The following is an 842,497-nucleotide window of genomic DNA, read 5'->3' on the forward strand; positions in this document are numbered from 1 at the left end:
TTCAAGTAGTCCTTAATAAATCGCCTATAGAAGTTAGTAAACCTAAGGAATAATTATACTTCTTTAATATTCATAGGCCCTATCTACTTAATAATTACTTTAATCTTTTTAAGATCTATAGCTAATCTTATAGTAGTAATTATATAGCTTAGAAAAACAACCTCGTCCATATGAAAGTTACACTTCTCTAGTTTAAGTAATAAGTAGGCGTCCTCTAGCCTCTAGAGAATAGCTATAATATTCTTTATATATTACTCCTCTAATTTAGAGTAAACTAATATATCGTCTAAATAGTATATATATATTACGTCTAAGTAAGGCTGTAAAATATTATTAATTAGACACTGAAATATAGCTAGTGCGTTAATCAAGCTAAAGAGTATAACTATATACTTATAGTAACTAAAATAAGTACGAAATACTATTTTCTCTTCTTCACCCTTAGCTATCCTAATAAGGTTATATACTCCTCTTAAGTTAAGCTAAGTGAAAATCTTAGCTCTAACGAGTCTATCCCGCAGCTCCTTAGCTAATAGTAGTATATAATAATCTTTCTTTATAGTATTATTTAATCGATAGTAGTTGATATATATTCGTTATCTACTATCTTTCTTTTCTACGAATAAGATATTACTCCCCTATAAAGATTTAGACTCTCAGATAAATCCCTTTACTAGGTTTTTATTAATATATTACTTAATTGTTATTAAGTCTATCGCAGAATATTCCCTAAGTAGTTAGAATATTAGTTTAGTACCTAGTTCTAACTTAATCTGATAATTATAGTCCTAGTATTTTAGTAAGGCCTTAATACCTCGTTCCTCCTTAAATAGTACTATAAACTTCTTATATACTAATAGTATATCCTTTATTAGTAGACCCTTATCTTAGTATCCGAGCTCTTCCTTAGAGGTAGCACTAACCTCTCGAATACTTACTACTTCTATTCCTAGTAGATAATAGTAGTCTTAGTAATAACTAAACTTAAGTTTTCCTATCTACTAATTAATAATAAGATTATACTTTTCTATCTATAGTAACCTTAGGAAAATATTATACCTTCTAATCCTAATAATATCGAATTAGATTATTTCAGAGTATCTGGTGATACTTATATAGATTAGAGTAGTCTAGACCTCGATTAGTCTATTAGAGGCAACCTTACTATCTACTAGTACTAGATAGTATCCCTTATCCTTTACTTCAGTTAATAGGTAGTACTTAAGTATAATAGTAGGAGATATAAAGTTCCCTTATACCCTAGAGTCTACTATCGCTTAAAGCTTAACCCCCTTAATTTTTACTTCTAATATGAGATACTTATCTCTAATAGTAGTAAGTTACTATACATAGAAATATTCCTAATATATACTATAGTCGAGGATATTCTCCTATACCTTTCAATTACTATAGCTTAAGCTAACTTTATATATAAATCCTATTCTGAGTTCGGTATAAGTTACTAAGTTATATATCTTGTAATAGTACCGGCTGTTATTATTAATATAAACTTATATCCTATTATATCAGTTCTTAGCTATGATTTCCTATTCCTCACCTACCTCTAGTAGCGCGCTAGTATTAAGAATAACAGTATTCTAGAGTAGTAAGTGCTATATAAAGGTCGTCGGTCCTTCCTAGCTGCCGGCTATTCTCTACCTAATACGTTTATAGTCCTAGTAAACTACTTCGTACCTTGCCCCCTATAGTAGACCCCCTAAGCCGATAAGGCCTAGTTCTTAATAAGTAACCCCGGTAGCTATATTAGTCTAGTAGTAAGTATTATAGCTAACCTAATATAAGCTCTCTTCTCTTTAAGTAACTTCCTAAGTTTTACCTACTCTTAGTCCTAAGAGTTCAAGTTAAGGTAGCCCTAGTTCTAAAGTCTAATCAGGTTCCTAGGCCTCCTCCTCGCTATCACTTAGTATTAGCTCCGTGTTATTATCTAGCCTAGAGCTATTATTATCTTAATATATATAGTCCTTAGGGGGCGTACTAATAACAGTTTACTCGAGCTAATCTATAATACTCACGGAATCTTACTTACTATTATTAGAATCGCCTAACTAGGTATAGATATAATTCTCCTTAAGCTTATCTATAGTTATATATTAATACGTCGCGGCAAGTTATTATATTAGTTTATTATAAGAGCCACGTCCTATTACGTTAGTATATTTCTTATCTATCTACGACTTCTTTTATTAATAAGAGCTAGCTATATAACTAGGGAGGCTATACTCGAAGTATAGCTTCTTTTCTTATCGCTCGCTTATAACTTTCTTAGATAACTCGCTATTACACGGCTTTCCTTAATAACTTAGCTTCCGGAATATCATATCAAGTTTTATTTCCTAAGGGTAAAATAGTTTCTTATTACTACTCCCTCTTCCTTAGTATATATATATTCCGGAGTAGTATTAGCCTTTTTTCTTAAGTGCCCTCTTATAATTTTAGTTATCGATCTTAATAGCTATCTTAATAAGTTCTTATAAGTCGGTAAGCGCGTCTAATCTTACTATCTTATCTTTCACTCTGTCCTTTAACTCCTTATAGTATTATACCCGAAGGGCGTTGTTATTCCAGCTAGTCTAGTTCGCGAATTACTAGAAGGCGGTAGTATATATAGTCGCTGACCTAACCTACTTTAAGTTCTAGATATTCCGTTTAGTAGTACAGTTCTAATTAATATCACTAAAGACGCGATTAATCCTATACTTAAAACCTTTAAAAGTTATAAAGATCTTCTAGGATTCCTTAGTTATTACTATTAAGACTCTCCTATCCTTAGTTCAGTTCTAAATATAATCCGAGAGGAAAGTCTCGATCTAGTTAAAAATAAATCCCCGGAGAAAGAATAAAGCCTAAAGGACTTTATTAGTCTCTGTAGTGAACTAGTAACTATTAAAGCCCGTATAGAGCTTAACTTACGTAAGATATACTCTAAGCTTAGATCAGTTTCTGTTATAAAGATCCGGGGCAGCGATCTTAGGTATATTCTTTAAGTCGAAGACCTTAGCAGGAGCTGAGTAGTTGTTTAACGATCCTTTAACAGAGAATATATTATCTTTATAAGTTAGTACCTCTAACGAGAAGGTACTTAAAGTATAACAGTCCGGTATTTACTTGCTGTAAATACAGAAGGCTATAGTTGATCTCTAATAATTAAGAGGTAAGTATATCATATAGATAAGAAGATAGTTACTAAGTATTAGAATACTATTTAAAGTTAAGCATAAAGCTCTTATCTAATAGCAGACGTGCTAGTCTTATATAGAACCTTTATTCGCCTTAGATCCCTTAGGAGACTAGATCCTTAGATCCTTAGATCTGTTTTCCTATAAGGGGATCCAGGGATCCAGGGATCTATCACGTGACCTATTATCTACCGTGATCTAGGTAACTATTACTACTAAAGCGTGAGTATATAGCAGTACTACTCGATTATCCTGTATTATTCCCTAGCTAGTACTACCCTATCGATAGTACTACTCCCTTGTTAGTACTAATGCCCCTATAGTACCACTGATAGTTTTATTATTATATAAGTGCCAACTGAACCGTAGCGCCAAGGGGTCCGTAACATATATTATCTGAAACTTAGGGAGAGTTTCAGAGCTCGAGAGGCGTGTAGCTTTTAAGGGCTGCAGCTTAAAATAGCAGGAGCCCCTAACACTATCCCCTCCCTTATGCTAGGCCGCCTCGGCTAGCTATATATATGCGAGGGCCTAATGCCTATCTACGGTATCTCTATAAAGGAATCCTGATTAAAGGAGTAGGAAAGAAAAGAAAACAAATAATCGCAATTGTAAAACCTCTATCCTATTAGTGAATCTATTGTTACGGACGCTCCTGGGAGCCCGCTGGGTCCCAGGAGGAAATATCCTCAGAGCAGGCGTACTCCTGGGAGTCGGACGGCTCCTAGGAGTAAAGCTCACAGGAACCAATAAGGTCTAAGGAACATGTATCACATAGCATTACATTATAGTAGTATTGCAGGTCACGGTGATCTGGCAGCGGCCTTCCGCGGTCGGGTCACGTGACGGATCCCAGGGGATCCCAAGGGATCCAGTACGACTATGTCGTGAAGGATCCCAAGGGACCTGTGGGATCCAAGGAGAACGAAGGTTCTATATAAGACTGGCACGTCTGCCATTAGATAGGAGCTTCGTGCTCAACTTCAAATAGTATTCTGATACTTAGTAACTGTCTTCCCGTCTACGTGATACACCTACCTCTCGATCATCAGAGATCAACTGCAGCCTTCTGTATTTACAGCGAGTAAATACCGGACCGTTACACTTTGAGCACCTTCTCGTCAGAGGTACCGACTCACGAAGACAACATGTCCTCCGTCAAAGGATCGTCGAACGACCACTCGGCTCCCGCCAAGGTCTTCGACCCAAAGAACATACCCAAGATCGCCGCCCCGGACCTCTACAACGGAGACCGATCCAAGCTCAGAGCATACCTCACGCAGGTTAAGCTCTATACGGGCTTCAACGGTCACCAGTTCGCCACGGAGACTGACAAAGTCCTTTGGGCTTCGTCCTTCCTCCGGGGATCTGCCTTCAACTGGATCGAGACCTTCCTCTCGGACTACATTCAGAACCGAACCAAGGATGGGAGAGTCTCCACGGCAATGACCAAGGAATCCCAGAAGATCTTTATGACCTTCGAAGGTTTCGAGCATAGGATCAACCGCGTCTTCGGCGACATTGATCAGAACCGTACCGCCGAACGGAACATCCAGAACCTAAAGCAGGTCGGGTCAGCGACCACGTATACTGCCGCCTTCCAGCAATTCGCGAATCAGACCAGCTGGAATGACGACGCCCTTCGGGCACAGTACTACAAAGGGTTGAAAGACGGAGTGAAAGATGAGATAGCAAGATCGGACGCGCCTACCGACTTGCAAGAACTCATCGAAATGGCTGTCAAGATTGACAACCGAAACTACGAGAGGGCACTCGAGAAGAAAGGCCAATACCGCTCCGGAACGCACATGCACCAAGGAAGAGGGGGCAATAACAAGAAACCATTCTACCCTCGGGAAATGGAACTCGATGCGACGTTCCGGAAGCCAAGTCATCAAGGAAAGCCGCGCAACGGCGGGCTATCTAAGAAAGTCATGAGCGAGCGACGAGAAAAGAAGCTGTGCTTCGAGTGTGGCCTCCCTGGTCACATGGCCAGCTCTCATCGACAAAAGAAGTCGTGGACAGACAAGAAACATGCCAACGCAATGGGACGTGGCTCTTACAATGAACCAACACGACAACTCGCCGCGACGTATCGACACATGACTACAGACGAGCTCGAGGAGAATCACATCCACACCCAGTTGGGCGATTCTGACGACAGCGAGCGAGATTCCGCGAGCGTCGTGGATCAGCTCGAGCAAACCGTCGTCAGCACGCCCCCTGAGGACTATGTGTATCGAGACAACGACAGCTCTGGGCCAGACGATGACACAGAGTTAATGCCAAGTGACAGCGAGGAAGAAGCCCAGGAGCCAGAGTGGACTCCAGAACCAGGGCCACCTCAACCTGAACTCTCAGGACCAGGAGTGGGTGAAACTTGGGAAGTTACCCAAAGAGAAGAGAGCCTGTATCAGGTTAGCTGTAACACTCGCCACTGGACCAATGTAGCCACCGGGGTTACTTATCAAGAACCAGGCCTTGTCGGCTTGGGGGGTCCACCGTGGGGGGCAAGGTACGAAGTAGTCTACCGGGACTATAAGCGTATCGGATGGAGAATGGCCGGCAGCTGGGAAGGACCGACGACCTTTATGCAGCACTTGCCACTCCAGAATACCGTCATTCTTAACACCAGCGCGCCACCAGAGGTGGGCGAGGAATGGGAAATCATGGCTGAGAACCGACATAATAGGACATGGGTCCACGTCAATGATAACGGCCGGTACTATTACGAGATGTACAACCCAGTAACATACACCGAACTCGGAATAGGGCTCGTATACAAGGTCAGCCTAAGCTATGGCAATCGAAGGGTATGGGAAAGTGTCCTCGACCATAGCGTGCATTGGGAATATTTCTGTGTGCGGCAACTTGCCGCCATTGGAGATAAACACCTCACGTTGGAGGTTAAAATCAAGGGAGTCAAGCTTCAGGCGATGGTAGACTCTGGGGCACAAGGGAACTTCATGTCTCCTACTGTTGTGCTCGAACACTACCTGTCAACCGAAGTAAAGGACAAGGGATACCATCTGGTACTGGCGGATGGCAAGATCGCCTCCGATGGACTGATCGAGGTCCAGACCGCTCCAGTCCATATGGGCATCGCCGGACACTCCGAAATAATCCAATTCGACGTCGTCAGGATTGGAAGGCACGACATCATCCTGGGGTTGCCATGGATGGAAAAGCATAATCCTGTTGTCGATTGGCAGACAGGAAAACTTGAGTTTAGTCGTTGCCAAGACTGCTGTTATCCACCGGGAACAGAAGCAGTGAGCATTCGAGAGGTTAGCGCCACCTCCAAGGAAGAGCTCGGACACCAAGACAAGGGTCCACTGATGAAGGATATACCATCAGCATACAAGAAGTTTGCGGCACTGTTCAAAGAAGAACGAGGCATCGAGGCCTTGCCGAAACACCAGGACTACGATCATCGGATCGAGTTAGAACCAGGTACCAAACCGATATTCCAACCACTTAGGGAATATTCGGCGACAGACTTGATGACGATCAAGCAATACATCGATGAAAACCTAGCGAAGGGATTCATCCGAGAGTCCAAATCTCCATGGGGGAGTAACGTCTTATTCGCAGAGAAGAAAGACGGTGGACGACGAATGTGCATCGACTACCGTCGATTGAACGATGCCACAAAGAAGGATCGTTATGCACTACCATTGGCCAAGGAGCTGCGGGACAGACTCGTTGGAGCCAAGATCTTCACTCAGCTTGACCTAAGAGGAGCATACAACCTCGTTAGGATGGCTGAGGGTGAAGAAGAGAAAACAGCATTTCGCACCCGTTTCGGTCACTACGAGTACACGGTCATGCCCTTCGGCTTGACTAACGCACCAGCCACATTTCAGCGTCTGATCAACAATGTTTTGCGGCCTTACTTAGACGTAACGTGCATATGCTATTTGGACGACATACTGGTCTACTCCAAATCAGAGGAGCAACATGTGAAGGACGTCACAGCCATTCTCCAGAGGCTGGAGGACGCCTGCCTGTTACTCAAACCAGAGAAGTGCAACTTCCACGTGGACGAGGTTGTCTTTCTAGGCTATGTGGTCACCACCGCAGGATTGGCTATGGATCCCAAAAAGATCAAAGCAATCATCGAGTGGACGGGGCCCACGAATGTCAAGGAAGTACAATCATTCCTCGGGTTTGCCAACTTCTACAGGCGATTCATCAAGGACTACTCGAAAATCGCCGGGCCACTCACGGAGTTGACCCACAAGGACAAGGAATTCCACTGGTCCGACAGCGCACGAAAAGCGTTTGAGGCACTCAAAGCGGCTTTCATCGCGGAACCAGTACTCACTTCCTTCACCCCCGACAAAGAAATACGCATAGAGACAGATTCTTCGGACTACGCTATTGGAGCCGTGCTCAGCCAGCCGGGCGAGGACGGAAGATAGCAACCAGTCGCTTACCATTCGCGGAAACTATCACCAGCAGAACTCAACTACGACATATACGACAAAGAGTTGCTGGCAATTGTGGACGCAGTACGCGAATGGAAGGTCTACCTCGAGGGCGCCGCCCACGAAGTACAGATCCTAACGGACCACAAGAATCTCATTTACTTTACAACGACCAAAGAATTGAACCGACGCCAGGTTCGATGGTATGAAACACTCTCTACCGTTAAACTTCGAATTTCTTATGTCAAGGGAACGGAAAACGCCAGAGCCGACGCTCTGAGCAGGAAACCAGAATATCTCGCAAACAAAACTCACGAATCCCACACCGTACTGCGGAAGGATGGTGATTCGCTAATAGTCAATCACCGACAGCTGGCCTCAACGGGCCAGGTCGCCGAGAAAATCTGGAGGGGCTATGCCAACGACCCGGTCATAGCCGAACAGAAGAAGCAGCTGGGCGAAGGATTCTCCTTCACCTCAGACGGCACGCTTCTGTACCAAGGACGAATCTATATACCCACTGGGGACAGGATTAAATTCGTCACGCACTGGCATGGGCTGCCCGCTCATGGACACCAGGGGGTAGCTAAGACACTGTCTAGGCTATCCAGGGAATACTACTTCCCAGGTATGAGGAAGGTAGTCAAAGACGTGGTAGCGTCGTGCGACACATGCATCCGGAACAAGGCATCACACCATGCTCCGTATGGGCTCATGAAGTCACCAACAACACCACCTCGCCCATGGAAATCAATCGCTTTGGATTTCGTGGTCGAGCTACCACCCTCGAAAGACCCAGTCACAGGAATCGTATACAACTCGATCTGTGTAATAACGGATAGGTTCACAAAGTACGCGTACATGGTACCAGTACTTGGAACACAGGACGCGCCCATGATGGCGCAGGTATTCCTCAGAACAATCTTCGCAAGCCACGGAATACCAGATGAGGTCATCTCAGACAGAGACAAGCTCTTCACCTCGAAGTTCTGGAAAACTCTCATCGCGCTCTTAGGAATGAAGCAGAAAATGTCAACCGCATTCCATCCTCAGACCGATGCACAGACAGAACGAATCAACCAGATAATGGAAACTTATCTTCGGTGTTATGTGAACTACAAGCAGGACGACTGGGTGCAACTACTTCCACTCGCTCAGTTTGCATATAACAGCGCGGACCAAGAGACCATTGGAGTATCGCCGTTCTACGCGAATTATGGGCACAATCCCACGGCATACAACCCACCAATAGCCGGTCAGGGTACCGCGCAAGAAGCCATACTACAGGCAGATGAGCTTAAACAGCTCCATGAAGAATTGTCAGCCGATATTCTCTTCATCGCGCAGAGATCTGCGATCTACTACAACAGAAAGCGTAGCATGGGACCAACGCTCAAGGAGGGGGATAAAGTCTACTTACTCAGAAAGAATATCACAACCAAGCGACCAAGTCACAAATTGGATCACAAGAAGCTAGGACCATTCAGGATTGCAAAAGTCAAGGGACCAGTCAATTTCCAGCTAGCTCTTCCAAGGACAATGAACATCCACCCGGTATTCCATATATCCCTCCTCGAACCAGCACCACCAGGAGCACCACCGGCTCCTGTCACCGAAATACAACCAATCAACCCGAACGCCGAGTACGAAGTAGAGACTATTCTCGACTGTCAGTATTCCCACGGCAAGGCAAAATATTTGATCAAGTGGAAAGGGTACCCACAATCGGAAAACACCTGGGAACCCAAGTCTAACCTCCACTGCTCGGGACTCCTCCAGCGGTACCATCGGGAGCATGGGGGACCGCGGCGGAGGGGGAAGGAAAAGAAAGCCCCAACCAGAAGGAGTCGGGCAACCCGGAAAAGGCTTGGGGATCAAGGGTAGGATCCTCGAGGAAGCGGGAGGCTTCCGCCAGGGAAGAAGCGGCTTCTTCCTGACGAGCGGCCTCCGCGCGTTCGGCAGCTTCAGCAGCGTCGAGTTCGTCGAGCGTCTCGACGCCTCGACGGATCATCTCTTTCTCGCGATCATCCAGGAAGCGCTGTTGCTTGCGAAGGCGGAGGATTTTCGCCATCGCCTCTTCCTCCTCGTCACGAAGTTTTTGGCGCTGGCGATCCAGCGAGGACCAGTCGCTCAAGGACGGGAGTTTCGAGGTGTAATTACAAGAGGAGCGCTTCTTGCGAACGCACTCCGAACAGCGAGTGGATTCCTTGGAATCCACCACACAGCGGCGCTTGTGAAGCCGACAAAAATCACAAGGAGACATTTCTTCTGCGTCTTGGGAACGATCGATTCGAAGGGCCAGGGCGATACGTTCAAGTTTCTTGCGGGTCGCCTCAGAGGTCATGATGGAAGAAGAAGACGGCCGTGGGCAGTCGTCGATATTTCCTTTGGCATACTTAAGCGTGGGGACCACGCTAGGCTAGGGAGGGGATAGTGTTACGGACGCTCCTGGGAGCCCGCTGGGTCCCAGGAGGAAATATCCTCAGAGCAGGCGTACTCCTGGGAGTCGGACGGCTCCTAGGAGTAAAGCTCACAGGAACCAATAAGGTCTAAGGAACATGTATCACATAGCATTACATTATAGTAGTATTGCAGGTCACGGTGATCTGGCAGCGGCCTTCCGCGGTCGGGTCACGTGACGGATCCCAGGGGATCCCAAGGGATCCAGTACGACTATGTCGTGAAGGATCCCAAGGGACCTGTGGGATCCAAGGAGAACGAAGGTTCTATATAAGACTGGCACGTCTGCCATTAGATAGGAGCTTCGTGCTCAACTTCAAATAGTATTCTGATACTTAGTAACTGTCTTCCCGTCTACGTGATACACCTACCTCTCGATCATCAGAGATCAACTGCAGCCTTCTGTATTTACAGCGAGTAAATACCGGACCGTTACATCTATATATATCTCAACTTTGTTCTATTATCTGCAGTAGGGCAAGGCCTTCTCTGTAGAGGTACTATAGAGGTACTATAAGGTGAGTATAAGAGTTATACAGCTTCGTTAATATCTATAGATCATGAAGGGTTATAGTCGCTATTGTTATTATCGTCGCTATTATTATCCTTGTTACTATTAGTATCTCTGATCTTAACGCTACTATCGCTAACCTCCTTATAATATTCGTAAGTAACTACTCGTGCTATTATATCAGATTCCCTAGCGTTTAACTGCACTTCTTAATTCAGCCGGATTCCCTTAATTTTTCTACTCTTGTGAACTCCCCTAGGCGTATCGTAGTGAGCCTCTATTCCTATGCCTCCGAGGATTTTGCTTCCGCTGCCTTACGAGAATCCAAATATTTAAAGCGCTATACGAAGCAGCTTAAAAGGTATAAATAGCTCTTCTTTAAGAATATTATAGTAGATAACTTCTTCGTTCTATTATCTAAGGGCTTAATCCTTATACTATTTGTTAAGACGACTATAAGCTAACTAGATTAGTGTTAATATATTATACTCTTCACAGATTTTAATATCCTTAGTATTATAGTTTTAAAGGGCTGCGAAGTAGTAGCTATAGAAAAGCCGTAGTCCCGCTAGGGTAATATCCTCTTCTGAATAAAATATTTCTCTTAAATAAGTGAAAGATACTTAAGTATTATATATTACTAGTCGAATCTTAAGATGAATAAAGGCGCCTACTTAGCAGTTTCGAGATAGTCTAAGAAAGCTAAGCTTAGTAGTAGTCTTTCCTATCTATAGTATCTTCTTCTTAATAGTGTTACTATAAGTATCCTGCTAGAAATATCCGTAAGGGATACTAGTATTAGTAGCAGCTTAGGCCTTCTAAATAGGCTTCGTAGTTTCTCCGGCAGAAGTATTCTAGCCCTAGTGGAAAATATAAGTAATAAATTTATATTAGGATAGGTTTATATATTCAGCTACTAATAAGATTAGGTTATTAACTCCTATACTCAGATATTAAATATCCTCTATTATAAGGTCTTGTAAGCGGCGAATAACATAGCGTCTGTAGGTATTATTATAGGGTATGTTATCAGCTAGATATACCGCACGGGAAGTGGCAGCTAGGTTAGCTTCGTTATCCCCTAAACTTTCGAATTCTCTTTCCTTATCTTTATCCTTATTAATAAGGTTTTTAAGGTTATCTTAGTTTAGTTAAGATATCTCTATAGCAGAGCTGTGGTGAGTTGTTGGGGTTAGTGATAGTTTAGTTTCTCAGTTGAAAGTATTATCGTTATTAATAGTGTTATATAGAACTTTCTTAGTCTTGATTTTATAGAGGAGGTTAGAGACTTAAGTTCTGATTTTCACTTCCTTTCTCGCTTTCTAGAACTTCTAAGTAAAGGCTAACTTAGAGAATCCCTTTACTAAGCTTATAGATACTAGTGATCTAGCTAGTAGGGTCTTATTCTTCTTACTAATTCGAATAGTCTTTATTATAGAACTACTATTCATAACCCGGCGAGGGGGTAATTTATTACGTAAGGTCGATAGTAATACTATAGAAAGTAGAGTTTATAGTCTAAAGTCTAGCCTTAGGTGAGCCACGGTAGGTCGCTGTAGTAGGGGAGGTTAGCTTATAGTAGGTTATAGAGTAGTAGCTAGTAGGCTTATAGATTAAGGGCGGGGGTTATCATCTTCATCAGTCGATACTTAGTCTATAGCTCTCTCTTTGTAATTAATCTAGTAATCTAAGACTTTAAAATATTTCCTATATATAATATAATATTAAACTAAGCGTCGGATAGCTTATAGTTCGCCTCCTTATATTTTAGGGTCTTTATCTATTCTACTAAAACAACCTATCGCTATGATCTAAGCTAAAGCCTTTCAGTAGTAGGTAAGAAAAGAGTTAAAAGTGAAGTATATTCTATTTTCGTTCTTCTCGATATATAAAGTAAATACGTCCTCTACTATACGAATAGTCCCTTTATTAGTAGGGTTAATATCTACTATATTAAAGTCGGGGTCGATAAGGCTAAATATTCCTGTTATATAAAGGCGAAGTTAGTACTATATATTAGAGCAGTTGAATAAGTCGGATCGGTTGTCGTAGATAATATAGAAGCGAACTCACGGGTGGTTTTCCCTCGCGATATCCTAAACAGGTCTCGAGTTTATAGCTATAGTTGTTTAGCTTATAGCTTATTAAAGAGGTTTATAAGGTTATTATTAGAGTTGAAGGAATATAAAAGGAGTTGCGATTAGAAAGTAGGTGAGGTTATTAATACCTTATTTATATATCAGTCTGTTTTAGGTTAAGCGAGAGCTATTCAGGTTTTTAGGTCATATATACGACGGGCACTAAGTGAACCACGGTCCGGCTGTAGTAGCTGTAGGCTAAATCAGGGTGAATAGAGAATCTTTGAATTACTATAGTAGGCTATGAATATAGCTAAAATAACTATAAACATAAGTGAGAGCGCTTCAGTGGGATAATAGTATAGGGATTATAGCTATAAATATAGGTACTTTAGAGGGCCTGTGAGCTATCGCTAGGTTTAAAAGGGTACTAAGAGTGGAACTTAGTAATAGTCTCCTAGGTATGTTCTAGATCCTCTACTTTATACTAAGAATCGTGATTAGGACCCTAGCCTTTCTAGCGGATTAAGTAATATAGCTTTCTCTAATAGCTAGCGACTTTAGAGTCTAGAACGGATTTAATTTCCTATTCCTCTACTTCTTCCCCCTTATTATTAATAATAAACTCCGGGCCTAGCTTATTAGTATCTATAGAGCAGTTAACCCGGGACACGCTATAGTAGAGCAATAGAAGGTTCACATGGAAAACATTATAGATCCTCTAGGACTTAGGGAGTCGGAGTTTATAAGCCTATATACTTATAGTCTCTAAGACTAAGAAAGGGCCGACTCTCTTAGGGCTAAGCTTCTTATATAGCTAGTTAGTAGATAAGTTCTTTATACTAAGGAACACTAGGTCTCTAACTTTAAAAGAAAGGCGTTTATATTTAGCGTTATAGTACTTCGCTTAAAGGTTCTAAGCGTCTATTAAGTTAGCTTTAAGTTCCTTATATAATTTTACTAAGTGATTAGAGAGTTCTTTAGCTAACTCGGACTTATATTATAAGAGTGACTTGATTTAGAAAGGTTTAATAAATACACTATTTACCTTAAACGGGGAGACTTTTATCACAAGTAAGGAGTAATTACACTATACGTATTTCGCTAGCCCTAGGAAATCCGGCTAATCTTCTTAATTAAACTATATAAATATATGAAGAAATGTTTCAAACACTACGTTTATACGCTCTATCTGTCTATTAGTTTATAGGTAGAATACTATAGAGACGCCATAGTCCGCTTAAAGCGCTTTAGTAATCGTAGCCTAAAATACTAATATAAAAAGCAAGCCTCTATCTAAGATAAAGTCGTTAGGTATACTACGCCTAGAGAACACGCGTTAAATAAATAAATAGGCTAATTAAATAGAATCTATATCCTTGGAAACTAGTAGAAATTCCGGTTCCTTAGTAAATCGGCACACTATAATAAGGATCACGTTATATATTAGTATAAAGCCGTCCTTTTCGTGAGGAAAGTCTACGGAATATTTTACTCGTAGAAGATTAGTAATAAGGTCTATCGATATACTACTCTAAGGTCTTATTAGGACTAGTAATAGCGCGAGCTCACCCGGGGTCGCTCCACAGGGATTCTTTACTTTTTTACACGTAAGATAAGAAGCGTAATAGTCCTCTATATTAGTGTCTATCCCTTGCTAATAGAAAAGTCGTTTTATAGAAATAGTAGTTCAATCCCTTCCGAAGTATCCTACAGTAAGGCTATCATAGAATTCCGTAAGTAGGGACTTCTGGAATTTTCTATTTAGTAGAATATAGAAGCGAGTACTCTTATATACTTATATACCGTTTTCTTAGGAGTACCCCTTACTAATAAGAGTAAGATAAAGTTATTAAACACGCTTAATATTAGAGGCGAGGTTATCGAATAAGACGTTAGAGTCAGTAGGCGTAAGAGTAAGTAGGTCAGGGACACGGATTTTCTCTATTTTAGCGAGGTAGAAATAAAATCCAGCTTTAATAGTTTCTTTTACTATTATAATAATTAGATATAGTATATCTTCGTATCCGTCTAGAGCTAAGAGGGTGTTAACGTCTTATACTACTACGGGAGTAAGCAGCGGCTTGGAGGGAGTTAGTATAGTAGGAGCGTAATTAGGTCTCCTTAACGGAGCGTCCGCGGGATTTCTGGACCTTAGTCAGTAGACGATTTCGAAGTTAATCGTAGAAAAGGTAATAGCCTATCTCGCCTGTTATCTAGTTAGGGTACGAGTTATTATAAAATACTAAAGGTTATTATAGTCTAATAGTATAGTAATTCTATATTAAGAACCTTATAAGTAGTAGCGCTAGTACTTCACAGATTCGATAATCGCTAAAAGTTCCTGATTAAAAGTAGAGTAGTTGATTTCTATAGGAATAAACTTATAAGAATAAAATATAATAGGGTATAAGTGAGTATCTTCCTATCTTTATAAGATAATTCCAGCTAGGGCGAATATAGAGGCGTTGTATTCTAGCTATAGTTTTAGGGTAAGGCGGAAATATACTAGTATCAGTGCTTCCCGGAAGCGTTATTATAAGGCCTTAAAAGAGTCTATCGCTCTATTATTCTATATAAACGCCTGCTTACCTTTAAGTAAGATAGTTATACTTAAAGTAATTTTACTATAATAATAGATAAAACGTTAATAGAAATTGCAGAATCTAAGGAATAATAGGACTTCCCTAGTAGTGCCGGGGACAGGCTACTAGTTAATTGTAGCGAGGCGTCTTTCGTCTATATAAATCCCGCTAGGCGATATAATATACCCTAAGAACTCGACCTCTGTAGTATTAAATTCGTATTTCTCTAACTTATAAAATAGTCCCTATGCTACGAGCTATTCTAGCACGTTACTAACGTGAGTTAAGTGTATACTAGGGTCCTTTGAGAAGACTAGGATATTATTAAGGTAAACAATAATATAAATATCGATAAACTCTTGAAAGCACTAGTTAATATAGGCCTGAAAAGTAGTAGACACGTTATATAGTCCGAAAGGTATAACTAGGTACTTAAAAGAGCTAAAACAAGTGCGAAAAGCTATCTTCTATTTATATCCTAAGGTAATACGAATAAGATTATAAGCGCTAAGTAAATCTAGTTTAATAAATATAGTAGCTTCCCTAAGTCAGTTAAGGATCTCCGAGATTAGAGGGATCGGGTATTAGTTAGGTATAGTGATAGCGTTAAGTGCGTGAAAGTCGACGTAAAGTCTTAGGCCTTTATCCTTTTTCCCTACAAATAATAATAAAGCTATAGCTTCGGACTTCGAAGTACGAATAAATCCCTAAGCTAGTATCTTATCTAGGTATTATCTTAGAACAAGTAGTTTCTCTTAGGATAGATTATAGATAGAGCTAAATAGAGGTTTAGTACTAAGTCGTAAGTAGATTTCATAATCTAGTCCTAAGCGATAAAGTAGAAGTTATTAAGCCTTAATAAAGTCGAATACCTTAGAGAATACCGCGTATTTTAGCAGCAGCTTAATAGGCGGCTTTTCCGCGGTTATACTAAGGTCGTGTCCTAGCAGGCCTAGTAGTTCACTATTATTTAAGTCTAAGTTGTTTAAAAGGAGCGCTAAGTTATACTTATTAGTTACTAATAGTAGGCTATCTGTTTTATTAGCAGAGTCTTTAGTAAGATATAAATAGTCTATTACTATAAGTATACGCTTAAAGCTTTCTTTAAATAGTATATTATTACTACAAGTGAGTTCACTAGTACGGAAATTAACCTTCGGATTATACTTCTTTAACTATAGAAGGCCGAGAATAATATCTACTACCTCTAGTTCTATCTCCTGAAATAGTTCATCGCTTATAAAGTATATTTAAGGTGTTGTTATTAGGAGCTATAAGAGCGCTGTAGTAAATACAGGCGCTAGCACTTATCCTTTAGCGTTCTTAACTATAAGATAATAGGAGTTATCTTATTAATATTAAACTTTAGTAGCTAGAGTTATATTAATAAAGTTTAATAATACACTAGTATCTACAAGTGCGGATATTTTAATATTAGAACTATCTAGAGATAATAATAAAACCGTGACTTTATAGAATTCAGGACGAGTTAAGAGCACGCTAAGTATATTAAGTAAAGGCTGGAATAGTAATAGTATATTAATATGATTTAGCGTGTGTATAACGTGGCTTAGCAGGGCGTATAGTTATTCTTCGGAATTATAAAGTTAGGTCGCGGATAATCGATATTTATTATTAGTAAGTAATAATACGTTATCTATAGTGTTACTATAGATTTCTCCTGAGGACCTATTCACCCTTAATCCCGCTAGTCCTATTAATAGGGAGGGCCTCTATTTCCTTTTAGGTAATCTCTAGTCTAATAACCGGTACTTCGCAGGTGAAATATCACTTCTCTTATTATAGTCTCTTCCTCTTCTCTGCAGGGATATCCGGATACTAGGTTTCCCTTCTTTTCTTATTTCCTAACGCGTCTTATAAAGGCTCCCTTAATATAGTAGGAGTGGCGTTAACACTTATAAGTATTACTACAAAGCTGATATTCTTCCGTAGTTAGGCCGCAGGGCATTTAGCTAAGGCACGAGAGGGCTATCTATTAAAAAGGTAGGAGGTAGTACATAGGTATTCTTTAGCTTAAAGTACTTACTCCTTTATAATAGGGTAAGTTATTAGTAGAATTCCCTTATAAGTATTATAGATACATCAGAAGATAAGTTATATAAGTTTACTACGATAGTTAGATAGTACTACTAAAGGTTTATAGTACTATAACACATCTTAAAGTAGACCTTCAAAGAAATTAGTAAAATCCTAGACTAACTAATTATTAAATATTCGAATCTTTATTATTCTGAGATCTGCTTTAATAGCTAATATTTATATTCTATATTCTAGGAATAGCTATTCCTTTAGTAGGAGCTAGTGTATAAACTTAGTAACTTCTTATAGTGTGCCGTTAAGTCGAGTAAACTGGATACGCTTCTTAATAGTCATATAAACGTAGTCCTTTACTATAGTAGCTTACATAGTAGAGTCGACTATTCCTTCTACTACTATATAGTTTTCTATTTCAAGGATCTAAAAACATAAGTTATCCTTTAGTAGTATAAATATAGAGGGAGTTTTACTTCACGGTTAATCCCTAGAGCGGCCTAAGTATTCAGGAGGTATTACTACTACTAGGTATAGAGGTGCTAATAATTATCCTGAAACTAAGTTAGCCGTGTAGCTAGGCAGGCTAGTTAATTCTAGGAAAACTAGGGGACCTCTTAGACTTAGAGGAAGACCTCTTCTAGCTAGTTGTTCTACTATTATAAAGTAAGGTAAGGCACCGCTTATTATTAAGGTAGCTTCGAAATATCCTTCCTAACCCGGAAAGCCCGCTATTTGTTATTATTCCGTAGCTTATATTTTTATAGATATAGTTTAGTTTAGCTCCTTAAGGCGGTTAATCTCCTAGAGTTATACCTTTATTATAACTTAAGAGTTACGTAAAAAGTGGAAGCGTAGTAAGGAATTATTATAAGTTAATAAGTTACTATAGGTTCTCTATAGAGAGTCTTAGGGGCGTTAGCGGCTTTAGAAGTATTACGATATTAGTAAGTTTTAGTAGTTCTCCTACTCGCTCTCTACTTATACTTAGTAGCTAGCTATTAGAGAGAGGGAGTTTTCGCTAATAAGGTTCGGGTCTTTGTTTTCGACACCGCGGATATATTCTGAATTTATAGATAATAGGTCTAGAGAGTCTAGAGAGTCTAGGTTATTATATACTTAGTAGCCGGAGCCTTCTCCGTTTCTAGAGCTTATAGTTATACTAAGCTCTAGGGCGTTTATCAATAGTTCACTAGGCGGGGAAATCTTAATCTCTTGCTTCTATAATTAAGATAGTCGCTTAGCTATATCTAGATTAATCCTTTCCTTAGAGAGTATCACTTTTCTTATTAATCGTATTAGTAGGTAGTATTAGTAGGTATCTAAACGAGGTCCGACCGTAGCGATGCCACAGTATCTTAGTAGAGGGGCCTTAGGTAGATCTCTCTAATCAGTTGTTCTCTTTACTATGCTACTTAAAGGAAGTTTTAGAATATCATAGGGTACCTAGGAACACAGGGAGCAAAGAGGTAATATTATATTATCTGAAACTTAGGGAGAGTTTCAGAGCTCGAGAGGCGTGTAGCCTTTAAGGGCTATAGCTTAAAATAGCAGGAGCCCCTGATAGTTTATTCTTGATAACGTGTCGAATAATAATACTATACTCTTAGAGCTTTTAAAATCACTTAATTTCAACTTGAAATAACGCCGGCTTTGTTATATAAGCTATATACTTAATCTTATCGCTAAATAATACCTATTTAGTTAAGATACGTTATCTTTTAAGGCTGAATTTAAGAGAGCTAGTCCTGAAGGAAGGAGATAACTTTAGAGGTCTTACGGAGAGTTTAGAAAGCTTTATAACTTAGTAGTATATATTATAGCCTCTGGAAAGCGTAGTGTAGCTTTTAATAGCTTATAAGATAAGTTTAATTAAGGTAAGGCCGCCGGAAAGAGATAGAAAGTTGTTTTAGATAGTAGTATACGCTGGAATTCCTTATATTCGATGATTATATGCGCTCTAGCTCTCTGTGAGGCTCTTAATACTTACGCTATTAAATTAAGAGTTTCTAAAGATACTCTCGATTAAGAGGTGTTTTAAGAAGATTATCTTAATAATAACGAATAAGAGACTCTTCAGCTAATAGTAGAGCACTTAGAACTTCTTTTCTGTCTTACTAAAAACCTTAAAAGTAACCCTGATTAATTCGACTCTATATTATTATCTTATGAAGCTCTCTAGGAGTTATTACCTCTTTTTAAAGCTCTACTCTCTTACTTTAAGGTTCTAGAGGCTAGCGTGAAAGTAGGTCGATTTAATAGCTACTAAGGTATATAAGAGTCGATTATACTTACTTAGAATAAGATAAAGGAGTTCTATAGTAAAACTAATATCTCTCTTACGTAGATAATAGCTTTAGTTCTTTACTCTCGCTGGAAATAGTAGTATTTTAACTAATAATAGACTAGAGATAACGTATAATATATAAGGAAAAGGAAGGCGTCTTTACAGAAGCTTTAGGAGACGGAATATAAAGGAGAAGCTGTTATATAAGTAGAGGAAAGAACTCTAGAGCTAGAGCTTCTAAAGCTATATAAAACTAGTTAATTAGAGAGGCTAGTACCTTCTTTTACTAGTATAACTTTTATAGTAAGAACTCTATGACCTTTAAGCCGGAAAGACTAATTAGCCTTATATCTTAAAGAGCTTCTAATAGATTAGCCTCTTTTAGAGTATTAGTGTTTAAAGCAGGTCTAGTAGCTATAGCTTACTAAGATAGCCTTTGATTTTTTATATATACTTGCTATAAGCTCTGAGTATAAGCGTGTTTTCTCGTCTTATTCTATATAAACTATACTATATAGTTCGAGGTTATCAGGTTAATTGCTATAGTATTAAGAGTGCTTAAAAAACTAGTAAAGAAAGGGGATAGTAGAGCTTATAGTAGTATTTAATATAGTTGATCTTAAGAGGGATTTTTAGTATATATCTATTTTTAGAATCAGCTTTTAAGTAGCTTTTAAGCTCTTCAGTTAAAGCTATTAAGCTGTGATTTATACGTAAGCTAGTCAGCTTAGCAAGTTGCTCAGCTGATGGCTGACTGATTGGCTGATCGGCCACTCTGATACCTATCGAACACAAGTCCCTCAGCGTCGCATCTCTCTCGAAGGCGATTGCAGTCTGTATCGCACCAGAAACTCGGCTTGCGGCACAGAAAATAGCCGAGAAGATGAAGGCAGAGAACGGCGTTCGCGCAGCTGTCCGGTCATTTCATCGAAATGTCCCTGTTCCGGAGCTCAACTGCGATATGGTCCCGAAACATCCTGCGAACTGGTCGTGGAAGAAGGGAAAGCGGACACTCAAACTGTCTCATCGTGCAGCATCGATTTTAGTAGAATATAAGAAGATCAAGGCTTCGTCACTGAAATTGTGAGAATTTCTTTCCTTGATCAACCCCTATTCTTGCTAACGACCTCCATAGACACAAATCCAAACCCATCACAATCGAAAACCGGCGCTGGGAACCCATTACGGCAACCACATCCGCAGGACTTGACAGTGCCCAAAACATCTTCCTTGCAATGAGTAGTGTCATTGAGGAACCAATGCAAGAGTATCGGCGAGTCAAGGCCATCGAGAGAGCCAAAAGTGAAACGGCGAGTGTCTACAGCTCCTCATCTGGTGGAAGCCATGCCGCAGGAGCTGCTGGGAAGGCAATTGGTCGTGGGTTTGGAAGAGTGGGAATGGCACTCACAAAAACAGCTATTGATCTACCGATGGCCATGACGGATGGGATGCATAATATTCCTGCTTTGTATGGTGAAAAGATGAGAGATAGGGGTGAGATCAGCGGGTGGAAGAGTGGCGGAAAGGTTGGCCTGAAGGTAATTCTCCCACAAACTATCCTGATCCATAACTTCAGAGCTAAAGTCCTTCCAGAGTCTCGGATACGGCTTCTACGACGGCTGCGTCGGGTTCTTCACGCAGCCTTATAAAGGTGCCCGAGACGGTGGCACGCTCGGCTTGATAAAAGGCATTGCAAAAGGTTGCGGAGGCTTGCTGACTCAACCTGCCCATGGTATTTTCCCATCCATCCCTTCATAGCTCATGAATTCTTTCAAGGCAAAATCAATAGCTGATCAAATCAGCCATTTTTGGCGTCGTCGCCTATCCAGCTCTGGGGCTTTATCGCAGCATCGACACAACAACAGTGACGGGCGCTCAAGGTGAAATCCTGAAAGCGCAGCAGGGGTATGGGATATTTCTGCCAGGAAACAATGCGATGGAGAAGGACGAGGTTGAAAGAGTGATCACAGAGTTTGAAGAGAAGTGGTTAAAGGTTAGGGAGCCGGATCAATAATCGGCGGGAAGATGTGGAAATAGTGACCAGTTGTCTGTTTGCATGGCTTCATATTCGGTTAGAAGATCGTCTTACTCAATCGGAGTACTTTGGGACTGTATAACAGAAGATTTTGTTAGTATCGAAGACTTTTAGTTCAAGTTGGTCGCTCCTGTGGTCATTAAGATATTTCCTGGTGGGAGCACTGGAAAGATTTCAGTTTCGCTTAGCACAACACTTTGTTGATATGGCTCAAGCGAGAACAGCTATTAGAGAAAGACTGAAAACAGTGGATTAACAGTTTATAGGATATCTTCCTGGACATGATATCTAATTTAACTATACTAAGAGTGAACTATCATGCAAAGGATGACATCTCAAATCATTTCTTCATCCTTTTATCTTGTCTTTCAACTTATTTTCCATCACCAAACTTCTTGATCAACTTCCTCATGATACTCTCAGCGCCACTCTTGTACCCACCCCCAAACATTGCATAGTGGTTAAGATGATGATACCTGCTATATCTTAGCATCTTTTTAATAATTGCTCTGACTGTTCACCAGATGAAAGAAATAATACAGCGTCGAGAAGTTGTGGCGGAAGAGACTCACAGCTCATACAACACCCTCCTGTCCTCCCACTCGCTTACCGGGTCATCCTTCCCCTTCAACGTCCAATACTCTTTATTGAACGACCCCCCAAAGCCACCAAACATTCCCATGATCCCAAATTCATACTCGCTATGAGCATAGCATGCGCTCGGATCAAACACCACTTCTTCGATACCGCCTTCGCATCCAATGGTGCCTTTACCACGATTGCCACTCCAGAGATCACCATGTACGACAACTGGAGCGATAGGTGACCCATCTGGGGAGGTTAGGTGCCCGTCGCGGAGGAGACGAGGGACGATGATGCTAGCTGTAGTTTCGACGAGTTGTGATAGAGTGGTGTCACGACCTTGATTCTTTTCCGCGCCTGCAGAGTGTCAATGAGAGACCAATACTTAATACGAAATGGGAAAAATGCCCACTAAACAAGATCTATAGATCTATAGATCTATTATCGAAATGGTATCCCCTCGTCCGCTGAGACACTGCCCAAGCTAGCAGGGAATAAGGAGTAGGGGTTGCAATTGGTCACATCACTGAATGATAGTTGAGCCTCATCTTCCGGCGAATAAGAAGGCCTTGTTCAGCTTCCCCTGCTAGCGCGGGCAGTGTCTCAGCGGACGAAGGGATAATGGCAGACTTACATCTCAAAATATGCCTCAACCTGTTCTCGGCATAAAATTCCGCCCAACTCCCCTTGTAACTATTATCCTGCACCGTCTCTCCACAACAAGTCGGTACCGGAAATCCAAACATAGCTTTATCGTAGCCATCAGGAATAGGTGCGGGCGTGGAATGCAACTTTGCGAGTTTATGAGCCAAGGGAATGCCAGAACCTGATTTTGAAGAGGAGGATGGTGAGAGATTTAAGAAGTCAGTCGCAAGGAATGCGCCTGGTGATGAGAATAATTGGCCATGTGCGAAGGATTGCGGACATAGGCTCGGCACGATACTGTGGATTGTATTTAAGGAGGTAAGTTCTCCTGTGTGGTATTAGTGGGTTGGATATATGAGCATGTGATCAACATCTCTTTGTCTCCGTTCCTAGGAGCCAACGCCACAATCGTGAACCGGTCGACGCTAGATACTTGAGAGATATTGTAAAGGCTTCTGAGGGCCAATACATACCAGCAAACATAGTCTCACTTCCGTTAGCACCAGTCTTCACAAAATACAGCTTCTCTTCACCATCGCTTGCTCTGCTGCTTAGTTTGTAGGTTGAGGAGAAACCACTGCCGCCATGACAGGCGAGTGTAGTGCTTGCGGGATCAAGTGATAGCGCTTTCAAAATCGCAGTATCAATTTTTGATGCCATGTTGGCCAGTCTAGTTGAAGAAGAATGAGAACAAGGTAAGTTCCGAGGAAATGTTACTTCGAGAGATTGGTGGCGTGACGTAGTTGGTGCACGTGATTTTAAACAAGCAAAGTAAACGTGGTCAAGGCTTTTTGAAATGGAGATGCTCGCAGTGAGCGAGATAGGCAACCCCAACAAGATACAGTCACGTCCATTATCAAGTGCTGATCTGCACTTTCCACTCTATTTACAACTCAGCGCTCGAATGATAGAAAGTCATCATGTCATAGCTACCGTCAACTCCAAAGTGCTGATTACCATCAAAGGCTCTCTGACATATCCAGCCCGCCATGCTCAAAAACAATACAAAAACATCAAAACAAAACTTGCATCCAGACTATTGACTCTCGCCCGCTCCAATGTCCTCAACGACTTCGCAACCTTGCGAGAAGAATATCCTGGCTGGTTTGTCGTAATCGTTCTCAATACTATAAAAGTTCCCTGCAAAAGTCAGTACCTTGGTACCGATTGGCCCAAAGAAGACGCATTCTTACCTCTGGGGACTTGCCACATCCCACCCTTTCCGATACTGAATACATTATCATTCACCGTGACCTGAACCCTGCCGTAGAAAACAAAAAATACCATCTGCATCTTCCTCGAGTTCTTGGATTTCTTCATAGAATGCGCAGGCAGATCGACCATTCCAGACCCGAAAAATGGGAGAGTAAGCGTTTTGGCAAAGCGGAATGAAGCATGCGGTATATCGCGAGTGATGATTGCTGCAGCTGACAGTGCAATTTCCTCTTGAATCTCTTCTTGCTGTGATCCGCTTGGGTCTTCTGGATCCCAGTTCTTGACTTCGCCGAAAATACGTCCAGGCTCCAGTTCCCAAGGCTCCATATCGATATCCTCCTCCTCTGATTCGGATTCTGCGCTTTGCTTCTTCGACTTTGGCGCCTTTGATTTACTTCTCGCGATCTTGCGTGTTGGTTGATGCACCTCATCAGCACGAACGACCTCCTTGATTCTAGGTAGGAGAAATTTGCCTACGCCATCTTCGTTTTCATCTTCGGAGTATTCTATTCTCTCATTCTTCCAATAAGCGACTGGCTTAATGGAGTTCCGACCGGAACGTGTCTGCTGGAAACCTGACCCTTCCATTGGAGTTTCCCTTCGGAGAATGAACAGTCCACGGTTGTTCCTAGGCATAGGCGGACAGCGCTGCACTTGTGGTGAGTGTCCTTCCTCGATAGTTGCTAGCTTTGGCTTCCGAGAGGTGACCTTTGCTTTGGTCTTTGCTGCTTTCACAGGCTCTTCCGTAGAAGCTTTCCCCTTGCCCTTAGTCTCCTTCGTGTTTGCATCCTTTGCTGTCTTCTTTGGTCGACCAGCTGTCTTTACAGCCTCAGCCTGAGGAACGTCAAGAGAACGCCGCGTCCTTTTCTTGGGTCTCTCTTCGGACTCCTCTTCTGGCTGTTGCTCTGGTTCTTCTGGTGCATCTGCCGCTTCTGACACGTCTGGCTCGACAACCTTCTTCGGCCTACCCATCTTGCGCTTTGGTGATTTGGGAGCGTCAAGTGATGGTCGGCCACGCTTCTTGGGCAGTACTGCTTCAGATTCTTCAGTTACTTCTTCGTTGACTGACTCGAGTGCAGCCTTTTTAGGTCTGCCACGTTTCGCGGCAGGTGCAGAAAGTTCAACGGCCTTCTCTTTCCCCTTTGACTTCTTCGCAGGCTGTGGTTCAGGCTCTTGCTCCTCACTATCTTCCTCCTCACCTTCTGGAGCCTCCTCCTCCCCTCCGTTGACCATCTGGAACGAGTCTCCTTCGTTCACGAATCCGATATCCTCCAATCCGGTATCATCTCGATCATCGGCGGCGTGGTCGGACGAGACGTGCCTGAATGGTGCAAGTAGCTTGCCATTGGTAAGTTTTGCTGCACTCCTTGCTGGGAGCTCTGAAGTTGCCCGCTTCTGAGGTGATCCATTCGTCATTGCACTGTCTCCATTACTATCAAAGCTAGTATTTGAGAAGTCCAGTCTTCTGCGAACTGAAGCGGACGTTGTAGCCACCCTAGGTTCCACGATCGAACCTCGAATTGGCGAGGAAAGTGGTCCAAGAGATGGGTTTCTTCGTGCAGGTGATTTGAGATATGTTTTGATAGGCGACTTGGATCGTGGAAGAGGTAGTCGCGCAGCTGCTCGTTTTCGTTCCGTGAGTATATCTGCAGGGTCGGGTACAGTGCCTATCGCAAGGTCAGTATTGGTGGACTGTTGGTCTTCAGGTGAACATACTCTCATCAACATCCATATCTGCCTCACTCGATATTGTCTTATCTGCATTCTTTCGGTTGCCATTCACACGTCGCGCAGATGCTTCTTTGGGCTTCTCAGGAGACGAAAACAAGTGATCCATCGGCTCCAATCCATTTTCATCTCGAACGCCAGTGTCAGGGACTGTGAGACCAGTTTTCCTACATAGTGTTAGATGCATGCACAGGCTGATTTGAGAAGTCCTTACCGTCCTCTCGTTCCCAAATCGAAAAGATACTGATTGTCAGTACCCTTGCGCCGTGCTCCTTCGGGTGCCATTTTCGAATGTGACGCGCCTGGAGTCGCGCGAGAGGTGAGGAATCGCGTATATTCCTGGGGGAGGGTATTCTCTGCTCGGGGACACTGTTAAGTGCATGTAGTACAGCCAAAGTTTGAGCAAGAAGCAAAGCTGGAGAAATGCGAATATGTGATGATGTTGTTGATGTGGGGTGTCCAACAGTACTGTTTCTGGGAAATCTGGTGGTCGCGAAAATGGCAGTGGTCCGTGCACTGACGCGTTTCCTGGCCATGAAGTATTTCGAGGCGCTCCCCTCCCCCATATCCTCTGGTCACAACATGGCCCCATGAGAACCTATAAACAGGCAACGCTTGCTGGCGTACAAGAAAGAGGACAAGTTTTAGGAATAGATCTTCAAGAGATTCCTAGGCAGGACTCAGGCCGCGTACTCATACGCTAGACCATGGTACAACACAATGCCAAATAAGCTTCACCTCATAGGTATACAAGCAGCAACTCAAGCTCTATATTCCTACTTAATTCAAGGGCTTTACTGGGACCACATCCTTCTATCGGCCAGTCACAACGCGGGAGTACGGTACGGTCGAGGAAAACGGCGTTCAAAGCGAGGACTGAGGGCGGGGAGGGCAGATACATGGGTAGAATACCGCAAAGAAAATGGGGAGGTTGAGATCGCAAGAAGACACTAGTTGGAACGTCTTTAAAGAAAGCAATTAATGTACTATAGAATAAGTCGCGCGTTCCATTAGGCTTCCCTAGTATGATTGCATCGTACAGTTTCCCTCTCCCCAGACCATTGTACTTTGAAGAGAAAAAGAATCCTTCCCCACAAAAGAGTTCGCCGCACAATACTAATAACCAAATCTAGCTTCTAAAAACTCGGCTCCCTATTATTTGTAGTCCGTGGAATTTACGAGGCTGATATATTACATTACACAAAAGAACAGCACCGGCTCAGGCTTGATTCTCCTTTAAAAATCGCTCCAGAACCTCTTCCGCAACTTCCTTTTCCCGTTCCATTGTCTTCCTGCTCCTTTGCTTAATAATAACCTCATTGGAAAGCATATCAGGGCAAATCATATCCAGGAGCGTATACAAGCGAGACAAGGGTTCGATTCCTTCGAGCGTACTGGGCCTCTCTGCATCAACATCTGCGAGTTGACTGTCCCACATCTCTGCTATGTCCCATCTAACGCTTCGAGATGAAATAGGTAGGGGAGAGGGGAAACCGTGTAAAAGGGCGTGCCGTAACGAAACACGGTCTGGGTCCTGCTCGTAAGGACCCGGAAACCGAGCGTAGCACTTATGAAAAGACCGCAATATCTCATCTGCTGCCAAGCCAATCTGGGCCCAGTCAAAGTCAAGGATGGCGGTAATTTGACCAGCTTCTTTGTCAAACAAGAAGTTATTCATAGCTGTGAATTAAACGTTCTCGGATTAGTCTATCGGATTTACATGAGAAGGGAGCAGAGGCTGGAAGGTAGCAACTGAACGTACTGAAATCTCCATGAACAAGTCGCTTCTTCTCAGTGTTGATACCTTGCAGCATTCGATCAACATTTTTGGTGATAAACCTCTCCAGCTTGGCCCGAGTGTCTTTGGTTGTCCAACCACGAATAATAGGACTCTTGTCGGCAGCAGCAAGTTGTTCATACAGGACGCCCTTCACCAGCATTGAATATGTCGTGAAAGGTCCGCAGGGAAAGACCGTAAGTGGCCCACTGACGATATTGCCGTCACTGCCAAAATCCAGACCACCGAATCCTTGGATGCTCTCTGGCAGCTCATACTGCTGCATGGCCCTAACAATATCCGCAACTTCCTTCAGAGTTTTGTTTTTGTCATCCGAGCTCATATCTTCGAAATTTGCATCGAGCGGAGTGCCTCTCATGTGTTCCATCAGAATCCAACCCTGATCTTTCGCAGCACTTGCCCAGCCATAGACGGTGGGGACAATCTGTCGAGGGGCGAGGGCTTTGCGGGCGAGAGACATTGCTGCAACCTCATTTTGTACTCGATTCTGATCGTTGAGTCCCGCGGCAGCATTGCTGAGGCGCATGACGACATGCTGAGCAGAATCGGGAATCGCAACGGTACCGGGTTGGGCAGCCGGCGCGTCGAGCACTGTTCTGCGTTGGGACGAGGGGAAAGTAGAACGAGAGAGTTTCACGCGGTAGACGAAATTGTTGTAGGGGAACATGCATTGCGGATCATATTCGATTGGGTCAATGGCAACGGTACTCAATCCATACTGCTGTTGAATTGTAGTTCGAATGAAGTCGAGCCGTTGCTCGAAGTTGGTGTGGTTCATTGATGATCTGCTTTATCCCTACGATAAGGTAGGTAACGGGATGGAATTGGAGGGTGGGGTGATATGATGTAAGTTAAGGCTGTCTTGTGGAGCTTGCAAAAGCCAGTTTGTAAGTGTAGTGAAAGAGTGAAAGCGGAAGAGAGGGAAAAATTATTGATGCGTTCCGAGTAACAGCGCTAAACCTTATTTTCACTCCTTCAAGACTTTCAACACCCTGCGGAGAACAAACAGGGCCTAGTGCGCACCCACTGCTTCTCCTATAAGATTCATCTTTTATCTGCATTCACGGTCGGCCCGTCCTTGCAGGCAACTGCCAAAGAAAAAACCCCACACTCAATTTCAGCATGGCTGAAAGCACCGCCGAGCACAGACAGCGCTTCATCATTAATCTGATGCGAGATGGATTCGGACGTCAGGTATATCACAAGCTTCCTTACCACTTAGGGCTTACATTTGACTTTTGTACTATTGTAGGTGCTAGGCATTAGCAGGCTGGGCCGGGACTCGAACAACTTCGCCCACCTAGTCGAGCTCGCCGATTCAGTCTGCCAGCCCGCAACATCATCACCGACAGGTTTCAAGCCAGGAACATCCAGTCTGCTAGCAGGGACTACCAAAGTGGTCATTCGACTATCCAATCCCCAGGCAATGCTAAACGAGGATGTCCGAGTACAGAACGAGGTAGCTGCGATGTGCTTGATGAGACAGGCCCTCTCCACCTACCAAGACAGACTAATTCCCAACACTTATGCCTGGTGTCCGTCAGTAGAGGGGTACGGATGGATCCTTCAGGAGTATATGGCTGGCACCCAACTCGACAAAGAATTTCACGGCCTAGACAGAGACCATCAGCAGGATATCCTTCATCAGATCGCCGACGTATTCAAGCTGATCCAGAGCTACTCTCTTCCAAAGTCAGTTAAAGGTTACGGAGGGCTTTCTTTCAACGAATCTGGCGAAATTGTCACCGGACCGACGACAATCCCGTGTGGTGGACCATTTTCCGAATTTCACGAGATGTACACGCAGATGCTCCGCCGACAGCTGATCGAGTCTGATACTTCGGAGCGGATCGCAGGGTGGCGCCGGAACCATCTCAGGGACCGTCTGGAGCGCTTTGTAACAAATGGGATTGCAAAGCAAGTCGCGGAGAATTCCATCGCTCGTCAGACATTGGTTCATGGTGATTTTAGTTCGTCTATGTCCGAGTCAAGCAATGAAAATCAACACAGGCTGACCACGCGTTAGATACATTTAATATGTTATTTGATCCGACATCAAATCGTTTGACGGCGCTCCTTGATTTTGATTTATCTCATATCGCTACCCCAGCAGATGAGTACTTCTACTCATTCCGAACGGTGGGCGCTTTGTTAGCTGGTCCTTTCGAAGAAGGCGACGAAGGGCAACTTCGCCGGTGCCTCCTCGATGGGTTCGATGGGAATAATCTTCCTCAGAACGGTAGGAAGGTGGATTTTGAGATCGCTCAGATGATGGACAAGGAATTTGTTCGCGCTGGTGTGCTTAGACCCGTGGATATTCAGGGTGCTGGAGAGCTTGCGGGGCTGAAATGGTTTCTTGAAGACGTCTCGCCTCCATACTTCTTCATGTCGCGGTGGCTGGAACACATGGAACCCCAGAAAGTCGACGAAATAAAGACAAGCATCGAAGAAAATCTTGGAAAGTACCTGGAAAGATGGGGATTCTGAGGGTTCTGAGGCCTGGCTGGTGTATCACGCTTTGGGATACCCGGAAGATCTTCACACAAATGGTTCAGATTGAAAGCTATCTCCGTGCTCATTATAGTTACGTTCAACGTATTAACGAATTTCCTTAGGCCGAACAAGGTGCTTGCAATAGAACACTATTATCTCAAAGAGCGAGGTTCCCAGAAATCTCAAATACAACCATTTCACAAAAGAAGACGTGAGTCCCATCATAAATTCAGGAAAATGAAACTTCCTGTCCTCCTAACGATCGGCAGCCCTCGTCATCCAGTCCTCGCAGTATCACAGATGGAGAAATCGAGCCACGGCACTCATAAACCCACTTCCATGCATCATCTGGGTCCCCGACGCGAGAGTGATGAGGTGCTCATGGTGTATGGGCGAGTAATCGAGCTTGAGGTACTCAGGGCCCAACGGAACCTAATGGGATGCGTTAGCATATTTCTCGACAGTGAATAAGTCTCCTGCCCTACCCAGAAATGGAGCCTCATGTCGACGTCATTCTTGTTGCCAGGCTTGTAGCTCGAAACCCAGTCACTTCGGGTGCTCGTGTCGTCAACATTCTTGTTGCCAGGCTTGTAGCTCGAAACCCAGTCACTTCGGGTGCTCGTGTCGTCAACATTCTTGTTGCCAGGCTTGTAGCTCGAAACCCAGTCACTTCGGGTGCTCGTGTCGTCAACATTCTTGTTGGCAGGCTTGTAGCTCGAAACCCAGTCAGTTCGGGTGCTCGTGTCGTCGACATTCTTGTTGCCAGGCTTGTAGCTCGAAACCCAGTCAGTTCGGGTGCTCGTGTCGTCGACATTCTTGTTGCCAGGCTTGTAGCTCGAAACCCAGTCAGTTCGGGTGCTCGTGTCGTCGACATTCTTGTTTCCGCTGGGCATAGGGGACGCCATGGCGGAAACTCCAAGAGCTAAGATAACGAACTCCTTGAAAAACATCATAGAATTTGGCTGATAGCTAGTAGGATTCGAGTTGGCAATAACCTTGTTGCGGTTTGGGTCTCAACTTCTGATCGCACACCCAACTTAATTATTATACCTGAACATAATGAGAAGCTCTCCACCATACCCCGCGCCTCTCTCTACGCTTTCGAACACGGAAATTTTTGCCGAGAACCTGCACACATCCTCTTTTCCAGCTTCTAGCAAATGATAAGACTGTCCGCTTCTATCGATGATCAATAGATGCAGCCGGGCGTGGGATGGGCTAACAAGAGCGCTTATCGTGCACAACCACTCACCACCCTAGCAAGAAAATGGGGAGGCTCGCCCTTTTTTGCCGTGCATGCGAGTCTCTCTTTGTGTATCAGACAAATTCTATTCTGCACTCTTCTTCCAACAGCACCAACATTGATATGCAATGCAATGCATCGACAGAATTTTCACCCTGTTTTAACATAACCTCGATCTACCACTCAAGCTTCGATCCCGCGACAGCGATCGGCCTTTGAGCCAATTCGTTTTGGTCGAGACACGAGCTTGAGCTCAGCATATGCGCCTTTATGTATATTTTTTATCATGAATAACACTTGCCCTCTTCGGACGATGTTAAAAAAGATTCGCATGCCACAAGCAAACCAGAACAATGTACTTAGCCCACCTGAATGTACGTCTCAATTCCACTATACTATTAGCTGTGTTAGAATACGTCCCGTGCTAATTGGGTGTGCAATTAGTATTACCTCACGATCCAGCACATACAGATTGTGGCCTGATCTATGCCAAGCCGTTGGGAAACAATTGGGAGATGGTGACGGGCGTGGGTGTTCATTGGAGGAGTCTAGGTGCGGCCCTGCATTGTTGAAGTATGCGAGGACGGTAAAGACTTCCATTGTGGTCTTTACCCCGATGCTATCCAAGCTCTCAAATCCTCAACCAGCCTGGAGCAGGGTCATCTGCCACATAACACACGCTGCCACGCAAAAGTCAACGGGACTAGAATCATCAGTTAGTGTCACCGACGACGGGCTCAACTGGGACGATCGCTGCCTGACCATAAGTGTCCAAAAATTAGTGCTCCTATGCATTCGATTTTTGCCTTCGATTTCGAATGTAAGTCTCTGTTGCAACGCTACGATTTATCCAGGGTATCTACACGAAGTAGGAGGGCTAGTATTTTCCATGCTGTTGATCACTGCTGGTCACTACTCCCTTCATTCTTGGGTCTGACAATGGAGTCTCCAAGATAGATCTTCGCCGGGGGGTTCTAACCAGTAGCATCGATACGATTTCTTGCTCAGTATCTCAATTTTTCAAGTCCGACTTTGCAGGAATTAGATTCGTACGATTAGCAGGCTTTATAAGACATATTTTACCTGGATATTTAGGTTACACGAGGGTCTTACAACGTCCGTGAGCTCTCGAATTGTGGATATAAATCGAGCATTGGATTAGAATAAGATTATAAACTATCACTCTTGAGCCTGTTTGCTCTGTTTGCACGCTTTTAATCGTAAAGTCATAGTCAACTCCAGGCCGCACAGAGCTTTTACCCTGCTACTTGGCGGACCCATTGTCAGACCCAAGAATAAAGGGAGTGGTGGCGCTGACGGTTAAAATCTTGAGCTTCAACGATTATGCAGTAATCTCCGCAGATAGCTGCTTGCCTTTACCCCAGAGGAAGCTCTCAATACAGCGGTGCCTCAAGCAAGTGGTTAAGCCTCTCATCTGCTAGTTCCATGCCATGATCCTAGAATCAACATTCGAGTCTCAAGCAGCCTCGCCAACAACAAACCCCCATGGGCACTGCGACGCACGCACGGAGCTGGGAGCCAACATGCGGGTCTTCTACGGCCTGACGGCCTGACCAACAATAAAAACGCATGCGCCCTGCTCTGCGCCGCATGCACATGGCTCTGTTGGTATGTCTTCAACGGCAATTAAACGATCACTGTCACTGCATCGTTGGTGACGAGACAATGAGATGCGCGAATTCAACCGCTTGAAGCTTTGGCATGGGGTGGGCCCCCACAGTGGATCGGATGCAATCGATGGAGTTCCGAGATCGAATAATATCGAAAGTCGAATGGGGCCTGCTAGGCAACAGTGACATAGAGTTGATCGGCATTCGTTTATTCCTCTTCCGCTATCGAGTCACCGCTGGATGAGGTTGAGGGCCGAGTGGAGTGAGGCTACTTGCCCTTCAGTACAGCACATGTGGTGGTTTGGGGTCAACGAGTACATTTCCAAAACGAGCATCGTCGCCGCAAAAGGTCCGTTATTATGGTCATTACAGGCGGAATTACCTGCAGTGGCCCTCCGAACAAGCATATCAAGATAAATGTCTCAATAGAATATCCACTAATTATCCTATTCCAGTCCGTAAGCGATGGGTTGGTGCTCATCACGACTCACCTTTGGTATGGAGGTGGAAATCGCTGTCAACTCTTTCAATTGCTTACGATGGTTCATATGAAGATAATAAGGGAAAACAGCAGCATCTAACCGGTTTGCATTGGCTTTGTCCCACCACGGAGAAGGTAAATCTTGTAAACAATTCATAAACATAGCTAAAGTTATGGAAATCTCGCTCGGTCATCTTGATATCATATAATCGGCATAGCAGCATAATCATGCCCCAGGCGAGTATTGATATGAGCCCCAACCGAGTGGATCATCTGTCACAACAGTATCAAAATCCACTTCCAAAGAGATCTGTCTCTGCAGCGCCCACCTCTGTACGGCGGAGAAGTCACGGCAGCCATGAAGAACCTCGGCTACAGCTTTCGGTTTCTCGTCCATAGATCGACGAGCGAACGTCAATGGGGCAACATCACTAGAGCACTATTGTAATTTATGTAGATAAGTCGTTGGCCTGTTTCTCTTTTCACGTTGGGTTGCTCACCATAATGCTTTGCCTGATATGGTCGACGCAATGATCAAGATGCTCTATCCCCAATGAGTCGTCATTGTTAGACATGTCAACTTCTCCGTACAAGCCGCGTCTTACGAGGTTCTGAAATGTATGAGCAACTCATCAAACAGAGTGGGAGGATGCAAATCTACTTACCAGACAGTGTAAGAGATGAAAAACAGAGAGCTGCACAACATAGCCTCCTTTGTCTCCTGGAATTGGCAAAGTTTTGTTTGGCATTGGACGGGCTTCTTCAGTGCTTATCCTTGTGATTCCAACTTCTAATTGTTAGCAAAATGGAGCCCGTCGGAGCTGCCGCGGCTGAGCAAGGGCCGTACAATTGTAGAGGCTTTCCCATAGCTTGTTGTTAAGCTCATTTGGCTGACCTTGAAATGGAGACTGCTCTATTCCAAATCCACTCGAAAAAACGACTTTATTGTTACGTAATATAGTTGAAGCAGGTGCTGTGAGGATCAGAATGGTTTCCGCAACTGCGGTTAGATTGGATACTTACAGTAAGGCGCATGACTGAATCCATCGTGGGCTGCGAGTGAAAGTAGAAGATTCATGTTCAAAAACATTGAGAGAATCAGCCCTGATGAGACGGCATACATCCTCCGGTATCTAAGCCTTTGAAGGGCTCTCTTGATGTCTTTCGAGTCATCGCTTGAAGAATCAAGCCTCCCCAATGGGATACTCTCCTCTGCTGATGCTACAAGTGCGTATCTTGGATAAGCCATCTTGCTGATGTCGAATCGGTGAGAAATATTTGTTTGAGAAGAAGGGGGACAGTAAGAGGTTGCAAAATTCGCACTGCATTGGAGGGTGGGAGAAAGCGTTAGTTTGTGTCTAAGAAGCAACATTTCCTCATACAAATCTCCGGTTGCGAGCCTCCCGACCATTTACGCTCTCATTACCTGACATCTACAGCTGTTCTTGTTTACTTGTGCTAAGCCCAATCGAGTTATATTAAGGTAAGTATAGTGCCAAGCGTATACTCTTCCTCCCCTGTTAAATGTGAAGTTTTGCGGGTCGGAAGCCTGCAACTGGATTCTTGAATGGCCGAAGGGCCTGGTTGAGCTTAAAGCACGAGCTAAAATCTGGTCTGTAGCAAAGACAAGGGCAGCTTTAGAGGTTTCTAGTGACCTGCCAGGGCTCGGAGCAGCTTGGTTATTAGATAGTCACCCTGGAAAGCTACCCACACTTTCTCCGGATTTCTAGAGATGCTCCAGGGGATGTCATGCAGGCGGTTGCAGGGTGGGTGTCCTTTCGTGATGACGGCTGTTCTTATTTGTGCCACGCACGACATTGTTACATGTGATTTCAGCTGAAGATCGAATCCTTCCAAAGTGCACATATCAATTCGACAGTTCTGCCAGGATTATCTCTCGCTCTTGGAAGTACTTCGAATGACTTTCTAGCATCTACTCCAGCTGCTTCTGCTGCTCAGACAACAACCCAACAATTTCGTGTGGACAGAGATGGCTTTCAGTTACGAAGAGCTCAGTGCTATTGAGCAGCCTGAGCTGCCTGACGATGTCGAAATCGCCAAAAGGCCAAATACAAGATACGATATATTGCACTGGCTCCTTCATGGCATTCTCCTTTCAGCTATTTTGACTCTCCTCATATGGGGTGGCATAAAGGCGGAGCCTGACAGCTCTGCCGGTGCAGGCTTCCAAAGAATATATTGTGAATGTCCCTACTCCATTTATATATATCTCAAATTGACTCTCTATAGCGCCGCTGTGGAACACTGTCGTCTACTCTCCCAAGATTTACGATCACGCGGACTTCGAGAGCAAAGGGTCTTCATCGCCATTCAAAGGCTATCCAATGCCAGAACTCGACCAAGCCTGGGCAGGAATTCTGAATCGTGAGAAACCTTCATTGCACCAAATAGACAGAGAAGACGCACCCTATTTTTCTAATCTCAATTGAAGATAGTCTGGTTTTGATAGATGAAGACGCGATGAACGCCCTAGGCCAGCCTACTCACAACGCCAAGAGATATGGAGACAAATACTTTGCCTACATCGACGTATTCCACCAACTCCATTGCTTAGATCTCGTACGGAAGTATATTTTCCGTGGATACTACCCTAGTTACATCGCTTTTCAAGATACTGAGGAGCGAATCTTATTTCACGTTGGTGAGTATCTGTGTGTCTTCCCATTTACAAGAGACAATGCTAATCTTTCCTGCTATATCAGACCACTGCATGGACATAATTCGACAGAAGATAATGGTGAGAAGCTCTTTGGCACCTCCGGGTATGAGGATCTGATTTTAGGAACAGTGTGATAGTGATATCGATGTGATCGTGTACACCGATCATGGCGATGAAGGAAAACAGCCAAAAGCTCGGTTTGACATTACGCACATGTGTCGTGATTTTGAGGCAATACAGCAGTGGACTTTCGATAATGCTTGGGATTTTTGAGATCAAATACTTGACCATATTTGCCCTGCATTATACCTTCTCTTTCGAAGGTCGCTTTGCCTGAGGCGTGGGCTACCTGTATCTATATGATTTCCAGGTGCTATCTTACCTAACTTGTGTGGATAATAGATGACTTGTGGACCGATTCTCAGTGCTCAATGCCCAAATAGAAACAACAAAGTTTGTGCACGGACCTCTTCCTCGGAACGTGAGGTTGAATCAGTAGGTTTGGAGAATATGTATTTGACAGAATTGCAGTTGCATAAGGAGCTACTACAGAGAGAGAGAATCTCTTATATAAAGGGGTAGCGTACTTAGTAGTACGGCCTATAGTACTGAGTCTACGCTTATAATCCCTATATTTCTAATAGTCCCCTTATTCTTTATATCTGTAGTAAATAGAGCCTTTTAAAGTAGTATAGCGCTAAATATTCCTAAAGTAACACTAGAGTATCGCTAAAGTATTACTAATAACTTATATTATATAAGGAGCCTCGATTATACTTTATTAACTCCTGTAATATACTAGCGTATATATAGTGCTTATATCTTCTGTTTTCCTAGGAGTTTAGTAACTTTATAGTATTAAAGTATATAAAATAATATAAGAGTATACCTAAATCGCTCTCTTATTAATAATCTCTTACTTCTACTACTCTTATTTACTTTTATTTATAGCTACCTTATACTTTCCTTTTATAGCTACTAAGATTTATTCTTTACTAGCTTTCTCTCTAGCCTCTAGGGTATATAAAAGTTATCCTCTTCTAGTTTTATTTCCTTTCCTTCTTCTTTTAACTGCGGAATAAGATTTATCTTAACTATTAGGTATAGTAGTTATATATTATTATTTTACTTAATTTATAAGTATATATTATTATTAAAGAAGGTATTTATTAAAGGACTAGTTTTCCGCGAAGAATATTCTATTTTTATAAGTTCTACTACTAGAAATAGCCTTAATTTATATAGGTTTACTATTAATTAGCTAACTATTATTAATCTTAGAGTTATTATTAGAGAATCAGTTATTATTAGGTAACCTTATATATATCTTATATTGTTTAAACGATTCTAAGAGTAAAGCTTTTATAAGAGTATCTGCTATATTATTATTACTTAGAACGTGTTTTACTACTAACTTATTATATAAAACTATATTATCTCGAATATAGAACTAGCGGATATCGATATACTTTGCTTTTAGATAGAATTTCCGTTCTTTTAAGAGAGATTCGGCTCTAGTGTTATTAAGATATAATATAAGAATTCGGGATAGCTTTATATTAAGGTCTTTCTATAGCTTAAGTAACTAAGCTATTTCTCTAGAGTTACTAGTAGTTATTATCTTAGAATCTAAGCTAGAGAGAGCTATAGACCTTTACCTATTAGTAGCCTAAGAGATTAGACTCCTATAGAACCTTACTATCTATCCTTAGAATAATTTCCTATTATATTCTATCCTTTACGTAATATCAGTCTAAATATCGAATATATCGTTGTTTAGCTTCCCCTTATATTCTATTCCTATTCTAAACGTTATTCTGTTACCTTTAGTACGCTATAAATATCGGAGAAGAGGTTTCATATCTTAGAGGTAAGATTTAAGGGGATTTAATATATACTACGCTAGCTAGCCTATTATATAGGTAATATTAAGTCATATGAAGTTCGAGAGGTATATTAGAGAGCTGATAATCTGCTAAAACAATAAGATCTCTTTAGGGGAGGCTAATATAATACCTTTATCTTTAGCTAACTCCCTAAGTACTATTCTAGCAGTTATAAGTAAGGTATTACCTCTAGCTGCAGCTATTCTAAACCTTTCTAGTAGCTTTTAAGTGTAAGCTATTTAATAAATCCGCAGAGTCTTATTCTTCTTATCCCTCTTAACTTATAGGCTGTTATAGTTATAGCACTAGTACAGTATCATACCAGCACCTTCCCCATTAGGTAGCGACTACCTTAAGTAGTACGCTTATTCCATAGGAATAATACATCCTTTTATAACCTCACTTACTATACTATAATAATAGTAGTAATTCCGAGTTTAATCTATACTATTAAAAACGGACTATAGGACTAGCTTAGGACTATCGCCCCGCGCTATTCACTATACGGAACCGTTGCTAAAAGGCCGCGGTGTTATTAAACGCACTACCCTATTACACTTAATTATTACTCGACTAGTAGTATTACTACTGCTATAAGCTAGTACTTTAATAAATTACAGATAGTAGAGAAAGAGAAACTTAAACTCTTTATAACGTTTATTATACTTACTTATTAACTACGATTTTTCCGGGAAACTAGGTATAAATCTGCTATAAATACTAATATATACTAAGATATAATCTAGAAGATTACTAAGAGGTTCCTACGTCAAATACTATAGGAGTAGGCCTGAAACCGCTCTCGATTAGTTTTAGTATAACTGTAAAACAGAGAAATAGCTCGCGATACTCCTTAGCTAGCGCTAAAATACCCTTAAGATTAAGTAGTAGATAAGCTAGCTCTTAGAGCGATAGTTAAAGACTTTACTAATAACACTAATAGGTTCTTTCTAAATATAGAATAAGAATAGCCGTGTTACTGCTCTATGATATTAATAGAAGATATTATACGTCCAGAAATACCTTTAAACATATAGAGCTAAAGTAGTAATAGAGCTATACTCCTAGTAGTAGGAGAAAGTAATAACTAATATATTCCGGTACTAACCCTAGAGATATAGTAAGAAATATTAGCCTTAATAGCGCGGATAATTATATAAGTATTAGACGAGAGAGACTAGCGCTAATAATAACACTTAAGTACCGCACTAAGCGGAGATAATAACTTTAATAACAACTAAAATCAACCTCCTTTGTAATTTAACCTAGTACCTCCTTAGCTAAATCGCAGTAATAATATAATAATCGACTTCCTCTCCTTAGATAGTATTTCCTAAAGATAGAATCTAGAAGATATCAGCTTCTTTAATCCTAATATACTTAATACTATAGATTATACTAGAAAAGCTATAATATAGTAGAATATCTTTCTTTTTATAAACTCTTTTTACTTTAACGCTATAGTAAGATAAGAGAGTATTATACGAGTAAACTTATAATCTTACTTCTATAGGTTAGTATAGCGCTAGTATACTAAGGAAATTAATAAAACTACGCGGTTAGCGTTCTAGTATACTCCGAATAGCATCGAACTATAGATAATATACTTATTAAAACGATTTAAAGACTCTATAGCTATAGTATTAAAAAAGCTTAATAAGGATAAGTATACTAAGACTAATACTAAAAAAGGTCGGGATATTAGAGGATAGGCTTCTATAGTAATCCGGCACGCTAAGGCGGCAGATATAGATAAAACTTATTAGTAGCTATCTACTATTTATAATAATCTTAACCCTAGGTTCCGTCTAATTATATACCGCCCTACTGAAATAACAATATTACTAAGGTATCTTAAAGACCTTATAGAGAAATAGGAAATATAGACTGAAAAGTTGTGATAAGACTGCCCTTACTTTATTATAAGATAAGACTAGCGACCTAGTAATAATAATTCTTATTTCCAGGACTATTAAAGCTCTTACAGCTTCCGTTCTTATTAGCCCTCCTATGTTTAGAACTAGGCCCGATTAAGTAATACTAATACCTAGAAGCAGACTCAGAGCTAGCTTAACTACCTGCTGCTACTAAAGTAGCGCTTAATATTACTATTATCCTAAGGCGAAAATATTATAGACGCACCTAAGTCCGAGTATAGCTAATTCAGACGATTTCGCTATAATAATAGTGCGAACTATATAATAGATTATATCGATATCACTAAAGAGTATAGTTTAGAGTATAATTAAGAACTAATTAAAGCTAGCTATATCGCTACTAAAACGTTCACTTAGCTAGAGCTATTAGCTAATACGCCGATAGAAAATAAAGATAGTGAAGCTAGCTATTTAGTAATCTTAAAGTAAGAGAAAGTCACTACTTATATTAAGTATACTTCTACCTTCCTATTAAGGAACTAAATATTTAAATATATCTTTAAAAACGACTATATACCTTATACTAACACCGCCGTAGATACGTAAGACTATCGCCCTAGAGTAGTAGAATAGCTATAAGTTATTTATAAGGAACCTTGTACTAAGCTGCTACTAGAACGCTTAGTAGGGTTTATATATATAAAGATAGACGTCTTATTTTAACTTAGCGATTTAGTGAAAACAATATATGTTAATACGAGTTATATACGCCTTTACGTCGCCGCCGTATAGCTCGTAAATTATCCTAACGTCAGATATAATAACACTATATCTACGATATTCTAAGGTATCTCTTAACTAGTAATAGTTATAAGATATACTACCTTCTTATTATACCTTCCTAGCACCTAATAAGGTATAAACGCGCTAGGTAAGATACAGGTTATAGCTTAGGTTATAGATAAATTAAAGCTAAGACTTCTTCTAAGTATCGAGTTTCTTTAGGCTACTAATGTTCTTATTAATATAAAGCTTAATACGATTACGTTGCGTAGCTACTAGGATCTAGTCTATCTAATAATAGTAAAGCCCCGCGGCCTACTAATTCAACGAAAACCGCGTCTAAGCTAATACTAGTCTAGCCATATTCCCGCTCACTGATCCTAATTAAATACGCTAATCTACTAGATAATTATATATACTTTTTCAAAGCTACGCTCTAGGGAGTATAAGATATAGTTATAGATAAAGCTCTTTTCATTATAGTAGTTAATATATTAGACGCTATAATAATTATTAATAAGCGCGCTTACCTTAGGCAGCTCACAGACTATATTAGTAATAAGGCTTTCCTCTCTACTAAAAGCGAGCTATATAATATTAATAACGAAGCCTCGCTAGAACCGCTTAATATTATAAGCTACCGAAAGATAATTATCTCTAAGCCTTATAATATACTAGAAATAGTACTAGATAATAGTATTTATATTTCATAAGATAATAAGGCCTTCGCTAAACAATTACGAGAACTAGCTAAGGAATTCTCTAAATACTAGATAGATCGAGGTCCCCTTAATATCTTAGAAGAAGATTATATACGTGTTAATCTCGTCCCTAGCTAGTAAAATATAAAAGTAGCTACTAAAGTATACCCGCTTAGCTTTAAATATAGAGCTACAGTTAATAAAGTCTTTAACGATCTTTATACTAAAGGCCTAATAGAATGGACTACTAAGCTTATACCTTTTAGTAATATAGTTTCTATATCGAAAGAGTAAGGAAATCCGATTAACTAGTTGTTAACTTATAGCTCCTTAATAAAGCTGCTGTACCTAACGCTTATCTAATGCCGCTCTAGTTAAATATAATCGATATACTCTAAGGTAAAAGCTATATTATAGTTATTAATAGTTCGAGTTTCTTCTATTAATTCCTTATCTATAAAAACAATCGCGATAAGTTTACTATCGTTAGTTATAGGGGTTAAGAATATTCTAATATCGTACTAATAGGTTTCCGAAATTCCGTATAATATATCTAGTAGTATATAGATAAAGTGCTATATTAATATCACGATTATACTAAAGTGTTTATAGATAATATTATTATTTTCTCTGATATAAACGAAATCTACTTAATATACTTATATATAGTCTTAGCTCTATTTCTTAAGCTTAAGCTATGCCTCTTACCTAAGAAGTCCTTTCTTAGTTATAAGTCAGTTGAACTCCTTAGCTATAAAGTTAATATATTTAGTATAGTAACAATAGAATAGTAAGTAGCTACTATATAAAAAATTAAATTTCCCTTAACGCTAAAAGCTCTTAAATAGTATATTAGTATAACTAGCTAGCTTTAGTCGTATTTACTATTATACGTGTAAACTGTTTAGTCGCTATAGGACTATAAGACCTAGCTCCTTAAATAAGAGCGGAGCGAGAGTAGAATAGCTATGAAGTCGAAGCGTAAAGGATTTATTACTTATATAAAATAAGACCTAATAAAAGCTAAATAGGAGTCCTTCTAAAAGCTCTAAGACTAGCTAACTTAAGGCCGCTTCCTTATATACTTCTCTCTAGAGCGACTTCTATTCTTTAACTTAGATACCTTTAATAAAAGAGGTTTTTCTCTTATAGTCTTCTACTTAAAGTATAGTATCGAGCTCCCTATGAATCTAGCTAAGCTAATATCCGGAATAATCGAGCCTATTTTATTTATAAGTAAGTTATATAGTACCTCCGAGAAATATTATAAATCTATAGAACTAGAAGTCGCTTACTTAGTATAAGTATACCGCTGCCTTCGCTTAATAATATAATTAAGCCGCTATAAAGTCCTAGTGCTTACTAACTACGTAGCGACGCGAGGTATATATAATTATACTTTATTAACGATATCCGATGTAAGTAGAGCTAACATAAGACTAGTCCACGCTTCTTAATACTTATCTTAATTTAATCTCGATATTCGCTACTACCCTAGCTGCTTAAATATCGTCCCTGATACCTTATCTTACTTTAACACGGACGAGCCGTAGGATATATCCTTAGATAATAAGCTTAATAATATCTTCCTTATAATAGAAGTTGTTATAAACTCTGAATTTAAGTAAAAGCTTTTAATAACACTCCCTAAAGATATAAAATTCACTAAAGTCTTACGACTCCTTAGCTTTAATACTACTAAGCCTCTTTTATAATTAGTAAAAAAGGATAACTACGCTATTTAAATTAAAAGCGGATTACTCTAATATATTACTAGAATAGAATAGCGCCTATACGTCCTAGAGTCATTAGTATAAGATATACTAGAATAGGCCTATGATAATAAGTACTACTTTAGTATTAGACGAACAGCTTATAAGCTCTAGAAATTCTATATTCCCCGCTTATATAAGTATCTTAAGGAATATATCAGAAATTATCCTATATATCTGCTTAACGCGACTTTATAGTATTATCCTTATAGTAAAATAGAACCTATTCACGTGCCGCTAATACTATTCTATATAATCGTAGTAGACTTTATTCTAGTACTGCCTAGTATTCTCGTAATTAGCTTATAGGGACTACCTAGCTTTAACTAGTTTAACTATATAATAACTTAATATTATAAATTTAGTAATAGACTTCTCTTTATCTTAGGCTATAACACGTATAAGGCCGGAGACTAAGCGGAAATCTACTTTATTATATAGCTATTACTTAACTAAGGCGTTTTAAAAGAAATAATTTCCGATAAGAATAGTAAATTCCTCTTAGCGTTTTAAATAAGAATCTTTAAGTTGCTTAATATAAAGCTTCTTATAATAATAGCGTAGTATTAATAAGCTAATAGAGCGGTCGAGTAGCGTAACTAAGAAGTCGAAATCAGTATTCGTTTTTATATCTTTACTTACCCTAACGTACTATAGTCCGCAATTATTATCCCCTTTTAAGTAAATATAAATAATACCTTCTTAACCTTAATCGATAGCTCCCTAAACGAACTTATACTCGGCTTTAAGCCTACTATAGATTTATTAAGACTTATTAATATTATATTATAACTACTAGTAGTTTTAAGAAAAATCTACTAAAGAGACACGGAAGTAGCGCGAGAATTCGCTTATACTACTACTAAGCTTTACTACGATAGCAAGTATAGCTTAATTACTATAAATATCAGAGATATAGCGTACTTAAAATTATATAATAGCTACTATCTCCTCGGAAAGTTAAATAAGAAACTCTTAGAATAATAAGTAGAACTATTCCGGATTCTTCGCCGCGTAAGAAAGCTTACCTATAAGCTAGAATTCTTGCTTTAATAGAAAATATACCTCGTGATTTTAGTCGCTTATCTTATTCCTACTCTAAAGACACTAGACTTATATAATAGAGTAGTAATACTCAGAAAAGAGCTAATCTAAGATATACTAGGCGATATATTAAAATAGAAAAGTTAGGAACTAGAACGTATTATTAATAAAACGATCACATGCTATAACTAAAAGGATAATATAAAATATCTTATTAAGTATTTAAGCTAGAGGAATAAGTATAATAACTAGCAGCTGATAGAGCTCTTAACTAACGCGATAGAGCTTATATAGGACTACGAAAATAGAGTAAAAGGCGCCCTAACACGTAATAAGGTAACATATAATAAGAAAGCTATTTAACCTTGCTATTATAGTAGGCTATCTAAAAAATAGCAACTAAAGAGGTTTTCTTATCCTTACTACTTTCGTCTTAGCGCTAGAATATCGCCTATAAGTCACGTAAATACTATTGTTTATTTTATCTTTTAGGTTAACACTACCTTTACTTTATAATACTATAGCTCTTTATCTTCTTATAGCTAGTGTTACTATTATATACCGCCTATTATAGTACCTAAGCTAGTAAAGCCTACTATAGTAGTATTAAAGACTCCTCTAAGTAAGAAGATAAGTAACTCTAAAGCGTTTAAATCGATCTTAAACTCCCTTAAGAATAGTAATATTCCGGCGCTATCTAAGCTCTAGGAGTTCTATAATAAAACCTATAAGGACCTCCTTTACTATAAGGCGTTATATAATAAATTTAAAGAGAACCTACTCACGCTAATAGAAATATAAAAGTAGTAAGTCTTAGCTAGCCTTAATACTACTATAATACCTTAACTACTGAGCTACGCTAAAGACACTTAAGATAGTATCTATACTTACTTAAAATCTTTCTCTCTTTAAATCTAGGTATTAGCCTCTCGCGAACTTATACTCTCTAACTAGCGAGCACTTATAAAAGTATATTACACTCGAGACGCCTTACCGGAGTCACCTTTAGTATTAGCTAGTAAGCGTCGTACTACTAGATTAGCTGCTGAAGTATCCTTATCTATACTAAAAGGTAGTACTACTACTAATAATAATAATACTCCTAAGAAATAAGGCCGCTTATATACTAAGCCCTAGGTATTACTAGAGTACTCTAATAAGGAAGCTAGTCTATTAAAGAAAGTAAAAAAGAAAGCGAATAATACGAATATAGAGTTAATCTTATAATTATATAAGCTTATACTAGAGCTAAGCTAAAAGAAACTAGGTAAATAAACGTAGGTAAGAGAAGATAATAAGAATAATATTACGCTAGATAAGTTCCGAGACCTCCTTTATATTATCTCTACTCTAGCTATCCTTAGTATTAATAGTACAGATTATACCCGCCTTATCTAGTTAAACGGCCTCTACGTAGCTAACTTAGTATATACCTTATATAAAGACCTCCTTTATATTATAGTAGTAATCCGAGGTATCTCTCTTCGTAGTACACAGGAAAATATATTCTTAAAGTAAGTTAATACAGCTGATTATCTCGCGTGTCTCCGAGACGTTAAGTACTCCTATATAGTAGTATACCTGCTAGACTACCTCCTATTAGTTATAGTAGTATAGACTAGCGGCGATCAAGATAAGATCTATACTATCGCAGATACTATATAGCACGCTACTAGTATCATATATAACGATATATCATATAATACTAACGCTATCCTAACTTTATTATTATACTATTATAGAATAGCTCATAGTAGCTATCTACTCGACTATAATTATTATAATACCGCTAACTTCATCTCTACTATAAATAGTAATAACACTAAGAGAGCTTACTCTACTTATAATATATACGATAGTAAGGCTAATAAGAATAATAATAAGATAGTAGCTATATCACCTCTACTAGCGGAACTAATTCTAACTAGTAGTAGTATAAAGCCTAAAGAGTAGTCGCTAGAAAGCGAAGCTATTCCTACTATTAAAGCTACTTATATAGTGCCTCCTAATTAAGTCCGTCGCTTAAATAGCTAATAGTACTACACCTTAGATAAGCTAAGAAAGTACTACAATACTCCTTAAGGATATAGTATAAATAACGAAGGACTATATATTTCTAAGTTAGAAGAGGATAAGTAGTTATAGTTATAGTATAGTAGTTATTTAAAGAAGCTACAGCTTATATTTTATTTCCTTAGAGTATTATCACTATATATTTATAATACGCTTTAAAGTGTTATTTTTATTTTCCTTTATTATTAATTTTTTTTTATTTATTCCTTAAGGATAAGGAATATCTTAAGAGAGACTATTATTATAGTTATAGCACTAGTACAGTATTATACTAGCACCTTCCCTATTAGGTAGCGACTACCTTAAGTAGTACGCTTATTCTATAGGAATAATATATCCTTTTATAACCTTATTTACCGTACCATAACATAGGCTTATAAACGTATTAATAGCTCTAAGGTCTTTACTTTTCCAGGTCTTTAAGAGCTGTTTCTTAAGATATTCGCAGTTAGTAGAGTTACTTATAATTAGTATATTATTAACAAAGACTAATACGTACGCTTTATTCTTAAAGATAAAGAGATTAGAGTTAGCCTCTAACGTTTCTAGACTTAGCTTTTCTATCTTATCTTTAATAAGGAGCTACTATTCCCTAAGTGCTTATTTTAAGCTATAAAGAGAGCGTAAGAGCTTCAGATATATATCTTTCCTTCTATTTAGCTCTAAGTAAAGCTTATTCTATATCTCCGGCGTCTTATTATTCGGAATTATTATATATATATCTTCTTTTAGATATATATTTAAGAAGGTAGTATTAATATTAATATACTCGATCTCCAGGTCTCTTTTAGCTGTAATAGTAAGTAGTACTTATAAGGTAAAATAGTATATAACACTTGCGAAGGTATCGAAGTAGTTAAGGCCGTGTTTTTACTTAAAGCCTCTTACTATAAGCTTAGCTTTTCGCTGTACTATAGAGCTATTAGAGTTGATTTTATTATATAAAACTAGTCTTAAAGATATCAGTTTTAAGCTAGAGGAAGGCTTACTAAAGTATACTCTATAGGTTCTAGCGCTTTATATAGCTTGTAATTCCTTGAGAATAGCGGCCTTCTATTCCATTAGATTCTCTTTTAGAGCCTCTATAATAGTTATAACCTTAAGAGGTCGTATAAGTTCTCCTTTAAGCGTAATTAGCGCTATTTAACAGGTTAGTGCCTTATTAAGGATTTACTAAAAGTATAGCTTCGTAGCTATTACTTAAGTAGCTTACTCGAAGTGTTATTTTCTATACTATTTCCTATTATATCTTAATAGTAAAGTATTATTAGACGTATTTACTAGTTAAGTCTATTTAAGGAGATATTAATTAAACGCTCCCTTAGTATCTCCTACTATGTTTTCTATAGCTAACCTCCCCCTTAAAGGATTTTTAGCTTCTATAGCTAGCCTCTCTTTTAGAGGTCTTTTAGCTTCTATAGCTAGCCTTGTTCCTAGAGGTCTTTCTAAGCTTTTAGTACTCTTAGCTAGCCTTTTAGTAAGTACTAGACTAGTAGCCGGTAGTAGAAGTCTTTCTACTACTTTATTACTATCTTTTAGTATAGTTTATTTACTACTAATATATATAGAGTATATTATATATTTATTAAAACTATAATTAGCTGTTTCTAGTTCCTTAAAAGTCTCTATATTTAAGAGCCTATAAGTTAAGGTATTAGCTATACCTACTAATACGAAATACCCCGGAATTATTCTTTACTTTATTTTACTTTAATATAGCTCCGGTAGATATAAAAAATATACTATAGAGCTAAATACTCTTATTTTTAAGAGGTCTATAAGCTATCCTCTATACGCTTCAATTAGAGTAAGTCTAGTAACTATTTTATATAGTAAAGTAGTAGTTAGGCGTCTATTCTTTAGCTTAGCTACCTACTTAATAGCGTAGTACTATATATTCTTAGGTATCTTTATATTATAGAGGATTAAGCGTATAATCTTAGCTAGTTTATATATCTATCACTTTACAACTCTATTTAGAGAGTATTTATATAGAGGGGAGGGCTTAGGAATAATTCTACTCTCTTATAGCTAGTTAATAAACTTAGGACTAAACTCTCCCTTACTATTATTAGTCCTCTAGTAGATAATTATACAGAATTTACTTTACCCTTAAGTTTCAAGCTATAGCTTTAATTTCCGAATAACTAGTTAAATAGTTAATATAGACTTATTAACTAAGAGATCTACTTAATATATCCTTATAGTATTATCTACTACTAAAAGGAAGTATTTATAACTATGAATTAAGCGTAATAAGATACTAGAGATATTAGCGTGTAGTTAGCGAATAAGTACGTTAGTTCTACTATCTGACTTCTTATTAAAGTGCTCTTTTATATAGCTTATAAAGTAAGCCTTATAACACCTCACTCTCTTTAGCTCTAGAACAGAAATTAGTCTTATTTTATAACTGCTATAAGTAACTAGTTTCTTTAAATAAGCGTAATTTATATAGCTTAAGCGCCTATAGAGTAGATCTGCCTTTATTTCCTTTGTACTAAGCTAACTCTCTATTTATTCCTTTAGTAGCTTTAAGTCTAATAGAATTATATTATACGTAACTTAATATTAAGGATTTATATCTAGAATATATAAACCTCTGTTTCTTATACTTATAAAAGCTAGTTTACTATTCCGGTATTTATTTACTAATATCTTAGTTAGTTCTATATTAATTTTTTTATCTAAGAGTTAATATATTAATACTAGCTTTATAGCTTCGAAGTTAGATATATATTATATATCTTTAAGAGTTAACTTATTAATAATAATATCTTTATAACTTTTAGCTATTAAGTATAAATTAGTCGCTGTTTTAATATATTTAGTATTATACTAGCGCTTAAGTTACTTAAACTTAGCTAGAACTCTATTAAAGTAGTAAGTAGCGCTAGAGTCGATTTTCTAGATAGATTCTATAATAGAGATTATTAATAAAGTATATTCTATATCTTTAGTATAGTAACTCTCTTTCGAAAAGAATACAAGATAAGTATTATTATCTTTAATTTCCTCTACTTTATTAGCGCTATCTCTCGCGTAAGTATTCTTAGCTTCCGTATGATCTATATACTAATAGCTATAGCTTTTACACTAAATATACTAATTTCAGCTTAATTTAGAGCGATTTCCTCTCTTTTCTACGTGCTCTCTATATCTCTATTAGCTACTACTTTTACTATTATTATTCCGTCTTTCTTATCCTCTTCTATTCTTATATATATTACCTCTTCTATATAAGTAGCCTCTACCTCTCCGGCTTCTACTATCTCTATTACCTCTCCCTCTATTATAGCCTCTATTCGCGTAGTTTATAGCGTTACTAGTAGCTATAAGTTAAAGCTATTCTCTCTATTAAATTTAATATTTATTAAGCTTTTATATAGTACCTCTAAGATCTAAGTCTTACGATTCTAAGGTAAGTACTATAGTAATCTAAGCTCCGGACGCTAGTAATAACTATAATAGCTTAAGATATATATTTTTATTAGTAAGAGGTTTACTATTACTACTAAGCTTCACTTTAAAGAGTAAGAGCCTTATAATATAGTTCTAAAGTATTTCCTTCCTTAAGATAAACTTTATTTTAAAGAAATCGTCTCTTATATTAATAAAAGTAAGACTCCCTTAAACTACTTTACTTTTATTAGTATAAATAGCTTCCTAGAGAAACTTAGCGTTATTTAATTTAATAATATCTCTATACTTAGGAAAGAGGAGCTTAGAGATTAAGTTAATAACTATTTTAAAGGCTTCCTTCTTTTCCTTAGTATAAGTATTCTACTAATTAATACTATTTAGCACGCTAACTATAGTAAGAACGTAATAAAGAACTCTAGCTCTAGCTAGCTCTTATTTAGTCTTAAGCTCCTATTTAAAGAAGTTATTAAACTCTAGTAGAGTTTTACCTTTTAAGGCTCTAGTGATAATAGGAATTAGTGCTTTTAATTAGGATAATATTATAGTGTAGTAGTAGATATACTAAGAGTTAATAAAGTAGAGATCTTAATAAAAATAAAGTTTTAAGGTCTTTTATAATCGATTCGAATTACTACTATAACAGAATTATAGTTGTATAAGGAGCTACTACAGAGAAAGAGAATCTCCTATATAAAAGGGTAGCGTACTTAGTAGTACGGCCTACAGTACTGAGTCTACGCCTACAATCCCTATATTTCTAACAGTATTTGCCTCAGAATCACCGGGCAAACATGACTATGGGTCTTCCACTTGACTCATCCTCCCCCAATAGAAGGCGATTCCTTTCTTGTTGCCTTGATGGCAATCGTTTTTGCCAAAAATTCATTAATTAAATTCGGTCGTTCTCAGAAGTGCCCAGCAATCGAAGCAGGAATGAGGAGCCAGTATGAGACGAACGAACTTGCATCGATTGCAGAAACAACGGGTCTGACGCCCCCACATTCTCAACCGCATTCAACCCAGTCGGGCTACCGCTAGAAAATAGTGGATGCCGGGGGATAAGACAGTTACATCCGCAGAGAAATTCTTGGAATCATCCTCAAAGAGTGCGTAATGTACCTGTGCATCGGAGAGGCCCCGAATGCGGTATGCATCCCACTGGATCAAACTCCTCGATTTTCCTCGGGCCAAATATATTGTTCTCTGATTGGCTTCTATGGCGAATTATGCGGCGAATTATGATTAATTCCGCCAAAGGCTAACGAAGGCGCTTAGCAGAGAGAGGTCTTGTGCCACGACCAGTCACAAATACAACAAAAACATCCCCATCGTGTCGCGACTAACCAAATTCCGAATCGATTGACTGAGTTTTAAATATGCAGTACCCTGCCCAAAATCCACTTCGGATGATTTCCGCAATCAGCAGCAGTCACAAGCGAAAATCCTCAACATCTCACGGACGCAACAGCAAAGCCAAAACCGTACTACCGTTACTTCCACAGCGATGCGGATGGAAACATTATCTGGGCGGAAGATGAGAGGCAGTCATCCTCAGCGCAGTACGGAGGGTAATAGCGAAGGGTGACTACGTGGCAATCCATCTCCCCTTACAACATCGTGGGGTCATGCGTCCTGCACGAGAAGTGGTCAGCAAATCATCGACTTCCTGGCACTTCAAGTGTACAAGGGACTGCTGAATCCAGTTACAATCATGAAGACGGAGAGGACCCAACCAATCAATCACCCGCGGAGTGCTGGGCTCAGAGCCAGTATGACCCTCCTATGCAAATTCCCGCTGTGGACAATGTATACGCTCCGCTCAGTTACTAGGACACCCATCGGTGTGACTCCTCTGTCCAGATCTCCGCTGAGGACAGTGTGTATGATCCCACGATTTCTAATGTGAATGCAAGCAATGGATCATGACTCCGCCGCAATCGTCGAAAGACACGTCGGTTTCACTTGAGTCGAGTGAAGATACCGATTAGTCTAATATACGTGGTCATAGGAGGACTCGCCGGACCCAACCGCCAGTCATTATTGCCGATACACGAAAGACCCACAGGAAACGTTAGGTAAAAGCTCTTTGCCTGCCGTTCATGATTTGGCAAATTTTGCTGAGTATCAGCTTGCCACCGCCCATTCGTCAGTTGACGAGAGAGGGGAATGGTTATGATATTGTACGTGTCAGCCAGCAGCAGCACGCCCTTAAGGCAGAGTTGGCTTCACAATGGAACAACAGTTCTCCCTCCTTTTCTCTCAGTGCACCATTCCTGCCTTGCAATTTCTGATTCTAAATCTTTCGTTCTGCATCTAGAAGCTACGGTTCGACGAAAAGCTGGAGACGGAGATTATTTCAATTCAAGATACTTCCTTTAATAGCCTCGTCGTTACGTTTAGTCATTTTGACATCCGTTTTAGCATCAATTTGGGGCAGAATTGACTTCAGTGCACTATGTCGTTTATGGTTGCCTTGGAGGACTCTCTTGTATTGATGGCCAACGGGTAGACTGGAAACTAGGCATGGGTTCTGAATTTGAACCTGCCCCTCTGAACACACATGGTTGGGAGCCGAATTTGGATCCCTCAATCCTAAGAATAGACTTCTTGCTGCCAGACTTCCCCCTCATGAGGTGAGTTTCCAGTATCTCTCGTTTTGCACCGTTCGTTCTTTCGATTTATGACTGGGGCCACTGAGGATAGAACGAAAAATGAACATGCTATCGATGATCCGAACTACAACAAGCAACACACTCGATGCAGTTTGCGACTGGTCGGCCATCTATCGGTGCTCTGATAGCAGAAGAGATCACAAAAGGCAAGAATTTGTGTTTGGATGTGGATCGCCAGGTATGAGATAAGACATAGCGAATGCGTGTTCCAAGGCTCAGAAGAAGGTGATGAGATCTAGAGGAGAGATTCAGGAGGTTGCTTTGCACCTTGAAGCTTTTGGGTATTGAGTTGTGATATGTCTCTTTTCATTTATTGTCTCGTATAAGAGTGCAATACGATACGTGGATGACCTTTCAATACGAGCGTGTGCTTCTCAATGTTGACTTTCGTCTGCAGATGGTAGTATCAAAATAAAGGCGCAGCATTAAGCGAGGTGGGTCCAATTAATCACGTCGCGTCTCCCGTACCTGAGCGCGTCAACCTCAAACTTTACAACTTTACATCTTCACTTCACTTACCGAATACCTCACAATTATACCACAACAACACCTCAAAAATGGCAGACTCCCAAATGGAAGATGATATCACGCTGGAGACGCCCGCAGCAGAAGTATTCATCGCTCCATCCATAAATCCATCCCTCCTCTTCGACGGCGCATCCTACACACACTTCTCACCCGTTCCACCGTCTCTCCTCCCACCACCCTCATCCCCCTCAGAACCCACATCAGAAAAAGCAGAGCCCGGCCCTCCCTGCGCTCTCGGCGTCGACGAAGCTGGCCGCGGTCCAGTCCTGGGTCCTATGGTCTATGGACTCTTCTACCTACCCCTCCCACTGTCCGACCCCCTCCTACGCAACACCCACCACTTCGACGACAGCAAAGTTCTCACCCCCAACGTGCGCTCCTCCCTCATGGAGAAACTCTGCACTCCAGACACAGACCTCCACACACAATGCGGCTGGGCCGTCGAAGTCATGTCCGCGCGCGACATCGGCGCAAACATGATGAAGCCCTCGGCGACCTACAATCTCAACGCACAAGCAATGGATGCGACGATTTCATTAATCAAAGGAGTGTATGAGCGTGGCGTTAACGTGAAGGAGATTTATATCGATACGATTGGACAGCCTGCACCGTATCAGAAGAGGTTGGAGAGGGTGTTTCCCACCGCGAAGGTTACGGTTGCGAAGAAGGCGGATAGCTTGTACCCGTGTGTGAGCGCGGCGAGTGTTTGTGCGAAGGTCACGAGGGATGCGTGTTTGGAGGTCTTGTATGAGAGCTATGCTGAGAATGAGGAGGAGGGCGGTGAAGATGAGGAGATGTCGGGGACGAAGTCGGCGAAAGCTGCAGAAGAAGCTTCATGGGGTTCTGGATATCCTTCAGATGCACGCTGTACGTCCTGGCTGAAACGGAATATGGATCCTGTATTTGGGTGGGGCCCAGAGTGTCGATTTAGTTGGGGGACGGCGAAAGATATGTTAGATGCTAAAGGTGCGGCGGCCAAGGTGGATTGGCCGGTTGATGAGGATGATGAGACGAGTCGTTTGACGGATTATTTTAGTGCAGGGAAGGAGAAAGAAGGGGGTGATGAGCTGGGGCATTGGTTTGGAGGGCCGGTCGGAGCGGAAGTCTTCTAAGTGGTTTGCTATGGAAGGGAATAATGCATTGGAACGGAGTATTTGGGTTGGATATGGTTTCAGGATGGCTTTGCACCCACATGTATAGATATGATGATTTCCTCGCGCTATTATAGTCGCTGTACAGGAAGTGTGGATGAACTGGTTATATTTCATCGTTCATAGATCATTACACCGCCAATCGCCCCTACCCTACCCTAAATTACACGCCTGGCTGTGGCCGTTTGGAGAGAGGCCATGCCATCTTATCCCCACTAAGGAACCTATGCCTTCCCGAATCTAAATCTACAGCAAGAAATCCAGAAAGTCAAGTGAGTCCTCGTGACCTAGATGTCATCATCATCGTCCTCGTCGTCGACGGAAGCCTTCTTCTTGCCCCGGCTATCCAGAGTGTTGAGACTGATGGCATCATCGTCGTCATATCTGCCCTTCATAGCTAGCGCCTGACGGCCGGTATCCGAGCTTTCCAAGAACTCGCGGAGTTTCTCCTTACCGATCTCGACTGCTTGGGCGGATGCTGCGTTCGCCATGCGGAGCATGGGACCCCAAAGGTTGAGAGTGTAGGTTACGTAGGCGGCAACACCGAGAAGGATGAGGAAGATAAAGTAGACTGGATTGCGAAGGACTAGGACTTGTTAGTGTGATAGAGCGATGGCATTCCGGGCCATGACTTACCAGCCACGATTTCGTTCCACCCTAGTGCCAAAAGTAGGCCATAGAAATAGAGTGGAACTTGAGCAACGCCACCAATGGCACTGCGCTTGGCTTCCACGTAAACGCCATCGGCAGTCTTTTTGAATCTCACGACGAGATCTTGACGTTTGGCTTCACCAAGTATTGTCATCTCCTCTTCAAGGCTCTTGCCCTCCTCTTCATCCACTCCGCCAATTGGGGTGAGATCTTCTTCATCCTTGGGATCGACGCTCGTGGGTGCATTGCCGATCCACTCTGGGAGATCTGGGGGTCCATACGTCTCCGCTAGTCTAAATCTAGACAACAATGGGATGAGAGTAAGTGTGGACTCCTTTGCTTTCGTGTACATTCCCTCAATATCGTCGGTTGGCCTCCAAATTCTGGGCACGCCAGCCTCGTCATATCGGAACTTGTCTTCGAAATTCTCACGAAGTTTGAGCAAGATATTCCCTTCCATAACTTCTTCGTCGATCCTGGCCCTCAGAACGCCCCAACTCTTACGTCTCAGGCGCCATAACCCAATATCGATCTCATCTTGGTCGGCATCAAAACTCTTGGCTCTTTCTACAAAGCGTGTTTCTGCTTCCCGAACCGTGGCGACAAAGAGGTTCCATATCCGATCCCATAAGTCTTTCTCAGTTGCGGGTTTCTCGCCTGTTTCGGGTGCACCACTCCCGCCACGGCCCGAGCCCAACTTATTGAATTCAAGTCCAACTGAGTCGCCGAGCCTAGAACGGACCCATCTTTCGACTCGCGTTGCAAGCCTTCGCATCTCCTCTTTTCGTAACCGGGAGCTGACTTCGTTCAAGTCTTTTTCATACAAAACATATTGCTGCTTGAAGTTGGTCCACGGCACTCCTTCTATGGCAAGACTTCGTGCCTCAGCTTCAAATTGTGCCAGTGCAACCTTCTTCTCTCGCTCCACAATCTCGGCAAACTCGTAAGATGCTCCTTTCTTCTGGCCAGCCTTGACCGCAGCAGAGACAGCGTCACTGAACGATGCAACACCGGCCTTATTAGCTGCCGAGAGTTGTCCATTATACAGTGCCTTCAGCCTAGTATCAATCTTTCCCTCGAGCTCGACCCGTTTCCTGGCGTACACGCCTTTGTGATATCTGCTCGCCTCCACTTCAAAAGCCTTGATGCTCTTTAGACGGGCCCCGGCTCCAGATGCTCCCAATGCCTTCAGCACAGCCGGCTTCCCAAGTCTAACGCCCTCGGCTTGTTTCTCCTCGAGTGGCTGTATCGCAACGTCGAAAGCCTCCAAGACTTCTCTTGAAATCTCATCGCATCGAAATTGCGCCAGAAGCTCTTGTTGAGTCGGTAAATCCAGGTCCTTGTTGCTAACAATCTGATCCCAAACACCTTGCGCATACACGGAGAACCCATCCGCAGGAATTCGACGGTGATACTCGGGTAAGAAAATACCACCCTCCAGCTCGTGGTTGGCATCAAATCCATGTTCCTTCGACGTTCGGTGGCCTGCTCTAAACCTAGTTCCCAAATTCCCGACCTCAGTCAAGAACTTGTCTGGTTGCAGTATTTTATGTGGTAATGCTGCGAAACCAAAATCAAAGTAGTCTTCTATCCGGGAGTTTTCTAGTCCCTTTGGTTTCGAAAGACTGGTCCAGATGTTTGTCAAATCGGCGATCAGAGTATTGCGAAGGTTTGCAAGAGGGGTCGTGCCAAGATGGTCGCGAATGACGAAGAATAGGAGCGATCGTGGATTGGACCTGCGAGATGTTAGAGCTTGTCGCACACTGAAGGGTAGTCCGCATACTTCTTGTCCTTCAAAAACAGTTGCAAGTTGACTTCAAAGACTGTTTTCAAAAGTCCCATATTGGCACCTTGGTATAGACCAACTTGATGCTCCCAGATATTGACAATGAGAACCTCACTGGTAGCCAGGGCGAACAGGGCGCTCTTCCTTTCGAAATCTTGATCCTCTCCTCGCTCGCGACCATCAGTCCCCTCCACATCCATGACTAGGATATTCTCGGCCATCTTCTTAGAATCCGGACCTTCTGCATGCTCGCGTTTGTTTTTTGACATCCATATCCCTTTAGTGGTCTGCCGCCGCTCAGTCTCAGACATAACCCCGAAATCTGTCCCGAATAAATGGTTGAGTAAAGTCGACTTCCCTGTGGACTGCGAGCCAAAAACGGATATCAGGTGGTAGTTGAAGCCAGATTGTGCAATCTTGGTGAGTTGGAGATACATGTTGAGATGAGGACTAAAGCACCATTAGCATGGAATGACAAGCTGGCAGACAGTCGCATACTTGAACTCCTTTTCTTCATCAATAACCTGGATGCCATGTTCGTACTGCTCCTTTGTCGGCGCATCACCAACTCCTGCAAAATGGCCGTTCATCGTCATGACTGAAGGGGCAGTTGGAAATCTCGCAGCTGCAGATGGCCGTCGTTCACGGCCGTCGGTCTGGGAAGCCATGAGAAATGGCTTTGCACAACGGCGGGCGGGTGTACAAGACAATTCAGGAAGTTAGGCCTTGTGACGTTGGGAAACCAAGGCCAGGCGGTGCAGGTGGTGTGCTTCCCCTTGTCCAAATCCTCGATCGATGGGATACATTTTGGGCACGGGCACTTGGGACCAGGATGACGACGGTCTACCTAAGCCGAGAACAGCTAGAGCCAACGTTAAAATCACATGACTGCACGCAACCAAAGCAATTGTGCCCCTTTTTGGAATTTTGTTTCTTTTCGTTGTTTGTTCTTTACCGAGAAACTCAAGAACAATCCTGGTACTTGTTTACTTCGGGATAGATGGTACGGAGATAACAGTTGCCATTCTTCTAGTCGGGACAACCTGGCCCAGTACAGTTTCCCTCGGCAAGCTGCCTTCTTTGGCCTGACTCAGGAACACATATTTGTTCAGGGGATAGTGGAGCTGTGTTGCGAATTGAGGTAACCGTTGTGGGCTTTATCAAGATTCCGTGCCGTCAAAAGTGCACATTGAGCGCCTCTTACACCACATTATTTGGATTCTGCAAGACTTCCTATCCTCCGTTATCTGAATGCTGCCCTCGGCTGTTCTCCTCTCATTGGTCTCTCGGTCAAGCCGTTGACATATCGGCTTCATGGCGGGCCCAGGCGTGCCAAGTGAAATCGAAGCTTATTACGTAGTAGTCGCATTGGGAATCGCATGGTAACCGCACCCTCTTTTTCGTGAGATCACTTCCCTGAATATTTGACAGGTTGAAGTGACAGCGGACGATTACCTTGCCTTACCTCTTTATCTTAATCTAGATCCCCGAGCCCCTCTCCTGTCCCCCGCGCCGCTGTACTTGCCGATATTTACACGTTACGCGTTATCTCTACTCGGGATTCGAGACCGTTCGGAGCAACCTACTCTCTTAATGTGCCTTGCCCGTATATAACAATCGCCCCATCTCTCAGATAGTCTGGATCTCACTTTTGCTTTGCTCTCGTGCCATCCTGCCCCTTCTGTGTTTTCGGGTACCGAAGGAAACAGGCCAACAACTTCAAAATGCCGGGCTCAATCGCCCGCAATGATGGCTCTATTGCCAATGCCGATACGGCACTGGAGAATATGGGCTACAAGGCCGAACTACCGCGGTATTTGAGCATGATGTCTATCCTTGGACTGTATGTCCCCCTTTCTCACGTGGTCGCTATTCTCTAACTGAATACAGGTCCTTTGCCATTATGGCTGTTCCCTTTGGTCTCAGCACTACCATGGCAATTTCCTTGACTGATGGCCAGTCTGTGACTGTTTTGTACGGGTGGATCTTTGTGTCTATTATCTCTCTTAGTATTGCCGCCTCTCTAGCCGAAATCTGCGCCGTCTATCCTACATCCGGAGGTGTCTATTACTGGTCTGCTATGCTTTCAACGAAGAAATATGCCCCGCTGGTTTCGTGGACCACTGGCTGGTTCACACTCGTCGGAAATTGGACAGTCACACTGAGTATCAACTTCTCAGGCGCTCAACTGATTCTCTCCGCAATCACCATCTTCAATCCGGACTTCGTGGCTACTCAATGGCAGACTGTTCTCATGTTCTGGGGAGTCATGTTGATCGCCTTCCTCGTCAATGTCTTCCTAGCCAAATATCTCGACTTGATCAACAAGATTTGCATTTATTGGACCGCAGCTTCGGTCATTATCATCATTGTCACAGTTCTCGTGATGTCAGATGACCGCCGAAGTGCTGAGTTTGTTTTCTCTCATTTCGATGCTTCCGCGTCTGGCTGGCCATCTGGATGGGCTTGGTTTGTCGGTCTTCTTCAAGCTGCATGTTAGTATTCCGACTATTTATAAACTTAGCTTCGTCATTAACATATGTTTCAGATACCCTCACAGGATACGGTATGGTAGCATCTATGTGCGAAGAAGTCCAGAATCCGCAGCGCGAAGTCCCAAAAGCCATGGTCCTTTCCGTCGCAGCCGCCGGTCTCACCGGTCTCATCTACCTGATCCCAATTCTTTTCATCCTGCCCGACATCCCTCTTCTTCTATCCGTAGCCAACGGACAACCCATTGGTCTAGTTTTCAAAATCGCAACTGGTTCTGCAGGTGGTGGTTTCGCGCTCCGTAAGTAATTCCTTCGTTTCCAATCTTCACGCTTCACGCTTCACTCTTCTATTTCCCGTCTCCACATGTAGCCACTAGAAAAAGAGGAATAAAATTAACATTGCCAGTCTTCCTCATCCTCGGCATCCTCTTCTTCGCTGGAGTAGGTGCCTTGACCGCCGCCTCCCGCTGTACCTACGCCTTCGCTCGAGATGGCGCCATCCCTGGTAGCAGACTCTGGAAGCAAGTCTCTCCACGCTTCGACATTCCCCTTCTCGGCCTCGTCCTCTCCACAATAGTCGACTGCATCCTCGGCTGCATCTACTTCGGTTCCACCTCCGCATTCGGCGCCTTCACTGGCGTCGCCACAATCTGCTTATCTGTCTCGTACGGAATCCCCATCCTGGTCTCCCTCATCCGCGGCCGTCGTGCCGTTCGCCACTCCACTTTCTCGCTGGGCAAGTTCGGATTCTTCATTAATGCTGCGACGATAGCGTGGATTATGCTGGCTATTGTGCTGTTCTGTATGCCGACTGCTATTCCGGTTACGCCTGTGACCATGAACTACGCGAGTGTGGTGTTCAGCGGCTTTGCGTTGATTAGTGTGATTTGGTATATTATTCGCGGGAGAAAAGAATTCACAGGTCCACCTGTGCCGGTTGATGTTGAGCCGGAGCATGATGGGGAGGTAGTTGGGGGGTTAGGTAGAGTTATGACTGAGGGGGATGATACCTTGAATGGGAGTGCTGGCGGTAAGAAGACTAATGAGAAGCGGTAGGTTGATGGAATGTTTACTGCATGGGAGAAAGGTGAGGGTAATGTTTCGATGCTTGTGCAGCAAAGGAGTTGGAGAGGGAAAAAAGAGAGGTCCTGTGTAGACTTTCATCAGTCGAGATATAATTACCCAATGTATTAGATTCTGGATTCAAGGGAAGAGCTTGGGATATTTCCCATCTGTGATCCGAGTCCTGTGCAAAACATGAAGGTTCATAGAGTTGGACCTCTTGCGAAGCTGCAATCTATCAATCTCATCAAATCAGAGGAAAAATCAGGGTGGGTCATGCCATAGGGAGAAGACCCAATGGAATGTATCTGCCTATCGTACACATTAACTCAAGCTTACAAGATAAACTTCAAACCTCTCTGTAAGACATCTTGCAAAAGCATTCTGAAGTCAAGCAAGGAGTGCAAAGAGACCAGACAAGCGAAGCCGATAATAAAGACAAAGAGTAACGACAAATCAAATCAATTTCAAGGAATGCTTGCTATGTATGCGACAGAGAATGCAACCACCACCACTACCTAACCACAAAACCAAGTCATTAAACTATGCACATCTTGAGAGTCTCCTCAACCTCATTACATCAAATCTCATCGTAGATACCACCACCAATCAAGACTGACTGGCAAGGTAATTCGCAGCCTGTTGCAAGCACATGTCAGAGAGTTAGAGTCAATGATTAGCAGGTTCACAACTCACCCTTTCTAAATTGTAGTCGTACTTCTCCAGTGCGGCGAGGGCGTCGTTTCTGGGGTATCCCATTCCAGTCAGGTTCTTCAGGATTGGGTCGTCGTGCACGCCAGCTTCTGTGAGCGCTCTACCGATTTGGGGACGCTCGGGTGGAGGGCTAGTAGAGGTGCCATTACCGAGAGGTTTGACGGTCTCTGCGGATTTGGGAGCTTCAGTGGCTGTCGGAGGAGCATCATCGAGACCAGCAAAAATGGCATCCCAGTCTTGATTGTCATTGACAGGAGCGGCTGTGGTCGAGGTCTGGGTAGTGATTGGAGATTGAGTGAAATCTCCGAAGGCATTGTTACTTCCTCCGAAACCATTACCTTGTTGACTGGAATGTTCTTGGCCCTTTGATTGTGGAGGGCTATCGAACATAGGATTGAAATCATCCAGACCAGATCGATCATGGGCAGAGACATTAGCAAATTCATCATCGGCATCGCCTTCTTTAGCATCTTCAAGGCCATCAAAATCATCGAAGTCGTCGTCAAACGGTATCTTCGGCGGAGCGACTGGTTGAGCGGAAGTGGACGGGGCACCAAACGGTGTCTGTCCGCTTGAAAAAGGCCCTGATATCTGCTCGGGAGAGGCAGAAGTTGGAGTTGGGACATCACGGGAAGGAAGAAGTCCAATGTACTGCTGAGCTTCCGCATGAGCTTGATCAGTCGACGTAACAGACTTATCATATGCGGGAGGTGACGATTGGGCGCCAGGAGTCGGTGGACTGGTTCCAACACTCAATGCAGACGATTGCTGGACAGCGGTTGGTCTTGCAGCGAGCAGATCATTTCCATCGCTTAACGCGGGTGCTTGTGAGCCACTGATCTTTCTCGCATGGCCAGGAGAGGCTGGAGCAAAATCATCATCAAACCCGCCGCCCTCGCTGTTACTGTCGCTGTCTTCGTCATCTGCTAGTTCTGCAATGGGTGGAAACTCCTTGTTAAACCCAGTGGCAGCAGCGGATCCTGACGCTGAAGAGTTCCCCGTGTTCGAGCGTTCTTGCTTTTTGGCAGCGCCCCCGAAGCCTGCAAAGGCAGAATCGAAGTCGTCCTTGGCTGTTCCGGTTCGCTCTGGTGCCTTGACCATTGCGAAGGGATCGGTTGTGGCATCACTCAAAGTACTCCCGCCAGTAGGAGTTGCGGTGATGGTCGAGTTAGAGTCGCCTGGGAAAGCTCCTGGAATGGAGTCTTTATGATCTGGTGCGTTAGGGGAGGCATTAGAATTTCGGTCGATACCTGGGGACACGGCTCTAGCAGTTTCTGTTGGGCCTGCAGCTGACGAGCCTGTCGGTGTCGTTCCCATATAATTCGTAGGTGTATCAGCCCCGGTAGAGCCTTCTCCAGATCGACTATTAGGAGCGGATACCTGTCGGGAGGAGGTTACAGAGTCATCGTGAGAGGGAAAGGGCAGAAAGCTGGAGCTGATCTGCCTAGACTCTGGAGGTGGGGGTGGAATAGTGGTGGTAGGAGGAAGCTCTCGGTTAGCCGTTGGCGGAGGTGACGACGATTGGGATCCAAAACCGCTTCCACCTGTCGTCTGTGACCGAACTGGAAGTGCAGATGCAGACCCAACTGACGGAGAACGGTTGCTCTCCTGCCTAAAGCTTGTTGTTGGAGCATCACTGCCAGCTGCCCCAGCGCCAAAAGATGGACCAAAGACATTCTCAAAAGAACGGTCATTTTGTTGGTTTGCACCAGGCGAAGTCGCGAATGGTGAGTTGGAGATATCCGTTGAGCTACCCTGGCGACGGAAGAACGGGTTGTTGGCACTCATGGTAGAAAGTGCAGGGCTTGCAACTGGAGCGGGACTCTGCACTTGACTTTGAGCCTTGGAAGCAATAGCGAGTGCTTTGGTGTCCTCTTCAATACTCTTGTTCAGCTCCTCTGCTTCGGACTTTAGTTTTTCTCTTTCTCCTTCATTCGTTGCAAGCTGCTTCTTGTTAATTGCTACCAATCCCTTCTGCTGACGAGCATCTGACCTAAGCTTGTCCAAAACAGGCTTCAGCTGGGCGATCTCGGCATTGATAACTCTCATGCGTTCCTTCAAGTTGGCATTCTCTTGTTGATCTGCTTGCAAGGCAGTAACAATTTGTCGATGTTGGTTCTGGAGATCCGCATGAGTCCCTTCAATCATGGCGATCTCAGTTTGCAGCTTCTTGGTCTCATTGCGGGATGCTGTAAGTCGCTCTTCCAGACTTCTGACGTCCTTAACTTCTTGTTCGTACAGAGCGCGAAGTTGTGAGAGGCGTGTTTCAAACTCGCGCTTTTGAGTGTTGGCTTGATTCAGCTCATTTTGAGACGTTGCCCGTTGACCTTGAACATCCTGCATTTGCTTCGATAAAGAGCCAACTTGATTAGACAAATTTGCGAGCTCACTCGTCTCATTCGTGAGTCTCTTGCTGATCTCTGGGTCGTTATCGCCAAGTAAGTCTTCAGCTGCAGAATGCTGCGGCTGGAAGGACCTTGGCTGCGCAGGGCCCGAATTGTTTGAACCTCCAGTGCCTTGATAGTTCAAACTTTGGCCAAAGGAGGACGAAGGTGCAAAAGGCTTGAAAACAGTTTGGTGTTGAGGGGAATTGGCGGTCGGTGAAGTTGGTGTCATGGGTCCGCGTGAGCCAAATGGATCATTGTCTGTTTGACGACTCGCGCCGAATGAGCCTGAGCCACCAGTGGATTGAGGAGCCTGCGTCGGGGCAGGGCCGGGTGATGATAGAGCGTCAAGACCAAACAAGTCTTCCGCAGCTGATTTGGGCATTGACGGGGCCGCATCGAAGGCAGGTGCTGTTGGAAGAGATGCAGGATGAATCTGATTGCGCATCGATGGTGGAATGAGGTTCGGCGGTAGAACATTGGGCAAAGAATCTCTGCCATCCCGCTTCCCTCTCTGTTGCCGTATAAGGTACATCGCTACTGCAAACTCATCCCGGGTCAAGTGACCAGCAGAATTGATATCTGCAAGATCCCAAATTTGAGCCAAAACTTCTTCGGGGAGTTTGGATTCGCTGAAAAAGGGTACTGCCTCATCACCAGTAATGTAGCCCTTGTTAGCTCTGTCGAGATTGTTGTAAATGCCGTCAAACTTCTGTTTATCTGATGGAGTGATGGCCCAGTCTCCAACAGGACCAGAGTTCTGAGGGAATTGTTGGGGTGGTGCAGTGTAAGAAGGTCGACTTAGCGGACTACCGGTTCGGGCTGTTCCAGCACCACTGAATTGCCTAGGGATCGCGGACATAGCTCCAGCACCAGAAGACTGTCTACTGGGTGGTCGACGAGCCGCCGCTTCGTAGAGGCCAGCAGGAAGAAGATTCGGCAGCGCCCGAAGTGCACCAGATTTGAAGGATGCCAATAAATGCATAGCGATCACAAACTCAGTCACCTGGAGTGATCCCTTCTGTTCTGTATCGGCCAGGTTCCATATTCTCCCGAGAACATCATTTGGTAATCCTGCACGTTCAAATATTGACTTCGCCAGCTCTCCAGGAAGCACTCCGTTTTGAGCTCCTGACCTCTCGAATAGCCCAGCATATTGCGCTGCCTTTTCTGGTGTAAGAGGAGGTACTCGAATAGGCCCGGAGCCGCTGCCTTGAGGTTGCAATGCACTTGGCGGGGGCCCAGGAGGTGGTTGTACAACAGGACTTATGCCCGGAGCAGATCCGCCATCGAACTTGGGGAGAGGTCCAGGACGAAGGGCCAGATCGGGTGTTGGGTCTCGTCCTGCTTGATAATGACCGATCAACCTCAGCACGATTCCAAAGCCCGCAGGCGTAAGCAGGCCTCTATTCTCTTTATCCGCTATTTGCCATATCTAAGAACGAGGTGGTAAGTCAGTCTTGCTCGTATTGTGAATGGCCTGGAGGACGGGTAGCTGCTGGACGACAGGAAACATACCTCTCCCAATATGCGTGGTTCGAGCCTAGTCTTTTCGAAGAACTTGACTGCAACCTCTCCTGTGACAACCCCAATATTCTCTGAATCTGCCTCTCGAAACAGTTGGCCAAACACGCGCTTCTCCTCTGGCGTCAGGTTCAGGCTCGGCGCCGCTGTAAAGTCGTCAGCAAATAATACGTTGGATTGAGCTGTCCCTATTCAGTGCAGGTGTCTGCCTTCCAAGGCCGCCCATGACTTTCAATCCTCGGCCTTTCACCATTGGTGGGCTGGTCATCCAAAGCTCGAAAGTAAATAAACTCTTACTTGGATCTTCCGCCATAGCGCCTCCACTTCCGGATCTTGTGGAGTAGGTCCGTCGGCACAGCAGATAAACCGAACTAACTCTTGAACTGAAGCTGCAGATTTAAGCTGCGATAATGATGCGAGGTTCGTAGCAATCAACAAGAGCTTGGGTGACAGGAGCTTGGAGTTGCAAGAGATGGAGACGAGGTTGAAGCTGGCTGGGTCAACCTCCCGAACCTAGCGGGATGCCGCCTAGCGTACCAATTCCCGCCCGTCTCACGATTTACTGGCTCCGAGGATAGCGAATGGTTGGAAAGCAACGCAATTTCTCATCACTTTCACCGCAGCCTGCATTTACATCTGCATATTCTTGCAGGTCACAAGGTTCCTTTGCAGTGTCGGAAATCATCCATTGGCATTTGCATGCATATTAAAAAGTAACCAGTATGAAGTGCAGGCAGAGCTGTGCTTATCGACAGTTTATTTGCCTACTGACTACGGTGTGAATTACAAAGAGGGTTGGTGATCATTCTGGTTGAAGGAAATCCTTCGCAAAGTCCGCAGTAAAAAGAAAAACGTTGGTCCAACAACCCCATACTGAACATGACGAAGCTCCAAACACTCCAAACGAAGCATCATGTTGCTGAATCAAGTTCCAGATCTAAGTCCCAAGTATGATGCGATCCCACAGGAGATAAACATATCACTCAGCAAAGCAATCCGCTTAGTACTCAGCTTCAGCTCCTTCATCACCTTCAAGAGAATCCGTCGCAACCTCCTCGTAATCACGCTCCAGCGCAGCAAGATCTTCACGGGCCTCGGAGAATTCACCCTCCTCCATACCCTCACCGACGTACCAGTGGACGAAAGCACGCTTGGAATACATGAGATCGAACTTGTGAGAGAGAGCGGACCATGCCTCGGCAATGGCGGTAGTGTTGGAAAGCATGCAGCTGTTTGATATTAGCAAAAAGGTTGTAAAGCAAATTCCATGAGTACTTACACAGCACGGTTGACCTTGGCCAAGTCGCCGTTGGGAACCATTTGAGGTGGCTGGTAGCAGATACCGATCTTGAAGCCAGTTGGGCACCAGTCAACGAATTGGATAGTTCGCTTGGTCTTAAGAGTTGCGACGGCGCCGTGAACATCCTTTGTCACAACATCACCACGATACAACAGGCAGGTAGCCATGTACTTTCCGTTGCGGGGATCGCACTTCACCATCTGGTTGTTCGGCTCGAAGCAGGACATGGAGATCTCCTGGACCGAGTTGGCCTCGTGGGAAGCCTTAGCAGCAGAGACGACTGGTGCGTAGGCGACGAGAGGGAAGTGAATACGTGGGTAAGGAACCAAGTTGGTCTGGAACTCGTTCAGATCAACGTTAAGGGATCCATCGAAACGGAGGGAGGCGGTAATGGAAGAGACAACTGATATTATGTTAACACTATTCAAACACCATCCGACAAGCACACGTACCTTGAGCAATGAGGCGGTTCAAGTTCTCGTAGTTAGGACGCTCAAGACCAAGGTTTCTTCGGCAGATGTCGTAGATAGCCTCGTTGTCAACCATGAACGAGCAATCGGAGTGTTCGAGGGTTGTGTGGGTGGTGAGAATGGAGTTGTATGGCTCAACAACGGAAGTGGCGGTTTGTGGAGCTGGGTAGACGCAGAACTCCAGCTTGACCTTCTTGCCGAAGTCGACGGAGAGACGCTCCATGAGTAGAGCGCCGAAACCAGAACCAGTTCCACCACCGAAGGAGTGGAAAACAAGGAAACCCTGAAGACCAGAGCAGTTGTCGGCAACGTGGCGAACCTTGTCCAAAACCTGGTCGATCAGCTCCTTTCCGACAGTGTAGTGACCACGGGCGTAGTTGTTTGAGGCATCCTCCTTTCCAGTGATCATTTGCTCAGGGTGGAACAAGGTGCGGTAGGTACCGGTTCGGACCTCATCAACGACGTTGGGCTCGAGATCGCAGTAGATGGTTCTTGGTACGTATTTTCCTTGACCTGCCGGGCGGAAACGCGTTAGATACGTGCATCAAGGAGGCGTTCATGTTGTGTTTACCAGTTTCAGAGAAGAAGGTGCTGAAACCCTGATCAGGCTCAGCGGCCTTGCGCTCCTCGGTCAAATATCCATCAGGCTGTGGTAGAACGCGTTAGATAAAGCTCCAAGTCTGTAGAATATATCTGCGGGAGAGTGGTGGTTGAGAATATGCTTACCTGGATACCGTGCTCAAGGCAGTAGAGCTATCGTGGAAAAAATCGCGCGTTAGCGACCGCAGATAGGGGCGATGGAGGCTTGGAGGAGCTGAGCACCAATCTTTATAGTGAACTTACCTCCCAGCAAGAGTTTGCGATTTGGCAACCGGCTTGACCGACTATATAGCAGACGTGTCAGTACAAAGGAGGTCTGGACGTTGGGGACGCGGGTAGGTGAGCAGTAGGAGCGGTGTGCAGGCGCGTCGAGGGTCTCCTTACCGTTGATGCTAATAACTTCTCTCATATTTGCGGTTGTGATGAGATTGGGCTGGATGAACGGCGGAAGATGTAGAAGAAATCACAGCAAAAATGCTGGGGAGGTCTTCGAAGTGGTCTGTGAAGAAGATGGATAGTGGGGAAGGAAGAGAAGCGTCAAGGGGTTATTGATTTGAGGTTTGGTGGGTCGTGCTTGCCCATAAACAAAAGAGACGCTAGCCAGAAGAGACATCGCGACTAGACTGTATTTAGAGTAGTGGCCCAAGCTCCTTCCCCGCCAGAAGTCTTCAAGAGCATCGGCAGCCTTCCAATCTGCAGCGTTCCAGTGAGGACATCAGACGACGAAGACGACACAGAAAGCATTCTGCTTCTGAAAAAACAGTCAAATCTAGAATCAGAGCCATTCTTCAAGGAGTATACTCGAGCTGTTACTCTGAAGATAATTTTCCATTCGGAGCCCGGCATCAACGCAGTTTTCAAGGGATTGAGTTATTTATTGTCTGTACAAACAGAATCAATTCCCAATTAGCAGCCATGTTCCTCTTCAGCTCGTTATTGTTGCTGCAAGTTTGTCATGTTCTCGCAAACACCGAGAAAGTTATATTCCTTGGCCCCAGCAGTCTGCAGGTACCAGCAGCCCATCCGACACTCGAAGACCTGCAACTAGACTCCATATCTCCAAAGCGTTGGGCTCTGCGAACGCATATTCCAGCTGAGTTTCCAACCAATGCTTCTCAGTACGGACAAGTATCATGGTATCTGTTGGACAGGTTGCAGGAAGGCCAAAGATATGAAGTTAGGATATGCTGGGCTGCCACAGTAAGGTCCTTGTAAACATCGTCTGGCAACGGCTCACACTAGTTCAGCAACCAACATCTTTCCGTCTTGATACTTTTGATTTGCCTACTATTTTCGAAACTCCTGAGTTGATAACATCACTTGCACAGTATTCAGAAACTCGACAAACAGAGGTTATGGAAGACTTGCAACCTGTAGAGTCGCAAGTGGAGAAGAAATCGAAAGCTCATGACGAAGTCTCCTCGACTCTGTTCCTGAGAGTATACGCAGCAGCAGACTACTATACCACAAACAAGACATTGATGGTGCAAGTTCCTCCAGTATATGTCGACCTTATTTTGGACCCGTTCATATTCAACGTCTTTCCACGATCACTGGTTCCAACAGCAGCATATATCACCCTAATTGCAATTGGAAGCTGGTTCTTGGCAAAGTACATAAGCGGCTGGATAAGTGCCTTGCCGAATGAGCAGAGTTCGCAAAAGAAAACCCTATGATCAAGACACCAGGTACGACCACGCCAAGCTAGCTCAGGGTACACCCTTCCCTTCCCTTGTGGCTTTAGCAAGCTCACTCTGCGCGCTATCGTCTGCATATCGCTTGTATATCGGCACATAGTGCTCTCTCTCACTCGTTGTAGTGATTACACTTTGTCTCTTCTCGACAGCACTCAACCACTTCCCCCATCTGTCCCAAACCTTGTCTTGTGGGATTTGCAAGCCACCCTTGAAATGCTCGAACACCCAATGTCTGACGGCCCATGGTGCGAGGACCAAATCGACCATGCTGACTTGACTCCCAAGAAAATACGGGCCAATTGGATCCATAGCTTCCGTGAACTGCTTGAGGTTGCCCAGAAAATCAGCACGTACTTCGTCGATGCTAGACTTTGAAGATGGCTGATGTTGTAAGAACCGATGAAAAGCTGGAATAATGCGTGAAGTCACAAAGTCTGTCCAAATACGCGTTCGGGCCTTAGTATAAGGATCTGAGGGCATCAGACGCGGCGTTGCAGACGGGTAAGCCTCTTCGAGAAATTCACAGATCACTGTGCTTTCATAGAGTGGCTTTTGTTCATATTCGAGGGTTGGGACCAGTCCTCGAGGGTTGAGTTTGAGAAGAGACTCTGGCTTGTGGTACGGATTGACCTAGTGATATCAGAAGTGTAGTCTTTGAAGCAGCTGTGGAGACAGACTTCGATGTATTGAAAGGGGATATTTTTCTCTAAGAGGACCAATAGAACTCTTTGCACGAAGGGGCAAAACTAGACAAATCAATCACTGCTGTCAATCGGGCTCTTGATAGATTACCCATCCCGAATACAATTTCAAAGACTCCTCCTTCTTCATGCTCCTTTACCATCGTAGCGGCCGCCCCAGTGGCATGCGGGAATAGCTTTGAATCAGGGTGTTCTTTGCCCATATTTGCCGTGTTGCTTGAAGATTACTGTCCTAGAATGTTTTCTTGACGAAGCAACAAAGTATGGAAAAGGGATTTCCTAAAATATATTGAGGGGTCGAAAGATATCACAGAGCATGACGCCATCATACCGAGCGATCTGCGTGGCAACTCAGACTGGTCCATTCAGTCAAACTACAGCCGTAGTCTTCTTGGGAAACTTCAAAATGTCCTTTCCCTGTTCACTCTATTCCACTAGTCAACCTTCTTCAAACTAATCACTTTCGGGGGACCGAACACAAGAGGTGGTAATACATCGGGCTATTAATAGCACATAGCATCAACATTCTGTTCTACAACCCATTAACCTTAACAATAACGCGCAAGACAAAACTACGGAAAAGGCACATAGAAGTAGTAGCCCCGTATTCAAATTTCCATATTGAGAGATTTACTAGTAGTCAGAGTTCAGCTGGACAGAGGAGGCGTAAGTTGTGGCGTTAAGGTTGATTTGCTGTGAATGCGCTGTGTAGCGGGGGCTGTGCTGAAATTCATTCCTGGCCAGCTCGCAACCGCTTCGAGCTTCCCTCCTTCACAGTGCAACAACACCACAAAACCCCTTTGTTTCTGCCACCCCTCCTTTCTTCTTCCTAATCCCCTTTCTCGAATTACACATCTTAAGTATTTGCACACAGGGAAAGATACCATAGCCTGTGGAATATGACAAGCCCTGCTACGTATGTACCCCCGCCGTATCGACCTTGCGCCATTCGCGATGAGACACTCAGCTGACCGTATGTAGTCCTGGGCAGGAAGGCCCCTCGTATGCTCCCCCTTCTCTCCCCGAAGGCTGGATTCCGCAATGGGATGCCAACTCTAAGAAATATTACTTCGTTCAGATCTCAACTGGCGCTTCTCAGTATGTCGAACACTTCTTCATCCGCCGCCCCATGTCCAAGGCTGCATTGTTCCAGGTCCCTTACAGCAAACGGGAACATTGTGGAATTACTTCATAATTGCTTTAATGGTTGGAAACTGTACTAACTTTCTTCGCAGATGGGAAGTCCCCACGCACGCAGCCCCAACGGGTCCTACACCTCAAGCAACGCCCCAAGGGACGGAACACCCATACGGTCAACCAGGTCAGCAACAGGACTTGGACATCGTCACAAACCAAGATGGGAGCCAGTCTATCAGACACCGCGATGGAACTCTCGAGCCATACTCCGGCGATAGAAGCTTGACTGGAAACATTGGAAACTTCGCTATGAATCAGCTTATGGGCGGCAAGAAGAAGCAGAGCGGAGGAAGCAGTGGTCTTGCTGGAATGGCGAGCTCTTTTCTTGGAGGCGGATCCAGCCATGGCGGGCATGGCAGCTCGAGCAGTGGTGCTGGTGGCATTGTGGGCGCTCTTGCAGGAAGCTTGTTGAGTGGAGGAAAGAAGACCCATAACAGCAGCCAGAACACCAACTATTCGGGCTCGAGTGGTCAGCAACATGGCTCTGGCGGTGGATTGATGGGACAAATCGGAGGCATGTTTGGTGGAGGTGGACATCAGGCTTCGGTGTGTTTCCATGATCTTGTGTTTTGATCAAGTAACTAACAGTTGTCTTAGCAGGGAACCAACTACGGATACAGCAATAACAGCTCATCTCAAGGAGGATATAGTGGTCAAGCACCACCAACATCCTACCAGCCAGGTGGTACATCTGGTTCTACCCCCAGCTACGGCCAAAATCAGCCTCAGCATCAGCCTCAGCATCAACAACAAAGCCACGATCAATACGGTCAAAGCCAACCTCAACATCAGTCCCAGCCTCCCCAATCTTATAACTCTCCACAGCCATCCTACGGCCAAGCTCCACCACCCGCTCACCAGCAGTACGGTTCTCCCAACCCACAACAGAACCAACAGCCACCATATGGCGGTCTTCAACACCAAAACTCCTATGGTCAAGGCCACCCTCCACCACAACAACCACCACCACAGCAACAACAACAACAGTATCCTCCCCCACCTCCAGGAGCTTACCCAGGACCCCCATCTTACGGAGGACCTCCCCCACAACAACACACTGGAAATCTCCCTCAACCAGAAGGACACCATCATTTTGGTGGCTCTCACACAGGTGGGCTCTACGGCAACTCAGGCGGCAGCGCTCCCCCTCCACCCATGGGAACACACCCCAATCAAGGCGGCTATGGCGGTGGATATAACGCCAACCCGCGATACTAAGGCATGGAATGGTATTTCTTAATGTGGCGAGGGGAAAACAGGTGGATGGTTTACTTGGAAGCTTTTGCGAGGGATTTCGATATAGGTTGCATGGACTTCTCGCTCGCTTAGATCAGTTCGATATCCGCATTGTGGTTCAGGATAGGCACTGTTTGCTGTAATTCTTATAGAGAATATCTCAAGATATAATTCGTAGGATTTTAGGATGTCCTTTTACTTTCGTGGACGCCATTGTGACAGGTGGCTTCTAACTTGTAATTCGAAAGATGAATATCCCATCCCAACTCAGAGGCATTACTTTGTCTTTACACCCGTCCACTCATATACCGCATCATACAAGTCATTAACCACAGGCCGCGCTCAACTCATCCACCACTACTCCATTAATTCGAGCCTTATTCACTGCTTCTCATCCCTCTCGATGAACCAATTCGCACCCACAACTTGCAAATCTTCCCTCTGAGCCCAATCTCTAACACCGTGCCTCACCTTGCCCGTGCCCCAATGCTGGCGCTCGTCCGGTGCTGTCAGGTTCGTGGTGTCCCCTTCGAGAATCACAAAGACGTAACGATGGTATCCTGTTTTCGGTGGTGGGCCGGGAGGTTTATCTGTTTAGCGTTAGAGGGACGAAGAATTGGAAGTGGATGTGAGGGAGGAAAAGGGAGGGTAAATCACATTCAACCAGGTCCAAATCTGGATCGTCAGAGCTGAGGATAGAGAATTCGAGGGGTTTATGAATTGTGCTGGTGAAACGAGTGGGGATTATGTATATCCACTGATTTGAATTAGTCTAGACATTTCAGAGTAGATATGGCTACAGTCCACAAGATATTGTATAAGTTCACATATGGGTCTGACCATAAGAGAAGGTACTCACATGGCACATCTCAGACCACTTCGGATCTTCTCTACTCTTCGCATCTGGATCGGTGAGTGCCGCCACCAAACCAGGCGTCTCCAGTGTGTCGGGACAATAGATCGACAAGCCTGGTGGTTTCTTTGTCTGCTTCGGCTTGAACTTGTTACCCAGATCGACGGCACCTTTGTGGGTCTTGCCGGAGTTCTTGCTGTAGTAAGCTGTAATGAAACATTTGGGCTTGAAATCATCCAGGACTTCGGGAATGATGGAGGATTTGTTGAGGCTGCATTGTGTAAGCTCAGAGGTAGAGAGTATGGGAGAAATGGGATACGCTTTTCGGACTGTTCCTGTATAGTCCTTTCTGTGGGTTTGGATGAGGGGATTTTGGGAATTTGTTTTGATTAGGCTTGCACTTGTAGCTCCCGATAGGAGTGTAAAAAGCAAGGAAAGATTGAATAGCATTATGATAATCTATTCGGAAACACGATCTTATTTGTCTCTCTTGCTTTTGGAACAGGCCCAATTTCAATTGCTCAAGAAGATCTGAATGAGAGAAAATACGAATTGTACTCGTAGCTTTCGAGGATGTCCACCCCGCGTAAGAAGTGCTTCCATCCAATCAGGAGCTCTGATGTCATACATTTCATCAGTTGATGCCTTCTAGGTGAGGCAACAAATCAACAATTGAGAGAAAAGGAGAATTCCGAGTGAGAGAGAACTACCGCGCGTGGTTGGGTGATAGGGTTACAGAAACTAACGACGAAAATATGAAGGAATAGAAAGTGGATACTGGCCTTTTACATTCCATATGTTCAATCAGGCGTGATGGATGCATTGTACGTATCCTGCAGAAGTAAACTCTTAGAGATCAAGGCAAATGCATGATGGTACTGGCCAAGAAATAGGGAGATGTTCCACTGTCTGGAGGCCAGAAAGGAGAGCTGTAACAGGTGCTAATGCAGAGAAGCAGAACCGCAGAAACTCAAAAACTCGGAAGTGGCGAAATGCATGAAGAAAGGATACAAGGAGCAGAAGTTAGTTGGATATTTCATGAAAGGTAAAGAAAATGACCCGATGGGAAGTCGCTGGAAGAGAAGGGGGTTCGCATGATCTATATTTACTTGTGATACCTAGCAAGGAAGACCTCGTGCACATGCTGTCATCTGCAGAAGTTCAGATTCCCTTGTATTCCTCCAATAGTAAAGAGATATGGGGAATAGTTCGCCTGTAGCTCATAAATAAACTATTCACAGCGTGATAATAAATTATAAACTGAAAGAAGAATGTCTGGAGAGAAGATATTACAAAGAAGTGTTGAGTAGGAGCCAGAGCCAGAATCTAGTCCAGTGACAGGGATGATGAGGCCTTGGCGGACTCTGCACCCGACGCATAACCTTGGAATTTTAGAAGTAAATACACTCTCAAAGGGATCAACAAGTACCCACGACTGTCGCTCTTCACCGGACCAACGATAAAGATTCCCCTCTTAACGGAGCCTCGATATCAACCATCGTGCGCGGCCTTCAATTTCTGAGTAGAGGGCGACTGGGCTCTGACGCGACGCAGCAACGGTGTTTGAGCTCTACCTCTTGCTCCCCATCGTCCTTTTCAACTCGACAAGATGGCATCACTGGGTGAGGACTTGCTTGGGATAGTCAACAAGCTCCAAGATCTTGTTTTCAACACTATCGGCAATGACAGCCTGGATCTCCCACAAATTGTACGAACGCCCCTCGTTCTGTTTTGCCTGGAGTCTGGCTAACTCCCTTTAGGTCGTTGTTGGCTCGCAATCATCTGGCAAATCCTCCGTCCTCGAGAACATAGTCGGCAGAGACTTTCTACCTAGAGGCAGCGGTATTGTGACTCGCAGGCCGCTCATTCTCCAGCTCATCAACATTCCCAGCGATGACGACGCCCCCGAAGCACACACAGCCGCGGCTGTAGCACAACAACCAGAATGGGCAGAGTTTCACCATATCCCCAATAGAAGGTTTACAGAGTTCCAGGACGTCAAGCGGGAAATCGAGAACGAGACTGCGAGGATTGCAGGGAGTAACAAGGGCATCAACAGGTCACCAATAAATCTCAAAATATATTCGCCTCATGTGCTCAGCTTGACCTTGGTGGATTTGCCAGGTCTGACGAAGGTAATTTGTGTATATCGAAGAATCAAAGAATGGGAGTACTAATACAATTCGCAGGTCCCTATTGGAGACCAGCCTACCGATATCGAGAAACAGACTCGAAACCTCATTTCGGAATATATCGCGAAGCCCAACAGCATTATCTTAGCAGTATCTCCGGCGAACGTGGATATTGTGAATTCAGAGGCTCTCAAACTCGCACGTCATGTTGATCCCCTTGGAAGACGGACAATAGGTGTTCTCACCAAGGTGGATCTTATGGACCATGGAACAAATGCTCTCGATATTCTTTCGGGACGGGTATACCCCTTGAAGCTTGGTTTCATCGGTGTTGTGAACCGGTCACAGCAGGACATTCAAGGAAACAAGTCTCTTGCAGAAGCATTGAAATCAGAATCGGACTTCTTCAAGCACCACCCTGCGTACCGGAACATGGCCACAAGATGCGGCACGCAGTTCCTGGCGAAGAGTCTCAATACTACCCTGATGGCACATATCAGAGAGCGACTTCCAGATATCAAGGCTCGCCTGAACACTTTGATGGGACAAACACAGCAAGAGCTTGCGAGCTACGGTGACATGCATTTCAGTGGCAAAGAGCATAGAGGATCTCTGGTTCTTCAACTGATGACTCGATTCGCTTCTTCATTCATATCTTCAATCGACGGTACCTCGACAGAAATATCTACCAAAGAGCTTTGCGGAGGTGCCAGGATATACTACATATTTAACTCAGTATTCGGAAACTCATTGGAGACTATTGACCCCACAACCAACCTCTCTGCTCTGGACATTCGGACAGCAATTCGAAATTCCACTGGACCGCGACCAAGTTTGTTTGTTCCAGAACTTGCATTCGATCTTTTAGTCAAACCTCAAATCAAGCTGCTAGAAATCCCCAGTCAACGGTGTGTTGAGCTTGTGTACGAAGAGCTTATCAAGATATGTCATACCTGTGGGTCCACGGAACTTACGAGATTCCCTCGACTTCAAGCAAAACTCATCGAAGTCGTCTCAGATCTCCTTCGTGAGAGACTTGGGCCGGCATCCAACTATGTGGAGTCACTCATCTCTATCCAAAGAGCATATATCAACACTAACCACCCCAACTTCCTTGGCGCGGCAGCTGCCATGAGCAATGTGGTCACCAACAAACAAGAAAAGGAGAGGAAAAGGCTTCTGCAAGAAGAACGAGAGAGACGAGAAAGAAGGCGCCAAAAGGAGTTGGGTACCAATGGTGCTGACACGCCAGAAGATGATGAAGAAGCTGGGGAGAAAATTGAGAACCTCCCTCAAAGAAAAGCTCTTCAGAAAGGTGCTCGAAGCATGTCACCAGCGATTCGGGAAAATGGTACGAGTGGTATTGCAGCTACAATGAACGGAATGAGAGCTGGTTCACCACCTAGATTCAACGGCCAAGGTGCAGGGGGTGCTCGGGACTCATTCCTGAACTACTTCTTTGGCAAGGACGGGGGAATGCCAGCAGGTGGAGCAGGTGTTGGACAAGTCCCTTCGTCCAATCCAAATCTCGGTCGTCACGTCAGCCAAAGCACGGAACCAAGTTTCAGCCAGAGCATTCGCAGGCAGGAAGAGCGCCAGATCCACAGAACGCCTGCGCAACAATCACGAGAAGATGACTACGAACTGGGCAGAGCACAGAGAGATTATGATTACAATTCGCCTTTTGTAAGCTCACCGAATTCCTTCTCGCTTACAATGTGATAGCTAACCGAGTGATTCAGGGAAACAACAATGAGCCAGCGCTTACAGATCGCGAAGCAATGGAGACCGAGCTCATTCGAGCATTAATCTCTTCCTATTTCAATATTGTACGAGAGTCGATAGCAGATCAGGTTCCCAAAGCAGTCATGCATCTCTTGGTCAACCACTCAAAGGATGCTGTACAAAATCGACTGGTCAGCGAGCTCTACCGAGAGGACATGTTTGAGGAGCTTTTGTACGAGGACGACGCGGTCAAGAAAGAGCGCGAGAAGTGCGAGAAACTGCTCAAGACCTACAGAGAAGCAGCCAAGATCGTTGGTGAGGTTGGAATATAGGGATTCAGGGGCATGGCATTGTTCAATTAAGCTTTCGTGGGAGCGCGCATGATGGTAGGATGAGATGAGATGCGATGAGATGAGCATGAAGGGCAACGACTTTGTAGAATACTGTATTTGTGTTTACCCGTTCTCTTTTGCTGCTGGGATGAAGCCGCCTTGTACTTTTCCCAACTCTTCTACCATGGTCTTGGATTCAACCAGGCCCTGTTCATACAGAATAGAGTTCCACTAACCATCTATCAAAAAGCATTCAGTTTCATTGCTTTGCGCCAAGTGAAGCCGTGGATATTCTCTGAGCTTGAACTTCACAAGCCTTGCGCTACAAGGCTTGGACAAATCACAGTACTATCTCGGCAGGGTAAAAGCCGTGCTGACTTTCACAAGCTTTGGGAATTCAGAACGATCCTCAATCAGTCATCACTTCAACCTCCTCACCATTTGGCATGCTTCAAAATAATCAGGCCCAAAGCATTATTCTGAACCCTAAAAACTCCTCTCGGATTTAAACCAGCAACCTGCATTTTACACGATGCTATTCGCTGCAAGTCAACTTCTATCTCCGCCAGAACGGGTCGATCAATGTGCACGCCAACAAACGCGCCGTCTCGTCCTCTCAACCCCTAGACATTCAGCCACGGCACATGTCGCCTATCAGATCCAAGACCTTCCAAGAATCCATGTAAGCACTATGCATAAGGTTAGTTAACGTCAAATCTAACTCGCAATCGCAGCTTAGGGGCACGGATAGTGAACGCTTTGGGCTAGCTATCTTTGAATTCCTTATGAAGAGCACGGCATCCCTAGCATGGCCAACTCGTACATTTTGGTGTGAACGATACTCGACGTGCTCTTCTTCACGCAGTTTGAGTAGTCAGTCGTGTTTTCTGAATCGCGATATCAGCTGACAGATTCCTCACATTCTCTCATCAAAGACCTACTAGCTAGGTATTGTTCATATCGACTGGCTAGAATATCTAGATATCTTACTTGTAACACGGTCTAAGATGTCTACAACCCCCACCACAACCCTTTCATCAGGAAGCCATGAACATCACCACCACCACCGCGCACGACGGCTCCGCAACTTCGTCCTGCCTGATGGCCGCGAAGTCCACATCGCTCTCTCCCCAGAAGACGCAGAAGTCCTCCGGCAACGCCTCAACGCAATCCGCAAGCCAGACGAGCCGTTCGACCTCGTGATCAACGGCTCGCCAGAACATCTCGACCATCTACGCACTGCTCACACACACCACGAGAGCCGTCGAGAAGCTCTCAAGCAGAAGCATGGTGAGGCTTTCGATGAGTTTGAGAATGTGAGGGCGGAGTTGGAAGCGTTGGGGAGTGATCTGCATATATTGACTGATCATGCGGTTTCGCTGGATGCCAATTTTAACAAGTATGGGTATAGTGCTCATTTGAGGACTTTTGATCACTCAGAGCCCGGGAGTAGTGCGAGTAGTATTAGTGGATTTCATGATCCTGATCATGGGAAGAAGGACTGGGATGCTGAGAAGAGAAATGGGAGGATCATGAAGGTCTATAAGAAGGTGTGTAATCCATATATTTCATGTCATTTGAACTTTGTAAGCGATGGATGAAGTTTGATGGATGGAAGCTAACAAGTCCCATAGCCCACTGTCCGACAGTACTTCCATAAAGGCCTTCTCTGGAGAGCATCTGAGACTACCGAGGTAGCATCGTTTGAACTCTTCGTCGACCTTTTATATGTCGGAATTCTGGCTATCAACGGTGACCACGTAGGAGAAGATCCCACTGGTCATGAACTGCTTCGGTTCAGCATTACTTTCATCATGAGTTGGAAGATCTGGAGCGATTTGGCTCTTGTAATTTCATGGTTCGAGACGGATGATATCCTCCAGCGAATTTCCGTGATCATAATCATGGTTTGTCTCTTTGGGTAAATAATCATTCTTTGGATATTTGATGTCAATGCTGACGAGTATAGACTCACAACGAACATGATAGAAGGCCTGCATGATACCTACACTATGCTAGTATCTTTCTATCTTGCCTCCCGCTTCTTCATGGGCTCCTACTACGTCATGCTCGCAGGTACCGTTCCTATGGTTCGGGGCGTAATGCTCTCTCAAGCCCTCCTAACCCTCATCCCTGGGGTAATCTGGATTGCAAGCATCCACGTCGAATACCCTCAGCGTCTCGGCTTGATCTGGACAGCAATATTCATCGAACTCACAGCAGGCATGTTTCTTGTAATCATTATCCGAGGAGGCAAGTTCGTTTCCAAACGTCTTGGAGAGTGGTCAGATCGTATCTTTGAGTTCTATCCTGCTGTTAATATCGAGCACAAGACCGAACGCACGAATGCTTTCGTGGCGCTCGTATTTGGGTATTCCGTCGTGGCTATCATCTTCCAGAATGCAGCTCATTTCGGAATGAACGCTTTCTTTGGCAAAGCAGCGCTAGGACTTGTGCAGGCATTTTGCTTCAATTGGATTTATTTCGAGTTGGATGGAGCAGATCTGTTCCAGCATGCTATTCGAAGGAACGTTGCTTCCGGTAAGTGGATTACGGTCATGTTGACTTCCGGCTCGCTAATTTGGTTCACAGCTATGCTTTGGGGAGCTGTCCATCTACCATTTATCATGGGTTTCATTCTCGCGGCAGGCTCACTTTCGAAACTGGTTGTTGCTACAGACTGCCATGATGCAGAGCTAGAAGACTTGACAGAATTCTACCAGGAGAAGTCTGAGCATGAGCTTCCAATCGGTCTGCGGTGGTTCTACTGTGCCGGATTAGGAATCGCATTGTTTTGCATGGGTATGTTCTCCTCTTTTACCAAAATTTGTCAATTTCGAAATGTTCAGTCTCACTTCCATGCTAATCCGTTGCACACAGGCCTAATCTCAATCTCCCACGTCCACAAAGACGCCGAAGGGACTCGCATCCCCAAACGCTTCCGGCTCCTCAACCGCTTCGCCGTCTGCATAATCCTCCTCTGTCTTCCCACCGCCCACGCCCTCAATTCCCTCCAACTGATCGCCACAACGACTGGTCTCACGATCTGGGTCCTGATGCTGGAATTATGGGGTATGAGTTGTTGGGGCGAGAGTTTCTTCGGCGAGAAGAGAGCTTGTAAGTATACGGCCCGATGCAAGATCTCGAAGAAAGATTTAGAGAGTGCGGTGAAGGGCGGGCATGTTATCAAGGTGGAGGAGCTGAAGGACAGAGGGGAAAAGGGGATGTATGTTGGTGCTTGAGGTGGAGTTGGCACTGAAGTAGATGGGATCATGGAATCATTTTCGGCCTTGTTAATACTTTGAGCATTGGAGTGTTAGGCGAAAAAAAAAACATAATACAAACGTAGGTGCTCTACCTGCTTGGCCCTGTCTCCTCTAAAGCTTGTCCTCATGGCACTATCCTAGAGCCGCCGCTTTCCTAGACTTGTCTACCAAGTAGCCAGGTTGCTCGTGGAGAAATCTCTTGCAAGGATTGGGGGCCAACGCGTGACCATAAGCACGTACCGACACCACAGGTTCTGCAGCGCATCCATTGATATGGTTGTTATGCCGTCTCCAATCACGACTCTACGAAGTTGTGCAACCTTGGAGTCTTAGCCCGGCCTAATCGGCCATCGGTGCCGAAGACAGACAGATGCATTCAAGAAGCTGATGCGATAGCGCTTATTATATTGATGGCAAGCGCATTTTAATTGTTACCACAGGCCTTCGTTCCACGTTCACAACCCGGATCTTCAGCTATCGGCTCGCGACTTCTTCCAGCAATTTCGTTGATGTGACTTGACTTGACTTGCGTCGACCATCTTGCTCAAGAGCCAAAGCCCAAGCTTGTCAACGTTCAGACACCGCATGCAGCCTCGTTCAGTCGGCAGTCTAAGCACGCAATCCTGCTTCCTAGAGCTGTGTGGGAAAGAGCTCATGCCAATACAAGCGGGATAATATAACATATTATTCATGCTCAGATCGCCATGCTCTGCCAAATCTGCCAGGAGCGCATCTTCCACAATGGATCTCCGACATGGACACAGAATATGGATGAGGATGAGGATGGGGATGAGGATAAGGATGAGGATGGGGATGAGGATGAGGATGAAACAGAGTGGGCACTGCACCACAAAGATTTCGAAACTTTCGACGCTTCTATCAAAGAAGGGTGCTTCATATGCAATCGTGTTTGGGCCTCTCTGCAACCATCAGAACAGCTTTCCATTTCTGACCGCGAAGAAGCTAAGAACGACAACAGCAAGTCAAGTGATACACAGCATCGAATTTCTCCTGACCCGGAACTCAGCACACTTGGAACGAGAGATTGCCTTCTTGAATATCAAATTCTTGAGGACGTAGACCTAGACCAGTCTCCCAACTGGTATCGGTTAAGATTCCGTAGTTCGTTGATTACTTTCACAGAGGCCCCCAAATTGGTTATAAACAAAATTGATGGTAATCATAATTGCACCTCCGTTACAGAAGTATATACTAAGATCTAATTTTTCTTCGATGCAGCGTCTATCATTCTCGAAATCAGCGAAATACCAGCCAATTCCAAATCAGCAGAGTCGTTCTCGCTTGCTAGAGATTGGATTACAGAATGCGACAAGCTTCACAAGTCTTGCCAAGCAGCTGCAGCTGGAACGTATTATCCCACTCGGCTTCTCGACTGTGGCTTGCCAGGAAGTCCTGAAAGCTGCCGTGTCATTGAATCGAAATCTGCTTCTATCACTGGACCGTATGTGAGTAGGATTTGTTCTTCCTTCCTTCCAATTACACAAAAGCTTGGTTATCATATCTGCTTGTGGATCTTATGCTTACTTTTGGTGGACTTGAATTTCTTAATCTAATGGAATAGGCTGATACAGTATAGTTAACTCTGAGCCATTGCTGGGGACACACCGAATGCTTGAAAATCACGACTACCAACTACAACGAGTTGCTGACCGACATTCCGGTATCCTCACTTCCCCTACTGTACCAGGATGCAGTACATGCTACCCGTCAGCTGCAGCACAGATACATGTATGCTACTACCTAATCCTCTCCTATTAGTCCTGCGTCTCCCTGTGAAAGAAATGTCAGCTGCATAGCTCGCACTCTTTCAAACATTTCACCCCCCTCTTTCCCCATTCTTGTCTTTCTTGGGTGCAGAAAGCGTTGGCTTATCTTCTCGTACAGTTGGATCGATTCCCTTTGCATAATTCAAGAAGGTGACAATCACAGAGATTGGCAGCAACAAGTGACCTTGATGAGCGAAGTTTACTCCCATGCGGCTTGCAATATCTCCGCGGCGACCTCGCCAAATGCTGAGCACTCGATGTTCAACTCGCGTGACTCAACGCAAGTCATTATAGAGACATTAGATCTTTCTATCAACAGTCAAGACGTTTCAAAATATGTTATCAGAGATGAGAATATCTGGTCCCATAACCCTTGGCTCTGGATAAACGAAGTTCGAGAGGCTTGTGTGAACGGCCGTGGTTGGGTCCTACAAGAACGCGTACTATCCGTCCGTAATTTGTACTTTGGAAAAAGTCAGTTATACTGGGAGTGCCATGAGAAGGACGCCATGGAGGTTTGGCCCGCTGGTCTACCAAGCTATTTTTATAATTCAAAACCACGGATCAAATCGCTGCTTCAGCACGGTCTTGAAAGCGTAAGTACGATTAACAATGACTTGGAATGGCTGAAAGCATGGAATTGGATTGTGCGGACTTACTCTTTTTGTGGCTTGACTAAGTCTTCGGACAAGTTACCCGCTATCTCATCACTTGTGAAAAGACTTCGTTCCAGCACGAATGACGAATATGTCGTGGGGCTGTGGCGCAGTGTTCTGCCCCAACAGTTGTTTTGGGAAACTTTGTATCAACCGCCTCCGCTGAAAGATTACCGTGCTCCATCTGTATGTCTAGAATACATGCCTTCCCCATCTTGATACCACAAGTAGTACTGTTGTTAGGCACATGAACGAAGCACACTAACTCTCTATTTATAGTGGTCATGGGCAGCAGTTGACGGACTGGTAACATATGATTTGAAGCTAAGCAGGCCACTGGAGGCTCTGGTGACTGTTGAAGGCTTAGAGATAGATTATTTGACGGACGACGATACACAGCAGGTCAATGGCGGATGGTTGGGGCTGCGGGGTAAGTTGAGGACGATCACACTCACTCGCAGCGATAAGTCTATGTGGATAAACAGTCATGAGTGGTATGGAGCAAATATTTGGTTCGACACTATTGGTGAACCTTTTGATGGAGACACTACGGAGCGGAGCGTGTATGGCCTGCCGGTATGTCTGTATACAGCGGATCAGAACGGAGATGAAGGGGAGAAGCCAAAAGACTTGTACGCTTTAATTCTGCATGTCGTTGACAAAGGCAAAGGGATATATCGTCGAATTGGCTACTGGTATGCGTCAATTTCCCAAGAGCACCTTGACGAAATTCTGGGCTTCACAGACGGAGAGGAGGAATTTCCCTGCGAGAAATACGAAGACGGATACCACTACATCCGTATCATCTAGCATCAAAAATCATACTTGCTTTACCTCCAAATCTTCCTACAGATCATCAATGTGAAGAAGTCGGCGACCCTTGTTTCAAGGGCGGGACGAACTCTACTGTAATCTTGTACTGAGGAAGTTAAGCGAAGGTCATATCAACAACAAACGGCTCCAAGCCAATCTCAGATTGACGTCCCAACTGACAGATTATTCCAACAAGAATCCTCCAATTTGTCTCGAGCTTGTCCCGCATCTGTAATGGAGCACTAGCTCTAAGTCTTCACGAAGAATATATCAGACCATTCTTACAAACAGCATTAACAAGATTCGCAACGCACCCGTTCAAATTACACGAAGTACATACACTTTCGACTCGACTGCTGTTCTTTAACAGTGCGCCTTTAAAGTATACCTTGAATAGTATCGTCAAAACACTGGTTTCATATTCAGGACGATTTCATCATTCAATAATCCCGCTCGATCGTCCAACTCAACATATCCTCAGCAAAAACAACCTCACCCTCCACCCCAGTCCTTCATCCCGTTCGCTCTTCCTTTCCTCGTCACCAAGACCCTTCTCTTCCTTCTCCTTCTCTTCTTTCTTCTTCTCCAAGTGTTCTTCTCCAAGTGATTCCAACAAGTCGAATCCCCAGTCGTTGCCCAATTTCCATCCTTACATACTCCCTCACCTTCCCATTAGCTTCAAAACACCAGGAAACGTGGACGGGAGCCAGAGTCGTGTTCTGTATAATTTCAAGTTCATTGATTCGTATGTGTCTCATCTTATGCATCGTAGTCTACATCAAGAAAGGTCGTCTAGTTTTCTATCTCATCGGAGAAAAGCGTGACAAAGAAAGGACGACATGTTGCAACAGGGTAGAACGCTACGCCCTCCTACAAATCAACCCGTCTCGCAAGTTTCCCGTTAGTTCAAGTTCGTCCCTTAATTTCATTCTCAATCCCCGGGATCCCTCAACTTGAAGTATGGTCAGGTCAAAGAAAAAGACTCAATACTGCTCATCCCTTCCTCCCGCCTCCTCCATCTCCCCATCACTATCCTGTTCCTGCTCCCTATCATCATCATCCTCCTCTTCCCTCTCCTCCTCCACCGCCCCATCCAGCCTCCTCACACCCTTCTCTCCCTTCTTGGAGGTCCCCACACTATGTACATCGTCCGTCTCAATCATACTACTCTTGCGTACCAGACTATCTCTCCTCTGCGTGCGGCTCACCACGCCAGGGAAGATGCGGGGCTCGCTAGCTGAGAGGTGTAAGTCGCTGAAGGCTTCGACCGGCCAGGAGGCTTCGCGCGTGAGGGATGACATGTGTGGGGATGTGAGGTTGGAGTTGGGACGGGTAGTGGTGGGGTGTTGGAGTGGACTGCCGTTGGCTTGCGTTTGGTTTTGTTGGAGGAGGTCGAGTTGGGCTTGAGAGTGGGATGTAGGGATGCGGGCTGCTTGGGCGGGAAATTGTTGGTACGATTGGGTGGAGGGGTCTTGTTGCATTGTGGTGGAGGAGAGATTGGTTTTCATGGAGGAGGTTGGGGAGGGTGGTGCTTGTTGCGGAACGTAGGGGATTGACTCGGCTTTGCTTGATACTGCAGTGGTTGGAGTGGCTAGAGATGTGTATCGTGCGATCCTACAATGTATTAGCTATGTTATCTTTTTGAGTCAGAAGCACTTACATGGCTAGCTCCTGCTGCAAAGTCTCGTGTCTGAAGCCTTCACGAATATTCGGCACGTTACTCTTCGCCATAGTATTACCCTTAACCCCAGGCAAGTGGTAGTCTTGACCCAGCCATCTCTGCTTAACGGCATGCTCAAACCCACTCTGCTTGACAGAGTTCTTTGCCAGTTCGCACATATCCACAGCACTAAGCTTGTAGATCTGAGCGGCTACAGAGTATTCCTCAATCAGAGGCTCTTTTGTGAAAGCGAATTGAAGTGGATCGTCGGTAGATAGCGAGACGTTCAGACCTCGCTTGAAGTAACTCAAGAACGGGTTCCGTTCATACGCCAGGAACAAAGCATTATTACTGAGCGGTGACATCGCAACTCCTATCTGCTCGAGATAGAAGATGTATTGCAGGAGAGGTACTTTTCGCAACAGTAAACCATGACTGATACTGTGACAGCAGAGAACAGCGGCCGCCAGGTGATCAGTGTCACCAGCTTCACCGGCATGAGGTCTCAAAACAAAGATATTGAAACCTCGCTGCTTTCGCCACACGTTCAACGAAGCCATATTGGAAAACAGGTAGTAGATCCAGTAGCTGTACGGGGGATTTTGCTTCGAGTCCCAAATCTTCGGCACAGGGAACTTTTTGTATAGACGACGCTCAGGCTTGCTCTCATCATCGACACAGTCGAAGCCAATAACTCTCTGCAAGAAGATGTGAAGCTTTGGATGACTTGAAGGATCCTTCGTGACTTCAAATAGAGGTTGGAAGAGATTCACAATGACTTGTTCGAAATTTTCCATCAAGCCAGTGGACTTGTAAACGTCGAAGAGGCGAGGCACCTGGATCAACCAGCGGACATTATGAGAGAAGAGCTTGTTGTCAATGACCCAAGCCGCGAGCTTATCCCACTCGTCGATTGTTCGACCATAGATAGAGATACGCCATTCCGCCATTTGGTATTTACTGGACTCGAGATCAGAAATAACTTCCTTGGTAATCTCAGCCAAATATCTGCCATTGATGAAGTTGTCGGTCTTCAGGAAAATCGTTCTCAGTCTAGACTCGCCAATTGGGTTGTACTTGAGATTGAACTTGTCAAATCGATGGAAGGAGTCCGTGTGAGCCTACAATGATTAGTGGTGCACAAGCCTTGCTAACCTCATTACTTACATGCATATCAAGCGTATCGATACTCAAATCATACGCTGTCAGGTTGATAGACTGGAAGACTTCCTCCAACGTAAGATGCTTGCCATCTCTGAACATAACAACCTCATCGGGGCACTTCTTCATTTTGCTTTTGATAAAGCGTAGCAAATGCTTCTGATTCATACAAGCCGAATGGTGAACGTGAGTATCGACCTTACGGACATTGTAGAAATCTCTATGAGGTACCCGCTTGCTGTCTGCCATCTCCTGGTACTCGTTGAGTAGGACATACAAGTTAAATTTGCCTTCCAGATACTGTAAACGACGGAACGCGAAACTCTTGCTTGGTCCGTCGGACGAGATGTTAAGGATATCTTCGAGATCCATGTAGTATTCTCGGATATTGGGGATATTGATGACAGGTGTGTCGAGCTCGAGAGCTTCAGAGTTCTCATAGACTTGATAGACACCATTCTCGTCCATGCGGAAAGACATTTCGTCGGATCCTGGGACAGGGAGAACATCTTCCAAATAGAAATCTTCACCAATATCCTGGCCAGGCTTCCGCTTTTTTCGTGGTGTTTTTGGTTGAGACGCAGTGCTAATATTTCTGGAATGGTCGCCAGTTTTGGGTCGATCCTGAGGTGGGAGAACCATGCTATTTGACATGCTGCCACTCTGACTGTTCATGCCATTGGTAGTGGCGTTACCGCGATCTCTATCATCAAAGCCAGCCTCGTACCAAGCGGGCTCTGGTGGAGGTGGATAAATCTTCCAATTGGGCTCGTCCCGAGGGTTACTTCCATCCTGCTGTAATGACAACCGGATGTATTTGTGCCGAATATCCAGGATCTTCTGAATATTGGTGTAGATGGTGCTCAGCTCAGAGGTGATATTATCGTCACTGTTGGCGAAACCACCAACTCCAGTCCCCATACCCACTCCAGCCCCTGCTCCATGCAACCCCTCTGTCTCCAGCAATGGCTTCGGCTCATGTGGTATGTTTGGGTGTACGGAGTGGTCCCTCGCAGCCAGATCTGCGCGCAACAGAGAATCCATTCTGTGAATGCCCACAGGACTCTGAGTAAATGCCGACGAATTCGGTTCTTGTATGATGTTTGCCTCTGGGGATTTGCCCATATCCGCAAGCCCACTGGGAGCAGTGGCTCTGTATTTGCCAGAACTGTGTTTGTCAGTACAAGCTTGCTCCTTGAATACAAGAAGGATTGGCCACAAACCCTTGTGAAACATTGTACCAGCTCTTCATTGAATTCACGCTTCCTGATCTGCGCATGCTCGCCTGCTCAGCTTCGAAGACATTAGAGAAGGACCTCGGCATCAGAACCGGACTGCCTTGAGGTGAATGCTGCGAATTGCCCCAATTGCTTCCTCCGGTCTTCTGTGCCTCCAATTGGCTTCGCTGGTAGAACAATTTCGCATCTGCTTGGCTCATTGACTTCTCTGCTGCATAGTCGTAGTATGCCGTTTTACGCTGAATATCTCGTGGCAGCATACCCTCACCCACATCTGAGGGTGTACTTGTCTCTGGAGTTCCATCTGGTAATAACGCAGCACTGGGCAGTAGTGCGCTCTCTTTGTCTTGTTCCTCGTCCCAGGATCTCTCTGATCCCGCAGTCGCAGATTCTTGTTCCATGTTATGATGCTCAACTTCGTCCTCCGAGAAGTCGTCAGATTGGATTCGTCTCGCTGGGCCAAGCTTAGGGGAATTTGCACCGGAATCGTGGCCTGTGAAGATTCCTGTAGGAGGAATATCAGCTCCGCCTTTGCATTTGCTTTGTTAAAGAGCTATATATCAACAATGCCCAGCTTACCGTGAGTCATACTGGAATCAGTTAGATCTCGATTTGCAGATACATGGATCTACTTTCAATTGGTCTACGCGTTGTATTTAACAGCCGGTGCAGAGGTGAAGACAATGGAACACGGTGTGACGATGTTATTGTCTTTCTCAGCAGCAATGGAATTCGACGAGGCTGTACATTGGCGGTGGAGACAAGCTTCCCGCCGCTCTTGCACAGGCGAATCCCTCGCCTTGCAGATGGGGCTCGCCTATTGTTGCTTCCCCTCAACTTCACATGAAAGTAGCATTTGTAAGTAAACAAGCATAAGGTCTTCCAAGTCCTTGTCACTAAATAATCTATGTAATACGGGATCAGCATCTATCCTACTTTGCCATTCCCGATGCTGGCTCTATGTCTCGCTCTGCCAGACTTGGATCCTTCCAATCCGTACATGCCTCCAGCGAAAAATACAATAAAAGCCCCTATCAAAGTCCCTGGTGATAGTCTATTCCCAAATAGCCAAATACTCAACAGAAGACTAACAAGCTTTCGGACGTTCAGCACAATTGTGACTGTGAGCGCTGACGCTGCTGAAGCGAGGAGATTTACTCCGCGGATGCAAGCGTATTGTGTGAGGACGTTCATGACGAGGTATGCAAGTTGACTTGGAATGTGAATGGTTTTAAGGCCCTTTTGCAAGTCCACGGGAAGGTTCGTGATCTGGTCATAGGCCGGCAGCCCTAAAGGTGGTGATGCCGCAAGTTTCAAGAACTGTCTCCTCATTGAAGGGAGGAAGGGCATGAATAGAGGTAGCGCTAGGAGATGAGAATAGAACAAGTTCTCCTTCCAATGTGGTCCGTACTGTTTGTATGTTTCCTCGGTATACAAGCCCATGATTGCGGACAGAACCTGGGCAAAGAAAAGGATGGCGAGCCCTTTGCTGAACGGAGGAAGGGTTTGCGACTCCACCACTTCTTGCTAAAATCTTGTGAATATAGATCCAATTCCTCAATTCCGTCTTGCATACCTTTGATTGTTGGTCGGACCAAGCGGCAATGACCACACCAACTGTCAAAAGGGTGACTGCAAAGACCTGCATCCTGGAGAACCTTTTGCCCCAGAGATATCCCGCGGCAATAGTTGTAATGCTTCCTCCCGATCGAAGGATGATATGTATAGGCACAGAAATGTTATAACTGAACGCATGGTTGTTCAATACGTTGATCGTGAAGAATAGAAGGATATTTATCAACCAGCGTTTTATGGGAACATGATTCGGCTTGAGGAAGAAGGGAGGTCGGCTTCGGTCGAACTGCGAGAAGTATCCTGTCGTAGCCACGAAGAGGAATTGTACGAATGTCAAGAGGGTTCCTTTTGTACGATCAGCAAGAACTCGGGAGATTATTCAGGGACGAAAAAATACCGCTAGCAGGTTCGACTCTACATGTATAATTAGCAGCTGCGTGATTATATAACGAGCAGGTATAACTCACTTGACAATAGCTTCTAATGCAAATACCTAGCACATATCATAAGCGTCCCGTTCCAAGAGCCTCTACAACCTCCGCTACTTCCGGAATAACTCACATTCGAGCAGCAACCCCCAAAGATCAAGCCTAGCATAGCTCCCACGGCCAGCCATTGTGGAATAGTCTCAATAAAAATGCGCCCAATCAAAGCCATAATCCTCGACGAGGTCGGACGCGGGTCGTCTATGCCATACATCTCCGCCTTCTCCAGGGAAGGGCGCGCGTCAATGATTTTGGGGGTTATGATGTCGCCATCGGCATTCGTTGTGGAAGCTTGGAGGTCTCGTAGAGTCGAACGTCGACGAGGGGTGCTCATGGGCTGCGTACTACTGGAATCAGCCCTTCTTCTTCTCGCCATCTGGTCTCTCTGTCTCTCTGTCTGCTTCAATAGAGCAGCGCGGGTTTCGTCTGGAAATGGCAGAAGGGCAACAAGAGAGAGAAATTTGCTTGTGGAAGAAGTCGCGCGGTTCTGACACGTAGTAGTTGTATCCCAGGGCCCATGCTTACATAGAACAGACGGTAAGGCATGTGGATGTGAATGTGGATTGGCCTACTTACAATACTCTATTCGAGAACAGATGACGCTAGATAAACCTCGAACCAGGGCCAGGAGAGGAGGAGACGAGAGATCCGGAGGGGTGCAAGGAAGAGGGAAGTGCCGAGCAAGGCAGGCAGGCAGGCAGGCAGGCAGGCAGGCAGGCAGGCAAGCAGGGAGTGCAGGCAGGTAAGTCAGACAGAACTGACGCAGTGTTGCGCTGGTGGGCTAAGAGATGGAGATGCCGTCGATGCGTGTCGATGTTTGTGGGCATGCAAGGCCAGCTGGGTAGAGAATGCTAGGCAGGGCAGGGCAGGGCAGGGCAGGGCAGGGCAGGGCAGGGCAGGGCAGGGCAGGGCAGGGCAGGGCAGGGCAAGGCAAGGCAAGAGGCACATGGGACAAATGATCAACAAGCCTGCGGCGAATGAGGGGATTGCGAGCCCTGGTTAAAGCGAAGTTAAAAGGCTTGCCCTGGTGTTGTCGGTCCGTCGTGCTTAACGGTTAGGCCCGAAAAAAGGAGTGCCGGTAATGACACACAGCACAGTCCCGGGTGGCTTTCAGCGCAAGGGGCACAGGAGGCTACTGTATTGTAAAATTCACACCTTCCTCGACTTACCTTATGCTTATGGACAAGCACAAGCAAATTCTCCAAAGATCCCAAATGTTTGATCTTCCGCTCACAACAAATACCTACCTTAAGCATGCCAAGCTCAGAGTCCTGCTTTGTTTCGAAATATGCTTAATCCTTTCAGGCTTCTTCCCTCCTGCCAGGCTGCCAGGCTGCCACTTCACTTCTCACGGCTTCCGGCACTAGACAGCGTGCCGCCATGCCATGCCATGCCATGCCCTGCAAATGCAATGATGCAGCCTGCCTGCAGGAGGAGGGGGTGCTGTACTGTATTAGCCTAATTAGGGGTCGTAATTAGGTGTGGCATCTATCACGATTTCATCAGATCTTCCCGTCTGCATGTGAGGCGGGGTGGGGTGGTTACTTGCTGCATTAGGAAGGACTTGGATGAGCACGAGAACAAGACGAGACGATTGTTTATATCTCGGTAAAGTTCAAAGCTTCTTCGGATTTATTATGACCATTTTGAATTAAGCTAGCCAGGTACGTTACGGTAGCTACGGTAGGTAAAGCCACAAGGAGTCTTCAGTTCCACCACCATCGTCAATTCGCGTTGCTCAAAGCTGTCAAGGTGTCTGTCAATTAAGACATGAGAGCTGTCCAAGTGCGGGGTATGTCCCTCCGTGCTACCCATCACGTTACTGCATACCTATGAACCACGAGCAGGACGTACCGGAAGAAATACATCAGTTCAATTTACTACTCTTATATGCAGTTTTGTTATTTCTCATACGGATAAGACAGCAATGGAGGCTTCAGTAATAAGCAAATCCACCGATCTACCTACCAAAGTTTAAATAAGTTCACTTCTGTACTGAAGTGGATCGTTTTAGTAAGAGGTGGGTATTCTCACTGGAACACGAACTCTCCGCTGTTCATAGTTATGTAAGGAATAGACCGATACGTCCGATTGGACAGCGAGATATTGCTGGCCGTTTTGAGGGAGCTCTACGGTCTCATAGGCGAAAGCTATGTATGCGGCTGCATTTCTGGAGCAGTTTTCAAGATGGAAAATGCCTTGGAAAGGTTCTGGAAGCGATACTCAGACACTCTACACACATCATATCGTGGAAACTCCTACTCGGTCTGGCACTTAGCCATCAGCGAGTCATATGAAAAGTGGACAGAGAATTCTTCCTCAACTCTGAACACTTCATTGACCGCCACGCGACACCACTCTAGCACTCACGCAAAGCCAATTTCTATTTGAAATCTCTTTGCATTATTCATCCGCGAGGTGACTAGCTTTACTTGACTGCTTGAAACGTGCCTCACGTCGGGAAACGTCTGCAAATTCAATCCAGCCCCTAGAAAGACTCCAGGGGCCAGCAAGAAATGCAGTCATGGCCCATTGCCACGACAAGTCAAAACCGCGCTACCACCCCAAGTCATTCATCATAGTCATCCCTCCATATAACCTGTGGCATCTTCTTTACCACTCATGATAAGACGCTCTTTCCTCATGACCATCCGACGACGTCTTGAGAATGAACTGGATTGGGAATTCTGGTGTGGAAAGCTGCTAGTCGTGTACGAACGCCGATAGAATGACCAAGAGACCTCTTCCATGCAGGACAAGTCTACAATGCCGAGAAGACGAAAAGCTGGAATAATGTCAGTGGTGGTCCATAGTTCGCGCTCCATATACTCACGTTATTGGTTGCTGCAATGGCAATGCTATCTTCGAACGGATGCCAACTCATATGCAAGATCTTCTTGTTGAAATCAATTTGATCGGCATCAGTCTCTTTTCTCATTCTACCACCTTGGCCAGTCGCTCCAGCCGCGGGACTGCCAGCTCTTGATCCACCCTTCTTCCCTCCGTTGGTGGCAGTTGGGCTGGTCGAAGAATTGATTGGTGTCGGTACGCCGACCTTCTTCGCCTTGAACGCCGACTTGTCTGCTTGAAGTACTACCTCAACCTCTTTGTCTGGATCCGACGGATAGATCATGAAGTTGTTGTTGTAACTTCCAGTCATTACATTCTTTGCATCTCCGGAGAAGACGACCTCGAACTTGTCGAAAATGCTGTCATTTTCGTAGGTGTCACAAAGTCTCGGTCTGAGGTGCTCGTGAATTGGAATTGTCTTCACTGGCTGCCTCTCCATGTTCACATCCCAGATCTTGACTGTGAGGTAATCACGTGAAAGAATATACCGACCATCGTGTGAGAATCGAACGTCAGAGATGGAGGAAATGATCTCGGAGAAAAACGAGCGAGCTGATGGATCCTCTTCCTGTTCGAACTCTGGAGCAGCGTTAGAGAGAGACGTGAGATCAAGTGAACTAGACGAGACTTACGCTTTGAGTGTTGATCACACAGAGCACTCTCTCTCATATCCGCAAGCTTGATGGTTCCCTTAGAGCTCGCATACATGAACCAGTTACAGCTCTGTGGGTGAAATTCGGCAGCTGTGATCACCTCTGTGAGCTCTTCCATGTTGGCAGGCTTGATATCAACAATGTTGAAGCTCTGGTCTTGAATGTTCAAGTTCCACAAGTTTATCCGCAGATCATCACTGCTGATAAATGTCTCCCCATCACTGTTCACGGAGATGCTATTGATATGATATGCGTGTGCATTGGCGTATGTTCGTCGCGGTACCGCTGCTACCACGGTATCATGATGTGTGAGGCGGGGTAACTTGAGGTCGTGAGAGCTTGTGTAGTGAACATTTGATCGGCGTCGAACAGCACCCCCACCACCAGCTGAATTTCCAGCAGTCAGCTCTTGCGATAAGTTGTTCTCCGCTACGACTTTCAATGACTTCTCGAACACTTTCCATAACTTGATTGTCTTGTCATTTGTGGAGAGTAAGTAGTGAGAAGCATTTTGTCTTTTGCACCACTTGATCTTGTTGATTTTCTCTTCAATTTCGAGGGATTTGAGATAATCGAATTCAGGTTCGTGGGATTGGAATTCTGTGTGAAACTTGTATTCGCAAGTTTTTTTCTGTAGGCCAAAATGTCAGCCTCGCGAGCTAGCATTCCCCATGGCCGCTCCAAATTGACAAGAAGAAAACCTGTACGTACTGTCTCGTTCCTCTCAAATAGTACAACTCGCCCGCCTTTATCTCCTGTGGCAAGGTAATTGCCTGTATGATCAAATTCGACCGTTGATATGATGTCCGCTGGGAGTGTGTATTAGCAAAGTGATCTGGCCATAGACAGGGATGATTCAATGGCAATATCAAATCAATGGTGCTACGATAGGCGCAGTACGAACCTTCTGTAATATCCTCTACATCTCCCTTATCACCGAAGCACCTACACCAGAGTTAGCAGTGAGCTATTTGCAACGCGTATCCGCTGCAAGCGCATCTCTGCCCGGGGATCCAAGATACCAAACACCAAGCAGTGCAGCAAGATTTATGCCTCGCCGGAGGAATATGGGAACACTAACTGGGTGAACTTCCAAGTTGGAGAGTTCGGTTCCCCGTCTACCATCTTTGACAAACTGTTAAGACGAGAAGACTTCCCGCCAACAGGTGTGTGTTCTGATGAGTCCTAGTTGAGGGAGGAGACTGAAGATATGCTCGAGCGCGTCGAGGAGTTGCGAGGCTTGAAGAAGTGTTGATGCACGAGAGGCTGAAGGTGTGGAATACGCAAGGGAAGCGTTTCCGGGAACAGATACTGGAAGGAAGTAACGGTGTGCGCGTCAGTCGGTGGAATTACGAAGCTGGGGATGGATGGCAGATCGAATGAAGTCGCGGAGACGAGGTATTGCCAGGTATAGAGGATTCTGGGAGACGTGCAGTTGTATTGGCGATCAGGTCAAGGCCGGTCGAAGTCGTGGGGTTTGTGGTTCTTGCTTGGCGGGCAGTGACGAGAGCGAGCCTTTTCGCCTCGTCTGCTGACAAAGAAGGGAAGCCGTCAACAAGGAACAACGCCTTTGTTCAGTCGTCCCTATTCACAAAAGTGAACCAGGTTTCTCTTGACTCGCCGCAGAAGTCCACGTAGTCAACAGAAAACATTCTTGTACGTTCAGAATGCCAGGAATCACTCAAAAATAATCTTCTTTCCCATCCCACCAATATTTCTGGCGGATCTATTGAAGTCTTGGCAAGCGCTACCGTAGATACATTGGGAGAGGAGCTGAGCTACCTACCCCTCAATAAAAGACGCGATCTCGTGGCAGGTACATGTTTTTACTGCCTTTCATAGGACTTATTCTCTTACAGAACAGTATTTTTACCAGAAAGTCCTCTTCGTCGTCTGTCTTTAACCTTTAACAACTTTTGAGTGCATATTCAAGTTATCTTGCCAAAGCTGTTGAGCTACTTTCGCCAATTTCTAGAAACCTTGAGAACTCAAGCCGTGGAAGCCCAACAGATACTGCTCTATAGGGCACGCAGAGGAATGATCGATCATGTTATGAAGGTTTTGTCCTTCCCAGCTTGAGGATATGTTTTGGCCAAGCCATCGGGTCCAGTCGAGTCAAGCATGTGTTGAATTAGAGCCTTGTTGGTATGTCTTTGAGGAGCTGGTAGAATTATGAGGCGGCTTACGATACTCACAAGATCGCAATACATAGACCGTATCAGTGTCCGAAAACGTCTTCTTGAAGCAAAAGCTGCTTGTTTTGTTTGGAATGCTTATAATCTGCACCATTTTCCCATAGGTAGGTACACATCACGTGGAGACAAACAAATGGTCTGAGCCTGTCTATCATCACCCACATCTCCATTGGCCAAGTTCATTTCTTATCACAACACTCAACATTAATACCGCACTGTTATCAAATATGTCATCCTCAAAAGGTAAAGGTCGCGCGGAACATTTACAAGACGAACCAGCCCAAGATTCCTCAACGCAAGAATCATCATCTCCATCCCTCCTTTCCCGCGTAGCAGCCTCGGCTACTGGTCTTACACGGGATGCCTTCATAACACCAAATCCAAACGAATTCAACCACCAAGCAGCTTCAGCTCTTTCAAACTCAACCAAATCCCAATCTGTCCCAAACACAGGAGCTTCCAGCAGTACCTGGACAGAAAGCTCCAGAGCATCACAAGTTCCATCAAATACCCAAGCAAGTTCTTCGGGCTTGAGAGCCGGCCACAGTGAACAACATACTCAAATATCAGAAAATGAATTCTCGAACTTCCTCGATGGAATAGATTCATTTGTCCCCTCGGAAGGCTTTGGAGAGATTCCAGAATCGGAAACAAGTAAAGGTTTCGACGAGGCATGGGAGCTATCTCATCACAAGCCAATCAGCAGGACAGTAACAGAGCAAGAACAACGAGATGGCTCCGATGTCCTAGCCATCCTTTCCGATCCCATTGCCTTAGACTCTCAAATGGATGAACCGCCACCTCTGTATGAAGATGACGAAAATTATGACTGGGGACTCACATCTGCTCAAATCACAAAGCTCAGAGAGATCACAAAAGACATCCTGTCAGCTCCTCCACAACACACAAGCCCCTCCGTTGATAACCCACTCAACCTTCTTCCGGATTTCCAAGGCCAGCAAGGTGCAAGAGAGCAATATATCGAAGAATGGGAAGGCGTTCTGAATCGGTACGCAGATGAGGTTTGGGGCGGTCTGGCACCGCTTGTGAGAGAGGCCAGGAAAGAGGTTGAGGAGGCGAAATCAAATCCAGCGGGAAATGAAGAGAAAAGGGAGATGAAAGCGGTCAGGAGACTAGGTGTTATATTGGGACACTTGGCACAAGGTTGAGCAGAAGTATCTGCCTGAACTGATCCATGAGTTGGTTGTGGCGTTGCTGAGGAGCTGAAAGACAATAAATACATTTTGCATGTCCGTTTTTGCCTGTTTCGCACGAGGTGTCAACATAGCTTGGTGCAGATGCTAGTAGAGTCTCACGAGCATGTCTTGAAGACGCATGATATTGGTTCTAGGAAGCCTGTTGGACTTAGTTTGAGACTACCACAGCCATGATTGGGAACTCCTCGCATGAAGAGGCCAAGGAGATCTGTCACTGAGACGCTTAGCAGCAGATACATTGCTTTCACTGTTCAATAATATGCAAACCCGACTGCTCGTGTCTTTCTCTCATCCACAGCGTTGAACATTGTTTTGGACGTCAGTCGGTCTGACAGCATTAAATAGTATTGTCTATCAACGAATGTGGCTGTATTTATTTAATGTTCCTATCATCTAATCCTCCTCCTCATCCTCCTCATCATCACCTGCATCAGGTGTTGCAGCTGGTGTGGCTTTTGGTGCTGGCGTTGGCTTGGGCTGAAGACATGGATGTCAGTATCTGTTCTTGCGGCTTGAAAAGAAACCACATAAATATACTGGGATTCACGGGTTACTAACCTTGGCTCCAGATGCTGCGGCCGCTCCGGCGGCTCCACTATACAATGTCAGCATGGAACTCAGTCTCCACTGTTCCGTTAATGTGAACCATATCTCTTGAAAAAGACTGCTACACTTACGCTGGCTTAGGCTTTGCTCCACTGGCTGCTGCAGCGCCAGCCCTGCATTGCTGTCAGTATAGCTTTTATGTGAGACGTGTTTATACTAACGCTGTAGGCTTTGGTTTTGGCTTTGCTCCACTAGCTGCTGCACCGCCAGCTCTGTATATATGTTAGCATTTGCTTAGCACAAGAGATGGTCTACACGAACGGCCTTGGTTTCGCTCCACTTGCTGCAGCTACGCCGGCACTATAGTATTGTTATTATGTAGTTACTGCGAGGGGTGATTTAAACAAACGGTGTGGGCTTTGGCTTCGCTCCACTTGCTGCTGCACCGCCAGCTCTGTATTTATGTTAGTACTTGCTTAGAATAAGAGATGGGCTATACGAACGGTCTTGGTTTAGCTCCACTTGCTGCTGCACCACCGGCACTATACTTCTGTCAGTATATAGTCGCTGCGAGGATGAATTGAACGAACGCTGTGGGCTTTGGTCTCGCTCCACTTGCTGCCGCTGCACCACCAGGCCTGTATTTGTGTCAATAAATTTTCAACCATGAATTCAGCTGTACGAACGCTGTTGGCTTGGGCTTTGCTCCGCTAGCCGCCGCCGCTCCTCCTCTATACCAATTCGTAAGCACAATTCGACCTCACTTCCAGATCCTCGATCAAACTTACGCTCCAGCAGCTGGTTTCGTGGGCTTGGCTGCACCACCGGCTCCAGAAGCCTTACTGTCTCTTTGTCAGTATCAATCCATGGTATAAGATATGAGGTGTAGTGAACATACGCCTGTCTTCTCTCAAGAAAGTCCCTCTCCTTATCCACAGTGCCGACCTTGGCAGCGAATGCTAAACCAGGGATCTGATATGCCTCTCTCTCCTCAATAGAGTCAATAGCAGCAGGGTGAGCGAGAACGGTAGTGGCGAAAGCGACCAGCGCGTAAGAAAAGACTGTTTGTCCACGCATCTTGAATGTATGGATATGAATAGGCGAAATACTAGAAAGACACTGAAGTTCTAATATTGCTCTTTTGAAGGGAGTGTGTTGATTCAGTTGATGGCTTGACGTCAAGTCTGGTATATTGAATAACGGAATAGAGAGGAAAGGAAAATATCCATGCGTTGCTATGGGGGAGGGTCCTTATACAGGCTAAGAAATGGGAGCGGATCATCGCATGTTGCAAATCTGGATACTGGCCGACTCAAACATTGCCTGTAAGGGTAGAGCGTCTGCAGATCAAATCTTCGCCGAGCCCAGTGACATGCTCGTCCGCGCATCCGCTACCCGTCCAGCATTTTGTCAGTGTTCTCTATGGGAGATAAAAATAGTAATCATGTTTGCAAAGCAGGATAGTCGATGTTTGGGAACTGGCGAATCAGAATGCTGGAAGATGATGTTGGTAGCATAGATTGTAGCAGGCTCCAACAAGTCGCGATTGAGGCTCTCTCGGTGGCATTGAATCCCGAATCAGAGTTCAGCGATTTGTTTCCATGTTTGGGCTTCTAGATCGAACGAATGTTATTGCAAAACGATGGTGAGCCACAGCCGGCGCTAGATAGAGGGTAAAGTGGAAGGAGCTGCAGTATCTGTAAAGGAGATGCCTGTCAAGGTCTGTGCTGGAACAGTCGTTTGTTTAGGGTTACGATCTACCCGGGTGTTTGGAACCTTAAGCGAGTTAAAACATCGTCAATGCACCGATGCTGGGGAAGAAACAAGCTTCGCAAAGTATCAAGGCACTGTCATGATACTGCACATGCAATGAAATCTGAATTTTCAGATCCCACCAGTTGGAAATGAGCCGAGATATTCCCAACAACGACTGCGGCTAAAGTTGCGCAGCGTACAACTCAGAGTTCACGTAAAAAGTGCATCCAAATATATATGCTTCGAGTGTCAATGCCGACAGATCGAACCTTAAAAATGATGTGCTTAAAAAGATTGGATAACACTTAGTCACTTGGTGAAAGGCGTGCTGTGGGTTCGTGAAAGGGTACAAGGTATTAACTTCTCGATAACTTCCGCCGGCCTACTCTACAAAATGAAGTAAACGCTTGTCTGATGCATCCACAAAGTCACCAGCTTAGAATCCAAATGGGTTCTGCGGAGCTGTTCGAAGATTAGTCGATGGTCAATTGAAAAGCCGAAAATTTACTTACTAGCCTGCGACAAGTTGGCTCTGCGCCCCGTCGCTTGGGGCATGAGTTTCTTAGCATCACCCGTGACACCAAATCTGACTGGTGGGGGCGGGCCAGTTTTTTGAGGCACGAGAGGGGCGATGGTATTTTGCTGAGGAATTGGAGGAATTGGAGGAGCGTTGAAAGAATTGAAACCGTTCTGCTGTTGCTGCTGTGGCATGCCAGTTGATTGAGGCTGTAAAGGCGGAGGTAGGAAGGAGTTAATGCCAGTGGGTTGGGGAAATTGTTGCTGAGGAGGGCCAAAGGAGCTCTGGAAGCCTGTCGGTTGCTGCTGAATCGGAGAAAATTGTTGTGGTCGAGGATCAGCGAACGGTCCGCCTCCATTGTTCATGAAATTCTGCTGCTGAGGTATTCCTGGTTGCATCCCGGTCTGCATTGGATACTGGAAACCATTTGGCATACCATTGTTGAATTGGCCAAAGTTTTGAGGCTGGTTCATCATCCCCATATTTGGGTTGGGATTTTGAGGTCCATTGAATCCAGTGTATTGTTGCTGCATTCTGATATCGTTCAGACTTTGGCCAGGAGGAGCGATCTGGTTTTGGAATCCCGACGAGTTCTGTATTCCAGTATTTTGAGCTTGTAGCGGGGGAAGTGAGAAAGCACTTTGCTGGTTTGCCTGTGGCGCCGACAAAGGCCGATTGGGAGGAGCAGGTATCATCAGAGATCCCTGACTTTGGAATTGGGGCGGTGGAGCAGGCCGTTGACGAGCAATGTTCAGCTGATTCATTTGTGGGTTGAATTGCGCGCCTGTCTGCTGTTGTGGGAGCCCAGTCTGCTGTTGTCCAATTCCAGCAAAGAATGACGGTGTAGCTCCCTGGGGTTGGGGTTGGGGTTGGGACTGTTGCTGAGGAGGCTGTTGAGGAGGTTGGGCTATCTGTGGTGGTTGAGCAGGGGGTTGTGCTCTCGTGGGTTCCAGAGGTGCAGAAAGCAGAGATAACTCTTGCATAGATCCAGTCAACGTGGGCTGTGCTGGAGGAGGGGTAGCGACTGGCGCCGGTGAAGGTGTAGTAGCCTGAGCCTGCGTTGTTTGGGGTTGCTGCTTCGATGGCTTCACATCCCAGGCGTCGTCATCGAAGCCAGAGCGTACCTCATCCTTCTTCGTGGGGGTTGGCATCGAGGCGAGGGGTGTTGCAACCCCTTCCTGACGGACAGTCTTCTCATTAGATCCTTGCTTGAATGCATCTGCATCCACAACATCATTCGTCTGCACAGCAGGGGCTGGGCGTCCCTTTCGGGTATTGTTCTTGAGTGTCCCTCCTGGACCGGAGAAAAGCCCTCCCGATTCACCATCAATGACTTCCTCCCCACCAAAGCTGACATTTCGTTTTCCCCCAATACGATTGTATTTCTTGTCCAAATATCTCATAATCTTGATGATATCTCCCTCACGGATACCCAAAGTGCGCAGAACGGTAGCATCGATATCAGGCAAGACACTCTCATCCATAGAATCTCTGTTAAAAGCTTGCCCATACCTCTCGCAAAGCCCAACGGCAACATCGCAAGAGAGGAAAAACTGGAACCAATCATACTCCGGCTTCGTAGACTTGGGCACAACACTGGCGCCGGCAGGGCTAACATTGTTGGCAGCTCGAGCCTTTTGCTGTTTCTTGATATCTGATAATGGCTTGTCTTCGTCAAGGGAGACGCCCGTCATGCGTTCAACATATTCGAGATCTTCAATTGACATCTTGACGACTGGTACTGCGATCTTGACACCATTCATCTTGTGGAGATTTATCTTGCCATCTTTCAAAGCTAAGAATTGAGCTTCAACGCTAAATGATTTCGATCGGTCGGTCCACGTTCGTACTTTAGCAGGATCGGGTTCTACGAGGGTTAGAGAGGTACCCAGAATATTCAGTGTTATGACTTACTTGATTTTGAAGATCTTGATTGCCCATCTCGTCCGGTTTCATGTCTGCTTCTCTGTTTCCCATCATGGTTACTACTGTCTCGTGCCGATAGACTGCTGCCCCTTTCAGGTATTACCTGTGACCCTTTTGATTCTTCTTCCATGCGCGCAGCTCTTAGCGACTCTTTGGCTAGCCGTTCTTCTTCCAGTCTGTTCTGATCGATGGTTGACTTGCCCGCATTTAGCCCAGAACTGCTTGGTGCAGCGACTGTGCCGGTTACTTCCACATAGGAACTTGGTACTACACCCTCCTTTCCGTTTCTCAGCCTTTTAACTTGCCACCACTCTTCGCTCTTCGTGTCGTCCACAATAATAACTTCGTCTCCGACGGCAACGGTCACTTCATCATCACCTTGGGCCATAAAGTCGTATAGAATCTGGCCCTTCTTTTGACTTTGGCCGGTTCCAGCCAAAATTACCTCTCGAAGTCCTTCAGCTCGAACGGCTCCAGCCAGTTCTCCCAAAGCGCTGACGATTTCTAAAGCAGTATCTTTTGCTCCGGCATGAAAATCCACACTTTTGCTCGGTCTGACCAGTTCCAGAAAAACATGTTTTCCTTCAATCGAGTAATGGGTCATCTTTTCAGCGGTCCAAGTCTGCTCTGGGCTATATGAAAAGTTAGCGTATTCTTCTTTGGACAGTATATCTCTCAGAACAACTGAGGACGTTTAAAAATCCACTAACCCATCTCGAGACTTTTCTGGGGCAATCAGAATAACTCCAGTGGCAATATTGACACCTAGAGTGGTTGGCATTTTCTTCCGCTTGCCCATAATCGATACCATCTCGTTGATATTGTACATATGAAATCCACCAGGCGCATGGGAAGCAACCTCGTCATCAATGTTTCGGTTGAAGCTGGCTCTGTTGTAGGGTGGTGACATTCTAGGACCTGGAGACGGCGGCGAGGCTTCTCGTGCATGCACAGGCTCAGGAGCTCTTGATTGAGAGACTGGCCGGGCTGGCATCGAAGGCGGTGGGCCCTCGTCTTCATCAGAAGCCTCTGGGGTATATTGGGCTGGTGGAGCTCGAGTTGCTGGCGTGGAAGCCTTTCGCTGGTTGATGATGCCTGCTAAAGCTGCCGCCGGACTCTGAACTGGACTCTGGGGAGACCCAGGAGATCCAAGGGAGTCGTCATCCTCAACAGCCGCAGGTGGTCTTCTTGGAAGGCTCGGCGGGGGTGCTTGTGCAGTACTTGATAAAGCCTTGCCCTCCTGGATTTCTATGTAGTTGGCGGGGGCAAAACCGTACTCGCCATCAAGTCCAACTAATATCCAATCCGGATCTGATGTATCGAATACTTCAAGTGTCGCATCCTCTGTAAAAGACAGCTCCTCGTCCGTCTGCCTGGTATAATCGTAGAGAGCGCGAGCTTGGTTCGTAGGTTGCGCCTTGGAGATTGTCAGCCAGCTATCCGCCGTTACAGTCCATAGAGGCGCATGAGAACAAGAGATCCCCGGCAATTCCCCAGATACCGTAGCTGGTCTGCAAAGCGCTCGAAAGAACACATTGTTGATAGGGTCAAAGTGCCACATACCTCTTCCACGTAATTGCTAGGGACTAAGCCAGTAGGCTCATCATCATCCTCCCCAGATGCCTTCTTCTTTGCCTTCCACCAGTCGTCCTCTCCACTCTTCTCCAGCACATACAATATGTCCCCTTCGCTGATCGCAAGCTCTGAAGCACCGTTGGGTACGTAGTCGTATATTGCTTTGTAGACACCAAGGAAGCCCATCTTCGCTGCAGCTGCAAGTAGCAGCGGGCAAAGACTCTCCGCGATCGATGTTCGTTTTATTTATTGTCCTGCGAACTGGTCTGAGGTCTGCCCCATGCGACTTCGGTCCGTTCCAAGCTTGAGGCCGCGATTCCGGATTACTACAGACTGACAGCTGTTGGTGGCCGCGGTCGAGAACAAGGGTGGCGTCAGAGGATAACAGGAGTTTGGGTCATCGACGGGACAGTTTGGCAGACACAGCGAGAGGGTAGAGTAAGTCGGACGAGATCGTAGATGGCCGTGAGTAGATTTGTTTAATACTATTGAGTTGTCTCGAAGCGGAAAGGTTGTCAGTTGTCTACCCGTCCACCGTAGAACCTCACGAGCGAGGCTAGCTCGCTTCCTTTTAAATTGCCCCAGGCACAGACGTCACTCATGGGCCAGAGAGGAGTCAACGATGTCTTTCTTGCACCTCTCTGACACCTATCAGATCTCTAAGATTATTGTCGTGCAGTGCAAACGTCAAACGTCCAACTGAGGTGCATTTATTGAACTCGTCGGGTTATCAACAATTTCTCACGACATCGTACTGCATGAAGTTGACATTGTGACAAGTCACTGTTCTGCCCCATTTTGCCTGAACGAGGATCATGCATAAAGTGTATCGAGTTTATCTTGAAGCAACTTCCCTGCAAGTATCCTCGACCTCGGTGTCAAAAAGTATATCTAAAGCCGATCGTCTCCTCCAGTAACTTTCTCCCCTCTCTTTGCTTCCTATTTACATACCAGAAATATATTGAGAACAACGCAACAATGCCAATGATCAGTATATGAGATCCAATACTGATCCATATCGCTGTCATATAACGAGGCGCCTCAGGCTGTCTGACGATAAAACTTCCCGCTATCCCTCCCAGCCCATTGCAAGCTGTAATGGATGCTGCAAAAGTAGCTCTTTTCCACTGCCCTGAAGGATGGGTCAGTACTATCTGCCATATGGAAATCCCAAACAGGTGAGACTTACCAACAATGTTCGAAGCTTGGTAGGCGTTCATAGCCGCCCAATTGCTTACATATGCTCCCGTGGCAAGATAGGTGCCAACATATCTCACAGTAACCTGGTTTGCAAAGCCTAGCATGCTGAACCCCACCACAGTACAAATGCAGTTGAAAGTTATCACCAGACCTCTCAACTGATATCTGTCTCCCACGATCGATGAAATGATCACTGGAATGACAGCATAGAAGTACGGTGGAGCCGACAGCAGGATAGCCTGGTCTGTTGAAAATCCCATTCCGGACTGTAATATAATAGGCAAGAAATACGAGAGAGAAGTCGAGACCAAGTTGAGAAGGAAGAACATCATGCAGAATCCATACAACTTTGGATCAAGGAAGTGAACAAGGCAGCGGCGCCAGGAGAAAGTTTCGGGCTTCACATCTCCTCTGTCCTCCGAAATCCTCGTCTCTGCTAGAAGTTGCTCATTGCGAGTAAGGAAGCGGAAGCTCTTGTGGGAGTTCTCGGGGAAGTCAACGATCCAGAGATAAGTTACGAAACCGATCACTTCTCGGGGTCAGCATTTAATTGTGATTTGAGCTTTAATTCCGACTCACCGATGGCAATCAATCCTTGGACTAGAAACATCCACCTCCAACCGGCAAGACCTCCTTTACCATTGAGATGGTTGAGTCCGAAGTTCAGGAAGCCTCCTAGCCCAACCACAGTGACCTCACCAGACTGCAGAAACGCAAATCGTAGTTGCTGTTCCTTCCTCGTGTACCACGTGCTAATGAGGTAACTGCATTTGTCTCAGTGCTCAGTGTTCGAAAGTCGAGACACATTGGGATAATCAAAGACTCGGATGCTTGGGGGAAGAACTTGAGTCAACTCACCTGAGACCTGGAAAGATAGCACTTTGCATGATACCCAGCAGAATCCTCACCCCAATCATCTGTCGCCATGTTGTAATGAAGGCAGTGCACTGAAATCATCAGCATACTTTCAAATTGGTCTTCCCAGAGCAACCACTGACCAAAGTCACAATCCCAAATCCTACGGTGATGCCAGAGAACACAATTCTCGGACCCAAAAACCTCACAAGAAGCGTAGCAGGCAATTGAAAAGTCACACTAGCAACCGTATACACCAAAATTGATACAGACTATCCATATCGTCAGCTATGTTTCCCTGATAAGTCTATTTAGACATCCACAACAAGAGCAACCTACATATCTATTCCCAACACCCAATCCCAAGTCCTCAAAAATAGTCGTCACGCTCGCGCTACTAATAATCCCCGAATCCAGAAGATTCAACGAGCACAGGATCCCCGCAATAGTGCAAAGTCTCAAATCAACTTTCCTCACCAGCCGCCTCTCAATTTCCCTCTCGCTCTCAGTCGGTTCAACGTCTCCTTGGCGCGTAATCCTGACATCGTCGTCCTCATCAAGACCTGCATCACTGTATCGACTAACTGGGTCAGAGGCGCTGGAATTCTTGGGCTGATTGGTTTCCTGATTCTTCACGACTATTGATTTCGCGGAGCGCGAGGTTGAATCATCTGTGCGAGTGTTGACATCGTGCCCCGCTTCGGGACAAGGAACGGATGACCCCTCCATATCTCTCAAACTTTTTGAAAGGGGAGAATTGTCCAATTCCGTCTCTGATCAGCCATTGGTGACAATACTGGAAATTGTCAAGAAGGAGAAGAGGTAGGTGGAAATTATGTAGTTAGTCTGGCGGAAAAATCTTTAATAAGCAATCACGTCTTATGCTGTTGAGTCATTATCCAACCATGTCGGCTTCTCCAGTAGTTCCGACGATCCTCGGCAGGACCCAATAAATACGCGATTGACAAGCAACTTCTCATCACAACATGTGGATTGCTAAGCTATTCCAATCATTTTTGTTCTTGCTTATCACACTCAATTCTGTGGAACTCTTTTGATGTCATGGGTACATCTATTCATATGTTGTGCGATATACGCAGGACTTCTTCTCGCTACACTACATACTTAAAAAGTGGGAGTGGGGGTTCGTCATGTGTGAAATAGGAAGTTTTAGATCATGATTCCCTCTGCATAAAATGCTAAAGGTGTGATATTTACTTTAAAATACTCGATTTGCTTTCTACCAACAGAACAGAATGCAGGTTCTGCATAGCAGTAAATCAAATTTCTTAATCCAACAGCTACTCATTAATGTTCCACTTGATAATGGGACCTCGAATCGTGGCAGCTGTCAACAGGTCTCCGCACATACTCCACCCTCCCTCTACTTGCTGCATTCCTCAAGCTCTCAATACAAATCACATCGCTCTATTTCTCTTTCCAACAGATTCTACTGTGTGGCAACAAGAAATAGCTCCATATGTAATTGCAGTGGTAGGCGGAGAGATCTGACGATTCTTGCTATGGACGGTGGTATGCAGACATTCGTCTTACTAGGCATTACTCTATGGTCGACATTTTCTGGGACCTATGAATTTACCATTTTGAATACGCCGAGTCGGCGGTTTTTTTATGTATGCTTGAGAGACGATGAAGAATGTTCCTAACGGTATTTTTTACCTTAGAATTCGATTTCATAAACAAAGGCGATTCTCATTAGCAAAATCAATACAGAGATTGAAAGGAGACGCACTGACTAGGGCGATAAAGAAGCGCTGAATTGGCACAAGGCATTGGCTGGGCCTAAGCTATATTTACATTTGACGCAGTTCTGACAATGCTACTTCACTTGCCGAGCAGGAAATTAGAAGAAATGAATTTATAAACAAGACCTCGGCTCAAGGCTACTCGCTACACGCGCGATCACATGTAACCGCATAATAGACTACGCCAAGTAATGTGGGAGAGTAATTAGGAGTTCATCGTGCAATACAGTCAAACCGCCACCACCCACACTTTACGCCTTTGCGCCATGGAACCCCGTGCTATCAACACCCGAGCTATTCAAACGAACCCATTTCCAATTGCATCGATCATGAAATAGCATCGATTGGCTCATCATCAACCACATTTCTTCTTCGCACTTCGGTCTCATCGACATCGATTCTCGACTTCCCATTCGCACCAGTGCTTCTCGTAGCAACAGCCTTCTCCTTACGCTTGGTTTCCTTTGGCGGCTGGAAGCGCTTACGGACTGTCTCGATCATCTTGCCAAACCAGTAGAAGTTCAGAGTGTTAAGAATGACGTTGCTGCCTAGGTATGTAAAGGCAAGCCATAATGGGACAAACTCTTCTCCTGCGAAGCGCATGATACCATCATGGACAGGAGCGGCGCTCTTTCCAGTCGCAGCGGCAGTGCCGTTCAAGGCATCGATGTCAATGCTGGTAGTAGCTGGTTGGTGGTGGAGCGCTTTCCAGACGTCTTGGTAGACGCGGACGGATTGGTAGGTTCCCCACACCAGGCGGCAACTGAAGAATGTGAAAAGGAGCATGATGCCGTTGTATAATTGTGCCTTGGAGCCAGTCATATCCAGTTTGTCGAAGAACCAGTGGAAGTTTAAGAATGGAGATGATAGCTCGTAGAGGATGAAAGTACATCCATAGAAATTAACAAATGGTCTCTGTTGAGAGTCATTAGTCCTGGGACGTGTAAAATGGAGGTAGAGAAACCTACGAATCCAAAAGAGAAGACAATGAGAGCACTGAGAGCATGCGCGAGCATGCCGAGTCCAAAAACCCTAACATTCTGGAGCGTAACCATCAAGTCCCAGAGGAAATATCCAGTCGCCATGCCCTGAATCATTCCCGCGGCACCTGTGTAGCCCCAGATTCTCTGCTGCCAGTCCATGTTCTTGCGCTCCTCATCGTTGAACATCACCCATAGCGCAAGAAAGTTGATAGTTGTGCTCTGAACCAGGGACACCACATGGACATCCCAGTTGATTTTCCGTTCTGGGGAGAGCTTCGCATATTTGACGGGGAATATGCGCTTCGAGAGCTGAGGCGCGAGGACATTATTGATAAATGTGTATCCCAGGAAGGAGATAAGCACCTCATGAACATGCAAAGGGAGTGTTGTGAGGTGGAAATAGTCGGCGAAAGGCTGCACGGCTTTACTGAGCCATGGCAGTGGTGGGATAGGAAACGGGTCGTGCATTGTGACAATTCTGGAGGAGGAAAAGAGCGAAGGGAGGAGGGTCTAGGAAGGGCGAATAATTTATTCCGGTCGGTGATACCGGCGAGGCCCAGGAGAGGCGTCGAAGATCGACTCGTGAGTGAGTCGTGTGGTGGTTTCAAGGAACGATGTGGATGCCCGCCCGAGGTTGGTGATGAGGTCCCCCAACAAATGGAGCGGCCGGCTAAATTCAGGGCTTAAATCAAGGACTCAGAGATCCCTGCGATTCACTGGTAACAGTTGATATTCAGGGTCTCAAAACTTCAGAAAATGGGACAAGTATATGTGGGTGATGAACCCTTTTAACTGGGTTTCTTATTTTGTTTTATACACTAGGAGACTGCTCTCATTACTTATACGTATGCTTCGTAACATCTGAGGCGCATCAAGCCAAGCAACCAGGCAGGCTGACCGCAGCGGTGCCTAGGCCCCCAGGATTCCATTTCTTTGACTGACAAGCACACGTGAGACATTACAATTAATATCTCGTGCCAGCTCGAGACTCCGCCTTTGACGCCACGCCCTCTCTATCTGCTGACTACTTCCCCTTTGAAGACAGTAATTCTGTTTGAAGAGGGATCGTTGACTAAGTCCGAGACCGTTTTCCTCGCCCTGAATGCGCCAGACCTGCTAGCGGATTGATTGCCAAAGACCACGAAGTCAGCTGGGTCTCCGACATCAATGTCAATTTCGCACGAAACCGGCAGATCGATGCCCATAGCCAGCTTTGCCCGATTTGATACACATTGCTGTTTGAGACAGTCAGCAATAAGGATCATGACGAAGTTGGTCTACTCACAAATAGCAGATCGGTGTCCTTCTTAGTAGCGGCCTGGTAAACTCCAACACCAAGACTTGCAAGACTCAACGGATCACAGCTACCATGAGGAGTGAAAGCGTTCCCGACATTGTTGATGCCCAATGACGCGTTCATGCCGTACTTTTTGATGATATCGAGGACTTGCAATGTACCTCTTACTCGTTGACCTCCAGCATCCTCTTTAGTCGGTCTGCCCATCATGAAAAGATCGGACGTAGGAAGTCCTACAAATGCAACAGGAAGTCCTCTAATTTTCTCCCGAAGGTTCAACCAATCTTGTTCACTAAACAGCGTGAGGCGAGTGCAATGTCCAAAAGAGATGCTCCGATGGCTATGGTGGTTCCAGTTTGACGGCCATTTCAAGGCATGGAGTAGCTCTAGGGCATCTGCCATCATGCTTGGAGTATTTGGATCCAGGTTGTAGTCGATGTGGAAATCCAGGTGAAGTCCATACCGGATCGCCGTCCTGATCGCAAATCCCATGTTTGCAATCTGCTTTTCACGATTTCCGTCTTGCTCTACATAAGGAGTGCTCCCAAATGCCTCAACGCCAGGTTTGTTCGCGGCAACATCAAGTAGCTTCATCATTGCTTTTCCCTTGTCTCGATAGCTGACAATTGGATCTTGAGCAAAGACACAAATCTGGACGTAACATCTGTCCTTGAATTCTTGCTTAAGTGCCAGACCGGCTTCGAGACATTTGAACCTGACCGTAAGATCGACTTCGACAAAGGCTCTGAGATGGGTAACTCCAAAGTTGATGCTTTCTTCGATCAGAGCCCGGCCGCGCTCCATCAGATCATTGCGTTCAAATCGGGACTTTGCTTCACCTGAGAAAGCATAAGAGATGGGGACTGGAGTACAAGTAATGAAAAGCACCTACTAGTCAACTTCATCGCCTCAGCAAAGTCACCCTTCTCGATCTCCAAGTCCGCATACTTCGGGTGTGAAAGGAGAAAGCACTTGTCCAGATGGATGTGCGGGTGACAGAGACTTGGGCAGAGGAATTGTACATCATTGCTCGAACCGGAGCTGTCAGGCACATGCTCATCTAGTGATTCGATGATACCCTTCTTGCAGCAGATATCCCAACGGGTATATTCCGGCTTTCCAGCTACATAGACACCTTTGAATGCCAGTTCGGATCCGGCGCCGTTGGAACAGCCGTTAGCTGCGTTGTTGGTTGACATGGTGGGATAGCGTGATACCGAAGCTCGAAGTACGGGTATTAGGTGAAGCAAAGAGCGTCCTACTAACACAGTAGAAATTACAATTATGAAGAGAAGTGAAGGGAAAGTGAAGTGAAGAGAAGAGGGAAAAGGTGGTTGAAGAAGTCGAGAACGATTGTTACGTGGCCATGATTCAGGGGACCAAGAAGTGGTTGAGGAGGGATGACGCGCCTGGGAACTAGAATGAGGGGGAGGGGCGACGAGGGGCGAGCAGGCTCAGGCTCATGCTCAGGCTGGGTAAAATAAACTTTCCGGGACGCTAACCCGCGTCTTCCCGTCGAGCTTCAGCCTTGGCTTAGGTTGGCTTGAGCTTCTTCGGTTCATGAACACCTGTCCCACATCACCACGTTGAATCCTCAGGTCACAAGCATAGGTATCGCAGCAATGGCAGACCCATTGTACGAACTGCTGGTTCCATACTTCAATACGCCCTCCCCACGGCCGGCACCTTCTTCCAAAGACCCGACCACCAATGCATATCTGAGTCGACTTACAACCCTACCCCTCTCGTCCCTCACCAGCAGCGAGCCCCAGTCCCTCTCCCAAACCACCCACTCTCTCCTCCTTTCTCTTCAAGGCCTCTCGAAACGCTCCCACAAATCTATAATTGACTCCTCCACACACCTCTCAACTCTCAGCACGACTCTGCCCTCCCTCGCCCAGTCTACAGCCTCCCTCCGAGACGCCCTCCCGAAACTCGACGATGCAGCTATCCACTTCAGCGAAACCTACAACACACGCTCAGAAAATGCTCTCCTTGATCGCAGGCGTAAAGCCCTCCTCCTCTCCCGCAATATTGACCGTCTCTCCGACATTCTGGACCTCCCAACCCTCCTCTCATCTGCGATATCCACCTCAAATACAGCTTCCACATCTGCAACTACCTCTGCAAATGCTACCCTAAACTACGCCTCAGCTCTCGATTTAAACTCGCATATAAGACGTCTGCATGGCTTGTACCCAGATTCAGCGCTCATTTCGAGCGTGGAAAAGCAGGCAGAGGAAGCTATGCAGGAAATGGCCACGAATCTAATAGCCAGTCTCAAGACCAGCTCCCTGAAGCTCGCCAGCGCAATGCGGACTATCTCATGGCTACGGCGTGTAGCTCCTGAATTGGACCCTGCACCTGTATCCTCAGTCCCAGCGCAGTCAATGCATCATACCAGTGGAGCAGGAGGAGCGTCAAGTCGAGAAGGCAGTCTCGGCTCCCTCTTCCTCGTCTGCCGTCTTGCCAATCTCCAGCAAACCCTCTCAGCCTTGGAACCTCTCCGAGAACTCGCAGACCAGGAAACGCTGCGTCTGCAAGAAACCAAGAGCAACGAGAATGGAGCTGTGAAAGAACGTAGTAAATGGGAAGGTGGACAGCAAACGGAGCGCTACTTAAAACGCTACATAGAGATTTTTCGTGAGCAGAGTTTCGCTATAATCTCTATGTACAGAAGTATATTCCCGGCTGGGAGCTCGGCACACGAAGAAGCCGTATTAAAGGGACTCGGGAGGGAGGTGGATGGCGCGAAGAAGGACGAGGATCCTTTGCAGCCGTTACCGAGTTCGCTAGACACGTTCCCATTGCAGCTTGTGGGTATGCTGGAAGACACGTTGAGGAGGTATCTTCCGAATGTCAGAGACAGGAGTAGTAGGGACAGTCTGTTGACGCAGGTGTTGTATTGTGCCGGGAGTCTGGGTAGATTAGGCGGGGATTTTAGTCTGTTGCTTGCATTTTTGGGAGAGAATGGGAAAAATAATAGTGAAGATGCAGAGGAGGAAAGTGATGAGGACGATGAGTGGGTAGAAGTCATTAGAAAGCATAGAGTGCTAGCTGGCAGGTTAGAATTGATGGTTGGAGCTAGAGATGGATAGACGGTTAAAAACATACATAGATGTCTAGCATCTATATATCTACATTCATCATGCAGATCACGTTGTACTTGAAGAGGCATACCAAATGGAATAGTAGTTGGAAAAATACGAAATCTCGTGATCTCACGGACTCTATATTGCTGGGCTACTCTCCTACTCAAGCATTTGTTGACTCTAGATTAGAACCAAAGTCAACAACAGGTCAACATGATTGCCTCTCCCCAGCCCAAATATGGAACACTCCCCATCACGCACTACAAAATACCAGCCCGACTTTAAAACAGACGTCAGCCCATCTCATCCATAACCCAACAGCATAAATTCTAGGCATCTCGATCGGGAATTCAGGAACCAAATCTCTTTGCGTGCGGCACCAACCCGATCACCAAACTCGCCTCCATCCAGCCAATCAAAACCCACTGATTACCAAACGTCATCTCTCAAACCCTCTCGTTTCAACACAAACTGGACAAAAAAAACTATATAGCAACACAAGATCCCCTTCTATTCATTTTTCCTTTCTCATATCCTGTGATGGCTATGCATTTTACGGGAAAAAAGAGTTTTTCTTCTCTTGGGTCGCAGTATCGCTCGCTGTTCTTCTCTTCCACCAGCCTGGCCTGCTTTTCTCACCAGCCGTTTTCGATGGCGTACGAGCGCTTACCTTGGGAGTTTCTTGGAGTACAGAGCTCCGGGGGTGATGCATAGATAGTGGGCTGATTGCCTGGCTGGCTATCTGGGGAGAGATAGAGTTCACTTGTCTACTTTGCGGTGTCACTTGCGAGCTTGGAGGCCGTTTCGATATCTGTTCTGTTTATTGGTTTTCTCCCAATTCTTTCCTTTCAGTCTATCATCTGGTGTCACATATAATCTTTTTGATGAAGCCATCAAACTTGAGATGAGCGGCCAAGCACACTCACAACAGTTGTCATTACACATACTTCCCCTGCCAAAAAGACCCCGAGGACGTTCAGGTTATCTTTTCCTCTCTTTCAGCACTCCTACTTTCCTTTCCCTACTCAGAGACCGTCCGAGGTACACTCTGTACAGCCGGTGCCGTTTTCTTATCATCAGAGTGGCGTTCACTGCTCATTGGACTCTCGGATCCGCTGCCAATTCTCCCGTCTCTTGGGTGTGCCTTAGCTTTGCCGAATGGAAGATGGCCTTTGACTTCCTTGTAACGCATTAACAAGAAGCCAATGATGACAACGATCCAGTAGACGTTGTATGAGATGACGGAGCCATATGTTGCTGAGTTTTGCCAGCCGAAGATCGCGTTAAAGATACCCCATCCGCCGCCGCCGTTGAGTTCTGGGTTTCCGTACTGGGGGTGGTTAGTCTTGCTGTTGATTAGAAGTTCCAAGTGAACTTACGTTGACGTGCCAGACACTCTGATCAATATCATAGGATCCTGGGCCTGAACCGACTTCTGCTGCATCACCACCCACCGCATCGTTCCACTTCTGAGCTTGGAAGAACCAAACCGCCTTGGAAAATAGACCAGCGGCCACAAGGTAGAGGAAGCAGGTGGAGACGATCAGGAAGAATTGAAGTTTGGAAGTGGCACCACCCCTGGATATATGTCAGAATGATGTTGGGTATGGAAGTCCAGGTACTTACTTATAGATGAGATACCCTACTGCCGCTCCAGCCAAAAGACCCATAACAACTGGGAGAGGTACTGCTTTCGCAGGAGAGGAGAAAGATACGCCAGCAATGAAGATGACCGCCTCCAGACCTTCTCGCAGGACGGTGATGAATGGCAGGATGAACATGGCATACTTCTCGCACCATCGCTTGAGGGACCCCCTTTTGCCATCAGCAGTAATTGGGTTATCTTCCAGAGCTTTCGCAAGCTTGACGCGCCACTTTTCTTGCATCTTGGCGACACGAAGAAGAGCTGCGCCCATGATGGTTATGACAACGGAAGCGATTATGCCAAAAGAACCTTCCCAATAGTACTCGTTCTTCGACCATGCGTTCTTGCCAGCACCATAGAAGGCTCCGATCAAGCCGGCACCAATGATCAGACAGATCAGAACTCCAGCGCCAGTTCCGTACCAGACCTACAACTTGTCAGAATGTCTTCTGGACTTGGATCTTTCGAATTTCTTACCTGCTTCACGAGCTTCTTGTACACCCCAACATCTCGACTCGGGCCATCGAGTGTCTGCTTCAAGAAAGCAAGAAGGACGGAGACAATGATTGCCGTTTCAAGCGTCTCTCGAAAAACGATGAAGAAGACAGGTACAGCGAAAACATTGACCGTCATGGTTGCAAATGTGGGCAATCGAAAGAGGACGATATTGACACGAAAGTCGAGTATTCCGGCCCCAAGGCGACGAAAGCTCTTAAGTCGCAGGGTGCGGTTGTGACTTTGTTGAGGGCCGGCAGTCTGTTCTTCCTGGGAAGATTAGATTATGCAACGGGATCTGATTAGATGGAAGCGGTTCGAGGACTAGGTGTGGAACGATTTCTGGGGATCGTGTCAGATTAGAGTTTGATCCCAGCAAGGGCGCCAGGATCTATGGGAAATGTCTCTCGTTGGCCGAAGATCGGAAGGGAGAGGAGCAGAAGGATTTGGCTCCTGCGCGAGGCGTGAGATATGTGTCGACTGTCGAGGATCAACTGGTCACCCATTCGAAGTTAAATGCCGCAAGTCGGGCTGGAGCTATCAAGTCAAGCTACCGAAGTTTGATTGAGCCGAGGAGGACGGATGCAGATGCCAGTCAATCAATCAGTCGACCTGATCCAGTCGAGCGAGCGGCCAAAGAGTTTGAAAGAAAAGAAAACTGTCTCTCGTGAGGGTGGGGTAACAATCTGTTTCTGAGACTATTATTCGTGAGTCCCAGGAAAAGACTTCCACTAACAGGTGGGCTGCAACACGAGGGACGCAGAGGCTGGATGCAGCGAACCCTGAACTTGCCCGGCAAGAGAAACTAGTGGTCCTTAGCCGTCTCGCTAGGGGTCTTCCTGCCAATGGGGCCCGTGAGGTGACATTCCTCCCCTCGAAGCCACGCCAGAATTTATCAGACAATCTGATTGCCTTTTTACCCGATATCAACTCACATCTGATTAGATCCTCGCCCCTGTTTCTGCGAAGTCACACAGACTACACAACTTCAACGGAAACCTTCTACCAGAAGATCAATAATATCCACCGCATCTTCGACATCTGGGAATTCCCAGACGCAGCGTCCTCTCCGCTTGCCAAGTCAAGTAAGCATTTTAGGTCAATTGCTTGTTCCCGCTTTGCTCCAGCGATCGACTTGGCGGGCTGGCCGGCCAGGATATTAGCTCTCCGCACTCCTGTGCTCTCACTTGCATGCAGCTGAGCATCGACGCATATTTGTGGAGCGCAAATTCCCGCACTGCATTTAACAAGCTCATCAACGTGGACCGTGGACTGACTCGAGCCGTGGAAGCCACACGAAGACATTTCTGTAAGTTGTGTGACCCAGTGTTGACCCCCCATGGAAGAGCAAAAGCAAAAAAAAAAAAAGAACCCCGCAGTCATACTCCAGCAGCCAGACTCCTCAGGAGGACTTGACAACACCCGAACTGTTCGCTGCTCGGTATCCCACTAGCAAAAGGAGATCGGGTGATTTCCTTGAAACACATTCTTCCGCTACTGGCAAACCAACTTCTGGTCTCACGCCATAGAATTTTGCAATGAAGCTGATCTCATTTCAAATCTGATCACAGCTTGTCAACACCATCCAATACGAGGTAGGAAAAGGATTGGTTTTCTCACAACGGCTGCAACTGACTTTAAAAGCCTTCACAAGCAAAGCCAAACCGACGCCTTCAAACTCAAAAAGCAACGTCCGGCCTATCTAATCTGCATCTTCTCCACCACATTGGTTGGGCCATCACTAGATTACAGGGCTACAACTTGTAAAGGCTGCCACCAATCTCCAATCACGCCATAAAAACTCGGATTCTAAGCCACCCATTATCCAGCTCTTCCCGGCCTTCAATCTGATAAGCTTGCTCGTTTCGCAGCACCATTATCAGATCATCTTATCAGTTCTCATCTCAAACGGACTGTAATCCTAGCAAGGGTGCTTGCGTTCTGAAGGGTCACACACCTTGTACACTTCCCGCCTCTGATCCGGCCTCGGCCGTTGCCAGCCCAGCATTGTGGTCCCCTCGATAAGTCGACGACATCTTCGAAGTAATTCTCCAGAAGAGCGCAGGACGACTCCCTGTCAACCTCCTCAAAGTCGCTCAGGACATTGCCACGAGGCACAACGACCAAAAGAGATCCAAAGTCTCCAACAGTCAAAGATGGCGATTTCGTTGTCTTTCTTCCCTATATTATCTCTTCTGTTTGTTATTGTACCAGAGATCGTTCATGCGAAAACTGTCACCTACGATTTCAACATCACATGGGTTACTGCGAATCCAGATGGCATCTTTTCGAGACCCGTCATCGGGATCAACAATGCCTGGCCTCTCCCGGTAATGACGGCTACACTTGGTGACCAAGTTGTCGTCAATGTCAACAACCAGCTCGGAAATCAAAGCACATCTTTGCATTTCCATGGCCTCTTTCAGAATGGAACAAACGCTATGGATGGACCATCTTTTGTGACGCAGTGTCCTATTCCAGCAGGATCTTCCTTTACATACAACTTCACGGTATGTGTGTAAGTACATGTTGACATGGACATCTCTGATCGTCAATAGGCAGCTCAATCTGGTACTTACTGGTATCATTCCCACAACATGGGGCAATATCCCGACGGTCTTCGCGCTCCCTTCATCATCCACGATCCCGAGTTTCCATATCAAGATCGAGTTGATGAGGAAATTGTACTGTCCGTTTCAGATTGGTACCATGAGCAGATGGCGACGTTGAAACCGAAATTCCTCAACAAAGCGAATCCTACTGGCGCAGAACCAGTTCCACAGAATGCCCTCCTGAACGACACGCAGAATCTCACTGTTTCGATCCAGCCTGGAAAGACATACCTATTCCACGTTGTCAACGTCGGTGCATTTGCTGGGCAGTATCTATGGTTCGAAGGTCATAATATCACAATAGTTGAGGTTGACGGGGTTTTCACGGATCCAGCTGAGGCATCTATGATTTATATTTCAGCGGCGCAACGATACAGTTTCTTGCTTACCACCAAGAATGATACCTCCACTAATTATGCCTTCGTTGGCAGCATGGACACCGTAAGTAACTGTAGCTGTACCAATGACTTGCACTGAACATGGCAGGACCTCTTTGACACTCTACCCGAGGATCTTAACTGGAATGCAACGGGATGGTTGGTTTATGATGACTCCAAGCCCATGCCGGAACCTGCAGCCGTAGATTCCCTCGATCCTTTCGACGATTTTGCACTGGTACCAGTCGACAAGAAGCCGCTTCTACGCGATGCTGACCAAACAATCACTTTCGTATGTATACTCTGACGTCTCTGTTACCCATTGAGATAACATTCGGGGAACTTGAGCCGTTCTTTTTCCCGAGATAATCTCAGAACCTTGAATTCAGAACACTAACTTCAGACAGGATGTTATCATGGACAACTTGGGCGATGGGCGGCCATAGTAGGAATATGCTTCCCAGTCTTGTGCTTGGTACTAATAACAAAACAGTGCCTTCTTCAACAACATTACTTGGGTCAAGCCAAAGGTCCCTACACTATACACAGTCATGAGCACTGGCGAAGCAGCTACCAACCCCTTGGTATACGGAGAATTCTCGCACTCTTTTGTGCTTGACAGACATCAAATAGTGGAGATCGTGGTGAATAATCTCGGTCAGCACAACAAAGTCGCGCATCCTAGCAGCAACAGCTAATCATCAGTAGATTCGGGAAAGCATCCATTCCATCTTCACGGGCATAACTTCCAGACGATTGTCCGTTCAGAAGACGGAGCTGGATCATTCGATGCATCCAACTCAAGCCAGACCAACTACCCTGCGATTCCAATGCGAAGAGACGTTGTAGTTCTGCGTCCCGAGGGCCACATGGTTCTTAGATTCGAGGCGAACAATCCTGGAGTTTGGCTATTCCACTGTCACATCGAGTGGCATATGGACCAAGGACTGATTGCAACTATGATTGAAGCTCCTTTGGATATACAAAAATCCCAGAGCATTCCACAAAACCACTTCGACGCATGCACAGCTGGCAAGATTCCTTCTGTTGGCAACGCCGCTGCTAATACGGAAGACTTCCTTGATCTGAAAGGTGCCAGCAGAGCCCCGAACCCCTTGCCATCTGGTTTCACAGCTCGTGGCATTATCGCTATGACTTTCAGCGTTCTGGCAGCTGTTATTGGATGTGCTGTTATTGCATGGTAGGTCATAATCCTAAGCCGACAAGTTTACCTTGCTAATTGATCCAGGTATGGTATGGCGGACATGGGAGCTGCATCGATGGCCAGTGAGGAACGGCGTATCGCAGACATGCACGCGGCAGGTCAAGCGTCTGTCATATCGGACACTCCTGCAAAGTAGAAAGATCTTAGCTTGTATGTTCTGGACTGAATTTCGGGCTTTCAGGCTCCTGGCGTTCTGCATTTTTGAAGAAGATACCACGATAGCACGATGGATCTTGCTGCACCTGTATTGAAATTATTAATTGTGGTATGCATAAAAGTAGAGCTATGCAAATATGATAATGGCTTCTGTAGTAGATGGTCAATTTTTGAGCTGTCCCTTCTGTGGCTGCTATCCAGTGTCGTGCTATTGCTGTTTTAAGTAATGTCGGATCCTAGAATTTGGAAATGGTCACTATTTTGAAATATCTGTGCGATTTTTGAGTAAGCTTTTCAGTCACTGTAGTGATCTGAAATGACCGTTTGAACTGCCTACTATCATTGAGGACCAAGGTTGGCAGACGAATAAATGAAGTTGTTTTGACCATGGTCCTTGTCAAGGCTCGGCCCTGCTTTGCCGAAGTGGAGAACAGAGTCCGCAACCTCAGCGAGGGGTTCATCCATGGAGACTCCAGCAACTCATGATACTTCAAGTACAGTTTCTCCTCGAACACCGTACGCTCTGGATCCTTGCGTTCCATCATCAATTGGATACACGTATCGCCTCAAAGCACCGATTACGTTCCAATATTCACACCTATCTTCTGATCTATCCTTACACCCGGATCTACTCTACGTGCATCACCAGACCGGATTGTTGGGTACAACCTTAACGGACGCGTTACATCAGATGGCACGAAAACCCCTCTATCTGGGAATACTCACTGGCAGCGAGCCATTGAAGTTTATGAAGCAGACGGTGCCAGTTCAGGCTCCACACCTCTGAAATGGCGGGAACGAAAGTTGGACGACGGCCGTGGTCTTTGGGAGACACATATGGTAAGGTCTTCTCTTCCTCAAGAGAGTGCGTCTTGCTAACAACCTTCGCAGATTTCATTGCGACCTATATCCACAAACCTGATGTCCGACCCATCTACCCTTCAGCATCATCTGGATCTAAACGTCAGTATACGACTGCAAATGGCCGGACTGCACACATGAACCGAATCAGCGCACATAGACCTCATATACCAGTATATAGAACTAGACATAACCATTCTACACTGCGAAGAGCACCAGGAACGCGCTACTTCCACGATTATTTTGTCACGAATCTCCCATCCTCTTCTCTTCACCCAGACTCAAAGTCCTCTACTGGACCACACCACAAGTTGCCCCGAGCAGCTTCAACACCACATACACCGGGCAATGGGCCATCTCCGGCCGCAGCACCGCCTATGGTGGGCATTTCCCGAGAGATGACGGTGGTGCGGATCCCGCTGCGCAGTGCAAAGCATCACTTCGGCGTCTCAGTGTCCCGGGGAACCCGACCATACAACGAGGACACATACCAAGCTGGTACATTGGAGATACCCGCTTTTGCAAAAAGAGCGCCCATTAGTCTGAGCAGGGCAGGGAAGACCGCAAGTGCCACATCTGCGGACAGTGCTAGTGGTGACCCTCAAGTATTTTACTTCGGCGTCTTTGATGGGCATGGCGGGAATGTTTGTAGTGATTTCTTGAGAGAGGAACTGCACGGATATCTGGAGAGGACAGCGAATACTTTCGAGCTAGCTTCTAGTTTGAAGACGGGAAAGAAGAAAGAAAGGGATGTGGGAGGGCCCAGTGCTGAGAAAGCAGGGGATAGTGAGCTGGCTTCAAAGGGAAGAGAGAGTTTACAAAAAGTACAGACGAAGAGCGGAAAGGATGTTGAGCAAGAATCGAACATTCCAACGAGAGATAAGAATGGGAAGATTGAGCAGCCGCCAGCCAGCCCTGCTATTGAGAGCGAGAAACCGGTCTCGATTGAGTCGAACAAGCCTAAAGCGATAGACCTGGAGCGATCACTGGTTGCACAATGGAAGGAGACTGTGGGTGGATATTTCAGACGTTTCAGGCCGGAATACTTCAACCTTCAGTCCTCGTCTGGTGAAGAACCAGCAGTTGAGACACCTGTGTCAATCGAGACAGTCCTCATATATGCCTTCCTCAAAGCAGACTTGGACTTCGTTACAGCACAAGCTCAGAAGCCAGACCCAGAGAACAACCACAGCGACAAGCCCCTAAACGCAGACGACATTCTCGGCCGACCAGCCCATCTCTCCTCACAGCACCGCCTTGGTGGACCAACCCGCTTCGTCGGCGGCTCGACAGCATCCATAGTCCTCATCTCTACCCCGACACCCACTCCATTTTGGCACCCTGCCTCCCCATCAACCATCGTCGTCGCCCACGTAGGAGACACACGCATTCTCCTCTGCAACACGGCCACCGGCCTCGCTATTCCCCTCACCACAAACCACCATCCCAGCTCTCCAGTTGAAGGTGCACGTCTACGTCGCTACGCCGCAACATTCGTCACAGACTCCTTCGGCGAGGAGCGCATGTCCGGACTAGCAAACACGCGTGCATTCGGCGACATGCGCTCTAAACGCATCGGCGTGTCGGCCGAGCCTGAAGTCCGACGTGTGGAACTCGCGCCCGCCGAATACAGTTTCCTTGTTCTGGTCAGTGATGGTGTTAGTGGGACGTTGACCGATCAGGAGATCGTGGATGTGGTCAAGGAAGCGAAGACGCCGGAGCAGGGGGCGAGGGATGTGGTGGGGTTTGCGACAGAGGTCAGCAGGGAGGGGGATAATGCTACTTGTCTTGTTGTTAGACTGGGGGGTTGGGAGAGGAGGATTGAAGGCGGGATGGGGAGTATGGGGACTAAGGAGGTGCGGGATTTTAGGAAGGGCGATGCGTTGGATCCGAGGAGGGGGAGGACGTGAGGTGGAAGTTTGGGGTGAGATGGGGAGGGAAGAGCAGGGGTTGAGTTAACGTAGATATTTGCGTTAGGTATTATTTACTTGCTTGCATAGTTGCATAAGCGAGCGAGTGCATTTAGTTGCTGTACATACGATGTATATCAAAATATTTCCTGGGCCTCTGACTTGACAGATACTCGTGACTTGTGCTTCGATATCTTTGTTGATGTCTGGTAGTGGAGTTTAGCGAGATGTCAAAAACTCGCCGATCTACTATTTCTAGCACAGTGAGACGCCGTACCTACCTACTTTGTAGTACCTCACGTCAGCTATGATGATTCTTCGCCTAGTTCTCAAGCTATCACTAACCGGGAAGTAGTCAATGATAATAGTCAATAGTATATGTAAATCATGGGCATAGGGACATCCTTCTTGCCCTCTTAGAACTGCTAAGTGTGATTTCTGAGAATGAGGCTGTAGCTTCCCAGTTGGATTTGGTCAGGCTGGTAGAATGCGAGCACATGAGGTGCTAATGGCGCGATTAAATATTGCGATTGACTCAATTTGGTTCGTAGTCCAGCCCAAGGAAGTAAAATACAATAGAATGTTTAAAACCCCTATTCTTGGAATTGGAGATATGCGCTTCTTAATTTCTTGAATCTCTGATCAACGACGTGGGTATCTATTTCTCTAGTACTCTTGTTTCAGACACAGCGTCAGAGATCTTGGTATATGATCATTCGAAGCATTTACTCCCTAAGAAGTTGTTTTTCAAGCTGTCACTTGTAGCTGAGAGATTGAAATCTACATGGTGTTAAAGGTAGAACCAGACAATGAAGTATCCTAGTACCAATGTGGCGGATTCGACATAGGTTTGCAGTGAAAGCATTTCTGTCCTCGTGCCATGCACTTGAATCAGTGAGGGAACATGCCCGAAGCCCCTGTCTTCCAAAGACAGACTCTATCTTAGGGCATTCTCACGTGCTGCGCAGAACTCAAGCTGAATTGTCAAAGAGAATGCAAGCACTCCTCAACGAGAGGCAAACACTGCGTTTTGTCTTCGAGGTCACAGAATGAAAATTCTTTCGAAGGCTATGTCCTGGCTCTACTGTAGTTAGCTAGGGCTGCTCCTCTTTGAAGTCTTCTACAAGAAGAAGCATGCTTTTCGAAGTTACATCCAGCGATATCTAGCATTCTAGTCTCATCTGATAGAAAACACGACCCGTGAGTCGCTCCCGAATCCTAGGAAGTTCTTGCAATGATTTCCTTGGTCTTTGGTCACTGTACTCAAATCAAAGGACATTCGAATGGCAGATTCCTCAGAGGCTTGTCCCACCTGGAGCTGGCAAGAGCCACCTTTTCCTTTCTCCTTTCTGCCGTTGCGTCAGTGGCAATGTTGGTGGGCTTTCTTTCTGCATCTGGCTATTACTGCCATGCTGTTAACTTCCATTTGTCACTTGGTCAGCAGACTTTCGAGCAGCATCATCAACACGGATGTCCACTAGGCCGCGTGAGCAACATATCAGGTTAGGTCTTTCTAGCGGTGCTTCCTCGGTGCTCCTTCCTCCATCTTCCTCTTTCGCTGCCCGGACTTGCGCTATCAGATACTTTAAAGACTTCGTCAATGCTAGGTTGGACATTCCAATCTTCACTCTTGCTCAGCCCCGCGTTGGAGTAATTCGAAGTCCAACCTGGCTTGGCTTAGCCATCTCTGCGAAAGAAAGCGCTCCTAGAAACATCGTTCTTCATCAGCATATGTAGTGAAGACGCCTTCCTTGGAGCGCTGACCACCATTGAACAGAATGTCCCAAACAGCTGACGATACCCTGACAGACAAAGCCGACAAACACTCCCAAAAAAGGAATGCAAGCAGAAACAGAACCAGTACTCGACAGACATTACAATCATCTCTGGATATTGGCATCGTAGAGGAGCTTCTAGATCTTCACACATTTGAGAAGAGTGCTCTATGTCTGCCCACCCGAGACTGCCTACTATCAAAGACTCCTTTATGGTGACTGTTCTCAATAATGCCGAAGGTAAATCACAGACACCGCTTCAAGCAACGCATTCAACAGACCGAGCCAGCGGCAGTGTTACCAGAGATAGTTCCAATGCCGATGGAGATGGAAAGATAACTCGAACTTTCTATGCCGATTTTGGATCTCCGAAACGCCACCTGGTCCTTTTAAGCAGATATTCCATACAGCCGGTGATCATGGCTTGAGTCGCTGACTAACACCTGGTCCTTTCGAGCAGGTGTCCCATAGATGGCTCACCATAATCGCAGGTAGTACAGCCGATGATCATGGCTTGAGACGCTGACTAATAGTAGCAGGTCACAGCAGAATCTCTAGCTGCTCTTCTACAGACAGCCTGAGGATCCGATGTAACAATGGTGCTAGGATTTCTAGTACAACAACTAATGTACGACAAACCTCCCAAGATCACCAAGTCCCATTGCGACGAAGTATCCACATGACTTGGTGACTCTGGATACCCATCTGCTACATGCAACACAACTTACACAAGTCATTGCGAGCAAGTTTCAGTGGTGGAGAGCTGTCACAGCTTGGCTGAGAACCACAAGGAGCAAACGGAATACAAGGAGCTGAGCCAAGCCAAACACAAGTACAATGGCAAGCAAGACGTGTTCAGAGACATTAAGCTCAATACCCAGGGAGCATACTTGATATCTCGCATGCTACATGTGTCCGGCAGTCGAGCAGATCATCTTGGCTTGCTCGCACGTCCTTATGCCTAAACAGTTGAACAGACTTCCGCTAGGATGTTTGCCAAGGTACGTCTCTTCTATTTTGGCTTTCGTCTGATCGCTGGAGTAGAGTTCAATTGGAGCTTGCACCAAACGATACAGTTTTGTTTCAATATCTGATACATCCAATTAGACCCCGGGTGGGGGTTACTTGGTGGGGGCACAAGACTACCCCAAACAGTTGTGGAATGCTGAATGGAAATTGCATTGTCAAGTAGGGAGAAAGAAAGACAGGAAACAGTAAGTGGATATACATGGTTTTAATATCAACTCTTTGCTATAGAGTATCAAAATGAAAGCAAGGATATATTATATACCGTTCGGCCTTGTCAAGCGACAAAATTCCCCGAGCCAGATGTACAGTTTCCTATGGACAACAGCCTCGTCATTTGCTAAGGTTCAGGGCCAGAGAGATCATGCAAGGCTATTCACATCTGTCCAATCGAGACTTCTGCCAAGAGCCATTTGTGCTTCATGCTTTCTTATCTCTCAACATTTTGGTCCTGCAAGGGCTTTGCGAGTGGCCAGGCCGAGCGGGCGCCCGAGGCCAGTGGCCAAGGGAAGACAAGAATGGATGCTTATCTGAGAATCTTGACTGTGCTTTGTTGCTTGCTGATACTGGCGGTAGTCGTAGCTGTGCAGCTGGCCTGTAAACGGAGTCCTTTTGCCCACGCTGTCGTGTCACTACCCAATAGCAGTGACTGTTCTCACTTCAGGCTGCACTCAACCCTGTGGCGTCTCGGATTCAGCAGGCTTGTATCACTGACGACGACGACGAGGCTCTGGTTGATAGGCGTAAGAGAGACTCGAAATAGAAGACGTGCCAGCCTGGCATATCTGAAAGGACCTCTCTTTATCGCTATCCACTTCCAACTTCACTCTGCTGCGCCTATTCTCGTCGTTCACCAAACAAAGCATCGTCTGAAGTACAGATTCGGGGACAAGCTGTTGCAGCCGGTGATCGAGCCAAGCAGTAACATTATCACAACTGTGTTAGTCAACTTCCAGGCTATTATTGTTATTGTTGGCTACGATGGAACGAGGTCTCTGACCAGTTGCTCATGCTCATGCTCTTTCGTTACAGCTGTGCTGAAGAGTTCGTCTCTGGTTCCTTGGCCCAGCTAGCCTTGTTTGGGGCGAGCCAGCTATCACATTTACACGCAAGTAAGCTCGCTTCCAGAATATTTCCTTCTTGGGACCCCCGGCGTCTCTCGAACATTACAATTCAGACTGAGGACGACATATATCGACCGCATCTTCGCCCCTTGGGGACCACTGCATCAGTGGAAGTTCAATTCATCGCCTCCTCGTCTGAAGTCCTCCGTCTCTTCGGGGTTGACATTCTTTGTGCAACGCCTGGAAAGACGCCGTTGCCACGCTCCAATCTTTCGGTCGGTCACCGACTCACCGTCAAAGCCGACATTTTTAAGAGTCACAACCAATCACTCCGAGGCCCTGTCGATCTCAAGCAGGAATGCCTTCAGCCGTGCTCCAAAACCAAGAGCGCGAAGCTGGTGCTGCCCACAATTCTCCCAGTAAGTTACCCACAAAAGACCCAGAAGTATTTCACCTCGTTGCAGACAAAACCCATCAAAAGATCCACTGTTAACTTACTCATGCGCAGCTAAAACGGCCCAGCACTCAGAAGTTGCAAGGCTTGTCATGGTCAATCGCGTCGCAAGTATGGCGGCGAATCCTCCCCTCGAGAATATAACCAACAACATCACCCTTCCGAGACCAGCTCATACTCCAGAATCCCTCCTCGCTCCTCCTCCAGCCATCACTGCCTTGGGACGCGCACTACAGAATCTCAACATGCAAAGCCCTACTTCGCAGAATGGATCCTCCCCCTCTTTCAATACCCCAGATGGCAGTAACCCCTCCACGGCTCCCGGAAGCCCCAGATTGTAAGTAATCAATTGTTTTGTCCTCATGTAGTTTGACTGCAATCTGCAGGCCTTGTTATGGCTGTACTATAGAGATGTTGGGTTTCGCCTCCAATTCAGCAGCCCACTCTCGAAAGTATCGCGCCAGATATTGCAGTAAAAGTTTAATTGAAGAAAGAGCCTTGCTAATGTATCAACAGACCTCCAGTTCGACAAAACTCGGGCACAGCTACACCAAGAATCAGACCGCCAGCGACAACCTTGAACATTCCTGGCATGACCCGTTCTCGAGTCTCCCCAGATGGAAAGATCGCACAACGAGACGTGGGCGCAAAGCTGGTGGTAGTGATGGTGGGATTGCCTGCCAGAGGAAAATCTTACATTACGAAGAAGATCCAACGGTATCTATCCTGGCAACAACACGAATGCAGGATTTTCAATGTTGGTTCTAGAAGACGAACTGCCGCCGGTAACGGCCCTCAATCACCCCCTCAATCACCTCCTCGTTCACCCAAGGTTACAAGAACTCTACAAACAGGATCTCTTACTGGCATGGTTGATGCTCCAACACAAGCTGCTCACATACTCTTGAATGGTGTCTACTCAAAGGAAGAAGATCAAAACGAATTGGCTAGGCTCCCCAGCGCCGATACAATGGAACAGTCCGCACAATTCTTCGATCCCAAGAATGAGAAGGCATCTCAAATCAGAGAACAAGTCGCTCTGTCAACATTAGATGAGCTACTTGACTTCCTGCTCAATCAGGGCGGGTCCGTTGGCATATTGGATGCCACAAACAGCACCATTGAACGCAGACAAGTCATATTCAAGACTATCAAGGAGAGAGAGCCTAAATTGGGCATTCTTTTCATTGAAAGTGTCTGCGAAGATGAAAAGGTAAGCTTTTGAATATCATCGATCATGATCACAAAGCTAAAGTCTCGCAGCTGCTTGAGGCAAACATGCACCTGAAGCTCAAGGGACCAGACTATAAAGACAAGGATCCAGAAAGCTCACTTGCTGATTTCAGAAAGCGCGTTGCGGCCTACGAGAGCGCGTATGTCCCCCTTGGAAAGTACGAAGAGGACAACAATATGCAGTACATCAAGATGATTGATGTCGGTCGTAAAGTGGTTCATTACCGTCTTCAAGGCTTCCTCGCTGGTGGGATTGCATCCTACCTTTCCACTTTCAATCTTTCACCCAGACAGATCTGGATTACCCGCCACGGTCAGTCTCAAGATAATCTTGCTGGAAAGATCGGTGGAGATTCAGAACTCACCGAAGCCGGTCATAACTACGCCACAGTTCTGTACAACTTCGTTTCAAATAAACGTGCCGAATGGGAGATTGACCAGAAGCAGAGAGCCCTTACTGAAGCTGCTCTTCCAATGCAGGCTGGTGATCAGACACCTCCGTATCCTGATATCTTGGGAGAACTTGACGAGAAGAACTTCTGTGTATGGACTTCCATGCTTCAGCGAAGTATTCAGACGGCAGAGTGCTTCCAAGATGATGACAATTACGATGTCAAGAACTGGGAGATGCTCAAAGAACTCGATGCAGGAACCTTCGAAGGCATGACTTACGAAGATATTGAGAAGAAATTCCCCGAACAGTACGCGAAGCGAAGAGCAGACAAGCTGAGCTACATCTACCCAGGTGTCGGCGGAGAAGGATATCTCCAGGTCATCAGCAGACTTCGGGACATGGTGCGTGAGATTGAGCGGATCAAAGATCACGTCCTCATTATTGGACATCGCTCCGTCTGTAGAGTCCTGATGGCATACTTCATGGACCTTACACGAGATGACATTGCCGACCTGGACGTGCCACTTGGAATGCTGTTCGCCATTGAACCAAAGCCATACGGCATTGAGTTTCACGCGTACAAATACAATTCCGACGAGTACACCTTTGACGAAATTCCCGACTACAAGCCACAAAAGGCTATTGGTCACACGAACTGAACCCTTTTGCTATTTTTCTTTTTCTTTCTTTCTCATCTTCGGTTTTTGGAGTATATTGTTCCTCGGCGTCGAGGATCGGATTGTACGGTCTATATGGCACTGAAGGCGGGAGTTTCGGATATTATTTGCTTCGCACGGCGTCATTACTTACGGAAACATACGAGGAGTCAGGTATGGCAGTTGCACGAGATACGATATGTAAGATTACTGTGAGATGTGGGTCGGGGGATTTGATGGCTTCAAGGACGAACGAAAAGACAGGGTGGGATGGCATAGCTTCGGAGTCGGATTGCTAGATGGAATTGCTTCGATTGTTCGCTTGCGCTTATACCCAGGGCGTGGCGAGCGATCTACTTGCTACTTAGAAAATAGTTGCTGTATATGAACATGGCTGTACTTAATAATCTGGCTGTAGGAGGCCGACATCTCCAATGACAATAAAATAGCTTCAAAATCAGATTAATTGCCTTTATTGACATGTGCCCTGGTCTTCTGGCAGCACTGCATGGCATAGCTGTTCAACACTGCTTCTCTATGGCCATAAGCTTAATGTTACCAAGTTTTGTAGTATTCAGAAATTGTAATGTTTGTTGTGTTTTTGGTGCAAACTATTGATCGATGGACGCCTCTAATGTTCGATCAGCCCTGCACTCGGCGCTTTCGCTTCCCATCCCTGAGCAACGACATCCGAACCTCCATGGATTAAGGTACAACTGGACGAGAACCCCTCTTCAACTTTCAACTTAGTCTGAACAATTCACGTCCCATTCTCAGCCGATGGACCTGCTCGCCAGATCCTTGGGCTCTTTTTCCCAATCAACCTGACTCTCACGACAGTACCCACGTCAATGCCTCGTATTTTCCTTCAGCCTCGTAAGTTTCAGCCCTGCCCACTCGCAGCGTACCAGACGTCTTTACAGTTTTGATTCCAACCCGGCGATCAATTTGCCTAATTTCCTTGATCGCAGCTCGACACAGCTAATTCGTGCCTGCCTCCTCAAAGACTCATTCACCTGGACCCAGTTTCCATAAAGGTTCTTTCTGCGGAGCTTTTCGGCCTCAGCCTCGCAGCCTCTGCACAACCCCCCTCATCCTTGGGACCCCTCTCTACGAATACCGAAAGTACAATAAATTACAAGAGTACGGACTGGAAATTATGTCTTCTGCATCGAAGAAACGTAAGCACGGCGAGGACGTGACCAAGTTCTACGCGGTTCGGACTGGTAGGACGCCAGGTGTGTACATGTCATGGAAAGAATGCCAGGCACACACTACTGGATTTGGAGGCGCTGTTTGTATGCTCACTCCTGGCTATATCTTCTTGGTTGGCTTATTGTGTGCTGATTTTACTGCGAACAGACAAATCGTTCTTTTCGAAGCAAGAAGCCGATGAGTTCGTCGCGGGGAAGAGCAAATCAAAACCTGGACAGGAGAAATTCTATGCCGTCGCCGTGGGTCACAAGCCTGGTGTCTATACAGAATGGTCTGAAGCACAGAAACAGACCCTGGGTGCGGAGAAGCCGAAGTACAAGAAGTTCGAGTCGAGGAAAGAGGCCGAGGAGTTTGTGAAGAGTGGCGGGAAGACTGCTGTTAAGGCGGAAGCTGCGAATGGTACAAAGACTACTAGGGAGAAGAAGACTGAAGATTCCGAGGAGGAGGATGAGCAAGAGGAAGAAGAGGTTGAACCCACTGCGAAGAGATCTAAGACGAGTGCTAGTGCAGCATCGAAGTCTAAGTGGCTGCGGATCTATACAGATGGAAGTGCTTTGGGTAATGGGAAGAAGGGTGCGGTGGCAGGTGTTGGAGTTTTCTTTGCAGCTGGTGACAAACGGTAGGTTTACTTGTATATTCTTTATAACTGCTCCATTTACTGACAATCTCCCAGTAACGTCTCCGAACCTCTCGAAGGTCCAGTACAAACCAATAACCGTGCCGAACTTACCGGCATTCAGCGCGCCCTCGAAATTGCCCCGAGGGAGAGAGCTGTTGAGATCATCACAGACAGCAATTATTCCATTAATTGTGTATCTGTCTGGTTCGCGAACTGGGAGAAGAAGAACTGGGTCACGTCAACAGGCAAGGGAGTTGAAAATCAGGATCTGATCAAGGGCATCAGAGCTCTGATCGAGGAACGAGAAGCGTTAGGGGTTGAGACTAAGTTTACTTGGATCAAGGGCCATAACGACGATCCTGGAAATACCGCAGCTGATAGACTTGCTGTTGCGGGTGCGCAGTCGAGTCGTTAGCTCACCACTTACTAAGTTTCTCAAGGACGGGGCTTGAATCCCTCGTCTCGATTGGATGGTTATGGATGGGATGAGATGTGTTTCTCTACTTCGGCTATTGGACCCAGGGTATGCTATGGGATACTATCATGGTATGGGTCGGTCATGAATGCATGGTACGGAATTGAGCGAAGACTTGTACGAGTAATGTGGAATTTTTGTGGTATGGGATTCTTGCATATGTTTGAGAGGCTTTTAATACCCAGCGTCAGAAGGACGAGTTCTTTTATGCTTTCTCTTCTCATCGCTACACTTACAGCAGGTAGATCTAGATCGAGTCTTGCTGCTTGTTGCTTGTTGCTATGAATTGATGGATTGTATCTCCACTTTGTGTGCTTGATATTACGGAGGGCTAATCGTGGCAGAGAGCCTTGTTTGGCATTGACTTCATATGTACTCATTCTGCACGGCTCCATATCATTACTGTATCAAACCTTTATGTCTATCTAACTTGTACTGTTTACTGCTCGCTTATTACATGGTCAAAATACGGTAGGCAGGCAGCTTCCAACTTGATGTTGATTCCAACATCGAAACTTGAAAGAATATCACTGTCATGATTTTTGAAGCTATGAATATGATATAATAGTAAATAATAATATTTCATTGCTGGATCAAGAACTCGATGGTGTCCTCTGAAGAAGAGCCAGCAGCTTACATGTGAATATGGTTCCAGGATGACGTCCACGCTTTGCACGCGGAAAGTGGGGCACAAGATAACAACCACACCAGGGGCATGATTTCCATTGCTGCACCTCATTCTCATTCTGGACTCGTGCGACATACAAACGGTCACTGTACTCGACCCCTCTTAGCTACACAGCACAGCGTATTGGTATCTATATACCTCCACACCTTCTCCAACCAACAACAGAACACAAAGTGGCGGTTTCCACTTCGCCGAACGACTCAACCTCACCGATTCCCAATGATTCAATAACACTCGTGGAATACCCCCCGTACGCAGATCCGCTGCTAGATCTCAAGAGCAGCGAAGACGATTCGGGAGTTAGTTGACGGAATAAGATCGAGCGAGAAATCAATACACTGGAGTTAGAGACTGAGCTGGACACCGTTGGACCCCAAGGCCTCGGCGAGCGTTGGCATAAATTGGCACCGAAGCTTGAGTTTCCTGGGCATCAATTTAGATTGATAATATTAATTGGAGGAAACATGCCGACTCTTGCGATCACGAACTTCAATGTCGTTTGTTCGGTACTTGGAGGGTTTATCACGCTGTTTGGGCTGGTGAGCTATTTGTTCAAGGAAAAGTTTTACCTTTCCGAGGCATGTAGGTGCTCCTTTTTTCTTAGCATATGGATGAATGGACATTGGATTTTCTTGTCATTGGAAGTGAAATCTGACATTCAAGTGGCATCTACTGGTAGTCAGAATGGAAGTGATAATATGCTAATGCTGTATGAACAGTGATCTCCCTCCTGGCGGGCGTTACATTCTCTCCCCACGCCACGAACTTCGTCAAACCACTCGAGTACGCCGGGTCCGAAGCAAACCTCAATGCTATAACACTGTATTTTAGCCGTTTAGTCCTCGGCGTACAGTTGGTTCTCGCAGGCGTCCAACTTCCCAGCCGCTATCTGCAGAAAGAATGGAAAGCTCTCGCTCTCCTCCTCGGGCCAATCATGACCTGCATGTGGGTTGCCAGCAGCCTTATCATCTGGGCTATGGTTCCTCATCTACCATATGTCCATGCCCTGGCTGTCGCGGCATGTGTAACGCCCACCGACCCAGTGCTGTCGAACTCCATTGTCAAGGGCAAGTTCGCGGACAAGAACATTCCGAAAGATTTGCAGAAAATCATTGTGGCTGAATCAGGCGCCAATGACGGGTTGGGATATCCCTTTTTGTTTGTGGCGCTGTATTTTGTCAAATACACGGGTCATGGGGGAGCAGGACAGGTTTGGTCCCCTGTTTCTGATCAATCTGAGACACTCTGCTGACATTGTAAAGGAAGGGGGAGCTGGCAAGGCTTTGGGAATGTGGTTTGGAGAGACGTGGGGGTACACGATCATTTTGTCTCTGGTGTATGGCGCTACTGTTGGCTGGATCGCTAAAGAACTTTTGCATTGGGCGGAGGAGAAGAAATTCGTGGATCGAGAGAGTTTCTTGGTTTTTGCAATTACCCTTGCTTTGTTCATTGTTGGAACATGTGGTAAGTCAAATTCTGAGAGCGGAATCATCTTTCAAACCCCGAAATTTGCACATTGGGAAATTAACTCCAAATAGGTATGATAGGTTCTGATGATGTTCTGGCATGCTTCATTGCGGGTAACACGTTTACTTGGGACGATTGGTTTCGTCTCGAGACATTGGATGATTCCCTGCAGCCAACTATCGACATGCTGCTCAACTTGTCTATCTTCATATGGTTCGGAGCTATTTGTCCGTGGCATTCATTTGTCAGTAATGATATCATTCCTGTCTATCGATTGATCTTCCTTGGTGTCTTAATCTTGCTTTTACGGTCAGTCCCTGTACCCCACTCGCATGTTGATCTTCGCTTACTCCTAGGGTCTAGACGCCTCCCAATTGTCTTCGCAATGCATAAATTTATCCACCAGATTGAGGAAAAGAGACAAGCGATTTTTGTCGGTTTCTTCGGTCCTATCGGTGTATCCGCTATCTTTTACCTGTATATCAGTCTCGAGTTTCTCGAAACCATCACTGTGGATGGTGAACAAAGGGAAGATGCTAAGCGACTGGGTGATACGATCATGATCGTCGTCTGGTTTCTTACCATCTGCAGTATTGTAAGTTGCCATTTCCTGAAACATGAATGCCTAGATAGGAATGTCAGTATGTCGGAATGATGCTGAGAATCACTCCCAGGTCGTCCACGGTCTATCCATTCCTCTCGGAAAGCTCGGCTTTTTCCTCCCACGCACGCTCTCGCGAGCTTTTTCCACAAACAATGACGAGCCTGGCTCCTTTGCTATAAGCAACTATAGCAGGTCGTCTTCTATAGCTGGTGTCTTGAGACAGCGTCGTAAAAAGCCTTCGGGGGACTCTACACCGAATGAACTCGCTTCGGCGTCGGCTTCGACGCCGACAAGACCAATTTATAAGATCGGTGGAAGCGTCATTGCCCAGAGAGGTGGTGAGATTGGAGGTGGTAACTCTGGGCCATCTGGTAGTGGTGGTTCTGGAGACCCTGAGACGAGGCCTAGTACGCCGCCTGCCATTGCATTGGGGAGGACTATTCGGTTTCCGGATGATGAGGATCAGATTCAGGTTGCAAAGTGAAAGAGTTAAGAGATGGAGAAGGAAATGAGGAAAGGGGATATTTCGGTTCCCAGGTTTTTGCTTCCTATTGTCATGATGTGCCGAAGTGTGGAAGGATCTCGGTGCCATACGGAAATAGCTCCCTCTCGATCAGAGTTCAGAGGGGATGGCTCGAAGCAGGGAGGTACATAGGTACATATATATATACATAGATCTCCTATCACTGTCAGTCTCCGAACTCGCCAAAGTGACGTGACAGGCCCTCTTGTCTGGACAAGTTAGGAAAAAGTCCAACAGAAAGCCCGTATAATCCCTCCTCTTGCATCCCCAACATACGCATCTACCCTGCCATTTCTGCATGCAACTGCATGTAGTAAGTAGCAGTAGCAGTAGCAGTAGCAGTAGCTCGGCCAGGGCAGGGGAGCCAGGGGAGGTAAAGATACCTCCCGTTGTCAGTGAACTTATCGGTGCAGCCTCTGCCATGCCATGACTGCATATGTACTTTACTGTATGTACATCTACGGAGATATGTACGCAGCGTAGTATGCATGCATGGCAGCCGTTGGTTAGCGACAGTGTGTGTGGTGGTATCCCATCTATCTATTTGATCTCATTGGTATATAAATTTACATGACTCTTGGGGTTGACGCCATATTTTGAGTAATACCTGGTCTGCTGTTGCTGCGATTGCTGCGATTGCGGAGGTTTCCGCCTTTCTTTTCTTGAAGGCTGGCTGGGCTGGGCTAGGGTGGGCTGGGGCTGGACGGGGAGGGAGGCAGGCAAGGTAGGTAGGTAGGTAATTTAGGTAGGGACGCTCGCCACACTTGCCTAATGCGGGATAAAACTGATGGATGTTGAGGCGAATTCTTGCCTATTCTTGGTCTTTTGGCTTTCGGATGTGATGGAGTTGGGGCCGGGAGGATGGAGGGGAGGGGAGGGGACGGGACGGGTGAGAGGAGGGCGGGATATTTGTTTTCTTATTACGACGTTGTTTGATGATGACTTGCATGATTGGCGTGGAGGGTGAGAAAGGGAGTCAGTTTTGGGGTTATGGATGTTGATAGCTGATTCAGTAGTTGTTATTGAGGAGACCTCAACATGATAGAATGAAAGGGGTTATTCTCCTATTTGAAACTGTGTACCAGTACGGAGTATTATATTCAATTGATGCTTTTTGCCGTCTGTAGTAACTTCGTCGATTAAGTGTTAGAGGCAGTGGGGCTATGTAACCAGTCTCGGTAAAGTCATTTCCCGAGATGTTGATATGCGCTTGTCAACGGTTACAACTTTCAATAGCCGTTTGAACCTCATACTGAAGTCTGGCAAAGAACCAGATCTAGGCTCCGTCAAACGCCTGCAGGCCACGTGATTAAAATGTAGATAGGATGTGACGAGGAAATTGACAGACTGGCCGGTTCTTCCTCCGTTCAAGATGGCATCAGGAGAAGTAGCCGAACATAAATCCCTAAAGTCTAAATAGAATTTTCATAGATACTCTAGCCACATATCGAGGCTTTTGTTTGTTGCGAAGTTGCGTGCTTTGGCTTCCAGGAGTTTGATCCGCACCTCTCAGGACAGGCTGATACGTAATTAGCTGGTGGTATTGCATGAGGATGGCATGGCGATCCAGCCCTTTTCGTTGAAAATTCTCCGTTTGGTAAGCCTAGCCGTTGCGACCAAGATCTTGTATGCATGTCAGTGTTGGTAGGGCTCTTGAAGGACCGAATGAGAAGGCGAGAATGATATGGACAGATAAGAAATTGAGGACGAGGGGGGATGATGCGGGTTGAGACGGATACGGGGACTCCAAAAACTTTGTAAGGAGGAGGCATGGTGTTGTCAGCTATCTATTGATAATTCAATCGAGTACTGCAACGCAGCTGGACCCATTTACCTATGAAGCGATAGTTGATACGGAGAACTGACGTCTTGAGGAGGACTTCGGAAGAGTTTCTGGAGATAGGTGCATGCAGTAAGTTAGCGGCTCCTCTATCTGCACGTTTGGGGAGCGACGAGGCCACTTCGTAATCCGTGTGGTGGCCACCAAGCCTGCTGTGGCTTGGGTGCAGGCACCTGGTGGGTTCGAGTGTGCTTCGAGGGTGCAAACTACTGCCAGGCAAGAGAAAAGTCAGACGTGAGCCGTCTCTGGAACCGTTCAAGGGGGGTCTGTCTGTCCCTGTGTTGTCCTCGCTTCGCTTGTGGTGTTGCCTGGAGGTGGGCAAAACGGCGAGGATTCCCGCGTGGCTGGATGCTAAGATCTTGAGGGTTCTCGGGCGTGGCCAACCATCTCGATGTCTTGGCGCACAACCACCAGGAACTGGCCAATGTGGAGGGCTATGAGGAGGAGGGGGGGTGAGTGATCGGCACATTCAGGGACGCTGGTGCAGAAATGATATCGATGTCGGAGTTGGAAACGTCAGAAAGTACGGGTAACAGGGAAATCCCATATCAATCTCGATCTGGACGAATAATGCTCGCAGTAATACAGATTGGTGACAGAGCGATGAAGAATGAGAATTAATGACTTGAGGTCTGTGCTTCGGTACTTTTCGTGAAAGTAATGGATATGGAAATACGAGTAGAAGGGTTTGGATAGGCTGATGAGAAGGGGATATCCTTTCTCTGGTCCTGCGTCAATGCTGGCGCGGTGGGAAGAGGCAGCCAGGAGACCTCGATATCCATGTAATCCCCACCCATGCGTCTGCATTACGGCGAGCGAGCGAGGGGGCAGCAGGGGCGGGAATAGAAGGAGAGGAGAGGGGTGGCATCTCATATCGCCCTTCTCATTGACAAGAAGGGTGGGATAGTTGAGGAATTGCAAGCTTCCATTGGTAGGGCGAGTGTGGGTGCACCCAAAAAATCTAGCATAGCTAGACCTACCTATACAGCTCGATGCATATCGCAACCGCAACGTAGAATCATAGAACCTTCTTATATTGTATTTTATTGTTTTGTTTACTCCCCCGCAATAGAGATACTCTAGAACATACGGACGGAAAAGTCGATCATTACATTTCCCCTGTGTCTCAGACAATTTGGACCCCTTCTCATTCCCTCCCTCACTGCCACGACTAATCCCGTCCGCACACTGGAACCAGCCTTGAACCCGCCACCGCGACTAAGCCAATCACAGCCTCGACATTGGAGCACTGGATCCACAACAAATTGCTGGACTCGCACTGTTCTTCCACTGCGCTTGCACCCTCTCAGTCGGGCGACGAGGTGCGAACTCCACACTTCGTGACAGACAAACTTGACCTCGTGAGTACCAGTTGAAGTGCAGCCTCAGGGTCAAGCAGGCCATTGCTGGCAAACACCATCGACAGCAGAGCTATCCTCAACAACTCGACAGGCCAGATCTCTCTCACTTAGTCCTTGTCATCTCGATACCGCATTTTGCGAGACAGCGGTGACGCCTGGAATCCGCGTCCAAACCTTATACCTCCTCGACAGATAGATCAGAGATCCCCAGCATGCGTTCGTGAAGGGAGGAGCACGTACAAGACAAGTGATTACCTGTATATCGCGTCGTTCGATTCAGAAATCCGAGAAGGGGAATCAATTCGGGAATCCAACAAAGGCTACTAGCTTCTGCGGTGTATCTGGAAGGCGAATTCTCCCAGACCTGCCAGGACGACCTCGACCTGCGCATTCAGAAAGGGTCATGCCGACGACGACAGAGCCTGTCTACTCTGCGAGTTCGCCGCCCTTTATTTTCGACTCGGACATGTCTGGACGACTCGAGTCGGACCCCGACTTTGAGTTCTTCGATACCAGCCCCGAGAGTGTTAGCAGTCCTGGCTTTTTCCTAGCGGAGGACGTAGCGACAGACGGTTCACACTTCCTCACGAATTTCGGTACTCCCAATCCTGCGAACCAGAAAAGCCCTCTCCCAAATCACAGCTCTCTGCTGGATACGAGGGTGCAGCAGACGCTCTCTGCGCCTTCGACTGTGTCTCCAGCCGGATCATATCGAGATTCGTCCTCGGAATCATCTGGATACAAGCGCAAATCTAGCTCTGACTCTTCGCGGTCCGCGCTGACTTCAGCCGACATCATGATGGCGGATGCAGATATGGGGGACTGGAAGGTGGAAGACTCTATCCTTGGAAATGATGCATCAAATTATGGCGGATTTGAAGGGACCATCAACCCTGCAGATATGACGAACTTCGAATTCAGCGACAAGACTATGGAGAACGATTTTGATTTTGAGAGTGCTGCGAGCAACCCCAGTCCGTTTGGAATAGGACCGGTAGACTCTCCAGAAATGCCAATTATAAAGCAGGATACGCCGAGGAGACATTCTCCATTGATCAAATCAAAATTTATGCATCATGACAAGAGGAACTCTGTAAGTTTTGGCTGTCATAGACTCAATTGGCATTGCTAATAATTATATAGCAACATTCGGTTACCCAGTCCATGAACGGCCTGACAACTGCAGGCTCCAGGGAAGCTTCCCCGCTTTCAGCGATGGTTACGAGCCAGGAGTCTTCGCCCTCGGCCTTCTTCAACAACTCCCCTTCTCCAGGCAATAATGTGGATTTCATGAATACACAAATGCATGGAGGACCGGTGCAGAATCCGGGCTGGGCACCAGGCTTCGGAGGGTACCAGAATAATGGTCTACCCGCGATACAACAAGGGCTCAATCCACAACCATTGCCAGCACGAATGGCTCCGCAACAACCTTTCGCCCATATGGGCCCCCCATTCAAGCCTGTCATGACCCTTCATCCCACGCCTCTAAAATCTCGCGTAGAGACGCAAATCCCTATAAAGATGACACTGTTTCCAATGCCACCTGGCATCACTAAACTGCATCTACCGACGCACACGATCTCTAAGCCGAAGCTACTTGCGAAACCTACTCCTGCTAGGTCGCCGGATACGCTGGAACTGTACACATCTCTGGTCTGTACTAGTGCAATGCAGAATCCAGAGGCCAGACGGCGCGCATTCGAGCGAGCAGCATCTGGAGAGCTTCCTTCGACGGAGGAAGCTTCTCCAGGCGAGAGCGGATCCGACGAGGATGACGAAAACAAGCCTTTGAATGGCGGAGACGTCAAAATCTGCGTTGGATGTATCACAAGAGAACGGAAGCGTGCTGCACGAAAGAAGGTCAAGAAGGTAGAAGAAGAAGAATCCTGGCACAAAGATGAGGCAAAGCGAGTCATTGTCTTCAACACCCACGAGGTCAAGGAATGGCAAGCACCAACGAGCCAGCCTCCTTCAGAAGCCACTGGCGATCGACCAGAGCCTTTTGTTCCGGATGGTGCCATGCAAGTAGACGCCCCCATGCGCATTGCGTGCTATTGTCGGCATCAGAACGAAAAGCTTGGGTTCCAAGTTATCTTCACCATCAAAGATTACCAAGATCGTCTAATTGCCCAAGAGATGACTTCTTCAATCATGATCACGGACGACCACAAGACACATAACATGCCGGCACTCACTACGCAGACCTCGAATGGCTCTGATGGCCAGCTGTTCTCAGGATCTGGAGCTTTCCAACCCGACCCTACCTTCGACATGGCTTCGGTCCCCCCTGCCAACCTTGGAGCCTTCCGTGTATCTCACTCAACGTCAGATTTACAAGGAATGCAGAATCAAGGCATGCCAAATTTCAATATGCAGTTTTCTCAGCCACCTAGCGCCACCGCATCTACCCTTGTTTCTCAAGCTACCTCCACAACTGCCACGCCCCGTAACATGTCTCGACAGACATCTCCATCAGCTTCTTCAGGGCCAACGTCCAAAAAGAGAAAGGCTAGTGGTTCAAGCAAGGTACCTAGTGGGTTGGCTATGACGAGACTTGAAACTGGAGACATGGCTGTCTCACAAGGACCCCCAACTGGCTCGTTAAGTGCAAACCATTCAACAGCCCCTTCGCCCTTTACACCAAATCTGACTGCCTTCTCTATTCCCGACCCACAATATAACCCGGCAGTCTCGACTGTCCCAAACATTCCCCAGCAATATAACACTGGCCCTCCCACTCCGAACAGCAATGACCAGGTCTTCTTCTCAAATAACAACAGATCTCAATCTATGGAGAACCTGGCCATGCACCAGCTGTATTCCGCTCCTGCTTCAGCGCATCCTAGCAGAGTTCCTAGTCCAAACGGCATGAGAAATAATGTGCAAGCCTACCAGCAACAAGCTCAGATTGCTCAGGCTGTTGCTAACGGTCTTTATGGTCTCCCATTAAACCTCAATCCACACAGACAGCCGACTATTCACAAGATGATTCCCAATGAAGGCCCAAAAGCTGGAGGTATTGAAGTCACCTGTCTGGGTAGCGGCTTTTGTCAAGGTCTGGAAGTGATGTTCGGAGATTCTAAGGCTACTACGACAACGTACTGGGGAGAGACATCTTTGGTTTGCCTGCTTCCACCTTCAGCTTTTGCCGGAACGGTTGCTGTCACATTCAAGCATCAACATCAGCAACAGCAGATGCAATCATATCCTTCGCCTCCAGTACCTAAGAGTCAGACGTTCTTCAAGTACGTGGACGACGACGAGCAACAAATCATTAGGACTGCGCTGTCGGTTCTTGGACACAAAATGACTGGTAAGATGGAAGATGTCCGTGATCTTGCGAGAAGAATCGTGGGAGATGGACCTTCATCATGGGGAGGTTCAGCAGGACCATCGCCAACTGGTGGAAACCACAATCCGAATGTCAATGGTTTCAACATGGCTGCATTCGGTGTTGATGTTGAAGCCACACTCCTAAAGTGCCTGGATCTGATCGATCTCGATGATAGTCCAAGACAAGCCCGTTTGAACATGAGAAGAGCTTCTGGACAGACCATGCTTCACTTGGCTTGCTCCATGGGCTTGCATCGATTTGTTGCGGCTCTACTGGCTCGTGGCGCTAACCCTGAACCACGAGACAAGGGCGGCTTTACCCCAATGCATTTCGCTGCTCTTCACAATTACCCACAAATTGTGAGGAGGTTGATGTTGAGCGGTGCTGATCCTACTATCCGAAGTCTCCAAGGCTACACCCCGTCAGACATGGCAACATCTGAGGAGGTTCTCCGTGCTGCTCGTCGTATTGAGCATCACACAAGAACTCGCAGTGGCTCTTCTTTGAGAAGCAGGACCAGCAGCGCGACATCGCTTCGATCTGTTTGGGAACCTGCATCACCACCTGCACCCGTGGACTTGGGTGAGGATAGCGATGATGATGACAATGAGTATGAGGATGAGGATGCAGATGCGGCGCACGATGGAGCATTCTGGATGAAGTCACGACGTCCAAGTGCCCCACTCACTGCTTTGCACGAAGTACCAACAGTCAACGATCCAGTCATGGAATTACCGGGAGTCATACCAGGAGGACTTGCATCACCTGCCGCAGCAATGTCCGCATTCCGCGATCACATTGCAGCTCAAGTCCAGCAATTCCAACAAACGATGCATCTTAACCTTCCAAACCTGCCTCAGATGCCCCGATTCGACATGATGAATCTTCCTGGTAATGCGTACCTCCAGACCACTCCTATGGTTCGCAGGATAAGCAATCTGGTAGGCACCAACACGAATCGTCCAGACAGTGCGGATGGTCCAAAAGAACAAGATTACCGTTGGTGGGATCTGTTCTCCGGTACTGTTCCAGCTGCGCCGCCTGCTTATGAGGATATCTTCCCTCAAGAAGAGGTTGACAAGAAACATGCGTTGGCGATCCAAGCAGCAGCTGATACAGTAGCCGACAACAAATGCACTGAGATATTCGACCAAGCTGAGAGCTCGACTATGGCACAGAGCCGAAGTGAGAAGCTCGAAATAGTCCGCATTGGCCAGAAGAATGTTGTCACCCGGGAACAACAAGATCAACTACGCGCTAAGCATGCAGAAAAGGTCAAGAGACTTAGCCGGGACAGGAATCTCTTTTTTATCTGGGTAAGTTGCCCTGTTCTATTTTCTTATGAAACAAATATTCTGACACGACACAGATACCAACTCTCGTTCTCATTGTCCTCGCTATGCTTTACAACCGGGTTCCTCAAGCCTGGAGCGGCGCTTCGCAATTCATTGAGTCAATTCGCAACCGTCAGAACGTACCTCGCGGACGAATCGTCGAGGAATTATAATGACATCTGACTTTCACATGCTTTTGTCGTTTTCCGGTGCATGAGCGGAGTTACCTTTTCACAAGAGGTATCCTACTACTACGTACCATACCTACACATTTTAGTGCGCGGAAAAATTTGACGCCTGGTTCTCAGTTGGATAGAGACAGGCAGGAGCTTAATGACGGACCGACCCGGACCTACATCACGAATTTCATTACCTTTGTCTACCTACCTAGCATTGCTTATATTCGCTTCTTCTCTGGCACTCGCTTGCTTGCCCGTCTGCTTGCAAATCATTCCCCATTGCGAGAATGGATACTACTCGGTTGCTCGCCTGCCTCTCGCTTATGTCGCGCTGGTTTTTCATCTACTTGCTTGGGATGGCTTATCTATCTATTTTGCTGGGATTTTGTCTGGAGGGATGGCTGGATGGCTGGCTGGGTGGATCGAGCGAGCACTGCTGGGAACTGACGGAAATTTGTTCGGGATGGACGAAACTTGGGAGGCGCGTGCGGAGCGATAAGAATGGCTTTTTGTTTGCCTGCTTACTGACTGATTTTTACTTCTGTTTTCGAGGTGATGTTTTGATTCGGCGGTGTTTATTTGAGCGTGCTTGTGAGTGAGGAGATTGATTGATGATGGATGATGATGCAGATGGAGATGGAGATTTCGAGATGAAGTTCGATTTCTCGTGTACGGAGAGTTATTATTATAGGGTGGTATATAGCTGAAATGCTAGCTACAGATGAATGATTGGCCTAGATTAAGCAATTTGACTAAAACTGATTGACTGGTTGATATATGTTAAAAGTGCTGTGCTTGTTTATGTAGAATATATCACATCACAGCGCATCACATCCTATTAGACAAGGCTCCCTAGGGACTGTAGGTGAGGTTATAAACGCAACCTCATTATCATTTTCAAATTCAAGTTCAAGTCCATTATCTAGAATCATTCGCTCGCTCGCTCGCTAAAGGTCAAACAAACAAACAAAATGCCGAAATCAAAACAACCAACCACCCACCCAAGCAAGCATCTGACCGTCAGTTATAACCAGATGCCAATCGCAGATGCCAATCGCGGCGTGAATAAGAAGTGAGGAGCGAGAAGTGAAGTATGTACGCGAAAAAGAAGAAGGAAGAAAGAAGAGAGGAAAATCAAATTCTTAAGGAACCATCAGTGCTAGTACTGTATCTTCGTATGGCACTTGGTGTCAATTCTCCAATTCTTCCATTCTTCCATTCTTCCATTCTTCGATTTTGATGGCTGGGCTTTGTGGCTTGTGATAGATAGTCTCTTCCACCTTTCGCTGGAATATAACAGTATACCTTCTTGAAGTATGAAAGTCGCCCATATTCTCGATCCTAAGTTCTCGTGTTCATTTCAGTTGATTCCCATCATGCCTTTGCTTTGTTGACATATCGGGAGATAGCCGAAAATGGGGAAAGTGAGAACCCAGATCGATACCCAACCCGCAATTCGGCTTCCAAAGCAGAGATGATGGAAATAGAGGGGGAGTTGACGAGATGTGATGTTTAATTTTCCATTGTGATGTAGGTGCTAGGCCGTAAAAGGTCGTTTCCATTTTTCGTTCGTTTGGGGTTTAGTTCGTTAATCGTTACATTATCCAATACATTGATACTTGCCTGAGCAAGTATGTATTTCATTTGGCAATTTCGTGTTCATAGGTTCATATGTTCATCTTTCCGTAATATGCCTCCGTGATTCCAATCAATCGAGATTGAGTTGTTCACAGTGCTCAGAAGACATCATCAGGCCACTCAAACGACTGCTTACTACTTGAAGCCGTCATCCCAGCGGCGCGCTCTCTTGTCTCTCTATTCACGACACCACCGTTCGACGAAGCTGTTCCCGAGACATTCTTCACCATACCAGCAGTGCTGACAACCTCTCCACTAGCAAGCCGCACAGCTTTCGGCATGGGTGGCAAGGGAGGAATAGAAGGCGATAGAGCTGGGTCGGCGATGTACGCATCATCTTCTTCATCATCGTCATCATTGTGGCGAGAAGTGGAAGGAGCTTTGGACGGAATGCGGGATTGTCTCTGACTTGGCTTTTTGTAGTTCAGTCCTGGACCGGTGAAAGTCGCTGATGATGGGGGTGGAGAAGCGGATTGTTGGCGGTTGGTTGGTAGGAGGGTAGCTTTGTTCATCTTCATTAAGCGGGCGGAAGGTGGGGGGCTGGTGATGTGGTTGTTCTGGAACTTCTTTTGGCTTGGTGGTGGTGGAGGAGGTGCGGCACGAGTTGGTGGTGGGATTGATGGGCGGTAAGATGATACAGAATTCGGAATCTTTGAAGGAGGAGAGGTCTTGGATACAGTTGTCTTGGCTGTGGCCTTAGGTCCTGGTACAGTCTTTTGCAGCTTGCGAGGGTGTTGGAGGGTGATTGTTGGGCCTTTGCCTCGAGTGGTGGAAGTCTTGGAGGCTTTGGTGGATGTGGAGGTTGACTTGTGCTTTGGCTTGCTGATGGATGAGACGTCAGAGACAACGTCGTCCGCCAGATCGTCACCATCGTCTTCATCTCTAGAAGGAGTATAGTCACCTCCATCATCAGGGACACGCTCGAAGATGCTCTTGCGCTTCTTGGTGTGTTCAGCTGGCTTGGATTGAGACTTGGGCTTTGGTGTGACTTCCTCGTCTTCATCCTTGGCCATCTCGGTATCCTTTGGCTTGGTTGGTGTCACTTCCGCATCTTGTAAATTGTCTTCAATGCTTGCAGGGTTAGGCTCCAAAAGAGCTGGCGAGCCATCCTCCACGCTTTGTATGACAGTATCATCCTGTTGGGCTTCCGGAGTAAACAAAGATCCGGCAATTTGCTCAACCGCCTTCGTCTGCTCACGACCTAAACCTCCAGACATGAAATGAGTATTGCTCATAACATGATCCGTAGACACAGCCTGACCAATTCCATTGCGCATCTCATCATCACTGAATCCCGCCTCAGAACTAACATACCCACTGAGCAAACGCTCAGACGGCAAAGAAGACAGCGCACCCGGAACGAATCTAGATCTGGAAACTCGAGAAGGAACTTGTGAGACGGGCGAGGCAGAAGGAAGTGGTTCATTCAGAGCCTCCGCGAGCTGTTGGCGAGCTTGCTTGAGTCTCTCCTCGAGGTTGCTAACCCGCTTAACAAGCTTCTGCTGCTTCTGTAGATCCTTTCGGGAAGGAATTCTACGTGCTTGATGGTCGTTGACGCTGAGACTGCTATCTCCCGCGAACGCACTCTTGATGTTCGACAATGAAGCCTTCTTCAAATTCGCAAGAGATGGTTTCTTGAAATTGAACTTTGGCTTGTTGGGCGTAGATGTATTGGATTGCGCGACAGAAGCCGAGTAATTCGATCCAGGGCTCTCACCACGCTGCTGCGAGACCTTCGGTAGCTCCAAGAATATGCGTCCCTTTCTCTTCTCCTCAATAGATGTGCTACCTCTTGTACTCGCACCCGACATATCCAGATCACCAAACTCAATGCCAGAATCATGCTTCCCAACCTTTCTCTCCGAAATAGGAGGTGGAGGAGGAAACAATCGAGGCGTAACAGCCGAGTCTCTGAAATGACCAGACTCCTTCAATTCCTGGTAGATCTTCTCCGCCTTCGCCTGTCTCTCATGCAATATCCTAAGCTGAGCCGCCTCCTCATCCTCTTCTTCCTCCTCCTGCTGCTCTTTTGACCAGAATTTCCAATTGGTTGGATTGAACGAAGCTGCGATCGACTTGCCGAAGCGGAAGATACTCGAGGACCGCGAGGCGTCGGACTGGTTTGCTGAGGACTCGGCGACAGACACATTAGGATGGTGCGTGAACATCCGCGAGCGTGTCAACTTCCTACCACGCGCTCCCTCGCCGCATCCAGCAGTGTTGTATTCGGACAAGAACTCATCTTCGGGCTCAAGATATGGAACTGGTGGAACCTGGCTGACGCGATCGTTCATGCTTCCCTCCACGAACTTCGACGGACGGATCAAAGAGCGTGCTCGAGAGCGGTGGCTAGATGAGGGGGAGTTTGGGGTCTTGCGGTTGTGGAGAGGTCGGCGGGCGGCGGAGGAGGAGATGCTGTTGGGACTTGGGTTGGAGAGAGGCCAGTCGCTGCTGCGATGGCGTTTGTCTGAGTGTCGACCTTCTCCTCCTCCTCCTCCATCTGCGGTATCAGGCGTGACTTTGTCGTTGGTCTGTGAGCCGTTGAGTTGTCTGGACTCGCGATTGCTAAACAATCTCTTCGAGCCGGCTTTGGGTGTTGATTCGAGGGACCGGTCGGTGTGTTCGGAGGAACGTCCGCCAGAGCGGTTTCGAGATCTGCCTCGAGGCTGTGAAGAAAGAAGAGGATGATTAGCAACGATCTGCCATGTGGATGTGACGGGGAATTGCATGCGAGTCCACGGTACAATCCTGAATGCAAAGTGGAGAGAGCAATGAGAACCAATCTCAACTTACCTGATGTGAAGAAGCCATGCTGCAAATAGCCTTATAACCCTCCGCTATTCATCTGCAAATCTATGTATCTGGAGGATATGAAGCTGTATGTTTCAAAGCGAGGCCTGATCGCGGCTGGGAGAAGTCGTGGTTGTGGTGTTTTTGTTTGCTGGCTGACAGCCTTTTCCCGGGGTATGTTTGTTTACTTTTCTACGAGTAGCCTTGTCGAAAAATATGACGCTCGTCCCGCACTCCGATCCGATGCTGATCCCTGCTTGTTCGTCTGATCTCTCCCTCAACCTCAAAAAGCAAAAGCAGGCAAGAATGAGAAAATTAAAGAAAGGAAAGAAGATGAAGAGTACAAGAAGATGAATTCAGGTCGAGGCAAATTAGACCTGTGTGTGTGTGGCTTGCCTTTTCATGATATGTTTCGGCGTCCTGTCCTCCTTTTCTTGTGCATGCAGGTGCAGCAGAGAGTAAGACACCGTGACGAATAGGCGTGCAGGTCCCGCGTTGTTTTGACACAACGAACTCGTGGAGTTTGGATGGCTACGGGACGCTAAACTTTATCTGCGCTATTTTTGGCTGGAGGATGGACTTTTGAAGTGATAGAGAAGGCATTCAATTGTTGAATTACTTCAATTATGTATAAGAATGAAGAGTTGTTTATCCATACAAACAGGTTTTTAACTCATTTGAGTGTGTATATTCAATAGTGTCTGATTGCTTTTCGGAGTTCTGATAGTATGTATGCATGGGAAATTGGTTCATGCAGCTCTTCAGCTCTGCATCTTCAACACGAAGAACAAGTGAGCAGTGAACTCTTCATTGGCTACAGAACGGATATTGAAAAGGAAGTTATCAGTAGGGGCAAGCACTTTCTGACATTTGGTACGCATCCGCCATACCGACTTTCAACCTGGTATCTCCATTCCCTTTAGATATCTTCCGCTCACCCTCTATCTTCTCACATCATCACCACCCATCAACACACTCACCTCCATCGAATCTCCTTTTATTCCCTGGCTCTTCCCTCTTCCACCTCTACCACTAAAGTCAATCCTCTAAAAGCCTTTACATTCATCAATTCGAAAGTCAAGACAGGAATAGGAGTGAGCCAACCATCCCCTCATCCTCCTATCCAAAACAGGAAGTACAGCCGCAAGTGTACAGTCAGACTTGCAGCTGACGATCCCCAGGGCCATGTCGTATTATCTCATCTCATCTCACTACTGTACACCGCACAAACAAACGCACAAGCGCGCGAATATGTTAGGTTAAGCTGTGCGTGCATCTCAGGGGTACATGAACGAGAGGAGAAGTGCGTGTTTGGTGGTGTTCCGTCCTTCCGAGGTTGGTAAGACCAAATACCAAACTCTGTCAAAGTTCGACATTTAGGAATGACATACAACATTTCACAAACAAGATTTCGCGGATTTACAAAGGGCCTCAATAGTCACGAATGGAGAGTTGGGTTTTTGTCAAGTTGTCATGTTTCAATTCCAATTCCAAAAGCTGTTCCCATACATCCCATTCATATTCCATCAAACAAACCAAGCTAAACAACAACAATAACAACAGTAACACACGACCTTCCAGACGGTGGATTTGGCTTTTCCCTAGGTGTTTCTCTCCATTCAAGAAAGTCATCCTCCTAAATTACAGAATGGTTAACCCAGCCTAGTCCCACACCCTAGAGTCGAGTCGAACTCCCAACGTCTCCAGTAGATTCGTTCTTGAATCTAACGTGCAAGTGCACAGCCAACTAAGAAACCCCAAGGCAGTAACATAAGAAACGTGCGCGAATAAGTGTGTGGTGAATCAATAAGGTGGAGCGCTATCCACCCGTGTCTAAGTGAATCTTCGAAGGAAAAGAAAAATTCGGTCGTTGATGAGATGATGCGTATGCTTTTACGAAAGAAGTCTGGGCCCGCCGGGTTGCTGATTCGGCCTCCATTCTGACAGGGCGAGTAGGTAAAAAAGAAAGTTGAATGTCATGGTTGTATAGTGTCGTGGCTCAAAGACCTGAGTAATCAGGGGTAATTTCGTGAACATATGCTGGTGCCGCTGGATATTGAGAATGAAAGGCCCGTGAGGGCGCTGAGAGGTGATGGAACTCCGCCCGTAAAACGCCGTTAAGTATAACACAAGTCGCCTGAACCCAAACGCCAGGAAATTTAGCAACGGGCAGGTATTTGCCATGGCGGATGCCTAGTTCATTTGGGGCAGGTGTCTTTGGTTGTCGGTTCCGTCAGCACGTTTGTAGACCATGCCGCCGATAAGCTCTATATCATCCTCGTCCTCATCAATCTTTGTCTTATCACCTTGCGAGCTACCAGGACGCATGCCATTGTGAAGAGGCTCTTCAGTTGCGGATGAACTGAAGACACTGCCGTAAGGTCTCTTGATGCCATTCCTCATGGGCTCTGTTGGGGTTGCTGGAGTGAGCGGTGCCGGTGCAGGTGCAAGTGGTGTTCCAGCATATTGTAGTGGGGCAGGAATAGGACGCTCGTTTCTCTCGTAAGTCGGACTGCGTATCGGAGCAAGGCTACTTGGTTCAATTGCTCCTGGACGAGGAGCAATGCTGTGACGCTTCTCGAGATTCTCTTGCCTCAACGGCGGTAGCTGTGCGGGTATCACTGGGCTTGGAGCATAGCTCTGGTAGGGTTGACGGCCGTAGCTTGAATCTACCGGAGGAGCAGGAACATGCTGATAAGGATGAGGTGGCTGATAGCTGGCAGCAGAAGCTCTTCGGACCTCTGGATGCTCATACATGTCTCGGTCGCGGCGCATTTCCACTGCAGACGAGGGGTAGATCTTCTCTCCATACCCTGGATGTGTTGGCGGAGGCTGCTGTCCATATCCAGAATGCTGAGGCGGTGCTTGTTGATAGTGACTATGAGGAGCGGGAGGATGATATTGCTGCGGAGCAGGTGCTGCAAAATTGCCTGGTACGGCAAATTGAGGCGCATTTTGTTGTCGTTGTGCGTCTACCCAGCCCAGATTGCCTCCCGGTGGAGCGCCAGGAACGGCAGGAGCAATTGGAGAATGGGCTCCAGAACGATATCCCTCTGCACTGTTCGACCTGGAGCGTGCCTGATAAGAATCCTGCTCAATCGGACGACTGGCGCGGTACTCCTCTTCTTGAGCTTCCATCTCTCCATTACTTTTACCTTCTCTACGTCTCATACGGACATCACGTCGAATGCGCACCCGGCATCCTTGCTCAGCAACAGTTCGGCTAAGGCTGGTACTTTCAGCCAAACCAGGGAACTTCTTAGCACTAAAGACAGTGAACAGCTCCGACTTGATCTCCAATCGCCAATCAAATGAAGCATCCGGAGACATTACACCACCCATAGACTTGGAGTCTTTGATGTCCTGCTCGGAATCCGGTCTAGTCTCTTCGTAGAGGTTGAAGCTAAGAATATACATCCCCTCGTGGCGAACAGAAAGATCCGGGAAAATGAAGTAACCTGCTTCCGCTGGACGGTCCAAGTAGGCCATTCCGGACACCGGCATTCCTGTCAAGACGGGAACCTGAGAAGCAGCGGGTTGCTGGACTCTCCCATGAGCCATAGGACGAGCCACTTCCAGAGTAGCAAAGAGAAAGAAGTTGGCACCATATGCAAATGTGATATCATCCCATTTCTCGGCCAGCTTTTCAAAGATGCGAAGCTCAACGACCGGTGGAGGATCAACAGGGCGACGATCCGCAGAAGCTGCAGAAGATTAGTTAGTGCCGCCAGCGATGCATTGGATTTTCACTCACATTTGGCTCCCGAACCACATGCTCTTGCTCGTTCTGGCTGCTGGATTACGGTCAAATCATATCTAATTGTCCTTCCAGTCTTCGTCACTCTCGTCGTCGTCGAGACGGTCAAAGGAGTCGACGGTTTCCTCAATGGTACGGATGCCATCTTGTCTATCGGAATTGATCAATGGATGGAAAAGGATTATAGAACTGTCGATGCCGTTCTGGTGGTCTAAATATTGCGAGGTTGACTGTAATTCCCAATCAGCCCTTGTTCCCAGGCAAATTCCGCGACGGCGGGAAGTCAAAATGAATATTCCCGACAGCCAGAGTGATGGGTTTGCGGAAGCGACGACCAAGCGTCAATGGGTTATGCTCAGGTCAACTAACCTCCACGTTTCGCAATAATGCAACCAGGTCGACTTCAGATAATGACGAGGCAGATGATGTCCCGGAAGTTTGGAGTGCTTGAAGATAATCGTTGTCGACGTCGGGAGGTCGTGTCAATTCTTGGGCTGGGAGCGGCTGCGTCGTTCGGTTGCCAGTGCTCTGGGTTTGGGTCGAGTCGGGGGAAGACGAGTCGGTGGATCGTGTCGAAAGATCAGCAGCAATCCCAGGTCCAGTTATTCCTTCCCGCGGTCTTCGCACAAGTTCACAGCTGAGCTGACGAAGTGTGATGTCGCTGTCGATGTCGATGTCGAGCGTCGACGTCTCGAGTCGGATTGAGATGTTGGAGAGACGACAAGAAAAGAGGGTTTCGGTCGAGTGATACCTGGGAGCGGAGGGGAGGTGAAGGGAAGTGTCACAGGAAGAGGAGAAGGGAAGGGAAGGGAGCTGAGTGGCCTGAGGAGGAATAATGACGGGGGACTGGGACTGGGACTGGGACTGGGACTCTGGAGAGGACCTGGCTGGCCTGGGGAGGACCACAGACGGTTGGGTGGCCAGTGAGAGGCGGGCTGGTGGAGCGGATTCTCGGTGATTGGAAGGACTAGCGGGCTTGGGGCTTGGGCGTTGCTGATGGGATCGCTGACTGGTCGGGTATGTGTGGATACTGTGGATACTGGACGTGCCCAGAACCTAAGCCAGGCTGCACCGGGTGCTGCTGGTCTGGTCTGGCGGGCCCTAAACCCAGGGAAGAAGCAGCGTGCAAGCGAGGTGAACCCTTGACCCTCCGCCCTTCACCCTTGACCCTTCACCCTTGACCCTTCACCCTTGACCCTTCACCCTTGACCCTTCACCCTTGACCCTTCACCCTTGACCCTTTGCTCGCCCGCGCCCGCGCCCGCGCCCGCTCCCAGTCCCAATCCCAGTCCAGTACTGTACGGAGGTAGTGTCCCACCAACCTCAGCCCTCCCAGCTTTGGCTCTGCTTGATCCTTAATCCGCGCGCTTTCCCCATTTCATCCAAGCGCCACTTAGCCAGAGGGCCGATTGCTGGAGGTGAGATTTAAGGTGGATGCTCGGCAGCATTGGAGCCAATAGCCAATCACCGTCTCAGGCCGGAGCCTTCGAGCCCGTCACGTCCGTCTGGTCCGTGGAACCGTGGAACGGTGGAGGCCTCTGGCTGGGTTCAGGTTCAGGTTGACTTCAACCTTCAACAACCCAGCGAGCCCAGGTGTGTGCGGAGTGGAAGAGTACAGTAAATTTACAGTAGGGGGCCTGGGCTTCCTTGCACTACAGTACTTCTCGGCCACATCTCAGAGCAGGGGGCGGCTTAAAGGTCGCAGGGTAACCTTGGGACATCACAGCCTTTGGTGGCAGTCATCTTCCGTCTTAGCCCGCCCAACTTCCAATGACATGACATGCAATATTGTTACCGAGATCCACCTTCTTACTCGATGAAGGAGAAATAAGCGAGTTTTGATACTGACCATTTGATGCCTGTGACCGGTCTCTGTACGGAGTACCGTAGTGCACAGCTTCAATATCAAAATAGATGTCTGTTCAGATGCTCACATCGGGCAGCCTATCAGTGGTATGATTTCGAGTGCTCCAGCTACTCAAAGGCCTCACTTTTGACCGCTCAGTCTGTGATGACAGAGAAACACCATCCTTACCTTGACCGTCCTGCCGTGTTTCTATGAAAAAGACACCATGACCATAGTGAACATTGCAAAGATAGGACGAGGATGAAGAGGACGATGACACCGTGCGATACCACTTTCCTACCGGTACGCTTGGTGTGACGGCTTGTCTCACGCAAATTACCACATTGGGCACGATTCCAGCACCTTATGAGCCGATTAATCGTTTTCGATCACTTCCTGTCCCAGCTGCTCGCAAAATGCGATCAACAGATCCTCAAACCAAGGGAAAGAGGCGCAATCAGGGCCCGTGACGCCCTGATAAATAATACCGACTGAGCTCTGCCGACACGGAGGGATGCAAGCAGACTTTCATGCCGATTTCCAGCGCCCGGGAAAGAAGCTCAGCCCGAAGCATGGGATTTTGTCTCAACGCTGCGAGAGGATGCAACCTCGCGTAGCATTCAGTAAATTGTTTTGCCCTTCTTTGGGCATCCCCATCCGAGCTGCGAGTGGGGTGGCTTGCGCTACATGCTTTTCCCCTGGAAATTTCGATTTTATCAAAGAAGCAGATGGCTCGGATGATGGGCCAGCTTTGGCTGGTACCGAGAGACATCAGAAGAGGAGATCAGACTCCCGAGTGCGCAATGCTGCTACCGGTGCGGAGCCAGGAGGGGAGAATATGAGATCCATATCCTGGTATGATCGGACGACGCTCCACATCCAGCTTCGTGGTCTACCAGGGTCATCTTCTCCTGAGTCTTGATGAGACCAGTTCGCAACACCGGAACAGATGAAAACGTTTCCTTTCCAACATCAAGATCCCAATTTGGGATGATAGAATGCTGAAATACAGCGTCGTGTCCCACAATAGCTTTCATTGTACGCAGTGTACAGATGCAAGAGCCTTACCTACATGCTGCAAGCTGCAGTCATTCAGCACTCTGTACCAAAGCCCGAAGGATCCTTCATGTTGGAAGTCGACTGCACTGCACGACACCCATTCACTGGACACGCCTGGTTCAGAGGTTGAATCCGCATGCGGATGCCGCACCCTCACTTCAAGCCCTGCTGTGTGGGTCAGAACCCTTGCGGTAACAAGAGGGTATCCATGATCACCACGGAGGAGATGTCGAGTTGAGACGAGACGATGCAAGAGGGGCGGTAGGCTATTTTACGATTGCCGTGCAATACGGCGTCGCTGTGCAGTACCATCAGATAAGACGCTGTCCGTTACGGGGAAATTCGTGTACTGTACAGTATATCAGAATGTAAGGGAGACATGTTCAAGAGCTTTCTGCCTCACCGTCATTTCATTCACAGGGACACAATGAGCACATTCTGGCTGGAGTGACACGAAGCCACCAAGCCCCAAACACCAACAAATCTCCAGGAGAAAGGGCGAGAAGGGCGAGAAGGGCGAAGTTTTGTCAGTCAGTTGACGATCCTGTCACTTCTAGCACGTTGTTCCACGAGGCCAAGCGGGAATAACAAACCTCGCGTGGGAGGTCAGCCATTTTGCAAGACACTGATCTTCACCCAAACCTCCACCTCATCGGGAATTGAACTCTATCGTATTCACGATTGCACCTGATAGGCCAACGGCACTCGTTCGAATTTTCTTCTTTTCATAGAATTTCTCAAGCGCTAACCTTTCGCGGCCATGGTGACCACATGCACGTTCTATCAGATCTCGCATGACAAGTCTCTTCTCCTGCTGCAAGTCTGCTCGGCAGCCTGGGGGTTCCCAATCAGCAGCTTTGCGGAACGTTGTTACCAAATCTAGATCTCATTCGTCTCCTATCTTCTCCCACCCTCACCCTCCTTCCACTTCAGTACAGTAAGTAGTCTTCTCCTGACTATGAACAATAATACATCGAGGTTCAGGCTATGTAACTTAACCTAACGATACGGCACTCACTACTGTGAATCAATCCCGCTGAAGAACAGCTCACCAAGGCGATCATCAACACCAACCAGCCGCCCGTCAAGCGGCCATGACAAGCCTGGGTTTCCCAGCAAGCAGTGCTGAAACAGAGGATTCCAACAGACGGGCTTCCTTCAACATGGTTCACGGAGGCCTGGGACGCCTGGGACTGGGGAGTTGCACGCTGGGACGCTCATCACTCGTTACCAGCTCTTCAGGGCAGCAGCACACCACAGGAGCGAGACCAGTCACAGACAGAGAGACATGCGGGCAGCGCTCAGCACTCTGCATTTTGCAGGCCTGACCTGAGCAAGAAAAGTGGGTGTTGGTGTTGGTGTTGGTGTGTGTGTCTCGGGTAAATCTGATGTCCCCTGCCCTGCTCTCACCTTTCCCTACTGCATGCATGCAGCCATCGAAAAAAAAAAGCCGACAGCCAACAGAGCCAAACGGATCAGGGGTTCGAAGGTTCCGCTCTACATATCTCCCGGGGGCTGGGGAATGGTGTGGCTCCATTTTCGAGCAGGGTTAGATGACTTCATGTGTCTGTGCAGGGGCGGGGTTGGATGGAATGTAAAAAGTTACTTGAATCAGCAGTGCTGGGAGCGAAACACCCTCACGAGTCGCGAGGCGGAAATGGAGAGACTTTAGGTTCTGGTAATTGTTGGTGTGGGTCAGCCCCTTCGTACCGCGTATAACGCATTTCCATCTCGCTACCATGGCTCTCTCGCATTGGACAGGATCAAAGTGCCACCTAATAAATGCCGGAGCGCCTTCGGCATGACTCCGAATTGGTGGAAAGGAGATCCTTGGAGTTGGATATTCCCCTGCACCTCACATACAGTTACAAATATCCTCAATCTTATGATATAGACGCGGTGCGGTTGATATGAACCGAAATGAAGCAGGATTCCGTGAGGCAGACTGCCCTTCCATCCATCCATCAATATTCGATAATGGTTCCTGGGACATGGACCCTGTGTGTCAACCCTCGTAGGTGATATAGAGTTTTGCCGGCATTCCAGCATTTCAAGAGATCCAACATCAAGGTCGGCGGGTAGAGTCTAATCAATCGTTTCATTTACCATGATATTATGGTCGTCTCGGAGGCCCTCTCAAATTCTCCGCTACGGGACGGACAGTTTGAAACATTCTTAACAATCGTCGCCTGGTCGATATTAGGAGACTGTAACCTTAGCGAGCGATCCCAAGTCTGGAGTTTGTTGTTCACACCCTCTTGCTCGCTTAGTGCTCCTCTCACTCCCTAGGGTCCCCAATGTTTATCGGTCAGACGACAACCTCTCAGAGTCCCAGGCTGGTTCACTTCAAGGAATGGATCGTACTTGTGACATTTCCATTTGCAGTGGGAATTCTGAAGATCACTCCTGTTACCAGTCTCCCACTCTACTCCCATCTATCCGATCAATCCCATTCCAGCCCCTTTCACCCTATCTGCTACTTCCCACAAACCCACACCCACACCACCACCAAGATCATCCTCGTTGGCTCTCCTTTCCTTCCCCTTCCCTTCCCACCTCGGATTCAAGCGCGGTACTCGCAAGGCGAGCCAAGGCAAGGAAGGAACACGGCATAGGTATACATGCAGCCCAGTCTAGCCGCCCATCCCAACCCAGCCCAGCCCAACTCAACACAGCACCAGACTTACCTACCTACCTACCTACCTGCCTGCCTGCTGTGTGTATGAAGGAGTATGTATGTATGGACGAGTGTCTGTACAACTACAGTACTGTACGGTAACCAACTCTGCCTTACTTCGCTTTGGTACATATACACATCCATAGCTGTAGAGTGACGGTCTTTCTTCTGGTATCACCTGTCAGGAGCTTGGAGTAGGAGGGTGGTTGGTTCGTTCGTTAGTTGTTGGCTGGTTGGTTGGTTGAGCTTGTTTGCTTGCTTGTTTGTTATGTGTCGCGTCTGGTCTTGTTTGGCGGCTGGGACTTGATGAGGTGTTGTGAGGGTTTGGTTTTGCCTTCACTTGTCTTGTGGCACGGATGTTGTGGTGGTTGGAGGAAAGTTTAGGTGGGGGGAGATTGTGCGATGTGTGTTCGTTTGAGCTATACGGTCTACTTTTGATCGGAGCTTGGTTGAGCTTCGATTATTCATGGGCTTTCTTGAGCTGTCACGTCGGAATAGGGCTGAAGGGGTATCTCGGATGTCCTATCAGAATGCTCAGGTGAATATTTGTCGATAGGCTAGTACTTCTTTGCCATTTACGGGATGGCCAAGTCCATATAATCAGTCGGACGAGAATGTCAGTTGCCATACGTCGCAGTCGATTCAAGTCTCTAGACTACTCCCAAGCCCATGATTTGAGGACAACGAATCAGAATCATCAGTAAAGACTTACTCTGTGCATCTTTCTTATTTCCTTCCCTGCTGGCCAGGCTGTCGAGATGCCATCTGTAATTTTTGAGAAACTTTAAGACTGTAGGGTGCGAAGATCTACTTCGTGCAGTTTTTTTTTTTTTCAAATCACGGCATTCTTGTATCGTACTCAACATATCATGTATAGAACTGGATATATTACACTCGGTCTAATATACACAAACCACAAAACCCCAAAATCCGCCAGCACCACATTCCCTTCCACCACATCCCCTCTCAAGCAGCTCAGCCCTGCTGTACCTACCCACTCTCCCCTCGCAGCACAAAATTCTCACAGACAGATAGACAGAGTGTCGATCATGAACAAGCTTTTTTCGCCTGTTGGCTTGCTGTGCTGTCCAACCTGACGATGCAAGAGTGGAGTGATGTTCGTGGCGTGTGTTGCGTGTCGTGTGGATGGGTGGTACTGCATTGCATTGCAATTTTTGTACGTGCGTTCGTGACGTGACGTGACGTACGTGTAGGGAAGTTTACTTAGGTGGAAGAGGGTTGTGTGTGTGTCATGGCAGTGTTTTTGTTACTATGGAGAGTCCTTAGGGGATCGTCTCTTTACGTTTCATTACACATGCTTCTCCCCTCCAAAGGCACAACCTCTCTCACTCTCCAGAGTCCACGTCACTAAGCTATCACGTTATACAAGCATTGACGAGAATGGCATTGTGCTTTTGATAGGGAAGAGGTAAGCTCACCAGGGAGGAGTAAGCTCCAGCCTCCCGTGACAGCCTCCGCGACACAACGTATGCATGTATCCGTCTGTCGGGTTTCTGCGGAGAAGGGGAGGAGGGAAGAGCTTGTTTGCAAGGAGGTGAAGAGAAGATACTGTACCCTAGATTTCGAATTATGCGTGGATATTCAGATGTGTACAGGTGTAAGCAGGAAGTTGTGGGTGCACATCTCGAGGATCAAAGATTCTAGGCTGAGGTGAAGAGAAAGGAACCTGGTTCAAGGCAGATGTGGCTTATATGTTACGCTTTGTATCTCTGGAAGGAGTTTTAGATGTCGGTGGGCTGACTGGGGGTGTACTGGATCAGGTTTGAGGTGAACGTGAACCTGGCTGTTGGGTTTGTGGCTGAAGTCTAGTTTTATTGGGAATTTCGTTCTTCACGAGGCTACTATATAGATAGGCCTACTTCGGAATCAATTTTCTTTACGTGGTTCTATGTGAGGCCTGTTCGTACGACCAGTTGAATCGCTTTTCCTTCGTGGCAAATTCTGACTTGGGCCATTCACTTGACTTCCTGGTAGTTCAGCTGTTAGTTTATTGACTTGATTACCCAGCTAAGCATTCCTTTTCACAACTTCGTCAGACAAAGATACTGACCATCGTTATACTGTATAATATTTCCACATTATGAAATTCTAGACTTTTCACTCTGGTTAGGTTCGCGTAACACCAACAAAAGGGCAAAAAGTCACCCCCAAGAACCCGAAAATTCACGTCTGCTCCGTAGCAAGCACAGCTTCTCGGTAATCCCCCTACACTCGCCCATAAAGATCCATGATTTAAGCAATGTAGCGCGGAGATTCAGATGCCCGATCTTCATTCCATCTTCTCCGCTCCATCGAAAGGGATTTCAGCGACCTCAGACTCCGGAACGAACAATTCCGCCTCGAAAATCAGCTCACTCTTCTCGAGGTCAGCCCATTTCTGTCCTACCTTCTCTCCATATCTCCTCGGCCTCGTCCCTCACGATCGCCACAGCTTTAACAGTGCTTCTCATCTTCAGCCGCATCCCATATGGAACTCCGATACCAGGGCGGTATTGTCTTGTATCGATGTGTCTTGTCGTGTTGTGTCCTGTCTCAACTCTCAAACATGCGGGTTCCTACATGCTGTCTGTTTCAAACTGGACCTGGTCGACGAGGGCAGCACGACATAGCACAGCCGGGCCGTAGCCGTCTCCGAGCATCCCTTCAATTGTCTTTCTCACTCCCGCTCCCGCTCTCGTTTCCGTCATCTTGAATTCTTGTGGGGTTAAAACTCGGAAGGGTACGTGGAGAGATGTCGGTGCCCGCTTGACACTTGGAGGTCTGAGGAAGGACCTTGTCTTTCGGGGTTCTCGTTGTTCGGCGTCCTTCCCTTCTCCTTTATATCAATATTGAGTCGCCGATCTAGAATCGGCTTTTAGAATGCTGTTGCTTTGGAGTACCTACTGGACGAAGTCATCTTGCGATCACTGTCATAGGGTAATGAGTTGCTTTTTTTCTCTCATCACTAAATCTACAAAATTGAATGATTGGATGCTGATCTCAAATTTTGCACATTGGCTCAATTGCATGCTCCGTTTCTGCTTAAAATTCGGATATCGATGTTAAGCAATCAGTGGATGATGAACAAGAGGAGGGAGGGTGGCTGCAGATATTTTCCGTATGAATATAGATGCCGAGCCCGACGGAAGGGAGCGGGAAGCTCTGGCACTTCCACGCGTTGTTGATTTAGCTTGACGTATGCAAACGGGATACAGGAATCAGTTACAGATTTTCGTTATTTGGGATGGTAGAGTCACATAGTTGAGGTAGAAAAATGGGTGAGATGTGATGCACTCAGGAGGATAAAGGTATTCGGTATTGGCAGAAGGTTCTATGTTAGGTGCGGCAGCGTGGCCTTTTTTCCTTGCGCTTCCAATTTTCCGACTTAATCTTGCCTATAATCATTGAGTCGAGGGTAATACATCGAGCCTCAGTGTCGCTGCAAGTATTTATGCAGCATTTGGATTCTTGCCTCCTCGTAAAGTCCCTCTTTCGTTATCTGGATTGTCTACGAGACAATTGATAGGAGAAGGAGGACGGTTCCCACAACAAAATCTCGACCCTTTCCGTAGAGACTTGTCACATTCCCCAAATCTCAGAGTTGTTGAATGTGACAGATTACTGAATACAATTGTAGGAATTCGTTGATATTAAGCGATTGTTTGTTGTTACCCCTGAGAATTCTCGTTTAAGCATCCTGCAACTCCTGGACATGCTTAGCCGGGTTTCATTTCCGGCCTGAATCCACTACAACATAATAACACACAGTTATGTCTGGGGGCAAACCTAGGGTAAAGCTAGATGGACAGTATATCTTTGTACCAGCCGCGGAAATTCACAAAGTGAAAGGGGATTGAAAGCGGGGCTTTCTGGGCTGTGTACTCGTCAATGACTTCTCAACTGGCTACTCATACCTGTCTCAGCATAGGCACATAAGGTCAAGAATATATGCGAGGTATAACCGCAAATCCATGCATCTCCAACATGTTTGTGAGGCTGCTCATCGCACGTTGGCTGCAGGCACGGGTCAAGCAGCACAGGCTCCCTGATTGCAAACCAATTTGGTCGAAACCTCAAAGTCAGCAAGGACATGCATAACTTCCAAAACTTCACCACTACTTTAGAAAGCTTTCGGATTCCAGTATAAAGCCAAATGACAAAAGAAGTAGTCTATGAAATCCTGGCAACAGGGAGACTTGCGAAGCTAATGGATCTTGGGATGTTGACTTGGAACTTGATATCAATTGGAGAACTCGGCCTAGACATATTTACCATATAACTTGTGCTCACCCTTGTCTCTTCCGAATGGTTTCTGTGTACTAGCTAGCTGGCGTTTGTAGCTCTGGGTCCTCATCCTTTTGTGTAAATTGTTTTGTTTCATTTCGTTAGAGATTCTCATTTTTGACAAGCCTTCTTTCATGTAAATTGGCTTATTTGCTATATCCATTTTTGATGGGATCAAAAAGAGAAGATATTGACAGCCGTGATAATGTAAGGCACTGCTAAAGGACGGTTCATTCATAGAAAGATTGGTTTTGGCGATGAGAAACAAAACACGGTTGATGTTAGTGTTGGTGACTGTTTCTGACTGTCGATGGGCATGCTCCTTTGTAACTCAAGCTGATCACAGGTTTTCAAACCAGTATTGCAGTGACTCATGAAGTCAATGAAAAGATGCCGAGTTCGTGCAAACATGAAGTTCGTCATTGCCGGAGCTGAGCCACGAACGATAGCTTGTGGTGGAAGCAGAGCCACGATGGCTTCAACGCTATGATCATTGCGCAATTGTAATCTTGACTTCAGGTTGATGATGAACCAGTCCATTTCTGAACTTGGATTGGATCCCCCAAAAGGAGAGAGCGAATCTTCATGCACTAGCTTAATGTAGGATCCGAGGAGTCCGGGTACGAGCTCAATCCGAGGTATGCGAAGCCAACTATCCAAAACAACTTGGGCGCCTAACCCTGCAAATGGCTTCCATTCACATGTGTATAAAATTGCTTGCCATCTTTTTTCGTGCTTGATTGAAGATGGAATATCTTGAAAAAGGTTGATGCATGTTCTTTGTTCAGAGGTGGTGTTGGAAATGAAAGTCAACAACCCCGTCTCGCTAGCGAATCACTCCGAAGGTACGATTCTAGAAGATTGATTTAGGTTCGGAAAATCATGGCCCCTCTCGCACAATGACTGATTATCCGAGCTCCATTTAGCTCAATTAGACAAATCGCCGTGATCTTCAGGAAATCATAAAGATTGCCTTGTAGTGAAGCCTTTTGCCGTGAGTGGACCCCCACTCTTCGATTCCTGCTCCACTTTGAGGTTTAAAGCTGAATTGAAATATGTGGCTGATGAGGCTGCGTACGTACCACAATAGAGTTCTGTGGCGAAGTTATATGCATACCCACGGAGGATACGAAGCTCGGATTATGAGGCATGTCCATAAGCTAGAAGACATTGTTTTGTTCTTGCAATAACCAGAGTTCGAGAGTGGGTCGGTACGGCAGGCCGTCCTCTCGGCAACAGTGCAACTCTCACCAATTATTGCACGTTTTTGAACCAAGGTTCAAAATAGGTCCTCGGACTGCCCTGGGCATCCATGTCTATCTACTGGACGCAAAACTTTATAGTATTGTAGGTGCTAAACACCCACTATCTCGCCCCTCGAGAGCAGGGTGATAGCAAATTGTCCGCGGCAAGTTGAGTGTCCGCAACCACATCACACTAAAAGCTATGCTTTTCGAAAACAATGATCCACCTTTAAGCATTAATAACTCAACAAAGAATTATTAAACAGTAATAAAAACATATACAAATAATAGTAGGGTGCTTCATAAATCGAAATGTGTGAATTTTTAACGCAAGTCGAGTCACTTTTTCAAGATCGGATCTTTCGGTGATGTATACGAGCACGGACAATTTGCCTTCCGCGGATAATTTACTTTTCCCTACAATTAAACAATCCGTGCCAAGGCCTTCCGCCGCTGTCATGCCTCCTCAGTACAACGAGAGAATCCGATTTAGATCGTCTTTGCGGACGGCAGTTCCATGTCTATATAAAGATGGTATCTCCCCCAGCAAATGAGAGGGATTTCGTCCTTTTAATTCCTGATTCGGACCTATTAGTTCTAATCGGTTCAGAATGTTGTTACTCAAGCTCACTTTCGCCGGCCTCACTACCTCTGTTGTGGCCCAGACGTATCCCACCACAAACTCCAGCACTCCGAACCCAATCACCATTGCTGACCTGGCAACTGGTGCTAATTGTGCTTGTACTCAGCTTGCAGCTAACTTTGGTGATTCCGTGCTCACGGCAAACTCGACGAACTATACCGCCGAGGTTACTGAATATTGGGATGTGAGGTCAGATCTCTTGCCAAAGTGTGTGTTCTTCCCGGCAGTTGCAGACGATGTCGCCACAGCCGTTTCAACATTTACATCCTGTGGGGCTCAATTTGCGATCAGGGGAGGAGGCCACATGAACGTACGTAGTGATCTTCTGTTCCTAGACTAGGATAATTATGTCCTGATATCTGATATAGTTTCCCGGATCTAACAATATCGACGGTGGTGTTCTGCTCGCTCTAAACCACCTCACAGATACCGTCGTTGCAAGTGACAACTCGTCTATTGCAGTTGGGCCTGGAAACAGATGGGTTGATGTTTACGCAGCACTTGCTCCTTATGGATTGTATGCTATTGGTGGTCGTCTGAAGACCATTGGTGTTGCCGGTCTTGAGCTGATCGGTGGTTTCCACTACCTCAGTAACAAATACGGATTTGCTATGGACAATGTCCTCAGCTACGATGTCGTTCTCGGCAACGGTACACAAGTTGTTGCCAATTCAACGACTAACACTGATCTCTTCTGGGCTTTGAAGGGCGGTGCCAATAACTTCGGTATCGTCACCAAATTCGTTATAAAGGCGCTGCCTATCCCTTTGATCAGTGCCACCATTCAGGCATTCGGTGAGTCTTACGTAGAGGATTTCATCGCGGCCACTGTTGATATGACTCAAAACAATGATGCGGAAATCGGAGCAGGGTCAGTAATCACCATCGGGTACAACATTACCACAAAAGTCGTTACTCCGTCGCTTTTGGGCGTTCAAGAGGGAACCGAATCCCCGCCATCTCGATTCGCAGCATACTCGAAGATCCCATCTTTACAAACAATCAATAATGTTTTGCCCCCGATTGAGTGGCACAAAACTCTTGATACACCTAACCAAATGTTCAGAGTACAATTTGCGCATAAGACCATCCTCCCAGACACGGATCAGATAGTCAAGATTTACAGAGCTTGGAAGGATGCAGTGGATACCATTAGCGATGTCGAGGGTCTCTCTCCAACATTTGTCCTGAATATGATCCCGAAGAGTACCATGACCGTGGCTAAGGACAATGGAATTGGTAATACCTGGGGACTGGACGATGACCAAGGTCTCATTGGTAGGCCTTTCAGATTTCTCACTATCTGGTTGAGTTTGATACTAACATAAACCACTAGTCTGGCAACTCTCTACCGGCTGGGCCAACGCAATTGATGACCTCCGCATGACTAACTGGGCTCATGGATTCATCGACTACTGGCACGCAGAGAACCAGGCGGCTGGTCTTGCTTCAGAGTTCCTCTACATGGGTGATGCCGGAGAGTTCCAAAACCCCTTCCTCGGCTTTCCATCGGAAAACGTGCAGAGACTGAGACAAATTCGTGATGATGTGGACCCATTGGGAGTCTTCAGTCGACTAAATTGGGGCGGCTTCAAGCTTGGTGACTGAGTGATGTTATTGGGAGAAAACCGAATAGCTGGAACATAATGTACAGGTCTGGCCTAGAATTCTCTGTATATAGCTCCAATGTCATGTGCTTCCTAACTTTACTGGTTTTGGTTATTTTGCTTGCAAATACATCGTTTTTTCCAAGGTGACTTGAGCTAAGAACGTTCTAGAAACTTAAGTGCCAACTTCGGGGACGCGGCTTGATACTTTTATGCTGCGTCTTCACAAGTGGATGATTGACTGGGCTCTGTAGACATGTACGGCATTGTTTATTTGTGGATGTGGATGCTCATTGTTTGGAACCGAATCGTGCTAAGAAGTTAAGCGAGATTCCTAGGTTGCTCCTTCCCTTTCCCAACCCACCACTAGCGCGGGGCTGCAATACTTCTTTCCCACTACCTTTTTCCAATCTCGCACTCTGACTTGAATTCATCACCTCATTCACGTCGTCGTCCCTTCAACCTCGACACTCTCTCCTCCTCAAACGAGATTCTCTCTCACGGTCCTGGAAGCTTGCTCCAACACCGAACGCGTCTCTTTGTCCTGACCTCGATTCCTATCCCTCCCAATCTTTTCCACAGTTCTTGTACTAGATTGAGCATCAAAATATCCTGTTCCCTGGAGCTTAGAGCTCTCTAACCGCGCAACATGGCGGACACAAACGGTGCAACAGGTACGCACAACAACATCAATTCGTCCGACAACCCAAATCACTTGAACACCACTATCGAGTCCGGCACCTTCGACGAGAAGACCAACCATTCTGACGACCCTACACCTGCAAAGAAGCCAAATGAGGATGAAGAGGAGGATGAGGATATGGATGCTCTGATCGACGAGCTCGAATCACAAGACGGTCATGCCGAGGACGACGAGGAAGAGAACCAGGCCAGCGCTGCTACTGGACGTGTCGTTTCTGAGGACCAACTCCAAACCGACCCTAGTATTGGTCTTACAGAGGCTGAGGTTCAGCACCGCCGCAAGAAATATGGCATGAACCAGATGAAGGAGGAAAAGGAGAACTTGATCCTCAAGTTTCTCGGATACTTCGTCGGCCCTATTCAATTCGTCATGGAGGTATGTTGAGAGTTCATTTCTGAATTTCCGATTGTGATGCCTTTCCTGTGTTGTCTGTTGGTCGCCGGGGCATTTCTCCTCATATCTTACCCCACACGCCGCACACCTGCCTGTTTTGCGAGGTGCAGAGTAGCTTTCTTTGGCGTGTACCGTGCTAACAACATTATGTATGATAGGCTGCTGCTGTACTCGCTGCAGGTCTCGAAGACTGGGTCGATTTTGGAGTCATCTGTGCCCTGCTTCTCCTCAATGCCTCAGTTGGATTCATCCAGGAATTCCAAGCTGGTTCAATTGTCGACGAACTGAAGAAGACCCTCGCTTTAAAGGCTGTTGTTCTGCGTGATGGCCGTCTCTTCGAAATTGAGGCTCCAGAAGTCGTCCCTGGTGACATACTCCAAATTGAAGAAGTAAGCCGACCTCTTATCCATGGGGCAACTTGATACTGACAGAACTTCCAATAGGGCACCATTATCCCTGCAGATGGCCGTATCGTTACACAAGACGCTTTCCTCCAAGTTGACCAATCTGCCATTACTGGTGAATCTCTTGCAGTCGATAAGCACATGAATGATCAATGCTACGCTAGCTCTGGCGTCAAGCGTGGTGAGGCCTTCATGGTGATCACTGCCACTGGTGACAATACTTTCGTCGGTCGTGCTGCTGCTCTAGTCGGTCAAGCTTCTGGTGCAACTGGCCACTTTACTGAGGTCTTGAATGGTATCGGTACGGTTCTCTTAATCCTTGTCATTTTCACCAACTTGATCGTTTGGATTTCATCCTTCTATCGATCCAACCCTATTGTCCTCATTCTTGAGTACACTCTCGCAATCACGATCATCGGTGTCCCAGTTGGTCTTCCAGCTGTTGTTACAACTACCATGGCCGTTGGTGCTGCTTACCTGGCGAAGAAGAAGGCTATTGTACAAAAGCTCTCTGCTATCGAATCCTTGGCTGGTGTGGAGATCCTCTGCTCTGACAAGACCGGCACATTGACGAAGAATAAGCTGTCTCTTGCCGAGCCATTCACAGTTTCTGGTGTCGAGCCTGATGATCTCATGCTTACTGCTTGTCTTGCTGCCTCTCGCAAGAAGAAGGGAATCGATGCCATCGACAAGGCTTTCTTGAAGGCTCTTCGTTACTATCCCCGCGCCAAGTCTGTTCTATCCAAGTACAAGGTCATTGAGTTCCATCCATTTGACCCCGTTTCCAAGAAGGTCACGGCAGTTGTCGAGTCTCCCCAAGGCGAGAGAATTATCTGCGTCAAAGGTGCACCACTTTTCGTGCTCAAGACGGTCGAGGAAGACCATCCCATTCCAGCGGAAATTGACCAAGCCTACAAGAACAAGGTCGCTGAATTTGCTACTCGTGGTTTTCGCTCTTTGGGAGTTGCACGCAAGCGTGGTCAGGGCTCCTGGGAAATCCTTGGAATTATGCCTTGCTCTGATCCTCCTCGCCACGACACAGCCCGCACTATCAATGAAGCCAAAACCCTTGGTCTCTCAATCAAGATGTTGACTGGAGATGCTGTCGGTATTGCTCGTGAAACTTCCCGTCAACTCGGTCTTGGAACAAACATTTACAATGCAGAGCGTCTCGGTCTCGGCGGTGGTGGAGATATGCCGGGCTCTGAGGTCTACGACTTCGTTGAGGCTGCTGATGGATTTGCTGAAGTCTTCCCTCAACACAAGTACAATGTGGTCGAGATTCTCCAACAGCGTGGTTACCTCGTTGCTATGACCGGCGACGGTGTCAATGATGCACCATCTCTGAAGAAGGCTGATACAGGAATTGCCGTCGAAGGTGCTTCCGATGCTGCTCGCTCAGCTGCCGACATCGTCTTCTTGGCTCCAGGTCTCGGTGCTATCATTGATGCTCTCAAGACCTCCCGACAAATCTTTCACCGCATGTACGCTTACGTTGTGTACCGTATCGCCTTGTCCATCCACCTGGAAATTTTCCTCGGTCTCTGGATTGCCATTTTGAACAGATCTCTCAATATCGAGTTGATTGTCTTCATTGCCATCTTCGCTGATGTCGCAACCTTGGCGATTGCATACGATAATGCCCCATTCTCGAAGGTTCCAGTCAAATGGAACTTGCCTAAGCTATGGGGTATGTCGGTACTGCTCGGTGTCGTTCTTGCTGTTGGCACCTGGATCACTCTCACTACCATGATTGCGCGCGGAGAGAATGGAGGCATTGTTCAGAATTTCGGCAATCTCGATGCAGTTGTCTTCCTTGAGATCTCCCTCACTGAGAATTGGCTGATCTTCATCACTCGTGCCAATGGTCCTTTCTGGTCATCGCTCCCTTCATGGCAATTGGCAGGTGCCATCTTTTTAGTTGACATCCTTGCTACGTTGTTCACGCTCTTCGGCTGGTTCCTTGACAGTAATACTTCCATCGTAGCCGTTGTCCGTGTTTGGGTATTTTCTTTCGGCGTCTTCTGCATCCTGGGAGGCGTTTATTATCTCCTCCAAGATAGCACTGGCTTCGACAGCCTCATGCACGGAAAGTCTCCAAAGAAAACCCCCAAGCAGCGCTCACTTGAGGATTTCGGTAAGTTCTTCTCATTCCTCTTCCTTCACTCGTAGCTGACTGTTTAATAGTCGTCTCACTTCAACGTGTATCGACGCAACACGCGCAACATGAGAAGTCCGCCTAGATATGGACAAATCACGAGCTGACGCATAGCGAATTTGATGGTTGGTGTCTGGTAAATGGTGTTTCTTCAATTTTTGTGGTTTGCACACCCTTTCCAGTTCTTGCACTGTGCAGCCTTGGACGGGGCGTCTGGTTTGTGTGACGCTTTTACTACTCCTACTCCCTATGAATGCCTTTGTACTCTTCACTCTAAGGATGAAAGAGGTAGCTGAAGTGTATTACTTGGGGAGGAGTAAGAAGCGGTGGCGGTCATTTTTGTTGTCCGCTTGCATCATACCCGAACTTGCATGTTTCCCTCCCAAAAGTAGATAGAAAATCCAACTCAAGTTAATAAAATGATAATGTGCTTCGCGGATGTAATGTGAGGCGGACTGTTGTGGGGGCGACGAATGAGAAAGTGAAGAGAATCTGGATGAAGTGGAGATGCAGAATCGAACCTAGCCTGGGTTTGGTATTAGCTAATTGCAGCAACAGGAGACGGCTCGGCAATTGGGGATTTATGTCACGTTGGATGCAGAGGGACGTTAGAACGAAATTTGCAGGGGGAATAAGGTGTATTGGTTTTTAAGCGCCTTTTATTTAGCTAGGTCCCACAGAGAGAGAGATGTGATTCTTTCATTCTTTCGTTCGTTCTTGCTGTCCTTGTTACAATTTACACAACATTTCTACCTCCGTCGCAGCACCCACGTATCTCCCTGCCAGGATGAGTCGCAATAGCGAGAATGAATCAATTGTTATATCATGTCAAGTCAAGTCAAGTCATGCCACTTTCTCTTTCCCTCCCTACCTAGTACACATTTTGCGTACTCTCGTACTCTCGATCTCTCCCCTTCTCATGCATCAAAAAGTCACATGTTCGAAGCGGGATACAAGCCAATTCGCATATCAGAACATATTTTTCTATTTGTTTTCTCCTTATCTTATCTTATCTACAACTTGGCTCTGGGCGTCTCCTCAGCCAGAGCTTCCTCGTACATGGAGTCGATTTGTGGGCGGAACTTCTTGGCTGATTGTGGGCGTTTGAGCTTTAATCTGTTGGAGTAACTCATCAGTCAATGTTTCTCAAATTCTCTGTTTTAAATAAGGAGGACAAGGGTAAGTGGGCAGGAGGGAGGGAGGGAGGCAGGATTTCAACTTACGTCGGAGTCAACAACTCATTCTCAATGGTAAACGGCTCAATCTCCAAATGCACAGCCCGCACCTTCTCATAGCTATTAAACTTATTCTTCTTCCCAATCTTATCCAGCTCCTTCACCACCGCCTTGCGAACCTTGTTATCCTTCGCCGCAGCCTTAATCGCATCCAGATCATCCGGCTTGATAGTCTTCTTCAAAATAGCACTAGCGAACGGCGCAAACGCCACGGGGTCAACACCGAATACAGCAACGAGGAACGCTTGCGTCGAGTCGCCGTGCACGAACGCTTGCGCGAGGATGTTGGTGTTGGCGAGGTAGACGTTCTCGATTCGTTCGGGGGATACGTACTCGCCCTGCGCGAGCTTGAGGACGTTCTTCACCCGGTCCACGATCTTGACTCGGCCCATGGAATCGATCTCCGCGATATCGCCTGTGCGGAACCAGCCGTCGTCGATGATGGCCTTGGCAGTCTCCTCGGGATTGCGGTAGTATTCCCTGAATCGGGCGTTGCCTCGCAGAAGGAGCTCTCCGCGGGGATTGGGAGAGTCGGTTACCATGTACTCCATGTCTGGCACGGATTGTAGACAGATTTCCATTCCGACACCGACGGCGCCGCAATTTCCCGCGGAAAAATCTCCTTCCAGTTGGGCGAGGCCGACTGCGTAGGATTCAGTTAGGCCGTAACCTTGGATGAAGTCGTTGCCGAATGCTGCGCGGAGGAACTGATGAAGCGAGGGGTCGATTGGAGCAGATCCAGTGACCATACCGCGGCAGCGCTGGAAACCGAAGACGCTGGCTACCTTTGGAGTGAAGACTCGGTCCCAGAACATATGCTTGTTCGTTGCCTGTCCTGGAGGGAGTTTCATGGAGGCGAGCTTGGTGTTGATGACATGGCGGCCCATCGCACCCTTGAGACCTGGTGCCTCGAGAGTTGCGGCTCGTAGAGCAGCACCAAATCTGTTGTACAGACGTGGAACGGAGTTGAAGCCTGTGGGACGGAGAATCTTCATGTCGTCTACTAGACCAAGAATGTCACCACGGAAATATCCAATGGCGCAGCCGGCGGAGAGGGCGCCATGTTCTGCAACTCGCTGGTAGATGTGTGCTAGAGGTAGGTAAGAGATCAACACATCCCAGTTTTGCGTATCGCTGGTGACTCGAGCAATTGCAGTTGCTGCCGTGGCATTTGCATGTGTGAGAACTACTCCCTTAGGGTTTCCTGTTGTTCCAGATGTGTAGTTGATGGTAATAATATCGTCTGGCCGGGGTGGCTTCATTGGCAGACCAGAAGCAGCTCCCAGAGCCTCAACATCCTTGATATAGTGGATTGAGATTCCTGAATCTGCTGCAAGAGAATTCAAGATGGCGGCTTTTGAGTTCCCTGGCTGTTCTCCTGCATCTAGGGGGTCCAAACAGATAATGAGCTTCAGAGTTGGTATCCGGGGAGCAAGCTTCAATAGCGTTGGGATATGTGGGAGCGTTGTAATAACACACTTGAGTGTTGCGTGGTTGATGATATATTCGGTTGTTTCTGGACCAAGAGTCTCGTAGATAGAAACCGTAAAAAGCGATTGAGACATACATCCCAAATCTGCCATTGTTAGCCCAGAAACATTATTCCTAGCGGAATGTCTGCTCACCAGAAACCTGCCATTCGGGGCGATTCTGACACCAAAGCCCAACACCATACTTCTCCTCCGTAACGCCCGCCTTCTTATGCAGCTCAACGACACCAGCGCCGAAGTTTTTCCTCCGCTCCGCCAGCTCAGAGTAAGTAATCCACTCGAACTTGTTGGCGTGCGTCTTCGTTACAGGATCATATGGCCGGCTCCCCAAACATCTAGCATTCGGGCGCTTCTTGACCGTGGACTCGAAGACGTCGTGCGCGGTGAGGGCCTGCGGATCTAGGGACTCGAGCAGAGGCCTGTCGACGAATCGCCAATGCCGGTAGACTGCTGTGCGGTTCTCCTTCTCGCTCCCGGGGATCGGTAGGGAGTATGGTGTTCCTGGAGGTGGGGGGACGCGGAGGGCCTTGATGAGGGCTTCGTCTTGCAATGCTGCTGGAGCCATGATTGCTTGCGAGTGTGGAATGAGAGGGAACCAAATCTATCTGTCTGTCTCTTGCAAATGTCAGTTTCAGTTGAGGAGAGAGAGGCCGAGAGGAAAAAGTAGGTATCCAAGAAATGGGAAATGAAGCTGACATTTTGCAGCTTCAAGCAGCGACGATTGGGGATCCGCACCTGAGACTTGGAGCCTGACTCGGTATCTTTCTAAAACAAGCAGCAAATCCCTCTTTAAAATTTTCTTTCTTTTACCAGAAACTCAGATCGTAGTCACAGAGCAATGGAAAAGCGAAATAAAGCGAGGAAGCTGAGAGAGAAATGAGAGAGAGAAGTGAGGAGCATGTGCGTTTGAGAAAGAAGGGTCACTCGGCCATGCAAGCTTGGTTGGGGTTGTCGATGGATCGATGGATTGGATGGATGCGGATGCGGGCTCCTCTCAGCCCAGCTGCCCCAGGCCGAGGCAGGCTTGCAGGTTCACACGCCTCGCGCTCATACGGCCGCCGCCGTGGATCTGACTAAGGTGGACACCGCAACCTTGGCGCCGTCGCATTCCAGATTGCGGAGCTGCCGAGAGGGATGGGAAAGCTGCTCCGGGTCTAAGACGCAACACTTACTCTTTGCAGTATCTCAAGTCCGCGTTTCTAACTTCACAGAATACAAAATAATGTTCATCTTGAGTTTTGAGATCATAAGTATTACTACAGTATGTATCATCATCCTCTACCTACCATTGAACCTAGGTAAAATAAAAATAAAAAGATTGTCCCGCACGCAGTCTCGTCCTCCCGCCTTCACATGTCAATAATAACGGAACATTCCCATCCTGACGTCCCCTGATTTGATTTGATTTGCCCTGCCCTTCGCCTCGAGTCTTTCGCCGGGAGGGAGGGACGCTCGACTCGCTCGACTCGACTCGCTAGAGCCTTCATCATGCACCGGCGACTACTCACTCCAAACAGCAATTGGTGCCAAGCGCGTCACATGTCCGCTTTTCCAAGCATCGTCGTCGGTCTTGACTTCTAAATGGAGAACACATGTGGGTTGGGTTGGCGACGATGGAATAACGCGGGGAAGGACTGGATGGGGGAGGATAAGGGGTTGATTGGTAGCCTCGGTTTGAATTTGTGTCTTTCGGGTGTTGTTGATTGGGCGTGGCGTTCCCCAGATTTGAGATTTCATCTGGATGTTGATATTGTCTGTCTGATGCTTGGCTTCCATTCTCGTTAAGACTCTGAGGCTATCTTGATTTTGATATCGAGGATGATGCTTGAAGTCGACGGATCAGGACAATTATGCTCTCTCTTAATGTACAGAATTTGCATTCCATGGCTTGCTCTTAGTACAATGCTCAAAACATGCTGCAAATCGCCCTGTATATCTTCAAAGACATTAGACAAAGTACATACTCATACAACTAACTTCTGCGGTGGCCTGATAACACAAATTACTTGCCCGCCTCATCTTCTCAACCAAAATAATTTTATACAGGTGAAGTGTAAACAGCAGCCAACGCCTTTGCCTCAACCATGCCCCCATCGCTAACCCTGGTACCCGTTCTCCCTCTCTCCGGAACAAACACTACTTACATGAGCCTGACCGTACAGTAATCGGGACAGAACGATGCTAAGTAGCAAATAGGAAAAATTGTGCTGAATTTGTCTAATTTTCAAGTATGATTGATCCAGCTGATGAACAACATGTTTGTTGTAGAAGAATTGGCGTAATAGGTTGGTGCAGAGTTGGTGATTGGGAAGGTCGATGGTTGAAACATCGTAAAAGTGTTGTGGTATTACATGGGAAGCCAGCCTATTTCTTCCAGCGGCCATCGTATCCAAAGTCTGTTGATGCATTAGCCAGTCATTTCACGTGTTCCCAACCAGAAGCAGGCAGTGTGTTGGCAGCTTCCCCAAAAGTAGCGCATCATGGCAAATTGAAGAAAGCCGTATCTTACCGATGCTCTTCATCCAACAAATTCCAAATCTTCGAAATAATATGCGTACTCCACCCCTGCATCCACCAATGTGAATCCAGCCTCTTTAGCACCACACAAAAGTACGAGAAAATCGTCAAACTCTCCTGCGTATGCTCCCTCAACAACTGTAGAAACTCCTCCGTCACTTCAAAGATCCAAATAAACACATCACCCGTCTCATACCCCGGCGGTCCAGGCCTATCATAGAACGCGAACGATTTCCGCAGGGTCTCAATGGCTGCGAGATAGATGTGCTTGTTACGCTCGTCGGTACTGTTCTGCGCTATGAGACCGCTGAGCTCGACGAGGGGGTCGTCTTGTTGTGATTTCTCGGCGAGATATTGCGTGCGGAGGGCGGACTGGCGAGTGCCTGAGATGAACATGGGGCCGAGTAGGCCTTGTCGGAGGGATTCCTCGTAGCTGTTGACTATGAAACTGGTGCCTTTGACGAGGAATAGCCAGTCTGCCATTCCGTTGTCTCCTACTAGGAGGAGATCGCCTGGTTTGCGGGGACTGGCTAGGGTGAAGAAGATGGTGAGGGCGGAGAAGGTGTAGACCTGGAATAGTTGAGTGGTTAGGATTTGAAGCGAAGGAGAAAGTTGAAGATATACTCACACCAGTGCAATTCTCTTCTGTAACACTCGCTAAAACTTCGGTCGCTACACGTAGACCTGTCTGATATGCGTATTAGCACTGATATGCTTGCATGCCTCACGAGCTAATCCTCAGACACAACAACCCAGGATCAGGACATTCCGCAACAGACGGGGTAAATACTAACCTGATGCTGAATCATAGCTTGCGCGATGTAGAATTCTCTCTTATCAGGTTTATAATGAGCCATATGTAAAGCCGACAGAGCCAAAATCCCACGCATGGCATAATCATACGCGAATCCTACTTGAGGGACGTTAATCCTCCACGCAATTTTCATTGCGGGATCGGTGTGTATGGTGAAAGCAGTTGAAGTGACATAGTTGTGAAGTAGTTCCAAGTCCAAAAGATTTAGACCACTGGATGGTCCTCTCCCTGGACTTCCGCCGAGGGCATCGTAATGCGTGAGGCTGCCGCCGTGAGGACTCGTATGGGAAGATTGTGCACCGTTCTATGATAGATTAATGAGAAACTTGAATATTTCTGTGGTCTTCAAAGAGGAACAGCAAGTATATGTGTTTCTAATTATGTGAGTTCCTAGGCACACATATTACCGTGTACATGTCATACAGCACCCTCCATCAAGTATGTATCGAGGTTATTGAAAAGATACTTACATGAGGAAGTCCATTTCCTCCGCCAAAATTCTGGGACGCCAAAAAGTCGCATTGGACCGAGTGTTTGATGCAATTATTACATGACGGCTTTTGTTCGTCACACTAGATACGGGTGAGTGATCAGCTGTGGCTTCGCAACGAGATTAAGCAGCGAGCAAAATGAATGCAGTCCATTTGAAAAGACAAGAAAACGTGTACCCCAATAAGCATTTTGGAGAAATGAAGAAGTTGACAAGACAAAAAAGACAAATTCTGATGGCAGCGGCTTTGAAGACTTGAGGCTGTAGCCAAAATTCGTGTAGACGTGGTAAAGTAAAAGAGTGTAAGATGATTGGACTCCAAGCTAATACCCGGAAGCAGACAAGAGATTAAATCTTATCTAGGCTCTCGTAATGCGGGGATTGAGTTCGGATAATAGCGAGATGTGGATGCACAACCCAGTCTGCGTCTGGCATCCTTGACAAAGTCTCCTTCTGACGCAGGCACAACACCTTGGTCAAATGAGAACTCCCATCTTCCAAAAGCTTGCCAGAGTATGACAAGGTCCGCATTTCTCGAGTCCGAATCCCGAGCTCAGCTCATACTATTCAGCCGTAGAACGAGCAACCGCCATGTCCAACCTCATTACCCAGCTACAACCAGGAGGCGAGAATGTAAACATGCAACTGCATTTGTGTGCAACGTGCTGGCATATGATGATCACGTGTAATTATGGTCATGATCTGGTCCTTGCCGAAGATATCCGGCAGATCCATCGACCCCAGGGAAGCAGCAACAAACAAATAAAAATGCGGGATAGGCGCGGGTGGAACACACCTTTATTTTCCTCTGTTTGCATGTCCTGCATCCAGTCCTCGTTTTGCGATGAGTTTTCCGAGCCGACATTTTCAGCGCAGCAGCATTGCTTGATGTGGGTGGTGAGGGCTCCATGATGGATGTGTGCTGTAATGCGGTGCGTTGCGGTTCCATTACTCTCGTTTCTCTCTAAGGTGCGTGACGAGCGGCTGTCAGCGTGCGAGCATCTGAATGATGATCGATCGGTCCCGGCCCAAGAAAACGAGCAGTATATACGACCGTCCGACAGCACGCCGCGTCAGAGGCTGAGGCTGGAGTGGCCGAGCAGGACCAAAAAAATGACGGGCAGGGCTGAAATGGTGAATAACGTCAATGAGTGAGTGAGTGAGTGAGTGAGTGAGTGAGTGTATTCTTGGAGTTGAAGATGCGAACATTTTGCGGAGAAGTACGAGAAATGCGAACGAGCCCTCTCACTTTCGAATACGGGCTCGGATCCGGCAGCAACAGGTCCGACGAGGGCTGCCAAATGGGCACTGGCCAGCCATAGCCGACTGTTTCAGGAGAAAGCTTTATGGCAGATGAGCATCGCTGAAGGGAAAGGGGCCAATCAACAACAGGCGTCTTTTGCGAGGGCGTACGAGGGACCGAGAAGTTACGACGTACGAAGCAATACGGACATTTACGGCGGAAAAATGGACAATAAAATTTCAATTACTACTGACAGATAGTACACGAAGTCGTTTTTTAGGTTCATCCTTGTGAATTGCTTGTTTTTATGGCATTTCTTATCCATGGAGGGATCCACTTCTATCCCGCCTAGAATGTATATAGGTACAGGTTCCCATAAAGTCACCTTTCTTGCAAGTGATCTTGGTTTTACGCATCCCTTTCATCAACATCAAGCAGCACTGCCCAGGCACCTTGCTTTCTTGTCTGTGACTTCTGTTTGTCTAAGCCTTGCTTGGGTGGCTGTTCGATTACGTCTCCTGGTCACAATACTCAACGAAGCTTCCTTGATAGCATAATCAACATGCTTTCAGCTCGGGATCTACTTATTGGCGAGAAGTATATGCTGTTCCAGTATGAGCCTAAGAAAGTCCCAGCCATCATCTTCATCGTCCTTTTCGGCATCTCGTCAATCCTCCATGTGTTCCAGTTGATCAAAAAGCGAACATGGTATTTCGTACCTTTCGTTATCGGTGGGATACGTGAGTCACTTCTGCACGATATCGTTTCTCGACACCAAGCTGATATTCTGTATGAATAGTTGAGGCGATTGGTTATATTGGGAGATTAATAAGTGCTGGACAAGAATATGGGGAATGGACCACGGGACCCTACATCATGCAGACTTTGTCCATCCTCCTCGCACCAGCCTTCTTCGCAGCTTCAATCTATATGATCCTCGGCCGACTTATCGTCCTTGTTGACGGAGAGAGTCACTCACCTATCCGCGTCAAGTGGCTCACCAAGATCTTTGTTGGAGGAGATGTTCTTTCTTTCCTCGCTCAATCAGCTGGTAAGTACAGTTCACTTACTATCTACACGTACCATACCACTCGACTTAATATGAAGTAACACAACGACAGGTGGTGGAATGCTCGGCAAAGCAAAGAAACAATCAGACGTCAACCTCGGCGAGAACATCATCATCGCCGGCCTCGCCATCCAAGTCCTCTTCTTCGGGCTCTTCGTCATCGTCTCCGCCATCTTCCACTTCCGCATCCGCGCCATGCCCAGCATGCGCTCCAAACAAATGCCTATCCCCTGGGAGAGCTACCTCTTTATCCTGTACATCGCCAGCACACTCATCCTTGTCCGCTCGGTCTTCCGTATCGCCGAGTATGTCATGGGCTCGGATGGTGTGCTGTTGAAGCATGAGTACTTCTTGTATATCTTCGATGCGACATTGATGGCACTGGTTATGATTTTATTTAACTTGAGACATCCGGGGAGTATTATTAATGAGGATAATATGAGGATGGCGCATATGCGGGATCCGGAGTCGGGGGAGAGTGCTCATGAGATGACGAGGGAGACTATGAGGATGCATCATAAGTAGGCCTGGGAAAGGAAGGAAGACTGGTTATCGGGAGCTCTGTGCAGATTTACCGGCCCTGCGATGGCGGAAAGGGCTTCATGGGACGCGGGTTTGGAAATGTGCTCACAAATTGAGCATACTCTTAAACATGGAGTAAGGGCGTCTGGATACACTTGATTTGACAACTTACAGGTAATAAATCTTTAATTTATTAGGTGGATTCATGGACAGAAATTTGAAGTGATAGCCTGCATAGCTCTGGAATTAAGAATGTTTCTCTCATTGTCCAAAAAGGTTGCGGGAGTTTCCTGGCACTCTAAGCTTTTATCATGTCGTTTGAACTTAAGCACGAACTTTCACATTGTGTCAATCTCAATGTCATCTGGTAAGTATAACTTTCTATGTCCCTTTTGTAGGTCGACCATTCACTTACAATATCAGCCTCATAAGGCTCCTTCAATTCTCCAATGTCTTCCTTGGCCCCATTTCTCCTCACCATCTTCATAAGCCCAGTCAATCATTTGCCAACACCAAACCCTTCCCATTCCCAAACACCAAACCAAATACCAAACCAAAATGCCCCCATAAATCTCTCCAACCCCTCTACTTCCCCCCAGCATACTCCTTCCTCATCGCCTCCTTCACCATCTCCCCACACAACTTGGCCGTCGGATTCGCCGCCACCGCCAACGCCTTCGCAATCTCATTCCCAAACCTCCCACCAACCATAAAATCCCTCGACGCATTCTCCTCCCACTCCACCGCCTTCCAGTCCTTCTCCCTCCTTCCCTCTTCAATCCTCAGCTCCGCTCCATTGACAGCGAGTGCTTTTGCTGTAAGGTGGTACAGGGCGCCGCGCTGGGTGTACGCTTGCGAAAGAGTTTTGGCGGTTTGGGGTGAGAGTGGTGAGAAGGGGGTGCGTGGTGTGAGGAGGGTGATGGCTGTGCTGAGGTCGGTGAGGATGGTTGTTGAGGCGGAGAGGAGTGTGGGTTGTGAGGGTGAAGGGACAAGAATATTTTCTTGTGGAGAAGGGGATGTGGGATTTGAGACGAGGAGGCTGTCGCCGTATATCCTTCTCAGAGCTTGGGCTCGGTTGTTCCTCGCGCTGGCGTAGTTGGGATACTCTTCTATGAGATCGTCTAACCGTTTGACACATTCTAAATATTGTGATAATGGCGATTCAGAGTCTGGTGATTCGGGTTTCAGACCGGCTATCTGAAGTTCGATCTGTTGGATCGAGGAGATGATGGAGCGCTCGATTTGGCTGACTTTCAGGTATGTGGATTGATCTGTGATATTGGGATCTTTTGGAAGGGTATCGTCGATTAGGAGAGGTGCTGAAGGTCCAGATTCGGGATCTTTGATTTTCTCAAGAATTGAGAGGTCATGTTGGGTGAGCGAGGCCATTGTTGTCATCGTTGAGTGGGACAATAAGATGAGTTGACGGTGACAACTGATTCTGTCTTCTAACAAGACTTGGCAATAACCGAGAGTGTTGACTTCAAACACTTATAGATGAGATGTCTTCAAACCATTCAACGAGAAAAGAAAGTCAAATAAATGATCGTTCTTGCGCTGAAAAGTGGCGAATTAAATAAGCCAAAGCCGGACAAGAAGGATCAGGCAAACTACGGATCTTGTAAAGGAATTTGAGTGAACACTCGGCTTACAATTATCTACAAACAGTCAGAAACCAAGTCACGTTCCATTCATTGCACTGCGATTTCCAGGCCAAAAAATCCGGGCAAAGTGAAACTACCTACTCTTTGTATGGCAAGAGTTTCCCCACAACAATCAGCTTCATTCCGCTGCGATGGCCGACTCCAGCCGCGCTCAGCCGAGCGCTCATGCAACCACATCCTTCATTCCGTCAACACAAGCAAACCCAGAAGTTAAACTCACCAATAGGATACACGACGTTCAGACGTCCGATGCAATCATGGGCTTCTCTGGTCTGCTCTCAAACGGCTTTCGAGTCAAATAAACGGCAGCTTCCTAGTTAGTCGGGAGGCGGAACGCTGTGGTAAGTAGTGCTTAGGCCCGGATACCTAGGGAATTGTGAGGTAAGAAGGTCTGGATTGACAATCAAACTTTGGGAATCTTCTTTGTTATATATCCATTCTATTCCCCTCAGATTGTGAAAAGAAGGAAGTAAGACATTTCTTCAAGTCGAGAAATATCCCTCCAAGATCATTCCTGCGTTTCTGTCTCGTCTTGTGAACTCACATCGTCTATCAACACTATGGCTCCCTCAAGGCTGTCACCGGAACCGTCCGTCTTGACTCCCACCTCTCTCACTTTCCCAACAGCACAAAATACTTCAGGTGCTGTAGATGGTACGCCGAATTTCCACGGGTACGATCATATCACTGTAAGTATCTATCAGCTTTAGTCATTCAACATGTCTTTTCATGCTTTCGCATCTAATTCAAGCTCACTTACTAACTTGTACAGTGGTATGTGGGTAACGCAAAGCAAGCTGCTTCCTTCTACACCACACGTCTCGGATTCTACACGATAGCATACAAAGGTCTCGAAACTGGAAGTCGATACATTGCCTCTCACGTCGTAGCAAACGGCAATATCAGATTCGTCCTCACATCACCCATCAAATCATATTCCTGCCTCGATGGAGATGAGCCAATATCATCCGAGGAGAGAAGCTTGCTGAAGGAGATATACGCACATCTCGAGAAGCATGGTGATGCAGTAAAGGACGTTGCTTTCGAGGTCGACAATGTAGCAGCAGTATACAATCAAGCCGTGGAACAAGATGCTGTCTCCGTCCAAGCACCAAGGAAGGTCTCAGATGAGAACGGTTCCGTCACAACAGCCATCATCCGCACATACGGCGACACAACACACACTCTAATCTCTCGAGACTCATACAGCGGCGTCTTCCTCCCCAGCTACAAGTCCATCCCCTCCTCCAAGCTCGACCCACTACAACGCCTCCTCCCCTCCGTCCAACTCGAAGCCATCGACCACTGCGTCGGCAACCAAGACTGGGGCGCCATGGAAGCCGCCTGCGACTACTACGAGCGCTGCCTCTCCTTCCACCGCTTCTGGTCCGTCGACGACAGCCAGATTTCCACCGAGTTCTCAGCCCTCAACTCCATCGTCATGGCATCCCCCAACAACGTCGTCAAGATGCCCATCAACGAGCCCGCACCTGGCAAGAAGAAGTCCCAGATCGAGGAGTACGTTGATTTCTATGGTGGCGCTGGCGTGCAACACATTGCGTTGAGGACGAACGATATTATTTCTGCTGTGAGCAACATGCGAGCTCGTGGCGTGGAGTTCATCAATGTTCCTGAAACGTACTACACTACTATGCGCATGAGATTGAAGAGCGATAAGCGGAACTGGAAGTTGCAAGAGGACTTTGATACCATTCAGAGACTGAACATCCTGATAGATTTCGACGAGGGCGGATATCTCCTGCAATTGTTCACGAAGCCCTTGATGGATCGTCCGACGGTGTTTATTGAGATTATTCAGAGGAATGAGTTTGATGGGTTCGGAGCTGGTAATTTCAAGAGTTTGTTTGAGGCTATTGAGCGGGAGCAGGCGGAGAGGGGAAATTTGTGAGGGGTGCTCAGTTCTCGCTTAGTTTGCATTGGGAGAGGGGCTCGGTTGAATTGGAAATGTTTGGTTGAGAGCGACTTCGAGAAGATTGAATCTGAAATTGAACAGCATAGCGTCGGTGGAGTACTCATATATTTGTACTCCCAAGCGGAAGATTATCGTACATTGTCCATGACTAATGATTTGGAATTATACACTTAAGAACTTCTTCAAATCGAAAGTGATTGTTGTTCAGCACTTAAAAATAAACTTGAGTTTGTAAGAGTAACACGGGTCTCACATCTGATGAAAAGTTCCAAACTGGCTATTCACTTCATGCTCTTGGGAAGGAACCGAGGCTTCGACTTTCGGAACACTACTTAATCCCTCAGCCTCCAATATCGGTCACCCGAGCAATCCTAAGTCTAAGGATCCCTAGGCCCAAGGGAGGCTCTCCAGCTATTCCGATATATAAAGCAAGCATGGAATCCCGCACAGAGGTTGGAATTCCCCTACAACTTCTGCTGCGGTGCAGAATGTCATCTTGCTATCAAGGAGTTGAGTCATGAAGCATGGTGTCTGTTGACCACGATTGTCGTTGTCGTTGTCGTTGCCAAATCACCGAAGTCTCAAATGCTATTTCGCTGTCATCTATCTGCATTGAATTTGTGACGAGGTACACTACATCAAAGTGATAGGGCCAAAATGATAATTTGAAGAGTATGAACGTAGCATATCTTTTGAGACTCGGCAGAAAGAAAGTGCGTCTTAAACCCTCTCTGAGAGGACTTCCAGGGGATCAGCCCAACATGAATATCCGTTTCGGCTGCTTGTGGTGAGTTGTCCGACCAGATCTCGACTGCAAAGATCTTTTCATAGACGAGAGACGCTTGGCTTCACCTTCACTTACATCTTCGTGATTTGATAAATGACTATTGTAGCTGTTGGTGGTGGTGAGTATTGGCCCCCAAAAGTCAATAATCGAAGGGAAAAGTAATATTCACCTCAGTGGCTCCAACTTCACTTCTCTCGAGAATTTGCTGGCTGTATGTTGATAAGGATATAAAAGAGTGGTATGGACGTATGGACTTGGCTATCAACGAAGCAATTTTAGGCATCAAGTTATTCAATGTCTGTGTGCAGACTCCAGAGCTGGAGAGAGTCTTGCTGTGACGGCGCAGCGACTCTAAACATATTCCGACTGGTCAGAGTACCAAGATGGAAAAGGTTTCGATAAGTTACCTATACAGTACTGGAGATCTCGAGGCACTTCCCTCCGCCGTGAGACGCGAGCAATGTCAATTAGCCGAGTGCTGTCATGTCCTCATTCCACAGTATTCAATCTCGCTTCATCAAGGGAGCTTAGACAAACAAGAGAAACCGACTCCATATTCGGGCAGAATCTAGATCTCCGAAGCTGAATCAAACAGAGTACTCTCCAGAGAAATCTCAAATGGCTTACCACTCGGACTTGCCTCCCTGCACTGCATCCCGTGCCTTTTCCCAAAGAATGAAGTGTGCCTGTCAATCTAGAAAGCGCTTTTATAGTTGACCTTCGTGTTTTACAACACCTCAATAAGCTAGAATATTGAATCTATTCCAAAAAAACCAAAGTTGGTTCACTTTCCTCTTCAATTCTCAGGAAAGAACACAGTGAATCTCCTCCTTCCCCCAACTTCTGAAATCCCCATCCTCCAAGAATAGTTCATCCCAAAAGTGAAAAAAAGTTGCATAAAACGCTCCACAAACAGGTTTCATTCTTTCAAAGTATAAATCCCTGCAACCTCTTCGCCGATAAATTCGAATCCATTCTAGGGTAAAAGGCCTACACCATCCTGTCCATGTCTTCATAGTCTCCGCTTACTCTTTCTGGGATTATCGTCTTCAAGTACAAGTTAGAGATCTAGTGCTGCAGTTAGTTCCAGGTATTCATTATCTGGAAAATACCCAAGCGTGGATGTTGCAATGCCATGCCTTGCCAAACAAGAAATACTGCTGTCAAAGCTCAGGCCGCTGTCACGTACCAACACAAGTTACCACATAGTCTGCTTTTCCGTGCCTTGAATGAAGGAAAGACGGAGGGAATCTGAAGATGGGATGGCAGCTTGGAGGAATGATCGCTTGATAATGAAGGGGTGTCTGGATGGACGAGAAAGGGGCATGAGGTGACTCTGCTTCCGCTCCATTGTTTTATTCCTATAGTATTTCTAGACATAGTTAGTAAGAAGTGCAAATGGGAACAGAGGGTTTTATACCGTCTAGATTTCCTCCTTACTGTGCCTTGCAGACGTGGGACCAAATGAAGAGGATGAAGACTGGTGAATAGTGACATGACTGTATTTCGTTATTCACTCAAGCCTTGCTGATGTAATGGAAAGTAGACAAGTACACTTTTTACCATGTATCAGACCAAACAGAGTACATGGCATGAAAGTCCAGATGTGGTGGCCGAAGAATTACAACTGTTTGCATTTGCATCGCTGCATCCTACAACAACTCGCAGCTTCTCTCCGTAGCAAAGAGAGCTTTCTAAAAATAGGAATAACAGAAAATGGAACAAGTTCTATCTGCTCTCAATAGTACCGTGCATGACCCATGTCTACCAAAAGAAGTTATTCATGCCTTGAGTGCCAAAACCTGAAAAAGACTTTCCCGAGACAATAGTCATATATGTTATGATCCCAATGAACGCCGTCTAATGCTTAGCCGTGACCTTCTCGCCGGTGAGTTGTTCGACGTAAGTCTTTGCCCTGTTTGGAGAATCCGTCAGTAAATGGACCCATAATAAATCCCCATTACCGCTCTCTCCCATGGGGTCGATTCCCCAGACAATGGGGAATCCAGAAATTGGGGGATGGAAAGGGATACTTACATGTCACCCATAGCAACCATGCAGATTGTCTGCCAAACGCCTAATCCAATACGTGGAACAACGCCACGATACAATCCCTTAAGCCCATTATTCTGGTAAATATACCTCGCCGTGTTTCCCACCGTCATCTTTGCAGGGCGGTTAGGGTCAACGGTCTTGCTCTGCATCTCGACTCGGATGACCTCGATAGGTTGATTCCAAGCACTAAGACCACCACCCAGTCCAGACGCCAAGATCTTCTCCCAGGCGCTGAGCTTGCCTCCCTCCTTCTTGCCAGTCACGCTGCGGATTCCCTGCTCTGCGAGACGGGAGAGACCAAAACGGGAACCCCAGTTGGTCATCTGGCGGATGGCAACTGCGTTGACTCCCTTGTTGATGCCCTTGATACCCTCCTTGCGGTAGATATCCATGAAGGTGGCAAAGGTTCCTGGGGGCTTGACACCCGCAGCAGCAAGCTTCGTCTTGGTGATCTCCACTGTCTTCATGCAGGTGCAGAATCCCATTGTAGCGTATGCCTGTGCGACACCTCCCAAGATACCACCACTGATTCCAGCAGTGAAATCGCCGGCGCCAAAGCTACGGGCGTAGTATTCTCCCTCGGACGCGACAAACAGGAGGACTGCGCCCTTGGTGGAGGCTTCAATCCAGGCCCATGGGATGAGACCTTGGTAGACTGTTCGCAGATGAAAACCCAGTCAGTAATTGCTTCTGCAGACTCGAAAAGCTATGGATGAGGGAATTTCGGAGAACTTACAGCCAAGAACACCACCTCTACCCCAAATTCTGGTCAGAGCAGTAGCGAAGGTATCACCTCTGTTGGCTGCCATGGTGGTCTTGGTGACCTCCAGCGGCTGACCCAAAGTGGTGACCTCGAACCTGCGATCGCATTAGAATAGAGCTCTTTGATGGTCGATGATTGAGGAATTGATTATTAAAGACTTACATGTTGAGCCCAGCCCCAAGCAGCAGATTGCTGAACTTGACGGGCTTCTTCTCGAGCGGCTGGTTGCTGGCTGCGACTGACATCGTGGGTGTATATTGTTTGTGTAGGGGCCCTGACCAAGGGATGAGTTTGCTTCGTCGCGAGTTGTGAGTGAGTGTGCTTGTCGAGAGCGCAGGCGGAGTGACCCCGAGAGGTAACGGTTGGTCCCGAAGGTAGGTGGTACTCTAGGGTCTCAGCTCGGTTATTGGAGCTGTGTAATTCGGTGGCCGAAGACGAGTGATAAGGGCTTGCTTCTCCTGCCCTGTATGAGATCGGCCAAAAATTCTTGGATAGTATTCGGCGAGTTTTTTGAGTCTGGAATTTGTTTGAGGTCGTATTGAAGTGAGATTTGGTAGTAGGCAGCGTTCAGTGTGGTTGGCATTGGGCTCGCTCTTCAACGAGGCTTAGGGGATTGGCATTGGCATTGGCAGCACCATCCCAGAAGAGAGCATGGCGGGATGGCTGTTCTCTTGTTGAGTGGATCTGTTGGATCGCTTGGAATTCAACGCCTCGGATTCCCCAGCCAAAACTTTGTTTTGGATCCACGGGTTGTTCAGGGGCAGCATCTATTAGGAATTTTAGCAGATAGGTAAATTACCATGAATATCGTTGTGGCATTCATGGCGACAGAGGCGTATAATGATAATCATGGCGCTCCTTTTACTCTTAGATATTTATAGCTTGTTGGCAGTTTCTGTAATAGTGGATCACTCCTGGGTAATATGAAGGGCATGCGAGGGGAAGAACGACATGTCATGGAAGGTGATTTACTTTCTCGCGAAAACGTTGTTAAGTTACAGTTCAGCGCAGTTAAGGTTGCTGGCTTTCAACGCTCTGAATGGAATTTGTACATCGATGTAAGCGAATTTTGATATCAAGATCCAAAGTCAGGAGGCCAAAATTTGGACGAGACAGCGTCACAACAATTCCAACTTTCATTGGTATCACCTGAACTCGGACAATGGAATTAACAAGTATTAGGAGTTGCGAATAAAGTGGTATTAGTCAGGAACGGCTGCAAAAAAGCACAAGCACGCTGAAGTATAAAGTTACAGTGAAGTGCATTTAGCCCGGTCCCGTCTATAAATCCAATTTTTCGTACAATCTTACCCCAGGTCGCCAAATCAAATTCGCTCGATCATGACTTACAGCTTGGCTCCAACAATCTCGGCCCACTTCTCGGTTGAGAAAGACTTGGGGCGCTCGATAGGGGCACCAACTGCACGATCGATGATAAGTTGAGGAAGAACACCGATGGCTCTTGAGACACCGAAGAGAACAGTGTAGTAGTTGGCCTCGGTCAAGCCGTAGTATTGGAGAAGGACACCAGAGTGGGCATCGACGTTGGGGTAAGGGTTCTAAATGGTCGTTAGTCAACTTTTTGGATAGAGGCGTGAGCGCAAAACTTACCTTGGTCTTTCCGTGCTCAGTCAAAACGCCTGGAGCGATCTTGTAAACTTGAGAAACAAGTTTATACATGGGATCGGATGGAAGGTGCGACTTTTTAAAAAAATTAATATGGATCATAATGAAGTGGTTCGAGATGGGGACTGGTGGATCTCGGGGGTTTATCAATAACCTACCTCGGCAAATGTACGCTGAGCCATGTAGCGAGGATCAGTCTTGCGGAGAACAGCGTGTCCGTATCCGGGAACAACCTGTCCAGCCTTGAGAGTAGTCCAGAGGTAATCAGTGATGGCCTTGTCGCTAAGATCATCTCCGATGGCAGCCTTCATTTTGGTGAGCCAGTTCAGGACCTCCTGGTTGGCAAGACCGTGGAGTGGGCCAGCAAGACCGTTAAGACCAGCAGCAAGGGAGAGCATAGGAGAGCTGAGAGCACTGCCAACTAAGTGGGTAGTGTGGGCACTGACGTTACCACCCTCATGGTCAGTGTGGATGGTAAGGTACAATCTCATCAGCTCAACGAAGTCGTGGTTGTCTGCGAAACCGAGCTGGTTGGCGAAGTTGAAACTGTAATCCTTATCCTTCTGGACAGCAGCGACCTTTCCTCCCTTGAAGACGTTCTGGTAGATGCGAGCAGCAATGGTTGGGAGCTTGGCAATCAAATCCATAGAATCCTCGAAAGTGTGGCCCCAGTACTCGGTCTTCTTCATTCCCTTGGCGTATGCCTTGGAGAACGCAGATTCGTGCTCGAGAGCGTTAACTGCAATGGAGAATTGTGCCATTGGGTGAAGGGTGTTTGGGCATCGGTCGATGAGCTCCTCAACGAACTTTGGGACCTCGGCGCGCGCAGCCCAGTCGGCGGACAGATCGCGAACTTGTTGCTCGGATGGAACCTCACCGGTCAGAAGAAGCCAGAAAAGACCTTTGGATTGGATTAGCACAATTGCCCAGCTTAGAAGATATCACCTATTACCTTCTGGCAGAGGCTCCTTTCCACCGGGTGCCTTGGGGAGGAGTTCCTGGCATTCTGGGATTGTCTTTCCTCTGAATCGGATACCCTCCTCAGAATCGAGAACTGAACCTTCCCAGACCAGCGACTTGATTCCACGAGCACCACCGTAGACTTGGTCAAGAGTGACTTCGCCGACAACCTTGGATCCGTAGTCCCTGATAACCAGTTAATATGCCGATACTTGTCAATTCGCGCGTTCGTCCAATGCCTACTTTCGGAGCTTCTTGATCTGCTCAATCTTCTCTGGTAATTGCTCGGCGAATCGTTCCTTCAAAGTCTGCAAAATAGCTGTCAGTTTGGATATCGGTGCTTGGAGAACAGAACGTCATACCTGGGTTTTTGAGGAAGAGTAGCATCGCATGCCATTGAAGGCAGCGGTTCTAGCATTGAAAGCAGGAGCTGTGAGTGAAGACCGTAAGGCCGATTGACCAAGACGAAGTGCGGAAGCCATTGTGTGAGTGGTTGTGTGGAGAGAAGTGGGAGGAATGAGGTTTGGAGGTTTAATATGATGGAAGAAAGATTCTCGGCCGGCGAACAACAAGAAAAGAGCTTCCAGCGGCCCGCCCAACAACGCCGACCATCCGCATCCTAGCGAGAACAACCCTTGACGTATTTTCAACGGATCAAGTCGGGTCTCACAACAACAATTCAGATTGAAAGGGCGCCGAATAAGGGGCTAAAAAGAGTTCATTCGATGTTACAAGTTGTAGTAAAAATAACTATTCTTTAGAATTTGTATTCACAAAGGCTATCGTCGCATTGTCTACCTTATGAATGTCCTTCGGGCTCCATAAATCCTTGCCAATCAGAGCTGGTCTTGGCAGAGTCACGTGGAAGAACACTCTTCGAGACGCTAAGCAGTTTTAAGTTTTGGCAGGCGACAACATCTCCTCACCTTCGGGAACCAACCTCCAAGTTTCTTCTTCATCCGCAACATCGCGAGAAGAACTCACAAAGTACATCACAACTAATCCAGTATCTCCTCTGCAGTATCTGCTGCTACGTATACCGTCTGTCGACTTCTGGCAACCTAGACTGGAGCTGTGTTGGGGCGTTAGGCCTTTCCTTCTTCCTTTGCACTGTCGCACGTAGTCGCGGTAGAGATTCACTTTTTGCTTCACAGTAGCCTCGTCTAGTTCTTTGGTGGCTTGGGGAGAAATCAGAGCAGAGCATAAAAGTAGACGTTCGAGCTGTGCTCCCTCTTCCTCCCTCCACAACCAACGTCGACCATCTTCGTTCTGAACTGCACAGTCACACAGTGTCGCGTGTTTCTTAGTTCATCAACATGTCTTCCCCAGTAGCAGATCTGGAGGCAAGTTTGCAAGCTATGCTATCCTTGAAACCTCCTGGAGTATCTGGCACTCGAATAAACAGCATCACTGCGCTCTGCACTGCAAATGTTCAGGTAAGCTCCTACAGCCTTCGACCTTCGCATCTTTAAGAGACAGACTACTAACACTTGCCTCCCCCTACAGTCCGAATCTGTCCTCATTCAGAAGCTCTACACTCACTTTAAGAAAGCCCCCGGAACCCACAAACTTGGCGTGCTGTACGTTGTAGATTCCGTAGTCCGCAAGTGGACAGAGCAAGCCAAGAGCGCCGGACAACCTATAAACAGTTCTGCCCAGGATGGAACGTTCGCTGCTGGTGTGCATAGAGTAAAGGAACTTCTGCCTGTCCTCATGAACGACATAATCCTCTCTGCTCCCGATGATCAAAAGGTACGCACATATATTCGAGCTCAGTAGTTCTCAGGGTTTCGGACCCTCGTGAAATCGCCCACCATGTTCCATATCTACAGTGCATAGTCTATTTCAATATGAACCCCCACTTACTCTGCTTTTGTCTGTAGGAAAAAATTAGAAAGTTGCTTGATATTTGGGAGAAAGGTCAGACTTTCCCCTTGCAAATGATCACTTCCTTCAAGGAGAAGCTGAGTGCACAGAGTAAGACATCCTACCTTCTCCCACCTTTCAACCATACTATTCAGATTCCTAATCATAGCTTCCCTTTCTATAGATTCAACTACAACTCCGCCAGGCAGTCCACCAGCAGATCTCCAGAAATCACTCCTAGGTCAGCAAGCAGCACCAGCTACATCCGCTCCTGACACTTCTTCGATCTTGGCGGCTCTCTCGAATTTAGCACGCCAGAACCAAGCAGCTCCTCCTACGAGCTCCTTGCCACAACCTATGGGTAGTTTGTACAATGTATCAAATGCGCAGAATAATCCTGCCCAACAAGTTCCCGCTATGAATCAGCTCCCAATTCCACCGATGCCTATGCCTGTAAATGTGCCAGCCCCAGCGGCCACTTTTGCACCACAGACTCTGGGATCGAATAATGGTGTTCAGAACTATACCAATAATAATCCGTATGCGGGTGCTCCGCCAGTAATGCCGCCAGCTGCCCTCGATCCGGCTGTTCAGCAGCAATTGATATTGATTAAGGCTTTGTCAGACCAGGGCTTCTCGCCCGACAAGATTGCTGGTATCATTGCGGCCATGAGTAGTCAAGCACCTCCTCCTGTTCCAGGTGCGGGCGGAATTCTTCCACCACCGCCATTTGCGGCACAGAATCAAAATGCAATCGCTCATAATGGCTGGTCTGGCCAGCCTGATGAATCACGTGACCGTAATGGTTATGACAATGAGGCTGTGAGATCTCCCCAAGGTCGTTTTCATCGACGTTCCCGATCCCGCTCTCCAAAGCCGGAATGGAATACTCGTGACTCTCCGGCTTCCCGCCGTCGTGAAGAGCAGCAGTTCGGTTATGATAGAGGCTCTCCAGGCGGAAACCGAGGGAATGATGACCGTGGACGAGGTAGGGGTGGTCGTGGAAATGATTACCGTCAGAGAAGCCCTCCACGCCGTGGTCAAAGTCCAAGTCCTCCTGGATCAAGTAATGGTCCCCCGCAAAAATGGGTTGGGCACGATTCCACTATTCCAAGAGGCAGTATTAAAGGTATGCGTGCACCCAAACCCGTCAACTTGCAAGTCACTCTTACTAACCAATCACAGTGTTGAGCCGTACCCTCTTTGTTGGCGGAGTCACGTAAGTCTGAAATAAGAACTCACATATCAAACCTCACTAACTCTTCCTAGGTCGTCCGAGCAAGAGTTGAGAAATCTCTTCTCCCAATTCGGTCGAGTGCAAACGTGCATAGTCAACAAGGACAAGCGTCACGCGTTCGTCAAAATGATCAGTCGACAGGATGCCATTGCCGCTAAAGATGCAATGGAGAAAAATAGAGCTCCAGATTCTCAATTGCGGGTAAGTTCGGTGGATTTTGTCCAATTGTTAATTGCACAGTTTGCTGATTTTTTGATAGACGAGATGGGGTGTTGGATTTGGCCCACGTGAATGCAGCGATTACCAGACCGGTGTCAGCGTCATTCCAATCAGCAAACTCACTGACGCTGACCGAAAGTGGATGGTCAGTGCCGAGTATGGGGGTAGCGGTGGACAGCCCATGGAGTCTGGTATGGTAGTTGAGGAGCCTGACATTGAGATTGGTCAAGGAGTTTCTTCTAAGGCTATCAGCCGCCGCATGGGAACCGACCAAAGTGGTCACGGTGGTTCAAAGTTTAATCGCAGTCGTGATGACGACGATCACCCCCGCCAACGCCGTGGAGGAGACCGAGATGGTCGACACGACGACCGCAAGGAAAAATACTCCAACATCAGTGGACCTACTCCTATGCCTCCTGTTCCTGCTTTCGGCATGCCAGGCGGCTTTCCATTCCCAATGCCCACACTTGCTAACGGTATGCCGATGTTCCCTCCCGGATTTACCTTCCCTGGACAAACAGCTACGCAAACACCATCTCAGCCTCCTCCACCAGGACATCGTACTTGAAGTGCTGTTGTTCCGAAAGGCGGCTCCTCTACATAACGTTCCACCATGGCGGTCATATCGAGATACATCTTCTCAGGTCCAACACGCTATCTACGCCTGCCCCGAGAAATGAATCTTCGACCTTCTTCTTTTCAAACGCAACTGCATTGCTACGGTGTTATGGTGTTCTCGATACCTCTTTTACGGGTATCTCAAAACGGAAGCCCAGGTCCAGGGCGTGTTCATGGCATAATGGTTTGATCAAAGCATCTGCATATTGTCTATTTCATTTTCTACCTCACCATCCTCGAACATCTCTTTGTTCGAAGACCGCTTCTCTTTCCAAATGAACAGACAGAAGTGGATATTTTCCTCCAGTACCTTATAGTGCAGCGGGTTTGTTTTATACTCCACCTTTATGATTTCCAGCTATCTTGTATAGTTCGGGATCTCGCGCTGAGGTTGGACGGTTTGGACTAGGCTGGCATGTATGTAAAACTTGTGACTACCATCAATCAATTGCACTTTATAACATGATCGTTTCTCCTGTTAAGTTGCCCATCTGTGATGTGACCTGTAAACCTATATGTGATACGACTTATCTTTGTAAGATGATATGATTGAAGTATCTCAGCATACAATAAAGACTTGGACTTGACGAGAGTATGAAGGTTTTAGACCTCCCCAACTCTACGACTAAACCTGCTGGATAAATTTTGAATTAAAACAGCAATCATCTAAAATCTAGTTCACGAGATTCGTTCTATTTTGCATAGTCTGGAGAAAACAAGGACGTTTGGCAACCTCCTCAATCAGACTTACCGTCCTAAAGTCAAGGAAGCAAACTGTAAAGATCACAAGACTTAAATTTTCGATCTTCAAAATTAAATATCACTAATTCTGTGATTATTTACGATTTTCAATAGTACTCTGGTGCCCACTGCTCGTTGATTCCCAGCCACACTCTCCTGAGCATTGAATCCCACTACCTCGGTCTCCTTTCAACCTCACAATGCAGCTAGCTAATTCTCCCCAGAAACCCTCCAAGGCAGCAACACCTTCCCTTTACAGCCTATCCTCCCTCCCCATACCCACACCCATTGCCATCGAAAAATCCGGCAAGCAAATCCACCAAGTTTTATTACACGTAAGCCAAGGTGAAGGACATTCTTGTCTAGCATCGCAATCTGAGATCATCGTACAGTCAGTCTTAGAACCTCCGAAACTTTCACCTGTGAAGCCTCCAGACTCTCCAAATCCAAATCCAAGTCCCAATATGACGAAAATAATTAGAGCGGACAGGTAGGAATCTACAGACGGAAATTGCTGAATACTCACAGAATGGAAAAGCACTCCTCTTCTCTTTCTCATGCTCGCCCAGTTCTCTTAGGTGGAAATGGCAAGTTTTGTCGCTGGGCGAGCACTTCCAGAGGCGGTTGGGACAGTCGGCGTCGGTTCTACATGCTGAGAGAAGTTTGTAATGTCAGTTTTCAATCCGAAGTTGAGTTTGAACAGGACTTCGGCGTTCGTGAGTGAACTTGGCGGGAGAACGGACGTACTTTTCAATTCAGAAGTGGATACAGTGTCGACTTGTTGATGTGGTGCAGCAAGGACGAGGGTGAAGGCTGTGATGAGTGTAACTGTGTGTTTTAGGAGATTCATTTTCAGTTCTTGCAGATGGAAATTGTAGTGAGGTGATTGTCATTGAAGTATCCAAGCTCAAGGACGAAGATGCAGGAGTCTTTTGGTGAAGTCTTGGACAAGACAGGGTCAAAGGGATCCAAAGTACTGCTGCGTTATGAGAAACGTTCAAAGATAGTCTGTGGTCGCCGAGTCCTCAAAGATCTGCAGTCGTGTATCGCTTTGCTCAACATTGTGAGATGGTAGTGTTTCACTGGATCTAGAAATATTTAAGTATGACATGACCTGTTCTACATTGTCCAGACCTTTGAGCTGTTGGTTCCAGTCTACTTGCAGTCAGCAAAGACAGGAGGTGAGACAAGGGAGCCCAACGCCATCTCCCTGAAGTCCTCTGGGTGGAATCTAGACGCCCTAGTAGAAGAATTGAATAGACTACTATCTGTTGCCCTGCTTCGCCTCAATAGAGAAGAATGAGTCTCAAGCAACGTAGCTTAGACAGGTGCGGTGCAAGAAATTGACCTTAGAAGGCCATGAGGTTGTAGGCACAAGTCTAGACCAACCGCAATTCGAAAGTCACACCACGTCGAGTCCGTAGGGCCTTTGAGGCTGCAGGAGGCTCAGACTATCTGGATTTTGTTTATTCTCCTCTTCCTACATCTCAAACTAAACTATGGTAAGTATACAAGCTAGGTAGTAGTAGTGTTTGCAAGTTTATCTAAGGAGCAAGAAGCCGAATTGCATGAATGCACGCAACCCAGTCCATATACCTGTACATGTCCCTTCCAATCGCCGTCCCGTGATCGTAGCGCGAGATCTCTCCTGGGTCTTGATAGCCCGAGATCATGAAAATGCAACATCCGCTGCGCTTGAAAATAACCAGAATACATAGCGCCTTGAATCATTCCCTTAACCTTGCAATGCAATGCTGTAAAAGCCCCCCAGACCGGTATATGCTCGCACCAACGCCCGCAATCCCATCCGTCCGTCCATGCTTTCGTTCATCAAGCGTAGCGACGGCGGGTAATCAAATAAGTAGTGTGAAGTTTTTCGGAATCGGTGGACGACCGATGCGTGTGGTCGAATTATGCATTATCGTATGTAATGAAAGAAGTAAAATCCGCTGATTGATCGGGCACGAATGACTCATCATCATCCACCAAACCTTCATCTTCCTCAACATGCGTCAGTCTACTATTCTCATCTTCACCCTCCCGGATCCACTGCGTATACTTCGGCCAAGCCTTGAACATGCCAAATCGTGGAGTAGGCTCAAATGAGTGCTCGTAGACGACGTCTTCCGCAAGTTCAAGCAGTTTCCCGTTGTCGAGTAAATGCCAGAGCTCAGGACTCATTTCGGATGGGTCCCATGCGAAACCGGTCTTCAGATAGAAGTTTCGCTTGTTCTTCTCGAGATTTTTCTGGTGCTGAGTAATATCTGACGAGGACATAGGAATGGGCAGTTCTGTGTGGATTGGCAACTCTCGCTGACTTTTGATGTTACATTGTTGAACGGCCCAAATTTCGTCAAGGAGCCTCTGATTTGGATCACCGTTAACATGGGCCTCGCTATTGTAGCGACACATCTGTGAGTAGAAGGGTCCTTGGTAGACAAAATTGTACGGCTCCTTAATCCGAACAATTTGGCCACTTTCAAGATATTCCTGAGCGATCTCTGGGCCGGTCTTCTCGACATTTTCAACAACGTATCCTGCTGGAGGATCGGGCTCAGCATGTGGAATGACAACCTTTGGTCGCCTGATAGCACGCGACAGTTGACTGCCAATAGCAAGGCGTGGGGCAGTAGAAAGAGCTGTGGGCTTCGAGTCCTCACGAACGTCGCTATCATCAACGCTCAGTAGGTAAATTTTCCCTGTTGCATCTCCGATGAGTAATTTGGAGCAATCTTCGTTGAAGACGCCAGTCGAGATACCACCAGATATCGTCATGACATCGCGCACGAGGGTATTACCATCAACAGCTCGAATGTCCCATGCTTTGATAACACCGTCCGATCCACCAGTGTAGAATCGATCGGCAGATCTTCCCCAGGCTGCAAACTTGACTCCAGAATCGCCAACGTCAAGTGGAACGTCAGGATCCGGATTGTCGAGACTTTCTGATGTTTCGTTAGCATATATAACTGCTGATGTAGTATGAGATTACTCACCACCGTGGTCAAGAACATGATAAGGCTGGTCACTGCGACCAGTATCCCAGACATAAGTTGATCCATTAGTACAGCTAGCGGTCACGAAGCACTCGACCTGGCTATTTGCCCTTGGAAACAATTAGCCTCTAGCCAGAATTACAAGAGGGCCAGGGACTTACTTGACTGTCAACTCGTTGATATCAATACCAGGACAATCCAGAGTTTTCACGTTTGAAAATGTACCGGTTTCTTGTTGATGAAATATTCGAACCTGTGTTTTCGTCTTGGTCAAATCGCACGGGCCGTGAGGGGAGGTTGCTGCAAGGAAAATTGGCTGCGTTGGATGCCAAATGACTTCGAAGACATTCTGAGTCTTCGCTGCAATAATGAGGATCTGTTCTTTATTGCTGGTATTCCATAGGCAAATTTCGCCACTGTTTCTCTTTAGCTCCGGGACATCATTATCGTTCCCGGTGATACTTCGAGGAGAATAGCCGACGAGCAAAAAGTTCACGACCCCAGAGGCCTTGCCCCATTGCATGGTGGCAGGTTGGTACGACCACTTTGCGTGATTTCCCAACTCGTCAGCAGGCTCTCCAGATCTATCACCACAATATTCGTCGTAAGAAGACTGTGAGATCGCACTACTGTCGAAGCTGTAAACTCGAACAGCGTTACCATTACTTGCACAAGCAGTTGCGATTCGTTCGTGATGAGGCGATGCAGCAACAAAATTGACCTTTTCATCATGTTGCCAAGTGCCATGAAGAGACATGCCAGAGCCAGTTTCAGAAACGGACCAGACCTTGACCGTCTTATCAAAGCTCGCCGTAAAAGAGAATCCGTTCTTCTCGCAGTGCGTAGTCGACACGACAGACTCGTACATCCATGGTGATTGGGTGGTTCGCATTGAATCTAGCGCATTTGCATTCTCCTTTTCTTCTTCATTATCAACGATGGGTCGGACAACCCTATGATCGGAGTATAATTTCACAGTATCGTTTGAAATTGAGCCGACCATAAGGTTTCCAGGTTTGTTGTATTGCATGTTGTGAGAGTCCGAATGAGCTAGTGCACCACAAATGAATGAATCCGGACCAGTCCAAGTAATGGATGATATGTCACCAGAGCAGTCAGTCCACTCGCTTTGCCGAACGAGTGCATCTTCCACGTAGCTATTTGCGACTACCTTGAAGGAACTCCGAGCTCGACGAGACCTGTCAGGAGTCATTCCGTACCCTTCGCGAGCCCTCAAAAGTGAAATGAGGTCTTGTGAGGTAACTCTTCGTTCCCTGTTGTTGGCAGGAAACTCAGAAGGTGTCACGACAGCCTGAGCAGAATTATCTGCTAGAAAATTGGAAATTGCTGCAATGCTCCGAGTGTAAAGTAGCCGACTCTTCCTTCGTCCATAATTGGGTTGCTCGAGCCTTTTTAACATCTTTGGAAGCGAAACTTTGTTGCTCTTCATGAATCTAGCGATCTGATCGGCGGGATCAGGGAAGCGGTGACCCGCACTCATCTTATACTCGTCGATGAGGAATTGGCGAAGCTGAAAGAGTTCTTCTGACGAAAATGGGACATGAAAAGAGTCGGAGTTGATCTCGTCCAGCTCGGACAGAACATCCTCACCTGCTTCCAGCTGAGACAGCGCTCGATTTATGTCCTTTCGAGTTGCGTTTCGCACATAGGGCTTCAAGTCGCTACCCATGGTCGAACCACGAATGGGTACCGAGAAGAAGTTTGGCTGGGTCACCGATTGCTGGGTATGTAGTCGAGTGACATTGCTTTGTGCCAAGGCCGCCTGCTCATCTTGGATTCCAGCATGCGAGCTTAATGCTGCATTCTGATAGAGCCCAGCGATTTGGTCTCTTTGCTTCTTGACAGTCCGTTGATGGCCAGATAATTCCGCTTCTTGGCGCCGAGCTTCTTCCATTTCAGCCTTCGTTCTCCTTTTCCGTCTGGGCTTGATCTCTTGGATCCGTTGAACTGGCGCTGATCGGACAGGTTGTGCCATGGTAGAGGACATAGCGGTGCGGCTGTCGCTCTCAGAGACTTGTAGGCTGCTAGCACGGGCAGCCGCCATCTCTTCCTTCGTTCGACGCTTTCGCCTCTTCTGCTCGTACGCTCCTTTGGGTAATTGTGCAGCGGCTCGTCGGGAACGGCCCATATCCGAATCCTGTGCATTCTGCTTACTGGCCTCGGTATCAGTGTGATCGTTGCTGTAAGATGTTGACGACGAAATCGAAATGGCGCGACGCCGTTTTTGGATCAGGGGGGGTTGCTCAAGTTCTTCGCTCTGGGGCGTCGATCCTTCATCAGAGGTCTCGAGATTTGCAGTCCCGAGATTTGCGAGTTTTGCGAGGTTCTCCTCATTATATTGGCGCCGTCTGGAACCTGTAGGATCTAATTCCTTTATTCTTCGATCCACAATCTTTTCGACTCCCTGGTTCACAAAATGATAAGCGTTCAACTTCATTTGGCTCTCAAAAGCAGGTGTCAAGGTTTTCTTGTTCTTCAAATAATGTGCCATAAACCCGGGGACGGTCACTAGTCGTGAGGCTGCCTATAGAATATGTTAGTATATCGTAACAGGGGAAACAGCGGGCACCTTTGGACTCCATGATACTTACAAACTGTCCAATCTCCGTACGTTCGGCATGGGTGAGGGTATCACGATATGGGCGCACTGCTGTATGGACGTGAGGAAGTATCTGGGTCTCCAACACTCTCTTCATTTCTGGCTCCATCGGCGGCGGCATAACACTTGCTTGTGCCCGGTCAATGCCTGTTATGACTGACCTGCCGCCAATGGCTGGAATGACTGGTTGGGCACCGTTGCTCATCCGAGGACTTGGGGATGCTACTTGATGTTGATGACTATTTGCGAAAGTAGGTGGGAGGATTGGCGCAGAAGAAATACGTCCAGTCTGCAGAGCTGGCTGCGGCAATCCGGTTGCCAACTTTCTTCGCTTTTTGCTGGCGTTCATCGCATTTGGCTCGGGACTTCCACTAGACACGCCAGTACCAGCATTTTCATCCCTATAGCCCTGGGAAGGCTGAAATCCTGGAAGCTGGCCCACACCCATACGTTTATTGACTCCATTGACACGTGGAGTTGGATGCACAAATGTTTGTCGAGACGACCCAGGTGGTATAGATCCGTACTGCGGTACTGAAACCATCATCCCAGCTCCGGCAGCCCTGCTCTGCGCGTTGACTCTGCTTGGGAACTCGGTGGGGTCAGGAAGTCCATTGAAGATAGAGGATTGGGTTACCTCTCTCGGAGCAATCGCGATGGGAGGAGGAAGGAAGTTGTTTCGATCGGCTACTGGCACTAGGTGTGAAATGTCTTCATCATCACTGACAAGGTCGATTACATCGTTCCTATATACACATACTCCGGTCAGTCAAGGTTCTCAAGAAGTCGCGTCGCGCGATCTACTCACGGCATCGCGCCCCCTGGACGAGGCATGATGAGAGGTTAAGAGGCCAGGCCGAGTGTAGATACGCCGCACATCACAATGGCAAATACAGAGCAAAGAGGGAAAGTCGACGCCGCAAACAAAGGGCGTTGTTTCGCAAAGCCAGGAGATGTGAGTTGTTGTGATTGTGTGGGGAGAGATCAAAGGAGCCTTGAAGCGGGATGCGGTTGCGCCAAAGACCCTTGTCACGACAAGGCTGAGAGCACCAGAAGTTCACCTTTACAATGCGATTGTCTCTTGCTTATCAGAACAAAGAGGGACTGCAGTCCATCCAAGAATCATTCATATATTGCAAAATTACTCCTTACTTTTGACGCAACATATAATCGAAGATTTATTCAACTATTAGAGTTTTACTTTTCCATGGGCTGGGCTACCACAAGGCTGAGAACCGACCGAGTTAAACCAGGTAGACTTCTATCAGGATATACGGACAGAAAGAGCCGAAGAAGACATCACACTTGTACACGATTTGATATTCGATCTCACCGTAATGAAAGATACTTGAATTAGTAACCTGCATTTTGAGATGAATTTTCTGTTCCGTGTTCAAGGCATCGCCGTCGTAAATTCATCAACCCTTGCCATATGTCTTGCTCTGGGACAACCAAATGAGTCGAAAAGACAAGCTCAAAACATTTGAAATGGCGAATAGCAAGACAATAAGGACGCGTTCAGAGACAATTCCGTAGAGAGCAATTCCCGCTTCGGCCAAATCCTCATCCCTAAGCTGGGACCACAACATCCTTGCTGGTATCCAATTCCTCATGTCTGCGGAGATCCATCTTCTTGTCCAAGAGCGGAACAACATACGGGTCGAATGTTTGCCAGTACGGATTCTCTAAATGGTATTTCTGGCTCTATATAGACGACAAATTAAGCTATGACCTATAGAGTCGTAATAAAGGAGATGAGATACTTACACCCTCGTTTTCGAAACGCTCAACAATTGTAAAGGCCCTTGGATCATGTACATCTTGCATAACAAGCCAATCGACAGTCTCCTTGTCTTTGCGGTAGATCCGTGCAGCTTCAATGAGCTTAGCCTTGATACGCTCAATTGAATCCGGCTTGTCATTTGCATAGAGATGAACAGTGAGTGTGTAGACCATGATTGCGGTTTTCTGACAATACGGATCGGAAATGGGAGTAGATAACAACAAGAGCAGTGACAGTTGTATTTATTAAGAAGGTTTTAAGTAAGAGGGGTAGTGAGAGTTTAAAGCGAGAGAGGGACCGACGAGGGCTCCATAGAGGGGTAGCTGTTACTCTGCCCGCGTTCTAGCTTCGCGTGCCGGTAGCAAAATGTATCGTGAAAATATACTTCATCCTGTGACCTTGTCTCTTCTCGCTTCATCAAAACACGACTTTGGATTCTTATTCATCACAGAGATTTGTATTCATTGCAGGATAATGTTCATCGCAATTTTTGGACTTCAACAACGCGTTGGACGTGCATACATTCAACGGTGACACTTACACAGCACTCAAACATGCCAGGCTACATCGGGGCAATCCCCGGAATGTATTTTGGTAAGCATCCGTCTTCGTTTCTGTAAGCTGATGGCTTCTAACACACTTTCAGACACGAAAAGCAACAAATACTTCACCATCCAAGCAAACCATGCAGCGCCGGCCAGTTCTGCTTACTCCAGCCAGGATGTCAAACGGCGGAAGCTGCGTGACCAGAAAGAGGCTGAAGCTGTCAAATTGAAAGAGCGTCAAGCACGCCAGGTTCGACAAGCAAGAATCCTTAAAGAACCACTGGCAGGTGGAAGTTTGAGGAGGGAGACTGGTCTTGATGGTTTCGACCCTGCTCAGATCTTTGCTGGAGGCCTTGTACGACAAGGGCATCGCACGATCCTGGCTTCAACTGACCGGGAGGCCGGTTCAGGCATGTTCAGCGTCGGCCACAACCCAGAAGTCAGCTCTTCAAACTTCGAATTGAGACATGGTAAGTGAACAATACTTTGTTGCTTTCTTACGCAAAATGGAATGCTGTATATCGAGTTGGTGGACACAGATCTTAATTGACTAAATAAAGCGGCTCTCTAAGCTTGCTCACTGACACAGTACAGCAATTAACGGCTACGTTGAGATGTGTCGATTTGATCTTGAACAAAACGATCTGTCATCTCAAAACACTTTTGGAGTTGACTACCAATGGTTTCGCAATGATAGAATCGCAGGGCGTCCAAGCACAACGGAGATCTCTTCTATTTGCTCACATGAGACGAGTGGAATACTGGCTACAACGTGGCTAATCCTCGCCGCCAATCTTGGAATAATGCTCAGTTCCACCAACATTGAAGATTCAGATGGTAAGTTGGGTAGACGCTCTTACATATCCAAAATATAATGAGACTCGTGATTTCTTCTCTACTTGCTTGAGTCGCTGTGGCAATAGATTCGAGCTCATTGTGTAGCACCTGGTCATAACTTGCATCTACACAATCGTTCGTCCTACTTTGCACTCACCGAGCATTCTCCATTCTCCCCAGTTTTCTGAAGCGTCTCATGTTGATATGGCGACTAGATCACCCTCATTGGAATCAGAGAATAGTCGTGCTTGGTCCCGGTCTCTCTCGAGGCTCGGACGTGTGCATCTTCTCGTCCACGCCAGCACCACCACAATCCAACCTTCTCTTCGCATTCGGTACCAGCGCCGGCGTCCTAGCTACAGTCAAGAACGCAGCACTCGACACCTCCTTCGTCACCCCAGCCCCGGCAAAAGACCAACCAGACGACACCTTCTCTGTTGAATTCCTATCCGATAATCCTTCCATCCTACTCTCAGGTGGCCGAAGAGGAATACTCAGCATCACAGACCTACGAGTCCCAATGGTCTCTCCCAATCCAGACATCATCACACATCCAAGTTCGATAACACACATCCGACAACTCGACCAACATCGCCTCATAGTCAGCGGTCTCAACTCCACCCTCTGCCAATATGATCTCCGATTCCGCAAAACCCGCGACTTGAATCCCACTCCACAACAAAAGGCAAACACAAAATCAAAACTGAACCTCCATCCCACCTCCCCCATCCTAGTCTACCCAGACTACCAAAACACCGCTAGTCACCAAGCAGGTTTCGACATCGACCTCGAAGCAGGAATAGTGGCTGCAGCACAAGAAGCTGATGAATTCACACCTCCTGTTCAGCTGTTCTCGCTTCATGGAGGGCATAAACTAGAATCGCCTCTAGCGAAAAGGTTTCAGGTTAAGAATGATGTGGATTGGTTGGTTAAGTGTTTGAGGTTTGCGAAGGACTCGGATAGTGGCATGAAGAGTCTGTATGTGGGACAGAGGAAGGTTATTCAGAGGTATGCGTGGAGTGATGTGGATGATGGATAGGCTGGTTAGTGAAAAGAGTGCTGGCTTGGACACATAGATGACAGACCGTAAATAAGACGAAACATGATACCCAATTCGCCTCTATCCAGGTGACCGTGGTAGTATTCTGGTCCGAGAGTATCTCGATTCGTCAGGTGTGAAGGCAGCCTACTCCATCTTCAGGTTACCAGACACAAGAAGCAAGTACAGAGGCGAAAGGCACGCATATCAAAGCAAGTAAGAAAACACCTGGTCCCAGAATTGTACATTGAATAACCAGAATGTCTGTTCAGTCCTTCTAAAATACATGCTTCCCTGCATGCTATCTCATCACAACCAGTAAGCTAAGCAGTAGCTCAAATACGCCCTGCAATGCCGAATCTCTATCCCAGCTGTCTATAATTCATGTAATCCAATCCGTCCCAGTCCAATTCGATCTTTTACCAAAGCCAACCACTCACTAACTCACTCCTCACCCTCTTCATCATCATTCAAAGGCTTATACTTCCCACTCTTAACACTACTCCTACTCGAGCCCTCCCCATTCCTCTTCACCATCCGTGAGATCCAACCCCCCACACCCTCATTCGTCGAATCGTCGTCTGCATACTGCGGTTTCCCGTTCTTGATATTGACGTGTGGAGGGTCGATATCAAGACCTGGGATCGCGTTTGACGGGCCAAGACCAGGCGGACCTGAACCTTGGATACCTCTTCTGAGATCCATTGATGGGACGGGCGAGCTGGCTCCCATCAGGGATCCGGCTTCGGCTCGTGTTTGCGGGGTTGGCATGGCGGTCGTGGCGTCGCCGAAGAGGACGTCCATGTCCTCTAGTCGGATGCCGGCTGTTTCTGGGTAGATGAAATATACTAGGGCATTGGTTAGCGAGCAATTCGGAAGGAAGAAAACAATAGGGATTACTCACCGACAACGAAACTCGTGACACAGAAGAAGGCGTGCACGAGGTATAGACGCCATTTAATGGATTCCTGCAACACTGGCGTGAGTTCTCCCACAAGCCAATTGAAAGCCCAATTGGTTGCAGTCGACAAACTAGTACCCTTGGATCTGATGCTAAGGGGTAAAATCTCTGGTGGGTAGAGCCAGGGAATCGGTCCCCAACTAAATCCAAAGGCGGCATTGTATATCATGACAAAGATAACGACGAGGGTCGGCGTCATCAAAATATCCAGGAAGAGGAAGTAAGATATGAGAGATAATGATAGCGCCATAGCAACCGCACCGCTTAGGAGGATAAAGCGGCGACCCCATCGATCCACCAGGTACCACGGTGGTACTGATGACATAAGATATGTGATTGCGTTGATTCCAGTCATCAGAATTGCCTGGCGACCAATCCATCCAGCTGATTCGAAAACCAATGGTGCGTAGTACGAAATGACGTTGATACCATTGAGTTGCGCAAGGGCTTGGGCGGACATTGCAATGAAGACTCGAGTCCGGTAGCGACGGAACATATCAGAATACGACTTCTCTCCTTCCTGTCTTGAAAGCAGGACATCCATCTTAATTTCTCTGTACTCGTCTCTCGCCTTGGCGTTATGTATATCTCCACCTCCATAGAGGTTGGCAATGACAACAATACCCTCTTCATCATGGTCATTGTCCAGGAGCCATCTAGACTAGTTAGTACTGGGAGGTGTAACTTCTGATTACGGTCCTACCTTGGCGATTCGACAATTACCAGACTTCCCAGGCCAAGCAGAGCACCCATAACGCATTGCATCAACAACGGGATTCTCCACGAGTAATTGCTGTTGATGTAACTGCAGAAGTAGTCCACCCAAACGGAGGTCGCGTATCCAGTAATGTTTCCGGAGAATTCGATACATGCAAGCTTGCCTCGGTTGTGTGGAGGTGAGATCTCGGACTGATAGACTGGCACAATTGTTGAGAGCATACCAACACCAACACCAGCAATAATTCGACCCAGCAGCATCATTGGCATTCCATTGGCAAAGGTTTGCAGGGCACCACCAACGAAAAATATCATAGAACCGTATAGAATTGTCTTCCTTCGCCCAATTATGTCTCCTATTCTGCCAACACACAGGGACGAAAAGAATGCTCCTACTTCAAGGATAGCTACCATAGTACCCACCTCGGCCTTTGTGGGTTGGTTAAAATAGTCTTTGAAGAAAGGGCCGCTATGTATGTGTTAACTGAGACCGTTTGACAGTCAACAAAGCATTGCACTTACGTGATAATGCCCGACATCACACCCTGATCATATCCAAAAAGAAATACACCTAGGGATACAAATATACTTGTAAAGTATCTAGACCATTGTCAGCAAGTATATATGGTATCAAATCGATCCTACATACACTAACGCCTTGCCCGTCAGGCCATGCATCTGCCTTTCTCCTCCCGACATGATGGCGGCGAGGATATGTTCTGCCCTAGTGATATACCGGGGGGCCGGACTGGGGATTTCGATCTCCTCCTTAACGAGTCCAGGATGATATTCTTTTGGTTCGAAGTCTTCGTCCTGATCGTGATATCGGACCTTCTTATGCCGAGAAGCCCGTTTTGAAGAAGCTCCAAAGACCTGCTCGTCAAGGGATGCACGCAACTTTATCTGCAATGGGTCCTCAGCATCTGCCAACTGTTCCGCTAGATCACCAGTATCACTCCAGGAAAATTCAGAGCTGGGCGACGGCGATCTCGAGAGGGAAGACCGGCGGCCCTGCTTTTCGTCTGAATTCCTGCCCAGCAGAGCAGCAGAGTGGGAGTCGGAACGCGAGCCTTGGGTAGATAAGGTCCTCAACGGTATATTGGCAGGACGGCGGAGAGGCTGTGGGGAAGGAATCGTGAAGGTTAGGACTGTTTTGCAGCAGTCCTCCGCGTTGGGGATGGGAAAGCAGAGCGTGCAGTCGACTTTGGACACTTCAGTTGTGGAAAGCAAAGCAAGGCAAGGGTCCTATCGGGAGTTTGTCAAGTAGCTAAAGGAGTGTAGCCATGAAAATCTTCAACGTCAAAAGTGGGACAAATGCATGAATGGTAGGCGCGCGTGGAGCGGATGAATTGGCCAGCAGATACGTATCAGATGCACAAAGATACCGTGGAGAACGAATTGGGCGAAGCGATCAAGGTTGAGCTGGAACTGGAGATCCACGATTGTTGGCACAAGACGACGCTGAATGACGCTGAGCTGCCTGTGCTGTGGAGAGGACCCAGATGACCCCTGGTTGGATCATGTGACTGATCCGCTCTGACGGACGTGGCCCCCTTTTGGTGAGCAGGGGCAGCTGGATGGCCTTTCGCAACTCAAGCCACCAGTAGGCATCCACCTTCACGATCCCCCAGCGGAGCATCACACTTCCTCGACTTCGTAATCGATAACATCCACTATCGATAGGCACTTTCACAAGTCAATACTTTAGCGAGAAGTTGTCGATACCGATTTCGTAGGATTTGTTCATTGATACCACGTCCTCCCTTTGTCATCGTCTTCAGGGAATCTTGTAATTTAACTCTTGACTGATCGAAAAGTGTATCTGATCCAAGCTTTGGGTGAGAGCATCTTTGTAAGACACGCCGAACGCATTCATTGGTTACCTAAGGTATCTGCCAGACAACTCTTTCACGTGTTTACTTCCTATCTCAACTGGCTCCTTCGATGAAGTTCATCGTCAAGATTCTCTACTGGCATTGTTTATCTCTTTTCCTAAGTTCGTCTGAGTGTTGTCATTTTATATTCAAGTGGTCCTGGGAAGAACTATTGAATCACAATCGCCGGGCAAATTATGTATCAAAGCCAAAGCCACATTTGATATATCAACTGTGCCATTGGTATATTCCATCTCTCCTCCGCAATTCCTAGGTCGGAGGATTGCATGCGCTTTCTCAGACCAGCTGTCAAAAAGTACACATCATCACGGCACGAACCGGGCAAGTAATTTGTTTCATTTTAGAACAAACAATCGTTCTACCACATCATGTCCAGAGCACTTACAAGTTCCTGCATCTCCAACTTCTATATCGTATTCGAGCAATTTCAGCTGTCGTCGTCGTCCAAGAGGCGAAATTTAGACGATCACGACTATTTTCAGCAAAAGCCACGAATTGAGGGTAATTCGGCTCGTTCTAGAACAGCATCCGTCCTTCTCACAGCCTCTTTGTATCCTTGTCCAGGCCAAACGAACAACAGAGATTGGATGCAACATGATAATAACCAGCCTATGAGCGTGCTTAGAAGCCATATCACTAAGTGCCCTGGCAATCCTAACAAAACATCAACGGGACCAGCAAGCTCTCTGTTCTTCTGATCAGAACATCTTTCTAAGATCTCCCAATGGAACTGTCATCGAGCATCATGCCTGATCTACGTCTTCTGGGTCGAAAGGATAATAAAGAGCCTCACGTTACCCTCCTGCCCAAAGGTGTGCAAGAATAACCAAATCTCGTCATCGTGTATTGTATTAATTGCTTCTCTGGCGTCCCTTTCCGTTTCCGTCAGAGACGACTACGAGTACGTGCTATCCTTGCCACTGCTCTTCCTGGATCTGCCCCGGTCCATACTGTAGCGGCCCAGAGGAGGGATTCGTCTTGGAGATCGCCTGTATGCAGGCTGCTGGCGAATCTGGAGACGCAAATTGGCGGTTGCATAACTTGAAACTGCAGGCCGCCAGGGCTGTGCAAGAATAGCAAAATTGATGACAACAGGGCATTTCCTGGGCCGACCTCGATAGGTTCGAGAATTATACCTCCCGAGCAACGATATAAGAAGGCCTGAAGGCCTCGCCTCGTCGGCATTGAGCGGTTCATCAAACCTGAGCCTTGCAAAATCGCACGAGCAACAGTAAGGTATCCTATCCCAGAACCCAACGCGGGCTCCCGTGTGGCTGGTTGTGCTGGAGATAATCTCGGAGCAGGACAACCCCCTGGCTCCATAACAGCGAAGCGAGGCCCTCGACCAGCGTGGCATGAAATCACCTTTCACTCTAATTACAATCACTTTCACCACCTTCCCCATCGTACCTTAACCTTATGGTCCTGCAGTTTTTTCTCCCTCACTACCTTAATTCGATCCTTCTTGCGCACCTCCCGTCATCCGTCGCAACCACGCCTCACCTCCTCTGTCACCAACCGTCAAATAATACCTAATAATCAACAACCAGCGATCAGTTAATTCGAGACTCGGAAGTTGTTCTGTTCAGTTCAGTTCAGTTCAGTTCAGGTAGCGCGAGGGGCCGGATTTAAGTGGGTTACAGAAGCGTCCCTGGATACGGAAGCTGGAAAAGGGAAAGGGCCATCGCTCGCGAGCTAAAGCAGCCCCAAACGCGAGAAGGAGGCTGGGCTGTCAGAAGTCAGAAGCAGGGAAGGAGAAGAAAAACACTGAGGCCAGGACAACAACATTCGACCCTCGACTCTTCCCAAGGGATAGAATCATCGCCGTCTGCTGCTGTCGCCATCGGATCGTGCTGCGATCAATTACTTGCATCAATTCGAGTTTGCGACAGCGAGGATTCGACCACAGACAATTGATCTACACTGCAGATCAGCCAACCCGTGCAGCCACTGACTGAAGCACATATAAAACGCCTCAACCTTCCCCACGAAATCGAGAAAACCTTGTCGCAATGGGGTCAACACAGTTTGGAAACTTCCATGTAAGCTGTCATCTATCCGATGCGACTCTTTAATGACTCGACAAATATGGAGAGAGCTCTAGCTGACTACGATTGATCCGCAGGACTTCTGTCGCGACTCAACACTGCCCATCTGCAACGTACGAATCCACATTCCTCACGATACACGAGTACCATTGCTAATCGTATCGATAGATATTTCCTGGGTTCACGTACCACGACCAGTCGGGATTTGAAGGAGGGTGTGTTCTTACAGGCATATCCCTCAGTAAGGGACGACATCTGGGAAATCTAGGTTGGTCAATTGGGGAGACAATCGTCAACATGGGACTAACAATGTGCAGGCGTCATCTTGCTCTGTGGAGTTGCGATTGTGGTATCAGCATTTCTGCTATGGCGATCAGAACGGAAACAAGCAGCCGTCGGACGAAGGTAGGACTAAAATACCTTTGCTCATCGCATTGACTAACTCTCTAACCAGGGAAATGCAACTCTTCCTCCTCGGATATATCATCATCGAAATATGTGAAATATTCACAGTTGGAAAGATCCCTGGCCTGAAGGAATCTGTTCGGATAGGGTTTACTGGTATTCACCTCGGCATGATCATTGCAACGCTTTGGATCCTCATGCTCAACGCTGCTGTTGGTTACCAAATACTCGACGACGGCACAGCTCTCTCAGTCGGACTTATGGTCGGTTCTGCTGCTGCGCTCTTCATCGGAACGGGCTACATCACCCTTGACACGGGTTTCTCATGGACAGGCCACTTTGACCGAAGTCTTAGCGGCAACAACAGGCATATTGCCCTTTATGTTCTGTATCAGCTGGCACCCTTGGTCTTCCTATTCATCTTCTTCGTTCTGGAGACGGTATTGGTCATTCGAGTTCTGGGCGAGAGGAAACCCATGATATACTTGTTTGCGGCAGCTCTCCTGTTCGCCATTGGCCAAATCTTCAACTACGTGGTCAGCATCCATATATGCAACGGGACCGATGGCAAAATCGACGGATCGATGTTTGAGACCCTTTTCACGCTTCTCTCTGTTGTTACGATATGGGTCTTCTGGTCCAGCATCACTGAAGACGACTGGCCAATGCCTGTCAATAACACATACTCGTGATGGCAGCCAAAACATAAAAAGAAGAAGAAAAGATCACGGCATGGAAACTCGGAGTTTGGGGCATCTTTTTAAGGAGCGGCACGTCTCTAATGACGATATTGTTTTGAGTCAATACACAATGCATGTTACTGGACGTTTATGAATCAAACGCGGAGTATCAAGCTACGAATTGAAGTAATCCCGGGAGGGGGATAATATGAGGAGAGGAGAATGGGGAAGTAGGCCTCTGGGGAATGGGGGTTGCATCTTGGATGTTACATTCAGGTGCCTGGCGGTTGTGACGGTTCGCTTTGTATATGATTTCGCATGTTACAGTATACCCAATGGAGCGCTTAATGGCAAGCAAGCAAGAAATAAAATAAAGACATATCATAAATAAGAATTGCTTCTTTTGTTTGTGGCGTGTTTGCTTGAGATGACAAGGCTGCACATCTTCGTAGGGTAGCGGCCAGGACTCGGCAATTGTGACAATTTAATTGTGATAGATCTGATACTCGAGCCAATAATCCATGAACCGAGTCAAATATCTCTAGATTGGGTTCAGCACAATACTCTTGGCAATCTTTCTGGTTGCAAGGCTCCAAAAAGGCTATCAACACCCTTACCTAATCAATCTCAGCCTCGCCTTGAACAATCCATTCTTCATCCAAAACCAGAACCACCGTCTCGGAACGAAGCACAGAAAGTATGTCGGACTCGGATGACGACTATATCGCAGACGCTCCCTCTGACGACGAGAGGCCTCACAATGTCTCTGCGCACGGCACACGTTCCACCGGCCCTGTGAGAGGAAATGCAGGAAACAATCGAGGCGAGACCAACACCAGCAACCGGAGGAGAGCTGCATGGGAGGATATCCAGAGGAGTTGGGATACTGTTGTTGAGGGCGCGGATGGGAGTATCAATTCTGCAGTGGAAGGGCTGAGAGATGCTGGGAAGAGGAAAAGGTGAGGTTCTTTGCGCAAGGCAATGTCTTGATACTGATGTATTATCCAGGCTGTTGCGAGACACCACGCCTTTACAAAGAGGTATAATACGACATCTGATACTCATTCTCGATTTCTCTTTTGCAATGGTAGAAAAAGACTTGCGACCTACAAGATATCTCCTCACCCTACGTTTCGCATCCGAGTTCGTCACCGAGTACTTCGAGCAGAACCCCATATCTCAACTTGGAATACTAGGCATGCGCGATGGAATTGCAATCCGAGTCAGCGACATGAGCGGAAACCCCGCAGAACATATTGAAAATCTAAAAAGATTCCGAGAGCAGCAACCACAAGGAAACCCAAGTTTACAAAATGCCCTCGAAATGGCGCGCGCAGGGTTATACCACTCTCCGTCCCACGGAACCCGTGAGGTACTCATCATATACGGCGCGCTGCTGTCTAGTGATCCGGGTGATATCCACGATACGATAGCATCACTCGTTACAGATCGAATACGAGTATCTGTCATAGGGCTAGCGGCCCAAGTCAAGATCTGTGCAGAGCTATGCTCAGTCACTAATGCAGGCGACCAAGGGAACTATAACGTCGCGCTCAATGAGCAGCATTTCCGGGAACTGGTTATGGGATTAACTACACCTCCCGTGACGAGGACAAAGAAGCAGTCACAGTCGAGTCTGCTTATGATGGGCTTCCCATCGCGGACATCTGGGGCGGGGAAAACGATGAGTTTTTGCGCCTGTCATAGCAAGCTAGTTCGAGGTGGATATCTCTGCTCGAGGTGTGACAGTAAAGTTTGTGCCTTGCCGGCAGAATGTCCAGCTTGTGGTTTGACGCTCATTCTTTCCACGCATCTGGCGCGGTCGTATCATCATCTTTTCCCATTGAGAAACTGGGTGGAGGTTCCTTGGTCGCAGGCGGGGAAGTCGAAAGCGTGCTTTTCTTGCTTGACGCCTTTCCCGGCTGTTCCTAAGGGGAAGGCGAATGGTGAGGAGGGGGTTGTTGACGGGGAGGTTTTGGGGAATAGTGAGAGTGGGAGGTATGCGTGTGAGGTGTGCAAGAATCACTTTTGTGTTGATTGTGATGTTCATGCTCATGAAGGTAAGAATGTCTTAGTCCATATTCATTTTCTTATATGCCTCTGAAAAAGTTTCCATTGAATGGTTCTCTAAAATATTGAATAATATGCTAACTCTTTACTTCATAGTTGTCCACAATTGTCCTGGTAAGCTTGCAATTAATCAACATGTTGATTTTATTACTGACCAGTACTCTCTAGGATGTCAAAGCGATACTCGTGATCACAACATAGGCGTGGCACATGAGATCGAGAACGGCGGCGATCCAATGGTGGAATGAAAGAGCCACAGAAGTGCAAATATAGAGGAATGGCCATCGCAGAAATGATAAGCTGTTTTAACAGAGAACATTACAGGCATTGGGATATCGGAGCGGGGTGGTGCGCGTGGTGATAAAATCCCGATTTAACTTCCTGAGTATTGGAGTTCGGTCCCTCACCAGCTCGACTTCGCTGAATAGTTGGGATGAGGATCCGGAAGGAGTACCAAATAAAATGGTATGGAATTTAGCTCGTCGTCTGGGCTATTGTCCCATGAGACTAGCTCATTAAAGACAAGCCTCTTCGATGCCGGGGATGGTAGTTTTGATCCAGAGATGAGAAAGAGGGGAAATTCAGACATAGAACTTGAAATAAGGCAGCTAGTGCAGACTATATAGAATCAGTGGCCACTTGTTTCTAATACCTCAACTTTTCTGGAATATTATTTTAAATGGCTCACCAGTTGAATGTGTATGCTGCTTTATAGCGTATATAACGCGATGCATGCGACGTGATAAGGTAGAATAATAACAGGAGTAGAAATGAAGCTATTCACACAATTGATACTGTGTTCAGGCTGCTCTTTTAGGTGAACTTCCCTTTGAGTATGACTTGATCTAAGTGTGCCTCTACGAGTGTGTCTCTATTCAAGTAGCCTCTATTCAAGTGGCTTTCCTTCGATTGGCTTCTTTTCGGCTGGCTTCTTTTCGGCTGGCTTCCCTTTGAGTATGCCTCTATTTGAGTGTGCACATACCTCCGTTTGAGTATGCCTCTATTCCTTCCCTCTTAATAGCCCTCCCTTCGTGCCTCTGTTTAAGTATACTTTGGTGTGAACAGGTTTAACATATGCTACATAGAGCGGCATACATATTTAGGTGGTGAGCTATGTAAAATAACGTTTTGGAAAAGTCGAGGCATTGGAAACAATCAGCCGAAATCAGTTTTATGTGCGCTAAACTCATTATGTGGAAATCGAATCTTGAACTTCAAGCTAAGCGAGTAAACAAACAATCTCATCAAATCTCGCCCAGCTTCACTTCCCGCTGCCCTCTTCACGGGACCCACACCCCCAGCACCCTCCTCAAAACAGCCACCTTCTTCATCCTCCGTAATTCCCTCCTCTGTATACCCGCCCACCTTTTGTCATCCCACTTCCCCATCTCCACTGCCCTCGCCAAAATCTCCACCAGCCTCTCTTGCACTTCAATTCCCCTCTCCTGGTGCTCCACCTCCCCAGTTGAAAAAAGTGCCCCACTCAGCCCCCTCATATACAACAACGTTTTCCTGTCCTCAGTCCCAAACTCCTTACACATGTCCTCAAGAACAAAAACACCGTACCCAAACGCCTTTCTCCTCACCCCCGTCCCCCATTTCCCATTCAAGATTGCCCTGACCCTTCTCCTCTCTTTGCCACCGACAGAACCAGCGCCACCACCGCCACTACGACTGCTATCCCAGCACCTGTCCCAAAACGACGCCACAAGCCTCACCACCCACCTCGTAATCCTATGCTCATCTCCCAAATTCTCCCTCAGCAACCCCACCACTTTCTCAAACAAATCCCACGCCCTCTTAAATAACCCACAGCCCTCCAACGCAGTAGCCAGATTTATCATCGCGCATTGAGTACGCGTGTGTTTCTCGCCGTAGATTTTGAGACGCCCTTGGAAAACCCGTTCGGCGCTGAGGAGGCTGGCGGTGTGTTGGCCGAGATTGGTGTCTGCGATGCCGAGTATTTCGTAGAGGGAGAGGAGGGTGCAATCATCGTCTTCGTCGCTGGCGTTGGCGTTTGCGGGGCTGTTGGGGCTGTGAGGAATGGCGAATTTGATGGGAAAGACTGGGATGTCGTATCTTTCTGTTGTGGAAGTCATGTCTAAGTACTTGGTATATATGTCTATAGCAAGCTCCGCTGCGGATTTTGCGTCAGTGTATCGTTCTTGAAATATGTAGTTTCCTGCTAGTCGGCTGGAAACAACGATGAAGAGATTTGTGTCTTTGTTTGTTGTGGCTATTTCGAGGAGGGATTCGAGTATAGCGATGGATTCGTTGTTTCGGCCGACCATGTGGAGATGGGATGCGATGTGGAGGTTGAGATTTATTCTGTGTTGGTCGTCGGGGTAGAGGATTGGTTCGATGAGAGTGAGGTTCTTCAGGGCTAGTGCGAGGGTCTGGGTTTGGGAGATTAGGTCAGTATATATTCGTCAGATATGATTTTATGCAGGTATGGTGGGAAAGTCGTCAATGTCTGGGAGGAGTGGTACTTGTACGTCTTACCTTTTCACTCGAGCTCTCGTCATATGCCATCATGAATTTCTCCACGGCAATTGAACGTGGCATGACGCAAACCATATCACCGGGGGCAAACAAATACCCATTATCATGAAGTAGCAAAGCATCGATATGAGGAAGTGCTTTCCTTCTCTGCTGATACTCAACAAAAGTAAGCTCTGTTCGGGTAATCGACGCAGCTAGGGTCATGGCAGCAGTCTCCCACGCTGCCTTCCTTTCATCCTCTGATAAGCGTTCTCGTGACCAATCGTGAACAAGAGGATGTAGAGATATAGAACCAGATTCGTTGACGGATATTAGCGAGAATGCTATAAGGACGCTGATCGCTCGGCCCCAGAGGATCTGGTCCCATCCCGATGGCATGAACTGGACCAATAGACTGGAAGTAAATATACCCTTGTCGAGGACCTCACAACTATCTATGGCCTGCTGGAAAGTACTAGGCTCGATGCCATCGAAGTGCATGAAGGAGAAGAGGCGTAGCAACTCCAACGCAAGAGCTGGGTGCGTTTGTGGCATCTCTTTGATCTTTTGAAGGGAAATCTCCCAGGTTGTAAACACGGAGTACTGGTACTCTTGCATACCTGGTCTCGACCGACCTAGTTCCAATAGATCTTTCTTGCGCTGGGAATAGACCTCACAGAAGTCGTCGAGGGTACAGATCTGTTGTCTGATTACAGCGCCAGCCTGCTTAATAGCTAGAGCTAAGTGTCCAAGGATCTTGACGATCTCGCCCGCCGACTGCCTTGTTTTAGTGGTCTGAATCTCTGGCTGGGATGAAGAGACGTTTTTGAGCAGCAGTAATACGGCATCTTTGTGCTCCATCTCATCCACAATGTACGATCCAGCGGAAGCAACGCTACGGAGCTCTGGGTTTCGGGTGGTAATGATGATCGTCCCAGTATTACCAGAGGGAAAGTAATACCTTAAGTCCAAGGAAGGGTCGTCTGCGTTGTCAATGATAAGCAGCCAGTTCGAATGTGCTGCGATCCAAGATTTGACTGCCTCGATGGACTCTATTTGTTTGCACTTCCGAGCAATAATCAGAAAGCTGGCTTGGGCGGTTTCATTGGTGCTTGCATCTATCCAGAATACACCCCAGAATCTGCTCTTCAGTTAAACAAATATCCTGTTCAATTGGAGATAAGTCGTTTGTACCTTTTACGATGATCTTCTGCAAACTTCAGACATATTTGCGTTTTCCCAGACCCTCCCATACCATGCAATACAAAGCGTTGCTGCAAGTCCGCGTATTCTCTTGTGACAACCAATTCGCTCAATCTCTCGCAGATCTCTGTCCGTCCGGTGAATTGCGGATTTACCGAATTCGGCACTAGGTAAAACTCGGATTTAATATCGGCACCAGAACCTGTCAGATACAATCTCTTGATGCTTCTGACAGCTGCGACATAGGTCTCGTCTTCTCGAGACGAGAAGCGGCAGATTTCTCGATGTGTTGCATCAACAGGAATTTGCTCTTCGTAGGTCGGAGTCTCGTTCGGAGGCGTCAATAGTGCGGATGTCTTTTCAACGACCTTTTACTCTCTGTCAGCACCTCTTGAACAAAAATGCCGTTCAGTGGACTCACCAACGCCTTCCAACCATCCAGGGTCCTGGTCTCGTAGAAGCTCACTACATTGAAAGAGTTTGTATCTAAAAGCCTCTTGAACTTCTCGGTCAAGGATTTAAGTTCTCCGCTCTCTTTTCGCAGAGCTTCCAAGAGCTGTGGCCGTGGTTTATTGGCTAGTATTGAAGGAACGCGGGCGAGTATGGTGGCATAGTTTGCGATACTGCTTCCTTGGTGGGGGGTCCCGAAGAATATTATGCCACGGACACTCGAATAGATTGAGCGATAAAGTGGTTCGTGTTGGGCAATAACGAGAGCCTGTAGGTGACGGTTGATTGATGAGAATACGATATTGTAGACAGTATGAAGCTCTTACCTGTTTGAGAACTAATCCACCGAGGCTGTGTCCCAGCAATATCAATGGTCGTTTAATCGCCTTGGAATATTAGCAAATTGTTTCCGACCCAGGCTGAGAAACGTGATCTGCCCAAGTCGTAGTAACCATGGACATTGGTAGCAGGTACAGATCCTCAACCTCATCAACACTTGCAGTGTAGAGAGCAGTCACTTGAGTGTTTAGTTCTTCGGAGAAGACAAGCTAGCTTATAGCTCTCAAACTTACAGAATCACACTCCCTCTTCTCCATCAGTGAAATAAGCAACTGCCTTGCATGTTCTCTAATTCCTGCCTTAGAATTCTCAAACGCAGCCGCAGCATTATATCCAAAAGTCATAACTCTAGCCCTTGGCAGCTCATCAGGTAGGAAATCACGAAGCCATAGTTTCTCTGCTGTAGGTTCCGTCCATGTCCGGAATTTGTCTCCATTGAGACCATGAATTGCTACTATACTGGGAAATGCATCAAAGACGTGAGAATACTGATATGATACAGCTTGAATCAAGAAAGGAAGTAAGGAAAAGCTCACTCGAGATTCAAACTCAACCCGATGCTATTAATGCCATTCTCGCTTGCTGGACTCAGAACAGAAATGCCCATGATCAACCAGAAATGAATGAGAACCAAAAAGAACAATACAAAGGTGAAAAGAGGCTGCGGGCATCGCTATATTTGTAACATCCACCCTGTTTGTGCAGCCTGGAGGACAGCGTTTAATCATGCTGGGAATCTACCAGGCAGTGTCAGGAGGCTTTTTGGCAGGAACTGCGCCAGCGCGCCCAGCCGGTTGGTATCGAATGAAATTGATGCGGAAGCGAAAATCCCACATGGCACGGGGCGGAAACGTCGCGAAACATGCAGGGGCAGCGGTTAACAGTGCAATTTTGAACACAGCGCTTAGCACATCGGGCAGTGCATTTGATGTCTACAGTGTGTTAGATTTTCGATCGAGAAGAAGAATTACCAGAGTCTAGTAGCCACATGTACGGATCTTCACCAGAATCTGCGTGGACTATTCAGTCGAGACTTGGAAACAACAAGGCTCGTGAATTGCTATTGACTCCCAATACTTTCGAGATTTTTTTTTGTATTATTCGCACAGAGGGTATTATGTGGTGCTCTCGGCAGTTGCGGTAGCTGTTTGTTGGGGGGAAGCTGCGGGAGCAGCCTTTGACACACTGTATGCCTTGAGGAATTCAGGATCGTTGCCCATTTCTTCCTTGACCTGCGGACTTGAGTTAGCAAGAGAAGCAGGAGGTACTAATTGAAAGGCACTTACAATATCCAAGCCGCCAACCAAATCACCATCAACCCATAATTGAGGAAATGTCGGCCAGTCCGCAAATTCCTTTAATCCTTGCCGAACCTCATCATCTGCCAGAATGTTGAAGAATCCGTACTTGACCGAGTTCTCTCGCAGAAGAGCAACCAATTGTCTCGAGAAGCCACACTGAGGAGCACTTGGTGTGCCCTTCATAAACAGCATTACTGGAGCAGCCTTGACGAGTGAAGAAAGTCTTTTATGCAGTGATTCCTTGTCCTCCTTGACCCCAGCAGTCGATAGTTCCGGGGCGGTGGCAGGATCTTGTGGGGTTGGCGCATAATTGCTGAGGTTCTTTGCTGCGGCTCCACTATTTGCTGGGCTGACTGTTGTGCCATTGACGGCAGTACCGGTGGTTGGAGAGTTTGCATGCTTCTCAATAGCAGCACGAACTTTCATGGCATCACTTCCACTAACAGTCTCCAGAACCTGGCCATTTCGTTGTAGGACAAGGAATGGTACGGCGGTAACGTCGAAGGAATCGCTGACATCGGGGACATCCTCCGCATCCAAGGCAACCCATGATGTAGATAGAGGCTCAGTAATAGGGTAGGAATAGGCAAGGGTTTGAAGTACTGTTGTCATTTGCTTGCACTGAAATCAGTTAGCATGTGCTCGTGCACTGTTTGGGGCTTTGCACAACGAGACAGCAACTTGGCAATCTGCACAAGGTTGACTTACTGGTGCAGCCCATTCGGCTTTGAAATAGATGACCTGAAGAGTGGATGATGGGACAGAAGCCGCATGTTGGTTCCACTCCTCCTCCGTCTTCAGCTCTAAGAGGGTTGACATGCCAGGCTAATCTTGTGACGTTGATACTTCCTCAGATGGCGTAGGCTTCGAATAATTGAAATCGAGAGATGCGTGGATTCGAAAGGAAGGCCAGGCTTTTATGCTGTCTTCTTCCGATTACTTATCGGTTTGTTGATGGCGTGGCGGGGTAGTAATTGAGCGGTGGAGTATCGGCGTCTTGGATCCGGGTTTGGAGAGGAATACCGGTCTGTTAAGGAGCAGATACAGATAGTGATCGAGCTTGGGCGGTAGTTGGATAGTTGTTTTACTGAAGGTGGAGTTAATGGGTTGTTGTCGGAGATGTGGAGGTAAATGTTCTTTTTTGAGGGGACACTGCTTATCAGATCCTCAACCGCGCTAACAAAATCGCGTCATGCACAAAGCACGTGAGCGCCGTTGCAAAAGCTCTCTTCACCTCTAGAGAATCCAAGGTAAAGGGCTTGAAGGGGGTAAATGGATGAGGTAAGCAAGATGGGAGATCAATGAAGAGTATAGGCTTATTTCATGGAAGAGGTCGGGGCGGGAGACTTTGTAGGAGAGCCAATAGCAGATTGATACCTACCTAGGTAAGTAGATAGTCTACACCTTGGACGATGACAGTCTGGAAAGTAAACATGGTTTTTGATTGGAAAGGGGCCTCTCGCGAATCCAGACTTCCACCACAAGAAAGATTGTATGGCTTCTTGTAAATTTAAGTCGATGGAGCGTCAACTACCAATTGCTCGACACTGTGATGTTCACATCACGTCCTTAGAATGAATGGTAATCCTGATTGGACGGGTTGAACACAGTTGCGAGCTGCTCTGATCTCAGATCGTTCTACCCGCCATGGCTTGAAGAGCGGGTGAAAAGCATCCCATTGCTCTGATTCAACAACAAGCCAAGACCGTTGACGGTAGGGCCCGGGAAAGACAAGCTTTTTGCTCGAATTCCCGGGATGAAACCAACGACGCGACTGTGGCTGAGGCGGCAGGGTGAGTGTTTGAGCTGCGTCTAGAAGGCTTTGCGACTTACTTGTGTTCCGATTGCAAAGGAGGCGTTGGTAAGGTATTGGACTGTATTCAGTTGGCATGTGGCCATTGGGGAGCAGTTGCAGTTGCAGTCTTGTCTGTCTGCTGAAACCTGGGAGAAGGAGGATGTGTTAAAATACGAATACTTCATAGGTAAGTACGAAATGAAATGCCGAGGAAAGCCAACGAGAGATGCCCACTAGGTCCAGTCCTGCCTTAGCTCCAACATGCCCTGCCCCTCTGTGGCGCTGCAACGAAGTTTCCAATGGTTGGCTGCCGGGCGTCCATGCTCCCTTCCATTTTCCCGCCTACGAGTATATAAGGGTAGGCTTGGCGTGCGTCGCGGATCCTCACTCAACCTTCCATTCTGCACTTCTCCTCTCCGCCTTCTATCTCCAGACTGCTCCGTACCATACCTACTCTCCATCAACAAAATTTCCACGCTTCCACTTCGCGTCCTACCCTCCACAACTTTTCCCATTAGAAGTTGACCTCGGCGTCCCCACTAACAAGTTTCAAGTACGTCAATAGTTGGAATTGAGTCCCATTTCCTCCTCTCGGGATCGAGTGCTGACTGCTGCCTCCAGATCCTTCAACATGTCGAACGAAGGATATTACAACCAAGGTCAGAACCAAGGGTCCAACCAATGGCCCAACCAAGGACCCAACCAAGGGCCACCTCAGCAATGGGGACCACAGCAGCCATACGCACCACAGCAGCAATGGGGACCGCAGCCCCCACAACCTGTATGTTCTCATCGTAACAGCCCAAGTACATCAGTCTCGTTCACTTCCGGCTGACTTTATCAGGCGTATCCACATCCACAACAAGGTTATGGCCAACAATACTCTCAGCAACCAGTACGCTACTCTGTTCGAACAATTTGTCGCGGTCAAGAACTGATTGGCTTTGTAGCAAATGCAGTACCAAGAAGCACGGCCGGCAAAGCAGAAGAACGGCGCCGCTTCAGGATGTCTCGGTGTCTGTCTGGCCACCTTGTGCTGCTGCTGTGTCTGCGAAGAAGGCTGTGAAGCCTGCGCTGATTGTGCTGGTACGTCTACCGTGAAGTCAATTCCTCCAGAAAGGTCAATTGCTAATAACAAAATAGAGTGCTGCGAAGGATGCTGCTAAATACGAAATCAACAATACCACTCCGACGGGGCTGCGAGCTCGTACATATATACAATTGAAATGCGATGGGTCTTTGTAACAGGAGAACAGCGGTATATGAAAAGGCAGGGAATGGGGAAAGTATGGTGCTCTAGGTTGTCCTTTGTTCACGGCCTTACAATTGCGATTACGCTGATTTGATATCTGTTTTGCACACCTTTGCGCTTCTCAACATCTTGGTGGAATAGCATCCAGTCCATAATTCAACCTTTTCCTAGTATTCAACTTGCGACTTAAAATAATGGTAAAGGCAATTGTTCGTCTCATCTCCATGCAGTCGCAAAGTTAGGTATCCATTGCGGGGAATGGAAAAAGTTCTCGGCGATACGGCACAGACTTCCCTTACGACATACCAAGACTATTCAAGGATCTTGGCATCAATGGTGGTGTTTGTCATTTGACAACCGAAAGTTGCTTCATCGCCATGTTTCTTGTAATGAAAACGCGGAAGACTTCTATACCTGGCAACACATCCGAGAAATGACTGCTTATATCAATATCACCTACGTGAAAGACTCCATAATGACGAAAGTCGTTGGTCAAAATGTCACATTTTCTCCATGTCAGGCATATTCAATGATCTCTCGAAGGTTTTCATTTCCACAGTCTCGCAGCCATCACTCGCTCTTTTAAGATATCACTAGGACAGAGCAAGGCCAGCAGGGGTTTAAAGGTGATCCAAAGGTAACTGTTTTTCACTTCCCAGCGCCAGGCCGCTCCTTCCATAAACAAGCATTTCCATTCAAAGCGCCAACAATCTCATGGCTCTTTCCTGTTCAACGCCCTAGAGATCAACTTTCTACTCATAAAACTACCAATCATGAACCTTGTCTTCACAAACAAACATTTTCTACGATCGTGTATCAATACGAATCCCGCTACGTTGCGTTGCTTTTCGTTCTCTGATGGCTCGGATGCTGAATCTGCATTTATTGGGGACTGAATAGGTATGCCAAATTGGTTAAATCAAGTGAGAAGCTTGACTGGCGCCAAAAGCACATGGACCAAGATGCCCTACTTTCCTGCTTTTCACGGACCTGGCCTTTTGGTCGCCAGCCACCTCTGAGCAAGTCGGTGCCGATTCTACACCCGAAGCGCCTTCGCCTGAACTATCTGGACCTAATGTACCGCCTTCTTCCACCACCTCTCAAGCAGATACCGAAATGGTGGAGTACTTTTACTATGATTAGGGACTCCGTCACGAGACGGGACCTTTGAGTTCTCGGAGGAAGGATAACGAGAGTGCAGAGACTACGCTCAGGATTACAATGTGGAATTTGGAAAAGCTGGTAATCGTTCTGAGGATGCCGTGAGAAACCAAGGTCCAACAATTGAACCTTGCAGATCCTGATTCTCCCCTCGTCTGGCTGGATGTCACCATGAACTTAACCCCAGAAGGTGGATACGGAGTTCTGCGGTCTACAAACGATGATAATAGGCACCCACTGACACACAAAGTATCCAAGGTTCAAGTTCAGACACACCAAGGATGGTCGTGAATGATGCGAACTTGATGCTTTCAAATACCGGTGCGACTCCTAGATGCACATACTATGAAGAAGAGCTGTGGAGGAAATTCTATGATAGACCTTAGCTGGGGATGATGACTGTTATGCCGGGCCAATGGGGCAGGTATCAGCTAAACTGCTTGCTCCGAAAATCGCAGCAGGCAACCAGAATGAAAGCAGAAATCGAAAAACTGATATGAATTATCGCAGTAAGTCGGTATAAGAGGCTCGATTTTTGGTTTAGGATGAAGAGATAGTGGTTGGAAAGGGAGGAGGTGGCTTTTTTGTGTTGATTCGCTTAACACAAGTGGGTTAGTGTGGAGGCTTCGTTCATAGTGGAATGCACTGGCCCATTAAGTTATTGATGGGCTCAGTTTTCATTCATAACATCTTCGGTCTTGAGCATGGGGTATATCTACTTAGTCACCAGCAGAATATAAGAGGTCATTGGCTAGATCAAAGCTGAACGTTTCACAGATCAGCAGGTAAATACTTTTGAGTTTTCATGACATCAGATATCATTCATTTCCTCATACTATGAATTTCGCTTTTTAATTTTTCTCGCTCCGCTTGCTTGCTCTCCCTCCCTCTCTACCTACAAAGTTCCTCGCCAAGAAGTGGGAGAAGAAGGTATGTAAGTAAGTAAATAGACGTGACTTCAAGAATTTTTACATGACATATCTTCATCCATCGATCATGCGACCGACTATTCCTCCGAACGATTTCTTCGCAAAGAATGGTGGGCATCTGATCCCGCCACATCTACTCGTCCAATTGTACATAGTTGGCAGGGAAGAGACCTGACTTTCCGCGGAAATGGCCGAACCACCAATCTTCGTCTGGGAATTCCTGAAGGGTTGTGTTAGTTGATTGCTTTGTTTTCAAAGCTTGTGATTATGATTGTTTTTGGAATCAGAGAGAGAGAGAGAGAGAGGGAAGACTTACAAGTCCAGTAATGGTAGCTCCTTCATCGAAGCTCAATTCATTGTCCTCTGCAGCTTCGTAGTCGTAGATAGCAGTAGCCGTTGGACCAGCAGATCCCGAAGAAGCAGCTGCTGGCTCGGGTTCTGCCACTGGCGCTGGTGCTGGTGGGGGAGGAGCTTGAGATTCCTCCTCTCCGTCGTCTTCGACTAGTTCGACGTAGTTGCTTGGGAAGAGACCACTCTCGCCCTTGCCGTTCGTGCCCATCCACCAGTCGTCATCCACCATCTCAATGTTGGTGACGTACTCGCCTTCGACGAGCTCCAGCTCGTTGTCCTCGGCTTTCTCGTAGTCGTATTGGATGAGGGCTCGCTTGCCGCTCGAGGCGGAGTCTTGGTTGACTGCTACGGCGGCTGCTGCTCCGAAGGTGGCTGCTGCGACGGCGACGCCTGCTGTGCGGGCGGTGTCGTGACCGGCGGGCTCTTTACCGTCTTGGATGTCGGTTTTCACGCCGCGCTCTAAGCTGGCGGGAATGGTTGAAGGAGGGTTGCGTTCGGCGGGGGCTTCGAGTTCGGGTTCCTTGGAGCGGGCGACTGGCATGGCGATGCGGACTGGAGAGGAATCGCGTTCGGGTGTTGGTGGGGTAGGGCTGCGTTGGACGCGGGGTGGTGGTGGGATGTTTGGACCGCTTTGATCTTCTTCTTCATCCTCATCAGGTCGTGATCTGTTGGGTAAGCCGGGCATGGGAACGCCGCCTGTTGGTCGAGTCGAGTTGTTGACGGGAGGTGGTGGTGGGGACTGGTCACGATCTCCTTTTGTTGATCTCGGCATGACTGGTGCTCCCATCGGAGCGCCGCCCTTGAATCGGTCTCGAATCGCACTGATACCACCAGCTGGCGATGCGGGAGCTTCTTGCTCGTGTTCATCTTCGCCAGTTCTTTGTTGACCAATGCTACCAGTGCCAGAACGTCCAGTTGGGTTGGTAGCTACTGGAGCCCAGCTCTTGCCGGAGTATCCGCTCTTCCATTCCCCACCTCCACTTGTCTGGCTTGCAATAGGAGAAGTTACACTTGGTGGAGGAGCATCGCCTGCACCACTGAGACCTCTCTGTCTCGCCTTCTTCTCGGCCCAAATCTGTGCTGGGGTCTTTCCACCTTCATCGGCGAAAGTTCTGCTCGCCGCACCGACTGGAGCGGGAGCAGCATTAGCAGGTGCTGACTGCAGACCGAATACCCCAGGCGTAGGAGCTTTCGTTCCCGTAAAATTAGATGCACTCGATCCAAACCTGTTGGCAACTTTGGGCTTGGGCATAGTGGTGAGTCTTTCGGACTGCGAAAATGCGGCGGATCTGTCAGCCAGAGACTTGGGCTCGTCACTTGTATTGCTCGTAGCTGATGCTCCGGTATAAGCGGGTGATAGCTGTCGTGATCCGTCATCTGAAGGCTTCTGTGCGCGTGCTTTGATAGCAGCGATGTCAACTTTTCCAACTGGCTCGTATGCGCCTTTCACTATCGTAGGTCGATCGTCTCCAGTCTTCTGTGCTTGAGCACGAATAGCAGCAATATCGACTTTCCCAATTGGTTGGTACCCTCCTTTGACCACATCTCCCGAATCATCAGCTCGTCCGCTACTGCTTCGGGAAGCATCAGGATTCTGCTTTGTCAATTCCGCCATGTTAACTTTTGTTGGCTTGTATGCTGGCTGAACCTTCTCGAGCTGGGATCTTGTCACAGGAGGCGCATCTGCACCCCATCCATCACTATCAACGTTGGAGTCATTCTGGCCAGGTCTTGACCTCGAGCCAGCCAATGGGTTGAAACCAGATCCTGCGCCAGACCTTGTGGGATTGAAGACAGGCTTGGAAGCCATCGGTGGTGGAGGACCAGAGGATGGAGGAGGGGCGGCGCTGCCAGCAGAGTACTTTGCCCCGGAAGCATCTGACACTTTTTGGACAATGCTTTCTGGGGTGAGGTCGCGATCGGATCGGGCTGTAATTTGGACATGGTAACCCTAGCATTAGTGAGTATGAATGTCAAAGGTTCAGGTTAGTATATGGACAAACATGTAGGATCTTGGAAACTGCAGCAAGATGGCTTGTGAAATATCCTTTCGTCCTCTCAGGTACTCCTTCTCCACACTAATCATGTCAGCCTCGACTCAGCACCGCAACATCTGCCATTGACTAACCCATCCTATTAAGACATATTTTGGTAGTGTAGTGTTTGGGTCCTTGACTTTCACGAATGCGAACTGAACCCGCCCTTCGGAGAAGTCCTCGATCAAGTCAATAAGCTCCCCCTCTATCCCAGTGTCAGCAAAGGCGGAAGCCTAGGATTTACCAACAGAATATGCTTACCTCCTGTACTCTGAACCTTTAGAATGCTCTCCTTTCCACCACTGTCTTGCTGGAAGGCGTTTACGAGAGGGGCAGAAACGGAGAAGACCGCCCAAAGGCCATAGGTTGGAGAGCTTGCCTGCGGGCCTGAAGGAGCTGCGGAATTGATGACGCCTTGGTAGGAGGATTTAATGGATGGCCCGTTGGTAGAGGTATTGAGAGACGCCATGATGGTAGTGATGCAAAGCAACAGACGGGAATGGTAGCTTGCAGAGTGGTTGTAGTCCTGGACTGGTCCTGGTACAAAGTACTTGGATGGATTCGTGTCGCACTGGACTGGACCTGGGTTGAGATCAGCCCGCCGAGCGCGAAACGAACATGACGTCCAATTGCTCGCTAGACTAGAAATGTATTAGCGGCTGTAACCTTATCCTGAGGCTTTGCGAGGCATCAAAGCTAATCCTCCACACGGAATCCAACTGCTGAGAGCCAATGATCTCTTTTCGCCTCACTTTGACATTCCCATTCACGCGCATGCCCGCCCTATCCTTTCCTTTGCCCTTCTTCCTAGACACGCGTGAGCGAGGTCTACATAAGCCCCGTGAGTTCGCCTTCTCTTCTGTACTCGACACATTTTCTCTCTCTCTCCCATCTCGTCGTCTTCTCCATTCTAGGGTGGCAGCAGCAGCAGCGGATTGTCCATTGTCTCTGCTTGCTCTCAGTACTTCTGCGGTCGCGCGCACTACCTGTCGGTAGCTGCACATGTATTTTCGCATGGACATGACGCAGTATCCTTTCTTTCTACAGCTCCTCGAGGCTGCTCTGCCTGTCTAATCATCACACATATCATCGCAATTGATCTGCTGTATTCTGCCACAGTTCTTTCTACAATTGCCTCGCCTTGCTTTTTCGTTTCATTGTATAATTTTCCTTACGGGCCGAGGCGCTCAGTGCCCACTGACCCTCTACAAACAATACGAAGATATCATCCGAAGTCTTTGGAGACCGCAACATGGATTCATCAACCAGTGATGCATCCCAGGATAGCTCGGACTCCTCATCGGCAGACTCGACTTCTGCTGACTCCCCTATGCAGGCCCTTCCGACCATGAGCGAGACACAGGATCCGACAGAGATGGCTAGCACAATCGATAATGATGAATCCGATTCCGATTCGGACATCTCGATGTCTGCCGAGACAGATGACGAGGAAGATAATGACCGCCTGCGATCCATAATAGTGGTGAATCCAGATCCAGCAGTTGCGACACCGGACCATGCTGAGAATACCTCTAAAAAGCGAAAGTTCTCTGAATCCTCTGGCCATTCAAACAAACAACCCAGAAATGGGATGATTGACGAGGTACGGAAACGTCTTAAGCCAGATGACGCGGTACAGAACCATTGGATAGAAGGAAAATTGCGCAAGGACAAGTCTCTTTTACCGGCTGAGATATGGCACCATATATTCACTTTCTGCCCTGCCATCAGTCTGTGCCGCTTGATGCGAGTCAACAGAACTTTCAATATGTACCTTGATCCTGTCCCGTATCCACCTTTGGTACCATTATCCAAATCCGCTTTATGGCTATTGTCTCCAGACAATATATGGCGTTGTTCTAGGCAATTCATAAACATACATGGCCTGCCAACTCCTCTGTTAGGCAAGTCAGAATTGGAAATGTGGAGGATGGCCTGCGGTTCGCTGTGCCAATTCTGTGGAAAAGCCAGGCAACCGAACTTGGTTGTAGACCAATGGCATCCTGGCCCAGGAGAAAAAGGAGTTGTTCCAGTGTGGGCATTTGGCATTCGTACTTGTGGTCCTTGCCTTTTGAAGTACTCGATAAAAGTAAGACCTTTTTTTGGGGATAATACAACTATTGAGTGCAGCTAATCGATTCTAGGAAATTGATCTCCTCCTCTCATCTACGATTCCGTCGCCTTTGATGGCAGCTTTACCATTCATATTTCTTACCAATGAGCTCCACGTACTCTCCTCGGCTGCCCTTCAAACTGGGCAGCATCCGTCATCCTTACAGATAACCAAGCACTTTTACAACTTCCAGGTGGAAGAAATCAAGAAAGAATTTGAAGACGTCAAAGCGATGGGAACCGCTACAGCGGAGGAGTGGCTCAAGGGCTTGGAAGGTCGAGGAAGAGAACGAAGAAATGATGCAACTCGATGGGAAAAATGGGAGTCAAGCGGTGGAGTTGCACGAATGCTTGCCTTAGGGAAACAGACTCCGAAACCTACAAATACTGTCTCTGCACCGCCTACTTCGACTTTGACGAGACCCACAAACGGCACTCTCCCACCTCATCCAGGCAATAACCCTCTTTTTGCATCTAATCAACCATCTCAGCCACCGGTTCCCACTCAAAATGGATTTGGTGAGTTAACACGTTTTCGGCTGGATCGGCATGTTATTCCTAGAAGCGACTTTACTGATCCTCGAGATTTAGCAACAAATCCACCTCCTCGTTTCGATTCACCGGCACAAAATGGGTTTGCGCAATATGCTCCCCGTCCTCTACTTCCAACTAAGCACGAGAGAACCAAAGAAGAAGTGGCTGAACTGAAAGCAGCACGCAGAGCCGAAATCGAAAGACGATGTCTGTTGCTCGACCCTCCCATTACAGCGGGGGTACTGGCACATATGCCATCTTTTCAAGCTGCAATCCAAATTATCCAACCCTTGGTTGATAGTTCCTGGGAAGTATTGAAGCCGAGACTAATATCCCAAAGGGATGACGCCGAGCAGCGCGAGAATGATCGACTCGCTCAGACCCGAGTGGTTCAAGAGCGTTTTGATGAACGGCGTTTCCAGGATGTGCAATCTAGATCGGTCTCTAAGGACCTTGCTGAGCGAGAATGGGATGACATGCAGGCCCCCTTGCGAGCCCGGATTGGTGGTTATGCCGATGAGATTCTCCGTGATGGCTGGAATGGAGGTGACAAAGTATCCTACGAGACAAGCCCCCTTTTCGCTGCAGAAGTTTTAATTTATGTCCGGAAGAGGTTCTATGCAGAGGTTGCCAAGGACGAAGCTGCGATCCGTGCAACTGGAAGAGAACCAGAACTCGATCCACCAAATGGCCCTTTCACACGGAAGCTCATATTGGAAAATATGAAATGGGTATTTGACACCAAGATCAAACCATACACAGAGCCATACCGTAAGGAACTTTTTCTTTGCAGTGCCTGCGAGTATGCCAACAAGTATTATGGCTTTGAAGGTGTTATCCAACACTTCGCAGCCAAGCATACCAGTGCCCTCAGTGTTGGAAGTGTTGTTGTCCATTGGAAGTCTGAATGGCCTGAATACCCTCCTTTCAATCCGGATCCTGACAATACTGTCAAGCCATACTACCCCGCTGCACAAAGCACCACTGTTCCTTACTCGAATAGTGGCCCTACTACACAGCAGAATTATGGATATGGTGGGTACCCTGTTCCAGTCTCTACACCTATTCCGGGCCCAAATCCACATGTCTACCAAGAGAGTCCAGGACCGTACTATGGCCATCCACAATTTGGTGATCAATATTCAGGCCCTCAAAATGGACCATATGCCCCACCACCTCAGCCATATCAGGATCCGTCTCAGGGCTTTCAACCTCAACAATACTCTGTTGCACCGCATGCGCCCACGATCGCCGGGTACAATGATACTCCTCAAGATTATCCCCAGACTGGGTATGGAGCATCAGGACCACCGTATCAGCCCCCTCAAGATGTTTATGCGAATCAAGGACAGCAATATCCCCCACCAGCCTCGGAGATGTCCGCACAGCAAGCTTCTTACCACCCATCAACACAGTATGGATCAGTATACAACCAAGCTCCGTCATTTCCTCCTAGCAATCTTCCTCCACCTCAGAAGACCGAGCAGTACATCGCACAACTCCAGGATCTTGCACGGAACGCTCGTGACATATGGAATTCCATTGGAAGCATCAAAGAGGTCCCAGGAAGTCTTAAGGTGTATACCATCATCTATCATGTCTTAAAGCGCTTCCGGGAAAATTACCAGGAAGACCCTCCGCTTTCGATGATGGTTGAAGGCTTGTCTAGCAATAAAGATATGCGACCAGTCCGCAATGTCAACGGATTGTTGTGCAAAGCATGCACGTTGGGTATGGCTGGATCCCTGTCAGGTCCGCAAAAAAAGCATTATTCTTTTCCTCAACTCGTGAATCACTTCCATACGACTCATGATCTTGGTCTCTCCCAGAATTACAGCTCACCTCTTGATTGGACCAGAGATATGGTTGATCTACCAGACATGGCTAAACTAGCGGCAGTCGTCAACGCACCAGGCATGGATGATCAGAAGCTCACACTCTTCACGGAAGCAGTCCCTGAAATTATTCCGGCTCCTCAATCCTCTTCCAGTGGCTTCCATCATGAGGCACATCAGCAGTATGGACCATATACTCCTCAATTTGACCATCCAAAGCTTGCGCCGTCTCAGGACAATCATGACAAGTACTATGCTGTTATGGACAATGAAAAGCCTTTGGATTCCACAAGTGCCACTTTCGACAGCGAGGAATATGACCCAAGGCGCCCGAGTGATCTACCAGTAGATCCTCGACCGCTTCCCAAGTCCACTCGAAGGGATCGACGTCCTAGAAAGCAAAGTGGTGCCCAAGACGTTCTACCAGGTTACCAATATGACGAGCGTTATGAAGACCGAGCTCCCGAAGAGCCGTACAATGGTCGGCCTGAGCGATTATACTCTGACAGGCGGACATCTCCTTCTCGAATGATCCCGGCTGCCGAGTATGGCCATGTCGTTGTGCGTGAGGAGCAGCAACTATCCGGTCGACGCATCCAGTACCAAGAAATGCCTGCAAATTTCGAGTACCGAGTCCGACGCAATCCTGTACCTGCGTATAACAATACAGAGACTGTACATTCCGAAAGTCAGCACAGAACTGCCAATTCAAGATCCTACCACCTGAACGGACATGCACAGCCACCAGTGGTCATGTATGAGAGTGAGGCGCGAGATCGCCCACGGTCCATTGACGAAGCTACCGCCCAACAAAGTCGAATCTATGAGGTTGTGGCGCAAATCTCACAACAAGCCCAGCAAGCAAGAGATCAACATTCGGCCAAAGAGGACCTTGCTGACGCTGGATCCGAAGATGGCGAGGTGCAGGCTGAACAGGAACTAAAGGCTCCAGCTCCCTCACTTCTCCCTCTTGACGAAGCGAGCAACGCAGCTCAACGCTTTCTGGACAACTTCCGCCCAGGCGAGACGTTATCCGAGGTTTCAGTCACAAAGGCAAGCGAGCATGATAGTGACGCAAGAATGTACCGGGTACCAGTTGAATCCCAACACCGGCCGCGCGCAGAGTATGAGGGAGACGATCGAAGCTTTGTAAGTACCAGGCGTCCTGTCAACCCTGAACTTGACGATACGCCTCCCCATGGATACATCATTCATGATCGTCTCCCTGTGTCACGACCAACACAAGCATATGCATACGAGGAGAGATACGTTGGTTCTGTTTCCGAGCAAGGCGGGCCAAGAGACAGATCACCTGAATTAGTTGATCGCCGGTACAAGTTGAATAATGTTGTCTACCGAGATGAGAGACAAGACAGCCAGGGAAATTATCGAACACCCAGCAGATATGCTAGGTATGAGAGTGTCAGACTCGAAAACGACCGCGCACGTTCGAGGTCGCCAGTATACGTGAAGGTGGGCACACATGCGGGCCATTATCGAGAATTGAGCCCTGGTCCTCATCCTGCTCACTCCTTACGCCAAGAGCCCATCTACCGCTCACGTACCCCACTACAAGGTGTCGACGAACGCGAACTCAAACGGGCCCCTCGCCAGGAGTACTACCGTGTCTACGCAGATGAGCCTCGACCACGCGAGCCTCAATATGCCGAAGCTTTCGAGTATGTCCGTGTTTCTGATCCAGCAGGCGATTATATGATCCGAAGACCTGTCCGCCGGGAACCAGAGCCGATTTATGCCACCTATGAAGACGACGTCTATGCCCGCCAACCGGTGTATGAGAGTCGTGCACCTGCACCTCGAGCTGCAGAGCCTACGTTTTATGAGGAAGAGTACGATCCTCGTCATCCTGCACCTCCGCCGCCTCCTGCCCGCCAAGTTAGGTACCAGTAGATGGAGCTAGGTTGGGGAATTTATCAAAAACAGTTGTTTTTTCCTTTCATTTCTATACAGTACCTTGCGTGATGGAGTTTTGCCATCACACGTCGTCTTGACATTATTCGCCTCCATTACTTGGCTCCTGACCTATCTTTACGAGGACGCACGAATTTTTTCTGTACAACCACCTTGTACACTGTACTCTTTTCGTAGCGGCGTTTTCTGGGAGATTCCTCATGTTTCTTGTAGATACTATTTGCACGGTTCTCAGCCACCGTCTCGCAGTCATGAGAATATGCGAGACCCAAAAAAGCCCTCCGCATTAGGCGTAGGAGTTCAGATTTTAAGTTGTACTATATTAGTAATATCAACTTTCGAGGTTGGCTTCTGAAGGTCTTTGGACGCGAATCCTATTGGGCCTGATTAAGCTGATATGTGCAAACCATCTACTTCCCGCGTAACTGCTCAATGTCATTGTCAAAATCTTGGCACGTCATTTTAGGATCAAACTTACTTGGTGCGAGAGCTCCAGTAATGTTTGCTCGAGACATTTGCCTCTTATTTCTTCTTCCAATGGCTCCTGAGATTTATATACTCCAGTTTGCACTCCTTTATACTACCCTGCACTCATTTATCCTTGTGGGAATGGTCTCATGGTCTCAGCGTCGACCATTCTATTGCCGCTTCATCTCGCGGACCTGGACGGCAACGCGCATGTTGAGACTGTATGACCGCAGTTCGGCTTTTTTAGGATACGAGATATGTTATAAACATTGCATCGTCATTACTCACATCTTTCAGATTAAATTGTTCGAACTGAGATCAAACTGTGGCATCAATATTCCACCATCGTACAAAGACATTCGTCGTGATGAGGTTCCCAGCCCCTCTCCCAGCCATTTTAAAATTGCCCTGCGATTTTCCGGCTGCCCATCAACATACCTATCGTTTCTGGACTATGACAAAACTGTTGACGGTATGTTGATAGCTGGCTTGCGAGACTGTCCGAAACATGCCGTCATCTAGCTCAAATACTGTATTTGTTGATTCCCTACCATCCCCTGGAAATTTTCCTCCTCACACTCACCACTTTCGACCTCACCAACGAGGGCTCTTCAATTCCATCTCTATACATAGACCTAGAAGGCTCCAAACTTTCTCGGTACGGTACAATCTCCCTCCTCACACTCTTCCTCTTCCCAAACAACTCAACATATCTCATCGACATCACAACCCTCGGCACCCTCGCATTTACCACAGCATCACCAACACATCCTGACACAACATTCAAGTTAATCCTCGAAGATGCATCCATCTCAAAAGTCTTCTTCGATGTCCGCAACGACTCCGACGCTCTTTACTCCCACTTCCAAATCTCCCTCGCCGGCATAATCGACCTCCAACTCCTCGAGCTCGGCTCCCGCACCGACGGTCTCGATCACAAACGCACCGTCAGAGGTCTAGCCCGCTGTATCAAGACACACGCTCAACTGACTCCAGCTGAGAAAGAAAAGCTGGGAAGCAGTGAAGGATAAAGGGGCGCTGATGTTTGCGCCTGAGAAAGGGGGACGCTACGAGGTGTTTGACGAGAGGCCGCTGCCGCTGAGCAGAAAGATACTGGAGTATTGTGTGCAGGACGTGAGGTTCTTACCGGGCTTGTGGGATGTGTATATGAAGAGGTTGGGGGGTGATACTTTGCGGAGGGGTTGATTGTAGAGGCTACTGTGGAGAGGATGAGGGAGTCGCAGGGGAGGGATTATGTGCGGGATTCGAAGATGAAGGTTTTCGGGCCGTGGACTCAGGTGGCAGCTCCTCTGAGGGGGTAAGCGATTAACGTAGATATTTGAAATTTAGTGTCATAGGATGAACTAGATATACATACCTCAAGTATGGATGTTTTCGTTTAGCATTTATTGGGTGTTGTCACTTGCTACTGTTCCACCACATAAGCTAATATTTGCAGCGACTACCATCTGGTAAACCAGGAGACTGATCCGTCCAGCTGGGAAATTCTATATCCTATTCAAAAACTTGCTAATAAATGCTTCAGTACGTGAAATTTCTAATTTTGTATTCAACAAGGCGATCGGATCCCTGAAGTCTGGCGAGGTAGGCAAAGTGGGAAAGGCGACTTACCCGAAAACGTCTCTTCAAGCACCCGTATGCGCAGAGAAGCCTCCGATCTATCAATGGGACGTCCTCGTAAATCGGGAATGCCCGCTCTGAAATTGGTCGATGGTTTGAAAGCCAAAGAAAACAAATCGGACCCTTAAATATGCCAACACCAAACATCCTGCAGCACTCGTCAACTTCTCTTGGCACTTCCCAGACTCGGACTCAAGGTCTTGGCCAACATGCATTCTTTCCCTCACCTGTAAATGACGTTGTTTGAATGACTTCCCTACAGCTCTCTCCTTCCAATTCTAGCGTACAACCTCATCGACGTATCTCGCTCGCTTGACAATCTCATGTTTTGTTTTCCATCCTCGCTTATCGTTCGGTATCCTAGTAAACAACCAACACCGAACTCAAACCCCGCCTTGGCAATCCCTCCATCACCGCTTCACAAACCCCTACGTATCCCGCACCAACACCGCACGACCTCTACTGGCTACCAAAAGCCACACTAATTACATGCAATAGAAATAGAGTAGAATACCAGTTTTAGCTCAAAAGCCACTTCGCTATCCTTCCTTCGGTGACTTTTTGGGCTGTAAACAGCCTCCGTCCGACCAATCCCATAATCTCCACCTTGCAGGAATGAGAACGAAGCCGGGAGGGAAATAAAAAAGGCTGATATAGCAATCACAAACTCGCTTGCCTCTGCATATGCATATGTAGACTTTCCTTCTGGTACCTTGGCAAGACAAGCTTAGCCTCCCTCCTCCTCTCATCCCAGCCCAACTTAACCTATCTCATCTCATCCCATACGTACTATCCCACCAATCATGTAGTAATCTACGAGGAATATCCAATAAGCCTCCATTCAAGTCTTCTCCCATCCCTCTCGCTTCAATTCTGCCCCGAAACCAGTCCGGACCACCTGCACACGCAGCCCCAGATGCAGATACATGCAGCTGCTTCGATCAAGCACTTCGCTTACATGCCTGTATGCATCCATCCCATATCAAAATGCAAAATTCCATTCAGGTAGGCATGTGTGGTTTGGTACCCCTCAACTGGTACCCGAAGTCAAGCCACAACCACTCATTCCACCCATTAATACCTGCTCATGCATACACACACACCCCTACACACCAAAGCCAATTCAAGGCTCAAGAATCAAGCCCAATATGCAATCACATCCCACAAGTCCACTACAGAGGCAAAAATAAAGCCATATCCCACAAACCCACCCACCAACTCACACACAGGCACACAAACATAAGCCACAGTTCCAGTTCTCCCACACACACAAGCCAAGAGTAGATAAGCCTCCCGACAATAGGTAACAAATACGAGTTCCCCCATCAGGAAAATGAGATATCCCCAATCCGTCCGTCCATTTGTCTCCCTCACCCTCACCCTCACCCTCCCCTTAATCTTACCCTCAACCCCGCCACTCAACCCCCCCTTTTCTACGCCCACTACGCCTCACTACGCCTCAAACATGGCTTTTCCTGGTATTTTAGCATGGCAAGTACCGGTTAAAAAGAGAAGATAAAGATTAGATTACCTAGCAGATGGGCTGATGTGTGTGTTGGTGTATGGGAAGGAATGGAAGTAGGGAATCAGAGGAACTACGAATTGCAAAGTCACGAGCACGCATTCGATTAAAAATGAATTGAAATTAGATGAGTTTTCCTTTTCGAGTAATTTATCTGGTATTGTACTTATAAATAAAAGATGTGGAGAGTTTTTGCCCTTGGTAATTTTCCTGTCCCGTCCCATCCTAGACCACTGCATTCCATTCCAGTGCGTTCCCAACCAAACAATGAATCTGTCTGTCCGCCCGCCTGCTTTGCTTTGCATTTCTTTGAATTCCATCATCCCTGACAAGCCATATACATCTCAAGCGAATGCAAACAGCCTACCTATATATCAAAGCTAGATTGAATCAAATCAAGCTAAACCAAGTCACCCATGGTATATATCTTAGAATCTCCTCTTTATTCTCGCATCCGATGACCTGAGTCCCAAACATGTCCCAGAATCGACGAGATACGATTCGTCGATATGTATCCCGTCGACCCAATGGCCTTCAATCGCCTACAACTCACAGACCACTAGAGAGCTCACAAAGGCACTGCAGCCAAGATCTTAACCACAGCACATCTCTCTATCTCTCCCATCGCCTACCGCAATCCCTGCACGCATCACCTACCAGGCGTATTAGCACCCATGAAAATATTGCTGCCGTAACCGGAGGTATCACCGCCCTGGTTCTGTTGCTGCATGTCGGGGTTAAGTGGCTGGTCAAGGTTGGTGGGGTAGAATTGGAAGGACGGGTCGATGGTGCTGCCGTTCTGGATGTAAGAGTCCCATGCATCCTGTCAAACCATTAGCTGCAGTTCCGAATCTACGGCCCGGAACATCTCAAGCCAAGACAAAGTGTACGTACCCAGTCCAAGTTCCCCGGCACGTCCATCATGCCGATACCTGACCCCGTGTTTCCAAAGACGGAGAAGGGTGAGTTGACACTGTTGATGTTGCCGAAAGGATTGGAGGTATCCATCCCATAATTCGGCGTCATACCAGTGCTGTTCGATGAGTCGCCCATGTTAGTATCCATGCCGGAGTACCTCGTACCACCAGGACTCTGAGCCATAGCATTAAACATAGCTGCTGAATTTGGCGTCAAGCCTCCTGAAAGCATACCCAGCGTCATGGCAGCAGAGTGTTCAGGTCTTAGACTGTCCTCGTCGATCTGTGCGAAGACTTCGGAGGTTGTAGGTCTATCCTTCTTCTCTGTCATTCTGAGTTTCTCGAGGATTATACCGAGGATTCCAGAAGCCTTGTAGGCTTCCATTGATGTCTCGGCAGACTCTTTCCAGATACTCTGAGAAGTCTCGAGGGCAGCAAGCATATCCGAGCGCTGAGTGGGAGACCAGAAGTAGGGATCGTAGTTTGGCGGTGGTTCGGGTAATGATTCAGAGATGAAGTCGTAGTTGAGATCCAGGCAAACGATCATCGCTGCGAGAAGGAAGTCGTGTTTGGTAAGCGATGAAATGAACCACTTCATCGTGCGCATCCGACCACCAGGTTGCGATTCTTTGTGCAGCTGTGCTTGGTGCCGTAATATCTCCATTGATGAATCGACACAGGCTCGCCTGGAATGAGCATATCTAGGATTCTGCCTGGCTCGAGCAATGTATTTCCGATGAAGAACACACATTGTTTTTTGCCAGAAGATGTCTAGGTTGAAGCGCTGCATGAGCAGTGTTGCAGGATCATGCGTACACTCCTCAATTGGTCGCAGTTGCAGATGGGCAGCCATGTTCTTCTTCAAGTCTCGCAAGCAGTTGTCCCGCTTCAAGATATCTTCGTAGCTGACATGTTTTCCACTGACTGAGTTCAGCTCTTCCTGAATCTCGCCAAACTCGTAGGATATTTGAGCTTTGGTAATCATGTAGGATATCGGCGTAGGTTCCGACATAGGTCTTGCAGGAGGAAGTATCTTTGAGTCAGGACCAAACTCGTCCTCAAATATGTTTCTGGGTAGAGCTGCGTCGCAGTCTGTGCTTCGAATAATACTAGGGAGCGCCAGTTGGAATGAGAACATAGTATCGATCTGACGAACAAAGCTCCATGCCCGGCGTCTCATCTCTCCCTGGAAAGGTGTGACACCCGAAAACTTGCTCGGGTCTCGATGGTAACCCATTCTCATCGCAAGCCGCACAATCATGCCAATGATGACCCAGATTCCAACCTCAGCATCCCATCGACTGTTGTACTCACCATGTACATAAAGTACGAGTGTCTCGATTGTGTATATTGATGAAACGGTGTAGTCCGAGTTGACAAGGCATTGAACTGTTCGCAATCGATATTCTGCAGCCATTTCGAGTGTACGTCCTTCGTCATGTTAGCATTTTATTCCACGCCCAAGATATCATCAGGCTCTCACCTTTCCACTCTAATGGCTCATCCCCAATCTTGTGATAGGATTGCATCGCAAGACACAGAATCGAATATAAGAGACCCAGCCATACTATAGAAGTTTTCGAAGGATCCTGCCAATGGCTTTGCAGTTGTTTATGGAAGGTAGGTGAATGTAGAATATGAACAGCAGGATCGTATGAATTGAAGTACCGAGTCACGAGCTTATCGACTGCTGACTTGGGTGGAACTTCTGCTCGTAGATCCGAGTCCGAAGCTTCGGTATGGGCGCTGAATAGAAAGGCCGGTCCGTCTCGGGCAGTACTCGGTTTTGATTGTTTGATTCGCTCGTAATTGCTTTCCATTTCCTTCTTGTGAGACGTAAAGTAATTCTTAACTTCGGCAATCTGGCAGGCATGTCAGTATATGTTTCGAGGCAAATCATGCGCTGTAAAGCAATGTGCCAAGAAAACGCATCCAGTTTGATGGAGAATAGAGCAGTTTCAACAATTCCGCAAAAGTCTTGTGCGACCTGCACCTTCGAACTTCGGCTGAAGCCGTGACCGCAGATACGAAGCAACAAAACTATGAGTAATCCCATCTCCTCGGTAAAGGCGAATAGGGGCAAAACAGATGGAATGGACCAAAATATACAGGATATGATGAAATACTCACATCTGCAAGAACCAAATGCCAATGAGAGTCCCCAAAGTACAGAGATTTCCCTTTGTCAGCATCAACCTTCAGCACACCGAGAGAGTTAGTAACGCCATCAACATCACTATCATCACCCTCGTCCTCTTCCTTGATCATGTCGTCGTCGTCGCGATCCAGTTCGGTTGGAAAAGAGGAAGCCGCACTGTCGCTCTGGGAGCGGGAGATGGCGGCAGCAGCCGCTGTCGGCCCAGCAGACTGGGCTCCATTCGTCATCAGAGACAGGACTAGGCCTTCTAAACGGTCAATACGGTTTTGCATATCATCAGGGCTGGTTGCTCCTTGACTTTGGTTCTTCTTGCGAGTTCCCGGCGCTGCATACGAGCACGAGGAGGCGTCACCTCTCCTCACGCAGTTCTCGCATGGGTGCGACCGGTTACATTTCAACCTGCAGTTTTGTCAGTCCTGAAAGCGACCTATAGAGTCCCAGTGACCGGGGAAAATGGAAACGAGGATCTCTAGAATGAGAAGAACACTGACTTCCTATGCCTACACGGCCCGCATGACAGGGGCACTCTGTTTCTCTTCCGTACAACCCGGTATTGGGCGTCGGGAGAGTGACCTCCAGCGCTGGAGGAGGTGGTAGAAGGGGGCGTGGGTGTCATGATGATAAATGATTGCTAAAGGAACGGATTGAAAAGCACGAATAGTAGTTGTAAGGAGGTAAGAATGACCTCAACTACTCAAGGAATGTATCTTTTCAGCGAGCGCCAGGAGTGGGGCGTCTGGCTGAGGGATAGCTATGTCCTTTATCGCTACTTTCACCACTGTTCCAATGAATCTGACAACGGTGTGATCTCCACGTAGCCAATAGTAGACAGCGTAGAGGGGCGAAGCCACTCGTCCTGGAATATCCTCCCGCACACGGCTAGAGGCTTAGGCAGGGTGCTGTCTCGATCAAACAGCCCTACCCTTAGGGTTTAGAATTCACTGGTGGAGATAGGGTCCAATATGCAGATGACTAGCAGCCTTATGTCCACTCAGCAGCTACTAGAAATGCCTAGAGATGTCGTATATAGCCTGCCTGTTCGTCCCCCGAACCCTTCTTTCGCCCCTTCAAGGAGTGCCAATGAAACAGACCGCAATCTTAGGGGACCTTGTCCACGAAAGGGGTTTTTCTACACCGGTGGGTCGACGTCCCCCACAGACGGACTCTCGATGGACCTTGGGGGTGGTTCCAAATCCTTTCCCCGTTGCAGATCAAGCTGCCTGCTAAGTATCTGATTACTCAGATAGCTCTAGGTCGGCACAATGAGAGTGAGACTTGCTTGCTTCCTCGCTCGCTCGCTCTCACACCGACACCACGTTGGGCAGTATCGCCGAAGCACCAATTCGACGATAGCTTCCAGTTCTAGAATGGATCGTGCAGAAGATTGGATGGCCCTCGATGCAGACCAATTCAATTGTATCCTGGTTGCCTGCTGCAGGCCTGGGCTGAGCTGCAGAAACCGAGAAGGAGAGAGGGTGACGTCTGATCAGGAAGGGGATGGTGCGCCACTGGTCTCTCGGTCGAATGCGAGAGGGTCTGCGTCTGGCAGAGGGTGTGACCCGTCACAGGTCGAGGAAGACGATGAGGAGGAGGATATTGACGAGGGGAAAAAATAATACTCGGCGGTCGGTGTAAGAGCGTATGCCCGCGATGCTCCACGGCCTGGTCGTTCGTCGCTCGGCCGATCAATTGATCTGAATACGGTCAGTTCGTGTTCATGCGGCAACTCCCCTCTCATCCTGTCACTATCCGCATTGGGGCATGTAACTTACAGAATTGGGCAGTTTACTCTCGCGTTCCACAACCAAAAGAATGGCTTTCCCAAGCTATCTCCACGATGGGCAGTGTCGTCGGACACCGGGATCTCGACAATGTCCCTCAAATACCGCGGGGCGGAACGAACAAAGACCGGATGGATGGTGTTGATTGAAGCTGGACTGGGCGCAGTCTGCACAGAAGATTCCGGATACCGTCGATATTGGAAATACTGCGAGGCGTTCTGAATGATCACTCATCAAACCTGGGACGGTTCTATTTGGAGAGAGTTGATGCAATCGTCGTCCTTGGGACGGCGGATGAAGTGTGAATTGGGAACTGGAGCTACCTGCCTAGCGGCGCAAGGCTGAAGTGGGGGATGTTATTGGCCAGTCAGTGAGGGGCAAGAGGGCGGGCAGATCATCCATGCCCCAATGCCAGTCAGTGAGTGCCCCAGGCCCAGGCTAGATAGGGTGCAGCGCAGCCTTCTGGACAAAGCCGAAAAGCAACGCACAAGTCTTAGGATGGTCGGTCTCTGAATTAGAAATCCGATTTCTTCGGAAAGCTTGCCAGATGGACAGGACAGGGGATGCGGGATTGATGGATGGAAAGTTGAAGCAACAGCTTGCCAATAATGCACGATGTCGTCTCTACGTCGTAGGGGGGTTTTTGCCACCGATATCAAATCGAATATCCCGCGCGACAGTGGAATTGAAGAGAAAGCGGGCTGCGACGGTGAGTGAGTGAGTGAGCAAGTAGTGATGTCGAGTCGGCGTGGAGGCTGCAGCAGTAATGCGCGTCTTTCCTTTCGTTCGAGCTTGGAGGAAAGCCTGATCTCGATCGACTCTCCAATCTCACTCCCACCAACGCAACCTTAAGGAAATCTGCGTGCTGACAAAGACGGGAACGCCAGCTTGGTGTAGGGTGTGTGTGTCAGCTGCAGAATGACTCAGAGCGTGGGAGTGAGTCTTGGAGGCTTGGAGGTGATTAGATTAATGAGAGAATAATGCGTTCCAAACAGCATCATTTTGGAGAGAGAAGTTCTTGGGCCATGGAGATAATTCCGGTATCTCCGACATCATTATGGAGACTTCGCCGAACTTCTAAAACAAAACTTGGGTTAACTCTGGACTTTCTGAGTGGTGATTCATCTTTGTCTTGGCTTGAAAATAGCTGTTTGTTAAGGATGGTACTGTACGTAGAAGTTGTGCAATTGTACGTACTGTACATTTAATGTAAGCTTTTCTCTTCTTGACTTTGACCTGGTACCTAGCACCTGGCATGCAGTATCAAACCACGGGTGTAGCTTATCTTGTCCTCCGGGGTATTCCCCTGTATACTCTTGATTTGGTTACCTACACTTCTTCTTGCTGGTGTGGAAGCTGCCATTCAATCCATTCATTTTCAAATACAGTATCATAGGTAGGTAAATTACTGTGTGACATTGAGCCTATGCTCCAATAAGCAGTAACAAGAAAGACCCTCCTCCCAAACCCACCATTTCCCTTCCTTAATTCACATCCTAACCCAAACCAAACTTATATCACTACTCTCCCCAGCAGTCTAGCGAGAACAAGAAGTCCATGCGAGGCTACCAGATTGCCTAGCCCTGTCTGCCATACCTGGCCTGGCTCCCCAGCGATCAACTAAAACATGCCGCCAAGAACGTTTGTTACAAATCACCAACCCCAGGCCCCAGGAACGACTTTCTCAACTTTCAAGGTTCCATTAAAAATTCTGTACATATTTCAAGATATCTAACCTCTATGTATTAATCTGGATTAAGTAATACATATTCCATGTGTCCATCTGCCCGAACTACATTGCTACCTATCCATCCATACTGAAACATATCGCCACCACCAAAAAATGTCTCTCTGCATTGAGTGGCTGACTTTGGCTATCCCCCAAGGCTCTGCTGCACAACAATAGCCTATGCACCCTTGTGGCAATGAAGTTTAACTTCTACACATCCCCTGTATGCACGATGCTCACTCGGAGGAATAGATAGACAGGCGCCTCATGTCCAACCCCAAGCCACAACCGGAGGCAAGTTCTCCCTTCCCCATCCATCACATGACTGACTTTGTAGAAAAGCCACCATACACACCTTAGCGATTGCGACTGCATTCGCCACATGTGTGTGGTTCGCTCCTCGGATCAAACAAATGAAGCAGTTGCCTTGGGCCAAAGCTTACCTTCGCTTCGCCCCTCGGCTCCGTTCCGCGTTTTGTGTCCGTTGACAGAAGCATGGGAGTTTTCCATGCACTCGGATCAATCGGTCGAACGATACGAGTAAGCGGACCCGGACTCTCATCATCTGAAATAGTCCGCTTGAAAATTCCCAAATTCGGGCATCCCGAAATATCTTCTCGGAAATTCTCGATTTTTCAACCGCCGATTCCGAAACCAAACCATTTCTCATCTTTGGGCGGTGCACCTTTCTCGAGCTCTTCAATGCTTGCTTCGCACAGCTGACGATTTTCTTCGGGAATCTGCCAGATTGCGAGTTCGTCGACGCGGCTCACGAATTGCATCATCAATCCAGCTTCTGAATGCCATGCCATGTGGCAGTGAAATGCCCATACACCTGGGTTGTCAGTGACGAATCTCAGAGCTAGCCAGCCAAAGCCTTCTGGTGTTGCGACATCTCTGCGGATTATACGATCCAAGGCATTCTCGTGGTTTTCGAGAGTTCCCTTGCCTTCGGGCTTCAATCCGAGACTTTCGTAACCGGGGAACATGCCATGTCCTTGACCGAGAACCCAGAATTTGTGACCATGGAGATGCATAGGGTGACTGCCTTCGTCGAAGTTCTGGATGATCATATCAACCACTTTGATGCCCGAATGCTGAATGGTGAAATCGTTCTTCTTGTCGTAGCATTTGTCGTTGACTCCGTCGATGTTTCGCATGGAGCTGAAAGTCTCATTCTGGCTGGATAATCCCTCGACAGTTCGGCGCAATGTCGGATTCTGAAGATTGGCCCGGAAAGTTGACGTATTGAAGAACCCACGCTGTAATCTCCTGTAAATCATATGGTCAGTAAATGCTGCTTGAAGAATTTAGGACCGATTCAGCTAAATGGTTCACATACCAATCTCCAATTTCCAAATTTGCTCTGATGTAGTACGAATAATCTGCCACTGATGGTGCTGGCTCAAAAGCTGCTGGCTCGTACAAAGTGGTGTTCATATCTCGACACTGCATCTCCATGCCCTGCGTCCAGGTCCTGGATGTCGGCTGAGAAAGTAATCCCTTTTGCGGTTGCTTCGATTTTGTGTATTGGATGATAGCTTTCACCTCATCCGCTCCAGGTCCGGGAAGGTCAGGTTCGGACCAACAATGTGTCACCATCCTTGCCCTCAACCAAAATAAATCAGTATCGGTCTGGTTGGTATTGATGATCATACTGTAACGCTGAGCTGGTGCAATCATCATCCTGCTGTCGTACGTTGGGACAATATCTGTTCCGTCGGCTTCGGTTATGGCGAATTGATGCTCATCAATAGAGACCTGGAACCAAGCGAAAGCTCCGGCATTGATGAATCTCAAGCGATGGTACGCATTTGCAGCCAAGTCGAACGATGGAACCGTTGCTGTTGAGTTATCACACAACCGCTCTGACAGTTGGGAGCAGTCGCGCTTGTTCAAGCCATTGATCAAGGCACCATTGGGTATCGGAGGAGCTTCATTGCCTGGTTCGAGATTCGTTACCAATAGTCCACTGCTAAGATCATGATAGTAGTCTTGTAGCATCACAACTCGGTCAGTTGCGTACGGAATGTGCTGTAACTTTTTCTCGTTCCGAGAGTGTATGACAAGTGGCCCGTAGAGACCATCAGATATTTGGATTGCCTGATGACCATGATAGTAGTAAGTGCCGGATTGTCCAGTGACTGTGAATTTGTACTGGAATTTCCGTCTCGATGCAATGGGACACTGAGTGACACCAGAGGTTCCATCCATATGATTTGTGCCATTCTGATATATTCCATGAAAATGGATTGACGTTGCATTGACGCTCCTATTGTCAACGTCCACAATAATGGTATCCCCTTCATTGCACTCAATCATAGGACCTGGGAATTTCCCGTTGATAGTAATCATTGGCCTGAAGACCCCATCCGGATTCGCAACAATGTCCAACACCGTCCATTTGTACCGCCTGACTGTGGGCGCTGCATTGATGTTCCAAGATGGATCGAGTATGTAGTCGCTGGCTGGTCTTCGGAAGCCTCCAATTCCTACCACTTCCCCTTCCACGTCCAAATCTTCAATAGCCGTCGTCTCTCCCACGATGAAGAGCTTCGTGAACAGGACTAAGCCAACCAAGGCCAATCCTGCTGCGAAAATCGACAGAGCAATGGCCCATCCGGTTCGCAGATGCCATTCCACCTTGTATTCCAGCTCCTCGGCTTCTTGTATGTCTTCGGAGGGAAGTAGCCGGTCCTCTTGCTCGCCCCTTGAGTCGCTCTCCCTTTCCTGCATTTCAACCTCGTCGAGGCTGTCGCTTTCGCGCGGAAACGATTCGTCTTTGTAGGAACTCATTATTGAGGAGAAAGGGGGAGTGGCGACGGCAAGTCGTATGGTTGCGAAGGTTGATCTATTCAGCACCCCATTATTAAATAGGGGTTCGCGACCAGACTGAAAAGTGTCTTGGAACAAGTGACCCTTTTCAGATGACGACAGAGCAAAGAGAGAATCCGAAAGTATCTCTCAGAGCTTGAACGGTGCTGTTGTTGTCGAGAAGTGTACCCAGGTCAGGAGAGCCTGGCGTTGGAAGATGTTCAGAGGTTCGGACCAGCTTGCGCAACTCGGCACAACCGACGCCGAAATAGAACTTTCAAGCCAAGAAGCCTTCTGGAAAGGATTATTTACGCGAAGATCAACCTTCACATCAATGCAACTTTTCTTTTACTCCTGGCGCTATGAAAAGCATCTACTCGACTTGCTCTGCTTAAAATCCAGCCGCGCAGAACTAACTAACGACCCTGATCAACATGTCACTTGCGCCAAAAGCTTCGTATGCTGAACCTTTCAGTAGTAGCTTGAACAGCCACCAATGAGACATTTCTGTTTCCCCACGGGCACCGCATCCTTGGCAGTCCGGCTTGATCTGTCGCTGCCACCTTCCTAGTTGCAGTTACCTAGTTCTGCCGCTCGAGAGCAAAAGCTTCTTTACGCCGCCGCCTGCAGTACGCGAAGCTTGTCTCCTTTACCTCTCACGTCGCCACAATTTGCAGGCATCGCTTATGGGAAGATGCAGGACCAAAGCATTCGGTTGCCAATCAGCAGTTGCACGATGCTAATCAGGCGTGGAAGCCGTCATCCGGTCTTGTAGCCAGCCTAGCAAATCCTAGTATCTGAACCCACAACAGAAGACGGCATGTTGCGCGGGGGACTCAGCAAAATGGGGGGACGGCGATGACCTCGTGCCTCTGTTGTGTGGCCAGGAGCGAAAAGAGAAGGGTAGGGCGGGATGCCAAATGATCAAGAAGAGCAAGTGCTTTTTTATCAACCCCACTTGGAAGCAGGACAATGTTGAATATCATCTTTCATCCACAAATCAAATGACGATCATTACTCTGATTCCGTCTTTTCTACAGCCTTTCCGGCCCTTCCCTTTAAGTTCATGATTTCCATCAGCTAGGGTGGCCAAGTCAAGCCGAGCTGTCATTCTCTTATAGAACTTCAGCTTCTTCTTTCGGACAAGCCCATGCTGGTCCCCTGCCTACTGGCAAGGTACCAGTTTACCGGCACCAGGGTAAAGTACAAGTAGCTTGGCGATCCCCCATCACGAACTTTCCCTTCTTCTTTTTCAGCCTCGCCAAGTCAAGTCAAGCTTTCCCAAGACTTCAATATGCGTTTCTCCTTCTCTTTCACCGCTGCCTCTTTGGCCTCGGTAGCTCTCGCTGCTCCAGCCCCAGCTTCTCCCACTGCTACGGATGTATCCGATGTCTATGCCGCTCAGGCCACTGCTCTTACGCTGAGCCCGACCAGTAAAGTGAAGGGAAAGTCATTTGATCGTTATGTCTCAATTTGGTTTGAGAATACCGATTATGATATGGCAGCTGGTGATCGTACGTGAAGTGACGGGAAATTGTTTAAGGTCTACATCTGACTCAAAGATAGCCAACTTCCAATTCTTTGCCAAGAAAGGAATTACTTTGACCCAGAACTATGCCGTCACGCATCCTTCTGAGCCAAACTACATGGCAGCTGTGGGAGGGTGTGTATTCCTGCCATTGGATTTCAGCAAGATTTCTGACTGAAATTTCCAGTGACTACTTTGGCTTGAACGGTGACCCATTTACTGCAGTTCCTCAAAATGTATCTTCTGTCGTTGACCTGCTCGAGGACAAAGGAATCAGTAAGTACACAATGGCTCTACACAATTTTTATTGTCATGTACTTTCTCGGAGCACTTTTTTTTCCACATCTGGCAATATCAATGCTAAATCCGGATTGAGTCCTTTCGCTTGCCTCATTGACTATCATCAAAGCTAACATGGACAGGCTGGGGACTCTACCAAGAAGACATGCCCTACTCCGGCTTTGAAGGCTTCGGATGGGTAAACCAAAAGAACGGGGCCAACGACTACGTCCGCAAGCACAAGTGAGCCTACCTTCGACCGCCTAAGTCTCAATCACTAATAAAGTGCAGCCCCGAGATCCTCTTCAACTCGGTCGTAACAAAGCCAGAGCGCGCTGCCAAAATCAAGAACACAACCATGTTCGCTACCGACCTCGCGAATGACCAACTCCCTCAATGGATGTTCATAACCCCCAACATGACATCCGACGGTCACGACACCTCCGTCACCGTCGCCGGCGAATGGCTCAAGACCTTCCTCACCCCTCTCCTCGAAGACAAGCGCTTCATGGACAACACCCTCGTCCTCATCACCTTCGACGAAAACGAGACCTACAGCATCCAAAACCGCGTCTTCTCCATCCTCCTCGGCGACTCCGTCCCCAAAGAACTGGTCGGAACCACCGACTCCAACTACTACAACCACTACTCCGAGATCTCCACCGTCGAAGCCAACTGGGGCCTCTACACCCTCGGCCGCTGGGACGTCGGTGCAAATGTCTTCGCCAATGTCGCGAAGTCCACTGGCGACCAGCTTCGTACTTGGTACGCGCCGAACGCGAACGGTGTCCCACTTAAGGACTACTACTTCAACGCTTCGTACCCCGGGATCTTCCATTCGAAGACTTGGGCACCGCAACCAGTTCCTGATTGTCATTCGCGCCGTGAGGGACGTACCACGTTACCAGCTATTAAGGAGCAGTGGATTAGCCAGCAGAGCAAGAATTACTACCATGGCCAGCTGGAGATTCCTGATGCTGCTCATCCACCTGTTTACCCTTACAAGTATTAGATGGGTAAGGAAGCAGGTATCTGACCAAAGGTGTCGTTGTGGGAAGCCAAGGAGCTAAAATTATAATTCATCAATGTAATATATTGGAGTCAGAAGGCAAACATTATCAAAGTACCAAATCTAAAACTGCAACCCGAACATCCTTTCTTCTCTCGAAATCCAAGCAAGTATTACCTAATTAAGAAACTACACAGGAAGAGGAGACTGTGTTTTTATACACATTCACCTGCACACACTCTCCATGTTCATGTCCCTCCTTCCTTACTCCGGTCGCCCCTGCACACATCCCACTACACGCGACATCCCCGCCGTCGCAGCCTTCATGACCCATCTGTATATCATGCTGGCACTGATATCTCTCGCTTGTAGCATCTCTATCATAATCGCCCGAACGACAACACATGCCCTGATGTGAAGAAGCAGAGCCCTCCCCACCGATCTGGCCCCCACTCCCATTCCCACACCCACAATTCCCTCTTTCTTTTCCTCTCTGCTGAAACCCTCGCCCTCGCCCATAGTCTCGCCCTCTCCCTCTCCCTCTCCCTCTCCCTCGGCGCAAGCGTCCCCGCTGGTGATATGCGTATCTCGCCTGAGCCTGCGCAGCACCTCTACTACAATGCACCCTCCGATGCTCCAAGAACGAAGATCTCGACGCGAAGGACGCGAAGGACCTCCCGCAAATATGGCAGTTTATTTTTGGGCGGCGGCGCAGGTTCGGGTTGATGCGTCGTTCTCTCTGGGGGATTTTCCATTCGCCGCGTGTGGGGGTGGGGGTGAGAGGTTTACGCTTGGGTGCTGGTGGTGGTGGTGGTGGTGCTTTGGGGATGGAGAATATTGAGGGGGTGTCGGAGGGGTAGTAAGAGTCTGAATCAGAATCAGAGTCCGAGTCTGAGTCTGAGTTGGAGTTGGAGTTGGAGTTGAATTCGGGTTCGGATTCGAATGGACTCTCTTCTGTGGTGGGTGTGGGTGTGGGTGTGGTGGGTGATGATTCTTTATTTTTTCTCTCTTTGTTCTTACCAGACGCAGCAGCGGGGGGTTTGAGGAGCTGAGTACCGGGCTGTTGTGGTAAGTTGAGCCAACTGGGATTTATGAAGTTGTCGTTGCCATTTGAGAAGTTGTCATTGGAGACTTGGCGACTATTCTCGCTGTTTCTCACCACTGGGTTATGACTTCCGAGTTGGAGGTTTTGGATATCTGGTAGTGCTGGTGATGAGGGGAATTGGAAAGGATGATTGAATTGGTTGTAGTCATTTGAGAAAGTAGTGTCGTGAGATTGATGCCTGTTTACGCCGGCTCCGATTGCATTGTTACTATTGAGTTGAAGATTGGAAATATCTGGCATTGCTGTTGATGGTGGCAATGAATAGAGATCGTCGAAGGAGTTGTTGCCATTTGAGAGGAAGGTGCTATTGAGGTGGTTGGGGGCTTCACTGATGTGGACTGGATTGTTGTTTTCAAGTTGAAGATTTGGAAGTGCTGTTGATGAGGGGAATGACCCAGAATAATTGAAGGGGTTGTTACTATCTGGGAGAAAGGTATTATTGTATTGATAATCTGCGGCGCTGATATCGACCGGATTGTTGCTTTCAAATTGAAGTTGTGGAATATCTGGTAGATTGGAGCGGGGAGCATTGGCATCAGGCGGAACCATTGTCCCGCGGCGAGTGCATCTTTCTCCAGAGTTTATTAGCGGAGCCTCGCTCGTAGGTAAAGAGATTGTCATATCTGGTATATCGTCTGGAATGTAGAGCCCGTAAGAACAGTCGAAGTGGTGGTCTTCGTCCGAGATTACCTCCTGACAGAGGTTACATTTCGCTTGGTCGTCATTGCCTGGAGTACTAGCCTCAGACAGAGTGCTGGGGCTGGCATCAGATGTCGAGTTGTTGGCTGGAGAGTTCATTTCGCAAAGTTGGAAAGAAAAAAAATGGTTCTGTTCTGAGGGTATGTAGAACACTCTACCTTGGCTGTTCGAGCTACTTTATGTAAAGCGATGTTCTTCTGTTCTCGCAAGAACAGGCTATATATTGGTCACAGTGCAGTAAGCGGTTATTTTTATTGCTAGCTGCAAGCTCAAAATACTGCCACTGTGTGACCGATCTCTTTGTTCTCGAGGGCGTAGGCTTCAACCTTGCAGGACCAGCCTCGATAGCACATGGCTCGTGGCAACACTTCGATCTTTTATTGCCAACAAAGTCTTTGTGCGAGCAAGTTTCATTTAATGCCAGTTGACGTTGACAAAGATAGAACCTTGGACTTATTTGTCCAGACGAATGTTCTTTCAGCCTTCAGCTTTCAAGTGGTGTTTGACAGGGGTGCGCAGTCACCACGTGACCGGCAAGTCTTTTGTTTTGAGCGGTAGAAGTCAGACAGTATAGATTTCTCGTCCAAAGGATTGAATAAGAATATAGTCGAAAAATCAACTTCAAAAGTAAAGATATGTCTGGTGGTGGTCGGCAGCTTTTTTTGTGCATGTGGAATGCTGGCGGGGTAATATTGCCACTCGCTTAGATGTTTACAAGAGTCTTGGCAGCAAGTTACGAGAAGCGAAGAAAATCTGTCGGCAAAAATATCCCACGTATTATGCTATCTTATTACGAATATGGCAGTGATTGACTATCACTGTTAGTTAAGAAAGTTCAGGGCAAATATTTTGTTGGGTATTAATAATGTCATTAGCATATATGCTATCTATCGTTATGGTATCATTGCCAAAAAACGCCACCAGTCCGGAAAAGATCGCTCGAAATCAAAAAACCGCTTGCTATCTTACAATGCCAGTTAAATCCCTGCCGTCGGAAATTTCAAGAGAGAGACGGAATGTTTAGTCCTCATCTTCATCCTCCTCGTCATCTTCCTCGTCATCCTCATCCTCATCATCATCCGCATCTTCACTCTCGTCGGGGCTGACTGGTGACTTCTTGGCAGAAGCACCGCGGGCCTTCGCAAGCGTCGGACCATGCGCCGACAACAGATGAGGAACGATATCCTCAGCATAGCTGAAGAAATCTCCGCAGACATTGCATCTGCTATGCCTCTTACGGATGTGCTGGTCTCGCCCGGATGGGTTCAGGTAGACCTGGGGGCAGTATGGACACTTCTGGCTGCCATGTGCCCTTCTCAAGTGGTGTCTCAGCAGCCAACGGCCTCCTCTGAAGGTCTTGTCGCACATGTGGCATTCCCAGATTCTGGAGCAGTCTTCCGAGAGTCCAAGATGCTTGTTGAGATCAGCCATGCGAGTGAATCCCTTTGCACACTTTGAGCATCGGAGAGGGCGGTCGGGGAGTGGAGTTCTCTTCCTGACGGCGACGACTTTTGGTGCTGGCTGGACTGGTGGTATCTCCTGGTTGGGAGATTGGTACACGTGCAGCTGTGCTGCAGGATCTGAGAATGGATTCAGCACCACTCCTTGCTTGACCTGGGAACTGGAGTAAGAATTCTGTTCAACATGATGTTGTTCATGTACATGATATCTTTCGAAACTACCCGATGATGCAGAACCGGTATCAGCGCGTGCCTGGCTGGGAGCACCGAAGATACGAGGGTTCTGGTTGGTCTGATGTGGTATCCAGTTTTCAACCGCCTGTCCGGACATCATATCTGCAGGACGGTGACCCATATTCCAAGCGCCATGTAGTGAGCTGCCTGGGAAATATGGGGTCTGATTAGTTTGCTGGGGTCCATGATGTGCGAGCTCCTCAGGCAAGAAACACTCCTCATGGGCGAAACCTGGTCGATGGAAGAGGAGCCGGGCAGGTGCTAGTACAACAGGTTCTCGGATGGACTGAGCTTCTAGGGCTGGTCTTGTGTTATTGAGGTTCTGACGAGCACGTGGTGGGCTATCCATTATCGTGGCGAAGGCTTGTCCAATGCCATGATCAGCCGGTCGGAGCCGGACCCAGCCAACTGGTCGTCGTTGACTTGTCTGATTGCGGGCTCGTGCGGGTGCTGGGTTAGCTGGATGATAGGGAGCAGAAGGAATGGGGACTGGTGGCTCCCAGATCAGGCCGCGAGGGTCAATACGGTAGTTGGGGATGGGGTTGGGGTTGACAACTGGAATGGAAGCCCCTGATCCATTTTGGCCGAAGTGGATTGGTCCTCCACTCATTTGGCACAAAGTCAGTGCTGCCTCAAACTCTTGTGCAGCTGGTGCTTCCATGACTGTGAGTTGATTTGCCCACGCCTGGGGAGTTTGCGTTGACACGCTTCGCTGGTTGAGAGAGTTTGAGTGATCCATTTTTAAATAGAACAAACTTTGTTGCTGGAAAAAAATATTGAGATTAGGAGTCCTCGAGTTCTTTATAGAAATTTGGGTGTGCTGTTCTGGTACCTGATTGGACCTCAAACAGCGGAGGAACTGTTCAGCAGGAACATGTTGTCGAACAGCCGACAGAGAATGCCGACGAAGGCCAGACGGAACGGCTGGACATTATACTAGAACAACATTGGTAATCTATAGAGAACAACTGAAGTGAACGTTGTGAATTGCAATCATGATGTGGTTTGACATCAATATTTCGACAATACGAGTAAGGAGAGGTAGGAAGGTATACACGTGTTGACTGATAGGCAGGCTCGAACAATCGATTCGCAAGCCTTTGCCAATGACTCAGCTCTTTCTATCGACCGTCATATTTCAGTAGATTTAGGTACGAGAATTTTTCTTTGTCTCTAAGTCTTGCATTTTGACTCGAAATTAATGCTTGGTCAACCGTTAAACCCAGGCGGTTTCCCCCACACAGCTCGAGTATCACTACAGACCAATCTCTCTAAGTTTAAGTCAATTATATGGCAAGCCAATGTAGTATGGCGTCGCTTAATCCCATCACGAGAGTCTGGCAGCGAAGCCTTTTGCGTGCTGTTGTGGTTGAAACCTTGGAGTGAGCTCAGTTTTCATTAAGATATACCCTAAGATCATGTACTATAAAAGCAGCATATTTAACAGGAGTAGAGTAATCTGGGTGAAAAAGTCAACACGAAGCATGATATGCCATAGTAAGGTACGAGAGCTTCTAGATACTATACAGAAGCATGAGCTGAGTTGCAGCTACTGTTTGTAGGAGGGGGTTCCAGTGTAACAGACATGACAAAAGCGCCTCACGTATGGCCTATTGTCGATTTCTTTCTATTAATCGTCCTAACTATAAGAGGTCTAGAAATTATAACTGACCTTTGGCCAACATTCACAGAGGCCTACAGCAGTGCTGCTGATAGTAGCTCCCCCGACCGAGAGGAGAAGACACACTGCAGTCTTCGCTATGAGGAAAGCAGTTCCCATATCTCTTTCCCCACGGCGTAGTGACAACCGTTGGAGACCCTGCAGAGTCACACTCAACATTGACGCCGCCTGATGCCCATCTACCACTGCACCAAGTCCCATCCCAAGACCACATAACATTGTTACAGCCGTTGTAAAAAATGGTGCCAAAGGTTGGCGCAACACCTTCAAGGACGTCTTGCTGACCATACCCTACTGAGACACAATTGTCATCGCAAGTGTCTGGATCTGGCGTGGGAGGCGGTGGTGGCAATTCTAGACCTCCACCTCCTGGTAGACCCGGCAGAGAAGGTGGTCTTGGTGGTAACGCAGGTGGTTGTTTGGCGATGAAGAAACTGTTGATTGAGCCATCGTCGCTCGGCAGGCATTTGCCATCAAAGTTCGAATTCAGTATTGCATAGCCTTGATCTCCCGTACAATCTTTACCGGAAAAGTAGTATAAAGTTCCTCCTTTTGTCCAGGAAGATCCTGGCGCAATTCCAAATCCAAGAATGCCACCTTTAGGTCCATTGGGAGTGTTGTGGCACGTCTCCTCAACTCCAATGACCGTTTGCTTGTTGTAGTCGCAACAACTGCTGTCATCGTACATTTGGATCGTGACCGTGTTGGGATTGCTGTTTACAGGTTTCCTCCAGCCGCAAACTGGCGGGGGTGGACCGACAATGCGGAAACTGATGAATGCTTCATCCGACCCAGAAGCACTGCAACGAGGTTCTGAGTTTGTGAGGTCAAATTCTGCCTTACTTCCTTTACAGTCGGAACTGGTAAAGACTTCCAGGTGAATTTTCCGGCCAAACATGTTGGCGCCAACAGCCTGGGTTACACTGCCAAATCGCTCGCCAGCGTTGTGACAACTTCCTAACTGACCGAGGGTAATGTCTGTCTTCCTTGACACGCAGCACCCTCCATCGCGATAGAACGCCAGCGAGACCGTATTTGAGTTTTTCGTCGCTGGGATGACTCGATTATCACACCTATTTTAGCATTAGTGACGAGCTCTTGACATGATAAATGAGAAGGAAGGACGGCTTGAAGGTTTGAGAGATGATTCAATTCCTTTTTCTTATACGAACTTTTGACTTACTGTCGCTCGATTCGGAAGCTTTTCCACGCTTTCCCATTCTTGTTGCAAGTAGGCTCATTGGTTAGACTGAAAGAATCTTGTTTGCCGTTGCAGCCAGCATCGACGAAGGTCTGGATATGGATATTCCAGCCAAACTTGCCTCTCCCCACTGATTGAGTAAACCCGTGGAAGCCCTGGCTTGCATCATGGCATGTTCCAGTATTTCCCAGTTTGAAAGTCTGGAAAGACTCACAGCAACCAAAGTCGGAGAAGAGAGCCATCGTGACCGTAGTATCGCTTTGTACCCCGGGTCCCGTGGATGCACAAGATGGCGGCTCTGTCACTTCGTAACTCCGGAACCCTGCATCTCCACTGGTTAGAGACTGGCAACCTTGAGAGTTGCTGAGGCTCAACCCTGTTGCTGATCCGCCGGTGCAATCACGTCCTCGGTATGCCACGACTTTTATGCCGCGGTCGAACAGATTCTTACCAACTGCCTGTTGAACCGATGAGAAAGGGCCATTAGAATTGTGACATATCTGGATAGTATCAGCAGAACATTCATGGATATGGAGAGGTTCTGAGGAGCCCGTACATCAAAATTGCCTATCTTGGATGTTTCTACATCGTGGCAGCAGTTGTCTTCATACGATAGTCGAAGGTTAACTGTGCCCAAAGACGCAACCGTTGGGACTCCACCACAGGGGCCGACAGGTGACGGAAATGGAGGAGGTGGGACTATAATTTGATCCAGGACATATATTGTCTGATGAGGCCCAATGCCACCCCGAATCATCGTTGCTAAGGGCCCACCCGTTGCAGAAGTTGGTGCCGTATCGGCATGTGAAACCGAGAAGGAATGGATCTGAACCTCTGAGTACGAGTTTCCTTGATTGTAATTGCCAAACTTGAAATATCCAGGCGGATTGTTCAACTCGCGCCTACGTACTCCATGTTAGTATCTATGAGCTTTAAAACCACACGACCCGGAAAGCTTTGCAGGAATTCAAGACCAAATGTTGATTTGAGGCATTGGAAGTCCTACTTGTTCCCATCGAATTGGTGGTACAATGAGTGGCAACTTACTGGTCAAGATTTCGAAACGGTCCATTATTGATGGCAACCGAGAGTTGGCCTCTCTCAAACCGAATTTCATACGTCCAGGTATTGCCCACAGGAACATCTGCCAAATCAATGAATGCCAACTCACCTCCAGCACGAGTCCTTTGAACTCCTATCGAGATATGTCCATCTGATCTATAGAAGAGCGCCGTTGCAGGTTTACTGCACAGTTTAGCGATCATACAGAATTTGAAGTGGCAGTAGGATAATGTCACACCTCACGTCCTGAGAAATCAAAATCTGGCTTACGACAGTGCCTCGAGCAGAGTCATCTGGGACTGGTACAGATAGGGTGACTTTGAGGCGATTGACAGCTGATCTGGTGTCGAAGCTGCCAGGGCTGATTTCGCGAAACTCAGTCCGACAATGTATACTATTGGGCGTGGTAACACAACCAGTTCCTGCGGGTGAGCCAGGAACGGTCATGACAAGATGTCCATTCTGTTTGTTGGTGTAAAAATTTCCACTGCTGTAACCATCACAGCCACGTAGGCGAGATTGGACGATAGTCTCGGGGCTTCCAGGGCTCCCAGTTGGTAACCTGGAAGGTTATGTTAGCATCAAATTGCTGCTAACTGCTTCTACAGGTAGAAAAGACAGGTCACCAAAAACAGTAAGTAAACCGAATTGGGGAAGGATTTTATAATCACTCACTGCAAGTTCCATTTTGAAAGGTCAAAATTCCCACCAGGACTACATTTTAGATCACGATCTGCAATTTGTGCTGCAGTACAAGCAACGAAGGTGGCAAGCAGAATAGCCCATGTAACCAAGAAATTAGAACTGATTGACAGCATGATTTCTCCGTGTTAAGATAAAATCTATGGGATTATCAAGAACCACATCCGAAGCTGTTATTCAAGTACAGATTCCAAGCAGCTGCACATTTGACCTCGCCTTCAATATAGTATATGCGTATCCGGATAGGCTGTTCATCCAAGATTTTTGTCCCAATTATTGTTTCTCATAGTAAGCGCCAATACTGCTCTTGTCTTGGATATCCAATCAGACTCATTATTTCCTCGTCAGAGAAAACAACTTGCCAGAAAACAAGCTACACGCTCGCTCTGTGGAGAAGTGTTTCGGCTTCAATATCAAGGTGCATAGCCTATGATATCTTGGAAATACGGAAGTGCGTACTTTAGTCTGTGCTTGTCGTCGGCTGACTGTGTAATCTGCAGCTTGGATATCGCGCAGTCAGGGACTTTTGCTTGGTATCCCAAGCGAGTACACAAATGGATATGCCAAGTGCTCGGGTAGGCTCCACCTTCAGCCATTACGGACCTTCAACATGAGCATGGTACCGATCATACGCGGGACTAACTTTGCTAAATTTTGTTTGTTTATCTACAAAGAATCCGCTCAGAACGATTTTCCAGATCACCTTTCATGTCTTTTGTCGTTACCCTTCCATGTGCCATGGCTCGCACGATAATAATTGCGTGCTTCTTCCTGTTCACAGGCTTTGCAATTGGACTTCCCTCTCCCAATTCTCATCAATTGCATAAGCCAATTGGTTCATCATGGAAAACTTATCAGAACCTTAACACCCGCGCCTCTAGAGATTCAGCTTGCCCTGAGGGATATCTCTGTGGCCAAGATAGATGCTCTGCCGATGTTCAATGTCCAGATGGTACTGTGACCTGGAGGGTACAGTAAGTAATGTGAAACATTGAAGTTCAACTTCCTCAGATGGTCATACCTTGAATTAAATGTTTGCTAACTGCAATCAATTTAAGATCGCCTGTGCTCCTCCCGGCCATCAATGGTGTGCTCTAAATCCCAGCAACTTCCAAGCTGTGAGCTGCTCCACCAGCGATTTGTGCTGGTAAGTCATTTATATGTATTGCAGTTCGCGTTTTCAAGGTAGATGATTTCAACTGGCTAATTAAGTCAATTCTCGGTCATGGTAATTTTTATGATGGCAATTCTGTCTGTTGTCCGGATCTGAACTTCAAGTGTACTGTTGGCCAACTTTGTGGCGCATGTAACACGGACAGTATCTGCGGAAACAATGGTGTTTATTTGATCAAGAATACACCTTCGCCTTCTCAACCACCGCAGCCACCGCCTGTCATTAGCTCTTCAAAAAGTACTTCCGTCACATCGAGAACTTCTGTTTCGACGACATCGACCCCACCAACCTCTACTCCTGGACCTACAAAGTCTGCTCCTAAACCAACTGAGCCACAAACTACCAGTCAAAAGCCTACTGAAACCAAATCAATTGATCCTAAACCGACAGAACCTAAACCAAGCGACCCAAATTCCCCCGTCCCTACAATTGTCCCTTTTATTGACCCCTTCACAAATCCACGTTGTCTAACAGACAGCGGCGATTCTCGCGCTCTTGTGAACGGCACCACTGCCTCACACACTGCGGAAGGTATGACTGTAGATAAATGTGCCGAAACGGCTGATGGCTGGCGCCACTTTGGTGTGGAGTTTGGAGGGTATGTTGACCACTCTCTCCCTATCTACATCCTCTTCCACTTTATCCAACATGATCCCCCGATCAGCGGTCTCCTTACTAACCACTCAAAAAAACCCAGCGAGTGTTTCTGGGGAGATGAACTGCAATCCATCCACCCCGCCTCTCCGGAGCAGTGTGACATGCCTTGTAGTGGGGATCCGTCCCAGCTATGTGGAGGCGGGAACCGAATTCTAGTCTACCAGAACAACGACTGGAAGATCTTAGAGAAACCTGACATCGCGACCGCTCTCGAGGCTTATGCGCGTAAGCTGTGGGATTTACGCGAAGCGATCTAGGAGTACGAGGATCTGGTGCAGGCGTATGATATCCAGCAGAATGGGCTGTTGACGGCGGGAAGGTTAGTCCCTCCGGTTGTTGTAACGCTCCCGATGATAGCTCAGGCTTGGGCCAAGATCCCTTTGTTGGTCCGCTCATTTCGTAAGTCCCGTTGTTATTATTTTCTCTTCGTGCATCTTGTCAGTGATGATCATGCCTTCAACTACTTTGATTAACACACCTTTTAGGCTTTGTGGCTAAAGGGTTGCGGACTATTTATAAGACTGCGTATCATCATCTCAAGGTAATTGTTCCTGTCCTCACTTGTTTCTTTTCTCGGACGGTCCATATAAGACATAACCATTCGACATTTTGACACCTCATAGATCAAGAGCAGGCAGAACGGTGACTACATCGAAATGGGTATGTGCATGCAAACCGCACAAATTCCCCTCAAACTCTGATCTGATATAACACCGCAGATGACATGTCTGTAGTCCAGGTTTTTCGAGTCCTGGACACTTTACAGCGGATTGATATTGGAACTATAGCAGGACGGGCACTAGCGCTTGCAACCACGCGTCCGTTTGTGAGTAAGCCATTCTTAAATCATATACATCCGCCCAGTCTCCGTGGGACTCAGTCGGCTGAGCAGCTCTTAGATTTCCGCCATTGGTGGAGCTTTAACTGGTGCAAATATTGAAAGTATCTGTGAGTAACCACCCCTAGCATCCCAAGCCGATAAACAAATAGTGTCTACTCTTTCTGGGACATGTCTGCAGTGTCTGATATATATTTATCTGAGTATAGCTGAAAAAATCGGGAAAATCATCCGTGACCTCTCCGATGATCCAGTGGAGCCTCCCAGCGAGACACCGACAATCTCTATCTCCAAAACAATATCCGCATCGACCACGACGCAATCATCTACATCAAGCAGTTCATCCACCACCGCCGCCGCTACGCCAGTCCCAATTCTGATTATCACCCGCACCGGCACAACTGAAAACCAGTTTAACGCCTTACTCAAAGACCTTCCGTCCGATCCCCGCAACTACGACATATCTCAGTCCAGTGTCAATCTGTTCATGACCGTCGCCTTCTTGAACCTTACCTTCGCTCATGAGCTGCGGACAAATGCAATTGTTCAATCCTTGTCCTTGGAAGTGTTTTCAAATTTTCCCCTCCTGGACGTTGGGTCGACAGAGGCGCCAAGAGCATGGCCAGAAGAGGACCCGAATCTGAAACGAGATCTGAAGGATGATGCAGCAATTCATACGAGAGCTACAGGCTGCCCTGAAGCTACTCCGGGAGCTAGCAATATGATTGAACTATTTCTGCAGAGAGTTGCACCGAACCATCTCCAGTAAGTTCTTCCAGCATGTCAATAGAACCATACCCTTCATCAAATATTCATAAAGCAGACCACGAAACACAAAGACAAATATAAAAACGAAAGAAATTAAATGTGCTATTGCTTACGTGCTGAAGCAAGTATGACAAATGAACAGACAAATGACTGAATATCGAATCATATAGGTGGTTGAGTCGGATACAAAGAAGTCCTCAAACCGCAGCTGCGGCGTACAGGTTCAACAGCTCATACCTGTTCTCGCAACAGCATCCAGTTTCGACCGACAGAAGACCTGAAATTTTCGTGCTGGACAGCGGTATAAACAAGGACCACCAGGTGAATACTTCCAAGACTTTGGCCGAATCATCTTTTGTGAAACTTCAAACTCTTACATTCTCGTCTCTTGACCTTGTCTGCTTTACTTTTCAATTTAGTTCCAATTTATCCCTACTGTGGTGTTCCTCCGTTGCTTCTCATTTCTCCTTCTGTTCCTCAACTATTATTGCAGCACGTTAATACCACTGCCCAACCAGGAATTCGCTACCATCCTGAATAGTCCCTCCTTCATACCTGGCTGGCTTTGGAGATCCTATACCAACGCAGGCGGTAACGCAGGCGGTAGTCTCATTCCGCAAACAGCCTTCACGGAAATCAACGACCTCGCTGGCCACGGGACATGCATGGCATCCGTCGCAGCAGGGAGGTTCTCTGGCACCATCAAGAACGTGCGTTTTAACGCTATCAAAGTCGCAACGGGGACCGTCCCTGTTGACGATATCAGTGGGCCGACAACGCGAGCTGCCCCTATTTCCAGCATAACGATCGCGGAAGCATTTGGTTGGGTCATCGCCCAAGTACGGGAGAAGAATCTCGAGGGAAGGGCAATAATTTCGTTCTCGATGGGTATGTACTGTTACTAGTCACTGCTCCCAATCGTCTCTTTCACATCCTCTGTATGAGATGAGCTATGTGATGTTAGGTATTGATAATGTTCGGTTAGGGTTTGACCCCGAGGCATTTCCTGTTCCTATGCCGGCTGGCACACCGACGCTCCCATCACCTGCTGGCTCGTCGGGAATCGTGGATGATCCTATCTCAGTCTTGCTACAGCGACTCTTTGATGCTGGTATAACGGTTGTCGCATCAGTAAGTATCCATTACCTTGACCTTAGATTGGCTACAACAGAGCCGTAGCGAGCCCCTATTTAAGCGAGAGATACCAAGAGCTCAGCACGTGGCCCTTGCAGTCCAGCGCTGCACCTTGGAAAAGAGCTGCAAGTGGCAGTTCAGGAGATGCACAGTACAAAGGTCGAGACCTTGAACCATCTGCTCTAGTAGCACTCAGAAAAGACCTGGTCTTGATCTCTTGACCCCTTCCATACCTTCTACTTAAAAGACCATGGAACAGTCAACACCTGCTGATTATTTTCTCTACAAACAGGCCGGAAATGATGGCCACAAAGGCACTCGATCCGACTCGCGAGTTCCCGCCGGTTTGAACAGCGCGCAATACCCGCTGATTATCGTCGGTGCTGCAGGCGAGAACAACACACGAATGTATTGGTCAGAAATCGGCACCCGGCCTGGTATAGTCGACCTCTACGGCTTCGGCGATCTACTCTACTGTGCAAAAAAAGGCAGCAATACAGCAGACTACGTCGCCACCTCCCACGCCACAGCACAAGTCGCCGGGCTGGTTGCGAGTTTCCTGACGCTGTTCGCGAACGAGCTACCGGCTGACAATAGCTCGGTGCCACTGTTCATGAAGAACAAACTGAAGGAGATCGCCAGGACCTTCAAGAGTCCCCTGCTGAAAGTCGACGCACTTCTGCTGGATGATAATGCACCACGAGAAGAGAGAGAAAAGCAAAGGGAGAATGATCCGAATGCCATGGCGCCGCTGGCGAGCAATGGCATCTTTGTAGGTTGCGACCCCGCGAGAGTGACGCTGCCGAAAGCCATTGGGAGTCCAAGGATTCCTATTGCAGGGCTCTATGTCGAAATTGATTTTGTGGGGAAACCGACACGACTACGTATCGAGAATGCGTGCCGACCGAGTCGACCGGATTATGCGGTTATTGTTGATTACGTGAGTCTCTTCCTCTTGTTCTTGCTGGGACCCCGACCCAGCAATACGAAGGGAGTGGGTGATGCTGACATCCGCATTCTCCAGGGTATTTGTGGTCCTGATCCGACTACTACTCCGTGGAGCCGGCCAGCGTGGGCAGAGCCAACAGTGATGCCAGAGAAATAGGTACATTGATAGATGGAAGCTTGTTCTTTGCTTGTCATGCTAGAAATCTCAATCAAGAATCACACATTTGAGTATATTTCTATAAATAGAAAAAGAGTTTAGAGAATGGAAAATGACTTGGGTTAAAAAAATATTGCGAGCTTTGAAAACACAAGATTGATTGAGAATGAGTACGGTATCAATGGCTGTTGACTCACTTTTTTGACTGACTCGGAAGCGAAACAGGGCAAATTTGTTTATTGCAAACGAACGAAAGAGGGGATCAGTGACAAAACAAAATAGGTGACTTTACCATGGGTACTTATCACTATGAATGTTCTTTCTGACGCTTGTGCCAAGTAAGTGCTTGCCAGCTCAGAAAGAACTCCCCACAATAGCCACACATAATCTGTCCATTGTGACCTGAAATGTGATTCTTCATCTGTATCTTATCGTTGAACCGGGCATTGCATCCGAAGAAAGGACAGATGTGAGGTTTTGTAGATAGATGAAGTCCTTCATGCGAGTGCAGCTGTTGCCTATTCATGAATTTTAAAATACAGTCTGGGCATTGGATCCGGCAATCGCCGGCAATTTGGCCAGAAAATACTGGCACCGGCTGCTCCTTTTCAGATTGCGATTCTGGCAGCAGTTGCTGCTGAGCAAGTAGCTCTGGTTGCAATCGAAGATTGAAGGTTTGTGGGGGTGGTGTCGAGGCTATGTGGTGACATTGTGATGCAGGAAGACCGCTCAGAGCTTCTCCTCCGGCGCGAGACTGATCCTGACCCAGATTTTGTGGTGCGAAGTTCTGCTGAGTTTGTGAAAGGGGCTGCTGAGGGTCTTGTAAACCTTCATCGCTCACCAAAGGTTCCTGTCTCACAGAACATTGACTAGTAGATCCCCAGAATTGCTCATTCCACCGCTGAATCTCAGCTTCCGAAGGTTTCCATGTCGACATGAGGTCAGTGGACATAGATTCCATTCCTTCAGGAAATGTGTGTTGTGATTCTTCATGCTCACCCTCCAATGGCTGGGGCTCAGGTTGAAGAACCTGGTCGCTCGCTGATATATAGCTGTTAATTATATCCCCTAATCCTTCAGACAAATGGCCATGAGCTTGCTGATACTTCTCTTCCCACTTCTGGAATCGGCGCTGGTATTCGCTTTGCCGATACGGTAGCTCAGATTGCGAAGGCTGAGGGTGTGCTGTGACAGGATCAGATGTCGCAACTCCCATCTCTCCACGGAAATGCCCGAATAGACCACAAGTCTGCTGGTACTCATTATCCCATCGCTGGAGTTGAGCTTGGGAGGGCTGCTGGTATCTCGAGTCAGTATTTGTGATCAGGCTTTCTAGTACAGCTGGAAACTGACCTTGCGAGTGCTGGTACTGCTCCATGTGCTGCTGGGGTTCAGGGTGCAGAGTCGCTGACAGATTCCGCGCAACCATCCTCAAAGACGCTTGTACCGGTTGGTTCAGTAGAGAGTCTTGTAAGTTGCCCTTCCTGGGCCCGAATGGTTCGTAATCTGGAGAGGATGGTCTCTCCCTCACTTCAGACTGGACCCCTGCGCCATGTTGTAGTGGTAAATCAAACTGCTGGCTCCGTGAGTTATAAAGGTCACTGGGAGATACTGTCTGGGCATCATTGTTGCAGGTGCTGCCTAACATCTTGGGAAAGGTGTGAGAGAGGACTGAGACGTTGCGGTGGAGATATCTCATGAACAAGTAGATTCTGACCATTGATCAGTCTTCTATTAAAAATAAAACCCCTGAAGCTGATTTCTTGTTCTCGCTAGGCAAAAACTTCATTGTTGACGTTCAGACGTTTGTACAATACCATTGTTCGAACCATATTTCATTGTTCGAGAAAGACGAGTCGTCGACTGCAAGTAGTTCAAGAAACGGCTCACAACTTGCTTTGTTCGGCGTTGTAATTCTTCTTTCAAAGGAGCCAATGCAATGCTTCAAGGTCTGGACTGGCTGGATGTTTGGTCTGCACGAAGCCTTCAGGGCAGGCTGTGCAGATATAATGAATTAAAAAGCCGAAATGACGTTTAGAAGAACGACGGAATATTATTGCGAATATAGGTTTGCAGTAATAGCGAAGACAGCCTGTAAATAGGGAAAGCGCTCACCGTATTTTCTTGACCAATTTGAACATGATCCATGCAGTGCCAATCAGTTGTGAATGACTAGACCACCACCCGTGGGATAACGATCTATTATCGAGTAGAAATTTAAAACTTTCCACCAGCTTGACAAGTTGTAGGAACTCCAAATATGCAGTCCATAATCCAAATGAAGAGAGCATTCCAACTCCCAACTTAACCCGAACCTGCCTTCATGCATCCATCCTCCATCCCATCATGGTAAAACGCCATCCAGAACGAAGAGAGCCATAATACATAAACTCCTGGTCTCATTCCGTCGTCAACCTGCAGCCTTATATCTCACAGCCTTATGTATACATCCACGCATGGTACTCTCCATTCCCTCCGGCCCAGAAGACTCCTCAACCATTCCACCCCGATACCGGTCCACTCGGTACGCATCGCGAGCCGGCGCTTCGCTTCCTCCAGCGCAGTCCCAGCCAGCGCGGCTGCAGTATTATTGAATGCTCCGACATATATCGAGAGCTGATCCAGGGTGGGATTCGAGAGGGTGGAGTTCGCCAGCTCGGTGGAGTGTGACTGCCTGGGCTCAAACCAGTTGCTGCTGAAGTCGAAGAAGCAGTGATCAGACCAGTGGCAGGAAGAGGCGAAGAGGATGAGCAGGAGGAACGAGCAGTAGACACATGGCCGGTTCAGGAAGTATGTGCAGAGGAAGAAGAGGAAGATGAATATCGGGGAAGCATTCGTGGGTATGAAGAGGAGCGGAAGCCAACTGGAGCACATGTCAGGAAGGCAAATGAACGGGCTACAAGGGATCTGACTTACCTTCTGAGACAAAACATCTTCTCTACCTCTTGCGGACGCACTGGTATGATATTCCAGCTTATGTTGTCATCTGTAGGGAGTGGGACGAAGCGAACGAGGCTCTCGCGCAACAGCTTTCCAGCACAAACGGTTCCGCGCTAACTCCGAGAGCAATGTTCAATGCCGAAACGAGGTGACACGAGCTGTCAAAACCAGGTAATGGGCCGCAGATGAGGTTGGAGGCGACTGATTTGTGATACCGCTGCAGGAGCTCGTGGCAAGGTGGACTTTTGTGATACCGCAATGTCAGCGTCTCCAGATCATGGATGCTGCCCAAGTCGCCAGTCCTGGCTGCTCAAAAGTAACCGGCCAATCAGCGTCGTCGCACGGTCCAATTAGCCTTAGCCTTGCGCTAAAATGGCCTAAGCTCGATATCGATCATGAAGCTCTGCTTCTGCTTCTTGATCTTCAACCTCTCCGCTTCCAACCTCTTCCTCACCCTTCACACTCCACTCAGCATATCTGCTGCAGCATCGACGGCATTCTTGGCTCCTCTGCGAGATCTGTCCATATTCTCAGTGCTGTTCCCAAATATCCTCTTCCATTCACTACCCTATCCCACCGATTTTGATTTGATCTAAATCTTCCATTTGCGCCGCTCCGGTGCGCTCACTTTCGCCATGTCTGGATATCCTGCTGGCGCCAGTGAAGCTCCTGGCTTGGATGCCCTTCTGGCTTCTCTTCGCTCTCAAAATCCACCGAGTCACAGGCCTCTTCAACCTGCCCAGCCTCAATTGGAACCTAGCTACAGCTATTACAGCGGCAATAATAGTAACTATTTTGGCCAGCCTGGTTCTGCTCAACCGCAACAGGGCTATCAACCACCTTCGGTCTCCTCACCTGTTCCAACTCCACCAGTCGGCGGTCCACAACCGCACCATGCTTCCGCAGTTATCAGTCCGGTCGATACCCCTCAGCTGCAACAGCAGCGTGCCCCAGCTCCTGCTGGCGTGTCGTCCAACGCCGACCGCACTTCGAGCCTTCTCAACTTGCTGAAGTTCAGTCAAGCTTCGAGTGGATTTTCAAACCAGCCAGCTCCAATTGGCACACCACTTCCTCCATCTCGCGATGTCTCTGCAACATACACCAGTCCCGATCTCCAAGGTCCAACCAGTGCATCGAGCCATGGTCGTAGTAGTGGTCCCGATCTGCTTGCAGCTTTGATGGGTGCTCCTAAACCAAAACCTACACAGCTGGCTAGCCCTCAATCTACACCCAGTCTGCAGCCACACCAGTCGACCTTCGGCGCTGCTTCTCCACCTTCTGCGGATACCCAAGCATATCTTTTGTCCCTGCTCAACCAGCCCAAGCCTGCACAGTCCGGAAGCACCCCACAAATGAAGCCTGCCAAGGTCATGACACCACCAAGCAAGGCCACTTCTCAAGAGGATGAGGATGGACTTGCTGAGGATTATGAGACCGCAAATTTGGAGAGCAGCATGATGGGCTCAGCCGCTACTGAAGGCTTGCCATCATTCGGAAAGGAAAATACTCGAGAGCCAGCTCCAAAAGCACAGGGTCTGTTCACTTATGTTAATCCTTTCGATCAACTCAGCGCCTCATCTCCACGCAATCGTACACCAAAGATTGAGTCGGCCAGCCCCGCTCCAGCAGCCAGCCCCAAGATACAGATCTTGAAGCGTCAAGAACCTGCGGAGAACAAGCAGAAGACGGATTCACCTCATTCCAAGCGCAAAGCAGTTGGCTCGTCTCAATCGTCGTCTTCACCTCCAACTCCACTTCCAGATGGACGAACCAAAGTCGAAGCCTTGATTGGAATTGGTGCATCCAATAATAAGGAGAGTGTTCATGATGCTCTTAACGAGGTTGGTGATCAGGCAGATAAGCAGGTTCAAGAAGCCATCTCTCGTGCTGAGACTGCGGAGAGCCACGCGGCGATCGAGAGAGATCTGAGAGATCTTCTCGCAGCATCAACTAACAAGGAGTTTGAGGCTTCTGCAAAACACGCCGCAGCCGGACTCAAAGAGGAGCTTGAGAAGCCTGAGAACAGCGGCGCACTCGACAGTCTACCAACCCCATTAGCTGAGGAAGTGAAGGAAATCATTGATGAGACAGCCCATGGACACATTGCTGACAGCTGGGAGAGTGCGGATGCTGAGGATAGCCCGTCCAAGGAGGAGGAAAATATCGTCAAAGTGTTCAATTTCCCAATGAAGCCATGGTCCTCGATCACAATCAAAGAGTCGGAAGAGACACGTCCGACTTTCCGTGACGAGGCCGTTATGGACATTGCTCGTCTCAAGAAAGAGTTTGATCAGATTGACAGAACTCTTGTTACTGCTTCAAACAACTTTATCGTCTACGGCATGTCTAAGAATGGTGGAGTTCGAATTATCCGACAAGACGATGGCAAGGACGCTAGACTCTTCACTGAAACTCACGATCGCATCTTCAGTGTCGTGACTTCCTCTTCCTCAGCCGAACAGAAGGAATCAATCATTGGCACCGGTATCAGTGGCACGGTCTATTGGGCGCTGGTAAAGGATGGCGAGGGTGATCACCTCGAGGAGAGCAACCCTGAAATGTACGGTTTTGCCCTTCCTCCCATTCAGTCATCGGACACCGAATCGCCAGGTGGCGTCCTGAAGACGAGAGCCAGAAAGAGTTCAGGACACCCTGAGTTCTTCGCTGTTGGTCGCGGAAAGTTCATCCATGTCATCTGGCCATCCGTAATTACAAAGCAATCACTCCTGAAAAATGGAAAGGATCGCATTGTGGATACGGACAAGTACCTGAGCAAGCACTCACTGAAGGTCAACACCGGGAAGGCTGGCAAGGACTTTACTTTCAGTGAAGACGATACGATCATTGTGTCTCTTGACAAAGCAGGAAGAGTCAAATTTTGGGACGTACGCAGTCTTACAACCGCCGACATCGCCAGTTACCCCTCTCGTACTCAGCAAATTGAGATCAAGGAGCCCTTGGTCACATTCACTACCACGCCAGCAAGTGAGAAATCATGGCCAACATCGGTTCTGTTTGTTGACAAACTTCGACCATACCAACGAGGCGGTGCATTGAGATATCTTATCGTTGGAATGAAGCAGAACCACACTCTCCAGTTGTGGGATCTTGCTCTTGGAAAGCCTGTTCAGGAAATCCACCTTCCACACAGTAAGGAGTCGGATGCAGTCTGCAGTGTTTTGTATCACGCGGGCACTGGAATGATCGTTGTCGGCCACCCTACCCGAAATTCGATTTATTTCTTACATTTGTCTGCTCCGAAGTACAACCTCCCGAAGAATATCACACAAGCTGAATACATGGAGAAGCTTATCGCTGTAGATTCATCTATTCCCAAGCCAGAGTCTACTGCAGTTATCAGTGGCATGCGCGAGTACTCGTTCGCCAATAAGGGTTCGCTTCGAAGTGTCGACATCTTGCAGACGCCAAATTCGGCCATCAATAGCAATGGCAGCGAGCCTGCAACATTGTTTGAGCTTTATGCCATGCATTCAAAGGGTGTCACCTGCCTCAACATCAAGCAGGCCGACCTTGGATGGACTTCTGACAACAAGGTCATCCACCCGGTGGAAGCATTGCCAACTGGTGCTATCTCGATGGAGACGCTCAAGGACATTGCTCCATCTCCCGCCACGGAATCGAACGAGCCTGCTTCCCAGACATCACTCCCAACTCGAATTGTCTCCCGACCCGCTCCGAAGGAGACTTCAATCAAGGACAGCCCAAAGAAGATGCACCAGGGAGAGTCGTCAGCTTCCGCAGCTAAGCCAGAAGTCAAATCCGATAAGAAGGATCATAGTGCAAATGGTGGTTTGAACCCTGCCAGTGCTCCTGAGAAGGCCGAGAGAAAGAAGAGAAGAAAGGCTACGGCAGAATCCGCTCCATCTGATACTGCTCAAGTTGGTCAGTCTTCCAAGACCGTCGTTCTTGATCCTTCGTCACACACCAGAAATGGTAATTTGTCAAGATCGAGTGCCAGCGCTTCCACCGAGCCAAGTGGTCCTTCATTTGCTCCTCAGGACTTCAGCGAAGCATCTCTCAAGAACATTGAGGCTCGCGTCTCTGCAGAAGTCAAGAAACTCTTCAATGACTCTCTCGGCTCTCTTTACACCGAGCTCAAGGACGACAGACGCACACAGGCTGCTGTGGGAGAAGCAAAGCAGGATGCCATGCTACGTCTCGTCTCTAGCACTCTGGCTGACAACATGGAGACAACACTCGGTCGCAAGGTTAGTGAGGGCCTTCAGCAGTCTGTGATCCCAGCATTAGCAGAGCTTTCCCACAAAGCCGTAAAGGAACAGCTTGGTTCTACTCTCAACACCCATCTATCGCAGAACCTGCCCAAGGAACTCCAGAAGAGCCTTCCGGACGCAGTTGGAAGAGCTCTTCAACAGCCACAACTTTTGAAGCTGATGTCAGAATCTCTCGCAAAGAGTGTCGCATTCCGCGTGGAAGAACATTTCGCCGTCCTCATCCAGACTGTTGTTACGCCATCATTCCACAACCTCGTTGCTCAATCCTCCCAAAAAATCGCCACTGAGATTCATCGCCAGACGGCAGAGCAGCTCAATGCTATCGAGCATCAACGCCGCGCCGACACCATCAAGATTGAGCAGCTTACGCAGCTGGTCACTGGTTTGACTTCTACCATCTCATCAATGGCAGAGGCCCAAACTCATTTCCAAGCTCAATTTTTGAAAGTTCAGGAACAGGCTGCAGATGATCGACGACTGCTCGCTCAGCAAGGATCAAGCCAACAGAGTGCGAGTCAGCAAGGTGCGAGCCAACCAGGTATGAGCCAACAGGTTGCAAGTCAGCAAGGTGCAAGCCAGCGAGGAGAAGGTAGTATTGGCCAAGCATCAATTTCTAGCCCATCCACTGCAATGGGAGCAGTTACTGAAAAGACACAATTGGAAAAAGCTTACGATATCATGCTCGAGAAGATTGAGGCAGCTATGAGTGTTGGTCAATATGAGATTGCTGTCATCCAATGGCTTCAGACCCAACAAGAGCAGAAGTTCTTCACACGATACTTCTCCCGATTCAATCCTGATTTCGTCCAAGATCTGAGCCCCCTCTTACTCCTTTCTCTTGGCGCTACAATCAGCATGCAACTCGACGACGAACTCTTGCCGCTGCGAATCACCTGGTTGGAGACAGTCGTGACAGCCTTCCAGGATTTGGTTTCATCTGGCACTTTGGTGAGCCAAATCATTTTGACTTGTAGATTATGTGCTAATACTTCATAGGATAACCAAGTTCTGGACCTCATACCAAAGATAATGGGAATCTATGTCTCACGCATCGAGCACTCCTTCATGGCCATTAGTCAAAGAATGGGCACCGACCCTATCTTGAAGAGACTCTCAGGCGTTGTTCTTCTCACGAATCGCGTCATGGAGACTAGTGGACACAGCATTTCTGCCCTTCCTGCTGCTTGAAGACCTACCATTAATCATCTTGAACATCATATTCCTTCGGGCTATTACTAGCTCTCTCGTTCCTTTTGTCTATGGAATCTACTGGACTTCTGGTCGAGCATCATCCACTTACAATCGGAGAATAAATGCACGAACGCCAAGATAGCTTTGAGACGCTGGAATGCTCTCTTTTGCTTCAGATTTGTGTCATCATCCCTCTTGGAGGAACTTGTGCAAACAAAACTTTCATTTTGATCTTTTTTTCTTCCTTTTCATTCATTACAACGGAGAAGATACCGTCTATTTGTTTCTCATTGCTGGCGTTAGAGCCTAAAATATGAGCGTTTGATTCAGCCCTTTTTGCTGGAAATTTATGAAAATGGCATTCATGGGGTTACTACTCGGGATGGATGACCGGATGCGTGTATGAAGCAAGGAACGAACGATATATCGCATGCCCTTTCTACGCACGATCTTGCATGAAGCTTCTTTGGCTTTGCGAGCAAGGGCCTGTATTCCTAGAATTCGCTTTAGCAATGCATTGTTGCAAAACTTGTACCGTTTATCGTGACCTTGATAGTGAGGACTTTTGGGAGAGACAAGCCTGAGGTTGTTGCAGCTTGAGCACTTTCTCCTGCAAACTGGCCAACTCAGGCACTGACAATGAAGTTGCATCATTCGGGCCTACTTACTGTCTTGACATTGAGGTCATCCTTCATGGTACAGAAATTCGGAGGCTACGGAATGGTTGCACCCCGCACGCGGGGTGCGCTTCCCGTCCGCCAGTACCGAATAATACAGCTCAAGCCCCATGAGCTTGTTCTGACTTCAATCACAACTTATTCCGAGACTTATGCATACTTATTGAAAAAGGCCCGAATAACATCTTGACTCGTCCTTTTCCTGGGGTGCAGCTACCCCGCGCCGTTCGATGTTTTAAAGGATTGCGCGGCCGAAATGCTGAGTGGAGCTTCTTTTCCCCCTGAAATCTCCCAGTCGATCGTTGACGGACGAGCGATCGTCACTGCGGGTGTTAAAGCAAGCTCGATGTCGTCCAATCTCGTGACCCTTCCATCTGAAGTATCGCCGAGAGCTAACCTGGCTCCTTCCGTTCGCGTCATGGTTGAATGCGTCAAGGTACCTACTGACGGTACAGTGGATTCTGTGGGCTGGAAGACTTGAAAATGGATGACTCCTTTTGACAACGTTATTGTTGATGTGGAGATTACAGCTTTTGGCCGAGCTGGTTGAACCTTTTTATAAGTTGCAACTGCCTGGTTCTTCACGGACTGAAGGTCTTGTTCATTTAATAGCTGTCACTCTGGTAGACCTTTCCTGCCTTCACGTCGCGAATGAGAGTCTGGAGCCCACCGTTCTGTATACTTCAAGATTCATCTATTATGAGGTTTGAATTAACTCTGTGGGTCTTGACCACCCTCACTTGTTCGGTTTCCGCTCTCTCGGCAGCGCAATGGAAATCTCAATCCATCTACCAAGTCCTCACAGACCGATTTGCGCGCGCCGACAACTCCACAACCGCCACATGCAACACTGGTGATGGGATCTACTGTGGAGGATCATGGAGGGGCATCATCAATAAACTGGATTATATCCAGAACATGGGATTCACAGCCGTAAGTCCCAATATCGCCACATACTTACTACGAATACTGAAGAACGTAGATATGGATCTCGCCTATCGTAAAGAATCTTGAGGGCAATAGTGCAGACGGAGAATCATATCATGGGTATTGGGCACAGGATATCAATTCTCTGAATAACCATTTCGGAACTGAACAGGACCTGCTAGATCTTTCCGCTGCACTGCATGGTCGAGGCATGTATCTTATGGTCGACGTCGTCACCAACCATATGGGATATCTAGGATGCGGGACGTGTGTAGACTACAGCGTCTTCAAGCCTTTCAACTCGGTATTCTCACACATCTCAGCTACTTACAGGCCAATTCTCAGCTAACTTTCAGTAGAAATCCTACTACCACGACTTTTGCTTGATCAATTACGACGATGCAAACAGCATCAAGACGTGCTGGGAAGGAGACAATATCGTCTCGCTACCAGATCTGAGGACGGAAGATTCGAATGTGCTTGATGTATGGAAGACGTGGATCTCAAATCTAGTGAAGAAGTATAGCATCGATGGTCTGAGATTAGACAGCACGCAGCAGGTCGATAACGCATTTCTGGAACCATTTGAGACCGCTGGTAAGATTCCCTCCAAGTCAAGATGACGCATGGGCTTGGCTGACAGCACATAGCTGGTGTGTACGTGGTTGGAGAAGTCTTCAATGGTGATCCGAATTATGTCTGTCCATACCAGAACGATGTCAGCGGAGTCATGAACTATCCTGCGTAAGTTTATACTGTTCAATTCGAGTCAAGAATCCAACGATTTACACGAGAGCAGATACTACTGGATCAGACAAGCCTTCGAGTCTACGAGCGGCAGTATCAGCAACCTTGTAAACGGAATCAATACTATGAAATCCACCTGTGCAGACACAACGCTGCTTGGTTCGTTCATGGAAAATCATGACGTGCCTCGATTTGCATCCGTCACATCAGATTTCTCACTAGCGAAAAATGCGATCGCTTTCACGATCTTGGCAGATGGAATTCCGATAAGTAAGTCTTCCTTACACCTGTACCCTTCTCTCTGTCTTCCATCTTCCATCTCGCTCTCTCCTCTTCCTTTTTAAGAACCTCTCAGACCGCATTCTGACTGCACCCATCTACAAAGTCTACGAAGGTCAAGAACAACATTACTCCGGTGGCGATGTTCCATACAACCGCGACGCCGTCTGGTACTCGGGGTACAGCACCACCTCTAGCTTGTACACCTTCATCTCCTCCATCAATCAAATCCGCAACCAAGCAATCTTTAAAGACGCCACCTATCTCACATACAAAGCGTATCCAATCTACTCCGACTCGTCCACCATCGCTATGCGTAAAGGCTTTACTGGATACCAGATTATTGGCGTATTTTCGAATCTTGGGACTGGAGGAGGGACGTATACTCTGACATTGGGGAATGCTGCGACAGGATTTGTGGCAGGCACGCACATTGTGGAAGTGGTGGGGTGTACAGTCTATACTGTTGATGGAAGTGGGAATTTGCAAGTTGGGATGACAGGTGGATTGCCGAGGGTTTTCTATCCGCTGGAGCAGTTGAGGGGGAGTGGAGTTTGCGGTGCTGTGACTGGGTAGAACGTGGAATCAGACGACCACTCTGAGGGATTTAGCACGTCATTCAAGTCTTGCGGTGATGCAGTACTGTGTGGAAAAGACGATCTTTCCATAATATGTCTCACGTGATGATCTGATCTACTAAGCGAGATTTTGTTGTTCTTTAGCAGCTCCCCTGTGCAGTTTCAAAGAGCGCCCCAAATCAAAGACCCAACTATCGCAAGAGTCAGATAAAAGAAAGTAGTAATAATCACTTCTCATTGTCACTGTCGGGTCTTCAACAAACCCAATAACCTACCTTACAAGGACCTCAAAGCACTTTGAAAGCGCAACCTTGTCAACAAAGGGACAAAGACATTGTTTGACACTTCTATGTTGAACAGATGCGTGGTAAAAAGTACAATTGACGTTTTTCTGGAGAGAATACATGCGAATCAATTCATACTCACGAACATATCTTACAATCCCAGTCTCAAATCTCTATCTCCTTTTGGATCAAGAGCATTCGCTTCTCTAAATCCACCAAATTCCAAATAATTTTTCCCCTTTGGTTATTTCTAGACGCAATCATGTCTAGTTCTAAGCCGTCGAGTACTGGGCATGATTTCTCTCAGTTTTATGATCCTAGGTCTATTTCCGAGCCTAATTATTTCGACGAAGCTACTTGGTCTCTCAGTCCAAGCGACGATCCCCACACCATACAAGATCACTCTTACAGCTCGAGTCCAGAAGCTAATCCTGTTCCGGATTCGAACTCCCACACCACTTCAACTCCCGGTCCCATATTTGACGACTCGAACTGGATATTCACATGGAATGAAGATCTAAAACGCGCCCCCATCGACCGCAGCCCCAACGCCCGCACCTGCCCAATCTGCCAGCGAACCTTCTCCCACCAACGCGAGTACAACTCCCACGTAATCAATGCACACATCTCTCACGAATGTTCATCTTGCAACCGCCAGTTCTACACCGCCTGGTACCTGCAAGAACACATTAACAACTCTCTGGATTGCAGTCCTGCGGTGCGGGATAGCTCGGCGTGTCCAGTCTGTGGTGAGAAGTTTAAGAATTGGGCGGAGAAGAATAGACATCATTGGAAGGTGCATGTCAAGCAGGATATTAGACCGGCTGGTACGGAGGGTGGTAGAGAGGCGCCAATGACTGATGATGAGTATAAGCTGTATTTGCATCATTTTGACTTGGAAACTTAAGTCAAAAGGTAGGCTCGTCTTGGATAAATGCTCTAGAAGGGCTACCTTGATTTGACATCTGGGTCTAGAACTTGTATTTATTTCAATATTTCGCAATAATGGCCTTTCTTGAATCTCTCATACATTTATCCCAATATGAATATAAGCTGCTTGAAATGTGAAAAGAAAGTTAGCTGAGTGATTGTCCTGGAGGTCAGATGCACTCTGCCTCAACTTCACAATTTGACTTAACAAAAATCTAGAAGGTTCATAAGGTCCAATTATACTTTTTAGATTAATTATAATCAATAATCAATCACCGATCGATTACACCATCTGCAAATAACCTAGTTCCCGTACTCTCGCGTGCTCAAATGGAGCAACAAATCCAGGGTTGTCACGTGGAGGCTTAAACGTTGTCGGGATGCCCAAAGAAGGAGGATCCTTTTTAAAATCATGTTTGGCGTAGTCGCGTGTCAAGATCTCAAGGGGGCCTTTGTTTCTTCTTCGTTAAAAGCGTTGGAGTGTTTCTCCACAACAAACAAGAAACTATGTCCTCTTGACTAGGTAGGGAATTACTTGGAACAAGACAATTGTTGAAGTCAAAGCAAAGGGATCGGGAATTCAGGACAAAGAAACAGATTAGTTACAAACATGTATACTAATACTCAGATTGATCCGTATTATACGATAAAGCTCTGCGAAAGTAAGTACTCACATCTTGAAATTACTATACGCTCAAAACCGCAAGTGGAGTTGAAGATGCTTCCACTCCAGTGCCAGATGTGCGGTCCTGGCTCTTATATTTACAGGGACACCGACAGCCTAGTAAATCACATTAGGAAGATACATCACTGTGTCGTGAGTGAAAACCAGTGCATACTCTGCTACCCGGATCTTACCATTTACGCCTCGATAGACCACCTGAGAGGCCACATGAGAAAAAAGCATGGTACAAGAGAAAAACTGTATTGTCATCTATGCCTAGGTGGATTCGAATCCAAGAGGAACCATACCAGACATCTCCAAAACGAGGTTTGCAGGAAGCCTGACGGTCGATATCAACGTAATCTGGCGGCACACTCCACTGGTAAGTTGAATAGACGTGGCGATCCTCGGCAATCTCTAAAGCTTCAACAGTGCATAGATCCAAAACCGGCACCCGATTGCTTTGGACAAATGGAAGCTAGTCAGGCTGCAGAATACTCAGAAGATGCTCCCATGACAGATGAAGCTTACGAGGCTTTGCTTCAATTTCACTCACAATTTGATAGCAATGACTCTGAAGGAGAAATAGGCGAGATCCATTCAACAGTGGCTCCCTTGACGGATGAAACTTTTCTAGCTCAAGAGTATTCCAGCGAGCAAATCAATGATGGCTCGGTCTGTTCAAGTGCCTTGAACGAAGACCATTTGCTACCAGATAGCAATGCGTCTGAAATGAATTCAAGTTTGCTGGATCAGAATCTCCAGCCACAGGATTCCGACACATGGGATCAGACGCCATTGACCGAAGCTGACGTTGTATCAACTCCATATATAGTGGAGCAAAGCGAGTCACCAGCATTTTCTTTCCCATTGTCTGAGCCTATCGCTGCTTGCAGCGCGATAGATCAAAGGACTGATGCACAAGTTGCGATATGTACAGCGCAAGATTTTGGTTTTGATTTCGATTTCGATGCCTTGGAAGCACTGGAGGCTAGTGAAAACCAGTCGACAGGATATTCCATGACAACCGAAGAATATCAGACCTACTTACGGTCCATTGGACTCTACTGAGTTGCAGAATGTGTTTGATTTGGTAAGCAGGGCGGTTCCAAGTTCCTAAGTTGATCTTTCACCCAGTACGTGAAAACTCACCTTCTGATACAAAATTCAAGATAGTTGAATGTGGAATGATAGTTTGCTATACAAATGTCTATTCACCTTCCCCTGTAAATTTCTTGCCTCATCTTAGCAGCCTTACGCAGAGGACGAAAATAAAATGCTGGCATTTTTTTAATGTATCACGTGAGCGGGAATGACATTGGAGTGGATAATCCTCAGGTGTCTGAGATGTTCTTTGTCATTTTTGGGTGCTGATACCTTTCATTGCCTGTTTCCACCACAACAGATATGAAGACAACAAAGCTTTGCGCTTAATCCAAGATGACAGATGGGCGACTGTTTCAAGTCTTTCTTCGCCTTGTTAAGGAAGAGTCGAGACTGCGAGAAACATACAAGGCATTGTTTACCTTCAGCTTTGTCAAATAAGAAAAACAGATGTGGTGAATAACTTTATAAGTAACATAGCCTTTTATTCAAGTCGACGGAGTCGATCACTCAGTATTTTACCGCAACATAGTTAGATGCCTCGTACTTCAAGTAGCAAGTTCGGCTCTTACGTATAAACTCTCCCAGTCTGTCCACCAAAAAAAAGGAAACCAAAGGCAAGAAGATGACTCAAGCTACCCTCAACTTCAGGCACCGTGTTACCAAGTCGACCCCGAGGAAAGTCTTCTTCTGCACTGTGTGTTCACATCCGTTCGGTTACAAGAGCCCTAAGGTTCGAGACGATCACATAAGAAGGAAACACACGCAAGAGAGACTCATGGATCTGAGTAACACCCTATTGGAGAGCCAAGATGATCTCGAAGAGCACAATCCGAGACGAGCTACCCCCATCTCCAACAATCATGATTCCAACTCAAGCTCGGAAAAGGGCATCCCCTCTACTTCCTGTTCAGAATCTTCTTCATCTGAGCAAATCTTGCCTCATAACCAGACCCAGAAGAACTGGAAAGGTAAACATATCTGTCTGAATTGCAACGCCCAACAAGAAAGCCAGGATAGTCTTGAACAGCACATTCGCAGTCAGTCATGCTACATGATGAGTGCTTCAATTCTCGATGATGTAGCTTCCCAATTAACAGAACTGGCAGAGGGGACCTGGGATTTTGAACAATACTTGTCCTTCGAGGACCTCACCACTGCGTCTGAGACGTCTACTCAGGATTCGGAAGCGCTAATAGCCGATGAGTACGAGATGTACCTCAAAGACCTTGGACTGTGAGGCAGAATACACTCAACCGTACTAGGAGATAGGATCTATTCGCATATATACAAGCAATCTACTTCATATATTCTACAGCTGGAACTGACTTCCTATGCGTAATTCCATCTTAGACCTGTCGTTAACTATCCAAGTTTCAACCATTCAAGCACAACATTCAAATAGACAAATAAAGAAATGAAAAAAAGTTACTTTTTCCCCCCCGAAACTAAGAAGACTATACCTCATTTTAATACTTAGAATCTCAAATCCTATTCATTTCTATTGACATGCACTACTCGAAAACTGCGGCGTCCTTGTCAAATCGGTCCATACCTACCCACGACTGCTCGCCTAAAGTACAATGTTTCGGCGCCTGGCTTTTGCGAAGGCCACTGGAACTTTAGCGAGGCCCACACTATTTGATTGTTTACTTCCAAGTTCTTGATCATAAATGCGAATCAAAACTTCCCTAATATACAATGATGTGACAAACATATTAAAAGGTTCTCCCAGTAGCGCTTGGAGGGGCAAGAAACAGTCTTGGCTTGCTGCGGTAAGCAAGCTGGCTTGCAGCAACCCATCAAACCCCACATGCACAGCTCAGCCGCACTTCGACTAGAACAGGCTTCCTTTCTTCGACACGGCTGTAAATCACGATTGACCAATGCTTTGGTTCTTACCCCAGAGAAAGTCTGTATATGCCAAGTATGGAATTCCAGTCACAGCTTGATGAAGTCTCTTCCTTATTATTTGCTCACGAGCGCCGGAAACATCGCTTCGCTGCAGGCCACTCCGAACCCCTCAGAGAGATTCATTACCACCCACTTCAGCCTTTCAAGATACGTCTGCCAAGGATGCCTCTGTATTCGCTCAATGATAAGGTAAAATTTACTCTTAATCACTATCCATGCGACTCGGAATATCGGTGTCCCGTATTTTACACAGCTCTGTCTTACTGCGGGGGGGTTCCAATGATGCGATGTCAATACTTGTCAACAATTCCAAACTCGCGATTACCAGGTCTCTGCAAGCTGCTCTCTGTGAACTCAAGCGGCGTCAATATGAGTATATCTGGATTGACGCAATATGCATTAATCAAAACGACAATGAGGAAAGAGGTCACCAGATCTTGAAGATGAGAAACATCTACCACAATGCTCAGGGCAACTGTCGTGTGGCTTGGTGAAGAGGGCGAACATACAAGGACAGCATTTAGCCTTTGCAATATTCTAAAATCTGATGTACCAGAACATTTATCATCGGCGGAAATGGCAGAAAGTCACTTTGCGAAGAGGATCAAGGAGCTCTCGACCAAGCACCCAGAGAAATTGAAAATTCTAGAGGGGTGGGAGTCGTTAGCTGCGCTGATTGCTTTACCTTGTTGGGCAAGAACCTGGATCATCCAAGAGGTGGCTATCTCCTGCTCAGCAACCCTGCTGTGGGTTTCGCAAAAGATGGACATCGAGACTTTAAAATTGTCCCTAGAAACACTACGAAAGTACAGTCCAACGATTTGGCATTACTTCGAAGGCCTTGAGCACATAACTGGCCTGCTGTTACTTCGAACTTCGGTGGATGACGTGAGGAGAAGAGTGCATTCAATTGAAAACTCATCCGCTCAGGATCTCCTGGGAGTTCTCAGCCTGTCGTGTCTGGCAAAAACCAGTGAGCTTGCAGACAAAGTCTTTGGGGGTATTGGAGCTAGCTGTATATAAAATCTATATTCCCGTTACCGATTTTGTCTTGCACATTTTGTTCGTTGTTGCTCTCCTAATGCCGAGTCTGGCAATCTAGCATGACGGTTCCAGTACAATTCCGGATCCCAACTACGAAGAGCCGGTGGACTCTCTTGTTCGTGCAATTACCATCAAGAAGTTGACTACGGTGTGTCCTGAGCAGGTAGTCGATATTATCTGTCTGGACCATGGTAGAGTTCCTAGACGAGAAGATCTCCCGTCGTGGGTCGTTGATTGGATAAGCCTCTGGGAGCAGCCAGATGGTAATATCTTGTCATCAAGGCTCACTCGTTTCTTATCCAGTTCTGATTTCACAAAGTATGAGGCATGTGGGCGGTCGCGTGTAACAGTGCAAATTTCTCGAGACCAGAGAACTCTGACTTGCTACGGCTACCATTTTGATATCATTCGCGGCCTGTCTCTTTTCGATTCACGAGTTGGATTCGTAGAAGCCGCGCCTCACAGTCTATCAACTTTGACCTCATTCGAGAACCAATTGTGGAGACAGCAAAATGTCTACGGGTCCGAACTGGAGCTTCTCAAGGCCATTTGGCTGAGCAGCATCCATAACCCGGTGATAGACGGCACGGGAATGACAACATCATCATCCGTACAATCCTTTCAGAATCTTTTCTCTGACAAGGTTCAAAAACCTGCCTGGGTTGAATCAACCTGGATGGACATCATCAAAGAAGCAGGGGAGTTTAAACTATACGGACGAAAATTAAACGACTGGTTTGCAGCTTCACGAGATCTCAGCTGTCTTGAAACTATGAATATCTTGAAAAGCACGGAGTACATAGACCCAGCCGACCGTGAAAATTCCTTCTGGGACTCCATCCAAATTGGACGGTTTGGCCGACGAATGATGGAGACTGCCATGGGATATGTTGGGACCGCTCATGCGCAGGCGCATGTCGGAGACTCGGTAGTTTTGCTACAAGGTGCTTCGGTACCTATCATTCTGCGGCCATGTGATGGTGGCTATAGAGTCATTGGAGAGGCTTATGTGTACGGAATTATGCAGGGAGAATTTTGCAAAACTCAACATGAATCTGAGATGAAGGCTTTCCATCTTAAATGAAAGTGAAAGTAATTCATGCTTATCTTCTGATGCAAGAAATTGCATATGCTGACGACAATCGACTCTGATTGGGAGTGATCTTTCGAGACTACGTCTTCAGAATGGATGAAATTGCCATCCCAAGATTCAGAAGTTCATCATCCGTATCGTGGGAGAAACTAGATCACATTTTGAATTAAACGCTCATATTGCTATCGACATTCTGTAAAGATCACAGCAGTTTCTTTGACCAAAACGCGGTTGACCACTTTCTTTGAAAGAAACAAAGTGCCTGTATTTCGGCGCGACGCACACATTGGTTTTGGTTCTCCTTCTTTGTACGAAGTGTTTCTCACAACGCACAGTTCTCTGAACGACCCTTTCATTGTCGGGTCTGCAAGCCTTGAAATACGAACAACGTTTCTTTATACGACAGACCTATCCATGAAATATAAATAAGAAAACACTCTCTAAGTCATGTTATAGATAGAAAAAGATAGAAGAATTCATATTATAGCACAAACATGAGTGCACTTGACAGTAAACTCGCGCCTGTAGCAACCAGTGGCCAACGACTCATCTGGAAAGATGTTGTGTTGAACCCTGAGCCACTGGTCTCACCATCTGGAACCCCAAACCGAGACAAGATGATACAGTCCAGCGAAGCAAGCCCTCCCAATAGTCATGATGTGTCTCCACGCAGCGATCCAATCGTTTGGAAGGAAATTGACTGGAAGTCATCTGAAACAGAAAGGTCAACGGAATGCATTACCCCAGGCTTAGATCCCAAGCACTTGCCAAGGAAGCGTACACGTCTGCCATCTTCTGCCCCAACTGACCAATCTAGAGATGCTGGAATAAAAATGGCCCCAGTGGCTGCCACCGCCCCTGTGCAAACCTTCAAGGGCAAGAGAAAGCATTCCTCATCATGCTCAAGGGCCGATAAAAAAAGACGAGGCAGCTCCAAGACTCAGGATACCCCCCATTCTGTGGTCGTACCATGCACAGAATTCAAAGAATCGAATGACGTGAACGTCAAGAAAATGAAGCGAATCCAGTGTGGAAGAAGACCATTCACGTGTCCTACATGCGGGATCCCCCATTCCTCGCCCACACGCCTTGCTATTCATGTCAATACGGGTTGCCCAACACCACACAGATGTCTAAAGTGTAATAAATATTTCGCAACTTCGCCTTGTCTAACCAGACATAAGAGACAAATTTGTGGACCAAACCACAAGGAAATATATGGAAAGTTGATAGGAACTGCAATGCACATGCATTAGCATAGCATACGTAACTAGGCTCTATAAAAGAGTAGCCCAATAGCCGCAGGCTCTTCTCTCCTTAGCAACTAGCTTCTGTTCAATTCAGTGTCACCAGCGAACCTTCAGCTTTTCTCTAGCGACCCCTTCGTGCCTTGAAGTCACCTCAGCGTGCTCGTGATCATTACAGGAACGTTATATTAAAACCTTTACTGTTAGTCAATATTATAAGCAAATGATCTATATATGAAATACTTTTACTAATTGTGTTACTGAACGGGTTCCACATTTCCGGCATTTTGAAACAATGTTTTGAGCTTTCATGCCTAAACTTAACTAACCTAGTAACCCTCGTCCAGTCATAAACGAGTACAGCGGTGCTGCAAATGATTTCGACTAATAGTTTCGCCCGCGTTTGCTACTTCAGAGCCAGCTGATAGATTTCTTCGGTTTCCGTCTCGAAATCTTACAAGAAAAACGGCATTCATCCCCAGTAACCCGTTTTCCATGACTTTTTCTTTCAACAACGTTCCCCTGAGAATCATCTTGTTCCAAAAGTCATCCAATACTCACATCTGTTGATAAACTCATACATTGGCATGGCATTGCCTGTCTACACTTCTTCGATCTAACCCTTCATGAAACCTAGCTTCATCTTCACTCTACTATACTCCAGCATTATTACGCTGTTTATTCTCAACACAGGGTGTCACCATTCAGCTAGAAGCCACCCTTTGTCCTCGTGTTAACATTTGGCTCCGTCAAAGCAGTAAATGACCCGACCGTCTCACACAGATTGTTGATTTGAAGCTTAGAATCAAGCTCAGACAATGAACTCTTTGTCTAGCCAGCTCAAAGCCATTCTTTATCCTTGTGAAAGAACTATGGGGAGTCGCTAACTTTCAGTACTTTCATACTGTCAACATTGCATTGTTCTGATATCAAATCCTGAACATAAACAGACTCCTCAATTGGATATAAGAGCATTTGTACGTCTGAAAGTCGGGGGAGATTCGTGGTAAAATTTATCCGAGTTTTATCATTCACATACCCAAAGTTTTCGACAGAGCTAGCCCCTACTTCCAATTCGATTCCCAGCCCGAACTTTCATCGACATATAGTACCAGGCACTTCGACCCTTGAGCTCACGATGTCTAAGGGTTCCCGCACGAACATAAAGCTTGCTCCAATTAGCGACAAAACATCCAACTCAAAATCTCGTCAGAACATCGTGCTGGAAACTACAGTGCTAGATGCTTTTCGGCCGCATCGGCCGTCAGTCGCTCAGCCGATCCCTCTTACGTGGAGGGCAGTCAATCAAAAGCAGCCTCGAACACTCCGTCAGCCTCGACCGAAGCTGGCTAGAAGTAGTGGCAAGGAGATGGAATTTGCCACTCCAACAGCTCGGACTCTCCACGAGCATGTCAAATCCCCAATACCTCAGCCAGGGCCGGCCACTAAGAGCAGAATAATGTTGGATCTCACTACGCCAAGTCCTCCGCCATCGACCAAGAACACGTCCCCACACTGCCCGCCAACACCACGACCTGCTACGAGACAAACTCTAGCTATGGCTCATCTGAGATCGATAACACCAGAAGAAGTTAGGTTCATCCTCCGAAGGGAAGCTGCATCCTCGCCGGAGCGATGGACTATTCCAAAGGCTAGAGGTACTAGGGCTACCAAGGTCACCAAGGTAACTGCACCTACTCGTGAGCTTCGCCCTCGAAATAGAAAGGGTAAGGCAGTCACCATGGCCACCAACTTTAGATTCACTCGGAATTTGGTTGGAAAGGGTACTCAAGATTCTCCGTTGGTCATTGACTGAGCTTGGGCATCGGCCCTGAACATGATACACATGTGGAGGTGTCCAAATGCGAATAATTACCACTTCTCCAGAGGGGGACAGAAGTATGCGAAGAGTTAGTTCAAAATTCTCTTAGATTAGTATTCCAATCGATCTTTCATGCTGTAATGTCTTGATTCCCATGCACACTTTAACTTCTTGGAGATTAATATGACTTCAAGTGTACTGTGTTTGTGCCTCTCAGCTCAACCTTGCCATACTTTTCTACTAGAGATTAGTAGTTCAACAGTTCCAGAAACGCGAGCCCTCAAAATAATACTACGAGAAGCGATGTCCTCAGACAACTGCCTGAGGTTTCCCTTCTGCGGTACGGAACGCTAGGGAAGACTTCATACATCGCGCTCATTGCCAGCTTATCCTAAGCTTCGCATGTAATGGATTCCTTGATATCAATTCCTGGATACGTCCTTCAGTATCTGTTGCGCAGCGCAACACGGGTGGCACTCAAAGTCAGCTAATGTGATACTGTTTATTCAATAATTAAGCGAGCACCCAGAAGATGGCAAACAACATCTAGAATTTCTTGTCAGCCCCGGAGTAGACATCTTTGTGCATCACCAATTTCGTTGAATTTTCTCAGTCAAGATAACAAAGACTCCTTTGGTTATCTGGCGATCTGGTTTCGATGAATATAAGTACAACCTGCTTCTGTTGTCAATAGATGTACTGCGAGTCAAAGGTAGCCCTTAAGTCAACGCAAGCAGAGCCAGGCTTCCTGCGTATGAATTTACCGTGGGGTTCTTTTTCAATTCCAGTAGAACCCTAGGATGTAACATTAGCGGGTAATGAAAGACTGTACGTTGTCTGGCTGACCGACAAAGAATTCTGCTGTTGCTGGTAGGGTGACTGAAAGCCTTGTTGAGAAGACAACAATGCCCTTATTCTCCTAAGACAAGCATACAAAGACAAGCCAGACCCCAACAAAAGCTCTTCAGTTGATTTTTGAACAACACCCGTCCAGTCCATATATAGCCTTTCGCCTCAACGGAGCCTCGACTGAAATTCAAGCTTTCCAGCAACCGCCACCGGTCTGTCGCCCTCGCCAACGGAGTACCACAAACTACCATGAATTCCCACGTTCAAGCTCTTTTCATCCTCGACAACTCCATCCTGGGATTCATTCCCAACCGGGACTCCTCATCTCACCATTCCAATTTCTCAGAAGCCAAGATCTCGACCCGCAAAGCTGTGTCTCGATTCGCTGTCGAGCTTAGCTCACATCTTATCGAGGGCCTGGATCTGGAATTACAGATAGCCTTGACGACAAGTATCTCTCGCAATGTAGTACAGCCGAGATCCCTATTTTCTCCTTCGGAAATTCCTAGACCTGATGAAGAGGAGATGACAGAAGAGGAAGAAGTGAGAATGATGTTGGATGCTCAAGTGCCGTCGCCACCATCTTCTCCACGGCCCGGATCAACCTTCGCGTTTGGGATTTTGCCTCATGGAAAGGAGATGACGGAAGAGGAAGAAGTGAGAATGATGATGGATGCACAAGTACCCTCACCATCATCTTCTCCTCCGCCCTCTGTACCAGCCATCAGGGTATGGTCTCCACCGCGTTCATCACAGACAGCCACGGCCACAACGGCACGCCATAATACGAACATCTCGGAAACCTCATATTTGAGCCCTGATCAATACTCTAGCAATCATGCGGGAGTTGATACAAGCCGAGAAGTAGATTACGGCAGACCAAGTGACCCTGGAAGCTTTGCACCATTCGCCTTTCATGCACATCCACCTTGTCCCGAATGCGGCCTGGTTCTCCAAAGTCTTCCAGCACTGATAGAACACCGCAGATTTCATTATTGAATTTCAGGACGCCAGGTCAGTTTCCTCTTTCGGTTTTGCTGATGACTTTCACTAGGATTATCTGGTCGGCAGCTAGGAGATTCGATGAATGTAAATATTAATTAATGGATTGATACCAGAAAGGTAGTATAGCACCGTATCCACCATTTCCTCGGCCTCCTAACCCCACCTCACCCCTTTGTGAAGATGTGGATTTTGATGTTGATGACTGTTTCTTAGCTTGATACGAAGCGGATCGAGTACCTCATGGTCCAATTGAAGCCAAAAAATACTAGAAATGAGCAAGACGGACAACAGGTATGTGCCTCGCATTTATTTTTGGCTGACGGAGTACAGGAAAGCGTCACTAAACCCGCTTTCTTCTCGCTTTGAGACGAGGTGTTGAGCCTTTCCACAAAAAGCTGCAACAAGACAAAAGACGAAAAGGTAAGTATCTTCCAATTTTGAATTCAACTGACAAATTGAGTTCCGCAGGTTTCGCTATATGCGGAAACAGGTGCAAGAATTCTTCTCTATGTATATGAACTCTATGAAGATAAATCTGAACAGGTAAGCCCCCTCTAAATCATGGATTCGGCTGACGAATATTGGTGAAGTGGATAAAGAACACGAATAGCAATAAGACAAGAAAAAGAGGTAGGCTTAGCCCTATTTCAACTGACAACAGATTCGAGAAACATCCTGCCTCTGTTCCAACATTTCAAGCCAAAAGATTTAGAGAACATAAAATAAACGAAAATCGTCGTCACCAGGTAAACACCCCCTCTTCTAGGTTTCTGCTAACTTTTTTTCTCTCAATAGGATCACACTACAGAGTTTGGAAAATATTGACAGGTAAGCTCTCCATCCCAGTCAAGTGATAACAGTGCCCAGTACTACAATCCGCCACCCAACTGTGTGACCTATTCAGAGTTACAGGTCAAGAACACTAGGCAAGGTACGTCCTATTCTCCCTCTGCTAAACATTCAGGGAAACGGAAGTCCCATTTCAACCGCTCAACACGATCCTATTGTCCAGGTATTCGAATCCCCAACTTGTTCTGCTAGAGCACGACACCACCAATATTTCCACAAACACAAAACGGTGCGTAATCCCCTTCTCAAGATCCAGCTAACTGTACACCAGACCCAAAATATGTGCCTACTTAGCCACGCCACACAGGACTCGAAATTGGAATGTAAGTTCTTCCCCTCCTCCGAGTAGACTAATTTTGCCTACAGAGAACCATAACTTCTGGCCTGATAGCGTGGCAGCGGGCATTCAGCTTGAGGACCAGGAGAATAACGAGGGAATAGAAGAAAAGTACATTTGATCACAGCCCCAGCGATTGTTTTTCAAGATGACAGCAGCGGTAGGTAGGTAGGATAGTACGCCACGAACTCGAAGCCCTGAGGACCTCTGGGACCTGGGAATCTTGACATACAAGACACGGAAGGATATCCGCCAGCTTACCTCTGACCCCAAATTCCTCTCTCACTGTTTGATACAAAGACAAATCAACAGAAGAAAGGAGAAAAAGATGAGTAAGATAAGTAAACGACCATGTTTGTAAGTATCTCTCCCCAGTCGACCGCCCGCACCTGTCTACAATTAACACGCCAAGGCAAGCACCTCAGAACTACGAAACTAGATGCCCAGAACCTCAAGATCAGATATAGGAGCCAAAGAACCACCAAGGCTGGAGAACAGATAAAGTAAAATACGGTAAGGTGAGTGAGTATCGCTCCTGTTTTAGGATCCAATGCCCAGAAGGAAGAACTGCGCGCGCCAGCCTATGGACAAGAACTAGAGAACCAAGGACGAGGAACGTAAAATACCAGGTAAGTAAGTATCCCAACTTCCTTCGTTCTCCTCCCCTCTCTTCTTCCCTCTCCTCCCTAGGGAAAAGACCGCAGCCCAACCTTAACATCTCTCAACACAGCAACCCGTCCAGGTCCAGGACCAGGACGTTGAGAAGAATAGCATCTAGGACCTCCAGGAATTATAACACACGCGCATGTATACCAAGATTAAAGTTGGCGTGGCTGGGCTAGCACGAGAAGGCAATGCAACTCAAAAAGAAGGGAGCGATGCGGAAGCAAGGGGGTGGTGGGCCATACATTCGACGCTTATGTTTATTGTATGTGTACACCTTATGCAATTCTTCTTCTCTTCGCTTTGAAGTCATTCCTTCTTGGCCTTCTTCCTATCTACGTCTCTCATCGCTGTGCAGACCCGGTCGGGTATATGTACATCTCCAGGCCACATTGGGGCCTTCTTATCCAAATCTTCCTCAGGCATGGTTTACGAAGGGAACAAAAATGCCCAAGACTCCGTCAATGCAGTATTACCCAAAACTCCTGCACTGGAAATACATCACCTGGTCCGGTGTGTGTACGCTCCGGCTGTATGTACCCAATCAACGCCGTGTAGTTCCCTTTTGTCGTCCTCGAGTCCAAGACAAGGACGAGAAACAACTCCTGTAAACGCCCGACGACGACGATGCGTATTTATATATGCGGTATGGTGCATGCTCGCACGCTCGCTCGCTCTCAAAATGCTATTGCGTGAATGGGTATCGCATCGTTCCTCCTCTGCCCTTCCTCCCCTATTCGCTTTCTCTCTTTTCGATATGTCCATGATTTCCTCACTGATTTATACAAGTCCACCAGCACTCATTCTTCATAAAATTCGTAAAAGGTTGCCCAACCCCGCCTTTGGCTTGTCTTCCGCTTGTAGACTGCGCGGGATATGTGGGATGGATCGACCGTGGATATCGGTATTCTGTTGAATGACTTCTTGTTTGATCCATTCTTTTTGTTCGGGGACCCAGAGATGTCTGTGCTTATTGTTAGCTAGGTTCTCTCGTTTTTACTCCTTGATCGAAGATGAAGATCAGATGGACGCTTACCCCTCATGTTTCGTCTTTGTCAATGCTCTGGCAGAGTACTCCTCTGTCAAAATCCTGTCGAAACTATACGGCACCAAAGCCGGCACACCCTCATACACCGTCTCTCTCAATGGGTATAAATCTCTCGTACGGTAACGATGGTAATTCTTGCAACTCCAAACCCCCGGCTGAGCACTCGGGTTCGTCTCACTGAGCCCAGTAATATCAATGAACAACCCATTCCGCACATCAATCCACCTCGCATCAATGACATTCTGCCCATTCCCTCTCACTCGCTCCGCCGAGTACGGATTAACATCCAGCAGATACTCGCGGATAATAGGCGTCCCGTCCGGATCCGGCATGGTAAAGTTATGCATCGTCATATTCATATTCTCGCCCAACCAAGCCAGTGTTGCGCCAGAGACCTGCGTATCGAGATCCCAATCCCACGGCATGATCTTGCCATTCCACCACCAGCCCAGCAGTGTGCCATGCGCGATCCACGTCTCGATGTTTCGCTCGCGAAAGACGGATAGGTAGGAGCGGATAAGGTGGTAGAGGGTCTCGCCGCGCTCTTCGTACGTTACGGGCTTGCCTGTGTAATACCGTATGTCGTAGTGGCCCAGCTCGTTGTCTCCACCTGGCTCATGGAAGTATTTCCCATCCCATTTGGGCTCTTCTTCGTCGTTTCGCCGCTGTATGTCTGCATTGCTGATTCGTACTACATTGTCTGCGTTTGGGGGTGGGGGAGCAGCGAGAGAGGATGTGAGCAGGAGGGAGCTGGCGAGGAGATTTTGTAGCCTCATGATTTTGGGTGTTAGAGATAAGATGGCGAGGCTGAGAAATGGTCCGAACTTCGCAACTAGGTCTCGCTCATAGAAATACAAGACTCGATTGACCTTGGGGATATCGTCCAATAATTGAAATTGTCGTCTGATAGACTCTGGATATGTCCAGAGAGGAGGGCAGGCTCTTCCTTAAGTTGTCGCGTGCTCTCTGCGCCGATTTATCCTTGCCAAGCAGCAGCCAAGAGATGACCTTGGCAGATCTTGTCAATTGAAGCTGGTGAGATGCAATTGACTTGAACGATGTTACACTAAGACTCGTATCGAAAAGGATCTAGAAACACGCAAACCAAAGCGCTATGCTGACAGAGGAAGGACAGAATAGATACAGGATCAGAATGAAGAAAGTAAGAACGGAATAGAAAACGGAGGGCACCAGACTGTTTTGTCTGGTTTATCCTGTTGGCGCGGGCTGGGTAGAAGAAGAAGGACATGATAAACCGGGGGGGACGACCGCGTAGACAGATTTTCGGGCCAGCGAGGCCAGGTCGATTAGATCCCGGGTCTTGGTTGGCCGGGCCCAAGCTGCTGGAGTATAACTAGTACTTACAGTAGTACTGTAGTGGAGCTCATGTTCAGCCTACGCAATGCTCCCGCCAGCATCCAAGGCCTTGTCCAATCTCGGACGTGGAAGACGCGGAAGAAGAGGGACGAGGTGGGCAGAGGTGGGAAGACAGAAAGAGCAGGCCAACTAGGTATGGAGCTGTGTCGTGTGACAAGTGGGATGTGGCGCTGCATAAACAGGGATGCGAAGCATGGGTTTTGTGCAAGTGCACAAATTTACAGTGAGGAAGGCGTTGGCCAAGACCGGCCGGCTCATATCAGTCTCAAGCCACTGCCTTTCTGCATCCGGCAGGTTATAAATAGGGGGGTGCATTCGAGATGAAGACATGACGACATATAAAGTAAATTTAACATGGGCCAAAAAACAGATTCAGGAGATATCCTCACGAAAGGGTTCACATTCAAGAAGATTCAAACTTCTAAAATCTACCTCCCCATTAATCCCAACAACCTGGTCAACCCAACCACAATTGATTCGCGGCCACTTGCGAGTTCAACAACGACAGCTCCAACCATGTGGCTTAACCACCAAAAATCTAATTCTCCGACACCGAGAACAAGCGTCGCGCCCGCTGATGAACTTTCCCAGAAGCAGCCAGTACGAATCTCGGTCCCGAAAATTACCCCTGCATTGGACTTTTGATGGACGTTGTGCATCGGATCAAGACTTCCTGGTGCTAAAGAGACACGCGGCCACTTTCTCTTCGCAGATTATTGCAGAAAATACAGTCCTGAGTTTGAGTCGAGTTGTAAGTGGTGAGCGATAAAGATATTATCTTTATTTAATTGGGGGCCAGACGTGAGATCAGGAACAGATGTAAGTCGCCGCCCTGGCTCGCCTGGGTACTGTCCCACCAGTACTGTACAGCTGCCATGCATTCTCAAGCCACTGACTGAGCACAAGGCTGCACAAGTCTTGAGTGTCCTTTCCATGCCAATTCAATCATCATCATCAAAAGCCAGCCAGCCAGTCTCCTGCTGGGAGATTGAATTGAATGTCAGCACTAGGCAAAGCTGACAATGAATACTGAACACGGCATCATTAAAGTTCACACTTTCATCCGAACTCTTACGCTACGTAGTCTCATCCCGAAGTCTGTGTTCTCTAAATTTACCTACCTACTTATTACCAACCAGATCTTGAGCCTCCCCTCTAGACCTCAATCTCCAGTAAATTACAAGCAATCCTCAGAGGGTAACAATTTCATATGATCGTGTGCTTGCCTGCTGTATGTGTCAATACATTTTCGGCACATCGAGCGGATTAATCCAAGAAATGAGAATGACGGTCCCGATGCTGGTGCCCAGCCGGAACGTCGGAGGACATGCTTGCCATGTTGGAAGGGTGTGGGGATACGAGATATAATGCGAGTGCGAGATATAAGGCAGGACAGGGCAGGATGGAAAGTGGAGTTGAGTTGAGGCTCAAGCTGATGGATTGACAGTCGAATTTCTTGACATCGTGGAAACTGAAGTAGCGGCTGAGGGCGTCAATCCCGAAATTTGCTTGGCAGAAGTCGTACGCTGTACTGTACATCCACACATAATACCTGCCAGGAAGCAAGCAAGGCAGCCACGCAGTCTTAGTCTCAGTATAACTCATAATTTAATGTCCAAATGACCGCAGTCAGTCCTCTCCTCCCCAGATCCGAAAACTATCCAACCATCCATCACTTTCACAGCCGCCATCCCCCCCCCCAAAAGATCGCATCCATCCGCGTGTACCAAGCTTTCCAGCCACAGGAGATCAAACGCTCAATCTCAAACAGCGCATGGATACTCCCCTAACTATCCTGAAAGATGCGCAGTTTATGCGTGTGATATATACCTCCGTATGTTACTCGAGTAAGTTCAAGTTGGAAAAGGATGACGAGGTTGTGGGGTTTATGAGTGAGGCTGACGGGATGGCTGCTGAGTTGCTGAAGTGGATATCGCAGGAAAGTACAGGACCTTGTTGGTGCCTCAACTCTCAGGCTTGAAGTTTTTTGAGATGAGTGAGCCGAGACCGAGGCAGCGGCATTGCGGAAGCGAGGACCGGACTTGAGGCTCCTCGCCGGCATCTAAAGTATCAATCAACCATACACAGTCATTCCAAAACATTGCATCTTATTGATGTCGAAGATGTCAAGATTCTGAATTGGACTTGTGAAGGGTATAGGATTGGAAGGAACCGACATATCAGAGCAAAGGATCTGGCATAATGGCGGAAGATGCGGAGGCATCACGTGCGAAGGCTATGAAGGCTGTGGAGGCTATCTTTGAGCGGTACGTTGGCTGTTTACTGCGTTATATTTTCATTTTTCACTTGTGCAATAGTCTTTTTAACTTGTACTAACAAGATCTGATATCTTTGAATACCTTCTTCGACTTTCCATTCATCCAAACCCTGTCATGACTTCACTCCCTTTCCTCGCTTCCAGACCACCCTATCTCGCTTCTATCCCCTTTGTCAATTCAACATCTCAAAATAGATCCATTTTCTAGCGTCAATATGCATCATCACATCAAAAATGACAGAGTCAACCAGCTAATGCAATTCTAGATACCTCCTCATAGCCAAAGCCACCGATTTCACCGGCTTCGATAGACACATCATGGAGAACGTCAAGCTGATAGACGCTTCCGCCGAGGGAACCGTGACGTTCGAATTTCATATCGATGAGAGGTATTCGAATGTCAATGGTGTCATGCGTGAGTGACTCTTCCCTTTCATTCTCTACCACGGAGGTGTTGTTGTCGTTCGAAGGCCATTTCTCTTCTGGGTGGGGATTTGTCGATGAGGTCTATCTAGAGAGACGTTCAAGATAGCATTTACGGACCTTCTCTGTCCTCAATACACTTCATTTCTCATTGCATCTAAGCAGTTTCAGAAGAGTTTGGTCCTTGAGGCTGACAAACAAGCAGATGGTGGAGCAGCAGGCGTGATCTTTGATATGTGCACGACGACCGCTTTAGGTCCACTTGCTAAACCTGGGTTCTGGGAGTAGGTACCTTCTCTCCTGCTCACTTGCAAAACATGATTGCTTATATTATTGATTTTAGTTTCCTCGGTGGTGTAACAAGAACCTTGAACATCAGCTACTTACGAGCTATTCCAGTCGGTACGTTCGCTACTTCCAATTCTCCCCCACCATTTTCGCCATCCATTCCCCCAACTTCCTCCGTCATCACTTCCTTTCAGCACCTCCCACAGCCCCCTCATCTCCATTCCAACCCCCCTCCCCCCTCCCCACTCCCCCAAGAAACCCAACCCTAACACCCCCACCCTTACAAAACAGACACCACAATCCGCATCCACAGCCGCGTCCTCCAAGTCGGCAAAACCATGGCCATGATCCGCAGCACCATGACCACGCAAGACGGCAAAACAGTCCTCTGTACATGCGAGCACCATAAAGTGGGCTTGCCTAGTCGGCCGGATCATCTGAAGCATCGGATTCCGTGGGATGAGCTTTGGGAGAAGGATGGGGAGGGGGAGGGGAAGGGGAAGGGGGCGAAATTATGATGTTGGTGATTGGGTGGGAGGAGGGGAGGGAGGAGGAGGGGAGTGGGAGAGGTTGCGCGATGTTATTTACGTATTTCTGTTTCTGGCGGACGATGTTCTGGCGAGTTGGATAGAAGTGCTTCCTAGAAATCTGATATCAAGCATAGCTAAAGTGTTTTGAGCTTTCCCGAACTCAAATCAGACAAACAAAAAGTCTCTTGCTTGATGTCTCCCACTCATGGCTTTCGTCAAATAGAAATGGAAGAGGATACACGGGCTTCGATTACTCAAGTAGAGACGCTAGGGAGATCAAATGAGGCCTAAGGGGAGTATTTGACGGAGTCGGAGTCATATTCTGGCTTCATCTTCCCAGCTATTTACATTAAATGTCAAGGTCTCCCCAGCACTTGACGCTGAGTTTCCTCCACTTTTTGCATCCTTCGGCTTGAACCGCTTGATGTTTTGTATCTCTGGATACTTTTCCTGTCGCTGGAGCTGTGACATGTGCCAGCTCAGACTTCCCCGATATCATCATCGAGGTGGTCTCTGAGGGTGTAACTCCTTCATCCCATCAAGTATGACGAGTTTGAACCCATCTTCCTTGGCCCCTTTTCTCCCTCGCACGCCGCGTGCCAACGACTAATCTTTTGACCAAGGCCGAGCGTCGGCGACAATCAATTCCTTGTCAACATCTATTGACCGAAAGACTGATAGTGTCTCACAAAAATAGTGAGCCGTAGTGTTTAAAATCCGATAGTCCGATAGTCGTCCATCCTTTCAAGGATCCCTCCTAAACGAGTTCAATCCACTCTTCAAGTTAAATTTGAAATTGAACCCTCTCGCCCTCTCCATCATCGGTAGACTAGGCGTTACACTCAACGGAATCGATTTCGCCCTATCTCTCGTCCCAACCCCGAACCCAGCCCCAGCCCCAACCCCAACCTCACTATCTCTAAACTCCACCTTCTTCTTCCCCACCCCACCAAGATTCCTCCCCTCCCCTCCCAGATCAAGATATATCGTGATCTCCTCCCCGCTCTTCCTACTCATCGCGGTCATCGTGCTGAACGCTCGCTTCTTTTTAAGCGATTGCTGGCGTCGGCGGAACAGGAAGAGGATGAAGGTGCAGAGAATGACGAAGGAGAGAACGCCGAGGACTATGGCGGCGATTATGGCGGGGGACATGCGTTTTGTGGCCATTTTCTGGGCGGTCGGCGTGGCTTGGTTGGCTTCGGCTTGGTAGGATGTTCCAGATTGTGAGGTGGATGGGAGGAGGCGCGTTGCGCTTTGGGACATGAAAGTTGCTGACGTTGAAGAGGCGAGGAGAGCGGCTTGAACTGATGAGCTTGTTGATATTGATGTGGATGTTGAAGACGACGTTGATTGAATAGTGGAGGCGAGAGATTCTTGTACTGCTGATGATGTGGAAGATCGTGGGATCGTGGATGAGGTGAATGGTATTAGGTTTGATGACGGAGGTGTTGTTGAGGATGTTGAATGTGGTGGAGGTGATGTTGTGGATTGAAGAGTTGTTTGTGGAGGTAGAGTAAATACTGGTACTGGTGTACTTGAAGTCGTCCGGAGAAGACTAGTCGTGCTTTGAATCACAGGCTCTGGAGTAGTCGTACTCGAAGTAAAAACAGGTACTTGCTCAGTTGAAGTTGGATCAGCAGGAGGAGCCGTGAAGTCCACGGTGGGTTCCGGTGGTGGCGCAACGACTGAAGTTGGTGGTGGTATTGTTGTCGTCTCTGGCGGTGCAGCAAGAGGTGGTGCTGCTGCAGGCGTGCTCTCAATAGGAGCTGGTAAAGCGGAAGATGATGGAGTATCCTTGAGAAGTCCACATATCTGCCTAAAGAGTACTTGGGCACCTACAAAAGTCAGATGAGAACAGATCAGATGAGGTTGTCTGAATCATTTAAACTCACTTGCGGCGGTTACAATACCGCAATCAGTCACTAAACATTTGTTCTGCGAAGTGACTGACCCCAGAACACTACTTACAACTCCGAGGATGCTGTCTGGTTTCTGGCATTGACAGGCGAAGTCATCCGCGGCGCAGCCAGCAGCTGTCGCTGCCGAAGCAATGCAATTGTTCGAGCATCCAGGAAGCTTGGCGATCTTTTCTTGTAATCTCTGCGAAGTCACCGAATGAAGTAATAATGTGAAAACAATTAAAACAACATCATTACGAGAAGATAAGAACATATTGACAGCCTGCTGCCCTTGGGATTGACATTGAGGTTGACGATGTTGGGGACGACGTCGAGCCAGACTTGGGATGCAGGTGAAGGAAAGGACCTCGAAGTATCCAGAATGGGCACCAGACGCACATATCCCCAGCACTGATCTCCCGCAAAGGATCCGGTGGATCCACGCCAGGGCAGGGCATCTTTCGGCTGGTGAGCGGTTCCTTGCCCAGCGATCATATCGACGACTTAGGATGGGAGAGGATGAAAACCACAAACCCACACTAGACGACATCTATCAGACGATACAGAGGTCAGACACAAGTCCTCCAATCGCAATGCCGAGAAACATCGAACGGGTCCATGCCACGAAACTAAATCGTTGCGGGAATCGGCTGGTGTTTTGTTGCTCGGGCGCAGAAACATCAGAAACGCGGGTTGAAACATCGTGAACCTCGTCAAAGCCTCCTGGTGCCAATTATCCCACACTCCCGCGATTTCACTAGCGACCGCCAATGAGACCCCGAAACCTGTCACGGATGCTGAAGTGAACTGGTAGGCCAATCCTTTTGAACTTTCTTATTGCTCCAAGATCCTAAATGTCTTGAGAGGCGTCGCTATCTTTTTGGACGGCGACCTATGTTGATGCTTCCTGACGTAACCGTCCATCCTTCTTTCTGTGCTACACTCTGACAATTAAGATGGCATGTTTGGGCGTGTCCATGATTGATGTAGTAGGTAATTTTGAGAATATATTGAAGAACAGAGCGTCTTGATATCGTGCAAACGCAAATGAAGAGGTTGCCCAGACTTGACGACAAACCTACTTTGGGAACAAGAAGCGATGCGGTTGGTGAGTGGGGACAACATGACGATAGGCATAAATCTCCTTTGAACTCTCCGGCAAAAATCTTCCGACGATCTCCTTTGGCCTTGGCTGAACTCGCACTGTAATCCAGCAACCGTGGACAGGAGATCCTGTCGATCACAGCAACCAATCGCTTTCAATGACCACCGCTTCAGATCCACAATTTATTTTTCAAAACAGTATATGCTGACTCTCCCCAACTTTATTTATTACCTTGTATGCCTGATGAACTTTGTCCTTCGCGCCATCACAGTGGTGCATCGAGCCCTACAATACCCTCTCTCGCCTCTTTCCTCGCCGTCACCTCAATCTCGATCCTCATCTCATCCTTCATTAACTCTGCCTGGATCATAGTTGCCGCTGGTCTGACATCACCAAAAGCCTTCTTCAACACCGGCCATATCAAGGGAAACTCTTTCTTGTCCGGTAGAATATATCTCACTCGCACGACATCTTTGAGGGTCGCGTCGGCCTCTTGGAGTGCCGTTTCGATGTTTTTGAGTGTTTGTTCCGTTTGTTCGATGATTGATGAGCCGAGGACTCCTGTGGCGTAGTCATAGCTTCATTTATTATTAGCCTTCCTGACTCTCTGGAATCTAAGTGGTGGGAGGAACAGAGAACAGACCCAGTGGTTCCTGAGACGAGAATCCAAGACCCTGTGACAACGGCGCGGGAATAGCCGATTTCAGCTTCGAAGGCAGAACCGGACGATATGTTCTTTCTTGCCATGGTTCGTGATATCACCACTTGCTTCAGTATATCTTACTGGAATTTTTTTTCAGTGTTCCTGGAAGCTGATGCGAGAATACCTAGTTAAAGTGGTGCTGAAGTGAGTCACGCCTCGATCCGAAAGGTGGGGTCGAGACGATCCGGGGAAGCGAGACCAGCCGAAAATCAAAGTCTACATGCGGCCGGATGTAAACAAAGCCGTAACTCAATTGGATTGTGTATCAAAAGTACCGCACAATGACACGTTCATCGGATGGCCATTGCGACTAGTGTGCAGAAAACCGATCTTAATATAGAGAGAGTAAGCTGATCTAGAAACAGAGTTGAGGATGTCCGTGAAACAAACTGGACAAGGCCGAAAATTAAGCGACACTCACCTAAGTGCCTGTTCGGATGCCTTGCTTGACACGAACACCTTTCTTGCGAAGCTATCCCAAAAAAACTATTATACCTTTCTGGATGGTTAATTTACGCAGATCTAGACCTCACGTGGCTTTATGTATGCCTCTTCTAAACGTTTGAAATAGCACATACCTCAACGGAATCCAAAGTCTTTAGTATTTTACATGGCAGGCGAATTTCAAGTACGCATGTCCATGTATATCAGCTGTTGGCCTTCTAGAGAAAATGAGCACTGTCTGTTACTGCCAAGAGACGATGCCAGTACAAGGTGTCGTTGAAGCTGCCAATCAAGTGCACGCACGGATCGAGTCCCTCGGGCTCTCAGGTAAACGCCTTCAAGCTATTAACATAGCCATATGGTCCACTCTGCTACGCACTGGGCAGTACTAGGTATGTCCGACGTAGCATCACGTGAATACTTGTCAATGAAAAAGAGCAAAGTAAATTTGAAGTGATACCCTTGAAGAATGGACCAATGTTTGAATAAATGAAACTTACTGGATCTAGGGGCTGATTGGGGTTTTCATAGAGCATGGACAAGCAACATGTTATTTGAGAATATACGTGAACCGAGGAGGGAAATGGAAACCCATTGGAGAGTTAATTAAATTGAGGTAACACATGACGCTGGGAATGTTTACGCTGTCTACGTTGTGTTAAACATTGTCTTTGTTGTAGAAGAATTTGCTGGGATTTCAATGCGACATAGCAATGTTGTGAATCACCAGCCATCGCGTGAATCAAGACAATGTTAATGTAGCTATTGCTTGTATTGCTATCTATATGATATCATCGTTCACTGGGACAACGACATTTATGTCGCTGGGAAAGCTCGCCAACCCGCGTGAGTCACAAGAAAGAATTATAAGATTCGTCTCGCACTTGGGACATGGACACTACCATTTTGTAAGCCACATCTCGAGATCCATAACCCTGGGTATCCGTCACCATGATGGCTCCTTCGCGATTGCGCGCCCGCTTCTTGAGAGCTACGAATCCTCAACGATACATCCGACCAGTGGGTATGCGAATCCCAACTATAAGTACTTTTTTCAATCGTGCGACAATCGAAACCCACGGCTTGGAACCAGTCACAAATCGAAATGCAATGATTCTGGATAATATCGTCCAAGCCAAGTGTCCCTCGTCCAACTTTCCTGGGAAGCAGCAAGACGTCAATGCTGAGATCAAAAAACTGCAATACATGTTCAACCGGGAGATAGCTGCTATCGCGAAGCATACGGCCAGTGGAGTCTATATGCGAGCGGCTCACTACCGGGAGGACCTAGATCCAGACTACTACAAATGCGAGGATCAGAGATATAATAGCATTCTGAAAGACCGAAAGGCCATCGCCCATACAATGGACTTCCGTGCATGCCTCCAGCTCGTCGACGAGCAGGAGATTGACCCGGTGTACATGGACATTGTCTTCGGTATCTCCCTAGAAGAGGCGACAATGTTCAGCGTACTCGAAGAACTCAGCGGACAGGTCTACAAAGCACTCGACCCAACATACGTCCTTCAAGCTCGGGCGAAATTGAGTTACGGAACCATACCTAAGTTCGGCAGACCAACAACCCCTTCAATGTTTGCAGACTGGTTGAAGTTTATTCGGGATGTCTGCCATTGTTTCCTTGACCTGGGCGACATCAAAGATGAGAAGTTGTTGCAGGCGATGGTTTCGAAGGGTACCAGATTGAGAGAAGACTTCCTTGAGGCTGCAGCTGAAGAGGAGAGAAGATACGAGCGGGAGAAGAGAATTGTGACAGGACGACTAGAGGAGCAAGTCGAGCGGGATGTTGAGAGACTCAAGAAGTTGTGGTACTGGCCTGAGATGAAGGAGAAGCTGTTTGGTCTGTGGGGCATTGACGTTTATAGTGACAGTGACGATGATACTGACACTGACGATGACTCTGACGATGACTCTGACGATGACTCTGACGATGACTCTGACGATGATTCCGATGATGATTCTGACGATGATACTGACTCTGACGAGGACTCTGACGATGACACTGACTCTGATGATGACGATTGAGTGGAGACATGGTTGTACATTAGATGAGCAAAGCCGCTTTGGGAGTTGGTGTTACTTTGATTTCCTTGATTTTGTTGTTGCTGCTGTTATGGGAATGATATCCACATCGATCGCATGCGGCGGTAAAGAGTCAGGTTGGGATGTATTCTGTCAGGCCACTAAACAGGCACTTTAGGTGCGTGGATATGGTAGATCAATCTGGCATTCCAAACTCTTCTGCATTACCTAGAAGCAGACGAACCTAGTCCATAGGAATGAATGGACTATGAGGTAATGCTGATTTTGCATGCCTTTAGAGGCATCATGAAAGTGCTGTCATAAGTCCTATTACAATTTAGCACTATGAACCTTGGCGAGGTGGGAAATGTCTCTACCACACATGAGAAGACTGACCTGTCTAAACACATTCTCCAAAACGCTACAGCATGGCCTGCATGTTCCATTTCCACTTGTGCGACAGAATCTTTGGGCATGGCACATGTGGATGAAAAATGGTATCGTCCTGTGACTATTCATCGTTCTGGATGCCACGGAAATCATACAAGCCTCCCGTAACCACGCCGAAAATCCAACGCCAGCGCTCAACACACAAAGACCAAATTCGAACGGATCTTTGACAAACCTAAGGACTGCTCCTAGCTCTGCCGTAACCTCACTGACCATCCTGCTGCTCCCTCAACCTCTTCATCCTCTCCTCCGCTGCCTTCGCCAATATTTCCCTCCTACTCATCCCTCCCGCACCTCCATTTCCACTCCCACTCCCAGCGCCAACACTCTCGGCACCACCACCCTTCCCCACACCAAGCACAAACTCTCCCCCAGTCCAACCCCCATGATCATCAACTTCATCCTCCTCCCCATCCCCACCAGGCGCATACGCATCCGGCTCCCCAACCACAAACCCACTCTTCGTATAATCCGCCTTCTCCACCTCTCTCTCAATTTGTTTACACAACTCCCAGAAATTGCGGTCATGAGGTCCATGCACATTGTGTGCGAGTTCATGACACAGCGTCTTACGGATTGTCTTGTAGTCCCTGTACCCATCATACGCATCAGTCCGCAACCTTAATTCAATAACTTCGCCAGCATTCCTATTCAGCCCAAGAATCCGCGTCGTGCCTTCGTGATTCGACTGTGTGTGTTCGATGGGATTCATTTCCGTGAGCAGCGGAACGGTGAATTTATGTTTCCGCATCGCGGCTTTGATCCCGATGTCATCTTTCAGCCGTTGTAGAAACTTGAGTGATTTATCTGGATTTGGGAGGTACGGGAGTGGACGGAGAGTCGTAAATGTGTATTGGTTCTCCTCCTGCTCTTTCTTCCAGTCGTGGGTTTTGTAGGCTTTGACTTTCTGGGCTGGGCGGGCATTCCGTCTATTTACTCGCCGCGAAGCTTCTTCTTGTGCGATGGAGATGGAGGATGCTTCTGCGGCGGTGCTGCCTAGGAGATTTATCTTCTTGTCGGCGATGGTAGAGAGCAGGAGGTTTGGATCTTTGAACGGCGGTTTGAGGAGACCGAGTTTGGAGATCATGAGCTTTTGGTTGGAAGAGGGGATGGAGAGTCTATCGACGATTTCGTCAGAGAGGTCGAGGATCGTGGCATCGGAAGGAAAGGTGTATGTATGAGGAGTGCCATGGTAAGTGAAAGTGATAGAGACTATCTCTTGATTGTCAGTAGAACCAGTCTCGGAATCTTGGTTGTCTGCCATGTTGGAAATACACTTGAGTACTTGGTTATATGGAGACAGGAAGATATTGGCTGTAAAGTCTTGAATTGTTATATTTAAACAAAAACTCGTTCTGTTCCCGGATTACTTGTTGTCCTACTGTAGAAGTTTCCAGCCAGGCTCCTCGGCTTCGTAATCATCACTGTCCCGCCATAACACAGTTCGCCCCGCCACCCCTGTCCCGCCCAATTCGCGGCTATTCCCCCAGCTCCCGCCTGCCAAGAGTCAGATCTCCAAGCGACAAGCGCCCTCCAAAGAAAGGGAAATCGCGTAGTTGCGTGTCCTCATCCAGCTCAATTCAATACATTTGCGCCAACGCACCTTCAACAACCCCATTGCCACGAAACACAACGAAGTAGCTGCCAAAGGCGAGCAGCTATCCACTCCTTCATATCGCGTTGTACGGCGACGAAAGACTTCAACGCTGAGGCGTTACGACAGCCATCATGAATCTTTTCAGAGTGCTGGGTAAGTGTTGAGGTTCGCTCCGGGAGAGGTGGAAGGAGAGATGTTGACAGATTGGTTTAGGGGATCTCTCCCATCTGGTCTCGATTTTGATCTTATTACATAAAATGCACCAGACGAATGTACGTATCTTCCTTTAAAGCATTTCAATTAAATTGCTCGTCTTCCTTCCTCCCTTTTCTTACTTTTCCTCACACTCTTCCATCCTCGCTTCACGAGAACCCCAGAACTCACCGAGCTAATACCAACCCCCCCCAGTCCTGCTCCGGCATATCCTTCAAATCCCAAGCCCTCTACCTCATGGTCTACGTAACCCGCTACATCGACCTCTTCTGGACCTTCGGCGACAGCGCCTACAACACCATCTTCAAGCTCCTCTTCCTCGGCTCCTCAGGCTACACCATCTACCTCATGACCACAGCCTACAAGCCCACGCACGACCCCAACATTGACACCTTCCGCGTGCAGTACCTTCTCGGCGGCTCGCTCGTCCTGGCGATCATCTTCCCATACAAGTACACACCGTCGGAAATCATGTGGGCGTTTAGCATCTGGTTGGAATCTGTCGCAATTCTGCCGCAGCTGTTTTTGCTGCAGAGGACTGGCGAGGCCGAGACGATTACGACGCATTATTTGTTTGCGCTGGGTAGTTATCGCGCGCTGTATATTCCGAATTGGATCTATCGGTACTGGGCGGAGGGACACTGGGATGGTATTTCCGTTATGGCTGGATTAGTCCAGACTGTGCTGTACTCGGACTTCTTCTGGATTTACTACACCAAGGTCCTCAAGGGAAAGAAGTTCGCTCTACCGGTATAAGGGATTACTCTGGTTGAGTTTGCAGAGTGTGGAGGGGAGGAGAGATTCTATACCCGGATTTGCACGGGTGGTGATGTGGATACGAATCGGGATATTCTATGGGCGGTGCTCGAGAGAGCTGTTATTCCTGGGCAGGCGATGAATGCTGTGCATGCATGAATGGCGTTGGGTGGGATGGAATGAAACGATTGGGACCAAATACTGGACCTCGATCCAATGGAAGGACGAAGGAAGGAATTATCATCTCTCTTCGTTTCAGTGATATTGATGTACAGTATGTAACAGGATTAGATTTGATTTCGTCGCGACAGATCAACTATTAATGCAAAAAGTTCATTCAGAACAGACTCGCCCTTACAAACATTAAAGTCAGAAGCGATTTGTTTACTTTCTTGCATTCTTTGTATTTTACTACTTCTTCCCATATATACACAGCCAACACCAATGCAGCGACGAAAGGAAATACAAAATACAAGATTACGACCCGTATGCAACCTGTCCGTTAGGAGATTGACTCGAGTAGCCTGAAGCCATGAAGTTCGTCTCTGGGTTATTCTGCTCCTTCGCTGCTGAACATCTTGCCATTGTTGGCGAACTGTATCTGGATTAGCCTGTAATTTGCTTGCAATGGAACTCGTGGTCACATACCTTCTTGAAATAACATCTGTGAAATAGAAGTTGTCGATAACCTTTTTCAACGGTGCTCCAGTTGCCTTGCTTCCCTTGTTCTGATCCACCAACTGCACCTTGCTCAACTGCTTCAGTGCCACTGGCTCGACAATATCGTAGCTAGCCAGGGCAGGACTGATCTCCACCATGCGGTCACGAAGCTGGGCAACGTCGTCGTATGGAAGAGCTGCGCCCAAGAATTCACTGACTGCTCGGATGATCTTCCAGTCAGTCCGGGCTGCACCAGGTAACGAAGTTGCGGCACGGCTCATCTGGACACGACCCTCAGTGTTGACATAGGTGCCAGACTTCTCTGTGTAGGCGGCACCTGGGAGAACAACATCGGCGACCTGCGCACCACGATCACCGTGATGGCCTTGATAAACAACGAAAGCATCCTTTGGAATATCTGCGGCGTCAAATTCGTCAGCACCGAGAAGCCAGATGAACTTAGGCTTAGTCTCAGCAACGGCTACGGATGGAGTTGTGAATCCAACTTCGTAAGCACCAGCTCTTGATGCAGAACGTTGAAGGACGTTGTAACCGTTCCATTCCTCGGTCAAGAAGTTGGCAGCGTTCTTCTCAACGAAAGCACCCACCATCTCATAGATGGCTTTAGCGTCAGCGTGATCCGTGACACCAGATCCAACGATGATCATTGGTTTCTTGGCAGCTGCCAGCTTCTTGCCAAATGGGCCAGCAAGTGCCTTCTTGAGGGCAGCAGCATCAGCTCCAAGGTGCTCGAACTCGAAAGTTGACTGCCAGGTCTCGCCAACAACGCCAATCTCGAGATCAGATCTCATCCACTGCTTCCGGATGCGTGCATTCAGGCCAGCGGCCTCGTGGCGAGGGTTGCTTCCAACAATAAGAATAGCATCAGCTTCCTCCACACCCCAGATCTTCGAGTTGAAGAGGTAGTTTGAGCGGACATCGACTCCGTGAGCGATTGGCTGACTACCTGATGGCTGATCAAGAGCTAAGTTGTCTGATCCGAGCTTGTTGGCCAGATCCTTCAAAGCAACCAAAGACTCGACTTCAACGAGATCGCCAGCAATTGCCTTGAATTCGTTACCCTTGGGTGCAAAGTCCTTGTACGCAGCTCCAATCTCGACCAATGCTTGTTCCCAGCTGGCTGGGAGGAACTTGTTGTCTTTCCGGATAAGCGGAATTGTAAGTCTCTGAGTTTTCAGTCCATCGCAGGCAAACCGGGACTTGTCGTTGATCCACTCCTCATTCACATCATCGTTGAGTCTGGGCAGAATTCGCATAACCTCTAATCCTCTCGAATCCACTCTGATGTTTGATCCAAGACCATCTAGAACATCTATCGATTCGGTGTGCTTCAATTCCCAAGGGCGAGCTCGGAATGCGTATGGCTTGGATGTGAGAGCTCCAACTGGGCACAAATCGATTACGTTGCCGGACATTTCGGAGTCCAGGTTCTTCTCAAGGTATGTTCCAATCTGCATGTCGTTCCCACGTCCAGTAGATCCCAGTTCTGGTGCACCTGCGATATCGTTGGCGAATCGAATACATCTCGTGCAGTGAATACATCTGTTCATCGAAGTTTTGATTAATGGTCCGATATTCTTGTCTTCTGTAGCACGCTTGCCACCAATCTCGTGAAATCGTCCTCTATCGGCTCCATATCTCATCGATTGATCTTGTAAATCACACTCTCCTCCCTGGTCGCAAATGGGGCAGTCGAGTGGATGATTGGCCAGCAAAAACTCCATAACTCCTTCACGGGCTTTGTGTGTGAGGGGCGAATTGGTCTTTACGACCATTCCGGGTTGTACTGGCCATGCACATGATGCCACAGGCTTTGGTGCTCTTTCGACTTCTACCAGACACATTCGACAATTTCCAGCAATCATGAGTTTTCTAATTTGGGTCAGTGGAGGCTCGGCTCGTAATCGGATTGGGGACTCACTCATGATAGCAGTATCTAATTAAAAGTCAGTAAAGCCAAACAAGTTTTGATACAGTTCCTATGCTCACCTAGGGATTGTAACTCCTGCCTTCTCACATGCTTGAATCAACGCTGAACCAGCTGTGGCAATCGTCAACACAGTTCCCAACCCCGATTCCCATGCCTCAACATACCTTCTATCGAAACCTGCTTGCCGTCTGCAGAACCAATTAGCCATGATTTGCACCACATCATCCGCAGAATCTATGCGCCTTACCAACAGTGAGTGTAACTTCAGCCTGTCTCCTGCTTGTGGTCGCAAATGTCCTGGCCGCGTTGGAGCTCTGCCTGCTCGTCCGCAACGCCGACCGTGCCAGAGAATTCCGCAGCATTGTGTCCTCTCGTCGACTTCACAGCACAAAAAAGGAAAATCGACACCGTAGGAAGGGCGGGGGGCGTGCAATTGGGACCTTGAGCTCTTCTCTCTGCAGTCCTGACGTTCATGAAGCTCTCATTGAGGTTCGCTCGGTTCGTCTGGCCTTAGCGTGTATCTGGCGGTCATTTGCTAAGCTACGACGCTGATTGGCTAGCTCCACTTCGCAAGCACAAAAGGAAAATTTCGGGAAGCCGAGTTTCTTCTCTTCTTCTTCTTTCGATATTTAAATTGTATTGAGCACGTTTTATTGTGGGTGTACTTGGGCAGCATTCGAGCTTCGGTGAGATTGCTGCTACTGTCGAGTCTTCCTCTATCTTGTGTTCTAGAGCACACCTTTTTGGGCGCTGGAATGGATGCAAATGAGAGCTTCAAGCTCAACGAATGCGCAACTTACCGCCGGCTGCTACATATCCTACTTTGACCATGATTTGCTTGTCACAATAAACGAGGATCTATACCTGTCCACCGACCTTTATGTTTGAGCTCCAAGCTTCCTCTGGGCTCAGAAGCTTCGTGAGTTCGATAGCAGCTCCTTAATAGCCGCCTCCATTGGACGTTCTCGCCAGTCTGAGTCGATGATACCGCTGTTTGGTTCCAATCAAGCGTGATTTCTCAGCATGTCACATCTTTGGTGCCGAATAGCACAGAGGAGCGGGCAAGGGCCCTAGTCCAGCTACCGTTTCCCTTTGAGCACATTGAGCCATTACACTTGCGAGACGCTACAAAATTCATCATGATCTACCAAAACCAAAAGAAAGTCTTAACATGCTACTTACTTTAAAGTCGTGACTTTGCTGGAGGTTGACTTGTCATTTCAGAAGTTCCAGAACATGCCATGTTATATTATGGACCTTGGAATCAGCACTCCCGCAAATTGAGCTTCTGACAATTCATCCAATCCATCAACACCTCACCTATCATACCCTCTCTTGATCCAATTAGTATCTCTTACCTTGAACATGGAATCCTTGTGCTAACTGAATATGAGATATTCGATTGTTGTGCTCGCCCAATTCTGTACAATGGATCTGGAACAAGATAAACTCACGGTTTGTAATCAAAACATCACTCTTCCCATCTTCAAACCTTCACTCATCCAGTCCTCTTAGTTACATCTTCGTGAAAGCACCCGTCTCACTCCGTACCACCCAAGGTCGCAACATCCCAACCCCTGTCCAAGCCACCATCGAAAACCAACAAAACAGGGGTACCACCAACATCCTTTCGTCACCTCAAAAATTCCCCACCTCTCAAGCTGGTGCTTTCAACCTCTCACAAGCAGTAGCAGTCGTATAAGCCTTTCACCATGACAAAATGAGCGAGAGCATCCCGAACGAGCGCATCTTCAATCCAACGCAGTACTTCTTGGGGCCTAACCGAGCTCAGGCCCTGGAGCAGGTGAGTCCATCGCATTCTGATCTCATTTCAACATCAAGCACCTCATACCTGAAATACTCCTTCAATATGAAATTTTAGAAAGCCCTTCATTCTCCATATAATCGATTCCAAGAATGACAAATACAATGTCCAAGACTAACACCATCCAGCCATCCGATATAATCCACCACATCCTCCACCGAGACCGGCACACCGGGCTCTCCCGCCTCGCATTCAACAATTTCAAAGCCAAAAAGCGAGCTGATCGGACCTTCAGGATCGATGGATCCTCCCTCGTGATAGCCGTGGACGGTGTCATCCATCCTCCCAGTCGTCCTCAAAATCCGAACCAAAGTCAACCCATCTCGCCAATTTGCCAAAACAGTGTGGTCTCGAGAGCAAGAGCCAGCTATGGGATCTTTTTCGGTCCGTCGTCGCTTCATAATAGGAGTGCGTTCGTGCCGATAGGTAAGACTACTTTGTCGAGGGAAGCTGGTATCTTGAGAGGATGTTATGATGCTCTAGACTGTAAGCCTACGTCCCGCCCGACTCCCTCTTCTCAATTCCTCACTATCCCCTCCCGAAATTCCCCCTTCCTAACCACTGTCTCCCCAGACATTCTCAAGACTATCTTCCCTACCCACAATCCTCGCATTCTCCAGACTATAATCCTAACCGATTCCCCTTACCTCGTACAATGCCTAACCGAGTACGTCTACATCTGGGAGCGCAACGGGTATCGCGATTCGCGGGGCCAATATGTAGAGAACAGTGAGGAATTAGCGAATCTGGCAAGTATGGTTTTGCAATTTGAGAGGGCGGGTGTGAGGGTAGGTTTTTGGCTTGTGGAGGGTGAATGGAGTGAGTTTAACTCTCTTTAATCTTGGTTTGTCTGGATTTCTTGTCAAATGGCGATTCTTAAATTGAGATTGAGATTGAAATTGAGATATTGATGAGATGTGAATGCTGATTCTTAGAGTAGACACAGATGCCAGGCGATTAGCTAGTGAAGCTGTTGACGAAGTAGAAATGGTAGGAGAGAGTGGTCTTAGATGTGCAGAAGTGGAGATTCTGGACGCCAAAGGCCTGGAGGGTGATAGGGAGGCGCTAGTGTTGGAACTGGAGAGAGCTTTTAAGCAATACTTGACATCAGAAGACTTTTCCCTGAAAATACACAAATTCTAAAAGCCACTAAACGGCATACATTATATTCCACCTCAATCTCAATGCCAAAACTCGGAATCTCACATACAATTGTGTTTTGGAGTCATTATCAATAATTGACATTGGGAGATGGAATCATCACACACATGATCTCTAATCTGACGATGCTCCGAGCAAACTCCAAGTAATGATATCCCATCTCCCAAACCACATCCCAAGTTCTTCCCCATCATCAGCATTCATTGCCAATCATCATCCTTATAGGTCCACGTCCAGAACCCTCTAAAATTCTTCTTCTTCCCCTCCTTAGTAATCTCCTCCACCTCTTCCTTCGTCAACTCAAACTCCGTACTCTTCAAATACTGCCTCAATCTCCCCTCATTCGAGCTCGTCGTCACCGCCACAATCCCCTGATCAACCACCCACCTCAACGCAATCTCCCCAGTCGTAACCCCATACTTCTTCGCCAACCTCTCATACACACCATCAACGGGGCCAGGCGCTGCTTTCGTGATAGCCGTCAAAGGCGCATACGCACTGGCCTTGATACCATGCTTCTTCTGGAACTCCAACAGCTCGACGTGCTGCAGGTACGGGTTGAACTCGATCTGGTTGATGACTGGGATGATCTTTGCGGTCTCGAGAATGGCTTCCAGATCAGATTTGCGGAAGTTGGAGACGCCGATGGACTTTGCTTTGCCGGAGGCGTGGATGGCTTCTAGGTCGGCCCATTTGGCTTGGATGTCGGCTGGGGATTTGGCGAAGAAGGGGGCGTGGATGAGGTATTGGTCGACGTAGTCAAGACCGAGCTTCTTGAGGGAGGTCTCGAAGGCTTCTTGGGTGTTTTGAGGTTTGACGCCGTCGATTTTGGTGGTTACGTAGAGTTTCTCTCGTGGAACGCCTGATTCCTTGATGGCGAGGCCTAGCTCGGTCTCATTTCCGTAGACTATAAGATATCAGAATGTCGTTCAGATAGGGGTAGAAGAAGGATTTTGACAGCTCCGGTGAGAAATATGAGGCTATATTGTACCTTGAGCACCATCCAAGTGGTAGTATCCAGTCTTGATAGCCAAGACAACCGTCTTCACCAGCTCCTTGTCAACAGGCGAGTTTGGATCCCGCTTGTAATTAGCGGTGCCTAGACCATATCCAAGCTTGACAATGTTAGCTGCATATCTCACATATCGATTCTGCCAATAACCAGTGACATACGACAGGAATCTCCTTTCCATCATTCAACGTAAAGCTGGGAATATTGGCCATGTTGATAAATCGCGGAGTTGTTGGCGGGGTAAAGGCACGAGAGTAGAATCTTGGGCCTCCAGCTGAAAGTCGAACAGGTTTATACCAGAGTTTGCGCAGACTGCTGATGAGGAGTGTTATAAAGGAATATTCTTATCTCAATCGGACAGAGTTTAAATGTTTAACTTTATGTCGAAACATAGGCCCGAGTTAGTTAAACTCTCTTACCTAGGTACCCATAACACACGCCAATTTGTCTGCATTTTTTGGATAAGTTTGTTGCAGGATTTATCTGAATCCTGTCTGTACTTTACTACTATTAGATATATAGACAAAATACAGACAAATTATAGTCGTTATCTGCATGAAAAATGCCATAGAGTAGGCGAAGTCGTCATGATCTTTTAGCATTGCGAGCATGCGGGACGAGCCGGCAGAATTGAACCACATTTGCCTTTGCAGGGGCAGCTGCAGCTGCAGCTCTCCCCAGACATCGCCACTGAGAATTACAGTATAAGTATCGAGGGGCCGAGGCCGAGGCCGAGATCCTCCACGTCAGTCAGCAAATCAGCTCCTTAAAATTCCGATTCGTCATAGAAACCATTTGGAATTATCTTGTTCATCCCTCTACTTCAATATAAGACTTTGTCTGTCAAGACATATTTTGCAAACATTCTAAATTTACCTCAATTCTCTCCACATTCATTGTTTATGCTTTCAAGACTTCTTTCCAGACCTTTGATACCCCGCATGCGACTCGCGCAAATGGCAGCCCATCTTTCCAATGGATCCTCTCAAGGAGGCAGCTCCCTTGCAGACCTACCCAAGTCATGGACCTTCACATCTTCTCTTCCTCCAGATCCGAAATTCCCAACACCAGAGGTCTCACATAAAACTCCCCGCGAGGACATCGAGCCGAGACAGGTCAAAAGCGCATTATTCACATGGGTACGGCCAGAGGAGACAAAAGAACCAGAGCTATTGGGCGTGAGCCCTGCTGCTATGAGGGATTTGGGAATCAAAGAAGGAGACGAGAAAACCGAAGGGTTTAGACAAACAGTTGCTGGCAATCGGTTACTGGGGTGGGATGCAGAGAAAGGCGAAGGTGGATATCCTTGGGCACAATGTTATGGAGGATGGCAGTTTGGATCCTGGGCTGGACAACTGGGTGACGGAAGAGCCATCTCTTTATTCGAGACAACGAATCCGAGCACGAAGAAACGCTACGAGTTGCAATTGAAAGGAGCTGGGATAACGCCCTATTCGAGATTCGCAGATGGAAAGGCCGTCTTAAGGTCAAGTATTCGAGAATACATTGTGTCGGAAGCACTGAATGCTTTACGGATACCTACAACCAGAGCTTTGTCTCTCACTTTACTACCCCATTCGAAAGTCCGGCGAGAGACAATAGAGCCTGGAGCCATCGTAGCTCGATTCGCAGAATCTTGGCTGCGAATTGGCACATTTGATATACTACGAGCACGAGGAGACCGAGATTTGATTAGACAACTATCTACATACATAGCCGAAAATGTTTTTGAAGGATGGGAGTCATTACCGGCACGGAATCCATCAGAAGATGGAAGTGACGGAAGTACATTGCCAACAGGCATTGCCAAAGATACCATCGAAGGACCAGCTGGTCTAGAAGAAAACCGGTTCACACGTCTATATCGCGAGATAGCCCGCCGAAATGCCAAAACAGTGGCAGCATGGCAAGCATACGCTTTCACCAACGGCGTTCTCAACACAGACAATACATCCATCTTCGGCCTCTCAGTCGATTTTGGCCCATTCGCATTCCTAGATAACTTCGATCCCCACTATACACCCAACCACGACGATCACATGCTCCGCTACTCCTACCGCGCCCAACCTACCATTATCTGGTGGAACCTTGTCCGTCTAGGCGAATCCCTAGGCGAACTAATCGGCATCGGAGGCGGCGTCGACGCAGAAGAATTCATCGAGAAAGGCGTCCGTCAAGAAAATGCCGACGAGCTCGTCTCTCGCGCCGAAGCACTCATCACACGCACAGGCGAAGAATTCAAAGCCGTCTTCCTAGAAGAATACAAGCGACTCATGACCGCTCGGCTGGGCCTAAAAGTCCACAAACAATCCGACTTCGACGATCTCTTCAGCGAGCTTCTCGATACCATGGAAGCACTGGAGCTGGATTTCAACCAGTTCTTCCGCAAACTGAGCAATATCAACGTCGTTGATCTCGAAACGGAGGAGCAGCGGAAAGAGAAAGCTGGTGTTTTCTTCCACCATGAAGGCGTTACCGGATTAGGAAATACAGACGATTCATCGCGAAAACGCATCGCTGAATGGCTTCAGAAGTGGAGCACGCGAGTATATGAAGACTGGGGACCTAATGGTGAAGATGCTGCTAGACAGGTAGAGATGAAGAAAGTCAACCCGAAATTCATTCCTAAATCGTGGATTCTGGATGAGGTTATTAAGAGGGTGGAGAAGCAGGGCGAAAGGGAGATTCTTGATCGTGTGATGCATATGGCGTTGCATCCTTTTGAGGAGAGTTGGGGGTGGGATAAGAAGGAGGAAGAGAGGTTTTGTGGTGATGTGCCGAAGTTTAATAGAGCTATGCAGTGTTCTTGCAGCTCGTAGTTAGAAGAGACGTCTATACGTCCAGTACGATGATCTGTATCAATACACTCTGTAACGTGCCAAATATGATCTCTCAGTAAATACACAACGCAGCCAACTGAGCTGATTCAGCTCTCTCCCCATACTCACAAGCAAACTCCCCACATCTCTTAGTGCTGACACCAAGCAACATCATCCCTACCATAACCAGAACTTTACGCTTCATCATATTCCCCACACCACGCCACGCCCTGGAGAAGACCATGACATGATATGTCTGTCAGTCAAAAATCTCAAACCATACTAAGCCCAACACGAGGTCCCCTCCATGCCCCACTCTCCAACAGGAAACTTCGTATACATGCATACGGCGTGTAATCCTTGAAACCGTACCTGCCTAAAGGAGCTCTTCTGCATTTCAATGGATCTAGAAAGCGATTGGGGAGGAAAGCGATTCGAGGGGACGAGAGATGGCTAGACTGACCTGGCTCCGGGTAGGTTGCATTAGCTGGGAGCTAACTTCAACGTCTTTGAGTTGGGAAAGTATATAAATAAACGATCATCTCATTATTTATTTCAATTGTGTTAGATTTTATCCACACTGTTGCTCACATATAACATATTTTTCTGAGGTTAAATGTAAACACGAAGATACTTGAAGTAAGTCTCACTGTGAAGCCGATCTCAGTCGTAACTGGTCTTGAACTAACTTCAATCAACAGATTTATCATTCAAGCTCATATCTGAATCTCAACTCCAATCTCCAAATGCCGCTGCAGCTCTCCAACGCAACCGAAGCGGATATAGAATCTATATCTCGCTCTCAAATGGCTGCTTGTAAGTAACGTTCACGCACACATTCAAACTCTTCATTACCTACCTATCTACCCATTCATCAGAATGTCTCTCCATCTCATCTCAAAGCACACACACTTGACATCCCCATTCCCTCCCACCACTCCCCAAGAAATCAAATCTCAAAGCTCTTTCCCTCCCTTCCCTGCCTTCCAACCAACCAACCAACCATCCCTCAATTCTCACTAACACCTTCCCCTCCCCCACCGGTCCACCCCATCGACCCAGTCCACTCCTTAATCTACCCCTCTCCGACCCCCATCCCCGAAACAACCATCCAATCCATAGCCCACCGTCAACTCACTACTTGGCGCAAAAACCCCTCTGGAATCCGCTGGGTGAAGATCACTGATCCGGCAAAACCCTTGGATGATCAAGGTCGACCGTTCGTTGTTGCGGCTGCGAAGTGGATTTTCTTTGAGGATGACGAGAAGGAGAGCGAGGAGGAGAGGTGGCCGAGGGAGGGGGAGGTGGTTGTTGATGTAAGTGATTTGGTCTTGAATTCCTGGTGTTGTTTACTTTTTTGTGGGCTTTCAATGATTTGATATAATTTCACGTCACATCGATTAAGCCTCCTCAAATTGTGTCTTTCGTCTAGTCTCAGTCACAGCTTTCTACTCAATCACCACAACTTGAAGTCCAAAGCCAGCCTACATGCCCAATATCAAGATCAAAGCTTTCAAGGTAACTAACAAACCCGACTACGATAGTGGGTTCAACCCAATCCAGCCACACCCAACACCCCCAAAATCGAGTATGAGATCGCCGGCGCAGACGACGCTCCGTATATCAAGTACATTCTCGAAATCTTCTACGCCAACAAACGACGATACATGACGGGACCATGCGCCGTCCTCGACATATGCTTCACGCACCCCCTCTACCAAAAGCTCGGCGCCGGCAAACTCCTCGTCGAATACGGCGTCGCTGAAGCAGATCGTCGAGGCGTGCCAGCATGGGTCGAGGCTAGTATTCTCGGGAAGGGGCTTTATGAGAAATATGGGTTTGGTGTTGGGACTGGTAATGATAATAGTAGTGTGGGTAAAGCGATCAACGAGTATTGGGGACTTGGACCGCTTGGGGTGAGAGTTGCGAGAGAGATGGGTGTGCAAGGTTGGAAGGAAGGGTTTGGAGAGGGATGGAGAGAGGAGTGGACGGAGAAGGGGTATCAGGGGGCGAGTTGGTGGTTTATGGGACGGGCGGCGAGAGGGCAGGGGAAGGAGATGTGAGTAAGGTGTGAAGGGGGGAAACTTCTTCCCTGGCGAGAGACTTGCTCGGAATGAGCAAGGCGCATCACGATAAACAAGAAATTAAAAAAAAAAAAAAAAAAAACAGTGGTTTGAGGGATCTTAAATTTTAGACGAGCACTGCCATATCTAGTTGCTCAACACACCTTAAACCCATCCCCGATTGCCATCCACGCATTTCATTCACGCCTTTTCTTATTCATCAACCATTCCATCCATCCAGCCCGACTTCCTTAGAAGAAAGGCTCCACTCCACAGACATGTACACCTTCGCAGACTACGTTCTCATAAGGAACCAGCCAATCCATTTCAGACCACCCAACTCCAGATAGTCTCCCCGCTAGCACAGGTATCAGGCGATTGCCGTTGCGCTGTTTGCAAAATGAAGCTCAAGAAAAAGAGGAAACCGCAATTTTTGACCCAGTCCGTTCGCATCTCAGAAGATAAGACCAATTTAATCTCCACCCAACCATGAATTGTGTCTGGTCATATTGGTAGCCCGCTTGTCTCGTGTTTGAGTTCGTGATCCTGGTAATACAGTTGTAAAGAAATAAAGCAAAAGAAAAGATACACAAACAAAGCCTACTCCGCATCCAAATTTCTATTACTGACGTAGTAGTGGACTACCTGAATGGTTGGAAATAGGATGCTGTTTTGACCGCGGAACAGAAAAGCAAATTCGTTGAATGGAGTTGTAGTACACCGCATGCAAAATTCGAATTCATCCTGGGGTCCGTTGTCGATCTTTGGGGAGCTTTACACAGATGCCTGTGCATCTCCACGGCCGCGATATCCTCCACGTCCACGGCCTGGTTGACCAGTTCCAATGTAACCTCGACCTCCTCTGAAACCACCACGCCCACGTCCACGGCCACGATATCCACCGCGGTAGCCATTATCAACGCTGCCTTGTCCAAAGGTCTCCACGTTCTTCTTCTGCTCCTCACCTCTCCACTCTCGTCCATGTTGTTTTTTCTCACTGGCTTCCATTCGATCCTTGCTTTCAGATGAGATGTTGTCGAAGAAGGATGTTGACTTGTTGTAGCCACCAACTGGTACTTCGGCCTCAAGTGGGGAGGTATCGGGAGGGTTCTCTCCCAAAGGAGATCCAGCAATTGCCTCCTTGACCAAATCCTGCTTGTTGAATTTGGCATTTGCAGTTTCAAAGTCAAAGTCCGATTCAGGTACTTCAACTTTCTTTTCCACATTTCGAGCACCGCCACGTGCTCCACCTCTTCCTCTATTTGGGGCAAATCCAGCACCAGCGGCTCCTGGATGTCTTGGTGCACGGATTGGGTCATTGATTCTCATGTCATTGACCTTCTTCGTAAGATTATCGGCATTATTACCGTTCATCTGGCCTGGTAGCTTCGCCATTGCTGCAGCGACAGCAGCGGTGGCAGCCTGAGTGGCATCTCTCAATGTTGCCGCGGGGTCTGCAGCCTTAGAAGCTGGTGCTTGAGCATTGTTATTCTGTTGTTGCAGAGGTGCTTTCGCGGCGGCAGGACCTTGCAATGGTAGAGCTGGGGTGACCCGATTGTTATTCTTTGGTCCAGATGGAGCAGCTTTAGCAGCGGCCTTGCCAGCAGCTGTTTGGGCAGTGGATGGGTGATCAATTGCAGCTTGGACCTCCTTTGGAGATGGCTTTGTTGCCGTTGGTGGAGAGGGAGCCTTCTGAACTGCAGCAGCTGCCATTTCAGCGGCAGGCTTTGCCAAGCTCTTTGGTTCGGCTTGCTTCTCCGGAGCGTTCGTAGCTGGAGGTGATGGCTGCTTGTTTGCGCCTGGCCCAATCGGGGCTGGCTTTGGACCTTGGTTTTGAGGAGGCGGTGGCTGGAATTGTCCTGGTGGTCCTGGTGGGTAGCCATAAGGAGGGAATGGGCCTGGGGGAAAACCTTGGGGTCCAGGATACCAGCCAGGGGGTGGTGCGCCATATGGCATAGGAGGGAAACCATTAGGACCAGGTGGGGGAGGACCAGCGCGACCCCATCCTGTGGGAGGGGGATAGAAAGGTGGATATTGTGGATGGTGAGCGAATTGAGGAGGGACACCTTGAGGAGGACCTTGAGCAGGGCCTGGTGGTGGACCTTGTGGCTGTTGACCTTGAGCTGGTGGAGGGGGACCTTGGGAAGATTGACGTTGCGGCTGAGGAGCAGGAGCTGGAGCTTGAGCTTGCGTTGGTGGAGTAGGACGGGATCCGCTCTGTGAGACGATATAATCAGCATGGCCCGCATAGCATCTCGAAACAATCGATATTGTATATAGCTTCTCAAATCAGAAGGAAGGCAACGGAAAATCTCCACACGGTTTTGCGCTCTCGGGGACAATATGATTTAACATCCGAAATTCTTTCATCACTTAAAGTATCCATTGCTGTAGCACCTGTGCTAGACAATGGTTCGGGGAATATGCGCACTTACACCAAGAATGGCAGGGTCGTTTAGCTTTGGCGGGTTGTTCTCCTTCGCAGCAGGCGTCTGCTCGATCCTCAAGTCCTTGACATCGCTACCACGGAATACAATATACTCGTAGACGCTGTCGGAGGGAGGGATATAGTCTTCTTGGTTGACTTTTCGGTTTTCAGTTCCAAAAGAGGAGACGTTTTCGAGTGCTACGGTCGCGTTCTCGGAGTTGATTTCGTGGAGAGTGCCGACATATCTAGTTTCCAGTCAGCTCCAGTGTTGGATTTCATCTAGCGCATCGAGCATACCGAATGTCGCTCTTTGATACCAGAGATATCCTCGCCCTATAACCCAGACACGTATTAGCATTGAGCTGTCTCGAATGTGACCTCAGCCTCAGTGGACTGACCCTAAGAATTCCGCCATTGTGCTGTGAGACTGCGATCAGCTCACAGAAAGCTCGCAATAGATTAGATGCGAAGGGAGGAAGAGGAAGTCGTGAGTGTGTGAGGTGCGCAAAGTGGTGGGTGGTTGTGGTAGAAGAGGAGGGAAAGAAGTTTGCGAGTTGATCGGGAAGTTTGTCGATATTCACAGTAAACGAAGCTAAGGTAAAAGGCGAAAAGGCCGGGCTGGGGGAATGGGTGGCTGCGCTTCTGCAGCGAATCAGGTGCCATCCTTTGCCGCGTCTGGTGGCCGAAAAGTACGGGATAGCAGTTCTTCCAGATAGCGAATGAGTCTCAGCCTTACCAAGCTGCAACCTCCCTCCTCAGCCGACGTGATAGTCCCAAATACAAGCATGGCCACTGAATCAGCAGTCGACGACACTAACATCTATGAGCACTTGGAGAACTATCCTTGGGATAACGACAAAGAATTTCAGGTATGTGACACTGTTTTATTTTATTGCACTCGTCTGCAGCAAATACACTTCAGCCTCGGCTTCTTTTCTAATGTTTATTTACCCCTCCATCTGAATTTATATGCCTGGAGAAGCCAGCCAATTTATGGAAAGTCACGTCCGCATACCTTGTTGTCAGAATTTTCTTTTTACAGTTCCTTTTTCATTTCATAGCATTATCTCAATCCCATCACCTCCAGCGCATGCTCCTGTCATACGCTTTGAAGCAAACACTTACAATATCCTCAGGGAGGACTTACAGCAATCCTCGGTCCCAACCCTTCACCATCCCAACTAGAAGACTTAACTCTCCGCGCTCAATGCTTCTATCTCTCACGCAAAAAGTCCATTCCAATCGACTTCAATGGCTATAAAGCATACCTTGAATCCAAACAATCACCATCCAAAGCAGTAGAAGCATCAATATCACCTTCAGCCTCACCTTCCAACACTCAATCGAACTCCACACCCATAACCCAAGCAACTTCAACCCAGTCGCAAGCCCAAGCTCAACCCGCCACAACCAATACCCCCAATATGGCTTTATCAAACACACCAACCTACCCCACATCTTTCACCTCGCCCTCCACAACCGTCACACCCGGCGCTCAACCAGGCGCACCCTACCCCCGCAGCTTCGCCGAGATCGTAGCGCTGATCCAAAGCGGTGAGCCCATTCCCGGCATCAGAGAGATAGACGACACGCCGATGGGTCTAGCAGCTAGCAGCCCGTCCGTTATGCCGAAGCGTCGGAAGCCTTGGGAGAAGGATGTCCCGGAAGAGATCATACAGGGCCGAGGACCCGGGACGTTTGGAGATCATAGGGATCATCAGATTCAGCAGGAGTATCCGGATGCTTGAGAGTGGGTATTGAAGGCGGCGGGCTTGTCTTTGACATTCTGGTTGGAGAGTGTGGCGAATGGATATTTTGGATGAGATTGTTGAGTTGTTGGAGTATCAGAGAAATTGACGAAATGGATTGTCGACGGGACGACATATTGCTATCATGGACTGGACTGGATGGAGTTACAGCGGCAGAAGGGTGGCACATTGCATATATTACCAGCATGGCACTGGAGGAAAGGATTTGTTTGGCTAAGCAATGTCCGCTTCATGGGATGTCGACCTCACACATGAGCTCGGCTACACCAGACCAGGGACATAAACATCGCTATCACACAAACGGGTGGGTTGCACTCCTGTCTCAGAAAGAGAAGAAGCTGCTCATATGGCTATCATTACCACTCTTGGCACCTCCATATCCCAAAGAGCGTTGGATTTATTTAGCATTCAACTATCAAACATAACGAATACACTTCTCAGACCGAAACCCCTCTGCAAAGAGTTCAAAAATTGATGTACACATTTTTTTTAAAAACGATGGAAATCCCCATTCATCTCTATTAATCTCCCATCCTTCCTCCACTAGATCCAATCGCCACGAAAATAAACCTCCTCTCACTTCCTGCCCCCTCCTCTTCCCCTCCCACTCTCCCCATCAACTTCTCCCCCAAAATCGCAGCACCACCCAACAACAAAATCACCCAAGAGTTTCTACCCTGACCTCAAGAGGCAACGCTACCCACCTACCCATCACACCACCATACCTCCCCTTTGTCTTCCACAAAAACTGATTAGCGAGCGAGAGACAAAATACGACAAAAAAGAAGACAGATTCGGGGAGGTAGAAGTAGAAGTAGAAAGAGAGAGTCTATTCAGGCTAATATCTACTACTTCACAATCATTCAAGACACTCCAGATTTGAAAAGCCAATTGTATTAGTTAATGAGTGACTAAATAACAAAGCTTTTGGTTTTTCGTTTTTAGGTACAAGCGCACGAGCACGAAGAAACATCTCAGCATAATAGCAGTCTTCTTCATCACCGTATCAGTGACTGCAATGAAGCAGAATGATCACAGATTGCCTCATAGTGCTGCACCATCATATCAAGAACAAGAAGCGGCATCAGGTATACCTCCATACAAAGCAACCATGCCTTCAGTCGAAAGAGATAGCAAAGCAGTCCAACAACAGCCATGACTACACCGAGAAGACTTGATGCAGAGCCGAAACCAGGATGTGTCCAAGTCACCGAAGATGAAATCCGCAGTGTAGGATGATCGGTATTGGTCGAATAGGTTGTAGAGGAAGATGTTGATAAAGTACAAGAAGGAAATATCGTAGGTGGACTGTAAGAAAAGCCTCTTCAGGCCAACACTGTTCTAGGCAAGCAATGCTGAAGGTGACTTTCGCTGGATGTTGATAGAGCCAATTGAAGACATCCATAGATATGAAACACCAAAAGCAAACAAAGAGACTAACTCCTATTCGAATATGTTATCGTTACGGTGATTCCATGATATCGTGTGCCATGTAAAGATCGTGAGGTCAACCAAGACACAGGAAGCAATATGATGAAAGCAAGCAAGCAATCGGAGCCAGATGTCGTAGTGATGTTACTTAACGATAAGCACCACCACCATAGCGAGTGTTTGGCTGTGGGACCATGCGAGGAGGAACGCCAACGGCAGTACCGACGCCAGGACGGGTCTGGATGGCAGGATTGGTGCAGAGCATGCCAACACGTGAGCCGAACTTAGATCCTCGAAGAGAAACCATGTGCTTGCGAATGTGGCTAGCAACGAGATCGCGGTGCTGGGTGTTGGAGTGAGTCAGAATGTACTGAATGAGGTAATTGCCATACTGGTCGCTGGCGATATCAATCAGGGGAATACGAGGACGATTGAGATGACCCTCGCAGACCCGATCGAGGTAGCGACTAAGGAAGTCGGGACCACCGATCTTGAGGCACTTCTCAACAACCTTCGAAGCAAATTGATCCATGCTGTACTCGGAGGCATAACGGATGACATGGTCGATGGCACGGCTACGATCAGCTGGGGCACCGTGTTCACAGATGTGTTGAATACACCAATTGCCGAATTGACCATGAGCAACGATGTCAATGCTTCCAAGGACTTCCTCAATGCATGGTCGCTGGGATAATGTTAGCTATGCTCCAAGGAATGAGAGAGAATTTTCTACCTTATCCTCCTCGAGACAGTTTTCAAAGATGTTCTGAACAACCAAGCTACCAGTCTCACCAAGAGCAACCTGGTGCCACTTACCACGAAGATCATCATTGACGTACTTCATGATCTCAGGCGGAGGAGACTCAGTCCACCGGAGCTCAAACAACTTTTGCCAGACATGGCAGGCATAGCGGTGGATGACGGTGTCATAGATACAACGAAGAAGCTCACGAACCATGTCGGCCTTGTATTTCTCAGGAACAGAGTCAAAAGCCTTCTGGACAACGTGGCAACCGAAAGCATCCATGGAGAGGTTCAAGGTGTTTCCTTTGATAGCCTCAGCGATGTTGATGACCTGTTCGGGAGTTCCATGCTCAAAGCATCGCTGAACCAAGAAGTTACCGAATCGGTTCACCATCAATGGGTAGGCCTGAGCGACGATTGCCTCAACAATCTCATACTTCTGAATAGTTGTGCCAACCTTGAGCTTCTGCTGAAGGAAGATGGAGGCTTGTTGATCATTATTGCAGACAATCTTGTCAACGATGTACTTCCAGTTGCAGTTGACAGTTCGATCAAGAAGTCGGCGGTAGTTGAGGGGCTCGGTTGTTGGCAGGTACGTTTGGCCCTCGGCTCCTTGGTTCTATTGAGACATTAGTGAATTGGATGGGTCGAAAGAGGGAGTTTGTAAGCCTACATCATTCTTCCATCCAGCATTGGAGACCGTGAACTCCGGTGCATGTGGGGACAGTGGAGTTCCAATTGGTTGTGGCTGGTACCCGCTGTACATGCCGCTCAGATTGGCAATAGCAGGAACCCCAGCTGGAAGGTTCGCAACAGAGCCGTAAGGAGTTGAGGACGGTGTGAAACCATCAAATGAGCTGTTGCTGCTAGCATAAGGAAAAGAGCTTGCACTGCTCCTATTATTGTATCGTCCTCCACCAGGTTGGCTGCGACGACCCATAGGAGGTGCCATGAGCATATCTGGGTCCTGCATCATACGGTCACCACGGAAGGGTGGAGCAGCACCGTATGGCATCGCATCAACGAATGGTTGACCGTAGCCACGCTGCATCCACTGAGCGGAGGTGGTAGCTTCAGATGGTTGGAAGCCCGGGACAGTCACAGGATAAGGGGCAGCTGAACCAGTGAAGCTTGGCTTGCTACTATTGTTCCAGATTGCACGAGCCCGATTGAAGCCGCTGGCAGACAATGCATCACTGGTGTCCGAACGAGCATCCTCTTGAGTAGCCCAAGAGTTGTCTCGGGTGAATTGAGGACGACCAAGTGGTGGAAGATGGTTGAGACGCTCCTCAGATGAGACGTGCATTGGGTAGTCCGCCTCGGAGGCATTGCCAACAACTTGATCAAGAGTATGCTTGGTGATACGAGTTTGTGCAAGTTCTTGATCCATACGAGCAATCTTGCCTTTGGCAGCCTCAAGTTCAGCCTTGAGAGCAGCAAGCTCACTGGCACTTTGGGCGGGGACATCATTACCAGAATTGCTTGGTGGGCTGGTTGTGGGGGCTGTGCTGAAATTATAGGACTCTGTGGCAGGTGTAATGGGTACAGAACTGTTGGCAGAGACATACTCGACGGTACGGTAGCGAACAATATCCTCGGTGGATTTGAGGGCCTCATTCTGCTTGTTGATGGTGGCTTGCTGTTCGGACAGCTTGGCAAGGAGCTTGTCCACTGGGTTGGGCTCGTTGGACGAGGAGGTATCGTGATTGATCTTTATCTTCTGTAGACATTAGCAATTACTCACAGAGACGTCATGTAGGGAGGAGGGTGTCAGGATCTTAAGTTACCTTGGGACCAGCTTGGTTGCCCAGCTTGTTTGAGGACAAAGCAGTGGCAGACTTCTTCAATGAAGCAGCAGTTGGATCCTGCGATGAAAAGGTCAATAGATGAAGATATGTGTCTCGCGCTATGGGCTTGAATGTCCACGTTCTTGTGCAGAGATACGGCGGAGGAGACAGGGAGGAATGCATGCGCGTGATTGTCAGGGTAGGGCAAGATAGCCACTTGAGTGAGGAGCTTGTTGGAACTAATCGGAGGCAAGGCAGAGGTGAATACGAGAATATTTAGACAAGAACATACCATGCGAGCGGTCAAGTTGGCCAGAGTCTCCTCAGCAGAACTAAAGTTCTCTTGGGAGGATCCGGCTCTGCTCCCCGCCCGACGGAGGGTGGGAGAGCCAGTTGAGGCGGTGGCAGACATCTTGATTGATTGACCTGCTTCGATTCTCAATGAGATAGCTTGTCAGTATGGCAGATAATACTGCGTTTTTGGTCGAAGGAAGATGGTGGGAAGATGTGCTCGTGGCAGAACAGGTGGTGATGTAGATTGTAGGTAAAGGGAACAGAAAGGAAGGAAGGCGAAGATCAAGTAAACAAATAGGAGTCGTAGCTCAAGGCAACTAGATCGAGAAGGGGCACTTGATCGTACTGTCCTCCACGAGATGGGTGTACCAAGTGTCGTTTTGAAGTAAGTCGAAGGAGAGCGTGTTTTTGTGGTGTTTAGGGAGAAAGCGCGGTCTAAGTAGCAAAGCGAGGCTTTATACCTAAGACCACGAGGCGGGCAGTCGACAAAATCGGCTGCTAGCAGAATCACGAGATCTCGCCATGGTGTAACAAGATACGGATTGATTCTTTCAAGTACGAAAAGTGAAATAGTATATGGAGGGAAGAAAGTTTATCAAAATGAATCTTCGAAGAGAAATACATTGTTGGGTAGAGGATGCTCTTGCTTTCCTCGGCCCATGATGGTATTCTCTGGCGCAGTGACTTGAATCTCAGTCGCACTTTCCCAGCAGGATCAGAGCATTTTTCACTTCAAGGGCATTTGTTTAACAGTAAACGGCCATTGATTTGCTTCTTTTGGCAAAACCGCGCTTTGGTGTGACTTAAAATTGTGGCCAATTTTAGATGGAACAAAGAATTTTCCTCCTTCTGTAGCAACAAGGAACGAAAATAGGTCAGAATCGCATGGCAGTGAAAAGAGCTTCCAAAGAACATTCGGGGATGAGAAAAGAAGACTTCTCAAATGCAGACGCACGCCAGATAGAGAACAAAGGGCATACCATATGTCAGATGGCAGTTCCACTCTTCCATTGAAGCTCAACCTCAAGACTTCATAGCAAGCAACTGTAACTCGCGTCCATCCTATTACTCCCAGCACCGCTCACCACCTGAAACGATAAGCGAACCTGTATCCGATCTTTGAGTACCACCCGTGGTAGAGCGTGAGCTGGATTTCTGTTGGTAGAGTGCACCATAGAGCCCCCAGTTGGTTTGGAATACTCTCTTCATTCGTGACAGCCATTTGAGACTCTGGATATCCCAAAGTCTTCCACCAAACGCCAATATTGCTACAAATATGATGTATGTCGTACACGCCTGTCCATCTATACACTCCCGTCCTTCTACCGCTTCTTCCCCTTGAACTTCTTCGATTCTAAAAGCCTGATTAGCATTGCCCACCCGAAACAGTCTTTCGGCCATACCTTCCACCGTCCGCTTCTTCTTGGGAGCACCCTTTCCTCTCTGCTTGGTACTACAAAATATTAGACAGTAATCCTGGTTCCAAATGGGCAAGAACGTACATCTTGATGTGCTCCAGTCTGTCCTCCTCAGCATCGTCCCATGTCTCCCAGTCGGGATACAATCTCTGCAGATCCTTGATCGTGGCTACTTTTCTCGGATAATATGCTGCTAGAGCTGGGCCCTTCAATCTCTGCCGTAGGACCTTATTTCCCAGCCGGAGGCCTTCTGGATTGAATGTCGTGGAAAAGATCTTGCATTGGACCTGAGGCTGTGAGCAAATGTTTAACCAGCGAGTGGTATCCTACGAGAGCATTACCTTCATGAGGTCCAATATCCGTGCTCGAGGGACAGCCATATTGTTTGTCGCTCCGAGTACTTCGCTGCTGGTATTGTCAACTATTCGCGACGTCAAGCTTTCAGTCCAGAATTTGGGACTCGCGCTTCGGGCCGGCAGTTTTTCCGAGCTAGGTAGATTTACGGTGCAACCTTAGAAAATCTACAACTCAAAATATTTCTGAAAATATCAGCAAGGTCTCACATTTTGCAGCATTATTCAAAATGCAGAGTTTGTTTAATCGACATAAGAGGAAGCATGATGAAGGTGCAGGATACGAGGAGCATAGCAAGAAACACAAAAGGCACAGTGTAAGTCCACCCCATATCTCAGTCAGCATTCATAACAAAGTGCACGCACATCCTTACAGATCACAGGACAGCCATCATATAGAGGAATCGCGGATCTCAAAATCTATTGAAAGAACCAGAATCGACCCTAGGCCTAGTATGGGTAGCTCTGTAGCTCCAGCCCAATCGACGAAAGTCGCAAATCTCATCAAAGCACTGGATGAAATTCTGGAAGGAGAAGGCATGGACGAAACTCTTGGCTTGGTCGGAGAGGAGGCTGTAAATCGCTGCTTGGATCTACGAACTTCTCTCAATTCGGCCAAGTCGAAGCTCAACGAAGCAGGTGTTAAACCATCATCCATCGATCGAGAACAACGGTCACATGACTTCTTCAATGTACCCAACACCTTCTCGCCCTACTCTCTCACACCCTGGAAGTCTTCAACCATACCAACGATTCTGCCTCCTCTACCCAAAGTCCTCGATCCTACCCTCGAAAAGTCCGCATTCGTCCACGTTGCCTGTGGTTCTGGCAATGTGACGGATCTGAGCTATGAACGTCTCGAATGGATTGGTGACGCATATATCGAACTCATTTCCACGCTTCTCATCTCACAAACATTTCCATACCTCCTGCCTGGAAAGTCCAGTCAGATTCGCGAAAATCTCGTCAAGAACGTCACCCTGGCCGACTTCTCTCGAAAATATGGCTTCGACAAACGTCTCCAAATCCCTCAAGCAAATTTCGACATAAAGGAGTCTGACAAGATCAAGATATTAGGTGATGTCTTTGAAGCCTACGTCGCAGCAGTCATTCTCTCTGATCCAGCCGAGGGTGTGTCTCGGGTCTCACAGTGGCTGAAGGATATCTGGGGCATGACCTTGGCCAAGGAAATCATCAACGAGGAGAGAAGAGAAGTGAAGCTCGACAGTCCACTCTGGAGGCTTCGGGGGTCTGCACAGCCCGTGCAAGATATTATCTCCAAGACCGAAAAGGCTCCCTTGAACCCGAAAGACGCCCTGCAACAAATGATCGGTTCGAAGGGTGTGAGATTCAACTACAACGACTTGGCACCTCCAAAGAAGGATCCAAATACCAAGCTTCCAGTGTTTACGGTCGGTGTGTTCCTCGATGGATATGGAGAGAAGGACAAGATGTTGGGTGCGGGCAAAGGGCCTGGCAAGAAGGAGGCTGGGTTCAAAGCTGCTGAGATGGCGATGGCGAACAAGAAGGCGATGAAGTTTTATGGTGAGAAGAAAAAGTTGGTGCAGGCTCAATTACAGCTTGAACAGGAGGCTTTGGAGGCTCAACAGAAGTCTTGAATACTGACGGTCAGCTATCTTACTTGCTTTTGCGCAATGCTGAGCTATCTTGACCTATGTTGATTATTTGTTGTACTTGATACCCATTAGCAAATGAAATTGAACTTCTGCTATTCTTCAGCTTCACAAGTAGCCTGCCTCTCAGAATCTCAGCATTCTCAGTAAAAACCGCTGTAAACTATTGTTCATCATGTTTAGCAACAATCCTTCCGGTCCGTAATTCTGTCTGACTCGAAGTGGAGCAGCCCAAATCCTGGCAGGTCGATATCAACCAGCCTCGGAGAACCTCGGTATTATAACCTCGAGTGGCACAGAATAATTATATCACAATCGCCATATACTTTCGAGTTCCGTACTCGAAGCCTAACTTCGATTCAGTCATCCGACCCAATGAATGGCAGAACATCTACCTGGAATAACCGAGCCCTGAATCGAGATACATGAACGGTTGATCCCAATCAACATTCAGAATTACTTTCACATACCATCTAATGAGTAATGAACAGAAGTCTCCCACAAACCCCAATAACAATGCCTCTCGATAAGCTCAAGTCCAAAGTCCAAATTTTTTCATAAGTAGTTTCCAGCTGCCAAAAACAATCACAAGCTCCCCCACCACCCCACTACTTACTCGATTAGTGCATCGCATCCGCCCTCCGGGGAACCAAAGCATCCCTGCAACTCCACCACAAACACCGAGGCACAGTGCAGCCCAGCACAACACAACACACGCGACGGCAATGATGCGCATGATAAGGTAATCTCATCATTCAGCCCCAACCCGGGCAAGAAAAAAGTGTGCACGCCAACAGTCCATTCGCCCATCAATCATTCTCGCTGAGCCTCTCTCTTTTCTTTCTTCACTTTCTCACCAACCCTCGTTCGTCTTCTGGCTTCTGGATAGTCCTCTCCGTACATATGTGGTATTCGCGAGCCGACCCGATAGCGAATTCGTTGCGCCTCGGCATAGAAGTGACAGCACGACCACTTCTCTAATCGATTGTCGTGCTCCGCAAAGGAGTCGCAAAACCTCGCAGAGTAGAGAAGAGAGTAGAGGAACAGAACAATGGCGGATTCAGTGGGTGCGTGTGACTCCGTACATTCCCAGCACAATGCCAATGTTTCGATCTTTCCTCCCATTCTCCCTCCAAAGACTCGGCATTGTCCCACAACAGAAATATAAAAACACAAGACTAACACCCTCTCCCCCACCACACAGACAGAGTATTCGTCCACGCCCTTAATACCGTCAAGAAGATTCCCAAAACAGGCGCCTCGCGGCCTCCACCGGGCGATCGACTCCGCCTCTATGGACTCTACAAGCAAGCCATGGAAGGGGACGTAGACGGGGTGATGGAACGACCAGTGAGTGCGCATGAAGGTGAGGAGGAACCTGAGGATGTGAGGAAGGATAGGGATAAGTACGATGCGTGGGACGCGCAGAAGGGGATTAGCAGGACTGAGGCGAAGAGGAGGTATATCGAGGCGCTGATTGAGACGATGCATAAATATGCTAGCACGACGGCGTGAGTCTTGCTGCGCTTCTTTTTCCTATCAACACAGTTCTGGTTTTGGTTCTGGCTCTATCTGGGAGAAAGAAAGTAAACATGGTATGGGACGCAGAACGTGACAGGGCTGATATTGGAGATACACAGGGACGCAAGGGCTCTAGTCGACGAACTCGAATTCGTCTGGGACCAAATCAAAAACAACAGCGCCTCCTCCTCCGGCTCCTCACCCGGCAGAGGCGTCCCCTCCTACACCACCCAATCGCGCCAATTCCAACGCCCATTATCTGGAAACGATGGACCAATGCGAGTGCTCAGCCCAATGAGCCAAGACGACGAAGCAGAGCGCCGCTCAGGATATAATGACGATTACGAAGAGGACGAAGACGACGACGAATATAATAATGGCGGAAAGAAAGATGCCAAGAGCACGAATAGGTGGAGGAGGTCGGTGGAGCATGCTTTTGAGAAGATGACGGCTGAGATTGCGGCGCTGAGGGAGCAGATTGCTACGGGGAGGGAGTATCAGGGGAAGAAGAGAAGATCGTTTAAATCGTGGTTTGCATGGTTGATTTGGTTGGCTATACGGCATGTTCTGGTGGATGTGGTAATCATGGGCATTGTGTTGCTGTACCTGAGGAAACGGAAGGATAGGAGGATTGAAGACTTGGTGAGAGAGGGATTGAGGATTGGGAGGGAGTATATCAGGAAGATTGTACCGGCACGATGATGTTCGTGGGAAATATTGGAAAGCTCCAACGTTCCTGTTCAGGATGGACAATTCTCAACACCCGGAATCAGCGCCACGACAAACATCACAGAGTACGGCTGCTAGGGACGAGAATCACAAGCAACTCCATCCCCATCACAATTGGCTGAAACTCAAAGGCCGGGATCAACACAACTCAGCTTCAGATCATCGAAACGAAATCACTCAATTCCACGACTATATACAAGCCCTCACCACAATCCTCCACTAGGACATACCACCCTTCTGATCCGCCCCCTCAATAGGAGCAATCCACGAGATCCGCTCACCGCTAAATAGTTCCCCCTTGGGTTTATTCTTACTCGGCCACTCTGGGTCATCCAAAACACCCGCCTTAATGATCACCGAGCCAGGGAACGACGCCGTAATTCTGAACAGCGTGGTTCCGCAGTCAGGGCAGAAGTGCGACGTAATCTTCTTGCCGCTGTCGGCTTGCTTGGAGATCTCTTTGGGCTTGCCTGTACATATGAGAATATGTTAGAGATTGTAAGATATTGGAATGGGAGAGGCTAGCATTTGGGATTGGGGTGACAGGTGATGGGGTCGGGGCAGATGGGGATATATACCTTCGACTTTGAAGGCATCCTCGGAAACAACAATGTTGTTGCTATAGCTTGCGCCACCGATTTTGCGACAGTCGAGACAGTGGCAGAGCAGATGAGCATCAGGTTCTCCGGTGAAGTTCACGCGGATCTAGATGAAGATAGTTAATACCGTCTCACATTTACATAATATCTCAATCCATTGGCAAACAACACATCATCAAAATGAGAGGAACCAAATAGAGAGAATGACATCAACATACATTATTACAAAAACAACCTCCTGCAGGCATATTGATCACTTAAGTATGATATATCGTCTGAATTAGGTTTAGATAAAGTATTTCGCCTTAGCGGATATGCAGAATCGTGATTCTCAGCTTCTGACAGTAACAACAACAATATTTACTCAACACCCTGACGGCTACCCATCCCCTATATACACCTGCTCCCGTCTTCTGTTCTACCTCCCTGTAGCCCCTCCACCAACGTCCATCGTCGTCATACTCACCTAGGATTTGAATCGCACATCCTGGAGCTAAGAAGCGGGGATGGTGGCTCTAAGAAGTCAATCTCGTCGGGATCTGGACTATCGGCTCCTTTGCCCCGATATCGATTTACTAACGGATATGGGACAGGTTCCGAGGGGAAAGGTAATTCTTGGGGGCGATCTGCCGTTGGTTCATGGAGATGTGGTGCGGGTCGAGGATGGGATTTGGAATTGCCCTGTTGACAGAATGGGGTGTGTCCTGCCTCTCACAAACAAACAGCCGAGGCCATGGCGAACCGACAAAAACAGCAGCCCTCGATGTCCCCACGCCATCAAAATAACCAATTCATCCCAAATATATTCCCATCTATCCCATTGACTTCAAGGTCAAAACAAAGACCAACCAACAGACAACCATCCATCCATTCATCCACCATGACGTCCCTCACCCTCACCCTCACCAACACCTCTCTCTCTCTCCACCGCACCCTCCCGATTCGCCAAAATCTCGGTTCCCTCTCCCTCTCCCGTCCCATCTCCAACAAACAAACGGTCCAGGGATCAAAAACCAACAAAGCAATCGCAATGCGATGGCATGGGCACGGAACGATCCCGCCTCATTCTTCAGGGACCCCGCCAATCCAGACACACAAACGCACCAGAATTAAACGAACAAAGAAACGCAGTTTTGACAAAAACGCCGCGGCGCTCCGCCCATAACACCAACACCAAGATCCAACCTATGAAGTACTATTCTTTTAGTCGCCGCTACCAACACTACACGAGGTATCTGACAACCTATTGCGGCCTAGATCCAGAATTTGAGATCTGAGTTTACGGTAGATCGATTGCTCGCTACCGATTCGTGCGCTTACTTTGTTTACTTACTCACTTGTGGGAGAAGCTCAAGATTGGAGACGAGACGAGACGAGGGAGGGAGAAGGTCAGATGATATCGCGTCAATTTGGTTCGTGCTGAGTTGAGTTGGAGAGTGCTGGATTGAGGAAGACGGAAAATCGAAGTTGCAGATTGGGCAGATGGCTGTTACGATGGTGAACTTACAGGAAGTGCCACAACAATCTGGAGTTGTGCGCACCGTCAATGAAACTGTGGAGGCGGACGAGGTCAAGGTAAGCTTGTCAACCCCCTGTTTGTGCTTATTTGGTTCCCGTGTTTACTTTCCTCTTGGATACACGTGATGCTGTGGAGGAAAGTTGTATTGCTGCTTTTGGAAATCCTTCTACTCCTTTCTCACCCTCATTGATCGATGTACCCACGGTTTCAATTCTCTAACAGTCTCGCAGAATCCAACCCCGGTCACCAACCTCACCGAAGCCATCTTCCTCCCCTTCAAAAGCTTCCGCCCCGTCCCACTCAGTTCAGAAGCTCCTCTCACCCCGGCCCAAAAGTTAGCAAAGATAATTGAGAATGTCGAAACTCAACAGGCACTAGTAAAATCCAAAATGGTATACCTGACTGAAAAGCGAGTCAACGAAGTCATCACAAACGCAGAGGCGGAGTTGTCAGATATGGGAGAAGGAACCTTCACCGACGACGAGCCCGGCGAAGTAGAGGCACGGAGGGAGAGGAGAGTGCAAGCCGAATCTCTGATGGAATTTATGGGACGGCCAGCGAAGAAGGGTGCGAAGAAAGGGGATTTTATCCGACGAGGAAGTCCCAGCTTTGCAAAACAAGTAAGTCACACTCTAGAGAGCGGAGTTCTGGTTGCCAAGGGGAATTATGCTAACAGTGACATCAAGATGGATACTCCACAACTCACCTCCCACATACGACACACATACATGGTCCGCAAAGAAGCCAGCTCGAAAATCCGATCTATCATCATGGACAGCACCGCACAACTCGAAGCCTACCACAAACTCACCTCTTCGACTCTCAAGTTCTACAAACAAGCACAATCTCGTCACACCTCGACCTCTGATTCTTCCCCTCTTCCCTCTCCCATTCAAAAAGCATCTGGAAATGTCAATATCTCACCACCACGAGCTTCCACTGTCCAAAATCTAGCTTCCCCTCGCCAGAAGAATGCCGCGACTCTTGCCTCTCCCATCCGAAAAGGATCTGGAAATCTCAATATCTCGCCAGAACAATCTTCCCCCGTCCCAAAACTTGGTTCCCTTGGCAAGAAGAATGCCAAGAAGGCTCTTCCAGCTGCAAAGCAAGGCATTTAACCAACAAGCACGGGTATGCCACTCGTTGGATCTAAGGTTGCTGAACCGGTTAAGAGACTGGAGACGATGGAGGCGGTGGCTAAACGGTGAAGTGAATACGTGTTTGGGGCTTGGGATTGGGGGTTTGGGATTTGGTTTTTTATGGTTATGACTCATGATTCATGAGTTGGGGATTAGGACGTATGCATGAATGGCTAGGCATGGCTATGGCATTGACACGATACCCCGAGATACCCTGGTGTAAATGTTATGTGTGCGTGTTTGTTTGGAAGACTCTGGATTTTGCTGGTGTTCTGAGGTAGAGGTATTGCTTAAGGTCTGCATTTTTCGCGTTTCGGGGTTTGAAAAAGGCGGCTGCTTAGCAGAAGAGAATTAGATCAGTATTAGATCTGGTATCAAGAAAGCATGAATAAAAGAAGGTGCCGTTTTCTTGCCTACCTGACAGGCATTCATGCAAAACTACTTCGAACAATTTAAGTCAATTTTCCATCTGCACGTCTTCTTATCCACTGGTTGCATCGCTGTAATCTTATGCAGAACATGTCAATCTTGCTCTGAATCACGACGATGAAACAAAACTATGAGAGTCTCTAGGCAAACTTCATAACTCCAACTCCCCTTCCCTTCACCTCACAATTCACTAGTACAAAAATTTATCTCATCGCCTCTTCCTCCTCCTCTTCTTCCATCCCATCGATTGAGAATACTTTACCCTACTTTGTTCAAAATGTTGTGCGGGTCGTATCTGTTGTAATGTCTGCAGATGCTGGCGTTGTTGATTTAATTTGGTTAAGCGAGAATTGCCCACGCTGTGGATTTATGTGTGGAGTGGAGCTAGACTTGGGGGGGAAATAGGCATGGGTATTTACTACGTATGTCCCCATCATAACTCAGACAATCTATTCACCTATTAAGGTAGGTCACCGATTATGTAGCTATCAGAAAAACTAGTGTAGAATCTGGGATCCTCGATTCTCGGAGTTAGTGTTCATCCTGATCTAGGGATAGAATGTCTCGGAAGTGAGAAATCTGGAATCATCAGTAGACCAATCTATGCTAAGAGATTAGATTATTTTCATAGTGTATTTACCTCCTGATCGGACAGATGATACTGTGGATTGCTTCTTCGAACCTGAACTTTGATAGGGTCTGGAAGTGGATTGGAGGAATTTGACATGGAAGAGAGTTTTTGGAACGGCCATCCAGATTGCTCAAACTCATGGGGGCAATTAGATGGTGTGATGATGTCGCGAACCAGCTTTGAACATTACAAAGTGTCACAGGTCGTTGCTCAGAGCCGGACAGGTGGGCATTACATGTTGAACCCATTTCACCGAGACTTACTTTAAGATGCAGAATCTCTTTGCAATATTCTCAGTAGACATTGATTTTGTTTGTCTAAGTCATCCCTCTGATCATAATAAGCTAAAGCGTCTCGAGGATGTCAAAAACATCCAGACAGATAACGCAAGACAATGTCACAAAATCTCTTCAGTCACCACCCAAACACTTCCTCAATCAATTCAATCCTCCTGACACCTCTATCCAAGCACCCCTTAACCACAGCCCGCACCTGATCCGCCATACCCGCCGGCCCACAAACAAACACAGCCATCGAGCCTTTGCCCTTCTCCTCTGCCATATTCTCAACCAAACTCTTCAAATCAGGTCGTCCATACGTAACACCCAACGACAAGGCACCGGCAATGAAGGGCTTTTTGTCATCGTCGGAGCTCTTTTCGGTGGGATCGATGGTTTTGTCACCGGTAATGAACGTCTTGACTTGGACATTGGGTGAAGTGGGGAGGGATGATAGTTCGCGGTTGAAGATCTCGTGGACCATGCGTGCTTGTTTTGTAGTCCAGATGAATTGTACGTTTGTTGGGCGTTGGTTGGCATTGAGCTGAAGGAAGAACTTGAGATATGGGAGAGCGGCTGAGATGCCGGTACCACCCGTGATGAGGAGGACTGTGAGGTTGCAAAGTCAGTAGAGCGCTTCTCGCAAAAGTACACAAATTTGTGGAATATGTGGTGAAGGAGGTACTCACCGTTGTCGAAGTGGCTTAATGACTCGTGGCTACCATATGGGCCTTCAAGAAGTAATCTTGTGGACACCGGCTGACTCGAGCCGTTCGTAAGGCATAGTCTTGGAATTTGATTTGTGAAGGAGCCACTTGACGGCGTCGAGCGACGGACGTAAAACGTGAGCTTCACTCGACCTTGAGCCTGACTAGAATCTGAGGATGGGGCTTGAGAGGGACTGGATACCGGTGCAATAGCAATACCATTATTTTCCTTCGCTGATGGAAGAGTGCCAGGAGGACTACTTAGTTGACTGCTATCTGATGCTGAAGACTCGTCCGAGACATGTGACCAGTTGGGTGCCGTGAAAGGATGATTTTCCCACCCACGCCACTTGAATGGCTGATATAAGAAGTAATGTTGGTTTGGCTTTGGCTTCAATAAGAATGATCGTAATGTCACTGATAGAATGAGTAGATTAGCAAAACATTCCCTAATCCAACGCCTCATCCCCCTCCCGCCTCTCCGCCTCCTCATCCCCCTCTCCATATACATCTTCCTCATTTCCCTCAAGAGCAGGGACAAGATCATGGTGGGGATCAGGGGTGGGAGCTGGTGGTTCCTGTTCCCTCATTCGGGCGAGGGCCTTGCAGGCGGCTTTGTAGGCGTTGAGGGCATACAATGCCCGGAGGGCTGCTCTTGTGGAGGCAGCACGGCGGGCCACGCGGGTGGGGGTCTCACGAGGGACGCGGGGGCTAAACTTCTTCGATCTTGTCTTGATCCTATTATGATAAATTAAGATCAGTATAGGATACTTGAGAATCTAGGATATGCATAGAGCTTCTAAAGAAGCCTCTTGCAAAGTTTGAATCGCAAATGACTATGCAAACAGGGGCACATGATAACATACATGGTTGGGATTGGGGTTGGGATTGAGATTGAGATTGAGATTGAGATAGTGGTTGTGGTTGTGGTTGTGGTTGTGGTTGTGGTTGTGGTTGTGGTTGTGGTTGTGGTTATGCCCACATGGCAGAACGATTCTCAAGAGAAACATCTTAATATATTAGAAGTGACACTTGAGAGTTACAGTCGTGCTTGCATTTGTGTATTGTGCAGAAGAGACAGTTTGGATTTGAGAAAAGTTTAATTTGCAAAGTCAGGAGCAACCAGACGAGTAGAGGAACAATGAACTGCGGCTTAGAGGGTAGCGATGCAAGCGACGTGGCGATGGAACAAATTGAAAGTAGAGAACTCCCAACCAGTAGCCCGTAAGAAGACGTTATTACGTTCTGAGAACATCCACATCACAGGCAAGTTTGCATATGACATAATAGCAGTGCGATCTGAGATGTAGCGCCATGTCTGGATTTCTGGAGTGTAGCTAGTTACGGTCAGTCATGTATGCGAGGAATTTTGGCAGTAAATACTTACTAGAGATTTGGCCAGAAGATGCTGTAACTGACCGCACAGATTATGATAGACCATGCTCAGTAAGCTAGCACGACGAAGGTCTGCACCCGAGTCGGGATCGTGAAGCCCCACAGCACGCGCCGATGGTGTGTCCCAATCACTGATGGCAAAAAGAATTTGGCTTGAACCCAACCCCAGAGCTCTTGTACTGTTGTGTAGGTGTTGGGTGAGGAGGAGTGCGATTCTGCAGCTGCTTCGTCATGGGGATGGCTTCGATGAAGACGCGTTTGTGTGAGAAAATTGACGAATGGAATTATAATTCCGATCAAGAGGACCCCGCCCCAGAAAACATAGACACCCCAACTAAGTGCCGGTCAGCTAAGCTCGAGAGAAATAAGAGAGATCTTATCCAAGCGATGTTCCCTTGTTGTTTGAGTAAATAGATGCAAAGGAAAGAAAGTAAAAAGGTGGGAGCCTGAACAAGTAATTTTGAATAAAGCAGGCAAGATAAAGATACCCGTAGCGGGAATCTATAATAAGACACTCGGTGTACACGGCCTGAAGTCTCGAATCAGCTACTATTGTATAATACAGAGACTGGAACAACACGCAGCAACACCATAAGATACACACAAAAGTATCGACACCAGTCTTGTAGAAAGACTCAGACACAAAGACGCACGTATTCCACATTGGGTTGATTCCAGTATCTTCATAGTTGACTACCGGAAGGCTAGGGATGAGAGCGTCAGTGAGCCGAGATTTGAACTCCTCGTAAGGAGACAGCGTGGTAAAGCCATAATCGTTGCACCTCTTGCCGACAGATTCTGATCCGGCTATAATTTCTTCTGGAGCGCAGTACGTCTTTGCGGCGGCGTATACAGACGTCAGAAATAGCTCTTCATGGCAATGGTTGTTGTAATATTCATCCGTAGCTTTAAAGATAAATTGACCTGTTGCTGCCATACTGCCTTTGAGACAGTCGACAGGATTACCAACAGTTGTTAAGGCGAAAAGAGTGCCGATCAAAAATAAGCGTAAAAACACCATCATCAGGTTTGGTGATGGCCCCGGACCAAATTTGCGGAAGAGACATAGACAACGCTGTAGTCTGCAGAGACTTATATCACCCTGCGTCCCCAAACGGAAGTGCAATATTGCCTTGCAAGCAGCTGCGCCAAGTAAACAGCGGAAGCTGGCATCTTTGCGCCATCGACAAAAGAACCGCTTGAAGGCTTCGATGGATACATCGGACCGGGCCATGAGAGCATCCAAGACATTTAGAGATTTAAAAAGTCCAACGACCCCCGCGCCATGCGCCACATCATTGGCTGTTCGGTAGTTTTGAGCAGCAAGCTTCAAGAGCCGTGACTTTAGCGAGATCAAATAACGAAATCGGCTCCACACCGAGACTTTTAGAGCCAACCGAGTACGACCTGATAAAGAACTGATCGAATAGAATTTTTACTAGGGACTGTTTTTGCCAGTGGAGCAAATGCGTTGGATTTGCCCGAACGTAATGAGTGAAAGGATATGACGTTCCTATGTAATGTAGTGCAAACAGCAGAGGACTTTGAAGCACAGAGGAAGAAGTTGAAGTCCCACGAATATTTACGAGCTTAGCACACTTGTGGGTGAAGGCTTTGCGACGTCAAAACATAAGAATATATGCTACTCGACGGGGAGTATCGTCCTGTCCCGTGGTTCCCCCCATCTACTAGTGCTGGAGACCCCTCTGTGCGATAAAGTTGCCACCAGGAATGGTACCATTGAAAGTGGAAGCTGATCGAGGCATAGTGAAGTTTTCTCGCCGATCAAGACAAGTCAAGCCAATCCAACCAGCAGCAAGCTGATCAGCTAAACGAGCAAGCTGACCAATTCTCCATCCTTCGGTTAGGTGAGAACTGTCTCGGCCGAAGATCACAACCCGAAACTGACAAGAAAATTAATGAAATGGGTGTTTTCCGGTGGATACAGTAGCCTCTAGGTTCGCGGTTCCAGAGTCAAAGCAAGATTAAAAGTTCAATTCGACTTGAGATCTGGAATTTTTAGATCGACAAAGGGTAGAAGACTACGTGAATATAAGCTGAAAAGACAACAGTCTCGAGGAGATAAAATTTTAAAATCTGCTTCATAAGTCAGCAGTCAAAGACTGCCTCTTCAAGAGACAAGAAGAGGTACAAGCAACGGCGGGGAAGCCTGGATTAGTTCGGAATATGAACAAGTTTAGATCTAAACACGTTTAAATTTATTAGGTGAGGCTTGCCCTTCCTGTAATTTGTCAATGAAGATTTGATATTGTGCTTGTAAAGGAGGAATCTTGGTAGCGTTAAGCATCAACAGAAAAGTTACTTAGCGATTCTTGTAAACTCGGAAGACACTTATCAGTCTCTCAGCAATAGCCGACCCGTCTAGACTGGCTGATCAGGGTATATCTTCGACTCTTGGATTGCAGGACATGGGTTTGAAGAACAAGATATACGGAGGGAAGCTCATATTCGACAAGGCAATTCATAGTGCCAATTTGGCACACAAATCCGCTCTTGCTCTCATTCCTCGTAAACTCCATTTGTTAGGTCTAGCGACGTAGCACAACCGGGCCATTTGAGGGTCATGCAGAAGCATAAAATCAATGTGATATGTTCACGCCAATAGACACGACACATTAGGAGATCCAATCAGTTAAAGTCTAGGCATGTTCTCACCACCGGCTTATTGACTTCGCTTAGCCATACGCTAGTAGCTAGCTTTCTCGTACTTCCTCCTCTCCAACAGTAACGTCCATCGTAACCTAGAAACTTCTCGACTCTATTTCGAAGCAGTACAAGAATTCCACGATTTTCAAAACACCCCTTTGTTACTCTGCACAGCATAGCAACCTCTCCTGCGACACGACCTGATCTATCACCAGTGCCTACTTTACAGGCTACTACCCAGTAATTGCCGTCATTTCCTACCTCTGAAGGTCAAACGCTGACAGTCTTTAGCAAGATCACACGTGCAAACAATCAAGCCAAATCTCACGGCAATCACCATGGTGACCTCAGACCCCACCGCGTCGAAAGTACCAGATCGAAAGGAAGAGGAGTTCATGTCCATCGGAAGGTGAGCTCCACACCACCTCCCCGCCATTTAAAGGCAGAGAGAAAGACTAACATTTGAATAGCTTGACCGGAGCAGGCAATATGGTCAAGATCTACGTTGGCCCCGAAAAGAAATGTTGGATGATCCACGAGGCCGTCATTTGCAACAAGTCGACCTTCTTCCGCAACGCGTTTCGAGGCAACTTCGCTGAGGGCACCAGCAAGACGATGACGCTTGAAGAAGATGACCCAGCTGTTTTCAGTTTGTTCGTTGATTGGCTCTGCGGGTCAAATGATGGCAAATGGGATAAAGATCTCAAGAACTCTTGTGAGCGCCGCTTGGCTTGGTATGGCTTGGATATCTTCGCGGACAAGATCGGCTCGAAAAAGCTTCGCAAATACGTGGAGGACTTATATGACGATTGTTCATGGTTTGGCGATGATGAATGTGGGCGACATAGTGCGATTGAGGTAGAAATTGTCTTTGAGACGTCACCTACAGACTCCCCATTTCGATCAGACATGATTTTGACAGCTTTAGATCAATTTTTGGGGAATGACTTCAACGATTTCAAGTGGTGGGGAGAGGATCATGTCTTGTAGCCAGACATTCTCGGAGGAGGTTGCAAAGGAGTTGAAGAAACACATGGGGAAGCCTTCGAGATGGTGCTAGTATGAGGATTGCAGCATCCATAAGAAAGCCCCCAAGAAACTCGGCGCTTCATAGGGACGGTATGGGGTACTACCCTTTGGAACGAGCCAGGGTGAATGGATAGGAAGATCAGAGGAACCATGTTTTTCCAGGACTCTGTTAAGGACTAGACTTACAATTCCAGACTCCAGCACATACATTGCAGAAACAGCGTCAGCGGAATCTCAATTTCGGCTTCGTTATCTCCCCTCCTTTGCACCATTGCACACAACGAGAAGCTGACATAGTGTAGCCTTGACGTGAGAAGAACTAGTCCGCTGTGCAGAGTTCAAAGCATCATCAAGCATCTGCTCATCTACAAATATCTCAATTCTGCCTTTCATCTCCTTTTCTACGTTCCCAATTCAACAACTCCCAGACCAAAGTTGAAACCAAACCGCAGAACGCCAACGCACTTTCCCGAGCAAATTTCCCGTCTCCCAACCCAACCACCAAAAACAAAACGACCCCCTTCCCCTTCTCCAGTCTTTCCATCCGGAACAAAAGAGAAATAATCCAACCCTCAACGACGATACGCCTCCTCCCACCTCTCCTCCTTCTTCACCACCGCCCCTCCCCCTCCCATCCTCGAACTCTCACCCTCCAAACACCCACTCCCCTCACCCATGCCCGCACCCCAAAAACCATCATCATAAGCATCAACACCCATCCCGACACCCATCCCAATTGCAAACTCTCCTCCTGCCATGAGTGGACTATACATATCATGACCATGTCCATGACCATGACCGTACTCTGAACCAGGCATCCCGAAACTGTGGAGTAATTCGTCGAGTTCTTGGTCATCATCACCACCAAGAGAAGCGAGGCCGAAGGAATCGTGTGTGTTGGGGCCATGGTGAGGATGACAGGTGTGAGAGTGAGGGCTGTGGTCGCGAGCTGGGTTCTGATTCGGTGAGTATGTATGAGACTGAGATTGCGAGTGCGAGTTGCGGTGATCATAAGCCTGATCATGCTCCTCGATACACATCCTCGGTGTACTAGGATGCGTACTATTCGACACCGTCGACGTCCCATTATGCATCTGCAAGTTAAATTGCAACTGTTCCGAGGAGATCTGCTGAGGAGACTGAGCCTGAGCTTGAGTGAAGAGTCCACCATTCAAAGTCTTTGCACTGGGTTTCCTCTCCCGTTTAACCTGCACCGCGTCCGCGAAACTCATGCTCGAGCTAGCATGGGAGAAGTTCTGGAAGGAAGACATGCCCAGACCACTGCTGTGACTGTGGTGTAAGGCTGAAGAGAGGTCGTGTTGGGCGAGTGACACGGCTGGGGAGGGCATCATGCTGAGTCCGCCTTCGAGCTCGGGAGTATCGCGGTTGAGGGAGCCGGACATGGAAGCTGAGGATGAGAGGAGACTTTCGCCCGTTCCTTCTCGGATACCATATTCTGATTTGACACCTCTCTTATGCTCTCTCTCTTTGCCTTTGCCTTTTCCTTCACTCTTGATCTCCTTCTCGTCATCACGTTCCGTCTTCGGCCCACCAAGAGGCCTCTTGTCTTTCTTGGCACTCTTCGTCTTCTCGACTCGATTCTTCCGAGGTTTGCGAGGTGTTGGAGGCTGTAAGTTGCCCGTTGAGGCGTCCATCTGTTTCTTGAAGCGCGAGTAGCGCATGCGTGCTGCATGGCCGTTGGTGATTTCGTTGTTGAGGATGGGTTCGTTGGCGACTTTGTCCCAGTTGATCTGTTGGAGGGGACATGTTAGCTAATGGTCTGAAGCTCGGAATATGAAATAATGTGAGAAGCTGAGATGAAGTGGATGAGTAGTGGCATAGTATGTGTAGTCTTGGATGCTAATTGGGATGTGGCCTGTGGAGGAGAAGGTAAGCGAGACGAACAACATACATCCCTCAGACTGTTCTGGCTGAGTATCGCATACAGCAATCTCGTAATCGCATTATCATTCGGCATACTGATGTTCTCCGTAGACTCGCCAGTTTGATGAGTGCTCGGTGACTCTGTGTGCTGTTGTGCTTGACCGTTGTTGATGAGGAGGTATCTCCGTACCTTTGGAAGGTACACGGAATTGATGCTGGCGATTGGTCGATGCTTCCTTCTATCCCGAGTGTGTAGAGTTTTTCGACTTCGAGAATTTTGCGAGATCTGAATCGTGAAGTTCGATGTGCGTGAGCGTGCTGTGAATAATACGATCTACCTCAGATTGCTCCAGAAAAAGTGCGAGATTCTCAATATTTCAATGCCCTTCCTCATATCACATCTCAAAGTCCCTCACAAATACTAGAACCGCTTTTCTCTTTCTCACACCTTCAAAGGCCTTTCAAGAGAAAACCCTCACAAACACCTCTCTTGTCGTTGACTTTCAGTTGAGAGGAATCAAAGCTATACTACGCTGCTTTAGAAAATCTACAAATCTAAAATCTCTTTCGTTCACGGTGTTCCCCTCTATTTTGCGGGGAAGGCGTGAATACAAGAGAACTTTACTATTTTCAAAGCACTTGCCCGTTTTAAGACATAAAAACAGGGGATTTGCAGCCAGACAGAGACAAGAGAGGGGAGTGCGCAGATGCTCTGCAGATAAAAGGCGCGAGATAAGAAGAGCAATGGAAATGATAGGAGGAGGACGAGGAGGAGGTAGTACCACTTCCGTACGCTTTGACCCCTTGTCCTGCACAGCTCGCCATCGCCCAGCAAAGCAGCACTGGTTTGCGATGGCATGGCCCGAACCTTTCCATTATGACGTGAGGCTGTTGCCTGAAGACACCGACTGTCGTGCCTTTCCTTATACGAGGTGGTAGAACTGGTGACAATCAGGGCATAGTGACGGGGGAGAGTTTGCTGGGCTGCTGGGTTGATGCAGTTCTATTCGATGTCAGCTGTTCTCGCGGCATTTGTGGCAGGGGAACCGCGTAAAGTGCGTGCAGCCAGCCTCAGCTACAGCGCATGCATGACGCTAAGCTACGCTGTGCTGCAGGGGCTGGATAACAAAAACAATCCTGGGAGCAACAAGCGGTGATGGCCAGCCAACGCAGTACAAAGCGGCGGTGTTGTTTATTCCTCTTTTGAAAATTAATGGATTGAGCAAAAGCAAACCCCTTCTTTGAATTTTCTAATTGGTGCTTGTGCCATTTGGAAAATCGTGGCCAGGGACCAAAGGAGGGACCTGCATGAAGCTCGATTGCCGCTATCTTGGTCTTGGGTGGCGATGAGTCGACCTACCGTCATTGCATGGGGACGAACCGCAAATCCGGGGAACTGGGTGGCTGGGCCCGCGACGTAAATTTACTGCGAGTATCCAGCCTTTTGTGACGACTTTTGGTGGTTAGAAAACTGCATATCAGAGCAGAGTGGAGCGACGTGTCGACTATGCAACGGCGGGGTAACCTTAAGTGCACAAGTGACTCATTGTTTTGAAATGCGAAAGATTTCCAGGTGTGCTGGAAATAATTGGCTGATATTCTTCAAGGTGTATCCGCTAGGCTCTTGATCGATTCTGATATGAAGTATTTGCGCTAAGCCGTTGTACGCGAAACCAAGACATCTGATGTAGCTGGCGAAAGTAGATTTTGCTGTGAATCTGGATGTATGCGACTTGGGTGAATAACACTCCCCGCCTGCGTAGTCGCTGTGAACAAGGCAAACCTCTTGACGCGATCTCCTTCTATCTTCCTCCAATCTGCCATCCCTCGTCATCGAAACACAACTTCCTCGCACAACCGATCTTTGCATAACTCAACCTCTACCTCCACTTCAACTCTACCTCTCCCATGAGACAAACCATTAACCCAAGTCCAAGATGCCTCCATCTCAGTGGGACCAGAAGGCTGACCGAGACTTGCTCCTTGCTATCATTGACGAGGGTGCGCTGAAGGGTATCGTCTGGCCAAAGATTGCTCTTGCTCTGCAAGCCAAGGGCTACACTTTCACTCATGAAGCTTGCCGGTTAGTAGATCTCCTCATATTCTCATCGTCACTATCATTCGATTCGAAGCTTCTCGTCAGCTATTCAAGCGTGTTGCTGCTCACTTCTTGAGGTCGAGGTCACCAACGCCAGCTTCGATCTCCTGGCCCCTTGCACACCAGCCTCTTCAGAGCCCAGCACTTCATCGTCAAGATGAGTGCATCTCCCCTTTCCCGACCACTGATCACAACCTCCTTATACCAAGCCTCGTCCACTTTGTTGTGAAGAGGAGCGTGACCTGGCTTCCTGCCTCTCACTTTCGATCCCAGCCTCATGTCAAACCCCCTTCTATCCCACAAGATCAAGCTCCAGCCCAAATTCATCGTCCCTGCCCCTCAACTTTCCCAATCCCCGTCATTCCCTTCCCCAAGAACGACTTTCATTGCTAAACAACCCCCAGCCAACATTTCCAAAAGATCCGCAAGCAATCCTCCGCCACCAACAACGCCAACGGTAACGGTACCTCGAACTCAACCCCCACCGCATCCCCTAAGAAGAAGGCCACTCCCCGCAAGACCCCCAAGGCCGCCGCCAACTACGGTGCCACCATGAACGACGACGATGACGACGAGGACCTCCCACCACCACCTTCCGCCAAGCGCAAGCGTGTCGTCAAGAAGGAGGAGAATGGTGTTGGTGGTGGTGTCGATGAAAATGAGCGAGGAAGCTACCAGTTCAAGATTGAGCAGTTGGGTGGTGCCGAGCATGCTCATGTCGTTGATCTGGAGCATGATGAGTGAGTTTCTTCTTCCCCTTGTCTCATCCTTTCATTAGCCCTAAATTGAGAGACAAATGACAGCTTCGGAGAACTGGTATGCTGACCATAATAAATTAATAATAGCTTGTATGACGATGAGGCCTGAGTTCCCCAAGGTCCTACTCAAGTCGGCGGATGGATGTGAGAACTCGAGATTGTGTCTCCTTCCGGGATTTTCTCTCAGCTGACGCATCTCACTTCATCGCTTCTCGACGTAACCTCCACTGGATACTTTCCCCATTCATCAGCACACATTGGCATCAGCATTGGTGCTGCTTTTCTGCATCGTTTGCTTTGACTACTGGCGTTTCCTTTCCTCGACACATTGAACTCTCATTATGGTAGTCCTCGATTTCTCTGGCGCGATGGTTTCCTTGATTCTTTGCCAAGATGGTGTGTTGGCATTGCAGCGTTGAGACATATGATTCATGCCTTTTTCTTAACGGATTTTTGGCATGATATGGTAATGACCTCCACCTTTACCTCCTCTTTTCTTCGGTAGCAACTTTGCAAGAAAACTTTCCAAAGCTGGGAGAAAGCGATGCATTTGTACATAGACAGTGGGGTAATGAATCAATGAACGAATGAAGACCGCCGCTTGGGCTTCTATTATGACCTCGGATGTGATGAACAGAAGCATTGGACCTCATGACAGGGTAACACTTTGGCAGATGGACAATATCTGTAGCACTTGCTGGGCTTGAAGTCACAACAAATGCAAGGACTCAACTAAGCATCAAAGTGTACTTTAGCAAGGTAAAATCAAACAATTCAAATCAATAAATAAAGCCAGCTTGGCATAAAATCTGCTGCTACAACATGTCCCGCAGCCTCTCGCTCGGATAAAACAACGCGAAAGACACAAGAACCAAAACTCCACTATTATGCAGCGACAATCTAACTCAAGTCTAAATGGTATCCAAATTGCTCCCAGTATGCTCCCATGTAAATGCCATCTAAATCGTGATGCTCAAAGCACATTCCCTCTATTCTGCTTTGTGTCGACCCGCACATCTCTCCAGAGACCAACCCACACAAATCCCCACATAAGGACAAATGTAGCTGCAATACACATTCTCATCTGTGCAACACTATACGCACCGATGATGGCATCTCTTACTTCCGAGCCACGAGGATAGCTCAGCTGCAACGCGAGATCCTCATAGATAGCAGTTGCATTTCCTTTCGCGTAGTCAGGCAATCGCTCAAGCAGAGCACCTGGGAGGGTGTTGGTCCAGATAGCTCCAGACACTGCACTTCCAAGTGCGCCCCCAACGGAAGCAAAGAGAGTGAGCAGGGCAAGGACCGCAGCGACGTGTTTGTGCTCGACGACAGCCATCACAGCCATCTGCTCGCAAATCACAATTGCGCCACCTGCCGTGGCGATGAAAACCTGTGCCATAACCACGTAGGCTATCGGTTGGTATGGCTGACGGAAGTATGCCAGCGTAATGCCTCCGACGAGTTCAAGAGGAACGGCAATCCAGGCGATCCATTTGAAACGTCCTGTGACACGGATCAATGCTCCTACCACCAAGCACATGATGGTGCCAACGACAGAGAAAATGTTGTTGATATAGCCAGCCTCTGAGATGGAGAGACCATTGACAACCTGAAGGTACGATGTGTAATATCCATCGTAGCAGAAGAATGCGATAAAGCGACTGGAGCAAAGAAGACATCCTCCAATTACGGTACGGTCGAGCAAAAGTCGATAGGGGATGAAGGGCTGGCTGGCATAAAATCGTTCCCAGATGCCAAAGACAATGAGAAGTACCAAGCCAAGTACTATCATCCATATAATTGAAGGGGAGGTCCAGTTATTTGATCCGTAGCCAGTTATCGAAAATGGAAGGAGGAAAAGTACCAGTCCTGCCGACAAGAAGAGGATTCCATGGACTATATTTCTTTCAGCAAAATTCAAGCGGACATGGATGACGGTCTTACCGTCGAATTCTTTGGTGTAGTGCAGCAAGCTCGCTCTCCAGCTGCGTCTGATCGGATCTTTGGCTAGCACACCAATCCGTTTCGCTTTCATCTGATTCATGAACAGCATGCTGCAGAATGGCGTAGCCAACAATGGGGTTAACACGGCGAATAAGGCAAAAGTTCCACGAAATCCAAGATTGTTGTAGGTGACCTCTGCGATGCCTGGACCAGCGAAAGTCGTGATGAGATATGGGGTCGAGGCAAGTGCAACGGCGAGGGCTCGGTTAGATAGCGAAGATATATCAGTAATAACAACTTGGAGAACGTAACTCATACCACCGAACCCGATGGCATGAAAGACCTGGTCTGATTAGTCAACCAGCCCGTATTGGGCCTTCTCGGAGTGCCTACCTGTGCCACAGCATAAGTCTCGACATTTCTGCAGACTGCCATGAGAAGAAGACCGGTCGTGCCAATCAAAGTCATGAAAGCAAATCCTTCGGCACGCCCCCAAATATCCAGCAGCTTCGCGATCGGCAGCGTCAGCACCCCACTCATTATCCCAGAAACTATTCCAATGACCGGTATGAGAGAGTGCGCCGAGAAATCGCTGACGACGTATGCCATAAGATTTTGTGTGACTTGGGTTTGTATCGCGTTGACGGCAATTATAAGTAGAATGCTGTACTTCTATTAGTACTTTGGCGGGGTTGCTCTTGCAGGGGGGCTTACAAGACGTAAGTCAACCTCAATGAACCCTTAGTCCACACGAGAGTGATGGCTTCCACAGTTTGTACACCTTCCTGGGCATCTGGATTTGGTTCATCCTGCAGGTTTTTATCGAAAACACTTCTGCTCTCTTCGTCGCTCAGTAAAGGTGTGTACTCCGATGTTGTGCCAGCCAGAGGTTTGCTGGTAGAGGCCATGTTCGCTGTAGTGAAGGGTTCCAGAACCCCCATGATGAGCAGATGTTGAGGATCAGTCAGCCACCAGCAGTCAAAATGTGCTCGCAGACTTCGAAATGCGGAATCGTGGGGGATGTTGCCGATATATGGGAAAGTGGATAGGAAAATTTGATCTAATCTAATCAGATCTCTGTCGAATCAACTCGTGGCGGGAACAGCCGACGTTCGGCCATCAGTGCACGGGGGTCAAGAGCCCATGTGCTGATGACAGGCCGTCGAGACCCATATTTGCTTGTTGGCTCGGAAGTATTGAAGCACAGAAGGGGATCAGGAAAGGATCAGATAGCAACCAGATAGGCTTTTGAAGTTATCAGATCATCTCGATAACTTTAATCCTGTTTCCGGCTCTTAGCAGATGTGCCACATCGCCCCACTCGGAGATCCGGTGTCGCAGTTGAGTTGTTCTTGTCCAATGGTGTATCTCGAAGGCACCGTCAACTACACCTTTCTTTGATTCTGACTGGACAGACATGATCCATTATAGATTTGCAGAACGTAATCGCGGCAGCGGCGGCGGATCATGCTGGATGGGGCCCGAGATGCTTCCTTTGTTGGGATCCTCGGCCGTGGCTAACCGTCGCTGGCAGGTGCTTAACATGCTGCGAAGGTATTGATGCTCGATAATAGAGCCGCAGTTATCTATTGTAACGTAAGCAATGAAAAGCCCGTGGCCAGTTCGCGGTGCCCATATCTCGAGGCTGATATTCGGAGACGAGCGACGATGCGTTGCTGGGCCCTCGCTCTGATCTTCCTAAGTCGTATGGAAAGTGCTGAACATGTGAACATCAGATGCAGATGCCAGTGGATAATGTCTGCCGTAAAGCGTCAGGACAAATGAATGTTGGATGGTGGAGTGGAGGCTATTTCGAGGTCGGTGTGCAGAGAGCGAAGGGCTCGAAAGATCGCCATGATTTATCCGGGGCCTTTCCAAAAACGGTTTAGACGCTCTCGCCAAAACTAACTCCTTGAACACACATTGTGACTTTTGTCAACAAGCTGGAAGCTTATGATTACAGTCTAAGCAGCAAAGAAGGACATGGGGGATTTCCATCTTGGACCAGCTTTTGAGGCAATTTCAAATAGACTCACCACACAGCAACGCCAACCTTTTTCATTCTGTAGGCAAGTCTAAGAATAGAACCGAAAGAAGAAAGCTACTCGTGGACCACTAGCAACATAAATTCAAGAGAGTTTCAAGAAAGCATGAAAATTGAACAATGAATTCTTTCCAATCCCCAATTACGTGCATATATATAGTTGAAAACCCTTTACTAGGTCGACTCTAATCAACATTTTATGCCCCAGAGGCTGACAGCCCGGTTTCTTGTCCCAGAAGTTGATCTGCAGAGATGCTTCTGTATTCTGCCGTATCTTTGTGCACCTCTGTAGCCGCCGTGGCCGCTTTCTCTTCCATCGAGACACCATCGATTGAGCCATTTGACTCAGCAAGCTCGGGCGTCGCTGACGGTGACCTTTCGAGCATTTCAACATCCGAAGTCGTCCACTGATTGTGCACTAGACAGGCTTGAACACCACAGAAGCCAGATGAGTGGACTTCCATGATCAAGTGCTGTTTGTACGCTCGGAGGATGTCGCAGTTGAAGCTGACGTTGGATGCCGCCAGGGTTGCCAGCTCCCGTATGTCACCCTTACTCCAAGAAGAGAATGTCTCGGCCATGAAGTGGTTGACAATGAAGTTCCTCATATGAATGGACAAAACAGGCAGTCGGTACAGATAGTCAACCTCACTCTCCCGTGGGAGCCAATTACCTTGCCAGAAAGGAGACCGACAGGTCTGATATCGGCTCAAAGTCTCTTCTGCCAAGGCTGGAATGGCAAATCTTCGAGCCAAAACATGTAAGATGCACCATTCGGATACATCTTCATCCCGCTCAAGACCTTCCATGTCCAATGTTCGCAGTTGTTCTCTGTTCAACCATCGAATGAGCTGGGGGAAAACTCGTGCTTCGTAAGCCGGAAGATTGACGAAAAACTCTGTCGTGCTTGTGTTTTCATATGACCACGGTCCTTCATTTCCTGCTTGGAAGGCCCGAAGCGTATCTTGTGACTCGATACTGTTGGTAAGATGATAATCGGCGTGGCTGAAGTGTCTATCCCCGACTAGGATTCGCAGGGTTTCAATTGTGGGAAGTCTTCACAAAAGTCAGCAGATGAACCTCCTACACCAAATTCAATTTTCCAACTCGCTCTTCTGGGAATGTATCCATAATGATAGAGTTGAGGACAGTTGAACTTCTTTGTGTGGATGGCTTCGTGTCTGAAGCGGACTAGTTGTGGGTACAATGACCAGACCCTGTGAAAATTGACGGTGATAAAAGGATATATTTGGGAAGTGGTCTTTAAGATGAAGTGTTTGGATCCAGTACCTGAGCATACAGGAGTATGAGGCTCTCCTGGGCTATGGTGTTGAAGGTCTCGGCGTTCTGTATGAGCGTAGCGGCCAAATTATTACTTGATTTGTCAAGGGCCCTTACAGTTGATGGCAATTTCAGTTACGCTTTAATAACCATCTGCTTTCTCCAGGGTAGTATATGTATTAAGCCGTAGAGATCTAAAATTCTATTTGTGTACGAGGTAACGAGGAAGTATCATAATAGTAAGTGAGGTCAAACTAGTGGTCATTGGCACATTGCCAAGTCTGATGCCTTTGTACCATTCCGGTCGAATCTCACCCTATCGTTTTACATCATAGCAAAGCACTGTTGCATCTGACCAAAAATCCAAGACTGAAACATTATTCTGGCACAGGGTATGTAGTTTATTATCTCCAAAGTGTAAGCAAGCGACGGTGCATAGGAGAATGGGTGTCGGGAACGGGCATGGTGGACTGACTTTTTTTCAAAAGTAGGCACGCATTTGGCCTTCCAATCAAGTCCCATACCTTGTGCTTGAACTTGCTTATAGACTTCTACCACTGCTGTGGAGTTTATTCCTTGAGAAACTATTGGTTATCTTTCTAAGCATCAAATACATGTATTAAGAGATAGATCTATAAAAATATTACCACCTACATCTAGATCTCCAATAACTAGAATTAGAAGATAGTACTTGCAAATCTTATCCCATTTACGTCCACCACACTTTATATGTACCATGAAGTTCTCCTAACTTAACTTGTTGATATTTACCGAGGCGGGCGTGACGGCCCAGGTCTCGTGTGCCTGAGGACAGACCAGGGGACGGAAAAAGCACCTCGGGGGCCATGCAAACTTGATAACTGATTAAAGTCGAAACCGGATTTGATTTATGACCATTTCTCTCCGGGGATCAGTTGACGACCCTTGTGGAAGTTATGCAAGCTAAGCCACTGGCGGAGAGTCTCAAAGCTGTGTAAGGGTCCAAATCACATCCAGGCTCCTCTGGACTCGTAAGTTCCAGAAAACGCTTTTGATTACACGTATAACTGTTCGCTTCCGCCCTTATTCCCACTGAAATTCCTGTAATCTTTGATCTCAGAAGCAACTGAACACCACAAAAGTTCAAGTCAAGCGGACTTGTGATCCTCTACCTCAACGCTTTTGAGTGAAAAAAGACCTTCATTACTTCATATCTACAAAGTTAATGTCAGCTATAGATTTGTACTTCTTAGCTAATACTAATCAGGTCATATATAGCTATCCCAGAACCCTACAACGTCTACAAAATGCCATCTCCATCCAAGCTTGCAGCAGCCACGACAGCAGAAGCGAAACTGTTCCAGACAATTCTAATGAACATCGAACACAAACCAAGTCTAGCTTCTCCATAATCTAGTCCATTTTTGTTAAGCCCTATAAATACTGATATTTGCTATTTACAGGTTGACTGGAACTTCATTGCGCTGGCCTGTGGCTATAAAGATGCTAAATCTGCCCAGGAGCGTTTCCGACAGATCCGTATTCGACTTAATGCCAGAGTTTACGTCGATAGTAAGAAGTCAATTACAACACCGTCCAAGACCGCAGCGAAGAGAAAGGATTCATCGACTAAGATGACCCCATCTCCTTCTCCGAAGATGCCGAAGGTTGACGACGATGAAAAGAAAATGTCTGTCAGAAGACATTCGGCGCTTGCCATCCACACCGCTTGGACACCTACAAATCATCCTGATAGGGAGATTCATTCCAGAAGCAACGCATCAACATCTTCCGCAGCTGGAGACTCCGACGAATGTCTCGCTAAGGACTATCTAAGTCACACTGGGGTGTCGGCTGTTGTCAGGAGAGAGCCTACTCCTAAGGGCTCGGATGATGAGGATGCGTACAAGGAGGAGTGGGAAGATACTAGCTTGGATGATGATGAGTTTGAAGGAGATGACGAAGATTCCCTTGTTCTGTGATTTATTCACCGAATTCGTGCTGGATCACTTGGCAGTATCATTATTTTCTAGAGTGAAGGTGGTTCAGAAAGTTCCAATCAATTATCATCTTTTATCAGTCTTGATTCCGTGCGATCTCTGATGTAATCTAAATCACTGCAATTCTCGTCTTTGAAGAATTTGACATGCATATATCGCGACATTGAACTATGGACAGAGACTGGACCGTGACTTGTTTTCATTTGCTTCCACACACCAATGAACTCCTACTTTGTTCATCCCTACTCTTAATAGATAATATATCTCACACTCGACGAAGCTTCCATTGTTATCAACTCATTTCCTGCGTGTCGCAGCTTTTCGACCTAAAAACAAACTCTGATAAAAGCAGCGAGCAGGTACAGCTACATCGAGGAGAAACTTCCGAGGCTAATCCGCCTTTTAAAGCACGCATCTTCTGCACTAAAAATGACTTGCAACTAAACATTTTAAAATAAGTTACAGATACATAGTATCATTTGGTATAGACTTTATCCGGAGCTGTAACGTGCCGATGCAGATATTCGCGGAATGAGTCACTTGAGATTATCGAGAAGGAATCTTGACTCTCATTAATCTCTAAAGCGTTTACATGCATCCGTTATCCAATCGCATTCATAGACAGCAGGAAGGGGGACCTGGATGACTTGGCCGGAAGCCGTGAAGCTATCCCGAAATGTGCTGCACTGCTCCTGACCGGCTGCACATCGTTCAGCTGCTAATGAAGATATAGGATGACGTTGATTAAAGCAGCATATCATACAAATAGCTTGACTGAAGCTTAGAGAACCCGGAAAAGTGCCTTTGCAGGCGATATGGAGCTGCATGTAATATTTATTAAGCTGTCAATTTTCAGTATGCTTATCGGATACTGACTTTTCACTTGAGGTCTAAGTGGCGAGAGCGATGATATTGTAAGGAAACAATTGCAAACAACGTGAGTGTGCCTTCGCAATGTGTATAGCCGAGATACAGAACGAGGGAGACAAAGACAAGGTAAATAAAAAAAATGAAGATTAGGACTAGTAGCATGGATTCACGTCAACAAGGCATGCCGTCTCGTCGCCACACCTAATAAAGATCACAAAATATTCCATAGATCCCTGGACCGTGCCGTATCAATAACCTGTCGTGATCGTTCCGACTTAGGATTCGGAGTAACCTTGCCCAATCTCACATCTTCAGATGTAGTGAAGGAGGGTCAGCGGGCTGCTTCCGTCTCTTTCAAAAATCCAACAAGTGACAGAGATAAGCAAAAAGCAAACCCGCTTTCCCAGGCTATATCCAAGAAGTTCCCTTCCAAAAATATGTCATCAGGCTGCAAGTATCCAGGCACGATGATCCTTCTCAAAGGAAAATTACCACCCGCAGGGTAGGTGAAAAGTACGAACCGACTTTCTGGTCTCATCGACAAAAATGAGGGGCTCAATCAAGAGGGGTAGGCGGTAACCTGCAGATATGCAGGGTTTGTCATGTAAAAGGGATCACATCGGCTAGGTAACCCGCTACATCAGGCAGACTTGACGCGGCCGTTATCTCGAATGATGCCCCGGCACTACTGCGAAGTGATGTTCACGACGTCAGTGGGTCTAGAACAATACTCGGTCCGTGCTAGCTGAATTTTTCCTTGTACTTCGCGACAAACAGGGAATATTTGCATGCAATCTGCATCTGGATGTTTGTTTTTGCTACAGGCATCCTAAGCGAGGGGTGTCGGGTTGTGCTTAATCCTTGCTTCCGTGTAGCATATCCCAGACAACGACTTCACTAAGTCTTATACCATTCTTAGAATTTGAAAGCTCACATCGGAGCAATCACTGTTGGATACTGCTATCCGCAGAACTGGGCAAACGTGCTGGTCACTGAATGCAGTTTCTGTTGGTTGGTGTACTACGCCTGTATGGATTGTCTTGTCTTGATATCTAGAGCAACATAGCCGAAGATATATAAATATGAAGCTGAGCAAAACTTTCCCGCATTTCCAATATTCAACTATTCAGCCCATATCGTCACACAGATAATCTACATCGCTCATCTCCCAAAGTCACAAAGCAAAATGCCTGAAGTCAATACCAGCACCAAGGCTGGCCCAACCCAGCTATCATTCTTCCAGGCCATTTTCACCAACATGAAGGAAACTCCTGATGTAAGTGAGACCAAGCGACTATGTTATGGAGTTCTAAATTGTGATGATCAGGTGGACTGGGCTGTTGTGGCAGCAACAGCTGGCTACAACTCCCCAAGCACCGCTCGCTTTCGCTTCGGACAGATCCGACGAGAACTCCTCAAGAAAGACGGATCAGCAGAGCCGAAGTCTCCCTCGAAGCCGCGTGTAAAGAAAGAGACTCTCAAGAACGAGATTGGTAGTGGCACAAATCTGTCTCCTTCCAAGGTTGCAAAGTCTATTCCAATGAGGGGAAGGAGCAAGAGCGTGGGAGTCAACTTTGGACGTGGAAACAAGGGTAACGTGGTGATGGAAGAAATTGCTGGGGAAGATGAAGAAACAGAGAGAGCCGACGATGCTGCTGACGAGATGGAATGGTGAGATCATCACGAGTTGATCTTAGTTGGGGGGCAGGGGCAGGCAGGAGGGCCAAGGGGACATCGGAAAACAACTAATTTGGTGCAATACAATAAATGAAAATTAGTCACTGATCAACAAACATATTTCACTCCAAATCAAACCTGATACATGTCGTTGAATTGTGGTCTAGGAAACCCTATGGTTGACGATTTGAAGAGCTTCGGTGTGACATCGCTAAACCTACAGGGCAGTGCGCCCTGAAAATTACCCCGCACTTAACCGAAATCTTGGGAATGCCCTAAACTTCAGCACAAACACCATAACTAGATGCCCCAGAATGACACCTTAAGAGTTGTTGTGCATTCATGTTGCTGTAAGCATAAATTATCTTGTATACATTTGGAACGATTGCTGGAGCTTAGAGAATCTCGGCATTGCTTGAAAAATGCTGGAGTGCTGACACAAAGCCTCTCCTGAAGGAATTCTGAGCTCTTGGCTAGCGATGAGATGTTCAGCAAAAAACTGGTCACCTCTAAGACCTATAAAAAGGAAATCTAGGTTAGAAAAAATAGATTCACTCGAACAACAAGTTTCATGGCTGCCTGAAACATCTTTAGCATACATGAAGCATTTGCAACGAGGTTCGGAGCTAGCTTTGCACAATAGCCGAGCTTTCTCTCTGAACTTTAGCTACTGGTGAATAGTTCTACCTCCATTTCCATCTTGCAACCTGCTTTCTCTACAATTCAACAACTCAAAAACACTTCGGCAGCGATTCTACCACACAGCACTTTCGATCTTGTAGCGCAATCACAAACACCCTCAAACGTAAGTAGATACAACTCATGTCTCCACCCCTCAGCACTGTTTGGAGTATTCGATCTCGATCTCGATCTCGATCTCCTCCTTTGTCATCAGGTGAACTCCAGTTTAACCTTTACATAGATTGAAATTCCAACAAAGTTTCATCATCATTACAAATCTGGCAACGTAGTCTCTCCGTTCTATAAAACCCCATCATCTATGCTAACCACTGTGGTAGAATGGCTGACACCAAGACTCCTCGTGCTCCCACTGATAAGGAGGCTTTCTTCTTTCTCACCATCATGCAATGTATGACCAACAAGCCAGAGGTGAGTAGTGCAATTCTCTTCATCTCGCAGTCACCACCACCGAGACCATCTCGTCTGGAATCATCCAGATCGAAACGTCTCCTATCATCATGCTCAGCTTTCCCCTATGAGTTCAGATTTTATCTCATCTTCAATTTCGTATCATGAATACATTCTCTAACGAGTCCAATAGGTTGACTGGAACATGGTTGCCACCCGTGCCGGTTACTCCAATGCCAACTGCGCCAAAGTTCGTTTCGGACAAATCAAGAAGGCCATCGGCTACAAGGAAGATGGATCCCACCCACCAACCACCACCCCCACCAAAGGCCGTGGCAAGAAGGATACCAACGTCGGTTCCGGAACCAACACAACTCCCACCAAGGTCACCAAGCCTCGTGCTCCTCGCAAGCCCAAGGTAACCAAGGCTAAGGTCAAGGCTGAGCCAGGCACCCAAGCTGAGGTCGAGGAAGAAGATGAGAAGTTCGTCGACGCTGAAGCTGGCGAAGTCGCCGAGGAGGAAGCCGATGCTTACACCTTCGACAACGCTCTTCACGAGCAGCTCTACAACAACTACCAGCAGTACCAGAATGGTCATCATGAAGATGAGGAGGAGATCTGAATGTTTACAATTCTGGAGTCTCCATCTCTTTGAGTAAGCCAACTGCGCAGACAGACTCATTGTAAATACTAATCCACGATCTAGCTTGATCGATTCAATGGCATTGATACGGAACTGGGGTCTCGAAGCAGATATCAATGACTTCTGTTGGTATAAATATGTTTCTAGGGTGGAATCTTTTCTTTCTTTTCTGCTTCCACGGGTGTTTGCGACTGATCTGAGGATCACAGTATGGGAATGATCTGGGCAGGCGTGGTCTGCATTTCTCGAGGCAGCTAATTCTGAAAAAAAATGAACAAATGGTCAGCAGCAACCATCACGTATTTTTCTTGCTTGAAAACCACCCTTTCTATGAGACCATGCTCGTGAATGTGAATATCAAACTCACGATGAAGCTTGGCAGCTTCCGCCAGCCAGTACCAGCGCCACATCATGTGACATTGAGCTAGCCACAGTTAAGCGAATGTAAACAGCAGGTCTGAACTGTATCCAGGTGCGACCAGAAAGACAAAATATCATCACGCGACGGCAGGATTGCGAAAATTGCTCTAGTGATGAGATTAAGCTGGCTGATTGTGCTGTTTTGCAGGATTGTCTGGCCTTGAATGCAAGCGGATGTGGCTGCAGTCTCCAAGGATGCTGCAAACAAACATCGCAGAATTTTTGAGTACTTTAGCCGACGGTCCTTCCAATATTCAGATCGGGATGTGAATACAGCTTGCTTTTTGTGTCAAGAAACTTCATTCATCTTACGGAACCACGGAACTTTTGTACTGATCGCCTGTGGGATGATTTTCGATGGTTGAACATGGTGCAAGAGTTGTGGAAAACATGGAAATACCAACACTTTTCATCTAATTTCCAGGATCAATGTAAAGAACCTGCTGGATCGCCGCAATATCTGCAAGAATTCCCATTCATTGTAGAGTCGGGACGGAATATGGTCATGGAAGGAACAGCGTATCGTTCGTCGGCGCAGAAAGAAAAACAATGAAACGCTTCCCCATGAGCGTTTGGAGGAGGGAGAAATCGCAATGCAGTGTTCTGTTGAGTCCATAGGATGGTACCTGTCCCACATTAAGTGTTGCAGTGGCATTGATGCGTATTGGAGTTAATTTTTCATGCAAGTGCACATGCGATAAATTCATTCAAAGAGAAGGAGTTGATACGAGCTTTGCTGGACATGGATTGAAGCCAAGAGATGACGGATAAGCTCTACTAACTACAATCAACATCAAGACAATGTTAAGCATACTAAGATCAGTGTTTGAGCTTTGGTCTGGGTTTAAAAATCAAATCATTGAGGTAATCAAGCACAGAGGACGCTGATGACGCACGGAATGATGATTCCGGAGTAGTTTCGCGAGCTTAAAAAATCGAAAACTGCAGAATTCAGAATACAGAATGCCAAAGAATGAGGTGGTGCAATGACGTACGATTGATCAATAATGCGCTTCCACAATGTCAGTGAATGTTCTAGCACAGACGTTGCAGCCTAATCAATACCGCATCATGATGTGCGCGTTGCCCAGCCCACCGCACAGTATAAATCCCTCCCAACAATCCCTCATCAACACTCCTCATCGTCGCACAACATCACGACCACAAAAATACATTCACGCTTTCGCACTCGTACTTGATCAAAGCTGCTTTTGGCATCTTGAGTCAAGCACCTTCTTACATACACACACACACACACACACGTAAGCTCTTCCATTCATCGTGTATTACTTATCATCATGGTTTGTTGACATTCTCTCGAGCAGACCCGAAATACTTTATTCAACGAACCACCATCTTCATCATCATGTCAGACACCGAGACTGCCACCGCCAATGGAGGCGCCAAGGAGACCATGAGCCAGCAGGACGTCGAGTTCTTACTCACCTGCCTTAGAAACTCTGTTGCTGGGAGTCTCACTGTAAGTTGACTTCTACGTCTTCGCCCGCATTGGTATTCGCATTCAAGGGTCAACTTCTCCCTCTTCATCGCGGCTCCTCATCTGCATTGCCCTAAATGCGAGTTGAAAATCATCTGGCCTGGTTTGATGCACTGTACTCTTCCCCGGACAAGTCTTCGCCCTTGAGCTGGCTATGCTTGACTAGAGTCAGCCGTCTCGCACAACCATCATGTCGTAAATCAGAAGTTCAACCTCCACCATCCACACCGAAGCATTGCGCCTCCATATTAACACACGCTGACATGTTACTTCTCTCCAGGTTGATGCCACCAAGATCGCAGTGGCCCTCAACTACAGTAACCCTCGCTCGGTCACCAATAAGATTTCCCTCTTCAAGAAGAAGTACAACCTTGCCATCAGCACTGCCGGCGCCAAGGCTGCTGCTGCTGCTGCTTCTGCTTCCGCTGGTGACGGAAATGCTGCCACTCCCACTATCCCCAAGACACCTGCTCCACCCAAGACCCCAAAGGGCAAGATTACCAAGGGTAAGGCTACTCCAAAGGGTTCCGCTACCAAGAAGACCCCAGTCAAGAAGGCTGTCAAATCTGCTGTTAAGGCTGAGGATGATGACGAGGAGGCTGATGCTGATGAGGAAATGGAGGATGCTAAGGACACCACGTAAGCACACCCGGGATGCACCATATTCCTGATAGACAGAAGCTAATTCAAGGATCTTCCAGCGTCAAGCAGGATGATGAGGCTTAGATTGAGTTCCGCTACACCTATACTCAATCAATTCATTGAAGTTTCTGGAGTCTGATACCTGCGTGGCATCGCTCTTCTTTGACTACAACAAAAGCTTTTGCTGGCTGAATATTTATGGTTGTTGAGGGGGCAGGATATCTGGGGTTATTTCCTTTGGGCTGTTCATGGTGGCGTTTAGCGTCTTCGGATATGAGGTCTTTTTCTCTCTGAGTTGGAGGGCCTCATCTGCGTTTTCTTTCGGAACCAGAGGTTCGTGGTTTGGTAAGAAAGAGAAGTTCTGGCTTCGGCTTTCCCCTATTCGCCAGGAGATCCTTACTTTCTTAGCTGGTCTGGATGAATACATAGATCAATGCAATGAAATCATCATGAAAACATTATCTTTGTCTCTTGATTCTTCTTTTCAGCGAATCTCAATTGATGTGGCCGTTATCCTCAACTTAGGTCTTCCAGCATCACTGGCTTATCTATCATGAGTACTATTGCAGATTCCATATCTCCTTCAAAGACCGTAAGACCGGATTCCAACAGGCCAAAGCTCATACTCTCTGTGCAGAATCAGGCAATAATGGAGGTCTCTGGAGTGCATGACACTACTTCCAGAAATCGTATCAGCCAGAGCAGAAGGTGAATGAACATAAACTACCATAGCAGCTTCTCTGCTTTGCTGCAGTCGATCTCTGCACTAGTGTGCTTGCAGCCTGACTCTGCTGGCTGCTCGCCTACAAAAAGGTCGCAGACGCGCTCCTCCAGCTTCCCTCCTGAAAACAACAACAAAATTCCTTTCTTCCACAGACCGACAACTTCATCGCAATAGCAGTGCTCAATTGCAACCTTTCGCTTCATACAGTTATCAAGTCTCTTCGTAGACTTGTCTCCCGATACACAAATTCTCCCAAGAAGGTACGTCGTTGTCGCGTTCAGAAGTCGCTGACTTCTTTCTGCTGCGCGACTTGAAGCTGACCATATCTTGCAGGCCATAACAACATCTTCAAAATGCCACCAAAGGCCGCTAATGGTGCTGATTCCAGCACTGCTCTCACTGCAGGCGAGGCAAGTCATTTCATTCTGTTCAGCTTCTGATGCTCTTCTACAAACCATGAAAGACGCCCCCTCTCCGGCATTCTCAGCCTCAACACCTCGATCGATTCTTGAGCTCTCACTGACATGTATCACAGACCACTATGCTTGCTGCTGTAGTCGCTCAGCTTGGTGATATCCCTAAGGTAAGTTTTGGCTGTTTACCTCTCTGATTCTTCTCAAGCCTTGCTTCCATCACAAAAAACAACCAAATCTATTCTTCAATCCACACCCGCTGCCTTGAATATCTTTTTACTGGATGCTTCCGTCTGAATATCACAGCCTGCTCTGGCTCTTGCTTCGGTGTCCACACCTCCCTTTCCCCCATCATGCCAAATCCTCCCGAACAGCCCCGTCTCACGGCACATTCAAGACAAAACGACTTTCACGAACGAACTGAACGGAGCTAAGATCGCAACTCAGATTGACTTTGAAGTCATTGCACAAATCTGCGGCATAAAGTACTCCCGTAACGCTCGCACTTCCTGCAAGAAGCTCTTTGAAAAGATCAAGGCTGCCCACCCTGAGGTCAATGTCGTTGCCGGTGGTACAGGCAGTACGGTCTCTGAGGCCGCTGCTGCTGATGGCTCGGAGGAAAACGATGGTACCAATGGCCAGTAAGTTCACACTCCAATTGCTTTCCTCCATCATCTCCCAGACTTGGACTCCGATGGTTCGCAAAAGACCTAAAGGTCAGCATCATTTAATATCATGAGGCTAATAGTCCCTCAGAAAGCGTGCTCGTGCTGTTGCTAAGAAGGCTCCGAAGAAGACTGTCGGCAAGACCACAGCTCCAAAGAAGGCCAGTGCTACCTCTAAGAAGGCTACTGCCAAGAAGGGAGATGCAAAGGCTAAGGCTGCTGCCAGCAAGGTAGGTTCAATCCAGAGATTACTGGGGTTTTTTTTCTGAAGCTAACCCAAACCCCAGAGTGACGCCGATGACGCTGATGTTGAGGATGCCGAGGAGGAGTCTGCTGACGCCATGAAGGATGAAGCTGGTAAAGCCCCCAATGCTTCTTGTTTCGTTGTTATCTATTCCCGACCAGATCAAGTAGAGACCGGAGTTACAACTGCCATCGACTTTGTCCCTGAAGTTGGTCAATCGGCTATGGGAACTTCGTCTGTCCATTCTGCCGAAGCCACACATGGGCAGTCTGTCAATGGAAGCTCCACTACCAATGATAGCGTCTCTCCATCTGGTCAGTTGGCTGCTGAACCTTCATCTGCCAATCCTCCCACCCGTCCAACTGAAGAGCCTCTCACCGTCGCTACAAGTGTTGCAGTCGATGCTCTGGCATACTTCGTCAACGAAGTCTTGTACATGAACATCAACGGTTACGATTATCCCTACCGCAACCAAGACATCCTCGACGCCCAGTCTCACGGTATCGCACTCGAGCAGTGGGTCCTCTGGAAGTTCGAGAACGGCGTTGATCGTGCTGCGCTCTGCGGCTGATGAACTTGTTTTTGGTACACTTTATTTTGTACATTATTTGATGGCCACTCGCTTACTTGCATGTTCATACAGATGACGAAGCTTGATTTTCCATTACAATGACCGACACGACAACTTCGAAGTCTCCTCGCTTGCTTGATATGTCTGAACAAAGACGACCTCAGCCCTTGGGTTACAGATCGCTTGGCATGCACGGAGTTTTCAGGGTTGCAGTGATGGATGAACTTAAAGTGGTGGATCTGGTTTCTTTCTAACTCTTTCTTTCTGACCATGGCTTCGGTCTTTAAAGTCATGGACAGCTTCGTTCTTTGCTCTGAGCATTGAATTGGTAATTTTCATGTGAAATGGGATTTTCACCTGCGTTTTTATGAGATTGGCGGATATGCTCTGGTTAGGCAGCTGGCATGGGGATTCTGTTGAATGAATTCTTCATCTCTTTCAAACGACCGTATGGTCCCGTGAAGTCCTTCGCTGTTTGATTAAAATGCAGCGATCCGTGCGATTGATGGTAGTAGGATTGTGACAAGGGGTCCTGACCTTCAAAGAGTTTGAGGGCTTCTTTCATCAATTGACCTTTCCTCCTCCAATAGGTAAACGATGTCAGTTGGCCTCATTGCTGCTCACGCAACATTCACCAGCCTCAAAGACACATCACAGCCACTTGCCACAATCTGCACCAAGGCTCTGCATGACAAGACTGTAGGTTGGATCATGGTCCTGATCCTGCTATCTTTAAATCCAAGACATCTCCTCACTTCCAACTTCATCTCAGTCTGTCATCAGCAATTCTGCAGGAGACTCACTTCATCCTTGAAACACTTCAATCCGTCATCCACAACCAGGTCTCAGACGTCCTTCTCTGTTCTACGGACGACAAGTAAAGGGGGACTCGGAGTCTTGACTCATCAGCATGGCTCCGGCTTCCAATGAAGAGCAATTCAAGTTCCTCATCAGCTGCATTCGATATAGCAACAATGGCAAAGTATGAGCAGGTCCATGGAATGAAGACAATAGTGTGCTGATACATTTCCAGGTGGACTTCAGTCAAGTTGCAAAAGAATGCAAGATCGTCAGCAAAGGCGCAGCGTAAGGCAACATCCATCCTTCAACCCCGCAAATCATCTCAAGCAATCGTCCCAAGCGCGAATTCACATCAGACCAGAAGCTGACCCATCTGAACCGCAGAGCCAAGAGATACGAACGCATGAAGCGCGCCCACGGCATCGCTCCCAATGCAGCAACCGTCAAGCCCGCACCACGAAGTCTTAAGCCAGTGCGCACTGAGCCAACCCAATCTTCATCAACCACTCCCAAAGCCAAGAAACGCAAGACCGATCACTTCCTCGAAGAAAACACAGCCGAAGACGATGATGAGGGCTTCGGCACTGTCAAGACGGAGCCAGTTGTGGCAAAGACAGAGCAACTGGAAGTCAAAGCAGAGGTGGATAAGAAACATCAACCTGGCCAACTCAGTCTCGACGAAACCGCCAATCTGCTGCAATACTACGATACGCCAACTCAATATGCTGCCATCGGAATGGGCATGAATGACGGCTACAATGGGGATTAGTTGGAGTCAACACCTACGGCAGCAATATGTCTGGGCCCGGCATGGGAGCATCAAGCATCGGTACAACGTATGGCATGGAATCAAAACATCCATATGGATTCTCCTCGCCGAACGATTATGGAAGTGCTGGAATGGGATGACTGCTGAGCGGAGAGCCCCAGAGGATATCATATCAGCCGCCGATGCCCTATTCGTCCAACGAGCAAGGTGGGCCAGATAGCCCAGTGATTGTTGAGTAAGGCGGCATACATGTCTCTCTATCTGTTTTGATCTTGAGCTATCCAGGAGGAATATCTTGTCTTCTTGGTTTGTTGATGGTGTCTGGACGAGTTGGAAGAGAAGCTCTTACTAAATCCATCTGTAGAATTCGCTCTCAACAGGGAAGGCGCTGGTCCTGTATTTTCCGATTGACTAACTGGTTCGGAACGGCCCGGAAATCATCCAACTACCTTAGGTGTTTCTCCATAGAAAATGGCGTGATGACTCCAAATGAGACAATTTCCCAGTGGTCTATTGAAGCTCACTTTGAAATAACCGACCACGTGACTAATATTGTTATTGTCAACGAGGACAGGATGAGATCCAATTTTCTTGATCACCACCACCATCTTCTGGAGAAGTGTTCTTTGCCCAAGACACTTTCGAGGTCCCTCTGTAGCCAGGATCCCGTCGACATTTTGTCCCGCTTGCTTCTTTGTGTGCATATCTTCTGGAATTTTCTTGCACCGTGCTGGAGAAGAATTGAAGTCTTTGGAGTCCGTCCTATACCTGCTGCATATTGATTCCATTGCAGCACAGAAGCGGCAGCTCCATACGACGGTAAGAATTGCCATTCCAGAGGGCGTTCGAGCAATTTCCTGACAATGTTGCAGGTAAGGGTCGAAGGATGCCAAACCAGCCCCCGCATCCTCCGTACTCTGACACATATGTTCTACCCAAAACCAAGTATGGAAAGCCAGTAAATCCTGGTATGTTCGTAAGTGAATTCTCACTAGACTCTCGGAGATCAGCCAACTTCATGCTCTCACAAAAAATATATTTCAACTAACTCTCTCCGTGCTCCAGAAAGACAACTCCTTCACATCCGAGGATGAAGACCACAAGACTCGCTGGTGGGAAGAGACCTGGGCCACCGAAGAAGCCAAACAGCGTCGCTTGAGAGAAGAGCGCTTAGATCGCGGCGAGAGACAAGATATCGAGCGCAGCCAACGCTACCGAGCCACCACCGCTGAGGAACTAGAAGCCTATCGTACATGGCAGAGAGAAGCCGAGGAGACCGAGCGTGCGCAGGCTAGAGACAGGAGGTTCAGACAGGCGGCCAAAGAGGCGGAGGAGATGATGTCAGGCGAGAAGATCACAGTCAGGATGCAGGTTGGGATCCGGGAGGTTGAGGAGCGAAAGCAGATTGTGCCTTGGGAGTGGCAGGAGGGTGACGGCGCTACTCAAGGTCAAGGTCAGAGCGAGGATAGCGGGTATGTTGGCGAGGGCTATACCAGTGGTGAGGGATATAGTGATGGCCAGGATAAGAACAAGCTGAAGAAGTGGTTCAAGAAGGTCTTGCCTTGAAATCGATGTTGCTGGAGTCAAGAAGCTGGTATAGAGCATACTCTGGAGTGATGGGTTGACGGCGTTTTAGAGACAGGAGAATGAGCATTGATCAATGGCGCATCATATGGGTTTCTGGGAGACGAGACGCAATATACTTTGTCGATGGGTAGGTAGACATGAAAGTAATGATATCCACGGGTTGCAAGGAATCTGTTGTTCTCGTCTGTCTTGGAATCGTCTGATCTTGTGTGAGATTGGTCTGGATGCTTTCCTGGCTGCTAATTGAAGTCGTTCTTTTACAAAAAATGGAGTATATAGATTTCCACATGCAATTCTGGAGAGGAGCAGTCAACAGAAACCCAATTCTGTCTAAATAAACAGAAAGAAGAATGGAATACGACGTCGAGCCTCTCATTGTATGCTCTCGGATGCCGACTGCTCTTCATCAAAGACGTACTGGATATTAGAAAATGGATACCAGAATGTAAAGTTTTGTGATGCCACCATAAATATCGTTGCTCTCAATCGTCAGTGCTACGCCGGGTTTCTTCCCTGCCTTCCCTGCCTACCGGTGGAGGCTGCTGATGCTGGAACAATCCTTTGGTAGTATATTATTGGTGTCACCATGAAAACATGCTGGAGAAGCACTGCTGTACAACTTCTTGATCCTCACAATGCCTGTGGACGCCATGGGCCAAGGACATACGCCATCAAACAAAACACTCTAGCCAGGACGGAAGACATTGACGCTGTGAACATTCTTGAGCTTCACACGTCCTCCTTTGTTCTCCATGTGTTGCAGGAGACAGAGTAGCCAGCAAGTCTGAACAGTAACGTGCAGTCCAAAACCAACTTCGTACGATATTTGGTGTCCTCACTTGTCAAAGGAATACCTCTTCCATCTCATCGACGGCAGACTGTGGGAGATAGGGACAGTAAAAGAGCGTCGCAACACGCTAACTCCAATTCGAGATGGTCTGAACTTCGAAGTCGTCCCTGACCACAACACGCTCACAATAACCTCTTCTCTTCAACCTTGAATGTGTATACAACCTTGCAATTGCTTTGCACTCATTTCTCTCCAAACCACTCAATCAGACGATTGGCATCTCCCAATTCAAGGTGAGCAATCAGTTTTCCCTTAAATTAACACAAATTTCGCGTCCGCGGCCACTTTCGTGGTCCTCCCATTGTGTCTTGGCGTTCTCTGTTTCCCTAGCACCGACGCAGCCTCTTGCTGGATTCTCTTCCCAAATTCATCTTCCTTCCACCTCAAAGAATTCACTTTCTCCAACCATCCCTTCTACTCTTCTCTGGTGTAATCAGGCTACCATACTCGGTGCCTTAAGCACCGACGCCGACGAGGCTGCGACGGTGTCTCTTCAAAATCAATTTCCTCCCTACAACGTCATCACCTTTCCCTACACAAAAACAACACTACTCCACTCAATCTTCGCAACAGCTTCATCTTGCTTCGCCGCCACTGGGCTTTGGCTATCATCTTTGGTGCCATTGGGGTTCAATTGCTTGCCTTGCTTCTTCAACAACGGCGACTGGCTCCGAAGCTCCGTAGATCCTTCCTGCGGATACAACGCAATCACCTCCTGCATTGAAATACCTATTGCATTGAAATTGGCGTTCTGGTCGATTTCTGCGATCCCTCTAGCTTGTCATTCTCGAGGTTTGCTGAGCGTTGTGGCAACGTCGCTGCACTGCCTGGATCGATCTGCTGCTTGTCGAGATCTCTCTGCCTTTGCATTCTATCCACAAGCCTGCGTGGATCTTCCAAGAAGACCTTTCTTCTTGTCTGCATACAACTTTGTGGCAACGGGAAGAATAAGCTTCAGTATTTCAGTGGTACGTTGGATATCCAGCCAAACCTCGGCCCGAGTTGGCGTTTCCACAGATCGAGTCAGATGTGCCTTCATTAATCCTCCCTACACTCATCTACCCGGTTATCACCGAGTTTTATGCATACCCAATGGTTTGCAAGCCCATGCCAGCCTGGTGGATAGAGCCCTCTCCATCCACGAGCCATGACGTTATCAAAACACCACGTGACCTGATTTGCCGACTCCAATCTGCATTGATGCGACATTGGCAGAAGTTTGCACAACATGGCTAACGCATCTTTCCATAGACCGCATGGGATCTCCGAAATAAATAAAGATGCCTGCCAAGACGCCCACCAACGACGGCCGTCCCGCCAGTTCTCGTCCCTGCCCTTCAACCTTCGATCCGAACGTGCCAGGCCGTGGTCCCGAGACTCCCACCCCAATTAAGAAGAATAGAGGTGTCGCTTCGGTCATCAAGTCGAACAGGGACAAAGTATCGGCAGACAAGGTTACGAAGCCAGCAAGTATGGTGCCCTTCCGACACAAGTGGATGAAGAAAGTCAACTCGAAGGGGATCCCATTCGCAGATCTGCAGGCGGAAGATGACTTCAATGCTAACACTAGTGAAGATGGTCAAAATACTCCCAACAGTGCTAAGAGTAGGTCGAAGACTGTTGACTTCTCTCCTGAGGTCACGGTAAATGGCACCCCAGGTGGTACGCTCGCTGAGGAGCAAGAGGAGATCAATCCATTGAAGCCAATGAAGGAAAATGACGGGGAATACGATTCTGATAGCGGCGAGATGATTGATCAGAAGGGTGTTCGTGAAGAGGCATATATGGATGCTGAGGGAAACATTAGCCAGTTCGTTCCGCGTGCAATGAATAACATGGAGAAGGCTAGAAAGAAGCTGAAGACTGAGAATGGTCTTGTTGATCCAAATGGTCGTCAAGTTGGGCGAAAGTTGGTTCTGTGGCACCGTAAGTTTCGCTTTTTTCTTGCTCGACTTTTCATCTGGCATAAAATCGCCGTTAACGAACTACAACCAGGTCCAAGAATGATTGACAAGCTGGTACTCCACATCCAGTATGAGTGTCACAAGCAGGGCGTACAAATTCCGTGGGATAGCATCGTCCATCGACTCAACCCAGGCTCCAGTGGTCCAAGTGCTACGCAAATGCTCAACAAGCTGCGCGACGTCTTGGTCACAGAAGGCCACATGATTCCCCCAGTCCTTGGCAAGGCTACCAGTCCTGTCGACCCAACTCTACGTGGATATATCCGCGACATGGACTCACCGTATCCAACTAAGACCAAGGCTGTCCGTTGGACCGATGATGTTACCGATAGAAAGGAGAGTTTGGTCGTTCCTGGCTTAGTTCGAGGATCTGGCAAGTACCGTAAGATCCCAAAGAACGAGCTCGTCACTGTCCCCAAGGAGGATCTCAAGCCGGGAGAACGTCGTAATCGAAAGCCTGCTGAGGTTGACGAATGGACTGCTGGACAACGTGCTCTGAAGGAGAGTGCCAAGAAGGCTAGAGCCGAGGAGCGTGAGGCAAAACGAGTTGCCAAGGGCGGTTCTTGTGCCACTGGATCTGGTCGCAGCACTCGCTCTAAGAAGTTGATCAAGGAAGAGTCGGAGTCTGAAGTTGATCCTGCTGATCTCGCATCGGATGAGGATTATAATCCCAACTTGAAGAAGAAGACCACAAGCCGAGGCAAGCGTATCGTTGTTGGTAAAATCTCCAGTCCGGACCCATTCACCAGTCCAACTCCCCGCAGCCGGAAGAGATCTGCCAAGGCTGCTCTAAATTACAGCACTGAAGATGACGACGAGGAGCAAAATGAGGAAGGCAATACTCCAAACTCTCTCATTGTCAAATTGCATGTTCCCTCTGGTGCATTGCAGAAGTTCGAGCCTGGAGAGTCAGGAATGAAACCTAAGAATGCTGCTCACTTCAATCCCGGACCTGCCAAGATCTTGTTCAAGGACGAGCTTTTGAAGGCCCTTCTGCAAACTGAAGTCGCTAGTAGTAATGCCAATCATTCCGTAATCTACCTTGGAACTGAAATGCATGGAACCATGCCGCAATTCATCCAGGCAGTAGCTGATGATACCGATCCTCGACTGAACGGTACGGGTTTTGGAAATAACGTTGAGTTAATGTGGAAGAGATGCAAAGAGAACTCCAGCACTGTTCAACAGCTGCGCCAGGATGAGCTTGATCTTCTGCGCTCGTCTCAAATCCCAGCGATCGTTCGTATGCTTGGAGGTGCACCGAAAGATGTCATGGAAGTCGATGGTCAGGACCAAGAAGAAGATGAGCGAGTAGATTATGGTGATGATTGTGCTGCTGCCGAGGCTGGCGAAGCCTCATTCAATGCCAACGACACAGCGTATACTTTTGATGACTCGGTCCACGGCTCGTCTTCCCAACAATTCTCTCAAGCATTCACCGTAAGTTCTTTTCCACCTGAGTTCATTAACCCGGCTGACCTATTCTGCTAGAATGGTTCTCCAGGCCCTGATTCCAATGAGTTGGGCTCTCACGGCCACAGCCTTGGGAGTTCGATCTGCGGTAGCTTCCATGATCGTTTCGAGAATGATTACCCGATGGGGCTGTTTGATTCGTTCTCTTCCGCTGGTCCAAGCCAAGGTCTTCAAATGAACGGCTCACCATTCATGCAAAACGGAGTCAACATCTTTGACGAGAACAACCGCTCAATGAACAACAGCTTCACCAATGCCTGGGTTCCTGAGAGAAGTGAGTCCCCTGCTCCTTATACTCGTTACGCCACCCACTTGTTCGACAATTATGATGGCAACAACGAGAATATCGAAGACGGTGCTGGTTTCATGAACACCCCCGAAGTCGAAGCCGATCGCGAGAACGAGGATGCTGACAGCTTCCGCCACTTCTAAATTCTCCACACTCATCCCGGCAGGTGCGGCCCTGCCGTAACAAACCCGCCATCCTCTGAACTTTGTCTTTGGAATGAATTCTTCTCTTCTTGATTGCATTAACAAACTTTTTTTGATCTTCCGATCCCTGGTCTTGCTCTCTCTCAACCTCGCATCGCACTAACTTCCGGCGTCGGCTTCATCATCGGCAGCGGTTTTTGGTTGGATGATGTGTCAGACCTTGCATACTTCACTTCTTGACCCCTTTTGCAATAAGTCTACGAATGACATGAAATTTCTCTTCGACGAAAGAGATATGCTTAGGTTTGCGAATTCGCAATTTGTTGTTCTTTTTTCGACTCTCTCTAGATTTCATTTTCCTTTGGATTGGTGTCCTGCAGGATGTGGCGCGGCATCTTAGTCGTTCTCGTCTGACAATGCTTGCTTGGTTGGTAGAACTCCTTAGGTTCCCTTCGATAGTGACCGGGCTTCAGTGCTTGGTGGGTGATGCACTCGTTAGTACTCCTGGATTGTCGCGATCTCGGTCTTTCTGGATGGCTGCTCCTTCGGGTCAGTCTGATGGACAGATGAGGATATGTAAGATCAGACGACAAATGCAAATCACAAAATGAATTTAAGTCCTGTGCAATGTGACAATGCAATGTCTATATCATTCAAAATAGGGTAGCGTCCTAGAAGTCCAAAGCAGGATCTTCAAAGACCTATTCAGTTATGAAGCAACACAGCTTCCAGATGCGAACTTCGCAAACTGGGCTGAGAATTCGTTATACAGGTAAAGTCACTAAAGATTTTTCTAGCTTTAATAAATGGGGTAAGTATCGTGACCCCAAAAATTCAGATATGGGAATACTATTTCTCCTCAAGTGAAATTTGCAAAACGCAGAATCAATCTGGTCGAAAGACATATTGAGTAACGCATGCATCGAAGTAAATAACACCAAGCATACAAAGACAACAGCATTGAGCTCAGTTCTGATTAGTCAAAATGAGATCTACGAAGCTCGAAAACTTGCCACACCACGTTTTACATCAACATCAGCGGGGGGAGTGTATCCTGAACTTCAGCATAGACAATTGGCAGGATTGCTCCATTACTTCAGTGCCTCATGCAATAAGGAGGATTCCTGATGGCAACTCTCTTCCTCATCTGTAGTCAATCCTAGGCTTTTCCCGTAACAGTTTTTGTGCTGAGGTGGGCCCTGATATGTATCAGCACAATGAAACAACATTCTAGTAACGCAAGGCTCAACTCAACCATACTCAACCGAGTTGTTATTTTCCATGTGCTGTATTGTTTGCACGCCTGTGAAGAACCAAACTCATCGCTGATGGCTTCTATCGGGAGCTCTGAATTGTAATGACCAGATGGAAGGGAGCTTGACAATTCTCCGCAATGCTTCTACGAGAGATAGGCGGCCGTGGTGGCTGGTCAACAAACAACGAGAACACAAACCGGAACTTGGACGCTGTTTCACGCGAATTCAATAAAATGGTGATGAGATTCAATAAGGGTGTCAAAACCTTCATGACCTCGAGTCATTGAATGGACACGAACGCGAAAGGGTGATTTTGGACATAACATGATCCAGCCGACAAGGATGCTAACCACAATGAGCCTAGTCATCTTTCTCTTAGAACATTCTATGGAGCCGTGCTCCCCAGTTTTTTTATTCGAGATCTCGAGCAAAACAACAACCCATCTCTCTTCAGCTTTTTCCAAGCACCACCACGAACTCTTCCACATCTTGAATCTCTTGCCTTTCTTTGTACTTGTACCTCTTGTATCAGCATCACTCTTTATAATATTTCCAACATGCAACGTGCATTGACTTCAAAGGCTTCGGTCCTCGGCCGTTCTTCCACCTCGAAGCTCCGTCCTATTTCTTCTATGGGTTTCAATGCTCAGCAGTTGAGATTCGCACACAAGGTATGTCGATGCTCTAGGAATCCCTATGAGTGGAAAGCCTCCTGAATTAGGAGATGAGGATCTGAAGCTAATGAAACTGGGACGATCAGGACCTCAAATTTGGTGTCGAAGCCAGAGCTTCCCTCCTAGCTGGTGTTGAGACTTTGGCAAAGGCAGTGGCAACAACTTTGGGACCCAAGGGACGAAACGTATTGATCGAGTCAAGTTACGGATCTCCAAAGATCACCAAGGGTCAGTTTTTGTCTCGTCTTAGCCAAAGACCTTCACTAACGTTTCTGCAGATGGTGTTACTGTTGCCCGTGCCATTACTTTGAAGGACAAATTCGAGAACCTCGGTGCCCGACTCATCCAAGATGTTGCATCGAAGACAAACGAGACTGCTGGTGATGGAACAACTACCGCCACTGTATTGGCACGCGCCATCTTCTCCGAGACTGTCAAGAACGTTGCTGCCGGATGCAACCCTATGGATCTCCGCCGCGGAACACAAGCAGCCGTCGAGGCCGTTGTCGACTTCCTACAAAAGAACAAGCGTGATATCACAACCAGCGAGGAGATCCAACAAGTTGCGACGATCAGTGCCAATGGAGATATCCACGTTGGTAAGCTGATTGCCAACGCTATGGAGAAGGTTGGAAAGGAGGGTGTCATCACTGTTAAGGAGGGAAAGACCATGGAGGACGAGCTTGAGGTTACTGAGGGCATGCGATTCGACCGTGGCTTCGTTTCACCATACTTCATCACCGATACCAAGTCGCAGAAGGTTGAATTCGAGAAGCCATTGATCCTTCTCTCCGAGAAGAAGATCTCGGCTGTTCAAGATATCATCCCAGCCCTTGAGGCATCCACCCAACTCCGTCGACCATTGGTTATTATTGCCGAGGACATCGATGGTGAGGCTCTCGCAGTCTGCATCTTGAACAAGCTTCGTGGCCAACTCCAAGTCGTTGCTGTCAAGGCTCCTGGCTTTGGTGACAACCGCAAGTCCATTCTCGGAGATCTCGGTATTCTGACAAACGCCACTGTCTTCACTGATGAGCTCGATATCAAGTTGGAGAAGGCTACCCCAGATATGTTCGGAACTACCGGATCTATCACCATCACCAAGGAGGATACAATCATCTTGAACGGTGAGGGAAGCAAGGATGCCATCAGCCAACGCTGTGAGCAGATTAGAGGCGTTATGAACGACCCAACTACCTCCGACTATGAGAAGGAGAAGCTCCAGGAGCGTCTTGCTAAGCTCTCTGGTGGTGTTGCTGTTATCAAGGTTGGTGGATCGTCAGAGGTCGAGGTCGGCGAGAAGAAGGACAGATACGTGGATGCTCTTAACGCAACCAGAGCTGCCGTAGAGGAGGGGATCCTCCCAGGTGGTGGAACTGCTCTCCTCAAGGCAGCCAGCCAAGCTCTTGGCGGACTCAAGCCAGCAAACTTCGATCAACAGCTCGGTGTCAGCATCATTAAGAGCGCCATTACCAAGCCTGCACGTATGATCGTTGAGAACGCTGGAAACGAGGGCTCTGTTGTTGTAGGAAAGCTCATGGATGACTTCGGATCCGACTTCAACAAGGGATACGATAGCTCCAAGGGCGAGTTTGTCGACATGATTTCTGCCGGTATCGTCGATCCATTCAAGGTTGTTCGCACTGCATTGATCGATGCCAGCGGTGTTGCTTCGCTACTTGGTACTACTGAAGTTGCCATTGTTGAGGCACCAGAGGAGAAGGGTCCCCCCGCCGGTGGTATGGGTGGTATGGGTGGTGAGTGGTTCCCCTTCACATCAATCAAACAACACTAACACAGTACCAGGAATGGGTGGTATGGGCGGAATGATGTAAACTAAGAAACGGCGAAGGATGTAAGATACCCGTGACGGTCTCGCTCTGGGGAGGAGCCTCTGATCTGCAACGATTGCATGACTGTTCTCAAAATGTTGTATAACACTTCACCCCACTCAGTCCTCTTCATACCTTGTTTTAGATTTGGCATTGCAGAGCGATAAGGTGTTTTAGGAGGGAGGCTATGTAAAATAATAAGAAAAAACAAGTCAAACATTCCCATTGCGTGGCACTTTGCCACAGAAGGACTTCAAGTGATGCCTGCCTGGCCGTACATACTATGTATAGCAACGCGAGATTTAGGTAGCAATGGAATGTTTTAGGTATCAACAATAGCTCCAGGCACTAAATCTACAGCATTTGCCGAGAAGCATAAAAGCACAAAAGAGTTTCTAAGTGTTGGATTCCACTGTATCAAACTGTCGTCTGATCTGGGTTGCGCCTCGAAAATCCAATTGAAGCTAGGCTTCCACGTGATCCAAACACCCCACCAAATCCATCACTCGCGCAACAACAGAACAAACCACCGATAAACACTACCCCACCACTTTTCGACTTTCAACTTTGATCCGAGAACCGATACCTAGCCCTCGAATCGATCTGTCTCACTTTGCCGTATGTACTCAACCACTCTTGCGACATTTCCTAGCCGTGGCTCTTCACTAGCCCGCCACACCGCCCGCCTGATAAACACTGACAACATTGTTGGCAGACTTGTTGATTTCGCACTGCTTGTCGCACCAAACTCATAGTCATCATGGTAAGTCTTCACAGCTTCAGTGGAAGCTGAAAGACAATCGCTAACACATGGCGTGATGTAGTCTCAATCAGGGTCAGTCCTACGTAACCCCTCCATCCTCTCACACCTGTCGAGGCCCCGGAGATGTCCTCATTCAAGGCCACATTGCCAGACCATCCTTGTGCCCGCCAGCTTTATATAGATAGATCTGCAAACTTCTAGAAGATATGCATGTACTGATTGCCATGATGGGACAGTGTTGAGGTTTCGGCAGAATGCATCAGCGTCTTCAACGACTTGAAGCTCGCTAAAAAGATCAAGTTTATCATCTACAAGCTGTCCGACGACTACAAGAAGATCGTTGTTGAGGAGTCGAGCGAGAATGGTGACTGGGATACCTTCCGCGAGAAGCTCATCAATGCTCAGAGCAAGAACAAGATGGTATGCAGGAAACGATCGAGCCCTGGATGACAGCGGGTACTGATACTTGGCACAGGGAATGGTTGGCAAGGGTCCAAGATACGCCGTCTATGACTTCAACTACGACCTCTCATCTGGCGAGGGTACAAGGTATGCGGTGCGAGTCTCGGAGACATGTCCGGAGTTAATACGGGATATAGAAGCAAGATCACATTTATCGCATGGTCCCCAGATGATGCTGAAGTCCAGGTATGCTATGAAAGACGTGGATCATAATCGTGATTACTGACAAGTTCTTCAGCCCAAGATGATCTACGCCTCTTCCAAGGATGCTCTGAAGCGCGCGCTGAATGGTATTGCTACTGAATTCCAGGCCAACGACGAGGATGATATCGAGTACCAGTCCGTTCTCAACAAGGTCAGCAAGGGATTGGCCTAATCAGTTCTCCGGTACATACAAAGATACATGAAAGGGAAGAGAGGATAAGTGTTTCGTTGGTGCGGGTGCGCTCATTTGCATGCGATGATATGCATAGTAGGGCGATTGATTCTGCTTTTGATACTCAATCAGGCTTTCTCTTCTCTTATTTTGTTTGGAGAAGTCAATAGCCAAGATTGTGCATAGGAAGGGCTACGACAACAGATAGGAAGATATCAAAAGCTACCTCTTGATATTATCTCTCCAAGACCGCATTCTATTCCATATCAACAGGCATGCTCTCCATCTTACGTTTTTCCCATCCTAAACTCCGCGCTTGTTATGCTATCCGTTCCTTTCTATCTCCTGTCCACTCACTTCCCACCATCAACCGCCTTCTTAAAAACACCCCACACCCTCTCCCCCTCCACCTCATCCTTTAACCTCTGCGTCAAGAACCCCTTCAAATCCGCCCAAAACTCCTCCGACTTCAGTACTTCCTTTCCTTCACCCATATGCGCAACCTTCGGCTCCACCTCCTCACTCTCTGTCCTTTTCAGCGCCGCCGCACCACCAATAACCATAACACTGAACTCGGCTTTCGTATCCTCATCCCCCACCAGATCCTTCAGCACCTTACTATCCGGCGCCGGCTTCTTGTTGAACAGCAACCTGATCTTAGCCACAGGGATAGACGTCTGTGCAGATAGTGTTTCCTTCAGAGTCAGGATCGAGGTGCTGAGGGCTTGCGATGGGAGCGTGACGTCTAGTGGGGGGTTGCGGAGGGATTTGAGGGTTACGGAAAGGGAGCGTTCGGCGCCGGGGGTGAGCTTGACTTTCTTTGCTAGGGGTCGGGACATCTTGGGAAGAATATACTGTATTTCATTAGCACGTTGGCATCCAATAGCAGGCAATGAGAGGTATTCGTACGGCGCTGTGAGCAGGATAGTTCTTTGGATCTTCGACATGATCTGCTGTGATCTTTGAAGGCCTCGTATCGAGTGTCGTGAGAAAGGATTTTGCGAATGATAATTCCGTCATCTTGAAGTCTGTCTGCTCGAGAATGGGGAAGAAATTGGAAAGTCCTGGGTTTAGGTTCGAATGACACCCACCAAGCAGATGAGAGAGGCTCAAGCTCACTGTAGTTCGTTCGAAATCTTGGCGCGGAGAGTCGGCGCCCGTATTGATAAAGAACGCTAAAATGTTCACTAGATCTTATCGGCAATTTTCCGTCCAAAAAAGTTTATCCCAGAATTTCGAGAGCTTCATCCCCACACCAAGGAGAAATATCTCTTGACAACTCAATTCTCCCACAAACTCCGGTAATCGATATTCAAGATGGGTGTCGGACGACGTATGAAGAAGCAGGGCATGCCCGACCAGCTTGACGAGGCGCATTTCACCAACCTGAAGCGCAAAGCTGGCATGTCGGTGACAGAATCCAGAGCAGAGAGTTTACAATATGCGAGCACCAAGAAGAGGAGGAAGAGCTCTTCTGCTGGAGGAGATTCCGGGGAGAAATCAGGAAAGAAGACCAAAATTGGAAAGGAATCTGCGAAAGGGAAATCTGCCAATGGAGTTGGACTTCCGTCGCAAAAATCGGCGTTGAAGAAATCGAAGAAGGCGGAGCAGGTGCCGTTACCTGCATCGGACGATGATGAGAATATGGGCGACGACTCTGACGAGGCGGATCTCATGGGTGACGAGTTTGACGATTTGGATATCGAGGGCGGGTTGGGTGACGATTTCTTAGACTCGGGAAGTGATGTTTACGATTCTGCGGATGACCACCAGACGAGAGCAATGTTTTCTGAGGACGAGGATGAGTCGGATGCGGAGGAGAAGTTGACAGCTGCGAATATTGCTGGTCTTACGAGGAAGTTGGACGACCAGATGGCAGAGGAGGCTGCAGATGCGCAGGCTGAGTTGGAAGAAGCGGCCTTGCAGACGAATATTGCTGGAGACCGACCGCACATTTTGGATGATTCCGACTCTGACGAGGAGGGTGTGAAGAAGAACGATTTACTGGCTCCTGATCTCCAACTTCTGCGGACGAGAATTAACGATACCGTGCGAGTGCTTGACGATTTCGCAAACCTATCAGAAGAGGGTCGATCCAGAGCAGAATACACAGCACAATTGATTAAGGACATTTGTGCTTATTATGGATACTCGGAATACCTTGCCGAGAAGCTTTTCAACCTCTTCCCACCTAAAGAAGCATTCGCTTTCTTCGAAGCAAACGAAACCCACCGTCCCGTCGTTATCAGAACCAACACGCTCAGAACCCACAGACGAGACCTCGCTCAAGCACTCATTAACCGCGGTGTTGTTCTTGAGCCAGTTGGAAAATGGTCGAAAATCGGTCTGCAAATCTTCGAGAGTGCTGTTCCTCTCGGAGCGACCCCAGAATACCTCGCAGGCCACTATATTCTCCAAGCTGCTTCCTCTTTCCTCCCAGTCATGGCATTGGCTCCTCAAGAACACGAGCGAGTCCTCGATATGGCCGCTGCACCTGGTGGAAAGACCACCCACATCGCAGCACTGATGAAGAACACTGGCTGTATTTTCGCAAACGATAGCAACAAGTCTCGTGCCAAGGGTTTGATTGGGAACATTCACCGTCTCGGCGCAAAGAACACTATCGTATGCAACTACGACGCTCGCGAATTCCCAAAAGTTATTGGTGGCTTCGACCGTGTGCTTCTCGATGCTCCATGTTCAGGAACAGGAGTTATCGCGAAAGATCCCAGCGTTAAGACCAACAAGACCGAGAAAGATTTCCTCATGCTTCCTCATATTCAAAAACAATTGCTCCTCGCAGCCATCGACTCCGTAGATCACGCCAGTAAGACCGGTGGATATATCGTCTATTCTACATGTTCCGTGACCGTCGAGGAGAACGAGCAGGTTGTGCAATACGCGCTCTCCAAGCGCCCAAACGTCAAGCTTGTCGAAACCAACCTCGCGTTCGGAAAGGAAGGTTTCACAGCTTACATGGGCAAGTCTTTCGACCGATCCATGAAGATGACTCGCCGATACTACCCGCACGCTTACAACGTCGATGGTTTCTTCGTCTCGAAGTTCAAGAAGACGGGTCCATCGCCAAAGAATGGTGACGGTGCAAGCAACGGTGTCAGGATGGATATCGATGACGATCTTATCGATAAGAGACCTGTGCCGGAGACGGAAGAAGAGGCGAAGGAGGATGCATTTGGTGGGTGGGATGATGGTGAGGACGAGGAATACATTGAGCGTGCGAAGAAGAGTAGTCTGAGGAGGAAGGGTGTGGATCCTAAAGCGAATCGAGGGGATATGAGCAAGAAGGGCGAGGCGAAAAAGGTTGTCGCCACGGACGTCACTGAAGTCGCTCAGGATATTTCCGAGTCAGAAACTTCCAAGGTTGTTGAAGTGTCAAATGAGAATGGCGATGCTAAGAAGTCAAAGCAGAAAGAGAAGAAGGACAAGAAAGTCAAGAAGAGCAAGGACGCTTAGCTAACTAGTTTTTTGCGTTTCTGTAATCTCATTCGCGGGATGCATATACTGGTGTTTCTGGAGTTCCGGACTCTTTCTTCCTTGTAATATTCTAGATTCAACTTGGGACATCTAGATAGAGGAGTCTAAAAATGTGCAGATATTGGCGTTCCAGCCTGTTCTATTCTACTCTGCCTCCATTCTCTATTTTTGATCGCCGTCGCCCCAGTTGTGAGCAGGCAAATACACAGAAGAAGGGCGGCCCCATGGGGAAATATAAAGAACACAAGCTCGCTTAGCTCCAACACACAATTCCCTGCTCTGCAGCATCTTACGGCGACATTTATACTTCAACCCTTCATACTTCGCTGCACTCCTTCCTCCAAATTTTTTCAATTTCTCGTACATCTCCACTACGAACACCCCATCCCTAGCCTCTTCTGCTGCTCCGGCATACGCATCTTGGATCGTCTCTCCCTGTGTCGCAAACAAAACATCTACTTTCACACCCCCTTTCTTCAACAGATCAAGCTTACGCTCAATTCGTCTAGCAATTAGATCTGAGGGCCTATTGTTCTTCCCTAGTATATATCCCCGAGCGGTCAGGTTCTGATTCTGAATTTCCTGCTTCACGGCCGGTGGCAGGCAATGCTCATTCTTGTAGCTCCTCACACCAGGCCATAGTCTAGCGATGGCAGCGACAGAATTCGTATGGATCTCGACACAGCTTACCTTGTCGTACGTGGGAGCACTTTCTGTAATGTCCGCCCAGAGGAGGTCCACTGTGAAGGATATGGCTGCCAGTGAGATGGTGAGATCGTTGCGATGCCAGAAGGTAATTTCAGGGTCATAATCATTGGTTATGAGAGTGCTGTAAGACACTATTGGGGAGGAAACGCAATATGCCCAGCGTGAGAATGGAAAGAATTCCCGATGGGCACAGGTACCAATTACGAGTGTCCCAGGGTGCTCTGATCGACGTTGAGATTGAGAGTTTGCTTGGGATATTTGTTGTGAGGCAGGAACCGAGGCGATCTTGTTGCTGGAAGATGACATTGTGCTGTCTGTATTCTGAGCGAATATGTTCGATGAATTGAGATTATCCAGCTGCGGGCTCGAAGTTACAAATGTGAAATTCGACAGTTGCAGTTCTCAGATTTCTCTGGGCAGAGATTGTATTCTGAAAAGGGAATACACTTTGAATATATCATATACTTCGATCAAAGCTTCCGGCACACATTCGGTAACAATGTACTGTTTCGGACAAAGGCTGGCACAATACTATTATTCTCGACCAATATGGGGTCGCAATTTCTTTGTCTCAACCAAATCAAGAACATCGAAAACTCAGATCCGCGATCCTACTGTTTTCCAGCCTTTCGGGAAGAAACAAGGATGGAGCAATGGACCTTTGACAGGCATATAATGCCGCCTTTACGCCCTTAACTCGCTCAATCACTCACCAATTTCATCCTCCGAGAATAACTAAGCCGTGAATATGTCTATCGCCGCTCCAAGCCACTTATTATTCTCGTCGACTTTACCCGTCACAGGCGTGGAAAGTGTCAGACGTCTCCACAACGACAGAACATCCCTAATCATCGACGCAATTTGCATCCGCAAGAGAGCAATGCACCACCGATCCCGAGCATTCGTCGGTGTCTTTTTTGGTTCAAATTACCCGCTTAACACAGCATACGATTTACCTACTCCATATTATCGCACGAAAGATGAGTCTGTCATGGCACTATCCGCCATTTTTGCAGCTCTCAAACAGCTACTTCTTGGACTCGGCGACTCCAGGTTTGCTGATAGGAGGGTCAAGACAGTGATCATTCGCACGAACTGCACATGGACTGTGCACCTAATCTCGAGCAGAGCTATGCAGCGACAGAGCAATTATAGAGGAGGAGGTGCTGGACGGCAATGGCATGATGATCGGGCTCAAACTGCGCTTGCTAGACTTGCGGAAGATTCTATCCGCTCGGTTCAAGCCAAGGGCATACAGATAAAGCTTTGGAACATGGATTCAAACATATTGGCGGAGGCGACGTTGCTGGCGAAAGTTGTTGCGGGGCAGCGGTCGCAGATGAATGTGATGGAATTCAAAATTTGGTTGCAAGGCGTTGGCAAGAAGTGTCGTGGAGCGCTAGGAATCTTGAGGTGACTCAACGCATTCTAAGTTCTCCCGATGACGTGGAGCGAAGGGGGTCAGGGGCTGTCTGCATTTGCTGAATGTGCTTCAAAACATTAAGCGAGACATGTAAACAAAGAACCCGAATCTAAGCCTATGTTCTTCTCTTTTTCATTAACAAAAGAATCATCAACAACCCATTGTTCTAGCCGAAAGAAATAACTTTCATTGTGCCTACATTAAGGTCAAATTTTGAGCTAACTCGATGCCAATCATCGTCCCATCATCGGTGCCAAGATTTCCAATCCTAGTCAGGACCGACCCATAAGCATTTCATACTACAGATAAGCACCCGCGTGGGCTACTAACCACGCTTTTTTGAACATAGCCACTCCAATGTTCTCGAACAATCTCGGCACTTTCATTCAGATGGCGAAGCTTACCTCAGAGAAGGAGAGCGCCAAGGCTCGTCACTGCTGTAAGCGAGCTCCCGTGCCGCGACAGCCGTCATCCCACACCTACAAGCATCGAAGCCTCAACGTTATCTTAACCTCAGGTATTCCTTAATGAACACTTCATATACTATTGAAGAGCATTGAATTTATAGTGGTTTCCAATTCTCTGTCTGGATTGCCATTAAAATGGGTGGGGGCTCAAAATTTCCGGACAACCCCGCGCTTGAAGATGTTCACGCTAAAGTCAGACCAACCACTATTTCAGCATCAGACAATCTCAGGGAATATACCGTCTTAGTCACGGGCATGGGCGTAAGTCCTCACATATTCATACAACACGTATAAATAACTGATACCACTTTCAGGCATATCCAAACGGCCACGGAGGCCACTACTCTGCCTCAGAAAACACATCCCACCTCATCACCCAACGTCTTCCCGACCATATCCCGGCCAATCACCCACTCAACCCTACCGGTTTGCCCATTCGAATTATCAACCCCACATGCGGTCCAAACTCAGCAGTGAAGTCACAATACGCACACATCCGCTCCTACGTCAAGACCCTGCATGCGGATTCGCAAGAGACTAACCAGTTGGATGCGATTGTCCATCTAGGTATGGCTGATGGATGGGATTGGTACACGGTTGAGAAAAGGGCGTTCAAAGAGGGTATGTCCAGTACGTGGTGGGGAGAGAGTGCGAGAGAGGGGTACTATATGGTTCTTGATGATGCGGGGAAGACGGTATTGGATATCAAGGGGAAAGATAAGGGGATCTGGGAGGGAAGTCCGATGGGACTTATGACAGGTGTGAATGTTGAAAAAGTAGCGGGAGATGCGAGCAGGGCTATCAATGCAGATTCTGCTAAAGGGATCCAGGATCTTGGGGGGCAAGAGAAGGAGAAGCTCAAGGTCCAGATAATTCCTCATATTGAGGCGGGGAATTACTGCTGTGGATTCATCTACTACGAGAGTTTGGCGACGTGCTTGAAGTGGAAGTTGGATACTAAAGTGGTGTTTTGCCATGTTCCGGGATGGAGAGATTACGAGAGGCTGAAGAGGGGATCGGATGTAGTTTGTGCGGTTATTGGAGCGATCTGCAATCAGATTCCGAAAGGGAAGCATGGCTGGTCCTCCTCTGTTAGCACCAATTACCCGTAGATTGGATAATAGGCATCTAAATTAAATGTGTAGAACCTTGGCAAATGTCGCCGCCATGACTTTGATCAAAGCAATGGCAAGTGAGCTTGGTCCGAATTTCAATGTCATCGATGACAGCGACTGTCGCTCAAAGCCAGATAAGTCATCGTTCATTTCTCGTCAATCCTTATAGATGTAGATCTAGGGAAAGGGACGGAAAGTCATTGAAAAAATATTGGCTAGCAGGAAAGTACAGACTTCGACTTGCGTATCACTTCTAAGCCGCGTTCCTTGACTCCCCATTTTTAAGTAAGCCGATGCTCCATCGAACCTCTTTCATATCATACATGCCTTTCAAAAGTCAGCATACACGCATGCGAGCAGCACAGAGGTCTTCTTGCCTTAGTGTCCTGCTTTCCTTAAACCCTTTTCAACGCCTCTTGGGCCAAACTAGCAGCCGCTTGATTGAATTCCATGTCCACCTGACAGAAAGACACCCGCATTCCGTACTCTCTTTCCAGTGATAAAACTTCCTCGTGCAGGTACTTGAATGGTCGTCCGTTCGGAAGAGGCTGATAGAGGTATCGCGTTAGCCTCATCCGAATTTAAAATTCCAATCAGCAGGAAGATTGACACGTAAGAGAGTCACAAAGTATTGTACGATTTTCATCACTTGTTGGCCAGAATAGATAGAAGAACAGTACGTACCCGACCGCTAGCATTGGTGTATTCTCTGCTAGCCCAAATCCAGACGAGATCACTGACTCCGTTCACTAAGTACTCAGACGTTGTCTTGATGATGACGTGAGATATGTTTTGACCGATTATCATCAAATTATGGATGACTCTCAGAGCCTCCAAGCACGCAAACAATTCCGCGAAATCAGACGTCTGCTCTGACAAATATGGCACAAGGCCACTGCGATTGAACTGCTCCGCAAATCCAGAGACCCACACCCCAAAGCCAGCTTTAGCAACACCTCGAACGAGACGACATGTGCCATGCACCGCCAAAATGACTGAATCTGGGTCATCCTCGAGTCGCCGCAAGCCCGAGTCGAAGTCATCGTAAGCTCTCATGCCATACATATTGATGTCGTACCTCCTCTCTGTGTCCGGAACGAATCTCGAACTTTTCGACTGCCCTCTACTGCTCCAGGTCCTGACCGTACTCGCATCCCTAGGCCCAGTTGGGATATTTTGAGCTCTTGGGACAGCCTGTCGTCGGGTGATGCGGCCCCTGCCGCCCACACGTGCCGCTAAGTCACCAACTGGATGTTCTTTACGGGCTTTCCGCTTCTTGCCATTCTTGCGATTCAGACTTCGAAGGAGCTGACCAATGTCGCCTTCTGGCAGCTCGGGCTTGATATTCATGATGTTTGAGGTCGTTTTAAGGGGCTGATAAGGTTCTTGTTGAGTGAGGTGGGATTAAACTTCAAACGGAAAGGAGATTTGTGGGGATTTTAGGGTGGCGCTTTGCCGTTTAGGGAAACACTGGCAAACGATATGTTGGATTATTTTCCCGGCAATAATACACAAGAACCGTGAAACCAGTTGGGGGCTATGTAGTTCTCTCTACCGCATTGACTACGCATCGTTCTGAGGACATCCATTATGATCTTCGGGAGCAGAATAGTGATATCACGTGATATTTCTCGTTCTCAGAACTTGCCTGGGTCAGAGAGGAGGATCAAAGATCGTGATGTACTGCATTCAACCCAGCTAAAAAGTTTACTACCGGTTTTGATGTTTATCTAACGCCGTCAAGACGTTGCTCTCGTCACCTAGATATCTAATCTCTCATCCGTTCTGCAAAAGTGGATCCCGCTCGCTAGCCGAGCCATTTGTTGACATTCTCAAAATCCCTATGAAGACCTAAACCAAATATTCCAGACCATTCTACATCATCCAGCGCTCCCAGCTCCGAGACACTATTAAAGAAATCTCTGCAGTAGCATATGAGCCTCATGAAGCACCGGCATCGGAAGCAAACAGAACCTCACTTCCAACCCCTGACTATGCGCCCTTTCAATCCAAGTGTGCAAATCCTGAAGCAACATCTCCCAAATCACCAGTTGCCCGGGAATTATCGGATTCCATCTCATTCTCGTCATCCCCCATACTATAGCACACCAAGTCGAACAGCCCCCTTGACTGCGTGCAAATTACCACCTGAGAAATCCCCCCTCCATGATTTCTCACAGCGAGCGCAGACTGCACAGCAACAATAGCAGCGGTCAGTTCGGCAACTGCGAGACTCTGCTCGTGGTTGGGTGGGATGTAGGCTGCTAGGTTCCACTGCGAGTTTGTGCCGAAGAGGACGGACCAGCAGGCCTGAGGATGGCCTGGGTTGTGAGTGCTTCGGTGCGTGATATCGCCGTCGATGTGGAGGACGAGGGATCGGTAATCTCGAGTGAGGTAACGCCGTTGGTTTGCGAAGTCGACTTCCCAAGTATTGCCGTAGATGACATCGTTGAAGATGCGACGCATGCAGCTGGGGTAGCATTAACTGATGGATCTTTCTGCGTCCATGTTGTGGAGGAGATGGAGAGCTTGAAGCTGTGCTCGCTTTTGGCCAGAGTTGATTCTAATATTCTGATGCTCTATATATACCACGATGTCTTTCAATCTTGAAACAAAGGCATGCAATCATCCGCGAGTTCCAGAATATTCGTGCTGTCACTTGTCAAAGAAATAATGGATTCTTACTCTGTTTGTTATGTTTGCCTTCAAGGGATACCCTCTTTTTGACTCTCTAAGAAAAGCAGTTCTATGTAATCATACACCTTTGAGCCATGCCCGAAGTGTGGCGAAGTCATATTCGGAAGTTGACGACTATGGAATACGTCGTGAAGTGATGCATGCATTTATGTTTTCGCTAACAGATAAGAATCCCATCACTCGCCCTGAGAAATGCATGATGCCGAATTAAGAACTTTCCAGAAGTATTTCATTATCGATCATTTTACCCCGGCAAGGCCCCACCAGGCTCTCTTTCCTTAATACTCCTTCATTAATAGCAAACTCTACCTCGTTCTCCCTACCAAATCGGCGGCAAGAGAAGATTCGACTCCCAAACAGTCATCGCATCCCCCATCGCAAACAAAGTCTCATTTTCAAGCCCTCCAACAGTTCCATCAACTCCATCACATCCGTCAGCAGAAATATCACCCCCCTCGTCCTCGTCCACAGCCATGACGATCGAGACGCCCCAAAACCGATTGCCCCCGAAGCCATAGCAATCAGCTGACTCCTAGAAGTACTTATGACCACTTTCGAGATCGGCAGTGCGAAATCTTGTCTCATGGCGATCTCCAGGATATGTCTCAGTGTGGCGGCAACAGTGAAGAGGTCAGCCATTTCCTGGCTTTGAGTGTATGTCCTGGGTACATAGCTGGAGACGCTGCGGGGATAGCTGGGGCTGAAGAAGACGGAGAATGCGGGTTGCATGCGCCGAAGTCGCGGAGAGAGGTTGATACCGTTGCTGATGGGGATGATGATTGAGTGGGGATCTTGGATTTGGTGTCTGATGTAGAGGGTTGGGTGGTATATGTAGGGAAAAGGGCCGTGAAGTTGGTCCCAGTAGAGGCGGTTGTGATGGCTCATGTTGACTGCGGTACCTTGCGTGAGATTTGAGAGGAGGCCTTACGAATTTGGCGAACTCTCTCCCTGATGTTGCGTCTATCGTCAGAATTAAGTGGGATGTTGAGTTGTGATGAAGTCCTCTGCTGGTAACTTTTCCAGCTCCTGTATTCATGAACTTACGTCTTTGGATGCCGTATGAGGCGGTTTTAAAAGGTCTGCCTTTACAAGAGAAGCTCATTCGTTCAAAGAAATAATATGAAACAAAGAAATAACGAGTACATGCGCGAAAGTCTGGGATACTTCTCAAGGCAATGGCTTTGGGAATTGAGAAACAAGAGCTCGAAATATTGAAAGGAAGGATTCTCATAGAATCCTTGCCTAATTATACATTGAACCGGAATGGGTCTCTAGGAAGCTGTATGTTTGACATAGGAAAAAAATAACAAGTGCGTTGATCTGATAAAGATCCAGCCAGTCGGCTATGGGTGGTAAAAATGCAGCACCATCGTTCCTAGGTCCTAAAGAGATTTGTCCAATTCTTCTTCCCGAACATCACGATTTTGCGCCTCACCCTTCCCATGTGGTACTAATACGGGGACCCATAGAGAAAAACCAAGTTCCATAGGAGGTAGGTGTAAAAGTTCCGCACAGGGTGCATTCGCTTGACCTTTGCTCCAGCACTTGATGGCCCAGAATCGGACCAACCTACTTAAACATCACGTCTCATTGTGCGCGTAAGATGGCCAAGGTGTGGTATCTGGGAGGGTGCTGATTCTGACTAAAATCTTGGGGCTCCGCTTGAATGAGAATACCTCGATGGAAATCTCGTTCTCCGACCGGTCTTGAGTGCAATTTGCATTGCGCTCCCCGAAGTTGTGATACTTATCAGCTTTGATATTCTGCTTAATATATGGCGAGTACTCCATAAGCGGGTCAAGATCTGTAGCTCAGGTAGATGGCTAGAATGCAAGAATCAACTCCCTTCTACCATCTGACAGGAAGTTCCCTCCAGGTGCTGAAATTCATGGCGATGGAAGTGATCGCGGATTGACTGATAGACCCGAACTGGCTCTTCTGAAACTTCGTCTTCTCTATTGTCGAGTTCTTTCGTATATTCTGCCGTTCGTTGACTCAACCACATATAATGACAAATTCAATTTGAATAAGAGAACCTTTCGTGCAAAACAGACAGGCCCTTCGTCATCACAAAGTTCCTCCACACCACGACCGGAGTCTCCAACCAGCACGCCGCATCAGCACCTTAGAAATCACGCATACTACCGAGGCACGTAATCGACACATAATCAATCATTCCGGAGTCATTTGCCGTATCTTCGAGGGTCTAATTAATAATACATTCACTCATGTGCTGCTTTGTCTTGTATTTCTCAACTGTGCTGTACTGGCGGCGCTCATAGGATCCACTTTCCGCCTCTTCGCCGCCAGGGCGCCGCCCCTGCAGGACGGGTGGTGATTGGTCAGAGGGGCCCGAACCCGACATCCATGATTTGAATGTTTCCATTCGCGGAATAACGTTCAAATGGTATATAGGTAGAGCTGTGTCCTGCGATATATGGCGTTTACTCTTTATTCCATTACCATCTCCTTTCACCAAGAAGAACTTCCTCCAAGCCCCATGATACTGTTGATATCTTGACTTGATTCCGCATTCTCGTCGATTTCTCACGTTCCCACTTCCCACCAAAACAAATTAGTTATACAGAGAGCAAGCAAATACATCAACATGTCTCAAGCACCTATCGACGCTCAAGCGCCCAAGAAGATCGGAATCATAATTGGCAGCACACGCCCTAACCGCATCGGCGACCAAGTCGCAGCCCTCATCAAATCCACACTATCAGAAGCATCAACCCCAAACTTAACTCTCTCCCTAGTCGACATCGCAGCCTTCAATCTCCCTCTCTTCAATGAAGCAATCCTTCCCGCTCAAGTCCCTGCCCAAGGAGAATTCGCCCACGAGCACAGCAAAGCGTGGAATGCCGAGATCGCCAAATACGACGGGTACGTCTTCGTGACTGCGGAATGGAATTTCGGACTTCCTGGAGTGACGAAGAATGCGATTGATTACTTGTACCACGCTTGGATCGGGAAGCCAGTGCTGATTGTTAGTTATGGGATTATGGGGGGCATGTCGGCAAGTGAACAGTTGAAGAAGACGCTGGAGGGGATGCATTTGAGGGTTGTGGAGACGAGGGTATCTCTCACATTTCCTGGTGCGGATCCTGCGAATCATAATATGAGTCCTGGTTTGATTGGAGCGATTGGTGGAAAGCTTATAGATGATGTGAAAGAGAAGTGGAGGGTTGATTCGAAGGAGGAGCTGTTAAAGGCTTTTGGGGAGTTGAAGGAGAAGCTTGTTTAGATGTTTTGGGAATTCAGCAGTGTGCATGGCATGCGAGGACTTGGGTTCTTCGCTCTTCGGCGTCTAAGATGGCTTTCAGATAGTTTCCTAGAATCGTTTAGTGGTTTCCATAGAGAATAGACGAGCAACATACCTGCGAGATTGCTTCTAGCCTCAATTGCTCCTAACATTCGCTTCACTGTCTCGATATAGGACATCCACAATTCTAGGTCGTCGTCTACGACACCAAAATCCAAACTCAATACGGCTGCGTACTGAGCTCGATGCAGAGCCCAGATCGGTATAGCCACCAGATTAGCCTCTGCACCCTTTGAAGCACTCATCATGCTATCGAGCATCATCCTGAGGGCTGACTTCAAGCCTAATGCAGCACGGGATTGAAAATTTTCTTTTTCATGAGCTTCACTGGGTTCAGGCTCTACCGTAATTTCAAAGCGATTCAAAACTAGAATTGCGCTGTCTCTTATTAGCTTGATTTGATCTCGAAGATGGAGTTTGACGATACCTCAAGCAGATCGCATACGGCCAACAGAGATGACCGTGACCAGCTGGCTTGAGCAGCTCCATGGCATACGATCGAAGAGTCAAGTCAACATGAGCCGCTGCGCAGGATGAGATGCTGGGCTTGGATGTGCTGACACGGTCGATCACATGGCCGAGGAGATACGCTCCTTGAGCAATGCGTGCACCGATACTTAGCTCCACCGTGCTAGGATCGGCGGGTTTTCCTTGTTGACTTAAGCCAATGGAGACTTGAAATCTAGTACCATCCTCTGAGGGTAGTATATCAGAAGGACTAGGCGACGGGATGGCGAAGGGAAGTTTCTTGTCTATACAGTCAAGCATTGATATCCTAAGTTTTGTCAATTGCAAGTTCAAACCATCGCCAGGATCTGAGCGAAGCCTACCTTTCAAGGGTAATAATGCCCCACCAAACCTGCCTCTGTCTCGCTGCGATACTCTCAGAAATCGGATCAGAAAGTGCGTCCTGAGATAATGTCTTGTCAAGGCCCAGAATATATCCCATCCTGGCACAAGACCCAAGAGTCTGATACGCAGCATCATGCAGTGCCTGGCAGTGTTCATAAAACGCTATCAAAAGCCCCGCCTGTACCATCTCAATTGACGACCTCCCAGTCGACTGAAACAAACCACTGAGGCCCTTAATTGTGTCATAAAGCTGTTGTAAAGTGCTTGTCTCTCGAGGAATCTTCGAATACAGCTGGCTCACCAGATGGATCGCCAGAACCAGGATGGCGACTTCGCCTTTTGGAGAACTACGCTGTTGCAAGATTTGATCGAAAAGCGTTTCTTTGGAAATGATTGGAAACCAGACATGGACGAATTTGAAATATAGAGAGCACGAGGAGAGAATCCCATCTTCAATAGCGTCGCGGTTGATAATAGACCAGAACTGCTCGGTGAGTTGCTCATCTAAGTTCAGGACACTGAGCTCTCCGGGCACTGCTTGGAACGATGCATTTGGAGAGCTAAAATTGTAGGGGTTTAGTAACTCGTGGAAATGATTCCTGGTTTGAGGTTGGGATGTGGCTGCAGCTTGCTCGATGCTGGTACGGATTGGCTCGGACTGAATTGAGGAACCATTAATCTGAAAATGGTAATGGCATGGGACTCGCAGCCTTCGAAAACCTCAGCACGGCTTGTTTGTTGATGAAGAAGGAATCGACTTACTTGGAGCACCGCGTGCAGCCTGGTAGAGTTCTATCGCACTTCTTCTTCCGACGCTTGCAACGAATGCAGACAGTAGATGATAGCAGGGGCTTCTCGAATAACAAGGATTCCATCTCGCTTCTATACAATAGGCGTACTAATGTTGGCCGTGAAATATAATGATGAGTCTCTCTCAGTTCGATGTCGGGGATGAAAGCACATTCGCCGCAATGATGACAAACCTGCCTGGTAATGCCCAGTTTGAGTCACGTGATATGGTGATTGGAAAAGCAAAAGACCTCATTTTCAAGAAGCAGTGATTGCCATTGCCTAGCACTCAAATGAGTTTGCGTCCTGCCCTGTATGGTTATTCAAAGGACAAGCACATGTTTCAAAGTAAGTCCTTATGTTTCTATTTCTCTCTGGAAGCTGTACATGAAAATGGATGATCAAGATATGAATCCTTAAAGGAGAAGGTACTTCCTTGAAATGATAACCTCACAATTGTCAAAGGGTTCTTATTGTTATCTATTGACCCTTCACTGATTTTCCATGAGCTGCTCATGATTTTGTGTGCCCCTCCAGCAATTCCCGAAAGCAGGTGTGTTCAAGGTAGAAATTCGGGAGCGTATGATATCGATCCTGAAGCATTTCTGGAATTTGCTGAAGATCTCAGCAAAGACCACAAGATTGTGCTTAGCAGAGATATCATCGTGGCTCTCCTCCACCCACAAGCCATTCTTAAGTCCCAGCTGGCTCGATATTTGGCTCTGTATCTTCTTTTCTAGGAAGCGGATTTTCACAGACCATCTGACAATGTGACAATTCATGCAAGATGCGCCCCTGTAATTTCAAGCGTTCCATCACAATAGGATAGGACCTACACCAGTCCATCCCCCGAATCTTCTCAAACGTATAAGTAAGGTGATCACCGGAATTATGCCGCGGTAGATTCTCCCAACAGGATCCAACATCGCCTTGCAACATTTCAGACACGATCTTATGAAGCCATATACTATTGCTTGAAAAGGTGATCGTAGGTTTCCGGTCTTTGTACTCGTATCTGAAGACGGCAGCAACCCCTGGCCGGCCTCTTACTGTAGGATCTCCGTCTTTCAGTGTTGCGTTCCATATCTCCAGCACTTCGAGCTTGGGCATGAAAGCGACAGCCCGGCACGAAGTTGTCAAAAGATTCTTCATAACTGTGCGGTTTATACTTGTACGCAGAGACTCCGAGGTCAGAGTGAGGGTGCGAAGATTCTCCCAGGGGACCACGTCAGAAGCCTGGGCCCCCTGAATGTTAGGAACTCGAAGTGGCCAGAACTGGGCAAGAAAATCTTTTGCATCGATAAGGAAAGCCACCGATATGTTTTCGAGCAAACGGCTTCTATCTGAGAGGTTGGAGCCTAGAATCCGTCTAAAATCGCGCTCGGCGTCATGATCCGGCGAGTGTAAGATATTGTTGGACTCCTCGAAGAGATAAAGGTTCCGTAGTGTACTTGGTAAGTCTGATTGATGAAGATGAAAGTCAAAGCCTGTAGTTGCGTTTGACATGTCAGCCAGGAGTTTTCATTTAGGGTTAATTCCTGTGATATATTTGCCCCCTACGTACCTTCGGTAAAGTCTAATTGCTGCTGTGCATCGACATAAAACCATCCCTCGCGACGGAACTCTATGAGGTTCGTAAAGCTCTGACTGAGAAGCTTGCCAATAGAATATCCACAGATCTTCCGATAGAACTGTCTTCGAATAAGCAAATGTGTGACAACCTCGACCTCCGGCAAGCGTTTGACCGAGAGGAATTTTGTGAGTCCCCATTTGATCTCTAGCGTGCCCATTAATCTCTGTTTGGCTTCTAAACATATCGTTCTTTCACTTTCCCTTTTCCCCTCAACCCAGCCATGAAATTGGTCATTGAGGCTTCCCAATTGTTTGAGTTTTTGGTGGTACGCGTCGTCTAGATAATTTTGGACTTCTCGAATTTCTTTGTACGGGTAAATGGGCTCAAGATGAACATCTCGAAATGTATGTCTGCAATCACTTGGAGAATAAGCGCCGAGTTCTAGTTCCAGGCCTCTCATACTGCGACCGTAACGGCCGGAACTTGGCTGAAGGACTGTCCATTGAGATAGAACTTTCAATAATTCCCAGACGGATCTGGTAAAGAGGTAACTATTCCTATTAAATTCGAGTCAGATATTTGACACCGGCCAACAAGAGCAACATGGGATGTATTTATGAATCAAGATATGACCAAACAACAACCGCGAAATCATATTACTTACCTATTCTTTGTGTCTTCGTCCTCTTTTGTTTGACAGACTGAGCAGTCGTACTCATCAAGACGAACACAGAGGAATATATGCTCGAGATAACCTCGTCTCCGATTTTTTGCTGTGAAGTTTTCCAGATTGCGTATTCTATCGTAGTCGAGAACAAGCCGTCGAAAATTCTGTTGTTCAAAAACTGGTTGCCATTCTCGACAGACTGTCGCATAGCCGGCGCGGAGAAATGGCAGAGATGGTTGAAATTCATAATCTTCTATTACCTTGTCGAGGATCATCAAACTGATCTCGGCGGGCAACTTGGACCAGTATTCCGGCAATGATTGTGGTGTGCCGAAATGATCAGAAGCAGGTTCTCGAGGGAGTTCCCAGGGTGAGAGGTGAACGGATGCCATGATCCTGAAACACGAGTTATTCGTCGTTTTGGTGGTGTGAGGAGCGAATAGCCAGCAGCTTGCAGGTGGGATCCAAAGCCCAGGTGAAAGTTCTGGTGTGAAAAGCGCGTGATAGTTTGAAAAAATTACTAGAAATTGTTCGAAAATTGGTGAACTAAGAAAATAATTTAGCGAATAAATCATGAGTCAGGCTGGTGATTATTTCATGGAACGGACAAGGTAAGGTAAAGTCGCGACTAACTAGAATTTAGTACCTCCGGCGTGGGCTAAAATTCCCGATCCTAAGACTAGGCAGAAACATGGATGTATAATGAGCGTAGAGGGCTTAAAAGTTCCTTCCAATGTATGTGAACCGTCTCTCGGGTAAATTTGGAATGGTGAGATATGAAATTGGATGTTTAGACATACGTAGAAGAATTTAATGCAAGTGGAACTGAAGGAACTGGGCTTTAATGTACCCCGAGGATCTGATACGCTAACATGACCTTGCGGAAAGACACATCTTCGGCACTTCTCAGTACTTCTACGAAGATAGGTACGGACAGATATGTACTCAAGCCTATTCCCGATATCAAAGGAGTAGAAGTTGCAGAACAGATACAGAGGCTTTAAGTACCAGGGTGCAGGAAGGACAGTACCTACCGAAATGATCTAGAGTCACGCAATATACCGACTTTTTAGAACCACGCACATCCATCCACTATCTCCTGCCCTTGCTCCTTCCCAATCCTACCAGGCACATCCCACTTCCCCTCAAGTTCTCACACAAATAATGTCAGTCCACTTCTCCCCACCACACCATGTCACCAGAAGGGAAGCAAAATCATAGTCCGATATCAAACCAAATCGAGCCAAATCATAACAGTCATAAATTTCGTGCCAGGTAAGCAAGTACCCTAAGTACCAAACCCTATCACCTGTGTGATATCTAAGTACTCCAAAATATTCAAGCTGTCTTAACACAGACAAGCAAAGCAGCCTCCCAGCCATTCATCCATGCCAAACCAAAAAGCAAAGCAAAGCAAGGTAAGGCAAACCTCGAGCGCTTGCTCGCTCGTTCGCTCTCGCCCCATTTTTGTTGTCTAATATCCCAGTCCCGATTTCCGATCCCGATTCCAATGCATTGCGTTCCAATACAAATGTACAATATCAACCCAAAACTGCTTGTTTTTATGACCAATCGCTCGCCAGCCCAGATTTTAAACCCGACCTCGTACTGTTGTCCAGGAGATGGTCTACTGAGAGTGTATATATATATACTTACTCATTCACCACCTCCCTGATGCTCCACCTCCAGTCATCAGCCCCCCGATCAAGAGTAGCGCCAACCCACTTCTCGCACTTCCTTCTCCATCGTTCCTCCTCTTCCCTCTGCCTTTTTACGAACTCAGGTCCGACATCGAACTCTTCGCCGACAAGCCAGTCGTCCTTCAACGTGCTTGCACCATCGCTCTTCCTCCCGCCGACTTCGTCCGCCTCTTTCGTGGGATTGTCCTCGAGATCTGGGACGTCCTTGAATACATCTTCTTCGTCATCGAAGGCATCGAATCCATCCATGGTGTCACCAGCCTCGCTCTTGCCGTTTTGCGGCTGGCTGGGCATCTTCAGCCAGCACATCCTTTGAGGGTCGAAGACCATGCCACCGACAACTTGAACGTTTTGTGAAGAGGTGATGTTCTGGATGAGAGCGGGTCGCGGGGTGGTGTTTTCTTTCTCACGATAGACTTGGGGGTCCTTCTCGCGGAAGATGTGGGATGGCACCGAAGCAGTTGAGGGTGACGAGGCTGGAGCATCGAAGGGTGTGAGGTCATTCTCGTTACCTTCCCAGCGGTAGGTATAAGGATTGTAATACATTCCCTTGATGGCTAGAAATATGTTAGTGGTGGTTCGGCACGTACGGATGGCGGTACACTTACACTTCGGATTGTTCAGATTCCCCAGCGGCTTGATGAGCTGGGGTTTCTGTGGTGGGCCCCTTATCTTCTTCGGTTTGACAGATTGTGCGTGGATGTTGCTGAGACCTGTAGTAGCAGAGACTTTTGCTTTCCATTGATTCGTCAGAGCAGCCAGAGGAGCACCTTGAGCCGAAGGAGCACGTTGAGCAATAACATGCTCTCGTGCCATTCGACTAGCATTCGTGTCACGAGCAAAGCGTGGCAGTTCATCTCTGGATCTTGCCGGTGAGTACGGTGTGAGAGGAGCTGGTGTGATTGTTCGTAGTGGGGGTGCATCTTGGTGGATCTTATTGCGAAGGTTGGACAATTTAGGAGGTCCACGACCGACAGGTTCCTTCACAAACCTCTGTTCCGTGTCTTTTGAGGTTGGCAGATCATCAAATCCATCCAACTCAAAACCATCACCAAATTGCTTTCGACGAACCGGTTTGGTCATGGTCCGTTTTGGTGCAGCTTCCCGTGCCAAGGCGTCAACCCCTCTAGGCCGTCGCGGACTTGGGGATCTCATAGTTGATCTGGACACCGCGCGAGATGAGGGACGAAGCTCAATACTGGTGGTGGAAGACTCAGAATCGTGCCGACGGAAATGACGGGAGGTTTTGATTGTAACATGATGCGACTGGGCGCTTGAAGTTCCTGCCGGGAGGAAGGGCACTGGATTCTTTCTTGCATGAGACATGCTTGATTCGGCTCCAGTACGGTCTCTTTCAACAGGGGTCTTGGGCCGAGACATCATGTTAGTCCTGCTGCCATCCGTACGGGAAGGAGGTCTCTCATAACGGGAACCAATTGGTTTTGCTGGAGACTGAGGAAATGAACGCATCGTCGGCATCGACCGCTTCAGCTTCAGCAATTGTGCATTAGTCGTTGTAGGCTCGTTGCGAAGAGCGGTGATGGATGGCTTTCCCCCTAGGTCTCGCCGACGAGGCGTTGTAGGAGGTAATGAGTGGACTGAGGATGGTGTCGTGGGTGTTGCAACACTTGTGATGGAAGAGTGTGACGAATGACCTCCCATCCTCGATTGAGATCTGCGACTACTTCTGAGAATGGGTCCACCGCTCTCCGAAACAGGTTCTAGTGATGATGGATGGCGTTCGTGACCACCGAGTGGGCGAGGAAGTCGTGATGTGGTGGATGGGGCTGGCTTTTCTTTTTCTTTCTGCTGGTTACCGAAGACGAGTGCGACGGCAGTCTTAGGACGAGTAGGACTTGTCTGGCGTGTCGTTTTCATCTTTATGTTACGATTAAGTGTGAGCTTGTTAGAATCAAACACATCTCCATCCCCGATCTCGAGACCAGAGAGGAAATCGTCCTTGGCTTCTGTACGCTTTGCAACGTGCTTGTCGGTAGTTTCGTGATCAGGCGAGCGATCTTGCTGCCTCCTCTTGAGGATGTCGTCGAAGTGGAGGGGCCCACTTGGGAGCACAAGTCCGTCTAGACCTTCATCCTCGCTTTCAATGGTCAATGAACTTGATACACTTGGACTGAGTGCAGTCGCGGACGAGCTTCTGTTCGAGTTACGATCTCTCTTCGTGCCCCCATGCCTGGTACCCAAGCTACCACCTTCTCCCCATTCATCTGCATCATCCTGGGTACTGACTGGTGTTTTCGGAATCTCGCGGCGAGTTGACAGTCTAAGTGGCTCATTGCTAGAGGGTAGTTGGAAATCTTGTTCGAAGTCATCATCTCCCTCAGCTTGATTCTCTGCTTTCTGAGGAGTTGGAGGCGTGACGAGAGGTAAAACTTTGGGTGCTTGGCGGCCTTTGGATACTTTAATGGTGTCTCCTCCATCTCCAAAGAAATCATCATCCTCGTCATCACGAAATCGATCAAGCATGACGTTTGTAGATGCTGTTTTCGGTTTCAGATCTGGCCGAGGGCTCAAGTTGAATTTCGGTGCAGGCTGTAGAGTCTTCACTGGACTGGCTTGCGTAGATCCAGCGCTGACTTGTCGCAACGCATCGGGAAATTTCGACGCATCTGGTCTCTTGATAGTCAATCCACCTTCGCCTGGAAATTCGAGGTCCCCATCATCCCAATCATCTTGTATGATCTTCTTGATTTTCCTTCCGCCGAGTCGTTTAATTGTGCCACCCGTCAGTGCCGAAGCAGGTACGTTCTGTGGTATTGGTATTCCGGCTCTTGCTGCCGAAGCTACCGCGTCTATAGTTGACTTCTCATCGTCTCCAGGCAGATGGATGTATTTCTCCTCATCCCCATGATTCGAATCAAAGTCAGAGCGTAAAGATAATCGTGAAGATACGGAATCGCGGTGGTGTGATGTCGCTGTCGTTGCCAATGACGCGCTTCGGAATGTGAAATCATCGCCTCCAATGTCTAGATCATCGTCGTCCCAGCACTCCATGGGTTCCTCCACCACCGCCTTACGCGGTTTCAATGTCAACTTGTCCATTCTCCAGGTATTTGCTGCAAAAATCAAAGACGTGTATCGCGCTCAAGAGGGGAAAGCAGGCAAACTCCAGCCGAGCGATCAATGGAAAGCTCTCGGGATGCAAGGAGCAACAATCGCGCAATTATCGAGGTCGTAATTTCATGTCCATTTGGCTGTGGGATATCGAGACTGGTATATCTGTGTATTCGTTGCTGGTTTGTTGGTGCTGTCGGTGGGGAATGCGCTTGATGTTGTCTTCGTCGCGGTGTGCTGTTCGTGTTCGCTGTTGCTGGGCCCAATTTTCCTTGCCTGCCTTCTGTTCCCACCGCCGGTCGCAATATTCCTCCAATGCCCACCAGGCAGCCTGTCGTGTCGTTTGGCGGCGTGCAGCACTGCGGAGCGCTGAAGCTGTCGATGATGAGTGAGGTCGCAGGTCGTTGTCGTTTGGTGTTGAAGAAATCCGGGTCGTATCGATAGTCGATTGTGATGGGATGGGATGGCTCGGATGGGATGGCTGGGGCTTGCTGCTGTCTTTCACCAGCTGCAGGTGGGCTTGGGCCACCTCCAGACGAGCCACTCACCAAAACCGGGTGTGCTCAGATAATCACGTGATGAAGAAAAACGCGTCGCGTCGATCGCATCGCGACAGCATGGCTGTGCTTGCCTTGCCTTGCCGAGAACGTACAATACACCCTGAAACCACATACCCTCGGAATCATAATATAAGCAGCTCTCTTATTGCTTTTGTACGAGGGTCTTTGGCCTGAACTCTGCGCACCGTCCTTTCATCTCCAATATCAGAATCCTCCAAGAGGCCGTCCCGTGTGCGACCATCCTTCGAACCATGAATCCCAAGCTGATCAAGGTTCCCCGCGTGGACCTCGATGATGACCATGAGTACGTTCTGTTGCACATCGCGCCGACTGGACGGAAGACACTAGATCTCGAATTGATTGGAACCGACAATGAAACAGCGTTTGTCTCTTCTTGTAAGGTCTCCAGATCGGCCGGCGCGGGCCAGCCCTTGGTCTCCCCGCTCCATGCATTAATCCGGAGACTAATCAAATCTCGGTATCTTAGTGAAGCATAGTCAGCTGTCGAAATTGAAGGAGAAGAAGATCAACGCGGAAGAATGGGAGCAAGTGCTGTATGCTCTTCTGCTGGGTACAGATCCGGAAGGGAAGCCCGTCTCCCCCGGAGAAGGTGTAGAAGCCGTGGCATCTATACAGGCGGGGGCGAAATCACTTACAATCATCATACAACGGAATATCGAAGGAATCACGGTACGGATCATGAGTCTCCTGCCGTATTAACAAGACTAATAATACCAATAGCAAAAATTCGGGACGTTAGTCCTTCCAAGAGGACCCGATGACGCTGCTGATTTCTATGATTGGTGTTCCGAGAGTGTCTTGGAGAATACCAAAATTGCGCAGGAGCTACAAGCCTCGAACTTGAAACTGGATGAAAAGGATGCACAGATCAAGAAGTTGGAGGTTGCCTTGGCAGAATTGGTCCAGTTAAAGAATGATAACGACACACAACTGCTCGAGAAATTCTCCCTTCTACTCAACGAAAAGAAGCTAAAGATCAGAGATCAACAAAGGCTTTTACAGAGCTCAAACGTTGACCCTACCCAAGTCGCGGAATTGGAAGAGGCTCGATCAAGATCACGATCTGCCGGCCCGTCACGGAAAGGCAAAAGGAAAGCGGGAGCGGTTGAGGAAGAGTCAGACGATGGTTTCGAGAAGATGGATGTTGATAACAAGCCCACTACAGAGGATTCAGATCAAGAACCAGCGAAGAACCTAGACGATTCTACGGCAGATGAGGAGACAGCGGACGAAGCCTCCGAGGACGATCATGAACCAGCAGCGCCACCTCCAAAGAGAAAGACACCCGCAAAGCAAGAGCAAAATAGTAGTCAAGCATCCAGCTCGAAGACGCTTCAAGAACTGGAACCGCCACCGAAACGAGAGCTACCTTTTGCCAAAAAGCCTCCTGCAAAGGCACCAGCGCCGCCCCCTGCGGCTGGATCGGAGACAGAGTCGGACGATGAACTTTGAGTTGGTTATGAGATATGAGATACGAGTTATGATGTAGGATATTAATGAAGCTACGACTTGACGACCGGAACAGCTCGTTTTCAGGCAGTAGGCATCTCACGTGAGGCTTAATACGTCCCTGTTACCCATGCCTACATACAAGCATCCTCCCACCGTCCACAGAGACCTTCCAATCCTTCCACATAAACTCAATCTAATCCTCAACCTCGAGTGGTTTCCTCCCATACACAACTCGCCTATCCACCATCTGTCAGCACTACCATCCATTTACAATCCCAACATCCAACATGAAACATGAAACAAATTAAAAAGGCATACTCACACTGGAATATACACATGAATCTTATTACTCCTAATATCCTCCCTAACCCGCACCAGCAAAAGCTCCACCTCCTCCCCACTCATCCCCAACGCCCTCGTCAACACCGCCACGGTAAAGCCCTGCAGTCCCGCCAGCAAATCCTCTCTATACCACAACCCCAGAGTCTTCATCTTCTCGCCCCTCGCCCACGTCCCAACCGGCCACTCAAACCTCCTCTCCACCACATCCACAAACCCCACCTCACACATCATGTCCCTATACCTCCTCACACGCGTCCAATCCTTCCCCAGCCTCCTCGTCCCCTCCATGATCAAGCCAACCCAAGTCTCGAGTGCTGTCCCACGAAGAGTATCGTCGATACACCGGAATGGGACGATGCAGTCTTGCAGTTCGAGATAGCCACCCGGTTTGAGGGCTCGGAAGGCGGAGGTGATGACTGGGAGGTGAGATTTGAAACAGGTTGCTAGGGCGCGTCCGTGGATGTAGGAGAAGGGGTCGGGGAAGAGCCAGGGGTCTTCGGCGTCGTCGACTTCGAAGCGGCAGTTTGGTGGGGCGCTGGACGGAGTATTAGCTAGGAGGTCTTTTCGAGGTGTCTTGCGGGATTTTTGGAGATATCGGGGAATAGAAGAGGGGGGCGGGAAGGAGGTAGGTACAAGTCTGGCTGGATGGGACTTAGGTCTGTTCCTAAAACATTTGCTGAGGGGAATTGGTGCGCGAATTCTATGGCCCAGATTCCTGTTCCTGTTGCTATGTCGAGGACGTTGTGGATGCCGCCGGGGATGTCTTTGAGGGGTGCGTTGTATAGTTCTCCGTTGAGTGTTAGGAGGAAGAGGTGGTGTTGGAGATCTGTGTAGGGTATGGTAAGTTAGGCGTTACGGTTTCATCCATGGGGGTGTAATACCTAGTCTGTCTTGCTCCATCTACTTTCTGTAAGTACAGACTTCCACTTTTGTCCAAGGGGAGAAGACTTACTTCGTCATTTGGCAAGTAATATTCTTCCCATTATCAGCATACTGACCAGTTTAAAAGGCTACGGCAAACTCACTTCCCTCCCGATACGCATGATACGTCCTCCCATTCTCTTGTACAAATTGGAAGACACTCGACCGTACCGACGTCGAAGCTGTACTGAATTTCCCATCAACAAACCCTTCTCGACACTTCAAAGATCCATTTTGGACTCACTAAAGACTCGCGTCACCAAGAGCTGAGTCGTTATCTCTCTCGCTTCCTTGTTCACTGGTATCGACCTGCAGGTTTCATTTTCAGCCAGACGTATATGCAGTTGTAATAGCCAGACATACTGATAAGGCGGTGATACTCGGCGTCTCTTGACCAGCTTCTTGGACTTCTTCAGTTTCCAATGATGATAGCTGGTCATGATTATCGCTCTGCGTCGGAGCATTCTGCTCTTCTCCAGAGTCTATCATCTCCTCCTCAGTTTTCTTGGCGACATCGACCAGAGGCTCACGCGACGACGCTTCAATGGAACCTTGTCCCTCCATCCCGGTTGCATTCTCTCGAGCATATGAAGATGAAGTTGGTACAACTTCCTTATCTCCCGAAAGCGTCGTCGACGTATATTTAGACTCAAATTCACGCTCAAGGTGAACAGCAGCGCCTCCCACATGGCTAGGTTGGCTAGGTATTGGCACTCCACAATCTACATGAGTCTCCAGACCCGGATCTAGATCTGGATCTGGACCTAGATCTGCTGCAGTCAGCTCATGCCAATCTCAATCAACGCCTCGCCCGCTTGGAAGGCTCACCATGACCACTTTGTCCCTGTGCTTGTGCCTGAGTATGAGTCAGAGTTTGGGTATCTTCAGAGTGGTCAACACCCTCCATATCATCTCTCGAGCGCTTGAATGCCATAATTTGTATCTCGTGTCAAAGCTCAGACAATCCTCAATAAGTACGTCTTCCGAGGCACACATAATTGACAGTTGAACGGTAAACGTTCTGTAGCCGCAGATCATGCATCACATCGTGGCGCCATCGGTCTGTCGTTCCACAGTTCCACACACTACAGTAACTTGCCAGCCATAGCCGACCACTCACACAAGTCCGCTATCTGGATTCCAACAGTAGGTAGTACAGTGTAGCCAGTCACTGGTGCTTGTGTACCGTAGGTCGGCTCTTTTAGCCATTGATATCAAGAGCGTTTTATTCGCCCATCTGTCGGTAAAAAGCAAATTTGTGTCGGATGCAGCAAATAGGCAAGTCGGGTGTTCAGCCGAGATGGGATGTATGGTAGCGAGCGAATGTTGAATGGAGTTGTATTGGTGTTCAAGTGTTGTGTGACGTCGTACAACAGGAAATCGTGACGATATGAGAAATTTTGGGATTTGGGAAGGCTTCATCTGAATACCATGTGTTTAGCTGTACGGGCATTGAATTATAAATAGGTAGAGAAAGTGGATTTGTTGGATGCTCGGATTGTTTTTGGAAGGGTGAGGGCTCGCTACCCCTTTTTTGATCCTGGTGCACATGGTGCAGGGGTCAACATCGTGGTTAACTGAATAATACGAAAGGATGAACTCTTCAGAGTAATCGAATTTATGAAAATAAGTGATCTGAAGATGGGAAGATCGAAATGAGTCCCCCTAGCGGCACTGACGGTGCGGGATAGACTAGCATTGTGAAGTATGATCCATGTCTGTCTTATGCCCCATACAAGAACTCATTCTTATCATCTGCACCAAGCATGTAGCTCTAGGACTTGACCCCAGTCTCACTCGTCGCATTGCCTCCTTGCAACTGTCCCACAAGGAACATCATATAATCCTATCCGAAAACCCCGCCAACAACCTTCCCACCTCCTCATCTCCTTTCAAACTCCTCGCCTTCTCTTCACTGATCCCAAGCCCCGGAAACCGCCTCGTAGCCATTCCAGGTCTCCACTCCATCCCCAAACACCACTCCTCCTCAACAACCTTGCTTTGCTCCCTCTCACCACCGCCAAGTCTCTCCAGAATTGTGATTTTCCTCTCCCCCTTCCCAAAATCGTTCTTAACGTAAACATGCAGTTCTGGCTTTTCCTTTCTATCTCTGCCGTCTAGATGCATATCGCACAGTTCGGATACCTTGGCGTGTAGCTCATGTGCTGGTGTATTGTCGAGGTCGGTTAGGAGGTCATCACGGCTGAGCGAAGATCCCGCAGCGAAACAGAAAATGCAAATGAATAGGGCGATTTGGCAGAACACGATAAAGGGGCCCCAGGGGAAGTAGGAACAGCTGTTTGAGGGGCAGGATGATGGAGTTGGTTGCTTGATGTTGATAGCAATATCGGAATTGGGTGAAGTGGTGATATTGGTGAGATTGACAGAGATGGAGAGGTCCGCGGCTACTGAGGTGATGTAAGAGGTTATGTTGCTGATGAAGGAGTCGAGGGACGACATTGTGGGTGATAGGTGGCAGAATTTGGCTTGGATCCGTCTTGTGTCGGAAGTATGTTGGAGATGTGTATCTTCTACTGTAATATCTTCGCCTCGATTATATCAACAGATAGAAGTGATAAAACAATATCGCTATCGGGCGTGAAGACCTGTCATAAAGAACGGAAGAAGAAGCATGCCATCTAAATGAAGACATGAGAGAACGGTGGCTCTAGTTTAAGCTCCTAGTCTCGGCGTAACCTTAGACTCTTTCAGAACATAGAAATGGCTCAGGCTCGGTGTGTTAACAATCATCCTCTGGAGACCAGAACACTCACGCAGATTAGTGTTCCACTGCCATCGAGTCGCCATAGGCTTTTAACGTTGGTATACCAGAGGTCCACCAGAACAGACTCACTGGAAAATAGAGAGCTTTCGTAGAGTAGAAGTATTCTAGAACCTTGCCGAAAAGAATACTTGACGTTCATTGTGGGGGAATAAACGTTAGCTCAGTCAGATCCATGGTTGAGAATACTAGCGCCAACACGGTCATGAAGCCGCCCCCATTTCACTTGAAAGTATTTCCTCACTATGTCATAGGAACATGTCGGATATTAAAGTATTCGAGTGTCTATAAGTATAGCATTCAACCCGAAGATTTCCGATTTGTGGCCACACCCAAGGAATCTTGACCCCGTTGAAAAGTTCAAGGGTGTGTGTAAATACGCATTTTTCGCTTGCGACATCGACTGACCCTTTGAAGACTTTCTTCTTTATTTGGAGCCATCCTTTCGCCCAAATTGGGACTGTCTTCATCATTCCGCCCTCCTCAAAATGGCACCGACACCAGCCATCACAACCATAACACCCATCCTAAACACCACCTGCGTCGCCCTCCACACCTTCAATTTCACAATCGCCCCTCCTTCCACCACAAATCTAACAGCAATCTGCTCCCTCCCACCCCTCAAACCCCCAAAACACATCTCTTTCTCCCCACTGCTAGTCATCCCCATAATTTGCGGCGTCGTTGGGCTCGCCAAACTCATCTACCTCCTCCTCTGCTTTCTCTTCCGCTACCCACGCACAAACTAGTCACGGACCTACGAAACACACCATCTTACGAGCTTCACGAGAAAGTCGAGCGCCTCTTCGCATACTATCACGATCTCGAGCATGATGAGAGATTCAATAAAGGACCAGGAGGACGGATTCAAGATGTCAAGACGGAAGTTAATGATGAGGAGATGACGAGGACGATTATTGCGACGGAGGATTTGACGAAGGAGCCCGGCGCAAGAAAGATATCGCGAGGGGAGAGCATGAGGATTGAGAGGTCGAGGTCGAGAGGACGTAGTCAGACTGTGAGGCCGTTGCCGCCGCTGGGGAGGGCTGATCAGATTCCGAGTTTGCCTCTTGCTGCTGATAGGAGTGCATGGCCCGAGGCGCCGAGACCTCCTACGCCACCGTCGCAATCTGTTGGTGCTATTGCACCGCCGACACAGACGATGGTTAGGTTTGAGATGCCGGCGGGGGTTTGTAGTGGTGCTTGTGGTGAGGTTCCGGATATGCCTCCTCCTGCGTATCAGCGGAGGGAGTAGATGGTGGGGAGAAGATGTGCTCGCTTATTGTAATCTTGCCATTAGTGATATATGGTAGCGGAAAACTATCAGCTGGGATGTCATAGACCTTTTTCTGGAAAGGAGAACATCGAACGTTAAAACTAAACAGAATTATAATCGCAGTCTAACGACCTGGTAGAAAGAAGAAATTCTGGAACCCATACCCCGTCTAAATCTATACCGTCTCTAGGCTTGTGCTATCGTCATCTAATCCATTGCGCCGTCTCCAAACTCCTTTCTATTTCCTCATAAGCGAGAGATCAAGGCAAGAGAGAACGATCATAATCTTCCCCAACCTCGCAAATCTCCATGCCCTCACTCTTCCCATCGATGTCATAGCATCCACACCTCGCTTCCTCCATACACTTCCTCTGCAGCGCTTCAAGCATAGACTTCATATCTGGCGTCGTGATAGTCTGACCATGCACGAAAGCAGGTCTCGGCCACTGCTGACCCCTGCCTCCACAAATGGATTTCCCTTGAGCATGGACTTCATCCTCGCAAATTTCGATATCCGGATGAATGAGCGCCAAGCCATGTCGTTGAAATGCCTCGCGACAGTCATTGCAATCCCTTGCTGGGATCATGCGGTGAGAAGTCTCCATGGCCTCGTATAGAACCAAAGATTTTGGAGGCCTTTGCTTGTCTCTGGCGCTTTCCAGCCTATTGGTTTCGATCAATTCGGACTCAGAAACCAGATATACCGTCTTGACGTTCTTGAAATAATAGAGAATGCAAGCGAGGTAGTTCTCATAACTACCCATCGTCTCGGTTAGGAGGTTGCGATTCACAGCTAGGTTTTCAACCTCCGCTAATTCGTCCTGGCACATATATGGTAAAACATCTTGAAGAATCGACTCAGTCGTGGGCGTCTCGGTCTGAACGTCAAGGTACAGAGTATCGGTTTTAAAGTTGAAGTAGGTCTGAGCAATCGAGCCGAGGGCTGAGAAACTCTTAGTGTAAACTTTTGACGCCACCTGGTACGATTCTCGGCAAGCCAGCAGCAGACTCGGAGTTGGAACATCTGTATCAAATCCCATCATATGATGAAGATACGGACGACCTCGAATACGATCCATACGGTCGAACTCCGTTCTGGATTCTTCATGATGACTCTCACATAAGCAGCCCCGGAATTTCTGGTTGGCCTTTCCACTGCATCTATCCGTTACAAGGCGGTTTGATGAGACGCTCTGGACGGCATGATAGCATTCAGAGACATGGCGTTGCCTCAAATGTACAATCTGAGGCTCGATCGTAGCTTCCCATATCAATAGACGTATCTCGAATGGAAGATCGCGAAATCTAGAAAAGGAGAGCTTATCGTCGCTGAAGTTGGAGACCAGCTTGGCTCGTGTGTCTGTCGAGCCTGTGCCGACTGATAACAAGTGAGGCGTTATCATGTTGTATATCTGCAAAAATAATCTGACTGAAAGGGAAAGAAAGAATGGAAGTCTAGAGAGAGCGGCGGTGAAAGTTTCATCTTAGAGGACGTGTTCAGCCGTAATTTGCTGACTGTTTCCAAGACGGGAGTTCTTCTCACTGGACGCCCCCTGCTTCAAGGATTGCACTGACAGTGACACGTGACTCCAAGCACCATTCAACGACTGTCCGCTGTTCGCAATCTGAGGCAATCAGATATTCTTGCCATAAAAAGCAAATAAAAAGGTGCACAAATATCGATGTGATTTGAGTCCAAAAATGTCCGAGAGCCCGCTTTACCGTGTTGATTTCTGTTGAGCTGACGGTCCGCGATTGACGAGTCAGGCAAGACTAGCTTGAATTGGTCAAAGTTCAGCACCGTCCTAAACGCCACGCTCACCTCCAAGAACACATGCTCGCAAACCAGCATGTGGTGCTGCAATTGTGTAGCTCTTGCCTCTGTGATGTTGAGAAAGACAACGAACAATGACGGACTTTCAAACGATTTCGGAGATGCGCTGAAAAGCTGAAAGGTAAAGGCAAAGCAACCTTACCTTTCATGACGGTGTCCATAAAAAAAAATCTCGTTGCTGCAACATCTGTGAATTGCTTGTACCTCGGATTTCTCCTAAGCGGCTTCCAGCTTAGATGTGATTGCTGAGGCTGTTTCGGGTTTATGTCCGATAACTGGCATTAGAGACATCCTTTTCTCCAATCGTCCGACACATTCTCGAATTGCTCCAGCCCGGGCAATTCATGTACCGGATGATCAAGATGAAATTCAGAGTGCTCGAAATATGGAGTCTCCGACGGATATCAGTTGCAATAACAAAGGTCATGTGAGCTGCTCGCTGTTGAAGATCTATCGATGCCGCGCATTCAGGACCCATGTATCTCAGTGGCACGAGAGTGACGCTTTCGACGCTGCGAAATACAGCAAGCATGGCGTTCAGATAAATCTCGAAGAGGGCTTTATTGGGAATCAGTTTGTGACATAGTGCCAGCAAGCTCATCGGGACAAAAGTATGACGGCGGCTGGAGGGCGGCTACATCGTTCCAATGTTCTGGGAGCGACCACCAGTCGAGGTAGAGCGTGTCGGGTTCAAAGGGGAACCATCTTTGGAGTCATGCTTCCAACATCGTGATTTGTGTAGACTTTCGACGCAAACCTAGACGATTCCTGGCAAACGATGAGTATGGCGAGAATGGGCTGGTCTGGAGCTATGCTTGCGAGCGATGGAAGCGTGATCAGGGTCCGAGATTGTGCCAAAGACATTATGTGGGGGAAATTAAAGGAAATCGAGAGATCGCAATGATAAGGCGGCTCATTAATGATGGGTACATTGTTGATTTCCTTGTGATTCGATGAGGGTCACGAAGGAAGAGGGGGAAGAAGTTTGGGAAGAGGGGAAATGCCCGCGAGCGTGCAGAGCGCGACTGCCAAGCGAAACCCAAGCGCGATGTCACGAAAGTCAAGTCGCTCTTCAATCCCAGTCAATGCTCAACCCACTAAAGCACCATTCTGTCTACATATCAATGATCATTGTCTTCATCACTTCTACACATTATCCTGGCCTCATCCAATACCACGTGGACTTCAAGGTCTGAAAGATGCTGGCATATCTAGTTCTTATTCACAAATGACACTACGGTGGCGACCCCCCTCCATTCCAATGGAAATATTCTCCATAAATATGGAGGTATTTTGTGGAAGTTCTTTCTATAGGAATGGAGACTCGTCACCTATAAATATAGAGAGTATTTCCATAATTATGGATTTCATGCCATACAAAATGAAACATAGAAATATCCATAAATCCATAATTATGGAATTTCCTCCATTCTTAAATGTTCAGTTCTATAGATAATATTTATAGTTTTTACTCCTTACTTCCCCACTTCCACACCTTCCCACCTCCTTACCTCTTTACCTACCACAGAGAGACCTACCGTAGAGAGACCTACTGTAGAGAGACCTACCGTAGAGAGGTCAGAGAGACTTACTATCCCCTAAGCTGCCGTTAACACACTTTTACTGGGCGTGGTGCTGAAGCGATCGCTAATGTTCCAGTGACTGCCTGAATTACAGGGCACAGTCGAGAGAGAGAGAGAGAAAGAGAGAGAGAGAGAGAGAGAGAGAGAGAGAGAGAGAAATAGAAAAAAAAGGGAGGAGGGGGATCATATGAAACAATTAAAGTTTGAGTACTCCCACACGAAACATGCTTTAATAAAGAGAAAGTAAGTTCCATAGGTATGAAAAAACTCTCTATTAGTATAGAAAGAATCTCCATGGGGTTAATAAAGAGAAAGTCAGCTCTATAGGTATAGAAAGATTCTCCATAGTTATGGAATAATCTCCATCCCTATGGAGATTCTTTCTATGCCAATGGAGCTGTTGCCACCGTAGTTTGATTGACTAGCTAGAATGCCTATTAGGCCAGTTGTGCCCAATTCCCCTCCAGAGTGCTTCATGTGATGTGCCCTCGTATAGATCATACGACCCCCTTCTACTATGTGATACAAAACAACTATGCCACAGGACTGTGACCACCATCAAGTTCATAGTATAGCAGCCTCAGTAGCTTAATATTCTCCCTGCTCTGCCAGGATTTCCTCGCGACAGTGAACTGTGCAATCGCGCCGAGTACAATCACCCTCAAAGTATGTCAAGTTTCCGCTGCTCTTCATGTGTTCCTTAAGCTCTATGTTGCATTGTTCAGCAAACTTGGCATTGATACCCATCAATTTTGCCCAATATCCGAAATCCTCAAATTCCCAGCTTAGGTAGTCATACACAGCATCTGCAACCATGTATTTTCTGAAAGGAGAAAACTCGGGGCATCTTTCGAATACAAAACGAACCGATTCAGGCTGAGGACGGTATCTCTCTCCTGTCCAGGTGGTCATACAGTAATTGTACTTATCTTCAGCCCATGCCGAGAGGCTTCCCCATCCAATTCTGTCCGCGAACGCTTCAAGCTCGTAATATGCCCTGATGTGATCGCAAGCTTCGGGACTTCCATCGTGTGGTTGATTACAACCGGCTTGTGGACTGTAGAGAAAGTTCACGAAGAGTGTGAAGACCTTGGGATCATCTTCTTCTAGATGCATGGTTTTGGAGGATGATTCTGCGAAGCCGTTCTGGAAAGCGCTCTTGAAGAAACTCGATTCGTTGCAGAGGATTGCTTCATGTAGGACCCATTTCGCCTTGGCAGGACCAACGTAGATTGTGACCATCGTGGGATTCAAACGAATCAATCTAGATTTCTCAATCAGTAATGGACTTGGGCTTGACTTTTGGGTGACATACTCTCCAAATCCTTTCCACTCACGAACGTGTTCGCGATCAGGCACCTTCGATTTCTCCGCGTCGGAATTACCGCTTGTCAAGCTCGATGAATCCATGATACTCGTTGGTATTGCAGATTGAATTTTAGGATCTTGGATCTGCATAATTTTAGCGTCCTCACCTTTCGCGACGTGACAAAAGGAGGGAGGGGCCTACCGGATGAACAGAAGGTGTTCGTTCTTAATTGGATCACAACGTTTTGGTTGTTGCCGGACAAGGTGTTCTGCCGAACCAAGTCGACTTCCAGTGAGAGCGCGTTCGCAGTTGTGACTGTGTCGGTGAAGACCTCAGTCGAAGTTGAGGAAGATGGAGTGGAGGTGAGGTTGCTGAGGAGAGCTTTTGGCGCTAGTCATGCGCTAAGCGAAGTCAACATGCTAACGTAATGCCCCACAACCATGAGAGTATACCTACCAGGCACGTGAGTTAACAAGGCTACTTTTGGTCTCGTACAGGTTCCAGTTTTCTTTGAGAATTTAAGAGCTAGCTCTTCGCAATTCTTGTACGAATATGTACAAAAGGCAGGGAAAGCTTCGAAATCGATCCCTGACAACCTTGAAGATGAACTCGTTCTGAGCTCCATGGACCTCCTTGTGAACATACCACAATCTTCAAAGAAGTGTCAGTTTTAGCTACTAATATTCTGGAAGCCTTGATTCAGCGACTGGAGTCTGGAGAAGGCTAGGATGGGAACGAGGACATTGGGGAGATAAGTGAGATTCACGCTTCAGAAAAGCTGGAGGTGGAAAAGGGCGAGGGAAACGATGATAAATGATATTTGAGATCTCTCCGCATTATAGGGTGGGAATTGATTTTTCTTTTCAGAGTCCTCACAATAACATTTTGTATTGAAACTTTATCCTTGAGTATATCTACTGATTCAAGCGACGGCAATCGACACCTCTCTGTATCGATTGTGAATACATCGCATCCTGTGTTCAAGCAATGTGCAAATTTCGTTTCCTGAGAATGACCCCCTCATGCCATTGTTTAAGACTTGTTCAACATTCCATCAAATCCGCAATTCTTCCAGAGAATTGAGACTGTAAAGGACGAATATAACGTGTTATCAGTGTCCTGAGGCGACAATTCAGTTGACCCGTTGGCGCTTATGTGCGGATGTTTGGTTCGACGCAACAACCACAGGGTGCAAAGAGCAACCATCAATCCAACAGCTCGACGTAGCCTCAAGATCCTGGTGGTTCTTCAGCTCTTTGGCGAAAGTCTCTGCAAAGGAAGGATCGCAGGACAAGACTTGGCCCATGTAGTTGTAGTCTTGGTTCCTTCCGGACATGTAATATCTCAGCACTAGCATTACAGCCGGAAGCCGGAACTTTGACTTCTCTGGGCATTTCTCGAAGATGAGCTTGATTTCTTCAACAAGGAGCTTGATATGGGTGTCTCTAGAGTGGCAATTCTCCCATTCTAAGAGCGCACACTCTGACAACACAGGCAAGAGGTATTTATCTGCGGAGATCTCCAGGTGGATGTAGAGCAGGAAGTGTTCCTTTGGCTGTTTCGTGTGCGATTTCTCTGCGTGTAGACTGCAGTCGATTCTGCCAGTGTAGATCCATTCCACAAAGGATCCGAATGTGACCGAGTCGTCTTCCTCCAAAACGATTGACTTTTGATCGGCCTCGGCGAAATGCCCTTGGAAAGCTTTCTTGAAGTATTCAGAGTAGTGACAAAGAGCATCTTCGTGTAGCACCCAGCAGTGCTTTTCGGCACCGACGTAGATCTTCACCATGCTTCCAGATCTGATTAATCTGTGGATCATCATTAGCGTGCCAAAGTTTTGGAATGCACATGATCACAGACTGGTGTAGAGGTACTTCCTCGACACAATTCTTCTCGTCATGTTCAGATGATGCTTCCTTCATCCCTGGAGTGTCTTGGGTATCTTCGACAGGTCCGAGGGTTGTGTCTGACAATGTAGCAGGTACCAAACTTGTTGTTTGGCTCCGCAAGGGTTGCGAGGGACGTGTTTGTTGTCCGTTCATTTCTGAGTTCGACTGAGCTGGTCTTAAAAATTGTGGTGGAAGAGGACTGACTGGTGTGCCAGGGGCTGTAACAGTACCGACTGTTGCCACGGCAGGAGAAGTGGTGATTGGCAGAGACGCTGTATTCGCAATTCGATGTCTTGAAGCTGTATCCTGAGAAGCTGTTTGACGCTGAGGTGCACTGTGGCGCAATCGTCTTCGTGAGGCTGATTTTCCTTGAACTGCACCAGTTCGAGTACCTCTTTGGAGCTCCTGCTGATTGGAGGTCCCAGGAGTAGCAATGTTTGCAGGGCGTCCTCTGATAATTTCGCTGCTTGACAACACCGGTCGTGGATTTGGAGACATGGGGTTGAAAGCTTGTCAACCAGAACGCTGAGCATGCCGTGTTTGTGTGCTTCCGACGCGAGTGGCTGTCGGCGATGAGGCGCGACCCGTGGCTGGTGCGACGCGGTTGTTCTGTTGGTGAGCAGACATCTGTGAAAGATGAAGGTAGAGAGTCTCAAGATTTCGTGGTTCCGAGGTCAAGGTGAATCGAAGGGACGAGCATCTATTCTGAATGGAATGCTCACAAATAGAAGACACCCTAGTGGAGTTTAAGCGAGGCTAGAACTGCCTTCGCATGCCCTGGGTATCAACAGCACGCCTCTGGAGAAACTATCAGAGCTTATATGACCGTATTGAGCTTTTCATGTTGCCGGAGAGCCATTTCATTGTTGTACTTTGTGGCCGTCGGCCGGACACGGTGATCCTGCTATGTGGCCAGACAGCCAGATTTATGATGAGCTCACAACCAACCAAAATATGTTGCGGACTCAGGAGATAGATTTAAAGTGGCACAAGTCTCTTTCACTTGCTGATTGAAAGACGTTTTGCCTCTCTTCTCTTTTATCCTTCGTGTGTCGTCACGGAAAGGTAGCTCTGCTGTCCACGTATTACTTCAAGGTCAAATCTCGTCGTTCAGGCTTGTAGATCAATATAATTCAATCTCAGTATCCTGCTGCCTTGGAATTTTTTTGATGGTCTGATCAATTTCCTACCCAGTCCTCGATAACAGACCAACGCATCTCTGCGTGCATAAAGGCACCTAGGCATGTTGGCGTTATCAGTACCGGATGGCATCTCATATCTCTCCTATCTACCCTGTCAAGTCATTTCGACTATTCACTAGCATACCACATCTCAAGGGCAGATCTTATATTGCGTGGCACTTGTTCCTTTCAACTTTGAATTTGATTGTTGACGACAGCGTAACGCTGATGTTCCGCCTATAACATCAAGTAATTCTTTTCATGTCTTTGATACCAAGTAAACTACTCCAGATAGTGCCTCAAACCGGTGATCTTTTCCTTATAGTTTCCCTCGATCCTTTCTTTCAATAGTCTTATATTAGCACCTCAGAAACACATACCAGCTCATGAATTCTCGCCATATACCGGTCAATATTCTGGCTTTTCCATCCACTCTGGTAGATCAGGTATTTCATAATACCGAGCAATCTCAAATTGTGTATCTTTTCCTGATCATCGGTCCACCAGCCTGATGCTTGCTATGACTGTTCATGTTCGAAGACTCGTGATTGGATTTAGAGCAGATAGATGGTGGGTCTCGGGGGCTGCAAAGCGTTGGTTTCGCAATTCTGGTTTCAAAATGAAGCTTTTCGGTGTTAGAAACCTCCGTTTGCAACTTTGTCTGGCTCTGAAACCTCCTGGTAACCTCAATGACTTGTGGCACACTTCTTGTTGCTGGTTTCTGTCGATTTACCTCTGCCGTTGTCAAGTAGCCGACTGTCTTGTGTTTCTAGGGTCTTCAGCCTTCGCATGAACTCGACATCCACTCCAAAGTGCGTGCTCCTCTCTAAGAATCATGTTCCTCACCCCCAAGCCCTACAGTACTGCAGCCCTCATCCATCCAACAAGCAAACTCCTCTTCCTGTTCATCGTCTCGGAAGAAGTGTATCACAGGGTCTTCCTGCCAAAAGATTGGTCTCCAAGCTATTGTCATGTTTTTGAATATCTCAGAAAGCTCATCCTCAAAAATCAAAAGATACTGATCTGAGACTTTTCCAGGTTTACATTGAAACTGCCTACAGCTGAAGCTGAGCGGTATCAAAAACGGTCGTGCGGGCAGCTGAACTGTGCATGTTTGACAGCCCAGTCCCCATCTCGTACTAATATCGATCCAATGCTCGCGGCTACAGGAGAAGGGGACGATATCATCCCCGCTCTCATCAAATCCGATAACGGATTGTGATTTTCTCAGTGTGTTATCTCTGTCGCTTATAAAGAGCTTCTCGAGCTGCCGACGCAGAATTGTACTTGCACCTTTCAAGGCTGAGTGGTCCACTTGATTTATCATCTCTGTGTCGCCTGCTCGCTTAGACTTATTCTCAGGCAAGGCCAGATAGATGCGGAGACGCGATGTTTCCATGCTGTGATAGTCTAGCGATTTCAGACGGTAAACATCGACTCCGTCAGCATAGAAGCCTTCCTCCTCCACTTCCTCTTCTGTCACGTCACTTCTGTAGTATCTCCCAACATAGTCCATGTTGCCAGTAGAACATAACCGGGTGAAGTATCGAGTGAAACGTACTGGTACAGTCTCGATCCACCGCGGAATCAGGTATGGATAAAACAATCGGACTTCCAAGTCTCCTCGGTGGAGCGGTAGCATTTCCAGGATCATCAATTGAATCTCGATTGGTAATCTTTTCATGAGATTGAAGATTTTTCTCGTGTACAGATCTGTAGGCTCCTCAGGCGCCATTAGAATTTTCGTGCTTCCTAAATAGCTTGCATAGAATTTGTAAGTTGCTTTAACGAGGTGCGAATTGACGTTTTGCAAGACTTGTTGATTGATCATTTGCAAGCATAAGTTGTGGAGGATGAAGTGTCTAATCCGGCTGACATTCGGTGGAGTTGTCCCACTTAGGGCGTTGGCCAAACGGCCATTTTGCCATTGGCTGTAAGCATCAAGGGCTCTTAGGTATTGATTACTCTTGTAATTCTGATCGCTTTGAGTACCATCCAAGTGCGGTATTAAGATCGTTCTGTCACGTAATCTGACACTGTAATCAGGTATGTTAATATGGAACCAGGTCAAAGAAAGGACATAAACTCACATCTGGTAGAACGCTTGGATAAAAGGGATCCCAATTGATTTCCAACTTTTCTCCAGTTTCTCATCTCTTTGAAGTCGCTCATGCCGGTCTTCGAGGACTTTTTGCTGCTCTTTGGAGTGTACCCAAGCTACATACATCGTGACTTTTTGGTAGTTGGAAAATCCGAATATTCAAAATTAGCTGAGTATGTTCTTGGGCGTCCTTGTTAAGTCTGAGACAGGCATCCAAGGATCCAATTTTTGTTATATGTGAGTTTAGAGGAGCGCAATTTATGGTGGGGGAAAATAGTCGAGCGCCGACGCTACATCAAGTGGCAGTTACTAGTTAGCTTGATTTTGATTAGAGACCATCTGGTTCTGGTTCACTAGGCTTTCGGCTCGCTTCGCCTCTTTGTATTATTTCATGGAAAAATATCAAGTCTGCCATCTTTAAGTGTGACTACTGGGGTGCTAAGACACTGGATCTAAGTCTACTTAGTGGAAGTGGGGCATTTTCTACTTCAAATTGATGTCGTGATTTTGTCCAAAAAGAAGAAAAAGAGAAGCCGGGTCCAAAGTGTTCGGAACGTCTTAACTTCGATTATCCTGTACCCGTGAGATCTCTCATTCGATGCTTGGAGCGTATAATGGCATGTCCTTCTAGGACACACCTGGAGCTTGCAGCCCATCATCCTGGTTTCATTAAGCGAATCACCAGCACAGCTTTGTAAACAAACAAATTTAGAACCTCAGTAGACACAATTTGGGTGATAACAGAAACCAGCGATTAATAAACCAATTGTTATTATAAATAAAATATATGTTCTACTTGAAGCCTGTGATATCAAAGTCTCACTATCGCAGAGTTTGGTTTCATGAAACTTTAGCACGTGACTTTCAGAGGATGACTTGGAGCAGCGTCAATTGTTCTGTTCAAGCATTCATTTGGAGATAGTACCGTCAGCAAATCATATTGGAAGTAAGCTTTCATTGTCGATAGTGCCGTACTTAAGCGAAATGTTGCGACAATGGTGTTCCTTTTCGATTTTCAACGTTGCATTCCACTGCCGCATTCAGTACACCTTGACTGATTGCGGACCCAATTTTCCAAGGCCGATCTCTATGCCAGAACCCCTAAAACTATAATACTCGGTATTAACAGAAATTGATGTTTCATTTTGTTTGTTTCTGAATCTGTTCCTTGCACATTAGCGACATTGTCTGCCTCCATCTCGTTTACAACAGCATCTGGCACTGATTCACACAAATCGGCTTATCTCGTGTAACAAATCGAAGCTATTTCTTTTTCACATTGGAGAGCCTACTATTTCTTTCTAATGAAATGGAAGGGGGCGCACCCATGCAAATGACGACGGCCTTCGCCGACGCATTCGCCAAAGCCATGGAAGCAATGGGCAAATTCCAGCCTCAAACGCAGACACCTGCTCAGTTCCACTCTGCAACTCACTCTGCACCTCCCAAAAATAGAGAAGCAGTTTCTTCTTCTGACAGGGAGTCAGTCAAAACACAAGTGTCAACACGACAATACATCAAGGACACTACCATCCATCCTCCAGCAACTACACTGCAGCCGGGCAACAATATGTCTGATAAACAAAATCGAAGCTTGGCAGATATACCACGAAGCATACATGAAAAGTCTGAGGGGCAGCGTAGTCGTGGTGGAAAAGTAGCAGGCATAAAGAGAGAGCAAAGGAGCAGCATCGCCAAGACCGTACCAGTCGTTATCCTCCCCTCCAGGCTCCCTTGGACTAACTCTATCACCGATGAATCCAAGTCTCCACGACGAAAAGGAGTTATAAGTTCGAAGTCTCACTCCTCAGTGCCTTATTTCTCTGCCTCAGTTAGGAAGCCAAGTTTGAGTGCAAACTCAGAGAAGCGCCGTCATACAGATATTGCCAATCCGGACTCAAGTGATGAGTGGAGACCACATAATTCTCAACAACCGAGAAGAAGGAAACGGAAGGCTCTCATTGAAAGGACCCGTTCCATTCATGCCATAGTGAATAGATCGGGACGTAGAGATCATCTCTCATCAAGGTTAGATGTGGCTGAGGAGATTGACAGTTCCGACAACACATCTGTGGTACACAGGAGACAAGACAAATCTCACCCCAAGCTAAACAAACACTATATTCTCAAGTACACGGCGGATACGATTCCAGCTGTACTGTACGAAGCGGAAGATTTGTATCAGAAAAAGGTGGCAGAGAGGTACAAAGTTACTAGAACTAATCCCGCAGAGAGGGAGGATGATGATACTGGTATCGATGAAGACATTGGTTCTGGCACAATCACAACTGAAGAGCTGAACGGCGCTTTTTGTGGAGCTACGGATGCCGAAATCGAGACGGCTGCGGAAGAGTGTGTCAGATTGATCACTGAAGCTGCAGAGGAGGAGAAGGCTTCAAAAGAGGGGTTATGGAAGGATGTAACAGAATGGGCGAAAGCAGATGGCATGCTTGCCGGCTCCATGGTTCTGGATATGCTGCTGACTGTGATCCAGGCAGAGAAGAAAAGAGCCCGTATGGCTTCTTTCTTCCTCGTGAATGGGCAGAAAAGGAACATATCCGAGAGTACCTCAGCCGGAGATTTTGCTCCATCCCAGTGGAGTACATCAGAGACAGATCAAAAACTCTTAAGGCACTCCTTGCCAACAGAATTATTCCACCGTCTAATCCCGCTGTGCCTGATCGCACCATAAACAGCTCAATCCACCTGAAAGATGCAGTTGGTGAATCGCTCCTAGTCAAAGTAAATTCTGGTATGGAAGAGCCCTTCGGAAACACGCCAGCTCAACAAATCCCTATGCACAAACATATTCAGGAGGCCATGAACCGGCTCGAGAATGCCGGGGTCCACCCCCCAGAGCCATCAATTCTAGATCTTAGGTATCCCCAAGACGAGTTTCGCAGAACGAAAGAATTCTGGACCAGCAAGAATAAACCTTGTGGTGTATTCCACTTCGCATGCTGGCGACAGCCCGCATACCCAGACGAGCCAAAGCCCTGGGAACACAGCCTCTCCAGCGATATCCTCGGTCTGCATCCCGGGAAATTTGGCGCCAGGGTGAAATTTCTCGTCGACATGGCCCCCATACATCAGGCCATGAGTCTATGGTTCGAGGCAATCGACCGACAGCGGTACAAAACCTATCGCGAACAAGTCGATCGCATGACCAGAGCAGATACTGGACTCGAGGCAGTAAAGTTCACCAATAACCATACTTTTCTCGGCATGGCGAGCTTGCGAAATGTGCAAGTACGGAATCACAGAGATAGAGGTGACATTAGAGATGGATGGGTAGGCATGACATGTACAGGAGCATTCACTGGCGGCGAACTCTGTCTGCCAGATCTGGATCTGAAGCTGAGGTTTCTGCCTGGCGATGTGATTTTCTTCCGCGGGTGTGCATTGCAGCATTTCATTAATACTACCGTCGGTGAGAGGAGCAGTTTGGTATTCTTCTCACATAGTGGACCAAACTCAAAGGAGGGTGGGAGCAAGCATGTCACATATGACTACCCGTCTTTCCCGTCTCCAAAAGAGCCGTCAGGCCCCAGATCTTCCGGCAATATAAATGCAGTTGCTCCTCCTATGCTCAGTAGAAGACATACGCAGAGAATCAAGAAACGGGTGTTCTCACATTTGCCGAAATATCCTACTACGAAAGCAGACTTGACAGAGCAGAAGCTTAAGCGAGCCAGGCAAAGGAAGAAAAGATTCGAGGGATATGCCAAAGAGGAGTTTGAGCGAGGCAGTATGACATTGGAAGAATATAAAAAAGTCTCTAGGGTTGGATCACATGAGTTCTATGAGCTGAACCTGATCGAATTGGCGAGACATGCCAAGGGAGAATATCCTTTTGCTCCAATAGAAGCGAGGAGGAAGGCACATCGCATGGCTAATAAATAGAATTTCAGAAGCTGTGTATTGAACACAGGTAACCAAGATTTGGAAATGACATAAGTACGAGTACGTTTTGGCTACTGTACTAAATGAACCTTGTGGGAAGATTGAAAGACTCATGGGGGAGATGGCGGACTAAGTCTACAGCATGCGCTGTAGGCCTTTAATTTGCAAGCACTAGAGCTAAAAAGGCTTGATTGATAATAAACCTATTGGATAATCGTACCTGACAAAGTGCTCTTGCTGTTTGCGTCTCGCCTGCTCAGTATCTTAGCTCCAAAGCTTTGTTCTGACTTGACGGAATTGGATACCATACAAAGCATATTGCCCTGACGAGAATGGCATCAATTATTAATCGTATAGAGTGATCAATCGCGAAAACAGAGTCTGGATTTCCACTTCTCCGCCAATACAGCGAAAAACGAGCCGAGGAGTTGATATACCCCACCCATAGAAAGCAACATCCACGAGAATATGAATGGATAACACGGATGCTATGGAAAGCATCAAGACAGCAATGTCTGAGCTGGAGATCGTCAACCTTCTTTCAAAGTACGAAGGTCCCAAACTTACCTTCGGTCTCGAAATGGAGCTCGACTTTGCGATCGACAGAAAATCGTACTTCGACTGGTTGGACACCAACCCATCAATCAATCCAATGCCCGCTATAGTAGATAGCTACTACAATCAGGAAACCAGGAAAACCGATCACTGGGTCGCCGCAAGGAACCTGTACAACACTCGCGTGGCGACGGGTTTACAACAGCCCTCACCAACATTCAGCGAGACGAGCCGGAATTCGCATTCGACCAGTTCTTACAAATCGGATAATCTCCGCCATAACTTACTACATTATTTTGTTGCATTCCTTAATCGTGAATTACCAAGTTCAAAGCCAGGGAAGCTGTTGATTGGTGACGTGCCTTGGGGCGGAAAGCCGAAGACTGCTGCGGCGAACACCTGGACTTTGGTCGCTGATGATAGTCTCATACCGAGTCGGGAGACATATGGGACGACTTTTGATCCACAACAGTCATACAAAACTATGAGAAAATACTACAGATGCGTAGGTGCAGAGCTGGTGTCCAAAGTGTATGATTATGACAAACTTGATTCGGAAGTTCTTCCAGCATTGAGAGAATTGCACGACGAGCTTCAACCGGACTATGAACACGGGGTGTGGTTCACGGAAGAGGAGCACTTGCATGTACATTTCGCGCTGAAAGACGAGGAAGTCAGCCTGGAGCTGGCTCAGACGTTGTGCGTACTCTACGGTTTGTTCGAGAACCAGATCGAGACATTCGTGCAGAGCCATATGCGAGAGTCATCGTGGTGCGTGCGGCTAAGAGAGGGAATGAGCAAGAGGAGGTTTTGGATTGCAGAAGTACCCAGAACGGGGAACATAGATCTTGGCTTGGCAGCAGAAGGGAGGTACACACCCAGAGGATTCGCCGACGCAATCTATGCGACCAAGTCCTTGGAAGACCTCAGGTCGCAGATCAGCGGCTACTCTGCAGGGGAAGAGATAAATGGAAACATTATCAAACGTTTCATGAACACGGGAGTCCGCAACTGGGTTGCTTTGAACGTCTCGATGTCCAGACTCAACAAACCGACGACTTTTGAGTTTCGTCAACACCATGGCGTAACACAGCCGGTAATTATAAAGTACTGGGTAGAGTTCTGTGGGCATATGGTGACATTCGCACATCTGCTCGTGAAGTCCGGGATCAAACTTCAAGACCCGAAAGAAAAGGGTCCAGATGGCAAAGAGATGAAATTGCCACTACTTGAAGAATATGTCAAGAAAGATATTCTGGATGTTATCGCAATGTCGGACAGGGCAAAAGAGCACTTCCAGTATCAGGCTGACCGTTACCACGATGCTGCAAATACAGCCAAGCGATCTATGGAGGAGTACATGATCAAGAAGAGAATAGAGAGGAGCAAGCTAGGAGACGATGTTGACATATTCATGGATGATATGATCATGTCTAAGCCGGTACGTGCAGAACCTTCTAACTGTGTGATTTCCTCGCACAAAGTACCGAACGATATAATATCTCTCAGAATTGACAGACCTTCACATGTTGCAAGCAAAGGCGCTAAATCAAATACTAGGAGTACACCAAAATGGCAAAAGCCACCCTAGACCACCCACCTTTGAGGCGTGAAGTACAGATGTCTGATAAAGAAAAATGGGGCGTAGAAAGCGTTGGAGGTACGATCAAAGACATGATATACGGTAAGAAACTGTAGAAGCCGAAGACTGCTGCTGAGATTGAAAAATATGCGAAAGACGAGGACGAAAGTGGAGTGCTTCTGGTATTCCTCGCCTTGGAGAAACACATCAAAGCTGAGAATAGGCGGCGCAGGTCAAATCGGCTTCACGCCAATCAGCTCCCCTGCAAACAGATGTAATGCTCCATGGTGGTATGGAACAATTTCTTCCCTAGCAAATTCATATGTGTGTGTGCATACATATGTTATAGCAATAGAAAGTCAACAAAGCTAACGAAGAATAACAATTCCTTGAAGGCTCACATCATGGTGCATCTCAAAGCGACGAGGGAATGAGGCTGCGGCAAAACCCTAGCAACCTGTCCATTAAAGCCAGAAGACTCAGCGGCTGCGCCTTCACTTCTTGGAATGGTGAAAATGTCTAAAACGGTTAAAATGAGACTCAAGCCCTCACACTAGGGAGGTGATGAGGAATCAAAGTATCATTCTTCTGCTCAACTGAGCTATTTATCTGACCCAAGCATAGCATCGGGCACGTAAGTAATAGCAGCCTCTCCAACGCCATCCCTCATGCCCTCCCAAGTCAAAGTCCCAGCCCAGTCTCCAGAATCTAGAAACGCCGTCAAATCACAATCTCAAATATCCTCCGCTAGACATTACCGATTAAGAAGCAAGTCTAGGCTTTTCGTCCATCCAATCTTCGTCCCACACTTGGTTCAGGCTTCTTCGCCTCCTTGATCTCAGGCTTCTCCTCTTTCTCGCGCTTGGCACCACCCTTCAAGGTGTGACCCTGTCCAGAAAAGTGAGGTTGTTGTGCATCGGCATTCTCCTTATCCTTGTCGGCTTGTGTCTTTACCGGCTTGATCTCATACCCGAAGAACAATTTATTGGGTGCTAGCCTAAGAGGTTGCGGTCCGTTCGTTCTGCGGACAGGAGCTACTGCTGCGGGGGGAGGGTTCGTACTCGTTCCTGCAACGGGAGTAGAGGCTTTCGGAGTAGGATTCTTGCTGCTCTTCTTTGCAGAGAGTTTCTGCCCACCAAGGAGGAAGTTCGAGGATACGGCTTTGGCGCCTGCGAGAGCGGAGTTGGATGATGGGGCGATAGCGTCGTAGTTGATGGCTTGTGCCATGGTCCCTTGACTATGTAGCGTTCCTCCTGCGGGCAGACCGACTCCAGATCTGGGTGTGGATGTGCCACATGTTCGGGTGGGCTCGACGTAGCCTATCGGAGGGGCAAAGTCGACTTCTACATCTGTCTCCATTACACAGACTCCCATCTTAGTACTCTCTGGCTTGACCTCCAAGACTGCTACATCGTAAATAGTATCATTGTATTTGAAGGAGAAGATGTCGCCTTTTGTGACGGTAGAGAAGTTTCGGAAAGCTTTCTCGAGCACGGCTTTCGGGTCGGAGATCTCGAGGAAGTTGACATCCTGCGGTTGGAGTTTGACGAGAGAGGCGAGGGCGAGATCAGTAGAGCGGATTTGGATCAGGTCCCCAGTATCAAGAAGGAGGACTTGCATCATCTGTTCATGTTAGGCATTACCCCTCATCGCGGGGTGACAGAACCTACCCAGTTTGGCAGATACACTTTCCCTTCCTCCGCAATGAATTCTAATACACCGCAATGAGTCGTTCTATCCGTCTGGCCGTTTGTGAGCTCGAAGAGCATGGGGTAGGTGATGTGTAGTCTGGTGAGCTTCTCGAGCGCAGAGGGCGGCATAATAATCTTCCCGCCATAGTTCAGATCCTCTCTTTCGGGCCCAGGAAGCATGACTGTTGGGTAGCAGCGGTAGTATTCATCGAAACGCTTGGGAGGACCACGCATGCCGCCTCTTTGCAGCATCTGATACATCGCCATCGGATCGTCTTGCTCGTAATAGTTGCCGAACGACTGGATGGATGTTAGCATTTCCTTACGTTTCTAGTTTGTAAAGTTTTACCATCTTGGAAGTATTTAAGCGGAAGTTGTGGAAAGGTGGAAGAAAGTGAAGAGAATATGTCGAGATGTTGGAGGAAATAGAGGTAGTGGTTCAAAAGAAGCTCGAAGCTCAAGCTGACAAAATGACGTCTCGGGTGTGCCTGGCACACGATCTAGCTAGCTTCGCAGTAGACTCGATTCACTCCACTTCAACAACAAAATACAAACTCCACTTCACAACTCAACCACATATCCAAACAGCCACCAATCTAACCCATGGTTTCCTGAGATACAACCAAAATGTCCTCCCGCTACGCAGCAGCCCGCCCCAAACGCGCCGGCGAGCAATTCGCGCGAACTCACCACGGCGAGACTGAAGACGGCGGTGGCCCCTCTACAAGCAAGAAACCTAAATTCGATATCCGCAACCCCTCAGCTCTTGCGCCCGACGCGCCTGAAGAAGATGCCGTACTCGAAGCCGACGTTATCGGGTCTGGGGCGGGCATGAAGCGTGGGGCTGTCAATATCGACGGTTATGACAGCGACTCCGAGAATGAGGGGTTCGATGCTCGCGCTGAAGAGAGGGCGAGGAGTAAGAAGGGGAAGAAAGGGGAAGTAAATCTCGCAGAGGCGTTTGAGTATGGGAAGGATGGGAGTGGAGGTAATGGGCCTGCCGAGGAAGATGAAGATGAGGATATGTTTGGAGACCTGGAAGAGGATGATGAGAAGGAAGAGGGCGCAGTGAGCTCAAAAGCCAAAGAGAAGGCAGTCAAGTTTCTTGATGTCGATGAGATAGAGGGCCAGGTGGAGAGCAGTCGCAGCGGTGGTCACGTCTCAGGGAATTTCGCACTCGATCCCAAAGGCAAACTCTCCACCCACGCAATGGACGACCAGCTTTCCTCAGACGACGAAGAAGACGCTGCGCTCGCTGCACAGGAAGAAGACATTGACGAGGAAGTCGGCGCTGGTGGTTTGAAGCGTAATGCTCCCAAAGTCGATGCATTCAACATGAAAGCCGAGCAGGAAGAAGGCCGATTTGATGCTGCAGGAAACTTTGTACGGAAAGCAAACGATCCAGATGCAAAGCATGATATGTGGTTAGAAGGCGTCAGCAAGAAGGAGATGAAGAAAGCTGCTGAAGCACATGAGAAGCGCGAGGCGGAACTACGGCAGAAGCGACTAGAGGACGATGCAATGCTGCTCCCTGACATCCTCCGTGTTCTCATCCTACATCTCGAGCGTGGAGAAACAGTCCTAGAAGCTCTCGCTCGTCTCGGCAAAGGTCAGACAAAAACAAAGAAGATCCCGAAATGGAAATTAAAGAAGAAGGGTCAGGATCCAATGGAAGTAGATGCTAAGAAAGAGGATGAGGATCCGGAGCAGGTTAAAATTAGAGATGCTGTCAACAAGATTACTGGTGCGGCGGATCACCTGCTCACAAGAGGACAGACGGAGATTTATGAGCAGGAGAGGGAGATGCTGATTCGGCAGTACAGGCGTGAATCGGGAGAAGATTGGGTAGAACCGCCTAAAGAGGAGATTGCTGAAGAGATGCCGGCCAAGATGTGGGAATATAGGTGGATTGATGGACGAGATGGAGCGGCGAAGCAAGGTCCTTATGATGGTCCTACGATGGTTGCGTGGCAGGATGCAGGATATTTCGGTGAAGGGGTTGAATTTAGGAGACTTGGTGATGATGGACCTTGGGATAGAGTTGTGGATTTTGTATGAATAATGAGACGCCTGAGATTCATGAGCATGAATGATACCCAAAAAGAAATGGAAAGTAAAAGTTCATAATGATGCTACCTATCCTTATTTCACAATATTAGTGTTAGTGTTTGCACTCTTCCAAATCGTGGCATTACACTCAGGTGCTAACGAACTTTTTCTACTTGTACAGTACACTTCGATCTACCATATCATATCATCTCATTTTCCCAGGGCCAAATCCCCGCTCTACCTGCGTAAGTCAGGCCCCCAGGAATGGATCAATCGTACACCCAACGCCTTCCGACCAAGAAAGTCAAATCAAGAAATCTCCATAGCATCACCATGTCCATTCGTGAAGCTCAAATTCACAGCCCCAGCATCACCAATCAACCGCTTCTCAAACTCAGCCACGAACTTGACGCTTCTTCCAGAATCATAAAACAGCTGGAAACTACGCTGCACATCCTCAATCCCGACTTGCTTTGCCCGTCTCTTTGCTGAGATCAGCTGGCTGGTGGTAATCAGATTGCTGGCATAGCGCAGACCGGTCTCTTGTCCAATCTTGGTCAGGAGAGCGAGGGCATCTGGTGTAATGTCGACTTCCTCCTCTTGGGCGCGGATAGATAAGATCTGCTGGATTTCCTCCTTTGCATAGGCGTGTGTGCTGACAATCACTACGCGGTCGAGGAAATCGAGGGGCAGGCCGTGGGGACTGCGGTAGTTTGTGCCGCGGATGCGAGAGTTGCCTCTGTTGCTGGCCATTATGACGATAGGTGCTAATTCGTCTTCGAGAGCTCGGTTGATGAACGAGAAACATTCAATATCGAGCATGTGGACTTCGTCAATGAAGAGCACGCCTGGCACAATTTCTGCCTTGCCTTCTTCCTTCCACTCTGCTACTTTTGTGTTGATCTGGTCCCGAACTTCGCTTCTAATCTCGCCAGTGTCTCCGGAAAACAGTGCTAGGAACCCTTGCGTTCTCGAGTTTATCACGTCAATCTCGTGGAGGCTAACTGTATGCACGACTTCCTTGCGTTTCTGAAGGTCTCCGTCTGGGCACTGGAGGAACTTGGTGTCTACGCCCATAGCATCGTAGTCGCGTGATTTGGCGAATGATCTCCCCAGCTTGCTGATCTTGCCGGAGGACTTGTCAATAGAAATTATGTCTCCTGCCATCACTCGCTCCTTGGTCATGGCATCAATCATCTTGCTGCCCATGTCGTATACCGATTCCATGTCGGTGGTCTTGATTGTGAGCTTGCCCTGTTTCGTGCCTCCTGTTACACTCCGGTCGGTCTGGATCTCGACGACCTCTCCCTCAATCATCTCGCTCTCTTCCTTTATCCGGACGCCGATCGACTTGCGGAATGCTTGCTCCAAAGCTTCGGTCTTGGACATCTCGAGGGAAAATATCTCGGACGAGGCTAACATCGTGAAGGGAACATCGGAACCCAGGGATTGTGCCATACCCATCGCAATAGCTGTCTTTCCCGTACTTTTGCCCTGTCAGCATTTCTATCGTAACCAACTGTTCAATCTTCATACCTAGGAGGCCCGGCAATCAACACAGCCCGTCCAGCAATCTTGCCCTCCTTGACCATCTGCAGAATGACCGCTGCAGCTTTACGCGCTCTTTCCTGTCCCACCAACCCTTGCGATGATGTCCGTGGCTCGAGAGTATCTGGATCTACTCCTAGACCACGAATATGGGAATGCGCCGCGATGAGGTTGAGCCCGCGAAGCTCTTTGCTCTCTGACACGGTTTGAATTACCTGCGTATCTGTTAGAATTATCTGGTAAGCTCCATGGTTAAATAGTGCTTACGGCAGCCATTGTGAGAGAGTTGTATGTTTTCTGAAGCGGTGGATAACAGGACGTGCAAGAAGCTCGTTGCGGTGCCTGTCTTCAAAAGCCAGCCTGGTAGGATTTAATTCTGGCGTGTATGTATGCACCGCCGGGGTGTGTTTACCCATATTCACTGCGCGCTTATCCCAACTTAGCTTCACGCGTCAATGGCGGGGCGGCGGCAATCAACCCAGACTAAACTTTTAGCAATGCCCAAGCTGCAGCAAATCGGAAACGCCTTCTCCTTGCATCCATGCACTTCACTCGCCAGCGCGTACGTGCAGATATAAATTCACGGCACTGAACTTTTCAGACATTTCAGGCTTCTCTTCCTTTTCGAATTTCTCCCACAAGTCAAAGCACGTCTGCGCATTTCCCAACATAGCCCGTCACTTCTTCAACACTATTCTGTAACCACTTGTCGGGGTCAAGTTGTCTGCAACAGGGTTTCTGGTGATTTCTCAAACTCAAACGCCTGCGATCAACCCCCGCTTCAGCACACGACCGTCGAATGTCTTGACCCGCTCCGCAGAACTCGTGTTGTTGACGTAGCTCTCGATAATGCGCATATTACGTCCGCGGACATCTTGTGCTGTAATCGAAGGAAGCACATGTAGCTGGGCATAGAGACGTACGTATAGCTCTTGCCATTACTTCACGCAACTTTGTGTATAGCGCTACTATTGCTCCTGCCATTTTGCGTCTTGCACCAGATTTCTGAGACATTTAGAAACGCACCTTCCTTCAATATATAGTACAAGATACCTCCTCCCCCTCGATTTGATTCCCTTCTGTTCCATCCTTCTCTATTTGTTGCACCTCATCAGCTGCCTCCATCTCTTCTTCTCAACAACGAACCATCGTTCTTATTATCTGCCTTCTAACACCCATCTTCCAGAAGCCGAATGCTTGAGTAGACGACAGTGTCCAAGGACAAGAAAGAAGGAGTTCAAGCCGTTGCAGGTATCGAACTGCGTTCACCATGTCGAATGATCGCCGACATTTAGACAACTTGAGTGCCTACAATTTTAATTCGACGCGCGCTACTCCAAAAGAAAGTCGACCAAGAGCTAGGCAAAACGACCGTTCTAGGTCACCACAACGAGATCGGTTTCCATCGGGCAGATATGATAGAGTTGAAGGTGAGCGGCACGAATTGGACAGAAGTGGCTATGACTCCTACAAGCCTGGTCAATCGCCATCAAGAGATATGATTCCAGCGCCGGTGAAGCCGTCGAGCATGACCTTGCCCTTTTCACCACAAATCCCTGCCCCAGTCAATGATTCGCGGCGTGAGTATTCACTTAGTAGCCCGATTCACGCCTATAATATCCTTTAATTCATCCGTGGCTATAACTTGTTTCCTATTTAGCGTAATTTTAAAGCTATCATTCACAATATAAACTAACTACTAGTAGGAGGAAGTGGTGTTCGGTCACCTTCTGACTCAAGTCCCTATCGACAATCCGACCGGCCAGCAGTAGCGAGAACAAACTCTGCTTCACTAGAGCAGCCTCTGAGAGCTGCAGAGGCGGGAATCAGTATTCTTGGGCGAGCAGCAAAAGCTGAAGAGGAGAGGAAGCAGCGTGAAGAACAAGCAAAATTATACAAAGCTAAAGCAGCCATGCAGAAAGCAGCTGTCTCTGAACAAGGGAGTTCTACTATAGAAGTAGCTGCACCAGCTATGGCTTCAGTCGATAGAGCTGGAGCTACTGATTTAGCCAGGCACGACGAAGCCAAGCGTGCGGAAAGTGCGCTTGTGCAACATACCGCATTATCAACGAAAAATGACGTCTTGCTGGGATCTCAGCCGTTCGTTGACTCCATAGGGGATATTCTCGTTGAGGTGAGCGAGCTCTGCTCGGCGAAATCGCTGGTCGAAAAGTCCAAGGCCAGGCTCAATAAGGCAGTGGCGGAGTTCGACAAGTCTAAAGAAAACCATGAGAGATGGCCTTCCATAAAAGACCCTCAAGTCCAAGCCAAGAAAACTGCCGACAGAGAGCATAAAAAAGCTGTGAAGGAGTCGGAACAGAAAGAAGCTTCGCTTCGTCGAGCAGCTGAGCAGGTTGCGGAGAAGGTACTCCCCAGCATTCTCGGAAGCAGCACTCAAGAGCTTCAGCAAACCAGGGATCGCCTCAATACTGTCGAAGGGAAATGCGAAAGCAGTCATCGAATATTGGATGACCGACTTCAAGAGCAAAAGGCATACTTCGACGCCCAACACCTAAAATCCAACGACCTGAACGAAAAGATCCAGAAGGAACTCAAAGAAGAGATTCGAGTCCTCCGAGCTGAGTTTACTAGAGAGCGGTCTAGAACCGAAAAGCTCTTCTCGATGCAAAGTGAATTCGCTACAACTATTCAAAACCTATCTGAGGACTTAAAACTAGCTAAGGAAACTATTGCTAGATTTTCACAAGCTGTCCCTCCCGATCTCACAGAACAGCTGCGTAAGATCAGTGGCCTAGATCAATTACGATCTGAAGTCAAAGCATACGATGGCCGTTCATCAAGGACAGAGGCAGGAATGACAAACCTGACTGCTACAGTCAACAACCTGACACACTCCGTCGGCGCCCTTGACAGAACCTCCAAAGCCCGAGACAACGTAGCTCAAACTCTAAGCGAAGAGCAAAATGATCTTCGTAGGACTATTACACAAATCGACGATAGGGTCAAGGTAGTGGAAGATAATGCAGCTTTAAAAAAGGTAGAGAATAGAATCTCTAGCCTAGAAAGAACTGCATATCAATCAGCTGCTGCGAATAAGGACCACGATGCGGTCAAGCAGCAACTCGTGGCTCTTGAGGCGACGCTTCGTCCCGTTGTTTCCCGATCGTCAAATATCGAAGAAATTGATGGCCTTAAGATTAAATTGAACGGGCTCGAATCTAGTGTGACCAGTGCTACGGATCGCATAGCCAAGGTCGAGGAGCAGACGAAGGCATGGGAAGGTGTTCAGAAGACCAGCTCTACCCAGAAGAACCGCAATTCTCCTGATCTTACTGCATTGGAAATTCGTTTGGCAGCTATTGAACAGAAGCCACAGTCGGGAACTCCAGATCCATCAATCGGAGATCGCATTTTGGCACTAGAACGCGAGCGGAGACTTCAAGCTCCGTTGGCGCAGTCATCAGTCACTGTCGCAGATTTTAGTCACCTTTCCAATCAAGTCGACCAGCTCAAGAACGATATGGCGGAAGACATTGCTGCACTAGTCGATTCTACCGGCAGTACCGTTGAGACACTTGTCAATCATCACTTGCAGCCTATCATGGAGCGTGTATCTACTGTTGAGTCTTCTCTGCAAAGTTTAGAAGATTCTAACGGCTCGGTACAAGCATCTTTTAAGATATTGGAAGAATCTAATGCGTCGATTCAGTCTTCTGTCAAAACATTGAATGACTCGTACGCCCCGATGCAGTCATATGTCCAAACCTTACAAAAGTCTGTCGATGAACAATTCCAGAGACAGAATAAAGCTATCTCGGATGCGGTCGGTGCCGCCGCAGGACGTGCCATAGAGGTGATTCGGTCACAAAACTTGTACGCTCCAGCAAGCCTGGACGCGAAATTCGCGACTACCATCCAGGAAATTAGCACTCATCTCGATAAGTATATCGAGGCACAGTCTCAGATCACCGACAGTTTGCAGTTTCGAATGGATAATATGAACACCGGCGAACTGCATCGTGCTATGGTCGATAGTATCGGCCAGACATTCCCAAACCTGCGAAATCATGACATGACATTGCAGAGCCTCAATTCACAGATGTCGACTATAGGTATCAAACTCAGGGCAATCCAAACGGAGTTTTCTGAACTCAAAGAATCCAGACAAGCTCCTGCACCGGCACCCGCGCCCGCCCCAGCTGTTTCTCCTGCACCAGCCAGCAGGCAAGATGATGGGATGCTAAAGGCACTTCGCACTGACGTTGATACCCACACTTTGGATCTGCATAGACTAAAGAAGCTGCTCGAGAAGGACGTTGCGACGATGTCCGCAACAACGTCTGCAAGTCTGGCTGGTGCGCACCAGGCAATCAGTGACCTGACCGAGGAACTCGCAAGACGATGCTTCGAGCTTCAAACCTCTGACGAAGATCTCGACGGAAAGATCCATAGTCTCAATGACAAGATCGAAGGAATCGACAAGAAAGTCGATGGTGTGATCCATAAACAGCAACAGCCATCGAGAGCCCCATCAGCGATACCCCGAACAACATTCGCAGGTTCTCGCCAGGCATCGGCACAAACAAATCGCCAGGCCTCTGTATCAAGCGACGCAAGTAGCGTTCTCCGCAAACGCAAGGCCCAGGACCTAAATGGCAACGGCGGTCCGGCAGTCAGTCCCCGTAAACCAACGAATGGATTTAGACACAGCAGTGAAAGTGCCCGTGGTAGTCCAAACGCGAAGCGTCCTCGCCGGAATAAGCTTGACGATGACCCAGAAATGGATCCTGACTACGAGGAAGGTGATCCTCAGCCAGGCATTTCGGCCGATGAAGACGAGGACGAGTGAGTACCTGGATGACTGGACCCTAAACCTCCCACTACCCTGGCTCTCTCCCCCTCATATTGTCTTCGCGCAGTAGACGTGTTTTCAAGAGCATTACTGATCTTGAGAACGAAGGGTGCTCCCATCTGCCCCGAGACGCAGAAAGGGCAAATTTTTCCCTCCCGTCATTGAGATACCGGATTCGGATTAAGCATCTCCATGGGTTGGGATTGTCGGCGACGATTAACGAATGGGTGGCACCCGTCCTACATACTGTACATTATACGTTGGCGTTGCTTTTCTTTCTTTCCTTCGCTCAAGCTGGCTTTCCTTCAAAATCTTTTAGCTTCTTTGCTACGCGACTGAGCTGGAGCTGCTGGCTATTTCGTTACGTTGCATTGGCATGCGTTAGCATTTACATCCATATCCATGGGCCGCGGGGCGTGGCGCGGAAGGAGTCGATGGGCCTGATATACCCTTTCGTTTTTGTTTTTGCTTTTGCTTTGTGCATGGTTGTTTGGAGGACTGCGCGTTAGAGGAAGCGATGTGCTTTTGAGTCCTGCCGCCTTGCCGCCCTTGCGGGAGGAGAAATGTGGCTACCTCCACAAGTAGATATCTAGCCGGATGGATGGAATGGGGGTGAGGGAAGCTAGTTAACCGTTAATCCCGGAACGGCAATGTCTTTCAAGATTTCGCGTTTCACTCATCAAACCCATGAAAGGAGGGAGGCGTGGGATGTATACCATAATGTGCTGTCCGTAGATAATACCACGAAACAACGACATTTACAATCACAATAGACACATTCGCATACAAATGAAGAAGTCAATGGCGTGAAGGTGAGGATAAGGAAAGGAGGAGAAGCCTCCTTATATACACTCCGGTGAAGTGGAGGCAAGGCAAGGCAAGGTAAGGCGAGATGACCGTCTGGCTGTGTTTCAATGCAGTGCGACATCGACGAGGCTATGATCAGCACTTTGCTTGATGCAAGGCTAATGGGGCGGTCCGAGACGCGCCCTAAACTTATCTACTCGTAGAGTACTAGTAGATAATGCAATTGTCGCCTACCTACTCGAGCTACTGTGGGATAAATGACTGTGGGAGTGAGCAAGTGAGACAGCGGGACAGACATCTGATCAACTTGCTTCGTGTGATCATCCCATCAAATCTCATCAATGGCCTCAAATCACTCACTTGTACAACAATCCATCCATCAATCAATCAATCCAAAACTTTGAAGGTTGCTGGGGTTGGTATTCCTAAGGAGAGACAAACTGCTCACTGTAATCAGAAATGGCTCATTTACTCCGTACTCCTTTCAGAAAGAAGCAATACTCCGTACATGGACGGAAGTGGTAGGACAATCATGGAAGGGAACCTGAGACATGTCGCAAATACAAATATAATCGACACACGGGGGAAAGATATCTCACATTCCTCCTCATCCCACAAGCACACACATTTCATGCTGGTAATTAATATGTATTCCTTCTTCTTCTTCTCCACCAGCTTGCTGCTGTTGCTATTAATACACTATCCTAATCTATGCTTGTTCCACAGCCCTATTTGTTGAACGCCAGCCGCTGATTGTCATGGTATCATCACGGGAAACGGAAGAGAAAAACGCCATTTTTGGTTCAGACGTGCCGAAGATGGCGAATGGCCGCCGAACCGCTGCACCCATCCAGGACCAAGCATCCAAATACCTAACGCACGCCCATCCACGTGAGAAATTTTAAAAAGCAGCACCACCAACACCTTCACCCGCCAATTGCCGAACATGTCTCTCGCTCAACTCCGTCCTAAGGCTCATGGCCGCAGACTCTCGGCTGAGTCTATCCCATTGCTTGAGTGACTGTCTGAGGGTTTCCTCTTTAGAGTAAAGTTTTATCCGTAGTATCTCCTCTTCCTCTTCCAGCTTCTTCATATGCGATGTGATTTCAGGTGTCATTCCCGTGGCTGTTGGATCGATGCGACCGCCTGGAATGATTTGAGGCATTCCGTGCAAGGCAGGGTGAGAGCGTGGACCATTGTTGGCAGCTGAGATAGAAGAATTGCGACTATACACGCTAGAAGAATGCTGAAGGATGGGTGGTCTAGAGGAGACACCTGCTCTTGGTCCTGTTGGAATGGCTGCAGGGCCTGTAGGAATAGCGGGTGCTGATGGTGTAGTTGCAGCTACTGGAGATGGTGTCTGTATTGGTCGGGGCTGTGCAACTGGAGCCGTAATTCTTGGTGCAACATCTGGAGTGTTACGATGCGGTGGTGCTGCTCCCCAGTTGGAGGTATCTGGTCTAGTGCTGCGGTCGCTGCCAAATGAACCTCTTCCGCCTCTGTAAGCACCCCGACCAACTGGAGGAACATAGCCTCGAGGTCCAGCAGGTGGCACAATGGGAGTGGACTGATTTGTGTGGTTACCAATGGATGATTGAGTTGGTGCGGTGAAGTTCCGATTTCCACTCGGGCCTGTAGGTGGTCGAAATGCTGCGGGTCCTCGCGGTGGAGATCTTGGTACAGAAGGCCGAGCTGGTGAGCGTTCTCGAGGAGTTGACCTAGCAGAATCTCTTTCTCGGTACGCAAGCTGTGTTGGAGGAGAACGCTCTCGTGTAAGTGGTGAACGTGGTCTCGAGTCTCTAGATGAGGGCTGTGTAAGGTGAAGGCGTTCTGGATGTATTGGAGGAGAAGATCGACGGGACGTATTTCCTGAAGTTCTACCAGAAGGTGGTGACGGTGACCGACGTCTCCAATTTGCAGAACTTGGTCCAGTTGGTACACGATCATCTCTTCGATCATCTCTTCGATCGTCTCTTCTCTCTGGACTTCTAGAGCGCGGCCGGAATCCACCACGAGGACCAGCTGGAGGGGATCTTCGAAATGGTGGTGATCTAGCTCGCTGCAATGGACGATCACGCTCAAATGGAGACCTGGATCGTCTCCTACGTTCAGTCAGCTCATGATGATGAAGTATTTGGGAAAAAAAGCTTACCTCTCATCTCTTCTGGGTGGTGTTCGAGCTCTTCGATCATCTCTGCGTGGAGAGAACCTCCGAGGTGGACTTCTTGCACGCATGGGAGATCTCGTTCGAGGAGGTGACCTATTTCGGGGTGGGGTTCTGGCTCTCATGGGAGAACGAGCACGAGGAGGAGAGCGAGGTCTGGCTCGCCAATTGTCTCTTAAAGGTGATCGATCTCGTCGTGGAGGGGTTCTGGATCTGGATCTCCGTCTTGGGGACCGATCTCGGCCAGGGTGATAACTATCAACGGGCGGTGTTCGCGCTCTTTCTCTTCGCGGAGATCTATCTCTGAATAAATCTGGTCGCTGTGGAGATCGTGGTCGTGTACTTGGTCGGTAAGATTCACCCCTGCCCATCTGCGTCACTTCGCTATCTCGTTCATCTCTGTGGAAACAAGTTAGCATCACATGTTCGCCTCGTTAAATGTGACTTGAGACATAGAAAAAAGAGCCTGGCACGTTCACTGGAATCTCGTTCTGGACTGGGAGGTTGCCGGTGAGCACGTCGGTACACAATCTCCAATATTTCCTTCCAGAACACATAAATCATCAGATTTATAACTCCAGGTGACAATTGTCCAGGATCCATCTCAACCGGTACAAGGTAAGGAATCTCAATAGCTCGAGCTCGAGCTACAGGAGGCGGTGGAGGTATCTGATCTTCTGGGACACCTGCTTCTGTCCAGCGCTGCCGCCATTCGCGCAAGTATAAGAACTTTCCTCTCAAAGTCAAATAGGAACAGAAGTAATCCAAGAAGCCATCTGCCCGTTACCATCCAGATCGTCGCAGCCCATTGGAGCAGCTCCTCGTCGAAAGCATGGATCGTGGTAGAAAGTAGCGGAGTCGGGGTAAAAGGGGGAGGGGTTGTCATCAGGACCGTCTTCCGCTTCGTCCACGTCGGTCATCTCATTCTCGTCCTCCATGTTTCGCGTCCGTTTGCGCAGGATATGTCGTTCTTTATAAGAATACTCCGAGATATCGATGCACGGATTGAAGATGTTCGAGCTTCGGGTCTTCTTCCAAGTCCAGGTCGAGGTGCCATGTCCAACCCAAGGGATAATAATACAACTTGCTCAACTGCACCACAAACACAAAAAGGAAAGAGGCAACAAACCTTCTGTCCCTATCTCGCCCTCGGTCCATCTTGCCTAGTTCGCAGAGTTTCTTCTCGTTAACAACTTCGCTTGTACCAGATATATCGATATTTGGGGAAGGGCGAAGGGGTTGTGCTTGCGTTTTGACGTGGGAAGGTCGTTGGGCTTTGTTTGCTTTCGCCCAAACTTTTTGGAAGTCGCGAAATGCGCTAGCGGCCGCGCCTTTCGCGATAACAATTCACGTGGGGGAGGCAGGGAGGGAATAAGGTTGAGATTGAAATGGAGGCATCTTGAAGTCATGCTTCAAATATCTGGTATTACAGTGATCCAACTACAATAACGGCTGCCCAAGCTGCCCTTAAAGTCCCATGATGCCGGTCTCAAGCACCTAGAATCTATATGATCTCTCGCGCTTCTCGCCTCTCTTCTCATCGTCTCGCTTCTGTTTCTTTCGGCTCTCCTGTGCAATCATGTCGCTGAGATCCTCATCATAAGCCCACGCACCCTTTTCCTCTTTCTTGGATGCCTCAAATCTGCGTCGTACTTCGTCTTTGCTGATGCCATCCTCCGAAAGTAGAGAATCTGGATCTAACGCAACATCAACATCTCCTGGCTTCTTCCGCTTCCTGCTATCGTCTTCTTGACCCAGTACTGGTAGATGTGCATTCTGGGCGCCTCGTACATCATAGGCACGATCGCCGCCAAAGAAACCCTCGGCACGAATTTGTCGCTCTGGGATGACCGTGTACGCTGATCTCGGTGCAGAAGACTCCTCTGTATCTGTGCCTCGTTTTGACTTTCGGACATCAAAGTCACCACCAACACTTATTTCCCCAGCATACTCAGATGGAACTGAAGATTCCAATCCACCTGGGGTCTCCAAGCCGCTTGGTGTTTGAAGGCCAGCACCAATATCTTCCTCGTCACCCTCTTCCTCCTCGTCTTCGCTCTCCTCATCCTCTGATTCGTCTTCTGGTGCCTGTAACTCGCCCCATAATGTCCGCTCAACTGGCTCTCCGGCTTGATTGTTGACCTGAGGCTGTAAAACACCAAAAATGTCTCCACCATAGAGTGGGCGGTTAAACTCATCAACAGGAGGCTTTCCATATCCACCTGGATGGAATCCCCAAGCACCACCAGGCGGTGGAGGCGCGTTCAGTCCAGGAATCTTGAGAGAAGGGTAAGAAGGTGGTGGTCCAAATCGTTGTTGATTGATTAACCATGGTGGTGGAGCTCCCGGAGGTATATTCAGAGCCTCTTTTAAATCTTCACTCAGCTCCCCAGGACGTAGATGTCGTAGGTTGGTCTCGTACTCCTTACCCTCGTAGTAAACCTCACCATAGCGCGTTAGTTCCGGTTTTGTTTGGAACCTGAAGAAGGCTTCATACAACTTTTGGTAATCGATATCCAATTTTCCCATCTTTGGCTGAACTCTTTCTCTCTGCTTCTGCTTTAAGCTGGCTTCGTTCTGCTTCTCCAGCACCGCATCCCGCATCTCAGCAATTCCAGTATCCTGGATGAATTTTGGGAGCGCGAAAGGCGGCTTTTCCACACCACGCTTCGAGGAGAGGTATTCGCGCTTTAGCGACCAATGTGTTGGTACTGGTACGATGTTTCGGTAGGATTTGATTTGGACAAGTAATCGAGGGTCCGATGCGGATGTGTCGGTCCATTCCACGAGCTCTGGCTTCTGCACGAGCGCCTTCAATTCTGCGACCGAGAGCTTGTCTCTCTCCTTCCTCTTCTTCTTCGATAGCTTCGCCTCTTTGTCTGCATCTTCGTCCTCGTCGGGTATCTCATCATCATCGTCGTAGTATACCTCGCCCTTATCACCAGCATCTACCTGCTTTCCAGCTTCATCGTCTTCTGTATTTGCGCGGAACTTCTCCATAATATTCTTGTACATCTCGAAATTAGGGTCATCCTCGCTGATATCCAGTATTGACACATCTGGCTGAAGTATATCTTCGTCGTCATCTTCGGGTTTCGCAGGCGCAGACGTAGCCTCAGGAGCTTCTTCTTGGACCTCATCTGGTGTCGTCTCTTGCTTCTTGTCTGGCTCTGGGGTTGCGGAAACCTATGAGTTTATCAGCAATTGATGAGAAAAGAATTGCAATAATTAGACTCACCTGTGCTTTCTTTTGCTCCTTCTTCTTCATCCGCCGCATCTGATTCTTCGTCAAACCTTTTGGGGCCATCTTGGCAGGTGAAGGCGCGCACGCCCGGGAGGTATAGGTGTGAATTCGCGCGTCCAGTGAAAAGTGTATCTTCTTGACAGGCTTCAATTCCACAGAAGATGTCTTGTTGTTGCGTTGTGTCGTGGTTGTTGGCTAGACTTCAGGGTTCATGAGGCTGATGAGGATCTTCAAATCTCGAAGGTCGTGTTAGCGCGCCGCTAAATATCTTAGTTGCCGCGACCGCGACTATCAGCTTTCGATGACCTCGTAACTAGAGTCCCCAAGTGAACCATCTCCCACAACGGCGGTCTTTCTCAAGAGTTCATCCTATAGCCCTTCACTACTGGACACCATGCGTTAATTACCTACGATCCCGTCATATGGGCCCGACACTCGTTGAAACACTACAATGCCTCACTCGACTCGCTCCATAACCCCAGTACCCAGCTTCAAATTCTCAGGAGACACAAAGGCCACAATGCGCACTTCCATGGAGAAGTTCCCAGATCACATAGAAACCCTAGATGGGCAATCGCAATATTCGACCAGTCCTACAAGAGCGAATGGATTCGCCAATGGCTCAGCATCCGCAGACAGATGGCAACCAAGGAGGGACAGTGGGCTGCGGGGCTCTGCTTGGAATGGACCAGCAAGCACAGGAGGAAGACATAATAGGCAGAAAAGCTTAACAGATGCCTTCAGGACAATACGGACGAGGAAAGCAAGCGTCAGCGCAAATGTACATGAAGTGGCAGATGCGCTAAAAGCCCCAGTTTCGCCCATGTTAGTTGTTAGTAACCTCCGTAAACCAATATATCCAGAGCCAGCGCTGATAATTGTAGGGCCTATGTCTGGTTTGGTACACGTCAAGCGCCTTGACAAATACATCCTCCAAAGCCATCCTCAATGCTTTCCCTAAGCCAGCAACTCTTACCCTCATCCAATTCGGATTCGTCGCCTTCATGTGCCTCTTCTTCTCCTACTTAGCGACCGTTTTTCCCACACTCCAAAACAGAATTCCGGCCTTGCGATATCGAGTCCGGTACCCTACACGAGAGGTCATTTTGACAACAATTCCTTTGGCGGCTTTCCAGATTGGTGGTCATCTCTTGTCATCAAGCGCCACCATGAGAATTCCGGTTTCACTCGTCCACACGATCAAAGGGCTCTCTCCCCTCTTTACGGTGGTTGCTTATCGAGTCATTTTCGATATTCGGTATCCAGTTGCCACATATTTATCTCTTGTACCTCTCACACTAGGTGTGATGTTGGCTTGCTCAGCTGAATTCAAGGGCAACATCTTCGGTATTCTGTACGCCTTCATTGCGGCCCTAATCTTCGTCACGCAAAACATATTCTCCAAGCGGTTGTTTAACGCTGCAAAGGAGGCCGATCCAACTGGAGCACAGAATAAAAAGTTGGATAAATTAAATTTATTGTGCTATTCGTCCGGCTTGGCCTTCATCCTCACAGCCCCCATTTGGTTCTGGTCCGAAGGGTTAGAACTCCTCAGAGACTTCTTTTACGATGGTTCGCTTGACCTCGCGGAAGGAACTGCGAAGCATCCCCCGTTCGATCACGGGCGTCTGGCCTTGGAGTTTGTTTTCAACGGCTTCTTCCACTTCGGACAGAACATAATAGCTTTTGTCCTTCTCTCCATGGTCTCGCCAGTCACCTACTCCGTCGCCTCGCTGATTAAGCGAGTATTCGTCGTCGTCGTAGCGATCATCTGGTTCCAGAATCCGACAAACAAAGTCCAGGCCCTTGGAATAGCCTTGACGTTCTTCGGACTGTACTTGTACGACCGAACAAGCGACAACAGCAAGGCAGATAAGAAGGCTAAGATGATGGACATCAAAGAAGAAAGTCTTCTCCCACTCTCTAATCAACAAGGGCGTAGCACACCCCCTACATATGACACGCCCATCCGTGGCTACACAAACGGCTACGCCATAAACACCTCTTCCGAGCCCAAGAAATCCGATGATTTCGGCAGGACGGGTAGAGCGAGAGGAGCAAGTAGCGCTGCCTGGTTACCGCCCGGAACGAGACAGGAAGAAACGTGGCGGCCGAGAGAGCTGAGCGCGAATGGGAGCGGCCATGGCAATTTCCATGGTACGCATGTAGCTGTTTCTTGATTCTTGGGATAGATAGGGTATATAGAAAGAGCCCGATAGATGGTACTATGGCTCTGGGTGGCGTTTCCTGTGTAGTTATCGCCTTGGATCGGTGTACATAGACCTCCTCAAACTAGAACTTTGTGGTCAGTCCTTCTGTACAGACACTTAATGCCGATCCTTCCATCGTTTACGAGAGGCACGTTTGCTCAAGTAGTCTTGGTAACCCCTGTCGAGTAGTCTTGTCTTCGCTTATTTTGGTATTTTTGACTGTTGACTTGACTTCATGCTCCCTCAATGTCGCTTTTTTATTTCTACATTCGGATCTGCCCCCCATCTGTGGAACCCAGCTGAGAAAGGTAAGCATTACCATTCTCGCCCTTAGCAACTGCATCGGAGTCCAGTCCTTGCATTTCATGTCATACCGTCTGTTATTTTGACTGCAAATTCTCATATTCACCCACTCTAAGACCAGAGGTGATTCAGCAAAGTCAATTGGGATAAACAAGCACCACGTGTTAGCGTCCTATTACGCGACCTATGCTAGCGCCCTTTCACAAAATCGTCTCTCCTTGGAACGCTTTCCCTCCCATCTCTTTACTCTCTACTGCATCTACAGTTCTGAAAGAGTCTGGCAGCGAAGTCGAAGCTACAACACCACCCGTCCAACCTCAGCATCCACACGATGGACATCTCAAAGGACACTACCAAACTCCGAGTCACTCCCAAAAAACCAAAACACCCAAATCCAAACAAACGCCACATCACCTTCAGAGCGAGTAATGAAAAGCTCCAGCACTCTCCTCCAGCCGGTTAATAAGATCATCTTGCGTCCCCCTCCGCTAGAAGCCAGCCCAAAGGAGCCAACACATATTCTCTCGACTTGGCAGCTGAGCTCCCAGACTTGCTTGAGCAACTGTTCTTGCAGATGGGCTTACCCCTCGACGAATTCACGTTCTTCGCTGAGTTACCGATGGAGATTAGGTTGGTGATTTGGTATGTCTTCCTTGTCTTTAGGCGTTTGAAAAGAGCATTAACACTGAGCAGGCGCTTCGCCTTTCCCCGAAGCAGAAATATCAAGCTGGATTTCGACGTCAATGCAGTGAAACACAACTTGAGCGTCGGCGCATTATCAAATACCGAAGTGGAGATTGAAGCTCGCTGTCCACTACCGGTCACTCTCTACGTCAATTCGGAAAGTCGCAAGGAGACACTCAAGCACTACACTATCTTTAAACGTCACCAAGAGTACTCTGCCCCTAAAGTATTTCGACCACTGTGCTATAGCGCTACGAGGGATATCGGACACACATCATATTCTCCGATTTAGGACTCTGGCCCCATTCATTCTTGGGAGTCTGTAATGAATGGCCGCAATTAGCCGCCTCGATTTGCTTCATTGAAGTCCATGGTTGGGGACCAAGGGCTTTTGTTCTAGCCCAGAGACCAGCTTCATTCAGTATGTTGCTTCAGTTGCCAGCTCTTCGCGAGCTCACTCTTGTACTACACAAGCAACACGGTAATAAATTTCTTGAGCAAGCAAAGCCCGTCAGCCCCACGAACCCTCACCCGATTAATAATGGACAGCGGATGGTCGATGCAGTCACAAAGGTTTTGGCGGATCGTAAGGCACAAAGCAACTGGGAACATGGAGTACCAAAGGTGTTCGTCAGATCTTGGAGTAAACTGCGTCCTTAGACGAGTTCATTACGACTGAGAGCGGTTGAGCGGAAGCGTTGCAAGATGTAAGGATTGGATGGGTCACTGACTGTTCCTGATACTTCTACGATACCACGCCGGTACTTTCAATCCATGCTCACAAGACCATGACAGGCATCAGAGACTTAGATCAATTTGTGCGTTGTGGCGGAAATAAAATATATGTTTAACGAGCAATTTGCTATTCTTTCCTAAGTGCACCGCACTCATAGTCTTGCTCAAGATCACTAGAACTCTACCTTCTTTCCTGGTCCCTCCACAAATACTCCGCTCTACCCTCCTCACACTCGTCCCTTCTTCCAGTCCGTCATTCTACATCAGTATACATCCTAGTCCTACCAAATTCCACACTCCCAACTCGCATATTCTACTTGATAATAACTAGCCCTATCAACAAGCTAACTAGAAAATTCGCATGACAATTTTCGTCTCATAGAACTTCGAAACTGACAGTTGCCTGCCACATAACAAATATCCCTCCTATAGTAATCTTCACCAGTGCAGTGAAACCAGGAAAATGCCTTATCTCTTGAGGTCGAGTTAAAAAAAAATCCTGACAAGCAGTAGAAATTCATTTGTAAACAAGCTAGTAACTATGGCTCACTTAATGTCCGCTGACTAGATCTAGACGTGACATAACCTTGGAATGAAATTCTACATTATCACGCTATAGAAGAAATATCATATCAAAATAGAAGTGTCAGTAAAACCATAGAGTACAAGGTCGAAAAACTATCTTACTAAGATACAACATACTATCCTGATATATGAAATTCAGGTATCTGAACCACATATGTGTATCCGATCCAAACGACATTCCACTACATTTGTCTCATCTATAAGACTATAGACAGATGATATGAACATTCGCATGAACATTAAAAACTTCACAACACACGCAGCAATATTATCATTCCGTCTTCAAATCGATTAGGGTGCATTTTTCTAACCCGAAGCAAGAAAAGCATGCATGGTATAATGCCCATCAGTTCAATTCGCATTCACAGCCCGCCAAAGCCCTCACCATAATTCAGGCTATTCCGCCAAATTTGTACAATATTAGCTATACATCAACCGCGCAGTATCAGACAATTCAGCACAGCCACTTCAAGACCTAATCCGTCCTCCGCAGCCCGCCCATCCCTCAAAACTCCTTGCTATGATGCCCTAATTGGACCTTCCGAGAAACTCAAGCTTAGCAAGAGAGGAAGAGACCGCTCAATGTCCATGAAATGGAAATATGCATAAATGCGTGCTAGTGGGTGTTTCTTTAAACGTTCTGTGTGATTTGGTCTGTTTATTCGTAAGGTTGTGTGTAAGGTGTCACGGTGTCGACGCTGTCTTCCTCTCAAGAAGTGCAAATGTCGCATTTCCACTCCCCAGCGATTGGTCGACCGAAACCTTTCGCGCATGGGATGCAGAAGAAGCGTGCTGGGCATGTCTAAGAGGTAATTAGTCAATATGCACTGCTTTTTCACCTCCAAAATGTCGAACATTTTAGGAGTGTGAGTAATCAGGATAGGTGCGGATGAGGAGCATTGACTTACGAGTCCGCGACACACCACCCGATTTGGAGGCATTGTAATTTCACCACATTTGCAAGTATGCAGGCCTCTTTTCAGTGGGGCTGGCTCTTCTTCCACCCTGTTCATATCGACATCTTCATTGTCATCGTCAGCATTACCCGAATTCTGCTTTCTCGACTTCATGGCTTTCTCCTCAGCAATCAAGATCCGGAAGCAGCGGTCCAGCACACCCTTTTCATCCACGTAGCCTTTCAACAGAAAGTTCTCCATCTGCTTCATAAACTCCTGTCTACGTGACACCTTCTCGGCGATCCATGATTTATTAGCTTCTACGAAGCGGACCATTGCGTCAGGGAGATGCCTCATGCTTGTCAGATGTTCGTCGATGATGTACGGATTGAATTTGTTGATGTATTCTTTCTCTTCGGGCGGAATGTCTGTGAAATCATTGATTCCATCTCTCCGCTGCTGGTGCAACCAACTCTCATCGGTTTCATCGTCGCTGTTTGGGAGAGGTTCGCCTGCTTTGAGCTGTCGTTTGGTCACGGGATCGAAGAGAGGCCTGTTGATTTTGGGAACGTAATGAACTTTTCGCTCCTTAGCTGGCCGCCTCGGTTCATATTTGTCCACGTCCATGAAGTCATCCGTATCGTTTGACGTGTTTGGCGAGCTGTAGCGTGATCCACGAGGAGATGATGAGTGGGAAGAATCAACCATTCGCTTCTCTGTAAGATGTTCTGGCCAGCCATTGTGCAAGAGTCCACGGCGGGCCTTTATCCAAGACTCGTCGCCATTCAGATGCTTTTCTAGGTCGAACAAAGTCATAGGCTGACCCAGCTGGATAATTCTCGACCGTTCGGGCATATTCAATAGCCCAGGACGGCTACTCCTAGCTAGCTCAATAAAGAATGTAACTCTTGGCGGATTCGGACGGCGAAGATGGAACTTGTAAGCACTATGGTCGGTGTTGAGATGCAACCGCAGCTGATCGAGTGATCGATTCCGAGATAGGCAGAAAGGACATTTTAAACCAACAACAGTAGTTTCTCGCTTGATGCCAGTCTCTGCAGCTTCGGCTTTTCCGAAGCAGTATGTAACGGTGATTTCACCATTTTCTGGGATGTGCTGCTCAGACCTTGGTCGCTGTGCTCGCGGCGCTCTTGGTGATTTTCCTTGGGCTATGCTACTGAGAGCTTTTAGGTTGTACGTGGGTACATTGGAACGACGTCTTGCAGCACGGCTGTCTCCAGGACTTTCTGGTGGCATAATGATTTCGGCTTTCCGAGGAGATTCTGGAGGTTCTGGAGCAGGTTCTGACCGGAGTTTCGGTGCGGAGACTTGCTTTGTGCTTTCTATGTTAAGCTCATTTAGTTGATTTGGTAGTGCCCATCTTATCATCATTTCCAGACTATAGCTGATTTTCTGACTTGTACCCTTGTGAACGGCGTGCAGGTCAGTTTTGCTGTGTCGTTCCGCGGACAACCAAGGATTGGTGCGGGCATATAAGGAGACATCTTCGTGTACTATGGATCCTTCGGCGATCAGATCTCCAATGGGGTTGATATCTGATGCCGATGTGAGATCCATAGCAGGCCAGGTTACGCTGGATCCCATTGACTCGAGAAACACTTTGATATTGTATTTGTCAGCAAAGCCAAAGCCGTCTGAATGAGTGTCCCATTGGCCATTGGGCTTTCTCGTTCGACGATGCACGTAGAAATGGTCCTTGGTAAAAATGAAGGGCTCTGCAAGAATTTCTCGAGTTATCTCGCCGTCCTTACTGATAGAAATTCGATATTTGCAGGCCTGCGGTATTCGACAGATCTCAAGGAAATCTGAAGGCTTCACATCGCCAGGCTTCTCATCGTTTTTTGCATAGAATATGGCCACAGCACACCGGCATTTGATGTCAGCCACTTGACCCCATTGCGCCTCGTCGGGCACGGTTTCGTCATGTTCTGCATTGATCTGGAGTAAGTCAATGCGCATTGACTCAGCAAAATCGACCGTGGTCCGGGGTAGACATCTGCTGATGCGTTTCTTGCTCATCTTTTCAAGTCTTGCAGGTTGAGCTAGTTTCTGGGCAGCAGACTGAGGGCCTCCGTAGAAGTTGATCGGGTTGATAATATCTGGCTTCGCTGAAGCCCGCCCTGACGTTCTTCTGCTCTCATTCATCACCTGACCAAATGGCCTACGACATTCGAAGGGTTCGTCGTCAGCGGCGAGAGATGTTGAGCGTCTCTCATCAGACTGGTCAATCTTCCTCCGTTTTGCTGGCCGTTGCCGCTCATCTTCCTCGTCATCTGAAGCCATGACTTCCTCCCGAGCCCTGGCTCCAATGGTTGACTTGAGTGAGGATATCGTTGATCCCATAATTAGTGCGCCTAGCACTTCTCGAACATTCCTTCGGAGATAGGGTCGCCTGCTGGTGTGGTGAGAGAGATTATATACAAAAAGTGCGGCGGGTCCTATGTCTTTGTGGTAGGACATCTTCTCAGCTTTGGAAAGCCTGCATATTGTTTATACAGAGCTGACTCTCTGAGATGCGGATAAGGCAGAGCGGGTGAATCGAACCGAGCATGCGAGAATCTTGAAGCACCAGTCATCTAGAACATAGAGACAGCTGGTGAGATTCTGTTCCACAGACAAGGGCTTGAGAGATACGCGTCCAAGGGCGACAGGAATGGGGAATTGTAAGAAAGGGTATTTGAAGAAGGCGTGAATGACGATTTGACACGAGTGAAGTAGGATTTCAACACAATGCCTTTCACGCGTGAATGGAGCCCGGTTAAGAGTCCATATTGACGTTGTCGTCGGCTCAGTCAGGTGGTATATTTATTGACGCCGCGGTCGCAGGGAACGACTGGGGACCATTTTAAGACTGACGGCTAACCAATCCGAGTTAGCGTCAGTCGACTTCCTATTGAAGACTAGCATCGGGCTACTAGGCCGCTAGCTGCAGGACCAAGCCTGCCTACCTGCAGGGCTTCAACATGAAATCATTCAGCCTTGTCTACTTCTTGTGAATTCCACGAAAACAACCATTCACAACTCACAGTACGCCATCTTCTATTCAACAACCTTTTTTTTCTCTCTTTTCAAAAGATCAACGCTCCGCTTTGCCCACAACATATATCCAAACAATAGCAACGGCTGCTCACAGAAATCTGTCGCATCCAATGTTCGCGAGTCTTTCAATGACATAAACCAAACACCAGCTCAAGACCATGGCTTCTTCGGCGGTCTCTCGCCGCCGTGCAATGCGCACACCACCCCGAGAAACACGAACGAAGCCCAGGATCTCGTATGCCGAATCATCGTCTGGTGTCGATCTGGAAAGTGACTCGGAATCCGATCTGTCTGCCTCCGAACCAGAATCTAGTCAACCCACAACTCGATCTCGCGCTTCAAGGTCGCAAGCATCACAACAAACTCGCCCAAGAAGGATAGCCTCCATTAATGACGCGCGATCACACAACTCTGAGCCAGCCCACCTACAACGTACGAAGCAAACACGATCTTCCACTCTATCTCGAAACACACGATCGCATCAAGTACAACAAAAGCGGCCCCGAGCCTCCTCCTCCCACCGAACAAATAATCATGACGAAGGCAACAGTCGAAGCTCCAAGAGGCGTAAGCAGTCGAAACAAAGCTCTGCCATAAAGATTGCTGGCCGCAAAGTGTTGGAAATACAAGGTTCTGGAGTCATTCCAGCATGGCAAAGTCTCCCATACCTTATCTTGGTGCAGATATTCCAGTTTGCAACCTATCCGCTGTACGAAGAACACACATTTCAGCCTCTACCATCTGGTAGATGGCTGTTGAGCGTTGCTCGGATGTGTCGCGACTTTGCAGAGCCCGCCTTCACTGTTCTCTACAAGTCGCCACCTCTCGTCCCAATGGTACAGGCACATAGATTGGTGGACCTGCTAATGGCAGATCCTCTGCCTATGATCTTCAAATACAGGCAAAAGGTTGAGTCACTCCGTATCGACGTTGGTCAAGTTGTCGCATACACCTTGCCAGGCAGCGGCTTGTTGGATCTACATGGGTTGATCAAGGAGCTGCCGCGATTGTCAGACCTGGAGTTCTATCATCAGAAGGACATGTCTCCCTACCGAAACCTTGACGACAATGTTAAGTGGACATACCCAGAATCTATTTTTGAAGCCCTCGAGTATGTTAATCCTTCGGCGGACCCGATGAGAGGAGATAAGACGAGCATTTGCAGACTTAGAAGCTGGCGCTGGTCATCGAGGCTTGGCGGAAAGAAGTACTCGATCGAACAAATACCAGCAATGCACTTGAAGCCATCTTTTGAGTCGCTGCAGAAGGTTGCTTTTGTCAACTACCAAGTCCCCTTCCTCAAGAAAGACGAAGAAGACCCAGAGCATGAAAAGGTCCTTGCCAAGGCTATCAATAACCTTCCGAAGCTGAAGCATCTGATATTTGAGTCATCCACCCTTGTCAACGCGAAGTTGCTGCCTCTTTTACCTACCGGGCTTCGCAACCTTGAGTTGATCAACTGTTGGGAAGTCATTGCATCCGATTTCGCCCCTTTCCTCCTCACACATGGTAGGCAACTACGATGTTTGACTCTCAACCACAACCAATCTCTGAGCTTGGCATTCTTACCAATGCTTGGTCCTGGATGTCCGAATCTGCAGGTGCTCAGGATGAATCTGACCTACTACAACCTTCATATTACCTACCGAGATTCGGAGCCTTTATACGAGAAGCTGTTGGAGCCAGACCAAATTCCCGCATGGCCCTCGACTATTCAAACAATCGAATTGACTCAACTACGCAAATGGGAAAATGAAGCAGCAGAAGTTTTCTTCCAAAGCCTCCTTGATAGCGCCGGAAGTCTTCCAGATCTACGTCGGTTGACCATTCAAGCCATTCTAAATATCGGATGGAGAGATCGAGCTTCATTCCGTGACAAGTGGGTAGGATCTCTCAATCGAGTATTCAAGAGGATTTCCAAACCTCCCAAGGCCATCTTCAGCCTACCCAAGGCTCTTCAAGCTCTGTCTTTGCCAATCGGAGACAAGGAAGAGATGGATTCTGTGCCAATGGAGTCTAGACGAATTTCTTCTGGCTCAAATATATCGCATACTAGTGGAAAGTCTCCTGTTGTTGAAATACCAACCCAAATTCAGTCACACAAGGTCTCGGTAGAAGTACAACCTTCGCCACCAGCTCGCCGCTCAGCACGTTCTGCAACGCGAAATCTCCAATCAGGCAAATATGTCGAGTCATCTGATTCCGAGCCTGAAGTTGAGAAGGAAGCCGAGTACGAAGCCCGCACTCCTGCTTCTCGTGCAGGCAGCCGTGCTTCTAGGCTCGAACGAGAACTGGGCATCCTGAAGGAGACAGCTGGCAGGCACAGTGCGGCGATCACATCCACCGAGAGCTCCGAGGATGACTCTGCGTCGAACAGTCACAACAAGGGCAAGGGTAGAGAGAATGAAGTCATTCAAGGCATGTGTGAAGTTGTTGAAGTTCGGATTGATAATCTACGGCCAACAGAGACGCAAGTCACTGAGGCAGATTTCTTGGATGAGGAGATGAGTGGTGATGATGACTGGAATGGCGAGGATCCTGCTGAGGATGGATATGCGTGGTGATTTTGTCTTCTTCTCTGTATTACTTGCTTTTTGATCGCGTTAGTATTCTCGGTGTTGATGGGAGGGTTTGACAAAAGGGGCAGTGTGATGATACATGGTTGGGACACACGCATATACGACATGGAAATTGGATGAGTACTGTATGATCACGATAACAAAACAAAAGGATGGATGGAATGGAATGGAGTTATAGATGTGGGAGGGCGCTGAACACGAGACAGGAATGGGGCCAATACGATGGGATGCAATGGACGGGTCGGTTGGGATTGCATGTTGTGAGGGCTTTGTCCATGGGCTGTTTTGCCCTACTTTACGAAAAGTCTGCTTGCTCACTTGCTTCGCTGTACATGTTCTCACTTCAAGAAGTACACTGCTGAGCAGTTGTACACAATGCACAATGAAAATCAAAAAGAATTGAATGTCAATTCCAAAAAGCCCTAAAACATGCCTAATCCACCTCATCTGGTAATGATTAGTAGCAGTCTGTTGTCCCCACGAGCAGCATCAAGCTCTCATTTAGGCGCCTCGGATGGAACCTGGCAAGTCTCAAATCGTATGGTCGTCGCATGATTTACTCCGTAGCTTGCTTTCAATTCGCTTGAAGTTATTTTTGTTGCAGATCGCATCTTGTGGTTCCAGTTTCTGGTTTTCTGGGTTTTCTGGGTTTTCTGGGTTTCTGGTTTTCTGCTCATTTTAACTGGTTTTCGTTTTTGCGACATGCAACAAAACTCAGCAGCTTTAGATGTAAGCGAGCTTGGCCACCGGTACTTACAGAAGCAGGCACCATGTTGGTGTTGTAGGAGAAATAAGTAAGCTACCTAGAATCAACAAAGCTCTTCCGCGCCCACCCCATGTCATCAGCAACACAGCCTCTCAGTCAGACCCCCATGATTTCTAATTTGTTCCATTACAAGTTTTCAGATAACTTCAGTTTAAACTTTTTCTTCACGGGTACGTAAATAGGTAGTAGGTAAACACAATTCTGGTTGTTCCTCAATCCATTCCCTCAGTCTCGCTTAGTGCCCACTTCGCTCTCCTCTCATTGGCTGGACAGCTACAGATGGAATTTTTGTTGCATATCGCACTTTTCAGTCAGATAGCCCGGCTAACCTGGCTAACCTGGCTAGAAGGTCTGAGCCAGAAGTTTGACTGAAAGTTGACTAAGTTTTGGCTTGGTCAAGTCAATTACTTGTTTCAACCGAAAGGAAGAATTATATAAGAGGGCTTTAAGTGTATTGCTGCTATCAGAAGGACTGAATGTTTAAAGAGTGTGTAGGTAAATAATACTTCTGGGAGGAGAAACTCGTGGTTATAAGAAGTAGTCCAATGGTATCCAGACTGGAGTCTACATTTTACAAAGGCCGTTATCAATTTTATTCAGTATCTGGTCAGGGTAGATTACGCTGGATGTTACCCTCTTCTCTCAGTTCTGTCTCATCAGATTGAGTCTGACTTGACTGAATCGGCTGCCAGTCAGGACTGAACCCATCTATCACTGACTAGACTAGATCAGCATCCTGATTTAGTCAAGTTTTTACGATATGCAACAAAACTCCAGGAAACCGCACTGTTATGATCGCTTGTTATACCTTTTTAGGGTTTTGTTGCATATCGTAAAACCTTGACTAAATCAGGGTGCTGATTTAGTCTAGTCGAGTCAAAAGACCTCTGGCTGAGCCGAGCCAATTCCTGAGTGGTAGCACAGGCATGGATGGACATCAATACACGGAAAAGAAGACGAGACGTACTCTGGTTTGGATTCGATCAATGCACCATCTCATCATAGTTTGTTTTTGCTTCGATAGTAAGACTTGGAGCCATAGAGATTTAAATTGCATAATGCCCACATTTAGTCACTCGTCTCGCTTAGCTTTGCTTATTGGCATATCCAGAAAGTCAACAATGTCATTCCCATTGGACTGGAATGAATACTCGAGTCCGCGAATGCATTCCCGAACGTAATTTAGCATGGTAGCTTTTCCTCCATCTACTCGAGCTGCTGGAGATCTTGGCAATATCAACAAAATCGACCGTCTTTCCAGAATCCTCATTTGGCTCACTTGATCAAATCTGGCTTTGCTGAGCCGGTTTTTGAGCCAGTATTTGAGCCAGAAAATTGCGATATGCAGCAAAAGTCTACATTTGTTCGCTTGTTTTTGTGTCACTGGTAGTTTTGTTGCATATCGCAATGTCGGACTAAAAATTCACTCCATTCAGTCCATTCAGTCCAGCAGCTTCATATCCCTCATCTGATAGCATCATGAGAATTCTTTGTTACCAAGTTTGTTAAACTTCATGAGAATGAACCAAGGTCTCAAAATCAAAAACGGGGTATAATCGAATCAGACAAGAGCGCTAACACAACAACTGCAGAAACATCCACCGCCCAGTACTGAATCCTTGAGCCCCCCTCGTCTACATTGCCTCGACTTCAGGCAATCGTTGCAGCCTCGTCCAAGACTAGAAGTGTTCTAGACAATCTCACCATGAACTCGTGAGCCGCTCTTCCCACTTGAGCCTCCCTCCTCACACTCCTCACTCTCCTCGGCCTCGGCCTCGCCAAAGTCCAAACTTGTCGCCAGCTTCAGTATACCAGTAACCGGCTTCTCAATCGAGACTACCATAGTAACCAATTCCGGATTTCCAAAATCAGGCACAGATATCAAGAGCAAACCACTACACAAATCTCGTCAGCTAATCACTCTCTCTCACCAATTTCCCGCAGAAAAAAACTCACAATCCCAAAAACCCCAACACAACACCCGCCTCCTCAATCTTACACCCACTCCCACAAACATCCACCCCCTTCGTAACCACCGCCAACGTAACCAACAACCCCACCAACACCACGCCATCCACCCCCGCCGCCACGCTCCTCTTCACCCATTTCTCCCTCGCCTTATCACTCGCAGCCTTCAGCCTCGAATGCACAACCTCAATCCGTATTATCACTATATTCGCGCTGAAATGCGCGATCAGGATGAATAGCTGGCGAGCTAATGCGAAGGAGAGGAAGACGATGACGGGGGAAAAGGCGGGACCGAGGAGTGTGAAGAGGATGAATGAGGGGAGAAGGAGGATGAATGCGGCGGTGCGCAGGTGGAGTGTTGGGTGGAAGGTGCTGGTGAAGGGAAGGGTGGGCGTGAATCGAGAGGTGTTGAAGTTGATGTTGAGGTTTGGACGTTTGAAATTAGGCTTGTAGTTGAATTTCAAGGTTGGGAGGCTGGGGATCTTGGGGATGCGGGAGAGGAGAGAGGTCTGTTCGTCGGGTTCTGTCTGGTATTGACTGCCGTATGAGGAGGATGTTGTTGGTCGGTCGGCCAGGAGGGGACTGTTGGAGGAGGCCATATCTGAATTGGAAGCTTGTGTGATGATTGCGTATTATTGACGGAATGTAAAGCAGCGCCTAATGCTCTCCTATGACGGTAGCATAATCTGTGAGGAGGTATCCTTTGCTTTGGAGGCAGGAGATTTTCTAATCGAAGAGGTGGATTGATGTTGCGACAAGATTATCATTAATTCCGCTATTACCAGGGTATATCTCAGCCTTGTCGGAAAAGGAGACAGCCCTGCAGTAATCTCGTGGACCCCGGAAGATAAGAAAAAGAGGTGTCACGCGAGTGAGATAGAGCCCTGAACGTGACAGCCATCTCGAAAGAAAGAGCGACCTGACTAATCAATTAAGGCCAAAAAATGAATATTTCGTGAAGTGAAATGAGACGAATAAATTGTGACAAGTACGTATCAAGATTCAAAGTAATGAATTAAAACTGTACTCCAGTGCACAGGCTTCCATCCACAACCACATTCGTTCCACTCACAAAACTGGCGCGCTCACTTGTCAGAAACACAACAACATCTGCGACTTCACTTGCCTTCCCCATCCTGCCCATAGGATTCTTCGCCAGCTGATTCTTAAACAGCTCCGGATCACCTTCCTCAATATCACCCCAAACTCCATCTTCGATATAGATATTCCCCGGACTTACAGTATTAGCTCTGATTCCCTTGGATGCAAGCGTGTGAGCCAACTGAGCTGTGTAGTGAATCAAAGCAGCCTTGAATGCGCCATAGGGCGATGGAGCAGTGAAATCGACATCTCGGCCGGACACGGATGAGATAGTGATGATGCTTCCTTTGGTCTTTTCCAGGTATGGAAGACAGGCGTCAATGAGCGAGACTGTGCCGAGCATATCGGTGTTGTAGGCTGTATTCCAATCTTCAGGCGTGTTCGACACGGAGAGACTGGATACGTTGGAAACGACTGCGTCGATTTGCCCCTCTGAGGCCGACACTTGCATTACCCAGTCTTTGACTTGAGTTGCTTGAGTGATGTCTACTGTGGCTCCTGATATAGTGCCAGAGGATTGTAATGCGAGGGTCGCGAGCTCTTTGGCGGCGTCCTCGACATCTGCATTGGTGCGCGAGCAGAAATGGACGAAGGCTCCTTCGGCGAGGCTACAAAATACAATCAGCTTCAGGAGCGCCATATATCGTCAAAAGAGCTTACAAGCCTTCCACGATGGCTCGGCCAATGCCTTTCGTGCCTCCTGTAGTCAAATTCGTTAGTCACCTGTAGAAAATCGTGTCCCAGATCCCACTTACCTGTGACCAGGACGACCTTGCCTTTCAGATTTAGTTGCATTGTACTGACTTCCTTAATTGGAAACGACAGGGTAGGTTCTGAATATAAGGTGGTTGGCAACGCTGGTTCAAGTTTGTGAGATGAATGCTGGCAATAGTGGGGGCAACTGACGTAGGGAAACGTTCCGAATTGGGAAAGAAGTCAACAGCTGAAGATAAAAACACGAGGTAAAATGCCAACATAGAAGGATGACGACGGGTTCTAGAGGCACAATATATTAGGCCTTGATAGAATGCAACAGACGTAAAGAATAAGAATTCCAGACTCGTTGAAAGTAAATTCGGCCCAGTACGAGCAGAACTCAAAGAATCGAAGCCTCTTCAGTACTCCAATATGAAAGAAAAAATATACAACAGGAAGCACTAAACATGAAACGGTTGGACTAATACTAGTGATGGATGATATACGGACAATTCGAGTACCTTCAAGTGCCCAACAGTACCGAGGACGCGAAATGGTCGAAGCATGAAATTCGTCAAAATTGTGAATTATCAAGGTTTGCTGAAACAGTCAATTTTGTGACGAACCGTCAAATCGTCAAATCGTTGCGGACCGTAAGAATCGTTACGGGCCGTTGGGATCGTTACGGACCGCACGACATGCGACGTGCAACAAAGCCAAACTTAATCTTCGTATCATATGACAATAACGTGACAATATGGAAATCTTCCAGCTTCATACAGGTATCCATCGACATGGCAGGGTGAAAGGTGTGACGGCGTGAGTTTGTAGGAAATAGCTGGCTACCTACAAGTTTCCATTCACGGAGTGTTGATTGAGGAATGAAAATCGGCTTCCACCGCTCACAGGATTGCTTTCTGCGAAGAACCTTAAGAAGACGACAGACGAAACCCGATAAGCCATTTCTATTATCATCAATTTATATTATTACACCAGCCTGAAACAAATTTGCCCTCTATTCAACGCCGTCCCACCAATCCCAAAAATTCGCCCAATTTACGAGTCCAAATCAACGACAATCTTTCGTCCTCTACCAGCCATTCCGATCCCCTCAACCTTGAATCCCAAATCCTCCAGATTCTGCGGCTCGATCATATTGCGGCCATCAAACACATACATCGGCTTCTTCATCACGCCCGCAACCCGCTCCCAGTCTACCCTCGTGCCAGTCGCCTTTGCAACAGTCGTCTCCTTCGTCTCGGGGAATTTGCTCGGCAGTGATGGCAGTTTAGCAGCAGAGTCAGTCCTTGGAGTCGCTGGTGGAGTCACAGTAGCCTTCTTCGATGCCACGGGGGTCTTGTTGCCGAATTCATCCCACTCGGTGACAATGACAATTGCATGCGCACCGTCGCAGGCTTCGTATGGAGTGTTGTGGATCTTAACACGGCTTCTGACGAGATCGGGATTGTCGCACGCAGCCTCAAGCTCGAACCAGATGCTCTCCTCTGGAGCCTGAGGATCGTAGATTCCAATGTCAGCACCTTCCGTGATAAGATCGTGCACAATGCTGATTGCTGCACTCTCTCTGACGTCGCCGGTGTCCTTCTTGAACGCAAATCCGAAGATGGCGATCTTCTTCCTCTCGAGAGAGTGGTGAAGGCAAGCCACGATGCGACGAGCGAATCGGTCCTTTTGATACTCGTTAATATCGTTGATCGATCTCCAGTATGCAGCTACCTCGGGGAGGTGTAGCGACTCGGCGATGTATGACAGACTGAGAATGTCCTTCTTCAAACATGAACCACCGAAACCAACTGATGCCGACAACATCTTGGGACCGATTCGAGAGTCCAGACCGCAGGCCTTCGAGACTTCGGCAACATTGGCACCGGTCGATTCGCAGATGGCGCTGAGAGCGTTGATACTGCTGATTCTCTGAGCAAGCAAGCAGTTTGCAGCAAGCTTAGCAAGCTCAGACGACCAAAGACTGGTTGTAATGATCTTCTCTCTTGGAACCCAGGCAGCATAGATGTCGACCAGCGAAGCTGCAGCCCGGATACCGGCCTGTGTGGACAAGGAACCGATGAGGATACGGTCTGGCTGTAAAAGGTTCTTGATGGCTGTTCCTTCAGCCAAAAATTCTGGATTCGAAAGAATCTCAAACTTGACCCCTGGCTTGCAGTTTGCCATGAGAATCTCTCGCATATTTTCGGCAGTTCTGACTGGGACGGTGGACTTCTCGACAATGATCTTGTCGTTTGTTGCTACATCAGCAATCCGGCGAATTGCAGACTCGAAGTACGATAATTCTGACGCTCTTCCCTTGCCACGACCAAGAGACTTTGTAGGTGTGTTAACACTGACGAAAATGCAGTCTGCCTCTCGGATGGCTTTATCGATGTCGGTTGAGAAGAACAAATTTGCCGGACGACCTTCATGGTCATCTCGTGCGGATTGGACGACCTCAAGTAAATTTGGCTCGTGAATTGGGAGATCATTGGATTGCCATGACTCAATTCGTCTCACACTGAGATCAACAATTGTGACGGCAACATCTGGGTTCTTGTTTGCAATGACCGAGCAGGTTGGTCCTCCCTACTTGAGATATCAGTTTCATGTGTGGGAATTCCTTCAGATCGTGGAAGATACATACAACATATCCAGCACCGATACAACAAATCTTCTTTATTTTCTTATGGTCAATCTTTGGGATCTGATCTCTGGCTCTCTTTCCTCCATAAACACCGGCAATGGTTGGGATGTTGTCATCCATGATCTGGGAGGTGCTGACAACCAGTGGCTCCTCGGAGTCGTGCAAGAATGTTGGGAGCGTTGCAGGCATTTTGTTTATATTGATACAATTACAACTCCGAACGGTTTTGGAGATTTCCAACTCACGATTCAGATGGAAAGAACGAAGGAGGGTAGGAGAAAAGGCAATCGAGGTCTACAATTTTTGGAGGGGGACTTTGCTCATGACTTTACTCAACTGTCAACAGCTAACTGTACTTGCCATCGGAGTGTCCTAGTGTTAGGGGTCAAGGACAATCCTTCCAGCTCATCCAATTTTACCGGGCTGCATCTAGACAGCTCTGGTCTAGTTCTAGGGCTCATTTCCACCGTTCGAACCTCTCTGCAAATCCTAACGATCGACCGGAAAGCTGTTCATGCGTGCGTGGACCTCTTAGGGCGATCCCGCGGAACGACTTTCGCAGCTTTCTACCCAAAGCAAAAAAAAATTGGAAAATATGCCCCGGTTAGGGGTTGAAGCAAACAGCCACCCATGCAGATTCTCAGATTACAGACCCGTGGCTTGGATGCGATTGATAACGCCGTCGTCCAACTATGCCTATTTAGACTTTACGCCTAATCACATCAGTTATGGCTTGTCTGACCTGCTGAAGATTGGACGAGATAAGGGTATGCTAGACGCTCTCATGCCCCAGAAGGAGTAAGCTCCGCATTGCAAAGAGAATCATCCCCTGTCTAGCCGAAAGTTAATTCTGAGCTGGCGCGGGGGATGGGTTCTGCCATGCGCGGCTCGGCTGATGGTGGTGGTGATGGTGGAAGTTCAGCTATTTGTTGCTAGTCTGGATGGTCCTCTAGTCCTCATGCTAGGAGTTTTGACCCTCGGTTATTCCCTCTCCTCCCCTTTCACGACTGACGCAGGAACAACGAAGCGCCTGGAGTGCTCTTGGCCAACTGCGCCGCCCACATCGGAAATGTGGATGTTTCCCAAGGTTTGAGCATTTATGGCCCTGTTATGACAAAAACAATTCTCTTTGGATTCAATAGTTGTCATTGCATGGAAATCCCCCAGCTGTCTTGAGACGGAGTCTTGGAAGGAGCCACCCGAGTACCCGGTGTCTTGATCAACACACTCCCTGCAAATCAGGAGCCCCAATCACAATAATTCGGAAGACTCGTGGCGTTACGTAGGTCTCCCGTCCCACGAGAAGATTCAAGCCGTCCAAGCTTTCCCAGATCTGCACTGGGTGCCCAGGCGGAGGCCTTTTAGACTGCAGCCCCAAAGATTTCTTGAGCTGATGGCTTTGGACGACCTGCATCTCGTTCTCAGCATCGCGAAATCTTCGTCCCGTCCTTATCTTTTTCAAGTCGCGCAGTTACTCGAATAATCATGGGTTCAGTTATGAAGAGAGATTCTCAAGAGGAGCCTGTCGTCGAGCTCAAGACGATTTCGCCGCGGGTGTCTGAATCTCTCAACCCAGCCCATGTCAATAATGAGTATGCCGACGACGATGGAGGCCATGATCCCAAGGAGGCTTTGCTTTCTCATGATTCGGATATCGAGGCACAGAAGGGACAGGTGACGGAGAAACCTGCAAGCACAATACCTCTCGAATATGGAGTTCCTCTTCGTACTAAGCTCTTCTACTTGAGCACATATCTACTTCTTAATCTGGCTTTGACGATTCACAGCAAGATGCTGTTTGCACAAGTAAGCTGATCCACGACTTTCTAGAGATCCATACTGACATAGATGCAACAGTTCAAATTTCCATTCTTATTGACGTCTTTCCACACTGGAGCAACGTCTATAGGCTGCTATATGCTTATGCTTTCCGGCTATATCAAACCTTCAAATCTGTCCCTCCGAGATAACATGATCATTGTTGCATTCTCCATGCTGTGCACCATTAACATTGCGATTTCAAACGTATCTTTGTAAGTGCCCAAACATTCGCGACAAGTATCTCACTAACTGTCACATCAGAGCGCTGGTATCGGTCGCATTTCATCAGATCGTTCGCTCCATTGCACCGGTGTTCACAGTCATTGTTTACAAACTTTGGTTCGGACGGGAGTATTCTCGGGCGACCTGGATCTCCTGTATACCCATTACTGTCGGCGTCTCCATGGTTGCTTACGGCGAGCTGGACTTCACCGCCATCGGATTCGCTCTCACTCTACTCGGTGTGGTCTTAGCTGTCACCAAAAGTGTGGTGACGAACAGACTCATGACCGGAAATCTTGCTCTCCCGCCTCTAGAGATCCTACTTCGAATTTCACCATTGGCAGCATTCCAATCTTTGGTTTACGCTATGGTCACTGGAGAGGGGGCTGGCTTCAGAAAGTTCGTCGACGATGGACAACTCACCACAGGATGGGTAATTGCCCTCGTCACCAACAGCAGCATAGCATTTCTTCTCAACATCTCCTCCTTCCAAACCAACAAAGTCACTGGAGCTTTGACGATCACTGTCTGTGGGAACCTGAAGCAGATTCTGACCGTCCTTCTTGGTATTCTTATTTTCAACGTCAAGATCGGTGCTATCAATGGATTGGGCATGATAGTCGCCATTGTTGGCGGCGCATACTATAGCAAGGTGGAACTGAACAACAAACAGGCGAAGAAGACACCTTCACCTGGCTCGTAGCCACCGCGTAGCAATTACTTCATTTTGTCACGATAAGGCGTCACGATCAGGATAATCATAATTGCATCCTCTTTTTCTTTCTGACACTGACAACCCGAGATCGGCAGCAGTGAGTCCGAAATTTGATGTGTTGTCCGGTGGCTAGCTGTCTCCTCGCTAGTTCCCGGCTAATTATCCAAGGGGTGGTCCGGCCTTGGCTACCCCTGTGAGAATCAAGTGCAGACGCTTGACGAACCGCGCCGCACTATCAACAGACCACACTTTTAGAGTTCGCCCAAATGTCGCCCAGCTTGATACCGACTGCCACCGTCGAGACCATCTAGACCAGAACCAGACACACGTCGTGTGCCAAGAACCGGGTCATAGCTAGCTGTCAGCTGAATCCCGGTTCTGGAACCAAATTGCGGCTTCAAGTGCTACCCCTTTTCCGTTGCAGCTCACCACTAATAATCAACTACACGCAAACTCATCAGCATGATTTAAAAGCCCTAAACTCTGATTATCCCCATTTGAGGGGGTCCAGGAATTTCCGCATTGACTTGCCGATCTCCTTTTGTCTTTTCTTTATCGAGCGGCAGCCACCCAGCCAGCCACAAGCTTTCTTAGCTATTAGAGCCGGAGTCATGGATCCTGGACATCTCAACGAGGCTGAAAATCTCTTTGGACTTGCTTGCAATAACGTGGACTTCGTGTGTGCTTGACAGCTCCACAGCAAGCCTCTCTCCCCTCAGTACCTTAGTATCATCCGAGACAACTTCAGCACTGAAGCTCTCCGGATTCTTTCTGTTGCGTCTTCATGAGATCAGAACATTCAACATGAGGCGGAATGTGGTAGTTGTAACTGGAGGGGCTCTCTTCGCCAGCATTCTGGGTTTGTGGGTGTTGCATTCTATATTCAATATACAATCCGTAAGTCCAGCTTGACATCCTACAATAGAACATGTCTCACACAAAGACAGCTCAAAACACCGCAAGCTGAGCTCCACTTCCTCGTTCCTGCAACAAGCAGCAATGAACACCTTTGCAAGCTCATGCTGTCCGCAGCTATCCTTCGATACCCCACACCAGTTATCATAAACTGGGGAGCCCCAGAAGACCCCAAAAATCCAAACGCTGGACATATACAAAAAGTCGGAACCCTCCTAGGATATCTCGACGACCTGGCCAATGCTGGCAAAAAAGATGACTTGGTCCTCATCGTGGACGGCTTCGATATTCACTTCCAGCTCCCAGCAGAAGTGCTCCTGAAACGGTACTTCGAGTCCAATGCCGCAGCACAGAAACGCATCAACTCACAGATTGGGACAATCAACGCCCATGGATACAATATCAAGCAGACCGTCATTTTCGGACAAGATAAAGCATGTTGGCCTTCGTACCCATGGGGTCAGAACTGGCAGGGTTGCTGGCTTGCCCCAGAGTCTACATATCCCAAATTCGCGTTTGGACCTGGAACAGATACCGAGAAGAATCCCTTCGAGGCCTTCAATGTCCGAGCTCGATGGCTGAATTCCGGAACAGTGATGGGTCCAGTGGGAGACATGCGAGATGTCTTTCAAGCGGCGTTGGCAAACATTGCCAAAAACCACACCACAGACTCTGACCAGTATTACTTTGCAAACGTCTGGGCAGAGCAAGAATATTCACGGCGATTGCTGCAATCAGAGCCGTTTACGAAGAAAGAGAGGGAAGACAAAAACCTCCGCTGGCCCAAGATCGCAGAAGATCAAGAACCAGAATTACACATCGGACTCGACTACCAGGGTTTGATGTGGCAGGTACTGGGGTTCTTCCGTCCATCTGTGACATGGATGACATTCGATGGCGAACCGACACATGCGAGATCTAGCTCTACAAGAAAAACGTCATTCGTGCGAGATCCTTACCTCGACCGCACTCTACCAGAGGATCTCGCAACTTCCCGTCCTCCTTTCGCAGCTGTCCTCGAACAGCTAGAATCCCACGGCAAGTCAGGCAAAGCAACAGATCTTCCCACCGATCTCACCTGGCGCGATCTCAAACTCGGCATCAATGCCATCAGCAACAACATCTTTCCCATGCTGCATTACACAGGACCGAAATGGTTTCGCGATGATTGGTGGCCTAGGATGTGGTATTACCCTTATGCAGAGCCTTTGCTAAAGGCTGCAGTGAGTTTGGACAGAGCTCCGATCTCGAAGCAAGCTATTGGGGGCAGGATGTGGTGGCCTGCTGAGATGGGTATCACGACGGGGAAGAAGGGCGATGAGAAGGGTGGTGCGATGAGTGACAAGGGGACGTGGTTGCCGTGGAAGGATATGTGTGGTGCTTATGAGAAATTGCTATGGAAGAAGCCATGATGGGTATCTATCTTTCTCTTTGATTTAAGCGATGATTTATAGATCTAGACATTTTACTACTCTAATGATACCAATATTTGAAATGTATCTTTACCATACCATTCTGGCATTTTCGACCTTCCGAGTAATGAAGCAGCTCAAACCTCATTTCCTCACTATGAGATGCAGGTCTCTGGCCATCAACTCGGATCATCCGAGGGTGCTCAAGCTCGCACACACGGTCCTCCTGATCTTCATCCCATACTTGACTTTTTCTTATATATTTTTCAACATGCTTTCGATATGCATCTCAAGACCCGGAAGTATCTCCCCAGCTCTGAACACAGAACACATCCCCCTCAACCCCTCACCAATAATTAAACACCAACTAAATCTATCTTCCCCTCCACACCCACCTCAAGCGGCACCATCCGGAGTCCGAACGCATGCCCCAAACCACCCCCAACAGATTTACAGATTTACATGATGATCTCCAGCAAACCCAAAAACTTAAACTCAAATAATATCAATGCCGCATCGCACCCTCGCACCCAAACCCAGAAATATTTAAACTTCCATCCCGCCAAAGAGGCTCGAACCGCAAAAGCAGGCACAGGGGGGCGAGGCGGGGATTTAACATTGACCTGGACCTGGACCTTGACCTTGACCTTAGACTTTACCCCTATCCGACAATACAGTACAGATTTCTTAACCATGCATCCAGGCAATCCCAGATCAACAACGCATGCATCCATGCATGGATACAGAATTTCGCAGCCAAACTCTCTTTTCAGCCTTTTTTTCAGCTGTTTACTACGAGTAGTCTCGCCCAAGCAATCGGACGATCTGGAGCGCTTGACGCAAACTCTATTCCGTATCTGCTTTAGCTGGCAGCCAAGCTTGAAAAGAATTACCCTGGCTCGCCTGGTTTCTTTCAGCCGCGCCCAGATAAATTTTATTTTCTTAGTCGCAGGATTGGTGCGTAGACTAATGAATGGATGGACGCGCGACGGCGTGGGAGCGTGGGAGCGTGGGAGGGGAGGCTACCCCTATCTCCTCTTTCGTGGAAATTAAGCGAGTAGTTATCCTCGGTACTTGGACCTTGTGGTGTGGAGTGGACTTTCGAGTTGCTGCCCACCCGCTCCTATCAGTAACTTACTGTATCAACTAACTCGTCACGGCGGCGGCGGTTAGCTGGATTTTCCCGACTCGTTCTGGATCTGATGTGTGCTGGGCCGTTGAAGCTGTGATACCTCTTCTTGGATTTTATTTTTGAAGAGGTGTAATAGTTGCCCTTCTCACGGTTGTTCAATATGAGGGTTTCTCTACCATTATGGTTCCAAAGCCTCACCAAGACCGGGTATCATAGAGTTCATGATGAAGAGGAGAAGGAGAAGGAGAAGATCCCACATGGAGGACGAGGGGTTCTGTCGAGGATACGGAACAGCAGTTCGCGTGTGAAGATATATGCTGGAATGGCAATTGCATTCATTTTTATTCTCAGCTTAAATATGTCCTCGGTACGTCTCTCCCCAAGATATCCCCGCAAATTCCAAGCTTCACATGTATCGCGAAGAGAAATTCAAGTAAATACTGACATGAGAATTCCAAACAGGGAGGACCACACTTACCCATTTCCCAACACAAAGAAGCTGATGCCAAATACCTCCACATCCTCATCCCCGCCAACAAACGCGACGTCAACCTCTGCAAAACCGTCGCCAGCGCCGCCGTCCTCAGATATCCCATCCCCACGCTGGTAAACTGGAAAAAGAACTTTTCCGACCCAGTCTTTGGCAACGTCGGGGACTCTCACATCGGCAAGATCAAAGGCGTGCTCGACTACCTGAACACATTCCCCGCAGACCGAGACGAAGATCTCGTGGTTCTGGTTGACGGATACGATATCTGGTTCCAGCTGCGTCCAGAGACTCTCCTGGAACGGTACTTTGATATCAATCAGAGAGCAGACGAGAGGGTGCAGAAGCGCTTGGGGAAGAACGCTGTGAAGAAGGAGGGCATTAGACAAAGTATTGTTTTCTCGGCGCAGAAGAAGTGCTGGCCTAGAGATAGCGATGATCCGGCTTGCTTCGCTGCTCCCGAGAGCTCCCTGCCAAAGGATATCTATGGTCCATTGACAGACACCAAAGTCGATAATGAAGAGAACGAGTACATCAAGTTCCGGCCGCGATATCTCAACTCTGGAGTCATGATGGGAGAGCTAGGCAGCGTGAAGAAATTCTTCAATCGATCCATTGAAGTCATGGCGCTGGGCCAACACAAAGGAAGCGACCAAAACGTCTTCTCGCAAATTTTCGGCGAGCAGGAATTCCAGCGCGAGGTCATCAGAGAGAGATATCTCACCTCCAGCCAGCGTTTTGCAAGATGGCTCAAATCCGCATTCGGCATGAAAGAACCCAGTGTCTTGGATCCCCACCCAACACACAAACTCATGGCTCCCGCCGACGGCTCCCCCTTCGAATACGGCATCGGACTGGACTACGCCAGCGCGCTCGGCCATCCAACTGTCTTCGCAGAGTACGACTCGGAATGGATCCGCTACGACGACCCCTCATCCATCGAGCAAGCCAGCAAAAAGCTCGGCATCTCCCCGCAACACGTCCACCATCTCCCCGACGACATCGCATCCTCCCTCCCTCCATTCTGGTCCCAGAACCCCATGGACGACATGCTCCCCTTCGACAGGAGCTGGACCAACGTCTCGCTGCACACCAACCTGTGGACGACCAACGTCCCCGCCATGATCCACCACAACGCGCATCTCAACGGGATGAAGAACCTGCGGCAGAAATCCTGGGATAAGGTCTGGTTCCAGCCCGTGCTGAGACAGCTGCTAAATGCGTATGTTAATGAGCCGTATCGCGCGTTCGCGGTCCTGAGGAATGGGGATAGGGAGACGGCGTGGTGGTCCAAGTATCAGAAGAAGTGGGAGACGCATTCGGATAAGGCTACGCATGAGTGGGTGAGTTGGAAGGCGTTGTGTGGTGGGGAGGAGTTTGAGAAGGAGTTGTTTAGGGATAGTTTGGGGCCGTGGGTGCCTCCGAGGTTTGATTACTGATGTGGATTTGCTGGTATCGTTTAGGTTTGGGGGCGTTATTTTAGATCTATATACATAATGATACGCATGTTCAAATCGTTTTTGTGTTCTTCAGATCTAGAATTGTTTCTTCGTGACTATTAGGATATGAACTTCATCGACAGTCAGTCCCTCCCAGCCCCTTTCATTGGGTTCTAATTTTCCTTCCCATTGACAAACGCTAATCTGTACACCTAACATGGTCTTATCTTTTCCGTAATGTTTTGACTGTATCTGAGACCCTACTTATGATGCTTGAGCACGTTTCCAGGAAGGTGGAGTTTGTTGACAAAATCGAAGCGAGATTTCCGATAAGGATCCCACCACATACCAAGCCCAGAGGTCTGTTTGATGTCAAGTATGCTTTTGAGAAAGCTTTGGACTGGATGCAGAGTAAAAATAATCGAGTTCTCGACATGTTGAATCCCAACCCAACCCCCTTGAACGATTTCAAATCTCAAGCTCCATCCAATGTCCCAATAAAGAAATCCAGCCCCATTTGCTATCAGCATAAACTCGGATTCTTAATTTTGACAGCACTCTTGGAAGAAGTCATTAACTTAGACTTATCTCCAACGGTCAGAATATCAAAGCTAGAAAGTCATACATATCATCAGGTCCCGAACTCCTTCCAATAAAGTCGCTGTTTCGCATCGAGGAGCGTCATTCCGTATTCCCGAACCACATGGAATATGAGCCCTCACGATGCCGTCTTATCATAGTCCATTTGGTACTTTCATATTCTTATCTAGATTGTAGAGCACGCTGATTATGTACTCGGTGAGCATACTCTTTCCCCAGCTACGGCAAAATTAAGCGAACTCTCAAGTTTCTCCCCCAGAACCCAAAATCCCATACTGTATCTAATCGACAAACAACCTCCAGTCTTCCAATCCCAAATCCAAAAATCTGATCAGAATACCACTTACCAACCATCTACCTCCCCAACCTCACAATATCTTTACAATCCAGTTTCCCCTCCAAAATCAAGGAACCTTCACGGGCAGCCATCCCGAAGGATTCGCATCCCTCGCGGTCGTGGCTTGAGGCTGACCCCAAACAATTGGCCACGCCAGGGATTCAACATGCACACAGCCTTGCTCATCCCCATCCCCATCCCCATCCACACTGCGCGAGATTAGATTGGAAAATCCAGCGCCCGCCACCAGCAGCCGTTGAGGAGGAGCTTGAGTTCGAGATTCTGCCTCGGGATGGCGCAGCCAGCCATGGGGTACTTTTGTTTGGGTGTGGTTTTCCTCGCGACGACAGCTGCACTTCTTCTTCTCGACTTTTTGGAGATTTTTGTGTGATTGAGATGTGTTTTGGGGATTTGAATTGACGGAATAATACGGTAGGATCAGGATGGAACCGATGGTTACGAATGCGCCCGTGTGGGAGTTTGGCAAGAGGCAGAATGGGAATCGGTTCATTGGATATACGAGTTCAGGGACGGATTGTACGTTTGTCGATTTTCCTACAAATCAACACCTTACCCTTTTCAATTTGGATTGTACGTATATGGTAATAGATGCTGATCATGTTTTCTTGAGCGTAGGGCTACCGATAGCTTGTCCTACTCTGCAGACTGTCACGGAATCTGGGACGTTCTTTGCATGTGCTGTCTCTGCACCTACGAGTAGTAGTTTTGGGATTGCGACGACTTGTACGAGGGGGAGTGAGTTACCGAATCCGGCTGGGATTTTTACTTGGTGAGTAGAATTTTGCTTAGTTACTTCGAACATTCATTGGAGAGTCAATTGGGATATGGAAATGCAATACTTTCGTCAAGCCTGAGATGGATCATGCCGGTTTGCATCTCACAGCCCAGTTGGAGAAATACTATCATGTTCTATCCAAATATAAGGATTTTCAGCCTCCCAATTGAGCAGAGTATCGACTTTTATGTTGCACTCTCGCCACACCTTCATCAAAAGTATATCTCATAGCTAAACTATCAAAATAGCCCCGGGCCTTGCTGCTCAAATACACTCTACGCCAGCCGCGGCGACACAGTACCATATCACGCCTATGCATGCGGAACCTGCGTCTCAACACTATTCAGAGATATCCCAAATGACGAAACAACTTCTTCAACACCAGGTACGTGCAACGTTTGTTCCCAGACGAAAGCACCCACGTGAAAACCAGATACCTAACGAATTCTTTCCTCTCATAGCAGTCGACCCCCTAACAACAACCAGCACCACCTCCACAACCCCCTCATCCTCCAACCCAAACGGAAGTCTCTACTCCAAAGGCGGTCTCGGCTCACCTTCATCCTCCTCCACCTCATCCACCTCGTCACCACCTCTCTCCACCTCCCCCACCTCTCAAACATCCTCCTCATCCAAATCAGCAAGCAAAGCCTGGATAGCAGGCGCTGTAATCGGGCCTCTCGTCGCAGGAGCAATTATTGCCGCTCTAGCGTTTTGGATTTGGAAATTGAAGAGGAGGGGTGTGGTAGAGAGGGAGAGGGTAGTGGTTGTGCCGGGTGATGCGGGTGGGAAGGTGGAGTTGGATAATGATAATGCTTATACGGGAGCTGGAGGTGGAGGAGCGGCTGGAAGAGGTGGGTATGGCGGAGGGATGACCAATGTGGCGGAGGTGGGTGGGCAGGGTGTTGTGGAGGCGGATGGTGGACAGAGATATGGAGAAGGAGCTGTGGAACTCCCTGGGTGGAGGGGTGGTGCAAGATGATTAATGGAATCCAATGAAAAGAAAAGAAATGAAAGGAAGACGTGCCGGGGTGCGGAGGGATGTGATGTGTAAATGAGAGTGTAAGTGCCACAAGTACTTTTCAGTGCTTTCATGAGACGAGGAGTATATATATAATAGCACGCAATATGACTATAAATCTCCAGCAAGCGAATGATTTTGCCTATATTTCCTTGCAAACCAAACATTACTCCTTACTCTGAACCGTTGTTGATTAACAACTCGTTAAGCGAAGCGACGTCAATATTTACACCACTCCCTGCTTGGACTCTCTTCTTGCCACACATCACGATTTCCTCGTTTATGTTCTTAAAACACTTACTAGCATCTTGTATACTAGGAAACCTGCTAGACTAGTCATTCCCTCTGACAGGTCATGCTCGACTCTCACTCAACCCCAACAACATATCCATCCACCGGGCCAGCCAGAAATATACTTCGCGGCCATTTCTCCATACAAGGAATAAGCTACAGATTCCCATGATCCACCCCAGAAGACCGATTGACTTTGCTGTTGAGCTGGCACGAGGTGCGTCAGTGCTTGCGTGGCTAGCAAGTTGATGGATTCTATTTCCATATTCCGAGGATCGTTGAATATTAAGCCTCAGTCATTTGGTTGAGCCCATAAGAGTTTCTTTGAATGCAGATCAACAGGAACAGATTTGGCTAGTGGAAGATGTGAATCTCATAGCTGTATGTAGAATTCCCCTCCTATAGAGAAGCGAACAGGCAAAGCCCAAGATTACATCACACAATTCCAATGCCCCATATCCCTTACCATTCTTATTTCCACCTTACAGTACAGGGCTGTACAGTACACCCATCCAGCTATGAACAAACACGACTCGACCAAAACACTACGCTTCTCCCTCTCCAGCAACACTCTCCCCACCACCAAACATCTTACAAAACCCCTCCCACTCTCCCGTCTCCACACCATCATCCTCAATCTCCTTCATCCCACTGAATACCTCCCTACCCCTAACATCACATATCCCAAACATAACCATCTCATCCACCAAATCACGCTCCAATTCCCCGTCATTTCCATTCCCACCTCCACCTACACCTACACCTCCACCAGGCATCCCCAATCCCATCCCCAAACTAAAACTCGGAAATCCCAAGTGTCCCACCACATCCCTCAGCCTCTCTCCCTCTAACCCCCACCCTACCCTCGCCCTCTCCACACTAACCGTGGACAAAGCATAATTCATCGTCGCCGGCACATCCCCAAAACACGCCTCCTTCGCATACAGAAACTCCATCCTCTCCGCCTTCGTACAAGTATTCTCCACCAGATGCAGTATATCCGCCGGCGACAGCTTCATAATATCCCTCACCAGGCGTCTATACTCGTTGCCCTCTCCCCAAGCTATCTTTGCAAGTGCGCGAGGAGGCAGGGAGTGCGAGTAAGGGTCCTGCGAGCGCACGATGGAGTTGGAGGGGTAGAGGTCGGATTCGACGAGCTGCTCGACGTGGAAGAGGTAGTCGGAGAGTTGGATTTGTTCGGCTGTGCTGTATGTTCTCAGGAGACGATGGCGGGGATCGTCAAGGGAGGCGGGGGAGGGTGGGTATGGTGAGTAGGATGTGTAGGTTCGGGAGTGGAAGAGGGTTGTGTAGGTCCAGTGGTGGTAGATTGCTTTGCGTAGCCTTTCTTTCTCATGAGGATGTAGTAATCGTCTATTGTCGGATCCTACACGCCAGCGTAGCCGTGGATATAGTTCTGTCCAACGCTCAGCGATCTTGCCGTATATCACCATCTTCTTCATTTGTTCGAGGGTGAGTTTTGGGTCGGGTCCGACTTGGGTGATGCGGGAGAGAAGGATGTTGATGCGAATTTCGGTGCCGATTGGTTTGCGTGATTTGTCGGGCTCGTTGCTGAGAACGAGCTTGAGAAGTGATGGAAGAGGGCTGTATGAATTGTGCAAGCCGCAGGTGAGGAGGTACATTCGTCGACCGAGAAAGACACGATAGGCTCTTCGGCAGGATCGAGCTAGGGCAAGGAGGTCTTGTAGCTCTGCATTGTCGTAGATCTTTTGCAAGATCTCTGTAGAAAGGTTGGTGATTGACATTTTGGAAAATAGTCTATTGTATCTTTTTGGTTTTGTATTCTGGTTCTGTTTCTGTTTCGTCTGTTCTATCTGCAGACTGTTAGTATATAGGCATCGACATACAAGCTTGTAGAGCAGATTGATGTAGCTGACTTACTGTTCTATATCAAAATATAGCTCTTGATTCTCCTCTCTTGCCAACAATCCAAGTTGACCCTTCACAGTCAGCCTCACACCTTCCCAGATAGAAACAACAAGAAATCTAATCGATTCGTAATCGATCGATCACACAACACGCCAGACACTCTTCTGTCAGAAAAAGCTTGCGTGCGTGATCCTCAGCAGTTCGCCGTTCCTCTTAAGTAAACAAGCAGCACCACCAAGGTCGTCAGTCCTTCAAGGAACCTAACTCCCAGCCACCCCAGCACTGGGGCTATATCTTGATGTTATGTTGATGTTGTTGTCCATCGAGCGAGAGACATCTTGCGACGTGCTACTGCTGCTGCTCGAAGCGTTGTTGCCGATAATGGCGAGTCGCGTGCGACTGCAGTGTTGTGGTTGAATCATGATGGGTGGTTGTTGTTGGAGAGAGAAGGAAGGAGGAGGAGCTTCCGGGGATGGAGATGAGGATGAGTCGTAGCTCGGTCGCGTAATAATTCTTGCCAAGATTGAATTTCGGGGATAGGATTATCCGGGGTTACTCCCTTGTTGAGGTAAACAGCACGCGATCAATACATTTACTGACCTCAGGTCTAGATACATGTCTATGAGCCGTTTTCTTGATGTCACCAAAGATTCCCAGGTTTTCAGATATAATACTGTGTAGGTAGGTACCTTTATTTGGGCACAGGGATTAAGCTTTCTGGCTGCCAATTTGCTATGCTATCCTGGTCCACCGTCCACCGCGAACAGAAGTTCTGGAACTTCTTAAATTCAGACAGAACTTCAATTGAATTTGACTTGCGTTTCATACCTCCTGTCCCATCCATGCAGAGTCCAGACAAATGCCCGACGGATATAGAAAAGAAATACCGTCGTACACGCAAATACTATGACAAAGCAAAACAAAGCACCTCCACTCCTCCAACCATGCTATGACCGTAAACTCAGTCACTTCCCCAAAGAGAGTCCCTCGTCTATCTTTCTCCTATCCAGCCAGGCTATGACCCAACAGGAACTCGCATACTCTGTACATCCATCCCCAGCCCCGGCACATCACCCATAACCGTATCCCTCCCACTGCCACCCACTTCCTCCCCGACAAACTCCTCATCATCCTCATCCGTCTCCTCCTCCACCCTACTCCTCTCCCAATCCCTAACCTGCCTCTTCAGCCACGCAAAAGAATCGCTCTCATGCCTCCTCAGCATGGCATTCAACGACCCTCCCATCGCATTACGACCACCAGGACCGGTCCCGCCACCACCCATGCCGAATCCTCTCCCAACCTGAATATCGGCCTGGACAACTTTCCCGAAGCGATTTTTGCGGACTTTACGTGCGGCCTCTTCGTTGGACCAGCATGCGTGGTCGGGGGAGACGTAGATGAGTGTGTTTTCTTTGTACCATTTCGACAGATTGGGGTCGGTTTCGGATTTGACGGGACGGAGGGAGCCGGAGACGAAGCAGAGGATGCCGGTGACTTTGGAGGTTGTGGCTGCTATGAGGTTATTGGTACGGTACTGGGGAAAAGCTGTGAATTGTGGGGTAAGTCAGAGTACATACGTCTTGATACGAGGAGCTGTTTGATGCCGAAATAAGCATCACCCACGCCCAACAGCGTCAGACTGGCTTCAGGATTCAGCTCGAAATAGTTGTCCCAAATATAACATAATAAGTCTTTGATCTGCTTAGCTGCAAGAGTTTCATTTGATCTGTCGGTATACGGGTCCGTATCAGAAGGATGGGAGATATGTTCTGGGATGTTGATATCCATGACGCCAAAGCCATGCTTAATTGCCCAACCAATGTAAGGATTAAGTCCATCAGTCTAAACCTAAAATTAGCCATCCTTCCATGAGTGACTATGCAGAGACCATACCACGAATGTATTATGAGCATATACACTATTATCATAAGCGTCTGGCTGTGCAAGAACTTCAGGCCTACATCATTATCAGAACAGTTCCCTCTCGATACACAGCATGGATGACTTACGGATCATGAATAACCATCAGAATCCGCCTCGCTTTATCAATATCCGGGGTAACCAAAACCTGATTCTCAAAAGACCGGCTCAGCTTCGTTCTCTGCACATACAATGGGAACATTCCATGTTTCTCAGCAAGATTACTTTTCTGCGCCGTCCGGATCACGTCGCTGAGACGATCGGTTGCCATCTCTTGGAGAGCTGCGAGAGGAACGACGCCAGGACGCATACATTCCCAGTACGCAGATTGTATCCTCTTGACATTGTCTAAAGTATGTGCCGCCGTTTTGTTGAGTGGTGGGATATCCATTCTCTCTGGTGGTTCGCCCATGAGTGTTTTTGCAACAGCAAGGGCTGATCTTGAAATGGCGTGTAGATTGTATCCACCCTCTAGACAGACAGCTACTTTCCCATTTGCCAGCGACATCAACATATGTGTCATGTGAGAATAACATGCTGGAGTGACATAACATCCCCCAAGCTCATCGCCAGCTGCAGCATCGAAGCCGGCGGAGACAATAACGAGATCTGGGTCAAACTCCTGCGCAATTGGCATGACAATCTTCTGGAAAGCAGCCATGTATTCACCATTGCCGACTCCTTGCTCAGCCCAACCAATGTTGATATTCTTCCCCATACCTCGTCCCACACCGCAGTTCTCAAGACCACCGTCCGGAACTCCCGGATCTTCAGGCTGACCTGGGTAGAACTGTCCATTCTGATAAACGTGAAGCGAGATGTAGAGTACGTTCGGATCCTCATAGAACATATTCTGAATCCCATTTCCATGGTGGACATCCCAATCGAGAATCAAGACTTTCCGGCAGACTTCAGGGTAATCCAACATGCACACTCTGGCTGCAATGGGAACATTGTTGAAGATGCAGAAGCCGAGTGACTCATTATGCTCAGCGTGATGTCCAGGCGGCCGAATGACAGCGATGGCATTCTTCACCTTACCAGCCACGACGTTCTTGCACGTCTCGATAGCACCGCCTGCCGATATTAAAGCAGCCTCGTACGTGAGATTACCAACATAAAGTGACTTTCGTCCATTATCAAAGTCGTTAGTCAGTTGTCGAAGATCCGCCGATGTCATGCTCGACAACGACTTCACCCATTCGTAATGCGAGGCAGTATGCACTGTACATATCTCCTCTCTCGTAGCCTTCCTCGCTCCTATCCTCCACATCCACTGATTTGGGTTCTTCTTAAGTGCATCCGCAAGATCGATTGTCAGGCCGTTCCAAATCAAGTTGTTCGCCTTGAAACAATTCATGATTTCCTGTATCCTACGAGGGTCTTCGGGATGGTGAGGATTTGCAGAGAAATCTGCGTTGGCATGAAGTTTCATTCGGTCATCGTAGCAGCAGCCTGTTGGGAGCGATGCCCTTCGGACCTCGACGACGGCTTTCGTGTCTTGTGATGATGGTTGTGACTCGTCTCGTGATTCAGGTTCTGTTGAGTCAGGGAGGTCGAGATCGTCGAGTTGATTTAGGACTCGAGGATCCATGAAGCCGTTCGATGCGTCACCGTTGCTGGCATGTGCTTGCTCGTTGCTGTCGATGATCATGTCAATCTCATTAGTTTGAAGCATTGATGTTGATCCAGAAGCCTCCATGCCGAGCGTTGAAGAGTGAGTGCTGGTTATTAATCGAGGAAAGCGTGAAGAGTTTAAAAAGTCTTAGCTAGAAATTGAACGTGACTCCAATTATCGTGAGGTCAGGTAGCAATTCACCTTCCCTTCTTGAGATGTACTCGCAGTGAATCGGAGCTGCTTTATCAAGAAGGATTTGTAAAATAAGAGTAAAGAAAAGCCTAAAACAAGTCAGCCCAGTGAATCATCAGCAGCAAGTGAATCTGACGATAGTCTAGTTTAAATAGAAAAAAAGTATGAAAGTATATAAAAATCAACCGAATGTCCACTCTCCGAAGCGACAGCCACTCCTCTCCACCTGGCCATTCAACTCACAGACCGGAACAGCAAAAACAATATGACCACTAACGAACTGTCCCTCCATCAAAACTAGAAATCCAAACAAAACGTTCCATGCAAAAACAAACACTCAAAGCACAAAATCAAGCAGCAAACACCATCCTATCCCAACTCATCTCATCAACATACCCTTCCCTCTCAACCTCCCCTTCCGTTTCCTTCAATCCTATACAAAAACCCATCCATCTCCACACATCCCTCCTACCCTCTTAAAGAAAAGGCACTCGCCAATCAAAAAATCGTCTCGCATAAATAAAAGCCGAAAGCAACGCAAGTAAGACACGGAACCACCGCCTCAACTCAACTCGACTTACCGAGCTCCCTCTCAAATGCAATAAACCTCCTCTCAAGTCGCCGCCCCTTGACCAACCACCCTGCGATCTCAACCACCGGAAATCTCAAGCACAGTGTGATTTAGTTGGGCGATGCGATCTCAAAGTAAGAAATCAGGACAAAAGCCGATATGTTGCGTCGGTGTTATACTTGCGTGTTGCTGGAGAGAGAGAGATGCGATACTTCAAGCGACACGATGCGATGCGATGCTTGACCACCTTCCCTTAGGCGAGGATTTAAGGTTAAGCGCTGACGCCCCAGATTTCAGGCATTTACATACCAAACATAAGGCACCAACTAACAGGAGATCTGGGACTTCATGGAATGAGAAGAATCTTTGTATGGGTGGAAGATTTCGGAAAAGTGATTTCAAAAATACCGAAGATTAACTTATGAGTTAGTGAACTTGTAGATAATGATTTATTAAGTCGTGGGGGTTGTTGTAGATAGAGACTGGTATCGGTTTGGTAGGGAAAATGGCAGTTTATTTGAGGCACTGCAGAACACCAAACAAAGCCAACAGGTTCAGCGCATCAAATCTAGACGTACAACGCTTCAATGAGTGAGGTATCTTCATACCTTAGATATTGTACAAAAGGAAAGCAGCTGTAAAATACCATACAAATATATCATATCATCGTCTCATACTAACGTCCAAAAAGTGCACATTTGCTTGCTTCAAAGTAGCATCATGCCTGCCTCAACCGTCCACTTTATTATACCTACCGTCAACCGTCGACCCGATAAAAAAGTGATCCAATCCAGTCTTCTTCACATCCTAAGCTACTAACTTCCCTCCTTACTGTAAGAACCATTCTTTCTTTCGTGCCAAGTTCGCTCCCCCATCTGAAATACCAAATCCAGAACCTAAGAACATCCCACCTAAGGTACCTAAGCTAAGTCAAGTTCCAGACAAAATTCCCTACCATCAAAAAATGTCCAGACATTCATTTTGACTACCTACCTACCTATAGTTTACAATACATGCCTTCAGAAGCGTGGATCGCGATTCGCGACTCAAGGAGCCTGCCTAGCCTGCCTGCCTGGCTTAGAGCCTGCCGTACAGGGGACTGAGAAGGGTAAGAATTAATTGTTGATTGTTAATTGAGTGGAGTATAAGTTTGGCATTTGTTCATTTCATTTTTGTCTTTCTACCTACTGACCTACCTACCTTACCTACCTTACCTACCTATTGTCCATTAACTGTATCCCACCCCTCCACCCCACCCCCAACCCCAACCCCAATGCCGCCTTGCCTTGCCTTGCCTTGCCTTGCCTTGCCTTGCCTTGCCTTTCGTCGGGTGTCGATGACAGTCCATACCCAGGGCAGACCTTAGAATTGAGGATCTAGTATCATAGATGCTTACGATATACAACCAAAAGTCGTAGGACGTTCCCAGGACATTAGGTAAAGACACATCCTCAATACCGCTTCTTCAGAGCTTGTAGTGGCGAGTCGCTTGCGCCCAGGTCGTGCAGCAAAATCCCCCCCCCTCCCCCCTCTGAGCCGGTCCAACAACCTCCATTTCATTAATTAATAAATCAAGGTCACCAAGTCAAAAGGAATTACAATTCAGGCATCATCGTTTCTTTCATTCATAATAATTCAGTTTTTCTGATTGCTTCCCATTCCCCCCTCCCCTTCCCTCAAAGCCTGCCTTTCAATACATCTCTGCTGGCAAAGAAAAAAACAATCATCAGAAACCATCATTCAACTCTCGGGGCGTAGGACATGTAGAGTATGAGAAGAATAATGTGAGTCTCCTACTTTCCTGCATCAACCTTCGCGATGTAGCTGAGGAGGTCGAGAACACGGCGGGAGCTGGTTGTGAAATTAGCATATATTTCCACCACAACTTCAGAATTGACGATCAAGAACAACAACTTGATCTACAATCTAATAATGAAGAGGATTATAATAAAAAGGCAACCTACTATCCAAATTCATTATCATACCAGCTCACCAATTTTACGAAGTTCGCATTGAGGGATATACCCGCCTTGGCATCGAAAATCGATGAGCGCGTATCTCCGTTCAAATCGGTCGAAACAATCTCATCCTCAGTGTATCCGAGAATGCCTGTATTTAAGTTAATAATTAATTCTCAAAATATGATTTTTGAATTTGTTTGGGTTGGGTTGGGTGTGGTGCATTTTTTGGGGGAATGATTGCGGGGCTTGGCGATCAACATACCCTTGAGAGGACCCTCAGCAGCCTTCTTGATGACAGCCTTGATCTCATCGTAAGAAGCACCCTTCTCAAGACGGCAGGTCAAGTCAACGACGGAAACGTTGGATGTTGGGACACGGAGGGACATTCCAGTGAGCTTGCCGTTGAGCTCTGGAATGACCTTTCCGACAGCCTTGGCGGCACCAGTGCTGCTAGGGATGATGTTCTGAGCAGCGGTACGGCCTCCACGCCAATCCTTAGCAGATGGGCCGTCGACGGTCTTCTGGGTGGCGGTGTAGGAGTGGACGGTGGTCATGAGACCCTCGACGATACCGAACTCATCGTTGATGACCTTGGCGAGAGGAGCCAGGCAGTTGGTTGTGCAGGATGCGTTGGAGATGACCTCAACATCGGACTTGTAAGACTTCTCATTGACACCCATAACGTACATGGGGGCATCGGCAGAAGGAGCAGAGATGACAACCTTCTTAGCACCGCCCTTCAAGTGAGCCTTGGCCTTCTCGGTGGTGGTGAAGACACCGGTAGACTCGACAATGTAGTATGCACCAGTCTCACTCCATGGGATCTCGGAGGGGTCCTTCTTGGAGTAGAACTTGACAGTCTTGCCATTGACCTTCAATCCATCGTCGAGAGCCTCGATCGTGCCCTTGAATTGTCCGTGGGTGGAATCGTACTTGAGCATGTAGGCCTGCAGTGATAAAGAGTCAGTTTCTGTTGGCAGAAAGAGGGGATTGGTTGCAGCGGGGTAAGGACATCGACATACGGCGTAGTGGGGTTCAATGAAAGGATCATTGACGGCGACGATGTCGATATCATCGTGCTCGATGGCATTGCGGAAGACGATACGACCGATACGGCCGAATCCGTTAATTCCAACCTTAGTGGGAGCCATGATTCTGCAGAGAAGGATAGATCTTAGAGAGGTGGTTTGACCGGTGTGTTTTGATGGCGGGATAGCAGAGGACAGCGGGGGAGCTCAATCAACAGCTCTTGGAGGGGTTGATAGGCAGATTGAGAGCAGCAATGAATGCTGGACGATGGCGGATAGGAGTGAGTACTTACATGATGATGTGTGTATGGTGTTTTTAGTATGGGAGAAAGTGTTTATGAGGAAGAGAAAGTTCTTTGCTGGAAGATTCGGCGAGATGAAGAGTTTGGCCCTCTGGTCTCGGTTGGTGGGCTGGTGCAGTTGGGTAGGGTCGGTAGGGTAGGGTGGTGGTGGGGTGTTCATTCGTTGAGGCAGGCTAGGCTTGACCCAGACGGGGCAAGGACCACTGGACGGCCCATGGCAGGGCAGGCAGGCAGGGCACTGACGGAGCGCTTGTGGAGGGGCTACGAGGAGAGAAGCAGAGAAGCAGAGAAGACAGAGAGGGGCAGGGCAAACAAAGCCCGCGACAAAGATCCCTCACGTCCGTCGGCGAGGCTGGACAGAGGGTCCTTGATTGGATTATACGATGGAAATTGATTGGATTGACTACCTTGATCGGCCTTGTGCTTATCTCACAATTTCATCCCGTTGCAAATACAAACAGCCATGTGCGCCGCTTACATTACAGTACAGCTAACTTTACCTATTTCTTTTCTTTTCCTGTCATTGCTTCGCTTTGCCTCTCCCTTTTCGCTTCAGATGATCATACAAATTCATAAATACCGCAACCCGTCTGGGCTGTAACAGGCAGAGCGGGATTACAAGGTGTCATAGCAAGGCTGCTCCGGTATGGTCTGGTACATCTACCCAGTCTACGTAGGATAATGTTTCACCGGGTGTATCCCGCTCATACAGCCAAGCCCAGATGCGTTACGTTTCCTTACTCACCTCTTCTTCTGTGCCCGCCGACTTTATTTCTAGCTAGCTGAAAATACCCTTCAAACGGATAAACAAACGAAAACAAAGAGCTCTTTTTTGATGCCCATTATTCCAAGCACAGCCTCGCCTGTCCGGCTCTGTCTTCCTGGACATACGGGAGAAGTCGGTCCAAGGCCCTGTCCCGAGTCTCCCCTTTCCCTCGCTTCCCCACGATAATCCGGATATACGATTCTCCAATTGACCAATTCCTATCCGACATTATCGTCCTGGGTCTCCTCTTCTCTCCCCTTCCCCAGATCTCCAATGCTCCCGTCCGTTACTTCTCGTCTGCGGTACTTGTCTTCATCCTCGTCGTCGTGCTTCCCTCCCTCTCTCTCTCTAGCCCCATACATTTTCCAGATCCAAGAGTAAGGATCAGGCTCGTAACCCTGTGGACCTCCTAATCGGTCCTTAGTCGGGTTGGCTTACTGTTCAAAAGGGTGATTCATCCACCTTGCCGGCCAGTTACTCGCTCATACCATACCTTACCCTACATCCATCACCTTACCAACGTGCTTCATATTGCTCCAGTCTGTTCAGTACTGTGTTTGAGTCACACCATACCATCCATCACACACACGTGTACCTCAACATTTTTTCACTTTGCATTCGCTTGTTTTGCTTGGTCTTGTATCCCCTTGCTTTTGTCTTATGTGTGTGCTTTGCACGTGAGTTATGGTGTAAAAAAGTGAGTCAAAGAATCGAGTTTGGATTTTTGGCAATGATCACCTCATACAAAGATCTAGTCTTTATCTTTTGGTTCTTCGATTGGCGGCTGTTGCTGGTGGCGCTGGGAGATTTACGAGCGGGCAGCTCCGATGTTCGCAGCGCTCGCTTGGTAAGAGGGGCAAAACGTGAGGGATTTGCAAAGGGCGTGATGTTGATTTCTCACGAGTTTGACGTGATGATTGAGATTTCACTTCAGGCGTTTGAAGGCTGTGTCAATTTGAGTAATGCTGACTCGGAATCATCTAGATCCTCATTTATCTTCGTTCTCATCGTTTGGCTAATCTTTCAAGTAGTACCTCACGTGATCTTCAAATAACTCGTCATCAAGCTCAAAGGCCTAGTACTTGCCACTGTTTAGAATGTCGTTAGCAGCATTCAAGAGAACCTGTTACGGGTTAGAATAGGTAAACCACATGTACAAAGCTGATACTCAGCTCTCTCACAGTCTCTCACTCTCTCGCTTATCTTCCAGTACTAAGCGGACTCTTACAGAAATCCATTCCTCACGCATTCTTCTTAAAAATATCTACATCTGTAACTTACTATCTTATCTTTCACTACTCTGCCTATATCCTCTCTGCAGCGCCTAGTTGTGTCAATAGATGTACAGTTGCGTGGGACGACGTGGTGGGAGGCGCTCTAATCGTTATCAGAAAAAGCAACGGCAAGTAAGCACGCATTTGCACCCACCCCACACAACAACACAACAAAAGCTGTCTTTTAGTCAGGTGGGTATGTTATGCAGCAAGTAGTGCAGATGCAGATAGTATTTTTGATTGAAATCTCTCACTGTGATGACCTTGATCACCAGCTTGACACTTTCTTTCTCGTCCTCATGAGGAGCCTGCACTTTCTGAAGAGACATTCCTAGTGATTTCCTCATTCAAGGCAGCGCATACTCAGTATAATTTATTTGTCCTGCATAATTCATTTGAGCTCTATATTTTATTGGGCAGCTTGCTCGAAAATTAGAGGAATGATACGGTATTCCAATTCGAGTGTCCTGGGAAACTCGCTTATTGCTTTTTACGTATATCAACAGGAAACAGCGTTTATCTGCCCTCATCTCGCAAAGCTGTGAAACAGCTTTTGTTAGCGAATGATTGTCTAGTTGTATATAGGGAGACGAGATTTGGGCCATTGGTGTTTTTTCTTACGTTCAGCAGGTACTGTGGTTAGTATTTTTCTGACTTATTTCACGTCCGTTAAATCTCCAACCAGATAGGTTTTCTTTCTCATCCAGTTTCATCTCACCCATCCTCCCCATTATCCCTCCACTTCCTTCTCCTCCCCTCTCCTTCTCATCTAATAATTCCCCCACAACAACTTCCACCTAACCCTCCTCTCATACTCCCTCCACTCCTCCCCATACCGTCCCTCCATGTAGTCTTCAACACTCAGCACGCTTCCCACGTATTACTACCCATCCCCCAAAACACCAACACCCCAAACGCCTACCCCCCAAGCATACAGCCCAGCGCCGTCTTCCACAACAACCCCGTGAAACTCGGATGTCGGACTAGAGACCAAGGTCCAGTGGTAAGCACCCGGTTCCCTCCCCCCTTCTCATCCGCATCTTTCTTCTCCTTCTCCTTCCCAACCATCTTCCTGTCAACACCAACTCCAAGTTTGAAACAATACTTCACCCCATCACTCCACCACTGCAGCCCAACTCCCGCCAGCACACCAACTACCCCCCCATCTCAACAGTCCTTCACTCCAAGTCGGATTATAAGACGTGGTATACGTGTATAGTATAGTGATACTTGCAGAATATCAATCACCGATACAGCGGTTGAAACAGAGAGCGATCCCCCGTCTCTCCGCGGAGAGGGAAGTATTCCCGCCGGAAGAGAAGTGTGTAGGTGATGAAAATGGCGCTGAATAGGATGTGAAGTGCGGAGAGCGTGAGATTTGGTGGGACAGCCCAGTTTTATCTGACAGGGTTTGTAATTTTTTTGTTGAGGCCTGGGATTTGATGCAGTGGGAATGGGAGGGAGAATTTTCTTGTATGCTGAGAGGTGAAATTTAGTTGGTGGGAGGAGGAGGGGAGGAGGGGCATGGGGGTGTAGATTGATAGGGATTTGGATTTGGATTTGGATGATGGAGAAGAGGAGAAAAGGGTGAGCAGGAGGCTGTAGATTACGAGAAGGGTTAGAAGTCGTGCTAGGACGAAGAAGATGCGTCCTGGGGTGAGGCGGTGGGTTTCGTAGAGGCCGCGGTGTCTGTATTGGAGGCGTGGTTCGGGGTCGCTGGGGAGACGGACACCTAGGCCGGATGGGGAGGAGGAGGATGTTGACATGGTTGGGGAGGGGTTTGAGATTTGGGGTTTGGCAGTAGGAATGGATGGAATTGAGGAAGAAAGGAAAAGACTTTTCCTGCTTTTGAAGGTCAGGTAGCAATTTTGTACGTTTATATACTACATGGTGTGTGTTATGTGGACAATCAGTCTGTGAACATCATGGCTCGCTGATCGAGAACTCCGAACGCGAACGTCTCAGATCAGCTTACATTCTCGCAAGTAGATAGCTCGGACTGCTTGGTAATGATCAATTGGCTGTTTAATAGCAACTATAGAGAGCGTATTGTGTTTGACTTAAAACATTAACGGTAGAAAAGTGGAGGCTGGTGTTAAGGCGTGCAAGCAAGCGGGAGGCGGATGTAAGAGCGCCCCTAGCATAGTGCGGACCGATCTCACTGACCTCTTGATCACTCGATCTTAAAGGTATGGACTTAGTTAAAATGGACTTTGTAGTGTGCAGTCCACAGGCTTGATGTGCCATTGCGCATAACAAGCCTAGGTTTGAGTGTATTTAAGTAAGAATTTTGTAAAAGGTACATGTGGCTGGAGAAGTTGACTTCCCCTATCCGGGACAGATTCGAATAACGAAGACAGATGATAATTCTGATGAATATATCATGGTACAGAAAAACTGAAGATAGGGTGGGATACATATGGATCGGTCCAGATGCTTTGTCTCAAATGTGGTGAATGAGTACGGCAAAAGCCAACTTCAAAAATTTCATCACTTCCCACCACCATCAAATTTCAGAGGAAGACGTATATTGCGGTATCAGAGAAGATGTCTAACGCTTTGCTCAAATATTCACTGCAGAAGCACCATTTTCTTGTAGTTCAACAGATGGGAGATACAGTCCACAGGACGAAGGTTTGGCCACCGTCCCCTTTTCCCTAAGCCACGGACACTGTCGAGCGGGTTTGATATTTCCTGTCCATGCACGAATGATGGCGCCTTATCTACACTTGCGATTTGAAACATGTAGCAAGGAAGAAATACGACTTGAAATACTGAAGCTCAGCACTGGCTGTAGGCTCATATAGTGTCGGACGAAATCAACTCGTCGAGACTTGGAAATCTCATGGACGATGCCTTGATATCGCGGCTTCAATTTCACACCAGTGACCATCAAGGACCCCAAAACAGTTTTCAAATAAACAAAGCTTATCTCTCAAATCTCGCCAAAAACAAATCGACGTAGAGTGACGAAATGATAAAACAATTGCATGTCCAAAACTTTGGCAATCCTGCCAAAACCATTGGTTGCAACCAGACCTCCACGTGATTCCAAGCTCCCGAACAGCTCCACTTTTCCAGCTCCTCGCTTGTAAAATACCTTACGACTCGTCCCTCAAACCACTCCTCTCCAAACCCATCAATCGAACCACCTGCATCCCGACATCTCCTCTCCACTCTGCAACACGTCCGCAGAGCTCAATTGACTTGCTGCCTCTCCCCATCTCCCCTCACAGAACCACACACTCGAAAATCAAGCACACGGCCGACACAATGCTCCGCCAATCCGCTGCGCTCCGGGCGATCGTACGACCTGCTGTTGTAGGGAAGAAGGGAGTGAACTCCGGGTTGGCGTTGGGACAGAAGAGAGCTGCGCATGCGATTAGCAACCCGACTTTGGCGAATATCGAGAAGAGATGGGAGGGTCTGCCACCCCAGGAGCAGGCTGATTTGTGGATGGCGTTGAGGGATCGTATGAAGGTTAACTGGTCTGAGTTGACGTTGCAGGAGAAGAAGGCTGGTAGGTCTCTCTTTCTCCTCTATCTTTCTAGGCGTATTGTACGAAACGGTATATTGTCTGTGGTGGTGGAGATGGGTTTCAATGGCTGAAGATGGGCAATTGGTGGTGCTGGGGGTTCAACTGGTCTCAGCGCGTCTCAAGGGGCACATCAACACCACGCAGACAAAACCTTTCCAGGACTCAGACTTTGCTCCAACCATAATTCTAAGCAAAGTACGAAAAGACCACAAGCTAACGTACTCTCGAACAGCCTACTACATCGCCTTCGGCGCCCACGGTCCCCGCGCCCAAGCCCCTCCTAACGAAGGATGGAAGGTTTTCGGCTATGTCTGCGCAGGTATCGGAGCTACATTCGTCCTGTTCGCTGGTATCCGATCATTTGCTAAGGGAGGCCCATCGACTATGAACAAGGAGTACCAGGAGGCTACAAACGAGTACTTGAAGGTATGTTTATACGTCCCACTTTTCCGTTACTTATTTGAGATGTTGGTATATTCTGGAAGAGGAGGACAGATGGGGTATCAAAAAACGGGACAAATGAGCCATATGACTGTGTATTACAGACAGTTACTAACTCCTCTCCCTACTACAGGCACAAAACTCGGAACCCATCTCCGGTATCTCATCCGAAGGATACTCCGGCCCAGGAATGGTCCAGAGCGCTCCAAAGAAGAACTAGATACCTCAACTCAACTCAACTCCTCTATTCATCACACCCTCACTCAATCTCGACCGAACATTTTCACGTCCTGCTTTCGCTGTACCGCATCCTCGACTCTCTGATTTTCTTTTGTTCTGGACTGTAGATAGCTGGGTTGGGTGTGAGGGTGAGGAGATGTTTGGGTAGGGTGGAGCATGGACGTGGTTATTGTGTGGTGGATGATTGAAAGGATGGGTGGGATGGGATGGCATGAGAGTGGGAGCAGGGGAGGAAGAGTATGGGGTGAAATTAAGGGAGGAGGAGGGCAGGTAGAGGAAGGAAAATGGTGGGAGGCTGGGTGGGACTTGTACAAAGTATTACTGTTTTTTATTTTCTGCGCGTAGAAGAATCGATCTGAATTGAACTGAACCGATATCAATGCTCCCTGAACCGTGATTTTGCAGGTCGAAATGCTTCGATTATATTTCATATTTCATTACATTTCCCTTCATAACATTCAATGCATATCCTTCCCTCCATTTTCCATATGTACAGTTCCCTCCCTCCTTCCCTCCCTCGCTTCATTCTCTAGCACCCCCAATTCATCAGTCAATCAGTCATTCATATCCTCATCCTCATCAGATCATTCCACCCTCTGCTCCATCACACATCACACATCACACATCACCCCTCCTACATCCCACTACTCCCCACCCTCCTAAACCTCTCAAACCCCCTCCCCTGCTCAACCCCATCTCCTCCTCCCCTCTTCTCACCCCCATCCTTCTCCCTCGCCTCCCTATCCTTCCACGCCTCCTCCTCCCTCTCCCACGCCTCTTCGAACGCCCGACTCTGGCCTCTGCTCCAGCAGCGAGGCATTTTGGCTTCGCTGGTTGGGACATCCCCTGATGATGAGGAGTTTTTGGAGGATGACGAGAAGGAGGATGACGAGAAGGAGGAAGAAGAGGAGAGGGAGGAAGTAGAGGAAGGAGAGAAATGCGAACGCACGAATGATTCGTCGACGAGGCAGAAGCGGATGGCGGAGCCAGGGCCGTGGAACATTATTTCGGAGAGGAGGGATTCGAGGATGGAGCGGAGGCCGCGGGCGCCGATTGCGTTGCTGGTGCCATTACCACTTGCTGCTGTTGTTGATGTGCTTGTTGAAGAAGCTGAGGATGAAGTTGGGTGTGAGGATGAGGAGGATGGAGAAAGAACACGCTCAGCAATGGCGTGTAAGGCGCCGGATGTGAATTTCAGTTGGATGCCGTAGGTGTTGAAGAGGGCTGTGAATTGCTTGACGAGGGAGTTCCGTGGTGAGGTTAGGATGGTGATTAGTTGGTGGAGATTTAGTGGTGTGAGCGCCACGGTTATGGGGATTCGGCCGAGGAGTTCGGGGATGAGGCCGTAGGTTTGGAGGTCCGAGGGGGTGACGGAGTCGAGGATGTTGGGTTGTGAGGGGGTGTGTTTTGAGGAGAGGGAGGATTTGGATGATGATGAGTGGGAGGGAGGTGTCTTTAGCTGGGCGCCGAAGCCGAGAGATGAACCGGATGAGAGGCGGGAGGAGATGATCTTCTCGAGACCGACGAATGCGCCGGCGAAGACGAAGAGGATGTTGGTTGTGTCGATGGTATATTGCTCACTTTTGCCCATTTGACCTTGGACTGTATCTCGTCCTCCTCGGTCTAGACGTCCGCCTTCTCGTCCTCCTTCGGTCTTACTGCTGCGATCGCTTTTTGCGTTTACTGTTACTGTTGTGCCTTCTATCATCTTGAGCAAACCTTGCTGCACACCTTCACCGGAGACGTCACGCCCGTGCGTCATGATGGCTGGTTTTGCGAGCTTATCTACTTCATCGAAGAAGATGATGCCTGTTTCGCATTTCTGGATAGAATGCTGAGAAGCGAGGAGGAGCCGCTCGATGCTAGATTCGATGTCTGTTCCAATATAACCCGCTTGCGTTAGAGCGGAGCAGTCGACAGTTGCAAAGGGTACTTCAAGGACACGGGCGAGAGTGCTCAGTATATAGGTCTTTCCTACACCGGAAGGTCCGAGGAGGAGGACATTAGATTTCTCGATTACGGTGCGAGTGTCTTCTGGAAGGGGAAGATGGCCAAGTTCTGGGTCCGGAGGCGGAGCAGCTGAGCGATAGGGTGAGGAGTTATTGTTTAGGTCGATAGTTTCGATGTGACCTGGATACTCATCTGTGGAGGATTAGTATAAGTTCATAGTAAAATATCTCGGATGAGTGTAAATGGAAGCGATGGAGATGAAGCAAGTCAGCTGATAACTCACTCTCAACTGGATGGGAGTTCCTCTCCTTCTCCCTCAACTCCCATCTTGCTTCCTGCTCAGCCTTTGCATGCTGCTCTTCTTCCAGTCTCCGTATCTCCCTAATACGCTGATAATGGTTGAAAATAGCCACACTAGTCACCTTCTTCGCTTTGTCTTGTCCTACTACATATTTATCCAGATGCTCCTTCAATAGCGTGGGAGTCAGCCTTGGAGCTCCATGGTTTGAAGCTTTTGCTAAGGGCCCTTCCGTAGGCCGACCCGGTTCATAACTGCCTGTGAAGCCAGCATTCTGAGACTCAAAGCCTGCTCGATAGTATTGCGAGTCTCTGGCTCGAAGAGTGGTGGTTGAAAGTGGGTGGCGAGGTGGTGGTCTAAGTCTAAGTCTAAGTCTGGATTGAAGAAGGCGGCGTCTAGGGAGTCTGGCGAGAGCTGAGGTCCGGTTGATGGCCGGCATGGTGAACAGGGGCCGAGGATCATAACTGCTTCGAGAAATGAAGCTGTTGATGTTGATGTTGATGTTGATGTCCCCAAGAGATGCACGTGAAGGTCAGTGTTGAGACCAGTCGAGTCAAGCCCACTGCGGGGAGAGCTGTCCATCCGCCTAAGCGAGGGCCTAGAGTGGAATCCAGTGGGTGATTGTCTGGGGAAAAGAAAGTCAGTTTGAGAAGAGTCTGTGGACTGATATTATGGGATGAATCTTTATTCTCTCAAACTACAATTTTTGGTTTTAACCTACTCGTTTACATCTACTCTGATTCAGACCACAAATATCTCACTTTCGATATCACGTTTCGCGATATCGTTGAGTTTGTCCTTCTCTTCTGAGGCTGGCGTGTTCACACCCTGATCCCCCCATTCCCTGCAATGGCCAGGGCTCGACGTCATTGGGCGTGGAAGCTCAACACCTCAGCCAACCTCTGCCCGGCCAGTGAAGACCCCGCAGAAACGCTCGCTCATTTGGTGCCAGCAAAGGGAGAATGCGGAGAACCGTTTCTTTAATTCTTGATTATTGAAAAAAGCAGAATTCTCTTCTTTGCTTTACTTCATAAGCACCTTTTCTCTCCTCAATTGTTGTCTTCCAAGGTCAACATTCAGTGCAATTGACGAAGCATTTACAATCGCAGCCCCAGCAACCAACTTTGAAGCTAACTTGGAGCTCCCCTCCACCGTCTCCCAGCTCTCCCTCAATCTGCGAATACGATCAAAACACCAGAAATCCTGCAAGATGGATGCCACGAACGAGAACTCTGAGAACTCCGTCCTAGGACAAGGAGCTGCCGACGGATTGCCCAACGATGGCACGGGTAAGTTCGCAGACTTGCTGCACCGGACCAACAGCTGATCCTGGCAGGCATTATCAAGCTGGATCCCTGGCTCTCTCCCTTCAAGGAGGAGCTCAAGAAACGATACAGCAAAGCACAAGACTGGATCCAGAAGATTGACGAGACCGAGGGCGGCCTGGAGAAGTTCAGCAGAGTGAGTAATCCCAAAAGCATTGCCAGTTTCTGTACTGACTTTCTGCAGGGCTTCGAGAAGTTTGGAATAAATGTGGACAGTCAGAATAACATCACCTATAGAGAATGGGCGCCTAATGCAACGCAAGCATTCTTTATTGGTGAATTCAGTATTTCTCTCCTCCCTAGTAGCAGAGTTCCTTTACCGGCTGGCGTGCTAATGTCTAGGTAGACGATTGGAGCAGAGAGTCACATCCTATGAAGAAGGACTCATTTGGTGTATTCGAAGTTGTTGTACCTGCGGTAAATGGAGAGCCTGCCATCAAGCACAACTCCAAGGTCAAGGTACGTAACTCTTCCCCATCTGTCAACTCTCACTGACTTCGCAGATCTCCTTGATCCTACCGTCCGGCGAACGAATCGAACGCATACCTGCCTGGATCACATACGTTACCCAAGACCTCCACATCTCCCCAGTCTACGATGCCCGATTCTGGAACCCCCCCAAGGCCGAACGATATGTCTTCAAGCACCCCAGACCCAAGAAGCCAGAGAGCGCGAGAGTATATGAAGCACATATCGGAATCTCGTCTCCAGAGTTGAGAGTGTCCACATACAAGGAGTTCACGCAGAATATGCTACCGAGAATACAACACTTGGGATACAATGTCATTCAATTGATGGCTATCATGGAACACGCATACTATGCCAGTTTTGGTTACCAGATCAACAGTTTCTTCGCTGCAAGCAGTCGATACGGTTCGCCCGAGGAGTTGAAGGAGCTCATTGATACTGCACATGGAATGGGAATCGTTGTTCTTCTGGATGTGGTTCACAGCCATGCTTCCAAGAACGTTCTTGACGGGCTGAACGAGTTCGATGGTACGGACAGCTGCTATTTCCATGGTGGACCAAAGGGAAAGCACGAGTTGTGGGACAGCAGGCTGTTCAACTATGGGAGTCATGAAGTCCTGAGATTCTTGCTAAGTAACTTACGGTTCTGGATGGATGAGTACATGTTTGATGGTTTCCGATTTGATGGTGTTACAAGCATGCTTTATACTCATCACGGCATTGGAACGTAAGTTTGACTACTCATGACGATTTTTCTTGCTGACATATGCAGGGGATTTTCTGGTGGCTACCACGAGTATTTCGGTCCTGGTGTTGACGATGAGGCTGTTGCATATCTCATGATTGCAAACGAGCTACTGCACAACCTATACCCAGAGACGATCACAATTGCTGAGGATGTCTCTGGAATGCCAGCTTTGTGCGTCAATCTGTCACTTGGAGGAATTGGATTCGATTACAGGTTAGCTATGGCTATTCCTGATATGTGGATCAAAATCCTCAAAGAAGTAAAGGATGACAACTGGGATATGGCGAACATCTGCTTCACTTTGACAAATCGAAGACATGGCGAGAAGACAATCGCTTATTGCGAGAGTCACGACCAAGCGTAATTTTATCACCCCTACGAGTGGATTGAAGCTGACAAAAACAGATTGGTTGGAGATAAATCCATCATGATGCATCTATGCGATGCTGAAATGTACACCAACATGTCAACTCTCACACCCTTCACACCGATCATCGAGCGAGGAATGGCTCTTCACAAGATGATCCGACTCATCACACACGCCCTCGGAGGAGAAGGATACCTCAACTTCGAAGGCAACGAGTTCGGCCATCCCGAGTGGCTCGACTTCCCTCGTGCCGGAAACGACAACTCTTTCTGGTACGCGAGACGCCAATTCAATCTCACACAAGACGATCTCCTCCGCTACAAGTTCCTTAATGAGTTCGATTCCGGCATGCAGCACGCCGAACAGAAATACGGCTGGTTGCACTCACCACAGGCGTATATCAGCTTAAAGAATGAGGCTGATAAGGTCATTGTGTTTGAGCGTGCCGGCTTGGTTTGGGTGTTCAACTTCCATCCTACTAAGAGCTACCCTGATTACCGAATTGGTATCGAGCAAGAGGGAACGTACCGTGTGGTGCTCAACACTGATACGAAGGCGTATGGTGGGTTTGAGAGAATTGATTCGGGAACGAGATTCTTTACTACGCCGTTCAGGTGGAATGAGAGGAAGAATTTCACTCAGGTTTATATCCCTACACGGGCTGCTATTGTAAGTACCCCCTCTTCCTTGCCCTTTCTTCTATCCTGCTTACTAACAACATCATTAGGTTCTTGCTCTTGAATCAACTCTTTGAGTCTAAATGCCCGGGTGAGAAGGGATGAGAGGTGATGGGAGATGGGAGAGGGAGAATGATTGTACATCATAGCTATGGTTCGGAGACTGGCTTTTTCATATGTCTTTAGATGAGTATTTTCTTCACTTTCCGTCGGAGAGTTGCTGGTATGCATGCATGCGGTTAGGTAGTGATAGGCAAAAATTGATAATCAAGTCCGTTCGCATGTTCGTGAATAATATGTCTTGAATCGAGATATATAGAAAAGAGAGGTGTCTGCTCTGAGCGCAGTTATTGAGGTATCAAGGCACTTCTTCTTGTCTCGCATCCTGTTGGTTCGAGCTTTTGGCGGGCATAGGGGTCTCGTTTGATTCGATTCACGCTTTATGTATAAGCATTAGAGATGACAATTCTTACATTTCATCCTGAGAGAGCGTCCTCATATGAATAATATGGAAGGGAAATGAGAGCATGCCACGATTCCGAGCCTGGATATATTGTCTCCTCGAGCTGGAAAGTTATGGAGGAAATATGCAACAGTCAAAATCGCGATTGGCATTTGTTGAATATGGTGTGCTGATAATCAGAAGATGCTGTGAGATTGACCGTCTTATGGAATGCAATGAAAATTAGTAGAAACGGCTGGTGTGAAGGCACTCTTAGAGCCTGGAAGGCAGACTTTGAAAGGCACTGGATTGAGGAGGCGTGTCAGCTCGGCCGGACTTCGCAACACACGATGTGGTTAGTATACGACGATTGGTCTCAGTTCGTAGAGTTTGAACTGATACATGTAATGAGATGTAGTCTGCAGAGTCATCACTCACTACATGCTCATGACTCTCGAAGGAGTCAGGAGGCACCTCTCCTCTGAGTTTATTCCATTGTTTTGATGTTCGGCCATAGTCGGGTCGGCTAGGTGGACCAATAATGTCACGTGTAGACTCAACTAACACATACCAGGTCTAGCGTGAAAACAGGGCAAATGTCAAGCTGCCGAGCGAGCCCAACCTCCAAAGTCTACTCCTTCTCAATTCCATCGTCCTCCGTATCTCCACTCCCATCCCATCGCTCTTCTCTTTTTCATACAAGATGTTCAGGAGGTATGTACTGTCCTTGGAAGCTGTCTCCCGCTGTCCGCCAGCTGTCAATTGATGTCAATTGATGCCAGAGGGCGGATGGAGCTAAAAGACCTCAACTAACACGACTCCTCATTCCAGCGCCCTACAAAAATCTGCCTTCCGGGCCTCCAAGAGTGCCTTCAGACCAGCCGTCTCGACTGGCTTGAGAGTAGCTGGAGCGCGCTTTGCCAGCGATTCTGCCCTTCACGGAAAGATTCATCAAGTTATCGGAGCTGTCGTAGATGGTGCGTACCCCGAAAATTCTTCCGACGACGTCAAGGAGCTCCGGATCGAACGAACATTCATCATGGAGCTCGACAGATACAGGAACTCAACTTGCTGATACTTCGTGACAGTAAAATTCGATACCGACAAGCTTCCTCCTATTCTCAACGCCCTTGAGACCGACAATGGTGGCCAGAAGCTCATCCTCGAGGTCGCGGTACGTCAACAGCATGGAACACATCATCGCGCGGGGACTGACAATTATAATAGCAACATTTGGGAGAAAATGTCGTCCGAACAATTGCTATGGATGGTAAGGCTTCGCGATCCATCAAGGTCAATGGCAGAAATTGACCATACAAACAGGTACCGAGGGTCTCGTCCGTGGTCACAGAGCAACCGATACTGGTAACCCAATCATGGTACCAGTCGGTCCAGGAACTCTCGGTCGTATCATGAACGTCACTGGTGACCCAATTGACGAGCGTGGTCCCATCAAGCACACCAAGAAGCTCCCAATTCACGCCGACGCTCCCCCTTTCACCGATCAATCTACCGCTGCTGAGGTCTTGGTTACTGGTATCAAGGTCGTCGACTTGCTCGCCCCATACGCTCGTGGAGGAAAGATTGGTCTTTTCGGAGGAGCTGGTGTCGGAAAGACTGTGTTCATTCAAGAGTTGATCAACAACATTGCCAAGGCACACGGTGGTTACTCTGTCTTCACTGGTGTCGGAGAGCGTACTCGTGAGGGTAACGATTTGTACCACGAAATGCAGGAGACCAAGGTCATCAACCTTGAGGGAGAGTCCAAGGTCGCCTTGGTCTTTGGACAGATGAACGAGCCCCCGGGAGCCCGTGCCCGTGTTGCTCTTACTGGTTTGAGTAAGTATTGGGGAACTGCTCATGCCCGCTTTCCGAATGTCGCAAGACTTTCTGGAGACATGTCCTATCCTCTTCTCAAAACATTCTGGGTTGACAACTGCTAACTTTTGTGTTTCTTCAGCCGTTGCTGAGTATTTTAGGGACGAAGAAGGACAAGATGGTAAGCTTAATTGAATGTCCCGACTGGATTTTGGCACTTTGGCTAACTTTTATCCTCCAGTGTTGCTCTTTATTGACAACATTTTCCGTTTCACCCAAGCTGGTTCCGAAGTGTCTGCTCTTCTCGGTCGTATCCCATCTGCCGTCGGTTATCAACCAACACTCGCCGTCGACATGGGTCTCATGCAAGAACGTATTACCACCACCAACAAGGGATCCATTACCTCCGTCCAAGCCGTCTACGTGCCCGCTGATGATTTGACTGATCCTGCCCCTGCCACCACCTTCGCCCATTTGGACGCCACCACTGTGCTTTCCCGTGGTATTTCCGAGTTGGGTATCTACCCTGCTGTCGACCCTCTGGATTCCAAGTCCCGTATGTTGGATCCCCGTATTATCGGACAAGACCACTACGACACCGCCACCAAGGTCCAACAGATGCTCCAAGAGTACAAGTCCCTTCAAGATATCATTGCCATTCTTGGTATGGATGAATTGTCGGAAGCAGATAAGTTGACTGTCGAGCGTGCCCGTAAGATGCAGCGTTTCTTGTCGCAACCATTCGCTGTTGCACAGGTTTTCACTGGTATCGAGGGTGTATTGGTTGAGTTGAAGGATACTATCAGATCGTTCAAGGCTATCATGAACGGAGAGGGTGATGATCTGCCAGAGGTAAGCATACCCTATCTAAACTCTGCTCACGTCACACAATGCTAACTTGTCTTAGTCTGCTTTCTACATGGTTGGTGATATTGACCACGCCAGATCCAAGGGAGAGAAGATTCTTGCAGACCTCGAGAAGAACTAGAGTGCTGGGGGGTAATAGATGAGTGTGGAAACCGACGGAGGTGTGTATATTTTTGCGGGAATGGTTTTTGCGGTTTATGCAGAGCGGGTAGGCAGCATTTGATCGCGGGGCTGTGTACAGACGTGGAAAAAAAGACCAAATCCTCCTTTGATATCACATCTCCTTAGCTTGTAACAAACAAATTCTCCTTTTTTTCGTCCAAAAAACATAATGGGCTTGCTGTTCCTTCTGCTGTGATGTGATCGGTGATGTTCTGTGAGATGTTCATGACTTTGCCGGATTGGTTGTAGTTGTTAAGTATAGGTAGGATGTAGGATGGGCATGTGAGTTAGTACTGGATTGCTTTGATGGTTGCTGCTCATATAATAAGTAAGCAGGTTGCTTTTTCTAAATAGGGAATCAGTTTCTAGCTAAGATGGGTTTGTTTATCTGCTAGATTTCATATCTCTTCCACAGCATTCGTTCTTTCATTCTCTCCGTGCTGTCTTCCACCCATCCCATCCCATCCCAGTCTAGATATCTGAGGAAATGTCTAGAGTTTACACTTCTATGATCTACCGGTGCTGTACTACCCTGTTACCTCTTTACCTAGAACTGACCGCTTTCTTCTTTCATTGATAGTTAGTCTACGATGATTTCCTGCAGTTTTTGAGGTAGTGTTTGTGGTATTGCTTATTTGCACATATGCTTTGACTTGTATTTTATATTACTTGAATTCTCTTTTTGAAATTTTATATATGTGACATATAATATTTGATAGGCTCGGGAATGGATAGTAGAGAGGCTGGTTAAGTAGTTGGAGGGGGGAAGATGCATTCTGTTGAGGGCAATGGATCGGGGGATTAGTACCATGATTAGAGAGAGGTTTTACCTTACAGGATATCGTCCTCCCTACTTCTAGTCGGAATAGGAGATGGGCTTGATCTTGTGAATGCTTACTTGTCATTTGGTCTCTCTTGAGTTACTGCGTATGTAAAACTGAGAAAGAGTCTTATTCCATATATTTGTCATTCTGTTGGCTTGTCCAGGTGTCTTGAAGATCGGGCTCCTATCCCAGCTGTTGACTCCCGCTGCCACATCCTGACCGGTGTGCTCAAACCTTAGCTGGTTGAAAAATGAAATATTGGCTGACAACCTCACTCTGCTACAGATCACAGCACTCTGAGTCCAGAGCTAGAATGAAGATCACAAGACGAGGAAATCAAGGATTTCTATTTTGATTATCTTTTTATCTGACTTTTCTTGTTTCTTGCCCGAGCTTGAATCTTATCCAAGGTTCTGTTGGTTAAGCTAGCTGACTAGCTCATCGCTGGACTTGGCTGATTGAGCCATATTGGCTGGAATGGTGAACATAACTGGCTAGCTCTTGCGATATGCAACAGAAACAGTGCTTCGTACCTATCTAAGAACAACAAGCGAGTACATAATGTTATGTTTTTTTGCCGAAATTCTGTTGCATATCGCACTTTTCTGTGTCGTTCTCGAAATTGTATTCAAGATCAAGATTCTACTTTCTTGAGTAATACATGATTTTGAGGGAAAAGTGAAGATTCAAGGAAGGTTTGAGTCCTATAGGACTTGCCAAAGCTTAGGAGTATGCTTTGATTGGAGATTCGTAAGATTTGCTTTGTATGAGGCTTTTTGAGCTTCAAGCTTTAATATAACGTCGCAGCCATTTCGAGATGGACATTCACTACCGACTCCCGAGACAAAAGAAGGTAAAGTTTTGTTGCATGTCGCCCTTTTTTATATCGTTTTGGAGAAAGAGCTCGAAGAGTGAGTTTGGTAGATTTGATCATAATCGAGAGCAAGCCAAGTTGGACTATTTGCAAAAACTGAGAAGTGTGACAGGTTTCAAGGAATTCGAAGGCATCCCTGAAGTGAGCCAGATTTCAAATTCCCTTACATGACGTATATATCTCACTGCTTGTTATCGTTGAGAAAACTTTGTTGCACGTCGCAATTTTCCCTTCGAATCCTGATTTCAGAACTCCGGTTCCATTTTCTCAAGACTTCCAATTAGGGGAGAACAAGGAGATTGTCTCTTAAGCAAGAAAGTGCAAATAGGAGGAATCACAGGTGATAGCTAGATGATCAAGGTTGGTGAACAGACTCAGATATGCTCTTGAAGCTCGAATGTCCCGTTTTCGATTGTGAACTTTCAGAGTAGAGTATTCACTGTCTACGAGATCCTCTATTATTGCACATCAAATTTCTTCGAAAAATAGAATATGAGAATTCGTCAATCAAGAAGGATTTCTTGATTTTCTAGCAATTTGAAAATGCTGTTGATATTACACTTTGTTGTGATTTGGCAGTTTCCTGGAAACCGTAAGTGTCTAGAGGCATGGCACAATACAAGTGTCTCGCCAATTGCCACGGGAGCAATCAATTATCTGTCACTGGGACATATCTAGGAAATTTCATTGGGGCTCCCTTCTTCCAATTGTGCTAGGAAGTAACCCAGTATATTAAGGAGTTCACCACTGCTGATGTTTTGAGGAGTGCTCACCTGAATATCTACTCCAAAGTTTTGGTGGTACTTTGCTTCAATTGTGCTTTTGGCGAAGCAGAGACTCAAATATTACATGGTCTTCAAAATGTAGGACTTGCACAGGCTATCGACTTTCGTCTTCTTTCGTTCCAATTTGAGAGTTTTCAAGATAAATAAAGTTTTCTTGTTCGCGGAGGTTTCCTGGTTTCTATTATTATACTCTACCCAGTTTACCCCTATCCCTAGCGAGCCAAACAAGGAAGCTCCGCCGAGGCCAACTGAAGATCTTCAGAAAATACGAGGAAAGTTGGGGTATACACATTCGCCAAGCCTCGCATTAATTGCACTCTCCGAACGAAATGCCAGGTCTTGAATTCATCTATATATTGACGTCAAAATCCGCCGCCCCCAAAAGTCTTTCGGGGTTCGTTCAGCCGTTAGGATTTCTCGCCAAAAGGTCTCTTCGATTTGTTGATTACCTACCCATCAATTCGAGAACTCAAGCGAACCAGTCAACATGAAATCCTCAACTCTCATCCTCGGCTCCTCGCTTTTGGGCCTGTCAATTGCCCAATCAAGCTTTTCCGACGAAGCAGGAAGCAGAATCCTGCCTTCCCGTCGAGGATGTCAAGTCCCGGACGATGGAAGCACACCACTCCTCACGCCTCGGCAAATCCGCCGTCAACAAAACAGCACATTCCCCGAGAGCATCACCGTCCCTGTGAACTTCCACATCGCCAGCACAGAGGTGGATGCGGATCTCATAACCGAAGATATCGCAGCTGCTCAGTTTCAAGTCCTGTACGACAATTACTTACCACACAATATCCATTTGGTATTGAACTCTACGTCTCGTGTAATCGATAACTTGACTGGCTCGTCGTTCTTTGTGAATGAGGCGCCGCCGGGTGAGTATAATTATGTGGATCATCCGAAGGAGAGGGATGCGTATCATAGGAGGACGAGGAGGGGTGGGATTGATGCGTTGAATATTTATTTTTATTCGGAGTATCTTCCAGGAGCGACGGGGTATTGTCAGGTATGTATTTCTTTTCTTTCTCCCTCATGTTGAATTCTCCACATCTTAGAATTCATAACCCTCTCCCCCGTATTGGGCCCTGAGTTCCAAGTTATACAGATAAACCACCAGAATCTCATAACTAACATAACCCACAGTTCCCAACCATCAATCCCCTCACCGAATCCGACGCAGACTTCTGGACCGACCTCTGCGAAATCAGCGGCCGAACCATGCCCGGCATCCCCGTCGAGACCGCAAACCCAGAATGGAACCTCGGCCACATCGCCGTCCACGAAGCTGGCCACTGGTTCGGTCTGAACCACACTTTTGCTGGCGCCTGTGGAGCGGTAGGTGATTATGTTGCTGATACGCCGGCCCAGAAATGGGATGTTTATGGATGTCCTGTTGGGGAGGATACGTGTCCGGATTCGCCGGGGTTGGACCCTATTCATAATTTTATGGGGTATACGGATGATAGTTGGTGAGTTCTCAGTTCTTTTCTTAATTGGGGAATGTGATTATGAAGTAAGGTGGTGGTTTGTGGTGTATTTTGCTGATGATTTTTGATTATAGTACTTCTGAATTTACCCCAGGACAGAAGGAGAGGATGTTTACTCAGTTTCTCACTTACAGACGCCGTTAGAGGGAACTTTGCTCGGAAGTAAACAAACGCCTGAAATCTGCTTTTGGCATATAGGTAACAAACGGACGAATCTGACACCACGAGGTTTCAATGCTATAAAAAAAATTAAAAATGTACATAGTATATGCCAGAACTGTATGAAGATCGTCTATACAGGACGAGTATCAAAATAATTCTAACATCGCTCTTCAACTCCCAAGATAAAATAAGCGAGTATGCAGTATTCACCATATCAAGGAACCTACCAACTGATCCTCGAATGCTACCCCAAACATTGAATCAAGCATTCTCTGGTCATGCACCCTGGAGAACGGTGGGTGGCTGTTGGGAGCCTCATATCCACTTGTTTGGAGATGATGGAGGCTATTCGATAGGTTGACATTTTTATGTGCTGCCGGTCTGGGAGTTGCTTTCTTTTAGTTTCATAAATTTGAAATTTTTCTTTGGCTCTTTCCTGATATCGGAGAGATAATGAATGTTTCTTGTTCTTCTAGCTAGCTGGCGTATCTGGTTTTACTGAACTAATGATAAGCCTTGAGTTCACATCCACGAGACCGGAAAAACGGTTCAGGTTCAAAGAGGCTTCCAGTGAGCTGGATCGAGATTTCTTCTGCGAGGTAGACTTCATTTGGTTCAATGCATGGTATTGATGCTATTCTTTTCCCAACCAGTCCTATTCACACAAAGCATCCATGAACACCAGACACCACACCGAACCAACCCTTCTGACACATGCAAGTAACGACCTCCCCATCTAAGCAAACAGCTCCTTCGTATCAAGCTCATCTGGCTTCTGCTTCCTGCCTCCGCTAGTCCTAAGACCCAACTCTCCCTTCTTCGCCAACCTCTCCACACCCTGCTCAGCCCTCGCATTATACCGTCCCGCCTTCTTCTGTCGAATCTCACTTCTAACCTGGTTCGGGCTCACAAACTCCTTATTCTCATAGATAATCGGACCTCCAAAACTGCCCTCCTGTATCACAATCGGCGTCAACACAAATCTTGGTCCAATCTCCACAAGACTAATCTCCGTCTCCTTTCCCTTCACATTCTTCTCCTTCAGCTTCGGCGTCCCTTCCGCTGTAGGATCAGATGTCACGATCTTCGAGGCCTCCGTCTCGCTGATCTGGTAGTTCCGGATCCAGATCTTGCCATCGGCGAGCGTGAAGCCCATTACGTGGTCGATGAAGGGCTTGGCTTTGCGGGCGCCTTTGGGGACGCCGAAGATGTGGAGGAAGAGTTCTTTCAGGACGCGGAGGTGGGGTTCGCTGTCGAAGGTGGAGTCGAAGGAGAGGATGGGGCGGGAGCCTTTGAGGCAGTTGCCAGTGAAATGTAGCTCTTCCATTGTGTGTACTGTGTTACCGCTTTGTCAGCCAATGCGTCGAAGGTGGAGGGGAAGGGGAAAAGCACGTACAGTTCTGCATGTGCATCTTTACGGTAGGTCCATTAGGTGCCTTGCTCATCCAAAGATACAAATCCTTCCCTTTCCGAGCCTCGAAAAAAAACACATTGTTGCAATTGTATAATTCTGCCAGCTCGTTCAATTGGTACAGCTTTGATTTTGTGTCGAGTTTTGCGTCTTTGCGGCCGTGGGGTAGGAGAGAAGCTAGGTCGTTGAGGAGATGGCGATGTCTATCAAGCGGAAAAGAATCAGCATTACGTTCCAATTCATATCCATATCACAGGCTCCTCTCTTCCCCATCCTCTTATATATTGTGGTAATTGCAGCAAGGCTTCTCACCTATACGTAATTCCCCTCGACGACAAAATCAACACCCTCTGCTTGTTCTTCTTCACTCCATTCGCAGGACCTGTAACCTCATCTTTCCGACCACTGGCCTTCGATAACGATTTGTAGACTGAAGCCATGTTTGCGTCTGTGTGGTGGGAATTGTTGTCGTTGGCGCAACAAGACTCTGGGTTTGGCTGGGGAACTTTTCTGCCATAAATTTCTCGATATCAGAATGCTGCAGCAGCTATCTTAGCGTGGAGCCTTTCTGTAATAGGACTAGCGCGCATGGCTGGGATTCCACCAGCCTCGTCGGCTGAAATGTTTGTTGTTTTCTGTACGTTGCGAGAAGCAGACCTTCTCCTATCAGTCTGTGCATCAGTCTTTCTCTTACTCTGTGTAGCTTCAATATGGCTTCTGACAACCAGGGAATTTCGCTTTTCCGCTGTCCCCCATACGGCTTCTATCCTGCAGCGCAACAGCCCGACTGCCCTCCTCAAGACCACTGTGACCCAGGCTCTTCAAAGCAAACTTAGCACGCACCAGAAGCTACCGACTATACAGGATACTGCTATATATAATTATCACCAATTGCCGACGAACAAAGCGAAAATTCCTGCCTCCTCACTCTCGATTTCGATTCTGTCGATCCCACTTCGCAGCCTTACGAACCCGTGGAGTTTCGAGTAAACCCAAAATATTTCGCGATTCCCCATCGCAGAAGCTCGGAGCTCTTGAAGTCGCAGATTTGTGAGATACCCAAGACTGTATATCGGAGCTCGTCGCTCCTGGGCAGTAGCTAGCAGGCTGTAAGCAATTACGAGATATATGTTCAACGGGGTATTCAGACTTCTTGAACTGGACATACCGTTGCAAATATAATCTCTCCCCACGTAAGGGAGGGGAAGGGGCAAGAGGAGGAATGTGGATTGACGGCTCGGATTTGAGCCCACAAAGAGCAGCTTCTCTTTGAGACAGTTACACAATAGAGAGCTGTGGCGGGCCGTCAATGGCAGAATCAAAGTGGCAGAAGAGCACAGAGAGAAGCATTAAGACGAATTCATTGATAAGCAACCATAGCGATCGTTGAATGCATGAAAATCCATCAGAACCACCCTTCCTGCACGACAAAATACCTAAAGGGAAAACGCAAAAGACAATCCGGAGAAGTCATCAGAATCCGATTCCCTGGGAGACGGAGCTCCCTGTGCACAGCCATCCTAGACTGGAAACCTGAAAATCTTCATGACTCCCCATGCTCCCATCGTAACATGTTACAGACGCCTTCGCCTTGTATGAGACCATCAACCAACCAGAATATGTTTCTCGTAGCGCGTAAAGTGAAAGAGCAGAGCAAGGACCCCTAGCAACATTTGCCGCCCTTGTCTGCGCTCTCATCTGCTGTCTTGCTAAGGGAAATGTTCGTGCCGGCACCAATGTTAGCTTGCGCAGAGTCACCGTTATCGAGCGCTTTCTGGGAGACAATCCGGTAGATTTCTGGTAGGCTGGGTTAGCGACTGCTTGATTGCTTTATGAGGTCCCGGAGTGAAAGGCAAAAGAGGACATACCTGTGAGGATATTTTGGAAAGCTAGCTCAACGTTGCTTGCATCGAGTGCTGAAGTTTCGATAAAGGAAAGGTTGTTTTCGCCTGGAGCCTAATGTCAGCTTCACTTCACGCCCAGACGGAGGGTGTCTCGTACTCGCGAATTGCTTTGCCTCCTCTGTTGGCACAGCCCGCAGATGTCTCAAATCGCTCTTGTTTCCTACCAACATGATGACAATGTTCGAGTCCGCATGATCCCTCAACTCCTTCAGCCACCTGGTAACGTTCTCGTACGTCTGGTGCTTGCTGATATCGTAGACGAGCAGCGCTCCGACGGCTCCTCGGTAGTAGGCTGATGTGATGGCTCTGTATCTTTCTTGCCCAGCAGTATCCCAGATCTGTGCCTTGATTGTCTTTGCATCTACCTGGATGGAGCGGGTTGCGAACTCGACACCGATTGTGGACTTGGAGTCAAGGTTGAACTCATTGCGGGTGAAACGACTCAATAGGTTGGATTTACCAACACCAGAGTCTCCGATCAGGACGACTGCGAGGCAGATTGTCAGTACGCGGAGGAAAAGAAGAAGGAAGAGAGGTCGATCGGAGGTGGGGTCCAGGCTCACCCTTGAAAAGGAACTGTGGAGTGGCGCTGGTTAGTAGAGTTCTTGCAGCGAGATAGAGAGTGTGTGTAGCTGGCACTTACGTCGTATTCGTCATTCGCCATGATTGCTTATGGAGAATGGTGTGCTGTGGTTTTACGGAAGAGAGGTCGAGGGAAAGATGATAATCGTGAGATGAAGATGGACAAGGAGTTGGCGCAATGGGGAATGCTCGCGGCGGCTGTCAGGTTCGAGTCGGCGGAGGCTTGGCACTCAGGCGCAACCGAGGCGCTAATTATTGTGGGTAAGTTAGTGGTAGGCAGTGAGGTTGTTGGTGGGTTGATTTCGAGAAATTCCAGAATAATTGAAATTATATCACCAGTAACAACAACTCCAGATTGGATTAGGGGGAGGTCGATGGAAGAGCAGCACAGTACGGAGGAAGTCTGAAGCGTGGAAGAGAGTTGGTCATTCGTCCTCGGATGGCAGAAGCAGGCCGTCTGTTTCGAAACCTCAAGCACGGGAGGTCTGCGCTCACGATCACGTGTGGATTCAGGGGCCAACGACGTGTACTTAGCTGTTGGTAAGTGAAAATCATATTTGTACAAACCGAATAAGTGAAATAGGTCTAACTTGTGTCCAGGGTGACATCTTGTACGGGGTTGTGGCATGGTACCGGGATGCGAGATTGAAGTGGCAGCTTTTCTCATAGTACGGGCAGGAAAAGAACCACCGTAACCTCATAGGATCGATCGCGTCCGTGACAAACGCATTTGAGCTGCACTTCTCCATAGTCCCTCCTGTTATGAACAAGCTGGCCTCTTTATAAACCAGCCTGCCATCAAGGCTCAACTTTTCGAGGATGGCTCAAACTATGGCTCGACAAGCTGCAATGGCTGATGAGGACGACATCTCCCTCACATCTACAGAGAGTGAGATCTACGGATCAGATGCGGAATTCACAGTTGACCGTATCTTGGCTGAGAAAGGTCCGGCGAAGAACAAGTACTATCTTATCTCTTGGGAAGGATATCCAGAGGAGAAGTCGACCTGGGAGCCTCATGCGAACGTTGGCTCAGACACTTTGCAAGAATGGGCGGAAAGATTGGAAAGAGAAAAGCAAGGTATCGACGAACCGTTCAATGTGGACAGATTTGAGTCTATGATCAAGAGACTAAAAGAGGAGAAGGAGGACCGTCACAAACGACGAGAGGCAAAGCGACGGCGACTCCAGTGAGAAATTTCATTATCTCAGATGTTTTTGACCATCTTTACATCAAACTGACACTGAATCTAGAACGGCTAGGCTTGAGGCCATAGCAGCGAAGCGCAGAAGGCGGGCGGTCAGGAGTGACAGCGACTCGAGCAGTGAAGCCATGGAAGAGAACGAGGTTGAGGATGCACAAGGGATGAAGATCAGAGGCGCCGCAAAACGCACACAGTCAGGATCAAAAAAGCAGCTTAAGAGCCCGATCAAACATGCTACTACCAAATCTACTCCTCAGGTGCAATCCGATTCGTCGTCAGAAGATGTGCCACTGGCCAAACAAAAGGCTCTCGCTCGACCCCGATCATTGTCCTCGAAAAACCTTGCGGCCCAGCAACAGAAACAATCAGATGTTCAAGGAATTGGCAGGCCTTCTCTTCCAGCTAGCAGGAGTTCTGGCAAAACTGCACAATCACAGACAGCTCGTGGCGGGAAAGGGGCTACTAGAGGAGGTTCGAATGTTTTCCAGTCCAGGGACCGAGCAAAAGGAGAGCGCACTGTAGGTCTCCATCAATACTGACCATTCATTTCCTGGTCATTCAACCAGATCTAGCTCGTTTACAATGAGGGTTCACAGCTGACTTTGGAATGCGTTGCAGCTTCACAAGAATGCCATGGATCCCACAAAAAAGCCCAGAACATTTAAAACCATACAACAACAGCATATTGCCGAAAAGCAAGGTAGAAATCTCGCAGATCGTGCTCCGGACGTTGAGCAAGCTGGCGGCCTCTTCGACCCCTCAAAACCGCTTCAGCCTATTAAGGCTACAATGATTCGAAAGCCAACAAAGCAGCGTGCAGAATCCGAGCAACCGACTAGTGAACTGTTCGTCCCAGTGCACTCTCCCAATTCGCAATTGCCAGAAGCAGTCTCAGCTCCAGCTTACCAGTATAGTAAGCCAAAATCAAGTCGTGAGGTATGCTTCTTCTGGCATCGTAACCAGCAGAATGGCCTCGAACCTGGTTGCGTTAACAAGTACGACTGTACTCGTTACCACCACTATGAACCTGGAGCCGACATAAGTCCTGCACCTCCTGGTTACGTTGGGTTAGATCCCAAGTCGACGTATTCAGGACCTGATGTGTGTTGGTTTTGGCATAGAAACCAACTAAATTCCAAGAACCCTCCTTGCTCCAACGGGGACAAATGTTTGCGCCTTCATGAATATAAGGAAGGAGCAAAAATCCTTCCACCTCCTGGATTTGCTTACCCTCCAGGTGAAAAGCCTCCACAAGCCACAGAGCAACTACAAGACGATTCTCCCATGGTACTAGATGACGACAATTTCTCCCACCACGACAAGCCAGATGTTCCGCCACCTTGGGACGAACCAGTAGCCGCAAGTGTTCGATCAGAAAAATCCACGTCTGCGCAGGAAACACCCGCGGCAGAGCAGCGGTCAAATAAGCCTGACATTCTTCCTCCATGGAAGGAGCCGGCTGCAGGTTCTGTCGCAAGCGACCGACGCCCCTATCGCTCGACTTGCTTTTTCTGGGATTTGGCCCAGAAAAATTCAAGCAATCGTTGCAGAAATGGAAGCAATTGCAGCAACCTACACGCTTACGAGCTTGGCGTTCCTGTTGCACTTCCGCCGGCAGGATGGGTAGACATGAATGCACCCCAAAGCTTTCCCACGCCCACGGATACTTCCAGTGTAGACAGACCACAAGGAAGATTCCAATCAGCTCAAGAAACAGGTGTGGACTTTATAGACAAAGCCTCATCGCCAAAGCCTGTGAGCAACTTGAAAGCAGATCAGCCTTCGGATTCTTTTGGACGACCTCCATGGGATCCATTCAGACCAACCCATGCGATATGCCACTTTTGGCACGAACGAGGTACCTGCACGAAAGGAAATGACTGCACTTACTTCCATGATTCGGATATAACTCTTCCCGTCGCTCCTTCCATCTCCAATCAGCAAAGAATTAGGAACGACACCCCATGCAGAGATTGGATCAACGGTCACTGCCATAAGAATGATTGCTGGTTTCTACACAAGCCTCGCGCGGTGAAGAATTCGACCTCACTTTCGACTGCACCTGCACCTGCACCTACATTGGTACCCACGCTTGATCCCGCTGGCCCTCGCAAAGCTACGTTCGACGAAGCAGCGCCTTTGACAGATAAGCTAGAGACGATGCTACCTACTAATAGTGAATTTGGAGATCGATACTTTCGAGACATTCCACCGACAGAACTTCTGGGAACTTTGATCCAACCTTCTCAGAGAAGGGCATCTGGTCCCAGTACCCCAGCGAAGGATGCCTCTTCAACTGGGAAAGGTGAGCCGCAAGTCGATTCGCTAGGTAGTCGCCCATCTGTCCAGCCAAAGAGACGAGCGTGGAGTCCGCGGGATGCCACTAATGCAATATGTCACTTTTGGCACTCCGGTAAGTGCATAAAGCAGCACTGTGAATATCTTCATAGTACAGATCCGACTTTGCCAATAGCCCCTCATCCTTTCGATCTCATTGCACGCACAACTTGCCCGCTCTGGGCGGACAAAAGATGCCCAAAATCAGCTGAAGAGTGCCCATACCTTCATGAAACTACGAATTTTGTTCCTTCTCTTGGACGAGGTTCAGTTTCCGGCTCTCACGATGACTTTCGCGAGACATACGGATCAGGGGAACCAGCTGTTCCACAATCCACGCCAACTGGTGCTCGTAGGAAGTCGGTCAGATTTGCGGACGATTCACCGGTTGCTGAACCGAAGCAAAATGCCCCTGCCGACTCGACGACTTCCCGAGACATCTCTTCATACGGTAGAGAAGGTGGCTCGAGAATTGTCTGCAGATATTTCAATACAGGGTACTGTAAACGTGGTACATCCTGTAAGTTTGCGCACGAAGATCCGTCTCGGCAATCTCAGAGTTACCGCGATATGGACTATGAGATGCCAGATGCTCCTCATGGGGAGTTTACAAGCTCAAACACAACTCCACTGCCATTCAACCGCATGGCGGGGAATGAGCGGCCGCAGAGTGATGCGCCACCTTCCAATGTCGACAAAGATATCGACATGCTGAGGTCCGAGGTAACAAAGCTTGATGTTGGACAGCTTGCATCGAATCCTGGTCAATCGGCTGCACCAATGAAGCGAAAGAAAGTTGTCAGCTTGGGTGACTACAAAAAGCAGAAGGCCGTGGCAAATGTCGGCGAGAGAGCCAAAAACTTGGTCTTTGGTTATGATGCCATACATTCCGCCTTCTTCGATTTTGGCGAGGTGAAACAAGGCCAAGACGAACCGTGGAAGCAAGAGTTCCTCTCGACAACGCAATTTATCTTCAATCAGCTATGCATGGCTCAAGATCTCAAATTACAACAAGGCCTACTTCATCGACGCGCTTTTCAGCATGGCAGTTTACAGCCGGCAGATCCTAGTAATCCATCCATGCTGAAATTTGTTGATCATGTCGCGGAAGAGCTTATTCTCAGGCTTGGAGGCCTGTTGACTACATGTGAGCACTTCGCGATCCTGCTGTATCCGAGCAAAAGAGAAGAATGGAGCTTTCTTGAGCAATCATCCTCTGTGGAGGCTCGCCTATGCTACCTGATTTTTAAGCACGACATCCAGCCTGGAAGCCAGGATTTGCCTGCCAAGTTGGAGTTCGGGCAGCCTTACCGCACATTGTTGGCGGATAAAATACAAGGCATACGCTTGAAAAGTCTCCTCCCTCTCATTCCCAAGGGAATAGGAAAGAGCCCCTTCAAGTTCTTTCTGATGTTCCCGTCGTCTGAAAAGCAAATGGTACAATATTTTTCTGCTTGGATATTAGCCTCAAACGCAGAGTCTCAGATCTACGACAGTCTTTCGGAAGGATCCTGGGATTTCTTTATTAAAAGCACTGACGGATATGGCGTTGTTTTGATCCATGAGTCAATTACTCCGAGTCTTTACCAGTTACCCTTCTTGAGTCGCCTTCTCAAGCATGGTTACATTGCCATCTGGCACGTTTCCGACTCGACTTCACTCTACCCGCTCTACCCCTCGGCTCTTTTGGAGCCAGATCCTCACGTGGGAAGGTTGAGGTTCACGCGCCTCTTCCCACATGGATGTGCTTTCTTACTCACACCCAGTTTCATTATCGCAGAGCCGGAGTATTCGTACCACATCCTCAACTGGTTCTTGAATACCAAGTTCGTGACATCCATAGGTGGCACTTGGAAGCTTGTCTGTTGCCACAATTTTCGGGGCTACCTCCTCGACCTAGCGAATTCCAAAGCCAAGGAAAATCAGGACTTCGAACGAGAACATAAAGATAAGCCAGCCAAAGACGCGATGCTGTCCCAAAAACGATTGGACTTCAGACACTGTGACACACGCTTCAAGCTTTATAAAGCACTGATGATATGGCAATCGAAGCATACAAGAGATGACTCTGATTCAGATTCCGATCGTAATGATGATAACGAGTATGCCTTGGTCCAAGCTCCCAAATCAATCGATCAAGATGATGATGAGGGGCTGATCAATTGGTTTGCTGGCTGGGCCATGTTGAGGCTAGATACATTTCGAAAGTTTCCTGTCATCGGCACAAATTCAGGTAATGTTGCTCTAGCCACTAGGATTAAAGAGATCCAAGTCCCAAAGAGAGACGTTGCGACCACAACGATAACGATCGCCGAAGCTGAAAAGCCTCCATCTCCAGCATCTCTACAGAAGCAGAAGGCCTTGGAGATTGCCGCCAGACTTGGAGCAGCGAATCCGAACAAGGTCTCGTCCGCCATGGAGCTTGATGCTAAGGGTGACGACTCCGACGTATCTATGGACATAGCAGAATCAAGCCCGGCTAGCAGGCTTTACAACCATGGTACCGACGCTCGTCAGTCTCCAGACGTGTTAAAGTTCATTGCCCAGACTGGCTGTGGTCCTGAAGACGCCAATACATTTCTCGCAAAAGCTAACGGTGACTTGACGCGGGCGCTGGAGCTTCGCAGAGTAGAGCCATTTGACTCGTCCTTCAACGAGTTGCTTAACGATGCAGCTAATGGCCGTCATCTTCCTCCAATCACAGGAGGCGAATCCAATGCTCAAGAGCTCAACGATAAAGCCGCCCACCGCAATACCCGCGTCGTCGATAGCATCCCTCAACATGAAGCCAGTGGTGGCTCAAGAAACAGCTCAAGAGACGGCAGCCGGCGCGCCAGTCTCGTCATGTCCCCTGGCGAAATATCTCTTGGCTCCAACGACGGCGAAAATGGAGGTGGAGGTCAATCCAAGAAGGACCGATTTCAACCCGTACAAGAACCTCAGCCTCGAGCTGCCGCTCGGACAGAAACAGATGTCGACATGGACTCATACTCTGATTCGGACGCCGAGCTAGATGTCGAAATGGAAACTATTAGCATTACGAAGACATTTAAAGCTACTTCGGCTTGGTATAGAGAACAGCAGGCTAAGGGCTTGAAATGGGAACATATTACTGTTCTTACGCAGTGGGAGGAGATGAAGAGTTACTTGGGAGTCAAGTAGAATGGCTTCACACCAGTTCCACCCACAGTTTGGGTATTGAGGAGCAGTGGAGAAGTGAAATGATTTGGATTTGGAAGGAGTGTGGGTGCATGGCATAACAGGGGACGTACAGTGATGGGATGGAATGGGATGGGTACATTGGATGCGCAGCCTTAGCAAGCAGGCAAGCAGGCAATGCTTTAATTTGAAATTGCGATATGATACGGAAGGGAGTTTTGTACAATCCTCAAGATACCTCTGAATTTCGGCGTTTATGACACATCCACGGCTGCATGGAAATGGAAATGGAAGTGGAGCGAGCGGAAAGGGTGGATAGATAGATACAGCTAGTCAGCTTGGGTGGCTTTACGTCGATTTTAATCAATGCTAGAATATGGATGCAACTTTGTGGGGGTGATGTGAGGTGAGGTGAATATCGTGGGTGTAATTTGCGACATACTGGATGTGACTTGGCTTGTTTACAGCGTCTCGGTAATCGAACGTTATGAGTAGAGAAGGCGGAACAGCTCTCTCTCAATCCCTCCCTAGGTGCAGCCGATGAAGCATATATACCAGAACGTACTAAATGTAGCCAGAGCAGACAGGTAGCCTTCAGAGAGGCTCTCAAAGATTAGAACAGAAGGTGGGGATATCATATCTATATCCGTTCTATGCTCTGTCGTCTAACGGACAACTAATACCCTCTCCTACTCCGCCAAATAATCCTCCACCTCCACCCCAACACTTCTCGCAATCCCCCTAACCACCTCCCACCCAACCGCAACCCTATACTTCGTCCCCGCATCCAACACATCCACACTCCCAGCACTCCCCATCCTAACCAACAACCTCAAACTCGCCAGCGTCGCAACCGCCATCTGCACATCCGCCGCGCCCTCCACCCTCTTCCCCTTCGCCTTACCTCTCCCTCTCGCCCCACCATCAGCATCCTCTCTAATCGCATGAAAAATCGCTAACATCCTCTCCAACACGAACGCCTGCGGACCGAGAAGTTTCCTAGCTATTTTCCGGTGCTTTGTGACGCCTGGTCGGCCTTTCGTCAATGCGGTGCCGCCGCCCTTTTTGCGGCGCTTGGAGGCAGAGGCTTTCATGAAGAAGGTGGTGTCTGTCTTGGGGGGGTTGAAGGACGCGAGGTAGGCGGCTACGAGGAGGAGGCGGGAGAAGTAGGGAAGTTGGGCGCCGATGCCGGTGTATTTGTTCTTGGCTGTTGTTGAACTTGTGAGGGCATTAGAAGTGGCTTGTCCTGAGGCTGTGTTGGTGTCGGACACGAGATTGTGGAGTAATGCTGAGTCGCTTTGGAAGAAAGAGCGGTTCGCTAGGAGCAGTCGTGAGAACGGCGAGGGGTTTAGGGAGCCGTCGAGGATGGGCTTGATGAAGCGTGGCCAGAGACGCAAGCATACGGAGCGGAATGATATGACGTCTCGTCCTGAGTGTTTGGATAGGGAGTCCCAGACTGCGGAGCAATATCTGGACCAAGTCTCTTTGGTCTCTTTAGGCAGCTCGGGTGTTGGTGTTGTGAAACTGAGTATTTGGAGGAGTTCGGGTTTCGTGTATGCTGGAAAGGAGATGTGTGGTACGCCTGGGATATGGAGAAGATTCGGACGTGGAGAAGTTACAATGAATATTGTAGTGAGGTTTTGGATCTGCAGTTGCCAGTCAGCGATTTGCTTCCACCCGGGAAGATAAACATACAATCTCTCCTAATCTTCCAAGAGCTTGGAGTAGCGTCGGCGGAGCATCTCGCTGACGATCAATGCCATCGAAGACCAGCACGAACTTGCGTGCTTCCTCTTCCTCTCTAGAAGTCGCCCATTTGTCCACCAGTCTTCCCAGCTCAACAGCCAGCTGTGCCAAATTCTCGCAACGCCCAACATTATCATTCCATTCCACCGCCTTAGCTACAGCGCCCACGGTCTGCTCCAGTAAATGCCTGCCACTAATACATTCTGCACTCTTCACAATTGCAAATCGAAGGTTGTCGTTATGCCGGGTGCCATTCGTTTGGCCTTTGGTAGTTGAATTTGAAAGCTCTTCAAGAAGGGCTTTGGTGATTGCGCTCTTACCCGTGGCTTCGAGGCCATGGATGACTGTATTGCGACTGCCTGCTCCTCTGATCTGCGAACGTACTTAGTTAACGTAGGAACGTTGACAAAGCTTGTCGAAGATATACTTACTGAAACAAGCGTAGCTAGGGTTCGAATCTGCTGTTCTCGACAGGGAAAGCGTGCAGAGAGTGCAGAGAGTATAAGCTCATTAGGTAGGGCAAAAATGGGAGCCATTGTGCCTATACGAGGGTTGTGTTTGCAATTATCAGGGTGCTCTTCGAGGTCGCGTCTAGCATCAAGGGAGACGCGATAGCAGCTTATGTAAGCTGTCAGTCCTCAGCCACAAAGCCCTGGCAGGCGGCACGGTTAAGCGCCGTGCAGAAATGCACTAAGAGTGTTACGTGGATGTTGGACGAGGGCGTTCTTTGTACGTCAACGCTCGAAAAGAAGAAAATAAGAACTCTATTTGACTTTGCGGCCTGTTTGAATATACACTTCATTCAAACCAAGTTTCAACCACCAGATGTCCCATGAGAAGCCCAAAGTTATATCACGTGCCTCCATAATCATCCCGACGGATACGACTTCACGATTCAAAACCCTCGACTTTGCTTTATCTTCTTCAAGCTCCTTCTACATTAACGTAGTTCTAGCTGGCTTGTGAAGTACTCTAGAAATCAAGTCATATTATATCGCAGGAGTTATGTCTGGCGAGTTCATCCCAAAGAGACCTCACAAGAAAAGCCGTGGAGGCTGTGGGACATGCAAGTCGAGAAAAGTCAAGGTAGGAAGTCCTTCTAGAAAACAGATCGCAGCTAATAGATCCCAGTGCGATGAAGCTAAGCCAAAATGCGCTTATTGTGAAAAGAGAGGTCTTGTTTGTATTTACTTGTCAAAGCCGACTAAGTCGACACCCACGAATTCTCTCTCCCCGTCGGACACTCAAACCGGGGATTTCAACGGCGACATTCTATTCGACTTTAATGAAGATGTCGAAACCATCGATCGGTCCTGGGAAATGGCACTGCTTAGAAGTCCATCTCCACAGGTTGCTATCCAATCGGTAGGCTTCTTGTCACCAACCGACCTCCGCTACATGCACCATTGGTCCACTTGTACTTGGAGCACTCTCGCTGTTGGCCACTGGGCTGACGGTGTTCTGCAAATGGAAGTCCCAAGCCTCGCCTTCGAGTTCGATTTTCTTCAAGACTGTATGCTTGGCATTGCGTCCCTCCACTGTCAACAATTACTTCCAGACCCGCAAGAAGCTCAGAGGCAAACTGCGATCTATCGTGCACGAGCCTTGAGTAGCTTCCGGAATGCTCTGACGAACCTCAAATGGGGTACTCGGAAGTATGAAGGTGCACTCATCACTTCCCTTCTTCTTGTCCTGCTCTGTTCCAAGGACTACACAATGGGCACCGGAGAGCTCATTGCTGTAAACTGGCTCATCTTATACCGAGGGTTGAGCAGCGTCATCAACTTGAAAACGTACGAGGATATCAGTTCTCTGAGCGTGTCTCCCATTTTCCGCCGCGAGCTCGAGCCACTAAAGGAATCACCTGTCATCCCAAAAGTTCTCATGAATATGGTTCGGGAAATCGACCCAAGCGATCCTGATTTCGCAATGCTGGAAAGTTACTGTACAGCGCTCGACGCTCTAGGAATTCTCTACGGGCAGTTACGTGAAGGCGGAACCGGCCCCGCGCTGTCGATTAGAGTCATCACTTGGCCCTCGTACGTCCAGCATGATTTTGCTGTTGGTGCCCAAGCGCGAAAACCGAGAGTTCTGGTCATTCTGGCTTTTTACATGGTCTTTATGCGTCTCGTGAGGGATCTTTGGTGGGTGGATGGTATTGCTCAGCAAGAGTTTGGGACGCTCATTAGGATGTTGGACAGGAGGTGGCTGCCGTATGTTGAGATTCCGATCAAGGCTATGATGATGAGTACCGACGAGGAGGCTGTGGAGTTGATCTTGAAATGATCTTCTGACCGGATTCGGCCATTAATTTACGGTGCCAAGGTTACCAACCACGGAGGGAAACTTGCCTTACGGCCGTCACGCGTTGGGTTGATTGAGAGAGGCGGACAGGGATTTAGTCATCTTCTCCGACGCTTTGGAAACCTACACCTAGACTTTGTCATTGCTTTATGCTACGTTTGCAACATCAATCTCTGCCAATGCTCCTTAGGCAGCCAGAAAAGAACGCCAGCGCCACACCTCCCGCAACATTGTCAACGAAAATATGCCAGATGCCGATACCTCGACTTGAGCCTACTCATCGCGGATGGTGAGATTCTGGAAAAGACCATTCAACTGCTCGTCGATAATACTCTCCATCTTTCGCTTGTTGTACAATGGTACCTTAAGAAAATCCTCAACCTGGTGAAAGTCAGCAAATGTTCAATGTAAACTGCTGCCCTGATGACCACCGAGATTTGGTTGTTAAGTGCCCGAAAGAGTGGGCACGTACCGTCCAACACGAAGCAAACGGCAACTCTGTTACATGTACTAGCTTTGAAATCACTCGCTGTCGTATCCCCTCTAGCTCAGAGGCCAGAACTTTGTTCATGTTACCCGGTTCCATAACACCTTGAAATACGTACTTGACCCACCGGTCAACAGTCTTCGCCGGTGCGGTTGCCAGAATGTGAGACTTCAGCTCATGCTGTTGTTTGGTCTCCATCCTGGCATTTAAAACCTCCTCCGCACTCTCCGGCACCTTAGGATATTGATATCTCAGCCGCCACTCTTCGACGACTGTTATGGCACGGGTGATCATATCGAAGTATAGCTTCCTATGAGTCGCTTCCTGCAGATCCTCGCTCTCCTTTTCAGTGAAGACATCCCACCATAGCTCAGCAGGGATCGTCTCCTTCATCCAGTCTCCCACAGCATCTAGTTGAACAAACAAGACTCCCTTCATGAGCAACGAATGTAGATCAATGAAGAGCTTCTTCCTCTCTAGTCTTCTCCGAGGCATGGGGACTAGCTTTCTGGTCCCCGTGTCAAAGATCATACTCATGTCCTTGCTGACCCAGGGGAGGCTGAGAAGACTCTCCATCCATGTATTGTCGACAGTGTGGTACTTTGGAGTATCATCCTCTTCACGAGCATTTCGCTCGGTGTTAGACTCCGAATATGTAACTGACGCCCCAGTCATATCGGTATCCTGGTGCACGGAATCGGGAAAGACGTAAGAACGACTCAAATCTCCGGCCTTGACCAATCTTCTCTTTGCGCCATAATGAATGGTCTCTCCGAACAGTCCAGGGAGAGGCTTATATCCACTCTTCGAATAATTCTCACCGGCGAATGGATCCGCAAGGATGTCATTGCCATCTTTGACATCCTTCCACTTGCTATACGCTCTAGGCGTACCTTCATCATCATCTACCTTTGCTCGCCTTCCTTGCGCTGGACTCTCCAGAAGCACGGTCTCATCACCCTCGCTCTCGCCCTCCTCTACGCCGTCTTCCACGCCCGCGAGCTTACTCGCTCTCGGCGTGTCCTCGCGATCTTCCCTCCCGTTCCCTTCCTCACCAGCCTTAATCCACTCTTCAACCTCCATCCTCGCTGATACACTCATGGAGTCTTCACTCCCTGATGTTTCCTCCTCGTCTGTTGAAGCGTCGTTGTCTTCCAAAACGAAGATCGGTCTACTGCTTACGACCAGGCTGTCAGTGCTTTCACTTTCACTTTCGGCGCGCGGGCGTTTGTTGCTAGTTTGGCTGGATGTGGAACTGGTGGGAGTTGTGGGATGCGATTCTCCTTGATCATGGTCGTCTGGCATTGCAGGTCAGGTCAGGCGGGTGGTGACTGTGCTGATGGGACGGTGCGAAGCATTCGAAGGTGCTTGAACTCCAAAATTGGAGACCTCGACGTATTATGGTATGTGCATGGGTCAGCTTTGAGGTGAACACTCGTGAGAACGTTCAAGAGGATGCTCGATTGATGTGCGACTGGGTGAGGATTGCCTAAAAGCACGCTAGCATCTCGCATTCACCTGATTTGGAGGAGCAAGATCAAGCGAGATGCATTCATTGGCTTTTTCGAGGTGACAGCATGAGGCATGTTTGCTTCGAAGACAACGCGGGAGAAGATGAGCTGTCACATTTAAACTTGTTTATTGTTGGACGCGTTATGCAATGTTCGATGGCTGAGTTGGGCTTTGGAAACTGGAGGTTCTGTCACTTGATAAGAGGTGGACCATTCTGTTTTCATCTTCCCTAATCCTAAAGACTCTCTGCCTGCTCCTCGTCTACTATTACAGTCTCATGAAGAAATGGCTAAATGGCCGAGCGTCGTAGGCTAATCTCGTCTTATTCATAATATTAAACCCTTTGGTTGTTACGTCCTCGCCTATCCAAGCTGGATCCTAAGACATTCACCAGAAATGTAGCATTCTGTTTTGAGATTGAATTCCATTTTCATCGTCTCGGCTATGGTTCACGGACATGATGCAACTCAGCCTCTAATATAACATAAGCGATTTGCCAATTTAAGTACCTAGCCATCTGACTTCCCTTAACTCCTCCCACATTCTCTCGTCCAAATCGACTACAACTACAACGACAACCCAAAAACCTTCAAATCAAGATTCCAACCAGCAATACAGTAGGATGAGATCCCTCAATATGCTCTTCCTCCACCTCACCATTCTCATCACCCTCATCACGTCCACCCTCGCAACCGCACTCTTCAAACCAGCTGCCCGTGCAGTCACCTCTTGCGCTCCAGCTCCAACCGTCGCATTTGGTGGTCCAACACCTGAGATGAAAGCTTGTCTGAGTAAGTCTCCTCACTTTTCTCCCCCTCGGCTACTTTTGCTTTCCATCGCAACAAAGTATCCGAGAACATTGCATCCTCTTACTGTGCCGTACTGTACTGTACATGGACATGAATTTATTCCACCGTTCATGAAAACAGAGAAGCCAGAATGCCAAAATGCAGCCTCTATCTTCCATCACTGCGTTGAAGGACTTCCAGGCTCGCAGTTCGATAATTGGGCTTTCAACCCAGCGAAGAATAATTCTGCTACTTATGAGTGTTTATGTGACACTTATCACGATACGTAAGTTCACCTCTCCGCTGCCTCAACTCCATTCTTGTTTCTTCCCCTTTCTCCATCCATCCTCCTCAACTTTCCAAACCCACACAAGACACCACCCACACTCTACCTCCTCAAATAACTTCAAATAACTAACTCCCCCACAGCTGGCTCAACACCCTGAAAACCTGCATCCCCTGCCTCACCCTCGCACTCACCCACCGCCCGGACAAAATCCTCCCACCACCCACCAACCCATCCTACCTCCTCGAGGAAATCCTACTGAATCTCAATTCCTACTGTATTAATACGCATTCCAAGGTTTTTGGACTGCAGTTCTTGATTGGTGCGGGAAAGGGCATTACGAGTAGGTTTCATAGTCCGGTGTTGTTTTTCAATGTTACGGTTGCGGGGGGGCCGGTTACGGATTTCTGAGGGTGTGAGGGGAGGTCTAGAATCTGGAGTGGAGGGAGGCGGTGAGGTGGTGATGGGTAGCGGGCGCTGGTTCGTCTCAAAGGGTGGGTTTACTTGTGATGGGTGAGGTGGATGCTGATTTTGCGATTGTGCTTTACTTCTGGGTGGACTTAGGTACCTGGAGGTAAGGATGGATGAAGAGGAAAAGAAGCGGGCTTTTCGCCCTTATTCTACCTGAATTTTGCAGAATACAACAACATTGCTGGCATGTGTTTCATCCGTAAGTATCTTCATGAAGTGTCATTGTGAAAAATCACTGTTTTGTTCCTGTTAGTATTTCATTTCATGACTTATCCACTCATATCGCTCTACTGCCAAAGCATTCCCTGCAATTCCACAACCATCCCTAATTATCAACCCTGCGCCCCCTCCATCTTCCACTTTCATCTATGACTCTCAAACCACACTCCCTCTCCCCATTTACAGCAGACAATCTCTAAGTCAGCTCTGACGAACTGACATATCCAATCTTTTCGCCTTCCACTTTTGCCTCCCCATCAACACACACTGTTCTATACGAAAGTATATAAACAGCAACAATATATACAAATAACTCTTACACTTCTCCACACTATCCAACACTGTATTCTTACAATTCTGCCCAATGGCAGGCACAGTGCTGCCTCGAGGGCTCCTGGGGGCTTAAATGAGAAGGGAGGAAATGGACTTGATTACCCTGAGAGAGAAAGAGAGGGATTTACACTTGGTTGTACCTGGCGCGATTTAAACCAAAAAAAAGAGTTGCGGGACCGCTGGGTAACTCTTCGGCTAAGGTTGTTTTGTTTACCTTCCCCCCGCCTCCCCACCTCGCCATCAGCAAGCACAAACGCCATCCATCCATCCATCCATCCATTAATTAGTGAATAACCATTTACTAAACTCCGAGATTCTTTTTTCTTTTTTTCCACACGCCATGTAACTTATCATTTCATTTCATCACCTCGACCATCACTTTAGTCATCTCACCAAATCTCAAAAATCCCAAATCCCAAGTCCCAAGCCCACTTGTAACAATTCCTCGGTACATTCACCACATCTGGGTCTAGTCTAGTCTAGCGGCTCTAGCCTCAACTCCCTCCTCCCTCCTCCCTCCTCCCTTCTCCCTTCTTTTCTTGGTCCGTCTCACTACCTACCCAGAACCCACACACCTAAACTACCCTACCTCCTATCTAGACTAAGCTAAGCTAAAGTAAAGTACAGTACTCAATCTACTTTAATCTATCTGACGAACAGCTAGTCTCGAAAACAATAAAAAACATGACTTTTGGATACGAAGGCACATACTAAGAGAATTTCGTGACATGGCGTCACGGCGCTGGTTTTTGAGACGAGAGGTTTGGGAAGAGTGGAGATTTTTTTAGGTGGGAACGGGGGGATGGAGGCATTTGTGGATTTTGATTTTGATTCTGGCAATTGAGTTACTTTGCAAGGATGGGGGGTGGGTATTGAGAGGATATTTTGGATCAGATTACGGGCACGTTGAGCGAGGGAGGTATACCGCAAACTGTTCAGCCGATCGATCGAGATGGAGATGGAGAAGGAAGTGTTCAATTTTGAAAGAGAAAAAAAAAACAAAAGAACAATAACGTCTCGTGTATCTTTGAAATGAAAGATTCAATCATCTCTATATCATGAAATTCATGCTGCTGTTGCTGCTGCTACCTGTCATATACATACATACATCCACACATACATGTAAGGACATAGATAGATACATTCAACATCCCTATACAACCCATCCCTCCCCCACCCCCACCCCATCCCATCCTTTCCTAGCACCCTCTTCTCCTAGTAACCAGTTTTGAAGAAAAGGCCAGAGAGAGTCTGACTATACTGTAGAGTGATGTGTAAATGAGAGTCTCAAGAAAAGAGTAGTAGTAACTCGAATAGCAATAAAATCGCAACAAGAGTTTGTTTAACTTTAACTTTAAAATTTCGAGACCTGCTCGATCAGATCAGAGCAGACTAACAAAGCAGAGCAGAGCTCCAAATCATATCATATACATGCAATGCAATGTAATGCAATGCAACTCGCAGATTTTTCAACAAGAGGTAGATAGATGCTTATGTGCTTGTTTTTGCTTGTGCTTTTGAAGGTGGTGGTGGGGTTGGCGCTGATGCAGGAGGGGTTGACGATTCAGATACAGATACAGGGGCTGGAGAGGCGGGGTAGCTTGCTCCTGCTCCTGCTCCTACTCCTGCTCCTGCGACTGCTTCTACTGCTTGTTTGGCCGGCGCAGGAGAAGGAGATGGAGATGGAGATGGTGGTGTTGATGAAGCGGATGATTGTGGTGATGGTGTGGGAGGAGAAAGTACTGAAGGTTTTGAAGGAAGGAGAGTCGTTACGGGCGTGGGGAGCGTGGCGGGTGGTGTTTTGTTAGGGGGGAGTTGTGCTTTTGCTGGTGCCTTTGCTGGTGCTTTCTCTGAAGCTGGAGCTGGAGCTGGAGCTGCGACTGGTACAGGAGAGGTGGTGTTCAACACTGGTGCTGGTGCTGGTGCTGGTGCTGAGACAGGTGAAGGTGCATAAGGAGCTGTTTCGTTGAGTGCTGCTGCTCGTGGAGGTGGTGCTGGAGCAGTAACGTTCAATTCTGGGGTCGGTGGCAGCGGTGGTGGAGCAGTGACGTTCTGTGCAGCGAGTTTTGTGACGTTCGCTGGTGCTGGAGGGAGAGGCGGAGCGGTGATGTATAATCCTGGGGGAGGAGATGGTGGAGTGCAGGCTGTTTTGTTGAGTGCTGGAGCGGTGACGTTCAACTCTGGGGTAGGCGGTGGTGAAGGAGCATTGACGTTCTGTGCAGCGAGTTTTGTGACGTTCGCTGGTGCTGGAGGGAGAGGCGGAGCGGTGATGTATAATCCTGGGGGAGGAGATGGTGGAGTGCAGGCTGTTTTGTTGAGTGCTGGAGCGGTGACGTTCAACTCTGGGGTAGGCGGTGGTGAAGGAGCATTGACGTTCTGTGCAGCGAGTTTTGTGACGTTTGCTGGTGTTGGAGCGGGAGGCGGAGCAGTGATGTTCAATCCTGGGGGAGGAGATTTTGGAGTGCAGGCTGTTTTGTTGAGTGCTGGAGCGGTGACGTTCAACTCTGGGGTAGGCGGTGGTGAAGGAGCATTGACGTTCTGTGCAGCGAGTTTTGTGACGTTTGCTGGTGTTGGAGCGGGAGGCGGAGCAGTGATGTTCAATCCTGGGGGAGGAGATTTTGGAGTGCAGGCTGTTTTGTTGAGTGCTGGAGCGGTGACGTTCAACTCTGGAGTAGGTGATAGAGGGGGAGCAGTGATGTTTTGAGCAGCGAGAGCCGTGACGTTTGCTGCTGGTGGTGGTGCTGGGAGAGTGACATTCGCTGGTACTGCTACGAGATCCGGCTTGGGAGCTGTCTCATTCAGAGGTGTTGGCAAAGTGAGATTTACTGCTGGGGCGGTAGCGTTTGCCAATGGGAGAGCAGTCTTATTCAGAGCAATAGGCGCTGTTACGTTGAGAGCAAGATCCGTGATGTTTCCTGGTGGTGGTGCTGGGAGCGTCACGTTCGCAGGCACTGCTACGAGATCCGGCTTGGGAGCTGTCTCATTTAGAGGGGTCTGCAAAGTGAGGTTTACTGCTGGGGCGGTAGCGTTTGCCAGTGGGAGAGCAGTCTCATTCAGAGCGATAGGCGCTGGTACGTTGAGAGCGAGATCCGTGCCGTTGGCGTATGGGGCAGTCTCATTCAAGACGACAGTGTTGTTGCTGATGATTGTTGCAGTGCCGTTCTGTACACCAGGTAGGTTTGTAACGGCAGCTCCCCCAGTCACGGTGAGAGTCGAAATTACCGTGATGGGTGGGCTGGAGACGAACGATGTGACGTTTTGACCGGCGAAGGATTGCGTGATGATGCTTGCTTGGCCGGGCATGATGAATTGGATGACAATGATGTTGACTGTGATGGATGTATTTCCCTTGCCATTGCCCTTGCCCTTGCCTTTGCCTCGGCCAGGAGAGTTGTTGTTTGAAAAAGGTGGGTAGACGCCTGGTGCGGCGCTTGGATGTGCGGCATTTGAGGCTGGGCTGCCATCCGTGACGGTCACAACGCTGGGTTGAGAGCCTGCTGCACCGGGAACGGTAACGACTGTTTGGTCATAGCTGAGTGTAGCGACACTTGCTGAGCCGCCGACTGTTATTGTGACGACCTTGTGGCTGGCAGAAGTTGAGGACGCGGCGGCGACGCCATTCACAACGTTACCCCCGTTCACGGTGACAAGTTGTTGGCCTTCAGCTGAAGGAGGGGAGACGGAATTGATTTGCGTGATGGTGACAACTTGAGGAGTGTAAACAACGCCATTGGCTGATTCCACGACAGTGATGGTGGAAGCCTGGGTCTGAGTGAGGGTGATTGTATGTGGTGTTTGAACGGAGCCATCCGCAGACTGGACAACAGTGACAGTGTGAACGGATTGAGGAGGTGCAGATGGTGTGACTGTCTCAGTGACTGTGACAATCTGAACAGAGCCAGGAGCACAAGGTGTGCAAGCTGCTGCAGCGGGCTCTGCACCGACTGTAGTTGTGATTTGTGAGGCGCGAAATAGGCCTCGCTTAACTCTGATGACAATGTGTCAGACTCTATTCATGCTCGGATCAAGAATGAAGGACTTACTCATTTCCTTGGGATGAATCGATTGGGCCAGCAAGAGTAGAAGAAGTGAAAACTGCGACTAGCGCGAACGAAAGAAGATCAGACTTCATGCTGAACATATTGATTGATAGGATAAGAATCGTGAGAAGGAAAAGAATGTTGATGTCAAATCAAGAAAGAATGGGAGGCCCAAGGCAAGACTGGAAGGAATGCGCAGTCTTGATGATCTAAAAACGAAGGGCCAAACCTACTGTTTATAAGTCTTCCATCCGAAGACTTCTGACGAAGGGAAAACCCGCCAGGATCACTCACTCACTCACTCGCGAGTCTAGCTATGCTTTCATCGGAACGCCGAAGCTAGACATTTCTATTCAAGTAGGATCCTGATCCCACCCTACTTGTCTTGATCCGTCTGAATGACAAGGGACTTACGTCCCATTCAGAGAATTCGACGACGTGAAACAACCATACTTGAGGGAATAAACATCAGACGAAGAGGCTATGCTTACCTCAGACTGTGATGTGTGGGTCAACCGCAGCTGATCGACGGATCTGATGGGGTGATGGCTCTTGGTGAAGAAGCTTGTCGCTTATGCGTGGGTCAAAAAGGGATGAGTTGCGAGTGGACAGGATCTAGGAGAAAAAGGAGAAACAGGAGGTTTTGGAGCACGTTTGGAGAGCTTCAGCTCGAGATCTAGAGATATCAGCGGCACTATTGCGAGAAATCTGTGGCGGTGTTTGAAAAAGTTGACTTAATGTCTTGGACCAAAGCAGTCTTCATTCTTCCTTCAACTTGAAGTTCTCCTGAATGATGGGGTTCGACAGCGTGGATTATCCACTTGGTAACGTCTCGAAACACGCAGTTTTGACGTGCTCGTCCCAAAGCAAGTGACAAACAGTTGGCATAAATAAGACTTGTAGTTCCTTCGTTTTGAGTTTCTGTCAGCCACCCAAACTCGACTGACAAAGTGACGACAGCAAACCCTAAGTTCAGATGAAAGGACGAAGAGAGGAACCTGTTTTGAAGATCAAAACCAAGCAAACACATCTCCAAGCAAATCCTCTGTCGTCTCAAGTCCCGAGCCAAGGATCCCTGGAACGTAAGCGAGCGATCATGGCACAATCAATGTATCAGATGAAAAAAAAGGAGGGGATCGCGGCTTCTGCCGAGCTTCTTTTTGGTGATAGGAAAAATGGGGCAGAGTCGAGCTGGGGAATGTTTCGTAGCTAGACCTTGTCTTGAACTTGGGTGGAATAGGGGCTGTGTGGATGGTGATGAAGGAATGCTGCGCAACAGAAGGAAATGAGATGTGATGGAAGAGGTATATATGTTAAGGGATATAGTTTCGAATAGTATTCAGGATGGCGTTGTACTCAATGGACGGTGTTGATAACGAGGCCGACCCGCAGCCTCGCATTTCATGCCACCTCGGAAAATGAAGTTGTGCGGGCACGTGACCGGTCGTGACTTTCAACAACATCAACGTCAGAACACCTTAAGGAAGCGAAGCCCCTTCTGAATGGAGTGGTTTCTTGACCTTGCCTCTGATCGTTGGGTCAGACGATGCGAGTGTTCAGCCGACTTCAGCCACGAGGCCACCTCCTCAACGACCTAGCGCACGTCACATGATCGTACGATCATGCAACATGGATTTCGATCTCTCGTCCGAAAGAAGTCCAACACCGGGCAATATGGCCTATCGGAAGGGTGTGGAAGACGTTACGGGCGGTTAGGGCGGGTCGGACCCGTTGCACCAGCAATTCGTCTTGCGTTATCGTACATCTTGTCTTCCGAGTGGATGGAATGCGTGACAAGCAATTATGTTGCAGAGGATGGCTTGAGTCTTTGTGTGACTCGATGTGACGGAAGGGGATGAGATGAGATGAGATGAGATGCTTCAGGAGGTATGTAAGCAGGATGTCGGCCGCGGGAGCTTGAATTGGTAGAGTGATGTGACATCGTGTTGATCATTGAAATCACCTCGATGCCAGAGGGTTCATACACAGACGGGGCCCCGTCTACATATCCACGCGGTACAACGCGTCCCCGCTACATTAAATATGGCAGAATCCTCAGAATATACTACGCGATCTTGAACAACTATACTTCTAATTTGTATGTGTTATATAGCAAAAATATAAGCTTTGATGTTCAAGGAAAAAGAACAAATTCTGATAGATGAAATGACTAAATAATTAATTGTACTAGGTTCTTAGAACCACCTTATCTACCCTCTGATCGCGCGACAACTGTGATGTAAATACTAGCTGATCCAACTGATTTTAGCCTTGAAAATAAGGTATTCCACCTATTCTAGGCATTACCTGCAGCACGTGCTTGTGCCGCTTTAAAGAGAGTATCAAAAGACAGGTAAAAACCAGTGGGAGGCAGTGAAAGTGGCTCAATAGAAGAAGATATAGCTGCAAGTAGGAGTGCAAGAGTGCAAGTGGTGGATGCTTTGAAATTAATTCAATTCCTTGATGGAAAACAAACGCGATATATCTGTTACGACGCGCTGTATACAAATTTGGTGGCTCCAACAGTATCAGGCTCACCGCTGGCGTTTACAGGTTAGTACGCGTGGATATGTAGACTGGGCCCCGTCTGTCTATCAACCCTCCGATGCTGCACTACTGCACTGCCATGCCTACCTTACCCTGTGTTGATTTGTGTTGGTGGCAAGCGATATGATTCCCTCAACCGGTTTCTCAGAGCAACATGGTGGAGATGAAATGACGACCTGGCGAGCCTGGGACCCGGATCTTGGTGTCAGCAATACGACGAGTCGCTTTATCGGTGGCATGTAAGGAGGCAATCTTGAGATGCCGTTCCTGGGGCTCGGAAGACTTACTGTGAGTTCATCTGGAGGAGGGCGTGGGATTGGGAGACAGGCCGGAAAACCCGCTTGGCCGCCTCGAAGGTCGTTGGCGTGGGGTTGATAATGCTAACTACCCCTTGAACTCCGGCGTACTGCAGCATCAGTCGATGAGCTTCGTATGTAGCATTTGATGTCAGTTTGATCCTTGCGATATTTCTCATCTCAGGATCTGGTGGTCGGTTCGATGGCTGAGAACTTGAGATTCGATGGGACCTCGCCGGCAATAATCAATTGGTTACATCGAAGGCCGACGAAGTGGCAGACAAGGCATCATGAGGCGATGTCGTTCATCGCCGCCACATGGAAAGTCTCCGAGGTACCCCTGGTGAAGAGATTGTTGCATCGCTGAATCCATCTCAGAGGTCCGTTCCTCTCAAATTCCTTCCGGAGGTACGTTCCATAGGGAGGAACGATTCCGTTTGGTGGACTATGAAGTCTAATCAACGCTCCTGCGCTACACCGTCATCGGGCAGCTCGAATTCGTGTCACTCTAACAACAGCCAAGTCGCTTCCATGGCACACTCTTCATCAACACGGGCGTGTCCTCTGCAAATCTTGTTCACCGATGCTCGATCCGTAGCAGGAACCTCAACATATCTTGAACATTGTTGTCGTTGTTTCGGGGAATATAAAATTGACATCTCCAATCAAAGATGATGAGAGCCCTGGAAATACCGAATGGCAGGCGAGAATGGCCTTGTCTTCCCCGTCCCGCATGGTTTGATCGCCATTCGAGAGCGGGGCGAACCGATGCCAAGCTCCTGCCTGTACTGTAGTGCCCGAGATCAGGCCAAATAGTAAGTTAATGGCAGCGGAAGGCGAGGTGATAGGCTGCCCCTTTTCGAAGCATGAACGGTGTTGCGCCGGATCGTGGGTTTAGACTTTTGAGGCTTGGATTGGTTGGGTGGGAGTTAGGGGGAGTAGTCGCGAGGGCGGAGGTGTCGATGGTGCGGGATGATGGAATTTGGCAAGTGAGGCGACGAGAGGATCGTGAAGAGTATTAGAGAAGGATCTGTTGAAGAAGAGATCTGGGGATGAGATGAGATGAGATGAGATGGGGCGAAGCGATGAGATGCGAGGCGGGCGGATGACTCTGGAGCTATAATCCGAGTCTGATAATGGGATTATGGGCTTAGAAATAACTTCTCCCTCAAGCTTTGACGAAGCTACGTGAGTCAGATTCCATCATAATTCTCCTGCCTCTGGAAACCTTAATTGCGCTGTAACACAAAGGAGAACCTTCAAAACAATGCAGATAAAATGGGCGGAAAAACTACGAAGCAGCCCACGGGAGAATGATGCGTGCGCACTTCTGAGATTTGACTTTTTCAGCGGACAAACTATTGATATGCAGTCAGTCACTTAATGGAATAAATAAACCAACAGTGAAAAAGAAAACAAAGGAACTCAAACGCGGCACGAGTCTTAGATTTTTGAGACATTCGATTCAGTTGACGTGCGTTGAGTCGTCAAAAGTCAGGTCGAACTCGGGCCGCCCCCTCACAAGGAACGGAGAACCCTCCCTTCGCCTCCATTCCAGCCAGACAAAACAGACAGCAAATCTACATACACAAGACTCGACCTGCATCTGCAGAATCGCTATATACATATATATATCTGCATACTAAGATCCTCATTTTACTGTACAGCTCATCGTGCTGCAGAAGAGATTAATACAGACATACATATAGGAGGCGTTGAACCTGCTTTTGAGCGCTTGCAGAAGCATAATGGCTTCAATTATATCTGTTAGTTGCAGCAAAAGCGGATATTATATCTGCGTCTGTGCCGTTTATCAGATTCCCTCCTCACCTCGCCTCTCCTCTCCTCACCTCTCTCCTTTCTTCTATCTAACACATCGTATTCGCAACCCCATCTCATTTCATTTTCTATAACCCAATTTCCCGCTTTTCTGGGTATATCTGTTCGTTCACGAGTCGGTACCCTTTGCCTTCTCCACACCCACCGCTCGGCAGCAGCGCAGCACAGCGCAGCCTCTTCTTCCAATATCGACCTCATGTTTCCCTGGCTTCCTGGGTTGGGCTGGGCCCACCACTCACTCACCCGTGCCTTCACCTCAAGCAGGGCCCCTCATCACCAACCAGAGCCTCGCCTCCAGGTGCGCGATGCAAAAGGAACCCACCCACTCACAGAATAATATTTAGTAGCCTAGCCTCGTCCAATACCGGTGGCTAGAATACTTTTTAACGAACGGCCAGAACAGTACAGACCAGACCAGACCAACCGCGGGTAAGGATTCCCATGGCTGTCAGACTGGTGGTTCTGGTTCAGGATCGTACACGGCCAATGATGGGCTGGAGGCTGCGATTGCGATTCTCTTTGGATGGATGGATGGATTGGCGCTGCGGCGCGTGTAGGTAAAATGCCGGATCTGACTACTGTCACGAGGAGAGGGGAAGAAGGGTGATCATGAGTGAGCAGCTGGAGGCTATTATTGAGGACGGACGGGCTGGTGTGGCGATCAAATCATTGGGGGTGGTTGGCTTGGGAGGTTTGTATTGTTGCTGTTTTGGGAGGGTTGGAGGGTTTTAGAGGGTTTGGTTTGAGCGTTTGGAGGTGTTGAAGATAGGGAGGGATGGGAGGAGAGGAATATGTGTTGTTGGCCACCCCTGAATGCCAGTCTTATGATATAATATATATCCAGCCCTCCCTATATTAGATGAACAGCCTACTAGAAGACCATCGCACGGAACTCTTCTAGAACAGCCGCATGCTTGTGTATTGTTACCCCTCATCTTTATCTTGACTTTATCATTGCTCAACAATTTTGTTCTCTTTCATTGATAAGTTATTCAGTGTTTTCACACAACATTCGACTGCTCCTCGAATCTACCGTGGATTGATCGTGATCGACATCGACATCAAACAACGAAACTTTAAAGGGAAGCCTCACATTTCTGGACCCCCGTCGCCGACGATGCAGATGCAAATGCAGGCGTACATCTGGCAATCCTCATTCTCTTCCTCGTCCCCTGCCCTATGAGATTATCGCGCCTCAAAAATTGCTTTTCCCTTCACCAACCCACATTCTCTGCACGCACTGCATCCATTCCACTGATGCACTTCCGGCAACCGGCGGAAACAACCTTACCAATTCTTCGCTGCTCTGCTCACAGACGGCGTATCGAATCATAATTGATAGTTCCGAACCTTCTTCCTACGTTACACACAGCAAACTAAGCAGCAAACTACTGTACCGCGTCTAGCAGAGAAACTACACACGCACACACACACGCACACACACACACACACGCGTACATACCTACGCACACGCACGGAGTATTTGCTGTCCTTACCTTACCACTATTTTTCCCGAAGGAGTGTTCCAGGTCTATCGATCTGTCGTCACTCCAACCACCGGCTACACTACCAGCACCACGCAGTATACGTACAGGCCGCCGTGGACCCTTCCCACTCCCAGCAGTCCGTCTCCACGCCAAAGCAGCCTACACAAAGGCCAGAATAAAGTCTTGCGAATAGCATCAATTCCCAGCGGAAACCAGCCAACCAACTGCCGCCCGTATTCGAAACATCCTACTGCAGATATCGATCCACTACTGCATGCAACTGGTATCTTTTTGCATCTCTGCACATTTCTGGACGGGACTGCAAGATTGTCGGATATTGTCTGGACACCCACTGTCATCTCCTCTTATCTCATCTCGTCTCATCTCATCTCATCTCTCATCCCTTCCTTTGCCTCTTGCTGCTGCTGCTCTGCTCTGCTCTGCTCTGGCAGTCTCTCTTCCCCCGTCCCCGTCGCCTAGCGCAACAGCTGCTCAAGCGAAAAAGCCCACTGGTGGCCCATCCCGCAACGGGTTTAGTGGCTACGGTATCCGTCAGTCTGGAGACCGTCACCGTCACCGTCACCCTCACCCTCTCTACCCTGCCCTGCCTGGCCCAACCCTGCCCTGCCCTGCCCTGCCCTGCCCTGGCCTGCACTCAGAAAAGTCACTCGCTCGTCCGCTCCTGGATTGTGAAATCTCCCTCTGCCTCTCCCTCCCTCTCTTCCTCGCCCAACCATCTTCCTGCGACGACGACAACGACGCCGACGGACTGAGGTCCCTCCATACTGCCTTCGCCATTCTTTACGACGACCTCCACGACCTCACGGATTAGACGACGTCGCCACCGTTCTCCTGTCACTCGCTGCCAGCCGCACTGACTGGTACGTACCGGCTCCAGGAGAAACTACCTACTACTACTACACCACACCACACGCACCGTCCCTACAAGTACCGACGCTGCAACCCTCCCCCTCCTCTCTGCTCCCCACGCAGAGCACCTGCACCGCTCTCTCTGAGCTCTACACAGCTGCTCGAAGCTGCTGCCCGTCGGCGACCAGCGTTTGCAGTCGCTCCAGCTGCACGAAAGCTTCGTGAAGTTCGGAGCAGGCATTAGAAGCTTGCTTGCACAGCGTGCCACTGCCGGCTCCTTGCATACCTTTGCAGGCCCAGCAAACAGCAGCTGCCCTGCCCTCCCTTCCCACCTCCTGGACATCTGCACGGCATATAAAAGATGGCCCAGCAATACGGAGGAGATATGTACGCCGACTACTCGCAGAGCCAGAACCGGTCGCCTGTCCCTAATCGGTACGGAAACGGGCTCACTCTGAATAGACAACCGTCGCGACAGTTCGAACAATATACTCCCCAACCTCCGCAGGCCCTGTATCAGGACGATCATTCTTCCCAGTACGATCCTGCTTCCCGCTTCGACAGGATGCCTCCCTCAACTATACATTCCTCAAATTATCCTTATGAGAACCAGACTTGGAATTATGGAGGGGCGAATGCTGGTGCGAATATGATGGGCGGCACGGGCCGGGTCAAACCCTCTGCTCCCAGAAGAGCTGGACTTCCAACTGTACGTGATTTTCTGTTTAGTGATGATGTTGTTGGTGCGCTACTAATATTTTCTCCAGGGATGGCTCGAACCTCAAATGCACCAAGCCGAACCTATGAACAATTATCAGATGAATAGCCAGTTTAATATGCATCAGCATCAGCAGCAACGAGCTTCACCTCCTCAAAACGACAACGATGAACTTATCCCTACTGCTATTGTCATCAAGAATATTCCTTTCGCTGTCAAGAAGGAACAGCTCATCGCTTGCATGACGGAGATGCGTCTACCTCTGCCATATGCCTTCAACTACCACTTCGATTCGGGGGTTTTCAGAGGATTGGCTTTTGCCAACTTCACCAGTGCAGATGAGACGCAGACTGTCATCCAGGCCATGAACCACATGGACTTGCAGGGAAGGAAGTTGCGGGTCGAATACAAGAAGATGCTACCTGTTCAAGAGCGGGAGAGAATCGAGAGAGACAAGAGAGAGAAGCGTGGACAACTCCAGGAGCAGCATCAACCTCTGGCACCCGGCCAAGTCCAGAACCCGCTTCACACTCAGTCATCTATGGCTTCCATGACCTCCTTGAGCTCCGCTAATCACCCTCCTCCAGCATCACCATCTCCAGTTTCATTCCGTGGCAAGCTAGGTATGTTATTTCTACTGAGGCTCTGTTTCGTGTACTAATTTCCTTTTTGCAGACGTGGACTTGAACGAACCTATAACACTTGGTTACTATAGCGAGTTGGTACTTTTCAAGAACGACGTCAATCGCGAGACCTTGATCTTCCCACCTTCGATTTCACCTGCTGACCGCCGAATTATTCACACTCTCGCACACCACATGGCGCTTGAACATCGATCGGAAGGTTCTGGAGATTCTCGATGTGTGCAGATCCTCAAAAGAGCTGTACAGATCAGCCCTCCTGTTGCTCAGCATAACTATTATACCGAATCATCCCGCCGAGGACTGAATCGTGCAGCGACGATTGACTTTAGCGAAGCCCGGGAAAATTCTGGTCATTACCACTCATTGAATCGCCAAGGATCCAGCCTTCTGGACATCCCAGGATCCCCAGGCCTGAGTGGTCTGACACCACATAACAATTTGCGAGCGGCCAAATCATTCGCGGACCTGCGTTCGTATACCCCATCACCCGTACCCTCGACTGCCAGTTTCCCTGTTGGTTTAACGCAAAACATCTCACGATATGCAGCAGAGTATAGCCATGGTTCCGCCGCATCTGGAACCCCGAACCTCACTCCAACCTCAGCCGGAGGTGGGATGAATGGCCGAGATGACACCTTCGTCCTGAATGGCATCAGTAATATGAGCATCGGATACGACCGTCCCAGCTCTAACCGCCCAAATGCCACTGGCAGGATTGGCCAAGAACGGGAAACCCACACTCCAAGCACCGGTGCCATTGGAAGCCATAGAACCGTCAATGGCAACTACGATGAGAACCCACGAAATGGCACCGCGGTTGAAAGGCAACCAAGAGGTCCTGGTGCAGACTGGGGAGCTGGGAACGGCTTTTCAAGACCACGACAAAATGGTCATGTTAATAGAGGTAGTGGTGAGATTGACCCGAATAGCTATGAAAACGGCTGGGATGATAACAGAGCGCAAGATTCGTCCGATCGAACCGGTGCCCCGCGATACATGTAAAGTCTTCGCTAGATCCCGCGAGAGACTTTTTGACGACGTTACGACGATACACTTTAGATCTGCTGTGCGAACCTTATATTCTCGGCGCATCTTGCCAGTAACATAAAAAGCGGGGTTTGTCTTCAGTGTATAGATGCAATCCGACGACTTACGAACCTATCGGATACATCACAGTCTGGATGGAGTTTGACTGGTTCTCGCTTTTTAGCAGTCAGACATCTCGGCTACTTCATTGGAGTTTTTGCGATATTTGTGTTCTGTTTATTTTAATTGCGGCATCCTCGATCATTTCCCCCAAGAACGCCTGCTTGGATCGTTGGAATGTTCGCATATTTCTGCCCTGTCATCTGCTGTTTCAGTACATATCTATGGGATAATCTCTTTTTTCTCTCGACTTAACGAACGATGGAACGGACGATGAGACGACATTTTTGACTCAACTGTTCATTCGACCCAATTTTTACTTTTCGATTCCCCCCAAAAATTTAGCTTTCATGCGATCAAAACAAACCACACGATAGGATACCACAATACAGCGACTGGGCAACCATCACGATTTACGCCGTATGACCTTTATCCTTCACGATACGGAAAATGGGACTCGACCCCGACTAATTATTTCTAAGGGGGGCTTGCCATCACACCCATCCCCATTGGTGTGCCCCCCGAATCCTCCTTATATAATCTCTCGAGCCTTTTCCACCCTTTGGACGGACAACGAAAAAAACGAAATGCTTCTTTACCTTCTTCACCTTCTTCTCGGTTTCCTCGACTTTCGAAACCCGAAACCCACCTAGATTACTGGACGAATGAACACAAGCCTTGGAACTTGCGAGAGCCCTCGAATGAGACCATGTCAGCAATTCGTTGTGATGAAATGGCATAGGTTCTCTTTTTTCGAACTTTTGATGGGTTTCTTCTCTTGGGTTCATATATGAGGCTGGCTTTGGCTTGGCCTGGCTGATTCAGTGGTTCGGTTGGGTTTTTATCTTTGGGTGGGCGGGCGGACATGCGGACGGGCGGACGGGCGGACGGGAGGATCTGTGTTTTTTTGTACTCTATCTACCATCGCTCTCAACCTTATGTTTGCTTTCTGCGAATGCGAATGTTTGACCCGTTTGCTGCTTTCTTTCTTGCTTGCTTGTGTGTGTGTGTGTGTGTGTGTGTGTGTCCTCTTCCGGGCTTTCTTCTCGAGTTGTTATCTGATTTTCTGGGTTTTTAATTCTACTTGCATAATCTCTCTGCATTTTGTGTGGCTGTGGGTAGGGGTGATGGTGTGTGCTCTCCTTCTAGCTGCCACCTATCGCTGTCGTCAACACCCGCCCGGAATTTTTTCACATGAATCTTCCTGTCCCGATCTGGTCTGGTCGGTGAGGTATCGTGGATTGGGATATTGGTCATGTGTCAGTGGAAAGATAGTTGGAGAGTTTGTTGATGCTGAGGGGGCTGTGGGTGGTGGTGTGGTGTGTGAATCTGGTTGTGGTATAGTTGTGTTGTGGGTGCTGGCGTGGATACAGAATAGGGAAGAAAGGAAGGACAGGAAGGAAGAAAGGAAGAAAGGACGGATGGGAAGAAAGGAAAGGGAAAAGAAAATCGAAAGCCTTTTTAAACCTAACCTAACCTTTATCCTTTATCTTTTATTAATGTGACTGATTTGCGACCCGACCTATATGCTATATGTGACCTCGATCTATCGATCTATCGGGCGACAGTTTGTGATTTTGGTTTTTTTTATCTATAGTTTTTCTTTTCTCTCGCTAAGCTGGGTCTTGGGTCTTGATTTATACGGAAGGATGGGAGGAGAGGGGAGAGAATTGAATTGAATTTGGGGGGTAGGGATGGGGTTGGAGATGGGGATGGAGATGGAAATTAAGATGTGTTGTTATAGTGTGATGTGATGAATTGTGTAGTGTGTAGTGGAGTAGTAGGCAGGTGTGGTGGATTGTGTCGTGAAAAGGTGTGGTATAGATAATGGAGGAAGGAAGGCTAAGGTTGGATGTCGATGTCGATGTCGATGTCGATGTCGATGTCAAGTCCAGTAGTGCAGTGAAGAGGATTGTTTTTATACCTATCTATCTATCAATCTACATCGTAAGTAGGTTCGAGTGTGACTGTGTGAGAATCATAAGACTCGAAGGGGTAGCATAAGTCAGAGACCGAACAAAAATAAAACGGAAAAATTCAAATCCGAATTCGAATACTCGTTGAAAAACACACACTTCATCATATCATAGTATATATTATACATTACAGTACACATTACATTACATATCCTACCACATCCCTACGCCATATATAACCAACCAACCATCTCAACGTGTAGTAGCTACGGAGAACATCAAGCAACACAGACCACTAGACTAGACTGAATTACGCATCACCGCCCGCTCCCCCCTCTTCCCTAAGTCTCTAGATATCTTTTTTCTCTCCTTTCCTTTCCGTTCCTTTTCCCTTTTATTCCCAAAGACTAAAATCAGTAAATTATAAATAAACTCGGCAGATGATTAATTCCGTTTATTTTTGTTTGCCAAATGGAGAACAGATAGCTACTAATTTTTCAAATTCCTAAATCCCAAATTGCCAAATTCTATTCGGATTTATACAAAAGTATTTGAGTGTTTGATTGATTAGGGAGCGGCTGTAATTGGGTCGCCTACAAGGCAGGGCCTGCTTTGGGTTGCGGCGTATGGTTTTTTTTTTCGTGGTTTGGTAGGTAGATGAAATAATTATGTCTACATATGTCCAAAAACTTGCACAGTACCGAAATACCTACCGGTAATGTACCACCTCCACATGATGTTATCGTTGGATCTGATCGATCTCTTTTTACCAGGTAGATATGTTAAGTGCGTGGGAGTGGGAGTGGGAGGTGTAGACTGTGTAGTTCGGATGTCAGGCGACGTCTAGGTAGCTAGGTACTAGGTAGCTGACACTTGGGAGCGAGCCTAGACTAGGTAGGTAATTAGACGAGTTCCAGATCGAATGCATGTACTGCACTGAGCATTGTCACAGATTCATACTGTGAGACTTGGGAGATGGGATTTGGGATTTGAGATTTGGGATTTTCCGAGGTGGTGAAGTGATGCATGCGTGAGAGAATCTACGGGGGTTTACGAGTGTTCGTTCTTCGATTGATGGAGTTTGTGCTGATAGCGGGATAGCAGAAGGTAAACAAAACTAACCGAGTGATTACCCAATAATCTCTTTTCCGAGGTACGGATTTCGTCACCGTTCCAGGATCACATTTGAAATGTCAAGTCAATTAAACCCTCTTTCATCATCATAAAAGCATTGCAATCATGTAAGCGCAGACGTGTTCTTCAATCGCCAAATGTGATTACTCAACGCAACACCTAAAACACCGAGAAATTCCAAATTGGAAGCTGCAAGCCAGTCCATACGAAACGTCCGCCCTTAGCCAACGCTCAGTTCTTAGGAATTGCATCAATCAAAGTCATATTAAACAACACCGCCGAAGACTGATACTTCTCCGTAATAATCTTACCAGTCGTGACTAATGCATCCTTCGCACCATCCTTGGAGCCAGTATATGCGCAAAAGGCGGCACGGCCTTGCTCGACGACGGTGGTGAGGCTTTCGACATTGCTGGCGAATCTGGGGAGGGTGTTTTCCAGACATTGGGTGCATTGGTTGAGGTTGTATTTCCATCTAGGTAATGGTGATGTTAGTTGTGCCCTGTGTTTGTGTTGTGTTGTGTTGAGACTGAAATGAGGAGGTGGAGAACTTACGCAATGGGCCATTTCTTGCAGAGGCATTTCCATACGCCTTCATCGTTTTCCTTCAGGCAGGTATCGTGGTAAATGTGGGCGTTGACACAAGACTTCGATGCTGTAACATGTTAGTATTTGTTCCTTAGAAGTTCAGAAAGCAGAGTGAATGCATACCAGCACAGAGTTTAACTGCCTCAGAAGCAGGAAGACTAATCCACTTGGCAGGATTCGCAGTTGGATAAACGCTAGGCGAGCTCAAAGATGTCGTAGTCGCGGAGTCCTCTGAGTTATCACTGGCTTTGCTAGTAAACGTAGGCATAGAAATCGCGCTAGAAATTGACGAACTATGACTAGCCAAACAGCTACAAGCAGACGAGATGCTGACAGGCGAGTTGTTACAAGGCAATAGACAGCTCGGGAATCCAGTGCCCGCAGTCACGGGATTCTGCGTGTATGTTGAGCAGAAGCTCATTACAGCTGGGGCTGAGCGGAGGGCTCCTCGGAAGCAGTTATCGTGGCTACAATTGAGGACTGGAGTGCTGGTAGAGCGACTAGAGACTTGACTAGCTGATGTCTTGGTTGCCATCATGGCGGATGAGATGCTTGCGAGGACAGAGCTCATTGGAACAGCTGGGAAAGTAGAGAACAAGCTATTAGGTACAGCAGTCGGAGTCAAAGACGAAGCTGCGGAGATACTTGCGAGAACAGAGCTCATAGGAACAGCTGGAAAGGTAGAGAACAAGCTGTTAGGTACAGCAGTCGGAGCCGAGGATGAAGCTGCTGAGATACTAGCGAGGACAGAGCTCATTGGTACGGCTGGGAAAGTTGAGAACAAGCTATTTGGCACGGCGGTTGGAATCGACGACAAGAACGAAGCCGCTGAAATACTAGCAAGTACAGAGCTCATGGGCACAGCTGGAAAAGTCGAGAACAAGCTGTTAGGAACAGCAGTAAGAGCTGTCTCCGAGAAACCAGAATGAGCTGGTGCCGTTGGAGCTGAGAATGGAGTGGTCGTATGCATCGGGACTGCAAGTGTACTTCTTCATGTTAGAGATCGAACAAATCTCACAGTCTGGAGACACACTTCTTACATCGGAGTCACAGCACGCTCAACTCCACCCTTTCCACCAGCCGACTTCAAAACCGCCTCCGGAAGCTCAAGCGGGAACTCCTTCTCCTTCACCAAACTCTTCATCTGATCAACAAACTGCTCGGTACTCAACGTACCATGACAATATCCAACCGAGTTGTGAGCAGAACCAGCAACCTTCTCAACCTCAATATACATGGGCAGATCGTGGCGTGGGGTACCGGCGGCCATTTCAACGCAGATGATGCAGTTTCGGAACTTGGAGTACCAGTCAATGTGGGATGGGACGGCACGACCGGGTGGGCAGAGACAAGATCGGACATTGGAGGAGGGGTCAGAGGGCATTCCGAGGACGTGAGCACCTTGACAGTCGTTCCAGTAGGTGGCGGCGAGCTTGCAGTCTGGGCCATCTGGGAGGATGAGAGGTTAGCTGTTGTTTATTCTTGATCTATCTGTATAAACTCTAAGAAATAGAAGGACAGAGAAATACTTACTGGCACAGTCCGTAACTGTAGGAGCAGTATCAATAATTTGACCCTGACGATTCTCCAGACCGGAGCTGAGAGCGGAAGTGAAAGCCAAGGCTGACAAAGCCGCAAGCAGCATGGATGGGCTCAAGTTGAACTTCATCATGAATGAAATCACTCAAGTAAGGGAAGGACCCGTATCAACCAAAGTAATCTTCGAGCAAAGTCCTTCGTATTGTCCAAAGACGGAGGAAGATGGAGTTGAAGTCGAAGTTGTAGACAGGAGCAAAGAGAACTCTATCTTTTATAGCCGGTCTCCAGAAACTCCTAACCGAATGAATCAACTCCTCTCAGCAAAGAGTCATTAAATCTTCCATTCACTTCCTCGCCGTCGGCCTTGACTCAGATATGTAATCTTACTTGATCAGAACGAGCGAACGACGCTGCGATTCATCTCCGACTTGAGCGGTGAATAGCAGTTTTGAATGGCAGTTTTAAGAGAAGGACGAGTAACGACGATACAAACGTCACAGATAAAGATGAAGATAACGATAAGCAAGAAGAGAAGAGAACTGCATATCCATAGATTAATTGTCAATGTCGTGTCGTGTTCAACATATTGGCTCGCTCTAGCCTAATGTATTTCTGTTTCCGGGTCGACGAATATCCAGCCGAGGCTTGCTCTGATGCAGCGATTGTTGGTTATTTGATAAAGTGGAATGCAACAATATCTGCCTACCAAGTATTCCACTGTTCCTTGTGTAAATATTTCAGAGGTTCATTTATTCTCATCTGCACAAAATATTACTTCCGGTCCCTCACCCCACCTCCAACCAACGGTCCCCCACAAACCAACACAATCTCACGCTGCATTCAGCTTGTACCTGAAATACCCCGCACTCTCATTGAACATACTATAAGCTTAAATACCACTCTGTACCGCATCCCACCCAGTCCTACCATGCAGTCACTATCTCCGTCTGCACCTCATTCATACATTCCTCATTCCTCACCCTTTCAGCCCATATAACAATTCCCTTTGACCTCCCCCTCATCCCCCATCTTCTCAAAGAGAAAATTATTTATGTCCCAGACTCTTGCCGCAGTGCTCTTTGAGGATTGATGTAAATTTGAGATGAATTAGACCAGAGAAAATAATGTGCAGAGCTAGAGCTCAATGCTTCCCACCATGACTGTTGGTCGTAAACCATGCGTCTCTTCCCCGCACACAACAAACATTAAGCGAGAAATGTGTTGACAAACATAGCTCCTCCGACCCTCCCCATCAGACTCTTGCAACAACACAGCAATATCAGTATCGCTCCCTCACTAGTTTCAAGGACAATCCCAACTTGTGAATTACATATAATTTGATTTCAAAATCTCTATTTCTACATGAATTGATTCGATCGGGTATCGATACATACAACGAGACGCCTCATTCGATCTCCTTATCTTCCCAAATCCTGTCCCGTCCTGTCCTGCGTTGCATTGCACTTCAAAACTGCAGATGGCTTGCTATCTATTCATACAAAAACAAGAGTCGTTCGCTGTCATTGAACCCAAAACCCCCTTCCTCCATACACAATGCATGCCTGCTTGAGCAAAAACGCCACCCAAAGGACAAATGCTTGCCCGCAGGTATTTCAAAACGCCTGCCACTCAATCCTTGTGTAACCCGTCCACCACACACGTGTACCAAAACAAAATTGAAGGTCTGTCTCAAAATCAATCATTTCTCGCGCTGTCGATAGAAGGCATCGATTCTCTCTGCTTCCATTCTATCCGCCTCTCTTCTCGCATCGGCTTCACGCCTCATATCCAACATGGCTTGACTGTTACGGTCGCTCTGAGTTCTGACCTCGGGAGGATAGCGATGGTAGCTAGGATGAGCTGGGGCTGGAGCTGCAGCTTGATTAGGCGCCGAGCTTCCCATTTGATCTCGTCCCATTTGATAGCGCCCCTCTCTGCCATCAAAGCTGTTGTGCCGCGAGTTGTGCAGCGAATGGTGATTGGCGTACTGCGGTGGTGGTGATGGAACATGAGAGCTCTGTCCAAATGCAAGTTGACGGTGATTAGCAGGCGGCTGCTGATACTGTTGCGACGGAGATTGGTATGACGGGGCTAGCTGAGGAGATGCAGTCGCATTCTGCTGCTGCTGCTGTTGTTGCTGCATAAGATAACCTGGTTGAGGTTGGCGTTGGTAGTAATCACGTTGCTCAAGTGGTAGATCATGTGGCGAACCAACAGATTGGCGACTGATCTGAGGAGGCTGAGCGGGAGGAGGAGTTGGTGCTGAATATGGCGATTCCTTGAGTCGCATAGACGGCTGCGAAGGAGCTGAAGACCTTCCATATCCACCAGAAGCCGACATTCCGTGTATCTCGCCCAGGGATGGCTCGCGACGAAGTTGGGATGGCTGTGAGGTCATAGACTGGCGAGGCTGAGCATACATTGGCTGTTGCTGCTGCTGCATCTGCGGTTGCCCGTACGGAGGTCGGCTCTCGAAGTTTGTTGGGGTATAGCTCCGAGTATGGCCGATGGAAGACGAATGCTGGTGGTGGGGGTGCTGGGATTGAGGAGGTTGTGAATATCCGTGTTGTGAAGGAGCAGCTTGCTGCTGAGGTGGTGGTTGAGAAGTCATCTGCTGAGGCATATGTGGGTGTTGTTGTTGCTGTTGTTGAGGAGGATTTTGAGCTGGGTGGCCAGAATATCGGGAAGGATGCAGAGAATGTTGTGGTGGTGGGGTGCGAGTATGCTGCATAGAAGAAGTCGAAACATCGCTTGTACGCTTAGCCGGAGGTGGTCGAGGATCGCTTGGCTCGTCCTCGTTAAGCAGAGACATAATATTTGACTTCCTAGCGGGTTCTGGCTGACGGGCTGGAGCTGGAGTTGGTTGCTGTGGAGGAGCAGCCTGCTGAGGAGGTGGCGGAGGTGCAGAGTACATCTCTTGGTTTGCGGGAGGAGCACTCATGGGAGCTCGAGGAACAGCCGGAGAAGGTGTAGACTTGATATCACGAGCACTGCCGACACTCTCACCAAGGAATGGGCGACCGTTTGGATTGCTCCGAGGTTGATACTGTTGAGGATGATGTTGAGGGGGAACAGTACGTCTAACATCCGCTGGCGGAGTTGGCTTAGAAGATTCTGATCTGGCATGTACTTGATTTCCTGCGAGCATTCCAGTTGGTGTTCCATATGGCTCGTACTGATTTGGATTTGGCGTCTCAACTTCTTGCTTCATTTGGAATTGTCGATCCCGATGCATGGCGGCTTGTTGCTGTTGCTGTTGCTGCTCGCGCTGGTGTTGCGCCATAGCAAGTTCACGCTGTTGCATAGCTTGCTGTGCTTGTTGCCGCTCCCTTTGAGCTGCTGCTGCTACCTGCTCCCTTTGAAGTACTGCCTGCTCTTGCTCCCTCTGCTGTTGCTGTTGCTGCTCACGTTGCTGTTGTTGTTCTCTCTGCTCTCGCTCAAGTCTGAGAGCAGATTGCCTCTCTATTTGAGCCTCCTGGGCAACCATGACCGAGCGTTGAGATACAGCATCGTTGGGAACAATAGAGCGAGGAGGGTCCTGGGTGAAGAACCCTATCGCTGGGCCTCTGGATGGTCGAGATTGTTGCTGGATTGGCTGTGGAGCTTGCTGAATAGGTTGCGGCGGCATGTGCTTATTCAAAACTGTCGACGTTGCTGTGCTAGGTTGAATTTGAGGAACAGGACCAGCTTGGGCAAGTGCAGGAAAGCGTGTGCTGATGCTTGGTGGTTGAGGAGGAGAAACTTGAGACATGACAGAATGTGGTCCTGGAGACAAAAACTCTTCAGTTTGGTCCATCGCAGACGAGGACCGCGGATGTGAACCGGGGGTGATATCATAACGTCTTTTTGGAATAACAGTCGGAGTTGGAAGTGGACCTGTAGGCTCATTTCGTTCCCGTTTCTCGTCTGCATCCTTTGCTATCATCTCCCACTCTTTCTTTCCAGAATCTACCTGGCGCTGGTAATAGTTCTTGACCTGTGTCTGGATGTTAGCGACACGCCGACTCTTGTTGCTGTCGGAAGGTACAGCAAGCCATTGTTGAAAAACGGTGGTGTATACCATTATATGAGTCTTAGAGGTCATCCACTTTGCAATCCCATGCCAGTCAGTGCCAAAATGCCTCAATAATGCAGGGAAATCTGTTTGCTCGGGGACGCTCCAATAACTCGAGGTCTGTTGTACAGTTCTGCGATCCTGCGGAGTTTCAAAGCTCATAGGTGGGGCAGAGTCAACACGCTCTTGTTGTGGGACCGGAGGTGGTGGAGGGAAGTGCTGAGGCACATGATCGAAAGTTATCGGCATGGTAGGATTTGGTTTCTCGATTGGTGCATAAGGTGGTGCGAAGGGGGGCTGATTTGGACCTGTGCCGTCGTATTGAGATGGAAAGCGAGCATTTCCACCGGGAGTATCTCCACGATTCTTCCATTCTGGATTTCCCATCGGAGTGGCAGGAGAATTTGCACGATGGTTGGCTGCTGCGATGACAGGAGCAGCTGCCAACAGCTGGCTGTTCTTGGCTTGCTTTAGACCCTTCTCACGAGGAGTTTTGGTCTTTCTCTTCGGCGGTGGAGCATCAGGACCAGCGTCTCCCTTAGGCGTCGCAGCAGCTTTTCGGCCAGGAGTAGGTGCAGGGCTTGCCACCTCGCTCTCGCTAGCCGGTGTCTCAAAGGAGAATGTAGGGGCAGCGGCTCTCCGTGGGCGTCCACGTCTTTCGCCACCCTCAGTGTCTTGACCATCTTCGGCTTCCTCACGGGCGGCATTCATATCTGCAATCAGCGGGTTTGGCTTGGGGTTCTTTGCCTTCGGCTGTCTGGCCTTGCGTTTCTTTGGCTGTCTCTTAAGCTTGTCCTTCAGATCCGAGGAGTGCTTGACCAGATAGTAGTGCTGAATGCAGGCTTTGTAGTCCCGTCTAGGCAATGCAGCGGCAATCTTGCTCCATTGCTTTGGAAACTCGAGATAGACTCTCTCGAAGATCTCGCATTCTTCCTCAGTGAAGTTATCAATGGGTTCTCCGAATTCAAGAACTGCGAACGATCTTTCAAAGGGAACTATGTGAGTTTTGTCCCTAGGCTGCATGCTCTTCCAATCCTCTCTGTCCCAAGCAGCGTCGGGGATTGCAGCCTCCTTCGCACTGGCTGTTTTTGCCCTTGCGGCACGATCTTCCTTTTCTTTGGTCTCCTTGGCCTCCATTTCGGACTCGCGGAGCACGCGTTCAAAATCATGCTCCGTAGCCCACCGGCCAACTCGACCTTTGCCCTCTGGCTTAGCGCCAGCGGACGGTACTGATGATTGATGCGGGGCTGCGGCTTCTGCGGCGGCTTGGGCTCTTGCCTTCGCAAACTTGTCTCTGCTGCGAACCGCGACAGGATCCTCGGAGAAGTCTGTGAATCGTCGATAATCATAGTAATTTCTGCCCCATTCTTGACGCGCAACTTCTTGCTCTCTCAGCATCCGGTCTCGCTTATCGATCAACTTTTGTTTAATTCGAGCTTCAACTTCGGGCTTTGGCTTTAATGACTCGAGAAAGTCAACATCCTCAAACCATTTCTTGACTTCAAAATTGGGCAGGCTCGAAATCGGCGGTGTTTTCATTCGTGGCCTGACCGCCTCAAGCATTTCTTCATTCTCTGCCTCTGTCACATCACCCTCACTTTCAGAAAATACATCCATTGGTACTGATTTGTGATCCGTGCCATTCGTGGATGGTTTGGGAGTAAGCTTGCGTGACAAGTTGGCATGCAAAGAATCTGGAACTTGTTCAATGGACTTCAGCGGAACGGTAGGTTCATGGCGTGTAGAATCCAGTCGTTCCACACTTGGGAGAGGAGTCCTGGCAGATGGCAATAGATTTGACGAACGCGCGACATTGCCATTGGTAATGACTTCTGTGGCCGGCTTCTCGGATCGCTGTGAAGAAGTCGTGGGTCGGCTTGTACCCGGGGCTTTCAATACTGGTGGCACCGCAGGTGTGGGAGAGCGACTCCTACTGGTACGACTAGATTTTACCGACAGCTCTGGAATGGACGCTGACGCGAGTGTTGGGACAGCGACTAGGGCGGGAGCCGAACTTGGTATCGGGATTGATACTGGAATAGAAGCTGGTACGGGTGGTACTGAAGCTTCAGGGGCAGCTTCCTCAACCTTAACCTCAGGAGCCACACAACGTTCAGCAACAATTGCCTTTCTTTTTTCAACTAGACGATCGATATTGTACTGGAGAAATGGCTTCACGAAAGCTGATAGGCATTCAGGGCGTGGGTTTAGTGGATTTTCCACGTTGACCTTTGTTGTGTCGCCTTCGATTTTTGAAATCTCATCCTCGAAATAGGCGTCGTTCAACTCATCCTCAGATTCCGAGTCGGATGGAGCCTCGGCAATATCAGGAACTGCTTGAGCTAGTCTTTCTGGGCCATGTTTGCCAAAAAGACCTTGTCGTGGAGGCGGAGGCATTTCTTCCTTCTCTTGACGTGCAGCCTCGGATAAGGTCTCGGGCGCGGAAGGTAAGGGAGCCTTTGTTTCATCGGCAATATCCATGGAGTCGATATTTGTATGTTCCTTGTGACTTTGTTCTTGCAGTGCTTTATTGTCCACGGATTGCACAGCACTTTGTGGTAATGCATTCACGGAAGGCGTGGAAGGTAGGTCAGAGGCAGGAATCTCCTTTTGGACAGCATTGTTAGGCTTGTACTGGATAGGTCGCGGGAAGCCTCCCGATCGCATAGTTTCTCTATCAGAACGAGGTGCAGTGGGTATTGCAACGCCTGGCACTACTGTACTAGAAGGTGCCGAGGGGATGACAGGAGGCGGTACACTGGTTGAGGAGCCAAACGCTGGTACCTGTGGGGGAGGTGTTGCTGAAGGCTGAGTGCGTCGATAAGTAGTAGGCTCAGGAGACCGACTCCTACCAGAAGGGCGACCATGGAAACCATCTTCGTAATAATTACCTCTCCCTCTGCCCCGCCCAGCTCGAGCAACTCTGCCATATCCACGACCAAACGGAGGCATTGAATCTGAACCAGGTGAGCCGCCGGACAACGGACCATCTCGAGATCCTCGTCGCGTACGATCAATCTCAATATTTGGCGGGGCGTCCCGATTATCTCGAGGTCCATAGTTTGGCGAGCGTCCTCTGCCTGGAGGAGAAGATGCCCGACGCCCTCTGTATGGCTCCCGTCCACCCCAACGATCTCGCCCACGGTCATCTCCAAATCGCGGTGGAGGTCCTCTATCATCCCTCCTATCTCTGTATTCTCGGTCAAGCTCTCGACCTCGATCCCGGCTATCCTCCCTCCAGCCTCCTCGACCTCTGCCGCGACCTCGCTCGCCTCTAAAGTCACCTCGGTATCCGCCAAAATCGCCTCGAAAATCGGATTGACTCGATGCGCGCGGGCCTGTTGGAGCATCTAGGAAGCCTTTCGGGGCTCTTGGTGGATCTCTGGATGAATTAAAATCTCGCGATGAGTCTCGGCCTGTGGGTTCTCGAAAAAGCTCTCTATTTGATGCGAAAGAGTTGTGGTTTATCCTCGCATCGGGTATCGAGCGCCTCCTCTCGCCGCCACGAGTCGCTCCCCCTCTGAACTCATCTCGGGAATCATTGTACCGTCCTGGGGATTGGTCTCGTGGTGAGCGTCGGGATTCGCTAGCGTCATACGAGCCCTGATATCTAGACCTTTTGCGGCCGTCAGTAGGCGGTACAACACGGGCAGCAGTCCAGGACTGGCAGTATACTCACATTCATATTGCCGGGCAATGGCCCAGATCAAGAGCGATTTGCTGAGGGTTAGCGCCAGCAGGATATGTAGGTTTTGCAACCGCCCAGGTGATGTTTTCAATTGAAGATCGTGGATCGGTCAATCGTCGCAGAGGCCTGCAGGCAACACTGCAGAAGTCGTATTGCTCGAGTGGACCAAGACCATGAACCCGTAAAATAAGCTCAATGGTGTCGCCTTGAGGCTTTGCGGCGAGATTGCGAAGGCGACGGGGGGTTGTTGTCACGATGGTGTTGAAGAGTGAGGTTGACGTTGATGAGCTGAAGTCTGCTTGATCGGTCGAATTGGATCTCGAATGGAGGCGCTCGAAAGGGTTAGCGTTGGACCGGAACCTTTCGACCCCTGTCGGGTCAAGGCTCCCTGCAGCCACTTTCTCGGTAGACGGCGGCACCTTGGAAGAGCCGCCTCGCGCTTAAATTTTCGACATAGAGTCTGGAAAGTCTGGTATGGGCGGGGCAAAACATCAGTGCAACTGTCACTCTATGCATGTGCTCAGACCAGATACGACATCCGAGGACGATCATAAAAGTCGATTACCTGCGACGAGAGAACCATTAAAGAAACGTATCTTCTGAGTAAATCGTTTCAGGATCCTGGTTCCTTGTTTTTACGTCAGCGCTTCTAGAGGAGTCTCAAGCCAGGCATAGTTCATATTATGATGACTATTGCCTACTAGAGTTTGATAACTTCCGTACTCTCTCATGGTCTCTCACAACGGTTGAGTATAGTTCTCGTCATTACCGTAGCTCTCATACCTCACGTGGTGTGGCTACCTACTCTCAGAACCGAGCATGATCATTCGCCGGACTTAGTCATCTCGAACAAAGAAACCTCTGAAGTAGCTCATACAATCTTATTTAAGACGAGCAGGCTCAAGATTTATCCTTCTCTTTTTCCAATCACGTACATCTCTCACACTTCATCATGACCAACCAAACAGAAGCAAACGCACCCGGAGCTCCTCCATCCACAGTCACACATGCAGTCCTCGTCCCTTCGAACGAGATGCCTGAGGGCTCTCAAAAAGTCGAAGAGCTCGATTTCAACAACTTTGCTGGTCGACCAATTACTGTGGATGATCTCATCGGTGGTATGAACAATATGGGATTCCAAGCAAGTTCGATTGGAGAGGCTGTCCGGATCATCAACAATATGGTATGTCTCTTTTCATATCTCACATTACTACATTACATTGTATCTTCTCGAATGCAAGAAATGGCTTCTAGATTTAGATTCCATATGTCTCCCAGAGCATTGAATCTATCAAGACTATATCGTTTTGTTGTTTCAATCTCTCTGAATACTCTCAAACCGCACCTTTCAGTTACTGTCTCGACCCGTTTGTCTCTCCCGTTTGCTTCTCCCATTTGACTTTTTCCTTGCCACCATTCCTACTTTTCAAAGCCATTTCCTCACTACATCCCTCCCATACCCTCCAAGTACCTTCTCCCAAAACATCAACTCCAAGCAACTCTAATTTTCCCTCACAGCGCACCTGGTCCGACCCCTCCGACCCCACCGCCAAAACAACCATCTTCCTAGGCTACACATCCAACCTCATCTCTTCCGGCCTCCGCGGCGTCCTCCGCTACCTCGTACAACACAACCACGTCTCAGCAATCGTCACCACCGCCGGCGGTATCGAAGAAGACCTCATCAAATGCCTCGGCGACACCTACATGGGCTCATTCTCCACCCCCGGCTCCGAACTACGCTCCAAGGGCCTCAACCGAATCGGCAACCTCATCGTCCCCAACAACAACTACTGCCTCTTCGAAGACTGGGTGATCCCCATTCTGGACACCATGCTTGCCGAGCAAGAAGCCAGCAAGAGCAACCCCCTGGATGAACAAGTCAACTGGACACCTTCAAAAGTGATTCATCGCCTGGGCAAAGAGATAAATGATGAGAGATCGGTGTATTACTGGGCTTATAAGAATGACATTCCTGTGTTCTGCCCGGCTTTGACGGATGGCTCGCTGGGAGATATGCTTTACTTCCATACTTTCAAGTCATCTCCTCTTCAGCTAAAGGTTCGTCATCCTCTCCCTCCCATTTCCTATCTCCCATCTCCCAATCCCAATCTCCTCCACCTTCCCCCTTCCCCCCTTCCAAACCCCCCATAAAACTAACACCCCCTCCCCACACACAGCTCGACATCATCCCCGACATCCGCCACCTCAACACGATCTCCGTTCGCGCCGCCCGCGCAGGCATGATCATCCTCGGCGGCGGCATAGTCAAGCACCACATCGCCAACGCGTGCCTGATGCGCAACGGCGCCGAGAGCGCAGTCTACATCAACACGGCGCAGGAGTTTGACGGGAGCGATGCGGGCGCGAGGCCGGATGAGGCGGTGAGTTGGGGGAAGATTAAGGTCGGCGCGGAGAGTGTGAAGGTTAGTTGTTCTTCTTCTTCTTCTTCTTGTTTCAATTTTCCACCCTCCCTCTGTAATTTTTTCCCTCTCTTTGGTAGGGAATGGGTTTGGAGACAAGAGGGGATGAGATGGGATGCTTTGAGAGTCTATTTGCATTGATTCCACTCTATCCTATTCTTCTATCCCAGCAACACGCCATGCTAATCACAGGGCCACAAATCTAGGTCTACGTGGAAGCAACTGCTTGTTTCCCCCTAATAGTTGCAGCAACGTTCGCCAAAGGCGAAGGCAACGCAGCAAAGGCTGAATCACATCCCCAATAAACGCCAATACTATACAATGCAAAAATGCAAGTACCAATCAATAAGGTATCTTGCACTTCATTCCCTCTCCAAGAAATCAATTCCCGGGATGAAAATGATATGGACGCCGCGTGAGTGACAGAAACGCCTGGGCTATGCAAAAAAGGAAGAATGAAAGCATAGCTATGATAATGAAAACCACATGCAAGAGCGAAACAGAATGGGAAGAGACAGTAACGCCCGAGTAACCCTAAACATAAAATATAACAGCTAAAAAGACCGCCAAGTGCTCATCCGAATTTGGAGAAACTGCTGGTGAAGGTCGGTAATCAGAAGCCCACCCAAAGGTTCGTATGCAAGATCCACCATTTCAAGAACCAGTAGCTGATACTACTCAAAATTTGGAGTCCAAATGAGCTGATCACCTTTCGACAGGCTGGGTTCAGTCTCCTTGCTCCGCCTCAGTTTGATCCTCCCTCGCCGGGACAGACCCTTGTTTCCTGGCCGATGCTTTCTAATACTTGTTAGTGGAAGCCATCAAAGAAAGCATTATGACGAACCATTGTACCCCGGAACGATGATGGAGGTTTCTTCTTTTCTTCATCCTCCTTGAAAGTATCATCTCGAAGGCCCCCACTGGAAATAATATCGTAGTCCCACTTGATTGTCCCAGAGTACGCACGCTGTTGTCGGTCTGCTTCAGCAGCTGCTTCTTCTATCGCAATGACACCCATAGCCGTTCTTGTCCGAAAGTTATCGATATCGTCCTGGTACTGCTTAATCGTAACTGCTAGAGGCAACTGAACTGGAGAGGAGTCTTCCGTAGCTGCCTCCTTGTGTCGACCCGCCTTCTTGGCTGGTGCTGCTTTTGGTTTCTTCCCTGGAGTGCTTTGATTCTCAGTATACCCATGCTTCACCAGTGGAGAGGAGTCCTGAGTAGTTTCCTTCCTAGGTCGGCCTCTTCTCTTCTTCACAATGCCATCTTCCTCAACGTACCCCGGTCTTTCGGACTCACGTTTCCCATCCCAACCTCGTTGACGTCCTTTGAAATTTTTCAAGCCAATGAATTCTTCTTCTTGGTCACGCCATTTTCTCTCTCTCTTTCGTGTTCGATAGTTCTCATGCTCTGCGTCACCTAGCGGTTGTTGAACCACTTTTTTTTGTTGTGATTGGTACTCCCTTTGCAGTTTCTGCACCCTTTGGTTCACTTGATCCACCTGCTTCGACAGGATAGCTTGCTGCTGATCCCATTTCTGCTTTTCGAGAAATTGGTCAACGTTATGCGAAAACCGAAAGTTCGGCCGCGGTTCAACTGTTGGGGCACGGTTAGTGATATGCTCAGAAATATTTTGGGCCTTGCAAAAGTTCGCCTTGATGAGTGGGTGCTTGGATTATACTCACTAGGGCGGCTAAATTCATCGTCTTCTTCCTCATCCTCCTCCTCGTACTCTACTTCTTGCTCATCCTCGTCTTCCTTTTCCTCATCCCCTTGTTCTTCTTCTTCTTCATCCACCTCATCCTCTTGGTCTGCCATTTCATCTTGTGCTTTACCATACTTATTTGAGTTATTGACGTTGTTCTGCTTACTTCGCTTGTACTTATTCTTGACCTGGAATGTCGTTTCGTCCTGTGCGCTGCCCCAACCTCTGATGGCACTATCACCTTTCTGCGCATATTGCTTGCCTTCGTCCTTGGCCTGGTCTTCGGCAGGGTTCTGAAATAGTTGTGCCTGAAGATCAATCGAAGACTGCAGGCCGGAGCGTGAGAGATATTTTGTAGCCGACATGCCCGGATGCTGAGAACGAAGAAATGTCGGAGGCGAAGCGAGGATATTCGAAGGTTGGGGAGTGTGGTGAGAGAAAGGATGGTTCGGAGCGAGGCCATGCGAACGTTGGGCACCATACGTGACAGAAGGCGGAGCGAGGACACTTGAAGGGTTGGCAACATTGTGAGCAGAAGTATGATTTGGAGCAAGAAGACTGTTGGAGGACTGTGGACCAGAGGAGGCAAGACTTGTACCAAGACGATTTAGGACTTGGATATCATAGCGAGAAGAAGCTTGTTGTGCAGCAGAACTACTCAAATGCCGATGATCAGCGCGGTGAGAAGGAGATTTTATAGCCATGTCGCTCGGAGGCTGTCGATTGTAGGGGGAAGAAGAATGTTGTGTAGCAACGCTGTTCGAATAACGAGGATCAGGTCGAGATGGAGTTCGTGGAGTATGATCGTTTGGAGGCTGTGGATTGGAGGGGGAAGAACTAGGATATGTAGTAGAGCTTCTTGAAAACCGAGGACCATGGCGAGACGGAGACTGTGGAACAAAATTGTTTGGAGGAGCTAGCATGTAGGATGAAGATGCAGGATATGGACTGAACCTTTGCATGTGCTGCGACTCATGAGAAGCGCCGTTATTATGTGGAGCTACGTGAGGCGAAGTCGGACCATGATATGAGGGAGTGTAAGGACCGTCGCTACTCGAGTGCTGAGAACCATAGCGGTATGGATTACGATGTCGAGCAGGGTTATTCGAGGGCCGGGTGTCATGTCGAGGAGAAGATGAATGAAGATTGCTATTCAAAGAGTACCAAGGCTGAGGTGGAGGGGGTTGAGCAACGTTATTCGAGAGCTGACGAGGGAATGTTGGCGTATGTTGTGAAGCGAAGTTATCCAAGGGCCGATGTTCAGGCTGAGGAGGACGAGATCGAAGATCTGTATTCGAGCGCCAAGTGCCAGGTTGAGCAAAAGAAGATTCAAGATCGCTCCTCGAATATTGTATCCCATATTGAGCATGAGGAGATCCAACATTTACATTGGAAGTATTCAGCCCAGCTTGACCAGCAGAAAATGGAGCAGCGTTATTCGAGGGCTGGCCGTATTGTGTAGGCGGAGCCAAACCGTTCAATGGCCGGATCTCATGTTGAGGAGAAGGATGAAGAGATTGAAAGTTCTTATCCGAAGGCCGTAAGCCAGATTGATGCATTGGAGGCCAAATACTGCTACTCGCATGCTGGAATCTGGGCTGAGGTGTAGAAACTCGAATAACACTACCCAACGGCCAGTTGCCTTCAAGATCAGGAGCAGAATCATTCCACTGGACAACGTTCTGTTCGGACTGATAAGCATTATTGGCCTGATTTGGGCGGCGCTTCATGGACAAAGGCCGGTAGGGATGAGGAGAAGGTGATGCCTGATACTGATTGCTCATGATGACTCGGTTCGTTCCATCGGGATTTTGCACGATATTGGCGGGATTTGCATCTTCGAAGAGGAAAAGTCAGCATTCTGTTTATCTATCATTGATGAGGACCAGGATTTGATCTTGTGATAAGCGTTGTTGCCTCAGAGACTCTGCTATTCACGGTGTGGCTCACAAGGATCTGTTCGGTTTGTGGCCTATTCACCGTATCAGCATTGTTTTTGTCGCATGTATTATAGAAGCTAGGACAGCAAAGCGACATCTGATGGGATAGGTATTGGATAGTCCGGGAAACTTGCCAGTAAGTAGGCTGGAGGGCCTTGGTATTGAGATAATCTAAGCGAATCGCTCTTCTTGCTTCTGCGACCTCTGGTTGGGACGGTGTTCTTGTTGTTCAGCCTGCTGCCCCCACGCATATTTTGATCATTGTTTTCGTGGGCCATCCCGGACAATGAGCAAGCTGCTCACAATCAACGACGGGTTCGTCGACCAGTGCGACGCGCAGATTTTGCTTTGGACGAGATTTTGTTGTTTACCGCGGGTTTGGTAGAGGCAACCGGGATAAGGATAGCTTTGTCGTCGCTGGACGAAATCTTGACTGGGCGGTTGTCAAATCCGTCCTCGCTAGGATTTGAGACTGTCTCATCGGAGGAGTTACTCTCGATGATTTGGCGTGGAAGGTTCCTTCCTTGTGTCTCTCTGTCATTGCGTGAGATGGGATGTCCCGTACCGGGAAGGGACATTCCTGTCGAAGCTATCTGCCTGGCCATTTTCTCCTCGAGGTATCTCCGAGTGTCATTCCCGGGGGCGAAAGCCCTGAAATTGTTCAAGTCAAAGGCAGCGTCGATTTCCCGCATACCATGAATCCAGGCTTCATGCTCAGCCTTTTCCTTCTCAGCCCGCTGAACCTCCTCACATATCTGCATGAGCGCATCGGCACACTGAAGAACCTCGTCACTCGTATCCAAAGGCATGTCACCGCTGATTTCAGCTTGTTTCATGGCTTTCTGGATCTCTTTATTCTCATGCAAAGGCATGTCACCGTCAAGTTTGGCTCTTTTCGCAGCTTCAGAGAAGAATCTGGATTTTGCCTCAGGGGCCTCGACCTTGGTCATAGGTAGCTTATCAGCCATCGATGCTTTACGTTTCGGTTTTCTTTTAGTCTTTGGGACTGCTCGCATATCTGTGTTGGCTTCGAGTGCTTCAGCAGCTTTCCGTGTTTGTGTTCGATTTCCTCGCAGCACTCTCGGCTCTCTTTGGAGAATCGCGGCGACGACTTTCTTTGCGACTGTTGTCTGATCTGGCTCTGTCTTTCCAATCTTCTCTGGTGAATTAGAAGACTTCTCCTCATTATTGGTTTCCTTTCCATTTGGCAGAGGAGTGCGATTCCGTGGAGGATTGATATCGCCATTGACTCTCGAAAGGTCTATGTTTGGAGAGCTGCCATCTTCCTTGTTGCTGTTTTCCTCGTTGCTGTTTTCAAGGGAGATGGGAATAGTGATTGGTATCTCAATGCCGAGAGTTCCAAGCATAGGTTCAGTTTGGGGGACGACAGTTTCTTCTTGGGGAGCAGGCGACGATATATCGACAGAGCCAACAAGTGGGGCGTCTTGGATGACTGGCTCCTCCGTGTGATCTGAAATGTTAGTATTTATATGCTCTATCTTGAATCGTGTTCATTACCTGGCATTTCTGTTTCCACCGTTACTAGGTTAACTTGTACTGGCGTGTCCTTTTTTCTTTGATCAGGCTCCATGATTGCTCTATTGTGTTCGTTGGATTCGAGTTTGGATTTGGATTTGTTTACTCGGTAAGCTGCGACCCTTGCAGGAATACTTTCAGGTATTGATACAAAGATTAACAAAGCTTCGAGGTCGAGGGATGAAATTTTATGTGTGAGAAGCAGTTCGGGAAGTTACAAAAATAAATCACAGAAGCAAAATAATGCAATAAAAGGGCCAGTCACTAGTCTGGCATGGACAGTGTTCTAGAAAGCCAGTCGAGAAAGGAACCATCTAGGTGAGGTCTAGCCGGACCATTAATGGTCTAGCTAGGCAATAATTTATCATCGAGACTGCTATGACGAAAGAATTTGTTCGTGAGATCTGACAAGTCCATGGTACTAGACAAATATTCATACATTTTTTCCCAAGTAGTTCGGTCGTAGTCTGGTAGCCGAGACCAACGACACCACACGCTTACTACATAATGCCGTGTTTAGATCTAGCGCTTGCTACTAAATACAAACATTACATCGTGATACATATGAAACATTCATTTATATTTGATAAGAAGGCAGCATAATCCAAACCCTTCATGTCAATTTCCGTAGACATCAGAGGACGTCATATATTTGCAGGCATCGCTAGTTCAAGCCGTAAAAAGTCCTAAGTATACTTTCAACATTCAGGTTTCAAGCTAAAACTGTACGATGGAAAATCGTTTTTGAGCTTTCTCTTAATTTAAAGGGCCAATGTTGCTTCCATACAAGAATCCACTCCGCATTTACTTCCTTTCATGACCCTTCACCTCCCTCGCCTGAAAAGCAAACATCTCATTACTCTGCACACTATTTCTCTCCTTCAACATCTGCGCAGTCTTGATACCCTCCACTGGAACGCGATATTCTACCTCTTTCCCCTTGCTCGCTCCAGAGAGCCCATCTTGTTCTCCCTCCTTCACTACAGGATACGGAAATGGCAGATATTCTGGCATCAAGCCCAATTGCCTAAGTAGCGTCCCTTGATCCCAAGCAATATGCTCATGGTAGAGCCTATCGCCGCGAATATTCACGATAGCTGTAAATGGCACAGAAGCTTTTTTGAATGTTGGTGGGACACCAGGAAGTCTAGACCAAGAATTAGCTTTCACTCCACTCTGTTACTAGACAACTAGCAACCTGCAGATGTAGTCATGATAACCACAACTCAAAACGGGAGCTAAACCACCACATCACACATCAAACATCACACATCATCCAAAAGCCCTCCAAATACAGAAAGAGAAAAATGAAAAGAATAAACTCACAACCAATCCACCACCCTATCATGCAAAAACCCAAACAAAAACTCATCCACCACCCTATCCACCCCCACCGTCCTACTCACCAACTCCAGCCCCGTCTCCTCCCCATTCCTAAAAATAAAATTCTCCCTATAAAACCTCGTCAAGTCCTCCCTCCCCACCCCACCCGTCAACGTCGGCACATGGTTCACATACGGCTCCTGCACCATCGTGCTCATCGTCCACTCCACGCTGCGGTCCGAAAACTCGTAGAACGTGTGCTCGTCCCAGATGGCTTCCAGGTCGAAGTTTGGACCGCCCATGTGCGATTTCAAGAACGTGAGGTTCCGCGTGTGGGAGAGCGCTTCTGTGGTGTAGTGGAAGGTAGGTAGGAATGGGAGAGCGAAAGAGGGTGAAGGCGTGGTGATAGACGGGTAGAAGTATTCCGTGAAGTCTTTCGTGCGGCGAGATTTTCTGGTTTGAGGCCCAGCATAGTGGACAACGAGTGGTATCGCAGCCGCTGTAGGGTTTTCACCACCGAAAATCTGGATGTCCGACTCTCCGTATATGACTCCACTGACGATCACAGAAACCGCTGCGATATGTCGTGCTGCGATTTTGAAGAGACTCGGCTCATAGATGACAATCCCCATCTTTTCTTTCTGGTCGCATTTCTCGCATGCCTGGATGGCGCTCACTGCTTCTATGATCACTTCCTCCTCAGCTCCGGCTAGTGCTGAGCTTTGGATCTCAACCACTACGTATCCCTCCTCCGCCCATTTTATGAGCGGAGATGGGATTCCCTCTTCAATGCTCAGTTGCTTGTCATGATCTGGCACGAGGAGGATGAGACCAGGTCCATGTCCTAGCCGCGATAAAGGAAGTAACAGCGATACGCCTTTGCGTAGTTGTGTGAGATGAGGCTGTGGGAGTGGTGGCGGAGGTTGAGAGATGTCCCCATACAGCTTAGAGTCGTCTGCCATGGTTTAGTTGTTGGTGTTGCACTCTTTTCCAAAGTCAGATAAGTTGAAAACAAGACAAAGTTTTAATGCTGAGAGAAGCCACAGTATTTACATATTTACGATTTCATGAAGTCATAGAAACACTCCGAGCTCCAACCGGCCGAGTCGCTTATCAGTAGATAGTATCCTTTGTTGATTGATCTGCATAGGTGCATTACCCGCTCGCTTGCCCATATCCGCTATTGTTCCTCACCCCTCGCCAAGGCCCTCCGCGAAATCGGCATACACTCTGAAGGCCAATCGCGGTGCATTAGCCGCCAAGATCTTCAAAGCGGGTTCTGGTTGGAATAGCTTCAAAACAAATTCCAAATATCAGAAACGTGATATCCATCTCAGAATTGTTTCTCCAGAAATTTTACGCCGCGACTTGCTTTTCATTCGGACAAAATCATCTCAACTCAACTCACATATCAACATCCAAAATGACAGACGCATCCAAACTCGAAGATGTCCGTCCTCTCTTCGAGCTCCGCGAGCGCAACTACATCATCACAGGCGGCGCACAAGGCATCGGATTTGCCTGCGCTCGCGCAATCTGTGAAATGGGAGGCAACGTCGCCATCCTAGACATCCAAGCCAAACCCGTCTCGGAATTTGAAGATCTCAAGAAATTCGGCACAAAATCAACATACATCCAAACGGATGTCACGAAAGAAGAGAGCTTGAAAACTTCATTTGAGCAGGTTCTTAAGGCTCTAGGATCTGTTGATGGCTGTGTGCTAGCTGCGGGAATTGCGATTGATAAGCCGTTCGTGGAACAGACGTGGGATGAGTTCAACAGGATTCAGGATATCAATGTAAGTACCTCCAGCCTGAGACTTTGGTTGAGTTTGTACTGAACGAAATCACAGGTCAGAGGCACATTCTTCACAGCCCAACTCTGCGCAAAACAAATCATCAAACAAGGCACCAGCGGCAGTTTCGTCCTCCTCGCCTCTCAATCCGCACACATCGCCCTCCCAGGCTACCGAATGGCAGCCTACAACGCCTCCAAAGGCGCCGTAATGATGCTCTCCAAAGTCCTCGCCGTCGAGCTCGCACCCTACAAAATCCGCTGCAACACCATCTCACCTGGTTTCGTGGACTCGGAAATGACCAGGTCTGTCAGAGATACCAAGAGCAAGAGGGAGGGAGACCAGATGTGGCTTGCTCCTCCGAATCAGCGACTCAGTAATCAGAGCGATTTGACGGGTGCGGTTGTTTATCTTTTGAGTGATGCGGCGAGACATACGACAGCGGCGGATATTCCGATTACGGGTGGTTTGCATGCTGGAACGATTGATGGTGTGATAGCTTACGCATAGATGCTTGTTCCTGTCGAGTATATTCTTGGTAGAGAAAAGTTTAAGTCTCTGTTATCTCCTATCTCAAATGGTCGTGTGTAACCTTCAAACTGTAAATCCTGGCGGATAATCGCCCCGTGTCTTGAGCGGATATTCCCCAGATAGAAGAATGCGGGGTTGAGTGCAGCCGGGATCCATGTCCTCGCTTGTGGCGTAAACAAATTCGGATAACAATAAAGTCAATCATTCCTGCCATACCTATATCTCCATGAAATGACCTTCGTTGGTTTCAAGGTGCTCTTTCCTATCAAACAGTCCACAAGACCAGGTGTTCGGTCCGTCCACTTTTAAACCCAACTTTATCTCAATCGAGTAAACTGTCTCGTTGCTTATCTTCGACTCTAATCCGAGGTTATCGTCGTGCACTATCCAGAAGCTAAATTAGCATCGGTTAGCTATGGTGGCTGGTGGCTGGTCCTTCCCCACCCCTCCGCACTGCAATCTTATCAGCGGATATTGTACTGCTGTCAACTTCATATGTGCATCGTGCAGCTGTGAAATATATATTTCCACCTTCCGACGCGATCATTCGGGTGCTGATGATGTTGAAGTGGCATGTCTAAATATCAAACAACGTACCTATCATCATGAGCGACAATATGGAATCGTATGATGCAGTTGTAGTTGGCGCAGGTACTGCACCCGTTCCAATGTGTAATGCATATGAAATGAGAATCAATTGCTGACATGTATCCCAGGCTGGTTCGGTCTCGCAGCCGCAAAGACTTACATTCAAACACACCCCGAAGCACGCATCGCCGTCTTCGAATCCGCAGAATCATGCGGTGGGACCTGGTCCAAAAACCGCTTGTACCCTGGTCTCAAATCCAACAACATGGTTGGCACCTACGAGTATCCCGACTTCCCAATGAACATAGAAACCTACGGCGTGCAACCTTATGAGCACATCCCAGCTGCCGTCCTGCACAGATATCTCACTGACTACGCCAAACATTTCGGTGTATTTGAAAACATCCAATTCGACACCAAAGTGGACCTCATTGAATTTGAGGCCAGCGGTCCTTGGAAGCTTTCTGTTACGAAGAACCAGAAATCTAAGACTGTGAGGACTGAGAAGCTGATTGTTGCGACGGGTCTTACTTCCACTCCAAACATGCCTCATTACAAGAATGAGGACAGCTTTGCAGCCCCAATGTTCCATGCGAAGGATTTCTGTAAGGAAGCTCCAAAGTTAAAGGAAGTCAAGAATGTGGTCGTTGTTGGAGGCGCGAAATCTGCGTATGATGTGGCCTATGCAATGGTCGAACAGGGTGCTACAGTTGACCTTGTTATCAGACCGAACGGCCATGGTCCAGTGTGGTAAGCAACTCAAATGAAGCCAAATCATCACAAAACGGCCATTCTGACCTACAACTAGGATCGCTCCAAGACTGGTCACACCCTTCAAAAAGCGACTCGACGCACTTCTCAACGTCCGATGGATGACATGGATGGCTCCATGTCCATGGGGAGGTGAAGATGGCTACCCAGGACCTCGCAATTTCCTCCACGGCACAGCATTCGGTCGAATGCTCGTAGATCTATTCTGGAAAGTCCTTGGAGGCGACGTGCTATCCGCGAACGGCTACGACAGCCATCCAGAATTGAAGAAACTCAAACCATGGAATTCGGCTTTCTGGATCGGAAGCGGTCTGAGTATTTTGAATTACAAGAAAGATCTGTTCGCCATGGTGAAAGAAGGCAAAATCCGAGTGCACATCGACAACATCGACCACCTAGAAGCCAAGACCGTGGTTCTCAGTGGTGGGGCCGTCCTCAAAGCCGACGCATTAATATGTTCCACTGGCTGGAAGAAAGAATCAAGCCTGAAATTCACCGGACTCCCAGAAGAAGAATTCGGACTCCCTCACACCAAAACGGAAAAGCTCAAGCTCTCCCACGAAGCAGACAACAAGATTTTAACCATGTTCCCTCGCCTGGCAAACCAACCCGAGCTCAAGTTCGAGCAGAAGACAGCCGATCCACTTCGCATGTACCGGTTTATCGTTCCCCCATCGTTTGTGGCAAAGCGAAACCTAGCTTTCGCTGGTATGGTTTCCTGTGTCAGCACCGCAACATGTGCCAGTAACAGCGCTCTGTGGATTTCTGCTTTCTTCGACGGGAAGCTCGAACGTATTGCCAAGTCACAGCAGGAAATCACAGATGAAGTTATGCTTCATACGCAGTGGGGCAAATGGAGATATCCCTGTGGGTATGGTGCAAGTCTGCCGGATTTTGTGTTTGAGGGTGTTCCTTATTTTGACTTGCTGTTGCGGGATATGGGGCTGGAGAATCATCGGCAGAAGAGCTTGTGGCGGGAACTCACTTCTCCTTATTATCCAGCGTGTTATAATGGTCTTGTTGAGGAATGGCAAGCGAAGCAGGAGAGCAAGAAGGTGAATGGTAATAAATGATCAGCTTGTAAATTGGCGTTAAGGATGAACGGATATAGCTCTTGTAGCAGTGTAGCAACTTTCTTCCCTCGTGGGCGTATGTGTCTCAATTCTTATAATCTCACTGACTTTGAAATGAAGCATCATAAAATTTTACTTTTATTTGAAGAAATTGAAGTTAGAATTGTCGTCTTATTCCACGTGAGATCAGAATGAGGCTGAACGCCAAGCCAAAGCTTCACCCCTCGGCTCCACCAAAAGGTCGCAAGTCCAAGAGCTCCCTTCAAACCTTAACAACAGTCCCATCCTCTCCAAAACACCATTCCAGATCGCCTCATTAACTTGCAGGCCGGCCTTATCCACAACCCGCCAAAATGTCCTCCCTCTACAACCTCGAGCCCCAACCCACCGCCTCCTGTATCCTCCACACTACCTCCGGCGACATCTCCCTCGAGCTCTGGGCACAGCAAATCCCTCTCACCTGCCGCAACTTCCTCCAGCACTGTCTCGACGGCTACTACGATAACACAATCTTCCACCGCCTAGTCCCAGGCTTTATCCTCCAAGGTGGTGATCCTACTGGTACAGGATCTGGCGGAGAAAGCATTTACGATGGAGGGCAATACGCTGAATCGCGGGAGGAGAATGGCATCTGGCCTATGGAGGATAGGAAAGGCGCCAATGCAGGTCGACAGGGTGTAGGATTCAAAGACGAGTTCCACAGTCGGATCAAGTTCAATCGCAGAGGGCTGCTGGGAATGGCGAATGACGGACCAGATTCGAATGGTAGTCAGTTCTTTCTTACGCTTGGAGATACGCCGGAGCTGCAGGGCAAGAATACGCTTTTTGGACGGGTGGAGGGCGAGACGATTTATAATGTTGCGAGAATGGGAGAGGCGGAGGTGGGAGCAGATGATAGGCCGCTGTATCCTACGAAGATTACAAACGTGGAGATATTGGTCAATCCGTTCAAGGATATGGTCAAGAGATCGAGGACGGCGACTATTACGGAGCAGCCCAAGGCAGTGGAGAAAAAGAAGAAAAGGAAGGCTGGGAAGCAGCTATTGAGTTTTGGGGATGATGAGGGAGATGCGGAGGCAGCTCCTGTGGTCAAGAAGGCGAAGTTCGATACGAGGATTGTGATGGATACGGATGAGGCGCCATCTGAACTAAAGCCCAAGCAAGAGAAATCGAAAAAGGTAGAGAAGAAGCCTGCAAAGCCTGTCTCTGTTGAGTCGTCACCCGAACCTACACCTCCTCCAAAATCCCTACCAAATCGAGCAGCAAAAGTTGAAGCCAGAGAGATCTCATCTTCGCCAGAGCCAGATCAAAAAGTATCCTCACTACTCGAAAAGACGAATGCGCAGATAGCAGAACTCAAAGCTTCTATGAAGCGAAACGTCATAGTGGCACCAGTTGAAGAGAAAAAGAAGTCCGCACTGGAATCAATGATACCCAAAAACTCCATCCGGGGCAGGAAACGACATCCCGGGGAGAATGTACCAGATCAAAGTACCTTAGACATCCTGAAAGCCTTTCAAATAAAGCTACACAACGCACCACCAGAGAAAGAAGCTGTCAAGCCTGAAACCGCAGCAAAGAACGGAGGAGAGAATGGAGCTGATGCGTCAGATGAGGAGGCAGTTCTTTGCGATTTGCATTTCATTGCAGACTGCCAATCATGCAAGAAGTGGGACGAGGAAGACCAAGCAGAGGACGATGATATTGATGATGGAGGATGGATGTCTCATGCTTTGTCGTTCAAAGAGGACAAGCTAGGCAAGGATTTGAGCTATAGGAAGAAAGCAGAAGATGAGTTGGTGGTTATTGATCCGAGAGAGAAAGCTAGGACACTGAAGGAAGAGATGAGAGCCCAGAGAGAGGCGAAGGCTGGAGGTTCTGGGAGGGCTTGGGACTCGGCCAAGAACGATAAGTTGTCGAGAGCATCGGCATTAGCTGGGAGAGGGGCTAAGTAATGATCAGGAAAGTGTGAACACTTGATTATGCTCTGATCCCAACGTCGGTGTACAGTACATGAGTTGAACCCACGTAGTTGTGGCTTTGACTGAGATAGTCACATCTAGAATTGTGAAGAACTAACACAACACTCATAAGTCAAGCATGATGGATCTCAAATAGGCAAATCTTGAAAAGCTGTATCACATCCACTGAATCATCCTATTTGCCGTGCAGAAATGTAGACAATGACTTTTCTTATTCTCGCAACAACTCTCTACATCCTCAAAGATATCCTGAGCTTAAAAGCTTTCAAAGTTTCAGGTCTGTCCGGAGAGAAAGAAGCCAATTTCAAGCCAGAAATACTTCCTTTGGTGAAGAATGTAACGCTTAGAAACTCCGCCTTGTCATAATCATGATCCTTTCAGCAAAACCAGTCACTGCATTCACCACCTTACCTAAGTCAATAGATCATGCCTTGTCCGCATAAACCAGATGATGCACAGAAACAAACATATGATTGAGACATTTTAATGTAGGCATGTATTGAAACTACCTATTCACAAGGCTTCAGCCTTATGCATTCACAGCCTCGCCTTGAAGAATCTTGGCAATTTTTATTGGCTCGCTTGTGCTTAGTTGCTGACAAGCCAGAAGGAAATCTCGCGAAATGGGGAATGGCTCAAAGACGCCAGGGCGAGGAAACATAGCTATCCAAACATACCACCCCGCAAAGTCCTGACTCAAACCACCACTCCCTCCATTCGCTGCGTATCGTACCACCATGAGTATATCTTCAATCACCTAAGGCGCCTTCGGAATCCATGAAGAAAAACACAGAAACCCGGTAACAGGCTGCGAAAACCTCCGAAACCATCCAACAATCAACGAGCCGACCCTGCAGGATCCCGAACCCTCCGCATTGATCCATCGACGACAATTCTTTGGCGGAGCAAGTCTCAGATCTTTGTCTAGGACAATACAAGTGCTGCTAGAAGCTCCTCAAGACCTCTAGATATTCCTTCTGCCTCTGCCTCAGCCTCCTCTTTGACTCCTCTGAGGGCCGTAGCACATTTAAAATACTGCCGCCACGATCTTTTCTCCTCCACAGGACGCTCTACGAATCCCCAGCGCAGCCAGAAGATACGCGGCGGAGGACACAGCAGACGAAGTCAGTGCCTAGGGTTACACACAGCAGAGTTGCGATACCCTCGAGTGTTTGGAAGCGCAGGGAGCCTGAAGCGGCAAGGAAGGCTGCAGTCAGCCTCGACCCTCTTCGATAACCTCAAATCCATCCGCCAGCCTGGCCCACGCCCATAACCCAACCTTCACCAAGGTCCCAGTCTACATCTACCCCGTTGGCCACGTCGCCAGGTCGCATGTCCCTTCACATGCCTCCCACGAATCCCAGAAAGAGAGCTGCACCGGGGTCCTCGCCAGCCGTCCAAAACACCCAAATGTCACAGTCTTACAATGTACCTGGCCAGGTCTCGAATGCCGACTTCCTTAACTGGAACCAGCAGCCTGACAACAACACACGCTTCGCTGATGAGACCGGCTTCAATATGAATAATTTCTCCGGCGCTCAAACGTCACAACCCCAATTCGATCAGTCAATTCCTGCCGCGGCTTCAACACAACTTGCGCGCCGGCCCATGAACAACCGACAACTCGTCCCAACTGCACAACGGATGGCATATGACAACCAAACTGATCCTTGGGGCCAGTTTGGAGATGATTCGATACTTGATCCTCAGAACGGAAATGGTGTGATGGAGGAGAATGACACTATCGAGCTCTTGGAGGAGCGGGCCGCGGTTGCAAAGAGAGATGCGCAATCGAAGCGCAAACAGATTCCCCCATTTGTTCAGAAGCTAAGCAGGTAGGCGTTCCCGTTCATTTCCCCCAAGTCAGTCTGCATGCTGATCTTGTTCTAGCTTCCTCGACGAGTCGAAAAATACCGAGCTCATTCGGTGGTCTGACCGAGGCGACTCGTTTGTTGTCTTGGACGAGGACGAGTTTGCAAAGACGCTGATCCCCGAGCTTTTCAAGCACAACAATTATGCATCCTTCGTCCGGCAGCTGAATATGTATGGTTTTCACAAGAGAGTCGGGCTGTCGGATAATTCGATGAAAGCGAGTGAGAGAAAGAATAAGAGCCCCAGCGAGTACTACAACCCATACTTTAAACGTGGCCACCCAAATCTACTTTGGCTTATCAACAAGCCCAAAGGTGGAAATTCGAAAACCAAGAAGAACAGAGTCAAGAACGAAGAAGGGCAAGATGGAGACAGCGATGATGATGGAAGGGAGATGGAAGAGGTCTACGGCAACAACGTTCAGCAATCGAGAGCTCTCTCAGCTGGCCCCGAGTCGGGTCCCCTTCAACGACGGGATGTGGCAGCTCTCCAGAATCAGCTAGCCGAGATCCAAAAACAACAAGGCAACATTACAACGGCCATCGCACGCCTACGGAAGGATCACAACCAGCTCTACCAACAGTCAATAGCCTTCCAGTCGCTTCACGATAGGCACGAAAACTCTATCAACGCTATTCTCACGTTTCTTGCTACTGTATACAACAGAAGTCTTGATGGGCAAGGTCCTCAAAATATTGCCCAAATGTTCGCAAGTGGACTCAATCACAATGACCCGCAGCATCAGGGCAGTGTAGTGGATATTGGAGATGTCTCGAATCAACAGCAACAGAATCCTGGTAATATGAGCCCACTCAGAAGACCGCAGAGACTTCTTATGGCACCGCCTGGTGCTGGCGGCCGACTTACCACAGCTTCTCCATCTTCAACCCCGACTCCTCGGCCGCATGCCTACCAAAGTACCCCGAATTCCGCGAATATTGAAGAACTCTTCGATACTCCAGCTGAAACGCCCCAACCTGAGTTCAAGCCTGATATGAGCCGCCAACAAGCACAAATTCCTCAATCAAACATGATGATGAACATCATTCAAGACACCAACGCCCAGAACCAACCGAACAACAACAGTGCCATGCAATTTCCAGAGATGCTCTCCCACTACGAAAACTCCAATGGAAATTCACCCCTCACCAACGAACAGCGAAATAGCATGCTTAACCTAATGGCGAACACCTCCTCAGCAGGCGGCAACAACGCTCTGACCAGCCCTACGCCACCTCCACCGCCGAGCCTCGAAGAACTGGGCTACACGCAGAAAGAGATCGACGAGCTGATGCGCCTCCAAGCCGAGCAAGAACACCGCATCAATGACGTCAAATCCACCCTCGCACCCCTCAGTCCATCCGGTTCCATCCCCGGCATCGACGGCGACACCTACTTCAACGGCATGGACTCTTCTAACCCTGACGCCGCGAACCTCGATCTCGACCAATTCCTCGACACCGGAGCATTCTACACAGGCAGCAGCCCGATGGCCAACAACGGAGATTACAGCTTTGACAGTTTCGGCGACTCGGGTGCCTTGGGAGAGAGCCATTTCGATGTCGGCATGGATGGCACGAACGATGATAGTGGACGGGTAGAGAGTCTCAATGGAAGTGCGGTCGCTACGCCGGAAGTTAGTACACCGGAGGACACTAAGGATATGAATGGCATGCGCAGTCCTAGCAAAAAGCGGCGGAAGAACTGATTGGAGGGTTATCGAGAGGTGCCGTTATCATTACAATGCGTCTGGAACGAGTGTGTAAGTGCATAGTTGGGTCGGATTGGATGATTGAAAGAGAGGAAGGAAGAAAGAAGAGAGAGAAAGAACGGTTGGGTTGGTGGATGGCTTACAGGACGGAGGAAAGATTTGATTGGTTTCACATGGCGTTACGGAACGGTGGTCTGTTTCTCGTTGTGGAGCGTTTTATGAGATATGATAATATGATATCATGAGCTGAGCGAGAGCCGAGCTTGACCTGACTGAAGGCTGGAAAAGGGTTGGGAAGGAGGCTAGAATATGTGAAAGTGGTATGGTAGAAGTAGCATGTATAGATGGATGGTTCGTTGCAGCACCTCGATGTCTTCTCCTTTTTGCCGCGTCCTATCTTCCTGTTTCTCTTTTCAGTCCCTTCTGTTCAACGTCGCCCGTTCTCAAATTCTTGAACTCTTTTCAACCCAAGTGGGATACATGTGATTGCTATTTCCTTGTCAGTATACTTCGCTGTGGCCCGTTCTCGAGACAAGAATCGCAAATCAGTCAGGCCTTCGCCAAGCGAGTAGCGTCAGCATCGACAATCCAGAAGAATGTTCAACAATCTGGCGCAGGTCATGCGCAGGTCATGGCAGCCAGCTTGGCAGAACTGAGAAGAACACAATGGTCCACTTCCATCGATATACACCCCAAGTGCTCAGGTATCTTCACTCAGTGAGTCCTGCCAAGCGTACCTCGTCTCTCTCATTCCCTGCTGCCTAAGAAATTGTATCAACTTCCTCAAGCCAAGCCAACCCTATATCCCCCAACCCACTATCTCCACTACGCCATCACAAACGTGCTTACGGCCGAGAAACAAACCACAAGTCTATCACTCCCCACAATAGATGCGGCTCTCCCCCCAAACTCGCCTAAACGGGATTCTCGGACACCCGAGTAGTGCGAGGGGCAATGCATCCACAAGCCCCCAGCCGTCTTGGCCTGTTTAGCGAGCGAGTCTTGGGCTGATTAAGCAGATGGGAAGTCAACAAGAGAAATTTGTGTGGTGCGATGGTAATGGTTTTGGAATGGAAGGGTAGACTTTCGTCCGTAAAGGAGTTCTTGGAATTCTTTACAATGAGACATGCGCGTCAAAGTCGTTTTCTTGGGAGATTTGCTGGTCTGGGACTTGGACCGGGACTTGGACTGGGTGGTGTTTTGCCTCCGATGTATTTGGTTGACTTTCTTATAAGTATTCTGTGGCGCTCAACTACAACATCATATCTCCTTCACCAAAAAGCACAGGAAACAGTCTACGAAACCCGACCTTTACGGAGTTCATACTGCAGGAGATTATTATCCTGTTACTGTTGACACTTTTCTACAACCCGTCAGTGATTGGCGAACACCTCAGGGCCTACGATTGCCATCATGGCCAACACAACAAAGAGCATAGATCTGAACCTCGATCGGACAGAAAGCAATAAAGACCTACAGTTCACCGAGAGTGCTCAACGCCTGACTCTCGATCCCAAATCCCCAAAATTCGACGCCCGCGCCTGGGTAGACGAACTCATCCGGCTCGACGAAAACGATCCTCGCATCCCTCCTCTCAGAACCCTAGGAATCGCATTTAAGAGTCTAAGTGTCTCTGGTCAGAGCACTGATGCCGAGTATCAGAAGATAGTTGCAGGAGTTTTCCTATCTGCGGCATCTAAAGCCAAGAGTTTGTTTCGTCACAATGGTTCGGCGTCCCAGAAACAAATCCTGAGAGACTTCGAAGGCGTCATTGATAAGGGAGAGATGCTCCTCGTTCTCGGTCCTCCAGGATCAGGATGTTCGACTTTCTTGAAAACTCTCGCCGGGGAGACAGCGGGTCTACGGGTATCATCTGATGCTGAAATCAACTTCCGCGGCATCGATTTGAAGACAGTTCGGAAAGTTCTTCGTGGCGATGTTCTGTATAATTCTGAGCTGGACGTTCATCTACCGCAACTTACTGTGGGTGATACTTTGAGCTTTGCAGCGAGTGCGAGAACATCGAGGATTGTTCCAGAGGGATATACACGCAATCAGATCGATACGCTATTCCGCGATGTCATCATGCCCTTGTTCGGCCTTACACATACCGTCAATACTCGTGTGGGCGACAACATCATTCGGGGAGTTAGTGGCGGCGAGCGAAAGCGTGTCAGTATTGCAGAAGCTGCATTGACGGGATCTAAGTTCCAATGCTGGGACAATGCAACTCGAGGTCTAGACAGCCAGAATGCCATCACATTTGGCCAGAATCTACAGTTACAAGCAGACGTCCTGGGTGTTGTAGCTGCTGTGTCAATTTATCAAGCACCGCAGTCCGCTTACGATATCTTCGATCGAGTAACGGTGATCTATGAGGGACGACAAATCTACTTTGGACCAGCCACTGAAGCGAGGGCATACTTCGAAGAACTTGGCTTCGAGTGTCCACCCCGACAGACCACAGCTGATTTCCTTACCTCTATGACAAGTCCAAGCGAGTGTAAACCTCGTTCTGGATGCGAAAATACCGTCCCTCAAAGCCCTGACGAATTTGCCGCCCGGTGGAAGACAAGCAATCAGCGCCAAACACTACTCCGCGAAATCGAAGGTTATGCCGATGCCCACCCCGCTGCCGAAAGACTCGAAGAATAGAAGCAAAGCCGTCGAGCACAACAAGCACAACTTCTCCGCCCAAACTCCGCCTACATGATCTCCTACCCCTCCCAAGTATCCCTCACACTATGGCGAGCCTGGCGCAGATTACGAGCCGATCCATCCTTCACAATCATCTGGTTGATATACCACGTCGTCATCTCTCTCATCCTAGGCAGCATGTTCTACAACCTCGCCAACGACAGCTCAAGCTTCAACTACCGCGCTGCACTCATGTTCTTCTCGCTACTGTTCATCGCTTTCTCTAGTCAAATCGAAGTCCTAACGATCTATGCAGAACGTCCGGTTGTGGAGAAACATAATCGGTATGCGTTTTACCATCAGTCTGCACAAGCTATAGCGACTTATGTGATTGATTTGCCGTATAAGGTTGTAAATATGGTGGTGTTTACACTTACAGTGTACATGATGTCCAACTTGAACCGGTCCGTCGGAAATTACTTCTTCTTCCTGTTCATAACGATTCTCACGGTCTTGTCACAGTCAGCAATCTTCCGCACACTAGCATGTTTGACCCGAACTCCCGAGCAAGCAATGGCTCCCACTGCTTTGCTGGTCCTCGGCATGGCAATCTACCCTGGGTTTACGCTCCCCACTGATTACATGCCTGGCTGGTCACGATGGATGAATTATATCAACCCCATCAGTTATGCTTTTGAGGTGATGATGGCCAATGAATTCAGTGGAAGAGAATTCAATTGCGCCTCCATGAATCCATCCGGTGAAGGCTACTCTGACGTTTCACCCGCATCACAGATATGTTCTGTATTCGGTTCACAACTTGGCTCATCTGTTGTCATGGGCCATGATTACATCGAGGCAGCTTACAATTATCGCAATGCGAACAAGTGGAGGAATGTCGGTATCTTGTTCGGATACTGCATCTTCTTCATGATCGCCTATCTCGTCGCAGCCGAATACGCAAAGCCACCTCGGAACAAGGGAGAGATATTGGTGTTTAACCGTGGCAATGCAGTACCAAAGAAAGAAGACCGCCAAGATCTATCAGACGTTGAAAGCCATAGCAGTTCCACAGAAGTTGTCTCTGGCATAACTGGAGGCTCATCAATTTTCCATTGGGAAGATCTTTGCTACGACATCAAGATCAAGGGCGAAGAGCGCCGGCTCCTGGACCATGTTGATGGTTGGGTCAAGCCTGGTAAGATTACTGCACTGATGGGAGTTTCTGGCGCAGGCAAGACTACATTGCTCGATGTCCTAGCGACTCGTGTCACGATAGGTGTTGTCAGTGGAGAGACCATGATCAACGGCAGCCCGATAGATACCTCTTTTCAACACCGCGTTGGCTATGTGCAGCAACAAGATCTACATTTACACACCATGACTGTCCGGGAAGCATTGAGATTCAGCGCACTTCTTCGTCAGTCGGCTGAGGTACCGAAAGTTGAGAAACTGGATGACGTGGAACAAGTCATTGACATGTTGGAAATGCGGCCGTATGCAGAAGCAGTAATCGGTGTTCCTGGTCAGGGTCTGAACATTGAGCGGAGAAAACGATTGACAATTGGCGTTGAGTTGGCTGCTCGTCCTCAGTTGCTGATCTTCCTTGACGAACCTACTTCTGGCCTGGATTCCCAAACATCCTGGGCTATTTACCAGTTGATCAAGAAGTTGACCAAGAGTAGACAAGCTATCCTCTGTACCATTCATCAACCATCAGCTGTCTTGTTCAAGGAGTTTGATCGTCTACTTCTCATTGCTCCTGGTGGACGAACAGCCTACTTTGGTGACTTGGGCGAGGATGCATCAACACTTATCAATTACTTTGAGCGAAACGGTGCTCCCAAGATCCCAGCTGCTGCCAACCCTGCCGAGTGGATGCTCCAACTTCTCACACCCACGAAAGACAGTTCCAAGAACGTCGACTGGCACCAGATATGGCGTTCCTCCGAAGAGTACCAATCAGTCAAGAAAGAACTCCAACGCATCCGGGCTCTCGCAGTAGACGACCTTGCAAATCCAACCATCACATCGTCTGATATCGATGTATCCCAGCACGACGAATACGTCACCTCATTCCGCACCCAGTTTAAGGAAGTTCTTATCCGCACATTCAAGCACTACTGGCGCATGCCCGTCTACATCTACTCCAAAACAATCATGTGCATTCTCTACGGCCTCTACATCGGCTTCAGCTACCACTCCAGCACCACCATCCAAGGAACCATGTCCCAAATGTGGGCCATATTCATGCTCCTCCTCCTCGTACTCAGCCTCCACGAACAAATGATGCCGCTCTTCATCCCACAACGGGATCTCTACGAAGTACGGGAGCGACCATCTAAGATCTACAGGTGGCAAACTTATGTATTCGCAAACATCATTGTTGAATTGGCTTGGAATTCTCTCATGGCCGTGTTCCTCTTCTTCTGCCTCTCCTATCCCGTGCAATATGTCGACGCCATGACGAAAGATGTTACAATTCGCAGTTTCCTGGTCTTTCTGTTTATGTGGCAGTTCATGCTACTCACCAGCACACTCTGCCACTTCGCAATCACCTGGATAGGACTTGCTGAAATAGCAAGCAGTCTCACGAATTTTCTATGGATGATGTGTATCTTGTTCTGCGGGTAAGTCTCTATCGCAGTATACTCCTGACTTTCGAAAGCTGAACTAATTAACCACCTCCATTCAACAGCATCATGATCCCCCGCCGCGACCTCCCAACCTTCTGGACATTCATGAACCGTGTCTCACCCACCACCTACCTAGTCAGCGGCCTCCTCTCCACCGCCATCGGACAATCAAATATAACTTGCGCCACTAAGGAACTCCTCCACCTGACCCCACCATCCAACATAACCTGTCGCGAGTTCCTCTCACCATTTGCTGAAGCGGCAGGCGGGAGACTTCTCACGCCTGAGGCGAGGGATCTGTGTTCATACTGTCCAATTGCTACGACGGACGTGTTTATAAAGAATTTTGATATCGAGTATGCGAATAGATGGAGGGATTTTGGATTGGGGTGGGTTTATGTGGGTGTTAATGCTGGGGTTGCTGTTGGGCTTTATTGGGTGTTTAGGGTTCCGAGGAAGGCGGGACGAGGAGGGCATAAAGGAGTCTGAGGGAGAATGAATGATGCATTTTGTAAATAATTATTGGATAGACCTGGGATTTGGAGTTTTATATATATTGGTATTTGGGGTTTGCATCAGCAGAAATAGAGTCGAAAGTGTAACATAGAAGTTGATTGAACATATCACTTAACCCTCTTCCAATCGTCTGCCCGCAAGTCTTTGAGTCTCCCTGGTACCATGAAGAGGATACGATTGCCTCTAACGTAACGGTGACACGTTTTCTCCAAAATGATAAACCCCCTACGTGTGGAAATATTATGACTACCGTCAACTGACGGTTCGCTTATTGTCCATTGATTATTTAGTACTTAAAGTACACCCATAGCAATTCCTATAAAATAATCTGTTTTGGAGGTAACACCATAACTTGATCAATCCATGTGAGTTTCTTCAGCAATCCCCATCTCCCAACCACCCCTAAGCATCTCTTCAGCTTCTCCAGATCTCGCTTAAATCTACCCCACTTCCAAGCAGGATAAACATCTCCCCGCCCGCATATTGCTTATCCGCACCTTGCCGTACCAATATAGCAACACGCATGCATCAAGGGCAATGTTACAATGAAGGATTCTATTTCTCCGCATTCCCTTCTTCGGAATGCCATGTCGTGCAGGTCGTGCATATATGCATACATAGAGTTTACGCTTGTGTGCGAGGAGTGAGTGCTGATTTGTTGGAAGGTTGTGAACTAGGGGGTGCCAAGTCGGGGGAATAGATTTCGGTCTATCGTCAATCTTTCATATTGTGAGGGAAAAGCCATGCAGGTTGAAGAGATGTAACCATTGCATCACTATTACAGTTTAACATAAGTGTGTATACTGCAACAAAGTTATAATTAGCCAACAACTCTTCCACACGTTTTAGTTCAGTGGTATCAAAGTGTCCTACAATTTAGTCACTCCCTGTAGGTAAGCTCTCAAGCAAAGAAGCTTCAAAGATTTGTACTACTGTAACAATGAATGTATGGGAACCGAGAAAGCTTGCTCATGTGTGTAACCCGAGTGCAAACAACCTGCCTCTTTTGTTTAAAGCGGGGTAAACGTGGATACAAAGGTATCTAGCCTTGCAAGTTTGGTTGGTCTAGATCGGCTATTTATATGCTAAAAGCATGATTGAATGCTGGAGAACCCATCCAGGCTCAAGATGAAGGAGCGTTTCTGGCGATAAGATATGCTACCATTGTATCTCGTGTGTAGTTCAGCACCCTCCACGGAGTTGCCCCGAGCAGGGAATGGAATCCTCCCATTGTTGATCCTCGCTTAGAGCTACTGTATGCTACCAAAACGTTAACTCCAGATATTGAAAGATATTTCTTACTCTTGGCCCGTAGGATTCTGTGACACTGCATCATTCATACATCATCAGACGGTTCAATTTTAAGCCCGAAATGGTACACTCGTCCATCAAGCCAAGAATACCAATATGTACATAACCCTCAAGTTATCCACACATCCACATTCATCTTTCACCAAAACCTTTCAATTTGAACATCCCAAACTCCAAAACCCAAACCCCAATCCAAAATGAAATTCCCACTCACCCTCCTCCTCACTCTCCTCCTCTCCCTCACCACCGGCATCCACGGCGCCGTCAACGGCCGCTGCTCCAACGGCGGCAGCGCCGACGGAATCTGTATTACACGCTCCAAATGCGCCAGCTACGGTGGGACAAGCAATCCCGGCTCTCCAGGAGCGTATACCTGCCCAGGTACTCCCGATGACGTTGAGTGCTGCAGTGTCTTTACCCGATGCCCGGGTAAAGGTACGGATACGCTGTGCACGTGGAATAATCGCTGCTCGGGAAATCCGTGGTATGGGGTTATTCTTTCGGGTAAGTTTAAGAGAGTGTCATGGTGATGGTGAGATGAAGTGGTGCTGATGCTGATGTTTGGCAGATCCGATTTGCCCTGGAGGAAATAGTTATGTGTGCTGTGATATCAATGGCTAGTTATCTCGAGAGTATAGTGGAGAAATGAGGCTCTGAGCAGAGACCGTTATACAGTGGGAACCAATTTTGGAGAAGAGCAGCTTGTTGGATGGCATATACGGACATTCGTTTGACTGGACCACTGAATTAGTTTACAGAACTTGAGATTTTTAGGAAAAGGCTATTTTAGGATATACACATTCTGAGCTGCAATGAAGTACAATTTCTCGATGGACTTAGAACTTTTCTACGTTTTAGCCTTTGAATTCCTGGCTTGCAAATCTGAAGTCAAACATTGCTGTGACTTACCGCAACTATCAGTCAGCTATCTAAGCAAATACTATAAGCAAGAATCGCCTTCTCAGTCACGTGTCTTGACAGGCCTGAGTAACCCTCTGAGAACTAAGAACAAAATGTAAACTAGCGCTGAATATAGTACGTGAATACTTGAACTGCCTAAAGGTTTGATATTTTAACTGTTTCGCAACAATTGATAGGTACTATATGATATCATGAAGCTTATAAGTATGCTAAGCTATTCCAAACACTCGAACTAACTCTGACGGTCTCCCATAAAAAGATGACGGACGGGAAGCGAGAAGAGCCCACAAGGTCCACAATGTTCTTGCGGTGTGCAATAAAAACTAACTGTAGATTTGCGGTGCCTCAAAGCCTAGTCAAGAAAATGGGTTAACAGTGACAACGTGTGTCCCCTCTATGGTTCCAACTTGCACTTCGTTGTAGCGAAAAGTGAATGAAAACTTAAGTCATGCCAGATTTCTATAATACGTCCTGTGATAGAAATGGCAAGAGCTACAAGGATGGCTGTAGTCGGAACACTTGCAAGCGTCAAATTATGAGAAAGAAGAGGAAGAGTCGAAACTTCGGCACTTGCTAGAAATGCAGCAGTCCCAAGAACAAGCAACAGTGGAAGCAGAAGTTGCTAAGAATAGGTATCATGGATAACTTGTACACATGATGTAGCATATTATATATGCGCAGTCTTCGTCAGATAGGTAAGATCATCTACGATCTTCCATAGCCTGCAACGCCGACTGGGCATTAGCTTCTCTTCAACGATGCAATGCTATTTCCAAGCCAATGAAGTGATATTACCACACTCAGTACTGAAAACTGTTACTTTTCAATAGAGAAAATCAGAAAGTAAGTCTACCCCACAATTGTAGTCAATATGACAAGAATCAAGCCCTCTGACCGCTGGAAAGCCAAGTTAGGAAGTGCTAGTAACGATCATTATATCCACTAATCAACACCACCTTGAACTACAATGCATCTCGCCAAGCACGGTCTAACACTCAAGATCTTCCCGCATAGCAGATCACGGCTGACGAGACGGGCAGGATCGACTTCCGGCGACTGGGCAAGACATTCTCACAGCAGACAAGAGAATACCTCATGCCGGATGTCTATGTGCATAGATTAGGAAACAAATTCAACTATCTACCAAGCTCATTTGAACAAGTTTGCTCAAGTAGTGATAAAATCTCTATTTCATGACATCTCCTCTTTAAGAAGCGAAAAGAGACACCAAAATAATGAAGCTGAAGCCCGCTCCAAGACCTCCCCCAAACACACCGTCATCCACACCAGAAAGCTCTAGGGTCCTCAAAGCACAGTACAAAGCATGAAATGAACACGACGATCTGTTTCCAAGTCCATGGACCGGCTTTCCAGAGAACTGTGAATATCACACTGTTGGTGTTTCACTCTTGCCCAATCGGGGTCCTTCTAGTGGGGGTTCTAAGGCCGCATCGTTGACCTCTCAGCGGACTTTTGGCTGTGGAGGACCACCAATGTACTCTCAAGTAAGAGCGCTCTGCGAACGACAAATTGCAAGATTGCATGTATAATGTGCAGTATAGAGGCGCAGATATTGATGATAAGACTTGTTTTGTAAGGCCAATATCAGATTGCCCGCGCCTGGGAGATGCTTTGCAGTATCGTAGAGCCAAACCACCAATCTACATTCAATTGAAAGCGCTTTCTCTGCAAACTATTGATGACGTCGAAGTACGACCTGCATAACAGATTTTGAATATTTTTGAAATGCCCAGCCAGCGACTATCGTCACCGCATCAACTCGATTTGCAAACCCGAAACAAAAGGATGATCCCAAGTGCACAAAACTAAACAGCCACGAAATTTAGTACAAATGATCATCCCCATCGAGGAAGGACATTCCCAGTTGAAGAAAACAATTGCAAAGTGCACATTGTAAAGTGCACAGAAAAGGCGAGTACTTCAGGATAAAACCAAGCGCAAGTACCAGTGTCAGTGCCAGTGTCAGTGTCAGAAGATCCGATGACAGTCAGCCAGCCTGTCGCAACCTTCGCAATGGAAAGCAAGATCAGCCCACCCCTTTGAGGCTGAGTCCCCTCCCCGACCATTCCCCCACCAGCCTGACGCAGCCCAGCTAACTAGGATAACGTGGCCCTCGATTATGGCCTACCTTACTTCGTACCTAATCGTACCTGCAGTAGATACAGTACTCAGCCAATTCTAAAGCATTAAAAAAACCCCTAAAATTCAGACAAGCCCTTGACAGGAGACAGGTCAAAATCAGACCAGGACCAGACGAACGAAGGAATAAAAAGTGGATGCCCCGCCCGTCATCTGAAGCCTGCAACGACGTAACTTTCAGCCCTCGAACCAATAACCCTTTCCCATCTGTCGATAACAATGGGGGCTCAGTGCACGGATTTTGGGACTTCAGCATTTTTCGGGGCTCAGGGTTTCAAAACGTCGGTGGTGGACACGGCCAACCGTTTGAGCAACCGAACTTTTGGGCTTGGCTGAGGCTGGAACCGTCTCAGCTTGTCCTGACAGGGACCCGGACAGGGTAGCAATAAGCTTAATTGGGCCACGACCCAGTGTATGCTGCCTTGACCGACTTTACATCATCGGTTCGTCTGAATGAAGAGAGTCTGCGAACGGCTGAACTAAGGAACTGAAGTTAAGAAGTGAGGGCAATGGAGTACTGGGGAAGCGAAAACTAAGAAGAAAAATGGTAAACAATATCGACATCGAGTTGAACCCTTTCAACGACATCCTTTCTTCAGAGAATTGCAATTCTTCCTGATCTCCTCTTCAATCTCCCTCCTCGTTTTATATTCCGAATGTCCAGCCTCATCACCCGGTAGTCATCCTAGCCGTGGGGGGAGAACATCGGTCGACGGGACGCATCACTTGGCAATTTGGTCTTGGGAGGCTTGGACATCTTGGCAGGAACGCCATCCAAGCCTCCGTGTTTGCAAGAACTGACCCATCCATGACCCATCCATGAACGGTCAGATGAAAAAAAATGCGGTTTCTTCGGGTCTTCTCCAGTGCTATTGTTTCTCCCTCTTCCGTCATTTCTCTCTCTCCTTCTCCCTCTTATCCATTCTCATCCATTTCTCTAATTCTCCGCCGCCAATACTTTCTGTGAATACCATTCAAGCGGATTATTCACTGGTTGCTGGCCGCCTTACATTCTTTACTTGCTGTGCAATTGTTACTTACTTATTACTTACTTACTTACTTGATTGCTTTATTACTTTCGAACATACTTTTGACCGAGTCATCCACCCAGCCATCGATCAAATCAAGCGAAACCGATACGACAGTATATCACACCAGATCAAACACCATACGACGCTCTTTTCATCAGTATAATCACCAATCGTCATGTCAACGTCATTCTTCTCCAAGGCAGTACTACTGCTATGTTCGGTCCATCTTGCTGCCGCGAATATCATGAGTCCAAAGAAGGGAGAATCAGTGGAGATGAACAAGGAATACGAAGTCAAATGGGACACACAAGGACTCGTAGCACCGATGAAGATGCATCTCGTACCCGGTGGAGCCACAGACCTGAGCACAATCATCAGCGAGCTGAATCGTAAGTTCGACATCAGCAGGTAGGGGACGGAAAGTATTACCGGCTAACCGAAAACAGCAAATCTCCAAAACTCTGGATCGTGGAAATGGATGCCCCAACCTTACAAATCTCAGCACGAGACGGTCGTAATAGTCATTGTTGACCATGGAGGAAAGTCAGTATATGGAGAACCCTTCAAGATGGCGCCTCCTTCGTATACAGTGGCTCCTCCGCCTCCAGCGCACGAGATGCCTCCTCCGCCTCCAGCACACGAGATGCCACCTCCACCACCACCTGCACACACAATGGCACCACCTCCACCGGCTCACAACACAATAGTAGTTACAGAAATCCATTCCACATCAACAGCAGCAGGAGTAGTGGTCGAGCCTCCTCCACCAGCTCACAACACCATCGTGATCACAGAGATCCATTCTTCATCTACGATGGCAGCTCACAACACCATTGTCATTACCGAGATCCACGAAACTTCCACAGCAGCGGCTGTAGTTGAAACTCTGGCACCAGTCATTAACACGATTATCATTACCGAGATCCACTCATCCACAGTAGCTCCTGTTCTCGAAACTATCGAGGCCCCAGTCGTGATCGAGACAGCGGTTGTGCACACTTCAATCATGATCAACACGCCCCCTCCGATTGCCCAGACTCAGACCCTGGCAGTGACACACACCTCAGTTGTCCAGCACATCTCCCAAGTGGTCGTCACCTCAGCCGTCGCTCCAATCGTCCACACCATCCAGGCACCTCCTCTCATCCAAACCCACCAAGTCGCCCCAATAATCAGCACCGAGCTCATCGCACCGATCATCAAGACCGTCTCCCAGGCTCCCCAATTCGTCACCGAGATCCAAGCCCCCATCGTCAAGACCATCCTCGTGACCGAAACCCCCGCCCCAATCGTGAAGAGCATCTTCGTGGCTCCCCTGCTCGTCACAGAGACGCAAGCACCCGTCATAATGACCGTCACACAAGCCCCCATCGTCACAACGATAATCCAAGCTCCTCAGTTCCTGACCTCGATCCCCCCACCCCACCTGATAACCAACCAAGTGACCGAGCTCCTCACCACAGCGGTAATCTCTCAAGCCCTGCAAATCATCGAGTCGCACCAAAACGCCGTCTCAGTAACCGAGCTCTTCACCGAGCATGTCAAAGCAACCATCACCTCCCACACGGTCATCACCTCCACCCCGGCACCAGTCCACAACACCGTAATCATAACCGAGATCCACTCCTCGTCCGCCATGGTCGAAGCACCACCCGTCCACACCATCATCTCGACGGAAATCCACTCCGGTTCAATGGTCGAGCCACCACCCGCCGTAAACACAATGATCTCAACCGAGATCCACTCCTCGGCAACAATGGTAGAGCCACCAATAATCCTCCCCACCAGCGCTCCATTCCTGAACACCACCACCACAGCCGTGGAGGTCGTAGCCAGCTCGCTCACCACCCTCGCTACAACCACAACCCCCGTGTTGGCGCTCCCACAGTCGGGATTCACATCCTCCTTCACATTGGGTTCCGCATCCGGGACAGGCGTCGGCGCTCTACCTGCGCAGTTCAGTGGTTCAGCGTACAAGAACTCTGTCTTATCGGGTGGAGTCTGGGCTGCTGTCGGTGGAATGGCCGTGTTGATAATGTAATTTCTTTGAGTCAGTCGGTTTTATCGGGAACAGGCATTGTTGGAGTAAATCAGGATTTGATTGGATTGAATCGAATTGGATTGAATGAATATGCAAGAGGTTGCGAGAAAGATAGATTAGATATGATATCGTGGACGAGTCGTTCTCTTAGACATCTTTGCCAATAGATTTGGTTCTGAAAAGATGAGATGTTGGTTTCTTTCAAGTTGTACATATAATGTTACTCGGAGATGTCTGGGTTTCCAAATGAACGGCCTTAACTGAACTGATCAGCTAGAATATAGGTGATGAATACTTTCTGTGGCATCGGAATAACTGCTTCAAACGCACGTCAGCGAAGATTTCCAACCGATATCTGTTGAAGCAATCCATACCTTTTCCCCCATGACCAACTCGGCTCTTACCCGAACCTCAAACATAGCTCTCCTTCCCCCCATACAAAACATTCGATCGTCTCGCCTTCGCCTCCTTGACAGCCACACCTCTGTAGCCATACCTCTCCCTCCTTCCTGCAGTCTCATAAACCTCCCTAATCATAGCATACCCTCTCGGATTTCTCCTCCACATATTTGCGAAGCCTTCTTTAAAGTTATCCAGTTCGCCCGCCCAGGCCAAACACAAAGCAATGACAAGAATGGTTAAAGGGAGTGCCGTTGCCCAGTAAACCCATTGTCCGAAAGGCATGTCACGAACGTCGGATGTATTCATACCCATAATACCAGCGACTGTTCCTAGGGGCAAGAAGATGATGGTGACGATCGTAAAAGCGTAGATCGCTGCTTCTTGCCGGTCTTTGTTGGAGTCAATTTTCTGTATATTCTATATCTCAAATCAGCCTTCGTTCACAACACCTGGCGAGATTCAACATACCCAATCTGCAAGTTCCGAAGCTATTTCACGCATCTCCATGAAACTTCTGATTCGATTCTCCACCAGGGCAAGGTTGTCTTGGATGATAAGGCTCTGCACGCCTGCTGAGTCGGCAGGTAGTGTAAGCCCTACCGTCCGTTGGAAAGCCCGTCGCGAAAATCCCGCATCACCGTGCTCGGCGTCTTCGCGAGCACCTATTCGGGAGGCTCTAAACCCACGCTGGGCTTGTCTCAAGACGAAGTTTTGAGCATCCAATGTCTCGACAATGACTTCGATCTCTTGCTTCAAGCAGACGATCCGGTCTTGATGACTTCGGACTAGAGGATTGGCTTCGATGTCCGATTGCTGAACATCTATTAATCAAGTGGATCGAATGTTTGATTGTATTCACTCACCAATGTCTTCAGATACTCCAGATACATATCCGATATATCCAAAGTCGAACCATTCTCGTCTCGAGAAAGTTGAAAAGCGATCAACGACGCAAATTCGAAAGGCGGAAATACGGCATAGTTTGAAATGTCCACCTTCGATATGCTCGAGACCACTATTTTGATGCCTTGGTCAATAAGCTCATGGCATGTTGTCATCTGAACGTCAAAAAGTCGCATATCTTCAAATGCAGCCGTAAGCGCCAGGACCAGATGGAGCCACGCCCTCGTGAACTCCTCTGGTATTTGGATATCCGATCGATCCGCGAGTGGAACATGTGACAGATAATCCTTGAACGGAACTGTACTGCTGTTTATCTGGTTAAGCCAATCCAACAATTCAGTCGCTTCCTTGTCGACCTTTGCTTGACGATTAGACGTTGTTCTTGGCCTTGAAGGTTTTGATTCCGGCATAGACTAGGCAGGGATTAGCAACGCCAGCATGAAATATTCAAAGCAAGACTGACTTTGATTAGCCTGGCAAAAGTTCCCCAGAACTTGGGGATTGTCGGAGCTTCATACTCCGAGGGAAGGAAAAATCTGTACAACAGCTCTGCAGCATTGAGAATACCGACCGAGCTTTCATAGCGTGCAATCATATGCTCCTCGGTTGATGTAGCATCTGGCTTCAGCTCGGAAAGGCGTCTATAAATATCTGACCTGTTGTTGCTTTCAGGGCTTCTGTTATATATCAGGCGGTGGTTTAGACTGGTCTCCTTGGTAAGATAGTTGTCGATCTCGGTCATATCATCCTGCAGTCCTTGCTCCTCGAAGCCAGCCAAGATAAAATTGACGTTGCCAGCTGAAGTGTCTCGGCTGGAGTTCTGGCCTCCGCTGCGAGAGTTAAGCCATGTAAAAACATGAAACTCCTCGTTGGATGGATTCGAAGGTGCGCTCTGAGAGTTGTTCGGCCTCCTATGATCGGTTGGATGGAGTGAAGGGGTATTTCCTGCAAGGCCGCGAGAAGGGATATCTGAAGCATCCTCGGCGTCGTGTGTTGGTGCCGCTTGGAACAAAAGCGACCCCTTTGCAGCTTCCGATTTTTTGGATGGCCTGTGAGTGTCAGAGGCGGCTCGAATATTGAACGGAATACAAATACCGAAAGTCAACCACCAAGCGTACTGTGGTCTTCTCTGCCAGCTTTGTTATCCTTGGCCAGTCCGAAGCCGTGATTGGCTTCTCATTCAACTTCACTTCGACTTGTAGGGGCCAGTAATCCCAGAAGTGGGAAATAAAAGCCTATACGTTGTGAGCATACGTTTGAGCCATACGCAGTGGTGTCCGCTTACAAACCAGGATTGGCATTCTTCCAGTGGAATAGTCCAGAGCAGGGAGCTTTTTGTCGAGACATGTATGTGTGGTGAACTCAGTGACGGCTGGACTTCGGCCTTGGGAAGTGTTGATATGAAATCGCCATGTAAAGAGTTCATGGGCAGTCTGGAACAAGACACAACCAGGGCTGGAATCGTTAGCGCAGTGGCATCGGCGCAGGTCTTCCAACTTACAGTCATCTAGTATGATAAACCACACCTGAGCAATGTGAAAGCAATTTTCAGCTGGAATGTTCTGTAAGTAACATACAGCTTGCTTCATGTCCCTTTCCTTCTGAACCAAAGCGAATCTTGCTTGCAGCAGGGTCCTCATGGGATGGGAGGATGTTTTTAGTCCAGATGGTGCGGAATACTTCTCCAAGCAAAAATACGGAACGCATAACCAAGAAATTGCCTTTGCCTTTGATGATACCGACCGCTTCTCTTCAGAGACATTATCTTGAAGGAAAGAAGGTACCATGAATCTTGACTTTGCTTTCGTCGATGTCTGTAAAGGCTTATCATAACCCCTCCTCGCACGACCGAGAATTTTGGCGATGGCAGCCGTTTCGAATTCCGTCAGTCCAGGGATATTGAGCACATTGTGCTGCTCGGTGGTTAGTGAAATACAAGTATTCGTAACACGACTTACCTCAAAATTGTCAAAGTCCATGGTCTTATCTTCAAAATGCCTGATGTTTCTGTTAGCACCATATACTTCTCAAAGATTCCACGAGACTTACACCCATCTGAAAACAGCAGCCACACCTTTGCTTGAGGTGGAAGGAGTATCAGGCGCGATAGCGAGTTGCACGGCATGAGAACCTCCGATGACACCGTCGCCAGTGTATCGAGATCGAAGAACCTCATAAGTTCTGCCCGACTCCGACTTCAACTTCGGCGGTGGTTGGATGTTCTGCTCGCTTTTCTCGGACACGTCAGAGATATCAGATATCGAGCTCATAATACTCTCTGTCCCATGTAAATTCTTGCTGTGGCGAGAAAGGGAGAACGGGTATGCTTCAGAGACAAAGCCAAGATCGGGTTCATCCCATCTCCTCGTGCCGTAATTTTCAGCCTCGTAGTCATCTGTGATTCGATTATTGATAATCACTGGTGCAACTGAAGGTGCCTTGGACCGATTATGTGCCCGACTTCGACTTCGTGAATGACCTGAAGACCTAACAAGGCTGAGATACTCGTTATCCACGCGATCGTGACGAGTATATTCGTCCTCGTAATCACGGTATATGCGATTGTTGATGATGACAGGTTGTGCTGATGGTGGTGGAGGGGACCCACTAGATCTGGATCTGGATCTGGACCCCGACCTAGACCTTAATCGTATTTTCTGAGTATCCCTTTGGTATCTGTCGTCATCATCAGAGTCATAGTAGATGCGATTATTGATGATAACGGGGGCCACTGTTGGCGGTGGAGGCGGCGGAGGCGTCGATGTTCGATACCGACTACGGTTGTATATTGTTGGAGTGGCATAACTGTTGTTCGAGGGTCTGGATGGGTCATGTTCAGGAACTGTGTACCGAGTCCGCTCACGCTCTCTTTCCACTCTGGTGTCAACGTCTTCGTCATCGCGGTTGAGAGTCGAGAGGCGACGAGGAGGTGGTAGCCGGGTACGAGGCGCCTCAACATACCTCTCACGAGGATATACACGAGGAGTGACATAAGAACTCCCTACTCTTGCTGTTCGGGGTGCGAAATCTCCAACATAATCCGCCCCAGAAAGCTCACCACGTGGTGGCCCTGGCCTGTAATATTCAAATTCCCCTTCCATCGCAAGCGAATCACGACGCCGTGATATTCTGATAGGCACGTCTTCGTCCGAATCGTACCGACTCGCAACTCGAGGTCGCTCTGGACGAGTACGGCGGGGCGATTCAAATCGAGGTCGCTGAACACGCTCAACCCCAGGCCGCCCATCTCGGATCCGAACATCGACTTCATCATTGTCATAGTAGTCCGGGTATCCTCTCGACGGTGCCGCACGAGTGACTGGTATGCTTCTAGATCCATAGTCGGGACTAAAAGGATTCGTTGCTCCTCCTCGGTGACGACGAATATCAACTTCTTCTTCATCATCATCGGAGTATTCAGAACGGCCAGCTCCGTCAGGATTTCTCGAGCGCTCAAAATAACTGGGCATGTAAACAGTATCCTCTTCATTGAAGTAGCTGTTCCTTTTGACTGGATCGGGTGCTGCTCTCGAGGCCCTGCGGTCACGGGCATTCTCAACTATAGGAGATGGAGATCGTTCTCTCGCACCTGTTGCTGGATTATCACGACCTCGTCGTCGTGTTTCTTCTCCACGAAACTCTCGAATTGGAGAGGGTGATGAGGTCTGCCTCTCACGTTCCCCAAAGAAAGGGCTCCCCCCTCGATCAGTGTGATCATCTCGTCCCTTCCTCTCTGGAGGAGACCGATCACGTGAAGTCCGGCGAAATGGACGTCTTCGAGTTGTTGAGCCATCATCTGGTCCTGTTACCGGACTTGCGAAACGTACTGGAAGCGTTGGATCTCGACGCGGGACCGCTCGAGGGGACGGAACTTGCTGGGTTGGGAGCTGTTCGGGAGGAGGTTGTTCTGAGACGGACGACGCGTTGGCGTCGGGTCGGGCCTCTTCCTCGGCTTCTTCGGCCACGTAAGGTTCCATGGCAAGCGAATGTAAACACGGAACCTAATTCCTATCACAAGAACAACTGAAGGCTTGGGTCCCTAAAGAGGAATTGAAAGCTTTTAAGATCTGGAGTACTAATTTCGAAGTGCAGCTCAGCTCCGAACACTAGCAAGGATCGCCAACCCCTGCCATCTTCCTCCATAGGTCACATGATTGCAGTCAAATCTGCTACGAACCGTTAAGCTTACCTCAGCTCGCAAATGTCATTGTCTGAGAGGTTTGATCGTACACCATGATGCAGGTAGTCAGCTTATGGGATTTAAGTTTCTTATTGTTCCAGGCCGTTGTGGCGCGGCAACTCTGATTTTGAGAAGTCCAGCGGCGCAGCGATACATACGCGATGTCCGAGGATTCGGATCCGACTAAGTCAGACGCTGAAAACACCCGGAATTAAGGTCAACAGAGCACTGAAGAGGTATGGCAGTCTCGCCAACGACCATCATGAGCGAGCATAAAAGGGACGCTCATCCTGTGTCAAATGTTGACAAACTAATCAGATATCACTTCAAAAACTCTCATCATTCAACCGTCCAGACCATCAATACATTCATAGTTCATTTTCAGAACACCTCAATCAGAAAGTACAATTGGTTGATCTTCAATACTTTGTCATAAGCCCTTGACCAAAACACTCTACATCGCTCATTATGAGCTCGCCAAAACCCCAAAACATCGCCATTATCGGCGGCGGCCTGGCAGTAAGTCGATTTTTTACCTCTCCCATTCCAAACCCCAGATCCAATGCTAGACCCATCTCGTCCTATTCCCAACTCAAATTCTCACCCCAATTCCTAACTCACCAACTAACCCACCACGCAGGGCCTAACTCTCTCCCTCGCCCTCCACGCCCACTCCATCCCCTCCACAATCTACGAACTCCGCAACCCCACAACCCACGCCGAAGGCGCCCTCATGCTCGGCCCCAACGCCCTCTCTGTCCTCTCCACCCTCGGCATCTATACCCGCATCCAATCCCACGGCTTCCTCTTCACCAAGCTCGTCTACAAAGACTCAAACTACAACTCCACAGACGAGTACTACCTCGGCGACGCCTCCCTCTTCGGCTTCAACGCCCTCCGCGTGTACCGCGAAGTTCTCCTCCGCGAACTCAGAAACGCCGTCCAGGAGCGCGGCATCACCGTCCACTACAACCGGAAATTCACCAAGGTCGTAAGCGAGGATAAGAATGGTGTAGTGTTTGAGTTCGCAGACGGGACAACAGAACAAGCGAGTTTACTTATCGGCGCAGACGGCATCCACTCCAAAGTCCGGCAATACACTCATCCAGACATCAAGCCCATCTACAGCGGCCTCCTCGCCATCACCTCAGCCGTCGAGACCTTCAAACTCCGCTTTCCCGAGCCCGACTACCCACCCGTGAGTTCCATCCACGGCAAGCACGGGGCCTTCGCATTCGCTACGCAGAATCCTCAAGGGACGGAAATGCTAGTTGGCACGCAGAGGAAGTTTCCCGAGCAGGATAAGGCGGGGTGGGATGCGCTGCGGGGTAATAGCGAGGAGTTGCAGAGGATGTTTAGGGAGAATAAGAGTGAGTGGCCGGACCTGGTACAGTCGGCTATGGAGAATATGATGCTGGATCGCCTGTCGATTTGGCCGTACTATGTTATTCCGCAACTTGACACTTGGTCGTCGCCGAAGAAGAGGGTTGTTATCCTCGGGGATGCTGCTCATGCTATTCCTCCTACTGCTGGACAGGGTGCGAGTCAGGCGTTTGAAGATGTGTTTTCCTTAGCATTGCTATTGTCGAAGGTTGGTGGGGACGTCAAGTGGGATGCTGCGTTGGATTTCTGGCAGAAGTATCGCGTGGAGAGGGTTGAAAAGGTATTGGCTTTGACGATGAAGTTGAATCAAAAGAGACTGCCAGCTGAGGAGAAAGAGAAACTTGGCGATGAGGAAGTGGTATTTAAAGATCTTGCTGGTGGGCCAGAGCAACAGAGGTGGTTATTCGAGCCGAAGATTGAGAAGCATATGCTGCAATGGGTGCAGGAGCAGGGACAAAAGTAGGAAGCTGTGAGATGCTTTTGGATGGGCGGACTACCTTGATAGACTTTGGTTTTAGCTTAGACATATTATGTCTGTCAGCCTTGGTTCTCTAAGCCTCTTCAACCAGTCATTAATAAGTTGTGTCCCAAGCGATTTTCAGAACATTTCACGCCACAACTGCTACCTGCATCGATCTCACTATAACATCCGCGAGACTTCGACCACTCCTCTCCTGCCAATGTTCTTAGTCTGCCTTCCAAAAGAATCCGCCTCGTCCTCAAGATCCTGAACATCACAATCCGGAATAAAGCCCGCAACACGCAGTCTCTCCAATGCATCTTTCACCCAAACACGGCATCTGAAATTCTCGTTCCATTGAGGCACGAAACCTCCCTGCCGCAAAACAGGCGTGCCCAGTATAATGTTGTGTACGGTTGTGCTCTGGTTTTCGTCGATACCAGTCGCGATTTGGAGGGCTCCGAGGATGGTTTGCGAGCCAATGACATTCTCGGTCATGTGTTCGTCTAGAACCCATTCGCCTGACTTGTCGGTTGCATTGTAGACGTTGCCCCAGGGTGGAGATACCATGAGGAATAAACCCCAATGCATGCCATCGTTCGGGAGGAGTGAAAGAATGATGTAAAGACCTCCTACTTCGTACGCTTCATTGCCAGACATCTTGCTATAACGTAAGAAATTTGATCTGGAACGTGGTCAGAAACGTAAAAAGTACCATGCCTGCTGCAGGACATACATTTGACAGAAATAGAAGCACCATACGAGTCGAACTTGAGATAAGCTTTATCGACAATAGGAAATGGATGAAATGGACGCTGAAGTCTATTTATGACTGCGCTGTTCTGGCTGTATATGAGAGAGGGAAATTTGCTATGCTGTCGACACGTTTCTCGATGAAGTGGCGGAATGGTGTCAATATATGCATTCATGGCCGGCTACCTGTCAGCTCCCATGGAGAGGGATACAATGGGTTCACAGCCATGTGCTGCTGTGGCGGGTCTCAACAGGCCGAGTGTTGGTGAGCTTCGCTGGCACTACGAAGCTGAAAGCATGAAATATCAGTAGGCAACAAGGCTCCATCAGCAGTCTGTGTTGGAGTTGCAAGGCATCGGATTGGCCCTCATGCAATGATGGCGCTTCGAATATGGCGTGAATGGCTAATGTCCTGGTGCGCAGCCGCGACTTTCGCGACCTTCGCGACCTTCTGCGCCGACACACGAAACAGCCATCGACTCCACGTGGCTCCAGCGTAGTATTCGCGGGAAAGTACGCCGCTGGGACGCCGGAGATAAATGCTTTTTCTGTAACTATTGGTGGCTTTGGATTTGGCCAACCTCTACATGGTCGAATTGACAGCCCACAGCTTCTCTTCAGCCTCGAACTCCTCAAGGTACTCGTCACCGAACACCGCGGCCAATAGGTTTGTCCAGGCAGGGTCTGGCCCAAATTCGATGAACTTGCCCTTCGTGAACTCCCAATATTCAGGATAAAATCCTGCACAGCCAAAATCTACCAGCCCAGATAATCTCCCTGCATCTACGAGCACGTTGGTCAGATCCAGATCTGCATGTGTAAAAACTATACGGTGCTTTCTTGAATGTACAGGGCTACGAAGGCGCTCTTGCGTGATCAGGCAATTGTTGAACTCTTCTTCGGATTGAAATGGGCCTGCAGATCGTCCTGGGATTCGATAATCAAATACTGCGCCTCCATCGGCGTCGCAAATCAGCGATTTGTTGGTGTTTGGGATATTTTGAAACTCCTGCAGGTAAGCGCGGAGGTCAATTGCGAGTTGTTTCCGCTCCGGATATGACATGACCGGGATCTTCTGTGAAAGTGGAACGCCCGGAACTCGTGTCATGACTAAGTATGTGTAATTGTCGCGCGTTATCGAGTCGATCAGCTTCGGGGCTTTCACTTTCGTATATTTTTCTACCAAGAGTAACGCTGAGGCCTCTCCTTTAGGGACGAGATTGCCGCGGCCGTGCTTGATGTATATTCCAAATGGAACTCGCTGCACCCATGCTAGTTGTGGTCCGTACAGTCTGAGCCCAATATTGAGAAGAATTTTGTATACAGATATCCTTGCGATTTCGGGAACACAGCACCACAGTGTCTGAAGGATAGGTTTGAGCGGAGCCAGGGGCATAAGAAGACATCTTCGGGCTGCTTGCAATGAGTGCCTCACATGTGGTTTGGCTGACATTTCTTGATGAACCTGTATTGATCGTAGAGACACGCTGAATCGGGCGTGAATACCACAGAGGAAACTGCTTGGAAGTGGTAGAGCATCAGCATCAAAAGTAGACAGCTTGAAATATGTACTTTGACGTAGCACCCCTCCTTGGGCTCTTGGGAATCGAGGGAATGGCTCAGGTGGGATCATCTGCGCTGAGTACTGAGATAGTGAGAAAAAATACTGCTTGTGGTGGCGGGTGCATACCTGGCACGTAGGCTTCAAGTCCTCCTCCGGACGTCTCTTAACATTCCATCCAGGTTGGAAAAATAATTGACCATTCTTGAAAGCTGTAGCAACATCTTGTCGTAGAGTCCACGTATTCCGTAGCTCGAAATGCTCACCATGGAGCTCAGCAGTCAACTGCTCTATTCCAGCTGCAGTCAAAAAGACGGAAAGCAACTCCCCGATCGATCCCTATCAGATATCAGACAGAACGAAATGCCCTAATATCTATCACACGTACAGATTCCTCATCGCGAATACAATTCAAAACAGCATCAGGTACAATCTGAACGGCAACAATTCGACTCCAACCAAACATATCCCACCAGACACTCGAAGTGCCAGTCGCACAACATCGACGATTATCTCTCGCAATCAACTTTGGCGAAATAAACTGCTCTGATCCAGTATATGAACCAACTTTTTCCCTTCGTCAGCCATTCCACCTTTTAACATCAGAGACTTCACTCACAACGCCTCACCAGTTCCCTCCATCCCTCAAAAAGCTTTCTCAGCTCTGCTTCCACATTCTCAACCCCCTCACCATTCGAATACGCTCGAGCAAGAACATACAAAGCCGTGCTTTTTGCATCGACAGATTCCCGAATGAAGCTGACCAGCATTCGATGCTCTGGGGGAGACACGGGAAGGGTGTAGATCAAATCGATAGCTCGCCGAACGTCCGGATCTCTCGCCACGTCCGCGAATCTATCATCCATGACTTGAGTATCTGGAGAGATCAAAAGATGCCACGTTTTGGCAAGGAATTATAGCCACGATGCGTAAGCGCTGTGGTTGAGGGTGGTGAGCTGCAGCCGCTGATCAACCAGTACAGGTCCTAGCGTGGTTGGCCCCCAAGGTACGGCCCTTTATTAGTTTCCTATCGATAACAATTGAGTGATTGGTGTGGCAGCTCAATGACGTCTACAGGGATTCGAGATGTATTGCCTAACGAGAGGCATTCACAACTCTTGAAGTCGTTGCCTGTCTTTGTCTCCATGGCGCTTAGAGCAAAGAATGAAGATGTGGTTGACTATCACGTGATGATCAATCCCCAAGAACGTGCTAAAGATATTTGACTTGAACCTACGACGTTCTTAAAGTCAATATGAAGATTCGCTTTTCGTTCGAGAATCTCGGAATAAATAAATACACCCGAAGCACATGCGTTTGCTTTATAGAAAGACTCTTTCCAAATTTGACAGTCAAGAGGTATTTCTGTCTTCGATACATCGGACCAGAATAACCTTACATCTGAAGATGTAGATCTTGATTTGAAGCTTTACTAATGTCTGACTTTCTGATTTCTAATCCCGAGCCACCTATCAGACTCTTTGTTGTGTGTCTTGACAAGATCTCTCGCAAGAATATTGTTGTCCTGTCCTGACACTACACAGCTCTACACTCTCAAACCTCAAAGCCCCTACTCTCAACAGTCCCTTTCACTACCGGCCTCGCACTCCCCGCAGCACGGCTAGCAGCAGGCTGAGCACAGCAGGTACACCTATGTTTCTGCGTTTGCTTCGTGATCGTAACATCAAAATCAAACCTGAAGATGCTGAACTTAACATGACCCGGTCGTTTCCACGGCTTATCATCCTTGATCACACACGAGCGGAGGGTAAGCAATGCGAAATGGATGAAGCTGTATGAAGTCAATACAAATCATAAAGCTAGGCGGTGAGACAACGATGAAGGTAAAGCCGATAGAGGAGGTAGGAAGGTAGAATCGATGTGTAGCGCATACCTCAGCAAAAACCCAAAGACCGCCCCAAAAACAACAAGCACCTTCTCCGCCTTCACCAATTTCAAACATGAACCCCAGTCATAACACCAATTCTCGGTTGGAAACCCAACAGTAACAGCATAAATAGCCATTGGGAACAGTACGCTCACAAACACCAGGTCGAGAAATCCGCTGACGCCAACCGTCATGGGCTTTTTCGAATTCCGTAGCGCGGAGACGAAACATATGACGGTCTGATCAAGTCAGTTTTAAGATCATACAAACAAAATATGAGTGGAGTGGGGTTGGGGAGAAGGTAACTTACGGTGATAAATGAAACCAAAAGCCCAATTGCCACCTCCCCCTTATAACGATGATACCTCGACCCGTTCCAGCTCCCCAAGTCTCTAAAATCCCCCGCAAGCATAATAATCAGAGCAGTTATCAGCACCAGGGAGTTCCATCCCGAGATACACAGACTGAGCTTTGTCAGGGCGTTGATTGACCTGGCATATTTTACCCCTGAGCCTGGGCCTCCTCGTTGAAGCAATCGAGCTTTCGAAGATAGAACAATCGGCTCCTCCTGTTCCTCAGGCGTGAATCTCACATTCTCATCCTCATCATCACTGTCACCATAAATATCCTCACTCGCACTCTCACTCTCCAACAGCCCCCCTCTCTCCTCTGAGTCACGTTCGCGTTCCCGTCGTGCAGCGCCCATCTCAGCGCGTTCAACCACAAACACCTCGTCCAATTTCGCAACCCTTAAGAACGTCAATACCGGAATACTCGCAAGACGAACAAACAGTCTTAACGGCTTCCCAATATCAATGGTAATCGTGGTGAGAGGAGGGAGCGGTGATGGCTCCTCCTGAGAAGAAGACATTCGGCTTGCTTTTCATTGTTTACTCAGGACGAATTGTTAAGGTGCTGCCTAAATCACCGTATAGAGTCACGTGTATTTAAGGGGCCGCTCGGACGGTGAGGGCCAATTGGGGACTTGAATCCATGGTAAATTGGGGTGGATGTTGCTGGGGACGCGAATGCTGACTGCTTGGCCGGAACGTTGCGCGTAATGTTGGGAGGAGTGGTAAGGAGAATTGTTGGTGGCGCCAGGTGTTCCTGCAGAAAACAACACGTCCCCACCAATCATAATGAGAAATTATGAGAATGAGAGCCATCCCTTTGATACTAAAAGTGCTTAGATCTGAAGAACAAGCTGGCAGAATGATAAATATGATGCTGCAAGAAGAACACACATGTTTCTCGTATGTTACCCAGACGAGTCTAGTGGATAATGTTGTAAACATCTTGAATCTGATGCCTCAAACATGAGGAACAATTCTCGAGAGAACGACTCTTACATGGTTGCTAAAAAAGTGTTCAGACTCACTTGAGCTGTTGTCAGTTTTGCAATCGGAAATGGGAGGTTACCATTGCGAAATGACAAAGACACAAGTCAAGTCTTTCGATCATGCATAAGAAGAACTACTCCTGCATCATGACCAGCCCTCAACAGGAACACCTTGCAAAACCCTCCTTTTCACCCAATGCTGGCAAATAACCACCAAATCCTCATCCCCATAATAACTAATCGGCACATTCAAAATCCTCACCTGCAACTTATCCTCCTTCCTCCGCCTCTCCCACCCCAACGGAATCGTATGCTCAGCATCAACATTAACCAGCAGGAAATCCAACCTTCTCTCCTCCCCCTCTGTCCCATCAACACGAAAGCAATGCCTCCACTCCTGCTTCATATCGACCTCCCTCAGTCCATCAGCCCTCGTCAAAACTACCGTCTCAATACCCCTCGCCAGATACAACCCTTTCCAGAACTTCGCCGTCGCCATATCAACATTATACAGTACCAACGTCTTTAATCTCTCCCACCCAGACCACACACCCGGACCATCAGAAGCTCCTAGCTCAAGATACAGCTCGTCGCGCACACTGCAGAACTCTTCCACAGCTGGCAGATTCGAGAACGCATTCCGCAGCACTGGCCGCACGCCTAATCTATCTTCGTCGGGATATACACTTCGGAATGGTATATCGACTAGCAGACGGCGCAAGCGGGGAGCGAGCGTTGTCATTAGTAGAAGCACATCGTTGGTGATTCCTACATCTGCTATCGTTCCATCGACGGGGTACGGCCGGAGATACAGCGAGGTTGCATGGTCCAGCAGATCTTTCTGAACATCTTGCGGAGACTCCTGTATACTGCGCAGCAGCTTCCGCAACCGATTGGGGGTATGTATGTATAGGCAGTGTGTGTAGAGGAGTCGGCGCGCGTGAGGTTGGAGAGCCCGAGAAGTGTAGGTCAGGGCGACGAGGGTTTTTGTGAAGGGATGGTTTCGGGGGAGGGCTATTTGGGGGAGGTCTGCCGGCGCGATGGCGTCGATGATGCTCAATTGGATTTCGACAGGCAATTTGGGCATTTCGTTGTGAGGTGCCATCGTGGATATACGGGTAGTGAGTTGTTCCTGGATGTTTGATTTCCAGAGACCAGTTGGCGGGGTTGTGGGGTGCATCTGCTTAGTCACCAGGCATTTTGTGGAATCAGTCTCTTCTCAACTTCAGATTCATTCTCTCGTATCTATGGTATTTCAAAATCATTCTACATCAATATTGTACATTCCATGCACACAGTTGATCCAAATCCCAGTATCAAAACTTCAACCCCAAGAATTTCCAAAACAGAACAGCCATCATCAAGGCTTCTAAACAATCAAACCACCGAATCCCAAAGCTGCAACACCAGTAAGAGCAAACAACGACCAGCTGACAGCTCCTCTCGCCTCAACAGCAGCATTGCCAGTGGCTGTTGGTGAAGCACTCGAGGTTCCTGAGGCAGTACCGCTCGCTGTGCCAGAGCTCTGTGCCTGTGCCGGGCCAACAGTTCCACCCTGAACTGTCTTTGGAGCGACAGTTTCGTTGACATTTGCAGCAGCAGCTTGGTATTGCTCAATAGTCCTGGAGCCATCGGCACTGCAAGTTCTATCAGCAAGTGCTCTCGGTCAAAAGAACACAGTGAACTTACGGAGGGTTGATAACACCTGCCATACCACCCTCGCAGTGGCCTGGGGCTGCACAGTAAAACCAGATTGGAGATGTGTTGTTAACCTTAATGGAGAATGTGTTTGTGTTCACTCCCGATGTGGTCCTGAAGCCGCCACTGAAAAAAGCGGTATCGTTGATTGGTGCACATGGCGCCGCAAAGGACGATTGAGCGACGGAGTGTTGAGATGGGTAGAAGTGGAACTCGACAGTGTCGCCTACGCTCGCCGTGAAGCTGTTTGGGCTGAAGTTGAGACCACCATCTCCAACCTTCACAGTGTGGATAGGGCCAGATGAAGAGGCAGTAGTGCTAGCAGCAGCTGCTGCAGCGCCTGTCGTGCCCTTTGCGGAACCACCACCATAACCATAGTCCTGGGCGAGGGTGAATGGGAGGAGGGAGAGGATGACGGAAGTCTTGGAGTACTGCATATTGAAAGCGAGAGGGTGGTTTGATATTAAGAACTTTTGAGTTAGACCAGCTGAATCGAAAGTATGAGCGAGTTTGAGAGAATTGATGAGACGAGACAGAAGACGGAGGGGCCACTATATATATGCCTCCTCAACTCCCGCCGGTCCCTGACGACCTGAGGAGACCTTCTTACTTAGCTGTGACAAACATTCGAGAGCTCCTCCAAACACACTGACAATACCAAGCTTTCCTTGGCAACGCAGGGAATCCGAAAAGCAGGGGGTGTGAATGCGATGAAAGCGGGCTATGGGGACCAACCCACTTGTCAGAAATTCCGCCGGGGTACACTTGAACCCATGGAGAATGGGCGGATCTGATACACAGATGTAACTGTGCACCACCAAAGGTCCAAAGTATATCTCAGTCCAATAGCACACTTCCAATGACATTCCGATGGCTCACCAGTGCCCTTCTGGTTCTTTTCTAACCCAGAACCAGTTTCCTCCAGCTCCTCATCGAGCAACCACGCAGTCACTAGCTCACCAACGAAGCAATACTGAAGCTTTTCCAACTGCAACTGCACACCGGTGCCGGCGCTAGAAACTCTAACTCCATTACCAAACCCACTGAAGCAAACTCTAAATGGCATCAGGCCAGGAACTCCTAGCCATCCACTCAGAGGATTTGTTCCAAGCGGCTGCACCCCTCACGAGGGTGACGCCCTCGTCTCAGCTAACGCCGAACGAACAACTAACAACGCTGGTAGACGAAACCATCATCCAAAGTAAGAAAATGCCAATAACAGCGCGCGCGCGCGCAAAGACAAGACGAAGGAAAAGCAGTTTCGACTAAGAAACAAAAGATGAATATCCCCAACGAATAGCATCCCCCGCTTGTCGCTGCCGCGTTTCGTGATGTGGTGCTCAGCACCTAGTGGAGGCTGTGCTCAGCATCACTGCAAGCCACCCCCTCCACAAAACTACCAAGTCGTGCCCCAAGCTACCCAATAGGCAAAAGATGTGTCAGCCATCTGTTCCAGATGTTTCCCCAAGAGACTTGAAGGTGAAGGCCGCCCCAACAATCGTCGTGTGTGAAAGGAGAGGAATGGAAGACCTGCTTTCTTGGGACGTTTCCAGGTTCGTCTGAAGTTTGTTTTGAGTTTGATTAGGTAGTTCCCCTGCTGAGCCGAGTTGAATGGGGCGGGGCTTTGTTTGTGCCAATCGTGAGGTGCTCTTTACCGTAAGCGAGTCCATGGACTCCACCTTCTCCTGGACTGAGGTAGAATTCCGGATCATTAAATCCTTAAATGGAAGGATATGGTCAGGATGGGTATATCCTGTGCATCAATTCTTATCAGGTTCAGTAAACAAATCTTGTTTCCTCCGTATTTGAGCACTGTTATTAAATCATCTGACGATATGACAAATCTCATCTCCGTCCAACAGTTAGAGTTCCGGTGCTGAGAACGGAAGAACAACCGAAAGACTTTTATCAACTGGTCTGAATCATTATCATTATGCTCTGAACAACCTTTTCCCGCATGCCTATCGAACTGTTTGTCACTCACTCAGGAATCAGGATTCCAATATTCGGAACCCTCCCAGCAATGCCCCAGTTCGCCTCGTATTACAACATCAAAGTCAAGACCCACCCATTCCTTGGGCATTCTTGACACCCGATGTAACCTCGGCTTTTGAAGAACATGGTATGTTTCTTAGTAATTGAGTCTGGCCGGTTCTGTAGTCAGCACTGGTCATTCTGCATCGTTGTCAGTGATCAGGGATGAAGCCACCGTTCGAACGACATAAACTGCGGTAAACATCTAGTATAGGTCTCGTAATTAGTTTTCCATGAGCAAAGCCTCGAAATCCTAGAATGCAGCTTGGAATTCACAAATTTTGTAGTATCTAGGCTCTAGAAAGTGGCCCGACACTAAAGTCCCTGCAGAGTCGAGGGTATCCTTCCGAATGAGAAGTTAAGATGCTTGGGATGACGTGGACTCACTGCTCACCATAACAGTATGTACAAGAAACTTCAAACCCTTCATCATTTCATTCGATTTGGGACATACATCTTAATAAACAAGTCAACATCTCAGTCTGCCATTCTTCAGCGCCGCTTCAAGCCAAGCTGCAGCGAGAGTTCACCAGAAACGTAAGATACAATATCAACACCTTGCTGGTACTCTTCCGGCTCGTCAGCTTTCGTCCCACCTGATTCCACATGGTTAAGCACTCAGCACGTTTGAGTATCTCCCTCTTCTCTATATTTCATAGGAGATCTATAGACCATCCTACGCCATTGCAATCCCTCCGCTCTCAGTTCTATTGACCAGAACTCCCAACAGCGCATGGTTGATACTCTGCAGGCCAGAGTATCGAATTTGGGGCATTGAGTTTCAAGATTCGAAGCGGTAGCTCGGGTACAACCAAGCTGCACGTATGTTTAAATCCGTCACTATATGATATATTCTTCACTCTGTTCAGGATTCGGAAGATTCTCAGACCGAGTTTCCGGCCTTACCGGTGGCAGAGGGAGACGTGGTATTAGCTCCACTTGACAAGCTCTTTTGTTGTTATGAGTCGTTAGCCAAGAGAACAATGTGATGTTTTTAGTACATAGCTTTCAATGAGGTAGAGGTCAAAGAAGGACAGATAGTAAATTGAAGGGCATGCTACACAACTCGGCTTGTGTTATTCTTCCGGAACAGCACTCTTTTTTCGTCGCCAGGCTGCATTCATGATTAACTATCCGACCGTGAAAACTATTCCATAGAGTGAGAAGGTCAGAATAAGTTAGACTAAGTTAAAGTGATAGTTGCCTATGTTGAGTCCTGGCGAAGAACGGATTCTTGATGTCAATGCTGTCGACTCCCTCTCCTTGGTGCCTGAGATTCAAGGACTTCCACTCAACGCGACAACACCAAAAAACGCGTCTCCCTCGAGCAATTGACACCACTTTCAACGGCTACCACAACTTCCACGAACCTCACACGCCCGCCAAAATGTCAGATTACGGAGATGATATGGATATCGATGCCCCCGTGGCATCAGATACTGTTATATTCAGTTCAGATAACACCAATTCTAAGGGCAAGAGAAGTGCAGCAAACCTCCCCGTCGAAGCTGAAGACAGTCTGCCATGGTCAAAAATACTCCCTCCGTATATGTAGCATCCACTAATATCGCTGCAGGGTCGAAAAATACCGTCCGGATACGCTCGAAGATGTCTCCGGTCATCAGGATATCCTGGCAACAATTAATAAGTTCGTCGAGACGAATGTAAGGACAGCTTCTGGAGCTCGAGATTGAAGTACTGACAGCATCCCAGAGACTTCCTCATCTCCTCCTCTACGGACCACCTGGAACCGGAAAGACGTCTACAATACTTGCACTGGCGCGAAAGATCTACGGCTCAAAGAATATGCGACAGATGGTACTCGAACTCAACGCCTCCGATGATCGTGGTATCGATGTAGTCCGCGAACAGATCAAGACCTTTGCAAGCACAAAACAGATCTTCACAATGAGCACGAAATCTACATCTGCCTCGATGCCTACATACAAATTGATCATCCTGGACGAGGCAGATGCCATGACCTCCACTGCACAGATGGCATTGCGACGAATCATGGAGAAATACACGGCGAACACGAGATTCTGCATCATTGCCAATTATACACATAAGCTCAGCCCAGCACTTCTAAGTCGTTGTACGAGGTTCAGGTTCAGTCCGTTGAAGGAGAAGGATATTCGGGTATTGGTTGACAAGGTTATAATCGAGGAGAATGTGCAGATCAATGCTTCTGCGACGGATGCACTGGTGATGTTGAGCAAGGGAGATATGAGAAGAGCTCTCAATGTGCTACAGGCATGCCATGCAAGCAGTAAGTCTTCGTTTCCATGATGTTTGGGTTTAAGCTGACAAGGTGTAGGTACTCCCATTCACATCAAGGGCACACCCAAACTCGCAGAGAAGGATATCAAAAGGGACATGATAACGGAAACCACAATCTACGAATGTATAGCGTCACCCCATCCCGAAGACATCTCGAAGATCCTCAACACAGTCCTCAAGACTCCCGACGTAACGACCTGTCTACAAATGATCAACTCTCTCAAAGCAACTCAAGGTCTAGCATTGGCAGATATCATCACAGCACTCAGTGAAGAGTTGACGAAGCTAGACGTTCCTGCTCCAGTGATGATTACATGGCTAGATGGATTAGCTGAGGTGGAATACAGACTGAGCGGTGGAGGTGGAGAGGTTGTGCAAACGGGAGCTGTGGTTGGTGTTGTACGAAACGGAGCGGAGCTGATGGCCGCAGCCAAATGATTGGTATGAGGTATTAAAAGGTCTTGCATATAGCCCTGGCGTTCAAGGGGTAGGCGGGATATCTTGCGAATTGATCTGTATGGGACCTTGCAGATTTGGAATGCGAATGATGAAGAACGTCATGATTTCAAGCTTGTTGCTTACATGTTGCATATCTACCGAGAGTTGAGCTTTGATGCACAAAAGCGGTCTGTTCTGGATTCCCTCCAATCAGTCAAGTGGCTTCAAACTTGTCATTTCTCGTATTTGACTTTCTTTCCTTTTGCTTCACAGTACGTCTACCCGCGTAATGTCATCATTACATTTATCTTCAAACATTGCCATGCCGGAGTCTGACTCAAATCATTCCTCAAGCACCGATCCGCCCATCGAGATGCGAATTTCACATTCCCATGTCAAAAACCGCTTAAGATGCATTCCTCCTCCATCTACCCCGCAACCCCACATCAAGCATTTCTCTCAGGTCCTGTAAAAGGGTAATGAGTCTTAACCTATGACTAAACTCAATAATCACCCACAGAAAATCTACCTAAGCAGGTAACCATCACACCAAAACCCGAACACGAGTGTTATCCCTCGCATATATCCCGTGACAGCGCGCGTCACCCTAGTAAGGATACCGCTCCTCTGACGCGCAACATCCCATATCAATTACATCATGAGATCTCGAATCAAGAAACTCGCGATCGCGTCAAACACTCTTCTCCTCTTTCTCTCTCCCCCAGAGCAAATCATGTCTTAGTGAGAGATATTTCCCCTGGTTCAGATTTTCCTGCTCGGTCCCTACGGCTGCGTACCTGCATCCCCGGAATACACGTCTAGATCGATCCGATACCCGCTCATGGACGGGAAATCGTGGAGATCGTTGATATAGCGTGTGGATATTCCTTACTCGCTCCATGTTCTTACGTAGCGTGGTGCTGGGGTAGTGCGTTTACCTGGTATGTGGTATGCGGTATGTGTGTGAATCAAAGCTTACTTGCTCTGATAATGATGAGGAGGTGGAAAGGAGGGGTGTTTACATCATGACTTTTGCTTTTGTGTTTTTCAGATCATCGTATCCTGAACTTGGAAACGAAGGGATGAGATCAGAGGATGAGGAGCGGAGGAAATGCTCCTTGGTAGAGATAGAGTTTGAGAGGGCTGGATGGGAGAGGAGAAATGTCTATATAAACAGCTATTTCCTCCCTCAATCAAACATTACTTTCATCAACCACAACATCTTCACATATACTCCATCAATAATAACCAACCATCCAAATCAAACTTCAACATGTCTGACACCTACAAGCCAACTGGTACGCTTTCCTCCTCCCAAATCTACCTATCCACATTTCAAGTCCCTTGTCCCCTGCGCCATCTCCTCTCTACCCTTTCTCCATTTACCTGAACCCAGATTCAAATTATTTCGACTAACATTCACACAGAGCACGGAGGTATGAAGGAGGACGGAACTCCAGACAAGCGTGTCGGTACCGGCCAATTCGCTCAGGGCAAAGTCGACCCCCATGAAGCCGGCGCTCAGGGCGGAAAGGCCTCAGGCGGCAGCGCAAACTACGATGAGGATGATGACTCCACCTCCGGTAACTCTGGTGGAAAGGGGGGAAAGGGTCGTAAGTTCTTCCTCCAAATAAAATTGCTTTGAAATACGTGTTACAAATGGGTATTTGGCTAACACGGAGAATAGAATTCGCTGGCGGAAAGGTTGATCCCGTTGAGGCTGGAAGAAAGGGTGGAAAGTCTTCAGGGAATTCTGATGAATAGGGGCTGAACGTTCACATGACTGGAGTTGCATCAAGGGACGCTTTGTTGTGATTTTCTGAATGACGCTATGATTATGTTATGTGTTTGCGTTGTTACTGTTAGGAAAATGACTTATCTTGATCCTGAAATATGTTTTGCCTCACTTGCATCTTTCTAGACAATCACTAATCTCATATAATATCTTATAATTTTCTTTTGATCGCATTTATTAATATTCCTGGTGTGGGAGTTGTTACTGTTGCCAGCGTTTATGCGGCACAGATTTTCTTAAGCGAAGTTGTGTGCTGTAGCCTGGTGATGCCTAGCATGTTTTTACATCAATTTTATAGCCTTAAAAAATAGCAAACTCCTTCCATTCTTACTCAGGCTATCTTCAGCATATCCATCGAATTGATGTTGGTGTTGAATATTGCACGTGACAACTTACAGCTTCAGCATGCCGGACATGAGCTGGTTCTCCCATCATCAAGTGCTCCGCTACAGGGACATGCTAGTATCATTCAATGCTCCCAAACCAGTCAAGCTTGAGAGGTGTAGTCCTAGAACTACAATTGACATTAATCGGAACTTCTTTCATACCTGGGGAGCATCTCGCTTAATGTGGCACCAAACATCCAACTTTGGGACCGAATCCATCACGCCAAAAAGGGAAGCTCTAACTCTTACTAGGGCCACAAAGTCAGTCCGTTCTCCGATATTGAATTTTATATAGCAAAGAATAATTTTGCTTCTTGTAAGAATGCATTATTGCTACATATCTTACATTCAGCGTCAGTTCTCAAAAATTCTGCAAAAACCCTACAAGTCACACCCACAGCAGATACACAATCATGTCCATCTTTGAGCCCCCACTCTCGGCCTTCTTCATCGAGGGAAGGGACATCTCAGAGCTTCCATCTGTTATCAGAGAGCAGTGGGAGAATTTAGGATACGGTGTTATACAAGCGTTTTACCAGCTGTGAGTCCGACGTCCCCTGGCTGATAATATTTGCTGATATCCTGCAGTCATAGAAACTCAAATGGAGAAGTCGCTTTCCACAAAGACTTCCAAAAAATTGTAATTCAAAACGCATCTGCCATCCAAAAGTTAAGTTCAAAATGTAAATACACTTTGGAAACGCTGCAGCCGAAATTACCAAACCATATCAATGAAATAAAACAGCAGCAAGTCATGTTCTACAACAAGTGTAGGAGACTGATGTCACCTTACATCCAGGCGCATGTCGATGCGCGACAAGACTCCGTGGCGCTCTTACGCCATTGCATGTCGTTTTTCAATATGCAACTCCAACTTAGCAGCAGCGATTTCGGGAAAGCAGACTCACCAACGTCGGGGATTTCGAGATTCACAAGTCTCCCACTAGAGCTGCAGCTCGATGTCATAGATCAGATGAGCCTCTACGAAGCAGACAAAGCTGTTCGACGGAATTTTCCCCATCTCATCCCGCGCTGGATTCCTACCATACCAACTCGTTTTGAGAGATGGCTCCATGATTTGACATCCCTTGAGAACATGCGCTTCTTGAGCTGCGATATTCTCTGGTGGCAGACGCACGACCGCGACATACCCCAATCATATTATCGACTTCAGTCGCCAAATTTCCACCCAGACGTCGAGATTCACCCCCGCCTATTCAAAAGCGAGCACCCCAGCAAGGAGACCCTAACCTACTCCGTGAAATATGCCAAGAAACACCTCATACTAGGCCTCCTGGCGCTGTACGATCTTTATCGCAGTACGGAACAAGAGAGAATGAAGATTTCCATGAACAACCGGATTCCCACCTACGACTGTCTCTCCTGGGACGCATGCGAGAAGTGCGGAGGACCGGACATACCCGTCTACGCTCTCCCCCTCACCTCTAATCCCTCTCAGCCTAGCGAATCGATCCCTATGCCCCCACAAGTCATCATCTTCCGCGACGAGCTGCACGAGATATTCAGGACTTTTGAAGTAGCGACCAGACCACTGGTTTTCGAAACACGGATACTGAGGGACGCAATGGACCTGCCCCAGGTGTGGGCAGAACATTTCCGTCCATATTTGAAAGATTATCTCTGGACAGCAGCGACGTCTCCTGAGGAGGTGGGCTATATGACTTCTTTGGACTTGCGGGAGCCGGGGCGGCTTATCTGGGTGGATTATGAAAATCGGAGGGCTGTTGAAAGGTTGAATCGACCGGACATAACTCAGCTTGGGCCCATTTACCGTCTATTTCGAGCAGCCAGAGAAATTGCGAGCGTTGTCTTGGGGTTCATTTTTCGAATTTTGGATTTGTAAAGTTACTATGAACCGAGGGACTGATTTTGGGTATCTGGGCAATTCATCAGACTTGCTCGAACTCATAAAACCACTGTCTCCGTAGGAGATACTTGTACCGTCAGCTCGAATGGATTCTTAAGTTACTTCAGATACAGATTGCAACTTAATATAAATAGAAATAAAAGGATTCTCTGTACCTTTCTGCAGCTTGCTGTGCCTTTCCCCAGTCGAACATTCTCAGATATGGAGGGCCACTGGGCCATGCCATGACTGCCGTTGCTAAACACTTCACAAATCTAAACTCTGCCGAGCCCTGCGCCCTTTGAATTTTGAGGAGGATAATTGGGAAGCATTTCAACTAGGGGGTCTTCTTCGATCGTTCTTGAAGGCTTACATGAGATTGAAAAATGCAAGTGTTTTGAGTGGACAAGACTGTGGTTCGCTTAACCTCCAAGGAGAGCGAGATTTTGCTAGCCGCCCAATACCACTCACCACACCTTCAATCCCTCGATAATCAATTCGAGATCTTTTTGAGGTAATCCTGAGAACTTCTCAAACGCAGCGGTATATCGTGGAAGCGCGAGTTGGGGTTTGTTCTCGGTCTTATGTAAATACCCCCTGGTTGGGTCCCAAGCCCTTGCTGCAGGCCTTTCGACTGCTTTATAAGTACAGAACATTAGTCAACTTCAGACGATTCGTTCAATTAACATCAGTCACACATATGGCGCAGCAGACCTGAAGGTGGGTTGCGATAGGCTGAGCCGCTTCTGTCTCAACATCTACCCCGCCTCGGTTCAAGCCGACCTTGGCAGAGAGAGGATCATCGATCGCTACCGAACTCCGAACCCATCCTCCAACTTAGATCTCAATCCATCACAGCACCAACTCCACTAGTATAGAGCATCTAGATCTAACCATATCGGAGAATACAACAACACATATAGGACATCGATATTCCTCTCAGGACTTGAAGACTCAGGTGAAGACAGCGATGCAAGCATTAGCCGAGGTAGACGCCGCATGGACACCGCTCATGGAGGATCCATGGCCGGAGAATCAATTTGACGACCAAATAGAAGGACATGAGACCCAAAAATCGATCGAGGAGACAGATACTAACACACGGTCACGCCGGCAACCTTTCCGGAGGTGAGTTGAACGAGAAACAGGTGGAACAGCCCAGGTAACAAATGATAGGCCGCGCGCAGGGCGAGCTTGTGGGGTGAGTGCTCCGTGATCACAAATCATTTGGATACAAAGCTAAATAAGATCCTTAGTCGTGCCATTCTAGACGGGTCAGTTTCCTAGACAAGCAATTATCGCATCCAAGATAAAATGTTAAAGTGTATACAGATAAGATGTGATGCCGGAAGTCACGGTCTACCATGTACGAACTGCACCGCACATTCAGTCAAATGCTTCATCCCGCCCAAGAAGAAAAAGACAACCGAGAGAGTATCAGTCGGAGAGATGTCACGGTATGCATCTATGGCAGGAGCCTTAACCAAAAGTTAAAATCATCATCCTAACATACAAACCAAGTAAACACCGCGGCCGCTACAACCCCTCCAAACCCTGGCTGGACATCTCCCCATCAGTCGATCCTCCACCTCAAGCTGAGACTCCACTCCCCTCTCATCTAGAAATAGAAGACAATCTCCGCAGTCTAGAAGACAAAACGATATTCACAGGTCTCTACGCCGCAATAGCAAAACAGAACGACACAATGTGTTTCTCACGGAAAGACTCCATCGACATGCGTGCTGAATGCATACAGAATATCTCGCAAAGGATATCCTCTGAGTACAGAATCACGGATCGGAGAGAGCAGGATGAGTGGGAGCCAGTACTGGCGTTTTATGAGGAGGACGAGGAGGAAGGATGGATGGATAAAGGATCAAGGCCCACGCCGGCCCCGACCGGGATTAATGTTGAGGAATGGTAAGCTTACGAAATCCAAAGTTTGAAGTCAAATGAGCTAATGGATAGGTCTAATATTGTTGGGTTACGTTGATGTCACAAGCTGGAGAGACTTGATCTATCTCGCTCTGGGTTGGCTGTTGAGTTCGCGTCCCCATCATGACACGCGATTCCAAGATGAAAATTGAACAAAGGAGCAGAAAGCCTCCAGATCCCGGCAGCAAATCATCGCCTCCATGGAGTGTCGAGCTTTGATCACAGATCGTGTTGCCGAAGAGCTGTTTGGGAAACAAAGCAGAGAGCTGGTTTTCGTGGGATAAAGTCACAAGAGCTGGTCCCAATCCAAACTTTGTACATGGGTTCAACGCGAAGAAAGTAAATTCCACAGGCGACATGACTTCATCAGTGCCCTTCTTAAAATGGACATTTGTTACTCGCTCTAGTGCAGTTTGTGGTCAAAGCGCAGGAGACTTGTAAGGTCACAATAACATGTGTTTACACAAGGGTCCGGATCCCTGGTAGCTACGTCAAGACGAAGCCTTACAAACACTTAACACCTCTTCTCGAACTACTCCGTAGACCTCACACTCGGCGCATTCACTTACCTTTGCACCTCCGTGGTAATAACAAACGCAACTGTCGTAAACAGCAAACACCAAATCACATAAACTACCCAATGCTAAAGCCCGCCATGTTTTAAAACTACCCTAAATAGCCATAACAAGAACCTCTATGCTATGAGGAGTGCTTTTCCTAGGAAAGAGCTATGGCTCTGGATCCCAAACGACCCGAAGATCCGAATCATTCGAACGAGCAAGACTTTCAAAGTCACGTGATTCGTGTACATCAAGGTGAGAGCTTAACGCGAACATCCCAGGCAGTTGACAGATGGGCGATCTGCCGCACAGTGGAGGCGGCCTATCCCGTGGAGAAAATCCTTGACTGAACAGCAAAGATGGAGGCCGCGAAAAGTCTTGGAGTATTTTAAGAGGAAGGCGACTAGTGGGGAAAACCCAAACCACAGCAATAACGAAACGAAACGATAAAGCTTGTGAAAAAGATAGCTATATACATATTAAGTTCGACAGAGGATCAAGACTTGATAATCGCCTTCAAGGTATTTATTCGAGCTGATGACGAGACTTCGTCCTGTGTGCTCAGCCCTTCGAGGACCACCAAGGCCAATTACCAGAAAGCAAAAAAAATTCATGACAGTTGATGTACCCTTTGAAGTCTTCGATGGCCAGTCATAAACACACAACAATGGACTTGCATTCCGCGACAGTATGATTCCAGAGCCAAACTAGGGAATCCACCACCAGAAAAGTCTCACCACGTGACGCGTGTTTGTGCCCCACCTGTGCCATACGGGGTTTTCTATACAGACAACGACTATAATTTGTCTACATTTTATCTGTACCTATTTTCTAGAGTAGCAGAGTACAGACAAGAATCAAACAAAGCCTGTAATAAACTTGTCAAAAAATTGCAGACAGATCAGCATATCAACGGTAGATAAAAGAGTTTAGGCAGCTTAGACTTTCTATGTTTTATGTTAAACACAAAGTTAAACACAGACCTTTTACACTTTCAGAACACTTAGAAAAAGGAGGGGGAAAGAATACCTGCTTAGAGGGGGCAGACTTACCTGGAGGGGGGAGACTTACCTGGAGGAGGGAGACCTACTTGGAGGGGGAGATCTCACTTTAAAGGGAGACTTTACATTGGAGGGAGACTTTTGAGAGAGACTTTGGAAGGAGAAAAAGAAGGAGGGAGCGAGAGAAGGAAGGGGTAAGAGGAGGAAGGATTTTCAAGGCTAGGAATTATAGACAGAGTCTGGATATCAGCTTGAGTCAGAGAAAACCCTAAAAATCCGGAAAATCCAATGAAAACCAGAGAATCTAGCTCAGAAGGATGCAGACGATCAACTAAATCACAGAAAGAAAAAAAATGCTAAAATCACCTGTTTACAGAAAGTAACTGTAGGAAGTACAGTCTGTGGTCTGTCAAACAAAAAACCCTCTGTAAAGGTGCAGCAGGCATTTCTACCTTCGTACATAAGAGTCATCACGAAGGTAGCTGACCAAGAAGACATCGTGAGCGCAGGAATAATCAAGGGTTCATCAGCTCCGTAACTAGGCAGAGCGAGGCAGCAGCAGAATTTTATAAACATTCCAGGCTACGACGCCGCATCTAGACTGTTGGTTCCCAATAGCGCACACCTATTTTTAGGCGAGCCCCTTTTTTTCCTCACCACCCTTAGTGCCAAGCGCTCGTTTAAGACCCCAGCAAGACCCGCTGCAATATTTCCATGGCTACTTCATCTTCAACATCACTCTCTCTCTCTTCTCTTGATCTCGCGAGATATGTTCGGCTTTTTAAAAACGTGCCTCTACTGGATCATTTCAATCGCCGTCGGTCTCTTCTCCATTTTCTTCGTTATCGGCATGGCAGCACAATGGAGGGAACGCTCGACTGGTCCGCAGCTGAGGGGCTTTGACCCTCAAGATGCTGAAGAGACGGTTCGTACGTATAATATCATGTGATATCCGCTACTTCTCGTTCTAGAAAACTGACAATTCTGTAGCTGCGGGACCGGCATATGAGATATTGACTCTCAATATCTTCCTAGCTGCCGCCACATCAGGTATCATGCCTGGTGGGAACAGAACGGAGTTCCCAGTCTTCCCTCACTCGGAAATGCCTTTTTTGGCACAGAAGTATGAAGAATGGGCTCCTGAACCGTTCAATAAATTGCCTGCACCACAGGGCATATTTGGTCCTGCGAGCCCTGTCTCTCCGGCACCAATGATACGTTGGATGCATATCCTAGGAGGGTTGGACGACATCGTAGCTATGGCTTTCAGTGGGCAGATGTTTTCTACAAATGTTGAACGGAGTTTCAAAGTTGTTAAGACGAAGGTTGGTTGTCTTCCAATGCTCTATTCAGCATAGGTTACTGACAGCTCAGGTCTGGCTTGGAATCGTACCCGTGACCGACGCACGATGGAGAGCGAAAGGTCTAGATGCAACGGACAATATCGAAGAAGCACTCGCGATCATCAATCAAGTTGTAGATGTATTCAAACATCTCGCCAAGCCCGAAGTTCAAGGCGACCTGCGAAACATCAACATCAAACTCTGGGCTGAAATCGATGTCTTCCAAGACGCGTGCAATGCCGTTCGCACCACGAAAGGCGAGCCTGCACCAGAATGGAGTCTCACCAAATTGTGGGAGACTTTTAATGAGTAAGAACCAAGTCTTTTTACCTGGTTTCACGATATTTATAAGTATGCAGACACCATTTCAAATATATGGAAGAACAAGCCCGCTCCTGGGCCTTCACCCACCTCAAAACCCTCCACAACATCTGGAAGAAAAAATTCCTCACCACCTTCCAATCCGGCCGCATCCTCAACGACACCCAAGCCACCGTTCGCATTGACCACTACGACATGATGATCATGCGCAAGATCCAAGAGCTCCAATTCGAAGCAGATCTCTACATCCGGTCCCGCACAGACGGCTTCATCACCGCAAGCCGAGAGATCAACCCTGCTTTGTCCAAAATCGACTCCCCGAAAGAACAGCTGAATGAGATTTATAGGAATATAGAAATTAGTAGAATTTCGGCAATGGAGGCCGCTTTCATGACGACGTCACAAGCCAGGACGCAGCACAGACATCGCGTGGCGCCGGTTCCGGCTTTCTTGGAAGAGCCAAGTTTGAACACGGATCGCGAATTTGCACATAAGGCATTACAGCCTGAGATTGAGAACCCCCCGGCTATGCGGATGGAGCGTTGGGTCAGAGAGCAGATGGATGAGAAGGTAGAGCGATTCGGATTCGTCATCTACAGATTAGCGTACGAAGGAAGTGATGGAGCGTGGAAGCAATTTTTGCGGAAGGTAGAAACTGGTATCGAAAGTGGACTGGAAGGATTGATTGGTGTTAATGGGATCAAATCTAAGATGACTCTGCATTGGATCGATGGTAGAGAGGGGAAAATCCCAGAAGGCGATATCAATGCAGCGAGAAAGTAAGTTTTTATGATCACATTCCGAGTACAGAGCACTGACAAGCACTAGGGATTTCAAGTCCATCTCCTCTCTCCCCAGTTTCCCCACCGGCCTCGCCCAAAGCAAATTCTTAGCCATCACCCCCGACTCCCTCTTCTCCTTCTCCGACGCTAGGGAAGGCGATCGCAAAGGCGACTACAGAGGCTTTCTCCAAGCGGTCGACGCGGATTTCGATCCTTCTAAAGAAGAACAAAACAGGAAAGCTAACCCCAAGGGATACGATGGCTCGTTTAAAATCATTGATCAGTTGGTCTGGACGGATCTTTTTGCAGTTTCTGTGGCGTGTCATGCGCAGACGATGCAAGATTATTGGGCATTGGCGGCGCAGCATCCGTGGGGTGTGTACGTGGGACCCACGACTGGTGTGAGGAGGAGACAGTGGAGGGAAATGAATGGTGGGTTGGGCTTTATGCTTGAGGCGAGTAAGAAAATTGCGGATGAGCGAGCTGGTAGGAATTGAGAGTTTGGTGAGAGTTTATGATCCCCATTGACGACTAGCTGATTTGTATATGGAGAAGAAATTTGATCCAATGCTATCTCTCCATGCAGAGTAACGAATTCGATTTAAAGTTCAGTTGTACTTTCGATCTCTAAACCCCCCAATAAGCTCCACAGTTCCATCCCCAGACTCCTCATACTTCTTCCTCGAAATCTCCGGATTCAACTGCAGCGTCTGCTTCGCCTTCACCCACTCCTCCATCGAAATCGGCTTATCAAACTTCGGCTTCACCTCCGCCTTCTGCAAAACAGGCGAATCCAGAATCGGATTCAAAATCGTATCATTATGCGGCCTCGCAAAGTACAACAACCCCGTCCTATCATACCCCCACTGATCCCTCGGCGGCGCCACAACGCGATGCACCGAACTCTTCAGCCACCCTCCCGTCAAATGCGATATCGTATCCGCCAGATTCACCGTGATCGTTCCCGGCTGCGCAGAAACATACGTCCACTTCCCATCATCGCCCAGGATCTGCAGTCCCGCAACCGGCTGCCGAAACAGCAGCGTCACGGTCCCCAGATCCGTATGTCCAGTCGACTGTCCATACCCACTCGCCTCATGCTCCTCGGGAGTCCGCTTATGATAAATCATATACCTGAAATGATCCTCGCTTTTCTTCTCATACGTATGCTGCTTTACCAAGTACTCCTCATCCGGCAGCTGCAAAATAATCGCAAAGAGTCGCAAGAGCGGCAAAACAACATTACTATGCAACGCCTTGGAAAACACCTCAATCTCATCTAGATGCGCCTGCACCAGATCCGGCAACTTATACCTCCCCTCGAAATCCTTGGTGAATTTTGGAATATTGAAAATCTCCACATTGTCCTTCGCAGCCGAGACTTTTCCCCGTCCAGGCCGCCTCCAGCCATTGTAATCAGCTTTCTCATAATCGATTTCATATTTCTTTTTCTCCGAGATGGGCAGAGAGAAGAAGTTCTTAGCGAGCGTGAACTGGTTGTCGATTTGCTGCTGGCTGAGGCCGAAGTTCTTGACGTAGAAGAAGCCCACGTGGTGGACGGCGTGGGAGAGTTGTGAGGCGAGATGCTCTTTACCGCCTGGTCGGTGGTAGTCTCCTAGATCGAGGGTGACTAGTTCGGCCCAGGGGAGGGACTCTTTGGTTTCTGGTGGGTGGGTGTAGGGTGTGAGGTTGGAGTAGTCGTATTTGTGGGTGTCTCCTAGGCCGAGTTGCCCGGCTTGGGTGCTGCTTTGAGTGGTTGTTGAAGACATTACTTGATGAATGCGGGGGATAGACGGGAGTTTAAGTTTCTGAGCTCTTTTTGGGATGCTCAAGACATATATATTCCTTGAAGTTGTCTGTTATCTTTGATGTTTGTCAGCTTTGTTGTCCCGCAATAGCTTCCCCGCATGTCGCCATCCTGTCAAACGTCGATCGTCAACAGTTGTCGTACTTCTAGCTGCCGCTCTTTCCGCTCAATCCCACTTCTTGACATGGATTCATCAGAAGTTGATATCCACTACAAGTTGTCGTTTCACAATCCTTGAGCTGTGTTGATAGGCCAAAGATACTACGATAAGCGATTTGTTAACTTCCCTACCCCGCGGTCTATGGTAAGGCTTATGCATGTATTGCGACAAAGATATGACCATTCCTTTTCTGGCTTATTAAATTGGATGTTGAACACTGGCAGGTGTGGGGTTGAAGCTTGGGCGTAGTGGCGTTGCTTCCGAGAAGCTTGTTGAGAAATACCGTCTTGGTACCCGACTACGGGCACTGGACGCTAGGTAGTGAGGCTTGGAAGCGAGCGATAATAGAAGTCAAGCCTTGATGCCTGAGAGGCAGGTTGCTGAATTTTCAGCATCTGTCGAGGAGGTCCAAACACTTGAGAACTTGATGCAACGATGCAATGGAGAGGAATGATTACTGACAACAGGGCTTAGTCTTCTCGGTCCCCGGTAAAGTATGAGGGTATATGCATAATGATGGAACCATTCTTCATTCATTATCGATCTCTGGTAATAGGGGCTGTCAAGAGGACTATTCCCCTCTATCATAAGCTCAATAACGTCGTCACCAACTCCCCCGGCGTCCCAAAGAAATCAAACATCACAATCCCCAACCGCTTCTCTTTCATCATCTTCAGGAATGGCACCAACCTCTGATTCACACCCCCAAGCGGCGTGTACTCCGTCCCATTCCCCGTCGCCATAATCCTCGGCGACACACTCGGCACCCCAGCATTAAACTCCGCACTTGCAAATGTCCAAAACAAACCATTTCTATCCCCACTCGACGCCTTCCTCAAATGTTCGGTCGTAGCATTAAACTTCGCCTGAATATTCGCCTCCGCACCCTCCCCGGCCAGCGCCCCAGTCTCATAGAAATCCTCAATATACGCCGTCAGGTTCCTCTCCTCATTATACACCAACTCAATATCCCGCCCATTATCACTCCATTTTCCTGCAGGAAAATACACACCAAACATCTTCTCCTCATACTCCCTCGGCAAAGCATCCAGTCCAAAACGTCTCAACAACGTGATCTTCCCCCTCGCTTGCCCCAGCGTCCCAAATACATTCTTCTTTTGCACGAAATACCTCTTCGCAGCATCACTCATCAACACGTCAAAGATCGCTCGCTGGACAGTTGCGTTGTTCCGCGCGTACCTAGTAGTGGAACTCTCATAGTTCAAGGACATCAACACCGCTTCACTAGGATGCTCATCCAACCACCTATAAAACCCAAACAGCACATCCTCCACCGTCGCCGTCTGACTCTGCAACGCCTGCGAATGCCAAAACACCAGAGTTGAATTCGTAACATCGAACGCAAACCTCAAATCGAACACCCGAATCCCTGCATCAAGCATGGAAATTATCGGGTCTTCTTGGCAGCGGAATACGGATGCTGGGTAGACGGGCTGCCCGCCGAGAGATGTGATGCCGGAGAGGAGCTCCTGGGTTGATTGGCTGTAGTTCCAAGTTTGGGTGTCGTGCGTGCCGGGGAGGGTCATGTGTGTGAGGGGCGTGGAGTCGGGTTGAGATTTCATCCAGGTGGAGAATTTGGAGGTTGTTTTGCGGTAGGGGCCGAAGATGGGGGAGGCGTCTTGGGAGACCTTCTGGAGAGCGAATTGCGTGAGGGGGTTTGAGGATTGGGACTCGACATTGCGTGGAGAGTTGGGAGTTGGTGAAGCTGAGGATAGGGGTGTGAGAGATGAGAGAAGGAAGACGGTGAGGTATGTGAAAAACATTATGACTGATGAGCGGTCAAAAGAAATGATCATCTAATGAGAAAGAACAAAAGACTCTTGATGCGAATGGCATCTCATGTATTTATACAATTGACAATGGAACGTGGTACTGTTCTGTGCATATGCAGTCGGGCAGTTTCCCACTTTTGAGTTACACGTGGGACAGAATCTTATGCGACTCGCTGAGATGTAGCTTCCCACTAGGTAAGCATGTACCTGATCTAACCGAATGAAGATCAAAACACCGATATTTGGTCGATTTCAGTATACTTTAGTGGAACCTGGAAACAAAAGCGTCAAAAAAATCTGTACAATGTCGAATCATACGAGATATACCTAAACGTGAACATGTTAATAAATGAATAGAGAATGGAGGGTTGAGGAAGAGGGTAAACTATAGGTACTGTTCAATGGTAAGAAACTCTGCCCACGCCAAAGGATTGGCCACCCTATGTTACATATTAGATACGACTTACTTACAAGTAAAACCCAATTAGAAGGTGATGCCTAAATACCAAAGCTCCCGCAAATATGAATCCGACCAAACAATCAAACAGCTCCTAATGCTCATACCCCAACCCCTTAACCAACCTCTCCGTACTCGTAACCAGCGCATACGAAATCAACATCCCCATCGCCGCACTATGCGTCTCCTCCGCCCCCCTCTTCTCCCCCGAGACCCAATCCACCATCCCATAACTCGCACACGCATCCCCCACAACCACCATCCTCAACCCCAAATCCGCACCATGTCTCGTCGTACTATTAACACATTCCGCTCCATCCATCCCAATCACCACAACCCTTCTATCATCTCCATAACTCTTAATCACTTCTGCAAGCTTGGTTTCAATAAATGGACTGCCTACGTGCTTAATGAATGTGGGCTCGCCTTCTTTGGGTGCTGCGCAGGCGTGAGGTGCGAATGTTGAGGGATATTTGGATGAGATGGGGTTATTTGGCTCAGTGGCATCGTGGTAGACGTGTAAGATGGGCCATGAATTTGAACGCCAGATATCAAGGAGGGAGGCTACGTTTTTGGTGAGATCTGGGGTGGATCTTGGTCCCCATTCTTCTGGACCTTCAACAAGACCATGCTGGATGTCGATGAGGAGGAGAATTGCAGGCTCGCTTGTGCTTGTTGACATGGTTGGTTTGTGTCACTGGAAAAGAATATCTTTGAAGGACAAGAAAGGGCGGGGTGCAAGCGAGAAGGAGTGACTTGAAGAAGGGGGTCTGTCACGTGTTTGGCGGGGTAATTTTTAACCGCAGTCGTGCTTTCTTACCTTTCATACTAGAGCGACATATCCTCCCTAATCAACAGCTCCAAGGGTCGCGAACTATGTAGATTCTGCATCTTGAAACGGTCAGAAATCCGCATCTGATTCCGTTTTCAGCTTCAACACACTTGCTCGTCCTGACAGATCGAAATCAGGACCCTTCACTCTCACAAGCTTCCGAAACTCCTCAACGCAATACAGTGTCGTACTGACGACGGAAAATATAGTCCATGTTCAAGAACCAAGATCCTCACGATAGTATCAAATATCAGATGTGATCTCGGCAAGCTGTCTTTCTTTCCTATGTTCATATGCAGATGCAAAATATATACAAGTTATCGAATAGAAGTTTCTGTCCATCGCCTCAATTGAAACGATGCACAAGGTACATGAACCTCAACCCAGCCTCTGGAGTATCCTCCGCCTCAGGGCTCTCCAAGCTTCCCGTTCAAACTGTGTAAACTCCAGTCGAGCTGGCAGTCGGCTTGGGTGGCAGCGTCTGGCTGATCGTCACTGCACCACTATACAAAGCTGGACCCGGAATGGTATAATTCGTGAACTTCGAGTACAGATCGAACAGAATACCTGGATCTGTTGGCTTCATGAAGGTTGTCGCCAACACACCATTGGCCAGCTTGTCAGATCCAGTGCCTGTTATGGCAAGGTTGAAGCACTGTGGATAATCTTGTGCTCCGTTCGACTGGCCGGCAGCATGCAATGCTATAATCTCATGACGAATAACATAGTTGCCAGTAGCGATATTGGCAGGTATGACGGAAGTCCAGCTGTTGTTGTTGGCGATCAGCTGGTCGGTAGCCCAGTATCCGTTTGTCATCGAAGTCGGGTTCAAGAGCCCAACGGCAGATACCTTCGTCCAGAGAAGCTTTGTCTTGTCCACTGTCTCGCACGGTCCATTGCAGTTCGCCAGATATTCGATGACCGGTCCTTTGTGAGAGGTTGGCCATGGTGTCCACTGGAACTCGATCTTCCCTCCAGCTTTGACTCGTGCAGCGGTCATTGCATTCGTGGCTCCAATGTGGCAGATCACGTCTGGCTTTGCGAATGTGTCTGGAGCGATGAATGCATTGGCGAGATTTCCGGGAGTCTTCCAGCCTACAGTGACAGGAGCAGGCGTGATGTACTGGTACGAAGGATTGTATCCATCATAGCTGGTCAACGATTAGTATTGTTCAACATCCAACTCTCTAAGAGTAAAGAGAATGACTTACTAAACCCCATCAGCAACAATCCCCGAAACCGTCCCATGCGCCACAACCGTCGACACCAACCCCAACAGCGAAAGCTTCGAGAACATATTTAATATTCTCGTGTTCCACAAGCACAGATATATAACCCAGGATGATCAACACTTCAAGTGAACAGCGAGATTTACTTGAGACGCAGTCTCGATTTTGCCCGGACAGTAACACAGAGATCGACTTTCTTCTCCCAGGAGCCAACACCGGCAATATATACTTATAGTGCCAAGCCGCTCCATCATCTGGTTCATGGAAGATATCCACGCGTCACCTCCCACTTCACCTCACCACCTCATCATCTTCCTTCCATTTCTTTCCAAACGGAAGTGTCCATCCCCCACCAAAAGTCAAAGCCATATGTACCTCTCGCATACTTCCCCCATCCCATGACCTGACTCACTCCTTGATATCTTGCAATTTAATCTATTCGGCTCCCTCAACCAGACACATCGTCCACCTATCACGTTGTTCAACCTTCAATTCCACGCATCGAGACTTCTCGGGAGCCCTCCGTCCGTGTGACGATCTGACGACTTCTGTTATAGTATAGATGAAGTAAGTGCCGGGGTCTGTGTTATGTACCCCAGCTTTTGACCGACTTTGTTTTTCCCGACGACCCGTCGGGAGTGAGTTATGGTTTTAGCCGCAACTCGTGGGGTAAATGAAGCTTTCCTGGCGTGACTTGGGACCAACATGCTATGATCGCGTGGAGATAACTCGGACTACAACTTTGTGGACAAGATTATACGGAGGATTTCTGGATGCATGTATTGATTGCTGGCGGAAATCCTCCATTTGATGTCCAGTCAGGAGGAGGAGAGAAGCATAACAGACTCTCGGCTTTCCCGGTGTGAAATCTTGTTTCTTTTGGACGAAACATTTCTGCAGGTGAATACAATCTTATCATCCTCCGGACCACTCCAGGCTCTTTCTCCCCACAACTGTCGATCAGCACCTGCATGTGCAGTACGGAACAACCACGTGATCCACCCCCTCACTACCAGCAGGCTTACAGGAGATAGGCTCGGAACGGGCGATCTGCTTCCGTAGCGAAGGAAGCTTAACTTAACATTAAATCTACGAAAGGTAATGTGCAAAATCCCTAGCAGAAATTAATTGTGCTTTGTGAATCATTACCTCCCTGAAAAAGCTGAAGTGCCGAGGGATCTATCTACGAATCTATTGAAGAAACAGTCGGTTCGGGGGCCTGTTATCCGCCAAGAAGCATTCTGTTTGGTGTATCGAAATTTTGGAGCTCATCATTGGTTCTCAGGTCTGAACTTTCACCTTTATAGTCATGTCTTATTAAATTCGCAGATAGGTATAGGTAGGTTTCTATCGAGCACGTGTTCCGAAGCTCACTTGCTGCAAGTGCCACTCCAGCAGAAGAAAAATGAGCCCGATCGCTGAGTCGTAGTAGAGAACCGTGTTTATCAACGTTCAAATCCGCATACTTTTAATCTCTTTGCTTTTTCCTTCTTTCATGCTTGCTACTCTATCTGAAGCAAGAAGTAACAAGGAAGTTCGATGAACAAGAGGCCCACACATGGTATCAAAGCTTCTGCGTTATGGCCTACATACACGAATACTTTCGTGAAGGATTATCGACAATCTGAAGTTAGATATTCCGTGCCCTCTCATTAATTGAGCAACGTCCCAGTTCTTGATTCGTGTTCGGTTTTCATTGCCCAACCATCAAGTCATGTTCATACGATATATCCTCACCCACTCACCATCTTCCATAAGCTCAGGACCTCTCTGTGACAGCCAAAGTCAAAATGCACAAAGTTCCATTTGATTACAGTCCTACTGGCGCAAAGCTCATCAGCATGTCGTGTTTCACATTCACCTCAACATCGCTCATCGCATGGCTTCCCAGAACCAGTCAAAGCGAGTCATCTGTCGCAGGTTGAAAAGACAGCCCATCCTTGTCTACGCTTCGAAACCATCGCAAGATCTCGTCCAATCTCAGCCAAGACCTCACAGAATGCGTTGGCAGCAATGCATAATGACGGAAAATTGATGTAATTGGGACCAGAGGTTTTTCCTTCTCACCGCATTTCGCAGTTGGTCAAAAATCAAGGAGCGATTTTGAAAACTGTGCTCTCTATATATACATGGACAGAAAGCACTCCGATTTAGCCGGCACTAGAAATATCAATACGGAGCCGACCTCTTTACGGAATCCTTGTGATCAGCCGTAATCTTATCAGCAGATCGAGCGAAGGAAACGTGAACTACCATGGCCTCCGAAAAGATCGCTTCTGTGAAGACAAGGACGGATAAAGTCGTACTAAATCGCAAATTCGCACCATGTTTGACGCTATTTACGGCCATCATCGCTTTCTCTTTATCACTTGTAGTACTCCTAGCAGCTGGTGACAACAACCTTCGAAGGTACGATTTACTCACTGTAAGTCTACTCCACATTTCTCTAGCTCATGTCTACATGCTCAGAATACATAGCTCAACACATCAACCCTCTTCCAAAATGCCATAAAAGTCTCAAACACAGGCTCAACAACCCGCCGCTCTCTCCCCCTCCTCGAAAATGACAGTATTCCACTTCCTCAAATGACTGGCCGAGCTATAGTACCAACACCAATTCAAGCTCGCCAACTCCCATCACCATCAGATATCGAATCGTTCTTCAGCTCTATCGGGGCAGGCTTCACGTCAGCTCTCAATCCAGCTACACCATCTGCAACAGGCACGGCCAGTTCTGGAGCCACAAGTACAAGTGGAGGTGGAAGTCAACTTCTGCAAGACCTCGAGAGTCTATTTCAGAACCTATTGGGTACTGCAACGGGAACTGCAGGACAGGAAATCGTCAACGTCGTAAATGGTCTTGTTTCTGAGGTGCTGGATGCCCTTGGTATTCAAGATTGGTATAGTCTGTATATGAGAGAGTTCTGTAGTGGGAGCTATACACCGAACTACAATTCAGCCAATGCAAAAAAGCATACAACTAAGTGTACCCCATTCGGTAAGCCATCACCCCTTTTAGTCTAGGCGTTCTCCAACACAGAGAAAAAGGAAGTATATATACTGATATTCATCTCAAAACCATAGACCAAGCCATCCCCTCCATCCCCACCACAAACTCCACCCTCCAACTCGGCACCACCATAATCGACTTCTCCGCTCTCAACCTCCCCGCCAAACTCTCCTCTGCAAAAAGCTCCATAACTTCCATCTTCACCGCCATCTTCGCAATCCAAGTAACCGGTATAGTCGCCTGCGGACTCCTCATCGTCCTCACACCCCTCCACATCTTCCTGTCTTTCTTCCAACGCTTTATTTTCCGCCTTCTCATCGCAGCACTCGCTGCCATCGCCACGATCTGTTTCGGCTTCATAGCTGGCATTGAGACGGGAATTATGGTTATTATTGATGTGCTTGTTGATGGGCTTGGTGAGGGATTGGGCATCGAGGCACAGAGCGGTGGAGCGTTCCTCGCATTGTTGTGGGTGAGATCTGTGTTTATGAGTGTGAGTACGTTGGTTTGGTTTGGAAAGTGGCATGGGGATCGGTATGTGAGGAGGGTGAAGACGGATTATGTTGTGGAGAGGCAGGTGGTGAAGGAGGCGAAATCGACGGATCGCTTGAGAGGGGCGAGGGGAGAGGGGGAGGAGGGATCGAGTGGGAGTGAGGTTGGGAGGGAAATATGAGGTTTAAATTTTCAGCTGGACTCAGTAGGCAATTCGTGCCTGTCTATTCTGATCTCTGATTTCCAGATTTACATGGTGACAACTGGATCCGCCATCGGCATCACGTCTCTTTTGGTCTTCTACTGCCAGTGTACACCGAAAGCCGTGAAAGGGGACGCTTCGAACAGAGACAGGGAGACGGTTCAAATTCAAGTCAAATTCGATAAATGATCAAGGTTCATCGTAATGTTTTCTGAGATTGTGGCTAAAGCTCGTCATAACCTCAAGTATCCCCTTTGTTTGCCAAGCGTTAGGCGAGGCCAATCCAGCTCCCTTTGGCTCTCCTCAGAACAGTATATACAAATATGCAATATTTACATCGAATTTCCGTTAAATCGTAGTCCTCATAGACACTGCTCTTACTCCAATCCATTACTGCGGAACTTGAATACGATCAATATCAGGGGCGTTGCCTTGTCCAGACAAGCTCTGGATCTTGATGGTGTTCGAGCTGCCACTGGTGAATCCACTCAACCGCACTTTGTAGGCAGGAAGAACATCTCCATACCAATCATAACCAGACAATGGGAACAGAACCGTCACACCGGCACCTCCGTTGACACTGATGCTTGCCGTTCGCACGTTGGGGACGCTCGAGCCAAGGTACTGCACCTCGCAGTTGATGTAATCGAACAGCACATCAACAGTTCCCTGAGAAGCCTTGACACCCGTGAAGGTCAAAGACGCAGTTGATCCATCCAAGAGATTGCCGACCTTCTTGCCACCAGAGCATCCAGCACAGTTTGCGATAGCTGCACCATTTGCAAGGGTTCCAGCCTCGGCTTCAATAGTTTGGTACGTTGGTGTCGTTGTCGAGGCCGATTGGATAGCAGAAAGTCTGTAGACCATCGATCCGTGAGCTGGAACATTCTGGCTTACCGATGTAACAGTTCCGAGGTTGGATCCAGCCCAGAGATCTCTGGCGCTGGCTGAGTTGATTCCAACAGCGCTCAATGGGACGGAGATGGTTCGTGCGGTGTTGGAGTGATCAACGATCAACAGGACCTTGCTACCGTCTGCAAGTGGGCCGAGGAAGATATCGTAGTTGTTAGAGAAACGCTGGACGAGCTTGACTGGCAGTCCAAGCGCATCCTGGTTCACGGCGATCAAATCCTGGTTTCCCAGAATGGCAGCAGTCTGTGCCGACATACTTGGGACAGGGGTAGAGATCATCAAAGCAGACTTGAAAGCTGCCCAGACGGCGAAATGAGTCTTCTGCTCATCGACAGTCATGCCTGGATTCCCCACCTCAAGCAAATCCATATCGGCGAATTTATTAGGACCGACGAGGTTCTTGAGAGCGGCGTGGATGGCTTGGTTGTAGATACGGAGAGTCTGTGACCATCCTTGCGCGATGTCGTCCGAGATTCGGAACGAGGTGGAAACTGCTGGTGCCCATGCAGTTGGACCTTGAAGAGTGTTTGTCGCTGTGTTCTGGTATGGAACACCCCATTGGCAGATGAGCATGTTGGGAATGCCTACGTTCTTCAAAGCGTTCCACATTGTTGCGTATCTGGAGGGGAAATCGGTACGTGGGTCCTTGGGAGCATTGTTGTTGGGGTCCACGAAGCAGTTGTCCACCTGTTTGGGAATATTTATTAACTTTGAATAGCACGAAAACAAGAAGGGTATTTGTGCTCACCTTAACATATGCCGTGTTCCACGCAGCGAACATGGCAGCATCTTGGGTCTCATAACCGAGTGATCCCGGTCGATGAGGGTTATAGTTGGTATCGCAAGAGTATACACCCTGATCCGTATACATGCTCCACTTGAATCCCAAACTAATTGCGAACTTACTCAATGGTGAGATACCATTGGGGAAGCGAGAGCTATCGTAGGTGATCGAGCCATTTGAGAGACGGTTAAATCCCTGCCATCCGCAATCGATTTGGAAGAATTTGTAACCCTTGCCGAGGAAACCCTTATCCGACATTGACTGGATTGTGTTGTGGATCATGGTCTCGTTGGGCGAGCAGGCCACATCATTGTAACTGTTGTAGCCCATGATTGGGGTTTGGGCATTGACGCTTCCGAGCAGCATGAAAGCTGCCGGTACTGCAACGCTGGATTTTGTTGACCAAAACATTGTGATGGATGTGGTAGAGATGGCGATGTGACAAGAGGTTGAGGATATACCAGAGAAAATAACAGTCGTCGCCGTCTCCTTTTATAAAATTCCTCAAGTACCCTTGTAGATCCAAACATTCTTTAGAGTATCTGCCAAAAAATATTATGGACGCGCACCAATTGCAATACGTATTATTGAGCTGTGGTCGCTCTTCGGCTTCGACATCATCGAGTGCACATGATGTATACAAAAGGTAAGTACCGTGACGCTCATTTACGCGCACCAGTTATCTCATGCCGCTTATGATGTGAAGTCTCCATACGCATCTCTTTCGAGTTGTGATCCGCATCTAACACGAGGTACCAAGGTATTTATGAGCCGATTTGTGGGGTACGCGGGGTATGCGGGGATGGGATCGTCGGATGTCAATACGTTTTCCGAATAGCTTCACTCCAAAAGGCCCAATCTAGCACTCTCCGCCGATCTTGATAGGGCCGCAAAAAGTATAGCGGGGGATCATCACATATTTGGCAGGTGGCCAAACCACACGGAATGTTGCCGTTTGGGGATTTCCCGGGGATTGGGAAGCTCGACAGCTGTCAAGAAAACATGGAATTGGAGCGCAAGTATTGATGCATGGGACGAAATGCGGAATACTATAACAATCATGGGGCTTGGCTCATGTCGCTGTCCCCGTTGATGTGCATATAAGCGCCTGGTGCGCATTGGCATTGTTTCGACTTTGCACGCCGGTGAGAATCATATTTTTCTCGAGGGCATTCGACAGAGAGACCTGGATCAAAAGCACGAAGAACAGAACATTGACTGAAGCTAAGCTAGATTCTGGGTACAAACAAGGCCGAGGCAGAGACAAGATTAGTGGAGCACTCCGAATACTTCTGAGCTAGCCTTTCAGTCCAGCGGACCATTCCTTCGAGTCCAGTGCTACATTATGGGAACACTTGTCAAGTATGTCAAGAAAAGCTGACTCCGGAACTTCAGACCATTCCCAACTGACTTAATGGTGCATGGGGCTCAACGCAGTACTATGAAGTGGTCACTTCAGGCACTGTAGGGAACAAATTTTAGACAATGATCTACAATCTGAAGCATGAACAAACCTAAGCAGTATTTCCCATATTCTCCTAAAATCCAACAATCTTACACTTGAAAATCGGATCAGTATCCCCAAACCCTGAGCCATTGCCCACTGAAGCACATCTGAGAAGCTCATTGTGCATTTCCTGCACCCACGGATCAGAGCCCTCCATCTCCAAAGTAGAAATAATATGGAGACGAGCACTCGGGTCTCTTCTCTTCTCACCTGTAACAAATTGTAAAACCTCTCCAGCCTCGCCTTCCTTTCAAGTCGCTGTGCCAAAATTCTTGCTTCAAACTCTGCTTTCCGTTGCTTGATATCCTCAACCCGCACATTGAGCATCTTCCTAGGATTTGGAATCCTCCTACCAACCGTTTTCTATTCCATATAACTGGCACCGGAAGCCTACTACCTTTTCTAGCCATCCAGGATGCCAAGAAATTCTGTGTAGGAGTCTCAATAAGCAGGTCTGAGCACTGTCCACAAGTTGCGTTATCAGCAGCTACCCATATTCTCTCCAAAGAGAAGCCCTTGGCGGGGTCAATTGAGTATTCGTGTTTGATGTTACCAAATATACTGTATCTCTCTGAGCACATCCATAATGTAGCATTGCAGCCGCACGCTTCGAATAGAATCTCAAATCGTATGCAAGGAGGAACTTTTCCTGCGAGATGAGACCAACATTCTGGAAGGTCTTCTGGTTTGTACGTTTGCCAAGTAAATTCCTCGGCTAGATCGCATTGAGACATTTTGAATTTGTTGAGGGATATAATCCGCTCTATTGATCAAATCGATTTGTATCCCTCCCGAAACTCTGTGATTATCGAAGGCTTTGTACGTTACCATAACCTAAACGCGGGGATTTTTGGTACAAAGTCGTTGTTTACCTTTGTTGAAACCCATGGTACTGTCGAATTTGCTCACATAATCTACTTAACTCCCATCATTTATGGCTTGTATAGGGCTTTGTCTTTAAAACACAACATGCTGTTTGGTCTCGCTTAGGTCAATGGGCATATGTGCTGGAATAAAGAATAGCTTGGCCTGACTTATTCTGAGTTTGTCGTGTAGTCAGTCTCCCTCTGACATGTGATGAGAAGTTGTCGCCTCTCTGAGACTGCAAATCCTTCTTTGATAGGTACTGCCAGAGTGTCACATGATGGCTCTCGTGTGGTAACCTTTTTCAATCCCTCTCCTCGCACTCTAGACCAATTCAACAGACACAACGATAAACCGGTCTATGGTTTTACCATTCCCCTTATCTGCTTTGGTGACTCTGTATTTGGATTCAGAAGTACGGATTCAGAGCCTTCGAGTCAATTGTCATAAGTGTCACGGGATCCGTTCTCAGTCGTTGCTAGCAAAGCTTAGGTAAAGAAAGGTCTGAGATGGAACTGTCGTGACAATCGGTGCTCCTGTGTTACAATAATCTCGAGATATATTAGAAGGTAACATCTCGTAGTAAGATTTCTACAAAGACCAAGATTTGTACCACCAAATCGTGGTCGTTGTTCCTACGAACCCCGGGATTCGCGCAACCCTTCCTCGGGCTGGACAGTTATGGCAGAATGAGATTAGGGACGTATCTAGATACCTCAACATGAGGATCGCAAGAATTTCGGAAGTAAAGTGCATGATGGTTCCACAGCGAGTTTCCTCGCTCAGTAACCTTTTCAGTACGCTTCAAGAACGGACCAAGTTCCTGTGTAATCCATGTTTAAAACTGTCCAGTGGAAACGTTAGGTAAGTCACCTTTCCGATTATACCTTTACCGTCGACGGGTGCTGTCTCACTACCAAGTTACTTTCTCGAGGTGTCACGGTGGCACCCTGAGTACCGTCAATTGTGCTACCACGACCAACCACAACAAAATAGGCAAGCCAAACTCGCTTTGGTGGCCACATCTGAGAAGTATTAAAAACACATGCATCCCTCTTTCAGCACAATTCCGGCGTTATATCAACCCCTTGTAGCCATGCTGATGCTAAAGGACCTCGTGCCGGCAATCTTGGCCCTATCTGCCACGGCTCTGAGCAGCCCCCTAACAGCCGAAGTGTCGCTGGACATCGACATTGGCCATGCGCCTAGATCCTCCAAGGCAAAGTACTTTTCTTCTTACTTTTCTTCTTCAATATAGTACCAGTCCTCTTTCACTAACACTCATTCCAGCGTCCAACTCTTCAATGACTACTTCTGGTCAGGCGACTCAGTGGAATACGACATTCAAGAAACGAACTGCAAGAATCTCGACAGAACTGTCAAATACAAGGTGCTATCAGCCTATGTTGACGACCGCAAAATCCATGGCTGCATGTTCTACACCGAAGACAATTGTATAGGCAGCAATCCGCTATTTCTCAAAGCTCAATCATACCCGCAGATTCCAGACGAAATTGGACTTGCTGCTTCGTTCAGATGCTGCCCTCTTAATCGAGGATCTTCTCTGGCACGAGAGAGATCTCGTAGTCAAGATCTGAACCACGTCAATGTGGACAAAAGCTTTTTCCATACAGAAAACCGACCAAATGGCCAACCAAACGGAACGTAAGTCCACCACCCCCCTCCTTTCCTCAACACTACCACTTCTCCCTCCAAGTCCCTCTTCGCTAACCACAACACCCTTCCAATCCAGCGTAAAACTCTATACCTACCCCAACTTCAAAGGCCAATACACCAAATTCCGCGTCTTCCCAAACCACTGCTACTTCCCACCTCGCAAGCTCCGCAACTCTGTCAAGTCCCTCATCATCTCAGATAAAATCGACTCCTGCACATTCTGGTCTGAGCCTGGCTGTAAGGGTGATCCGTATTGGCTTGGGGCGGGTAGGATCGAGGATCTGAAGAATGAAGGGAGTTCGTTTGTTAGTTTTGAGTGTTTGTTGGTTGGGGATGAGGATCCTGAGGGTGTGGTCGGGGATGGTGATGGGGATGGAGGGGATGAGGGGGGGAATGGAGAGGTAGACAGTCATGGGCTAGAGATGAGGCGAGGGTGGGATGGGCTGGGATGGAAAGATGATGGGAAGGGAGTAGATCTTTGACCCGGAGATGATTCACCATCGAAAAAAAATCATTACCAGTGGGCTGAGCAATAGACAAACGCATAGACAAGCATAAATGATCACCCTTCTCTCTCGAATGTCACCACGTGTTCCAAAAGCCTCCCCCTGCATCAAATGGTTAAGGTTAGTAATGCACCGCTTACCTCCCCAAAACGTACCTGCCTTTCACACTTCACACTTCAAACTTCCTTCCTTACCCATCACCCAAACCCAACACCCCTCGTCCTCTCCCTCACATCCAGCATCGTATTCTTCCACCAAGCAATGCTTCAATCTCCCCATTTATCTCTACAGATTCACCCTCCACCCCCAGGCCAACGCACGTAATACACCAGCTTGACCTAAATATCCCAGAATGATTCCTTCCTGAAGGATTCAATAATCTAGATGCAGAAAAAAAAAATACAGTGACTGCCTTATTTTACTTGTGGAAAAGGTGATTTCTAGGTAAACAGCCATCTCCCAGATGTCACTTGGCGCCTGCCTGCCTTACCAACCTCAGCCACAACACAACAAAGACCTACCTAGGAAACTATGAGACAGATGCCCTACCGAGCACCACCCTCCAAACCTCGCTTCGTATTAAATAAACAACATACCATCTATAAAGCCAAACGAACAGCTGTGAGCCATCTCAAATCGTAAAATATCTACAAATCATAATCCCTACACGCCCGCCCGCCTCCCTCCAAAAGACTTAACCTTTTCAGACTACACTCCATTCCATTGTTGTCCTACCTAGGTAGGTGCTGGCGACGGGCATGTAGGTACAGAATCTGATGAGCGAATGTAAGAAGGAATTCGAATGGATGGATTAGTATTAACTATGTGATTGATTAGACCAGATTTTTCTCTCCTCTCTTTTTCTCGGAATTATCTAAATTTGTTCGCAAATGAAAAGCCCTAGATCACACATATTTGACTCCGCGCCTGACATTACCTCACCACCTCATTCTCACTTCACCTCAAGCCTTGTTCTCCCCGTCCCCCTCCCCGTCTCCCTCCCCCTCCGCCCGATCCTGCTGCTCCGCCTTCTTCTCAATAACCCCCTCCTTTTTCTTCGCATCTTTCCTAAACCTCCCCACCAACCCCCCCAACCTCACCCCCAACCTCACCCCCAACCCCCTCCCACTCCCCTTCCTCACCCTAAAAAAATAATACAACCCCACCGCCGCCCCAACATTAAAAACCACAAACGCCCACCCAATCCCATAATCCCTCCAGCGCGTCGTATAGCTGATCGCCACCGACATCAAGAACTGATCCGCCACCTTCGCCGAGCAGAACTCGCAGTCGGACGTCGCGGACGGGTTGTAGATCTCGCCGCCTGACGCGGATGCGTAGGCGCTGAGGTAGGCGCCGCAGGTTAGAGAGGGGGGCGGTTGCATTGTGGCGACTTCGGTGGAGGAGCAACGGACGGGGCGGCCCGAGAGGCCGGTTGAGGCGATGGCTGAGACGAGGTCTTTGATACCTAGTCGTTAGCCTTTCCTTTCCTTGTAGATGACATGATATGATATGGTATGATATGATAGCATAGCGAGAAGAAAAAGAAGAAGAAGAAGAAGACGAAGGGGAGAAGAAGAACTTACAAGTCAGAGGCGAAACCCTATACATGAAGATCCAGAATCCGGGTAATGCAAACGGCGGCTGGAAAACACCGTTGAATGTCAAACACATCGAGAACATCAACGTCGCGATATTCCCCGCCGTCTCAGCATCAGGCAGCGCCGCAATCATCATATGCGCAAACGTGCTCGCAAACACAAAAAACTGCACCAGCAGCAACAAGATCAGACCCTGACGCTCCGAATCGGGAATCCCACCACGCGTATAGATCGGGTAGAAGTACGACGCGAAAACCAATATCCCAAGCAAGATCTGGTACGGAATCTCAACAATTATGTTCGCGATGAGGAACGCTTTCCAGCTATATGCCTTCGACGGCCTCTCGCGAACTTCATACAGATCCCGCTGCAGGATGAACCGAGGCATGATCTGCTGGACTAAAGTAGTGAAGATAGTAGTAATCATGAAGATCGAGAAGATGGCGTTCTGTAATCCCTGCTGGCTCCGATCGATATGGAAGAAGGAGAAGCCGATGAACAGCGCGGAGGCCACGCCGAGCAGGATCTTGGCGTAGATGTACTCGGGGGTGCGCCAGTACTGCTGGAAGACTCGGACGGTGACTTCGTACAGCTGGTTTGGGAACGGCATGGCGAATTCGCTGTGCGAGGTTGTGTCGTCGTCGTCGGAGGAGGAGGAGGAGCTGGTGCGTTGGGAGCCCATCTCGTTCTTGATGCGGGTGAGCTCTGTTTGGATGGCTTGGGCTTCGGAGCTGGATTTCCAGACTTCGTGCCAGTCTTTGGTGGATTTCCCGGTGGCGCCCGCGCCGACCATTGTCAACACTAGACGGTATCAGTATATTGGTTACCGACACACAGGGGAAATGGTCGACTTACTATACTCAGCAGGATTGTCGTCCTCGCCACACTTATCAGCTCCATGAGATTCAAAATAGTTCAGCAGCGTCTCGGAGTTATGTCCAATATCTCCAAAATAAACAGTCCTCCCACCCTTCGCCAAGAACAGCAACCTATCGAACTCCTGGAACAGAATCGCACTAGGTTGATGGATGGTAGCTAGAACAGCCTGACCGTTGTCCGCGAGCTTCCTCAAGAAAGCAACAATCGCCCATGAAGACTGCGAGTCAAGTCCTGAGGTAGGTTCATCCAAGAACAAGAGCAGAGCTGGTTTCGCGGCTAGCTCAACACCGATAGTGAGGAGTTTGCGTTGCTCGACATTCAGACCTTCGCCTGGCACACCGACGACAGCTTCAGCGAATTCTTGCATGTTGAGCATCTTGATGACGTCTTCGACGAACTCATATTTCTCTGCCTTGGACACAGTCTTCGGTTGACGGAGCATAGCCGAGAAGCGAAGAGCTTCACGAACTGTTGTGGTTTCCAAGTGGAGATCCTGAAAAATATCAGCATTAGAATGGTACCAGAGCATCACTGCAACAGAAGAACACACCTGTTGCTGAACATATCCCGTCTTGCGCTGGAACGACTCATCAAGAGGTCTACCCGAAACGAGCATATCACCAGTAACAACCCCCATCGAAACTCTCTGGGCGAGAACATCCAGCAGCGTAGTCTTCCCCGCACCCGAAACGCCCATAAGAGCCGTCAGCGTACCCGGCTTCACCCACCCGGAGACATTATCCAGCAACCTCCTCGGCTCCCCCTTGATCTTGATATCATAACAGACATCCCTCCAAGTAAACACATCCGTCTGAGGCGGCAGCGCAGCAACCTCCTCATCCGCCTCCTTCTGCTGCGACTCCTCGTCTTTCCCCTGCGCGCCAGGTCCAGCAGCTGGCATGGGAGCCTCCTCGTCGTGCTTGGCTGCTGCTTTCTCCGCGACCTCGAGGTGCTTTGGGACGTGGCCCCGGCGGAAGACGAGAACTTCCGCTTTGCTGTCGGTGGAGGAGTTTATTTCTGTGGCGACGAGGTAGACCACCAGGAAGAAAATCATGAAGGCGAACATGAAGCCTAGGTTACGCCAGATGTGCGAATATGAATACTGGAATTGAGCATCGAGGTAGTCGTCGCCTAGAACGGTGGTCTGTCCTGCAACGGCTCCTGCGGTGGCGCAGATGAATTGGTCGCCTGTCAGGGCGTATCCGGGACCGGATGGCACGAGTTGCGAGCAGGTGAATCTTTGGCCGTGGAGTTCGTTGACGAAGAGTCCTTCGAAGGCGTAGGCAACTGGGTTTATCCAGGAGAGCCATTTGAACCATGGGTGCATTAGAGGACGTGGGATGACGAAGCCGGTGTAGATGACAATGGCTAGAGTAGTGACTCCTGCGATGGCCAAGGCTTGAGAAACAGTCTTGGTGGATGCAGCGATGGAGCGATAGATTTGGGACATCTGAGAGGATTAGAAAGGTCTAACAACTGAAGGGTGCTTCTTACCGTCAAAATCGCTACAAAGTTAAACATGAAGAAGATGAAGAATTGAGATGGCTCCCTCCTCAACCCCGCCAAGAAATACAGAATAATGTTAAAGCACGTAGCAATCATAAACTTGACCGGAATATCCGCAACAATACCAGCCAGAGCTTCAGTAAATGGATGGTAGAAAGCATACGATGCCTGCTTCTCCACGATCGGACGTTGGCTGTACAGTGTATTGATTTCCGAGATGGCGATCAATGCATTGAGCAAGACAGCAAAGAACAGCACACCTCCTTTCTGGAAGAAACTGGCCGTATCGCTTCTCGTGCCGTAGAAAATCGAACCAATAATCAAGGCCATGACGATTTGTCCGATGATAGTAGTGACAGTTGAAGTTTTGTCGTTCCAGAGACGTTGATAGGCTCGTTGCGTACAGTATTTGACTTGCATGGGAATGCTGACCGTGTAAGGTGATTCCGGGCGCACATGGTTTGCTTGCATTCCCTTTCGGCTTGCCTATACATTGGTCAATACTTGTTCAAAGGAAAAATATCCGTCCGCTGGTTATCACAACTTACATTAAACTGCTCCAGCGTCACCCCACCCATCGGGAACTCCTCCTCATGATCCTCAGTCTCCCTCTTCAAATCCTTACACTGCCTCGACTCCTTCCAATACCTCTCAAACTCATCAGGCGTGCGAGGTACTTTGTTCTCAAACCCCTTCCTCGCCGTCCGCTCAGAGGGATTCGTCACCGAAGTCAAGAAATCCCCCGTCGTCTGTCGAGGCGGACACTCCCACCCCATATCAACGAAGTACTGCTTCGCCTCCTCGCAAGCACCATAATATATCTGTCGCCCCTCATACAGCACAACCGCCTTATCAAACTCATCATAGATGGCTTGCGAAGCCTGGTAGATAGCAACGAGATGGCAGGCCCCACTCAGATTAGCAGACATGCGAAGCGACCTCGTGAACTCCAGTGCCGTCGCCGCATCCAGCCCACGAGTCGCGTTGTCCCACGACGCAATCGGCGAGCCTGCCAAAGCCATCTCTGCAATACTCACGCGCTTCCTCTCTCCGCCCGAGACTCCGCGGACGAAGTCGTTGCCAACTTTCGTGTTGTAGGTGTGTGAGAGGCCGAAAATCGCCATCACGACTTTGGCCATGTGTTTGGCCCAGGACTCGCGGTCGACGCCTTCGATGAGTCTCTGCTGTGGTGTGCGGACGCGGGCGGCGAATTCGAGGGTCTCGCCAACGGTGAGGTGGGGGAAGTGCTTGTCGACTTCTTGGTTGTAGACGATTTCGCCTTTGAATTGCTTGATCATTTGCTTTTGGGGGATGCCTTTGGATTTTATTAGCACTGCAAACATCAAACCCAGATGACTATGCGTAAAAGACTACTCACCATTATAATGAACCAGAGATTGCTCCTTCATATCCAATCCCGTGAGTTCACCCATAAGCGACTTGAGAAGTGTGGAACAACCACTTCCAGGTCTGCCAAGCACAACAAGCATCTCTCCACTCTTCAAACAACCCTCGAAATCCTTCAAGATCGTCTTCTCTGCTCCCTTCCCAAAGAACTCTCCCAGCCGAAGAGGAGCAAGGAGTAGCGATCCGACATTCTTCTGCAGATTGATGGCTGATCCAGACCCACACACTCTCAGGTTCTTCCACACAATACCCGCACGGCGCTGAACGACATTATTCTGATCCATCAACCTCATCAACCTACAATCAATTCCCACCAACCAATTAGCAAAACCACACCAATTTTTTTGTTTAATTTTTTTTAAGAAAATCATAATTAATCACATAGAGAAACAAGGGAACCTACATCCTAGACCACTTATAAACATCAAACTCAGACGACCCCGGATCCAGCACCGCATCCCCAATACTCACCCCCGCCAGCGTATCCGGCCGCTCCAACTGCGGCGCCTCCAACAACGCCGCCGTATTCGTCCTCGACAGCGCACCCCTCCCACTAAACGTCGACGCGATCCTCTGCAGCTCCTGCCTATCCCTCGGCGTAACCGGCGCAAACTGCCTACGATCCCTCACCGACCGGCTCGTCTCGACTCGCTCCAGCTTCTCCTCGTCGATGTCCGTGGAGCTGTCATGGCGGAACTTGAATAATGTCTCTGGCTCTGGCTCTGGCTGCTCGATTTCATGCGCCGGGTACCCCGGGTGTTCTCCCTCGCCGTTTTGGTTTTGCGGGGGTTGGGGTCGGGGTCGCTCGATGTCGTGGTCGGGGTAGCCTGGGTGGGTGGAGGTGGTGGAGGTGGTGGTGGTGGTCTGACCGGACGATAAGATGTTTTCTGTTCGAATTGGCTGGAAGATGGGCTTTTCGCTGTCGGAAGCCATTGTTGATGTTGATGTTGATGTTGATGTTTTTTTTTTAGGAATGTGGTGCGGAGTAAGTAAGTAAGTAAACAGTAGATGGATATGTAAGGTACAGAAGGGGGGACGAGATAAGTGCCAGTGCCTGTGCCAGTGCCTGTCTCTCCCCGCGGGAATGCTACCGTGTAGGAAGCCAATCCAATCCAATTGAAAATTTGAGAATTCGGTCAGAGCAATAAGCAACGTAAGCAAGCAAGCAAGTAAGTAAGTAAAAGTTTCTTTACGCTTAAAATGAGGGGGTTTGGATGTGACTTTTGTACTCCTCGCTCTTGACATCAACGATAGGTAAGGTAGGTAGGTATCTGTTTGCAGTTTAGGTACTTTGCAGTTTAGGTACTCTAGTCTAGAACTTAGTAGTTGGCGCAACGCGCCATTGAGGTCATCGTCCACTTGTAAGACAGCTTCACAAGGCTAGGGAGTGAATAGTGTCAACTCAAAATTATTCCACATCCGTACGTGCCGGATGTAAAGAATTGCCGAGGACGAAGACGAAATCTGGATGATGTGAGGTCCAGGAAGTGCCATCCGGATAGATAGATATAAGGTTTTTTTGGGCGGCGCGAGGTTGAACTTGTCTCTCCTGTACTGTACCCCTCCACGGTCCCGTCGTACTGTAGCGAGGAGCTGGAGGCGTGACACTATGATATCCCTACTCCTGGCAAGTCATCCGAGGGCATCTGCGTTGTTTGATGATTGGTAGACTTCTCTACCTCCTCTTCTTCCTCCGTACGGCGTGTCACTCCCTATTGGCTACAGTGACTGATTCAGCGGGCTGCATCATCGATCGCAGACCTTGTCCTTGTGCCTGATCTGACATTTTCCTGCCCTAAGGTAATATCACGACCTCAACATTGGCATGGCTGCGCGCTGACAGTGATAAATGGATTCACCCTATGGTGCTGCCATTATGAACATCTGGATGAGGACGTGGTGCGCAGTGTATATTCCTATTCCGGAGGTGTTGGCTGGCACGTGAGAGCTCTCCCGATGCTCTGGGACGACACTCGGAGGGTTAGAAACACAAGAACAAGGTCAGTCGTGGATAAACTAATGATACCAAGTAAACTGTGCTGAGTAGAGTCCGTTCATTTCGTCGGTGCGAATACGATTCTGCATTGAAAACGAACGGCCGAATTGAAAACGTACAAAGGTTGGATGTTGATGACTGAGTATGCAGGGTCGTTCACATCCCGAGGAGTTTTACTGGGATACGCGGGAGCTGACTGATACGACAAGACTCGGCAGCCTAGGATTAAACTGCAGTGGTGATCGTGGTTGTGATAGTGCTGACGGCTGCTTCTCAAGTGTATTCTCCCTTCCCCATCGCCGTATTCTAAATTGCTCTGCCGCTATCAAAGCTCCCTCGCAATCACACCGTAAACTGGCACTCGCAAGGACAAGAAACATGCCACAAAATCCTACCAATATAAAACTCTGCAGTACACTGCTTAACCCCGACCTCTGCCAACAAAGCCTCTGTAACTCCTCCAATCCTCACCGCATTCCAGCCTTCTTGAAATCAAACACTCTCCTCCCTGTCCGTCTTGCCTCAACTTTCCGTCCAAATGTTCTTCCCTACCTGTCCTGTCCTGTCCTGTCCTGCCAGCACATCTCTGTAGATCCTCATCATCATCTCATCTCCATTATTATTCTCCGTAAATACCTAATCCCTACCTACTGTAGTAGTCTCGAGAAACTCACTCCTCCGCCGTGCCACGGAGGAATCGGAACCAAAACGTTGCGACACGCCGACTACCGAGACCATACCTACCCTGGCCGTGGTATATCTACCTAACCTGAAAATCCAGACTCCCCTCTATCCTCGCTTCACCTTCCAGACCCCCCAGACCCAGCAAACAAAACAAAACAAAACAAAACAAAAAACACCCGAGAACCCGAACCCGACAACTACCTTAAAAGGTAAATTACAGCCTGCCTGCCTGCAAACTATGACGTATAATCTAAACCTTTGCCGTCCACATACCCTATCCAAATCCCCTATCCACATCCATTGCTATGCTCGGCTCAGCCTCAGAATAACGCATTTCATACTCATACATATCACTTTGCCACTGGTGCAGTCTGTGGAGAGGAGGATTTTCGTCCGCCGGGTTTCGGTTCGCGCTTCGGGGTACGGGTGTGTTGTGTTTCCGCTCAGCTAAGGTAGTTAGTTATGTTGAGCTACTTTAGTGACGAGTGGTAACCTCGTAATAGGTTGGTAGGGAGGTAAGTTGGGTGCGTGCACACGTAACCTTGAAGGAAAGAATTATCATTATGTTTATCTTGTTCTTGAGTGCAGTTCTTGGATTCTTGGAAGGTTGAGAGATTGATTTTTGGAGCATGATTTGATCGTTGTCATGGTCGGTATTTTTCTAGATCCCCTCCGTCCCCACAGGTAGCTGTTCCGGCTGTCTCCTTTTGTGATGCGCGTCTTGGCCACTCTGGTATTTAGTTAACTGTCACTTTTTATATAGTCCTTGTTCATTGGGAAGAGAAAGTTTGATCACAATGTCTGTAGGTAATTCAGCTTGGAAGAGTTAATGTTGTATTGTGAGATTATCATCAGTGTTCATATCAAGAAGTCGGTGTGCCTTCCTCGTCTCGTGGAGGTCTCCATTGCCAAGGGACACCCAGACTGGACACTATCTATTTCGGGTCGGTTATTCGAATAATCCAGGAACTTGTATCGATGATATGCTTAAGAATAATTAGTCTGAAATATTTGCTATATGATCAGTATAATTCTCAGACGCAATAGCCATCAGTCGTCCCAAAACTGGAATTCGGAAAGCCACTAGCTAAGCTGCTAAGCATTATCGACAGCTCTCAAACTCCATCTTCATCTGGCCTGCTCCACAAACACATTCACGACTTTGTAACTGGAATAAATTGATCAGATTGTTCATTCTTTTTCGTAAAATGGGTTCGAAATATTGCAGTCTCCAAATATTCCTTCGATGTTGTGTGTTGTCAACGGAACAACGATGAGCATGCCCCACCATACCCCGCACTTACCTACCTGAAAAGCTCTCTGTACCTAACCAAGGTCACCACACTGAATTCCAGACTACTTTAGGGCACCATTCGCTAACCGAACAAACAGAAGAGAGATGGATCAGTGGACCTTTCTGTCACCAACGAGACTGTATACCTCGTCCTACAGCTATCTTATTCATACTATTCTTATATTCCCTTCTCACACCAGCAGAAACCTTTGCTGTCTCTCTTGCCATCGATCCCATCTCTGTAATCAGGCATTGACTGGTGGTGGGAAATGCTCCTTCAATGACGGCACTTGCTTTTAAACGTAGAAAAATGATGAGGAAGGTCATAATCGAGGAACGCGTGAAGAGATACATGCCCTCCTAATATCTTCCTATCAGCCCTTTCAGATACTAGGCTTTGTATAAAATAGTGTTAGTAGTCAGCCAACGGCTCGCTCCCGGTTCTTGAAACAGGGGGGCGCCGCTCGCTAAGCCAAGACTGAGGGTGACCATGGCACAACAATAAAGTAAACAATCAAAGGCTTTCACGCTGTGTAAGATCCAAGAAATTGTATATATGCTGTTCTCGAGAACCTACTGTTGATGGTTGGATAGAATGGAAGTGAACTACATGATTAGCTTGCATATACTTTTTAGTTCGTCCTTCCCCATTCGGTCGCGGCGCAAACCATCCTCAGCCGCAGCCCAGCCAATCCCGCCTCGCCCGCATCCCGTAATTGTGCAACCCTAACTCTTCTCATCTCACCTCATCTCAGCATCTCCTCATCAAGATCCATCTTATCAACATCAATCCAATCTACAGCTAAGCGCTGCCCAACCTCATTCCCAAGCGACCTGGGCTTATGAGCATGCAAATATGCCACGGCACAGTCTCCTCATCGCGTTCCTCTCTCTCCTGAGTCTCAGCTCAGCCCTACAATTCTGTCGCGTAGAAGGCACGAGAACAGATCTCTGTTTCGCGATAGCATCATCCAAGAACCAGACCACAAAGGAAAAAGATGTATCGCTTCATTTTTCAGCGGGGTTCGACCAGAGGAATGGATGGGTGGCGTTTGGGGTGGGGGAGAAGATGGCGGGTGCGCTGATGTTTGTCATGTATCCGGGGGATCAGGATGGTGGTGAGTTTTCTCAACACTTCCTGGCTGGTCGAAATTGAATATGAAAACTATGAAATTCACGAATCTTACTGACTTTTCTAGACGTCACATTGAGTGTCCGGACAACACCAGGGCATTTCCCCCCAATAGTGACCATGACATCCAAAGTCCCAGTCATCCATGTGACGCGCACGTGGGTCGATCCAGACGGCCTACACAATGCACAGATAATGTGTTACGACTGCGAGAGCTGGACATCAAGTGATTTAGACGTCGATTCTAGCAAGCAGTCGTGGATCTGGTCGTCGAATTTCATGCAGAATACTCGATCCGATGATCCGGAAATGATGCTGAATATGCATACCGATCGAGGTATTTCCCTCACCACAACACCTCACCTTTTCCCACGGCAAAGAGTCTTTCGGGATAAATTTACTGATTAATGTGAGTAGGCGTCACAACACTCAATATGGAATCCAGTTATGAAAAACACCCGGACGAACCAATCACCGCACAAGTCTCCTCCCAACGTATCACCATCAACGAACCCAAGAAGAAAAAAGACAAACACCACAAGCACAAAACCTTCAGCCTAGTATCCATCCACGGCTTCCTCCTCACCGTCAGCTTCATGTCTTTATCCGGTGGTATCCTCGCTATCCGAAGCGGGATGCCGAATTCCTTCAAAATGCATTGGGTTGTGCAGAGTGTGGCGGGAGGTGCGATAGTGTTGGGCTGTTTGATGGGGATTTGGTTGTCGATTTCGGTGAGTTTCGATACTTGTTTGTTTTATATGCTCTATGGAATCTGAACGTAGCTGATATCGGGAATTAAGCATGGTGGACACTTCAGCTCTTTCCACCAAATCATCGGCCTAGCTATTTTCCCCGGCATTATCGTCCAGGGTTTATTGGGATATTGGCATCATATCAACTACGTTAAACTAGGTCGCAGAACGGCCATCTCAAACCATCACGTCTGGGTTGGTCGTGCGGTTTTGGCGATTGGCAATATCAATGTCGGACTGTAAGTTATTTTGTCATCTTATCCAAGATATAATTTCCTACCTACCTCCCACCTCTTCACCTTCCCGTCTTGCCACTATATAAGTTTTGTTTTCACACACTCATATCTACTATTATCAGAGGTCTCAGACTCGGTCACGCAACCAGCACATCCTTCTACCTCTGGTTCGGCGCCCTCTGCCTCCAACTCGGCATCCTACTCCCCATGTGGTATTTCTGGTCCAAGGGCCTCACTATCATGGATGTGCTTAAGCGCGGCGGGCAAGCAAGGAAAGGTAGTGCGGATGTGGTGGCGGGAGAGGAGAGAGGAGTTGGAGGGGAGTATGCGAGTGTGGAGCAGGATCCGTTTATTGTTGATGGGGATGAGGATGAGAGTCCTTTGGAGGATGAGTTTGATGCGGCTGCTAAGGGGAAGAATTTGGAGATGAGGTGATGATGGGAGAATGGGAGAATGGATTATTGGGAAGAGCTGGGAATTTGGATTGGAGATTGAGGTTGATTTGGAAAGAAAGGTTGGGATTTGACGGGTCTAGAACGAGTTGATAATAACTAATGAGTAACGACTAACGAGTCTCCATTTACCTCTTGATACAGCACCGCTTGTAGGTATTTCTCACGGGAGGAGTCTATGGAGTCAAGCTTGACGAAGCCACTAATACCAACCATTGTAGTACTTCGTTCACCAGTGGGGATGGGGACATGCTGAGTTTGATTCAACGGATATTCAGGTAGAATATTGATGAAGGAGAAGTTCAGTAAATGGCCAATCTCTGAAATTCGAAGACACATCCCCTTCGTCAACACTGAAGTATCAGGGGTCCGGAACACGCTTATTTTCCTTTTCACCTGCAATCCTCATATCTAAAACAGTGATGCGTATGATTCTAATTACATTCTAAAATTTTCATCCTTCCATTTCCATCTATAGAAAAAGCCACCAACAATCCTCGTCCACCCGAACTAATTAGCAAGCACCGGCGTCTTCCCAATCCACTCCTCCCCCTTCACCTCATCCATCGCAACACCCACCACCCACTCCGCCACACTCCTCCTCCTCACACTCGGCATCCACCCACCACCCTCCCCCCTCTCCCCAAGAACCTTAACCTCCACTCCCTTCTCCCCACCATCCTCCCCCCCAGCCAGCATACACGGCCTCACCAACGTCCACCTCACCCCATCCTCCCTCCCCGCCCTCCTAACCAGCTCCTCCACCCCGCCATGATCCCCAAACCCCACCCTCATCCCACTCCAATTAACCACCATCCTCATCGGCCACCACAAACTAGGATTCGAATCCCCCACCCCAAACGCACTAACCGTTATCAACCTCCCAATCCCAAAATTCTTCATCTCTTCAAGTAACACGCGGTGTACATCCGTCATGAATGTAGGAGGGCTGACTTGTGCGGAGAAAGGAGAGTCGGACTTGCGGACGGAGGCGAGTGATACGATTACGAGGTTGGGGAGCGTGGGAGAGGAGGTTATAGCGTGCGAGATGGAAAGGGTGGAGGTGGGTGTCCCGGTTATGAGGGTTAGGCCGGGGGTTGGGGGGAGGGAGGAGGGGTTGCGGATCAGGGCTGTGATGGTGTGGTTTGAGGAGAGGGCGGTTTCGATTATGAGTTTGCCGGTTCGACCTGAGCCGCCGAGGATGAGGATGTGCATTTTGAGGTGATGGGTTTCTGGTTTGAGGATCAAAATTGATGTGGAGGAGATGTATGGCAGTCGATTTTATGTAGGATGATCCTTTGTTGATTAATTCCTCGATGCAACTATTGTGTTTTCGATGTACTTGGGTAAAAGTAGTGGTAGTAGAAGATCAAGATTCTGTCGCAGGTGATGAAGATGTTGTTGTGTCTGACCCTTTCTATTTTTCCGTTCTGATGTTTGTGATCTCAACTTCTTCTTTCTTAGGCACCGGACATGAAAGACTTATATATCACATAAATCCCTACTCTATTACAAACCTATCAAACCTAGCCGCCTCTTTTAATCAATCTCATTCGCAGTTTCGTATGTCGATGATTAAGCTGCTCGGTTAGTGAGCATCGCTAGTAAGTCCGGGGGCCCAGCTGTCTTACTCCGGGGGCTCGGGCCCGGAGTTAGATACCGGGGTATAAGCGACATGCCCGGAGAATGTAAAAAGCCCCGGAAGGAAGAATTCAGCCTGCAGAATTGTTATGGAGCACACACCTTTCAACACAAGCCTAAAATTGACCTTAGATACACAGCCCCCGCCGTGCAAAGCCACTCCGGATACCAGAACGAGCTACAAAGTCGCTTACATTTCCGACCAAGTCCATGCACAAGAAGTGATAGAGCACCCCAACAGCTTCACAACTTCACAACTCCTCCTCCTCCTCCTCATCACCACCACTTCTATCCCACCCCCATCCTTTGCCCAAGTCCCAGATTCTTCCAAGCATCGGTCCCTTCTCCAACACCAACACCACCATTCCCACCCCCTCTTACCCCCAAATCCCCACCATCCAACTCCTCAAACCCAATCAAATTCGAACACTCCTTCAACGGACTTCCAGGCGGACTCTGATCACCACCCAGTCCCTCAACACTCTTCCGCCTTATACTCCTTATATGACTCAACTGGTACCCCGCCTCTCCTAAACCATCACTATCTATACCTATAGGACCGAGATTTTCACGCTCTCCACCACCATCATCCCTCGAAATCGTAAAAGCGACATCTCGTTCTTCTGCAGCTGTGTGATTGTCTGTGGAGATGGCTAGGCCAGTTGGGATTTTGTGAGTTTGACTGTATGAGGCGGGTCTCGAGCCTGAGATAGGGTCGAATTTAGCCCATGGGTTTGCACCTTCTTCAGACTCATAATCCACATCTGCGTCGGTCATGATTGTATCTCCGTCCTCATCGTGATCGTCGTTCCACTGACCCACGCCAGCCAGAAACACCTCATTCTTATTCTCCTCTCCAAGTTCCACCTCGAGCTCGAACTCTCCTGGAACAGAAGATAGCTTTCTCCTCTTTTTACTCCCAGTCTGGTCCTCATGATTATCCACATCCTCATTTACATCCACATCCAAATGTGGACTCTCATCCAATCTCTCCTCGTAAGCAGGAACATCTACCTCCCCCGCCGTTCCCCATTCCCTCTCCATCCACTCCTCATCCAACTTCCCCAATCTCCTCTCATTATGGCACTGAGAAGGGAAATCGCAATCAAGCCAGCAGTTTTTACGTTCATTTCCATCGTCCCATCGAGTGTTTCCGGCCGGTTCCCCCTCTCCACTTCGTCCTCTGCTTCGGCCTCTCTCATCAGGATTGTGCATATAGCCACTCTCCCTTGCCCTGTCTCTCAAATCCCCCTTCCTATCCCCAACCTCAACCTCATCCCTAGCACCCCTCCCCCACCTCCCCATCGTCACCTCCTCAGCCCCAACACCCCTCTGAGCATATAACCTCCACACCTCCCTCCTCCTCCTGCACACACCCCACGCCTTCCACCCCTCGTAGTCGAATTCAGCTCTACACCCCCTTTTCTTATTTCTACCCCTCTTCTTTCCCTTCTTGTCTCTTCTCTTGCCTCTCCTCCTCTTCGCTTTCTCCTCGCTGCCTCCCCTTCCGCTTCTTTTCTCACCCCCATTTCCATTTTCACCACCATCCCCATTACCATCCTGTCCTGTAGGGGTCAAAACAGGCGTCCTACCCTCCGCACAGAAAAAATGCCCATCCTCTAAACACCTCCTCGTAACACCAAGTCTGTAGACTGAGCCACAGAGATGGCATTGCCATATCCATGGGAAGGGGAAAGATGGAGGTGGAGGAGGTGGAGGTGGAGGGAGAGGGATGAGAATAGTATTCGTACTAGAGGGAACTAGTGGTTTGGAAGGTATGAGTGCGCGGAGGTGGAGGCGGGGTGGTGGTTTGGGCTCTGGTTTTGTGTATGGTCTCGAGGTGTTGGTGTGGGTTGTGTGAGAGGAGGAACACGAGGGTGCTATGTTTTGGTCGAGAGATGAGGCTGAGTTTGAGTCTGTATCTGAAGGTAGTGCTGCTGAGGGTAGGAGTGGTGAAGTAGGAGACGTAGAGGTAGGACAATCGTGGCTGGTGCTGTTCTGTAGGGGTTTTGGAGGTGATGGAAGACACCAGATTCGACTGACCATATTGTCATCGATATGTTATGCTGCTATTGTGATTATGAGATGCTGGGTGTGATGTGACGGGTAAACACCACTGGGAACTATCAGCTTCTGCTTTGCTTCTACAACCAGCAAATCGAGGTTGCGATCTCAGCTCAAGCAAACTTGCGGACGGTGGGCGGACAAAGGAAACCGAATGCCCTATTTAAGTAGTGTTTGAAATAGCTGGGCCGATGAGATACCTGCGACTGACTGGAGTGGACTGTTTAGCTGTAGCGCATCATACAAACTACAAATACAGAGTGGCTATCTACTAATAACCACCGAAAGGGCGAAGGAGACTGCGGCGGACTTGCATTGGATTCCCCAGAAGAATCTGCACTAGGAGGTTTTGTCTCCAAGCTAGTTGGAATACTCTGTCTTTGTTCCTCGGCAAGACGTTGAGTGAAAGAAAATGGATGGATGGATGAGGGTTGCGTCAGCAATCCGGAGATCAAATTGGGTATGTAGAGGACAAAGGAAATGCGATTCTTATGGTAGGATGATCCGGAGTAGAGGTCCAAAAAAAAATCATGAGCAAAACAAAATAAGCATATACTCAACCTGCGACTCACCACCTGAAAAGAAATTCCCGTGTGATATTGGTACAACTGCCCATACTGCTTAAAGCTATCTCATCTCATCTCATCAAGACTACCAACAAGTCCTCACAGACTCGTATTGTCCTATTGAACATTTCATTAACCCCCATTGATAAGCATTCCATTCCAGCAGCATTTAAGCAAAAAAACATTGAAAAAGAGCCACAAAAGATAAAATATTCCCCATACACCTCCGGTATCTTTCCCAACCCACACACCCAAACAACAAAAAGAGAGTGGAAAAAGGATCCAAAAATCGTCCGTTCGTGCTTTGCCTAGCTTCGGAAACCCGGAAAATCGAATCGAGTCGGATCTATGCCTCGATAGCCTTCTTCTTCTTCTGCTCGACCTTCAACAGGAGCGCGCGGTTGATGTGTGGCAGAACACCTCCGAAGGCGATGGTGGCGCGGATAAGGGTATCGAGTTCCTCGTCACCGCGGATGGCGAGCTGGAGATGGCGGGGAGTAATGCGCTTGACCTTGAGATCCTTGGCGGCGTTCTGGGAACCATACTTCAGTATTTTATTGCGCGACTTGGACTGAGGCAGAAAGAAAATGGAGAAATGGGTAGATGACTCACTCCTGCGAGCTCGAGAACTTCAGCGGTCAGATACTCGAGGACTGCGGTAACGTAGACGGCTGCCTTGGCTCCAACCCGCATTTTGTTCTGGGTGTTGTTCTTTAAGAAACGCTTGACACGACCGCAAGGGAACTGTTAAAAATATCATGTTAGCATTTCTGATATCCTGCGCGCGTAGACTTCAATATCTCGATGTTTGGAGGTATTCGAGGTCTGGTTATGTGGGTGGCTGGGGTCGAGTATTTTATGTCTTGGGTTTGTTGATATGCCAGGCGCGTCGGAGATCGCAGGATGAAAAGTGTTTTTAAGGCAGATTTGAAGCTTCACGGAGCCGATACTTGATACAGCGCCTCGTTTATCCAAGTTTCCTCGTTTCCGTTCGTTTTGTTGTTGTTTATGTGGATGACGCGACACTGCGGGGTGAAGATATCGACGGATCCGCCATCGAACCAGACCTCGAAATTTCTCCAAACAACCTGCGATACCTCTGCAGACATCGAATAGAGCTTTGCGCAATACTAACCTGGAGTCCGGCCTTGCTGGAGTGGCTCTGCTGCTTCTTTCCGCTGTCGTGGCCGCTCTTCCCTCCGGAGCTCTTGCCGCCCGATGATTTTCCCTTTCCTCCGGCCATTGTTGATGCTTGTCAAGAAGTAATAGGTGAATTGTTTTGGTTTCGAGGGGTGAAAGTTGGATGTTTGTTGTTGGATGATGCGGCGACGAGGAGGATGTTTGGTGAGCAAACAGACTTGGTGTAGGCGCGTTGAAGAAGATATGCGCTAGCGCGGAGCCTGAGGATGCACAAGCGAGCCGCCGCTTGGGGGAATTCTAGCTGTGAGGGCGGATAGAGAGTGGTCTACCATCCCCAATTTTGACCCAAGGAATATAGAAAAGATATCGAATGATAGCGTAAGACTGGAGGAATGCGTACATACATCGAGAAAGAGGCAAAGAGATTTGGTGGTGGAGAGATTGAGAGATATGTGAAGGGCTCATCACTGTCTCGAAGGTTTGGGGCGGTGGTGGTACTGGCAACCTCCACCCCAACTCCAAAGAGATGGTGAGTAACTTACCTGTGAGGCATTCTGGAGCCATCCCCATGAAGATTGTGAGCAAGGAGAGTTGTTCGATATTGAAAGCGTGGTTGTTGGTAGAAGTTGTCGTTGTTCATGGCTGCAAGTCCAGGATATTTTGGCGGGTGCTGCCTCAGTCCTCCCACGTCACATGATGCCAAGGCGGATGCTTCTCCTGGGCTGATCCATTCTTCATTATCTTCCTCGTGGTGACCATCATACGGACCTGCGGTGTTGATGTTCGATATGCATTATTGAACACTTTGAATGCAATTCTTCTGTTTGTATGGAAATGGCCTTTCTGATTGGCTTGCTCTGGCATCTGAATTCTCATCTCTAATTCCCCAAACCTCAGCTTAAGTTCAAAGCCAACTAGGCCCGTCACTGCGCAAACGCAAGCACAACTTGTCATGAGGGAGGCCGTCGTTCGATAGCACACCACCCTTGGTGAAGCATTGTGAGTGGTTAAGATGACATGGAAGAAATATGTTCCAAAGAGTGAGTTAGATTGAATCTTGCTCTCGCATCAACAATGCACAAACATTACGCATTCACATATTCAATCGAAGAACCTCAAGCTTCATTCTTCGCCTCGTTTATTTCCTCTCTGATCCTCCTCGGCCATCGCTCGACGCTATCATTTGACTGTCCAGCCGATTGCTATTTGTCAATATAGATATCAGGCTTTCGGCCAGGCTGATTTCCAGGTTCGACACCTTGACAACAAATTCGTTTGCCAACAACCTGACTGTTTTGTCGTCTCCAACCCGCTTCCTTAGGGTGGGGAACGCCACCTTCCGAGCGTTTAAGACGACACAGAAAAGCTGAGTTATCTTCTCCTTGTCGACGAGCCTGAAGTCGAGCTTCATGATCGGTCAATTTAATCTGTTCTGACATCCTTTTCCAGTATCCGGGAGCCGCATCTGGAAGAATGCCATCCGCTGTCAACCCATTCCCAATGCCTGTACCTCCTGTGCCTTCTGGACACTTTTTGATCTTGAACGTCATCGTTGGCGTGCATTGTTGCTATGCCAAGTTCATGCTGGCTCAGAAGTGTCTGGAGGTGCCAGTGCCACTCCTCACAATGCTGCCATATAACCTTCCTCTCTACTTCGGATGGCGAAGGTTACCTCGGGTCCGTATATGTCGACTTTGGCGTCGGCTCACCGTTCTGCCGAGCCTCAGGTGCCAGTTACCACCTCCATCCAACCATAGTCCTTGATGTGTCGACAACCTTTACGATGCGAAAGTCTGTCAGGAGGAACTTGTCGCGTTGGTAGAGGACGGGCTGTTTTTAGAACGGAGCCTTAAGAATTTCTCCCCTCCAAAACCGCATCCGGATAGGCGTTTCCTTTGTTTCTCCACCCACTCTCAACCATCCCGAACCGCCATCGACAAACTACCACAATGCGGAACTCTGCTACTAGATTCCCCGTTTATCTTTATCTTTGTGGTTCCAAGCATGCCGGCAAACCGTCAATGCGACATCGCCTCGTTACCTCGATCATCAAGTACCGCCGCACATATGCCATCCGACAGCAAAATTTCCAGTAGCGATCGAGAGCCCAGCAAGACTTTTCACGAGCCTGACAAGATCATCAGTCTGGTTTCCGGAGCGTGGATACCAGTACCACGAACATATGATCCCGACACATACGATCCTGAAGGACAAATGCCATGGACGCCAGAACCAGAGCCATATGATCCCGAGACATACGCTACTTGGGGCCGGAAACATTTCGGCGACGACTGGTACGAACAGCGAAGGACTATGCTTCAGGAAAGGAATATTTATGGCCCCGATGCGGTCTACAGGCATCGCCAGAGAGATTTGAGGGTGATGGAACACAAGATCGAAGGGCGGCCTTTCCGGCCGCGCGGAGAGAAGCTTGACGAAGGCTGGCAGCGATTGTGGGCTCGACTGTCGAAGGATCTGCCATCGGTCGAGACACCCGGCACTCTTGCATCTTTCCAGCTAATCGACAGTGGCAGCAACGTCAGCAAGTATAGCACACATCCCTCTAACCCCGAGCTTAGTGTGCGTACCGCAGAGTCTGACGATCCAAGGAAACTACTGGAGCTGAACCGGAGACGTTTCCTTTGGGATCAAGAGTCATATCAATTCGAGAGAATTCTCCGAAAAGAAGCCCTTATAGACAAGGCAAGGAAACACCGCGAAGATGAGGAAGGCGACAGACGACGGGAGGAAGAGCTAGAGGAAATACAGAAGATTATATATTTACCAGGGACTTTGGTTAAGTCGGGGGAGTACGATGATCGAATGAGGAAATGGAATCTTCGAGGCAAGGGTTGGACACAGGAACAAATTGAGGCTGCAGATCGAGCTGACATTGCAGCTTGGAAATGGCAAATGGAAAACCCTCAACCAAAGGGACTAAGTATTTTCGGTCCACCGCTCACTCAAGAGGAAAAGAACAAATACAATGCCTGGTGCCAGAAGGAACGCGCTGCCAGGCTTCATATCTACGGAGGGCATCCACCAAGCGAATCCGGTACTACCGATGAGGCCGCATACGATACCTGGCGCCGAAATATCCACACCCGCGTCTCCAGGCAACGTGAAGAGGACCAACGTGAACAGGAACCGCGGGCAGACGCAACAGCCGATGCTTCAGCTCCCGAGAAAGCGACAAAGAACACGTCTCGCAAGACCCGTGGCGGAAGAATAATAATGGACATTGCACAGAGCCAAAGTGTTGCCAACCGAGACACCCGACCCCGACGAATCACACCGAGACTAAACCCAGGCTCAAACGCTGGTCGTCGGCCAAAACGAGCTAGAGCTATCGATGTACTTGTCAAGCCCGAAGAGAGCACAGCACAAATCCCACGGAAAACACGAAAACACCAACCCAAGGCATGCCAGAAGAGAGCTTCCGCTGAAGCCCACGATATCAACAGCCAAGTTCTGCAGTCAAAGCCCCACAACACAAAAAAACGAAAGGTATACAAGCAAGAGCGGAGAAGTCGAAGACTCGCCGGTAAATTACCTGAATATGGCATGCTACCAGAACGAGGTGCAACAGCGCCAACCTACGAACCTCCTTCTAACACATGCTAGCCGAATCCTTCAGGCCCTCGTAGCCGCGCATCGTATAAGAAGTCACTTGTACTGAAGGGCGCGAAGCCTCGAGGAATTTTGAAGTCTGAGCGCGAGGGGACGAATCGTGCAAAAAGGTCCAGGCAGCAATCGTAGGGCTGAGTACATGCAAGTTTGATGGTTTTTTGACACCGTTTTCCGTTTATAGCTTCCTAGGAACACTGCAGCCATTTAGCCGACATCTTGCGTCAGGTTATTGCAAATTGCTTTCGCCGATGAGTGGACTTCGCCACCCAGTGAAGGGCACCTAGCATATGATTTGCGGCTTCAAGTCCGGAGTCTGGACATGGCGCATGGGCTGCGAAGTTTGCCTCTATCGTCCTCAGAAAGCTTTCGCGATGGTCAGAAGCACATCCTGAAGGTTCAAAGGTTTCTGAGGACACTCGTAGACAAGGGCCGAAAGGGATGGCTCTTGGATGGCGAAAAGCCCTTCGATATCTCAAGGTGCGAATCCTTCCAGACTGCTTCACATCAACGTCTTGGTTTCGTCCCAAAAGCGATCTTAGCAAATGAATGGCTTCGCAAGTCCTGTAAAAGGTATCCGTCGAAGCGCTGTCAGGATCAACCTCTGTTTACAGGCTGTCGCTTAAGGGACTTTCCAACGTGCAGCAAGAACAAGGGCAATTCCGACATCAGCTTGCAACAAAAATTGTGCGGCGCTGAAGAATGAATGATTGGGCGTCAGGACATCCATTGTTGGCGTGACACATGCAGTCACATTCACGGGCACCCCCCAGACCTCAAAGAGCCAAGGAAAATGATATCAAGCGCTGTTGCTGAACGCCCGCCCTTGTAGTTCGCCCCAGTGGTCCAGTCGGAGTTGGCCCGTGAAGAAACGAGGGGCCTCGAACGAATACCCCGCTTTCTACGACTCAATGATAAGAACTTCTGTTGGCGGCGAAATAACCAACAAAGTCTGACCCCTGGTGAGGATTTTGCACCTGCCTGCGCCACATGCTCAGCAACAGCACGGAGCGGCCGCATTCCCATCCTCCCCCTGGTCCCTTGATTGAATTGCGGTGATTCTGCCTGTCCAGAAATTGGCCAGTGTAAGCTGCGCCCTTTGCAGCTGAATACCGTACCAGCCCGCAGAACCGTGCTGCGGAGCTCAAAATACAGTATTTTTGCGCCGTCTGGTGTCGTGACGAAGGGTTAGGTCAAACGAACTTTGAGCGGCGGACGGTTGGGGCCGCCCACACTCCACCATTAGAGAGGATGGCTGCCAGCCAAGTCCGTGTAATAGCCTTCCCAATCATTATTGCTCACAGGCATGTAGCATGGGGTGCATGCTGCATTTGGAATCCTCTGATGCATGTCAGGTATAACATGGGCTATTTGAAAATAAAATATTCTCCGCAGGCGTCAATGTCTTGTTCCCCGGCGTCCACTAGTCTCCTGGAAACTGTTTCTAGCGGGGTTGATGGCGCAATCTACGCGCTGCTGGGCTGGTAGCGGCTGAGAAATTCGTGGGGTCGAACCATATTTGTATTAAACTGATATGGGCTTTTGATTCTCAGCCTGATTACCAGCCAGTTTCTGGCACCAATGCTACTCTAATCCAACAAATGGATTGTTGGTGACAACAGCTGCCTCAGCGATACGCGCTGATATGAATGGAAGCGCTTTCTATTGGAGGGAAATAAATCAACAGAAAAGCCGCTCGTCTGCAGTGTAATCGCGATGTGTCTCGACCCGGGCCTGCTCTCACCCTTTGGTTGGCTCCTACTACCTGCCGCTGTACTGGGCGTGTTCGAGGATGTTGAGGTGACACATGGTAGTCTGCTTAGGCCCATGTCGACATTCTCGGAGTATTTAAGAACCACAAAGGTGCCTTTTGTCAACATGACAACATCAATACCACATTACTACAGTATTTATCATCAGCTTATCTTATCAACAAACCCTGATACTATATCCTTCCGTGTCACTTCAGTCACCAGAAACCATGCTCAACCAGATCGAAAATCTCTCTACGAACAATGCTGTGGCTCAACCGCCAGCGCCAGGGCTTGGAAAGTCCTCGAACAATCAGAGCATTTGCTCCAAGTGTGGTGTAGTCTACAAACAGGGTACCTCGCACACCTGCGCCAAGTACGTGCACTTAATGTTCTCCTTATCTGAACGTACATGCTCATGACAATTGTCAAATCTAGGTAGAACATCAAGCGAGGACTGCAACTACTCTTGATGGGCTAGTTGTGTTGGACGGGTTTGGTCTGCTTGGGGATATGCAGAACATTCGTTTGTTGTGGCATTTGATGTTGGAGGCATTGGAATGATTTGGAGCAGCGCATTCAACATGCTACAAATATATATCTTTGGATTGCTAGGCAGCAAACTTGATCTCAACCTTCTTTTTCTGCTAGACACTGGTCATTTCCCCCTTCATTTTGGCTTCCATCTCATTGAGATACTTCTTGGCCTCGTCACCATCAAATCCATAAGCTAATCGCACCATCTCGTACGTAAGTTCTTCCTCCATGCCTTGGAAAACACCGACTTTTTCGAGTAGGGCGTAGATTCTGGATGCAGCCCCGTCTAGCACATCGGCTATCGATTTCTGTAAGGGTCTTCCTTTACTCTCGAGTGCCTGCTCCGCATCTCGAAACTTCTGTTTGTACATTTTCCGTGCTGCAACTTGGCGGGACACGTTGCGGTGTGCTATGTGGTCTGGGTTTTGTAGAATGTAGTCGGTCTTCGCGTCGGCAGCGATGAGCGGAAAGGGCATCGGGTAATGAATGACCTCCCAAGGCGCCGCCTGAGCAAATTCCCAGTCGATTATGGCGAGGAAATTGAAGTCCTGGTCGACGAGAATATTCTGCGTTCCCATGTCCATATGGTCAAGGTGGAATGGCCCGCCACCACTTTTGAAGAGGGTTGTATTGTGCACGATGTCTTTAAACACGAAAGGACCCAGCCTTGTAAATGTGTTGCTGCCATCGTCAGCGACATCACTCCTGCAGGCTTGACGGAATCTGGCATCCGCAACAGCAGCGAAATAGTCCCAGGTTTCCGTAAAGGGGCCTTCATCTGAGAGGCCTTCTGCTACGGCTGTAGAGAGTTTGCCAATGATAGCACCAGTGTCTTTGGAGAAATGGGAGATTGAACCAATTTGTGGAAATGTGAAAGTTGCTAGCTCGGCCTGGACGGAAGTCCACTGGGTGATAATGTGCTCCTGCGTTGAGATCTACCCCAGCAGGATTAGGAAAACTAATGCAGAAGAATTATGAAGAGGGTCGCACCGGAAGCTCGCAAATATTAAATTGCACATCTTGCATAGTGTTGCCGTAAAACCCTTGGATGAGCATGTAGGCAGCGCCAACATTTGCTGCCCTTTGCGACACTGGACCTTCATATGCGTAGAGTTTGGGGAACGGGACACCCGTAACGTTCTCATGAAGGAACTTCATTTGCGCAACCTCACAATCGATCGAATACAACTCAGAATGCTCATTGGCGCTGTCACTGCTATCGGGATGCCTGGGGAGCCGCACGCGTGCAATGATGAGGCGGCCGTCGACCGCCAGCAGCTCGAAGCAGCACCAGAATTGCCCAGCAGAGAAAGCTTCACTGATCGAGACCGGTTGACCGATAATGAGTTGAGTATGCTCCACCAGAGAGGATTTGTTGATAATACTCATGAATCTCTCAAGACGTTCTTTCATGCCGTTATAATCCCAATCATCATAGGATGTCCAGCCTGCGCTAGGGGGGACATTTCTAGGTTTGACAGTCCCCATTATTGAACTATGAGGAGGCATTAGCGAATTCAGTGTGATGGTTCTCGAACAAGAGGGGAAGAGTGACACATTAGAAGGCCACCAGACCTTGAAAGCTCTCTGAACGTATTATAAAACCTTTTGATTTGTTGAATAGGACCAGAAGCAGCGGTCCAGGTGTAGACTGTCAGGATGACCAAAAGAGTTGGTTACGTCGTGGTGGCTTTTATGTAAATATATCTCAGGCACTAAGGCCACATGTCATGGTTCAACAGATCTGACTACACCCAATTGGTAAGTCACATGCTGTCATTGATAAAACGCACAAGGAGTCTTAGGAATTGTGCCATCCACCTTCTCAAACTGTCACCGCCGGCTTTGGGGGAGTTTTGTTATCTGTACACCGTATTAAATATCAACTATACAAACTTAATATCTTCTGCTTTGGTTGAATACACTTGGAAATAGCTATGTATAAATAAATATCACGGGACAAAAATAAGAGCGGAGAAGTAGATACATTTCCCGGCTAGATCCTTCTAATGACATCAAGAACTCTTAGAAGCTTCTATATTTCAAGTTAATCCAATAGTATGTTTACTTCATTAGCTTCTCTAATATGTGCTTATGCTGACGGGGTAAGTAAGGCGGGGTTGCCAAGAGGTTTTCTAGGTTCGTATGTATTCATCGTTATTCCCGCTATGAACAAAGTCCGGACATCAATAAATATGGATTGAATGGTAGCGGACAATTTTGCTACAGCTACGAAGTGTGATGTGCGTGGCAGGTGGGGGGATCGACGTCGCTAATGACCCGCATTTGTTTACATCGTCCTTACCCAAGTTCGCTTCGGGAGATGCCGTACGGAAGAGACTCATACCCATCGAGAAACGTTGAACCCCTTATGGCAGAGCAAACGCGATATACTGCCCAACCGCGTTGTTCAACTGGGTATCCCGAAACACTCCCGTAAACGACCAATACATTCCCCAATTCGTCACATTCGCCCTATCCAGCCTAACCCTCAAGTCCCCCGAATTATCAACATCAAAGCCACTGATTCCCATCAACACTGTAGGCACTGCCTTAACCTTCGTTTTCATCTCAGGGAACAACTCAACCCCTTTCATCCCCCTCTTCCTCGTCGAACTTCCCCTCAACCCACCACCAAGAACGCCGCTCCACACTCTTCCACTCTTCGGCGAATACGCTATCCAAGTGACGCCTACACCATACACCCGGCTCTCGTTCCACGTATTAACATTCAGCATGAACCCGGTAGTCGAAACGTGCGACGCCGTAACATTCACACACCACTTCGTACTACTGCTCATATCCAGCCTGTTCAACCAAACCACCACAACCGGTGGACAAACGTACTCTCTAAAGAACCTAATCCTGCAATACACGGTCCCAGGCAGCGGTTCGGGGTTCATATCAATCTGATGTGTCCCCCAATCCATGCCGAAGACCTGTGACGTCGTGCACGACAGTTTCAAATACGTCGCTCCGATCGAGTACTCGCTTGTGCCAGCCCACGCTGACGCTTTGGCAACCGTGCCTTTGTCTGCGGATGAGGAGGTCGAGAGTTCCAACCGAATGTCAGCGCTCTTCTTCTCCCAGATGTCCCAGAAGCCGAGGACGACAGTATCTGTGTAGTTGCGGGAGTTGGGGATCGATACAGATGGGACCCAGTGTGTAAGACCCAGGGTACCACCGGCGAGTATTTCGTGTTTAGTTGCCGGTTTTTGGCACGATATGTAGTAAGGGGGAGGGAGGCCTCTCGATGGTGATGGGTACTCACGGCTTCGAGGGCGGATGTCTTGTTCGGAATAGTTTGCGTGATGGGCTGTGTTTGAGGAGTTAGTCTTCCGTTGCTTTGATTAGATCTGTATCGGACTTCTCGTTTTGGAGTATGTTCAGAGTGAGCGGCAAACTTACTCCTCAATCCGCTTCCAGGGAGAGGAAGCTTCTTCCTCGCCATCCAGCCCTGTGGCGTCACTTTGGCATAGCTTAACGCCATGATCACTGTATGCGACGATCAATTTCCTGATATCTCGTTGATCAAGCAGCCGCAGAATCAATAACGGCAGTTGAGCAGACCTTCGCCATTCTTAAAGCGACCACATGCAAGCAAACAAACAGTTGAACCATCTAGCCAGTCCTCCAGCCACAGTTTCAAAATCAGAGTCGTTGCCTTCACTCCATGGAGTTTCCTCTCCTCCGGCTACCTCTTCCATCCATTCACATCTCCCATTCCATCACTTCTCGCCTCTCCATCTACCCTCCAACAGTACCAGCAAAATCAATAGCAACAGCAACACCATCCCGTCTCCTTCTCCCCATCCCGTGCCTCTCCTCCTCTTCTCATCCAGCCTCTCACCTGCGTCTCTACTCTACTCATTGGCCTTCCCTCCACACAATCAGTCTGCAAGGGATGAAATTTTGCTGCAGGACTGATTGGTGAGATCAATACATCGACCAATAAGCGATCGAACGGCTATTCTTAGCGACAACCAACATGCAACAAAAAGCATGCTCACCAACTTTGCATTCCACGATCGATTTCCACGGGCCGTTGGTAACTACTGGTGGCTTGGTTGAAGGATCTTGATACGAAGGTTGCACTACAGATGCTTGGGTAGTTGGGAAAATGATTAGTGTAGAGTGGAGAGCCTGGTTGGTTGGTTCGATGCTGTGTGGCTGCAGCCAAAGAAGAATGGTAGGAGAAATGTGGGGTTAAAAGTTGGAAATCGAAAGGTCTTTTAAGCATTCACTTTAGCTTTGTCCAGGTACTAGGTACTGGTGCTTCAGAAGATCCAGAAGGTCTGGGTCATGTGGGCCAAGATGCAGGGAGATGCGCGGACCTGAGAAGCTTTCCACTTAAATTTAGATACATCAAGAACAAGATCGAGGTCCAACTAGTTCAGTCAAGGCAGTAGGCGCAAAACTTTGGTGATGCCCCGTTTGCCCCGTTTTGAGGGGTTGCGGTTCATCCCTTACTTCGTAAGTCTGGCTGCGAAAGCCACTGATCAGGCTTTCAGATAGGTAGACTCGTCCAGTGTTTCAAATGGACCTGCACATAGGCAATCTGTTATTTCTACCAAAGTTCTCATTTCTCTGACTCTTTATCGCTCCCAGTGCAGAGATACACTTTCACGAGAATCATGACCGGGCCTTTGGGTGTTGGGATTTGGTGTGTAAACAATTTCATTTTCAGAGCGCGATAGATACCTTGCAATACAAAAATCAATCCAGATAAGAGAAAAGACAGAACATATCCTATTTACATTTCCCAGAACATCGTCCTCCCAGAAGACTTTCGCTAAACCAGCCCCCTTGCTTACGTGTTATAAACAGCAACATAGTCCACATACATTGGCCTACTATCCACCGTGGAAGCCACTGGCGTCGCACTCCCGTACCTGTTGTTCGGAAAGGCGCCTCCGATCGCCAGATTCAATAAGATGAAATGCCCCTGATGAACAGCCTGGTTCCAAGTTGAGGTCCCAACGGTACTTTCAGATACCGAATGAAACACGATGCCGTCTACGTACCAGCGTAGAACTTCTGGTGTTACGGTCCTGTCAACTTCGATGGTGTAGACGTGGAAATTGCCTTGGCATGGCGTATTGGGACATGCGCGATTGCCTGTGTAACCGCCCATGTCAGTACTCGTCCATGATGGATATCAAAACTTGAAGAAAGTGAACAAGAAAAACATCCACTCACCCGGAAGCCCATCCGTCTCCTTACACGGCCCCCCAGGGTTAACACCACAATGCAAGACCCCCCACACCGAATCAATACCATTGACATTCTCCATGATATCAAACTCTCCCACACTCGGCCAGTTCTGATAATTCCCACGATAACTCGCCCCTAGAGTCCAGAACGCAGGCCAGTACCCAATGGCTTCGGCGCCTTTGACGTCCGGCATGAGAATGCGCGCTTGGATGCGCATCTTGCCGCCTTCTTGGGCCATGAAGTTCGTGCGTTGGGTCTCGATTCGGGCGGAGGTCCATACCCCGGTGCTGCGGTCGCGGAGGGGAGTGATTTGCAGGACGCCGTCGCCGGTTAGCTGATCGGTTGGAGATGTTAGCTTCTGGTTTCTTCAAACTTTCTAAGGGTGAAATAAGTTTCCTGAGGCTGGGGCAGGTTGGAAGGGGGACGATATTGCGAAAGTGAGAGAGTGAAACTGAAATACAGAATATTTTTTTGCAATGACTGATGACTTACACGAAGATTATTCGGACTGCTGGTATATCTTTGAATCTCTCCTGTACCCCAGTTTGCCGGACCACCAGGATACGAAGTACCAGTGTCGATGATCCAGTTGCTCGTTGAAGGGAGGCTGTTGGCACCTCCGATGAAGTCTTCAGCCCAAGTGAGAGTGAAGCCAGAAATCGTTGGTGGTGCGGCGTTGATGGTAGAGAGGAGGGACAGGAGAATGGAAATCTTCTGAGTGGTGAACATTGTGGAGAGGGAGATGGGGCTGAGTTTGATGAAGAAGGAGAAGGAATGAAAGTTGAAGTTGGCTTTGGAGACTTGGAGGTGTTTCGAAAGCCTCCATACTGGAGGGAATTGGGTCTATCTTATAGAATTCATCGCCCAATATTCCCCTCCACCTCAGGACAATGCTAGGTGAAGAATGTAGCACGAAAGCAGATACATGCCCGGCCTTCTGAAGTGAGTTCAGATCCCACAATATTTCTTTTCGGGCCTTCAATTCATCTTCAATAACCCCATGATCGAAAGAAAATTGAAGGAGGTAACCCCCCTTTCCAAAGCTTCCTCTTCTCCACAGGTCTACAAAGGCAAAAGTGAAGCTATCGCGGTCTTACGCCGGCGTTCACTTTGTGCCTTCTGCTTTTGCACTAGGACCTGACTCCCGTTTTGTATATCCTCCGTTCCATGTGCCGGCATTTCTGGGACCTAAAACGATCAAGTGGATTGTGCGGGCCGATTTGATAGGCCCAAAGACCTTTCATTCGAGGAACAATTCGCTATCCCCGATATCCCCTCCTTTCCATTCATTCAGGGCTCCAAGCGCTGCCACTTTCTCGCTTGCGGGTAAATTCACACTGTGGGGGAAAGCCCTGTAATTTGGGGAAACCCTGCAAAATCGTCTGGGCCAGAAGTGCCTGGCGAGATTCTAGATCGCTGAACGACAAGCGAGTCATTCTTAGCGGGAGCCAGAGTATGTTTAGTATTATTCGAGGTGGGTTTCGGCTGCTAGCAATAGGTTATGGTGTAAGCTATGGAAACAACGCTGAGTCGTTTGTTGTAGCTGGCACGGGTACAATGAGAAGCTTGGAGTGCCATGACTCGTCTTTCTTGGGTGGTCCAGAGGAATGCTCTGGCGCCAGACCCAGACGCTGCAAAGCACAAATCTCAAGAGCAAAACCACTACGTCTGAAATCATAACTTTCGTCTATTGTAAAGCCTTATGGCTGAGAGCAATTCAACCATAGGTATGTGTCTCTCGAGGCTGGGCATTCATCAAAACTCCATAATGAAACTACCCCACCATTTTCCAGAATGAGAATATGGCCGCTAGTCTCTGTCGTAGACCCGGTAAATCTATGTGGTCTGAAAATAAAAAAGTTGAGTTCCATGAAGATGAAAAAGGGCCGATGGAGATCAGAGCGAGATTTGGAAGGACCTCTCTAGCCGAACGTTGAGATATGACCATCTTCGAAAGGAGGTTGACATCTCGGCTTCACCATGCCGGGGTGCCAACTCCAGTTGACGAGACAAAGCAAGTGAGCTTTGATACCTTTGTGATCAAACCCATGATTGGTTCATTGACCAATCTCCCCAGCCGAAGTCGAAATTCTGGAAGTCGAACTCATCCACTGACATCTATCGCAAGTCAGCATACATCCTCTGCCACTGCAATAGTTAACGTGCCGTATTGAAGTCGTTCGTGGCAGTCACTGCTCTGTTTTGAAGAACTACAGAGTTCCATTTATCTCCTGATGCTTTTGGCGTTGTGGTTTGCTTGATCAACGTCAGTAATCTCCACGCCACACACATCTTCCGGCTTCACTGACCTTTTCTGATCCCATCTGTTGAGTTTGCACACCAGGGAGAGCTCTTCTACATGCCGTAAGTACTCTCTCTGCGCCTCTTTGCATCACCTCTCTCATTTCCTCGATCGTGCCCTCAGCGCGAACACTCTGTAAGACAACACTCAGGGGAAGAATGTCTTTAAGATCGCTTCCAAAGTCCCCGAGCCTAGCTAGCAAACTGTGCAAAGTGTTCTCAACCGCGCGTGTTAGGCTATGTTTGGTCTGTGGAAATGACTCTTCGGGGTATGCGACATCGTTGGACGTTGGTGTGGGGGCTTGGTCAAACGACCGGATTTCGTGGCAGACAAGCAGCGCAGCTTGAATGATATCATTCTTGTACAGGATGTGGAACAGGTTGAGATAGTCTCTGGATTTGACGATACTAAGGTCTGCGATGGCAGGGTCCAGAGCATCGAGATGCGACAAAATTGCCAGTGAGCACCGCAGAGCTCCTTTTCGAGCCTCAGGAAATCGATGGACTTGTGGACTGAATACAATTGTTCGATATAAAGCCACCAAGGGACGACGGATCGACATGTCCAGCATTATGCTGATGAATAATCTATCGATTCGCTTGTTGTTGATGTTTGCACCACCCACATTCAAACCGCGGAATTGTGGAGGGAGAGAGCGAAGTGTCTTCTCTAACAGGTGGGCATGAGCGACAAGAGCCGGTGCATCCTGCTCCACATTCAGGTTGCCCCCGAGCCAGCTGGTGATATTTAGTCTGTCCTTCAATGATGCCGATAAAGCGATTTGTGGCAAAGCAGTCGTCCATGTCGTTTCTGATTTCCCCACTGGATAGTCAGTCATTGCTATTGTAAGTTCGCTGTCGTCGACGTTGACCAAGCCTCTGATGTTCCAGTTGGAAGACCTGACAGCTGCTGGCATGCCGGCAGCAAGAGAGAACTGCATATCAAGCTCCACAAGCGATGTCCACAGCTTCCTGCGCATCTCTTTATCCAGTTTTGACATCTCGGAGTATGTTTCAGGATCCTGGTGAAGTCCCATACTCATAGCCCGTCGAACAAGTGCCGCAGAATCCATCCAAAGATCATGGGTACTACAAAGATTTGCTTGCTGGGCCAGTAGAAGTAAAGTTCGAGTTTGAAGCGTATGAATGCAGGTGTTTGGCTTTCCGCGTAATCCATCCAACCATGTTCTAGCCATTTCGATGTTACGCACGATTTGCTCCTCGGTGAGCCGTCCTGTTGTAGACTGCTTGACTGCTGGATCATCTAATCGGCTGACAAGTGTTGTAGCCACCATAATCTGTGGCAGGACCCAGTCCCCTAGGTGTGAAGGGATACTTGGAGCGCCGGAAGCCTGGGCAGCGGCAACATCCTCGCACTCCTTTGAGAATGTTGGGATATGTAAGACACGCTGAACGGTTTCCCAGTTGAGAAATAGTTTGTTTTGAAGGAAGCCATAGAGCCACCCTTCAGGAACAGCCCTGAACATCTCAGTAATCAAGTGCTCTCTCTCAAAAGTCGTGAGAACAATCTTCGGCTGCTTGGGAAGTAGAGCTTTCTGGTATCCAGAAAGTTCTCGCATGATGTCTACCATGTCTGGATCTTTGAACCCATTGGTAATGAAGTTCTTAGGGTCTTCAAACTGATATAAAGTTAGCCATGAATGCTAAAAAAAATGAGAAACACTTACACGATCCATAATTCTCATCTTGTCTCCCGGGGACACATAACGTGACCTCTGACCTTTGATATCGAGTCTTCCTAACGTTGAAGAAGAGGCATACGAGTTCGCTATGGCTGAAGGCTGGGATTTCCCATCCGGATATCTGGTCGAGCTCGTGATATTAGGTGACTGCGGTCCGTGACCAGGTCCGCCCATCGCCTCGCCAATTCTCACCATCTTCTCCACCACACTCAGATTACCCCCAGTATCAAATCCTGAAGTCGTGTCTCCTCCTTTAGCTTTCTTCGCGGCAGGAACATCCTCTTCTTTGTCCCATGGTTCCCATCCATCCCGATATGAGCAATCGCTCCCACTCTTCCCTCCCTTCTTGCAACTCGCGCACGGAAACTCACGATCACATCTCAGTTTCTTGCTTCGACATCTCTCACAAGACTTGGTCGGTCTTGTTCGGGTCCGTTTAGATTGCCCCGCCGCACTCCCAGAAGCACTGCCATCCTTCCCGCGATCTGGGCTGGGGAGGCCATCACAACTAGGTGTATTCGGCGAATAGTTCGGTGGCTGAGAAGTCGGGTTGTAAGTATTGAAAGGTGGGTATGCATTTGGTGTGTGTCCAGTGTTATTGTTTGAACTTCCCGGCGTAGATGACTGAGCCGGAGATGGCTGCATCTGATACTCAGGCCGGAATTGAGATCGAAATTCAGCATGGGCAGAGCCATGGGTTGCTGCCGGTTGACTCGTAGACTGGCGATTGGATGCCATAGTCTGAGCGTAGAGTTCAGTGAGTATTTGGCCTACCTCGGTGTCTGGCATTTCTCGTAGCAGTCTAATTCTCGGCTTTGATGAAGAGATTCGGACCCAGCGGAGTCGTGGGCGTTTCCTTAAAGCGCCTGGTTTGAGGTCCGGAGAAGGCTTAGAAGCTATTGATGGATATTCAGGTCAAAATGAAGACTATTTTGTGTCGTAATGAGAACTGAGTTGGGAGACTCGATGCTCGGGGTGAGAAGTGAGATATTGATGCCCCGAAGCTTTCGGGTCTTCGGATGTCCGACGCGCGGACTGCCCACTCCGTGTTCACTTTTGGGTTACGTAAATTATGACACGTGATTTAACAGAAGATAATAACACATTAAGTAACTCTGTACGAGATCTTCCGGTTGGGCCTTAAATCACTTGTTTGGAAATGCAACTACTTCGAATATATCCTTATTTGCAATACTCACCATCGTTGTGTTGTGATTGATCGTTGAGGATGCATTTGTGAATACCGTTCTTGGCCGAGCTGAGCTGACGATGGGATGCAGGCAGATAAAAGTCTAATTTGTAAGGACGAGGGTAGCGATACTCTTCAGAATGTAAATTTCCATAAATGCATTGACATACATGTTGCTTATGATTGTCAAGAGCGGCCAGGCCATTTAGGTTCTGTGGGCTTGCGACTGATATAATAATAAGCGAGTTGAGCGTGCAAGCTGTGTTTACTCGACTCAGACCCCAGATTTCCTTGGTGATCCTCGGAACGCATAAAGAGAAGTTTAGCCCTGCTATCCAGCACTGATACTCTGATAAATTTGCTATCTTGGGAACAAAAACATCAGACTAGATTCTCAAGTTGTGCCACGTTTCGTCTCCAACCAGCACCCGAAAGTGGGCATTCTATCATGGATGCAGAAATAGCGACATCTGGATCCACGATTCGCTCATCACAACAAGACATTGAGAATTGCAATGGTAATTTATCAACCCATTGAACCGTTATATGGTAAAAGTGGGATTATCAAGGGTATAAGAACGGTTCTTGATGCCAAAGTCAGATTTATATGCCGCTGTGTTTTCCCCTAGTTTGATTGTCGTTTAGAAGATAAGCCATTAAAATAAACAAACTACTGATTCTGTGGAACCAACTCAATATTGTCCTCATAATGTGCGATATCAAAGTCCGACAAGTCGCAGTGATAGGCGCAGGACCTTCCGGAATTTCAGCTGTCCATGCGCTTGTACGAGAAAAGAGATTCGAGACAATTCGCGTCTTCGACAGACGAGATCGAATAGGAGGCACTTGGTGAGGACAGTCAAACTTCACGTCACTGACAAAAGCATTGCATAACTGACACGACCTTGGGTTTACGATGCTGAACCAGACGTGTTCCCAACAGCCTCACAAAATAATCCCCCTGGTCGTCAAATCCCATCAATAATTCCTGGTTTTGTACCACCATCGAAAGAAGACACTACGCGACGAACGGGAGTCTACAGTACACTTGACAGTAGTGTTGGCTCAGCAGTAATGGAATTCACGCATACTCCTTTCCCCAAGATATACTCTGCTGCATCTACAGAACGGTACGGCCACGGTAATCCAACACGTCCATATGCAGTGGTGGCCGGGTATCTCGAAGATCTCATTGCGTAAAGTCCATCTAGGTCGTAGCTGTCAATCCAAGTCTACAGTCACCAACCCCTGGCCGCTAAATGGTAGGTCTTATGAAAAGCATGCAAGGTTTCTATCAGCTTCGGATCTGGATCTCCAACCCATTTGATTATCTCAGCTTCTTTCAAACAGACAATTTTATTTGTATGTTATTGGTCTCACAATCTCCTCACTGGCATTCGTGATTTGAGAGCGGTATCTGAAATTGGAGGTACTCACCATATTCCTTGTGTATCGTCGCGTACGAAGCAGTGATGCAATGCTCCGAGATAAAGATCGTTCTAGATTTTAGTGTATGCAATGCCTGAACCTGGTTGAAGAAGACCAGATACTTCATCAAAGGTGAGTAGTAGCTCGGCCGGAGCGACAAGATGACTGATACTTTCGAACAGCAGAAAGATCACGTCAATTGCACCCTCACGTGCTTGAAAAATTTCAGACTCCAAAAGGTTCGCCGCTTCTCCCAGTCCCCGTTGGAGACGTCAAACTTGAGTATTTGAAACCTAATGAAGGTGCTTAAATAGGAAACTATATCAACCTGTGAGGCCATTTCAAAGTATCCTGATCGATGGTAATTGACTTTGGGCTATGTTTGAGTTCTCAATCAACAATGGAACAGTGGCGGCCAGTGTATTACAAAAAGTGTTGAGATGTCAGGCAAATTCTGTGAAGCAATGTGCAATGTACCGGAGTAGTACAAGAGTCACAGCATCACCATCGTTTCAGGGTACTCTTTCTTGAGCAGGAAGTGCAAACTTACAGGGACTTGCCTAAACAGAATTATCAAATACAGACGCACATCGGAAAGGTTGTGAATAGTATAGCATATGGCAATTATCGCCGTTTTACATGAGGAAATACACAGAATACGTGGTCATTGGTTCTTATAGTGTTTGGTTAATTCTTAGTCGAGAGGCAATTAAATTTGTCCACACCATGCTCAAAACCATCTGGCTGCATGTGCTTTCACTGCCTTGACACAAGCAGAACTAAACTTGAATCATAAATCTCATTCTCAAACTGTCCTGTTTCTTCGTCAAGTGCTTAGAACGGAATTTCTCGCTAGCGTGCTCAGTCGATGAGTCTTCAAGTGTCACGAGCCGAGTAACGCAGACCGTTAAAAGACATCGTGTACACCAGGATTGCAGACTGCCATTCTGTTGTCAGAATTCTCATACGAGAAGAACGGCATTTGTTACGAACAGTATCACAAAGATAGCGGTGAGGGCATGGCGGCATGGCCATTCGAAAATTTGGAAATGCGGTCTGGAGGAGTTGCGTTCTGATTGCCCTAACTGCGAGATATACTCATAAATCCTCGCTTCCTCGGCGTCTCAAGTACCAAGCTACTCTAACAACTTGAAACTCACCGGAGGTTATTGGACAGGGGACGTGACTTATCATATTTCCGTCAATCATTCCCCAAGATGCGCATCTGTCTCTTACAATCGTCCTATGATGACTGGCCGGAGGCCCCGTATGCTCAGGTAGACCACGTCACCAACAAAACAAATATCAATTGATCTGAAACTTTGCAGTACGATCCATTGGCCAGCCCAAGCCACTACATCTCCCTCGACGCACATGTCTTTGAGAATAGATTCATCTGCAAAGCCACAGCAAAGCAAGACATCAAGAGAGTTGTCGAGGAAAAGTTCGATGTGTACTGCAACTTCATGGTATGATATACTGTTGTCAACTGATCATTTGAATATTGCTAATCTCTCATTCCAGTGGGGTGGCGCAACCGGTCCAGTCGCAGGTGACGAAGAGTATGAACTTCTCGCTAAGACCGGCGTATTCATCATGATTCGATACCCACCCCTCTCCCTGCTCGACAAACTTCAATTCAACGACCTCTGCTCCAAAGACTCAAACCTACACCTTCCTAGCAACACGCCTGGGAAGTTTCCGAAAATATGCAAATACACGGACTCCTGCAGCTCCCACAATCTCCACGATTTGTGCCACAACGACAAAGAAGTGGAAGACAAAATCGTTTGGATGAAGAGTCTTGAGCCAACACGAGACGTCTTCACTCAGGACTACATATTTGGCGATGAGTGCTCAGCAATGGTCATCGAGCTCGGTAATGGAAACGTCATTGCGTTGACGCCACTCGAATACCTCTTCCCAAACACCAAAGACACCGAAGCCTTCCTCTCTTTCGAGAAAAAATTCGACGGTGTCGAGCAAGGAAAGGTCCTTTACGGCTTCGTGACCGACGAGCCTCGGCGCTCTAAAGTGCAAGCTGCTGCCATTGCAACTTTCAACGCCTGTCGAGACGGTCAGCCAGGGTGCTGGGCTAGTGTCGATATTCGATATGAGCGCAGCAGCGGGAAACCATACGTGATTGAAATCGGCAATTTGCCAGTCGTATTCTACCCTCCCCGGAATACCCTTGGCGACGATCTTGTCGTCGAGAAGACCTTTCCAGGAGGTCAGCCTGCACTTTTCGATCTCATGCTCCTCTCACGACACCAACAACTAGGCAAGGACTCGCCGCTGACAGAGCTGCATGGGACTGTTGAGGCGACAATTGATGCTTATGACAACTTCACCCGGAATACTGGCGTCACATATAATTCCATTCTAGACTGTCCGTATTACGCTCATCTCCGCGATATCTTCCTGCAAAAGTTTTCCTTTGAAGGACGAGAAGTCCTCGACTTAGGATGTGGAACCGGATGGTTCGGCCGAGCACTTTACGGGAGAGGTCAATCACCAGCTTCACTGACAGGTGTTGACATCTCAAAAGGGGGACTTAAATTTCGACAGCGTCGTCTGCTTCGAAACTTTCCAATTCCTGCACCCAGTGGAATTCAATGCCACCGTCGCGCGAATGTTCCAAATTGCATGCAAATCCGTCTCCTTCACAATCGCAGACCTTTCTGAGACGACGATCGAGAAACACCAGAGAGAGGTTGGCTTTAGACAGTTCAACTTGATGGAAACTGTCAGAAGATTCGGAACGCCGCCGGGCTGGAAACTGTTGATGAATGAGAAGCAGGTGTCGTATATATCGCCGACGACAGGAGAGGAGAATTCGGATCTGTGGTTGCATTTCGAGAGAGACGAGGAATGGGTTCCAACTGTTCCTAAGATTGATTTCGAGACCCATCTGTTTGTGGAATAATAAAACCTACTGGTAGAGGTGGTGACCCGAAAGTCAGTTGCGTCAAAGAATGAATATTGCTAAGTTATTTTCGCCTTCACTACGTGGGCTTTAATCCCTCAACTCTCAAATTCTGAGTGCATCAGTATACTCGACTTCAAGCTCCATGATACTGGATACACCTTCATCCCAATGTTGACATTTCAGTTCCCCCCACTACCTACCATCCCTCGCTTAACCCATGTCCACAAAAACATCCGCCAAGCACCTCCCCAGGTGTTTCGCCCCCAACACTCCTTTCAGCTCCAGCTCCAGCCCCATGTCAATACACCCACATCATCTAAACATCCATCCAATTATACAACGCTTCAATAACGAGCAAACACTCCTCATTGGCTATGCATTGTATTTCTGTCTGCTTACTGCGTTACACGCATAATGTCCTGAACTGCACCCCTGAATCTCATCGCCTCATGAAGCACACCGAGTATCAGTATCCACCACTCTCCAAGAGGGGTATATACCTCGTCGTACCCACTCATATTACCTCATCCATAATATCGACCCCAATTTCAAGCTCAATCACAAAACATATAATCCCATAATCCCACAACTCAACCCTCACATTCCCAAACTCATTCTTGCTCAAAACTCATATTTTATTCCACCCCCCAGGGAACCACACCCGTATTCAAATCCAAAAACACCGCACTCAACACTCCCACCCATCAACCACCATGCCCAAGCCACGACCCTCTCCCTCCTCAACCCACCGCCCCTCCTTCCTCTCCCGCCACAGCTCCCTCTCCTACTCCCCGGATAGCTGCGAAGTCACACCTCTAATACGAGGCAGCAGTCTCAGTGAAGACGAAGCACGACGCGCCTACCGCCGTGGGAAATTCGTCGGTCTGTTTCTCGCGTTGGGTTTTTTGATTGTTATGGGTGTGTTACTGGTTGTTTTTGATGTTTTTGTGCTCAAAGTCGGAAGGGGTGGTGATGGTGACGAACGCGGAGATGGAATGAGCGTTACGCTTCAAAATTCTGGGAAGAGTATGGCCGGTGAGTCCTGCATTGCTGTCGTCCTTCTGAATTTTAGCTTTTGGTTGCATGCTGTTCTAGTCATCTTTCTCACCCGTTTGCTCTACCACTTTGTTGATTTTCAATGAGACATGCAGTGCAGCTTAGCGAACGAAGTAAAAATTACAGTCGTTCAATCGTCTTGGAGCTTTGTCACGCCGACTTCATGTTCACTGTATTTCCCTGTGTCGTCGAAAAACAGAAGGAGAGCCAAGGACGAAGCAGAATGACATGTTTATCTTCCTTTTCTTGTCATGCCGTCTGAGACCAAGCGGGTCAGCTGCGTCAGTAGTTTCGACAACATCTGTGAAAAGGAAGAGTTTATAATGGTTCAACCAAGGAACAGAATTCAGGGCAGACAACTGGCTGACGCTCCTCACTTAAATAGCACCGGCAATGGGTTCAAGCTTCACTGCTTCTGGCAGTGTTTCTTACTTCATTTCTAGGATCAACAAGTCCGTCGGTCGCCTAACAGAGCGATAGCCAGAATAGAAAGCTGGTAGTCTGGTCATCGAGTGCCTGCTCGACCCCAGCTTTCTACCTAGTCTCAGTGGGTGATTACTTCAGGTCAATCATGGAAGAACCGGATTATGATACGATTGGTGAAAGGGGAGGAGTATGGATAGTCCAAATCGAAGGCGTGTGCTGTGGATAGATGCATCTTCTGCGTCCTAGAAGCGGATGATGGAGCAAGCATGGTGTAATAAATGTGAAAAGAGAAATTCCTCTGAGTAAAGGGTCGGATTTTGGTCCCGAAAACTGGGAGATATTAGTCCTCACTTCAGGTGCGTGGTATTACAGACGATTTCATTCTTAGGAGGTCAAAACAAGCGTATTATTCATCACGCTAAGGATCGACGACAAGGCGGAGGCCGGCGCTATCACAACTCACGCCCAACCTCCGAAGCTGGATGCTGAAACATCTGGCACAGAATAGAAGCTAGACATATATACAACTGAACTCAACATCATATTTTGCGTTATTCACCACTTTCTATAGCACAACAGTTCTTTTCTTGCAAAGAGAGCCAGCACCAGGCTTGTTCATCAAGTCCTTCAATGATTGGCACAAAAGTAAAGTGCTGCTCAAAGTCCTCCAAAACAATGTCTCCTTTTCCTAACATGTCAAATAGCGATTTTCTATCGATGCCTAAAAGAACCTTACATGATGCAAAGTACGAGTTCTGAAGTATGCCCAGCTCCCAATTATACCTGCAATTGCGACGCTGAGGCACAGAACGATAAACTTTGCAACATTTGCCGACAAATTGATTTCACGAAGATACTGTGTCACGAAAACCTCCCAAATCTGCAGAGAGCAAAAACTATTTCTTCACTACGACACATTGCAGGGTCAACTTGCCCCCTGTGCACTTTTCTCAGAAATTGTAGTACTGAAAGCGACCTGGCGGATGGCGACACGTTCAGCAAATACTGGTTGAAAGTGGGCCGTCTGGCTCCAATATTTGGTACAAAAGGGATCGCGGACGGACCAATTTTGCAAATGTATGTCCAAGATCGTTACAGCCAATCCGGGCTGCATGACGATTGCCGCCTCATTCTCCCCATTCATAACGACCCGGGTGTATCAGGCAGGCATATGAGGAGAGACAAGATCGATGTCAGCTTGATTCGGCAGTGGTTGGATACATGCGACGAGCTTCATGCTCCATGTAAAAACCAAGTCGACGATCTGGTTCCCGAGATGAAAGTTATAGACTGTCTCTCAAGAACTATCGTTCCTTACACTTCGCCGGAGGATGGCTATATTGCTCTCAGTTACGTTTGGGGCTCCGAGCCTCCGACACTCAATTTTCAAGGAAATGTACTTGATTCCCTTCCAAAAGTTGTCGAGGACGCAGTGGCACTTGTTCAACAAATAGGAGTGAGATACCTGTGGGTTGACCGGTACTGCATTCCCCAGCATGATGCTAGCGTAAAAGCTCTCCAAATCCAAAATATGGGTAGAATATACGGAGGCTCAACATTGACGATTATTGCAGCTGCCGGCGAAAGCCCCCATTACGGCCTCCCTGGCGTGAGCTCAACTTTGAAAACTCCTCAACCTGAAATCCGTGTAGACAATTATTGCTTGGCTGGGTTCTTACCACCCAGAAAAGAGGTCAAAAAGTCTATGTGGAACTCCAGAGGATGGACCTACCAAGAAGGAATTCTGTCAAAGCGTCGACTGGTGTTCACTGAAAGCCAGGTTTTGTTTCAATGCTTAGGGTCGCATTGTAGTGACAGCATATCCGTTCCTTTTCGTGCACTACATTCTAAAAGGAGTGTATTCTTTGAAAGTGTGGATTTCGGATATTTCTTTCCATCTGCGATCCAATTGAAAAACACCAGTTCGGTACTGTCTCAGATTGAACGATATCGCTACCGCAACCTTTCTGTTGATGCGGACGCTCTTGATGCAATCGCCGGGGTGTTCAAGATGTATGGAAGTACTAAACAACCAGTCAGATTTCTTTGCGGCCTTCATATTTTTTCGAAGGAGCTCCTGCGTACCGAGTCGAACACAGATATCCTAGTAAAGGCACTCTCTTGGCTAGCATGCGAATCATTGGTAAGACGACCACACTTCCCAAGCTGGTCATGGGTTGGTTGGAAGAATTTCACGAGCGCAGCATCAACAGCACGACTGAGGTTGGCTGCATACCCTTACACTTTCCAGTTTAAATTGTCGGAGACGCACCATGATCCGAGAAAGTTTGCTCACATTGAGGTAAAGGCCGAGTTAGAAAATGGGCAAATCCTGAAATGGGAATCTTCCCACCATCAGATATTGGATATATGCACCATGGGTAAATACCCAACTCATCTAAGGATTTCGGGCTGGGGATTCCGCGGGCAGATTATTCGGGACAGAACCAGTGGCTGGCGTTTTGCTTCCCCAACAGCTTACATCAACACCAGATATTCTGTTCATCTGCCTGACTTAGGATTCTGTGAGGAGGACTCAGCCACTCTTGACATCATTGCAATTCTTGTAGCAACTTCACGGCGCTCATTTATCGACTGTCTTATCTTCAGGATCCTCGAGGGTGCAAATGTACTTGAACGAATCCGCTATGACCGACGTTCTCTCACAGATGACGATACCTGCGAGTTTCTCGTTCACCCAGATGAGAAGAGGGCCTCTTTTGGGAATCTCCAGCTGGAATGGACCGAGATTCGCGTAGCTTGACCGAGTCCGTGCCATCTCGAGATTTTTAACGAAACATTGCATACACGCGCCGACAAGAGCCGAAATCAACTCCAGCCCTGTGATTCGAGCTACCTTGGGCATGCGTCGATGGCGTTCACGTGTAAACACTATTCTCGAACCGTTGAATTATGACACAGCGCACGAGTTCATTGTTCCTAGCGTAGAGCATAAAGGTATCTCACAGGATAATATAGCTTAGCATCTCGTCAGACAAACAAAACATGACGAGATTGGGAGTAGCGAACTTGGTAGCTGATAACTCGACTGGTGTCTAGTACAGTGGATTTAAAATCTGGAAGCCGTATCCTGACATCGAAGCACTGTTAATCTTAGTTTAATTTGTCTTCGGAGAGGTCTCGATACAATAAGACAGATGTTTAAAAAATGTTTCAGTAGCAAGGAACATAGCTATACAGTAGGTGTTTCCCTCACACCATATTTACACGCCAAACGCCTTCATCCAAGTCCGAAGTCCCAAAAGTCGCTAGGCAAAAGAAAAGCAAAACGCCACACGCTACACGCCATACTCGCTAGGTACCCATTGTTCATTCTCATTCTCATTCTCATTTATCACTCGTAATCTCATGATATCATATCCCATCCCATCAGCCACTATCTATTCAAGGCGGCTTTCAGACTTCACATAACAACACACTTCTCCTCCCTCTCCCTCCCTCCTCCTCCCTCCCCACCAATCACGCCCCCGACCCCACCACCAGCACCCCTCCCACCCCGTCCAGGAATCTGATCCACCAGCGTCGGCCTCCTCATCCCTCTCCCTCCTCCCGCACCCCCACCAGGACTCTGTCCCTGCCCCACCGCATTCGCCGAATAAGCACTCATCCTCCTTCCCCCAGGCCCATGCCCAGGATTCGGATTCGCACTCGGATGCGCTGGGTGTTCCGGCGGAGGATTATACGCTGATTGCGTAGCAGCCTGTTCGTAACTCGGCGGCGGGGCATCAATGCCCGCTTCGGGATCGACGGGTCGGCCACCAGTGTTGTTGCGACGTGGTGGAATAGTTGGACGGTTCTCTGCTGCTGGACCACCACCACCAACACCACTGCCTCTGCCGCGACCTCGAACAGAGCCGTTGCCACCACCTCGCTGGGTGACGGGGATGGAATTGTTGTTGGATGGTTGTTGGCCACGACCTTGTTGCTCGATGTATTGCTGCGAGAGTTCTGTTTCGCGGCGGCGGCGGGCGATTTCGATGCGTTCGCGTTCTTCCTCTTCTTCTTGAAGTTGCATGGCGAGGGCGAAATCGTGGTCTTCTTGTTCGGTGTTGGGTGTTTGAGGTGGCGGAGCGGATTGGTGGGACGATGTACTTAGGTTTTGGCGATGGCCAGTTTGGGTGCTCTCGCGACGGCCGCCCGTTACTGGTGTCCAGCTATCTCTTGGGACGGATGTTGATGGTGTGGGTGGTGCGCCGCCGACGAGTCTGAAGTCTCCGGAGAAGAACTCGGCGTTTTCGCCGTTGACGTCGATTAGTGATTCCCAGACGACTTCTTCGTGTCCGGCATAGCCCATGTCCGTGACTAGCTGCAGGAGTTGAAGAGTATCTGGATGGCGATAGAGTGTTGAGAAGTGGTCGTTTCGGAAGAGTATGGCCACTCCTCCTGGGGCGATAGATGTTGTGATGGTAGCTAAACCATTGGTAGTGAGTTGCGTAGCATTACTGGAAAAGAACGCTTTGATGGTGGCTATATCTTCCAGTCTTCCTTGCTCCTCGAAACTCAGTCCTTCTCTACTCAATTTGCTCTCGAGATCGGCTTCCTCAAACATCAAATTCTGAGCATCTTCATAAGAATTAGCCGACCGCTTGAGTGCTGCATAAGCCGGAGAATCTGGTTCGGCGAGCCATCCATGGATGAGTGGGACCGAGAACGTGCTGTACAACTTCATCTCTCTAGTCTCCTCGAAAGTACCTGGTAGTCCTTGTTCGCGCTCGCTAGGATGAACATGTGACATGGAATTACGGGGGTCATTTGATGCCTTGGATGGTGGATTTGGGAAGAATCGAGGATTCACATTCATGCCGGTATGCAGAGTGAGGAGGAACTTGTAAAGGTCGCTGACGTCCGGTAATTCTTGAGCAGCATCACCTCGTCGACCTGACATCAATTCATCGAACACAGCATCCAGTAGTAACCCTAAACTAACTTGTTCTCTTGACCGTAATGTCTCAACCAGGGCTGTTTCGACTTCGGCTGGCGTAGATAGCGTCAATGCATTGACTAAAGCGAGTAGTGGACATGGACCATTGGCATTCTGTACCAGGATTGGTGATACTCGAGGATTCTGTGCTGCATTTACATCATGCCAACTGATTTTCTTAATCTCGTAAGTTTCTCCTTTCTGTCTCCGGGCAGTCGGACTAGTCAAAGATGAAGTGCTCCCTCCAGTCGTGTTGGTATCTATTACAGGTCTAGGAGGTTGAGGCGGAGGTTGTTCCTGTGACCTTCTAGGTGGTAGTGCTGGTGCTTGTTCCTCAACATGACTATCCACAATATGTCCATCACCCCCAATAATCCCGCTCTCTTGTGCTCCGACTGGAATCTGCTCAGGAAATGGCCGAGGGATGGGCTCGTAACCTGGATCCGGACTGGATACATGATCAACAAGGTTCCATCCTTCACCTTGTTGATTTGATTCTGCTGGTACCAAAGTGTTAGACACGGGATGTTGCCCTAATGGATTACTTTGCTCATCCCAAGCATGTCGATCTTCACTCATTTGTTGAAGTGCCTTTGAATTGTCCGCTGGCATCTCGTGTAGTACGGGTGAGGGTTCATCCTCATCCCAGGCAGGCGATTCCGGCTCGTCTATATCAACTAGCACTGGTTGTGAAGTATCGACTGGAGGAACAGGAGGAGCTGCTCGAGCATTGTTTCCAGAATCTTCTCGTTGTATAAAGGGTAGAGGTTGATTCGTTGTATTAGCGGTTTCCTTCCCATTCAGGCCGGGCTGCCAAGGGTTTGTATTCGAGTCGGAGACGGAGAGGTTATCGAATTGCTGTGTAGGAGCTGTATCTGGCCAAAGTCAGTGATACTCACATTGAAACACGGATATACATACTAGTAGTTTGCTGGACCCGTCTCTCTTCAAATCCTCCCCAAGCTTCCGCACTACTCTCATTCCCATTCGAGCTTCCCGAATTCTGCTTCTTCAGATATGGATTTGTCACATTAGCAGCAGCCGGTCGTAACATTTCCTGCGAACTGTTCGGTGTATATCCTGGCGGTCCAACTCGTAACGACTCTGGGAGTCCTGCCCCAGCTTTTCTATTATCTGCCTCTCCACCCCAGGCCTTCTCGCTGTCAGATGGAGAATCGGTCTGCATCTGATTCCTGGCATCTCCAACCCTAAATGGCAGAGGCTCGTTGGTGGATATCGGCGTAACAGGGTATGGAGCGAGACCTGAGTCTGCGGGGAGTGGCTTTCGAGTCACCATTCTGGCGGTAGTAAGCATTTTGCAGGCTGATTTTCGTGATCTTTCTTGCGTACGTTACTAAAGAAATCTTCTACAACTCCTCCCTCGAACTTCTGCCTCGTTCTTGGACTGTTTCGAGTCGGAGCTATGGCGGGGCGGGAGTCAGCTTTAAGTTCATAAGATCCTTGGCTGGGCAGCGTTGAAAAGGAAATGCGCACAGGTTTGCAACCAGCGGATCAGAGCAAGATGGGCTTTCCGTCCCTGCCCAGAATGCGATTATTTTGTTATCTTTGCCTTGCAGAGTTGTCCCCAGTCGTGCATGCGGGGGCGGGATTCAATCTCGAGCTGGGACCAGGTAGGTGGTAGAAACAGAGTTGGTACCTGGAACGCAGTTGAACGATGCACGAGTCGAGTGTGCTGGTTTAGCTGGACCTTGCGAAAGTCTTGTAGAACAAAATGCTTCTTTTCCCGGGCAGAGGGATATTATTCGTAAGCTGCACTTGATGCCTTCCCGAGGATTTGTTTTGTTTCGCGGTGTTGATGCGTGTGGTGGCTGGGTGAGGGTCAAGCTGGGCGATCGTCGGCTTGAAGATATGAGGTCATCCCGAGCCCCGGGTGTGATAAGAGCATACCAAGATCAAGATCAAGAACAGGAAGAGGAATAGATGCGACTGCAATTGGGCTGAACCTCAAATTCTCGAGTCAACTGGTCACGAAGGGGAAGAAAATGAACCCAGTGGCCCCAATTCTCACGATCTCGATTTCAAGGAACTACGCCGCTCAGCAGCCAGCACAGCCACAGATTCAATACCTGGCTAAACCAAAACAGCATAGCTTATCCGCTGCTCCATGCCCTTGGACTCGCTCCAGCCACAATATACCTCCCGTAACCTAAACATAGACGATTCCTGTGGCGGATGAGAAGCGAAATATCCACCTCAGGGCACATTCTGTCCAGTGAGATTTGATGAAAATCCCCTTGAAAGCTTACGTGCGCAAGTGAAATCTTGGCTGGCGTGGTGTTGAAGGTCGGTTCGCATGTCATTCGTTATGTGCCTTTGCTGTGCTTGCTCGACTACGTTGTGTCTTACGCGGCCTTGGAGTACACTTCCATGTCTGCCTGATGCGATTTGCCAGAGGACAACAGAAGAGGCAGGCGGTATTCTCACTTCTGATAGTCACAATCATAGGTATAGAGAATGAAGCACAACCTGTCAAACCACGCGGAAAACTCTCTTCATGATTTATGTCTATTGAGATTCAGTTGTTGTTTACCTACTGTCTAAATGCTGAGCAAGGCCAGAACTAGGCGAGCTTGACAGCATGCAATGTCTGCTTTGTCACTTGGGAAAATAAGTACGCATCTAAAGAGGAGGAGTGGACTTGAATGCAGAGGACAGCGAAATCTTTGTATAAACGTATTGGATTTGAGGATGACCAGTCGTTCTGGAGGCATGGAGGTACTGATATTTTTTTTCTTTGGCGAAATAGAATAATGCTTCAAAGCTTTGATAGCTAATAGATTTTTGGGGACGAACTAGTGTAGAGGGGAGCAGTTGATGGATGAGTGAGCAAGTAATATGAGGTCCTGAAACAAGTATCGTGCTACCTAATTGCGAATTGATATTGGTTTGTTGTTGTTGTTTGATATTGAAAGCCATAGGTGCAAACCTCGCTACGGCAGCCCAAACAATCCACCACCGAAAGGCTGAAGATTTCGGCTCAAGAAAAATATTCGACGAGGCTGCCAACCCCTCAACACCATGTCTCGATAGCCCCAATCCTCACCGCAACCACGCACTCTCTACCTACTCTGGATTCTCCGATTCCAGACCATATCATGCATTCCCTCGTCGAACCTAACGCTTGGGTAGTTCTCCGCCTCCCATCAGATACTCTCAAAATCCTTCAAATAGCACCCAATACGTCCGTCCTCCATTCCCCTCCACCAATAAACCTACTAACACCATATAGTATCGTATCACTAGGGAAATACGGCACATTCTCCTCGAATCTCCTCCTCGGCAGACCTTACAACAAAACTTACGAGCTTCTCGACCGCGCCGCCGGACAAAAAGATTCAGATCTTCGCATCGTCCCCGCAGCAGAACTACACGCCGACACGGTAGCAGAGGAGCAAGCTGCTGCCAATTCGAGCAATGGCGCAGGTCAAGATGAGAATGTCACAATTGGAGGCGATGGAGTGGAGTTCCAGCTCGTGGGTGAGAATGGCGAGGTGATCATGCGGTCAAATCGAGAGACTATCGATGATGCTGCACAGCAGACTTTGACTATGGAGGAAATTGAGGAATTGAAGCGCGAAGGTACGGGTGCAGGGAAGGACTTGATTGCAAAACTCATGGCGAGTCACCTGGGTATTGAGCAGAAGACAGCGTTCAGTTTAGCGAAGTACAAGTTATTGAAGACGAAGAAGTATCTGAGGAGGTTTACGGTCCTGCCGGTGGATGTCCCGATGCTGATCAAGTGGGTGATGGAAGAGAAAGATGCAGGCAAGATTATGGAGATGAGAGAGGAGATGTGTGCATTGGTGGGAAGTTGGGCGAATGTGCATTTCTCGGAGGGGTTAGATGGTGTGATGGGAGGGAGATGGTTGGTTGTTGATGAGACGGGAGGATTACTGGTTGCTGCTCTGGCAGAAAGAATGGGGACATTAAATCCTCCATCAGATTCAACTCAGAAGACAGTGCAAGGAGACGACCAAGAAATCGAAGCAGAAGAAGAATCAACAAAACCAACTTACCACGACCCACCACTCGCAACCTCCAACACCATTACCCTCATTCACAACAACGCACAACCTAACCTCAGCCTCCTAAAATACTTCCACTACGATCCAACGACCTCAACACCAACACACCCCAACCACCCTCTAGCCACCCACCTCCACCCCATCTCCTGGCTTCAACTCATCGACCCCTCCCAAGACACCACCTACTCCACGCCCATCACACCCCTCTCACCCACCAGCCTTTCAAGTCTCAAATCCGGCAAACGAGGAACATACTACCGCAAACTCCGCCGCCACAACCGCGTGACCTCAATCGTAGACTCCACCCTCGCCGGCGGCTTCGACGGTCTAGTAGTCGCCAGCCACATGGACCCGATCTCTATCCTCCAACACACAATCCCTCTATTACGAGGCGGCGCACAAGTAGCTATCTACAGCCCCACGATCGAATCCCTCGTCAAACTCTCAGACGCATACAGCACGAGCAGACGTACGGCATTCATCCAATCACCACCTGAATCTTTCCTCTCTCTCTCATACATCGCCGCGGACGACTCACCGTCCACTCCTCAACCCACCTCAAACACTCCCCTCAAGCCTCAAATATCACAGACCCAAACCTCCTGGCCCGGCAACGCAGACTTCCCTCTAAACCCCACCCTCCTCCTAAACACAGCTGTACAATCCGCCCGCATCAGAGAATGGCAGGTCTTACCCGGACGCACGCATCCCGTTATGACAGGACGTGGTGGTGCAGAAGGGTATCTATTCACAGGCGTGAGGGTTATTCCTGCGCAGGGTCGGGTCGAGGCGAGAGGGAAGTTTGCAAAGAAGAAGGTCGATAAGGTGGTTGGGAAGGGGGAGAAGGGGGTGGTGGAGAATGGGACTGGAAATGGAAATTCGAAGGACGAGGTTAGGGAGGAGGTGCCGATGGATGTTGACATTGGGAAGAGAGCCAACGAGGGTGAGGAGGAAGAGATGAGCCCTCCGAAACGTGTGAAGCTGGATGCTCAGCTGGCGAGAGAGATATGATCACTCCATTGCGCACTTCGACAGTGTCACATCTCGCTTAATCGAGTTTCTGACATCCATCGACAGAAACAATGGCCGAGCTCAGATCAGATCAGATCAGATCAGGGTCACGCCGTCAGCCTGCTAGAGGCGTAGACGACGATGACAGGTTAGCTAGCTATGCTTTCAAACTCAGCACGCAGACACGAACCCATTCCCCAAGACTAGTCGACCTCCGCCTACTACGTTGTACCTACCATCTGTAAACCCAGCTTAGCTTACCTAGATCTATAAGGAGCTCAGACTAGGCGGGCAGAGAAGGAAAGCGAAGTCCTAGTCAGAATCTTCGAAGCAGATTAAGCACGAGAAAGAAAGAAGGAAAAGAAAAATGAGAAAAAAATATCCAATAAACCCAAAACAAATCGAGCTAGTAATGCCTACTTACCTAGCTTATCTATCTAGATAGGTAGTGCCAGAAACCAAAAGTGTGAGCTACGCTACTACGCAGCACTATGAAACGAACAAATGTGAACAAGCAGAGTCCCCTAGGAAATGATACAGATTGAACTAAATACGTTATCACTTTTTTTTTTGATTCCGCCGGAGATTTCAAAGCTGAACTTTCATGATGACCATGGGTGATCTATTGTGCATTTTCTTTTCTTTTCTTCTCGTTTCTTCTGAGTATTGCAGCTCCTTCATCAACTGCTCGTTCGCTTATTTACCTGGCGTTCCTGAAGCTTCCCAGCAAGCTCCATACAACGCACCTCATTTCACCAGGAGCTTCTCTACCAAGTACCCTCCCCCATCATCCGATCTCAAACTCACGCACCCAATGCCATTCATTCCCTAACCCTCTCGTTCGTCCTTACAAACTCTTCCCCATAAACTTCCTCTTCGCAAAGCTCAACCACCATTTACTCGGCCTATCGGTCCCATCCTCATATATCCTAGCCAGCAATCGAATCGCGAGTTCCTGTCGGACTTGAGAGAGGTATTGGCGAAGGGCTTCGGCTTCTTGGCGGTTGGTGGGAGGGTTGAACATCTATTAGAAAGGAGGTGTTAGATAGGTTATATTGGTGATGTAGGTGTTGGGATGGGAGTGTGGGGAAAGCAGGGGAAGTTGTGGGAAGGAAACGTACCTGGTTGAGAGGGAATCCTGGGTCGCCTGGGATGGAGAAGTTGGTGTCGAGTGCTATGTTCTGGACTTCCTTTTGTGCTTCTCTGTTTGAGGATAGTTAGCATATCTTCGTATCCAATATTCACGCATATCCATGGTCGGTATGTGTTTCTTTATGGCTGCTCCTGCAAACATGTCCCACGTCGTCTGTCCAATATGCCCAGTAGCGCGTGCCCAAACAAAGTAGACCTCCACACTGGATGCCTCTTTGCCAGATCCCAATACCTCGTCCACATCCCTCCATACACACCCACTCTATCCACCACGCCAGACCAGAGTAAAAGAATGCCAAACCAAAAGAGAGAACCAACCTACCTCCCACTCATGCCCGGCCTAATCTTTCCCAAACACTCACTAACCCACAAAATCCCATAAATCAGCAACCTATCCGCCGGGCCCTGGATCTCGAAATTCCGGAAAAACGTATTAGCCCGGAACAGACTCAATACCTCGTCCAGCGCATCATAGCTCTCGGAGTCGGGCTCAGGCGATAGGTGGGCGGGCAAGGAGGCATCGAGAGGTAAGGTGTAGGCTGGGCCGCGGACGCGTGTGCGGAGGGGGAGGAGAGGGAAGTTTCCGATGTTTGTTGAGGTTGGAGGGGAGGAGTCGGGGTTGAATATGCTGTTGTAGGCCTGTGGGAGGGGGAGTTAGTTGGGTGGTTGCTTGGGAGGAGGGGAGGGCGGCGGATGGTGGGGGATCGGGGAGTTTAGAGTAGGGAAAGTGGTTTGGACAGGGGGAAAGGAGTATATTTGAAGCTATGAAGGGTACATACCGGCATGATTGTGGATTGTGGTGTAGTTTTTCCGTGGAGAGAGAAGGGTGATGTTGATGGAGGGGCAGCTTCGGGTCGTCAATGAGCTCAGCCCACCTCACTCGGCTCGGGCCTTGTTCCATGCCTCGCATGTGAGGCATCAATGACTAAAGCAGTGATACAACCTAACTCCTGTCCACTGCTTTACTTTACTATACACAACTTCCCAATTTTTATTCCGATATATTTCTTTTTGTAGCATTATCAACTTCAGATACTTGCAGTACTTTCACTCTTAGGCCAATCCGTATCTTTACTTTGCCTTGAGCCATTATCTTCCTGTCAACAGGAATATGACTTTCTGTCTTTCACTTCTCTCTCATACAATGGGACTCTGTATGGACCGCTTCCGGCCCATTAAAGTACATCGGCGGAAAGATTTTCCTTTGTCTATCTACTATTGCTCTCTCTTCCTTCAACTACATACGCAGCTTTGCAACTCGCGCGGACACATATACGAGTGGGACTTCGCGAGCTGGTGAGGGGGTGGAAGATTCAAGACGAATTGGGAGACAAAGAACCGACGAATCCCGAGACTAACCCGGGACAGAATCGTATTCCGTTGAGCGTGAACAAGGGAAGAGCCTGTGACTGCGACGGGCAGGTTTCCTGGGCTCTAAGCTACTGTTGGTATATGAGACTTTACACCGGTAAGACTTGCAGTAATTCTAGACTACCGGCGGATTTCGTGGTAACTGCGCTTCAGATCAACTGGATCTTCTTAACTCTAGAATGATACCAACTCAAATCGTCGTCCGAGTCATCTGAAATAGTGTCAGTATGCAATTAGCCGACTCGGACGGGGAATTAAGAAACATACCTATTTCTAACGTGCTGTTACTCGAATGATGAGAAGGTGTCTCGTCTCTCCGCGGCAAATCTTCTTGAGCTGAGTCGTAGTCTGATCCATCATCATCATCGTCCTCCAACGTATCAGTGGTTGCTTGGACCAATCCAATCTGAATGGACGAGCTTGTGCCCGTGACTGAATCATACTGAGCCGCCTTCTTCGCATATCTACCATCGATTTGTTTCCTCAGCTCCATTCGAATGTTTAAGCTCATTTTACTCGTGGTTGATTCCCGGATCTTGCTGGCTACCGCAACCGGCACATGATCCTCAAGGATATCAGGCGTTCGCCAGGCTAGATACAATTTGTTGTGGCGAGCTGGTAGAACAAAGTTTCCCGGATGATTGAGAAGGTACTGGTAGCAATTAAAGCAGGCAGGTTTACTGCATCCAATGTATGGATCATCTCCTAGAAAATCGAACGGGTGCCAGTAAAACAGATCTGCAAGGAGTAACTCGGCATGAATTCGCGTTTTGAAACTGCATTCTTGCTGCATACGACGGAACAGATCACCATTGGACGTTCGCTCCAACATTTCGAGTGCTTCCTGATAATGGACTATGTCTTCTTGCTTTGTAAAGATTCTGCTGGCCAAGCCGTCCAATATGATAGAATCCGAAGATTGAAAATAGCACCTTGAAGGAGGCGACACACGAACCTCGATTTGAAAATCGTCTAGAATATCAGGGAATCTTAGAGCAGCCGAAACGATCGTTTTTGTGGCTTTTTGATGCTCGCCAAGTCTTCCAAGCAAATGACGGACATCGTCAAAGAATCTGCCATGGGACTTTCCGCTTGCGCTCAGTTGACTCAAAGTTTCGAACACCAAGCCTCTCCGTGCCTCAAAGCATTCTTTGACCAACTCCACTCTGTCCTTTGATATATGTGGTAGGCCACTAAGCACATTTTTGAGCACCTTTATTTCCCGTTGAGTTGGCTTGCCATCTATATTAGAGCATTAGATGGGATGAATTTATGCAAAAGAGAGAAATATGAAACGAGCTTACTGGTAGATCCTTCAAGTGCTTCCAGGCGCTCGATACAAAGAGACAAATCTCTTGATAGAGCATTCCAATAGTAATCAATCCTCTCCTTATTGAATGGAATAATTAACGCCAGTAGCTGTGTTTCAGTTGTTTTCTTGGACACTCCGAGTTCGACCTTCTTTAAATGCTCAAGAACCTTCCTCAAAAACAGAATAACCTTTTCCTTAACCGTTTCATTGGCAGCAAGCCAGAACACGACGCCTTGGTTAGTTCTCTGGAGCGCCAAAGCTGTGACCGTAGATCCGCCTTTTCTGAAATCACATATGTAGGCAAGCTTATCTACAAACGACCTGCGAAGCTCAGTCTCGTCTTGATCCAGCTCTCCATGATAGTTTTGTCGCTTCTTGTGCTCTCCTCTGATATTTTCGAGGACATATAGTAGGAGCGCCGACTCAAAGAATTGTCTCTCAACATTAGTCGATATCGGGACAGGCGTTGCTGCTGCCAACCGGAAAGTTTCAATTTCATAGTGAGATGCCGTTCTAACGATAGGACCAGCCTTGAAATTCAATACCTCTAGGGGTACAGGAGCAGTATCCACTGGTTCTGACACTCGTGCTTTCCCTTTATGTGAAGACGATGTTGTCGCTTCAGAGTGAGTTCCAATACGAGAGTCCTCCGTGTCGTTCTCGTTTTGGCTAGACGAATTTGTTATTACTGCATTCTGCGTTTTTGTCTGAGCTTCTACTTTAGCAGCTGGTGCTGCCGGCTTGGATACATTGTGCTGCGGTGGACCTTGAGGGATGTTTGCCTGTGTTGCCTTCTTGGGAGTAGCCTTTTTAGGCTTTGCAGGTTCTGCCGATACTTTGGGTCATCCCCCCGGGTCAGCCACAGAAACACATCGCTAATATGCCACTAGTTTGACACCAAGATGTGGCATGTGGAAAATCTGGGGAAGCTTCTCACCTCGGTTTCCCTTCTTCTTGGCTTTGGCTGGTGTTTGCTGAGGTAAAGGAGCTTGTGAAGCTGATGACGTCTTTGATGGCCCAGCTGTGGTAACGATTGAAGTCTTTTTTGCCATGTCGCCCACCTCGTGGTTCTTTATTTAACGAGGCGGAAAGAGTTCGGATCAATGAGTACAGTCGAGGTCGTCGACTAGTCAAATAATTATCCAGGACCAGAACTTGTGAGTTGTTGAAGTCGAGTGTAGGAGTAAGTTACTCTTAGATTCGATCCCATGGTGCGGGGTTGTGGTATTGTGTAACACAAACTTGGTATCGCTGCCCAATCACGGCCTGGTGGTCAGAAGGGATATGCCTCAAGTACTTGCTAATCCTTCCATATCATCTTGCACACGCCTCTGCTTCAGTACCACTAAGTGACATGAGGTAGTGTTATGGGCCACACAATTTGATACTAGCTTGTACAATTTGTATACGTTATATTTACAGATTGAGTAATCGAGATACGACTCCCGTGGCGGCAACAGGCCGTAAATAAAATACCAGGTGGCCACGCTGAGTCCTCTCTCGCTTATTCATAAATGGCATTCAGTGCGGCGGACAGATTACTCACCCTCGCTCTCTTGCGACTTGATATTGAGATTTGAACTTAATAGAAGCTCCGGATAATAGGCTTGAAACCCCGGAATTATTTATAGCAAAACAAAAAGTTACACCAATAGCAGCTTCGAACGCTCTTACTAGAATAGTCGACAGAGTGGCCAAACTGTACTCTTTTTCCATAATCTCATTGTGAAGCTCGTTTTCTCGGGACAGGACATCCCTTCGTTATTTTTTCTACGCCACATGCCCAGTGTGAGCAAGAATGTCGAGTCCATGGCTGAGCCACAGCAAGAAAGGCAAGCTTTGTTCTTTATCGTCCTAACCAGAAACTCCCAAAAGATCAATGCTTGATCCAAGCTGATACGACGATCTGGACAATGTTTACATATTGTTATTGCACCCACAATTAGAATGTTCCTCCATCGAGCCGTCCCAAGACTCCTCCACTCACAGTCAAATGAAAACTCCACTAAGTGGAGAGAAACCAGGAACACAAAATTCCGGACCCAGACAGACACGCCTGGAATCCAGATCGGAGAATAATAGAAAGAGAATGTGGATCTTTACAGCGCGGAGTACTTACAAGTAAATAAAAAAAGCGGATAACAAAAGTGGGAACCCACTGCGGCATTCTGTCCGCCCAGGCTTTGAGGCTCGGAGCGGGTCAGGGCGGAGGGGAGGAATTTGGAGACATGAGATGATCGTGCCGATGATGGGCCAGCTATGTGCCGGATTTGAATCGGTTTGTTGACTCCCTTGTTAATTTTTTTGGTTGGGAGGGAGACAGAGATGGGGAAGAGTGGAAGGCACCGGAATTAGGATTGATGATAACTGAGGAAAATGGTTAGCTAGTCAATGTACTGGCGAGAAGCTGGGACTTAGAAAGGACTGATTAGTAGTAAGTGGGTGCAGGGTAGATACTGAACACTGCGTAGTATTGCCCATTGTAAGGCGATTTGTGGATATTAACTTCGAACGGGAATGACTGTAGTGATTTTGAAGGATTTTTTCTTTCTTTCTTTCTTGTTATTACGGCCGAGAGTGTCTCAGGCCTATACAGTGGTACAGTGTATCTATCCATCTATGATCTATCCATCATCTTAGTAACTTTATCTCCCACGAGGCACATCATCAAAAGACGATGGCCATCAATCCGACTTTTCGAAGCACCATTATTATTATCCACTCCCTCAAACCTGCTCCTCACTCCCCTTCACAAGTACACCACTCTCGACATGCTCGGAATCAGTCAACTTCTTATCGGTCATTCCCATCTCCGCCGCATAGGTCGAGTGTGGCACCCACTTGGCGCTAGTTCTTGGAGTAGTCTCTTCCAACATACGATCAACCTGCTCGAGCGTCAAGCCCTTGGTCTCAGGGATGAGAACGTAGGCGTAGATGACGCAGAGGAAGCAGAGGGAACCCCAGAGGAAGAAGATCTTGGAGCCAAGGTCGACACCGCCACCGTCGGTGGAAGTCAGGTAAGGAGTAATGATGGCAATGATCTATAGGGAGAAAGTTAATTCATGTACTGTGATAAACAGGGGACTTTTAAGGAAGGGAGAACGTACGCAGTTCCACAGCCAGTTGGAAGCAGTGCTCAATCCAACACCTCTGGATCTAATTGGCAGGGGGAAGATCTCGCCAATAACAACCCAGGCACCGGGGCCCCAAGTAGTAGCGAAGAATGAAATGTAGATGCAGATGAATGCAATCTGGGCCTGAACCGAGGCAGTAGAATCGGTAGTCACACCCACGATAGCGACGATGAATTGGCAGATAACCATACCGATTGCACCCCAGATCATGATTGATCTTCTACCGAATCGCTCAATGATCCAGAATGAGAGGGGAGTAGAGCCAACGTTGACGAGGGTAGTGATCAGGGAGATCAAGAAGGGGTTCTTGATCGTACCGAGGGAGGTGAAAAATGTGGTTCCGTAGTAGAAGATGAAGTTGACTCCAGTCCACTGTTGCATCATCTGAATACTCGTTCCCAGGATGGTTCTGCGAAGGTTGGAGGCTGGGTTCATGAGTCCACCCTTGAAGCAGTTGGCCCACGATGAGAAGTAGCCATTTTGTGGGATGACAGACATCTCGTACTCGTGGTTGGCGATGATCTCAGTGAGTTCGGCTTGTACGAGCTCAGATCCAGAGGGCTGATCACGCAGTCTCTCGAGGACACGAGCGGCATCATCGAGGCGGCCCTTCATGACGAAGAAGCGAGGGGATTCTGGGAGCCAGAAAAGTCCGCCGGCAAGGATGAGAGCCCACGCCAATTGAAGTCCGACTGGGATGCGGTAAGAGCCGCTGTCGGTGCGGTGCTGGGTTGCGTAGTCCACACATGAGGCGAGAAGGAGGCCGATCGTGATGGCGAACTGGTAGCCTGTGGTTTGTTAGACGAAGTTGAAAGAAATATGTATCAAGACTTACCAGAGACAATAGCTCCTCGGACCTTCTTGGGAGCGATCTCAGACATGTACAGAATGATAATAGCAGAGACGAAACCGACTCCAAAGCCGGCAATCAGACGTCCAGCCACGAGGAGCCCAAGAGTGGTGGCGATGGTCTGAAGAATACATCCAATACCATAGATGAAGCATCCGAGAATAACAGTGAGTCTTCTTCCGATCCAGTCGGCTGAATCACCGGCAATGATGGCACCGAAGAAGGTTCCAGCGGAGAGAATCGAGACAATCAAGGTCTTGTCTGAGGTTGGAATGACGAAAGAAGCGAGTTCAGCAGCTGTTGCGTCCGCACCAGGAATCGCCTTGCCCGTCATCATATTGATAAAGTACGGCATAGCAAGCACTCCGCTGATATAACCCGAGTCGTAGCCAAAGAACACTCCTCCGAATGCTGCGAAGACGCACATCATGTAGGATTTCCATGTTACTGGAGCTTCGACACGACTAGCGTCAGCTGTGCCGACGAAGGCTGGACCACCCATTTTGCTGTTGATGACAAGGGTAGAATTGGCGAGGGTATTGTCGATAATTAACGAAGAAATTGAACCTGCTGGAGAAAAGGAAAAAGGTCAAAGTCTTCGCGGGGGGTGAGGACTTTATATTTACTTTCGCCTCCTTCCCCGAACCGAGACCACGTGACCGACTAATGCTCACCAATCTTCATTGTTTGTATGCATTCGGCCCTTTCAGAGCCCCATCAAACCCATCCACTCACGCATGCCCTGTATCTATCCATCTAAGCTCCGTCGGAAATCTCTCCATGCCCCTCACCCCTCAACTCCAGTCCACCACGCGGCCAGTCCAGAGTCTCCGACCCAACCAAAACAACAAAACAGTGGACATCCCACGCGACGCAACATCTGACAGTTCAGGGTTTCCCTCCGCTCTCATCGCCTTCCCCGTTCCCACGAGCAGGAAAAGACCCGCCAACTCGGTCAGACTGTGCAGTGTGGCCGAAAGGTGGTTCAGAGTTCAGTGTCATGTCATGTCCCTGCCCTCGCGGTGACGGTTTTTTGGCCGGGCTAGTCCTGTCAATGCGGATGATAAGCGGGTCTGGAGATGAGTGTGGAACGCTGTGAAGCTGGGACGCCGGGGCACGGGGCAAGTTTGGAAGTCACCTGAGAACTTTTGTTTTCATTTTCTGCTTTGAAGTGCAATTTAATCGTGTTTTTTTGTCTCCTGTTGGCGGTGGCCGCTGTTCTGCCGTGTTTATTCGGCTAGAAAAGGGGCAAAGTTACGAGCCGCAGCGTTGCTGATGTAAATTGAGACGTCATGGCGATTTTGCCCCCTGGCTCCAAGAGTTCTAAGAAAAGCTTGACTGTGAGTCTCTGACCCGAAAAACGATTCCTTGACTTTTTCTTGTCATCCTTGATTAACATCTCATGACGACTCGTGTCTCGTAAACAACTCACAACAGCTGGTGCTTTCTCACATGCCACTTCTCGAGGTTCATCCCACGTTTCGGTACGGCCGCTGTATCAAAACAGTGGAACTCGCCGTAGAGAAGGGCCGCGATGCGATAAAACTGGACTCGGGGAACTGGAGAGAGGAGGGAGGAGAGAGCTTACGAAGCCTGGCTGAGCCATCTGGAGACTCCTTCTGGAGAACCCATCTCGCATATTCTGAGTCATGTAGTCGGATAGAAATGGACTATGGAGACTGGAGGGCGGAGTAAAGTCGGACGGAAGTGGGCTCTGCTGTTGTGAGGACGTGTGTTAAGTGTATAAGGGCGATGACTTATAGATCAAATGCCAAATACTGTGGACCAGAGTGTTCTTTTAAGACATGACTAAAACAGTATTGATAAAATTGACTGATACAGTAAATAAAAGAACAAACTTGCTAGGCGCCGGTTGTGAGACGAGGCAAACTACGATTCGCCGGGTTGGGGTAGCAATGGGAATGCAACAAGGCCGGGTCCGAGATCCGAGTACCTCAAAGTCAATTCGTCCACAGTCACTCTCGTCGTACCTTAAAGATCCGCTCCCCAGTTCAAGAGCCTTTATTTCCAGGTCAAGTCATCTGGTCAAATTTTCCAACCTCCTAAAACATCTAGACACAAATGTTCTGGAGCTTCTGGAAGACTTTGACGCCCCTCTTTCACGAGAGTTTTCGCCCCCAGTTTCAGCACGGGACCCGAAAAAAGATATATTTGGGTCTGCCCGCCAACCTCGGCACCTACCCCGAGATGGACCTCCCTGTAACTTTGAAATGAGATTTCTCAACATCTTTTACAATTGAGAAGGGGAAAAGAACAAAATTCAATTCGATTTCTCCTGCCACCTTTAAAAACCGCGGACAGCCTGTGACTATGCTTCAGTCCCAGGCAGGTGTGTTGTAGCCGCTCCCTCCAGTCAAGTATTCTCTCCTCTTCTATCAGACTTCTCAACGCCAAAGGTAACACAAGGTTATCGAGAATGAGTTCCCGCAGCTTCTACCACAGTGGAAAAACGCTGCCATGGCTTTGATTCTCCCTCTCTCAAACAGTAGGAATTGAAATACAGCTGGTAATTGATATCACAGGACAAAAGGACATTCCCTGCTCCGAAGTCCGACGCGTCTGGCGTAACAGTCACATGACACCGCGAATGATGACGGGTCGCCCCTCAGAACTAACAACCCCCTTTCTCAATCTCCCCACTCTCGAGCTCGCAGACCTCTGAATTCAAGGGAAGATATCAAGGATATTGCATTTTCTTTTATATCTGCACAATTGAGCTACATTTGCACCCTCTCCAAATCAGCCCTCCTCATGGCAGGCACAAAACGCAAAGCAACCACCCAAGCAGAACCCCTCTCCTCCCCCTCTCGCCGCCAATCCGCACGCGCCAAAAAGGTGCAAGTTGTATACGCCGAATCCGACGCCGAAGACGTTGCAAGCGATGATGAGTTCGACGAAGCGGGCAATAAATCACAATCTGAATCAGAAGCCGAGTTGGACGAACCTTCGGAGGATGAACAAGATTCAGATGCAGATAGCGAGGTTGAAGCGAAGAAGAAGGGAAGGGGGAATAATAAGGCAAAAGGGACAGGTAAAGGGAAAGCAAAGGAAAGCGGATTGAATGGCTGGAAGAAGATTATCGGAAGTAATGGTGTGGAACAGATGGTGATTGATATACCAGGGAAGAAAGATCCGGGCGATACGCCGTATGCAGATGGAAGGATCCATCCTAATACACTGGAGTTTCTGATGGAGTTGAAGAGGAATAATAAGAGGGAGTGGTTAAAGTTCCACGATGCACCGTTTAGGTATGCATCTTTTGCTCGGTTCCCGAGATGTTGTGATGGCTGCTTGTTTACTGACAATATCCGTACAGACAAGCAGAGAAAGACTTCCAAACCTTCGTCGCAGAAGTCAGCAACATCATCTGCAAAATAGACTCGACCATCCCAGACCTCCCCGTAAAAGACATCATCTACCGTATCCACCGCGACATGCGCTTCACCCCCGACCCGACACCATACAAGCCCTACTTTTCTGTTTCATGGTCGCGAACCGGCAGGAAAGGTCCATATGCGCATTACTACCTTCATATTCAACCTGGCGAGGAGAGTTTCTGCGGTAAGCTAGCCATATCATCCCCATAAACCTGCCCCGAGTAGCAGAAGCTGGATGAGAAGGTGCTGATCAATGTGTTCGTCTTGTCTAGGCGGAGGATATTTCGGCTGTGATAGCGAAACTCTGGCTTGTATGCGAGAAGATATTGATACGCAGCCTCATCAGTTCAAGTCTATTCTTATGGGCGAGAAATTGAGAAAGACATTCTTCCCGGCTGTGAAGAAGGATGAGGGGAAGATTGTGGCTGCGTTTTGCAATATGAGTAACATGAATGCTTTGAAGAAGAAGCCGAAGGTATGTGTAATGCACTATTTGATTCTCATGTGGACAAGATACTCATTGATGTAGGACTTCGCCGCAGATCATAAGGATATCGAATTACTGAAGCTGCGGAACTTCATTTTGAGGAAGAAGATCTCGGATAAAGACGTGACGAGTAAAAACTTCCTGAACCTGGTTGGGAATATCGCCGAGGGGATGGAACCATTTGTAAGTTCTCCGGATGTATATGGAATCCATAACTGACATGTTGGTTCGTACAGATCACGTATTTGAATAACACCGTCATGCCGGATCCTGATAGCGATTGAATAACAAGCCAAATGAGATTCTGCAAGATATGATCGAACATTAACAATTCGCATTGTTCTTTTGCTGCTCTGCATGACCATGATTCTGCTCTTAACCTCTTTGCGATATTGTCCTTCCTCTAAGTCGCCACATCTAAACCTCGTTTAAAAGACCAGCCTTTAACAACCTATTCATACTTTCCTGCAGACAAAACACACAAACACCTCCTCTCTCGGACTTAACCCTTCTCCCCCGAAAAGCCACACATTCGGCCCCGGCCCTGAAAATACGGGGCAACTGCACATCAACCACACTAATGCACCTTGCTTACCCCAGACTTGATTGGCCAATCTTCATCCGAAGATCTGCCATTCAATTAGCAATGCTGGCCTCATAGCTCGAACCAATGAACGTTGTCAACGGAAGAGGACTTTTCAGCGAGAGTTTCGTCGTGGACCTGTGGATAGTACTTTATGATATAGGTAGTGAGCTGGATTCTAACGTCGGTGGTGATGAAGAATGGGGTCCACTGAGTGGACGGGGAGAATGGGAGAATGGGAGAGGGGAGAAGGGCGGCTTTAAGTGTTATCTCCAGTGGTGATGATGGACTTTTGCAGCAGGTTTGGCCTAGGAGAGAGGGTTTGCTTCGAGGAATGGTAGGTAGGCAAGGTATTTAAGAAGACTTGAGGACGACATCTCAAACCAAATCAAACCATTGGATTTTTATTTGGAGTTTTATTCACACCCACAACCCCTCATCCCAGTCCCACTACCAACACAAACCTCAATCCATAACCTTCTCCATATCACCACCAAAACCTGTTCCACCTAAGGAGATATCAAGCACCCACCCACCAATCGCAAAAATGGTCAAAACCCTCCCCTTCCGAAACATTCAAGTCCCCTCCCCAGGCTTCGGAGCCATGGGTCTGAGTTTCGGTCTGGGCACCAATATGAATTTCGAGGAAGCCGAGCCTGTTCTCCTTAAAGCTATTGAGCTGGGTTGTACGTTCTGGGATACTGCTGTGAGTTCTCTCGTTATATACTGTGTCGAGCGAGGCTTGAATAGTCAAGATGGAAGAGTAAAAAGACTGATGAATGAAATATAGGTGGTCTACGCAGCTGGAATTAACGAGAAGTTGCTGGGTGATTTTATTAGGAAGCATAATGTGAGGGATAAGGTGTTCGGTAAGTCCACATTGAACACTTCTAGTCTTCCCTCCATCAAGTACCTGGACAAGTTTTTCGTATACCGAATTCTTGCTGTGAGGCTACCTTGACTAACAACGTGTACCAGTTGCTTCCAAATGCGGCTTCAGCTGTTTCGAAGCCGAATCAAAAGTCACAAACTCCGCATCACACATCAAGACGTATATCGAAGGAACGATTGAGCGGTTGGGGTTCGCGCCTGATTTGTATTTTCTGCATCGGATTGATCCTAGTATGTTTCCTTTCTCTCTTAAGATCAATAAATCCTAAGTCTGTTGCAATTGCTGACCATCTTAAAGACACTCCACTCGAAGAGTCCATCCCAGCACTCGATGAGATTCGCAAAGCTGGCAAGACGAAGTATATCGGATTATCGGAATGTTCAGCCGCTACATTGCGAAAGGCGAATTCAAGTAAGTAATCCCTATAGGTCTTTCTCTCCAGATTCTCGTCACAAAGAGCAATACTGACATGCCAACCAAACAGTCGCCAAAATCGACGCCATCCAAGCAGAATACTCCGCCTTCGAGACCCTCCATGAAACAGATGGTCTTATCGACACTGCGCGCGAACTGGGAGTCGCATATGTAGCGTATAGTCCTCTTGGACATGGCTGGCTGGTCGATGATTTCAAGTTTAAATCTCCAGATGATTTCGCGCCTGATGATTTCAGACGAACCGGTTAGTCTTTCTTCCCTCCCACCACATCCCATTTCCCACTCCCCGCTCCCCCTTATCAAACCAAACCAAACCCCAACCATCACACCTCAACCCCTTCTCATCCCCCCCCCCCCCCCCCCCCCCCCCCCCCCCAAAAAAAACAATACTGACCCCTCATCTAGTCCCCAAATTTCAAGGCCAAAACTTCTACACCAACCTCGCAATCGTCGACTCCATCAAAGCCCTCGCCGCCAAGAAGGGCTGCACAACGGGCCAAATCGCACTCGCTTGGGTCGCCGCGCAAGGCATGATTGCTATTCCCGGGACGACGAAGCCGCATCGGCTGGTGGAGAATTTCCACAGTAGGGAGGTGGATCTGAGTGAGGAGGAGATGAGGGAGATGAGGAGGTTGGTGGATGATGCGAAACCGTCTGGGAATAGGTATTCGGAGATGCATCAGAAGATGGTGGGGCATTAGGTTGGGAGTGGGCGGGGGGGGACCCGTGAGAGGGAGGAGAGGATGGAGAGTAAGTTGGTAGGAATATTGTCTGATGAATCGAAGGGCTTCCGGGAAGAGAATACTGATTTCCTATACTGTTTGCGCTGCGGAACTTCTCAGTCTACACCTCACTGTGTTTGTGTTTCTTGCTTGTTCTGTCCGAGTTTGAACAGACCCCGCCACGAAGGGGAAGGTGCCATTAATTGCGTTCACTATACGGGGGAGAGGGAAGGCGAGGCATGCTGCTGAAACTGTATGAGCCCGGTTACAGGGTCATATGTCTCTGTTCCTGCACCGCATAACCGGAGGATGCTCTTGGATGGAGTCTCTCGGGAAAGGATGAACCCAGAGCAGGTCGATGGAGAGCTGAATCGGGTAAAGAATACCTAGCTCCGGGACTGTTTGGTGGTGGAACAGGACTTCAGGACGAGGAGGTTCTACTCTTTACCTTCCAAAGTATTTGAGCCTGAAATATTGTCCTTTGCCGACACACACTCCGCTCTCGCTAAGCAGTAGATCAAAGATCAGAAAGTTTATTTTCTTCCCCATTTACTATTATTGTTAGTCGTACCCTTGTATATATTGCTGTGTCAAGACTTCAGCCAAAAGCTTCTATCCAGGTTCTACCTCGCTTCCACTTTCTATATAGCATCTGTCGCTCTCTTATAACACATTTCCTTCCTAGAAGAGGAATGACAAAGAAGAAACTTTGACGATCTGAAGCATGATAACAAAAATGGAAAAATATTTATATTGTAATGCTGGATCACGTAGAGATTAGGAGTACCTGATATGCTTTTAGAGTACTCGGCTCCCTGTACAGAACCGTAAGGCGTTCATGATTTACCTTGCAAACCGTTCCATACGCGACTTTTCATGATTCGTCGTCATACACCGCACCATGATTGGTAACTGTTCTCATCCGAATATTTAAATCAGTTTTGATAGCCGATAACAGTCAACCAGTCAATCATCGGGCCTCACCTCACCCTAGAGTCGACATAGAGCCTCAGTAGCTCAAACCAGTCGAGCCGAAACAATAGAACACATTAGAGCTTGTTTCATTGTATGAACCGACATACAGAAGGCTCTCTTTGTGCAGCAGCAAAGATGGAATCGTGCTTTCCGGAACTTGTTATTTTTCTCCTTTTTCAAGTTAGCTCCAGCTATTTTCCCAGATATGAAATTTCTCAGCGTATCCAGTCGCCACCGCTGAATGCGGATTGTCGTTCTTAGCGATCATCAGAATACAATACCCAATGTCGCAAATTATTTTGTTTACATTTAAACTCTTCCTTTTGTAACATCTTTCTTCGGTGCACTTTGCTGTGACATGCTGTGCGGTGCTCTGCTGCTGTTCCCTGCAGTCTTGACTTAATTCCTACTGGGATCACGATAAGAGAGCTTGAAGTGCAAAGAGGAGAATCCAACAATTCCTCGTTCCTGATCTTCAGGAATATGTTCCTTCTGGCGTCTATCATCCGATGTTAACGGGAAGCACGACAATATTATTCGTCAAATCAAAAGATATCATCTCCAGATCGCCCTGAATTGAGTTTTGCCGTACCTTGACCTTGACCTAGCAGATCTGACAAGCAGCTAGCCGAGGCCCTGGAGATTCTCAGGAGTCAGGCTAGCAGGACACCACGGGCTGGCGGGGTAGCTCTTGATAGGTCAAAGCTCTCCTCTCTTCTCTTCTCTTCTCCTCTCAAAAGAACCTCACCCCTCCACGTTCCTGTCGGTGAAGCCGTCCATCTCACGGAAAGATGTGAAAAACTACCAAATCCTCCCACGTGTGTGTCCAAGAACATGCTTATCCATGGAAATATATATGCATCGTCTCCTTGGCTCGACGCCATTATTTTCAATTCCTCCACTGGATTCGTCCCTCAAAGGATGGGAGGTCTTGGTAAAGCTTCCATGCGGGTACACGAGATGTGATGTGATGGCGGCCGATGATCAGGTTCGTCAAGCTGCAGGAGATGGAAATATATAAACCTCGCATGCCTCTGGCCAGGAACCAGGAACAGTGTCTTCCCAGCCAGCTCTCACTCCAGGCACAATGCGCACCTCATTGATCCTCTCCGTCCTCTCATTCGGATTGACATCTGCAGCTCCAGCAGAAGTCTCCGTCTCCAAACGCCATGATTCCTTCAAGGTCCAAGTTGGAGATCGGCCATACTTCCTGATCGACGACATGGACGATGGCTCACTCAAGCGCAAACTCGAGTCCTGCAAGAATCAGGAGTCGAAGATCAGCAAGTTCGCGATTGGACATCGTGGTGCGCCGCTCATGTATCCTGAGCATACTGCAGAGTCATATCATGCTGCTGCCAGACAAGGAGCTGGGACTATCGAGTGTGATGTTGCTTTTACGAAGGATAAGAAATTGGTGTGCCGACATGATCAGTAGGCAGTACCTCATATCCAATTGAATTCTGCTAATGTCCTGTCCTTCAGCTGCGACTTACACACCACAACAAATATCCTCACATTCCCTTCCCTAGCAGCAAAATGCACCACACCATTCACACCCTACGACCCAGCTACAGGCAAAGCCGCCTCAGTCAAATGCTGCACAACCGACATCACCCTCGCAGAATTCAAAACCCTCTGCGGCAAAATGGACGGCTTCAACCCCAACGGCACCACCATCGCCAGCTACATGGACGGCACACCCCCCTACCGAACCGACCTCTACTCCACCTGCGGCACGCTCCTCACGCACAAAGAAAGCATCAAGCTCATCGACTCCTACAACCGCGACTTCACACCCGAATGCAAGACCCCCGCCGTCAAGATGCCCTTCAACGGCTACACCCAGGAGAACTTCGCCCAGGACATCATCAATGAGTACAAATCCGCCGGCATCCACCCCAGCCGCGTCTGGCCGCAATCTTTCCTCCCAGCAGACGTTTTCTACTGGATCAAAGCGGAGCCCAAATTCGGCAAGCAGGCCGTCTACCTCGATGAGCGCGTCGACACTCCAGAGGGCTATGCGAACGCCACTGCGTCGCTCCCTGCGCTCGCGAAAGCAGGCGTGAGGATCATGGCGCCGGCGTTCTTCGCCATGACGAAGCTGGATGCGAATAAGAAGATTGTGCCGTCCGAGTATGCCGTTGCGGCGAAGAAGGCGGGCATGGAGCTTATTGGGTGGAGCTTTGAGAGGAGTGGGTTTCTGAAGAGTGGTGGGGGTTATTATTATGGGTATGTGAATGGGGTTATTAATAATGATGGGGATATGTATACGGTGCTGGATGTGCTGGCGAAGGATGTGAAGATCTTGAAGATGTTTAGTGATTGGCCGGCTACGGTTGTGTATTATGCGAATTGTATGGGCTTGCCATAGGGGTGACCATGTAATGAGATGGCATGAACTCATGGTGGGGATTGGTGGTAATGAAGTTCAAAGTTTGAAAATAAAACTCTCAGAGAATGAAATATCGGCTTTGAACGACATCGAGTATTGCAACGCAGCACCAATAGCAACCGAGCCCCCGACGCAGTTCCCACGACACCCTTCATCCTTATCGTCAAATACTCTAGTCTAGCTATCAGCTGCAGAAAATGGTAGCCCATTTAGCGAAGTGAGGTGCCTAGCTGCTTGAATATCGTATTGTTCTTATCGAAAACCCCTGTAAATATGACTTAAAAATGACTAGGTAGAAGACCAAGGTACCACTCGAGCATTTTGAAAGTTTTTCCAAACAAGCGGATTTTTTTTTTCTTTAATCACCGTGTGTTCTGACCGAAAATGAAGTTTTTTCTCCCTTCAACTTTTGATGTTCCAATCGGCCACTATTTTTTTTTTCTGCATCCGATAAGTCTAGTAGTGAGCAATGTGCTGTGCATATCTGATCTAGCAGCTAGGCCTTACTTCCTAGGTAGATTTCCCCTATCTACTCGTGCCTTATTATTAACTTTTTAAGAACCTTTCTAACCCCCCTGAGGTTCTCGCTACCCCTTGTACGTATCCTGCAGTAGGCAGCATGGTCCCCTGAAGATACAGTGAAGAGAGAGGTCTTAAGGTTTTGTGAAGGTTAACTAAACTCTTGAAGAAATCAAAACCTGTTCCTACTGACTCGATCAAATAATGTTGACAGGCTTGCCAGAGACTTTGTTCGGGCAGGTTCATCTGAACATCTCGCAACTGGAGTCAGTATTCCATTGTTTTTCAGCGTGCTAAGCGAAAGAATCAACTCTAAGGTTGCAAGTCCGTAAACAGTTGACAAGTCAAATTACAACCAGCGAACGAGTCATGCGGTCGATAAACTCAATCCACACAGTCCAATATTCTCGCCACAGCCTAGAGAAATCCAGATCCTCACCAACATGTCACTGCCACTCCCTAGTCCCTCCCCTTGGTACTTGGCTGAAGCAAATCATTAGATAACCGACCCAGCCGAACCCAGATGCGAGGCTCGTCAACCTCGTCAACCTCGTCACCGAACCCAAGCCCAAGCCCCCTCGGTCATCCCATCCCATCTCGAACCAGTTCCTTTCCTTTCATGCAGCCCAGTCGAGCCAGTCCATCGGGCCCTACCTACGCACTCACCCTCACCCAACAGCACCGCGAACCGAATCCTCACAAAATACCTCGGATCGACGAGGCATTCCGCCTCCCGCCAAGCCCTACCCCACACTAAAGCCAAGTGTCCGTCACTGGGCGCGCCGCTTGGCGGCATCTCCCTCGCTCGCGGTCGCTGAGCCCTGTGTGGTTGAAGTGATGGAGCACATGCCTCTTAGAGGAAAGTATGACGGACAAGGCGAGATGCACGCAGCGTAGATGTCATGTGTGCGCTGGGGGGACATCCTGGATGGGGTGCCTTCTCCGGCCTTGGTATTGGGTGGTGTGTTTCTGGGGGAGCCTGGGGAGGACTTGGCCTCTTTCCGGGGCCTGGGCGGGACTGGGGGGAATGATGGGGGATTGGGGTATGGGGAATCGGGGATGGGGAGGAGGAGTATTAAGATGGGGGGGATCTGCTGTTTAATTTTGAGGTTCATTTTTTCTTTTCAGGATTGGAGATCTGGAAAGGTTTTGTTGCATACATATTTTTCCTTCTCATCGAACGAACTTTACATTTGGTTGTTGAACTGGGTATTTACGAGACATCGCTTGTCTACTAACCCTTTTGTTTTCCTCTCTCTCCTCGCCAAGCTCCAAAAAGCCACTGACGAAACCCCTCAACCCGATAACTCTCAATCATGGCATCCAACAACTGGGACGGCAAACAAGTCGCCGACGACAGAGGACACCTGCAAAGCTCTACGTACGTGCCACCAAACGATGGCAAGGAAGTCTACGACAACAGCCACCTCGAAAATGCGCCGTATCCAAGCCCATCTGAGATGAAGGGGTCGACTGGCTTGGATAGCGACGATGAAGTCCTCTCGAGGTGGTCGGTCGAGGAGCAGAGTCGTATTCTAAGGAAGGTGGATGTGAGGTTGATTCCGATCTGTGGGTTGATGTATTGCGTTTCGCTGTTGGATCGGACGAATCTTTCGAATGCTGCGATTGCGGGGTGAGTGGTTCTTTTTCTTTTTTTTTCTTCAATTGAAACTCACTTTACTGTCAAATAACTAACCAGTGCTACAGTATGAATGTTGAGTTGATGATCACGAAAGTCAATGGCGTGGATCGCTATGTGAGTACCGATCTCAATTGGCATTCAAAGCAGATACTAACCATCTCCAGTCCGTCATCACTCTCATGTTCTTCATCACCTACACCATCTTCCAACCTCCTGCCACTCTGCTCTGCCGAAAATTCGGCCCACGTGTATTCCTCTCCACCATCACTCTACTCTGGGGTGGTGTCATGATCGGATTCGGCTTCGTCCAAGACTGGACTCATCTCGTTGGACTCAGAGCAGTCCTTGGTGTCCTAGAGGTATGTCACCAAATATTTCCCAAACATTTTCTCTTGAATTGGGCTTAGCACTGATCTCGAAAAATAGGCCGGATTCTTCCCAGGTGTCGTCTACCTAATGTCAACATGGTATAAGCGCTACGAGATGGGCAAACGCTACGCTGGTTTCTACCTGATTGGATGCGTTGCTTCTGCTTTTGGTGGTATTCTGGCTTTCGGTCTCATGCAGATGGAGGGTATCGCAGGTTTCGGTGGATGGCGCTGGATTTTTATCATTGAAGGAATTGTATGTTTTACCCAACCCTCTACACCCTTCTTCATTCTCCATTCCAGTGTCAACTAACAATTTCCACAGCTCACCTGCGTCGTCGCCGGCCTCGGCTACATATTCCTGCTCTCCTTCCCAGATAACTCCAACTCGCGCTCCCTCCGCTTCCTGTCCCCAGAAGAGCAAAAGTGCATCATCATGCGCGTTAACGCCGACCGAGGTGACGCCGAGCTCACGAAATTCCAATGGAAGAGATGGGCTGCGTCAGGAAAGGATTGGAAGATTTGGGCGTATGCTTTGATTTTCGGATCTATCACTACCGTTTCTTACGCTCTCGCGTATTTCCTGCCCATCATTCTGAATTTGGGACTTGGTTTCGATACCGGGACTTCGCAGTGTTTGATTGCTCCCCCTTATGCTTTTGCAGGTATCATGGTAAGTTTCTAGTCACAGAGTCCTTGAGCGCTGTCTTGAGATGAGGTTACTGACTTTGTTCGCAGATGGTCGCCACAGGCTGGTGGGGAGACCGCTACCGCATGCGCGGCCCCATGCTCGTCTTCAACGCCATCCTCGCCATCATCGGCCTCGCCATCGTCGGCTTCCACTCCAACTCCAAGGTCCGCTACTTCGGCGTCTTCCTCGCCACCGCTGGCGCAAACGCAAACGTCCCCGTCTGCATGGCTTACCAGGCCAACAACATCCGCGGGCAATGGAAGCGAGCTTTCTGCTCTGCTACGCTCGTTGGGTTCGGCTCCCTAGGTGGTATTGTGGGAAGCACGGTGTTTAGAAGTGAGGATCGTCCGGGCTATGTTCCGGGTATTAGTGTGGCTATTGGGAGTCAGGTCATTATCTGTATTGCTGTTGCGGCGCTTACGCTGGATTTTATGAGACAGAATGGGAAGGCGGATAGGGGGGAGAAGGTGTTGGAGGAGGGGGATGCGAGCTTCAGATATACCTACTAGGGTATTACACTTCTGGAATGCTTGCCAGATTGCTTGGTTGATGCCATTCTGAAAGCATAAGGATGCCAATTTAGGAAATCAATTCATGGCCTAAATGTTGAATTTCGAACCCTTCAATCACTTGACTACAATTATTTACATCCTGACCAACCTATCACCAATTTTCATGCCCATTTCCCTCCGCTCAATCACGATTCTCAGCTTATGGAGATCAGCTTAGCACCCACTAGTCTTGACTCCAGAAGCAACACAATACGTTCCATCCGCCCCACTCCCCGTCTTCTTCGGCTCATCCCCATTACTATTCCCCGTATACTTATAGCACACATCCGTCCCCAGCACACAAGAATTCGAGATCGTCACCTTATCCCCATAGTTGGTGTTCACGCCCGCCACCACCCCGCCATTCGAAACATGGATGTTGGTAAACGTCGACGTCCGCTTGTACTGCGTGCCGCAGTTCCCGCAGGACCGGTACAGCTTGCCGAATGTGTCGGCGTAGAAGTTCTTCACTGCGACGGTGCCGCCGCCGTTGTGTTGCAGGATCTTGTCTGACGCGGATTTGGCCCCGCCACCGTTGACGTAGGATGTTCCGGAGGATTGCTTGAATGTTGCGGCGTCCTATCAACAGTAGTTCATGTTAGAAGTGTTTCTTGTTTTGGTTGTCTTGGCCGTTTGGGAAGGGAGAAAGGGGCCGGAATGTGGAAACTTACCTCGCAGACATCCAACCACCAGACGTTGTTCAAAGTACAAGTGCCCAGGCAGTGAACTCCCTCTCCGTTGTTGGGCCCAATGATGACATTTGAAAGGACTGCACCATCCTTGAGCACAAATACAGCATCGGCATCTCCTCCTTCAGCTTGCTCATTGCAAGTTGACTCTGTTTGCGGGTGGTCCAAGGTCAGCTGAACGATCTCCTGTATGGGTCTCTAGTAGGGGAGAGTGAGACTCACTGCTTCGATCAAACTTCTTCATGCCACCATCGAATGTCTGGCCAGCAGCAATAGTCGATGCTGCAGCTAGGGCAGAGCTTCCGGTCGAAGCTGGGAACTTGGTCTGGAGGTTGGTGTTTGTAGCTCGAACTTCGAGGACGGCGGCTTCGGCGAGGGCCAATGCCACTGAGGCGAGTAGGATCTTGGAAAAGAGCATGCTGGGAAGGATTTTTGAACCGAGTTGACTATGTTCTGAGGATACTGCGAAGGGTGCCGTGAGAAGTTTCTGAGGCCAGAAGCCCTATCCTTTATACCAAAATGGCTTGTATACATGTCCATATTAACAAGCCCGTTAACGCGATCCATTGAACGGATTAATTGAAATCCACGCACAAATGAATCCATATGGAACCTATTCATCCTCCCCGCTCCGCCCTCGACTGAGTCCGCCAGTTTCCAGCCAGCATCCGACCTGAGTAGAGGACCCTAGCAAGACCTGTCATCACCCACGATCCCTGAATAATCTGGGGAAACAAGAACTCTCCTGACAATGACAACCTCTCAAGTCAAAGCACAAGGTCGCACCCGCATCTTGGCAAAAAGGTTGCCATTATGCTTGTTTTACCTGCTGCAGGTAAGCTCGAAGTTCAGGGTCAGGTCAGGGCACACGCGTTCGATCGTCTCTCTCTTCATGTTTCCGTCTTGGCAGGACACTGAGGACATTTGTTCCGAGCCCAGGCCCCTTACCCTCCCCTCATTATTGTTATGGTCTCTCTCTCCCCAGATTATGAAAGATTTAATTTCCGCCAATTGTGGGGGATGTTCTTGGCCATCTGATCAGTGCTCAGTTCTTTTGGGGAATAGACGACATTGGCTGAGATGTTTTGATTGGTGGATTGCCAAGCTTGAAACGAGCCCGTAAGCGAGGAGAAATTTGGTGGGTGGCTGGGTGGTTGGTAGTCACTTGGGCTTCGATGGTGAGGTTTCGTGTTAATTGGGACCGAATGCTGTGGAATATTTGGACTCGGTCAAATACTTGGTGTTATTGAGAGCTAAGATATTTCAGGCTGAGAAGTAAGTGGTAGGAGTTCTTCGTGCTCAGGAATGTGAGAGATAGAGGGCGGTTCGCGCTCATGTTGTACAATAATCTGACGACAAAGAATCACTGTGGAGAATAATACTGTACGGAGCCTCACGCTGCTTAGAAGTCAAAATTATGGTAGGGACGGATTGGATGAAAGAATCTGTTCGATGCAACTTGTTGAATTCTTGGCGTCGCCTTCAAGTGAGGACGCTTTGGCCGTGAACTTATCTCAAGGTTATATCAGCCTCACCCGCAATTCCATATCATTTAGCAGTTGTTTAATATAGTTTTAATTGAGAGTATAAATAATGAGCGTAAGTCGTACGCAGGCTTACTTATGCTTGGCGATGGTTCCATCCATTCTTGCCAACCGTTGCAAATGGTCTCATCGATGTTCGATTAAGCTTACGCAGCGTAAACAAACAACCCTCCTTAGACATCTTTGAGGCCATTTCTTCATTTGGAGGGACTTTAAAGCCGATTGAAAATTATTGTATCCTTGTCGGCGGTGCTATTCCATGAAAATAGAGACTCGCTTAATTCAGGGGCTCGCAACAGATTCTAAAGTCTACATATACTCGACCACCAATCATTTGAGGACGTTCCTTTCACACAGTAATGAGAGCCTCAAGCCACACAGCCAGACGAAATTTCCGAAGTATCGAGAGGCATTACAAATTGTTCCTACCATTCCCAGCAGTAAGTTCTCCCTGAATCGTATCGACGACACTCCCTTTCTTGACAAATGCTTCATCCACAATCTCGTTGTCTAAATGCTGCAAAATATGGACTGCCTCCCGGGCGAAGGTCTTGAAACGTTTGCTGTCATATCTCTCACTGCTCTTATCTGTTCGCATTTGCGCCAGCTCCGCGTCGATTCGAGCCTTGAGGTTCTCGAGCTGGTAGTCCTCGACCTGAGTGTAGATATCAACAAGATTTGAAATCGGGCGGATGGTAGTCAAGCGGGTATCGTCTCGAACGAGGGGATCCTTGGGTCTGAAACTAGTGATGGATGTGATCCTCTCTTGAGATCCGTAGGCTCGAAGAGCTTGATGCTCGATGTACCGGCCTTGCAGCACAACCGCGGAGCCCTAGAAATATTGTAAGCGAGCATTCATTGGAAGTGTGGCTACAAACCTTGCAAGGTCCTCGGACTAGTTTAATTTCTCCGGATCCAGTTCTCAAAGCTGTCTCTCCTCCTATCATGCCAGTCGTATCGCTCATCATGAGTACACACACGAACGGGTAGCTGTCCTTGTGCCACCCAACGACTGGAACGTCATCCACTGGTGTCGCACCGCTATTGTTCTCCTCTTTGACTCTCGAGGGGAGTGATATGTTGATGTTTGCGATCTCGTAGTCAATGGCAACGACCAGGTCGATACCTGCAATCTGCGATATGAGTTCCAAGGTTCTTGGATGCTTCCAAGCAGCCTCGGTGAACTTCGCGTGTCAAATTTTGGATAAGCATCACCTCTTTAAGTATCATGATCGACTACTTACTTTGACGCATATCCACGGACAGACATCGGTATGAGATCCGATGTCATGCTGTAGTTGTTCATCACCTCGTCTGTAAACACCTCCGCTCTCATGATGTCGATTGCTTCCGAAGTAAATAATGGAAATGGCTCCGAAACGGCCACCGGAGAAATTCCGTTGGTCATTGAGAGTCCAATGTCGTCCATCGACAGCGTCTTGACATTTTCGTGATGTACTAAGTGTTTCTCAGGGTCGAATTTGGGGGACTCAAGTACCGCATTGAGGGGACTCGGGGTGTATTGTACCCCGGCGTATATGGCTGTTGGTAGATTCGCGGGGACTACTGAAACGACGTCTGCCATACTAATAGTTGGGAAGGAATGGTCGATATTGAGCGTTGTAAAAAACCTTGACAGTGTAAAATGTGTCTTCCTTAGTAGTGCCAGTTGAAGCTGTGGGGAAGTCCCAAAGCACTCATGTACCGCAAATATATATCGTTGAGAGTTGCTGCTGCGCTTATTCGTGTGACGTCTCTGCATTCATTACCGCTTCCAAGAATACTTCGTATCAAACGATAGTCTGCAAAACCCGGGGCGGTAGCACGCATGCCCCTGACTTGGGAAGCCTTCGCGACGCGTTATCAAGTTTATGGTGCTCGACCTTAAATTGGCATGAATTCACGAGTCTACACTACTCTATACATTAAACTCCTTTCACGATTTTGAGACAAGTCATCGTGTGATCCTATTGGAATCTGGCTCGTTATCATCCGTGGTACTTTTCCCAAGTTGGATTGAAAGCCCTGGGAGTCGCCAGATAAGAGTAGATTTCACAAGGGTTGTTTTGTCATAAGTCCTTCTAGGCCCAAAGAAGTATCCCGGTCGCCAGTTCTAGACTCCGCCCCTGATTTGGACGGCGTCTTTCGTTGACGGTCTATTCCTGAAAGGAATCGTTCTGTGTGCACTGCAATACATTGCCATCAATTTCCAAACACAAGAACCCCCGATACAGTCCAAGTGAGGTTACCGAATATGTACATTGGCCCATTGGATCCTGGGAAAATTGGAATGAAGACAGCGCTTCGCGAAATGAAGCCTGCGACTCCGGTGTCAGTATCCAATTTTGAGACTCTGATACCCATCTTTGATGTCACTCAATGAAGCATCCAGGATGACAAGTATATGGTGATGGTATCAAGGTGAAGATGCCTTATCCAGAAGAACAGCTGTGTTTGCTCTATGTGATGGTAATGTAGTCTATAAAAGGAAAGTGGCTGCTGTTGAATGACATCGAATCATTTATCTAGCAGATTTTAAAGCTATGGATCAAATGCCTTGATTTGGGATAGTATGGTTGATAGTTTCGGGTATTTTGCATCATGCTGTCACTAGCTCACCATCCTACGCGGCCAGTCTTTGCTGACATGTGGGGTCTATCAGCACCAAACAGCTGCCTAGCTAGGCTCGCTAGGTACGAAAAGGGACATCTAACGCTGATAGGAGTTGACATTATAATCTATCTAAGTGAAGTCGAATCAGTACACATGTTCATCCCGTGAAAAAATATATGATTCAAACTTCCATGCAGATAGATATCTTTATTTGTAGCTGCGGTTCTCGCGAGTTTTTCCACACCCAACATGAGCTCCAATTTTTCTCGCTTGTCAACTGGCGGACTTGCTTATCCCCAAGTTTCTGCCCATACCTCAAAAGTTCAGGCCCAATTCCCAGACTCCAATCTAACCTGGTCTTGAGGACCATTATCCTCGCTCTCATCAGAGCTCTCCTCCTCGTCATCCTCAATCATGCTTCTCCCTAGCTCCTCCGGACCCAGAAATGTGATGAAAATAACATACACAAAAACACATGCCGTAAAGATCCTCATCACGACACTGTAATCATAAACATGAATAACTTCTCCATGCTCCAGCTTATCAGGCAACGAATGCCGTTCACCAATCGTTGTCTCGATTGTATTTGAAGCAGCAGATATGAGGTTTCCCAATTGGTATGATGTGCCCACCACAAAAGTCCTAATTGCTGGCGGTGACAGCTCGATAAGGTGGATTGGAACAATTCCCCATGCTCCTTGTACGAAGAATTGTAGGAAGAAGAATGCTGCGTAGATACCAGGCCCAGAAGTTGAAGTGTACGGGTAGAGGAGAGAGCCACCTAGGATGCACATAACGATGATGGAGACGCGGCGTCCGAAAATCTGGCTGCAGTAGCCGATTATGGCACCCCCAGTTATCGCACCGATATTAGCTATTACAATCACACGCGTGATCTTGGTAGCTGAGAAATCATATTTGTTCTTGAGCATCAGAGCAACGATATCTTGCGTGCCATGGGACTAGGATGTTTATTAGCATGTTTACGACGTCTTGAGATTTGATGTTCGCTCAGAGTGATAGCCGTACTTACCATGTAGTTGAATCCAGCCATAAACAACACCAAATAGATCAATCGTGGCCAATGCATTCTTACCGCTATTTTCACTTCTGCGACTGCACCTCTAGCAGTTGCTTTCTCGTTGCGCGAGTGAAGCCGCTTGCTGTACGCATCCGTTTCGGGTAGACATAATCGAAATATGATGAGCAGAACAGGTGGCCCAGCTCCAAACCAAAACAGTGGCCTCCAACCATGCGGCGTCTTATCATCGAACGCTTTCCAGAATACTGTCGCCAGCAAATACCCGAAAGGGCAACCGCTCTGGTACACGCCTGACATAAGTCCTCTTGCTTCCTCTGGACAGTCCTCGAGGGCTGTTGCAGCTGCATTTCCATACTGTAAGGACGCCATGATTAGTTCAAGCGATTAGAATAGAGACGATCTTTTCGCAGAAAACAATCTCAGAGTTCTGGAGACAGCAAAGTCTTCAGTAACTAAGAGGACTTACAATGCCACCCATAGCAATACCAAACATTGCCCGTACAGCCAAAAATTGTCGGTAGGTGTTACAGAATCCAGTCGCAAGTTCGAAGATTATCAACAGAACGCAATTGACCACGAATGGCCACCTACGACCATATCTATCCGAAAGAAAGCCGAATATTGCAGCACCCAGCGGTCGGAACATTAACACCAGAGTAACTGCCACTGAGATCTCGGAGGACTTTTTGTTGAACGTGTCCGCAAGCTCGGGGTAGGTGAGGGTGACAGTATGAAAATCAAACGCGTCCCAAGTCCAAGCAAAGAATCCAACCTTGGGAGAGCTTAACATCTGCATTATGGGCTGGATTGGATGTGCAGTATGACTTACCAAGAAGAAGAGCCATTGGAAGAGCGATAACTCTCGCAGGAGAGCAAGTGGATTTGGAGTTGGATTTAGTTGAGGCTTCAAGGTCGGAAGTCTTGTTGCTAGGTGTTCTCGAGTTCTGATCGGCATGTTGATGGAAAGCAACTGGACTCTCAGGAACGTACCGTGGTCGATTCAAGGATTTTCATCAAGAAGGGGTTCACAGAGACGAGGGGACTTCGCTCGATATACCTTCTCTTCCCAGCCTGCTCATCCTGAACTAGTAATTGCGAGTAGGGTGTGAATCATGTCCAGCTGGAGGTTCCCGGTCTGATTGGCACGTGTCACATTGTGAATAAAGGACTGCCACTCAAAGCGGCATTAACTGTAAAATGGAGTATGAACGTTAGTTCTGACTAAATCCCTGCGCTAGTCACGTTTAAATAGCGATATCTCTATAACGCGATATACTATTAATATGATTTTTTAACTAAGAGATATAGAATAACTTGAAATAATTAATTCTAAAGGTTATAATTATATGATATATTAAAAAGTAGTTATATATAGCTTTATTAATATAGAAGTAATACTTAGTAGTTTATAAAGATACTTATACACGTGATTATTTAATAAGCTATTAAATAGGAGTAATGTAGTGTAAGTAAGCTGTTATAATAGTAAGTGACTTTATAAATAACTCCCTCTAATAAGCCAGTCTTATATACTTAATAGCTTTATACTCTAGCGATAGAATAATTTGAAATCTATATTAAAAGAAAGCTGAGTCTTAGATATATATAAAGATAATTTTCTTATTACTATATATAAAGGAACTTAGGTATTATATTTAGTTTAGAGGAATCTACTCTGAGTTAAGGATATCTTCACTTTAGCGAGTTATAGTTGTAAATTCAGTTATTTACTACTTCACTAGCGCTAAGGCAGCAGCTTCACCGCTTTTATAATTATATAAAGGCCTTCCTCCTACTTTCCAACCTTCTTTCTTTCCTCCTTTAATAACACCTTAACCTTATAGTTAACCTTAACCTTTACTTCCACCTGTACTTACATCTTTATCTCCCTCTCTTATTATAAATTTAAACCTTTAGTACTCCCTTTTATATTATCTCTTACTCTTACTATTATTTAAATAATATTCCTACGCGTTTAGTACTTACCTTTACTATTAAACTTATTAAACTCTAACCTGTTTTAAGAATCTTTATAACTAAGCACCTTTACCTTCCTTACGTTACTTAAGCTAACCTGCTTTTAGTTTACTATTATCTTTAACTTTAACTCTAACTTTAACTTTAACTTCAAGAATATCTATAAGTAAGCTCTTTTACCTTTAGTACTTTTACTTTTTACTTCTTATAGTTTATCTCTCTCTTAGCTTATATCTCTTCTACTTAGCTTTTCTAAGCTAGTTAGTTAATAGTTCTCCTCTTTATCTGCTTAGGCTTTTATACTGGATAGAGGTATTAATAGATCTTCTTTAATACTTAATTCTCTTACTGCTCTTTAGTAAATAGTTAACTCTACTATCAGAAGCCTTATGTTATTATGTCCTAAAGGTAATATAAAAAGATACTATGCTCTATATATTAACATCGAGCTACTTTGTCTTTCTCGCGGTCTTTTTATATTACTAAAAGGTAAGTAAAAGAGTAAAAGCCTCTTAGGAATATTCCTATTCAGCTCTATTAAGCTATAAACTACTAATTTAATAGCCTTAGCCTACTTAGGAAGTTCTCTCTTACTTTACTTATTAATTAAACTAACTACTATCTAATTCAGAATTACCTCATTAATTCGATCGTTTAAGGCCACCTCGCCGGCTCTATAACTCTATAACTTAAGGGAAGGATAGGATATACCTTAAGAGGCTGGGAAATACTTTAGGAGGATAGGAAATACCTTAGGAGGATAGGAAATACCTTAGGAGGCTAGGAAATACCTTAGGAAGCTGGGAAATACCTTAGCTACAGTTATTTCAGGAAGTACTCTCTTGCTTTATCTTCTGACTAAGCTAACTACTATTTAAAGTAAGTCTTTCCTTGATCTAAGGCCACTTCGCTAGCTCTATAACTCAGCGTAATTAACTTAACTATAGCTACTTCGCGTAGTAATCTCTTACCTTAACCTAAGACTAAGCTAACTACTCTTATAAGTTTACCTCTCTTATTAACTTAAGACTACTTCGCCGGCTCTATTGTTCTATAACTTAAGGCTACTTCGCCGGCTTTATAACTATATAATACAAAGGAGAGAGGTTAATAAGGGGAGGAGGGCAATTACTTTAGCTATAGTCGTTCCGGGAAGTACTCTCTTATATTACCTCCTAATTAAGCTGACTACTGTTTAAAGCAGGTCTTTCCTGATCTAAGGCTACTTCGCCGGCTCCCTTTAACGCGCTAACGACTCATAAGGCTTATTTATAATAACGCTGGAGGTATTATCTCTTATTATTCTTTTATAAGGCACTACAGGTAACCTTAACCTCCTACTACTATAAAGGGGTTACCTAATCTTATAGAAGAGTATTAATAGCCTCTTTCGTTATTACTTACTAGCCTTGTGAGCTTTATTTATCTAGCTAAGTATTGTTATTTGCTTTTAACTTATATTAAGAATAGCTAATAAGCCTTAGATAGGGTTAGCTTATATAATAGGCTTACGCTAGGAATTAACTAAGTTAGGCTAATTGCACTATAAGATATATTGCTGTAATATAACTGCCTATTGCAACTTCGCCTTTACTATTACCTTCGCTATTGCTATCGCCTTCGCTATCGCCTTTATTATCTTTATTTGTTATTATAGTTATATACTAACCTTTTAACTTACTGACCTTTTAACTTTAAATAGCTTTAAGGGGCAGCTAAGGAGCCTAGTTACTTAGTAAAAGAGTAGGCCCTTACTCTTCTATAGACTATTAACACTCGACTTTAACTTCGACTATATAGACTAGTTCTATTAATAGCCTAAGTAGTTAGGTGGACTAGTCCTATCTAAGGCTGAATATACTTAAGGCTTTACTAATATACTTAAGTACTTATTAATTCTTTAGTAACTCTAATATGATAGCTACGTTAAGCTTACTCTCCTTAGGGAGTAAGTGATCTTATCGAAGTCGTGGTAAAGGAAAGCTACTATGGTAGTCTAAACAAGTAGAGCTCTACGCCCTTTTTTCTAGTAACTCTAATATAATAGCTATGTTAAGCTTACTCTCTTTAGGGAGTAAGTGATCCTATCGAAGTTATGATAAGGGAGGGCTACTATAGTAGTCTAAATAAGTAGAGCTCTACGCCCCTTTAGTGCTCTATTAGAACTATTAGAAAGGTATTAATTAAGTTTAGTATTAGCTAAGACTATATTTAAATCAGATAGTTATAACTATAATCCTAATACTAGCCTTAGTATATTAGTTTTAATAATACCTGCTGCTCCCTTCTTTACGAATTAGTTCTTTAAAAGGGCTTCTTTCCTATTATAGATTAGTTCCTTGAGAAGGCTTCCTTATAAAGAGAGGGGAATTAAGTAGTTAATTAGATATCTATTATATCAGGTACCTTTAGACTACTATTATGATACTTACTTAATCGATTAAACTAATCTATATTATAAAAAGCGCTCTATAAGTATAATTAAAGTCTCTATCTTATAAGAAAAAGTTAAGATACTAAGTAAAACGCTACAAGTTAAATAAAGACTTAAAGAGTAACCCTCTAAAAGACTTCACGCGCGAGATAGCTATATATAATAGGCTAATAGTAAAGTCCTTCTTATTAAAGTTTATAACTACCTTTAATAAAGTAAGGCCTTAACTCTTATAAACTATCATTACCTAGCCTAACTAAATAGTAAACTATATTTTACTATAGCTCTGCCCTTTCTATATGAATTCCCTTATAACCTTAAAGATTAGTATATATCCTATTTCTTAAAAGGTTAGGCTATTATAGTCATCTATCTCTATAAAGAGAGTAAATAGACGATCTTGTTACGGACCCCTTAGCGCTACGGTTCAGTTGGCACCTATATACTAATAATACTATCAGTAATACTATAGAGGCATTAGTACTAACAAAGGAGCAGTACTATTAATAGGGTAGTACTAACCAGGGAATAATACAGGATAGCAAGTAGTACTACTATATACTTACGCTTTAGTAGTAATAGTTACTTAGATCATAGTAGACAATAAGTTATATAATAGATCCCTGGATCCTTAGATCCCCTTATAAGAGAATAGATCTAAGGATCTAAGGATCTAGTATCTTAAGGGATCTAAGGAGAATAAAAGTTCTATATAAGACTAGTATATCTGCTATTAGATAAGAGCTTCATGCTTAACTTTAAATAGTATTCTAATACTTAGTAACTATCTTCCCGTCTACGTAATACACCTACCTCTCGATTATCAGAGATTAACTGCAGCCTTCTGTATTTATAGCGAGTAAATACCGGACTATTACAGATCTTTAAATAAATCTATGCCTTTAGCCTAAATAATATCCCTAAGGCTTCCTATAAAACTATTCACTAGACCTTTTCTAGTCTAGAGGTTATCTTATAGTATAATCTGAGCTTTAATAGTAAAAGGTAACTTAATAGCTAAGTTTTCTATATTATCTATAGGTGTATTCTTAACTTATAGACCTATATAAAGGGCGGATATCTTCTTAATCGGCTCTCTAAGATCTCTAAGCTATATAAAGTTGTAATCTCGTATCTCTATTTATATAGTATAAATATAAAAGGTATTATTAAACGATACTCTCTCCTCAGTAAACAGGTTATTAGTAACGCAACAAAGTAAGAACTTCCACTCTTCCTTTCTAAGCTAGCTACTTCGTAATTAATTAAGCGTATTCTTAAAAGTCCAGGCCTCTTTATCCTCTCCCTCTTACTGTATAACCCTTAAAACCTATACTATAGTTTTAAATAACTAATATACTATATAACCCTACTAGTATATATCTTTCTATAACTTCTAGCCTTTCTCTCCTTAATATAATAATAAAAACAGCGATAGTCCAGTGACTAGAGGTAATTAGAAAAAGTCACTAGTAAAGATAATATTTATACCCCTAAATAACATATCTCTATCTGGAAATATCTCAGTTAAACACTACTTAATCTAAGTTAAGAGCTTAAAATTAAGTATAGACTTTTTATCTATAATCAGGTATTAAACGTAGCGGAACTTTACTTATAACTATAAGATAGTAGCACAAGACAACAGCTAGAACACCTTATTAATAAGGAGATAAAATAAGCTATAGATAGTGATACCTCTGATATTATATGTAATAACGCTAGTTAAAGTAATATAAAGTATAGGATTCTCTCTACTAGCGTATATAACTAAAAGCTATAAGTGATAATAAGTTAAAAAGATAGCGTAAGTCTTACTACTTCTAGCCTCTCTATCTAAGTGAAGTAAAAGCTAATTAGGATCCTCTTAATTATTAGTAAGTATTTATATATAATAATTAATCAGGGTGTTATAGAACTTCCTTTACTCTAGATTAAGAGTATCTAGATTCATGTTTCTATTTGTTAGCACTATAAAGTTAGTAGGATATAACTCCTTTTATATTTACTACTAGTCTATCGAAAGATCTAGATATTTCCTAATATATATAGTCTAATCCTTTACCTTATTAAAAACACGCTCTCTAAAGTTGTTAAGATCTTCTCTAATAGAGATATCGTTATTCAGGCTAGTAGTAGCTATTCCCTCCTAATCTCTTCCTTCTTTATCTTCTTAAGTAGCTTTAATAAGATTAATTTCTAGAATAATCTCCTTTTTAAAGTTAGAATCCTTCTCCCGAGCTCTCTCTAAAGTATCTTTGTAGTAGTTAAATAGGATATCCTAGCTAGCTTTAAAGTATTCTTACGCCTCTTAATAAGACTCGAACTAGTTAAACTTCTCGTCTAGTATAGCTAAAAGCTGATCTGTCTTAGTATAAGGTAAATAAAGCTATAGCTTCACACGAAAGAAATCCTCTAATTGATCCTTTTTAGGTAATATTAAGTACCTTAGCTAGTAGTTAATTAATTGTAGTATAGCTTTTAGACGCTTCGTCTTTTTATACTAATTGAAAGAGGTAAGCCACTTAAAGAACGAGACCTTTTATAACTTATTACCGCGACCTAAGTATCTCTTATATAGCGATTACTACTTTTTAACTTAGCGGTCCTTTAGAGCTACACTTACGCTCTGTTCTATAAAAGGGCGATAGTCTAATATATAAATAGTACAAGAGGATTAGTATAGTAGTAAGCTAAGAAGGATATAACTGATCTCTTATATAAAGTAGTCTTGTTCTCTTATAAGCTTATTAAGAAACTTAGTAACAGAAGATAAGGTTAGATTTCAGGCGTTTATATACTTAAAAACCTCTACCTTCAGGTCTTTATATATATAAGAAGCTATCTCTGGCTTAAAATAGTACTTCAGAATATAATCGACGAGACTACGGAAAGTAGTAACTAGCTAAATATTAAGGTTTGTAAGCCAAGCTAGCATAAGAGTTGCCGTATATAGATTATAAAATAGCTGATCTCACTTAGCTACAAATTACTAGCGCTTCGGATTTATATCTTAACACACCTCTGCCTTAGCATAAATCGTATATAAGTAATAGAATCGGTAAAAATAATTGCTATTCTTATCTACATGAATATAATAGATTAGTCGATAGCTGCGGTAAGTTTATATATAGTTCAGAACCAAGATAAGGAAATCTTTAGTGTTCTAGATATCCTTAAGAGGTAAAAAGATAGGCTTTCTTCTATTAAAGCGCTAGAAAGGATTGGAATTTATAGTAGTAATCTTCTTTACCTAGTATTCCGCGAATATCAGTTAGTTATCTTTATTCTTGTAAGCTATCGGAGGAGTATTATCTTTAAAAAGACTAGTGCTATCGCTATTAAGGATAGAATAAGGAACTTAATACATGCTATAGCAGTGTCTTATACCTTGTATCTGGAATTCGATTCTGTACTAGAAGTCTTTATAACTAAGGAATAGCTTAAGTACTATATCTTAAAATAAGGTTATCTGCAGGTAGATATAGTAAGTAATAATATAAAGATTAGATTATACTATATCACGTATAATCTTCTGCTTTTCTTCCTTTAGTACGATACTATATTTATTAAACCGCGGCAAGAGATACTATAAATTATACTACTATATATTAGTATAACTTGTAGTTATAAAGACCGCTGAAGAATCATTAATTATATAAGCGTGTATCTCTAAAGAGCTTCTCTTTAATCCTTAAAATAATAGTATCCTAAAGAGGTATATACCTTACTAGATAATCTTTAGTAAGAGACCTTCGGAATTCTCCAAAGCTACTTCTAACTTATTAAGACTTATACTAGTAAGTTCAGAGTTCTGATTAATAAAGTATTAGCTTATAAATATAGCCTTACTTCGTATAAGCTAGTTAAATAAGTAGAATTTAAAGTGAGGATACTATCTAAACCAGCTATTATAAAATCGTAGTAAATACTAGCCCTAGTCTTATAGACTAACTATTCTCCTGCGAGAGTTATTAAAATCAGCTACTTCGTATAGAAAGAGTATTAGGAATACTATAGTAAAAAGACGCTAAGTTCTCCTAATCTTATTAAGGGGTTATATTCTAAAAGAGGGTACTAGAATTATCCGGGTTTTTTTAATATTCGCGCGGATAGCTACTATCTCTAGAGTATCCTCTGCTAGATATGAAATAACTATGTAATCTAAAGGAGCTTATAAGTTATTATTATCCTCTATAACTTTATTACTAACTCAGGGTTATTAAGATATAGTTAGCTTATAGCTTTCTCTATCTATAGAAGTAAACGCAAGATCTTTAGTCTCCTTAATTCAAGTAATTTAATTAAATATATTACTATCCTTAGGATAGTGTAGTCTTAGTAAGTTATAATCCATAGTAATATCTTTATAATTAAGGTGGTTCTCCTTTAAGAACGTAAGCTAAATAGAGAGTTTACGCTAACTAACTTTAAAATCCTTAAGAAACTAGCGCTGAACCTGCTTATTACTATTAGCCGGAGTAAGTATAACTATATCAAGCTTAGCAGGTATTAATAGAACTTTATTACTAAACTTAATATAGCTATTTATAAAAGTAATATAATACCTTATATACTTAAACTAGAGACTATAAGCTTAATAGACCTGCATCTGTATATAAGTAAAAGAGATACAGATTTACTTTATCTAAGAGAGCTCTAGTAGGAATATAAGAATATCTCCTGAGTCTATGTTATTCTCCTTACTCATAAGATAAGGTAAGATATCGCCCTTGTCGCGCTAGTAGTATTATTAACAAATATCTTTAGATATTTTAATATTAATCCACGCTTCCCTATATTAATAATAAAGGGTTATTTTAATATCTATTAGCTTAGCGTAGAAGTCTGTGACTCTTTACTAGTTCTCTAGATCGACTGGTCCTCTATAAGTAGCTATAGCTAGCCTCTCGATATATTCCTAAGTCATCTGCTCTTGCAACAGAATATCTACATAATCATAATTAGCGTTATTAAGATTATAGTCGAAATTAAAAACTCGACTTGCTAATAGCAGAGAAAATTATAAAAAAGATTATTACGTTCTAGATATTTCTAAAGAGATATATCCTATCTATTAAGATAATAATACACGTGATCTTCTAGCTAGAGAGAGACTAACAGTAGGAGTAAAGGATTTAATAAGCGGAATATTATCTCTTTAACTAGCCCTCTTAGCTTGAGATTATATAACAGAGATCTTGCGCCTTTTCCTAGTACTGTCAGACTACTAAGAGTCGTTCTATACTATATATCAAGTATTTAGATCAGAACTTTACGTTAAAAATAAAAGACTATAAGAAAGCAGACTACTTAAAGTAAGAGAGTCACTACTAGAGTAAGGAGTAAGGCACTTTACAGGAAGGTCTTCTCTAGGCTTTTTAAAAGGCATCCTAGCGCGCTTTTACTTTACTAGTATATAATACGTACTTTACTATTTCCTATAATTAATATATTAAACTAGCTATCTACTACCTTTTATATAATCTAAAATAAGTCTTACTTTATTACACTGATAGTAAATAATTATAGCGTTTATAGTTTGTAAGAGATATATATATAAGTAGAGAGTAGAGATAAAAAGGGAGCCTAGATATAAGTTAAGCATAAGAAAGAATCCTAGTAATACCTAAGGCTAAAACCTATATAAGGAGTAGCTAATAAGATAAGGTACAAGAGGGGATTAGTCATGCAGAAATAATTAATAGCTAATTACGAAGCGGGAAAAAACGCTTAGTAAAAGTTCGAAAATTTACCCCCCTCTACTACCTAAAATCCGGTATTCAATCTGCCTCACGTACGGGCGCGAGAATTTAGTAGAACTAACGTTCAACAATACATTTCGTTAGCTGCCCGGGTGTGCATTGCAGGATTAAGCCGTGTGCCCGTTCAGAGGTGGTTCAGAGAAGATGTGGCACTTGAGTGTAGGCGCCATTGGAGAGGTTTTGATCACAAACTACAGGTTGCGCGGGGCGAGTGGTACAGAGGCGCACCTGCGTTAGTACAGAGGCGTATGCGCAATTGATTTTTAGTGAGGGCTATAGCGTACCTACGTAAAGGGGTGCACTGAAGGTAAATCGTGTTGAGGTGCGCCCTAGGGGTGCGCAAGTCTTATTAAACGTGACTTTTAGGTGCGCACTACCTACCTAGGTACTGCCCTATGATAAGGTAACCCCTAAAGTGCAACACGCACACCTCTCTAAGCTATGCCACCTAAAGCAAAGTGCTAATCAGGGAGAATTACAAGCGACCTAGTGCTTTAGACAACTGAATTCTATTAAGTATCGTTGTTTAATAATAACCTGTAGTAAATGCTATCCCCTAAGCTGCTGTTAACACACTTTTATAAGGCGTAGTACTGAAGCGAGGCGCTAATGTTCTGGCGACTGCCTAAATTACAGGGCATAGTCGCTACAACAGGCTCCTAGAGAAATATGTGTTCTAAACAGCAGCTTAAGGGATAAAGGTCTTCAGGCTGCGCGGCGAATCGCACTTAAGGAGATAGTAGGGTAAGGTAGCACTTTCCTGTAAGGTTAGCCGTGTCACTCAGGTACCTAGGTATAATTCCTAAGTAAAGTGTAGGTTAAGAAGCGTACCCTAATCACGTTTAATTATGTCATAATTACAGTTGCATAAGAAGCTACTACAGAGAGAGAGAATCTCCTATATAAAGGGGTAGCGTACTTAGTAGTACGGCCTATAGTACTAAGTCTACGCCTATAATCCTCATATTTCTAATAGCCCCCCTATTCTCTATATCTATAGTAAATAGAGCCTTCTAAAGTAGTATAGCGCTGAATATTCCCGAAGCGACGCCAGAGTATCGCCGAAGTATTGCCGATAACTTATATTATATAAGGAGCCTCGATTATGCCTTATTAACTCCTATAATATATTAGCATATATATAGTGCCTATATCTCCTATTTTCCTAGGAGTTTAGCAACTTTATAGTATCAAGGTATACAAAATAGTATAAGAGTATACCTAAATCGCTCCCTTACTAATAATCTTTTACTCCTACTACTCTTATTTACCCTTCTTTATAGCTACCTCGCACCTTCCTTTTATAGTTACTAAGATATTCCTTACTAGCTTTCTCTCCAGTCTCTAGGGTATATAAAGGTTATTCTTTTCTAGTTCTGTTTCCTTTCCTTCTTCCTTTAACCGCGGAATAAGATTTATCTTAACCATTAGGTATAGTAGTTATATATCATGTTTTACTTAATTCACAGTTATATATTATTATTAAGGAAGATATTTATTAAAAGACTGATTTTCCGCGAAGAATATTCTATTTTTTTATAGGTTCTACTACTAGAAATAGCCTTAATTTATATAGGTCTACTATTAATTAGCTAACTATTATTAATCTTAGAGTTGTTATCAGAGAATCAGTTATTGCTAAGTAACCTTATATATATCTTATATTATTCAAACGATTCTAAAGGTAAAGCTTTCATAAGAGTATCTACTATGTTATTATTACCTAGAACATGTTTTACTACTAACTTATTATATGAAACTATATTATCTCGAATATAGAACTAGCGGATATTAATATACTTTGCCTTTAGATAGAATTTCCGTTCTTTTAAGAGAGATTTAGCTCTAGTGTTATTAAGATATAGCGTAGGAATTCGGGATAGCTTTATATCGAGGTCTTTCTATAGCTTAAGTAACTAGGCTGCTTCTCTAGAGCTATCACTAGCAGCTATTATCTTAGAATCTAAGCTAGAGAGAGCTGTAGACCTTTACTTATTAGTAGCCTAAGAGATTAGACTCCTATAGAACCTTACTATCTATCCTTAGAACGATTTCCTGTTATATTCCGTCTCCTACGTAGCGTTAGTTCAAATATCGAATATATCGTTATCTAGCTTTCCCCTATATTCTATTCCGATTCTAAACGTTATTCCGTTACCTTTTATATATTATAGATATCAGAGAAGAAGTTTTATATCTTAGAGGTAAGATTTAAGGGGATTTAATATATACTACGCTAGCTAGCCTGTTTTATAGGTAATATCAGGTCGTATAAGGTTCAAGAGGTATATTAGAGAGCTAATAATCTGCTAAAACAGTAAGATCTCTTCAGGGGAGGCTAGTACAACACCTTTATCTTTAGCTGACTCCCTTAGTACTATTCCAGCGGCTACAAGTAAGGCATTACCTCTAGCTGCGGCTATTCTAAACCTTTCTAGTAGCTTTTATATGTAGGCTATTTAATGAATCCGCAGAGTCTTATTATTCCTGTCTTTCTTAACTTATAAGCTTATAAACGTATCGATAGCTCCGAGGTCTTTACCTTTCTAGGTCTTTAAGAGCTGTTTCTTAAGATATTCACAGTCGGCAGGGTTACTTATAATTAGTATATCATCGATAAAGACTAATATATATACTCTATTCTTAAAGATAAAGAGATTAGGGTCAGCCTCTAACGCTTCTAGACCTAGCTTTTCTATCTTATCTTTAACAAGGAGCTACTATTCCCTAGGTGCTTATTTCAGGCTATAGAGAGAGCGTAAGAGCTTCAGATATACGTCTTTCCTTCTATTCAGCTCTAAGTAAAGCTTATTCTATATCTCCGGCGTCTTATTATTCAGAATCGTTATATATATATCTTCTTTTAAGTACGTGTTCAGGAAAGTAGTATTAATATCAATATACTCGATCTCTAGGTCTCTTTTAGCTGTAATAGCAAGTAGTGCTTATAAAGTGGAATAACGTATAACGCTCGCGAAGGTATTAAAGTAATTAAGGCCATGTTTTTACTTAAAGCCTCTTACTACGAGCCTAGCCTTTCGCTATACTATAGAGCTATCAGAGTTAATTTTATTATATAGAACTAGTCTTGAAGATATCAGTTTCGAGCCGGAGGGAGGCTTACTAAAGTACACTCTATAGGTTCCAGCGCTTTATATAGCCTGTAATTCCTTAAGAATAGCGGCCTTCTATTCTACTAGATTCTCCCTTAGAGCCTTTATAACAGTTATAACCTCAAGAGGTTATATAGATTTACCCTCTAGCGTAATTAGCGCTATTTAATAAGTTAGTGCCTTATTAAGGATTTACTAAGAGTATAGCTTCATAGTTATCACCTAAGTAGCTTACTCGAAGTATTATTTTCTACGCTATTTTCTACTATATCTTAACAGTAGAGTATTATTAGACGCGTTTACTAGTTGAGTCTATTCAGGGAGGCGTTAATCAGACGCTCCCTTAGTATCTCCTACTATATTTTCTGTAGCTAACCTTCCCCTTAAAGGATTTTTAGCTTCTATAGCTGGCCTCTCTCCTAGAGGTCTTTCAGCTTCCATAGCTAGCCTCTCTCTTAGAGGTCTTTCTAAGCCTTTAGCACCCCTAGCTAGCCTCTTAGTAAATACTAGACCGGTAGCTAGTAGCAGAGGTCTTTCTACTGCCTTATCACTGCCTTTTAGTATAGTTTCCTTACTACTAGTATATATAGAGTATATTATATACTCGTTAAAGCCGTAGTCGGCTATTTCTAGTTCCTTAAAGGTTTCTACGTTCAAGAGCCTATAGGTTAAGGTATTAGTTATACCTACTAATACGAAACACCCCGGAATCGTCCTTTGCTTTATTTTACCCTAATGTAGCCCTAGTGGATACAAAGGGTACGCTATAGAGCTAAATACTCTTATTTTAGAGAGGTTTACAGGCCGTCCTCTATACGCTTCAATTAGAGTAAGTCCAGTAGCTATTTTATATAGCAAAGCAGTAGTTAGGCGTCTGTTCTTTAGCTTTACCGCCTACTTAATAGTGTAGCACTATATATTCTTAAGTATCTTCGCGTTATAGAGGATTAAGCGTGTAATCTTAGCTAGTTTATATATCTATCGCTCTACGACTCTATTCAGAGAGTGTTTATATAGAGGAGAGGGTTTAGGAACGATTCTACTCTCTTATAGCTAGTTAATACACTCAGGACCGAACTCTCCCTTACTATTATTAGTCCTCTAGTAGATAATTATACGGAATTTACTTTACCCTTAAGTTTTAAGCTATAGTTTCAATTTCCGAATAACTAGTTAAATAGTTAACGCAGACTTATCAACTAAGAGATCTACCTAACATATCCTCGTAGTATTATCTACTACTAAAAGGAAGTATTTATAGCCGCGAATTAAGCGTAGTAAGATACCAGAGATATTAGCGTGTAGTTAATAAATAAGTATATCAGTTCTACTATCTGACTTCTTATTAAAGTACTCTTTTATACGGCCTACAAGGCAAGCCTTATAACACCTCTCTTCCTTTAGCTCTAGAACAGAAATCAGTCTTATTCCGTAACCGCTATAAGTAACTAGTTTCTTTAAATAGGCGTAATTTATATAGCCTAAACGCCTATAGAGCAGATCTGCCTTTATTTCCTCTGTGCTAAGCTAACTCTCTATTCGTTCCTTTAGTAGCTTTAAGTCTAACGGAATTACGTTATACGTAACTTAATATCGAGGATTTATATCCAAAATATATAAACCTCCGTTTCTTATGCTTATAAAGGCTAGTTCATTATTCTAGTATCTATTTACTAATATCTTAGTTAGTTCCGTATTAATTCCTTCGTCTAAGAGTTAATATATTAATACTAGCTTTATAGCTCTGAAGTCAGGTATATATTACACGTCTTTAAGGGTTAACCTATTAATAGTAATATCTCTATAACCTTTAGCTATTGAGTACGAATTAGTCACTGTTTTAATATATTTAGCGTTACGCTAGCGCTTGAGTTACTTGAACTTAGCTAGAACTCCACTGAAGTAGCGAGTAGCGCTAGAGTTGATTTTCCAGATAGATTCTGTAATAGAGATTATTAATAAAGTATATTCTACGTCTTTAGTATAATAAATCTCTTCTGAAAAGAACACGGGATAAGTATTATTATTTTTAATTTCCTCTACTTTATTAGCGCTATCTCTCGCGTAGGTATTCTTAGCTTCTGTATAGTCTGTGTACTAGTAGCTATAGCCTTTATACCAAGTATACTAATTTCGGCCTAATTTAGGGCGATTTCCTCTTTTTTCCACGCGCTCTCTATATCTCTATTAGCTACTACCCCTGCTATTATTATTCTGTCTTTCCTATTCTCTTCTATTCTTACGTATATTACCTCTCCCACGTGAGTAGCCTCTACCCCTCTAGCCTCTACTATCTCTACTACCTCTCCCTCTATTATAGCCTCTATTCGCGTAGTTCGCAGTATTACTAGTAGCTACAAGTCGAAGCTATTCTCTCTATTAAATTTAATATTTATTAAGCTTTCGTATAGTATCTCTAAGATCTAGGTCTTACGATTCTAGGGTAAGCGCTATAGTAATCCAAGCTCCGGACGCTAGTAATAACTGTAATAGCTTAAGACGTATATCCTTATTAGTAAGAGGTTTACTATCGCCGCTGAGCTTTACTTTAAAGAGTAAGAGCCTTATAATATAGTTCTGAAGTATTTCCTCCCCCGGGATAAACTTTATCTTAAAGAAATCGTCTCTTATATTAGCAAAGGCAAGACTCCCTTGAACTACTTTACCTTCGTTAGCGTAAATAGCTTCCTAGAGAGGCTTAGTGTTATTTAGTTTAATAATATCTCTATACTTAGGAAAGAGAAGCTTAGAGATTAAGTTAATAACTATTTTAAAAGCTTCCTTCTTTTCCTTAGCGTAAGTATTCTGCTGATTAATACTATTTAGCACGCTAACTTTAGTAAGAACGTGATAAAGAACACTAGCCTTAGCTAGCTCTTATTTAGTCTTAAGCTCCTATTTAAAGAAGTTATTAAACTCTAGTAAAGTTTTGCCTTTTAAGGCTCCGGTAACGTAGGGAATTAGTACTTTTAATTAGGATAATATCATAGCGTAGTAGCAGATACACTAAGAGTTAATAAAGTGAAGATCTTAATAAAAATGAAGTTTTAAGGTCTTTTTCGATCGATTAGAATTACTACTATGTTATAATTACAGTTGCATAAGAAGCTACTACAGAGAGAGAGAATCTCCTATATAAAGGGGTAGCGTACTCAGTAGTACGGCCTACAGTACTGAGTCTACGCCTATAATCCCCATATTTCTAACAAATTAGACTTGCGTACCCCTAGGGCGCACCCTAAATCACGTTTTACCCCCAGTGCACCCTAGTGCACCCTTTTGCGCAGGTGCGCTCTAGCCCTTACTAAAAATCTATTGCGCATACGCCTCTATACTAACACAGGTGCGCCTCTGTACCATTTGCCGTTACGCGGAGGCGGTATGTGGCGCAAAATCTTAAGCGTAAGGCTATCGCTCAGTCTTTTTCTCACCGAACAATGTCGATCGTATTTCAGATCGGAATAAGCATGAGAAAAGCCTTGAAAAGAGCGGATATTGAGCGGATATTGAGCGGATATTGAGCGGATATTGAGCGACTGGTGTTACGTCACGGCTTCATACCGTCTCCGTCTCCCCAATGTGATTAAATAGTTGAATTGATCTTGAAGCAGTTCATCCTATCTCAGCCGCTGTCACATCGAAAATCCCCAGACTCCGCTCGGCAGTGCAAAAGGGGCGCCGAATCAACTTACCGTAAGCGAGACAACATCATCATCCCTCGCTGGAAGCTCAGCCGCAATTCCAAGTGCACAAAACAGAAAAAAAAACAAGGCTGGCGACGGGCGTCTCCAACCCCCGTTGCACAGCGAATGAACTCGGATGCCGAGGAATTGATGTGTCACTTGAGGCATTTCCATTTCTCCGTCCTTAAGGCGTTCACGTCCACCCACACCCTGAAGTGGAGCCCAGTACTCGAGGAAACAAGGACATGGCTGGCAATTAGACATGTCGAGCAACTTCCAGTTCGCATTTTTAGGATGCCAGAATAACTATCTCGCAAGTGTAACTGAGATAACTGCATCTGAGAGACCTGTTGGGCCATCCATTACAGAAACGTGAGTCTTGTCGACACTACTGTATTATTTGAAAAGAACTGACAACTTTCAATTTTAGGTACGGCCTCCCCGACGGCTTTGCAGCAGAGTACAAAAAGTATGCCCGCAAGAAATACTTCTTTAATATCCGTGGGCACGATTCGCTGTCGCATATCGGACGATGGCACACCCTCACATCAGAAGGAAACGTCAAAGCGTGTTCAAACAGCTATGCCGAGATTCCTCAGTTGGCATCACTTGCTCTCCAGAACGCTGGTAGAGCAAAACGAAACTGTACTCCGAGTATGAACGTAACTTTTGGACCTCAGCCAGGGAGCTTCTTCGCGGATTTATGCGAGGTAAAAGAGTACAGGTGGTCGCACCTGCCGCCGAGCTTGGAAAGTAAATTACAGAGCTTGATGACCGCAAATGCAACATTTCTCAGGAGGGGGATCTATGGAAAGATATTTGATGTTGCTATAAATGCTAGTGAGGGCTGGGTGTTGTTGATGAAGAAGGGCGAGAAGTATGAGCGGGGTGGTGAACTGCCGCCCGAGTTGATCAGGGCCTTGGAGCTTGGTGTCGAGAGGAAAGCTGCCATCAGCGTAAGTCAACTTTTGGGGTAGACACAGGGAATGGATCTTGTTTGTTGACGTTTCCGAAGCGAATATTCCTAAACCACCAAAATCCTTTCGAATACGTCCTTCTATTCTCTGACGGAATAGCTCACATCAGTCTTCACGAAGACTTCCACGAGCCATTGAGAAGGCTCCTCAAGCTGTGGGCGACGAATCGCCATCTCTCTGACAAGTTCCGTTTTCATCCGCGATCCACTTGCGCATACCCAAAACCGTACCAAAGAAGTCTCAATGCATGTTATTACAATGCACGAGGACTTTTTCATCTTGCTCGTGGTAACAATTTACTGGCCTTGAGTTATTTCAACGAGGCGCATGAGCAGAACAGAAGCAGTGAGGAGATACATTTGAATCTGGGGATGGCACTCGTTGCTGTGCGGAAAAGCCGGCAAGATGAAGAGCTGGAGATCTACTTGGCAACGGAGAAAGATCTCAGACCAAATCCAATAGTGCTGAAAGAGGGAGAATTGGGAAACTTCAGAATGTCGTATGTTGGGATGGATTCTAGGGGCTGGGACATGGTCATGCTTGAGCGGGGCTTGGATGGATTTATGGAAAGAGTTCGGAGTACAACATGCGAGTCATGGACTTGTAGTATGGTTGGGGAGATGATGGAAGTCTGGGTAGAGAAAGGTCCGATCGAAATGCCGGGAAATCCCCTAGATGGCAGGGTATATTCGCATGAGTTGAGCGGAGGCCATGAACACGGCTGATGGGGTCCGCCATTGGTAGGGGTAGACCAGAGTGCTCTTTATGTACGAGAGCGGTTGGCGACAGTTTGCCAGGACAATAGATGAACCGAACTACATATCATTGTCAACAACCTAACCTATGTACTTTATGAAAACTGCCATTATTCTTCGCACCTTTTCGTTGCAAGTTCTCAGACCAGCAATACATCAGTCATTCCATATCGTCATCCTCGACCTGCGTCTCATTATTGACCCTCAAACTGTAATTCGCAAATATACTACGTTGTCTGATGCGCATCCCGAGCTTCATCAGCAGAGGCGGAGTCACACAGAACACAGTCGCAACACATGCCCATACAACAGTTGCCTAGTTGGATCCCAAATTGACATACATAGGCTCGCCGATGAGAGGGAAAATTCCTCCAAGTACTGCGCGCAGAAACGACATTGCTGCAAAAGCTGAAGAAGCATATATGGTGTAGGTGTCTGCGAGGTACCTGGAAAGCGTGCAAGCGAACTCATTGTTGCGAAACCAATGGGGATAAAACCAACGATCGAGGCATACCACGGCAGGTTGGATGCTGGTGGTATTGACAATATAAGCCACCATAATCCGAAGGCGAGGCTGGGTGCGGCGTATGTGAAACCAACGAGCTCATCTTCTGTGTCAGGGGGCAAATCGTTAAGGTATGGAAGTCTGTTATTGCTAACTATATATAGTACCGCCCTTTAAAAGAGTTATTACTAACTAAGGCTAACTAACTCCTGATTAGCTCTTATTCCCCTAATATCTCCCCCCCTTAAGGTAAAAATGCTCTACTCCTGTAAAGTTAGAACTAAAAAAAAAAGTAATACTTCTTTTATAAAAATAATAATAATACTTCTCTTTTTTTTTTAAAAAAAAAAACTATAATTATATAACTATTTATCTTTTATCTATTTATTCTATAGAAGTTATACTTTTAATATTAAGTTCTAAGCCTTTAAAATTTCTAGTTCCTTTAGTTAATCTGAGTTTATAGACAAGCTTAAGGCAGGTAATATTAGCTATTAAATTTTTCTTAGTTAAGGTATCTTTAGAGATAGAACTATTAGTACCTTTAATGAAGCTGATAAAAGTATAACTTATATTAAAGTCGTTAGTACTAATAGGAGTTATAGCGTTAATTAGACTAGTACTGTAAAGGAACTTAATATAACTACAGTTAGTAGTAAAAGCGCAGCTAGTAATATAATATTAGGAATAAAGCCTGAAGAAGGTAGGTTAGTTTGTTATTAGCTATATAGTACTATTAGTCTAGCTTAAGGGTACTAATAGGGGTTAAATAAAGGAACTATTATCCTGAATAATTGTCTATTTAGTGTATTTCCCTATCTTTTCTGATTAACTTTATCTTTAATAGTATATATTATCTAGGTAATAGTTCTTGCTCACTTTACTTTAAAAGCTTTATATAAATCTTATAAAAATAGTATTTTGTTATCTACTAAGTCTATAACACGTTAGTTATAGTTTAGTGCCTTATTTTATACTTATAAGGCTTATACTAGATTAAATATGAAGTTAATGTAGCGTACTCTTTTCAGTCTTATAGTATTCTGTAGTAACGCTTTAATACTAGTAGTATCTGTTATTAGTACGTCTAGAGTTTTATTATAACTTCTCTTTATATATCTTTTTCCTTATAAAGTAATTATAGAGGCTAAAGACAAGGGAATAACTTACGTGTGTATTACGTTAGTTTATAAATCTAGAGGTAATAATACTAAACTAGGTATATAAATAAGAACTTAAGAAAGTAACGTCTAAGAAGTGTAACTATCTTTTTTTAAGTTACTTTAGAAAATTAGTCCATACTAAGAGAGACGGCTGTAAAACTATAATATAGTTTCCTTATTAAAGTTCTCAGCCTTAACTAGTAATTAAGAGGGAATAGCTTATTAAAAGACTAGTAAAGAGGATAATATATTAAATAAAATAACAGAGGTTAAGATAGTAAGATCTGAAGCGCTATAAAGAGCTAAGTATATGTCTTTTACTAGTACTAAGATATTATAGTTTAACACAGAGATATCAAGCTTTAGTATTAGTATATAATAAGATAGAACTATTAGTAGTACTATTCTAATAGTCTTAAGTCTAATAGTATATATAATATTACTTATAAGTAAGATTATAAATCAGTAAGTAGTATTAATAATTATATCTAGCAAGGAATCTAATATAATAACTAGATTAGTAATCTCTTTAAGGAAACATATGTATTCTACTATAACTACTCGGCTAATTAAAAGTATTTAGTTAAGCTTCTCTCTAATCTCGAAGATTTTAGTAAAGAACCTGTTACTTTAGTTATTAGCTATAGTATTTAATACTATATCGAATCCCTTTAGGATATTTTTTAACACTACTTAGTTTCGTTTAGCGTCAGATACTATATATATATATATACTATAAAATATCAATACAGACGCTATTACCTATAGGAAAATTTCCTAACTAGGCTCTATTAAATTATAGCCTCTCGTAAGGACTTAGCTTATAATCCAATCGCGCGTAAAACTAAGAGATATTATAAAACCTTTATTCTTCTTTTAATCTATAATATCTTTAAGAGCTAAAGCAGCCTAATTAAACGTGTTCTATACACTTAGCAGCTAGAATAGCTAAAGTTAGCTTACAAATAGTATCTCTTTATCTTTATATTAGTACTTTAGTAGTTCGCGTGCTATAAGCCGTTATTAGCGTTTAACTTCTTACAGTTCCTGTAGTACTAGTAATAAAGCTATTTTATAATAACTGATACTAGGGATTAATACGAAATAATAGTAGAAATTTATCTATATTTTATATATAATATCCGCTTAAGTAAGAGTGCTACTATTATAAATAATAATATCTTTATTTAGATAGATAAAGTAATTAATTCTTTTATCTAACACTTAGACCCTGTTTTACAGGTAATTAACTAAAGCTAATCTTAGTTAGAAGAGAATATTATATAGTACCTAGTTAAAGTATAAGTAACTGTTATTAAGATTAATATCTGTAAAGAACTATATAGCTAGGTTAGGTTAATTAAAGTTAATAAAGGCCGCTTTAAAGTAAAAGTCACTAGGTTAAATACCGGTTAGTAAAAATACTAGACTAGTAGGGCTATTAAAATATATAAAACTAGTAGTAGATAATTTTAATTCTAAGGTACAAGTTTTACTCTCTCTATCGGATTTATTAATAGGGATCTTATAATAAGGTATTATAGCTTAGTGTATCTTATAGGGAACGTTACTATTAATGTCATTATTAATAAGAGTATTCTCGTTTTTATAGTTTTAGAGATAGAACTAGGCCAGATTTGACTTATTATAGATAAAACTAATAATATTATTTAACTTATAACGTATAGTATAGTTATTACGAGAAATATCTAAGTGGAGGAACTTATATTTTATATTATTATATAATATAGAGATTAATATTTATAAAATCAGAGTGAGAAAGGTAAGAGGTGAGGCCGATATATCGATATTCTATAATAGCGCTTTAGTAGAACTGTTAATCGTTAGAGATAGTTCTTAATAGTTAAGCTTCTCTTGATTACTCTTCTTTCTTTTCTTTTTATTATCTTTTTTCTTTAGTGCTATTATAGCGGTCGCTGATTATTAATAGTGATAGTAGAGGTATAAAGTTAATATTTAAAGATAATAAGATTATAAAATTATTTAGAGAGGAAGAGGTATTATAATTTAATATCGCTATAAAGCTTTAAGTAAAAATAAATAATATACGATTTACTAAAATAGTTATTATATAGATAACTACTAATAATACGATAAGGAATATTTAAAATTATCTACTAAGTTTAAAACGTCTTCTTATAATATCATAGCTAGTTCTTATAATATAGTATAGTATTTAAGGTGTTTAACTTTGTAGTACTATTTTCTAGTGTAGTTATCTGGTTCTTTATAGAGTTCTTTACAGAGAATTTTCTTAATAATATACTACTTATTACTTTAATTATCGTGAATAAGTCCAGGCTCTAGCTATTTCCTTTAAAATAAGTCGTCGACTACTAGTTCTAAGTGCTTAATAGAAATTACTAAGTGTATATCTATCTAGTCAAGTAGGTCAAGTCTATAAGATAGTAGTCCTAGCTTCTTAATTATCTTATAAGGTCTAGCTTTAATAAATAATAGCTTTATCTAGTTTTACAGAAGTTTATACTTATATTTTGTACCTTAGGCTAATTTAATATATATCTCCTACTTTAGTTCTAGCGGTAGTAGCTATCAGCTCTTATTATAGAGAAGCTTTATTCTTCCTTATATTAGCTTAATACTTTTAACTGCTTTCTGGAATAATATTTAATAGTGCTTAATAAATCTCTCTTTTTCTAGTTTAGTAAAGGTATTTAAAGCCTTAAGTACTTTAAGTTCTAGTAATAATTTAACTTTATACCCGAATCTTAGCTTATATAGTGTAAATCTAGTAGAACTATTTTCAGATATATTAAAGATAAATATAATAGCTAGAACTAAGTCTTCTTAATTAGATTAGTCGAATTTACTAGTGATAATATACTGTAGTATATAAATAAATATTTAATTTAACTGTTCCGATTAACTGTCCGCTTTAAGGTTATTTACTATTATAAAAGCTAAGCTGATATTAGTAAAACCGTAGACATCTCCTTAAAACCCGCTTATAAAACAACTGTCTTTATTAGTAATTATTTTCTCTAGTACTCTTATATCTATAAATGCTTCTCTATAATATATACTCGCCTACTCTTCTTCGCCTTAATCTTTAGAACTAACGATTACTTTAACTTATTTTGTAAGCTAATTAGTGATAACTATAACTGTATTATATTTTTACTTAGAAGTCAGGAACCCGGTGATTAGATCTATATAGAAAGTGCTCTGCTATTATAATAGAGGGGCTATTAGTATAAGTTCCTTGTTTAGGAAGGTTCTCTTAGGCTTTACTAATTTATAAATCGGATAAGTAGTAATATAGCTCTTAATAGTGTGTTATATTTTCTTTATAAATACCTTATCTTATAAATAATTATATATTTGATAAGTATTAACGTGAGCTCAGTTGTTATATATAATTCTAAGTACCCTTGAAACTAGCTTATTAAAGATATATATATGTTCTGTTTTATCTGGATCTTGAAAGAATAGTAGCTTAGTTTTAAGGTTAAAGCGGAATAACTTAAATATCGAGATTTTAGTGTTTTAAGGCGATTTTTAATATACTGATCTTATTTTCTTATATACTATTTTAAATATCTTATCTGTTAGTAGTTAGCGTACTAAGGCCGCGATAAATTGTTTATCTATATATATAAAGATAGAATGGATAGAACTTTCGTCAGTTTTTATAACTAAAAGGTAATAAACCGTGAGAATTAAAATATCTCTTTTCTCTGACTCTTATAATATACTAGAATACTTTAGAACCGGCTCTAGTTCTTTATAGTATAAACGACTTAGCGTATTTATATTAAGATATGTTTTTCTAGCTTAGTAAATAATGTTTATCTTATAAGCGTATTTAGCTAGGAATAAGAACTAATTATTAAGCTAATTATTCTTTTATTAGAGCTAGTTGTTAAAATAAGATAAAATAGCCTAGTAGTTTATATAGACTATGAACTTAGTGTTATCTAAGTATTGTAATAACTTTTCTAACGCTTATACTAATACACTTGTCTTTAGTTCTGTAAGCTAGTAATTTTTTTCCGCTAATAATAGTAATTTTAATAAGAATAAGACGGGTTATTTTACGCTATCCGCGTTTAGCTGGTGTAGTGTAGCCTTATACCTATACTCCTTAGAACCGTTAATATATAAGATAAAAAGTTAGTTAAAGTTTAAGAATATTAAGGTTAGTACTAATATAAAGTTATTTTTTAATATTTAAAACGCTACTTTATATCGACTTATAAGTTCCTTTATATTACGTGAGGCTAGTGCTATCTTAGTAGCGATATTCTTAGCTCTTTAGTAACGTGGGATCTTAGTGTAATATAGAGTATCTTTAACTATTAGTAATAGTATTAGGGTAGTATCTATGAAGTTAGCTCTCTTTTTACTCTCTCTTAGGGTGTTTTTAAATCTTAATATCTTAAGTTCTACAAGTAGTGTTAGAATCGCTATATAATACAGAATAAATTTATAATAGTAACTAAAGAAGCTGAGTATTTTTTCTAGTTAAGTGAGTATCTTAGGAAAGTTTAAATCTTAAACTACTTTAATCTTCTTATTTAAAGTACTTAACTTAAGTCTAGAAACTTTATACCTTAAAGCTTGAACTGATAGTTATATAAAATAGTATTTAATTAGTACTAAGGTTACACTTATATTCTCTAAAAGACTTAATGTTATATCTAAGTTATTATTATATTATTTTAGTATAATAGAGAATATAATTATATTATTAATATAAACTACTATGAATTTCTAAAGGTACTACCGGAATAATTTTTCTATACGTACTTAGAAGAAGGCTAGTATTATTACTAAACTTATTATAGCTACTATAAGTATCTTATAGCTATAGTGCGCTATAACTAGAGCTGTTTTCTAATAATCCTCTGGTGCTAGTAGCTGCTAGAAGAAGGATTTAGTTATATTAACGCTTGAAAATACTATTGTATTACTTATAGCTAATAATATGTCGTTAGCCTTTAGTAACGGATACGCGTTAAGCTGAAGCTTAGTGTTAACCTTATAGATATCAGGAAAAAATTCTGGCGCCGGGTGCATATATCACCCGCTATTTTCGCTGTTTTCGCTGAATAGTCGCGTTTTACGCTTAAGGCGCCTTAAAATATAAGAGGCTGCCGTACGTCGGCCTAAAAAATAAGAGGCCGCCTTATACGCCCTAGGCGCCCTTTGTAAGACCTACTTTTATATATAAGCTAGACTTAATTAGGAAAGATATAATATTTTTAATTAAAATTAAAAATTAAAAGTTAAGTTTATTTTTAGATCTTAAACTAACTAAAAATAGTTAGACTAGCGTAGATTTTAGCTGAGAATTGAAAAAGACCTGCACTTTTTACGCACGTCCTTAAAACTAGTCTCGCTAAGCCTTTAACGCTATAAATATCTATGCTAAAAAATCGCTAATAAGCTTATAATTCGATTCAGGTAAATTCTATATAAAGGTGAGTCGCCGCCTTGCCTAATCGGGCGATATAAGCCTAATAATACCTTCTTATAAGGTATATCCTTCTTAGTATCTTTAGTATCCTTAGTATTCTTAAGACTTTTAGTAAGCTTACTAATATACCTTATATAATAAATAAAAAATCGGACTCACTTTTATTTTACACACTAGTCCTAATTAGGCTTATAAGCACCTATAGCGTCTTAGTCGCCTTAGGCGCCTACGTCGTTAATTTAAATTACTATATATAGCTTTAAGGGTCGCTAGCTATTAAATTAATCGATATATAACTTAGGCTAGAATAGCGAAAATAGCGCCTTTAGCAGCTAGCTAGCGGCTGCCTGGAGCTAGATTTTTTTGCTGATAGAGGTTAATTATTACCTGTAGCTTTTTGTTCCGATATATAATAAAGGCTAGTGCTGCCGCTAGCGAGAGCTAATCTAGTAAAACTGGAACTAACAATCTGTTAGCTCTTATTAAATCTAGAATCTTATCTATTTCCTCTTAGTTCTGCTTTAATTAAGGGAATAATACTTATTATAAGTTATTAATTTCTACTTTTTCTTTAAATAAAACTAGTATATTAATCCTGTTATTAAATCGTCTTAGCTTAGCGCAGAAAAGATTAGCGTGTTTATTAAGTACAGTACAAATTCGAGCTTTAATATCTAGTCTAAAGGCGTTAGAGATATTTAGTTCTATCTCTAATTCCTTAAGTAACAGGCAAATAAGGAACGGCGCTCCAGTATAGTAGTAGCTTTCTAGTTTCTCTTTAATCAGTAGCTAATCTTTATAGATCTTTACTAAATTTAATAAGATAAGAAACTCCTCTGCTTTAAACAGACTTTCTTTAAGTACGCTTAATATTATACTCTTACAAAGTCGTATTAAAGCGTCTTTAAAATTCGCGAAAGAAAGAGGTATTAGTTTTCTAGAAGTCACTGAATTTATAATAGAACTAAATTTTCTTAAGGCTAAGTCTGCTTACGTATATAGTAATATTACGTAACTATCTTGCTATAAAGGTAATAGATAATATATAACTGGTAAGTTTACCTCTGTCTTTAGTATTACTATAGTCGTGTTTAATAAATAGATATTAATATATTTAGGAATAAGTTATAAGTTTTACTGATTACAAGTAGTGCGTAAAAAGATATAGTCGTCTATACTTACTTGTTATAGGCGGTAAGGTCGGCTATTAGTTCTTTAACGGAAATCAAAGTTGTTTTTAGTAAAGAAGTCTAGTCTAAAAAGAATCTCGCTTAGAATCTTAGGAACTATATAAAAACGGTATACTAAAAACTATAACTTCTTTTTACCTGAAATTATTTAATAAGAGACTGGAATTTCTATAAAGTCTGAAATTATAAGACTAAAACTAATACTTGTTAGGCTAACTTGTAAGCTATTATCGTGATAGTGTAACTAAGCTAATAGGAAATGTTCTAGTAGGCTAGGCTTATTTATAAGTCTGATTAGTAAAGCTATATCTGCTGGTAATTTGACTAAGGAACTATTTTCAGTAAAAATTAAAATACGGGCGTATATATGTATTATAAAAGAAGATCTGTTTATTAGTACTATAATTGAATTATCTCCTTAAGGAGCTAGAGTTACTTATAATAGATATAGTTTTAGGGGTGCTAGAAAAACTGATTCTAGTGCTTGAGTTATAGCTGTCTTATTAGGAATATAAGTTAATATTATAGTATCACTTAATTCGTTACTACTTGAAACGAGTATAAAGTCGTCTTTTAGAACGTTTTTATATATTAGAGATTAGTAATCGTATATTTTTAGTACACTCTTAAGCGCTAGTAATTTATCTGTAGAAAGTAAAACTAATATAACTTTCTCGAATAATAACATAAGAGTAGTCTTTTATAGACTTAGTACTATTAGTAATATTATAAGAGGTAGAACTAATGTTTTAAGTAATAGAACAGATAAAGATAGTATATCTGATACTAAAACAGGGGAGTAAGAATAAGGGTATAATAAGGGATTTCCTCTTAATCTTTACTCTCTCCCTTTCTTAACTTAAGTGCTAGTAAAGGGCTGAAAGTTAAAGAAGACTCGTGACTATCTAATTTATATCTGTATATATCTAGTGTTATAATATAATATCTTATTATATTCGAAAATGGTCCTATATCTTAATAGAAGCTATTATAATAATTAAGTATCACTAAAATAAGCGCGGGAGCGTAGTATTACTAACAGCCTTATTACTAGTTCCAGTTTATCCTATGTCCCGCTAGTACAGAGGCTAAAACTAAGGTAGTTAAGTCCTTTCTTTTGTTAGCGTCTTTATCTTAACGCTACTTATATCTATACTTAGTATATTCCGCTAGTAGTATCTAAGGTCGCGAGTATTAAGGCTATACTATTAGTAGTGTAATAGTAAGGTACAAGTTAACAGCTATAAGAACCTAAACTATAGTACTCTGATTCTAATAACTACAGTTATTATTACAAGAGTCTTATTCTCTCTTAACTACTAATAATAAGGTAAGGAGCTTTCATATTTCCTTAATTTAGTTACTTTATTTATTAAGATAATACTAAGTTTAAAAGTAAGCTTCTCGAGCTTAGTTCTCGATATTAGCTACTTTAGCACGTAACTCGTTAACTATATTAAATCCGTCCTTAAGTAGTACCTTTACTATAAAGCTAAGATCCAGAGCCTAGTGTATACGACGAACAATTAAATCTTAATCTTTTTTTAGTCTCACTAGCTTTAATATATAGCAAGTATTTTTAATCAAAGAACTTACGTAAAGGGAGTTCCTTCTTAGTCTTAAAAGAGTGTTTTAAGGCGTCAGCTTTTTAGATAGCCTCGCTTATATTTATATAAAACTAGTATAAAAGTTAAACTTTTTATTTATTAATACTATTAGTTATTAAGCTTATAACCTTTAGTGCGAATATTCTAAGCTAAATACTAGCTTCTTCCTTTATATATAAGGGAAGAACTTTTATAACCGCTTTTTCGCTATACTAAGCGACTAATATATTTAAGATAGTAATATAGCTAATGATAAGTATATTAGAACTATTAAAAAGACTTATATCTGTAGCTTAAAGACAGTAGTAGTAGTCGTTAACCTTATATAATCTTATGCTTTTACCTTAGTTCTGAGCTAATAAGTATAAAGGCAGATCTGAATTATTATTATTATTACTATCTTTAGAGTGCTTATCTATAACTCTTTAGAACTAGTGAGTATTCCGCTGATTACTATTATAAGAGCTTTCTTAGTAAATAAATTAAAGATTATAGTATTAAAGATTTAAGTCTAGTAGTGCGGTTCCTTATAGAGTATCTCGGAATAGTATACTTAATAAATAAGTAAAACGAATTAATATCTCCTTATTAAAGGAGCTAGCTTTAAATCTAGCTATAAATTAGATAAAGGTATCTATTAACAATATAGCTAACGTAGCTGAAAAGCTTAAAGCTTAAATAGCTAAGTCCTTTATATCTGATAGAGTCGCTAGTTCTAAGTTCTAGTATAGAGACTTCGCTTGTCTTAAGTCTATAAGTATAAGTAATTCAGTAAGGTGTAAGAACCCTTTATTCTTGATATCCTTATATAATACTATAATAAAAACTGTGTCTTTCTTTTATTATTCCTTAAAATAGCCTAGGCTATTAGCTATATTAATTACTAGTTCTCAGAAAGTTACTAGTAGTTAAAAGATAAGTTTTAACTAATATAGTAGTTCTTAGCGTAAGGGAACTATTAAGTTAATAAGTTCGGTTCTAAGAACCAGTGTAATTAAAAGGTGCGATGTTATATCTGACTGAAAGGGTGAAAGGTATTAGCAGCTAAAGGACGAGCTATTAGTACTAGTTACTTCCTTACTTAGGAATACTTAGTCTCTAAGCTGTTTTACTTTAAAAGGTAATAAAGTAGTTCAGCGTCTTTAATAGCTAATAATTGTAATAGGCGACGTTTACTTATTATTTTATACCTAGTTTAGTATTAAAAAGGGGCTTAGCTTTAATAAGTTAAGGCTATTTAATTATTTTGGAATTAGTAATACGACCGGTTTTAAGATCTTAGCTTATCTTGTTTTAGTTTCTTTTATTTACTTAAAAGTGATTCCTCTAATTAAGGCGTTACTAAAGTAAATCTCCCTCTTATATCTCTTAATAGGTAGTATCAATTACTCTTACCTCTTATAAAGCTATTAAAACTGCCTCTGTTATAGTAGTATATAAGAACTCTGGAACTACTCTAATACTTAAGATATTCCGCTTCTTTAGTTTATATCTTATAAAGAGAAGGTAGTATTATACTTATCTAAAAAGTAAGAAACGTCTAGTACTAGTAAGTGATAATAGATAACGTTAGTCCTGTTAATAGTTATAAGTCTTATATAACTAAGAGAAGTTACGAAATTCTATAAACCTTTAGTTTTAGGTATTATAAAGGGTTTTTAGAAAGTTAATTTAGTGTTTAATAACTTTTTTAAAGACTTTCCAGATACCTTAAAATTACTACTAAGTATTAAAGGGTAAATCGTTAATATATAAAAGTCTGTCTATTGCTAACTACGTAGTACCGCCCTCTAAAAGGGAAGTTACTAACTAAGGCTAACTAACTCCTAATTGGCTCCCGTTCCCCTAATATTCTGGATAAAGATGTATTCTAGCTACGATTTGTCGCTGTAATATTCTCCTGTCATATATGTGGGGTAACACTTCAAAGAAAATGCCTGCGCCCATTGCAAGAAAAAGCAGCGAGGACTGCTTTCGAGAGAAGTCGAAGCTACTGTAAATCACTGGCAGTGATGCCGTGAACAGATATATCAGAGCCCAGCTAACAGCGCTCATAATAGAGATGATGAAGACGATAGGGTCGGTGAAGAACAGGGGATTGGTCTCCTCAGAGCGACTCTCGCAAAGGTCCTGAGATTTGGCGTACGATCGGGACTATTGATTTGGAGATGTGTCAGTCCCGTTTGATCGTGGAGAGCGGAGAGGCGTTGAGCAAGGAGACGACTTGGTCGACTTTCCTTGATGAACAGAAGCAAGAAGGTGAAAACTCCGGTAGTGATCGCGGCGATGTGAAAACCATCTCCTATCCATTTTTTAGCTTCAGACCAGCCGCAGGAACTCAGATGCCTACCATCCCAAGATTGAAGCAACATATGAGCCATATATTGGTCCGAGTAACAATCCTCCGATTGTGGCGCATGCCCAAGCATACATCATCCACACACGACTCTTCATGTTGAACATGTCCTCCAGACTACCTGACACAATGATAGACGGAACGGCAGAGACGAATCCGGACACGAACCTCCCCACAACTGGACCATATATACCTGGGACGAAACCAACAAAGACACAGGAAAGTGAATAGATGGATACTGAAGCGATGTAGACAGATTTTTGGCCAAATGCTTCTGAATAAGGAGGGAAGACTACACCTCCAAAAGCTTTTTTTTTTTTTTTTTTTTTTTTTTATATAATTCTAACAGTCTTTTTAGCTGCGATTAAGCGCTATATAGACTTACTATATACAGGATTCTAAGCTACTAAGCCTTAGGAAAATACCTTATACCTCTTGCTTAGATTTCTTATATACTTTTAATAGAATTAGTAGGTAGTTTTCTACTATTTTCTACTTTCAGGTAATACTCTCTTTATACGAGAATACGTAGTATTATCTTTTATATATATTACCTTCGGGTATTATCTTCTAAATAAGCCTCTAATATTAAGTCCTAATTCCTTCTTGCCTTTATCCCCTTAAACCTTATATTATTATATCCCCTAAGGGCTAGAGTTAAACTCTTACACTTCGTATAACTAGGCTCTTTAACTCTAGTTCAAGATTATATTATTCTAGAGGCTATAAACCTTAATTCTTCTTCTTATCCTTACTTCGTACTACTATAAGCTTCTTCTTATTACTTCGCCTCTATCGCTAGAGGTTCTAAAGCCCTTAGCTAGTGATTCTCTTATTTTAAGTGTTTATATATTTATAGTTAAATCGATCGCGAGTTATAGCTTTTAGCCTTATTAAAAGTATAAGTTTAACGTGTTAAAGGTAAACTAGATTCGTATTATATCCGAAGAGAAGGTTCTTTAGTCTTTATATTATATATTTCTCTTAATAACTAGTTTATATATATTATATTAAGTACCTTAGTCTTATGTTAAAAGCTATAAATATTTGGATCTTTATTACTAAGATACCTTTAAAAGCTTATATATGAAAAATGACACGTATTAAGCCTCTTTCCTATAGTGAAAGAAAAGGGGGAGATACCCGATGTGTTAAAATCGTAATTACGTACTCCTTTAGCCTGACTACTACTCAGTTAATAGCTAGCGCCACGTAGAGGTAGGAGATCCGTCTTCGCTGGCTCACCTCGAAAAGCTTGCCCGAATTGATACCTATCGAGATCAGTCTTGCTCAGGTGCAGGTATACTACTACTGACATGCTTCCGAATGTAACCAGTGCTGTAAGACGACTAAGGCCGTACTCATCCTTCGCAACTTCAGCGACAATGGGCTAGGTCTTTGACATCAATCTCCGAGACTGAAGGAAGACAGGGACGCTATCGAACTTATACCGGCCGTGCTAACTGCTGTCCTATCGACTGTAAGTTGAAGAGCCTCTCAAAAACCGCTCAAGTACACCTACGTGAACAAATCTCATAATAACACAAGGGCACTGTCCGAAGCTTTCCTTGAAAGAGCCCAGTTTCGTGGATGCGCGGTGGGCATCTGGTTTCCATTTCACAAAATCGTCCTCGACGAGCCGCAAGCCAAGGTCATCGATAGACTTCAACAAGATTGCACTTAAAAATGATGGTGTAGATTCAATGTTGAGAGTTTGGGCTGCTGTAATGAATTTCTCGCCGATGTCCAAGCTGGTATAATCGACAGTCGTCGTGGGGGTTTGTGCTACGGCGTTAGTGGTATCCAAGATCTTCCCTTCATATCAATCCCAGAGATTCTTTAAACCCGAGATGAAAAGAAGAGAGTGGGCAGAGAAAAGAACAAAAAGATGGGGGCTCGGCGCCGTAGCCTCAGCCATAGCTCACTTGTAATCGAGGAAAGTGAATGCCTGGCTCCACCTTCCTGTCATATCACATCAGCCAACTCGATAACCCAGTTATGACACGAAGTTCCAGAATTTCTGTTTGCTGCATAGATGATAGGGTCAGAATTACCAGACAGTTGGTGATCACGAAGCGCCGACTTATTAATTAACTCGGGACACATGCAAGGAGTCGAAAAAGAGCTTAGGGTGGATCATCAAGCAGGTCCTGGAGGGACTGTTTTCCTTAAGAGTAACACTGGAGATCTAGTAACTTTATAAACATACTCATTTAGTTATTCCCTTTGTAAATAGTAACTCTTTTGTAGCGCTAGAGACTAGCTTTCAAGAAGAGGGGGGTAGTGTGATGATATGTCGTAGTATCGTCGGTTCCGTCGGCTAGTACTTCCTGATTAGGGTTAGCGCGCACGTGCCTTTATTAAACGTTAGTTCTACTAAATTCTCGCGCCTGCACTTGAGGCAGATTAAATGCCAGATTTTAGGTAATACAGGGGGGTAAATTCTTAACTTTTACTAAGCTTTCTTTTTTACTTCTTAATTAGTTTTAAATTATTAGAGTATAACTAATCTTCTATCGCTTACTTTCTTATTAGTTGTAGCCTTTTATCTAAATGCCTAACGCTCACTTAGCTTAAGCTACCTTATATTCGGACCTAAGCGGCTATCTTATATCTAAACCTAAGTAATATTCTAAGTCTTATTATTCTTAATAATAATAATAATAATAATAATAATAATAATAATAATAATAATAATAATAATAATAATAATAATAATAATAATAATAATAATAATAATAATAATAATAATAATAATAATAATAATAATAATAATAATAATAATAATAATAATAATAATAATAATAATAATAATAATAATAATAATAATAATAATAATAATAATAATAAAAGTAATAATAAAAGTAATAATAAAAGTAATAATAAAAGTATTTATTAAAAAGGTTATTAATAGAAGTTATTAGAATAAGTTATTAAAACAAGGTATAAGTTATAAAAAGAGTTATTAAAAGAGTTATTCGAGAAGTTATAAAGTAAGTTCTAAGAGAAGTTATAAAGATAATTATAAAAAGATTTTATAAAAAGATTTTATAAAAAAATTTTATAAAAAGAAATTATGAAAAATAGTTATAAGAAGAGTTATATGAAAGATATATAAGATAACTTAATATTATAAAAGAGGCTATAGTTAATATCTACTTAAGATCCCTTATATGTAATTAATTCTATTACTTTTTTAAATTTTTAATTTATCTTTATATGATCTTTTACTGATTATTATTTTATAGGATTCTAATTTACTACTTCATTTAATCTTTATTCTTTTCTTTAATATTTATTTAATCTCTTGTTTAATCTGTTATTTAATCTGTTATTTAATCTGTTATTTAATCTGTTATTTAATCTCTTATTTAATAATAGTTGTAATACACTAATTATAAGGGAATAGTTATATAGGTAAGGCTAATATTATAAGGCTATAAGGCTAGAGTTATATAGTGAACCTAAGACTAGCTTAGTTTACTAGTAGTTATATCTCTTTTACTTATTCTTAAGCCTCTTTAAGAATCTGTTTTTCTTATTATCTTTTTTACTTTATATTATAACTATTAATAAATATTAATTATACTTTTATATTAGAAAAGACTAACTTTACTTATAAAAGTCCTGAAATATACTTCTACTGAATTTCTTAAGTATCTTCTAAGTATAATTAAGTTATATTTTTCACTTATTCTTTTTTAGTTTATATTTTTGTACTCTATTATTTCTTTAAATACCTTCTAAGCGTAGTTAAGTCATATTTATAATTAAAGTACCTCTTCTTACTGTTACTTTTATTACTTTCTTATAAGTAATGTTAGTTCTTTTAAGAGAAGAGATAAACTATAATATAACTTAATTCTTATAGTTACTCTTATTACTTCTTTAATACTAAGAGAAATAAACCTACTTTTATAATATCCTTTAAACCTCTTTCTTATTTATATTACATCTTATAAATATAGTATAAGAGAGAGAAATAATATAATGCTTCTAACTTGTTATAATAATATTATATCTCTTACTAATAAGGACCCTTAGGATTAATAAGACTACTTCTAAGAGGAATACTTTATTCTTATATTAGTAATTAATGCCTTTAAGAGCTCTAAGGAAATCTAAAAGCTAGCTAAATATTAGGATAAATAAGATAAAAACCTTTAAAAGATAATTAAGATACTTATTAACTTAATAGCTAAGTTAAAGAAGCTAAAGCTATTTAGTTCTTAGTAATAAGCCCTTAACTTAAGAGATAATAATAACTCTAATAATAATAAAAAATTATTTAGAGATAAGTAAAATAACACTTCTTAAGTACTAGTAGAACTTACTCTTATTTACTAAAGATACTATAAAAGACTCTTACTTAAGTAGTATATTAATAAGTTCTCTAGTACTTTTAATAGCTTAAAATAATATACTTAGTCTACCTCTATAATTAATAAGCTAGATATTAATACTAACTACTACTTAAAAAAAGACTTAATAAGCTATAATATATAACTATAGTAAAAGTAACGCTTAAAGTTACTTATTCTCTTATTTTAAAGTAGGTAGTATAGAACCTTTTATAAATACTAAAGAAATACTTAGTTACTTTAGTAATATCTATAGTAATACTTTTAAGTAATAAGATACTAAGATAGCTTTAAATAAGCTCTAAATAGTAATAAGTAAGTTATTTATTAAGTATTACTCGAAGTTCTTAAAGCTTATCTAGGATACTTATATCTTATTTACTAAAAGCCTAATTATCTACTTTTATAACTCTTTATATTTAGTTCTTAAGGATTAAGTAGTTTATAAGTTTACTTTTAATAGAAGTTTCTAAGACTTTATATTTATAGTAAATTTCTTAAATAAAGAAATATATTAAACTTAAGAATAATATTAGTAGATTATAGTAATTACTTAAGCTCTTATACTTATAATCTGCCTTTTAACTTCTACTTTCCTAAGAAAAGGCTTAGTTATTTTTTCGCTTTTTAATAGTATCCTTATCCTTATAATTCTAACTCTTATAATAACGCCTGAGATAATTCTTTCACTTCTTAAAGCTATTATATGTTATAACTATAAGAAGATAAGTTATACTACTAAGAATTACCCGGAGCCTTATATTATAATAGTTATAAAAGTTAAGGTCTTAAAAAATTACTTTAATACTAGTCTTTTTTCTAAGCAGAAAGAAACTAATAGCTTAAAAGAAATATCCTTAGAGTTAGAAAACTTAAAACCTTAAGAGAAGACTTCTTTTTAAGGTAAATACTTAATCTTAAGGAGATTAATATATATTAATTAATAAGTAGTAAAAGTTTTACTATCTTTTATATACTATTTTATACTAATATTAGAATTATATTACTTATATTTTATAGTATTAAAGTAGATAATTTCACTTTTATTAATACTTACTTTACTAAAGACTTTATAAGGAAATTCGATATAAAACTCACTCCTTTACTTAACTTTATATAAATGAAGAGTTATAAGAAATAAGCTCATATTATTATCTCTTATATAATCTTACTAAATATCCTGATTAATTAATATATATTAAAAGAGATCTTATTTATACTCTTAAATCTAAACAATTATAAGATTATCTCAAGATAGACTTAGATAGCTTATTTTAATATTTAGTTAAATGTTAAGGACTATTATTTTATTTAACTATATAATAAGGATATCCTTAGGATCTTCCCTCGACTAATTCAGCTCTCACAGGATATCTTACGACTATTAAACCTATTATAAATATAAGTAATTAACTAATAAGATATACTATGCTATAGGAACGGTTATCTGCTTTTGATTTACATCTAATTCGGTTCTGTAGCTCTATACCGCCTAAGGAAGCACTTCCTCTATTTCCTTTATATATAATTTTAAGAACGAAAAAACAATTAATTTAAATTACTCGAAGAGCCTTTAATACTATCGCGTATAGTAGTTATAAGCCTCGTAATAAAGCTATTAAGTTAGTATTCTTTAATCTACGCTCTACTAATTAGAATTAAGCTTAGAGCTCTTAAGTACTTATTATAAGAATTTTTTCACTACTACTTTCTATACTACTTCTTTAATTTAACCTTATAAGTAAGTATCTCTTTTAATAACTGATTCTTTAATTCTCGGCTTTAATCTCTTTTAAGCTCTTAAGAGTAACTGATTTGATATACTAGATTAAATATCAACTGAAATCGTTCTTTAAAATAACTAGAGTACTTAGCTTAAGTAGTTTTAAGCTTTTTGTTAGTATCGTACCGGTAAACAAATAATAAGTGTATATTAATATATATTAAAATCTAAGGTTTAGTTTAAAGGTGTTTAAAAGTATGTATTATAAAGAGTATCTATAAGTCAGAATATATACTACCTTCTAAATATCCCCTGGTTTATATCTAAAAGAAGTCTATTCCTTAACCGGGATTACTTATACCCTTTAATTTCCTCTTATATTTCTATAGTAATAGTCTATAGACTAATACTAGTAAAACTTCTTTTAGAAATAAAAGGTTTCTAATAATTACAAAAGAAATAAAAGAGAGAACATAGATATTATAAGAGGAATTAAAGATATAATAAAGTAACGAACATCTGACTTATATATATTAGTAGCTAAAATATCTTTAGTTACTATCTAAAAGCACTTCTCCTATTATATAAGGATATAAATAAATTATAATTTATAACTAAACTACGTCTTAAAATATAAAAAACACGTATAAACTCGTAGAGAATTAAATAATATTATTATTAAGTTAATATAAGGTTCTAAAGAGTTAAAGGGTTAATATTCTATCTAGTAGTAGTTAATAATATAAAAGTAGAAAACAATCGTAATAGTTAAGTAATAATAGTAAATAATATCGTATTATATCTAAATTAAGCTTGAATCATGTGCGTTTATTTATATAAAGATAACCTCTCCTTTAAAACCTTTTCTTTTTTCTATTAAATAATAATAATAATAATAACTATAAGTTTAAAATCAATAGTGTTTACTTTAAAGATTCTTGTTAACTAGGAGATTTTTTTAAAAGATATTAAATAAATTAAGTAATTTAAGAGTAAATATATCTTATTTTAAGAGCTAGCGTAGTAATAGAGCTCTTTACTAATACTAATCAGTGCTAATTCCTTACTCTCCCGGTGCCTTTTTAGCTACGTTTTATATATAGTACTATAGATATATCGATTATTAAAAGAAAAGTGATCTAAAACTGTGCGAATTCTAGAGTTCTATTATAGCGGGCCATGACCCGAACACCTATATAACAAGAGAGGTAGTAATTCAAGGCATAAGGAGTACTTTAATATAAAGAAGCGGAATAGCTAAATCTCGAGATATTATATATCTAAAGTACAGGATTTATTAAATAAGGGGCAGAGAAGAGAATAGATTAGATAGAATCTTTATAATAAGTATAATTATTATAATATTTCTAAGTAGTATAGTAGTGATTATATTATAAAGAAGTAATAGTTTTGAACCTCTAAGTACTATTACTAGCTACACTAGTAATATGACTTCCCTCTACTATACTAAACACTAAAATCAGGTGGCCTTATTATATACGCCCTTCTCTTTAAAGAATTAACTTACCCTTAAGTTAGAATATCGCTGATTTTCTATAGTATTTAAAGAGCGTAATACGTAAGGCGTAGTAGAGTAGTAAAAGTAGGTCGAAAGTCAGGTAGCTAGTTACTATATATCACTATCACTTACAAGTAAATAACCCCTCGCTTAATCCCCCACTATAAATATAAAAGATAAACTTCCCCTTCACTTTAACTCTCTATCTCTAACTTCTTATAACTTTATCTTCAGCTTCCTTATTCGTACCTCTTATACCTTCCCCCTTTAGTAATACTTCCTCTAATAGTATTATAAAGCTTCCTTAATAGCTTTTAATATATTTAAGCTATATTATATTCGATCTCTATATTTTCTTACTACTAAGGTAGGTTAGAGTAACTAATTAAGCTTCTAATAGGCTAAGTAAAGGTAGTAAATATATTAAGAACCTCTTTTTCTTACTTCTATTTCTATCTTTAAGCTTCCTTTCCTATTTACGACTATTATTAATGTTATCGAGCTTTCTTTTATAGTAAGGCTACCTTAAAGCTCACTTTCTAACTTCTCCTCTGTTAACTTCTTATAACCTTAACTTCCTCCCTTTACTTTAAACTTTAACTAACTAGCCTTATAAATATTTAAGAAGCTCTATTCCTGCGTTAAGAGTCTTTATTTCCCTTGCTAATATAGTACAGCGGAATATATCGCGCCTTTAACGTTTTTATAACTAGTTAGCGTAAAAGGCCTTACCTTTAAGCTAGCCTTTAACCTTCCTTAACTTCTTAAGTTCTGCCTCCTCTTTCTACTTTATTCCTTTTACTTATTCTATCCATTAGATATAAATATCTTAGTCGAGAGCTTTACTTTCCTTTTATATTATATCGTAAGAGAGATTGAGCTAGCTTAGTTATATTAGTTAGTCGGTTATAGTCGCGTTCTAAGGCCTCTTAAGCTTCTTACTAAGGTAAGGTATACTTCTAATATACTTAAGCTCGCTATCTTTTCTTTATAGGTTTTTAACTCCTTTAATTATAATCTCTATCTCCTTAGTTTACTTTAAGTTTATAGTTATAATCTCTAAGGCTAACTCTCTCTCTCTTTTATAATAGCTTTACTAACTACTTCTAGATCTCTTTTAATCTCCCTTATAGTTCAGCTTTAATTAATTAACACGTTATAATCTACTTAACTAACTTCAAGCTTTTAATTATAATCTCTAGAGCTAAGTTTACCTCTACTTCTAACTTAGCTATACTAACTACTTTAGATTTCCCTTAATTACCTTACGCTTTAACCTTAATTAGTTAACGCGCTTTAATCTACTTAACTTACTTCAAGTTAAGCTTTATTACCTCTCTTTTTAAAGAAAGTTCCCCTCTACTTTAAAAAATAAGATTAGCTAATTAACTACTCTTAGGAACCTCTATCGCTACTCCTTCTCTTAGCTATAATATATTAATTATAATCTACTTAGCTAAGGAAGTACTTCTATCTCTTTCTTCTTTCTTTATAGTAAGATAACTATATCTAAGTTTTACTTTCCTCTGCTAATCTTTAATATAACCTCTCTCTTCTTTTATTATAATACTTTTCCTTCTTACCTTATAATAGTCTCTTACTTTAATAACCTTATACGTATATACAAATATATATATATATCTTCATATATTATATAAAAGAAATAGAGGTATAGAGGAAATAGTTTAAGACTCTCTAGGGTTTATAGGCTATAGTATAGTATATCGCTAGACGCTTATACGAGGTAAGAACCGTAACTTAAGCTAACGTAATAAGAGTTATTAACACTTAAGTTATTATTAAGTATCTCTTTTAGCTAAGGCTTTATTTATACTAGATATAAGACTCTCGTTAGCTTATAAGGCTCTAAGGATTAATAAAGTAAGCTTATTCCTTATCTTTAATAAGTATAAGAATAGTATACTAGAGGGGCAGTAATATAAAAAGTTAGTTAGCTATCTTTAAGAAGTAAGAACTATAACTTAAGTTAACGTAAGGGGTTATAGATACTTGAGTTATTATTAAGTATTCCTCTTTTAATAAAGGCCTTCCTTTTATATTAGATATAAGACCCTTATTAGCTCTAGTGAGGCTCCTTAGGGAATATAAGTAGAGGCTTATAATATTATAGGGTCCCTTTTAGCTTATAGTCTTATCGGAACAGTAGTTATTAGCTTATAAGGGTTAGTAGTTCTATATCTGCTCTAGAACTAAGTCTTAATTTATAGTAAGGCTACCCCTATATAGCGTCTTACGCCTTATAGATTTCTAAGACTTATAACTCCTAATCATAAGTCTTTAGACCTTATTACCGGGCTAGGTTATACTATTAAGGTGCTATAAGATATTAGCTCTACCTAGGGGATTATAAGTTAAGGGAAACTCTTTATTTTTATTAGCTGTCCTAGAGAGTACTCTACTAGAGTATAAGGCAGTTATAAAGGGAAGCGGCGTTTTAAACAGAAGTTACTTATAACTTCCTTTCTCGCGTAAGGGTTCAGATCTTTTACTACTTACTACTAGAGTATATTATTAAAAGCCGCTATATTTATTATAAGATATACGGAATCAGGCCCGACCTACTTTCCTATTAACTTATAGCTTATTTATTTTTTAGCGTAAGTTAGCTTAAGGAAAAGAGCTCTATAGTATATATTATAGTCCGTAGGGGTATAGTGTTCAGTGTAAATAGATATATAAGATAAGTGGAAAGGCCTTAGTCTTTTTACTTCCCCTTTATATAGTCCTCTCGTAAGGCTAGACTCTTTCCTATGTTTTATAAGGAGATTCAGGCCTTATAAGCTAATATTAAGAGTTTCCCTTAGTAGCTTTAGAGTCGGAAAATACCTTATATTAACTTCACTCCTTAGGAGTAAGTGCTAGTATGTATATTATAATCCTATTAGCTCTAGTGCGCTATTTAGTTACTCTTCAGGAGTCCTTGAAGTCTTTAGAGTCGCTTTTTAGGCTATCTTCAGAGCTATATAATCCTAAAGCTTTATCTTCCGAGTTATAAAGGAATTAAGAGTATCTATAGAAAAGCTTTAGCCGGCTACTAGAGTATATTCCCTATAATTCAGGGCTATTATCCCCTAACTCCTTTAGCTTATAGTACCCTTTTTTACTTATTCTAGCGACCTTATAAAAGCTTAGCTACTTAAAGTCTAGAGTTCGGTTAAAGCTCTTATTAACCTCCTAGGAAATATTATACCTAAGAATAAGGTCCCTAGCTTATAAAAGGCGTTATTAAATATTATAACTAAGATTAAAAGCCTCTTTCCTTTCTTACTATCTCCTAGTTTTCCGGTACTTTACCTTATTAATATACTCTTATTATATTTAAAACTAAGTTACTCTTAACTAAAGTAACTTACTATAGTTTATAACTTCCTTTATAAAAAGTATTCTCTAAGTAAGGTATTTTATTTCTACTAGTAAGATAAGCTCTCTCCTATAAACTATATAAAATAGTATAAGATCTATAAAGGAGTTTACTATAATTTAGTCTATAAATAAAACCGTAGGGAAGTTTATAGTCTATTTACCCTCTATCTTTAAGAGTATATTTTTAATAGAGCTATAGCCTTATTCGATTATTCTATTTACTTTCAAGTTATATACTAAGACTTAAATCTACTATATCTTTATCTTATTTAGTAACTCTATTACTTCCTTTATATTCTCTCTACCCTTATTAACTACTAGTTTCTAAAACAAGTTATATTAATAGATAATATCTTCTTATATAAACTTAGCTACTACTTCAGCTCTCTTCGAAGCTAGAGCTCTAGCTTCAACCTAGCTACTTAAATCATCTCTTCTAATAATAAGATAGTTCTTTCTATCTTATAAGAGTAAAAACATAATATTAATAGCTTACTTTTCTATTAACCTGTTCAACGCTATAAGGAATAAAGGCTCCTCTTATCGTTTAGTATCTTAGTACTAATACTTAAGGCAAGTTTTAATATATTCAGAGATATCTTTATAGTACCCTTTTTAAAAGTAACGTACTAAAACTTAATAATAAGTACTCTCTCTCCCCTTATAGCCTGAAAGGTTATAGTAACTTTAAAGAATCTAACTCTTATCTCTTTTTATATTAATAATAAGCTTAATAGGCGACCTTTTCACTAAGAGCCTTTAAAGCTTCTTACTATAGACTTTATAATTCAGCGCTTCTTACTTAAAGGCTTAGAACTATTTATAGTCTATTCTCTTAGGTATCTTTAGAGTTATTAAGTAAGTAGTAATTCAGATAAATTCTTTATTATACTTCTTAAGAGATACTAGAAGTATATTATCCCTAAGCTTTAATTTAGTAAAACTGCCTTTACTTATCTTTAAGAGGATTTCCTTACTCTCTTTAAGTCTTTAAACGTTTAATTATAACTCTTTAAGAATATTATTCTATCTCTTAAGCTTAAGGTTAGTATAAGTACTTATCTCTCTCTTATCTTTAGCTTCTATAAGGTAAACTTTACACGCTTTAAGCTCTAAAAATATCTAATCCTTATTATTATCTTCTTATCTAGTATCTTCTTTAATATCTTCCAGGTACTTAAGTCTCTTAAAGAGAGAATTAACTGCTATATAAGTTAAACCTTTAATATAATGAACTTCGAAGTTAAAAAGTTATATCTAAGTAAGCTACTTAATAAGTATAATACTAAGGTGATCTTAAGTAGCGCCTTTTAGTTAAGCTACTAGTATATTAGCGTCTATCTCTATTATAAAGTATACCTTAATAAGCTAGATCTTAAGCTTCTTTAAGATATAAAGTATCCTTTTATATTCCCGCTTTATAGTATTATAGTTATATTCTATCTTACTCTAAAAGCTACTTTTATAATATACTAGCTAAAGTTTACTACTTTATTTATCTCTTTACTTTAGGAAACCTCCTTAATTATTACCTGAAGAGTCTATTAAAACTATTATCTCTCTAGCTCCTTTACTATAGTTGATTTTATAAAGTACTAGAGCTAAATATAAGGTATCTTAAAGCTTTTCTATTACTTTTCCTTAAATTTCCAGATCCTAAAAGAACTTAATACCCTTCTATATAAGGAAGTATAAAAGTTCTGTAATTAGTTAAAAGTTTTTAATCTAAATCCTAAAGTAGATAACTAAACTAAGGAACCCTTTAACTTCTTTAATATTTTCTAGCTCTTTCTAGTTTTATACTTTAAGTAAGTGAGCTATTAAAGGTTCCCTTCCTTTCGAGTTTATAGAATAGCTTATAATATTTATTCTATCTTAGTAAAATTACGATTTAGCCCTAATAGTAGCTCCGGAGCGTTCAAGTCTCTTAAGTATCTTATTAAAGTTAATAATATATTTAAAGATAAACCGTCGAATTCTAAGGTAAGTCTTTTCTCTATTATAATCTATAAATAGTCCTTTAACTCTGATATTATTTAAAAAAGGTATAATAATCGTAAGGATAATATACTTAAGGACTCTAGTAATAGTCCGAATAAACTAAGCTACTAAATTAGTATACCCCTAAGGAAGCCTAGTATTCTTAACTAACTCTATATTCAGAACTTAAAAGGTAATAAGGTCTTAACTTAATTAATAAAGAACTTATTAATTATACCCTAAGTAAAGGTCTACTAAGCTTATAATATAATAACTAGCGAATTCCTTAGAGAACTTATCTACTAAAAGAAGGAGATTAGTATCTCTTTATATAACTATATTTAATATTATAGCTAAGTTAATTAAGTAGTACTTTCTAGGCTCTTTCTTTATAATTAGAAACTAAGTGTTCTAATAAAGTCCCTTAGATAGCTCTAAGACTTCTCTATCTAAGTAGTCTTAAACTATTTCTATAACTTCAAGTATTAAAGCTCTTAGTAAAGGAAAGTTAAGTGCTTACTATACTTTATAAGGGATTATCTTTAGGACTACTAAAGGTGAAATATCTTTATGGAATTTACTATACTCCGGCTACTCAAAGGAAATAATACCTTCTTAATTAATTATTATCTTATTAAAAAGGACTCGCTCTTCCGGCTATAGTATATCTCTAATATCTAAGCCCTCTAGTTTTTCCGGGGTAAGCCTCGACTCTTACTTAATAGCTATAATTTATAGTAAAAGTAGCTCTTAATATTTTCTGATTTACTCTTATAAGGTATCTCTTACCTTAGACTATTTATACTAGTCGTCTCTTTCTCTTAAGAGGTCTCTAACTCTATTAGCTTTATTAACCAGTTAAACTTTCTTTGATTTTAGCTTATATATTATCTATACTCTTAAGGTTTACTCTTTAAGTTAAAAAGGCGATTTAAAAGGTAGATTATTATAGTTAGTTATAAACTTAAAGGTAGGTTCTAGATTAGTAATATCTTATAAGGAGAGTAGTAAAGACTTAGTTACTAATAGCGCTTTAAGTTCAGTTATAGGGATATAAAACTTCTTATAGAGATACTCTAAAGTTACTAAATCGAGGCTAACTCTACTAAAATTAAGGTTAAATAACTCGCTAGAAAAGTATTCGCCCCCCTCTTTAAAAAGCTTACCCTTAAGTAGTAGAGAATTAGTAGAATAGTTAGAGTATTAAAGTATTCTAATAGTAATACTTCTTATACTATTAGTTACTTATTTCCTAAGAGCTTATCTTTTCCCTCTTTAGTATAGCTATTACTATAGCTATCTTTATACTAAATATAGCTAACTCTATACTTATTTTTTATAACTGAAATATCTTTAGCTTTATTAGTAGAGAAGTTAGTTTATATAAGAACGCTTTAACTTAGTTTAGAATTCTAGAGTTAAGTAAGAATAAAGCTACTATCTTTATTAAAAAGGTATTAAAAGAAAATCCGAGCTCGCTAAAAGAAGGGAAAATTAAGGATTATCTTTATTCCAGGAATATCTATAATATAAAACCGAGTCCTTACTATTAAATCACCTATAGTTACTACGATATTATTAGCGTAGCTAATAAACCGCGATTTAACTCTAGTAATAGTCTTTAAGGCTATATTCTGATTTCTAGTAATAGTGAGCCTTAGCTAAATAGCGGTTTCTAGCGTAAGATAACTTACTTCAGCTCTATTATCTAGCGTAGCTTAAATATTACTAACTTTAGTACCTCTAGGTATTATAATAATAATCTTTAGTATAAGCGAATAAAAGGCGTATAGTCTATTACTATTAATACTAAAGAGTTAAACCTTAGTAGTCTTCAAGGTATAGATAGCTTAAGAGAAGTATATACCTAAGAAAGTACTTTCTATAGTATACTATAAGGTCTAATTAAGAGGAAGCGCGATAGTAAGTATTAAAAAGTATAAAAAGAAATACTAATAAGAACCTGATAATAGGAATTAATAAGAGAAGTAGCTAAAACATAGAAGCGCTTACTAGAGCTTCTATTTCTTGAAAAATCTGGTATTATAACCTTCGCTAGTAAGTTTGATTTTTTAAAGCTAGCTTAAGCTTAGGAAGTTAAGGAAAAGTAGTAAGCTGCTTTATCTAGCGTATAGCTTATTTCTAGTAAAGTAAAGAAGAGTTCTAAGCCTTAGTATTAAGAGAACTAGAACAGGGGTAATATAGCAGGGTATTTATATATAGTACTTAAATTACTTTCTCCTTAAGGAAGTAGTCTTACGCTATAGTATTAGTTGTTTTAAAGTGATTAATAGAGTCCTCCCCTAGGAGTAGTAAATTAGTAACCTTAAAATACTTCTCTGAAATAAAAGTATCTTCCTTATTATCAGAAAGCTCTTCTAATATTTTAATTACCTTTATAGTAGCTTCTATTAACTCTTTTTCTATCTGTTAATTAATTATTCTAGTGCGAGCTATAATAGACCTAGGGCGGTTTAATAGTATATAGAGTTCCCTTAAGGTAAGGTTTCTAAGGAGGTCCGTTTAAGCTAGGAGCTTATTAATTACTACGTCTAGCTTATAGTTCCCCTTATTTAGGGCCTCTTATACCCTAGGGCTCTATGTAGGAACTCTTAGGGTAGATACTAAGGAGAGTAACTTAGTTATAATAGAAGTTATTCTTAGCTTTAGCACTTAAGCTAATTTAGCTTCCGTAGTAGTTATAGCTTTTAATGTTAAAGCTTTCGTCGGCTTTAGTAGGAGGATTTTAGCGTTTTAGCTAAGGACTTAAATAAGGGTCTTAATTACTACCTTAAGCGGATCGATTTCTATAAGCTCTCTCTCTCCTTTAAAAACTTCTTTAAACCTTATATTATTCTTTAAGCTCTCTTTAGCTTTCAGCTTCTTATAAAAAGCCTAAGCTTTAATACGCTCTTAGAGATTCCCGGGGTTCTAATAAGGCTTAGCTCAGGCTAATAGTTTTCAAATAAGCCTAGTCTATACTAGAGCTACAGCGGCTTTAGCGTCCGTGCCGCTGTTATTACTTACTATAAGGTTCTAGATTTTAATGATATTCTCAGAGAAGTAATCCCGCTATTTAAGTATATCTAAATCATCCTTAAGCTTATAAGTGACCTCGATATTCCCTATACTTCTGACTTAGTTGCCCTTCTCCCTTATTAGCGCTACCTCCTTAGTGTATTCTAGAGCTTCCTTAATAGCTTTCGCTCTTTTTTTAGGGTTAAGGCTATTAATTGAATTTATAACCCTTAAAAGGACGTGCTCTTAGTAGCTCCTCCTATTATTTAGGAAAGATATAAAGTAAGCTATTTCTCCCTCTTTATAAGGACTAATATAAATATAGTTATTTTCATCCGATTTATATATAATTCCGAGACTAATAAACTTCTTATAGTCATAGCACTAATTTATAAAGTCGTGCTATATTTACTTCTATATTCCAGGCTCGTGCTTATTATTACACTACTTATAGCCTCTTATATTAGGCTCTCTCGACTACTTATACTTATCATATAATATCTAGCTATACTGAATTTCTACTATATCTTACGTAGCTTCGTAAAGCTTAAGGCTATTAATCTCTACTATTAAGTTAATATTTTAAGCTCTCTCTGTAATTACGTATAAAATATATATAGAGCTAAGTCCTTATGTAATAATATTAAGTTCGGCCTTAGAAACACTATTTTAAGCTCTGTTTATAATTTTCTATAGAGTTAGTAGTATCTTTTAAGCAAGTAGGTGACTTATAGGTAAGTCTTATTAAGAGTCCTCTTTCTAAAAAGTATATTTAATTATAGTAGCTAAGGAATTATCCCTATAGCTCGCGAAATCAGGCTATAGAGTTAGTGTATAATACGCTAGGGCTATGATAGGAATAGGGTTAGTAAAGACGTTTCAGTGAGCTCTACTTCTAAGGTACCCTATAGAAATTAAAACTCCCTGCTTTTTAAGTAGTTCTTTAATATCTCTTTTACTATTAACTTAAGACTCTACTACTTTAAAGATCTTATAGAAGAGTAGTATAGTATTATATTTAAACTTCTTTCTAGGCCTTATAGCAGCTGAAATAGCCTTCTTCTTTAAGTTCTTTAAGAATACCGCTAGAAACTTCAAAGTAATTATCTTATCTATAAGGTTTCTCTTTTATTTACAGTTATTTATAACTTTATAAAAAAGCCGGAAGAAGTACTAGATTTACGCTTAAGTATAGCCCTTAGTTCTTTTATTAAGTTCTATAAAATCTCAAATAACTAAATTAAGGTAAGTAGTAATATAAAATCAGTAGTAAGAATCTTGATATTAATATTCCTTTCGCGCTACTATTTAAAATTCGGTATATATTATATAAGGGAAACAATAGAGGTATTTAATATTCTAAGTAGTTAATAAGTAATAGTAATCAAGGGCCTATTATTTCTTTTTAGTATCTCTAGTGATTCTATGTATAAAAAATAGTTAGTTTAGTGTCTTAAGAAACGCTATAACTTTAGCTTTAGTAAATAAAGGAGCTCTAGTAGTTCTAGGGATAAGTATAGGCTAGCTTAAGTGAACTTATAGCCTATAAATATCAGTAGTATTAAAGAGTTAAGAGTTCTTACTAAACTGATTTCCCTTAAGGTTACTATTAGTAGCGGAAGATACCTTATTCTTCCCTTTTCTAGTACTTCCTTTAGTTCTCTTATTAAGAGAAGTATATTCTCTAATACCTAAAAGTACTAAAGTATTAGAAGTAGCGTTAAGTTAAAAGCCTAAAGCTCTAGAAGCTTCAGCGGTTAGTATATAAAGTACAGCTATTCCTCTAAGGAATAAGCTACTAGCAAAAGCTTAAAAGCTCCCTTCTACTACGTTCTTCAGTTTATTTTCTTAAGCAGGTATTTTATATGTTTCCAGTGAAATTTATATATTAAGTTTATAGTAATTAATAATCAAAAAATATAAGAATAAGTCCGAAAATTATAAGATAAATATAGTATACTAATAATAATAGTAATAATACTTCTCCTCCCCTTAAAACTTAAAATTAGATAACTAAAGTAAGTATTCCGAGGTTTCAGCCTTAGAATACCTTTCAGGGCTCTAAAGCTCTAAGAGTCTAATAGACTTACTCGCTTATAGAAATAATATACTAGAAATATCGCTAAGCGAGAGGAAAAGTTAGTATTACTAGAATAGCTTTAGCTGCTAACTTAAAATATAAAAGGTAAAGCAGAGTAAAATATAACTTTAACTCTTAGGGTCTAAAGCTTACTTAAACTCCGGCCTCTTCTTTTAAAGTAATAAAGTAAAGTTAAAGTAAAATAAGTACCCTTATAGTACTAGCGTTTACTTCTCTTAGAATAGTTTTAAGGGCTAATATACTCTAGTAATAGCGCCTAAGAGTATTAAGGCTCCTAAGTATTACTTATTACTTAATAGTTTTACTTAGAAATAGTATTCTAAAAGAAGGAAGAGGTATTTCAGTACTTATAAGAGGTAAGAGGGAAGTGCTACTAAGAGAGGGATAAGATTTTCTAGTACTTAGAAGGTCCTTAGGTAAACTGAAGGTTTTCTTTCTAAGTAAAGGTTCTCCTCTTATTTCCTACTCTATAAGCTACCTCTACTATACTTACTTTTATAGTAAAAGCTGAAAGATAACTAACTTAATAGCTCTCTCAGTTCATTCGGCGGTTATTATCTCTTTAATCTTACATATATATTTAGTATAAAGTCCTATTTTTACTTTATATACCTTTTTCCTTCTTATAGAGAACTTATCCCTATATTAATTATTATAAATATATAGTAGGCTATAACCTGAATACCTATATAATAAGAGAGGTAGTAATTCAAGGTATAAGAAGTACTTTAATATAAAGAAGTAGAATAGTTAAATCTCGACATATTATATATCTGAAGTACGGGATTTATTAAATAAGGGGCAGAGAAGAGAATAGATTAGATAGAATCTTTATAACAAGTGTAATTATTATAATATTTCTAAGTAGTATAGTAGTAATTATATTATAAAGGAGTAACAGTTTCGAACCTCTAAGTACTATCGCTAGCTGCACTAGTAACGTGACTTCCCCTTACTATACTAAACACTAAAATCAGGTGGCCCCGCCACACTATAAGCTTGAAATACTAGTATTACACTAAGAATAAGGATAAATACGAACTTATAAGTATCTTTTAATCTAAGTCCTTTTTATAACTCTTCTAATAATAACTCTCTATAACTAACGGAAGTAAATCTTAGTATATATAGTTATTAAATATTATACCTTTACTAATAACTTTACTAGTAAAGATATAGCTAACCTCTTTAAAGCTAGCACCGCCTTTTAGAACGTTATCTCTATTACTAAGGCTAATATACTAAAAGATATATTATTAGCTATAGAAGTCGTGTTAGTAAAGTTCTATACTATACGTAATAAGATAGCTAGAATACGTAGAATAGAACGCTATAAGTATTTCCTCTTTTTTAATTAACTCCCCTTATCTCTCTTTATAAAACGTAATCTTATACCTTATGTTATAAGTAATACTTATAGTGTTATAAAAGTTGGGAACTATATTAAAAAAGCAGAAGGCTTTATTAAATAGTCCAGGTCTATTAAAGCGTTATACAGGGATAAGTACTTAGATAACTCTTAAAGGCGGTTTAAAAGAGAATTTAACTAGTAGTCCTAGTAGTTCTAGTAATAAAAGTAGCTTAAATACTTACCTTTCTAGCTTTACTATAATTAATTAGCTCTTTAAAGTAAGGGAAGGTAGTAATAGTACTTTAATACTTAACCTAACCTCTTTACTTCCTTTTCCTTAAAAGAAGGAAGAAACTACTAATAGTAGTCTTAAAAAGAATAGTATATAAAAGTAAAGAGTTCCTAGCTTTATTTTAGATTAGTTTTATAGTTAGTTCTTTATAATAGTATCTTCTTTATACTTTTATATAAAAGTAGCCCTTTATAGTAAAACCGGTAATTAGTCCTTATTAGGGTATTATTATAAGGCTACTTATTAGCGCTTTAAATCAAAGGGTAATTATCTTAAAATAAAAGTTATTTTTATTATAATATCTTACTTAATTATAAAGAAATAAATAAGTGATAAAAGAGAGTTATAAAGAAATTAATATAAGAAAAACAAGTAAACGCGTTAGAACACCTTTACTATAAGTCTAAATCGACTTTAGTTAACCTCTCTACTTATTCTTCTACTTTCATCGTTAACTAGTTAGTATTAATAAACTCTTAGAGAGTCTTATTTAGACTAGCTTTTATTATAGTATTAGCAGGGTTACTTACTTTATTAATCTATCGTATCTCTATTAGTTCTCTACGCTTATATAATTAACGAATTACTATAATATTAATTATTAAACGTTTCTTCTTTATAGTACTAAGTTTGATAATATATTTATAAAGGGATAGAGAATTAGTATAAACTATAGTAAGAAGCCCTAAGAGGCCTAGCTTATTAGTTACTATATTAACTGTAGTTACTAAAGATATTAATATATTAATCCTTACTACTATAGTATATAATTCTAAAGTAAGTATTACTTAAGTAACTCTCTTATATTTTATAGAACTTATATATATTAAGTTATTAAAAAGAGAGAACTCTTAAAACTCTTCTGATTCAGTTTGAATTACTAGTATAAAACTAATCTAAAAGCTAAAGTCTTTATTATTTATAAAATATCTATTAATAAAAGCGTAGATCTTTATAAAACTTAAGTCTATAAGAATATACTATAGATCTCTCTTTAAGTTCTCTATCTGCTACTTAAGATATAGATTTAAAGCCTTAACGTTATTAAGTATTAGATTTTAGTATTATACTACTACTAATAAGTTAAATATAACCTCTAGCTAATAAATTATTATAAGGTAAGCTCTATAAGCTTGTTACTTTATATAAGCCTTCTTATAATCTCCTTTAATAATATTAACTTACTTAAGCCTTATACTTTAACTTTTCTAAGATATATAAAAGCTACCTTTTTTTATACAGATAGTACACTTATTAAATATTAGTAATCCAGATCGGTTTAAGACTTGTATTAGCTTAGTTATAAAGCTAGCCTAATTAATCGCTTCTTATTCTCTTATTAAGAATATCTTATCTCTTAAAATAAGAGTATTACCTGTTTATATTCTTATAATTCTGAACTTATTAGTTCTTTTAATACTTACTAAGAGGTATAAGTTATAAGTTGACGTTTTTATTTAAAGGCTCTTTATATAATATTTATAATTATTAGTCCGCAGACCTTTACTATAGAGATATAAGGGGAAATCAGGGGTGCAGGTAACCTTAGTTCGGGGATAGACTTCTTTCAGATATGAACCGGGGGTTATTTAAGGGGAGATATATATTTTAACCTATAGTTACTCTTTAGAATATATACTTTTAAATACCTTTGAACTGAACTTTAGATTTTAACGTATATTAATATATACTTGTTATTTGTTTACTAGTATAATACTAATACTAATTAGTAGTTACCTTATATTATAGAACAGATAAGTTAAATATAATAGAGTTAACTCTTAGGATATAATACTAAATTAATGTTAGCGGGCTCTTATTAAAACTAAGTAAAGTAAGCCTTATAAAGTAACTAGAGAACTCTTATTGAAATTAAGTAGAGTAAGTTCTATACTACTAAAGAATAATAGCTACTTTTTAATAGTTATTAAAGTATTTCCGGAGTTATTTAGTTAGATATTTCTAGGATATAAAAGATATATTTGAAATACTTACGAATCGCCTTTAGTATAATAGCGACTTTAATAAACTAAGTTACAGAATAACCTAAAGTAGAAGTTAGAAGTAGCGGAACTTTAATATAAGATAGAACGCTAGTTTCTGAAGCACTTTTAGCTAGTCTTATAAAAGCTGATATTAATAGTCTAGTTTAAGGATTTATAAACTATTTTACAAGGAAAGGTATTAAGGGAGAGATATTATTTTAGGACTTTTAGGAATACTTTCTAAATTAGATAGTAGACGATTTTAAGAAGATAATAAGTAAGTAGTAATAAGAGCTCTAAGATTATCTCTTAAAGAATTAAGTTTATATTTAATATTAAAAGGGATTATAGATTTCCTAAGCTTTTATAGTAGTAATTTAAGTATAAGAGAATACTTAGCTAGATAGATAAGAAACTAAACTATTACTAGACCTACTATTCAGCCCTTTTTCAGATAAGATTCGGACTTATAATTAAGAAGGGAATTAAATACGATAAACACTTTATTAGAACTCGCTTAATATATTATCTTTATCTATAGAGATTATAGCTTTTAATAATATAAAAATAAGGTATTAGGATAGCTAAGGGAGGATACAAATAAGTGATCTCCTAAAGGGATAGGTTTTATTTCAGTATCCGGACTATTAAGGACCTTTATATATTAAACTCTCTATAAAAAGCGAAGATCTATATAGAGCCTCTTCTCTTATTAATATTAAAAGAGAGGAATTATTTCCGAGAAGACTAAAGAGATAGTATACTAATCGGCCTTTAGTATAGAGACTAAGAGATAATAGTTTACCAGATCTTACCCTAGCTCCTATAATATACCTAAAGGACGGGATATTACCCTCTTTTCAAGTACTTAGCTAAAACAAACTACGTTTAGAGCTTATTCGTCTAAGTTAATATATTATAAAACTAATATCTCTGGAATAAGCTAAATCACTCGTGAGCCTTAGTAAGATATATACTAAGGAGCTTTAATATAGTAAAGCTAGAGATTATCTTAATAAGAAGCTTTATATCTTTACTAATCTTTACTAACAGATATTAGTGGAATTCACGCTATAGTATAAGGCTTTTTTATCTATACTCTAAGACAGAGCCTTGTTGTATTATTACTAGTACCTTTAAAATAAGGGGTACTTGTTTAACGAGTTAGTACAAGCTACTTATAACAATTATAAGACAGAGGAGAGAGCTAATTAATACTTAAGTCGATAGTTTAGTATAACCTTTTTTATGTTTTAGAATAAGTTACTTTAGAAAAGTAAATCAGCTTTAATATAGTTAGAAAGCTTCACAAGAGAGCTATAAAGTATCTAATTAGGTCTTAAAGATAATAGTATACGAAACGACGAAACGTTATATAATAAGCTAGTATAAGGAGTTTCAGGAAATCCTTTATTTCAAATAGCTTTATTTAAGCTACCTTTAATATTCCCTATATTAATAGATAGCTTTCATACGGCTATAGGCGTGGAAATAACATAGGATTCTAGATCTAGATCTAAGAGATACTTTAAGAATAATCTAAATTAGTCTTAAATATATATCACAGATAGCGATACTTACTACTTAGACTAAAGGATAAAATTCTCTCTAGGGAATAAATATAAAGATAGATTTAAGGTATTCTTAAGTTATATAGGGTGTATTATTTATAAGAAGATAAACTATTATAGTAGCTATTACTTTAACTAAGAGCAGGTAGCTTTAAAAGTAAGGTATTTTATAGAACAGAAAGCTAAGGGTATTAAGCCTATAGAAAAGTCTTATAAGGTATATATAATATACTTTAAAAGAGAGGAGTCAGATTTAGAGCTTAATCAGGACTAGTTCAGGGGACCTAGTGAAGACTATAAAAAACACAATTCCGATACTTCTACAAAAGATAATAACAACTATTCCAATAATATTAAAGCAGATATAGAAGATAGAGATAGAATAGTATACTTTATTACTATATTTTATACGTCAGAAATAGAGTATAATATAAGGTAAGTTCTTTAGTACCTTAAAGAGCGTAGAGTAATTTATATCCTCTAAAGTATAATTAAGTAACCTAAACTTAAGATAATAATAGAAGCTTTTATTACTTAATAGTCTAAGATAGTTTTTTAAGGTCTTTTAATTAATACTAAAGCATTAAAGAGAAATACAAGTAGTCTTAATTAGTTGCGAGCTTTATAATAAACCTAGAAAGTTATATTTAATAAAGGAGAAGCGGGATATTATTAGATCTAATTCAGAGCTAGTATAAGGATAGTATTAGGAACTATTATAATTAACATACCTATCAGATAGTTAGAATTTATAATCGTAGATACTAATATACTATTTTTAATATACTTTTAATAGCTCGATAAGCTAGGGATCTACTATAATAACCTTACTAATACCTTAGTTTAAGGGGATATTAAGTACTTAATTATCCGGAAAAGTAAGTATATATAGCTTTTTCTGGATTAATATTATTAATTATTAGAGTATTCAGATAGAGATATATCAGCCTATTACCTAACGGAAACAGAGATTTATAGACTCTATAGGCGATTTAGTTACCTATTAGTATAATATTTATAATATCTTTTAGATTACATAAGTTATATACTAGATTCTAATATTATATAATAAGTAAAAGAGATATATAAGTATTACCAGAAGTATATAAACGCTTTATATTAGTTCTGATTCAGACTCTATAATAATAATAACTTTAACTATATAGTCTATATTAATATTATAATATTTAGCGATGAGTATACCTTCTATATAGTTAATAAGGCGATAGGATTTAGGGTAGTAAGATAGCTCTAAAAAGGGTCCGGTTCAGGATCCGCCTGATCTATATTTAATATATTTAAAGCTATATAGATCGATATATATTTAAGACTACCTAACTTTTTAGTTTATAACTATAAAACAAACTTTAACTCTAAGGAGTTTTAAAGCTTACTTAGGTTAATTAAGACTATTCTTAAACTTATTCTAATAGAGGTATACTATTTTATTAGTAAAGTAGAGAGATATTACTATTTACTTCGCTATACTTATAAAATCATTACAGAAGAACACGAAGATCTTAATACTAAGGAACACTTATAAATAGCTATTAAAGCTATAAATAATATAGCTAGACCTAATAGCTTAGTCCTTATATTACTAGTCTTTAGCGTATACCCCAAGATAACGGAATTAGATCCTCTTAATCCGTTAGTTAAATAATAAGCGGTGACTATTAAGAAAGCTATAGAAACTATACGTAAGCTCTATATTACATGTAAAGTTAATAATATATTAGCTACTTGAAATAGCTCTGGAACTACCTATATTTATAATCTTTAGATTAATAATAAGGTACTTATCTAAAGGGAGAAATCTAAAAAATAGGAGGGACTTTATAATTTCTTAAGAATAAATAATAAGGATTATAAGATTAATATAAAGAATAGTAAAACACAAACGTTTTATTTTACCCCTATTTAACTATTTACTATAGATAGCTTTAGCGTTAAGTAAAGAAAAGAAAAATTACTAAAAGATACTTAATATTAAGAATAATAAACTTAGAAGATATCCGAATTAGTACTAAAACTTATTCGTATTAAGATCTTATTTATAGAGCGGATTAACGGACTACTAATAATTAATAATAATTATAATATGAGGATATATATAGTATATAATACTAAGGCGTTCTTAATAAAGAAAGAGATAAAAGATTAAGAGCTTTCTATTTAGCTATAATTAGAGAGTAAGATTATAACCCTAAGAGTACTATTCTAAAGATCTCGTTAAGTAGAATACGAAGCCCTTATTAAAAGAGGTGTTTTTATCCTTATTTATAAAGATAACCCTAAGGTGAAAAGCTAGTGTATCTTTAAGTCTAAAATAGTAGACAAAGTTAAGGGTAAAAAGATAATAAGTCTATACGAGAAATCTAAGCTTATTATTTAATACTTTAATAATAAGAGTAAATAAGAGATTTTAACTTAATCGCTAATAATCTAATAGATTAGTTAAAGACTTATTATATACTTAGCTATAGCACTTAGCTATCCGGAATATATCTAAAATAACCTTAAATTAAAGTTAGTAATACAGGATATTATATAAGCTTATACTTAAGTAGTAATAAAGCTTCTTTATAAGATATTTATATAGCTACTAGAAGAGATTACTAATAAGTTTCCACTCGGAATAATATTTATAATAGTACTTTTATTATATAATATACTTAAGTCTGGAAACTACTAGTTTAATATATATTATAAGTATCATATAAGAAGCCTTTAAATAAAGATATTAACTTATAACCCGTGCCTCTTAGTAAGTACTAAAGGAACTAACAAGTTCAGAATTATAAGGATATAAACAGATAATACTCTTATTTTAGGAGATAAGATATTCCTAGCGAGGGAATAAAAAGTAATTAATTAGGCCGGATTTATAACTAAGCTAATATAAGTCTTAGACTAATCTAAATCACTAATATTTAATAAGTATATTATCTATATAAAAGAGAGTAGCTTTTATATATCTTAAAAAAGTCAAGGTATAAGGCTTAAGTAAGTTGACGTTATTAAGGGAGATTATAAGAAGGCTTACGTAAAGCAACAAGCTTATAAAGCCTACCTTACGACGATCTGTTAGCTAGAAGCTATATTTAACCTATTAGTAGTAGCATAGTACTAAAATCTAATACTTAATAATATTAAAGCTCTAAATCTATATCTTAAGTAGCAGATAAAGAACCTAAAGAGAGGTTTATAGTATATTTCTATAGACCTAAGTTCTGTAAAGATCTATATCTTTATTAATAGATCTTTTATAAATAATAAAGACTTTAGCTCTTAGATTAGTTTTATACTAGTAATTAAAACTGAATCAAAAGAGTTTCAGAGGTTCTCTTTTTTTAATAACCTAATATATATAAGTTCTATAAAGTATAAAAGAGTTACTTAAGTAGTACTCGCTTCGGAATTATATACTATAGTAGTAGGGATTAATATATTAATATCTCTAGTAACTACAGTTAATATAATAACTAATAAGCTAGGCTTCTTAAGGCTTCCTACTATAGTTTATACTGATTCTCTATCTCTTTATAAATATATTATTAAACTTAGTACTATAAAAGAGAAACGTTTAATAATTAATATTATAGTAATTTATTAATTATATAAATATAAAGAATTAATAGAGATACGATAGATCGATAGAGCAAGTAACCCTGCTAATACTATAACGAAGGTTAGTCTAAACAAGGCTCTTCAAGAGTTTATTAATACTAACTAGTTAATAGTAAAAGTAGAGAGATAAGTAGAGAAGTTAGATAAAGTCGATTTAGACCTGTAGTAAAGGTGTTCTAACACGTTCGCTTATTTTTCTTATATTAATTTCCTTATAACTCTCTTTTATCACTTATTTATTTCTTTATAATTAAATAAGATATCGCAATAGGAATAACTTTTATTTTAAGATAATTACCCTCTAATTTAAAACGCTAACAAGTAGCCTTATAATAATACCCTAACAGGGACTAATTACTAGTTTCGCTACAGAGAGCTACTCCCGTGTAAAAGTATAAAGAAGATACCGCTATAAAGAACTAACTATAAAACTAATCTGAAATAAAGCTAGAAACCCCCTACTTTTACACGCTATTCTCTCTAAGACTACTATTAGCAGTTTCTCCCTCCCCTTAAAGAGGAGAAAGTAAAGAGGTCGGGTCAAGTGCTAAAGCACTATTACTACCCTCCCCTGCCTTAAGAGGCTAATTGATTATAGTAAAGCTAGAAAAGCAAGTACCTAAGCTACTTCTATTACTAAAACTAAAACTACTAGGACTACTAGCTAAATTCTCCTCTAAATCGCCTCCGGGATTCCTCTAAGTACTTATCCCTATATAACGCTTTAATAGACTTAGACTATCTAGTAAAGCTTTCCGCTTCCCTAATATAGTTCTTAACTTTTATAACGCTATAAGTATCACTTATAACATAAAGTATTAGATTATATCTTATAGAGAGAAGTAAGGGGAGTTAGTTAAAGAAAGGAAATACTTATAGTATTCTGTTCTGCGATTCCAGCTATCTTATTACGTATAGTATAAACCTCTGCTAATATAACCTCTACAGCTAATAGTATATCTCTTAGTATATTAGCCTTAGTAATAGAGATAACGTTCTAAAGGGCAGTGCTAGCTTCAAGGAGTTCAGCTATATCTCTACTAGTAAGGGCATTAGTGAAAGTGTGATACTTAAGGGCTACGTATACTAAGATCTACTTCCGTTAGTTATAAAGGATTATTATTAAAGGGGTTATAAAAGGGACTTAGATTAGGGGATACTTATAAGTTCGTATTTATCCTTATTCTTAGTGTAATACTAGTATTTCAAGCTTATAGAACTCTAGAATTCGTATAGTTTTAGATCACTCTTCTTCTAACGATCGATATATCTATAGTACTATATGTAGAACGTAGCTAGGAAGGCACCGGAAGGGCAGGGAATTAGTACTGATTAGTGTTAGTAAAGAGCTCTACTATTACGCTAGCTCTTAAGATAAGATATATTTACTCTTAAATTGCTTGATTTATTTAATATCTTTTAAAGAAATCTCTTAGTTAGCGAGAATCTCTAAGGTAAATACTATTAATTCTGAACTTACAGTTATTATTATTATTATTATTTAATAGAGAAAAGAAAAGATTTTAAAGGAGAGGTTATCTTTATATAGATAGACGCATATGATTCAGGCCTAATTTAGATATAATACGATATTATTTACTATTGTCGCTTAGCTATTACTATTGTTTTCTACCTCTGTATTATTAACTACTACTAGATAGAATATTAACCTTCCGACTCCCTAAAACCTTATATTAACTTAATAATAATATTATTTAATTCTCTACGAGTTTGTATATGTTCTCTATGCTCTAAGACGTGATTTAGTTGTAGATTGCGATTTATTTATATCTTTATATAATAAGAGGGGTGCTTTTAGATAGTAACTAGAGATATTCCGGCTACTAATATATATAGGTTAGATGTTTATCACTTCGTTATATCTTTAGTTCCTATTATTATATCTACGTTCTCTCTTTATTTCCTTTATAGTTATTAGAAACCTTTTGTTTCTAAAAGAAGTTTTGCCGGTGTTAGTCTATAGACCTTTATTATAAAAGTATAAGGGGAAATCAAGGGGTGTAGGTAATCCCGGTTAGGAGATAGACCCCTTTTAGATACGAACTAGGGGTTGTTCAGAAAGTAGTATATATTCTGACCTATAGACACTCTTTATAATACACACTTTTAAACACCTTTAAACTGAACCTTAGATTTTGACATATATCAATATACACTTGTTATTTATTTACTAGTACGATACCAACAAATTCTAAAGGCGATAATAGCTTTTATAGCTAATTCTATAATATCTCTATCGATTTCAAGCTTTTCCGACCTTTTTAAGCTCTTTATATTAATAAGTTCCTCCTCCTGCCTCCTATTCGTAATCCTCCACTGAAACTACCTTATATTCCGAGCTAATTCGAGCGTTTCCTTAGTCTATTCGCTTTACCTAGCCTTGAAATACACCGGCGATATCGATTAAGGCAATTATAAGCTCTCTATTAGTATTAGACTATCGATTTTATAGTATAACTACGTTATTAAGCTCTAGAGAGATTCACTTGTTAGGAAAGTTGTTTGTAATAGCTAGAGAGTCGATTAGCGTGATATTTATAGTTTTAGGTATCTCTTTGATTTAAATATTCGTATTATAAGTTATTAGTTATATTTTAAGTTAGTTAGGAATATTTATTATTCAGTTTAGGTATAAAGATAGTAGAATCACGATACGCGATTTTCTAGTGTTACTCGGTTAGCCTCGCCCGGCCCTCTAAAAATACTTCACCGAGTATTCGCTCTCGGTTATATCTATTTGGAATACTCGAGTACTAAGAACGGATTTCCGATAAGATAGAATAAGCTTCGATAGATCGAGATAAGCTTTAAGGTATATACTCTACGTCTTCTTCTTTTCCTTAGACTTAATAATAAGACTTAATAGATATTATTTCTATATTCTTTTAGCTTTACTTAACTACGATTATCTATAGATATAAATATAATCTCTAATAGTATTTCTAGTAGAAGTATAATATATTTCCCCTAGGCGTATTCCCGCGGATTCCCCTAGGGCCGCCGCGGGAACCTAAGTTAGGGCAGGGCTCGCGCGCTTTTACTTAACTAGGCCGCGTAGCCAGTAGTCGCTTTCTCCTATTAGTAGTCCTCCTGATCGCGTTAGCTATCTTAACTATCCCTATTACTCTAATAAAATAATATAACCTTAATACTAAGAGCTTAACTATCTCTTATACTTAACTATATAATCCCTTAGAGGATATATACCTTCTAAAGAGTATATCTAGTGTATTAACTTCTAAGTATTCCTAATAAGAATATATAAGGAGTTATATAAGGCTTATAGCTTAAGTCGCACGTGTATATTTATCTAAAGTAGGAATATTATTAAACGCTGCTATAGGACTAACACGCTTTACTCGTGTAATAACTACCTCCAGTCGCCCCTTTTCTTACTAATACTTCTTCTCTATCTCTCTTTACTCTTATTATAACTTAAGAGTAACTCTAATATTATTATTATACTACCTTATATCCTACTACTTCTATATCGCGTATACTTATATACTATCGCTAGTTAAATCCTACTCCTCTTATATCTACTTAAATTATAACTAAGCTAGTTAAAGTATCTAGCCTGATCCCCTCCCTCTAATACTAGCTCTTCTCTTAAGTAGCCTAACTACTTATTAATCGAATAATAACTAGTTCTTATAAACTGTAGTATTATTACTATTACTAGAGCTAACTTTTAATACTACAGTTAAAAATAACTAAGTCTAAGTCACACTTAATATAAAAGCTCTTACTAGAATATAATATACACCTAAAGATCTAATAAGACTATAATAAAGCCGTTATTACTAGTACTAACTAATACCTTTGTTATATCACCTAAATCTATGAACCTTATTCGAATCTTATAAGTTATAAAGATCAGGGTATAAGAATTAATCTATATCGCTATTAATACTATATCTCTTATAAAGTCGCTATTCGTATAAGGCTTAGTACTTAGAATAAACGTCGTATATTATAGTGTAGTATTTAAGAAGTAATATTCCTAATAGGTCTACGTTAAGTAGCCCGTAGCTCGGATTATAGACTTAAGGTCTATATACCTTTTATTAAGGCGGGTGTTATAATTTATCAGGTAGTAATACTAATTATGTCCTTATAATCCTAATAGTCTACTACGCTCTCTTAACTAATAGTTTAAATAATACTACTCTTGTTATAACTCTTTTAACCTCTTTAGTAAGCTCTTCGCGAGTTAAAATACTAGCTGTTAGAATAGGAAGGACTTTAACTCTTCTACTCGCTTAATATAAACTAAAGATCTAAGGACTTTAGTCCTAGTACACGTAATTTATTAGTATTAGCTTTTATTATATTAGGATAATATACTTTATCTCTTACTTAATATATGTTATCTGATAACTAGTACTATCTCTTACTTAATAGACTCTATAGACCTCCTTCTAACTTAAATATATTTAAAGATCTCTTTAAATCCGGACTCTAGCTAGGACCTGTAATAATAGATAACCTAGGGATACTTAATAATACTATCTTAAGGATCTAACTAAGAGAAGTATTTATACTTTCAGTTAGTATCTGAGTTTATAACTACTATATAATATTTATAAATACCTAGGTAGTATTTAAAAGGCTAAAATCCGAGGGCTATAAGTACCTTAACTCTTATTACTTTATAAGTTATAAATCCTTTACTGAGTAGTTATCGTATCAGTTTTTATCTAGTATATAGCTAATATAAAGTCTTCTGTCTAAGTATATTATAAGGATCCGTTTCTAGTACTCTACTGTTTCTATTAACGCTAATATCTCTTATTTAGATAGAGTATCTGTAACTTTTATTCGATTTAAGTCGTCTTCTACTACTAATATTATTACTGTTTTGAACTCGTCCCTTTATCTAACCCGACTAGCCTACTATTAAAAATCTACTATAGAGTATATCCTTTCTATATAAACAACTATATACATACTTAAGTTCATTCTCCCGCTAAAACTAGTTAATACTACTAGTATTCCTAAAGTTATAGCCAGAAATCACTTAGTTATAAACGACTTTTCTAGGTCTAATAACCTTAAGAAGTAAAATTTAACCCTTAGACCCTCTATTAACTCCTTCCCGACCTCTAGTCTTATTATAAAGATTAATATCTTTATATCGCGTGCCTCTTAATAAACTTATCTTAACGTCAGCAGATATTCCCTTCTATACTTTATAACCTTAACCTTATACTAAATATTCACTTTAACCGTTAGCTTAACAATTTCTATAACTTCTTTTCTTACTATCCCTATTAAGCTATATATATTAACTCGAAAATCCGCAGGAAGTGTTACTAATAGAAAAACCCTTTATACTAGCTGCCCTGCTAATATAAAATATATAAAATATAACTATATCCTTCTAACTTAGCCTCTATATACTATCTACTACTAGCTAGTAGCACTTATTAAAAATAACTCTCTATAATCGGCCGCTATTAATAAGAGCTCTAATTCACAGCTTAAAGTCTTTATTTATACTAATCTCTAGTATAGCTACTACTATACTTATCTAAAAGAGATTACTATCGCTTTTAAGAGCTAATACATTAAGACCTCTTCTATAGTAGTTCTAGATAATCTAGTCCTATAGAGCTGTATATAAAATAATTACTAGTATAATTATCTCTTAACTAATATATACTAGAATAGTATATACTAGTAATTTTCCTGTTCTAGTTATACTAATATAGATATAGTCTTATCTAGATAATATAACTACCTCTATAGTTCTACTTTACGCTAAGCTATGAAAATTACTACTATTATATATTTATTATAGAGTTATATAAACTGTCTTTACGAAGAAAGCTCTTACGCCTCTCTTACTAGAATAACTCGATCCTCTAGCTTAGCTATTAAATACTATAATATAGTTTTCTAAGCTAGCTAGCGAGTAACTGTTCGGACTTATAATATATAAACTAGCTATACTAGATACTATAGGTTTTACTAGTTATATAGGAGTATCTTCTAGTCTTAATATTAAAGTATATACTATAAGTATTAAGGGTTACTTAGGCTAACCTAGCGGTTAACGAGTCTAACGATTAATAGTAATATATAAGGCCTTAGTGCTTTCTTATAACCCCTTAATTGTTTTATATAGAACTATCTAAGGATCTAGTATACACTGATTTAGCTCATAGAACCCCTACTACTTATGCTACTATATTAATACCTCTCGAAAGATATCGATATTTTCTAAGCTTAAGCCCTTTAGTCCGTCGGTTTATAATATATAGTAGTAGCTTTCTACTTCTTTACTATAGCCTAACTACTATATATACGTATTAATTATAACGCTTTACCTCTTCCTTAAGAACTTCTTATTAATTATAATTAAGATATACTAAAAGCTATTCGTAGTTAAGCGGACCCTTAGTATAGTTGTTAATATACTTCCTAGTACAGCTATTAACTCTTTTAAACTTTATACTTAGCCTTAGGTATAAAATAATAGGTCACTAATATCTTATTAGTCCTTTAGGTCGTAAGTAGACTGGATTACTTACTTAAATAGTAATATATCTATAATCTATATAACTACTACTGTGTTAACCTGAGCTAGTAGGAACCTCGTAATTACTATAAGTAAGAATTTATTACTATCTACCTTATTATACGTATATATAAATGTAATATAGCTCTTAATATAGTATACCTTACGTAAGCTGGTAGTTGTATTTACGTAGTATAATATATCCTACTTAGTAGCTCTTCCAGATAACTCTCCTATAATATAAGTAACTGCTATTTATAACTACTTTACTCGATCGAAATCGTATATCTATATAACTTATCGCCCTGAACTTATTAGAATAACCTAGCTAATACTATAGAATATATACTACTTTTGCTACTTGCTCCTACTGTAATATCCCTTAGTTCTTCTAGTAAGCGCTTTTTAATATTAGTTATCTCAGTTACTTTTATTATTACTTTCACACGTTCTTAAGGTATTTACTCTACTTAATTAATAAAATAGCTTCTCTTACGTGACTACTATATATTATCCTAGAAAAGTACAGCCTATCTTATCTCTAGAAAGCTTATATTATAGAATAATAACTTATAGACGACTAAGTCTTTTAACTTATCTACTATTCTTATTACGCTTACATGAAGAATTACTAAATTAACTCAGTCTCCTTTAAAAGTTAAGCTTACTTAGTCCTAAGCCTAGGTAATATAAGGATTCGTGTACTAATTAGTTAATACTACCTTAATATAAGACCCTAGGCTATATAAAGTTAAGAATATTATATATAAGCTATTTATAATATACTTCTTAGTATAAGATATTATAGTATCTACTCCTAGATTTAAGTGTTATCTACGCTACTCTACAATTAAAGAAAGTCTAGTATAGTACACTAGCTTCGATAATATCTAACACGTCTCAGGTGCTATCTTCTACCTCTGAAGCTTAATGTAGAATCCGTCTACTGATAACTAATAAATAATCAGAAATACCTAAGCAGTACCGAGTACCTCTTAATTAATTAATATAGTATATAACTATACTAGGAGCGTTATTAATTTCTCCTTTAGGTGCTCCTTAGTCGTTAGTTAATATAGCAGATTAACTTACTCCGAGCTTAAGATCATATACTATAGAACTATATCTACTAATCGGAATAAGAAGCCGATTATACTCTGCTATACTATAATATACTGATCTAGACTTATCTAGTTAATAAACTAGAATAACCGTATATTAAGCTTATTATTATTAGGCTCGATACTACAGAAAATCCGTAAGGTATACTCTAATAGCGTCTAGAAGTCTTAGAACCACTCTTATAATAAGGCACATATAATATCTAGAGTAATTACTATCGCAGCTAAATTAATATCTCGTGCTAAGCTAGACTTTACTACTAGTATTATTATATCTCTACTCTAGTGAAATTCCGCTTACTTCGTTTTATAGTCCTATTTTATTAGTTATCTCCTATCTATATCCCTTAGTATAAGGTACCTCTTTAATAATTATCTCTCTTAATACTCCGCTATCTTATAGTCTAAATCACTAAGTGCTCTCTATATAGTTTCCTAACGTAGTACTACTACTATAAATAGCTTTTTTAGTATCTTAAAGAGGAACTAAGTTACGTATAGTTACTAACCGGGTCTCAGAATCTTAGCTCTATATTCTTTACTAATATATACTTTTATATCTTTTATAGTCCCTTTAACCTGCTTACACCCTTTAATACTATAGATTATACTATTACTAGTAAGTAGGAAGGGTATAAACCCGAAGCGTTAGGCCTCTTCTTACTTAGCCTTGTCCTTATGCTGGATAATATCGGGATACTAGTTCCCGACCTTACTTAACTCGCTAGCTCTTACTATAAGGATCTTACTATAATAAGTGCTATAGTAACAGAAGATCTACTTAAGATCTAAATTAATACCCTAAGGATATCGTATATAAAAAAGTACTTATTACTATTTATAATAATAAAAAAGTTTAACTATTCTCTTAATTATATTTATTTTATTCTAGGAACTCTAGTGATAAGTCCTACTACTATTAAAGTTAATATTATTACTTCTGTTATCTCTGGTGTAAAGGTAATCGTTATAAGCTTTAACTTTTCAAGCGATAAGGCAGCTCTTATATTAGAACTTTACGCGCCCTTTTCACTTAGTATTATACCTTATTATAAGCTTATATCGTAACAACACGTTTAGCTTTACTTATATTAGAGTTCGGTTTTAAACCTTATATAAAGCCTTACTACTTATAAGATATACTTCTACTAGCTTACGATAGCGCCTCAGGACTATAAGCTATATATAGAGCCTCGTGATATAATACGTAGCCCTTAGTAACTATAGTATATAAATCGCGGAATATTATAATAATAGAGATATTATATACTTCAGTATTTAAGCGCTATAAGTTACTATTCTCTCCGAGTAGCAGAGTACGATTACTTATAGAACCCTTACCTCGTGCGTTACTTTTATATACTATAGTATTCAGGGGACTATTTTATACTATAGTATATAGAAGTAGACTTATATACTATAATATTAAAATATTACCTTATCTCTACTAATTTCCTAATATATACGCTAGTCCCTCTGAGATACTATTCACAGATATTATACTAAAAAGAAAAGTTAAAAGGTATATATCTAAGGTTCTTAAGTTAAAGGTAGTCTAGTCTAGTCTATAGTAAAAGGGGCTACCTCCCCTTGCAGAACTATATAGCTTAGTTAATATAAGCGATTATAGTCTATCGCTAGCTATTACGTTCTATATTTACTATACTATCTAGTTATCTTTATTAAACAGACTATACACAGACCTTTATAATACTTTTATAACTTAAGTACCGTTAATACTAGTAGTAAGTTTAATAACTTTCATAAGTATATATATTTACCTTATCCTTACTCTTATTCGCGATTTCTCCTTTATACTAGTAGTATTTAATTTCCGGAATCTAACTACGTCTTATTATATTCACTCTTATGTTTACACTAGTTCTAATAAGTCTGATTTACTATTCTCTCTTATTATATAAAAGCAAATAAACGTATATATATAAAAACTATAACATATCTTACGTATCTCTTTTAAATAAATAACTACTTGAAAATCTATTATACTATTCACTTCTTATCTTCCTATAGCACTTGTTTACTCTTCCTGCTATAAAACGATATATTACTAAATAATAGCCCCTATATACTATAGTATACTATTAAACTTGTCGTCGAGTGATAAAAGTGAATATAATCCATATAATAGTACGTGTTAAGCTAGTCTAGCCACGTAAGGCTTAGTATAGCCTTATTTATAAAACCTTCTCTTTTTCCTTAAGCTCTTCTTCTAATAATACTACCTTTTAAACCTTATAATAATACTATCTTTTCTTATACTCTTTTCCTTGTGTTATTTCGCGTTATTTCCTGTTAATTAATACCTATTCTATATAGATTAAGCTTCCTTTTTAAAGCACTAGTACATATTTCCCCCTTCTCTTAGGTTCGATCTTCACTCCTTTTTTTACTTTAGCTCCTCTCTCTACTATATAAATACTACTAGATTTAGAAGTTATATTATACTAATTAGAGATTTTCTATAGTTACTCTTCTTCTCCCTACTCTTAGTATATTAACTTTTTATATAACTTTACTTTTAATTTACCCTAAGATTATATATCTAACCTCCTCGCTTATTTATATAATATAATACCGCGAGAAAAGGTTAAGTAATACTTATTTTATTATAGATCGTAATTCTATAGCTCTTTTATAGTAATTTCTATTATAATTCTACTTAATCTACTTACCTTTAATTTACCTCGCGATTATAATTAAAAATCGCCGCTTCTTTAATAAATCCTACCTCTTATAACACTATAGTAAATAAGAGCTACGTATCTATTACCTCGTATAATAAGTCGCTAGCCGCTACTTTATATTATAGTATAAAATACCTCTAAACTAACTTAAATAAATCCCCCTAAGAATTAAAGTAAGCTATTTACTCTAGGGGCTATAACCTTACTTATTATACTAGATAATCCACTTCGTAGCGATAGGAAGCAGGACATAGCTACTATATACAATAGTAATAAAGATAATAGAGATACTAAGGGCTCAGGTAATAAAGCTATACCTTTACTAGTAGAATCTAAAGACGATACTAGCTAGTTAGATTTATCCTCCGAGTCTAGCGATTTAAGCTTTAGAGTAAAGTAAGTATCCTATTTTCCTATCTAGTCGAATTTATCTACCTCTACCTCTATAGTTCCTTTTTAGAGGTACTAATATTAGCTGCCTACTATTCATAGGCTAAGGCTATAAAATACCTCTTTAACCTTTATACCCTATAGTATATAGTTTACACTATAATATTTAAAGTCTTACTTTAGTAAGACTACTAGTAATAGTTACTAAACTCAGCCCCCGGGCTCTTATATACTATAGTATATAATACTCTCTATATAACCTTAAGGCTCCCTCCGATCTATACTATAGTTATTAAGAGCTATTTTCTCTAATTTCGACCTCCTACCTCTATACTATAGTATAAAACAGCTGTTTCTCATATAATACTAACTTCTCCTAGCGACCTATCTGATCCTATTAAGCTAAAAGAGTAACTCCCTATTACACCTGAAGCTAATAAATCTCACTTACTTATAATAATATATAAGAAATCTAAGAAGCCTAAGAGCCAGATAATTAAAAAGAAGCTACACTATCTTAGCCTCCCTAACTAACCTCTAGCTACTAGTTCTACTGCTAACCCGCTCTTAAGCGTAAATAATCCCTCGCTTATCTATAAATTAATCCCTTCTAAATTCTATATCGCGTCTAAGCCTTATAAGAATAATCTAAAGGAGGTTAATAATATAAAAGAAAAGTAAGTTATTAAGCGCAGCCGCCTAGCTAATCTAAACGCTATTATCTCACTTAATATATAAGATAATCAGAGGTTCCTCTATAAGTACTTAGGGCTAGTTAATATAGAATATCTTTATATAATCTATACTTGTAAGTTTCAATCTTAGCCCTTATATACTATAGTTACTAACAGTTACCTAGCTGGCACTAAGCTCTGTTCTATTATTAATAAGTACTTAGAATTCTAAGATAGCAATTTCAGATATAAGAAAAATAATAAGGCTATATTCCCCCGAGCTAAAGCTACAAGTCTTTTTAATATAATCACCTTTTTAAAGATAACCCCTAACGATAAGACCTAGGCTATTATTAATATAAGCTCCCCGGACACTAACTATAACTATATCCTAAAAGAACGTAATTATATCTACGCTAAGGCAGCTTAAATCTACACGCTAACTATTTACTACGCTATCCTAAAGGACACGTTTAATAAGTTATTCCCCTAAGTAAAGATAAAAGATAATATCCTAGTACTAAAAATATCTTTTATAATAGAGGATTTCTCTCGAGCTTATTACTTAATCTTATATATCAAATAGAGCTACCGTAGCTAAGGTAATAAGTTAAAGCCCGGTATTAGTAACTCTAAGTAACGTTTTATAATAACTATTATAGCTATTAAGCTGCTCTATATTAAGAACTCGAACCGCCTCCTTATATAAAATAAGAAAACTAGAAAACTTTAGGTCTCTAACCCTATTACTATAGCTTAGCTTACCCGTCTAAAGAAACTCTGTTCTACTTTAATTCGCTAGAGCAAGCAGTAATACACAGTTAAGAAAGAAGCCGACTATTTTAATACTACTACTTATGTAAAGCTCCTTATTAACACGGATAATAAGCTACCGCTAGAAGAAATCATTACTAAAATCAACTAATATATTAATAAATATTATAATACCTTAGAACTTCTTAACTCTTACTTTAATACAACTAAAAAAGTCGATATAAACTACTTCCTAAACTCCCTTAATAAAGAACTAAGATTAAAAGTCATAGCTATAATATGCTCGGAGCTCTCTTATATAAAGTAGAAGGTACTACTAGAGACCTTAGCTATATATTACCTTATTCACTAGGACCCTGCCCTCGTATATTATAAAAAGAAAGCGAAACCTAAAGCTAAGGATATTATAATTATTAACCTTAAGTATGTTTTTTAAGAGCAGCTCCGGACTAGAATACTTAGTAGTAACACGTAACCTAAAAATAATAAGAACCTACTCCTCGCAGAAATCACTACTGTTTACTTAGAGAATATTATCTTAGAAGAGGCTATTTAAGCTAATAACAGATACGAAAAAGCCTAATTTAGCCCTGAAGAATATAAAAGCTTCTATAAGTTCTAAGCTAAGTTAGATAATTAAGTATTAGTAGTCCCTAGATACCTTAAATTATACGCTTATCTCAGCGTAAATCCTAAGACTCACTAGATCCTCTCTAAAGTTTCCCTAAGTAAAACCCCTAAATATCTAAAGCCGCACTAAGTCTATAATAAGTCACCCTCTATATACTCTAGTGCTTAAATTCCCTAATTTCCTGTTTTCTATATTATAATTACTAAAAGCTAAACTAAGTTATAATAAATATTACTTAGATATTAAATTAAGAGAACGGCCTGATCTATAGTAGTATTAATACTAGTACTTATAGTATTAAAAAGACCTTAAAAATACTATTTCTAATATATTATAAGGCCTAGCTCTAAGAGGAAGACCTAGATATTAACTAGTACCTAGCTACCCTAGTTATCTGTCTTACCTTACTTATTCCCTAATAACTAAATATAACTAACTATTTCTTCCTAGGTATTTTCTTCTTATACTAATTCTATAGTTCACCTACCTCTGCCTAGATAAAATAAGAGTTAGTTACTCTAAGTACTAAAGCATAGGACCTAAACGTAAAACTAGCTTCACTAGATATTAAAGATCTATAGGTATATTCCCTTTTTCTCCTTCACTAAAGGTTATATACTATAATATAAAACCTTACCTATCCTATAGGTCCTAGCCTCCCTCTATACTATAGTCTATAATAGTCCTCTCTCTCCTTGCTCTAGGCTAATAATTACTCTTAAATAGCGCGTATAGTGATTTTTTCGTTATATAATACTCTTATTAAATGTATTATACTCTAAGGTAAACAAGATAATACTACGCTTAAATCCCAGCTAGCGGAATACTTAGAATAATTTCCGAATATAAACATTTACCTAAATAATAAAAAGAGCGAATATCTGAATAATAATATAAATCTCGTAAACTAAAACCTTGAAACTAATATCTTACCTCTCTCGCGCGATAAGGTACTCTATAGTAATAATAGGATACCCTCGGCGTTTGATAATAGTAAGAATACCTTTGAAGACCTTACTAGTAATACTAATAAAAGCTAAGCTCTTATCTAAACTAACACTAAGTTTTACTTAAACCTGCGGAACTAGGCCCAGATCGGACGAGTGATTTATAATAAAGATCACTTTATTAAGAACCCTTATACGTAAAGTATAGAACTTATTCGTCTTTTTAGGGCTAAATTTCTCTAGTTTACTACTATAACCTCTCTAATTAGTTCTATCTAGGATATACGTAGATACTTATAGTAATTTTTCAAGCTTTAATAAAAGTTAAATTACGCTCTAAGCAAGTTCGACTCGCGCTAGCTTTTTAAACTGAGATATAACTTCGCTTATATCATACCCTTATCTAATAAACCTACTATTAATATCCTGCCTATTAACGAAGAGGCTACTAACTACTAAGACGCTTGAAATAAGAGTTTACTCTCACTTTTAGACCTAGCCCTATTCTATAATATTATTACTAAGGCTAGTAGTACTATAAACAGCTAAATAGCCGAAATAGTTCTACCGCTTATCTAAGTAATATTATAGCTCTCTAGACTAATAAGTTCGAAAACTAACCTTGAAAATAGATCCTCGCTAGTAGAAGTTAGTACTAATATCTCTCCTTATAAGATTATTACAACCTTCCTTTAGTATAATGAATAATAAAAGCGCGAGTACTAAAAGTACACTAGGGAAGAGCATAATAAGCTTATAATACTTACAGATAGTATAACTAGTCCTATCCCTATTTATCTAAATACTATAAACAAGATAACTATTATAAAGGCTATATAAAAGGAGGAAGCCTAAGGGGTCGAATAAAGAAGTATTAGAATATACTTAAGTCAGGATCGAGAGGGAAAAAGTCTTTAATTCTCTATTATAGTATTAAATAGAAGTTCTTATAGATAACAAATATTACTAATATAAGGTCTAACTTAAGGCCTTAAGGCACTAACTAAAGTAAGATAAAAGTTCATTCTATATCCGTTCTTAATTAGAGTAGTAGTTATCCCTAACTATAATTAAGATATATATTATATATATTTAGAGAGAAGAAATAAAAGAATAAATATATAAGTATACTTTTCTTTAAAAATTAAATTAATAATACTAACTTTTCTACCTAATAATCTAATATATCCTATATTAGACTCTTAATCTAGGATTATAAGTTACTTTCTACCCTTTTTTAGCTTCTTCGCAGGTCCTATACCTTTCTTACTTAATTTATACTTTTTACTTTTAAATAGAGTAAACTAGTCGAATCTATTATCTCCGCTTAGTATTATAATCGGGTTATTTTCTATATAAGACTTTATAAGTGCAGCGTTTTATAGAGGTCTACTAGTATTAAAGAAGAGCTGATTTTCGTTAACAGATTTAATAAGCTTATCCAGAGTTAATAATCTAATAGCTATATTAGTAAATAGTACCTGAAAGCGAAAGCGTGTAGTAAGTTTTAGTTTTAGTGCTATAGGCTTTATCTTTTAAGGCTTGATTTTAAGCTTAAGTTTAGGTTCTAGTAAAGCTAATTAAGACTTTTCAGATAATTACTCTAAGGATCCTATTATCTTAAGCTATAAATTATTATTAAGTTCCTTAGAGATAAGATCCTTAAGTTCGTACTAGTTATTACTTTAAGCTCCTAATTTAGGCTTATAAGTATTAGATATCTTAGATTCGGATTCTTTATTCTTATTATTACTGATTTACTTCTCTTCTACTCTTAAGATAAGCTTAGGAGATAGGAGTTGTTATAAATCTTCCTTATCCTTATTATTAAACGCTAGCTAAACCTTTCTAAGTAGTTTAAGCTCTGTATTAAGTTCTTTAGAAGTTTCCTTATTATTAGCTATTAATAATCCTTTATCTAAGTCTTCTAACTTCTTATCTTCCTTATAGTTCGAGTCCTTAAGATAAATAACTTCCCTTTTATATCCTAATAATTCTCTAAGGAGGTCTTAGTTAATAATATTATTAGAACTAACTTTATTATTCTGATTCCGAGCCTAGGACTTTTCTAGGTAAGCCTTCTCCTTTATATCTAAGACTTAATTCTAGAGGTAATTCGTAAGTTTAACCTAATACTTTTAATATTACCTGAGATACTTCGTAAGTTCTTTCTTATCTATTATTAGTAAAGTAGTAACTTTAGTAATAATAGTAAGATTGTTTTATAATAGTCGACTAAGTAGAGCTTCCGAAAGAGCTCTAAGTCTAGTTATAGTTATAGTAGTAATAAACAGAGTATAAGTTCCTAGATATCTTATGAACTGCGAAGTAGCCGGGATCTTTTACTAAATATAGTCCGATATATACTTATTAAATAAAATACTGTTCTTAAGTTGATTTTTATCTATAAGAGTAGTATAGTTATTAAAGAAATAAGCGTTTATAGCCTTCTAGTTAAGGTTCATAATTATAATTTAAGAACTTTATTAAGTGAAAATTAATTCGGCAGGACTCTTCTTATTAGTTATAATAGTAAAGAGGCTAAGTAACTTATCGCTCTTAGTGTTATATTTACTATATAATCCTCTTCCACAGATATTTATTAGAAAGTATATTTTTTAAGCTTTAGTATAGTTAATAAGGTCCAACGAGTTATATAACTTTTATAACTCTTCTAGATAATTAGAAGTAAGTAAGTTAATATAAAATCTATAGAAGTCTAGGATATATTAATAGAGATTATTAGCCTATAAGCTAAGCTTATTAGTTAGAGAGGGGGTATAATAGTACATATCCGCTTTAGTAAAAACCTATGCTTAGATACTATTAAGACTTAGAATAATAAGGAATTCAGGATAGATAATAAGTCGAGTCTTACTATTATTACACGTAGTAACTATAGCTAAGTATAGTTCATAATTAGCCCTAAGGTACTATTATAAAATACTATATATTATATTATAGAGAAATATAGTTCCTTTATTCTTTAGGTCCGAGCGATAGTAGAATCTATATATAGCTAGTTCTTAACCTAGGATCTATAAGAGAGGATATAGCTTTCTGTCCTTTAGAAGAGTAGTAAAATATAATACTAAGAATATTCTACTAAGGTATATTAAACTATACGTAAGTAGCTTATAGTTATCTTATTAGTTAAGGTATTTACTTTAGTACTTAGTAGTCTATCTGTGTTATATAATCTTATTAGCGAACGTTACTAATACTTTAAAGTTAGAAGGGCTAAGGTAAACTATAGCCTTAGCTTTAATCACCGCTTTAGTCTTATAGAAAAAGTATATATACTTCGAGTTAATCTTAAAGGTTTCTAAGTCCTTAATATTTACCTTAATAAGATTAAAAGTATTAAAGAGATATATTACTGTATTTCTGCTATCTACTTTAATAAATATACCTAGGTATTTAGTATACTTATAAAAGTAGAACTAACAGAAGATATCCTTATTTATAATATTATTCTTAATAAAGCTAAGAAATCGCGCCTTTTTAGTAGTAGTAAGATCTAATTTAAATCGGTTCCTATACTTAAGGACGTACTTAATTAGGATAAGGACTATATACTCGTAGTTATTATTAAGCTTCTGATCCTCGAGCGTATATATAACTTTAAGAGAATAAGGTTTTCTAACTTGTGAGATTATCTTATAAGTAATAGATAGGTAGCCTTTACTTTTAATATCCTCGGGGGTCTTATTATAAGGAAGAATATATCTTAGGATAGTGTCTCTATTAATAAGATCTTATGTAATAGCCCGGATAATATTAATAAACTAGTCTTTTATATTCTAAGTAGCGAGAGTTATAATATTATTATTAGTAAGATTAATACTCTCGATCTTTTAAATTCGCTTCTAATATATCTTAAAAGCTATCTTAGTAAAAGCTTAAAGGTAAATATAGAATTTCCGGGAGATACTAGCTTCCTAAAGATCTATAGTAGTATATAAGCTTAGCTTATACTCCTTAAGTTTAGTAAAGTAGTAATCTAGGAGTTTAGAATAATTGTAAGTAAGACTAGTAATACTAGCTTCAGATTTCTTCTTAAGTGTATCCTCTAAGCTAAGCTTATAAGTAGTTTTAACTAAAGAAGTAGCGCTAATTAACTTTAATTATTCTTTCTACTAAAGTAACTCTTTTAAGGAAATACTTCTTTATTTCGAATTACTTCTAGTATCCTTTAATATACTAGTTTTTATAAGGTCCTCTAAGCTTAGTTAGTTATCTTAAGTAATAGCTTCTAGGCTTTACTAAGTAGCTGAATCTACTAAACTAGATAAAGTTTTTTATAAGGTTTCTACTTATAAGCTTAGCTTAGAAGATAGATTAGCTGCTAGGTTAGCTGCTTTACTAGCTCCGCTTCTATTATCCTATACCTCTTAGCTTAATACTAGTATAGTAACCTTTATAGCCTCCTCTTCTTTATTAGAAATATAGAACTTTAGTACTATAGCTTTATCGAAATAGTCCTTAAGTTTACTATTATTATTCTAATAAGCAGGAATAAAAAGTCTAATCCTAGATAGTTTTAACCTTACTATCTTTAATACTAACTTAGTTAGAATAACCTTAGCTTATTTAGAAAATACTACTATATCTTTTTCTAACTCTTAGTACTTTTTAAAATATATATAGATTATCTTACTATTTAGAAATAAATCAGTTCTTATACTTTTAATATAGGTTCTGTTTTTAAATTCTAAAGCCTCTTAAAATAACTATTAGTTTAAGGCTTAAATTACTTATAAAATATTAACTATCTTTTTAAAAATTATAATAAGGTTACTTAAGCTTCAGTAGCTTTAATAGTGTTTTATAATATATTCCTATTAGAACTTAAGTCCCAGCTAAGTAATAAGAAGTTATCTAAGTTTAGATCTATTTTCCTTAACCTTATTCTATTATTACTTATAGTTTTATACGAAAAAGTATAAGTATAAATATATCTTATGATACTCTTCCTTATTATACTTATTAAGCTTCTTAGTATATAATTCCGAAATATCCTACTAAGTAAAAGCTAATTCTCTTATTATCTTAATATGTTCCTTAAGACTAGTATTTACTAATATAATAATCACTACTTTCTATTCTAGTATAGATTTAGTTAGGACTTCTAAGATTTAATCGAGTTTATAGTATATAGTTCCGTTCTATTCTACCTTAATTTCAGACTTATAAGCCTAGCTTACGAGCGCTATAAACGACTTTTTTAGTATTAACTGACCCTTTTACTTTATAGATAAGATATTCTTTATTTTCTTATATTTAACTAAAAGTATAAGCTCGCTTTCTAATTTAGAGTCTATAGCTGACTTATTACTATTAATCGCAACTATACTAAACTTTAATTTTCTATCTTACTTAACTATCTTAGATAATAGTTTTCTAGCTTATAAGCTTAGCTTACGAGCTAGTAGTATTAATCTACTAGACTCCCTATTCCGAGCTATATTCGACTGAATTTATACTCGTGATCCCGGATTATAAAGTAGAATTACTATAATTTTTCTCGCTTTATACTTAGTAGCTACTAAAAGAAAATAATATTATTAGTGTAAAGTTTAAGTTCAGGAATAGTAGAGAATAAAGCTTATATAATTAAGCGAAACCTTATTTACTTAGGAAAAGTTAATTATTTACTTACAATCTGTAATAAATATAATCGACTTCCGAATTAGATATAGTACTAGTTCTCGCTTACTCCTGCTCCTATAGTTATATAATACTTACTACTTTTCCTCTTATAATCCTGCTTTATAAGTTCTTAAATAGAATTACTTATAGAAATAAATATAAGAAAAGAATAATAAGCTTTATAAGCAGGTATAAGAGAATAGTACTTCAAGAGGAATGAGATTTATATTCAAGAAGTATAATATAAATAATAAGATAATCTAAAAGAAAAAGACTAGTAGCTTAATAAATAAAATATTAATAATTAATAAGAGGCGTATTTATAAAGTAAGGTAAAGATAATAGGAAATAGTAAATTTAGAAATAAGAGAATTATAAGTAAAGGAATTCAAAGAATAGTAGAAATTCTCATTAAAATACAGAAAAAAGTAAAAAATAATAATATATATTCGTATCTTATCCCTAATTAGATTATAAGACGACTCTATCTTATAAAGCGTCTAAAATAATCTAATAGTTTACTCTCTCTGCTATTAGAAGTTATAAGACTAGTACCTAAGGCTATGAATTTCAATTTATACTTAAATAAAGTTAGCTAGAGTTTTCCTTAGAGTTAGTATACTTACTATTAGTATTATCTAAGCTATCTTCTAATAAAGATAAAAGAGGATTAAGTTCTAAGGGTATAAGTGTTAAGTATTATTAGAAGAAACGCTTAAGATAATTCGTAGTAAAAGTCCTATATAGTTAGACTCTATTAAGCTCTTTAAGATAGTAGTAGCTTTTATTAGTATCTTCTTCAGAGACTTAGTATAAGCTTATCTAGCAGTAGTCTAGTTTAGTATCAGCTAACTTATTAATTACTCTCTGTATATTATAGAGAAGAATAAGATTATTAGTTTTAATTAGTCTAGACTTTAGGACTCTTAATCAGTCTTATACTTCTATTATAAATTCTCGAAATCTCTTTTTCTGTAAAATAATCTCTTTTATATCTTTATTCTATAGCTTAAACTACTTACTTTATAATATAAGGAGATCCTTTTAGTTCTAAACTTTTTAGTAATCGAATATCCTTTAAATAGGGAATTTACTTTCTAGTAGTAATATTAGATCTCTTCTATATAAAAAAAAGAAAAGAATTACTCCTATTAGTTAGTAGATAGAAGTTTATAATATAAATAAGATTCTATGAAATTTCCTAGTCTATTAATAAAATCCTCCCTTTATTACTTTAGAGAGACTATTAAGAATATCTTAATATACTCTTTTAACTATTCTATTTACTTTAGAGTTATATACTAAGATCTGAACTCTCTTAATACTATATTTCTTTATAAATACTTTTATAATATCCTTATTTTCTAGTCCTCTATTAACTATAAGTCTTCTAAATAAGCTATAGTAACAGACTATATCTTCTTATAGAAACTTAGTAATCTCTTCAGCTATAGCTTATATAAGAGCTCTTCCTTCTAGCTATTTAGATAAGTCCTCTTTAGCTAGTATAAAGTACTTCTTCCTATTATCTAAAGTAAGAACCCTAGTAATATTAAGGCTAATATAGTTAAATATTCCAGATAATTAAGTAAAGTATAATAAGTTTTCTTCTTATCTTACTTTTCGTTTTTAGTAGTCTTTATAGCTTTTATAGAATACCCGGTAGTCTTTATAGAATCCTTTCTAATAGAATTACTTAGATAGTTAGAAGAAAGTCCTTTTAGGACTATAGTATCTGCTTTTTATATAGTACTCCTTAATTACTTTAAATCGCTTTATTCTATTATCTAGGACTAGCTAAATTATATTTCTATTATCTGTTTAGTAATAAAAGTTCTTATCTTATACTTAGTATAAGAGTATATTTATCTTAAACTTTTTATAGTTAGCTAATTTAATAGTTATAAACCTTTAGAGAATAATTAAAAAGGTAGCTAGTTCTTCTAATTCGTTAGAGTAAGTATCTTATAGAATCTAGTAGTTTAACTAGTAAGACTGGCTTATAAGTCCTCTACTAATTAAAGCGATAGAAAGTACTCTAAGCTTATTAGAAATCCATTTATTAATATTAAGTTTATTCTTCTTTATAATATTAGAAGGGTATTCTCTCTCTTACTAAGATAAGCTATTAGCTACTATATTCTTTATTCCTAGGATATACCTAACTTTAAAGTCTATTAGTCTTATCTAAGTAATCTAGTTTATTAGGAAAGCGCTAAGTAAATCGCTTACTACTTTATTAAGCTATTTAACTAATACTTTAGTATTAGTTTTAAGAATAAAATAAACTCTATAGAGCTCGCTATGTATCTTTTTTATAGCTTTTAATACTCCTTAGTATTCCCGCTTTATTATATTATACTTACTCTCTGCTATATTCTATAATCTACTTTTAAACTTAGCTAGATAATACTTCTTATCCTTATTAAGCTACTAAAGGACTGCTCCCTAACTAACTAAGCTTATATCTATAGTAAGGATAATTAGCTCTACCCTTGTACTATAATTAATCTTAATTAAAGCTAGAGCACTAAGAAAAGTATTCTTAAGTTATTTTATTATAAGCTTTTAGGTATCTTTCTAGCTAAACGTAATACCTTTCTTTATTATAGTATAGATTAGTATAGCAATTATAGAAAAGTTAAGAATCTAAATCCGATAGTAGATAATAACTTTAATAAACGCTCGGGCTTTTATAATATTATTATATTTTTCTTATTCGTAAATTTTAAAGACTTTAGCTATTTCCAGATACCTCCTATTATAGTCTATAATAAATCCTACTATCTTCAGTCTAGGTAAATAGTATTAAGACTTAAGGCCGACTATCGCTCTTACTCTCTTAAATCGAATAAGAACTTTATCTAGATTTTAAATATATTTTATAATAAACTATTAAATCCCTAGTAAGACTTCTTTATTATTATAGAATAACCTTAATCCCTTTACTCCTATATTATCTATATAAAGTAAAGCAATCTCTAGTATATAATCTAGTAAGACTTTATAAATAACTCAGATAAATTAAGTAATCGAGTTTATAGCTCCCTATAGTAGCTTAGTTATCTGCAGAAGACTAATAGGTGTATAAATAGCTATTATATCTCGGGATTTAAGAGCTAGCTTAAACTAGTTATACCTAGAAAATAAATCGATACTAGATACTATTATTAATCCTATAAATTTATTAGAGAATTAATTAATATTTAGTAGTATATTCATATCCTGAATTATTACTTAGTTTATTTCTATTATAGCTATAATTAGTCGATAGGATCCTTTCTCTTTTTTAGCTACTAAGAACTATTTATTCTAATAAAGTCTATAGTAAGGTTCAAGGATTCTTTATTTAAAGCGCTCTTTTAGTATAGTAATTACTTTTTCTTATAACGCCTTTAGAACTGAAAACAACTTCTCTTACTATACCTTATAAAGGATAATCTTAATTTCTAGTAGTAGTAAGACTTCGTGTTATATATAGCTAAGCTCTATCTAGTTGAAGGCTAAAGCTGCTTCCTTATTAAGAAGAGTCTAGAATAGTAGCTCTCTTTCTTATAGCTATAAATATTTCCTAATTATTAGTAAGTTAAACCTCTCTCTTATAAGCTTATATCCTTTAAGTAGATCTGAAAACTATCTAGTAATAAAGTCTTTGAATAGCTCTCTTAGTACTAGTAGTCTTACTTTCTTATCTCTTTCGAACTAGTTATCTACTCTTCTAAGCTTATTTTTATCTAAGTCCCTAAGATTAATAGGTTTAACCTTATCTGCCTTCCTTTTATATAGTATATTAATTTCTACTAGCTAGTTCTACTATAAATCTATCTCCCTTTCTTTTACTTCCTTATTAAAAAAGAATATAAAATCCTTCTTTTCTTCTTCTATTTAAAATATAAAAATCTCTAACTCTTTTTCTTATAATCCCGGATTATAAGCTTTCTTCCTACGCTTCTACCTCTTCTTTTTCTTTTTCGTTTATTTATTAACTCTATAAACCTCCTAGTGCTTAATAAGAATAGGTAATCCTAGCTTATTAGTGTCTAAATCAGAATAGAACTCTCCTAGGCCTTCTTTCGTACTAGTACTTACCTTAGTATTATATATACTAGTTAAGGGTTTTCCTAGTTCTCCCCGATCTCTGTGATATCTCCTATAATAATAACTTATCTAGTAGAATCTCGATTAGAATTTATAAATATTACTACTATAGCTCTAGTTCCCGGGTATTTAAATATAAGCTTACTTTCTAGGATAAAAAGTATACTTAGAAGAATATTATAAGATACTTCTTTAATTACTATAAAATCTGTATAATTCTTAATACTGCTAATATTAATTAGTATATTTTTAATATAGCTTAAAAAGCTGAAAGTATTACTTGTAATAGTTATGAAGCTAAGAGCCTTCTAAGTCAAGATTAGAAGTTAAGTAGTTTCCGCTATATATTTACTTATAATATTCACTTCTACTCTATAATCGATTATCGCTTAGGTTCTAAGCTTTAACTCTATAGTAACCTGAACCTTAGGTGTTTATATTATAAGCTCTAAACAGTTTTAAATAATTTCCTTATAATAAGAAATAGTAATAAAAAGGATTTCTAGTTTCCTTAATCCTTTACTAAGGAATTTAGTAAAATAAATAGCTCTAGTAATAAGTCAGTCTAAATCTTTAGATATATTAGGCCTTATTCTAGCCTCGCCTGTAAGTATAATATAGACCTCCGATCCTTCTTTAAATAAGATTAGAGGTATATTATAATTAAGTATCTGACTCTATTAAGCTTAGAGTCTAAATAAGTTACTTAGTTTAATCCTAAGTTCTTACCTTATAATATTAGCTATTATATCTTATTAAGTATTAACTAAAGTATAGGTATCTAACTACTTTTCTCTCTTTAGAATAACTAGGGCCTTAGTCTTTACTAATATAGAGAGGTTCTATAGCTTAGTTTCCTATATAATCTTAATTATTTATATTAGAGTATCCTTACTTAGATTATCTAGTACTATTTCCTCTCTAGCTTCCTTAACTTGTCTTAATTCTTAACTAGCTCTCTTAAGGATAATACTACAGTCTTTCTCCTTCTTAGCTTAATTTTTCTATACTTTTCTTAAGAAGCCTTATTATTTTATTTTCCTTAAAATAGCTTCTACTAAGACTTTTACTTCTTCTACTAATAGTTCCGAGAGTTTCGAAACTATAATAAAGTTAATTTTTATCCCTTTAAATATAGAAAGTTTCTTATTTTAGAGTATAGTAGTTACTAAGGTATTAGCTAGTTTATTTATAATCTTATACTTCTTCTAATAAGCTTTTCTAGCTTCTAAGTCAGAGTTATATTTAGTTCTGATAGTACTTAAGCGAATAGTAGTAACTTAGGACTATCTTACCTTCTTAGTAGTAAGTTAAGTATTATCTTATTAAGAACTAATATAAATTTATCTATACTTATTAATATATATAATATTACTATTTATATAGTACTTAAAAATTAGATAGTTATTTTAGTATCTGTAAGAGAGTGCCTTAAACTAGTTATTATAGAAGTTATAAACTAAGGGCTTATTATATCTTACTACTCCGATCCTTATAGTTCCTTTAAGGTCAACTAGTCCTCTACTCCTTGTATCCTAGGGATTATATTCTATATAGTAGTTGCGATTCCGTGTAATTCCTTAGCTTCTTAGTCTAAACTTAAGTATATAAGGAGTATTACTTAGTATTTATTAGATTTACTAAAGCTTAGAGTTTATTGTACTAATCTTAAGTTCTATTATTTTAGATACTAGATCTTTAATATCTTTCTTTTCTACTACTAGAGCGCTATAGTTAGTAAATAGAATAATAATTAGTTACTTTTTTATAGCTTCTATAATAGTTAGTACTTAGGTATATTCTTTAATAAGCTTATAAATCTCTTTAGTATATTTAGTAGTTAGCTTCTTCTTATGTTATAAGGCTTTAATAGTTTACTCGCTCTTAGTAGCTTTAAGAATAAATTCTTAGAAAGTCTTATAGTCTTTATAAGTCTAAGGCTTAGAATTATCTACCTTATAGTTCTTAATAACTTTAGCTCTTAGCTCTCTAGGTAGCTTAAGAAGGAATAGATATCCTTAATTTATTTCACTAAGGACTTACTTATTAAGTAAAGCTTCTAATACTTAGAAGTAAAGGTAATAGTATCTTTTAAACTTAGAAGTATTTCGCTTAGTTATAATAAATTCTTAAAGGAACTTTATAGTATTCTGAATTTATTAGCAGTTATACTTCTTAAACTCGACTTTTAGTATAGTAACTAAGATAGCTTATAACTTTTAGTCCTTCTATTTAAGAATTATTCTAATAATATTACGATAGATACTATTATAATAATAAGAGAGGCAGTTAATATACTCGGATTTTATAATAAAGTAATTATTATAGATCTCCTTATATCTCTTAAGGAAGTCTGAAATATTAGCCCTGAAGAAGAATAGTATTCCTCTTAAACTTAAGAGTAGTATTCTTCTTTTAAGGAATTAGTTAAGGTCCTAAGTAGTAGATATATTAGTTATATTCTCTTATACTATTTTAAGAGTAAGAGTTAAAGATCTTTAAGTATTCTAAGATTCTATTAATAAATTAGAAGTAAAGAATATATCTAAAGAGATAAAAGATAAGTTAGAGTAAGCTTTAACTAGTTCTAATCTTATCTCTTCCTAAATTTTTAAATTTTTAAAAGAGAGAGATAGAAACTATTCGAATAAAGAAGATATATATTAATTCTTAGATATTATTATCTGAATTTATTACTATATTTAACTACTATCTAACTTATAATCCTAGTTTATAAGTTACTTTTAGTATTTACTATCAGTCTTATTAATATAAAAAATAATCCACTTCCAATTTCTTTTTAGCTATTTATAAGCTAAAAACAAGTAGTATTATTAGTAGAAACCTTAAAATTAATAAATTAAACTACTGAAATACTTCTTTTTATAATATATCCTAGTTTTCTAAGTCGAAGCTTCTTATAAGCGGACTTTTAACCGGATAATATTACTAAAATAAAGAATTTTAAAGGATTTTAACTACTGACTTTAATTTCCTTTGTTATAAAGTATTAGGCTCGATAGTACTTAAGGGATACTAAATAGTCCGATAGAATAATAGGTCTAGCTTCGGAAATAAATATAAAGCTATTACTAGACTTCCTAAGAGATTTCCTTATTTACTGAAGTTATTTGTTTTCTTCGCGCTAATCCGAGGTACTATTTATTTCTAGGAGTATTAATATAAACTAGTAATAATTATTTTATTAGTTTAATAGTAAGATAATTTAAATAAGTTAAAAAGTTACTATAAAGTTATATAAAGATAGAATCCTCACGATTTATCTCCCTGCGTAAGTCACTAATATAAAGGCTATATAAAAGAAGGAAGCCTAAGGGGTCGAATAAAGAAGTATTAGAATATACTTAAGTTAGGATTAAAAGAGAAAAAGTCTTTAATTCTCTATTGTAGTATTAAATAGAGGTTCTTATAAACGACAAATGTCGCTAACGTAGGGTCTAACCTAAGGCCTTAAGGCACTAACTAAAGTAGGACGAAAGTTCGTTCTACACTATTAACAGTCGTATAGCTCGTATAATAAGCTATATAACTTTTAATCTAAAGTTTAACGTACTTTTTATAAAAGCCTCTAAGGTATAAAAAGCAGCGAAAAAGAATAAAAAGGTATTAATACCTAAAGTTTCACTAGTAACTCCTAAGGCTATACTTAGATCTAATACTAGAACTACCTTTTTCTTTAACTAGACCCTTACTAATCCTCAGATATTACCTTATACGAATCGCTTGTCGATAGCCGAGTATATAATAAGGCACTTCCTAAAGCTCTCTATAGTATGTAAAGCTCTTAACTAGTAGGTTCTAAAGGAAGATAAAAAAGTTATTATTTTTTACTTATAGCCTATAGTTTAAGCGTAAGTACTACCCTCGTCCTTTCTAAGGCTTAAAACCTATAGTATATAACCTTCTCTCTAATTACACTTTATCTCTCGATCCTTATACACTATAGTCTATAAGAGTTATTATTCTATAGTTTCCTACTACGAGTCTTAATAATACACCTTCTATTATTTCCATATTATAGTATAGAAGAGCTACCTATTTATAGCCTTCCGCTACCGATTCCTTATACTCCCCTCCTGCCTTTTATATACTATAGTTTATAATAACTAACCCCGCGCCCTCTTACTACTACTAACCTTAATTATAGTCGCCTTAAACAATTCCTTCTAATAGTTAGGATTCCCTCCTTATCTATAAAGTCTAACTACTTATAAACTAAATAAGTTAATCTACTCTAATAATTTCATAATCCAGTCTCTCTAGAGAAAGTTTTAATTATATTAATATAACTCAGCTTATACGACTTAAATTTCTACGACACTTATTATTATATAATTATAATTAAACTCCTATTTAATATGAATTCTACTATTTAAGCGTTTAATCGCTTATATCAGATTAGTTAAATATTTAAGCAGTTAATTCTTATTATTATACTTAGCAGCACGTATAATAGCGACTAATAGGCACGGAATCTCACTCGCCTTAAGCCGCAGATCCGTGCTAAGGCTCGTTTCTTAGATAGTCTTAAGAATAATAATAAGGATAAGCTTATTAATACTATAATTAATTAGTAATTCGGGTTCCCGCTTAATACTATAAAAGGTAAGAAGGTTATAAGCTTAACTAGAAAATATAAAACAAATATTTCTAGAACTAAGAAGCGACTCTTTAAAGAGTAGTAAAAGGCCGCGTAAAAGAAGTAAAAGAGAAGCTATATTATAGATTCTAGTAAGTTCAGCACTTAAAGCGTTCTTTTATAAGTAACTAACTAGTACTTATCTAGATTCGGACTCGCTAGTACGTGCTAATAAGGCTAATAATAATAACACTAAACCTTCTACTCTATGCCTCTTATATAAGAAGATTAAGTTATCTACCCCTAGTGTAAAGGCTTAAGATATTCCTTATAAGTAGGAACTATATACTACAGTTAATAAGAGCTCTTCTAATATCCTTATAGTAAAGTCTTAATTCGCTAGACGTAAACTAGTTAAAGACTCTAATAATAATAATAACCCTACCCTATAACACCTAGCTAAGAAGATAAAGAATACCCTCTCTAAAGTAAACACTATTAATAGTAAGTCTAATAAGAATAACACCCCTCTACTAGTAAAGCTCTCTAAGCTAAGTAAGAAGCGTACTTCCTTTACTTAGTTAATATAGAACAATACCCTTATAGCTTTTAAGTCGGCTCCGCACTCTAAGGAAGTAACCCCTGCTAATAAAGCTTATTCTATATCTAAGGAGATAACTAGCCTGTTCCTACTATAGGCTCTAAGTAACTTTTCTCTTAACCCTGATATTCCCTCTCTAATAACTTTTACTAAAAAGCAGAGTATAATATACTCGCGATTTTCTAGATAAAAGGTACTTTTACCTCTAAGCGAAAGAAATAATAACAAGAAACCGGCTACTCGGAAGCTTTAGTAGTTATATAAGTATCCTTTAATAGACCTTCAGCCGCTGCTTTAGCTTACTAAACTTATTAAACCTAGCTATATAAGTCTAAGTAAGGGCGCTATATAGATATTAAGGTCGTCTATCACTTAAGCTGGGATATAGTTTAACTCTTAAGAGAAAATACTTTATAATATTTATTTTTATAGTTTTTAAAAGTAGTTTTTCTTTCTACTTTTAGTATATATATTAATAATAACGATCTAGTATACCTAAGAGATATTTGAACTATTAAGCTCTTCTTTAATATAAGCAGTCTTAATAACAAATAATAAACCTTTTATATAACTTACCCTTATTAAAGTCTCAGAGTATAAGTAAGAAGTAGTATTCTCAGTTTCTACTTGTATCCTATCTGCGGGTATAATACAATAAGATTACTTATATTACGCCTTATTATCCGCTTCTACTTATATTATTATAAAATACTCTTACCCTATTACTCTTTTGTTTTCCTCGATCTCCAGGTCCTATAGAAGTTCTAATACTAGTACTACTTTAAGTATCTTCTCGTTCACTTTATACTATACTTAAACCGATCGCCTTATCTATATAGTTATCACTTATACCGCCTCCTTATTTATCACGTATAAAAATACCTATTTATATTTAACCCGGTTATCCTAACGTAAGAGGCTTTATAAGAACTAGCTAATATAAATATTCAGCCCTTATACCTCTCTTAAGGTACTTATATATTAAAAGTCATATTACCTCGAATTTAATCGCTATAAGACCCTAGGATTATACTCCCTTAATTGAATTAGTCCACCTTTTCAATTATTATATAAAACAACCGGTATATACTAGCTAAGTACTAATATATAGATTCTATTAGTATTAATATTAGCTACTTAATTACTCTTAGTTTAAAGTACCTACCTAAGTATAATAAATTAACCTAAAGTTAGTCCCTAGTAGTAATATATAAGTAGTCACGTAATACAAGCTTTACAATTACTCGATTAACTAGTGTAATAAGCCACTATTTAATCCTAATACTAAGGCCAGTAAGCGTATTTAACCTCAAGCGAGGTATTCTATAATAACTTATAAAGACAAAATTTATCCTAATCTAAGGCTTAGCAGGCTTCATAGGTCTTATCTCCCTCTATAGTCTTAGGGTTCTAATATTATTCTAATATAACTATATATATAATATAATATAGACTAACCGGATTAACTCAGCTATATAGCCAAGACTTATCTTTATACCGCTACTTATATACTACTCTAGCGTAAGTATTATACTACCTATAACTAGCAGAATATAACTATTATATACTATAATATATATTATATACTTAGATTAATCTACCTTTACACTTTATATATTATAGTATTTAAATATTTAATAGTTATAAGCTTTTACACTCTAGTATATAAGGCCTAGAATAACTCATAGTTAAGTCTTAATCTAAGGTAAGGTTTAACTATAACTAAGTAGTTATAGTATAAAAGTATTACACTTTACACTTATACTTATAATATAGCTTTTAGTACTACTTATCTTATTATTAGAAGAGATAGATTACTATTAAATAGATAGTAGAGTTTATTTAATACTCTGATCTATAATATATAACTTATTATTTTAAGACCTTTTCTTTCCTAGAGTAAATATTCTATAATATATAATTTTTCTAAGTATAAATACTAAGGGTTTTAAGAGTAAGTAAGTTACCTTATAGTATAACTATAGTCTTTATTAACTATTATGTTTTATTTTAAGTCTAAAATAGCTTACTATTTACTTTTATTCTATAATATCTCTTTCCTTTAAATCACGTAGTATCTACTTTCTAGTATATACTCTAACCTGTACTTTATATCTGTTTTATTAAGATTTACCTTTTAACTTCAGATTTACTACTAGATTAACTTCTTACTTTTCTTTGAAATAAGTCAGACCTACTTAGTAAGTATAACTACTTGATCTAAGAGTTAATACTTTCTAAATAAGCTAACCTTTAAACTACTTATTTATCTAACTATAAATATATATTTTATCTCTATCTTTCTTTTCTTCGATTTTTAAATAACTATTTTCGTTAATTATACTCTATTCTTATATTTTCCACCTCCGAGCTAGGTTTATTCCCTTTTATATGTTATACTATAGTATATAAAAGCTACTCTCGACTTTATCGCTTCTATACTACAGTTAATAAGAGCTAATACTATAGCTTAAGTTAATAAGAGTAAAAATAAGGCTATCTCCCTAATAGTTAATAACTAAGAAAATAGTAATTTAAGTAATAATACTAAAAAACTAACTACTTAAGTGTTTACTACTAAGAAAGTATCTATTACTAAGGCCCCTATCGCTAAGCTAAAGGACCCTAAGGATAAGGCTACTATTAAGAACCTATCCCTAGTTAGTAAGCTAAATAAAAAAGAAAGAAAAGTAGATAAGACTAAAAAGAAAGAGAAGAAGTTAAAGAAAGGAAAGTAAAAGACTATAAATAAAACTAAAAAAGAGAAGAAGTCAGAGAAAGAGAAGTAAAAGGCTATAAATAAGACTAAGAAGAAGAAGAAGTCAGAGAAAGGGAAATAAAAAGCTATATCTAAGACCGCTTATAGAACTTTATCTAGACCTTAGATATAATAGTCTGACCCTAAAGACTCTTATCTATCTAAGGTATCTATAAAGTATAAAGATACCGAGATAACTAAGAAGGAGATTAAAAAGCTAAGAAAGTCTAAAGAGAAGCGGAAGTAAGAGTCAGATCTAGTTAAAGCAGATACTAATCTCCCTTAAGTTAAAAAAGAGAAGACTAGTAAATTAATAAACATTGCTCCTTCTAAGGATATACTTAAAGATAACTCGAAGGAAATAATAAGAAGGGAGACCTCTAAAAAAAGTACTAAGATAAAAGGGACCTTAATAAATAAAAAAGAAGAGATAAATACCTCTAACTATATATTCTTCTAAAAGATATAGGAGGCTAATAGCTGGCTAACCCAGTAGTAAATAGCCCCTTTTAAAGCTAATATTAAAGAGTATAAAAAGTTAAACTTTTCATATACTAAATAGTAAGTATAGTATTTTAAACCCGAAGTCGAATTATATTACTAACTAAGATAGGTTTATAATAGCGTTTAAGGCGTACTATTATAATAATACTAAATCATTTAATAAGATTATAAAAGCTAATACCCCGAATAAGATAAAGCAACTAAGCTCTAAAGTTATAAGCTTTACTAAGGAGTCCTAAGCTTAAGTCAAGTTTAAGATTATTATTACTAGAAACTACGCTAAGTTTACTAGTAATACAGCGCTTAAGGCAAAGCTACTTACTACTAGGGATTATAAACTTATTAAAGCTAGTAGTATTAACTCGATCTAGGGTATTAAATATTCTATAAAGAATATAGTTAAGTCCCGTAAGAATTAGAATAGCTAGAATCTACTAAGTAAGGTAATTATAAAAGCCTAGTAGCTTATTCTAGAGAAGGACGCTACTATTAAGACAGATAAGCTTACTATTACTAAAAAGAACTCTTCAGCTAAGTAAAAGTTAGTTAAGCTAAAGGAACTTACTAAGTGTAATAGCACGGTTTAGCGTTAGCTAGCACGTGAGCGAAATAACCACGGATCAGGTGATAACCTCTCTATTAGCGCGAATATCAAGCTGAGGAGCCCTCGATTCCGTGGAGGGCGCTCGAGCCTATATAGACAAATTCCCCGGGCTATTCCCGATTAGGCCTAATTACACTTGACGTAAAACTTGACGTAAACTCCCATAGTAGCGTAGAGCTATTTCCCTTTGCGTATAACTAAGTGGGTAACTGTCGGTAAACCCCTTCAGAGTTAACCGAGCTCTACCGAGTCTTACCGAGCTTTGCCGAGCTCTAGACTCTTCCTAATCGGGTATAGTAAAGAAGTAGTTACCACTACCTTTACATACTACAGAGAGAGAGAATCTCCTATATAAAGGGGTAGCGTACTCAGTAGTACGGCCTACAGTACTAAGTCTACGCCTACAATCCCCATATTTCTAACAAACTATGATTGATTATGACTTATGTCACTGTTTTGTATGCTACCTAGGCAGGGTACCTCCAACCCGAGTTGAAAAGAAAGCCTAGGTATCGTACGACGCCTCTCCTTTGACTCGGATAGAATAACAAAAATATAAGGCATGTTTGGCCCAGTCGGTAGAGCACTGGTGTCCACTAATAGTGTAAATTAAAGCAGCGTCTCAAAAGATGGCGTGGCTATCGGCGTCAGTATTAAGTGGCTAGCTAGTTGACAGGTCCGGAACAAACACCAAAACGAATATCCTAGGAAGTTATTTTCACAACACACAATTGTCTAAATGAGATTTTATCTTCAGTGTATATTCAAAGATGTTAGTTTTAACTTCTGTCAATTTTCGGTTGAGTTGTGTTAGAGAAAAGATGAGGTTTCTGTGGTTCTTTCACGATGCGGGATCGCTAAACTCAGCCACATATACCGACGCCGATAGCGTAGATCAACCCCTGCCGACTCGGTTGCCCACAAATGACTCCATTCTGAAGTTGAGATGACTTTCTGGCTTAAGCATCTATTTCTTCAATCTCCATCAAGTTTGATATTTTGGCTTCGTAACATCCAGATATCTCCCTTAATACGTGTCTCTTGCTCTAGCATCTTTTGCTAAATCAATTGTATCTCAAATCTATTTGCACCCTCTTAGAGAAAAAACAATGGCGCATCTCAATAGCCCTACCAAGTCCACTGATTTAACCCCTCCCTGGACACCTAGCTCCTGGACCAGTAAACCCATCAAGCAAGACGCTATCTACCCAGACCGCAAAAGCGTAGAGAAATCCCTCTCCAAGCTTGAACGCCTCCCTCCCATCGTGACGCCCACCGAAATAGAAAAATTAAAGGCCAGCTTACGAGATGTGGCTCTCGGCAAAGCCTTCCTGCTCCAGGGCGGCGACTGTGCAGAACTCTTCGACTACTGCGAGGAGAATGCTATTGAGTCAAAGATCAAATTGTTACTGCAGATGAGTTTGGTCCTTATTTGGGGCTCAAATAAGCCCGTGGTTAGGATTGCGAGGATGGCTGGGCAGTATGCTAAGCCTAGATCTAGTCCTACAGAGCTTGTTGATGGGGTTGAAACTCCTTCTTTCAGAGGAGACATTTTGAATGGATTTGAAGTTAGTGAGAGAGCTCTTGACCCAGCGCGTCTTGTCAGGTAAGCTCTTCTTCAGCACACTGTACCTGGTTCTTCCTTTTTGTCTTTTGCTTCCCCGTACCCCTTAGCTGACTTCAATAGTGCCTACTTCCATTCTGCAAGTACATTGAACTTCATTCGGGGCTCTATTGGTTCTGGAATTGCTGACCTCCATCGTCCCCTCGACTGGGGTCTCGGTCATGTACGTGACCCGGAGCTCCAAACCAAATACTCCTCTATCGTCTCCTCTATTACCGACTCCCTCCGCTTTATGCGCACCGTTGGCGCAGACACAGCCGGCCAACTCCAAACTGTAGACCTCTTCACAAGTCATGAAGGTCTCCTCCTAGAGTACGAACAGCGCCTCACCCGCCTTCTCCGAAACCCTACAAAACCTCTCGACTCAAACTCACGTGCTTTCGGCCAAACAGGAGATAATAGTACTAAGTCTTACTACAACACCTCCGCACATTTCCTTTGGGTAGGAGACCGCACGAGACAGATAGACGGCGCTCACATCGAATATTTCCGCGGCATCGCTAACCCAATCGGTATCAAAATCGGCCCTACCACCACCCCATCTGACCTCCTCTCCCTCCTCCGCACCCTCAACCCCTCTATCGAGATCGGCAAAATAACGCTCATTACCCGGTACGGCGCGTCGAAAGTGCGGTCCCTCCTCCCCACGCACATCCGGACCGTCGAAGGCAGCGAGTACGCGCGTAGCGTAGTCTGGCAATGCGATCCTATGCATGGGAATACGAGGTCTACGTCTACGGGGATCAAGACCCGACAGTTTGCGGATATTCTAGAAGAGTTAAAGGAGACGCTTAAGGTTCATAGGGAGGAGGGGAGTTATCTAGGAGGTGTACATCTTGAGTTAACAGGGGAGGCGGTTACGGAGTGTACAGGTGGGAGTGAGGGGCTTAAGGAGGATGATCTTTCGCTGAATTATACGAGTTTTTGTGATCCGAGATTGAATGAGAAGCAAGCTCTAGAGCTAGCGTTCTTAATTGCGGGTCATTATCGGGGGGAGGAGGAGAAGAAGTTGTAGCGGTTGGGTCAGGTGATTGACTGGTTGGAGGCGTCTTAAAGCCACTGCTGTATCTCCTTATTCACGAATCAGAAATCTTCTAGCAGACGTCTCTCCTACAAGCCTCTTTGTCTTTAGGCGTCCCAACTATGTTTCAGGACGTTAATAGGCCTACGAATTCGCTGGTAGCTGCTCCCAGCTAGTCGATGACAGTACTCGCTTATAAGAAGGTCAGACCTTTTAAATTTATTATCACGACCTACAAGTAAGTCCCTCTTGTCACCCTTTTTGCCTATCTTAAATCTTTAGGTATACAACTGATTAAGCTATATTCTTCTAAGCCTGACCTTTCTGTCCCTAGTGAAAATCGCTTCTCGAACACGCCAGACGAGTCCTGGTCCTGCACCCACTTCTTCGTGTAAGAATCCTTACGCCTTAACCTTCTAGAGATGTTCGAACCCACGTGTTCCTGGACTTGGACTTGTTGTAGCAGCGATTGCAGCTACTCTGATTATTACATGGCCTTGCACTCATCCCAGTACTGCCACAACTTCGCCTTACTTAAGGTCTTTGACGTTATTAGTACCTTCAGTTGTGCCTCAACTGTTGTGGTCCAAAGGCTTAATTCTTAAGCCGGGCCACTAAAAAATGAATAAATATGCGTCAAACATAGTTTTGTGAGTAAGAGTGCAATTGTCCACTGGATTGCGGTAAGCAAAGGACGTTAGAGCCCAGAAACAGCGATATCTGGCCTCGGTGCCAGAGGTTCCCGACGGCATACGCTGTCCTAGAACAAGCCCCCGCAGTCAAATAAGAAGCCTGTATTAAAGCTGACAAGATTCACGAAAAAGAAAAAGACAATATATGTAACAGAAGAGACGGATTTGATGGTTGAAATATGAGCTGCCCTGCCAAGAAGTCAGCTCTAAGCAGCGTTCGAAGCCGCTAAAGCAGCAACCTTTGTGCCTGACGCTCCTAAGGCACCAACAGCTCAGAGCAGACGGGACAATCCTAGACTTGACGCGAAGAACATCACTGAACTGACAGTGATCAGCAAACGCGATTTCCACGTCCACGGCTTTCGCCCAGCACCGAGAACCATTGCTCCAGCTGCACGACCATTCGCTTCCCGATTTTTTTCGACCAGACGCTCTGCTGCCATGATCAATTGAGAGCCAGCCAACCGTCAACCAGCTCAGGGGCCAGCTTGCGCCGACCACAACAGATGCCCGCGAGCATCAACGACAGCAGCGCCAACAGAGCGTGAGCTTGTGCAAAGGTCTCACTATATTTCGGGAGTTTCTACCGTTCTGTCTGCGTGGGAAGGCTCACCATGGCCTGGCAGTCCCTCTCAGGGAGGGGGGCGGGCTCTAATGGAGGAGGTAATGGAGGCGGCGATGGTCCTCAGCAAGTGAACCAGCCGCAGGGCACAGAATATACTCTACAGGGTACGTGGAATCAATATGAGGCGCAGTGTGCTGGGGAAAATGCTAACTCTAGCTGGGCACAGGTGTCATGCGCTTCCTCCAAACCGAATGGCATAGGCACGAGCGAGATCGCAATAGTTGGGAGATCGAGAGGCAGGAGATGAAAGGACGGATCGCAAGGTTAGAGGGTAGCACGCGGAAGAGTGATGCTAGCAACAAGAGCTTGAAGAAGTATATCAGCATGTTGGAGAAGGCTTTGAAAGATCGGGATGCCCAAGTCAAAGCGCTCAAAACAGGCGGTGATGTGCAGGTCAAAGACTCTCCCAGCGACAAAGACCAAGAGCATCTTGCTGTTAAGAGAGAACGGCGTATGTATTTCCAAACTGTGTGGAAGCTGATGTGTAATATACTGACAGCTTACAGCATCTCAAGACAAACCTCATAATTCGTTTCTGGACACCGAGGGAGAGGGAGAGAAGGCAGATGATGATCCAGATCGTGGCAATCTGAAGAATTTTATGGACAAAACACAAGGAGAGCTCACCTACCTCATGGTGTCACCTTCGAATCCTCTACCACCTCGAGAGCTTCCACCTCCCGACGAGATACTTCTGCAACCTTCATATGGTCCAGGCCAGGGGCAACAAAGCCTGGAAGAGATATACCAACAACAAGCAAGGCAGAAGAATATGCGAGAGTCGAGCCTTTCAAGGCCGTCACCAACCCCCAATCACCATCCGCCTCCTATTCCAATCTCGAATCTGCCAATAAGAACCCAAGAAATCACAGTCTCACGATCACTCGCAGATCAACAACCATTACCTACGGCCACGGCGCAGGAATGGTCGTCTACTTTCCAGCTGCCAGAGCAGCCTGCGCAGGAACCGGCTACCAAAGTCAACCACAATTTTGACTCGTACGGAAGGGAGATTAATGTTGAGGAGGTCGAGAAGGAGCCAGTAACGGAGGCAGATGGATGGGACTTTAATGAGGCGGCGCAGTTCCCTGAACCAGAACCGAAGCCCTCGCCACAACGTCCCGATACCGATTTGTTCCCAATCGCTCAGGAACCGAAGTCTCCAAATCGTGGGCCAGGATCGCATCGAAGAAAGGGATCCATGTCAAGGCGGAAGAGTGCAGATCACGAACTGTTCTTGAACCAAGCGCAGAAGGTCGACAGCGGTAGTTTCAAGGTCAGATTTGGATTGAGGGGACATTTGGATGCCGTACGTTCTGTCATCTTTACTGGAGGTGGAAGCCCAGGAGAGCCAGAGATCTGTACGGCTGGAGACGATGGAACAATAAAGCGCTGGATCATACCTGCAAGATACGAAAACCAGGGAGGAATGCATCACACGGCCAATGATCTGGACATCCAAAGTTATTTCACGCACCGAGGTCATACAGGCGCTGTGATGAGCCTCACTGCTTGGTCACCATCACAGAATTTCTCCAGTGGTGGAAGAGCACAGGGTGATGGATGGATCTTCTCCGGCGGCCAAGATGCGACTGTCCGAGTCTGGGAACGTGGACGAGTTGACCCGAAGGCGACTCTTGATGGCCATACCGATGCAGTTTGGACTGTATGTGTGTTGCCAGGGACCACAGGTGCTGTTTTCGGACCCGCAAACTCGTTTGGTGGCCCCGACCGCATAATTCTGGCAACCGGTAGTGCAGACGGAACTGTCAAGGTTTGGTCTGTCAGTGCACCACCACAGTTGATGTCACCACCTGCACAGACTGGAAGTGCCTCGCGAAGAGGAGGTCGCGTTCGAGGCAATTCCATGTCGTCTGGATCCGGATTTCCTTCTTCGCCGCAACCTAGTGTTGCTTCCAACTCGCCTTTCCACTACACTTTAATCCATTCAATATCTCGAGAGAACAGCACAGCCTCGCCAACATGTATCACACCATTATCCACTTCAGGTGATACGTTTGCTGTTTCATATTCCGATGCCGCCGTTCTTGTTTACGACACTCGCTCTGGAGAGGAAGTTGCTGCTATGGCTAGTCTTGAGACCTTCGATCACACTGATGCCACCGGTGTGAATGCCATCGTCGCAACAACTGCTGGGCTTGAAAGCTCGCTGACGTTCGACTCCAGTCGTGGTCTGTCAGAGGAGGAGGGTGTGGTCGGAGGAGCTACTGGGTCAAGTGGCGGAGTTGAGGGTACCATTATTTCCGGTCATGAGGATCGATTTATCAGATTTTACGACGCAAATAGCGGTAAGCGCCCCAAGGTTGAGTCTCCCCTTCCAAACGCAAATTCTCATTATGTCCCAGGTCAATGCACATATAATATGCTGGCACATCCAGCTGCTATATCTTCTTTGTCGCTGTCTCCCGATGGCCGAGAATTGGTGTCCGCTGGCCATGACGCGAGCTTAAGATTTTGGAGTTTGGAGAAGAGAAGTTGCATCCAGGAAATTACCAGCCATCGACTCATGCGAGGAGAAGGCGTCTGTTCTGTTTGCTGGAGTAAGGATGGAAGATGGGTGGTCAGCGCTGGTGGCGACGGTGTTGTCAAGGTTTTTGCGAGATGAGTGGAAAATACCCGACCCCCAACTCCTTTTCTGTGTTGTATTTCGAGAACGATATTTTCGCATGGCATGCCTGGTATGGGATTGACTGTGCAGCTCTTGCATTGCTGGGGGTTAGTTAGTAAAGACTGCCATCTTTGAAACGATGCAAGATGAGAGAGAGCAAGCTTTTAGTTTAGAACCCCGGCCATGGGGCACCTTACCCAAACATTTTGTTTGGGGCGGGTGGAAAGGAATAATAATTGTACAAAAGGACTCTTATTCTTTTGACCTTGATTTATCTAGCCACTCTGAGCATATATCCGTCGGAGATTTAGGCCCTTCACTCCAAAGAATGGCACAATTCTTCCGAGCATGATAGATAATCCCCTCGCCTTGCAGTCGAAGTCGCTATCAGGATGCTCGGGTAAGGTCAACACGGCATCTATGGTGCAAGTGCTTGGCTACGTACAGTAACCCCACACTCCTCCGCACCCCGCTCTCTGACGGCTGTTGCTCACTGTTCGATCTTCCGCTGCATAACTTACATCACATACATCGCATACATCTCCGCGAGCGAGCGACTCTTCCGTCTTGCCGATCTGCAGCGAAAACTATGAAAGCTATATATGCAAGGTATAAACTCCTATGAGGATGGAGACGGAGTCAGAAGAAGCCAGGTACGCTGAGCCGAAGAAGCGGCGAGTTCTTGTGAGTGCAACGCTTCGGCTTGGTATTTCCTGACGACGAAGCCCGGCAATGCTGATCAGTTTCTCGATTGTCAGAAAGCTTGTACGGCATGTAGAAACTCCAAAGTAAGCTTATCTCATCTAATCTTAACATTGTGGTCCTCATCCAAATGTGCTCCGTGCTAACTGCCGACTTTGAAGTTGAGATGTGATGGAGGAAAGCCATGTACTCGATGCAGAAAGGCCAACGCCTGGTGCGATTATGTGAGAACCGCCGATGATGCTCTGATTCAGTAAGTCTTGGGGCACTTTTGTCACTTTATGTTCTGTTCCCAAGATATTTACTCTTCATCGTAGGAAAGTCGCGAGGCTCGAGGAGGAACTCACAGCACTACGGAACTCGGCTCCTGATACCTCAACCGCAGTGACTCTGCTGCAGTTACAACAGCAGCAACAGCACCAGCAAATCCAGAATAGCATACCTTCTATGTCGCCTTCGTCGTCGTATAATCAAGTACAGTTACAGTTTGCGAATGCGGGAAGTCTTGCTTCAATTGGTTTGACGAGTCAGGCGCAGGTTGTTCCGCCTCCTGACATTATTCCAATTCAGCCTCCGCTCCTAGGAGATAGTGGATATGCGGTTCCGCAACCCGGTTTAAGCTTGAAGCGGAGGAGGAGAGATTTTGAGTTGACAGTAGAAGCTACTGCTGATGCTGTGAGCAAGGGGTTGGTCACTGTGGGTGATGCGTATCTGTATTTCCAGACGTTCTTCCAAGGATGTGTAAGTTGAGTTGATGACATTCCTGAAGAAGGATTTTAGAGCTGATGCGATGACAGGATCGATACGTCCCTGTGTTTGATCCGGAATACGATACCTTTGACAGCGTAAGGCAGAAAAGTGCGATGCTGTTCGACTCAATCTGCGCAGTAGGATGTCGAGCTCAACATGGTGAGATTTTCCCTCGCACAGAACAGCTCTTTGCTTATACTAACCCCATCAGGTCCGGGATCCGACCAATACCGGATTCTCACCAACGCAATCAAATCCCCAATCTGCGAAGTGATGCTAGGAACGGTCTCTAAAACAATTGAGACCGTCCAGGCACTACTTATCAACGCATGCTATTCTGAGAAAGGTTGGCTGTTAACCAGCATGGCGACTCGGATAGCCTTGGATCTGAACTTACCTGCTGCGGTCAACAGACTGTCGAGTCTCATGTTGCAGGCTGAGAAGAGAGATAGAGAAGAGGAGGCGAAACTGATGAGAGAAGCGAGGGTGTGGTTTGGGAGTTTTGTGTTGGAGCATATGTAAGCTCGCTCCCAGAATCCGGGCTAGAATTTTGGTATGAGTACTGACAGTGAATGGGAAGATTGAGTTTAGATTGTGGAAAGCATCCTGGAGTGAAGGCTGTGGATGGGATGAGGAGGTGTCGAGTACTGCTGGGGCATCCAAGTAGAACTATGCTGGATTTCAGACTGCTGGCTCAAGTTGAGGTCTGGCTCCTGGTCTCGATGATATGGTGATATACTGACAAGAAGTAGTTGAATGCAATTCGAGGTACGTGACTTCTCCATGTCTTGTTGCTTCCGCTGACCGGTTCAGCACTTGCACAAGAACGTCTTGTGCCTAAGACGGGAAGCGAGAATTATTTGAGTGATGAAGAAATGACCGAAATTGTCCAAGAGACCAGGGTTGACTTGAGTGTTTGGTTGAGGTACTTCCTTTGTATCCCACACCAGCAACATTCAACAGCTTGCTAATATGTGCAGTGACTGGACCAATCTTGTTGGTATGTTGCAGCACCAATCCAGAACACTTGCGTCACTCGAAAGACTGACAGAATGCACAAACAGAGTCGCATATCGATAAAGAAGAGGAGAGAGCGAGTCTAGAAATCAACCTCAAGATCCAACGAGACTGGTCCGAAATGACCATGCTATGTCAAGGACTGCAGGGAATGGGAATTGAAAACGTCGCGTAAGTACTCTGAAAATAAAACTATGTGGCTCAGCTGACTATCGCCAGCATCATGTCCGACTCCCAGCAGAACCTCATCCGCCTAGCAAAAGTCAGCGCACAGCGACATCTCTCAATCATCCTCTCGAACCCCGAATTATATATTGCTACCTTCCGGTATGGAATGGATTTCGTGTGGGGTATGTCTGATTCCCAGTACAATTATTTCATATCTCAAGTAGAATGTACTGACATACGCACTACTCTCAGCAAAATGCGCCTTCTCAGTTCTCCTCCTCCTCAAACTTGCGCGACTCCTCCCTTCCTCCTCAACAGACATGTCCAGCCTAATCACCTCCGCCAGAAGCTTACTCTCACACCTCTCGAAAGTCCGTGGCTCCAGCAACATATACTACCGGATCCTCTGCCTGAGCGTTGAGAAGTGCGAGAAAGCACTGAATCTGAACGGTCTGCCTGTCTCAAGTAGTGGGATCGGAGCTGGTGTTGGGAATGAGGGAGGAGGGGAGGTGGATGCTGAGGTGGATTTCCAGAGTTATGTGCCGAAGGAATTTATTATGGACTGGAGTTTTCCGGGATTGACGTTTTGTTGGATACCGTTTGATTTTCAGGACTTGTTTATGGATTTTGGAGGTGGGTTTGGGGGTGTGCCGGGGTAGCTGGGGGTGGAAGGTGATGATAGGTGGTGGATTTGGACAAAATTGGCAGAGAATGAAGACAATGAAGCTCATAGAATGTGACGCAAGCTGTATGTGACATTCAGACGATATATTCAGGCGCATGCGGTATGCAAACATAGAGGTAGAAGGAAAGGCCATGCAATTTGAAAACGAAACGCTCGCCCTTCCCCATAAAGATTCCGCAACCGGTTTCGTGAAGTTCATAGATCCCGTCATTGGCTGAGCGACCTGCACTCAGCACCCGAACGACTTCCTCTCCCTCCCACAGATGCGTAGTCCTCCCCGGTGTACTTCCATCATGTACTTCATGTTCAACTCCCCCACCAAGTCCAATATTCTTCCCCATCCAAGCCCCCGGCCTGTCCCGAGCCACTCGCATCCTCTAGACGATAGGCTCGTAAGATCCACTGCTAGAAGCAGTACGTCCGAAGAAGAAATAGATAATCAAGCCAACGATTGGGAAGAGGAAGACAAGGAGACACCAAAGCAGCTTATTGAGGGCTGGGCGACCAGATTTGAGGATCTCGACTGTGGGGGTAGAAAGAAGAAGAATTAGCTACTATCCTAGGATTCTGAGAGATAGTGAAAGGAGTGCGATAGAATAGGAGGGGAAGGGAAATTCATGGGAGGGAGGGATTTAGGCACGTACTGAACGCAATCACATCGAGAACTAAAACAATAAGCCCAACGATCCCACCTCCACTGCCGTATTTCCAGGCGTTGCCGTGGGATGTCGCGAGCATCGTCTCCTCTGCCATGACGAGGGAGAAGAGAGAGAGCTGGAGGAGGATGGTAAGCGCTTGGGAGAACATATTTGCGGGATGTAGGGTGTTGTTGAGTTCGGGTGGTTTGAATCGTGAAGGCTTGATTTGAAGGTATTGTTGTGTTTGTGTTGGAGGAGCTGAAAAGAATAAGTAAGAGAAGAGGGGAAAAGAGGATGAGGATGTGATGTGACACAAAGAGCTTACCTTATCTGTTGTCTCGTCTCGACTCTCGTGCCCACAAGGCGATGACGTTGCGTGGCTAAGGCGAGAAGCGAAATATTGCTGTTCCAAGGAAAATGGAAATGCCATCCATCTGATCTCCATCGTACAGTACTCGCAACTGGCCTGGCCGTGGGTAAGCGACAATCGCGATAACGAAGTGGGGGCGGGCTTTGCAGAGTGGATTTCGTTTCTAGAAGGACTCTTACCAAAATGACAAAGTAAGTTAAAGATTTCTGAAGTGTGGCTTGCCTAAGTGGTACAGTATTGCTTCTTTATATACATAGGCTTTCCAATATTACTCGTCGGAACCTAAAGTCAATAGAGACGCAAAATCGAGGGGTAAAAAATGCGGGGTTGCCAAGAACTCCCTAGGAGCAGGAGGGAGAAAGAAGCGTATCATCCTTCTAAATAACTGCATTTACCGTCGTGTCGCCATGATGAGGGAGGAATCCCATTATGGCATGTTATAACATGCTTGTGTCAATCCTGCGAGTCAGTATAGTGATGTCCTCGGCAGGTTTCGAGGCTTTTCGCTTTGCTCATCGTTTAATTGTTTACATATCGCTTGGAGCTGACAGCACCAGTAATCTGCTTAGCAACCTCTCAACGTTCTGTCCAAGTCTAAGAAATTTATACATGAAACTTTGCATGCCAGAGCGCTTCACTTAGTTTTGCCTAACAAACTCGAAGCCAGAACAGTATCAAAAACCTGGCCAAGACGAAGGATAGCCTTCCGGCTGATCTGGTGATGCAGCACGATTCGACATCCATCAAGCTGAATCCCATGTTCAATGCCTATGCGACGAAACTCTTGAGCATCTCTCAAATCCAGCCACACAAGGTTCGTTCTTGTCCTCCTGCGTAGTCGTCCTCCTCTCACGATCCACATGTCAGCCACCGTTCTTGCGAGTCGATGAACTTCCGGAAGCTTGTTGAAGTTATCGAGAGCAGCCCAGTCCGCTGCACTTAAGACGACAGATTGCCTCATTCCACCGCCCACTCTCTTCCTGATTCTCCTTACTCTGTTGATGAAATTCTCGCTGCCAACAATCATAGCGCCCATGGGAGCACCTAAATCTTTGGAGAAATCCACGGAGACACTATCGAAACACTCAGCAAAGTCTTTCGGGCATCCAGCTCCAGCTGCAACAGTTTCCCAGAGTCTCGCTCCGTCAAGATGGACCTTGAGACCGTTGTTTCTCGCCCATAATGCTATCCTTCTACATTCTGACAGTGGATGAACCAAGCCAGAGATGGTGTTTTCCAAACTGATGTCTGTCGTCGGGCTCTTGTGCACATCGTCAGTCAGAACCACTTTGGCTTTATATCCTCCAAGGTGAGAAATTCCCCAGCGCCACGGAAAAACAGCTTACTTTATATTTTTTTAATAATGTGGCAGGGCCACCTGATTTTGGTGCTTAGCGTAGTGGATGGAAGTCACGTTACCGGTGCAGCTGGCCGGTGGTACTTAGAGATTCTGAACTGTCACTCCTTTGGAACATCATGATTAATAGCATTACCTAAGATTATCACGATAACTACGCTTTTTAGAGAGATTCTATCTAATCCATTCTCTTCTCCGCCCTTTATTTGACAAACCCCACACTTCAGATATGTGATATCTCGACATTTGCTTAATCCGCTTCTTTGTATCAAAGTAATCCTTGTGCCTTGAATTGCTAACTCTCTTATTGTGTGGGTGTTCGAGTCGCGGCCCGCCACAGTAGGAATGGGCTGGAAGGTAACGCGGTAAACTTTCAATACGAGAGAAAGTAACGTGCCGGAAAGATACACATAGAAAGTAATACGCTGGAAAGTTATCTTAGCACGACAGGGGGTTAACAGTGGGCCTCGTACACCCCCTTGATTCTGCTGTATTCTATCCCTTCGTCCGCTGAGACACTGCCTAAGCTAGCAGGGAATAAGGAGTAGGGGTTTTAATTGGTTATATCACTGAACGATAGTTGAGCCTTATCTCCGGGCGAATAAGAAGGCTTTATTTAGCTTCCCCTGCTAGCGCGGGCAGTATCTCAGCGGATAAAGGGATAGCTATTTATAGTAATAATTTACTATCCAGAAAGTTCCCTCTTTCTTAATCTAACCTTTACTATTCTTTCTAGTATTATATCTTTAAATCTATTAATTAGCTTAATAGAGATTTTGTTTTCCTAGATATCTAGAATATTTACTTTTAAGTCTTCTAAAGTCTAGCTACTATAAGGATTTTTATTATATAGCTTTTACTTTAAAACTCTCTAGATATTTTTAATCGGATTTGAATTAATAGAGTAAGGAGGCCAATTAATAGAGATTATATAATACTTAAGTCTTATAGTATTATAAAAGCTATAACTCTATAGATATAAAGGTAATAGTAACTAGTTCTTTACTATACTCGATTAGGAAAAGTCTAGAGCTCGGTAAAGCTTAATTAACTTTAAAGAGATTTACTAATAGCTACTTACTTAGTTATATATAAGAGTAAATAGCTTTATATTACTATAAGAGTTTATATTAAGTTTTGTTAGAATATAAAGGGATTCAGGCCAGATATCACGTGTATCGCTAGGCTGAAGATAGCCTAGTTAAGGGTACTTAACTCTTTATATACTATAGCTTCTTCTGTAGATAGTTCTATATAGCTTTATAAATATACTTCTTAAAGGTATAACTTATAGTAACTAAACCTGTAATAAAGTAAAGGAGTTAACTATTATTAACTTTACTATCTAATATAAATAGTCTTACTTATTATTATTTAGTCTTTCTTACCTAGCCTTATGAATATACTATATAAAAGGCTACACCTTTTAATAGATTATAAGCCCTAGGCAGATAAATTAAGATAAGCGAATTAATAAAAGTAAGGCGATTAATTCGAACCTCTTAAAGTAAGAAGAGGGACTAGTCTAAGTAAGAAGGACTAAGAGGCTAAGTAAGAGTACTGATAATAATAAGTTAAGAAGCTAAGTAAGAAGTGCTCTTGTAACTAACTAAACGACTTATAAGCTTTAGAGGGAGTCTTATAATAACCGTATAACTTATAGACTTTAAAAGAAGCTCTGTATAAATATAAAAAGTTAAGTAACACGCGAAAAAAGCTGCTTATAATTATAAAATCAAGTGTGGTTTTTATATAACCTTAAGTTAATAACACGTTAAAACCCTTCGTTAACTATATATATATAAAACCGTCTATTTAAAAAGTATTGATTTTTATATATTAATAAACATATAAAATAAGAAAAGATAGTAAGTACTTACTAACCTTAAGTAAAGAGTGTTATAAAGACTAGTTTCGCTGCGTAAAAGTTAAGATTAAGAGTAAAAGCGTTTTCTATACTATCGAGGTAACTAAGACTGAATATATATAGATCTTAAGAGAAAGAGAGAGTAGAGCTAAAGTCGCTGCTTTTAAGATACTATTTAACTTAAGAGTAGATGAGATTACTATAGGATTTAAGCGACTTAGAGGAATATAGAACCTTAATAAAGCTAAATAATAAGACTAAGATAACATAAAAGCCCTGGAAATCATACTAAAAGAACTCAGCGAAGATAATACTATACTTATTAATAAGCATAAGATTGCTTCTGCTATTTAAACATAATTAAAGCTAAAGTATAATAAGACTAGCTTATCAACCGCTAACTAATATATAATAAGTATTCAAAACTTTACCTTTAATAAAGACATTAGTATTAATAGATTATAAAGTAAGCTAAAGGAGTACTGACAGAAGATTATTACAGCAAATAATATAATAAAGAACATATACCCTAATAAAGCACTTTTCTTAATTTTAACCTTAGCTCTTTAAAAGTAAAGCTGATATATTACTATAGTAGATAGTTTCTTAACTTAATAATCCTTAATAGTCGATAAGAAAGTTAAGATCTTATAAGAAAAGGAATCTTATATACAAGATTTAAAGCTGCGAAGTATAAGTAAGGAATAGGTATATACTACCTAGTAATAATACAAGTAAGTATACTATTACTTTAACTACTACTTTTACTAAGATAGCAGTTTATCAGATTATAATATAACTAAAGTAGCTCTAGAATATTACTATTACAGATCTAAAGACTATTTTATCGCTGACTATAAGTTTTAAGCTGCTAGCAGAGAATACGCTAAAAAGCTCTCACTAAAGAAAGAGAAGAAAGAATAAGCTAAGCTGACATATAAGCTAAGATCATAAGTTAAAGATAAGACCCCTTACTCCTGATCTAAATAAAAGGATTACTTTAAGCTTATTAAGAAAAGCCCTTCGTCTTATTACTTTAAATGTAAAAGAAAGAGTTATATAGTAGTATATAATTCAGATAATAACGTATCTAATAAGTCTAATTATACTAGTAAAGATATCTCTTCTAATAAGGAAGATAACGCTACTAAAAAGGTTATACTATCTAAAGAGTTAATCTGTAAGAGTATCCTTAAAGACTAAACAGTTGATATAAGCGTAAGTTCATTTATAACTAACTAACTTTACTTATTTAAAGAACTAAGACTTATATTTAAAGTCTGTATCTAAGTTAAGAGAGGAATATTATACTTACATATACATAGAGTTATACTAGTTAAGGCAATAAATAGAACTTCCTGTTTTCTAGATAATATACTCTATATTCTTAAGCTAGGTATGAATTTAGTCTTAGTAAAAAAATTATATAAAAGTGGCTATCGTGGAACCTTTAATAATAAGAATATTTAGATTACTAAAAGGAATAAAAGAGTTCTAAAGGTAAAGTAATCTCATAGTCTTTATATTATAAAGTATATCTCTAAAGCATTTAATAAGAAAGTAATTAGAACTATTAGAAAAGTTAACTATAGTTAACTTAAAACCCTAAAAGCTCTACTAGCTATTAAACTAGTAAAAGATAACTTAACAGATAATAACACAGCTACTATAAAGGACTTTAAGCGATACCTTAAGTACTACCGACGATTTATATACCTTACTCTTGAAAAGATTCAGAACTTATATAATATAACTACACTAAAAAAAGTAATTAAGATTCCTAAGAATTAAGATATCTATAACATATGTGCTATTACAAAGATAAAGAACCGGATTCTAAAGGCACCAAGTGCGTAGCCTACTGAAATCCTTAACTTAGTATAATTTAATATTACCAGACTATTCCTAACGTTAATTAGAGGTACTTACTCCTTTCTGCTAATTATTGATATCTGTTCTTACTAAGACTAAGTAATTCTACTAAAAACTAAAGGGGATACTTATTAAGTACTTTAAGATTAGAAAGTTAGTATTAAACTATAATCTAGTAAGAAAGTTAAGTAGGTAAGATTAGATAATACACCTAAACTGCTTAAGGCTACTAATAATTAAAGAATTAAAGATAGAGTACTAGTATAATTAATAACTACTATATCCTCGTATTAGAATAGACCTGCTAAATAATTAATTCAGACTATAGAATTTGATATACGTGTAATACTTAAAGATACTTAATTACTACTAGAATTCTAGGATAAAGCTGCTAAAGCTGACTTATATATAAGAAACCAGATTATAACTAGACTTATAACTAACAGTGTAAAGACCTGCCTAATCAAGGCCTTTATAAGAGAAACACTATCGATTAACTATATCCGTAAGTAAGGGAGTAAATGCTTTTATTATATAGATAAGAAGATAATACTTATAAACGAATAGTATAATAAGCTTATTAATCTTAGTAAGATTAGGGTCTTAATAAGATATTCAGAAAATATAATAAAACACTTCTGAGTATATTTCTCGGAATGTAGATTAACGATCTTATCTAGTTAGGTAATTATTAAAGAAAGCAGCTTTAAAGAGATAGTTGACTTAAGGATTTGAAACTCCCTAGAAAGACTATAAGAAACCCTGAATATCGCTCTAAACAAGAAAGCTTATAGTAGACTAAAAGCACTAAAAGAGACTGATCTGATAATTAAAGATTAGTAAATAAACCTTATAATAGTTATTTCCTTATTCACGCTACTAGCGGATATACTAGCCTTTATAAAAGCTAATATACTAGACTATAACTCAGAACTAGAACTAAAAGTAACGCCAGACTAGCTACTAGTAACTAGTGTGAATCCAGAAGTTAGCCTAAAGGTTAATAAGAATATAAACTCGACTCTTAATCCCGGATTATAAGTTAATATAACTACGCTAGACCTTTTAAGTAAAACACTAGCAGAACTAAAAGCTAATAATAGACTTAAGTTAATTATAGTTAACTTAAAGGAGAAAAAGGCACTACGCTACTTTATACAGTTATTATAAAAGAGAACTAGATTAGACTTAAAAGATAAAAAAAGTGTAAAGAGAATTAAAGTAATAATCGTATAGATTCTAACAGAAGGAAATATATTAGATAATAAGCTACGCGAACTCTATAATAAAGCGGCTTTACTTATAAAGGAAATTGCTAGTATTATAATTCTCTAGATATATAAGTAAGCTATTAATAGTAAGCACGTAAAGTAATAACGTATTATAATATCTGAAGAAATATTATCTCTCTATATAAATAATACCTTCTATAAAGTGATTTCACTAAAAAGCGTAAACCTTATCTCTTATAAATAGGTATATATAATTAAGACTATAGTAAAGAGTAAGATTAAGCAGTTTAAAGCTTAGCTAGTAGCTAGGAGATTTAGTTAAGTACATAGATAGGACTATAATCAGACCTTCGCTCTAACTGTCTAAATAAATATACTTCAGCTATTCCTAGCACTTATAGTAAAAGAAGATCTTAAATACTATTAATATAATATTAAGAACACTTTCACTAAGTCGGAACTAAAGGAAAAGATCTTCTTAAAGATCCCAGATAGTATCCTAGCTAAGACTAGCTATATATAGTAAGCTTTAAAAAGCTTATATAGACTAAAGCAGATAGTAAGGGACTAGAACCGTTTAATAAAGAATAAACTTATTAAATAGGGATTCTAACAGAATATAGTAGATCCTTATATATTTACATATAAAGATAAGATAATTAAGCTCCTTATATACGTTAATAACATAGTTGTAACAGTTAAGTTCAAAAGGAAGCTAGATTAGTTTTATAAGAAACTATTATTAAAGTTCAACACTAAGAACCTAAAAGAGATTAGTAAGATTCTTAAAGCTAGAGTTACTTATAATAAAAAGCATAAGACTATTAAACTTAACTAGGAATAATACCTTATAAGTATACTTAATAAACTCAGAATTACTTAGGAAACCTTTAAACTAAAGAGAACTCCTGCTACTAGATATAAACACCTTCGCCCTGCTAATAATAATAATAAGCGGATTAATATCACTAAGTACTAGTATATTATTAAAAGCTTAATATACGTAATAATCTTTATATAGCCTGATATCGCTTTTATCCTTAGAAAACTTAGCTAATTTATAAGCGACCTAGCTAAGTACTATAGATATACCTTAAAATCACTACTTAAGTACTTAAAGTTAACTATTAAGACGTAGATCTGATATAAACTAAGAGAAGAGTATAGTATTACTATACTCTACTTTAATACAGATTAGTTAAGTGATAAAGTTAATAGGAAAAGTACTTTAAGAAGTGTGATTATATTCTATAGTAGCTTAATCTCTTAGTTAAGTAAGAAGTAACGATTAGTTACTACTTTAAGCTATAAATCTGAGTATATAATACTCGCGAACTACCCTAAACACAGTTAGTAGTTTACCTAGATCTTTCATGACCTAGGTTATATTAAGTCTATTAAAAGAAACCTAGAGCTAGTACAGATACTTAGGGATAACTAGAGAGCTATTACACTAATAAAGAACGCTCACTTAAACGAATAGTCTAAGTATATTAATATCGCGTATTATTATATCTATGATCTTACGAAATAAGAGAAGCTAAAGGTTAATTACGTCCTTATAGTTAAAATAGTTATAGATAGTATAACGAAACTACTAAAACGAGTTGCGTTTAAATAGTTTAAAAGTCAGATAAGATTAGCTAAGGAAGTTACCGGAGTTAAGCGCGTTAAGAAGGACTTATAATCTAGGATCAAGTGTTAAAGAGGACTTATAGCAGATGTAATCTGCTTTAAGGGGGAGTATTAGAATATAAAGGAATTTAGACTAGATATCACGTGTACCGCTAGGCTGAAGATAGCCTAGTTAAAGGTACTTAACTCTTTATATACTATAGCTTCTTCTGTAGATAGTTCTATATAGCTTTATAAATATACTTCCTAAAGATATAACTTATAGTAACTAAACTTGTAATAAAGCAGAGAAATTAACTACTATTAACTCTACTATCTAATACAAATAGTTTTACTTACTATCATCTAGTCTTTCTCACCTAGCCTTGTAAATATACTATACAGAAGGCTACACCTTTCAATAAGTTTTATATTAAATATAAATAGTTCTAATCGGGAATATCCTAGTGAATTTATCTATATAAGCTTAAGCGCCTTCTATAAAATTAAAGGCTCCTTAGCTTAATATTCGCGCTAATAAAGAGGTTATCACCTGATCTATAGTTATTTCGCTTACGTGCTAGCTAACACTAAACCATACTATTATAATAAAGTATTTATCTTTTTATAAACCTTACTATTATCTTTTATATAAAAGAAATCCTTAGTTATTTAAAGATCTTCTTTAGCAGCTTTTATAAGATTTACTTAGTATACTTCTGTTAATAAAACCTTTTCTTTTTTTCTTTTATATAAATAGAAGTATATCTTTAACTTAAATCCGTATTTAATAGCTACTTAAGCTATAACTGATTTATAACTAGAATCGAATATAAATTAGATATAATAAAGTCTCTTTCTTTGTTATAATATAATAATTAAAGTTATAAAAGGATAGATTATTCTTATAGAATAAACATACTACTTAAGGTATTTACTATCTAATAAGGAAGGTGCTAATATAATACTATACTAGTGCTATAACAATAATATTCTCTTCTCTTATTTTTAAAGGACTTTTTATCTCTAATTAATATCTATTCGAGTGATTATTTCGTTTATAAATTATTCTCGCTACTAATACTCTTTAGATTAGTCCTAATTATAATAATATAACAAATATCTATTAGTAGCTATAATATAAAGTAGAAAAGATAGCGAGAAGAAGAGGTTCTTAAGAAACCTCGAGAATAAGTAAAGGAGATATAACTATTAGTAAACTAAGCTAGTCTTAGGGTCGCTATATAACTCTAGCCTTATAGCCTTATAATATTAGCTTTACTTATATAACTCGCCTATTATAATTAGTCTATTATATTACCTCCCTCTTTAAGGAAGGCTTATCTTTAAATTATAAAAAAATTTCTTATAGTTTACCTTAGAAATCATAGTATTATCTACTAGTCTATTATACGCGCTATTATCTTTTATTTCTTATATAATTAACTATTTAGGGAGTAACTTAAGTAGTCTTAGTTTTGTAAAGTATACTTAATAGAAGTCTTAAAGCTTATATAAGTAAGTTATAAAGTCTTTAATAAGGTAAAATTTAGAGTTAAGATTAAGCCCTTTGTATTTAGCTTAGTACTATAAGGTCTTATCTCGCTTAAGGCGTATCTTTAAGATATCTTAGACTTCTTATTCTTATTTAGTATCTACTTAGATAAGTTCTTATTTCTAAAGTACTTATCTAAGAAGTATATCAGTAAAAAAATCTAGCTCCAGGTAGCCGCCGGCTAGCCGCTAAAGGCGCTATTTTCGCTATTCTAGCCTAAGTTATATATCGATTAATTTAACAGCTAGTGACCCTTAAAGTGATATATAGTAATTTTAGCCGGCGCCCTTAACGCCTTAGGCGCCTTCAACGCTATAGGTGGTTATAAGCCTAATTAGGACTAGCGTATAAAATAAAAGTAGGTCCAATTTTTTTATATTATATAAGGTATATTAGTAAGCTTACTAAAAGCTTTAATAATACTAAGAATACTAAGGATACTAAGGATACTAAGGATACTAAGGATACTAAGGATACTAATAAGAGTATACCTTATAAGGGGTATTATTAGGCTTATATCGCCTGATTAGGCAAGGCGGCGACTCACCCCTGTATAGAATTTACCCGAATCGAATTATAAGCTTATTAGTGATTTTTTAACGTGGATATTTATAGCGTCAAAAGCTTAGCGAGACTAGTTTTAAGGACGTGCGTAAAAGATGCAGGTCTTTTTAAATTCTCAGTTAAAATCTACGCTAGTCTAACTGTTTTTAGTTAGTTTAAAATCTAAAAATAAACTTAACTTTTAATTTTTAATTCTAATTAAAAATATTATATCTTTCCTAATTAGGTCTAGCTTATATATAAAAGTGGGTCTTATAAGGGCGTCTAGGGCGTATAAGGCGGCCTCTTATTATTTAAGGCCGACGTATAGCGCCCCTTATATTTTAAGGCCGCTTTAGGCGTAAGAGGCCGTCGAACGGCGGAAATGGCGAAAATAGCGGGTGGCACGTGCACCCGGCGCCAGAATTTTTTGCTGATACACTTTTAAAGTAGCTACTACTAGAGTTAGAGTAATAAGTATAAGAACACTATTAGAGAGCAGAAAGGTAACTAAGCTTCTTTTAAGGAAAGTAAAGGTTAAAAGATAGACTATAAGCGTAAGAGTTTAAGTAATTATTATAATTTACTAATATTAGTTCTAAGAGTAATATATTTCTATTGGTATCGTACTAGTAAACAAATAATAAGTATATATCGATATATATTAAAATCTAAGGTTCAGTTTAAAGGTGTTTAAAGGTGTATATTATAAAGAGTATCTATAGGTTAGAATATATACTACTTTCTAAATAACCCTTAGTTTATATCTAAAAGGAGTCTATCTCCTAACTAGGATTACTTATACTCTTAATTTCCTCTTATATCTTTATAATAAAGGTCTACAGACTAATACTAGTAAAACTTCTTTTAGAAATAAAAGGTTTCTAATAACTATAAAGGAAATAATAGAGAAAACGTAAATATAATAATAAAAACTAAAGAGATAATAAAGTAACGAATATTTAACCTATATATATTAGTAGCTAGAATATCTTTAGTTACTATCTAAAAGTACTCTTCTTATTATATAAGGATATAAATAAATCTTAATTTATAATTAAACTATATCTCAGAGTATAGAGAATACGTATAAACTCGTAGAGAATTAAATAATATTATTATTAAGTTAATATAAGGTTCTAATGAGTCGGAGAGTTAATATTCCGTTTAGTAGTAGTTAATAATACAGAAGTAGAAGACAATAGTAATAGCTAAGTGATAATAGTAAATAATATTATATTATATCTGAATTAAGCCTAAATCGTATATATCTGTCTATATAAAGATAACCTCCTTTTTAAAACCTCCTCTTTTCTTTATTAAATAATAATAATAATAATAACTATAAGTTTAGAATCGATAGTATTTACTTTAGAGATTCTTATTAACTAAGAGATTTCTTTAAAAGATATTAAATAAATTAAGTAATTTAAGAGTAAATATATCTTATCTTTAAAGCTAGCGTAATAGTAAAGCTCTTTACTAATACTAATCAGTACTAATTCCCTGCTCTCTTAGTGCCCTTCTAGCTACGTTCTGTATATAGTACTATAGATATATTAATCGTTAAAAGAAGGGTAATTTAAAACTATATAAATTCTAGAGTTTTATAAGCTTAAAATACTAGTATTATACTAAAAATAAAGATAAATACGAACTTATAAGTATCCCCTGATCTGAGTCTCTTTTGTAACTCCTTTAATAATAATCCTTTATAACTAATAAAAGTAGATCTTAATATATATAGCTTTTAAGTATTATACTTTTACTAATACTCTTACTAGTAGAGATACAGCTAAGCTCTTTAAACCTAGTACTACCCTTTAGAACGTTATATCTATTACTAAGGCTAATATACTAAGAGATATATTATTAGCCGCAGAAGTTATATTAGCGGAGGTCTATATTATATATAATAAGATAGCTAGAATTATAGAACAGAATATTATAAGTATTTCCCTTTTTTAACTAACTCTTCTTACCTTCCTTTATAAGATATGATCTAATACTTTATATTATAAGCGATACTTATAGTATTATAGAAGTTAGGAACTATATTAAGAAAGTAAAAGGCTTTACTAGATAATCTAGGTCTATTAAAGCGTTATATAGAGATAAGTACTTAAAAGACTCCTGAAAGCGATTTAGAGGAGAATTTAGCTAGTAGTCTTAGTTTTAGTAATAGAAGTAGCTTAAGTACTTGCCCTTTTAGCTTTATTATAATTAATTAGCCTTTTAAAGCAGGGGAGGGTAGTAATAGTACTTTAGTATTTAACTTAACCTCTCTGCCTCCTTCTCTTTAAGGGGAAGGAGAAACTGCTAATAATAGTCTTAGAGAGAATAGTATATAAAAGTAAGAGGTTTCTAGCCTTGTTTTAGATTAGTTTTATAGTTAGTTTTTTATAGTAGTATTTTCTTTATACTTTTATATAAGAGTAGCCTTTTATAGTGAAACTAGTAATTAGTCCTTATTAAGGTATTATTATAAGGCTACTTGTTAGCGCTTTAAATCAGAGGGTAATTATCTTGAAATAAAAGTTAATCTTATTACAATATCTTATTTAATTATAAAGAAATAAATATAAAAAAAATAAGTGAATATATTAAAACGCTTTTACTATAAGTCCGAATTAACTCTGTCTAACTTCTCTACTTATCTTTCTACTTTTACTATTAACTGATTAGTATTAATAAACTCTTAAAGAGCCTTATTTAGACTAGCCTTTATTATAGTATTAGCAGGGTTACTTGCTTTATTAATCTATCGTATCTTTATTAGTTCTTTACGTTTAGATAATTAACGAATTACTATAATATTAATTATTAAACGTTTCTCTTTTATAGTACTAAGTTTAATAATATATTTATAAAGAGATAAAGAATTAGTATAAACTATAGTAGGAAGCCTTAGGAGGCTTAACTTATTAGTTATTATATTAACTATAGTTACTAGAGATATTAATATATTAATCCTTACTACTACAGTATATAATTCTGAAGTAAGTATTACTTAAGTAACTTTCTTATACTTTATAGAACTTATATATATTAGGTTACTAAAAAGAGAGAACTCCTAAAACTCCTCTGATTTAGTTTTAATTATTAGTATAAAACTGATCTAAGAGTTAAAGTCTTTATTATTTATAAAGGATCTGTTAATAAAGGCGTAGATCTTTATAGAACTTAGGTTAATAAGAATATATTATAGACTTCTCTTTAGGTTCTTTATCTGTTACTTAAGATATAGATTTAAGGCCTTAACGTTATTAAGTGTTAGATTTTAGTGCTATACTATTACTAATAAGTTAAATATAGCTTCTAGCTAACAGATCGTCGTAAGGTAGGCTTTATAAGCTTGTTGCTTTACGTAAGCCTTCTTATAATCTCCCTTAATAACGTCAACTTACTTAAGCCTTATACCTTGACTTTTTTAAGATATATAAAAGCTACTCTCTTTTATATAGATAATATACTTATTAAACATTAGTGATTTAGATTAGTCTAAGACTTATATTAGCTTAGTTATAAATCCGGCCTAATTAATTACTTTTTATTCCCTCGCTAGGAATATCTTATCTCCTAAAATAAGAGTATTATCTGTTTATATCCTTATAATTCTGAACTCGTTAGTTCCTTTAGTACTTACTAAGAGGCACGGGTTATAAGTTAATATCTTTATTTAAAGGCTTCTTATATGATACTTATAATATATATTAAACTAGTAGTTTCCAGACTTAAGTATATTATATAACAAAAGTACTATTATAAATATTATTCCGAGTGGAAACTTATTAGTAATCTCTTCTAGTAGCTATATAAATATCTTATAAAGAAGCTTTATTACTACTTAAGTATAAGCTTATATAATATCCTGTATTACTAACTTTAATTTAAGGTTATTTTAGATATATTCCGGATAGCTAAGTGCTATAGCTAAGTATATAATAAGTCTTTAACTAATCTATTAGATTATTAGCGATTAAGTTAAAATCTCTTATTTACTCTTATTATTAAAGTATTAAATAATAAGCTTAGATTTCTCGTATAGACTTATTATCTTTTTACCCTTAACTTTGTCTACTATTTTAGACTTAAAGATACACTAGCTTTTCACCTTAGGGTTATCTTTATAAATAAGGATAAAAACACCTCTTTTAATAAGGGCTTCGTATTCTACTTAACGAGATCTTTAGAATAGTACTCTTAGGGTTATAATCTTACTCTCTAATTATAGCTAAATAGAAAGCTCTTAATCTTTTATCTCTTTCTTTATTAAGAACGCCTTAGTATTATATACTATATATATCCTGATATTATAATTATTATTAATTATTAGTAGTCCGTTGATCCGCTCTATAAATAAGATCTTAATACGAATAAGTTTTAGTACTAATTCGGATATCTTCTAAGTTTATTATTCTTAGGGTATCAGAATCGTCCTTTTTATAGTCTTTACCAGGTCCTTTAAACTAGTCCTAATTAGGCTCTAAATCTAACTCCTTCCTTTTAAGGTATATCATATATACCTTATAGGACTTTTCTATAGGCTTAATACCTTTAGCTTTCTGTTTTATAAAATACCTTGCCTTTAAGGCTACTTGCTCTTAGTTAAAGTAATAGCTACTATAATAGTCTATCTTCTTATAGATAATATATCCCGTGTAGCCTAGGAATACTTTAAATCTATCTCTACGTTTATTCCCTAAAGAGAACTTTATCCTTTAGTCTAAGTAGTAGGTATCGCTATCTATAATATATATTTAGGACCGATTTATATCTTTCCTAGAGTATCTCCTAGATCTAGATCTAGAATCTTGCGTCGTTTCTACACTTATAGCTACATGAAGGCTATCTATTAATATAGGGAATATCAGAGGTGACTTAAATAAAGCTATTTTGAACAAGGGATTTCTTAAAACTCCCTGTATTAGCTTGTTACGTAGCGTTTTATGATTTCGTATACTATTATCTTTGAGACTTAATTAGATACTTTATAGCTTTCTTGTGAAGCTTTTTAATTATATCAGAGCTAATTTACCTTTCTGAATTAGCTTATTTTAAAACATAGAAAAGGTTATACTAAACTATTAACTTAAGTATTAATTAGCTCTCTCTTTTGTCTTATAATTATTACGAGTAGCCTGTACTAGCTTATCAAACGAGTACCCTTTGTTCTAGAGGTACTAGTAGTAGTACGATAAGGCTTTATCTTAAAGTATAGATAGAAATACCTTATACTATAGCGTGAACTTTACTAATACTCGTTAGTAAAGGTTAGTGAAGATATAAAGCTTCTTATTAAGATAATCTCTAGCTCTACTATATTAGAGCTCTTTAGTATATATCTTACTAAGGCTTACTAGTGATTTTACCTGTTCCGAAGAGATTAGTTCTATAATATACTAACTCAGATAAATAGGCTCTAAACGTAGTCCGTTTTAGCTAGGTACCTAAAAAGGAGGTAATATTTTATCCTTTAGGTATATTACGGGAGCTAGGGTAAGATCTGGTAAACTATCGTCCCTTAGTCTCTATACTAGAGGCTAATTAATATACTATCTCTCTAATCTTATCGGAAATAACTCCTCTCTCTTAATATTAATAGGGAGAGAGGCTCTATAGAAATCTTCACCTTTTATAGAGGGTTTAACATATAAAGGTCTTTAGGAGTCTAGATACTAAAATAAAACTTATCCTCTTAAGGGATCGCCTATCTATATCCTCCCTTAGCTATCTTAATACCTTATCTCTATATTCTTAGGGGCTATAATCTCTACAGATAGAGATGATATATTAAGCGAGTTCTAATAAAGCGTTTATCGTACTTAGTTCTCTCTTTAATTACAAGTCTAAATCTTATCTAAAAAAGGGCCGAATAGTAAGTCTAGTAGTAGTTTAGTTTCCTACCTATCTAGCTAGGTGTTCTTTTACACTTAAACTACTATTACGAGAGCTTAGGAAATCTATAATCTCTTTTAATATTAAATATAGACCTGATTCTTTAAGAGATAGTCTCAGAGCTTATATTGTTACTTACCTGTTATCTTTTTAAAATCATCTACTATCTAATCTAGAAAATATTCCTAAAAGTCCTAGAATAATATCTCTCCTCTAATACTTTTCCTTATAGAATAGTCTATAAATCCTTAAACTAGATTATTAATATCAGCTACTATAAGACTAGCTGAAGGTACTCTAGGAGCTAGTGTTCCGTCTTACGTTAAGGTTCTACTACTTCTAACTTCTACTTCAGGTTATTCTATAACTTAGTCTATTAGAGTTACTATTGTACTAGAGGCGATTTGTAAGTGTTTTAGATATATCTTTTATATCCTAGAAATATCTAACTAAATAGCTCTGGAAATATCTTAACAACTATCGGAGAGTAGCTATCGTTCTTTAGTAATATAGAACTCACTTTACTTAATTTCAATGAGAGTTCTCTAGTTACTTTACAAGGCTTACTTTACTTAGTTTTAATAAGAGCCCGCTAATATTAATTCAGCGTTATATCTTAAGAGTCAACTTTATTACATTTAACCTATCTATTCTGTAGTATAAGGTAACTACTAATCAGTGTTAGTATCGTACTAGTAAATAAATAATAAGTGTATATTAATATACGTTAAAATCTAAGGTTCAGTTTAAAGGTATTTAAAAGTATATATTATAAAGAGTATCTACAGGTCAGAATATATACTACCTTCCGAATAACCCCCGGTTTATATCCGAAAGAGGTCCATTCCCTAACCGGGATTACCTGCACCCCCTGATTTCCCCCTATACCTCTATAGTAAAGGTCTGCAGACCAACAGAATTAATAATCCATTAGCAGATCTCGATTATATATAGTATAACCTTATTAATTTCCTCCTAAGGAACCTTTGCCTACTCCTCTTTCCACGCCTGAATTATCTGTAAATTTATCTTTAGATATGTTCCGTTCTATTACTTCCTTTTTAATTACTTCCGTATATAGTCCTATATATACTTAATTAGATTTAAATCCGGGGATTATGCCGGCTACTTAAAGATAATAACTCCCTAGGCCTTTAAAAGATATATAGTCGACTTATAAGTATATCAACTAGTGTTATCTATAGTTATTCTGAACACTAGATAAGCTTACGTTAGTATTCGATACTATAGAAGAACTAAGAGATTAATATAGTAGAAGATAAACCGGTACTAATTAACACCTCCTTTTATACCGGTTCTTTTAAAGTAATAGTTCTATATAAATACCTCTTAACTTAGTAAGAGGCCTCTTAAACGTTTTCTAGCTTATTTCCTATCTCTCGCACATGCTGCAAGTAACTATATATATATAGCCTCTAACTAGTCTTACTAACTTCTATTAAGTTATTAAAGATAAATCTTAGCCGTAGCCTTCTCTTATATTATTTCCGTCTTAAAGACTCGATATAAACTATTTCTTGCTCCGAAGGTAATTATACTAAAGAATTAATTGCACGAGTAATTATTATTCTTAAGAGTATCGATTTTAACGTCTTTGTAGTACCTCTTATTTTACCTTTACTAATAGGTATTATTCTTATCTTCGTTAAGTCGAATTAACGCGGCGTTAAGAAAAGTAATAGAACTAAGTAACTCCTTTAGAACCTTTTAAAGCTCTATAGCTTATTTTACATGTTTGTCTTTATAGTATTATATCAGCTTTAGCTTAAATTCAGCTTTCTTCTTATAAATCCCTGTGTTATATATTACTTAAAGGAATAGCTCTAGAGAGATCTTGATATTATAGGAAATAAGGAATTCAGAATAATACTAGTTTATAGTTTTCCTCCTATTCTCGCGAGTGCTTGAAGCCTTATTAATAAGGTACTATTTCAGTCTAAGTAAGAGCTTCTCTTTCCGGCCTCTTTTACCTACGTTTTTATTATAAGATTTATCCCTTAGAACCTTCCTTCCTTTTCTATTTCATAATCTATTAAGCTCTTACCTCTTCGCTACCCTCTTATATATCTTTCGTATTATTCTAGTACTTAGGGGGTTCTTCTGATCTTTCTAATACTTAGCTTCTTCAGTTAAGCTCGTAAGACTAGCTATATAGCAGATTTACTAGCGATAGTCTAATAGTTATTTTTTATAGTCGGTTTTTAGAGCCTTTAGATAAAGACCTTTTAAATAGCGTATCTTTTATAGTATTGTAACAAGAATTAATAGAGATATTAAGAAGTGAAGGTAGTTCTACGCGTTTACTTATTTACAGGATTTTGGCGTTCTGCCGCTCTAGACCGCCCCGGCCCTTAATTAATACTTCACCGAGTACGTCGCTGGATGATGATGCTACTAGGACCTGACTCGTATGCGGGGGTACCCCGCCTCCCGCAGGCACTCCCAAAACAATAGAAAGTCCGGGGAGGACTCTAAATAAGCGAGTGGCCATGCAGCAAGTTCCGATATTAGGTGGATACTCGGAAAGAAGCCGACTAGCCTATATCAGCTCCCGATTACTGCGGGGGCTTAACTCATTCGATCCCTCAACATCACCAATTCTTCGGGATGTATCCGATCGTGGTTTTCTTTGCCAGCACCAGTCAGACGAGCTATAACAAAACGTAGGTTGATGCGTGTATCCTTGAACTTTCAATCCCGACCATAAAACTTATCCTATCCCTCTCTTCTCCTCTCCTCTCCTCACCCAATTCTGGTCTCTTCTTATAGTTCCATTAAGCTGTCATCATGCCGCAACGCGAATTCACTCCCCAAAATTATTCCGTTGTTCAAGAGAATGGACATGTAAATGGTCCGCCGTCCACGGACGTGAGTCTCCTATCTACTGATGGAGATACCCCTTTCCAGTTCACATTCCAAGCGCTTCGTCCCGGCTTGTTTCGAACAACCTTTTCCTCGAAGAGCCATCCTTTACCCCTACATCCAAGCACTCCTCGTCCGACTCCGAATCTCGAGGGCGTGAAATTGAGTTCCAAGTCTTCCGGAAGCCTCAAAATTATCAATGCTGGTAGGGTAACAGCAACAGTGGACTGGAGTGGTCCCCCTGTTGTGTCTTTGCAACTCGATGGACAATCCGCCCCAATCCACCGCGATCTCGACTTTCGATCCTACGTGGCCGACTCGACAGGCATTGCCCATTATACCAGATACAAGCGGGATACACTGCATGCTGGCTTGGGGGAGAAAGCAGCGCCTATGAATCTGTCGAACCGAAACTTCATCATTTCCGCTACAGATTGCTTTGGTTACGATATCTATCGAACGGATCCTCTCTACAAACATATTCCTCTCCTTATCAATGCAACTCCCGAAGGATGTGTCGGCATATTCTCAACATCGCACAGTCGGGGGACATACGCCGTAGGATCAGAGATAGATGGCTTGTGGGGGCACTTCAAGGTCTACAGACAAGACTATGGTGGACTCGAAGAATATTTGATGGTGGGGAAGACAATCCAGGATGTTGTGAGGATATACGCAGATCTGGTTGGATACCCGTTGCTTGTTCCAAGATGGGCGTTTGGATACATTGCCGGTGGAATGAAATACTCCATGCTGGACGAGCCACGAGCCTCGGATGCTCTTATGGACTTTGCTGCGAAGCTAAAGAAACATGATATCCCATGCTCCGCATTCCAGATGTCGTCTGGATACACAGTAGCAGAGACGGAACCTAAGACTCGGAACGTCTTCACTTGGAATCGGCACCGATTCCCTGACCCTGAAGGGTTTGTAGCAAAGTACCACGAGGAGGGTATTCGCATCATTGCGAATGTGAAGCCATATGTACTTGCCAATCACCCAGAGTATCCCAAGCTGGTGGCTTCAGGTGCGCTCTTCACCGATCCACGGACGAAGAAGTCGGGTGTTGCTCGACTTTGGAGTGCTGGTGGTGGGGAGAGTGGAGAAGGTGGACATATTGACTTCACATCCGAGGCAGGGTTCAAGTGGTGGTACGAAGGAGTCAGGGCCCTTCGAAAGTGTGGAATTGAAGGCATCTGGAACGACAACAACGAGTATACCATTCCTGATGACGACTGGCAGTGCGCACTTGATGGCAGATCGTCAGAGCACGGAAATCAAATCGGTTTGTGGGGACGAAGTCTACACACGGAGCTGATGGGCAAATCTTCATACGACGCTCTCGTGGATTTGGAGCCAGATGTTCGTCCGTTTGTCCTGACCAGATCTGCCACGGCTGGAACGATGCGATATGCCGCGAGTTCTTGGGCTGGAGACAATGTGACTAGCTGGGATGGGATGAAGGGTGCTAACTCTCTGTCTCTGAATGCCGGAATTAGCTTGCTCCAGGTAATTCACTTTCCACTCTTGGTAGTTGTTGCTGACTCTTTAGTGCTATGGTCATGATATCGGCGGGTTTGAAGGGCCACAGCCCAGCCCTGAGTTGCTACTTCGCTGGGTGCAATTGGGAATTTACTCTCCACGCTTTGCTATCAATTGTTTCAAGACAGATGAGAACGATAACACTATTGGCGGTGTAATTGAGCCATGGATGTATCCAGAGATAACCCCTCTTATCCGTGATGTCATCAAACGTCGGTACGAGCTGATTCCGTATCTCTACTCTCTCATGCTGGAGAGCCACTCGACGGCGCTGGCTCCCCAGAGATGGGTTGGATGGGGCTACGAGTCGGACCCAGAAGTTTGGACTCCCGAGGTGATGGCTGGCGAAACGCAGTACTGGCTGGGAGACACAATCATGGTCGGCGGTGTCTACGAGCCTGGGAACACGACAGCTCGCATGTACCTGCCGAAGAATGAACATGGATACTTGAACCTGAGTGCACCACATCAACATTTGACAGGCGGGCAATGGGTTGACATCGACTCGCAATGGAAAGAGAGTATTCCGCTGCTTGCCCGAGTTGGCGGGGGCATTGCCATCGGGAAGGATCTTCAGACTCGGTCACCCGGTGACAATAGGTTTCCTTCTCCTAATGTCGTGGAGGATGACTACCGTGCAGTAGAGATCTTTCCTGCACCAGAGGCCTCCGAATTCTCATACACTTGGTATGAGGATGATGGTATCGCCGCCAAACTCGAGGTATCCACGTTTACGTTGAAGTATACCTCCACAGACGAGGGGATCTCGGTCGGGCTAGAGAGGTCTGGTAACTTTGTTCCGGTATGGAAAGATCTTGATATAATTCTGCCAGTTGGCGAGAAGCGTCCAGTACTCCAAGCTGGGGCGAAATGCACGAAAAAAGCAGATTCTCGAGGACGTGCTGTCTTCACTCTGATATTGTAGTACCTAATCTATATTAGCCACTTACCCTTCATTCTTAGGACCGCTTTAGCAGCATCCCACTTCCCTTTCCCAAATGTATACGTGAAGCTCCCTTTGTCGTCTGGACAGTATTCGCGCACATCATCTAGCTCCATGAGACTCATCAATCTTTTGAACGGCTCATTATCTGCGTTCGTCTCCAAGAACATACCGCCCAGCCCCATCTCTCCAAATCCATGCTCAATCAAACCCTCAAGGGCATCGAGAGCATACCCCTTCCTTGCGAACCGATGATCAACCAAAGCTCCAATATCTCCAACATAACCATCTAACCCGCCTATTGTTTTAAGAGCAAATAAGTTGTATCCGCTCATTCCAATCAGCCATCCATCATGGGCTTTGAGAATCTCTGCTGAGTCTGGTGCTGTTTGCGAGGGTTTCAATATGATGACCATGAAGCCATTCTCGCCTCTTGTCGTGGACTCTTCCTGCGATCTGAGTCTTTCTGCTTGCTCGGATTCGGGTCTGTCTGCGCCGACGACGCCTCCAAAGGGGTTGTTCAAAGGGTCGATGCGGACGATGGAGAATTGTTTGGCGTCCAATGGTGAGGCCGTGCGGAGTATGGGGCGGGGAGTCTCAACGTGATGTCGAGATCTTCTGTGAATGAGCGCTATCGCGGATTTGGAGACTTGAGAGGAAAGATGTGTCCAGTGATAGCTAGAGTACTTGTTATATGTTCCCGAAGAGAATCCCCATCTTGGTCAAGTCTTGTTAAGCTTCCCTTTTAGGCTGCATTTTCTGGATGCTGACATCCGAGCTTAACTATATCATAATTACAGTTGCATAAGAAGCTACTACAGAGAGAGAGAATCTCCTATATAAAGGGGTAGCGTACTCAGTAGTACGGCCTACAGTACTAAGTCTACGCCTACAACCCCCATATTTCTAATAGCTCCCCTATTCTCTATATCTGTAGTAAATAGAGCCTTCTAAAGTAGTACAGCGCTGAATATTCCCGAAGCGATGCCAGAGTATCGCCGAAGTATTACTAATAACTTGTATTATATAAGGAGCCTCGATTGTGCCTTATTAACTCCTATAATATACTAGCATGTATATAGTGCCTACGTCTCCTGTTTTCCTAGGAGTTCAGTAACTTTATAGTATTAAGGTATATAAAACAGTATAAGAGTGCACCTAAATCGCTCTCTTATTAATAATCTCCTACTCCTGCCGCTCTTATTCACCCTTCTTTATAGCTACCTCGTACCTTCCTTTTATAGCTATTAAGATATTCCTTACTAGCCTTCTCTCTAGCTTCTAAGGTATATAAAGGTCGTCCTCTTCTAGTTCTATTTCCTTTCTTTCTTCCTTTAACCGCGGAACAAGATTCGTTTTAACTATTAGGTATAGTAGTTATATATTATATTTTACTTAATTCGTAGTTATATATTATTATTAAGGAAGATATTTATTAAAGGACTGATTTTCCGCGAAGAATATTCTATTTTTTTATAGGTTCTACTACTAGAAACAGCCTTGATTTATATAGGTCTACTGTTAATTAGCTAACTATTATTAATCTTAGAGTTATTATCAGAGAATTAGTTGTTACTAAGTAACTCTATATATGTCTTATATTATTTAAACGATTCTGAAGGTAAAGCCTTCGTAAGAGTATCTGCTATATTATTATTACCTAGAATATGTTTTACTACTAACTTATTATATAAAACTATATTATCTCGAATATAGAAGTAGCGGATATTAATATACTTTACCTTTAGATAGAATTTCTGTTCTTTTAAGAGAGATTTAGCTCTAGCGTTATTAAGATATAGCGTAGGAATTCGGAATAGCTTTATATCAAGGTTTTTCCATAGCTTAAGTAACTAGGCTACTTCTCTGGAGCTATCACTAGTAGCTATTATCTTAGAATCTAAGCTAGAGAGAGCTATAGACCTTTACCTATTAGCAGCCTAAGAGATTAGACCCCCGTAGAACCTTGCTATTTATCCTTAGAATAATTTCCTGTTATATTCCGTCCCCTATGTAGCGTTAGTCTAAATATCGAATATATCGTTGTCTAGCTTTTCCCTGTATTCTATTCCGATTCTAAACGTTATTCCGTTACCTTCTATATATTATAAATATTAGAGGAGAGGTTTCGTATCTTAGAGGTAAGATTTAAGGGGATTTAATATATACTGCGCTAGCTAGCCTATTATATAGGTAATATTAAGTCGTATGAGGTTCGAGAGGTATATTAGAGAGCTGATAATCTACTGAAATAGTGAGATCTCTTTAGAGGAGGCTAGTATAATACCTTTATCTTTAGCTAACTCCTTTAGTACTGTTCTAGCGGCTACAGGTAAGGTATTACCTCCAGCTGCGGCTATTTCAAACCTTTCTAGTAGCTTTTATATATAAGCTGTTTAATAAATCCGCAGAGTCTTATTCTTCCTATCCCTCTTAACTTATAGGCCTATAAACATATTAACAGCTCCGAGGTCTTTACTTTTCCAGGTCTTTAAGAGCTGTTTCTTGAGATATTCGCAGTTAGTAGAGTTACTTATAATCAGTATATCGTTAATAAAGACTAATATATATACTCTATTCTTAAAGATAAAGAGATTAGGGTTAGCCTCTAACGCTTCTAGACCTAGCTTTTCTATCTTATCTTTAATAAGGAGCTACTATTCCCTAGGTACTTATTTCAGGCTATAGAGAGAGTGTAGGAGCTTTAGATATATATCTTTCCTTCTATTTAGCTCTAAGTAAAGCTTATTCTATATCTCCGGCGTCTTGTTATTCGGAATTATTATATATATATCTTCTTTTAGGTATACGTTTAAGAAGGCAGTGTTAATATTGATATACTTAATCTCTAGGTCTCTTTTAGTCGTAATAGTAAGTAGTACTTATAAGATAGAATAGCGTATAACGCTCGTAAAGGTATCGAAGTAGTTAAGGCCGTGTTTTTACTTAAAGCCTCTTACTACGAGCCTAGCTTTTCGCTGTATTATAGAGCTATCAGAGTTGATTTTATTATATAGAACTAGTCTTGAAGATATTAGTTTCGAGCCGGAGGGAGGCTTACTAAAGTATACTTTATAGGTTCCAGCGCTTTATATAGCCTATAATTCCTTAAGAATAGCAGCCTTCTATTCTACTAGATTCTCCCTTAGAGCCTCTGCGATAATTATAACCTTAAGAGGTTGTATAAGTTCACCCTCCAGCGTAATTAGCGCTATTTAATAGGTTAATACCTTATCAAGGATTTACTAAGAGTATAGCTTCGTAGTTATTACTTAAGTAGCTTACTCGAAGTGTTATTTTCTACGCTATTTCCTACTATATCTTAACAGTGGAGTATTATTAGATACGTTTACTAGTTGAGCCTATTCAGGGAGGCGTTAATTAGATACTCCCTTAGTGTCTCCTACTATATTTTCTATAGCTAACCTTCCCCTTAAAGGATTTTTAGCTTCTATAGCTAGCCTCTCTCCTGGAGGTCTTTCCAAGCCTTTAGCACCCCTAGCTGGCCTCTTAGTAAGTGCTGGACTAGTAGCTAGTAGCAGAGGTCTTTCTACTGCCTTATCACTGCCTTTTAGTGTAGTTTCCTTACTACTAGTATATATAGAGTATATTATATACTTATTAAAGCTATAGTCGGCTATTTCCAGTTCCTTAAAGGTTTCTATGTTTAGGAGCCTATAAGTTAAGATATTAGCTATACCTACTAATACGAAACACCCCGGAATCGTCCTTTGCTTTATTTTGCTCTAATATAGCTCTGGTAGATGTAAAGGGTACACTATAAAGCTAAATACTTTTATTTTAGAGAGGTTTATAGGTTGTCCTCTATACGCTTTAATTAGAGTGAGTCTAGTAGCTGTTTTATATAGTAAAGTAGTAGTTAGGCGTCTGTTCTTTAGCTTTACCGCCTACTTAATAGTATAGTACTATATATTCTTAGGTATCTTCGTGTTATAGAAGATTAAGCGTGTAATCTTAGCTAGTTTATATATCTATCGCTCTATAACTTTATTCAGAGAGTATTTATATAAAGGAGAGGGTTCAGGAATAATTCCACTCTCTTGCAGCTAGATAATAAACTTAGGACTGAACTCTCCCTTCCTATTATTAGTCCTCTAGTAGATAATTATACGGAATTTACTTTACCCTTAAGTTTCAAGCTATAGCTTTAATTTCCGAATAACTAGTTAAATAGTTAACGCAGACTTATTAACTAAGAGATCTACCTAATATATCCTCGTGGTATTATCTACTACTAAAAGGAAGTATTTATAGCCGCGAATTAAGCGTAGTAAGATACTAGAGATATTAGCGTGTAGTTAATAAATAGGTACGTTAGTTCTACTATCTAACTTCTTATTAAAGTACTCTTTTATACGGCTTATAAGGTAAGCCTTGTAATACCTCTCTCTTTTTAGCTCTAGAATAGAAATCGATCTTATTCTGTAACTACTGTAAGTAACTAGTTTCTTTAAATAGGCGTAATTTATATAACCTAAACGCCTATAGAGTAGATCTGCCTTTATTTCCTCTGTGCTAGGCTAACTCTTTATTCGTTCCTTTAGTAGCTTTAAGTCTAACGGAATTACGTTATATATAACTTAATATCAAGGATTCGTATCTAGAATATATAAACCTCTGTTTCTTATGCCTGTAAAGGCTAGTTCACTATTCCGGTATCTATTTGCTGATATCTTAGTTAGTTCCGTATTAATTCCTTCGTCTAAGAGTTAATATATCGATACTAGCTTTATAGCTCCGAAGTTAGGTACGTACTACACGTCTTTAAGGGTTAACCTATTAATAGTAATATCTCTATAACCTTTAGCTATCGAGTACGAATTAGTCGCTGTTTTAACGTATTTAGTATTACGCTAGCGCTTGAGTTACTTGAACTTAGCTAGAACTCTACTAAAGTAGTAAGTGACACTAGAGTCGATTTTCCAGATAGATTCTATAATAGAGATTATTAATAAAGTATATTCTACGTCTTTAGTATAGTAAATCTCTTCCGAAGGGAACACGGGATAAGTATTATTATCTTTAATTTCCTCTACTTTATTAGCGTTATCTCTCGCGTAGGTATTCTTAGCTTCTGTGCAGTCTATGTACTAATAGCTATAGCCTTTATATCGAGTATACTAATTTCAGCCTAATTTAGGGCGATTTCCTCTCTTTTCCACGTGCCCTCTACGTCTTTATTAGCTACTACTCCTGCTATTATTATTCCGTCTTTCCTATCCTCTCCTGTTCTTATATATATTACCTCTTCTACGTGAGTAGCCTCTACCCCTCTAGCCTCTACTGTCTCTACTACCTCTCCCTCTATTATAGCCTCTATTCGCGTAGTTTATAGCGTTACTAGTAGCTATAAGTCGAAGCTATTCCCTCTATTAAATTTGATATTCGTTAAGCTTTTATATAGTATCTCTAAGATCCAGGTCTTACGATTCTAAGGTAAGCGCTATAGTAATCTAAGCTCCGGACGCTAGTAATAACTGTAATAGCTTAAGACGTATATCCTTATTAGTAAGAGGTTTACTATCGCTACTAAGCTTTACTTTAAAGAGTAAGAGCCTTATAATATAGTTCTGAAGTATTTCCTCCCTTAGGATAAACTTTATCTTAAAGAAATCGTCTCTTATATTAGTAAAAGTAAGACTCCCTTAAACTACTTTACCTTTGTTAGCGTGAATAGCTTCTTAGAGAAGCTTAGCGTTATTTAGTTTAATAATATCTCTATACTTAGGAAAGAGAAGCTTAGAGATTAAATTAATAACTATTTTAAAAGCTTCCTTCTTTTCCTTAGTATAAGTATTCTGCTAATTAACACTATTCAGCACGCTAACTTCAGTAAAAACGTGATAAAGAACACTAGCCCTAGCTAGCTCTTATTTAGTCTTAAGCTCCTATTTAAAGAAGTTATCAAACTCTAGTAGAGTTTTACCTTTTAAGACTCTAGCGACGTAGGGAATTAGTGCTTTTAATTAAGATAATATCATAGTATAATAGTAGATACACTAAGAGTTAATAAAGTAGAGATCTTAATAAAAATGAAGTTTTAAGGTCTTTTTCAATCGATTAGAATTACTACTATATCATAATTACAGTTGCATAAGAAGCTACTATGTAATAGCACGGTTTAGCGTTAGCTAGCACGTGAGCGAAATAACCACGGATCAGGTGATAACCTCTCTATTAGCGCGAATATCAAGCTGAGGAGCCCTCGATTCCGTGGAGGGCGCTCGAGCCTATATAGACAAATTCCCCGGGCTATTCCCGATTAGGCCTAATTACACTTGACGTAAAACTTGACGTAAACTCCCATAGTAGCGTAGAGCTATTTCCCTTTGCGTATAACTAAGTGGGTAACTGTCGGTAAACCCCTTCAGAGTTAACCGAGCTCTACCGAGTCTTACCGAGCTTTGCCGAGCTCTAGACTCTTCCTAATCGGGTATAGTAAAGAAGTAGTTACCACTACCTTTACACCTTGTATACCCTCAAGAACGGCCTTCTCTCCTTAGCTTTAGATCCTCGTATATAGGCATTCTACTTCTTTCAGGGCTTCGACCTATTTGCTTAGCGTCTCCCCTGAATCCTAAGTATCCGGGCCTTCACACTCTATTATGACAATTAATCTATCCCCGGAATTCGGTGCCGTAGTCTAGAGCTTCTATTAAGTTCAAATCTAATTCTAAAGTTTGAAGATATACAGTAAAAGGAAACCTGCCTGCCGAATTTATCCGGACAAAAGTGGGTGGTATACAAAATGCCCGCATCTTAATAAGCGAGGAAGGATTTATTGCCATTACCTAGTATTGTATTCACAGCCACGTGAATCGTATTTTGATTACGCATTTTTATTTATATCACGTGGAAGTGTGGCGCAGTGTGGCGTGCTTCTAGAAGTTTCCACAGGCAGCCACGTTTCGCAGTTCTGGAGAAGTTGCCACTCAGTCCTTCCAATCCCTATCCCCATTTCCATATAAGGTACGGAGGTAATGCCTTACGTTGTATGCGTGCTCCGAATCTGGGAGAGTTATGAGGACATTGAGGAGGCACAAGCAACGCGTGCTCAGAAAGATGCCATGAAAGACAAGGGAAAACGTGGTCAGAAGCGTAATTAATACTTCCTCTGTAGGTCGTTACAGTATAGTATCTCTCTTTGCTACACGGCATGAACATCGAGTACAAATGTACTCTTCCCACCGAGTTAGCGCTGGCTCAATAGTCTTAAACAAGTCGAATCCCGCATTTTGAATGCATCGCTTCCGAGACTTTCTTGACAACTTCATCTTCTGCCGCCCAGAAGTACCCAACTCTCTCGAAAGTAGCCACTTTGTCAGGAAGACGACGTAGCACAATTCCGTGGACCTGAGCATTGCTTCCAATTGGTTCAACTTGGATATTTTTGAATTGGAGAATCGGCAAGCCAAGCAATTCGCTAGCGGTGGAGCTTGTGTCAACGTCTGGGATGAATTCAGTGTCGACGGTGGAGAAATTGAAGAGAGAACCAGTGATTCTCAGGCAAGCGTTGTGAATGAGGCTGCCGACGATCACTGGAACTTCAGTCTCTTCGTCCGATATGAGAATTGAGATATGTTCCCAGGATGTTTTGAACCTCTCAACTGCTCCTGTGTCCCCTTGGTCCAGGTTGTATGATGGTGCCCACTTCAATCTGTGGGATATCACTCCATCAATCGATGCCCATGACCAAGTTGGCAAGTTTCTCATTGGCCGATCTCTCGGTGGCGGATTTGAATCATGCCTAGTCCAGAGAAGATTCAAAGGGAGATTTTGCATCCAGAGCCCAGCGACGAATTTATGACCTCCGCGGTCCTGAACTAGATCTCCGATTCCAGCAAGAGCCGTAAGTTTATCTGTATGTCGTGTAAGAGCTCGCCCCGAATACTGTTCCACCACCTCGTACCAACACTGATGGCACTCCATCTTTTCTGCCATGGCTGATCCCGAAGAGCGTAGGACAAGTTGAAAGGCTCCCCTCACTCCGGTCAGAGCCGAAAGACGCGACAACTCGTCCATTTTCTCGGATAGTGACTTATAGTTACGGTTGATGGCTACTTTTGTCTCAACACGAATGGTGTTTTTCGCTGGTCGACTGATTGGTCTTGTTGAAACTCCCCTAATCACTCTCGTGACGTTTCGTCTCTGATAATGATCATCTTTCACCAGAAGCCCTTCTATGACGACAGATGCGTGCAGCCTCCCATCTTGGCGTACATTAGTTCTGCGAGAGTAAAGTTCCCCTTTGTCGTGGTATTCTGAAGCGCGCATGGTATTGCATTCAAAGAAAACCAAGCCTTTACAGAAATGTACAATACATTTAGAGAGTACTCTTTCTTGAAATGTCCAGCCCCTCGTGGTCAGAGGAGCAGCTTCTACTTCGCGAGTAAAGAGGGTGTCAAGAGATTGATTTCTCATCCATGACTGGACCACGAGAGATGCGTTACCATCCGAACGCAGTACACAGTCATTAATGAAAGGATCTTTTGGATAGAAGCAGCCACCATTCGGAGACTCAGATGCTGTCGCAGATAGAACACATGCTGCGTTTGCATAATACTGCCCCATCTTCGCGGCTTGGATGGTCCAGTCATCGTGACTGTCCTGGATGATACAAAGTGAATCAATCCATATTGCAGCCCGATCTTCAATGTAGCTTCAATGGCGTCTTGAAAGTTCAGAGCTAGAAGTTCGAACTTGATCGAATCCCTCACTTGCACTTCATTGCTGGATAAGAGTTTGAAGATTTCGGCGCCCCCCCAACAATGACTTAATGCGGCGTATTCAAGCTGGCGTTCTGAGTCGGTATCAATCAGCCGCAACTTTGGTTTATCGATCCCATGTTCGAGCATCACCAAGCGATCGGGAGAGATCCTTCGTCTACTGGTCGAAACAAAGTTATTCTGGCACATGGGATGGTTGTTGCAGGCATGGATCCATTCCTTAGCAAGCCTAAATACATCTTGTGAACTGGTGTTGTATCGTAGATTGCACTCGTGGGAATTGGCTACGAACAATGTTAGCATTGGATTCCGCATTCTAGATCCGTATAAATCTACATTGATTTGTTTCGACAACGACAAGGGGACTGCCAAACCTAGATGACCCCCGCAGCTGGAGGAAGCATATCCAACTACCCGACTTTCTATCCCATTCCTGCCAGATTTTGACAATGCACACGTCCGCAGGATTTGAAGCTATAAGTGTCGATTTATTCCTTTCGAACTGTCCCTCGTCATCACGTACTGACTGCAGCAAGATGCTGCACAAGTGGCACTCTATAACAGAGATTCGAAGTTGTGATTCTGTAAGATGTGCATGTCTCTCGACTGAACGAGCGATCAACCACCTTGTGCCAATGAGTAGAGAAGAACTTTTTAACACATGGTCGCACTTCTTGCAGAGTCGGAAACCATAATGCCAACAGTTGGCTGTGCAAGTAGATGGTATGATCCTCCGATATCTTGGAGGACTCAAAACGAAGAATCCCCAACGCATCGAACTGATAAGTGATCTAATAATGTCCAAAAAGTAGATGAAGGGTGCCACACAGCTTAACGTGACCAACGCAAAAAGATCCCAGAGCTCTTCGAATCTTACACTCACAAAATACCAAGCTAATGCCAGTATGAACAGAATGGTACCACAAAAAGGAACAATTTGACCCCTGGCATTTGTTGTTATAATGTGCGATAGCCACCATAGGCAAGGCGCCAGCATGAAGCAAAGCATGGCAATACATTCAAGAAGGTTGCGTAGAGAGAGGTTCTCTCGGACACGTTCGCTGTACAGCGCGCGTTTCTCGAGAATCCGGCGCATGATGACTCGATTGTGACTCTCGGTAGGCAATGGTGATGGTGAAATATTGACAGTCAATGATATTGAATATAAAATAAAGGGAGTCTCGAAAGGAAGGTGTTTCGGTGTTGATGAGGAGATTGCGGCTGAGGCTTCAGTATAAAAAAATAATGTGCTTGAGTTTCAGCCTGGAGCCTTATTCAAGCCCCACCATACCTGTTGCACCAGCCATCACAAGTACCTTCAGCCACGGTTGGCCTTTATGCCTAAGGCTTCACAATTTTACTGTAAATTACGGCGTAAATATTGAGGGGCCGGTTTGCACTAACCACAATCGTCATTCGCTTCACTCCGAAGTACAGATCCGTGTGGCGATCATGCAGAAAATTGCGCGCCATATCAGCCACAAGGCTAATGACGATTCCCGGCATAGTAATAAGGCATTAGAGCTCGGATAAGACCCATTGATCACGTATTAGGGGTAGTAAGAGCTCGGTAGTAGAGCTGTAGTAGAGGGACTCTGTTACGCTATGAAAAAAGATTCTTTGCAAATCAGGCACGAGGGCGACAATAACAACATGATGTTCTAGTAGGAGGGGTTTTGGGTGTCCGGGTGTGGCCACAGAATATAACTTTAAAACATTATTAGGGGTATTAAGGTGTGCATGGATTTTAAGATGCTTAAAGTGAAAGTACCTATCATTTTTTTCCGGCATGCAGGTTTTTCCGGCACGCAGGGATGGACGTTACCAAGTTTGTGGCTTATGGCTGACGCGAGGATAAACTCGGCTTGACTGACAGTGAGCGAACACCAGATCAGTGCCAACGTCTAACCTTCTTGGTTGCACTCTCAATTTCGGCTCCAGAGGTTTTTTGCGTCGCAGAGAATTGAGCCTTTGATCAGCCATTTCGATGGTAGATTGAGCTACAGCGATCGTGATGTTAGCAGCGACGATAGGGTCGAGGGGGGCCGGGAAGCGGACACCGTGGACTACTTGCGCTTGCTGGCATACTCCAAAGGGCAAGCCTTGGAAATGGATCCATGGCGCTGATACGACTCCAGACACTATGCACACAAGACATGACGCGACGAGGCGTACGTCAGGGCCTTCAGGGAAGTTATTCATGCCATCAACTTTTGTCGAATCATCAATATATCGTTCCACTGCAATTTTTTCCAAGTCAAACATTGTTTTCAATCGGCCACCAACATTATATCGCTTGCCTGCTACCTTGAGAGATCTATCCCTACCCCTCGCCCCTTAATGATCACTTCGCCCGCTTCCCCCTCTCTCACAATTGTCCTGGGGTGAGCTGGTGGTGACTAGTAAGTCACCGGATCCCCCGGCGAGGGACATGTTTAGAAGCTTGCAATGTATCTTTTCTTGTCCTTGTCCGTCTCGGGCTTATCTGACGATCTCTGAATCCCAGGCCTTTTTTCTTAAAAAGCTTCTCCACAGCCCCACAGCCCCACAGCCCCGGCCCCAGTCGTTCTGATTTGCACTTGACTCTTCTTTCCACTTCTCTTCGGTCCATTTATTCCGGAGAACTCCTCCGTGCAAGTTCAAGTGTCGGTCGGTCACAATCACCCTTTGGAGATCAGCAAACCTTTCATGGAAGTCCACACTCCTAAGCCCGTATCCTCTGTCACTTGTCAGCTCCTCTGGACTTGACATCTGCAACTATCTTGACACAGCTGAACAAGCATTGGCCGTCAAGTGGCCGTCAAGTAGCCGCCATTATAATTGTATCAACTAGTAGTTAATAGACCTTGGCTAGATATGGAAATTAGTCCTCGAACTTGGCGACAAGACTTGCAAGGAAAGAAAAAAGATGTTGCTACCTTTTCTCTCTTGGCCAACGAGCTTCAACATCAGATTTGGGAGGAATCTTTTTTTCAACGACGAATCTTCGACGACGATACCCTCACACTTCTCAACCCCCAAGACGGCATCATGTACTGCTACTTGACTTCTTACGCACTGTTGGTTTGTCGTGACTCGCGAGAATACGCGCAGCGACAACTCCGTCACAGCTATCTCTCCCAACCATAGTCGGATGCAATCTGGGCGTGTTGTATTTAAAGGTCGACCTTGTGCGGCGGCTCATATTTGTGTTGTAATCAACATGCATTTGTGGCCGCGAAGCTGTGATTCGTGACCTGAAGCTCCCCCGGCTCCACCGGCGCTGCAGTTCGGCATAACAAAGCAAATGAGTGTCGGTGAACATCGAGAGTATGGCGACTGTGAGTAAGTGAACTTACTACAACAATCGAGCCGCAATCTTGAGCTTGCAATTTCAGACGTCGTTGAAACAGAAACGATGCCTCTGATCAGAACACAGTCCACTTCCACCTCTGCAACATCGCTTGTAACACACCGTGGACCATGGGATTCTCATTCGCGACAATATCAAAGTCTGAGATTCTTTGAGCGATATATTGACACGCTAGATGCAAGCAGACTGAAAAGCACACCCTGTACCACGTTCTTCTCTCCCAACGCCGTTTTCCATGATACCAAAGGCGATGTCTACCTCTCAGGCTCGCATATCTGGGAGTGGATGAAGCGATTGTTCCCACCTTTCGATTCGGTCACACATGAGATTGTGGAAGTGAGAGTGATACCGGAAGCTGAGGGCCATGTTGTTGTGTATGGAGAGCTGGTGAGGCATTTTAGGTTGAAGGGGGATAGGACGGATATTGTGTCTCCGATGTTCTGTGTTATTACGATCGGACCAGCTGAGGTCGGTACATCCTTGCCCTCTAATTTCGAGTAATATCTTGTTTAGGGGCGGGTATCGAGCTTTTAACAGAATTCTGGGGATGAAAGAGTGCTCATCACTGACGTTTCAAGCAGGGCGAGGGAGGGATTGATGGTATGCAAATCCATGAAGCGAGTGTCTTTTGGGATATGGGTATTCTCTCTCGGTATACGAAAGGCAAGGAGGAAGGACATAAGCGGTGCCATTGAATATTAAGTACAAAGTGGGGGAATCGTGTTTAAGTCGTTGGATTTGTCGATGCGTTGGGTAGTGTTAAATAGTCTTTCGCGGTTGAGCCAGCGGGCGATTCGACCTAGTTTGGCAGTGTGCGGAAAGATACCCCGGAAACCCCGAAAATGATCACTTGGACACTTCTCCATTCTCTTAAACTCAAAAGATGCTGATGTTCGTTGTTACTTTAGCTTTCGAGTGCGAGGCTGAAAATAAATGTTCATGACTATACACAGTACGCGAAAGCTGCCAATGGCCGAGGACTTGGAGTTGCCCTCTTAATCAACAGTCAAAGCAGCGCACTTGGCCGCCGCTAATCTATCAGTCAATGACTTGAAAATTTTAGTTGAGATCACTCCACTGGTTCACTAGCGTGTTTCTCAGGAAGTGGTTCACCCGCAAGGAGTTTTCCTGGGGTAAAAGGCTCGCCACACCATGGTCCCATCACAGTGGTGTGATGTGAAGGCCAAACCGGGGGTCACGCTCAACACCACAATCTCCCCACAAAATCACCATGATCATGGATATTTAAGAAGCAGCTGGAGGTAAAACACCATCGCTGACTTCCTCTTCGCAAAACCAAATACACAATTCAAAATACAAAATACAAAATTCAAAACTCGTCACAATCGATTCAGAAGAGACGAAATGAAGATTCTCATTACATACGCAACGACAAGTGGGAGTACACGTTCCATTGCAGAGCGTATCCAGGCGAGAATAGCTGCAGCAGATTTCAGCAGCATCACCCTCGAACCCGTGGAGACGAAAGCATCGGTCGATGACTTCGGTAAGTGGCTAGAGCTAGACTTCTGTGCCTAAGGAAACCTCTTCACATCGAAATTTCGAAGCTTCTGCTTCAACGATGAACTGTGCTAACCGAGCCGATGTAGATGCCATCATTATTGGCTCTTGCATCCATGCTGGGAGCTGGATGAGAAAAGGAAAGAAATTCGTCAAGAACAACACGACAGCACTCCGCGACAACCCAAAGCCCACATGGGCATTCAGCGTCGGGATGCCTCCACAAAGCCAATTTGAGGGAGAGGAGAAGCAAATGAAAGACTGGCTATCAAAACAAATTGTACTTGAAGGACACAAGCTGTTCTATGGAGCGTACCAGGAGAAGGACGTGGGAGGCTGTCTCAAACTTTTCTTCCACTGCTTCGGGCTCAAGTTCGAGGATAAGAGGAACTGGGAGGCCATGGATGAATGGGCTGATGGGATCGTGAGACAACTGAGGGCTGAGCAGCAGAGGTTGGGAACGTTGGGATAGGGAAGAAAGTTCTCGAGGAAGTTAGGTTGGGAATTTGGCGAAGCGGGCGTTCTTGATTTGGGTTTGGAAGCGGGTGACTTTGGATTGCACAATTCCATGAGGAAATGGTAGGAATATAATGAATAATTTGTTACTCAGATGTCGATATCTAGCATCTGAAGTGATGCCTTCGCTCAAAATTTTTGTTGATTTCCATTTTTGTACCCACGTACTCTATCACTTGGTGCCGTCTCATCTCGTGTTCTAGCGCGAGTTCAGACGCGACCCACATCTCCTGTCTCCTGTTCCAGGTCTCACTCCAACGTCCCAACGGAGAATCAACACAGGAGCTTGTTCCTCGAAGACCTGTCCGCTTTCATATGAATGTTGGACCTCATTGTCAGAATGCCGGAAGCACCTGTTCAAGCTTCCACGGTTCAGATATCTACCGAGCTTCTCTCCTCAATCCTCGCCTCTGTCGAAGAGCTCAAGTCCTCGGTCTCGAACTTGGAGGCCGACAACCAGCGGCTACGCAAGGAATTGGGATCTTACATAAAAGTAGTTTATTTTGGTTAATACTATATGGACCTCTTAATATAATGTATTTCTTTTATCTCTATTTTATTGATATATCACGGAAGGTGGGCTGGTTAAGATCAAGCAATGGGATGGCATATAAACTCAGTCGATATGGAAGTTTGTTCAGGAGGTACTGTAAGACTAGGATACATGCGCCGAAAGCTCCAATCGGATATTATGGCTTGTTCTCAAAGGAGAAAAATAGAAAGTGAATCTCACAAGTCAGCTCCTGCCCTATTACCATTCCACTAAATTACCCAAACAGAAATCACAGACCCTCTCTTTCAAACCATACTTTGAAACATCCTTTCAGAGGCTCTCACAGACGCACACTCACCAGCACTCCAATCCCTCAGACCGCATCGCCCCGAAACGCCACTGCATTCCCCTGGTCCATACCCACACCCCCAACCCTCGTCGCCATCCTTCCCCGCACCTCATTCTCCCCATGCAATCCATTCTCCGCCCTCCACCACCCACCCTTCAAAACCGGAATCTTAATCCCCTTCTTCTTCCTCTCCACTACATCCCTCTTCGGAACTACAACACTCAGCACCCCGTTTTCCATACTAGCTTTCACGCCTTTCTCGTCGACGGCACAGGGGAAGGCAAATGTGCGGTGGAAGTCTCCGGTGAGGCGCTCGGAGAGGAGGATTACGTGGTTGGTGGTTGGGTTGGGGTTTGGGTCGGAGTTGGAGGTCAGGTGTCGCTGGTGATGCGTGTGTGCTGGTGCTGGTGCTGGTTGGGTTGGTGGTGATGGTTCGAAAGTTTGTTGTTCCTGTTCCCGCACCGAAGCAGCCTGAAATCCAGGAGTCGGATTCGATACTCCCTCCCCCTTCACCTCGCCCTCCCTTTCCGGTCCGGGCCTCTTAGTATTCCCATACACGACCAGCGTATGGTCATCATTGGCCTCAACTGTAATCTCACTCGCCGTCGCGCCGGGAATATCACCATACAGGTAATAATTCCGATTGTCTTCCTCGAGGTCGAAGCGCGGGATGAAACAGTTCATGAAGCGGTGACGACGTGAGAAGTGTCGGTCGAATTCGTCGATGTAGTGTAGGATCGGTGAGAAGTCTTTGTCGATCCCGTTGCCGTAGCCGTGGTTGTGCCCCAGCGCGGTTTGGAGTTGTGTGAATGGTGACATGGTTTTGTTTTATTTTGGCTGGGTTGGTTTCGCTGACGTGTGGAGACCTCGTTAGACGAAATTATTGTCTCTTTAAGAGATTTCTGTTATGCGTTTGTTCCGCCGCCAAGTACTACACGAGGGTCTCACTGTTATCAGAAATGCGATTTTTGGTTTCCTTCTCCCTGATGTCTGCGGGACGCACTCGTAGATTTACCCTATCTCCCCTCTCCCATCAGGAGATCCGGGGAATCGACCCACGCCCCACTAACACATCACCCCAGAATCTCTCGGCAGAATTCGCAGCATCGAACCACGCTGCACGCCGCGCGCCGCGAACATCACGAAGCGTCGAGTGACGCAAAGTTGCACGTCTGCAAATTGTCTACGGTATGTGGGTTGTTGTGAATTGCCAGATGCGTTGATGATGATCAGCTCATGGTCGTTCGACCCTCAGGTTTGGTGAACATCACGTGGTGTTCGGAATGACTGGCAAGGTGGACTAACTGCTCAGATACGGGCACTTGCTTGCCTTGCCTTGCTCTTGCTTTGACTTTGGCTTAACTTACCTAGTTAATGGACTGGTAACTGGTGATAGCATGCATGCATGTGTGCAAACAGATGACAAACGGGAGAGGCGGAATGGAATGGGTATATAGATCATGCATTCCCTCCAAGCCTTCCGTTCCATCTTTCTCCCGACAAAATCTCAAACAACAGTTCGCTACCAACCAAAGTCAACACGTACGTACTTACAATTGCAACCAAGTACCAAGCACCAAGCACTTTTCTTTAACGAGCCAATAAACCAACGAGGATCATGTCCGATCTTCTCTACCACGTCATACGCACCATCATCAGATTCGATGAAGATCCCTCTGGAGCGACTCGTGATGTCGATATCCTAGGTACTTTCACGGATCTCGCTGCTGCGAAAGCAGCTGCCAATGCTGGGCTCGCTGTAAGTTAATCAACTCCCCTCTTCTCTTCCCATCTCAAATTCCCCATCAATCTCAAACCTACCATCAGCCACCTCATCCTTTTCCACATCATCACATGGATCGCAATTCAACTTCCCTCCCAACAGCTGGCAAGCAGAAGACAAAGCTAATCCGCCCAACCCACTCAACAGTCCGAAGGCTACCTAAAATCCGATTTCGAGCTCTACGAGCAGAAGAGCGAAATCCCGGCCGCCGAAGAATGGAAGCGCGGCGACGGCGTGTTGGTCTTCGCCAAAGCGCCAGCGGGACAGCAATTCGAGGTCGGTTTGGAAACTGAGGTCAACGCTGCGGGATTCAAGGGTAATGCTCAGGGCGAGGTGGAAGGTTTTTTGCATTATGGTATGTCTGCTTTCCTTTAATGTCCTATCTCCTGCATTGTACTTTTCCTTTTCCTTGGAACTAGAGCTAGGAACTTGGAGATATAATCCAGGGATCCAGTCCTCAGGAAAGATACCAGTACCAGTACTTGTACTTATACTAAAAATCAACAAAACAGTCCTCCAAACCACAATAAACTACAACACCGACCGCACCGGCTCCTCTCAACTCACGCAAGTCGAAGGCACGTTCCCGACGCGAGGCCTCGCTTTCACCGCTGCGTTGACCACACTCCTCGACGACGAAGTCACGAAAGACAGTTTCGCCGAGTACGATGTCAAGGCTGATTTTGTCGGTGAGTGGCCGTATGGAGAGGATTGTCTTGTCCATGCTGTGGGCCAGACGGGCGAGAACTTGGTCGTAAGGGTTAAGGCGCAGCCGCATAGTCATAGGGGACATAAGTGTGCTGGGAGGAAAAAAGGGGGAAAGGGGGAGTGTAAGTGTGTGGCGAAAGAAGAGGAGGGGTGTAAGAAGAAGGCTTGTAAGCATGATGATTGTGAGTGTGCTGCTTGAGAGGGTGGGTGGACATGGGGGCATCGAACTTGGAGTTGTGGGCCGGGAGGGTGGGCCGGGGGGGGGGGGGGGGGGGGAGGAATTGGAAATTGGAAAATGTAATTGCTTGATTTGAATGAGATGCTTGTATTTCGCTTTTTTTGAAAAGAAGATCTCAACGTTTTTTCGAATGTGATATGTTGATCTTGATGCCCATGTGTGGATCTTCATGTCAGTCCACATGTCAGGAGCTAGGCCTGAGTAAGCATCAATCATGAGATGAGAATACTAAGAGACCATACCAATCCAGAAGTAAACATCACAAGAACCAACCACACAAGTCCCTTGAACATAAATGTCGTAAGTCTTTAATGATATTTTAACACGGCTTTCACGCGTAGCTAGAAATACAGAAGCGCACGCCATCAGGAGGTAAACACACAGCTCGCTAAACTCGCTCAAACCCAATTCCCATGACCATGCCTCCTATTATGATCCGGCTCCACCCCATCAGCCTCCCCATCCCTCCTACTCCCGACCCTAACTAACTCCAACGCACTCGTACTCACCGCCTCCTCATCTTATCTTAGCTACCTGGAAAATTACCTTCCCATCGTCGCCGCCGGCCCAATATGCAGAGAGCCTTCTTTTATAGCATACTAGTAACGCCACATCACAGCACCGCCATTGACTTCTTTTCGCTTTTGAAAGTAATAAAGCGAATTAATCTGAGTTTCCGAGTTCTTTTTTATATGATGAGCAATTACTATCGGCTCAATAGCGGCCGTAAGGCGATGTGTCATACGGCGTTGCCACACGAATCGGTACCCTCTGACTTGAACGCATCGAAGCCGATAACCGTGCTCCTATCTGTAAGGAAACTGGCGATCCATCTGACCGTTCTTTCATCTATTTTGCGTTTGCGAAGGTTGTGAAGTAGTCTGGCACGTGAGACATTGTCAAAAGCCCCAGAGACGTCGAGTAGGAGGAGGCTTGCCACTTGTGGCTCCGGCGAATTCCAAGCCTCGTATATCTTCTCGATAATGGTGTGTAGTGCATGGTCTACCGATCTTCCCTTGCGCCCTCCAATGTGTGTACTTGGCAGCAGTTGATGCACCTCGGTTACGTAGCTGATTCTTCTTGCAATGATCGAGTCCATGAGCTTGCTAAATGTGTTTAGTAGAGCTATCGGACGATACGCCTTGGGCACAGCGTAGTCATCCTTGCCTGGCTTCCTGAGGGCGATAGTGGTGGACTGTCGAAAGTGTGCTGGGCAGTACCCTAATCGTAGGCTCCAGTTGTCTATCCTTGTGAGATGCGGGGCTAGCTAGGCGGCGATGACATGGAGGATTCTGTTTATAATACCGTCTGGTCCTGGAGCTTTCTTTGGGGGCGTAGCGGCAATTGCTTGGAGTACTTCCCTCTCTGTGATATCCGGAAATGGGATTTGACCTCGGTATTCGGCTCCCCGGATATCCTGGAGATCTGGTTCTGGGGGTGGCGGGAAGAAGGTTGCCTTGAAGAGTCGTGCCTTGTCTCGTGGCTCCACATACTCGGTGTTTGTTGTTGGGTCCTTCAATATCGGGGTCGTTGTCGGTGCCACTTCCCCTCGGTTTTTTGCCCACCTTGCCAGCTTCCACAAACTCTCTGGGCTCTTCATGGCGCTCTCGACTTGGTCTCGGTGACCTTGTAGTAAGGCTTTGCGGATCACTCTTCCCTTCTGGTTTCGAGCTACGCGGTAGGCCTCCCAGCTCTCTTCTGTGTGAAGTCGGGCGTTCCGGGGCTTCAGTCTTCGCCCCGCGGCTTGTGTTTCTTTGCATTTAGAGGTCAAGCCGGCTTTCGCTCTTGGGGACCGTCTTTTCAGGGCGCGGCGTGTTCGATCGCTGACTGTATCGCTTTCGTCACCTCCCCGACATATCTGTCTAGGGCGTGTCTTGATTTGGGACAACGGGGTGTGGTTAATTCTAATGCGAGTTTTGCTCGGAGCCCCTTCGCATCGATACTAGACCAGTCACGCGTTTCTGCCTGCTGTCTTTGTATTACTCGGAGGTCCAGAATCGTTGTGATTGGAAGGTGGTCTGAGTTATGGTCCATCTCGTAGTGTACTCCGCATTTGACAACTCTATCTACTAGGTCTTGTGTACCGTAGCAGAGGTCGATGCAGGTTTGTGTGTTGTTGTCATCGTATGTGACTGTGTCGACGGGCAGAGGTTCATGTCTCAGCTCCCAAGTTGTTAGAATACGGTGAGCTGTTTTGACCTCCTTGGCATATTAGGCACGTGTTGAGTCACGGGCTGGATGACTCCATTGACTACTTTGTTGCCTACAGCTGCCTAGTGTTGCCTATTGCTTGTAGATTGCATATAAGCATCTGTAACTACAGTCTTAGAACAGTAACTCTTCCGCTACCAATTTACCAGAATGATTGGTGATCTGACCCGTGACCTGCTTTGATAACAAAAGTTTACCTCAGGCACTCAGGCCATTTTCAAGAGGAGTTTAGTGCCATTAAGATTTGATCACGTTACTTGGGACACTCCTCGAGCAAACGGCCTCAGGATCCTGTCCGACACGCACACTGCTCTGCGGTTATTTTGTACCTTTTTTTCGCGATTCTGGAGACCAGGTCTTTGCGAATCCATCAATAGCCACATCAATGCGCATTGTACTAGTCCTCAATTTCACTAGGCTGTGCATAAAGGTATGCTCTATCTAGGCATCTATTTTTTGTCCCGCCCCTATGCCTGTATATTGTAGAAAACTCTGATGCGTCGTGACCTCGTCCACTCCAGAATCTTAAGCAATTAGTAGGAGTGTACTTATACTTTGGACGGGTTAGGTGGGTTGAAAAGATAACCTAGTTAAACTGCGCACTCTGACGACACAAATCTCGTGCTGATATGGCCCAAAATTCACTCAGTTGTACAGTGGAAACGGGCGAATCGAATGATTCTATTTAATTGACTGAACACCTTGTGGTTATGGTTGAAAATGAGTTTTAAGATGGGGTCCATTTCGTGGGAAAAAACTCCGCACAAGCCCAAAAATCTGGACAGGATCCTCAGGCCATTTGGTCGAGGTCCACATGTGGCTTGCAGTTCACCCGCAGTAACCGTATTAGGAATAGTCTCGACCTATGGCCGGAGTGCCTGAGGTAAACAAAAGTGTGGGATGAAACAAGATCATGTGACCTAAATGTGGTCTGATAATCGCCTATTGATTGTCCCATCTGGACGCCAATTGCCAAGTCCTTAGGCTCACCTGGCACGCTCGATAATAATGAACATCTAGCCAGTCATAGGCCAGCCCATGAAGCACGAGGCTCAGCCAGAACTCCTGTGAGACCACTCACTTCAATCTTGTCTGTTGCTTGATTACATCACATGTCCTACACAGCAGTTCAAATAACAAACCACGGCCGCAATACTTTAGACCCAAAGTAAAACTATAATTTGCGGAGATCATCACAATAATTCATCAGACTCACTACAACACTTCAAGTCACATACACTCTTAGCCATCCATTACAGACTCCACAAACACGACACAAGCCGCTTTCATGGTCGGCAAAGTCATGGAATTTGAAGCCACACGCCCGATCTTCGTCGATGCAAGGCATAGCACTTCATCGCCGACGATCCTCGCTCTCCTCCTCCAGAAGTTAAGCCCACTGAATCCAGAAGATATGATCGAGTTGGCCACCAAGAACAACAAAGGACTGTTTCGCGATATATGTCTCTGGTGCGAAAGGACAGGCAATCAACTAGTTACCAGTGAACACACCAGCGAAGATGAAGATATTCATTTTATTATGCAGAAAGGACAAGAGAGAAGCAGATCCAAGAAAATGGTTGCTGTGATGTCGACGGCAAATTTGGGGGCGGTTGTAGGCGTGTTGGAGAAAGCCGTTGGTGGATGTGTACTGGGGATGGACGTCAGCTTGTTCTTTGATGGAACTGGAGTCCGGTTATTGCAGACTGGCTATCGAGCTCGATGCCCAGGTATCTTTGGCCGTTTTCGAACCAACAAAGTTGACATGGCGTTGAAGAGGCAAGGAAGGCTGTTACCGAAAGATGCGATTGAGATGCTAGAGGAACTCGGTGCGAACTTTTTTGTATGTGGGCCGTCGCTGGAGACTTTTGGGGTACAGGAGGCGGAGATTTCTGTAGCGAAGTATGACGTTGTTTCAGGTGTCACGCTGGCAGACCTGTTGTCTCGCGGTGATGTCAATTTGTTCTCAGGAGGGGTTTCTGAGAGGCCATAGAATGCATCGAGAAAATGTATATCCTGACAAGCCTGATGAAACCCGAGGACTTTTTTATCGCTTGATGAAATTGACTACGTGAACAGCTGTGTATGCAGGTGAACCAACCTGCTTACGCTTATCTGTCGACAAGGACAATGACTTTGAAATGATATTATGAGACCAGAAAGGAAGAGCATCAGAAAGTAGCTCACATTTCTCTGCTTATCACTGCTTTCCAGTAGAGAAGCTCTATTCTGGCAGTTATTTTGACAATTAAGTCATCCATCTTCTATCCCTATTAATATGGAAGCCTTAACGGTGGAGGGCAACGTAGCCGAGTGGCACATAAATTAAACCCAAACTAGAAGCTTCGATGAGCATGAGGAATCTCACCTAACAAGAGACCCGTGTAATTTACAATGACGGTCAGCTTTGATAAGTAACATGCCCTTGCCCTTAGACTGATCATAACAGAAGCTAACTTGTGGAACACTAAGGATTCTCAAGTTCGAGGACCTTCCAATTCCTCGTAGGCCGAAACGGCCCGGACCGCAAGATATTCACGATCCATGCTGCTGTTGTGAAAACTCTTTCAGCGTCGCTTGCCGTGCTGATGAAGGGTTTGAGGTTTGGGTTATATTTGTTTCTAACTACGCTAGCTTACGACGAGTGTTTTTATCTCTCTCTAATAGTCTTGAAATACAGAAGGACTATACTAATAATACAGAGGGTAAGAGCCTGAAGGTGTCAGGGGTACAGAAGGTAGAGTACTAAGACAGAAGGAGATAATACAGGGTAAGTGGAGTGTGTACCAAAGGGTAAGTAAAGTGTGTATCAGAGGGTAGGCGTAGTGTGTACCAAAGGGTAGGTAGAGTGTGTGCCAAAGGGTAGGTAAAGTGTGTACCAAGGGGTAGGTGTAGTGTGAGTCGCAGGGTAGGTAGAGTGTGTACCATAGGGTAGGCAGAGTATGTACCACAGGGTAGGTAGAGTGTGTACCACAGGGTAGGTGTAGTGTGAGTCGCAGGGTAGGTAGAGTGCGTACCATAGGGTAGGTAGAGTGTGTACCCCAGGGTAGGTGAAGTGTGAGTTACTTAGAGTAAGTGGAGTGTGAGTCGCAGGGTAGGTGAAGTGTGTATTACAAGGTAGGTGTAGTGTGTACCATAGGGTAGGTAAAGTGTGTACCAAAGGGTAGGTAAAGTGTAAGTCGCAGGGTAGGTGAAGTGTGTATTGCAAGGTAGGTAAGGTGTGTACCATAGGGTAGGTAAGGTGTGTACCAAAGGGTAGGTAGAGTGTGAGTCGCAGGGTCGGTAGAGTGTGTACTATAGGGTAGATAGAGTATGTATCACAGGGTAGGTGAAGTGTGAGTTACTTAGGGTAGGTGAAGTGTGTGCCGTAGGGTAGGTGTCGTGTGTGCCGTAGGGTAGGTGTAGTGTGTGTTATAGGGTAGGTGTAGTGTGTGCTGTAGGGTAGGTATAGCGTGTGTTATAAGCTACCTACGTGCTAGGATCGAGGTTGCAGCGATTCCTCGAGCCTGAGTTAGGGTGCTAGCGATATACCCGTCTAACCACTTAGCCCTAGAGTGCCCTAATAGGCCCTGTAGGGCCTTATAGGTCTTCGCTGTTTCGGCTTCCATTAGGCCTCCTGCCGAGAAGATCAGGGGGTGAAATACAGGGCCTAAGTCGCTGTATTTAAGCCGTTTAGCGTTTGCTGCCTCTGATAGCGTAGCATAGGCTTCTTCGCGTGCTGAATCCTTGTTGATTGCTACTATTTGAACGTCGTAATAGTGCCTAGAAGTACCTATAAGCACTGAAAAATCCGGTCGTTGGCTGTTTTCTAGGGCTATAGGCGTTCTAGCTGGCGTAGGCTCCGATTCCACTTTAAGGTCTTCCCGGCTAGAAAGGGTAGTAATAAATGCACGGGTAACCTGGTTATGGCGTATAATCCAGCGTCGTTCAGCACCTCTACAGGTGTCTTCGTGGCCTATTTGAGGGTAGGCTCCACAGGCGGTACAGGGCGAAATAGGGGGCTTTACAGGGAGTAAGAGCCTAGTCCGTAGTGCTTCGGTAACTGTAGAATCCGCTAAAAGGTGGTGTTTTTGCGTGGGCAGGGTTCTAAGCCAGTATCGTCCGAGGTAGCTAGCGTTCTCAAGCTTCGATTTTAGCGCTTGTTTTGATAGGGTAGGTAGAATCTTCTCTTCTAGGTCTTGGTTAACACTAGAGAAGACCTCTTGGGCTGTCGGTACAGGGCGTCCAGGGGGTTCCGGGTAGAGATTAGGGCATATAGCCACTAGAATCGATCGAGAGGCTTCCTTAGCTGCCCTATAGAGCCCTGGGGCTAATAAGGCGTGTATAGGGAGCCCTAGGCCTCCCTCTCTCACTGGAAGAGAGAGTAAAGCCTGGCGAATTAGGGTAGTCTTCTCCCCTGGCTCCCTAGCGATTAGGGCTTGTACAGCGTACTTGATTCGTAGGTCTGCTAACCTCCAGAGGTCTAGTAGGTCTTCCGAGTACAATTGGCGCTGTAAGTGTCGTAGGAGTAGGTGTATACTACCCCGTAGGAGTAGGGTAGCGTGTTGTTTAGGGAGGTCTCGTAGGGTATATAGCGCTGTAGCGAGAGTGTCGATTTTCCCCTGGAGGAACGTTCGGCGGTGTGCTACAGGGCCTATAAAGGTCCCTAAGGCCTTAAGTCCAGTGGTTTGTAACTGGGAAATAGGGCTTTCGGTGCTCTTTTGGCGGTTAAGAGCTACTGGAGAGTCCCTGAAGGCTTCTATAACTACAGGGAGTAGTGCTGTAGTTTCAGGGCTAAGGATATAGATATCGTCCAAATAAGCTATAATTGTAGCCTTCGGTAGGGTCTTTTGGAGGTGCTCTAGCAGGGGGCGGATCGCTAGAGAGAATAAGAGGGGGGCAATAGGGTCTCCTTGGCGTACTCCTTCAGCGCTTGCTAGCGTGTGGCCTTCGTTTGTTACTAGCACTGAAGGCTGGTTATAGGCCCATTTAGCGGTCCGATAGAGAGTAGGGGCGTATTTAGCGACTGCAGCTGCTATTGAGGTTCGTCCGATTCGGTTATAAGCGTTGATAAGGTCTAAGGAGGCGATTTGCTGAGTTTTTAGGGTATTTGGGCCGGTAATAGCGTCGTCAAGGAGGAAGATTATAGGCTCTACACCACCTGGGGTGCTAACGCCTAATTGGCAGGGTAGAAGCATAGACGGCTTGAAGGAGCTGATAAGGATCGCTTTTAGGGCTACCTTATAAATAAGGTCCCCTATAGCGATCGGTCGCACACCTCCGTCAGGCTTCTGAAGGCCTATAAGTCGGGAAGCACATAGGAGGTCGACCCCTGGAGCTGTACCCTGTCGAATCATATTCGCTAGGTGTGTAAGCGCTATAGTTACAGGGGAGTTTTCCGAATTTAGCGCTATATCAAGTAGCGGGCGGGTCCAGCCGCTGAGGCCAGGGGCTTTCTCTCTATTAATCGATCGAATAGCCTGTCGTATCGTTTCAGGGGTGATATTTTGCCCCGGGGAGGGGTTAGCGTTACTGAAGGGGTTATTATGCCCTATAGGGTGCTTCGAGTATAGCGTATTTAGCGTCTCTGGAGTGCTAGGAGCTAGAGGCGTAGGGTCGATTAGGGCTCTAGAGGCACGCCCTATATAGCCTTTTTCCAGAAGCTTAGTCGCTCTTTTGGCGGGGGAGTCGTTTGAGGGGGTAGGGGGTTCAGGGGGAGGTCCCTGAGTTTCAGGGATATCCGGTATAGTCGTAGGGTAGGCTTTCAGCGTTTTAGCGAGCTCTTCCTTCTGTAATCCTAGGCCGAGAACCCTGGGAAGCAGTAAAAAGTCCAGTAATTGCTTCTCTCTAGGCTGCCGTAAGAACGCTAAAGCCGCTCGATTAGCGGCCTCTGTAAATAGCGCTGCTTGCCTGGCGTGGAGACGTGTTTCAGGGACCTTAATAGTGCTATATCTCATGAGGGATTGCATATAGGGGTTTCTTAGCGCTGAGCTTATAGCGTTCAAGTGGTCTTTAGCGCTCTCGTCTAGGGGTGTAGGCGCTGAGGAAGCCTGTGGGTGTAGGGGTGTAGGTGCTGAGGTAGCCTGAGGCTGGGGGCAGTGGATCGATTGTTGTAATCCAAAGGGTAGCTCAGATGTGAGGGGGTCGGTAGGGCGTTTTAGTGTTGACGTTCTAGGGCGTTTAGGCGCTGAAGATGCTGTGCCTTGTGTTGATATAGGGCGTTTAGACGCTGTAGGCCCTATAGTACGGCCCTGGAGTGTTGGGTTACAGGGTAGGCTAGGTGTGGAGGTTTCGCAGGGTAGGTGAGTTGTGGTTTTTTTAGAGGGTAGGTGAGTTGTGGTAGTTTTGGAGGGTAGGTGATTTGTGAGGGGTAGGTGTGTTGTAGGGGTGGTTGGGGGAGAAGAGCTTATTATTATAGGCTCTTTAGCGTGAGAGGGTGCTGAAGCTTGGGGAGCTTTAGGGGGTGATTCTAGGGGTGAGTAGCTTCGGTTGCTTATAGGGGAGCCTACTCGTGATAGTCGAGGGAAGTAGGGGCTATCAGAGGGTAGGCTAGGTGTGGTAGGCGTCTTATCGGTAGGTGTAGTTGGTATAGGCGTTGAGATAGCGTCTTCAAAGCTAGGGGTAGGGGACGATGGCGCTGTAGAGGCACTATAAAGATCTTCGTCGGACGAGCTGTCTTTGATTATAGGCTCTATAGGCTGCGTAGGGCCTATCTTTTGGCGTGTCGTAGGGCGTCGAGCCCCTGGGGAGGGTGTTCTTGCAGGGCGTTTAGTGGACGGCTTCGGGGGTATATAGCCTGTAGCGACGATTTGGGCGTATGTAGGTGACGTAGAGCCTGTAGGCGTGGGGGGTCGAGAGCCTGGGAGGGAGTCTGGTTCAGGGCCTGTAGGGCCGTCGTACGCTGGGAGTATAGCGTCTACTTCCCCTGGAATCGAGTACTAAATACCCCGTGGGGTCTGAATCCTTCGGGTGCCTGTAGGGAGGTCGGGGCCTAGAGCCGTAGGGTACTTGGAGCCTGTAGGTACTGACGGTACAGGGGTCTTAGAGCCTGTTGGTGCTGAAGGTGCGGGGTACTTGGAGCCTGAAGCCGTAGGGTGCTTAGAGCCTGTAGGTACTGAAGGTACAGGGGTCTTGGAGCCTGAAGCCGTAGGGTGCTTGGAGCCTGTAGGTGCTGAAGGTGCAGGGGTCTTGGAGCCTGTTAGTGCTGAAGGTGCGGGGTACTTGGAGCCTGGAGCCGTAGGGTGCTTAGAGCCTAGAGGGGTGGCGGTAACTTGGGCGTAGGTAGGCGATTTAGGGCTATTTGGTGCTGAAGTTACAGGGGACGGAGAGCCTGTAAAGCCTGGGTAGATATCGAATAGGGGGCTTGGTAGGGGTGGAGGGGTACTGAGATTTCGGCTTGTAGGTGCTGGAGGCGACTTATACAGGCCTGTAGCCCCTGGAGCTGTAGGGTATTCAGAGCCTGAAAGGCCTAGAGAGGCTCTGGCCTTAGGGGTAGCGGCTCGAAAGGGTGCTAGTAGCTGAGGGAAATCGATTACAGGGTAGGGGGTGCCTATAGAATCGTTGATTTCAGCGTCTAAGGGTGCTGAGGCAGAGGGGGTAGTATGGATTCGGTGCTGCGTTGATACCCTAGAGCTACCGGTGATTCCGTGGATTTTAGCGCTATGAGTCTTAATCCCGTGGGCTCCTTTACACGCTGTAGCACAGGTAGGGCAGGGAACAAGGCCTATAGGCTGTAATTGAAGCTCTGTAAAGGAATTAGTAGGGTGTTTTTTACGAATATGATCGAGAATATTGATATATTCATTTTTATACGCGGGGTATTCGAACGGTATAGTAAAAGAGGGGTAGAGGGGTAATTGCGGGGTAAAGTGCGGGGTAAAAATTAGGGGAAATATGAAAACTTAGTGATTTATCAGTAGAATTGCGAGATAACTTATAAAAGTGATGATATCTTGAAAACTAGCTGGTAGAATCGATTTTTAGACGGTGGAAATTGATCCTTAGGTGCTGAAATAGGGGGGTAAGTAACGAATTAACGGTAAAAAATCGGAGAGGGCGACGGTGAGGTAGGCGCTAGTAAGGTAGGCGCCGGTAAGGTAGATAGGAGAGGCCTAGGGTAAGGCTTAGGGCAGGGATAAGGTAAGTATAGGGTCGATAATAGTAAAGTAGTTGAGAGAGTGATAATTCAGAAGGATAAAGTGAGAGAGTAATAAGGTAAGAGAGTAATAGTTTAGAAAGATAAGGTAAGAGAGTAATAATAGTCGAGAGAGTGATAATCGTCGAGAGAGTGATGATAGTTAAGAGAGTGATGATAGTTAAGAGAGTGATGAAGAGTGAATAATCGAAAGGGAATAGCCTTCTATATAACCCTAAGTCTGACCCTAAGCTCGACCCTAAGCTCGGCCCTAAGCTCGACCCGAAGTCCGACCCTAACCCTTAAAATATTAATTTCAAAGTATCAGTTATAAGGTTTAATCTATTGATTTCAAAGTATTAGTTATAAGGTTTAATCTATTGATTTTAAAGCATCGGTTATAAGGTTTAATCTATTGATTTCAAAGTATTAGTTATAAGGTTTAATCTATTGATTTCAAAGTATTAGTTATAAGGTTTAATCTATTGATTTCAAAGCATCGGTTATAAGGTTCAAGTTTTGATTTCAAAGCTTCGGCTCTAATAAATTTTATTCACCTTAAGTATAGCCCTATCCTCTACCCTATCCTTCACCTTATCTCTTACCTTTACCTTTATCTTTATTCTTTTACCTTTGATTCTTCGATTATCCTTTGATTTTCAGCCTTATATCTAGCCCTATCCTCTACCCTATCCTTCACCCTATCCTTCACCCTATCCTTCACCCTATCCTTCACCCTATCCTTCACCTTATCCTTCACCCTAAGTAAGGTTAATATTACTACTGTAATATCCGCTGCGCTAGTAAATTACATAGTATCTATTAGATACTATGTATCTAATTAACCTTATCCTTAACCCTAAGTCTGACCCTAAGTGTGACCCTAAGTGTGACCCTAAGTGTGACCCTAAGTGTGACCCTAAGTCTGACCCTAAGTCTGACCCTAAGTCTGAATATTATATTATATATAATACAAAGGGCTACGCCCTGCACGGCTTCGCCGTAAATTTGACGGTATAATAGGTATAATCGACCCTAAGTATGACCCTAAGTCTGACCCTAAGTATGACCCTAAGTATGACCCTAAGTGTAACCCTAAGTGTGACCCTAAGTCTGAATATTATATTATATATAATACAAAGGGCTACGCCCTGCACGGCTTCGCCGTAAATTTGACGGTATCTTATATATATAACGGCTTCGCCGTAAATTTGACGGTATAATAGGTAAAATCGACCCTAAGTATGACCCTAAGTATGACCCTAAGCCTGACCCTAAGCATTATATATAATATATAATATATAATAAACAAGGCTACGCCTTGCACGGCTTCGCCGTAAATTTGACGGTATAATAAGTGAAATTAACCCTAAGTATGACCCTAAGTCTGACCCTAAGTATGACCCTAAGTATGACCCTAAGTGTAACCCTAAGTGTGACCCTAAGTCTGAATATTATATTATATATAATACAAAGGGCTACGCCCTGCACGGCTTCGCTGTAAATTTGACGGTATAATAGGTATAATCGACCCTAAGTATGACCCTAAGTATAACCCTAAGTATAACCCTAAGTATGACCCTAAGTATAACCCTAAGTGTGACCCTAAGTCTGACCCTAAGTCTTAGGGTTAGGGTTAGGGTTAGGGTTAGGGTTAGGGTTAGGGTTAGGGTTAGGGTTAGGGTTAGGGTTAGGGTTAGGGTTAGGGTTAGGGTTAGGGTTAGGGTTAGGGTTAGGGTTAGGGTTAGGGTTAGGGTTAGGGTTAGGGTTTCCTGTTCGATGGCTTCCCGCGCACCATTCCCCAGGCTGAAGCCCTGGTGAAGGCCGGCGTCGAGCTGGACAACGTGGTGGAAATCGCCGTTGAAGACGAAGAGATCGTGCAGCGTATTGCCGGTCGTCGTGTTCACGAGA

At 45.5% G+C, this 842,497-nt stretch overlaps 250 protein-coding genes across 272 annotated transcripts; 126 read left to right on the forward strand and 124 right to left on the reverse strand.

The window, feature by feature from the left end:
• The first annotated feature begins 20,368 nt into the window (after positions 1–20,368).
• ONS95_010508 (uncharacterized protein) lies at positions 20,369–21,896 on the forward strand. The gene is made up of 4 exons (XM_058504108.1): positions 20,369–20,683; positions 20,736–21,138; positions 21,194–21,332; positions 21,403–21,896. Exons 1-4 carry the CDS (start codon positions 20,484–20,486, stop codon positions 21,612–21,614), a joined length of 954 nt encoding a protein of 317 aa, XP_058360821.1. The 5' UTR covers positions 20,369–20,483; the 3' UTR covers positions 21,615–21,896.
• Positions 21,897–23,529, reverse strand: ONS95_010509 (uncharacterized protein). 2 transcript variants are annotated; one of them, XM_058504109.1, is made up of 4 exons: positions 23,336–23,529; positions 22,852–23,190; positions 22,208–22,574; positions 21,897–22,111 (listed from the first exon to the last, which is right to left on the reverse strand). In XM_058504109.1, exons 1-4 carry the CDS (start codon positions 23,520–23,522, stop codon positions 22,009–22,011), a joined length of 996 nt encoding a protein of 331 aa, XP_058360822.1. In that variant the 5' UTR covers positions 23,523–23,529; the 3' UTR covers positions 21,897–22,008. The 2 variants fall into 2 exon arrangements, with proteins under 2 accessions (XP_058360822.1, XP_058360823.1); XM_058504110.1 differs by having other exon boundaries at positions 22,208–23,190.
• Positions 23,530–23,898: 369 nt separating this feature from the next.
• On the reverse strand, positions 23,899–26,090 carry ONS95_010510 (uncharacterized protein; the record flags this gene model as incomplete). Its single annotated transcript, XM_058504111.1, has 4 exons — positions 23,899–24,002; positions 24,056–25,744; positions 25,794–25,972; positions 26,020–26,090. 4 exons carry the CDS (start codon positions 26,088–26,090, stop codon positions 23,899–23,901), a joined length of 2,043 nt encoding a protein of 680 aa, XP_058360824.1.
• A 934-nt stretch (positions 26,091–27,024) lies between these two features.
• ONS95_010511 (uncharacterized protein) lies at positions 27,025–28,381 on the reverse strand (the record flags this gene model as incomplete). Its single annotated transcript, XM_058504112.1, has 2 exons — positions 27,025–27,485; positions 27,568–28,381. The coding sequence occupies 2 exons, from the start codon at positions 28,379–28,381 to the stop codon at positions 27,025–27,027; spliced, it is 1,275 nt and encodes a 424-aa protein (XP_058360825.1).
• Positions 28,382–28,725: 344 nt separating this feature from the next.
• Positions 28,726–30,090, forward strand: ONS95_010512 (uncharacterized protein; the record flags this gene model as incomplete). Its single annotated transcript, XM_058504113.1, has 3 exons — positions 28,726–28,797; positions 28,856–29,573; positions 29,630–30,090. 3 exons carry the CDS (start codon positions 28,726–28,728, stop codon positions 30,088–30,090), a joined length of 1,251 nt encoding a protein of 416 aa, XP_058360826.1.
• A 300-nt stretch (positions 30,091–30,390) lies between these two features.
• ONS95_010513 (uncharacterized protein) lies at positions 30,391–31,046 on the reverse strand (the record flags this gene model as incomplete). The annotated part of the gene is made up of 2 exons (XM_058504114.1): positions 30,391–30,528; positions 30,582–31,046. The coding sequence occupies 2 exons, from the start codon at positions 31,044–31,046 to the stop codon at positions 30,391–30,393; spliced, it is 603 nt and encodes a 200-aa protein (XP_058360827.1).
• Positions 31,047–33,677: 2,631 nt separating this feature from the next.
• Positions 33,678–34,862, reverse strand: ONS95_010514 (uncharacterized protein; the record flags this gene model as incomplete). Its single annotated transcript, XM_058504115.1, has 5 exons — positions 33,678–33,890; positions 33,952–34,062; positions 34,117–34,238; positions 34,299–34,424; positions 34,475–34,862. 5 exons carry the CDS (start codon positions 34,860–34,862, stop codon positions 33,678–33,680), a joined length of 960 nt encoding a protein of 319 aa, XP_058360828.1.
• A 579-nt stretch (positions 34,863–35,441) lies between these two features.
• On the forward strand, positions 35,442–36,404 carry ONS95_010515 (uncharacterized protein; the record flags this gene model as incomplete). Its single annotated transcript, XM_058504116.1, has 5 exons — positions 35,442–35,652; positions 35,702–35,836; positions 35,904–36,113; positions 36,175–36,209; positions 36,261–36,404. 5 exons carry the CDS (start codon positions 35,442–35,444, stop codon positions 36,402–36,404), a joined length of 735 nt encoding a protein of 244 aa, XP_058360829.1.
• Positions 36,405–51,324: 14,920 nt separating this feature from the next.
• Positions 51,325–57,264, reverse strand: SEY1 (Dynamin-like GTPase that mediates homotypic ER fusion). The gene is made up of 4 exons (XM_058504118.1): positions 56,977–57,264; positions 56,476–56,928; positions 54,678–56,428; positions 51,325–54,627 (listed from the first exon to the last, which is right to left on the reverse strand). The coding sequence occupies exons 1-4, from the start codon at positions 57,144–57,146 to the stop codon at positions 54,329–54,331; spliced, it is 2,673 nt and encodes an 890-aa protein (XP_058360830.1). The 5' UTR covers positions 57,147–57,264; the 3' UTR covers positions 51,325–54,328.
• ONS95_010516 (uncharacterized protein) lies at positions 52,920–54,002 on the forward strand (the record flags this gene model as incomplete). Its single annotated transcript, XM_058504117.1, has 1 exon — positions 52,920–54,002. One exon carries the CDS (start codon positions 52,920–52,922, stop codon positions 54,000–54,002), a length of 1,083 nt encoding a protein of 360 aa, XP_058360831.1.
• A 170-nt stretch (positions 57,265–57,434) lies between the features above and the next one.
• ONS95_010518 (uncharacterized protein) lies at positions 57,435–62,391 on the forward strand. The gene is made up of 4 exons (XM_058504119.1): positions 57,435–58,321; positions 58,369–58,973; positions 59,027–59,269; positions 59,377–62,391. The coding sequence occupies exons 1-4, from the start codon at positions 58,203–58,205 to the stop codon at positions 60,024–60,026; spliced, it is 1,617 nt and encodes a 538-aa protein (XP_058360832.1). The 5' UTR covers positions 57,435–58,202; the 3' UTR covers positions 60,027–62,391.
• Positions 60,642–65,151, reverse strand: ONS95_010519 (uncharacterized protein; the record flags this gene model as incomplete). Its single annotated transcript, XM_058504120.1, has 4 exons — positions 64,952–65,151; positions 64,649–64,800; positions 60,729–64,565; positions 60,642–60,671 (listed from the first exon to the last, which is right to left on the reverse strand). The coding sequence occupies exons 1-4, from the start codon at positions 64,965–64,967 to the stop codon at positions 60,642–60,644; spliced, it is 4,035 nt and encodes a 1,344-aa protein (XP_058360833.1). The 5' UTR covers positions 64,968–65,151.
• Positions 65,152–67,685, reverse strand: TUB1_2 (alpha-tubulin). The gene is made up of 7 exons (XM_058504121.1): positions 67,409–67,685; positions 67,268–67,308; positions 67,151–67,177; positions 66,996–67,071; positions 66,407–66,937; positions 65,934–66,357; positions 65,152–65,883 (listed from the first exon to the last, which is right to left on the reverse strand). The coding sequence occupies exons 1-7, from the start codon at positions 67,431–67,433 to the stop codon at positions 65,655–65,657; spliced, it is 1,353 nt and encodes a 450-aa protein (XP_058360834.1). The 5' UTR covers positions 67,434–67,685; the 3' UTR covers positions 65,152–65,654.
• A 254-nt stretch (positions 67,686–67,939) lies between these two features.
• On the forward strand, positions 67,940–68,700 carry ONS95_010521 (uncharacterized protein; the record flags this gene model as incomplete). The annotated part of the gene is made up of 2 exons (XM_058504122.1): positions 67,940–68,224; positions 68,272–68,700. The coding sequence occupies 2 exons, from the start codon at positions 67,940–67,942 to the stop codon at positions 68,698–68,700; spliced, it is 714 nt and encodes a 237-aa protein (XP_058360835.1).
• Positions 68,701–68,733: 33 nt separating this feature from the next.
• ONS95_010522 (uncharacterized protein) lies at positions 68,734–69,625 on the reverse strand (the record flags this gene model as incomplete). Its single annotated transcript, XM_058504123.1, has 2 exons — positions 68,734–69,351; positions 69,485–69,625. 2 exons carry the CDS (start codon positions 69,623–69,625, stop codon positions 68,734–68,736), a joined length of 759 nt encoding a protein of 252 aa, XP_058360836.1.
• Positions 69,626–70,169: 544 nt separating this feature from the next.
• On the forward strand, positions 70,170–72,018 carry ONS95_010523 (uncharacterized protein; the record flags this gene model as incomplete). Of its 2 annotated transcripts, XM_058504124.1 has the most annotated exons (3): positions 70,170–70,520; positions 70,658–71,165; positions 71,217–71,837. In XM_058504124.1, the coding sequence occupies exons 2-3, from the start codon at positions 70,869–70,871 to the stop codon at positions 71,835–71,837; spliced, it is 918 nt and encodes a 305-aa protein (XP_058360837.1). In that variant the 5' UTR covers positions 70,170–70,520; positions 70,658–70,868. The 2 variants fall into 2 exon arrangements, with proteins under 2 accessions (XP_058360837.1, XP_058360838.1); XM_058504125.1 differs by having other exon boundaries at positions 70,170–71,165; positions 71,217–72,018.
• ONS95_010524 (uncharacterized protein) lies at positions 72,019–74,029 on the reverse strand. Of its 2 annotated transcripts, XM_058504127.1 has the most exons (4): positions 73,491–74,029; positions 72,715–72,979; positions 72,513–72,612; positions 72,019–72,445 (listed from the first exon to the last, which is right to left on the reverse strand). In XM_058504127.1, the coding sequence occupies exons 1-4, from the start codon at positions 73,529–73,531 to the stop codon at positions 72,237–72,239; spliced, it is 615 nt and encodes a 204-aa protein (XP_058360840.1). In that variant the 5' UTR covers positions 73,532–74,029; the 3' UTR covers positions 72,019–72,236. The 2 variants fall into 2 exon arrangements, with proteins under 2 accessions (XP_058360840.1, XP_058360839.1); XM_058504126.1 differs by having other exon boundaries at positions 72,715–74,029.
• Positions 74,030–74,317: 288 nt separating this feature from the next.
• Positions 74,318–76,897, forward strand: DNM1 (Dynamin- GTPase protein; the record flags this gene model as incomplete). Its single annotated transcript, XM_058504128.1, has 4 exons — positions 74,318–74,416; positions 74,469–74,843; positions 74,898–76,526; positions 76,583–76,897. The coding sequence occupies 4 exons, from the start codon at positions 74,318–74,320 to the stop codon at positions 76,895–76,897; spliced, it is 2,418 nt and encodes an 805-aa protein (XP_058360841.1).
• Positions 76,898–77,904: 1,007 nt separating this feature from the next.
• On the forward strand, positions 77,905–80,139 carry ONS95_010526 (uncharacterized protein; the record flags this gene model as incomplete). Its single annotated transcript, XM_058504129.1, has 5 exons — positions 77,905–78,447; positions 78,532–78,818; positions 78,867–79,438; positions 79,490–79,699; positions 79,778–80,139. 5 exons carry the CDS (start codon positions 77,905–77,907, stop codon positions 80,137–80,139), a joined length of 1,974 nt encoding a protein of 657 aa, XP_058360842.1.
• A 728-nt stretch (positions 80,140–80,867) lies between these two features.
• On the forward strand, positions 80,868–83,416 carry ONS95_010527 (uncharacterized protein; the record flags this gene model as incomplete). Its single annotated transcript, XM_058504130.1, has 5 exons — positions 80,868–81,339; positions 81,403–81,629; positions 81,761–81,912; positions 82,069–82,792; positions 82,886–83,416. 5 exons carry the CDS (start codon positions 80,868–80,870, stop codon positions 83,414–83,416), a joined length of 2,106 nt encoding a protein of 701 aa, XP_058360843.1.
• A 314-nt stretch (positions 83,417–83,730) lies between these two features.
• On the reverse strand, positions 83,731–88,305 carry AMD1 (AMP deaminase). The gene is made up of 5 exons (XM_058504131.1): positions 88,058–88,305; positions 87,464–87,983; positions 86,247–87,408; positions 85,080–86,200; positions 83,731–85,033 (listed from the first exon to the last, which is right to left on the reverse strand). Exons 1-5 carry the CDS (start codon positions 88,065–88,067, stop codon positions 84,403–84,405), a joined length of 3,444 nt encoding a protein of 1,147 aa, XP_058360844.1. The 5' UTR covers positions 88,068–88,305; the 3' UTR covers positions 83,731–84,402.
• A 446-nt stretch (positions 88,306–88,751) lies between these two features.
• YEA4 (golgi uridine diphosphate-N- acetylglucosamine transporter) lies at positions 88,752–89,872 on the reverse strand (the record flags this gene model as incomplete). Its single annotated transcript, XM_058504132.1, has 4 exons — positions 88,752–89,398; positions 89,451–89,467; positions 89,521–89,546; positions 89,615–89,872. The coding sequence occupies 4 exons, from the start codon at positions 89,870–89,872 to the stop codon at positions 88,752–88,754; spliced, it is 948 nt and encodes a 315-aa protein (XP_058360845.1).
• Positions 89,873–92,299: 2,427 nt separating this feature from the next.
• Positions 92,300–94,166, reverse strand: CDC55 (protein phosphatase 2A regulatory subunit cdc55; the record flags this gene model as incomplete). Its single annotated transcript, XM_058504133.1, has 6 exons — positions 92,300–92,323; positions 92,372–92,967; positions 93,021–93,672; positions 93,753–93,850; positions 93,946–93,986; positions 94,123–94,166. The coding sequence occupies 6 exons, from the start codon at positions 94,164–94,166 to the stop codon at positions 92,300–92,302; spliced, it is 1,455 nt and encodes a 484-aa protein (XP_058360846.1).
• A 1,297-nt stretch (positions 94,167–95,463) lies between these two features.
• On the forward strand, positions 95,464–96,405 carry ONS95_010531 (uncharacterized protein; the record flags this gene model as incomplete). The annotated part of the gene is made up of 1 exon (XM_058504134.1): positions 95,464–96,405. One exon carries the CDS (start codon positions 95,464–95,466, stop codon positions 96,403–96,405), a length of 942 nt encoding a protein of 313 aa, XP_058360847.1.
• A 441-nt stretch (positions 96,406–96,846) lies between these two features.
• On the reverse strand, positions 96,847–98,076 carry ONS95_010532 (uncharacterized protein; the record flags this gene model as incomplete). The annotated part of the gene is made up of 11 exons (XM_058504135.1): positions 96,847–96,930; positions 97,012–97,048; positions 97,131–97,172; positions 97,221–97,271; positions 97,321–97,359; positions 97,409–97,453; positions 97,503–97,541; positions 97,590–97,637; positions 97,686–97,730; positions 97,788–97,841; positions 97,898–98,076. 11 exons carry the CDS (start codon positions 98,074–98,076, stop codon positions 96,847–96,849), a joined length of 663 nt encoding a protein of 220 aa, XP_058360848.1.
• A 1,114-nt stretch (positions 98,077–99,190) lies between these two features.
• Positions 99,191–102,958, reverse strand: SLA1 (cytoskeletal protein binding protein; the record flags this gene model as incomplete). Its single annotated transcript, XM_058504136.1, has 6 exons — positions 99,191–99,216; positions 99,267–101,138; positions 101,186–101,237; positions 101,301–101,829; positions 101,908–102,614; positions 102,761–102,958. The coding sequence occupies 6 exons, from the start codon at positions 102,956–102,958 to the stop codon at positions 99,191–99,193; spliced, it is 3,384 nt and encodes a 1,127-aa protein (XP_058360849.1).
• Positions 102,959–103,650: 692 nt separating this feature from the next.
• ONS95_010534 (uncharacterized protein) lies at positions 103,651–105,556 on the reverse strand (the record flags this gene model as incomplete). The annotated part of the gene is made up of 6 exons (XM_058504137.1): positions 103,651–103,904; positions 103,962–104,501; positions 104,552–104,736; positions 104,831–104,919; positions 104,971–105,099; positions 105,167–105,556. The coding sequence occupies 6 exons, from the start codon at positions 105,554–105,556 to the stop codon at positions 103,651–103,653; spliced, it is 1,587 nt and encodes a 528-aa protein (XP_058360850.1).
• Positions 105,557–106,920: 1,364 nt separating this feature from the next.
• ONS95_010535 (uncharacterized protein) lies at positions 106,921–108,044 on the reverse strand (the record flags this gene model as incomplete). The annotated part of the gene is made up of 2 exons (XM_058504138.1): positions 106,921–107,508; positions 107,562–108,044. 2 exons carry the CDS (start codon positions 108,042–108,044, stop codon positions 106,921–106,923), a joined length of 1,071 nt encoding a protein of 356 aa, XP_058360851.1.
• A 330-nt stretch (positions 108,045–108,374) lies between these two features.
• ONS95_010536 (uncharacterized protein) lies at positions 108,375–110,321 on the reverse strand. Of its 2 annotated transcripts, none has more exons than XM_058504140.1 (2): positions 109,766–110,321; positions 108,375–109,712 (listed from the first exon to the last, which is right to left on the reverse strand). In XM_058504140.1, the coding sequence occupies exons 1-2, from the start codon at positions 110,070–110,072 to the stop codon at positions 108,838–108,840; spliced, it is 1,182 nt and encodes a 393-aa protein (XP_058360853.1). In that variant the 5' UTR covers positions 110,073–110,321; the 3' UTR covers positions 108,375–108,837. The 2 variants fall into 2 exon arrangements, with proteins under 2 accessions (XP_058360853.1, XP_058360852.1); XM_058504139.1 differs by having other exon boundaries at positions 108,375–108,811; positions 108,862–110,321.
• Positions 110,322–110,345: 24 nt separating this feature from the next.
• On the forward strand, positions 110,346–112,092 carry ONS95_010537 (uncharacterized protein). Its single transcript, XM_058504141.1, has one exon. The coding sequence runs from the start codon at positions 110,496–110,498 to the stop codon at positions 111,969–111,971; it is 1,476 nt and encodes a 491-aa protein (XP_058360854.1). The 5' UTR covers positions 110,346–110,495; the 3' UTR covers positions 111,972–112,092.
• Positions 112,093–112,986: 894 nt separating this feature from the next.
• On the reverse strand, positions 112,987–114,243 carry ONS95_010538 (uncharacterized protein; the record flags this gene model as incomplete). Its single annotated transcript, XM_058504142.1, has 4 exons — positions 112,987–113,295; positions 113,345–113,543; positions 113,592–114,037; positions 114,088–114,243. The coding sequence occupies 4 exons, from the start codon at positions 114,241–114,243 to the stop codon at positions 112,987–112,989; spliced, it is 1,110 nt and encodes a 369-aa protein (XP_058360855.1).
• A 964-nt stretch (positions 114,244–115,207) lies between these two features.
• On the forward strand, positions 115,208–118,742 carry ONS95_010539 (uncharacterized protein). Its single transcript, XM_058504143.1, has 9 exons — positions 115,208–115,414; positions 115,677–115,700; positions 115,750–116,615; positions 116,664–117,158; positions 117,204–117,386; positions 117,502–117,539; positions 117,588–117,751; positions 117,803–118,295; positions 118,344–118,742. Exons 3-9 carry the CDS (start codon positions 116,262–116,264, stop codon positions 118,453–118,455), a joined length of 1,839 nt encoding a protein of 612 aa, XP_058360856.1. The 5' UTR covers positions 115,208–115,414; positions 115,677–115,700; positions 115,750–116,261; the 3' UTR covers positions 118,456–118,742.
• A 111-nt stretch (positions 118,743–118,853) lies between these two features.
• Positions 118,854–121,400, forward strand: ONS95_010540 (uncharacterized protein). Its single transcript, XM_058504144.1, has 2 exons — positions 118,854–119,315; positions 119,367–121,400. Exons 1-2 carry the CDS (start codon positions 119,264–119,266, stop codon positions 121,244–121,246), a joined length of 1,932 nt encoding a protein of 643 aa, XP_058360857.1. The 5' UTR covers positions 118,854–119,263; the 3' UTR covers positions 121,247–121,400.
• Positions 121,401–125,537: 4,137 nt separating this feature from the next.
• Positions 125,538–128,301, forward strand: ONS95_010541 (uncharacterized protein). The gene is made up of 3 exons (XM_058504145.1): positions 125,538–125,902; positions 126,082–126,778; positions 126,829–128,301. Exons 1-3 carry the CDS (start codon positions 125,658–125,660, stop codon positions 127,849–127,851), a joined length of 1,965 nt encoding a protein of 654 aa, XP_058360858.1. The 5' UTR covers positions 125,538–125,657; the 3' UTR covers positions 127,852–128,301.
• Positions 128,302–128,472: 171 nt separating this feature from the next.
• Positions 128,473–130,748, forward strand: ONS95_010542 (uncharacterized protein). The gene is made up of 3 exons (XM_058504146.1): positions 128,473–129,146; positions 129,211–129,682; positions 129,737–130,748. Exons 1-3 carry the CDS (start codon positions 129,008–129,010, stop codon positions 130,095–130,097), a joined length of 972 nt encoding a protein of 323 aa, XP_058360859.1. The 5' UTR covers positions 128,473–129,007; the 3' UTR covers positions 130,098–130,748.
• Positions 130,749–130,751: 3 nt separating this feature from the next.
• Positions 130,752–133,588, forward strand: ONS95_010543 (uncharacterized protein). Of its 2 annotated transcripts, XM_058504148.1 has the most exons (6): positions 131,409–131,427; positions 131,509–132,055; positions 132,108–132,309; positions 132,384–132,621; positions 132,676–132,907; positions 132,987–133,588. In XM_058504148.1, exons 2-6 carry the CDS (start codon positions 131,780–131,782, stop codon positions 133,398–133,400), a joined length of 1,362 nt encoding a protein of 453 aa, XP_058360861.1. In that variant the 5' UTR covers positions 131,409–131,427; positions 131,509–131,779; the 3' UTR covers positions 133,401–133,588. The 2 variants fall into 2 exon arrangements, with proteins under 2 accessions (XP_058360860.1, XP_058360861.1); XM_058504147.1 differs by having other exon boundaries at positions 130,752–131,427; positions 131,565–132,055; positions 132,676–133,588.
• Positions 133,589–135,218: 1,630 nt separating this feature from the next.
• Positions 135,219–135,748, reverse strand: ONS95_010544 (uncharacterized protein; the record flags this gene model as incomplete). The annotated part of the gene is made up of 2 exons (XM_058504149.1): positions 135,219–135,226; positions 135,274–135,748. The coding sequence occupies 2 exons, from the start codon at positions 135,746–135,748 to the stop codon at positions 135,219–135,221; spliced, it is 483 nt and encodes a 160-aa protein (XP_058360862.1).
• An 896-nt stretch (positions 135,749–136,644) lies between these two features.
• Positions 136,645–142,248, forward strand: ONS95_010545 (uncharacterized protein). The gene is made up of 3 exons (XM_058504150.1): positions 136,645–137,733; positions 137,784–141,293; positions 141,347–142,248. The coding sequence occupies exons 1-3, from the start codon at positions 137,044–137,046 to the stop codon at positions 141,482–141,484; spliced, it is 4,338 nt and encodes a 1,445-aa protein (XP_058360863.1). The 5' UTR covers positions 136,645–137,043; the 3' UTR covers positions 141,485–142,248.
• Positions 142,249–143,226: 978 nt separating this feature from the next.
• Positions 143,227–145,939, reverse strand: ONS95_010546 (uncharacterized protein; the record flags this gene model as incomplete). Its single annotated transcript, XM_058504151.1, has 2 exons — positions 143,227–145,794; positions 145,922–145,939. 2 exons carry the CDS (start codon positions 145,937–145,939, stop codon positions 143,227–143,229), a joined length of 2,586 nt encoding a protein of 861 aa, XP_058360864.1.
• Positions 145,940–147,370: 1,431 nt separating this feature from the next.
• VE1 (velvet protein) lies at positions 147,371–150,823 on the reverse strand. 2 transcript variants are annotated; one of them, XM_058504152.1, is made up of 3 exons: positions 150,045–150,823; positions 149,673–149,905; positions 147,371–149,622 (listed from the first exon to the last, which is right to left on the reverse strand). In XM_058504152.1, exons 2-3 carry the CDS (start codon positions 149,818–149,820, stop codon positions 148,112–148,114), a joined length of 1,659 nt encoding a protein of 552 aa, XP_058360865.1. In that variant the 5' UTR covers positions 149,821–149,905; positions 150,045–150,823; the 3' UTR covers positions 147,371–148,111. The 2 variants fall into 2 exon arrangements, with proteins under 2 accessions (XP_058360865.1, XP_058360866.1); XM_058504153.1 differs by having other exon boundaries at positions 147,371–149,905; positions 150,045–150,445.
• A 1,212-nt stretch (positions 150,824–152,035) lies between these two features.
• Positions 152,036–152,443, forward strand: ONS95_010548 (uncharacterized protein; the record flags this gene model as incomplete). Its single annotated transcript, XM_058504154.1, has 1 exon — positions 152,036–152,443. The coding sequence occupies one exon, from the start codon at positions 152,036–152,038 to the stop codon at positions 152,441–152,443; it is 408 nt and encodes a 135-aa protein (XP_058360867.1).
• Positions 152,444–159,775: 7,332 nt separating this feature from the next.
• ONS95_010549 (uncharacterized protein) lies at positions 159,776–160,081 on the reverse strand (the record flags this gene model as incomplete). The annotated part of the gene is made up of 1 exon (XM_058504155.1): positions 159,776–160,081. The coding sequence occupies one exon, from the start codon at positions 160,079–160,081 to the stop codon at positions 159,776–159,778; it is 306 nt and encodes a 101-aa protein (XP_058360868.1).
• Positions 160,082–161,123: 1,042 nt separating this feature from the next.
• Positions 161,124–163,286, forward strand: ONS95_010550 (uncharacterized protein). Its single transcript, XM_058504156.1, has 4 exons — positions 161,124–161,319; positions 161,381–161,738; positions 161,797–162,706; positions 162,765–163,286. Exons 2-4 carry the CDS (start codon positions 161,397–161,399, stop codon positions 163,034–163,036), a joined length of 1,524 nt encoding a protein of 507 aa, XP_058360869.1. The 5' UTR covers positions 161,124–161,319; positions 161,381–161,396; the 3' UTR covers positions 163,037–163,286.
• Positions 163,287–163,290: 4 nt separating this feature from the next.
• PMA1 (plasma membrane H+-ATPase) lies at positions 163,291–167,206 on the forward strand. Its single transcript, XM_058504157.1, has one exon. It carries the CDS (start codon positions 164,677–164,679, stop codon positions 166,705–166,707), a length of 2,031 nt encoding a protein of 676 aa, XP_058360870.1. The 5' UTR covers positions 163,291–164,676; the 3' UTR covers positions 166,708–167,206.
• Positions 167,207–167,364: 158 nt separating this feature from the next.
• On the reverse strand, positions 167,365–170,431 carry ONS95_010552 (uncharacterized protein). Of its 2 annotated transcripts, XM_058504158.1 has the most exons (4): positions 170,154–170,431; positions 169,554–170,027; positions 167,917–169,504; positions 167,365–167,809 (listed from the first exon to the last, which is right to left on the reverse strand). In XM_058504158.1, exons 2-4 carry the CDS (start codon positions 169,981–169,983, stop codon positions 167,707–167,709), a joined length of 2,121 nt encoding a protein of 706 aa, XP_058360871.1. In that variant the 5' UTR covers positions 169,984–170,027; positions 170,154–170,431; the 3' UTR covers positions 167,365–167,706. The 2 variants fall into 2 exon arrangements, with proteins under 2 accessions (XP_058360871.1, XP_058360872.1); XM_058504159.1 differs by having other exon boundaries at positions 167,683–167,809; positions 167,917–170,027.
• Positions 170,432–170,537: 106 nt separating this feature from the next.
• ONS95_010553 (uncharacterized protein) lies at positions 170,538–174,421 on the reverse strand. Of its 2 annotated transcripts, none has more exons than XM_058504160.1 (6): positions 174,036–174,421; positions 173,220–173,321; positions 172,730–173,053; positions 172,564–172,623; positions 171,928–172,505; positions 170,538–171,814 (listed from the first exon to the last, which is right to left on the reverse strand). In XM_058504160.1, the coding sequence occupies exons 1-6, from the start codon at positions 174,186–174,188 to the stop codon at positions 171,766–171,768; spliced, it is 1,266 nt and encodes a 421-aa protein (XP_058360873.1). In that variant the 5' UTR covers positions 174,189–174,421; the 3' UTR covers positions 170,538–171,765. The 2 variants fall into 2 exon arrangements, with proteins under 2 accessions (XP_058360873.1, XP_058360874.1); XM_058504161.1 differs by having other exon boundaries at positions 173,418–174,421.
• Positions 174,422–175,044: 623 nt separating this feature from the next.
• Positions 175,045–176,076, forward strand: ONS95_010554 (uncharacterized protein; the record flags this gene model as incomplete). Its single annotated transcript, XM_058504162.1, has 3 exons — positions 175,045–175,222; positions 175,282–175,533; positions 175,604–176,076. 3 exons carry the CDS (start codon positions 175,045–175,047, stop codon positions 176,074–176,076), a joined length of 903 nt encoding a protein of 300 aa, XP_058360875.1.
• Positions 176,077–176,658: 582 nt separating this feature from the next.
• On the reverse strand, positions 176,659–177,471 carry ONS95_010555 (uncharacterized protein; the record flags this gene model as incomplete). The annotated part of the gene is made up of 1 exon (XM_058504163.1): positions 176,659–177,471. The coding sequence occupies one exon, from the start codon at positions 177,469–177,471 to the stop codon at positions 176,659–176,661; it is 813 nt and encodes a 270-aa protein (XP_058360876.1).
• An 826-nt stretch (positions 177,472–178,297) lies between these two features.
• HPD4 (4-hydroxyphenylpyruvate dioxygenase) lies at positions 178,298–179,646 on the forward strand (the record flags this gene model as incomplete). Its single annotated transcript, XM_058504164.1, has 2 exons — positions 178,298–178,426; positions 178,510–179,646. 2 exons carry the CDS (start codon positions 178,298–178,300, stop codon positions 179,644–179,646), a joined length of 1,266 nt encoding a protein of 421 aa, XP_058360877.1.
• A 2,671-nt stretch (positions 179,647–182,317) lies between these two features.
• YHM2 (Mitochondrial DNA replication protein yhm2) lies at positions 182,318–183,520 on the reverse strand (the record flags this gene model as incomplete). The annotated part of the gene is made up of 4 exons (XM_058504165.1): positions 182,318–182,372; positions 182,495–183,167; positions 183,249–183,370; positions 183,438–183,520. The coding sequence occupies 4 exons, from the start codon at positions 183,518–183,520 to the stop codon at positions 182,318–182,320; spliced, it is 933 nt and encodes a 310-aa protein (XP_058360878.1).
• Positions 183,521–184,526: 1,006 nt separating this feature from the next.
• On the reverse strand, positions 184,527–186,384 carry CIT1 (citrate (Si)-synthase). The gene is made up of 4 exons (XM_058504166.1): positions 186,224–186,384; positions 186,105–186,169; positions 185,854–186,047; positions 184,527–185,802 (listed from the first exon to the last, which is right to left on the reverse strand). Exons 1-4 carry the CDS (start codon positions 186,341–186,343, stop codon positions 185,048–185,050), a joined length of 1,134 nt encoding a protein of 377 aa, XP_058360879.1. The 5' UTR covers positions 186,344–186,384; the 3' UTR covers positions 184,527–185,047.
• A 275-nt stretch (positions 186,385–186,659) lies between these two features.
• ONS95_010559 (uncharacterized protein) lies at positions 186,660–190,255 on the forward strand. 2 transcript variants are annotated; one of them, XM_058504167.1, is made up of 6 exons: positions 186,660–187,297; positions 187,368–187,613; positions 187,745–187,838; positions 187,912–188,856; positions 188,913–188,946; positions 188,997–190,255. In XM_058504167.1, exons 1-6 carry the CDS (start codon positions 187,178–187,180, stop codon positions 189,253–189,255), a joined length of 1,698 nt encoding a protein of 565 aa, XP_058360880.1. In that variant the 5' UTR covers positions 186,660–187,177; the 3' UTR covers positions 189,256–190,255. The 2 variants fall into 2 exon arrangements, with proteins under 2 accessions (XP_058360880.1, XP_058360881.1); XM_058504168.1 differs by having other exon boundaries at positions 187,368–188,856; positions 188,997–189,165; positions 189,224–190,255.
• Positions 190,256–190,795: 540 nt separating this feature from the next.
• ONS95_010560 (uncharacterized protein) lies at positions 190,796–191,392 on the reverse strand (the record flags this gene model as incomplete). Its single annotated transcript, XM_058504169.1, has 3 exons — positions 190,796–190,917; positions 191,069–191,194; positions 191,290–191,392. The coding sequence occupies 3 exons, from the start codon at positions 191,390–191,392 to the stop codon at positions 190,796–190,798; spliced, it is 351 nt and encodes a 116-aa protein (XP_058360882.1).
• Positions 191,393–192,453: 1,061 nt separating this feature from the next.
• On the reverse strand, positions 192,454–196,992 carry ONS95_010561 (uncharacterized protein; the record flags this gene model as incomplete). The annotated part of the gene is made up of 5 exons (XM_058504170.1): positions 192,454–193,487; positions 193,539–193,648; positions 193,700–196,083; positions 196,151–196,904; positions 196,967–196,992. 5 exons carry the CDS (start codon positions 196,990–196,992, stop codon positions 192,454–192,456), a joined length of 4,308 nt encoding a protein of 1,435 aa, XP_058360883.1.
• A 735-nt stretch (positions 196,993–197,727) lies between these two features.
• ONS95_010562 (uncharacterized protein) lies at positions 197,728–198,114 on the reverse strand (the record flags this gene model as incomplete). The annotated part of the gene is made up of 2 exons (XM_058504171.1): positions 197,728–197,862; positions 197,926–198,114. 2 exons carry the CDS (start codon positions 198,112–198,114, stop codon positions 197,728–197,730), a joined length of 324 nt encoding a protein of 107 aa, XP_058360884.1.
• Positions 198,115–198,385: 271 nt separating this feature from the next.
• ONS95_010563 (uncharacterized protein) lies at positions 198,386–200,787 on the forward strand. The gene is made up of 5 exons (XM_058504172.1): positions 198,386–198,535; positions 198,588–198,956; positions 199,081–199,323; positions 199,539–200,578; positions 200,635–200,787. Exons 1-4 carry the CDS (start codon positions 198,496–198,498, stop codon positions 200,360–200,362), a joined length of 1,476 nt encoding a protein of 491 aa, XP_058360885.1. The 5' UTR covers positions 198,386–198,495; the 3' UTR covers positions 200,363–200,578; positions 200,635–200,787.
• A 19-nt stretch (positions 200,788–200,806) lies between these two features.
• Positions 200,807–202,739, reverse strand: ONS95_010564 (uncharacterized protein; the record flags this gene model as incomplete). Its single annotated transcript, XM_058504173.1, has 5 exons — positions 200,807–201,210; positions 201,267–201,979; positions 202,027–202,509; positions 202,563–202,640; positions 202,690–202,739. 5 exons carry the CDS (start codon positions 202,737–202,739, stop codon positions 200,807–200,809), a joined length of 1,728 nt encoding a protein of 575 aa, XP_058360886.1.
• Positions 202,740–205,947: 3,208 nt separating this feature from the next.
• Positions 205,948–207,080, forward strand: ONS95_010565 (uncharacterized protein; the record flags this gene model as incomplete). The annotated part of the gene is made up of 5 exons (XM_058504174.1): positions 205,948–205,977; positions 206,061–206,096; positions 206,152–206,251; positions 206,301–206,388; positions 206,438–207,080. 5 exons carry the CDS (start codon positions 205,948–205,950, stop codon positions 207,078–207,080), a joined length of 897 nt encoding a protein of 298 aa, XP_058360887.1.
• Positions 207,081–207,453: 373 nt separating this feature from the next.
• ONS95_010566 (uncharacterized protein) lies at positions 207,454–209,819 on the forward strand. The gene is made up of 3 exons (XM_058504175.1): positions 207,454–209,128; positions 209,235–209,252; positions 209,307–209,819. Exons 1-3 carry the CDS (start codon positions 208,009–208,011, stop codon positions 209,384–209,386), a joined length of 1,218 nt encoding a protein of 405 aa, XP_058360888.1. The 5' UTR covers positions 207,454–208,008; the 3' UTR covers positions 209,387–209,819.
• A 599-nt stretch (positions 209,820–210,418) lies between these two features.
• Positions 210,419–214,218, reverse strand: ONS95_010567 (uncharacterized protein; the record flags this gene model as incomplete). The annotated part of the gene is made up of 7 exons (XM_058504176.1): positions 210,419–211,534; positions 211,641–212,760; positions 212,814–213,190; positions 213,244–213,540; positions 213,599–213,658; positions 213,845–214,070; positions 214,148–214,218. The coding sequence occupies 7 exons, from the start codon at positions 214,216–214,218 to the stop codon at positions 210,419–210,421; spliced, it is 3,267 nt and encodes a 1,088-aa protein (XP_058360889.1).
• Positions 214,219–214,726: 508 nt separating this feature from the next.
• On the reverse strand, positions 214,727–215,731 carry GRX4 (monothiol glutaredoxin grx4; the record flags this gene model as incomplete). The annotated part of the gene is made up of 3 exons (XM_058504177.1): positions 214,727–214,843; positions 214,898–215,533; positions 215,621–215,731. 3 exons carry the CDS (start codon positions 215,729–215,731, stop codon positions 214,727–214,729), a joined length of 864 nt encoding a protein of 287 aa, XP_058360890.1.
• Positions 215,732–217,155: 1,424 nt separating this feature from the next.
• Positions 217,156–219,817, forward strand: ONS95_010569 (uncharacterized protein). The gene is made up of 6 exons (XM_058504178.1): positions 217,156–217,260; positions 217,329–217,488; positions 217,552–217,602; positions 217,658–217,793; positions 217,851–218,596; positions 218,860–219,817. Exons 2-5 carry the CDS (start codon positions 217,339–217,341, stop codon positions 217,871–217,873), a joined length of 360 nt encoding a protein of 119 aa, XP_058360891.1. The 5' UTR covers positions 217,156–217,260; positions 217,329–217,338; the 3' UTR covers positions 217,874–218,596; positions 218,860–219,817.
• A 53-nt stretch (positions 219,818–219,870) lies between these two features.
• ONS95_010570 (uncharacterized protein) lies at positions 219,871–223,006 on the reverse strand. Its single transcript, XM_058504179.1, has 5 exons — positions 222,698–223,006; positions 222,529–222,641; positions 222,404–222,478; positions 220,366–222,351; positions 219,871–220,269 (listed from the first exon to the last, which is right to left on the reverse strand). Exons 1-5 carry the CDS (start codon positions 222,903–222,905, stop codon positions 220,183–220,185), a joined length of 2,469 nt encoding a protein of 822 aa, XP_058360892.1. The 5' UTR covers positions 222,906–223,006; the 3' UTR covers positions 219,871–220,182.
• A 778-nt stretch (positions 223,007–223,784) lies between these two features.
• On the forward strand, positions 223,785–228,828 carry ONS95_010571 (uncharacterized protein; the record flags this gene model as incomplete). Its single annotated transcript, XM_058504180.1, has 3 exons — positions 223,785–224,525; positions 224,581–225,067; positions 225,140–228,828. The coding sequence occupies 3 exons, from the start codon at positions 223,785–223,787 to the stop codon at positions 228,826–228,828; spliced, it is 4,917 nt and encodes a 1,638-aa protein (XP_058360893.1).
• A 638-nt stretch (positions 228,829–229,466) lies between these two features.
• On the forward strand, positions 229,467–230,348 carry ONS95_010572 (uncharacterized protein; the record flags this gene model as incomplete). The annotated part of the gene is made up of 3 exons (XM_058504181.1): positions 229,467–229,538; positions 229,615–229,789; positions 229,840–230,348. 3 exons carry the CDS (start codon positions 229,467–229,469, stop codon positions 230,346–230,348), a joined length of 756 nt encoding a protein of 251 aa, XP_058360894.1.
• A 2,258-nt stretch (positions 230,349–232,606) lies between these two features.
• On the reverse strand, positions 232,607–239,049 carry ONS95_010573 (uncharacterized protein). Of its 2 annotated transcripts, none has more exons than XM_058504183.1 (5): positions 237,328–239,049; positions 236,047–237,249; positions 235,528–235,954; positions 234,881–235,259; positions 232,607–234,828 (listed from the first exon to the last, which is right to left on the reverse strand). In XM_058504183.1, exons 2-5 carry the CDS (start codon positions 236,169–236,171, stop codon positions 233,333–233,335), a joined length of 2,427 nt encoding a protein of 808 aa, XP_058360896.1. In that variant the 5' UTR covers positions 236,172–237,249; positions 237,328–239,049; the 3' UTR covers positions 232,607–233,332. The 2 variants fall into 2 exon arrangements, with proteins under 2 accessions (XP_058360896.1, XP_058360895.1); XM_058504182.1 differs by having other exon boundaries at positions 232,607–233,303; positions 233,375–234,828; positions 236,047–239,049.
• A 651-nt stretch (positions 239,050–239,700) lies between these two features.
• Positions 239,701–241,861, reverse strand: ONS95_010574 (uncharacterized protein; the record flags this gene model as incomplete). Its single annotated transcript, XM_058504184.1, has 2 exons — positions 239,701–240,337; positions 240,408–241,861. 2 exons carry the CDS (start codon positions 241,859–241,861, stop codon positions 239,701–239,703), a joined length of 2,091 nt encoding a protein of 696 aa, XP_058360897.1.
• Positions 241,862–243,173: 1,312 nt separating this feature from the next.
• On the forward strand, positions 243,174–244,698 carry ONS95_010575 (uncharacterized protein; the record flags this gene model as incomplete). Its single annotated transcript, XM_058504185.1, has 5 exons — positions 243,174–243,393; positions 243,446–243,542; positions 243,595–243,683; positions 243,830–243,929; positions 243,978–244,698. The coding sequence occupies 5 exons, from the start codon at positions 243,174–243,176 to the stop codon at positions 244,696–244,698; spliced, it is 1,227 nt and encodes a 408-aa protein (XP_058360898.1).
• Positions 244,699–245,309: 611 nt separating this feature from the next.
• Positions 245,310–246,598, reverse strand: ONS95_010576 (uncharacterized protein; the record flags this gene model as incomplete). The annotated part of the gene is made up of 2 exons (XM_058504186.1): positions 245,310–245,434; positions 245,485–246,598. 2 exons carry the CDS (start codon positions 246,596–246,598, stop codon positions 245,310–245,312), a joined length of 1,239 nt encoding a protein of 412 aa, XP_058360899.1.
• Positions 246,599–247,519: 921 nt separating this feature from the next.
• ONS95_010577 (uncharacterized protein) lies at positions 247,520–248,854 on the reverse strand (the record flags this gene model as incomplete). The annotated part of the gene is made up of 1 exon (XM_058504187.1): positions 247,520–248,854. The coding sequence occupies one exon, from the start codon at positions 248,852–248,854 to the stop codon at positions 247,520–247,522; it is 1,335 nt and encodes a 444-aa protein (XP_058360900.1).
• A 1,024-nt stretch (positions 248,855–249,878) lies between these two features.
• On the reverse strand, positions 249,879–252,955 carry ONS95_010578 (uncharacterized protein; the record flags this gene model as incomplete). Its single annotated transcript, XM_058504188.1, has 6 exons — positions 249,879–250,947; positions 251,058–251,575; positions 251,632–251,977; positions 252,123–252,320; positions 252,376–252,699; positions 252,813–252,955. 6 exons carry the CDS (start codon positions 252,953–252,955, stop codon positions 249,879–249,881), a joined length of 2,598 nt encoding a protein of 865 aa, XP_058360901.1.
• Positions 252,956–253,923: 968 nt separating this feature from the next.
• On the forward strand, positions 253,924–254,927 carry ONS95_010579 (uncharacterized protein; the record flags this gene model as incomplete). The annotated part of the gene is made up of 3 exons (XM_058504189.1): positions 253,924–253,957; positions 254,011–254,611; positions 254,711–254,927. The coding sequence occupies 3 exons, from the start codon at positions 253,924–253,926 to the stop codon at positions 254,925–254,927; spliced, it is 852 nt and encodes a 283-aa protein (XP_058360902.1).
• A 93-nt stretch (positions 254,928–255,020) lies between these two features.
• ONS95_010580 (uncharacterized protein) lies at positions 255,021–257,181 on the forward strand (the record flags this gene model as incomplete). The annotated part of the gene is made up of 8 exons (XM_058504190.1): positions 255,021–255,069; positions 255,156–255,211; positions 255,294–255,330; positions 255,390–255,496; positions 255,570–255,618; positions 255,718–256,273; positions 256,447–256,633; positions 256,696–257,181. The coding sequence occupies 8 exons, from the start codon at positions 255,021–255,023 to the stop codon at positions 257,179–257,181; spliced, it is 1,527 nt and encodes a 508-aa protein (XP_058360903.1).
• On the forward strand, positions 256,659–258,647 carry ONS95_010581 (uncharacterized protein). Its single transcript, XM_058504191.1, has 2 exons — positions 256,659–258,350; positions 258,435–258,647. Exons 1-2 carry the CDS (start codon positions 257,661–257,663, stop codon positions 258,513–258,515), a joined length of 771 nt encoding a protein of 256 aa, XP_058360904.1. The 5' UTR covers positions 256,659–257,660; the 3' UTR covers positions 258,516–258,647.
• Positions 258,648–258,822: 175 nt separating this feature from the next.
• On the reverse strand, positions 258,823–259,731 carry ONS95_010582 (uncharacterized protein; the record flags this gene model as incomplete). Its single annotated transcript, XM_058504192.1, has 1 exon — positions 258,823–259,731. One exon carries the CDS (start codon positions 259,729–259,731, stop codon positions 258,823–258,825), a length of 909 nt encoding a protein of 302 aa, XP_058360905.1.
• A 46-nt stretch (positions 259,732–259,777) lies between these two features.
• Positions 259,778–260,304, reverse strand: ONS95_010583 (uncharacterized protein; the record flags this gene model as incomplete). The annotated part of the gene is made up of 3 exons (XM_058504193.1): positions 259,778–259,812; positions 259,869–260,227; positions 260,300–260,304. The coding sequence occupies 3 exons, from the start codon at positions 260,302–260,304 to the stop codon at positions 259,778–259,780; spliced, it is 399 nt and encodes a 132-aa protein (XP_058360906.1).
• Positions 260,305–260,945: 641 nt separating this feature from the next.
• Positions 260,946–261,448, reverse strand: ONS95_010584 (uncharacterized protein; the record flags this gene model as incomplete). Its single annotated transcript, XM_058504194.1, has 2 exons — positions 260,946–261,378; positions 261,432–261,448. 2 exons carry the CDS (start codon positions 261,446–261,448, stop codon positions 260,946–260,948), a joined length of 450 nt encoding a protein of 149 aa, XP_058360907.1.
• On the forward strand, positions 261,432–267,526 carry ONS95_010585 (uncharacterized protein). Its single transcript, XM_058504195.1, has 2 exons — positions 261,432–266,656; positions 266,705–267,526. The coding sequence occupies exons 1-2, from the start codon at positions 262,091–262,093 to the stop codon at positions 266,894–266,896; spliced, it is 4,758 nt and encodes a 1,585-aa protein (XP_058360908.1). The 5' UTR covers positions 261,432–262,090; the 3' UTR covers positions 266,897–267,526.
• Positions 267,527–267,598: 72 nt separating this feature from the next.
• On the forward strand, positions 267,599–270,554 carry ONS95_010586 (uncharacterized protein). Its single transcript, XM_058504196.1, has 6 exons — positions 267,599–268,509; positions 268,559–268,807; positions 268,863–269,100; positions 269,154–269,247; positions 269,303–269,520; positions 269,636–270,554. The coding sequence occupies exons 1-6, from the start codon at positions 268,228–268,230 to the stop codon at positions 270,103–270,105; spliced, it is 1,551 nt and encodes a 516-aa protein (XP_058360909.1). The 5' UTR covers positions 267,599–268,227; the 3' UTR covers positions 270,106–270,554.
• Positions 270,555–270,653: 99 nt separating this feature from the next.
• Positions 270,654–271,298, forward strand: ONS95_010587 (uncharacterized protein; the record flags this gene model as incomplete). The annotated part of the gene is made up of 1 exon (XM_058504197.1): positions 270,654–271,298. The coding sequence occupies one exon, from the start codon at positions 270,654–270,656 to the stop codon at positions 271,296–271,298; it is 645 nt and encodes a 214-aa protein (XP_058360910.1).
• Positions 271,299–272,456: 1,158 nt separating this feature from the next.
• ONS95_010588 (uncharacterized protein) lies at positions 272,457–273,056 on the forward strand (the record flags this gene model as incomplete). Its single annotated transcript, XM_058504198.1, has 1 exon — positions 272,457–273,056. One exon carries the CDS (start codon positions 272,457–272,459, stop codon positions 273,054–273,056), a length of 600 nt encoding a protein of 199 aa, XP_058360911.1.
• Positions 273,057–273,714: 658 nt separating this feature from the next.
• Positions 273,715–274,329, forward strand: ONS95_010589 (uncharacterized protein; the record flags this gene model as incomplete). The annotated part of the gene is made up of 1 exon (XM_058504199.1): positions 273,715–274,329. One exon carries the CDS (start codon positions 273,715–273,717, stop codon positions 274,327–274,329), a length of 615 nt encoding a protein of 204 aa, XP_058360912.1.
• Positions 274,330–275,465: 1,136 nt separating this feature from the next.
• Positions 275,466–277,131, forward strand: ONS95_010590 (uncharacterized protein; the record flags this gene model as incomplete). Its single annotated transcript, XM_058504200.1, has 2 exons — positions 275,466–275,891; positions 276,106–277,131. The coding sequence occupies 2 exons, from the start codon at positions 275,466–275,468 to the stop codon at positions 277,129–277,131; spliced, it is 1,452 nt and encodes a 483-aa protein (XP_058360913.1).
• A 2,394-nt stretch (positions 277,132–279,525) lies between these two features.
• On the forward strand, positions 279,526–280,203 carry ONS95_010591 (uncharacterized protein; the record flags this gene model as incomplete). Its single annotated transcript, XM_058504201.1, has 1 exon — positions 279,526–280,203. One exon carries the CDS (start codon positions 279,526–279,528, stop codon positions 280,201–280,203), a length of 678 nt encoding a protein of 225 aa, XP_058360914.1.
• A 1,104-nt stretch (positions 280,204–281,307) lies between these two features.
• Positions 281,308–282,057, forward strand: ONS95_010592 (uncharacterized protein; the record flags this gene model as incomplete). Its single annotated transcript, XM_058504202.1, has 1 exon — positions 281,308–282,057. The coding sequence occupies one exon, from the start codon at positions 281,308–281,310 to the stop codon at positions 282,055–282,057; it is 750 nt and encodes a 249-aa protein (XP_058360915.1).
• Positions 282,058–284,719: 2,662 nt separating this feature from the next.
• On the reverse strand, positions 284,720–285,736 carry ONS95_010593 (uncharacterized protein; the record flags this gene model as incomplete). Its single annotated transcript, XM_058504203.1, has 2 exons — positions 284,720–284,876; positions 284,949–285,736. 2 exons carry the CDS (start codon positions 285,734–285,736, stop codon positions 284,720–284,722), a joined length of 945 nt encoding a protein of 314 aa, XP_058360916.1.
• Positions 285,737–286,680: 944 nt separating this feature from the next.
• Positions 286,681–289,844, forward strand: ONS95_010594 (uncharacterized protein; the record flags this gene model as incomplete). The annotated part of the gene is made up of 5 exons (XM_058504204.1): positions 286,681–287,156; positions 287,244–289,030; positions 289,244–289,322; positions 289,382–289,440; positions 289,618–289,844. Exons 2-5 carry the CDS (start codon positions 288,934–288,936, stop codon positions 289,842–289,844), a joined length of 462 nt encoding a protein of 153 aa, XP_058360917.1. The 5' UTR covers positions 286,681–287,156; positions 287,244–288,933.
• Positions 289,845–290,600: 756 nt separating this feature from the next.
• ONS95_010595 (uncharacterized protein) lies at positions 290,601–292,304 on the reverse strand (the record flags this gene model as incomplete). Its single annotated transcript, XM_058504205.1, has 2 exons — positions 290,601–291,691; positions 291,749–292,304. The coding sequence occupies 2 exons, from the start codon at positions 292,302–292,304 to the stop codon at positions 290,601–290,603; spliced, it is 1,647 nt and encodes a 548-aa protein (XP_058360918.1).
• An 820-nt stretch (positions 292,305–293,124) lies between these two features.
• On the reverse strand, positions 293,125–293,606 carry ONS95_010596 (uncharacterized protein; the record flags this gene model as incomplete). Its single annotated transcript, XM_058504206.1, has 2 exons — positions 293,125–293,437; positions 293,503–293,606. 2 exons carry the CDS (start codon positions 293,604–293,606, stop codon positions 293,125–293,127), a joined length of 417 nt encoding a protein of 138 aa, XP_058360919.1.
• Positions 293,607–294,537: 931 nt separating this feature from the next.
• ONS95_010597 (uncharacterized protein) lies at positions 294,538–296,049 on the forward strand (the record flags this gene model as incomplete). Its single annotated transcript, XM_058504207.1, has 1 exon — positions 294,538–296,049. Exon 1 carries the CDS (start codon positions 294,958–294,960, stop codon positions 296,047–296,049), a length of 1,092 nt encoding a protein of 363 aa, XP_058360920.1. The 5' UTR covers positions 294,538–294,957.
• Positions 296,050–296,701: 652 nt separating this feature from the next.
• Positions 296,702–297,760, reverse strand: ONS95_010598 (uncharacterized protein; the record flags this gene model as incomplete). The annotated part of the gene is made up of 1 exon (XM_058504208.1): positions 296,702–297,760. The coding sequence occupies one exon, from the start codon at positions 297,758–297,760 to the stop codon at positions 296,702–296,704; it is 1,059 nt and encodes a 352-aa protein (XP_058360921.1).
• Positions 297,761–297,988: 228 nt separating this feature from the next.
• NUO78 (NADH dehydrogenase (ubiquinone) 78K chain precursor, 5-prime end) lies at positions 297,989–302,247 on the reverse strand. The gene is made up of 6 exons (XM_058504210.1): positions 301,921–302,247; positions 301,838–301,861; positions 301,733–301,784; positions 301,665–301,679; positions 299,711–301,615; positions 297,989–299,657 (listed from the first exon to the last, which is right to left on the reverse strand). The coding sequence occupies exons 1-6, from the start codon at positions 302,033–302,035 to the stop codon at positions 299,540–299,542; spliced, it is 2,229 nt and encodes a 742-aa protein (XP_058360922.1). The 5' UTR covers positions 302,036–302,247; the 3' UTR covers positions 297,989–299,539.
• Positions 298,022–299,062, forward strand: ERD2 (endoplasmic reticulum retention protein; the record flags this gene model as incomplete). Its single annotated transcript, XM_058504209.1, has 3 exons — positions 298,022–298,246; positions 298,307–298,365; positions 298,502–299,062. The coding sequence occupies exons 1-3, from the start codon at positions 298,225–298,227 to the stop codon at positions 299,060–299,062; spliced, it is 642 nt and encodes a 213-aa protein (XP_058360923.1). The 5' UTR covers positions 298,022–298,224.
• A 1,146-nt stretch (positions 302,248–303,393) lies between the features above and the next one.
• ONS95_010601 (uncharacterized protein) lies at positions 303,394–304,641 on the forward strand (the record flags this gene model as incomplete). The annotated part of the gene is made up of 4 exons (XM_058504211.1): positions 303,394–303,477; positions 303,627–303,984; positions 304,072–304,317; positions 304,439–304,641. 4 exons carry the CDS (start codon positions 303,394–303,396, stop codon positions 304,639–304,641), a joined length of 891 nt encoding a protein of 296 aa, XP_058360924.1.
• A 218-nt stretch (positions 304,642–304,859) lies between these two features.
• ONS95_010602 (uncharacterized protein) lies at positions 304,860–306,261 on the reverse strand (the record flags this gene model as incomplete). The annotated part of the gene is made up of 4 exons (XM_058504212.1): positions 306,091–306,261; positions 305,833–305,986; positions 305,651–305,774; positions 304,860–305,566 (listed from the first exon to the last, which is right to left on the reverse strand). The coding sequence occupies exons 1-4, from the start codon at positions 306,123–306,125 to the stop codon at positions 304,860–304,862; spliced, it is 1,020 nt and encodes a 339-aa protein (XP_058360925.1). The 5' UTR covers positions 306,126–306,261.
• A 112-nt stretch (positions 306,262–306,373) lies between these two features.
• ONS95_010603 (uncharacterized protein) lies at positions 306,374–308,584 on the forward strand. The gene has a single exon (XM_058504213.1). It carries the CDS (start codon positions 306,574–306,576, stop codon positions 308,488–308,490), a length of 1,917 nt encoding a protein of 638 aa, XP_058360926.1. The 5' UTR covers positions 306,374–306,573; the 3' UTR covers positions 308,491–308,584.
• A 158-nt stretch (positions 308,585–308,742) lies between these two features.
• ONS95_010604 (uncharacterized protein) lies at positions 308,743–310,553 on the forward strand (the record flags this gene model as incomplete). Its single annotated transcript, XM_058504214.1, has 5 exons — positions 308,743–308,748; positions 308,901–308,963; positions 309,192–309,306; positions 309,613–309,806; positions 310,035–310,553. 5 exons carry the CDS (start codon positions 308,743–308,745, stop codon positions 310,551–310,553), a joined length of 897 nt encoding a protein of 298 aa, XP_058360927.1.
• A 97-nt stretch (positions 310,554–310,650) lies between these two features.
• ONS95_010605 (uncharacterized protein) lies at positions 310,651–313,554 on the reverse strand. Its single transcript, XM_058504215.1, has 4 exons — positions 313,380–313,554; positions 313,279–313,314; positions 312,989–313,226; positions 310,651–312,770 (listed from the first exon to the last, which is right to left on the reverse strand). Exons 1-4 carry the CDS (start codon positions 313,394–313,396, stop codon positions 311,328–311,330), a joined length of 1,734 nt encoding a protein of 577 aa, XP_058360928.1. The 5' UTR covers positions 313,397–313,554; the 3' UTR covers positions 310,651–311,327.
• An 83-nt stretch (positions 313,555–313,637) lies between these two features.
• On the forward strand, positions 313,638–315,250 carry ONS95_010606 (uncharacterized protein). Its single transcript, XM_058504216.1, has 2 exons — positions 313,638–313,850; positions 314,118–315,250. The coding sequence occupies exons 1-2, from the start codon at positions 313,701–313,703 to the stop codon at positions 314,727–314,729; spliced, it is 762 nt and encodes a 253-aa protein (XP_058360929.1). The 5' UTR covers positions 313,638–313,700; the 3' UTR covers positions 314,730–315,250.
• A 1,079-nt stretch (positions 315,251–316,329) lies between these two features.
• Positions 316,330–319,124, reverse strand: ONS95_010607 (uncharacterized protein; the record flags this gene model as incomplete). The annotated part of the gene is made up of 5 exons (XM_058504217.1): positions 316,330–316,866; positions 316,915–317,544; positions 317,599–318,645; positions 318,713–318,790; positions 319,005–319,124. The coding sequence occupies 5 exons, from the start codon at positions 319,122–319,124 to the stop codon at positions 316,330–316,332; spliced, it is 2,412 nt and encodes an 803-aa protein (XP_058360930.1).
• A 947-nt stretch (positions 319,125–320,071) lies between these two features.
• RSM27 (mitochondral 37S ribosomal protein S27) lies at positions 320,072–320,804 on the reverse strand (the record flags this gene model as incomplete). Its single annotated transcript, XM_058504218.1, has 3 exons — positions 320,072–320,459; positions 320,509–320,711; positions 320,766–320,804. 3 exons carry the CDS (start codon positions 320,802–320,804, stop codon positions 320,072–320,074), a joined length of 630 nt encoding a protein of 209 aa, XP_058360931.1.
• Positions 320,805–320,929: 125 nt separating this feature from the next.
• Positions 320,930–322,980, forward strand: ONS95_010609 (uncharacterized protein). Its single transcript, XM_058504219.1, has 2 exons — positions 320,930–321,094; positions 321,161–322,980. Exons 1-2 carry the CDS (start codon positions 321,008–321,010, stop codon positions 322,394–322,396), a joined length of 1,323 nt encoding a protein of 440 aa, XP_058360932.1. The 5' UTR covers positions 320,930–321,007; the 3' UTR covers positions 322,397–322,980.
• A 482-nt stretch (positions 322,981–323,462) lies between these two features.
• Positions 323,463–324,634, forward strand: ONS95_010610 (uncharacterized protein; the record flags this gene model as incomplete). The annotated part of the gene is made up of 3 exons (XM_058504220.1): positions 323,463–323,478; positions 323,616–323,922; positions 324,052–324,634. The coding sequence occupies 3 exons, from the start codon at positions 323,463–323,465 to the stop codon at positions 324,632–324,634; spliced, it is 906 nt and encodes a 301-aa protein (XP_058360933.1).
• Positions 324,635–324,880: 246 nt separating this feature from the next.
• ONS95_010611 (uncharacterized protein) lies at positions 324,881–325,508 on the reverse strand (the record flags this gene model as incomplete). The annotated part of the gene is made up of 3 exons (XM_058504221.1): positions 324,881–325,131; positions 325,240–325,366; positions 325,479–325,508. 3 exons carry the CDS (start codon positions 325,506–325,508, stop codon positions 324,881–324,883), a joined length of 408 nt encoding a protein of 135 aa, XP_058360934.1.
• A 1,234-nt stretch (positions 325,509–326,742) lies between these two features.
• ONS95_010612 (uncharacterized protein) lies at positions 326,743–327,897 on the forward strand (the record flags this gene model as incomplete). Its single annotated transcript, XM_058504222.1, has 3 exons — positions 326,743–326,835; positions 327,010–327,399; positions 327,466–327,897. 3 exons carry the CDS (start codon positions 326,743–326,745, stop codon positions 327,895–327,897), a joined length of 915 nt encoding a protein of 304 aa, XP_058360935.1.
• Positions 327,898–329,306: 1,409 nt separating this feature from the next.
• Positions 329,307–332,295, reverse strand: ONS95_010613 (uncharacterized protein; the record flags this gene model as incomplete). The annotated part of the gene is made up of 4 exons (XM_058504223.1): positions 329,307–329,865; positions 329,946–330,380; positions 330,661–330,701; positions 332,012–332,295. The coding sequence occupies 4 exons, from the start codon at positions 332,293–332,295 to the stop codon at positions 329,393–329,395; spliced, it is 1,233 nt and encodes a 410-aa protein (XP_058360936.1). The 3' UTR covers positions 329,307–329,392.
• Positions 332,296–334,363: 2,068 nt separating this feature from the next.
• On the forward strand, positions 334,364–335,015 carry ONS95_010614 (uncharacterized protein; the record flags this gene model as incomplete). Its single annotated transcript, XM_058504224.1, has 2 exons — positions 334,364–334,434; positions 334,496–335,015. The coding sequence occupies 2 exons, from the start codon at positions 334,364–334,366 to the stop codon at positions 335,013–335,015; spliced, it is 591 nt and encodes a 196-aa protein (XP_058360937.1).
• Positions 335,016–335,160: 145 nt separating this feature from the next.
• On the reverse strand, positions 335,161–337,032 carry ONS95_010615 (uncharacterized protein; the record flags this gene model as incomplete). Its single annotated transcript, XM_058504225.1, has 2 exons — positions 335,161–336,805; positions 336,967–337,032. 2 exons carry the CDS (start codon positions 337,030–337,032, stop codon positions 335,627–335,629), a joined length of 1,245 nt encoding a protein of 414 aa, XP_058360938.1. The 3' UTR covers positions 335,161–335,626.
• Positions 337,033–338,875: 1,843 nt separating this feature from the next.
• Positions 338,876–339,903, forward strand: ONS95_010616 (uncharacterized protein; the record flags this gene model as incomplete). The annotated part of the gene is made up of 3 exons (XM_058504226.1): positions 338,876–339,021; positions 339,441–339,776; positions 339,882–339,903. The coding sequence occupies 3 exons, from the start codon at positions 338,876–338,878 to the stop codon at positions 339,901–339,903; spliced, it is 504 nt and encodes a 167-aa protein (XP_058360939.1).
• A 651-nt stretch (positions 339,904–340,554) lies between these two features.
• Positions 340,555–343,913, reverse strand: ONS95_010617 (uncharacterized protein). 2 transcript variants are annotated; one of them, XM_058504228.1, is made up of 4 exons: positions 343,781–343,913; positions 342,459–343,503; positions 342,138–342,408; positions 340,555–342,087 (listed from the first exon to the last, which is right to left on the reverse strand). In XM_058504228.1, exons 2-4 carry the CDS (start codon positions 342,683–342,685, stop codon positions 340,768–340,770), a joined length of 1,818 nt encoding a protein of 605 aa, XP_058360941.1. In that variant the 5' UTR covers positions 342,686–343,503; positions 343,781–343,913; the 3' UTR covers positions 340,555–340,767. The 2 variants fall into 2 exon arrangements, with proteins under 2 accessions (XP_058360941.1, XP_058360940.1); XM_058504227.1 differs by lacking the exon at positions 343,781–343,913 and having other exon boundaries at positions 340,555–341,696; positions 341,745–342,408; positions 342,459–343,551.
• A 72-nt stretch (positions 343,914–343,985) lies between these two features.
• On the reverse strand, positions 343,986–344,597 carry ONS95_010618 (uncharacterized protein; the record flags this gene model as incomplete). Its single annotated transcript, XM_058504229.1, has 1 exon — positions 343,986–344,597. The coding sequence occupies one exon, from the start codon at positions 344,595–344,597 to the stop codon at positions 343,986–343,988; it is 612 nt and encodes a 203-aa protein (XP_058360942.1).
• A 1,842-nt stretch (positions 344,598–346,439) lies between these two features.
• On the forward strand, positions 346,440–347,030 carry ONS95_010619 (uncharacterized protein; the record flags this gene model as incomplete). Its single annotated transcript, XM_058504230.1, has 1 exon — positions 346,440–347,030. Exon 1 carries the CDS (start codon positions 346,683–346,685, stop codon positions 347,028–347,030), a length of 348 nt encoding a protein of 115 aa, XP_058360943.1. The 5' UTR covers positions 346,440–346,682.
• A 2,074-nt stretch (positions 347,031–349,104) lies between these two features.
• Positions 349,105–349,593, forward strand: ONS95_010620 (uncharacterized protein; the record flags this gene model as incomplete). Its single annotated transcript, XM_058504231.1, has 2 exons — positions 349,105–349,194; positions 349,246–349,593. The coding sequence occupies 2 exons, from the start codon at positions 349,105–349,107 to the stop codon at positions 349,591–349,593; spliced, it is 438 nt and encodes a 145-aa protein (XP_058360944.1).
• Positions 349,594–350,615: 1,022 nt separating this feature from the next.
• ONS95_010621 (uncharacterized protein) lies at positions 350,616–351,306 on the forward strand (the record flags this gene model as incomplete). The annotated part of the gene is made up of 2 exons (XM_058504232.1): positions 350,616–350,705; positions 350,878–351,306. 2 exons carry the CDS (start codon positions 350,616–350,618, stop codon positions 351,304–351,306), a joined length of 519 nt encoding a protein of 172 aa, XP_058360945.1.
• Positions 351,307–352,896: 1,590 nt separating this feature from the next.
• ONS95_010622 (uncharacterized protein) lies at positions 352,897–354,386 on the forward strand. The gene is made up of 4 exons (XM_058504233.1): positions 352,897–353,009; positions 353,073–353,227; positions 353,526–353,884; positions 353,947–354,386. The coding sequence occupies exons 2-4, from the start codon at positions 353,114–353,116 to the stop codon at positions 353,969–353,971; spliced, it is 498 nt and encodes a 165-aa protein (XP_058360946.1). The 5' UTR covers positions 352,897–353,009; positions 353,073–353,113; the 3' UTR covers positions 353,972–354,386.
• Positions 354,387–354,964: 578 nt separating this feature from the next.
• ONS95_010623 (uncharacterized protein) lies at positions 354,965–356,504 on the forward strand (the record flags this gene model as incomplete). The annotated part of the gene is made up of 5 exons (XM_058504234.1): positions 354,965–355,021; positions 355,147–355,194; positions 355,472–355,665; positions 355,781–355,919; positions 355,977–356,504. 5 exons carry the CDS (start codon positions 354,965–354,967, stop codon positions 356,502–356,504), a joined length of 966 nt encoding a protein of 321 aa, XP_058360947.1.
• A 1,204-nt stretch (positions 356,505–357,708) lies between these two features.
• Positions 357,709–358,074, forward strand: ONS95_010624 (uncharacterized protein; the record flags this gene model as incomplete). Its single annotated transcript, XM_058504235.1, has 1 exon — positions 357,709–358,074. One exon carries the CDS (start codon positions 357,709–357,711, stop codon positions 358,072–358,074), a length of 366 nt encoding a protein of 121 aa, XP_058360948.1.
• Positions 358,075–358,960: 886 nt separating this feature from the next.
• Positions 358,961–359,640, forward strand: ONS95_010625 (uncharacterized protein; the record flags this gene model as incomplete). Its single annotated transcript, XM_058504236.1, has 2 exons — positions 358,961–359,050; positions 359,140–359,640. The coding sequence occupies 2 exons, from the start codon at positions 358,961–358,963 to the stop codon at positions 359,638–359,640; spliced, it is 591 nt and encodes a 196-aa protein (XP_058360949.1).
• A 2,151-nt stretch (positions 359,641–361,791) lies between these two features.
• ONS95_010626 (uncharacterized protein) lies at positions 361,792–363,966 on the forward strand (the record flags this gene model as incomplete). Its single annotated transcript, XM_058504237.1, has 1 exon — positions 361,792–363,966. One exon carries the CDS (start codon positions 361,792–361,794, stop codon positions 363,964–363,966), a length of 2,175 nt encoding a protein of 724 aa, XP_058360950.1.
• Positions 363,967–364,071: 105 nt separating this feature from the next.
• On the forward strand, positions 364,072–364,380 carry ONS95_010627 (uncharacterized protein; the record flags this gene model as incomplete). The annotated part of the gene is made up of 1 exon (XM_058504238.1): positions 364,072–364,380. One exon carries the CDS (start codon positions 364,072–364,074, stop codon positions 364,378–364,380), a length of 309 nt encoding a protein of 102 aa, XP_058360951.1.
• A 1,813-nt stretch (positions 364,381–366,193) lies between these two features.
• Positions 366,194–368,145, forward strand: HSP60 (chaperonin; the record flags this gene model as incomplete). The annotated part of the gene is made up of 4 exons (XM_058504239.1): positions 366,194–366,307; positions 366,397–366,538; positions 366,589–368,067; positions 368,117–368,145. The coding sequence occupies 4 exons, from the start codon at positions 366,194–366,196 to the stop codon at positions 368,143–368,145; spliced, it is 1,764 nt and encodes a 587-aa protein (XP_058360952.1).
• Positions 368,146–368,902: 757 nt separating this feature from the next.
• On the forward strand, positions 368,903–369,743 carry COF1 (cofilin; the record flags this gene model as incomplete). The annotated part of the gene is made up of 6 exons (XM_058504240.1): positions 368,903–368,905; positions 368,967–368,977; positions 369,142–369,325; positions 369,381–369,454; positions 369,505–369,553; positions 369,606–369,743. 6 exons carry the CDS (start codon positions 368,903–368,905, stop codon positions 369,741–369,743), a joined length of 459 nt encoding a protein of 152 aa, XP_058360953.1.
• A 353-nt stretch (positions 369,744–370,096) lies between these two features.
• On the reverse strand, positions 370,097–370,763 carry ONS95_010630 (uncharacterized protein; the record flags this gene model as incomplete). Its single annotated transcript, XM_058504241.1, has 2 exons — positions 370,097–370,597; positions 370,653–370,763. 2 exons carry the CDS (start codon positions 370,761–370,763, stop codon positions 370,097–370,099), a joined length of 612 nt encoding a protein of 203 aa, XP_058360954.1.
• A 183-nt stretch (positions 370,764–370,946) lies between these two features.
• Positions 370,947–373,507, forward strand: NOP2 (rRNA (cytosine-C5-)-methyltransferase nop2). The gene has a single exon (XM_058504242.1). It carries the CDS (start codon positions 371,061–371,063, stop codon positions 373,215–373,217), a length of 2,157 nt encoding a protein of 718 aa, XP_058360955.1. The 5' UTR covers positions 370,947–371,060; the 3' UTR covers positions 373,218–373,507.
• On the reverse strand, positions 373,401–374,252 carry ONS95_010632 (uncharacterized protein; the record flags this gene model as incomplete). Its single annotated transcript, XM_058504243.1, has 1 exon — positions 373,401–374,252. One exon carries the CDS (start codon positions 374,250–374,252, stop codon positions 373,401–373,403), a length of 852 nt encoding a protein of 283 aa, XP_058360956.1.
• A 442-nt stretch (positions 374,253–374,694) lies between these two features.
• On the forward strand, positions 374,695–375,363 carry ONS95_010633 (uncharacterized protein; the record flags this gene model as incomplete). The annotated part of the gene is made up of 1 exon (XM_058504244.1): positions 374,695–375,363. The coding sequence occupies one exon, from the start codon at positions 374,695–374,697 to the stop codon at positions 375,361–375,363; it is 669 nt and encodes a 222-aa protein (XP_058360957.1).
• Positions 375,364–375,672: 309 nt separating this feature from the next.
• On the forward strand, positions 375,673–376,962 carry ONS95_010634 (uncharacterized protein). The gene is made up of 2 exons (XM_058504245.1): positions 375,673–376,097; positions 376,151–376,962. Exons 1-2 carry the CDS (start codon positions 375,972–375,974, stop codon positions 376,946–376,948), a joined length of 924 nt encoding a protein of 307 aa, XP_058360958.1. The 5' UTR covers positions 375,673–375,971; the 3' UTR covers positions 376,949–376,962.
• On the reverse strand, positions 376,963–378,420 carry ONS95_010635 (uncharacterized protein). Of its 2 annotated transcripts, none has more exons than XM_058504246.1 (2): positions 377,636–378,420; positions 376,963–377,499 (listed from the first exon to the last, which is right to left on the reverse strand). In XM_058504246.1, exons 1-2 carry the CDS (start codon positions 378,299–378,301, stop codon positions 377,347–377,349), a joined length of 819 nt encoding a protein of 272 aa, XP_058360959.1. In that variant the 5' UTR covers positions 378,302–378,420; the 3' UTR covers positions 376,963–377,346. The 2 variants fall into 2 exon arrangements, with proteins under 2 accessions (XP_058360959.1, XP_058360960.1); XM_058504247.1 differs by having other exon boundaries at positions 376,963–377,278; positions 377,329–378,420.
• A 535-nt stretch (positions 378,421–378,955) lies between these two features.
• ONS95_010636 (uncharacterized protein) lies at positions 378,956–379,417 on the reverse strand (the record flags this gene model as incomplete). The annotated part of the gene is made up of 1 exon (XM_058504248.1): positions 378,956–379,417. One exon carries the CDS (start codon positions 379,415–379,417, stop codon positions 378,956–378,958), a length of 462 nt encoding a protein of 153 aa, XP_058360961.1.
• A 2,333-nt stretch (positions 379,418–381,750) lies between these two features.
• ONS95_010638 (uncharacterized protein) lies at positions 381,751–384,791 on the reverse strand. The gene is made up of 5 exons (XM_058504250.1): positions 384,588–384,791; positions 383,804–384,535; positions 383,401–383,748; positions 383,029–383,351; positions 381,751–382,982 (listed from the first exon to the last, which is right to left on the reverse strand). The coding sequence occupies exons 1-5, from the start codon at positions 384,698–384,700 to the stop codon at positions 382,909–382,911; spliced, it is 1,590 nt and encodes a 529-aa protein (XP_058360962.1). The 5' UTR covers positions 384,701–384,791; the 3' UTR covers positions 381,751–382,908.
• Positions 382,257–382,895, forward strand: ONS95_010637 (uncharacterized protein; the record flags this gene model as incomplete). Its single annotated transcript, XM_058504249.1, has 1 exon — positions 382,257–382,895. One exon carries the CDS (start codon positions 382,257–382,259, stop codon positions 382,893–382,895), a length of 639 nt encoding a protein of 212 aa, XP_058360963.1.
• Positions 384,792–384,966: 175 nt separating the features above from the next.
• ONS95_010639 (uncharacterized protein) lies at positions 384,967–387,748 on the reverse strand (the record flags this gene model as incomplete). The annotated part of the gene is made up of 5 exons (XM_058504251.1): positions 384,967–386,101; positions 386,179–386,744; positions 386,852–387,400; positions 387,488–387,533; positions 387,727–387,748. The coding sequence occupies 5 exons, from the start codon at positions 387,746–387,748 to the stop codon at positions 385,308–385,310; spliced, it is 1,977 nt and encodes a 658-aa protein (XP_058360964.1). The 3' UTR covers positions 384,967–385,307.
• A 758-nt stretch (positions 387,749–388,506) lies between these two features.
• Positions 388,507–391,614, reverse strand: ONS95_010640 (uncharacterized protein; the record flags this gene model as incomplete). The annotated part of the gene is made up of 2 exons (XM_058504252.1): positions 388,507–389,111; positions 389,163–391,614. 2 exons carry the CDS (start codon positions 391,612–391,614, stop codon positions 388,507–388,509), a joined length of 3,057 nt encoding a protein of 1,018 aa, XP_058360965.1.
• A 660-nt stretch (positions 391,615–392,274) lies between these two features.
• Positions 392,275–396,494, reverse strand: ONS95_010642 (uncharacterized protein). The gene is made up of 9 exons (XM_058504254.1): positions 395,751–396,494; positions 395,286–395,692; positions 395,167–395,231; positions 395,027–395,109; positions 394,954–394,976; positions 394,883–394,901; positions 394,635–394,827; positions 393,982–394,536; positions 392,275–393,895 (listed from the first exon to the last, which is right to left on the reverse strand). Exons 1-9 carry the CDS (start codon positions 395,854–395,856, stop codon positions 393,853–393,855), a joined length of 1,494 nt encoding a protein of 497 aa, XP_058360966.1. The 5' UTR covers positions 395,857–396,494; the 3' UTR covers positions 392,275–393,852.
• ONS95_010641 (uncharacterized protein) lies at positions 392,438–393,659 on the forward strand (the record flags this gene model as incomplete). Its single annotated transcript, XM_058504253.1, has 3 exons — positions 392,438–392,582; positions 392,674–392,876; positions 392,928–393,659. The coding sequence occupies 3 exons, from the start codon at positions 392,438–392,440 to the stop codon at positions 393,657–393,659; spliced, it is 1,080 nt and encodes a 359-aa protein (XP_058360967.1).
• Positions 396,495–396,758: 264 nt separating the features above from the next.
• Positions 396,759–397,587, reverse strand: ONS95_010643 (uncharacterized protein; the record flags this gene model as incomplete). Its single annotated transcript, XM_058504255.1, has 1 exon — positions 396,759–397,587. The coding sequence occupies exon 1, from the start codon at positions 397,380–397,382 to the stop codon at positions 396,759–396,761; it is 624 nt and encodes a 207-aa protein (XP_058360968.1). The 5' UTR covers positions 397,383–397,587.
• A 605-nt stretch (positions 397,588–398,192) lies between these two features.
• Positions 398,193–398,959, forward strand: ONS95_010644 (uncharacterized protein; the record flags this gene model as incomplete). Its single annotated transcript, XM_058504256.1, has 2 exons — positions 398,193–398,387; positions 398,495–398,959. 2 exons carry the CDS (start codon positions 398,193–398,195, stop codon positions 398,957–398,959), a joined length of 660 nt encoding a protein of 219 aa, XP_058360969.1.
• A 281-nt stretch (positions 398,960–399,240) lies between these two features.
• On the reverse strand, positions 399,241–400,383 carry ONS95_010645 (uncharacterized protein; the record flags this gene model as incomplete). Its single annotated transcript, XM_058504257.1, has 1 exon — positions 399,241–400,383. One exon carries the CDS (start codon positions 400,381–400,383, stop codon positions 399,241–399,243), a length of 1,143 nt encoding a protein of 380 aa, XP_058360970.1.
• A 2,307-nt stretch (positions 400,384–402,690) lies between these two features.
• Positions 402,691–404,048, reverse strand: ONS95_010646 (uncharacterized protein). The gene is made up of 3 exons (XM_058504258.1): positions 403,908–404,048; positions 403,713–403,849; positions 402,691–403,661 (listed from the first exon to the last, which is right to left on the reverse strand). The coding sequence occupies exons 2-3, from the start codon at positions 403,805–403,807 to the stop codon at positions 402,986–402,988; spliced, it is 771 nt and encodes a 256-aa protein (XP_058360971.1). The 5' UTR covers positions 403,808–403,849; positions 403,908–404,048; the 3' UTR covers positions 402,691–402,985.
• A 790-nt stretch (positions 404,049–404,838) lies between these two features.
• Positions 404,839–406,093, reverse strand: ONS95_010647 (uncharacterized protein; the record flags this gene model as incomplete). Its single annotated transcript, XM_058504259.1, has 2 exons — positions 404,839–405,514; positions 405,567–406,093. The coding sequence occupies 2 exons, from the start codon at positions 406,091–406,093 to the stop codon at positions 404,839–404,841; spliced, it is 1,203 nt and encodes a 400-aa protein (XP_058360972.1).
• Positions 406,094–407,602: 1,509 nt separating this feature from the next.
• ONS95_010648 (uncharacterized protein) lies at positions 407,603–409,003 on the reverse strand (the record flags this gene model as incomplete). Its single annotated transcript, XM_058504260.1, has 2 exons — positions 407,603–408,812; positions 408,867–409,003. 2 exons carry the CDS (start codon positions 409,001–409,003, stop codon positions 407,603–407,605), a joined length of 1,347 nt encoding a protein of 448 aa, XP_058360973.1.
• A 1,201-nt stretch (positions 409,004–410,204) lies between these two features.
• On the forward strand, positions 410,205–412,780 carry ONS95_010649 (uncharacterized protein; the record flags this gene model as incomplete). Its single annotated transcript, XM_058504261.1, has 2 exons — positions 410,205–411,390; positions 411,474–412,780. 2 exons carry the CDS (start codon positions 410,205–410,207, stop codon positions 412,778–412,780), a joined length of 2,493 nt encoding a protein of 830 aa, XP_058360974.1.
• Positions 412,781–413,252: 472 nt separating this feature from the next.
• On the forward strand, positions 413,253–415,033 carry ONS95_010650 (uncharacterized protein; the record flags this gene model as incomplete). Its single annotated transcript, XM_058504262.1, has 2 exons — positions 413,253–414,776; positions 414,896–415,033. 2 exons carry the CDS (start codon positions 413,253–413,255, stop codon positions 415,031–415,033), a joined length of 1,662 nt encoding a protein of 553 aa, XP_058360975.1.
• On the reverse strand, positions 414,875–417,035 carry UFD1 (ubiquitin fusion degradation protein). The gene is made up of 4 exons (XM_058504263.1): positions 416,958–417,035; positions 416,588–416,908; positions 415,676–416,540; positions 414,875–415,625 (listed from the first exon to the last, which is right to left on the reverse strand). The coding sequence occupies exons 1-3, from the start codon at positions 416,958–416,960 to the stop codon at positions 415,692–415,694; spliced, it is 1,173 nt and encodes a 390-aa protein (XP_058360976.1). The 5' UTR covers positions 416,961–417,035; the 3' UTR covers positions 414,875–415,625; positions 415,676–415,691.
• A 50-nt stretch (positions 417,036–417,085) lies between these two features.
• On the forward strand, positions 417,086–418,780 carry ONS95_010652 (uncharacterized protein). Its single transcript, XM_058504264.1, has one exon. It carries the CDS (start codon positions 417,236–417,238, stop codon positions 418,664–418,666), a length of 1,431 nt encoding a protein of 476 aa, XP_058360977.1. The 5' UTR covers positions 417,086–417,235; the 3' UTR covers positions 418,667–418,780.
• On the reverse strand, positions 417,086–420,537 carry RVB2 (RuvB-like protein 2). Of its 3 annotated transcripts, XM_058504266.1 has the most exons (3): positions 420,473–420,537; positions 420,194–420,420; positions 417,086–420,143 (listed from the first exon to the last, which is right to left on the reverse strand). In XM_058504266.1, the coding sequence occupies exons 1-3, from the start codon at positions 420,479–420,481 to the stop codon at positions 418,967–418,969; spliced, it is 1,413 nt and encodes a 470-aa protein (XP_058360979.1). In that variant the 5' UTR covers positions 420,482–420,537; the 3' UTR covers positions 417,086–418,966. The 3 variants fall into 3 exon arrangements, with proteins under 3 accessions (XP_058360979.1, XP_058360980.1, XP_058360978.1); XM_058504267.1 differs by having other exon boundaries at positions 418,781–420,420; XM_058504265.1 differs by having other exon boundaries at positions 418,781–420,143; positions 420,194–420,537.
• Positions 420,538–425,885, forward strand: ONS95_010654 (uncharacterized protein). Of its 2 annotated transcripts, none has more exons than XM_058504269.1 (2): positions 420,538–421,635; positions 421,912–425,885. In XM_058504269.1, the coding sequence occupies exons 1-2, from the start codon at positions 421,476–421,478 to the stop codon at positions 425,013–425,015; spliced, it is 3,264 nt and encodes a 1,087-aa protein (XP_058360982.1). In that variant the 5' UTR covers positions 420,538–421,475; the 3' UTR covers positions 425,016–425,885. The 2 variants fall into 2 exon arrangements, with proteins under 2 accessions (XP_058360982.1, XP_058360981.1); XM_058504268.1 differs by having other exon boundaries at positions 420,538–421,124; positions 421,392–425,885.
• Positions 425,886–426,726: 841 nt separating this feature from the next.
• On the reverse strand, positions 426,727–428,060 carry ONS95_010655 (uncharacterized protein; the record flags this gene model as incomplete). The annotated part of the gene is made up of 2 exons (XM_058504270.1): positions 426,727–427,927; positions 427,978–428,060. The coding sequence occupies 2 exons, from the start codon at positions 428,058–428,060 to the stop codon at positions 426,727–426,729; spliced, it is 1,284 nt and encodes a 427-aa protein (XP_058360983.1).
• A 1,426-nt stretch (positions 428,061–429,486) lies between these two features.
• On the reverse strand, positions 429,487–431,296 carry ONS95_010656 (uncharacterized protein; the record flags this gene model as incomplete). The annotated part of the gene is made up of 2 exons (XM_058504271.1): positions 429,487–431,175; positions 431,228–431,296. 2 exons carry the CDS (start codon positions 431,294–431,296, stop codon positions 429,487–429,489), a joined length of 1,758 nt encoding a protein of 585 aa, XP_058360984.1.
• Positions 431,297–431,538: 242 nt separating this feature from the next.
• On the forward strand, positions 431,539–433,696 carry SLY41 (suppressor of loss of ypt1). The gene is made up of 2 exons (XM_058504272.1): positions 431,539–432,065; positions 432,118–433,696. Exons 1-2 carry the CDS (start codon positions 431,685–431,687, stop codon positions 433,411–433,413), a joined length of 1,677 nt encoding a protein of 558 aa, XP_058360985.1. The 5' UTR covers positions 431,539–431,684; the 3' UTR covers positions 433,414–433,696.
• Positions 433,697–434,320: 624 nt separating this feature from the next.
• Positions 434,321–434,722, forward strand: ONS95_010658 (uncharacterized protein; the record flags this gene model as incomplete). The annotated part of the gene is made up of 2 exons (XM_058504273.1): positions 434,321–434,388; positions 434,440–434,722. 2 exons carry the CDS (start codon positions 434,321–434,323, stop codon positions 434,720–434,722), a joined length of 351 nt encoding a protein of 116 aa, XP_058360986.1.
• Positions 434,723–435,836: 1,114 nt separating this feature from the next.
• On the reverse strand, positions 435,837–439,464 carry ONS95_010659 (uncharacterized protein). Its single transcript, XM_058504274.1, has 2 exons — positions 436,659–439,464; positions 435,837–436,552 (listed from the first exon to the last, which is right to left on the reverse strand). The coding sequence occupies exons 1-2, from the start codon at positions 439,125–439,127 to the stop codon at positions 436,460–436,462; spliced, it is 2,562 nt and encodes an 853-aa protein (XP_058360987.1). The 5' UTR covers positions 439,128–439,464; the 3' UTR covers positions 435,837–436,459.
• A 69-nt stretch (positions 439,465–439,533) lies between these two features.
• ONS95_010660 (uncharacterized protein) lies at positions 439,534–442,852 on the forward strand. Its single transcript, XM_058504275.1, has one exon. It carries the CDS (start codon positions 439,865–439,867, stop codon positions 442,268–442,270), a length of 2,406 nt encoding a protein of 801 aa, XP_058360988.1. The 5' UTR covers positions 439,534–439,864; the 3' UTR covers positions 442,271–442,852.
• Positions 442,853–444,112: 1,260 nt separating this feature from the next.
• On the reverse strand, positions 444,113–445,932 carry ONS95_010661 (uncharacterized protein). The gene is made up of 2 exons (XM_058504276.1): positions 445,008–445,932; positions 444,113–444,946 (listed from the first exon to the last, which is right to left on the reverse strand). Exons 1-2 carry the CDS (start codon positions 445,616–445,618, stop codon positions 444,742–444,744), a joined length of 816 nt encoding a protein of 271 aa, XP_058360989.1. The 5' UTR covers positions 445,619–445,932; the 3' UTR covers positions 444,113–444,741.
• On the reverse strand, positions 445,928–447,548 carry ONS95_010662 (uncharacterized protein). The gene is made up of 5 exons (XM_058504277.1): positions 447,338–447,548; positions 447,027–447,116; positions 446,876–446,977; positions 446,781–446,820; positions 445,928–446,728 (listed from the first exon to the last, which is right to left on the reverse strand). The coding sequence occupies exons 3-5, from the start codon at positions 446,913–446,915 to the stop codon at positions 446,035–446,037; spliced, it is 774 nt and encodes a 257-aa protein (XP_058360990.1). The 5' UTR covers positions 446,916–446,977; positions 447,027–447,116; positions 447,338–447,548; the 3' UTR covers positions 445,928–446,034.
• UGD1_2 (UDP-glucose 6-dehydrogenase 1) lies at positions 447,544–450,580 on the reverse strand. Its single transcript, XM_058504278.1, has 2 exons — positions 449,470–450,580; positions 447,544–449,411 (listed from the first exon to the last, which is right to left on the reverse strand). Exons 1-2 carry the CDS (start codon positions 449,656–449,658, stop codon positions 447,873–447,875), a joined length of 1,728 nt encoding a protein of 575 aa, XP_058360991.1. The 5' UTR covers positions 449,659–450,580; the 3' UTR covers positions 447,544–447,872.
• Positions 450,581–450,954: 374 nt separating this feature from the next.
• On the forward strand, positions 450,955–452,215 carry DRP1 (UAA transporter; the record flags this gene model as incomplete). Its single annotated transcript, XM_058504279.1, has 3 exons — positions 450,955–451,275; positions 451,327–451,502; positions 451,552–452,215. The coding sequence occupies 3 exons, from the start codon at positions 450,955–450,957 to the stop codon at positions 452,213–452,215; spliced, it is 1,161 nt and encodes a 386-aa protein (XP_058360992.1).
• Positions 452,216–453,031: 816 nt separating this feature from the next.
• ONS95_010665 (uncharacterized protein) lies at positions 453,032–454,554 on the forward strand (the record flags this gene model as incomplete). The annotated part of the gene is made up of 2 exons (XM_058504280.1): positions 453,032–453,124; positions 453,175–454,554. 2 exons carry the CDS (start codon positions 453,032–453,034, stop codon positions 454,552–454,554), a joined length of 1,473 nt encoding a protein of 490 aa, XP_058360993.1.
• A 1,292-nt stretch (positions 454,555–455,846) lies between these two features.
• ONS95_010666 (uncharacterized protein) lies at positions 455,847–457,612 on the forward strand (the record flags this gene model as incomplete). Its single annotated transcript, XM_058504281.1, has 2 exons — positions 455,847–456,053; positions 456,149–457,612. The coding sequence occupies 2 exons, from the start codon at positions 455,847–455,849 to the stop codon at positions 457,610–457,612; spliced, it is 1,671 nt and encodes a 556-aa protein (XP_058360994.1).
• A 181-nt stretch (positions 457,613–457,793) lies between these two features.
• ONS95_015058 (uncharacterized protein) lies at positions 457,794–458,270 on the reverse strand. Its single transcript, XM_058508743.1, has 2 exons — positions 458,238–458,270; positions 457,794–458,171 (listed from the first exon to the last, which is right to left on the reverse strand). Exon 2 carries the CDS (start codon positions 458,140–458,142, stop codon positions 457,873–457,875), a length of 270 nt encoding a protein of 89 aa, XP_058360995.1. The 5' UTR covers positions 458,143–458,171; positions 458,238–458,270; the 3' UTR covers positions 457,794–457,872.
• A 149-nt stretch (positions 458,271–458,419) lies between these two features.
• ONS95_010667 (uncharacterized protein) lies at positions 458,420–460,497 on the forward strand. Its single transcript, XM_058504282.1, has 4 exons — positions 458,420–459,086; positions 459,186–459,339; positions 459,594–459,730; positions 459,807–460,497. The coding sequence occupies exons 1-4, from the start codon at positions 458,993–458,995 to the stop codon at positions 460,325–460,327; spliced, it is 906 nt and encodes a 301-aa protein (XP_058360996.1). The 5' UTR covers positions 458,420–458,992; the 3' UTR covers positions 460,328–460,497.
• Positions 460,498–460,999: 502 nt separating this feature from the next.
• Positions 461,000–463,010, reverse strand: ONS95_010668 (uncharacterized protein). Its single transcript, XM_058504283.1, has 2 exons — positions 462,557–463,010; positions 461,000–462,489 (listed from the first exon to the last, which is right to left on the reverse strand). Exon 2 carries the CDS (start codon positions 462,418–462,420, stop codon positions 461,203–461,205), a length of 1,218 nt encoding a protein of 405 aa, XP_058360997.1. The 5' UTR covers positions 462,421–462,489; positions 462,557–463,010; the 3' UTR covers positions 461,000–461,202.
• Positions 463,011–463,250: 240 nt separating this feature from the next.
• Positions 463,251–466,946, reverse strand: HDA1 (Histone deacetylase hda1). Its single transcript, XM_058504284.1, has 5 exons — positions 466,859–466,946; positions 464,557–466,366; positions 464,441–464,504; positions 464,125–464,389; positions 463,251–464,059 (listed from the first exon to the last, which is right to left on the reverse strand). Exons 2-5 carry the CDS (start codon positions 466,167–466,169, stop codon positions 463,560–463,562), a joined length of 2,442 nt encoding a protein of 813 aa, XP_058360998.1. The 5' UTR covers positions 466,170–466,366; positions 466,859–466,946; the 3' UTR covers positions 463,251–463,559.
• A 1,437-nt stretch (positions 466,947–468,383) lies between these two features.
• Positions 468,384–470,676, reverse strand: ONS95_010670 (uncharacterized protein). Of its 3 annotated transcripts, none has more exons than XM_058504287.1 (4): positions 469,832–470,676; positions 469,072–469,756; positions 468,813–468,957; positions 468,384–468,699 (listed from the first exon to the last, which is right to left on the reverse strand). In XM_058504287.1, the coding sequence occupies exons 1-4, from the start codon at positions 469,958–469,960 to the stop codon at positions 468,642–468,644; spliced, it is 1,017 nt and encodes a 338-aa protein (XP_058361001.1). In that variant the 5' UTR covers positions 469,961–470,676; the 3' UTR covers positions 468,384–468,641. The 3 variants fall into 3 exon arrangements, with proteins under 3 accessions (XP_058361001.1, XP_058361000.1, XP_058360999.1); XM_058504286.1 differs by having other exon boundaries at positions 468,384–468,957; positions 469,832–469,964; positions 470,131–470,176; XM_058504285.1 differs by having other exon boundaries at positions 468,813–469,756; positions 469,832–469,964; positions 470,131–470,176.
• Positions 470,677–475,314: 4,638 nt separating this feature from the next.
• Positions 475,315–476,772, forward strand: COX5A (Cytochrome c oxidase subunit 5A). The gene is made up of 3 exons (XM_058504288.1): positions 475,315–475,699; positions 475,950–476,143; positions 476,292–476,772. The coding sequence occupies exons 1-3, from the start codon at positions 475,453–475,455 to the stop codon at positions 476,376–476,378; spliced, it is 528 nt and encodes a 175-aa protein (XP_058361002.1). The 5' UTR covers positions 475,315–475,452; the 3' UTR covers positions 476,379–476,772.
• On the reverse strand, positions 476,773–479,301 carry ONS95_010672 (uncharacterized protein). Its single transcript, XM_058504289.1, has 2 exons — positions 478,632–479,301; positions 476,773–478,540 (listed from the first exon to the last, which is right to left on the reverse strand). The coding sequence occupies exons 1-2, from the start codon at positions 479,083–479,085 to the stop codon at positions 477,033–477,035; spliced, it is 1,962 nt and encodes a 653-aa protein (XP_058361003.1). The 5' UTR covers positions 479,086–479,301; the 3' UTR covers positions 476,773–477,032.
• Positions 479,302–479,856: 555 nt separating this feature from the next.
• On the forward strand, positions 479,857–482,308 carry GLC3 (alpha-1,4-glucan branching enzyme; the record flags this gene model as incomplete). The annotated part of the gene is made up of 8 exons (XM_058504290.1): positions 479,857–479,935; positions 479,983–480,107; positions 480,156–480,255; positions 480,318–480,430; positions 480,475–481,166; positions 481,212–481,547; positions 481,593–482,223; positions 482,282–482,308. 8 exons carry the CDS (start codon positions 479,857–479,859, stop codon positions 482,306–482,308), a joined length of 2,103 nt encoding a protein of 700 aa, XP_058361004.1.
• Positions 482,309–483,376: 1,068 nt separating this feature from the next.
• ATP2 (atp2, beta subunit of the F1 sector of mitochondrial F1F0 ATP synthase) lies at positions 483,377–485,479 on the forward strand (the record flags this gene model as incomplete). The annotated part of the gene is made up of 8 exons (XM_058504291.1): positions 483,377–483,387; positions 483,505–483,650; positions 483,762–483,847; positions 483,901–483,943; positions 483,997–484,512; positions 484,634–484,672; positions 484,733–485,343; positions 485,399–485,479. The coding sequence occupies 8 exons, from the start codon at positions 483,377–483,379 to the stop codon at positions 485,477–485,479; spliced, it is 1,533 nt and encodes a 510-aa protein (XP_058361005.1).
• A 2,809-nt stretch (positions 485,480–488,288) lies between these two features.
• ONS95_010675 (uncharacterized protein) lies at positions 488,289–489,833 on the forward strand. The gene is made up of 3 exons (XM_058504292.1): positions 488,289–489,012; positions 489,150–489,475; positions 489,568–489,833. The coding sequence occupies exons 1-3, from the start codon at positions 488,491–488,493 to the stop codon at positions 489,635–489,637; spliced, it is 918 nt and encodes a 305-aa protein (XP_058361006.1). The 5' UTR covers positions 488,289–488,490; the 3' UTR covers positions 489,638–489,833.
• A 558-nt stretch (positions 489,834–490,391) lies between these two features.
• BRX1 (Ribosome biogenesis protein brx1) lies at positions 490,392–491,506 on the reverse strand (the record flags this gene model as incomplete). Its single annotated transcript, XM_058504293.1, has 3 exons — positions 490,392–490,990; positions 491,052–491,269; positions 491,379–491,506. The coding sequence occupies 3 exons, from the start codon at positions 491,504–491,506 to the stop codon at positions 490,392–490,394; spliced, it is 945 nt and encodes a 314-aa protein (XP_058361007.1).
• A 1,223-nt stretch (positions 491,507–492,729) lies between these two features.
• RAB11B (Ras- protein Rab-11B) lies at positions 492,730–493,634 on the reverse strand (the record flags this gene model as incomplete). The annotated part of the gene is made up of 5 exons (XM_058504294.1): positions 492,730–492,863; positions 492,935–493,015; positions 493,068–493,457; positions 493,534–493,546; positions 493,614–493,634. 5 exons carry the CDS (start codon positions 493,632–493,634, stop codon positions 492,730–492,732), a joined length of 639 nt encoding a protein of 212 aa, XP_058361008.1.
• Positions 493,635–494,011: 377 nt separating this feature from the next.
• Positions 494,012–500,256, forward strand: ONS95_010678 (uncharacterized protein; the record flags this gene model as incomplete). The annotated part of the gene is made up of 4 exons (XM_058504295.1): positions 494,012–494,092; positions 494,153–494,742; positions 494,807–495,275; positions 495,376–500,256. The coding sequence occupies exons 2-4, from the start codon at positions 494,372–494,374 to the stop codon at positions 500,254–500,256; spliced, it is 5,721 nt and encodes a 1,906-aa protein (XP_058361009.1). The 5' UTR covers positions 494,012–494,092; positions 494,153–494,371.
• Positions 500,257–500,644: 388 nt separating this feature from the next.
• Positions 500,645–502,561, reverse strand: ONS95_010679 (uncharacterized protein). The gene is made up of 3 exons (XM_058504296.1): positions 502,431–502,561; positions 501,949–502,371; positions 500,645–501,899 (listed from the first exon to the last, which is right to left on the reverse strand). The coding sequence occupies exons 1-3, from the start codon at positions 502,533–502,535 to the stop codon at positions 500,943–500,945; spliced, it is 1,485 nt and encodes a 494-aa protein (XP_058361010.1). The 5' UTR covers positions 502,536–502,561; the 3' UTR covers positions 500,645–500,942.
• Positions 502,562–503,004: 443 nt separating this feature from the next.
• ONS95_010680 (uncharacterized protein) lies at positions 503,005–504,285 on the forward strand (the record flags this gene model as incomplete). The annotated part of the gene is made up of 2 exons (XM_058504297.1): positions 503,005–503,085; positions 503,131–504,285. The coding sequence occupies 2 exons, from the start codon at positions 503,005–503,007 to the stop codon at positions 504,283–504,285; spliced, it is 1,236 nt and encodes a 411-aa protein (XP_058361011.1).
• Positions 504,286–504,576: 291 nt separating this feature from the next.
• ONS95_010681 (uncharacterized protein) lies at positions 504,577–506,095 on the reverse strand (the record flags this gene model as incomplete). The annotated part of the gene is made up of 2 exons (XM_058504298.1): positions 504,577–504,684; positions 504,776–506,095. 2 exons carry the CDS (start codon positions 506,093–506,095, stop codon positions 504,577–504,579), a joined length of 1,428 nt encoding a protein of 475 aa, XP_058361012.1.
• An 844-nt stretch (positions 506,096–506,939) lies between these two features.
• On the forward strand, positions 506,940–507,787 carry ONS95_010682 (uncharacterized protein; the record flags this gene model as incomplete). The annotated part of the gene is made up of 3 exons (XM_058504299.1): positions 506,940–507,093; positions 507,232–507,376; positions 507,520–507,787. The coding sequence occupies 3 exons, from the start codon at positions 506,940–506,942 to the stop codon at positions 507,785–507,787; spliced, it is 567 nt and encodes a 188-aa protein (XP_058361013.1).
• Positions 507,788–509,490: 1,703 nt separating this feature from the next.
• Positions 509,491–514,610, reverse strand: ONS95_010683 (uncharacterized protein). Its single transcript, XM_058504300.1, has 2 exons — positions 512,443–514,610; positions 509,491–512,387 (listed from the first exon to the last, which is right to left on the reverse strand). The coding sequence occupies exons 1-2, from the start codon at positions 512,538–512,540 to the stop codon at positions 509,891–509,893; spliced, it is 2,595 nt and encodes an 864-aa protein (XP_058361014.1). The 5' UTR covers positions 512,541–514,610; the 3' UTR covers positions 509,491–509,890.
• Positions 514,611–518,779: 4,169 nt separating this feature from the next.
• Positions 518,780–523,503, forward strand: ONS95_010684 (uncharacterized protein). Of its 2 annotated transcripts, XM_058504301.1 has the most exons (4): positions 518,780–520,187; positions 520,246–520,819; positions 520,872–521,750; positions 521,805–523,503. In XM_058504301.1, the coding sequence occupies exons 1-4, from the start codon at positions 519,840–519,842 to the stop codon at positions 521,840–521,842; spliced, it is 1,839 nt and encodes a 612-aa protein (XP_058361015.1). In that variant the 5' UTR covers positions 518,780–519,839; the 3' UTR covers positions 521,843–523,503. The 2 variants fall into 2 exon arrangements, with proteins under 2 accessions (XP_058361015.1, XP_058361016.1); XM_058504302.1 differs by lacking the exon at positions 518,780–520,187 and having other exon boundaries at positions 520,213–520,819; positions 520,872–521,309; positions 521,388–523,503.
• A 1,764-nt stretch (positions 523,504–525,267) lies between these two features.
• ONS95_010685 (uncharacterized protein) lies at positions 525,268–527,296 on the reverse strand (the record flags this gene model as incomplete). The annotated part of the gene is made up of 5 exons (XM_058504303.1): positions 525,268–525,511; positions 525,592–525,691; positions 525,748–526,610; positions 526,665–527,073; positions 527,158–527,296. 5 exons carry the CDS (start codon positions 527,294–527,296, stop codon positions 525,268–525,270), a joined length of 1,755 nt encoding a protein of 584 aa, XP_058361017.1.
• Positions 527,297–528,499: 1,203 nt separating this feature from the next.
• ONS95_010686 (uncharacterized protein) lies at positions 528,500–535,199 on the reverse strand. Its single transcript, XM_058504304.1, has 2 exons — positions 534,897–535,199; positions 528,500–534,833 (listed from the first exon to the last, which is right to left on the reverse strand). Coding segments are annotated over exons 1-2 (5,973 nt in total). The 5' UTR covers positions 534,899–535,199; the 3' UTR covers positions 528,500–528,862.
• A 658-nt stretch (positions 535,200–535,857) lies between these two features.
• Positions 535,858–537,633, forward strand: DYS1 (Deoxyhypusine synthase; the record flags this gene model as incomplete). The annotated part of the gene is made up of 4 exons (XM_058504305.1): positions 535,858–536,088; positions 536,424–536,966; positions 537,086–537,331; positions 537,535–537,633. 4 exons carry the CDS (start codon positions 535,858–535,860, stop codon positions 537,631–537,633), a joined length of 1,119 nt encoding a protein of 372 aa, XP_058361019.1.
• Positions 537,634–538,054: 421 nt separating this feature from the next.
• On the reverse strand, positions 538,055–540,817 carry ONS95_010688 (uncharacterized protein; the record flags this gene model as incomplete). Its single annotated transcript, XM_058504306.1, has 3 exons — positions 538,055–538,126; positions 538,173–538,924; positions 539,014–540,817. The coding sequence occupies 3 exons, from the start codon at positions 540,815–540,817 to the stop codon at positions 538,055–538,057; spliced, it is 2,628 nt and encodes an 875-aa protein (XP_058361020.1).
• Positions 540,818–541,278: 461 nt separating this feature from the next.
• ONS95_010689 (uncharacterized protein) lies at positions 541,279–542,564 on the reverse strand (the record flags this gene model as incomplete). Its single annotated transcript, XM_058504307.1, has 2 exons — positions 541,279–542,444; positions 542,492–542,564. 2 exons carry the CDS (start codon positions 542,562–542,564, stop codon positions 541,279–541,281), a joined length of 1,239 nt encoding a protein of 412 aa, XP_058361021.1.
• Positions 542,565–543,215: 651 nt separating this feature from the next.
• ONS95_010690 (uncharacterized protein) lies at positions 543,216–545,211 on the reverse strand. The gene is made up of 2 exons (XM_058504308.1): positions 543,836–545,211; positions 543,216–543,656 (listed from the first exon to the last, which is right to left on the reverse strand). The coding sequence occupies exons 1-2, from the start codon at positions 544,792–544,794 to the stop codon at positions 543,314–543,316; spliced, it is 1,302 nt and encodes a 433-aa protein (XP_058361022.1). The 5' UTR covers positions 544,795–545,211; the 3' UTR covers positions 543,216–543,313.
• Positions 545,212–545,255: 44 nt separating this feature from the next.
• ONS95_010691 (uncharacterized protein) lies at positions 545,256–546,137 on the forward strand (the record flags this gene model as incomplete). The annotated part of the gene is made up of 2 exons (XM_058504309.1): positions 545,256–545,630; positions 545,685–546,137. 2 exons carry the CDS (start codon positions 545,256–545,258, stop codon positions 546,135–546,137), a joined length of 828 nt encoding a protein of 275 aa, XP_058361023.1.
• A 626-nt stretch (positions 546,138–546,763) lies between these two features.
• Positions 546,764–548,590, forward strand: ONS95_010692 (uncharacterized protein; the record flags this gene model as incomplete). The annotated part of the gene is made up of 3 exons (XM_058504310.1): positions 546,764–546,809; positions 546,875–547,496; positions 547,555–548,590. The coding sequence occupies 3 exons, from the start codon at positions 546,764–546,766 to the stop codon at positions 548,588–548,590; spliced, it is 1,704 nt and encodes a 567-aa protein (XP_058361024.1).
• Positions 548,591–548,834: 244 nt separating this feature from the next.
• Positions 548,835–550,736, forward strand: CWC27 (Peptidyl-prolyl isomerase cwc27). Its single transcript, XM_058504311.1, has one exon. The coding sequence runs from the start codon at positions 548,944–548,946 to the stop codon at positions 550,543–550,545; it is 1,602 nt and encodes a 533-aa protein (XP_058361025.1). The 5' UTR covers positions 548,835–548,943; the 3' UTR covers positions 550,546–550,736.
• Positions 550,737–551,225: 489 nt separating this feature from the next.
• HSF1 (stress-responsive transcription factor hsf1) lies at positions 551,226–555,113 on the forward strand. Its single transcript, XM_058504312.1, has 2 exons — positions 551,226–552,407; positions 552,463–555,113. Exons 1-2 carry the CDS (start codon positions 551,905–551,907, stop codon positions 554,150–554,152), a joined length of 2,193 nt encoding a protein of 730 aa, XP_058361026.1. The 5' UTR covers positions 551,226–551,904; the 3' UTR covers positions 554,153–555,113.
• Positions 555,114–555,139: 26 nt separating this feature from the next.
• ONS95_010695 (uncharacterized protein) lies at positions 555,140–557,033 on the forward strand. The gene has a single exon (XM_058504313.1). The coding sequence runs from the start codon at positions 555,569–555,571 to the stop codon at positions 556,808–556,810; it is 1,242 nt and encodes a 413-aa protein (XP_058361027.1). The 5' UTR covers positions 555,140–555,568; the 3' UTR covers positions 556,811–557,033.
• Positions 557,034–557,224: 191 nt separating this feature from the next.
• On the forward strand, positions 557,225–559,917 carry ONS95_010696 (uncharacterized protein; the record flags this gene model as incomplete). Its single annotated transcript, XM_058504314.1, has 2 exons — positions 557,225–559,422; positions 559,491–559,917. Exons 1-2 carry the CDS (start codon positions 557,237–557,239, stop codon positions 559,915–559,917), a joined length of 2,613 nt encoding a protein of 870 aa, XP_058361028.1. The 5' UTR covers positions 557,225–557,236.
• Positions 559,918–561,452: 1,535 nt separating this feature from the next.
• On the forward strand, positions 561,453–562,090 carry ONS95_010697 (uncharacterized protein; the record flags this gene model as incomplete). The annotated part of the gene is made up of 2 exons (XM_058504315.1): positions 561,453–561,759; positions 561,824–562,090. 2 exons carry the CDS (start codon positions 561,453–561,455, stop codon positions 561,874–561,876), a joined length of 360 nt encoding a protein of 119 aa, XP_058361029.1. The 3' UTR covers positions 561,877–562,090.
• A 3,452-nt stretch (positions 562,091–565,542) lies between these two features.
• On the forward strand, positions 565,543–567,408 carry ONS95_010698 (uncharacterized protein; the record flags this gene model as incomplete). Its single annotated transcript, XM_058504316.1, has 2 exons — positions 565,543–565,756; positions 565,814–567,408. The coding sequence occupies 2 exons, from the start codon at positions 565,543–565,545 to the stop codon at positions 567,406–567,408; spliced, it is 1,809 nt and encodes a 602-aa protein (XP_058361030.1).
• A 411-nt stretch (positions 567,409–567,819) lies between these two features.
• Positions 567,820–572,690, reverse strand: ONS95_010699 (uncharacterized protein; the record flags this gene model as incomplete). Its single annotated transcript, XM_058504317.1, has 9 exons — positions 567,820–568,227; positions 568,279–568,623; positions 568,674–569,126; positions 569,177–569,762; positions 569,809–569,948; positions 569,999–570,168; positions 570,215–570,626; positions 570,672–570,711; positions 570,763–572,690. The coding sequence occupies 9 exons, from the start codon at positions 572,688–572,690 to the stop codon at positions 567,820–567,822; spliced, it is 4,482 nt and encodes a 1,493-aa protein (XP_058361031.1).
• Positions 572,691–573,361: 671 nt separating this feature from the next.
• Positions 573,362–574,739, forward strand: ONS95_010700 (uncharacterized protein; the record flags this gene model as incomplete). The annotated part of the gene is made up of 2 exons (XM_058504318.1): positions 573,362–573,412; positions 573,534–574,739. The coding sequence occupies 2 exons, from the start codon at positions 573,362–573,364 to the stop codon at positions 574,737–574,739; spliced, it is 1,257 nt and encodes a 418-aa protein (XP_058361032.1).
• A 177-nt stretch (positions 574,740–574,916) lies between these two features.
• On the reverse strand, positions 574,917–575,396 carry ONS95_010701 (uncharacterized protein; the record flags this gene model as incomplete). Its single annotated transcript, XM_058504319.1, has 1 exon — positions 574,917–575,396. The coding sequence occupies one exon, from the start codon at positions 575,394–575,396 to the stop codon at positions 574,917–574,919; it is 480 nt and encodes a 159-aa protein (XP_058361033.1).
• A 676-nt stretch (positions 575,397–576,072) lies between these two features.
• On the reverse strand, positions 576,073–577,916 carry ONS95_010702 (uncharacterized protein; the record flags this gene model as incomplete). Its single annotated transcript, XM_058504320.1, has 4 exons — positions 576,073–577,134; positions 577,180–577,389; positions 577,439–577,617; positions 577,670–577,916. The coding sequence occupies 4 exons, from the start codon at positions 577,914–577,916 to the stop codon at positions 576,073–576,075; spliced, it is 1,698 nt and encodes a 565-aa protein (XP_058361034.1).
• A 688-nt stretch (positions 577,917–578,604) lies between these two features.
• ONS95_010703 (uncharacterized protein) lies at positions 578,605–579,809 on the reverse strand (the record flags this gene model as incomplete). The annotated part of the gene is made up of 3 exons (XM_058504321.1): positions 578,605–578,842; positions 578,945–579,177; positions 579,249–579,809. 3 exons carry the CDS (start codon positions 579,807–579,809, stop codon positions 578,605–578,607), a joined length of 1,032 nt encoding a protein of 343 aa, XP_058361035.1.
• Positions 579,810–580,422: 613 nt separating this feature from the next.
• On the reverse strand, positions 580,423–581,382 carry ONS95_010704 (uncharacterized protein; the record flags this gene model as incomplete). The annotated part of the gene is made up of 1 exon (XM_058504322.1): positions 580,423–581,382. The coding sequence occupies one exon, from the start codon at positions 581,380–581,382 to the stop codon at positions 580,423–580,425; it is 960 nt and encodes a 319-aa protein (XP_058361036.1).
• Positions 581,383–581,646: 264 nt separating this feature from the next.
• Positions 581,647–582,412, reverse strand: ONS95_010705 (uncharacterized protein; the record flags this gene model as incomplete). The annotated part of the gene is made up of 2 exons (XM_058504323.1): positions 581,647–581,914; positions 581,967–582,412. The coding sequence occupies 2 exons, from the start codon at positions 582,410–582,412 to the stop codon at positions 581,647–581,649; spliced, it is 714 nt and encodes a 237-aa protein (XP_058361037.1).
• Positions 582,413–585,396: 2,984 nt separating this feature from the next.
• ONS95_010706 (uncharacterized protein) lies at positions 585,397–586,727 on the forward strand (the record flags this gene model as incomplete). The annotated part of the gene is made up of 4 exons (XM_058504324.1): positions 585,397–585,536; positions 585,586–585,673; positions 585,723–586,278; positions 586,327–586,727. 4 exons carry the CDS (start codon positions 585,397–585,399, stop codon positions 586,725–586,727), a joined length of 1,185 nt encoding a protein of 394 aa, XP_058361038.1.
• A 1,273-nt stretch (positions 586,728–588,000) lies between these two features.
• ONS95_010707 (uncharacterized protein) lies at positions 588,001–588,491 on the forward strand (the record flags this gene model as incomplete). Its single annotated transcript, XM_058504325.1, has 3 exons — positions 588,001–588,025; positions 588,155–588,340; positions 588,415–588,491. The coding sequence occupies 3 exons, from the start codon at positions 588,001–588,003 to the stop codon at positions 588,489–588,491; spliced, it is 288 nt and encodes a 95-aa protein (XP_058361039.1).
• Positions 588,492–588,735: 244 nt separating this feature from the next.
• On the forward strand, positions 588,736–590,974 carry ONS95_010708 (uncharacterized protein). The gene has a single exon (XM_058504326.1). The coding sequence runs from the start codon at positions 589,663–589,665 to the stop codon at positions 590,770–590,772; it is 1,110 nt and encodes a 369-aa protein (XP_058361040.1). The 5' UTR covers positions 588,736–589,662; the 3' UTR covers positions 590,773–590,974.
• A 771-nt stretch (positions 590,975–591,745) lies between these two features.
• CTF1_1 (Transcriptional activator of fatty acid utilization) lies at positions 591,746–592,768 on the forward strand (the record flags this gene model as incomplete). Its single annotated transcript, XM_058504327.1, has 6 exons — positions 591,746–591,903; positions 591,952–591,976; positions 592,032–592,049; positions 592,108–592,232; positions 592,297–592,695; positions 592,744–592,768. The coding sequence occupies 6 exons, from the start codon at positions 591,746–591,748 to the stop codon at positions 592,766–592,768; spliced, it is 750 nt and encodes a 249-aa protein (XP_058361041.1).
• A 2,192-nt stretch (positions 592,769–594,960) lies between these two features.
• On the forward strand, positions 594,961–597,616 carry ONS95_010710 (uncharacterized protein). Of its 2 annotated transcripts, XM_058504328.1 has the most exons (5): positions 594,961–595,200; positions 595,262–595,596; positions 595,646–595,923; positions 595,974–596,714; positions 596,764–597,616. In XM_058504328.1, exons 1-5 carry the CDS (start codon positions 595,041–595,043, stop codon positions 597,212–597,214), a joined length of 1,965 nt encoding a protein of 654 aa, XP_058361042.1. In that variant the 5' UTR covers positions 594,961–595,040; the 3' UTR covers positions 597,215–597,616. The 2 variants fall into 2 exon arrangements, with proteins under 2 accessions (XP_058361042.1, XP_058361043.1); XM_058504329.1 differs by having other exon boundaries at positions 594,961–595,596; positions 596,764–597,280.
• ONS95_010711 (uncharacterized protein) lies at positions 597,326–598,486 on the reverse strand (the record flags this gene model as incomplete). Its single annotated transcript, XM_058504330.1, has 1 exon — positions 597,326–598,486. The coding sequence occupies one exon, from the start codon at positions 598,484–598,486 to the stop codon at positions 597,326–597,328; it is 1,161 nt and encodes a 386-aa protein (XP_058361044.1).
• A 782-nt stretch (positions 598,487–599,268) lies between these two features.
• ONS95_010712 (uncharacterized protein) lies at positions 599,269–600,501 on the reverse strand (the record flags this gene model as incomplete). The annotated part of the gene is made up of 2 exons (XM_058504331.1): positions 599,269–599,830; positions 599,885–600,501. 2 exons carry the CDS (start codon positions 600,499–600,501, stop codon positions 599,269–599,271), a joined length of 1,179 nt encoding a protein of 392 aa, XP_058361045.1.
• A 527-nt stretch (positions 600,502–601,028) lies between these two features.
• On the reverse strand, positions 601,029–601,616 carry ONS95_010713 (uncharacterized protein; the record flags this gene model as incomplete). Its single annotated transcript, XM_058504332.1, has 1 exon — positions 601,029–601,616. One exon carries the CDS (start codon positions 601,614–601,616, stop codon positions 601,029–601,031), a length of 588 nt encoding a protein of 195 aa, XP_058361046.1.
• A 580-nt stretch (positions 601,617–602,196) lies between these two features.
• ONS95_010714 (uncharacterized protein) lies at positions 602,197–603,063 on the reverse strand (the record flags this gene model as incomplete). The annotated part of the gene is made up of 2 exons (XM_058504333.1): positions 602,197–602,917; positions 602,978–603,063. The coding sequence occupies 2 exons, from the start codon at positions 603,061–603,063 to the stop codon at positions 602,197–602,199; spliced, it is 807 nt and encodes a 268-aa protein (XP_058361047.1).
• Positions 603,064–605,249: 2,186 nt separating this feature from the next.
• Positions 605,250–606,678, forward strand: ONS95_010715 (uncharacterized protein; the record flags this gene model as incomplete). Its single annotated transcript, XM_058504334.1, has 3 exons — positions 605,250–605,420; positions 605,474–605,993; positions 606,080–606,678. 3 exons carry the CDS (start codon positions 605,250–605,252, stop codon positions 606,676–606,678), a joined length of 1,290 nt encoding a protein of 429 aa, XP_058361048.1.
• Positions 606,679–606,896: 218 nt separating this feature from the next.
• On the reverse strand, positions 606,897–609,117 carry ONS95_010716 (uncharacterized protein). The gene is made up of 2 exons (XM_058504335.1): positions 608,360–609,117; positions 606,897–608,298 (listed from the first exon to the last, which is right to left on the reverse strand). The coding sequence occupies exons 1-2, from the start codon at positions 608,804–608,806 to the stop codon at positions 607,090–607,092; spliced, it is 1,656 nt and encodes a 551-aa protein (XP_058361049.1). The 5' UTR covers positions 608,807–609,117; the 3' UTR covers positions 606,897–607,089.
• A 2,898-nt stretch (positions 609,118–612,015) lies between these two features.
• ONS95_010717 (uncharacterized protein) lies at positions 612,016–612,979 on the forward strand. The gene is made up of 2 exons (XM_058504336.1): positions 612,016–612,431; positions 612,520–612,979. Exons 1-2 carry the CDS (start codon positions 612,199–612,201, stop codon positions 612,923–612,925), a joined length of 639 nt encoding a protein of 212 aa, XP_058361050.1. The 5' UTR covers positions 612,016–612,198; the 3' UTR covers positions 612,926–612,979.
• Positions 612,980–614,080: 1,101 nt separating this feature from the next.
• Positions 614,081–622,268, reverse strand: ONS95_010718 (uncharacterized protein). 2 transcript variants are annotated; one of them, XM_058504338.1, is made up of 7 exons: positions 618,746–622,268; positions 618,314–618,639; positions 617,484–618,250; positions 616,924–617,421; positions 615,980–616,879; positions 615,406–615,922; positions 614,081–615,351 (listed from the first exon to the last, which is right to left on the reverse strand). In XM_058504338.1, exons 1-7 carry the CDS (start codon positions 619,585–619,587, stop codon positions 614,129–614,131), a joined length of 5,073 nt encoding a protein of 1,690 aa, XP_058361052.1. In that variant the 5' UTR covers positions 619,588–622,268; the 3' UTR covers positions 614,081–614,128. The 2 variants fall into 2 exon arrangements, with proteins under 2 accessions (XP_058361052.1, XP_058361051.1); XM_058504337.1 differs by having other exon boundaries at positions 614,081–614,408; positions 614,536–615,922.
• Positions 622,269–622,873: 605 nt separating this feature from the next.
• Positions 622,874–625,183, forward strand: ONS95_010719 (uncharacterized protein). The gene is made up of 5 exons (XM_058504339.1): positions 622,874–623,434; positions 623,516–623,785; positions 623,866–624,179; positions 624,249–624,439; positions 624,559–625,183. Exons 1-5 carry the CDS (start codon positions 623,173–623,175, stop codon positions 624,869–624,871), a joined length of 1,350 nt encoding a protein of 449 aa, XP_058361053.1. The 5' UTR covers positions 622,874–623,172; the 3' UTR covers positions 624,872–625,183.
• A 16-nt stretch (positions 625,184–625,199) lies between these two features.
• On the reverse strand, positions 625,200–626,103 carry ONS95_010720 (uncharacterized protein; the record flags this gene model as incomplete). The annotated part of the gene is made up of 1 exon (XM_058504340.1): positions 625,200–626,103. One exon carries the CDS (start codon positions 626,101–626,103, stop codon positions 625,399–625,401), a length of 705 nt encoding a protein of 234 aa, XP_058361054.1. The 3' UTR covers positions 625,200–625,398.
• A 714-nt stretch (positions 626,104–626,817) lies between these two features.
• On the reverse strand, positions 626,818–629,170 carry ONS95_010721 (uncharacterized protein; the record flags this gene model as incomplete). The annotated part of the gene is made up of 2 exons (XM_058504341.1): positions 628,908–629,170; positions 626,818–628,803 (listed from the first exon to the last, which is right to left on the reverse strand). Exon 2 carries the CDS (start codon positions 628,573–628,575, stop codon positions 626,818–626,820), a length of 1,758 nt encoding a protein of 585 aa, XP_058361055.1. The 5' UTR covers positions 628,576–628,803; positions 628,908–629,170.
• A 335-nt stretch (positions 629,171–629,505) lies between these two features.
• HTZ1 (histone H2A.Z) lies at positions 629,506–630,402 on the reverse strand (the record flags this gene model as incomplete). The annotated part of the gene is made up of 3 exons (XM_058504342.1): positions 629,506–629,691; positions 629,772–629,903; positions 630,295–630,402. 3 exons carry the CDS (start codon positions 630,400–630,402, stop codon positions 629,506–629,508), a joined length of 426 nt encoding a protein of 141 aa, XP_058361056.1.
• Positions 630,403–632,303: 1,901 nt separating this feature from the next.
• On the forward strand, positions 632,304–633,923 carry ONS95_010723 (uncharacterized protein; the record flags this gene model as incomplete). The annotated part of the gene is made up of 1 exon (XM_058504343.1): positions 632,304–633,923. One exon carries the CDS (start codon positions 632,304–632,306, stop codon positions 633,921–633,923), a length of 1,620 nt encoding a protein of 539 aa, XP_058361057.1.
• Positions 633,924–635,827: 1,904 nt separating this feature from the next.
• On the reverse strand, positions 635,828–637,898 carry ONS95_010724 (uncharacterized protein). Its single transcript, XM_058504344.1, has 3 exons — positions 637,790–637,898; positions 637,205–637,709; positions 635,828–637,149 (listed from the first exon to the last, which is right to left on the reverse strand). Exons 2-3 carry the CDS (start codon positions 637,700–637,702, stop codon positions 636,325–636,327), a joined length of 1,323 nt encoding a protein of 440 aa, XP_058361058.1. The 5' UTR covers positions 637,703–637,709; positions 637,790–637,898; the 3' UTR covers positions 635,828–636,324.
• A 685-nt stretch (positions 637,899–638,583) lies between these two features.
• Positions 638,584–640,535, reverse strand: ONS95_010725 (uncharacterized protein; the record flags this gene model as incomplete). Its single annotated transcript, XM_058504345.1, has 2 exons — positions 639,623–640,535; positions 638,584–639,530 (listed from the first exon to the last, which is right to left on the reverse strand). The coding sequence occupies exons 1-2, from the start codon at positions 639,702–639,704 to the stop codon at positions 638,584–638,586; spliced, it is 1,029 nt and encodes a 342-aa protein (XP_058361059.1). The 5' UTR covers positions 639,705–640,535.
• Positions 640,536–641,024: 489 nt separating this feature from the next.
• On the reverse strand, positions 641,025–642,157 carry ONS95_010726 (uncharacterized protein; the record flags this gene model as incomplete). The annotated part of the gene is made up of 3 exons (XM_058504346.1): positions 641,025–641,332; positions 641,414–641,762; positions 641,921–642,157. 3 exons carry the CDS (start codon positions 642,155–642,157, stop codon positions 641,025–641,027), a joined length of 894 nt encoding a protein of 297 aa, XP_058361060.1.
• A 1,311-nt stretch (positions 642,158–643,468) lies between these two features.
• ONS95_010727 (uncharacterized protein) lies at positions 643,469–646,221 on the reverse strand (the record flags this gene model as incomplete). The annotated part of the gene is made up of 4 exons (XM_058504347.1): positions 643,469–643,546; positions 643,595–643,684; positions 643,738–645,369; positions 645,418–646,221. 4 exons carry the CDS (start codon positions 646,219–646,221, stop codon positions 643,469–643,471), a joined length of 2,604 nt encoding a protein of 867 aa, XP_058361061.1.
• A 3,045-nt stretch (positions 646,222–649,266) lies between these two features.
• On the forward strand, positions 649,267–650,975 carry ONS95_010728 (uncharacterized protein; the record flags this gene model as incomplete). The annotated part of the gene is made up of 4 exons (XM_058504348.1): positions 649,267–649,326; positions 649,378–649,518; positions 649,574–650,529; positions 650,618–650,975. The coding sequence occupies 4 exons, from the start codon at positions 649,267–649,269 to the stop codon at positions 650,973–650,975; spliced, it is 1,515 nt and encodes a 504-aa protein (XP_058361062.1).
• Positions 650,976–651,691: 716 nt separating this feature from the next.
• Positions 651,692–652,120, forward strand: ONS95_010729 (uncharacterized protein; the record flags this gene model as incomplete). The annotated part of the gene is made up of 1 exon (XM_058504349.1): positions 651,692–652,120. The coding sequence occupies one exon, from the start codon at positions 651,692–651,694 to the stop codon at positions 652,118–652,120; it is 429 nt and encodes a 142-aa protein (XP_058361063.1).
• A 1,415-nt stretch (positions 652,121–653,535) lies between these two features.
• On the forward strand, positions 653,536–655,224 carry ONS95_010730 (uncharacterized protein; the record flags this gene model as incomplete). The annotated part of the gene is made up of 1 exon (XM_058504350.1): positions 653,536–655,224. One exon carries the CDS (start codon positions 653,536–653,538, stop codon positions 655,222–655,224), a length of 1,689 nt encoding a protein of 562 aa, XP_058361064.1.
• Positions 655,225–655,630: 406 nt separating this feature from the next.
• Positions 655,631–659,416, reverse strand: ONS95_010731 (uncharacterized protein). 3 transcript variants are annotated; one of them, XM_058504352.1, is made up of 4 exons: positions 659,060–659,416; positions 658,753–658,823; positions 658,324–658,700; positions 655,631–658,277 (listed from the first exon to the last, which is right to left on the reverse strand). In XM_058504352.1, the coding sequence occupies exons 3-4, from the start codon at positions 658,697–658,699 to the stop codon at positions 655,885–655,887; spliced, it is 2,769 nt and encodes a 922-aa protein (XP_058361066.1). In that variant the 5' UTR covers position 658,700; positions 658,753–658,823; positions 659,060–659,416; the 3' UTR covers positions 655,631–655,884. The 3 variants fall into 3 exon arrangements, with proteins under 3 accessions (XP_058361066.1, XP_058361065.1, XP_058361067.1); XM_058504351.1 differs by having other exon boundaries at positions 655,631–658,700; positions 658,897–659,416; XM_058504353.1 differs by having other exon boundaries at positions 658,324–659,416.
• Positions 659,417–659,864: 448 nt separating this feature from the next.
• TRM6_2 (tRNA (adenine(58)-N(1))-methyltransferase non-catalytic subunit trm6) lies at positions 659,865–663,012 on the forward strand. The gene is made up of 3 exons (XM_058504354.1): positions 659,865–660,138; positions 660,220–660,604; positions 660,653–663,012. Exons 2-3 carry the CDS (start codon positions 660,519–660,521, stop codon positions 662,457–662,459), a joined length of 1,893 nt encoding a protein of 630 aa, XP_058361068.1. The 5' UTR covers positions 659,865–660,138; positions 660,220–660,518; the 3' UTR covers positions 662,460–663,012.
• Positions 663,013–663,306: 294 nt separating this feature from the next.
• ARC18 (subunit of the Arp2/3 complex) lies at positions 663,307–664,396 on the reverse strand (the record flags this gene model as incomplete). The annotated part of the gene is made up of 4 exons (XM_058504355.1): positions 663,307–663,483; positions 663,581–663,662; positions 663,934–664,250; positions 664,391–664,396. The coding sequence occupies 4 exons, from the start codon at positions 664,394–664,396 to the stop codon at positions 663,307–663,309; spliced, it is 582 nt and encodes a 193-aa protein (XP_058361069.1).
• A 195-nt stretch (positions 664,397–664,591) lies between these two features.
• On the reverse strand, positions 664,592–667,478 carry ONS95_010734 (uncharacterized protein). The gene is made up of 4 exons (XM_058504356.1): positions 667,232–667,478; positions 666,287–667,129; positions 665,250–666,224; positions 664,592–665,193 (listed from the first exon to the last, which is right to left on the reverse strand). The coding sequence occupies exons 1-4, from the start codon at positions 667,344–667,346 to the stop codon at positions 665,132–665,134; spliced, it is 1,995 nt and encodes a 664-aa protein (XP_058361070.1). The 5' UTR covers positions 667,347–667,478; the 3' UTR covers positions 664,592–665,131.
• Positions 667,479–668,819: 1,341 nt separating this feature from the next.
• ONS95_010735 (uncharacterized protein) lies at positions 668,820–670,843 on the reverse strand. The gene is made up of 3 exons (XM_058504357.1): positions 670,264–670,843; positions 669,402–670,216; positions 668,820–669,335 (listed from the first exon to the last, which is right to left on the reverse strand). Exons 1-3 carry the CDS (start codon positions 670,778–670,780, stop codon positions 669,021–669,023), a joined length of 1,647 nt encoding a protein of 548 aa, XP_058361071.1. The 5' UTR covers positions 670,781–670,843; the 3' UTR covers positions 668,820–669,020.
• A 2,207-nt stretch (positions 670,844–673,050) lies between these two features.
• Positions 673,051–674,447, forward strand: ONS95_010736 (uncharacterized protein; the record flags this gene model as incomplete). Its single annotated transcript, XM_058504358.1, has 5 exons — positions 673,051–673,547; positions 673,616–673,860; positions 673,949–674,151; positions 674,206–674,346; positions 674,400–674,447. The coding sequence occupies 5 exons, from the start codon at positions 673,051–673,053 to the stop codon at positions 674,445–674,447; spliced, it is 1,134 nt and encodes a 377-aa protein (XP_058361072.1).
• Positions 674,448–675,293: 846 nt separating this feature from the next.
• Positions 675,294–676,774, forward strand: ONS95_010737 (uncharacterized protein; the record flags this gene model as incomplete). Its single annotated transcript, XM_058504359.1, has 6 exons — positions 675,294–675,452; positions 675,537–675,615; positions 675,725–675,868; positions 675,936–676,049; positions 676,123–676,317; positions 676,479–676,774. The coding sequence occupies 6 exons, from the start codon at positions 675,294–675,296 to the stop codon at positions 676,772–676,774; spliced, it is 987 nt and encodes a 328-aa protein (XP_058361073.1).
• Positions 676,775–678,365: 1,591 nt separating this feature from the next.
• ONS95_010738 (uncharacterized protein) lies at positions 678,366–681,690 on the forward strand. The gene is made up of 4 exons (XM_058504360.1): positions 678,366–679,204; positions 679,256–680,679; positions 680,725–680,745; positions 680,899–681,690. Exons 1-2 carry the CDS (start codon positions 678,858–678,860, stop codon positions 680,142–680,144), a joined length of 1,236 nt encoding a protein of 411 aa, XP_058361074.1. The 5' UTR covers positions 678,366–678,857; the 3' UTR covers positions 680,145–680,679; positions 680,725–680,745; positions 680,899–681,690.
• Positions 681,691–681,768: 78 nt separating this feature from the next.
• On the forward strand, positions 681,769–684,002 carry ONS95_010739 (uncharacterized protein). The gene is made up of 6 exons (XM_058504361.1): positions 681,769–682,317; positions 682,392–682,440; positions 682,491–682,685; positions 682,753–682,950; positions 683,020–683,367; positions 683,433–684,002. Exons 1-6 carry the CDS (start codon positions 682,001–682,003, stop codon positions 683,892–683,894), a joined length of 1,569 nt encoding a protein of 522 aa, XP_058361075.1. The 5' UTR covers positions 681,769–682,000; the 3' UTR covers positions 683,895–684,002.
• Positions 684,003–686,043, reverse strand: ONS95_010740 (uncharacterized protein). Its single transcript, XM_058504362.1, has 4 exons — positions 685,220–686,043; positions 684,848–685,148; positions 684,608–684,774; positions 684,003–684,515 (listed from the first exon to the last, which is right to left on the reverse strand). Exons 2-4 carry the CDS (start codon positions 685,041–685,043, stop codon positions 684,111–684,113), a joined length of 768 nt encoding a protein of 255 aa, XP_058361076.1. The 5' UTR covers positions 685,044–685,148; positions 685,220–686,043; the 3' UTR covers positions 684,003–684,110.
• A 538-nt stretch (positions 686,044–686,581) lies between these two features.
• Positions 686,582–687,754, reverse strand: ONS95_010741 (uncharacterized protein; the record flags this gene model as incomplete). Its single annotated transcript, XM_058504363.1, has 3 exons — positions 686,582–687,001; positions 687,048–687,324; positions 687,414–687,754. 3 exons carry the CDS (start codon positions 687,752–687,754, stop codon positions 686,582–686,584), a joined length of 1,038 nt encoding a protein of 345 aa, XP_058361077.1.
• Positions 687,755–688,968: 1,214 nt separating this feature from the next.
• ONS95_010742 (uncharacterized protein) lies at positions 688,969–691,000 on the reverse strand. Its single transcript, XM_058504364.1, has 4 exons — positions 690,654–691,000; positions 690,291–690,596; positions 689,816–690,178; positions 688,969–689,744 (listed from the first exon to the last, which is right to left on the reverse strand). Exons 1-4 carry the CDS (start codon positions 690,777–690,779, stop codon positions 689,106–689,108), a joined length of 1,434 nt encoding a protein of 477 aa, XP_058361078.1. The 5' UTR covers positions 690,780–691,000; the 3' UTR covers positions 688,969–689,105.
• Positions 691,001–706,408: 15,408 nt separating this feature from the next.
• On the forward strand, positions 706,409–708,697 carry ONS95_010743 (uncharacterized protein). The gene is made up of 3 exons (XM_058504365.1): positions 706,409–707,168; positions 707,227–707,752; positions 707,812–708,697. The coding sequence occupies exons 1-3, from the start codon at positions 707,059–707,061 to the stop codon at positions 708,496–708,498; spliced, it is 1,323 nt and encodes a 440-aa protein (XP_058361079.1). The 5' UTR covers positions 706,409–707,058; the 3' UTR covers positions 708,499–708,697.
• A 72,740-nt stretch (positions 708,698–781,437) lies between these two features.
• Positions 781,438–782,967, forward strand: ARO8_2 (Aromatic/aminoadipate aminotransferase 1; the record flags this gene model as incomplete). Its single annotated transcript, XM_058504366.1, has 2 exons — positions 781,438–781,934; positions 782,016–782,967. The coding sequence occupies 2 exons, from the start codon at positions 781,438–781,440 to the stop codon at positions 782,965–782,967; spliced, it is 1,449 nt and encodes a 482-aa protein (XP_058361080.1).
• A 1,312-nt stretch (positions 782,968–784,279) lies between these two features.
• ONS95_010745 (uncharacterized protein) lies at positions 784,280–787,168 on the forward strand (the record flags this gene model as incomplete). The annotated part of the gene is made up of 4 exons (XM_058504367.1): positions 784,280–784,394; positions 784,457–784,741; positions 784,797–786,599; positions 786,657–787,168. The coding sequence occupies 4 exons, from the start codon at positions 784,280–784,282 to the stop codon at positions 786,914–786,916; spliced, it is 2,463 nt and encodes an 820-aa protein (XP_058361081.1). The 3' UTR covers positions 786,917–787,168.
• Positions 787,169–787,430: 262 nt separating this feature from the next.
• On the forward strand, positions 787,431–790,273 carry ONS95_010746 (uncharacterized protein). Its single transcript, XM_058504368.1, has 13 exons — positions 787,431–787,603; positions 787,678–787,707; positions 787,783–787,874; positions 787,939–788,362; positions 788,419–788,530; positions 788,583–788,889; positions 788,952–789,075; positions 789,124–789,139; positions 789,185–789,296; positions 789,352–789,371; positions 789,436–789,559; positions 789,608–789,738; positions 789,809–790,273. The coding sequence occupies exons 1-13, from the start codon at positions 787,541–787,543 to the stop codon at positions 790,213–790,215; spliced, it is 1,962 nt and encodes a 653-aa protein (XP_058361082.1). The 5' UTR covers positions 787,431–787,540; the 3' UTR covers positions 790,216–790,273.
• A 345-nt stretch (positions 790,274–790,618) lies between these two features.
• On the reverse strand, positions 790,619–791,048 carry ONS95_010747 (uncharacterized protein; the record flags this gene model as incomplete). The annotated part of the gene is made up of 2 exons (XM_058504369.1): positions 790,619–790,764; positions 790,886–791,048. 2 exons carry the CDS (start codon positions 791,046–791,048, stop codon positions 790,619–790,621), a joined length of 309 nt encoding a protein of 102 aa, XP_058361083.1.
• Positions 791,049–791,883: 835 nt separating this feature from the next.
• Positions 791,884–792,285, reverse strand: ONS95_010748 (uncharacterized protein; the record flags this gene model as incomplete). The annotated part of the gene is made up of 1 exon (XM_058504370.1): positions 791,884–792,285. One exon carries the CDS (start codon positions 792,283–792,285, stop codon positions 791,884–791,886), a length of 402 nt encoding a protein of 133 aa, XP_058361084.1.
• Positions 792,286–809,742: 17,457 nt separating this feature from the next.
• Positions 809,743–813,349, forward strand: ONS95_010749 (uncharacterized protein). Its single transcript, XM_058504371.1, has 2 exons — positions 809,743–811,579; positions 811,623–813,349. The coding sequence occupies exons 1-2, from the start codon at positions 809,996–809,998 to the stop codon at positions 812,535–812,537; spliced, it is 2,499 nt and encodes an 832-aa protein (XP_058361085.1). The 5' UTR covers positions 809,743–809,995; the 3' UTR covers positions 812,538–813,349.
• Positions 812,546–812,971, reverse strand: ONS95_010750 (uncharacterized protein; the record flags this gene model as incomplete). The annotated part of the gene is made up of 1 exon (XM_058504372.1): positions 812,546–812,971. The coding sequence occupies one exon, from the start codon at positions 812,969–812,971 to the stop codon at positions 812,546–812,548; it is 426 nt and encodes a 141-aa protein (XP_058361086.1).
• A 5,930-nt stretch (positions 813,350–819,279) lies between the features above and the next one.
• ONS95_010751 (uncharacterized protein) lies at positions 819,280–822,011 on the reverse strand. The gene is made up of 2 exons (XM_058504373.1): positions 821,677–822,011; positions 819,280–821,586 (listed from the first exon to the last, which is right to left on the reverse strand). Exon 2 carries the CDS (start codon positions 821,145–821,147, stop codon positions 819,789–819,791), a length of 1,359 nt encoding a protein of 452 aa, XP_058361087.1. The 5' UTR covers positions 821,148–821,586; positions 821,677–822,011; the 3' UTR covers positions 819,280–819,788.
• Positions 822,012–824,699: 2,688 nt separating this feature from the next.
• Positions 824,700–825,349, forward strand: ONS95_010752 (uncharacterized protein; the record flags this gene model as incomplete). The annotated part of the gene is made up of 2 exons (XM_058504374.1): positions 824,700–825,122; positions 825,236–825,349. The coding sequence occupies 2 exons, from the start codon at positions 824,700–824,702 to the stop codon at positions 825,347–825,349; spliced, it is 537 nt and encodes a 178-aa protein (XP_058361088.1).
• Positions 825,350–825,939: 590 nt separating this feature from the next.
• On the forward strand, positions 825,940–826,794 carry ONS95_010753 (uncharacterized protein). Its single transcript, XM_058504375.1, has one exon. The coding sequence runs from the start codon at positions 826,237–826,239 to the stop codon at positions 826,645–826,647; it is 411 nt and encodes a 136-aa protein (XP_058361089.1). The 5' UTR covers positions 825,940–826,236; the 3' UTR covers positions 826,648–826,794.
• Positions 826,795–827,557: 763 nt separating this feature from the next.
• On the reverse strand, positions 827,558–828,352 carry ONS95_010754 (uncharacterized protein; the record flags this gene model as incomplete). Its single annotated transcript, XM_058504376.1, has 1 exon — positions 827,558–828,352. One exon carries the CDS (start codon positions 828,350–828,352, stop codon positions 827,558–827,560), a length of 795 nt encoding a protein of 264 aa, XP_058361090.1.
• Positions 828,353–829,151: 799 nt separating this feature from the next.
• On the forward strand, positions 829,152–830,223 carry ONS95_010755 (uncharacterized protein; the record flags this gene model as incomplete). The annotated part of the gene is made up of 3 exons (XM_058504377.1): positions 829,152–829,292; positions 829,464–829,671; positions 829,829–830,223. The coding sequence occupies 3 exons, from the start codon at positions 829,152–829,154 to the stop codon at positions 830,221–830,223; spliced, it is 744 nt and encodes a 247-aa protein (XP_058361091.1).
• Positions 830,224–833,761: 3,538 nt separating this feature from the next.
• ONS95_010756 (uncharacterized protein) lies at positions 833,762–834,466 on the forward strand (the record flags this gene model as incomplete). The annotated part of the gene is made up of 1 exon (XM_058504378.1): positions 833,762–834,466. The coding sequence occupies one exon, from the start codon at positions 833,762–833,764 to the stop codon at positions 834,464–834,466; it is 705 nt and encodes a 234-aa protein (XP_058361092.1).
• Between the last annotated feature and the right edge of the window lie 8,031 nt (positions 834,467–842,497).

Source organism: Cadophora gregata, assembly GCF_030347475.1.
Source record: "Cadophora gregata isolate MNR1 chromosome Unknown scaffold_4, whole genome shotgun sequence".
In the NCBI taxonomy this organism is placed as follows: Eukaryota; Fungi; Ascomycota; class Leotiomycetes; order Helotiales; family Ploettnerulaceae; genus Cadophora; species Cadophora gregata.

Bases quoted from the DNA above. Each gene is read 5' to 3' on its own strand.
- ONS95_010508 (XM_058504108.1), top strand. From the start codon at position 20,484: ATGAAGGCAGAGAACGGCGTTCGCGCAGCTGTCCGGTCATTTCATCGA. The intron at 20,684-20,735 runs GTGAGAATTTCT...CGACCTCCATAG, and splicing joins AAGGCTTCGTCACTGAAATT to ACACAAATCCAAACCCATCA. The intron at 21,333-21,402 runs GTATTTTCCCAT...TGATCAAATCAG, and splicing joins GCTGACTCAACCTGCCCATG to CCATTTTTGGCGTCGTCGCC.
- ONS95_010509 (XM_058504109.1), bottom strand. From the start codon at position 23,522: ATGGCATCAAAAATTGATACTGCGATTTTGAAAGCGCTATCACTTGAT. The intron at 23,191-23,335 runs GTATGTATTGGC...AATACCACACAG, and splicing joins AAGTGAGACTATGTTTGCTG to GAGAACTTACCTCCTTAAAT. The intron at 22,575-22,851 runs GTAAGTCTGCCA...GACACTCTGCAG, and splicing joins GTTGAGGCATATTTTGAGAT to GCGCGGAAAAGAATCAAGGT.
- SEY1 (XM_058504118.1), bottom strand. From the start codon at position 57,146: ATGGCTTCCCAGACCGACGGCCGTGAACGACGGCCATCTGCAGCTGCG. The intron at 56,929-56,976 runs GTATGCGACTGT...ATGGTGCTTTAG, and splicing joins GATGAAGAAAAGGAGTTCAA to TCCTCATCTCAACATGTATC. The intron at 54,628-54,677 runs GTAAGTCATGGC...AACAAGTCCTAG, and splicing joins GTGGAACGAAATCGTGGCTG to TCCTTCGCAATCCAGTCTAC.
- ONS95_010518 (XM_058504119.1), top strand. From the start codon at position 58,203: ATGCCGGGCTCAATCGCCCGCAATGATGGCTCTATTGCCAATGCCGAT. The intron at 58,322-58,368 runs GTATGTCCCCCT...AACTGAATACAG, and splicing joins ATGATGTCTATCCTTGGACT to GTCCTTTGCCATTATGGCTG. The intron at 58,974-59,026 runs GTTAGTATTCCG...CATATGTTTCAG, and splicing joins CGGTCTTCTTCAAGCTGCAT to ATACCCTCACAGGATACGGT.
- TUB1_2 (XM_058504121.1), bottom strand. From the start codon at position 67,433: ATGAGAGAAGTTATTAGCATCAACG. The intron at 67,178-67,267 runs GTAAGTTCACTA...TTTCCACGATAG, and splicing joins TCGCAAACTCTTGCTGGGAG to CTCTACTGCCTTGAGCACGG. The intron at 67,072-67,150 runs GTAAGCATATTC...GTTCTACCACAG, and splicing joins GCCTTGAGCACGGTATCCAG to CCTGATGGATATTTGACCGA.
- ONS95_010524 (XM_058504126.1), bottom strand. From the start codon at position 73,158: ATGCTATTCAATCTTTCCTTGCTTTTTACACTCCTATCGGGAGCTACA. The intron at 72,613-72,714 runs GTGAGTACCTTC...AATTCAAATCAG, and splicing joins AGTGGTCTGAGATGTGCCAT to TGGATATACATAATCCCCAC. The intron at 72,446-72,512 runs GTGATTTACCCT...AACGCTAAACAG, and splicing joins AGATTTGGACCTGGTTGAAT to ATAAACCTCCCGGCCCACCA.
- AMD1 (XM_058504131.1), bottom strand. The intron at 87,409-87,463 runs GTTTGTGGCCAA...TGACAAACACAG, and splicing joins TGGTACAATGTTTCACAAGG to TTCTGGCAAATACAGAGCCA. The intron at 85,034-85,079 runs GTAAGTGCTTCT...AATACATTGTAG, and splicing joins TTGCAGCAGGAGCTAGCCAT to GATCGCACGATACACATCTC.
- ONS95_010536 (XM_058504140.1), bottom strand. From the start codon at position 110,072: ATGTCAACCAACAACGCAGCTAACGGCTGTTCCAACGGCGCCGGATCC. The intron at 109,713-109,765 runs GTAGGTGCTTTT...ATGCTTTCTCAG, and splicing joins TGAGGCGATGAAGTTGACTA to GTGAAGCAAAGTCCCGATTT.
- ONS95_010537 (XM_058504141.1), top strand. From the start codon at position 110,496: ATGGCAGACCCATTGTACGAACTGCTGGTTCCATACTTCAATACGCCC.
- ONS95_010539 (XM_058504143.1), top strand. From the start codon at position 116,262: ATGGCGATTTCGTTGTCTTTCTTCCCTATATTATCTCTTCTGTTTGTT. The intron at 117,159-117,203 runs GTAAGTAACTGT...TGAACATGGCAG, and splicing joins TCGTTGGCAGCATGGACACC to GACCTCTTTGACACTCTACC. The intron at 117,752-117,802 runs GTCAGCACAACA...AATCATCAGTAG, and splicing joins GATCGTGGTGAATAATCTCG to ATTCGGGAAAGCATCCATTC.
- ONS95_010540 (XM_058504144.1), top strand. From the start codon at position 119,264: ATGGCGGGAACGAAAGTTGGACGACGGCCGTGGTCTTTGGGAGACACA. The intron at 119,316-119,366 runs GTAAGGTCTTCT...CAACCTTCGCAG, and splicing joins GTCTTTGGGAGACACATATG to ATTTCATTGCGACCTATATC.
- ONS95_010541 (XM_058504145.1), top strand. From the start codon at position 125,658: ATGGTCAATCGCGTCGCAAGTATGGCGGCGAATCCTCCCCTCGAGAAT. The intron at 125,903-126,081 runs GTAAGTAATCAA...ATGTATCAACAG, and splicing joins GCTCCCGGAAGCCCCAGATT to ACCTCCAGTTCGACAAAACT. The intron at 126,779-126,828 runs GTAAGCTTTTGA...AAAGTCTCGCAG, and splicing joins GTGTCTGCGAAGATGAAAAG to CTGCTTGAGGCAAACATGCA.
- ONS95_010542 (XM_058504146.1), top strand. From the start codon at position 129,008: ATGTCTTCTGCATCGAAGAAACGTAAGCACGGCGAGGACGTGACCAAG. The intron at 129,147-129,210 runs GTATGCTCACTC...TACTGCGAACAG, and splicing joins TGGATTTGGAGGCGCTGTTT to ACAAATCGTTCTTTTCGAAG. The intron at 129,683-129,736 runs GTAGGTTTACTT...ACAATCTCCCAG, and splicing joins TTTGCAGCTGGTGACAAACG to TAACGTCTCCGAACCTCTCG.
- ONS95_010543 (XM_058504148.1), top strand. From the start codon at position 131,780: ATGACCTGCATGTGGGTTGCCAGCAGCCTTATCATCTGGGCTATGGTT. The intron at 132,056-132,107 runs GTTTGGTCCCCT...GACATTGTAAAG, and splicing joins GTCATGGGGGAGCAGGACAG to GAAGGGGGAGCTGGCAAGGC. The intron at 132,908-132,986 runs GTAAGTTGCCAT...AATCACTCCCAG, and splicing joins TTCTTACCATCTGCAGTATT to GTCGTCCACGGTCTATCCAT.
- ONS95_010545 (XM_058504150.1), top strand. From the start codon at position 137,044: ATGCCGACGACGACAGAGCCTGTCTACTCTGCGAGTTCGCCGCCCTTT. The intron at 137,734-137,783 runs GTAAGTTTTGGC...ATAATTATATAG, and splicing joins ATCATGACAAGAGGAACTCT to CAACATTCGGTTACCCAGTC. The intron at 141,294-141,346 runs GTAAGTTGCCCT...GACACGACACAG, and splicing joins GGAATCTCTTTTTTATCTGG to ATACCAACTCTCGTTCTCAT.
- VE1 (XM_058504152.1), bottom strand. From the start codon at position 149,820: ATGGCATCCGTACCATTGAGGAAACCGTCGACTCCTTTGACCGTCTCG. The intron at 149,623-149,672 runs GTGAGTGAAAAT...AATCTTCTGCAG, and splicing joins ATGTGGTTCGGGAGCCAAAT to CTTCTGCGGATCGTCGCCCT.
- ONS95_010550 (XM_058504156.1), top strand. From the start codon at position 161,397: ATGTTGTTACTCAAGCTCACTTTCGCCGGCCTCACTACCTCTGTTGTG. The intron at 161,739-161,796 runs GTACGTAGTGAT...TATCTGATATAG, and splicing joins GGGGAGGAGGCCACATGAAC to TTTCCCGGATCTAACAATAT. The intron at 162,707-162,764 runs GTAGGCCTTTCA...ATAAACCACTAG, and splicing joins CGATGACCAAGGTCTCATTG to TCTGGCAACTCTCTACCGGC.
- PMA1 (XM_058504157.1), top strand. From the start codon at position 164,677: ATGAATGATCAATGCTACGCTAGCTCTGGCGTCAAGCGTGGTGAGGCC.
- ONS95_010552 (XM_058504158.1), bottom strand. From the start codon at position 169,983: ATGGCTCCAGCAGCATTGCAAGACGAAGCCCTCATCAAGGCCCTCCGC. The intron at 169,505-169,553 runs GTGAGCAGACAT...TAACAATGGCAG, and splicing joins CCCCGAATGGCAGGTTTCTG to ATTTGGGATGTATGTCTCAA. The intron at 167,810-167,916 runs GTAAGTTGAAAT...TTACTCCAACAG, and splicing joins AATGAGTTGTTGACTCCGAC to ATTAAAGCTCAAACGCCCAC.
- ONS95_010553 (XM_058504160.1), bottom strand. From the start codon at position 174,188: ATGGAACCGCAACGCACCGCATTACAGCACACATCCATCATGGAGCCC. The intron at 172,506-172,563 runs GTGAGTATATCT...CAACTATTCCAG, and splicing joins CAGAAGAGAATTGCACTGGT to GTCTACACCTTCTCCGCCCT. The intron at 171,815-171,927 runs GTAAGATACGGC...ATGCATCAACAG, and splicing joins TTGTTGGATGAAGAGCATCG to ACTTTGGATACGATGGCCGC.
- CIT1 (XM_058504166.1), bottom strand. From the start codon at position 186,343: ATGGCTTCCGCACTTCGTCTTGGTCAATCGGCCTTACGGTCTTCACTC. The intron at 186,170-186,223 runs GTATGACGTTCT...GCTATTTTGCAG, and splicing joins ACTCTTCCTCAAAAACCCAG to ACTTTGAAGGAACGATTCGC. The intron at 185,803-185,853 runs GTAATAGGTGAT...TCCAATCCAAAG, and splicing joins AAAGGAGCCTCTGCCAGAAG to GTCTTTTCTGGCTTCTTCTG.
- ONS95_010559 (XM_058504167.1), top strand. From the start codon at position 187,178: ATGTCTTCCCCAGTAGCAGATCTGGAGGCAAGTTTGCAAGCTATGCTA. The intron at 187,614-187,744 runs GTACGCACATAT...TTTTGTCTGTAG, and splicing joins CTGCTCCCGATGATCAAAAG to GAAAAAATTAGAAAGTTGCT. The intron at 188,857-188,912 runs GTATGCGTGCAC...AACCAATCACAG, and splicing joins TCCAAGAGGCAGTATTAAAG to TGTTGAGCCGTACCCTCTTT.
- ONS95_010563 (XM_058504172.1), top strand. From the start codon at position 198,496: ATGCCAGGCTACATCGGGGCAATCCCCGGAATGTATTTTG. The intron at 198,957-199,080 runs GTAAGTGAACAA...GACACAGTACAG, and splicing joins AAACTTCGAATTGAGACATG to CAATTAACGGCTACGTTGAG. The intron at 199,324-199,538 runs GTAAGTTGGGTA...TATGGCGACTAG, and splicing joins CAACATTGAAGATTCAGATG to ATCACCCTCATTGGAATCAG.
- ONS95_010566 (XM_058504175.1), top strand. From the start codon at position 208,009: ATGCTGGGAAGAGGAAAAGGTGAGGTTCTTTGCGCAAGGCAATGTCTT.
- ONS95_010569 (XM_058504178.1), top strand. From the start codon at position 217,339: ATGTCGAACGAAGGATATTACAACCAAGGTCAGAACCAAGGGTCCAAC. The intron at 217,489-217,551 runs GTATGTTCTCAT...TGACTTTATCAG, and splicing joins GACCGCAGCCCCCACAACCT to GCGTATCCACATCCACAACA. The intron at 217,603-217,657 runs GTACGCTACTCT...TTGGCTTTGTAG, and splicing joins AACAATACTCTCAGCAACCA to CAAATGCAGTACCAAGAAGC.
- ONS95_010570 (XM_058504179.1), bottom strand. From the start codon at position 222,905: ATGGCGTCTCTCAATACCTCTACCAACGGGCCATCCATTAAATCCTCC. The intron at 222,642-222,697 runs GTAAGCATATTC...ACACTGGGATAG, and splicing joins AAAGGTTCAGAGTACAGGAG to AGGGGGAGCTTATTGACTTG. The intron at 222,479-222,528 runs GTTAGTCAATGG...TGACATGATTAG, and splicing joins AATATGTCTTAATAGGATGG to TGTGGAGAAGGAGTACCTGA.
- ONS95_010573 (XM_058504182.1), bottom strand. From the start codon at position 236,171: ATGACACCCACGCCCCCTTCTACCACCTCCTCCAGCGCTGGAGGTCAC. The intron at 235,955-236,046 runs GTCAGTGTTCTT...ACAAAACTGCAG, and splicing joins GGGCCGTGTAGGCATAGGAA to GTTGAAATGTAACCGGTCGC. The intron at 235,260-235,527 runs GTGAGTATTTCA...CATGCCTGCCAG, and splicing joins GGCATTTGGTTCTTGCAGAT to ATTGCCGAAGTTAAGAATTA.
- ONS95_010581 (XM_058504191.1), top strand. From the start codon at position 257,661: ATGGAACAGTCAACACCTGCTGATTATTTTCTCTACAAACAGGCCGGA. The intron at 258,351-258,434 runs GTGAGTCTCTTC...CGCATTCTCCAG, and splicing joins ATGCGGTTATTGTTGATTAC to GGTATTTGTGGTCCTGATCC.
- ONS95_010585 (XM_058504195.1), top strand. From the start codon at position 262,091: ATGTCTGGATATCCTGCTGGCGCCAGTGAAGCTCCTGGCTTGGATGCC. The intron at 266,657-266,704 runs GTGAGCCAAATC...AATACTTCATAG, and splicing joins TGGTTTCATCTGGCACTTTG to GATAACCAAGTTCTGGACCT.
- ONS95_010586 (XM_058504196.1), top strand. From the start codon at position 268,228: ATGAGAGTCTGGAGCCCACCGTTCTGTATACTTCAAGATTCATCTATT. The intron at 268,510-268,558 runs GTAAGTCCCAAT...TGAAGAACGTAG, and splicing joins AGAACATGGGATTCACAGCC to ATATGGATCTCGCCTATCGT. The intron at 269,521-269,635 runs GTAAGTCTTCCT...CCATCTACAAAG, and splicing joins GGCAGATGGAATTCCGATAA to TCTACGAAGGTCAAGAACAA.
- NUO78 (XM_058504210.1), bottom strand. From the start codon at position 302,035: ATGCTGCGGAATTCTCTGGCACGGTCGGCGTTGCGGACGAGCAGGCAG. The intron at 301,862-301,920 runs GTAAGGCGCATA...TTGGTTCTGCAG, and splicing joins TGAAGTTACACTCACTGTTG to ACGGCAAGCAGGTTTCGATA. The intron at 299,658-299,710 runs GTATGTGACCAC...ATCCAGATACAG, and splicing joins ACAGATGTTATTTCAAGAAG to TTCGCCAACAATGGCAAGAT.
- ONS95_010603 (XM_058504213.1), top strand. From the start codon at position 306,574: ATGCTTTCAAGACTTCTTTCCAGACCTTTGATACCCCGCATGCGACTC.
- ONS95_010605 (XM_058504215.1), bottom strand. The intron at 313,227-313,278 runs GTATGCTCGATG...ACTGGAAACTAG, and splicing joins GTATCAAAGAGCGACATTCG to ATATGTCGGCACTCTCCACG. The intron at 312,771-312,988 runs GTAAGTGCGCAT...ATCGTCTCACAG, and splicing joins ACGACCCTGCCATTCTTGGT to AGCGGATCCCGTCCTACTCC.
- ONS95_010606 (XM_058504216.1), top strand. From the start codon at position 313,701: ATGAGTCTCAGCCTTACCAAGCTGCAACCTCCCTCCTCAGCCGACGTG. The intron at 313,851-314,117 runs GTATGTGACACT...CAATATCCTCAG, and splicing joins ATAACGACAAAGAATTTCAG to GGAGGACTTACAGCAATCCT.
- ONS95_010609 (XM_058504219.1), top strand. From the start codon at position 321,008: ATGCAGAGTTTGTTTAATCGACATAAGAGGAAGCATGATGAAGGTGCA. The intron at 321,095-321,160 runs GTAAGTCCACCC...TACAGATCACAG, and splicing joins AGAAACACAAAAGGCACAGT to GACAGCCATCATATAGAGGA.
- ONS95_010617 (XM_058504228.1), bottom strand. From the start codon at position 342,685: ATGGGGGTTCTGGAACCCTTCACTACAGCGAACATGGCCTCTACCAGC. The intron at 342,409-342,458 runs GTAAGCCCCCCT...ATAGAAGTACAG, and splicing joins TTGAGGTTGACTTACGTCTT to CATTCTACTTATAATTGCCG. The intron at 342,088-342,137 runs GTAGGCACTCCG...TAATCAGACCAG, and splicing joins AGACTTATGCTGTGGCACAG to GTCTTTCATGCCATCGGGTT.
- ONS95_010622 (XM_058504233.1), top strand. From the start codon at position 353,114: ATGTCAGACACCGAGACTGCCACCGCCAATGGAGGCGCCAAGGAGACC. The intron at 353,228-353,525 runs GTAAGTTGACTT...ACTTCTCTCCAG, and splicing joins CTGTTGCTGGGAGTCTCACT to GTTGATGCCACCAAGATCGC. The intron at 353,885-353,946 runs GTAAGCACACCC...AGGATCTTCCAG, and splicing joins GAGGATGCTAAGGACACCAC to CGTCAAGCAGGATGATGAGG.
- NOP2 (XM_058504242.1), top strand. From the start codon at position 371,061: ATGGGTGTCGGACGACGTATGAAGAAGCAGGGCATGCCCGACCAGCTT.
- ONS95_010634 (XM_058504245.1), top strand. From the start codon at position 375,972: ATGGGTGGGGGCTCAAAATTTCCGGACAACCCCGCGCTTGAAGATGTT. The intron at 376,098-376,150 runs GTAAGTCCTCAC...TACCACTTTCAG, and splicing joins TCTTAGTCACGGGCATGGGC to GCATATCCAAACGGCCACGG.
- ONS95_010635 (XM_058504246.1), bottom strand. From the start codon at position 378,301: ATGAATATCAAGCCCGAGCTGCCAGAAGGCGACATTGGTCAGCTCCTT. The intron at 377,500-377,635 runs GTACGTACTGTT...TACCTCTATCAG, and splicing joins ACACCAATGCTAGCGGTCGG to CCTCTTCCGAACGGACGACC.
- ONS95_010638 (XM_058504250.1), bottom strand. From the start codon at position 384,700: ATGGAATCCTTGTTATTCGAGAAGCCCCTGCTATCATCTACTGTCTGC. The intron at 384,536-384,587 runs GTAAGTCGATTC...AGGTTTTCGAAG, and splicing joins GGCTGCACGCGGTGCTCCAA to GCTGCGAGTCCCATGCCATT. The intron at 382,983-383,028 runs GTATGTTGCTCG...AAACGATTCTAG, and splicing joins GGCTAGAAGCAATCTCGCAG to GAAACTATCTGAAAGCCATC.
- ONS95_010642 (XM_058504254.1), bottom strand. From the start codon at position 395,856: ATGGCATTCAAGCGCTCGAGAGATGATATGGAGGGTGTTGACCACTCT. The intron at 395,232-395,285 runs GTATGTCTGGCT...TGAAACCTGCAG, and splicing joins CGAGTATCACCGCCTTATCA to GTCGATACCAGTGAACAAGG. The intron at 394,537-394,634 runs GTACCTACCTCC...TACTCCGTCCAG, and splicing joins AGTCCCATCCAGCCAGACTT to CGCCCCACCAAACTGCCGCT.
- ONS95_010646 (XM_058504258.1), bottom strand. From the start codon at position 403,807: ATGGATTCATCGAGCTTGACAAGCGGTAATTCCGACGCGGAGAAATCG. The intron at 403,662-403,712 runs GTATGTCACCCA...TGAGAAATCTAG, and splicing joins GAGTGGAAAGGATTTGGAGA to ATTGATTCGTTTGAATCCCA.
- UFD1 (XM_058504263.1), bottom strand. The intron at 416,541-416,587 runs GTAGGTTCTGTC...TAACATGAACAG, and splicing joins AAGTGTATCTGCCAAACTGG to ATGATGCAAGTCCTCCTTCT.
- ONS95_010652 (XM_058504264.1), top strand. From the start codon at position 417,236: ATGTCCTCCCGCTACGCAGCAGCCCGCCCCAAACGCGCCGGCGAGCAA.
- RVB2 (XM_058504266.1), bottom strand. The intron at 420,144-420,193 runs GTATGAAGATTG...ACAGGGCAAAAG, and splicing joins TTGATTGCCGGGCCTCCTAG to TACGGGAAAGACAGCTATTG.
- ONS95_010654 (XM_058504269.1), top strand. From the start codon at position 421,476: ATGTCGAATGATCGCCGACATTTAGACAACTTGAGTGCCTACAATTTT. The intron at 421,636-421,911 runs GTGAGCGGCACG...AACTACTAGTAG, and splicing joins CAGATATGATAGAGTTGAAG to GAGGAAGTGGTGTTCGGTCA.
- SLY41 (XM_058504272.1), top strand. From the start codon at position 431,685: ATGCCTCACTCGACTCGCTCCATAACCCCAGTACCCAGCTTCAAATTC. The intron at 432,066-432,117 runs GTTAGTAACCTC...TGATAATTGTAG, and splicing joins CAGTTTCGCCCATGTTAGTT to GGCCTATGTCTGGTTTGGTA.
- ONS95_010659 (XM_058504274.1), bottom strand. From the start codon at position 439,127: ATGTCCTACCACAAAGACATAGGACCCGCCGCACTTTTTGTATATAAT. The intron at 436,553-436,658 runs GTAAGTCAATGC...ATTACCTCTTAG, and splicing joins GGGTGGTGTGTCGCGGACTC to ACATGCCCAGCACGCTTCTT.
- ONS95_010660 (XM_058504275.1), top strand. From the start codon at position 439,865: ATGGCTTCTTCGGCGGTCTCTCGCCGCCGTGCAATGCGCACACCACCC.
- ONS95_010661 (XM_058504276.1), bottom strand. From the start codon at position 445,618: ATGGCCTCCTCCAACAGTCCCCTCCTGGCCGACCGACCAACAACATCC. The intron at 444,947-445,007 runs GTGAGTTTTTTT...AGATTTGTGTAG, and splicing joins GTGTTGGGGTTTTTGGGATT to TGGTTTGCTCTTGATATCTG.
- ONS95_010662 (XM_058504277.1), bottom strand. From the start codon at position 446,915: ATGCAACTAAATCTGAAAGGCAAGGTCGTCCTGGTCACAG. The intron at 446,821-446,875 runs GTAAGTGGGATC...ATTTGACTACAG, and splicing joins CAAGGTCGTCCTGGTCACAG to GAGGCACGAAAGGCATTGGC. The intron at 446,729-446,780 runs GTAAGCTCTTTT...TGTATTTTGTAG, and splicing joins CGAGCCATCGTGGAAGGCTT to CCTCGCCGAAGGAGCCTTCG.
- UGD1_2 (XM_058504278.1), bottom strand. From the start codon at position 449,658: ATGCCTGCAACGCTCCCAACATTCTTGCACGACTCCGAGGAGCCACTG. The intron at 449,412-449,469 runs GTATGTATCTTC...TATCTCAAGTAG, and splicing joins GTATCGGTGCTGGATATGTT to GGAGGACCAACCTGCTCGGT.
- ONS95_015058 (XM_058508743.1), bottom strand. From the start codon at position 458,142: ATGCTGATAGCAAATGGGGCTGGATTTCTTTATTGGGACATTGGATGG.
- ONS95_010667 (XM_058504282.1), top strand. From the start codon at position 458,993: ATGGAACCGATGGTTACGAATGCGCCCGTGTGGGAGTTTGGCAAGAGG. The intron at 459,340-459,593 runs GTGAGTAGAATT...CTATCAAAATAG, and splicing joins CCGGCTGGGATTTTTACTTG to CCCCGGGCCTTGCTGCTCAA. The intron at 459,731-459,806 runs GTACGTGCAACG...TTCCTCTCATAG, and splicing joins AACAACTTCTTCAACACCAG to CAGTCGACCCCCTAACAACA.
- ONS95_010668 (XM_058504283.1), bottom strand. From the start codon at position 462,420: ATGTCAATCACCAACCTTTCTACAGAGATCTTGCAAAAGATCTACGAC.
- HDA1 (XM_058504284.1), bottom strand. From the start codon at position 466,169: ATGGAGGCTTCTGGATCAACATCAATGCTTCAAACTAATGAGATTGAC. The intron at 464,390-464,440 runs GTATGGTCTCTG...TTTTAGGTTTAG, and splicing joins ATGCTCATAATACATTCGTG to ACTGATGGACTTAATCCTTA. The intron at 464,060-464,124 runs GTATGTACTCTG...ATAACCTCATAG, and splicing joins ACAGCTCCTCGTATCAAGAC to CAGCCACAACCTCCAAAGTC.
- ONS95_010670 (XM_058504287.1), bottom strand. From the start codon at position 469,960: ATGGCTCCCACTAAGGTTGGAATTAACGGATTCGGCCGTATCGGTCGT. The intron at 468,958-469,071 runs GTATGTTGATCG...ACTTAAATACAG, and splicing joins TGCTGAGGGTCCTCTCAAGG to GCATTCTCGGATACACTGAG. The intron at 468,700-468,812 runs GTAGGTTGCCTT...TTTCACAACCAG, and splicing joins TATGATAATGAATTTGGATA to CTCCCGCCGTGTTCTCGACC.
- COX5A (XM_058504288.1), top strand. From the start codon at position 475,453: ATGCTCCGCCAATCCGCTGCGCTCCGGGCGATCGTACGACCTGCTGTT. The intron at 475,700-475,949 runs GTAGGTCTCTCT...ACTCTCGAACAG, and splicing joins GTTGCAGGAGAAGAAGGCTG to CCTACTACATCGCCTTCGGC. The intron at 476,144-476,291 runs GTATGTTTATAC...TCCCTACTACAG, and splicing joins CTACAAACGAGTACTTGAAG to GCACAAAACTCGGAACCCAT.
- ONS95_010672 (XM_058504289.1), bottom strand. From the start codon at position 479,085: ATGCCGGCCATCAACCGGACCTCAGCTCTCGCCAGACTCCCTAGACGC. The intron at 478,541-478,631 runs GTGAGTTATCAG...AATCCTCCACAG, and splicing joins GAACTCCCATCCAGTTGAGA to ATGAGTATCCAGGTCACATC.
- ONS95_010675 (XM_058504292.1), top strand. From the start codon at position 488,491: ATGAAATCCTCAACTCTCATCCTCGGCTCCTCGCTTTTGGGCCTGTCA. The intron at 489,013-489,149 runs GTATGTATTTCT...CATAACCCACAG, and splicing joins GAGCGACGGGGTATTGTCAG to TTCCCAACCATCAATCCCCT. The intron at 489,476-489,567 runs GTGAGTTCTCAG...TTTTGATTATAG, and splicing joins GGGTATACGGATGATAGTTG to TACTTCTGAATTTACCCCAG.
- ONS95_010679 (XM_058504296.1), bottom strand. From the start codon at position 502,535: ATGGCTCCCATTTTTGCCCTACCTAATGAGCTTATACTCTCTGCACTC. The intron at 502,372-502,430 runs GTAAGTATATCT...GTACGTTCGCAG, and splicing joins CCCTAGCTACGCTTGTTTCA to ATCAGAGGAGCAGGCAGTCG. The intron at 501,900-501,948 runs GTATGTTTATCT...TGGCAACTGCAG, and splicing joins TTGGAAGATTAGGAGAGATT to ATCCAAAACCTCACTACAAT.
- ONS95_010683 (XM_058504300.1), bottom strand. From the start codon at position 512,540: ATGTTCAGCATGAAGTCTGATCTTCTTTCGTTCGCGCTAGTCGCAGTT. The intron at 512,388-512,442 runs GTAAGTCCTTCA...CATTGTCATCAG, and splicing joins GATTCATCCCAAGGAAATGA to AGTTAAGCGAGGCCTATTTC.
- ONS95_010684 (XM_058504301.1), top strand. From the start codon at position 519,840: ATGGCCCAGCAATACGGAGGAGATATGTACGCCGACTACTCGCAGAGC. The intron at 520,188-520,245 runs GTACGTGATTTT...TATTTTCTCCAG, and splicing joins GAAGAGCTGGACTTCCAACT to GGATGGCTCGAACCTCAAAT. The intron at 520,820-520,871 runs GTATGTTATTTC...TCCTTTTTGCAG, and splicing joins TTCATTCCGTGGCAAGCTAG to ACGTGGACTTGAACGAACCT.
- ONS95_010690 (XM_058504308.1), bottom strand. From the start codon at position 544,794: ATGGCAGACGACTCTAAGCTGTATGGGGACATCTCTCAACCTCCGCCA. The intron at 543,657-543,835 runs GTGAGTTTATTC...TTCTTGGTCTAG, and splicing joins GATAGGGTGGTGGATTGGTT to ACTTCCTGGTGTCCCACCAA.
- CWC27 (XM_058504311.1), top strand. From the start codon at position 548,944: ATGTCCTCCCTCTACAACCTCGAGCCCCAACCCACCGCCTCCTGTATC.
- HSF1 (XM_058504312.1), top strand. From the start codon at position 551,905: ATGTCCCTTCACATGCCTCCCACGAATCCCAGAAAGAGAGCTGCACCG. The intron at 552,408-552,462 runs GTAGGCGTTCCC...ATCTTGTTCTAG, and splicing joins TTTGTTCAGAAGCTAAGCAG to CTTCCTCGACGAGTCGAAAA.
- ONS95_010695 (XM_058504313.1), top strand. From the start codon at position 555,569: ATGGCCAACACAACAAAGAGCATAGATCTGAACCTCGATCGGACAGAA.
- ONS95_010708 (XM_058504326.1), top strand. From the start codon at position 589,663: ATGTTCTACAACAAGTGTAGGAGACTGATGTCACCTTACATCCAGGCG.
- ONS95_010710 (XM_058504328.1), top strand. From the start codon at position 595,041: ATGTTCGGCTTTTTAAAAACGTGCCTCTACTGGATCATTTCAATCGCC. The intron at 595,201-595,261 runs GTACGTATAATA...ACAATTCTGTAG, and splicing joins AGATGCTGAAGAGACGGTTC to CTGCGGGACCGGCATATGAG. The intron at 595,597-595,645 runs GTTGGTTGTCTT...CTGACAGCTCAG, and splicing joins TCAAAGTTGTTAAGACGAAG to GTCTGGCTTGGAATCGTACC.
- ONS95_010716 (XM_058504335.1), bottom strand. From the start codon at position 608,806: ATGTTTTGGTCAACAAAATCCAGCGTTGCAGTACCGGCAGCTTTCATG. The intron at 608,299-608,359 runs GTGAGCACAAAT...ATTCCCAAACAG, and splicing joins GGAACACGGCATATGTTAAG to GTGGACAACTGCTTCGTGGA.
- ONS95_010717 (XM_058504336.1), top strand. From the start codon at position 612,199: ATGTTCTACACCGAAGACAATTGTATAGGCAGCAATCCGCTATTTCTC. The intron at 612,432-612,519 runs GTAAGTCCACCA...CTTCCAATCCAG, and splicing joins AATGGCCAACCAAACGGAAC to CGTAAAACTCTATACCTACC.
- ONS95_010718 (XM_058504338.1), bottom strand. From the start codon at position 619,587: ATGTCAAGAGCGAGGAGTACAAAAGTCACATCCAAACCCCCTCATTTT. The intron at 618,251-618,313 runs GTGAGTAGTCTT...TAAAATCCAAAG, and splicing joins ATCTCTGGTTCATTATAATG to GCATCCCCCAAAAGCAAATG. The intron at 615,923-615,979 runs GTGTGTTCTTCT...GATATTTTTCAG, and splicing joins CGGGATATGTTCAGCAACAG to GATCTCCACTTGGAAACCAC.
- ONS95_010719 (XM_058504339.1), top strand. From the start codon at position 623,173: ATGCCACGGCACAGTCTCCTCATCGCGTTCCTCTCTCTCCTGAGTCTC. The intron at 623,786-623,865 runs GTATTTCCCTCA...TAATGTGAGTAG, and splicing joins GAATATGCATACCGATCGAG to GCGTCACAACACTCAATATG. The intron at 624,180-624,248 runs GTGAGTTTCGAT...TCGGGAATTAAG, and splicing joins GGATTTGGTTGTCGATTTCG to CATGGTGGACACTTCAGCTC.
- ONS95_010724 (XM_058504344.1), bottom strand. From the start codon at position 637,702: ATGGGGACTGTCAAACCTAGAAATGTCCCCCCTAGCGCAGGCTGGACA. The intron at 637,150-637,204 runs GTGCGACCCTCT...CTGCTGGGGTAG, and splicing joins TTAATATTTGCGAGCTTCCG to ATCTCAACGCAGGAGCACAT.
- ONS95_010731 (XM_058504353.1), bottom strand. From the start codon at position 658,717: ATGCTTACTACCGCCAGAATGGTGACTCGAAAGCCACTCCCCGCAGAC. The intron at 658,278-658,323 runs GTATGTATATCC...GACTTTGGCCAG, and splicing joins ACGGGTCCAGCAAACTACTA to ATACAGCTCCTACACAGCAA.
- TRM6_2 (XM_058504354.1), top strand. From the start codon at position 660,519: ATGCATTCCCTCGTCGAACCTAACGCTTGGGTAGTTCTCCGCCTCCCA. The intron at 660,605-660,652 runs GTCCGTCCTCCA...AACACCATATAG, and splicing joins CTTCAAATAGCACCCAATAC to TATCGTATCACTAGGGAAAT.
- ONS95_010734 (XM_058504356.1), bottom strand. From the start codon at position 667,346: ATGGCAAAAAAGACTTCAATCGTTACCACAGCTGGGCCATCAAAGACG. The intron at 666,225-666,286 runs GTAAGCTCGTTT...GCTCTAATATAG, and splicing joins AGCACTTGAAGGATCTACCA to ATGGCAAGCCAACTCAACGG. The intron at 665,194-665,249 runs GTATGTTTCTTA...ACACTATTTCAG, and splicing joins TAACAGCACGTTAGAAATAG to ATGACTCGGACGACGATTTG.
- ONS95_010735 (XM_058504357.1), bottom strand. From the start codon at position 670,780: ATGGGTGGTCCAGCCTTCGTCGGCACAGCTGACGCTAGTCGTGTCGAA. The intron at 670,217-670,263 runs GTAAGTCTTGAT...AACAAACCACAG, and splicing joins CCGAGGAGCTATTGTCTCTG to GCTACCAGTTCGCCATCACG. The intron at 669,336-669,401 runs GTACGTTCTCCC...TTCTCCCTATAG, and splicing joins CCAACTGGCTGTGGAACTGC to ATCATTGCCATCATTACTCC.
- ONS95_010738 (XM_058504360.1), top strand. From the start codon at position 678,858: ATGCGCACCTCATTGATCCTCTCCGTCCTCTCATTCGGATTGACATCT. The intron at 679,205-679,255 runs GTAGGCAGTACC...CCTGTCCTTCAG, and splicing joins TTGGTGTGCCGACATGATCA to CTGCGACTTACACACCACAA.
- ONS95_010739 (XM_058504361.1), top strand. From the start codon at position 682,001: ATGGCATCCAACAACTGGGACGGCAAACAAGTCGCCGACGACAGAGGA. The intron at 682,686-682,752 runs GTATGTCACCAA...CTCGAAAAATAG, and splicing joins CAGTCCTTGGTGTCCTAGAG to GCCGGATTCTTCCCAGGTGT. The intron at 683,368-683,432 runs GTAAGTTTCTAG...CTTTGTTCGCAG, and splicing joins ATGCTTTTGCAGGTATCATG to ATGGTCGCCACAGGCTGGTG.
- ONS95_010740 (XM_058504362.1), bottom strand. From the start codon at position 685,043: ATGCTCTTTTCCAAGATCCTACTCGCCTCAGTGGCATTGGCCCTCGCC. The intron at 684,775-684,847 runs GTGAGTCTCACT...ACCCGCAAACAG, and splicing joins GAAGAAGTTTGATCGAAGCA to AGTCAACTTGCAATGAGCAA. The intron at 684,516-684,607 runs GTAAGTTTCCAC...TACTGTTGATAG, and splicing joins GGTGGTTGGATGTCTGCGAG to GACGCCGCAACATTCAAGCA.
- ONS95_010742 (XM_058504364.1), bottom strand. From the start codon at position 690,779: ATGCCGATCAGAACTCGAGAACACCTAGCAACAAGACTTCCGACCTTG. The intron at 690,597-690,653 runs GTAAGTCATACT...AGCTCTCCCAAG, and splicing joins TCCAATGGCTCTTCTTCTTG to GTTGGATTCTTTGCTTGGAC. The intron at 690,179-690,290 runs GTAAGTCCTCTT...GCGTCCTTACAG, and splicing joins GTATTGCTATGGGTGGCATT to TATGGAAATGCAGCTGCAAC.
- ONS95_010743 (XM_058504365.1), top strand. From the start codon at position 707,059: ATGTCGAGCAACTTCCAGTTCGCATTTTTAGGATGCCAGAATAACTAT. The intron at 707,169-707,226 runs GTGAGTCTTGTC...TTTCAATTTTAG, and splicing joins GGGCCATCCATTACAGAAAC to GTACGGCCTCCCCGACGGCT. The intron at 707,753-707,811 runs GTAAGTCAACTT...ACGTTTCCGAAG, and splicing joins AGAGGAAAGCTGCCATCAGC to CGAATATTCCTAAACCACCA.
- ONS95_010746 (XM_058504368.1), top strand. From the start codon at position 787,541: ATGAGGATGGAGACGGAGTCAGAAGAAGCCAGGTACGCTGAGCCGAAG. The intron at 787,708-787,782 runs GTAAGCTTATCT...CCGACTTTGAAG, and splicing joins CGGCATGTAGAAACTCCAAA to TTGAGATGTGATGGAGGAAA. The intron at 787,875-787,938 runs GTAAGTCTTGGG...TCTTCATCGTAG, and splicing joins GCCGATGATGCTCTGATTCA to GAAAGTCGCGAGGCTCGAGG.
- ONS95_010749 (XM_058504371.1), top strand. From the start codon at position 809,996: ATGCCGCAACGCGAATTCACTCCCCAAAATTATTCCGTTGTTCAAGAG. The intron at 811,580-811,622 runs GTAATTCACTTT...CTGACTCTTTAG, and splicing joins CCGGAATTAGCTTGCTCCAG to TGCTATGGTCATGATATCGG.
- ONS95_010751 (XM_058504373.1), bottom strand. From the start codon at position 821,147: ATGGGGCAGTATTATGCAAACGCAGCATGTGTTCTATCTGCGACAGCA.
- ONS95_010753 (XM_058504375.1), top strand. From the start codon at position 826,237: ATGAACTGTGCTAACCGAGCCGATGTAGATGCCATCATTATTGGCTCT.